Genomic DNA, 868,579 nt, shown 5'->3' with positions numbered 1-868,579 from the left:
GTCATAAACCACCACCCACAAACAAGCACAACTCCATCCCCCAATTATCCCTTCATACCTCGTATATTTCCTGGAGAGGAATCAATGTGATAGAATCCTTCATATATAGTTGCAAGTGTGTACATATGTTGTCCTCTCCACATCACTCCGAGCTGAGCTCTCACTCTAGGGTAGTTCAGTTCGCCAGAGGACGACTTTGGAACTGCGTGTTGGGTGGCAGATTGAGTAGAATAACTGATTAAATATGATTTGAATAGGTTTAGGATGATACTTGGTAATTATGTACAGGTTGTATAGTTATTCTAGATAAAGTGTGGACATATGGCAGGCGAGTTGCAACACCATGGTTAGGCAACCAGCTTGATATTCGCTGCAACTTCATTACAATAACAGCGAACATGAAAAAGCCCACCTAAAGCCCAATCATTTCATTTTAAACCGACAGTCTTACATCAATAGGACGCCGTAAAGCTTCGAGTGTAATATTTTCGTACATCGCGACTCACAGGCCGCTCTACATCGTGAGTTCACTGACTCCTTTGTCCTCAACCATGCCGACAACAACTAACCAGCAGCCAGACACTATCAGTATGAACGCGCTAATTTCCCCGTTACATCTCTACTACGAGCTGCAGCCCTACTAGGCCAAGAGCCAGAACCAAAGCTGAAACTTCCTCACCGCCGAGCGAACTACTCACCGATATTCTGGAACAAGACGTGAAGTTGTGGATGCCACGAAGAAGCCGAGTTGGCAACTGACTCCAGGCACCCACTCGTAACGTGGCATTGCTTCTACCAGAGCATTGAAGCCCATCCTCAACAGGCCTGTTACTCCGTTGCACAACAATGAAGCCCAGACAGCTCATCAACATACTACTCCAGCCATCTGCGGCTACTCTTCACATTCAAATCGAGACCTCGGCTAATCTCACCTTCACCTCTCGGCAGATGGTGTTCTCTATCACCACACCTTTGAGCCAAGCGTCTTGTTTACACAACTCGTCTCAAAGAGAAAGGCCCCTCAAGATGCAGCGTGACTACACCCTTTCCCACTCTCTCACCGCAACTGTGTAGATATTCGCATCTAACAGGCAGACCCAACGCACACCGACCCAAAAAGGCTCCTAGCTTATAGACTCTGACGCACTCGCGACAGTGCACGTCTGAGGAGCCAATCGCGCCGCCAGGGTCGTAAACTATCGACTCCACTAACTATGCAAAGACGCTGGCTGGCAACCAACACTTGGCCTCTTGGTTTCCGGTGCAGTCGGCTGCGACGGTCTCGAGTAAGTTTGTCGAGAGAGCCGTCGTGCTGTGAAGAAACTGATGCACCAGAAAGTGAAACAGGTTTCAACTCGTGGCTCATCAAGATCGTGGAGCCGCGTCTCGCTTAGAGTCGACAAACATGCAAGCGAGAGAGACAACAACTGAAAAGGAGTGAGATAAGCAAACAACCATTCTCCACCGTCATCATCATGTCTCCCCCATGATGAAACAAACGTCTCCTCCAGAGCCTTCATCACCAACAGGCAAAAAGCAAAAAACCACATGGCCACGAGCGTCGTCCGTGCTTCGCGCTCGTGCCGCGGACAAAACGCGCTTGCATAGGATCCCATCCGGGGCAGCAGCAGAACCCTTAAGATGCTGCTCGGGACGGAGAAACGGGGGTCCTGGACGGCGATCACCGCTTAGGGCGCGCAAGCGTTTATCGGGGTTCACGTTCTGTCAGGTTCCGGTGCAGCGTGACATCGTGTGTTTTTCTTCTTCGCCCAGGTTTTTCTTCTTTCGGAGACGAGAGCGGTTGGCAGGGAGTGGCCCCTGCTCCCGAGACCTGAAACGACTCGGCGTGGGACTTTGAGCCAGGGCTTAGTGTTTCCTTTTTACTTTCTTTTTTTCCGCCTGTGAAACTTGCTTATGTGAAGATGATAAAGAAAGCCATAGGAGAAGGGAGGACTGTCCACGAGGAAAGGGAACACAGGAGGTGGCATCCAAGGCCAAGCAATATGGCCATGCCATGCCATGCCATGTGGAGTGACGTAAGTAGGGAGGCAATGAAGATCTGTCAAAAGAGGGTTCGACTAAATCACGGCACTTACATGTAAGGCAGGACAGTAGTGGTGGCCAACCGAGAAGTCAGGCCAATGGGGTCAGCCGCTGGGTTAGGCCACAATTGGCAATGAATGGATGGCAGCTGGACGACACCCATCCCCAAAGTTGAAGCTGCGGCTGCCCAGTTTCCACAGACTCTCTGCCTGACCTTACCTGACCTGATTCGATTCCCGAAGTCGATCCCGTATCTACCAGGGCTAAACATGGTACTGGAACCGAGGGAGGAGGAAAATCATCTCGGTGGCCGAAGGGAGCAACTCCTTCCGTCATCCACTCTGACAGGGCGTAGCTGGAACAGGATCGGTTTCCGGCACGTAATAGAGGAAGCAATCAAGGTTTACCGTGCCTCAAGGCCGCCGTCGAACCCGTCTCGGCTGGCAAGCAAGGTGATATCGTCTGAGACTGAGACTGACCGATCTTTTGGTTGAAGCTTGGCGGCTCAAGAACCCTGGCGGATGGATGAAGGTGCCGTGGAATATGGAATTCTCCGTGTCTGGTCCTGAGTCAGTTTGTGCAGGTGAATGTGCAGACCAAGGGGCATAGAGTTTGCATACCTGGTCATCTTGAAGCCAGGTTAGGTAGGTTACGATGGATGAGACCCGGCTGGACGGTGGCCGGACGGCAGAAGGAGACGGAGAATGAGTTGATTCAAGTAAAGTCCGGTTGACAGAAGCACGGATAGTGTGGGTTGGCCGAGCTAGGCAGGGCAGCGTGGCTGCACGGCCAGGCTGCTAGGCTAGGCCTTACCTGAAGGATCCAAGAAGCCTCGTGGAAGAGGGTCCTCGTCGATCAATAGACACGGCAGACGGGCAAGGCAGGGACGGATGAATTCATGGTGCCGTACGAGTGGGAAGTGGAAGTGGATATCGACGCCCACGCCGCCGTCGGCAAACCCTCGAGAGGAATGGTGGCGGAGTTTTCCGTTGACGGTTAACAGCCGGGGACCGTTGAACCCTGACGACATGTCACCCGAGGGGCACAAGTAGGAAGGTGCATGCGCAGTCCGCGGCCGTGATCCTGAGAAGCTTGAGCGACGGGAGGGATCGAGGATAATGAGAGAAGCGGAGGTTTTGGTGGATGTCGTCGACGGTGACCATTCGGGAAACGATGCTTCCCTGCTGACCGGTCAAGAAGGGTATCCAGCGATCCCATACCATGCTATCCCGCGAGGATGGAACCGCCATGTGCTGCAGGGAACGAAGACCTTGTGTCGCATCCTCCATCAGGTCGGCATCAGGACAGGCAGCCTTGCAGCGATCCAAGCGCGTGTGCATGCTTCAGTTGGTATCCAGGAGACTCATAAGCGAGCATCCATCTAAAGGCATATATACAGGAGCAGAAGCAGAAGCAGCAGCACTTTACATGCAAGAGCTGCAAGTCCACGACCCCCAGCTTAGAACAGAGAGCGAGACAGAGACGGCGTCGTGATAGTTGGACGACAGACTGCCATGTTGGTACGTAGTCAGATATGTGCAGCTAAAGACGGAGAGAGTAAAGACGGTCAGCATCGACGCGCACCTGTCAAAGTAGAATCTGGGAAGTCCCTTGCTGCACCGGCCGTCGCGGTGGCATTACGAGTGGAACATGGGGTGATGCCTTTCCCCAGTGTTTGTGTGTTTCCATTGCCGCCCTCGGGACCGCCAAGAGGAGCTCGAAAGGTAGGTAGCATCATCAACAGCAACAACAGGAGATGGGCCAGATCTCAGGGGGTCGTGGTGCAAAAGCAGGCTTGGGAGTCCCGGCAATTGAAAACCGGCCAGAAATTGAGGGCCCATGCGCTGCGGGCGTAGGGGGGTGACGATGGTTGTGATGGTGTTGGAGGTTGGAAGTGAGGGACTCTTGAGTGGGAGAGGCCGAAAATAGGATTAGCTCAAGGACATAGGTTGGCACAAGCAGGGACGGAGGCAACTCAAACAAGATGAAGTCCTCGTATGTGACAATATCTAAGTTTGCCCGGCGGGACGCAAAAAGTCCCCGATGGGTAAGGATTCCCTTCTATAATTCATCCCAACTATAGGGAGAGGCGAAACCTTGATGCAGGAGAGGTGCTGCTCGGACTTTGATGGAGCGAATGTGTAACAGTCACGCCAGAATCATCCATTCACCGCAAAAAGAAGAAGCAAATTTTCACGATCGAAGGATTTGATCTTTAATGAAGAGCAGGAAGAGAAACATGCAAGACCATGGGAATGGTTCTACCCAGAAATATTTCCCGCAAAAACCATGGAACATCCAAACAAACAGGCCTCATCCTGTACATGGAGACAATGGCGTACGCAGTGGTGCTGTCGTGGACGGGAAATCCTGACTCCGGCAGTGAAGAAAGAGGGTTGGGTGGGGTTTCAGGGAGGTAAAGGTCCCCAATTGGCAGCCAGCAGCCGCAACTTATCCACTGGAACCAAACCCCCGGCCACGGGCGTTTGGCCCTTCTGGCCTGCTGGGGTTTAGCGCCACAGGGTGCCAAGAAAGAGGAAAACCCCTGGGACCCGACGGATCTTTCTGGGGGGCGTTGAGAAGGGGAGGGTGTGCAGAAGAATCGAATCGGAGCCCCGGCAAGATGTGGATCCTTTTTGGAAGCGCATCTCGAAGCTCTTCTCTTTTTGTTCGGGAACACAGACAGGGCAGGGCAGGGCAGGGCATGGCCATCTCTCTCCGTGGCACAAGCCCAGGGCGATACGCCCTCCCACACACTCTCTCTTTCACGCCCCCAACCCGCGGGTCCTGCACGTCCACATCCCGTACCGCTGCTGCTGCTACTCATGTACGTTGTTCTGGTCTTGTACAACCCATCTCCATCTCATCCACTGCTTTGGTCCTCGACCAGCATCACCCTGGGGCACGATAGCGCCCTGCGATCCTTTTTCCCCCTTCCAATTGACGTCGTCCTGTCCCCTCTTTCTTCCATGAGCATTTCTTTCTTTCCCTCGGTTCCAGGTCTTTTCCCCACCGACGACCGTTGTTGGGAGGTACCAGGTCCCCAAAAACGTGGCCTTGATGGGATCCCCCTTCAACGCCTTCATGTACAAGACATCCCACAATCGAGAACACAAACAAAAAAAGAAGTCAAACAACGTCAAAGCACACAAGAGATGAATGAAAATGGAATCCTTTGCATGTTGAAATTAACTCTGCCTGCGCCCGCGGATGACGTCTCCCGCTTTACCTTGCCTTGCCGCGCCGTGTTCCCGTCTTTTTGACGTGACATTTGCATAGAGGAAGGGCGCTGATGAGAGCCCCGATTCTCCCCTCGGAGCGAGCATCATCCATCGAGCAAAGACGAGGCCATCGTCAGCCATCGGCCAAGATCATCATCATGTCATGGTACGAGCTGCCCCCGTTCACACCGCCAACACGGGCAACACCAATCTCTGTCGGGAATCCTCTTCGCCGACCTTAATTGTTCGCGCGTGTCAGTGTCAGGTACTAGGCTGAAGCACGAGCACATTGATCGGCCTCGAAGCCATCCATTGCCGTGCCCGTTAAATGAGTCGTGCAATGGGGGATATCAAGCTATTCCGGCACGGAGAAGCCAACGATAATACCCTATCCCACTCGGCCGGAGCTCTTCTGCCATTCTTCCACCCTCGCTAAACCTTTGCACGCCCATGATCCAGCCGATCATTCCAAGCAACATCCATGTCCCTGACTGACCTAGGCCCCCAGCCCGTTCAACTTTCTGGCGTCCCTGTCCCAGCACGAGCGAGCACAGGACATGACTCCAGAAAAGACACGAGGCGGGCGGAGCAGCATCCCGAACCGGTCCGTCCAGCCCTGACCAGAAATCCCCAGGTTTACCCCTACCCGCACTGGGCTGGTTCCCTTTTGGCGCGCATGCAACAGCCCTTTCTGGGTTGACGGCGCGTCTGTTCGTCGTTGCACATGTAAGGCGATATAAGTCCGTCGGTATGGATGGATCATGTTGTGAGAAAACCCTCGGGAACTCGGCTCAGTAATCACGGACTTCAGTTGGGTTCTCGTAGGACTGTGGTCGTCGCCCCAATGTCAGCTTTGTACCCAAGCGAGTCTTCCAAGGAAGTTGTTGCTTGTCGTCTCTTGGGCCCCTGTATTTCTCCGCCTCAAGGCAGTGTAGTCGACGACGACGTCACACTCCTGGAGGCACAAGTGACACTGGCAATGGATCTCCAGAGCAAGGGTCCTGTCAAACTCAGAGTTGTTGGGTGGGATTCATGCTCTTGTTTACAGTAGCAATCGGCATAAGAAATAAAATAGAAATTATTCAATAACGGCAAGGAAGTCTTGACATTTCTAGCGCCCAGCAGCCAATCAGGTTCCGCTCATCTCGTTCTTCGTTCCTGGTGTCTCACTCCTTTCCGGCAAACCAACAGCGACACTCTCACGCACGACTCTTCCACCACCAACCCCAAAACCCACACAATATGCACCTCCTGCCATCGGCTCAACCACCATCTCGTACAAACAGACACTAGGAAATCTAGACGTCATTTATTCCCTCTGCCTTTTCCCCTCTCAAGGCCGATTCTAGAGCTTCCATAATCTCCCTCAATTGGTCCGCTTACGAACTGCCGCACATACGCAGGACACACAAAATCTCGGAAATGACCGCTATACTCGCTTTACACGTAGCTATATCGCACGGACTGCTCAACCCATCAAGCGCATGAATCTCAAAATGTCTTGGTATATTGTTTAGACCCACGGCTGAAATAGCCTCGGCCTTCTTCTGCTCCTTTGCTCTGCTCTGTCGCTCGACTCCAATCAGTCGATGCCCTCGTCCAAAAAAAACGCCATGCATGATGCTTCGCTAGGCCGTCAACCCAGGTTCCAACTGTACGCCGTCTAAGTGACCTCGCCCGCTCCCAGGAGCTTCAATGGGCCCCGACAAATAAACAAACAAAAACAATAAAGTAAAGCACCACAAAACAGAGTGTCCAGTAATACAGATCCAGGTCGTGAAGCGAATGTAGCTTTTCCTTCCCTGCCCATCCTATTCCCCTTCCTTTCCCACCCTGTCCGCAACGCCGTGCCGGTTGAGCCTCCCAAACCGAGGACTCCGTGAGACCTTCCCCCCGTGACATGTTGGAGAAAATATCGAAATCGTATCACCGAATTATCGTTCCATGAGGCGTCGCTCATCGACCACCGCAGTCATCATCTTCCTGGGCTCTTTAGCCTCGCATAACGGAGCCGTTGAACTCGAAGCTATGGCAGCCCCTCTCGTGGCGCTTCATGTTGCTGCGTACGCTGAATGCCTTGCCGCACCCGGCATGTGGGCACTTGAATGGCTTCTCCCCAGTGTGCGAGTGGCTGTGGATCCTTAGGCTGCTTGGTCGACTGAATGCCTTGTTGCATGTCGGGCAGATGTATCGGTCCTGGCTCTGCGGGAAAGCTGCTGCGCCTGTTGGGTTGAGGTAATGGTGATGCTGCCACGGGTTTGCCCCTGATGGAGCAGGTGCCGGCATGCCTACTGGAGGAGGGTACGCCTGGGGGAGAGGACGTTGATAGTAGGGGCTCATTTCTGGAGCAGGGGTAGCACCAGGGTGCTGTGCCGGAGGGTAGTATGTACCCATCGGAGGCTGGTTGACGTAGGTGGTGGAGTAGGGCTGCTGAGGATAGGCCGCCGGAGCAGGAGGTGTCGCTCGAGGGATGGCCGCGGCTGTTGGCTGGCGCTGAACATCAGGCTCCAGCGGCGGTGTCGTCTCGTAATAGTAGGCTCTAGAGACCGACCCAGGATACGCTTGACTCGAGGGCTTTCTTGCAGGAGAGTTGGCTGGTTCGAATGAAGCATCTGTACCCATGGGGGGTGTTGGGGGCAGTCCGCGGTGCGATGACTTTGCCCATTCTGATCCAGATCGGGTATGAGACGGAGCAGGAGTAGCTGTAGGAATGTGAGTCACCATTCCTTTTACCTTGTTCTCCAGGAAAGCCACTCACCTTCGAATCGAGGAGAATGTTGCCGTGAGGCGGGGGAAGCTTCGCTCGTGGGGGAGCCAGCATCAGCCAGACCCAGAAGGTTTGAGATGGAAGGCAGAGAGCACTTGTAGTCTTCCATTGGGGGCGACGGAGGAGGATTCGGCTTGTGTCGAGGAGTGTAGTGGGTTTCGGGTTGAGTGTATTGACCAGACATAAACAGAGAAGTTGATGTATGCATTTGTAGGATTAATCACGGCGTTTCCAAGCGTCGGACCAAAGGTGGTTGGTTCGTCAGTGTCCGTCAGTGCCGGTCAGTGTATTAAGGCAAGAAAGAGCAGCGCCAAGTAGGGAGGGTCTGCTTGTATTAGAAGGAAGAAGTAATGGCTCTGGCTGAGATTAAAGAGCCTATAGAGTTGCCAAAGTTCAGTTCGATGTGAAGGGTTCGCCAAAAGCTGGTGTTCGCAGCCAAGTTGTCGGGGGCTTGGGAACTTAAGTAACTCTCTGGTCCGGGAAAGGAACCTGTCAAAGTGGAGGGGACCCGTCTATCAGATCTGAAAGCCGTCGACGCCTTTGCTGGGCCTACACCCGCGTACGCCCCCTCCAAAAGGCCCTTCTTCCAAGCGCAGCTGTCACAAAATTGGGAGTGGGCCCTACTGGTGCGCCAGGGCCTGGGACTGAAGGGCATCGTTGGCGGCAGGGTTCGAGAGCAGACGATAGGCAAGGGAAGGGGCCGGTGACGCTGACGGGAGGTTCCCTGGTGCCGCTCGATGGGCCTAGCCTCCAGGGTCATTGTCGAACATCTGTCCCGGCAGTGACGTCCCCACCTTGAGAGGAAATGTTGTGATGACTCTCGTGGTGATCCTGAGCAGGGGGAGGGTCCCAAGGCCCAGAGGGTGTGTGGGATGCCGAGGTGAGTGGAAAGGGCGGGTGTGGGTGAGATCCGGGAGTGTGTGCCAAAACTCTTTGCCATGCGCCAGGATGTTCATGGATCGCCCCGTGGTCAAACGGTCAATAGGCTGGTTGATGCACAGGAAAATCGCCCCCATCCCTGTTCCCTGGTTGTGGCTCTCTCGGGGTGTCGATGGCATTAACCACAGCTATTTTGCTCCAGCCCACTTACTACATTGTCCGTCTCTTTGTTCCTGTAAAACGGCCGCCTTGTCGAGCATGCCTCACTTCGCCATAGTCGACAGTAACGTTAGGGTTTTTGCGCAGTGACCTCTGGCCCAGTAAACTACACCTCGGCGCCGGCGCCGGTGACGCACTCGCCCGGCCGAGATAACCAAGGCACAGGTAGAGGTGTCCATCTAACTTTCGGCCAAGCGTGCCATCCCGGCCGCCGCGCTGCATCGACTCCCGGGCCACTATTTCCCCTTTTGGGTGTCAGTGCCGCCCCGAATGCTGAACCCCCCAAGGCTCTCCCTCCACCCCGGTTTGGTCGCTGTGGCTTGCGCGTAGAAGTCCCATATGCTTCTACTACCCCAGAGCTGGACTGGCGTCCTCTCTCGAGTCGCCAGGGAGCACCTTGAGACGTTGATTGACTCGAAACCACTGTTTGGCACGAAACCTCCCACATTGTTGCGCGTCTCTTTGATGCCCGGGAGAGCAAGCATTCTTCATGCCGACCGCCATCTAACAGCTCGTGTCTGAGATTTGGCCCGTGACCTTGTTTCTTGTCCGGCACGCGATAATTTCGCCATGTTCTGATCTGCAACTCTGGTGAGCGCTTCACATTCATTCTGTTCAACCCCTTGATGCCCTGGAGGTTGAAACTCGACGAGTTGGCTGGGCAGCTCCTCTCTGCCGGACATTAATTGTACTGGTATTAGTCTTCTGCCTTGGCACCGCAGCAGGACAGGTTGATGTACTCTACCAGGCCCTCACACATCTGAACCCATCGACGGTATGACGGCTGCCGTGGTGCCTACCCGCTGCAGATTCTCTTGCACTGGTCTCGTGGCGTCGAGTTGTGATTCTGTAAGCGAGCTGGGCCGGCGCAACGACGGCGTTCCGGCACTGCGTAATGCCGCCGTACTGGCTGTGTTTGGGCAGCGGCAAGGGCCCCATGCTGCAACTGACATTTTGGTCGTTTTCGACAACGCCTTTCCCTCTGTCGTCACTGGGCAGGCAGGCTAATTTGGACGATCGTCGTTTTAGCGGGCGCTCCCCTTCCTCGCTTACACTGGCGGGATTTCTTGGCGCGGGCCAAGGAGGCGGGCGTGCAGTGATCGACCGAGCTTTTTCATGAGGGAGGGTACAAGGGAATGAAGCCAACCCGTCCAGCACCTTGCTTCTCCCCAAGTTGGTGGTCCAAGGCAACAATTGAGATCCCTCACTCTGACAGTTGTGGCTACTCTGGTTGGTGCGTGTGAATGCAGACAGATGCAGCAGGGCCTTGTGCCTCTTGGGACAGAACCACGAGTCTGTTTCAACCAAGTCCCAACCCCGATGCTGTACTGCAGTTGGCTCGTTGCCGGTCCGAGAACGGGTGAATAGCGGATGAACGATCCGTCCAAGGATGAGCATCCAGACCTTGGCAAGGTGCTGTTGAGACAAAGCCAGACGAGCCGTCTTCAGACCGCGCGTGTCAAACTTTAAGCGACGACACGTGCGAAGTCCCTTACTTTGCTTTTGCTATTTCGTCGTGGCCGCGCCGTCGTCAGCCACGCCCGGCAGGACAAGTCAGCGCCAAGAAGAATCAAGCGCCTATTCGTGTGCGCGGAATTGAACCTATTCCGCTCACACTTGTTTTCGAATGGCGTCTTTGGTCGTGGTAGCTGGAAGCGCTGGACTAACTAGAACCCGTTGCGTTGCTGTAGACTCGGAGACGATGTCGGTTTTCGTATCCCTTTCCATGTCATTTCAGACGAAGATCGCGTTGCCCAAGTCTTCCCTCACCTGTCACTTGATCTGGCCGACGAGTGTGCTGCAGCATACGCTCGAGTGATGTGCGCATTATGCATGACAAGGTTGCTGTGCATGCTGTTACTGCAAGCTGCCATTCTGCTCGATGTGATCTCCATTCCCTATTCCGTTAAGTCTCAAGTCAACCGGAGCATCCAACCTGGAGTAGTCGTTCTCGACCACCAGGATCCCACGATTGCAACCCAGCCCTACCTAGCATCCAAGCATCCTGGGCAACTCTACCCTTTCGGGATGTGCCCTCGATGTTCCCGTCAGAAGATGCCAGGCTGATGAAACGGTCATACTTCGGACCATCCCCCCGATTGCCTGCCGTAGAACTCACGTCACTGCCGAGCCTCCGTAGTCTCGGACCTTTCTCAGGACCCGGATCTAGCAGCGACATGCTTTGGCACCTTGATGTTAGTCCTGAGGCACAGCCGGCCACGCCGTCGGTGTCTGGTGTGGGATGGGCGCTGATCGGCGGGGTACCACTCGTATACCGGCAGTGAGTTGTGGATCACTTGAGTGGATGAGTCGCGCAAAGCTTGATGTCAAGAGAGATTGCAAACTGGTGTTGTTTCAGGCGTCCCTCATAAGTTGGATCGAAGTATTGACTAGGGCGAATAGGGAGGTGAGGTGGGATGTTTCGACGGGAAAAAGATTCTCGGGGCTCCGTGATGCAACGCAACCCCCGCTGCTCTTGTTGTTTTGGTGGAGCCAAGGCCAACTGGGCCGGATAACAATTATCCAGTAGGTACCGAACTATTAGAGGTGGTGAGACAAGTCTGTCGCCGGCCATGAGGCTTGCATAGCGCACGGCGGTCGCAACATCTGCGCAAAGACACGAGCAGCATCAACTTGAGTGCTCTGAGCGTCGAATATGGGGCTGCGTAGATGTTGGCAGCCTTGTCTTGGATCGAAGCACGGAACGGGTGGAAGTGAGGCTCTCCCGCAGTGTGGGCATGACCAAATGCCAGACATTGCAGATCATCTGGGCTAGGAGTTTGCGAGGGATGTCAGCGTTGTTTCTTTTGGGAGTCAGCGTCATAGTCGCAAAACAGACGGCAGTTTGGGCAGATTCGTTCGTTACTCCACGTCCATACTACCGAACCAGACAAGCCTCCGGCTGTCCCAACTGACCGGCAAGCCAAGCGGGATGATGATGGCTGGGAAAGCTGGGACAGGATCCAGCGCTTCTATTGGTGGGGGAGGAGGAGCTAGCAGCTGCCGGGGTTGCTTCCAGAACTGGTCGGTGGGAGAACAAGGTTGAGGCTTGAAGAAAATCTGTCGATCTCTACAGCCTCCTGCACGGTTCGGCGAATGCCCAGCTCAGCGGGACAGAGAAGGCCAGCGAATCCGATAGCGAACCCGAGGACTGTGGCTTATTTGGTGAAATCGTGGCTGAATGGAATGACGCGGTGAGCATGAAGCTGTCGTGAAAGAACAAGAAATATGGATGTTGCCAAGAAACAAGTGTTGGTTGTTGGCTCTTTCCCAGGGGGCAGTGACTGCATTCTGAGGCAGGTGCAAACTGGCAGCGGTTGAATCATGGGAATGCATGAGACTTGCTGTTTCCCATCATCAAAGCCACCAAAAAGGGATGCGTGCATAGAAACCTCCACAGTGGACCATGCAACAACAGTTCTGACCCCCTGCGTGAAAACAAAGTCAGCGGCCTTCACACGTCTGACCTACCCCTTCGGGAGAATACTGCTGGCGTTAGGGAGCCCCTAAGGATCTGGCTGTCCCGAACGTTAAGCGAGTTGGTCCCTTGTAGGGCCCCTGAGACTTAGCGCGCGTCGACGGGAGGCACCTGTCGAGACAGAGGCCAACGAACCTTCCTTCGGTTGCGTATCCTGTACGAGAATGGAAGGCGTTGGCCGATTAGTCAGACAGGTTTGATGAAGCTCACGGCAATCCAGCTAATGGCAGACATGAATGCCTGGAGAACCAAACAATCAGCTCAGCACAACATTGTCAAGTGAATCCTTCCTTCGCCAAGGTTCTTGATTCTGCAGGCCTTGTCATGCCACTTTGTGATCGGTGTGGATTCATTCACCACAAGTCATTTTCTTGGACAATCCTTCGGGCGATGCGGGACGAGATGAAGCGAAGCGTCTCCGAGGGAGGATAGGACCTCGCGATGGAGACGGAGAGATCACAGGACACGACGCGGCGACACGGACCTGGGGACAGCCTCGCGGAACGGAGGCTGATGCTGCCTGAATAGCTTCACCACTTGCTTGGCTCTCGACTCTGGGTCCGTTCATTCATATCCAAGCCACTTATAGATGACTGCTTAGCATTTGCTTACCAACGAGACCAGCGCGAGCCTCGCCAGATTTAGCACCCGAGACATCATCCGACCACCGCCACCATCCACGGCGATATATCATTAATTCAACACTAGCCACGGCATCGTGAACTGCGACCGTCAGCGGTTGATAGGTGTTGATAGATTGGCATGCCCAAAACACGACCGAATTGTGCAAGGACATGCGACTGGGGTGAACCATGGCTCTGCATCAACCGCATCGACGGGAAAGTCCGAGCTATTGGTCAGCACCCGCGCCCCAGAAGATCAGCAAAGCCAGACGATGGATCCGAAAAGCCAAGGCGCCCGGTTTGGGGGCCTTGGGGGTCCCAGGAGACCAACGGGCCACGAGGATTTGCTGTGATCTTCAAAGACGGCGGCGATCAGCAGGGGCCACCCTTGACGGACCAAGGTGTCGGCCACGCGAGATGTGGATTAGACTCGATTCGGGAGCCACACACCCCCTTCGCCCTACCTCCCCACTCGTCATGATGGCCTGATTTTAATCTCTTGCGTCGTTGCTAAACTCGTCGAGTGTGACACTTCCGCCTTTGGTGCTGGACTGGGCCGCCCTTAGCTTGCCCCGATGCGTGCGCTCGCGCAACCATGGGGTTAGGGGTTTGAGGGTTTGGAGCTTTGAGGCTTCGGTTGGGCTGCACTAGACTCGATGACGGACCGACAATGCGAGACCCTTTCTGACCTGTCGTTGTGCCGGACGCATCGAGTCTCTCCGCCGTCTCCGGTGCCGCACAATCACCAACAACACCATCGTGTTCGGCTTCATTACTCGACTTGCCCGTCGTCCCGACTCGACTCTATAGCAAGCTCTATAGCAAGCGTCCCGGTTTCAGGATGGATTCATCTCCTATAGACGGCACGGCATATTCCGCCTCGTACTCTTGTTCTATTTCCTGCTATTAACCGGCTTTTGCTCCCTTCCCCGAGAGCCAGGCGCCCCAACCCACAGACCGTTGTCGACGACTCCACTGCCACGACGAGATTGCCCGTTTTGGCAACTCTGGTCCGTGTCGGGGAAACTTGATCGACTTCATCCCATGTTATACTACAGGACAACATAAGCAGTTCTTCCAGGGCCTCCATGGCCGGAACTTTCCGCCATGGCCTCTTGTTCACTTGGTTCCTTTTTCAAATCAGTCCATCGCCTGAGAGATCGTCGGCACGTCAGACCCTTAACCCAGCTTTACCGACTCCGGTTCCGACAAGGCAGAGTCCCTTGTCCTGGGAACACATGGATGGTGCCGCGGCAAGTCCTGCTGAGGGCAAGTCGACGATTGACTTTGGCTTCACAGGCATGCTGTCAACTCTATGGTAGTCTTGATGGGGGACACTGCATTAGGCTCTTTCCAGCTCCCTCTTTGAGAATAGCTGCCTCCAGTCAACCCTGGCTGTTATCCTTCTCGCCTGCCCCAAACTCGGGCCGTTGACCTTACAGCGGGTGTGCAACCTGATGCGATCCCCTTTGCAGCAACACGAGCATCAGGGGTGTGCGCCATCAGGACGGATATGGAAAGCCATCCGTGTTCCACGTCATCTTTCTCACTGAGAGCTTTACAACCAACCCGTTGGTTGAAAACCAGGTTTGATGCGGTAAGGACGCCAATGTTGTCGAGTTTACGGTGGCCGCTCATGACCCCTACATACCATTCTATGTGGCCACCACAACTGATCTGTTGCGTCGGGTATGCGGCGGCATCACAAAAGGTCCAGAAGAACCCTTGTGGGTGAAGATGGATTGAAGATCTACGGATATCCTAAGCGAATCGCCGAGCAAATGGTCTCTGGCAGGACAAGAGGTCACTTTGATGATGCTGATGAGGGTTGGGAAACAAGTCATGTGTCAGTTTTGATCGACTTGAGCCTTGACGGCTAAACAGGCACGCGGCCCGAGTCCTCCAAGGAGGCGAAGATCAAATTGGGGATGCCTGGTTTCGGAACTGTCCCCCGCAAAGATGCAGACCTGATCACCGGGTGTAAGGGCTTCACGTTCTTGATTGAGGCTCGATGTGATCTCTTGATGCGCCATGGTGGCGGAGTGACATGCTGACCTTGCCAGGGCAGCCTGGGGGGAGGCAAGGGGCGCATCGAGATTTGGGAGCTACCTGGAACTGACGCTGTCACATTTCAGATGCCTCCTTGCTGTCACTCAACCCTCTGAGGGATTCAGAAGCGGGAGCCCATGCTTATGGGCATCAAGAGGTATGAGTTGATGCGGCGATTCAATGCCACATTCAGACACAGCTCGATGCATGATGGCCAGTCGCTGTTGCCAGATGACCAGCTTCTCAACTTCTGTTGCTCCAAAGCGCTTGATGAAGCTCTCAGAGATACCCCCAGATTCATAAGCGGCTTCCCAGCAATGGCTACCCGTCGCTAGGGATCTCCGATGTAACCGCACCGCAACCCTGCATGATACATACGGTTAAATCCACCAACGGCATGTGGCACTGTTGTTTCACAGCACCAACTATCGACTACGTTCACCCAACACCGACTGCTATTGAAGAGATGCCAATATCTGGTGGTTGGTTGCAGCGGCAACTTGATCAAATGTCCGGGTGCGGAATACTACCAAACAGTTGAGGGACCTCGGTCTGGACTGTGACAGTTGCAACAGCCTCATCACCTCAACAGCCTAGTGCGCCGACACGGCAAGGGGGAGCGGTGCGGCAAGTTATTGGCTTGTGATGATTACCACGGTCCGTCAACGGGACTCTCCCGGGAACCGTTTGAACTGGCCTCCCTTGCATTTGTTCATTGCCTGCCAAGGCAGAGCCCATGTGGCTTTGCGACGTTGCCCCTCGGGCGAATATCACTGAGAGACACCAAGGCAAGGCAAGGCCAAAAAGCATGGCCGTGAGACACGTCGGTTCGCTGGACCTGCGCGTGCTACGCCAGCCACCTCATGGCAGGGCGTGCGTCGACAAGAAGAGTCCCGAGAGGAATGTGGCTGTTATGGTGTAACGAGACCGCATGCTTAGCCCAGCCCGAGTGGTGAGGTATTGCTTTTGACATGTGCTTAGCGCCAACTGCTATTCATAGCTGTCGATCTCTGCATCGTCGCCAGGTCGCCTCAGACATGTGGGCAACGAGAAAAGAAGCCACAGGTCTCGCCTCAATTCAATCCCGTGTTTGCTAGAATGGCAAAAGGTTTAGCCAAGGCGACGGTTGGGCTTGCTTCGCCATGCTGGAATGTCTCTCCCTGTCATATATCGCCATCGTATGAGCGTGTCTCACTTTGCTTTTTCCTCATCTCTCCCCGCCATGTGCTCTCCCTCTGTTCAAGGGCGGATACAAGAAACATGTCGAGTGAGGAGAGACGAGACGAGAGAACGGCCTGCGGTCGTTGACGCCACCCCGCACTCGTTCACAAACATTGCTTTTTACCGCGCTCGGGAGGTCGCATCTTGGGTGGCCAACGGCTCCTCCCCCGGGTCTGTACACTGCAGGTCTCGGATATCACATGGGCGAGAGAAGAGGCTGGTTGGCCAAGCTCCGAGGGAGAAGCTTCTGGGGTGGCGGCTTGTGATAAGTAAGCCTCTGTGGCTGCTTTACTTGGGACTATTGTGTAGATCAAAGTGATGTATAGCTTTTTAGTCTGTTCTTTGAGTCTCACTTACTTGCAACCGCGAGGTTACATACAAGCAAGGAAGAAATGATGGAGTCCTGAAGCAATTGCAATAAGTCAAGGACCCGGTCAGGGCTCGAGACCCAAGACCCAACTCACTCTGAATCACCGGTTCATGGTCGAGAGCCACATGGTCAGTACTCCACGTTCCTCCCCAGTTTCACGTGGACTCAGGCTCGTGGCAAGCAAGGGTTGAGAGACAATATTGAGAGGCAGATGAATCTCCCTACCAAGTCTTGGCTATCAACAACAATATCCAGTCGAGCGGGTCTATCGTATCTGCCAAGTCTATCTCTGGAGTAACCCAATGCGCAGGCAAGTGATGGATGCCGATGCACTGTGCAACACCAATGACATTGTCTACAGATGACCATCCTTGTTGCCACAAAGTACCCAACAACGCCTCTGCCTTTGGATCCCTTCCGCGTATCTATTGCCGTTGTCTCTACCCGCATAGTCTCGTCCCCCCAACCGCCTCTCCTGACACTAGACGAGTCCTTTCCAAAAAGTGATAGCTCCCCGTCTCCCTGCTGTAGGATTGTGGGATCCTATACCTGGTCATTCTCCACAGGCTGCCCGCGGAACCCGCAGATCTACTGAGAGAACAGGCTGAAGCCAATTGACTTCTCGGCCGGCGCTCCGCGCCTTCCTTTCGGGAGCACAGTCGACGGGGGAGGCTCATGGGGGTTTCTAGGGGGAGCGCATTTGGAACTGGCGGGACGGTTCGTCGATCTCAATGAGAGGCCTGTCGGCAAGATAACAAGAAACGGCTGGGTTCGGCCTAGGCCCATGACATGCGGCACGGGGAACCCGATGTCGGGTAATTGCTCAAGATGTTTCCTTGATATTCTGGCAAGGGGCAGGTGACATGGTGCTTGAGGTCTTGAGATGGTGCCGTTCTCGACACTTGCTGAATAGTCAGGGGATGACTGCCACGTTTGCGCACCGCTGGTGATCAAACTGTAGAGAAACAATAGAGTTTGCGCAGACCAGACGGCTCATCTCCTGTGGCCGGGTTTACGGTGCCGGATTCTCTCTGGGTCGAAGCCCAACAGCTTGTTGAAGCGTCCAGCGACACAGTCCCCAATTGACATACGCTTCGAATCTCTCCTTAACCGCATGCGTGCAGGCCCAAGCTATAACACCATCCACGCTAGCATCGCCCCTGAGGCTTGAGAGAGCAGGTAGGATGGCGGTCCCGCGTCGCGCAAGGTTGGAGTCGTGGTACCCTACCGGCCTGAGGCGGTTTGCCCTGGAGTTGAGGTCCATGCCGAGAAAGGGGCGTATTATTGAGATGAGTAACCAAGGCAATGCATCCGGTGAATCCAATAGTCGAAGCTGCTCGATGCGACGAAGTTGCGGCGCCTCTGGAGCAAGGGCAATGATCTCGCCGCCCCTCTGGGGCCTCCAAGGGCCAAACCACTGCCCCCGGAACTGCCGTGCCACAAGTGCCCTATAGCCCCGCAGGCAAACTGAAGCTGATGCTGGGGATCTGAATCGAGTACAATCGAGGCTTTAATCTTCTTTCGTGATGCATGTGCCTGGATTGGCGATATCGTCACGAAACACTGCAATGCTACACGCCAACACCAATCCGGGGGACGTGTAGCTGGTACTCGAGTTTGGAGTACTTATAGAGGCCTCTGATTGTACGCATTGTATTAAAAAGAGTTTTGAAGCTATCTTGATTGTTGTTCCTGAAGGCGCCCACTTGCCGATTGCGTCGTCCGCCTGAAATAGCCAATATCACAAGCGAGTTGCCTAATAGAACCAATTGTGTCATCTAGTAAACCTGATTCTAGCTCCTTAAGTGAGATTGAGCCAGCCAGTGGAACTACGAAAGGGAGGCTTTCAGGCGAGGAGAACATTGGAGGGCAGAACCAGCACCGACGTGTGATTGTTGAGGAAATGCCCAGTGTGCCCATGCCCACCACCAACCGCTGGACTCTATTGTCAAGGCCAAGCGTGCTGGAAGGAGGCGACATAATTGGAGACTCATTGCTTGATGTTTGTTTTCCACCACTAAAATGCTCGAGCAGGTGATAGTATTCGGGGGCGTCCTGAGTCCTGATGAAAAGGGGACCTACATTGGCGTCCCCCTTTCGGCGATGCGAAGGCACCCTAACCCGGCGAGGGCAGAACTTGATGGAAGATGGCTGTATAACGAGCTAGGAAGGTATTTAGAAATTCATTCTGGGGCTGCCACTGATCGACTCCCATGGGTGTCATCGAGTCAAGCGTACGAACTGGCAAACTGCTACTCAGTGGAGTGAACTGAGAAGTAGTGGTCCGTGGATGTAGTATGACACTCTTCACAATAACCAGAACGCGCGGCTGAATAAACTTGAGGCCCAAAAGAGAAATAGGATCTTGAGGGTGAATAGTTGCACCTGGGATATCTGTAGTTGAATAGTAGTGGGAGGAGAGGAATAAGTGGCGAGTGACCCAATCATGGACGTGAAATCTCCAAGCGAATTGGAAGGACAGAGAAGAACAGGCTTGAAGAATTTGGATGATGGGAAAGAGATTTGAAAGATAAGTTGGCGAGAGAGTGACCGTATACTCGCCATGTTGCTGAACAAAGAGCAGATGACCGGATGTTGGTAGGCAGTATTCGATATCCAGATGGAAACAGAGCTGCCGACCCTCAAGGGACCGTTCTACAGAAATAATGTCAGCCTTATAATTGAATTCACCTAATGGGAGTCTAGAACCGAGTCGCTGTTTTGCCTCTTGTACCAGAGTCCCGGGGCTTCCACTCGCTGGAGATCTTTTGACGAGGGGATCGTGACAGAGATCTCAGAACAACGGGAAGCTAGGCGCTTGGCAGTTGCTTTTATCACCCATGTTGGCCTATATTTTTGAATCCCTCGCTTCCGCCGTCCTGGCCGTCCCGTCTTTCCTATCAAATCTTTTCGATTGGGTTATGAAACAGGAGGAGGGCTGCAACTCGGTACCTACCCCCATAACCTATGAAGCGGCGGAATTAGACCAGTAGTCATGAAAGCAAGATCCAATAGGCATTCGAAGCAAGTGTCCTTATTCTGGGGCATGGCATTCGCGATGAGGCGGGTGTAGAGACGAACCATCCCGGGGAAGGCCAGATCGAGTTGAGATGATATTGAATAACGATTTTAACAAGTAGAGAGAGCGAGAGAGGAAATTGGACTATTTAAGTGTTTATAAGCCCCCGGTTACTACTCAATCTGCCGACTTGCAGTCTTCTAAGCGATCTGTACAGCGTCACGGGTGCGTCGTTGAGACGGACCAATACCACCCTGAACATCGTTTCATGCAATAGACCAACATGGTAGAACGTTTGAAATGCATCTACTTGCCTAACCCGTGCAGATACATACTCGATGCCTCAACAGGGGCGTTCCAACATGCTTTCCCTGCTTTCTTGTGCCTATTCGGGGTTGCCATTGGCTAGAGACACTCCTTCTCCGTCTCGTAACGGAGGAAGCCCCCTTCTCGGCCGAATGCCAACTGTCACGAGGATTTAGGTGTGCTGACATATTAGGATGATCGAACCATGTGGAAGGAGGGGTTCGGCCAATCTCAGTTGCATCGAGACGAGTGGCGTAAGAAGCATTCAGGATCTACAGTGAATGTCACCCTTTGCCGCCTTCTAGTGCTTCTAGCTCCCATCTCTCTGTTTAGCGAGCCGAGAGACTTGACCAAATCTAGGGGGTTTGAAGGGGCTTGGATACAATATCTACTTACCTAACCCATGACGTGAACCCGCCATCTGATATACATTTTCTTGCCATTGATTGCCTATCACTCAGGGAGACTCGCACATCTCAACATGGAAGCTCCAAGGAATGGGGCAGTTCTGGAGATGAGAGAAGATTGAATAGTTCGGGACATGGGGTTGCTGCATGGTATTACGACGGAGGGTAAGTAGTTGCTGGCACCGTATCAACTCAGCGGATCGGGCTGGAAGTGACTGCTGACCCCTAAGCACTGCCCTCTTCCAACACCCAAAGTCCCTACAAAGTCTTTTGATGTCCGGCCAACTGCGTTCATCCAGAACTAATAATTCCTGCTGGATCTGTTGAGGCAATACGGTAGGAGCCTAACAGCTTACAAAGCCATATATTCACCGCAGGGTCTCCCTTGGTCCCCTGGCAACTTTATCACACAAGTACAAAGATTATACGCCTGCAGGATACTTTGGAACATTGCTGACGTCAGAAATATCCTGTTCCTGGGCTTCAGCCAGCCGCCAACCACCCTTTGTCAAACCCCTTTTCACCTACATATATCAAAACCTGTCCGGCGTTAAAGGCTAGGCCTGCGAATACAGCGCTGCGGGCTCTAGTACTTTCTCCTAGAGATAACAGAGAATTTTGAATCGGTGCTGCCAATTTATTGACTGAATATCAGCCGTATTGTTCCCCTTGCTTTGCTTCTCATTCGTTCATCAGCCACTTACATCTAGAAACCAACCTTCCCCAGGCAAAAGCTTTGGCTGGCGTTGGCATGGAACATCAGTGACAGCACAAGAGACCGAATTACCTCGACAGCCTGATCAGGCTGCGTGTGCTGTGAACTGTAATTTGCCAGTTAGCTCACCTCTGCCAGAACAGACTCTCACAAAATAGCCAGTAAACCATGAATTTTGAGTGTGAAAAGGTCCATAAAGTAGTATATATATTCAAGTAACAGTCGAAGACAGTCTGGAGGTTTGATTTCTTTGATTTATGATTGGTTTATTATCAGATGAGGCTGCACTGCTCATGGAGCTGTCTCAGTCAAACCTTGGACAACCGTGTCCGTGAGCAGGCCATTTCTCGGCCGAACTCAATTACAGCGAAATCTCTTCTCAAGAACAAGATTCTGTATCAATTACGAGACTATGGATGGGTTCTTCAGTCATTCTTTGTATTTCCGAGGTTGCAACGTTGACGGCGCAGCGTTAGCGACAGGTCATATCATGGAACCGGGCCGTTTAACAGCAGTTCTACCCAGAGCAAGCATCCGTACTACAAAGCTAACAACTGTGACAATAAATCAGATTTGGTATTTGTTCTACAAGACAATTATTGATGAGTGTCTTGACGCAACAGTTCGTGGATTACTTGATGCTCCTGGGCCAATGGACTCAACCATCATTGACACCGCAACCTTGCCCTATCGCGGCTAAGATCTCAACAACTCAAGAGGACTCACCGGTGGCGTCTTCCTCTCAACCGATTGATGCATCCTCATGACCGAAATTACAATGACGATGCATCCGGAATGCCCCTTGATGCAGAGTTTTCCCTCTCTGGCACCTCCGAGCTTGGATCTCCGACAGCCTACTTGAAAGAGACAGCCGAGTCGGCTAATAGGGTTAAAGAAAAAAAGTTTCTCCCTGTGGAGGTAGGGTTACCAAGAGTGCACATTAAGGCAGGCTGGTAAAATCATTTCGCTGTAAGGGGCGTTTGTCAAGCGAGAAAGAAACCTGGCATGCATCCGCGTTATTAGATATGAATGGCTGGTTTTTGAGGCAACTGGTTGCCTTGCGTTAGGCGGGTGCGGCTGAAAATGCCTTTTTAGTCGGAGAACCTCATCGAACATCGATTCAACCTGTCATGGGCAGCGAAAATCGCTCAGATTAGTAGGGGGGCCCATTATGCAATGCTTCTGTCCAAAGATGATCAAGGCGTCACCGCATCAAAGTTTCCTCTTCTCTCATTCAAGCAGGGAATACAAAGGATGGATGGATTCCTTCACCAACACATGCAGCAAAACGCAGCACAGCAGAAATGCTAGGCTACTCCAACACGGTAACCCGCTCGATGGTTCATTGTCCACACGTGCTAGGGTCACATTCCAGCCTTTAGTAGCTGCCCTCGGCATGTCGGACAGAGGCATCCGAGGTGTACAGTCAAAGCTCCTCGCTGATGACGATAGCCTCAGAGCGGGAGCGGGAACGGGAACGCGCATGAACTGCTCGTGTCTGCTGTGAACCCAGGGTACAGTCATCTGCGCGGGGGAAAGACTTGTCACAGAGCAGAGCCTCATGAACAAATGGCGAACAGCTGCAAGGCAACCAGTCTGTTGCCCGATGTTTCATGGCAGTGGGCAGATCACCACACGATAAAATCGTGACATCATGTGCTCCGGCCCAGAACTCAAAGGGTGTCAACCAGCTCGGTGAGGATATGATTGATAAGAGTCGACATCGCATTTGCGATCTCCAAGCTTGAGAGCAACTGCGTTGCAACACATGCGGCTGTCACGTGTCGTGCGTGTCCTGGGCAGGCCTCAACAAGCACTGTATGCCTGATATGGATGCTGGCGAAACTTGAACCACTTGAAGCTCGCACATTGATGGGTGACTTCTTCTGAGAGCCTACCAAGGTGCCCACGCAAGCCGACCCCACGACTAAGAACGGGGGTCCGGCCCCCGACCTACCTACTTTGTACACAACCACCACGCACGCGTGTCCTAACTCGGCTTTCTCTATCCACCAAGAGACACTCGATCAACGTGATTCCATTGAATATCATGCTAAATGTAGATAGCAGCTCCAGCCGAGTTTGTACACGTATTGCTCCGTAATGCTGTTGCCTCGTCCCCCACGCACAAGATGGACTCGATCGGGCGCAATTGCGGTGAGAGACGACGATGACAGCCTCGTCTTTTTAGCGGGCGGTCACATGGCCTGGCGAGGCTGCGCCCAAAGTGGATGTCCCTGCTAGGTCCGTTGCCTTTTCTGCTTGGGTCCTTCGCGTGTCAGAATTTGGGGCTTAGCCGGACGGATGCCTTGCGACGACGACAGACTTAGGGTTCATTTCTTCTTTCAAGCCTCGCGGGACTGAGAATTCAGCTCGGGGTTTCACGATAGATACTTCCGAGGGAAACCTCGGGCTTCATATGGTAACCATGGAAGCCTCGGGAGTCGTAACGGGCATATGGGTATGTAGCTGCCTTGCAAGGTGCCGCGGGTTCCGGGATTTCTCGATACAATGTAACCTTCGGAGAAAGCTTCTAGAAGATTGATGACTGAGGTGTCTAGGACTTGAATGTGGGATTTTCCGGAACTTGACTCTGGAAACTGCCCAGTGAGGACTGAGGCCTTCAAGGCGCAACTATTTGACGTGGTGGCTGGTTGATCCAATTGCTGGTTGACCTGACAGCCATGATGCACCCCCCCGAGTCTTCAAGTCAAGCATTGACAAAAAGGCGTCCATTGCACCCTGTTGTGTAAAGCTCAAGGGGCTGTAAAACATGGCCCAGGCCTTCAGATCTTCATCGCATACTCTACCCGAGATAACTGCCGCGTCAAGTTGTGATACACTGCGGATGCAGATCATCAAACCTCGGTTTCGAGGCCCTGTCGCCAATCACACCGGTCTCCATGTATAGCCACGATCCTATCACATCGGTAGGATCCTTCAGGAACAGGAGCGGTTGCCTTATCTAAAGATAGGTTCCATATTAGGCTTACCGGTGAGTATCGCAGTCTGTGTGGCTTGGCTCAACTGCGACATCGCCAACAACTTCAGCCGTGACGAGGCCATCCCTACTATCTTCAAAGGCGATATTCACATTGCCTTGAATCCAAATTTAGGCGCTGACGTGAAGCTTGTTGGGGGGTATCGCAAGCTGCGTGGCTGAGGATTCAACTGTCAGATCGCCAACACCTCAAGCCATAGGTAGCACCGCCGCGAGGTCACCCTCCATACTACTAGGAGCCAATGCACACAATTGCCTTGCTTCCAGGGATAGGCAATGTCCTGTCACCAAGAATCACAAGGTGCGTGGTTGTGAAGAAGACTGCATCATCACGGACGGGCCATGGGTAACATCACATCACTGTGAGGCCATCTCCAATACTTCCAGGACCAGCATGTGCAATTACGTGATATCTCAGTATAGGCGCTGGTAGAATGCATGGCTGTCACTGAGAACCACGAGATGAGTGACGGCGAAGGTGACTGTGCGGTCACAAGCAAGCCATGGGTAACACCACAGCGAGGCCAGAAATATCACTGACATGTGCAATTGCCTTGCATTGAAAGGCGGGCGCCGGTATAAAGCACGCCCGTAATTGAAAACCACGAGATGTGTGACAGTGAAGAAGTGCACCATCACGAACAAGCTATGGGTAACATTCATATGAGGCCATCGTGAGATTTGGCCGTGACCGTCCTCAGCTTCAGTTGTGGCCTTGCACTTTGGTTCGTATCAATAGCGCCCAAAGCACATTTAAGGGGGACATCCTTCAAATCCTGGCTGATATTTACGACCTCAATCAAGCCGTCAGTGTAATTACGCGTGTGATGAGGCCATCAACAGCAGGCCTCACGGTGACCTCAGTCTCGGGTGGGCGATGCGATGCCTGAACCATACCATCAGCAATCAAACATGTGTTGGCCATGTATAAGCCGACTTCTCATCTATTGGATCGGAACCCGAAATTGTGCAGCCGGTGGGCAGGCCTCTGAGTCGGCGTCCAAGAAGACGGCGAATGAACGCGCAACTCCCTTTCCCCGCGTTTCACCAAGCCACACACGCGGTGACGCGTAGTTAAACACCCATGTAAATTCTGATTCCTCTGCTGCGCCGACCCAAGCCCAATCCACGACATCAAGAACTACGTCAGCGACACCATTTGTGACCAAAAGAAAATCAAACCAACACGTACCATCATAGAGACAATTGATTGCCTAAATAGGGATTATGGATCACATTCCTGGGGTCCGGGCGGTTACAACTGTCGCCCGCAGCCTGATTCTGCTTTCCTGGCCCCCAATTTGCTCAGTTGGTCCCGAGTGACTGGGACGCCATGCAGGGTCCTCTCGTGCCCCTGGAGGAAGGGCTCCACTTCCCCGGTCGGCCCGCTCCGTCGCGCTTTTTGACAGCTCGAGAAACGTGGTCGATAAAGGAGTGGAATACCGTACTATTGGGTTACTTCTAAACATGCGATTCGTAGATATCCATGAATCAGTGAGACGTGAGTTGTTGGCATAATTGTGCATGCCATGGCCATTTCAAAAGCACACCTTGTCAGATCATATCAGGGGGACGAACAGGGGCCACTTCCTCTTTCAAGTGTCACTACCACCTAGTTCACTCATTGAGAGCAATGCCCGTGTTCAAAGCTGAGCGTAACATTCACGGTACGGATACAATGACCTGCCCCTCACCGCAGGGGGTACGTCATCGTTGACGAACCGGTTCGTGACGCCACATGTCAGTCGCCCCGTGCTACCGAGCACGCAGCGGTTCCGTAGCCCAAAGTCAACACGCCTACGTCAGGTGCTCTGTAGTGGATTGGCGATTGGAAGCAGATTCAAGGCCCAGATGACGATTCTAATGGGGGCCGGGGCCCCTGTGTTTCTTTTCAAATATTGGAATATACTACGGAGTACAGGATAATGATTCCCGTGTTCGCCTGATAGCGGAGAGTAAAATGACAACAAGAAACAAAGGAAAATGTAGTTCAGAAGTAAGCATCGCTCTCCATCGAGTACACAGCATCCAAGCCCACAATCCATGGAACTGTTTGTTAACGTATGGGTGTGTTGAATCATGCGAATGCGAAGAAAAAGGATGTTTTGTTGTCTGAATTCCCAGCTTGACGGAAAGAAAGCTTCGCCAAGAGCGCTTTCGGCACTCTCGCTTCGCCACAAAGAGCGTCGTCTCTCCTACCGGACTGGGAAAGAAAGGTGACCAGGGACACGGGCTCAAAGCTGCCAGTCGCCGACCAGGTATAGCCGTGCCGGCTCTAGAGTTGTCATCATCGTAACTCTGGACCCCAGCTGCCAAGGAAAACCACTTGGTCTTGTCGTGATGGATTTTCCGAACAATGCCCCAGTATGCCTTCCCTTTCCAACCAGCCTGGCATAAGCGCGGAGGACCGCTCTTTTTAGACTCTGCGAGAACCGCTGATCTTTCTTTCTGCCAGGCTGGGGGTGGGAATTCAGACGGGGACATCATCCAGCTCCACATCATACTTGGCCGGGACGGAGAATTGTCGGGTTTCTGGGTTCCAGATGAGCCAGGATCCCGAGGTGGCCATCTTGCAGCCCAGAGACAGGATGCGATCCTTTCTCTCCTCCACCATAGACCCCAGCTCGAAATATTTCTCATCTTCGTCAATTTTGTCATTCTTGAACCAGTCGCTGGGGAAGTAATCCTCCGAGTAGATCAATCCCCGCATGGCAAAGTCCTCGGGGAGAGGCCGGGGCAACTCCCTCTCAGGACGTCGGAAATCGGAGTGCACTTCATAACCTGCCTCGCATGATACCAGGAGGGAGTTGAGCATCAGAGATGTCAGCTTCCATGGGAATGCTGCTTCAATGTGGGAAATGGCCCCTGGGAATCGCGTCATGTGGTGCATGAATACCAGCATGGTGTGAATGAATGGTAGCGTGTTGGTGTCTCCCCATCGCCGCATTACCGTCTCGGTGATGCGTACCGCAAAGTCAAGAGCCTGCTTGAAGTTCTCATCTGGATTGGCCTCTACGATTGAGCTTCCGTCCATGGCAACGTCTGTCTCTTCAGGCTTCTGTGACATGGCCCGCATAAGCAAATTGGATTCGGCGCCATAGCCCAGAAGAGAGCAGCCAGTAGAAATGCCAATATAATATCTGATTCGCTTAGCAAAAGTCCTCTGAGACGGTATTCAGATACTCACCCTGCGTCCAGCCACCTCTTTGTTACGCGTCCAATATAGCTGTCGAGCTGCCCAATAAATTCGTCCATCGACTCTTGAAGCCTATCCTTGGACTTCCCGGAAAACAGAATGCCATGAGCCCTCACAAATGCTGCATCGATTGGCGCCAGGCGGTTGGGGCTCTTGCTCAATACTGGGTCAAACAGTGTCATGATGCTCTCCCGGGCGCTGGGAAAGGGGATCAAAACACAGAGTGACTTTGTGTAGTACGAAAGCTGTTGTAAGGCATTGGGCCTTGCAAGAATAGCAAGATGATGGTACAATCGGCCGGTTGTAGGAGACTTGTCAGAAGCCTTGCTGTACCAATGGCGACTCACGCCAGTCCAGGTCTCGCGGTCCCGGATGCAGTCGTCTTCGATGGCCATTCTATATCGACCCAAATCTCCCAAGCATTCGATCCATGTATCCTCAAAGGCAGGGACAGTCTCGTATAGGAGAGCAACGATGCTGTATGCCAGATACAAAAACGTAAGCATGTGTTCCAAAGACGCAGGAAGTCTGTGTCTCAGAAGTTCAAGAAACGAATGGATGCCGTGCCGCCACATGCGGGCGGGCATAGCGTATTTGGATGCTAGCCGTCGAAGCGCAGGGCTGGCGGATGGATGTTGACTGGCAAGGAAGAAGTCATGATGCTCATGCAACAGCGTTCTGTGCAGAGCGATCAGGGCTTGCCACTGGTCGTTATTAAGCTTGGGATTGGATTCGGCATTAGAGGATTGTGCGTTATCGACCTCTATGCATTTTGTTTCAACCATAACAAGGCCCGCGTATATACCCTTTACTTCCGCAACTAACTGATCTTGCGAAATGGGCCTTGTCTCCGGCTGGGGGATCATGACTGATGTATTGTCATCCTCTGTCCCAGGCTGAGGTGAACTGTGTGGTGCCGTGATGGGGTTGTTGTTGCTGTTCTGGTTTGAAGGTGTTGGTCTTTGTGAGGTGATGGGCACAGCTCGAGTCTGATGCGGAGGGGCCTTAGAAGGTATGCCATCTCCCTCCGTCCAGAGTTGCCGCCCAGAGGTATTCTTGTGAGGTCTTGCCTGGTCGTTGCGAGAGTCATTGCGAGCTCTGCTCCGGTTGTTTGAAGGACTTGATGGTGTCGGAGGGTTGGTTGGTGGTGGAGACCGGCGCTTAGTCTCGCGCGTGTCACCATCAGGCTCGGCAATATTGTTGGACGCGGGGGTCTCTCCGGCCTGTCGCTTGCGGTTATTTCTCGAGGTATCGAGCTTGGTCGATCTGCAGGAAGAAGTGTGAGCCAAACGCCACAGCGGCAAGAGGGAAGAAAAGGGAGCATACGTCTGAACGTATAGGTTGTTATATGCAGAATTTACCTCCTCCTCGGTAGGCCATTTCTGCTGGTGTTGGGGATTTGATTCGACGTGCTCTCGCCAGGACTCGATGCTCCCAATTTCGACGTTGCACTCCGGGCATGTCGTCAAGTTGGTCGATTCCCCCTCCTTGCCCTGGCGATCGCGGTTACGGAGGTATCCAACCCATTTGTCTGTGATGTTGGCCATTTTTCATATGGGAAAATCATTGATGATCGAACTGTTGCAGTGTCGCGGGTGCTCCGTTGAGCCGAGGCTGTACAAGGGCGCGCTGGGAGGGAACGTCGATGGCGTCGCGGAAAAGGGTACTGTAAGACTGAACAGCACGTCAGTAGGGCGACAAAACAATTGCGAATGGGGGGCCGAAAGGCAATGCATTCAGAATAGAAAGGCCGTGGCCTTTATATGAAGGTCTTGATAGAACGTTTTCGCGACGCGAGAAGCGAAAGTCATCCGTCCATCTTTACGTTGGGAATTCGGAGGGCGTGCAATTTCTCTCCGAACCCCTCCCCATGCGGGTGGGTACGTACCTGTATGATGCGAATTTTGGAAAGGCGAGAAAGAGGGTGGGGTGTTGCGAACTAAGTACCTGCAGTTCGCCAGCTGCCTTGTCTGCGAGATGAGGCTCTGCGGCGAAAGAGTCCCAGTCAGCGCCTTGCCCCCAAACCAGGAGGGGCTGGGATTCACAACTCACACCGCGTAACTAGGTAGTAAAACGTATACGTATCGAGTTGATGATAAAGAGGGGAAATGGATGGCAAAGGTAGAGACTCGCAGTCCCCAGCGGTATTTCCTCAAGAAAACAACGCTGGAGCCTATGTGTTGTTGTCTGATGTACCGTCTAGGTTGACGCACAGTGCCCCTCCATACCCTCCGCTGCTAAGGATAACTTAAAGGGTGCGAAGGAAGTTGGAAGACTCTGGAAGCAGCTGGGTTCAATTTATCACCTCTCTTACAACATCACCATCCTCTTATACTGGGTCACAGCCTATGGTCCGCCATGGCAACCAGCGTAAGAATTTAACAGAAGGTGGGGAGTGGGTGCACATTGCGCATACTTTTCAAGCCCCTTGTATACACAACACATCCATACCTAGGAATCGGAGGGGGCTTGATGAGGCTCCCTCGCCCGCCCAGGCTGTCCAAAGCTCATATAGGATGATGGTTCGCCCAAGCAATTCTACTCAACTCAGGGTCTTCAAGACTCCCACTCCGTCGTTCCTCCACTCTCCCCATTCATTCATTCATTCCCCTACAAAGTCAAGTCGCCTTCATTCTCCAGATGTCCTTTCAACCTCAGGGTGATTCGTTCTTTTTTTCAGCTTCAGAGCAGCGCCCTCCAGGCTCCAGCCCCTGTTTGGGGCCAGGACCCTCGGAGCCGACAGCAATCAAGAACCAGTCATGTGGCCCCCAAGTGCTATTCCTCATTTCGTGGATCTCCTGGATGACATTGTATAGATATTTGGTTTGCTCATCAGCAAGCTGCGTCTTGAGACCGAATCGAAAAAACACTGTCAGTGGTTGAGAGCTCGTGTCGGTTGACTTGTTCTCAGCTCGACATGGCCTTGAGGCAAACCGTCTTACGTCGGCCGACTGGAACGAGATTGGATATTGTTGTGAACAATTCGGTGAATCATTCGCCTCACCTTGCCATCATCGTTTTCGGCGACATTGCGATGATCCTCTTCGATTGGTGGTACTTGACTCACTCACGCCCTCGTGCCGGCGGATATGCGCCCCCGCCTGTGGCCACACAACGGCAGGCGAAGCTGAGATATTCTGGTCGGCTTGTAGACTTGTGGTAGAAGTCTGTTCATGACAAGCAAGGCTCTGGAGCATGAAACCCGCAACCGTAGGCTTCAGCTGAGCCACGTATGGCGCGTGCGATGTGGCGGAAATGGTCCATTATATCGATCGGAGCTGACTCAGTGAGTTTGCCTGGTGGCAATCTGCATTGTACCTACTGTATCAGGCATGATCTCCGTCTGATAGCATAGAACGAGGACGTAGCTGAAAGTAAGGCGTGCGAAAGCTGAAGCGGCCGAAGCAGAGAGTTGGAAAATTGCAGTGCCTAATGAGAAAACTGAGGGGAAATGATTCCTATTATACCTGCTTTCCTATCACCAAAAACGGGCCTCAGATGCTGCAGGTACAGGGGACCTCAAAACCAGCAAGATGTCTATTCTGCTGGCCTCAATCTACGTTGAACACGTTGCCAGGCACGCCACATCGGTTTGCGCCATCAGTATCAAAGAATCAGAGGGGCGACGATTAGGCATGAATCATTCCAAATCCAAATACTCACTCACATCCAGTGTTCCTCCGAAGATGACCCTCCGTCGTCCGGCCGGATGATGCGGGTGTGCCGTGTTCAAACCGGCCGCTCATGAGTGGGGCCGCGCCTCACTGTGTCGGGATCGCCGCAGTACCTGCATCTGTAGGAATTCGGAACTGACGTGGAATCAACAAGAAAAGAAACTAATGATGTGATAATACGGAAACGTACGGGACACTCCGATAATCGGAGTATCTCGGTAAGAACAGTCAGTTAGTCCTGTGGCGTTGCGAATGTGCCTCAGCTGAAGCCGCCATTGCCCCAAAACGGTGGCTTTCAAGAGCCTCCCAGACAGATGGAACCAATGAGCAGGGCAATGTGCACAGCCTTGCCTTGGCTGCAGGTGATGACTTGCATATTGCAAGCGCGCTGTGAAAGGGGGCCAATTGATGCGGTCCACCCCATCGTCCGTGGAATTTGTCCCAAGCGCCCTGAGTCAAGCAATCTCTGCCTGTTCAGGAACCTCCTGCCAATATAAGACCCTTGATTGCCCTCAGCAAGCCAAACCCATGGCTTGGTTGCCTCGCTGGGCTCCTGAAGCAGTTTCCATTTACCGAAGGGATAGCCGATCCAGCCTCGTTTCATTATTGTTCCCCCTTCAACTAACCCCCTGTGGTTGTTGGTTGCCTTCCGGGGCGCCTTATATGGTCAGCAGCGTTTACACACTTTGCAGAGCCGCAAAGCCGACACACCAAAATACAATAGCCCCCCTTCGAAAATAGTTCCCGTGTACGGTCGGATGTAGTCAGCGGCACAACAACCAAAGTTCCTTCTTACCAATAAGCTGTCCTGCCAACCGACGAAGGCGGACCCCTGAGCGACCCAACTGACTGGATCAGCTCAGCCCCCGAGTATTTTCAGCTCTCTAGTAAACCATTATATGCCACCACATTGGTGCCAACAGCCTCCATTTCTTACCCCAGAGCGGCACGTCTAGTCGCATGTGGTCAATCAGCGGGGATCATCAATTCCAATAGACAAGTCTAAGCTCCAACCCAAAGAGGCAGCTGCTTGCGACTTGGTCATGACCCCTTGACTTTGAACTTCAATTTGTCAATGTGAGGACATTATCTCAGCCCGATTGTCTGCCTCTTGTCTCAGCTCTTGGTGATACTCTGAAATTTAGTCAATCAAAGCGTGAAACACACTTTTGTGTAAAAGCTGCCGTCCTCCCGTGATACACCATCGCTGTATCCAGACTAGATCTACAGCCTTGAGTGACATGGGGGCTCTGATGCATGTCCTCTCCTGTGCCCGACAAGATGCACAACATCGTATTACAGGTGTGCAACAGCTCAGCCTCTATCTGTAGCACCTAAGAGTTACACGTAAGAGACCGCCGCGCATATCTATTTTATCGTGCACGTAAGAGGTATTAGTTAACGGTTTTCCTCCCACGCAGCGCGTGGCCCAGTGTGCATGTTTAAAAAGGGCACATCCCCCGTTCAATTCTGTTTTGTCCCCCATTCCTGTGCACTTTATACGAAGTCCCAGCCTGCCTGCTTCTCGGCTGCCATCTTGTGCTCCGTGACTTCGTCTCACCTGGCTTGTGTACCAACCATTTCTCACGAGCCGTCGTCATTTGACTTGAAACTTGCGCCCACCGACGCTGTCGCCCGCTACGACGGCCGCAGAAAGCCTTTCTGCCTGACATCAATCAGGCTCTGGCTTTTTTATCCAGCCATTGTCTCACAAAGAGTCGTCTGGCAAGCTTCTACCCGTGCCTAACAAGCCACATAGCTCAGTACCCCTCATGAGGCTGGGCCATGGTTTCGAATTGAGTTTGTTGTGACAAAAGACAAAGGATCATTCAACAACTAACACAGACACAACCCGCAAGGCAACTGAAACTCTCCCAGTAGGGTTCCGATGCTTTTCGGCAAGCGGCATCAAGGTTCAGGTCAGACCTTGCCTTTGTTGAGCCTCAACCGCATCTCCGATCTGCACTCAAGTCATTCTCCTTGATCATCTTTGGCGGTAAGTATTTCTGTTTCCCGCCGTTGCCCGTTTTCCCGCGCTACTGCACCCTTGCCTTGCGGATTGCATAGACAAACTCCTGTAGGTCTGATGAGTTGTCAACGGGCTATATATTAAAATAGCGGTCTGAATGTCTGAGTGTTGGCGGAGCATATGTGCCCAGCCCTACAGGGCCATACGCTCCCGTTTATTCCCCCACGAATGGAGGGTCTGGAGGCATAACACGCAGGAAACAACAAGCAAACACTGGGTTCAAGCAAAGGCATCCATTTTGTCTGTTGGTGTTGGTTGCTGTTTTTCTAGTTGCTGCTGTTTGCTCATTGCCAACCGAAAGCCTACCTGCGTCAGGTCCAATTGCAAGCCAAGTCCTCCCGCCCGGTAGGCTGGCCCCGGTAGCTTCCCGTCTCCCCGGGCGCTCACAGCCTGGTCTTGATTGCACACTTCCATGCCTGCTAGGCCAGAGCTGTAGGCCAACAGGCTTCTCCTGTGATAGCCAAGTCTTGGACAGGGCGATGTGGCTGCAAGTTGGTAGGTGATCTAGACAGGAAAACAAGTTGGGGGCCATGTGATGATGTCAAAGCTGAAAAATCATGGTCCTTCTTTGTGGTCTGTTTGTGATGATCCCATCGCAAATGCGTTGCCCATCACCGTTCCCAATGACGTGATTCAGATACAGATTGCATTTCGATCCAAGGCATCCCGCATTGCTCATGCGATCATCAATTATACAGATACTTGTGTACTGCACTGTACTGTAGGGTAGGGTAGTGGGTGTTGAAGACAAGAACTGGATGCCATGTGAGGAGTTTGTAGCCACCGGGCTGTGAGAACAAAGAGGTAGGGTCGGTTTCGGCAACAGATTGGCTGGGGGTTTTGGACATGATTTCACCCCAAGACATATGTTATCACTTTTCGCTAATTTAGTCTGAAATCTTGTCATAACGCAGTTGAGGCAGGCCAGGCCAAAGCGGGTAAATGCAACGGTCAACGAGTTACTAAATGTGCAGTGCCGTGCAATGTCTGTGTGCATGAGAAACGGCACACTTTTGTAATGCCTTATTAAGATGAAACTGTAGATATACCTGATATTATTGGGCTGCAAATGTAATTTGCACATGCAAGTATATCTACCGACAGACAACAATGGAGTTAATGAGGGGAAAACAGCAGGATAGTATCGCGCGTGACAGACGGGAGGGCCTCATGGGGCACTCACCGAAGAACACACGTGTTGTACGGAGGCTGCCTCACTGCGACCCAAACGGCAACCATCAGGTCGATGAGCCGCTGTCGACCGAGACATCATTGAGTTGGTGTAAACACCACAAGAGCGTCCTTGGGGCCAGATGCTTGCACTTCGATTGAATATGAGGCTTCCTACTGTAATATCCTGATAAGGGATCCCGATAATCCAGTCAATCACAGGCGCAGCTGCCATGGTTGAGCCCAGTCTATAGCACAGCATTGAAGAGATAGGATAGTCGAGTGCAGTCTTGCTATTGAAGTCCAACGGGAGTTTCAGGAGTCACATAGTCCTTTTCACTTATAGCTTTATTTCAAGTGGTAGAGAGATAGGTTCTCTGTCAATCATTCTGTGATGCTGTGATTGGGCGACTGCTGTTGACGACACGAGTTGACAGTCGCTCAAGTCTATCCCTAACGTGAACCTAGCCAACGACTATGGATCTAGAAGACTATACACTTAGTCCTCCCAACCAGCCAGGAGGTTCTTCTATTGGATATTAATTAACTAATGAGCTGACCTATGTGGTGGGTGGGATATCTGTATTTCACGTGTGGATTCATAACCTCCCTGTCTAGGGTGGACTAAACTTGCGTGTAATAAGATGCTACTGTTGAAGAATAGGTTTTTACATTAACTCCAAAAAGCATCTTGTGTAAAACATCTTTATACAAAATAGCCAATGGCAGTATTGCGATCCAAGAGCTTCAGGTTCGCACTAGTCCCCTTCAACAAGGTACGCACCAACTGTATCCAGTCTGGGCAAGGACAAGCATGCAAGACACTAATACTGCGTATGAACTACCCAAATGTCTCAAGTAAATCTAGGGTGTCAATAGTGTACCTTGCAGAAAGCTAGGATAGGAACCATGTTCAAGCTGCCCTCCACTAGAGGGCTCAAGGACGAGGAACTGGGACCGTATCTTCGACTTAGGAAAGAGGCTAGAAGTAATCGGGAATATATAACAGTCAGAGCTGCGTTCGACCTACTGGCTCGGATTTATTGATGTCAACGATGTAAGCGTATCGAATTGCGCCTTTGGCTGTTGATCTGACACCCCTACCTCCCTACGCACAACACAGATGACTCTGACAAAAGGACCATGAATTCCGGGGCACCTATGCATCGGAGCATAATAAATCAGTGCTATTATGTTTTTTAATGCCCCAAAAAATATTCTTGTGACATACATGCCATGATGCTCTTCATACCTCCCCTTGGCCAGGGCGTACAACTAGGCTCCAACCAAGATCACAGGGTCTATTAAACCAACACACGCCACCCAAGCGAACGAATTAACGCTTTCAATTGAACTTGGCTTGGGGTTACCCTGAGGACAAGGTTAAGGAAGCTGAACTGCGCCTGTCAAACCCAGCCCCCTTGTGACTCAGATCGCCGGAGTCATTTGGAAAGGGGAGCCTGTAGCCGTGAGAGGAGACGGTAAGAATAAACGGGCGTTGACACCAAGGCGTGATTAATTTCTGTCTGCCTTCTCAATGCTTGTATGCATGGCTTGCGGCTATTTGTTAGAATCGCTGGTTGACAAGCAAACCTAGTCCTATCCGCCAAGGCGGCCATGCTATCAGCAGCAGGGCTGCGCCGTCTGAAGACATATTTTCAACAACCATGGCGTTGAAACTCTTAGGTCATGTCCTAATGACGACAAGTGTATCACACCGTGAACGTTTCATCCAGTGCGGTGCACGAGTGTTGCACTCATCCGCGCAGGCGAGGCTGTCATTTCGGCAAGAGGTGGTTGCCTTTTCTGCCCTCTTTACAATATCACCAGTTTTCAAGGTATAGCAGGCAACAGCATGGATGATATCGCTGCAGTGCCAGGCATATAACGTTTCTCGAGAGTCAATCAAGGAACTCCGGAGAGTGTCGGCTTGTGACCCGGGCGCCTGAGGCGCAGCGTCGCAACATCCGGACGGAAGGGTCACTTGCGGCCCGTTGGTCCGTTTGATACAATTGCAGTTATATATCCAGCTGGAAGAGGCCTCCCGTTCATTTGAAACTGGAAAAATGTCTGTGGCATGCTCCTCGGATGGCAGGACCGCAATTCCCACTCCACGGGAAGAGTTAAGAAGAGCAACAAAGAAGGAGAATCAAAGAGAGCTTGTGCAGTGAATGTAAAAACTAATGGAAATTCAGTCCACGTCATAGAGTCAACAAGGCTGTCAATCCCAGGTGTTTCACGTGGGTTGGCTAGGTAGATTGATGGCTGCAAGGGAACAACTCATACTATTGGACAAGCATTCCCCTAGTATATTTTCCAGGAAAGGAATGAATCTAGAAGACCAAAAAAAGAGTGTATTATAAAAACTTATCTACCAGAGCCTGTTGAACATTTTCTGCCGGGGCTGTGGCCTGAAACATTTGGAAGCATATCCAAGGTGCCCCCTTGCTAGAGCTGATGAGGGCAAGATTAACAAGTCTAAGAGTTGAGTTGTGTTTTCACAGTGGTGATTGACAATAGATACCTCCTTAATATCGTACCAGGCTCTCTATACTTTTTGTTGGGGGTGTTGTCCATGATGGTGCAGTCTTGGCTCGGGCTGGGGTCACCTCAGTGCTCAGTCTTGAACTTAAGACAACGCAGCGCTCGAGACTTCTCGAAAGGATTGAAGATGTCCGGAGGCTGCTCTCATCTCCGGGAGGCTTCAGGATCTACCAAAGGGAGATAGGGGAATTTTCCTGAAACTTCCTGCCTGGGGGAGCAAGGTGGCCTATTGTCCTGTCAGCTATTTGACCAGGTTCATCTAAAGGCCGGTAAAGTTGTGCATCTGGTGCTGAGTTCAGGACAGTTGAGTAAAAGCGACACGCTGTTCCTGGTCTTGCTGGTAGTGGCTGTCATTGGGAGCCTCCCGTTCGAGGTAGCCTGAAAATGACACATCTTGTCAACCATGTTGGTCTTGTCAACCCAAAGTGGTACCATATATCCAGGTGTCATGGATAGAATATCATCTTGCAACCTACCTGGTTGCAACTTGAGAAGTCGTTGTTTTCACCATCAATGCCACGGGAAAGTCAACACCTCAGTGAAACTTCAAGAAACCGGAGCCTGATTGCCGCCATCCACTCAGGTTGCAGCCGGAATGAGTCGAGATGATATATTACCTCGGTCTTTCTTCAGGAGCATGAAATGAAGGACGCATGTGCAAATCGCGGGTGACTGGACATAGGTACGATCATCTACATTTTCATATATGCGCAATCGGTGTTTACTCTCCAGCTCATCCACATTACAAGGCATGACTTCAATCACATCATGATCATAGATGAAATATTCAATATAATTTGCCCGTGTATTATGTTGGACTTTTACATGCGAGTTCAACTTTTCTATGGTGGCAGAGACCACAGCGGCTGTCTCGGCGACAACGGTGGCCTGCCTCCATGGGTGGGCGATTTGGCTTCAGAATACCGTACCTAACGATGGATGGATGCCGACTTGGGCGCCACTACCCCTTGCTGGTACAAAAATCAAGTCTCAGTAATGAGTAGTTAGTCCTGCAAAATTCTTGCTCCTTGGCTTGCAAAAGATCCATCCGTCCAAGTCTCAGCTTCTAAAATACATTTGGAAACACTACATTTGCAGCCCCGTCACCGCCAGCCAGCACCTTGACCCAGGAATCAATTCAAAGATAATGGAACAAGACTATAATGTTGACGACTTGTCGCCCTCCTAGACATAGGCAAAGTTCGCCTTATTTCCTCATCGTCTCCCTTGAAGTCGTCTTGAGTTCAAGAAGAAGAGGTTTAAAGACAGCGAGGTTTGAAGAAGAGGCTCGGAGAAGTCGGTCATCTTCCTGAAGACGCCAGTCACAGTCTTGCAGAAGTCGGCTGTTGGTGATCGTCTCAAAGAAGAAGGGCAGAAGAGGTTGGCAGTTGGTTGTGATCTCGAAGAAGAAGAGTAGAAGTTGGTCGTTGGTTATCGTCTCGAAGAAGTTGGTCATCTTCCTGAAGAGGTTGTCTTCCTTGAACTCTTCTTCTTGATCCCTTTTTCTTCCTAGACCTCTTTTTCTTAAATTCTTCTTCCTCTTTGGTCTCTTCCCTTTCAAGGGCTATTGGCTGCAGGTAACCTCCAGGCTACAGGGCAAATGCTCCAATTTGGTGTGTGTGGGCTGTGAGCAATGCCCTCACGCATGTGTCTATATGTACCTACCGCGACATCATATTGGCCAATGGCTTAAGATAATTTATCTGTGGTGCCCTAACTTTAAAGATGCAAAACTAGAAGCTTTGCTCAACCATTTCGTGTTGTGATCACCTTCTCGATGTGGCCTTGCCTAAAAAAATTGCTTTATATGATGGATCAAATCTAGTTGATCATTTCTATCCTGTCCTTGATCGACACGCCCCTGGCGCTTCATCGAAAGGCTTCATATTTCTCAGCCTCCTTCCTCCTCTCCTCGACCCTCGCAATCGTCGCTGCGTCGTACACCTCCTCTAGAGGCTTCCCCGACTTGAACACCTTCTTCTCGTGCCGTATGGCCTCCTCCTTGGTCATGCAGACAAGGTCGCTCAGCTGGACAGTGGAGCACTTCTGCATGTCCTTGCCCTTGCCCAGCGTCGTCATGCTGCTGCCAGAGGGCTTCCTCCACCTGATGAGCACCAGCTTGGTGGGGATCCCGCTGATGGCGCTCCTACCGCGGTATATCTCCTCTGAGAGGAACGCCACGTCGCCGACCGTGATGGGCATCTTGAGACCTACTGTGTCGCCGTTGTGGGTGATGCGCGCCAGCTTGTCCTCGTAGCCCTGAAGTGATGCCAGGATACCCTCGTACATGCGATCACGGCCCTTGGAAGGAACGTAGTCGAGGGGATAGCCTGTGACGCTCAGGATAACGTGGTTCGCAACTGTAAGACCGAAAATGGCGGGCATTGTGCCAAGGACGGGGAGAATGCGGACGCGGAAGTTGGGCATGGCTGCTAGGTCGCCCACGGAACCCTTCTGGAACTCCTCTTCTGGCAGGGGGAGCAGCTCGGCCTTTCCAGCCCCTGACGTCTCTGTCGAGTAAACCACAGGGATGCCGCTCGTGATTCCCTTCAGCTTGAGTCTCCGCCGTGTCGCCCTCGATAGACCGTCGTCCTTGCTGCTTCCTATGTCTCCCACAATAATCCTCGTTGGGTCACTCTTGCAGCCAGCTCCCATGGCGCTGATGACGGGGATCTTGTTGTTGTAGCAGTACTCGAGGAGAGAGACCTTTGTCTCAATGTTGTCGATGGCGTCGATCACATAATCTGGTGCTCGTCCATCCCAAGGCTGGAGCATGCGCTCTGCGACTCCCTCGTTGAACTGCTCCTGTACCAAATCGAACTTGACCCATGGCGCAATAGCAATCAGCCGTCTCTGAAGACATTGAACCTTGGGGATGCCGACATCCGCCAGGGTAGCCACGGCATGACGGTTCAGTGAGCTCAGCGTTACTTGATCAAAGTCGATGAGTCGAATCTTGGAAACTCCTGAGCGAGCCAGGGATGCAGTGCAGTGAGAACCGACACCACCACAGCCCACCACAATGACGAACGAGTTGCGCAACTTGTCGAGACCTTCGTCCGTCAAAAAGACCCTGTTGCGCGCCAGTTGCTCAAGGATGAGTTCCTCATCAAAGTCTCCTGCCTGAGCCCGGCGTGCTAGCGCCTGATTCCTGGCATCTTCCTTGTCGACAGGCGGTGCTGATGAGCCACCATAATTGTTCAACTAAGCACTAGTCAGAATCTACAACTACAACAGCCGGAGAGAGAGGAAAATACTGGCTGAAGGTTCGGGTCATCGTTGGGTATCGAGTTCTTGAGCTCATAGACCCGCTCCTTCCGCTCAAGGGCCTGGTAACCGAGCAGCAGAGAGGCGGCGGTGGCTCCGGACAGGACGGCAGTCGCCAAGAGCTGGAACCTGGGGTTTGAGAGGTTCTCTGACAAGAAGGACGACATTTTTTCTTAAACCCTTCTCGGAAGAAACCCCCTGTTAGCATTCGAGACGGTGTGCCTGAGCCGGTATGCATCTACGAGGTTTTTTGTGGGAAAAGGCGTTTTCTTAGTCAGCGGCTTCCCATTGGTTGAGGATTTCCCATCGTCACCATGAGCTGAGCCCATGGTTCGACTTGAGCCTCAACCCCACGATCAGATCTATATTCGAAAACCAATTGAATCGCCGGCGCCATGCGTCCCCGGCTCGTCGGCCGTGTCCGGCTCATCCAGCCCAGCATACGAACGCGATCACCGTGTCTGCGAACATTCACCTACCACACGCAGCTCACCACAAAGTCGAGGCCGAACCTACCTTTTCTCACCATCCCCGTCACCAACCGCGCCGTAGTGCGCTACTTCACCACCGAGCGGAGGCAATGGCTCAAACACGAGGCGAAGCTCGCCGTCCGGTACACCGCGTCCTTCTGGGGTCTGCTCGCCTGCTGCGGCGTAATCCTATGGCTGGTCAACGAGGAGAGGCTTGAGAGGGAGTTCCCCACGCCGCACGAGTGGGGGTGGATGACGAGGAAATACCTGCGCGACGCCAACCTCAACAAGGATCCGGCCAATGGGCAGGTCAGTTGGCCATGGGCGTTTGAGCTCTCTCGAGCTACGGTGCTCAGGTTGGAGGACGCCAAGGTCGACGGCCAGGACGTGACCAAGCTCTCGGACAGGGTAGACCCAGAGGCCGAGATCCCCGGGGAGTTCAACCCCTGCGACATCTCGGGCAAGAGCGAGGAGTGGAGGAGGGGCTACTTTGAGGCTATCATGGTGGCAGCAAAGGCCGCAGAGCACGTTGATGGCTGGGTTCGCGATCTGTCCCGCAACATCATCTCGCCTCCCGAGTTCGTCATCGGACCTTCTAACCCCAGACCCACGCCGATTCCCCCAGGTCAACCCCATGCGCCCCGCGAGGAGGATTGCGAGGTGGCCTACCCCGGTGCTGACAACTTTTACATGAAGATCCTGGCCACCAAGGGCTTAACCTCTCGGCAAAAGCTTGAGGCGGCTCTGGAATATGCCAGTTTCATGGAGTTCAAGCAACGGCCAGAGGGCGCCGAGGCTTTGTATAACCTCGCACTGGCTGAGGCCACTCAGGGGCTCGACATGTCGAACCCGCCATACAACCCCAAGACCTTTGTCCTTAACGAAAAGGCCGGCCCTCCCTCGCAGAACATCCTCGACGCCATCACCGCCATCGCTACCCACAAGGCTCGCAGTGGAAACATCAACGCCGCCCTCCCCATCTACCTCTCCCTACTCAAGGCTCGCCGCTACCTCTCTAACAAGCCCCCTCCTTCCGTTGTCCCCAAGCGCAAGCCTACCTCGGTCTGGGGCCAGTTCATCGAGACCGTTTCTCAACCCGACTATCCCCCTCCTCCTCCAGATGGCACTCAGCCTCCCTGGCGAAGTCCCGAGGAGCGTTGCCAGGAGGCTTCTCTGAGCCTGTGGATTGGTGAGATCCTATTCGCCTCATCATCCAAGGACGACGGCCTCTCTTGGACGCGTGATAGTGTGGATGCCGCCGAGGAACAGCTCCGCAACATGGACCCCCTGAACGAGGACAAAACTGCCAAGAAGACATGTCGAGAGTGTCTGAGCGCTGGCCTCGACAACTGGGGCAGAATGGTAGTCAAGCTAGCCAAGGAAGAAGAGCAGCACCGCGAAAAGGCCGCCTCGCAGTCTGGCGTCTTCTCCTTCTGGAGCGGTTCATCGCCAACCACACCCAGTACCGAAAACCGATGGACGGCCGAGGACGCCGTTGTCAAGGAGCGCGTGCGGAGGACGAGAGAGCTCATCGAGGAGTTAACACCAGGTGGTCCCACCCTGGCTTCGCTGTTCAAGGCATAAGAAATGTGTAAAAATATCAAACTTGGGTTTCATGATGGGAGTATGATAGTTTTTGGGCGCTACCAAGAGATTGTGCCGTGTATCTTGTATGGTCTTGGTGTATGACATGAAATTGACCCTAGTCTATTTCTAATGAACGATATATCCCCAAATATCATTCTTCTCCGAGTACAGATTCAACGCTTACCACGCGTCGCCCTCACGCCAGCCTTCTTTACCTGAGCCCTGTGGGAGTTCCTCCTCCTCATCATCATCAGAGTCCCAGTCAGGAGCTTCACCAGTCTCTTCAAACTTCTTCCAGCGTCTCAGCTCCTCAATCCGTTTCTTCATCTCTTCCTGATCCAGGGTGACCACGCCGGGCTTGTTCTCTTCAGGCAGCTTGCTCCAGTCCTCGTCGGTAAAGTCGGTGGGAGGTCTCTCGGCCACGGCCATTTCGGGGTTGACAAAGCCCTTTGTAAGGGCAATCTCCTGGAGGTAGGCGAGAGCGGGTTCGAGAGCTCTAATGGCAATGAGTTCGACGTAGTGTGGCTCTCCAGAGGACAAACAGGGGCAGCCCATAGGTTCGATAGAGAGGGATGGATTGCCTCGAGCTGTAGCCATGGGAGTGTCGAGAGGTTCGGAGGAAACAAGGTAGGCACGAGTGCGCTAGAGAGGTCAGTGATAAGCAGACGAGGCTATAATATTGTTGAACTTACCTCGGCGAGGAATTGCTTGAAACCGTCATTGGTGAGCTTCTCAGTATTGTAGACGGTGCCAAACATGAGCATGCCACCCATTCGACCCCCCCATTTATCCCAATTCTCCTTATCCTCAAAGAAATTCAGCGCAACTTCACAGCTCTCCCCAATAGCAATGACATCGATCTTGGCTATGTCGTTCCACTCGGCAATGTTCTTGAAGACGGTCGCCATGTGTGCGTCGGCAGTCTCGCTCCCGGGGATCTCGTTGAGCTCCTTGATGTACTTGCGCCCAGTGTGCACCAGGCTCGGCAGAGGAATATCAGTACTGTCTGCCACCGTGATGGAGCGCTTTCCCTCGGACCACCAGTGTCGCTCTCCCATGTTCGCGAGCACAACGGATGGAGGACATGGCGACTTTGGGGTACCCTTCTGCTTGGCGATGGCCCGGAGGACGGAGATGATGCTGCCCTTTGTGAGGCCTCCAGGACCGCTGGCGACGCGGCCAGCGAGCATGCCAACATTCTGTATGGGTTCACCCAAGATGACGATGATGCGCGATGCGACGGTGGTTTTGGGCGAGATGAAGATGGGACAGTGCTTCTCGTCTGTGCCGAGTGGGATTCTCAAGAGACCCTTTTTCATCAAGCGATCATGAATGATGTCCTGCATCGCACCTACACGAAACTGATTAGCCCCACCATCCAAGTTTGGGGGCAGCACAGGAGATCACCGTTGAAGTGGAAGCGTTGGCGTTCGTTGACGCGCATGTTCTTGCTGATAAAGAACTTGTAGTAGCAGTCGGGGTTCTCGATAGAACGAATCTCATCCTCATCGTTGACAAAGTACCTGATGAATCTTAGCAAGAATCTGCGCACAAAGTTGATATCACAAACCCCAGGCCTTCGAGGTCGGATGCGAAAGAGGCATCCTTGGGGAGGCCAGACCAGCGTCGGCGAAACATGGTGTGTGAAACGTTGGCGATGTAGTGGGAAAGAACCCCGGGTTAGAAGAGAGGGGAGGTGGAGTTGAGTGGAAGAAGTGGTGATGGAGGTGGAAGGTCTTCAGGTGGAAGATATTGAGGTAAGTATTGTAGTGATGCACTGATGGTTAGGAGATGTGCAGGTGCAGGCCAACGGCAGCGGGTGCAAACAGAAGATGCAAACAACAAGCGGCAACTGAAATCTCAGAGCTCGAGTTTGGCGGCACAGAGCATACATGCCCTCTTTACCTCAATGAGCACCTGCACAGTTTTCTCAATCTGGATACGTGATGCTCGGCATATAGTGCCACGGGAGTTATCAACAACTCAATTTAGGTAGTCTACCCATCATCGTATTAAATCAACACCAAGAAGCTCCCGATTTCGACTGAGTCTAGACAAAGAAACAAATTACCTAGTCAGCTGCGCAAGGCTCTTTACAGATCGACTGCTCGTCAAGTATCCTTCAACATTCACTCATAGCATAAAAGAGTTGGGATATCCGCCAGCCAGATCCTACACACAAACAAACCCTACCTAGTCATAGCAAAAAACGCCATCCTAGATGCATTCCGTAGTATCCCAAACACCATGCCAAACAATTAGTATCAAGCAAACAAACGCCCCTCACTGGTTGGAGCTGGGGGTATATCGGCTGCGGAAAGCCTGGCTAATACTGAAGCGGCTTCCCGCGCCCCGATTCATGTGGCTAGCCAATGCCTCCTCCAAGGCAGACTGCGTTACAGAGGCATCTAGAAATGTGGTTAGCAGGCAACCCAGGTACATGCGAGGCAACTAGACAATACCATCAAGATCACTAAAACTGCTACCCATGCTGGGCGTTCCGTCGCTGCCTTCACGGGAGTATCCCCTGCTCTTGCTGCCTGGACTGCGGCCAGCCAGCTCCGCCGCTCGGCGTGGTGAAAGGGGTCCGGGTGTCCGCTGCTCGCGCGACTTGCCTGGCCGATGGACCATTGCAGCAGAGCTAGCCGAAGAGTCAGATGTTTGAGACTGGTGGATGGCCTCCTTTCCATGTTTCTTATGGAACCGTTTGCCTGAGCCCCGCCCGTCTTCCCGCAGTGTTGAACCAAGGTCCTGGGCAGAGGTCTGATTTGACGGGGCTGTGTAGGGTTGAAAGGCAGGCTCTGACTCGTCGTCATCATCATCTTCATACGCTCCTCCATCGTTCTGTTGGAATCGAGGAGGCCGACGAATAATTCGGGACTGTGCAGGGCTGGATTCATCCTCAGATGACATGGTCGAGCTATCATCTGCTGGCCCGGGCGACGCGCTTTGCTCGTCTGGTGATGGGTCTGGCTGCGCCACTCTTTCCGGCGACTTAGGCACGTTTGAGATGGGCAGTGATGTCAGACGTCGTCGTTCACCGGTTCGTGTTGATGTTATGCCCATTCCTGGTCGGGGCGACGCCGAACCTCCCGTCATGTCCCGCAGAACTGTGGTATTCGTCGAAGGATTCCGTGAGATGACTGGTCGTATCGATGCATTCAGCGGGGTCCCGGTGCCGCTTCCTACCTCGTTGCGCGGCATGGGCGAATCTCGTCGGATCGATAGAGAGGACGGTGCTCGTTGATGACCAGGTCCCGCGGAGTCTGGTACTGGTGAAGGGGCGGCCGAGCCGCGGACGGCGGCAGTGGCCTTTCGGACCTGGGCGCGGACCTGTGAGGCATGTCGTTCGGTAAGATATGCGACCTGTTGTAGAAGGAAGTCGACGGGAACATCGAAGCGATCGGCACTGGAATCGGATGAGCATCAGCCGCACGGCAGTTGACAAACCAAGATGACCTACACCTCACTCCCTGTATTGAGTTAGTTACAGGGCCGTGGGAAATCAGTATTCATCATCTTACAGTCAATCTCAGTTTTCGCAGCTCCAGATAGGATCTTCCACAGAGCCTCGTCCTTGTTGGAGTCCCAGTTCACCTTTAATGCTTCCAGTTAGCCTCCCATGACTGTTGGCGGCGTGAGGCGCATGATGCGGCGACGGAAAGAAGCGGCGCAAGGGGCCTTACTGGGGGAGGATCGACAAAGTCGCCCCGGGGCATGGGCACCCGGACGAATACGGTGTATGTCGGCTCAGCCATGGTCCGTGGATGGCGAGTCGGTGGGATGAGGAGATGGAGGAGGATGAAAGAAGAAGCAGCTGGACCTGTAGAAGCCGACCTCGAAGAGCTACCTACCTAGGACCTACAAGGTGCAGGGTTCCGGGATCGGCTTATCGATAAGCTAGCTGCCGCTCTAGCGTCCCAGACGTGAGACAGGCCCACTTTAGGGATCGACGTAACCGGACACCTTCTAGGCTGTGGAGGGAGGACAGACTGTGGTCGAGCTTTCACAGAACATCACAAGAAATCATCCCAGCTTCCATGACAATGCTCCTTTTGTGCGCCGTCCGGATCAAAGTTTTCACACTTGTTTGAGTTTAATTGGAAATCTTCAACACGTCCACGTACCGAAACGCTCGGTGTGATCCACCAATTTGGAGTTTACAGCGTGCAGCAACAAAGTCTCACATGAGACGTCCATGCAGCTTTGCTTCCTCACGCTTCCCCATCTCCCTTTGATTTTGATCCCTCATTCCCTATCAGCAACCTGCCTATTCTAATAGCAATGTTACATCATGTCAGACAAGTCACCCTGTCTGTCGGTCAGTCTCCCGTCTGTGACCCCTCAAGCGATTGGGCCAGCTTCGCTCCCAATGTTACAAGTTGACATTGCTTCATCATCACCCTTTCTAATCTCTAATCTCTTTGGCTTTCTAACGGGTACCTGCGTCCGGGGTATGACAATAAGCTCAAGGCCAAGCGGCCTACCCCAACCTTTCACTCTCAGACTGCCACACCCTCCGCTCTGCAAAGCCTCACTCCTCTCCGATGATGGTCTCGCAGTCGCTTGACAAGTCATCATCTCCGTCGGACTTGACAGACTCCTCTCGTTCCATGGCCTTCTTCCATATTCCCTCCAGCTCATAGCACTTGATCATGACCCGCTTCTCCTCCTCGAACCGCTTCAGAGCCGCCTGGTAACCCTTGTCACCATGCCGCAGTCGGCACGCCTCCATCTCATGCTTCTTTTCCCGGTACCAGAGTCGAAGTCTGTCGATTCGGTCCGGTGTACGCAGACGCTTGGCCTGGTAGTGAAACTGAGCGTCACGGGCCCTAAGATAGTCCATGCTGATGTTGACCTTCTTGTCGAGTCTCATGACATCGCTGATCACCAGCTCGCGGTAGGTCTTGAGAGCTTCCAGCTCGTCGGATGGTGGGATCCGAACTTCCCGGACCATCTCGAGGATGACGCGAAGTTCATGGAGAGCCATGCCATACGCCAGACTGACTTCTACCTCTGTCTCGTCCATTGACATTTGGCCGTCACCAGCCTTGGGGACAGACGGATCGAATTGGGCAGACATGGCGATAAGGTGTCGATGATCTCGAGTTCGTGCTGGTTTCCAAAATCGGGTATGAGTTGCAAAAGGTTTTCTCGGTTTCACAGAGTTGCACGCGTTGTCTTCCATTCCTGAGCAGCTGGATGAGTAGAGCTCATCTTTATATCACTGTTCTGGGGACATGAAATTATGAATCAGCGATTCAGTTCTCTTGCGGTGTGTGTTACTCACCCGTGTTCCCAGATTACCAGGATTCATATTTACTGTTCTCTTACACACACTCATGATGCAAACTCGTATCCCAATCTGACAACATCGAGCGTGATTCGAAGACTATATGTCACATATTCTATATCTGTAAGCTGGGAATGGCTCTTTCAAGGCAGATTGGTCGGGACACTCTGGTCTGTGGTTCTGGCAACAGCTGCAAGCACCAGTGCAGGCATTCACACAGGAGCTTGACTGGTTAGCAATCAGGTACAGGCAACCTAGTCCAAAATTAATCCTACAAATGAAGAAGTAGCATACGCCCGAGAGTTACATCCTACATCCAAGCCTGAGCTTTACCAGAGCTGCGGGACCAAAGTTATCGGGTCAACACACAGCCATGATTTTCCAGCCCTTTAGGGTAGGCAGCTTTGGCCATGGACAAGGTTACCATCTCTAGACCTTAAGCCGCAGTACAACAGCAGTCAGGTCCCGGGTCCAAAAGAGGTCTGGTGGCAGGTCTGTCGTGCATGCGTGGAGGCGTATAATGAGGCTGTTAATGCTTGATATTGAAAAACGCCGGGGATCATTGGCTTGGCGATAGCAATGATTGCCATTTTGGCAGACGCTTAACCCACCCACCGCCACACACACACAAGACAGTTGCACGCATGGCCCCTGTGGCACTTGACGCACTCTAGCATCTCCGGGCTAAAACCTCGATTGTTCCCCTGCCGTTATCGGTCACCGAAAACACGCGATTCATGAACCATGATATCTGAGCTGCTTGACTCGTGTCGAATCCGCAGAGTGTCCGATATGGGCAGGCCATGGCCGAAGGCGGAAGCCGCGCTAAAGACGTTGGATGCCCCGCGACGGCCATGACGACCCCGCTATCTTCGCCTCACCTCTCTCTTCCGTGCCGTGTCTCCCCCTCCGCCTCGTCTCGCTTGGGCTCTAAAAGAATCCATGGGAAGCTCAGATTCGCCCATTTAATTAATCGCTAGTGGACAATCACGTTGTCTCCGCTTAGCGACTCGCAGGGCATTTCAGCTCAGCTCCTGCATCTTCCTTCTTTCCGCTACTTGTCCTCGCATCAGTTGCGACTCCATCTTCTGAGAGTGAGACGTCACATTTCCCTTGGCTATAGCTGAGCTGCAGAAGCCAGCTTCCAACTTTTTGCCTGATTCCCCGCCGTATTTTTTGGGTAGCTGGCCTTTAGCTAGCTTGGGCGAAAACGAACGACTACAAACCTAGGCCATATACAGCTTGACTGCGCATCTTCGAACCACATCACCAGATACCATCATGGTCGCTTCACAGCTCACTGCGTCGGCCAAGGCCATGCGCACCACCCCCGTGGCTGGCGCAGCGGCCGGCCCATCCGAACCGCTCCCAGCTCTTCAAAACCGCGCTGCTTCTAGTCGGAGCCCGTACATCAAAGATCAGGCCAGCAGCTTAGTTGCGTGGCAGTTGCTGGACGACGAGACCGTGGAGCGCGCGAGGAAGGAGAATAAGCTGATCTTTCTGCACATTGGCTACAAGGCGTGTCACTGTAAGTTGGGTCCCAGCTCTTGAGATATTAGGTCGCTGATAGCAACAGTCTGCCGCCTCATGCTGTTAGAGTCCTTCTCTAATCCCGATTGCGCCTCCGTCCTGAACGAGTCCTTCGTCCCCGTTATCGTCGACCGAGAAGAGCGCCCCGACCTCGACACCATCTATATGAACTATGTTCAGGCCGTGAGCAACGCTGGTGGCTGGCCCTTGAACTTGTTCCTCACGCCAAACCTGGAGCCTGTGTTTGGTGGTACTTACTGGCCTGGTCCTGCAGGGAGACGACATACTACTGATGACAGCGTCGACGAAGTTCTCGATTTCCTCACCATTGTGAAAAAGGTCCGAGATATCTGGAGCGACCAAGAATCACGCTGCCGAAAGGAGGCGACCGAGGTTCTCGGACAGCTTCGGGAATTCGCAGCTGAGGGTACCCTGGGCACTAGAAACATCTCGGCAGCCTCAGCTCTCGCGCCCTCAGGCTGGGGCGCACCAGCTCCCAGTCATACGAGTGCCCCCAAGGACAAGGATACCTCAGTGTCGGAGGAGTTGGACTTGGACCAGCTGGAGGAGGCTTATACCCACATTGCTGGGACCTTTGACCCTGTTTACGGAGGCTTCGGTCTTGCGCCCAAGTTCCTAACGCCCCCAAAGCTGGCTTTCCTGCTCGGACTTCTTAACTTTCCCCGAGAGGTGCAAGATGTTGTTGGCGAGGCAGAGTGCAAACATGCCACAGAGATGGCTCTCGATACTCTGCGTCACATCCGCGACGGTGCGCTGCATGATCATGTTGGAGGCACTGGATTTTCACGCTGTTCCGTGACCCCAGACTGGAGTATTCCTAACTTTGAGAAGCTGGTGGTGGATAATGCGCAGCTCCTTTCACTGTATCTTGACGCATGGAAATCGACTGGAGGGGATAAGCCGACAGAGTTTTTCGACATCGTCATCGAACTCGCTGAGTATCTTTCTTCGGCCCCGATTGCACTCCCCGAGGGAGGCTTCGCTTCCAGCGAAGCAGCCGATTCTCACTACAGACGAGGCGATAGGGAGATGCGAGAAGGTGCTTACTATGTGTGGACGAGACGAGAGTTCGATTCGGTGCTTGACGAGGTCAACAAGCACATGAGCCCCGTCCTAGCCGCTCATTGGGCTGTCAACGAGGACGGAAATGTGGACGAGCATCATGATCCTAACGACGACTTTATCAACCAGAACATCCTCAGGATTGACCGAAGCGTCCAGCAGCTTAGCGTTCAGTTCAGCATTCCTAAGGACAAGGTCCGACAATATGTCCAAGAAGGAAAAGTGGCCCTCAAGAAAAGAAGGGACAAGGAACGCGTGCGACCAGACTTGGACGACAAGGTTGTTGCAGGATGGAACGGCCTGGTGATATCCGCGCTGGCCAAGACCGCCTTGGCACTAAAGGGTCTCAGACCGGAACAGGGCGCCAAGTACCTGACCGTGGCAGAGAAGGCGGCCAAGTTTATTCAGGAGAAGCTTTGGGATAGCGACCGCAAGGTTCTGTACAGGATATGGTCGGGCGAGAGGGAGACGCAAGCCTTTTCGGATGACTACGCCTACTTGACACAAGGTCTTCTGGACCTCTTCGATGCGACAGGGAATGAGGCGTACTTGGTGTTTGCTGACATTCTACAGCGTGAGTTACCTTGCCCCAACTTATCATGCATTAAGCTGACTCTTTTGTAGAAACACAGCTGTCGTTGTTCTACGACCCTGAGGGAGCCTTCTTTTCGACACAGGCATCTAGCCCACACACTATTCTCCGCCTCAAGGACGGCATGGACACATCCGTCCCGTCGACCAACGCCATCAGTGTGTCCAACCTCTTCCGCATCGCAGATCTGCTGTCGGACGATAAGCTCGCTGTCAACGCACGACAGACTATCAACGCCTTTGAGGCCGAGATGCTACAGCATCCCTGGCTCTTCCCAGGTCTGCTCGCGGGCGTCGTGACGGCGAGGTTGGGGAGCCAGCGAAGGAACGTGAATGTCAACTATAAGCCAGAGAGACTTTCAGCATGAGGGGATATTGCCGTGGTGCTTTGGAGTCGGTGTTGACGGCTGAGGGGCGTTAAAGGAGCGAGGTGGTGCTCCATTGGGCATCCATCTGATTTGATGTTGTTATATTCGAGATGTGCTGCCATTTATGTGGTGACCAGGACTTCTTGGCCAACTGACCGAGTATTTGAGTCTTTATCGAAAAGTGCTTGAATAAAAAAGACTGGGCCTCTTGAGCCTCACCATCAATCAATATTGTGATCAAATCTTGTCATTCAGGGGTATCTAGTCTACAGCGGCCACCGGCCCCTCACAACTCCACAGCCTCGATCGCCCTCCCTTTTTCGATTTTACCAGCTAGGGACTTACAAGAGAGCGGGGTGACGTACATCCCACGGCTCATAAGATTTTTCGGAGAGGACGGGGCTCAGTCCGTCCCAGTGCCCTTCCGGTTCATCAAACCCGTAAAGAAACTCTGAAGCTGCTCGTTATCGAAGTCCTTGGCCATGTTGTTGGCGGGTGTGTCTGCCTCTTCTGTTCCAGCTTCAGACGTAGACGAGTACGCATTGCGATCCTGGAGAAAACTGTTAGTTTATCATCACGCTAAACATATAAGTGAAACTCACCTTGAGACGCTGCAGCATATCATCGGCGTCGACCTGGATGCCGCCCATGTTGAACTGCACGGGGCCAATGTGCTCGCTGACCGTCTTTTCCTCGCTAAAGTCGAGGTGCCGGGTGGCGCGGGCGATGGCGTTGTCGTTCCTCTCGGGGGCCTTTGCCTTGAAGGCCTCGAGGATCTTGAGCTGGCGCTCGAGAAACTCCTGCGTGCCGTCGCTCTCGACCGTGATCCACTTCTCGCCGTGCATGGCATTCTCGACGACCGCGAGGCCGCCGCTGTTAGGGTCCCGGCACCAGGCCTCATACTGCCTGATTGCGCTGTTCTTTCGTTGCTGATTCTGGTACTCGTCCTCTTCCTCCTCGTCATCGTAGTCTCCCTGGTCTGAAGGGTCGTGCTTAGGGTCTAGCGAGGAGCTGATATCCTCGGCCCACGAGTTGGAGATTTGCTCAGCATCGAAAGAACCGCCTAGGACGCGGATCTTGCCCCATGAGTCCCAGTTGGGGGGAACAGTGATCTTATCACGGTCGATAACGTTATGCTTGAGTGGGTGGCGCTTGAGAAGAGAGGTGATTCCAAGGGTCGAGTGAACAAGTGAGGGTAGTTGAGAGGGTGTATTTTGTGAAGTGTAGATGAGAGAAGCGCCGTCTGAGAGGTGTTAGTAGGCGATAACAAACAATGGTATATCCACATACGTCTAAGTAATACTGTTCGCAAATATTGCAATACCGTGTCGAAATCAGGTTCTTTCCAACCCTGACTCTTTTCCAGAAACTCCATCTTTTGGGACTGCTCAATGTTAGTCAACTGGCTTGGAGCATGATCAATGGGCTCTCACATTTTGGCACACCACGCAAAGTGGTAGGCCTAGAGGTTCCTCCCATTCACCAGGACCCAACGGTAGAGAGCTGTCTCCGTCACCGCTAGTCGCTGCCGCTGAAGGAGTTCCGTCCAAATTCGTCGCTCCTCCTCCTCGACCTCTCTCTTTCCAGGCGGTCATGACATCCTCCATCAAGGCGTGCTGTTCTGAATCAACCTTCTTAAGCACCTCTTGTATAACCTGGACCCAGGTCCATATTTGCCGGAGCCACAGGTGCGGCTGTGACCAGTCGAGGAGGATGATTAAGGCGGTATTGGGGATCGTCTCAGGGGTAAGGAGGGGAGCGACGAGGGAGGCGAATTCGGCGGAGGGTTGAGAGAGGAGGTAGAGCGAGACACGTGCCAACGTATCTGAAGCTGTTAGTCTAATGCTGCAAGGCGCGTGCAGAGCCACAAACCGTCTTGGTCGGCGTCGAGCACGTCGTAGTATGTGTAGCCCAGGGCAAAGTTGTTGGCGATAGGCGGCGTCTTTTGCCGGTCAAAATTGCGCCTCGACTCGGAGCTGGACAGGGACTCTAGAAAGTCTCTCTGATATTCGGGAGTGCCGCCTGCGGGCATGATCAGCTAAATCGAGCTCTGCTGCGGGCCTGTCTTCTCCCCGTACCTAGGACGATCAGGTTCTTCTCCGGTAGCCGCTTGCCGCTCGCGACGGACTCGAGCATCGACGTCCAGAGATCCTTCTTCTGCTCGCCATTGCGACCTTCGCCTTCCCCTGAGCCCGTTGTGTAGACTGACGCTCTGTTGTTGCTGGTCGTCATGGCGGCGGATGTCCACCTCAGCTAGCTTGCTGCTGGCACCGATAAATGACGGTCAAATCGCGGGACAGGATAAACGTAGATTGGGTCATAGACGGTATCCTGGGTAAGCTAGGAGATGTCGGGGACGACCGCGGCGGAATAGCTACGCGTCTTGTATCGTGTATGGACAAAGGAGGTAAACGCTTAAGGATGTCGTAGGGGCATCTTTGCTCGGCGTACAACGACGGGTAGAGGCGTGCAGTAGGTGGTCGTTTGTCTGAGTACCTGGACGAAGCGTCTCGGGTAGGTAAACGACGAGTATCTCGTCTTCCAAGGTCACAAAATCGATGGTCGTTTCTGATGGTCTCGTCGACCGCCGTCTTGATCGAAAAGCCCAGGAACGTGGCCAGGGTTGCCAGGTCCCCCCATTCAACGACGGGATAACCTAGACTACGGGGGGACCGTTTTAGCGTCGGTCCGGAAATTGTCCCGCAAAAAGGAACGGCACTGCGCGGTCGGGTCGCGGCGGTCTGTAGGTACAGGTTAGCGCACGGACGCTTGAAGCTTCAGTGCCTTGCAGCGCATTCTGCTTCTGACGTTGCTGCATCTCAGCCTCGTGACTGTGCATCAACACTTTTTCTAACTTGACAACTTGGGCTGCATAGATAACAGCTTGGCTCAAAATGAATCAGATTCGCGCGATCCAGGCGCTTAACAAGAAGGAGATCGAAAACGGAATGTAAGTCCTCCCAGCTGCCTCGAAGAAGCTATAGAATACTGACGACAACGCGCTCAGCACTCCAGAAGGTTCCTGGCATACCGACTACCGCGACACTGCCTACATCTATTTTGGCGGCCTACCCTACGAACTATCCGAAGGCGATGTCGTAACAATCTTCTCCCAGTTTGGAGAGCCTGTCTTTCTCAAACTCGTCCGCGACAAAGAAACGGGCAAGTCCAAGGGCTTTGGATGGCTCAAATATGAGGATCAACGAAGCACCGATCTAGCAGTCGATAACCTAGGCGGAGCAGAGATTGGTGGTCGCCTCGTTCGTGTGGACCATGCGCGGTACAAGGCTCGAGACGATGAGGACCCAGAAGAGTTCAAGGTCGGCTGGGAGGACATGATGAAGCGAGAGGGACAGGCCTTGTCGGAAGACGAGAGCAGCGAGGAGGAGCAGAGGCGGCCTATGCTTCCCGAGGAGAGAGAACTGGCGTTGCTCATGCAGGAACATGACGATGACGATCCTATGAAGGGATTCCTGATTGAAGAGAAGAAGAAGGAGGTTGAAGAGGCCCTGCGTAAGGCCGAGAAGAAGGACCGGAAACACAAGCACAGACATCATCGATCGCACCGATCAAGGAGGGACGATAGCAGGGAAGACAAACATCGCAGATCTCGCCGGGATGAGACTCCTGTAGAAGGAGACGAACGGCGCCACGAGAAAGAGCCGCGAAGACACAGAGATCGAGACGACGATCGTGACCGGCGACGGGATAGAGACAGGAGAAGAGACAGAGACGATGAAGGCGGCGAACGGGATCGTGATCGTAGGAGGGACAGGGACCGAGATCGAGACCGCGAGCACAGGGGACGTGACCGAGACGAGCATGACGAGTCACGGCATAGGCGGCATAGGGACGACGACGACAAAGACAGGAAACCGAGAAGACGCAGTAGAAGTCGGTCGCCACGACGGCGCGATGATTAGCGCAAGTATTGGGAGCGCACTCATAATCTAAAATCGAAATACACACCCTGAATCAAAAAGAACCGTGCCTATTCTGAACCCCAAAGAACGCCCATCCAGATTCGCCCAGCAATACCATCCATGCCCTCATCCTTATTAACCTGATCATGGCCTCAGTTTTGCTCAACTGTTGCCCAGATATCGTTTCCAGCCTTCCCTCACGCAGTGCCGCTTGCCGTCCTCGCCATTTACAATGACAAACTTCTCCCATCGTGCGTCGTGTCCTGCTCCGATCACCACCAAGCTATCCTCGCCGATCCAGCCAATCACGCCCTTTGGTGGTTGCGATGTGCCAAGTACAAGGCCCTCTGAGAACGGGATGCCTCCTATCATGGTCTCGTCGCCGGCCTCGAAAGGCGCTGATGTGAAGGAGTAGACATCTGAAAAGACTCGAGGCATCAGAGGGATCTTGCTGAGAATTCCCCATTTCCCCGTGCCGTCTCCAGGGTCCGACCCAGAACCGCCGAGCTGCTGGCTCCGGTTCATGGCCGGCCGTCGTGGGTGGGCAACGTCAAAGATGTGAAGTGTGGACTTGTCCGAGGTGCAGGCAAGCATGGTGTTGCAGGGCGAGAAGGCGAGGGAGAAGATGGTGGCCGGGTCGATGCCACGGCGTAGCTCGGCGAGCCTAGCACAGTTGCTTGTCGAATAGACGCGGATAAGGGTGCCCATCTCACTGGCGCTGGCAAGAAGCTCTCCATCTGGGCTCAAAGCAATGGCCTTGAGAGCCGAGGAATGCGCGGGGATGATACTGACGTTGCCAGTCGCCAGCTCGATGAGCATGATCTGGCCGGGTGTTCGGCCGGGGAAAGCGAGCTTCTTTTCAGAGAGGCAGCAGAGTCCCAGGAGGTTATCGGCAGTTTCATACACGTGAAGGAGATCTGGAGGCTTAGCAAAGGAGTAAACGCGGACGCTATTCTGAAGGACGACAGCGATGCGCTCCCGGCCGAGTTGGACGCCTCGGACAGATGTCAATGCTGTGATCTCCAGGGCCACCTTTCCCTTCATATCGTCCCATATTATGGCCTGGGAACAAGTCAGTAAAGGCTCTCAGCACCTCAGAAGCGACATGCCTTGTTCATGGCGAACTTGGGATTCCTGCCTCCGCCGACGAGGGCGAGATAGTTGGTCATGCCCATCATCTGGACGAGGCCAATGCCGGCGTTGAAATCTGTGCGACGGTGAGCCCCTGCGGTGGTGAGACGCGATTCTGGACAGACGTACCTCTTGAGGCCTTGAGGAGACATGACTTTGTGTGAAAGACTAGGAAATGCCTGTCAGTGAGACCCTCCCCATATTGTCTGCAGCTGGGTGGCTTACTGCAGATGCCCGAGTCAAGACCGGCAGCGAAGCAGCTCGCGTCGTTGTTAAACGAGACCGAGAGGACGGCCTCTGGAGTGGAGACCTCTATCGGCGGCCGTACATTCATCTTGTCTTGTATGCTTTATATGACGTTGAATCTGGTGGTGTGCTCGTAGGTATATCCGATTAACCGTGAGAGCCTGAGAGGGGTAAGAGGCGGAGGGAGATGATGCGTGGTTTGATGCCCACGACCGGTTATGTTGGAATCAAGAAATAAAAGAAGGAGCGCTAGGTGATGATTTATGTATCACGAGTGCGACAACATCTCGAAGTTTGTCTGGCAACGGAGATATAAGGCGTTATGACACCTGGGGGCTCCTGTTCGGCGCAGGTTGCGTTGCAGATCCACCTGTTTGGTACCTGCACGGTGGAGGTTTGTATGAATTAGAGTGGGCGACGGCGGCGCTCAAACAAAGTCAGATGATTAGATAGATAAAAGAGATGCAGAAACAAGGTGCTGTCTCTCTATGCAAGAAGCTCCAGTCTAAGCAAGGCTGCGGGTGTCTGTCTCTATTGTAAGAGAGGCTTTGTTTGGACGGGACTGTTTCATCCATCCACTGGACAACTCACATTCGCGGGCGGCGTCACGGTGTGAAACGTGGAGCCGTAATGGAGCTGGGGGACCCACCTATTTAGGTGCACAGCCACAGAACTGTCAAGCCACAGAACGTTGTTGTATCCTATCGTATCAAGCCACACTTAAACCACCTCCCTTCCCGCATTGCACTTTCACGTCCATGGCTGAGCGTTGGTCAACTCGATCGACATCGTGCAGGCGGAATCTCTCAGCTTCATCAAGAATCAAGTGGCCAACATGTAAGCTTGAGCTGCTGCCAAGCCTGGGGCCTTGAGGATGGACGGCTTCTGCCCAATCCAGGCCTTTGCTCCTTGCTTGTGGCTTCTGCACCTCGACAATGACTGAAAATCCTCCCGAGCCTGGTTTTCATATTCCTTTTCCGCCTCTCTTTTTACTGCCCAAGTAGCCCAGCCTCCGATAATTCATTCTTTCTTCTCCTCTATTCACTCTCGTTTCACAAAGCCGATTGCATCTTTGTCCGTTAACAGCCAAGAAACCGCCGCATCCTTCTTCTGTCAGGATGACCTCCAACGTTACGAAGGAAGTTGCCAAGGCGGTCAAACACTGGGGATTTTCCTGTCCTGATGGTGGCCGTTTCTACATCTGCGAGAATGTAGGGCGAGAGTTCATGGGCTGCTGTACCAGTGACCCTTGCGCCAAGGGTAAAGGTGTGTGTCCCGACAAAGACCTTCGCGCAGCGACTTTCGACAAAAACCGTTACGCGGAGATACCCTTGCAAGATTGCGGCTCGGTAGGAGGTACCGAGTCTTGGTATACCTGCTCGTTCACGGATCCACCATTCATAGGATGCTGTGATCAGAATGCCTGTGCATCAGGATGCCCGCGAGCGAGGCTGGTCCCGATGTCCTTGAGTGAGGATCCCGTGAACCGCTACTCTCTGATATATCCTGAATCGTCCGGTGAGGCACTCAACGCTACGACCGTTTCGATCCCGAGGCCATCTTTTACATCTGTGCTGGAGTCCTCCAAGGACCAGGGCAGCGACCAGAACCAGGCCAAGCACTCAATGGGGGCTGGGGCAGTAGCTGGCATTTGTCTTGCCGCTGTTGTTGCTGTTCTACTCCTCCTCGGCGCCTTTTGGAGATACTGGTAGCACTTGACCCTTTCCCCACGACAAAACCCCGGCGCTGACACCAGACAGGCACGCAAAGAGGCGTAGACGGACTGTCTCTGGCTCACGGCAGTCATCTCAACTGACCTACGCGCCGGTTCTTGACGACTCGTCTGCGCAAGATACTGAGGAGAGACCCAAGCATGAAGTGGAAGTCAATCCCATCGCCGAAGTACATACCGAGCGACGCCTGCTCCCCGGAAGGCTGCATCCTCTCGGCGTTACTTGGCTTCTAGGCTGGGCCTGGGACATCACTCTGACCTTTGTACCTACCTGCTTCATTGGTCAGTTACCACTTCCCAGCTCTCAAACGGCATGCCAAACTAACCTATACTTAGCTCTCGCTCTCGTTTCCGTCCATTTAGACGAACAGTCATTATCCGACTTTGGGGAGAGGGTCGTCGAATTGACTCGCCTGAGCCCTACAATATACCCAATACTGTTCGCTGCTGTTGCCAGCCGCTTCTACAAGGCCTTTGCCCGGTGGTGCCTGGAGAGGCCGAATGGCATTGGGCTGGCAACGCTGGAGCAGATATTTGGGAGCCAGAGCTTCGCTGCGGCCGTGGAGAGAGTCTTTTTCGTCCGGACCCAGGTTATCATTGGCTCAGGGATTTTATTGATCTGGGCAATGTCTCCTCTCGGAGGACAAAGCGCTTCCAGACTACTCGCTCCTGGGAATAGCACAACCACATCAACCATGGTTGTCTATTTCTCCGACCCCGGCTCCCAATTCTTTTCGTTTCCTGATTTGGGCTCGTTTAAAGACAAAAGGCGTAGCATCACAGCTCTGTACTCGTCAACCTTGATGTCCTCTCAGCAGCAGAAGGGGTCAACAAGAGATCTCTGGGAGCTACCAAAGATCCCCCAGTGGTCTCCCGAGAGGAAGATGGATGAGTGGTATGATGTGGAAGATGACGCCTTTACCCGTGGCGATAGCCATTATGCGTCCCTATTGGGGATCAAGATCCAAGGCCTTGACTCCTCAAGCGCCGATCAGCAATACGATTTCACTGTCAAGTCGTCCTATATGGACTTGAAATGCGTCTACGCCGGAAGACGAGACAGTGAAGACAGTATTAATGGACCTTTCTCGATTGAAATGAAGACCCCCTGGGGGAATAGGCTCGCTCCAGAGGCATGGGCGAGATGGAAGAGCCGTGACGATCTTCCGCCCGTCCGGCTGACCTATATTGGGTGCGGCATGAAACCTGACGACAACTATTGCACCATTACCCCCACGATCAATTGCACTATGCAGACCATCACTGTTGAAACGGCCATACGTTGCGGTCCACGACCGTTGACAACAAGCTGCTTCGCACGGCGTCAACGTCGCGTGAAGGGTAACCATGACCCGAACCGGCCCCCAGAACCTATCCTGAGCAACGCTTTACTTCTAAATGGGGTCATGGACTTCTTGCCCCAGGCGGTCGGGGGAGAGGAAACAGACGGGGCTTTAGCATCGCCCACGGAGAATTATATCATGGGGGATTCACATCCATTCGCGGGTCAGCCATACCGAGAGTGGACGCCAGAAGATCTCTCTGTCTTCCCTGACGCATTCTCTCGGCGCTTCACGACAGCCTTTAACACATATTGGGATGCCGCTTTGAACCCCTCTAGTCACCCCAATGTCACTTTCACATCGACCCCGGCTTTTAATATTCTCAGTTTTGGTGGAAGCGGAAACAACGACCAACCTTTCATGAATTCCACCAGCGGCACAAGGACTGCAGTTCACCGTGTCTACAAGGCAAACCGGCTCTGGGTTGCTATCTTGCTTGCCACAACGACGCTCCTGCAACTCTTGGCCCTTCTAGGACTCGTCTTACAGTTCTTCATCCATGGGCCAGATGTGCTAGGATTTGCAAGCTCTTTAACACGAGATAACCCATACGTGCCTCTGGCTCCCGGTGGGTCAAGTCTTGATGGCCCAGACAGAGCAAGGAAGCTGCGAGATCTGCGGCTCCAACTCGCGGATGTGCGCCCTGAGAGCGAGACGGGATATATCGCGGTACGAGCGGTGCCGTCAGTTCAGGATGAGAACGAGCAAGAATCCAAGATGGAGTGGAGGCCACTTGACCGGAAGAAGTTGTATGCTTGAAGGTAGAGCGGTATGAATCAGTAGAGAAGGGTTGGTGTCCATACCATTTCCATTGGTTCTTCGTGCTTGTAAAATGCCTACGTTATAGGTGAAAAGAGCAGAAAAAAAACATTTTCATCACTTGTTTTCTTTCAGGAGCCGGTAGTTATCATATTGATGAAACCTTGCAATGCCGTCAAATGGCAGTAAACATCACGTGATGAAACAGAGCAACCAAGCGCCACACGACTTTGCTCATGTGGGTCCCGCTAAAGTGGTCCCTTGAGTTGGCGGGAAGGCGGTCTGGCTTGATTGACAGGGCGTCGAGACGTGTTGTGGAGGGTGCTCCTTCCCTGTGGACGCTGTGGTACTGGCACTTCCCCTGAATCCCAGCCCAAGCCAGGGCAGGAGCGATTGGCCAGGTGCGAAATTGCCCATGCCCCTTGAGCGACCAAGTCTCAACCCGACCCGTATCCTCCTCTCCTTGCTCCTAGCCTCCTTTAACATTTTCCCCTTGGTTTCCCCAAGTTTCCACTTCAAACAACCACCCAAACGCCCGTCTTCCCTCTCGACAAGAGCCTGCTGCTCGACGTTTGGTGCCTCCGACCCGTTCCTGCCGTTACCGTTCAGCTTCATCGTCTCCGAAAACCGTCGCCGAGATGTCGTCCATGGGCGTACGTGCAATCCAATCCCCCTCGGCCCCGTTTGCTCCATGGGCCGGCCGATAGAGCTTCCGTCACCGCATCATACCTGCAACGGACACCTCACGCGCGCGTCGCTACTTCCTGCTTGCACATAGCTGACTCTTGCTTCCCCATAGAAGATGATTCGCCGAAAGAAGAATGTCAAGAAGGGTATTCAGTTTTGTCTGATGGTCTGCGGTGCTTCAGGCACTGGTACGTGGCCCCTGGCGAGACACGCTGCGACAACAGCTTCCGCGCTCTCGTCGCGACCCAAACCGTTCACCAAGCTCACCGTATGCAGGCCGCACCACCTTTGTCAACACCCTCTGTGGAAAGAGCGTGTTGGACCACAAGGAGTCCGACGATGCTGGCAGCGCGCACGTTGAGGATGGCGTCAAGATCAAGCCCATCACTGTCGGTGCGTCTAGTGAACCCCTATACAGCTTGCGCACACATTACTGACATCGCTCCAGAGCTCGAGCTTGACGAGGAGGGCACCCGCATCTCTCTGACCATTGTTGATACCCCCGGCTTCGGCGACCAGATCGACAACGAGGCCAGGTGAGCTCACCTAGCAACCGACCCCTATACTCCCCGCTAACCCATCCTAGCTTCTCAGAGATCGTCGGCTACCTCGAAAGGCAATACGACGACATTCTCGCCGAGGAGTCCCGTATCAAGCGTAACCCTCGCTTCAGGGACAACCGAGTCCATGCTATGCTCTACTTCATCACCCCCACTGGCCATGGGTATGTTCCTACACGCCCCAGCCTCTATAATTCTTGCTCATATCCATAGTCTCCGAGAACTCGACATCGAGCTCATGAAGCGCCTTGCCCCCCGTGTCAACGTCATCCCCGTCATTGGTCGCGCCGATTCGCTCACCCCCGCTGAGCTCGCTGAGTCCAAGAAGCTGGTTATGGAGGATATTGAGCACTACCGCATCCCTGTCTACAACTTCCCCTACGATATCGAGGAGGATGACGAGGACACCGTTGAAGAGAACGCTGAGCTCCGTGGACTCATGCCTTTCGCCATTGTTGGTTCCGAGGAGGTTGTTGAGATTGGTGGCCGCAAGGTTCGCGCCCGCCACTACCCCTGGGGCGTTGTCGAGGTCGACAACCCTCGTCACTCCGACTTCCTGGCCATTCGATCTGCGCTTCTCCACAGCCACCTGGCTGATCTCAAGGAAATCACCCACGACTTCCTGTACGAGAACTACCGTACCGAGAAGCTGTCTAAGAGCGTCGAGGGCGCTGCCGGAAAGTGAGTTTTGACTTGACCCTGCTGAACGTGTTCACCACTAACTGCTTGCAGCGCTGACAGCTCAATGAACCCTGAGGACCTTGCCTCGCAGTCCGTCCGCCTCAAGGAGGAGCAGCTCCGACGAGAGGAGGAGAAGCTGCGCGAGATCGAGCTCAAGGTGCAGCGCGAGATCAACGAGAAGCGACAGGAGCTGCTGGCCCGCGAGTCCCAGCTCCGAGAGATCGAGGCGCGCATGCAACGAGAGGCGGCTGCTCAGGCTGCCGGCACGCCCGAGCCCAACGGCGAGGAGCCTACCAACTAGACCATGTCACCTCACATACTGGGTCTTTTCGCGGTGCTTCAAAAATGCGACGTTGGACTATTGTCGATTGCTGGCGTTGGTTTTCCTCTCCCACGACTAAAGAGAAAGATGAGAATATTCCCCCTGCTGCTGCTGCTGCAAAACTGAGTTGTCGTTTTGTTTTTCTTTTTCATCACCGCCCTGCTGCACCGGAGAGCTAGCTACGATTCTCGAGGCGACGGTAGAAATACCACATAACCTGAGGGGGCGTTTCCGTGGAAGCCAGACGGCGGGCGGGCGGCCGCTTGCGTGTAGAGGCATTCTTTGAGGGAGGGCCATTCATTCGTGGCTGTTGTGGGATGCAGCTGGGCGAGGAGCGTGTGTGGTGTGTCTTGAGGGATGAAGAGGCCAAGCATGGCAATGCAGTTGACTGGCGAGAAGGGTGTATCATCTGTGTGACGATGCCTGCCCTCTGGCCATTTTGTGGCCATGTTAGACTTGTATTGGACGTGTATTGGTATCCATTCTGGACGACACATCCTTGATTGTTTCCTTTTTCTAGTGGCCTTCTAATGCTGATATCAAATACATTCAATATTTCTTGTACTGCCGAAACTCGTTCACGAATGGTGATTCCACAATTGAGATGTCAACTATCGATTGACTATTGGTCTACGCTAGTTGTAAAGGGATTAACCAACCAGCGGTTGATACGTAGAAGAAACAAGGAAACCAATTAACTTATCCTCCAATAAACGCCAATGCCCAAGGTCTTAGTCTTGACAACTTCCTATGCACAAACAACGAGAGACATTTTGATGAGACACGAGTCGAAACGCAATCACTACACAGTAAGAAAAAGAACAGGAATCAATGATCCCATCGCTGATCGAGTCTCATTGCTGAGCCTCCACGTTTACACCTTCCGTCAGAATTCTGTCGAGTCAACCAGATTTAGTTGTTAGACTGGCTGTTGAGAATGCGCAGAATGGCGAGGAAGAGGTTGATAATGTCCAGGTACAGGCTGATGGCAGCGGCAATCTCCTCCTCGACATGGTGATGACGGAGAACGAGCTGGGTGTCAACGAGGATGTAGCCGCTGAAGATGAGAGCCGCAAGACCACCGTAGATGAGCTCACCGGTGGAGCTGTAGGGGAAGAACATGGCCATGAAGCCAAAGATGACAAGACCCCAGAGAGCGCCGAAGAGGTAGGGCATCCATGAGGTAAAGTCGTACTTTGTCTGGCAGGCGAAGAGAGTGAGGAAGACGAAGATGCCCGCGGTGAGGACGACGGCGTTCAGAACGATGGACGTCTTGTAAAAGGACACGATGACGGAGATGGTGTAGGCCTCGGCGAGAGTGAACAGAGAGAGGAAGAGGAGGTTGGTTGGGTAAGACTTGCGCTTCCAGTAGGTCAGGCCCATGAAGATCATGGCACCAAAGAGCTGTGACTATGTTAGTAATTCAATCTGTTGTTCTCGGAGGGGAACGTACCGAAGCCCAGACAACGCCAGGGTGGCCCTGGATCCATTCCTTGTAGCCAGCGCTGAAGAAGGTGAGAGAGCTCACACCGGCGGTGGCGAGGAGCTGGACGGTGAGGATGGTGTAGACCTTGCGGACGAACTGGTTGCGGATGTCGACGGTAGCCTCGGCCACGGAGCCGCCAAACTGTCATGATGTTAGCCTCGTCACTCTCAACTCTGAAGGTCAGCAGGGATATATCGTACCTTGAAGTCATCGGGAAGGTTGTCCTCGCTGTCGCGGGGCGCACCAAAGAGACCCTGCGTCTCGTCACGAGAGGATGAACCCTCGGCGTAGGCGGGGGGAGCGTGGGTGTAGTCGTCGGGGTCGCTCTGAGGCGCGGGCTGGTACTTTGTCGAGGAGGCCATCTTGACGACGACGCGTTTGACGATGGTCGCGAGGTAGCGGAGAGGTGTCGGGAGGAGTTCGTGCAGTACGGATAAGGCTGCGAGGGACGTTTCGATGGAAGGGTGGTGACGACGGTTTGTCGATGATGCGAGGCCGAGGGAGGACGTCGGGGAGGTCATGTGGGGGAACTGTCCGACGAGTGTGGCGCTAGGCAACGTGATTGTGTGATTGGCTAGGAGGCGCAGGTGTGGCGTCAGCTTGGCATGGATGGTGCCTTTCCAAATCCGTCACCCGCGCTTTATATGAGCTCAAGAGTAGAGAGTAAGGGGCAAGACACTTGCTATAAGGGCGACTTCTCTTGGAGGACGATAATCTTTGACGTTCATTCAATGAGCACAACCGTAGGTAGTTCTTAGCTCGATGCGATGTTGGCTTCTTTCACCCAATATTGATACCAGGCACACTCAAGGCCAACAGATACGGAGTGCGAACACCCAAACATGACTGTCTGGGCTTCAATGACGCAAACTTCTGGCCAATAATGCGACGACCCTTGAATGCGGCCGACTCTCTCAGCTTCTAGTCTTGATATGTTGGCTCGCACGGTCATAGTTTGGCAGTTTGTTCTAACCTTTGCTCAGTCCAATAAGCTGTTGGTAGCTCAAAGGAAATCCGAGACCATGTCATTGTCCAGTTCAACAAGAACACAGCTTACAAAGAAGTTGTTTCATTGAAACTGAGCTTCAACTGTGACCCACTCTTTCATCCGACTTGCAAGATCCCATTATGGATCCATCTTGTGGTTGCTGAGTGCTTCTCGGATGTGTAACCTAGTACCGAGAAGCAGCCTTGAGTGATTGGAGGTTGATAGGAAGATCTCACATCCACCGGCATTTAAACCTCAAGCATAAGGTGAGAAATAAGAAGATAAAAGATAATTATGGCATCTACTCCACAGAATGCAAAGCTATTGGGACTATCAAGCGCCTTGGCGACGTAGAGATTATCCAAGATTGCGGGGCTGGAGGAGCAAGACGGCGGGCTGTTTTCGTATGGCGGCTTCTGAGAAGCATGTCACAGCTAAGCTAACCCGAGTGGAGAAGCGCTCCGCTGGAGTGCAGGTGATGTGCGCAAGCCAGAGCCAAGCTCGAGTGTTTATTTTTCGAGATTGGGTACAGTAGAGGCAAGATGGGATTGGCAGGGGGTCAGAGACGAATAAGAGGTCGGCAGCAAATGCGAATAAGAGAAGAGCCGCCCGGGCACAGACACGGACAACCGAGATCAAAAGGCGACGGCGGCGGCGGGGAGGACGGAGGTGATCCATCATCCATGGCGGCGCGCGGGGTTTCCAGTTTCAAGCATGAATTGCGCGAGCTGGGGGTGGAAGGGAACGGAGACGGGGACGGGGGGCTAGACAGGGAACGCGCAAAGCGCTTCCATCACTGTTGCTTTCAGACGACTAACATGGCGTACAGTATGCGAGGCAGTGGCGCGTGGATGCAGGCAACGATAACCGGAGATGCTGGGACTTTGGTAGAGAGGAGGGGCAAGACATCAGGTTGCGGAGCTGGCCGTCTCGAGTTGAAAAGACGGTGGAGGAGGTTTTGGTTTCGATGGTGGATCAGGGTGTTTGAGGCTCGGGGTTGCGGATAGACTACCGACCTGCCTTGGATAGGCACCTACACCTAATGCAATATTTACAAGGGCCGTGATAAATTGAGTCAAGCTTGGAACGTGGTCACCTTGGATGGTTGTACTCAGCAGTATCACGAGCGCAACAGACAAGGCAAGGTCAAATCACACTCACCTCGTCACATTTGTGTGTACCGAGGTTGCAGACAGTCCATCACGTCGAATTGACCAATGAAACCGCTGAAGATGATCAGCCTGGTGCTGGCTCACCAGCTACAGGCTGATAAAGTGGCCATAACAGAGATGGCCCGGGGGGGGAATATCAAACTCTGGGCCCTGCTTTTTTTTTTTTTTTTTCTTTCTGTTGACCTGGACCCTTGCCCACCCAGAGGCGGCATTTCGCTTCCTAGGAACCAGGTGTGCACAGGATCAAATCTAGGCTTATTTGCCAGAATCAGACGAGAATGACATATCTGTTCCCGGCATTGAGAAAAAAATATGCAGGAAAAACAACTCGATTTTTTTTTCCTATTTTGTGTAAGCAAGTATTGGGGTTGAAGGATCAAGGTTTCGGGAGCAAGCCGCCACCAAGGCACATCAGATCAATTGACACTTTGAAAAGGGGGTGAGCAAAAGATCTACAGTGACAATAAATAGCCTAGGGGAATTGGATGGGTGCTAATAAGCTAAGCTTAAGAGGAACCAGAGGGTGAACGATTTCTGAGGTGAGGGGCAAGGGGGGAATGAGAGAAAAGGGGACCAAGCTCTTTTTTTCTTGCTTCTTTGCTTGGGATGATCTGCCCTTTTCCTTTTGACTCGCTCCTCAACGGAATGGAAGCTTTGGGCAACCGGTGGCTGGACGGGATGGGCCCTAAAACGCCCCCTTACCCTCCCCTGGAGCTAGAGAGTCTGGGTCCAGGACTCGAGGAGAAAGAGAACATCTAGAATCTCAAAGGCTTCGTGTCTTTTTTACCATGGAACGAGAGTCAATGCGTGCAGTTGTACATCTGCTGGTTTCCATCTGGCTGATGAGGACATCTCTGATGGAGGGGTGATGCACGGCTGTCTCCATTACCCCCGCAGGCGGCTTTATTGACTTGTCCATCCCATCATGATGCATCTGCCGCGAGAACAGCCATCCATTCCCGTCAGCTGGGATGACACGGCCAGGCCCACAAGATATGGCCGTTATTCATAGTAAATGGACACCCAGTAGCCAATTGGGTCCTCTGCAGTCTTCCTCTGCGCGTCCCAGGGCAATGAAAAGAGGCCACACATTCATATCATGATGGACGTCGAGCACATCAGAGCTGCACCCGCACTGTTGCTCACCGCCTTGGATGGGGGAAATGCCCGTTGTGGGGCTCCCTCTCTCCCTCAACAGTGCCCACCAACCCTTACCCCCCAGTGGGCGCCCCCCCCCCCGCTAGCTAGGTGGCCCCTACGCGGCTTGGCGCTGGATTGGATCTCTGTTTAGAGCCAAGGAAGCCAATTCATCTCCATCCATCGAGTGGAGAGGTCCAGTTCAAAATTGATCGGGTTCCCGTTTCTTCTGCCTTGCCTTTGTTCGAGTCCCGTCCCTCTTCTCCCCTCCTTCTACCTGTCCTGTACCGGTTGACGACTTGTTCCTCCGTCGTCTTCTTTCGCTGCATCTCCTCCCAAGTCTTTGCTTGTTTGGTAAAGCGTTGGGTTGTTATATCACTACGACAGACGCCGTAGCCGATCTGGTCTTTTCTTGCGGAAGCGACACCTCGCTGTATCTTTTCGCCGGACGCCAAAAGATACGATACGCAGACACCAGCAGTCGTCTCTCTGTCCTCTATCATCCTGCATCTTGTGGCCTCTACTTTTTCCCCAACTCGTGGATCCAGGACCCTCCCTCGCTGGCTCTCCTTCCACCCGCCCGCCTATCAGCCACAGCGCCTCCCCCTTCTTTCGCAGGCCAAGACAAGACACCGCACTCAGACGAAGGACGATAAGCACGACGACATCAACGGAAACACCAAAGCAGAAATCACAAGCTCAACCATGAGCGACACAAGCTATCCTGCGCCGTCGCAGGTCGACGGCAAGACCAGCATCGCCGCCCCGTCCTCCCCACCCCAACCTTTCACCAGCGAAAGCTCAATTGCAGATGCAACGGTGTCTTTACAAGATTCGCCAGCTCCAACGGCTCAACAAGCCCAGCAGCAGCAGCCCGTCCCCGAGACTCTCGAATCGAAACCGGCGCCGAATCCCAAGACAGCCAATGGCTTCGCCAAAGCATCATCTTCGTCTGCCCCCGCGCGGACACGGCTCAAGAGGGACAACAGCACCCCCAACATGAACGGGCCCCTCTACATGCAGACCTCGGGCAACAAGACGGTGCTCGTCCGTCGACTCAAGCGCAAGGAGGAGAGCACCTGGAAGCACCTGGCCCGCTGGTTTGTCGAGAACCAGATTGGTATGTCCTCGCCTCTGATTGAACCAGCCTCCCCTTTTCCCATCCCGATGAAAATCTCATCCATCCATCCATCAATGTCGGAGGAACCTGGTCCATCTTGTGGGGTGGATGGACAGATCCCGGTCAATTGGATTGGCCTGGCCTTGAATTGAATTGGGTGTCGCACTTGGAGAGGCACCCCGCGTGGCACGGCATCCCTACCATTTCCGCTCCAGCCTCAAGGGTCCAGCTCGGAGCGCTATCCAATGCCGCCGCTCGTTGAGTGACAGGCCCCCTAGCTTGGAGCGGGCGTCAGTGCCTCTGCGTGTGCGTCCGTGTGTCGTTCGGTTCGGCAGACATGGATGGATTTGACCTCTCGCCTTGATTGTGCATATCGAGCTCAAGCTGACTGACTGTTTCTTTCGATAGGCCTTTCGTTCAATCTCCTCGCCCTCATTTTCCTCGCCCAGACCTTTATCCCCAAGGCCCGGGAACACACGTACAAGTTCTTCAACCTCAGCTACTACAACCCCAAATCAGGCCAGTACCGCATCGGATTCGATGATGCCTACTTCATTGCCTTTTGCATCATCCTCTTTACCGGCCTCCGCGCCGGCATCATGGAGCACGTCCTGGCCCCCATTGGCAGACTCCAGGGAATCACCAGCCGCAAGTCCTTGACTCGCTTCAGCGAGCAGGCTTGGCTCATGGTGTATTACAGTGTCTTTTGGCCCTGGGGAGTGGTGAGTTTGACCCGACTACGACTGCCGGAGCCATCTGCTGACTTGCTCAGTACATTTACTGCACTTCGCCTCACTACATGAGCATGAAGAACCTCTGGACCGACTGGCCCAACCGCGAGCTCGATGGCCTCATGAAGGGTTACCTCCTGTGCCAGTGGGCTTTCTGGCTGCAGCAGATGATTGTCATCAACATTGAGGAGCGTCGCAAGGATCACTGGCAGATGTTTACTCACCACATTGTCACGACTGCGCTCATCTACTCGTGCTACGCCTACCACCACACCCGCGTCGGCAACTTTATCCTCGTCATTATGGATGTTGTTGACCTGTTTCTGCCTGTGAGTATCCCCTTCCAGAAGACTGTTCTGATCTCTTACTGACACACTCAAGCTTGCCAAGTGCCTCAAGTACACCGGCTTCACCAAACTCTGCGATGTCATGTTTGGACTGTTTGTGGTTTCGTGGTTCATTGCCCGTCACGTCCTCTACATCATGGTCTGCTGGTCCATCTACAGTGATGTTCCCCAGATCATGCCAGTTGGCTGCTTCAAGGGCACCAACGACAACCTGATTGGTCCCATCGATCCTCCGGCCGGCTATTCATACCTGCTCGACCCCTTCCTCAAACCTGACGGCCTTGTCTGCTTCAACGAGACCATTCAGTGGGCTTTCCTCTCTCCCCTCCTCTTCCTCCAGGTTATCACCATTGGCTGGTTCACCATGATCGTCCGTGTCATCATCAAGGTCCTCAAGGGAGGTGATGCCGAGGATGTGCGAAGCGACGACGAGGGTGGTGAGGAGGAAGAGGAGGAGGATGAGTTTGTGTACGAGGAGGCCCAGCCCCTCGAGGAGGAGGTTGGCGTCGAGGAGCTTGACCTCAGGAACTGGGAGCGCCGATCTGGCGTTAGGAAGCAAGCTAGCAGCTCCGGAGTCAGCCTACCCGGCCACAGCGATCGCAAGGAGTTGCTGGGACGTATCGGTTGCGAGAAGCAAGTCGACTAGACAACGAACGAACGAGATCGGGATGGGAGCTTAACGAGTCCACGTCACGTTTTCCTCACTAAACTACACTACACACACATTAGGGCGATGCTCGCCATCTTTGGTCTATTTAGGCCCACATTCTGGCCTTCCCTTTTTCCTCCTTGACCATGACGAACGAACGGATTGCTTGAGCTAGACAAGAGCGAGGGAGAAACAGTTGGGGTCAGGAACCTCGCTACCTACTGCATCAGGAACTCTACCCAGAGAGAGATTTGTGGAGAGAGAGGCAGAGAAAGAGAGACGGCCGCCATAGATGATGATGATTGCTGCTACTAGCAAAGGCAAAGAGAAAAGTTTGCTTGCTTGTTGACATTTTTGAGGGAATAGATGGAGATTTAAACGTCTCTCTACAATGATGCTTTTTTTGGTTGGGCTCACAGACAGACAGACATGAACTTGGATTGCGGGTGATTTTTGTACATGTCGTCTTCTTTTTTTTGACACTCAGGGATGATGACTTATACTGGAAATGATACCTTTGACAACGCTACTCGTTGAATTTCGTTCTGCAATGGCTGATTATTGAAGCAAATGTTTGATGCAATGACTCGTCTCTAGGACACGTAATGTTTCTGATGCTTCCTCCTCGACTTGACTGTTTCATAATGTGATTCAGGGGTTTGGTAGAATCCCCTTTACTCTGCCTTCTTCTCCTCTTCATCGCCTAGCAATTCCCTCGCATACTCCCTCAGCTTAAACTTCTGTACCTTTCCACTGGCCGTCTTGGGATACTCGTCGATCCAAAAGACATACTTGGGGGCAAGGTGCTTGGACAGCTTCGTGGAGACCCATGCTCTGAGACCGTCCCTGGTCAAGACGCCCTCTTCGACGGGGGCACCAGCTTCTGCGTGGTCGGCTGGCGTCCATCCTGTAGCCGGTATAACGAAAGCTGCAACAGCCTCGCCGTATCGATCGTCGGGGACGCCTACAACGCTGGCCTCGCGAACACCCTCGTGAGAGAGGAGGCAGTCTTCCACCTCGAGAGGATGGATATTCTCTCCTCCGCGGATGATCAGGTCCTTGATACGGCCAGTGATGCGCACATATCCATCGGCATCCATCTCAGCCTCATCTCCAGAATACATCCAAATCTTGCCATCACCAGGATCCGGCTTGCGCACCTCAGCCGTCCGCTCCTCGTCGCCGTAGTACCCCTTCATGACGAGGTACCCAGCCGCTGCAAGCTCTCCTCGTGAACCTATGGGTACGATCTGGCTGTGATCGTGAGGATCAACAATCTTGAGACCAGTGTGTGGCATGACGCGGCCGACGGACGATGTGCGCTTCTCGAAGGGGTCGGACGGGCTCGTCATGCAGCTCACGGGTGCTGTCTCTGTCATGCCGTAGCAGATGACGAGGTCTTCTAAGCCGAGTGTGTTGTAGAGGGTTCGCATGAGGGACTCGGGGACGCTGCTTCCAGCGACGATGCCCTTGCGCAGACTCTTGGGTGCGTGGGGGACGACATCGCCGCGGTGAAGAGACTCGAGGACGGCGACTAGCATCGTGTTGACGCCGTAGAGGCCTGTGGCATCGTGGTCGACGCACATGCGCAGTGTTGCGTCTGGGTCGAAAGCAGGACTGGGGAAGAGAATGGCAGCGCCTGTTGTTGCTGTCGCCATGTAGCCAAGGACGCAGCCAAAGCAGTGAAATAGAGGAGGGGGCACAACAATTAGGTCTCCGGGGACGAGACCCATGCGGTCGGCGATAAAGGCACCGTTGTTGAGGATAGCACGGTGCGAGAGCATGGCCGCCTTGGGAAGGGATGTCGTGCCGGATGTGAACTGGATATTGATAGTATCGCTGGGATCCAGGGGCGAGCTAGGCGTAACTGGCTTCACCGAGCCATCGAGGAGAGACGAGTAAGGGATGAGAGCTCTGCTTGCCTTGAGGTCGAACTTGACGCCTGGATGGCTCTTGAGGTTATCAACGACCACCACCTTTCGCAGCGACGGCACCGCCTCGCTCTGGATCGTGGAAGACTGAAGATCGCCCACGACGCTCTGCAGGAGATGCTCATTGCAGCGGCCCTTGCCAGGTTTATAGGCAAGATCCGTCACAGCACCCATGACGAGCGTCTCAACAGCGAGATGCTTCAGCGCGGCAACAACCTGACGCTCATTGAAGCCTGGGTTCAGCGGCACAAGAATGGCGCCGAGCTTGAAGCATGCGTAAGTGAGGGCAGCGAATTCAGGTCCGTTGCCGAGGGAGATGGCAACTCGATCGCCCTTTTTCACGCCGAGCGAGGCGAGAGAGTGAGCCAAGCCATTGGAGAGTGAGTCGAGAGCGTAATAGGTGAGAGTTGACTCAATCGCCGCTGGAGATGGCGATCGAGCGATGACAGCTTCACGGTCGCCGTGAGCAGAGACGATTGAAGCAAAGTGCTCTGGGATGGTGCCATTGTAGAGCACAGGCTGCAACTGTTAGCATTTGTGTAAAACCTCATGAGCAAAGGTCATCTCACCTCTTCAGATCCCCATCGAATACTCAATCCAGACGTAGCAAGCGTCCTCTTCTGGCACAAGCTCGTGGCCAACCTCCTGGGCATGGGCGACCTCCCCAGACACCGCCGTATCAAGCTCTGCATCATCATGGCGGCAGCTGCATCCAACCGAGGCAGTTTGTTGTTCTTTGTCGAGTATCAGTGACGTGAAGCGGTCTCAATGACGAACGCGTGTGTGGCATACAGCTTGTCCTACTCGAATTGATCCAAGATGAACAAAGCCACACAAGCGATGATAGTCATCCGGTGATCGCCTCGGCTATCCTCGCTCAAGCTTGCTTCTCCTCCTGCTCCTCTCTCCTCCCTCCCTCTCCACAGCGGCAAGACGAGCCGGGAACAACCATGGAACCCCTCAGCGGCACAAGTCGAGCGAGATGCACCAATGAAGGGCCGTTGAAGCCCGTTGAAGCCGCTAAGAAACCTGGGGAAATGCGGGGTTTGGCCGCCAGCTCCATCTAAGGTCCAGCTCGAGGAATGCTTACTCCGTCTTTGGACGCCGATATGACGGAGGCGTCTTGCGCTAGCAACGCCAAGTTGCGTATCGTAGCCAGACAAAGAACTTGACTGTCTTGTTGGCATCTCGAGAGATCCAAGCCTCGTGAGATCACCCCAATCAGCTTACTTGTTGTTGAGCCCCCACAGTAGGTATCCAAGCAACCCCATCTCCCTAACCCATTGCCCATCCAACACTCGACCAGAATTGGAACCGTGCATTGCTTGTAGCCGTCTTATTGATGAGGTATCTCTTGGACACTATCGTCGTCAAAGTCGCCTCGAGAAGGCATTGCCGTCTGCTCTGACCTCTATAGCCAGCAAACGGAGTCCATCCTCGGCGTGACGAGTCCTATCCCATTTCACTGCCCTTGTCTCCCAGCTCTGACTCCGAGCAACTCCTTCTCCTTCAACACCATAGGGCATCATAGTACTCTTGATACAGACAGTCCAATCAGCAAGAAAAAAAAAGAGATCAAAAACCAGAATCTATCCCAAAGCAAAAACCACTCTCCCCTTGCAATGCCCTCAGACCAAACAAAGTCTAATACCATTCCCCAGATTTTTTTAACGTCTCCTTCGCCATGCAACAGCCAAGGTCTATTCTATTAGTCCTCGACTAAAAAGCACACATGATGCGGAAACCAGCCCCAAGATGGACACCAACCGGCGTCATTAGAAAAGAGTAGCAGCGGAAATATAGGTTCGAGAAGTTTATCTTGAAAGTCGTTTCGAAACATTAGGTTATCGTTGGTTATGGTTCATCGTCCGGAGTATATTGTTATTGCGCAGGCGCCTGTTGTTGCTGCTGCTGTTGTTGCTGCGGCTGCTGCTCTCCGCCGTCCTCCTTCTGCTCGCCCATGTGTCGCTCGCTCTCGGGTTTCCAGGTTCCTGTCAGGCAGTTAGTATCGATCGGTCCCTTAGCTTCAGATCAACTTACCCTCAAAATCGTGCTTGACAAAAGCCATGGGGTCGTCAGGCTCCTTTGCACCCATCTGTCCCACTCCTGGCGAGAAGCTTGTGATGGGCAACACAACCACATCTCCCACACGCTTACTCGTCTCCATACCGGTAAAGTTCTTGTAGTCAATCACTCCCTTGCTTCGCGACAGATCAAAGAATCGCTCGTCGTTAAAGTACTCCATGATGGCATCTGTCCACACAGCTGGTCCCGTGAATTCGACAACGTCGTGATCGACCAGCCTGTCCAGCTTGCCCTGGCGCTTCATGCTGAGTGTCTGCTTGGTGATCCGTGTAATGATGTCGCGAAGTACGGGGTGTCCAGGCTTGCTCTGGATCGTCCACTGGCAGAACTGGATGCGACGGCTGTACCACTGAGCCCAGTCAGGGCGATCAGGGTCGGCTTCAATACCAATGACCAAGCCAATTGTCTCGCGTGGGATTTTCTCAGGTAGCCATCTGACAGAGCTTTGGATGGCATACGTGTCAATATCCGTGTAGATACCACCGCGGGCGTAGAGAATCAGGTAACGGAAGAAGTCGGCCCTGAGGACGGGCAAGGGAAGGGATCGATAGGCGTCGATGACTTCGGGGACAGTGGCGTAGAGTAGGCGAATCAGGTTGACAGCCACATCGTCAGTGATGACCTCGTGAACAAAACCTGGATGCTCAGCGGTCCAAGAATCATGTTGGTCCTTGAACTGGAAGTCGGCCTGCTCAGGGCTCTGCTTCCAAGTCTGCCAGATGTAGGCCGGAAACTTGGTCTCGACGTCGTAGGGGTATGCGTAGGCGAGCTTTTCGTATGTCGACATGCCAGACATGTCAATGCGAGGACGCGTGCGACGCTCCTTCACCTCCATCTCTTTGGGCTTCTCGGGGGGTGGTGACACGGGGTCAGGGTTCGAGGCAGGAGCAGCCTTGGTGCCGGTATCAGCAGCAGCAGCAGCATCTTTGGCGGCTGGGACGCTGGGTGTCGACTGGTGCGATCGCGACAGTAGGAAGAAGACTGTGAGGATGAAGACCGCAGCCACGATGGCGCGGCGAGAGTTGATCATGGCGGCGAGTTTATCGTTTCGTCGAGAATGTGCAAGATCGATTTCGCTCGAAGATTTGCTGGTAAGGAGCGAAAGTGCCCAGGCAAGGGGGCAGGGGTGCAGAGAAAAGCTCAAGAAACGAGGGACTGGGCTATACCGGCATGGAGAAAGCGAGCGTATCCAGGCGAAAGCTGGTGGTGACAACAGACGCAATGGCAAAAGCAGAAAATGCAGCACAACGAGGAGACGTGTCGCTCGTCCCAAGAATTTGATCGCGTCGGTCAGCGCTCCCGTCAGGTCGAGGCGGGCGAGCGAGGGATGAATTGCAGGCCAGGGGATCCGCAATTGGAGACGAGTGGATCTCGAACCGCTGTAGAGAAGCTGTTCCTACTGCAGCGGCCACGGACCCTGGGCTAAAAAAGAACAGCGACTGGCCCTCGCAGGTGGCGTCCTCGCAAGGCGGAGCTGCCGAGACTTTGGAAGGTCGCCGGAGCCAATCAGCAGGAGCTAAGCGACAGATGCAGTGAGAGATGCGATTGTGCGCCTGTCGTTATCTGGCCATTGATTCGTATAGATTCGTATAGGCTGAGCGGCGGAGGATAGGATAGGTAGTAGGTCGATGTTGATGAAACTGGGAGGATTGAAGTTGGAGATGGAGGAGGAGAAGAAGGAATTTTTGAAGAGACAGACCCAAGCCTCAAGACAATACGTGGAACGCCGACAGATCCTGACTCGATACGGAGGAAGGAACGGAGGACGGAGTACGCGGCCTCTCATAAAGCTCCAGCTCCAGTGTCAGGGAAGTCACGGCGCGGAGGCAAAGGAGAAGGGCCCGGGGATGGGGATGGGATGGGACGGCACGGGAAAGTTACGATTGATGGAAGGGACAACGATGGCCCGCTTACGCGCACTTTGACAGCAGGTACCCTTGAAAGGGAGATACCCCTGAGAAAGGACCCAAGACGGGGGACCTGGATTTCAGGGAGTGCTAGGGCAGCTCCAGCAGGCTGTACTGTAAGGAGAAGCGCTCCAGCTGCCTCACGTCAGAAAAGAGGCGCTCTCTGGCGGCAACAGGCGTGGAACAGCGACAAATTTAGCGGTAGGGCGCTGTAGCACATGCAGCCACAGGGGGCGCGGCATCACTTCCTGGGAAACACGGCAACGACGCCTCTCTTTGTGACTGACAAGATGCAGGATATCAGGTAAAAATGTCCCGGCGCCAAGCAAAAAAGGGAGATTAGTCGCAAGAGAAGAACATGATGAAGAGACATTGTGCGTCAACCGTCTCCCCGGGGAAAAAGCCACATCTCTGTTAATTCCAGCCCGGATATCTCTCATCTCAATCTCCCTCAACTGAAGGTGACACCGGCCGCGACGATGGTGCAATGGAGTTGAGGTGTAGATCTTGCGCTAGACTCGAGACTCTTTGCCCTCACCGAACCCCTTGAACTGGCAATAACAAGGCAAATTACAGTAAATTCTGCATCCTGGACTGTGCACCCGAGAGCGAGTGTTGGGCCGGAAGCAATTAACAGGGCAACTCGTATTGCCGGTTTTCCCTGATACGAATATTCGTCTCGGTTACGAAGCATTGGATAAGAAGCCGTAACCGGATACTCAGCGTCCGTTTTCGAACTCGATTGACAAAAAAGCAAGCAAACGATGGAACTGGATAAGCATTTCTCAGCTGTTACGTTGGAGAGTCAGTTTTGATGGACATGGGGGGGACCCTTGCTCGATTCCGTGGCAGAGCATTTTTGTTTCAGCGTCGACAGATGCCGCGTCTCAAGATGTGATTTTGTTGCAACAGACTCCGGTTGATGGTTTGCGATGGATACCAGATTACGTGTCGGCAACTTTGAACGATATCATTAAAGAGACTGATGAGAGCGGATCTAGTCGTGGGGACGTCAGAGAAAAAAGGGGTCCGTGATGCCCCTGAATTCTGGTCGACGAATAGCGAGCCCCTTTAGACATGCTCTCAGTAGCTCACCTTTTGGACTCTTTTCATCTGTCACTTCGAGAAACTGTTACCGATCTGGTGTCGCCGCAACGACTTGCGATGCAGTTTGCGTTTCGCAAATGTTTACACACAACATACCTCCCCGTCCGCCAAGTCTCAAGTGCCGAGTTTGTCGAGTACCGGGCTTTCCCTTCATTCCCTCGACCCATGTCTCACGTCGAGCGAGTGAAACCCATGAGGCTCTATCAGAGACAGCTTCGTTGACTGGAATTCTTCCAAGAAACAACTCCCTTCAGTCTGGTGCCGACGGGCCGTTGCCAAGTCTATCGAGGTTGAACTCTGGGGTATGATGTGTTGTTGATGGGCGAGTTGTCCGGATATCAGATTCCATACTTTTTCTTGGCGGCTTTCTTGCCCTGATTAGGAATCCAGCTGAGGTCTGACACAAGAGTCCATCGTGTCTTGTGCCCAGGTGTCTCCGCTGCCATGCGCACTCCCTCTGGCCAGCTCGGACTCGACCTCGTTCGCACTTACATAGTCATTCATGATTAGATTATACATAACTTACAAGTTGAAGTATCGATGACAAAGACCAGGCTGACGAAACTCCGCGGGTCGGTGCTTGCTCAGCAAGCCTACGGATTCAAGTCTCTTGAACGCTCTGGCCATGGCCCCTGTCACTCCCATCCACTTCGACTAGCCTCGGCTGACCTCAATCTGGCGCCCTTCAACTTGTCGTCCAAGACGTCAAATCGACAAGGAGATCACTGCAGGGCGGAATAAAAGTTGCCATCGAGTTGCCGGAATCGGTGCATTCTACGACATGCCCACCCTTGCCCAGGCGTACAGCGCGCTGTGACGCCCTTTTTAGTCACCCAGTTGTCAAAAGTGTGTCCCGTGGCGATTGGACTGCTTCGTAAAGGAAGCCCTATCGTTCGCTCGCTTGACCCGAGGTCACTTGTAGAATACACCCAGAGCCTTTGCTTTTTTCGGAACCGAGGTCTTTTGATTCCGGATGTACAACAACGCCCTGCGATAACAAGAAACGTGGGGATGGCGCCCTATTTCGAGAATCTAGCTACGCCGTCCTTGCTGGCGATCATGGTCCAAAAAGGAGGGAAAGGTCTTGTGGAGGGTCGAAAAGTCTTGGCAAGAGGGTAATCATGATGGGCTGCTGGATCTTCCAATGTCCCTCCCCCCGCGTCACCATGTGATGCTGTGCAATCATGCCGAGTTGATTGCCTGCAGGATCGAGCAGAGCAAAGGGGGTGAGGAGAGGATGGAGGGTGAGAGCTACGTTGATGCGTGCTACAGCACCTCGTGTACAGAAAACAAGCAACAAGCCACAGATCCCCTCGGGAAACGAGAGTCTCCCCGGAAAAGGTCTACAGTACAAAAACCCCCAGTGATGACGGGTGCCAACGAGTGCCCCTAACGTTAGCAGCTGCATCCATCTCCAGTTGGAGTGTCATGTTAAACCCCCAATTTGTCAGCCCCGGAAGCTTTCCACGGATATTTTCGTGGCGCGCGCGCCTTACACAGAGCAAGACCCCGTCAGCGCGGACATTGCTCGTTTCCCGCTCATGGAGCCAGACGGGACGGTGAGACCTAGGGATTCGGGGCTCGGTGACATTATCGAGTTTCTCAACTATTCCTGTAGGTAATACAAACATACCTAATCTTGGCAAGAGAGCGAGAGCGAAATACAATCTTGATAATACTTGCCACACACACGGGCTCGGCGGCTCAAGATTGTCCGAGGATGCCGAAAGATGAGGGAGCCCCGCTTCATCAGCGGACTTAAGCCCTGTAACTCCCAAGAGTTGCAGTAGGAGCTGCAATTACAGCTACAGCCCACTAAGCATTGACTTTTGTGCAGGGCGGTTTAAACTGAAGAGGGGATAGGATTTCGGAAATAGTTGTACCTCTGTAGCACTCCATCTCCAGATTCGTCTGTAAGCTGCGATGGATCTGGAATGGAATTACAAACACACACACAACCCCCCTCCCCCGGCGTCCGCATCCTCGGGTCCCTGACGGGTCCCGCCCCGATCGGCGATTAACCCACTGTTTCGTCCGGGGCTCGTCCTCTAAAACCCGCGCGGATATGGGCTCGAACAGGAGCAGCGAGCGCCGGAGAGGCGCTGCCCTTTGTTGCTTAGTAGAGCCTGGGCGTCCGCATTCTGTGCTGTAAATCCGTAGGGTTCATGATGGAGCCGTCCATGTCATAGGTAGGTAAACGCGCAGGGTGGTTCCCCTGCTTGTCCGTTCGCTTCGGAGATTTGCAAGCATGACAAAAAAAATTGGCCTAGACAGTCCAATCCAAGGAGCTGGAGACGAGAGACCTGGACCCGAGGAGCGAGACCAGACCAGACCAGCTCAGCCCAAGCAAGCCTCCCATGGGCGCGCCCACACCCACGCCCTTGTATAGCCGTAGCCGTAGCCGTAGCGTAGCGTGTGCGTTCGCTGCTTCGCTCTCAGTGTGCTGGGCTGTATTATGTGATGCGCCGCTGTCCACACCCGACCCGAACCCCGGCCTGGACGGGATGGATCCCATGAATGGATGGATGGGATGGGATGGGATGGGATGGATGGATGCTCTTATCCGCCTGGCCTACGAGCTTGCTTTTGGTTTAAATACCTTGCTTGGCCTTGTTTCCCTCTCCTCTTGCGTGCTCTGCCCTTCCCTATCCTAGTCGCACATTTCCCACCAAAAAATTCAACAGACTTGTCATTGCTTGGGCGTCCTCGACAACTCTAAAAAATCTAAATCATCCATCGGAGGTTCGGGGATTGCGACAGTACCTCCACCGGCGGCCCGCCGCTTACACAGCGTCTCGATTCTTATAAAGCCCGCGTTCCGACTTGGACGGGAGCCGCCATCAGAACCCGATTGATATAAGGAAGCGATATTTCGGCCGATCAATCAGATTTAACTCATTTATACATCACCCGACGATAACTGAAACTACTCGATGATATCCTGAGCCCGCGAATACCCGACCACTGAAGGACATTACAAGACAGCCGAGAGCGTCTACAGCTTCAGGTCGCTTACACGAATATCACCAGCATCAAATCATGGCTACCGAAACCGATACACTGTCCTTCTCATTACCCACGAGCACTGCGCCCACCGACGTCTCCGAGTCGACATGCATGCCCAACTCGGTCCCGTTCCTCCCACCCTCGCCCTGTCACCCTCAGGGCGCGCCCGCCCACGCCAACGCCGAGTGGGATACCACGATACACCCACTCTCGAGCCCTCAGAAGGTTTGCGCCGCGCCAACCAGCCCGTCGCCCGCCTTCAACTGCGGCCCGGGAACCAGCGTTGTGACATCTGGCAGCGGGAGCGGGAGCGGATGTTTCAATGATGGGGGTTTGTTGTATAGAGTCCAGGCCGAGAGGGAGTGCCGAGAGGGACCCGGCAAGTAAGTCAAAGTTGCCGATATATGAGACGATCATCAATAACCCTTTTTACTGACTCTGCTCTGGTTTGTTTCAGAACTGTTGAAGAGGCCTGTCAACGATCTCTCAACCACTTTCCATGCCCCGGTCTCGCCTTTCCCATGCCGGCCCTCGACTTTGACTTTCGCATCGCCGTCCGTCTAAACCAAGAACCCGTCCACGTCGACTCTGGCAACACCAAGGAGATCACGACAGTCGCCGCCGGAGTGTGGTCCGGCTCGTTTGGCCACGGCCGCGTCATTGTGAGTTTCTCCATTTTTCTTACTCTTATCCACGATTTGATTCTGCACGCTTCTGTCCAATTCATGGCTGACTGGTGAGGATTCTCTGTGGGGGTCGTGTAGGCAGGCGGTTATGATCTCGGCCAGGCACGCGGCTTTCGCCCCATGAGGCTTGTAGAGGGTGCTTTTGTCATTCAGACGAGTGATGAGCAACCAGCGGTGTAAGTGTCTTGTATCTATCTCGCCGAGTGTCTATGCTGACTGAAACAAACAGCCTTGAAATGCGCACCCGTGGTTCCCTCTCTGGTCCCTCAGATATCCTCGACACCTTGCTGAGCCCTCGCGCCCCCAAGGACATTGACCCACGCCGCTACGGATTCCGTATGTTTGCGACATTCAAGACCTCGGACAAGAGATATGCCGAGATTGTCAACTGCGGCTTGTGGGTAGCCAGTGGTGCCTGGCGTGGCGAGCACCTTGTTATTGAGTAAGTTGCTCCGTGGCGACGATGACTCGTATACTAATGACGCCTGCAGTGCGTACCGCGTGACATGAACGATTTAAGCGAGCCTTCTTTGAAAACTTTGGTCGATTAGCATTGCATAGGATCCTGGTCTGGCTGGACCCTGGAGCCTGGAGTTGTTGGTGTTGACAAGCCCGCGTCAGCTTTGACCGGCCGGCAAATGGACAGGACAAGGAATGAAATGGACGGTGCATTAAGCGGCGCAGAGCGGTCAAGGGACTTTTGGGTGATAATCTTTTTTGTTGGTTTATTTAATGTTTGGGTTCACGATGGAACGATTGCTCTGGTCAATATTACACTCAGCGCAAAGCTGGATTGCAACTCCATGATGCTGGTCCACATTATGCCACTGGCTTTCGACCGTGGACGGACGAAACTCCGAGGATGCTGGCACCCATGCCTAGGAAGGAAGGAGGTCTGATTGAGCCAAGCACACAATGGTCCTCATACTCGTCGTCGTTCCCAATGACCGACATGAACCAACCGGTGTTAAGGGCCGCCCCCATGATCCAGCAGGCCCATACCGAAGTCTCCATGACATATCCATACACCGAACACCATCGGATGTCGATTATTCATATCAGCACCTTGACTCGGATCTTCCGGACTACCGGCGGTCCGTCATATCCACGGAAACGTCCTTGATGCTGACTGAGGCCATAACAATGTCGATACCGTCAGCGCGATATTCTGGTGGGCCAAGTTACGTGTCCGCGCATTCCGACTCGGCTTCCTTTGATAGCGCCTAAATACGTAGCAAGTCAGCGAAGTCAAGTAGAGGGGGGATGTGCACTCACTGCTACATCGGCACGCGACACACTTCATAACTGTAACCTTCCAAATATATCCGCGGAAACTCACTTGAGTTTAATCAAGACCTCGAGATAGCTTAGCTTCCTCAAGCGGCTCTCGTCCTCCTCATCCCCCTCCACCACCACGTCGTCCACGGTTCCAACCGTCCCGGTCCTGATCTCAATCTCACAGTCACCCTCCTGTTCAAACCAGCTGGCGACGGCGAGGGTCTTCTCAACCGCTCGTCCCGTGCCCATGACCTTCACTTCGGCACTGTCGGCATCAGACCCGCCAGCGCGCTTAAGAGCCTCAATACGGGAGTGTACCGACGCGTGCTTAGGGGCCGCGTTGGCGGTCCGTTGAGAGGCGTCGAGTTGCTTGCGGGCACGCTTAACGACGGACATGAATGGCGTCTTTGAAGACACGTAGATGATTCGGGACTTGGATGATGCTGGTGGTTGACGCCTGGTAAGGGGGCGTTTCTGGACACGGGCACCTGGGCAAGTTAGTCATATTTCCGTAAGATATGGCAGTAATTCATACCCGTTGTGATAGAAGGTAGCTTTTCCAAAGTCCCATACGTCTTCTTTGAAGCCTTGCTAGTCTCTTTTGAGGCCATGGTGTCGATTTTGCCTTGAGCGTGTGCTGCCTAGGACCGTAGGCAGCCGAGATTTTGGAGATGGTTCAGCGGATCGGCATTCAGAGACTTGAGGGAATATCAATGACTGACTCCTCGCTTCTGACTGTATAATTCGCCTGTTGCCTAAGAGGAGACTATTGATGCGCGCCTTCGAAGTGTTTTTGAGTGAGAGAAGATGAGTTGAGGTTGTCATGGCTTGGAGGTTGAAAGTTTGCTCCACCCCACTCTCAATACCTGGCTGTACAACCATCATGAGTGAGCAAATCTACCATGTTGAATCTACAAAGTAAATAGATAAATCTCAGTAAATAACTTAATCTCTTTAAACCTCAGCTACCTTTCGTCTCTCTCGTGTCCCAATTCCAGCTACAGCTCTGGATTTTTGTTCGAGCGCCACAATTGCTGTGGCGCAGCTGCCTTGATGCCCCTGCGCTACTGCACCAACGGCCCGCTACCAAACGTCACTCGAATTTGGAGCTCCATCCAAGCTCAGTCCATTTCGGGACATTCCTCCATCTCCAACTCGCTCACCATCAAGCAATCACTCCACCGAAAACCTCGTCCCGAACGACCGCCGCTTATCCCCCTGCCCCCGATCTCATGGCTGCCTACTCAGGCACTTCTTCATACTAGGCGCCGCCCATCATGTCGATTGCAATCTGGCCTCCCATCTCCCCCGACGAGCTCAGGCTTAAAGCCGCCGAAACCCAGGTACGATGACGAGGAAATACGAAAGTGCAAGAGGAAAAGATCACGAGGCGCAGGACAGGAAGCACACATCATGCTGATCTATCTTGAAAAGGCGCGCGAGCTGGACTGGATCGTCGAGGAGACGCTGCAGATCTGTCGCGATCTCAAGCATGGCCTCGAGGACTGCTATGCGCTCCTCGCGCCCATCGACCCGGGAAGCACACTCGTCATGAGCACACATCGCAACGAAAAAGTAAAGGGCACGCTCACCCGCGTCGGCACTCGCATCGTCAAAGGGGTAAGAACAGCCTATTTGTTCCCCACACCTTTCAGCCTCGTTTCCTGCAAGCTGACGTTTTGAGCCCCCCAGCATCTCCATCTCCAGCTTCGAACGATACCCGCCCAGACGCTGTCGCTCTCCCAGTCCGACGTCATTCACATCCAGGCCCTCGATTCGCTGAACGCGTACCTAAACCAATCCATCGATCTCCTCTCCATCACCCTGTCCAAGCCGCAGGACGCCCGCTCCCTCTCCTCCACACTCGCCATCCTCGCAGACTCCCTCTCTGACTCGGCGGCACTCCTCAAGGGTCCCCCTCTGACAGATGCCGACCCTGCTTGGCAGACGTGCTCATGTCCGCCGTACCACTTTGAGCCCTCCCCGGGGCCCAACCTCAGCTTTTATCTCGGCCTGCAGGAGAGCTGCATCGTGCTCTGGCTGCGCGCTCTAGAACCCGCGGATGCACCCGTCCACTTTGGAACTAAACTCGGCCTTGCCATCGGCACCTTCCGTCGTCTTGAACATGACGAGATGGACACCGTTTTCCGGTACAATGCCATGGGGAGCGATGCCGGGGGCTCCAAGCGGGGCAGTGCGCGCCATACCCCAGAGCCTAGATCGTCGGCAGCCGACGCGGAGAGCAAGGATGTGCAGGAAGTCTATGTCCGGGAAAAGGTGCGTGTCGAAAGTGCAGATCCGAGCCTCATCTCCCTGCACTCCAAGCTCGGCTTCCTAAGTCACATGCTCGGCCAGGCGCGGAGGAATCTGTCAGAGGTGCTCAGCGTCGACTCGTAGGAATATTGACATTGAGGGGGAGGCCATGTGAGCAGGCTTGCATGTAAATTGATTGGATACCCTGGCGTTGTGGTGAAAGTGGCTACTGTGACCCCTGTAGCTCACTGTTGAGCTTCCTTGATGGGCATTTGGAATCGGCACCAATTTATTCGTTGGGCATGATTGTCTGGATTTCAAGTTCCATTTGATTTGATCTGACTGAATCTGTAGAACTGTAGATGACACCTGTACATGGATGCAATTCATGGTCCGGTTCCGTCGCTCCTCCGCTAAGTCCGTAGAAACACACATTAATGACACAATACAAAGGAATTATGCATAGAACATGAACAATATGACCTCTAATCTCGTGCAAGAAGACATTGTCGAGTCGCCCGGGTCCGATTCGACATGACGAAGCTCCATTGGCTGGGACACTCCATCAGGAGCGTGCCAGCAGCCGCAAACAGGGCGTCTAGGCCACGGGAGACCAAGGCATGGGAATGAGGACCCGCGACTTCATGCTCTGGATCAGAGGAACCGTCTTGTGGACAGTGTCGCTCCAGCCCTCAACCTGCCAGCTCTGCTCACGGCGAGCGCGGCGCTCCTCGAGGTTGGCAAACTGCCACAGGTGGTGGACAGTGTTGAGATCGCCAACCTGGACGAACCAAGCGCCCACGCCCTCCATGACCTCGCGGCGGGCCTTGAGGCCTCGTCGCCAGTGCGTCTCCCACTCGAGCAGGTTGCCGGGGTGCAGTGTGTAAGACCGCAGCTCAAAGACGCCACCGAGCTGTCGTGGAGGGGTGGTCGGCCAGAAGGAAAACTCCTGCATCAGCGAGATGTTCTTGGAGTTGATCATGCCTTTGAGCTTGCGATCGAACTCGGCGAATTCGGGGTGGTGTGTGATGGAGTGTCGGGACTGGTGGTAGCCCTCGTACTTTTGATATTCCCAGATGTGAACTGTTACCCCGCGCATTCAGTCAGCACCTCGGCTTTTGAAGATGGAAGGGATTGAGGGATGCATACCAAACGTGTCGCAGTCGCCGACTTCTGTCCTCCAGCTTCCGACGAGATGCACCTTGTTCTCGGGGGCGTTGGCCATCTTGGGGTACCAGTGTCCCACGAGGTCGACATACTCGTCCACCTTTTCGGGCTTGACCTCGTGGAAGACGATCGAGTGGACATACTTGCCACGGGCCAGAACTTGACTGAAGCTCGCCTCGAGCTGTGCGTCAAGCTCGCGACCCTCCTTTGTGCCGTAGATGAGGTTCGTCAGAGGCCCCGCCTTGCGGGAGGGCTCTGGCTCCTTGACCTCTGCGGTTCGTCCTGCGTCGTCCTTCTGTAAGCCCTCGTCCGGCTTGGCGAACGGAACGTTAGCAGATTGCGGGTGGGCAGGCAACTCACTGGCTTCTCGCTCCTTCTGTGCCTCGACCAGGTGCTCGCGGAATGCCTTCTGCTTCTGGTTGAACGTGTCCACGGCGGCGCGTGAGGGGTTGACGTCTCCCATGGAAGGCGTGTGGGCATCCAGACGAGCGGCAGTTGAGCTGAGAGCTCGCAGGCCAGCACGCGAGGTGACGGCGGCGGCGCGTGCGAATTGGCGACTCAGCATCTTGGATGTTGAGAGTTTGGAATGTACGGGTAAAGTATGAAGAGCGGAGGCGCAACGCGTGTCTGGCAAAGATGACACGGGCGCAGTTGGAGGAAGAAGAATGACGATCTCTCAGATGGTGTCAACGTCAAAAAAGGCCGACGTTGGTTTTGGAAGATCTTAAATCGAACGAGAAGACGGGGGAAGATGCTCAAAGGAGGAAAATGGACCGAAGATGGAGTTTCAAGATGGCGGGAGGCAGAAGCAGAAGCAGAAGACAGAGTAGCGGCAACAGCTGGTTTGTTGGCGTCAGGGTAACAATTGGTGGCAACCCAAGAGTTTCTGGAGGGCACAGCAGGAGCGGGAAGGCACAGTATTTTTCGAGCTTGCCCTTGCAAAAAAAGGGTTTTTAACAGAAGCCGGGGGACGGATTGGATGGATGGTTAGGAGTTGGAGGGACGGAACGGCCTCGGGTTACCGTGCCAGGAATGTACAGTATAATCACCCCGCACTTTCTGGGTACGGGCGTTTGTTTGTTTGAGGTGATGACGAGTGGTTGAGTGTGTCGCACAGACAAAAAGACAAGGGGAGAGAGAATAGGCTGATTTGATGAGACAAGAAAGTGACAAGACTGGGCGGGAAGGTTTGAGTTGAGTGTGACTCGAGTACGTATCTCCCCTTCTTAAAGCTTGGGAGCTTGATGGAGCTGGAGCTCTATTCCCGATGATGTCACCTGCAAGGTTGCCATCACGTGTGAATGCTTAGCGTGCCTTGGAAACGCGGGGTTCGGTGCATTGGTTTCTGCGGTTGCCGGGGTGGGGAGCTGCTCGCATGGCCCCGCAGAGGTACGTACCCTCAGCCTCCATCCCCTGATCTAGATGCCTCGAATCTCAGGCGCACAACCAGGCACCCAGAAAACGTTCCGGGCTCGGCTTCGGCAGAACCCGCTCGGAGCTTGTTGGGTCTGCCGTTCGGAAAAAGGCTCGTTCTCAATACTCTCAATCAATCTCAAAGCAGCACCTTGCCGAAACTCCCATCAACCCGAACCTCAACCTCCCACGATACCCACGAATCCGTCATCATGTCTTGGCTCGGTGTTCAGCCCCTCAAGAAGTTCAACGCTCCCTTCTGTATGTCCCAATTGCGCCTGCGCTCTTCCTCTGTGTCCCGCTGACCCCCCGAATAGTGAAGCCTTACTGGCCCTTCTTCGCTGCCGGTACGTGAATTTGCGCAGCTCGCCCGACGAAACGATTCCCTCGACGAGTTTTTCCCCGCGCGCCCGACTCCGATTGATGCCTCGATGAGTTTGGAACAGCAATTGATTCAGGATACAGGTGTTGTCATTGCCTATGGTGTCAACTCTGCCCAGAACGCCATGATGAACTGTACGGCCCCCAACGGAATAGAATCCCCTCAGAATGCGACGACTGACCAGAACATTAGCCGCCGAGTTCAAGAACGACCCCCGCAACCCCAACGCCAAGACTGGTGGTCACTAAGTCCGAACGGTTAGAAGGAGATGGGATTTCGTCAAAGCACTGCATGAACGATCCGCTCGAGAGCGAGGCCAGGGTCCATGAGATGAGATGGGATTGTATCATAGAGTCGCAAAAGGGGCTTAATTGACCTATCGAACGATATATACGGGTACTGGATGTGATGGGTGCAATTGGAATCGTGAACGCGTTGCTCCGAAGGTCCGAACTTGCCAGATGATTGAATCACGAATATCCTGCGTGATTCAATGCCTCAATTGGCCTTGATTGCTAACTATACAGCTTTGTTTACACGCAAATTGGTGACGTATTTTCGCATGGCGTCTGGCAGTGGAGGAGTCACGTATCAGTTATCTGACCCCGAGACGTCTATTTCCTCTTACGCAATACTCCAGCTTGCATATCTCAACAGCAAACAAACCACCTAGTATGTACTCAAAATAGTCATTGAGCCGCATTGTAGTCGAAAACTATATCCGAAAGACCCTTAACCACGGTTCACTTTTGGTGGGGATCAAACGTGATCCGAGTCGTGTAGCGGCCCGAGATAGGAACCTTGAAAGGTCTGGATAAATCTCATCCTGACAAATCATCGCTATCGCTCCCCATCGACTCACACGGCGAAGCCCCCTTGCAACGTCTTGTCAAACTTAGACATATAACATATAGATGCGCCTGCTTTTTGGAGTTTTCTCCATCACTAGACCTATTGCGACTAGACGTCTTTCAGCTTTTCCTGTACGAGTTTGCTTATCGACAATGACGGCCATGTCGGGACCCAATGGGGCAAAACAACAAAAGCCCAACGGCAAGGGGGCTAAGAAGGAGGTCAAGATTCTGATGCTTCATGGTGAGTGTTATTCCGCTTACACAGAACCTCCCCGGTCATTTAGCTCGTCTTTAACCGCATACTACCCTGGACACTCACACTCACTTTCTTTGACCATGTGCTCACAATCTCAGGCTTCACACAATCTGGCGCTCTCTTCCGCGCCAAGACTCGAGCCCTCGAGAAGCTCCTCGTCAAGCTTCTCAACCCCATCTCTCTCTTCCCAGTCCTCATCTATGCCACCGCTCCCAATCGTCTGAGCGCGGAGGACATCCCGGGCTACCAACCCCCAGAGGAGCCTCCTGCCGAGGACTATCAACCCGACACCTGGGCTTGGTGGCGCAAGGACGAGGCTACGGGCAACTATCGTCTTCTGGATGAGGGCATGGCGACTGTTGCTGAGGCGATCCGGGAGGCCGGCGGTATTGACGCTGTGGGTGGTTTCAGTCAGGGCGGTGCTATGGCCGCTCTTGTTGCTGCAGCACTAGAGCCGGAGCGGCCACTACCAGAGAGCAAGGAGGGCGACTGGGCAAGAGGACTGAGAGAAGCCAACGATGGCAAGCCTCTCAAGTTTGGAGTCTTCTACTCTGGCTTCTGGGCAACACCCGACTCCCTCCAGTTCTGCTTCGAGCCCAAGATCAAGACCCCTACCTTGCACTACCTCGGCAGTCTCGACACAGTTGTGGATGAGAGCCGCAGTCAGGCTCTCGTGGACCGTTGCGAGGAGCCTCTGGTCATGGTTCATCCTGGAGGTCACCATGTACCTGTCAACAAGGAATGGGGAATGCCCCTGGCTGGCTTCATTAAGCAACATGCTGAAGAGAAGGAGCTTAAAGCAGACCTGTAGATATCATGATAAACTTACACCAGACCATAGACTGAAATAGACAAACAGATAGACTCATGCATCAAGTGCCATGTTACATATCCTCATCCCGAGGCCTATCTAACCTGTATAATTACAGACCACCCAAACCGTCATGAATTGTAAACCGCTCTATCTTGACTCCGAGTTCTTATTTGGCCGGCTGGATCCTTGCCATCATCTCCTCTTTGGTGATGAGATGATCGATTCTCTCCAAGAGTCCCAGCAAGCTCTTCATGTTGTGACTCCACTCATTCAGAATGTCATCAGCATCCCGAGGCTTCGCGAAGCTGACGATCCGTGCAGGTCGGTCAATCTTGGCGTACACAGTCTTGGAAGTGACCAGCTCGCTGATGTACTTTTCCGTCTCGTCCTCAGCCAAGTCGAGCAGTTGGGTGAGGCGTCCCATCTGGATGCGAGTGTAGTACTTGGCAATGACGCGGACATTGTGCTCAATGACTCGCTTTCGGAAATCTTGCCATCGCTGGTGCGCCTTCTCGTCTGAGGACTGACCAGGCTGCACATCAAAGACATCCGTACTGCATAGGTGGGGGCCGAATCTCTTAGCAATCTCTGGCCATCGCATCAACTCGTGGACAGTAAAGAGTCGGAGAAGCTCAGCCTCAGGGGGGACTTCTGTGTTGCGGGTGTCCTTGTGAATTCGGTGGAGGAGATCGTGTTGCTCGTTGTCGTAGGGGGCGAGGATGACAAAGTAGATGATGCGCTGCAGGACCTAGAAGAGGTTAGAGAATGAATCCGCACATGGGCATCAAGAACTTACAGGGCGAAGCTTGGCCGAATCCTCCTCGACTGCCTCTGTATCCAAAACCTGTCGGTAGTGCTTGCAAACATCAAGGTACTTGTCCTCATGCTTGGCAAGGATGATCTGTTGCTCGTAGTATCGCAGCTTCAGGTCGGTTGTGTCATCTGGCTTCTCCTCGGGCACCTCCTCGCCACGGGCCTTCTTCTTCTCACGTTCCTTCTCCTCCTTCTCGAGTTGCTCGGCCGTCTTCTTGGGCTTCCGGGCGAGGTATCGTGTGCTGATCTTGCGACCCAGGATGCCAGCCTGAGTCCAATCTTCGCTCTCAATGCAGAGAGCGACCTGAGCGAGGATGAACTCGGTCTTTTCCCGTCTGTCCATAGACCCAAAGGTCTCAACCTGAAGCTCGCAAAGGATCTCGGTGGCGGCCTTGAGGTCGCCCTGCTCCTTCTTGATGTCGGAGAGAATCTTGGTGACGCGGGCACGCTCGACTTCGACAAAGATTTTGCCCTCTGTCACTGTTCGCAGGGTCTCGATAACGGAAAGCTTGGTCTTGAGGTCGGGGGTGTCGTCGAGGAAGCCCATGACGGTCTGGACCATCTTGGTGATGGCCTGCTTGAGCTGGCTGTGCTTCTTGGACAGGACCAGGGTCTGGTCGTTCATCAAACTCCAGTCGCTGGCATTTTTGCATAGTGTGACGATTGCGATCAATACTCGTGATGTCGATGCAAGATCGGATGCCTGGCGTTTGGGTTAGCGGGGATGGGGATCAAGGGCGCAAGTCATACTTGTCGGGTCTGCTTTTCAAGCGCAGCGAGCTTCTCAATGGCTCCCTGGAGGTTGTTGGACTATGCATGGAGTCAGTGGAAGCTTCGGCTGACGATGCAGAGCTGGGACACCAACCGCAGCCAGCTTCTCAGCTTCGGGGAGCTGCTGGTCGACCTCCTTGGAGAAGTCCTTCTCGGGCTTCAAAGCTCCTTCAGACATGATGACGGGGAGCGCGCAGTATTATCCACAGGAGAGGTATTCGGTAGTGAAAGCTCGTGGTGAGGCGACGAGATCTGGGATTCGTGGATGGAGTTGATGTGATTGATCGGAGGTCGTGGGGCCTTGTTTGGTCGAAGGAAGCTGGTCACTTTAGTGACGAGGCTCACGCAAGAGGCTCCTGCCTGTCGCGCGTCTCCACCCACCACCAAGGCTGGGGCTGGAATTAGGTGGGACCGGTTCCGGACCTTCGTCATCCAGTTGGGAGTGCACGTGACTTGACTTACAACCTCCATCGGTCTTCACGGCTCGTCATTTTGGCATTCTTGGCGTTAATCGTGGCTATCGGTACCGTTAATGTCTTATATATGGGAAGGTCTAGCATTGAAAGGCATCTGTCATAGAAAAGTTGTCAGGATATTGATCACATCTCCCCAACAACGATGCCCAATCTTGATGATTGTTCAGGTCTCGAGCTGCGGAACTTGACATCTCCGAGCTTCCTGTATCAGATGGCGAAACATTGTTTTTTCATAAAGTGGCGAGGGTGCAGAGAATTGTTGAAGAGGATTTAACTAATTGCCCTTGACCGAGAACTAAGCCTAGAGCGTCTATGATTAACGTACATGATAAGCGAGCGCCGCAGACAAGCGAGCGCCGCACTTTTCTCAACCCTCTTTAGTAAGATCACAATAAAAACACAATAAATTAATTGATCAATTGAAACTACTCGCTATACTCTTCCCCGGAGGTCTCAATCACTACTTGACACGTTCTAGCATTATGACCGGGCTTGCCGCATACTCTATAGTGCCGAACTCCCGGTCGCGCCGACCTTCCTTGACCACTACTTCTCGACGATTTAGCTACTACCTGCGCATTAATATCCATCTGATCAATTGCTTGCCTTCCTTCCTCTACCGTCATTACCCCTCTCTTCTATAGCCAGGTTCTTTTTGCCCTCCGGCGCCGGCTTAGTATCTCATTCGCCTGTCGAAGATCCTGTACCTCAGCCCTTAATAATGTCATCTCATACATAACTGCCTTTGTTCCCTTAGAAAGACACTTTAATGCCTCAAGAATTGACTCTGGGGAGCTACTTTGATGTCTTCTGATTCGTCTTTCAAGGTATTCAGACTAAGATTCGGCCTCAAGCACTGTCCTTGGGGTCTTTGAAGCCCAAGGGGTTAAGGGCCCGGCCTCCTCCTCAACCGGCGTTGGAGTCCGTAGCTGCACATCAAGCTTTGAGACCACACTTTCCGGGTCAAGAGGGACAAGTCCAGCCCCTCTAAAAGCAGACCTGATATTTTATTCCGTTATAGTAGCTTGATAAGCGGCATAGAAGGCCGGGAAGAACTCGTTCTTAGAAACGTGGGTAATAGAGCATCTGATCAGATGCTCTATTTCTCGACCATAAGCCTTTTTAAGCAGGCTAAAGTACCCGACGTCAAGAGGCTGAAGTAGATGAGACGAATGAGGCGGCATACAAAGCGTAATAATCTTATTCTCCTCGCAATATCTCTCGAAGTCGACGGAGTGGTGACTTTCGTGGCCATCGAGGACCAGAAGACGATAGCGACTATTTGATCGCTTGATTGTACACCGGTCAAAGTGCTTTAGCCACTCGAGACCGGTCTCGTTATCGGTCCAGCCATTTTGGGAGGTTGCAATAGTCCAATCGCCCGGGAGGTTGCTTTCTCTGTACCAGTTGGCGAGGTGATATTGGCCCGCACCTATGATGAACGGCTGAATCGCTTGGCCCTCCGCATTGATCGCCTGAATCACTGTAATCCATTCCCGGCTTCCAGGCTGTATTGATTTTGGTCGACCACGCCTTTCTGCGCCAGTAACAACCATTCCGCTTGCAATCATACCCATAAGGAAGCCAGTCTCGTCAAAGTTCCAGATATCATCTGATCGGATGCCGTACTTCGCGATTGTATTCGCCACGAGCCGAAACCACTTCCGGATTTCCTCTGGATCTTCGCACTTAGCCCTCTGGTAGTCATATTTACGAAAAAAACGCGTCTTTAGCTTTTCTTGTCGCCTGACGAAGTTAGAAGCCCAGCGCTTGCCGACGGGTGGCGCGTCGCGGTCGGCAAGCAGTCGATTAGCCATTGCTTCAACAGCACGCAGTCGCGGGGGAAAACCTCGCGCATCTAGGTCGAGAATGAATTGAACTATGATCTGTTCCTCTAGATCAGATAGTCGGCGTGAATTTGGGATAGTATCGCGTCGGGATTGAATGCCCTGCTGGCGGCGACGTAGCCGCCGCTCATCAATCTTATACATCCCTGCAGCGCTTCGGATGCTTAGTTTTGGGTTATTTTGAAGGGCTTGAAGGGCAAGAAGCGTTCTAGCCTCAGTATTTGGGTCTGACATATTTGGTGGTTGATAATCAATTGATCAAATGAAAAGTTAGGTGTAGGAGGGAAAAGTGCGGCGCTCGCTTGTCTGCGGCGCTCGCTTATCATGTACGTTACTGCTAATTGCGTATGCTGAATTTGAGGACGCATTTGATCTGAGATATTAGAGAAGCTCTTTCAAATATTTGAAAGTGGAAAGTCTAACTTTGAACTGAAGAATGTGCAATATTAGCAAAGAAAAAGCTCATATCCTCCCTAACTATGAGAAGTACTGAGGTTCGGTTATAGCAACTCTCTGACATAGTACCTGGAATTGTTCATAGATAATTGGACTATTTCTAATTTATGTTATATGTGATTTGGATATCGTGGTAAATGTGGTGCTGAGGAAATGTACGCTTGGGTATTGAAATGACTTATTGATGGAAAAATCTCAATGATCGTCTGTAACGCCCAGAGTCCCAGCACTGCCGACCAGCTGGCAGCCAACTCTTCGAAGATCTGCCATGGCAACTTGTCCAAGTAGAGACCAAACAGCTTACAAGGCTTGAAAATCTGTCATAACGTGAATTCTTTTCAATCGAAATCGTTTGTTTTGATTCTTATGTGCACTCAAACATCCGATCGCAGCATCACCAAAACCCACCACTCAAAAACAACAACTACCGCGATCAAAACCAATATTTTCTTCTCTCCCACTATCACGACCCACAAAATAAGCGATCATGGAGTCTCTTCTTCTGAACTCCACGACGGCCGAACAGGCCATAGTACTCGAAAACGGTGCCAAGAACCCCTTTCTGCCTGGCAGCCTGCACTCTGCCGACTACTTTACGAACCTCGAGGGGCGCCGCCAACAGTACCAGATATGCAGCCCAGAGAAGCGCCAGGAGTTCCTCGAGCACTATCACTCGGGGCAGGTAAGTCTTCGTCGCTTCCAACCCTCCCCTTGCAGGTTTCCGTGCTGATATGTCGTAGGTCACCATCGTCGTCGGGGATAAGGGCTGCGGGAAGACCACACAGCTCGTGCAATTCATCCTCTTTGACGAATGGATGCGTGACCACAAGGTCGTCGGATGCACGCAGCCCCGCAGGTCTGCTGCGTCAAGCGCGGCGACCCAGGTTGCCAACGAGATGGAGGTGCCTCTTGGCGGCATTGTTGGATGCCAAACGCACATCGGCGACGGCGAACGGAGCAGCAACGACACGCGCCTGAAGTTCTTGACCGACAGCTTCTTGCTGCAGCAGCTTGTCTACTTCCCTGATCTCCCTCAATATGTAGGTTATTCCGTGTGTAGGTTGGGTTGTGACTGACAATAGTAGGCATGCATTGTTGTTGACCAGGCACATGAGCGAACCCTGGCTACGGATATGGTGATGGCCATGCTCAAAAATGTCATGAGAATGAGTCCAGGCTTGAAGGTTGTCATCGTCTCAGACATCAACGCCGGCCTTGACAAGTTTACCCAGTTCTTCGAGACAAGCAACGTTTTCCGTGCCGTTGAGCAGGCTAACGCCATCCAAATTCAGTACCTGCAGGACGCAACACTCAAGGCCTTCGATACCGCCGTCCGCACTATCAGGACGATTGTCGAGTCAAAGCCAAAAGGCGATATTCTCCTGTTCTTGACTGCGGAGTGGGAGGCCCGGGAGGTTTGTGAGATTCTCGGCCAGAAGACGCCCACCCTCCAGGTCATCCCTCTGGGTCAAGCTCCCCCATCGCTCGAGTTACTGCAGGACTCTGGGCCCCAGAAGTGCTTCGTCGCTACGGACTTGGCACAAGTTGGCATAAAGATCCCCGAGATCACCTACGTGGTCGGTAAGTGACGCTTTCACAACCACAACACCCCCTAAGCTTCTGTTTGATAGACTAACTGAGGATCCAAGATACAGGAAGATCCAGGCAGGCCAGGCATGCCCCCCGCGTGGGGATGTACAACCTGATGACGGTCCCGATCTCGAAGCCTATGGCCGAGCTACGAGCTGCCCTAGTCAGTCGGAAGCAGAAGGGTGGCATCTGCTACCGACTTTATACCAAGCACGCCTTCAACTGGATTTGCCCCTCCAGCATCCACCTAGCCATTCAAGCAAGTGAGGTTACAAGGGAGATTCTGTTACTGAAGTGCTGCGGGTTCCAACTCGACTTTGTCGACCGTCCTGATCCAGAGACGATGCTGCGAGCTTTGGGTGAGCTTTGCGCTTTGTAAATACTAACTAGGCTAAGGTTTCTCCTATTCGACAACATATACTAATATGACAAACAGGGGCTACATTGATGGCGAGACCAACATCACTAAGAAGGGCTCCATCGCCGTGCGCACACCGGTGGTTCACCCTGCCTGGTACAACGCGTTCGTTATGGCCAAAGAGCTCGGCTGCCTCGCTGAAGTTGTCACCATCGCCTGCCTACTCGGTTCGCAGGGAGACATCTTCATGAGGCCCCATGAGCGACGGTATGATGCCGATGTCAAGCGACGGCAGTTCGGCCATCCTGAGTCCGACCACCTAGCCCGGCTGAACGCCTTCTGTGCCTACCTGCGTCAGCGGGACAGCCTTTCCGACGAAGCAGAGCTGGCCAACTGGTGCCAGAGCTCGTCTATCGACCTGGAAGTTGCAGAGGAAGCCAGACTCATGCGAGACGGACAGATGCCAAGGGTTGCAGGTCTCTTACTGAATGACAACCAGGTCCCGGAAATGGACCTCCGCGACCCCGAGTTCAGCGAGAAGATCCGCCAAAGCCTAGCAGCTGGCTTCTGCCACAAGACTGCGATCCTGAGCAACAAGGGTGACGGTACCTACAAGACCGTTCACGAGAACTACCCCGTCACGCCTGAGCCGGGCAGCTGCCTCGTCGACATGTCGTGGGAGTGGGTGACATACAACAGCATTCAATATGCTGGGATCCAGTACATGCATTGCGTGACGGCGATTAATCCCGAATGGATAATGGTACGTTGGTGGTTTCTCGACTTTGACATTCCGCTAACAAGCAACAGAACCTTCAACATTTCCAGGACCACAGCCTCACACGCAAGTACGATGGAGTCACGCTGAGGAACCCCGACGTCAAGGCCTCCCTCGACCGAGCTAGGGCTGGGTGCTCGCAGTCTGCCTAACGGCATCCCTCTTTCGAAGAACAATGGGCCTTACGGCATCCTTTATTCTGAAGAACGATGGACATTACGGCACTCCAAGGACGACATGCTTAGCAGCATTGGCATTTCCAATAACAGTGGGCTTAATGGCACCCCTTTTTTGAACAGCGATGGGATTTACGCATGGACACTTTGAAAGACGAAGGGCCTAACGGCACCCTCTTTTCAAAGCACTACCAGCCGAACGGCATCCCTATCGATACAAGACAGTTACGCCTCGCGGCGCATTCTTTCTTTTCTTTTTGATAACGCCATGATCTCTTTGTTACCGGATAAGACTTTATGGCTAGCGCCATCCAGCCTTAAACGGACGACAGAGATTTTGGCTGTCTGAGTCTTGTTGCTTTTCTCGTCCCGCCGATGATGCAAAGCCCCCCTGGGTCTTTGCGGAGGCACCAGAACGACGGCCGGCACCTTCACACGGTGTTCTGGGTCAGTAACCGGGAGCCTTAAGGCTCTTGGTGAAGCTAAGACCGGTCAGATTAGGTACCTACGTAGAGAACTCGTTGGCAGTTGATAAATATATGTTGATATTGGTGATGAAAACATTCGACTTATACTTGTCAAGTCGAAGCAATCGCAGAAGCAGGCCCAAACAATCATTAAAACAAGTCTACGCATTCCTCAAAGCATGTCTAAATGATTTTCAAGAATTGGGCATGGCGGAGAGAAGCGTGTAACAGGATCCCTCTTCAGGCAACGTTTTGGTGGCGATGCGCCGGACAACTGCGAATGGAAATCGAGGCCAAACATGTGCAACATACGCAACGGCATACGCAAACTTGATACAATCCTGAGTCACTGCAAAATCCTGCAACGGGTCGTGAAAATTTTGTCACGCAGTAAGGGGGGTGGCCGGGATATCTGCCTGCTGGCTCTGAAAAGGGGCAACCCTTTAAACCACACAACATGCCAACATTGCGACTGTTTCTTTCGCCACAGGATATCGTAGGACGTACAGCTTCTAAAGTGACTAACTGCAGCATCAAAGTCTGCAAGATTACGTGTGCCCTCTCTGCAGATCTCGTGATGCCTTCATCTGGAGGGTCTTGAGGGTCATGCCTTGCCCCATTGCAAGTGACTCACTGTCCCTGAACCCAGCACACGTATGCAAAATTCATTACAAATCCAGAGACGCTGGGATATACATCCGTGATGTGAGAAACTTTTACGAGCAAGCCCGTATCAAGATCCACATCAAAATCAAAACTTCTCACCATGTGCCAGCTCAACTCTACCAAATGCGACGCCTGCGAACGGACCCTGGCATACCACAAGACCCTTTGCCGCAGGGTCCGCCTCGCCAACCAGGTCTGCGGCAGAGTTGAACACGTTGTCGACTTTGTGTCCTCGGGTGGTTGCCCCCACTGCTGGAGGCGGAAGAAGAACTGGCGTCGATGGTTGTGTTGGAGGAACGACAGCTCCGGTGAGACCCATTCAAGGAAGATAAAGATTTCAAGATGGCGACAGCGAGTCCGAGAGTGGTGCGAAGCGGGAACCAACAGGGTCCATCTCTGGCGGTATCATCGCAATGTCGTATCAGAGCCTAACAACTCAGGTAGAAGTGGTGGCGCGGTATAGCCGCTCAGGGGGAAGGATATGCCTGACATTTGCCATGACAGAATCGCGGAAGCCTCCTACGTTTTCATACTAGTGAGTTGCCAGCTGTTGGTTGTCAACTTGCGGTCAGCGCGAAACCATCCCAGTTAAAACCAAAAGCTCCGAGCCCCTCTCGTAACCACTCCGAGCATCCAGAAGACCCGAGAAAAATGCAAGACCCTCTTCAACTATTCTGGCCCATACGACGTCGAAATTCGTGGAAGATTCTCGTCAACAGCGGAATGGTGGACTGGGTCAGTTGAAAACGACACAATGACGTCAATGAAGCATCTCAACGTTGGCTGTCGATCATGGCTTGCCCCACACGGCCCTGAGTGCGGGACCGGGTTCCCGGGTCCTTGGACGTTGACGAAACTGGGTGTGCTTGACTCGAGCTAGTTCCTGACGTCCGGGCTGGTGTGGGCGGGAGGAGGAAATCCTCCGCCACCAGGGGGAGGGGAAAGAGACCCTGAGTTTTGAGTGGGATTGTGATTTTAGCATCTCGACGGTCATGGCCAATATAACCCCCAAAGCTGAGATTTGATGTGCACTTCTGATCCACCCCGGACGAGGCTCTCCGCCCTGGCCGCCATGGCTGCCCTAGCCTCCTTGGTGTTCCCCCAACTCCCCCGGTAAAGCCTCGCGCGTTATGCTCGTGGTGCCTGTCGAAGCGTCTGTTGAGACTAGCATGCAGGCTGGGCCAGTTAGAAACTGCGGGCATCTTCTCCGGCACAAGCAAGCAACGCACACGCACACCGCTTGCACTTGCACTTGCGCGTGTCTGAGTGCGCTACTGTCGACCTTAATCAGAATCTCTTTGCTATTGGCGTTGTCTCTCATCTCCACCGATCCTGCCTGAATCGTGATCCACCTTTGCACGTCCTTCTGCACCGAGTGCATGTCTACTTCATGCAGAAAGAACTCGAGTTGGGCTTTCCCAGTTGGGCGCGTCTGGCGTCGACAATCAATCCAATCCAATCCAACCCAGGGCCTGGGCCTGGGCAAAAAAATGCTGTCAACGGTTGTCAGCTGGCAGCCCAATCATTTCTGACAGCAGGGGTCAGTGGCCTAGACACTGATACTACGCAGTAAGGCCGCCGTGGCATGGCACCTCTGCCTGCCATGTGATGCATCAAATCCCGAGCATCAAGCCGAGAAACCGCCAAGTCCACTAATAGGAACTTTGCCGTTTCCCAAATCCGCGTTACCACTGGCGGCGGAGGGTGGTGGATCGTCCGTCGTCTGCTGGAGAAGAGAGCTCATAGTGGGGTGTTGAAAAGGGCGATGCTCTCTGTTGAAACACCAAGAAGAGCAAGATCTTCAATTTTGACCAAGTCTTTTTTCTCAGACTGCACGGCCACTGGTCCCCTAGGGTCCTGATTCGTTTCTCCAGAGGTCAACGCCACACTTGGCCCACCAGCCATCAACCACTCTGGCCTCAACTCACCAACCAAGTTTGGTGCACCGCCAGTAAAGAACCGTGCCACTTCCGGTGTCACCGAGAGAGATTGTATCAAATACGGGTCCCAGTTACGTGGACAGTCGTCTCGGTGCCTTGTGATTTCTCCCGATCTTCAGAGCATTTCCTCACAGCCCAGTGAGCGGGGTGATCGAGGTGATCGAGGAATAAGCTGGTAGCTCAACGGTCTGGACCGTTCTGCTTAGCCTCCCCAGCCGAGGCTCCGCATGCATCGTTGAACCATGTTCCGGGGTGCTTCACGCGACAGCCTGTCAGTGGTTAGGGACCGCCTGGGAATCCGCGCGCATGCTTCGAACCATGATTCAATCAGAGGGAGCCGGAGCTTTAAAGGCTTGACTGCCGGGGGTACCGCGATACGTGCACCCGACTGGGCCTGTGGCGCCCTGATCCGCAATCTACTGTACCTGTTGGTGATGGCGCGTCTAAATCCCTAGACGAGAGCCCGTCGCCCCGGTCGTGGTGTCTGCGGTTGGGAGGCAGCAGGCACAGGCATCGCATCGTCCATCCGCGATCGTGGATCCCGGGATCCCGGACCACCCTCAGGACCCTGACCGTGGTAGCGCCCGAGATGCTTGGCATTGGCCTCGTTCAGCGGGAATGGTTATCGCAGCGGCCCGTGATATAAGGTGAGCAGTTGAGTTGGGCCCTGGTGGGCGGGCGTGCAACGGACGTACATTGCGCACACGGCGCTAGTTAACGGCGCCGTCCGAGGCTCCCGTACCGACAGCGAGGATCAACCAACCCGCGGATGGAGGCCAATACGGAGGGCCTGCATGCACCTCTTTGTCTGTTTCTTGGCCCTCTGGAACCTCTGGAACCTCTGGAACCTCGCCCAAACCACTAGCGAATCGATGGCGCAAGCGTGGCGGAGACAAGACGCCCCTCCCTGGGTGTCATGCGCCGCGGGGGGTCAAGGCTAACGGACAGACAACCTCTCCAGGGCCAGGACAGGGCAGGGCGATTCCAGCTGGCTCCAGCAGCGGCGCCGATCGCCGGCAGATAAGTGACCGTCTCCAGAGAGGCCGTTGAAACAATTGACACCGTCGATAGCAAAGCCTCAGTCCATGGGGAGCTTGGAGAAGGGAAAAGCGGACCCCGTTTGCGCTCACTTCCTTTTGTAAGCGCCGCATTGCCGCCCCCGCCTATCAGGCGGGTCAAGGAGCAAATGCTCCGGCTCCTGGACTCCCTGCCCCGAATTGGATCAGACAAGTGTGTGTTTTCACCAGCAGACGCTCCTCGGTGGACGCACACGATTTTAATATCGCTTCTCTCAAAATGGCTCGTCGTCGCATGCTCTTGTTTCTGCCTGTTCCTGCTCCGTCTCCGTCAGTGCGGCGCCATCTGATCCGCTCGTCACCATGTCCCTCTTTCGCCACGAGCCCGCCAGGTAACGTCGCCTGCGGTTGAGACGACCGACCGACGGAGACTCGCTCCCTCACCTTTAAGCTCCGGTTGGGACCCTGTGGCCCCTGGAGCCACCCCTGGACACGCTGGGCCGCGGTGGCAACCTTCTGTCCCCTCTAAGCCATACAGACTCCAGAGGCCCATCCGACGCCACACCCTTTATATCAGCCCTATCCGGTCGTCCTCGAGACACAGTCGTCTCGACCCAGCCCAATAGGCCACGGCCTCTGATCAACGATATCATTATCAAGCCTCTTTTCGTCTTTGTTGCTTATTGTCAACTCGTCTCTTTGTCTCTTTTTCTCTCTGCGGCGCCCCTTTTCAGCGTCATTGTCCATGTCGTTGGTGCAGGTCCCCCCCATTCTCGCATCTGTCGACTCCTATCATCGCCTATCCAGTATCAGAATCTGAACAACCAAGCTCGAGCTCACGATAAATGTGCACGCAGCATTCGGCTGCATGCCAAGTCTGCGGGAAAGAGTATCTCGTCTATGTTGAGTTCTGTCACGCATTTCACCCACCCATGCTGGTCTGCCCGCTAGGTCTGCTGCTCCTGGGAAATGACATGCGTGACGGGCAGTGTCCAAGCCCAGTCTGTCCGAACAGTCTGAGAGGAGGCTGCCGGGTCATGTAATATGATATTGCCTCGGGAGAAGGACAGGAGGGAGTTGCCGGCCGACCCCCAAACCTCGACTCGCCGGCGATCCGACATCCTTTTTAGAGTTTCTGCCCAGTCGTCTCAACCTCGACAACTTGATCGATGCCTTTGTACTCGGGAACCTCAAAGCCATACTTGCTTGCAATGGCAGGAGTCACGAATCTGGACCGAGAGTTAATTGCCATCTGACAACGCTATTGCACGGGTACGTACCGTCCGCCAATGAAGTGCCGTCCCCTGAAGTGCTTCACTAGCGGCTTCGGCGCTGTCAGACTAACAAGTGCCGTAGGCATAAAGGAGCTGCCGAGCCCAGACTCGGGGGGGCCGTTCTCGATATCCCATGACGAGGGAGCATCAACCGACGTGACCGGCAACTTGGTTTCCTGAAGAGCCTGGATTACCGCGGGGAATGGCTCTCGAACTTCGCCCGAAAAGCTGAAGCCTGGGTGAACGGTTAAAAGCAATCGCTGTTGGAGGACGAGTACGAGCACGAACCGAAGATGGCGTCGACAATGTGGTCCGTCGAGCTTACGGCTGACGAAAAGTCATCCACGAAGGGGACGTCGAGGTCTTCGAGCTGTTTTGCAAGCCGCTACGCAAACGATAAGCGGCCATTATGCGTGGTGGATGTGGGTTTTGAGTTGGCTATGTGTGAGGGACAGGACTGCAACTCTCGGAAGATCTGAGACGACAATTGCTTCCACCCATCGATCCTTGCAGGACTGACAGGATGCACACCATAAGAGATCCCTAGAAACAATACATCCACTGGACCATCCGGAAGCCAAGCCAACCTGGGACTGCAACAACACCGTACAACCGGCACGTGGTGAATCAAGGTGTAACTGGGAGAGAATCACTCACCTGGTAAAGATCATTCTTGCTCCGTTTGGGGTAGAAGACGGTCAGATTGTAGCCATAGTGGCGGAGATGGCGAGCGGCTACCAGTCCATCACCGCCTTGAAGTTGTCAGTAAATCATCTTGAAAGACCAGTAGCGGAACACACCGTTGTTTCCGGGGCCGCATGCAACAAGGATCCTCCGACCACTTTCCAGAGGTTGAAGACGGTAAACTAGTAGAATTAGTGTTTGGAACTATTTGACTTTGAGCTCTTGCATCCAGAGCCCAATGGTTCAGGCGGCTCATGCCAGTCACCTACCAGCCTGCGAGACGGCCAGACCAGCCAGCTCCATCAGCTGATCGATCGAAAATGCGCCGGTGCTCATGAGCTCCTGGTCGAGAGCAGCAGCAGCTTTGGCTCCGAGGGTCTAAGCAAGTCAGTACACAAGCTCCAAGAACGGTGCCCCGTAGCCTACCTTGATCGCCATAATGTCTTTGAATCTCTCAGCTCTTGTAATAAACTATAATATTTCGCGATAGCTTCAGCAGTAGCAAAAACGCCAATCGTTCAGATGATGCAAAAGTAAGGTGACTTGGAATGTCGTCAATGGCGGAAGGTCGGAAAGTTCAGGGGACTGACATCACATCAGCGCAGTGCTTTCAGCGACGAGCCTGTCGGGCAAGAACACCGAACCACCCCGGACTCGGCTCCGCCTCTGATTGGCTGGAGCGGCAAAACCAAGCTCCGGGACTCCGGGGGGTTCGAAATTGTTCACCATCACGATACCAGCTTCAGCAGTTCTATCTCGGTCGTGGTCGTCAATTCCCCTCGCCCATTGCCGCCATGGTTGTCAAGATCCGCCTCGCCCGCTTCGGGCGCCGAAACCAGCCATTCTACAACATCGTCATCGCCCACGCCCGGTACACCGCTCTCAATCCGCCCTCACCAATTCGTCCCAACTAACGAGACTGCAGGACGGCGCGCAACTCCCGCCCGCTCGAGGTTATCGGCACGTACGACCCGATCCCCAAGCCCGATCCGTATGACAACTCCGGAAAGCTTCACAAGGATATCAAGCTCGACACACAGCGTGCGAGGTACTGGATTGGTGTTGGTGCACAGCCCACCGACACGGCATGGCGGTTACTCTCAATGGTTGGCATCCTACCGAAGAAGCAGTTTGGGCCCAAGCAGGATCAGCAGAAGGGCACCGTGAAGACGGAGGAAGTCAAGGTTCGCTGAGGGAGGCCTAGAATGGCTGTATGATATGTATGAAAGGCATTTCGAGGCGTTGGCTTGGGTCAGGTGTATTCCGATTTGAATGGAGAGAGCAATTCCAGAGAACGATTGGATGGGAAGAAACGACGATGTCAACCAGGTCACCAAAGGTCACCATGCACCCGGGAGAAATGCAATTGGGAGGACTGTACGATATGTGGTGAGGGTTTGAGGTCACCAGAAGAGACACGCCATTTGTCGCTATGAAGAATTGTATTGAAGCACCACCAAAAACCATATCTAAAACAACGCCTGAGCCGTCTTCAAAGCTTACTCGCTATCAAAACGCCTATATGCCGTCTTATCACACGTCTTGATACCCAACATTCGTCATCCCCAATGAGGCCGTACAAGAAAAATACAGTCTAGTTAGCAGTGGCTGCAGAGAAGATGTTGATGCCCAAGCATACGGCCATGACGACCGCTCCGTAGAGGGCGAGGGCGAGCGAAAGCCTGCGGAGGTGGTGGTGCTCGATGTGTTCGAGATCCCATCGCCACTTTCTGCGCCATCGCCATGAGTTTCGGTTGCTGCGGGTGCTGACGTTGCTGGCCATGCTAACACCGCTGCGAACGCTGGTCGTGCTCTGAGCCAGAGCGGCAGAGTCTTCCACGTCTGATGTGCTGGAGTCTTCTCCCATGTCGTCGTCCTCCTTAACCAAACGCTGGTGATATGTACTATCAGGGTCGCTGATTTTATAGTAGAAAAGACCAGGAAGAATGAAACTAATCGATGTCGATCCAGTGCTGCCAACGAATGCGAGCACACGGTCTAAGCTGGTGACTGATAGAGCAGTCATGTATGCAAACGTTAGAAGAAATGTTGTAATAACCGCAAAACGAAGGTCGGACATGGTGGAGCCAGCTCCATGATCATTTGCAGGAGCTGTAGGGAGTAAAGGCGTCGAGGTCCGTCTGTTGCCGGAAGAGTGACGGTTGGGTCGCCACTTCAAGACGGCATCGAGTGAAGCTCGGCAGGGATGGACTTGCAACGGAACCGAGAAGGTGACGAGAACGACAATAGCCGCCTTTCCGATCGTCGAAGCAGCTCCGGTAGGATCTATCATTTGTTAGTCACTTGATCAATATAGACCACGATTAGTCCTTACACATAGAAACAATGTTGCCAACCACGGCGTTGCCGAAAGTGATGTAACCAGTAATGGCCACAACAATATAGATGGAGGCGGCAGAGCCAATGCTCGAGCCGACGACTCCAATAACGCTGGAGGGGGTGTTGTCCTTGAGCTCGTTGAGAATAGAGAACATCTAATCAGTCAGTACTTGTTCAGCAATTGGGATGAGATTGGCCTACATTCTGGTGGCAAGTATACGCAAAGACAACAACGGGGAGAGTGCTCAGCGTCTCAATGGCTCCGCCCCATTGAATCACGCGGATGCTCCCCGGGTCGGCATGCTTATCGACCGCAAAGTGATAAATCACCAGGATGATGAGATACCCGATAGAGACCAGCGCAATAATGCTGGTGTACTTTAAAGAGTCCAGCCGCCGCAGGAAACTAAGCGGGATGATAATGAGCATAAAGGCGGTGATCCAAAAATTTCGATCAACCAGATAAGGAGCGCTGTTGGCATTGCTAAGGAAGCCCAGCACCACGCCAGGCATCAAATCTCCAATGATGATCATGTACGACACGCCAACTCCAAAGCACTTGATCGCGATCGCAGCATCGAATATGACGGCGGCGTTGGGGTAGGTGATTTGCGACAGCGCGAAGAAGGAAGCGGTTCCCCGCTCGAGATATCGGGCGCATCGTGACTGGAGGTAGAGGCCGAACGCGGCCGTTATGCCGGACCAGATAATAAGAAAGACGCCGAGCATGATTCCCATGTGGGACATGACAGAGGGCATGGCAAGGGTGCCAGCTCCGACAACTGTGACGTTATCAGCACCGCGTCGCAAGGGCTCGATCGAGGGACGCACTGGTATTCAGCAGGTTCACGACACTGCTGATCGTGGTGGCTTGGCCTCCATGGCCGCCATCCTTGTGGCCGCGACGTCGTGGTCTGGAGAGCAGATGGTCAGCGAGATCAGGTTGTTTGGCTATGGCCGGTGTCGGCGTGGAAGGGGGCGAGTCTCACCTAGACATATCGCCGGCACTTCTGGTTGTAGAAGCGTTTCCATCAGATATAGTCGAGTAGTTTGTCATTTACGACGAAGAGGCTCGTAACGGTGAGGTTGAATCGGCGCGATCGTGGAAAGGCACGTATTGCGACGATGGGGGGCGTTCAGATGTTGCGATGTAGAAAGTGTGCACGAGTGTAGGTATGTGTCTATCTCTGCGTTCTTCGGCTTTCCAATCCGATTGCTGACTCGCAACGAAGAGGCGAGGCGAGACTGACCGGAGCCACGAGTGGCAGCCCTAGGCCAGATTGCGTCAATGGGAGCGCTACTTTGCTGCTCGCTGTTGCGTGCTGCACTGCACGGTAAGTACCGTCCTGCGGCACAGAGGCCCCCAAGACTGGTTGAACGCTCCGGTCGCGACACACCAGACGGAGAGTCACGAGAGAAGTGCCAACGAGGCCGATGTGGTTGGAGGAGATGCAGGAGGGAGAACACACCAACAGAGGCGCCGGTCAGGAGATGACGACGGACCTGGGAATTCCTGACGGCGCTTGTTTTCCGCCACGATCCTGGGAACAAAGAAACGGGGGGGAACATATCGCTGGAGCCTTGTGCCGAGCCAAAGCGGCCAATGAGCACGCGCCTCGATCTTTGATCAGCCAATCAGAGGCCGGGTCAGTCAACCTTGGGTCCCAATCCGGGGAATAAGTTGAGGGACCATCCAGGGCTTTCCAGGGGCTTTGTGAGATCATGGATGCCTCCCGGGCGGTGTAACTGGAGGACCAGCACTGTAATTACGGTACATCTGTACTGTATGATGCTGGTAGAAGACCACCAGGTGACCTCACTTCTTGTCTCTCCCATCTTGGATGCCGTCTATCCAAACACCTGGGCCAGATGCGCCTCCTTGTCTGCGACATCAAAGGGCCATGGTTCAGCAGGTCTCACTCACTCACAATTTCATGACATCCTCCTGACCCCCCACTTCCGCCCTTGACCGCATCCACACCGTCATTCCGCGGACGTGCATCAAACGTCCCGCGCCAGCGACTTGTCACGATGGCCACCACCATGGACGACACGACCCTTTCGACGCTCGACCTGCTCGAGTCGCGACTCCTCCGTATCGAGCATCTACTCCATGGCCAGACTGTGTCGCCAGCGCTGGTCCAAGACCGGTCGGCCGTCGAGAAGATTGGCCAGCTCGAGCGACGCTTCTCGCATCTCCTGGACAAGTTCCGCGTCTATGCCGAACTGATAAAGATTTGTACGCCGCAACGGGCATACTGCTAGAACACCTGCTCATCTCGCCTAGACAAGGCACATCCAGACTTTTTTCATGCGACCGCGCCCTCCGATCCCCCGTCGCAGCTATCCAGCGATGCCATACAATCCATCGTCCTCGCCTCGGCCTCTGCGTTTCCCGCGACTCTTTCGTCCCTGACCGCGATCAAGGACAGCCCGATACCCGACCCGTCAGAGAGCGCAAACCTCGTTGCGCTGCAGGATAGGATGAAGGCTATTGAAACGACTCAGATTGCCCAGGCCGCCGAAATCGCCGACCTTCGGAAACGGAGCGAGACGGTTATCCGATCATGGTATGAGATAGGCGTTCTAGACAACTCGAGAACCATAGCCGACTTGGAATCGCGGGTGGCGATTGTTGAACGACAAGTGAGGAGGGCAGAGCGAGAACTGGAAGCCGAGGACGAGTTATGAGCGATGCATACGAGATACCCATTGGAATTGAAGACATGTTCGAATGTGACGGCCAGGCATAAGGGGCAATCTGAGTTTGATGCCCAGCAGCGGCATATTTAGCTTCGGGCCGATGTCTCATGGCAGACCTTCAACATATTTCGGTCATGATCAAGACGACATGCCGGTCCGCAAGGGAGAAGAGGCATGTCCTGTGATAGATTGAGTGGATACACCAAAGCTGGACTACATAGAGCACAACAACATGAGAAACTTGCGGCATCTATAGAGCTCAACATGATAAAGCACTGCTTCCGCCATTTCCAGACCAGCTATCTCTCCTTACAAGGCTAGTACTGTACTCAACGGCAGAAGTGTTAGTCAGGAACGGCACTCAAAGACCCCACTCCCAACCCAACCCTAATCCAACGTGGTGGAGTATCTCTCACGATGTCCACATAAACGACATAGCCTTTGACCGCTTCCATCAAATATCATCTCCGCATGGTGTAGTTGGTTTATCACGTTCGGCTGTAACTGGAAAATTGCCACCGAAAGGTCCCTAGTTCGATTCTGGGTGGGGAGACGAGACTTTACTTTTGCTCAGGCAGACGATGAAGCAGTTGTTACTTTTGCTTGCATTACCTTTTTGCTGGTAGCTGCGATGTTGAGAATATCAATAGCGGCTTATGCTCAGGCTAGGTTCCATGAATTGTATGTATTTCCCGACGCCAATGTTGATATCGTGCGACGAGTCTGCGAGACTGGTGTCCTCAAAGTCACCTCAACAGAACTTGATTTGTCTTTTTCGAAACGAGTATGATGAACGCTGAACTACCGTTTAGAGGAAACTAAATTCGTCACATAATTCACGTATTTGGCTCAGTGGCAGTTCAGAATGCAGAGTGTTGGCTCAATCCCTAAGTCAGCACGTGTCCTGCTGTTTCCACCAATGCTGTGCCGATTGAAAATCCCTCGGGTTCAGTGTATTTCTTTCACTTACGATGCGGCTCTAGTGGAGTAAGCTTCTAGGGCGGGATAGATGTAGAATACACAGCGCTCTAACCTTCTCTCATCACGACGAGTCAAGGCAAGGGAACAGTACTCATGTGCCTGACACTAGCGAGTCGTGAGGATATAGCTTCTCCTGGCAACTCCACGGGCGGGCTAAAGAGCTACGTGTAACTTTGACATTGCCCAAGAAAACAACTTGACTGGTTCCGCCGTGTCCTTGGATGAATCGTTGACTAGCCCTTGAACAAAAGGCTAGACGTGACGGTTTGTTTCGCGAGTTGACAGGAGTTTAAACATCTGCAGCTAAAGCATTGTGCAGGTCTAGCCACACTTTATGCACGTCCCGGTTGAATGGCATACAATCGATTTTTCATACTAGCTCTTGAAAGTTTGTGGTTGGTTGCATGCCATCCACAAGGCGGCCCTCTCAGGACTGTTTGTTCGGTCAGTTGTTTTAGCCAAGAGCCGAAGCCAATGAATACGCTTCCCCGATTATCAGGCTTTGCCCTTGCATGCATAGTTTCGCTGTGACAATGGGAACTAACCATTGACGCGAGGGGTCTTTTCAAACACCATTGTTCATGCTTTTGGTGTAGGGTACACAGTCCCACATCCCCCAAGCACACGTTGACCACCACAAGAGTTCTTAGACACAGTGGATCTTGACAGGTCTTTCAGCTGCGATTATTGACTCATGGGTCAAGTCTGAAACTCGCCGGCTACTCTTTTTCTGGGCCGTTGACATCGTATCAGATGACAACATAGTCCGGTTAGATTCTCCTCTTTAGCCGTGGGCAACCTTGCCCTGCACAAGCTCGCAACGCTCTCCCTGTTAACCTGGACACGAAGCGCCTTGTAACCAGCCCCAGGCGAGAAGCGTCACAGATACGCGCGGGAGACGTCTATGCCGATCGTGATCAGTGCAGGCTCTGCGTCCCGGGTTCCGTGGGCGCTAAGAACGGGAATGCCAGACGATCGTCGACACACCATTGACCGTTGGGAGCAAGGCCTCTTAGGACTGGGTTCGCTCCACCTTAGATGCTGCCCTGTCAAGTTTCGAGAGGGCTGCTCACAACTACCGAGCCGAGGTGAATTAACGATAGGGCTTGCAAGGGCTCTCGTCAGATGCCACGCGTTCTCGAGGGATAAAGAAGTTGGGTCCCAGCCACAGGCAATGGATCTCGGTTCAAGACGTGGCGGTGCGGGATTGAGTTTCGGTGGTGCCAGGGGTAAAACAGCGCCAGAGGGCTTGATGGATGCAAGACCCGCTGTTGTTGACTTAGCGGCAGGGGCAAGCAAAGCAAGTCCGTCGGAAAGTTTTCAAGGGCCTTTTGGCACGGCACAAGTACAAGGCACATCGTGGTGCAACATCGGATGAATCGGGGCCGTCGTCGGCGGATGGGGAGGCACCCGGTCACAGTTTTAGCTGAGTCTGGGACATGGAGAGTGATAAACAGCGGCTGATGGTGTTGGTGATTGTAACGTCAAGTGTCACGATGTGAGAGACAGATAGACAGCCCCGAGTCCGCGGCAATGGCCTCAACTGCCTGCCAAGACAATAGTTGGTGATAAATCACAGAGCCACCAGGCACACTCAACCTTGTGAGACAGCGGCACAAGACTCCAGAGTATCTGAGAGCCGTGCTACGCCGCCCTGCAGCACAAAGCCGCAGCGCAGGAGAGTCCCCGGAGGCACGGACGGATGCCGCTGGTCGTGATAAGCTCAGTGCCGATCCGACCGTTTTGGAGCGATCCGCAACCGCTGGGATCCGATGCAAGCAATCCGTCAAGTCCGTTGCAACTCGTCAAAGGCGGGGGCGAACGGCGGCACGACATGGCAAGTAGGCGGCGCCAAGGTGAGCGGCTTTCAAAGAGACACAAGAAGGCATTGGATGTGGAGGCTTGGGCTCTATGGCGGCCTGTGTTGCAGAGGCTGGACGGTTGCTGCAATGCCAGTTTGGTCATGCATTTGTCGTCACGATCCAAGGTTTGGAGGTTGAAAGCACCAGCCACTGGACGGAGCAGATGTCTTGCATTCCGAGACCCGGTCGAGGGAGACGGGATGCACACGCACATACACGCACGCGAGCAAGCGGCAAGGGAGGGGAGGACCTATTGTTATCGTCCCGATCTTGCCGTAAACCACCTGAATGTTGCGATCCAAAGTCTCGAGGGCCGTGACCCTACGGATACGCAGGCTACGCTTGAGCGGCAACCATGAAACCCTCGACGGCCCCTGCATCCAAGCTTTGGTGCAGCCCATCACGACCGGCCCTCTCCACCCCGGTTGAATCTCAAACAACAACGGGGTAAAATGTGGTTAGCGGGCGAAGAAAGAGTCTGGGTCATCGACTTGAGAGGCGTCGGATTCCTGCCCTTGGCTTTGCACGGCTGGATTCGAGCTTGAACTGGTCTGGCAGTAGCTTGGACAACACCCTCTTCAGCAAGCAACCACCAAGATGTGTGTGATCCATTCCTGCAGACGTCTGGATGCTGTGACGACGAGTGAGATAAGTTGGGGGTCAACCCACGAGTTTTGACTCTGGCCGTCTGCTCGACTTGACTTTTTCAGATTCACTTGCTCTGAACCATTCATTGTCCCCCAACCCAAACAAACGTTGAAACGAAACGTTTTTTTCTCTCTCAAGTTTTTTCCATCTCCACCACTCCTAATCCAATCACGGACTCGGTTTCTTGCAGGTCTCCGGCTGGCCTTGTTGGATCAAATCTCCATCCATATCCATCAAGGCCGTCAAATCACACCCACCCCGTCACGGACGCACGCACTGGGGCGCCACAAGCAAGGGCCGGGCGGGCTTGTCTGGAGGACGCATGCCCATTTGCTGGGGGCCAAGCAGGGACACCCTTCATTTCGGGGCCTCCCTCACGACGGGACCTCAGAGGCCTCTGCTGGCTGCTGCACAATTCGCACTACAGTGGCTGCGCTGTACGGACTTGTACAGCACTATTGGATTCCAGGCCCCAGAACAGCCTGGGTCGGTTGGCTCTGGTCCCCTCCGAGATCTCGCCATTTCCACACCTTCTTCTCAGCTCAGCTCCGTTCTGTTCTGTGGCATTTCTCTTTCAAAGCTTCTTCCCCTTCTGATTCACCTCGTTTATTGTTTTCCATTCTCCCCGCATTGCTGGACACAATTTCACTGTCGAGTCGGCCGCTCTCTTTGACCAATACTCCCTTCTTAAAAAATACGAGGCTGCCCTTGCTGGACCAGGCCCGCTGTCCTCCTTGGGAGTAAGGGAAAAAAAAAAAGGCTCTTATTGCCCCTGACTTATTTTCTCGCCCGTCAGCAGACCTGACCTGACTTGACCTTTGTCCTACCTTGCTTGGCCTTGCCTTACCTTTCACCCCAGCGCCTGATCTGACCGTGACCGCGTCACGTCTCCTCTGCCGCTACTACCGCTACGGCCTGTTGTTGTCTCTGCGTAGGGACTCGACAGCCACTGTTTTTGTTGTTTCGATCGCGCCGCGCGCAAAAAGACGGGACTCTTTATCGAATCACGCCGCAGTCCTAGGCCAACTCTCTCTCCACAATCGAGCGTCCTCCTACTGCGTGCTACTGCGGTACCTACAGCGCAGCACTGTAAGGTTAGCCTACGCTGCGCTGCGCCTGGGTTGCCCCTTGTCTCCGCGTTTCTCTCCCCCCCCCCCCCCTTCTCACCCACTGCTCGCTCACCCACTACACGCACGGCGGCGCATCCTCCTCTTCCCATTCCAGACCGTCCGTCCATCCAATTCAATCCTTTTCATCCATCTTACTCTTCTTCTCCCGCTAAAAACCCATCCAACTTTATCCCCGTGGGCTTTGATCCCCCAACTTTAGTCGCTCCTTTCTTCTTTACTGCTTACTACTTCTACTTCTCCTTGTGCCTCTTTATCTATCACTCCCCTCGAAAACCATAACCCCCCCCCGACCGTCAGCCGTTATTAAAAACGCCCGCGAGGCTCCTTCGATCGACAGCCGACAGCTTCGCCTGGCCACTTGCAGCGCATTCGAGCACAGCCTCTTCCAGCCATTCTCGTCGCTTTTCCTTGGCCGAATGCTCCGGTAGCAATCGAGCCCTACCTACGCCCAGCTCGTCAGCCAATCTCCAACCCAAGAAAGCGCCTCTCGACTCCCAACCACCGACCGGCCTCCGCCAACTTGATTACCTCCTCCTTTCCTTATGCCATCGTACTCGGTCACCTCGCCGTCGCTTCAGAAAATGGACCACTCGAGAATGTACGGCGGACGCAAGGGCATCCAGATGAGCAACATCCTCGGCGACCCCTTCGCCCTGGCCACGCTGTCCATTGCCATGGTGCGTCTTTCTGCCGTCAGCTCATTGCGAGCGCATCGCTAACGTGTCCAGCTTGCCTGGTGCATCACCTTTGTTGCCTGCATTATCGGACGGATACAACAAACTAACGACTCGCCTTTCCCGACATTCGCCTGGTGGGGATGCATATACAGTCTGTGCCTGATCGTCGGAGTATTTGTCGTTATTGGAAGCGACTCTGTCCATACCTACCATGTCGCCGTCACCGGTTATCTCGCTGCGGGAATTGTCCTGGTCTCTTCGGGCGTGAACCTGCTCCTGTACTCTGATAGCGGTGCGCGTGAGGCTGCCTCGGCCGGCTTCATCCTACTGGCTATGGTGATCGTAAGTAGCGTCTCAATTCAATTGAGCGCGCGGCTAATTAACCCCACAGGTTATCTGGACCTTTTACTTCGGATCCAACCCTTCGTCAACCCCACGAGCCTTCCTCGACTCGTTCGCCCTTGCCAAGGAGTCGACCACAATTCACCGATCCACGATGAACGGCTACGGTGGTGGCGGCCGCCCTGAGACGTCCAACTCTGTCCAGCCTCCCCAGATGTACACCTCTGCTCAGCTCAACGGCTTCGAGAACCCCTCCCCCGTCGGCGGCGTCTCCCAAGTTGGAGGCCGCGGCTCCGCAGTTCCCCAAAGCTTCACCAACTCGGTCATGCAACCCAAGGCGACAAACTCACCCGGCGCCGATGCCGAGGTTGTACCACCCACCGAGTACCCCTACCGGGCAAAGGCCATCTACAGCTACGAGGCCAACCCCGACGACGCCAACGAGATCTCCTTCTCCAAGCACGAAATCCTCGAAGTCTCAGACGTCAGTGGACGGTGGTGGCAAGCACGCAAGGAGAATGGCGAGACGGGTATTGCACCCAGCAACTACCTCATCCTGTTATGAGCAACGATCCACGCAAGGATTCACTGGGATACCCGTTCGACGACCGACATCAGGGCCGTCGAGCACCGTCAGACCCACGCACGGGCTGCTCGTTCATTGTTTTGTTTTATAACGTTTTAGAGTCACGACTCCGCGATTTGGTTCAGTACTGGGATGGGAAATATGTTGGATGGAGTATATTTGGGACGAACCCCCCTTTTTTGACAAAACGGCCCACGGCGCTTGGCAGTTGGCTTCATTCCCTTATTTTATCTTCGAATGTCTCCTTTTTATTGTCCTCATCTCTTGCTTGTCTTCACTTCATTTATTACCCCCTTTTGTGAGTCCATAAGGATTTTGACTAGATCGACTTTGCCGACTTTGCAGGCGAAACAACGGCTGTGGCCGCTGGTGGTGCTGTATGAGAAAAAGCCAAATGCGACTGGGGGATCCGAACTTGATGAGGAAATCTCGGGGTCATTGCCCGCGAGTCGACTGGGCTGTGTTTGACGAAGGGGCTGTATTTGTCAATGGAATCTGGAAATGCCAGGTGTAGATATGGGCAGTACCGAGACGAGCTGTAGCTAGAATGAGGAGGGATCACGGTATCCTTTCGCCTTTGGTGAATACGACGACTATTGGAATGAAAGCACTCGAGACTCATGTGTGAATCGGGTTCATCCGGCGGGTCTATGGATCGTAAGGTTTACGCGCGGCAGTCTTGGTAGAAATGGGTATCAAATTCATGTCCCAACTGGGGGATAGCGGGTTTGGATCTTGGGCATCTCTAGCGCCAGGATGGCACCCGTCCACAAGACTCTGGCCAGCGAGTTTCGGATCAACCTCGTCGCTGGCCGGATCGGCGTCCTCTAGCATCTTGACGTGGCCCGCTGCATGCCCGGCGCCGATCTCGCTTGCGTGTCGATCCACGCGTCTTTTAGACGTGAGCGGTCGCCATCACCAGATCTCGCTCATCTCGTCTCATCCTGGCCGCGTAGATCCCTCTTCCAGCTGGGCACAAGCTTTTCTAGTACTCTGAGCATCCTCTCTCGGCCCGATCATCACCCCTCAAGCCGCTTCCTCAGCTCCCTCTCCTTCTGCAGTACTTCGAGCTCGAGCCTCTCAACGCCGTACCTCAGCGCCTCCTTCCTCTGCCGAACGGCCCGGGCGCGGAGCCTCTCTTCGGCGGTAAGCTTGCGGCCGCCGGAGCCGGCGCCCCTCTTGGGCTTTGCATCGAAATCGTCATCGGGCCGGGCGAGGCGACCTTGCTGTAGTTCGGCGCGGGCTTTGAGGGTCTCGATGCGGCGCTCTTGACGCTCGATCTGCGAGTCGGCGCGGGCCAGGAGGAGGGCGATAAATGGACCTATATCATCGCGGAGGGAGGCTTCTGCGGCGGCGAGGGTTGGTTGGGGGATGAGTTCGTAGTGCTGGAGCGGTGTTAGCACTGCTTGGGCGGAAATTTGGGGGAGGTGGTACTCACGCGGACTGTCTTCAGGACGTTGACAAGGCGGGGAAAGTCAGAGACGCCATTGTCAAGGGTTTCGACTGAGGATTCGAGGAACTTGAGAGATGTACGGAGGGAGGAGACGCAGTCTGAGTACGTCGCGAGGTTGGCGGCAGCCATCGTGCGGTTGTCGCGGGGTAGAGTCGGTGGGATTCGCAAGGTTTGTCGAAGGCGTGAGACAATCCAGGTGGGTTGATTGATGTGCTGATGTATGGTTTGCGTGTTTCGAGTCTTCCAGCGACAAAAGAGCGAGCCGAGGTTGCGCTGGGAAGTATTGAGGTGGAATTGGTGATTGTTTTGATTCAACTCGTTTAGTCGTGAGTGATGATGTCGGTGCACGGGCCAATTACCAGGGGCCGAGAGCCAAGTGGGTCTGGCTCTTTATTTGGATCTCCTTGAACTTCAACCTTTCTTTGGCCTCTGTTGCTCTCTTTCGACAATCGTTCAATAATCGCTTCCAATTCTGGGCGAATGTTATACTTCTGTCTCTTTCATATGCCGTGAGAGAAGGCAAACTACATCATGTTTGCATGCTGAGTTAGTATTACATTAATGCCTTGATTGGTATGCTCCCAGATTTCATGTGTGACCAGCCACAGAGGCGTTGTGAGTGCCGGTTGAACGATTGTTGTATCTACTCCGAGAGTTATAGACCACCCTACGGCACGCCTTAGGTTACCGAGCTTCGCATCTGTCGACTAATCTGGACATCCTCGATTTCCCCGGCCTTGTGGCGTATTCATGGTCTTCAAGATAGCTGTACTTGATCGCTACTTTCTGGCGCAGCTTGAAATTATGTTGCACTTTGTTCGATGACATATCTACCCGATAGAGGCACAAGCTCAACGCTTGTTCGTACTTGGCCTGGAGTTCTTTGATTCTTGTAGAACTAACGATCACATAAACATGCTTCATGCCAGCATTTGTCTTTCGAAGATGGTATTTATGTAGGTACTCACATGGCTCTCCAGCAGATCACTGAGGATCGACACCTACTTATTCTTTGGATATCATCTTTAACGACTCATCTCGAAATGTAATCATCTAATAATGATAAAGAATAAGGAGAAAATCTACCTAACCTTCGATTATTCCCCTCTCTTTTATCTCATCACCTCATCTAAGGTCTTTCTAACGTTTGCATAAACAAACCACACATAGGAACTGGTACCTGAGGGCTCAGGCATATTCCAGGCTTAACTATGCTTCACACTTGGGAGCGAATACAGTTTACTGCTATGGATATCCGTAGGGTGAGGAGCGAGAAAAGCCAGAAAAGCTAAAGAGTAACGTACTTGATAAGTGAGATGATCAAACAAGCGAGATGGTCAGTAGACTGTGCACCTAAAATTCATAAATCTTGAATTTCTAAAAACTATTATAAGATAGCTATAAGCTTAAAAAAGAAATCTTCATAAGTCTAACTAAAGAAGTCATAAGTTTGTAATTTTTCTAGATTTTTAAAAAATTCTTTTAATTTCTAAAAAATAAAAAACTAAAATAAAAACAGTGCGAATAAGATATTCTAAAATAATTTACTAGTTAAATTTTTTAAAAATCTATAAAAATAAGATAGATAATCTAAAATTTTTATTAAATCTTATTTTTAACTCTTGGCATATAATAATTTAAATTGAATTTTCTAGAATTTCTTAAAGTAATTTTAGCTTTAGGTAAGATTTACATTCTAGGGTAAAAGTGATCATCTCGCTTGTTTGATCATCTCACTTATCAAGTACGTTAAACCTTATTATGAAAGTTAAATGGAATGATATTAAAACATACAACTAACATACAAAGAAATACCCCTATGCCTTATAAACCAGTGTATACTATTTGGTGTCAAGAATATCCTGCGGCCCTACCCAGAGTCATCCTTAACATTCTCTTCAAAGTGCAACCTCTACTTCTCCGTTGGGACCACTTCCTCCTCTGTCTCCTTTGATCCATCCTCCACATCCCTCTGAATTGGGAAATATCGGAGGAGTCCGTTGGCCTTGAGGAGACTGAATGGAGTTTCGCCCACTGCATTCTTGGCATTGATGTCGGCGCCATGTTCGAGAAGTTTCATCACCATTTTGACGATGTTGTTGATCCTAGACTTGATATAGACCACGCACAAGAGCCCTAGGTGTTGGTATTTGACCTCCGAGGGCACCACTCTGTGAGGTCGCTCGGCGAACAGTTGGTTTTGGATGATCCGCAGTATGTCATCCGAGTACTCGAATTCTCCGCCGTATTTAGGAGCCAGCCGTTGCTAACGACTCTCGTCTGCTAGCCTTGGCGTGATGGAGCATATGCGGTGTAGGAGCGTATCTCCTTCGATGGGATCGATTGCTGGTAAGCCTTGCGCCGTGAGGATGTCAACCATCTGGAGCGTGAGGTCCAAGGTTCCAAACTCAAGGTAGTTCTTGCATCGAGAAGGACTGAAAAGCGCATCGAGACATGATGCCTTGCCGTTGGGATCCCTCATAATACCACAAATAGGGGGGGCTATCTCCACAACCACTTTCATGTCATGGGAGTAGAGGTTATCGATAGCCCATTTCAGGACGTTCTCGCCCTCAGGAGTGTAAAGGTCGTCAGGGTATTTCATGTGACGGAAGAGTTCCTCGAGCTTGGCGTTGCGACGTTCCCAAGAAGTCATTGCAAAGTAGTGACGGAAGGCGGCAAATCCCAGCGCAATTTGGCTAGGTCTGAGTAGAAAGAGGTCAAGCGATGTGTACAATTCCTCGTGTTGTTCGTGGGCCCGCGGGAAGCCCTGCAAGATGCACTGGAGAACGTTGATCCTTGGAGATGATGGGAGGAGTCGGCCAGCTAGACTGACATCTGCGCCGTGGTCGATGAGAGTCTTGAAGCGTTCTGGCATGATCATGTCGCTGGTAGCAAACATCAAAGGGGTGAAGCCTTCTTCATGAAAGGAACGCCCGTCGATGTTGCACGCCTCGAGTAAGTGTGGGCTAATCTGTTGCTTATCTAACCCCATATCACTCGTTTCCCGGACCCAGAGGCTTCTGGTTTTGCAGACGCTAAGGGAGAGAGGGTGCATGTTGGTGTCGTCTGTGAAATTCGCATCTGCCCCGAGGCGGATCAGCTCCTTGATGGTGTTTTGGGTTCCGTCACGTATGGCGATGGTTAGGGGATATGCCTTGTCCACAAGGGGCTCGTTCAGGGGGAACCCAGCCTTGACAAATGTTTCAAGATAGCGATATCTGGTCACGTCCCTGAATTGATATCCCGTTACCACACCGAACCATCGGTTGGCAGCGCCTGGGCTTAGGAGTCGTATGAATGCCTCGGTCGATTCGCCGCTCTGGTCCTCGATGCCCACTCGGTCACTCTCGACGAGCAGCTTGACGACTTCCTCGCAGTTGATTGCCAGGGCCAGCTGCAAAGGGCCACCTGTAAAAGCAGTGTTCAAGAGAAAACTTCGACAGTGTTGTCGTCGAGACTGTGCCCCTTTGCTGACCAGAAACTCGACAACCCTAAAGAGTTCTTGTTCACCTGAAGGCTCATAGGCCATGCTCTGTGCGAGGATTACCTCGAGAGGTGTATACCGAGTGTTGGCGGGATCATTGATAGCATCAGGGTCTGCTTTCACTAGCAGCTCGGCAGCCTTGACTGATCGTACGTGGCTTAGAGCTGATCGATGCTTGAAGAGTCGGTCATCCCAGGGCATGATAGTTCCAGGAACGACGATCCCTTTCTTCTCGACAACATGGGCACCATGCTCGAGCAGGATTTGTATGACTGCAACACTATCCGATCTTGTTGCGAGGACGAGTGCTGAGACTTCCTCAAACTTGTGCCCATTCTTTGGATACATGACGTGACGTCGGCTGCTGTCGTGTTCGCAGAGAGGTTCGAAATAGGGCCACCCAGTCCTGGCAGAATGGCTTGCCCTCGCCTCGGAGGTCTCTCGTGAACCAGGTTTTCCGCAGGTGCAGAAGTAGGTGTGTGGACTGACCCCCTTTTCAAGAATGTACTTGACAAGGTCCACATGGTCGTTTTCGCAGGCCCAGAACAGTGCGTCGCCTGTCTCTGAGGCTATGTCTTGTCCAATCATGAAGTCCTTGACGATTCTGTGCAAGAAACGACAGGCAGATCCCATCGCCAGGAGGTCCTCGGCAGGAAGATAGGTAGCCAAGTGTACCAAGATCTCGTTGGGGCAAGAAATGAGAAAGGACTTGTTTGTAGTCGGGAAATCGGCTTGAAGATAGGTCAGTATCCCATTCATCGACGGAAACAGGATCTTTGGCCCTGACTTACCAGAGGCCTGAGGTTGCCCTTCGCCTTCGCTTTCCGGATTTTCCATGATAGGGGAGTTCCAAGACGAGCAGCCAAAATGGAAGAAAAGCGCCGGGAGGAAATAGGAGCGTGGAAGACGGTTTTGATTGAGTTGAAGAAGAAGGATGCTTCTAGGGAGGACAACCAGGTTGGAGGGATGATGTGACAACGTCGGAGCAGAATAGAGCAGAACTCTTTCCAGCCAGACCGATGAATCGATCCTCTCTCTTGACTGGAGCGTTTTGGGGAAAATAATTTAAGGAGAGACTTCGTGAGGGAGAGGTAGTACGATCAAGAGAGGGGATTGAGAAGTAGGTTGGGTGGGTTGGGAGAGGGGAAAGGCGAGGGGGCAAAAACGAAGAAACATCGAGAAATTCCAGTGGACATAAGCTAACTAAGATAAGAAACAGTGAGCTCACTGACCGACATCAAATATCCAGCGCCCCTATCAGTGAACTGGACTGCTATGAATCAGTGACAGCGGCAGATATCAGCCGAATATGGCCTGGCACTGATGACCTGATATGTCAGCCACCTGAGAGCCTATAATTACTTTTGGTACGTATTCGAACTTGCGCAGAGACAAGTGACCTGGATTATTTCAGAAGAGGTAGTCAGATATTCAGTATCCCTCGTGCTAGAGCGCGCATCGAATGCTGGCAGGATGGAGGCCAGCAGAGCCTTACCAAGTAGCTTGCATCAAGTACCATATTGTAGCAAACAATTGAAACCCTGCATGGCATGCCCTTTCTATAGTAATTCCCTCCTCAGCATAGATGGTTCGGTGCGCGAAGTCGTGATACTGGAGAGCAAAATCAGAAGCTGGTTGGTTATCCACTACTCCCCATGACATCAACATTGTTTCCACGCACGTTTGGAGAATCAATTGCTTTGTATATACTACTCTGAAAGGCAGAGAAACCTTTGTTCGAAACTGTGACTGGCGCATTGAAAATACTACCTGTAGTGAGGTTGCAAAATCAAACGGACAGACCCATTCAGCAGCTGCTCTGTATCTACGACTCTACGCCCCGGAGAGTGAATAAATCTCTGTTTCTCCCTTCTTTCTCTTCTTGTTTGCCTCCAGTCGCGTCGATGACAGTGTGATCGGATGTAGTGGCTCGAATGCGTCTGGTTGCTGCTCAGCAACGGCAAAACGTGGACCAGAGACCTTGAATAGCTTTATTGCGAAACATAGCATCTTCGTTTTTATCGCGGCAAGGGAATCATCTCGTGTATATAACATCCGCCTGTGTCGAGTAGTTCGAAAGGCACTCAGCTCCGGTCCCTGGCGTGCCTGGCATGCCCAAGCCCATGTGGCTTTGCGGACCCACATTTTCTGCTTATTTATTTCGTGCAACACTGGAGCCTTCTGGCTTCTCTTTCGCAACTCCATCGGTCTAGCGACTTTCTTTTACCAGCCTACGAAGCAAATGGTCAGGGACATTGTGGAGGCAAACCCCGTGGCCAGCCTATCGGCATGCGTACATGCCGGTGAAGGAGCCCTGACTCTGGAGGCACTGGGTCACAACCTAACCAATCTTTGGTTTGCCGATGATGCGAGGGCTCTCTGAGCCTTTGCGGAGGTACCAGAGCGATGGTCGGCACCTTCACGCGGTGTTCTGGGTCAGTAGTCAGGAGCCTTGGGGCTCTTGGTGAAGCTAAGACCGGCTCACTCACTTAGACTACCTGGTAGAGCACTCTGAGATACTCCGTAGTTGATCATCACCCATCCAATGTCATTAGCCAGGAACAAGCGCGAATTAACCCCACAACCTCGAGGGACTCCTCCAAGCGGGACCCCATTGTCTTGGATCATGCCCCCCACGCTTGTCCTCGCTAGCTCTCGATCGGCGCAACCATCTCTTCGGGCCGTGTGTGACAGCTCAAGTTTCCGGCTGAGCCTGACTTGACTTCCTCTCCAGCGATGCGAACTGTATCACGACCCTTTCTGCGGCATCGGCCACTTGACCGTCGCAGCGCAGCTTCGGCTGGCCCACATCTTCTTGCAGCCTCCAAGCTCCCTCAAGCTTTGGCCCACCAGTTCGGCGCTCGCGAGACCCTTGGATCCACTCTTCACCCCCGAAAGCGTGCTGGTGGTTGTTAAGTTTGCTTGCTCTAACTATTTGCTCTCCAAACGTCTAACATCAAGAGTCAAGAGGGGTCCCATGACAGCCAGGCAGCAGAGCACTTCTATAGACCTGCATTGACTGGGCCGCGTCGGGAATCCGTGAATCGCCACAGCAACGGGGAGAATGAGGAACCATCCTAAGTCTCCCCGTCCGACGGTATCGAGATGCATCTACCCTTGAGTAGGAAAGCGAATCCCTCTGTTTCGAGTTCATGTCTTTTTTTAGGTTCATGTCAGAGACAGGGTCCATGAGTCCAGGGGCGCCGAGAAGAGTGGGTCTGTGAAGGCACCGCCGCAGACATTTCAGGGCGTCAAATTCCTCATGAACGCCATGAATATCGGGAACAACCTTGATTGCCATAGAACTCAATGCCCATTTTGCGAGGCTGTGCTGCTGTAGAAACAGTGACCGAGTATAAGCTGGGATTAGATCATGATCCTCAACCAAGAGGCGTGGTGGCAGAGTGGTCTAATGCGATAGACTAGAAATCTATTCTCTTCGGAGGCGTCTGTTCGAATCAGGCCCACGTCGGTTTTTTTTCTTTCTTTTTTCCCGTCTTTTTTCATCTAACTTGCGTTTTCTTCATCTTTTTTTTTTTTTTTTTTTTTTGTGTTTTCGTTCACCATAGCAGCAGCTGTGGATGTAATTTTTTTTCCTCTGCGTTTTTTGTTTAAGCCCTTGGTCGGAAAAGACTTGTGTCACTATCGTCACCACGTGTTTCTCTTGTCTCGCTTGGCCAAATGGCTTACGTGACTATTGAAGGGGCTTGCTGATGGTGCTCTCGCCGATTAACCATGTGTAAGTTTATTATTCTTTGCTAAAGCCTTGAAAAACTTACACTGTTTCCCCTCGGAGGCTTGCATGATCCTGCGTCGATGGTTTGCTAGTCTTGGACTTGACTGGTTGGTGCCTGAATACCCAGAGCCGCGGGTTTGTCTCAACGCCATCCATCACATCAAATCCGAACAACTTCAATGTTTTGTTCAGCTTTGCTCCCAACAACAATTGTATCATCTGCCAATAATTAAATTTGGCAATCAAACAGGGACTAGCAGTAATGATTGCAATATTTATACATTTTTGCCCGTCTTTATCATGTTCTCGCGAACAACAGTCACTTCTCCCACTTCCACGCGATTACCCTATGCCTCCCTCAAGATCTCAAATCACGCCTTCGGGCAATCAGTGGTCCGATTCTTGTCGGCCAAGGTGCCCGACAGACGACAGAGTTACACTATCGATCAAGGCGGCGGATGGTGCCTGAAGGCGTCAAAATCCTGCCAACCGACCGCCATTCCCGAACAATAGCGTTTATCTGGGGATGGCCTGGGCCTTCACATCGAGGACTACACTACAATCACAACCACGCTCGAGACTTGTGACACCCCGCGAACCTGGCTTACGGCTCGGTGGGATGGAAATCACCCAAGTGAATGTCATTACTGATCTTCCTGAGAGACTTCATTAGATATGCTAACATCAAGTCTACCTAGTCAAGATGCTTAGCCGATTTGTCATGAGTCAATAGCCACATGGCAAACGAGGTGCTCAACGTGGGTTGATCTGATCGATCACATAAAAGATCTTGGAAGGTGTTTCTGCTCAATGAGACATCCGATCAAGTCGAGATCGTGGAGTGAGACACTTCTCATTTGACCCAATGACGGCTTCAAGAGCAGTGGAACAAACAGAAGCGTCGTTGGGCAACCAAGGAAAGCCGGTAAGACGATGATCGCGTTCCTCTGTCAACTCTCTTTTCCAAAAACCGTGAGATCAACGATTCTCAACGTCATGAGATGGATAGCTCCGCTGCAGATAATCCCGTGATCAGGCACTCCCGGCGGGTAAACCGACAATCGGGTTGGTAGTCTGATGTCAACAATAGCCGAGGAATCTATCAATCAGCCTCGTTGAAGCGATCATACAGATATAGTTTACAGAGCTGTACCTGGTCTTGAATCTTGGCCACTCGCTCGCGCCAAGTTGCATCACGCCTGCTCTGCGCAGCGAATGAGGGTATTCGGATCTCATCGGGAGGACCGGGTAAGACGCAAATGGTTAGTCATCTCGAGCTTGGCATTCAGGACCAGATTCGAACTTTAAGGAGAGACAACTTTAAACGTCGATCTAGGTGGAGGTGCAAGATAGTCTGGATTGCGGATGGTCCCTGACCAGCTCGAGTCATATCCGTCCTTCTCCATGGGGCTATGGTCGTGGACAATGGGTGGCTGATGTGGCTTGACACGCTTTCGATTGAGACAAACGCAAAAAGGGTAGCTAGACAAAGCCATAGTCTGGCCCGCCAGGGCGATCCCTTGGTCGATCGGCTCGGCGCGTTCCAGTCCCTGGTGAGTTGCTGTTTATACACAAGCGCCCTCGACACGACCCAATCACGGCTCACGTCATGCAGGTCCCAACTAGGGCCGAAGAATGTCGCCCTGAGAGGAGGCAAGGCACGATCGCCTTCCCGGCCAAGTCAAAGCTCCTAGCTCAATGACGACATTCCAAGTTCGTCGAGAACCTCGTGGGAGCCCCAGGGCAGGGAATGCGGACGATGGGCGAGAACAGGACTCTCTTGGGCGATGAGCTCTCCGCAGACTATTGAGAACTCTAAACGCGACGGAAGCAGACGGGCAGATGCCCCGATGAAGCCACAATATGGGAGCTCTGGGGATGATAGTGTTCCTGTGCCTGGTGTTTATAAACCACAGAGGGAACGTTGAGAAGTCCGAGTTCCTCATATTTTGCACAGTATTGACCCCGAAGTTTCGTGTAACCTCTATATTCTTGTCTTTGTTGGCAAGATGTGGTTGTCACGGGGGCTTCTAGCCTCTACACTCCTTACCGCCATCAAGGCACAAGACGATAACAACAACAACGACATTCCTTCACTTGACATCCCAGACCTCGCAACACAGATCCGAGGTTCCATCTTTGCTGTATCTCTAATTCCCCATGCCGAGACAACCCTGAGCGGAGGTCATGGCACCCTAAACGACAACGATGACGCCTTTCCCGCTACCGCTCTTCCTCATGATCAGTCCGCCCCTGGCGGAGCTTCTCCCAACACACCCGTGGCCCAGCAGCCTCCCACCATTACAATCCCTCCTTCCACCGACTATCCTTACGAGAGAATCATCAAGGCGTACACAGGGACGCGAACCATCATCAATGTTGTCACTACGATTGCCGAGCCAGACGGAACGCGAGCCGGTACAGTTATTGTCGAGCTTGCTAGCACACTTTATTCGGCCTTCACACCTGGACAGTCTGGCGCTCTGACGATTCCTCCCTCGTTGGAGGATCCCATGTTCACTGTCATCCAGGCATTCCCTGGACCTACGACTCTGCCACCCAGAACGATTACTATTTCTGCTTCAGGAACGAACCCTGGAACTGTCATTATTCAGACTCCTTGGCCTGAGACACCAAACACGGCTACACCTGGATCTCCTGGTGCACCCGATGCTGGTTCTCCTGATGCTGGCTCTCCTGGCTCTGGATCTCCGGATTCAGGAGCTCCTGGTGCTGGTTCTCCCGACTCTGGTTCGCCTGATGGTGGCTCTCCAGACTCCGGTTCTCCTGGTGCAGATGCTCCTGGTGCAGGTTCTCCTGGATCGCCAGGATCTGCCGACACTTCCAACGTCGTCATCATCCAGACTTACACTGGTACCATCTCCATCACTCGACCCGTTCTCACCACCATTACGGCACCTGGCGGCGGTCAGGGTACTGTCGTCATCCAGGTTCCTCCTGGAACTCAGGGTGCTGGCGAAACGGTCACGATTCCTCCTAGCGCCGACAGCCCTTTCACCACCATCCTCCGTCCTCACACCGGACCTACTCCCATCTCCACCGCAGTTACAATCCTCATTCCCCCGACCGCTGGTGGAGATGGCGGAACTATCGTTATCGAGACTCCGACTCCCGATAGTGGTGATACTGGAATCATTGATCCTGGAAACAAGGTCGCTCAGCCTGGTAATGAGCTGCCAACTGGACAGAGGAACGTCGTCGTCACTCTTCCGTCAGACCCCAACAGCCCGTTCGTCACGATTGTTCAGGGACATGACGGAACTGACACGATTACGGTGCCTACCACTATCACGATTCAGCCCAGCGGAGGTGAGAAGGGAACCATCATTATTGAGACTCCCAACGCGCCGGCTCCGACTCAAGGTTCGCCGATTACGATCGCCCCTGGCCCTGGCGGCTCCACCACCACGATTGTGAGGGAGCACACTGGTGATCCCATCACGGTCCCTACTACCATCACAATCACTGGAGCACCTGGGCAACCCGGCACGATCATCATCGAGACCCCGAGCCCGGATAGCCCTCAGACCAGACTTCGATCTCCTGATGAGCCCATCACCATCCCGAGTGGCCCAGACTCTCCTACAACCATCTTCCGACCCCACGTTGGTGATCCCATCACCGAGCCTATTACTCTCACTATTGCGCCTTCGGGAGGTCAGCCTGGTACAGTCGTCATCGAGACTCCTGCTCCGTCTACTCCCCAGCCGGGTCAGGAGACCATCACCATTCCTGCTGGTGGTGATAGCCCATGGGCGACCATTGTTCGGCCTCATCCTGGTGATCCTATCACGTCTGCTATTACCATCACGCAGACCCCAGTTGGAGACCAGCCCGGTACCATCATCATTGAGACTCCCGTTACTAAGGTCCAGCAGACCCCAACTGCCCAGACCCCGTCGGGAGCTCAAACTTCACCTGGAGCTCAGACCGGGCCTGATGGATCTGCCCAGACTTCTCAGCCTGGTGGTTCTGGTGATGGCGAGCTCACGATTCCTCCTAGTCGTGACAACCCTTATATCACCATCTACCGGCCTCACACTGGTGATCCCATCACGGCGCCTATTACCATTACTCAGACCCCTGCGAATGGACAGCCGGGTACCATCATCATTGAGACTCCAGCGACCAGGTTTAACACCCCGGCCGGCACTGAGCCCATCACCATCCCAACTGCTTCTGATAGGCCTTACGTGACAATCTACCGACCTCACGAGGGATCGCCGATTACTGAGCCGATCACTATCACACAGCCCCCGGCCAATGGGCAGCCTGGAACTATCATCATCGAGACTCCGGCGCCCGAGGTCACCGTGGCTCCCACCTCTTCGGGCGGTCTTACCACTGTCTTCCGTCCGCATACGGGTGATCCTATCACAGCCCCCATCACCATCACGGATGGCAGCACCATCTACATTGAGACTCCCCCGCCGGTCAAGTGGGCTCAGACTCAGAGCTCGGCTCAGCAACCGACCACCGTCTCTGGTTCAGATGGCTACATCACCATCTACACCCCGTATCCCGGCCCTGGAACGATTGATACTCCTATTACCATCGTTACTCCCCCTCGGGATGGTCAACCCGGAACGGTTCTGATTGAGACGCCCGTGCCGCAGACTCCTACTCAGGACCCGGTCGAGACCCCAGAGCCCGCGACCACTGTGTCTGGCTCGGATGGTTACGTGACGATCTACACTCCTTACCCAGGACCTGGCAAGATCTCATCGCCTATCACCATCATCACTCCTCCTCAGGGAGGACAGCCAGGAACTGTTCTCATTGAGACCCCAGTTCCTGACCCGACTCAACCTCAGCAGAGTGGTCCGGCTACTGTTACCGATCCTGAGCGATGGGTTACCATCTACACGCCTTTCCCTGGTCCCGGTACGATTTCGCAGCCCATCACCATCACTCAGCCTCCTGTGAATGGACAGCCTGGTACTATCCTCATCGAGACACCAGTACCTCAGAGTTCGAGCCCTTCGGACTTCTACGTGACTGTCTACCGACCTTATCCAGGCCCGGGAACCATCACTACACCCATCACTCTGACCCAGCCTCCTGCCAATGGTCAGCCTGGCACTATCGTTATTGAGACTCCTGCTCCTCCTACGCAGACTCCGACCCCAACTGTGCCACAGACGTCAGCTGGTCCTATCACTATTCCTCCTGGTCCTACTGGTTCCTACGTGACCATCTACAGACCTTACCCAGGTCCTGGCACCATTACCGCGCCCATCACATACACCCAGCAGCCTTCCAATGGACAGCCTGGCACCGTCATCATTGAGACTCCCGTGTCGGCGGCTCCTTCGACGACTGAGACTCCCGGTGGAACGCTCACTGTTCCGACTGCTTCGGATCGGCCATATGTCACCATCTACCGACCTTACCCAGGTCCTGGTAACATTGACCATCCCATCACCATGACGCAGCCTCCCGCGAACGGTCAGCCTGGAACCATCATTATCGAGACCCCGACTCCGGATGTCTTTACCAAGTTCCAGCCTACCAGCAGGCCTCCGGTCACGATCCCAGCTGACGATGATAACTATATCACCATCTACCGACCTCACACCGGAGCTCCTATCACCGCGCCAATTACGGTCACTACGATCGCCCCCTCAGGCGGGCAGCCCGGCACAGTGATTATCGAGACTCCAGCTGTTGTTGAGTCGACTGAGGCTCAGGCCACCAGCGACGCGGCTGTTACTATTCCTCAGGGTCAGGATGGGTATGTGACTGTTTATCGACCTCATACTGGTTCTCCCATTACGGCGCCGATTACTGTCACTACCATTCTTCCCTCGGGAGGTCAGCCTGGTACGGTGATCATTGAGACCCCAGTTCCAGTGGATCCCACTCAGCCTGAGACTACGACTGCTCCTCCGCCAGTTACGATTCCTGCTGATCAGGGTGGCTATGTTACCATCTACAGGCCTTACCCGGGCCCTGGCTCTATCACGGCTCCTCTCACTGTTGGAACTATCGCTCCCTCAGGTGGTCAACCCGGTACTGTCATCATTGAGACGCCAGTTCCCCAGACCCCCACTGAGACTCAGTCTCCACCAGTCACTGTTCCTCAGGGCGACGATGGTTATGTCACGGTCTATCGTCCGTATCCCGGCCCTGGTGTTATCACAGCGCCTCTTACGGTCACAACCATTGCTCCTTCTGGTGGACAGCCAGGCACTGTTATCATCGAGACCCCAGTGCCGCAGACGCCTGCGCCTACTCAGTCGGCAACCCTCACTGTTTCCGATCAGAATGGTTACATCACCATTTACAGGCCATACACTGGAGCGAGTGCCATCATAGCCCCGATCACAGTCACTACTATTCCTCCCTCTGGTGGACAACCAGGAACGGTCATCATTGAGACCTTGGTGCCTCAGACTCCTACTGAGACTCAAACTTCTGGCAACCCTCCAGTAACGATCCCTCCTGGTCCCGATAACTCGTATGTGACGGTATATCAGCCATATCCTGGTCCTGGAGTCATCACGGCCCCTGTCATAGTCACTACGATCGAGCCCTCTGGTGGACAGCCTGGGACTATCATCATTCAGACTCCCGTCCCCTCGACACCGACGCCGACTGCTGACCCTCCTGTCACTATCCCTCCTGGCCCTGAGAACTCGTACGTGACGGTCTACAGGCCTCACGAGGGTCCCGATCAGATTACTGCGCCTATCACCGTCACCACCATCGAGCCAACGAACGGCCAACCTGGAACCATCATCATCGAGACCCCTGGCCTGCAGACTGGCAACAAGGTCAACATTCCTCCAGTCACGATTTCTCCAGGTCCTCAGGAGACCTATGTCACGGTTTACAGACCCCACACTGGAGCCGATGTCATTACCGCTCCCGTCACGGTCACGACCATCGCTCCTACGAATGGCCAGCCAGGTACCGTTATCATTGAGACCCCTGAACCTCAATCTCCTGAGCCGAACCCCACGGTGACGATTCCTCCTGGTCCCGAGGAGTCTTATGTGACTGTGTTCCGACCTCATACTGGAGCTGATGTGATTACTGCACCTATCACAATCACAACTATCGCTCCATCTGGCGGTCAGCCCGGTACTGTGATCATCGAGACCCCAGTCCAGCCGGATCCTACTACCAGCACACCAGAGGCGGCTCCTACAACCATTTCTTCGCCCGGTGCCTCGTACATCACTGTTTATCGCCAACATACCGGTGTGGACGTGATTACTGCACCAGTCACTGTCACCACGATCCCGCCTTTCGGTGATCAGCCAGGAACAGTTATCATCGAGACTCCCGTCGAGGCCCAGCCAACCTCTACTCAAGAGGCTCCCTCGACGGTTTCCTCGCCTGGTGCTTCTTACATCACCGTCTATCGACCCCACACTGGGCCTGATGTGATCACCGCACCTGTCACTGTTACCACTATCCCACCATCTGGGGATCAGCCTGGTACTGTGATTATTGAGACTCCCGCACCGGTCGAGCCCTCAACTTCGGCTGATGAGCCTACTACGATATCTTCGCCTGGTGCTACTTACATAACTGTCTATAGGCCGCACACTGGATCCGACGTCATCACCGCGCCGGTCACAGTTACGACGATCTCTCCTTCCGGAGATCAACCCGGTACAGTCATCATCGAGACCCCCACCGACCCCGAGCCCACTCCGGCTCCGGCCCCGGCCCCACCTTTGACCACCTCTCGCCCCGGCGTGTCTTACCTCACCGTCTACCGCCCTCACACCGGAGCGGATGAGATCACAGGTGAAGTTACGATTACGACTATTGACCCTACAGATGACGGACCCGGAACGATTATCATTGAGACTCCGATCCAGAGGGTGGCTGTGCCAACAACCTCCTCTCAAGCTGACTACTATGTTACAGTTTACCGACCTCATGTGGGTCCAGATGTTATCACAGAGCCAGTGACTGTCACCACCATTGCACCATCGGATGGACAGCCTGGAACTGTGATTATCGAGATCCCAGGTCCGCAGGCGCCTCTAGTGACCACTTCTGGCCCTGCTCCTTCGTACATCACCATCACTCGCCCGTACACTGGCCAAGATGTCATCACGGCACCTATCACCGTTACCACGATTCCTCCTCAGGGTGACGAGCCTGGTACCGTGATCATCGAGACGCCAACGGAACAGGCCGCGCCAGTCACTTCTGCTGGTCCTGCCCCGTCCTACGTTACAGTGTATCGGCCGCATACCGGTCCTGATGTTATCACGGAGCCGGTCACGGTCACGACTATCGCTCCTACCGGAGACCAGCCTGGTACGGTTATCATCGAGACCCCAGGTCCACAGGCGCCTCCCGTGACAACTGCCGGTCCTGCTCCTTCGTACATTACGATCTATCGACCGTACAGCGGAACGGATGTCATCACGGGTCCCGTCACCGTCACAACTATTGCCCCCGAGGGAGACCAACCCGGCACGGTCATCATCGAGACCCCTGGTCAAGCGCCTGCCACCACCACCTCTGGTCCTGCTCCTTCGTGGATCACAGTGTATCGACCTTACTCTGGTGTGGACATTATCACAGCTCCTATCACCGTTTCAACTATCCAGCCAGACGGTGACCAGCCCGGTACCATCATCATTGAGACTCCTGTTGAGCGAGTTGCCGCAACCACGTCGACCTACGAGCCATTTTATGTCACCGTTTTCCGACCTTATCCTGGTCCAGGTCAGATTGATGCGCCTATCACGGTGACTACCATCGCTCCCGAGGGAGATCAACCAGGCACTGTCATTATCGAGACCCCAGGACAAGCTCCTCCTGTCACCAGCAGTCCTCAGCCGGAGCCGACCTATGTGACAGTGTATCGCCCATACCCCGGCCCTGGAGAGATTACCGCTCCGGTCACCGTCACTACCATCGAGCCTTCTGGCACCGAGCCTGGTACAGTTATCATCGAGACCCCAGGCCAGGCTCCCCCAGTTACATCCAGCCCTGAGCCTGAGCCGTCTTATGTCACGGTCTATCGCCCGTACCCAGGTCCTGGCGAGATCACTGCTCCAGTCACTGTAACAACTATGGAGCCCTCGGGCACTGAGCCGGGAACAGTCATCATCGAGACCCCCGGACAGGCTCCTCCTATTACAACTGCCGAGCCCTCGTACATCACAGTATATCGCCAATACCCCGGCCCAGGCCAAATCACTGGCCCTATTACTGTAACGACGATCGAGCCTTCAGGCACTGAGCCTGGCACGGTTATCATTGAAACGCAAGGACCCATCACAACTGCAGAGCCGACCTATGTCACGGTCTATCGTCCTTACCCAGGCCCTGGCCAGATTACTGAGCCAGTGACCGTCACGACGATTGAGCCAACAGGTACCGAGCCTGGCACCGTTATCATCGAGACTCCTGGTCAGGCACCTACCGTGACCACTCGTCCCGAGCCCTCTTGGATTACCATCTTCAGGGCCTATACCGGAACCCCCATGATCACGGAGTCTACCACAGTTACAACGATTGATCCTCAGGGTGACGATCCTGGTACCGTCATCATTGAGACCCCAGCTCCAGTCACGAGCAGCGCTGCGCCATCTTGGATCACGATCTTCAGACCGTACACTGGAACTCCAATGATCGCTGAGCCCACAACCGTCACTACCATCGACCCCCAGGGTGACCAGCCCGGGACAGTTATCATTGAAACTCCCGGACAGGCACCGCCGATCACAGCCACCCCTGAGCCTTCTTGGATCACGATCTACAGGCCATACACAGGAACCCCTCCCATTACTGAGCCTACCACAGTCACAACCATCGATCCTCAAGGCGATCAGCCTGGTACGGTCATTGTTGAGACCCCTGGACAAGCTCCTCCTGTTACGGCTAGCCCCGAGCCTTCGTATGTCACGGTGTACAGGGCTTACACTGGAGTCGACCCCATCACTGGTCCTGTCACTGTCACGACGATTCCTCCTGATGGCGATCAGCCCGGCACTGTGGTTATCGAGACTCCGGTCCCGGTCACCACTTCTGCTGCGCCATCGTACATCACGGTCTTCAGACCATATACTGGAACCCCTATGATCACCAGCCCCGTCACTGTCACGACCATTGAGCCCCAAGGCGACCAACCTGGCACCGTCATCATTGAGACACCTGGCCAGGCGCCCCCGATCACGGCTACACCCGAGCCTTCATACGTCACCGTGTATAGGCCTTACCCAGGCCCCGGGGAGATCACTGCTCCGGTCACAGTCACAACTATTGAACCTCAGGGAGACGAACCCGGCACTGTGATTATCGAGACACCCGGCCAAGCACCCCCAGTGACTGCAGCTCCTGCAGCAGAGACCACTGAGGCGCCAACCACCACTCCTCCGCCAACCTACATCACAGTGTTCCGACCTTATCCTGGCCCCGGTATCATTACTGCACCTTTCACGGTTACCACTATCGAACCTCAAGGTGATCAACCCGGCACTGTGATCATCGAGACACCTGGCGAAGCACCTCCTGTTACTGCTGCGCCCGAGCCTTCTTATATCACGGTCTTCAGGCCTTATCCCGGTCCTGGCGAAATCACTGCTCCTGTCACGGTTACTACGATTGAACCCCAAGGAGATCAACCTGGTACCGTCATCATTGAGACGCCCGGCCGGGCAGCTCCTGTGACAGCAGCTCCCGCCTCCTATGTGACAGTCTACACACTCTACACTGGAGCCGAGCCCATCACTGGACCTATCACAGTGACCACCATTCCCTCTCAGGGTGACGAACCCGGAACCGTTGTCATCGAGACCCCTGGTCCAGAGCCGACTACTTCTCGCGAGCCTTCGTACATCACTGTCTATAGGCCTCACTCTGGCCCTGACGTGATCACTGCGCCAGTCACTGTTACGACTATTGAGCCCCAAGGCGATCAGCCCGGTACGGTTATCATCGAGACTCCCGGTCAGGCTCCGCCTATCATGACCTCTGATCCTGCTCCTGAGCCTTCATACATCACAGTGTATAGGCCTTATCCAGGGCCTGGACAGATCACGGCGCCGGTCACAGTCACCACCATCGAGCCTTCTGGCACTGAGCCTGGTACGGTTATCATCGAAACGCCGGGTCAGGCTCCTCCCATCACCACCTCGGAGCCTGCTCCAGAGCCCTCGTATGTGACTGTGTACAGGCCGTATCCTGGACCTGGAGAAATCACAGCGCCAGTTACGGTCACAACTATCGAGCCGCAAGGGGATCAGCCTGGTACCGTCATCATTGAGACTCCTGGTCAGGCTCCCCCGATCACGACCTCAGGGCCTGCCCCAGAGCCCTCATACATTACGGTTTATCGTCCTTATCCTGGCCCCGGTGAGATCTCCGCCCCCGTCACGGTGACGACGATTGAACCACAAGGCGATCAGCCTGGTACCGTCATCATTGAGACCCCTGGTCAAGCTCCTCCCATCACAACCTCGGAGCCTGCCCCTGAGCCTTCCTATGTTACTGTCTATAGGCCTTATCCTGGTCCCGGCGAGATTACGGCGCCAGTTACAGTTACAACCATCGAACCTCAAGGAACCGAGCCTGGCACAGTCATTATCGAGACCCCAGGTGAAGCACCACCTATCACGACGTCGGAGCCTGCACCTGAACCCTCTTATGTTACGGTATACAGGCCTTACCCAGGACCAGGCCAGATTACTGCACCGGCCACGGTCACAACCATCGAACCCCAAGGAACCGAGCCCGGAACGGTTATTATTGAGACCCCCGGGCAAGCTCCTCCAATCACCACCGCAGAGCCCTCATACATCACAATCACCAGGCCCTACAGTGGTGTCAATCCTATCACGGGTCCCATTACCGTCACGACTATCCCTCCCACTGGTACCGACCCTGGCACCGTTATTATTGAGACCCTAGCGGCCCAGACGACTTCGGAGTTTGAGCCTTCATATATCACCATCTACAGGCCTTATAGTGGCGTCGAAATCATCACTACCCCAACCACGGTTACAACCATTCCTCCTCAAGGAACTGACCCTGGAACCGTTATCATCGAAACCCCGGGTCAAGCACCACCGATCACTACATCTGATCCCGAGCCTTCGTACATCACAATCACTCGGCCTTATACTGGCGCTGAGCCCATCACGGCCCCGATCACCGTCACCACTATTCCTCCAACTGGCACCGACCCAGGCACAGTCATCATTGAGACGCCTAGTACGGAGACTCCCACTGCAAACGCCCCCGTGACTGTCCCTGCCGGAGACAATTCTTATGTGACCGTCTTCCGTGCTCACACTGGCCCTGATCGCATCACCGCGCCCGTCACGGTTACGACTATTGCTCCTGCAAATGGCCAACCTGGCACGGTCATTATCGAGACTCCAGATGCCACCACTGAGGCTGCCCCGACCACAGCCGCTCCCGAGCCTACCTACGTGACCATCTACAGACCTTACACCGGTTCTGACACAATCACCGCTCCGGTCACTGTCACCACTATCGCTCCCACCAACGGCGAGCCTGGTACCGTCATCATCGAGACCCAGGTGCCCCAGACTCAGAGCGATTCGTATGTCACAGTTTACAGGCCATACACTGGAACAGCTTCCTACTCTGAGCCCATCACCGTCACAACGATCGCTCCCACCAACGGTGAGCCGGGCACTGTCATCATCGAGACCTTGGCACCTCAGACTGAGTCTCCCGAGACTACGACTGAGCCTCCTGCGATCACGATTCCTCCTTCTGATAATAGCCGCAATGTTACCGTCATCCGACAGTACCCTGGCCCTGGCACAATCGACTCGCCCATCACTTCTTACGAGCCTCCCAGCGGTCCTGGTGAACCCGGTACCGTCATTATTGAGACTCCAGCTCCTCCTCCAGCCACCACGAGCGAAGACCCCGGTCGCAATGTGACTGTCTACACAGCTGGCCCCAGCACTCTCACTGAGCCTTACACCACATACTCTCCTCCTGGCTCACCCGGTGACCCAGGCACCGTCATCATTGAGACTCCTGCCGAGCGCAATGTCACTGTCATTGAAGAAGGTCCTGAGGAGCTCACGGAGCCTCACACTACATACTCGCCTCCTCGATCGGCTGGTGACCCTGGAACTATTATCATTGACACTCCTCGAGCACGCCTTGCGGTCCGGCCAACCACAACTACGCCCGAGCCCGAAACCGCTTCCACTGAGGCTGCGACCATCAACACGCCAACGGCCCCGACAGCATCTACCACTGAGCCCATCACGGAGCCAGCCTCGACTGACGATGGCACCACCAGCAACCCTGATGCTCTCACCATCACTCCTGATGACAAGCACGACCATATCACCGTGATTGAGCCCAACACTGAGTATCCTGGTGTTACCGACAACATCACTCACATTATCCCTCCCACTGATGGTCAACCTGGAACTCATGTCATCTACACGCCGGTCACAGACACTGCTGAGTCTACGTCCGAGTCAACCTCAGATTATGTCACGAGATTTGAGACTATCACTATTCCCGGCGATCCGTCTACACTCACAAAGAACGATACTGCTTCCGGCGACCCCGAGACCACCGGCGTGGAGACCAATACAATCATCATTCCCCCATCCGGCACCGAGCCTGGAACTGTCCTCGTTCACACCAGTGTCTATCTGGATCAGACATTGGCTCAACACGGCAACGTCACCATCACCCGGGCTGGACCTCCCGGTGTCACCACTCCTTTCACCACTTACGAGCCGCCGGCTCAAGAAACTGACCCTGGCACCATCATCATTGAGACGCCAGATTACAACGTTACCATCACTAGAGCCGCTCCTGAGTCTATCACAACCACATTCACTACCTACTCACCACCGGCCAACCCCGGTGACCCAGGCACGGTTATCGTTGAAACCCCTGATTACAACGTCACTATCACTAGAGAAGCTCCTGCTTCTATCACTACTCCCTTTACTACTTATAACCCCCCTGGCACGCCTGGCGATCCTGGCACAGTCGTCATTGAAACTCCCAACGGCGATTACAATGTCACCATCACCAGAGCTGCCCCTGCCTCTATCACAACTCCGTTCACAACCTATTCGCCTCCAGCTACCCCAGGCGATCCCGGCACGGTTATCGTCGAGACTCCCGACTACAACGTCACGATTACCAGGGCCGCTCCTCCTTCGGTCACGACCCCGTTCACAACTTACTCACCTCCCGGAACCCCAGGCGACCCCGGAACTGTCATTGTCGAGACCCCCGACTACAACATCACTATCACTCGGGCTGGCCCTTCATCGGTTACCACACGGTTTACCACTTACTCGCCGCCAGGCTCTGCGGGTGATCCTGGCACTATCATCATTGAGACTCCTGACTACAACGTGACGGTTACACGATCTGGGCCTACCTCGTGGACAGCCTATTCACCACCGGCTTCTGCGGATGATCCAGGAACCATCTTCATTGATGTTCCCGAGGATAGAGTGGCTGATCCCACTACATCTGATGAGCCCACCACTGCCGAGGAGTCTCGCAATGTCACCATTACTCGTGCTCGCCCTAGCACAGCTACCGATATGTTCACAACTTACGAGCCTCCTGCCACACGAGGCGATCCCGGTACCATCATCATTGAGACTCCTCTTGTCAGAGTCGCTGGAAACGATCCAACCACTGTTGACGAGACCACGACTACTGAGGAGACTGCCACCTTGGAGGAGCCCAGCGCCAGCAACATCACCATCACTGAGGTGGTCAGCACCATCACAAGACCTTACACCACCTACTCGCCAGCTGGTGCTAGGGGTGATCCCGGTACTGTTATCATCGAGCTTCCGCCGGACCACAACGTCACCGTCACCGAATACGTCAGCTCGAGAACTGCTCCTTACACTACCTATTCTCGTGCCGCGGTTCAAGGTGATCCCAACACGGTGATTATCGAGCTCCCTCCTGAGCGCAACGTAACGACAACCGAATACGTCAGCACCATCACTGCCCCTTACACGACCTATTCACCTCCAGGCGCGGCCGGAGATCCTGGTACCGTTATCATCGAGCTACCTCCCCAGAGGAACGTCACAACAACCGAATATGTGGGCACCATTACCGCTCCTTACACGACTTATTCTCCTCCTGGCGCTGCCGGCGACCCCGGTACCATCATCATCGAATTGCCTCCTGACAGGAACGTCACGACAACTGAATACGTGAGCACTATCACCGCTCCCTACACAACGTATTCGCCCCCAGGTGCTGCTGGCGATCCTGGCACTATCATTATCGAGCTGCCACCTGATAGGAACGTGACCACAACTGAGTATGTGAGCACCATCACGGCGGCCTACACAACCTATTCGCCACCTGCTTCTCCCGGTGACCCAGGCACGATCATCATCGAGCTTCCTCCCGATAGCAACGTTACTATCACCGAGGTTGTCAGCACGATCACCGCTCCTTACACGACCTATTCTCCCCCTGGAGCTGCTGGCGACCCAGGGACCGTCATCGTTGAGCTTCCTCCTGACCACAATGTGACCATCACGACGGAGGTCGAAACTATCACGGAGCCCTACACCACGTACTCACCACCCGCGAACCGAGGCGATCCAGGCACTATCATTATCGAGCTACCACCGGATCGCAATGTGACTATCACGAAGGAGGTCGACACAATCACAGAGCCATACACTACCTACTCGGCACCCGCCAACCGTGGTGATCCCGGGACTGTCATTGTTGAGCTTCCCCCTGATCGCAACGTGACCATCACGACTGTCATCGAGACAATCACCCAGGCATACACAACATACGCGTCGCCCGCCAACCGCGGCGATCCTGGAACCATCATTGTGGAGTTGCCGCCAGACCACAATGTTACTATCACAACCCAGGTCGACACGATTACAGCGCCATATACGACTTACTCGCCGCCAGCCAACCCAGGCGACCCTGGAACTGTCATTGTTGAGTTGCCGCCAGACTCCAATGTGACCATCACCACCCAGGTCGACACAATCACGGCGCCGTATACAACCTACTCGCCGCCCGCCAACAGAGGTGACCCAGGTACGATTATCGTCGAATTGCCACCGGACTCCAATGTCACAATCACAACCGAGGTCAATACAATTACAGCGCCTTATACCACTTACTCGCCTCCAGCCAACAGAGGCGACCCTGGTACGATTATCGTGGAGATGCCGCCGGACCGCAACGTCACTATCACGACGGTTGTTGATACCATCACCGCACCTTATACAACTTATTCGCCTCCTGGCAACCAAGGAGACCCCGGAACCGTCATCGTCGAATTGCCCCCTGACCATAACGTCACTATCACAACCGAGGTTGAGACCATTACGGAACCTTATACTACTTACTCGCCGCCTGCGAATAGAGGAGATCCCGGTACAATTATCGTGGAGATGCCTCCTCAGCGCAACGTGACCACCACCGTTGCTGGACCCAGCACCCTCACAGGCCGCTACACTACCTACTCGCCTCCTGGACGCGCTGGAGACCCCGGCACAATCATCGTCGAGACACCACCCCACCACAACATCACGATCACTACCGAAGGTGACGAAACGCTCACCGGTCCATTCACTACCTACATCCCGCCCGGATCTGAAGATGATCCCGGCACCATTCTCATCGAGACTCCAAGAGTCAGGGTGGCTGTCACGACTACGTCCACGAGCACAACGTCGCCTCACACGACGACGTCTTCCTCATTTTCTTTGTCTCCTACTACCACATCTCGTGCGCCTACCACCACGAGCTCTACAACTACATCATCTACTACGTCTACCACATCTCGTGCACCAACCACGAGTTCCTCGACCACTTCTTCTACTACGTCTACAACCACGTCTCAGGCTCCAACCACGAGCTCATCAACCACAAGTTCTACAACTACCTCTCATTCAACGTCAACCTCTACTAGTTCATCAACAACCTCTTCTTCAACGTCATCAACCTCCTCTCGTTCCACTACCTCGACTACAACCTCGACTACAACCTCGAGGTCCACCACAACAACTACCACGACTACTAGCAGTGCTGCAGCGGCTACCGTCCGGTTCGACTGCGATGTCTACGGTTATCTCTTCCAGAAGACCTCTCTGTACCGCGTTGAGATTACAACTGGAAAGACCACCCTTATCAAGTCAGGCATCGGCCCCGGTGGCTGGATCAACGGTATCGGTTACAACCGCTACGACGACTACATCTATGGCATGGTCATGGACGACACGGGATCTCAGCTCATCCGAATCGGCGCAGACGGTGGCTGGACCCTACTCTCTGCCCGTGTCTCCAATCGCAACGTCATCATGGGTGATATCGACAACCAAGGTCGCTACTGGTTCTCTGATGCTGGTCGACCTTGGTGGGCCATCGATCTCTACCCCGGCTCTTCCACCTATGGCAAGATCATCCTGAGTGGAACAGCAACTCACGATGATGGTATGGCCGATTGGGCTTTCGTCCCTGGAGGTGGTGACTACATGTATGCCATCCAGTACACATCCACATCGTCCACCTTGACTCGGTTCAGTCGCACAAGCTACACCTGGCAGACCCTCAAGGCCTATGGCAATATCACAGGCAACAACGTCTGGGGTGCCTTGTACGCGGCCGCCGATGGAAACTTGTACGGATCCGAGAACACCAGCGGCAACATCTACAAGTTCCCCATTGCCCCCACCATCGGAACTCCCAAGTTCCTCGCCGCGGGACCCGTGTCAAGCTGGAACGACGGAGCCAGATGTATTGACAGCGAGTCTATTGTCGCCTAAGGCGCTTCCTTCGCCTAGGGAATTTCCTATGTCTTTCTAGCCTGTATCATAGCTACCATTGGATTGTAAGCTTTTCTTACCAGCCAGAAATTGATCTCGTATGTTCTGTTACCTCTATTGTCTACCCATATGTGAATGCTCCACGCACGTACTTTCTGAAATCCTGAGAGTCATGGCCATAGCGCCCATCTGATAAACATCAAGTTCTTTATCAAACCTCGTCGCTTCGACAGTGAATCACTGCCGGTACGCCTCGCACTGTGCCTCGAGACGACTCTCTACCTTGGCACTGTGTAACACCTGGACGACAGTTTTATCGCCAAACTTGCGCACATAATACCATAAAGAACTTTTTCAAGGGTCTGAGATTCATTAAACTGGTAAGTTATAGCCATCACGCACTGGCCAAATACTAACTTGGCTTTGCAGTCCATGAAGCGAGCAGTGCCAGGCAGTGCCAACGTCATTTGCTCTTCTAGAGAACTTGAACGAAATCAAACGAACCTCTGTCGCATTTCCAAACAAATCGAGGCTCATCCTCGCAATTCATGCTGAGTCATTTCGAGTGATCGATATCCTCACCAACGCACACTCAAACTTGACACTGCACAATCCACTCAGCCAGACCTCGACCAAGACCAACGACCACGCAAAAACATCCTCTACCTCCCACATCATTCACCCGCAACCTACACTCCCACGATGCCCGAAACATTCCATCTCTTTCCACGTCTCCCGGCGGAGCTGCGACTGGCCATCTGGAAACTCGCCCTCCACCCCGGAGGCAAGACCCTCCCAGGAGTGCACTTCTTTGGCATCGTACAGCCCGAAGAGGATGAAGACGCCGCCTCTCTCATGGACCAGACTGTGCCACTACCGGCTTGGCACAACTATCGCAACTATGAACTGGTTGGACCACGATGGATGACAATGCCTACCGAAGATCGCTTCGTTGGCATGAAGCAAGGGCCTGCCTCATGGACCGACAACAACCCCTCGACCTACCTAATCGACAGCGGTCTCTGGCTGGCTTGTAGAGAATCGCGACGGGACATTCAACAGGCCTTCTTAGCCTACTGCTGGAAAAAGCCGCTCATCTACAGCAACGATGCCCAGAGGCCGAAGAGCTCCAAAGGCCGATTCATCGCCGTCTTTCCAGGCCGTGACCTCTTTTGCTGTCAGCCATACGACTGGTACAACTTGGGCCTGTTCGGTGGTTTCGCCGATTTCCTCCTCGTCATCTTCCACGGCCACGTGAGAAACGTAGGTGTTGAGTACAATCCGCAATGGGGCGTCGAGGTGGAAAAGGCAGAGGGAGATGGCCAACACCGTCGGATACTCCAAACATTTTTCGACCTCGCCATTGGCAGCGCGTCACTTTCGCAGATTGAATCGGCCTGGTTCATCGACTATCGAATCAGGCGGCGACACCACGTGCCCACGAAGGAGCAGTCCGAGGCGCCGTTCGGCGAAGTCTTTTACCAAGACGGCCGTCGACTTGTCGAGGTGGACATCGAATGCGAGGACTCCCCCTGGGAACAATCTTACGAGGCCGCCGAGGACCAGTGGACAAGTTGCAAAACGTTTGTTCTCGCCCTTAGACAGATGTGTCAGGACAACATTGATCATGAAGAACCGGTCTATCATCTATGGGACGAATCTGCTCCAGTTCTGCGTGTCTTGGCTTGTGAAGACTACTGAGCGTTGACAGAATTGGAGTCTGGGATGGTACAAGGGTGCTAAGAGTGTCCTCGCAGCATCCCTGGTTTACGCCTTACGGTCCTCCTATTCTGTCGCTTAACGGCACGCTTCTTCTACAGCACACCTCTTCTACAGCACACTTCTTCTACGGCACATTCCTCTATTATCTCGTTCCCCCCCTTCAAGATCCGGCACCGTTAAGCCTAATGACATCCGCATCGGCGGATGCGAGAGAGTCCTATGCCTACTGCTACATGAGCGGCAAGCCCTGCTCAGTTTGTTTGGTACGTGCAGATGTATATCTCCAGTTTGCTGTCCATGTACTCACACTCATTCCTTTGAGCAGTTCCCTTTCTGTGGTGGCGCGCGCCATTCACATTTTGTCGATGATGCATTGGTCTCTGACTAGTGCGGAGGCACCAGGACGATGGCCGTCACCTTCCCGCGGTGTTCTGGGTCAATAACTGGGAGTCTTTGACTCCTGGTGAAGCTAAGACCAGCCAGGCGATGTAGAAAACTCCGAGACTAGAAAATTTGTTAATTTGATACTCACCCTTGACACAAGAAGCCTGGTCCTGGTAGCCAATAAGGCGTTAACTCAAGCACCAAAACGTAGTCACTGCACAATACTAGCGATGCATTTGATTCCGAACTTGTGGCCCATTGTCTAGAAATATCGCCATGCAGGTTTAGAAACTTCATGCCTATCTTTCCATTTTCACAGAACGACACTTTAGCGGAGCGAGCAAGTCAGGACAGAGGTGCTGAGACAAGGGTTGATTAGCGGATGGAGCTGGCAGTTTGCCACTCGGTTTCAACCGAGAACAAGCATAGTAAATACAAGAAGTTGAAGAAAGATACGTATACACAAAATGTGGCCATGTTTGTGTTGATTAGAGAGGGCACCAGCCCAAGTTCCAGGCAGAACGCTACATAAGCAACCTCTAACTAAGACCTGACCGACCCATAAAACAATGGAAAGCTCATACATAAATAAGCATACCAACTTTAACCATACTAGCGGGATGCCGCGAGGCAAACTGCAGAGTCTGGAGCAGAAGGGCATTTAACAAGGGTGCAAGTAGAAAAAAAAATAAGCCGCTAGGCGTGTAACAAAAACAAAAAAACCTCTTCGTATCATGGGAGTGAGGCTGATTAAAATGGATGCCGTTAGGCAGATATCCAAGATAATCAAGCTCTGCTCGCCATGAAGGCACCGATATCGTTGAAGTTGATGATAGCGTTTATCGACAAGAATGCCGCTAGGCATACAAGCAGAGAAGCATTGTCGTTTGTCCAGCCACTGAACTTCCAAGTGTCGTGCGTTGTATCGATGTAGGTGCCGTATAAAGAGGGATGCCGTTAGGCAATTGCCGGTATGTCTGAAGCAGAGACGTAGGCGGAGAGCGTCGCATGGTGGTGCATCTACCATAGGGCGTATGGCTGGAAGTCTCCTCGTCCTCGACCCCGACCTCCTCTTCCTCGATAGCCTTGACCTTGATCTCCTCTTCCTTGGCCCCGGTCTCGACCGAACTGGTCTGGGCCACCTTGACCCCAACCTCCTTGGCCTAGACCTCCTCGAGCCCATTCCCGAGTCACCTCTCGTTGGTTGTTGGGCCTGGAGCCAGGGTTGAACTTTTGGTACAGCGTCTGAGGTGCACCATCCCAGTTTGAAGCCCTCCGACGGCCCCAGCCATTCTGGGTGGCTGGCTGTGCCTCCTCGGAGGCTGGCTCCGCAAGCACTGTGTCCCCCATGATCTCGACGGAGGGATCTTCGCTGTCAAGGACAAAGGTAAACTCTTCGTCAAACTTGGGCTTCCAGTCTCCCCTCGTGACCGGCCATGCGCTTGCCACTCAGCGAAGAGATCCCAGTCACCCCAGCCGAGGCCGATTTCTGCGGGTGCCTGGTGGTGGATGAAGTGGCCATGCGATGTCAAAGATCGCACGTCAGTCTGCTCGTCAGGAACCAGGAACTCCTGAGAGACGGACATGGGAGCAATGACCTCGTTCTTCTTCTTCTCGGGGAAGATCTGCTCCGGAATCCACTGCTTGTTCTCTCCGCGACACCACATCCCCATGGCCTGAGGGAAAATCCTGATCGTATCGGTGTGCAGAGCAGAGGCTGTGAAGATGTCGCTCAACATCTCGACGCTGCGAGTGTCTCGATCGTTGGGGGGTCGTGTCGGCCTACGCCCTTGATGCCATTCCTCCTAGTCATCGGCTTCATACTCGGGTAGGTCGTCCAGGAATATGGTCTTGAATTCTCGCTTCCCGTTCTTCATGCGGGTGACACAGATTCTGATCTTGTTGTGGTCCCCAGCGGCCGATTCAAGCCCGAATTGCTGGGCGCGAACACGCAGCTCACCATTGGGCCCTCGCTTCGTCAACGACCAACCCTTCATCCCACGAGCCCGCATCTCCTGGCCTTCGCGCTCAAGTTCTTCAAGGGCGGCTTGTTCGGCCTCATGGGTACTTCTGATCTCCGCCGCGCGACGCTCTTGGGGCGTGGCGCCTTCGGGGCGAGGCTGCACAGGGGGCGCCTCACGGGGGGCAGTGGGAGGGGCGGCGGCACGGATGGGGAGGACATAGGCCGGACGAAGAGGTTTCCGGGGATGGGGACGGGGATTGGGGCGGTAACGGGAGCTAGTGCTCGGGGATCTAGGCCGAGACTCCTGAGGAGCAGTCTTTGGTAGTGTTAGGCTTGAGGTCTGTCTTTGGTCGTGAGCGGGCACTTACGATGCCGATCCAGGCAAGATCGGGAGCTTGGTGGTTCTGACGACGAGACATTTCTAACTTCTGTCAGTATGTATAAAGAGTGTCATAGAACTATTAGAAGAGGCTTACTGCTTGCTATAATAGCCGCGGTCGATGTGGAAATGGTGTTGTGCGAATGTGATGATTTCGTCGAGTTTGTTGTAAAACGGGGTAAAATATCTCCTTTAGATTCTCTAGGAGGCAGACAGAATCACGTCGAATATTTAATTCGCCCGTTTTGGCAGATATTCCATGGTTTGATATTGGCACTGCTGGACACTGCTGAGTTGGCACTCGTCATATATTCAAAGGGACATGCCAATAACGCCATAATGAAGGCAGGGTATCTCAAGACGATGGATGATATCATTCTTCTCTATAATAAGTCAGCTGGCCAGCATAAAATCCTTTCTCATTCGAATATTGGCTAGACAGGTAGGATGACATTATGAAACGAAGCTCAAGCAACACAACACCCATGGCTAATACTAACATCTTCGATGACCCTCAACCGCGAGGAAAAGAGGGCTAGCGCCTTCCTTATCAGCCCAATTTACGTCTGCACCCTTTTCGAGGAGTAATTTTACGGCACCCGTATGTCCTTGCCGTATAGCATAGTGAAGACTGGTGCGGCCCTGATCATCTGAGCTGTCCACATGAACGCCCTCCTGGAGCAGGTTTTCAATGGATTCCATGTTCCCTGCCCACGAATTTGCCCATAGGAGCTCTTCCTTTGGTGAGCCACTTTCCGCGAGTTGTTTGATTGTGTCTACCATGTTCTCCTCCTCTGTGAAACGGAATGGCGCAAGTGGCTTCGAGCCGGTCGACTCCCCCTGAGAAGAATTGCTAATGGAAGATGCCAGATTAACCGTCTCTTCGGTCCACCCATGAGATGAAATTCTGAGAGTATTTTGCTCATCTCCAAGAACGAGGTCAAAACCGACATTTCCATGTGGCAATAGTCTTTGCATCTGCTGAAGCTGGCCATGCTCTTTGGCAAGAGACAACAGTAAAAACACTACGACCATGGAGCCCAATCAAGCCCAATCGAACCATCCTATCACCGCCGACAGTCTCAGGCGCATCCAGACGACTGCGCGGGAGGCCATGCGCCTCGAAGACGGACGGGTCGGCCTGTTCGCCACCAGCAAGCCGCATTCCCAGCCTTACTTTGAAGGTCTCGCCCGGCGCCGTACCCGACCCCCAATCTGCCAAGAGGAGGCACGGCAACAATTTCTTGATACGCACCACGCTGGGAAGTAAGTATTTCCTTCTTCACACCCATCCAGACAGCTAGGCTAACGGTCTCAGGTCACCATCGTTGTCGGCGGAACCGGCAGCGGAAAGACCACCCAGGTCTCCAGGTTCATCCTGTTCGACCAGTGGGAGAGTGGCTTACTTATCGCCTGCACTCAGCTCAGGGTGATTGCTGCAACCAGTGTGGCCCGGCGCGTGGCCCAGGAGCTCGACATGGGCCTGGTTGACGAGGTCAGTTACGCCGTTTGGCTTGACAACACCAGCAACGACCGAACGCGACTCAAGTTCCTAATGGACGGCCTTGTGCTGCAAGAGCTTCGCTCTGATAGAGAGCCTAGCAGATATGTAAGTTGGAATCGTGTCATAGAGGAACGACTACTGACGATTACAGGCTTGCGTGATGGTGGACGAGGCCCATGGAAGAACCAAGAACACCGATCTTCTCTTGACGCTCCCGAAGCAGGCGATAGGAATGCGGCCAGACCTCAAGGTCGTGGTCATGTCGGCAACGATCGACTTGACCACCTTCACCAGGTACTTTTCTGGGTCCAACGTGTTCCACGCCCAGGGACAAGCCTACCCCGTCCAGATCCAGTACCTGCGGGAGGCGACGCATGATTACCGAAAGGCGGTACTGGAAACGGTGGTCCACGTCGCGCAGACTAAGCCTGAGGGAAGCATCTTGGTCTTCATGACCTCTGTCCAGGAGATCGAGGAGACGTGCGCGCTGATCAGGAAGAAGGTGCCTGGTCTCCAGGTCTTTCGTCTCTACTCGTCGCTCTCAAGAGCCCAAATGGAGGGTGTCGTGGACACCAACACAGGTCGAAAGTGCATTGTGTCGACAAGTGTCACCGAGGCCAGCTTGACCATTGATGGTATCACCTTCGCCATCGGTATGTCATGTCAGGGTATGGCCCCCAACATTGGCTGACCTCAACTACCTACAGACAGGGAACGACAGATTGCAGACCATTAGGTCCATACTCATAAATCTTCATCAAGATCTCTTCAAATGGATTATACTATAGCAATCTTAGATTAGGAGGAGATGCTCTAAAGTAAGGTAAAGTTCATAAAATCCCTTCTAGCTGTTTACTTATATTTATGCTGAAACTAATCAAGGCCCCTCCTAAGAGTCTTCCGTTGTTTATAGATACCGGACTCCAGAAGCCGTATGATTGCGTCCCTCAGGCCGGAATGAAAACGCTCCTAACGGCTCCCATCTCGAAGGCCTCAGCTAGACAACGAGCTGGTCATGCTGGTCCCATACAGGACGGCATTCGCTACCGTCTTTATACCAAAGACTTTTTCGGCAAGTCCCTCATGGCAAACACACCTCCTGGAACGCTAATAAGCGAGGTCATGGAAGAGGTCCTGGTTCTGAAATCTTGCGGCTTTCACAAAATCTCCAACTTTAACTTTGTCGACGGTCCCCATGCGGAGACACTGCTCCGTGCCTTATGAGTCTTGGACGTGGTCGCCTCTTTCACATTTTATACTGATATATAAACTAGGGAGTATATTGATGCCGATGCCAAGCTCACGACAAAGGGCTCTATGGCAGTGGGTATGCCTGTGGACCCTGCCTGGTATAATGCGTTCCTCAAGGCCAAGGAGCTCGGCTGCCTCGCCGAGACTGTCACCATCGCGTGCCTGCTCAGCACGCAGGACGACATCATCATGCGGCCCGATGCGCCGCGATACGCCGCCGACGATATTCGGCAGCAATACTCTGATGCCAAGTCCGACCACTTGGCACGACTGAACGCCTTCCATATATACATTCATCGCCGCATCGAGTCTGCCGGTGATGAAGACAAGCTGGCTAGATGGTGTCGAATGTCGTTCATCAACCCGAAGGTTGCAGAGCAGGCCCTTAGGATGCGAAACGGCCTGATGCCAAACGTGTCCAAGCGCATGCTCGACAATGAGCCCGTGCCGGCATTGGAGCCTTCCGACCCGGACTTTGGTTTGAAGATCCGTCAGAGCTTGGCGGCCTGCTTTTATCACAAAGCCGCCCATCTGGACAGAAGGGGCACTTACAAGACTGTCCACGACAACCAGCCAGTCGTGCCCGAGCCAGACAGCTGCCTGGTCGGCGAGAAGTATGAGTGGGTCATATGTGATCACATTTCCTTCGCCGGAGTCCAGTACATGAGATATGTAACAGCTATCGACCCGGTCTGGACTATGGTAAGTTCTGGTTATTTTTTACTTCAAGTAAGCCGCTAATTTGTTGCAGGATCTCGAGCACTTCTAGGACAAAAACCTGGCGTACAAGTTCTATGGGAAAACCTTGAAGAACCCATATGTCAAGGCCTCCCTCGGCCGGGCCCGAGCCACAAGCGCATCACGCTCTTCGTAGCTGGCATCCATGTTCCGAGAGACGATGCCTGCCGTGAAAGACATGGTACGCCTCGCGACGCTCTCATTCTGAGCAGACAACCCCGATTCTTGCAGTTTTTGCCTTGCGGCATGCTCATTATGAGTAGACAACCCTGAATCTCGCAGTTTTGTCTCGCAGCATTCGTCTTAGACGTTGGAACTTTCGTTGTTCCCTGGTAAAGCTTCATGGCCGGCGCCATCGCTGTGGTGTGTCAACCCTTTCTCTCAGTGCACGAGAAACGAATTGACTGCGGAACCCAGTCCGATCGAAAATACGTCTTGACAGACTAGGCCACCGACGTGGTATTGGCCTTTCTGAAACACGTCATGGACTACCGCGACGGCTTCAAGGTTGTAGTAATGTCGGCCACTATCAACCTTGAGAAGTTTACTCAGTACTTCAACACCCAGAGCGTTTTTCGGGCCCCTAGGCAGCCTTGCGCCGTGCAAATCCAGTACCTGAAGGAAGCAACGCTGAATTACTTGACCTGCGCCAACCGCGTGGTGGAGATGATTGTCAAGAATAAGCCTAAGGGAGGTATCCTCTTGTTCTTGACCACGACTCGGGAGATCGAGGAAGTATGTGCGATGATCCGTCGCAGGGTGCCAAGTCTCCGGATTTTACCCCTCTACTCTGCCCTCCCATCCGAGGCCCAGCGTCTTGCAATGAGCAAGTCAGACTTCCAGCAATGCATCGTCTCGACCAACGTTGCAGAAGCTAGTGTGACGATCCCAGGGGTTGTCTATGCCATCGGTATGATTCCCTAGTCTATTAGGAATCCCAGGCGCGGGGAAAGAGAAGAAATCTGGGTATAGTCCCCGTGCGAGAATGACTATCCTTCTGATGGCTCCCATCTCGAAGGCATCAGCCCGACAACGAACTGGTCGTGCTGGCCGGACTGGGTCAGGTATTTGCTACCGCCCCTACACCATGGCCGCTTGCAGAACATCCCTCCGGGCGTCCACAGTGATGAAGTGGCCCACCAGATCCTTCAACTGAAGGATCTAGGCGTCGACGAAGTGGCGCGGTTCAATTTTATCGACCCACCAATGCCAGAGGCTTACCTCCGCGGGCTCGAAGAGCTGAGAGCAGCAACAGCCATCATCGCCAAGCCTTCTGCACTGCCGAGGAGAAGGGTACAGCCATGGACCTTCTCCGGGCGTGGGCTCGTTCCTTCGGAGGCGGTATCTGACCCTCCCTCACCCTGAGTGTACGAATGTACCAGGACTTCTGGCAGGCAGTCTTTCAAGGATAGGATTCTTCAAAGTTTGTCAGGGTCCCGACCAAGCCTCGCGACACGACCCTCGAGGACTCGGCGATTGAGGTTGGCATCGTCAGCGTCAGCGCTTTTAACTGTCGCAGAATCAAGCGCGGCCAACCCGAAACAGTCCAGGCCCGCCCGCCCTTACGAGGGTCAAACCGCCTATCTTGGCCTTACCCTTAACTGCGACAATGAAGTGATCACATGGTACAACGAGGGAGGGTGGCAAATGGGTCAGTCCCACCATGGTCGAGTACACCCTTTTCCAGGGTAAGGCTAGCAGCGCCTTGCTTACTTGTGTGAACAACTATGATAGCAGCCATCGAAGAGCCGAGAGCAACGTCGAACTTCTTGGGGGCCATCTTCGACCAATGGGGCAGCACCGAGGGGGGGCTATCAATCCCCGAAGAAACAGCTGAGAGACGCAAGGAGGGGAAGGGACTTATGATCGAGAAGTGAACAGAGGACCGTATCCCGACCAAGAGAAAGAGACCCGGCACAAAGACGGAAACTCGATTTATATATATTCACAGTCAGGCCGAAAGAGACCGAATCAATGATTTCAACGGGCGCCTGCTCCTTGGCCTAGCTCGTCGTCGTATCACCAAGTTTGTCGGATCTGGCTGCGCCGGTCAAGCTGGAATTGGCCTCCGAATCACCCTTGATGACACCGTCAACGGCAGCTTTTAAGATATTGAGACTATCTCGCGGTGTTGTGGCCATCAGCCAATCACCGCCACCGTGCGTATGTATTATGCGTTTTGGAACGTGTTTCGAGGATAGGATACATCGAAATACGTCGCCGGCGACCCAGAAATTGCCACACTTACCCGATCTCACGCCCACATCCAGGTCGGCACCATCTCCACTCGCACCTTCAATGAGCGCAGAAGCCAACGCGGCAAAAGCATCGACCGGGAGCTTCACGCCAACCAGGGTCATCCCGCCTACCTCGGCCTGACCCTCGAAAACGAGGAGCGCACGATCAGTTGGGAGTACAGAACCAAACACAATAAGTACGTCAACCCCAACTACTTTGACTGGAATCTCTTTGATGGAGATCGGGTCAAGGCCCACGGTGCTTGCGTCCGCGACTACGACAGCCGCCAGCTTGCCCGTTATGACGCCTACAGCCGAGAATACCTTGTGACACTGGCACGACGCCGAGTCCTTCGCTTCTCCGAGACCGGCATCCGCAATGAGGACCTGCCCACCAAAGTGAAAAGTGTTATTTTCACGGGCACATACCTTGACGAGATTGCTACTGTTCCCGCTGTCGTGGCAAGAGATGGCACCCGGACTAAGAAAAAGATAGCACACTAGACGTAGGCCATACGGACTTCATCGGGCCATAGAGACATAATTTAGAGTAGACTAAACAAATGAAAATATAAAATAAATAAAGTATACTAAAGTCTTCACGTAAGCCTTTTACGACATGGCTTCAAGTATGGATTCAAAAGGCAGAGTATGGGCTCAGTCCTGGGGGAGAGTTGTGTCATTCCTTTCTTGAGCCACTATCATGGTCTGAGCCAAGTAAGCTGTGAACGCTTGCGTTTAATGGATTGTGAACTAACCACTTGGCTTCTAGGACGCAACCCGCCTTGATGGTATAGTTCGTCGTTCCCAAACGGGACCCAAGAACCATGGTTCATCGCTGAGACCGATCACTGGTGAGCATTCCATTCTCAGTCCTATGAGAAACAAGCTTACCATGTAACAAGTAACGTTGAAAGCAAATCTCTCTGGATTTGTCATTCTACATCTCTCGATCAAGGCAGAAATGCCCTCGTTTCGACGCTACTCTCTCTCGCCAAGGCAGAAATGCCCCCATCTTGACAACACCCCTCTCATCGAATACAGAAACGCTCCGATTCAACAATGTTGGGGTTCGGGATTGATTTCGGGATTTGGATGGGCTATCGGGTACAAAGGGTGCGTGTGCTGTTGCGATGCAGATAAATTGCAATACAAAGGTCATGATCCTAATTTCTCTGGTGTCTTCTGTGACTTGGTCCTTGTAGTTCTGCGGCGGTCATCGCATAACAGCTCCTGTCTCGCCGTAGCGTCCATATCACGCAAGAGTTTTGCCACCCGCTCCGTCAGATGTATTCCGCCTGAGTGATGCTTCAAGCCGGACAGTGCCCACAAGCACAAACATCCCGTGTCAACGCGACAGCCACTGTTTGGGGGACATTGGGAAGGTAAGGTTTAATCGTTCACGAGTACTTTCTCAATTAACGGCCCGATTTCGAATCATGACCAGTCTCAAATTACGCGCTACCACGAACGACGTCTTATCCACCACGCCCTGCCCTCGCCGGTCAAGAAAATATGCCATAACTAACAGTGCCGTTAAGCCCAGGGGGGGGGGGAAGTTAGATACTGTACCAGACGGGCGCCGTTAGGCTCGATGATGAGAGAATGAAGTAATTCTCTCGGACGTTGCGGGAGATGGGTTCCGTTAGGACCGAGATCACCATATCTTGTTGTCAGAAGCTGGTTGTCGAGCGTTCTATGATGCCTATCTGGAAGCTTGAGCAGCTCGTGTGCGATCGAAAGATTCCTTGGCCTTGGGGTTGCGGTAATCTCCGTGCCAGTTCCGAGGGATGTTTTCGTCACGGAAGAACTCGCGATCCTGTAGGAGTGAACATTAGCACAGAACATGTGTAAAGTGAACAGCAGAGGAAGACATACCATGAGCCATTCTAGGTCGACTGCAGTTACCATGCGCAGGTACTGGACACCAGAAGAGCTGAAGGTCAGACAGATGCCCATTCCCACTCCATGTCAACCAGGCAGCTGTGAGGGCTAATGCCGGCAGCGTGGTGGCCGTGGTACGTCTTGTAGACGTCGCGATCTGAATGAGTGCCGTTCCATATACCTCCTTCTCCCCCCACCCCCGGAACAAAAATCCACCGATGACGAATGTCGTTCCTAACAGGGAGACCAAACGCGGGAAAGGTGCTGGAAATGTTCGGCCTGAGTCTAGACCTGTCCACGCAAATGTGGTCAGATTCCAACAGACATAACCAGCTATATAATTACCTTTACTCAAATACCACAGACTTACTGCACGTAGAGACGAGAACTGTGCGCCATCACGGAATTAAGATGGGAAAAGGAGGGCTCTTCAAGATCTCCCGGGGTGTAAAGTGGGGTTGCCCCACGATCTTCAGGGACCCTGGGCGGGCAGCTACCGGTACTCCGGACCTGCGTTAGCCTGAGCCTGCCCCCTTGGAAGTCAAAATAACCAAGACACAGTCAGGGCAAGGTACTCTAGCCCTTCCAAAAGCCTGTAGTATAATTGTCAAATTACAAGAGAAAACCTACTAGAATAATAATAAAAAATAATCATAATGATTTCTTCTAACTAAGAAATATTTAAATAATATTTTGTTAATTTTATCTACTTTCGTAGCCATCGTTTGATTACCGCAGTCGAAGCGCGCTTGTACTGGTGACGTATTTTTATTTGGCGGTGTGGCCGGCTGGTGTGCGTGGGGCTCCTAGCCCTGGTCTTCGGCTCTCTGAGCCCCACATGGCGGGACCTGTCAAACATAAAACGGCCCGCACCAAAGCCAAATCCTTGAATCTCTTCCTCCAACCTCACCCTCGTCGACGCTTCCCTTCCTCGTCGGCTCTCAACCCACTCTCAACATGTCTACCATCCGCATCACCCCCCGGGACATGCTGTCCGACACCAACACTACTGAAAAGCGAGCGCCCGGAAGCCTCATCTCCAAGCCTTCCGATCTCTCAGCTGAGGAGAAGCTCATGGCCTTCGACCTTATCCAAGCATGGTGCAAGGATCACAGAGGCGACTCCAAGCCCCTCGTCATGACTGCCAACATGTATCACGCATTCTGGCACGCTGTTTTCCGAGGTTAGGACTCTGGGAGAACCGTCGCCCGCGAACCAAGCCTGCCCAAGCAAACCGACGACGACACCTTCATCGAAATCGGCATTGTCCTCTCCGACCAAGAGAGCTTCTTCGACCAAGAGAGCATCTCCGACCAAGAGACTGTCGCCGACAAGAGCGCCGAGCGCGCCTACCTTGGTCTGACCATCAACCCTGGCGATCGCTCAATCACTTGGTCCTTCAAGGGCGAGGAGGGGCCCATCGACCCCTCTCTGGTTCATTACGTCTTCTATGAGGACAAGGCTGGCGCCTATCGTGCTTGTATCGCCAACTATGACGACAGTGAGATTAGACGCGTCTAGACCTACAACCGCGAGTACCTCCTGACTCTGGCACGGCGCCGCGTTGCTCATTTCTCTACGACTGGTACCCAGCCTCTTCCCCATATTCGCCCTGAGGACCAGCCCACCAAGGTGGAGACTATTGTCCTCGCTAGCGTGGTCTTGGACGAACGCAACGCGTTCATGAATGCCGTCGCTGCCGGTGTTCAGCCTGTCCGCCGTATCGAAGATGATTTTTGATCAAAGTAAGTAATGGCCTCTCGCATTTGAGAAATCATGAACTAACTGCTTCACTTCTAGGACGCGACTCCCCTCGTCGATACAGTCCGCCGGTCCCTGCCAGGACCCAAGAACCTACCGTTCGCTACTGGGACTGTTTAATGGTATGTACCTACTCCATCTCTAGGTCTGGGAGAAACAAGCTGATCATGGGATCCAGCAACGTTGAAAGCAAGTCTACACCCGGATTTGTCGCTCAAATCGTGGGGTCTTCAGTTGACCTTCTTTCAGAAGGATTGCGGCTTTTCTTGAGGCTGAATGTTGAAGCGTCCCATTCTATGACGGGATCCTTCGGGGAACTGGCGGTAAACGGACGGTATCATCTGACAGGCACACACACCAGAGCAAAGAAGGCCTTCAGGTATCAAGCAGAGTAGAAAAGAAAACTTTTTCCAATGAGGCATGAACTTGTGGTGACAAACAAATTTGATCAATATTGACATTCATCCTCTATATAAAACCCATTCCCATTCTCAGCTCTTCATTGAGATTTTCTTTTATTCATGCAAATACAACATTACCTTGAACCGAAAACACCTACATGATATCAATTTTCTAACCAACCCACTTACGCGCGTTCAGGAACAGCTGGAACCAGGGACCAAACTGTCCCCATTCCTCCAGCTGGTTGTCGGGCTTCCAAGAGCCCACATCCGCCATGATGGTACGCTCGGGGTGAGGCATCATAGCAACCACACGGCCGTCCTTGCTCTTCACACCGGCAATACCCTGGGGGCTGCCGTTGGGGTTGAAGGGATACCTCTCCGTGACGGAACCGTAGTTGTCGACGTAGCGGAGAGGAATGAGGCCGTGATCATTGACGGATCCAATGTCGTTGACCGACGAGAACTGGGCTCGGCCTTCGCCGTGGGAGACGACGATAGGGAATGACGAGCCGTTCATGCCGTTGAAGAAGACAGAGTTCTCCGACTTGTCGTTGATGGTGACCATGGAGAAACGGCCCTCGAATTGAGAGCTGGCGTTCTCAACAAAGGTAGGCCAGTGCTCAGCTCCGGGGATTAACTCCTTGACTACACACTGTTAGCATGATTCTGGACAGAGGGGGCATACGCACGTCGAGTCAGCATCTGGCAACCGTTGCAAACACCGAAGGAGAAAGTGTCGGGTCGCTTGAAGAAGGCCTCAAAGGTCTTACGGGCACCATCGTGCATGAGGATAGACTGAGCCCATCCGTTACCGGCGCCGAGGACGTCACTGTCCAAGTTAGCACTTCACACTGAAGGGAGAGAAAGGCTGTCCACAGCCCTTGAGTCCCAGATTACTTACCCGTACGAGAAGCCACCGCAAGCAGCAAGGCCTCGGAATCCATCCAAGGAGAAACCATCCAGGATATCAGACATGTGAACATCAACAGCATCAAAGCCAGCGGCACGGAAGGCAAAGGCCATCTCGGCGTGACCATTGACACCCTGCTCTCGAAGGATGGCGACTCTAGGCTTGAAGACCAAGCTCTTAAGGTTGGTGAAAGTAGGGAGGCTGACATCGGCAGGGTCAAACTTGAGCTTGTAGTGCAGACCGGGGTCCCTGGAGTCCTGGATAGCATCAAACTCGGACTGAGCGCAGTCGGGGTTGTCACGCAGCTTCTGCATCTCGTACGAGGTGCTGGTCCACCACTTCTGGATCTTGGCGCGCTCGAGGTCGACGATGGTCTTGGACCTGTACTTGACAAGGAGAGACTGCTTGGAAGTAGGTCGGACGTAACCAATGGTCTTGATCAAACCGTGAGGGGGGCCACAAGTGGCAAAGCACCTCTTGAACTTGGTCTCGTCGCCGCGACGGATCTGGAAGACGGCACCCAGCTCCTCGTTGAACAGAGTGTCGAGCACCTTGTCCTCAGACTCGGCAAGGTCATCGAGAGAGATGTCAGCACCGCATCGACCGGCAAACATCATTTCGGCGACAGTAGTGAGCAGACCACCATCGGATCGGTCGTGATAGGCGAGAACAATATCCTCCTGCACAAAGTTAGTAGCTGACGGATGACAGCATCGATTGCGACTTACCTGATGGAGCTGCCACAAGGCGTCAAAGAAGTCACGGATGATCTGGACATCACGGACATCAGGAGCCTCGTTACCGATCTGGCCAAGGGTCTGGGCGAGAGCAGAACCACCCATAGCACGGAAGCCCTGGGCAAGGTCCACAAAGACAAGAACAGACTCGCCAACCTCCTCAACCCGACGAAGCTGAGGAGTCCACGTGCTGCGGACATCCTCAACCAAACTGAAGGCGGAGATGACCAGAGACACAGGAGCGGTAACGGTCTTGGACTCAGAAGTCTCCTTGTCCTTCCAAGAAGCCTTCATGGACAGAGAGTCCTTGCCAACAGGAATGGAGACACCAAGCTCGGGGCAAAGCTCCATGCCAATGGCCTGGACGGCTTCGTAGAGGGCGGCACCTTCACCGGGGTGACCAACAGCGGCCATCCAGTTGGCAGAAAGCTTGACGCGCTTGAGGTCACCGTTGACAGGGCCAGGCTTGATGTCGGCGGCACCCAGGTTCATCAAACTCTCAACAACAGCCATGCGAGCCGAGGCAGCGGCCGAGATGAGAGCAAGAGTAGGCTTCTCACCCATCGCCATGGCCTCTCCGCGTCGCTTCTTGTCATCGATACTGAAGCTGGTGAGAGTCACAGCGACATCGGCCACGGGAGTCTGCCAGGGGCCAACAAGCTGGTCGCGGACGGACAGGCCACCAACGGTTCGGTCGCCGATAGTGATGAGGAAGCTCTTGGAGCCAACGGAGGGAAGGTTGAAGACCAGCTCAGTAGCCTTGGTGACCATTTCAGTCAGGTCAGAGCTGCCACACTGCTCAGTGAGGCTCTTGACGGCATCGAACGGACGGAGGTTCTTCTGGACTCGCTGAACGTCCTTGGAGATTCTTCGTCCAGGAGGGAACAGAACGTCCATGGGAAGGTTGATGGGGTCAATGGGAGGGTTAACCGTAGGCTCACGGTCGGTCAGGATAAGCTTGGTCACACCGTTCTCATCCTTGGTAACGGCCGATCCGACGACCGAGAAGCCACACCGTTCTCGTCGGCAGATGCTCGTGAAGCGGTTGAGGCCTTCCCGGTTGACGAGAAGAACGTATCGCTCCTGAGACTCGTTGCACCAGATCTGGAGAGGGGACATGGAGTTGTCGGCACTCTCGACTTGTCGAAGCTCGAACTTGCCTCCGAAACCGGCATCCTTGACGAGCTCAGGGAGAGCGTTGGAGAGACCACCAGCACCAACGTCATGGATGAAAGCAATGGGGCTCTCTGGGCCAAGAGCAACACAAGTGTTGATGACCATCTGGGCACGTCGCTCCATCTCGGGGTTTCCACGTTGCACACTGTCAAAGTCGAGGTCGGCGGTAGCCTCGGAGCCGGTGTTGGAGGAGGCAGCACCACCTCCAAGGCCAATCAACATGGCAGGGCCACCAAGAACGATAACGTGCGCACCCTCTTCGACGTGGGCCTCCTCCTTGAGAGCGTGCTGGGGTCGGACACTGCCGATACCACCAGCAATCATGATGGGCTTGTGGTAGCCCCTGTACTCAGGGGCCTCAGACTCGGCCTCGTTGGTGAGTAGAGTCCTGAAGGTTCCGGTCAGGGCAGGACGTCCGAATTCGTTGTTGAACCGAGCGGAGCCAATAGGGGCTTCCAGCATAATGTCGAGACTGGAGGCGTAGTGGGAAGGCCGTCCAATATCAACCTCCCAAGGCTTCTTGCTACCAGGAATCAAGAGGTCAGACACCCAGAAACCGCAGAGACCGGCCTTGGGGGAAGAACCCCGTCCGACAGCGCCCTCGTCACGAATCTCACCACCACTACCAGTTGCGGCACCGGGGAAAGGAGAGATGGCAGTGGGGTGGTTGTGAGTTTCAACCTTGATCAGAGGCTGGACAACCTCACGGGTGAGCTTCCAGCTTCCAGTCGAGTAGTCAGGAGCCCAGTAGTTGCCCTCGTCACCAGACAAGCTAAACCGAGTTAGCAATGCGTAAATCAACCATGTCACATGGAAGCTGTGACTTTCAAGCGGGACTTACACAGCGGCGTTGTCGGAATAAGCGCTGATGACATATTCGGGGTTCGACTTGTGGGTGTTCTTGATCATGCCGAACAAGCTGTTCTCCTGGCTGACACCATCAATGGTCCACGAAGCATTGAAAACATGGTGTCTGCAGTGCTCAGAGTTGACTTGGGCAAACATGAAGAGCTCAACATCGTTCTACCAAAATCAGTATTGGTTTTCAAATCCGGGCTCTGAGTCATACGGGAGAGCGGCCGAGAGCAGTGTATTGCTTAACCAAGTACTCCATGTTGGGTTCGTCAAGTCCAAGTCCAGCCTTCTTGTTGTGCTCCTGGAGAGCAGCCAATGGGCCTCGCTCATCGGAAAAGATGTCAACCACCTCAAGGGGGTGTCGGATGCCGTGAGCGAACATGGTGTCAAGGACCGGGGGCGAAAGACTGAAGAACTCAGTCATACGGTCATGGACAACATCTCGGAACACCAAATCCTGCTCTCCATTGTACGTGTCCTCGAATTCGATGTGAATGACGCGACCTCGCTCGATACGGTTGACAGTCTTAAGGTCGCACACGAGAGCGATGCTGGTGGCCTTGGAGCTCCATGGCGAGACGTTTCGGGGAGTAACGTAGATCTCGACGGACTTGCCATTCTTCTCAGTCGTGGGAGCGTCGGCGGGCTGCTCAATGGCTTCGAGGATCTTCTTGATGCTGGCGAGGACGCCGGCATCCTCGGTCTCGAGGTCGACATAGTACTGCCACGAGCCCGTGAGCTTGGCGACCTTGACGGGACTCTGATCATTGATGCGCTGCACGAGCTTCTGAACCTCAGAAGCCGTGTAGCACGACTCGCCGACCAGCACGTGGTACATGGTGAATGATGTTTGTTTGCAAAGCAGGATGCGCTTTGACGATGAACGTCGACGACCTGTAGCGGGGAGAAAAAAAATGCGGCGGGGCAGAGATCAAGAGAAGGCGGGATGTGCGGATCCGGGAAAAAGTTGCTCCGCACCACGAAACGCGGCTTTGGGCCTGAACAGCCGTAATTTCCCGTCAATCTGCATCTTACGATATCTCCCCAGTGAACTGAAGATTGTTATTCCTTTGAGGCATGAGAATCTTTGTCGACTTGTGATGTGATGTTTGGCAATCTCTTATCTTATCTGAGATCATGCACGTGCCATGGCGGGGCATGGCGGGGTTCGGTAGTTGACTCAGATGTTAGCCTGAGAGGGCATGGAGGCTCGCTGAAGCCTCAACACCAGAACATGCATCCTGAGAGGCACATACAAAGAGTGAGAGGTTATAAATTGGCAGTCGGCCGTAAGCTGACTGAAGAATGCACATTTGTTTCACGCTTTCTAGTTTTGTCCATTTTGTCAATTGACAGTCCTTCCGCTCAGTGCAACCCTGTTTGTGTGCAACCCTGGACTGGCCGGGCGCTTACCAACCCCTGCGCGGATTTCAAACTCCTATTCACAATGGATGTGCATGAGAGCCATAAACGGCTGGTGATATTGGAAGCTCAGTCAAGTCCTTGAATCAAATTGAATCTTCTCATCCCGCACATAAATGCCCTTTGTTCCACATACGGGCCGACATGTTGAGAGCCTGTAGCTACCCTAAATCTGGCCAGATGAATTTTGGCAATCTCTTTGTCTCCCGACCCCAAGCTCGGATAATTGTCTGCTATAGCCCGGATCGAGCAGGAAGGGTACGTGGGTCTTATAATGGCATTTATCTCTGTTGGGTGATTTTAGGGACATAGATGTTGGAAGTCCCTTTGCCCTCGCAATGCCGACCTTGTCTCAACACTACTCTCCCACGCCCACCACCATTCATCATGGAAGCCATCTGCTGGGGCCCAAAGACCCTGCTTGAGATAGACATGAAACTAGAGGGCCAACAAATACGCATCCACTGTGCCGGCAGCCCTGCAGGGGACTTCAGTCGGCGATGCGGCCGCGCTATCCTAGAGTCTCAATGCACAAAAGCGCTGCGATTGATTGACAAGCTGTCGAAGAAGCGACTGGGAGAGATCAATACGAACCACATGGACTCACTTGTTTCTCAATGCCTTTGCCTCATTTGTCAACCACATCAGCATGAGCGGGTTTCGTACACCTGGGCTAGGGCCATCGAAGCGTCTTCGAGACATCAAGGCTATCTAATGGCAGCTTTGAAGGCATTCACGTAGCTGCGTGTTCCAGTCTTGTGGCCCAGTTGGATACAGGAAGAGAGCTGGCCGGGAAATTCAAAGATCAACAATTTGCCAACCAAGAGTCTTTCGCTCTATACCAAGATGCTCTTGAAATCAGCAAGAATGAGGCAAAGAGACAAGAGGAAATGATTGATTTTCTTGAAATGGAGAATCTTTCTCTAATAGAAAGAGTGGGAGAAGAGTTGGCTGCTTCATACGAAGATAGCTTCGTTCATGAATTCCTCGGGGGCAAGGTCAAGGACGACCATCACCCTCCCTTGCTTGTGCAGGCAAAAATCAACGAAATGCACCGCAAGAACACTTCTCTCGCCACCAACATTGAAAGGCTCTCTAAGCAAAACGATGCCTTGGAAAAAGCTCTCGAAACGGCACACAGGGAGAGTGAAACGCTCCGAGACTGTGAGACAGCTCTGGTATAAAGGTTCAAATGCCAACGTCATGCTTTGCAACGAATCCAGTGGCAACTGAAGAATAGGACCGAATTTGAACAAGGGCTAAACAAACTGGAAGCCATTCTCAACAGTGTCGAGAAAGACATGGTGGAGCTTATCGCCTAAGGGGAGTCGGGGCTGGCTGCTGAACAGGAGCTAGAGCAGCAGCTAATAATGGAACGCGAAGAACACCATGCTGAAAAACGCGAATACCGAAGAGAATGCAGAAAAGAGAGGGCTCGGAATTCAGCACTTGTCAAATGGGTGAAGGCTTTGGAGCTTCTTGAGGTTGAGATGAAGGAAGAGATGGAGGGTAATTAGTTGTACTGGATCCGGAAGGGGATTCAAGACTCTGGGGCTTGGTTCAGACGTGGCGGCTGACTGAAAGAGCCGAGGAGAGAAACGTGGGCAACCGGTGATGGCCAGATAGAATACTGAGCAGGATTTTGGGTGGGAAGACTGGGTTGATATTGGTACGCAAAGCTGATGACACACCTAAATCTGGAAACATAATGGACTTGGCGTAATTCACAGGCGGTTGAGTCGCCCGGGTCGAGGCCTCTCCCATGACCAGGAAAAGACAAGACACCAGAACGGAGATCCATATTAGCTCATACTTCCCTAAAGGTAGCCATGAAGGATAAATAAAAAGGATTTAATATCTTGATTAGATTAGTTTATTATTTTAAAATATTTGTATACATTCACTCAGCAGTCTTAAGAAGAGTTAGATATTCTTTGTCATTCTGGCGTCCTTGACCTACGTGCCAGGTGATGGATCAAGGCTGAATTCTGGCGTTAGGGGCAAGGCTTGCAGGAGCCTATTGGCAATAGTACAGACCGTGGATGGCGAGTCCTGGAAGATGCTAGTGTTCTGCTCCACTGAAAATGATCTTGGGCTGAAGATGCTTGCAGGAAATACGAGCCAGGCCTCATAATTCAGAATCCTAAATACCGAGGACGTGAACCCCGTATGCCTAATCACTAGAGATACATAGAGGCCACCACGTACCTCGAAGAGTATAGAGAATAATGTATGTCATGCTTACTGCCAGTCAAACCTGGGTGACGATCAGAACTGGAGTACAAGGGGATGTGTGATACCGGAACAGTCCCGAGCCCCCGTGGACCAGGGTGAAGATGTAACCCGTGTAAGCACCAAAGACAATGATTCAGTGCATTGACCACGCGGTATTCAGGAACCGAAGCTAACTTGGATTGCAAAATTTGCGTCGACGTGATGATTGCAGGGGATGTTGACATTGTAGTGCATCTCAGGAGGAGTTGCTTGAAGCCGCTGTTAACCGATGGTGTGGTAGCGGGAGTGGCTTGGACGGCGCGAATCTAGGTTAAAGCGACGTCCTCACCACTTGCAAATTCTTTTCGTATCAGGACCGCATGATGATGGAACTTCTGCGTTGAAAATCATCAAGTTGGTTGGACGAGCTGAACAAAAGCCATGTCGCTTAATACAAAACAACGTCGAAGAAACCTCGTTGTTGTGGCCAAATCTGTGCTCAAGACAAAGATTGGCCCGTGAGCCTGGCCACTTTGGGGCATGGTCAAGGATGATAATATGAATCTTGTTTACCACGAGGTTCTTTTGAGATTATTCCGGTGACAGGGGCTAAACAAGGACCTCGGGGTGACCATGTTCTGGCCTTAGGACGAGCAACTCTGTTGAGTATTGATCATGAAAGATTCCGAGCTCAAGACGTCCAAATTGTAGAAACAGTAGAGAGGGAGGGTTGGAACACTAACAGGTCATACTCGACACTCCATGGATGCCAGTTGTGGCGGCCGAGTCCCGGATGCCGCGGTCATGGTTATCATGTGCCGCCAAGAACACCTTGTGAGCCTGACGTGTATTAACCTGACCAGCTGAGCCACACTACAACCCGTGCACAGTAAGTGGGCAGATGTCTGGTCGGCAAGTGAAGCAAAAGCAAGCAAAAGCACGTGGACATCGTCGCGGCCAAGCTCCGAAGCGTCGATGATTGTCCTGGGGAAAGGCTGGGCACTCTGGAGCTTCAAAGAGGCAAACTGGCCAGGTTCAGGCTTCAACACACGACGTCGGATTAAGGGAAGGCTATTCAGCGGAGCGGATGGATTCATGTTAGGTAACAGATTCATTCCCCAGATAGGGAGCGAGATCAAGCAACGTGATCCCCAGAGTCGTAATACGGGTCCTGATGGGGCGGTGGGTAGGTATGAGGCCACTTTGGTTATCTGAGATCCACGGGCGGAGTTTTTTTTGATGGACCGTGAGCATGTGTATTTGAACATGTTAAAGCGAATGTCGAAAACGGTAAAGATATGAGAACGAAAAGGGCGCAAAAGCGGTTGGTTATCTTAGCCGCCGATCATCGCATCGTCTGCGATGCCGCGCCCTGGCGTTGCTCGGCTGCTGGGTCAAACCCGCTTGTGCCGTCTTAGCATGCAAGTGTCCTGATAGCCAAGAAAAAGCTTGCATGAACCTTCCGAGACGGGCAAAAGAAGCAACTGAGCTGTCTGTGCAAACCAGGTCTGGCCAGGGCGCGCAGTAGGGCGCAAACAACAAGTAGTAGTCGGCAGGGCGCGTTAAAAAGGCCGAGCAATTTGCGCTGGGAGAGCTGAGGAATCACTCCTTGAGCAACGACGGGAATTTCCAGGACTCCTTTGTTGTCATTGGCTCTAACATGCAAGGTTCTCGGGCCAACCCTCAGCACCTGAATCAATCACCGTCTTGGCATCATCGGTCACAACGGAGGCAAAAGGCCGTTGGTATGGCGAGCTAATGCAAGACTTGCTGGAACCTTGCTGAGCCGAGAAAACTAGCGCGCCTCGTAGAAAGATGGAAGCAAGAATGGAACGGCTGAAGGAAACAAGATGAGGCTCAATACCTCGGCGTGAATGCCGTGCCGAAGAGCCCCTGTCTGCGGCCCGGCAGTAAGCGGCCGTGGCTTATCGCAGATTTTTCTTGGTGATGGATGGTGGTGGTGGCTGCTTGTGACGCAGAGGCGTTTGCTTTGCCACGCTTGCTTACCAACTGCCAAACGCTCCCACATGGACCGAGCGGTGAGATTTACAAACTGTCAATCTTGATGGATCCAAGATTTCACATGGTCCAGACCTTGAGTTATGGAGACTGACCGTGCTTGCTCGGGGCCCCAGCTGGAGGCCTGGCAGCTATTAACACGCTGTGACAGATTGGATTCTGTCATGGCATTCGAAACCAGCAAACTACCGTAGTTATTGAAGGCTCGCGATCCACCTCTGTTACGTACGAGAAGAGTGCTTGTGTGTGCGGTTTGCCATGTGGTTGGTTGGGGAATTTACAGTAGCAGGGGGATCTCCAAGTGTCCCGTCAATAATTCCCTGTCAAGGCTAAATGGGGCAATGGCGTGAGTGTCTCTAATGGCTTGTCTGCAAAGGGCGCGGACGACGAGGGTGCGAGGCCATCTCCAACACAAAGTGGCACTGCGTAATTTGAAACGCTTCCCGACATGGATCTCGGCTTGTTACCTGAAGGAGTAAATGAGTGATAAAGGACATGATTGAGTTTGACCTTTCTAATCTATAACTTGAAGAAATTTACTACGTCGTACAGATGCGGCTCCTCTGGAACCCGTCATCAATCTCTTCATCGCAATCCCTTCTCGAACGCTGCCCCTTGCGGACTAGCCCTCACCACCATCTCGGCGTTCCCTGCACACACTTTACTCCATCCAGCTAGCATCGCTTGCACCACAGGTTCCCTTCTCCACCGCGCTACGAGGTGGGGATCGCCCCCCATCCGCTGTAAGCCGTGCCATCGCGGCGCTTTTGCCCTGTCGGACCGCGTTGGAGTCATGCTTAAACTGGCCCGAGACTCCCTCGTCGACCGGCTTTTGTCGGCCTTTCTGAGGTGACCCCTGGCCCTGTCTGACCCTTGGAACGTGGGAGACGACGCTACTCCAAAAACTCCAACGTTTTAGCGGCTTTCCCGATTGATAGCACGGCTAGCTGAGATTGGAGAACGAACTTCAAACGCTGGGACTTGGGCACTGACGACACAGCTGACCACCACAGCTTTTGGCCACCACAGGTGTCGGACGGTCCGGTCAGGTCACGATTCTGTGTTCAATCTCGCATGTTCCAGATCTTGGCAATGATAACTTCGTCACAGGTTGACAAGGCCTTCGTATTATGGGGAGTGTCATTGATGCCCAGGTCCCAGTCTCAGTCCCCGCACTCCGGGTCATCCCCGAGCAGACTCGCCTCGGGGCAACCACATGGATGGATTGCTGCCCACCGTTATCAGCGACGCTAGTCCTTGCCCAATCCTGGTGTGACTACACGTCCCATGTCATATCTTGTATCTTGATATGGAGGAACGTACTGGTGGTACCTGTCTCTCCTGTCTGTAGCACTGCAGCTCCAGCAGGTCTCTTCATCGAGCTCTCTATCGATAAGAAGAGCAGAGTGTGAATAGTATAAACATTCCCCTCACAGAGCCTCATTCACCTCTCCAACTTCTCCTCACTCATCTCCCTCGTTCTTACCTGTGTGATTCAGTCATCTCGTAGAGTCGAGACCCAGGCCTGCCCCAGGTTGCCAATACCTTCCCCCGCCTTTACCCCAAATCCCCAAGAAAGAAGGCTGTGGGGCCTCCATCGGCGACTCCACCTGCTGTGTAGAGTTGACACCCTCCCACACGCGGACAGACCCCGAACCTGAATCCGGGGGATAAATATCACCCTCCTTCCCCCTCTTGGGAACATTGCTCAGACACCATCAACCTCTTCTTTACTCGTTACTCCTGAGAACTTAACCAACATGGCTGAGAAGGAGCAAATCGACGCCGGCAATGGCTTCGACCTCAACCAAGAGGCGAGCCGCCAAGGCGAAAACGAGAACATCGAGTACAATCTCGCCAACTCGCACGACCAGCTTGAGCGAGGTCTCAAGAGTCGACACATTCAGTTCTTGGCCCTTGGTAAGTCATTTAAACTCTCTCATGTCTAATGCGCTAACACTTTTAGGTGGTGCTATTGGAACTGGTCTCTTCATCGGCTCGGGCAGCATCCTTACCCGCACCGGACCCGCCCCCCTCTTCATGGGTTACCTTTCCATGATGGCTCTTGTCTGGATCATCATGAACGTCCTTGCCGAGATGGTGGTGTACCTTCCCATGCGCGGTATCACTGTTCCCTACTTCGTCGGCCGCTTCGTCGATCCCAGTCTCGCCTTCGCCGCCGGATGGAACTACTGGTACGCTTATGCCATGCTCATCGGAGCCGAAGCCGTCGCTGCTGGTATCATTATCGAATACTGGGAGCCTCCGGTGTCTATCGCTCTCTGGATCGCTATCGTTCTCGCCGTCATGCTCCTCCTCAACATCATCGCCGTCAGCTTCTTCGGTGAAGCCGAGTTCTGGTTCGCCAGTATCAAGCTCATCACCATCTGCGGCCTCATCATTCTGGGCATTGTCATCTTCTTTGGAGGTGGTCCAGACCAGGATAGCGTCCGTGGTTTTACATACTGGAAGAACCCAGGAGCGTTTAAAGAGTTTGGCGCCAAGGGTTCGACTGGTCACTTCCTCGCTTACTGGAGCGCATTTATCAGCGCCGGATTTGCTTTCATCACATCTCCCGAGCTGATCGCCATCGCTGCTGGTGAGACTGTCGCTCCCAGACGCAACATCCCTAAGGCTGCTCGCCGTTTTATCTGGCGTCTGGCCATCTTCTATGGCGTTTCTTCCCTCCTCATCGGCGTCCTCGTCCCCTACAACGACCCCAAGCTCCTTGGCGCCACCTCTTCTAACGCCAGCGCTTCTCCCTTCGTCATTGGCATCCAGAATGTGGGCATTCCCGTCCTCAACCACATCATCAATGCTGCTGTCCTGACCTCTGCTTGGTCTGCCGGTAACTCATTCCTCTACTCCGGTAGCCGTGTCCTCTACTCCATGGCTCTTAACAATCAGGCCCCTAAGTGGTTCCGCATCACCAACAAGCGCGGCGTGCCGTGGGTCGCTGTCCTCTTCACCTGGTCGTTCGGTCTCCTGGCCTTCCTGAACGTCTCCAACTCTGGCGCGACCGTCTTCAACTGGTTCGTCAATATCTCGACCATCTCTGGCTTCATCGCCTGGATTGTCGTCATGATTACCTACCTCCGCTTCCGCAAGGCTCTCATCTTCAACAACCTGCTCGATGCCCTCCCTTACAGGACTCCCCTCCAGCCTTACGCCACCTGGTTCGTCCTGCTTGTCATCTCCCTTCTCACCCTCACCAACGGTTTCGCCATCTTCCTCAAGGGCAACTGGGACGTCAAGAGCTTCATCGCCGCCTACATTACCATTCCTCTCTTCCTCGCCCTCTACCTCGGCCACAAGATCTGGTTCCGCACTCCCATTTGCATCCGCCTCCAGAACATCGATGTCATTACTGGAAAGAGGGAGATGGATGAGCTCGCTGCCCAGGATGTGCCCCCTGTTCCCAAGAACGCGCTGGAGAAGTTCTGGTTCTGGCTTGCTTAAGCGTGTGTTGAATGTTAGATAGATATGAAGAGCCTTGATGGCGTAGAGCGCCGATTTGATACCCTCAGATGTACATAATGAGATGAAGAATTATCTGACCTTGTCTACCTACATGTCTATTGTCGTGCCCGTGATGATCTTAGAGAGCGTTATATAAATAGTGAGAAAAGAGTTAGCTAAATCTTCATATGATGATTGTAATGCTTTTATTCTGCCTTAGATCTTTTTATGATGTATACTGATGATTATTAGAGGATAAATTGAGAAGTCTTTGACAAGGGCGCAGTCAAAACGTTCAGAACGTCAGACCGCGCTCTCTAAACCCATGCGGCTAGACGAAAAAAAAAGCGTTCCATGGTCCCATGCGTCTGAGAAAGAAAAGTGCCATGGTGTGATTGGGAATCGTTAGATTACCTCAACCGTGCGGCGAGAAAAAAGACGATATCAGAAGCACTCCATATCCCAGTGATGGAGAAAGGAAATAGCAAAGTTGGGATTGGGAATCGTTAGATTACCTCAATCAAGTCGTGATGAGCCAAGGCAGCCAAACGAAAGGAAATGAAAAGAAATGCTGAGCGCCGAATATAAAGAGGTACAGCGCCATGTCGAACCGTGAACTTGACCCATGCTGGAGTGTTGGAGCAGACCCATGTAGTTGTCGCCGTAATACCCACGAAGCAATCGGAGTTGCTTTCGCGTCTGCTCGAGCATCTGTGGCCCCGACAACTTTGGCGTGAAGAGACGTGTGCCCAACCGGCGGTCGGCGGCGATCAAAGGAGAAGGTGAATTCTCTGGGTCATTCCCGTTCTTTGCGAAGGCCACAATCCGGTTGCGAGCCGGAGCGAGGAGCAGTTTTCTGTTGAACTCTTCAGCTCGGGCTGCCTCAGCCTGGTCGAAAATCCGCATGGACTGGATCTGGGCGCTCTCATAGGTTGTGTCTGAGCGATAGTTGATCTTGACCTTGTTCTGAGAGACCATTTGCTGGTTATCGTCGCGGAATTCGAACTTGACGACCTCTGGATGTTCGGTCGAAACCGCTAACCAGGCGGTGGCACCGAGTTTGCGAGCCTTGGCCTCCTTTATCTCTGACTCGTCGAAGCCCTCTTTCTTTCGCTTTCTCTCTTTGGCAATCGACTCTGGGGCGTCGTTTGCCCACGTTCCAACCTGGACCGACATCTCGCGCCTGTTCCTCGCTGCCGGGCCTTCTGGGATGTTGGGGGCGCCGTTTGTGCTGTCCCACCTCTTGAAAACCGCCTTGAGAAAGTCCTCAAGCATCCCCGTGGTCAGGAACTCTTCTTTGCCGTCGCCTTCGATCCTCGCCCGTGGTTCAGCAAGGTCACCGAGCATGAAGAGCTCAATACTGGCAAGGTCATGCGCCTTGGCGATGACCTTTTTCGGGGCCCGAGACGGCGCTGCCACAAGGTCCAGCTTTTTGAGGATGTGGCCCCGCGTGAGCTTAGCTCCAGTCGAGTCGTCTTGGGACTCTTTGGGCTCCATTTGGTCTGTCCTGAGATGGGTATGCATGTTAGGCTGAGACCTCTTCGTGGTGGATGGTGTGGGCATACCGAGAGGAGAGGAGAGGTCGCATACGGCGTTGAAGAGGTGGGCTTCTTGATAGCGGCTTTTGCCCTTGAAGGGGCAAAGGCTTGAAGCGGGGAGCAAGTGATCCTTCTGAAGGAAGTACACTATTTAAGTTGGTCGGTCTTGGCTTCGCCAAGAATAACCTTTGCATCATCGGTAAGACTCAGATATGATTCCACATGCCTCCAGACACGCAAAACTTCTCTAATTCGTCAAAGATGGATGTCGCCAGCCATGAAGCACCACCTAGGAGCTGGTGTTCCTGCATCTGAGACGGAGTGCCGCGAGGCACATTTCGAGAAGTAGAGCCGTCTCCGGCGATTGGGATACCGTTAAGGGTATCCTTGGTTGGAATCTGCAAAAAATAGGGACCGCGTAAACACGGCGTGTTGTCGGGTTCGAGGCGCTTGACCGTAAATTTGAGTGTCGTTCTCAAAACAAAAGGAGGAAAAGAAGGAACAGGAGGGAAATTGTAGCGCTAGGCCCAAGGTTGAAGAGGTCGAAATGTCTCGGAAAAAAGAATGTCGTTGGGTCTGGTTGGTGATCTGGCTTCCAAGGTTAGATATTGGTTCCAAGATGGAAATGGCTCATGACTTACTTGTTGCGGTGACGGTTGACTTCTAGCCTTCATGGACGACTGAACATCAAGCTGCCTCGCATATCCTCCAGGGGCGATTCTTGGCCGATTAAGAGCTTCCATTGCCGGGCTTGTTGAGGAGCCTGCCGAGCAAGCCCCACTGTTCGTTGATGGCATCGCGCGCCAGCCTCAAGACCACGAAGCGTTCTTCGATGGAGTCATCACGATCGATCTCCGGGAGACTCTCATCGTCGCCGACATTGCCAGATTGGGCAAATCTGCTAATGCGCTTGCGAGCTATGGCGAGTACTAGCCGCCTGTTGAAGCCATTGACTCGGTCCTTCTCAGCCAGGTCGTAAATGGTGATACATCGTTTCATGGCCTTGAATTCCGACATGCCAGGGTTGTATATAATGACCTTGTTCTTCGGAGCCGTCCGGAAGGACGCATCGCGGAACATATACTTGTAGCCGCCTTCTTTGAAGATGGTTAGCGTTAGCCACGCGTCCGCACCTCTCTTTCGAGCAGAAGGCTTCTTCTTCTGCGACTCCTCTGCGTCTTCGGCCTGCTTCCTCTTCGAGCCAGTAGTCTCAGCAATTGAGGGTCGAAGATCCCCTTCCCACGTTCCTACCAGAATTCTAGAACCTTCCTTCTTTCGGCCTGCCTCCTTCGGTACGGCTGGTTCACCTTCCGTGCTGTCCCATCCTTCGAAGACGGCCTTCAGCAAGACTGGTAAGCACTCGGATGTTGGTGGGTGCTGGTATGAGGATCCGGTCTTGCCGATCCTCGCCCAGTATCGGGCAAGGTCGACGAGTGACACAGCCTCAGCCTTGGTTAGGCCTCCGGCATCCAGAATAGGGGTTTCAGGAACCCGAGACTCCGCAAACTTCAAACCCAAGGTTTGGCGCTGGGAGGCCTGAGCGTCATCTGTCAGGGAGTCCATGGTAGAAAGTCCTTAAGGGCTGGAGTTAGACTCAATCACTCGAGATAACTGGAATGGCCTGGGTACTTACGAAGAGGGGAGAAACAAGTAGTTCTATGAAGAAGAGGAGGGGGTAGGGGGCTTCGCAGGACAGGGCAAGGCTTGGCGGTGGTGATGGTGATGATGGTGAGGAGAGAAGCAGGATCAATCCACGGGCTGTCTTCTTTTTCGTCGTGCCGAAAACAGAGGCGAACATCGTTTCCTATGAAATTCTATTGTCATGATCCCTTGCTCCATCCTCATCAGTGCTCAGCAATGCCGACGACCCGTACCTCGCTACGCGCAAAGCCCTGCGACCTGCATTGTGCCTTGCGGGCCTCCCAAAATGGCCATTCTAGTTTCATGAATCTTTCTCTGAAGGCGAGGGTCAGCCAACCGGGTGTACTGCCCGAAGTTGAAGCAGACTTCAGCAGAGCAGGCTACTTGTGGTGCTTGGAGGAGCGTGAAGCACACTTGCATCTAACAATGAATACTACTCAAGGCGCTCTTGAGATCTCAAAGATATTTACGTCTTGATTGTTCTCTGCCAATACGCGATACGTAGATCTTGGGCAAACCCCACTCACGGACGAGTAAGTGATTTCTTCTTCACAGACTTCCCAGACTTACATATCATACTCAGGAAAAGATGGACCAGGCCTTAGGCCCCGCTCTTCCCAGGAGTCTTGTCTGTCGGCCTTGATGCTCGAGAAAATTGCCTTATGGAACTTCTACGAGAAGGAGGAGGAAGAGGATGTTGCGGCCAGTCAGCCAGCCCAGCCCAAGAAAAGAGCCAGGCTCGAGGATGACGAGACCGACGAAACCGCAGAGGAAGCACCCGAATACCACGACACCCACTACCCTATCGCCGCCGATGACCCTGACCGTCTGCGTTTCCAGGGACGCATAAGATCCCTGATTGACACCCGTTCCGAAGAAGATATGCCGACAGCCCAATGGATCCACCGTCTGACCTATCTGGATATCGCTGTCGACGTCGGTCCTTCAAAGATATGCATGATGCCAACCATATTACATCCCACGACTCCGATGAAAGTTCTCAAGCCCGGCGTCCAGATACAGCCCCTCTATGGAGGCCAAAGTTTACGTTGGCTCGAGTTTGGCTAGCAAAGGCGGATGTACCCGCCTCCAAGTTCATGAAAAGGGATCCAATCGCGGCACGCGTGGTACAGGTGGCATGCACCATGGTTTTACTCGTCAAGCCGGGGTAGTTCCAAACTACCGAGTTGTCAGAGTCTGGACCAACCCCAATAGACTCCGATCAGACGGCCAAGTAGTCCAAGACCTCAAAGGTGGATGCCGGTCTTCTTTGAAGGTCTTCTCATGGTCTATCTCGGCACTTATCATGTCACCCACAAGTCAATCTTAGAGCAACAGGCTGACCTATTCTCCGAAGCGCCATACGAGCTAGTGGATAAGCTGAGGTCTGGCTTTGATCTTGCCGAGGAGGAGGACGGCATTCAGCCAAATGAGGCAACGAGACACAGAGGCGTCATTAGATTATACTGTCCTAAGAGTAGCTAGTAAATCATTAGAAGAATATCATAAGATTATTTATTGATTAAGTTAAGCTACAGGTAATCTTAGGAGAAAGTTAGGGTTTAGAACACGTCCAGACGTTGACCAAGCTCTAAGGCATGGTTAACCTTGACCCTGGCTCCGGTTGAACAACACGCCGGATTGCCGCATGCGAGGACAGTCTCGAAGTCTGTATCCGGAGTGATATTGTCGGTGCCGAATCCACAGCAACGTGTAGTGTTGCATCCGTCGCACAGTATCTGTTCATCCCAGGGGTGGACCATTGAGGTTGGTCGATTGCACCCATCGCACACGGCAGGTTTGCCCAAAAGTTTCGGCCGAGCGTCCTCGGCTGGTGACCATTCAACCTAGGCGGCTTTGGCGAACTCATGGCATCTTTGTCAGCGAATTCCGTTCATCAGGCCATAGAGCTTGGCCCCTTCGGAATTTTGACACCACAAGCCGAGTTCATGCACCTGGGAGAGTTGCCCTGGTAGAACCATTCCTGGTTGATGGCGTCGCGCTTGTTCCCCAACTCACCCAGCCAGAAGCCGTTGGAGGTGCCTTCTCGGGTGCGTATCGACCCCCCGTTTTCTCTGGCGTATTTGAGACAACCTTAGCAAAGGCGTGCTGAAAGGGGCCCCGCTAGGGAAAGGAGCTGGACGGCTCCAATAAAGTCTGGCGACGCGACGGTTGGTGGGATGCCGGAAGCTGCAGATCGTCGTTGACATTCTGGGTTCGCGCATCTATCCGCCTTCGCTATGCCATCACTGACACCTTGCATTAGTGGCCATTCGTGGTTAAGAGAGTGTAGGTGGAGGTCAGGGAGGTCGAGGCCAGACCTCAGCTTCGAAATATGGCACCGCAGAGGATAAGATGATGAGAACACTCACTAGAGCAATTCCAAGCAAAGAGAAATGCTGAACACCGAGCGTCTAGTGCCGAGAACCCAGGGTCGAACCAAAAGACGCAGAGATAATAAAGTGGCACAAGAAGCCCTCCAGAACAATTCTTTGTTGTTGTTGTTGTTGTTGTTGTTGCTGGAGACGCCGGAAAAGGGGGAGAAAGAAGCCTACGAGATGAAGTCTCCATTGTCGTTGATGAGGATTAAAAGGTCGAGAAAATGAAGCAGCTCGCTAGAGCAATTCTTAGCTGTTGTCGCCGTTGGTGAAGATCGCGAGATCAAGAGGATGAGGGGTTTGCACAGGGCAACTCTTTCGAGCTACCCCCGAAGACCCTGGCAAAGAGCTTCTCTTCCCAGTTATCCCCAAAGACACCAGTAAAGCGCTCAAGATGCTCCACCGTGTCCTTGATCAGATGCTGCTTCACGTATTTTCGTTGGGCGAGGCGGTCGTGAATCAAATGATCTGGGTTGACCACGGGGGCAGGCATGTCCTCGGGATCCCCATTCTCCGAAAACTCCACAATACGCATGCGGGCCAAAGTGACAAGAACGTTCTTGTTGTACGTATCGATCCGCATGATCTCAGCCTGGTCGTAGAGATGGATGCACTGAATCTCGGCCTTCTTCTGTGTCATACCAGGGAGGTATTTGATCTGCGTGCCCGCGGCCATTTCTGATTTGCTGTCGAAAATGTTGAACTTGAGCGGCTCCTAGCCTTTGGCGGAAAGAGCGACCTAAGCTGCTTCGCCGGTTCTGCGGTATTTCGAGGGTGTCGCCTCCGACTCGTCTTTGCCCTCTTTCTTGCGCTTTAGCTTGGAGGCATGCGACTCTTCGAGGTCTCTTGACCATTCTCCGACGATGATGCCCTTGTCTTCTTTCTCGATCTTTGGCTTCTTCTTGAGGGGAGCCACCACGCAGCCGCTATCCCACTTATTGAAGACTGCTTTGAAGAAGCTGGCCATCACTTCCGTTGTCAGCGGTACGGCTTCTCCACTGCCTTCCTCGATCTTTGCCCACTCTCGGGTAAGGTCACTGAAGAGGAAAATCTCATAGCCCGTGAGGTGATGGGCCTTGGTGATGGCGGTTTGGGAGCGCGAGACTCCGCAGGTTGAAAGTCCAGCTTTTCCAAGTAGCGTGCCAGCGTGACTTCTCGCTAGTCGATGCCAGTGAACCGTCTTGGCTTCCATCTTGGCTTCTCTAAGGCGGGGATGTTTGTTAAGCTGGGAACTCCATGCGATGACGGCAGTAGACATACCTGAAGAGGAAAGGGGCCGGGCACGGCGTTGGAGGATAGTGATTCCTTCGCGCCTTCACCTACTAAGCTGGCTGAGGCTTGGGAGTGTAACAGACGAAGGGGGCGGGAATGGGGAGAAGGACCATGGGCCTTGAAGGTAAGAGACGCCTGAGGGGCGGAGTTGTGCGGGCTGGTGGTCAAGCGGGACTGGCGGAAAAGAAGAAGGGTGAGAACGGCGGGGAATTTGCGACCTCCATCTTGTCAGCGACGAGCAGGTGTAGATCACGGGTCGATTTCTTTGTTGATGAGAGGATTTTGTGGGAGAGTTTTGGACGACTGCGCTGGAGAATCTGGTCAGGGCAAGGTGTTGGGTCTTGCCCGGAGAATTACCTCTTTATCGCATTTCTGAGGCAGGCGCGAGGGCCGCCGCTGGCTTCCCCAACACAACAACGCAAACAACAAACGACATGGATTTCATGCAGCCTCAACCACGCCGAACTGACCCAAACTTTTGACGGCAGGATCGAGGTCTCAATCGGGAGGCACCATCATCCCAGAAGCCTCTGTGGCGCTGCTGAGCTGCCAAAGCTCCTGCTTGACGATGACGATTCCTTCGACCCTTACTTCAGAACTATGGAATGGTTGGAGAGCAGGAATCTCGGCAAGCAACACTGCGAGTCATCGAGATGTCAGGGAGAACACCTCCTCTTCCCCCCGAGGCATGTGATCAACCTCCTCTTCGGCCATTTGTGCCCCAGTTTGTCTCAGCCCGGCTGCCTTCGAGAGAACCAGTCCCCGATGCACCCCAAGCCAAATTGAGCCCGAGAACTCGACAGACTCAACCCGATACACTTCTCAAGGTTGACTAGAGTACTGAAGAGTCCGCAACTTCAACGAAAGCACCGGAACTACGCCGTGGTTAGTCCACATGCGCCTCTTTATCGAACTCTTGTCGATTCCTGCGACCTCCAACGCGCGGCTGGATTCCGCCAGTTTAGACGATAATCTGATGAGTTTTGCTCAAATTAATAAGATTTTAATTAAGTTTATTCCTAGCTTTATCTAATACTAATATAATAATAGTCCAAATGCCTTCTTATTATCATCTAATCTGTCGTTTTGGCAATCTTCTTTGACCCCGAGCAGTCGGCCTCGCTACCCAGCAGCTGCTAAGGAGACTCATACATCTTAGCCATATCTTTCCCTCCTACTAGACACATTGTCAACAAGGAAACCACGAATATGGCCCCTATTGTGAGGCTCTAGGACAAATCGATGAAGGAAGGGTCGGTTTATCGTCTGTTCGCGAGGCTCTGGACCAACTGCGGTATATCCGTCAATGGTCCCACGACGAGATCCGATACAGGCAGGACAACATCGAAGCGCGACTCTTCACTTGTGATCAACAACACTGTCCGCGCCAAACAAGCGCTTTCGCCTCACGGACCCCCCACCACCACCCAAATCTTCGTCACACACAAGGTGCAGGGGGCAGAGGAAGGTCAGGAAAATCGACTTGCAAGACTTGGCCGAACTTGAAAAGCACGGTTAGGAAGAGTGGAATCAGGCCAGGTTTGTGACGGAACTGCCAAACGGCCGTGATCCTCGTGATATCAAAGTGGTACAAGACATATACACGGCGGTGATCTTCCCTACTGGCATCGCACTCTCGAGAGCATCCGACCGGCTTGCCTGGGAACCAGGTCAGGTCCTTGGTGTTACAGAAAAAAGCTTCATTGCCGAGATCTTGTCTCCTGCCGACCTCGCCGGGAACAACCAGTCGTCAACCTCGCGGGGCCATCAGCTCAAGCATGCTCGCCCAGAGACCGTGGGAGTTGACTGGGGCGACTGGGATAAGTATGGCGAGTGGACGCTGCATGGACAGCACATTGATAAGACATAGGCCCCCAGGGGAAATTAGATAATTAATCCCGAGGTATTAGATTTTGCTATCTTTGAGGGCAACTTAGAGGATATTTCCTAGGGTAATGAGGTAGATATGAAAGATAGGCTCCTTAAACCTCCTAAGACTCTCTACAGGGCTCTCTACCATAAAGAGAGGTAGGCTCATCTCGTGGAGGATGCGAAGGGCGTAACTTAAGACCGATATCCTGGCGCCCGTGTTTGGTGCCTCCTCAGGCAATCAACGATCCTTTGGCATCGCCCATCAGACATCGACTTTCTAGTTCGTGACTTTGGCCAACTCTTCTGGGCCTAACGACACCCGTCTGGTACGGTATTCGATCTCTTGCAATCTGTGGCTAGCATGCATGGTTGGTGCTGTCTCCCAACGGCGCCAAGGACACGCAGGAGGAGGGCGTCGAGGTCAGGGAAACAAGGCTCTGGTCCTGCGTAAGGTTATCCTCCTCTAAGGATAGTGAGAACATCGCGATAAATATTTTAGAGAAATTGAGTAAAGGACTCTGAGGTATTTGATTTTTTAGGATAACTCTTTGACTATTTTAGGATAGTCCTGAAGGCCCTCATCACCTATCCACCCATCTCTCAAATTCTCCCACCTTCTTCCTCATCACACCTCCTCAAATTCTCCGATCGCCCCTTCTTCATAACCGTGAAGAATTCTTCAACATGGACGAATCACGTACTGCGACCTCGGTCCCTCGCCGCCGTGAGCGCCCAGCGCCCCAGGAGCTCACCTCGGCAGAAATATTCGGCGAACCCGACACAAACCAGAACCGACCCCCCAACACTGTCATCACGGGGCCCTCGGACCTTTCTACGCACGAGAAGGCGACGACGGTCGACCTGCTCGTTGCGCTGTACCGTAGCCGTGTACAAAGGTCCCGACCTGTGATCACGTCGGAAATGTATCACGCGGCTTGGAGGGCGGTCTTTTCGGGAGGCTAGGATTCTTCCGAGGCTATCAACATGAACCCCACCATCCGAGACAAGACCACCGACAGTGGGATTGAAGTCGGCAGGATCGTCGGCGAGCTCGACAAGTTCCGCAAGGGCGGAAAGTTCAAGAGCCGTCGCAACGGCCAACCCGCTTCTTGTCGCTTTCGCTCGACTTTGAGCACAACTCGATCGTGTGGTATTGGAAGGACAGAAGCAACAACTGAGTTGACCCAGTCGCCATCCGTTTCACGAGCTATGAGAACATGGGGGAAGCGTACATCGCCTGCATCGAGAAGTACGACGACAACGAGCGCGAGCGCGCCGAGGAGAACCGCGCTTTCGTTATAGCCGTCGCTCGACGCCGTGTCGTAAAGTTCGCCCAAGAAGGCTCGGAATACGCGCCTGTTATCGATCCTGGGGACCGGGCCGACCACATCATTCCCCCCGTTTTCACGAGTGACCTCATGCCGGCGATGTTGGATACCTGGGTGGAACTCAACGGTCGCAACCGACAACGCCAGATCCATTTCTTCAGTTAAGTACCAAGTAAGTCGTGACGCGTATGGACCTAGAGCGATAGCTAATCAGACGAGCAGACCGGCTTACGCCTCTCCCTCTTTCGCAGTTCGTGTCTCCCGAGAAATGGCTTGCCGAACTCGAAGATGCCAGGTTTCATGCTTCTTCTAAGCACCCAGTCAGTCATTGCGCGTATAGACCTAAGGCCATAACTAATCAGACGAACAGGCGCCCATCATCTATATTGACGATCACGGTGATGGGATCCGTCTAAAACGGCATTTTCCTCAATGAATTGGGTTGGAAGGGCGGGTGTGGTGGAGAGACGCCAGTCTCAGTAGGGCGTAGTTTAGGAGTTGATCTGATTCAGAATCATCATATTGAGCGAGAGAAAGAGTGGCTATCCTACCCCCTCAACCTTCTTCAAACAGTGAGCATTGTGTCCAGGCTGCTTGCGCCAACCAGCCTGTTGTTTGACTGCAGGTAATGAAAGCTTATGAACATGCCCCTTTATCCCGAAAATATCACCAACAACAATACCTGGCGCTGTCTTACCTATGATTATCACCCTAGTCACTACAACTCTATCATAATGTCTCTTACGCCCCATCAGTTCCAACAAAGACCACTAACACGGCGGCATAGGCAGCTGCTGCAGTTAGGATATCCTTAGGTGCAGCATCCTTCATAAACCATGCCAGAGCGACCGCAACTCCGACCACAAAAAGCGACGTCGTCAGAAGGCCGATGAGCTTTGAAGGACGGAAAGACACGATTAGCATGGGCACGACGAGTGCTGCGCCTCCGAATATGGCCATTGCCAACCGACAAAGGAAGCTCAGTATAGCCTTTGACTCTTCCTCAGTACGCACACCAGCGGGGCTGAACTTGGCTCCGTTGACGAGAACGTGGGCAATCTTAGCTTCAAAGGAGGAGATTTCTGTTGCAGAGGGAATACCATGTCTCATGGCACCATCTGCCATCTCAACATCGTCTTGGGCCGCTTTGAGCTGAGACCTCTTGTTGTCAAGCTCGGTAAGCATCCCGGCAAGGACCATTATGTAGTCATCGCTATCAATCTTTCCAGGCTCCTTGCGAAAGGTTCTGTATGCTTCCATAGCACTGGCTGCCGTGACGTGTCAGCCAACACGCAATGCCATAGCGAAAACGCCGGCAATACTCACAGTAATGCCCTAGCGCTTGCTTGATATCGTCGATCCTTTGGAAACTCGTGCTCTCTGTGGGTTTCACTCCAACCTCAGGCGTGAGATTATGAACCACGGGGCGAAGCTCAACGAACAACTGATACAGTTTAGCCCGCGAAAAGAGAAGATTGTGTCGAAACAAAGCATCGATTATTGTTATCGGTTTGTGCTTTCTGAGAGCTTCGAGGTGCTTTTTCACTTTGTTGTGGTCATCGTCTCCCAGCGTGACGTTGATGGATGGAAGCAGAGTCATTAAATTCTGTAGTCCTTTGATCGGCAGCGATACGTTGAACGAGCGTTCTCACCTGGTACCGCTGGGATCGGACAGTATTTGAAAGACATCCGTGACACCTAAAAGTTGTCCTTGTGGTGAAGCAGGTTGGTTTGAGCTCCCACCAAAGGCTGCCTCAGCGGGTACAAAATGGGGCCATGCACTGTTTCCTGAGGGCCCATCAGTGTCAGGAGAGACGTTTTCATGTCCCCTAGTGGTCTTTGTTGCCATCACCTCCTTATGGACCGAGCTGTCAACCCTCGTAGAGGCCATCTCGAGGTCGATATCTGGCTGATCGGCTAGTAGGCCCCTCACTGGGACCGAGAGTTGGGCATATGTGTTGTTTTCTTGTTCCCCATCATCTGGTCTCGATCGTGGAGATGGGTTTGAGGCTGAACTCATAGGATCTGGAGCCGAAGACATGGCTGGACAGGTGTAAAGTGTCAATACAACACGGCATCAAGAGTAGTTATCAGGCAGTAAATAATTGCCCACTTGTAAGCGTTGGGATAAAATCTCACTCGTTGGGTCTGCTGCCGCCTCCAATTTGAGGGCAGAGCACCTCTATTCCATTTCAGGCTCGCAGATTGGTGCACATTGTTCAGCTCTAAACGCCAAAGACTTGGCGCTATCGAGGCTGGCCACTCATGACGTAGAAACCAGGAGGAGGAGCGGTTAAGCGATTTTTCTTCTTCTACTACTGGTTCAAACATAGCCTTACTAGTGCCTCAAGAAATAATAACATAGAAAGCTAAGTATAAAGGATAACTATTAGTGCATGAGATATCAGAGCAACAAACAACAACAATCAAGACTCTAATCCAAGGCCTGGGCCTCGCACATCTTTCGATAGAGGCCACCGGCCGCAATCAGCTCCTCATGCGTTCCCATCTCCTCAATCTTCCCTTTATGGAATACGCAGATGGCATCCGCGTCTTTGACGGTGCTGAGACGATGCGCAACAGCAATAGTAATTCTATCGCCGTCTTTAGCAGCTTCAGCCAGTGCTGCCTGTACGACCTTTTCGCTCTTCGTGTCAAGAGCACTCGTCGCTTCGTCAAGGAGTAGAATCTTCGGGTTACGAATCAACGCTCTTGCAATGGCGATACGCTGTCGTTGGCCACCGGAAAGCTGTGTACCTCCGGAACCAGCAGACGTGGAAAGACCCTCAGGAAGGGAACAGACGAATTCCCAGGCGTTGGCGGCGCGGAGAGCGGACTCGATCCTCTCGTCAGAGACGTGAGATGCTGCAGCAGAGGGCGAAGTGTCGACTGCGGGATCATCAATGCCGAGGGCAATATTCTCGCGGATCGATCCTTGAAAGAGGGCTGGCTCTTGCTGTACGAGACCGACCAACTGTCGATAAAGCCGTGGGCTAAGAGATACGAGGGGTGACTTATCAATGTTGATGGAGCCAGTTGAGGGGTCGTAGAAGCGTTCGAGGAGGGCAATCATGGTGGACTTTCCGCAGCCGGATGCACCAACAAACGCCACGAACTGGCCCTTCTTGATCTAAACAATCCACTGTCAGTACCAACGACCGTCGCAGATGGGGAACTTCTTACTGAGAGATTAATGCCCCTGAGAACAGAGATGCTAGGCCGGAGAGGGTAAGAAAACCGGACCTCATCAAGATCAACCGATGTGCCTCCAGAGCTCGGTCCGTTGTTTCGATTCTCGTCAGTCTCTTGGATCGTTGGTTGCAATCCCTTGAGCCAAAAGACATAGTTGGCAGCATTGATGCCTTTGGTGATGCTTGTTGAGTATTGGAAAAGCTGAGCCGCCGATTGCCCAGCGAAGAAGACGCCAAGGAAGGCGACGAAAAACTCATAGATGGTTATCTTGTCGAAGGACAGCAAACGACAACCATACCAGAAGCCCAAAGCCATGAACCAATACTCGATGGCTTGCGTAAAGGCAAAGCACACCATCATGGTAAAAAGCGGGCGTCTGCAATCAGCCACAGCATGATCCAATTCAGCACTATACCTTTTGAGCACCGCTTCCTCAATGGCAAGAGAGGACACGGTTCGGATGGCCGCGATAGCTTCCGAGGCGATAGAGGCGCTAGCCCCATCGCGTTCAGATATATCGCGACTGATTTTGGCATCCAATCGAATCTTCAGGTAGCCGGCACCAACCAGAGGAGGAAGACCAGCGCAAACAACGACCAACCCAAGGTTCCAGCTGTGAACAATAGCGAGGATGCTGCAGGCAGTCACGTTCAGGGCACACACGAGGATCAAGCTGACGTTGTAGCCCATGAGCTCAAGAATCGATTGCGGGTTGGAATCCACGCGGCTGACGAGAGCTCCTGTGGTATTCTCATCCCGATCGAAGAATTGGAGGTCCTGCCGGAGCATGTCGTCAAGACTCTGTTTGCGCAGCTTGTGACTTAGCTGGTGGGCGATCATGTTGGTTGCGTAACCAATGGCAAAGTAGGCGAAAAGACAGCCACCGCCGAGAACAATGAACATCTTGGCATAAAAGTTGCCTTGCTGTTCCATCTCGGAGCCTGTGAGGGTAAAGATGTCAATTACATTGGCCAGAAGAATGGCTTGTCCTGGGAACATTGCGCCTAAGTGGGTTAGCAGCGGCGTCAGATACGCGGACGTATAAACTTACCACCCAGGAGACATCCAGCCAGCGTGAAAAAGTACGGCCAAAGGAGTTCCGGAGTGTCTCGTACAAGGCGTGCCAGAACATACAGAACACCCCATTGCTTATGAAGAGCATAGTTGTCCCGATCCTGGTCGGCTCTCGTACCCAAAGCCTCATGGTTCGTCAGGGTCCTTGAGATTTCGACAGCCTCTTCTCTGGTGTGGCCGGCAACGTTGGTCTCATCTGTTGAAGATACCGATTCATCATCATCGACGGACAGGTCCTGGATCTTGACAAGCCGCGAGTATACGCCGTCAGCTTGAATCAAAGACTCATGAGTGCCTTGCTCCACGATGCGCCCATCTGTCATAACAACAATGTTATCAGCCTTCTGGATAGTAGCAAGTTTATGCGCAACCACGATCGTGGTGCGACCCTTGGATGCCTTGTCAAGGGCCTGTTGAACAATGCTTTCGGCGTATGGATCAAGCGCACTAGTCGCTTCGTCCAAAAGCAAGATCTTCGGCTGGGAGATGACGCTGCGCGCGATAGCAATGCGTTGTTTCTGGCCGCCAGAGAGAAGCCCACCGCGCTGCCCAATCTGGGTATCGTAACCATTGGGAAGGTCAGAGATAAAGTCGTGAGCAAAAGCCATCTTGGCAGCTTCATGAACGAGCTTCTCCTGCTCTTGCCTAGGTATGTCCTCCCACTGGGTGTCGATAAGGCCCTGTTGGATGTTCTCAAAGATGGTGCCATGGAATAAGACGGGTTCTTGCTGGACCAGGCGAACGTGCTTCCGAAGCCAGTGGAGATTCAGATTATCGATAGGTCGGCCGTCGATTTTGATGCTTCCAGAGTGAGGGTTATACCATCGTTCCAGAAGGCCAATGATGGTACTCTTGCCGGAGCCAGACGGCCCCTATGTAGACGTCAGCATGGCGGAATGCAACTTGATGCAGCAGCTGCCGCTTTCTCAACTTACCACGAGGGCGGTGACCTTTCCCGCAGGAATCTTAAGAGAGAAATCATCCAGAACAGTGACGCCCGGGCGCGTGGGGTAGGAAAAGGTGATGTTGTTCAGCTCGACTTCTCCGATGACGCCTTCAGAAGGTTGCTCTCCAGTGCTCGTCAAAGGGTCAATGCGGGAGTTTCGATCGATCAATACGAATAGCTTGGCGGCGGCGGTAGCGGCTCGAGTAAAGTCGATCGAATATGGGGCGAGCATCGTCAAGTTAGTGGCAGCAATGATTACGGACAGGAGAACCCTATATGGTCAGCAGTGCCTTGGCCATGCGTAGTGTGCGAGTTGCTACTCACGTAAAGATCTCTCCTGGTTCCTCAATCTCTCCCCTGGAAAGCATCCTAACGCCTTGCCAGAAAGCGAGTCCATAACCCAGATAAATGATACAGTACTCGGTTGAAAGAAGAAGGCCGAAAAGGGGCGAGATCGTCTTACCAACGGCATGGGCATCAGTAAGGTATTGGTCAAACTTGGAGACAAGAGGACCACGCATCCCAAAGGCGTGGATCGTTCGCACGCTAGATAGAATGCCCTCGGCGAAGGAATTGGCTTGAGCATGGATGGTCAGGATTTGGGTTTCATAACCAGCCATTATCCCTGCTGCTGCTCCGTTGACCAGAAGAGTGGCCGGGGCAATACAGAGACAGATGAGTGTGAGTTTCCATTGAACAATAAAGGCGATAATGAAGGCAGTAATAAAGGCAGAGAGTCCTTGGAAAGTCAGACCTAGCTTTTCACTGATGCCGCCATGTATCAGACGACCGTTCGAGGTAGCTTGCGTTGCGACGGAACCGCCGGTACCAAGATCGAAGAATGCCACCTCCTGCCTCAATGCCGCTGCCAGATACTCGCGGCGGATATTCCGAGTAATGCAGTGTGCCGCATATGTCAAGAGTGAATTGTAGATGTACGACAAGAAGAACCTGCCAACGCCGAGGTAGACAAAGTAGAGGGCCAGCCGAGCAGCATCGTCGCGGAACTCGGCAGGGGACAGGCGATCAGTTGTAAACTTGGTGACAGTGGTGATGAAGTCGCCAAAGATGAGGTTCTGGAAGGCGACGCCAGCACCAGAAGCGACGGCAGCGAAGATGGCGATGAGCTGCAGCGAGAATTCCGAGAAGTTGGCATACCGGAAGATGCGTGCGTAGGCTGCAGAGGCGGAAAGCTCTTCAGGATCAGAGCTCTTGATGCGCTCGGTGCTTTGGGTCGCGCTCTCTGTCGTCTTCTCCGTCTCCATTCTGCTGGTAGGGCTTCGGCCCCTAGATTCCAACACTGCGGGAGATTGAAGCGTCGAAGCAGGCGATCAGGAATAGATAGATTGTTTAACAAATGATAAGAGATACAGGATACGGACCAAAGATGCACTCGATCAGCAAGGAGCGACAGAAAATGAATGGATTTGTTAGAACAGAGATGTTATTGGAGAGGAATACCACACGGATATTATACATCAAGGGACCTCAGTGACCCCCCTTGTATCCAAACAACGGGCAGAGAGTGACTCACCGGGGGAATAGTTCTCTGCCGAGATGTCATTCCTCGGCGTATCCGTATGGGAAGGCGAAAAATGGTAACAGATACCGCGATCTGCGGGCCTGCGTCCAACGTTGAGCCCGTTCCCCTTGAGCATATCAACCATGTAAGTCGGGCCTGCGCCCCACTGAAGTCGAGAAGCGCCAATCAGGTCGCTTGAGTCATGTCCTCGCGAGCCGGAACCTGCGGCCGCCGAAAGTTACTCATCTCCCGGTGGCCGACTTCATCCACCTCCGAAAGCCCCACAACGCCGGCTGCTTTACTTCTCGGGGGCCGACTTCACCTTTCCCGAGGTCGCGGTATCCTATTTCCTACGGCCGTCCTCCCCCGAAGCGTCATCACCGTCATCGAAGCCCACTCCCAATGCCTTGAGAAATCCGGCAACCTTTGGATGGGAATTGGGTTATCCAACCCAAATGCCGTATCGACTCAGAAGATTAGTTAGTTGGGCTTAGGTTTACACGCCCCCGTCAAAGCCCGCTTGTTGGCTACGGTCTGAAATGTAGGATGCAGACCAGCGTCTGAAGGTGCGGATCAAGTGAAGCTTGATGAGGCCCTTCTTGCTGGAGCTCGATGCCCTGAATTCTATAAGTACACTAGCAAGACTGCACATAGATGGCTAAGCAGAGAGTGGTACCCGATGAGGAAAAGTCGAGGCCATCGCGCTCGTGACGGGTGGAGGGCTGGCCGAATAGATCGAGGTCGGGCTCCGGTGTACTTTGGACCAACGTCGCAGCCTCACCGTTGGTCGTAGTTCTTAGAAGCAAGTGCAGTGCATAAAAGAACGAGTAATCGCCACCAAACACGGCTTTTCAGCAGTGTTACTGATTCTCGTGTTTTTGGAACCCAGAGGGATGGTCAACTGCCTGGGGCTGGGCCCATTTCCTTTGAGAAGTGTTGTCGCCTTGGTCGTGGCCTTTTGAGCGTGACTGAGGCTGTTTGGAGTCAGCTGTCACAGAGACTTTGGGAGCCCCGGTCGGCCATGTCCTCGCCTGCCGCACAGCATGACGGAGATTTGTACTGTCACACCACCAAGGCCCGGGAGTTCCCTTTAAATCCTTAACAGATATGCTAGATCAACAGCTTGCGTTCAAGATGCTAGTCAAGCTTCAGACAAACCTCACCATTACCGGGTCGAACCAGCGCCGCATCGCCACATTAAGGGACCAGCACTATGGAATCATCACATCACTATCATGGCAAGGTCCCAAGCCTATTCACATCCGCCAGCGAGGGCAAACCCAGGTGAGACCAAGATTCTTCTGGAGCATCGTCGGGCCAGTTCAGCCCAACGTTTTGCGTAAATTATCGCGCATCCTGCCCCTTGCTCTGGCCTCTTCCCATGGGGACTGAACTTCTCATCCCTACTCCGTTTCCCCAAAGATACCCAGTCGCCATTCAACACCGCACCGAAGAAATTCTAGAGCAATATAACCTCCTAGAAGACGAGTCCGATATCGGCATCTTTGCGCGTCAAGTTCCCGGACAACCCAACACCACCATACCGCTGGCAAGCCAGAGAGTACGGCACAGGCCTTCATATGCAGAAGCCGCCAATGAAATGCAACTTGTCCAAGAGAAAGCTGAAAAGTTGGCTTTTTTTTTTTTTTTTTAATCAGGGCGACCACGTTCTTGGTAATATCCTCGTAGCCGTCCGGCTTCAAGCGCAGGACACCAAGCAATCATCGCCTCGACTGGACTTTGATCAGAGTCTCAACCTCCCGACAGGGAAGCAAAGCTCTACTAGAGTGGCATGTTTGCTGTACGACTTGCTGGGGCACAGAACGGACGGAGCACCAGCCGACCTGGGCGCTTTAATGCCAACATTCTTTGGGAGCACATCAACATAAAGATAGGAAGTCATTAGACAAGCTTGTACTTATTCTCTACTATAATTTGAATATATCTATTCCTTTCTTATAAGTATTAATATATAAGAATAGTAAAGCTTAGATATAATAATTTAATATAATTTTATCATCTTAATTTAAAATTATTAAGTTATTATAAAGATTATATTTATTCTTAACTTTTCTTATTATATTTTTACTCTTCTTTTACGACCACTCTTTTATAATTGTGGTAAAACCTACAGAAGATTTGTTAATAAGTCTACTAGGACCAGTGTTATTTATATGTCTCATGGCGAGATGGATGCGCCAAAGACAAAGCCTCCAAGCGGAAGGTCATCCCATCCGGCATAAGTGACATAAAGCTCACACTAGGCGCAGTTAGTAGTGTTATGCCGATGGTACGAAATGGGGCCTGGAATATCTGCGATGTCTTCTAGGGTAATTTTCTTCTGGAGGCCGTTCGGCACTTGTTAATTGAACACGGAGACGCTCCAGTCGCAGATCACGCATCTCCAAATGTCGCGAACGATATCCTCAATGTAGATTGTCATGCTGCAGGTTTGACTAGGGGGGGTACAGCACCCTGGGTCGGTGGCACCCATCACATGGATGTAGCGCGCTCAGATCCTCGGGCGTAGGCGTAGCATCCGTGGCATAGCCTTTTTGACATGGGACCCTTTAGGGTATAAGATCTGGGAGCGACTTCAACGAAGACTAGCCAGTCAAACTGACTCATAGAGTGTCGTGATGGCTGTAGGCACTCTGGGTTGCCGCATTCGGGTGCGGAGACCATACTGCCGTTGACGCCTTGCTTTAATGGCCACACCTGGTTCAATGAATCGTTATGCAGGTCAGGGAGGTCCGAACCGACCCTCAACAGATCCACTAGATCGTAAGAAGGGCCACAGAACATCAACGGCCATGTACTCGGCTCCGGCTTGAGGCTCCAATGGTATGTACCAAGATATACCATCAACAAATTGTCAATGAACACGGGCAGCCACCTTGTCAGCCCTGGCCGCCAGTTTGCCGTTTCATTATCTGGGGATTTGGCCAGATTCCAACAGCGCGGAAGTTTAGCAGTACGTCGGGTTATCTGGCGTAGGCATTATAAATGCCGGTGATTGTGGAAGGGTTTCTCCTGTTGATCTTGTGCTGATGTTCCCCGTGTCGGTTCAAAGTCGATCCTATGTCCACCTTCGCCTCCATTAAGTCTTCATGGTCGAAACCAGGGTTGGTCGTCTTGTTCGAAAGGGCAGGATGGAAGGGAGCCGGTGCCATGTGAATGTTGGAAGCACCCTCACAGGATAGGAACGTTAGTTTGTCAGTCGGTGCAGGAAATCCTTTGAAGCTTAAGAAAGGCTCAAACAATAAAAAAGACTTGACATTCTTCTACCTCAGGATCTGCTTCACCCTACTGGGCTCATAGTTAAATGCTCAAAAAGAAAAGTTGTCAGCAGAGACTTCTTGCCCGTCAGAGCAGAGTTCTCTGAGCTGTTCAGATTCTTCTTCCCGAGTCTCGCTAGGCAAATGCCGTATTCTCAATAAGCTCTTTAAAGTATTCATCATCTACGTGCGTTTATTTCGGAATATTGCATAGTTACTGAAGCGACCTGTCACCTAAAGTGCGGGGGACGAATGGCTCGACACTATCACATGGGATTGCTCTGTGTGGAAAAAAAATAGATACTTGCTCAGTTGAAATAAGGTTTTTAAACTTTAAGGTTAAGATAGAATCATTGCTCGGTTGCTAAATCGAGGCATGTGGTCTCGTTGGCCCACCCTAATTTACCTACGAGATAGGTAAAGTCGGGCAGCGACAGAGAAGGTGTGCGTAGTGACATACATAACGACAACCCCCTCCACCAGTAGAATAAATGTAATGGATATGGATTCATTGATACCCAGAGCGGCATATAAAAGTCCATATATCAAGGAATCCAAACAGAGATGAAAACAACTCGAAGCAACCAGGAATGTTCATCCGACACTTAGAGAGCACAGGAGTCAGGAACTGTGTCGAGTTATCCCCCTTCTCCCACAATCAGCCCATGCCGTCAATGTTGAGCTGATAAAATGCCATGGCTTGGACCATTATTTTTCGACTATATCTTATAGCAAGTCTATCCGCGGCGTTTGGCCCAATTAAATTCAGAGTTCCCTCGCCCCCTTCTCATTGCATCACCTCAACATGGTGCGTGAAACCGGGTTGTTCACGCTCCCTACGAATTATTCAATACAAATTTACCTTTCAACGATTAATCTTCGTCGGAAAAATGATCCAGAAGGCCAGTCAGAACTCCGATGCATAAGGTCTCGGGGTTGAGTTTGAATATGGGTCACATACACCCCGTAACACTCACGTTTCTGCAACGAATGAAGGATTGGATTTTTCCCCTTGAAAATGACACATCGTAAGAAAGGTTATTGCTCGCTAGTCGAACTCCAGTGTTCTTATGGTCTGGTTTCTAGTGTGGATGCGAAAAATGCGATGAAGGGATAGTTCAAACCTGGTGCGTAGGAACGCCAGCACGCATCACCTGGGCTGCTGTTGCCTGCATAATCTCCCTCTCCTCTTGCCCACTGTTGTCTCCGAACACCTCGTCCATCTGTTCAAGTGTTTTGCCCTTTGTTTCAGGCACAAGGAAAAACGCCCATACGGCAGCTAATCCGCACCAACAGGCGAAGAATACATACGTTCCGAAGCCGATATTCTCTATCATAGGCGGCGTAATAAGGCCTATGATGAAATTACAGAGCCAGACAGTTGCGGTGGACAAGGCGACGCCCTTTGATCGAGTTGCGGTGGGAAAGACTTCGGAGGGTAGAGCCCAACCGAGGGGCGAGTAAGAGACTCCATAAGTCAGGATAAACATAAAAGCCATAGCAACAGCTCCCCAGCCTGCAGCAGAGTGTGCCTTCCAGTTGTCAGAAAAAAGGCCGACAAGAATGGCCATAATTCCCCAGGAAACGAGGCCGCCGAGGCCGCCGAAGATAGCGAGGGGGCGTCGGCCCACCCGGTCGATTATAAAGAAGCAGACACAGACGGCAACGAACTGAAGGATGTTAAAAACACCAGACATATCGAGAGCCATCTGTTCGCTTTGTCCTAGGGACTGGAAGAGCGTTGGAGCGTAGTAAATGAAGGCGTTGATCCCACTAAATTGTTGAAAAAAAGCCACCCCACAACCAACAACAGTTCGTCTCCAGGTATTAGGACTAAATAGGTCCAACCAGGTGAGAATTTCGAGTCTGATACCGTGCTTGCCGGGGTGGCGGCGCTCGAGAACGGTCTTCTGGAACTGGGCCTCAGCAACAATTCCCTTGTATTCAGTCTGAACCCGCTCATCATCTGCAGGAAGACGACGCATTCGGGATAGGTTGGCAAGAGCATCTTCGTTGCGTCCAACAAGGGCGAGCCAGCGTGGCGAGTATGGGAAGAAGAAGATGCCGAAACCGACGATAGTGGCGGAGACCATTTGGAGGCCGAGAGGAAGGCGGAACGCGATCTCTCCATCCATATGACGGGTGCCATAGGTGATATAAAATGAGACGACGACGCCCAGACAGATCGAAATCGACTCAAGGACGAGTAGGGTACCGCGGAGGTTAGGGGGGGCGATTTCGGAAATATACAAAGGAGCACCCTAGATCATTATCAGGCCAAGGTCTTTGTTTCGTTTTTTTAGGTAAGACTTACCATTGCAAGAGTTCCTACTCCAATTCCACCAATTGTGCGGCCCAGAACAAGCATCTCGTAGTTGACCGCCGCGGTCTGCAGCACAGCGCCAACATTGAAAAAAATCGTGACTACAAATATAGCCTTCTTTCGTGAGATTTTGTCTGCAATCCAAGGCATAAAGAAACAGCCAATGAATGCCCCGAATTCCAACATTGCGGTCATAAATCCCTTGCCAAAGCCGCTGGTTGCGTATGGGAAGACGTCGTGGAACTGGTCCATGACATTGATGATGGAAATCACACCTTGGTCGTACCCAAAGGAGAAACCACCCATAGAGGCAATAAGGGCAGCAGCAAACACGAAAGGGGACTGAATGACACCGGCAATGCCGCTTGGGCCGTAGGCCACATCCTCTCCAAGGTGGACGGGGAGGTCGGAGGGGATGATGTCAACATCCTCGACAGTGCCGTCCCCTTCGTCGTGAAAGACCTTTTCGTCTTTAAGGCTGGACATGTTGGAAGGCTTGACTGATGGTAGATGGAAAATGTAAAGAGATAATCGCTGAGTGAAGTAGAGGAAGAGGGTATCACTGTGGATCAAGTGAGGACGATGCCACTATGAATCCAAGTGAAAAGGAGACCACTGTCGGCCAAGCAAAGAAGAAGCTACTTGAGATCAAATGAGGAAGAGATCAAAGGAAGCCGATGAGGCTGGATTGCGATGGAGAGTAGTGGCAAGCTTGAGTCTGGGGAGGACTCTGGCAGCTTATATAGTAAAACAAAAAGGACCCCCGTCTCTCCAATTCCCCTCAACTCCTAACAAACGCGGCGTTGAACCGTCTTCCTTGGCTCCAAACTTTAGGGTGCCAGGTCTTTGACAAACTCGACGACCGGGGGGGTGTCTGCGTCCCCCCTCCCCTGCCCCAGAGGAATGACGATTGGCCTCCCGCATGGCGCCACTAGGATAACACCGGTCAACCAAGAAAGCTTGTCGCAGCCAGTTAGAGGGCACCAATTTGCCGCGGCCAAACTGACTTGGGCTGGACTACGAGTGGGCCTGTTTGCAAGGGCCAAGCCGAACGGGGGGGCAACAAGCGGCAATGAGTTTGTCAGTGAATGTCACGGACAGTGATGGTTGAGCAGCATGATAAACGATTATCCCATTGCCATAAACTACAATACAAGTCTTCGTCAATCATCAGTCTTGCCCGCCTCATCAACCCCTTTACCCCTGAGTGCGCTGTTCATTCACCTTCAACGGCCACTGTTAAAACATGTGGGGAATCTCTGCGGTGCCAGAGTCTGGAGAGAGAAATAAGAAAGCTGGAGAAATGGCGCGGGGGAAAAGACTCTATGCCAGGGGGGAGTGTGGAGCTTGGGCGATGATGACGGGTGATACCTGGGGCATGATGCGGGGATTTTGCGGGATGGACGAGTCGGGTAAGGGCCACGACCCCCTGTACGTAATCACTGAACGCCGATTGGAACCCCCGTGGAACGTCTGTCGTCGCCTGGAAATTGAGGTGCCATGGCTCATGGATCAGGCCTCATGACGACCACGAAAGGCGCAGAGAGGCCTGGGGTCTGGGGTCCGGGGTCCGGGGATGTCCTTCATGTCCATCAAGATTGGCCTGTAACCTCAGGAATCATGATGCTTCCCCAGGGACCTTCCATCTCTAAGCTTGACACAAGTGGAAATTCTCTCCTCGGAACTGCTGTACGTAGCTTTTGGGGTATCCCTCAAGCTCTTGGTCTCCATGTGTTTGTGTGCCATACATGAGCTATCTCGCCTCATCCACCATATTAGTCCACGCATTCATGGACACGGCCATTGTAGTATTCAACATCTTAGTCCGGCTCTCATCTTCACTTGACTCAGTCCCCATGTCCACCCTAGTTCCATCCAAGTCGGCTCCCAGCTGTTATTCTTTCATGTCGGGTGACTTTTCGCAATAGCCCAACCGCGGGAATCAACCGGAGGTATCGCAGGGGCGTCCAGATCTAGACGGTCGCTTCACCACGCCAAATGCAACGCCGCGTCTCATCCACACCCATTCGCTGGCGGTTGCCTGTCGCGGGCATGGCCCAAGCACACCTCGTGTCTGTAGCGTTTTGTCCCCCAAACGCCAAGTCAAGACTTACCCCAAGTACCTCCGGCGGCGCTAACCCTTCAGCGCACGGCGATCGACGTCCAAGATCCAGGATGGGTCTTTGCCAGGCGAGTCGGAGGACTACCTACCTCTTCAGAGAGCAGCCAGATAGCACGATATTCAATATCTCGACCTTCATGATATTCCTTGAGACTTGAGAAACTCGAGTCTGAAGGGCATCCTCCAGGAGCAGAACTTCCGGTACTTACTCCAACTGCACCAACTTCTCCAAAATCCATGTTGATCCCATCCAAACAGCGTTCTTCCTAGTAGCCGCCACATCGCAAGTGCCGCGGCCACTCCGTCGCGTGGCATCCATCTTGGCGCGATCGAAGCATGGCAGTGTTCTAGAAGGTTATTGGTTGGGTAAGGATCGACATGCCTCCATCTCGGAGGATTCAACTCGAGTCCGAATGTTGCGCTCGTCCACACGCGTCAAGAGCTTCGACAGCAGGTCAAGTTACTGGATATGTGACTGGCTTATTGAGTGATGCCGAAGAAACATTCTCGTCTTGGTCATTCTGAGTGTTTCCAGTGTGGTATCATGCTTCTTTCATGAAATTCAAACTTGCAGCCGGGCACTGGCAGGCTCCGCAGTGTGTCCGTTGCCGGAAGGACCTCTTGATATCACACTTGCTAGGTCAAAAATGACCATCAAGGACTGTCAAATCTCCACATCTTAGTGTCTAACAAGGCCACTAGGCCTGTCTCAGCATTTGATATTCAGGTCCCCGTTAAAGAATAGCTAAGCGGCGGATTCAGGAAAACACCCCGATGACTTGTCTGCCGCTAGCTTCCCCCACGGTAGCTGTCCCGTTAACGTGTATAGACTCTTTCAGGCCATGCTTCGTATGCCAGGATTTAATCAGCCGTCGTCTGATGCGTAACTGAAAATACCTACCTGAGGACCATGAGCAGACGTCAGAGCGGATGATGCAAGATCCACCCGCGACATCCCCGGATTCCCCGGGCTTCCGGGCATAAAACAACCCCAGATGACGTGAGTCTTTTCTTGGGGAAGCAAGGGCGTCTAGTTCAGACTTGGTAACGCTGCGAAAGGAATGGGAGTGGACCATGTCGACATGGGTCTCTAGGATCGCAAACCTGTGAAGCACATCGATAACATAAGGTTTCTAGGATCGACGGCAACCGGCCGGCCGGATGGCGGCACGCGGTAAGCAATGTGAGCATGTTTGAGCCTTGATGCATGAGTGTGTGGAGACAGTAAAACTTTTGAGAGGATCAGGCATCGTCAACTCAGGGGGTCCCCTCTGCGAAGCCCAATTATCACATTATGCTGAACTCGATTGGCCATCCCATACAGGCATGGAGCTGATGGGGGATATCCAAGCCTCCAAGGGTGGGACTCGGCGAGCTGTGCGACCATAGGTCGGGACTCTCTCCGGTCTTCTACAGGTATCTTCTTGGCATATCACATCAAGGTTATCAAGGCAGGGATTAGGGAACATCACAGATATTCTCCTGCTCCATCTTTCGAGGCTGAATGATGGTTGGCGTTTGGCATGAACAAGTGGGCAAGGATGACACCGAAGCGTGAGTGGGGCCCGTCTCCATCCCCCGCACACGCTAAAATTCTTGGTTGGGGTAGCGTCTTTTGAATTGGCAACAGCGGGAGTCAGCTGATTCGGCTTGAGGCGGTGCTTCGGGACTTGCTTGGTGCTGCGGGCGTAGGGGAAGCTTGATTGTAAGGGAGAGCGGTGAGCATTGAAACTGGCTATACGTACCGCGTAGGAATTATCCATAATGGGATTCACGAATGGAGGGCAAACATCCTGGGACAATGGAATTGAGGTTCAGATGGTACGTACTTCAGAACACGTGAGCAACGGTCAACCGCCTTCCAACTTGCGACTGCCCGCCTCAACTTCCCGTCCGCCTACCTCAACCTAAGCACGCAACCCACAAACCACGAATCGCAAACCATCAGCGAAACAACAACATGGCACCGAAAGTCTAGACGGTTCGACGATCATGGCATTCTTCCACGACCAAGAAGGGTAATGTCGCCCTCTCCGCAGCCCCACTAGCCCGTGCACCCCGGTCCGCCGCAACTTACCAAATTGAGCTGACACTCGTCAACGCCGCCCCTTGTCTGACGAAAAACGTGCAACATCGGTGATTTGCTGATTGCCTGGGCGCCTGCATCTCGAAAACGAAAGTCGCGCCGCCTATTTCCTTTTATGGACGACATCCTTCGACGCTACCAGGGAGGGGAACGGACCGCCTCTTGGCCTTCGCCCACCTCTGCTTGATGAAGGGGCAAAAGCCATCGCCCTGGATGCGAAGCCCAATACGCTCGACGGCTCGTGATCTTGTCTGGAGCCTCGCGGCCAAGTTTTAGCTCGCCTCAATTCTTTCAGTATTATCTCATGACATCATTGCAACTGGAGTGACAATCAGACACAACTTGGGCGGGAAACGGGACCAGTCGATCCATCTCGACTCGCCCCCTTCTCCTCATGCGGAGTAACCTAGCGAGAGCTTCGTCTGCCTGCCCATGTTCACCTGAGGAGAAGCTGGATGCGACAGCAAGCATGACCATGTCTTCTACGCCAGGGATGCTCTGTGCATGTCCCTTGCGTCGGCATTGTGGTACTACCCCGATCACAATCTGTCGATAATCTTGATGCGGTTCTGTTTGTCGGTTCGGGAGCGAGGATAGCCGCAACAAGCACCACCAGAAGACAACAAGCCGTTGCTCTCTTCCGTTGAAACTTGGCGCACCATAGCGCAGCATAACGTTCATCTTAGGGCAAACAAACGCAGCGGCTGTCGAGTTTTGACCGAGTCATGACCGTCATCCTCGGGAGCATCCCGATGCCTTTGGTCGGGCGTGGAGACCCACGGAAATCCCACTCCGTACCCTTGTCTGTTCATGTCCAAATGTCGCAATTCTCCCCGAGCCAGCCCAAGACGACGGGCTTGGGTCCAAAAATCGCATCACACGCCCTCTCACCACTCGTTCACAATGCCATGCCCTTGCGGCGGTGCATGCGGCATTTTGATCGTTGCCAAGAAGTCGAGCGGTTCCGTTGTTTTCAGGGCTCGCTTTTGGAGAAGGTCCGTTGACACTGCCACGGTTGTTGGGAACCGGTTTGATCGACTCGACTCGTCTATTGCCTCGGCGAAAGTACTGGGAGCCGATACGACGCCTTGTTCGGCCTGGAACTTCTCTTGGATTGAACCCTGAGATATAAACATGTTTCAACATGCTATAGGGCCAGCATAGCAGCAAACCCCATCAGACAGTCACATTCCAGTAGCCTTAGCTTCAAGGATAGGACATAGTTGTGATATGAGTTGCACTCACCTCAGATACCCTCGACCCAACCATGGCGGCACAGTCGAGAGGTTTCGAGCAATTGGGAGGCGGCACCTGTGAATGCTCTTGAAAAGGCCATACAAGGGATTTCCTACCTTCAGTGCTTCTGTGACCAGTTATGAATAGTTCTGGCCAACACGACTCTGCTTTGGGATCTACTTTACTGTTGCTTTCAGTCACTCGCTTTCATATATTACAAGAGACTGGTCATTTCGGATCCTTAGTCCCAGTTCCATCTACGGAAATATCTTCCGGGCCTCACGGTGCCCCAATTCTCGGTCAATTTTTCCGACCTGGGCCAGAGTCACGATGCAGTGTCTGACGACCGGCAGTCTCCGCCACCAAACACGCTATTCTTGCCGTGTCAGCTGAGATGAGTCGTTAACAAAAGGAGCAGTCCTCGCAACTGAATTCCGATGCCTCTTTTCCTCCTCTCGGATGTTCCGTTGTTGAGACGTTACATGGGCTGGGATAATATCAAGGTCGACCTACGAACACAACCCAAAACTTGGCCCGGACCACACGATGTTTCGATGACTCTCGATTCCCGGCCGGACGATTCCGTAACGACTCGAAGAACAATGCCTTGTTTATCAAGGATTTAAACTCCAAATCCATGGTTGGATGGTAACCTGTCAGGATCGGATCACCACATCTACGTCGACACTCCCGGTCAAAGCTTGGACATTTCTTATCCTGTCGAGAAAGGAAATGCTCGCCGCGGATTCCACGACCAGATCTGGCACGACATCTCGGGCGCTCCCAAGCCCCCAACCCAAGAAAACAACACCACCTAACATCGAGTTCTCCAGCCGCTTACTCAATTGGCATCAGGAGATGGATACGATGTCGATGTTGATGAGCCCCGAGCTGGTGCAACCACAGCCAACCTCGAATACTTGGGCATCCAACCGAAACCCGTTCATCGACCCTAGTAGACCACGACACGCACGATGGATTCCTAATCCGCGACCCCTTTTGCGATCTGAAAATGATCTCGGCGACGAGCCTCATGGATGCGAAAGAATACCGAACGCCGAGAATCATCCTCCTCCTCGCGTATCCCGAACGAGATTCCTCCGTCGGCAACATTCAAATTCGGAGATTCAAGCGATGAAGCTGCCGAGGGCCAGAACGACTGGACACGAGCCCTAATACAGTGTTCACGAGCAGGATCAGGCATGTCGGAAACTCTAGTCGGGTTTCCTCTGGCTTCGTTTGGCCCCGGAGAGATGTTACTGTCCCTCTTGTCCTGACGTGAATCGACGTGAACCGATATAAGTCGATGTAAATTGGCATGAATTGATGTGAACTCGGTCCGGCATGTTTCCGCTAAAACGGACCGCCTCTTTCTGAATATACCAAGGCCAATATCCATAGTTGTGGCGAGACAACCAATATCATTACGACTCATTGTGCTTTGGGTACGAAGCACCAAATGCCAGGTAGAAGGTTGGTGGTTGAGTCTGCCTTGGACTGCGAGCAAACAAGAACTAAACCTCGGATGAAATGATATTCTGGGGTTCTCCTTTTTGCTACAAGCAGACTTCAGCTCTCTAGTGGAAACAAGTACGGTATATAAACAATACCCGGGATGTCTGTACCTTGAAGAACAAATTCTTTGCCATCGCTAGCCAGTGTTTGTCCCATGTGCAACCAGAGCAGCACCCTTGGTTGCTGGATCTAATGCCGTTCGGCACGATTGAGATTCAAGACAAACAAATCTGTTGATTGCAGACCTCATGAACGATTTGACATACCCTATACTTTTACGAGGGGATTTCTTAAACACATATCTTTGCGCTAAGTGGCGAGTGATGAAGAGCATGGGTGGGTGATGGGCTACCTGTGTCAGAACATGAAATGAACAAATCTGACGTCCTGGTCAGGGTTACCTAGCATATCTCTGGCTAATAAAAGCAAAGTTTATCGAAATGATAACCTGCATACCCGACAAAGAGATGAGATCCTGGACTGCTCGGCAAATAAATAGTCTGGGGAACCCCATTTTCACGATCTTCCCCACGGAGAAGAGCTAGCATCGATCCCGACCGACTACCAAGCGAAGTGGGGATAATCAGACCTTGTCACGTTTGACTTCCAGTCTTGTTCAACACTGATTTCTTACCCTTCTCGCCTCGTATTCGAGCTGAGGCTCAACAGAAGCCATGTCGATTGAGGCTCTGCCCTCACCAATCAAGCCCCGCAAGTCTCCGATGCCGGATGTTCGCGGAACTGGGGATCCCTGATGACATAAGCTCTCACGACCCAGTCGGCGACTGCCAAAACGGGCTTCACTTCCAATGAGGCGAACCTACGATTAATCCTCGTAACTTCTGAAACCCAACCCTTTCAACATCCAAACCCGCTCCATCATGGCCCAGATTGAGGCTCAACACTCGCCTCGAAATCCGAATTGCACCGCAAAAATGCACTTACGCCCGATATGGATCCTCGTCCACAAGTGTGTACGCACACAGTATCAGGGGGGTTGAAAAGCAGGGGTTGAAAAAACGCCTACAACCACATTTACAACCAATCATGATGGCAGAACCCGGAGCCTGATTGTACAAGCACATCCAAACCTCTGCGACGCCCATTCGTATGTGTATCAGGAGCATTTCGCACAGTCTGCGCCTCGTTTCCCTTTTCCAAATCCTCTTCTTCATCCTTTATCCTTGGGCCCGTCACCCGCCATCCTCATTTGCTCCAAGTTCGTTTTACAAACCGCCGCCATCCTCGTCTGTGCCTGGTACCGGGTAACTCGCAAGGTCTAGCAGGCTGCAACGTCATCGGAGAGACCTCGGGCCCTACCCTGCGCCGACCGGTAGAAACGATGGACCTGGAACCAACCAAAAACGCCAACGTTGGCATCACCACACAGAGCGTCGCTAGCATCGACCTCGACGCCAGCCAATATATCCCTCCGCCTCCAACTGAATGGGGCATAGAGGAACAACAGCGAGAGTATGAGAGAAGGTCACGCGCCAAAGCCTCACAATGGGTCAACAGGCAAGACAGCTCCCGGCCAGCTCCAGGTGCCATCATCAACTCTCTCCCTCTGGATGAGCGTATGCGCCATAACGACAAAATCGTAGGCCTAGTCGACAATATCCTGCACCAAACCTCCCACTCCGACGCTAGCAAATCCAAGCCTTCGTCCATCCCGACCACGACTGCCTTTGCCATTGCAGCCCGCCGCAATTACGATGGAAACACCTTCCAAGATCGCCTGCTAGGCTCCAATGCTGCATTTCAAGCTCCTGAGCCTACGCCGTCTTTCTCCGACCGCAACTCGAAATACCATGATACAGGGCATCATGACGAGGGCAGGCCGCCAGACACATTTGGCAGTGATGGATGGCACGCAAGCTTGTCCCATCAGACAGCCCTTCCAACACGCGGGGTTAAGGAGGAATACTCCCCCCACCCTGGGTTAAATGAGGTTCAGTGGGCTTCGACCAACCCATCGGAGACGGATACTTGTTCTATTACAAGGAAGCAGCCAAAGCGCCAAAACAGCCGCTTAACGGACGACGAACGGGGCACCAGGCGACGGCAAAAGCGACCCAGAACAGGGCGTCGCCTGCCGAGAACCTCGTCAGCAGCTCCGGGCTCATCCCAACAAGCAGCAAATCGCATTCCACAAACGGATCATGGGAGGTCTCGACAACGAACACAGAGGGAACCCCAGTCTCATCCTGACCCCGGCCCCTCCAGCTCATCAAGTTTCCAAAACGACCGAGTTGAGTGCAGCTCAGACGGTCAATTTTCAGAAAAGAACTTTGTTGGCTCTGAAGAAACCTGCTTCTTTTGGTTGCACAACAACGCAAAATACTCGACTCCAGGCAGGACTGCTTGTCAAGGACGGAAGATAGAGATTTCCCACATCGTCACACATGCCGTCGATCACCATGGGCTCATCCGAGGTAGAGACCCGAGACATGGTAATCGCGCGTATCTGATGAGCTGCCAGAGGCACGACCCGGAGACCAAAGCAACAGGAAACTGTGGCAAATGCAAGTCTCTCCATGAATGGAGGGACGCAGACTTTGATGACCCAAGACACCATGGCATGGCCCTCTGTTTACGCTGCTGGTGCGGGTTTACCAAGAGCGACATGAAGGTACACCTCGCTGGACCTTTATGCTCGTACATGGCAGAGCAGCCAAAGTCGATGAAGGTGTATATTCTGTACACTACCTTTTGCTCCAAGGATGACCCTCCAAGCGCGCCTCCCAATTTCGAGACACCGAGCCACGGCCGAAGACCAGCAAAGGGCCGAAACCGATCGACCGCGAGAGATCCGCAGCCGAAACAACAAGGACGCAATCAGCGGATCGGTCAACAAACCCCGCAAGAATCGTCCAACGGGAACCAATTTCGCTCCCTACAACCGACGGGCAAGTCAAACAAGCAAGCAACTCCCCGACGGCCAGGAGCATCACACCTAGAGGTACCTGCGCAGAATCCTCCACGACTCTCAAAACCAGCCCAAAGGCTCCCTTCACAGTCTTCACTCTCCCTCAGCCCTTCATGGGGGCAGGCAGCCACCCGAGGCTTCCAGTCTCAATCTCCTCTTCCTCAGGAGATCTATCGCCAGGTGAGACAAGCAATGTCTCCAGAGGATAACAGCCTCGCGCTCTCCTCACTGCCCATGAGACAGTCAAGTTCTCATGGCCAATCCTTTCAGTCTGCGAATATGCAACAATCTTTAAGCGATCCGCATAATCCTTTACGCCAGCCTGCACAATCAGCGCATCAATCGCCGATACGTGAAGTCTCCCAGCAGTTCGACAATCAATCTCTTCAGCAACTCCTACAATCCATCCAAGAAGCTTTCCCTAATCAACGAGGACAAAGCTCATTGACACAGCTGGGCTATCAAGACCCGACCAACCAGCAGCTGTTTGGCAATTTTATATACACCGGCAACTTTGAAGAATCTGGTGTGCCTCAGATCCAGACAACTCCAATCGACGATTTCAATATGGCGCTACCAGCCGAAACACCATTCTCCCAGCCCACTCCATCACAAGCCACTGCCTCGCAGGTTCCGTCTACTATGGGAGAACCTTTACCCATGCCTTCACCTGATATGGACGAGCCCAGTTGGTTGCCTGATCTGGATGATGATGACGACGACCCCTTCCAGTACATCGGGTCTAATCCTGCGCTTCAGGAATCTATCAGCCGACAAGATGCTCCCATTCGTCAGCAAACAGTACGTCCTCGGGACTTGCCACCCAATAGCTTGATACCATTCGGCCAACAGGTCAAGATTGAGCGAGACTCAGCGTATGAGTCCATGGGACAAACCAAGACGGAGCCGGACAACGACAGCTTCAACGCAATGTATCAAACTGAACCGGACAGGATGGAGATAGAGGAGGGTCTTGGTCAAGATCTTACACAGTGGTTTGACTTTGAGGGGGCATGTGAATCACCTAGAGCATGCCAGGAGACACCATTTGCCAGTCAACACTTTTTTTGAGCGTTCACGGCGTTGGATGAGGGGCGGATTGGATAAAAGATTTGACTGTTTCTTCCTTTTGTTATTATATATTTGGATGATGGGCATATATCTCTTTGCGTATATTGTCTTGTTATCATGCTCACGCACGACATGCTTACGAATGAACGACTTTTGGGACACATGATAGCCCCTTTGTTTGGCGTTGAAACATGTTCATTCTTGGGTTTAGCAGGCGCTATGATGTCAAAATCAATTCCCTTTCAATCAAGCAAGTTCTTAACCAAGTGCTTCGGTAATCATGGCTGTGTGTTTGATCCATCCGTTGTCCCTTAACTCCTGTAATAACCTTTGTCGACGATATTAATCCCGTGTGTCAATTTCCAGGTCGAGCTGCACGCCGTTCGAAATGCCGTAATCTCCAAGTGTAATGTGGTCCTTGAAAGGTCTCTCGCTCTGTCGCTTGAGAATGATCTGACCGGGGTCTCGACCGATTCGCGCTGCTACCATCATCTTGAGCTGTCCAACCGTGTCGGACTCTAGACAGGGCACGGCGGCCTTTGTGCCGAGACGGTCGTTGACGTTGACGATGATCATCTCCTCGCCTGCCTGGGCTACAGGCGCCTTGGGCTTTTCCTTCTTCTCCTTTGGCTGGTCCCTGTCGCGGTCACGATCTCTTCGATCACCACGGTTGCGGTCGCGGTCCTGGTTGTCTCTGCGATAATCGCGGTCCCGGTCCCGGTCCCTGCCATGTTCTCGATCACGGCCTCGGTCTCTGCCATAACCCCGGTCGCGATCGCGATCACGGTCCCGATCCCCGTGCCTATGCGGAGACCGTCGGCGAAAGTCACGCCTTTCGTTGTCCCTCCGATCACCCTTCCATCTGAAGCCGCCTGAGCCTCTCGGCCTGCGCGCAGGCGATCGCGATCGGTCCCTGGGCCTCCGGGGAGGCAAGTCGCTGTTGTCGCGGGATGGCTCTTCGCGCGGGGCAGGGGATTTAGAGCGAGCGCGAGGCTGCGGTGGTGGTGAGTCAGTCATGGCTTGTGATGTTTGACTTGGTGGATGATGGACTGAGAGAGTTTGAAGCTTTGGAGTTGAGGTATGATGATGACTAAGCTGGAGAGACCCACAAAACCTTGTTTGGGCGTCGGCAACGGACCAACGGTTGGCTTCACGTGTTTCTGGTTGAGGTCGCGACACCTCTAAGAGGAAGTCTTTCTCTTGTTTGTGATCTTTGCTTTTATCTCCATTTTACAAACCGGAACTGGTGGCCTCTGACATGTTTAAGCTGTGCCCGTGACTTCTCTTCCCGCCACAAGAGGCTGCTCAACACCACGGCGCCTGAGCTACTCAATGACACAGCCTGTATCACATGCGCTCCCTCAGCTTGTTCTTGGAGGTAGGCAGGCAGCCAGCTACGTAGCTGAGGTCAAGTGGGCTCTTCCTGCTGCCTGCAATAACAAACAAATGCAATGGAAGACCGGTATTGCATTATTGCGACGACTACTACGTCACGTCCTAATGCGCGACCTGCTTAACCGACGACAGAGTCCCGCATTCTTGCGCATCGCGCCTGGCAACGAACGCTTTTGTCTTGGTGAGGTTTGTTGACAACTCACAGGATAGGCGGAAAGCATTGATCTGCGCAATGCATGAGCTGGCATCTCGGATGGGTTTCCGCTAAGCAAACTTTCGGGTCGCAATACCCGCCTTTGCTCTGCCGCAAAGCGAGCGCAAGGTTGAATTGAGCGTTGGTTCTCCCGGTTGCTACGGTGTAAAAGCTTGACGTCAACCTCTGTTGTCACAGATTGTCGAACTGCATGTGTCCCCGCTGGAGCAGGGCTGAGCAGAGACAGACAGGCCAGGGGTCAGGGACCTTGCAATTGGACCACGGAAAGCTGCCGCGGTTCCCCATTGTTTTCAACCGCGTCTCACCAATGGAGAAGCGAGCAGCTAAAATAAGGTGGGAAAAAACGAGAGAAGAGGCCCGCTGGTCTCATGCGCTGGCTTCACACGGCATGGCCACGTCAAGACCTTTCTTTTCCCACTGGAGTGATTGGACCGACACAAAAGTCATGCTGAAGTGAACGGGCGGTGTGTGAGAGATTAAAAGAGCTCATCACAAATCAAGTCGCACAGCATGACTCAACACGAGGTATGCACCGTAGAGTGCGTACAGTACTAGCACGGGCACGAGTCAACCCGACGCGTAGCAAATCCGGGGCGGGTAGGTAGCCGATCATGGCCTCCGATCAGTGCTTACTCTCCTCCCCCTCTCTCCAAGGTTGTCAGAATTCCTCGGTGTTCCATCAGTTCGTTCCTTGACCGGCATGGCACGGGTCAACAAAGACCGTTGAGTTTCCCACAACCTGACCAGGATGTCCTCGGTGGCAGAGTTTCAGCTCGACGGAGCGAAAAACTGGCTTTGAGCCTTACAAAGTAATAAGCCCTAAAAATACCACAAGGCAGTTTCAAAGTGCAGAAGCTGGAGTCTGCCGTTGTTTGTGTCTTTGTTCCTTTCATGTAGGCAGTCAGCATGTCGCCATCACGCATTGCAAAGAGCAAAGCAAGTCCAAGAGGGTCGCAATTACAAACGAGATGTCCTCATCAAACTTTTCATATTACAGTAGCGCACATGTCCGGAGCGAATGACCTCTTTTCGCAGTGATGATCGACGAGTGATGGGGGTTCTCTTCCCTCGCTCAACCAGAGAGAGTCAAGCAAGCTTCAGCGGAATAATAGCCACTGTCGCACCGGCCACGAGTGCCTGAATAAGGCAAAGCGCCAGGCACAATTTCAGAGGCGACGCAGGAACCGGGCGGGTGTGCCTGGTTCCTGGCCAATCCCGAGGGGGGAGGGAGATTGTGCAAATTTTACTCGACGGCTCTTGTGCCTTTTTGTGAACAAGAGGGAAGAGGGTCATTACCAACATCAGATTGGACAGGGCAAAGCTCGAGAAGGTCATTTAGCGGCCAAGACCAGAAAGTGGCTCAACGTCCTGGGGCCGCCGAGATGGTTGGACCTTCACGTTGGGCACACTCTGGCTCTGGGAGAGCCTCGCCGTCAGGTAATTCCCTCATCTCGCAGCCTGCGTTCATCGCCACTCGGCAAGACTTGTCGGTTCTGTTCTGTTGGAAAGTGCAGAGTTTTTCCATGGTTGCATCGCCATCCCAACAGTCCGTCACCAAAGACCAGGATGGCCACTACCGGTGAAACCTTGCCTGCTCCAAGACATCTCAAGTTCGTCTCACAAAGACAAGAGTAGAGACAAAGGCCGAACAGTCAAAGGCCCTGGGCTGGCGCTTCCGGGGCATACAATGACGCCAAAAGAAACAACATGGGCCTACGACAGGGCCACGTCCCAGGGCCTGGTCGCCCGGCTCGCGTGCCTGAAGCTGTCGACATGCGCTGTAATTAATTTCCCTCGAGGGGGAGGCCCAGGCCAAGAAGCCCCGTTGACTAGGTCACTAGTACCTGAGACGCAGCCCAACAAGGGCTTAATTCCGTGTCACCTATACCCAGTTTAATGGGCTCCGGCCTAGTCCGCCCCTCCCATCCCACCATCATGGTCAACATCTGGCCTGGCGGCACTTTGCTGCACTTGAGCCGTACCCTGGTCAGGTCTCTCTCTAATGGAGGGCTCGCCTGTCAGGTCCCGCGGCGCCATTGTTTGCTGTTCGTCGCATAGACAGTGCCCCGGAGTACTTCATGGATCCCTTCCCCCCGACGGATCCCGGACTCTCTCTTCTAGGATCCTTCTAGCCTTCAAACCTTTCGAAACATCTCTTCCCCACAGACTTCGTTGGCAGAGTCTATCGCTTCCTTTATAAACTTGCTTACCATAGCCTGGCTTTCCGCTGTTTGGATTACAGAGTATTCCACTCGCTCACTTACACGACCGCCTCTACCTTCACACAAAACTTTTGCGCGCGATACACCGCTGCCTACACGCTTTGAAAGCACTCACTTACACGGTCCATCAACTCACTCAACAAAAATGCATTTCTCTAAGCTTATCCTGGCTGTCCTGCCAGCCCTCGCCCTCGCCGAGGATACCACCACTCAGACTTCCACTGCGGTCCTCACCAAGACCTACTTCCTCTCGCAGATTCACACCGTCACCGCGACTGGCTTCAGCACTGAGGCTCAACCCGAGACCACCCAGGCTGAGACCACTTCCGAGGTTGAGACTGTCGCCGAGACCACCTCTACCCCCGTCATCGAGAGCACCAGCTTCGTCTCTGTTGTCAACGCTACCTCCCACGAGGCTACGCCCAAGAGCACCATCGCCAGCACCGCATCTGTTGGAACCACTGGTGGTTCTGGCGAGGCTACTCAGGTCCCCGAGAACGCTGCTTCCGTTGCCCAAGTCGGCAAGATGGCCCTGGCTGGTGTCGCTGGTATGGTTGTCGTCGCCCTCCTATAGTCGCGTCCTAGTACGCAACTAGGGGTGACCCTGAGGACAGTGGATTTCCACTGTCGACCTCCGAACTCTTCGATGCGATCATCTCGTCACTCAGTCTTTGAGACTCTTTTGCTTTTTACCCTTGGCCATTAGCGCGGCCTATTTCTTTACGATGAAACGACGTTAACAGCGCCACGATATCGACTGCAGAACGACACTCGCCGTCTGGCAAACAACACTCTGCTTCACCTTGATGAGTCTTGAGACTCTGCCCTTTCTTCATGGATAGCCCGACTTGCTTCCATGCGCTTCATCGAGCACACCCGCTCCTTGGACACACCTCGCGGGTTTTCAACTCTTAATGTTTCATTCATCCCCGGCGGCACGCACTCGCGCGCGTTGACTGCGCCATACACAGCTTCAGTCTGTGTCTTGTGCAATGTTCATAAGCTGCTGCCCACGTGTAAGGGTAACCGTTGACCTCGACCGAGCCTGTTTTATCTTCTTCACCCCCTTTTCCCATCTTTTCCAGACTCCTCAAGGATGTCTCTTCCAGGCTTGGTCAACACTCGATGGTTTTGAGATCAATCCCCTTCTCACATGGATAGCAGCCGGTGCGTGTTGCTGGCTGGAGATCCCTTTGAATTGTTATTCGGTCAACATCTCCTCCCGACTCTGCTGCCACAAAGGGAGACGGGACCAAGGAGACGGGGACGACGTCGGCGACGCGGGAAACAATCATATTCTCTTCAAAACCTCTGATTCTTGGATGAACTGGTTTTTCTATACTTCTCTTTGGCGATACCCCCTTTAGGATGGTTGGTGATCCGGGCAGAAGCCTTCACACTTGTGACGATGCTTCACGACCCTTGGATGAAGGATTGACGTTTGGAGTATGGTTTTGTTTGATTCGGAGGGGTGGAAAATGATTTATATGAAAAGGAGGATTGGTGATTAGGTTCTGGAAAGGAACCGATGAAGGCCATTTGGCTCTTCCCAGTAGATAGGAGCAATAGACCTTGTCAGCTCAATATCTTTGTGTCGATATCTGTGAATATTTGGCTATCGGACCATTCGGCGACTGTTGGCCGACACACCGTTTGCTTGTCGGCGTATCGACTGTTCGCCTTCTATCGGCGACTTGATCCTCGGCTACCATGGAACTCATGGTCCGATGACTAATTTGTCCGTTGTGAAAAGGTGCAAATCAACCCTTGCAAAGGCGTTTTGGTGTTGCGATGGATCGACTGCCAGCTGCGAGGGAGCTGATTAAGGATATTGCGCTGGCCTGTGATTGGCCAGTCTCTCGGATGCCACCCGGGCTCGGGCGGGTCGCATCGGCCTTTTCCCCCGAATTTCTGCATGGGCTTCTGCAGCCACTGAACCAGCTTTTGCTCAACATCCCCACGAACGCCTCAACGGTCTTTTTTATTCCTCCCCTTCCTTCTATAGACAAGAGGTCGGTTGCCTTGTCTCGATATCATGGCGTCGATAGCTCCCTCGCTCAAGCGGGCGCATGCCCCTCTCCGGAAAGCCCTCACCGCGTCTTCCACCGTTCGAGCTTTCGCCACTGTACCTCCGACATCGAGCGAGCCCGCCAAGCCCAAACGAAAGAGCTACTTCAAGGATACCACGGTTGCCGAATTCTCAGACTTCTTGGCTACCTCGTCGTCTGCGCAGCCGCTGTCGCCTGCAGAAGCATTTACTCTTCGAACCGCCGAAGTCGGCCCCGAGGGCAAGAAACGGACGATTACGAGATTGCCAGAGTGGCTCAAGACGCCCATTCCTGCTGGAAACGATAACTTCAAGAGCATTAAGAAGGATCTGCGAGGATTGGGACTGCATACCGTCTGTGAGGAAGCTCGATGTCCCAACATTTCCGAGTGCTGGGGTGGTTCCGATAAGAATGCCGCCACTGCGACTATCATGCTCATGGGTGACACGTGCACCAGAGGATGTCGCTTCTGCAGTGTCAAGACGAACCGAAAGCCCGCCGCATTGGATCCTCACGAACCTGAGAACACCGCGGAGGCTCTGGCTAGGTGGGGTCTTGGATACGTTGTCTTGACCAGTGTGGACCGAGATGATCTGGCAGACGGCGGAGCACACCACTTCGCCGAGACGATTCGGAGGATCAAGCAGAAGAAGCCGTCTCTGCTCGTTGAGGCTCTGACTGGCGATTTCCGTGGTGATCTGGATATGGTAAAGGTTGTGGCTGAAAGTGGGCTCGATGTCTACGCCCACAACGTTGAGACTGTCGAGGACCTCACCCCATACGTGCGAGACCGCAGAGCCACTTTCCGACAGAGCTTGAGCGTGTTGAAGCATGTCAAGGAAGTTAAGGGCAAGGAAGGTATCATCACCAAGACCAGTCTGATGCTCGGTCTCGGAGAGCAAGAGCACGAGGTCATGGCCGCGCTTGAGGGTAAGAAGCCAGTCCTTTTGGAATGAACTCAACTAACAGTCGCAGAACTTCGCAAGGCCGATGTCGATGTCGTCACCTTTGGCCAGTACATGCGACCAACCAAGCGCCACCTCAAGGTCGAGAAGTACGTCACCCCTGACGAGTTTGAGATGTGGAACAAGAGGGCGCTGGACATGGGCTTCCTGTACTGCGCCAGCGGACCTCTGGTGCGCTCCTCATACAAGGCCGGAGAGGCCTTTATTGAGAATGTCCTCCGCAAGCGCTCGGGCGAAAAGGCCATGGCTAGGGGAACCCTTGCCAAGGCTGTTGCACTGGACTCGGAGACTCGATCGTCCATCTAGGGCTACTTTCATTATAAAATTACACTACATAATCACGGGTTATGACCACGCGGTGGCCGCATCGGATGGCGTTCATTGGATAGGGGGGGTGTCTTCAACTAGAAAAGCACGGCCTTCAACAAGGCTGGGTGTCACATACTCAACACAATCACTTGCCCGCAATGGGTTCATCAGCATCATCTCGATTTCTTGATTCTCAGTGAGCATCTGCAGAATACGCGTCATCATTGTGCAAAGGTTTCCCATGCTACACTTACACTGTTCCATAAGTTGAGGGGCTCACAGATCGACGGTGATCTGGTGGAGGTGCACAAAACCGTTGCTCGAATAGGTTGAGAAACAGTATCACTGCATGTGACTCTTCCATCGACAGCAAGAAAATACAAGATGGATGAAGAGGAGAGTTCATGGTGCCGTGATTGAGGGTATTTCCAGGTCGTTTCAATGCTGGTGCCCGAGGAAGGTGCAGGTCGCTCCCACGACTACATTCTAGGAAGGAGCGTCAACCCGCGCTTGCCTCGAGCATCAACTCAACTCGAAAGCACCTGGCATCTGCACATTTTCTATAATATTTTCCAACCTCACTCTCCAAGCTGACTTTTCTTCCTTTCGACCTACCCCTGTTTCTACCTCCTCTCATCTTCGTCCTTCGTTATGAAGTTCAAGGGGGCTCTCGCCCTTGCTCTTGCGGGCACGGCACACGCAAGATACTGGCTCGAAGATATCCCACATCTCGGGACTGCTCCTTACTACCCGGACAAGTTATACCAAGTCTTTCGCAACGTGAAGGACTATGGCGCTGTTGGTGATGGAGGTGGGTGTCCCTGATGCTGTTCAGTTTCTGGCTTATAGCTCGTCTAGTTGCCGACGACACGGCTGCGATAAATGCTGCCATCAGCGCAGGCGTTCGATGTATCGCCGGAGTTTGCAAGGGGAGCACGATCTCGCCCGCGCTCGTCTACATCCCTTCAGGGTAAGTTGCTCGATGAAGGATTCCAGCATGCCACTGACTTGGATAGAACCTACCTGATCAGCAACTCCATCATCGATCTATACTATACCCAGATTGTCGGTGACCCCAACGACCGTCCGATCATCAAGGCGTCTCCTGCCTTCTCCAAGGAAAGCTTTGGCTTGATCGATGCGAACCCATATCTATTCAACGGCGCTTTATCCTGGAACTCTACAAATGTCTTCTTTCGACAGATCCGCAACTTGATCTTGGACACCACTGCTCTCCCTCCTGAGTTTCCAGTTGTGGGCATCCACTGGCCCTCTTCCCAAGCAACATCCATCAGCAGTTGTGTGTTCAGGCTATCGACTGCTCCGGGCAACGCCCACACTGGTCTGTTTATCGAGGAGGGATCTGGTGGCTTGTTGAACGATCTATACTTTTACGGCGGCGGCAATGCGACTGTTCTGGGCAACCAGCAGTTCACGGCACGCAACCTTTGGTTCTCTAATGCCGATGTTGCTGTTTGGATGACCTGGAACTGGGGATGGACCTTCAAGAGCGCCGTATTCCAGAACTGCCGCGTCGGTATCAAGATGGACGATGTATCGAAGGGTGTTGGTTCCATCACTCTCCTTGATAGTTGGTTCGAGAATATCGACACTGCTATCTCGACGACACGCACCGACCCAGGCGCCGCAGGAAGCGCAGCGTCTCTGGCGATAGAGAATGTCAACTTTAAAAATGTCAACAAAATCCTTGTTGGCCCTGAAGGCACCGATCTTATGGACTCTATGATGAGACCAGCAGCTGAATCTGTTTTTGTGATGGTAAGTACCGCGGAGGGAAGAACCTGGAGTACTCTGACAGTATCAGGGACACTATGCCGACTCTTGGGGCATGTTTGATGCAGCAGGCTACTACGCTCTACCATCACCTCGGGCTGTTAGCCTTCTCGACCGCAATATCTATCTCGAGAGATCAAAGGTAGGTTGAGTCTCTGTTTTCAGGCGCTGCTAACAGCGATAGCCCCAATATGAGCAGGTCCCAAGCATCTTCTTCGTTTCAGCCAAAGCCAACGGAGCTTACGGAGATGCCTCTCACGATGACACTCAAGCCCTCAACGCGCTATTCAATTACACAGCAACCAGCGGACTCATTGCTTACCTCGATGCTGGATACTACATGGTCACCGACACCATCTATTTACCTCCGAATGCCAAAATCGTGGGAGAGGCCCTTGCGTCGATCATCATGGGTACTGGACCAAACTTCCAAGACGTGGAAAACCCTCGACCAGTCGTTCAAGTTGGTCGTCCAGGGGACGTTGGCCAAATTGAATGGTCCGACACCATTGTCTCGACCCGCGGCGCAACAGCAGGCGCCATTCTCATTCAGTACAATCTTTACAGTCCCGATTTGCCATCCGGCATGTGGGATGTACACACTCGTATTGGAGGGTTTGCGGGAACATACCTCCAGGTTTCTGAATGCCCTGCACTCAAAGCTACAGATACGGTTCAGCCAAAGTGTGTGGCTGCTTATATGAGTATACACATCACAGCGTATGCTGGAGGCTTGTTTACGGAAAACTGCTGGTACTGGGTTGCTGATCATGACCTCGAAGACCAGAAGTACCAACGAATTACCATCTACGCAGGACGGGGTGTACTCGTCGAAGCCCGGAGAGGTCGCATCTGGCTCAGCGCAACTGGATCCGAGCATCACGTTTTGTACCAGTATCAACTCGTCAACACAAAGGACGTGTACATGGGCCATGTACAGACAGAGGAGGCATATTTCCAGCCTCGCCCCGTGGCCCAATACCCCTTCCCGCTTGTGCCTATCCTCAGCGATCCTGACTTTGGGGCGGACTGTCAGAATGACCCTGTTCCTGCGGGATGCAATATGGGATGGGGCATGAGAGTCATGAATTCCAGCAATGTGGTTATATATGGAGCGGGGCTGTACTCATTCTTCAACAACTACAACGACTCGTGTGCGAGCAACAAGTCTCCGGAATTTTGCCAGGAGAGGATCTTGAGTTTCGCGGGTTACAATGAGGGAACGAGAGTCCTTGGACTGAGCACGGTGGGTACCAGGATCATGTTGGAGCGTGATGGCGTAGACTGGGTTGAAGCGATACAGAACAACAGCACATTTGCTGACACATTGGCTCTGTATCAGTCATGAACATTTAACTATAATGTCCCCCGGCCAGGTAGGAAGCGCACACATAAGGTGTACATAGGGTATCAAGTGCTATACCAGTCATTTAACTAGAATCCCAAATTCCCCGCAAAGCAGTCAATGCAATGAAGACAGCCTCATCTGTTCTGATGGTCCTGCTGCCCTGGTTGGGCAGAACGTTGATCCAGTGATCAAACAGCTCCCTTGTCTTGGAGCCTTGAATATCCATGCTGCTCAACTCCTCATCATTCATAGATGCAAACTCGAGACCACGTGGGCCACCGAAGACAATGAGCAGATGGTTGAAGTTGACCCGTTTGCCATGAGGGAACGCCTTGGAGGCTGGGACTCCACGTTCCGAAGTGCCAATGCTGATGTCATAGCCATTCTCATACGGGCTCTCGGTGAAGACGCCGGACAGAGAGTTGGCCTTTCGAACAGTATAACCCCAGTAATAGCCACCCTCTGTCCTTGGAGCGGCGGGATGGACTGGCTCGGGGTATTGGGTCTCATCGTCGGGGAACTTGAGTGTTATTCTGGTCTTGGGAGGAATTTCTTCCTGAATCTCAACTGGCTGATCCAACCCCACTTCAACAAGAGTTCCAGAACCCGTGCTTGTCTGACCAGCAATCGTGACACCCTCGCGGTAGGGAATCCACTCCTTAGGATGGGGATGATGCGGCATGTCGAGACTGGGCAGCAGCGCGGTGAGACGCAGGTTGGGGTGAAGAGGGAAGAGAGTCTTTCGCATAAAGGGCGGTGCCTCTAGGAAAGATAGAATATGGGTGAGAAAGTGACATGGGTCGGTATCTCCAGTGTAACCGTTCGGGTCCGTGTGACGAGGTCGAGCGGAGAGGGGAGAATCGTCAAAGACGACGACTTCATCGACGGAGAAGACGGCGAGGGCACGAGCAATTCGACCTGGCTGGGTCATTCGCTGGTCGGCAGTAGCAAGACTGACTGGTCAGCAAAGAAATTAATGAAAGAATTGAGGTCATACTTTGTAAGGACGCTACTAGGAATTGCGACGGATACTGTCCATGGTCGGCCGCCATCCGTTGGGTTGAAGGTTGCGGATGGCTTGAAGGACGTTGTGTCCTGGCCATTGTGGCCGGTTTTCCGCTTCTACTCAAAGTTAGATATACAACGACAGCTGTTTCTTTGAAAATTGACTCACCTTGGACTTGCGCTCGTGAAAAGACATTTTGATGATGGGGATCCAAGCTGTGGAGCTTTGTCCATGTTCAGTGAAGCTCAAAAAGTTATTGCATTGATCCGGCAGAATTTGTCTGGGGTTGTCCACCGCCTGCCCGATCCGGTTCCCCGAGCACGCACATGCCTGCCTGCCTGCGCTTGGTCAGCATCACGACCAACGGAGCGATACGGATGATCTGGCCTTCATCTTGGAACTCATTCAACAACAACCATCGCAACCATGAGCGGCCCTATTAGTATCGGTTCTGAATCGGAGTGGAGCAGCCTCCTCGCCGGCACAAATGTTGTCATCGCAGACTGTATGTCAACCCCCTCCGATGCCGCGCATCGTCACTAACACGCGCAAGTCTACGCCGACTGGTGCGGTCCCTGCAAGATGATCGCGCCGACCTTTGACAGCCTCGCCAAGGAACACTCGTCCCCTCGAAAGGTGGCCTTCGCCAAGGTCAACGTTGACAGCCAGGCGGGCATCGCGCGATCCAACGGCGTCTCAGCCATGCCCACCTTCAAGATCTTCCACAGCGGCAACTGCATCGAGACCATCCGAGGTGCCAACCCCCCGGCGTTGACGGCGGCCATCAACAATGCTGTCAAGCTCGGTGGCGCGACCAAGCCTGGCGACGCATTCAAGACACCCGGCCGGACGCTGGGCGGAGATACAAAGTCGGCCTCGCTGGCCAGGCAGTGGAGCCTGAGGGCGCTTCTGGATATGTTTGTAACATTCTTCGGACTGTACTTCGTGTCCCTGTTCTCGGTACGTCACTAGAAGGAACTGCGGGACGAGGGTGAATTGCTAACAGGCTTCTAGTTCGATTCATACAAGGCGGCTGAGAAGAGCGTGTTCAACATTTACCGTCAACCCACAGTCCAGACTTCAAGTGGAGGGACAGTGGGTGGAGCGTCGAGGCCTGGCCCTCCAAGGTCTACATTCAAGACTTTGGCAGATATTGGTAGTGATTAAGCGATGAGCATGGCGTTGGCAAAGGATTCTTTCATGGGCGTAATAATTATATCGATAGTCGAAGGCATTAGATCAACACTGATTCATAAACCATCATTCCGAGGCTTCCATCTCCCTGTCCTGGCTTCCTCTGTGCGAAGCTGCTCATGAGTGCGGCCATCATGATTACTACTTACATCACGTGACTACGCGTAGCGGCGAAAAAGTTCCAGACGAGCTTCCAACCTCAACCATCAACCCCAAAACTTGTACAATACAGAAAATGCTGTCAGCAAGGGGCATCCGGAATGCCTGTCCGAGGTGTAATGTTTCTTCTTCATTAGTTTCGACTCGTTTTTACACCCATTCCGCTCCTTCCCTACGATTACGACGAATTTCTCCCCTCCAAGCATCCCAGCCCAATAAGAGCACGGCAATTACACAGGCTTTTTCGACTTCGAGATGTTTGCGACAGGAAGCGGTGGCCCCGCGCGCATCGCCAGAAGAGATTGAGCAGGTTGTCCGAGATGCCAAGCAGCGATTCAGAGATACCTTGCCAAAGGGATATCTCAATGACGAAGAATACGCCCTCTACGAACGATTGTACGGTGCACCCTTGCGAGAGACTAGGCCTGAAGATGTTGGTATCCCAGAGCACGCCGACATGGGGCCCGAGCCCCCACGACCGGATAATGAGGGTACCATACTGCGGGAGGTTGAGGGAGGCGAATTTGAGGAGATCGTCTACCAGATTCCCCGTGAGGAGGCAGCGGAAGACGAGATAGTGGAAGAGTCTGATGAAGTGCTACCGCAACCCAAGCTGGCAGATTTGGCCATGGAGGAGTCACTGCATCAACCTCCGGGATATGTCGAACTAGTGGCAAGGAATCAACGAGAGTACGATGCGATGCAAAAATTGGCCAAGGATTTTGAGGAGACCCGGCGACAGCAGCAAGAGGCAGAGGATCGAGTAGCGGCAGAGGAGGAGGAGCTCGCAGAGCGCCTGGCGGAGGCCGAGGAGACGCCTCAGTGGCCAGAGGAACAATGGAGGGAGAGAGTGTCTGGCGAAACTCTACGATTCCATCCTCTGTCCATTGAGGGTCGATTCCATGGCAGTCCCGTTGAGATTTCTCTGCCGCGGGACGAGCTGATCATGCCAATCCGAGATCTTTTGCAGCGAACACACATTGACCATGTCAAGAGTGCGGCGGAAGATGCATTTGGTGGCGCTGGTCTTCCTTTATCTCCTGCGACGCCCGAAGGCAAGAGGAATGGCGGGCAGAGAGCTGCTGGCATTCACGCAGATTCCCGACACATGACCGAGATCGAGGCGGACGCTTTCATTGCAGGTTTCTTGCCACCTGCCTATGCCTCCGTTATGGCTACACTACGAGAGGTCCGGAAGCGAGTCGGAAGTGAGTGGTTGCAGTCTAAGCTCAAGGACGGTACCGGCCTCAGTGTTCTTGATGCGGGATCCGGTGGTGCTGGCTTGATTGCGTGGGATGAGATTGTGCGAGCAGAGTGGGATCTGCTGAAGGAGAATGGCCAAGTCAAAGGACTTGACCCTCCTGGAAAGCGAACAGTCGTGGTTGGATCAGATCGTCTACGACATCGCGCCAAAACCTTCCTACACAACACCACATTTCTTCCTCGACTGCCTGATTATGAACATTCAGGAGAAATGCGTGGCCAGCATCTGGATGCAGGAGACAAACCCCAGGCTCGAAAGAGCTACGATGTCATCATTGCGTCTCACCTCTTCCTTAAGGAGCAGCAGGATCACTACCGACAAGCGATCCTCAACAACCTCTGGAGTTTACTGAAAAAGGACGGGGGTGTCCTTATTGTTCTGGAAAAGGCTCACCCTCGCGGCTTCGAGGCTGTGGCTCATGTTCGTGACACAGTTCTGAAGCAGTTCCTTCTCCCTCAGTCGGGACAGTCTGAGATCCACCCTGAGGACTTCAACCCGGCCTATCAACGCGAGAAGGAGCCTGGACATGTTATTGCTCCTTGTACCAACCAAGGAGTGTGTCCCATGTACCAGGCCACTGGCAAGAGCACTGGCCGAAAGGATTTCTGCCACTTTAACCAGCGATTTGTGCGACCGACATTTTACACTCGCATGCTCGGAAACAGCCAGGACAACCAAGGCGAGGTCGAGTTCAGCTATGTGGCTCTCAGACGTGGTGTAGCCAAGGAGAGCCCCTGGACTGGCAAGCAGGCGACGGAGGAGGCTTTCAAGGGATACGAACACTCAGAGACAAAGCCCGATATGCAGACGCTACCTCGAACGATCCTACCTCCCCTGAAGCGCAAGGGTCATGTCACTCTAGATTTATGTACCCCTGAAGGCAAGCTTGAGAGATGGACGGTGCCCAAGAGCTTCGGTAAGGTGGCATACCACGATGCCCGCAAGGCACGATGGGGAGATCTCTGGGCGCTCGGAGCCAAGACGCGAGTTCTCCGACAGGTCCGAGCGGGTAAGGGACACGACGACGGCGGCAAGCGAGCGGGAGAGGGCAAGAAGCCCAGAAAGGTCGAGATCGTTATGGGTCCCGGGGGCATCAGCGCGAGCGAGAAGAATGCGCCACGGGAGCGACGCGGCAAGAACAAGCAGGATAAGAAGAGCCGACTGATCCAGGAGATCCTGGAGGCGGAGGAGGAAGAGGAGAAGATGATTGCCAAGCAGATGGACGAGGAGGTAGAGGCTGAGCTGGAGGAGGACAGCAGGAAGGGGCGTTGAGAAATTGTATCACCAATGTAAAAGTATAATGTACAAAAATGAGGCATCAGGTCGGGGTATGACATGAGGCGTTGGATATCATGATAGATCTCAACACAAAAACAGCACAACGTAACGACATATTTGGACCTTGTTTTCATCCCATCTCAACTATTCTTGAGTCCACATGCCGGTGCCGTTGTGGATACCATCCCGCACTATCAAAATTTTCCTCCGGGTCCGGGATGCGATCTTGAGCGGGTTGTGCTTCCTACTCCCACCATATTCGAGCCACGCCCGGTTAGCTCAATCGGTAGAGCGTGAGACTCTTAGAAATGCCATCTGATGGTATCGAGTACGCGATCTCAAGGTTGCGGGTTCGACCCCCGCATCGGGCTGTTCCTATAATTCGATTGCGAGCAAATTGCGAGGCTTTCTCTTTTTGCCGTTGTGAGATGCGGTTGTGTGGTGCTGGGGTGCTCACGTGATCCATCATCTTTTTGTCCCTGTCATTCCATCATTCTGTGCCCCTGTGACCAACAGCTCGTCATCCCAATGCTACCCCTCCAGGGTCAATCGTGATTTTGGCATCTCCTATCTTCAGCCGCCCATCATCACGCTATCATGGTTCATGCATCTCCGATTGCGGGCCGCGGAAGTCGGCGATTGCGTCTTTTGCGGCAGAAATTCTTTGCGGCCGCCCGACAGGCCGATAACGCCACGAGGGACGACGCCCCGCGGAGACTGAATGGCGTCAGTTTGTACCAATCAGAAGAGGCTGATTTGGGTTGGAGGTGACCGTCTTGAAGGGGTAGAGGGGCACTTTCAATGGACAAGGGTCTCTTTTTTTTTTATTGCGGTCGGTCGTCGTGGGGTGTGGACATGGGGAGCTTGTTTATAAGCCGGACAAGTCTCGCAATTACGGCGTTGGATGGTTTTTTTTTTTTTGGAGGGAGCTGACTCTTTTGACTCTTGTCTTTGACTGATTCATTCAGCTGGTTGATTCAAAATTTCCCAATCTGGGGCCCCTGTCATCAAAATGGCGACAGCTTCACCTACTTCGCTCCTTGCAGCTCTCAACTGCAGAGACAACATCCACCTCGTGATCGGAACAAACCCTCTCGCAGCTACTCGATGCGGCCAGTCACTCAATGCTGGAGCGCGACCTATCCTCATTGCTCCTGAGGGCTCAGAGCTTCACTATGCTCTGCAAAAGAGGATAGACGAGGGTCTTGTTCAGTGGCACAAGAAGCCCTTCGAGGACGCTGATCTCCTGCGACTTGGTCGCGAGGAGGTAGATGGTGTTGTCGATGCCGTCTTTGTTACTTCGGGGCCTCGAGATCCCTCCAGTAAGTCCTTTGCGTCAAATAAATACCAATTAAAGCTGACATCCCAGGCCTTCACATCGCCGCCCTCTGCAAGCGAAATCGCATCCCCGTAAACGTTGTCGACGCTCCCCAACTGTGCACATTCTCCCTTCTCTCAACACACTCGGACGGTCCCCTCCAGATCGGCGTCACAACCAATGGTCGCGGCTGTAAGCTAGCCTCGCGCATCCGTCGTGACATTGCTGCTTCTCTTCCCGCCGACCTCGGCGCAGCTTGCTCACGTCTAGGCGATGTGCGCCGGCGCATTCACCAAGAGGACTCGCTCGGCGCCCAAGACGACCCTGCCTCCCTCGACGATTCTTTCGATCAGACAGCTCAGTTCAACAAGCTCGTCACAGACGAAGATGCCAAGAATAGAAGAGTGCGCTGGTTGAGTCAGGTCTGCGAATACTGGCCTCTTAAGCGACTGGCCGCCATCACAGACGACGATGTCGAGACTATTCTCAAGTCATACCCCGGAAACGGCCCCGACATCAAGCGGGACCCCGGTACTCCGGAGAAGCGCATCGGCACCATCATCCTGGCCGGCAGCGGACCCGGCCACCCAGACCTCCTCACCCAGGCCACTCACAAGGCCATCAAGTCTGCCGACCTCATCCTCGCCGACAAGCTCGTGCCTTCTGGGGTACTCGACCTCATCCCTCGTCGCACCCCCGTTCAGATTGCTCGCAAGTTCCCCGGCAACGCCGACCGTGCCCAGGAGGAGCTGCTTGAGATGGCCCTCGCCGGCGTGCGCGAGGGCAAGACTGTCCTCCGCCTCAAGCAGGGCGACCCCTACGTCTACGGCCGCGGCGGCGAGGAAGTGGCCTACTTCCGCCAGCATGGTCTTGGTGATCGTGTCTCTGTCCTCCCTGGTGTCACCAGTGCCCTGAGTGCGCCGCTCTTTGCTGCCATCCCTCCCACGCAGCGCGATGTTGCTGACCAGGTCCTCATCTGCACCGGTACCGGCAAGAAGGGCAAGCCCCCTGCGCCACCAGAGTATGTGGCTAGCCGAACTGTAGTGTTTTTGATGGCTCTCCACCGCATAAACGGTCTCATCCGTGAGCTCACTACTCACATCGAGCTTGAGCCTCTTGCACCCGCCAATGAAGAAGCCGTCTCAGCCCAGCCCCCTCCTCCCCCAGAGCCATCCCAAGTGTCCCCAGTGACGGGCGAGAGCAAGCGTACTCTGTGGCCGCGCAACACTCCCTGTGCTGTCATTGAGCGAGCCAGCTGTCCAGACCAGCGAGTCATCCGAACAACGCTCCAGCACGTCGCCGAAGCTATCGAGACCGAGGGCAGTCGGCCACCGGGTCTGTTGGTAGTCGGAAGAGCCTGCGAGGCCCTGTTCACGCCGGAAAAGGGTCGCGCCTGGGCTGTCGAGGAGGGATTCAGGGGTATGGAGCTGGAGGATTTCACGGTTGGTCTTGAAGCATTGCAGGCATGAGACTGTTGTTTATGGGACTATCAAAATGCGGAGTTTGGGCATAGCGTACGGTAGCATTGCTGGAGTTTGATAGAATTGAAGCCCTGTTTTTGGCACTTTAGGACCTTCAAGATACCCGAGCACGCTTGGTGTCGGGCTCGCCGTCGTTCGCGACGTTGTCTGGCCATGGCCGTTCAATCCATTGTCACCCAACCCCTCGTTGTCCAGTTCGTCGTCGTTCAGGTCTTGATCGTGTGGTCCATCATTGTCAGGCTCATGGTCTTTTGAGTCGTCGAAATTGTGATCGTCTGACGCCGCATATTCGTTCATCCGCTCATCATGACATGGGACGTTGGGTATGCCCTCATTCTCAGGGTAGGTGTGTTATTCTCCGAATCAAATCCAACGCCAACTCACTCAAGGAATATGATCAAGACAAACGCACCCTTAGCAGCACAATCTCCTATTCGAAGCCCAATCAGTCTCCAAGAGCATCCCTTCACATTACTCGACGTCGTTGAGGGTCCGGTTCGTCCCGTGTAGATGTAGCCCGCCTCCTCACCCCTGCCACACCCACCGACGCTGCGTATTGGACGTAGCCTTCCAGGAGTATCAACTCGCGATACTTTTCACCACCCAGACACCCCCGCATGGCCTCGTTCCGGAACGGTGCCACGAGACTGTTGAGCTGCTGATACGCGTCTTGCCACTTTTTTTACCTTGAGCTGATGCTCCCCTCCTGTCTTGGTCACGACCAGGGTGTAAGGCGACCTGCTTTGGGTTGTCTCAAGCCTGAAGGAATAGGTGTCACCCAACAGCATTTCCTCAATGTGCTTTCGGCGCTTCTGGGGGGCAGGAAAATCCCAGGTCTGCATAACAGGGGACGCGAGAAACGTCCTGAGCTCCCGACAGTCAGAACACGAACAGCCACGCGCATCATAAGTCCAGCCATTTGGCTCGACAGGGAGCGGAGGCATGGTGGTACGGATGAAATCCCGTATCAAGAGCTCAACAAGTTCTCCGAACTCTGGCACTGGCACAGCCTCTCCTCTTTCAAACAACCCAGCCAGATGTTTGACGAGACCTTCCATGATGGCGCGTGACCGGCCGATGTTGCGAGGCCATGAATGCCGCGACTTGGCCAGACTCGTAGAGGTCGCTGCGAGGAGTCTCGAAGCCTCCTCGGGCAATCCGCCAATGTGACAGTCTTGGATGCACCTCACAAAGGGGAGGAGGACGGGCTCAGGGGTCCCTCCATTGTAGCCGAAATCCTTAATTCGGAGTATGAGCTTGTCAAAACCGTGCTGAATGATGCTCCGGCACATGGCGTTTGCGTTCAGGAATCCGGGGTCGTTGCTATGTAGCCACAAAGAACGCAAAAGATTAAACAAGTACGGCCTGCTAGCATGTGCAGCGATGTTGGGAAGAAACCTATCCAAGGTTTAGTCAACTCTGATCTGAACACACTCGAGGTCCAACTGACCTGTTCAAAATCCAGTCCGGCTTCTCGGATCGTTCCTTGATCCAGTCGAGGGCCAGGCTACAATCGAAAGAGTCCCATTTCTGTTCTGTCTCCATCTTCAAGTCCGACACACCCAGCACCCAGGCATCAAGGGACTGGGATAGAGCCACATTCTCAATACTAAACTTGAGACTGGCACAGCTCTGTCGGAAATCTTGGAAGCTCCGCTCTGTCAGGGAGCCGAGCCTGGGAATGATCGGTCAGCCGAATAGCCACATGATGGCCAGCACATAGATACACCTACCAATCGTTCCAGTTGACAGCATCTTCCTTGTTAAGATACTCCTTAGCCAGGTGCTGTTCAAGCAGCTTGGCCACGTGCATTGCATCCAAGTTTATTACAAATGATGTAACAGCAAGAGTCTTGTTATATAGAGCCGTGTCACCAGACTCCAAACTCAATTCGAGGATTCTTTCCACGGCCATGGCTCTCAGCATTTCACCGGCTCCGGAAAGCCTAGTCATCATGTCCAACAGGGCCTGTCTAGGCTTTGGATCATCTGGAAACCTCTCCATATCCGCGGTGAGTATGTCGAGGACGTTTTCAACGGCCTCCTGGCAGAACATGGTTCCACCATAGTAACCGACACGTTTTCTGAAGTCGATCAAGGTAATGATATGCTCCCTGGGGACAATAAGAGCAGCCGTGTCGTTAATTCGGCGAGAGTATTCCCCTTCCTCACAGGCCCACTCAGGGTTGTCCTCTAGATCATCGCTATCGGCCTCGCGAAGCTCCAGATTATACTGAGTGAAGCCCAGGATCTCCTTCTTCGCGCTGAAGCTGCCGGATATGGGTAAGTCGTCGCCATCTGGTGTACAGACTGCGTCAATGGTGTGAGTCACCGCTGATACTTCACCGCAGTCCTCTGTTATCTCGTGGGTGACTTGTGCGAACAAAAAGTAACAACCCACTTCCGGACAAATATCACTAAGAAACTGACAGATGGTTTGATCGTGGCCTTTTGTTCCCTCGAGCGATGCGGGATGGTCTTTGGCGATGTCGGCCAATGGAAAAAACAATTTGTCAATTCCAGGGAAGTTTGATGTCCACGCTCCCAAGATCTCTCGGACATGAATCATTGAAGACTGTATTACCTGGCCGGCATGGGGCCCCGGACGTGTTGAGCCTGCCTTCCACAGGTCATACGTGATGGCCAGACGATATCCGGAAGTCAAGTCGTCGACTTCGCATTTGACGTCCTGGAGCCAGGAGATGGCAGAAACATCCAGTGCAGATGACGACGCTGGTGAGAAGCAAAGTGACATAGTATCGATGGACAAGTTGACGTTTGCGCCCTGGTGTTCCGATGGAAGGAAGATGACGAGCGTGCCAATGATATCGGTCGTATTCTCTCTAGGAGAGTCTTGTCTCGGGATTGGCCCTGGTCCATGCAGCATCAGATGTCTAGGCACAGACGAGACGCCTCCAATGTCGAGAGTCTTTGCGACATCGCCTGCAACTCTGCAGGAACTCGGGCCATGCTGGGTTGGTCAATTGGAACTGTGTTGGGTCCAACTCGCATGCATTACTAGTCGGGGCTCGGCGGCAGTGGCTCTTAATATCTTGAGCCGCTTGTTCATTGAGAGGCAATGGAACGATGGGATTCCCTTCAATTTTCAGGCCTGGGTTGATGAAGGATGGGTACCGTTTGAAGGTGGCGATGCCGCCTATCTGTTGGATGTTGCTCAACGATTCAAAAAGCCTTCTTTTCCATTCGCCCACAGACACTCGAGGAGCCTCAGAGTCGCTATCATCAGGGATTTCGATGACAGTAGGTGGACCTGGCATGATGGTTTCGATTAGGGAGGCGCGTCATGAATGATGCCAAGTCGAGGTGGTTTCTCCGCTCCTAATAGACGACGCGACGCGTCACAATTAATTGGTTAATTGGTGGCGGCTTAATTCAGCCAACTTTGGAGCGAACGTTATCTCGAAAAAGCAAGCAAGATGGAGGTTCACTCCAGGGATGATGATATGATTGATGATGCATATTTAGCATATCTTTTATGCACCCGAACCTATGACAACATAACAAAGATCATAGCCTGATGGTGAAGTTGAAATGGATATCGAGAGGAGAGGCAGATGCTTGGCTTTCTACCCACCTCCCTAGGTTCCCTTGCTATTAGTTAAAAGGGAAGCAATTCCGTAAGGAACCGGTTCGTGCCTTCTTATTAATCGTTTCTTTTCCCAGGCAAGAGTCTATCAGGGTGCTTTTGCGTCATAGCGCGTCGAGATACTAGAAACCATCACTCACTCTACTAAACCACCACACCCCAAAGCCACGATACTCTTTTATATAATCACCATTGCTTGAAAAGCTCACGCTCCTGTAACGGCATTCGTCGACATTGAGACATTCCATAGCATCAGCTACACAAGCACGGCTCCAACCAGCTGACTCATCAGCCCCATCCTGCAGGCAGTCTCCGTTTTCGCAGTAAATCTCGGTGAGAGGCATCATGTTGATACACCTCCACTTTGCTGATGAAATGGCCGACCCTCTATCACGGCGAGCGACTGAGGCGGTGGGCGGGCTGGATCTGCCGTGGAGGTTTGCGCCGAGAGGAGATTACCACCCAGACAACAACCCAAAGGGTTTGATATCCTTTGCTACAGCTGAGAATGCATGCGATCCTCTTCTTGGTAACAGACGCCCAGGACTAACACCTTTCAGGCTCTGGTAACACAAGAGTTGAAGCAATTCGTCGATGAAAATGTATGAGAAGCCCCATACAAAGGCTCCCGTCCCAATGGCTCCTCCACACCCCGACACTCTGACTTACAACCCAGGTCACATTCTCCCTCAATGACTTTCTCTACCGCGGCAGCCATGCAGGAGGCCCACGTTTACCTAAAGCCCTAGCTGTCCATCTCAACGAGTATCTTCAGCCACACGACCCCATCACCCCGGACATGATCCAGGTCGTCGGGGCCGCTACTGCAATGCATGATATCCTCGCGTGGGGAGTTGCGGATCCCTATGATGGTGTCTTGACTAGCAGGCCCGTTTACGGCCGCTTCGAGCTTGATTTTGGCAACAAGTCTCAGGTGAGGGTTGTATACGCCTCCACGGAAGCTGAGAACTCCTTCCAGGACGATGTTGTTGAAAAGTTTGAGGAGGCCTTGATCCGGTCCAAAAAGGCCGGCATCAACGTGAAAATGGTGTTGATTGTTAACCCACACAACCCGCTGGGTAAGTAAGCTGATCCCTTTTAGTGCAAATTAACACCTTTCAGGGAGATGCTACCCTCGCTCAACCCTCATCAAGATCATGCAGTTTTGCCAGAAACATCGACTGCATCTCCTGAGCGACGAAATCTACGCCTGTTCCGTCTTCGACTCAGGGGAGGCTGCCGTTCCTTTCACCTCAATCTTATCCATTGATTCGTCGGGTCTTATCGATCCAGACCTTCTTCATGTTACCTACGGCCTTAGCAAAGACTTTGGAGCAGCTGGTCTGCGTGTCGGAGCCATCATCACTCGTAGCAAGCCTGTCCTCCGAGCTATTGAGGCTGCTATGCGTTTTCATAATCCCTCTGGCGCCAGTCTTGCTATCGGGAGTGCCATGCTTGAGAACAGGGAGTGGCGCCATGCCTTTATCGAAGGTTCAAGGGCTAAGCTTGCCCAGGCGTACAAGCACGTCACCAAGGGGCTTACGGATATTGGCATACGATATTTGCCTGGCAGCAATGCGGGCTTCTTTGTCTGGATCGATTTGTCCCCATATCTTCCGTCCGAGCTGGGCGGGGAAAGGACTCGCGAGTTTGCGCTGGCTAAGAAGCTAAAAGAGGAGGGCGTGTTCCTGCACCCCTGCGAAGAGCATTCGGTTCATCCTGGGTGGTTTCGACTGGTATATTCGCAAGATGCGAGAATAGTAACGGAAGGACTCGAGAGGTGTGTTTTCTCTGAAAAATGTCGACCTAACTAATGTTTTGTAGGATCAAGAGAGCAATCTCTTAGCTGATATCGATGGGTGGCGGTTGGGTAGAGAGAATCAACTTCGTCAGTGGCGGATCCATCCTAGGGCCAGAAATTTCAAAGAGTCAGTCCAAAGCATCAGATCTTTGTGTAACCTTGGATGTAAGGAATCAGCTTTCACAATATGAGGTGTATGTGCCAAGGAGTCGATGCCAAGACTGAAATCAAACTTGTTTCAAGCATATTTTAACGACTTTTGATGCAAACTCAACGACCATCCGTCAACCAATCACTGGCTAACGGCGTCCTCAAACCTCTTGCCTGTCAACATGAGGAAGGCCTCCCGGTATCGGTCTGAGGTAGCCTGGACAATCTCCTCGGGCAGCGACACGCCATCCTTGCCCTTCAGCCCCTCCTTGATCAGCCAGTTGCGGATAAACTGCTTGTCGAAGCTGTCCTGGTCGCGTCCAGGCATGTAGCCCGCGGCGGGCCAGAATCGGGATGAATCAGGGGTCAGAACCTCATCGACGAGGTAGATGTTTCCCTCGGCGTCCTTGGCAAATTCAAACTTGGTGTCGGCGAGGATGATGCCTCGCTCCTCGGCGTACTTGGATGCCTCTTCGTAAATCTTGAGCGAAAGCTCCTTGACGCGGTCAGCAGTCTCACGGTCGCCGACCTCCTTCCAGGCATCATCGGGGTGGATGTTCTCGTCATGCTCTCCGGCATCGGCCTTGGTGCTAGGCGTCCAGAGAGGCTGCTTGAACTTCTGGGCCTCCTCCATGCCTGGCTCGACAGAGATACCATGCACGGTTCCGCTCTTCTTGTACTCCTTAAAGGCAGATCCTGTAAGGTAGCCTCGCCTGTAATTGTCAGCCCGTGTGACGGGGGTAAGAAAGAGGAGCGGGGCAAGGTCGATTGCTCGCTGTTACACCACCAGTAACACAATGTTCCTTTGGACTTATCAAACAAGCAAAGGGCAACCTACACGATGCTCTCCAGCTTCACGACCTGCAGACGGCGCACCTGCATGGAGCGGTCCTTGATGGCCTTGGCCTCTTCGGGGGTGACGCCGGCGGGAACGTCGAGGGTGATGAAGTGAGTGCGCAGGTCGGGGATGCGTTCCGTCAAGACCTTGAACCAGTGTGCCGAGATGAGGTTCAGGATCTTGCCCTTGTCAGGGATGCCATTCTTCATAACGACGTCAAAGGCCGAGACACGGTCACTGGCGACGAAGAGGAGGGTATCGGCATCGGGGAGCCTGAACAGATCGCGCACCTTGCCGGAGGCGATCTTTTCGAGAGACGAGACGGGGATCTGAGTCTGAGCCATTGTAACGGATTGATGCTGCGCTTCCGAGATGTAATGTGATGTGACACTTCAAAGAGGTGACAGTGATAAAATCGTGAGGAGAAAAATTTAGCCGGCCAGTTGGAAGCAGCAGAGATAAAAGCTTCTCCACTGAGTCATCGCCGTTTCCCTCTCCATTTTATCCAACTCTTTCTTTCCCCCGGCGGAGAAATGATGCCTCCATCTCGAAATGCCTGACGGATTTTTGAAATGGTTTGGCTTGACTCAGGGAAGACAGATTCGAATTGGCAGGGTATGGATGTTGCACCGTGCGAAACAGTGTTATGAGTACTCTTGGTACGGTGTGTTGAGCAGACACACGTCCGCCATCCATCGTCAAGGTGGCAGAAAAGGTTAACCTTGCAGCCTACCTAATCATAAGCAAACTAGAGCAAATAAGAGTATAATCACTCTCCAATAACATTAAATTACTTATGATGATTTTCTTAGAATTCTTAGGCCTTAAATCTGGTCTTCTCGCCCTGATTACTAGAGAGGTTCAAGGACGGTACCATCCATAGCAAGACGATACCCAGCGCCATGTAAAGCGATTTCCCTTTTCGATGACTCTTGCTGGATCGCCTTGAGTCCAGCATAGCGTATCTCTATTATATCCTTTGCCCACTCAGCGCAAGAGTTGGACAGGCGAAGGTACTTGAAGAGGGTCAAGAATGGCATCCTGAAACTCCATAGAAAGTCCATATGCGTTCATGCAGTTGATCCATTCATCATCGTCTTCCGAGCCCGTATCGAGAGAGGAGGAAATATAACCACAAATGAAGTCCAGAAATGTGACTCGAAGCCCGCTATCGTCAGGGTCGGTTTCGCGCCGTGGCCCGGTCGAAGGCCAGTTGTTCCAGGAGCTCCAGATCTCATTGGCTCTGGTCTTTGAGAAGCCAACATATTCGATCGTGGCCTGGGATATGAGCTGATCGGGGATAGAGACAAACATGTCGCTTGCTGCCTGAGATACGGTGACATCAAGGGGTAGATGGCCATACTCCTGTTCACTGAACCGATTAAGGCGGCGTTTATGAATCTTCCTCATGCCCCTCGCATCCACAGGCCCCACAAGCCCTTGGCTCATCAAATGAACGACATCAAGAGGCGCAAGGATGCTGGTTCTGGATATAGGTACCGACATGCTGAAGTGGTGAAGGTTCGGTACTGGATGACAGTGATTTGGGAGAATAAGAAGGGAAGATAGAGAGAAGATTCAAGAGAAAAGGCTGGCAATTAAAGACCTAAGAAACTTTGACTCTATCGCTGAGCTTAAAACTGACGTGTGTGAACCACCACCAGGTGTTGGGTTATGCACAAGCAAAGTTTCCATACGGGAGTGTCCGAATATGGTTATATTCCATCCAGTCTGTTTGACATGGATGCTATATAGGATAGTCAGGTACCTATCCTTAGCAATTCCTCCTCAGTGTTCTTTGAAGTTCTTGTACAATAGTATTCCTAAAAGAAGGGTGAATAATCTAAGGGTCGATAGAATTTATCCTCATTCTTATGTAAAGCAAGTCACTGGCCAGAGGTGGCGATGGGATTGTTTCCAAAGACTAGCTTATGAATATCGAGTCCTGTCTGATTCAAGTGAATCTCTCAGAGAAAGAACACGTCAGGTCTTTTCGTTTTGGCCAAGCGAGGACCTCACCACTTTGGGGCGCCTGGACAAAGCCCAAGTCAGTATGTTTGGGAATGAATGCCTACAGGTTACACAGAGTTTTAGAGATGCAAAAGACTCTGTTTCTTGACGGCCGAATGTGGAAACTTTGTAATGTTTGTTGGAAATGGATATGATACCGCTGGGAGTTGTGCAAGTCGGGGGCAGGGATGGTTAGATCACTGGCCAATGCTATGGCACACCATGTGCATCGAAAGGCACTCGATGAGCAAACACCATACACCATGCCTACCCTGTGATCAGCCTATCAGTGCAAACCCATTCGTAATTCCAAGTAAGAACCGGAAGAATCAAGACTCCTCCCCGAGCCTACCATAGCAATGCCCACACCAAAGGGTGCAAGAACAGGGCGGGAGGAACCTGGGTCCGGGGAATGCCCTTCGACTTGGCATCAAGGGAAGCATGTCACCCCTTTCTCCACGTCTCTGCTAACCTGATTCTGGGATCGCACCAGGCCCGGCAGAAATAAATAGACCAATCCTCCGAAATTAAAGCCGGATCGTATCTCAGATATCCACGCTTCTCAGTCTAGTTCAACGGGTCCTGAAAGGTCCCCCTGAGCTCAAATGCCGAGTTCAATGGAGACAAGTCCTGGCCTTGGTATGACTGCATAGCATGATCGCCGCCGTCGAGTTGATATCCTCAATTCGATGCCACCCACCCTTTGGTCCGACTGCAGGGAGTGAGCTGCATCTCTAGACAGTAGACACTAGCCTCACTCGAAAATGCTCTGCAAGATTCATTCCCTTTGCCGTGGTCATGCTCTCCTATAGTACCTCTTGAGTGTGGATAGCATCCACCTTCTAGCGTTTTTCTTGCTGTAGCTCCTGAACAGCGTTTCAGTCCTCCCAGTCTTCATCGGACCTCAGTATTTCAGCATTCCCTCCATCCCTTTGCCCTTACTCATGAACGTCTACTCTGACCATTGTGTAGCTATTGGCATCTATGAACGATCAATTTGACAGTCCGGCATTCGAGATTGCTGACATCGGCCCCGGCCCCGATACCGGCCCGGAGCGGAGTCGCCAATCAAAGTCCACGGAAGCCTCCGGGCGTTTCAACGACCCTACGCCGTAGCTGTGCATAACACGGAGTGCCGGGGCTGGACCGACCAAGACCTCGGCCGTCACTCGCCAGATTTGCTGCTTGATCCAAGACATTTGCTGTGCTGTTCAATCAAATACCCCGGCTAGCTCTGGCGCTATGTCGCTCATGTGGACCTTCAACTGCCAGCCTGACCTTCACGCTCTGCCGCTTTGAAACTGGGGAAACGGTCATTAATTCCTATGTTGATCCACGGCCGAGTCCCTCTGCGGTCCACGGGCCTCATTCGAACCCATGCCCCGGGAGCTCTCGTGTCATGGCGGGGCCTCAAGCCACCAGGGTCTGCGGGAGCATTGATGGGCAATCTGAGCTTTGATTTACATGGGTGAGAAAAGGGAAAGTGGTTCGTAAAGGATGCCATGCCATAAAAGGGCAAGCTAAAGCTTAACTCGATAGCAATTTCAGTTGACAACCCGCTCATGCAGATGCATATTCAGCTCCGGCTCTGTGGGTAACGAAGCCCACCCTCGGCACAGTAGGAAACAGACGGAGGCTGTCAACACCATTCGAGACGATATCACGAATGGCCTGAATACGGTGGTCCATGTAGGCTGGCATCATCTAGACGTATGCAGCTGCGATGCTCAATGCAGGACCAAGCCGACATCTAATCCAATGTCCTTATCTTCTCCAGTGACAACACTCTCCGAAGCTGCCGGAGCTCGTGTAAACAAATTACCGCGGCTCAGACAACGGCAAACGCCGTTTTCACAGGCTGGTCTCATCAGTCTCGGTGAGTGGATGAGGTTTGTCGACGATCAAGATAGCGCTGTTGCTGGGTTTCTAGGGCGGGCGCACCATCAATGGCAATAGACCAGTGACGAGCAAAGTGGGACTAAACGCAACGCCGACAAGATAGGGCCGGCATCATGACGGGAAGAAGTGGCCTGTGGTATGAATGCCGGCGCGAATTCGCGACCCATGCCAGATGTTCAACATTAGGGTTAAGCTGGACGCGTCTCAACTTCCGCCATAGCTTGGTTAGATCATGAGATTCGCCCTTGGACCACTTGCTAAGACGCGGTCATGTCGATCTGACACCACCCCCTGAATGACGGAACGCTCGCTCCTTGATCATCTTTGGTTCGGATTCCATATGCCAAGAGGTTGAGGTAGCGGTACTAGCCAAGTGCCTCTCCAGATGGACGTTTCCTAATACCCCTTTCTCTCTGACATGTTTGATGCAAACGCCAATGTTCGCGGTCCGATCTGAAGCATAACCACCTGCCTGCGAGTTCTAGATCAACGGAAAGCGACAGCATCACCATGATTGGCGGGGTTGGAACAAACTCGCAGGGTACGGATGCGTCATGGCAGGCCTCAAGAGCGGACAAGAACCACCGTCGTCGACGTGGGAAGCTGGATGGCAATTCTATCTCCGACTTCTGTGAGACCGTGTGCCTTGATGTTGAACGGGGCTTCATTTCGTATCAGCTGTAGGTCGATGACTTGGTGAGCTTGTAATCTCTGTATTCCCAGCTGTTGCGGGCATGTCAGCAAAGTATCCTAGGAGTATTACTGCCAAGACCTTGAAATGAAGAGAGCCACTGTAAAAGATAAGAGATCTGTTATTCCTGGTGGCCCCATCAATGGACATCGAGGCATTAGGTGTAAGAGTGTTGTCAGGGTTGCTCAGAGTGGAAGATATACACGATATCGGATGTAGTTAACCGTGACAGAAATCGAGAATATTGTCAAGCCAACCACCTATGACGATTTTGTCGAACGACAAAGAAAGAAGATCCTGGCCCGTCGAGGGACGCCTACAGCGCAATGATGCGTTGTCGATTGGATCTCGGAACAATTCTCTCCCAGGGACTGGGTGGCCACGTTGGCCCCAGCTTGTCTCGCATCTCATCTGGGTTGACACGAGCGGATCAGCGGCGATACCCTTCCAATCAGGCAATTCGAAGGGCCAATGGTGGATATGTCGTCGGAGAATACGAGTCGGAATATCGGGACTTGTTGAGCCGTGGCCGTGGGCCGTGTGCGGCGCGATGCGATGCTATGGGTAGGGTAGGGCAGGGAGGAATGTCAAGCTTGGGGGCCGAGATGAGCACCACCAAGTCTTGGCAGAACAGAAATGAGGTTGGGAATGATGCCCTTTGCATGGAGCATAGCGTCCAATGCAAGTAATGGATGGCGTGGGGGAGAAGGAGAAAGCGATCGATCAGATTACGGATCATGGAGGAGGGGGAAATGGTGCCTCAGCCAACCGGACCTCAGACGATGCAGAGTGGAGGAAGGCGAAGGTCGCGGTCCTGCTATATTTCAAAAGAAAGGTGATGATGTACGGGGGCTCGTGTTATCACCAGAAAGGGGAAATATCGCATGAGAAAAAGCAAAATGAGGTAAATAATAGCCAAAGAACAAGCTGCCTAACAATATCATTCTTCTCATCCATCCATCACACAACACCCATCACAATCAGCCAGCCCATGACCATGATGATTTCCAGGTTGTGAGCTCCGTGAAAACGCCTGGTGCCCCGCCGTCGGCCCCTCCCAACATCCCTGCCCCTTGCATCCTGTAACCACTAGAGTCTAGCGGCCGTCCCCGCGGCCAATTACATGCAGGCTATTCGCCTTGTAACTGCCCTGGCCGCACTCTTTGCAGGGACGGAGCAGGTTCGCGCTTGTCCAACGTGCCTTCCATCTCAGTGAGTGTACCCTCCCGGTCCCTCTGGTCCCTCTGTCTGGTCCCTCTCGTGCTTTCCACTTCTACTGGTAGTCCTCACCCATCCGTCAGTCGTCACTGCACCTTCCAAGTTTTCTGTGTTTTGCCTTGCGACGGGAGTTGATCTGATCTGGTCGTCTGCAGAGGAAGGCACCGCTCCCGACACACTCCCCTCACCTACTGGACACACGTGTCGTCCTGTCATCCTGTCTTCTTCACTCGTCTCCTCATCCTCTTGTATTGCACTGGCTTTCAACCCTCCATGTCTTGCCGTCCAAGGCCCGCATAGCCTGTACCCATACATACGCACGCACTGCAGCCCCCAGCCAGCCCGCCAGCCAGCCAGCCAGCCAGCCATCCGTCCATCCATCCATTCAGCTATTACTGACCACCAACTGCAAGGCAAGACCAACATCTGTTCCGCTCAACGCCATCAATATCGCGGTGATGCCCGCCCGCCGCGGTCGCCCCAGGCCTCCCTCCCCCTCGCCCTTCTTCTCCCTGGTCTCCTGGCCTGACCTGGCCTAGGGCAGCGGTTTTCAGGCGCGCCTGCGCCCAATACCGCACACGGACCCGTGTGCGCGTGACTGACCAAAGGAACCTTGGAAAGGGAACTGGAACGCTATCAGAGTCAAAGGCAGAAGTGAGGGTCAGGAAGCAAGCTATATCTGCATTCGTAGCTGGGGAAGCTGCGCGCGATCGTCCTGATTAGCTGCCCGCTTCCCCCCCTCGCCTTGTCTCGCGGCAGGCAATCGCCTGACCTCGGTCGCTCGCCAGCCTCTGGCGGCGGTAGACGGCAGATCTCCTTTCCCCTTCTCTCCCAGTCCCAGACCCAGAACCCAGACACAGCCCTGGGAGAGCTGTTCAGAGGCACAAGAGCCTCCCTAGTCCTGACCCGCTGCCGGCCGGAGTGTGCGTGCGTTCGCTTGCCCGCCTCCCGCTCCCGCTTCCGCTGCCGGCAAAAGCCACCCGTCAACACAACTCGAGACTAAGTCGAGCCTAGCTTTCGCGGCACCGGGGTCCAGTTCCACTAGGATCCAAGCACACAAGTACCAGAGGTCCTTCACTCACCGACACTTGCAATACGGAGTTCGCTCGTCATTCGGCCATCATGGACGGCCATGCCGTCGCAGAGCCCGCCGCCGGCGCCCTGATTTCCGCTGATCACGGCGCGCACGGGATTGCCGGTGACGCCTCGGCCGCCGACCCCTCCGGATCCGTCATCAAGAGAAGAGCCCCGATTGCCTGTCGCCGGTAGGATCACTGATGTCACTGATGCAATTGATGCCATGTTGCTGACCACCATGATAGATGTCGTCGCATGAGAAGCAAGTGTGTCCATGACCGCGCCCAGCCACCTTGCAAGGCCTGTCTTGAAGCCGGACTCGGCGCCGAAGACTGGTAAGTTGCCTGAATGTTCAGAGACAATCCCGTTGACTCGCGTTGGCAGCATCTTTCCCGTTCGAGGTCAGCCGGATCACGATCGCGAGTTCCGGCATCCCCGCGTAAGAGCCGAGAAGACGGCCCGGCGGGACCCCGCCAAAGTGCGACGCGAGATCCTTGATGCTCCTGTGCGACCTCTAGGCAAGCCCGGTGATGAGTGGGAGCGATTACCTCCGTTGCCAGACATTATCGATGGTGTCAATCGCTTCACTCAGCACTACTTTCAGCTCGGCTTCATCCCCAAGCAGCAGTTTCCTGATCGTCTGCTCAAGGACTATCGCTCAGTGAGCGTCTTTCTCGTCGTCAGCATCCTCAGTATCTCAGCTCGTCTGAGTCCTTCCCTCGCTACCCGTTATGGCTCGGGTATGAAGGCGGCAGAGTTCTTCATGGAGCGTGCCACCAACCTTGCCTATGGTGAGCTCTACCAAGAGCCCACGTTGGAGAGATGCCAGGCGTTTTACTTGCTAAGCATTGCGCAACAGGGAAGTGGCCTAAGAAATAAGAGTTATGTGAGTGGTGTGAAAGCTTCGTCAGTGTTCACTACTAATGTCACAGATTAATATGGGTGTTTCTATGCGGATGGCATCTTTGATGCGACTGCATCGAGAGGAGACATACCGTGTTCAAAACCCCACTCCAGAGGTCATCATCAGGTCCGAATCAGCGCGAAGAACTCTGGTACGTCAACCCGAGCGGAAGCAAGCGTCAAGCATCTTACTGAACATGGGTAGTGGATGCTACATAGCCAGGATCAGTTACACTCAGGCCCATACTCACCAGTATCCCTTGCTGCCTCGGACATCACAGCCCTTCTGCCATGCGACGAACACGACTTTGCTATTGGGAGAGAGCCCCCTTCACGGGCCGCTGTTGAGGGAACACCTCCTGCAATCGAGAACCCAGCTCTCATTTTTGACCCTAACCGCTCTCTTTTCGCTTCACTGATTCAAGCTCATCACTTCTGGGGGATCGTCAGCCGTCGAGCCGTCAAATTTGCGCGAAGTTCTCGTCCTTGGGAGGCAAATAGCGAGTTTGCCTGTGTTGTGAAGAAGCTACATGAGTGGGAGAATGCGCTGCCTCAGGACCATCTTTGGAGCGCTCATACGTTAAAGAAGTACAAGGCCAACGGGCAGGATCTGGTAAGACTTTTGCCCAGTTTGAAGTCAACTACTGACTTGGCAGGCATACCTTGGGGTGACAATGGTGCCTCGTCTGTGCAATATCGTCCTTCGTCGGCCATATCTGATGGAGTAGGTTTCTGCGTGCACTTGCGAACTCAGTACTAACCTTGGTAGCATGTTAACCGTCACTTCCAAGGACGAACAGCGACAGAATTTCTTTGCCAATATTGCATATGAACTCTTTCTCAACGTTCGGCGCCTCTTTGAGCAGATTGATGCTCAGTTCACCAGCCGCTCACCAGACGAGAGTGTAGGAGCGCAAATGGCTGCCTTTTGCGTTTACAGCTGTGGTCTATTCTCAACATACCTCTGCCGATACCCTCATAGTGAGACTCCCACCTCGGATCATCCCTGATGGCTTCTAACCATTCAGTCTGCCCGGATCTCAACATCAGCCGTGAAGGTCCCATGATGCTTCAACGTACCCTCTCGATCCTGATGGAGTGCAAGGAAGTCTGGCCTCTTGCATCTCGCTGGGTTGAGGCACTCGAGCGGTTTGCTCGAGATCCCACCGGTTCCCTTACGACGGAGAGTGGGATGGCTGATGGCAAAGATCCTATTCCCAACCCTGTCGCCATTCCTATCGCTGTCCCTTCCTCGGCCAACTCAGTCTCGCCTAGTACTTCACCTGCGTCTTCCATGTATGCTCGACCAGGGGCCCCTCTCGACACAACAACTCTCCGATCTCCATCCTCGAATGAAATATTAACGCCCTTACCCACGCCCACCACTCATATTATACCCTCCCACTTTCCTCCACATTCTCAACAGCAACCTCAACCGCACCAGCGCCAGCATCAACAACAGCACCAACAACAGCACCAACAACAGCACCAACAGCGGCATCAACAGCAGCACCAGCATCAACAACCTCAGGCATCTCCAATAGCCGACCCTCAATCTTTCACACCACAACAGATTCCCTCTCATATATATATGCACACAGACAACTCGACAGGCCTCGGCATGCTCATGGAACCTTTTGACTCTCAAGGCGCTCTTCAAGGATACACAATGGCCCCAAATGGCAACCCTGCCCAAGCAGCTGCCATCGCCGCAGCTGTAACACCAGCGCCATTCTACCCTTCAGCAGACGGTTACGAAGGCGAGCTGCAATTCTATATAAACGGACCCCAGGATTGGATGCCGACAGATGGTGTGTTTGATGGGTATGGCTAACCGCTCACATGTCTACTTCGATTTGTCTGATATTCTTGTTTATTCCCTTGCAATCTTGAGCGGCGCATATACGACTAATGGTCATCTGACTCTGACCATGGGGAGGTGTTCTGATTTAGCATGGCGACTCAAAAAGGTGTTTGATGGGCGTCAAAGCCCGAATTACCAGTGTGCTTGTTTACATATTGCTCTTTTACACAAGTAGATACGATAGAGCCACTACTGTCAGAGACAGTGACACGTTTCACAATGTCATCACTTTCTGCAAGAACTGCACTGCACGGCGTGCGTCAACGCTTTGCTGACTATTGACGGCTACATACGAGATCACTTGATACTCTGTGTCCGACAAGGTTGGTTTCAACATCTCTTTTCGCTCAACTCTAAATGGTCCCCTACACGCTCCGGATTCGCATTCGCATTCGTTCGCTCCTCGAAAATCCCACCGAGCTCCTCACACGTGGGTATCCGAGTACGCCGTCTCCGGTCTTCCCAATCACTTGAAAGGGAGCAAGACCGACTCCATGGGGCCAAAAAAGCCAAAACAAAAGACAAAAAGAACCGACCGCCTTGACTCCCCTATCCTCTACATGAATTTTGGGTCGCCACCGCTTTTCATCCGCGCAGGGCATACATGACTTCTCTATTCCTTCGTTGCATCTGATAAAAAATGGAATTGTGATGTGTAATGTGTAGTGTAGTGGGGGTTGGGCAAGGGAAATACATCGGGTAACGATGATATGTCAGGTGAAGCGTCATGATGGGGTATTTGGATTATTGTAGTGTCATATGGGGTCTATATACATGCAAGGGTCGTGGGGATCGTGTTATGAGGGGGGAAGGGAAGGGGATATCTTATTTTAGGCCGGCCAGGGCTTGCCGGCGTCGCCGTCATCGTGTTTGAATCAGTTCTGGGCCATAACGGTCTGTGAACCGCCCAGCTGACGCTTGACCTGCTCGCGAGCCCAGCGCGCGGTCTCAATAGTCCGAGGCTGGAACTCCCGGTTGGTCTTGGTCTCCTTGATCATAGCTGAGATCCAGTCCTGTCGGAAAGCCTCAACCAGTTCACCGTTAGGGTAGGCATCGGCAAGGTCACTGTTTATGTTAGCTGGGTCCAATCGAATGAGTCTGAGATACTTACCCAATGACACCCATAGCAGCCCGCATGAGCGACTCGCTACGGTTCATATCGTTGGCAATAAGGCTCAGAAGCTGGAAGATGGCGGGGACATATTGCTGCAGAGCTTGGGCTAGGGGGGGTTAGCACTGGCTTGAGACTGGAAGTGGAGTGAACATACTCTTCTGGCTGACCTTCATGGCACCAATAATGCCACCCCAGGCATCCATAATACCCTCACGGAGAGAAATGACGTAGTCGAACATCTCGTAAGGGCCCTCAGGCGAAGCAGTCACAGTGGAAGCCTGCTCCAGAACCTGGGCAACCACGGACAGGTAGGTCTCGAAGTGGCCAGTAATGGCACCAGCAATGTCACCAAAGCACTGCAGGATAGCAGGCTTGAACTGGTTGGCAAGGGTGGTGCTCTGCAATTTGTTAGCCAAGAAAACCGAGAATACCTGAGTAGACAAGATACTTACCCTGAGGTTGTTAAGGAGATAGTTCATAAAGTTATCGCAGTAAGGCTGGCTGCGCTCGCCCAGGGAACGGGTAATATCGCTGACCAGACCGATAGCCATAGAGCAGAGACTGGGCTCGTCCTGGTTGCCGAGGGCGTTGTACAGGAAGGGCGCAAAGGCATCCATGTACTTGATGAAGTCCTCCTCCATAGAGGTGGAGAGAGCGCTGATGGTGGCAAAGACGGCGTCAGGGACGCTCGACTTGCCGCCAACGCTGTTGAGGATCTGCAGAAGAATCTGCATGATGCGGTCGCCCTGAGGAATGATCTCCTTGTCGAGGCGGGAGATGATGGCCTGGAGAACGGTGCACAGACTGTTCTGCATCTCCTCAAGAGTGATCTTGTCCTCAACACTGACGACCTGGTTCTGCAGGGGCACAGTCTCCTCGAGTCGCTTGATAATGACGTCCGAGAGCGAGGCAATAGGCTGCAGGCTTTCGGAAGCAGCGTTCTGCACAAAAACGTTGAGGACCTCGTAAGCGGCAGTTCGAACCGAGGTGTCAGCATCCGTACGGGCAGTCACGTCGAGCAGGGAGCTGACAGCCTGGTTGAAGTGAGGAGTAATGGGGTTGGCAGCAGCGCCGAGATCGCCGGCAAAGCGCTCAGCCAGGTTCATCAGGGCCCAGCAGCAAGAAGGTGCCATCTTGGCATTGCTGAGAAGACCCTTGAACAAAGACTCAATCAGGGTAGGCAGCTGAGTCTGGGGGTCAATAGCCTCAGAGCAGGCCTCGGTGATTCGGCCGAGGGCGTAAGCAGTCGAGTCCTTGACATGCAGGGACTGGTCCTCCATCATGCTGATGAGAATGGGGAGAGCCTGCTTGACGATGGGGTCCAGAGTCTTCTCATCGGGACCCTCCATGATGGCACCAAAGGCCGACACAGCGGCGTCTCGGTTGTGCCAGTCCTCATGGCGGAGGTTGCCCTCGACAAACTGCAGCACAGGGGCGATGATGGTAGCACCAACGGCCTGGGCGTACAGCTGCAAGCACTGATAGGCTGCGCGCGACAGGTTGTACTCGTCGTCGGTGGCGTCCTCATCCTGCTTCGTAAGGAGGGTGAGGAGAACTGGCACCACCTCGTTGGCAGCAACACGGGCAAAGTTGTAAAAGGGGCGCATCTGGTCGGAGCTCTCGACCTGGGCGTTGTCGTCCTCGATGGAGATCTCTTCCTCGCAGACGGTGCTCCAGAACTCGACAGCCAGCTTGGCAACATCCTCATCCTCAGACTTCATACCGAGAATGGTGAGACCGAACAGAGCCTTCTCCATGTAGAAGCGCATGTTCTCGTAGTAAAGAGCCATGATTCGGTTGAGGCAGCCAAAGGCACCCTGCTGTATCCGCGAATCATCGGCCTGGGTGGCCTCGCAAACGACCTGCATAATGTAGTTTCGCTCACCCTCATGCTTGAAGTTGTTGCCAACAAACTCGAGCGAGTCACCAAGGGCGGTGATGGCGGCAAGACGAACCTCGCCGTTTGCTTCCTCCTTTCGGGCACCCTGAACAACAGCGGTCAGGATAGCGTTCGAGTGCGACACTAGGGCCATGCGGAGCTCTGAGTCTTGGCTTTCGCAGATGTAACCGATGGTGGTGAGAGAAGCCTGCTTCTGGTGGTCGGCACCCTCGCTGACGTTCTTGACCAGGAAGGGCAAAAGGTCGCTCCACTGGCCACGGGGCAGCTCGATGGCGGCGATGGATGAAATGACCTGGGCGGCAGCAGTACCAGCCTGTGTGTTTGAGGAGCTCAGGGTCTGGAGTGTCAGCTCCTTGACCCGGTTCTTGGTATCGTCATCAGTCTGCTGCAGCCATTTTGCTTGCAGTTCTTGATGCCGAGTGAAATCTCGGGTTGTGAAGGCGTTCTTCAGAGCAATACCGGCGGCAGCTCGGATGGAGCCATCGGCAGAGTCGTTGGCAAGTTCTTGGACGAGGGTTGCGAGGTATAGGGGCTAGCAGAGGGTTAGCCAGGTTCAGAGCAATCAAGAGTCAGGGGCGCCGTACAAAGTTGCTCTCGGCAGCCTGGGTGAGTTGCTGCTCAGCAGCATTTCGGAGGTTCGCGTCTGGAAAAGGTCAGTACACATTTCATGGCCGTCGTCCGATAATCCGCCGCTGGAGGCGGTGCGGTGCGTCAATCGGCGGGGAAGGGAGCGGGAAGGAAAACTGACCAGGCGACAGCGAATTCGCGAGCACCTGGTTTATCTCTGAGCTCGACATTTTGGGCTGTCTAGAAACGTCTCGTCATGCGGTTTCAACAGGCGTCGAGGGCGAGCGAGGCGCAGAGGATGGTAGAGGCTGGAGAGGAGGGAGAAGAGAGCCTTTGGTTTGGCGCACGTGTCGACAAGTTTGACGGATGGAAGAGAACTGGATGAGGCGGAGAGGCGGGGGTTTTTTCCACGACGGGGGGCTCAGGCCAGGAGAGGAAAAGAACGGGTATGAGGGTCCCCCAAGGGTCGGCGAAAAATGATTAAGGGTCAAACGAATCTCGCAGCCAAAAATATCGTTGTGATTGTTCGTCTCTGGCGTGTGAGGACGAGATGATGCTGAATGGCAAAAAGGCAGGGTGCCGAGAGGGAGGGACAAAGAAGTTGAGAGTTGCAGAAGGTGAAGAAAATTGTTGTTGTGGTAGAGGCTTTCAGAGAAGTTGATGGGTGGATGGCAACTGCAACTGCAGCGACCACAGCGGCCCGCACCTGGGTACCTACCTTGGCCGCTACCGCCACTTGGGCTAGCACTGTGACGCACTGTGCACCGTGCTGCGGTGAAATAGCGGCCTGGGCAGCCTGGAAGCTTTTGGTGTCAAGCAGGCAGAGAGACAAAGAGCGGCAGACTCGACACAACCAGCGGCCGAGAAGCTAATTCCAGCAGAATCATCCCATTCACACTGGCCTCTCTGAATCACCCACTGACGATTTACTGCGTCACAGAACCGAACCAGCCTGTTCTTCACTGCGCTTCCACGCACGCAGAGCCTCCACACCGACGGCCATCCCCAGGCTGCGGACCCGTCATTTCCTCGGCGAATCAGCAGCTCCTGCTTACTGGCAGAACTTCGCTTAAGTACTCCTGCCTGGCGCAGACCGACATCACCGCACTGTACGGTGACTGTGCCCCGCGGTGAACAAGATTGGCACCCACCTGGGAAGCACAGTGTCAGCACCGGCACCTAGTCTGGTAAGTACCTCCCCCTCCTCCCATGAGCAGGTACCATACAGACAGAGTTCACATGGAAAGAGCCAAATCTTGCCGTGCGTGCGTCTCAGAAACGGCAGGGTCTAACAGCACCATGTCCATGCCTATCTGGTCTTCAGACAACTCCGGCAACTTTGCTCAAATCATCTCTCAACAACTTGAACAACTCGCATCGAATCATCTCGAGTCCTTTGACTCATCTCGAGCCCCCCTCTCCTTCTAACCCATTCCCGTTGTTTGTATTGACCCTCTCCAAAAAAGTAAATACAAATCTCCTGGGCAATTGTCCACGACCCACTCTTCCACGGCAACCACCGCTGCGCGCCGCCATGATGGGTCAACTCATTAAAGAAGCCCACGATGGGCACTTTCGGGCCGCACGCCAGTTTGAAGCTGACTTGTCAACTCGGGGGTCCCTGCTCGCTCCAACACGGATTTCAATTTGCCTTCCAGGGGTCCAGTCTGGGGAAGTCGTCGGCTCGTGCCCAGCTACTACAGTCCATCGCCAGCCAAATCCATCAGATTCCAAGCCATGCCCCTTGCAATGAACCTCATGGCTGAAGAGTGATTTGCCATGATATTCTAGCTTGTCCTCGGCTGCTCCCTTGCCCAACGTCATTTGTCTTGCCCTTGACTCGTACGCATTTCATGCTCAGCATCCTCATAGGTTTCCCTCAGCGTCATTCATGTCGTCGACCCTCGCACCCAGATCCAGCGCCTCAACAGCATCGTGATACTGGTCTAGTAACAAACGGACTGCCGGGTCCGATTGTCATAAGAACGGTTTCTGACAAGAACAGGGGAACAAAGGTAGGCCACCACGTACATTGTCAACAGCGCTCAGCGTGGCAATCAGTGTTTTGTACGATCTCCTTAGCGTCGACACACCCAACGCTCTGCTTTGACTCGTTCGTGGTCCCCTCGATGAATGTGGCGGCTTGACGTGGCGGCCTCTTTGATAATGTGCTCCTTATAGCCTCACACATCCAAGTTACACCAACGTTGCGCAAAGCGTTGGTCAGGCTAGGGATGGGGTCGTTGCTGCGACCTCTCACCTTGAACTCTCCGTCAGACACCACGCCCTCGATGTTGTGCATCGGGTTCCTAGTTTCCGGGTCTGCCCAGAGGCGGAAGGCAGGGTGAGGCGAGTGTTGGACTTGGGTATGAGCCCATCAGATAGACGTTTTCAACTCATCTCGTGTATGACTGATGTTGGAGAAAGTCACATAGGGGTTATGGAAGACTCAAGTCATCCTTGAACAGCATTTTGTAAAACTAGCTAAAGAGGCATACCACCAAAGAGCCTAGTGTACTTGGGAGGAGGATAAATTCCGTGGCCAACACCGTTGGCGACTGCGCCAGGGGTCCCCCTTAACCGAGTTCGATCGACATAACAAAATGCTGCTGCTTCACGATACCATTTTGCGTCCGCTAAACTACTGGCCTTCTTCACTGACTCAGGGGCATATCATGAAAATGAATCAGACTCCAATTGTCATCGAGATCAGTCGACGACCATCTCAGGGCCTTCTCCAGGGTCTTCGGGCGAATGGGTTGCCATTTCATACGTAGAGATCTTTGAGCCTTTGGAATTAATAGACCAACCAGAAAAGATAAAGCAGTTATCATGAATGGCAATAGTACTCACATCACCAGCTTGACATGGAGGGCAGGTTATTTGAACAAGAGCAACTCCGCAATAATGCCAAGATATGAACTCGAAATAAAGCACATACAGAGAGATTGAATAAGGAAGATCTCCTATAAAAGTATCCAAAAGCCTCCCGCTCGCTTTCTTCACATTGTTCACCAACTTGACCTTGGTTCATGCCAGAGCCCGGCAATGGCTTCGGCGAGTGGGGCACCGTTCGTCCATCATCACCACCTCAGGTCGCCAGGCACCCAGGCAGCGGCTCTACCCCTCCTTCCATGTCCACTTACTACTGACGGTACGTACTCTCAGGGCGAGTTCGGCGGATTGGCGGGGTACCTGCCTGAAAAGGCGGCGCCTTAAGAACCGGATTTAATCGGACAGCACGTACCTCGAGCTATGAGGTCACCTCTCGGCATCCCCGCTTCCACACTCACATGTATCACGAGCTTCTCGTCACCATGCGTGTCACCAAGATAATCGCAGTTTGTAGGTAATTATAATGATTTCTGGTCATAACTCATAACATACGTACGTACCAAGCATCTACATACATCCACCCGCTATATGTGATTTCATAAGTTCGTACACCAAACCCAACATGCGAAACTTGAAACCCCGTCACTCCCAAACTGTCGTGACATTGCCCGTAGCCCATCCTCTTTCAAAGAAAAAATCCTGTAGTTTCATAGGTATCCGTAATCCAAATAGGCTTCTGTCCTTCTAAACGGGAAACGTCGTGACCTTCCATGCCTGACAACGCCGACGCACCAAGCAAACTTATCGCAGGTAGCCTCGGGGAGGGCGGCTATCATAGACCATCTCGCGCTCCGTGATCTCGTCCCATCGAGGGCCGTGGTGACGGTGTCGAGTGCGCTCCCAGTCTTCTTCGTATTCTCTCTCCCACTCGAGTTCTCGTGCGCGCTGCTTCCGGGCTCGTCGAATCTCATCAGAAATGTCTACCAAGTGAAGAACATCATCCTGCGACTGTTAGTCCAAGTCCAATATGTTGTGTTGATCAGAGTGACTTACATATTTAAGATAGTCCATGATGTAGAAGAACTCCTTGGTCTCTTCATACTCGTATCCAACCTCCTCGATGGCTTCGCGCACAACCAGGTCCTTGGTAATCTCAGTCCACATGTCCTTGGGAGGTGCGGGTTGGGGAGCAGGGGGGCGGGATCGCTCCCGGGTCCTCTCGATCTCAATCTCGCGCTCACGGTCATAGACAGAGACGCTGAGACGATCACGGGTTGGAGGAGGAGTAGGCTCCCTGGGAGGAGGCAGGGCGGGAGTGGGAGCTGGGGCTGGGGCTGGAGCGCCCTCTCTCTCGGGAATGAACTTGCTCCTTCGGACGCCGCTGTACCTTGTCCAGTGAGTGTCCATGCTACCGCCGCCGATGCCATCCATGCGAATGCGCTCAGTGCCCGGGGGGACATCTACAAGAGTCCAGTCCTTGGTGGCACCACCCCAAGCCTCACCCATCTTGCCGCGTGAATCAATCTTGCTGGTGAGATAGTCTCCCTCCTCATCAACAGCGCTGGGTGTGGGCAGCGGGGCAGCCGACTGAGCTCGGCGTCGAGGCGCCTCTGGCTCCTTTCGAAGCACGATCTCATCATCATGGAAGTGAGATCGGCGCTCACGACTCTGAGATCGGGTTCGAGTTGTTCGGGAAATGTCCACCTCGGTCTTGTTCTTGGACAGGGAAATATCAATATCAGTCTCCCGTTCTCGCACCCGAGAGGGAGCGCGGGGCTTGGGCGGCGGAGGGGGAGGGGTAGGGGGCTTGGCCTTGATCATGCCTAGAAGAGTCAGCTTGTGGTTAGAACAATAGGCATAATGTGAGTGGCTTACCATGATCGATATCTCGGTAGTGAGTGATGACCTCACGCTCAATCGTTGGTCCGCGGATAGTCTGTGGCGGAGCAGGAGGAGGAGAGGGCTTGGGGGCAGGAGGAGGGGATGGGGCCTTTTCGCGCTCGACAATACGAGTGCGGATTCGCTCACGCTCTTCAACAGCGGGAGGAGGAGGGGGAGGAGGAGAAGGCGACTTCTTGGGTCGCTCGATATATCTCACAACGCGCGGGGGCGAAGGAGCTCTCTTTGGTGGCTGAGAAGGCTCCCTAACACGCTCACGCTCAATGACTCTGGTGCGGGAACGCTCATGCTCATGTTCGTGAGAGCTAGGAGGGGAGACGCTACGAGGTCTCCGGATGATCCGCTCCTCTCTGACACGGGCAACTGGGCTGGGACTTCTAGGTCGATGTCGGTCAATGGTCTCAACCTGACGCTGGCGGAGAACCATGGGACCAGCTTCGGTTCGGCGGGCATCCTCCCTCAGAAAGGCGGGTGTGCGAGACTCCTCCCGAGCGGGCGGGCTGATGGTGACTGTGCGACGACGATAGTCGACTTCATCGAGGCCCTCTGGGGCAGAGCGGCGAGGAGCTGGGTAGTAGTCCCGCTCCTCAAAGTCGGTGGTCCTGACGCGGGACATTTTGGCAAAGGATATGTGGTATGATGCTGATTCTTTGTTGATGCAAAATTTGCAAGACCGAGTCAATCAGTCAGTCAGGCAGGCTGCCGCGTCGTATTATACGAGCGCTGAGATGGATGGCTGTTGTTGTAACACAAGGTGGGGTCTGGTCTGGTGTAATAGGTGTGAGCCTCAAGCTCGGGGAGGCGTTGTCAAGGTCCCAGAAACAGGCCGCAAATCCAAACCGAGAAAGAAAATGCGATGTTTGTTGAAGAAGGAAAAGAAGTAGAGAAGCAGAGCAGCCAAGAAGAAAAAGAAGAGAACCCGCGAGCGTCAGGTGGGTTTAATGGCGCGCACGCCGCAAGACGCCGCAAGAAATCAGGGTGAGCAAGGAGCAAGCAACGTCGTCATCCGACAGCAATGATGAAAGGGACCCCCGGCCAACGATAGGGTGTCAGCCGCGACCTTAGTGGAGGGGCTGGGTACTGGGCTTGGGCTTGGACGAGCGGGAGCTGCTCTGCTGCTGGGCAAAAGCGGGGATCTTCTTTGTCCTTGCTTGTTGTTTTTCAAGATGGTGGCAGCGGACCGGGACGGGAAGGGAAGCCTAAGAAGGATGATCTCTGTCTTGGTTGTCAAATAGATGTCGAGTGGTGTTGAGATTCAAGAGACCAGATGAGATCGAGTCAGACTGAACGAGGGCGTCAAGAGGGTTTTGTTGGCGCCAAAAGCGACAAAGGCTCGATGCCATCCATCTTCTTTCTACACGCAGCCCTGGATGGAACTTGCGAGACAGGCCAGACCAAGCCAAGCCAGGTTGCCTACTCTGCGACCCCAAAATGCCCTATTTGCGACCCATCACCAACGAGGATGCCATGGCGGCCCAATGAGCCGGCCCCTTTGCCCACGCGAACCGTCGTGATGGAGGGTCAGACCGTCGTCAGTTGCGCAGCCGGGAAGGACATGAGACCTGCCAGCCTGACGACTTTGACTCTGCCTCAACCTTTTTTTTCTCGTGTCTGCCCAAAGGGCGTTGCCGAGAGCCCTGGCGTGTGTTGCTCTCCCGATACCTTCCCTGTCCGTCTGTCTGTCTGGACTGGACTGGAAATTCCCTTTCTCGAACCAGATTCTGATCCCAGTTGCCAAAACCAAATCCCCACGAAAGCTCGTTTCTTACAACAAGGTCAAGGTCCGGCTGTGGAGTGGAGTTGTAGTGACGCAATGGTGCAGGAGCTCACACAGCCTCCCCGGCTTTTGGCCCTTGGTCCTGCTTGGTCTTGGTCCTTGGCCCTTTGGTGCTGGATGGAATCCGGGAGCAGGGCTCAGAAACGCCCCCTGCTGGGCGCCACATCGCCCAGTGCCAGCGAATCACCCGTCAAGTCGAGGCGCGACTTCGGTGAACTCGAGAGAAAAGGTCCGGATGATAACTGAGCTGACAGACACAGAGAAAAGGATGCGAGTGCTCACAGAAGCCGTTGCATGCAAATCATTGCCGGTCGGGATCGGCGATGGAGTACGACCTGTCGGTGTCGGGCATTGACACTGAATCTCCAAACAGGGATCGTCGTCATCGACCGGGAAGAGCTGGACTCGCTCAAAGAAGCTCTGATCCGCTTGCTTGTTGGGTATCGTCTGGAGCCCACAAGATGGAGGCGGACGGGGATGTCGCTGCCATCAAAGAAGCCTGACCGCCGCCTTGGTAGCCACTCTAGAGCCCGATGAGGCTTTTGCGTCTGCTCATTCGTAAGCCTTGTTAGCTGTCAATGCCTTGTCAATCCTGTTGGTGCCTTTTTTTGGTCTCTTCCATGGTTCCATCGTCATCCATCACATGCTGCGGCTTGGCCGGCTTCGGTACTTAGACAGGCACAAGGTAAAAAAACAAGGGCAACAGGGCACAATTGATCTAGATTCTTCTCCCGCTTCGCTACACACATGCTTCCGAGAGATGAATGTCAAGTGGAATTGGAAGAAACAAGGATGCAATGAATTTACAAGGAAACTTCGTTTCAGTCAAGCTTCATGCCAAGGATCATAGGAAGGATCTGTGCCCCCGTGTTCCTGCCCGTTCCTCAGCTTCTACCCTACACGTGAACGTGGAGATGGCCATAGACAACCCTTAGGCTTAAGCCTGGGCTTGGGGATCTACTCTGATCTGCGCTGAGGTTCGGTTCTAACCTGTGAACCATGTGGATGCTTATTTCGTCCGCCTCCAACAGTTGCACGGGTCCATGCAGGTACCCTATACGAGTGGTTGACAGAATGAGGCTTCTAGAATATCAATATTGAGGCGGCCCAAGGGCTGGGGACCATTGGGCCTAGTATCATGTTGCTATGCACTTTGCCCGGTAGACAACCCCATGGGCGTGTGCATTTCGAGATCTAAGGGTCCTTCGAGACTCTGACAACGAGTTCAAAACGGTATGACTGCAGCATTGTGCGAAGCCATCGAAGAATGTGCCATCGACCCCCCCCCCTGTTCAAATGAGAACCGCTGGCTATCGATCAAGTTCACTTCACTTGTGCATATGCAATAAAAGCTAAGCTGGAGTGACGTGTCTGGAGGTGGACCCAAGTACACACGACGAGGTTGTCTGCAGATATGAAGCATCACAGGCCTGCAGGTTAGGGTTTTCGCGATGCCAACAGCAGAAGTGGCTGCCGTAGCAACACACTATATGGCCAATTTGGGGAGCTTTGCATAAGACATTCGCCCCGAATGTTTGATTCTATCTAGGTCCCCTGCTTCGGTGGAAGGCTTCGAGTGGTGTTGAAAGTGCCGCCCGCCGTCTGAGTATTCAGGCTGCGGTCCTGGAACAAACTGGCTGATCATACGAGGAGAAAATTGTGGCAATATTGGCACAGCGATGCCTGATCCATAGCTTCCTATCGCTTGCCCGCAATCCGCTACCTTATTGTGATGCCGAAAGCACTATCGTGACCCTAGTTTAGGCATCACGCACTTGGCGATCTCACTACCCAACAACACGACCAGCACTGACCATTGCCAGGGCCTGCCCATGAAGCAAGCTAAGAGAGATAAGTTAAAAGCTGAGTAATAGAGCGGTATTTATGTTTCTCCATCCCATAAATGTCTCATGCCTCGAGACTTGGAGCTGTAGTCGTACTGTTGAGGGTATCTCCCTGTTTCTCTGACCTTGGTTGAATCCTCTCTGAGTGACTGGCTTATAACGACTGCACTGACTGGGCTTTGCGATTTCCCACTCGCCCATAATAGTATCACTGGAGTGCTATTACTCACTAGGAGAAACGCAAGACTACCTATCCTGAATACGTCTGACACGACTGACGACGAAGCAGACACCCAAAGCGAATGACGCAGCTGAGGGAACTATAATACACCAAGTTCAATACCCTTGACCAAAAGACTCCAAAAACTAAACAATTCACTACTGTGCTAGCATTAAACATGTAGGAGCGACAATGTGAGGCCATAAAGGCCAACTAAGCAATACTATCACAACGCCCGACCAGTATCACAACCCTACAGGCCACGCTTCGTGTCCTTGGCGATCAGCCCTGTCAGGCTCTTCTCCGGGGTCGGGTACTCGGGCCGGCCCGCCAACATGTTGACCACCTCGGATAGTCCTATCCAGTGAGCGACCTTGGGTCTTCGGTTCGGCCAGTCGGTGCCATTCTCCTCCAGCTCCTTCATCTCCGTAAACACAACCTCCGACCCTTGGATGCCGATCACAGTCGTGCTCCGAGGATCCTTCTTAACGTGGTTGTGAGCGTTGCGGCCAAAGCCTTCGAGGTGCTGGATGCACTTGATGGCCAGACGGACGGCTCGGCAGCGGTCCATGGGTGAGGGAACACCTCCCTGCTGGACGTGACCGGGGATGCTCTCTCGGCTCTCGAATCGGTCATGAGCCTCCTCACGGATAATGTCTGCAATGAGCTTGGCGTTGTAGACCTTGCTGGCCTTCTCGTTAACCAGGATCAGACGACCAGCGCGGGACTGGCCCTTGTCCTTCTTGAACACTTCCTTGAGGTGGTTGACATCCGAGTTGAGCATCTCGAGACTGACGCCCTCCTCGGGGATGTAGACGGCGGAAGCACCAACATCCAGGCCGCTCAGGGTAGCAATGTAACCGGAGCGACCTCCCTGGGTCTCAATAACAAACACACGGCGACGGGTGGCAGAAGCTGACTGCTTGATCTTGTCGCAGTAGTTGACGAGCTCATTGAGGCAAGTGTCAGAGCCAAGCGAGTACTCGGTTCCAGGAACGTTGTTGGAGATTGTGGCGGGAAGCAGAGTCATGGGAATGCAGAGCGAGGGGTACGTGTCTCTGGCCTTGCGCATCTGAGAGATGGAGTGGAAGGCCTCGAAACCGCCGACGATGAACAAGGCATCGAAATGGTAGTCCTCAATCAGGTTGGCAATCAGCTCCATGCCAGACTCATTGGGAAGCTCTCGGTTGGTGCCAATCTCGGAACCACCCTTGCTGGCCCAGCCATCAACCTCGAGCCAGTCAAAGGGACGGACGGATCCAAAGGGCTTGTCGCCGTGGTGCCTGGAAAAGCCGGCGAAACCGTTATGAATGGCCATGGGCTCATGGCCTCGGGAGATACAGTATGCAACAGCGGCACGCACGGCAGCATTCATGCCACCAGCAGGGGCACCGACATTGATGAAGCCAATTCTCATGCGCTATTCAATTAGCATAGATTTCACATAGGAATAATCAAACTTACGTCCTTCTCAGGAAGCTTCTGGTCGTCCACCATGACATTGGTAGTCAGCATGTAAGAGTTCCACTGATCGTAGAATTCGGCATCTCGAAGAGACATGGCCTTCTCAAAATCCTTGGCGTCAACAGCCTTGGCAAGTTCCTTGGTCTCAGCAACAGCCTTCATCAAAGGCTTGCGGACAATCTTGTTTTCGTTGATAGCGATGAATGGCGTCTCCGTCTCGGGGGTCGCATCGAGAACGGCCTTGACGGCCTCGACACCCTGTAGGGTAGCCAGCATTCGATCATAAGCGACAGCCGTTCCACCTCGCTGGACATGACCAAGAGTGGTGATACGGGTATCAAGAGCAAGACCACCCTCGCTCTTGTCGGCGAGAAGGTCCTTGATTTCCTCGGCAGTGATTTTGGTGCCGTCCTTGTCGCGAGCACCCTCGGCGACAATGACAATGGTCTTGCGCTTTCCGAGGCTCCGGTGCTGTAAGTCGTTAGCGCCATCATCATGGACATCATATGATGTCAGTCAGGCACTCACCCTCTGAACCACCACCTTCATCTCCTCCTGCCAGTCATGCTCCCTAGGTCTCTCGGGGATAAAAACAAAGTCGGCACCAGTTGCGACACCGGCCATGAGGGCCAGCCAGCCGCAATGCCGTCCCATGACCTCGATAACGAAGGCGCGCGAATGCGAGGAAGCTGTGGCCTCGATGTAGTCAACCATCTCGCAGATACGTGCGAGAGCCGAGTAGCAGCCAATTGTGGCGTCAGTTCCAGTAAGATCATTGTCGATGGAGCCGACAAGACCAACAATGTTGAGGTGCTGGTAAGGCTCGACCTGGCTCGCCGTCAACTGGCCATCCTGGACAAGCTCCTCCAGCAGAGAAGGCCACTCGGCGCGGAACTTGTCGGCACCAGTTAGGGAGCCGTCACCTCCGCAGATGATCAGAGCGTCAATGCCAGCAAGAACCATGTTCTTGGCGGCCGTCAAGCGACCGGGACGCTCGTAGAAAGCCATACACCGGGCAGTACCGATCAGAGTACCACCCTCAGAGAGCCAGCCTCGAACGTCGTTCCACTGCATCTGCCGGATAAAGTCGCCGCCCTGCACCAGGCCTTCGTATCCCTCATAGACACAGAAGGCATCGCAGTTCATGTGAAGCGTCATGCGCACGACGGCGCGGACGGCAGCGTTCATGCCGGGAGAGTCACCTCCCGAGGTCATGACAGCAATCTTCTTTTTGGGAGCCATCTTGGATTCGGCGATGGCGGAAAGGACGCTGAAGGACGAGGCAGGTATCGGTCGGTCGGACAAAAGATGATAGGGTATAGGAATGCTTTGCCAGAGCTTGTTGAGGATGTCGAAGATGGGCCCAGTAAGAGAATGGAGGGGCCAGGCGAAGAGCTGTAGATAAGAAAGAGAAGACATTCAGTACCAGTACATGATCCGGAAAGAGCGTGAAGCTTACATGTAAGTGGTAAAATAGGAGAAGAGAACAGAGCAGCAGCAGAGCACAGCCAGCAAACTCAACGGACGATGTCGTCTCACCAGATTCCGTGAAGGGGGGAAATTATTATGGCGCCAGCTTCACGAGCCAAAGCCAACCTTGTCGTGGTGACGCAGGTCAGGAGCGAGGGCAAGGGAGCCAAGCAAGACCGCCCGACTGACCGAGACGAGAGGTGTGAGAGGTCCAACGGACCCAATAAAAGAGGGGAAAAAGAGCTCTTATCGCTTATCGGCCCGCGCGGGGGACAAGTGTTGGCACCAAGGTGAGCTCTTCTGGTGGGATATGTTACGATTCGTAAGGTCAATTATTAGCACACTCACCTCACCTTTGTTTTGTGCTCTGCTCTAGACGTTCTAGTCTCGGTGGTTTTATCTTGCCCTGCCCTCTCAGCCCCCCCTCTTCGCTAGGTATCGCACAAGTGAAGCTGCCATGCTGTCGACAATAATACCTCATCCGTAAAACTCTCTCTGCCCACCGCACCGGCTCAACAAGAACCCACGTTCCGGAGGTACTGGATGTAGACAAGCCGGCCAGGGCAGTGGGCAGTGGGACAGACGTCTGCCGAGACGTCAAAGCCTCAGTCACTGACTGGCCAAGCCGGGCCTGAGGATAGATATGCGCATTACCTCGGGCATGATTATTGCTCAGGGGTTCATCAGTTTATGTAGTCGTCGTCTCGCAGACTCGAATGTCGATGTGAAAGCTCGACTCTCGAGTCAACTGCCGACATGGCCTGGGTCAACATCCAAATCCCATCCCGGTCTGCCGTCGTTGGCATGCAGCAGTTCGTGGGGCCCAAGGGAGAGAACAACGGTAGTGGTAGTAGCGAGATCTCACGATGCAGGGCGATTATTAAGACCACCCAGCGGAAAGATGACCGAGATGCGCCCTGGGCTGGTCTGTAGCGAGTTCTGTACTAGCCAGGGGCCAATTCATCACTGACGAGCCATGGATGGCTCATTTCACCGTATAAATGTCAAGACACGCCACCCGCCTCACGGCATGTCGCAAGCCTCAATGTCGCGGGCCTCAGACTGAACCAGTTTTGACAAGCAAAAAAACATGAAAAACATGCAGCAAACAACAGAAACGATCCAAGGCAACGCCTAGCGCGCGATCGTGGCGCCGGGGAAGCTCATAGCGTCCCGCCAACGGCAGAGCTGGAGCAAAGCAAGGCAAGGCAATGATGCAAATGCCCAAGGCTACCCAGCGCGTCGGCGCATTGAAAACTGACGAGTCACTGAGGAAACTTGATGGTCGAGCAGCGGCCGAGACAAGCAGCGAGGATCGCTGCGTAACCGTACGACCCCGGGGTCACGACTTGCAGCCCGGGCAAAGCAAAGAAGAAAAAAAAAAAAAAAAGGCCCAAAGGTGAATCAGTCATGCGGCTGGAGAGACAGTTTTATGCGCTGGCAAGCGTCGTGAGATGGGATGGATGGCATGGCTGATGCGACGATAGAGCGCGTCTGCTGACCCAGCCTGAAGCGCTGAGCCGCCAGGACCCTGGGAGAAGCGCCCCTGAGCATGACGACAGAGGCCTCACTGGGCCTCAGGCCTGCCAGGCGTCAAGGCTTTTACAGCTCTTCTGTCAAGCCGTTGACGGTGGCGTAGAGTTCCCAGGTGACCTACCCCAGGTACCGTCCGTCACCTAAGGCTCGGAGAATCATTGGAATTCCGCAACGGCTTCTGGTCTGATGTGCTCGGTATACATCCGTGATCATGACATCCCATGATCTCGGGCGTCTCAGCGCGGCAGACAGGAGGCGACGTCTGCCTGACAGGAGGACGAACGGATGGTTACAGCTCGACGGCATCCCTCTCAACACTCGACTCGACTCGGTCCCATCGGGAGAAGTTCCGGGGTCAGGCGCAGCGACGCCGTCATCAGTCATCACCCGCCTGTGCTTCCATCGTCGAGTCGCCGGCGTAATCCAGGAGAGGTCACTGGAAGGCCCGTGGCAGGTTGCGGAGGCGAGGTGCAGTGTGCTGCGGATGACGGACGGCGAAACCTGGGGCTCGTCACCATCACGGGGTCACCTGGCGGGTCGGTCAGGGCCATTGGATTGGGATTGGAGTCAATGGATCCTCTTGGGCTTTTGCTCGTCCAGGGCTGCTGCTTGGTCGAGAATCAACGTCACATTTCCAATCCCGGGCTTCCCTTTGATTGTTGCATCAATTCGCCAGTACCGGCGGGAGCCTGGCCTAGAGCGGGCCAATTGAAGCCGTGAGGAAGACTGAGAAGTGACGAGACAAGGTCGGATAGAGTCCAATGCCATTCAGACTCAGACTCAGGGTCCTTCTCTGGTTCATAGGGGTATCTCATGTGCCATGCAAATTCCGCAAGTCATCCTCTAGTCTTTCAATCCCGAAGTCGCTCCATCGGTACAACACCCGCGCGTCAATATCACGAGGGTTGGTCGTCGCGGGCCAGAACAAGGCGAGGCGAGATTGCCCCGAATGCGTGACCAACGTGACTCGCGATGGGGCCTCAGACCGGTCTCTGATGAGTAGGTGCTGGACGGCCAGCGGGCCACTCATCCGCAAGCCCAGCCTCGGGGAACTGTGGACAAGAGTCCCGGTAGGTGTGTGGGGGTCTTTTGGGCTTGCCCTGGCAAATTCAGGGTCGCCCTCAGTTCTGGGAGCATCTGGGCTCCTCAGCTGCCCGATTCGCGCGACGTTCGAGGCTCTGACGGTCAGGGATGTGCTCTGCTCGCGACGGAACCGTTTGAGGGGAAATGGGCGAACGAGTAGCCTTGTGACTAGCCAGCGGCCACGTCCACGTTCGAGATTCCAAACGGACCAGAGGAACGCATCGGCATCTTCCATAGCGCAGCTCCATCGGGAAGAGTGCATGGCAGCTCAAGGGAACTCCGAGAGGAAGGGAAGAACAGAACGGTTTCCGCTTTCGGGTGACGGAAGGAGGACGGATGCGGTCTCGGGAGTGAAAACGGACGCTAAAAAGGGCATGCAGCCGCCCAAGGCTTCAAGGTTGCTACCCGAAGAGGTAACTTTGAAGCAGCCCTTTAGAGCTTAGCGGATCCCTGACAATCTAAACCCGTTTTAGATCCACTTTGAGGCCGCTTGAGCACGAGGAGAGGAACAAGTGCCTCTTCAGGCAAGGCCCCGTGGAACTGGTCAGCAGGCTGACTTTTCGCCTCCCCCTCTCTGCCACCTCCACCCGTGCGTGCTGTGCTCGCTGTGCTCCGTGCTCTCCCCCTGGCAGAAGCCCTGTCCTTGTGCGCTGTGTCGCCGGCACAGGCCCTCGCTCTCCCTGGAAATCGCGGGTCTTCTGGCTGGCTGCTCAGAGAGCCAGAGGTACGGATGAGCGACACCTGTTCCGCCACCTCACCCCCCACTGCGCTGCACCGCTCTGCGCCTGCTACCGCCTCAATCCGACTGCCCACACTCCTCTTTTCTTATTCTACGGACCCCCACCCCACCCGACTCGCTCCTCTTCCAGCGCACTCCAGCGCCCAATGGCACCTGCCCAGTAGATTTTTCCTCAGGGCACCTGGAAGTTCCTCCGCCGCGGTACCTCCGACTTGTACTGAGAGACTTCAACCTGAGCCGTGGCCGTGGCCCACCCTCTTCTGTCGCACACCCCGTGCGGTACGTACCTCGACCCCCTGTGGCTCCCACTCACACCCCCCCGGTCCTCGTGCGCTCCATTTACACAAAGCACACACCGCGACTCCCTTCCCCCATCCGTCTGGCTTCCCAAGTTCGCACACAACCCAAACAAGAATATCTATGTTTGATCCCCCCCGGACTCTGTCGTCCTCCACATACACATACACCAACTACGCTGTACTGAACTTGAGCCGTAAAGTTGACGATACTGCACCAGCCAGCAATCGCCTCTGCATGTCTACTCGAGGATCCTCATGAACCCCAGCATCCTTCCCGACAACTCTCCCTACCGCTACCAGCACCAGCACCAGAATTGACCTCGCCGAACGCGACTCCATCACCACCAAACTCTAACTCCACCAACGCTTTGGCGCATTGTCGGCTTCAGTCACGATTACTACCGCCGACGAACTCTGCGAACTCTCTCAACTGCATTCGATTGCACTTCGACTCTATCTTGACATTTACTACACTGACACTTAGCATCGCCCGGTCGAGTAATCGACAGGTTATGCCCATCATGCCCTATCGACTGGATACACACGTCTTGACTGTGGATGCAAACGTCATTCACAAGGTCGACACTGGCAATCCCGCCAACCTCTACAGCATGTGGACGGGTAAGTTACACCCAAGACGTGGCTCACTGGTGAATGCTGACAAGTCAGTCTTCTCTCGATGCGCAGACTCGGTTGAGCAAGGTCGAAGACTCGAGAACCTCAGCTGGCGCCTATGGCAGCGAGAAACCTTTGTTGTCGACAGCGAGGAAAAGACTACACAGACCCTTCCCCAGAACATTCCCTCCGAGACACGGATACCCGATCTTCCCCAACTCTCTGGCAGCGTCGAGTCCCTTGTAGATGAGGAGGCCGTCGACTTCACCTCCGTGTCTGCACCTCTCGAGATCGCTCGCCCTCGCGTACGACGACAGGACTCGTGCACCAGCACACGGAGCAAGCGCGAGCGTCACATTAGCTCTGATGACTTTGAGAAGATGATTGTGTCCATCGTCAAGGATAAGGGTCCTCTTTCTGCTCCTCCCCAGATCGCCCCCGTCTCAAAAGACTCAATACCCGCGCCCCCACCCTTTGAGCGCTCTGGATCTACTACGACCGAGTCGCAATCACCTGCCAAGTCGACCACCGAGGTGTCCGAGGCCTCAGCACAGTCCTCGCCCCAGAGCCTTTCCCGTACCACCGTCGTCCGTGGCTTCTCGCCTTCCCAGATGCCGATTCCCCGAACCATTGCCATCACCGCACAGTCCTCATCAGATGCGATCCCCGAGCCCACCTCGTCGCCTGCTGCCAAGCCTGTGCAGTCTAAGAAGCCCGCGCGGTTTGCGCTCGGTGGCTCTTGTTCATCCAGCGAGCAGGACCAGAGCCTGGGCAACGGCAAGCCCGTCATTCCCATTATCAAGAAGCCCATGTTCCAGATTGGAGGCTCATCTGAAGAGGATGGCTCTCTGAAGAGCGCACTGGCTTCGTCGCGACCCAGCTCGCTGCTGTCGCCCCGCAAGAAGCAGACCTCTTTTAGCAATAATGTCATGACCCGAACCATTGACGACGAGGCCGCCGTGGATTCAGACACCGACTACATTGACGAGAGCGCCATCGATGATGACGAGGACTCGTCGGACTGGGAGGACTCTATGGAGGAGAGCAACAAGTCTAGCATGGACGACAAGTTCTTCCAGCGAGTCGACTCTAAGCCTAACTTGACATCACGGCGATCTCTCATTACTCTCATGCTCGCTCAGAACGACCGCGCGCGCACTCTGGGTAACCACGCGTCGCAGTCCACATCTGCCATTCCTCGATCTCGCATGGCCAATGGACCTTCACTGGGCGCCTCTCCTAACGACTCTGACGAGGCCCCTCTTATGATGAAGGGCATGCGCGGACCTGGCCTCAAGCCTATCCATGAGGTGCCCCGATCTAATGCTCAGCCCATCATGGTTGGTCCCAGCCACGTCCAGGCACAGGCTGCCCTGTCGCCTCGAACAACGCGCCGCAACATGCTTGCCACTGAACTGACCGAGTCTCTGCGCCGTCATCTTCTCTGGGAGCGACAACAAAAGTCGTCGACGGCCAACGCGGTGCTCAAGCGAAGGCACACATCACACGATGTGGCCAACCTCAAGCAGTACCCTGAGAAGCCATGCATGAAGAAGAGCGAAGACGTGAACGCGAGCAGCTGGAACCAATACTTTTCCAAGGAGGCCAGCGACGGATACCACTCCAAGGGGTGGTAAATGATTCAATACCCATATCACGCATACCATCAACAAACAGCTATACCCCACTACCTACTGCAACGAATACCATACCGGATGCAAGCGAGGAGCATGCATCACCTGGCAGGATTGCCATCATGTACATTGGGCGGCGCACGAGAGGCATCACATCATCATTGAGCGTTTGTTTTGCTGCAATTGGCAGCACGCATTGATTGTTTTTACAAGGACATTTAGCGGACTCGGAAAACTCGAGTCAAATTTTGTGTTGATCATTTTCATTTCTGCACTCATGGCTGGCGGCGTTGTTGATAACGTTATGATACCATGGACTCGCTTCTTTGTTTGTCACGGCCTGGATTGGCCCGGATTTCGCGCGGGATTTGGGTCTTGTTTCGGGGCATTCATTCAATTCATTCAATCGATTGATTGATTTATTGATCAATGATCAATCAGGCTCAGGTCAGGTCAGGGCGTGTGTGTACTCTAGTTTCGGCAAGGAAAGACGGGACGGACAAGGGCAACCTGAGGACACCACCATTATTACGACTATTACTACCTACGCGAGGAGGCGAGGCACGGTACCTGAGTTTGGACGGGAGCATGGGCCACGAATACAGTCACAGTACAGTCATGTTTTTTTCTGACGAGCGCGAGACGAGGCGAGGCGAGGCGAGGCGAAAACAAAAGTGGAGGGGAAGGGAGAGACTGGCCTTGGCCAAGGATGAGAGTTGATCCATGGCAAGGAAAAAAGAAAACAAAAAAACGAGTAGTCAAAAAAACTCGTAAAAAAAGGCGAATTGTCTATGAAAAGAGCTTTGTTTAAAAACATGATGAAAATTTCACATTCAAGTTTAAAGTACCATCTGGTGACGTGCAAGTCGAGTGTCATGATTGGAATGCCAAGTTATGAGGGGTCGCGAGGTCCCTGAGAGGTTCTGGTACCTGGACAGAACTCGAATTGATGGATGACGTGCATCTGGGTCATTCTGGTGTCCCTTTGGTGTTTGGCTCTGAAGCGTTGGAGCTGAAAATGACCGTGAACCAACAGGGAGGGCCACAGTTCTTGGGCCGCCGAGTGGGAGTGTGGGTGGTGTGGCAGAGCGCAGGCCTTGCTGAGCCCGTGACTTGCAAGCACATGCCAGACGGAATAACAAAAAGTGATGGAAATGAGGGTGAGATCCAATGCATCCAATGCATGCATGCAATGCAATGCTGTTTACTACCTACCGTTCAGCTTCACATGTCAAGATTGACATTGACATTGGGGGCCTCCTCCCCATCTTTTACAAGCGGTCAACAACAATAACACGCACGCAATCCATCCCAATCTTTGTTGGGGATTGAGAATGGACAGAACTGCTAGGCCCTTTCAGACTCGGCCCAGAGGCTGCTGCTATCCCGAATGAGAACCCGTGCGCGGGAAAGCAACAGCACCAAAAGCTGACGGCGATGCTAGACTAGAGCTGAAAGACAACGAACGAGTCGGTCCTTGTCTAAGTTCCCCTCGGTTATGAAACCCGAGCCCAACCACCGGTAACGCTAAAAAGTTGAACTTGCGAAAAAAATGCGTGCGTGCGTGTTTTCTCCCCCTTGATCTCGAGAAGTAAAAAAAAAACTTCCGTGTCTGCGGGAGGATCTTAGAGGGGCGTGTCTTTTTTTTTTTTTTTTTGCTCTTTCTGCCTAGGATTGCTTTTTTTCCTTTTGCTTCCCCGGGACCTGGGATTGGATTTGCTGGGGTCCGGGTTAATTAACGGGGTGAAAGCTTTTGGGTTGCAGGCAAGCCACGGGTGAGCATTGAAGACGTGGTTGATCAAGTTTGGCATATGATGATGGTCAACCTACATTAGCATATGAAATTGTATGTATGATGATTTTGAGAGGCAACCTCAACGTGCCATCTCGTATCCGAGCTGATGAATTGACTTCTAAAAAAAATAAAAAAAATAAAAAATCATCAGTGAGGGGAAGCTCATTGAGCAATTGAGCCCAATTCAATGACTCCTCCCAGACTCGGGACTAATCTTGACCATTGCGGCGTCTTCTACTGGGTCTCGAAGATGGGAATTGTGGAAGAGAAACTCAGACCCCAAGATTGCGGAGCCGCAGTGAGCACGAGGGGGTGGCAGATTTTTCTTCCTCATGTCACACAAAGGCGGACAGACACGCACACCCCTTGTCTGTCCTCATTCTGGGGCCGAACACCTTTTAGCCACGGCTTTCAATTCTGGTTCACGGCGAATTGAGAGACATGATGAACCCGTCGAGCTGGAGTTCATTGTGCCGTGTCCGTAGCTTGCATATTATGCTGGTCCTCCTTTTTATGCACTCCTGATTGTGCACATCACATTTTCCAAAAACTTGACACGGCTGTGACTGACTGGGGTGGGTACGGACGAGGCAGAAGAGACAACGACGCCTCTCCCGTTCTGGATTTTCCGGGGAAGCCATCCTCAGTCGGTGTGGTGTGTGTGAGTAAGAAGTATGTGCCTGAGCTCAGACCTTGAAAGACCTATAGAATTGAGAGCGTCAACTGCGCCTCTCAGAAATCATTTTTTTTTTCAATGTAATACCCAGAAGCTTTGACATTGATATTTCCTCTTTGTGGAAACACATGGGCTCCATCATTGATAATCGCTCCCCCTCATCTCAAAAATCCATCCGCGTGAGCTCTGTCTTGTCTCCGCTGAGGCAAAATAAAAACCACAGGTCACACGGCGCGTCATTTGAGAGGGGGGTAAGCCACAAGCTTTTTTTGCCCTGCCGAAGCTCCCCGGTTTTGCTTTTTATTATTTTTCCCTGCCTGCCTGCTTGGTGTGGTTCGGATCGAGAAAACGACGCTAAACCGGGGGAAGAGAGGGAGAGGGGGTGTGAGTCTCTCTGTGGCTTGGGGTTCATTGCTTCTTTTTTCTTCATTGTGGCGTTTTTTTCTCTCTCTGTCTTTCTGACTCAGAGCCTCTTCTCTCGTGCGGTTAGCGGCTAAAAAGAGGCAGCAGCACCGCCGGCTAAATTGAGGGACATGTTCGGCCGGCATTCGGGCGGTGAATGAGGAAAAAGCCTTTTGCCGGCATGATTTCTTACTAAGGTCAGGCAGGAGAGCTCACAGGAGGCATTAATTGATGGAGTTTCTTGGGGTGAGAGAGACTTAGAGGCAATTCGGGAATAAACAAAAGCCTCCAAATCACACGCGCGCAATTACCGATCGGGCTTTTCGGAGAAAGGTCCCTGCATTGCATCCAACTGTTGTTCCCCTTGTGATTTGCCTTTGCCTCTCAGAATGTGGAACCCGAACCCCATGAGAGCTGTTGGAAATTCTGAAAGTCATGAGTCTCGAGATATGCAAGAGCTTCAAGCCTAGGCTTTCCGATTTCTAAACCAACTGACCGACTCTCAACCATTACGTGACGTGACGCCCTCCCGTCACTATCCGCTCGTCCCTTGGGACTACCGCTCAACGGTCCGGTCCCCGAATCCCTACCCAGCTTATTCATTCTCATGCACTTTGCTTTCCCAAGTATACATGTATACCTCGGGTCATGTCGGAACTTGCCCGTCCAACTCGGCGGGGTGGGGCCTCCGGACTGTTCTCCGCGTCTTCGCCTGTACAACACCGAGGTTCGGGGTCCGCCCGCTTTCGGAAATCTGGGGTTAATGGCCGCAGACCTGCGCTGGCCAGCTAGATTTCCGGGATAGGGAGGGTGTGCAGAAGAGAAAGGTCTCCGAGAAGGCCAACAGATGCAACCAGGGTCTAAACTACTGCGTATTCTTTTTTCCCCATGGTAGCTGCGGCAATCCCCAAACCGAAACGCCTTGACCGTCTTTGACGTCTGCGCGATATCTCCAGCACTCCTTGTGGTGCAACCGTCCATCTTTCACCGCTTCGTTCATGACACCTGGTCCCTGAGCACGGGTACAGACAGGCAGAACTGGAAAAATCTTCACCTACAGTATGAAATCAGTGATGCATTCAAACCCCCAAAGCCGTCACAGATCTACAGGCCCCAAGTCACTCGTCCCCTTGGGGGCATCGACGGAATGGGGACAGATCTAGAGCCGCCAGCATAGCTGACATCAGAGGGTGACCGCGAGGCTGCGGGCCCTGTGACCTGATCAAGCTTTTCAGCCCAGGCCGGCGGAGCAAGAAAAAGAAGCTTTGGCCCTGAGGAATTCCTCGTGGCCTTAGCTATGACATCGCCTGCATGAGTCGCGCGTTTAGACTCAAGGTTGGAAAAGGGTCCCCATTTCTCCCGCGTCTGCATTCCGTGCCTGGTGATAAAAATCGAATTAATTGATTAAAAATCGAAATAAATTAAAAATATTGTAAAAAACTTGGTTTCTTGTTCGCTTTGAATAAGCTCTGGAGCTACCGGAACCGTCCCCCGGCCGGGGTTGATGCTGGGGTCAAGCGCCCAGCGGAACCGCGTCCACGGGAAGGAGACGAGCAAGTTACGGAGCTGCGGAAACAAGACGACGAAGATGGCCCGGAGCAGCCTCTTTTTGCTGACGACGCGATGTTATGTTGCTGTACGGGTTAATTAACGGAAAGATGCCGTTCAAGGCCGAGATGCGCATCTGGAAGCATCCCGAAATTGTTACGATGCCTTTGACCAAGGTTCCCCATGTCCGTGGCTTGCTTCGTTACCTGTCAATTTGACATCTGCCACCGTAACGTCACGACCACCGTCGTCCAAACGGTCAAGGTGGTATCGACATGACTGACAGTTGCCTGAATAGGCATCACCTCGTCGACATTGTTTTTTTTCGGTGTGAGAGAAATAGGCCACGAGATGCCTTCAAACACGCTGCATCCGGCAGTTGATCAAAACCAACGTCACAACGGGCTGCAAGACTGCCTGTCAATCGTCATAACTAGTTCTTGACGTCTTGATGTCTCTTGATATCCATGAATCGCCTTTGAGCCGTCAATCGAGGCTCGACATCGAGATCCGGGGTCGAAGTGTCGAGTGGCTACGTCATAATCCGGGGTTTCTTGTGTGTCGCGCAACCACCCCCGGAATTTCCAAATTCGTCGCCAATCCCCGGATCCGCACGCACCGCAGCGCAGGGCAGCGCAGGGCAGCGCAGGGCAGCGCAGGGCAGCGCATCACGCGGCTGGACTCAGCGTGCAATGAGAGTACCCCCTGAGCTATTGCGGGCGGAATGCGTTGTTTCGACTGACGCCATGACGAGATCGTCTTGTGGTGTTGTGGTTATGGCTGTTCTCGTGTCTTTTCTGCCGTCTGTTGTCTCTAGTGTTGCGATAATCAACTATTGTGGAAATAGTCACCACCCCCATCTCCGACTCCGTTGAGTTCTCTTCGCCGCCGCTGTCGGAGCGACGTAGGTACCAAGGTACAGCTGATCTCTTCTGCTCAAAGTTGGGGGCACACACCAAATCTCGCTGGTGGTGTGCACCTCAAACTCGACCAATCACCACCCGCCAGATGCTGACCTTCTAGAAGTCTTCTCCCGCACGTGGGGCAGCAACTCACACTCTGTCAATTCTTGATGATCACGCGTGGTCTTGTGTCTGCGTCAAATGCGGTACGTAATTGTTTGTTGTCGTTGAGGGGGAAACTTGAACTAGACAACCATCAAGTGTAGAAAGCGCGATATTTTGTTGCCCATGTCGGTCCGCCATGAGAAATGGATGCCGCTTTCGGTCGAGCCGTTGCCGTGCGGTACTTCCTGGCAAGGAAATTAAAATATTTCCGAGAGATAAATCAATAAATGTTTTATCTCGACCAACAACCAATCTTTTCTGATCAAGTGGAGAAAGACTTGTCACCTCCATCTCAGAAATATCTCCCCTGCAATCAAATCAAACCAAATCACTCAGCCTTGCAAACTCAAATTCTTCCAACAAGAACCGCCGTTGGGCAGCAAAACTGTTATTCATCAGACCCGCAGGTCCTTGAAGAACCCAGACAGATTAAGCCCGCGACATGTCGAAACCCCGCCGACCCAGATCAGATCCATTCCAATGTCTCCGCTGATAACAATCACTCACATCAATCGCATCAGTCATCTCCGTGAGTGTTCCCGGCCACTCTGCGGCCCTGCTCGGTCGCTCTCGCTTGGACCCTGGTAATTCCTTGTCGGTCCGTGTCGGTACAATTGCGAACCGAGTCCCACGGCATCCAGTTTTGCATGCGACACGCTCGGTGTTGATTGGAGCCGAGCCTTTGCCCACGGTTTCGCGCTATGCTTTGTTGGTTTCTCTCAACGTTCCAACACGTGAAATCCGCGTGGCTGCGATTGTGGTAGGGCTAATGGGAGGCCTGTGTCTCGGGGCACCACGAGGAGGCAAAGGTTGTCGGTCCGGGAAGCATTGTAATGCTCGGGGCTTCTGTGGACATGCTGATACCGATTGCAATACCCCCAACAGCCTCCCGGCGGCATCACCGACTGGAGAGCTTCATCAAGTCGACAAACGACTCAGGTGAAACTGGTTTGTTGTGGCTGATGGTCATGGTCATTTCCTTTGAATCTCCTTCGCCCGCTTGAAAGCTTGGTAGTGCGTCAAAACCTGCCTATTCTGGCCCCGGCGAGCTGGCCGACGGCAACTCATTCGGGGAACCTTGTCCAAACTCTCTATTTAGCGCTGAACCACGAGCAATGTCCCTTTTCATGACTCTCGCGGTATCCTAGGTACCGTCCTTGAACGCCACGTGGAAGAATCCCCGCAGACACGAGCAACTGACTTTCTGTTGTTGCCTTTTCCGTGCGGTTTTGCCGAAACATCTTCACGTCGGTAGTTGAGGACGGCCCGGCCAACCAGATCCTGATCAAGAGTCTATCTTAGTGCTGAGCTTGGTATTCTTTGAATTCCGTATTCATGCATAGGTGTAGAGTGTAAACCGACTCTTGAATGTCAAGTTGTCAACGACCAGTAAAAAGACAAAAAGAAACATACAACACCCGGCGTTCGCCAGTCGTCACCGACCTGACTACTACTCGGGCGCTCTTCAGTTTATCGATGGGAGAGCGGACGGGATCCCGAGCTGTCTAAAGGCTGTGGTCGTATGTACTTGGCATGAGATCAAACCGCATCATAGGGATGCTGGATGGTTGCGTGAGCCGGGCCGTAACAACGAGACATCGATTCTCTTCTGGTGGATGCCTGCAACAATCAGTCCGTCTCTAAACGGGCGTTTCTGATGGACAGCTGTGCCTAGTTGCAGCCCAACCTTCAAAGACAACTGACCATCGTGAAGTTGGTGTTTCCATCACCAGTTTAACTTGACTGCGCCCCCTTGCCCGAGCAGCCAACCCCAGACATCGACCCATTTACCCCAGGTTTATCAGGCACGGGAACTGCGGCTGGTGGCATAAGACCTGGCATCATGCTATGGCCAGCTGTGGCCAGCTATGACCAACTGTGGTCAGCCTCTTGATCGCTGTTCTTAACACGTCATATTCTGTCGAATGTTGGACTCTTGGCCTGGGGTAGCACCCACCCCCAAATTCGTCCGATTTCCCCAATGTCCCAGACGGGCGGTTCTGGGCGACAGCAGGACCCCGGTCCGGGGAAGAGTCCTGGGGGTCACCCGACGGAGAAACAGCGCCGTGTCAAAGGACCCTGATCGGATCAGAGGGCCGCAACTGGACGGACCGCCGAGTCCAGCTTCTAGATTCGGTCGGAATCCCAACATGTGATGGCAGAGGAGGGGGCCTTGTGATGCGGAGAAGCCTGAACCTGGCCATCTCGCTGCTGCGGGTGAATCGAGTGTCGGATCCGCGATCCTGGGGACCAAGAGGGAGGGTGCGTTGAAACGTTGTCCCTGGCGTCTGCGTCTGCGTCTGCCCATGTGAAGGATCGATCCGCGGCCCGTCTCGAGGGAGGGGGTGATGTTGACAACCAAGGATGAGATGGATGTTGATGAAGGGCCGAGTGGCAGCCGAGGAGTTGACGGCAGGAGCTGTCTCTGGCCGCCACGTGATGCCGGTTTCAGACGTCAGCATCATCCAGATGAACTGTCTAGGTTCCCAGGTAAGAAGGTTTTGAGTTGATCTTGGTCAGACTAGGAGGCTATGAAGACTTACACGGCAATGTCTTTTGAGAAGGATGGGTGTAGATGGAACACCCCCGTTCTCACTGATCGCCAAGCTGCTGCAACCCATTTCGTGTCTCAGCTGCCCATTTCTTGGAAACCTGGTTGCTGTAGTTGGTTTTAAAGTGTAAAGAAATTATCGATTAATCCAATAAGACTAATAGATGGTAAAGTGGCGCTGAAACTTCCGTATTGAAAGCCTGCCAGTGTCAATTACATCATGGCTAGTTCTGTATATGCCACGTAATTGATGACCATGGTAGCTACACTTGAGCCTCAACGCTTCGGGAGCGTCGATAGTAGTCTCAACAATATGGCATCTGGCTCTGAGCACATGAAGCTGACGGGACTGCCGAGTCTGATCAAGTCGTAACGCGTGTTAGAACTGGTCAGAGATTTGAGGAGGATTTGGAGAATGACCAAAGGAAACAGTGTGAAGAGCGAAGACGAGAAGCGCGCAGGTTAAAGGCCATCGTGGGAGTTGCTGGTACGGACTTGAAGGGTATGGTTCCAACTCGGTGTAAGGGGTTCCTGAGTGACCAAGAAGATGAGCTGCAGTTCAGAGTTGAATAAGAGAACAAGCTGCATATTGTCATTGGTGCTGCCAGATTAAATTTACGGCTATCGATAAGCTCCAAGACCCTGTCTGGTGGGCCGCTGTCGGTGACAGTGATTCACGTCCTCGCGTGTGAAGCTATTCAGAAATCATTAGGATGATGCACCCTAAGTTTACCTAAGACTCTTTGTTTACACAACAAACAGCTCAGGCACACACGCCTTCACTCAAAATATTCCATCACGCGTATTTGTTGTTTTTCTGCATCTGCACAAACATTTCAAACTCCTCTCCCCGATTCTCTTCATCCGCACCGCCTTCGCGACTCGTCCGCCCCTGTGTTCAAGATGACGACGAACAACCCCTTCAGATCCCCCTTCTCCGCCGAGACCCCTTCGCAGCGGGAGAAAGATCTTGCCGATGAGCTCAAGGGTGCAAAGGAGGAGATCCAGGCCAAGAATCAACGGGAGCTAGAGCTTCTTTCTCAGCTCCTGGAGGCCAAAACCTCTCTCCTTCAGACTTCGCAGCAGCGAGAGCAGCGTCTCACGACCCAGCTTCAAAAGGTCAAAGCCGACCTCGAGACCACTCAGCAGCACGAAAAGACTCTTACCGCCCAGCTGGAGAAGTGGAAGTCCGACTTTGAGAACGCCCAGACGCGCGAGAAGGAGACGGCCACGCAGGTTCAATTGCTCAAGAAAACCCTCGACGCGGCGAGGGAGCGGGAGAGGCTGGCCAACGTGAACGTGGATAAGATTAAGGCGGAACTCGGGCTTTCCAAGACCCGTGAGAAGAACCTCAACAGCGAGATTGAACAGCTCAAGCAGGACCTGGAGGCAAGCAACGGACAGGCCCAGACTCCTGGCTTCAAGCGGGCCAGGACGGATTCGTGGGGACCTCCAGCCCATACCACAACGCCCTCGAAGAGGGGAGGAAGAGGAGGTGCTCACAATCAATTCAGAACTCAGTGATCGACCGACTTCGGCTTTCTTCTCTGGAGTTTCTCAAGAGTATGGCAAGGCAGTCTGGAAAAGGCACCCATATGTTGAGCTTTGGAAGAATAAGGGCATGGCATGGCATGGCATATCACCAAGACTTGGCTGAGCGAGCGAAGGCGAGATGTGGTTTTAAAATGGGCGAGAATATGAAGGGATCGGGAGATGGCAGAGAAATGGCCGAGTTTGGAGATTTGATGTCACACATCATGTAATGTACAAGGAATTTGAAGGTCCATTTGCCCTCCCACTCATAAGCCCCTATTTCCAGTTTGAATGCTCGTTGACAGGATCCAGCTGAACTCTAACCCAACCCACTCAAGGCAACCACGGGCAGAGAACTCAAGTGCAACACGCCAGCCCAGGTGATGGGATCCGACAAGATAACACGAAAGTTCTCGAACCCAACGCTGATCTCCCGACTTCCTGCTTCAAAGGAAAGGTACTTCTTGACCAGCATGGCCTGAAGGATGCACATAAAGACAAAGATGAAGTTGGCAGGATTCCATTTCCTCGTCTTTCGGACTTTTGTGACAACCTCGCATGGCTTCCTGATCGTGACTGCGCTTCTTGAAGCAAGACTTGCGGCTACGGTGCCCCCAAGAAGAAGATAATTGGAGGCAACGTCAGACCAGGAGGCCTCAGGTCGGATGTGACGTGCCCCAACAAGAAAGGCGACGACAAAGTGGTCCAAAACTATGCGTGCCAAGGTAAACAGCACCCTAGCAATCCCCTGTAAAAATTCAAAGCTGAGGGGGATAATGTTTGAGCAAACTCGCAGTTGGTTCACGGCGCAAGCTGCTACAGCCAACCGCCCAGCCTCTGAGACGGTCAAGATGTTGGAGGCCAAGAGGGCTAGAGACACGAGAAAGACTGTGATATTCTCGCACATCATCTGCAGATGCCTCTTTGCTGGAGTTTCATCAAGGTACAGCTTCTCGTCTGATGCTGCAACAGCATCCTTGGCCGAGTAATAGTGTGCCAATCTTGCAAAGGCCTGGAATAGGGGTAAGCTGACCCCCATTGACGAGAGGATTGTCTCTCGATCCGCATCATCAGTCAATTTGGTGATTCTGTGAACCCAAAGTCCCGCCAAAAGTATTCCAACCGGCAGATACTGGCTTCCCCACGGATTTGATCTGGATGAACCGTAGGGAAGCGCTATCCCTGTGATAATGGCGCCTGTGAGACCGATTGCCGCGGCCACCAACCCGTTAATCAATATTAGGCCTATCTCTGAAGCTCTTAGAGGTCGATCGAGATATAAGCCGTAGAGAAACAAGGTCGAGAGAAGGGTAACGCCGCATGCAACTCCAAGCATCGTATGCGCCACAGGCACCATGAACCGGCAGAAGTAGGTGACACTGTACTGCACTGAATGAACTCGAATGACCCCTAACCATTTCAAGTTTCGGAATGCACTGTAAAGAGAATAAAAGCCGAAAAGCATCACCGCCAGCACCCAAACCCAGTCGGCAAGGTTGAACGGGTCTGTGAGAACGTGGGTGACAGTATAGAAAGCACATCCCACCCGGCAAAAGATGAGGATTGATGTTGATGCCAAAGATACCCAAAACATCAGCCTGGATGTATGTGGATGATAGCCAGTGGTCTTCAGAATCATCACCGACCCTGGCCCAATGTCGCCTACCAGAGAGGCAAAGTATATGTATAGCGGCTTGATCTGATGGACCGGCGGCGAGATGAGGATGTTCGATGTTGCGGTGAGGCATAAAAGGTGGTGAACAAAGAGCTCAGGTGAGAAGAGTCGGGCAACGGGTAGCTCGTTGGACCATACGACAAGCTGCGACACAACGCAGACCTGGCCGGATGTGTTCAGGGGTTGGTAAACTCCCCAAGGTGTTGTGTGTATTGCCTGTACACAGGCTGGTAGCGAGACGAAGAGGCCAATGACCATTCGAACAATCATGACCAGATATGGGTTGAGCTTCCGTACAATGTCTTCGCGCTCGAGTCGTTTGTACACGTCGGGTGCCCATTTACGGAGCAGGTAGTCAACAACAACAAAGACATGCCAGTATGCAACGCTGGACATGCAGAAGCAGCACAATATGACTGGGCCGCTCAAGTGTTCCATTGAGGCGGGCCTTCGACGCGATGTTGTCGTTACAGGTGATGGCCATTCTGTCGTGATCCAGCTGGCGTTCTGGCTTTTCCTCAACTGAGAATTAGCTTTCGCTTGTAATTCATCATCGGGCCTGTCCTGCAGGAAGCCCGGTACATATGTCCTATAAACTCTGCGAGCTGTCCACACATGTTCGCGGGGCTTCTTCTTTGCCGTCAACATCGTAAATATGGTACCCAAGGAGCATGATGGTTCTGCTGGAGCAGTTCCGGTACTCATCCGGACCCTCCAGGTTAACAACCTCAGGAAGGTGGGCATCCTGGTGGTGATGAACACAGTCGCCCTTGTTCAAGCATTCGACGCAACATGCATATGTGTCACTCTTCCAGTAAGTCTTTCCGTCGTGTCTGAGTCACTTCTCACCTTCTTAGGCTCTCGCAAAAGAACTCGATGCCTCCTTTTCCGAAAGTCTGAGCATGGGCTCAGTCTTTCTCCTCGCAACAGCCATATCCCAACCCATCTTTGCCGAACTCGCCCACGTCATCGGTCGAAGACCAGCATACATTGCCTCCCTAACCATCTTCATATCGGGAACGATTCTCTGCGGCGCCGCTCGAAACAGTCTGATGCTCCTGGCAGGCCGGGCAGTACAAGGAGTTGGCTCTGGGGGACCACAAGCGTTATCAGGCATGATATTGGCTGACCTCTTCCCTATTCGTGAAAGATCTCGATGGGTGGCGTATCAGAACGTGTCATGGGCTCTGGGAACAATTGCTGGGCCCCTTGTTGGGGGTGCCTTCGTTGAGAACGTGGACTCGAACTGGGTAGGTTTATCAAACCGCGGGAATCGACATGCTAACAACAACAGAGATGGATCTTTTGGTGCACCCTTCCTTTCCTCGGCGGCAGCTTCGTTGGTTGTATCTTCATGCTCGGGTACGACAGCGACCAGCGTAATTGGAGACTCATCAAGGATCTCGACTGGATTGGCATCCTTCTTTTTGCAATATCCTCGGTTTCTATCCTCCTGCCGTTGACCTGGGGCGGTTCCCGGTTCCCATGGAAATCGGCTCAAGTTCTCGTTCCCATTGGGGTCTCGATCATGAGCTTCGTGGCTCTAGGAGCATATGAGAGGGTAGCAAAGAAGCCCATGTTTCGGCAAAGCCTATTTCGAAACCGCTCAACCATCTTGCAGTTCATTAACGCCATGATTCATGGCATTATCATGTGGATGGTCTTGTACTATCTTGCCGTCTTCTTCCTTGGCGTCAAAGGCAAGTCACCTCTGATGACCGGGGTATGGGCCCTTCCTGCGACTGTGACCGTCGCGCCGGTGGCTGCCGTCGTGGGAATAGTTGCATACAAGACGGGTAAATATCAGGGCTTCATGATAGGTGGCTGGGGCCTTCTCATCGCCATCCTTGGCGCCATGACCGTCCTAGACCAAGACACAACAACTCATACCACACTCATAATAATCCTGTTGCTAGGGATAGCGATGGGTTTGCTGATCCCAGTCATGTCGATCGGTGTTCAGGCCACAGTCGAGGAGGGGGATGTTGGGCATGCTATTAGCATGATATATGCCCTACGAACTATGGGTCAGTGCCTCGGTATTGCCATAGGGATCACCGTCTTTTCCAGCCAGCTCAAGACGGAGCTCAAGAGCATGAACCAGGATACGGATCACGCCAACGCCATGAAACTTATCAAGGTCTCCATCGAGCAGGGGGGGTTCGGCCACGAGAGAATGACTGACGCCGTTGTCATGGCTCTGAAGCATCTCTGGGCGACAGGGAGTGCATTGGCCGGTCTGGCATTCATCCTGGGACTCTTTGCAAGATGTCCTAAGCTTCCAAAGAACCCAGAGGATCGTGTTGAGCAGTCCACTGGATTCCCTGCAACCCCGATAGGCCGAGTCTGTGCAGTTTTGATAACCAGGGATATTCGCAGCCGGAGCCAAGTTTGAGCCCGAGAGACTTACTATACGAGTATCTTCGGGCAGGCTGGCCGACTTCTCCGACGTGTATCCGGTTTAGCCCAGCACACAAGCTTCGACGTCCCGAGCTCACGGAAATCACACCCTCTGTTGGAGCCCAAGGGAAGCCGGGATCATTGTCAAACGTGTCGATCGAAAGTGCCGAGGGCCTGTAGCATGCATGCTCATTAGAAAGGAAATCACGTCTCTTGACACGGAACCAACAACCCCGGCGTTCCGAACCCAACAGCTGGGTCGGAACCCTGGATGTCACCTCGCTCCTCACTTTACCGAGCGACGAGATAGAGGAGATCCAATCACGGTATCAGGTGAACCCCGGAGAATTCGCCAATTCGCTAAGTACCAGGCAGCAATAACAGCCCGCGGTCGTCGGGTTTGGCTCCGACAGCGGGGGTCATGGGTCCGACGTTTGTGAATTGGACCAGGGAGGCGAAGGAGGATTGGGGGTCCCGGTAATGCCAGGGTAATGATTCAGCCGGGGTTCTGAATGATTATTTGTTTGATTTTTGAATTGATTATTATATGACGGTGGCAGGAAACGGTCGGCTGTGTGGTTGGCTGGGCCTTTCTTGTTTCTGCATGTCGTACACCGTGGTGGACAGTTGGTGTTAAGGTTATTGGGCGATGCGACAACAACAATAGATAAAGCTGACACTCGATTTTATCAGCTTGACCTCGCAAGTACTCTGCAACGACTTGATTCCCTTCCTCCTATCGTCAAGGACGAAAGCGGCCACCGTTTTGGCTTCATCAGGCCACCGTTAGCATCGCTTAAAGAAAAAAAGATAAAATACCATAATAATTAAACGATAAATGCTGGGCATCAACCCATGGCAACCTTGCTGGGCGGGCAATTTCATGGCTTCTAGAAAACACCCATGACCCAGCCACATCAGGGGTTGCCCGGCGCCGGAAGACCCTCCGCGGGCTGGCTCGAGTCAAGCATTGGGGCTTTCATTTGGCAACCATTGGCGCAACCAGGGAATCAGATGAATCGAGCTGATGGGGGTCATGGCGCGCACGTGTGAGGGTGTTTGGATGCCGGGGCGGCCGTGGCAGTGGGGAGCACCATCGAGATGCTAAAAGGTTGACCGAGCGGATGCCTCCTTGGGCTTTGGAGTCTTCTAGTGCGACGTTTGCGATGCGAGATGGGGATGCAAGGCCAATGATTGTACAAAGTACTTGGTGTTGGAGTTGAAGTTGGGGCGTGAAACTGAAGCAGGTGCGAACGGGAGGCGTTCCTACTGATCCGATGTCCAATGTCCAATGTCTAGAGGCAGGTATCGCGTCGTTCCTTCCAGAGGCGTCAATCAACCATCTCGCATCTCGCACCAACGCTCTGACTCAAAGTATCCTCCTACACGTCAAATCAACCAGTTTCATGATATCGTCTGAGGCTTATTGAGCCCTTGATTCACCACTCAAAAGGCGCCGGATCTCATCCGCGTCCAGCCACAGAAGCCGACAAGGTCCCGTGATGGCGGGTGACGGTCCGTGGCGCATCCGCCCGCACAGCAAGACGCCTCCTCAGGGCCTAGAGGCACCTTGAACCATTCAGCGTCCAACTAGGCGCACTAGCCAAACGTCACGTTGTCTCTCGGGCTGTCAAACTTGGATGACAATGCATTGGCAGCTTGAGTTGCGGGTATTGTTGCATCGCCTTGAGATACTTGTACCGCAGCATCGCGAGTGTCCACTGGAGCCGATGACGACAATGCCCAAATGTGGCATCATCTCGAGCGGGGGAAATGGACCCTCTGTCGATTCTTACACTTGTCAGAAATACCCTCAAACGGCCAGAGAGGTCCGGTGACGCTTGACAAGGTGTGCCCATGGTTGACGGCTGTGGGGTAAGTTGGTACGCCATGGCATTGGTCGTCGATTCGAGCCTGTTTAATTACTCGGTTCACTCCTGGCGATGGCCTCAATAGGTACGTTGGTCTGCCCATGTCACGTCAAGGTGATGGTGAGGGGGTCAACCTGTTTGTAAAGAATTGCAGCAGTCTGAGCTGACGATGGCCTCGCTAGACAATAAACCGCTGATCACCACCGTACCTGCATTATGCACGATGCCGAGTCTACGAGGCCCGAGATGGTTTGCCCTGTTACATGATTGCGGCCAACAGCTTGACGAGACGGAACCTTCAAGCGCGAGCGCCATGATTCCAGAAACAACGCTTTGACAATCCCGTTATCTCAGTATCTAGTCCCTCATCTCACCACATCCCACGTCTCAGCCCCCAACCATACCGAAATCATCCATCCCGCGCGGGAAGTCCCTGCTCGGCGGCCATTCCTGATAGATCAATCGGCAATGTCAACGGCTGGTCATGGCGTTTCTTCGGCCCTCTGTCTCGTACGTTGGAGATTTGCCATCTGTCAATCCACATGTTCGTGTAGAGCTTGTAAAGTCCAGAATCGGCTCCGCATGGCACGAGAGCTGCAAGAAATCCGCGCGGACGTGTTGGCCATCGACACTCACTCTTTAAGGGTCACTCAAAATCGGGGTCAAGCCGGATCCGCAGCTGGGAATCCCTTGATCCCTTGATTGCATCGTGTACCTGTGCTCTCCTGGTTCCGCTTTCTTGCGAGTCTCATTCCTCTTTCGTATATGACCCCTGATAGATACCAACATGACCCTCAGTCGGCTCAATTATCACGCCAGTTCATCGTCACTGATCCTTCAGCTGGCCTGCGCTCGTATGCGACGAATCGCAAAACCCCAGAGCCAAGACGAACCCAGCATCGCTGTTTTCTCCGCATCAGATCACGCTGCGGAGTGCCTCCGTCGTTCCGCGGTACTTGGATGCTGGGTTGAACCAGATGTATCTGACGGCGGTCAATGAGCTACGGGTTTACTAGAGTCACCATGCCGTCAATATTAACGTCGATATTACCGATAAGTCGAATTAATCAACATTTAATGATTAATTTATCACTTTCCTATTTTCGCCAACCTTTGTCAGTCGATTGACCCCAACACAACTACCGCCTCCCAACACACCAATCTCCAACAAATCACCACAACTGCTGTCACTCACCACACAAACGCCCTGTCGCACAATGTGGCACTCCATTACGACGCATTCAAATCACATTTCATCTACAGCGAGTGGTTGACGAGAATAGAACAAAGGAGCGCAAGAATGGCTGTGTGGCCCCCACTCTCTTTGTATCTCGACGTTTCACATGCGCGAGATTTGCAAAAGGTGTGTCCATGATATTGCGAAACGGTGACTATCTTACAGATACAGTTGATGACTGGTGGGTGCTGGCGGTTGGTAACCGCTGGCTGGTCATGCGGCAATGTGATTAGCCAGCCAGCCTAGCTGAGGTTGCCAAGCTGACAGCGACATCGGATATCAGCCTCAGTGTTGCGTTGCGTTGCAGATTACTTAGGGCTTTGTATCCTTTGCAGAACCTCCAATCCTCTTGTGCTTTCTCGGGTCCTTTCGACTCATGGTCCTTTGGTCCCTGGTTCCCCTTCCACCCTCCCAGAACCCCTTGCCCTTTCTTCCAATGACACTCCTTCCGCAGAAGCCGCAGGCTTCGACGGCGTAGTTTTGTTCGCGGCTACACCACCCACAGATCATCCGGTTCGCCCATTCGTTGATATGATCAGACTCCTTGTCATGGCAACGATCACAAGGGAAAACGCGGCTGCAGCACGAGAAGCGGAACCACCGGTACGACTTACGGTAGTGCGGGCAGGCTCCCCGGCCGGGCAACGGATCTCCCGCGTGTAAGCCAAGCTTCTCCTGTTTCCGGCGCGGACCTGTCGCCGGTGGAGGAAGGGAGCCGGGTGTTATGAAGAGGAACTTGACTTCGGGAATCTTGAAGGTGAAATGACCGTGACAGTCCCGGCAGACGTTTGTTACCGTCGAACCTCTGACCGAAACGAGGCCGGAGCTAGGTGTCGAGCACCTTGCGCAAGTTGGGACAAAGGTGCTTGGTAGCATATCTGCCACCTTGCAGCCGGCAAGATCAAGGAAGCCTGCTCTAGACGAATGCTCGTGAACCAGCGTAGGCCGGAACTTGACGGCAAACGGAGTGGCGCACTTTTTGCAGCTCGACGTCTTTTCAACATCAGGCTTTAAGCCTGAGACTTCATTAACCGTTCTGCATCGATCACATTTGACGGTGATGCCCAGGATCGAAATCTGCAGAATCTCGATATTGTGCAGCTCGATGGAGGGAAACGACACCATGGTACCGCGCTCAGGGGTTTCACCCGGCACGGGAGGATGTCCCTCCTCCAGAGAGACGCCACCGTCGCCGGCATTATCAGAATCAGAGCTCTCCTCCGAGTCTTCTCCATAGACATAACTCCACTCCGGGGGTCGAGGGATGACCTGGATATGGCTTGTGTCCGTTTTTGAGTCAGCCTCCTCTGCATCATCTTGAGCCTGGGGTGCCGATTTAGCTGCCTCGGCCTTGAGTGCTTCAGCTTGAGCCTGGGCTTGGGCTTGGGCTTGGGCTTGTGCCTGTGCCTGTTTGGCGAGCTTATGAAGATTTTGTGCGAGGTAATTAAGATGGCTCATGAGAGTCATCTGGGGTTGGGCTGCCGCCTTTTCGCAGAAGAGGTCCTCGACCGGCTCTGCGTCCTCGGGCTCAACATTATTGAGCTGGATGCGGAGGTTCTGCAGGGGATAGATTATTGGGATAATCAAGTGAAGACTTCTAACGGACTGCAGCCCCGGTGGCAGTTCTGACCGCCTCTGTGGCTCAAGAGGAAGAGTATAGACGATACCATCAGGCGAGCGACGATACTCTTGTGTCCGCTTCATCCGCGCCTCAAGCTGTCGGACTTCGAGAGCCCTGCGCTCCTTGGCGGCGGCGATTTCGTCTTTTGTGTAAGACGGTTCTGGGACATACGACAGAGGCGCAGGCTTTGACGCAGACTTGGTGGGCTGAACTGGCTCGGGCTCGGGCTCAGGCTCTGTCTTGGCCTCTTGTGCGTCCAAATGTCTCGTGTCTCTAAAGGTCACGAGCTTGACTGTCTCGGCCTTTTGCTCAGACAGGAACTTTTCCAGATTCTTGTCCAACTCGCGCGTGTGAGCTAGAAGAGTAGCCCGTGGCCTCTCCTCAACAAGCCTGTCCCATCCTCTCTCAATGTTGATACCGAAACCCCTGGGGATGTCCTTGTTCTTGACATGCAACACCGGCATCTCATCCGGATACGCCTGCGGGACGCGGACATCACACTGGAGATGGGCCAACTCAAAGGGAAAGTCGGGATCCGAGGGTTTGATGTTGAAGACGAGCGAGGTTGCGCCGTCCGGGGCGGTAGACTCTTTGGGCGAGTACCTCCGGCGGAGCTGCTCGATCTGATATGTCCTCGGGTCCTGGGCCTGCGACTCTGGCACGGGCTTGGGGACGACTCGAGATGAAGAGGCCTCAGCCACAGCCTGTTTACGGGACTGGGGTGATGTTTGGTTCTTTGTTGAGATCATGGTGGATGTAAGAGCTGAAGTTGTTGGTGGAGTGTTGACGGTAATGGTGGAAAGTGTTGGTGATGGAAGTGAGTGACTCAAAGAACCCAAACGCCGCGCAAACAGAATTGATTTTTCGTGTCAAGCGAATTGAATGTGAAGCTCCGCCTATGAGCGAGTTGACGATGGAGGCGAGGCGAGTTGATGTTTTATCGTGATGCTGAAGATGGCTAAGTGGCGAGCTTCCCCACAAACCAAGCTCCAAGCTCCTTACGTGATCAAACGAATTTGGCAATTGGTAGTGAGTGACTCACAGCGCGTCATTCCGCCTGCCAAATTTGAGGTTTTTGGAATGTTCGACTCATGGGAAATCATTTTTGAGTCAGGAGTTATTTGATACTAGTAGATGAGTCAATGTATCTTAAGGAGTTGTGGTAGATATTGTAAGCTACAGGCGAATCAGGTGTGTTAGTCAACTCACATCCGGGCTCAGATACGAGTTGTGCGGAGGGAGTATACAAGTTTTACAGCTTTCTTACTACACTTGGCAGTGTTGAATGATGTACAGTTGATACAGACCACTCATGTTGCCAATTCGACAGCAAGAGCAACGTCTGTAAATTCATCATCCCCTGAATGATATGGCGCCGTTTCTTGACCGTTTCAAGAACCAGCGGTGCACATACCAATAGTTCCATGCCAGATCTGAGCAAGCAAGCAAACAAAGGCGTCTCTCCCGTCCCCTTCAGGGGCAGACTGCGAAGTCCAAGAAGGCTTGTGCTTATGCGTAACCTGTCAGACAAGTTTTGGCGGCACAAGAACTGGGCACGCGGACCATCATGTCGAGACAAACGGGGTAAAATTGTTTGTCGGACTCGAGAGAGAGTTTTGTTCTTACCCCCCACAGGACATGAGCACAAGCACAAGCACAAGCACAAGCACAAGCACAAGCACAAGCACAAGCACATTGTCGATCGAGTTTACGCGCGGTTTGCGTGCAGGGCAGTGTATTGTACCTACCTTGCTGTAGGTGTATATGCTCGGCGACGGCGGCATCAAGCAGCTTACAGTGCAGTGCAGCGCAGCACTCGATGCACGAAGCCGCCGGGAAGCCGCCTGGGATCCCATCACCCGTGAGGAAGAGGGTGGACGTGATTGGAGAGGCACAGAGGAGAGATGAGAGATGAGAAAACATGCCACCTTTTTTGGGGGTGAGTCACGGGGGTTGTGCCTCGCGGGGCTGTGGCTGACAGATCGACGGGAGTGTAGACAAGGAGTTTGACAGGGGGTGTAGGAGTGTGTAGATGTTGAGATCTATCACCAGTTTTTCTGATGACGGATTCAAAGTGATGGGTGCCAAGGGTGACGACGATGCCCAAGCAGACAGACATTGAAACAGGCTGAAAGCAATCACATTTTGAATCACACGATGCGATAGGGGAACAATCAAAAGGAATGAGGGCCTCTCGTTACAGCTACAAACAATACGAGGCGGCGCTGTCGTGGCACCAGGGGAAGGAAAGGCCCATCAATCAAACGCGATGCCCTCCAAGAAAAGAAAAGAAATGTCGATTAATCAAATTAACAATGAACAAACAATGAATGAATGAATGACAACTTGACAACCCTACAAGCCATGGTTGGGGTTAGGCCGCCACGTCTTGTAGCACAAAGAAAGCCATCCATCGTTAGGTGGGATGATGACGCCCCAAGGTGATGGGGGTTCTTTGTAGTGATGATAGGACAGGAAGAATAAAGAGCACATATTTTTTGCCCTTTTTTCTTTTCTATAACAGGGACCAGATCAAGTAGACATTTTTCTCTCTGGTGGTGGTGTGGGATCTATGCCAACTCAGCAAAAACCACGAGCAGATGACCTGTGGCCTCTGTCTTAATGGCCCTGCTATTAAGCACCCGCCTGCACCTGCCGGCCAGAAACAGAGGCCTTCTGTAAAAAGTAGTGGGCGGTGAGGCCCGGGAACCCGGTGCGGGTGCTTGCATCCCCGGCAGTGATGGATGCCAGATTTAATTTAATCGGGAGACGCATTTATTATTATTATTTTTAATCATTATTTTATTCGATTATTATTTTCGGCGCTTTTTCTTACCGTTATACATATTTTCGGGGCTGAGGCCTTGGACGCCTTGTCCTAGCTTTACTGACCGCTACTACACCCACATTCTACCTATCCACACAAGCTTACCTATCTTTACCGACCCTCTATCAAATAATCTTTTGCAAATTATCTCTCATCAATTAAATTCCATTTTATTTTGTATTTATCCGCTCGGCCAATTTATCCATTACCGTCCAACTCAGATGCTCATGCATCTCGCATGCACGCCATCGTCGCCCGCATGGTAAAGCGTTGACTCACTCACATGCTCCCCCCAGCCATTTTTACTCTTGTTCAAAAACGTCGGTGAGGATGGTCCCTCTTTCAGCTGACGGGCCGTTTCCGCTGTTGAGTGTGTGTGGCGAGGCTGCCTGCTGAGTTGTGCCCACGCAAGCCAGTGATACTCACGAGCTGACTCCTGAGAGAAGACGGTGAAGGACCAAATCTCATGCCCGTCATCTTTTCTTTTCCTTCTTGGTCACGCTTCTCCTCCAACGTCTCAGAGTTCAACAACACAACTCAACACCATGATACCACGCCTGCCCCACGTCAACCGACCCCAATCATCCGCCTCAATTGCCGTGAACCCGGGCTGTCTCAGTTTCAGTCCCCGGCCTTTCAGGGTCCGAGTACTTGTCTCGCACGCCCTGAACTAGATCCCATGATGACTTGACCGTCGGCCCATCGGGGCGTGGTCAAGACGACTCCTTCACAAGAAGAAAGTAAAATTTGTACAAGGCCCATGTGAATACCCTCATCGCGTGAGGTCGCACGTCACCTCGGCTCTAACTTCCCTGTGCTGGTCCCTTCTGCCGGGCCCTTGACCCGTAAAAATCAGGGTCTTGATGCCCAAGATCTTGATTCTCACATGCAATGAGATCTGGCCATGTCATCACCGCCATGATTGTGTCCGTGACTGCCGTGAGTGCCATGACGAATACGTCAGCGTCGCCCATGTCAACGGACAAGACTCTTTTCACATTTTATCCATCAACACTTTATCCATAAGCATATCGTACTTTATCCATCATAAACTCATCCCGAAACGATCTATTCAAATACTCCCCCCTGATTGGCTCTCGTATTCTTCGCTTCCTTTGCGTGCGTAGTAATTTCGCATTCGTCGCATTCAGAGCCGCTGGCCGCGCAACTCCACACTCTGCCACGGATATCAACCAACCAACATCTTCTAATCCGCCGTCAGCTTGCGAATAGCCTCAGCCTTGGCGGCAGTTTGCTCGCTTTCAACCCGACAAGATGCGTGGCCTATGTAATGAACGATGTATATAGATTCATGGCAATGGAGATGTAGATACAGATCAATACCAGATCATCAGCCCAATTTCATAGATCAACCGTGACAACTTGATTCAACCATCAAATCTACCAAAATGGCCGACAAAGAGTCTATATGGATGTACAACCCATCCTTTGCCCTCGCTATAATCGGTACTATCGTATACAGCATCATCTTTCTTGTCATCTCCTACCTCACCCTCATCAAGTACCGAGCTTGGTTCTTCATTGTCGTTGTCATCGGCTCTGCCATCGAGGTCGCCGCCTATATCCTCCGGTCATATTCAGCCAAGAACCAGTCCGAGCTAGTGAGTTATTCATCTGTCTCTCTTCTCTGCTAACATCTTAGGGCCCCTTTGTTAATACCCTCACCTTTACCGTGCTCGCCCCCGTCTTCATTGCAGCCGGCAACTACCTCCTCATCAGCCGTCTCATCCTTGCCGTACTTCCTCCATCGCGGCACCGAATTCTCAAGATCCCGGGTCGACGCCTCACACCCATCTTTGTCGCTTGTGATATCGTCGCCTTCCTCGTCCAGGGCAGCGGCTCTGGCATCGCAAGTTCCGACAACTGGCAGGGTCAGATGGAAAAGATTGGTCGAAACGTCCTCATCGGAGGTCTAGCATTCCAGCTCCTTGCCTTCTCCCTCTTCCTCTGCGTGTTTCGTCGGTTCCACGTCTTGGCGAATCGAATGGCTGTCGATGGTGCCCCTAAAGGCTGGCAAAAGGTGGTATTGGCGGTATATGTATCCAGTTCCCTGATCATGGTAAGTCGCCTGTATTTCTGGCAACATCCCTAACAACGTACACTGACGATAAAGGTCCGCTGCATCTACCGGGTTTGCGAATTCGCCGAAGGAATGAACGGCTACGCGTTCCGAACCGAGTGGCTATTCTGGGTTTTTGAAAGCTTGCCCATGATCGGCGCCATTGGTATCTTTTGCATCTATCACCCAAGCCGCTACCTTGGAAGGGATGGTGCTCGTCGCAAGGCTGTTGGTTCTCAGGACAGCGTTGAATTCGTTGAGAGACGATGAGGGTGATCTGGTAGCGGTTCAAGGATGGCGATCTGATGGGAGTTTAAACTACATCGATGGGATTTTTCCTCTAGGAAGACAATAGGGAGGAGGGTTCGACGGGAGCTTGGTCTGTATCGGAATGCCTACATAGAGTTAGCTTGGCTTGAGTCAGAATAGATAACAATAGACTTGCCCTTCCACCAACGACAAGGTATCCGTCTCGGACAGAGTCGCTGTTCCCCTGCTCAAGAGGAAGGGCTCCCAGACTTCGGCATCTTTATCAAACGAGTAGTTCAGACTCTTGACGAGCTTAACTGGCCACTCTGCATACTCTTGGTACTCAGCGGGGAGTCGCCCCTGAATTTCTTCAATCCACACTTTCGACATGGCCCTTCTACAGTCATAACCATGTCTGCCTATTCCAGTCTTGCCAAACTCGTCGACTGCCTTCTTGCTCATGACAAAGTCGAGAACAAGAGTATGCATAATGACCAGTTGAGAAACATAATTCTGAGGGTCGACAAAGTGGGAAAAGTCGTTACTGGAAAGTTCCCCTAATATGTCATAAAAGAAGGACAGTTCACGATAGCCTGAAAGTCAGCAAGGTCTCGTAAAGGGTGGGATTCATACTTTCTGCCGGGTCTATAGCTGCCAGACTCGCTATCTTCTCCATGTGTGCGAGATAACGCAGCTCTGGGACACTCTTACAAAAGGGTGCAATTCTCCTCACGCTCGCGCAGAACTGGTTTGCAATGAGGGCATCGAGGTAATGTACGGTATCGTCCTGCTGGGCAAGTACCTTTATCTTTTCGTAATAGCTGGATCTCGCAAACGTCTTGAAGATGGTCTGCTCCAGATCCCCCACCCCGTAGCCAACAAGCCAGCCTAATGAATGAGCTTACGTTGACATGGCCAAGGGGAAACTTACAGCCTCTGACCATGGTTAGAAAGTCGGTCATGCCATCGGCCATGTAGGATGACTGAAAGGTCAAGACAAGCATAGCAGCGAACGCAGCTTCACCTCCCGATTTTGAGATGTTGGGTTGCGAGAGATGACTATTGAGCTCCCTGATTGCCGTGACTCGATGTTTCAAGGCAACTTTGTTGTAGTCAGTCGGCGTCAGAAGACCAAGATGTGATGCCCCGAGGCCAAGCATGGCATGTAGTAGAAACTCGTACTTTATCCAGTCAGTACAGATCTAGGGCCTAGCTCTCAACATACCTCGTGCGAAAGCTTGGAGGCCTGTTGCCACACTGTAAATCCATCTATAGGAAGAGGCGGGTACGCTTCGAACAGAAAATGTCGAAAAAAGTTCATGTCGTTAGCATCATACATGGCTGGTGTTGTTCGCAACGGCCGGGCCACGCTGGATGATTGGCTTCGGTTCTGTTTGCCGAGATACTCGCAAGGCAAGCCTAGTCGTTGGCATGGGCCGCATTGGGGAGCTACTTCATCACATTTGACTTTGCGCCTCTTGCAGCAGACGCAACCTGCTCGAGACTTGGTGTGTCCTTTTCTTGGCATTGGCTTTCGCTTGGTCAATGCCATGGACGCGCCAGCGGCAGGGGACCCGACCGAGGGTTCCGACATGACTTTATTATGTCTTTAAAATGGTGAGCCATAAAATGCTACGAGTTGAATCAAGATGTTGAAGTTAACGCCAAGTCAAGTTGGAGGTTGAAGGAAGAAGATCCATGTAAGCAGTTCTGGAATGGGACCAAGTTGCTCCGTGCCGTGCCTCCCAAACGAAATTAATCAGCCTCACTCACTACCCATCACAACCTCAACTCATAACATATTAGAGAACAGCTTCATTTATCCATGGATATCATCTGCTATGGCCTCATAGATTGACAAGCATTCATTCATGGCTCATCTACTCTAAAAGTCGTTCTCGTCTGCCCCCGACACAATCACGTTGTTGACCTTCAACACCATGCGACATAATTGTGTCGCCAGCTGAAGCTGCTGCTTCTTGCCAATCAACGGGTCAATGACAAACGCGTCCTTCATGTCGTTGTTGCCTCGTCCCATGCAGTCAACTCCCAGCTTTCCACGGCCATCAGCGCCAGCCTTGACCTGCTGACTCTTGACCTCGGCGAGAGTAGCAATAGGGTTGAGACCACTGTTCTCGGCCAGGGTCATGGGGACGGTGTCGAGAGCCTCAGAAAAGGCGCGCATGGCGTACTGCTCAAGGCCAGGAGTCTTGACAGCCTCGTCCTCGACAGCCAGAGAGCAGGCAATCTCGGCAGCACCACCACCGTACACAACTCGGTTATCGCGGACAAGGTTTCGCACCACGCAAAGGGCATCGTGCAGAGATCGCTTAGCCTCATCGATAATCTAGTTCCTGTTAGCATACCGCAAGATTCAGCCATCAACATCACATACCATCTTGTTGCTGCCGCGGACAAAGACAGTCACGGCACGGGTGTTGGCACACTCCTCAATAACCAGCATCTTCTCTCGTGTTGTGCCGAAAGACATCTCTCGCACAACGCCGGCAGTGCCCAGCTTCTCCGCGGTAAGATCCTCGAATCGAGGAACTATTCGGCCGTTGGTGGCAATGGCAATCAGCTCAATCTCAGGTCCACCCACCCATCGAACAGCGGGCAGCTCGTTCTGGAGGAGGAGATGGTTGGCCTCATCATCAAAGCCCCACTGGCAGATTGCCAGGTTGGCACCTGTATCCTTGATCTGCTGGATCATCTCGATAAACTTGTCCTTCTCGTAGTTTTGCAGCTTCTTGAACTCCTCGACGCTGGTGATGTCGAGGTGGTGCTTGGTCTTGGGCTTGGGGGGCTCAAAGGCGCAAGTAAGGATGGCAATCTTGGCGTCGTGCACTTCCGAAGGCATCTGGGGGTGAGAGAAGTCCTTGTCGATAATGACACCCTTGACGAGGAGGGTATCCTCGAGGGCACCTCCGACCTTGCCGTCCACCTTGATCAACTCGAAGTCGACGTCTTTTCGCTCGAGGTCGGCAACGGAGAGGACAGCGTCAACAGCGATGTTGGCAAACTGGTCGTGGGCCTTGGACACAATCTTGCTTCCCAGACTGGTTCGTGCAACCTTGACAAGGTTGGCCGTCTCCTCGCGCGAGAACTCGATCGTATCCGAGATCTTGTCAAGCTCAGCAACAGCGATATCGCAGGCCTGGTCGTAACCGTCGGCGATTCGGATGGGGTGGATGCCCTTGTCGATCAGGTCGGCGGCCTGCTCCAGAAGAGCACCAGCGAGGACAACAACACCGGTGGTACCATCACCAATCTCATCATCCTGCGACTTGGACAGCTCAACTAATAGCTTGGCAACGTGGTTGGTAATCTCCATCTGTTGTAGAATGGTGGCACCATCGTTCGTCACGGTAATGTCTCCGTCAGGCGAGATGAGGATCTTGTCGAGTCCACGAGGACCAAGAGAGGTCTTGATAATGTTTGCGACGGTGCGGGCGGCGAGGATGTGGGACTTGACGGCTTCGTTGCCAAACTGGCGCTTCTTCTTCCCCTGACTGAGAGACGTTAGGCGGGCGGTGTTGAGCGGGCTGGCAGACATACTCTCTGACGACGATGAAGGGCCGACCCTGCTCATCCTTCATGACGGCCGCTATTACTGTCAGCTGAGAACCATGGCGAAATGTGGTCTTGCGCAAGTACCGTTCGACACATCCAAATCTGTCCCTCGTTAGCTACCCCTCGCCCCTCGTGTCGTTTGGTGAAAATGTGCGGGACTCACTCAACGAATCCATCTTGACTATGGGTTGTCCACCCGTGGGGAGCTGTATCGGCTATAAAAGAGACGATTACGGCGAAATCAAAAAGTCCCCCGGAATATGGTGACACCCTGGAGCTTCTGTCGCTTTCTTGAAGAGCCCGAATTTTTTGGAAGATTGGGGTTGCCTTGCGTTGCACACCGATCGGACGCGGGGGAAGAAAAGTCCGGTCCGATCAGGGGCTTGTCCAGGCTCTCACCCCGCCACACCAGGCTTCGACGTTCGGTGTGACTTCATTCCACCCCACTACAGCTGTGCCCCGCCATTCGTCGGCATCATCTACGATACTGCAACTTTAACATCCCAACATTGCTCGTCGGAACTCTATTGTATTTCAAAGTTCCTAATTTTGTTGACATAAATAGTCAACTCTTGAGCCTTTCTTCTTTCGAAAAACAACACAACAACAACAACACAACACACAACAACAACAACATCGCAACCACCAACAACAACACCCATCTGACTCGAACGACTCTACACAATGTCCCGCCACCGCATTGTCCACACGTTCAATGCGAACGACATCGTATCCGAATTCGACGGCGATGACTATGAAGAAGAAGAGGATGAACTGAGCCCTGAGGATCGTCAGGCCATGGACAATGGGACTGCCGAAGTCCGCAGAGCGCTTGGAACCGAAGCAAACAAGGTCACCAAGGCTCAGATCGAGGAAGCTCTATGGCATTACTACTACGACGTTGACAAGTCAGTCACGTATCTGATGAAGACATTCATCGCCCCTGCACCAAAGCCAGCCAAGAAAGCCCCAGAAGGTATGTCTGCGTCTTTTTACACTTCACAGCACCTCTTAAGGATTGGAGCAGACCACGGGCGTCTGTCAAATGGATACACCTTGGGCACCGACACTCCACGAGCCAACCCAGTCCCTTCTTGGTATTTCGACGACATGCCATGGTGCAATGTACCCCGAGACCGCCAGACCATCTTCATCGAGCCGGATCGTCCTCGAGGCGGGTTGCTAGGAGGTGCCGAGGAGCCTCCAAAAATGTCAAAGCTTCAAGCTCTCGCAGCTGCGAGGAAGCGTAAGAACGAAGAGAAGAAGGAACACGAAAGAGTAACCAAGGGCATCAAGACGCTCTCTCTTGCCGATCAGAAAGAAAACAAACCACCACGACGTCAAGCCATCAAGCCAGCTACGATCATTCCGGTTGAAAAGCCTGTGGAGCCTGAACCTGAGCCCGTACCCCAGCCTGAGCCAGAACCCGCCAAAGAAGACTTTTACAAGAAGCTTCTCGCCGAAATGCCTATCATACCTCCTCGAGCCCGCCCGTCTGCCTTTGCTCAGACACTCTGTGGATCTGCTCCGGCCAAACCCCAACAACTCGAATTCTTTCCAATGCCATACACACGCTCCCCCTTCTTCAACGCCAAAGCCTTCGCCGAGCCCAGTCCAGATCAGATTGTGCTTGCGGCTCAGGCGAAAGGTTCGAACTTTACAAGGACAAAGTAATGGGCTAATCTAATTCCATTCAGCGGGGAAGAAGCCAGTCAAGGCTCCAGCTGCCAAGAAATCGCAAAAAGAGAAGGACGTTTCTGGGGTTGAAAAGGATGTTGCCGAGCTTAAAATTGTTGAGGCAGCACCACCCAAGAGTAAGGGGCTTGATGTGCTCAAAGAGTTTGAAAATAGTGTCAACAAGAGGAGTATCAGTTTTGTCGTTGTTGGTAAGCTTCTCTCTACATACCTACATGAGCTCTCCTAACGATTCAGGCCACGTCGACGCTGGAAAGAGTACGCTCATGGGCCGGCTATTACTGGAACTCAAGTTTGTCGAAAAGCACACCATTGATCGGTATCGAAAGCAAGCCGAAAAGTCTGGCAAGCAGTCTTTTGCTCTTGCATGGGTCATGGACCAGAGAAGTGAGGAGCGAGAACGCGGCGTGACCATCGACATCGCCACGAACCATTTTGAGACGGAAAAGACAAACTTTACCATTCTCGACGCCCCAGGACATCGAGACTTTGTACCCAACATGATTGCTGGAGCCAGTCAAGCAGACTTTGCCATCCTGGTCATTGATGCAAACACTGGAGCTTACGAAAGGGGTTTGAAGGGACAGACACGAGAGCATGTGTTGCTTCTACGGAGTCTAGGTGTCCAACGACTCGTCATTGCCATCAACAAGTTAGATATGGTTGGATGGTCACAGGAGCGGTTTGATGAGATTACACAGCAAGTCAGTGGTTTCTTGACTGGCCTCGGCTTCCAGAGCAAGAACGTCACCTTTGTTCCAATTTCTGGTCTTAACGGCGACAATCTCGTCCGCCGAACAGAAGACACAGCTGCATCTTGGTACACTGGACCTACCTTGATTGATGCCCTCGAAAATTCGGAGCCCTCAACAACGCGAGCTCTCAAGAAGCCTTTCCGAATGTCCATCTCTGAGGTGTTTCGATCTCAACTGGGCACAACGACGATTGCTGGACGCATTGACTCGGGCTCCATTCAAGTCGGCGATGCTCTTCTAGTGCAACCAAGCGGAGAGGAGGCATACATCAAGTCCATTATGGTGGACTCGGACATGCAAGACTGGGCTGTTGCCGGACAAAGCGTCAGCATCGCCCTGACAAACATCGACCCCATCCACATTCGAGTGGGCGATATGCTCTGCCACACAGCAGACCCAATCAACTGCAGCGACACATTTACCATGAAGGCCATGGCATTTGATCATCTCATGCCAATGCCTGTGGACCTCCACCGGGGGCGTCTGCATTCAGCTGGCCAGATTGTGTCCATCACAGCAACCCTCGACAAGGCGAGCGGAGCAATCATCAAGAAGAAGCCCAGAGTTGTTCGACCTGGTGGTGTTGCGCGAGTTGTCATCAAGCTGGCGGCAAAGGTTCCTCTCGAGCCAGGACAGAGAGTTGTGATACGGAGTGGTGGCGAGACAGTTGCGGCGGGACTATTAGAGTGATCCCAGTAGTTGAATCAAAGTTTGTCAATGTTCCATGCAATTTCTCCAGTGTCGCATCTTAAGGCCGCAAGCAAATAATGCACGAACGTTGAAGTGAGATTAAACATCTCAGCGCCAATGCCAGCCTCTATCTCCTATCACTCCGACTCCTGGGCTGTGGTGTAAGTGAGGGGCAGTGGTGCAGTTGAGGGACGTTGTTCTGGACTATCTACTCGTTCACATTCAACTTTATCACAATAGAGACAAAACGATAGTTTAAGAATACTAGAAATAAATTAAAGAAACGTGCTCATGTATAACTAATCGTACAGAGATCCATTATTACGTCAACCCTTAGTCGAGGAAACCCTTCTTGCCATCACCATCAGCATCCTTGAGGGGGTTCAATCGGTCAATCAGCGAAGGCTTGCGGGCAGTGGTGGTGGTGCCAGCGCTGGAGGTGTTATGCATGTCGACACCAGAGTCGGGTCGAGCCTAGGCATGTTAGTTTCATCATGTCAAGGTAGTCAGGGCACTTACATGAGACTTGGTCATGGGGTCGTTGCTGAGAGCACCAGTCTTGGTCTGGCTGTAGTCGGTACCGGCGGTGGTAGAGCCGAAACCGGTGCCAGCACCAATTCCTGTGGTGCCAGCGCCGACACCAGTGGAGGTGCCAGTAGTCTTGGGGTGAGAAGCAAGGCCACCAGTAGCAGCTCCAGCGGTAGCTCCTCCGGCAGCGGCAGCTCCAAGGCCACGGCTCTTGCGAGACTTGCCAAGGCCACGAGACTCCTCGTCACTAGAGCTGGAAGAGCTGGAGCTGGAGCCACGGCGGTCCTTGTGGCCAAGACCATGGCGGCTCTTGCGAGTAGCGGCAGCGCCAGCAGCGCCAACAGCAGCGCCACCAAGGACGCCCTCAGTGGTTCGGCTCATTCCATGACCCTCCCGGCCAGAGTGAAGACCGGATCCCTCAGCGGTCTGACCAAGGCCAGCTCCCTCTCGACCGTGAGTAAGATTCTCTCCGTAGTTGTCACCGCGGCCGTGCAAGTGCATGCTCTTGTCGGCATCGAGCTGCTCCCTCTGAAGTTCCTTCCTGTAAGGCTTGGGGCAACCCTCAAACTCGGTCAACTTCTGGGCTGCCTTCTCAGCAAGTCCACCTCGTTCAGTGGTGAACTCGTCCAAGGTCTTGGTAGGGAGAACGGAAGTTCCATGGTGCACTGGGGCAGCATGGTGAGTCTCATGAATAGGAATGGTGGTGTGAACGACATGAGGCTGAATGGTCTCCTTCTGGATGACAGGTTGAACATGTTCGTGAACATGGTGATGGATACGCTCGCCAGTTACAACAGGAGCAGTAGTGGAAGAGTGTGTGGTGTTGTGAGTCTCGCTGGTGTCTCTGAACTTGGCAGCCTCTCGGTCGAGAGTGGCACGGGTCTCTTGCTCGTTGCCATGATGGAAAGTCTTGTGCTCGACGGGGATGAGGTTGTGGTGGTGTTGCTCAGGACTGAAAATGTTAGTTTATGAGATTTCACTCATACAAAGTAAGACTTACAGAGTCTCCTTGTGAGTGATGGGCTGGATAGTTGTGTGATGGTGCTCCTGGTGAACCTCCTTATCGAGAGCAGTAGTCACGTTCTCATGTCGATGAGGGCGGACATGCTCCTCGGTGACATGAGGCCGGACATCCTCGTCGACAGTGGTCTTGTGCTTTCCATCGTTGGAGAGGAAGCTAGAGACGGCTTGCTTTGCCTTTTCCATTTTGAATTTGTGTAAGTTGAGTGGTTGTGTTGGTGGTGATTGTGATAGTTGTGACGGTGATGGTGATGATGATGAGATGCAGCAATGGCAGAGGCACAGTCATGATTATATAGCTGTCAGTATGCCTCCGAAGCATCCGCCTCTTCATCATGTCTAGCATCATGGACGTCATCTCTGGAGGTTCAACCAACGGCGGCTGGAAACGTCTTGTTGGAGTGTGGAGACGAAACCATGGAGAGCTCAAGCCGTCCATGTCATCCCGCGATCGTCATTCGATGAAGGCTTAAACCCCTTAGGCCCGATACACATGTTAACGTGCTTGTCGATATCATTGTGGTCATTGCAGCTGAGCGAGACACACGATGGCAGGCATCGACGTCATGGTCCCTGGAATGAGGACCATGAGCTCCGAGAAAGCAACGAGTATGTCTCACCAGCCCGACTCGGCGGGTCAAGCTTCAATCAGCCTCAATCGACGACAGGGACCGGGCTTGAAAATCATCTGCAACCGGAAGGGAGCCGCGAATAGCTTCGCCCGTAAAGGGACAGGACAGCCAAGCAAACAGGAAATGATGCTCCAGTTGGACCAGAGGCTGAGACTAGTTGAGACTGTGTGTTGTTTAGGCATGCGTTAGCGCCAGGTGGCTCTAGTGTAGAGCGTCATCGAGCAGCGGGATACGCAAAGTTCCGTCCTGATCCACGTCGTCGATCCTAGCCGTGGTCTGAGAATCGTGAAGAATGTCATCGGCGGTGAAATCGTCTCGATCGGGTCATGGCATCAGATATGTCTTGATCACGAGATCGAAGAATGAAGACGGGAAGGTGCATCCGAAGGAAGGAGTCATCGTGAGGCATCAAGACAAGACATGTCGACACTCCTCTCTCTCGCATCATCAATCGTTCAATTTCCATGGCAGAGCGTCTCAGAAGCATCAAGAAACGGGCATCTCGTCTCTTTCATAGAGACCATGCACCAAATCTGTCAGAGGGAGCAATTCCTCCAAACAAGGACAGCAGCGCGGATGCCTCTGTGAAGCCTCGCCATCAGAAGTCATTGAGTCTTTTGAGCAGAAAATCCAAGTCTGACCAGACGGAACCACCTCCACGCGATGACTTCCTAGCTCATCCAGCCGTCCACCCTCTGGCTGCTGATCCAGCTCCACGGACTCCCAGGCTGGAAAGGCCGAATCCCGGTTTGGACTTTGCACCACCTGTTGAGACCCGATCTCATCACAGCTCCAAGGCTAGCGATGCTTCATCCCGTCTAGCTGTACAGCAGACCGATCGAGAGAGGAGGCTTAGTCACTCGGCAGACCCAGAAGATCTCCATGACCGACTATCGCGGCTAGCAATAACTCAAGAGACGGATCCTCCTACTACAAGGCATTTGCTCCAGGATTCCGACATGACCCAAGAAGCGCAGTACGAGCTTGTAAACGACCAGGTTCTTGCAGCCACCGGCGGCGAAGCAGGTTTCCGTCTGCAAAACACCGTCGACATTGATCATACAGTTCACCCACGAACCCCAGTCGTCCACGAACAGATCAAGCCTCATGTCCACACCATTTATGAGCCAAAGCGTACACGCTCCATCCATCACCACGAGCACAGGACATATATCCAACCAATCGCTGACCCGGATCCCACGATCCTGCCTGAGCAGCACTGGCTCCAGACTGAGACCGGCGAAATGTACAGGATCCCAGATGAACTTGGAAGGAAGATGATGTAAAACGGTGGCGTTTCAGTTAGATACAAGCAAGCGAGTGGCATTTACAATGGAGATAGTCTACAATACAAGCTTCTTGGCTTTAACATTAACGGTTTCCTGTCATGCTCTAGGGTAACGCCCAACTACCGCCTGGGCACTATCTTGTAAATGCTGCGGTGGCCTATCAGAAATGACAACTCATGCACGGCATGCTGCAGGGGATTCCTAGCGTCTCGCACAAACGGCAGCTCCTGACAAATATATTAATCAATTGGCTGGGCCTTAGAGCTGACACTTGGCAATATTAAGGACGTCGAGATCCTCCTGGTCTGGTCTGCTTGTCCAAAAGGACACTTTCGGTAGCTAGGCTCCGAGCCCCACCGCTCTGGAATATTCTACTAGGTGGTTGAAGAGGACACTTTGCGATAGACTTGACGGCTTCTAAGAGGCGGAATTGGGCATCACATTGCCTCAATTGCCAGACCAGGACCTAATCGAGGCAACGCTTACATGAGTCACAATCACCACGTACACGATAGAAGACGATAGAATGCCTAGTAACTTTGTTGCAACTGTTTGAAGCTCTCAGTGGTGGCGTTTTGCGCGGTGACCAACCCCTGCCTCTGGAATAAAGCCGCCGGAGGTGTGTGTCAGGGGTCACAGCCTTGCCCAGCAGACACTGTCCCCGGCTTTCACAAGAAGTCGCTCACAGCCAATAGCTCCGCGTCTCGGTACATGAGATGGCGGCAATGCACAGTGCACAACCCCCCGGCGTCTCCACAGCCCGTGGACAGGACCCCTGTCACGTGGGGCCGCGGATGATGTGAAATCTGGCCTCTTGTGCAATCTGGACACCTTAACTTTTTTGGGGCACCAGAGTTCATAAGTTGTCGGCTTTCCCACTCAATCCCGCTTCTTTCCAACACCATCACCAAGATACCCTTTCACCTCCATACCAAGTGATCGCAGGGCTGTCTGTCGACTTGAGCCTTTGCTTTGCATTCCGGTTCATACTTGTTCTTTCCTTTTCCCAACCCCGTCTTGGTTGCGACGACAAGCAGCTACACAGAGCATCATGGCTCGCTCAAGGAGCTCAATGGCCCTTGGCCTGGGACTCCTTTGTTGGATCGCCCTCCTCTTCTCTCCTCTGGCCTTTGTGCAGACTGCTCAGGCCGACGAGATTGACAACTACGGAACCGTTATTGGCATTGTACGTTGCTCTGCCTAATTCTTTGCGACCCCGCTAACCGGTCAGGATCTGGGAACCACATACAGCTGTGTCGGTGTGATGCAGAAGGGCAAGGTCGAGATTCTCGTCAACGATCAGGGTAACCGAATCACTCCCTCATACGTCGCCTTTACCGAGGACGAGCGTCTCGTCGGTGACGCCGCCAAGAACCAGGCCGCCGCTAACCCCACCAATACCATCTACGACATCAAGTATGTTCCTCGACCCAATTACAATCCAAACAGCTGCTAACTGTTTAGGCGTCTTATCGGTCGCAAGTTCGACGAGAAGGAGCTCCAGAACGATCTCAAGCACTTCCCCTACAAGGTTATCAACAAGGATGGCCGACCCGTCGTTCAGGTCCAGGTCGATGGTGCCAAGAAGCAGTTCACTCCCGAGGAGATTTCTGCCATGGTCCTTGGCAAGATGAAGGAGACCGCCGAGGGCTACCTGGGCAAGAAGGTCACCCACGCCGTCGTCACTGTTCCCGCCTACTTCAACGTGAGTATTCTCGCTCTAATGGCTAGTAGCAAGCTAACAGCTCCCAGGACAACCAGCGACAGGCCACCAAGGATGCCGGTATCATTGCCGGTCTCAACGTCCTCCGAATCGTCAACGAGCCCACCGCCGCCGCCATCGCCTACGGTCTGGACAAGACTGACGGTGAGCGCCAGATCATTGTCTACGATCTTGGTGGTGGTACCTTCGATGTCTCTCTCCTGTCCATCGATGATGGTATCTTCGAGGTCCTGGCTACCGCTGGTGACACCCATCTTGGTGGTGAGGATTTCGACCAGCGTGTCATCAACTACTTCGCCAAGAGCTACAACAAGAAGAACAACGTCGACATCACCAAGGACCTCAAGGCCATGGGCAAGCTCAAGCGTGAGGCCGAGAAGGCCAAGCGTACCCTTTCTTCTCAGCTCAGCACTCGCATTGAGATCGAGGCCTTCTTCGAGGGCAACGACTTCTCCGAGACCCTGACCCGCGCCAAGTTCGAGGAGCTCAACATTGACCTCTTCAAGAAGACCATGAAGCCTGTTGAGCAGGTTCTCAAGGACGCCAAGCTCAAGAAGACCGACGTCGATGACATCGTCCTCGTTGGTGGTTCTACCCGTATCCCCAAGGTTCAGCAGCTCATCGAGGAGTACTTCGGTGGCAAGAAGGCCTCCAAGGGTATCAACCCCGATGAGGCTGTCGCTTTCGGTGCCGCTGTTCAGGCTGGTGTTCTTTCCGGTGAGGAGGGTACTTCCGGTGTCGTCCTCATGGACGTCAACCCCCTGACCCTCGGTATTGAGACCACCGGCGGAGTCATGACCAAGCTGATTCCCCGCAACACTGCCATCCCCACCCGCAAGAGCCAGATCTTCTCTACTGCCGCTGATAACCAGCCCGTCGTCCTGATCCAGGTCTACGAGGGTGAGCGATCTCTTACCAAGGATAACAACATCCTCGGCAAGTTCGAGCTTACCGGTATCCCTCCCGCTCCCCGTGGCGTTCCTCAGATCGAGGTTTCTTTCGAGCTCGACGCCAACGGTATCCTCAAGGTGTCTGCCCACGACAAGGGCACTGGCAAGCAGGAGTCCATCACCATCACCAACGACAAGGGCCGTCTGACCCAGGAGGAGATTGAGCGCATGGTCGCCGAGGCTGAGAAGTACGCCGAGGAGGACAAGGCCACCCGTGAGCGCATCGAGGCCCGAAACGGCCTTGAGAACTACGCCTTCTCTCTCAAGAACCAGCTCGCCGACGAGGAGGGTCTTGGTGGCAAGATTGACGAGGAGGACAAGGAGACTGTAAGTGACCCTGACTATCATACAAGACCACAAGCTAACTTGCCCAGATCCTCGACGCTGTCAAGGAGACTACCGAGTGGCTCGAGGAGCACGGCGCTGACGCCACCGCCGAGGACTTTGAGGAGCAGAAGGAGAAGCTGTCCAACGTCGCCTACCCCATCACCTCCAAGATGTACCAGGGTGCTGGTGGCGAGCAGCAGGAGGACTCTTCCTTCCACGATGAGCTTTAAATGCATAGACAGGTTAGGGAAAAGAACGTAATTGCTCATTTTGATTGCTCATTTCGGTGTTTAAGTGGTGATGGGTGCGCAGGAAGTAAAGTAGATAGCGCAACGCCTTGATTTGACCACACCACACCTTTGACCTGTTGCCGTGAGTTCTGTGTTGTGATGTCCCGTGTGTCGTTTCGTGTGAAAGACCCTGTCTATAAATCGAAGGCCTGAGTGCCAAGCTCTCTGTGCCCCTGGTATATCGACCTGTCAATAACTCTGCATCGAATTGACAATACGACATGCCTGAAAGTCAGTGTGGCCCGTAGACTACTACCTAGTTGTTAACCAGTCTATTAGAGATGTGGAGTCGGTAGTTCCTATGTTGCCGCTCCTATGTTGCCGTTCCTATGCTGCCGCTCCGAGTTAATATGTCGACGAGTTGTCAACGTGCCCAATACCTATGCCGAGCCAACACACGTTGGTGTTGGCGTTTGTTCCCATGCCTTCAATATTAGAGAGGTCGATCCGTTTATGACATATTGCTACCGCCCAGGCCTTTTCCCCGTTCGGGAGTTAGAGGTTCACTGACAGCTGGTGACGGCCGGCAACTGGCCGCCAGTGCTGGCGCAGCCCTGCAACACCGAGAAACTCATGATGCGTTGTAGCTGCCACCAGCTGGCAGAATTCAGGCATGCTGCACTATATCTTACTCGTTTTTCTCTATCCTCTCCTCCTCCTCTTCTCCTCTCCTCATCTTCTGTGCTCAGCAGAATCGTGCTCGGTACAATCAATCCTTTGCGCTTTCATCTTCACTCTGTGTTTTCATCGCACAACCTCACCACACACACGCAAGCCCCCTTCACCCACTCACCATGACTGCTCCGGGTTCCGACTTTCTCGACTCCCTGAGCCACCTGTTCAGCGAGGCTGGATCTGGAGGCCGTGATGGGAAGATCGAGTTTGCGCATCTCCGTGCCACTCTCATCAAGTTCGTCTCCGCCTGCGGCCGCATGACTGCCGCCAAAGCGCGTGCGAGCCACAACCTCAAGTTCATCGATGGCAGCGAGCCACAGACCCTCTTGGCCCTGCCCCCAGGCAAGCTCCGCATCGACGACAAGAAGCGCATCGAGCTCGATGCTACCACCACCGGAGACGAGTTTATCGAGATCCTCCGCGACCTGATCACCAAGCAGGTTTCTCCCCGCCGAAGCCCCCGAGGCCGCAAGAACACTAGCCCAGTGCAAACCCCTCCCGGAAGCCCCAAGGGCAAGGCCCAGCAGCGTGCCGAGGCCGCCCAGAAGAACAAGAAGAAGACGGTTCGAATCAAGTTGCGACGCAGCGGAGAGCGATCGGGCACTGATGAAAAGGCACAGAAGACTCAGACTCAGGCTCAGACCAAGCAGACCGAAACTGCCAAAGAATCGCGCCCCGTCATCAGCCAGGAGGCCCTCGCTTGGCTCGTCCCCAAGCTTGCTCAGCTCTCTTCCAAGTCTGCTGAGCTCGTTCCCAAGCCTGCTCAGCCCGTTCCCAAGTCTGTTCAGTCTGGCCTCAAGCATGCTCAGCCCGCTCCCAAGCCCGCTCCTACCCACAACCTGCCGGGTCCTATGGATCTAGATGCCAACGATGATGACGACTCCAGCGAGGGGTTTGCTTCGAGCGAAAGTTCTGACACCTCTAGCTCCGAGGACCAGTCCATCACCTACTCCGACAACGGAGACGCCCAGATGGGGGATGCCGTTATCCCCAAGGTTGAAGAGGCCGCGAATGCATGGCCCGCTCAGCGCCGACCTCACATCAGCGAGGTGACTGCCGTCGTTGCCCAGTTTGATGGCAATGAAGTGGCGAACTTCAAGGCCAAGGTGTGCGACATGCTGGCCCGAATCGAAGCGGACGCTACCGAAGAAGAAATCGAAGCCGCCCTGAAGCGTCTCGAACAGGCAGTCATCAAGACCAAGGCAGAGCGCCAGTTCATCCCCGACCGAACCTGGCAGAAGTACCACACCAAGCTCGTCAAGGATGCCAAGAAGGGCTGGTTCGAGAAGAACTGGGACGACAGAATCTGGAGAATCGGCAAGATCTGCTACCTCAAGGAAGAAGAGGCCGTCATGGTTGACCGCAACTGGGACCGCCTCCGCGCTGCTGCCAAGATGTGCGCCATCCTCACCGACATGACCGCGCCTCCCCAGGAGCCCAACAAGAGCGCTTCTATCGACAAGTGGCTGGCCGAGAAGCTCGACAGCATCACCTTCCTCAAGAAGGCCCTCGACTGCCGGGAGCATTACTCGGCCATCTGCGGTTTTTGAGGGATTGAGAGAAGTGATTGGACTGGAAGACGAAGTCGATGGAACGAGGTTCAAAAAGGTGAATGGAAGCCATGGCGATGGGATTGGCGATGTGGCTCAGGATAGTGGGACTCGGGATAATGGGACACTTGCTTTGAGGAAATGAGGACATGCGTAGATACCCTGTACAATTAACATCATGAATCATTTTGAAACTTTTCATGAAGTTGATGCCATGTGAGGTTGTGAGCGTTGACTTCCATTGCGGAGGAGTGGCCAGCATTCACGTGACTTCGCGTGCTGACTTTGCGACGCGAAGGGCAGTCGCGTCAGCCCATGACGACATTGACTGCTCTTTGTTTGATAAGCCATCTCGATATTGGACATTGATCTTTCGACAAGTCCTCAATAATTGTTTTGTATTCCATTCGCTGCAATGCCTCCCAAGCGCTCTGCTGAGGCAGTTCGCCGAAGCTCCCGACGCACCTCCAACAAAAGCCAGTACTTTGAGGCCAGCGAGACGGAAGAAAGCGATCCGCCCCCGAAGAAGAGACGCGGAAGACCTCCCAAGGAGCAGGCCAAGAGGGAACCATCAGAGGATGTCTATGAAGAGGAGCCGGTGAAGGAACCAGAAGAGGAGAATGACGATGACGACGACGAAGATGACGAGGATGCTCCCCCAAAAGTCACCATCATCCCGCTCGAGAAGTTGAGGGATACGGATGGAGTGGACTATGAGGACTTCAAGGTACACAAGAATACAATGCTATTCTTGCGCGACTTGAAGGCAAACAACAAAAGGCCGTGGTTAAAGTGTGAGCACACCACACCATCAGACCAAAGACATGGCTGACTTGCATAGCGCACGATGGAGAGTACAGGCGAGCGCTAAAGGACTGGAACTCCTTTGTCGAGCGTACATCAGAATCCATCATTGATGCTGATGAGACTATTCCCGAACTCCCGGTTAAGGACCTCACGTTTCGCATCCATAGGGATATCCGCTTCAGCAAGGATCCAACACCCTACAAGGTCTGAAGACCCCCGGGTGTTTGTGACCTAAGCTTACAGATCGCAGCCTCACTTCTCCGCCGCATGGTCTCGCACAGGTCGCAAGGGCCCATACGCCTGCTACTACATCCACTGCGAACCGAAAAAGTCCTTCATCGGCGGTGGCCTCTGGTGTCCTGACGCTGGTCAGATTCAGAAGCTCCGCGCCAGTATCGACGAGCGGCCGAACCGATGGCGTCGGGTTCTCAACGATCAAGATTTGAAGCGGGTTTTCCTGCCCAAGGCTGCGTCAAAGAGTGATCCAGAGTCTGCGTTGCTGGCGTTTGCTGAAAAGAACAAGTCAAATGCGCTCAAGACGAAACCAAAAGGCTTTGTCGCTGAGCACCGTGATATTGAACTGTTGAAGTTGAGAAACTTTACTATTGGGACCCAGATTGATGATTACATTCTCTCTGCCGACGACGCACAGGAGAAGATTAGCGATATTATCCGTCCGATGGTTGGATACGTGAGTTGTTCTGTCTGATAGAAGCCAGCAGCTAACAGCGTCAGATTACCTTTTTAAATAGCATCGTCATGCCGGATCCAGGTGCCGACGATGATAGCGACGACGATGGCGATGATGATGGTGATGGCGACGGTGAAGACAATGGCAGCGATGGCAGTGACAGTGAATGATATTCTGGTTGTACAACTTGGCTATTTTATTAAGCCTATATAATTGACATTTCTATAGTCTAGCACATATCGAACAAGGCCACGCTGGGATCGTGGTCGCTAACCTCGCCCGCCGTATCCTGCCAAGTGTTGATGTGCAGATGCTCATACTTAACGCCGTGGCGCAGTTCCTTGCTGATAAACATGTGGTCAAGCGCCTGGCAGTTGGAGTCAAAGAGATATGTGTATCGCTCAGTCTCAGGGATCTTGGCAGCATCGTCAAGATCAACGAGGCCAGACTGCTTGACAAAGGTTCGGATTGGCGCAACTTGGGCGAACTCGTTAAAGTCACCAGCAGCAATGATATGCGCCTTGCGGTCCTTCTCGAGGATCTGGGCAATAAAGTCCTACAAATGTTAGCCGAATCCGAAGCATGGACACATCAACTTACAGCAGTGACTTGGGCTTGCTGTGTGCGCTTCTCGACGCCCTTGTTGACAGGAGTACGGGGGTCACCATGGATCGAAGTCGAACCACCCTTGCTGCCAAAGTGCACGTTGACGGTGAAGAAAGGCTTCTGGGTTCCCTTGACAGGCTTCCACATGGCAACAAGGGGCTTACGGCTGTCGTCCCAAGCAGCGTTTGCGGGATCAATGCGGCCAGGGTTGTACTTGAGGGTAGGGCCGTCGAGCACCTCGTTGGCAGCATCGGAAGCTCCAGCGTTGGGCTTGACGAGCTCGACAACGTCCGGTCGGTACAAGAATGCTGTGCGAATGTTGCCACCAGGCTGACCACCGTCCTTGTTGTTCACGGGATCGACCTCAGTCCAGGCGTACTCGATACCGCTGGTTGCCTCAATACCATCGGCCAGGGCCGCCAGTGTCAGGTTGGCAGAAACAACACCGTCATTGGTGGCACCCGAGTTGTCCTGAACCTCCTGCAGGAAGATCAAGTCAGGAGTGCGCAACTTGTTGACGATCTGCTCAATAACGAGAGGCAGGTGAGTCGACTGGGGGTTAAGGTTCTCAGTGTTGTAGTCGGCGACAGAGATACCCTTGCAAGAGCCCTTGCTGGTGAAGCTAACGGCAGGGTGCTCGGCATCGGAGCGCTTCTGAGGCTTGGTGGCAGTCAGAGGAAGAATGCGATAGAAGCCAAAGGCGTAGGTGACAACACCGGTGATTTCTCCGATGTAGTCACCGAGCTTGGTGTCGTCGGCATTCTTGGTACCATCAAGGGGCGAGCCAATGGTGATGGCCTCGGGGTTGGCATCTACATAGTCAGTTCTGCATCCGTTTCAATAGTCATCATCTCACATACCACGGTCAAGCATGGTCAAACCACCATGTCGGTTCAAACCAGAGACCTTCCAGTCGCCCCTGACCCAGAAATCACCATAGTTGTTGGGTCGGCTGATGGCATAGGCACCACGAACGGTGACAAGCTCACCCGAGAGGCTCTCCCAAAAGTCCAGACCGTAGGTGTTGGGCTGCAGCTTGGGGTTCACCTCGGAAATGCGGCTCTCAGCATTGGGCACGCCAAAGATATCACCATCATCCAGCTTGGAAAAGTGCTTCCGCGGAGGCTGAGGCGTGTCCTTGCCAATGATCTTGGGCTTGAACTCGTTGTCGGACGACTTGACGACAATATTTCGAGGAGAGGTGATTTCCGTGAGGTAGATGTAGTCATTGTTGGACCTGGCTTCCATGTTAATGACACTCATTCACCTGCAGCGCATTAGTCTTACCTGTACTCCTCAACGAGGCCATCGAGAGTCACAATGTCTCCAACGGCAACCTTGCTAACAGCCGACCTGCCAAAGACGTACAAGCCCTCGGATGTGACAGAGCTGCGGTCAGGCTTGGTGGATCGCAGGTAGAAGCCCGAGCTACCAACAGCCGTGACGAGACCCTCGACATCGGTGACATTCTTCCCATTGTACGACGAAAGGTACTGGTTGCCATTGATCTCAGCAATGGTCAAGGCGGCGGCCAATGGCCCGAAAAGGGAAGTGAGAAGGTACTGGAGCTTCATGGTTCGGGTTCACAGCTGCGGTGCCGCTGAGTCGACATGATGGTTATCTGCTGGGCGACGTAGGTATTTGTACAACGCGCTGCAACCATGATGACGGGCCCTGCCGAGAATCAGTGCAACGGCAAAACATCCCAAACCGTCACCGAGCGCCGAGCGCAAAGAGTCTATCCCCATCATCAACCTTCTTCCCAGGGACCTCGGACCCGCCTTATCGCGTCCTATCGATCTGCGGTGCCCTGGCACGTTTCCCCATGCACAGCCTCCCATGGGCCAGTCAGCGTCCAGACGGACAAGGGCGCCTTGCCCGTTTTCGCAGGTCGTCCTGTATCTCATGGAATCGGGATCTTTTGAAGTCTTGGTCGGGCGACCATGATAAAAGATGCTACCTGACTAACCTCCATTGGTCGAGTCATTGGTGGCATTTTGCCCTCGTGCGCGGTTACCTCAGGAGTGAGCTTCGCAAACAGAAGGAGCAGCCCGGAGCTATAGCTAGCTGCAAGTCTTGGCACTCAACATGGCTTCATCATTCGTGCAATCCTGGATGAAAGGGGTTTCCCCCCAGCCAATGGCATGTGATGATTGGCACTGACGGACATAGGCGGTATGCTATCTGCTTGGACCAGTCAACAGCTTTCCAAGCAACTCAGAGAACGTCTATAACTACCCCGGCACCCGCCGTCCTCCTTCTATCTTGCATGGCACAGGGCGAGGGCAATCTTTGACGAGCAACCTCACCTCTATCACCCGTTTCGCTGTATATCAAATGGGAGGAGTGAGTAGCCTGCGAGGCAGAGCAGGGACCAAAGATTGGGACATGTCCCGTCTTGATGCCTCGATTCAGGAGAAATTAACTCCGCTCAATAGTGCGCTATCCAATCGCTGACTCGACCGACGCTTGTTGCTCCTCAGAGCGGCGCGATAGGAAGATGAAAATTCCACCTCCCAGAGTCAACCACTCTAGATCCCCAAACTTGGCGCATCCAGTACTCATTTGTACCCAAAAAGGATGGACACCTCTAAAGAAGACGCCGATTCCAACTCCAACTCAAACAAAACTCCTAGGAATAGCCAATCTGAGTTGCGTCTCGGCTCTGGTGTCTGGATCCAGCTGATTCGTGAGCTGATTCGTGATTGCTGATGGTTCGCTTATCCGGTAGCGGTTCAGCATGACGCTGTAGTCTATGTTGTCGTTCTATTCGAAAAGGATTCAGCCGGTGCTTGGACCAGCTATCGCCTTCCTGTCGGCCTTGTCCTTGCCCTTGGCGTCAGGATTGTCGAGGTCGCGGTACAGGTTGTGTTCGTAAATGTAGCTGATGACCTCGTCGGGAATTCTATCTTGGTCAGGATTGTCGACCATGTCATGAATCATGACTTACAGGTAATCAATGCTCATATCGCGCTTAAGGAGCAGTCGGACCTTGGTGCTGCTAATATCGTTTGTAACAACCTGCTCATGTTAGCGGGGTGACAGTTACACAAGAGCACAACATACCTGGCGGATGATATGGATATTGTGTTCCCACTGCTTGAGGTTTGCCAGGGCCGAGTCAATTTCAGTACCGGAACGCTCAAGAGCAAAGACGCCGTAGTTGCTAAGGATATGGTCGAGATCGCGCTCGCCCCAGACGCCCGGAGTTGACATGGTCTGGATCAGGTCCAGGCCTGCCAGGAGGACGATTCGCGCACGCTTTCGAGTTCCATCGCTGCATTCAATGCCACCCATGACCTCGTTGATCTCGTAATCGAAATGGTCGAGCACTCGGGCAGTAGGGATATAAGTCGGACTCTCGGCTTCCCACGGGTCTACCATCAACCACTTGGACGAGTTCTCAGTAGCAAGCCTACACATTTCGATACGGTGGTGCGCTGGGGCCAGCCCTTTCTTGACGTATGCATCGGACACTATCGACGTCAGCACAAGTAGCTATAGGTGTGCTGTGTAACTTACCAGGACTCAGAACTCCTGCGACAACCTCGAATCCTGCTAGAGTTAGCAATCCGAAAGCAACCTGAAACCAGAATATCTGAATAACACACCCTCATTCCGAGCATGGTCTCTAGCCATGGGGAACATTCTCAAGTGCACTGCAAACAATTAGTCCATGGTCCGATTTCCAGGTCAGAAACTCGTACGAAAAGTAATTGGCGAAACTACAATTGTCAGCTAAATGCGCATCGGAGACAATCGGGGGTCATACATGAGCCACATGCGACAAGGACCAACGGCTGTGCGCGAGGATCACACATGCGCTGGAGTCGATGCGCAGGGAAAACATACCCCTCGGAAGTATGCTCCTTGACGAAAGAATAGTCGCTGGTCATCTTGGCGGTCTGTGATGCTGTGGCCCGAGTTTGCGAATCGTGCAGGAGGGGTTCGCGGCCGGCGCCGATAGTTGGCAGCGGACTTGAGCGAGGGACGGTAGGGTCGGTTCAAGCCAATCCCTCCTTGTTAGGACCAAGAAAATCCAAATAGTTGCGCCTATCAAGCGGCTGGGCTGGCGAGTTGTGTCGAGACCACAAGGCTGGCGTTGCGTCGAGATGGCGAATGGGTTGACAACCAGATAGACGGGTGGCCAAGTACCAGTTACGTGAGTATCGAACCCGGAAGAGTGGTTCCAAGACGAGTTCAGTTGTCGCTTAGCGCGCAATATAAGCTGCCGGGCTTGGGTGGCGAGTAAGATATAATGTCAGGTTGTAAGGGGATTTCGCTGAACTTGGTCAAAAGGGTGAGCAAAAGAGAGATGTAAGAGTAAAGAACAAAGTTGGGAAGAAGGTTTGTTTCCGGACTTCTAGGAGAATCAATCGCCCTGGATCCAGGCAGGCAGGATGGTGGGTGGGTGGGCGCCCGTGGACGCCCAGAGCCTTATTAAGAAACAGTGGGGCGGACTATCCAGTGAAGGTACGGAACCGAAGGTACCTTCCAGCCTGTGGTAGGCCAGTTTTAGGCCGCTAAGGCGACATCGCCCTCAGTCTCGAGGTCTTGATCCTGCCATTCTCCATCCACATCCACACGCACCAACACGCGAAAGTCGAGGCCTTTCATGCACCAAACGCACGCCATCAGCCGCCATCTTCACTGCAGGAAAGAGGCTTTCGACTGCCAGTTTGGTACCTGTCACTACCTCTACAGGCTGCCTACCCACTGTCAGCCCCTACGTAATGGGCTCCATGTCGACCAAAAACATGCCCAAAAGAGCACCTTGTCCTGGTCGACGACGTAGCGATTCCTGGTCAATTCGGCGCAACTCTCAACGCTCAACCGAAACCCTCACGTTGACTCCCACGTTGACTCCTGGTGGCGGGGAATGACGACGGCGATCTAAGCCCCTCCACCGAACCCGGGTCGAGGGAACGCAACAACGCAACCCCAGGTCTTGAGCTCACCCCAGCGCTTTACCACTGGCTAGTTCGTGTCGTTAGCGAACGACGGCTTTCAATGGCTTTGCAACTCTAGCCAGAGGTGCGTGATCAGCTCCTGGCAGCTCGGTGAGACATGCTTCAGCGCGCGGTGCCTATGGCTAATGTACCGATATCTCGACTGGGGTCACCTGCCCGAGTGGCTCTGCGGACAATAACACACAACCCGCGTGGCACACCAACGGCAACCACCCACGTCTTCTAGCCAGGGCCAAGGCCGTCAACCTCTTGGCTGCTTCAGAGCTGCCAGAGAGAATGGATCGCCTCAGCCTGTGTTGATCTGGCTCGGGTGGGTCTCGGACAGCTCTTGGTCACCAGAGCACCCAAACCGGATAGAATGGCTCACGACACGGCTTGGTCAGCGAGTCAACGATTGTCCGCACCAACTTCGGGCAATCGGTAATTGCATCTTGGCTCCGCGGGAAGCCCGTTTCCTACTCTAGGCACAAAATGCGGGGGCGATATTCCAGGCTATCTTTGATCCATGGATGCATTACACAAATCATTTACGCCAACAGGGAGCCGAGTTACCTGCGTTCTTTTCTACCTATTTGTGCAGCATAACAACGCCAACAGACAGCGATAAATCTCGCAATAGCACAGCAAACCTTTTCTCGAGCCTCACCTGTCCCCACGCAATCCTTGATCCCCACGAGCAGCCCCAACCTTCTCCACCCTTCTAACGGTTTGTTACCAACGCGTGACGAAAAAATGCATCGTATCCAACACAAGCAATGCGGTTTTTGTTCTGGGGGAATCATATCATGATCACCTAAGAAAGCCAATGCCTTACGTACAGGCTGGTGCATTGTTCCAAAAAGGGGAACTTTGAAGAATGGGAATCCACCAGGAGGCCGCCTAATCACGAGTTTCAGGCACAAAGCCCACCGAGCTCCCGCAGAACCCTGAGTTGATCTATCTCTGACAGTTCCGCCATAGTTTCAGTCCGTCATCCAACCGGATGGTTCACGGTTACAGAAAAGCCCAGACGATTCGCTCCTATTCCTTGTGAAAGTTTCATTCAGCCTATTTGACACGGTTCAAGACTGAGAGACGAGTCTCGGACTAAGCGAACCAATTGATTCTCAACTAGGGCTACAACGGAGGTCCACCCGGCGAAATGTCGTCTTTCGCTATTCTGTCACGATATGCTATTGGGGGTTCCGCCAAGGTGACCGGTGAGAAGTACGGGCCTGGCCAGAAACTGCAATTCTTGCCGCCGACAACGGACCCTGCTTGCGACCTCGGCGCGAGCTATCCTGTTTCTGAATTCAAATTTTCTTGAAAGGATTTTACTCCCCAACAAGGAGTCATAGCGGAGAATGATTACAAGTGTCAGGCATTGGGTATAGCATGTTGGCAACTTGAATTGTGCGCTGCATATGCTGATTTCAGCGTCATGCATGTTTCTATTACTGACTGATTCAGCTCAACACCAGTCACTACCTATTCTAGTGCCGCTCCCCACACGAGTATTTCTCCATCAGGGTTCAAGGCGATTCCCATCCCTTGGAACCTGCATCCTTCTTGGAATCGCCACACCCAGCCTCCTTGGACTGACGAACGAGAGTGCAGCCCATCGATCTCCAGGTTGACTCCACGCGGAGAAGGTCAGATTGCGGATCCGCAACCTCGGGCGCGGGGGAGTGGGACTTGGAGTTCACTCTGTCCGTACCTCCCGAGCGTTTGCGGGGAAGGGTAGATGATGGAATGGATTGATGGTTGCTAAGTCCAAGAGGAGTCAGATCGAGGGTAGCTGGCCATGCCAGGTGCTTCGTGACCAGCTGTTCTGGTGCTGAGCGGCGATGCTACAACCTCGAGGCCAAATCCACACCTCATCCCACGACCCCAGACTTGACCCGGCACTGGACGACTCCCCACATTCAGGAGAAACGTCAAGGACGTTATGATGGCGTTAGCTCCCCTTACACCGGGGGCTAGCGCAAACCTCCCTACGGCCGGGCGGGCCATCACAGGGATGGGATGGGATTGATATGGCGTCTAGTCTGGGGACGAGGCGTGAGGGCTGGGTGAGGTTACTGGTAGGTTGTCTGACGTGGATGTACATTCAATTTGGCTGAGTGTTTCTTAATACCCAAAGTCTTCCCACACAACCTTCTCCCCCTGAAGCCACTCTTCGAGAGCTGACAAAAGGGCCGGTCCAGTACACAAAAAGAAACGTGCATCCTGTCCCTTGAGCTGTTCGGCATCGGCCTTGCTCATTCGTCGCTCGTCCACCTCTGCGCCAGCCCGCTTTACCTGATCAAGAAGTTCCATGTTCCCCGGTTGGCCCGTGATGAAGAGCTTGGTCACGTTTGCGAGGTCTGGAATCTTGGAGAAGGTGTCGACTGCGAGGGGCAAGTCCTCGAAGCGGAGACTCCAGAAGAGTTGGAGAGGGATGCCTCTTTCAAGAACTGCTGGTGCTTGTGCAAGCAGGGGGGTTATTCCCACGCCGGCAGCAATGAAGATTGACTTTGAAGCTTGAGGCGTCAGAGGGATACGGAAGCCCTCTTCGCCACCAAACCCGACGACGGGGATTTCCAATGGCACGCGGATATTGTGCCTCCACAGAAAGCCAGTTACTGGGCCATGCTTCCGGGCTGTGATTTGGATCTCCTTTCTGTCAGGGGGACTCGATACGGTAAAGGTCCGTATATAGTCATCGTTGATGCTTTGAGGGTCGTGATCGGCCATGTGGCTGTAACCAGCTGACACCTCGGCTTCAAAGTCGAGTGTGATGTACTGCCCAGAGTGCCAGCTTGGTATCGGCTCCTCTGAAGACAGTTCAAAGGTGAATCGGTTGATGGATGGTGTGAGGACCTCACGCTTGGTCAAGCTTGCAGATATTGTCTTCAGAGAGCCGGCTGAGATGTGTGAGTCGTGCTCTGACAGGAGATGGCGAACAGGTGGGTTATATGGTGAATATTGGCCCAGGGAGCCGCGAAAGGGGAGCCCGGACTTGACAAACTTGGCACCTGTGACGGATATCTTGACAGCGAGGTGGGTTCTCGCGAGGAGGGACGAGGCCTCGTCACCAACCAGCACTGAAGCTCTACCCGTGAGATAAAGGACGTCTGCAGTGTTAAAGTCGGGGATCGCAATGCCCACCAAGGGATTAACCTTGAAGTTTCCCAGGGTTTGGTATAATCTGTTTCCAGAGACTGACTTGTTAGCTGTGTCATTGAGAGAGAGTGGATTCGGAGACTTACATTCTGGATAAATCAACTCGAGCTCATCCTGCTCATTCTTGATCACCCTGATGAATCCAGGGCTTCCACCGCGATGGTTCGTATCCATAGTCTCTCCGTTGGTACTCGACAAGAAAAGCATATCCGCAGAAGCAATCAAATTCAACGCCTCCTTCGGCAGCTGCAGCGTTTCCGATACAAGTTCCGGCTCCATCTCATTCAACACGACATCCTTCTTGTTGAGATACTTGGGACAGTTGCCCAAGCTCTCAGTGACAGCCATGGCCATCTGGATTGCCTTGCCGCCGTCCACTGTAGCGCCAGCAATCATGTTGCCGGCCAGTTTCACGCGGTCTCTTGTCTCGAGGTCAATTGCCAGTCCAGCCATTCCTTTGCCTTGGCCGCCATTCGGCCTGTTGATGGCGCCTTGCTGTATGCCATCTTCATCAATTCCATCCCAGAAAGCCTTAAAAACCGGATCGTTCTTGGTATCGACAGCACTATTGAATGCCAGTACATTCTCGGCTACCGGTCTTGCGAATCCACGTTCACCGCCCCAGATTGTCGTCCATGGTTGGCCGTCTTTGTCGAGAGTTCCGAGGGCGACAAGAGAAGACTGCATCACTCTCATCCCGTAACGCGTGGGCAGACCCGGAATCGTAGGGTTGCCCTGTCGTGGGACTTTGAGCAGCTGGTGCATAGCACGCTCGCCCGGATGGAAATCAGATACGGCGGAGGGCATCTTGACTGTTAATTCACACAAATGCTTGAAGGATGGAGATCAAGTTGACGAGAGGCCGTGGGTGACGGACGAATATGTTCAATTGCTGCTTTCTGATGAATTCCATGATGCAATTGTCAGCGGTCAAGCTTTGCGCCATTGTCACTGTTGATTACCTGACAAATCACCATTGATTCCTCAACAAGGGCGCGATTGACTGCGGTTCCGCCGTGACATCAGCATGAACAAGCTGACATTGACGAATTGGGTGTTGACGGGCGCGGTCAGCCCAACAGCCAACTTCTTTACAGTACCTGCCCAGCTACCAGCCGAGGAGAAGGTTACATTCCTACCTAAAAAAAGATCGCGTATTATGAAACAATGTAATAAATTATAAAGCATGCCTTTTATTATTTTATAATCTGATCTCATCGTACACAAACCACCACCCCCACTCCAGTCGTAAATCATTAATATCACTACCGTTCAAATCATTCCTTTACCAATCACGTCCTCTTTGTGATTCAACGTCATAGTTGGGAGAAGGTCTGGGAGAAGGTCTAGGACCAGGTCCTGCTGTAGAAGCGCGTAGCATCGGACTGGTCAGGTTTCTTTGGGGTGCCTGGAAAGGCATTGGTCCTGTCATACTCCGAACCGGATGGTTGATAGGTTGCTGTGGCCCGCCCCAGGTTGAGTTGACGGAAGGCGTGGAGCTCGTCCGCATGTCAGGGTTATAAGCCTGGTATTCTCGGGGAGGGCTTGGCGTTGGGGCGGCTGCAAAAGACCCCATGCCCATAGGCTGCGCATAGCTGTCTGTTGGTCGAACACTGGGTGCGCGGGCGGGAGGAGGGAAGGGTGGCATGGTGTCGTGGGCTGGGCTCTCGGTGAAGCGACCTGGAGCAGAAAAAAATGAGGGATTCGAGTCTGCCATATGATTTGCTGGCTGACCATAGTTTGCTTGTGAAGAAATTGTAGATCGTGACTGGGAGTAGTTGTAGTTCAAAGGCGGCACCTCAGGAACAGGGGATGCAATCCTCCCGTAGCCTGACTTGGAAGTTGAATGAGATGCATAGCTCGCAACCGACATGTTGGTGGCTTTTCTCGACAGAACATTCCGCTTTGCGTCCACTGGGCTACCTTCCCTTCCTCCGGGAGTTCCTGGTCGTGATGTATAAGGTGGAAGTGTTGCCATGGTGTCGTTGCGGTGCAGCATTGGCATGGGCTCCGTCTTGCTGACAGGACCGATATTTGGCAGCGTCGGTAGGGTAGCAGTTCGTTCCACGCGAGGCTTCTCGCCATTCTTCTTGGCAGCCTTGAACTCGGCCCTGAGTCGGTTGGCCTCCTCTCTGGCCAAGGCTTTGTTGACCGTCTGGGTGACAATCTTCATCAGTGCTTTGGTGACTTTGCGCTCACAGTATCCAGAAAGGCCACCGTCAGCGGAGGGGATCCAATGATAGAGGAAGAAGACCCAGAATAGGACGGCAGCTAGGAGAAACAGGGCTGAAAAGACCCAAATCACCAGAGTAAAGCACATGCCAGAAAGGATCAGGGCTTGTTGGTAGTCCTCCTCGGCGAGAATCTTGATCTTGTCAAAGAAACCCGTAATCGAGTCACCAACGTTATCCGCAGTAGGAGTCAACTTTGCCTCGTAAACTGACTTGAGCGTAAAGGCATTGAGAACCTGACGCGGTCCAGAGCAGATAATGACACGAACCCAAGCTGTGAAAGTCAGTAGGCTATTACCAGTGCCGAGAAAGATGGCTTACACTGGAAGCTGAAATAGGTAAAGAGGGCAATGTACTGCGCACCCTCCTTACTCTTCGTGAGCTCGGCGAAAACTAAAAACCTCTTCCATCCTTGAGAGCCGAGCCGAATCGATTCCCATCTAACAGCAAGGCTGTCCAGATAACACTCTGCAACATTGCCTCGCTTGATGACTCGAATAGCCCGGAAGCCCTCATAAGCCAAGTTGATAAAAGAAAGAATGATGCAAATGGAGAAAATCCATTTTGAAACGTCAAAAGAAATTGCTGGGTCAATCTTGGAAGACCAGCGGTCAAAAGCAAGCAGATTGACGGCGGTAAAACTGTCAACGACATAGACAGCAACCGACACAATGAGCATCAGCCAGAGGTAAATGTAAGCGAAAACGGTGCCACATCCTCTGCTCTTAAAGTCGCGAAGGTTGATGTACTCCCATCTCTGGTCCGCAACCTCCTCAATCTGCTTCTTGCGATGGCTGAGACAACCCATGATGAACGAACGGCCAGCCGAGGGAATCGATGAAAGCAAAGTCGGTTAAAAGTGACGGATGTCGTAGTCCTCGCCAGCGAAGTCGACTATGCGCTATCCAGAGCAGCTCGGTAAAAGAAATGTAAGAGAAAGCGATCGTAGATGTGCTGCAACCGGTGCGCGAATGATCAAGGCCTAGTGTAATGGCGGACACATGTCGAGGCGATGTAATAACGATGTCGTAAATTCTCGAAATCAGGAAATATCCAAGACGGTGTAGAAGCGTTTGGGTATCGAACGAGCGAGAGGCGGTGCTCTCTAACAATAGCTGAGCAGCTATAATCCGTGGCTGAATAGCAGGGTCTAGGTATTGTCGAGATGCAGATGCGGATGCAAATGCAGGTGAATGGAATGAATGAGTGACGAATACGACGAAAACGGTCCAAAACAAAGAAAATGGGAAACACCGTGACAATAGATGGCTGGAAGATGAATGAATGAGAGAAGTCTGGAACCGGAAGCGGATGGGAGGTTTCAAATGAAAGGGGACGCGACTGAGGAAGTCGCACACGGCGCAGTTGCCATGCTCGAACCCGACCCGACATGACCTCGAACCTCAAACACTCCCGGGAAGGAGGGGTCGATCAATGTGGGAGGTGCGACCCGGCGTGGCGCCATGGCCTGCAGGTACCAGCCGCCCAGCCTTGATGGGGATTAGCGCTCGGGGCAGAGAGGCCAAAACTCCAAAAGAGGAGGGACGTTTGAAAGAAATCATGTCCAGGGAATCATTCAAGTCGTTGATTGGTCTCGAGAGATGGGCCGGGATGACGGTCGCTGTCAGCGGAAGATGTAAGTACTGTACAGGCGTTGAGATTCTGTACTCTAGGCGGCAGGGGCTGAGACTGGTACAGAGCGCCAGCAGCCAACCATTTCTTTTGAGTGGCTGATTTCTTTGTTCTAGTTCCTCCAACCGCCAGAAGGAATCCAAGATGCGCGAGAAGGCATGTCATCCAATCCCGACGCGCCAAGCGATTCACGGATAACCGCCAGCTTGTCGCTCATCTCGACGGCGGTAAAGATGATAAACATCCATCGCGGTACTGTACAACTCGACAACTCGGCTCTCTCGTCCTTGTTATCATTGGCGACGGTCCCGGTTTCAGCATAGTTGCATCACGACGAATCCCACGAATCTCTGTCTTTGGACGGATGAAACGTGCTAATTTTCGGGCTGCCTCCCCACGCCAATCCATACCACAAGCACGAGACATGGCCGCACGAACGATTGCCGTCTTGGTCGCCGGAGCCTGGATCCGTCAGCGTGTAAATCACTATTTCGGCATTTGCCTTCAGGAATAGAAGCTCCCTCGTGAAGGCGCTCCCGACGATCAGCTCCTGTTGCACATCTCTCTTGATCATCGCGGACAGTAACAGTCCGTTTGCTCCGAAGCACTGGCCGTGTTTGAAGTCTGAAGGATTTCGCTCCGCGGCGATGATCATGACGCCGGACGGCAGCCCACACCTGTTTGTTTGAAACAATCTATGCCGTTGCTCATGCGCAAATTAACTTGGCGAGACAGCTTGAACAGGCAGCTTGAGCATTACATGGTCCAACAAGCTAGTCTAGCCAAGAGGTGGTTGACATGGGATCTCTTTGTTCAAACAACGCCACATTGGCAGCAGACAAAGACTGGGAGGCGCAGACACACTTGGACATTTGTGGCTGCAATGTTCTTTGTTCTACTCCAAGAGATGACAGTGTCAGCTGTCGTGGCCATAATGGCAGATAAAACGATAGCCCTTTCATGTTCAGTGCATCAACATCAACTTGTTCATCATGGATCACCAACGCGAGCCCCCCCTCGGTGGATTTCGTTCTGGGTTTGACCACCCGGCGGATTCATCCAAGGAGCCCGTTTTCGAGCTTGTCAAGGAGATCGGCACGAACCTATGGATCGCCGCCAGACGAGGAGATACCCGTGGAGAGCAGTTCCTTGCGAGTCCCAGCCCATTCGCAATCCAGCCAAGCGAGGGCTCCGACCAAGCTCACCAGGAGGCCAAGGCTTTGCACAAGCTACTGTCCAAGCACAACCAGGCCTACACTATCCGCCAGCTGCTCAACCACGAGAATCTGGTTTCGATCCTCGGCTCGCTCGAGCATCAGACCTTTACCAAGACCCAGGAACGAGACGAACAAAGCAGCACTCAGTTTCTGGTCTGGGACTTTTGTGATGCTGCCAATCTGACTGCCGTGTTTCAACAGTATCCTACTGATGATTCGTCTTACTATCTTCCAGAGTCCCTCTGTTGGCACGTCCTTCGATCTTTGACTCGGGCTGTTGCGTATCTTCATGACGGTAAGCGACTTTACTTTGACGCCAACCTCTCCCCAGATGACATGAGAGAGTGGGCGTCTGTCAACACGGATTGGTTTCCTATTCTCCATCGTCGCATCGAGCCAGACAATATTTACTTCCAGCACCCTCGTGGCACTGAACAATATGGTCAGTGTAAGCTGGGGAACTTTAGCGATGTGGCCGTGACATGCCATACCGTCAGCGATGAAGATCTCTCGTATGAAGACCAGCTCACCCGTGGGATGGCATTAGCTACGCGAGAGGGAACTGTGCCCCTGAACCACGCGCGAGGTTTGTTCAAGATGGACCCGGCGTTGATCTCAGAGGTAGATACTCCGTTCCTAAATTCGATCTCAACTCACACTTTATAGGGAATTCGCGGCTACACCCTTGGTGATGAGATGTGGTCCATCGGCTCCGTCGTCTTTACGATGATGACGGGCTTAGAGGTCAACTACTACTGCAACATGTGCGGCTGCTCACACGTCTTCTTTTGTAAACGAGATGGGTGTCTTGAACATGATGCCGCGGATAATGGTTGCAGGTGCCTCTTTGGAGGTTGCAAGCACCTGAGCAAGGACGGATGCCGTGAAGAGATCACTCGTTGGACTCGCTGCGGGCATAACTGTCAGAAACCCAAGATTAACATCCACACTTACATGGCGCGAGCACGATACACCAAGATACTGCGCACTCTCGTCAAGGATCTACTGCTATATGATCCTCAACTTGGCTGCAATCCATGGGTCAGAGCGGTTGAGTTCGCTCAGGTAGTGGAGGAGGCATATCAGGAGTGGAAGAGGGATACGGAGGAGGGGAGGGACTATGTTGATCTCGACGACGATATGGCTGCGAGATTCAGACGTGCTAGGGATGAAACTGAGTATTCGATGGAGGAGGATGAATAGGCTCAACTGTAACTCAGTCGTTTCCTACATGAATTCATTGACATCTACATCTGTGCCTCTTCATCATGAACCATCTACGACCAATGATCTTACACGACGCATCCCGACCACGGCGACCAATAGTGTTGCCCGGCCACTGTAAGCATTACGGAATAGTCCCCGCTATTCCCTGATTGTGCCTGCCGCTCCAGCGTCGGGCCCCGCCATCGGCTTAAGCTGGAATCCGCTTCCCCATTCCTATCCATCGTCAAAGCTTCACCTCAGTTATCATCAGGATCTGCCCATCTCGCCGATACGCTGCGCCGCGCCGCCAACCCGATATACCCTCCCGAGTCGAGCACTTTACCATCTCGAGATCCTCGTGCCATCGACTCCACGCTCAGCCATGTCCATCTCGCATCCCACACCTCCTCTCCTCCTCACAAAGCGCCTCACGGCCTTTCTTCACGCCAACCAGACGGCCCAGCTGCCCACGCTGCTCCTCACCTCTCCCCACGGAAAGCTTCTCGCCCACGCGAGCCACCAGCCTGTCTCGGTCCTCCGAACCCACGCCACCGTCGCCGCATCCCTCCTCGCCATTCATTCCACCTCGGCGCCCGCCCTCGCGTCCGCCCTGCCCGGCTCCCGCACCCCCGATCCCATCGGCAGCTCCCCGCCCGACGAGGACGACGAAGACGATACCGACCGGCTCTCGCAGAGCCAGCAGCTAGAGTCACATCCTTCAGCTAGGGGAAGGGGCATCAAGCCCGCCACAGTCACCGTCCAGCTGACGAGCGGCACCGTTGTTATCCGCCGGTTGAAGTGCGGTCTCCTCTTTGTCTGCGTCGGGCCCGCTAGCCCGGACGTGGCAGAGCACGCGGTGCCGCATATCGATCACGTTCAAGTCCCTGCAGGCGAGGCATCACATGTGGGCAGCCCAGACGGAGCCGACAGCATCCTCAGCACAGGCGCGCAGACGACGGCCAGCCTTGAGAGCACTATCGGCACAGCAGCCGTGGTGGCTGCCCTCCGCCGCCATGCTGCCGAGCTTGCGCGGTGGCTCGATGATAAGCTTGGAACGCTCACCGTACCAGAAGAAGGCGTTGGCGTTGAGTGATGTTCTAGGAGCGATACAGCATAGACGGCGTTTGGGTTTCATTGAGGGATATGCGGGTGCCAGTCTATGGCTTTGGCGTTGGGATGGCATTGTAGATACCAGGTCGATATCTATCTATCACGAGGCATTTCTTGACTCTGGCTCTCTGCTCAATCTGAGGGTATTAATAAAGGAAAGCCACCTGAAAAGGCTGATTCTATCTGCATCGAGTTCCCGGATGCCGCCCAAAACGCCAACACCCATAACGCCTCGGTATGCTTTTAATACACGCTGACAAGACAAAAACAAGGCTGCAAACAAACATCGGCTCGGGGCACCAGATTACTCAATGCTCATACGCATGATGCCATCATTGGTGTCAATCATCCCCTGGAATCCAACACGGCCTTTGCTGTTGAGCCTCCCCGCAGAGCTGCCGCCGGAAACATTGCCTGGTGTACTGCCAGACTCGCTCGGGGCACTGCTACCGCCCTTGTCTCCGCCATTGCTACCAGGTCGAGATCCCCATGACATACCGTCGCGTTGAAGGGGACTCTGCATTATGGGAGAGTTGTGGACGCTCATGCCAGGACTTACGGCACGTCGCTTGAAGCTGACGGGGTCAAAGTCGTCGTCACGTCGACGCTTGCTGTTGATGCGGCGGGTGATCTCTGCAGCGCTGGGAGGCTGGGGACCGGTTACCTGCAAAGTGTGAGTGGTCGGGACCCTGATTTTGGGGTTGGGCAGGGGACTTACGGCTGCTCCACCAACTGACGGTGAATCCATCGCCACGTCTTCGCTGATTCCCGAGGAGGAACCTCGGGGAAGGAATGCAGCGGGAGGCGGTGTGGTCCTGGCACCGCCAGTACTGCTGGACTCTGAAAAGGTGTCCCAGAAGGTCTTGCCCTTGGAGTTTTTGATGGCGTGCTGCTTGAAGCTGCCTGAGAGGCCCATCACCACATCTCCCATGATGTCATCCTCGGGGACATCATTGAGACCTTCTTGCTGTGTTAGGTTTGGCGACGAAGGGGCAGTCGTGGTTTGTGTTGATTCTGCGAGCGGCGGTGGGATTCTGGGCTCAAGGTCCATGTCACTCTCACGGACCTGCTTGACAACCTCGGCTTCTCGACGGAATTCGGCTTCGGCGGGAGTGCTCTCTTCCATGAGAGCTGCCCGGATACGGGCAAACCCTTTTGTCTTGGGCTGGACAATGTTAGTGAATGCAGTAGTAAATCAATCAATGCGCCACTCACAAAGAGGTTCCCTCTCCTCGTCACCACCCGTCGAATAACACTGCGCTGACCTTCAAGTCCGTCATCACCCATGGCTCGTGCCTCATCCGAGTCGGCACCAGAGATGTGCAATTGATTGGCCTGCCAGCTGATGCTCTCGCGTCTAGCCCGTGCGGAGTTGCTGGGTGGTGACTTGGACAGAGATGCACCGCTGAACCCGAGGCCAAGAGGCCCCCGGCCCTTCTTCTTGGGCTGCTTGCGGGGCCGCTGTCGCTGTTGGAAACTCATGAGGCTGCTCATTGCGGGGGATCCAAAGGTTCCACCAGACCCTTGAGCCCCCAAGATCGGGCCAATCTTGTTGACCTGAGGAGTCGTCACGTAGGTCTCATCCATGTCCTCGTCCATCAGGTCATCATCGTCCGAGCTGCTGGACGAATCGGAGCCCACGGCCTGTGTGCTCCCAAGAGAACTGCTAACATGCATCTTTTCGTTGCCCATGACGGACCAGAGAGATGTCGATGTCTGCTCGGGTCCTGCATAATGACTCCTTCGGGTGGGAATGTTCATCGCCCGGCCACCGGCAGTGGGCGATGAGTCGGGCGATGACTGCTCGGCGAGGGTCGAGTGATGTAGGCTCGTAGCGGCGCGCGAGAAGTCGAGGCCTCGGGAGCGACGGGGGAGGATGTTTGTAGGAGAGGCGTAGATCTGGGAGTGGTCGAGCTTGGGAGAGAGAGGAGCGGGTTTGACATAGGGATTCGCTGGGGGTGGAGTGAATTCTCGAGGTGGCATATGTATCGAAAAGCCACGGTTCGACAGCGCAGGACGGCGAGGCGTCACTGGCTGGGGAGTCGGGATGCTGGTGTCGTCTTTCGAGGTTCGGCGAGACGCTTCGATGTGTGGCGAGGGCGACAAGCGGGAGGGAGTTCCTCCTCCATCCGACATGGACCTTGTCTTTGTCAAGGGCGACCGACCGTGTGTCCGGGCAATGTCGACAGCCGCCTGCTCGTCAGGGGCCTTGAAGTCTTCCATGATGGCCGATTCATCATACTCGCCGGTAAGGTTTTGAGGTCGCTGCATGGTGGTGGCCTCGCGATGGGTGATAATAATGTTGAGCCACCCTGATCGCGGCGTTGATCAAGGCGCGATGGACAAGAGGAATGGCGAGGAGATCATGGCATCACATGCTAGGTCGCGAAGGAGAGCTGCTGGGAAGCTGATGATGCAGGTGAGAGAACGGGCGAGCGATGGATGCGACAGGTGGGCGGTTAGCAGCAGAGTAAATAGAGATGAGATCCTGGCACGATGCTCTTTTAGGCTTGGGCTGAGTCCCGTCGAGTCCCACAAGCTGAGGCCCCGCAGTCCAGTGGCATTCGGCGTTGGTCTTGGGGGCACTCGAAGACGTTTATTTGTTCTGTTTATAGCAGATGGTTCGGCGATGAGGCTGGATAACCTTTATTGATCTTGTCCAGGCTTTCGGTGCCTTTTGCTGGTACAGGGGTTACGAGGGCCTGTCATGTAGAAACGTGGGCGCTAACAGTGGAGAAGTCATGATGCCACGGCCAGGTTCACGTGAAGACGACGTGTGCTGTTAGGGAACGGGTATGCGCAATCATCGGATAACGGATGCGATATCCAATGGATAGACTTGGTTCAGTTACACGAGAGAAGCATCACCGAGGTTGACACTTCTACCTACCCTATACTCTTGCGTGACGCCTTTTGCGGGCCGTGTTTCACCAGGTACCTATCCGGGAGGGATCTATATGATATTCCTAGCTTGGAATTGCAAATATCTGTTCATTCTTCACCTATATGTGGTATGTAATTGGCGATAATTGACAACAGCAATAAAGAATTCTTTGACGTCAGTCGCTTCCTCATCGTGGAACTGCAAAGTGGGGTCAGTGAGGGGCTCAACACCAGCTTCAGCTTCGTCCTGCTCAATTTATCCAACTCGCAACTCTCACGAACCTGACTCAATGAGCCTTGCAAGAGCTGCGCAGCGAATCAGGGCAATCCAGAACTCTCTAACTCGACCAGCTATCCCTCGCGCCTCTGCCCCTGGACACTCCAGACCAGTCACCATGGCGGCCACCACTGATACCAAGAACTACAAGTTCAACCACTCGATGTAAGCGTAAATGGCTCCGCAGCCAGATCTGCAGGCTGATGGGACAAGGATTCGAGTCAAGGACCCCAAGGAGTCCGGTATGTCAGGTACCTACCCTGATGGCTGGGCCCGCTGACTAGAGCTACCGTCTAGTCAAGTTTTACGAGTTCCTAGGCCTCAGCGTCGTGAAACGACTTCAGTTCCCCGAGGCCAAGTTCGATCTGTACTTCTTGGGCTACGACTCTCCCAATGCCGTGTCTCATGGGAACAGCGCTTTTGACAGGGAAGGCCTCATTGAGCTGACTCACAACTACGGCACTGAGAATGACCCCGAGTACAAGATCAACAACGGCAACAAGGACCCTCATCGCGGATTCGGCCATACTTGTATCGCTGTTGACAACATCCAGGCTGCTTGCCAGCGTATCGAGGATGCTGGCTACAAGTTCCAGAAGAAGCTTTCCGACGGAAGAATGAGAAACATTGCCTTTGTGCTTGACCCCGATGGCTACTGGGTTGAGATCATTGCCCGGAACGACTACAGAGAGACCGAGGACGTCAAGGAGACGGATGTTTCCACTTATACCATGGTACGACCTAGTCCCTCAGGTTGATATTCGCTAACAGCATAGAACCACACAATGATCCGCGTCAAGGATGCCCAAAAGTCTCTCAAGTACTACAAGGATGTTCTCGGCATGTCTCTTTTCAGAACCCTTGAGAACCCTGACGCTGGCTTCAACCTCTACTTCCTGGGCTACCCTGGGGACCAGCCTTTCACTGAGGGCCAGAACCAGAGCGACATTGCCCGTCGCGAGGGTCTCCTCGAGCTGACCTGGAACTATGGAACCGAGAATGACGAGGACTTTAGCTACCACGACGGCAACAAGGAGCCCCAGGGCTTTGGCCACATCTGTAAGTGCAATGTACTCTTGCCAGTACCCAGCTGACATTCTAGGCGTCTCGGTCGACAACCTGGAAGCTGCCTGCCAGCGATTCGAGGATCTCAACGTAAACTGGAAGAAGAGACTCACAGACGGACGGATGAAGAATGTGGCCTTTTTGCTGGACCCCGATGGCTACTGGATTGAGATTGTGCAGAACGAGAGGTTTTCTGGTCAGGACAACTTTTAGCCGGAGCCAAGCAGGACAACAAAGCAAAGCAAATACAAGCAAATCGTGTGTCTGAAAAGCAGGATAATCCCTTCTCGTAAGAGCCACTCGGAAGACGAGTAGCGACGGATCAAACGTGGCAATCAGCCTCGAATGCAGGCTCAGCGCTTCGCTTCAACTCACTCCCATCGGCAGCTGACGAACCTCGCTGTGAATGACACAAAACTTGCCGATGCGAACCCCACGGCGGCCCGTGGCTTGCAGTAGTTCCATACGGGGGTGGGAAGTGAGGGGTCGCAACCTTCAGGCCCAATGTTCGCGTGCCAGCTCCCAAGCCTCGTTCCCGTTTGCACGACATGGACGTCCCTCGTTGTTCTCCCCCCCGCGCTCTCACCGCGACATTTATCGACAATTGGTCACGTCTCACTGAAGCTTGCGTGCAGAAATACCCCCGCGTCGAGAGAATATCCGTGGGCTCGGCGTGGGATTGGTCCTGGAGACGGGACTCTGCATTCCGTCCGTGACTTGTCATTGAAGGAATCACTCAAGTACTTTGCGGACGGTCAGAGTGGCATGGCCTCTCTGGATTGGTTCAGAAGTAGCGGGTGGCGGTCATCTCTTGAGGACAAAGGCGGAGACGTCATCTCGACTTACTTATATCGGGTCGTCGCCCTGAACCTTGATGGCTTCTCGCCTGCTTCTAGAGACTCGTCTGCTCTTACACAGCACGTAGACTATCCAACTCACCATGGCTCCTATTGCTACTTTTGATACGCCATCCAATGGCACCTCAAATCGTCCTCGCATTCTTGTCCCCGAGAAAGTTTCCCCTGACGGCCTGGCCCTCTTGACTCCTCACTTTGACGTCGACAACCGAAAAGGCCTATCGCCTGCCGAACTCGTCAGCTTGATCCCCAACTACCATGGCCTCATTGTGCGCTCCGAGACTCAGGTCACGGCTGACGTCTTACAAGCCGGGAGAAAGCTCAGGGTTGTCGCACGAGCTGGCGTCGGCGTTGACAATATCGACGTCCCGGCTGCAACAACTCAAGGCATCATAGTCGTCAACTCCCCCTCAGGCAACATTATTGCTGCGGCAGAGCATACCATTGCACTTCTTCTAGCGACGGCCCGAAACATTGGCCAGGCTGACAGCAGCGTCAAGGCGGGCCGATGGGACCGATCCAAGCTTGTAGGCTCAGAAGCCAGCTCCAAGACTCTCGGAATCATCGGCCTGGGCAAGGTCGGCATGAACGTTGCCCGCATGGCGAAAGGCCTCGGGATGACGGTCGTGGCTGTCGACCCCTACGCGAGTGCCGACATGGCCCGTCAGGCGGGCGTAAAGCTTGTGTCTGGCCTGCAAGAGCTGCTCCCAATCGTCGACTTTCTGACCATCCACACGCCTCTTCTGGCCACCACGCTGGACATGATTGGCGAGGAAGAGTTGAAGAAGATGAAGAAGACAGCCCGCGTGCTCAACGTTGCTCGTGGTGGCGTGTACAATGAAGCGGCATTGATCAAGGGGCTCGACGAGGGATGGATCGCAGGAGCTGGCATCGATGTGTGGTCTACAGAGCCTCTGGCCCCAGACTCGATAGCTGCCCAGCTCAGCAAGCACCCCAAGGTCGTGGCAACACCTCACCTGGGAGCTTCAACGATTGAGGCCCAAGAGAACGTGTCAATGGATGTCTGCACGCAGGTGCTTGAGATTCTGCGTGGCGGTCTCCCCACCAGCGCCGTCAACGCACCCATCATCATGCCCGAGGAATACCGCAAGCTGCAGCCTTCTGTGAAACTTGTCGAGAAGATGGGCCGCCTGTATACGCAGCACTTTGTGCGACACAAGGGCGGAATGATGGGAGGCCAGCGCTTCGAGCTCATCTACCACGGTGACCTGGCCAGCATGTCCAACACAAAGCCGCTGTTTGCTGCGCTGGTCAAGGGACTGGTGTCATCGTTCAGTGACTCGCACGTCAACATTGTCAATGCGACGCTTATCGCAAAGGAGAAGGGAATTGTCATCAGCGAGACGCACTCCGGTGACTCGCAGTCGACCTATGCCAACCTGGTAACACTGCGGTCCTACCAGACGGGCAGCAGCAGGGAGCAGGTGATTGAGGGCTACGCCAGCGACGAGCGGGTATTCATCTCCAAGCTGGGCCGATTCAACGGCGTCTTCACGGCCGAGGGGACCCTGATCATCCTGCACAACTACGACGAGCCTGGTAAGATCGGAGGTGTCGGAACGGTTCTTGGGATGCACGGGATCAACATCAAGTCGATGCAGGTGGCCAGTCTCGACCCGGAGGCGTCCAAGGGAGCCGAGACTCCGCCAGACCCCAAGGGCGACGAGGCATTGATGATTCTGGGGGTGCTTGGGCCGGTGAGTAACGAGGTGTTGGAAGGGTTGAAGAATTCAGAGGGAGTGTTGGATGTGAGTCTGGTGCAGCTGTAGGGGTACAGATACAGGTGTAGCACTGGAAGCTTGGACCATAGATAGATTGGCCAATCAACTTGGCATTGACTTGCTGGTTCGAATTGACGTGAAATAACCCTTGAACTGAACCGAATTGACCCTTGTTTGAATATTAACTCAAAATTGTAAAATAAACACAAGGAAGACAAGGTCCGCATCCATGATGACTTCATGTTGCCTTTGCGACCCTCCACTCCTGCGCCCCAATCGCCTCGCGTAATTTGCTAGCCGCGAAATTAGGGCGGCGTAGCACTGTTAGCTGCTGTAACCCAGTGGACTGTGCTGAACCGTCGGGCATTTGGACCCTGGGCTAATCGGCGTCTGGCCAATCACAGCCCCCGCGCCGCTCGCCAGGAGCTCCCTGCTGGCGTCATCGGCAACAGGTCGATGCTCTTATAGCTCGCTCACGTTCGTCCCACTTCTTCCTTCCACTTTCTTCATCACCAATCGCCTTTGGTGCGAAGGTCGTGACGACTACAAGCTTGCTTCGATTCTCATCTTCTCGCCAATCTTTCCGAGCTTTTCTTGACGTATCCTTGGCTGTCTCAGACACATTCCAGCCACCATCGGCCTGTCACTTGTCATCCCGAGTATCTCGTGCCTGGGATCGCAGACGATTCAACAACATTATTCTTCAGCCAGTCGTTCAGACGATAGTAGGATACTCACACGACCTCGCGCATACACTGCAGAGCCTCTCCCCGGAGAAACCGCACAACCATGACGCGACGCGCAGCTCGGTATAGCGCCCTACGGCCCGCCATCATTGGCATGGGCCGAGTCTTTGGCGCCAGCTTGACGGCAGTCTCGGCTCACCCAATTCAAGCTCAAGGTCATCCTCATGAAGAAGAGGGCGCTGACCTCTGGGTTCTCGCCGTTGCCTCGATGGCTCTGGTGCTCCTGGGTGGTGCTTTTGCCGGTCTGACCATTGCGCAAGTTCCCCTCTCCTCTTGGCACCACGCGACGCTGACCAGCATAGCCTGATGGGACAGGACAGCATCTACCTTCAAGTTCTCTCGGGCGACCCTACCGAACCGCAGCATAAGAATGCAAAGCGCGTGCTGAAACTTTTGAATCGCGGAAAGCACTGGGTTCTGGTTACGCTGCTCTTGTCAAACGTCGTCGTAAACGAATCATTGCCTGTTGTGTTGGACCGAACTCTTGGCGGGGGTGTTGCTGCGGTCGTCGGCAGTACAATCCTAATCGGTATGTCGGTACGACTCTGTCGGTAGTGAAGCTAACAACGGTAGTTATCTTTGGTGAAATCGTCCCCCAGTCCATCTGTGTGCGATACGGACTTCCTATCGGCGGATACATGTCGACGCCCGTTTTGATGCTCATGTACTTGACTGGTCCTATCTCGTGGCCCATCGCCAAGCTCCTTGACTGGATCCTTGGAGAGGACCATGGCACCCTGTACAAGAAGAGCGGCCTCAAGACGCTTGTCACCCTCCACAAGTCCCTTGGAGAGCTCTCGGAGCGACTGAACCAGGACGAGGTCACCATTATCACAGCTGTTTTGGACCTAAAGGATAAGCCCGTTGCTGAAGTCATGACCCCCATGGACGATGTTTATACCCTTTCCGAGGACCACATCCTTGATGAGAAGACAATGGATGATATTTTGTCTTCAGGATACTCGCGCATCCCCATCTATCGCTCTGGAAACCACATGGACTTTGTTGGTATGCTTCTTGTCAAGACTCTCATCACGTACGACCCCGAGGATAAGATCCCTGTTCGCGATGTGCCCCTTGGAGCTATTGTTGAGACAAGACCCGAGACCAGCTGCCTGGACATTATCAACTTTTTCCAGGAGGGCAAATCTCACATGGTACTCGTTTCGGAATTCCCTGGATCGGATCACGGTGCCCTGGGCGTTGTTACTCTAGAGGATGTTATTGAGGAGCTGATTGGAGAGTAAGTTGTTCGCTCCTCTGACCAACCAAAGCTGACCAATTAGGGAAATTGTTGATGAATCCGATGTCTATGTCGATGTCCACAAGGCCATTCGACGCCTGACTCCCGCCCCCCGAGCTCGTCGTATCCAAGCCGGAGCTGCCGCCGTGGCCGCGACCGCTAGCAGGCAGGCACCTGAAGCTGCCATTCTTGTCGATGTCGACGAAAACCATGTGACCCCCAACCTCGAGACCGCGTCTTACCACAGCAACTATGAGGGCGGATTTCACAATGGAGCCAAGACTGCTATCCACATGAAGCGCAGAACTTCGGACGGCGGCATTGAGGGAACCCCGGTTGTTGTCAAGGCCAGTTTGGATGAGATGAGGCAGCAGCTGCGTCTGGGACCCGCCAACCGAGCCACAAAACCTCTCAGCAACACTCGCGGCAGTGTCTTCAAGATCAAGCAGGGTCTCGGCACAAACCAGGCGACTCCCCTCGAAACTCCAACCTCGACTTCAAGTCGTCTGCCCCCGCGAGCGGCTTCACACATTGGCTTCACAAGTACGCAGCGTATTGGAGGACATGAACGAACGCCGCTATTAGGCAACGACCATGAGGAGGCTGTTGAGGACGATGCCGATCACGGACCTAAAACTAATGGTGCAAAGTAGGAGATATGAGTATGGCATCAGCGAGCAGATGTCTCTGGCAACTGCATGTACATCAGCGTCTCAGGCTAATTGGTAGCTCGAGCGAGGACAGTTAGTGTCCACAACATTTCGTAATGACATTCTTGTTCTCTTCATCTTGTTCTAATCGTACCAGATGGCATTCATGCCAAAACCAGGTTCAGGCACTCTCACCCTGGCCACGCGAGCAAGAAACTCGTCCCGCCAGCGGTAAATTTCCAACCACCCTTCCTGGTCATCTGTAATGGCCACCCATTCGTCGGTCCAGGGGCACGGCGCCACGGCATTGCTATGTCCTCCACTCGTAGGCGTAGGGTTCAAGCAGATCTGACGCTCAATGGCGCCTGTAGATGACAGAGCAAAGGCGGCGACATAACCCGTGAGGTCAAAGGAGTTGGCTCGCGACGAGGCAAACAGATATTTCCCTGACGAAGACAGCACGCAAACGTCGGCGCGATACTGTGTCCACCGGTCAGGAATACCAGGAGGGATCAGAGGGTACTGTCGATGCGTATACACAGGCAGGCGAGTAGCCGGGTCGATAAGATATTCACAGATGCGGTTGCCCTTCTCCATGAGCGCATAGAGGTAATTGCCTGTGGGATGCATGGCAACCCAACGGGGATGATCTCGGTGATCGGGACACTCGACAGATCCCACTAGGTCAAGAGCAGCGTCGTTTTCTCGGCGGCGATGGACCCAAAGCTTATTGGCACGGAGATCGGCCGAGTACAGGTACTCCTCCTTCGGATCAAAGACCATGCCGTGAATGCCAGTGTTGGGCTGGTAGGGGTAGTTTTGGACATTTTCCTTGAGAGCCTTGGTGGTCGAGTCTGTCGTGAAGACGGCACCATGACCAGCGTGATCGTAGAATGGGTTGCAGTAGACGGCGTACGGGGGCTTGCTTGCAGCGAGGAGAAAGATGGCTCTTGTATTTGTCGTCGCGAGCGAGGCATTGGCTGATAGGTTAGTTGAGAAGCTGAGTCGTGGGCGTGGGACATACGATCGTGTTGCATGGGATGAGACACTTGGTGGGTGATGGAAGTTGGCGACTCGACAGCAAAGCTGGACCACTTCTTCATAGCTGCGCCATAAATGGCTTTCCGATCGTGCTTTGACGGTCAGCTGGTGATCAATTGGTCTTATTTCGACTTACACTGAAGGTCATCCATGAGATGGGCTCGTCCTTAGGAATCTCAGTCTTCTTGATGAGGTCAAGTGTGAGAGCTTCATCGTCAAAAGCAAAGGTGAAGATGGCACCTGGAGGGGTCCAGGTGCCAACCATGAGATGATGAACAGGCATTTTGGAAGCAAGTCTTGGGATGAACCTCATAGACCAAAAAAAAAAAAAGCCAATTGGTGTTGAAGAAGAATTAAAGTCAAAGACGAGTAAAAGAAGTCATGAGCAGCTGGTGACGATGGAGGGGCAGAAGGCTAAACATTTATCCCGAGAAACCCCACGAGATCCAACGGCGGGAGAGACGCACGATTTAAACACCCAAGCCTCGGTCTAAAGAGCGGGAATCTTGCATTTAAAAAAGGGACGCCCTCGGAGACGCGGTTGGCTGCTGGCGTAGGTAGTTGACGTTGAAGTGGTGGGGGTGGTGGTTATGGGGTTGTCATGGTGGAGAAGCCGGGGTTAAGACTTCGGTAGAGGGCGGCGGCAGATGGAGATGGTGCATGCTGAAGAGTTGGGAGTCGTGATTGATCTGATGATGGAGATGGTGGAGGTGAATGGAGGAGATGCCTGGATAGGTTCCTGTCTTGAATACCAACCACGTGATGCTATGCTGAACCTCCATCTCTTGCTGTCCATTGTTGTTATCCGACATCGTCTCTTCATCTTCACTTCATTCTCTTGATAGCCTCCATCTCGACCGAGCCGTACCGATTTTCGCCCCGTTCCCCACAGACACTGCAAGTCGGCATTAGGCTCGGCAGGGAGGATGAGATAATGAACTATGCCTCCCATCATTAGCTGTCGGAGCACTTAAACACACGACACAGCCCTACCATAGTACTGACGGACGATGTGCCCAGTCGATGGACGACGGCATGGTTCATGGCAACGTTAATGACCAGATCAACATCTGATGGAGAACACTAACATCGTGACGTGATTCGGCTATCAAGCGAACAAAGCATTATCAAGAGGGAAATCTATATCATGGAGCATTGAAAGCATTGAAAACGTCGCTGTCTTTGGCTAGAGTGTTGTGGGTAATCAATCTTGCGAGGTAGGATTCTAGATCTATTTGTCGGACCATCCCTATCGTCGATCAACGTTGACCACGACCAAGGAAATTCTTACCCTTTCAATTTTCTGTGTAACAATTCAACAGACGTCAAACATGCAAGGCCCAAATTTAATCCGCTCAGGCTCGTCCACGCCATCGTGCATCGGCGGTGCATCATCCACCCGTCACCGTCACTGCCACTGCATGCACCGATAAGATAGCACCACCGCCCCGTCTCCCGGTCAACCGCCGCGCCCCGATAAACAATCCACACCTGCACCGCAACGGCCTGAACCTATCTATCCGTGACTTGTCAACCACCTGTTACCCCGGTTTTTCCTTTTCTTCTCCCGCAATGGCATAGTCTCATCCGGCATCTTAGTCTGTTTCCTTCTTCACCGTCGGTGAAGTCTCTTGTTTTCGTTCTTATGTTCTTCAGCATCCTCTTTACCCAACGCTTTGTCGTTTGTCCTTGATCGAGCCAGGGCCAGTCTAGCTGTCAATCGGACTGTCTCAAGACGACAATGAATCCCAGCGAGGTCAACAGTTTCGAGCCGGGCCGACGCCCAAGGCCCAAGTCATCGATACTCGAATCCTTTATGAACCGTCGCCAGGCCTCCAACGAAGACCGCCCTCCTCTGAGCCCTTTTGAGGGCACCACGCCTCCGATACAGCCCAAGATCATGGCATTTGAGAACTTTTCCAACCCCGGAGCCCTGGCTGAGCTGCAGCGCAATCAGCAGGAGCCCATCCCTCGCTTCCCCAGGCGAGACGACCGAGACGACCGCGGCCGATCACCATCACCGACCAAGAACAGTTTCGGCAACTTTACTGTCATCACGGCAGCTGGCAATGACACCAAGGGAACCAAGTCCCGCGATGTCTCGCCAACCAAACCCAAAAAGACCAAGTCGGGAACCAACTTGGCTGGTTTGCTGAGGCCCAAGACCCTCAAAAACCTAGGCAGGTTTGGATCCGACGAGGACATGAATTCCAAGGACAAGGAGAACAGAACACCCGATGAACCACCTGCGCCCACCCCCATATACGCCCAGTTCACATCAAACCCTCTGAGCCAAGAGCCACGAAGTCAACGTGCAAGTCTCGACGCAACAAGGAGACCGAGCGACCAGGACCTTTACATGAGCAATCGGCCTGCGGTCAGAGAGAGACCAAAGTCATTCCACCCCATGCATACCAAGATGGAGTCACCACCGTCACCAACAAAGGCCCGCTTCCCGAACGAGTCCCGAAAAGGTTCCAAGGACTCGACCGAGTCCAAGAGCAAGAGTAGCCGCGGCAAGGTCCTGAGTGCCTTTACATTCACCCACAGCCGATCCAAGTCCATGTCGACCGTTGCCGAGCCCACCGAGAGGGTCCTCGATCCTAAGGACATCGACAAGCACCTCGAGGCCATGTTGGATCGACGAAACATTCCCGAGAACCAGAGGTACAAGATGCGAAATTTGAGCAACACCATCAAGATGGAGTTTATCCGTCAGGACTGGGCTGAGATGCAGGCTTTGAGGGCTGAAAGGCCCTGCTCTACTGACAGTGTGAACAGCAACGGCTCGGTTGATGCGGGCACGTACGAATACAAGCCGAAGCGATCACGAGGAAAGAGTTTTACGCTCTCTCGAGGAAAAAAGGACAATAAGGAACCGAGCTCGCCCGTCAAAAAGTCCAAGGGTGACGGTACGCTTGGCCGCCACTTTAGGAGCAAATCGACCGATAGCGTGATTAGTGAAGCTCCTCCTGGATCAAGCGGATCAGCCAACTCGGGCATCCTCTCCAAGATCAAGCTCCAACAAGGCCCGGGCGACTATGTAGCCTATCTCAGAAAGGTCCAGAAGCCTGAGCTCGTCGAAGTCGGCAAGGTTCACAAGCTTCGACTGTTGCTGCGGAACGAAACTGTCGCCTGGATTGAAGACTTTATCCAGCAGGGCGGCATGAAGGAGATCGTTGGTCTCCTCAACCGTATCATGGAGGTTGAGTGGAGGTGAGTTCTGTCATCGGTCACAGCTGGGATCATGCTGACATATTGTAGGGAGGAACATGAGGATGCGCTCCTCCACGAGAACCTTCTCTGTCTCAAGGCATTGTCGACGACTGCTCGCGCCATGCAGTATCTCGACACGATACAGGGTGACTTGTTTCCCAAGCTCCTTCACATGCTGTTTGACCCTGAGAAGAAGGGCCCCAGCGAGTTCACCACGCGCAACATCATCACGTCTGTCCTCTTCACATACATCGAGTCTGCAAGCCCGACTGAGCGGGTGACGAGAGCAAAGAATGTCCTCTCACATTTGCGAGACCCAGAACCCAAAGAAGACGAACGTCCGTTGCCGTTTGTCCTGGAGATGAGGCAGGAGAGGCCATACCGCGTATGGTGTAAGGAGGTTGTCTGCGTGACAAAGGAAGTCTTTTGGATATTCCTCCACAACGTCAACGTCGTAGATCTCCCCTCGGAGCGCCCTTCATCGGCAGACTCCAACCCTGGTCCGTATACCTACATGCTCCGGCACTTCCCTCAGGAGCGCCCTCCTGTGCCGGCAGCGCCGTACGTGGGCGGAGTGGAATGGGATGCGACCAACTACCTGGCTTGCCATCTCGATCTGATGAACGCGATCCTGGCGTGCACACCTACAGTCGAGGAGCGCAATGCTCTGCGAGCACAGTTTCGCATTTCCGGATGGGAGCGCTGTCTTGGAGGTAGTCTTCGCCTCTGCAAGGAGAAATTCTATGGAAGCGTACACGACGGCCTTCGCACGTGGGTCGCAGCGGCCGCTGAGGATGGCTGGGATTATAAGGATGTACGATACGGGCCGCCACCGGAGTCTCGGGGTTCGCCAAAGAAAGCCGGAGGGGGCCAGAAGAAAAAGGTTGAGCAGGCGCCAAAGATTGAGATGCCCAAGCTCGACTTTGGTCTGGATAAGCCGCCGGCGCCGAAGAAGGACGAGTGGCTGTGATAAGTCTGGAGGCCGGAATTTTCTTCTTTCTTTGTGTATGGTTGTTTGGGACATTGTTGGTAGTCTGGTTGCGTCTGCTTGATGATGGCATGTTAATGAACTGATGACACGGCGTTATCGAGTGTGTATGTCGTCCTTTCACTCGTTATGGTACATATAAGCGTATTGTCCAGCCAGCCACTGTGTCCATGGCTTGGTCATCACAGGTTACTTCGGTGTAGCTTAAAGGCCTCGTAGACTGTCACCCCCTTGAGAACATCCTCCTTAACCTTGTCGTCGGCCGACGTCAGCCTGGGCAGCAATTCGACCACCGCAGACACCTTGTCCTGAGGGATGACGACCACCCCGTTGATTGGATCGCTAAATGCCAGGTCGCCTGGAGACACGAGGGCTCCGTCAATGTCCAGAGGTACCTGGGTGGCCCAGGGCACACTTCCGCCACCGGCTCCAACAGTGGACAATCCACGGGCCCAAATCTGCAAGTCTCAGAGTTTGAAAGTAACCAGGTTCATGGGACTCACAGGCAAGGAGGTGCTCTTGAGTTCCTCGATATCCCTGGCGCGCCCAGCCACGATTATGCCCTTGGCTTGGCACACCTTCATGCGAACTGCCATAATACCACCGCAGACGGCATTCTTCTGACCCTCTGGCTGCTTGAGAACGACAATCGTTCCTGGTTGTGTCAGATCAGCCCAGTGAACACCGCTGGGAATGTTCTTTGGCTCTGGCAGATCTTCTCCTTTGCGAGCGAACAAGACTGTCGAGACTGGAGCGATGGTAATCGAAGCCGGCTTGCTCTCCGGGTGGCTGTAGAGGTCAAGGTCGGCAATGAAGCCGGCACCGGGCACCTTGAGCTTTAGGAGAGCATCTGAGATATCACAAGCAGTGTACTTCTGGAGCTTGGCAATGTTCTCGGCGTGAGAACCCATGTTGACAGGATAAGGACAACAAGTCGGTGAAGAATAGAGGCTCAAGGGCTATCTGTCGTCGTGTGAAGCTGCGATAATCGCAGGAGGATCAGCTGTGATGGAGCTGGGAGCTCCGTGACTCCGGAGCCTCCATCAACCCGGAGGTCCAATCATGTTCGGTACCAGCACATGTCGATGCGAGACCTTGTTATGATGGTGGGGAGGCAGCGAGGGGCTTGCAGAAGCCAATCATGGAGACGTGGGATTCCGCCTTGCGGACGGAAGCTTGAGCGGAGCTTGAGCGGAGCTTGTTGCGGCTGCGAGGGAGGCTGCATAACCCTAGTTTAGGAGCTACTGTATGGAGCTCGCAGATGACGTCCCTTGTTCGCTCTTTTCTCCTCTCTGATTCTCTCGACTCAAGCGGGGTCGTAGGACAAGAAGAGAACGCATTGACGGGCTATCAATTCCAGTCCAGGTGTCAATCGGTGACGGAGGAGGCTCGGCTGGTGAGAAATGACGTGTCTCTTGAACAAGGGATAGGTGACGGAGGATGGGAACCGTCCTGTCAACGGCCCCAGCCGCGATTAACGTCCTGGGCTCTGCATTGCCGAGTCATGATGAGGCATTGGAACCAGGTTGTTGGTGTTTCAGGGAAAATTCAACTTTTCAACCCCGCCTCAAGTTGTAAGCGATTGACGGTGAATGGTGAGAAGGCAGGTGCGCATGCAGGGCTCAGCAACTCAGGGCAGGTACTTATTAGACCTATCCAAGGCCTTGAGCTGCAATGCATCATGCTCGCTTGTTCCTATAGATTCCGAGATTGGTGATGATTACCAAGTGCTCGATCTATTGTTGTCAAGGATCCTACAAATGTCCCCAGGCGCATGGAACACTCCAGGGTCCGACCTGACGCAGGACGATCACCTGGCATCACTACGGCCTAGCACGGCGGGTTGAGCTGCTTTATGCACAGGAACAGGATCCGAATCTCATGGTACAGAGGATAGCGCGCCTTTGCTGCCAACATCAGCTGTTGTCTTCTGTTTCCAGACAGTTAGGCCCTTCTAGTCTGTTGCTGGGCGGGGCCGAGGCTGGGATCCATGGCTGGACGAGTTGGTCTGGATGCTGAGCCTTTGTTGAGCGTAGATGCGATGCTGATCAGTTTCTAGTGCATGACACCCCAGACTGAGACGCGACGAACCCAAGCCGCGCCGCACCGTACCGTACCGTTCTCGGTCAGCCGTTGGTGCTTGTCCGAGAGCTGGGGCAGAGACCATCCCGGTTGTCCCGGTCTTGAGGGTTCAGTCGATTGCTGGGTCCTTCTGGATCCAATGCAGCTAGACGATGCATACCATACTGTAGAGACGTATCCGTAGTTGGCGTGGGATGAGTTGCCCCTCTTCTGAGGCATCATGATTCGTGGTGTCGAGTCCCATGAGGAGCAGCATCAAAATAAAGCACACATGCTGGTGCAATATCCCGCCAGGACTGAGCCGATATTTATGACTGCTGGTCTTGTGTCGTGAACCCACTTGGTTGGGCTGAGGTTGAGCTGGTGGATGCCGGAGCCTGGGTGGATGGGTCTAGCTTTCGCTAAGCCGGCCAAGACCAGTCGGGTGATGGACGAGGTTGACAGGCCACACGCCGGATATGATTCCCGTAAGGGTTTTGATGAGGGAGACGGAGACTCTTTGGGTGAGACGAGGTTGATTGTAACTGTTGCGTTCAGGCGTCTCCGTTTCACGGACGATGGGCAGGCGCCGGATCTGCTAGATACGGGAGGGGAGGGGCTTTGGTCCTGGTCTTGTGAGGGGCATCAGGATCCTCGCTCGGAGGAGTTGATGTCAAGGTTGCAACGAGCTCAGCGTTGGGGCCAGGGTCTGGCATGCCAGGGGTATATGAGAATGCTTGTACTGGTATCAGGGCAGAGTGTTGGTGGCTGTGGTGTTTGAAGTTGATGCGTGTATAGAAGCCTGATGGTTCTATCCGATTGCTTGTTTGGGCAGCTCACAGCCAGGCCGGTCTCTGAAGGCATGGATGTATCTCGAGACACAACGGAACTGCGTCGAGCACGTGGTGGACTGTTTCAAGAGGACCCAGGACGCAGATGATGATATTCATTGGTCGACTCCGGCCCCGGAAAGTGACAGTCACCCAACGTGGACCGTGACCGTGGACCTCCTGGCAGATCAGCACCGCGGCTCGGCCCAAACATCGATCCGCAGCGCCCAACTTTGCATCTCCAACCTTACTCCATCCACTGACTGACACTGATTCCTTCCCTCATCCCTCCCACACATCAGCCGCTCTAGCCAGCCATCCAGCTGGAGACAGAGTACTGTACCGTTCGTTCTAGTCGCCGTACTGCATCTGCCGCGACTCTAGACATCACACCATCGCCGCCTGTCTTGTCTCGCCCGCCGCCTGCCCACAAATCGAAATCGCCCGCCAACTCGATCAAATCGCCGCCTCCCCCACCTGGTTACGGCATCGCTTCCAGCCACCAGCCACCTGGGAGTTTACTCCTGCTGCCTTGGTCCTTGGTCCTTGGTCGCAGGCCTCCCTCCTGTCTCTCTCCAGCTGTCTCTCCCGTCCACCCATCTTTCCCTTGGTCTACCCAAACTTGGTCGCGCCTTGGCCTCCAGCTACCGCTACCGCTACCGCTACCTTGCCCTTGGCTTCTTCTCCTACCCAACTCGCAACAGTCCAGTCCAACAGTCCAAACGACCCACCCCCCACCAGCACCAGCACCAGGCCCCAAGGCCCAGAGGCCAACCCGGCCGCAGAGCCACTCGCTCCAAGATCTCGGAGCTACTAAAAGCTGCCTGCACGTCCTGACCTGCCGGTACGGAGCCTGGAGCCATTCGTCCACGAGCTAGGGTCGCTTGAACCCTGTCCGCGACAATGTCGATAAAGTAAGCCTCTTTCGCGAGCCTCTTCCCCTTGAGCCTTTCCTCTCCCCGTCTTGTCTTGTTCTACCTTGGCCCTTGGTCTCTTCCGTTCCCGCCCAGTCTCCGAGGCCCATCCTTGCCCGTGGCTCTCCTCCGTTCCGTCACCCTCCCGCCCTTCACCTCCGTGGCTCTCCGTCACTCTCCGCTCTATACCATCCCGTCCTGTCCTTGCACCTCCGTCCTATCCCCCCGTCCCGTCCCGTCCAGTACACGGCGCCCACGGCGTCCGCGGCATAGTCCGCCCGTCGACCGCCCCGCCATCTACGGCCCATGGAGTCATGGACCCCGCCCTACAATGGACAACCCTCACGACTATTTGATTACGAGCCGTCCTCCTTCGCGGCCCGTCGACCCTGACAATGCCGATAGCTGGGTTATGCTTAACCAGGGCGGCTTCGTCAAGCTTGGCAATGAACGCATCTTGATGAAGCTCGACTCGAGGATCTCATGCGACCTGTCTGTGCCCCAGGAGCTGAGATCACGATGCACCTCGTTCCAACGGAAAAGCGATAGGGGCACCCTTTTCCTTACCAACAAGAGAGTGAGTTTGTTCTGCTGTTTTGGCCGTCACCTTCTGACCTTGTAGATCGTGTATCTACCGTCGAAACCTACCCAAGAACCAAAATTCGAATCCTTTAGTGCCCCAATCTTAAAATTCCAAGACTCTACGACCTCGTCCTCGATGTGGTGGGGATGGGTCTGGAAGTCAGATTGCATCCCAGTATCTGGGGGTGGCATTCCCCCAGACATTCCACGAGTCGAAGTCAAGTTCACCTTTTCCGACGGCGGCATGATGGACTTCAATGAGACCTACATCCGGTTGAGGGAGCGTCTCTTCCAGTATCAAGAGATGCGCCGCGAGATGGGCCCTGGCGCTGATGTTCCCGATGAACCTCTACCAGCCTACGAGGCCCAATCTAGTCAACCAGCCACAGCCACTTTGGATACGCGGCCAGATCGATCCGACAGTGCCGCCAGCCGGAGGGCGCCAGATGAGCCACCACCAGATTATGACGAGGCGCAAGCCCAGCAGTTGAATATCCGGCTAGAGGATCACATTCGGGGCGAGATTGACAGGGGAGTATACGAACGCGATGATTAACGGCCGCATTTCGACCACATCGAGGACTGGTCAAGATACCAAGATTTGAGCACTGCATTATGAACTGTCTTTTTTGTACCGTTGGGACTTTTGTATCGTAGCGATGGCAGACCTGCTCACATGATTTACGTTTGTCAATGGCTATCAGATTAGAAGAAATAAGATGATAGATCAAGCAGACTGGTGATGATTATTTGTTGCGGCTAAAGTGCGGGTCAATGATGACATAATCACCGGAAGACTGGAAGACGCTCGGATCTTGAATCACGTGCGGTATTTTTGACAAAGCCGGGTGCCCCTCAGCCAATCAAACTGCCTCAATTACCTAGGTTCCGGATCAGTTTTCATTTCGTGCCTCTGGCCGAGAGCTTCCGACCTCTTACGATCAGGAACGACAACGACACCTCAATCGAAACCACCACTCACCATTGTGAATTCTTCCGCCTGTCGCAATGGGTATCTGGGACGCCTTCACCGATATTGTCGAGGCCGTGACGCCATGGAGCGTCGTCGAGGCTGAGGCTCCTGCCGAGCCCAAGGTACGGCTTTTTCTCACGCATTTTCTCTCACCCCATCAATTGCGTCACGCACCGGGCGAGGGCGTGGCCAATGCCCCGTGAATCCATCGACAAGGCTGACACTGCATAGGAGGAGCCCGAGGCCGAGACTGAGACCAAGGACGAGCCCGAGGAGGAGGCCGAGGAAGAGGAGGAAGAGGAGGAGGATGAGGATGAGGAGGATGAGGAGGAGCTCGTCGACCCCAAGGATACCCTCGAGGAAGGTTCGTCATACCAATTCATGCGAATCGAACGAGATACTTTGTCGTCATCGATCCGAACTGGAATTCCAATATGCTGACGCATCGACAGAGTGCCGGAACTCTCCCCAGTGTGCTCCCGCCAAGCACCACTTTGATGAGTGCGTTGAGCGTGTGCAGCAGCAAGAGAGCGAGGGTGGTGCCAAGGAGGACTGCGTTGAGGAGTGTATGTCACACGACGAGACTGCTAGTCTCGATGCCCAATCTCACACAATTGCTAACATGTGTAGTCTTCCACCTGGCTCACTGCGCGACCGCCTGCGCTGCTCCTAAGCTTTGGGCTAAGCTCAAGTAAACACTCGATCAACCGAGTCATCCGATGCGAACGATTCGTATTGACGAGATGACTATACCACGTCGAGACGCCATGCCGGAACGAGGCAAAGGATACTCTTGCGGGGGCTTCCTTGTACGATTGGTCGTCTGTTGGATGTCAAGTCCAGAGCACTGTCTGACGGCGGCTCTCTCTGTATCATACGCTGCAACGCCTGAATAGATTTCTTTCATCGACTTGACTAATGCCAGTTTGTCTTGGCTGGTCCCCAGTGGACGATGATTCGGTCTGGATGTTTCCCGGGCAGATGGCTCTTGCACTCGTAGTTGTAGATTGTTGAATTCTGCCTTGGTTGCCACGCTAATGCAAAGCCATGTTGGGCCCTCAGGTTGGTGTATCGAGGACAGCATTATCCCGATGTTGCACACGGAACATTGCAGGAACTGCGGTACAACTAGGGCCGTCGGACATGCTGCGTTTAGACGGACCAACTTGAGCATCACAGCATGTCGAAATAGCCTGGAGATGATGTGTCTTGTGTCTTGCATCGGAGCCCAGCCCTTGAGAGCGCAGTCTTATTAAACTCGTTATCCGTTATCCACAGTCAGATCGAGGGGCCATGTCAAAGCATTGACAAGCCAACGTTGACAAACCAGCATCGACAACATGGCCAGCATTAGCAACTTAAGCGACAACGCACACTGAAACCTCGCCGCCAGGTAAACTGCATGCCGTCGTCTATTCTCTTCTATTCTAGGGTCTTCGGAGGAACGCCTGCATGTGCCATGGCCAGAGACCGGTCCGACCCCCATCACGCAGTGGTCGCCAGATCGAGGCTCTCGGATCCTGCTTAGCGTGTTAATCAATTCAGATGCGGCATGGGCAGGACAGATAGTCTGGCCATCATGTGAGATTTCTCAGATGTGACTTGGCAGGCTTTGCGAACCGAGGCGGCCAAATCGGGCACTGATGCCGGCGTGATGAAACCCCGTGCCCCCGCTTACAGAAGACGGCGACGGCGAATGGTGGCAGCGAGCAGCGAGAGCGGCACAGACAGGACCTGGCACGCATGGCTCTTTTGTAGGAGATCGAAAGGGGGAGATATGGCTGATAGTCAAGGGCTTGGTTGGCTGGAGTCTAAAACGCCGCTGCGGCATGCCTCCCGTTGTCTGGCAGTGACCTATCAGCGTCCAAGCGCAGTCCGTTATGGTTGTAGTGCGTTGAGGATTCAGGAAGGTGTTCGTCAGGGATGTGCAAGCGCAGGACGGATAGCACTTGCCGTGAATGTTATCACCTCGGCCGGCTTAAGATCTCCCCTCTTTTAGAGACGGTAGATCAAGTTTCTCCATCCTCCATCTCCATCTCCGTCTCCATCTCCATCTCCATCCTCCATCGTTGGACCTGTTTCGTTCCCGTCGCCGGAGGTATAAGCAGAGAAAATAACAGAAGCAATTATATACCCCTGCTCTGCCAAGCTGAAACAGCCCAACACCACGCGACAGTTGCGAGAGCAAGCCGGTCGAACCAACAACACGCTCCGGCTCCGACTCCGTGTCAGCGCAGCGAGGATCCTGGTAGTAACTCAGGTAATAAATACCAAGGGTGGGACAACGGTTCGGCACAGACCCCAGGACTAGACTCGACGAAACGAGACGGTATCCATGAGGCGATTGTGAGGTGACCTGGACCTCGAGACAACCTCCGGCGAATCCAGGAGAGATTCAGTTGAGCTGCATGTGCTTCTCCTTCCCGTCAATCCCCTGAGTGGAGTTGCTTTTGGTGGTGATTTAGCCATCAACGGACTGTTACTACTCCAACTCGGCCGCGATTCACTCATTTCGTCGCTGCGACCGCCGCCGCCACAATAAACATCTCCGACACTGCTCATCACTCCTTGCCACTGCCGACTTCCCTGCTCTCTTTGATCAAGTTTTGGGCGGACCTGCAGTGTCCCTGAAATACCAGCCGTCCTCTCCACTGCATCAGCAATCCACAATCTCACAGTCTCTTCTTGAGTCGACTTTTCCCATTGCCAACAGCGCATGCGCGCCCAAGAAGAGAAGCAAGGGCGGCATAAGAGGCTCTTTGAATCATTCTCCATCATGAACAACGACGGCGTCGGTGGTCGCTTCTGGCGAAAACAAAAACTCGGATCTCGCGACTTTAGCCTCCAGGAGCGCAGAGAGGGTGAGGGCGATGGCGATGGTGAGGGTGATGGCAGCATCCGCCAGGGCGCGTCGACCGAATATCGAACATACAAACGCCGCTGGTTCGGTCTTGCTCAACTGACGCTCATGAACATCATTGTCTCTTGGGATGTAGGTTGAAGCTGGCTTGCGCTAAGATTAAAATGCTAACTGAAGCAGTGGATGACCTTTGCGCCTGTATCTTCACATGCTGCCACCTACTACAATGTGAAGACGTCGACCATCAATTGGATCAGTACCGCCTTCTTCTTGGCCTTTGTGGCCGTCTTTCCCATCAGCATTGCAATCCTGCACCGTGGACCCAAGCTGGCTTTCATGACTGCCGCTGTCCTCATCCTCATCGGAAACTGGATTCGATATGCCGGCGCTACCAAGGCCAGTGGAGGAAACATTGCCTATGCTATGGCTGGAGAGATTGTCATTGGATTCGCTCAGCCTTTCATCCTCGCCGCCCCAACCCGTTACTCGGATCTGTGGTTCACCAACCGTGGCCGTGTAACAGCAACAGCCCTCACGAGCTTGGCCAACCCCTTCGGTGCAGCCTTTGGACAGCTGATCACGCCCTTCATGGTCAGCAAGCCTAGTGATGTATCCAGCATGGTTCTCTATGTCTCCATCATTGTAAGTATTGCGTCTTGGTTGTTGACCCAGCTAACATCTCAGTCAACCGTCTGCGCTGGCCCTGCGTTCTTCGTCCCGGCCAAACCACCTACGCCTGTTGGCCCTGCTGCCGAGACCCCCAAGCTCAACCTACGCGACTCACTCACCGTCATCTCTCGATCTCTGGAGCTCTGGCTGATCCTCATTCCGTTCTCTATATATGTTGGCTTCTTCAACTCTCTTTCCTCTCTGCTCAACCAGATTATGGAGCCCTATGGCTTTTCCGATGACGAAGCTGGCATTGGTGGCGCCGTTCTGATTGTGGTTGGCCTTGTTGCGGCTGGCATTTCATCACCCATTCTGGACCGTACAAAGAGCTTCCTACTCGCCCTCAAGGTTCTCGTTCCGATCGTTGGCCTCTGTTACCTGATCTTTATCTGGATGCCCGAGACGCGTTCTATTGCTGGTCCCTACGTTGTTCTCGCACTTCTCGGCGCGTCGTGCTTCTCCCTAGTCCCCGTCGCTCTCGAGTATCTGATCGAATTGAGCCATCCTCTCAGTCCAGAGGTTACCTCGACTATCGCCTGGGCTGGTGGCCAGCTCTTCGGAGCTATCTTCATCATCGTCAGCAACGCTCTTGTCGCACCCAAGGATGCCAACCCACCCGAGCATATGAAGAATGCCCTGATCTTTGAGGCGGTCGTGGCTATGGCCGTGGTACCCCTGCCGTTATGTCTAGGTCTCTTTGGTCGACACGACAAGCTGACTCTACGCCGTGTCCGCTCCGACCAGGAGAATCGGTCACGGACAACAGTAACAACTGTTAACCCCTGAGTGCGGGCACATACGGGAAGGAGAAGCGAAAGTACCAGCTCAATTGGAGCCATAATAATGTCCTTTGTTGTTTGACCATTATGTCAGTCATTCTCGCAATATACCCATGTAAGATTTGATCCAATGCTATTTATTTATTTTGTCGGTATCAATTGGGGCGTGCTTATTGAGGAATCTGTCAAGCAAGTATTAACTATCGTGGTATTCGTCACTGGCCAGTCTATGTCGACTCTCCTTTTAACCTTTTTATCCATCTTTTCGGCTCCAGCTACATCTACAATGCTTCGACTTGATCCCTCATACAGTTCCTCCTCCAGCAAAAGGTGTCCATGTATCTCGCAGCTCTTCCATCTTCTTCCACGTCTCGACACCCAGCTCTTCAAACTCGACAATATCCTCCTTGGTCACATCGACTGCTCCCCTCTTCCTTCCAACCGTCTTCTTAAAGACGCCCACGGCTGTGTCTTCCTTGAAGGACGTTGCGTCCTCTACCTTGCCCTCCCAACCCCAGCCTTCGACCTCGGTCTTCTTTACCTCGACTTGAAGGTGACGGTTTGAGCTACTGCCCCATTTGATCTTCTCAGCGTCCAGCTCATCGAGGGTCGACTGTTCCTGGAGGGCAATCCATGCGGGCGACTTGGATCCGCTGTAGCTATCCACAGTGTGCCATGGAGAGCCTAGCCATCGACTTATAACCAGGGCCAGTTCGTATGCCCACATAAGAAACCACGGAACGGGAAAGAGTGTGCTTGCGACGATACCAGGATGGGTCAGGTACATGCGAGGGCGGACAGGCTTTTCACGGGCTTCTTCCGGGTCGTCGGGAGTGAAGAATCGGTTGGAGTAGATCGAGACTGAGGGAAGAGTTGCCGTAAGAGAAAGAACATCGGTAAGACGCTTTGCAGACTCGTAAGGGCCATCACCCTTGAAGCATTGAAAGTCGGAGGTGTCAAAAACATTGCGGACCGCCTCGAGACTACTAGACCAGACAATGCGGCCTGGGGCTTCTGACTCTGATCGTCGGCTGAGAAGGGGGAGAAGTTGGTGGGCGAGGATGTAATGGCCAAATACGCAGGCAGTAAAGACTTCGCCGAGCAATGGTTTCTCGGGCTATATATGTTAGTCCAGCCAAAGTACTCAAGAAGGGAGACATACAAGGCCATACTCGGGCCGCTCGTTCAGGATGCACGTTGGCAGCGCCATCTTGAACGTCGGCCAAGTCACGGACTGCACCAAGCCCTGAGTCAAGATGGCCCAGATGGCCATAGGCCAATTAACACCCGACCAGCCACCATAGGCCGCATTAAAGACAGCCGTGTCAATCCTCGGAATGCGCACATCTCGAAGGTATTCGCCCTCCAGACCCTCAGGGTTGCTCACAGGTCTGTGCACCAGCTCTTCGGCAAAAGTGTACACCTGGCGCAAATCGCACAGGTCGAGCTGCAAGCTCAGTACATGGATGCGCGCAACTGTATCCTCCCAACGGTACGAATCGCCGACTCGAGATCGCAGGGTGGTTGAGGTCTGGGCGGCGCGCTGGGCGTAGCTGCGCAGGGATCGGATCGTCTGCAGGGACTTGGACTTGGAGCGGGTGGTGGGGATGAGGATGAGGTGTGACTTTAGGGAGCGTGTGGAGAGGAATTCGTCGATGAGGCGTTCGCCGATGCTCAGGCCAATACCGCTGTCATAGATTAGCATAGCATCGAGGACAGCCTGGTCGACCTACCTGTTGGCACCTGTAATAAGGACAAACAGCTGCTCCTCGGCCGGGACATCCTCCCACGGCGCCTTTGACGAGGTCAATTGGGATCCCATCGCACAGTATTCTATCAATTGACAGACTGCGAGTTGCTGGGAAGAAGCTAAAGCTCTCGATTACATCAATGAAGAGTGTACGAGCGGTGTGACGAGTAGATCTAGGAAGAAGCAAGTGCTTGGCTGCCGTCGAAGCCGTGCACGTGATGAAGCTTAATTTCCACTCCTCGCATCACGAACACGAATAAGAGATTGAAGGATAGACGTTTCACAGCATTACTAGTAGCATGCATTCGAGAATTATTCATTACTCTTATATTTATTACAACAGTTACTGTCGACTCAACATTTACGGTCGCATATTCCCTGCAATGCTCCGTCCAATAGGATAGTATCCCAATATTACTCCCGCGTCTTGTTGCTGCCCTCCCGCACAGCGGCGAGGATGAGGTCCTTGGCCAGCTCAACACCGTCCTTGGTTCCGATAATCTCAATGGCCTCATCCTTGGCCTGGTCCCGAGGCACCTGGATCTTGCAGTTGCTCTGCTTGCGGATCGAGTTGACCTTGGAGCCGTTGGGGCCAATCACATGGCGGTAGGTTCGGGGGTCAGGGAGAACAAGGTATCCTGTGGCATCGTGCTTCTTAGCCTGCTCGACAGCCTTGGCGATGGCCTCCTTGGCCTTCTCCACGTTCTCTGGCGTGCCGCGGAGGACCCAGGGGAAGTCGCTGTCATCCCCAGCGTCGAGCTGGACAACCTTCCACGAGTGGGCGTCGGTCGCGGCATCATCCTCATCAGTGATCAGAGGAAGGGCACCCACGTTGGAGCGGGTAGATGTGTCAGGCTTGGGAGGAAGAGGCTGGCCAGCGTGGTCAACCGTGACCTGGTGGTTGTTGCGGAGCTGGCGGAAGAACTGGCCACCGTTGGAGATGGAGTGGTGAAGGTTGCGAGGAACCTGGATGGTCTCACCCTGCTGCTGCTTGACCAGAGACAGGATGTGCTCCTTGGCCTTGGCAACGTTCTCGGGTCGGCCAGTAACCTTGACTCCAGTCTTGCCGTCTCCCTGGCGGGGGACATCGATGGAGACGGTGAACTTGGACTCGAGCTGACGCTTGGCATCACCACCTCGGCCGATCAGGGAGCGGTGGTTCTCGATAGGAACGTCCACCACCTCGGTAACCTGGCTCTCACGCTCGCCAACAATCTCCTGGATGCGCTCAATGATCTTTTGCACAACATCAGTGCGGCCCTCAATCTTGATTGTGTTGCCATCAGCTTCCTGCTTGGGGAACTGGATGGTACGGGCAAGCTCCCGTCGGTCATCAGAGCCACCCGCCTTGACGACAATATCGCGGAGGTTGGAACCTGGGAATATTAGCGAATGCACAACATGTGAATACAAGAAAGCTTACCGCTAGCACCAATAAGAGCCTTGTGGTGCTTCTTGTCAACCTCAATGGTCTGGACGACAGTGTCGTCAAAGATGGCTCGCTTCTCCTCGAGGATCTTCTTGGCCTTGGCAACCTGAGCAGCCGTACCCTTGATCTGGATCTCCACGATATCGGTGTCTCGGTCAGCAGGCACGTCGATCTTAGCTCCAGTAGCCTGGCGGAGGTCATCGAGGGCAGCACCACCCTGGCCAATGAGAGATCCAACCTGCTTCTGCTGGACGGCGACGGTAGCAGTGGCAGAGTGCTCCTCGAGGTACTTGTGGAGCGAAAAGATCTCGTCCCGAGCCTCATCCGCGCCCTTTTTGGGACCTCGGATGATGACCTCGTCAGCAGGCTGCTGGCGGCGAGGCTTTCCGGCATCGCTGGCAGCATCGGCATTGGACTGGTCGTCGGCAGCGGGCTTGGCAGATCGAGGGAAGAAGATGTGGACCTTGTACCGAGTCTGCAGACGGTTGATCTGGCTACCCTGAGCACCAATAAGCTCACGGTGGTACTTGGGGTCAATCTTGAGAGTGTGAGTCGTCTCGTCGGCCAGGGTACGAGCAAGACTCTGAATGTGCGAGCGAGCAGCCTCCGCCTTGGCCTTGGGACCCTTGAGCTCAACCTTGCCATCCTGGACCTGGATCTCAACGTCGAAGCGGTCTCGGAGCTCCCTGATGTTGCTACCACCCTTTCCAATGAGATGGTTGGCGAACTTCTGGGGGAAGTCAAAGGTCAGAGTGAAGCCACGCTCCTTCTCATCCTCCTTCTCCTGCTCAACAAAGGCGTTGGCCTTGGCGGCAAGGGACTCGACGGCCGAAGCAGGACCTCGGAGAGTGATGGTAGTGCCGACCTTGGTGACCCGGATGGGGATCTGGTCAGCAGAGCGGCTCTCCTGCTCCTTCTTGATGAAGCGTCGAAGTCTCTCGTGGAACTTGGCGGGGACATCAAGAGTGGCAGTGGTGATGGCCTCCTGCTTCTTGATAAGCTCAAGGATATGCTTTTGGGCATCCTGAAGTCCTTGCTGGAAAGCACGGGCTTCAGCATCCGTGGGCTTGGAGCGAGGCAGCTGGTAGGGGCCTTCGGCGGGGTCAGGGCCCTCGTACACAAGGAGAACGGGGACTTCGCCCTCAGCAGCCTCAGGAACGACCATCTGGACACCATAATCCCGCTTGACCCTGGGGGTAACGTCATTGCGGAGGTGCTGGAAGAAGAAGGGGTCGACAGGGACAGAGGTCATACGAGAAGGAGGCTGGCCGTTGATGATGCCGCTGATCTCGGACTGCGCACGAATGGCATTCTTACCCTCGCGAGAGTAGAGCTCCCAAGGAAGGGCACCACCCTCGGAGAAGGGGGTGTTAATGTGGGTGTGGTAGAGCTTTTCGAGGCGCTCAATCTCCTTGCGCTGTCGAAGGTAGCGGGTGACGTTGCCGGCGTGAACAGCAGCGCCGCCAGGGGCATTGCGGTGGAATCGGGCAATGTCGAGGTTGGACATTTGCATACCCATGGCCAGGTCCATGGCTTTTTCCAGACCAGCAGCAACCTGATCAGCAGGTCCGACAACAGTAATGGTGTCGTCGTCCTCGTCAGTGGGCAGCAGAATGGCACATCCAGTGTCGTTGAAGAACTGATCGACAGGGACACCACGATCACCAATGATGAACTGGTGGCGGCCGCGCTGGATCGACAGCTGCTCGGCAGCAAGCTGTCTGTGGAGCTCAGCAACCTGGCGCTCAATCTCGGCGCGGACCTTCTGAACGGCAGCACGGTCACCAGCAAGCTGGATGTGGTTCTCCTCTTGGCCAGCAGGGGCAAAGACAGGTCGCTGACCAGGGACGGCGGTAACAGGAACCTGGCCAGGAGTGTAGGCCTGCAGAGGAGGGACACGGATCTGGATACCGTTGTTCTCCTCGAGAGCATGGGCCAGAGCATTGTCGGGGCCGGCAATGAAGGGGTAGAAGGCAGCGGGGATGCCCCGAACCTTAGTCTGGACATTGGCAGATCGCTCGCCAGCAATCTTCAAGATCTCGTCACGGGCAGAAGCAGCAGAAAGGGCATTACCCTCAATGGTGACATCAATGGTGGCATCGTCATCCTCCTCGTCGATCGGGTTGTTCTCGTCGACCTTGGGAAGCTGGATCTTGGCACCAGTCTTCTCCTGAAGGGCCTTGATCATGGAACCTCCCTTTCCGATGATATGGGCTCGAGTGGACTGGGGAATCGGGACCTTGATGGCAGTCTATGCACGTTAGACAATGTCGCAAACCGGTGGTACAATACTTACCCGAGTTCCGATCTGAGCAACCAGGTCCTTGAGCGCCTGTTGAGCAACGTCCTGAGGACCGGCGGCATCAAACTTGTAACGGCCATTGGCCGAGGTAGCCATGGAGATGGTGGCACGAGACTTGCGGTTGATGTCCTTGATAATGTCGGTGATGGGCCTCCTGAGCTGGCCACGGGGCAGGATGTACTGGGGGTCCAGAGTCACGGTCTCGACGTTGCGGCCGGGGATGAACATGGATGGCTTGTTAGGGGTAGCAGCTCCAGAGACGGGAGTCGAGGAACGAGAACCGCCGTTGGAGGCACCTCCATTGGTCTTGCCATTGGCATTCTTGGCGCCCCAAATAGGAGCGACATTGGCGGCCTTGCCCTTGGGAGCACCGAGCTCAGGAAACAGTTCATGCGATTGAGTATCCAGAGTAGCGGCGGCGGGCTTGGTCGGCTTGGGAATTGCGACCTCGGCAGAGCTCGAGGCCTCGGCGGGGGCGTGGATGGGAAGGTCCTCATCCGGGGCATCCTCAACGGTGACGTGGTGAGGAGCTTCGGCGTGCTTCTGCATCAGCTTCTGAGCAGCAGAAAGCTCGGAGACAGTGTCGGCCATGATGAACGTATTTAGTCGGTTGGAGCTAGGTAGAGTACTATGAAATGCTGTGTTAGGGACTAAAGGACAAGTCGCAAATGCCTGTAGGACGTACAAGTCTGGTGGCTACAAGAGCAATGAAGCTTGCGGCCAAGTATAGATGTTTGAATTGGAGATTCGATAGAGGAGGATGATCAGATGTAATTGAGTCTTGTCTCTAGAACATTGTGCAAGAGACAGCAGGCGGTGAAACCGGTAACCAGAAGGAAGAACCAGAGCGATGCGAGAGACCGTAGACCGGAGAAGGCGACGACTCAGAGAAGATGGTTGAAGGATGGAGTTATGGTTAAAGTTGAGGGTGAGGTGGAAGTTCTCTTGACAACCTCTCCCCACGAAGTAAGTAGTAGCCACCTATCCCAGCAACAGGGAGCCACTGAATTTACGCGAAGCTTGCCCGACAGCGGACACTAACCTGGTTTGGAAGGACACAGCTAGAAAGGGGAGGTGGGGTCGATCACGAGGGAATGCATGTGACTTGCGAGACGATTCTGGAAAGCTCCAAACTCACGTCAAGATCAAGACGTTGTCCACTCAAAAGACGGTTTGCCATTCTCTCAATGTCTGTGGTTGTCTCTCTGATTGTCTCTTTCATCCTTGGTTGTTTTCATCTCTTTGTTTCGTTTGTTAGTTGCCATTGGCTTGTCTACGTGTGCAAACGGAGCCTCGACGACTCGGCACGCGGGCCAGCAACCATGACACCAAGCAAAGTACAACTCCAGCCCGTGTCTTTCTTCCTTCATCTGGGTGCTAGGCACCTGGTGTTCCCGACCATTTTCGAAAAAGTTTGACTGCCAACGGCTGAAGTGGCTGCGTTTGACCGAAAGGATCGAGAAGCTCCGAGACTTGAACAGAGTTTCTTCTGTTGAGGACACCATGGCAATCACAACTGTCAAAGACCATCAGTCGTTATAAAGTTACAGCACGAGCATTCACACGTCAAAGGACGCGAACACCCAAAATATCTTACAGTATGTAGGTTTCAGGTTGGTCGGCCAACGCACAGGTGGGTTCTCACAGGAGTTCAGGAGCTGGCTCCAAGGTGACATCGGGCTTGCAACGCGGTATCGCAATGGTCTCCTGCTGTGAAAGCGTCTGCGCTGCGCTGCAGTCGACGGCACCTCACCCTCCGATCCATGACACGCTGTCAGGTACGGTGCTTGGCGCGATTCCCGCGCCTTCTACGACCCATGTCGGCTTCTGTCGCATTCGACACACTGATGATCAATTGCTCTCAAAGACAGTTCGCAATGCTGTTGCTCAGCTGACCTGCATCAGAATTACAATGCCGACATCACACAAGCTGATTGTGCGTGGAAACACGAAAGAAGTTCGTGTGAATGACCATCCGACAGCTCGCTTGCGCCTAGCTGTGCACAGATCTATTCGTGTTGGAAGTCTACCATGACTTGAACTGCTTAGAAGGCGGCTGTCTCAACTTGGTCAAATACGCACGAACACGTATGCAGGGGCGCAGAGGCTGAAGCGCGGCAGCAGGATTCGGCGGGCGCCCGTATCGATGGGTGCCGGGTTATGTGCTGTGCTCCAATGCAGGAGAGGATCCAAGAGAAAGCCACGGCCAACGAATGAGTTGGATTGTGTCCGGGAGGGCTGCCGAGTAAGGATATCCTGTCGCAAGATTCGTACCAAAATGGCGACTGGCGACAGCATAAATTTCATGAGGCTGCAAGGTTACCCTTGGATGCGAGGCTATTGGGCGGTACCGGCCAACCACGGCGAGGATGGATTCGCCCATCTCGTATCGCTTCATTCTTGACGCTGGAGAAGCTGCCGGATCTCACTGAAGCGGCCAGTATCGAGATTGAAGGACGGTGATGGATGAACTGGTGAGGATAGGTCTGGCTTGAAACGTAACCGGCGGCCCCAGAACCAGCAGCCGCCTGCGGGCCAGCTCATGTATGTCTCGGCTTGACACGCCTAACGAGCCGCCGGGGCCAATGGCAGGGAGCGAGCCGCTCATGTCTCGCCCCTACGCCGGGGAAGACACTGTGGACAGTGGAGCTCTGATGTTGAGACTGGTGGCTTGAAACAGGGCAGCCAGAGGAAAGTCGCAGCTTGATGACTTCATGACGGATTGGCGTGCGATGGATAAATAGCATGCAGCTCGCCTACGAGAGCTAATGAGGACACGGTTGAGAAGACGCCTTCTGTCTCGGCGTTGGGTGTCAGATCTTGGTCCCTTGACGGATGAGATTAGATGGGATGAGGTGAGGTGAGGTGACACGCCGTGCGAGCAATAGATGTAACGAGAGTAAGCACCAGCAGTCGCAAGGGCCAAGCATCACCAATGGCTGATGAAGGGATCAGTTAAAGGCCCCCATCACCACGTCTAGCTGTAACGGTTTCCGGGCGCAATGTTGCGGTTCCTGCTTGTGGCTCCACACGATCAAAGAACTTGTCAAGAAGAATCGACTCGACTCGCCTCGCCAGAATCGTCAAGCCTGACGATCAAGGATAGCGTTTGCGCGGCGCCTCAGAGACAACGGGTCGGCCAGCCACGGCCACATCACCAATGCTTGACTCCCTAGACTGCCACCAGGGCGTCGACGAGTCTCCACCGGCCACGAGCGACCCAGGCTAGTCCAGCCTAGCCTAGCAGTCGGCCGGGGGAGAAATCACCAAGATTGTCCAGGACCGGGAGGCCAAACCTTGATCTCTGGCGTCTGTTGGACGTCTTTGAATCTTCCCACCCGGCCTGTGAGAAACTTGGCAATCCCGGAGGTGCTCCACCAACGGCGCCCACTGATTCCACTCACACTTGATCGTGGTGCGTTTGCTACGCGCTTGGCCATGATCATGGACCGTGGGACCTTGGGCAGAGCCTGAGTCTGGGCCTAATGCCACCCCCCTTGTCCAGAGGTTATCGATGTTGACGGGACTGGATTCACGGATAGCGAGTGAATAGCGCCGGTTAGTTTGGATAGGCGTACAGTGCAGTCTGGATGAGTCTCATTGACCGTGATTGACAAAGACGAATTGAATAGACTGCAATGGGTTCAGCCTCGGCGTCTCGTGTGCGTCTCGCCCGTCTGAATAGACATGGCTTCGACAGCCTGCCAGTCTTGTGCATTCTTCGTCATTCTGAGGCATCAGACTGAAATGCGAGGCGCCAGGGGAAATCGGATGCGGTCCTACCATGATGATCCCTCCAACCATGGCGTCGGACCAACCACCAAGTGCTCGGAAGAGGCTTTCACACTGTCAACGGCCCGAGAGGCGAGTGCGTTACAGTGATGGAGGTGGAGGGCGCGACGTTGGTGAGTTGGGAACGGGAGTTGGGTATCAGCGCCAGGTACTTGACGAATGTGCGTGTGCCCCGCAGATGAGCATGTACCTGCTGTGCCAAGTTGGCTGGGTCCAGGGTCCAGCCAGCATCGTCAGGTACCGACTGTTGGACTCGTCTGGCGGGCAGTCCCTGGATTGTCAGTACCTGGATTGGACTCGATAAGGAGCCTTAAGACGGATGATTCTCAATTGACGTCGGTCTTCACTCCAATGTATTGTATCTGTTGAATGACAACCTGAGAGTCAATAAGTGATTAAGTGTGAGCACGCAGGTCCCTGAGGCAAGTAAGCGCGGCACAGCACAGCAAAGCAAGCACAGCGCATGCATCGCAGCACACACAGCTCAGCGGGCACAGTACAGTACTTCTACAGTTCACATCCATCCCGCAGTAGATGACCCAGACAGGCCCTTGATCCCACAACGCCCCCATTCTCACATTCAAGGACCTGCCATCTCATCCACGGTCCCGCATTCCGATTCATCTCTCCCTCCCCTCCGTCCATCGTGCTGATGCTGATGGCTCTGCACAGTGTGCGTGCGTGTCACTCTTGTGCTTCTTCTCTCGTCCCCCCCCAACTTGATTCCCCCAACCCACTCCCGTCCAAATCTCCAGCTATCCTATCGAAGCAAACGCAGGAGCCGGAGCAGCACCAAAGCAGAAGCAGCCCGCCAGAGCTCACCACCAGCTTCGCCACCGCAGCATCCTCCGCCCACACACCCCCGCGTTGTGTCCCCGGTCTACAGCGCCGTACCAAGCCAGGCGTCTTGCCATTGTCCAGAACCATCTCTCTGCGCTGCGCAGGTCTGGCCGCCGAAGCCGCCTGTGCCTGTGCCCACACGATTCCCTTCTCTCCCATCTCCTCCTTGCACCCACACCCTGTCCTCCACCCGCTCGACCCATCAAACCTCCGTACCTAGTAGCCGTCCTGAGACCTTTTTTTAGCCCCGAGGGCCCCAACTCGTCAGTTGCAAGGCTGCTTCTGCTGCCGCTGGATCATGGACGGCCCCGGATACACCTCTGCGTCGTCTGCGTCCGCTCATACCGCAACTTCACATCGTCGCAAGCTCATCAAGAAGCCTCCCTCTCACGCCTACGCCCGCTCCTCGTCCGGCTTCGATGGTGGTGGTGGCTTCGACGCCCAGTCCCTCGAGAGCAAACGCAGCTCGCAGAGCCTGAGAAGGGCCCCCAGCGCTCCCCCAGCCCGCTCCAACCCCGCGGCCGTCGACTGGTATTCCAACCAAGAGTCTGACTTGGCCAACAACACCATCCGTCCGATCCCATCTCCAAACTTGGCCCACGCCGACTTTGCCCCCGCCAGCCACTGGGCGCCCGTACCTCGTCATACCGACCGCCTCTCCGATTCCCACCTACGCCCTCTGAGCAGGACCGCCCCCGACGACCTGATCGGCGCCCCCTTCGACGGCGCAGCAATCCTGAACCGCATCGAGTCCACAAAGGCTCCGAGCCCAAAGGCTCCCGTCCACCGTCACTTTCCGCCCCAGTTCAAGCACCCTAACGACGTGAAGCTTGCGACTCCCGTTTTGCGATCTTCGGCCAGCTTCACCGCGATGGATTCGTCCCTATCGGAAAAGGGCCTCGGCCCAAGGGTCCCGACCGATGGCCCATCCATCAACCCCAAGCGATACTCAGATGACGGCAGAGATTCAAAGCCCGCTGTCCTGCGCAAAAAGTCAGGATTTTCGGGCTTCATGAACAGTTTGGTCGGCTCACCCAAGAAGCCCATTATCTCGGCCCCAGAGAATCCCGTTCACGTCACTCACGTCGGCTACGACAGTTCGACCGGCCAGTTCACCGTCAGTTTTCCCGCCCATGGCCTTTATTTTGGTTAACAAGTCGCAGGGTCTGCCCAAGGAATGGCAACGGCTTATCAACGAGAGCGGAATTCCCGAAAAGGAGAGGCGAGAGAACCCGCAGACCATGGTTAATATTTTGCAGTTCTACAAGGAGACGACCGAACGGCCTCCTGAGGACCAGAGCCTCGAAAAGTTCCATCATGCGGGTAACTACGCCACTTCTCCGGCGACTGCAGCATCACCGGGCATGTACCCGTCAAACTATATGGGTATGTCACCGAATACTAGCTCCACGAACCCCAGGTTTCCAACTGTCAATCATGAAGGAAGTTTTGAGAATCCCCGGGCCCCGCCGCCCGTCCCCAGAGGTCACGTCCCCGGCAAGGACCTGATGCCCAGCCGCCCGGCCCCGAAGCCGCCTGTCAGCATGAACAACCGGCATATGCCTCAAGGGGCCTACGCCGCCAAGGATTCCGGCATCGGCATGTCCCAGCCCGGCGACGACTCTTACGGTATGTCCAAGGACAACGGTCCTATGCTCCCCGAGGAGCACCGGTCAAGGTCCAACTCGCGCGCCGCCGGATCTACACCCTACGCTCCGACAGGCCCCCAGCCCAACCCAGCGCTCGCCCAAGCTCAGGCCGCCGCCTATCAGCAGCAGCTCTTGCAACAGCAGCAGGAGCAGGCTCTCGCACAGGCACAAGCCGCTATGTCTGGTGGAGTCGGCCGGGCTCCCAGCAAGCGAACCCCTCACCAGACCGCGAACCAGCCCAATGCCGCATATGGACGTGTTCCCGATGCCAACGGAGCGGCCAATGCTCCTCGTCAGCAAGCCGGCCCAGCAGGTGTACCCGGAGCTAGGCCACGACACCGAGCTCGCCAGAGTGCAGCTATCGATGTGGTCGCCTCGCTCAAGCGGATATGTAACGAGGGTGATCCCCGAGACATTTACCGCGGGTTTAACAAGATTGGTCAGGGTGCGTCTGGTGGTGTCTTTACTGGCCATGAGCGCGGCTCGAATCGACTGGTCGCTATCAAGCAGATGAATCTCGAGCAGCAACCTAAGAAGGACCTGATCATCAACGAGATTCTTGTCATGAAGGACAGCTCACATCCCAACATTGTCAACTTTATCGACAGCTACCTGTGCGGAGGCGAGCTGTGGGTTGTCATGGAGTTTATGGAGGGTGGCAGCCTTACGGATGTTGTCACCTTTAACATCATGTCAGAAGGACAAATTGCGTCAGTGTGCCGGGAGACCCTGAACGGCCTGCAGCACCTGCATTCCAAGGGCGTCATCCACCGAGATATCAAGTCGGACAACATTCTGCTGTCCATGGAGGGCAACATCAAGCTGAGTACGTGGATCTGCCCGTTGCTGAATGCCTGCTAACCGCAACAGCCGACTTTGGATTCTGCGCCACCATCAACGAGGCCCAGAACAAGCGAACAACCATGGTGGGCACACCGTACTGGATGGCACCCGAGGTTGTCACTAGGAAAGAGTACGGACGCAAGGTGGATATTTGGTCTCTGGGCATCATGGCGATCGAAATGATAGAAGGCGAGCCGCCATACCTGACCGAATCTCCCTTGCGCGCGCTGTGGTTGATTGCGACCAACGGAACACCTCACATCAAGAACGAGCAGGATCTGTCACCCATGTTCAAGGACTTCTTGTACTTTGCGCTCAAGGTGGATCCTGAGAAGCGAGCAAGCGCCCATGATCTGCTTCGGGTAAGTGATTTGACTCTTATATCAGATGTCGCTAACAGGTTGCAGCACGAATTCATGAAGCAGTGTGTCGACCTGTCTCAACTCTCGCCGTTGGTACGAGCTGCCCGAGAACAAAAGGCACAAGAGAAGGCTCGCAAGGGGCAGTAGGTACGCCCGAAGCGAACCATACCTCCCGCATATCCCCCAGAGGAACAGGAGAGAGCACGCCGCCGATGGTCGGCGTTTTTCCAACGACGATGATCAGTCCTTTATAAGGACCAACGCAACGACCAGCGACGACGTGATTCATTCACAACATCTAATGACCATTTTCTTGCACAAGTTGTTCAACTATCAATCATAGCAGGCCTTGCATCTTGAGGTGGAGTTGTCATGATGCCGCGTCAAGGTAGCCTCGGAGTGCATGGAGGAGACGCAAGCCGAGCCCAAGGTGCCAGCAAGCAGGTGGACGCGACGACGACGCCTGGAGGCACATAGAAATGACACGCTGGATATACCCCCCTGCATACCATACGAACTGTTTCTTGCACACCGATCACACCGATCACGCCGAGTTCACACTCGAGGTTGGGTCTATTTACGTTGCTAGACCTGGCCCTCTCTCCTCACCAGCTTTGAATCATAAAAAAAATACTTGTTTTTGCTTTTGGGTGCACAGGATTGGACGTGTGTGTTTGATGAAAAGCTGGCATTGCATTCTCTTCTCTTCTATCATACCACCTAGCAACAACGAAGGTTATCACGACTCGACCGACTCAAAGGGTAAAGGCAAAAAGCAAAGCAACGCAAACGCAAAACGCAAAACGACAAAACTGCTAGGCTGGTTTCTGGTCTTGATCCCATATCCCTCAGAGAAACTTGCTCTTTCCGTTGAAGAAGAAGCTTCCCTGCTCCCAGTGTTGATAGAAGGGACTCATTTGTCTCCGGAGCCTCTCACATCCCTCACCGGCCTTGACGGCGCCGTGTCCCTCCATTCCAGCAGGCAGCCCGTTGCCCAAAACGGCGACGGTGCCTAGGGCGGCTGGTGCAGGCTGGTGCTTGATCTTGTCTTGGGAATGCGAGTGGAAGGGCGAGGAGAAGTGGAACGAGTTGCGAACTGAGGCGGCGGCGGCGCGTGCGGGGAGGAGGGTATTCGAGTTGAGGAGACGATTCCGCAGAGAGCGAGCGGCGCGGAAGAGGGACAGAGAAGGGGTGCAGAAGAGTTGCATCTTGATGTTTTGGTTGCTTGCTTGGAGGATAGAGTTGAAGGTGGTAGCTCTGATGACCTGACGGACAGTTGACTGAGTGTTGATGTTAGGCAGTATGGGTTGGATGGACGGACGGAATGGATATTTGGAGATGGAAGGTAAAGAATAGACTTGCGAATGAATGCTTCTGACGAACGAACCGGTTTATTCATATCCCAGCCCCTCTCTCTTACCGCCGCCGCATAAACCCATGGATCTCTCATGAGCCGAAAAGGCGGGAAGCGGTCTTGAGCGGCTGGCCGGGGGGGCCTCTGCCTCGGGGCCCTCCGTACACGCTACGCTAGATTGTGGCATGTAATATGTAGGTAGGTGTGTTTTGCGGATGCAGACCAGACCCCGGTGGAACGTGGAGGGACTTGGTTCGTTGGTCCAGGTGGGCGGACGAGGTCTTGTTCGTATGTTGTAGAGTAAAAGTCGTGATGCTCCGGATATATCACAGGCACAGAGTATTGCACAGACGATAGAGGGCACGTACAATGTCTCAGCCTCCCGAGACATTCAACTCAATCTCAGCCTCTTTTTCTTTTCCTTCTTAAACGTGCTTCCTCCCTCTCCTCTCTTCACCTCATCTTCCCCTTCCTATCTGCCCTCTTCATGCTGGCATCAGCCCATCCCGTCTCCACCGCCTGCACATCCGCCGCAGCGTTGGCGAGTCGCTGCCGGATGCCCCGTCCCGGTTTTTTCGTTTGACAGCCCCGTCGAGGCGGTGAGCACGGCGCCGAGCAAGGGCTGAAGCGACTCAATTGCCCTTTTCAACTCGGTCGGCCCGTCTTGATTGGCCGCCCGGGTGCGCGCGTCCAATGTGAGGCTAGGGATTACGTGCATGGGGCATCAAGTGGAACGTTGTGCATGCTCTATCGTGAAGCGATCTGCGGCAAGGACAGGCAGGACATTGAGCCGGCGCGAGCTGTGCTGTGCTGTGTCCGAGGCGCTTGTGACGATGCTTAAGTCAATCTAGCTTTAATACAATGCTTGCAGAGTGCATCACCACGTGCCGAGATGCCAACATGGTACAATCGCGAGTCATGTCACCGGCAGTCAGTCACAGCCACACCGCAAAGACAGGAGTTAGTTCAATGTCATTCAATTAAGATCTCCATCTGGATCCTGTTGCGCCGCCTCTATGCGGGCAATCGCTCTGCTCTATCAAATCTAGAGCTCTCTAGTGTATCTCATTCGTGCTTCCTTTTTTGCCCTTTCCAAGGGGAAACCGTCATTCCTTAACCCAAACTCCAAACAAACGAAAAGCACATCCCCTTCTAGGAGTGCTGTACAATCAAACCCATTTTCATAATACAACTCTCGCTTAGTAGCAAGTGTAACCACCGTCGATGATGCAGTTGGAACCCGTCATGAACTTGGAGGCATCGGAGGCGAGGAAGATGCAAAGGCCGTTGAGCTCGTCGACGTTGCCCAGGCGGTTCTGGGGGGTCAGGGACTTCCAGATCTTCTTCTGGGCGTCGAGAGCGGGAACTCGGTTGAGAGCAGTGTCCATGTAGCCGGGGGAGATGCAGTTGACTCGGATATCGTACTTGGCCCACTCAGCAGCGAGGGACTTGCCAAGCTGGATGACACCGGCCTTGGAGGCGTTGTAGCAGCTCTGCTCCTGGGGGTAGTTGACGATAGATCCAGACATGGAGGCGACGAGGACAATGCTGCCGGGCTTGCCAGCAGCCATCATGGCGCGACCGACAGATTGGGACATGAGGAAAGATCCAGTAAGGTTGATATCGATGAGCCGGCGGAACATGGCGGGGTCGTAGGTCTCGGCCTTGATGTTGGAGTCGGCGATACCAGCCGAGTTGACAAGGACATCAGGAGCACCGTAGCGCTCGACGACCTCCTCGACGGCGGCGTTGATGGCAGCACCGTCACGGACATCAACCTTGAAGAAGGAGACGGGAAGACCGGTCTTGTCGTGAAGCTCAGCAGCAGCCTCGTCACCAAGCTCCTGGTTGGCATCGAAGATGACGAGGTTCTTGGCACCAGCCTCAGCACAGGCGCGAGCCATGTAGTTGCCAAGGCCACGGGCACCACCAGTGATGATGATGGTCTTGCCATAGACGCTCATGTTGCGCATGGTGTAGGGGAGCTGGTCGTAGACCTTGCGGGTGAGGGGCTGGACAGCATCGTTCTCGGCAGGGGGGGCAGGGCTGTCGTGGGGGACCTGAGAAGCACCCTCAGTGACGTTGACGGTGTGCTTGTCGCCGGTGCCCTGGCCAGCGCCGTAGACGGTGACGGGGACCTCCTTCTCACGAACAACGCTCTTCTTGTTGGCGGTGTCGTGGACACGGTTCACGGCAGTGACGGACATGCATCGAGTAGCAGTGCGAGGGAAAGCAGGGGCAGCAGCCCGGGAGATGCGGACGAGGTTGCGGGCGGCGAAAGACATGTTGATAGAGAGGGGTGATGTTGAGGAGAGTAGAAGAGAGTGTGGAAGAGAGTGTCGAGGGTAGAGTAAGATGGGAGGAGGGGTATTAAAGGATCTTTGTCAAGTCCTTGCAAGGTTTGCTCAAGAGAGAGGAGTGTGAGGATGAGAATGCCGAAAGAAAGTTTATCGACGGGAGGCTTGATATATAGTTGATCTCACCAGTGATGGCTGTGGGTCTGACACTGACGGGCAGCTGGTGTTGGAGATAGTAAAATTTCAAGCTGGGGGCGAACTTTTTTTTTCAGAGACGAATGCGCAGGGGTCCGCTGATGCAGAATTTAGTGCGGCGGTATGTCCGTAAGGCAATGAGTTCAGACTTGTTCAGCTGGGGCTAGAATCAAGAGATCTGCTGCCAGGTTGGGGCTTTGTTGCTGAGGGAGGGTGGGAGCGGGGCCTGGATGATTCAGTGGAACCGGGAGTAGCAACGCGTACGAGACTTGGGTTGCAGATCCTGAGAGGGAAAAGTCCGTTGTCGAGGTCAACGGGACGATCCTTGGAGAGGGTGGTGTGTCCAAATGGGAAAGGTTCGCAGGGCAGGGAAGCTAGGTTACAGCGGGAGGACCGGTACTATTCTCGGGGCTCTTCAATAGCGACTCCAGAACGGCAACTATGTGCTGAGGGGTGATGTCGTTGTCTTGTCTTGAAAGACGGAGATCCGAGCTATCCTTCGGATCCGGGCGGTGCTGTGGCAAATGCAACAGATATATCGGGTGGTGTGGAGGACTGGGTTGGTGTCTGCACATCAGTCAGCTTTGTGTTCTGGCCCTTTGGAAGCGCCATCAACCCATGTTAACGGTCACTTGCGAGGGGAGGGCGCCGAAGGTTGCAGAGTCACATACCGCTAGACGCTGGGGTGTGTTTGTTTCAGGGCGAGGGTGTCAAAGGCTGTAGTCGCTGAGGAGTGTGCGATGGAGAGCAAGACGAGCCGGCTTGGACTGTCTGGATAGGGATTTATATAGAGGTGACGGCTGGGGGTGGAGCAGCAAGCAAGCTGACCGTCGCCCAAGCAAGGGAGCAATCTCTCACCGACTTCGGTGTAAGACGGTGAGCGAGCCACGGGGGTGTCGTGCGTGTCTTGTCTCGAAAGTACCAAAGGGGATGCACGTAAAGTCGCGGGGGACCGATGTCGCATGAGCCGGGGTCTCCCTCCAAGACGCAGAGGGATGGAGGCTTGCGTGGTCACAAGATCGAGTGCGTGCCAGGGCATTGCGTCCAAGGCCAAGGGGCTGGAAAAGCAACGAAATTGTCAGACCAGTCAGGGCGTGTGATGGCGTTGAGTGATGGGGTATTATGGTTGAAGTGTCAATTTGGTGATGATTTGATGTTTCCGTCACTTCCAAGTTGTCTTGTTTGCTCTTGCCTCGTCTATTCCTGCCACCTTCTATTCTATCAACTCGACGTTCTTTCCTCCTTCAATCTTCAGATAAACTTCTTTCACCTTCACTTTCATTCATCTTCACCTCTCCTTCACCCCAGTCTGATCCATTGGCGCCAAGTGCATGCATCTAGACGCCCTCACCGGCCCGGCTATCTTTCGTCTCCATCTGGCCTGGCCTCCTTCTTTGGCAACGTCTGAGGTGTGGTCAAGATGGCAACGCGGGTTGGCCACTCCTTCCAATGCCCACATTCGGACTTGCATATGCAGTGGCTGCCAATTGTGCGGCTCCTCCCATCTTCCATCTTTTCTCCTCCATCTCCTCACCTCAACAATACACAAGCACAGCCTGCTTGTCGTTTCAGTACCTGCCCGCCATTGATGCTGTCAGACGCGATCAAATGACCATCACAGGCCCTGACTTTGTCCCTCCCCCGCGCCTGACCTTACGACTCTCGGTGTCACCATTTACTCAGGAACACGCATCAATGCGCCGAGCGATCAATCCCACCCCGACGCCCCATTCTTGTGGGGAGCTATGGCGGGTCCAGCGCCCTTGTCCAGGGCAGGTGGCCCGCGCTCTCAAGGTCAAGGCGTCCACCCGCAGGGGATGACAGGCGCTAAATCTTAGGGGCTCGGGGAGGTTGCAGGGATAGCTCTCTCGGTAGCTTCTCCCAGGTCCACCCACGTTCCGTCAGTATCGCGCTCTCGCAACCAAGCATTCAGAGTTCCGCTTGTAACCACCAGTGGCAACAAAACCCTTGGCCCCGAGCGGCCCGGGCACACTCACAGCTCTCTTCCCTGTCTAATTTTGGAGTGCCGTGTTTCTGCTAGGTTTCGGTATGCAGCTGCCCGGCCACCCGGCATACACCAGCACAGACGCGCTTTCTGGCCTCAACGCCAGAGATACTGGACGAATCGAGCTCAATTGAGCTGCCACTCAACAATTGTTGACTCTATTCCCTTCACCTCCTTCTTACTGGTGACATCCGCTGCGGCTTGCAGTAGTCTGAGGGTGCAATGGGGTTGACTCGATTCCCCCCTTTTCCCCCATCTTTTCAGGCAGACGGATTTTGTCCTCCACCAGCGCCCTACACCGCTGACACCAGTCCAATTCAAGTTTGACCCCGGCTTGACACACTTGCAGACCCGAGATGAAGCACAGACAGGTAATTTGCATGTCCCTGAACCCAATTCCCAGCGACACGGCCGCAATCAGTCCCAGCAGATCTTTCCTTCCGAGCAGCGTGGGGTGTTTCGCAGGCCCAAGTCCGGCACACCGAGACCGCTTGATTTCAGGAGGTCATGTGGACTCTTCCCCGCGTATCATGATTGTCCAACGACGGCGGCAGCGGCCGACACGGGGAAACGAGACATTTCCACTCCTTACTCAGCCTTCGCCTGTCCCATTGGCTTCATCAACCTCGTCAGCGTCGTTCAACTGCATGTCGGATTCGGCCAAGTTTGCCCTATTGAGTCTGTTTCAGAGAATACACAATGCGATTTGTGGGCTACACAAGCCACGGGCAACTCGAGGAAATTATCAAGCGAGTGACGGAGCCTCTGTTCCCAATGTCACCCTACCTCGCCCTACCTCAGAATTTTCACTCGATACGGTGCTGGGTGTCTCGGTGTGCGGTGTAATATCCTTTACACAATTGCTTTCTCGGTGCGGCCCAGCATTCCGTCTGCCTGGACACCAAGTTACACTGGAGATTGCCAAGACAACCTTAACGCCAGCCCGTGAGGCCCACTGCTAGGCCGGTTCACCCCACCCTGAGGAATTTTCTTTTGGTTGCGTGTCCTCATGAGTGATAGGAAACACAGGAGTCTGTCGCAGTGGGGGTTTTGTGCTATCGAACATTGGCGAGGAGGCGATTGGACGCACCTACGACGCAGTATGTGCTCCGATTCCTGTGGCAACAGTTACTCATGACGACATGTCATTTCAGGTGGTTGATAACCAAGGTCATGATCGGTGACCGGAAGACGGTGTGTCTGAATCACTCACCTCGTCAAGGCTTCGCGTCAATCGAGCTGCGGGTCTGCCATCAGACGATATTCCCTGCCGGAGGATCTTATGCATCACATCTGCAGCCCACATTGCTAAGGCAAACACTCACCCTGGTAGTTTCTGTACGCATTTCACACATTGCATTTCGGGCAAAGTCCATATCAATTCAAGAGGGCACCCTCAAAGGAGCTATCACCAGGCAGCAGAATACATTGGCTCTAATCTCGACACTATCAGTCCAGACTCGACTCAACTGACGGCAGCTCATGTTGAGTGGCTCTGGAGGCATGAAGGATCTACTATGCATCGAATGATACCCAACGGTGTGGCAGACACCAATATCAAGTTGAAGGGTTACCATGAGGCTGGCTCTGGTGTGATCTCGCCGTTGACCTCTGCAAGACAAGCAATGCCTCATTCGCTAGCTCAACTCTGCAGCGCTGGGAGCTATCACGATGGTGGGGCACCGCATTGAGCGGGTTCCAGAATATCTGCAGAAGCCATCCATCGTTGGTCCAGGCAAATCTGCGATGCGCGTGGAGAACAGGGAGCGCACGATGGCCAGGGGTGCACGGGCCTGAGCCTACCAGAGTCCGGGGTACTGGTGGATACCGGCATCGAAATTCGACTTCGCCCGACTTACCGTGATGCCACGAGAATGAGCCGCCGATGTCGACAGCCACACGCGGTTTGCGGTGCGATGCGCAGTCTGCATCCGCCGCGCATGACGGCGGTCGCCGTTTCGGACGCTCGCCGCAGGGAATAACCAACGCCAGGACCGGCCCGGCGCCGTGCAGCAATCTCCGATGCCAACCACGACCGACATGTCCGGGCCGGTATCAGCGATTGGTCTATCAACATCTAGACGCGCAATTTCCAGCTGGCGGACTTGTAAATCCATGACTTTAGCTAAGTGTCTATTCGCTAGGCAATCAGATCTATCTCACTTGGCGCGTCAGGCGCAAGTGCCGACTATTTCTCAGCCTTGAGCCTCTTGAGCCTCGAGTCTCTTGAACCTCTTGAACCTTCACCTTGTTTAGCCGTTGCTTCCTAGCTCCTTGTTCTCGAATTTCATACCTCCATCCAACACCAGTCAGCCCACAATGAGCAGGGTATTATTACAATCCAGACAAAATCAATCAACCATCCCGTGGCTTCACTTCCGCCCGCGCGAAACAGCTCAAGTAAAGATGGGCAAATAATCCCCTCAGCACCATACTTGGAGACGCCCCGCCACAAACGCCTCGTCTCATCTCCCGCATCCCATTGCTTCTTGCTTGCTTCTTGCATCGGTGTGATCTCCGCCATATTTCCTTTGCCCCGGAAAAGAGGCAGCTGAGATCTATCGCGGGGTAATGAGGGGATGTTGGTCTAGGGTTGCGAACATCAACACCATCGTCGGTCTACCTCCGAGATCTCAAAGACGCCTCCGTCCGGGGTTCGACCCACCCCCGCTTCCTTCAACGAATCGCGGCCCCACAACGGCATCAACGGCCTTGGCCGTCGCTGTCGATGCGGATCAGATCAAGCAGTGATGCAATGTAGGGACTCTGCGAGATGAGTTAGCACGGACGTGTTCACTGTTGGGCGGGGACGGGAGTGACATACCAGAGCCCTGTTCTCAGCAAGAATTTCGAACAGTCGTGGCAAGATGGGACGGAAGAGGGTCTCGTTCCAGCCTCCGGTTTCGCCGGTCTTTTCCTGCTTCTTGAGCAACTCCTCCTCCGCCTCCGTCTTGACCACATTACGCGCCATATTACGCAGAACGAGGGCAGCACTGAGGGGGATACCCGCCGCTTGGGGGGGTAGGTTTGGGTTCCGCTCGTCCCGCACTGTCAGGGTCTCCTCAAATGTGACAGCCATTGTCTTGGCTGGTATGATCCAGGCTCGCTCCTGTTTTCGAGACTCGCCAGGCAACATCGCAGAAATGTGTGTGCTGATGTGGCTTGCGAAATCACGGAGGTGCATCTTTGTTGCCGACCCATATCGCGAGCACTCGCCCCATGTGCAGGTAAACTCCTTTTCCACGTTGTCAAACTGTCCATCAGCGTTGCGCGTCTCTCCCATGTGTGAGGTAAGAATGTGGTTCCACATCTGCTCTGGTTGGAGGTAGAAGCTTCCGCACTTTTCGAGCTTGTTGCCGGGATTCGATGCCCAGAGACATCGGCCGTACTCTTTACCATCCGTGCTCAGAGGTCGTGGTCGGGCGCGAATCCCGTGGATGATGAACTTTTGCTGAGGATCGCCTGGCTCTCTAAGGACTTGGGCATTCGAATCCTTATACACAGACGTGCTATTCCTAATAAAGTCGGCAGGCGTGATGAGCGGCTGACCGATGGTCTTGAGAGGGCCGACAAATGCATTTTGGTACGCTTGCCAGGCAGCCAGCTGCGTCACGAAAGAGTTGTTGTCCTCTTCAAAGAAACATCGAACCCACCGGTGCACACGGTCAGGCTCTTCAAGCTTGAGCATCTCCTGGAGGAGGTCCTCAGGCATGGGAGCGATCTGGTCGCGGGCCGGAATTCTCTGCTCTGGCACGAGGATGAAATCGCGCTGCGTTTTACGCGCACCATGGGCGAGCAAACGAGCAAGGTGATCGACCAGATTTTCCGGGGTAAGAGATCGCATGAGGTTGTCCACGTTGGACACGACCGCAGTGTACTGATACAAAAAGTCAAGGCAGGCATCGATGAGTTCGTCGTCGTTGAGTAGCAACCAGCTAGCGATTCGCTCAAGCACAGGTCCAGGAATGTCACCCAACTTGTTTGTGGCCTCGAGGTTCATTGAAATGCGGCCGAGTGCTCGAAGCGACGTGAGAATTGTGCCACGGTCGTCCGAGGTCATTTGTGTGAGCAGAGTCTTGTACAGAGGGTCGTCCGACTCCAGAGTCATGAAAGGGGTCAGCTGCTCTGCGATATCCAGAGTAAGATGCTTCAATTCGACGAGCGAATCCTTGGGCGGTAGGTGCAACATGATGCAGATGAGATCTCTGAGAGGGTAAAAGTCGGACATGTTGTGCGCATTCTCAGGCAGAGTGACCATGTTCCGTATTGTCAGCACAGCCTCGGTGATCAAGACCAGCTGGTCCGAATAGGATTCGGTCTGGAGAACGTCGGGTCGGTCTTTTTCGATGAGATTCTGGATCCTCTCGAGGATATCTGGAGTCCCGTAATTCCCGTCAAGGGCACCAACATCGTTGGGGTCGACAGAGTCCCACGACACAGTCCAGTTGACGTGATAGAAGAGCTGCCCAATCTCGAGTGCCTTCTCAACCAATCCTTCCGCCAGACCAGGAAAAGAGTCGAATTTGTACTTGTCACCCCGCTCAAAGGAGATCTTGACCAGATGGTTGAGGGCGAATGCTTGCTCGGCAGCAATGTTCGATCGAAGCGCGTTCAGACAGCGCATGTAGATGTTTGGGCCGTCAAAGCCAGCTACGCATGTTAGCCAAGTCTCTTATCAAGTCGAATCACTTACTGCCGGGTTGCATTGGTTGACGGGGGTCAATCCGCTGAGGTTGCCGGGGCTTCTGGAACTCATTGGGCGCACTGCTCGGCGTCGCTACAGCTCGGAGCTGCAGTGGCTTGGAGAACCGCGGTTGGTATGCAGTGACCAGGTTGGACAGGTTTTCGGACGAAGGAGGGTGGTGAAGTACCGAGGGACCTCGATTCCCTGTGTAGTTTTGTTGCTGCTGTGGCACAGGCATGTTCTGGTGATGTGAAGGAGTCTGAGGAGGGTTTGCGGCTGGAGAGTTGGTATGGCTCGCGTGGTGAGCAGAGGAGTGCCTTGTTGTACGAGAAGGGCCAGTATCCGGCTGGAAAATAACACGTTGAGGGGGTGCTTCACGTAGGCCTCGAGATGCGCGCGCGCTCGCTGCAGGATCCGGGACAGGTCGTTCGCGAGCCGGTGTACCATCATCTCCCGAAGCCGCCGAGTCTGTGGCACCAATGTTGCTCTCCCGTTTGCCTCGGAAGTTTTCTCGGGTGCGGGTGAGGAGCCCAGCGCCCTTGGCCGTCACATCCTCCAGAATATCCTTTGGCGGCGGCTCCTTTCCGTGCACTGTGCTAATCTCAAAAGCGGCGAGGTTTTTGTAGAACTTTTCTTTCAACGAAAAAGCAGTCGAGGCTTCATTGTTGGAGTAAATGCCCAGCTCAGCGGCCATGCGACGCCAGGCCAGCTTCTCCTCCGAAACCTTGTCGTAACCGCCGTTGGCGACGATGTGATTGAACACCTTGAGCAGGTCAAGATGGGTCGCGCCGACCTTGGGTTCTGGGTCGAGCGTCGTGCCTCGCTTGGTGTGATAATCGCGGAGTCGCGTCATGAACTCTTCATATTCCGGAGTGCGGTCAATCGCATGCGCCGGGACATCGTTGCGAACGGGAGCCATCTTGGCGATCAGTGTCGGTGCAGGTGCGCAGCGGCTCTAATTAGAATCAGGTATCTGGTCACCTATGGACAGGCGCCCATTCGGGAGAGAAGGCCGAGGCAATCCGCTGATAGCGAGTGACTTTGCAGATGTCGTGGGCGTTGAATCGTAATCGTCGATGCCGTCCGTCGCATGGGTCTTTTGGTTTGAGTTGGCGCGGCGCGTCGAAGTCGAAGATAAGCTACCTAGCTATCGCCACGTGACCCCTGTCTTCGTGTTGGCCAATCGGCATGGCTCCTGCCCAACTTCAAGACAACAGTTGTAAATGAAGTCGAGGAAGGTGCACAGGAGTAAACCAGAGGCATCAGGTGACGCGGGCTTCCTAATCTTTCTCCCCCATCGTGAATTTGAATCAATCTTGCTATCTACATCAACATGTGTGCTGTTCATCATGCCTGGGCCGCCGACTCCTGTCTCTTGCTGCCCCCTCAAGCGACTGGAGATCCGTGATGGAGGCTCGGTCAAAGCCTTTAATTCGCGCCCCCCTCATAACATCTTTAACTTTACCATTGAAGGCGAAAGACCTATTAACACAGAGGCGGGGACGCTAATCCTTCTCATCCATCAAGGGTTCCAACAAGTGGTATGCAAATCAGTATTGCTACCGATCGAAACTGACCAGTAGGTTTCTATTCGACTGGGCGATCTAGCAAGAAACTCGCAAGCTCCTAATGACATTGTGAGCATCGACAAACATCTCAATCAATTATGTATCACCATTCCTGGCAAAGGCCAAGCGATCATCGTGCAATTCGAAGAGAAGAGAGATTTCAGTGTTACCGTCTGTCTGCTACAAAAGTCCGATCTACATGTCAGCGACTCCATCCCAAGTGCCCCATCAACGACAAACGCGGCTTTTGATTCTTCAAACCATGGACCGCGGCTCTCTTCCATTCCGCCTATGGCCTCTGTGTCTCCGCCTCCACAGGCTTTCGGTGCTGACGTTCTTCCTGTCATGGATAGTCACATACACCCATCTCTACAACCAAAGCCTTATCACCTACAGCCACAGCGAACAGCCTCTGTCCCAATATACTCTTCTCCATATTTTTCTCCATCTATCCCCCCTGACATGGCCCATCTGAACCCGTACAACATGTTTCTTGGTCGAAACAACACCAACATGCATATCCCTCGCGTTGGCTCGCCTCTCAGACATTCGTTCAGTCCAGAAGCTCAACATTCTTCCACCTCAAACGCCGGGTCAGTCTCAGATGGGTTCTCCCCCACAAACAGCCAGAGTCCTATGAATGTCGAGGGCTTTCACGCAACTGTCAACCCCATAACAGTGGACAGGGAGAAACCCCCAGTCGACACGAGCTACAGTCCAAAGGCCGATTCTCAGGGATCGCAGTCGGAATCCGGTGACTTTCGGGATCTAATGCCACAGCCACGCAAGCTCCCATTTCAATCTCGCCCAAAGAGATCCATCTCGCAGCCGGATACTATAGGACAAGACGAGGTGCAGAAGCTCAGCCCACAAGCCAAACGAGTCAGGGGTGTACCCAACAAGGCGACTTCTAATAAGGAACTTCGGCGATTCAAAACTCAGGGATCTCAAACAATCGATCTAGGAGTCGATGTCCCGACGAAGTCAACCCCAGCTCCCTTACCAAACCGCTTAACGCCACAATCCATGCCAGAAGAGATACCCAACACAGGAGCGAGGAACGCAGAGTGCCAAACTGAAATATCGAGTGATTCAAACGCAAGTCAACAAATTTATCAACCGCAGTTCTCGGTCTCCGATCAGACGGTATTCGTCGCTGGCCCTGATGTGCTGAGAGAGTTGGACGAAGCAACGGAGGGTCTGTTTGAACAATACGAAATAGACATCGCCAATGGTAGTGACAGTCGAATCTCGGCTGAATTTTACTTGAATCAGATATACTCGAGGCGCAGAGATTTTTGGTTGGCCAAACTCGAGGAGCTGGCGGCTGGCCAGTGGCAGCAGCTGTCAAGTTAGACTGGGCCTGACCGTGTGATAGTCAAATGGATATGGGGTGAATTTGAGGTGCATGTTGGATGAATTTAGTGACTGTTTGTTTGTCAATAGCTTTTCAGATGCTAACAGTGTGCCAACTGACGTTTGATCTCCAACAGTGCATATATAGGATTTCCACCATCCTTTCTCAACCTGCCACTGATCATCACCACAGCTCCTCTTCGAAGCTTTCTATCTTTCTTCAATTTGATAGCTCAGGCGACTCTTCTTCTTTGAAGTCAGTTCAGCCCATTCTTCGAAGTTCTTCCATCCTCTTTCCTCAATTTGAAACGTTATCGTCACGACAGCTTTTGTTCTTCTGCGGTGCTGCTTCCGATCCTCCTTCTCCTTGTCGACTGCTTCCTCATCTTTTCTCTCTTGACCACGAAACAACAGTTAGATCATAGCCGTCAAAATGTCTATCCCTACAAAGAACGTCACGGCGACCGAGAATATGACCTTCGAGGACACCGTTTCGCCTAAGAACCTCTTTGCCTCTATCTTCAACGACAAAGCTTTGAAGGCTACCTACAAGCAGCACGAGAGTCAACCTATCAAATGTAAGTCGTCTAGTACATCAGTATATCAACCGTTATATCTCCTCCGCCTGCAGCCAGCCTTCCATCTGTTTCATCACTTTCTATTTAAGATCGAAGCTGACCAACCAACAGGTGCCAACGAGATTCTTCCTCGACATCCCATTTGGTACACTCGACAGACTGGAACCCAGAAGTTGTTTGCGGGCCTTAGATTCCCAAACGTCTAGACCAAGGACGATGGGGATGTCAAGCACTACATGAGCTCTACCAAAGAGAGAAACGGATCTCGACATACCCTGGAGTGGGCAGAACAAAGAGGCAACCACATCATGGTGATGAGCCGTCAGGAGGCTCGACTCCTTTGCCGCGAAGCCCCCAAGCGCAAATCAGCCAGCCATCTCCCAATCGACTATGGTATGCGCCACGAAATCAGCCAGCGGATGAAAGAGGTCCAGCGTGGCATCCTCCGAGGAAAGCACCTGAACCGGGTCTTTTACGTCGTCAAGATCAAGGATACCCCAAAGGAGGCCATCTGGTACCTCATACGGAAGGTTCCCCAGAGCACGAGGACCTTCAAGTCTCCTCTGACTCTGACGGAAAAGGCGCGAGCGCAGTGGAGAGTTGAGCAAGAGAAGTACGCTGAGAAGCAACAGTACAAGTGGAAGCATCCCACACCCGAGAGCAGCAAGAGCCCATAGTTCATGACAGTTACAGCATTTGCATAAAGCATTGCTACCTTTCTGCTTGTGAGGGTTGATGGTAAGGAGGTCATGGCGATTTCAGGGGTATAATCGGACGGCGGTGCAGATGTTGCATATCCCACTCACACCACTTCTTAGAAGCATATCCAAATCCATTTTGAAGACGGCTATTCTCCAATGCAGCCATACATAAACCTCCAATATTGCACCGAGAAAGATAAGTGAAATCAAGCAAAGTAACCAACCATCCGTCGCTCGTTGGGTAGATTCAGTCAAGATCAATCCAAGCCGCAGGGTATATCATCAAGCACCTTACTCCTTCATCTTGACGTAGTTGCTCGGGAAGATGCCCGTTCTCGTGCCAATCTGGCCAGTCCTGGGAAGAGTCAGTGAGGAGTTATTCATTGATACGAGTCGATACATACCACCAGTCGTTGTCGCTCTCGGTCCGCTTCAGAATCGTAATGACATCGCCCTTCTTAAAGCCTAGGTCACCAGGCTGGTCCGCGTCAAAGTTGTACACGGCGACAGCCTCATTCTTCTTGAGCATCGCTTGCTTGGCGGCAAAGTTGGGCTTGGGAGCTGCAGGTCGTCCAGGGCCAGTCTTCTTCTCTGCGCCAACGGGGCTATCTCGATAGACGTAGTCGTCGCTGGCTCCGCCTCGCGCGGCAAAGGTGTTTGATCGCGAAGGAGCGCCGAAACCACTAGGTCGGTCGTATACGTCGTCCTGCCATGTGTTGGAGCGACTTGGCCTTCCAAAGCTGTCGTCATGCGAGCCCGCGCGATTGCGCTGTCCCTCGCCGTATGCCGATCCCCGTTGGCCGTTCCACACCACATCGTCGTGCTGGTTGTCGTATACGGGCACGTCGTTGTACATGGCGTCGCCGGTAGCGCCGACCCGCATACCGCTGAAGACGCGCGAGTTGAGGATGTTCATGAGGGGCGCAGCTTGAGGTGGTGGTCGCACAGAGCCAGTGAGCAGTTGCTGGGCCGTGTAGCGGGTGCCGTACATCTTTTCGTTGGCATCGCGGCGCTCGATGATGGCGGATCCCTCGAGGGACACGCCGGCGAAGAGACCCTTGGTCTTGGAGTAACTGAAGATACCGGAGAAGCTCCTCAGGGACGCGGCACCGGCAGCCTCGGCGTTGCGACCGACAGGTCCGGCGGCCAGAGAGACATTACCACCCAGAGTCAGAGATCCAGCCTGGGCAAACGTCTTGACAGCCTCGGCGTCGTTGAGGATGAACACAAAATCAGTCAACTCGAAGCCGATCTGGCCGCCGACACCGGCACCACCGGTCGCGATGGCACTAGGAGCGCTCCAGGAGCCATCGGGAAGCCGAGCGACGACGAGGCCGCTACCGAAGCGACCGGAGCCGATGAAGCCGGCCTTGAGGACGGTGAGGATGGCGAGGCCCTGGGCGTTGGCGAGGATCGAAGGAGGAATGACCTTGTCGGGACCAAAGGCCTGGCGAGGGTTGATGAAGGAGGTGAGGATCTTGCCGCACTTTTTGCATTCCGCTGGAGAGAGCTAGGTGGTCAGCCATGTCTCGGCGCATTTGGGGAAGGCTTTCATGATGCATCATGACCTGCGGATGGGGCGGACTCACACGCCAGAGACGAGGGGAGGGGGTTGTTGATGCCCATCTTGAGCGATCTGGTTTACTTGCTGCAGAAGCGGAGCTGTTCTTGTATGTCGCGCGCTGAGGTGATGCTGTCGAGTGCAAGTGTAGGAGGAGCCAAGAGCTCACGATGTACGAGGTGGGGTTCACGACGTCGTCACGGTTGCTGCGCCTCGAGTCTTGGCGACGAGCTACCAGCGACGGAGAGAGGTATGCCGGTATAAGCACAGAAACAATATGAGAAGTATAGATTGTATACAACTTCTCGTCATGAAAGAGGCGGACTTGGAGCTCGCCCGCGCATACGTAAGGGGAAGGGAAGCTCGAGTGTGGCGCAGCTCCGGCACTCCGTTACTGAATCTCGGTCTGGAGACTGGAGCCACAGAAGCAGGCAAAACCACATGTTCCATGGCTGCCCAACCACGCGGTTTGCTCATTGATGTGCCCCTCCTCGGACTTTACAAGTGCTCTCCAGACCCGGATTTCAAAACCCATGTCTTTTTGGCGGGGAATTTACCCACCCGTTGGTTCTCACCTTGAGACCGTGTGGCGGTGCGGCCCCCCCCGGGTACGTACCCGACGAACCGGGCGCGTGGCGGTCCGGAGTGGGAATCGTCATGGCATCGACCCCTTTCAAACTTGGCTGGAGTTGACCTCGTCGAGAGGACACGACAGAAACCGACCGACGACTTGACGCATCACGAGCTTACTCTATAACCATCTCTCGATCGATCCCTCTACATATACCACGAGCAAACCCCCACCATGTCCGAAGCCTACGAGCGAGAGCGCCAGAACAATGCGCGCCTGGACGAACTCTCGGCCAAGGTCTCTGCCCTGCGCGGCGTGACCGTCGACATCTACGACAATGCCCGCGCGCAGGACGTCATCGACAACACCGTGCGTTTCCTACTCCGCCAGCGATTCCCGTCCACTAACCACCACAGTCCGACACCTTCTCCTCCATGACGACCCAGATGAAGGGCTCCGCCGGCCGCCTGACTCGCATGGCCGCCTCTGGCAACCGCGTCGCCATCCTCAAGCTGTCGGGCATCATAATCGCTGCCTTTGTAGTACTGTACTACGGCGTGAAGCTGCTATTTTAAGTCGGGCGCTGGCGTTACGAGTTATAATGGGCAGGCAGAATACAGGTCGACAATAACGGGTATAGACCCTCGGAGCATCAAGGTTGCCATGGAGCATGTTACACCGGGTGCTGAGCTTTCGGCGTGGGTTGGCGTTAACTGAATACATTGACATCACATTCGAATCCATCTATCGTATTGATCATTCATCTTTTTTGCATCTACATACTCCTAACATGCAACGCCCAAACATGCCCAGACCGCCGCCTTTAAATGTCCAATCATCCCCAAACATTGTTGAACAAGTCCTCATCTCCACCGAATCCTCCGGCGGGCTTCGATCCGCTAGTAGTAGACGGTCCAGTGCTGCTCGTCCATCCTCCGAATTCCTCGTCGGCGGATACCTTGGGTGCCGGGTTGAAGCCTCCCGACGCTCCGGGAATAATAGGTGTGTTGGCAAAGGCGCCTCCCGAGTTTCCCCATCCGAAATCATTGCCAGCAGGCTTTGGGGGTTCAGGGGCCTTGGCAGGGGCCGGTGCCGCCGGAGCTGGAGTGGCCCATTCGTTTCCGCCCCAGACGTCAGCACCCGAGATGCCGCCAAAAGCAGATGTAGTCGTTGTGGTAGTGGTGGCAGGAGCAGGCGCAGGTGCAGGAGGGCTCTGAGGAGAGGATAGATTAAAGACAGAGCTAGTGGGAGCGGCGGGAGCGGCGGGTTTAGGTGGAGGAGGAGAAGAAACAGGGGCAGATAGGTCAAAGAGATCGCCCATGGCAGATTGAGCGGGCTGAGCGGGAGCGGGAGCAGCAGCAGGGGCTGGTGCGGGAGAGGAGAAGCCGCCGAAGTTGGAAAAATTGGATGGCTGCTTCTGATGCGTTGAAGCAGCCGGCTGAGAAGGCTTGCTGTCAAAGAAACTGCCTCCTCCAAGACCACCAAAGGCATTGTTGCTAGATGTGCTGCGACTGGCACTGCCAAGACTAGCAAACGGATCGGGAGCCGCGGGTTTAGGCTGGTTGGAGATGCTGAGGCTGCTAAAGGCATCGTTGAAGCCGCCGACTGAGCCTTGAGGGTGATGGGCCATTGTGGGAGAAGCCATGCCGCCAAAGCCACCATGCTGCTGCGGTTGAGGCTGAGCCTGTGGTCGAGGTGCCGTGGCATAAAGAGACAGAATCGATTGCTTCAGATCAGGACGAGATTGGCCAGGGGCAGTGCCTGTTGTGCTCGCTGGTCTTGGGGGAGCTGCCGGCTCACCGAAGAAGTCGAGTCCCAGCAAAGAATCCTTAGTGCTTGTGGTCCTCGGAGGAGCTGGATCAGCCTTGGGGGGGACCTTGGAAACGGGTGCAGCACTGCTCGATCGCACAGGAACTGGATCTCCGCCGATAAGATCCCCCTGAGGTGGAGGAGGGACGGCCTTGGGGGCTTGTGACTGACCCAACGAGGCCTTCCGGATGGACTCCTTACGCTCTATAACCTGCTTCTCCTTGACTATGCTCAGAGGCACATCGTCGTCACCATCGACATCCAGCGTCGAGGGGTCCGGCATCGGGCCCTCCATAACCCAGCGCTTGAGCTCGTACTTTGTGCGGATAAAGTTCTCGATCTTGGCTTCGGAGGGGGCGTGGCCCGATGCCAGCTTGGCCTCCCAGTACTTGTTGGCGCGGGCGTTTCCCCAGCTGAGGATACTCTGGAGTTGCTCGTCGGTCCAGGAATCGAGGTCGACCGACTTGACTCGGCTGATGTGAGTGCCCATTCCGCGATGGATGCCCGAGCAGCGGATGCAGATGAAGACGCCGAGGTTCCAACTAGCCCATCGGGGGTCTGCAAGGTCAGCATTTCGTTACAGACAGATGTCTCAAGACTTACGCTTGTTTCTCTTGCAATCGGCGCAGACCTTATTCGGCTCCAACTTGAGGAGGCTCTTGATGGTAGCTTGGTTTTGCGCCGCCCGCTCAGCGGCGGGGTTCGGGGCTCTCCTAGACATTGCGGGCGATTCGTGTGCGCGAGAGTAAAGGTGTCGCCGTCGAGGGCAATCGAAGAGATGGGGCGCTCCTTGCGAGTGCTTTGAGGTGTTGAAAGTGGCAACCTAGAGAGTGATCGATGGATGATGGCGGCCTGGAGGTAGGGAGGTGCCAAGGTGGTCAGTGTACAGCGGTTTAGCTGCCCAGCGTTAGTGCAGCCCAGGACAGTAATTAGTACCCCTGGTTGCACCGCCACAGTTGCAGCAGTGTTTGGGGTTGCAGCTGAGGACAAGGTTGATGATAAAGGTTGCTGATTGCAGGCATTGATTAATTGATGAATACGCATGTGAATAGATGCATTTTTTTCCCTTTCAGTTTCCCAACGGAACTTTGTGACGGATGATCCGACTCAGCCACACTCTAATATCGATATATCCATTCCTGACAGATCATTCCCGTCTGTTCGGGATTTGGAATTCCTCTGGGCTTAGCTGTTACAGTAATAAAGCTAACGATACGCATGGCTAGTGGCTGTGCTGCGCCGAGTTCCATTACCTATGATGCAACTATTCCTCGATTCCACACAATGATTTGTCACGTCGCTGCGGGTAAGACAACGATACGCTGTAAAACGCTACCCTCGACTATGAGCTTCACCTGAAGCAGATATAAGAGTCCATCATCACCATTGCCAATGCGCTTCTCACCATTCTTATCCACACTCATCTATTCATTCTCCAACATCGCTAGGAGACCTTCACGCATACCTCATATTCCATCTCGCCCAGTTCACCTCCGTTCCATGTCTGGTATTCCCTTTCTGAGTGCTCTATTTGGCTCAAGCTCCTCCAAATCCTCCAACATGTCGTATCCCGATAAACGCACCAACGACGAGTGGCGGGCCGTCCTCAACAAAGGTACTTCACCTCTCAGTCCGCTTCACTACTGTACTAACAAAGACAGAACAATTCCGCATCCTCCGTGAAAAGGGCACCGAAGCTCCTGGCTCGGGCACCTATGACAAGCATTACCCCGAGCAGGGCGTCTACAGCTGCGCCGGCTGCAACGCGCCGCTGTACAAGGCCAGCCACAAGTTCAGCTCCGGGTGCGGGTGGCCCGCCTACTTTGACAGCATCCCCGGCGCCGTCGTCCGCCACGAGGACCGCACCTTTGGCATGGCACGCACCGAGATTGTGTGTGCCAATTGCGGTGGCCATCTCGGACATGTGTTCAAGGGCGAGGGTTTTGACACGCCCACTGACGAGCGACACTGCGTCAACAGCATCAGTTTGAGCTTTTCGCCTGACGACAAGCCTGTGGAGAAGCCGGCGGAGAACAAGAATTAAGTCATTGAGCAGTGAAGTTGCAACGGAGTTGACGGCGGAGTGGCAGCGGGGCATGGGAACGGAGAACGGAGTAGAGATTACGAGTCGATAGTATTAATCATGGTTTTGCATATATCCATTCCTTTCCTGCCTCAGTCAAAGATCTCGGGGAAGTATACCCACACTTTGTCTTCCTCATCCCAGTGTTTAAACTGCTGCGTCTCTAGGTCCCACGTCCAGTAGTCGTCAGTCTCATCCTCAAAGGACTCGACGTCAGGCGGAGTCAAAGCCTCTCCCAAGTTGAAGGCCTCTTCAATGGAAGGGCTGATGGTCCTGGGACGGCTGTCGCCAATAGACAAGGACTTGAGTCGGTCCTGTAAGCTTTCCAGTTTATATTCCCTAGTGCTCTGCTCGCAAATGTCAACGTATTGTCCCTTGTCGGGCTTAGGGTCAGTGGTTGACCCTGCATCTTCCTTTTTGTCTTCCCTCTTTTCTGTCGTCTGCCTCGGTTGACACTCAGGTACTGGATGCTTTCTCTGGCTCCTCACCCAACTCGTCCGGAGAGATCCCTTGGACTGTCTCCGTCGACACCGATGCTTCTCAGGGCTTGGTGCAAGCGACTGGCATGGGAACAAAGCCTTGAAAAGTTAGTTGAATCCAGTCGCCATCAAGAACACCTCACCTACCTTGACCGCCACATAACAAGGCGAGCCCGCAGCCGACTTTCTGGTTAGACATCGCATCTCCGAGGATGGGGACAAATTGGGGGCCAAAGAGCCAATAATACCGGATCGACAGAATTTGTCCATCGGGGAGCATTGTCCTGTATTTACAGATCCAAAGCGTTCCAGAATGTCCATTTGTGGCAAGCTGGACTAGACACCGAGACTGGGTAAATGATGCGACTGAAGACGATAAATAAATATAGTGAAGCTCTATCGAGACAGCAAAAGTAGGAAACACAACGGCATATTTTAAGGTAATACGAAGAAGAGATTTTCGGCATCTGCGGACGATGAGGCTCAAGAAAGACGATGGAGGTTGACGTGGACAATCGCGAGCCTCATTCTCGAGGGGTTCGCTTGAGAGCCTACGCCCGAGATGTGAGGGATATGAGGCTCTCGACGCATTTTTCACGCAGTTTAAGGCGCAGCAGCTGCCTTGCCTAGGCTATAAGGCAGCGTGGCTCATGGATTGCATCAAACAGTGGAATTGTGAGTGATTTGGTGCCCAAAGTGCACATTGTCCGAATCACCTACGAGGCGCACCTCGGCGAGAGCACAGCCTCCCATCGAACAACACGGGCTGTGGTGATTCAAGTACCGAAACCGATGTCTTCTCGTTTAAGCATGATTTTGGGTGGTGTTTAATGGCCAATCGCCAGTCTGCCTTGTGCCGCGGAAGAAGCGGTCTGGACCGACTTTACAACTTGACTGGATAATAAAAAGTGCACTTTCAGTGCGGAGCTGTTGCCTTGATATGGATGGATAACATCAAAGACAATGAGAATCATGACACAACATAAAGTCCACCGAACGTCTCGTAGACACTTTCATTTCATAAATGAGCAATGCCCGCGCTTGATTAAAAATCTGGAGAATTTTACGTTTCCCGCTTCGCCATCTCGACCGCAGCTGTTGAAAACCTTTAAAGTGTACGACTTCAGCTGCCTAATCTCACCCAACCAGAGTCCGCCATGACGTTGTCCGCTGTTCGGCAACGGAATCCAAACCGCCCCAATAAACACCATCGACGCCAGGCGTTGTCTGTCCTCGATCAGATCTTTGACCAAGGGGCGAGGTCTCCTAGGAGTAGGAGAGCCTCGTCCATCGGCTCGCTGAACGGTCCGTTGGAAGATATCACAAGGCTATGCAACGAGTTGGAAGCCTCCAGAAGCGCTCGACCACAGAGACGCGTTCCAGATCTGGAGATTCTCAGTCCAGATGTCACCATGATGGACTTTCCCTCTCCGATGCCGAGTGAATCGCCATCTCCAACGTCGCCAACATCACCACTCTTTTCAATTCCTCAGCCAGCCCCATCCCGCGTCAAAGACGGCGACATGATACGCATCACGCTCAAGATCCGCACAACCAGTGTGCCATGCATCGCCAAATGTTGCCCCAGAGAAAAGACCAGCGCCGTTGATGAGGATTTTGTCCGCACTTGGAGTGTTGCTTATCACCCCACACCCATGATGAGATTAGAAACCCGAGGGAGCGAGTTCTGGTGCTCTCTCGACGTGGTTGATGTGGAAAAGGTCGGAAGCACCAAGAGAACACTAAAGTTGCCCATCCGCAAGTTTTCAGATCGACGCTTCAGTGTCACCTTGGGTGTTGAAGCACTCACCTCGCTTGGTCTGATTAAGAACACAGGCAAGTTTTCATCCCATGTCACTCTCGGCAGACGCTAACCCGCTGCAGGTCCGAGATCATCTACCCCAGACCCAGGCCATGCCTCGGTCGACAACAGCCTGTTGATTCCTGGCGTCTGGTCCAGGGGGTTTACACCTTCATCGCCGACATCGCCGGAGCCGCAGAGACCGCCGTTAAATTTGACTATTCCGTCGGTCCCAGAGATCAGGGTAAATCCTCCTCTACTTGAATTACCTGGTGGTTCGACCTCGGCAGACGACTCTGGTTCCAACTCGGACATGTATTCAATAGTTTCATTCAACGAGGGAGCACGGAGTCCAGCACCTTCGGAGTGGGCATGGAGCGAGTGTTATGATTAATGATTTGCAGTATGATTTGGCTTGGTTTGGTTTGGCTGGAGTTGTTCTGTTACCTTGATATCCCGTTGCGCATTCGTTCAAGCCCAATCGAAACTCGGCTCTTGTTTACAGTACAATATTTCCTTGTGAATCTGCGTAATCCAATACCACGTGCTATGCTTAGAATACCACATCTTGACCGCTGACAATCAGCTTCTGTCCTTGTGACGCAACTCTCCAAAACCATCTTGGGGTCTTCCCCGCCGAAAGCTGGGGATCTGGCATGTGAAAGGCGCTAAAATGTGGCGCTAGAACCGCCAAGCCTGGGGCGACGAGATGCCTCGGTCGGCGGGTCTTGACTCGACCTGTTGCGACTCTGACCTTGACAACATCCGAGGTCCCGAGACCATCTTGTATATTAATCAGTCGTCGCTCTTGATTCTTGAACTCGACACTTCAAACCACTAGTAAATCAAAATGGGTGGTATGTTGCAGCCCCTGCGCTGGCAGTATCTTCGCTGACATTCGCGACAGCTATCGATCGAATCTCTCAAATTGGCGGCCAGATCTCTGGCAACCCGACCGCCGGCGGTCGCGACAAGATCCTGGAGAAGCACCCTGATGATGTATGTTTCTTGAATCGCGTCGCATAGAGTACAGCTTCTAACAAATCAGATTGTCGTCACTGCCGCCTGTCGAACCGCATTCACAAAGGGTGGCAAGGGCGGCTTCAAGGACACCCAGGCTGCCGACCTCATCGCTGGCGTCCTCAAGGCCATCCTCGACCGTTCCAAGATCAACCCCGCCCTCGTCGAGGATCTATGCGTCGGTACCGTCCTGGCTCCCGGCGGTGGCGCGACCGAGATGCGCGCTGCTAGTCTGGCGGCTGGCTTCCCCGAGTCCATCGCCGTTCGATCCCTCAACCGACAGTGCTCCTCTGGCCTGCAAGCCACCGTCGATGTGGCCAACCAGATCAAGACTGGCATGATTGATATCGGCATTGGTGCTGGTGTTGAGAGCATGTCGCTGCAATACGGGTAAGTTGCTTGACTATTGACACCAACACTGCTAACAGTTTAGACCTGGCGCCGTTACAGAATTCTCAGAGCTCCTCGAGAGCCACCCCGAGGCTGCCAACTGCAAGGTTCCCATGGGTGTCTTGTCGGAGCAGATGGCCAAGGACCTGGGCATTACCCGCGCTGCCCAAGACGCTTTCGCTGCCTCGTCATACCAAAAAGCAGTCAAGGCCCAGAAGGCTGGTTTGTTTGACGAGGAGATTACTCCTCTCAAGGTCAAGGTTGAGGACAAGGAGGGCAACGTCAAGGAGATTACCGTCTCCAAGGATGATGGTGTCCGAGATGGCATCACTGCCGAGTCTCTGGGCAAGATTCGACCCGCCTTTGCCAAGGATGGTTCTATCCACGCCGGCAACGCCAGTCAGATCTCGGATGGTGCTGCCGCTGTTCTTCTCATGAAGCGTTCCACCGCTGAGAAGCTTGGACAGAAGATCCTGGGCAAGTACGTCTGCGCCTCGGTCGTCGGCGTCAAGCCCCTCCTCATGGGCCAGGGCCCCTGGAAGGCCATCCCCAAGGCTCTCGAGCAGGCCGGCATCTCCAAGGACGACGTTGATATCTGGGAGATCAACGAGGCCTTTGCCAGCCAGTGCTTGTGGTGCGCCAACGAGCTTGGCATTCCTCAGGAGAAGATCAACCCCAAGGGAGGTGCCATTGCCTTTGGCCACCCCCTGGGATGCACCGGTGCCCGACAAGTTTCTACCCTGCTGTATGAGCTGAAGCGAACGGGCCAGAAGGTTGGCGCGACGTCCATGTGTGTGGGAACCGGCATGGGAATGGCTGCTATCTGGGTGGCTGAGTAGTGTACGATACCTATGTATATCTAGCTTTGAATTCATGTTAAAATCCTTCTATACGTGTTCCAATGTGCTTTTCGTTGGCAACCTCGACCAAGTGCATGCCCACGACGAGATCCATGAGTCCAAGGCCAACACTCTTGTAGATTACCGTCCCGTCTCGCAACCATCGCACGAGATGGTCCTCCTTCTTTCCCTTTTCGTTATCCAAAGAGCTGTTGGAACCTTTTCGGAAGTGGAATATGGAACCAGACTTGCGAGGATCTGAGCTGACTGAACTAGCACTAGACGGGGCATCGCTTCCAAACACTGTGGAAATGGAAGACCTGCCATGGTCGAACCTATCATCCGAGGCAAGTGATGTCTGGCTGCTGATGGGGTCGTCGGATTCTTCTATGGCTTGACGATGAAGCATGACGAGTTCTCCAAGCCTGAATGTGTTAGAATAGCTATGAATTCGAGAGATGACTTACTCGACCAGCTGATGAGGCCCAATTTTGGCTGCAATAATCTCGCCCGCTTCCTTGAGGACACCTTTGATGTTGTCGACCACAATCACACCACCCTCAGGCGCGTGCTTGTGATAGTGTCGGTGAGGTTTATCATACTGCTTTACAGCCAGCCGAAGAAGATCATCGGGCAGCTCCCTCATCTCGGGCGTGTAGCTTCCAACAGCAATGATCAGTCGCCCTTTTTTCCGTCCTTCGTGAGATGTCAGAATGGATGCATCGAATAGGTCCTCTTGCGACGAAGTGCAGCAGTAGATGACATCCGCATCCCGCATCTGCTCCTTCAACAGGCGATTGTACTCGTGAAATGCGGGAATTAAGAGTCCAAACTTGACGTCGGTCCAACCCTCCCGTTCCTTGATCTCGGGTGGGATGCTGGCGAATTTCTTCAAAAGACTAGTGGCGTTCTTAGACCAGCGACGGTTGATGATGTGAACGTGCTTGATGGTGTGACCTCGCATCATGAGAGCCAGTCTGATATGCCAGTACGCCTGTAGACCGCTTCCGAATACAGTCAGGGTCTTGACATGGCTACGACGGGCTAGTAGACAAGTTGATGCCAGAGCTGTGCGGAAAGCAGTGAGGGCGCTGGCATGAACGATGCCCAGCGGTGAGCCATCTGGTCTAAACAAATTGACAACTCCCGTAGGAGTAATGGGTTTGGAATCAGCTTCCTGAGAAGCCTCTGCGGTGGTCAAGGAGATGACTGGACCCAGTCAGCATAGTTTGATACTGAGGAGTAAACTGACCTTTACAGCCCATGCCACATGGAGCGCAAGAGGGCATATACAAGGTCTTGGCTTGAGTTTCGGGGTGAGTAGTTGAGATACGACTCGGTTGCTGGTAAGCCGCCTCGAGAGCTGGAACGCCAGTCGAGAATTCGTGAAGTGATGAAGCCAGAACATGGCGGAACTCTTCAAGCTCATCCACGGTGAGGCCCTCCAGGATGGAATTGACCTGGTCGTCGGAAAGGATGGTATAAGTCATCTTCTGCAGAGTGACTTCAAGCACCTGCAGACTAATGTTTTGCTCCAAGCTTAAGCACTAGGTAACGGCTTCTCTTCGTCGGTGATGGGTGGTGTTGAGGATGATGTAATGGGCACATCGTCGCGGGGATACGGATCTCCACTTGAGCACATGGGTACGATATCGCTTAGGCTGCGCATCTTGAGCTCGATAGGGCTGGAGGGCATACAGAACATGGATTGAATATACTTCAGGTATACGGAGTAGATGATAGATCGATAAATACTATAAGCGTAAGTGTAATGTCTTTAATCGTAACCCAGATACTTGGCGGTTGCTAGGTCACGCAGTCACATGCCGATCCGTAGAGCCGACTTTGTCTCAAATGCATGATTAGAATTGCTTCAGACAAAGGCAGCAACATTAACCACAGCAGTGCCACCTTTGATGGGCCACAATCGAATGCCAAGCATCTCGAGACCCTCGTGTAGGGTATCCTCTTGGCCCGTCAGCGTGAGGCTTGGCTCAGTGCCGCGATGCCGCGTAATTCTCTACGTACATCACTTGTTGAAGAATTCGCTGCCTTGAAATACGGCAAAATACGACGAATGCTAACCGAATAAGAGATTCAATCAAAGATGAGATTCGAGTCCTATAAATCCAGGGTCGCGACAGTGCTTAACCGTCATCACTACTGTCTCAACAACCTCGCCGACAGGGCCTCAACCCGGCAAGTCCCCTACAAGTCCCCTACAATCAACCCCAGCTAGGCCAATCAGAGCCCTCCCGCCGCCGCCAGCAACGGGTGGTCGCCCCGTAACCTCCACCTGCTTCTATTGACAGCCAAGCCTGCGCCGCCTCAAAATTGGAGCAGCAGCAGCTCCTTGCGAAAAGGCTACGTGCATCTTTACATCCAACCTACAACTTGCAACATCACATCACCACACACGTCGCAACACTCGCTTCATCCGCGCACGCACGAATACTCGATCGGAATCGCTCTATCGATACATCGGATTGTTTCCTCCTCGACCGCGCCCTTTATCGTGTGCGCTTCATCGCCTCTACATCCCCGAATACGAGATCGACGTAAGCTGTCAAGATGACGCTCAAGGAGGAGTTTCAGACGCGCAACTTTAGTATGTGGCTCTATCGTGATGCTCAAGACACGCAGATGCTAACCTGAGTGCAGGCATTTACGGACAATGGTAAGCTTGATGCTGTGACGATCTACACCGAACGACACTGACAATCCAGGATTGGCATCTTGTCCATGATCATCTGCTTGGCAGTGGGAATTGCCAACATCTTTTCATTCAACCCCGTCCGCATCATCTTTTGCGCACTCGCAATGTACGTCGACCGGTCCTTTCTACAATCATAACTAACATCTCAGTGCGTCGGCTTTCGTTATCCTATTCATCGAGGTTCCCCTGCTCCTCCGAATCTGCCCAACCTCGGGCAAGTTTGACGAAGCCATCCGCAAGATCTCGACCAACTACATGCGCGCCGGAGCCTACGGTGTCATGTCCACCCTGCAGTTTGTCAGCAACGTTTCGGGCGCCAGCAGTTTGATTGCCGCCGCCGTCTTTTTGCTCATCGCTGCCCTCTGCTATCTCCTTGCCGGTATCAAGGGTCAGGCTTTTGTCGGCAGCAAGACCCTCGGAGGCGCCGGCGTTGCGCAGATGATTGTGTAATGCTGCTCCAGACCGGGACGCGACGGCAGCGATCGAGGGAAACGAGACTGCGGCAATGTATCCGCGTTGGTTATGGGTGATGGTACTCAATGATTTACGGTTACTCCGGTGACCTGTATACCCGGCTGGAATTCGGCGTCTGGGATGAGGAACGGTTACGCTTGTAGTGTTTTGAGGGTTGGTGCTTGTTCGAGTTTAGATGTAAATTGATTCACGTTCATGGAATGCAAAAGGAATGCAGACGTTGCGAGCTAGAGTGCTCAGCGGCAGTTGTACAATGGACCAACGATTGACACATTTGATAGACCAATTCCCTCTGGGTCACATGCAGCTTGCCCAAATAGTCAATGGCGGCGTTAAGCTATTCGGACAAAGGACAGCTATCGGATAGTAACTCGTGATGTGCAGAACTCGCAAGCCTGCCACTAGAGGTTAGGTTGATGCTATTGAAAGTGGAGAAGCGGGCAGCATCGAGACAGCTCCAGACGGGACTCGGTACAAGGAGGTTACCGGATGGAGGCCTACTGGCCTGGTCGTGGCGTTGCCAACCTGCAGGCTACTCTTGATGGGAGAGGGGTCTGCTGAGAGAAGCTGGGCATGGAATGTCGGATTACATTTTGCTATTACGATTATCTCTACAGGGTAACGAGCCGGGCCGGTCTGCCCCTCGGTCAACTGCCTCGGTCAACAGGAGCTTTGGGGGATGGCGTCATGATGGGACTTGAGATGGATGTCTGGCATCACGGTGAGGGCGGGCAGCGGGACGGGATGTGATTCGACTGGAGAATTTGAAAGCGTCAGGGGAACAGAGTTTTTTTGCGAGGCACGGCCAGCAGTCGGTCGAGGTGGTGTATGGGTTTATGGGTCCGGAATGGTTCGAGACTGGGAGTCACAATTCGAATCTGATCAATGCTTGTCTTCTGCTGGAAGCTGAAAGCCTGCCGGTCAGACGACAACCGTTCCGTTCACCGCATCGTCCAGTAGGACGCCGTCGAGTAAGCGTCATTCCCTCAAACTCCCATGGACGAGCATCAGTCGAGCTAGTTGCGCGGCTCGATCGGTGGGGATACCTGCAGGACTCCGCCCATGATGGACATGGACATCCGGGATGCACTGTATGATGGAAGGTGATGTATGGTCGGTCGTCTGGAGCAGGACAGGGACAGGGGAATTGCTTGTCAAAACACTTCAGGTTTGAAGACTTTTGCTTGATCAAGACCGTTTCCGTTGATTCATGCGGGGTGACGCACTGTGTGGTCTCAGTTGTTGGGCAACATTGATTAGAGGAGAGACATTCTCGACCGAAAACAACGTGATAACAACGAAAGCAGTCGGTTCGCATTAAGCAGGTACTGATAGTACACTTGAAATCGGCAAAGTATTTGGCCAAAAGGTTCTCTTCCCAACATCCAATGCTCACAGTGCGATTACCATGACCCTACTTGGCGCCATTCATCCCTGTTTTCACCCTTTCCAGTGACGACAACCAAGGTCACCAGCTTAGTGGCACAAGCCGTCACCTGGACGCTCAGCTTCTGTTGAGAGACCGGGATATAAGTAATTGGCCAGGAACGTGTTGGATCTCGTCTTCCTTTGTCCATTGAACCCCTTCCCTTATCCTACGGTCTACCCTAGGATCCATAGCGTACCTCAACTCTCACCTCCACTCCAATCCAATCGGTAAGTCCTCACCTGCGGTGTGCGGGCGCATGCAAGTGGGCGCTGCGCCATGTTCCTGTCATGGTCCCTATCTTTATAGCGCCGTGAACCGTGGATCCGATGACCACGATAAGCTCGCGGCCAAGCCAGTGGAATGGCTGAAGCTCAAATACCCGTCTTTCCCTGCTGCTGTCCCGTGAATTGGTTTTCCTGACTCAATTGGCTCCCGCAGTGAACCTTGTGCTGATTGCCCAGCTCTGACCCATCGCTGGTCCTTCCGTCAGCTTATACCTCCCACCTCGCTCGCTTGAGCTTCTTCACATCAACATGACTGCTGCAGCCATGCAAACACCCGCCATCCCGCCCCGTCCTGCCAAGGACAAGGACGATCTATCGCCTCCCAAGATTCCTCCCCGTCCTAGCAAGCGTTTCGACCGCTCGATATCCCCCAACCCCGACCGCTTCGCCCCGTCACCGTTCAACGAGGGTATCCCCCAAAAGAGCCCCAAGACTCTCCGCTTCAGCCCCAACGACAATGCCCAGGAGCAGGACCCCATTGACCGCTCCGGCAGCGTCCCCATGCCCTCCATCGGCCAGGAGGGTCTAGAGTACAGCACCATTGCCAACGAGCTCAAGGCAGAAGAGGAGGAGACTGGTGAGAAGCCCCAAGCTGCTTCACCTGAACACACTCGCACCGTCGCCAAAGACCTGAAGCTCCATGCCCCCAAGCCGTCGCTTCCTGCCCACAGCGCCAAGCAGCGCGTCCAGGCCGTCACCCGCACCGACTCTGACAAGGCCGCCTCTTTCGGCATTGGCCGTCCTACCTCTCGCGACGGTGTCAAGAAGAAGGCCAGCACAAGCTTTTCGGCCAGCGAAGGTCGACCCGAGATTGAGGATGAGCAGGGCATCCCCGAGATTGGCCAGCGCGTGCCTATGAACCCCCATCTCGGCGATGTCCAGGCTCCTTCTCCCGCTCCTGGTTCTGATGAGCCCAAGAAGCACCACCACCGCAAGCACAGCTCTCGTGGTGGACCTCCTGGCAGTTACGGTCTTCACGGCCACGGAGTTGCACCCCAGGACAAGCTCGACAAGGAATACTACGACAAGCATCCTGATGCGCTGAAGAGGGAGCATCAGACACCTCTGCATGATCGTCAAAACGACTATGCCCTTAGCAGCAACGACCTGAACAAGCTTGTTAGGGACACGCGGAGTCGTGGATCTGGTCTTGGTAAGTTTGACACTGCTTGGTAAAACTTGACTAACAAATTCAGCCTCCGAGTACCAATCTACTCCCACCGAGGAGGTCGGCTTCCAGGCCAGTGAAGAGTATGCTTCTCGTCTGTCTCCCCGTCCCGCTTCTGGAGCTCCTGCAGACAAGATTCAGCCACTCTCGTTCAAGTCGGAGATTACTGGCCCCGACGGTGAGAGCACTGTTCATGTTGATGATCCCAAGCACCCCGAATACCGCTCTTACGGTGATGAGGAGCCTGCTGTCGATGATGAGGATCACGAGTACACTGCGCCTATCCTTGCTTCTGACGAAGTTGAAAAGGAGGGCAACTCTTACCAGCAGCCTGCTGTCCACCCCCCTCCTGAACGTCGAGGTAGCGCCAGCGAGATCGAGGAACCCACTAGCCGACCCTTGAGCCGATCAAGTAGGCCCAAGAGCCGACCTACTAGCATCTACAAGAACAACGACCAAGAGTTTGTGCCTTCTCCTCTGGATGATGTCAAGGAGTACGAACCTCTTTTCCCCGAAGAAGCCAAGGAGTCGGAAAAGCCAGCGCCCGAGAAGCCGTCCGAGAAGGCCCGGCATTTCTTCCCCAGCAAGGACGTCTGGGAGGATGCTCCAAGCAGTGTGCATTATACTGCCGAGGTCTCAACACCAGACGAGCAAGCTGAGGCACAAAAGTCCGTGGACCGCCCCAAGACACCTGCTCACATCTTTGCCCAGAAGCAAGAGGAGCTTGCGGAGCAAGAGAGTGCTACCGACGTTCCCAAGGCCCAGGAAAAGCCCATCTGGACGGAATCAAAAGAGTCCGACTCTTTCCTCAGCACCAAGAAGAGACCTTCCGCCGGTCGGCGATTCCCTAGCCGAGATGTATGGGAAGATGTTCCTGAGAGTCAGCTGTATGAGGCTACCGTCTCTGAAACGCCAGAGGAAAAGGCTGAGATCCCCGAGGAAAAGAAGCCCGAGATTCCAGCCCGTCCCAAAAAGACAGAGGACCGCCCGGCTGTTCCTGATCGACCTAAGCCTAGGAAGACCCCGAGTGACGAAGGAAAGCCAAAGCCACCTGTATCCGACAAGCCAAAGCCTCAGATTCCTCCTCGCCCGGATGTCAAGTCAAAGCCCCCGGTGCCTAGCCGACCCGTCGGCAACAAGATTGCTGCTCTGCAGGCGGGTTTCATGAGCGACCTGAACAAGCGTCTTGCAATTGGACCTCAAGCTCCCAAGAAGGAAGAGGCCAAGCCTCAGGAGGACGTCACCGAGGAGAAGGAAAAAGCCCCGCTTTCGGATGCCCGGAAGGGCCGCGCTCGGGGCCCACAACGGCGAGCTCCGGCCCGAAGCCCCGCTGCGCCGGTCAAAACTACGGGGCCGTCTTTGACATTTTCGATTCCCCAGACACTTTGGTCAATTGACCCAGAGGGTTCTCTGTCTGTGTCTGGCGATTCTCTGGTGCCTGAGACGCCCGAGGTTGAGCCTGAGGCCAAGCTTGAAGCTGAGCCTGAAGCTGAGCCAGAGGTCAAACCGGAGGAGGTCAAGTCGGATGAGGTTAAGCCAGAGGTCAAGGCTCCAGAGTCTGTAGAACAGCCTGCAGAAGTCGAACCTGAAGTGATTCAGGCTGAGACTGAGACTACAAAGCTAGAGCCTGCACCGGAGGTTGAGGCTGAGTCTGCAGAGCCCGTTCCTCAGGAGCCCGCCGTGGAACCTCAGCCTGCAGCTGAATCCAAGGAGCCTGAACCTCAGCCCGAAGCGCCCAAAGAGATCAAGCCTGAAGAGGACAAGCCTGCAGAGGAAAAGACGCTCGTCGCCAACACGGCTGGTGAGAGTATTCTAGAGACGACAGTTGAAAAGAAGGATGGTGCAGTTGACCCAGTTGAGGTCGCTGACCAAGTGAAGCAGTAATAGAGGACGCCAGACCCGTACAATACATTCATTTATGGAGTAATCCAATGATTGGTAATATACAATAGCAAGTACAATACAAATCGTTACCTACGCCCCCACTTATCTTCATCGACGCCTCTTCTCTCCCTCTCGACAAGCCTGTCAAACTCTTGTTGAGCTTGTTCTTTAGCCAGGGACTTTTCCTCGTCCGAATTGCTGAACGAGTAGCTGTCACTAGAATTTGTAGAGCCCCAACTCTGCGGCTCCGATTTTGGTGCCCAGCCACGAGGTTCCTGTTGAGTCTGAGGCTGCTGAGACTGCTGTCGAATGCGATCCCATGCTGACCCAGAGGCGGAGCTGGCGGGCTGATTTCGAGCGGAGGAGGCGACGGGCGAGGCATCATCATCATCGAGGACATCCCAATCATGATCATCAGACTGGCTCTCCTGTGTCTGCTGTGTAGGGACTTGTGTTCTGTTCCAGGGAATGTTGTAGCGAGGCTGGTCTGAGCGATCAGTATCTTCGTTGCCCCACGAACCCTCCTCCTTGGGTGTATTGTTCTTGAAAGGCACCCTTGCCGAAGTAGGATTGGCCATGACCTGCTCGACTCGCTTGCTGGCATCCTTGGTGAACTGCTGCAGCCTTGAATCCTGCGCCATGGCGCTCTCGACTCGGATAAAGTTGACAGTGCGGAAGACGGGCTCAACCATGAGCATCGTGACGGCAGCGTATGCCGTGAAGCGCAGCGTGTGCCATGTGAATCGTGGGTATCGACCGCGGATCTTTTTGTTGGTAAAGATGCTCGTCGCCTCGTTGGGGTTGAATCGACCGCCTAGCTTGGGCTTGTAAAATGGGAATTGCCAGGTGTGGCGGCCTCGGTAGGTCATGTATGCGGCGAGTCCGACGGTGATGTACTTGGCGGCGGCATTGTTGTGGATGTTGTTGAGGGTGTACTCGGCAATTGCTTTAACCTCTTGGTCCTCGAGCTCTCGACCAAGAGTCGACGCAAACCCAGAGACTCTAGAGGTCGCGACGAGGAGGTTCCAATCGCGCTTGTACCCGATGAGCGAGACGTAGAAGGGAGGGGAGTATTCATGGAACAGTCGGTTGATCTGGTCTTGCACCCTCGGTTGGTACTGATCGCGCTGAGCTAGAGCTTGCTGGCGCCATTCCTCCATCGAGTGCTTGTAAGCCTCGCGGGTCGGGCCACTGGGAGCATTCATGGTTGCTCAATTGACGAATTCAATTGAAACGTGAAGTTGAACCGGATATCGGATGACGACTCGATGAATGGTGACGCAGGTGGGGGATGGACCTGCAGCTTTATCGATAAGACACGTGACCTGGCATCTAAGTAAGCGCGTATCGCGACGCGCTTCAATCATTAAACATAACGCGTCTCCCTTCAGCATCCCACCTCAATTGCTGGGATGTTCAAGCTTTGCAGTCATGCCTCTGCAAAAGTCGTATTCTGATCAAGTCGGCTGGATTAAGGTATGATGATGAGTGTGCGAATGTGCTCCGCTAACAGTCTCCAGCGCTCGCCATGGCAACGATCGAGAAGCAACCCTGTTCAGACACCGAAGCCTCGAGCACCAGTATCCGAGCTTACCAAGAACAAGCTCAACAAGTTTCAATATCATCCGAAATCCGAAGATGAGGAAGCCAAGGAATCTGCACCCCAAGTGCAAGAAACACCTGCTACTCACCTGACCTGGAGAGATCTGCTTGGACCTACAGGTACCGAAGATGAGAACAACACTTCGCCAAACGACCGACTGCTTTGGGATAGCAGGCCGGATAATCTTTACCTTTCCGCCTTGTCTCCCATGATGTCTAGGAAGGGACGAAAACGTGCTAGAAGTTCATCTCCAGTCTCGTCGCCCGCCCCTGAAAAGACCCCTTCCGTCAACGTCAAGAAGTTGGCACAAGCCTTGAAGTCACCACACGCAGATCCGACGCTGGAGCTTTGGGACCGATACTCTTTAAACGCCGAGAACGCATCAGGACTCACCAATCCCACATTAGCACAGCTGATGGTTTCTTCATCGCCAAGACCAAAACCGAACGAAGCCAACCTCCGACGAGCAATAAGTTGTGGCCTAAACTGGCCAAAGAGGAGGAGAGTTGAGAGATCGACATCAGGAAGTCTCAACAGTGAGAAAGAGATGGAGGCCAAGTCTTCCTTGGTGACTGCTCTGCTCGATACGGTGACTAGTAGCATCAACGGAAACGATCAGTCTCCTTCTCCAAAAAAGAGGCGGATATGTGCCACTAGCACTGGCTCTCCGCGACCCAAGGCACCGGCTTCTGATTACGGCGATGATGATTTTGACGATTTTGACGACGATACCATAATGCAGCTCGAAGCGAGCATCAACGCGACCCAGCTGGATCACAAGGAAGAGCCTGAGCTCCCACCCCAACTATTGGAGACAGAGAAAGACGAACCGGAGGCAGAAAAACCGGCAGATACACCAGACACGCCAGACAAGCTTGACGAGTTTGATGACTTGGACGATGACATCTTTGACGACGCCGAAGACCTCCTTACCTCTGTGGAACAGGCCCAAACTGTTACCCCCGTGGACCCCGACCCAGATGATGAGTTTGGTGACCCCTTTGGTGGCGACTTTGACTTTGAGGCCGTCGAACTTGCAGCAACCCAAGCAGTTAACTGCCCGGACGTACGTCGAAGAACCTAGGAGGACCGCACATGCTAAGAACTGTAGAGACGGAAAAAGACAATTCAGCGATACCTGGTGACGAATGTGTTGGAAGGAGAATACATAGAAGGACATGCCCGACCGGAAAAGGTGAGTTTTGTCTTCAATTGTGGGATGTAGCTGACCCTTTAGATCCTTCTTATCCAAGCAGACAACTCCAAAGAGATGAGGACACTCCATCTCAGGGGTTCGTGGTATGACACACCGGCTCATCCACAGGCCTACGTCCACGTTATTGGCAACTTTACACCAAGAGGGCAATGCATCATTGATGATGCCCATAACCTTCTTATTCTACACCCCGATCAGCTTATATCGGCAACCGTGGTGGCTGATTCGTTTGGCTGCATGCGTCGTGCTGTGCTTCAAGACCGAGTCAAAGCCACAAGTCCCCCAACACCGCCCCTTATCTATGGAACCATGCTTCACGAGATATTTCAAGAGGCACTCCTTGCCAACAAATGGGATCTTCCATTCCTGTGCTCGGTTATTGATCGAATCACGGACAAGCATGTCGAGGACCTCTATACCATCAAGGTCGGTCTGGCATCGGCCAGAGAGCATCTTCAGTCAAAGATGAATGAGCTTAGTTACTGGGCTGGCGCTTTTGTATCCTCCCAGCCAACAGAGGATGCTGTCATCGAGGATCGAAACGGAAAAAAGGCCAACATGGCTGTCACCAAGTTGCTGGATGTCGAAGAGCACGTCTGGTCACCAATGTACGGACTCAAAGGCAACATTGACGCCACAGTTGAAGTTGCAATGCAAGACGGCAAGGATTTCAAGACTCTGACAGTCCCATTTGAAGTCAAGACTGGCAAACACGCAAACAGCAACCACATGGCACAGACTGCCCTTTATACACTTTTACTATCAGACCGGTACGACATTGAAATCGCCTACGGTATTCTTTATTACATGGAGACGTCGAAAACGATGCGCATCCCTGCTATCCGACATGAACTTCGACACATGATTATGCAACGCAACCAGTTAGCATGCTACGTCCGAGAGAGAAGCGTCCAATTACCCCCGATGCTGAAGAGCAAGCACATGTGTGGAAAGTGCTACGCCAAGACATCATGTTTCATCTATCACCGACTAGCAGACGACGGCGATGGGGAGTCAAGCGGGATGAATGAAAAGTTTGACGAACTGGTCAAGCACCTCACTCCAGACCACAGGGAATTCTTTGTCAAGTGGGAGAATCTTCTCACCAAGGAGGAAAAAGAGAGCCAGAAAACAAAGCGAGAACTCTGGACAATGACAAGCGCTGAGCGAGAAAAGAAGTCGCGGTGCTTTGGCGATGTCATTATTGAAGAGGGCTCAGCGTCTGTTGATACAGACAACCCAAAGATTAACCGCTTCCACTACACTTTTGTGAAGCAGAACCATCCCGCAGGTTTCTCATTCCTCGAATCGGAGCTGACGGTTGGAGAGCCAATTGTGGTTTCTGACGAAGAGGGACACTTTGCGCTGGCCATTGGCTACGTCACGGCAGTCAAGAGACGAAGGATCAGCGTGGCGGTTGATCGAAGACTACACAATGCACGAATTCGACAACCAGGTTTCGACGAGAACGATAACCAGACCTTTGCTAGCATCATGGAGGTTGCCCACGAGGGAGCTACTCAGGATGAGACCCATGGCAAGATCAAGGAACCGCCAATTCGGTACCGACTGGACCAAGATGAGTTTAGCAACGGAATGGCGACTGTCCGAAACAACCTGGTTCAGATGATGGCCGACGATGTCTTTGGGTCGAGACAGATCCGACGGCTTATTGTTGACCTCCAAGCCCCACGATTCAAGAGTGTTCCAACACAGTATACCATATCAGATCGAGATAGCCTCAACATTGACCAGCACCGGGCCATCGAAAAGGTCATGAGCGCCCAGGACTATGCTCTCGTTCTGGGAATGCCGGGAACTGGCAAGACGACAACCATTGCCCACATCATCCGCGCTCTGACGTCTCAGGGAAAGAGTGTGCTGCTCACTTCGCACACTCACACGGCTGTCGACAATATTCTGCTCAAGCTCAAAGGAGACAAGATACCTATCCTCCGTCTCGGAGCCCCTGCCAAGGTGCATCCCGAAGTCCAAGAGTTTGCTATCCTCGCGGGGCAGCCTATGAAGACGTTTGACGAAATCAAGGATGCCTGGCACGGCACGCCAATTGTCGGGACGACCTGTCTCGGCATCAACCATCCTATCTTTCACGAGCGTACTTTTGACTATTGCATCGTGGACGAGGCATCTCAAATTACCTTGCCAATTTGCGCTGGGCCTATCCGGATGGCTCGCACATTTGTCCTCGTGGGTGATCACAATCAGCTTCCTCCAGTTGTAAGAAACGAAGAAGCACGCGAAGGAGGTCTCGATGTCAGTCTGTTCAAGCTTCTCTCAGACACCCATCCGCAGTCGGTTGTCAATCTGGAACACCAGTACCGCATGTGCGAGGATATCATGACTCTCAGCAACACTCTCATCTACAACGGCAAGCTCCGGTGCGGCACGGAGAAGCTTCGCAAGAGAAAGCTCGATATTCCCAAGATGGACGCTCTTAGGCAGCGACACTATGATGCATCGACCTTTCACGCTGCTACTCCTCGATCGTTTTGCGCTGCACTAGGTCGATGCTGGCTATATGACCTCCTCGAGAGTGAAGCTCGCGTACGATTCATCAACACAGACACTATCCTGCCACAGGTTCGCGAAGAGGCTCAAGGCAAGCGTATCGTCAACTCGGCCGAAGTCCGCATCGTTTCTCAACTGGTCGACAGTCTTTTGACGGTAGGAGTTCCGGAGTCCGAGATCGGTGTCATGACACATTACCGAGCGCAGTTATTCCTGCTCAAAGAAAAACTCAAAGGGTATGCAGGAGTCGAGATGCACACGACAGACCGCTTCCAGGGCCGAGACAAGGAGGTTATCGTTTTGAGTCTGGTGCGAAGCAACGAGGCCTGCAACATTGGTGACCTGCTGAAGGATTGGAGGAGAATCAACGTCGCCTTTACCCGCGCAAAGACGAAGCTCCTCGTGATTGGAAGCAAGATGACGCTCAAAGGCAGCGGCAGCGAGAACATGCTCAGCAGGTTCATTTCGCTGATGGAGGATCGAAACTGGATTTATGACATGCCCCCTGGCGGCCTCGAGAACCACTATTTCGAGGACATGGGCACACAACTCACGACACACAGCCCACAAAAGAAGACGCCCAGGAAGGGCAAGGAGAACCGGAGGCCTTCACCCAGAAAGGCCAGGATCAGCGACAAGGCGTTATTAAAGGGGAAACTGATTACGAGGGATATCTTGAATGAAATGACCAACGGCGCATATAGTTAGGCGATGAGCAGGCATCAAACATTGGATTAGGTTTCGACGAGGTCGGCGTTCCATGCGCTTTCAAAACTACTGCTGTTAGCATGAATCAGTCAACTGGAAGAATATCACTTACTTTTTCTCTCCGACAATGAGCTTGGTAAACCTTTCGAGCTCCTCCAGCTGAGCAACGCAGCCTGTCAGGCTCTCGTTGTACGAGTAACTGTAAATGTCACTCCACGTCTTCTGTCGTTCAAGTTCGCGGTATTCGGGACTCTCGGCCATTTCTCGTGCAACCTCGGCGCTTTTGTGGAGGAGCTTCTTTCTCGCAGCGGCGGCACTGGGGAGATAACGCTGTGACAGCGTGAGTTGAGATCTTACGTTGCAAGGATGCTGACTTACAGGAACTTTGCGTTGTGATTTCAGGGCACCAGCGAGAATGTACAGATTGCCGAGGATAGCGGCAACGGCGTCTCGTCGGTAACTAAGGAGCTTTTCGGCAGCCACGGGGTTGTCTCGGATATAGTTTGGGTTGTAGAATAGAGCTGACTGACGAACAGCAATGAGATACTCGAAGAAGCGTTCACAGGACGCAGCCAGACACGAATACGGGATTGGATCGAAGGGGGCACGCAGGCGAAGTTCATGACGGGTCATGACAAGGAGTTGCCGGATCCTTACAAAGCCCTCGCGCATTCGACTCTCGAGCATCTCAGATCGGGTGATGACTTCCGGAGTTGGGTCTTTTCCCTCATCAAAGTAGACGTAATTCGCCACGACATCTGACAATTAGCAGAGTTGGTATGAGGAGAATACGCACACTTACTTCGGTACATGACGCTCATGAAGAAGAGCATTGACGAGAGAGCAGATCGGAGTTCATGTCGAGCGACGAATGGCCAGAGGCACCAATTGACCACAATAGGAGTGGTTGTTCCGACAAAAAACACCAGACCTTTGTGTACTCCTTGGAGTGCTGCTGATGATACGCCTGGATGGTCTCGCAAGCTGAGAGAAATGACCGTAAACGAGAGACATCCGACAAGACCGGATCGCTGTCACTGTTAGTCAGGTCAATCAAAGTAAGGTGTATCGGCATACCGGATGGGAACTCTGAGTGAAGCGATACATCATGGGAATCATGTATATCGCAGCAAACACTGCTATCACATATGGATTCCCATTGCCAGCCGCATGGGCCGCACCACTCCACGCTGCTCCGAGAATCGCTGCAAAGGCGCGAGTGAAAAGGTCCTGGACGTTTCCTCCAACGCGGGGGTGAATCATGATCCAACCCATGCACACAGCCCACCAAGCTTCGAATCGATTCCACCATGATCCGTTGCTCAACCACGCAGGAAGGGCCAATGCCGAAGTGAGAACGGCCACCTTGAGCGCATATCTGCTCTCGAACCCTTGAAGGCGATGCAGGACTGTCCAAATTCTGTATCCAAGTTTGTCTCTCCTTGACGCTGGCTGTCCCCGAATGCTGGGTTCCTCTGGTCCGGTAACCGCTTCATAACTCTGACGATGCTCCTTGCCCACCTTAACAGACTCGAGAAGTTGCGCAATCTCCGCAAACGTTGCCTGGTACATACCGGCAGTGACACCGCCGCGATCATGTCGAACCTGGGCATTCGTTCTGTATATGGCCTTCCAAGGGGGATATGTTGGGAGGTTGAGTCTCTTGCGGTTGGAGTGGAGGTGCATCTCATGAACCTTGTTCATGAGATTGACAATGGTTGCTGCCGCTTCACGGACGTGTCTCGCAAAGACGAAAAGCTCTACTGCTTGGCTATCGTATGACTCGGTGGTATCGCTAGCTAAGAGGCTTGACTCGGCTGCGTCAAAAGCTACGAGAGCGTTGTTGAATCGCGCCTGAATCGGTATGAGGTCTGAAGAGACGTCTTGAGGTGGACCAAAATGCTTTCTCCATCCAGACAGATCCATCAAAGCTGCATGAGATCTTTGCATGCTCTCTGACATGCAGGCGAGCACTTCTCTCGTAGGACCAGAGAGGGTCCGGGCAACCTTTCGACCCGCGTCTATCGATTCGTCGTCTGAATCGGGGCCGCCAACGATGATCTCGGGAGTTGTCCAGTCCTCGAATAAGTCTGTATCTGTGTCCATGGAGAGAAGGGCTCGGACAACGCCCTGCACCAAGTTACGCAGTTCTCGCACGTCCACTGGACGGAATCGTGTGATGGTTATGTCGATCCTCATGTCTCGATATGCAAGAGACATATCCATAAAGGTTTTCGCTAGTCTCCGCCTGAGTCTTGTGTTTCTCGGACGTGGAATGATGAGGGATTCCTAAACTGTTAGCTTGGATACAATGTCTGATATATGCAAGCATACCTGCATCGTCCTGAACGACTTGTCAAGAGCAGCAGCCAAAGGACGATTCCCAGCGTCAGGGAATATGAGGCAGTTAACAGCCATGGCGATTGCTTGTCCCAAAAGCCAGGGAATGGCATAGCTTCGGAACTTGGGCCACTTGATATCCAGACTGCTAGTCTCGGCGAGAGTCGTAAAGGTAACAGCTATTCCAGCGCAAAGGACAGCTTGATAGAAGCGAATAAAAAATGTACGGATGTACGCAATGCTCGCCATGAAAAGGGCAAGAAACAGAGTCAAAATGCCACCATATCCAACTTTAGCAGTAAGAGTTGAAGTAGACAGCAAAAGACCAATGATGCCCCATGCCAGCCCACAAGCAGTCCCAACAATGGTTAAAATAGCACCGTCCACTTGAGATCCAAATGTGCGTGCTGGCTGGTTGAGGATGACGGATATAGCCATGATGTAGTCATATCGACCAAGCCAGTTAGACACTGTGGGCACCAGACATAGGATATAAGCCAGAAAGAAGGCGAGAAAAGACTTGAGTAGCCTGATTCCGGATCTCGTAGTTGTGACCTTTCGAGCCACAGATCGAAGCTCATGGAGTTGTCGAGGAAAAAAGGCCTTGGGCGATAAAGGGTGACTCTTTTCGAATTCCTTGGGTAAGATTGCTTTGTCCTCAATTTCTTCCGGCGTCAGAGGCTCCGGTGTCAAGAAAAGGGCATCAAAGAAGCCATCTCGCATCTCGGAGACGCCATACGTCTCCATGTTAATTCGGTCATCGGAAATGATTTGATCAATCTGCATGATGCTGACGACTGAACTTCGTCTGGAGTCAAACGAAGGTCGGAGACAGACCCCACTTGGGTCGAGATTGGCGTCGGAATACTCCGTCATGGTGTTTAGCTTGTCTCGTAAATGGCTGCGACGCTATTGATGGAGGTTCTGTTGACACTCCAACGCTGTTGCCGATACCTGGATGGCGTATTGTCAATGTATTGATTGTCGTGGATGTTGGCTTGATAACCAAGGCTATTGACGTCTCGTCCTGAATCCGCTGTCGATTGCCTAGTCGAATGCCCAGCTGGCCTGTTGCCGTTCTTTCCATCGGTCGCGATTTGATGTCAACTGCTTGTTAGCATGTAGACAAAGAAAGCAATGGGCAAACTGTGAGATGTCAAGCAGGATCACTCTTGGGCATTTGAATGATGTAACATGTGTGGCCCACCTTGGGCGCAAAGGACGTGCACTGCCAAGCCGCAGAGCAGGAATGGAGCATTGGGATTACACGACAAGATGGGATTTAGTCATTGATCGATGAATGCTGATGATTGATGGATGGTAGATGGGAGATGGTTGGAATTGGTATAATTGATGTGATTGTTGTAATGTGTAGTAGACAACTGAGGCCTTCCTCCGATGATGGCAAACGCTTGCTCCATTACTAGATGCTGACTGTAATCATGAAGAAGTGCAATAACATGCAAATAATCGAATTCTAGATGGACAATTGATGATCAATGAACTAGACGTGGTTGGTGACCTTGGGGTCCTGCAGTGGGAATCCATCCCGTCTTCAAAACCGTCGCGGCAGGTACCGGTACGTACTCTTGGCAACCACGTGACTAGCTCCCGATCTACCGGCAACCTCAATTCAACCATCTCCATCCTTCAACATTGATCACAACCCCGCCGTCCATCGCCGATTGACCCTCGACGATACAATGGCAATCATTCGCGCCGCCGTCGCGCCGCTCCGCGCAGCCCGCGCCGTTCGATTCCCCCGACAGCCCTCCCGGGGCTTCTCCGTTACCGCCCGACGACGAGGAGGTGGTGGCGAGCACCAATTCGAACCTCCCACCGGATGGCTCTGGGGTGTCAAGCCCGGCGAGAAGGCTGAGCCCGAGGGCTGGGAGTGGCCCATGTACATTTTTCTCGGAAGTCTCGTCGCTACAGGCGTCGCCCTCGCTTTCAAACCCGACACGACGTGAGTGATTTGCCACGGTCAATTGCTGCACGCCGGGAATACTGACGATTGATGATGAACAGCGTTTCTACCTGGGCTCTCGAGGAGGCACGGAGGAGATTAGAGCAGGAGGGTATCCTGCCCGACCCAGCCAAGAAGGACTAGATGCACATTACGGTGCGCGGATTCAACCGCAACAACAATTCAACGCATTATCTACGCTACAACATAGCTCCATTCGTGCTCCTCGTCACCGTACTGAATTCCCTCAATCCACTCCTTCATCTTGAGGGCAATCTCGCCGGATTCCTCAGTCTCGGAAAGACCGCAGTTGACCAGCTCGCCCTTCCAGGAGATGGATCGCACGGGGCTGACAATGGCAGCAGTGCCAGCGCCAAACGCCTCGAGCAATCGGCCCTCCTTGGAAGCATCGGCGAGCTCCTTCATGGTGTACTTGCGCTCGCTAACCTTCCAGCCCTCAGGAACCAGACGTTCACGCGCAAGTGCGAGCACAGAGTCTCGTGTGACACCCTCAAGGATGGTACCGTCGAGGGGAGCGGTCACAAGCTCCTTTTGACCAGTCTCCTTGTTCTTAAGTGCGACAAACATGTTCATGGTGCCGACCTCAGTGACGTATTCCTCCTCGCCAAAGAGCCAAAGGTTTTGTTGGAAACCGCGGCTAGCAGCTTGAAGCTGGGGCAGAATGCATGGCGCATAGTTGGCACCAAGCTTCTTGTCACCAACACCACCGGGCCAAGCTCGAACAGCGTAGTCAGTGGCCTCTAGTGACACAGCCTTGAAGCCAGTAGGATAGTAAGGGCCAACAGGCGATGCAATCACATACAGAAGAGCGGAGCCAGGGGCACCAACTCCAAGTGTTTTTTGGGTTCCAATCATTGTAGGTCGGAGGTAGAGAGAGTAACCTCGCTTATCAGGAATGAAGCGAGAGTCGAGCTGAGCAAACTTGGAGATGAGCTCAATGAAGCTCTTGGGCTCAAAGGTGGGGAGCGCAATACGAGCGGCAGACTTGTTCAATCGGGCCATGTTCTTGTCGGGTCGGAACAATCGGACCTTGCCATTCTTGTCCTTGTAGGCCTTCATGCCCTCGAAGCATTCAAAGGCATAGTGGAAGACGCAAGTCGCAGGGTCGAGGGAGAGGTTCTGGTAGGGTGTGATTTTGGGGTCCAACCATCCGTCTTCTTGAGTCCATTCGATCGCAAGCATGTGGTCTGATGGTCAGCTTGATCTTGAAAAAGTAGGAGGAGCTTACCAGTAAACTCCCGACCAAAGACAAGAGTCTCAGGCTTGCTCAGGCTCTTGGGGTGGGAGGTCTTGGTGACAGAGAGTCGCGAAGGATCAAGACCCAATGGCTTTGCAGCAGAGGCAGCCTCTGCCTTGATGCTAAAGCGAGCGCATCGCAAGCTAGAGCGAGGCAATGAGCTCCTCAGAGCAGAGCGAAGAAGGGGTCTCATGCTCATGGTTGCGGTGGTGGTGATGAGCAAAGAGCTGGGGCTCGACCGATAATTAAGTACCTAGATCGGAGGTGTATCGGAGGATTGCAAATTGCCCTTCGCGATAGGGTACTTACAGGGACGCCGTCTCCAGGCGTTTGCAGCCGCGTTGGGCCGCCAGCCAGGTATCCCCAGGTTCCTAGATAGCCGCAGCCGCAGCCGCAGGAAGGAAAGGTGGGTGGGACCTGAACGCGCCCTAGAAAGCGCCTTACCTCATCAGGCTTATCGTTTATCGGACATGGTAGGTCCCTTCGATACTTGTCCTCACGTCATGCATAGGTCGCGACGCATCGCATCGCAACGACAACAACATGTTCTCCTCGGCGTTTAAGTCCATCTCGGCCACGAACATTACCGGAAACTACACCATCTCTTCGAATCCGACTTCGACGGCTGGTCCCTGGAAGATTTACGATGCAAAGAAAAAGTCGACCGGCAAATCGTACAGCGTCTTTGTCTTTGACAAAAAGTCCCTAGATAGCCATGGCAGCTCGTTGGGTCGCTCCGGAGCGGCTTCGTTCAAAAAGACGGTAGAAGAGGTTGTCGAGCGGTTGCGAAAAGAGGCGTCGAGTCTGGCCAAGCTCAGACATCCCAGTATCTTGGAGTTGGTGGAGCCCGTCGAAGACACAAGAGGAGGTGGCTTGCAATTTGTCACCGAAGCCGTGACAGCATCATTGTCGAGCGTGCTGCACGAAAAGGACGAACAAGAAAGAGTTGGACCCGGTGGAAGGTCAAGTCGATTTGTGACTGAGGACTCAGATGGAGTAAAGCGACGGAGGGAGCTCGAGATTGACGAGTTGGAGATTCAAAAAGGACTCCTCCAGATCAGCAAGGCACTGGAGTTTCTGCACGAAAATGCCGGCCTCGTCCACGGCAACCTCACGCCAGACGCCGTCCTTATCAACGCCAAAGTATGTAGATACCCGACCTTTTGGTGACTTGACTAACAATCGCAGTCTGACTGGAAGATAAGCGGCCTCGCTTTTTGCAGCCCCCCTGATGGCTCCGACAAGCCGACTTCGATCCAAGGAATTAGTCTGTACGAGGTCTTGAACATGGATCCCCGATTACCAAAGGCCGTCCAGCTCAACCTCGACTATACCTCGCCCGATTTCGTCGTCGACAGCAATCTCAACTCTTCGGCTGACATGTTTTCGCTTGGACTTTTGTCGGTAGCCCTATACAACTCTCCTCACGCATCTCCTCTCGAATGCCACGGCAGCTTGTCCACATACAAGCGACTGTTTTCGTCGTCTTCGAGTGTCCCGTCCGTCACAAACAACTACCTCTCATCTCGGCCCCTCCCCCGAGAACTCTCTCATGATGTCCTTCCTCGACTCATCACAAGACGGCCTGCTCAGAGGATGACTGCGCGAGAATTCCAGCAGAGCGAGTATTTCGACAATGTCCTGGTCTCTACAATCCGTTTCCTTGATTCGTTCCCTGCCAAGACTGCCAACGAAAAGGCTCAGTTCATGCGGGGTCTCAACAAGGTGCTGCCCTCGTTTCCCAAGTCGGTCATGGAAAAGAAGATTCTGCCGGCCCTGATTGAGGAACTCAAGGACCGGGAACTTCTCTCACTCATCCTGCAAAACGTGTTCAAAATTCTAGACTTGCTTCCGTCTGCTAGACGTGCTTTTGGAGAAAAGGTCCGGCCATCACTGAGGGAAATCTTCGTCATCAACGCCAAGCAGCAAGAAAAGGATCCAGCCAGAGATGCAGGACTAATGGTTGTCCTTGAGAATATTTCCTCCATCTCCAGCAACTGCTCAGGAAAAGAGTTTAAAGATGGTGAGTAACCTGCCTACTCATCTGAACCAACTGACAATTTAGATATGCTCCCTGTCATCTTGGCGGCTATTGAATGCCCAACTCATTCGATTGTCGACGCGGCCCTACGAAGTCTACCGGTTGTCTTGCCAGTTCTCGATTTCAGCACCATCAAGAACGAACTCTTTCCCGTGATAGCAACCGTCTTTAGCAAGACAAACAGTCTCGCCATCAAGGTCCGAGGTCTTCGAGCATTTGTCATTCTCTGTGGTGGCGCAAACGGTGAAGATGACGGTCTCAATGGGGTGAGCAAGACTTCATCGTCCAGTGCCCTCGACAAGTACACAATGCAGGAAAAGATTGTGCCCCTGATCAAGGCTATCAAGACAAAAGAGCCGGCAGTCATGGTGGCAGCCTTGGACGTGCTCCGGATTGTAGGAGGAGTTGCCGACGCCGACTTTGTCGCCATGGACCTTTTGCCCATCCTCTGGAGCATGAGTCTGGGACCTCTTCTGAACCTAAAGCAATTCCAGTCTTTCATGGAGCTCATTAAGAGTCTATCACGGCGAGTCGAGGATGAGCAGACGCGCAAGCTGCAAGAACTGGGCGGAACAACCACGACGCCCAGTGAAGATTTCATGGCCTTTGGTGGTGTCACAGGCACAACCTTTGAGCCCACGTCTGAGAATGACTTTGAGGCTCTCGTCAAGGGACGTCCATCCACCACCAGTGCCCCTGAAGAGAAGAAGCCCAGCACCCCTCAACCGCCAACATTTTCCTGGTCGACGCCTCCACCAACAAACAACCCAACAAAACCTCCGCAAAAGTCTTTCCGGACAGTGACTCCAGACCTCGGTCGCTTCGAGGCAATGACACCGTCGTCGACGCAGTATAGCCAGCCTCTGCAGCCTCAGCCATCGACCTTTTCTCCTCCTCCACAGTCGACATTCTCAGCGCCTCCACAATCGACGTTTACTCCGCCGCCGTCGACCTTTACGCAGCCAGCACAGCCCACACAGCCCATACAGCCTGCAACTGGAGCTGTCAACTGGTCTGCTGCCAAGAACACCCTGTCGGCACCCATGAACTCAATGTCATTAAACTCGATGACACCCATGCAGCCCTCCCGCAGTCCATCCTTCACTCTTCCCCCACCTCCTGGGAATGCTGCGCCCGCGCTCTCTCCACAGACCTGGAGTGCCCCTTCGAGTCAAAACATGGGATCAGGTCAGACAGGGCAAAAGTCGGGATTGGACAAGTATGAGAGTTTGATTTAGCGTAGTCGATAGATTTGAATAGACTTGGGGTCAGCGTTTGATTGACATGGATACCAGCATCCCTTTGTTTCATTTTTCAGCCTGCGGCTCTCGATTTAAATGAACATGATATGTGGCTGGCCTGTAGGAAGAGAATCGGCATCTTCTCTGGCATATATGGTGCGCTTATGGATTCAGCGAATCTAGGTAGATAACAAGGCTGTGTTTCGGAGAGTTGATGCAAGGCCAAGCTGTGCCAACATCCCAACCTTTTTATGCTGGTTAGTATGGATGGAACAAGGACATTACCTATCTAGTTATCAAGATTATAAATATCTGAGAATTTACGGCCAAGACGTGAAGACACGACCATGAGCCCAGTCCACTTGAATCAATCTATCCGCCTTGAAGGTCCGCTTTTGCAACCCCCTAGCTGTGTAAGGGGGCTTCGAGCAAGGCCCCGAAGAAAGCCAAGTCGCCCATCCATCAAAAATCAGATGAGGGTCATGAAGGACAGAGCAGAAGTTACCAGAGAGTAGGCGACACTATGAGAGAAGAAATAGAGCGTTTCCGAGGCTCGGGAGACTTCACGTGGCGAATTCCTACCTATGATCATCACAAACAACCAGGGACAAAGACCACTGCCACACAAGGGTCTCCTCGTGGAAAACAACTTGAGGAGGGCGATTGAGAAGAGTTGGTGATTCACTCTCGAGAGCGTTTGGTGTTTGCCCACTACCTCCACTCGATTGCGTAGCTCCCTTATCTACTGTGAACAAACACTGGGGCCAGCGAGAAGAAGACTGCCTTTTCTGAGTACCGCCGCGACTCCGAGGAAGGCCCGCTGCTCAGAATCATTTCTTGCGTTGAGAATGAGTTAGATTGATTCATGTAGACTAAGCTCGTCTGTATCTATATACCCAAGCCCATTCAGTTTCTCGTCCTGGTCCTAGTTATCTTTTTACCTCCTGTCCCATTAGCATATCGCTAGAACAGCTTCGAGCCAGGCCTGAGGTTGTCGGCTTCCATGTATGTGTTGGTGTACGAGTTATGCAAGGGTTCAACCAATCCGTTAAGTTATACCATCTGGCTAAATGAATAGTAGAGGTAGACGTGGTCACATTCATAGTGAGCGCTACGGCATCGGACTGCGACCATCAAGATGTAGTCGTGGTTGGCGTGATTGAGACATGACCAATGTTTGCATCAACAAGCCAAGGTCAAAACACGTTTATCTCTGTTGGGTATTGCTTTTGATAACGTGGCGGGGTTTGAGCAAATGGCATGATCACACTATGTGACACACGGCGCGGGCAAGCGGATTGTTATCGCCACCGGACCGAGAAGGCTTCGGATGGGTCAGAGAAAGCATTGAGATTAAGGACGCAATTTTTTAATAAACAACCTATACGGCAATGTGGACGATGCCGACATTATTAGCAGCCTCTACATGTATCCATTCCATTCCATACCATTCCATACCCGTTTCCATTAAGCAGTAAATCACAACGCCTCCCACGCCTTCATACATCATTACTTTCGCTCTTCAAAGAAGTGGCGGCTCTTGAAGCCCGGCTCGGTGCGCACGTCAACCTTTTGCCCCTTGGGGATCATCTCGTGCTTGAAGGGCCAGTCGAGGCGGCGGCACAGCTCGGAGACGACAACGTCGCAGTCACCAAGAAGGTCAATGTCAAAGTTGATGTGCGAGACGGCCTGGCGGGACACGTAGATCTGGGGAATGTGGGCGGGGAGCCAGCTCACAATCTCAGACACGGGCGTCACCTTGAGAGAGGTGCCGATGACGATGACGAGGTCGACCTTGTCGCGGTCGTTTTCGGTGAGCCGTCGGGAAAACTCGTCAGGGAGGGCTTCACCGAAAAAGGTAATGTCTGGCTTCATGACGCCGGCTGAGGGTATGTCGTACTCGGACTCGTCTGAGCTCTCGTCGGCGCTCCATCTGCGACGCTTCTTGTCGGCGCCAGCAGAACGCTTGCGCTTCGGAGCGCCGCCAGTAGCGCGCAGAGTCTGAATGCAGCGTGGGCACCGGGGGATCTTGTCAGCCTTGATGTCGGGGAAGATGGTCTCGCCCTGGCACTGGTAGCCGCACTGGACGCAGCTGGCGGTTCCGAAGGAGCCGTGGCACTGGATGAGCTTGTCCTTGGGGACGCCGGCCTTGACCTCGAGGTTGTCAATGTTTTGAGAGTAGTTTGTCAGGAGCTTGCCGCGCTCGTTGAGCATGGCGATGAACTTGTGAGTCGGGGTGTATCGATCAGTGCTGGGGAGGATGTCCTTGGCGACCGAGTAGAAGATGGTGGGGTCTTGGCGAAAGACTGAAATGTCAAAGACCTCTTGGGGATCGTTGAGGCCGAGATGCTCCAGCTTGGAGTAGAGACCGGTTCCCTTGGAACGAAAGTCGGGGATGCCCAGCGAGGTGGAGATGCCGGCGCCGGTGATGAGGACAATGTTGGAGCTCTTGTTGATGAGCTCGACGGCGTCCTCGACCGTGTTGTAGCGGGTGAGCTTGGCGCGCTTGGACAGCTCGCGTGTGATGGCGAGCGACAGCAGGCTAAAGTAGGCATCGTCAGGCTCGCCTTCGAGGAAAGCAGGAGCGCGGATGCCAAAGGCGCTGAGGAGCTTCCTGGCCGTGTAGCGACCAGCGTCGACGGTGCGCTGGCAGAAGACGGCGGGGCCATACTCTCGGAGCTCCCGACGAAGTCTGCTAGCCTCCTCGGGTGTGCACACTTGAGGGTCTGATGGTCAGTGAGGGAGGTTGTTGAGAGAAGGAGTAATCTTACCGTCAGTTGAAGGGGAATCGGTAGTCAACTCTTCAAAGACATCCTCGAATAGAGAATCAGTCTCCCAAGAGTCTCGCACGTCAGCGACACGTTCCTCCAGCTCAGCGAGGGCGACGTTGGCGGCGGCGTTCTTGATCTCATCCTCGGTCGGGTTATCGCCAAGCTTGTCAAAAGCGTTGGGTTGAGCCTTTCGCTTTGAGAGCGAGACGCCTTTAGCAGCACCTCGTTTGGTGTTCATGATGTGAAAAGCGATGTGAGAAGTGAATGTGTTGAAGCGAAACTGCAGTGTCCGTGCAAGAAGAAACAGAACAGAAACAGGGTTCAGCGAGTGTTATCTGCCGATGCTTGTGCGAGTGTTATGTAAGGTTGAGAGGATACAGGTAAAATGCGGACCGGAAGTCGGAAATACCGTCAGGTCACGCAGCGCTTCTATGAGTCGCTGGGAAACAAATCTCGTGACGGCGTGGACGGGATGGTAGAAGAAGAGAGAGGGAGAGAGAAGTAGAGATGAGACAAGGGGAGAAAACGAAAACCAAGGGGCCTAGCCAAGGGCAAAGTAAGCCTCTGCCTAGCACTGGCAAGCACTGGAACTCAACCCAAATTCATTTCATATACCCGGCCACCTACTGTACTCATCTGGCTATCACTGGTCGCAATTGCGTCAGGCCTGATAGAGTCACCCATTGTTTGCCTCTGTTTGCATTGTTACTCAACTTGATCTTCTCTTCTCATCCATCACAGTCACAGTACATTGATTGATTGATTCATCACCTCTGTCAACATGGCTGTCATCAGTTGGCTGATTGGCTGGCTACACTGCCCCACGCCAAAAACACCAGATGCACACATTCGCTCAACGCGGTTTAGTAGCAACCTAGTCAACTCACACCACATTGCATCACGAGAATACTGTCCTGTCCGATTGCTCACATTATTATCTATCCTAAACAATACTATAACCATACCCGTCTATTACACTACTTTTGCTCGCTTTCCTCATCTGATCGAGCCATTGGCTGCCAGCCCGCTGCTACTCCCGCTGCAACAATACCTGCCATCACTGTAGGTGCTCCAAGCGCACTGTTGGATCGTGATCGTGTAGATCGTGGCCTCTTGCCAGAGCTGGGAGTCGCGATCGGCGATCCCTCGAATGGGTTGTCTTGAGTTGGTGTCTGCGGTGCGTTGAGAGAGTTGGATCGCGAATGAGATGGGCTTCTAGACCGAACCATCTCGACCGCCTCCTTGGGGTGTGCGATAGCAAACTTGAGGTTGTTGAGGCGTCCTCCCTTCATCCTTCGGAGAAAGTTGAGCTCATCTCGAACATCCGCCAGCGGCTCGGGATACATGTTCATCTCCTCGTCCGAGATGGTGAGACCAGGCACATTGTTGGCCCGCTTCTTGAGAAACTCGGGAATCATAGCAAGCAGGAAGGTGTCGGGAACCAGGCGGATCACGATACCGAAAGGAATCGAGATGAAGCCGAGGACAATAGCAATGCCCCAAAGGGTGCTGGACTGTCCCTCCTCTGCAATCTGGAATGCGTGGCCGCCGACAAAGATGATGAGAACTTGACCACCACACATAATGGCACTGATGCTGATAAAGAACCAATTCTTGGTGAGTCCTTCAAAGATGTTGAACCTGTTATCCAGGCGACGGTTGCTACAGACGTTAGATGGTTATTACGTAAAGAGGCGAGAGAATACTTACTTCCACTGGTTAAAGATTTGCATCCACACAAACGTGTTAAACACAAGCGTCGCGATTTCATCTTTGCTGGGAATGTTCTTTGTTGGCAAGACACCCTTGGGGCCTCCATAGTAGAGGAGGAACGTGATGGCAAGCTGGTAGATGGATTGTCCGAGAATCATCTTCCACATGGTGACCGAGATGATGCCCGATCCCTTTGGCTCCGGCTTTCGGTCCAGAACGCTCTCGTGAGGAGGATCAGTGGCAAGGGCGAGGGCGGCAAGAGTATCCATGATCAGGTTAACCCAGAGCAGCTGCACAGCAGTCAGGACAGAAGACTCTTCCTCGCTAGAGACGGCAGTGACAAATGTCAGGATGACGGCCGTCACGTTGACAGTCAGCTGGAACTGGAGGAATCTCTTGACGGCGTCGTTGACTGCGCGACCCCACTTCAAGGCCTTGACGATACTGTTGAAGTTGTCATCCATCAAAATAATGGACGACGCCTCCTTGGCAACCTCGGTACCGGCGATACCCATGGAGAAACCGATGTCGGCCATCTTGAGAGCGGGAGCGTCGTTGGTGCCGTCACCGGTCACAGCAACAGTTTCATTCTTGTCCTTGAGTCTCTTGACCAAGATTCGCTTGTCCTCAGGAGAAGATCGAGCCAGCACGTGAAGTCGGGGAATGATTTGCTCCTGCTCAAACTTGGACAGGTTTCGGAACTCAGGACCCTCCATGACGAGACTGTTGGGCTGGAGGATACCACACTCTCGAGCAATCGACTCGGCAGTGATCTTGTTGTCTCCAGTAACCATGCGGACGACGACTCCAGCCTTCTGGCAAAGCTTGACAGCTTCGGGAACGCCTTCACGGAGAGGATCCTGGATACCGACGACACTGATAAAGGCCATGTTGTAAAAGAGATTCTCGAAAGGAACCTCGGTGCTACCTTCAACCTGGCCAGCATTCTTAGGGGGCCATGCAGGGAAGTCCTTGTAGCAGATTCCAATGGTTCGGAGTGACCTCTTGGCGTAGCTCTCGATGAGGTGGTTGATGGTGTCGATGTTATCTTGAGACATGGGGGCGAGCGAGTCATCGGCGGCAGGGTCGCGGAGGATCTGGCTACACTTGGCCAGGATGATTTCGGAGGCACCCTTGATGTAGAGACGGGCGCTGCCATTGGGCAGCTGAACGACAATACCCATACACTTGCGGCCAGAATCGAAAGGAATCAGCTGAAGGACCTTGGCATTCTCTCGCTCTTCGCTGACAGGGCCCATGCCGAGGTGAGCCCTGGCAAAGATGAGCATGGCAGTTTCAGTCTTGGAACCGATAAAGGTTTGTTCGCCATCAACGTCACCCTCAAAGGCAGTCGAGTTGAGAGAGATGGACTTGAGGAGAAGTTCCCGGACAGGAGCGCTGAGCATAGAGGCAAACTCGGAGGCGGAAATATCGCCACTGAGGTCGACCGGAGTAGAAGTACCGCTTGAATCTCCTTGGCGAGATCCTCCAAACCGATGGCTGGTTCCGATAGTTCCGGAAACAACCTGCATCTTATTCTGAGTGAGAGTTCCCGTCTTGTCGGAGCAGATGGTTGTGGCATTGCCCATGACTTCGCAAGCCTTCAAGTGTCGCACCAGGTTGGCATCTCGCAGCATTCGAGTTGTCGCAAAAGCCAGAGCCAGAGTGACAGCCAGAGGCAGACCTTCGGGAACAGCGACCACAATAATGGTTACGACAACAATAAAAATGTTAAGGAATTGTTGTCCCTTTTCAGCTGGGGTGACTGAAGGAGGCTGCTTAGGCAGGCGGACCAGGAATTGGATGAACAAGACGATGAACAGAAGCAGACCGGCAGCACCACCAAGCTTGGCGATGTAGGTGGCGATAACATTCAGCTTCGCCTGAAGAGGTGTCATCTCAGGATCCTCATTAAGAGCCATGAGAGTCTTGCCGTAGGATGAGTAGACACCAACAGAGGTGGTCATAAAGGTACCGACACCCTCCATAATGCGAGCTCCAGATTGAATAAAAGGGTCCATCTTCTTGAGGTCTTCGTGGTTCTCGATGGCGGCAAACACTTCGTCGGCGCTTCGCTTTCGGATAACGTCAGACTCGCCGGTGGTCTGAGACTCGTCGCACTTGACATTGAAACCTTCAATGAGAATTCCGTCAACCGGTACCAGGTCACCGGGCTCAAGGTGAACAACGTCGCCGACCAACAAATCAAAAACCGATAGCTCAATCGTCTTTCCTGAGCGAACCACCTTGACGACGCGGTCCTGCTTCTTCTTGTTCAACTTTGTAAACTGTCGCTCCTTTTGGTAGTCGTTGAGTGATCCAACGATAACAACGATGGCGATGGCGACAATAATCGCAACACCTTCGATCCATTCGACCTTGGGCTCACCCGGCTTATGAGCACCACCAAAAGTCTGATACAGGCCAACTGCCAGACTGATAACCGCGGCGATGGAAAGCAGGATCAGGACCTTGTCGTTATAGGTGATCCACATGAGCTCTAGCAAGCTCTTTCCCTTCTTCTCAGGAAGTCGGTTATCCTTGAAGACGCGTAACCGGTCTGAAAAGCCTTCTCCTGATGAAGAGGCGTGGTGTGTAATGTGCTTTTTTGATGTCGCGTCCTCGAACGATACTTGGCCATCAAGACCCTTTTCGTCCACGCTCAATCCAGCCTTGCGGTCAGTCCGTAAACCCTTCTCCAGGCCATCCATGCCACCCAACTTATAAAAGGCCGATAGACTTTTGGGGTTGAACATTTTGTTAAGCTGGCCAGGTGTAAAGGCAAATGGGTTGTTTTCCACCTCGAAATCGGCCTCTGTTCCGACGTCAGGCTTCAACGCCGTCTCATCGTTGATAATCTTCTTATGATCATATTCGGATCCCTTGAGCGTATCCACCTGTGTCGAGTTGGACGCCACAACGGTGGTGTCTCCTTGCGACGAGACAGATCTGGACATGTCCTCCGAGTCGACTGAATTCTGTCGCGATCGATGGTTCAGCGGCACAGCCAAGAAACCGGCGCCATCGCCAGATTTTGATGTGACGGGACTCGAGACATTGTGAGGGCTTGTTGGTCGGCTATCCTTGTCGAAAGACATTGAAGTATTCAATTCGAGTGGTCGAGTATCAGTTGTCGTGGGACTAACAGCGTCGTCTGGAGAGATGGGAGAGTTGGGGCGCTCCTGGTTATTAGGGTTGACAGCTGTAGTGTCGATGGTGATTGTAGGGCTATTAAAAGTCAGTCGAGTCTCAACTGGAGGCCTGTTGACGTACGCGCGACGCCTCATGGGCGGATTCGACTCATCTGCCATGGCGACGGGGCTATGCAGATTCCGTATAGATGAAGGAAAGGCGTAGAGCCAAAGCGATGTAAGCCAAGGAAAGAATTCGCCTGGAGCGGCTCAAGTTGATTGATGATCAAGGCCTCGAGTGCATGGCCGATGAAGGAGAGACGAGACGAGAAGGAGATGTGCGAAGTTGTTTTGGTCGAGGTGAGTGAGGCAGTGCAAATGGTTCCGCCACTGATTGGCTGGTGGAGACGGGAGCACGGGCAAGTGTTACTCTAGCAGGGACCAGGTGCTACCGAAGTCCTTGCTGGGGATTGGTGATGCAGCAAGTTCCTACGGGCAATAAGCGCTGAGATGCTCAAGTCGTGCATAAACTCTGGAGGAGAAGCACCGGTGCGTCCGTCCGATGCGGCCTCTTGACGTTGAGTGCAGTCCAGAGCAGAGGCTGAGTACATTCAGCAGGTGAGCACAAGCTTTGTGTCAATTCAGGAGATCTGGATGCAAAGCCAAGGCACTAAGCGCGGCCCCTTGCTGGTCGTTAGTGGCATGACTTGGCGCCGAGGCCGCTCAACGTCGTGGAACATTGAATCGGTGATGGCGTCGATGGACTATTCGTACGTATTCTTTCTGCGAACACGCACTGAATCCACAAGCTTGGCGTCTGGCAGGCGCTCACCCCTATTGACAACGGAGAACGGAGAACGAGAACGGAGAACGAGTATTCCATAGCTAATCTCAACCCCGGCTTCTATACCAGGGAATTCTACAAACTCATCAAACTAGCCCTCACCCCGGTCTAGCCGCGGCTTGCGTACTCGCCGGCTGATGAGCTTATTTGTCACTGTATCCGGGGACGCGTTTACTCGCAATGGCATCTCTGCACATATTATCTGGGATGCCATGCTTTGACGATACGAGGATACTGGTTATGCGAGCTCCGTCAGGAGTTGAAGCAAGGATTCATCCTTGACGATCCATCCGAAATCCACCACGCTATCCTATTGCGATATTGGTACCCCACCGACCAGGGCCAAGGCCAAGCTTTCACGGGATGCACACTCTATCTTGTCTGCCCCTGTTGCAGCCGACTCGGTCCACCGACACAAAGTCAGTTTCACCAGAGCCAACCTGGTGCGAGGGGTGACAAATGTCCTCGAGGCTGAGTCGCGCAGACTTGCCACAGCAGGACCTTCCACGGCTGGCATTGAACCAAATTGCCGGAGATGCCCAGCGTCGATCATGAACAAACTGAGACATTGCCCCTTGGACGTGACTTGGCAGGCCGAGACCGATCCACCGCGGCAACGGCTCAACTGTTTTCCGCGACCAGCCAGCTGAGGCTGGAGGCCTGGATCTCAACAGAATCTGTGGCGGTGCACAGCCTCATGGAACGTATCAAGAGGCAGCCAGATGTTGTACACGTTGCTTCGAAGTTCGGGGCATTTACTCAAACAGAGACAAAGCATCGTCATGATTCCTCACGTGTCGTCGAAAAAGAGTTGTCCAAGTTCTGGGCAACGCGACCACTCAGTCAACTGACCAATCAACGTTGATCCTTTCTTACCAGGCATCTTTCTGCAGCAAGGATCATTAGCGGTATCATGGTCAACCTTCAAGTTATTCACCGCTAGCCCGAACGGTGTGCCAGATTGAGCAAGTCAGTGGTGGCTCAGCTGTAAAGGTTTTCGATATGACGAGTTGACTATGGAGTGCCTCGAGGCCTCGATGAAGTCTCGGCTACATCCCGTGAGGCTGCCTCATCCCCGCGTGACGACTACCTGTCAAGTCGAGCTGAATTGTCACCGCTCCTAGTTAGCATGTGGCCAACAAGTGAGGAGCCGAGGTGAAGTTACGTCTAAGCCACCTCCAACATCGAGCTCATCACGATGGGAGCTCAGCTTGACAGGTAGAGCTCCAAGCCACAAACGTACACCAACTCAGTGGCGATCTCTGATATTGAAACCAGATGATCAAGACTTGTACTGCTGGCCATCTAAGCCTCGACACGGAGGTTATCCCTTCCGGTCTCGCGATGTTCAAGTTGTGTTGAGTCAGGTAATGCGTGGACGAGTCAGTCTGAGGCATTGTCAGACTAGCCGGATAACCTACTAGTTCTCAGGATACGCATACGCGATGCTGTTGACCTACGGCACAGCTCAGAGTCCAACACCAATAGTCTTACGTGTGTGAGCATCACGATTCCACATAACACAACATCAAACCAACGCATCGCCCTCCACGCGACAAAAGGTCATGGCATCCCATCCCTCACCGTCAAATACGTCCGACGGATTCTGTCAACCCCCAACTCCACCATCGTGGCTGTGTTATCATCTATCCAATCGGCATCAATCCTGATTATGATATTGCGACTGTGAAATATTGAAATTTGCGCCCGACCTAGTCCGACGGTTGTGACATATGTAATACCCTGTTTCGGGAAGTTGGGCAAGACCCGGTAAAGTTGAGGCTATGCTCGTGGGGTTGACATGCCGTGATCGTCCACATTCCGAATCATACGACGGTAACCGGGATACCAGATAGGCACAGAGAGAGCGTGGAGGCACAGACAAGGCAAACTCAGAAAACACTTAGACAGGATCGATAAGTGCCAGGCAACGCAGGCAATGAAGCATCAGACCGAGACACGCCGAGACAAAACAATAACTTTTAGACTCCTACTCATCCTCTACCAAGATCAAGCTTTCGTACGGGAACCATGTCCTCGGCACCCTCCTGGTCCTTTGGCGAGATGTTAAAGAATGGTGCAACCCCATGTCTCAATACCCCCTTCCAGAACCCAGAGATGATATCCTTGAGGTCACCCCCAGTCTGCTTAAAGTCAGGGAACGCATTCACCTCGAGCAACCAGGCAGTTCCCTTGGCATCCACAAGAAAGTCGAGACCAAATACTTCAAAAGCGTTTGGCAGTGTCTGAAAGTGGATGGGCATGGCCTTGGCTGCCGCCTCAAAGACCTCGCCAGTCACCTCGCAGATCTGAGTAAAGATGTCATCCCGTGTCTCCTTTGACAGGGGCAGATCCCAGAAACGACGGACGGTGTTTTCGTTGGGCGAGTCCTGGAGACATGTGTTTGTGAGGAACGACTCAATATCTTCTGGGGCATCTGCCGGTGCAGTGTACGGCTTGCCAGCAAAGAGAGCCAGCATGTGCTTGTACACCCAGACGTTGAGGCTTCCAGTGCACATGACATAACTCCGAATGTGAAACTTGCGGCTCTCACCTTCGACCAACAGGGGCGGGTGAATGTAGGGCTGTGCAACAAAGTGGCGTAGATGAGAGGTCATGATACCGTCGCCATCGTCGTCATCATCTGCCTCGGGCTCATCGTCAGTGTCAGGCTGATCTTCTTCCCAGGCATCAAAGATGGCTTGGAGCTCATCCATAGAGCTAAAGAGTCGAATGCCCTGGCCTCGGTCACTCATTCCTGGCTTCAGGATCCACCATTCCTTGTCATCAGGCTTCTCCTCGTTTCGTTCCATGCTCTCCCGGAGGTCAAACGCCTCCACTAGAGCATCGTCTAGAAACTCGGCAAAGTCAACCTCAAACGCCTCACTTCGCTTGACGTGCTGCTTGAGGATAGATGATGGGTTCTTGGCAATCCAGTGATCCACGGTTGTCGACAGGTAGTGCTTCCGGATAAGAGCCTTTCGAATCATGTAGCTGTTGATGAGAGACGTCTTTTCGTGGCTGGCAGCGTACTCAAAGTCAATAGACTCGTAGGCAGTGATTTGTAGCACCTTTTCATCGCCAAACTCTGCGAGGGACGACTGTTCTTTAGTGGTCACGTCCAAGATGCCAGGGAACAGAGATTCGATGGCGGACAGAATGAGAGGCTGCACATAAGAATCCTCGTAAGAAACGATGGCTTGAATCGCACTCTTTGGCCGAATGGCCACCTCTGAACCTGAACTGCCCACGGTAAGGACTATTGTCTAGATACATTTCCTTCCAACTTACAGTTCTAGCTCCTTCTGGTTGGACTCTTCAGAATCATGCATAAAGTTGGCTTTGAGGGCAGTGACACTGAAATTGTTAGCTTGTGATGGACTCGGGGTTAGTAACATACCTTGTCAGTCCCTCTTTGACAGCCCATCCATCGTTGCCTGGCTTGGACTCTTCCACACTCTTGTAGACATCTGTAAACCTGGGTGCCCATTTAAAGTGCTTGTGGACATGTCCTTTGCGTGTAGACGACCCGGCATCGTCCACTTCTCCTTCAATACCCTCTCGTATTCTCTCCTCCTCCTCATTTTCATCCCCGGCTTCACCCTCAATCTCCTGGAAGCAGCCACCTTCTCTCCAGTAGTTCTGCAGCAGGTTTGTCCAGATGGCCTTTTTGTTTTCGAGGCCTTCCACGAGAGGTACGTTGACGCTGTAGAGATCCGCGCTGCCGTCCGTAGGCCACTGCTTGTACAGAGCCTCGATAACCTTGACACTGCGTCGGCAAGCAGCCTCAATGATGACGGGGTCGTGGTTTCGAGAGAAAAAGGCAAAGCTCAGTGCAATGGCCTTTTTCTGGCAAACAGCAGCCTCGAGTGCAGCTCCAAGAGTTCCCGAACTCAAGGCAAAGACGGCCGTGGTGTTTCTGCCATAGTTGGGTCCGCTGACAACAAGGTCGATCGGTCCTCGGTCCTGGAAGAAGTGGTGAAGGCCAATCTGGACGCAAGAAGCAGGCGTTCCGTCAACCAGAATCCACTCCTCGACATCTCCCGAAGGTGAAGGACGATGATGAGTAGTACCCTCAGAATCTTCACCGTGGATGACAGACGAAGGACGGTAGTACAGAGGCTTGAGGGTCTGGCCGATCATGTGGGCCTTGCCAATCCATGACCGTTGAGTATGAGGCAGGCAGACCGAGACAGTGTGGCCGGCTCCCTTGAGCTGCTGGATGAGGCAGCTCACGTAGGGAGAGGCGTGAGACGAGGGAGGACCATCGTCGTTGGTAACTAGAATGTGCATCTTGGCTGTGGGATGGTGTGTAGAAGTTCAATTACGATGGAAAGTACGGATACAAAGTCGAGAGAAGTGGTGAGGGGCACGAGTGTGGTAGTGGGGCTCCAGTAAACAGCTAGCACGTCAGCGCCTCATGTAATTATCATGAACTTGTCTGTTTGTTTATTCGAATAGACTAATTCACGAGTTCTACCTAAATGTGATGAGTGAATTGAATACGTTCCAAGGAGACCTAACATTTTACCTCCCAGAGGTTCAGGTATCGCCTATCCTCAACGTTCTTTCCTTTCCTTTCCTTGTCCTTAATCCTGTGCGCGTGCATACATGAGTCCATTGTCCATCCAACGCCAAACCATCCATTAAGCAAGTAAGTAAGCGATATCAATAGTAAGCAATGCGTCATTAAACCCGGGTGCGTTTGGCTTCCGTTGGGCTGAGGGATTCGCCCGCTCGCTTGCGTGACTCTTTGTTGGGCTCCTTGGTTCGTCGCCAGGAGTCGAATGGGCTTCGTTGCCCGGGGGCCTTGATGGGCGTTCCCTCGTCCAAAAGCTTGTTAATGGATCGCGTGATTCGACGAGTGTCTGGTGGTGACACGGGAAGCTTGGGTGCTTCGGGAGTGCTGGCACGCTCCTTGGATCGGGACTTTTGTGGTGTCTGGGGAACAATCTCTGGTGCTTGCTCTTGATCCAGCTCATCCTCGACGTCAGTCACAGCCTCTTCCTCTTCAATCTCCTCCATTGTCTTTGTCTTTTGGAAAAGAAGGCGAGGCTTGATGGAAGCACGAGTAAGAGGTCGGTTGAGGTAAGCCTCGACATCTTCCTCATCAGCTTGGAGTTCATCCAAATCCTCTGCCTCATATTCGGAAAACTTGCGAAAGAACTTCTTTCCACGGCTATGATAGTTAGCATTGAGTGAGTCATTGTGGGTGGTGAAACTTACAATACGTAAACCATTCCGTCTTCGCGGCGAGATGCCTCATCAATAGTCTTGATACCCTCTCCGGGAACCTTGACCTTGCGCTTGCCTCGCTTGCTGGGCTCGGGCTCTGGGGCATCACCGAAGAAAGGGTTGCTACTCTCATCTCGGGTAGGGATGCGATCCCGAGTGTCGGTGAAAATTTCGATAGGGTCTTCAATCTCCTCCGCAGTGAAGCTCTCCATAGAAATGCCAGTGTACTTCTTGGTGCGTCGCTTCTTAGGGCTGGCAATCACTTCAGACTCGGCAAAGAGATTGCGGGCGACGGACTTGATGTTGGCGGCAGTTTTCTCATTAGGGGGCTTCTGGGGAGTCTTGGAAGGCGTGGGAAGCATGCCAGCTGATCGAATGGCCGAAGAGGCAGGTCTGCTAAGAGCGGCTTGAGAACTTTCGCCCATGTTGATAGGAGCACGACGCACAGCGTCAAGAGCAGGCTGGCGCTTCTTTTGCGGCGAAGGCATCGGGGTAGCGACGGGCTTGGTCTTCTTGACTGTGCGTGGTGATCGTGGTTGGCGAGATGCGCCAGGTGAAGGAGTTCGGTTTGCGCGCTGTTCAGAAATTCGGGCGGATTTGCGAGGAGTGAATGGCTCCCAGTTGTCTTGGTATCCGAGGCGTGGAGTTGGAGGGCTGTGGATGCGGGAGGGCGGAGGGGGAGTCGTTGACCCATGTGCGGCAGCCATTTTGGTAGCGACCGATAATCAACTGTTTGTGTGTGCCTCGTCCCTATCAGGTAATTATGTCGTTGTGATGCTCGTCGAAAATGGGTGCTCCTTTGTTGCCAGGTCTACCCGGGAGCGGTGCGTCGAATTGGCTTTGTTTATTGAGGGAATATTCCACGCGGCGAACACAGCAATCGTGGCGGCAGACGGAACGAGCGGGTAAGATACGGTGGATGACGATAGGGTAGGGCGATGATGGATTTGGCTTTGATATATTTGATGATGGGAGAGTCGGTGATGGTAGTTTGATTGTAGGCTCAGATGACAACACTCGATGAAGGAGGAGAAAAGTGGCTGGGTGATTACCCTGGAGTGTGGCCCAGCCTCCCCGTTTCTGTTGTTGGGGCTGAAATTGGGCCGTGCCCCTACGAGCCGCACGCGTCCATGGGCCATGGGCGCGTCGTTACGCGACATGGATGCCCAATCACGGTGCAGGTTTCAGGCAGGCGTCAAACAAAGGGTGGGACAATGCCCCTCATCAATTAAGTTTCGTGTGCAAGTCAACAAGCGCCGACACGTGCATGACAACCAATTTGACGGCCCAACGACCAGACTCTAACCGCCTGTCAACCGACATCATGTCCGACGACTACACACAGGAAGAGATGTGGTCCTCGCCGGTCCAAGCTGACCGTCCGAGGACCCCCAGAACTCCCAAGACGCCCAAGACTCCAACCCAGGAACGTGAGCCTATAGACCATGAAGCTGCGCTGCGCAAGGAGCTCGAAGGTGTACGGAACATCAACGAATCCATCGAGGGCGTTATTGCGACCCTAGAGCGTGCCCGGGGCAACATGGATGTACGTGCCGTGCTCCGTGCCTGCTGCCACGTCTACTGACCTCTATAGACCGTATCCAAAACAGTAAACAATGCATCTGTCCTCCTCAACACCTGGACTCGGATATTATCACAGACGGAGCATAATCAGCGTCTGATCCTGGACCCTAGCTGGAAGGGTGCAACTGAAGACCTCGCCGAACAAGAGGCAGAGGCCATTCAAAGGCAGCTGGCTGCCGAGAGAAGAGCCGCTGAAGAAGAGCAGAGACGCGAAGAGTTGCGTAGACGACGCGAGGAAGAAGAGAGGCAAAGGCTGGCCTCGGCCGCACCCGCACGCGGAACCAGGGGGGCCAGGGGTGGCCGAGGACGAGGCGGGCCAGCCGCAAGGAGCTCAAGTTATTCAAGCTCGAGCTATTCCGGGAGTTCTATCCCAGGTCGTGGAACTTCCAATATTGGCAGGGGATTCGGCGCACGTCGAGCTCGAGGGACTAAATGATTACTTCGTGATACCCAACCTATTTCTTCTTGAAAAAGTCGCTCATCTTCTTCATGCCCTTGGTGTTGACCTTTTTGAGCTCCCGGACACCTCTGCTTTCCATGGACTTTTTCTTCTTTTCCTCCTCCGCCTTTCTCTTCTTAACCCTAGCCTCATCCTCTTCTTCATCTCGGTCTCGTTTTCGGGAGTAGTCCATGGAGTGTGATGCCATGGCTTCTGCGCGGAACTTGGCGAGTTTGGAGAGATAGTCGTCGAGAGAGGAAAAGTCGACAGCTTTTTCAACAGCTGCCTGCAATTCGGTAGCAAGAGATGGGGCAATATAGCTCGAGCAGATGAAGCTAAACGCGACCCGTAACCTTTGCAGGCCTGTGACTTCGGGAGATGCCTGAATAGCAGTGACGACATCGTCGGTGATGGTTGTAAAGGATGTGGCTGTCGAAGGCTGGGTATCGGTCGTCGTGGACTGAGAATCGATTGAATCGGCTGGTGTCTCGACTATTTCGGTGGTTGGTTGGGAGGTTTCTGTCTTCAACTCTCGCTTCTGGGCGAGGACAGGGGCTTCAAGGGCCTTCTTGACAAACTTCTCCTCCATGCTGGCCGGCAATGTACCCATCCTCCTTGCCTTTTCCAATACGACATTGACAAGCTTCTCGTTGCTTATGCGAAACATGGTTTCGTCGCCTGCCTCGACCGTGTCGCAAACCGCCCCCATCCTGCTCTCAATGAGTTTTCGCGTCTTTTCGCAACGTAGAATCTCGGATAGATGAGAGGACTCCTCGGGGAGGTGGTCAAAGTGGTCATCACTTGACAGAAATAACCGCTTCTCTGATCCCTTTGTCTGCTCAGTCAGAGCTGGGAGAACCAGAAACATGGGGTCAATCAAGGTGGCCATGTACAGCTCCTGGCCCATTGAGACGTCTGCATTCTCGCCATTCTCAATCAGCCAACTCCGAGGTGTCGCCTTTGGTATCGCGATCTTTGTAAATTCGTAGATGCCCGTCTCGGGACAAACTAGATATCTCGCAGGGCGCGCGTGTCTGGGATTGGGTAGAGTGACGATCCGCGCATCGGGAGTGGCTTTCGAGGGCAGGATAAAGATCTTGGATGGATTCTCTGAGCGGGTGAGACTAATCTTGGAAGTCGTCGTTGATGATGGCTCTGCAGGCGCGTCCGCCGTCTTTGTTGATCTTGTCCTTGCCATTTCGCGTCGATCGAGTTGTAGCAACAATTAAAATTACCAGTGAGGCTGATAGTCAACCTGAGAGACGTTAAAGTGATTTGAACGCGCTGTGCTTTACGCGTCTCAGCGCGTGACAGGGATCCCGAAACGGCAGTTGGGCCCCGCTCAGTGCAGGAACATGCAGCCCCATCGCAGCAACCAGTTCCCTGCATCAACATTCTCCTTTCATCTTCCCGACACAAAGTAAACACTGCCTGACTCAGCGTATGGCTGGAGTTTGATGCCTGGTCTATACGTACCTGACGTACCCCGACGAACATGCGCCGGATTACGGATAGGCCCTAAGCGACTGCATACCATCGGGCCGTTACTGGGCCACCCACCGCCTCAAGGCTTGTTTCGTCATGGCTCCAGGTGAGACTGTCTATTGCTGGCCATGTGTTGAGAAATACTGACTTGATAGATTCCCCCGCAAAAAAAGAAGCTCAATGGCCTCCGAGGTCTCCTCATGAAGCTTTGTTGAGCACTCCCCGCGGACGAGAGCGATACCGACGTATGATGGAGACATCGCCTTCACCTTCACCGTCAAAGAGAGGTCGCAATCTACCTTCGATGAATCTTTTGGCCGAGATCGAAAATGATGAAGAAGAGGATGAAGAGACATTGGAGTTGAAGCTCCAGGAGATTCAGGCTCGGCTGAAGTTGAAGAAGCTACAGAGTGCCAAATCGAAAAAAGCCGAAGTCGAACTCCACACCACCACGTCAGAGTTGGCGATATCGCAAGTACGCCCAAGGCGCGCCGCAACTCCAGAGGCAAATCCTATACAAGTTCCTGCATCTCCCGTCAGACGATTCCAGCCACCACAGACTTCTCCTAGCAGGGTGCTTTTGGGGATCGACAAGGGTCTCAAGGCTAAAGACATTTCCTTGAAGCGTGCGTCGAGCTACAGAGACTCTCAAACATCGATAGATATTGGCCACACCGGGGGGTATTTGCGAAGATCAAGAACCACGACCAATGTGACAAATGCGACGGAATCGCGCCCTCTGAGCTTCAACGAGCGTCTGGCCTCAGTGAGGACAGAAGAGGCCGCACGAACCCAACGGCAGGAAAAGATTCAAAAGTTGAGATCGAATGCCTTTGGGATTGGTCAGGATGAGATGGAAAGATACAAGAAGAATGCTGTCGACATTCCAGATGAACCACTTCAAGCACCAGCCTTCTCGAGAGAAGAGATCATGTCCACCAAGCCACAAACAAGACCGACCCAGGAGAGCAAAACTCGAAAGAAGAAAACACCGCCCGGCGAGGTTCCCGAAGATCAAGCCGCCGGATTCGAACCATATTCAAGTTTCCATTTGTCAAAGCGGATTCTCCCTCATGGTGTTCTCGCCCGCCATGTGTCAGGCAAAAAGGTCTATACACTCAAAGATCTCCTCAGGATTGTCAAAGCACCTGACTTTGCTTTACCCGATGTCGAGCAGGATATTGTCGTGTTTGGAATCCTCGCCAAAAAGTCGGAACCTCGTGCACACAAGCCGACTCAAGGAAGGAATGGCAAGACAGAGGACAGAGGAAAGTACATGGTCATGACACTGGTGGATCTGGAATGGGAGCTGGACCTTTTTCTCTTCAACTCGGGCTTTACACGATATTGGAAGCTCACTGAAGGGACTGTCATTGCGATTCTCAACCCCAATCTAATGCCACCGCCACCAGGGAGACAAGACACTGGACGGTTTAGTCTTGTCATCAATTCGGACGACGATTCCATCATTGAGATTGGCACATCCCGTGATCTAGGGGGCTGCCAATCCGTCAAGAAGGACGGCGAGTTGTGTGGTTCATGGATCAACAAGAAGCGAACTCATCACTGCGAATTTCACTCAAACGAGGCTATCCGCAAGCAACGAGGAACCAGATTGGAGGTGAACGGCAGCAGCTTTGGGTCAAGAAAGAACAACTCTAGAGAGACATTCAACTGGGGCCAGGAAAAGAAGCAAGAGTCATCCAAGAAGTACGACTGGGAGACCAAGACACACTGGTTTGCGTCACGGACTATGAGTGCTTCCGACTTGATTGATGGAAAGGACAGAACTCCCAACGATCGCAAGGAAAGGGCCGAGTTTCTCAAGAGAGACTTAGAGGCCAAGGAGAGAGAGCGAGACATGATGAAGAAGCTCGGACAGATTGGAAACGCAGCGGGGAGGGAATACATGCGGCTAGGATCACGAGCAGCGACAGGCACATCACAGTCGAGTCAGGCATCGAGCCAGGTATCGGACTCCGAAATCTACAGACCCGACGCCAAGTCTCTGGGGCTCTTGGGTAGAGATTCCGCCATCCATCTCAGTCCTGTCAAGCGGAAACGGCCTGACAGCTCACAGGCAGGTTCCCAAGCCGGTTCACTCGGTAGCAGCAGACAATCAGCACTCGGCTGGGGAGGCAACCTCAAGGACAAGCTCTCCAAGATGAAAGAGGGAGAGAAGCTACGCAACGATCAACCAGTACGGAAAAAGACTAGATTCGTGACGGACAAGGGAATTCGCGAAGCCGGCAGAGAGAGCCTCGGCAATGAACTCGTCGAGCGGCAGGTCAGGCTCGAAGACGATGATGACGAACTTGTTATTGTATAAATCTAAGATAAATAGGCGCTACAGGCATGGTTGGATTGGAGTTGGGCCTACGGGTTACGTTACGAGTGAACGATTTGGTCAGATTATTCGATATTGCTTGAATCAAGATATCCATCAGCCGAAACCGACAAGTACCGATATCTCATCTCGGATCAAAGGCTGCCCCCAAAGCGCACAGCCACCCCCAGTGATTTTGAGGAGACTCCGAGGAGACTCATGGAGGAGTTGACGATGCGAGGCTGCGGCGCGGGCACAGTGCATTCCTTTGAACGCACAAAGATGGAGTTGATGGATTATCGAGTGCACTTGACCGGTTCAGCTGTCCGGGATGCATCCGGTCCCCGCACTGGACAGTCGGGGAATGGTATTGTGCAGACCCCGCGGGGAAGAGTGCAGGATGTAAGTGATCAGAAGACATTCGGGGATGGCCGGGTCAGACTGAGGTTTTAACCGTGTTGGAGTCGTGCTGTGCTTGACCGTATGCGGTGAAGGGAGAACTAACCAGGTTGTGTTCTTGAACCCCACTAGTTAACACGGCAAACACGGTCTCATTCACGAGGTGGAAGCTCAGATCGTGTATCTTCATGTCTTGAATGTCTTGATAAGAGTTGAGACTTGGCGTTTTGACTCAAGCTCGTATATCGACGCAATAGGGTCAGGATCAACCATAACCTCCGCTCAAAGACACCAGCTTCAAGACATCAGCATCTTGGTCCTAATCCAGTCGTTGCGGGGTAACTGAGGTCTGCATGATGACGAGAGGTGCTGACAGTCTAATGTCATGCATATCGACCTTGTCTGGGATATGAGAGCAGCTTGAACCGAACGTGATTGAGGTGCGTCATTCACGTGCCATAATTGTCCGCTTGAGACTCTGCCACGCAGATGGTTACACAGAGGTCCGTGACATCTCGTGACGCATCCTTTCTTTTGTTGCGGTATGCAGTTACTGGACTCTTCGGGAATGTCATCAACCTACAATGCAGCTCCATGCAAAGACATCCAAGACGAGGTGTTCTACCAAGGTCACATGTTGATGCAGAACAGCTTATTTCCTCTCAAGACTTGAACATTATCAACAACGGGACTCATCCGGCGACGCTAACCCCCACGGAGAGTTGCAGAGCCTCGGTCTTGAGGCCCCATCAACCCCAGATTCGACAACCCCAATACTCCGCACTGTGTCGAGGCCCCCCTCACTATCAGATGCACGCCGGCGGAGCGGTTTGCCATCTACCAATGTCCAGGCTGTGAATGACTGACCGGTTGATTTTTCCATCTTTTGATTGCATCAGTTAGTCGGCTTGCGAGTCTGGTCCCCGCAAGTTGGGCACGAGATCAGGAATCCGGAGTTGACGGTGACGAAGACAAGATGATGTGGAGATATCGATATCTTGTGATATAAAAGACGTTGCGTCCATCGCTGTCCGTGTCATTCACCAGCAGTTTTTCAGTGTAAAGCATTGTGTATATATTCCCGACTGTTCTGGTGTCTCCCATCTTATTTCAATACTTTTCTCGATTGCATCAACTCTCGAATCTGCCTTGGCTGCTATATCCTGGCTTACATCTACCTTGCGTGCCTACCTACAGCCTACCTACAACCTACCTACAGCCTACCTACAGCCTACCTACAGCCTACTACAGCCTACCTACCTACCTTGACTGATCGGCATGTCCCCTCACAGCGATGCACCCTCACCTGTTGGGTCCTTTGGGGTCCAGCCTTACAACCAATGGCACTCAAGCTCAAGAGTCAACAACTTCTCAGACACCTCATCCGGCAGCTCCGTCGACTCAATAGACGTGCGGCACTCTACTCGCCCTCTGATCCCAGGGGTCTACGTCCCAACCATGTGCTTCTTTGACGACTCAGAAGACGTTGACACGGCTGCCATTGCCGATCACGCTGTGCGGCTCGCCAGGGCTGGAGTCACCGGCCTCGCTACCCAGGGGTCCAACGGTGAGGCCGTCCACCTCTCTCACTCGGAGCGGCAACTCGTCACCGCCACCACAAGAGCCGCCTTGAATGACAGCGGCTTCTCACATATGCCCCTGATCGTGGGCTGCGGGAGCCAGAGTACGCGGGAGACGATCCAGTACTGTCGGGAGGCTTGGGAGGCTGGCGGTGACTATGCGCTGGTGCTACCTCCGTCATACTATGCCACGTTATTTGCTCCGGCCTCGGAAACCATCCTGGAGTATTTCATAACAGTGGCGGACAAGTCCCCCATCCCTATCATCATCTACAACTTTCCCGGTGCCGTGGGAGGCATGGATCTCTCGTCGGACATCATCGTGACTCTTGCAGCGCACCCAAACATTGTGGGCGTCAAGCTGACATGCGGAAACACTGGCAAGCTGAACCGTGTAGCCGCGGCAACCCGCAAGCTCTCTACTACATACAACCCAGCACGGCCAGAGTTCCTTGTCCTTGCGGGATCGGCTGACTTTCTGATCCCATCACTCTCCGGAGGCGGACACGGGATCCTGGCTGGGCTGGCCAACATCGCCCCGAGGGCGTGCATCCGAACGATGGAACTGTACCGGGAAGACAAGGTTTCCGAGGCACAGAGGCTGCAGGAGGTTGTCTCACAAGGCGACTGGACAGCCATCCAGGGCGGTGTGGTTGGTGTAAAGGCTGGGCTGCAGGCCTGGAGGGGATACGGAGGATTTGCCCGGAGCCCTCTGCCGAAACCTACGGCAGAGCAAACGAAACGGTGGAAAGAAGGCTTCCGGGACCTGATGATGCTGGAACAAACACTATCATGATGGACACATGATGAGCGAGACATGATGAGATGAGAGTCATGAGAAAAGAAACAAAGAGAATGGTGGATGAGACCTACCCGGGACCTGCATGGGTAGAGGAGGGTGTTTCAGAAAGCAGGCCTGGTATGACAGCACAGCGTGATTTTTTGCAAACCATTGTACTTACTCCCTTGTTCCCTATTCGATCCCTGAATTCAATTGTCTGATAAACCGGCCCGCCATATGGGCTATGCTGTTTCTCGTTGAGTAAGACGTGGATCTCGTTGGGCCGGCCACGCTGGTTTGATGCTCCGCAAAGATGATCTGCAGGAACCGCTGGCAAAAGGGGAAACCGGGATGTCGATCAGCAGGTGATCCCTCTGCCGTGTTTCAGCTGACCGGGGATAAATTTTGGGAATTGAATGCCGCTGGGACTGTCAGCGCGGAGCCAAGAGGCCGGGGATCGACGGGGAGGGAACAAATCAAGAGGCGAGGGGCGGTAAGCGAGTTGCTGCGTGGCTCTTTTTTACAACTTGTTTGTTGTAAATATTGGATTGCGAGATGCGGAGTACATGGACAAACAAGCCAGTAAGCCTTGGCACGATCGGGATCTGGCCACTAAGATCATGGAGTGGCAGTCTTAGATCTGCTACGTGGTAGGCTCTCGCATTAGGTATTGCATATTGGCGTTGAGGCCCTGCGGCAGAGATCCAAATATGGCACCCGTCAGCGCTGTAAACGGTGCGCCTGCTTTCCTAGAAGCAGGATTTGACTCGGTAGGGATCCGATTTTGAACGGAAAGGAGCGGATTCTGAATACAGATGCCCGAAAATGGATGACTCGTGGATGTTGGTGATGTTGCACTCTATCGCCATGGCGTTGAACCAAGTTGCCAAAGTAGGTTGCCAAGATCATCAACTGATCTTGGGCCCAGATGATCCTCAATTCCGTCGGTTGGCGGAAACGTCGAGCTAAAAGAAGACGTCACAACTCAATGATGGTAGGGCTCGTATCGGCATCCTATGCTTAGATGCTTTATGCTTTATGCTTGATCGGGACAAGGGCGGTGTGGTTGGGCCAACACGAGGTTGCCAGCTGGAGATGGATGCGTTACATGCGGACGCCCACAGATGGATGTGCACAGAGATCCACGACCTGCGTCTGCGTCTGCGCGTGTTGAGTCTGTAAGTGGTTGACCCAGATATGTATGGCTTACCGCAGGACACCCTTTGACAGTAAGGCATCGTATGAGAATAGCCAAGCGAGAAGCCCGTAGTTAAATGCAATCTCAGGGGATTCGTCAGGTAATTTCAGCAGGTACCAAAGGGCAAATCAATAGTTCCAATAGAGTGGCATCACGCGCCAGGAGTGGCGGGCTAGAATCTAGACGAGGCTTTTCGCCCCTGGCGCCGTCCCCTTGAGTTCTGTAGTCAGCCCTTGCAATCAATACTCCGTCCCTTTACCAAGGAGAGCTAGTCCCGAGCTAGCAGCCACGAGAGGCGTGAGCGGGTGGCTGTTTCATGGGACTCAATGGGTCAACTCGGGTAGACGGTCATGAGCTAGCTTAACGGTGAGCACAACCAGAAGTGGCCGAGACCGTAATTAATCCGTCATGATCTAAAAAAAAACACAGTCGAGAGCACACAAAAGGACTGAGCAGGCCCTCACTTTCAGGTGGCTCCGTTGAACCTGAGGGGAGGGCTGCCAATTGACCAAGCAGAGGTGCAGCCGCCCAGCCCTTTTGCGACCTGCATAGGGATTCACAAGACGGCAGAGAGCCTCGTATTTGGGCGTCTGCCGAGTGGTCCATCCTGGGCAGCAGGTGAACGTGCCGTCGGCCGTGGCTTTTGGCGGATTTACCTTGCCTTGCCAGCAACAACAACAACACCAGGCCTTCCTAGACGCCTGACGTAGGATTGACGCACCGAGACTTGTTTCTGGAAACCGGCTGACCCGTGGCTGCCAATCATTGAGCCGACCCGCCCGGTCTATTCGCGTCTGGGTGTATCTTGGGATCATCCTTTTTTGGGCTCGAATGGTTGGTGCATGGCGCATTGCATTGTCAGCTTGTGCGACCAGACGGCGCGTCGAGATGACCTCGGCCAGCCTGTTTCTCTGTTAGACGGCCTTGTTTTCTGGCCTTTGTCCTCAGCTCAGCTCAGCTGTGCATAGGTACATACAAACAGTCGGCAACTCTGCGCCGAGGCCTGTCGCATTGGAGCCTGCATGGAAGCATCAGTGAAATTACACAAGCGCCAAAAAAGACTGTTCCATGAATTTTAATCCAGCGCCAAAAATACGACCAGAGAGAAAAATCTCCACTGCATGCTGCCAGGACCAGTGGGCGCTACGCCATAGGCTGTGCTTCTCCTGAGAAGTCCAGGTCTCCTTCGGCTGGCGGCGTTCGGCACCTCCAGCCCCAGCTTCTGCCCGTGCTTACACGAGAGAGGCCTGCCATTTTACTGGTTCAAGTCCTGAGCTTACAGGCCTTGCTCAGGCACCGCTGACGCTACCGCCGGGCTGGATTTGCGGCCTCCCTATGATTTCTGGGCTGAGAGGCTGTGAGGCAACGGAAGCCAAGGCAGGTGGACCTGGTCCGCTCCCCTCCTCCAAGGGGCACAGACCTCGTGGCGTTACGAGCGTGCTAAAAAGTAACGTGCATGGGTGATATTCGCCCGTGGACCTCTACCCTTTTACCCTTCACACCCTCCCCCTTGTCACCCAGGGAGTCCAGTCGCGAACCCCTTTGCCCATGACAGAAGACGGGAGTTGCGGAAGCAGATGCGGAGAAGCCATGGATCCCCGTGTTGCGGTCGTGGTGATGGACCAGCCTAGTCTTGGCCCAGCTGGCTAGTCTGGGCCGGGGACTTATATTCAGTCTCTTCCCCTTCTTTCTAGCCGTCCGACTTGCTCTTTTCCTGGTTCAAGTCGTCTATTATTCCAATAGCACGACCCCAAGTACACTCGTTTCTAGCAGGTCATCATGTTCCTGGGCAAGTTCTTCATTGCGGCTCTGGCCGTCGTCGGCGGGGTGAACCCCGTTGAGGCTCAGACCCAAAACATCTTTATTACTGGTGTTCCCGTCTCTGGAGGAGGAGCCGTTCCTGCTCGAAAGAACATTAACGATCTCCAGCGAACTGGCGGTCCTCAATGGTAAGCTACTTGGAATCTGCTGTGCTGTTCAAGCTGACTCTTCAGGGATCTCTACATTCGCGCCCTCCGCTCCATGTACGATGCCAAGGAGACTGACCTCAAGTCTTACTTTCAGGTTGCCGGTATGCAATCACGTCAGGACTCACAATTCATTGTACTAACTGTCTAGGTATCCACGGCAAGCCCTTTATCCAGTGGAATGGCGGTGGTGCCCGAGCCGGCAATGGCTGGCCTGGATACTGCCCCCACGGTGTATGCTCAACATTGACCCCTTTCAATTCGACCGCTGACCCCTCCTAGGAAAGCCTGTTCCTGACCTGGCACCGTCCCTACGTCCTGCTCTTTGAGCAGATCCTCGTCGAGCACGCCAAGAGACTCGCCAACCTCTACCCTACCAAGTACCGTCAGCAGTACGTCAATGCCGCCAACACTCTCCGATCCCCCTACTGGGATTGGGCCGTCGACGGCATCCCCAACGCCGTTGTCCCCCAGATGGTCAACGTCAAGGTCCCCAACGGCAGCGGCCTCAAGACTATCAACATGAAGAACCCCCTCTACACCTACACCTTCCCCAAGGATGCCGTTGCTGGCAAGTACGGACAGTGGGACGACGAGAACCGCTCTCGCATGTACAGATGCCCTGCCCCTGACAGCTTCCCCTCGACCGCCAACGGCCTCCTCCGCCAGCGACCCTACAAGCAGTGGACTTACGATGTCCTCACCCACTCGACCAGCTTCGCCGAGTTTGCTTCCACTGGCAACAGCGGTGCCTCTCTGGAGCAGATCCACAACGCCATTCACTGGGATGCTGCCTGTGCTGGTCAGTTCCTGATGGCCGAGTTCTCTGGCTTTGACCCCATCTTCTGGATGCACCACACCAACGTCGACCGTCTCTGGACCTACTGGCAGTTCATGCACCCCGACAAGACCACCTTCACCGGCTCCTACAGCGGTGGCTCTCGTTACTCTACTCCCCAGGGCACTCGCATCTCCCCCAGCTCTCCTCTCCAGCCCTTCTATGCTGCCCGTGGCCGTTTCCACACCTCCAGCTCCGTCAACAGCATCCGAAACTTCGGCTACACCTATGCCGGTCTTGAGTACTGGCGCATGTCCGGTTCTCAGCTCACCAGCTCTGCCCGCAGCACCATCAACAGCCTGTACGGCAGCAGCACCAAGAAGCGTGGTCTTGAGGAGCGCGCTGATGGCAAGACCACCCGTTTCTTCGCCAAGGTCAGCCTCGATGTCACCGAGGTTGAGCGCCCCTGCTCCGTCAACGTCTACGTCTCCGGCAAGCGAGTCGGTGGCCTTGTCGTTATGCAGCAGCCTCAGGAGGGTATCGTCCACGGTGCCTTCTCCGTCGATGACGCTGCCGACACCCCTCAGCTCCTCGGTGCCTGCACCCCTACCAAGGTTGCTGACACCATCACCACCGGTCTCCAGGTTGAGATTGTCAAGGTATGTACCCCATTACCCATATACATAACAACCCTTGCTAACCCCCCTTAGATCGACGGCTCCAAGATTCCCCTGTCCGAGGTCCCCAGCCTCGAGCTCAGCCTTGAGAACGTCCCTTACACTCCTCCTGCCGCCGAGGACCAGCTCCCTACGTACGGCGAGGCCAAGGACCAGCCCGCCGAGGCCGTTGGCGTCTCCAACGTCAAGGCCCTCAAGGCTATCAACGCTTGCGGCGGCAAGCTGCCTTCCTTCCAACCCCCCAACTAAAGGGGTACATCACCAAAAAATCTTCTTGTCATCATTTTTGCCCTAGCCGGCGCTTCCTTTGGCCCAAGAGGCTTAGGAAAGGGACACTTGCAAACCGCACAATTCTTCTAAGTAGTTTTAATAGCTGGCAGACGCGTGGAGTCATTTTGTATTTCGCCAGACTAGGTCTATAGTTGCTGCAATAGTGGCCCTTCACCTTTTGTTTCTCTGATGTGATGTGTTGAATTTGCTCTTTGTTTCATACATCGATGTGAGGTTTGTGTTCAGTATGCTCTGCTCCAACCCCTTGATACTATGCGAAGAGAAGTGGAACTGTGAACGAGAATGCCATGCGATGATGTTTGATGTGATGTTGGCCTATGAGTCAAGGAACTGAGTTTCCCTCATAAACATGAGGCTGGGTTGAACTGCTCACAATGACTTTACCGTTGTCAGCTCATGACGACGTGTAGAGGCATTGGGCATGATGGCTTGACTGTGTTGATGACTGTATTTCTCTTGCTGGGTTGCCTTGATCTGTCCTTTGGGTATGCTATGAGGTTAAATTACTTAATGACGATGTGTAGAATCACTGGTCACATACCACGCTGGTGATGGTGTCCTGGGTAGTATTCTCAAGTTCTACTGTTGAATCTGAACGTTGATGAGCCAATGCAAAAGTTCATCTCGCCATTGAGTAGTCATATGGTTGTAATATGGAACAGCAGAGTTACGTGCTACGTGTTGGCTACGTTGATTTGTCTCTCGTTGGTTGTCTTGATCTCTTTGCCTCTGGGTATATACTTTACACATGCTATGACCCTGGCCGCTCAGACTATGCCGTCAACTCAAAAGTTTGATTAGACATGCATCCTAAGCTTAAGTATGAGGCACCCAGACCTATGCAACAATGACAACTGAACCTACCGCAGCATTGAAAATTATGCTTCTTAAACTCGGTTGTCCGGGCGTGTAGTTATTAAGGCTCAGACCAGCGAAATAGAGTTCCACAACCAGGGCAGGGGTATAGCCTCATATACGACCTCGTATCTGAGATTGCCGGTTAATGTACCGGAATTGCAGGATTGGCAGGGTTGCGGCGATGCAACGTCGGTAGAAAGTTTCTGGAAGTTGTCATTTCGTCTCACTCATGGCATCTCGTCTCGCGCATAGCATCGGCCTCGCTCGCAACATCTCGTCTCTCATAAACAGAGTTGACTGCCGTGGACCTTGACCTGGGCAGCGACCTCAGAGTTCAACATATCCCAACAAGGATTCCATGTTGACCGTCGCCAAGATGAGGCTAACCCGCATCTCATCTCGACGGGTCTTGACAACTGCCGAGTGGATCTGGGGTGGTCACGTGGGTTAGTTGCTCAACATCGTGAGCCTGGTTGGTCCATCAACTTCCCACCACCGACTTGCGTCAATTGCTTTACCTTGAGACCCAGAATGTCTTTCGAGATTGTCGTCCCCTCCGAGAATGACGCCCCCAGCATGGCCAGTGTCCATCTGGCCGCAATGGATCCCAATTTGCTGATGCATGCCCAATTTCCGAACACCGAGAGCCTGGAATTCCTTCGAGGCTGGCTTTGCAGAGAGACGTTGGATCACGTCCGCAACGACGACAAGGGCGTCCTCATCGCCCGAGACACAGATACCGGCAAGATATTGAGCTTTGTCAAGTGGGCGATTCATGGCCTACGGCAAACGCGGTCGGAGGCTGAAGACGAATTCCCGGCTTGTTGCCGGCGGGAGTATCTTGACTCATACGCAGCTCTCACCAAAGGAGCAAGAGTCAAGGTGCTCGGTGATAAGCCGCATTACCGTGAGTTTTCTCTTGTCGCCGAGTTGCTGATTGAGGCTAACGCGGGTAGACGTGTCATATCTCTGTACGGACCCAAAGTTCGGTGGTCGAGGAGCTGCTTCTGGGCTGCTTCGACGAGTTCAGACCGAGGCAGCGGCCGAAAATGCAGCAGTTATTCTTGAGGCTACCATGAACGCCGTGACCTTTTATGAGAGGCTCGGCTTCAAGGTCCAAGAGAAACTCGAAATGACTCTCCCAGCACGAGGATCCAGCGAGCCAACCGAGCTCTACGAGGAGAGGACCATGGTCTGGGCGCCTTAGACAGATGTCAATATTCGAACCAACTTTGATCAAGGACGATACCGTCTCCACCCTCACGTGGCAGAAATGCAACTCAACAACGGTTGAGATGAGCGATGAGCGATAAACGTCGACTCACCGCTTCGGCGAACATGACCATAACGTGGATGTCGGCATTCGAGCTGATACGCCGATGGATCGCATTATGAACAAGCTATCGCATCGCACTTCACCTCAAACAGCCTCAACTCAAACCATCGCCCCGGACCGAACCATGACGATGACGCTCCGGAGATATCCAAAACCACAGGACCAGGCTTGGCACCATGTAAAGACTCGGTCCGTGCAGGAGCATGGGCCACCGGGGCAGGACCGGCAACTCCCTCACGTCCCCGTCCCTGCAGCCCCCACGGCGGACAAGATGGATCGCGGCGAGGACGAATGGCTTGTCGACTGTCGGGCAGCATCGATAGGCGCGCATGCGGCATGTCGTCAGGGACATGGAGTCTCTGGACGGGGGAGGACTTTGTGGGCCAATCATGGAAGCTGTATTTGGCTCGAGACGTTGAAGCTGTTGATAATGATGGACTGATAGATCTCGAGTCGCGTGCGGATCCCAGAGGGGAAATGTTACTCATGGATTCGCATCATGAATTTGAAAGATGCCGAGGCGCGGCTGGCGGTATTAACTTGATGATGATGGGGAAGTTGAGTCGTTGTCATCGGAGCAATTCGGAAGCGTCAAGACGGAGAAGGTCGGTAGGCAGGAACGGCAAGACAGAGGAGGGTCACAGAGGGGAAGGAGCATCGCAAGCCAAGCAGAATCAGGATTGAACAGGCCGGCAAAGTGAGCAGATGGATACCTACACCTACAGTAAAGAGTGTCGATTCGCGGGTGGTCGGTACGATTCAACGTCGACTGTCGGACCCTCTCCATCGTCCAGTGTCTCGAGTCTCATTCTGCAGGCGAGAGCCAGTAAAAAAAAAGGTTATTTTAGCCGCCAGAGACCGTGCAGGCAGCTCCGTTTTTCACTGAGGCCAGAGGCACCAACCCCCCGAGCCATTACGTTACAGCAACCGGCAGACCATGCAGAATGAGGGAAGACAGGCTCTGCAATCGGTTTTCCATTTGGTAATCGGCGTCTGTCTGCGCCCTCGGGACGGTGAACCTGCGTGTATCAGTACCTATCATGTCTAGCGCTGACTTGCCTGTCGATAAGTCCCGCGACATGCGACATGCGACGCTCATGCCGTCTGCGAGTTGATTTCTTTTTCGCGATTATCTTTTGCCATTATGTATTTCTATCTCCTCTACTTTTCTCAAGATAAGCTCTCTGCTACTGTCGTCCATTCAGTCTTTGCCCTCCAACTCAGCATCCATCCAATCCTGCCTATGGCGGGCCGTATCCTCTCTCACCAACTGGTCCAACTGGCATGAGACAAGACCTGGAGTCGGATCCGCGCATGCTACACCCTTGACGAAAATGAGCTGGTGTCTTTTTTCTTGGTATTCTTGGTCCTCCGCCGCCGAGGAAACCCCGTTGCGCTGGTCCTGCCTGTTTGGTGCTGGTTGCTAGGATGCAGAGGTTCAAGATGGTGATGGAGGATTCAGGGCTGGCCACGGGCTAGGTCCCTCAGCCCAGATACTCGGAGATTGAGCGAGGTTGACAAGGTTTGTTTTGTTTGATGGCCTCAGTTCTTGCACCTGTGCAGACACACAGGCAACTATGAGTACAGTACAGCCTCTCCTTGCAAGGACAAGCGAGACCGGTCAGGCTGTGACTCGACCATGGTTACACAGGCTCCATCCGGATCTTGTTCAGTGGACAATGAAGTGCAGCTTCCATGCCCTGGGGAAAGGGTACCCCAAGGTTCCCCATTCGGGACAAACTCCGTGCCCTCTTGGGACACCAAAAGGCTTGCCCCGAGCTGGGGATCTGGAGACCCCTCGAGGTACTTTTTTGTTTGTGGTGTTCCCCGCAAACGTTAGGTACCCCTCTCTCACATGCCTGTCTTCCACATTCGTCGCAAATCCTCTTTCTTGGCTGAGGCGGTCTCTCTTTTCTCTTCTGCTTTGTCTTTTGTCATGGTTGAGCGTTTATCCTGCGGATACTCATATTGACTTGACACGGTCAACTGACATTCTGTTTCACCTTGTCACTGTCATACTCCCCGAGCGCGCACCGGCCGTTTCAATGACATCAACTCTGATAGGCCTGCTAGCTTATCTCGCCGTTACCTGAGGGGCATTCTATCAGCGCACAACAGTATCCCTCGGATTATCTTTTTCCAAGTCACGTCAGGTCAGAAATCACCATCTGAGACCTCGCCTTGCATCGCTTGTCGTCCAACGTCCAATCCTATCCCCGGTTCCCCAGGCTTTATCCCCGCCTGGAGTTGAACATCAGAAGCAGCCAGCCAGAAGCAGCCAACAGATCTCAGCGGGCGCACCAAGCCCAGGTCGTCGAGTCTGGTTGGGTGCTGGTGTATCGCCGCCCGCAAACATCCCGCAAGCAACCAAGCATCGCGCGACCTTCTCTGCGTCTTGACACGACTCCCACTCGACTCGATATCAAACTGACTCAAACTGGACCGAGACCGACTTCGGTTTTCCTCCAGCTCCTTAGTCAACTCTCCCCGCTTGCCCGCCTTATCAGCTAACCCCCCTGGTCTCCCGTCTGTCGACCGACTCCATCGGCGCCCATCTGCGCCCGCCATCCGTCATCCCAGCAAGTCCCTGGCATCCCGGCATCTTGGATCCCACTCTTTGCCCTCTTGTCTCCAACCACTTACACACTCGGACACCTCTTATCTTTTTTTCCCTCCTTCACTCCTCGCCTCGTCCGTCCACGCTTCCCCAGACTGTTATCTCGCACCAACCATTGCTTGCCCGCGTGTGCGACTGGCACGCGCCCATCTTCGACTTTGATTTGGATAACGTGGTTCTATTAGCCATCGTCAACATCATCTCGCTGCTCAGTGGTTGTAGCTAGGGCATATTGCGTCAGCGTCACTGCCGACCCCGTGGGGCCATCTATCTCTCGCATCGCAGCCCCATAGAGTTGACGTTGAGGGCATTGCGGCTCAACATCTCGCGCCCGTTTCTCCCAGGGCAGCGGGCGCCTGACCTGACTTGATCCTGAACCTTGTCCGCCCTGACAGAATTGAGTTGCTGATGGTGATTCCATTGCCTCGGATACTCCAGATAGCACCCCGGCATCATGTCTCCCCAGTCTTCGGCCCCCGTGCAGAGGACGGCGCCTATCGCCATCGCTCCAAAGCCTCCACGGCCCGAGCCCTCTTATCGCCAGGACAGCTTCCATAGGCTCGAGATGGGCCACGGCGCTGCCAGTTCCGCCCCTGTCGAGGGTTCATCCTTCAACGGCTCCCCTATCCCGCCCTGCCTGGCTTGCCGCTACTCGCGTACCAGCTGTATCATGAACGACGATGACGATGGCTGTGCTCAGTGCCAAGCTGCCGGCTCCGAGTGTTCCCTGGCCTGCAGTCCCCAGTCCCGAAAAAGAAAGCTTCATGACGGCCAAGATGTTGGGAAAAGAAGGTCAGTCATCCCCAGCCTTCTCTCCACAACGGCTGCCACTCCACTCAACTTTTACTCCTTGATAACCGTCTTACTCGTGCAACTCGTCTGACGTGATTGGTCTTGTAGCTCTCCGGGTCTCGCATCCAGGCGACGAAACCACAACTCTAGCCTCTCTAGCACCGCCGCCAGCAGCTCGTTCCTGGAGGAGATGGCAAATGTCGGCGGCCCGACCATGCTGAAACGTACGCTTGGCCTCCAGAACGATCGCTACAGCCAATATATCGGTCCCACCACCGATTTTGAACCCTCCCTCATCAACCTCTCCTCCTTCGATCCCCACGACGAGAGCCTCTTGTCCAGAGGCACCCTCCGCAAAGTCAGTGAACACGACACCTTCTTGATGCTGCCTGACTCCAGCACACCAGGGCACGAACATGTGAAGCAGGACGCTGATCATGTCGAGTCCATTGTGGCCCCTCATGGCCGGCATCTGATCGACATTTACTTTCGCGTCATCCACCCAGGGTTCCCCATTATTCAGAAGCATGTCTTTATGGAAAAGTACGAACGCTCCCATCGAGAATTCTCACCGCCTCTGCTGGCCGCCGTTTACCTGCTCGCCATCAATTGGTGGGACCAGAGCGAGGATCTTGCTGGTCTGCCTCGCCCCAACGTCAAGGAGCTCGAGAGCATTATCCGTGCGACACTGGATGAGGCCACTTTCCGACCAAAGCTGTCGACGATCCAGGCAGGCCTGCTCCTGTCCCAGAGACCAGAGGGTGATCAGTGGGCACCGACAGCCCAGCTTGTAGCTCTTGGGCATGAGCTTGGATTGCATCTGGACTGTTCAGGATGGAAGATTCCACCGTGGGAAAAGGGGCTTCGGAAACGACTGGCTTGGGCACTTTACATGCAGGATAAATGGGGGGCTCTGGTTCATGGACGACCATCACACATTTTTGCTACCAACTGGGGAGTGAAATCCCTTACCCCCAATGACTTTCCGGATGTTGAGTGGGACGAGAACGATACAGAGGAGAAGCTGGATATCGAAAAAGGCAGGATGTTGTTTATGCGGGTGGTGCAACTTTCCGAAATCCTCTCCGAGATCCTCGACACCTTTTACACATTACATGCGATGAATACAGTCGCCAATGCAGGTGCACAAGGCACACACCTTGTCTTGTCACTCGCAAAACCGATCCAATTGAAGCTCAAGGAGTGGTATGGAGGGCTACCGCAGTTGATTCGACTTGATTCTTCTTACTCGTCGTTTAACCCAAGCAGCAGACTCTCGAGTATTGGATATCTCCATCTGGCATATTTTGCCGCCGAAATTACTCTACATCGACGAATCATCCGGTCACTTGCTTCGGAATCGAATTCGGTTGATCCGTATGTGCAGCACATCTGTCGCAGTGCCGCCAAGGCCCGTCTTATCTCCGCCATGGATTTTGTCAACCGTCTGACACCGAACCACCTGCGATCGTTTTGGTACTTTGCGTCAAAAACCAACTTTGCCCTGATCGGCACGTTTGGCTCACTACTCTGGGCCACATCACCAGGTCGTGAGGAGGCTGACTGGTATCGTCGGCGTCTGGGAGAGTATCGGTGGACTCTTTCAGTGAGCTCGAAGCCTGGAGAAGGAAAGGGGTTGACCGAGTTTGCTATGACCATGCTGGATATTTCGACAGGCCTGCTGAAGCAGCTGCCCGAGAAGCCGTCGATGAGCCGCAACGGTAGCCACGCCGACCTTTCGGTTTCGGCACCCCCATCATTTAGCGGTGGCATTCTCGACGGCTTGGGCGGCATGCCGAGCGCAGACATCAGTGCTATGCACAGTCCGCGCAGTGAAGATGAGGAGGAGAGCAGCGATGACGACATGGAGGATTATCCTACACGGATGTAGACAGGGTTTCGCCTGCTGATAAAAGAACGGGTCACGGCATGCATTCAGGCGTTGTGTCGTTACTAGATTGTTTTTGGTTTGGCAGGGCAGGAGTTGACATGGCGGTTGTCATTGGGCCTCTGTGGCCGGTTGTTTCTGGCTATTGATGTTTGATGAATGATACCTTCTCGGACCTCTGGGAGGCCGAGGCATGGACGGGCGCTGGATGACGGGATATGATTTGAATGACTTGGATGAGATGGGAAATGGGATGATTAGATTGAATGAGCGATGCAAACGGTATCACTACCAGTTACGTGATGTATCAACTCAAGTCAGGGACGGACAAAAAGCTGAGAAATGAGAACCAACATGCTGGCTTCGATGACTCCACATGTCATGCACGAGCCCACTGCCATGCGTCGGATCCAGGCCGAGATCCACCTGTCACGGACCCTAAACCCAGTTGGTTCGTGGCATACGTCAGAGCTAGAGGCTATCGTGGGTCGTGTTAGTGGTGGTTGTGCAACTAATGGCACGGTTGTAAGACGCCCGAACACTCGAATATGTGAATGCAATACCAAGTTTGAAGTTTTTTTTTAGTTCAACATATAGGCTTACTGTGTAATGTGTGTTACGTGTTGAAGGGGCTTGGTGAAGACAAATTAGTAGAAGAGGGCGACTCAACTCAAGCCTCAGACACAAGCATCTACACACGACGATTCAACAATGCATTCTCTTTCATCCAACAAAGCCTGATCGGGGACTAGGTTTCAATTACAAGGGGAATACGTGTATCGTTTCTTCCTTGCAACCCAGTCAAGTTGCAATGGCGTTGGCCAATGTGCAGTTTACCATGTAGCAAGAAGCCACATCTTAGGCAACAACGCGGTTAATGCGGGATAATACCGAGACAATGAACCTCAACATGGTTGTTTAGTTCGCATCCTTGAGCCTTCGTCGTCACGACAGATGATGCCACAATTAGTGGAAGGCGCAGCTGGCCAGCCATATATCCCCGCCTACGGTCGAGTTCAACCTAAACTTCTTCATCAACACCATAGAACGCAACCATATCAATTTATCAGGCTCTAACAGTTCATTACTATGCGTCAAAATCCTTCAAACTCGTCCAATTCACCCCGTTATTCGGCAGGCTAGATGCCCTCTCCAAATTTAGGGCCCCTTACTCCCAATTCGATTCCCGCAACTCCAGAGGCCAGGCCCGTCACTCCGGACTCTGAAGAGTCATCTACAGAAGAATCGGGAGCCTTTGACTCAGGTGCTCCCCATAATACAACTGAGAGGTCATATACACCTGAGGCAGGGTCATTTGATGCTTCAAGATCAGTCTCCCCCTCTTCACTAGGCTCGATGCCTCCTACCCCGGCTGCAAGATACTGTTCCCCAAGTTCTCGCTTTACTCCGAACTCAATGCCCTCGACTCCAACCGCGGGACGTTATTCACCAGAGGCAGGGCCATACACACCAGAGGCCTCTATTCCAGGCCCTTCTTCTACGCCAGGCTCAATGCCGTCGACTCCAGCTGCGAGATACTTCTCGCCAACTCCAGAACTTGATGGACAATGTTCAAGAGCCCCGACCCCATCCGCAAGGTCCTACTCTCCACTGAGAAGATCTTCGATGCCTGCGTTAGAGGTCTCACGCTCTAGTTCCCCTTCTACTCTCGCCTCAATGCCACCCACCCCCCGAGCCGATGATCGAGACTCAAGGTCCGCTAGTCCAGCAGTGAGGCCTAATACTCCGGATGCATGGCCTAAGACACCAGCTTCTCCCTCCCCTCAGCGCCCATTGCGGCTTACTCCGGCTGCAGAGGACTCGGCTCTATCCATAAGCCGTGAAGCTGAAGCTTCAGGTTCCTCTACTCCACCTGGACGATAGCCTGCTTCTTCCGCCTCCAGAAAATAGGCTGGTCCAGATCCAGGCCATTCCAGGAGTGTCCTGTGGCTATCCTTCGTCCACCGCAGGTCCCTTGTGGCAGCCCAGATCTAGCGATATTTTGAAGTGCCGATTATCCTGTTGCAGCATAAACACCAGTAACAAGCACTGAAAAGCATGTTGTTACCACCAGCAACAGTCAAAAACAACTCAAAGCTTTTTGACATCACCTTTTTTATCAAGAGTGCCAGACCATCTCTGATTTGAAGGAGTTCCTACTACAATCGGCAATAGCTCCCTGAGGACTCAACAATACATCCGAAGAGTCTTCGAGTTTATTGAGACATCGGATTAGCCAGCTTCTCGAGGCTGGTGAAACGTTGTGTGAACAAGGATCCGGAGTCACGAGCAGAAAGCGACGCCAACAGACACGAAGGAGAAAGATGGATCACTTTCAACTTTGGCGTAAGAGATGATCATCTCCATTCGTCTTGATCATTGGACGGCAGAAATTACACTCCGTTGGACCCAAACAGGATAGCTGACTTCTCAGTAATTGACAGCAGAATTGATAGATAGTAGGACGGAATGGTTACGTCTGGTTACGCTTGTACATCAACAGCATCAACACAAAAGAATTAAAATTCAATTGCTTCCAAAACACCATCAAATTTTCCGAAACCATTGACAATAAATTCCTGACAATATCGAAACTATCTTGATCGCTTCTCCCGTGCCAAGATGATGTCTATGAATTCCAGCCACAGCACCGCCACAATTGATCAGAACAAAGACTCCACGTCAACCTCCTGTTGCAATGTCGCGTCTTCAACTAACCTTCGGAGCTCAGGTGCAGGCCATTTGATCGCCGTCTCGTCCCTCATTGTTGCTTCTACTTGTATATTTTGTTATCAATTGCTTTCTCGCTTTCTCACTGCGTAATGGCTCCCAAAAAGACCTCAAAGGCGACTGGCGCGCCTGAAGGCTTCACACCTGAGCGCTTCGAGAGAGAGCTCAAAGACCTCGCAGCCAAGGCCAAGGAAGACACCTGGACGAGACGCGCTGCAAAGCAGACTTCCATCTATTTACAGACTGCTTTCATTCTTGGACTCTTGGGCGTTGTGTCCAGCGTTTCCCAGCTCAACCTCTCTCCAGTTTATGGCTCTATTCCATCGGCCGTCACCCATGCTCCCGTCATCATGGCTGGCTGCTTCGTCGGCTGGGCTGGAAACTTGTTCCTCCGCAACGTGTTGCCTCTGCCTACGGCTCAGCTCCTCCCTGTCATCGCATTGAACGTCCCCGCCATCCAGTATCTCGCCGGCGGCTTCAGTGACCGCCTGGGTTGCTGGTGGGGTCCTCTTGTCACCGAGGCTTTGACTCTGTTCCCTCTGGCGGTCTTCTCGGCTGCTTGTGTGGCTGATCAACTCGAAGATGCTAATCTGAGCATGCTCCCCAGTTTCGTTGCGGAGGCGGCGCCTGGCATTGGTTCCTGGGCTTTCTTCAGGCTGGCTGAGAGAATCGCCAACGAAAAGCTTCAGGGTCTGATCGGCAGTGCGTTTTGGTTTACTCGTGTTGGATTGGAATTGGTTCTGGCCGGTATCTACGCCGTCTTCTCTCCGTCAAAGTACCTCGTCTTGGCTATTCCTGCGCTACTGCACACAGCCGTGCTGAACACACATGTCATGACACCCATGGCTACGGCTTCGCTCAACAGCACCCTGGCTGCGCAGAATTGGACACTCCTGGAACGCAAGGAGTCGTTGACTGGATACATCTCGATCTTGGAGAACTTGGGACAGGGATTCCGTGTAATGCGATGCGACCATAGTCTTCTTGGAGGAGAATGGGTGCGAATCCAGGGACAGAAGGTGTCGGAGCCGATTTATGGTGTTTTCGTCATGCTTGAGGCGGTCCGGTTGATCCAGAGAGAGACTCCTCTTCCTGATGCTGAGGCCAAAGCCCTTGTTGTGTAAGTCGCCTTCTTTGTGGCCATATCTCGCTAACAGTATCAGTGGTCTTGGTATCGGAACCACTCCATCCGCTCTTGTATCCCACGGCATTGATACTACGGTTGTCGAGATTGACCCAGTCGTCCACGAGTTTGCCCAGAAGTACTTCAACATGCGCCAGAACAACCCCCCAGCCATTGCGGATGCTGTCAGTTACACTGCCAACCTCGTCAATCAGTCCAAGTCGTACGACTACATTGTCCACGATGTCTTTACAGGTGGTGCTGAGCCGGTTGACCTGTTCACCCTCGAGTTCCTGCAGGGACTCGGTGCTCTCTTGAAGCCCGACGGGGTGATTGCTATTGTAAGTCCTCTCAACCACATATCTACTCGTGCTAACTGTTCAGAACTACGCTGGTGACTTTAGCTTGCCTGCCCCTCAGCTGATCTACCGCACCATCAAGCAGGTCTTCCCCTCGTGCCGTATCTTCCGTGAGAGCCCACGTGAGGAAGCCAATGTTGAGCGGTGGGGTAGCGACTTTACCAACATGGTTATCTTCTGCCGGAAGACGCCCGGGGACATTACTTTCCGCCGCCCGGTCCCTAGCGACTTTCTTCGGAGCCGTGCCCGACAGGCCTTCCTGGCGCCGCAGCACGAAGTCCGGGAGCAGGAGTTTCTGGATAGCGACGACACGGACGTCCTAGCTAAGAACCGGACCGGCAAGGTTACCAAGTGGCACCAGAAGAGCGCGGCCGGACACTGGAAAATTATGAGGTCGGTGCTGCCGGGCAAGATCTGGGAGCAGTGGTAATTGCATCTATTTTCTATCTAATCTTGAATAGACCATTCAGGGACTAGTCCTTGGCCACGTCGAGAGAATATTGCGTGTTGTCGGTGTTGAAGTCCTTGATAAATTCTGACATGTAGTCCGGCACGTCGATCCGGTTGTATGTGCTGGGAACTGGTTCTCCCATGGTCTGCTGAACAGGCACGACGCCAGTCCAGACTTTGTCTTGAATATCCTGGTTCTCCATGTCATGCCTCTCATCGTGGGCACCACCCGTGCGGATCTTAGCACTGCCAGAGGCGATGCGAACCTTGAGGATGCCAGTGCTCTGAAGTTCGGCCTTAGTGGGTGGCAGACGAGTGTGTCGCCAGCGATCAGGTACGACGCTGTTGGTGATGAGCTCCATGGCATACATCCTCTCCTCCTCGTCATTCACGAGCGAAGCGTGGCCAAAGAGGACCGTAGAGCGGTAATTGTAGCTGTGCGAGAATGATGACAAGGCAAGAACAAGGCCATCAACGTGAGACGCAGCAACGCACACTGGCATTCCCTCTTCGGCACCACGGCCGAGATTCATGATACGGCTGGAGACGTAGCCGTGGAGGTACAGATCCAGGGGGTCGCCGATATCAGCGCTGGGACGTTCAAAAGAGCCCATCTGGCCGATCATGGGGAGGATGACAGGAAAAGGCTGAGAAGGGGTGTTGAATGAGACATGAAGAATCTGGCACGAGTTGACGATTTCGTGGATTGTCTTGAGGGCATACACCGCACGGTCGTTTTCACGCTTGATGGTGTTGATGGCCTCTTTAGGGTATTCGAGATCGAAGCGGCCCATGTTGATTGAAAGCTTGACTGGCTTAACTGGCTTGAGGCGAATGCTGAGTGATGATGATGATGATTAAAGTGTTCTACGCTCTTGCATCTTATACTCGTGATGATTCACCTGGTGTTGATATCGAGTCACCACTTCCGGAGCCGAATCTTTGATTGTAGTCATTTCGGAGGATTGCACCGAGCTGAGGCGCTCAAGGGCGCGATTGTCAAACTCGCCAAGTACCATCGATTGCCTGTACTTGGTTAGACACGACATCTACATGTCCCACAAAGTATCTGCAGGTGAGGGTACCGTTTGGAATCATTCTGTCCCGGTAAACAAGTGGTGTGGCTGGCCCTCGATCTGACCATCCCGCGGGTTTCGATTGGTGAGTTCGTTTCGCGGGGAAACCAAGCTGGACAAGATCGGTGGAGTAGCACGCATTAGCTTGCATGCTGCTCATGTCGACTGTAGAGTCAAAACCACGGAGTTTCCAGAAAGATGAACTTGAAGTCTGATTCGGACGCAGCCAGCGGCGGGTTGAGGCCGGAGGGCTGATTGGGGTGTTCTCTCGGCTCCGTCCAGCACCGGGCCGGTCGGTGAAGTTGATGGTGACCGGGAACGACCGGCAGACAAGAACGGAAGGACAAAGGAGACGTATAAGAGAGTGGTGAGTAAGAGGCTACTGTACTGTATCCAGGTGATGCCTTGGTGTTGAACACGTCCAATGTCGTGGGACCAAGTTGTGGTCATTCGACCAGGAACTACCATCACAGTTGAAGCTTATCCAATGGGCACTACCCTACATGCCTACTCCAATACTACACCATCAATGAATGCAGTGGAGGTGTAATCCTGGTGCTAATGCGAATGTTGATGCTAACGCTGATCAGAATCTGGGGAAGTTTTCGGGTGGAATGGGTTAGTTTGCTCTTGTCGCGTGTCAGTTGCCTAGTTGGGAAAGAGCGATCCCCGTTCGCTCGGGCACCTTCGGATTGAAGCATCTCCAACTTAACTTGCTCCCTTGCTTTAACCATCATCATCCAAACTTGTCCTCATCACATCACCATATCCTCGGTAATAACGTCTTCTCCCTCATTATTAGCCGCATCAGGAAACCTCAGTGCCACAATGCGGGTGATGGACCCTGACACCCTGCCCGTTGCATGACTTGCCTGGAGCGCACCAACGGCAAGCCTTTGATTGCCCCGCAGTCCCAGCTCTCGGTCACTGTCCGAACGGCAACTCTTGTCTCTTCTCACGATGATGAGGACAATGAATTCTCTTCTTCTTTTAATCTTCATTTCTTGATGCTTGGTTTGACTTGATCGTGATGGTCTTCAGGCCATGTCGTCGAGCACGTCCCCCAGACGTCAGGCACCAACGCTCCGGTTTCTCCCTATGCTCCAGCCAAGACGGATTCACTTCCCGACCCGGTTTCTATTACTGAAATAAGCGCTCTCCCGCTCTTATTTCTTTACTGTCATGTATTATCCATCGCCTGGCCGTCCAGCCATCAAGCGCCGCCCCTTCGTCTCAGGTCTCGCCGTAACAGACGTCTCCGACGCCTGGGGTTTCACGCGAAACGATGCTACCGGCTACACTCGATGGGACCCCATGAGATGCGACATCCGTCCAATCATTGCTCAGCGCCGCGCCGGAATTCAATCGACTACTCAAGCGAACTCGAACGGCTCGAACACGGCCAGTTTGACGCGATTATCTGAGACGAGATGGTTTGTTGCAAGTGCAGATCCATATCATCAACGACTCATGCTTTCGTTGATTTCGTTTCTTGCCTTTCTTTTGTATTCGATTCTCCAGACCGCGCAAGTTCGTGGTCAGTCTTGGTTGATCCAAGTTCCATCCAGTCTTTAATGTTTCTTTCTTTTGTCCTGTCTTTAACCTAATGTCGTATCTATGAACACCTCTACTAACCGTCAGGCCCTGGTTGCGGCCTTTGCATTGTGAGTAACTCTCTTTATTGTGCGTCTAAGCTAACCTGGATAGTGGCCTCGTTGTCCACGCTGCGGCTTCAACCGTCCCGATCGTTTTCAAAGGTTGTTCGAATATTCTTCGAGATGGTCCGAGGCTGGCCCTCATTACGTTCCTTATTTCTTCTGCCCTGTGGGCTCAAGTTGACTTTACTTCTATTCTGATTAATGCCGCCTCGACGAGCTGCCAGGTCACCATCACCTTTGCTTCCATCTTTGACCAGTTTGCCCGGGTATCTATGCAGCAAAGCCTGATTTGGACCTTGAACAAGTCTACAAAGGGATCAGGAGTGGATGCATTGGCCTCTCAAGGTTTCGTTCTGGTGCGGCTCATTCTGGGAGGTCTATTTGTCGGCTTTCAACGACCACAGCTTGGCGATATCTGCCTGGCGCGTACATCTGTCTTGCCGATTGGCATCGTGGTTTCCGCCGTTGACCTTGTTTTTGTGGCTGCTCTTTTGACAAGAGTCATTTCTCATGGCAACTCTTGGGAGGGAGTTGTCAGTGGCCGAGCTGCTCTTTTCATTACTGTGGGCTTGGGTATTTGGACAGCAGTAAGTAATCCCAACACAAGGAGTCTTGTCTGACCGAGTATAGGCCAGTGTCCCTCTCATGCTAGGCATCGAGACCTTACCTGTGGTTGTGCGAACTGTAATCCCAGCAACTGGTCTCTCGATTCTGATCGGTAGGTCATTCTTCCTACTGACGAACCATGCTTACCCTTTAGCAATCCTCGCTCACTTCCAGGGCCGTTTTGCGAAATCTGAACCCCCGACCGAACCAGCCTTCGACGCGTACCGACATTTGCAGAGCCGAGGAATATCGACCGCCGACTCATACCATTCGATTCAACATGAAGAGGCTAGGAGGGAAGGTTGGGATGAGCCCAAAATGATCCCACGTGCGATGACAGCTGGGAATAAGGAGCTTCCGGTAATTTCGATGCCAGCTGCCGGACAAGCAACTCTTGGGATGGGCGGAGTTCCGGTGCAAGGCCAACTATTCCCACCGCCTCGAGCCCAGACGCTACCATTGTCTATCGAAATGAAGAGCTTGGAGAAGAGACCCCGGCAGGACACGAAACTGGTCATATCGAATCCCATTTTGCGACACGACCACAACCCGCTCTCCAAGATTGCGACGGTGGACTTGGCGGTTGCGCAAAAGGAAAGAAAGAGACAGGACGCATTGTTGGTGGGAGTTTCACGTACCGAATCCTCCCATGACACTCCTACGCCGAAACCCACATCAACTGCGACTACGACGTCGGCGCTTTTATCTCCAGGGGTAGAAGAGATTCGACGACGATCCCCAAGGCAGCCATCGACACCAAATCTGTCTAATCTCAAGCCCCCGCCTCGACATTTGCCGTATCCCTCCCGGGCCACGCGAGAGACCGTCGTTAACTTCTCACTGCCGGTCGATGCACAGAAGCCAGCCACGCGCACGCCAAGAGCCCAAACGAAATCAGCACCGCCTATCAAGCCAAAAGATAAAGATATAGGAGAATCGGCAAGGATCACCTCGGTAGTTCATCGACCAAGGCCAATACCAAGGAAACCAAATGTCGATCGTCCAATCTTTCCAGCAGAAGGGTCCCCGAATCTACAACACCGCAAGCGATCGCTCTCCTGTAGCTCCATCCTCAAGCTCGAGACACCGCCACCTATGCCCACCGATCCTCGGCCAAGCGAGCTTGCTAATTTGCTAGGGAGTGGACACTCCAAGGCGGCAGGTACGAGAAGGCGGTCTATGTCTGTTCCTGAGCTTCCAGTCTTGGGTCTGGCTTCAAGCCCGGCGTCAAAGGTCCAGCCTGTGACGAGTCCTGAAAGCCCTGCCCAATCGACCCATTCCATCTCGCCTTCGGATGAATCAATCCCAACGCCATCGTCCTTGCACAAGAGAGGATACGAGCGAAGGTCCTCGCCTGTTCTTCCGGCCGACGGCTTTGACAGGCTCTCTCCTGGGTCCACGATTCCAGACGATGACTCTTTTCTCAACTGGGATATTGCTCCCACGCACGTGCAAGAGGCAGTTGCGGTTAAATCGACTAAAATCCAGCGGACCGGGCTCGGAGTTGCGGGGACCCCATCGTTGAACGAGGCTCACGGTCACGGCCCCTTGCACCCCCTGCACGAGCCAGCTAAACAAGGCACCGGACTTGCATCGGACTTGCAAGGTGCCGAGGATTTCAACTCCGAGCGGACACGTCAAGTGGGGGAAGCTCGGCCAACATTCTCAGACAGGGGGCGCTCAGTCAAGCTGCATCGGAGTCCTCCGCCTGCTCCTCTGCTACTCCGCAACAGCAGGGTGCAGGCTGAACCATCGCCAGATTCTGAGGATGAGCTGGAAATGGCTTTAGCCAGGTCTGGCAGCAATGTCAACCCCGCGGAGCTGGCAGGGGCTTTTCCCACAGGTGACGAGAGGGCGACTTTGCTGGCCAATCTGGAGTTGGAATTGAACGAGCAGGAGAACCAATGGCAGGCAATTCGGCACACAATGCTCCGAGATTCCCTGTCGACTGTGTCTATGGGATCGCCCAGGCGCGACTCGCGACACGGGCAGCCGTTTCGACGAGCGCAATTGGAAGCAGAAAACGATCTGCAGTCGCTGCTATCGCAGACTGGCTTCAGAACAAAGTTGACAAGCTCATCCTTCCCCGGATTGTCTAGTCCTACTCCTCCAGACACAGAATCTGAGCACGAATACGACGAGGAATCTGAGGTTCTGGTTGGCCAGGTCGAGAATGATGCCAAGGCGGCGAAGGCGCTGTGGCGCCCCATCACTCCTGTAGCTTCTGCCCCTAGTGCACCATCCCTCTGGACCCCTGCCTCCAAGGCAGCAGACATGGCGCCAGAGGAAACTCCAGACACCATCAGACGAGAAAAGAGGTATCTGGAACCTCTGACGATTGAGAGCAACAGGCTGTGGGAGGCATCACGATCACCAAAACGCCAGGTTGCGCATCAAGGGCTCTGGCGAGCAGAAAAAACCCAAGTGGTGGAAGTCGAAGTCCAGCACTCAGCTCCTCCCCGCCAGCCCCCACGGCGGATCAAGCGTGTCACACTCCTCCCAGACATACTGGAGAATCCGGAGCCACTCCCTGATAGGCGCGGGACACTTGGGATATTCCAATTCCCATGGGGTGAGAGGTCTGACAGGGCAACGATGCCAGCGATGCCAACTCGAGGGATGTCTGGGTTGACAATCGGCGCCATGCCTGGGACAATGGCCAGCAGAGGGTCGGGGTCACAGTCACACATGCAGAGGAGCGTGGAAGTGGAGGTGGACACCACCGCGGAAGTGATGGAGTCTATGGACGACTACGAACGGGAGGAGTTCTCTGACAGCGAAACGTACGACGACTCGTCCTCGTACTACGACAGCGACGAAGAAGGGTTTGACGAAACAACTCTTTGGGAAATTGTCAGCCTTCTGGAACCTGCGGAGCGGACAAGTGAATCCACGCCCGGGCCCCACTATGGTAAATCCGGGCTTCACTCCGAGCAAAAGCAAGAAGCGGCACATGGGCGTGCAGAACAGGTTGCAGACGCAGACGCAGACGCAAACTCGGCCAAATTTTCAGACAGCGGCATCAACAAAGGGCAAGCCCCAACTAATATCTCTTCGTCACACGCAGACTCACCCCCAAAGGCACCTGCAGGGCCCGACCAGATTAGCCAGCGGAAAAGCCCCCACCCACCAATGACGCTGGCGGACATGGATCTCCGGGAGCGAGTCAACGGAAAAGTGCGAGAGGGCGAGGGGCAGAGCCAGGGCAAAAACCAGGGTCCGGCAAAAATTGATGGGCATCTGATTACGCTTGGTGCGAGCTCGGCAGCCGATGCCGCCATGGGGACCCCTCCGAGGCCCGAGCCTCCAGTTGCTTCAATAAGCAAAAATCCGCCAGAGCGATCAATAAGCAGCGCGCCCGTGCCTCGACCCTTGTCTGGCGCTCCAATCAATGACGACAGCACCACTCATGAGACACAGTTTCCCCAGCTGCTTGCAAATCACACCCCTGCAGCCAATGCCAGGCCCAGTCGAAGTCCCTTGACGTGGACTTTCACTCCCGCAGAGGCGACACCCGTCTGCATCCAGCACGAGGCGCCCTCTATCTCCAAGCCCGCCGAACTGCCCGCCGAGTCCGCTAACTCCGCCGCCCTTTTCCATATACAAAGCCGACGCGCCGACGCAAATCTCAACAGTCGTTTGTTATCTTTCTTCCCATTGCCTCCTCAGTCTTCACCACTCAAGTCTGAACATCCCAAGCTACAACATCAGCATCAGCATCAGAAATCTACTAGCATTTTTGGCATGGCTTTGTGGTCTCCTAGCCCTATCGTTCACAGCCCCACCAAGGGACTCGCCCAGCCAGACGAAGCTACCTGGAAGAAATATCTACCTACCGACGACATTGCTCGCGTTCTCCCTGCAAAGGCCGACCTTCCCATCATTGAGAGCAACTCCCTCTGGACTCCCCCAGCAAAGAAGGCCGACATTCCCAACCACGGACTTTGGGGAACAAAGACACCCCTGCCCGGCATGTGGTCTCAACCCCCAGTCCTCCCCAAGGTCTCCTATGGCCTCCCCCAGCCCGACCCTGAGACCTGGGCTACTTACCTCGTGGTGATGGATGACGTCCCCCGAGTCAAGCCCAGAGAGGCCGAGCCTGCCTTTGTTGAGAGCAGCAGCCTCTGGTCCAGCAAGCCCATTATCCCCGAGGTGCCATCCGAGGATGGTTTGTGGTCCGGATCTAGCTCCGCATCTTCTGCAAGCTCAGTGAGCGGCTCCGAGTCGTCTACCGGTACGCCGAGCGAGGCGGTCAATTTTGGATTGTGGGAGCCCACTCCCGCTATCATTGCGGACGAGGAGCCGACCGGCCTCTTTAGCCTCAGCCACCGTCGCACCGAATACCGCACCACCGACAAGGCTCCGGCGGCACTCGAAATGCGTCCGCCCCGACGACCTCTGGAGGCGTACCCCGACTTTGGATTTACTCATCTCTGGAACATGGCCCCTCTCTGGGATGCCAAGGCCAATGCCGCGGCTGTTGAGCTGCAGCGCGAATTGGATGGCCTCGTCCTGGAGGGCCTATTCAGCCTGAAGCACCGCCGGAACAATTTCCGTACTACTTCCGAACCCCCCGCTGCTCTGGAGACCAGACCCAAGATGCGCATCTCGCAGGAGCCTCTGCCGAAGCTCAGTTCAGATAGCCTCTGGTCTGTGCGCGCACCGGCCGAGACACCGGTCGAGCTCGACTGGATGGCTCTCTCGACAGTCCGCCCGAGAACCACGTCTGTTGCTTCAGACGACTCGCTCATCTCCATGCCTCCTCTCACCAGAGCTTCCTCTATCAAGTCCGACAAGAGTGTCCGTCGCATCGACGCAACCCCCGCCGAATGGCTCGCTGCTCTGGATGAGGCGATCCGTGCCAGTGGACCCTCGGACAAGGGTGCCATGGACCTTGACCCCAGCGAGACCAACTACCAGCTCTGGTCCAAGTCCGATGAAGAGCCTCTCATCCTGGCGTCGGATGCCGATGAGCTGTGGAAGCCGACTTCCATCCCAACCCCTCGTTTCCTCGAACTGACTCCTTCTCTGCGAGACTACGATAAGAAGCACGCCGAGTCGGGCACGTCGCACCGTGGTCGCACACTGGAAAAGTCGCGCCCGCCGCCCCCAATCTACCCCGGTTCATCTACCTCGGCCTTTCTCCCTGCCGCCAGCGACACGCCCCGCGACTTTGCGTCGCAGGGACTCTGGGCTCGCACTCAATCCCCGGCTGGATCGCGTGAGGATGGATCCTGGCTGGACAAGTCTCTTAGGAAGAGCTTGTCGTTTGTGCAGCTGTGGTAGTCAAGTCAAATTGTGACGTGATGATAGCGATTCGGACATTAATCTGGGCATGGCATGGTTGGACATGGTTACGGACATTGATTAGCGATGGTCACGAGTTGGACCAGAAATCTCGTGGTGTTTGGTCTCTTATCTCTGGCGTTGGTGTATACCACTTTGAAAATTAGCAAGCGTAAAAAAAAGCATTTTTGATTTGTCGCCATTATCCGTCCAATGAATGGTTTGTTCGTTGATTGATTCACTGTGAAACAAGACTTTGCGACTTTGAATGGCGTGATTGCCAGCCAGTGATTGCCGTTGTTATCCGAACTAGGTTCGTTGTAGGTGGAGCGTGACATGCAGCGGATAAATGCGTATATTGAGTCAAACGTGTCGTGGTGCTTCGACATCTAAACCATGCCCTCCTAGGTAGAGTTGGAATTGTCAGCGCAAGACCATGCAGCTGACCCTCCCGTAGCCTTGTATGAGTCGATAATTCCAACGACCGAGCCGTAGGTTCCGGCAACCATCAAAAAGGTACCGGCCACAATGATGAAGACGCTCCACCCAACCATCAGGTGCCATCGCACCGTACGCTCGTCCTTCCAGTGATCGTACAGCCACATGCAGCCCATGGGCTGAAGTGATAGGAAGGAACCAAAAAGAGCACCAATCAGGGAGACGAGGCCGCCGAAAACGGGAATACCACTAGCAACGATGTATGCCACGACAGACACAGAGAGGGTAGAGCCCAGCCACGTGATCCAGTGGATAGTAGTGTTGGCTGTAAGGTGCTTGGATCCTCGCAGGATGCGGACAAAGATGTGCTTGGCAGGCAACTATAACTGTTAGTTTAGTTAAAGGTATGTATATGGGCGTCTTACGTGTGAGAGTAGAATGGCAGAACCAAGCAGGCCGGGCAGAGCAATGCCATAGCCAACCTTCTTGATGAGGGGACCAGCCGAGCCAAGAGCAGGCGACGCAACATATGATCCGCAATAGTAGTAGACAATGGTGCCAACAATGATATACACAACAGTAACCGTGACCTGGCAGACTGTCAGGGAGCGAGTGTACTGGGCAGGATCGCGCATCTCCGAGACGATATTGAAAAACGCAGGAGTTCCGGCGTAGGTAAAGACGAGGGTGGAAACGGCCGAGATGGCTTCAGTGAAGCTGGGGTGGTTGACAAGCTTGTAGTCAGACTTCCATTCGCCAGTGACTTTCGGAGCGGCCGAGGGTTGATCTTGAAGGGCGACGGCAATGGTGACAATAAAGACTGCGTCCGTTAGATTGGATCCATGCTGCTGCAGGAAGAGACTAACCAGAGACAATGATGCAAGCTGCACCAACCCACGCCACCCAGCTGATTCGGCCGAGGGTCTGAATGCTGGATATCATAAAGGTGACAACGGCAGCAACGGCCACGAAAACTGCCGTGCAGGCACCGTGTGTCGATAGGGCGTTGAGGGCAACCGAGATACTCAGCATAGCGGAGCCAGAGACGAAAGTAAAATCTAACATGTTAGACTGGAGCAGCTTAGGAGGCAGAGACAACTTACAGAGGGTGTACATGGCTCCAAACACTTCGTAACCAATACGGCCAAAGAGCATCCTACCAACATCGTCGATACCGTAGACATGTCGATGGCGCATCTTGAAGACGCCCACAATGTAATCTGACCAGGTGGTGATACCAGCAATGGTGATGAGGAGGATGATGCCCGGGATCATGCCAAGAGTATCAAAGACAACGGGCATAGACAAGACTCCAAGACCTATTTGGGTCTTCATCATGAGGGCGGTTGTACCAATCCATCCAACGTTTCGATAGTTCGGTCCGTCTTCAGTGATGGCACCAAAGACGGCATCGTGCTCGACCACGTTATCCTCGAGGACCTCGCCGGCTCGAGATGGAGTTCGAGGAGCACCCTCGGCGTCATACTCGGACTTGAAATCCTTTGACATGATGGTGAATAACGATGAAGAGTTAAGAGATGCAGACGGAGTGGAGAGGGGATGGGAGGAGTGAGTGTTTGATTTTCAAAACTTGGCAGGATGCTAAACTACTTAAATACTCGTCTAAGACTAGGGAGCTTATCAAGGCACTGCTAGGATCCTCGGTCAACGGGGAAGGAGCCCTGCTGTTCCGTCTGTCTGTCACTTCCCACTACCAGTCAAATGCTGCAGTTGGAGACGCGGGGGAGGAGCCTCTGGGGAAATGGAGAATCCGGGGTCGTTGGTTCGACTTGTCGTCCGCGGATAACTTCCATTCTCGGAGAGAGACAAGGTCGAGGCTCTAGTCGTGCTAGTTGGGTGCCGGGTCGTCCGCGCCAATTAGCTTGAGTCAATGCAACATCAGCAACTCTTTTTGGAAACAGTCGTCAATTCCGCCCTCCGCTGGTTCGACTCGTCTCCAACCATGTCCTGGCGTGCGCCCTTCTCCAATGACTCCAACATGAACGCCCCTTTTACAGGGTTCCCCGGAATTCAAGTCTCGTTCGGTGAGGCTTAGGTCACGACATGTTCCTGATAGTGACACTTCTCCAAGGGAAGTCTACAGCGGCCAGCGTCATCATCCCCACACGTCTTCCCCTCAAGGGTCGCCATTCCGGGCTATCTCGGCCGTGCACCTCATAAATAGGCCTGTGCTCGGGGAAAGCCTTCCCCGTACATTGCCCGCACCACTTTGCTATCGCTGCGGAGACTGTCCCGGCATGCCCGCGACTGTTGTCAAAGGGCAGGTCTCATCTCGCCTACTCGAAACATGCTGATATACCTATCTGGTCTGACTTTTTGCCCTGCTTCTCTCCAGTGACAGGGGCAGTATCGTCACTATCGTGGCGAAAACGCATGCCCGGCGACTAGTTATGACGCCGAATACACTTTTCCCTGAACTGGGATCAAAGTTTATACCGCAAGCCATTCTGTTATCGATGCGTTTTACTAACAGAAATAGACTGACATCCGAAGAAGGAAGCTGGTGGGAGACGACTGAGTGTCATGCCCAAGAGCCTCGGCTAAGGTGTCCACTGAACAAGCATAGAAACTACCTAGGTACCTAAGACTTCAACGTTCTCACAAGGATCTTCACCTCAGGCTTCCATCAGGCCTTTCCCCCGATCCGTCGTTCCAATCCTTCCTTGACGACTTCCATGAACTCGACAGCAACGATTTGTGTTGGTACGATGCCGGCAATGGTTTCATCACTGTCTGCGTCAATACGGTCATCCATCTGCCCTAGATTGCTAGTCAACGTGCCAAGAACGACGCTGTAGCCTCCCTATCCGACATCGGCGAGGCTCAGTCCCTCAGCCATCACCTAGCCCGCAATAGTCATCATCAACTGCCCTTCAGGGAGCCTTGAAGTTAGGAGGTGTTGGGAACACCAAAATGTCACGACGGACTGTGTTCGACCGCAATAATTCCCCAGCTATCCCAAGGTTTCCACCCACTGATAACTATACGACTAAAGAGACATGTGTGATGTAGCGTGCTGTTGGTGGAGGTGGAGGCCTCGGAGGTACCTACCTACGTCAATGAGGCTCGATGAGGGCCTGGGAGGCTGAGCAACCCAACAGAAATAACACAGCAGTGACACAACTAAAACTTATCAGCGGCACATCCGAGCCAGGGAACTAAAACATCGAGATATAAGAACAGCTATCCGAATTATAAAGCATGCGGTGTATGCTTTCTCAGAGATTGCAGACGAAAAAGGCGTCAAGGGCGGGCCTCAACGTCGTCAGCCACCGTCGAGTTCTGCCCTTTCGAGGCGTCAGACTGGACCAGGAACAGAATCGCGACGTTTCCCAACTACAGCATGGTCCGTGGTGTTACCCATTGTATAGATGTGCCGGACGTCGAGTTGTGCATCAGGTCAAGGACGGCCATCATGCTCGACTAGACTTGAACAGTATTATACAGTTACCGTACACGCAAAGCCCACGAGGGCATCAGGAACTCGAATAAATCGTCATGGCCGTTATAAACCTCTATCCATGCAATCATAACAGAACAGGGCAGTGTAGGCTATCGGATGGGATAGCCCTGATGCGACGTCAAAACAAAACCGCCCTCTTCCTTTCTCCCGCACCCGCGCCCTTTTCCGTCCGAACCTGTATGTATCCCAAAGGACCAATCCCCTTTCTTTTTGTTCTTCTTTGTTGCTGTTCGTCCATGTATGTTCAGCCTGGTATTTCCCTTGCCTTCCCTTCCCTTGCTTCGCACCCAACGGCGCGCGCCTTGCTTGTCGAGGGAGAGACGTGATCCTCTCGATCTAGACGCCCGCCAAATTTCCTCTTTTTTTCCCTCCAGAGTAATCGTCAAAGCATTAAGGGCCCTGAGGCCACGAAGTGAAAAAGAAAACAAAAGAAAACGTTACGTTTCCTCATAAACACAAAGGGACAACGCAAGAAAATTCGTAAATAAACTGACAACCCCTCACAAGTCAAGTCATGCTCGCGCGAACGAGTACGGCATCACCGCCGCAGCCTTCTTGTTCCGTCTACCTTATTACTTGTGAAAGTCATTAAGAGCCTTCGTTGCTCATGCCGTTGGTGAGTCCATCGGGGGAGTTCATGGATCGTGACCAGTGGCTGCCAGGGGGCATCATGGCGAGTATCCAGAGGATCGGGTCGTGCTATGTCGGATTGGCTGTCCTGACGCATCGTACCCTGATCCGAGGCCGTCGCTATGCAAAGAATTCCATAATTATTTTGTACACGCTCTAGTGAGCAGGAGACGACTAGTTGACAGTCATCATTTGCATCCGCTGTGGCAGCCCGGATGAGGGCGAGTTTTCCGGCGACACCTCCATCAGTGAGTTGTTGCCGCGGCTTCGGATGCCTCTTCGTTGTGGGCTTGAGTTGGGGTCGTCGAATACTCGAGTAAAGGCTGGGCTAGAGTCGTGACGCTCGTGTCGAGGGGTTTTCACTGGACTCTGTGTGATCTGATCGGCTCGTCGAATAATATCGGACAGGGAGTCTCGCAAATCACCAGCCCTCTTGACTAGAGCCTTGAGGCTGTTTGTGTCAAAGTGCACCTTGCCATCGTTGGGCGCTTGGTCGGATACGCGATGCTGCATAGCCCCAATGACTGAACGGACCACTCCAGATACGTCATGGGCTTTGCTGTGCCGGTTCTCGGGTGTCCGGGGACGGCTCGGTCGACTCGGCTGATGGTTGTCTGTCAGTGGCCAGTTGCCAAAGATGTCGTCCTCGGGGGAAAAGACGGATCGGCGGCGGGGAGAATGGCGTTCTCGTACAACAGCAGTCTTTGACATTGCGGGCTCGTGGCCGTCAAACGCAGCGTCGAGCCGGTCCATCGAGTGTGCGTCGAATCCTTCATCACCAAAGCGTTCATCGATATCGAATGCGTCAAAGTTGATCGACGACGTCGACTTTTGGTCATCATCCTCATCCAGCGACTCTTCATCGGGGGATGCCAGGGCAATGATGCCATCAGCCTCCTCCCACAGATGGCTCTGTGGTCCATCGAGAATATCCATGTCTCGCCCGTGGCGGCAGAGACGCTTCAAGTCGTTGACGAGAAGGGAAAACTCGCGAATGTGTCCCGAGTGGGCTTTGACACTCGGTTGCGTCGCGCGGATCGACTCTGGAACTGCAAACACCTTGTCATCTTTGTCGTTGCTATCCAGACTGCTGCCACCAAACTCAAAGTCGTCGTCCCAGTCCTCGCTGGCAGTCTTTGTCCCCATGCCCCATGTGCCATATTTTGAAGCCGACTTGGAGTCATCAGGGGAGTCGTGCACCACGGGGACACTCTGGCTTCGCACATGTGTCGGCGTGGGACCTTTGCGGATGGCTGACCGTCCACCTCTAGAGTCCATCTCCTGCTTAGCATAGGCCGTCTTGGGCCGGGGCGACCGTCCAGAGTCAAGCTTGTCGTGAGTCGGGGGCTCGCTCCAGTCAAAGAGGGTGCTGAGAGGGCGTTCATTGTGATCGTGATCGGAGAGTCCATTACCACTAATGTTGGCGAGGGCGAGACGCACGTTGGGGTTGATGCCCCTGGAATTCAACGAGCTCCCTTTGGAGGGAGGCGACAGGGGGTTGCATGGAAGTTCGTCATCCCTCGCCCAATCGTCGTCAAAGTCGTCGTCCAAGGACAGCCTGCTGTACTCCTTGGTTGCAGAGATTGATACGTTGCGAGGGGACGAGTCGATCCTGAAGCGCGGTGACTCCCGGCGGTTAGCGTCCCGGTTGACGGTGCGGACAGGTGTGACGTTCTCGTCCTCCTCCATGATCTTGTCATCCTCATCCCAGGTCCGGCCGAGCATCTCATGGATGGACAGGCGCTTGGTCTTTCCATTGCCGTTGGCTGTGCTCGGTGGTGATTCGTCGTACATGGACTCCAGCGGAGTCTCCACGGCTCGGGCGCGACCAGATCCGACGGTGCGCAGCGAGTCAAACATGGTGTCACTCTTGAAGTCGGTGTCATCGTCGTCGCCAGAGGTACAATCCCTGGTGTCCTCAGAACTCTCCATGGTAGAGGTCCTGTCGTGCTGCGGTGCCCTAAGTTGTGACATCGCAGTGGAGCTGACAGAACTTCCAGAGGGCTGGTTAGGCCGGGTGTGGTTGGAGACCCCGCCAGAAGACCCTAACCGCGACGCATCCACATGGAAACTTGAAAGCCTTGAAAGCGGGGGAACGGGCGACGACGAGTTCCTTTTACGCGTTCGCAACTGCGCAACAGCAGCTGAACCAAGGGACAATCCCTGCCGGCCCGGCGATGGTGATGATGGGGGGAGGGTCAATTCCAGCGGCGGATTGGCTCGAGCCTCGGCGCCAGCCTGCGCGCCAGTGACCGGTTCCGACACATGTCGCTTATTTCCGATCCTGGGTTCTGCGCCACGTTTTGGCCGCCGAATACTCCCTGACTTTACCGCCCACGTACCTGCAGAAGCGAATGGCATCGAGACGGATTTTCGGGGCACTCGAGAGGGCGTGCCCTCGGGGGACGGTGTTGATTCCACCAGCGCCGGAACCGGGCGGGCTTCTTCCTGAATGTGAGCGGCCGGCAGCAGTCCTCTTGGGGCTGATGTCGCTGAAACCATTCTCGGTTTCACCAGATGGACCCTGCTTCGCTCGTCGTCGATGCAGATGCGCTTAGCAGGTGCTCGAGCATGCGGGCTCAGCTCACCGAACCGGCCCGAGCCTGCGCGGCCGATGCTTGATGTCCTAGAATGAAAAAATGATGCCCATCCACGTCTTGCAGATGCTGATCTTGACGGGGGGTCAATCGCCGGCGGAGTGAGGAACTCGTGGGGCCGATGATCGTCGAATGAGAAATTGTTAGATGTTGGGGTATTAATTATAGGTGAATCAGGACGGAACTGCTGCAGAGTCGCTGACCGCTGGTGGCTCGTTGCAGGTCGTCGGAGAACTGGGAGAGTCGGCAGGTGGGATTTCGAACGCCGTCGCGGTGGGTCCGGGTCGTTGCGGTTCGACGTGGATCGCTTGACGAGCTTGTTCGGGGGGAGAGTTGGTGTTGTTGGGCCTCTGAGGATCGGAGCTGCTGAGCCGTGTGAGAAGATGGAGGGAGTGTCCTGGCCAGCGCTGGATCTCGAGCTCTCGTGACGAGACAGTGGACGGATGGAGAGGCGCCTTATCCAAGATCCATTGGACGAGATTGAGTCTCGAGACTCGGGGATGATGGCGGGCGAGTCGGGCTGCCTCACAAACGACGACTTCCTGCTGCTGACCTTGGGAGGAGTCGACTGGGTCTGGGGCATGGGAGGTCGCTGGTAACGGGAAAGGGGAGGTCTCGAGGCGGTGGACGGGCGTGGGAGGGTGTGATAGTGCGAGCCGTGTGCAGACGTCGCGACGGAGCTCGTTGCGGGCCGTGACGAAGCAAAGTTGGCAGCTGGAGGCCGAGAGTGAGAGCCGCGGTCTGTAGACACTCGTCTGGAATGGGAGGCAGGTCGAGTCGAGGAGTTGGGTTCGGTGGTGGGCTGGCCGAACACCAAACCACTGGCCGCTGCAGCGATGGCAGTGCCCGTTCCAACAAGCTGAAGACAAAGACGGTCAATGACTGCTGCAACAGGAAATACGGTGGGCAAGCCACGGCGAAGAGGGTTTGTGGGTGATCAGAGGGAGTGTAGGATGTGGGTGGGATAGGCCAAAGTCTATTAGCCATGTGATGACTGTGATGATGAAGTCGGCGCAGTGGGTTGGATTTGCGGGGGACAAGGTTAGCAGCAAACTTACACTTGGAACGGCCTGCATGGTTGCTCGAGGACGAGGAAGCGGAAGCCCTACTCAAGCGAGAGAGAGAATGCAGCGGCTAGCATTCTAGAGGATGATGGCGGTGCTGAATACGGACGGGATGCGCATCGTCTCAAGCCATGGACCTGAAGAATCGAGAGTCGTCCAAAGCTTCCTTCTCTCGGGGAGAATCTGAGGTGCCGTTGTAACAATGCAACCCACCAGCGCTGGACGGACGTCCGAGTGAGAGGACGGGACTAGACCGGGACAAACAGCAAACAATCGTCGGTTCCCCGGTGAGCGTCGGTCGCTATGTCGGTGGGAAAGGATAACGGAGATGAGTGAACGAGCGAAACTCCCCAGAGTGAGTGAGCTGAGCTGAGGATTCGCTTCCAAGGTTCGGGATGGAGCGAGCGGGCTGGCGAGAACTGGAAGCTGCGGCCGCGGTGGGGAGACTGGACGCGCCGGCTCGAGGTGAAGCAGCCGCGTGATGGAGCTGGAGATCTGAAGCCGCCACTACGGGAACGCCGTTGGAAGAGAGTGAGGAAGGGGAGGGGGTGAAGGGTGAAGATGGGAAAGACGTTGTTTTCCTTCTTGGAGGTTTTTTTTCTGGTCCCTTTTCTCAGCTCCTCGGGCTTGCCCTGGCTTTTTTTCCCCTGGGACCCTTTCGGTGACGGACAGTGGCAGAATCCCAGTTGCCTACCAGCTCATCAATCAGCACAGCAGCGGCAGCGGCAGAGAAAAGAAAATAAAGCAGGAGGAACTGCAGGAGACCGAGCAGCCAGTAGAGAGAAAAGGGCAGCCGCTGGAACCAAACAGGAACCTGCTTCTCTGGCGAGCCCTGCAAGCTGGAGATTGCAAGTGAGATTTGGGCGAGGACGGATCGCCTCTGCAGGGATAGATGAGCACCGGCCAGGGCACCCAGGCCAGGTCCTGCCTGCCCGCCCGCGCCCAGAGTGTGTCCCTTATTAGCGGGCGGAGCCACTGAACGTCTAGCGCCGCTGCGGGCCTCAGGGCCCCTATAGAGTCCACCTCACTGGGCGCCCAGGCACTCTGCTGTGCAGCACCTGGCGACTTGCAGACCTGTGGGCTGCTGGCGGGCTGCGGCGCGGCGCCAGAGACCGAGACGTCCACTAACATGGTGAGCACATCGGGCAGGTACAGACACTGCCCGGGGGTGATTGGCGTCGGATGAGCTGGGGGGCGTCTCAGGCGCTGAGCAGCAGAAGAGATTGGGGGAGCTGAATTGAGTGGAGAGGAGACGTCCATGGCACCCATGGATGAGCATTACTTGCAGTAGTGAATTGCGCACAGCGGGTGAATTACAATGTCGATAGGCTGTGAATTAAAAATTGTGCAGTATATTACTCTCCAGTCTCTGCTATTAGGGGTTCCATATGATCCATTCGACGGATGGAGGCCATCAAACTCTTCGTCTCAGGTCATTACATACGCATGTTAGCGCGCGCGCGGGTTGACCACCATCATTTGCCGTTCCAAGGAAGACTGCTATTCTGGTCCGTCCCTCTCTCGATCATAGCTCCAGTCTACAGCGGAAAGCACCCTTGTCGTCCCTGGTCATGGAACCTCCGGGCGGGTTGCGTTGCTTCACCCGGGGGGACGTCCCTCCTTGGCTCTCCGGGTCGCATCTCTTACAGCGGCATTTCTGCTGCAGAAGAGTGGCATGGTGCGCTCTTGCCTGTCTGTTTGAGGTGAGCAGAGCCTGGCCTGCTCATTCGACGACCGAGATCAGAGGAGATCATGCCAGGGCAGGTTCCTTGCCCTCTCTCCCATTTCGTCCTGTTCCCCCGGCCCCCGGAGGTGACGACGACGGGGGTCACAACGGGATGGAGTCCCTCCGGGGACGGGCTGCCAGAGGCAAGCACGAGATCCCTACCGTAGACTCAGAGACCGAGAAACATAATAACGGAGACCCTGTCGGTTGCTTGCCCAACGCGGCGAGTTTGCCTCGAACTGCCCGTGCCGTCTGCATCACCAACATGTTGCCACAGGTATGCCGCCTGGGTGATCTCGCCATCAGAGCTTGTTGGGTGTCATGGGATGCAATCATGATCTAAATCTCCATCTGCATCATACAACGTGTACATGCACGCCGCGGTCGCACAACGGGCCCGTTCCGGAGGCCAAGGAGCGACCTGTTTATCAACAAGACTGTGTGATTGTGAATCTACAAGTCAGAATAATCCTACCTCCATCAGGTATCAATTCGCGAGCTGCAGAGTAAGCAGGGCTTTTATACGACTGCTAAAAAGGGGTTGTGCTCCCATTGACTTTACATCTTGCATCTGAATTGCACTGGTGCGCACCGCCTGAGATCTGTCTGTCCAACACCATCTCGATGGTCCAGCCTGAGCTGTACATGTACGCCGGGAGGGAGGAAGGGTTCGCGTGCCTGTTTCCCAAGCAGTTCGTCTACAGCACCATCCCGCTTCTGCACTCGGCCATCCGTCCGACTCCCTCATGAGCGAACGTCAACACACCAACAAGATACAAGTACTTGCCTACCTTTGGATATCCGTGCTTCAGCTTGCTTGGTCCTACTCCACACTTCCTCCTTGGTTCTTCATGCATGACGGTCCCATGGCGCGCCCCGCTCAGGAAAATGGCCGCCGGGGAACCGGCCAACAACAACGACGAGACTGGAATTCCGACGCGAGCATGAGCAAGACGACCGGAGGCAAGTCGCCTCTCTGTCCTCCATATCCTGCTTGTCCTCCTCAACTGTCAGCCTGGAGAGCAGATGCAGATATCATGTGCTACCGGCCACGACGCTGAGAGTTCCAATGGCAACCTCAGGGACCCAGCTCAAGCGAGTGGCGCAGGGCAGGGTCCGAGAGAGAGTGTTGTATTGTTTTGAAAAGCTTCATGATTGCATCATGTGCCATCATTGCATTTGACTCTACTAGAGACATCAACAGAGCCCAGAGATGCGGCCGTCATGTCTCTGAATAATCTTTGGTAGCTGCTTCGGGGGTCACGGCCCGACCCAAGAGAAGGCATGGTTGTATGTTGACGAACCTGCCACGTCCCGAACAGGTTCGTATTTTACGACGTAGTCAAGTTTTTGGTAGGCTCTGCCAGGCTCTGCTCCGTAGTCTATGTCCCCTTTGAGAGACAATCGGCTTGGCTCGATATTTGCTCCTGGTGCTTGGTCCACCCAGACCTATACCACCACCACATATTGATGTGGTAGAGTTTATTGCCTTGCCTTGAGTGAGACGAGACGTCTCTTTCATTTCCAGAACGGGGCGCACGTGTCGCAGCGCCCTTGCAGATGCTCAATGCTGGCTCGTCTCGCAGACAATGGCATTGGACGCTGTCAGTTGTTGAGGCCCCCCATCTGCCTGTTTCATTGCCGTCCAGTAAACAATAACAACAACATTACCAACACGAGATGCCCTGGTCGGGGCGAAGCAACGCAAGGCAAAGCAGTCTCCCGCCCCTGCTCGCATTGCTGAGGGGTTCCATGAAACGTCCATTGGCAACCCCTCCCCGAGAGTCATGGGTATCGGAATGTTTTCGACGAGCTTTCGATCAAGATCCGACGAGGCGCTTGCGCATCCCAGTGGGGCGAGGCATCTCGAGCATCTGCCCTTTCAAGGCGGGCACCATTCAGATGTTCCAGATGGAAATTTGCAGCGCGCACCAAGTCCATAAGCCACAGGCGATCCTCCTCGTGTTGAGGCAGAGGCCCGCCGCCGAGGACGGGAGCAGGGAACCCACATCCCGGTTGCAGTAGAGTCAGGTCGAGGCCAAGATAAGGCTGGCTCACAAACTCTGTCGATGCTCGAAGTCTAGTGCTCACGAACGGTACAGTACATGTGTGTACCTGCGGAAGCCATGGAAACATGTCGTCGAAAAAACCACTCGTACCTGAAACAAGGCAGCCATGAGAAATCCTTCTTCTCCATCCCGGGGCGTCTGTGCTGGGTCATCCCTTGGTCCATGCAGAGTCTGATGCATCGTAGACGCATATGAATCTATCCCAGGGAGGAGGAGACGAAAAAACAATTCAGCCCCAGCATGCGAACCAGTAATCTTGCCACTGGAGTCATCCGAAACCCACCGATCATGTCTTGATCTGGCCATGCACCGAGGACTGTATCGTAAGCTCGGCTCTCACTGAATGATGTTGACGCCGACCAGTCCAATTTCCACAAGGCGTCCTCAACGGCGGCTAGGAGAACCGATAGACGTGCCAAGTGCTCATGGCTAGCTCACTTCTAGTGCTCACGATCCAGGCTGACGCAATGCCTGAGTTGCTTGTCTTGTGATGGGCCTAAACCCAAGTGCCATGGGATGCTTGTCGATTCCACAGGGCCGGGTTTGACCACCAGGCCGATCGGCAAACAAATCCCTCTCCGCGGTGGCTGGCTAGGGTCCTATTTTGAGGCTCATGGCATTCTACTGAGGCATCGAGGAATGTGTGCTTCCCCGCAAAAAATCCGGCTCGTCACGATCGACGACATTTTGGTTGCATGTCTGTGATTTCTTCTTGTTATCCCGTCCTCTGTCTCATGCGGCTACCGACGATGCGAGCACAGAGGCGCATGACGAACGAGGCGCGCATCTGTCCACGGGCCTGGAACATGCAGGCCCAGATCCGGAGGCGGACTATTGCTGCGGGCTGGGGCCTGTCGAGCGAGTTTTCAATTGACATCCTGGTAAGTTGGAGTTGGGTATTTGGGTTGGGATGAGACATTGGGCCCATTGGCATTGTGTCGAGGAGCCGAGCATAATGATGATACTATAACAGTGATCATTACCTCGAAATCTGATATATCAATCAGCATCAGCTGTTCAGGCATTTGTTCAAGCGACCGGTCCTGAAAAGGTCCACATGAAATTCAAAGCGAGATCTAAACAGCAAAAAGAGCTCCATACTGACATGGGCTTCTCCGTTCTCGGTTCACGCTTCGTCGGCGGTTTGGGGCTATCCCACACCAAGTGGAGGCAGCGCCGAGCTCAGATGGACATGACGTTAAATCGACCATCGCTTGCGACGGCGCCGTGTGTAGCTCGGGCGGCCACGAGTGCCGGCGTCCAGATGATGGATGGCAGACCAGGGCAGTCGTGCTTCACCAAGTGAGACAAAAACGTCCGTGGTCTCGGCCCCTTGGTGTTGTGTGTGGTGGGGGGGAATGCGGAACTGCAAAATCTTGATGGAGCCTCAAGAGCCGCAATCTCCCAGGAAAAACACAACAAAGAAAGAAAGAGTCCATTGACTTATTCTTTATTTGAGTCGGCACGTAATATACGGTACAGTACGTAATGGCGTGCAGAAAGTCCTTGCATCGATCTCCCGTAATGCACAAGGATATCGAGCGGATCTCCAATGCAATGTTGTGCAGAACCTGTACGCAAGACAAGCAACATGATAGCTCAGTCGGCACAAGATTGAACCAATGGCCACAAATGCAACAACAAAAACATCCGTTGACCGACACCGAGGTTGACGCGTCGCGGTCGCGATCGTCCACAACACACATCGCACACTCTCGGCGGACTATTTTAGAGTTTTCCGGGGTGCGATTGGCGCACGAGATTCGAGCTGAAGAGCTGCTGAATGCGGCGTAGATTGGAATTCGTGGCATCTCGTCATTGCTGAGCCGTTGTCCAATGGCTCAATAACCAACATGATTTTTGATAAGCGATCCGAAAAGCTCCTGCATGCTCCCAGGGTGACCCTGTCACTGTCGACTCGAGTACCGGGTCCAACGTAGTACAGAGTCGGACAAGACTGCGATGCGATGCGAACCTGAGCAGCCAGCACCTTGGCCTTAAGCTCGCATACCAGAATCGGGCGCTATTGACGACCTAGATGTCACGAGAGACGGAATCGGGTGATGTATGCATGCCCGTTAATTTGGCTGGGAACAGGATCAGGATCTGGTTCCCACCAAACAGCTCGACAGCATTATCCTGGGTTGGAGCTGGAGGGGGAGGCTCCTCACCGCCAGTTGGCTCGTATCCCATCCATCTCCTCTGATTTGGATGTCTGGCCATTGCTGACCCGCAAGCCAGCAGCGCCCAGCGAGAATCGATGAGGCTGTCATGACGGGCTTGACTACTGCAGGAGGAGATTGAAGGCTGTGGAGAAACTGCAGATGCTGATGTCTGATTGTCCAACTGAAGCGAGGGATCAATATGTGAGGGTGATAGGGTAGGGATGCAAGCAAGGGACAGAGTAATTGATGGTAGCATTTGACGCGTAAGTACTAGGACTTGTCTTGGATGATCCAGAAATAGATCAGTGTTAATAATTCAATCTGGAGGTGTTGCTGGATGAAGCATCAATTCTCGTCGTGAGCATGCAAGTCGAAAGGCTTACCCTACACCATCGTCGGGCATTAAACCTCCGTGCTCCGATGTCACCACAAATTTCAACGACGCCTCAGTCTTTGGCGGGGCAGCTTTACTATCGAACGAGATACGAAACTTGACAGCAGTGACGCAACAGCTGCTGCGCATTGAATCAGACTAGAGTTTCGGGTATCAGCTGCCGAATTGTCATTACTTCAGCAACAACCATGGAGGCTGATATCAGAGCCGTGCTGCCCAACATCGACCCAGTCGTGTCCGAGTACTCTGTGGGATATCTCACCCACGCCTCGACTACCTACTCGGAGGAGGAGGAATCTTCTGGCGTGTCTCCTCTGAACGAGGCTGCCATCGCCATCACCGAGCTTCTCCTGTCTGCGTCGGGCCAGGTGAATGCCGAGTTGGAGGAGAAGATCAAGCAGCTGGTTGAGAAATGGGTTGATAAGTACACCGAGGCCAATGGCGGTCAGAGGCGAGGCCCTTCGACGGTCAAGCGTCTCGACCACACCATCCAGGTGAGCCAGCAGCGCAACATGTCCTCAACTCTGGCCGTGGCCACTGGTGGTGTGGATCTCGAGTCGGCAAACGCCAGAAAGGTCGAGTCCAAGGTCGACCGCAAGAAGCTCGAAAAGGCCGAACGCAAGATCGCCGCCAAGCAGCAAAAGAAGACATTCAAGACTGTCGAGTACGAGGCATCCAGGCTGCTCGAGCAACCCGACTCTACCCAGTCTTACGAAGAGTTCTACATGGCTGTCAACCCTCTCCAACTGGGCTCCAGCTCCGCAAACAAGACAAAGGACATCAAGCTCGACAACATCGATGTGTCTATTGGTGGAAACCGTATTCTTACCGACACGACACTCACGCTTGCCTATGGTCACCGATACGGTTTGGTTGGTCACAACGGTGTTGGTAAATCTACGCTGCTCCGAGCTCTGTCGAGACGTGAGGTTGCCATTCCGACACATATCTCTATTCTGCACGTCGAACAGGAGGTAAGACATCGCGGTATCTGGGCCGAGAGGTTGCTAACAAGATAGATTACTGGTGACGATACCCCGGCTATCCAGGCGGTCCTGGATGCAGATGTCTGGCGCAAGGTTCTCCTCAAGGAGCAAGATGTAAGTACCCTGACACTCATAGGTGACATCGCTGACAACCGCAGCAAATCTTGGTACGACTCGCCGAGTTGGAAGAGCAGCGAGCCTCCCTGGCCGATACCTCTGCGGACGCGGCCAGACTTGACCACGACAAGGAGACCCAGGATACCAAGCTCGGCGACATTCAAGCCAAGCTGGCCGAGATGGAATCAGACAAGGCCGAGTCGCGAGCTGCTAGTATCCTCGCTGGTCTTGGATTCTCGCCTGAACGACAACAGTTTGCCACCAAGACGTTCTCTGGTGGTTGGAGAATGCGTCTGGCCCTTGCCCGAGCCCTTTTCTGCGAGCCCGACCTCCTACTTCTGGACGAACCGTCCAACATGTTGGATGTCCCTTCGATTGCCTTCTTGTCAGATTACCTCCAGACCTACCCCAGCACCGTTCTCGTCGTCTCTCACGACAGAGCATTCCTCAACGAGGTTGCTACCGACATTATCCACCAGCACTCGCAGCGACTCGACTACTACCGCGGAGCCAACTTCGACTCCTTCTACGCTACTCGCGAGGAGAGAAAGAAGGTGGCCAAGCGAGAGTACGAGAACCAAATGGCTCAGCGAGCCCATCTCCAGGCCTTTATCGACAAGTTCCGTTACAACGCAGCCAAGTCATCAGAAGCTCAGTCACGTATCAAGAAGCTCGAGAAGATGCCCGTCCTCGAACCCCCCGAGGCCGAGTACAATGTCAAGTTTACGTTCCCCGAGGTGGAGAAGCTGTCGCCCCCTATCGTGCAAATGTCGGATGTCACCTTTGGCTACAACAAGGACAATATCCTCCTACGACACGTGGACCTGGATGTGCAGCTGGACTCTCGAATTGGTATCGTTGGTCCCAACGGTGCTGGTAAGACTACAATCCTCAAGCTCCTCATTGGAAAGCTTGACCCTTCGTCTGGTCTGATCTCGCAACACCCCCGTCTCCGAATTGGATTCTTTGCTCAGCACCACGTCGATGCCCTTGATCTCAACGACAGCGCTGTAGGCTTCATGGCCAAGAACTACCCTGGACGAACAGACGAAGAGTACCGACGCCGACTGGGTGCCTTTGGTATCACTGGCACAACTGGTCTGCAAAAGATGGCTCTGCTGTCTGGAGGTCAAAAGTCCCGTGTGGCGTTTGCTTGTCTGGCTCTGACGAACCCCCACATCCTGGTGCTGGACGAGCCTTCTAACCATCTTGATATCGAAGCCATGGACGCCCTGGCAGAGGCTCTCAACGAGTTCCAGGGTGGTGTTCTGATGGTGTCGCACGATGTGACGATGCTGCAGACTGTATGCACATCGTTGTGGGTGTGCGATGGAGGTACGGTTGAGAAATTCCCCGGAGATGTGCAGCAGTACAAGAAGAGGATTTCTGCACAGGCGAATGCGGCGGGAGTTGTCAAGCAGCATTAAGCTGGATGCTATGTTAGAGTATGAATGGAAGTTGTTCATGCTGGTAACATCCACTCTGGACCATGAACTGTGATATGGATGTCAAACCTGTGGGTGTCAATGAAGTGATCATGCCGCTACTCTGATCCTAGCAGCTTCTAAATATCCATCATAGTGTTGTTAATAACCTCGGAATCTTAAATGCTGATCGGCCGGTGTCAACGGTGGTCCGGTATTGCAAGTTGAGAGTGGGGCGTCAACGTCGGGCTGTCGGCCCATGTAGCTGGTGCCGATATGACGCTGCCGGTTAAACGTTGGATCTGCAAGCCGTGTATCTGTTGTAAAACATAATTCCCGAGTTGAATTGAAGAGAGAGATATCCGTGGCATACGTACGGAGTATACAATTCATCTTCAACCCGCATTGTATTGAAGCTCCTCATGACCAGTTGGCAGCGCGCCTGGCCAGTTTGACGCGCGCACGGACCAAGGTCCAGGTCAACAAAGGAGCGTTAGTGGTCCAATCGCCTGGAAAGAACCGCCGTGCCCCTGTTTACCCCCTGGAACCGTGGCGGTGAACAATTTTGACTCCCGCCCTCGCTCCAGAAGTCAACATTCCCTTCCCCATAAACTACATCACGTCCTACCTCTCCCAACCCACTTCCTCTCCCCCATCTCGAAGCTAAGGCTCCTTCAGCTCTCGACGTCTTTGGCCCATTTCTTTCCTACTCCTCCAACCCCGTCCCACCACATCCGTCAACATGCGTGAGATTGTGAGTCCTCCCCGCAGTGCTGCTGTTGCCGCCGCGTTGAGCTTGTGCCCCTGATTCTACCCCGCTAGGCGGCAGCTCGTGCAACGTCCAGTAGCTGCAGCTTCATCATGATCACCAGCTAACGAACTTTCCAAACAGGTTCACCTCCAGACCGGTCAGTGCGTAAGTATCGTGCCGCCTCTTTCGCTGGCGGGATGCTCATAATCCGCAGGGTAACCAAATCGGTGCTGCTTTCTGGCAGACCATCTCTGGCGAGCATGGCCTCGACAGCAATGGTGTTTACAACGGTACCTCCGAGCTCCAGCTCGAGCGTATGAGCGTCTACTTCAACGAGGTATGTTGCCCGAAGCCTATACCAAATCTGGCTGACATCTGTAGGCCTCTGGCAACAAGTACGTCCCCCGCGCCGTCCTCGTCGATCTTGAGCCCGGTACCATGGACGCCGTTCGTGCTGGTCCCTTCGGTCAGCTCTTCCGTCCCGACAACTTCGTCTTCGGTCAGTCCGGTGCTGGCAACAACTGGGCCAAGGGTCATTACACTGAGGGTGCCGAGCTCGTCGACCAGGTCCTCGATGTCGTCCGCCGCGAGGCTGAGGGCTGCGACTGCCTTCAGGGCTTCCAGATCACCCACTCCCTGGGTGGTGGTACCGGTGCCGGTATGGGTACTCTGCTCATCTCCAAGATTCGCGAGGAGTTCCCCGACCGAATGATGGCCACCTTCTCCGTCGTTCCCTCTCCCAAGGTCTCGGATACCGTCGTCGAGCCTTACAACGCCACCCTCTCAGTCCACCAGCTGGTCGAGAACTCCGATGAGACCTTCTGCATTGACAACGAGGCTCTCTACGACATTTGCATGCGCACCCTTAAGCTGTCCAACCCCTCGTACGGCGATCTCAACTACCTCGTCTCTGCCGTCATGTCCGGCGTCACCACCTGCCTTCGATTCCCTGGCCAGCTGAACTCTGACCTCCGAAAGCTCGCCGTCAACATGGTTCCCTTCCCCCGTCTGCACTTCTTCATGGTCGGCTTCGCTCCCCTGACCAGCCGTGGTGCCCACTCTTTCCGCGCTGTCAGCGTTCCCGAGCTTACCCAGCAGATGTTCGACCCTAAGAACATGATGGCTGCTTCTGACTTCCGCAACGGTCGCTACCTGACCTGCTCTGCCATCTTGTAAGTTTTGTTCTCTCCATACCGAGCAATCGCTAACGTTTCCCAGCCGTGGCCGTGTCGCCATGAAGGAGGTCGAGGACCAGATGCGCAACGTCCAGAACAAGAACTCGTCCTACTTCGTCGAGTGGATCCCCAACAATATCCAGACTGCTCTCTGCGCCATCCCCCCTCGTGGCCTTACCATGTCCTCCACCTTTATCGGAAACTCCACCTCCATCCAGGAGCTCTTCAAGCGTATTGGTGAGCAGTTCACTGCCATGTTTCGACGCAAGGCTTTCCTTCACTGGTACACTGGTGAGGGTATGGACGAGATGGAGTTCACTGAGGCTGAGTCTAACATGAACGATCTCGTCTCTGAATACCAGCAGTACCAGGATGCTGGTATTGATGAGGAGGAGGAGGAGTACGAGGAGGAGCTTCCTGAGGGCGAGGAGTAAAATAGTCCGACTGATCCAATGACATAGTCGGCGTGCACTTCTTTTCGGTGTAGTGTTGTAATTCAGGGGTTAAGATATCCTCAATGGCAGTACCAATGTACTGACCGATAAATTCAGAGTACCATTGTACCAATCATTTTAAGAATCAATCTCTAAGCGCCTGATGTGATTGAAGCTATTGTGCTTGATGCTCGGGGTGACTTGCAGGTACAGCTCCATTAAAGCTGACCTCTGCCGACACGTGATTAGATGACTAAGCGAAAAAGCTGAGCCCATTGCAGGTCACCTTGTTCATACAACCGCATCGCAGCACACGACAGCCATTACGACACCAATGGCTGCCATGTTTGCTCCCAGCCGGGGGAGGCAATTGGGCCATGCCATTGCCTCCAACCCCGTCATTCTCCCCGGGTTTCTCGTACCGGCATGGCAGGCCACGACCCCCAGGATGGCGCCTCGGGCGACCGCCCTCTTCTCGACGACCTCGAAACGACCCTCCAAGCTCGGCCGGACACCGCTCTCGATTCCTCCCGGCGTGGAGCTGACGATTGGCGAGCCGTTTGCGCGCAAGGACCTGACGACGTACAAGCGGGTGTTTAAGAAGACTATCAGTGTCAAGGGACCGCTGGGTGCGTTTTACTTGAGGGATTGGAGGCTGCGGGTGCTGACTCGGTGCAGGAGAGCTGAACCTCGAGGTTCCTGAGTTTGTTACTCTTGAGCAGGATACTGAGAACCGCATGGTTTCGCTTGGTGTTCAAGACTCGGATGTGAAGCAGCAGAAGGAGATGTGGGGTATGTATATTCAACCCCTCAGACGAACACGGCTGACAACGCAGGCACATCGTGGGCATATCTCAAGAACTACATCATGGGCGTTTCGGAAGGCCATACGGCTATTCTTCGTCTCGTGGGTGTCGGTTACCGAGCGTCGGTCGAGGAGCGCGGAGCCAAGGAGGAGTTCCCCGGACAGCGGTTCCTGTGCCTCAAGCTGGGCTTCACGCACCCGGTCGAGGAGGGCATCCCTAAGGGCGTTACCGTCACGACGCCGGCGCCCACACGTATCCTCATCGAGGGCATCGACCGCGAGGTGCTCATGTCGTTTGCCGGGCGGGTACGCAAGTGGCGGCCCCCGGAGCCGTACAAGGGCAAGGGCGTCTTCATCAACGACCAGACCATCAAGCTGAAGCAAAAGAAGATCAAATAGAGGATGTCACCGACCTTTTGGTGGCCGGTTGGACGCAGCTGGCGTGTGTATTCTAGTCTCGTGTACAACGTGTACTATCTTAGGGCATATACAAAAACTACTTTTTTCTCGCTCGACTCTACTACTGCTTTGCGCTCAGAACCTCCTGGACTACTTGGAGAACCTTGTCGTGCACAGCAGCAGGGGCGGCAATGACGCCCTTGTTGTTGGCCAGAGTCCGTCCGACGCCAAAGTCGAGACGCTTGCCGTGGATGTCTGTCACCTGGCCACCAGCCTCGCGGACGATGAGGTCGCCGGCGGCGTGGTCCCAGATCTTTTCTTGGTAGGTGGCCTTGACGGGCAGACGGAGGTAAATATCACCAGCACCGCGGGCGATGGAGCCGTACTTGGCCTGGCTGTCCATCCGGACGCTGGGCTCAGTGATGCCGAGCTTCTGAGAGATGAGGGCCTGGTCGTCGTGCGACGAGTGACCAGCCTCGACACTCTCGCAGAAGGTGGCCTTGGAGAGGTCATCGAGGCTTCGCATGGAAATGGACTTTTCAGGCGCAAGAGCACCGGCGGTCAGAGGGCGGCTGTTTGCGCCGTGGCCCTGGACGGCAGAGAAGACAACACCGCGACCCTCGTCAGTGGCATTGGAACCAATGTCGCTGGTCAGACGAGCAGAGTCGTCGACAGGAAGGTTAGGGCAGCCGAGGACGCCAACCTTAACGTCGCCGTCGACCATGAGTCCCAAGCAAACAGCGTACTGTCCACCACGGAGGAAACCCTTGGTGCCGTCAATGGGGTCGATGGCCCAGATGCGACCAGAAGCACCTCCCTTGCTGTTTCCTCGGTCGATGAGCTCGAGCATGTCGTCGACGTCCTTGATGGGGCCTCCGAGCTTGGCCTCTGCCTCTTCGTCATCGAGCTTTGTATCCTTGACGAGATCCCAGATGGTCTGCTTCAGGTTGGCGTCCTCGCGCAGCTGAGCGGCCTCCTCCTCGGCGACGATGGCGTCATCGGGAAAGTTGTGGCGGAGGGCAGCAATGATGAGGGCCTGGGCGCCAAAGTCGCCGATGGTGACGGGGGACTTGTCGTTCTTGTCGACGGTGCCCTTGGCCTTTTCGTGAAAGACTCTCTTGGTGAGGATTGTAGCCCGCTGGACGGCCAGCTGAGCAATCTGAAGCTCGGAAGCGTACGCGGGGGCAGCCATTGTAGTGAAGGGTCTGTAGGAGAGGTGCGAGGATAGAAGGCGAAGGCGGGGGAGGATGGAGGGCGAAAGTAAGATGGCCAGGATGACGACCAGGAGGGAGAGGAAGAGTCTTAAACGGTTCGAGACTCTGTACATTCGCGAGAAGCAGCAGCAGCGTGGGATGGAGGGATGGCGTCTTAGCGGGTCGTCGGCGGGCCGTCGGCTGGTTGGCTTTCGAGAGTCAGCGGGATGTGGATGGATGTGGATGTGGACGTGGATGTGCGAGGGTCAAGTGGGATGGAGTTGACGTGACGTGGGAGAGTGTTTCGGGATGGTTCTGGATTGCGCAATCGCATGTGGCATGTTTATTGCAAATATAGCCAATTTGGTACCAACACTACATGGTGACCCTTGAATAAATGAGTCTATAGCATTGTAATATTTACAATTCAATATACAATTCATACAGTCATCTCTTGACAACTTCAACAGTACCCCGCCATCCTCCGATATCGATGAGGGGCATCTCATTGCACTAACAATTTCTGCATCCCTCACCACGGAACCACCCGATTGGCCGACATTTCAAGCATTAAACTCCATCCCAGCCTCACTCAACACCATCAATTCTCCGACAATTTCCAATCTACAATTGACAACACACCAAACCCGCTGCAATGACATCCTCACCCTCCAACCTCCGCTCCCTCTACCGGTCCATCCTCCGAGAGCTCCCTCCCCGGCCGATCCTCGCCTCTCCCCGCTCCCCGCTACACACCCGCCTCCGCGACACTTTTGCTACTTCGTCGCCGACGTCGCAGGAGGCTAGAGCTCATGCTGCTGCTCAAGCTGTAGCCTACCTCCGCTCGCAGCGACAATACGCCACTCTCCTGGAGCGATACAACCCCGGCATGGGCATGGATGAGGAAGAGCGTGTGCGATTGACGGCCCGGAGGGTTGGCATGGATCTGCCTATTGAGTACGCCAACAAGAAGTGATTGCGATGAAACGAATTGAGAATTTATCGATACACGCACACAATTGGGATAAATGCACGATTGGACGTGCTGCATCTACGAACTCTAGCCGAAACACAACCTGTTCAACCCCAAGAATCATGAACCGGAAGACGGGCACCGAGCCCATGTACGATCAAGTGTATGGAACAATGTACGAACGAATGGAACGAGTGGAAAGAGGATACCCAATCACGAACCGACATCATCATCATATCTCATTCCATGCCATCAGATCAACAATTATATACAAAATAGAATCCAATGCTCAGCCTTTGGCCATAGGGGTATCAACATCTTATCTTCACTTCTAGACTCCTCCCACACCTCCGTCTTCAAGCGACTCGTCCCATCCGCCCATCTGCAGCAGCCACTCTCCCAGCCGCTCCTTGACGAGCGTGATATTCTCCCCCAGTGCACTCCTCCACTGGTCCTGTACCACTCGGACCTTTTCCTTAAGGTCCTCAGTAAGCCGTCGTTCTTCTGACTGTCGCATGTGCTGTGCGCGCGCGTCACGGTCCGCCTTTGGAATTGGGTTTCCGTTCTCATCTTGGGTCTGAGTCTCCAGCACCTTGCCCTTGGCATGTACCACTGCTTCCTTGACCTCGTGCAGCAGGCACAGCAGGTTGGTATGTGATTCGATAAACTGATACGTGCTCTTCTCGGCGTGAAGTATCAGACTGAACAGGTACTGCATAGGATGCTCGTGATACGACGGGTTCTCTTCGAACTCGGCAGCTGGGATCTGGATATTGAAGCCTTCCAGATCCACCGGGATGTTGTCCAGCAGTTCGCAGAGCGGAGGCGCAATGTCCCAGAACGCTGACAGCTGCAGTGCGACCCCACGTTCCACAGCCTTTTCAACGACGCCTCGGAAATCTCGTGCCCTTTCCAGAACCTCATGAGCATATGCATACTCGCGCTTGGCTGCATCTTCTGCGAAAAAGGCCTCCGCTGACTTGAGCTTCTCGGTATTGCCCGAAAGTCGGTAAGGAGTCAGTACGACACCGCAGTATCGGCTGTTGCGATCGGAAAGCAGATCGTAGATGGCTCGATGGAGGCCTTCGCGCGCCTCGAAGATCCATTTGAGCAGAGTCAGCTTTTCCAGCAACTCTGGTCTGTCATCGCCCTCCTCTTGTGGCATGTCGGCATCAATTTGTCCATTGTCAATCAGGTGACGAGCCAGATCATCAAACAGCTCTGTAGCACGCGAGATGCGCCCCATCAGCAACTCATTCAGGGGTAACACCACCTGGTTTTGGAATTGCTCGTATTCTGACTTTTCGAGCTCCTTCTTCTTCGAAATCTCGCCCGTTTGCGTATCCGATTCAATGACAGCTGCGTCTGCGTAGCTCAGACTACCAGAGTTGATCTCATTCTGTAGGTTGGTCCTCAAAGCCTGGCGACGCTCAGATGCCGCTTGGGTAAACTGCTCACGGCGCTGGGTACTCTCAGTCTCGAACTTTTCCTTTGTCTTGGTCACTTCATCCAACTCGCTCAATGCTCGCACGGCAGTTCGGATCGAGGTCAGTTCAGGATGGTTATTGTTGACGGCCGGATGGTGCCTCGGATAAGGGGGTGGCATCGTGACGAGGCGCGAAACATCTAGGTGCTCTCGGTTGACCGTTGAACACGGACTCGAACCCAGGTTAGACGTTGATGTGGAAAAGGCACTGGGCTGCGGGGTTAAGCTGGCCTCTGACTGATCATGCCAACCCGTCTTCTCAGGTGGATATTCGGACGACGAGCCTTGATCTTCGTAGACCGCTGGGGGCTGATCCTCCTCGACCCATTGCGTCTTTGTCACACCCATGTACTTGGATTCTCGCTTGGATCGTTCGAGGTGAGACGGGTTACCTTGAGAGTCTGTCTCCCACCAACGGCTCGGGGGTCGTCCTCGAGAGCTGCCGTTCTCATAGTTTTCGCTCACGCTCATACTGAGAATCGGGGATAGAGAGGGCATGTAGTTGGTAGCCCAGTTGACGTTAGACGGGTTGTTTCCATTCGGAGATATGGGGACATTGGCTGAGCCAGGAGCTGACTGAGAGCTCTCCCCCTGAAAAGCAGAGCTGGCAGATCCTCGACGAGAACGTGTCGGCTCAGAAAATCCAGGCGTCAACCCATCTTGCGAAGTACCTGACGTTCGTCTTTCTGTCGCCATAGGTCGGAATAAGTCTCGGGTCAAGTCAAAAATCTCCGAGCCCATAGCACCAATGGCAGTCGAATATCGCTCTCGTCGGATCCTCGACTCGTTGACAATAAAGTCTGCGAAAAGGCGCACCCTGTCTGCATCTGTGGCGGCTCTCGACTCCTTGGCTGCGAATTCCCGGAAACGCTCAATTGTGTCAGTCGCAAACTGGTCGGCAGTCTGCGTTACAGCTAGGTGCTTTGGAACCGCACGGCAAGCTGATGGCGGCCGGGACGATTCCCGTACTCTCGAAACTGACGCAGCAGATCCAGATCGAGGAGGCGGGGTAGGGAGAGCCTTGGGCGCAACCGCTTTCGAGCTGGCATACTGCGCTTGCTTAGCAGCGTTAGGGGAGAACGGGGGAGTTTCTGCTTCTACTTGAGGTAGCTTTCCCGACCCCAGAGCCCTGGGTGTTGAATCCCGAGAATCTTGGCCAAATGCATCGGTCAAAGGTGTTGACTTGCTAAGCGTCGACCGAGCAAGATCGCTCGAGCTAGGTACCACGATATCCGCCATAGATTCTGGTCGAATCCGCTCATCAACTGAACCCCTAGTGCTGTGTCGGTTTCGACTTTCGTTGCGTCTCTGCAGGATCGTCTTGTCGTGGCGCACTGCTTTTTGCCGGTTCAAACTAATGAGACTAGACGAGGACGCCACAGATTCTAGCTGCGGATTGGGGTTCACCGATGTGTTCACAGTCAAGGCGGGTGAGCGTCCCCGGCCTGGCGCATTTGGCTGGTCGCTGTCAACCCAATCTGCTGGTGTCGGGGGGACAGGACCGAGGTTCGTCACGCCGGCTGGGGGTCGGCGCCGTGTCGGAGGAGATATAATGGGAACAACATTTCTATCCATACTCTGAACACTTTGCGACCTCCCAGATGCCGGAGGAGGTCCAGGAGGTGGTGGCGGGAGAGGCATGCCTGGTTCCCATCTTGTCTGGGAAGCCGAACGTGAACGAGCCGACGTCGGCGTCTCAATAGCACCAGCTGAAACAGCCCTTCGAGCTGCCGGTGGACCGTGGGGAAAGCCAGCCGCTGCCTCAGGATTTTGCTGATTAAAGGAAGGTTGTATTATCATGCTCTGTCGGTGATTATGAGCCATATGTGTTTGAGGAGGACTAGATGCTTGCTCGACATCTCTTCGCCGTGCCAATGTGGGTATACCGAAACGGCGTTCGCGCGAGTTGCCACGGCCACCTGGAGGAGGAGGAAACGATGGGTTGGCTATTTGGGGTTCGGGAGAAGGTCGATGGATTGCGGTGTTGATCCTCGGCGGCGGTGTCGAAGCAGGGGTGGAATCATATACACTCATCGGACGCTGCTGCTGACTCCTGGGGGGACTGTATGGTGGGGGAGGAAGTGGTCCAACTGGATGGTGTTAGACAAGACGGACAGTAGAGCAGCAGACTTGCCTTGAGCTTCGCCTGCAAATTGAACTGGACGCTCGGCGACGGCAGCTTGTGAAGGGCCCCATTCCTGAGGGTTGTAAGGCTGAATGGTGCTACTGCCGGGCGTCTGGGCAGACTGAAGGTGACTGGAGCTCATGGACACTGCGGATATGGGCGAATGCAGGGAGCTGTTGAAGACACCGAGTGTGGTGGTCAAGGGATGAAGGCCGTGACGGAGTCGCGCCGGATCGGGAGAAGTCATGATGAAGGTTGGGAGAGCAGGCGACTATGGTTTTACTCGACTGTCGACAGTCCAGATCCCTGGCGGCGACTGTGACAACTGCGTATCAGCGCAGTGCTTTTGCTAGCTGGCTGGCTTGCGTGGGGTGCTGGATCCGCGGGGTGGCGGTTGGTGAGCCCGGGCGCGTGCAAGTGAGTCGATGCTCAGGTGAGAGAAGCGACAAAGTCGGCAGTCGAGAGATCGATTCAGAGGCCAAGACAAGGAACAGGCTGTGGTTTGACTTGATCGACCTGCAGAGCTGGACCAACGGCTGGGTGGTTTGGGGTCAATTCAACAGATCTTTCACCAATCCATCTACCGGGCCATCGTGAGGACGATAGCGCGTCCTCTGCTGCATTCGACAACTGAGACCAAGGTGTGATTGAAAGAGATGGATGTAAGAAGAGAGAGGTTGGGAACTTTTTGGGACTGGAGGAGGGGCTCTGCGATGGATGGCTACTACTGTAACTGACCCCTGCGCTGCGACAAGCAAGGCCTGAGGTGCCTGCCTGCGGGATAAGTGTGTGTGGACGTCCGATGGCAACACCTCCCTTTGGCGTTAGAGGAGCCAAGACTTGCAAGGGAAATGCATGAGTCCTCCGCAGTCTGGTTATTGCCGAATCCCTCGTGCTGGGGTCTGTTGGCTTGCTGAACGGGACCGAAACGGAGAGCTGGGGTGGGATGTCACCGACCAGGACAGAGTGATGACTGATGGAGGATCAAGTGGACAAGATCTACAGGAGACTGGCCCTTTGAGTCAAGCATCGAGGTTGGATACGAGCTAGATAACTACGCAGCGGTGTTGTAAGTGCGGACAATCTCACTGCATCCTGACCGTTGCGCATGAAATTGCCCCAAGACACTATAATCCCTACAACATGGTATACCCGGAATGTCTGCTACAGCCAAGGACGACTTCATTCCTGTAACTAACTCTCGGGCTACAAGGACTCTTCTTGAGCATGCCACGTACAGTACAATTCACGGCACCGAGAGAGAATCAGTCTGTCCAGAATCTCACCCCGCTGGAGACAGGACCCGGGATCGATTGGGCAGACGCAGGTCCACGGCTGTTCTATTCATAGACTTTCCCCAGGGCCTCGATTGGTCGGACCGGTTGACTATGCGGGCGAGTGTGGGTGTGGGCGCTTAATGGCGTCCCTCTCTGCCTGTCACGTCTTTGATCCAGACCCATGACCAGGACGAAGCGGTTCGCCCTTGGTGCCCCGATTTGCATGGACATGGACATGGACATGCAGGGCTTGATTTGGTGGGCTGATGTCCAGTGTATCCCGAGTCCGGCGTTTGCTCTGTTGAGGTGATATCCATTACCTCGGAGCCAAGGCGAGCTGTGGGTGTGGAATGACGGTCAACAGCCTCAATTCCGATCCTCAGCTCCAGGGTGGTTGGTGGTCTTCAACTCAACTCCATCATGGCGTCCATGACTCGCCATGACATGCAACGGCTGGCGAGCTGGTGATGCATCCCGCAGCAAGCTCTGGGCGGTTCGAAACGGTCAAAGCGGCAGATCGACGCCTCGTGCATTGTTATTGTCTTGAATGAGGCAGCTGACCGCCGTGTTGTTTCCGATTCTCCGCGTGCTCTTAGGTGTTGAGTACCAAGGCCACGGGGTAGGTCGATAGCTACCTAGCATGACTTGACAAGGTCTTCACACCTTCTGGCCACCATATCTGGCCTCTCTAGCATGGACATGATGAACCATGCATCACGACTTCAAGATCAAGTAAAACAGACTGTCTCTAGTCAGGCGCTTGTCGCGTCTCCTTTAGATGCACATGTGGCCAACCAACTGCGCGTTCGCGGCACGTAGCCCTGACATGAAAAGCGGCAGACAGATTGTTAAGATCCGTCCTTCATTTCCCACGTACATCTGCATCATCTCGGCAACTGGCTCCATCACGGCACGCCTGCTGTATTTGAAGCAGCAGCTGCCTCTTCTCGAAGCAATTTCCTTGACTCGTGAACCATCTGACAACCCTCAATGGGCATCAATGAGGCCAGAACGAGAAGGTCTTGGCAATTGACAACATCGGAGAGCCACCACCACAGCTGTCGACTCAATTCTTCATCACTCTCCTCTCCAGTCGTGCCGATTCAAGATGGAAAAGTCGAATTGCCCTGTCGAGGCTGAGCGAGGCTGGTTCGCGGAAATGAGCCCCACTCAAGCTAAGGTGGGGGCACAAGGCTCAAGCAAAATTCTAGAGGGTTCTCCGCCAACTCTTTCTTAACCATCAACTCTTCACCTCGACTTTTCCTCCTTCTTCTTCTTCTTCCTTCATCACCACACAAATCATCCTCTACCAAATTGTAAGTATAGCAGACGTTTCTTTTTCTTTGCTTCGCATCTCATGATGAGATACCAGCTGGCACCAGTCATAGAGCGACTTGTACTCCCTTTCATTGATGACCAACATGCTGTGGTCCAAGACCATTTCTGATCTTTGCGATTCTCCTCTCTTGCTTGCTCGACCTCAATCCGTTCCAAGCTAACCGGCAAGATTCTAGTAACGCGCTCGACGACTTCACAATGGTTCTGCACAACCCCAACAACTGGCATTGGGTCAACAAGGACGTGTCGGCGTGGACCAAGGACTGGTTTAACGAGAAGCTGTCCAAAATCGAGGCCGAGGATGGCGACGTCAAGGCCAAGGTGGACAAGGTGCAGAGCATGGACGGAGACGTCGACGTCAGCCAACGCAAAGGCAAGGTGATTACTATCTTTGACGTCAAGCTGGTGCTGCAATATTCTGGTAAGGCACGTGCATGCTGGTGATCTGCAAGTTACTGACCATCAGGCTCTGCTCCCGGTGAGGACGATGTCTCTGGCACCATCACTGTGCCCGAGGTCGCCCATGACACGGAAGAAGACGAGTACGTGGTACGTAACCTCCCCTGCTCCTACGTCTTCCGTGGTCCGTAGAATAAAGCCGCTAAGCCCCTCGTAGTTTGACGTAGACATCTTTGCCGACTCCAAGGAGAAGCAGCCCGTGAAGGACCTCGTCCGATCCAAGATTGTACCCCAGCTGCGACAGGAGTTCCAGAAGCTTGCCAGCGCCCTGATCGCCGAGCATGGCAAGGATATCCAGCACGCCCCTGGCTCCAACCCCTCGAGCGGTTTCTCGACCCCCAAAATCCACCCCCAGACCTCCTCCGCCTCCAAGCCCGCTGCGGCCCCCGAGGCTGTAAAGACCAGTGGCACTGTGAACACGACGACCGTGACCGATAACGAAGAGTTCCGCACCACGGCCGAGGAGCTGTACCAGACCTTTGTCGACCCTCAACGAATTGCTGCCTTTACCCGATCTCCCCCCAAGGTCTTTGAGGGTGCCAAGGTCGGCGGAAAGTTTGAGCTGTTTGATGGCAACGTGTCTGGCGAATACCTCGAACTCGAGTCCCCCAAGAAGATCACCCAGAGCTGGCGTCTCAACCAGTGGCCCGCTGGTCACTACTCGAAGCTGCACATCGAGTTTGATCAGAACGACGTCGACCACGTTACGGTCATGCGTGTTACCTGGGACGGAGTGCCCATCGGCCAGGAGGACGTGACCAAGCGCAACTGGCTCGAGTACTATGTCAAGAGCATTAAGCAGACTTTTGGGTAAGTCCCTGATCCGACGCAGCGTTGCCATGTAAGCTAACCGCCCAGATTCGGCACCATTTTGTAAATAACGGGAATGGAGTGTGGAGTCCGGTCATGGGCGGTAGATTGAATGCGCTCTCTAGATGAGGGTAGTGACGGGGGTAAATAGTCGCTACCGTGGCGGCGGAGGGCAAACGTCGTCTTGGGTGGTCTACACAAGAGACCTAGAAGCGTGTGGTTACGATATCATGAGCGACGTGAATGAATTAATGCATATCTACCTGTTCCATCGATGGATTCCACCGCCCTTGTGTTGGCCTTGTGTTCTTGTTCCGCCTGGGCGCCTCATCAGCTGGCCAGCACGTTGAGTTGCAGTATGGCGTCCGTTTCTGCCTGCTCGCCTTTCGTCGATAACCTGAGTCTCCCGATGCCAGGGTCAGCAACCTGATGTCCCGTGGCTAAGCCTGCTGATTTGTCTGATAGATTCATTGCATTGGTCTGAGCAAGGTATACATGCTGTCCCATCCAGGATGTAAGAGTAGGCGGCCCGAGCCATATGCGGAATGCTCCAGTCAGGACAGCAAATAGGCCAAGTACGATAAAGATGGCCGCGGCAAAGACGTAGCATCCCGTGTTCTTCTCTGCACGCCATCCGACGTAGAATGGATACTGGGCATGCGGATACTCTCTAGCCATCTCAGTTGTGTCCTCTGACCCAAACGGTTCCTCGCTCGTGTCGATATGCCAATGCCGTGGCCGTAAGGACTGATACGATGACATGACGCCTCGCACAATACCACTGACACTTTTGACTAGTGATGTATCCGGGCTATTCACCAGGGCCTCTATCCAGGCGCTGTAGTACGGCAGAATACCCTCCGCGTCGAGTGACTTTTCAAGATCCTCCTTGCTGACAGAACCCGTCTTCGAGAGAGTGTCCACAATGCTGTCATTGCTCGCTGACAAGACGCGAAAATTGGGGCTATCCACGCTCGTGAGACGAGAACAGTCTGTACCCCTGACGTATCTGTCGACCTGAGCCACGGCGTAGTGCATCTTGTACGTTACACGCTGCACGACGGGTTCGCGGAAAGTGTCAGATGAGTGGTTCCGTCGCGCCCACTGGACCTGGAGATTCCCCGGCTCGACAACTTTGTATTCCAGAATAGCCCTTTGCGGCGGATCAAACAAGTCCTCTGTCGATGTCTCAATCCGTTGCCATCCGTTGGTGCTTTGTGTGATGAAAAAGTCACTCTCTTCCTCCGTCATTTTGGCCACCATAACCATCTCGCGTGTCAAAAGATATCCGCTGTCATCGGGGTAAAAGATGTAACCGGATTTCGAGCTGGAGCAAGACGCCCGTCCAGTCATGATGATGCTTTGAGGTGGTTTCAAATAAGTCTCATATTGATGTAGAAACGCTCGATTGATCCCTGCGCCTCGCGGAAAGTCGCTGATCCAGGGATTGAGGTCGTTGTCCAATGTTTCGTCGGCATTACCACCCTCCATAGATAGACGAGGTTTTTTGAACCTGACGGTTTCCTTGTCAAGGTTCTCGTACATGAAGACATCAGGGCAGACAATGACGAATTTGTAGGCGATGGATGCAAAGACTCCCATGATCATGAGAAGATATCGCAGTGTGAGAAAGTATGGGAATCCTCTGAGGCCATATCGGACTGGTGCTCGTGGCTGCGAATTGAGATATCGTGCATAGTCGAGGCCGGTGCCCTGTTGAGATTGTCGACTGCACCATGAGTCAAAGAAATGGATATAGGTCTCGCCGAATCCAAAGGAGAGCAATCCAAAGGCTACACCAATGATGGCGATCCATACTTGCATGCTCAAGTCGTAGCCGATGCTGAAGCGAATCTGACCCGCAGGTCGTGAGTATCCGATCTCTCCATCCTTTTTTATATCAGCAATAGCGTTAATTCCGACAAGAATCAAGACGATGCCGCCGATGAAGAGGGCGGAGAGAGAAAGAATGCCGACGGTCTGGAGCCGTTGGAGGAAACTCGGTTGAGGCATCGCGACATCACATGACCGGTTTCGTTCGAAACTGACAGTGACACTTGAAGAGTGGACTCAATCCACGGCTAAGAAGGGTATTTATTCTTTTACAGCTTTCAACTCATTTACCTGAAACGAATCAGATGATCAGACATTGGACCGGTCTTTGGCACAGCCGCGCGCGTAGGATCCTTGGCGTGCAGGAAATAGCTAAGGACCAACAGCCAACAAGGATCATGCAGAGAAGGATGAAGGAGGATGAACATGTTGAGCAAAGTTAGATCCAACGCCTAAGAGCAGTTAATTCTATAATAGATCCCGTGAACATCATCGCCGGCGACGCCTTTCGACATTGAGGTCGTCAGAACTCTGACCAAACGCATAGTCTGCCACAAACACGTCGACCAAGTTATCCCAGAATCCCATGTCGTAAAGATTCTCGACATGACCGAGACCCCAGACTCTCTCCCAAGGCCCTTCTCCAGGAATCGGGGCGTCGTCCTTCGGAGGTCGCCCGTCTTGCGTGGTGATGAGGATCTGCTCCGTCTCGACGGGCCAGCGAGTATAGCGAGGTTCGACACGCTCATTCTTTCGTCGGTTGGCTGGCATAGAGCGGCGGAATGCGTAGCCGTCTTGCATGTCCTCCTTCCACTCTGACCACTTGAGGGTCTCGTTTGTGGTGGTGCCGCTCCAGATGAGGTAGATCGTGTAGAGAAGAAGACCCCAGACGAGAGGAGCCGTGAGGATGGCGAGGAGGGCTGTGGCACCCATGTTGACATTGTCTTGGATCGCCCATCCCCAAGCAGCCACGTACTCTGTCCAGTCCATGCTTTTGGGCTTCCACCAAGACCATTGAGGGCTCCATCTGGGTATTCTTGCTGTGATGATTGATAACCCAAGAACGCCACCGTATGTACATAGAAGGGCGGTGGAGGCGAGTAAGAGCACAAAGTAGTGCTGGTTCCCATAACCGACGCATGAGTTGATAAAGACGCAGTGGTGATCAGCCTTGGCTACGCAACGCTTGCAGAGGTTGCAGTGCTTGGATCGAGCAGGTTTGAGAAGCTTGCAGGTCCGGCAGACGTGTCCAGGATGGAAGAGAGTATGGTCGTAGGGGTAGAGAGAGAGGTAGTACTCATGGTTCTCAGGCGTGATGTAGCCAGGGTCGGCGGCGCACGCAAGGTAGAGAAACAGGTAAGGGAGGAAGACGGTGATGGCGACAGTAAACTTGGAGAAAGTTCCAATCTTGGACCAAGCTTCAGGAAGGTACATGTACTCGCCAATGCTCATGATGAGCAAGAAGAAGATCTACAAGTATTAGTCGTCATGCTCTATCCATACAGGTATCGCAAGACTTACCACAACAGTCCAGTGCCTTTCGTGCACCATATAGTTACCGAATCGTGATAAATATTTCGACACCCTCCCTCCAGTGAGGATATTATCCACCCCCAGAACGCCATTGGGGATGTAAACCCATATCACCTTGTAGAGAAAGGCTATTGGAGTTCGCCTATAACCGTCAGTCACAGAATATACGAGGTATCTCTAACACCGACCTTAGAGCAGGCAATCTTCCAAAAAAGGCCACAAAGACCATGAAAGAGATGAAAAGAATCAACAGCACGATGGTTTTGAACGAACCCATGGTTGCTAGATTGACAACAGTAAGATGAAGACGCAAAGATCAAAATGGAAGACCAAAAGTGCCAGCTAACCGCTTGGCATCAGGCTGCAGGCTGGTCAGAGTCTCATAATGCACAAGAAAAAGACGATAATCAACAAAATGAAAAGATCGAGCACCGTGAATCAGGTCCTACGCTCGTATATATGCAGAACAGTTTGAACAAAGAACAACCAACAAGGAGGCAGCCGGACTGACCGGTGCTGAGGATATGTCTGTAAGCAGACACAATGCACGGATAAGTAAATACGCCAGCCACACGTGACCCCGCGAGCCTCATCGCACGCGTCTCCCGTGCCCTCAGGCTTGAATCCCGACAAAGAACATCACATCAAACCGCAGGCGGTGCGAAAGACGTGATTGGTTGTTCGATGCATTCGATGGCATGGGCAGAATCCTTCCTTTCAGATGAATTTTTCAGCTCAGTCTTATCGCGCCTGACGTCTTGGCGCATTTGAATTCAACAACGCGTATGCAACGGTTTATGGCAGCGCGAACGAGCCAACCTCACCATGGGCACAACATACAATGGCGTCAACGGCGCCCAGGGAGGGAATATTTTCAAAGATGTCAAGTTCTGGGTGGCCCAGCGGGTGCCCTTGAGATCTACCTGGATTGACGACATCAAGGTACGTCATTTGATACTCAGTCGCGCAACCGCTAACAATTCAGCAAAATGGAGGTTTAGTGGTACCTCTAGAGAAGCATGCGGACATGCTAATAGCGGACCACAAGAGGCTGGATGCGCCCCCAGGGTCATATTCATGGAAATTTATCGAGGATTCAGTCCGTAACGGCATTATCCAGATCAAGGACAAATATCGCATCGGACCTGATCCAGATCTCCCAAGACCAGTTGGCGCAAAGCATGGTGCCAAGACCACTCGTACTCCTTTCACCAAGGATGACGATGCAAACCTCGCCAGATGGGTGCTCTCTCAAAGATCTCAGCAGCAGCAAGGGAATGCTATTTACCAGCAATACGAGGCGATTGTAAGTGCCAGGCTTCAGTCAACGAATGAGGCTAACAGCTATAGAACCCTCGACATACATGGCAATCATGGCGCGACCGGTTTGTCAAGAGGCTTCAACCACGCGGGATGGCAGCACTGGAGAGGTTGGCAGCTGAGGCGCCAGAGGCCGATGTGAGCGAGCCAGCTGCGCCACCTGAACCATCACCGCGCCTTGCTACTGAAAAAAGGCAAACTGCCAGACAACCTGAACCGCAGGCTGCTCGGGTGCTCGGTGAACCTCAAGACGCTAGACGATCTGAACCACAGAGCATTCAGCGGCCCAGACCACAACCTAACACTGCCCCCGAGAGCGCACCAGAGAGATCACAGAGCCAGACGTGGCCGGCTCCCGTTCTTTCACAAGACGACCCTACAAGGCAAATCTTCTACGAAGATCTCAACGACTTCAAGACCACTTCCAAAGCCGATATCAAAGAACGGCTGAACATTAACGGAAGGACCATCGACTTGTTTGACCTGGCAATGGCGGTCGATGCCTCCCAGGTAGATAGTCAGATGTATGACTGGTACCAGGTTGCTGAAAGACTAGGATTTGATGACCCAGACGAGGACACGGCCACCCAGCTGCAAGTATGCTATGACGAGCACCTAAGCGAGTTTGTCGCGGCAATGGCAGCTTTCGAGCTTGGAGATGAAGACAACGTGGAGCCTGAGGCTGAAGGCCCTGAAGAAGACCCCTTTGAGCAAGACGTGCCCGAACAGGCCAGCTCTCAGTGGCCTGCGAGCTATGTTCCCTCTTCACCTCCTGTTGTCATCGGAAGAAAGCGTTCTGCTGGTCAGCGGCAGCTCTCAGCTGGCCATGGGACAAAGAGGCCGCGTTACGACAAGGACATGGTTATCCCATCAACTCCAGACGCTGACCTGGACGCAGAGTTGCCTGTTGTCGAGAACTCGCCAAGTGCTCGCAAAAGCTCCCAGTGGCGGGGCTATGTCGACGAGAGTGAAGCCTCGCAGCATCTTCCACCTCTCCCCCCTTTGCAAGCAGAATCTCAAGACCTTGGCACAGGTCAATCGCCAATAACAGAGCCCCGGCGCCAATCACTCGCTGCCGCTCAAGAATATCAGCGTGGAGAATTAGATCCCACACCAATCCCTTTTTCTCTCAAACGGCCCCGCGAGCAGAGGGTATCTACTGGCCGACAAACACCACGAGTTGAGCCTCGAAGGCCAAGCCGCGAAAGTAGTTCGAGAAACGGTGTTCCCAGACAACCTCCTGAACAGGCCATTTCAACACCAAAGCCGAAGCCAACGACCCAGTCAACCCCCCGGCGATCCCTACCCACGTCTTTCACCTCCCCACACTCCGCCTCAAGACACACAACTACTGCACCTCCGAGAACCGAAACCGTCTCGAGAACGAACCCATCTCCGAGAACCAACCAATCAGAATCCACCAGTTCCAACCGTCGAGAAATTCAGAAGTGGACAACTTACTATGAGAACCGTGGATTTCCGCGTGATATCGTTGTAGAAGCCCTGAAGCGGACGACGCTCACTCCTGGAAACCTGGCACTGCAGGTCATGGTGTCTCTCCAGGCTGGCCGCGGGGTACCTTCTCGCCATGAAGGCATCTGGACAGATCGCGACGACGCCGACCTGGCCTTTGTGTCGATGGTTGATTTCTCCCAGTCTCCGACCAACACGAGCGAGGAGATGCAACAGCAGCGTGCTCAAAAGGCCCATAATCGGCTCATCAGAAAGCACACGTTTCAAAGGTTTGAACTGAGGAAAGCGTTTCTTCGCGCCCAGGCGAACCAAGGTCACTCGAAGGAATAGGGTCTTATACGGTGGCTGCTTTCAACGTAGGGCAATGGATTGTCCTAGCTTAGGAGTACGGTACGTGCATTGAACTTGGGCGTGGATACCCAGACCAAGAGGTCTTCCAGGTGCTTATGGGAATGTATAGTTCTGCATTGTGTTGGTAAAATTGATAGCGAAGCTAATCATGGTGATATCCATCAGCTCCTTGAATCATTAATTGTAGTTGAAAATACGCCTTCCCATATCCCATTGGTATCCCGTTGCAATATACCCATGAACCCTTCATGGCCAATCCCAGTAAAGTCCGCACGAAAGCCAACACCTTCCCATCGTTAAATCCCATAACCGCTCTTATCTCGCGGTGCCAAACGACCCGAGCCCAGTATAACTGTTGATAGGTCATGTCGCGGTTATATCATTCATAAGTCATCATTCGTAAGGGTGAGCCGTCCCGTTAGATGCCAGGCTTGGAGAGTTGAACGACGGCAAAAGAGTTGCATAAGAGCCAACATTCGACACGACAAGTCCCGCGAGTTCGCCTGGCACGGTTAGACACGGCCACATCATTAGACTGTTTACTTACCGGCGCCAACAAGCCAAATGTTTCTCCAGAGCGAAGGTTGAAGTCCATAGGATCCCATGGTGAGTGATAGCGCCGGGAAAACAACGTGAGGCCAGAGCCCAGCAAATCCAAAACCGCCAAACACATAGCTTTGAAAGCCAGCAGCTGATGCGGCAGTTGCATCAAGCATCTCCAAAACTTGGCCAGTCTTTAGCTGTGCTTGCTCCAGGCGTGAATCGTGATTGTCGTACTTGACGAGTAAATTTCCGGCGAGTTCTTCAAGTTTTCCCATCCCCTAGACTGGTCAGAAAAGTCATACATTGTCTGGATAAACTCACTGCTTCAATCTCCGCTTGCTTCTCAAGAATCACTGTCGTCCGCAATTCTGTCGCTGCCTTCATTGTGTTAGTGTGCACTCGACAACGTCAAAAGCACTTACCATCTGGTCCTGGAGAGAAACAGACGACGCCATTGCTGCAGTGAGTACGGTCACGAAAACATCAACTTCGCTGCTTGCTTTTTGGGTGGCAACTTCGAGTGCGGTTTCGTGGGAGGAAGCAATGTCAGCAGCGCTCTCCTTGGTTGTGCGGATCAGCATCGTGATGAGCTGGTGCAGGCTTCTGGCGTCTTCGAGCCCGCTTCTGACCGTATCTCCTGATTCCTGATCACGTTAGCTGAGAAGTGAAGGGTGGTTGATATCTTACCTGTGCAACTTGACCCAGCCGCTCTCGGAGAACGTCACTGGCGAGTGCTAGTTCTGATCGCAGGCGCTGAACCTGGGGGCCGAGATTCTCAACTGAATCACTCGCAGCGAGGAATGCGCGATTGAGCGACTGTAAGCGTTCTTCCATCTCGATCTCAATCTTGTTCGTCATTGTCTCGAGGATCTTGGTGATTCGCTGGTAGAGATGGAGGTTCTCGGCTGGATTTTGGTGAGCATCGTCTTCTCCTTTCGCGGGGCGACTAACCTTTGTCGTGATCTGCTCTAGCAGCTTCACAGAACCGCAATGCTTTATGTCGATAGCTCACCCAGGTATTCCAAGCAGAGTCCGACTGGGCAAGCCCCTCGAGGCAGTCGTCAATCTCGACCGTCGAAACATGGAGTTGAGGGACCGCTGGGACAGGCAGGGATGCCAGAGTCGACTCTCGGAATTTGGAGCACGTCGAAGGAATCATGAAGCTACCTCTTTCCAAGTCGCAGATAGCAAGGCTCGCCGCATAAGAGTCGACAAAATCTCGGGCTGCTCGTCCACTGTCGATGTGAATGGTGGCTTCATCCTGACCGTCGAGGAGGTGACAGTTGTTGACCAGCAAACGCGCGGCAATCCGATGGCACAGAGGCTCCGACTCTAGCTCTTGTAGTTCTTCAAGAGCAGTAGTGTACGTGGTAGAAAGCCTTTCAGGCTGGCGTTGGAGTGGTCTGTCGGCACTGACTTGCCGGTGCTGAATGGAGATGCCATCACCTATCATGGTCAGCTTCAAACTCGAAGGGGGAATGCAACCTACCACCAGTATGCCTCTGGGTCCTCCACGAAAATCCATGTCCCTCCTGTGTGAAGGAAGCAAGAAGGAGGAACACCCAAAGAAAGACTCTGCTCATCTCGAACAACATGTTGAGAGTCAACCTGGGGGAAAGGGGGCGCCCAGCAGTGACGTGATGTCGTCACTGGCCTGCCAGTGAATATTGTTTGGAAATCAAAGGCGGTCTGATGCTTGAGTTTGGTGGAAAAGAAGAAATGCGAGTGAGTGTTTGGTGGAGGTGGGAGATGAGGTAGAGTGCAGATGAGTGTGCGGAAGGCACGAAAGGCGGCTGTTCCCCAAACAGGCGGCAGAAAAAAAGCCTGCCCACGAACACAATTAGAGCTTCAAGCATGTGCCCGATCTTTAAGCGAGAGAACGGAAATCAGAGGCTCGTATGTGAAATAATTCAATTCCAAATGGACAAAGTTTGTGGCAGAAATACCTTTCATCTTGAGGCTTGGAGCTCCCATCTCGCACGCTTCGGTACTGTCAACACCCTGTCACTCCTCACCCACTCCAATGCGGCTATATAATGGCCTATTTTTGTTTCCATCGTATTAAGTGATATCCATAGATTCAATTTAAGATAGGTATAATCCCAAAGTCGTAGATCATCCTATCAGTCCTCTTGATAGGATGACACTGATCAAATCGGTCGAGTTGAATGACTGAATCACCATTCAAATGAACAAAAAGGGCAACAAGCAACCACACTCAGATCATAAGTGATACACATCGCCCAACTCCTCAGGGCTAGCCAGTAACTTCATTGAGACTGCTTGTGCTCCCGATCAGTGCAAAGATGGCCAGTCCTCACAGTACCACAAGCACACAGACACTACCAGTTTTACTTGCTGGAATACCATGTCTTCTACACCGGTTATTCAAATGGCTTTTTAGATACGGAAGATAGCAAAGAAATCTAGTGAATGGGCCTGATCTGGTGGTACAGGGTCTTAGGGTAAGTGAGTTTACAACCAGTTGCTCCTTGAGGTATTGTGCTGGCTATTTAGGGACAATAATATTATGACAATATTGGGAAAATAGTCGTCTTACTAGGCACATATAATTCCCCAGTTGAGAATCCCACAGATTGGATGGAACAGACATTCAGCATCTTCCACAATCGCCCAGATCACGTTCAAGCGGTCGCCGGCTTACACCGACGTCCTTTCTTGGAGGTCGCCGATATTATCAAGCAGTTAATTTCCACGATAGGGCTATATAACCTTCCCCCGCCGATTGGTCAAAAGAGTCCGTAAATCATCCGAGTCAATTCCTAATTGCCCGTACACCTCCGCGGTCCCGTCCCCCGGTCGAGATCGGGAGGGTCAACAAAGCCGATCGTACGGTTTTTACATGCGGCGGTCCCCACCGACAAAGCGAGACTGTGACGACATTCAGAACCGTCTGAAGAAGAAGAAAAAAACATGAACTGCCCTCGTGGGGCGCAAAATATCAAACTATTGCTTAATCTAGACGGCGGCGAACTGCAGCCGTGCACAGAACCAACGTCATGCTGCGCGCCATCCAAGGCAGTCTTCCCTGAGGCCTTTCCCAAGGCCCCTTGACTGGCAGAACCTTGTCTGTATCCCCGAGGTTGCATCGGATCTGGGTACCGGTCGCTGGTTGGCGCTTGTTCTTCTGGCGGCCGTTGATTCGCCGTTTCCTTTTTTTTTCTTTTTCCTTTCCGGCGCGCTTCACCGACCGTTGACCGTTTCAACGTCCTGGCTTTCTTTGAGGCTCTACCGCATACTCTGCGATCGTCGCTTCACACAGCTCGCCTCAGCAATTAACGAGCCGGCCGTGTGTGTGCTGTTATTAGACAGCCCCCGTGCCGTGCAAATTCACTGAACCGCCATACGGATGGCTCATCACGGAGCGGTGCCGTTGGTGACTGTCCAGTATTCTCCAGGTATAACAGCACCGTCAAAGGCCAAACCGACTTCTTACCTCGTAATAGAAATACCAAGTTTTAAACAATTACAACTACAGACTCGAATCTAGACGCACCAGATATAGACAGCATGTGCGTGCAGGTAGACCGACAGTTTGCGTGCGGACATGTCGGCTTCTTCAACATCAGATGGTGCCCCCGTGCTCTCAACGGGTGTAAAGGCCCGTCGCATAAACACGATATTCTCTACGTCATGGAAAGCTGCCCAGACTGTGTACGAAAGGAGAATCTCCCCAAGCCATGGGTTGCCAGGTGAGGGAGAGCAAGGGTAAATTGTCACGAGGATATGATGAATTACGGCGTTCAGGGCTGAATATTTAAATTGACGAGATAAATGCCACCACAAAGGAGAGTGACGAGTTATGAATGGTAGACGCGATATCTATGAAAGAATGACAGAAGAAAATGCCCTTTGTTGTTTTTGACCTTTCCGATGCCGTGACCACAACCACCTAGAAGCTACTCCGTATCTTCATCCAGCCTAATCCTTGTGGAGCCTGGGACGTCTGGTCGAGGTTGTCTTGCGCTTCGTTGTGGTCGTCTTGGGCTTGGTAGTACTAGGAGCAGCAGTCGTCGTGGTAATGCGAGGCGGAGGCAGAGGAGTGTCTTGGATTAGCTCCACGCACCAATACACATTTCTTAGGAGCTCGCATCGCCAAGCGAGGCCGAAATGGGTGTCTGGGTTCACGTGTATCCAATCTGAATGAGACAGTCCAAAGGCATCGGCTATTTTCCCGCATGTTCCTGGTGTTGGAAAGCCCATAGCGAACTTGGCGCAGTTATCAAAGAAGCTTCCACTCGTTGGCGTGGGCGTGCTGATGGGTGCTCCGCGAGCTCTTGTCCTGACGCAGTACCATGACCCGAGGAGTTGGTTGCAACTGGTAGGGTTGATACTCGGATTCATGTTCAGGAATGCCTGTTGACTGAGCCCAAAGGTGCTGGTGAACTCCTGGCAGCTCTGCCCGTAAACGAACTGATCACAGTGAGGATGTGACAATTCGATTGGCGTAGCAGCATATGCGACCCCGGCGGCAGCAGAAACCGCTGCGGTGAGTTGAACGATGCCCACCATCTTGTAATTGAGACTGTTGTCTGATGGGCTTCTGTATTTGGACTGAGTCGTTGAACCTGCTCCTCACCCTGCAGGCGAGAGAGCCCTAGATATACACATTCGAGGACATATTGAAGCACCTCGAGGCACGAGAAAACTGGGAGCTGAATAGGAACCTAGACTGTCTGTCAATAGCTATTCAACACCAGATGAAGCAGTGTTTGCGTCGGTCACCAGCCTCACTACCCGTGTCATTACCCGTGCAGTGCAGGGTAACTAGTAAATCAACCCAGTGACCCTTCACTACTACGTGGTAGAAGATATACTCCCTTTGTACGCTATTGACCAAAAGCAAGGCACGGATGCAGTTCGTTGCACGGGCAATGGCTTGTGCTGTGCTTGTGCATGAGAGTCCTGTGCGGCGCATCCCATCTTCCCAAAGAGGAAAGGAGGCGAGGAGAAACAAAAACAGCTGAACAACAGGGAAGACAGCGGGATAGGTTCCATGAGGGATGGCATGAGGGGGAGCCGGCCAACCAACCGCAGCTTGAGAGGCCCACCCCATAAGCCTTTAGTGGTCTCGACGGGGGCTAGAGCCTGGCAGCTGAGCCGAGAAGCTTGGGCTCGAGTCGCTAGCACGAGGCTGAAGATTTGTGTCGCAGGAAAACCGTTGCCAAGACCTTGCAGCACTGTTGTAGGCCGCGGTTTGAAGTGGAGAGATTGGCTGACTAGGTGAATGACAGGGGCCGCTAGAGAAGTAGGGAGAGAAATCAGGGGCACGTGACGCGCGGGCTTTGACGCTGAGCAGGGATCCCTCGCGCAGGTCAGCACGTCCAGACGAATAGCAGCAAACCTTGGACGTCTGACATTCTCCAAACATTTAAACAACAGCGAATGACAGCCATCAGCAAGCCTCTCGGGCCAATGACAGGAGCGGCGCCGGGTCGGCGCGAGTCAGCCAATGGACGCGGGGCTTGGCCATCGTACAATTCCCCTCCTCAGCCTTGCCCATCATACGATGTCGGCCAGCGAGTGGACATTTTCTGCTACGCCAGCGGCCCAGCGCTCCCGGGGTCTCCAGGGCCCCTGGAGCTGGAACCGCAAAAGACGGGCCTCGTCGAGGTAAAAGTCACGCCATTGCGGCCGACAAACATCCATCACGACGTCCACCGGCAGTGGGAGAGGCCCCCATCCCTTGTGCGCTGCGTCTCGCTTCTCGCCTGCAGAACCAGGTGAAGGGGAAAAAAAAAGGCGTCTTTGTCTGTGGTCGGCATTGTCGCCAGTGTGCCTCAGCACTCACAGGTCACATACCCGGTGCCCAAAAGCAACAACTCAATCGCGAGGGAAATCCGTCAATCGCCCCCCAAGCATCAGCCGCAGAGGGAAAAATTCGACTGCGGTGAATACGACGACACACAAGACGGCAAATCCGGGTTTTCCTTGACTATCCTGTCGTGTCCTGTCCCAATCCCAAGCAGTCTCAGGATTGACTCCCAGTTCCCCGTCCCCGCGCAGCCTGGGCCTGGGCTGTCGAACCAACGAATTGGGAGCCGCATCCGTCCGCTCGTCCTGTCGACTGATGCCTCTCTCCCCGTAAAACCCTTCACTCCCTCGTCCAACGTCTAGCAACCTGCTCGCCGTTGCGCCCGACTTTTACTCCTGCGATACTGCCGCCTCCGTTACTGGTAACTGTGGCTAGAGCCCGCACCGCACCGCAGCACGAGCATCCACCAGCACCAGGCCCGAGTCAAAGCTCGACCTCCTCATCAAATCTACAGCGAATCCCACCAGCAATCCTCCGCCCTGGCACGTCCGCCCTGGCCATCGCCGCCTCTGTCGACCCATCTCCGTCGTCGCATCCATCCATCTCATCTCTCCCGCTCGCTCGCTCTCCTCTCCGCTCCAGACTCGTGTCCCGTCGTTAAGCTCTTGGATCTGGCCTCAATCTCGACGACACCCCACCACGCCATCGTGTATCGTCCCGTCCCCGGTTTCCTATCTCTGGACTGCATCTCCGGCGTCATCCTCACCCGTCGCCGTCAGACTTGAGAAATCTTTGCATCGTCTCATTGCTTTTGCGAGGCTATCACCACAACCACCACCTGGATCGCCCCGCCTCTGTTGCCGTTGACGCACCAACGCCCTCGGCACCCCTCGACACCATCGCGACGACCTTGCGATTACCCGAACCCCTCGAATGACTTGGCTGTCGTGAACAGCATCGACCCGACCTCACGTCTTCCTCGACACCGTCGCCGCGAATTGAGCCGGCCTAAATTTGCCTGGGCCGCTGACACGAGATCCCACGTCCTCGACGATTAAGGCCACCAGGCCGGGATGCCGTGTTAGCAATGGATCCCAATCTCCTCAGCTTTTTCTCGGTGCCCAACAACCAGACACTCAACCCCGTGGACCAGAACGCCGAGTCGTCAACCGGCGCCATCTCTCAGCAGCAGCAGCAACAACAAGAACCCTCGCCATGGAGACCTTTAGAAGGCGACATGGTCGACAGGACATCTGGTCCTCAAGGGGGACCGGTTTCCTCTTACGACCACCAATCGTCTGCCCCTTCCGACATCACATTCACACAAGCCCCCATGCCATCACCCTACACCCAACATAAGACCGTCTTACCTACCAGGGGTCACCCGCGGACTCACCCAAGGAAAAGGGATGCACACGATAGAAAGCGCACCAAGGTCGACACAGAGTCGGCGCTTGAGTCGCTCGATTACTGGATCCAGTTTGATGATGATGAGGCCGAGAGGACAGGAAGTTATGAGATTGACTTTTCGAAGCGATATGACATGATGAACAACACCAGCACTACCCGGTATGTTTCAAGTCGTTAATGATGAATTAGGAGGCTGATGATTCGACAAGCCCGGGGTTTGGATCAAGCTCCACGACGCCAGGTCTCGGAACTGGCATCTACGCGACCGCCCCCCCGTTTAAGGGGAACGATTATTTTGATGACAACGCTCTAGATAATGCACTGTCCGAAGATGAAGAAGGTTTTGATTCGATGAGTCTGGAGGAGCACTTGTCCAAGATTGAGACGATGCCGCCACCAGAGGTCCCACCAAGGGAGGGTCTCTACTCGACGCCCCTCAGCTGGGAAAAGCCCGAGCCCGGACTGCGGATGGAGCCGAACTTTGGTGTAGGAGAAAGCCCTGGGGGCATGAGCACGGCAGGATACGGGCAGACAATGCCCGGAGTTGGCAACCAGGTTCTGAGCAATGACGAGCAACGGCGACTTCTCGCCATCGCCATGAACACTGGTCGGACACCGGCCAGCTTTATGCCTCCCAGTGGTTTCGGGCTTGGATTCGGGGCTGGGCTGGGCTCAGGTCTTCCGCCCGAGTTCAACGCGAGCATCGACTCTATCCTGGGAACGCCTGGGGAACAGAGCCAGAAGCAGACGCCAACACCTGCTGACAGCACAAAGGCTCCGTCCCGAAACCAGGATATTAAGACAGAGGCATCGAGTGAGACGGGTACTGCTCTCAGTTCCTCCAGACCGCAGCTCCATCGCTCCAATACAGATACCACTGACAAGGGCAAAGATAAGATGAAGTCTGGAGATCGGACAGCTCATAACGACATTGAGCGAAAGTATCGAACGAATCTCAAAGACAAGATCGCCGAACTCCGCAACGCTGTACCCGCCCTGCAGTCGATACCGGAGGATGGAATCGACGAGGGCGAGGGAAATTCACAACGAGCGCCCAAAGTGAGCAAGGTCAGTGGCAATGCACTCTACTCTACACAGCTCGACGACTGACATTCCGCAGGGCACCGTCTTGACAAAGGCAACCGAATATATTCAATACTTAGAACGGCGCAACAAGGCCATCATGAAGGAGCACCAAGAGCTGGCACGGCGTCTACAAGCATTTGAGCAGCTTCTCAGTGCTTCGGCTAGACAGCCATTCCTGATGCCCAACCACAGCCGGACGCTCTTCGACCCGAGAGGATTCTGCTGAAATAGACATTGTTTTTTTTTCCAAGTGTGCTTGCTTGGGACTGTATAAATATACCCCAGAGATGAATCGTGCTGTACACACTTCACTGCTCATCCTGTTTTCTGCGTCAACCCGACTGTCGCGTGCGCTTGCATACGTGAACGCATGGTCTTCAGATATGAACGCCATGGCTTCAGAGATGGACGAATGCATGCCATGTCATGGTATGGCTGGCATATGCATGGCATGGGCTTGTTTGTTGTGATTTGTTTTTGAGAAACGAAACCAAGGCCGAGTTATACGACCAGGCCAGGTCGACCAGGTGAGTGCTACCCTAACCATCGCTTACCAGACAGCCTGAGGACGGACCACTCCATGCATCTAATTTCACCTGCATCGGGTTGTGGCTTGATCCATGATCCCCGACCATGAACTGAACGCGGTTTTGTTGCTGTATTCAGCCGATAACAAAGGTAGGCATAGCAACAAAATTCGGGTGGGTCGTGGGCGCAACAGCCGTCATGGTCACATTGGTATTGTACACTTATGGAGTATGCTGGTCTATCGTCTATAGCTAGTGTACAGTCAAGTGTTATCGCAATGCTTCAATGTCGGCCACTTCCTTCACCGCCTCTGTGGACAGGATGTAGGGCGAATCATCGTCTACACAAACGCTGTCCTCGATCCGCACGCCCATACCTCTAAAGGCAGCCGGCCACCGGTCATCGTTGGGTACATAAACACCCGGTTCGATGGTTACACAGTGGCCCTGCCGGAGGGTCTCTCGCCGGCTGTAGCCAGGGCAGTCGTGCACATCGAGGCCGATGTAGTGTCCGACGTGGTGGGGGAAGAGCTGGTCAATGTTGCTCATGGAAACATCAAAGCCGATACTACGCAGCTGATCAACGAGGCCGCGGGCCGTGATGTTATGGATATCTTCGAGAGAGACGCGTGCGCTCTCACGGCAGAGTGAGACGCTGGTGCGCTGGACCTTGAGGACGGCCTCGTACAGGTCGCGCTGAGCGGGGGTGAAGCGGCCAGATGCAGGCCATGTGCGGGATATGTCGGTGATGTACGTGCCATACTCACCGCCGGCGTCGATGAGAATGAACTCGTCTTCACGGAATGTGCTGTTGTTAACAGTGTAGTGGATGCAGTTTGCCCGCTCGCCGCCAGCTACCACGGGAATGTATGCTGGGCCATCGCAACCATTCATAGCAAACTCGTAGTCAAGGAATAAGTGTAAATCCTTTTCTCGCTTCCAAGGCCTTCGCATGGCATCTGTAATAACACGGCCCGAGATCTGACCTGCAAGACGCATGTTGGCGACCTCGGCCGGACTCTTGATGACTCGCAGCTTGTTCATGACAGAGAAGAGGGGTGTCCGCGCTGGACGAGACTCTCTGCCAGAGAAAAATCGCCATAGCCATTGGGCCGTCGCGGCGATGCTGCCCTTTGGAGGTTGAAAGTCGGCATAGACAAGCTTTGCAGACTCGAATATCTTGGGGAGGAGAGTCTCTGCCATATCTATGGAATGAGCCTCGTCGGCATTAAAGACATCTCGGGCAGCTTCGACGCCGTTGCGGTAGCCATTCCATTGCTCCTCTCGAGGGTTCTTTGGCTTGACAAAGAGACTGAAACTGTAGTCGCCATATTGGGGACCAGTCTTTTGAATGACGGCAATTGCGTCACCCTCGAGCCAGCCGGTGAGATATAAAAAGTTGGACTCTTGCCGGTAGGGGTGGAAGACGGCGCCCGATTTGTACTGGAGGGATGCAGCATGGAGGACAGCCACGCTCCCATCCGTCATGGCATGGGCGAGGGCAGCCCGGCGGTCGGCATACTCTTGAGCCGTGATGCCGGGCGTGAGCTCGCCTGGTTTTAGGATGTGAGGATGGGTTTCGTGGACGGGTTGTCCGAAGCGGAGCTCGGCGGCGGAGACGGAGGCATAGGTACGGCGGATGACGGGCTGGCGAACGAGGGACGAGGTATAGGTCTGATGGAGTACGGATGTTGTTGATATTGTTTGTTTGGAGGCGACTCGGAGGGGCAAATCGAGGCTCCGGAATGGAGCTCGAAGGAGCTTCATATTGACGTCTACAGGAGGATTAGCATTAGTAGAAGACTAGGAATTTAGCCCTTACCAGCAATTGGCCGTGCAATTGACGTCAATGACCAATGTTGGTGACCAGTCTGGGCCGAGGCTGGATGGTGAGGTGCAGACGGGATGCAGGAAAACCTGATGAGTGAGGCTAAAGATGTTTCAACGCCTCAATTATTACCTACAGTAGATACCTACTCTACACACAAGGGTCCATCCACGTTTTCATCATAACATAGTCAAGGCCATTCCCAACCCATTCATTCCTCTGCTGAATTCCCATTCAAGATTGTGCATGTCTCAAGCTTCCATTGTTTATTCCCTGTCTCGCGAAAAATCCCCGTCTCCGGGACGAGGCTGAAATTGTTGTTTGGTCTCGTCTCTCCCAATTTCCCGTTTCTGGCTTCGCGGGCTCTGGTTGCTGGGTGGCCGCCTGGGGCTAGGGCCGTGCGTGTTTTTGACAGTGGAGGCCCGGCGCCTCGCAGCAGGCCACAGAAGGCCGTCCGCTGGGGGGCAAGGCCCCGGGAGGCCCCAGGCAGGCCCTGCTAGGCCGCGTTTAGCAGCCGTGCGAGGCCGCACCACCGCCCAGGACGGGCATAGCGCTGTTGTGCCAAGCGCGAGTCTCCAACAACACGACCCGCGGGCACGCTTCTCTCTCTCTTGCTCAGTCATCAATCAACCTGGTCGGGTCCCTCACCTGTCTTTCTCTCGAGGCAAAACCAGCCCGGCCAAAAGGTCCGAATAACACAACCATCTGCCCCGGCATCTCTGGCTTCCTGCTCGTCTTTGACTTGTTCACTCTGTTGTTTGTTTGTCTCTTTGTATTTTGCACTGCAGCCTGGTCCTCTGATGCATCGATAACGTCCATTCCCGCCGCTCCTCGCCACATTTTGTCCTTGTTTGACGTGTCTGACCTCCGCGTCGCGTACTGTCCCAGCCCCTCACCACGACCACAACCAAGACCACAGCACACCGAAATAATCAACAATACCTTCAAATTCTTCAGCTTCGACGCTTGGACAGGAGCTTTTGCTACCCATCGCTTCTGCTCTGGCGCCTCATCTCCAGAGCAGGTTGACGAGTTTTTATGGCAACTATATCTGTATCGCCGACGCCTGCTCCCATCTCGGCCATGTCCTCGAGACGGGGCCCGTTGACAAACAACCCCAATGTCGCCAATTCACCCCTCCGGGGAGCTTCCGCATTGGCTGGATATGCCAAGTCGAGGCGATCCCATGCCACTGTCCAGCGTGAAGAGGCTTATGGACAGCCTCCGCCCATGAAGAAGCAGGTCCTCGAGTATGGCGTGCAACGGTCTGCACGCTCTCCCACTCGGGCATCACGGACTGTCCTCGTTCAGCGAGGCGTCTCGCGTCCTCCTGTCAAGGAGCGAGCTTCAAGAGCTGTGTCGTCGAGGGATATCGATACTGAGAAGGAAGCATGGAAGAAGCACCACCGTGCCAAGTTCCCCAAGATGGTCTTTTACTTTGAAAGCATCCCGGATGATATTCGTGCTAGACTAACAAAGCGAGTTACCTATCTTGGAGCTGTAAGTCACCTACCATTTTGCACGGACCTGCCTAACTCTTTTTAGCGCCAAGAACCCTTCTTCTCCATCGCCGTCACCCATGTCGTTACTACTCGATCGATCCCGCCTGAGAGGACAGAGGCCGAGCCTGACCATGGTCATGATGATCACGAGCCAGAGGAGCAGCCCCAGACCATCAACCCGTCGTTATTGGATCGCAACACAGAAGCCAGGCGGAAGCTTCTCTTTGAGTTCCGGAACGCACCTTCACGGTCACAGCACCTGGATGACCCCACGAAGCGTACCAAGGGTGCCAGGAACAACGATGTTCTGTACAAGGCCCGTGAGATGGGAAAGAAGATCTGGTCGCTGGACAAGTTTCAGAACATGCTGTCAGTTCTGCTTGAGGGAGAGACTGGTAGCTCGTATAGCTCAAGATCCGCGAGCACCCGAGGCCACTACAGCAACTCGAGGGAGCCTAACCTGCTCCAGCTGCTGCACCACGAGCGCCTGAATGGCCCTTCAGACCGTGACCCCACGGCAGTTCACCGAGAACTTTGCTATTTCAAGGGCCCGCACATCTATATCTGGGATATGGATGAGAAGCACAAGCCTATCATGGTTCGCGAGTACCCCAAGGTGGCTAACAAGGCCGATGGAGAGTGGCCACAGTTCCGAAGCGTTGGCAACGGCCGATGTCCTTTTGTGGAGGACCACGATGTCCCGGATAAGGACCACCGCCGGCAACAAGAAAAGGCGCGGGCTGTCAAGCGAGAGGAATCGGTTCCCATTCTGCGACCGCCGCAGATCCCAGTGCCTAAGCCAGTGACAGGAAAGCGGACACTTACAGAGATGGAGGATGCCCAGAACAGGGCCCGGGCTGTGACGCCAACCGAACTGTTCAACCCCAAGGCGATCATGTCGAAGCCGGCAGACATCCGACAGAATGCCTTTACAGGCCGTGCTGGTACCGGCAGGCTTTTTGCTGGAGAGCCCGTGGCTTCAGGTGTTCAGCCCTCCAACATCACCTCCGCTATCCGGTCTCAGATGGTATCATCGACATCAGGTGTGAACGGAGCCAAGGCTGGAACGAGTAAAGAGGTCCATGGTCTGCAGCGAAAGGTGTTACAAAAGGCGGCTCCTGCGTCACACGACGTGAGCTCGCGTCGCCTTGCCGAGGTGTCAATGGATGTCGCATCTAGCAGATCGACAACGATGGGCCGACACACCTCGCGACCAGCTGAGGTGCAAGAGGAGGAGCAAAAGACGGAGCGGAAAACACAGCAGTCCCTCAAGAGCAAGCGGGATCTTAAGCCTGGCTACTGTGAAAATTGTCAGGACAAGTTCCGCGACTTTGACGAGGTGAGTTTGACTACTATATCATGGCAAACACAAGCTAACTTGACCAGCACATTCTGTCTCGCAAGCACCGCAAGTTTGCCGAAAACGATGACAACTGGATTGAGCTTGATTCTCTCCTGTCACAACTCAAGCGAATGCCCAAGTTTTCTCCAGGATCCGATGAGGAAGAGGGATGGTAATACGGCTTCCACCTTAATACGATCAACTCCCAACTTCTCGCATCCCTACCATGGCCTCAATGGCCCACGAATGCACCCAACGATACTCATGACGTCCATTTTCAGCTCGAAGCAGATTCCCTCGCAGTACAAAGCAAAGCAAAACAAAAATCAAACAAACAACAGCAACAAAGATACCTCGTGGCTTGGTTATCAGCGCTTAATGGTGGCATTTCCGGCGGTCCTCGGGTTGAGATGTCTAATCTTGGTACTTTTTTCTTCTCTTCTACATGAAGTGCACGCAACGAACGGCGTAGAGCGGCATGGTTTATGCACTTTCTTGATGGTCTACTCGACGCATTTTCTTGGTTTCTTGGGCTTATCATCCATAACGGGGCGTTTTGTCGCGGTCCATTTTGAGAGCATGGCTAGGTGATGGCTGAGATGGCATTTGACGAGGGAGGGAGGGAGAGGAGGATGGGATGGGATGGCTGGGGCTTAAGGGAGATATCGCTTGGGACACAGCGATGAACACGACTACGATCGGCACCGGCTGGTCTGATGTAGATATGCGACTAGGACATGTATATGTATCTGCATGTTAGACATGAGCGGACATTGTGAAGAGACTTGTACAGCACCTACAGATCATGTTCCTATCCCGACGTTGTGGCGTTTCTGGCGTTGCAGTAGTTGGGGTTTGGCTGTGACGCTACGGAACTATACGTACTGTAGATGTTGCGCCTGCAGCCACTTGTCGATTTTTTGCTCCTTCTCACCGTGAAATTGCATCCCATTTTCTTTTTTTCCCTTTTGTCTTGTCACCCGAATTTTTGACTTTCCCCCCTTGCATTCAGGCCCCCTTGTAGATACCTCACTGCCCTTCATTCATTCGTTGGAGCTTCCTTCCCAGCCCTATGTTCCTGAGTTTAGGCTAGGGGAGAAAACTTTGAGGTTGGCACTTTCCCATCCCGTCCATCATTCTCCGATCACGGCACACACCCATTCCTCACGACATCTTGGCTGAACCGGTGACAGGTCAATTGACTGAAACATCTTCTCAACGCCTGCAATTGACCGACGCCCGAAGCGGTGTAAGCTGCCCGCCTTGTCTCACCCGGATCCTCCGTCGACTACAAAAAGTCTGGGGAAGAGGCTGTCATCTCCACTCAATCTCAACGTCCTCAAGCCTCTAGCTGCAAGTGTATCTGTATCTGCCCGTCATGACACACCTCAAGGCCTCGACCCACGCAGAGTCCACCGTGGATATTTGGAGGCGTCTCCAGAGCCTCAAGGATGGCAAGGACAAGGTCATCCTCGACGGCGACAACCTCGACATTGCCTCCCTCATAGCTGTCGCCCGCTTCGGAGTCAAACCCGAGATTAGCACCGATGAGGAGCTCGCCCGCCGCATCGCCTTGAGCGTTGATGCTCTTGCAGAGTATCTGTCTCATGAGTATGTTGTCTACGGAGTCAACACCGGCTTTGGCGGAAGTGCAGACGTTCGCACCGATGACTGGCTCGAGACTCAGATTGGCCTTCTCCAACACACCCAGAGTGCCATCATCACCATCTTCGACAAGAACCCAGGCAGCAATTCTGAGAGGGAGCCTTCCCATGTCATGCCCCCTGAGTGGGTGAGGGGAGCTATTCTGGCGCGAGCGAACCAGAACATGCGAGGACAGAGCTCTGTTCGGATGGAGGTGCTGGAGAAGCTGGTCAACCTGCTTCACTATGAGATTACCCCCATGGTTCCCCTTCGAGGCACCATTTCGGCATCTGGTGATCTCATGCCCATGTCCTACATCGCAGGAGCCGTCACAGGCAATCCGGATGTTTTTGTTCAAGTTGGACAGGGCAAGTCGGCCAAGGTAATGCCGTCTTCTGAAGCTCTTCAAAATAGCGGCCTCTCACCAAGCGGACTCGGTCCCAAGGAGGCATTGGGTCTCATCAATGGCACAGCTCCCTCTGTCTCAGTTGCCAGCCTAGTTCTCCATGACGCACAGCAGCTTGCTGTGCTAGCCCAGATGTTGACAGCGTTCGCGTCTGAAAGCATGGGTGGCAACGTTGAGTGGGCAACCCCTTTTATCCATGCTGTGCGACCACACCCTGGCCAGATTGAGGCGGCTGCCAACATTAGAAGTTTCCTGCGCGGCTCAGAGTTTGTGGTTGGACTGGAGAACCGAAAGAGAACTGGCGAAGGACTCTGGCAAGATCGATACTCGACACGAACGAGCCCTCAATGGATTGGGCCTTATCTGGAGGACCTTTTGCTTGCTCAGCGACAGATTTCTGTTGAACTCAACTCTACATCGGACAACCCCTTGGTTGATGCGTCGGAGAAGGACGGCCAAGTCGTGGGAGAGGTGTACTCTGGGGGTAATTTCCAGGCTGTTGTCGTTACATCTGCCATGGACAAGACACGACTCGCCCTGCAGATGATTGGGCGAATGCTCTTCTCCCAAGTCAGCGAAATCATCAGCCCCTCGACCAACAATGGCCTTGAGGCCAACCTCAACGCCAGCGACAAGGAGAATTTTACCATGAAGGGCATCGATGTCAACATGGCTGCCTACATGTCTGAACTGGCTGCTCTTGCCCATCCTGTGTCATCACATATCATGTCGGCTGAGATGCACAACCAGGGTATCAACTCGCTTGCCCTGCTTTCAGCTCGACGCACGATGGAGGCGGCCGATCTCGTTGCGCATATGTGTGCTTGTCATATTTATGTCTCCTGCCAAGCTGTCGATCTTCGAGCGAGTCACCGACTTTTCCTGGAAGCCATTCGAAAGGTACTTTCGGACACATCAGAGGATGGACCTTTCTATGCCTTTGGGCTGGATGAGCCTGCAGTTGAGAAACTTGCCGAAGCGGTTTTCCCAACCGTTGAGTCAACTTGGTACGAGCGGAATGCTGGCTCCTGGAAGGATCGCATTATACCTACTGTCGACGCCACTATGGCTCCTGTTACCCAGTTCCTGATGACTGAGGAGCTCAACTGCCCTTTGTCTTGTCTTGCTGTGTTTAGGGCACAGTTCCACAAGTCAGTTGTCGCAACTGCCTCGTCCATCTTCTACCCCAACATGGCGATACGTCCCGTCGATGTGGCCACCAAGCTGGGTGACGGTACTGCTCCGCTGTACACATGGGTTAGGTCAAAGCTGGGAGTCCCCACACACTGCGGTATTGATGATGACCCTCTGTACAATGCGCAGAAAGGCCTCCCAACAGAGAACAAGAAGACTATTGGTAGTTGGGTGAGCATGGTGTATGAGAGCTTGAAGAGCGATCTGATGGACATGGTGATGGAGGGTATCGAGAGCTCACGAGCGGCACCCCGAACAGAGGAGCAATATGAGAAGCTCTGCGCCGAGTTGGACGAAAAGTACTAGACGTATGTAAGAGTATAAGTTAGACATCTCACCTCATGATTAATGATGGTCAGGCTAGGCCTTGTAATATACCGACTTGACGTTTTCAATATTAGAGATCGATTTGAATGAGTGATAATATGAATGATAATGGATGTAGATGAAACAACACTGGGAACTCATGATGGAAGATTGCATGTCATGTAGCACAGTATGTGAAATTTTGCACTGTGTCATGCAGGCAGGCAGTCGCATCCAGTCACTGCTTAGGTACACCTTCACTTTCAACCACATCACTCACCTACATCCAACAACCATCTCTTTTCGACATAATCCCGTTCTATCAACCGCTCCATACCAACTTCAGCAATGTCCGATCATCCATCACAAGACCCTTCATCCCCCTCACCTTCTCCGCAAACGGCTTCTCCTATGCCGCTCGCCGATAACGACACCGCCAGCGGCGCCGCATCACCAGATCTTCCTCTGACCATGTCCGCGTCAGTTGTTCTAGCCGATCTGCCGCGAGATGCGAGCGCGGCACTGGCTAGCGCAGGCAGCTTCAAGACGGACAAGGTGGTGGTACGGTTCAAGCCTGTGGGGTCGGCGCCGTCGTTGGCGCAAGACGTATGCAAGATCAGCGCAACAAGACGGTTTGAGGAGGTTGTGAGGTATCTCAGAAAGAAGCTTAGGTGCAAAGATACCGATAGTGTCTTTTTGTACGTGAATAGCGCATTTGCGCCGTCGTTGGATGAAGTCGTGGGCAACTTGCACCAGGTAAGTCGATGAGATGACGCCAAGGCGTTGCTGACAATCATAGTGCTTCAAGAACGCTCATGGCCAGTTGGTCGTCGTCTACTCGCTAACTCCTGCTTTTGGATGATGCTATTGCTGGTATCTTCTATCTACCAATGCTCGAAAGCGGGACATTGTCTACCCAAACTCCGGATATGCAACTCTAACTATATCGATGCACCGAACGTCAAACGCTATCAAATGCAGCCTCCATGGGTATCAATATTCGCTCACAGATCCTTGACCGCCTTGGTAAAGTTATCAAGTTCCTCTGCTGAGATGGGATATGTGTGCTCAGGGCCGGGATATTGTCGTGTCTTGACTTCATCCCTGTACGCCTCGATGGCACGCATACTCTCTCCCCAGACATCACCATATTTCTTGACAAACTTGGGCAGGAATCTTCCAGGGGGGAAGTTTCCAGTCATGTCGACTTGCACCAGAACCTGACCGGAGCAACCGTTGCCAGCGCCGATGCCGATGGTGGGAATGGACAATTTCTCGGTGATGAGGGCGGCCACCTCTGCAGGAACAGCCTCGACGACCATGGCGAAGCAGCCGGCCTCCTGAATGGCGAGTGCATCCTCCAAAATGCTCATAGCCCCAGCGCTGGTCTTGCCCTGGACACGGAAGCCACCAAGAGCGTTCTGTCGTTGAGGCGTCAAACCAACATGGCCCAGCACGGGAATGCCCGCAGTGGTAATCTTCTTGATGGTGGGGGCCATCTCCTTGCCACCCTCAAGCTTGACACCCTGAACACGGCCTTGCTTAATGAAGCGAATGGCAGTAGCAAGAGCCTGCTCGGGTCCAATTTCATATGTGCCCATTGGCAGATCACCGACCTGTTGAGTTAGCATTGGACTTGACAGAGGGGAAGGATTCTTACTGTAAAGGCCGACTTGGTTGCCCTCGCGACAGATCGGCAGTGCAGAAGCATCTCTTCTAGGACAACTTCACTGGTATCCTCCATACCGAGAGCAACCATGGCAAGACTATCACCAACGAGAACCATATCCATACCGGCATGATCGGCGACATGGGCGCTGGGAAAGTCGTGGGCAGTCATGACAGTGATGGGTTCACCTTTGCGGTGCAGTGAGCGCAAGGTTCCGAGGGTAACCTTTTTCCGCTGGGTTGTCGGGGGCGATCCCATGGGAGAGTGGGAGCTGGACCGGATCTGCACGGCACCTTCGATGGCGACGGGCCGGGGGCCGAGGGTCCATGCCGGCCGGGATCGGAGCCGGGGCAGGAGGGAAGAGGCACGCCTCGAGATGGGGTTAATGACTGAGGACATTGGATAGAAGGGAGTTGTGATGAGAGTGGGTAGGAGTGGACAGATGTCTTGGATGGGGTGAGGGATGTGTGGTTGGGTGTGACAGTCTGTACTGGCAAATATTGAAGCAAGAGTATACACCTCAAAGTGCCAAGAGGGACGTTTTTAATGCGGAAAAAAATATGGGAAATCAGATGGCTGACTTGGTAATTCTACGTAATTGCAGAATTGTGAATTAATTCAAAGACGGGGGCGTGCCGGCTTTTTATTCAACGTTGACCATGATGAACCCTACGTTGTATATTTGAGTATCTCTCTGTCCGGACCCGTTGGTGTTTTTCACAACCCCTGCGCCCCACGGCCACGGCTCAGTGTGGTTCGTCTGGTAGCCTTGCCTTCCAATGGGAGATTAAGCACCGCCCGAGGCCGAACGGCCGAAGGAGCCGGTTTTGGTTGGGAAAATTGGTGGGGTGTGGGAGAATTAGTAAACTAGGGCGGTGTGGTGGTCTGGTCCATTGGTGAAGGCATTTCTGGTGCCTGGGGATGCCATCCGTTGCTGTGCCTTGTTGTGGCAAGCCGAGGCAGTTCGGCCGTAGGGCGGAGGTTTGGGGACTGAGAGGAGTACCGAGGAGCTCGTGATGGGGTTGGATAAGTAGGCTACTGTCTGCTGTCTGTTCGATCTTGTTAGATGCTGTCTGAGTTTCATGCATGCCATGTAAGCCATTAGACTCAGAGTCAAAGCTGATGTCAAACACAAGGTTAGTCGAGAGAACCTGTGTGGTCAACAAACTGCATCAACGCTGAAAGAACCTTGAACCATGCAGTGATTGCACAGGCAGGCAGTGGACATTGTCTTTGCTCTCGTTCAACCCCCTGCTTCACAGTTACCGTCACACGCAGTCTGGAATAGACCCTTGGGTAACGTCAGTGACCCATGTCGACCTGCATAACCACGAGCATGATTCACCATATGTCTTGCTTCATGCTGTTTCAATAAATGCCGTTTCATGGATGGCGCAATAAGCCAATGAAGATCGACCCGCCCCGTGTCCTGTCGTGTCGTGGCGTGCTTTGTCGCAGCTATTCTGATTCCGGATAACTCGCGCTTATCGATACCTTGTGCCCCGCTGTATTCGTTGGCGGCACCTGCCGTCTGCGGCTTATCACGGTCGTCCACATCATATCCTCGTGACTTGCCTTTACTTGACCTTCCCATCCCATCCAGTCACTTCATTTCACCTCCTCCTTGATCTGCTATTTTCTCTGCAACCATCTGTCTACAGTATCTGCGCCCTCTTCGACTGTACTCCCCCGACGCTGCGATTAGACCTCGACTCTCGCGTTCTCCGTCTTCTCTCGCCCTCTATTCTACCGAGTATCCCCTACCGCGCCGGTCCCGGAGCTCTTTGGATACCCTCATAACCCCACATTCGCGCCGACGTCGACCGCCATCATGAGTAGCCCACGCCGCAGGATCGAGACCGATGTGAGTGGGAACCCCTCTGGTGCGACCGCAATATCCTCGCTAACCCGTGTCGCAATGTTAGGTCATGAAGTGCGCTACAACCTCCGGATAGTGTCAGTGTCACGGCGCTAACAGGCTTGCAGGATGTACGAGGCACGAATCTCTGCCGAGGCTACATGCTAACAGACCCAGGCTCATGAGCGACTATGAAGTCACTCTGGTCAACGACAACAGTGAGCAGCATTGGGCTCCTTGTCGACTTTGCTAACAGGAAGCAGTGTATGCCCTCCCGCCCTGGTACCGCCTCATCTCCTAACGATCCTCCAGGCAGGAATTCTTTGTTCGGTTCAAGGGTCCCGCCGAGAGTCAGTACGCCAAGCCGGTATCGAAGTTTTGCTGACATTGGGCAGCTCCGTTCGAGGGTGGCATGTGGAAGGTTCACGTTGAACTCCCGGATACCTACCCATACAAGTCTCCTAGCATTGGATTTGTGAACCGCATTTTCCACCCGAACATCGACGAGCTGTATGTGGCCTGCCATTCAGACGAGATTCTTCTAATAGTTTAGCTCCGGCTCCGTGTGCCTCGACGTCATCAACCAGACCTGGTCCCCGATGTTCGATATGATCAACATCTTTGAGGTGTTCCTCCCCCAACTTCTACGATACCCGAACCCGACCGATCCTCTGAATGGCGAAGCCGCAGCGTTGTTGATTAGGGAGCCTAAGAGCTATGATGCCAAAGTGAAAGGTGCGAAGCATGACTTGTTCAGCAGGCCTTGACTCACAGCAACAGAATACGTGCAGAAATATGCAACCAAGGATGCGGCCGACGACGCGGGAGCCGAGAGCGAAGACGACGACGACATGTCCTCGGTGGCGAGCTTCGGCGACGACGACGACGAGCCCGCGGGCCAGATGGACGACGTATAGAAGGCCTATCATGGCATTGACTTGGGCGAGCGTTTCGTTTCGTTTGAAATATGGCGTCATGGGGGTGGGGCACGGCAGGGAGCTATCATCGGACGGAGTTGCAGAAGCCCGCGGGCATTGCCTCGATCGGGCTGACGGAATTGTTTCGTAGGATTGGGTAGGTCGGCGCAGGACTTCGGTGGTCAACCGCTTGGATTAAGCTGGCCGGCACTGCCCAAGGATGAATGTCGCAACAGAGCCGCTGAATATTTGAGTTTCGTATCTATAACATGGGCAAAGCCCGGGTATCATACTGGAAAACAGGACATGCGTAAAACCAATGTGACGTCGAGTTAATCTGAATCATAATCCACCAGCCCTGTTGCTGCTTCTTGTGCCTGTGCCTTGGACGGCGCTTCTGGCTCCTGAGGTCTTTTCCTTTTGAGTCCCGGGAGTCTTGAAGTTCCTTTGGGCTCACTTCGATTGTTGAGCAGGAAGGGGTCTGTGGATGCTCTGGTGTTCCCCAGAAGCTCCGATACCAGCGTCTCTTTGCGCTTCGATGCCTCCTTCTCGGTCTTGAGCTTGCTGCTGCTCTTTGCTGGCTTTTTATCACTCTTGAATAGGGGTTTGGAGAGGGCGCGGTCTCGTCCGTTCTCATCCGCGGACCCAAAATCAACCAGGGCTGCGCGCCGGGCGTCTTCCTCGGTGGCGGGTACAATGTCAATCCCAAGGCTCATCCGGTCCTGTAAGTTCTCCGTTGCTGCTGCAGTGCGCTCACGCTCCTTGCGTTCTTGGCGAAAGGCTTTTCTAAGCTTTTGGTTCTGCGTGTATGGGTCTTTCCAGTGCTTTGATGATGCCTCGGCGAGATCGTCGATCCGTTCCGTAGCCAGCTTCAACTGCTCTCTGTCCTCGATAGTTTTTTCCAAACTGGCAAAGGCATTTTTTCTTAGAGCTTCTCTCTCTTGATCTGTCAAGATGACCGCATCCCCCTCGCGCGGGGCATCCTCGCCCGTATCCCTCTTCTTCCCGCCCTCAACCACGACGTAAGCCGTGTTCTTAGGATCTGTCCTGATCTCAATCTCACCGCCGCAGTCTGCGTGGCGGAAACGAAAGCTCCATATCGGCGTGGAAAAGTAGCTGCCAACTCTGGACTTTGCAGCGTTGAAGCGGACGCCCTGGCCGATAATGGTGGGCTTGGGGCAGGACGAGCACCAGACTGGGAAGGGCATTTCGAAGCGCACGGTTTGGCCGCCGGCGCGGTAACTCGGCGGGCGCTTTCCGTGGAGTCGGTTTCCGCTGGTTGTTCCCTCGACGTCTGGAGGGACGTAGCGGCCCATGTTGAAGCCCTGCATGATGACTGTTGGCGGTTGGTTGGCGTGTGTAGATGTGAAGAGTCCAGATGGAAGATTTGACTTGATATGACGACAGCTCTCAGTGTGGGCCTGACGCTGACAATGGCGCTGTAGATAATACAGGCAAGATTATCGGCGTATATGAAATACTTCAACGTCTGGTGTTGATTATACAGATGATGTTGGGATGATTGTTGTGGGATGCGACTCCCAGTGTTGATGTTTGTGGAGGAAGTTGAGAGGGACATGTGCACAATTAGGTAGAGATATCATGTGAACCCACACGCTGAACCTAACAGTCACATAAGAGCACAACAACAAACTGCAGCTACAGGCAGACCGATATCAGAGTTATAACTCGTAATTTTTCTTTATTTTCCTTCTTTTCGCATTTGTAAAAAGTGCTAGTTGTTTGTGCGGATGTGAGAGCTATTTCTTGTGTTACGGCAAATGCACATGTCACCACCAAAAGCAGTGTAACATCTCATTCCCAGCATCTCTCGCCTTTGTATGGTCTGAATCGATCCCTTGTGTAACTACATATCCTTCTTGGGCTGGGTTTGCACCAATCCAGTTACTGATTGCCCATCTCAAGCTTCCCGATTATAGGCTCAAGCAGCAGGGGCAAGCACTCAGCCGCGTCCTGACCAAAGAAAAAGTCTTTGGACTTGGAATCCTTGACTCCGTCGTTTGCGGCCTCCATGTTGATGACGGCCACTCGCGCGCCTTTGTCCCTCGCCTGGTCAATGTAGCCTGCTGCGGGCCATACCTTGGCTGATGTACCAATAACGAGCATCAGATCCTGGCTCTGTTAGCGTACATATTCAGACTATATCTAAAGAAAAACTCACCACTTTGCCCTGGTCGAGCCAGTTGTCAATACCCTCTAGCATGTCCATATCTAGGCCCTCATTGAACCACACCACACCAGGTCTCTGGAATCCCTTCTCACACTTGGGGCACTTGGGGATCTGGTCCTTCGGGATCGGCTCCAGAGGATGGAAAGGGTCCAGTAGGGGAAACGGCTTTCCGGGCTCTGGGTCCTCCGAGGCCGGAGCGAGGGCCGGGAAGAAGGGGTCGTCGTAGTTGCCGTGCTGGATCCAGTCACACCGACTGTTGGAGCACTTGATGTCGAAGAGAGAGCCGTGGAGTGTGCGGAGCTGTTCTGGGGGGTGGTTTGCTCTTGGAGAGAGGTCTTGAAAGTGTTAACATCTCTTCTCTATGGGAATAGCTAAAGACTCACTATCAACATTCTGCGTCAGGCACAAAAAGTCCTTATTCTTCTCCGCCAGTGCAGCCAACGCGTAGTGAGCAGGATTCGGCTTAACATTCAAGGCCATATGACGCCGGTATCCGTAAAACATCCAGACAAGGCCGGGATCTTGACCAAAGGCGGTCGGCGTGGCGAGGGTGGTGGCATCGTAGTTTCGCCAGAGACCGCCGGCACCGCGAAAGGTGGGAAGACCGGAAGAGGCTGAGAGCCCGGCGCCGCAGAGGGCGAGGATGCGCTTGCTGGAGCGGAGGACCTCGTGGAATGCGTCTACGTCGGTGCTGGGGGGCATAATGGAGGATGAGAAGCGGCGTGTAAGAGAGCGTAGATGGAAGAGGGGATGAGATTTGTATAGTTGGCGATGAATTCGATGGAAGGATGTCATTGTCGATGGCTGGTTTATACCTGCAGAATGAGGTACATTCGAGGTCGCGAGAGTCACTCGCCGAGGACCATGATTGGATGCCCAGTCGATCTTCCTCAATGAAGCTGCAACCCGCAACTTGGCCCCCAATGAGGCTCTCGTGCAACTCTGCTGATCCAGGTTGAAGTCAGGCAGCGGAGGCCATTTCAGGCTTCTGTTATTAGCTATGGTGATTGGCTGATTCTAGTGTATGCATCTGCCTCGTGTGTTGGGTAGAGTAGAGAAGTGATGCTATTGGCTTGTTGCACCTGCATCGGGTGCCTGATATCGTGCCACACTCAACTGCCTGCCATCTGGCCCTTGGAGTATCAGGCTGTGCGTCAGTTGAAGGGTTCAAGTCACCCATGACGAGAGCTTACGAATGCTCGCTGTCAAGACTCTTGCCTGAAACTTGGGGGTCGTTTGGTGATGCCATAGATGAGGTGTAGAAGGAAGCTACCCCAGTCTGAATAACTCGGTTACAGGAGTAGCTTTGGAACTGAATGCTTATCAATTTCTTGTTGATTCTTACTCAAGATGGTGAGCAACACATTCAGCAAGTGGCCAAAGACGATGAACATGTTTAGACCAGACGACAACAAGCCAACAGTCGTCGTCATCTTATAAATAGCCTCATCTAACCCTTTCATGCCCAACTTACCAAAAGCTGGAACCGACGGCATTTCTAAAAATCTGCGAATACTCACCTGCAAGCGAACCCCGATCCAGAAGTGACCGAACAGGGGAACCCGAAATTACATGCCCTCCAGCCCTGTGGTCAAACGATCCAGGGGGACGGTGCGGCGAATTGGAGAGCGTCTGGGGGCGAATCAGGCCCTGGAGATGCCCCAAGCTCCGATCCTACAGCGGGGCGTGCTACTGATTAACGCCGGGAATATCGCCTGAAACCCCCCGGCTTGGCTCGTGGTGATGAGGGTGGGCATTCAAAAAGGCTGGCCCTCCCCAGAAGGAAAAATGAGACACGGTCAAGGACATTCATTCACTCGTTAATCATCTAGAGACTTTTTGTCTGCCGCTCTCTAACGTTGGAAATACACTCTTTAATACTTCAAAATGGCCGCCAAGATCCTTCTCGCGGCTCTCCTCGCCGTCCCCGCCATCGCCAAAACCGACCTGTCGGGCTGCACCTCGTACGACTCAATCCTCTTCCAGGGCAACTCTCCCTACGTCTCCAAGATCTACTACGTTCCCGACACTGGCGAGGTCTGCGAGTTCCTCGACTGCGGCGGCGGCCGGGCTCCCCCCAAGACCACCGTCCCCGGCTGCGACTCGTACGAGGGCACCGAGACATACTCGCCGCGCTTCATCAACCCCAAGACCCTCGGCGGCGTGGCTTCCGAGACTGCAGCTGCTGGTTCTGAGACGGAGGATGCTAGTGCTACTATTACTGAGGCTCCTTCTTCTACTGGAAAGGCTGGATCCAAGACTACTGACGAGTCTGAGGAGGAAGAGACAACCGCTGAGGACGAGGAGACGACTACTGCTGAGGAGGCTTCAACTGCTGAGGACACCACCGCCGAGGAGACCACTGCCGTAGAGCAAACCACAACCGCCAAGGACGCTTCCAAGACCATCACCACCGTCACCACTCAAGGAACTCCCGCTGCCGGCTCCGGTGCCGCCTCCTCCGGCTCCGAGTCCGAGACGGAGGCGGCCGCCACCCCGGCCTCGACGGTTTCCACCGGTGGCGCCGTCATGCCCACGGCCGGCGCCTTCCTCGGCTCGTGTCTAATGGCCGGTGCCATGTACGCTGGACTGCTGTAAACTCTGACAGTAGCATTCTCTCGGCAGGGTTGGGGGTTTTTTTGCGGATAATACTTGTACTTAGGTCTCACTAACCCGTATCCAAACGTAATAACCCTTCTGTACCGAAGCTATCCATTCCGTCCATTCCGTCATGTCACCTGTAGAACCTATACCTTCCTGTCACGGGTGTAGATAGCGCCGCCACCGCCGATATCAAAGGCCTTCCAATTGGTGCACACCCCCAGGTTTTCACTCTCCCCGACTTTTCGGGCAACAGATCCCGACCGAGACCCAGCAGCCGGTTCCACCACGACCAGCAATAGGGCGCTGGTTCTGATAGGCTGCTCGCCGGATCGTGGCCTGGGTAAGGCGAAATGACAAGATCGAGATACGCACATGGGAGTATCGTGGGATGAAGGAGCCGCATATAACGGCAGGGCAATTCCAAATTTGCTTCGAACAATCACAAATAGCAGGGTTCGTCTTGATACTTCAATGCTTGAGTCCTCAGCGTTGTTTGCTTCATATCACTTGTCTGATACTCAACTGCACTTCCCGTCTGTCCACGACAGCTTCATTCCACCAAGCCCTCCTTTGTCTTCCCCGCAAACCTTGGATCTCTTCCCGTCTCACCTGACCCGCCCGTCGACCAACCGTCTCTTCCAGAAACCGGATTGACTAAACTCGACATCAATCACACGCCCCTCCCACGAGGCAAGCCGCCACTAGCCGTACACCCTTGGCTCACCCTGCCTACATCATCATCTCCGTCCTTGAGAGAGAGGAAACCTGCCAGTCATCCTTGTCGAAGCAACAACTGTCCAGATCCATCATCACGATCCATCAACATCTCCCCCTCGAAAACAACACCAATAGTCCCAAGATGGGTTCTCGAGACTCGTTTGTCCAGGCCGAGGGCGTTCCTCGGTTCTGGTATCGCGACAACTTCTTCCTCACAAACGACAAGTCCTACTTGTGTTCCCAGACCTTTAACCAGTCCCTCGACGACAACTGGTGGAGCAGCCCTCTACCCCATGGACAGCTCCAGAAGGTCCTGAACAACTGCCTGACCTTGGCAGTCTACTGGACCCCACAGACTGCCGAAGATATGAAGAGTAAGTTGTCCACTCGTCTCTCGTTCGCGTGCTGACTTGATAGAAAACGGCATCGCTCGTCCCAAGGATGGTTCTCGACACAAGATGGTTGGCTTCGCCCGCGTGGTGACCGACTACGTCACCCTAGCCTACCTCACAGATGTCTTTGTCGTCGACGAGTTTCAACGTCGGGGACTAGCCTCGTGGTTGATGCGTGCCCTGAAAGAACTCGTCAACGACTGGAAGGACATGCGTGGCCTCCTCCTCATGACCCACGACCAAGCCGCCGCGAGGCTCTACCGGAGGGAGCTTGGCGCCATGGATTTCGAAAAGGGCCCCTCGGCCGGCCTGGTGATGCTGGAGATGCCCGGTCCGGCAGAGAAGCCCACCCCCAAGCATTGATGACTTTGTCTCTCTTTTATGGTTTATAGCTAGCGGTGCAATTATCTTGGTTGTCGAGATTTACGTTCTCTTGTCCGAGGGGCTAGCGCTGTGACCCAGACATGGCGGCTCGCATCTCGATGGCGCGCTTGTAAGGGGGGGCAATGGGCGGCTGGACCGGATCTAAAGAGACATAGTCCTCAGGGAGCTGGTACGAGGCATCGGAGTCAAAGGCGGATAGATCTCCACAAGCAATGAACGGTGCGATCCATCGACTGCTTCTCTCAGTGTCCTCGAGCGTTTCGTCGTAGACCTGCATCTCCACGATCCCCTCATCCGCACTTGTCGCGTCCTGCATCTCGATGTCTTTGGTCTGCTCCTTGAGCATCTCCTCCAGTCGTCCACCAACGCCGAGGGGTTCCTCGAGACTGGCTCTGAATCCGGGCGGTGGCTGAAAGTTGATGCAGACAATAAATGCCTCCACGCTGCTGGCGCGGCTACTGCGCGGCTTGGCCACAATAACCTTTTCGAAAAAGATCTTAAGCTGAGCGTAGAGCACGTCGACGTTCCTTCCGCGGAAGATCTTGGCCACAAACTTGCCTCCAGGCTTCAGAACGCAGAGCGCCAGGTTGAGCGCAGCAAAGAGTAGTTGCGACTGGACATAGATGTCAAGATCGTGGAGACCTGTAACGTCGGGGGCACCGTCGCTCAAAACCAGGTCAACAGGGTGCGATGCCTGTGTTCCAGCTGTCTTTGCGTCGTAGGAGGGATCAAGAGCCGAGAGCAACAGAGGCACCGTCGCTGGGTGTGTAATGTCGGCGCGCAAGGTTGTGATGCCCGCGAGCGGCGAGATAGGCTGAAGATCGATCGACACAATCTTGACATCGTCTCGTGGCTTAGGAGCCTCTTCTTGCTTCTCTCCCTCCTGTTCAGTGCTGTTGGCCTCGTCGTCCTTGGGCAAAATACCCAACATCTGCTGTCGGAATTTCGCCTCCTTGTCCTGCCATGCTGCCCGTCCAAACTTTTCTCCCTTGATCAACACCCGCGAGAGAACTTGCGACCAACTTCCTGGCGCGGCGCACAGGTCGACAACTCTGGTGACATTGGAGAAGAGATCGAATTCTGCGCCTGTTAGCAGAGCCCCCTCCAGCCGTCGACTGACTCACCCTCATCTAGCTGGAGCAGCTTGAAGGCGCTTCTCGCACGCCATCCCTGCTCCTTGGCGAGCCTGTAGTAGGCGTCTCGCTTGTCCTTGGACGATTTTCCCATGACGTTGGCTTGAGTGTAGGATGGACGTTTAATTTTCACGGCGAATTTTGCCCCGCGTTATTGGTGGGGTCTGCCCCTCCATCAAATGCCTGCCCTAGCAACTCTATCGCTGAAGCATAGTGTGAAGAATGCGAATAATTCGGAGATTATAGTTGAAATATTACTAGATCAATTGCTTCCAACGCCTTCTATGTCTTCACATTATCCTCGCTTTGTCTAAACACCAAGCTCATCCCCAACAACCTCCAGCGCTTCTCTCAGCAACCTCCCTACCTTCTCATCTCCAACTACACCTGATGCTCGCACAATCAGAGGATATAACCTCAAAAGATGCTTTCTTCCTTCACTCTCCACGCCGCTCAACTCGGGGATAGCTCCACTCTCGCTCTTCATGTCCACCAACTTCCTGAGAATCCACAACAGCTCCTTTCGCTGGCTCAACGGCTGAGGCATCTTTCCTCGTAGAGGTTGATCGGCAATGTACGCCCTGAGCGTCAAAGCACAGCGTAGGATGAGGAATGGAGCGGCAGTGCTGGCGATCCGGCCATGGAGCTTAACTGGTGACTCGGCAAACCGCTGATGTTTCGCGTCTGGGGACTTTGGCGTCGGTGGCTGAACGACGATTGCTGGCTCTTCTTTGGCGGATATCAATGCAAACAGCTCGTCACAGGCAACATACGCCATGCTTGTGCGTTTTGTCGGTGGAATCGATACCGTTCGACCTGCACGCGAAGTATACAGCGCTGCCAGACCCTTCTCATGACTACCGTTGATGATTGACTCCTCGGCTGGTGAAGGAGCATGGATAATGGATGTTCTGAAGAGACTCTCAGCATAAGACTTGCGAGCCCTTTCAGAAACAGCTTCAGCACCAAGCGCTGGAATGATGAGTTCTCTAAGCTTGTGGAAAGAAGCAATGTCGAACGTCTCATCGGCCACAAAGTCGGTTCCAGAGGCAGCACTCTTGCAATCTGCACTCAAGATTCCGTCGGCGAGAGCGACGATCGTGGTCCAAATGTCTTGAACCACTCCCCGCTTGATGTCAAGGGTTATTATCTGTGACAGGGTGGCCTCCAGAATGACAAGGGCTGTGGAGGTGGCCAGTCTCCATGGCTGAGTAGATTTGGTGATGGTCGAGAAGCCATACTTGAGTGCAATCGGTCTGCACAAAGCCTTCAGAGCCTCGTAAAACGCACCGCTACGGTAGATGTCGGGATCTGCGGAGTGATTGAGAATGAGGTTCTCCAGCGTCTTCATGCTCGCCTTTGAGAGCGCAATGTAAGTGCGTTTGGGCCCTGGCTTAGACGAAGCGACTTGGAATGGCAGGACAACAAAGTCTGCAACCTGAGTGATCATGGCAGATGGGACTCCATCAATGTCTGTCCGGATCGTCTGGATCGCTTCGACGATGTGTGCCTGTAAAGGTGTCACATACTCGATATCCTGGACGTAACTACCAACAGAAGCCTCGTCCAAGGTTGCTCTCAGCAGACTCAGTATTCTTGCGACTCTGTCCACAGTGAGATCACCCTGAATCAGCCGATAAATCTCTGCCAAGGCAGAAACGTAGGCAACAAGGCAGTTCTGGTTATCCTCAGCCTTGCCCTTGGCAGGCTTTGAGATTGGAACTCCTCTTGCCCATAGATCCCACGCAAAGTCGACAGTAGTCTTGTTGAACACTGACTTGCCGTCATTGCTTGTCTGAGACAAAACGTGGGCCAACGCCTTGAAGGTTGCAGTATTAATATCCAAGACTTGAAAGTCGAGGAGTGTCGTGAAGTGGGTGAGAAGTTCTCGCCAGAGGTGATCAAATGAAGGATGGACGGTAAGAATGTCGAGGTAATTGGCCAAAAGACTCGAGATACCGTTGAGAACCACAACCGCCGTCTCGGTCCATTCGGTTCGGTCACTCTCATCCGCTTCATCCGATTGCGAGGCAGATATCTCTTGTTCGATTGATGAAAAAAGCTTGAAAATGACCGACTTGACGCAGATTGACCATGACTCAGGGCTGAGTCGATCACCATAAGCATCGAATATTCGGAGTAAAGTCTGAATCGCACTGTTGCGTAGCTCAAGTCTGTCGTCTGTGGTGACAGTTGTCAGGCGAAGTAGGAGAAGCATCCACAATGCTGCGTCGGAGTTCTTGTGGTCGTGATCGGCAGCCATCTTCTCAAGATCAGAAACCTCTGTTCCCTGCATCATCTCTGCTGTTATGTCGAGAGACTCATTCTTTGCCGAAAGGAAGTCGGACAGAACCCAGAAGAACGTGACCGTCTATAGAGTGTCAGCTTGATCAAAAACCGACGGGATAAACTTACAGTCAAGGCAATGTTGAGATCATCGTCCTGGGAGCAGAATTTGTAGAGGGTATCAACCAAGATCAAGAAGCAAGAGTTTGGCAACGACGCCAAAAAGTCGGAGCAAATGAGTTGAAGCGAGTTGAAAGAAGATCGAATGAGCTTTGCTGATCGGGTATCAAGGAGAATCGGGTTGGCGAGCGAGCCACGACGGTCGGCAGGATCAAACTCTTTTGATATAAAGATGGTGCCAATGATTTCGAAAGCAATGTCCCACCCCTTGACGAGACTCTCTCCAGAACCTTCAATGATGCTTTTGAGGCCTTCAAGGATGATCTTGTGTATGTCGATATCAGTCGAGTGGCTGGCAACAGAAACCTCTCGGTCTCCTTTGAGCAGAGGCGCCAGCGATTTCCTCAGAGCCTCGAAGAATCGGAGTTGGATGTCGCCACGGATCTCTTCAGGGAACGAGGACGTGACACTGGCAGCCTCCAGAACCAGCTTCACAAGTATATCTGCTGCTCTGGTCCGAACAGACGAGTTTGTGGTAACAGAGGTTAATGTCTCGATGAGCTCCTCACTCAAGACATCCCAGCCTGACTCTTCTGGGCTGTATTCCAGCAGTCTTTCAATGTTGATGGTGGCAATTTCTCCAAGCTTAGCAAGTGCAAATTGGTCCTCTTGCGTCGAACCAGAGCTCAACTGCCCCGAAAATCGCCGAGGCTGTGTAGTCGGAGTCTTAAGTTGCCCATCAGCTTGGGGCTGTTTGGCTTCAGGTGGTTCGACAGGCCTCTGCATCAATAGATTGCAGATGGCTGCTACCACCTCCAGGAACGAGTCATTAGGAAAGTCAATAGTACTTTCAATCAGTCTTGACGCAGCTGTCTCGACAGCACGAACCTCGGATCCAAAGTTGGCCATGAGGGTAGCAACCTCGCTGTCGCCTCCTTGATCGGGTCCCCGGCTCATAGTTGGAGTCCTGCCTGGAGTCTTTCCGCTCACGAATAGGACAAAGTCAGCCTGTTGAAGCGTCTCAAGAATGATGCTCCATGCTCCTCCTAGAGTTGGGCCTAGTGCGATGCCCAGGTTCAGGAGCGCCCGCAGACACAGCAAGTTTCGAGTGTTGAGCGACGCCACAGAAGCGTCGAAAGATGCTTGCCGCTTCTCTGAAGTGGGTGTAGCTGGAGTTAGGCTGTCGACGCTCAACAATCCTCGAGCGTTGCTAAAGAGACTCGAGGTGTCCGTAGGCGTGCTTGGGGTCTGGGGGCGAGCTTGGCCGGCATTGACGCAGGCTGTGAGAACGTTGGGTGGCACGGCTGCTTTCCCCAGAGTTGTAAGGAAAGCATCTCGAGGAGTAGGTAGTTGCAAGAGTCCAGCGACGTGAGCGAAGCGCTGGAAGGCACGCACCAAGCCATGATAGTACTCAGAGTCAAGGGCAGCATATAAGAAGGTGGAGCAAGTTGCAAGAATTGCAGGCCAGCATTCTTCGACGATGGTGGCACAGATCTTGACCTCGGAAAACAGGGGATGCTCCTCTAAGGATAGGGGGTTCAGAGGGACTGGGTTTCTCTTGAAAGACGCTGACCTCTCTAACCTCCCCTTTGCCGAATTATCCTCCGGTGCAGGAGAATCGCGGCCAGTCTCTTGCTTTGAGGTCTTCTTCCGACTCCGAGTGTCACTAGGGACTGTGAGAGGAAGGATAAACTTTGCAAGCCCGTCAGAGACAGATGAGATACAGGCCAGAACCAAGCTGTAGATGTATGACTCTGGGATAGCCGGAGCCTCTGTCTTATCGAGTTGGTCAATGCATGGAACGCGAACAGAGCTCCACTGCGTGCTGATACCAGTGGTTGTAGTCTCGGATCCAACGGGACCAGCCATAAGCATGCCACTCGCCTCGATGATGGTTTGGTCGGAGGAGGAATTTGGGTTCAAATTGGCGACCGGCAGTGTCGATTGGTGTCCAAGCCCAATAACAGCAGGCTTCTCAGTGCTCAGCCGTACGAACGTAGCTATCAGAGGCTTGAGTACGTCCTTTTCTCCATCTTTGGCGTCAAACATGGCAAATATTCGTCGAAGGAGGGCATGCTCGGCAAAGATTCCTCGAAAGACCTCCATGCACAAAGCCCTCTTCCAGATAGAATCATCTTGGTCAAGGAGTTGTGTCAGAATCATCAGTGATTCGCCACATTCTGATGGTAGGATGCTGATGTGTCTGCGTAGCATCGTATAGAGAATACGAACGAGTCGCACAGTGGTTGCAAAGTTTGGCTTCCCCTTCAGAGCACTCATGATAAGAGGCATGACCCTGACTCGCAAGATCTGAGCCTGCTCGGGGTGGTTGCTGAAAACGGTTGCATGATTCGTAATGACGGACTCGATGAGCTCCAGGCCGAATGTCTGCGGAAGTCCTGAGACTCTGATGAATTCTGGACGTTGGTTTTCTGTCATGAGACATAGATCATTAAAGATCTGTTGGTCAGAACCTGATCAGAAAACGGCCTATACACATACCCGATAAGCGTCAAGTGCTGCAGGACGAGTCTCAGATTGTTCTGGGTCGCCTGTCGGAACATCGCCAACTTTTTCTGCTCCGGTTAGATGATTCCTTGTAGAGATCTATAAAACTTACTATCCTCGGCAACAACCTTGTCAAAAACTGATACAACCAGCTGTTGTAGCGTTGCCGCTGAAGTATGATTCACAATAGCGTTCTTGCTGCTCTGAAGGGTGAAGCAAATGTTAAGAGCCGTCACCAGCAAGTTTCCCTTGAGATCCGATGCATAGTTCTGAACCAGAGAAGGCAGTGCCTGCAAGATTTTGAGTTGTACATCCAAGCCAGCCGAGGTGGCCTGCATCAAAGCCTCCAGCACCTGGTTCAGCTTGGACCGAGGAAGAGCCTGGGCAACGATGAGGCGTTGCAGACAGACAATTGCGATGGCGGTGAACTTGGCATTCTTGGTTCCGCATGCGATGATGAATGGGTTGACAAAGTTGACCTTTTGGGATAGCTCTGAACAGGGTTAGATGGTGCCGGATTAACATGGTGAGGGTCAGACCTTCAGGAGCCGTCTGTTCCGAAGGGTTTCTCAAATTTCTCAACTCTTCAAGGGATTTCTCCGCGGCCTGCAACGACATCAGAATTTGGGACCATACGCTGGCTGCAGCGACTCACTTGTCGCAAGTCATTGTGTTTCCTCTTGCTCTCCTGAATGAGATTCGCCAGCTCCGTGGCTAGGAGTTGCGTCGTCATCTTGGCCCCGGGCAAATTTTCGGCTCAACACGGAGCATGTGGCTTTTTCGCAAGTCCATGCAGCTCCAGATGAAATTCTGCCGCTGCACGACGTTAATCTTGTTGCGATGCTGTTGAATTGTTGTCGTAGGCAGTGATGTGTCCCTTGTAGATGAGGCGGCAGAATCGCTCACCGCCCGCCTCACGTGGGGCGGGTGACGCCAGTGCTCCGAATGTGGCAGGAATGATAGATGAAGTCGAGTTCAGTCACTAAATAATGCCCAGGACTATAACATAGGAAGATATATAAGAATGATCTTAAAGAACCATTCTCTTTGCCTATCCAGGCCCGGATCGATAAGATAGTGAGATGGGAAGAGCAATGATTCATCCCGCAGAGTTCACCACTAGCCACCCTAGAGAAACATCTCCCTCACCAAAAATCATGATTCTGACCCATTATTTAATCATGAAATATGGGATGAGCTCAGATCAAGCGTGCATGCAACTCAATAAACACGTCCTTAATTCATTTTCTATGGCTCTTTCTGGTTTATTCTAAATCGACCGAGATTCGCCAACTGGCCCAAGCCTCAGTTCTAGTTACGCCGCTTCATCATGTTAGTACACATGCGGCTTGTTGAGGCAACCAAACATACCAACTCCATTATCCAAGCATTGCGCTGGTTCTAGCACTAAATTTTAAACGGGAACGTTGTTGAACAGGTACGACACAGATTCGCCGTTGTGAGTTCTCCGGATGGCCTGATTTGTTAGCAGGGGAAGTAAAAGTGACCAGGGAACATACCTCAGCCAGGGTGCCGGAAACGTCAATGACCTTGAGCTTAGGGCAGCGCTCGATCTTATCGCCAACTATTGAATGTCAGAAAAAGGCCTTCGCAGAGGCAAGCCGATGACTTACGAGGGACGGCTGGTAAAGTTAGCATATGTCTGTCTAGTTAAGATGTTGGGTCACTCACTGTTGGTCACAACAAGACCAGAGAGGCATGACTTGTTGATGGTCTCAATGGCATTACCACTAAGGATACCATGGGTAACAATAGCATAAACCTCACGGGCACCATGCTGGTTCACCGTCTCGGCAGCCTTGGCAAGCTGTGACGAATTAGATATGCTATATCCCAGGTCGTCAGATGACTTACAGTTCCACAGGTGTCAGCCATGTCATCGACGAGAATGGCAACCTTGTCCTGAACGTCACCAACGAGCACCATGCGTCCAACAACGTTGGGGCGAGGGCGCTCCTTGTGGATGAGAGCAAAGCCGGTGTTCAGACGGTCAGCAATCGAGGTGGCACGCTTGGCACCACCAGCATCAGGCGAAACAATGACGCAGTTCTCAACGTCAAGGTTCTGGCTGATCCATCGAAGGACTGAGGGCTCTGCGTAGAGGTTGTCCACAGGGACGTTGAAGAAGCCCTGGATCTGAGAGGCGTGAAGATCCATAGTAATCACATGATTCTAAGACTATTAGTGAAGGTGAGAGAAAAGGGCCAGTATCGACGCACGCATCCTGAGACCTGGAGCATATTTGCGATGAGCTTTGCGCTGATGGGAGCACGAGACTTGTCCTTCTTGTCCTGCCGAGCATAGGGAAAGTTGACAACAACGGCGGTGATCCGCCGGGCCGAAGCTGTGCGACAGGCGTGAATCATGATGAGGAGCTCCATCAAGCCATTGTTGACATCTCCGGGGGCGGTTGACTGGAGAATGAAGACGTCCTCGTCACGGACAGACTCGCCGATGGAAACACTGGTCTCCTGGTTGGAGTAGTTGAGGCTCATGGTGTTGGCGATCTCAATGCCGAGTCTGAAGCCGGATCAGCAACTGCGCATACCCATTGCTCACCGCCGCGCCAGACAGAGCCAGCGCCAGGCAATTGGAGAGCTTCCATCTCAAGAACCTACCGACTGGCGACCTTGGCACTGAGATCCGGGTGGGAGCTGCCCGAGATGAGCTTGATTTCGTTCGCCATTTGGTCCAACATTGTCGAAGAGAGGAAGAAAAAGAAGCGGGGCTGAAGATTTTTTGGCGGCGATAAATATGCGCGGGGAGCTGAGGAGGATGGATGGCGGGATGGCTGGCTTGGGCTGGGCTGCACGGGTTGGTTGACAGGGAGCTGGTATGTGATTCAGGCTGGTGATCAACGCCCAAGAAGAATTCCGTAAAAAGCAGGGATTTTGAGCAAGATGAAGCCGAGGATATGTATGACTAACATGGATTGGATGTAGGGATGTCAACAAAGAGATCAAACTTTTCCATCACGGGTTTTAGGTTGTGGAGCAACACGCTATCGCCATCGCCTCTGGACAGTCACCTGGACTGGCAAATCCGGATCAACCTGTCGATGGGATTAACTAGCTTCCGGACAGAGCCGTAACTTAATCTGGGGAAAACAGGAATGGTAGAGGTCATTATGATCATTTTGATTGGATTCTAGATTTTTCAATTGCGTTGCATCTGCTTCTGCCGTCTACAAGTCATGCCTGACCTTCCAATCATGGCGACGTCATCTTGGCTTATTCAATGAGATCCGCGGGGAAGTGAAAAAGGCAACTGACCGACTTAAGATCCAATATCGAAATATTTTACGATTATCCACCCAAATACTCTCTTCTCTCATTATTCGCGTTTTAGTTTTATCCATTTTACCAGCTTTCTGGTAAAATTCCTGTCCACCGCAGCCTGCCCCTCCATTCCGGCTTGCACCGGAAACTCGCCGGGATATCAAGGAAAAATGGATCAGCTTCGGTAGTCCAATTCGCCGCCGCCTGAACATCATCTGCCCAACCAACAAGGCTCAACTGACGACCTCGATTTGCCCCCAGACATCGAAGCCATCATTGCAACATCTGACGGCCAACTACTACGATCCGAATTCTGAACCAGCGATTTGATGCCCCGTCAAAGTCCTCCTCCTCCGAGTCACCTCACCGCTTGCCCGCCTCGCCCTGCGCATGGTTCAAACCATGTGGGATCAGGGTCATCATCCAGCATGGCACATCATTCCTTTTCGCCGCGACTGCTCTCGCCACGGCTGAGCCCCGCGCCCCCCTCGTCCCTCCACGATATGGCTCGCAACCGCAAGCTCCGTCTGCTCGTCGCGGCGACTGGACCCCGCGATACGTCCTGGGCGCAAGCGCTCGTTGTGCGACTCTCCAAGAACCCCCAGATCGAAGCCCGCGCCATTGTCGACGATGTGGTGCCGCGGTTGACCCAAACAATCATCGTCATGCAGAACCGGAGTTTAGCGCTAGGAATGGGCGACCGAGCGGATGACGTCGAATTTTACCGACAACAAGCGTTTGAACTTGTGGAATGGGCAGATCTGATGGTCTGCGTGCCGCTAGATGCGGACAGTATCGCCAAGATGCTGGCAGGCGTTACAGATACGTTCCTCGGCGAAGTGCTTCGAGGATGGGATACGCAAAAGAATATCGTATTGGTGCCCGGCATGAGCACCCACATGTGGTCGAACCCGATGACGAAGAAGCATCTTAACAAGATACATCGGAAATGGAACTGGATACGTGTGGTAGCCCCGATATTGTGGCATTACGAAGGGACACCGAATCCGAAGCGAGTGCCGAACTGGAACGGCTTCAACGAGGTGCTAGGCATCATCAAGAACCAAGCAGACTTGCTAGGACTGGGCCGAGACGTCGAGATTGCGACAGGAATGGCCATGGTGGCTGATGTGGACGTGAGAGTTCAGTCAAAGTTGCCGCCAGAGATATGGACTATTATCCTCGACTACGCGGGAGATTGGGAACTGGCAAAGGCCTTGGGCATGTACACGAACCTTCCGATGCCTCCGACATGGACGAGCCGGCCCAAGGACCCAGCCGACCCCTTGAAGGTCTACGAGCACGAGCTCGAGTGGACCGTCCTAACATGCAACTCGGCAGCGATATGTAAGAAGATATCGCAATCTCCGCCGGAATTCCACGACATCTCGGCGTTGGTTATCAAACTGGTCATCAAGTTTGGTCTTATCGACGTGCTGGCGTATATGGAAGCCAACAGACCGGATCTCTTCAAGGCGTTTGACGGAACGACGCTGCCGACCAAGGCCTCGGCCTACTATCCTCGCACCGATGTGTTGGACTATTGGAAACAGAGCAGATGGTTCAGAGAACGGCATATCTATGACGCAGAAGCCGTGGACGGCGCCTCCAAGAACGGGCATGTTCGTGTGCTGGACTGGTGGTGGCGGCGATCCGGACTGTCGATGCGATATACAGAGTCAGCTCTGGAGCAAGCTAGCGGGAGTGGGCATCTCCTTGTGCTCGAATGGTGGCGCGATGCCGCGGCGCAAGACGACAAGGTCGTTTTACGACCGGGCCGGTCACTCTTATGGGCAACACAATATGGGCAAGCTGATGTGCTACGGTGGTGGGACGCGTCGGGTATCCCCGCGGCGCATGGTGATAGCGTTGCCAAGATGGCTAGCCGCTGGGGACAGGTGGACGTTTTGGAGACGTGGAGACGACTCAAAGGCGACGACAAGCTCGTCTACGACGCCGAGGTGCTGGTACCGCCTACCATATATCAACACCTAGCGGTGCTCGAATGGTGGCGCAAGTTTGCTCACGGAGAGCTCCAAGGGATGGAGGGACGTAGGCAGCAGGTCGAGTTCCGAACGTGCAACATTGAAGAGGCACTCGAGGACAGCATCGGAGACCAGAGCCCGGTTCGACGATGGTGGACACAGAACGGGCTGAACCTGGGACTACGAGATGAGGAATGGCTTAAGACGCGATATCTCTAGGGCGGCCAAGGGCTGGTCGGCGTCTGGACCGACATCTGCACCTGAGCTTAATCGAGGTGGATTGAATTAGATCCCGGGAACCCGGGAGTTTGGAACTGGAAGAGGTGTGACAGCCCGATGGCACACCGTTTGTCCAGGATGGGAATCATACGCATCGCCGCGTGGCATCGTGGTAAATCGAAAAGGGGTGGGATCTTGACGGTGGGATTGCGGGGAGCAAAGGTGACATTACGCGGCGTGGGTGTTTTTGCACATCCTTTGGAGTTGCGCATGGGACTGAATTACGACTCTAGTCTGAATGATGAGCGAGGCTCTGTTTCTATTGCAGTATTGATGGGCGTTGATGTTGGGTCATTGTACATGTCATGAACTACCTAGAGTAAACTGCGAGCATCAATAACAAGTCGGTACCGAAGCATAAACCGAAATCCCAGCCCAGCCAAGAATCGCATCAAGTCAGCTCATACAAACTTCAAGGACCCTGAATGACCCGTGCCACATCCGTACGACCGTGTCTGATGGCATTCGGGGACAACGAGACTGGCCTGAGTCTCGTTGGCTACCGTTGAGCATCAAAGTCTTGGCAACGGCAGACATGGGAGCTGGAGGGGGGTTAATTACACGAGGAATTAACGGCTCCGACATGAGTTGGTCAGCGGTTCCCTGAAGCAATCCTCATGGTGCTTGGCGCAGAAAAAATGCCAAGATGGAATTGATATCCGGGGGTGTGGATCGGCCTGAGGAACATGTTTGATATGGATGATGGCCCAGGTACAGGACCGGGCCGGTCGACGAGAGGAATAGGAAGGACAGGGCGACTTTATGTCAGGCACTGCCGAAGCCAGGACGTGGTAGGCAGCGGTAAGATACGACCATAGACGAGCTAATGGATGGTCAAACTCTGGCCCTTGACTCTATCTCGACAAGGGTGACATCAACCTTTTCCCCACTCACACACTAGCTCAGTCCTTCGGATGCAGGTCACCCTCTGCCGGGGGGTCTTGAGTCTCTTTCTAGAAGACGTGCTCGTCCATTCACAGCGGCTGATGAGAGCTTCCGTACATGCGCGTGGCGTAGAGTAGCGGTGGGCTGGTTCGATTTGGCTCACCAGGGAGCAAATGCCGGTGGCCGGTAATTCCAGAGAACCCGAGACGGTCACCTTGAATATTGACTGCGATTCATGGTTTTGAAAGCGTGGTGAAAAAAATTGAAAGAAAAAGAATGGGCCCTCAACTCAGCCGTTACCCCGGCTATCCACAACAAGTCCCCGTGCTGGCAATGGGCTCCATATGTCTCGCCGTCCGTCTCTTCTCGCCTCCCGAGTCGTCCCCGGGCCCCTCAACACGGCACGTCCACAGCGCGACTTTTGTAGTATCCATTACGTTTTGGCGCCTGGGAATGGCAAGACTGTTCGTGGGGCCCCGCGAGACCCGAGGTAAAGGATTGATGAGGAGAATCTGGAGTCTGGAGAAATAAACTGGAGAGATTTTACCTTGTTTTCTGGAGAAGGACGGAGATCTTTTGCGGAGAGAGATCTGGGCGTTTTTCTGGGGGGAAAAGAAGCTATTCACGTTTGTTACCTAGGTGAAGGCCAAGGTGAATGCAACGGCAAGCTTCGATTTGGAGAAGGCGCAGATTTGGGGTAACAAGCCCACATTCTCCTATCGTTCGTGAGGGGGGCGCCTATCGCTACCTGGGTTTGAGAGCGCGCTTTCCCTCTCTGCGCCTGTTGTTATCTCTCTAGGGCGTAATTCTCCAAGTGGAACGCGGTATCGGAGGGCGATGGATTGGGGAAAGGGGGGCGATAAGGAGAGGGGAAAGCCATTCGGCCCTGTCTCCCCATTTCTAAGCAGGGGGTTCATGTCGACCATGTTACGACACCTGACTTTTGCCCTGCTTGTGTTTTATTGTGTGTTGTGTGTGCGCTGAGTGTTTTGCTGAAAAAAAGGGCTCCAGCTGGGAATATCGTCACGTACGTAATGACCATGACTGTTTAATCGGTCGCTGTCCGACAAAGTCCCACTTGCCACTGCCACGCTTAAATCCATGCTTAACTGGAAGTGACTTTTCCCCGCATTTCTCCTCTCCTCTCTCCTCTCGTCCTGCTCCTGGTGCCTCGTGGCCAAGTACATGTAGCCGCGCTTTGCTTCGTAGACCGGGTAGGTAGCCAAGCCAGCTACTCGTCCGCCTCCACATCGGGCATGAACTGGGTGAGACTCGGCGCGAGCGACGAACCAAGACAGTTCGAGGCCTTGACGACTTTCCCCACCGGCATATGCGAAGAGATGAGTTGGAGATGGGAGCTCTGATGGTGAGACTTTCTGGGGGCCTTGTAAAAAGGCTGATATTTATGAGGCCATACCGGAGCCCGTGGGAGAGGAAGAGACCAAACTTGTCGGAGCCGTCAGAGAGTGAGTTGACTCGGGCATCAACAGGATCAAGGTTTCGCTCGGCCCGTGGAAGGGAATAACCAACTCGGAGCCGTTGCAGAAAACCACTGGCACTGGCTCGGAGCCGTGGATCCCATCTTTGTTCCCCCCTGCAAGCGGTTGGAGAGACGGAGCTGTAAGCCCCCCTGCAGCCAGCCCCTGGTGTTGTGATGCTGTGGTGACGGGCACGACCGCCTGTAGTTTCTTAGACGGGCTCGTGAAGCGATGATCCCTCTGGCTAAATTGCGGGTACCTCATTTGGGTTCTAAGCGTCACAGTTGACAGACGCTCGAGGCAGCAGCAGCACGCACCGCGTCAAGATAGCCTCTGATCTGATCTGTATCTTGCGAGTGGATTTCTCCCAGACCTGCCATGCCAGGACAGACGAACGAACTGGCAGAAGGGAAAATCAACCCACCGACCCACGCCCGGGGAAAGTGCCTATCTCTGGCAAGGAGGCCCTGCCGTCTCCCCACCATTGAGATATCGACAGGGATGGTGGAGTACCGTACGCACCGCGCTTCGGAGTCGTGGAGATGAGGCAACCGAGTGGGAGCTAGAGCTCCACTCCGTTAGAAACGGCCAGTGGGATCGCCGTCTTTTGTGATATCGGTGGTTTATCTGCGATCCGTTGACTGAACAGTTTTACTAGACATTTGAGATGCGCCCGCTATTCACTCCACGGCCTGCGTGGTGTTGTAACAAATTGAAGAAAACATGTTGTAGAGCCTCAGGTTCATGAGCATGTATTTGCTTTGCTTCTCCACAAACCTTACAGCTGATGCTGTACGCCAGGGCGGTCAAAATTGGTCAGGTGGCTTATGCCAGGGTCATGGCAGCAAGCAAGCAGCCTCTCATCGAGACGTGATGGATCGATATCGCTGCTGTGGCGTTCTGGCCTGTTTGACATGACGAACAAGAGAGTAAGCTGCCGCCCGGCAAGGCTGGATCACTCAAAAAATATCGCGGTCCGGTCGAGATTAATGACTCTATTCCCAATCGGCCATGGACTCGAAGTCGACGCGGCCAACCAGACGAGGCTTTACTCTGTAGTTGGAGATCAATAAAACCCTTAACTACCTACCTACGTATGTACATAATCAAAGTAAAAGAGCAGGGATCCTGGTCTGGTTTCAACGGAGAGAAATCCAATCCATCCTGGAGAACCCACCCTGGTCTCGCCTGTCTTGGCACTTCTAGCGGCAGCCAAACCTTAGCTTCCCTCCTACACCACCACCACGGAAACAGACTCAACCTGTCCTGTATCTAAGGTTGCGCCTCCCAGGCTTGGGCTGATCCCCGACCAGCCGAGTCATGTCCCGCTTTCCCCCACATGAGGTTGTACAAGGCCTTGAGCTACTTTGTCGGGACCGGCCCGGCTCTGCTTCTCTCTCTCACCTGGGTATGGCCGCCGCCGCTCACCTCTGTCCCTGATGGATTTTGAGAGTCCCCTTCTGTCCAGGGCCCCGGTTCGCCTCCGCAATTGGCTTATCATGGCACCACCCGGTGTAGTCGTGGGTCATGTCAGTCACCGATCCCTCCCCCATAGTACGGATATGCACCCAGTTTCAAGGGACCCGGTACTTGGATGGGGATGGGTTGGTTCAGTTCGCTGACGCAGGACAGGCCAGGCTAGAGGTGAAATCCGAGGGCCGGTTATGATGATCCATCGAGTCTTGCTCCCTCGCACCATGCCGCTCAACCTGCATGCATACATAAGGAAGCCATCTCCCCTCCCCTCCAAGGTTTTAGCCATCACCAAGCCGGTGTCCTCGCTTGACATTGATCCTTCCACCTTACCTTTCAAGTCTTGAGGAGTTGTATCATATCCAGTCTTTGAAACCTCAGTCATCATGGGTATTCCAACAGACCCCGAGGCCAAGGGCGGAGAGGCCCCCAACGTCTCTGACACTGCTCCTGGCATCCTTCTCGATGGAAACCACGTCGACGAGCAATATGGTCGAACTGTCCGTGGTCTCTCTCCTCGTCACGTCCAGCTCATGGCCATCGGTGGCTCCATCGGTACAGGTCTTTTCGTCGGTATCGGCGGTGTCCTGTCCTCAGCCGGTCCTCTGTCTGTCCTGCTCGGTTACCTCATCTGGGGTGTCTGCTTCGTCTGGCCTTGCAACCTGTGCGTGGCTGAGATGTGCGCCTATCTTCCTATCCGTGGATCTATCTTTGAACTTGCTGCCCGTTTCGTCGACCCTGCTCTCGGTAAGTTCACGACCAACTATCACTAAAGTATCAGGCTAACAACCATAGGTTTCGCTATGGGATGGACTTACTTCTATGCTGGTCTGATGCTGGTCTGTGTCGAATACAGTGCTGTAGCGACACTTATGCAGTACTGGGTCCCTGATATTAACCCCGCTGCTTGGGTTGCTATGGCCATGGTTGTCTGCGTCCTTCTTAACGTTGTTGCTGTCAAGTAAGTGCCTTCGAAGCTTGATGCTGCCCCAGAAGTTCTAACCAGACCCCAGGTACTACGGTGAAGCCGAGTTCATCATGGCCTCGCTCAAGGTCCTTCTCCTGTTCGGTCTCCTCTTCATCACCCTCATCACCATGTGCGGTGGAAACCCTAAGAAGGACGCTTATGGATTCCGTTACTGGGGTGGTGGCAAGGCCATGAAGGCCTACCACGCCGAGGGCGATCTCGGACGCTTCTGCGGTTGGTGGAAGGTTATCCTATACGCTGGTTTCACCATTGCCGGCCCCGATATGATCTCTCTCTCGTCTGGTGAGATCCAGAACCCTCGACGAACCATCCCCCGAGTTGCCAAGCTCATCTTCTACCGACTCGTTGGTTTCTACGTCTTTGGTGTTCTGGCTGTTGGTGTCATCTGCAGCTCTGAGGATACTCGCCTGCTTGGTGCCATTGAGAGCAGCGCTGCAGGTGCTGCTGCCTCTCCCTGGGTTATTGGAAGTGAGTAAAGCTATTGAAAGCATGACCGGAACAATGCTAACCAACCTGTAGTTGAGAACCTTGGCATCACCGGTCTCCCCGATCTTATCAACTTCCTGATCCTCACCTCCGGTCTCTCTTGCGGTAACGCTTACCTCTACTCCTCATCCCGAACCCTCTACGGTCTTGCCCGCGATGGCCAGGCCCCTGCGATCCTCATGAAGTGCACCAAGGCCGGTGTCCCCATCTACTGCGTCATCACTGTCAGCGTCATCAGCTGCATCACCTTCCTCGTCGCCGGCGAATCCTCCGTTACCGTCTTCTTCTGGTTCGTCGACCTCACCACCACCGGTCTCATCGCCACCTACACCATGATGATCATCGTCTTTGTCGGCTGGTACCGCGCCCGCAAGGCTCAGGGCCTCGACGACTCTGCTCTCCACTACGTTGCCCCCTGGAACCCCTGGGCCGCCTACCTCGGCCTCTTCCTGGGTACCGTTGCCCTCATCTTCATCGGCTTCGACAAGTTTGAGCCCTGGAGCACGCAGGGTTTCATCACCAGCTACTTCTGCCACGCCTACGCTGCTATCCTGTTCGTCTTCTGGAAGGTCTTCAAGAAGACCAAGTTTGCCAACCCCGAGACGGCCGATCTCGTCAGCGGAAAGAAGGAGATCGACGAGGAGTGCAAGCACTGGGAGGAGGGCGGCATCGAGGAGAACTACCGCCGCGAGCTGGCTGCCATGCCATTCTGGAAGCGCTGCTGGGAGCGTATTTGGTAATTGGTCTCTGCGACCTGCAGGCCTAGATTTGCTGTACATTTGGATTAGCAATATGCAATATGATTATCGGTTATTGACTGAGAATATTGAAAATGTCTTTGTTTCCGTGATATGTGGATGTTCTGCGACGTATTCCTGCTTTAACCCCTACTCTGGCTAAGACTGAGAACGCTAGAAGAAGCTATGGCGCGGGATTCATACTTTTCTACACTTGAATCTCAAGGACATAGAAGACAATTTGTAATGCCTATAGTGAAAATATTAGAGCCAATCGAGGGGAATATAGATACATGGCAAGAGGTTGTTCTAATATGAGTTGTGAAAAGCTTGTGGTTTCATACCAGGCACAACTTGATGCTCATGACTCTGGCCCCATGTTTTCAACCCCTTCTCACTTTTCAAAAAATTCCGATTAGCAAGACTTCCCATAGCCATCTAGCCATCCTTAATGGTTGAGTCGTCTACTCAGCTATAATTGCCTTGTCATCCTCATCCATGGCAGTCCCCTTTACTTGTCCATGGCCACCTCGACATTCACATCCACAGCCATCCAGTCTCCCTCCACGATAGTAGAGCTGTCCTTGGAGGAGCGGAAGTTAGTCTTTATTCCTAAAAACCTTGTTAGCTTTGGGATTCAATCTGGGCATTTCACGTAACTTATCAGAAGAGTCACCTCCGTCGCCTTCCTCTTCGCCCTCGTCCGAGGCAGCGTCATCAGTTTCGCAATCAACCTTGGGGGTAGCAGCAGAGGTAGTAGCCTTTCTCTTTCGAGTTTTAGTCGCCGCTTTCTCGGTAGGCTCCAAGTTTCTGCTTCTAGGAGCCAAGGTGAGCCAATCCTTATAATTTGGGTAAGAGATCGGAAGATATTGGTTTATCTTTGCGCCTGCGAGGAGGGCTAGCTTTAGTGAGTTGTCGTTTGCGATCCAAAGCTTAGATGCTCTACGTCAAACAATCATAGCACGAGTAGGGTTTTTTCTAGCAAACATGACCCAGTTCTGTCTAAGTTGCTCCTCTGTTTTAAGATTTTCCTCGGGTGCGAAGTTCCTACTCTCCTTAACCTCCACCTCCACCATCCCGCAAGCATCACGCGACTCAAGATATCCCACAAACACAGCACGATCGCGAGATCTTCCTGGCTCACCCCCTGCCCTAAGAGGCGCAGGATAGTGATTTCAGTTTTCGTGGCAAGTTGTCCTTTCTTCCCACCCTCGCGTGCTCCAACACCTAGGTATCGCCCTGCTTCTCTTACCACCTGGTTTCCCCCAGGCGCCCCAGTTACCAGTTCCACCACTCTATTTGCTAGTGAACTCTCTTGTTCCTTGGTTCAACATCGTCGATGTACATCCTCACAACCTCGAACATGACAACAAAGAACTCTGCGATCCCCACTTCCGACTGAAAGCCTTCTTGGATATCCCAGACCCTACAACTGAGGAAGCATCTGACGAGGAAGATGATGACGAAACAGAGGAAACCCCAAGGCTATCCCTTTTGAGGCTCTTGCCGCCCTTGTCAAAATCGTAAGAGGTGTGACCACCCTCGGCGAGAAGACTGAGCGACAAACCACCCTGAAGCGGAAGTTAACCGTCCGCAGGGAGCGCAAAAGAAGATCAGACTTTTACCTAAAGAATGTAAGATGATTCATAGAAATGACATGATAACATTATAAAATGATTTGATTATTATTTTATAGTTTATTCTCTTGGTTTACTTGTTATTAAGTCAAGTTAATCCTTTCTGTTGTCTTCGTTGTACATAGGGCATACAAGAAGATCCATGGTTCATTAGGCCCTTCAAGTCCAGAACGACAAGGACATGGTTCAGAAGAAGACACATACTATGGTTATGAACAACATAATCTTTGAAGGATATGCGGACGTCATTGAGTCGCTTGGAGATGATGCTGGGGAGGAGCTTGAGCTTGATTCTGCTAACAAGCTCATTCCGCCTAGAGGCGCTGAGAATCCAGAGGTCAACAGCTACGAAGCCTCTGGCTTCCATGACTGAGCCAAGGCTGGATTAATTAACATTTTCTGGCATGTTGAGATAGTGCTCTTGCGAGAGTTGATAGTTGCTAACTTTGTTTTAGAGACTAGAGAGATGAGAGTTACTTAGGATGGCGCCTGTGTGCTAATTGGGCTTTGCTAAATGGTGCTTGGCGAACCTTGTAGCCCGTCCTTGGGTTTTACTGAGAATGCTGGCTCTTCTCTGGCGGTAGATCATGGTCACTTTCTGGGAATGGAGATCATGGAATTCGGGGCCAAAAATGGAGATGGTGTCAAGGGTGAAGTCCGAATATGAAACAGGATTGCCCCAGGGAATACTACTTGACTAAGTTTCGCTACCATAAGCTTTGGTTTTCAGTTGTTTTGTTTATTTAGAAACGAGAAAGAAACAAAGAAACGCCCAGTTGAGGTTCATATCAACGGGTTTGATAGTCGCCAAGAGATGATCGGTAGCCGAGACAGGAGCTCGATGATCACGGTAGCATCTCGATGCGAGCCTTATTTGAAGACTAGGTATTGTAATAAAACCAAAAGATATTAATACGGACACTCTTATTAGTACATTATAGCGCTTAGTCGTTGTATTACCATGTAACGTTCCTCTTGATTGGCGAGGTTCGTTAAGCACGTCGCCATGTAACACAGCAATATAAAGCCATCCAGGATCTACAGTATCGAGATAGCGACGTCTACCCGAACCGATCCGCCGAGAGCATTAACGTCATTGCCCGGCCTTGCTAGGTAGATATCCATCGTCATAGTTAGTTTGCTACCGGTGCATTTAGCCACGAAGCTGCGCAGATAACATGTCTCAACCCCAAACACACCCCGACTCGGGACAAACACCAGACACGGAGCAATTGCCTAGGTGCGCAACCGCGGAGGATCAAAGCCGTTCAAGTTACTGCCCCGCGCCGATCAACCGTGGTAGCAAAAGACCCTCAAGCGAGACGAGCCAAGAAGCGGGCTCGACCCAGAATCACGAGACGCACGCGGGTCGAAGGGAGCAACCGAGAGTCATGAGGAAAAGCAAACGTCGGCAATATTGGCGGGTGAGGTCGGGGCAGGATAGTCAAAGAAGAAAGGTGAATGCATGCGAGATGTCACTGTTGGTTGCGACCGCAAGCCGCTGTGGATAAGAGATGATAATCAATTTCATCCCTAGGCATGTGTTCGAGCAACATTCTGTGAAGGGACGAGATGAAAAAGAGTCGGTCGAGAGGTTCTCGCGATCTGCGCAATATATCCCCAACGCAGATTCCCTTACAGCTTCGGAAACGCCTCAACCTTGCAGTTGCAGGAGGCTGAGAGACATTGGGCGAGATGCTTCTGGTGGCAGGCAGGGTTACATTGGAAGCCTGTACGTGCATGAGCGAAGGAAAAAAAAAACAAAAAAAACCTGTCAGCGGGATATTGTCAAAAGGACTGTTTTGTGATGTGTCGGATCCATGTGCACAAAGGGGGGAGAGTCAGAATAATGAGCCCAGTTACAGTGCGGATAATTACCTGAAACCACGACAGCTGGATACAACTGACATTTCAAGCCACTCTCTCAAACACAGGCGATCAAGGGTCCTGCGGTGACGTCGTTGGGGGCCTCCAGGGGCGTGTGCTTGTGCTGGTTGCTGTGTGCTTCTTCGGAGTCCGGGGCCGCGGAGGCTCCTTGCTTTTTCCTAGACAATTGCAACCGCCGCACATGGAGGCTGAAATCTAACGATTGCCGACAGGCACTCACGACATTAACGGGAGGCGGAAGACGGGTTGTGACACCGGGCTTGTTAATTTCGTTGGCTGTCGACCATCGTACGAGACGTCGAGTAGAGGGTATTAACTGTGCCCGCTGGTTCAATAGTCTGGCCTTGCATGAATCGCTAGCAGCAAGGGCCACCGCAAGTGCCTACAAGGCTGGATGGGACCGTTGTCTTTTGAATCAGATCACGTCAGGCGAGAGACCCAGACACTGATTGACAGGCACGGCACGGGGTCAGCATGGCATGGCGAGGCATGGCAACCATGGCCGTCTGCGTTTGCGTCCTTGAAGCGAACGGAAAGCACGAGGAGCCTAGGATTATTACCCCTGGCCCGGCAGGCGTCATGACGGACGGTGGATATGTAGGGAGGACATGGGGCGAAAACTACGGATACATAACTCACTCGACGGACAAATCCCAGGCCGAAGGATCACCCAGAGCTGCGGGTAGAGGCAGTTCGTGGTGATGATGATGTACGAGGGACCGTCTTCACCGCAGATGAAATCTCCGCGATGAGACCGGGGGCGAAAGCACTTGAAGAGACGAGTCATGCGCACTCTGGGCAGGGGCATTTGAGGAGCGAAGTTGATGACCATGATGGATGAATTGGACAGACGACGGAACCGAGTTCGCGGGTTCTACCAAGAGCCCGCCGGCTTATTCTAGTCTATTAGCGCTGGCGCTGGTGATAGCGTCGCCGCGTGGCTCTAAGCGGGGGTGAACACGAAGCCAAGGAAGGGCGAAGATCGTACTAAAGTCAATGGACAACGTGGGCAGCATGGGATTTGACATGAGGCAAATGAGGATGTGCTGTATTGGATTGGATGTTGGGTTTATGACTTGCAGAGGGGATCCGATGAGCTTCGGATGATTGTCGCCAAGGATGAGAGTCCAGCTGTTGGGTTGGTGATAGACAATTGCTCTGCATCTCCGCATCCGCATCCGGGGGGAGCCAACAGACATGGACCGTGAGGTGGCATCGTGGGAGATCGACACAAGTTAACAAACACAAACGACTACCTTTTCGGATAGATTGAAAGAGATTGATTATTGATTATCACTCTTTCAAGGTCTACCTGCAATTTTGCAGCGTCTACAAAACACCCGGCGTAAAAAAGTGAGGCTCTCCGTCCCGTGCCGCGCCATCCAAACGCACGGCGCGCAACCTCGGCCGAGCCCAGCGCTCGCTCGCTGGATGGATCAGGCGAGAGGCGAAGCTGTCCTTCTGGAATGGAAACCCATGCGGCCTGTGGAAACGGGTTGGAACATGCAGCTGAAACCAACACAATCGAGCGGTGCACGTGGAGGAAGGGGTTCCCGTATTCCATGTCTTGTCTCGCCCATATCACCATCAGTTATCACGAATCAATCTGCGGCTGTTCCGTCAGAGCAGGGAAGGGACAAGACTCAACTGACAGCTTGTCATGTCAATCATTCCCCCTGATGCCCATGCCATACCATGCCCCCTCGGGAGGGACCCGACCTCGTGCTCTCTTGACATGGAGATCCGGGGGATATGCCATATTACACCGTGACATCGCCAGTAGCCGAAATGTCCACCAGAGAGGGACTCTCTCTGGCTAGTAGGGTCGGACTAGCCAAGCGCGAAGAGTCCGTCATCTGCATACCATCCGTACCATCCATCTGTGGTGCCATGGGATGGGGACTCTTACTCAGCTCCGTGGGTGGCCGACGCTCGCTTCTCGTCCTTCCACCGACCGACCGCCTCTCCGTTGTGCTTCAGGTCAAGCACAAGGGGGGGCAAGCTGGTCGGCTGGGCGTCTGCCTTTCCCACCACGCTGGAATTGGCGTCGAGCCGGTCGAGAGCCAAGCTGGCCACAGAAGCAATTCCATTTCCACCCCCCTGGTTTGTCATTGGCGATCTAGCTGGGATCATGGCGGAGGTGGCAGACCTCTGAGAGGATGCGAGAAGAACAGCCTGACGAGGGAGAGATCGTCGCCAGATCTGAGCAAGAAGCAACGACTGACCGCCACGATCCCTGACTGTCGGTGATTTTGAGTTGCCGAGCAATCTTGTTCCTGAACCTTTCCCCCTGGACACATGGCATCGCAGGTCGCCGCCTCGTCCACACGCTCGGACAAGGCGGCAGCTGAATCATTTCCATACTGTTGCGTGCGCACAACACAGACCTCTTGAGCATCCAAGACCTTCTTCAGCGGGCAAGCCTCGCAGAAGTCTTCAGCAGTCTTCAGCGCCCTGCGTCCAGGGGGCGGGGAGCAGATCCTCTACTGCAGGGGTCTTCCTCTCGGGGCACCATCACCTGCACCCACCGGACCCGCACTGGACTCACCCCGTGTCGTGTCGCCCGCGTCGTCCATGTCTTGTCGCCGTCTCCGGGCCCCTGGACTGGACATCCATGGCTCACCACCGTCACCATCAACACAATCTAGCCTAAACCGCATCCCTGCTGCGCTGAAGAGAAGGATTGAGGGAGAAGGGGAGAGCATGTTAGGAATGAAGAGAGGGAGGGTGACAGCTGAATTGACTGATTAAACTCGTATGCAAGAGATCAAGTTCAAGACTCGTCAGATTTGGATTTGGCCGTGACGCGACCCCGGAGAGATGGAACAGTAATGGAAGGCTTCTCTGCAAGGTACGATACCACGCAAATCCCACGAATGGTTAGACCTCCTGGCACCGCCATACGACGAAGCAAATTACACCGACTTGCCAGTCCAGGCCTAGACAGGTAACCTGACCTCTGCTTGGACACGCCCCTTGGCAAGCCATGACTCTTTTTGACTTTGGCTTGGCCCCGGACCAGACTCAGTGCCATGGAAATGATGGCGGGGGGGACAGCAAGTGGTTTAGCTCTCGACTACCGTGCGCGTGGTGTTCATGCTGCTCATCTTTGATGTGAGAGAGAGTGTGTGTGATTTGCTCCAATGAGTGCCGTGGATGATCCAGTTTCGTCTACCGCCACCACCAAAAGCCATCAAATCGTCTGGACCCAACAAATAGAAGTTACTTTTTCTTTGTTTTTCTTTTTCTTCTGACGCTTTTTGCTTCTTTTTCCCGACGGCAAATCGTCGCGCTGCCGGAACGTTTCTCACCTGCGTCTGCTTGCTTTCTTTCCTGCTTGCTTCCTGCAGGAGCGTTGTTCTGCAGCTCGCCGTCGACGCATTCCTCAGTCGATGGATGCTTCTGCCAGCCCGTTCAAGTTCGGCTAGATCTCATTTGCCCTCTCTTGCGTGCAGGTGGAGAGGAGCTCTTTTGCTTAGCCTGATCGCTCGGGCGGGATTGGCAGATTGCGGCCGGGATTGATTTGGATGAGGAAAAACCCATCCATCCATAACAGAGGGAGAGGACGTCTCCATCCTTGTCTGTGCCTGCCCGCACCTGCACGCCCTCCGTACCTTCCTTGTCCTCCTAGTGTCTATGCAGCTCACACCCCAGCCCATGTCCATGTCCCTCCCCCAAGCAGAGCAAGCCCACTTCACTTCCATCCTATCCACCTTGCTTGGCTTGGACAATCGTCCCTTTTTATCTCGACGTGCTCGTTCGTCTTGTTCCCCAAGTTCCCCCTCCAATCCTTTGCCCGATCCCGCGGTCCTGGTCGTCGTCGATCGCTCTTGCTGAGGAACAGAGGAGTGTTGGATGAGGCGTGAGGGTACTCTGCTGCATATCAGACACCCATCCTCGACTTGAACTTGCCCAGGTTATATCGAAATGCCACGCCCATGAGCCGACATTTGAAGGACAAAGACGACCCGACAGTATACGACCGATAATTGCAGCATCTGAGACGAATACCGAACCGATCACTTGACCACCTAGTCAAGACCTCCGCTTCAGCAACTTCACCATCAACATCGACACCGCTCCTCCGCACATGTTGCTCTCCGTGCCGTCGACTTTGCGCTAACAGTAGAATCCCCGGGGGGAACCTGACGATCCAACCTGGGGACGGAAAAATAAGAGGGCACCCGTGAGAAATCATGGCCAAGTTTACTTTTCACGGCCGCAAGAAGCAGCCGCCAAAGGTGACTGTCACCGCCCCGCCTATGAGCAAGGCCCAAAAGATCCTCGGCGCGACTGCTCTCAACATCGATGCTCCTCACCAGTGGGAAGACTTTTCTGGCTCCAAGGTCAGTGTCGCTGCCACTGATACTTCTGATACTCCGACATATGCATCGTCGGCGAGGCATCAGCGCGGTGGTGGTCGCGAATGGGGAGATGAGTCGGAGATTGTGCCCCGGCAGTTCAGGAATAATGGAGTGCCCACCGACGATTACGACGATGACGGAGTCTCGGACATGACGAGCATCCTCAGGAAACGGCAGTCGTCTTCTACCCTTCACTCGTGGTATGACAAGTCCAAGCAGCCTCTGTCCATCTCCCAGCAGACGTCGAATTCAGCCATGGCCAAGGGTCTCCCCCCAAAGGCGCAGAGGATGCTGGATATGGACCATGCGCTGGAAAATTCAAAGTCGAGAAGGAAGAAGCCCGCTAAGCTGGACCTGTCTCACCTTATGGGCCGGTCTCGGAACAAGAAGAATGAGAACCAAGCTTGGGAGGGCCCTATTCTTGGCCCCGACCAAGTCGTCAGGTCGCCTTCCGTTCTGTCACCGTTGAGCACGCCCTCATTAAGAGGGAAATTGTCAAAACGGCCCACAAAGGAGAGTCTGAGGTCATTACATTCGGAGACGAATCGACCTGAGACAAACCGACCTACGATAAACCGACCTGCGACGGGTGACAGCAACCGCCGAGGACATGGTCATCTAAACGGACTGCCTAATCTGTATGAGCATTATGAACAAATGTCGTTCCGCCAGGTTATGGATGAAGAGTTGCATGAGATGGAGGAACCCCCGGAGAAGCCGAAGCAGGCGGAACCTCAACCCAAGCCGACAACTACCCATGCCAAGCAAGGGCATCATGCTGCACCGCCGGCACACCATGATGAGCAAATCGTCTCACAATATGCCAAGCGCCATTTGCCCCAGACGCCGCAGGCCATCCTGGCGAGTAAGCCTGGCCAATCTTCACCAACCGATTGCGCTGCCAGCGTGTCCAGTAGGCACACGCGCACGTCAAAGGCATCGAAACGCACCGATAGGAGTTTCCAGGAGTCGGATCTTCAGGAGAAGAGCGTCCTCTCACTTTCATCAGACTCTGAGGAGGACGAGTATATGGACTCATCGAGCAAGGGCGCTGCCTCCGTGCCTGAGTATGCGCACTCTGACGCAGGATCATCTATTGACTATAGGCCAGCTACATCTCGGACATCCGAGAGTGCCGACAACAGCTCAAGACGATTGAGCAGGTCGAGCAGGTCAAGCAAGCGAACCAGCTTTGCGGCCACAAACAACTACTTGACCATCCCGAATGGACATCACCGGCCTCCCGCTGTCAGCCCTCGGTCAAGCTCATTATCTGGAAGCTCTACAAACACCATCCAGGAGGGAACCGCTGGTCAATCACCCTCTCGTGTGTCAAGCATGCAATCCAACTCGTCGGCAAACACGACCATGACATGGCAGAGCAAGCCTGGTTACGGCCTGCAGCAGGCCAAGGCTGTCGCCCTGCACACTGCTCAAGGGCCTTTGGAAACTACAGATTCAGAGCCAGAGAAGGAGGTGGAATCTTCAGAAACCGAGCCAGAGGCTGAGGTTGACATTCTCCCTGCGCGGAAGTATGTCCCCCGCGACTCGACAACAACCAACCCCGACCAACCGACGCCTCCTTTGAGCCCCAGCTCAGTCGACTTTTATATCCGTTCCGCTCACTCTTCTATCGATGGTCACGGAAGCCATAACCGCTTCATGGCCGTCACCCGCCAGGAGGAGATGCTTCTGGCTGCTCTCCGTCACAAGAGGCAGATCATGCGTGAGACGTTCCTCAATGAGATGGACGAAGGCGCCCGGAACGAGAAGCTCGCACCCAAAGGTCATCAATCAAAGCCTTCCGAGGCCACCATCACTGAGTCTTCTTTTGACTTTGACTTCCCTGCTCCTCCTACTTGCAAGGACAAGACAACCGTTACTGCAGATGGTACCACCGTCCTCGACCTAAGCCATAGCGCCAACCAGACACAGCCCACGGCCAAGCCGATGAGCGTAAAAGAGACCCGAGCCCCTCCTGCGGCTCCTCAACTATCCATGAAAAAGGCTGCACCTAAGCCTCATAAGGACCACCACCAGCACGAGCGCATTCTCCTCTACCTCGATTCCCCCCTTGCCGCGGAGCACTCGATCGATGAAGCTGAGCCAAGTCCCGACCTGAGCGACTTTTATGAGTATGAGAACGAGTCCGAGGGCTCAGAGATTGTATCTGAGGTCATCCTATACGCCAAGCAGCGTCGTCACAGTGACCGAAAGAACAGTCAAACCAGCAGCAAGCGCCGACCCAGCCGGTCCCAGCAAAGCCCCAACCGACAGGCCGATACTCTCGAGGTCGGCGTGCCTCGCCCCGATAGCCCCATCTCCCCCGATGCCCTCTCGGCTGTTCCCCGTCGGCCAACAGTCAACAAGAAGACAGCTCGGTTGAGCGCAGTTGGCCCTGCGCGATGGGGTTACGAGGACTAATTTCACACGTCCCCAGCGGACGACGATACGTTCTACAACACTTTCCTTTCTTTTCTTGATTCAACGCATTTTAGAAACCGGAGTATTCCTGGATACCTCGATCACAGCCATGATCGCACGCACATACATACAACATTTCCTTTGTCGGCGATGATTTCCTTAAGATTTGTTTCTTTCAGGATACCTCAACTGGGTTCTTTCCGGAGCAGTAGGCGAACCATCATTGTGGACTGCTCCTTGCTATGGGAGCATCTGGTGGATGGAGTTTCTCTTGACGACTATGCCCGACTGCGACGAACTATCCCCTGGATACTGAACTATTCTATTCTAAACCACCTCTACAAAATGACGACTGCTTCGAGTCGCCTGAAACAACGAGTTCATTGGACGTGGGATTGGTCCTCAAGGACGGAGCGGAGCGGTAGCAATTTCTTTTGACGAATGTGACGAAAAGCGAAACAAGACGGATAGGTACGGGACTGTAATATGACTGAAAGGGGGGCATTCTGGGTGGAAGTTTGTGTATCATATTGTAATTCGCGATAGTCGCATAACGTTCTCGAATACCGCAGAATAGCGAGGAGAGGGGCAGCTGGCTCCTTGTTCTCCAAATGGATAAGATTCATCTTGAAATTTCGACACCTTTGTTACGTGGTGAATGGTTTACGAGTAGGTAGAGCCCTCGGGAGGCTGGGGGATCTTCTTGTTGTGGGAAGAGGCCATGTATCTGGTTCATGTCAGTTGTGACTCCCTGGCGCCATGTCTGGTCTCCCGTACCGTCGCAGTTCAATGAGGATCGTCTCCATAGTGTTCTCCCGCTTCCACTGGGCCAGGCAGGGCAGCTGGCTAGGATCGACGACACCGTTGGTTGGGTTGACGCAGGGCAGGTTGACCTGGCTGACGAACTGGATCGTGGGGGGGAGGTCAGGGTACTCGGGGCCGCAGTGCATCTTGACGCTGTAGATGCGGTTCTCGTGGACGGACTGCCAGCATATTAGCTGAGCTGCCTCATCATCTGTAAGCGACACGGCGGTCTGTAATAAGAACCTACATGAGGGGGACCGAGGATGGTGCCGTTCCAGTTGCTCATGAGAAGATCCTCGGGATCCTCAAGACCGTAACTGCAGGCCTCGGCGCCGAGACCCTTCTCACCCTTCTCCAGCTCCTCCAGCAGGCGAAAGTTGCGAGGAACCTTGGCAGCCATTGTGACGTATCTCTCTCCTCCGTACACAAACTAACCCTTTTAACAAACCAAAAAGAAAAGGAGGTGGAAGGGGGAGATCGCTTCGTGGGGGTGACGTTGTTGTAGTGGTGGTTGATATTGGGCTATGAACTTTCGGTCCAAGACATGGGAACGCGGGGCAGGGAGCAACAGACAGCGGCGGTGGGTGGTAAAGGGAGGGAATCTCCCCGATAAGAGTGACAAGCCCCGCCATTTGCACAGCCACACATGCCACCTTTCACGCCACGGGAAAGAGCACACACACACGCACCCGGAGCTCCTGCCTTGCTTAGCGGAATAACGTCGGAGCTCCCGGAGCGGAGCTAAGAGCTTTTGCTGGAGCTGGGATTTTGGTTTTTCCACTGACCCGACTCGTGGAAGAGGGACGTCATTTCTTTGCCTGGCATCGTTGACTTCTGGGTTGCGATCCTCCCCTCTCCAGCCGTTTCTTCCTCCCCAACCGCAATCATGGCCATGTCCGTAACGCGGGCGGTCCTCCGGGCACCGCAGCCGCGTCTCCTCTTAACAGCAACCGCCGCCACCGTCACGGCCCGGTCCCTCTCAGCGCGCCGCCGGCCCTTGAGCACCACCTCCCGCGCCCTCCTCCCCGCCGGCTTCGGCTCCCCCGTCCTGCCGTCCTACTTCTCCAAGCCCCGGCTGCCGGCCAACACGATTGTGCGGTTCGTCCCCCAGCAGACGGCGTGGATCGTCGAGCGCATGGGCAAGTTCAACCGCATCCTCGACCCCGGTCTGGCCATCCTCGTGCCCTTTATCGACCGCATCGCCTACGTCAAGAGCCTCAAGGAAGTTGCCATTGAGATTCCTAGCCAGAGTGCCATTACCGCAGACAACGTTACTCTGGAGCTGGATGGTGTTTTGTTTACTCGTGTCTTTGATGCGTACAAGGCGAGGTGAGTTGGTTCTCTTGAGCTCGACGGCTGTCGACTATGACAGCCATTGAGGACGAATTGTACCATGAGAGGCAATAAGCTGACATTCTCTGCCCCTCTGCAGCTACGGTGTCGAAGATGCCGAATACGCCATCTCTCAGCTCGCCCAAACGACCATGCGATCCGAGATCGGTCAACTGACCCTCGACCACGTCCTCAAGGAGCGTGCTGCCCTCAACACCAACATCACAGCCGCCATCAACGACGCCGCCGAAGCCTGGGGCGTGACCTGTCTGCGTTACGAGATCCGGGACATCCACGCCCCCGCCGCCGTCGTCGAGGCCATGCACCGACAGGTCACCGCCGAGCGTTCCAAGCGCGCCGAGATTCTCGACTCCGAGGGTCAGCGTCAGAGTGCCATCAACATTGCCGAGGGTAAGAAGCAGAGCGTCATCCTGGCGTCCGAGGCTTTGCGGGCGGAGCGCATCAACGAGGCAGATGGTGAGGCCGAGGCCATCCGTCTCAAGGCACATGCCACTGCTCAGGGTATCGACGCTGTCGCGAAGAGCATCCTCAAGGGTGAGGCTGGTGCCCAGGCTGCAGTCAGCCTGAGCGTTGCTGAGAAGTACGTCGACGCCTTTGGCAAGCTTGCTCGCGAGAGCACTGCTGTTGTTGTTCCCGGCAACGTCGGCGATATCGGCGGCATGATCGCCACGGGTCTCAGCGTTTACGGCAAGGTGGGCGATGCTCAGGCACGCTCCATGGCCAAGTCCCTCGTCGGACCCAAGCAGGAGTCCTCAGAGGCGGACGAGTCCGAGACCTCTCACGACGAGAAGCCCGATATCAAGGAGACAGTCCTTGAGGGCTTCAACCAGGCGGCTGGCAAGAAATAAAGCAGCCAGACACTCCAAATCTATCACCACATTCACGGAGGAACCGCATGAAATCACACCCACTCAACTATCAGACACAAACACAACCCACAATAACCATGAATAGCGGCGTTTAGCGGATGTACTTATAGGGATCTCGTGAGGGGGTCTATCATTACTCTAGAGCCAAGGGGGGGACGGGGGAGCGCGCCAACGTGTACTATATGGTTTTTTTCTTTTTCGCTCAAAGCGTATGGCAAAAAAGGAGGGAGTAGGCTCGATAGTAGGCCTGATCCCGGCTGTATCTCACCTGTTGTTGAAACAGGGAGGTCAACAATGAATTGAAATATTCACGACTCACCAATATCTTGGCTCAGAAGTCCATCCGAGTATCATGCGTACTATCCTATTAACATAGTCGCAGATACATGTGAGCGCAGATCTAGGGGGGTTCAACTCTCACAGACTGACAACAGCTGCAACAAAGGGATGGGGCAATGGATGGTCTCGCAAGGTATTAACACTAAGACTTCACATCTCACGACAGGTCACATCTTTGAATCATCTTTGAATCGCCGGTATACGAGGTGTCAGGTTCGTTGACAAATGGGGTCAAGGTGGCTGAGATACATGTTCGATAGCGCAAGCCAAGAGGCATCACTCGCAGCTTGACGCAGGAACCAAGCCACGAGACAGCCTACATTAAGTCGAACTTCAGCCTCATGTACCTATCCAACTTGTCACGACAGATGGTTCACTCGTACAAAGTTCAGGGGTTCGTTCAAGGGTATTTAGTATTCAAAAGATACTGTGGTATGTTAAAACACATCGATACTGGCTGGGCTAATACCACGATCCCACGTTATATCGCTTCATTATTTCCATCCATGTTTCTCCCCAGGATATTCCATCGAGGCCGTTTCATGTTTCCGATAATAATGGCACAAGTCCCCTCAACGTGCCTACTCCGTATGTATATGTCGTTTACAGCAAAAGGGGAACCAAGGCGACGAGACCAACGAGGAAGCTGGGCACATTGATGGCACCAGCGTTACTGCCGCCGCCGCCGCCGTTGTTGCTGCTGCTGCTGCTGCTGCTGCTGCTGCTATCACTATCGTCGTCGTCGTCGGGGCCACCAGACCTTGGTCCAGTGGGAAGAGGACGGGATGAAATCGTGGGCTCTTCTCCGATCGTGGGGACGGGGTCGATAGATGGCTCAGTGAAGGAGGGAGAAGAAAAGGTAGGTTCGGTCAGAGAAGGTTGAGTAATGGTAGCGTCGTCATCGTCATCGTCACTGCTGCTACCGCCTCCGCTGCCGCTGCCGCTGTTATCGTCATCGTCGTCGTCGGAGCCTCCGCTGCTACCACCGCTGCTTCCACCACCGCTACCGCCGGAGCTCGAGCCATATCTGCAAGTACCGTCGCTCAGGCAGGTCTCTCCGGAGAAGCAGTACTTTCCACCACCACAGCAGACGCTTCCCTTGGGCATGCAGCCATCGTCGCACTCCTCCTGGAAGCTGTAGCAGTTGGGACCGCTAGAACCACCAGAAGAGCCACCACCGGAAGAGCCACCACCGGAACCTCCAGAGCTTCCGCCAGAGCTTCCAGAGCCAGTAGTACACTCTCCTAGGCTGCAGGTCTGGCCTTCGTTACAGTAGCCGGTGCCGCAGCAAACCTTTCCTTCGGGCATGCAATACTGGCCACAGAGTTCCTTGCCCTTTGCGCAGCCGCTTGGTGTTCCCGAGCAGATCTCTCCATCAGGGCAGCAACCGCTAGCAGTACAGTAGGTCCCGTCTTCACAGTAGGTGCCGAGGCTGGGGCTGCAACACTGCCCCCCCGATTCGATGCAGGCGTCTCCGCATGATTTCTGGCTACCAGTGCAAGTTCCAGTGAGACTGAAAGTAAGGGCTTGGGAACCGGCGCCAGGGATGAGAAGGCCCTTTTGGTGGGCTTGGTGGGTGTTGAAGTTGTAGTTGCCGGCTGCAGCTGCGAGGCCAGAAAGGGAGACGAGGAGAGTTGATCGCAACATGGTGAATACAAGAGAAAATAGAATCTCGGTGGCGTTCAGAGAAAGGGGCTTGGAGGTTTCTTTGAGCGTAAAGGCCAAGTACCAGCTCAAGTACGTGGGACAAGTTCACCTCTTATAAGATCCTGGAGCAGGACTCCAGGCTAACTCTGCACCAAAACAGCTGCGCTTGATGTGCCGTGTCGTGGGCACGACCCGAAAAGCCTTCCGTCGAGTCAGAGGCCGGTTGGCTTCAGCCTAGCCCGGGGTGCTCATGCATCTTGTGGCGCCATGCAATATCTCAAGGGTCAAAGTAGGAGATGGCTTCGTGATGGCTTCCTGCGGGTACACTTCCCGCGCTAAGGCAGTCGATCGCCCACTAATTCAAGCTGCGTCTTCTCTCATGATTGCCTATTAGGCTGCTATGGTTTCGTTTGCCACGCGAGCTGGCGGGTTCTCCTTGAACAACTTGTTAGGGCCACAACTTCAAAACGAAAACTTGTTGAACAACGGACGGCCAGGATGCGCTGTTCCTGGGCCAAATTGGGCTCGAGATCAAGTGTCAGACGGCTTAACCTCACCCCGCTCGAAATCAAACAAGCTCCGGGTCATCGTGCCCCAGCGCTGACGGACGAAACTTCGTTTTGCTCGGGTTGGTCGACTGGGGTTCAGCTGTAGGAATCCCTGCATTGATCCAATATCTCTAGCCTGGCCGATCGACAAGAGAGGAAGGACGAGGATGATCTTCGCGCGTTGACTCTTGTTGTCGGTCACACGGCACAAGACCCCAGGTCTAGCAGTCTAGAGCCGTCCATCCACAGGCTTGTACCTCGCAGGTGTAGGATTCTCGAGCATTTCGCCACTTGGTGATTGGGCCGCGGTGCAGCCATGATGCAGCAAGGCTGGCTTGTTTGCTCAAGAGGCATTTGCGACTTGTTGACCGGGGTATAAGTGCATGAAAAGGCTGAGTGTGAAACCGCCGCCAACAACGTTGAGATTAAACTTCTTAGTGACAAGGGTCGGGGTTCCAAATTTGGATCTGGCCACCAACGATGATGAGAGCTTGAGTGCTTGTCTCCACCAGCCCACCCTTATTCTCTGCCCTACAACGACGGGCTGGTTGTCTGAGCACACCTGAGATTGGATCAAGTACCCTCTCAGGCTGGGTGCTATCCCAGACTGGAAAGAAGCTCGCGCAGGGCAGAACAGGCTTCATTGGGCCTGGCTGACCAGCCGTCTTCCAATGAGGTTCTGCGTGATATATCGCTGGACAACAGTCTGCAAGGTGCCGGGGCTTTGTTCTGCAGCTAAGTCGGCCGACTTGGTCCAGACGCTCAAGAGTCAAGCGGTCGGGAAACTGTGCTGTGCAGAGGCGATCCCTGGGGTCTCGAGTAGGCTGCCTTGTTGTTAGTTAATCAGTGATACACGTGCCTCGACTTGCCTCTCTCGCATTGACGACCCAAATCTGCCTTGCCAAACGCAACGCCAAAGCAGTCTGCATTGTCTTAATGTGGACAATTGTTAGTGTCGGACCTGATATATTAGTGCCTCACTCAACAATGGTCTTGTGAGAACTCTCGAGAATGCCGGACTAGATAACAAAGAAAGCAATCTCATGAGAATCCATTTGCCGTCAACATGTCCTGACATGTTACCATCCATAGATTACTCACTCACACCGCAACTTTCATCTGTATCATGGTCCCGACAATTTCCTCACATGCCAACACAATCTTGAGTTCTTCGCCCTTCTCCGCGGCCAGCCCGATAATCATTTCCTTACTCTCCACAAGCCGTTTTGCACTGCCTCGCCAGAACCAGACAAGTCGTCCATCTTTCCCCTCCACCACTAGCGATAGCCATGGTGTGCTGCTGTTCCAGATTGGTGTCTCCTTGTTTGTGAAGCCAAGGATGGCTCGAGCAATCCAAAGCGGTTTGTCAGTTTGTTGCTCAGCACAGCCTTGACCAGACTCGCCCGATGATTTTGCTGAAAGGTTGTATTGGCTGACAATCTCAAAGTCCAGCGTAAGGACAGGAAACCTCGCCAGTTGGTGCAGCATTGTTTGGCCAAAGGGCGGATTCCGGCTGAGAAGGCGCTCAATGTGGTAAAACTCGAGCTTGGCCAGCTTTCTGATGCTTTTGATGCCAGCCTTCACAAGTCGTTCTTTTTTCACGGCACCAATGCCCTCAACCTGCAACAGCTCGTTGTCGCTCCCTTCCCAGACGTTGGCCTTGACACTCCTCAACACGTCGAGAGCTGTTCGTACCCCCTTTCCGTCGCTACGTTCTCCCAGTATATCCACAAGGCATCTCAGCACGCTGTCAAGAGCTGAGTACATACGGCGAAGTTCCTGATTGAGCTCTTTCCGAGCTGGTCCAGAGAGCTTGTTGGGCCAAGGTGCTCTTGACATATTCAATTGAACGAGAAGGAAAACTTTGTGCCATGGCTGAGAGATGTTCTCGGAGATCGGGTAGGGAATACCGGTGGTGTCGTTGATGGCTCTACAAAAAGCAGTCTCGCCTCTTTTGATCGGAAACGAACGAAATTCGGTCGCAAAGCAAGCCTTCTTGAGAATGTCTGAGCGAGTGGGGTGACTTTGGATGGTACAGAGCGTCTTGAATGTCGAGGGTGCCAACTTGTAGCGCAGCTGGATCTCGTGTGACCCTTGTGATGCTGTTGGTTGAGGTTGTTGAGCCTCGGCTGAGGAGGACGGTGTGAGGTTTGGCTGGGCTTGACTCGCCATCGTGAGCCTTGAATGGTGATGGCGATGACGATGGATAGTGATGCAGCTTGCAGGAGTCGATGACTCGGATGATGTCCATCTTAATGGTATATGCCTGCCTTGCTCGCTTGGATTGGAGGGAGACTGTGCCTTCCTCCAGATGTGGCAATGAGCAAAAGGTGGGAGATCTGGGCAGGAGCTTCCCATCAACATCAACACCTGTCATCGCCAGCTTTTGCCATCACTCGACAGAACAAAGCCTTCATACAGAGGGTTCGTCGGGGTGTTTAATGATCCATTTTTATCATACACTACGGCTCTGATCAGGAGCTGCATCACCTCAGGTTGGTCATTTCCCCTGAATTCCTGTGGTGGTGGGAGTTCGCAGCATGCAAAAGGGCCCCAAGGGCTCCTTCCTTGACGCAATGGAAAAATCAAGGCAACAGAACGCAAGAGGCTGGTGAGCTTCTGTGGAAGCATGCAACGTTCGAGAAGCGAATGATACACGTGGTGCTAGGATGGCCAGTATCACCACCCGATCATCATGGATCTCGACTCGGACTTCACATCTCGGAGTAAGCGATGTAATCCGTCTTGAAACCCGTTCCAAGGTTCAGTAGAACCAACTGTAATACTGACAAGAGACAAGGCGCTGCTCTTCCCTTGTGACCATGTCTTTCCTCGCCTCGCCATCAACGTCAGGGCCTTCCTCCTCCTTGATACCTTCCCAAGTTGCCTCGATGTTATCTGAGTGGAAGGAATTAAAAGGATCTCCTAACTCTCTAGACTGATCTCTTCCTCTTTATACTGCTCTCCATCTACTTCATTGTTAGATTCTCAGCATCGTCCCTATCTATATCATCACTGCCCCTGAAAATACTAGTTCACTTGCATTACTCTATTCAACTCCCGTTTCACATCAATCAACTTCACCATGCCTTGCCGTTGCTACATAGTTCCCCCTCATCTTTTGCGTGGCATCGCCGACAGCCAAAGCAACCCAGAACACATTCGCAAAGCAGCCCAGGCCTCGCTCGCAGCTCATGACAGAATCACTAGTCTGCGAAAGGAGCGTCTCGCCGCCTTGACGACTCCTCGTGGCTATCAAAGCGGTCGCCCCGTCAACTTTCAGCCTCAGCACATCATCCCTGACGCCTTGCTTCGCCATATTTCTGAGTCAGATCAGGTTGATGAAAGCACTCGCACCCGTGCCAGGCGAGACCTGAACCATCTCCAACAGATTCTCGGAAGAGTCCAAGCCTCTCAGCAGGGTGAGTCAACTAGTGATTTTCCATACTTCTTTATTCAACTCCTTGCAGGTGAATCGCCGGATCAGTCTCTCGGTGCTGCAGCAGACGCAGACAAGGACAAGGACTCTCCCAAAGACGCCCCATACCGCGCCATCCATGACGCCCAGAATAGCAATGACGAGAGTGACCTTCCAGGGAAGCTTGTTCGCTCTGAAGGGCAGGCAAAGACCAAGGATAAGGCTGTCAACGAGGCGTACGACAATGTGGGTATCGTCTTGGAGTTCTACAAGAAATATTTCAAGTGGCTTTCCATCGACAACAAGAACATGGATATTATCAGCACTGTTCATTTTGGAAAGCGCTACGAAAACGCCTGTAAGTCAGATCTATAATCACTCGCTTCCTTGCTAACGGCGCAGTCTGGGATCCCGAGAAGCTGCAGATGGTCTTTGGGGACGGCGACGAATTTCTCAACAACTTCACTGGGTGCATCGATGTCATCGGACACGAGCTAACCCACGCAGTCACGGAACACACCAGCCCTCTTGACTACTACGGTCAGTCTGGTGCTCTGAATGAGCACATTTCTGATGTCTTTGGCATCATGGTCAAGCAAAAGGTTCAAGACGAAAAGTCAGATGCGGCGGACTGGCTCGTTGGTGAAGACTGCATTCTTCCCGGGGTCAAAGGCACGGCTTTGAGGAGCATGAAGGCGCCCGGAACCGCCTACGATGATCCACGTTTTGTAGGTTTACAGGCGAATTCTCCGGTAATAACTAACAGTATACAGGGCAAAGATCCACAGGTTGCTCACATGAAGTACTTCAAGACGATGTTTGAGGACAATGGTGGAGTCCACATTTTCTCTGGGATTCCCAACAAGGCCTTCCACCTTGCCTCAGTCGCATTTGGCGGATACTCTTGGGAGAAGGCAGGCAAGATCTGGTGGGAGGCGATGAAGTCTGGCAAGGTCCCTTCCAAGTGCACGTTCAAGCAGTTTGCCGATGTTACAGTCGACTCTGCCAAGGATCTTTACGGAGAGTCTGCTGCGAAGAAGGTCAAGAAGGCATGGAATGATGTCGGCGTCACTGGAAAGGACTCAGAGCCAGTGCCAGATAATTGGTGCAATATCGCCTGAAGAGACAACGAACGAGTGGTGGAGTAGCCAGGATTGATCAGAGGCGGAAGTTGATACCATCCCTAGACTGACAGCCTTATCCTACATGCATACAATACATCACGATAACAGAACCATGTTCGGCCAATGCTTTCTATTATAGACAAGTTCAACCAATAAGTTGAGCTATCAAGTAAATATGTACACTACAAAGTGAGACAGGCCTCATTAAAACTATAGCCATTCCATCGGCATGGGCTAATGGTTGGTCGCTTAGAGCTTGAGGGTCTGGCCAGCAGTGCCGTAGACGGCGCTCTTGGCCTTGCCGCTGCCGACAAGAGTGTACTTGTAGGGGATGTCCTTGCTGGACATGGAGCCAGCGGGAGCGTTGGAAGCAGCACCACCCAGGGAGACGTCCTTGGCGGTGATCTTGCCAGTGGTCTTGGAGTCGACGGAGGTGAGGGCAGTCTTGGCGTTCTCGAAGGTGGTGGACTCAACAAGGACGTTGGCACCCATGCGAGAGTTGACACCAGTGGCACCAATGTCAAGGTAGTAGTTGTTGAAGATGTGGACGGTGCCGAATCGGACAGAGGGGGCACGCGAGTTGACGTTGTACCAGTAGTTGTTGGCGTAGGTGACGTGGAGCTTGCCAGTGTCCTCCTTGGAGTTGCTGTCAGAGTGGCCGACAAGCGAGGCCTTGTAGTGGTCGTGGAGGAAGGTGTTGGAGACGGTGATGAAGTCGGAGGCGTGGGTGATGTCGAGGAGACCATCATAGAAGTCCTTGCCGTTGTTCTTGTTGGAGGAGAGGTCGCAGTGGTCGACCCAGACGTTCTTGGAGGCCTGAATGCCGATGGCGTCACCGCTGCTGGCCTTGACGTTCTTGATGGCAAGGTTGCGGACAATGACGTTGGACTGCTTGTTGATGTACAGACCGACACCGTCGAGGGTGGCACCGGCAGCACCGACAATGGTCTTGTCAGACTTGACGCGGATCTTGGCAGCGCCAGAGATGGTGCCCTTGACGTAGATGACCTTCTTGCCAGTGGACTCAGCGGCAGCGCTGAACTGGGCAAGGGAGGAGACGGTGGTCACAGAGCCGCCGTTTCCACCAGTGGTACCGCCGTTCTGAGTGGCATAACCGATGTTGCAGCTCTCAGTGATGGAGGCACGCTTGGCGAGGACGTTGCCGGCCTCATCCTTGATGGTGGGGGTGGGAACGGCGCTGACGAGCGCGACGAGGCTGAGAAGGCCGAGGAACTTCATCTTGACGGTTTATATATACTTGAAATTGGTTGAAAGGTGAGGTGTATTTTTGGTAGTTTTCAAAGAGTGGAAGTCGGAACCAGTCCAGACAGTAACGAACGAATAACAAACGAGAGAATGAGGTAGAAAAAGCTTGGAATGAGGAACAAAGACAAGAGAAGTTGGTTTCCAGATGCCATCCGGTCTTCCTTTATACTTGAAGCCATCACAGGTCTTGGACCAGATGCCGTTATTGCCGTAAAGACTCCACCTCTAATGAACAAGGACGTCAAGTCGCATGGCAAACAAGGAACAGAAACAAAGTCGCACGAATGGGACAATTCTCCGATGACGATGGGGAACTGATGTCTGTGTGGAAGCCGGGGGGACATGAAACGGAGGCGCCCCGAGGAAAAGTGGGGTGCCCGGAGCTCCCTTCGGAGGTGTTCTGTCCTAATCGGGGTGCAGGGCCCGGGGGGGACTGACCAGATGTAGGCCTTGTGGTTTCGACGACGGAAGAGTGGGAGATCTACGGTAGTAGTCGGAAATGGGTGATCGGATCGACAGTTTGTTGATTCTGTTGACCACGACATCTACAATACAGCCTGTCTACAATACATCAAGAGGTTGAATATGACGGTGCAAGTGAAACGACAGCTTATCACATCTTACTTGCGAACACTGAAGCCATCATCACGCAACATGTACCTTCCCTTTAATCTGCCCTATCACGGTCCAGACGGCTCCATCCGGCTTGGCGGACAAGGATGACATGTAGGTACGGTGAAGCGACGGTGAGGCACGATGCCCCTTTTGTGCTGAAATGACAGACACTCGAGCAGTGATTGAATAGTTGGACAGAAATCGCCTCAAGATAGAGTAATAAGCTCAAAGATAGAAATGAGCGCCTAGAGAAAAGGTTAAAAGCGTAATGCAGAGAAGCTTAAAGTGGTAGCTGGCCTATCGTGATTGAGGTGTATGATGGCTAGTGAAGTGGTTTGGCTAGCTCAGGTACTAGTCAGTCCCTGACGGTGAACATGCTTTCTCCTGCTGTAGACTGGAGACCAGTATGGACAATCCTGGGTAGGTCTGTCAAGTAAACTTTAGGCCGACGCAAGCCTCATTGCTGTCTTTTTCTCTACTCAATTCCAATTGAAAGTTACACGTACTTCAAACCAAACTCTCGAACCCATTCCGAGAGTCCCCCAGTTCCCGTCGTCTACAGGGATACCACCCGCCATGCTGGGACTGTCAACAACTTCCCCCCTGTCGCAGGTATACCCTGTCATCTGACAAACGCGCAAGCAGTCCCCATTAAAACATGGCACAGCCGCCTTCGAGGCAACGTCAAGACGGCTAAGTCGGATGTCAATCTGAGGATGCCAAGTAAGTTGGACTCTGCCAAGTAAGTTCGACCTCTTGCCAAGTGAGGAGGATCATGGTTTCTGGAAGGGTCGGTGTTGACTTGTAAGCGGGTTGAGTCTTCCTTTCGGAAATTTGGTTCTTGTCTTGGCTTCCATTTTGGAGCGTGTTTCTGTATATCCCAGTTTAATTGATGTTTGGAATACAAAGATTTCATGTCATGAGAGGGTAGATTACCCTGTATTTGCAATGGAAGGTTTGGGTGTCATGCTGTTTGAAGGCTGTTGGGAGATACTAGGAGGAAGAAACTGCGTATTTTCTACAGCCACGCATTCAACACTGTTGCTCAAACTAGTGGTAACTACAGTAAAAGTAATACATGCCTCTAATTCGTTGAATATCTGAAGATTTCTTAACCGCCCTGGTGGCTGTGCCAGGAATGAGTCCATTTCCTACCTAGCCCCTGGACAGCTTCAACGACATCTCAAAGTTGACCCTGACTCAACATGCCGCCTGCCAAGGTCATGACAAATGCAATTGGAGAATCCTGACGTTTCTCCTCCAATCCAATATTCCAGGAAGACAGACTTTGCCAACAAACGACATTATCCAGGGGGTTGTGGATGAAAACGCGCTCACTCTGGATCCTCATGACAAGTCAACATGATATCAAGTGCCGGCCAAGATACACAGCCTCAAACTCAGGTCTTGGAAATACAACGCCAAGTGTCATGGAGTCCCTGACACCGCTTGTTCAATCCACTCCAGGATCCCTTCCCTTCGCAGTTTCTCCGGAGCCTTCAACAACGTGTCCCTCATCATCTTTGCAGATGAGCCCTCACCGACCTTGACTACCCTCTCGAATGCAACTCCGAGCTCGTGTTCACCAGGGCCAAGAATTATATGAAGTCTAATTCCCGCCACCGCCGCTGCAATCCAGAGAACCGCCAGTTTTACCCCTGGGTCGCCTCCGAACGCACCACAGCCCCAGAGTCCGGTAAAGACAGTATCTCCTTGGTAGGATTCGAAGCCTGCGGTTGCCTTTTTGATCTCTCGGTCGATGTTCTCCGGGTGCAGATCAGGTAGAGACCCTTCAGATGGTGATTCAAGCATGTCCATCTCCAACGCATCCATGAAGACGAATCGACCGCCCGGCTGCTCGACATCCCCAGTCAGGGATGGCACACCAATACGACTCCATTCAATCTGCCTCCGTTGGCCCTTGACACTCAACATTGCTCTTGCACCTGACACAACAATGACGGAGTCATCTTCGAGGTGTGGCGCGACCAGGACGACAGGATAACTCTCCGGTGCGATGCCGACAAATATCTCTTCCTGCGTCGCCGACTGACCGAACCCAATTACTTTGTTTGCAGAGACGACGGTAGCACCTCCTTTTCCTTGGAATTTGGGGTTGTGTATATCGGTTGTGTGGGCGTCAAGATAGCTGGCATGAACTGGTGCCAACTTTGCCGCCTCCAGAGCCACTTCGTCCTCTTTCCGATACAGCTCGTATATGACACAGGTTTCGGTGCCTCCCGTAAAGCTGTTGTGATCTTGAAGCAGATCAGAAGCTTCGGGTAGGCGCTCAAAGTAGGTGAAGAGTGCTTCGAGGTACATCTCTACCGCTGCGGGATGTCGTTGCTCAGACGAATACCAGATGCCCAAGTCCTGGTAGCCCTCATCGTCTCTTTGGGGTACAGCAGAGCATAGAAACTGATGTATGACTAAACAAGCAACCTGGCCACGGCTCAGACGTAGAGGAAGGCCTGGTTGAAGAAGCTCAAGCTGTCCGCTGGGGAAGTAGGTCGGAAGGTCGAGGGCGATGTTGCGTAGTTTCGGCCATATCCTGCTAAAGAACTTGTCCTCACCTCGAGTGCTCACAAACTCTTTCAGCGCGGCAAAGTTATTGTCTTGACATGTTCCTGCGTTGATGGCAATGGTCTGCATCCTGTCTATAAGCTGTGAGGTCGACGATATAGGGACGCGGAGGAGGTGTCGCAGTAGCGGCCAGAAGGGGATACAGCCAGATTCATCCTCGTCAACTTCAACATCGTCAGGTAAATCGCTGAACCGATCAAGAACGCGACAGGGTGGAGAGTTGGGGAGAAGAAAGAAGGGCGGTCGCGGCGACATTGTTCATGCTTGGAGTTGAAGGCTCGGCGACAGTCTCGATGATGCTTCAAATGGCCATATGGATATAATGTTGACCTGATATAATATCTTAACCCTATAGCTGTGTAGTTGTCGCCAAATGTGATGGTGTTGGTGAGTGTCAAGGATGAGTCTTCACCGAAGGCAGCAAGCCTCTCAAGCCAGCCACTAACCAGTCACGAAGTCTCGTCCACATAGACTGGATTGGATCCATATCAGCAGTACAAGACGAAACTATCACCAGTGCTCCTAAGCCTCCAAGCAGGTCACTATGAGGGGCCCAGACCAATCAAAGCTTTCGTTCATCATGATACCTTCAGTTCTACTCTATGTCACCCCAGATCAAAGTATCCAGGTGATAAGGCCTTATCAGTCATGCACCCCCAAGTCCGCGCTAACTGTTAACGACCTAACACTGGAGCGAGGTCTTGGGCACTTTGGCGAATAACTATATCCCATGAGTGCCCAAGGACCTCCAAGGAGTACCCAATGGGCCATAGACCGATCAAAGCTCTCAAGAGAATGGATACATCATTCTCGCCTCACTTCCGCCCTAGAAGCAGGCAGTGCAATCATAAGGACTCAGCAATAAGACTCCCTATGCCACCTACCAACTACCAGAAAGATAACACTAGGGTGAGGTATGGCCTGGAGGCCCTTGGGCACTCATGGGATCGAAGTAGTAACATCAATTGCGGAAGACAATCACAGCAAGACTTTGGCGCTATTTGGCTAGGTTCATTGACTTGAGGATTTGTCCTTGCCTGAAAACAAGGGCTCCTCCAGTTTATTAACAAAAGTAAACCATGTGTAAGAAAATTGAATATTCATACCAGATGCAGTAACATCATGAGCCTCAAGCCACAAGGGGATTGATCCCTGGAGTATCAACCCTTGCGATACTACAAAGATTGAAAATTAAATCCCTTCTCGTTCACGAGTTGAGGCATGCAAGGAGGATCATCCTTAGCGCTGTAAATCGCGTTGCATTGGCAGGCTGACGCGCCGCTAATTGACTTGCGATGATAACGAACAAAGGAGTAATATTGCAACTGATAAGCAAAAACATTCGCTACGAGGGGCAATGTCCAAGCTGTGATAGTATTCAAGGGCTGTGTCTCAAAATCCCCCGCAGTATCGGATCTCTCCTTTGCCTGTCACGTCATTCAACAGAGAGGAATGCAAGTAACATTCGCGATCCTCAATGCCTGACGATAAGTCGATGCGGTTTCATATGTCAATCATAATCAACCAGGTTGTGTCTACGGAGTACCCCAGTTAGAGAGACAAGGATGTCAGGACGTGGGGGAGCAAAAAACCACGAGGTGCGTCTTGAAGCATCGTCATTTCCCTCAAGGACCGCTACAGATGAGGCCAAGGCTCGAATACGAACGGCAGATTTATTAGTCTAGCCTTGGGCCAACAGGTATTGTTGGTGTTGGGTAGGGCCTGCGTACAGACTATGGGCGATTATTGATGTACGGCCAACTCAGTATTATCTCCGGAGTATGGATACGCGTCAGCGAATTATTGACTCTTGTTCCCCTTCAATAAAGCTCCCCCTCACGGCAAAAACGGCCCTTGTATCCCTCGAAGTTCGGTTCCCGGCATCTTCTAGCTCTTCTCTAGCGCCGCCTCATCGCCCAGACTGACGAGCCTTGGCCAGAATGGGAGGGAAATGAGGACCCTCTCTGTGCCTCTATCCGGCCTGCAGAGACGTGGCTCTCGTGGAGTCTGGATGAAATGAGCAGCGCAGGGACTTGGCAGGGACACGACAGGGTCTGACCAGGGACTCCGGATAAAGGCAATCGCTGTCATGTGTAATTCTATCAAAAGGTATCGTGCGAAAAAAGCATCCGCGATGCATCATTGTGTAAAATCCGACAATTCTAACCCAAATCAAACAACTCAAAATCAATCGTCCGCATCCGAGATGCCAAATGTATGTAATCATCCAATCCGTGCTCAATCATATCCTCAAACCACCGTGCCAAACATCGTAATCCCCCATGCCTAGCGCCTCGGCACCCCAAAGGCGAGATAAGGCCAAGATTCTTGTCTCTTTGGGATACGACCACTAGAGAGCAGGCCCATTAAAACGCAGCATCTTTGAAAGGTGTTGTGCCTGCCAAGTGCCCTCTTTGAATTGTGTGCGTGCGTGTTGCGCCTGTTTCCATTCCACAACTCTTCGAGCGATAAGGGGGCGTTGCCTTGGCGAGCGTAAGGATCGACTCGAATAAGTTAATTAGAATGGTCTGCTCTCTGCGTGTAGTCTGCAAGCTCTACAAGCTTTGCGACCCCAGAACAAGATAGTGTACATCCAGAAGTGAAGGGTTTTAGATGAGGATCTGGGCCACGAAGAGACCAGCAGCAGCGAGAACGCTGCCGGCCAATCGGGCACCAGAGTTGACGGGAACGGTGCTGACCGAGGGGGCAGCGTCATCTCCAGTCTCGGTAGCAGAGCCGGTCTCCTGGGCACCGCCAGAGCCAGATCCGGCCTCGGTGGTAGTGGCGCCGGCGTCCTTGGAGGTAGCAGCAGCAGTGGTGAAGGTGGTGGCGACCTCAGAGGTCTTGGTCTCCTGCTCAGTGGTTGTCTCCTCCTCCTTGGTCGAGGTCTCATCCTTGGTGGAAGTCTTGGTCTCCTTCTTGGTCTCGCTGGAGGTGGTCTTGGTCTCCTCCTCGGTGGAAGTGGTCTCGGCGGTCTTGGTCTTGGTGGGCTCGGCAGTGGTGCTAGTCTTGGTGACCTTGGTGGTGGTCTTCTCGTCGTCGTCGTCGGTGGAGCTGGTCTTCTTCACCTTGATGCTGGTCCAGTCACCAGAGTTGTCACCATAGACGTACTCCTTGGCACCAGCGTTCTGGCCAGGGGCGTCCTTTCCAGCGTAGTCGACAATGGTGACGCTCTTGTAGTAGGCGTTGAAGGGGGCATCGTCAAAGTCGGTCTACACTTGTCAGCATATTTCAATATCAGGGAAGGATCATGACATACGTAACCGCCAGCCCACTCTCGGGTTCCGGCGTTGCTGTCCTTGCCTCCAGCAACCCAGGTTCCGAGCTTGATCTGCATGGGGGTCTGGGGGAAGGCAGATCCGCCCTTGGCGTCGGCAGCGTTCAGAGTACGGACAACGGCATCGTCAATGAGCCAGTCAATCTTGGTCGAGGTCCACTCAACAGAGTACTTGTGAGTCGAGGTGAGAGGAGCAGCAACGGGGTGGTAGACGGCGCGGTCGTAGGTGGTGGTATCACCCTTGCTGAAGTAGTTGGACTGGACCTGGGCGTTGTCACCACCAACCCACTCCCAATCGATCTCGTCGAGGTCGTCGGACTGAAGGACGGCGCTGGTGACAACTCCCTGGCCCTGAGCGGCCTGGACAACGACGTCGACTCGGCCAAAGAAGATGTAGTTGTCTGTTCGGATGGTAGGAGCATCGCTCTCCTTGTTGATAACGAACCAAGCACCCTTGCCGTCGTACTTGAGGTTGGTTCCAATCATGCCGTGGAAGGCGTCGCATTCACCCTTTGTGAAGTCGCAGTCGACCTTGTTGTCGCCAAAGGCAGGGTCGGCAGGGCAGGCTAGGCGCGAGTTAGCAATGATGCAGGTTGAAACACACAGATATCCCACAACACCCATCAGGTGGACATACTCTTCTTGAGGGGGTTGCAGTCGGTATAAGTCTGGGCAGAGACCAGGCCAGCGGCAGCGAGGACCACCGCGGCGGTAGAAAGAGCCTTGGAGAACATTGCGTCGTGCAAAAGCTGTGTCAGGTTTTCAAAGGTAAGGCTGTTTGTTGTCTGTGGTGTATGAAATCAAGGTGCTTTTTCTCAAGGGCTTCGAGAGAGTGTCGCCGCTTGTAGGAGTTGTATATAAGTGATATAGCGAGAGACGAGGAGAATGGGCTCCGTGAGAAACGGGAAGCAGGTTGATTAATAGGGAATAAGTATATGGCCACGGCAAATAAGAAAGAGAGGCAGTCCGAAGAGGAGCTGGAGATGGTGGTGTTTTATTGCAGCAGACGAAGACGGGCCAGGGCCCATCTGCTATCGGCGCCTCCAGGACCAGCTTGGGCAGGCGCTTCGGGTCCGGTGGGTCAAGATTGCCCACGGTGGATTCCTTCCATTGTGAGGCAACCCCTGATGGAGCATGGAGCCGTCCGGTCAAGGGCAAGAGCGACCGGGGCGACGCCAAGATGGTCTAGGGGTCTCACCCTGGCGCAGGCCAAGAAAGAGCCCCCTACCGCGGACGAGAGCGGGCAGGAAAGACGGTTCCAGCGGCTTCTCAGTGGACGCTACCACTGAGACGTGTTCCAGCCATGGTCCAGAAGCAGACGATGCTGCAGACAGAGACATTCATTGTATTACGCGGCCGCCAGAAGGGGAAAGCCCAGCCACAGTGGCTCACGCAGAATTGACCTGAACAGGTACATTCAACAGTCAACCACGGATCCAATTCAATTGTCTCTGATACCCAATGAATGAATTATCGTATCGTTCAACCAGTCACCATCGTTACACCCAGAGGCGACTGCCACAAAGGTGCTCAAAGGTGCTCGGCACCCGGAACTTTACGAATCCGCACGTGCGCGATAGGCTGATAGCCCGACCGTGATCTGATCTCCCCATGACACTGGTGGGGAGAGGATGCCCATGACGTCCACTTCGTACAGGCGACAGGGCTGCTGCACTGCTACCGTACTGTGCTGCCACTGTCCAGCATCTGTCTCTGTAAGCGGCCCTCTCCTGATGACGAAGCTCCTTCGCAGCTCCCTACCTTATCTGTGCTGACGGCGCGTGGTTACAGTACAGTCCCTGAAGATCCACGATACCATCCCGCACGGCCTGTCTACCCAAGAACGACGCCGGAAAAAGTCGTCGTAGAGGCTAGCAGTGCCGAGGCCAATACGAGATGATCAACGACAAAAGGTTCGGGCGTCGTAGCAACCGTGACTGAAAACGAAGCCTTTCGGCCGCCGTTTAGTCGACGAGTCCACATTCGCACGCGCTTTACTGGAAATGGGACCAGGCTGCTTTCGGTAAAGGTCAACATGTGCCAGACGAGAGGCGCAGACAAGGTCCAGCAGACCCCTGAAGGCTCCCCCCTCTGTCAGAGGCTGCCACAGGCTCACACGGCGCCCGTTCATGCAGCACTGTCCTCTCAGGTCCCAGGGGTCTGGTTGGGGGGGCCGGCCGAACGTCGCCGACTCGCTGAAGGATGGAGTCGCTCCGGCAAGGAATCCCGGGTGATCAGATCGTCTGTCACTGAATCTCGTGCCTTTGCTCGTATCGTATCTGGCAGCGCAGCAACGTTGGTCGGCAGAGTCACTCATTTCGGTGGAGAAGCATCTGCAAACCCAAGTCACTTGCCCAGAGCAAACACGAGATAAGCAAGCTTGGCGCATGTCACTAGCAGCTTGGTCATTCAACTGAGATGTCGGTCATTGATTACGGTAGCTCTTCTTTTACGGTGCTTGGCTACTGCAAACAAGACTGCCACCGCCATGCGACCTCTCGGCTGACTGCTGTGCAACCAACCAGCCAATACGCAGTGCTCCGTACACAGCATCCAGAGGGAGCACTTGATCTGATGCATGCCCTGCATCATGGAGCGGGCCTGTCATTATGCGGGAGAGGAGACTACAATCCCTGGCCCGGTCGGGGCCGAGTTCAACAATTGACTTGCAAGCAATCGAGTCTCATCCGTCTTCCCCATCTCTCAGCCGTTTCTCCTCCTTTGTCCTTCTCCATCCTTCCCGCTTCGTCCAAGCGTCCTTGTTGATCCATCGTGTTAACCCATGGCCTTCTTTCACTGTGGTCTCCACAGAACAGAGCCGACGTCACCCTGATCTGACATTCCTGCAGGTTCTCCACGAGGCCATTTCTGTCGGAGGCGAGGAGAGATTCGGAGGCGAGAAAAAAAATACTATCTGAGGATCTAGAGGGAGAAGCAAACACGAGCCTCCATCACGAGGCATCGCATTCCAGTCATGGACCGGCCGAGCCCACCCGCCACACCCAAGACTTCTTTATTGTGTGTTTTTTCTAATTTTACTTGTGGTCTTGGCCAAGCTTGGTTAGGCACTTGGCAATGCCGCCGTCTGGCCTGGCGTCTTTCGGGGAAATGCGTGTCAGGGTCTGTGTGAGGGTGTGTCATGGGTATCTCTGAGTCGCTGGGCGAGTCTGGCCTTTCAGGCTGTGGCCGCGGCGCCAGGGCTCTCGAATCAAGAGCCCTCCCGTCCCTCACTCATGCGAGGGGCCGTGGAGAGGCTTGATGGTCCCTGAGCTGAGGCCCTGGCACTTGCGCAAACTCTCCGTCCGGCTATTTCAGATCTTTGCTGACTGATAGGGACCTAATTATTACTTCTGCTTGGCTATCCCGTATTTCGGCCTCACCTGCTTTCGCTACACTCCGAGTCTGTTGTTACGAGAATCTCTTTCACCGCTTCGCACTATGAGTCTCATGAACCAATCCTGCGTTTCACTCTGTCACACTCAGTCTGAGCCTGGATGTGCATGACGTGATGATATGCTGAAGCTCGTTTGTTTGTTTTGTCGAGATCTTCACAACCTCTCCACCATTCTCTTCTCCGCCAACAACATGACAGGACTCTGCAAATCGCCATTTCAACTCTGCCCTTGGCGCTCAACAGTGCATTCAACAGTGACAGACAATGTTTATCGTGCGAGACTCGATCGGCCACTGTCTCTCTTCTCGCCCTAGTGTGCGCCGACCCGCCATGGGCCCCTGATCTAAAACCAACCCCGAGTTTCAGAATCCAACAAGGTGGTCGAACCATGGACTCTGAATAGACAGAGTCGAGTCCGCCGAGCAAAAGATCCTACCGCGCGATTTATCTCGAGAAATTAGAGTTGCCTGATTGACACCGCCGAGAAGCCCAAGAGAAGCATCAATCTCGTCAAACCTCCACAGACACGAGGTGATCGACCGTCTATCTCCTTACCCTGCTCATCACTGAGCACAACAGTACGTCAACGGTCCACCGGCTTGGGCCACCACAATGTCTGTCAAGCCATGGATCCCCGCGGTTGCTGTCTATCCTACTCGGCCGATTACTACCTCGTTGAGCCGGACGGCGGATAATCGTGATCAGACATGAAGCACGTCTCGGTTATTCATCAACCCTAGATGCCGATCCAAACACACAATTACGAGCCCTAACCATGATCGAGAAGAGTTTTCTCAAACAAGGCGTGTGAATCCTTCCACTCTGTCTGTGGCCTGTTGCTCTCTCCATCGCCAAGTAGGATCAAGATCCTGTGCTACAGGCACAATGCTATGGCTTCCAAGACTCTCGCAACTCTATTCTTCGTACTGGCCCCTGACGAAACGGTTTCACTATGCTTTAAAGTTTCGTTTCCGCTAGACGACTATATGGGATGATTATCCGACCAACCAACTGCTGTTGGACAACCCCCCACGGAAGGATGCCCACGTATCTGAAACCGTCATTATGCGGCACGGTCATTGCAGGAACATCAGCCCTCTTGCTCGGAAATCTCCCCAACACGGGTCGTCGCCCTGTGAGTTTAGATTATCAAGTTTCATCGAGAGGAGCGCATGAGTCTTGATGTTTCGATCGGGCTCCCTCCAGGCAGACGATGTTGGTTTCACTTTGACGTGATTCACGATGCCTTCATGATCATGAATCCTTCTTGTTGATCGCATGCGGGCCTGTCCATTCCAGCAGACCGGATGCATATGTGGGGTAACGCTGTAGTTCAAAGCTGTGATGTCTCAGTTGTTAGTCGTTGGGTGAGAACCTGGCCTATGTGATGATGCTCTGAAGCTGAGTTGGCAGGGTCTGCAACCAGACCTAGGCTCGGAAGGGCCGAATATTACAGTAGAAGCTTGTGTTTGACTATATCGGTCCTGCCGTTCTCTCCATGGGTCTGTCCGATCAAGACGGTCGATATGGTTCAACCATCACACCCGCAGCCACTCAGGAAATGAGTGCCTCACACCAAACAAATGACCCTGCAATACAGTTAAGGTTATCAGGTGAGGTAGGGGCATGACTCTTGTGCGTAGCATCGGTGAGAAATAACCGAGTCAATGTTCTTGGGTGATGTGATTGTCACAACCCCTCTCAGGGAACAAAGAGGTTTACCGAGGCAAACCTGTCCAACTGCCCAGCCTTCCTCAATTTAACTAGGCAGCAATACCGCCGTGAATCATTCCGTTCATACGGGAATTGACAGCTCGAGCTAATTACAGAAACCATTGCCTTCAGCTGCCATCTTTGCGGCTTGTTGGTGATAGTGTTTGTGTCGGTCTAGGGTGGGAGAGAGAAGAATTGCCCAAGAGAAGACCGAATCCGATGCCAGCCATGCCAAGGGCTATTTAAACGGAATGAATGAGATATGAACTGCCTATCTAAATCGATATTCTATCCAATTTTCAGCTCCAGTGTCGTGACACAGTAAATGTTGATACAAGCCTGATTGTCATCCATCTTGCTGTGTTACTCGAGAAATGAATCACCATAGCCCCTGCTAAATAGACATACACATAGGCCAGTTCGCTATCATGAAATCATAACCAAACTGCACCAAATAATCAACTGGCTTTGTCCTAGATGTTTGGGCTCTGACCGGCGAACCTCTTGAGGCCTGATCTAACAGTCACATCTTGGCTCTCGACGACTTCAGTGGAAACTGACTTTTGACATATTCTTGCTCCATGAATACCACAATAGAACAGCAGCCCGCAAGAAACACCAAAGAATCTGTCGTCATTCCCTCGGATGCTCAAGATCCCGCAGGTCCGAGCGAGCGACGTCTCCCACGACTCCGGAACCCCCGGTCCGTCACGACGAGCCACAACAAACTACATGCCCCTGCTGACAGCTGTCTGAATCGTGCAAGGTCCGATCCCCCATCGGAGCTGACAGTGACGTGCATGCGTAGTCCCGATCTCGTCTCGATGCGGGCGACGAAAAGGGTCAGCAGCACACTAAGAAATGATAAATCTCTCAGATGGGGACATCATGCGATCTGAAGAATAGACGCCCGGTGGAGGCATACTCCAGATAAAGGGAGGAGATCTGCCTTGTTTTGGAACCTTGTGGCGAGCAGCTTTTCCTCCGCCTCGACAAAGAAAGACAGCGGATCCCCTTCTTGAGACCGTCATCGACCTCACACCGTAACTTGGGGAAAAGAAAGAGTCCCTTATTCCCACGTGGACCCAAGGATACAAGCCCAGGGGGATCGCTGGCGACGGTTGAGGTTGTTGACGCCATTGTGGACGATTGGTGGCGTCTAGCGATGGCTTCTAGCGTCAGGGGTGGGAAGCCGTTGGGTCCTCCAACGTCAAGCCTCCAACGCCCATGGCCGTTAAAGGCCGGATTTGGTCAAGAGTGAAAAAAACGGTGGATTTCTTGTTCTAGAAGGTGTTGTAAAAGAGCTTGAAGAGATGGTATAAGTACAATAGAGAGTAGACAGAGAGGAGTCAATTGATTCAACTGCATCTTCACTTTCATTCTCTTTTTCTGTGCAGGTTCACATCCATTCATTCACAATGGCCTGGAACAAGTCATTCATTCTTCTTCTAACTGCTGCTGCAGTCTCTGGTGTTAGCGGAGGACCTTGTCGTCCCAGATCACCAACCTATGTTCCGACTTACAGTGTGCCAACTTATATCGCACCGACATACACAATCCCTTCAAGATTAACCACTTCTTCTTCCCATTCTTCTAAAGATTCATCATCTATTGTGGTTTCAGACACCACTACAACATTCAAGTCCATGACTTCAACCAGCATTGAGCAGAGCTCAACCTTCACTTCCCAAGAGACCTCAGCCAGCACTGGATCTACCTTTTCTTCTTCTTTCACTTATACTTCTGAGGCTACACAGCCCACTACAATGAAGACCATTACTTCCAAGACGAGTGAAGCTTCAACTGTTACCAGTGAGGCTTCCATCACTACCTATACTGCCACTTCCGAGACGACCGAGGGTACATCTACTTCAATCACCCAGATCACAAGCTCGGAGACTACCGAGACTTTGACGTTCACTACTGAAACGAGCTCTATCAACACATATACTTCAACACTCCCTACGGATACCACAAGTACCTCTATCGCAGAGACTTCAACACTCACTACTGAAAATACATCCTCCAACACGGAAACTTCAGATTCAACCATTTACACTGTCACTTACTCTACCCCTGAGGATACATCGACTACAATTATTGATACGATTTCTTCTGAGACAATTGAGTCGAGCTTCACGGCTGAAACCACCACCACTACTACGACGGGAACCACTAGTGAGACCTCGAGTACTGCCACAAAGTCTGAGACAACTGAGTTGTCAAGCGGCACGAGTGAAACAGCCTCGTCTACAACCACCGCGGAAACTTCAGTTTCAAGTGAGGCCACCAAGGAGACTACGACAGCCACTACAACTACTGGAACCACCGAATCTCCGAGTACCACCTCCGAAACTCAATCTACTACTGAGACAACTTTCACCTCTGAGCACACTACTAGCACTGCCACCGAGGGTTCAACGACAGAGATTTCTACTACCACGGGTGAGACGTCAAACACGGGTATCTCTTCCGCAACTAGTGGAGCTGGTACTTCGACTAGCACAGAGGTGACCTCTACAACAGGAGCCATTTCTACAAGTTCGTGTGAGACTAGCACTTCTGCTACAACCGAAGACACATCTACTATGGTGTCTACCACGACCACAGAGGCATCAACCACTTCAGCCGAGGCTACCACATCTACTACGGACATCTCCAGTACAACCTCCAAGGCCTCGACTACCACAACCGAGCCTTCAACCACCAGCACATCCACTTCGACTTCCACTGCCGAATCCTCAACCTTGACCTCTTTTACAAGTACCACTTCCTCTACCAGCACCAGGACCTCCACTACCTCTGAAGCTGCCACCACCTCGCCATCCTGCTACCGCTACACCCTCTATGACAACCCCCCTGAGGGAGCCGACTGCGGCCACGAAGGTCACCGCAACGGAAAGAAGGCCAAGGTTCTAGGTTACGGAGACAGCGACAGCGTCGAGTCGTGCGGACAGAGCTGCGCCGAGACGGAAGGCTGCAAGGCGGTCGTGTTCGGATACTGGGACGATGATATCAACAACCCCTTCTGCGAGTTGTTGGATGCTCCTCAGGCTAGGGCGGATAACGATGAGACGTCTTGGTTGTGGTATGACCTCAATTGCTTCAACCCGGATTGTGTCAGTCCGCCTGGAAATGAGTGCGATTACTAGAGGAGGGGAGTTTTCAAGTTCATTTATTGCAGGGGTTGGGCATGGCGTTTAGACTTATACCACTTGAATTATTATATTCGTTTTGACAACGACGGGCAACTTTTCTTTAGTTATATCATGTCTTCGATCTTTAGATAGTTTGGGTTCCAGTCCTTTAGCATTACTACAACATAGCCGCGAATATCAAGGCAAGATTTACGACTTAAAGCTCGAGATAAATGGCTCTCTCGTAAAAAGTTCGCACCATAACTTTTATCTGTACATGTCTAGATCATCAATGGAACTCTCCAATTCGAGGGCCAAAATACTCCCCCGGTAATAATGACTTTAGCACACACGAACTGGTGCCATCACAGCCCTGGAACGGAACCCTGTTCCCCCACCAGTCAAGGTTGATGTCGTTATACTGAAGAGCAAAGAATGTGAGGAGGGCTGAGAGGGCAATTCCAACAGAAAAGGCGGCTGCCAGGATGTAGTTGTACTACCAGAGTTAGCTTGACAATTTGGCCAAGACAGAGGAATACACACCTTGGCCCAAAGACCGAGATACCGCTTCTTGATGTACATCCAGGAGAACCAGGCGATAGGCACAGCAGGCAAGAGGTAGCCAATGTTATACGGTGCCCAGACATGTCCGCCCTTGAGGAGAACGACTGGGTGTGTGCTCCGAATGATCCTGTTCTTGGGATACTTCTTTCCAAGCCACCAGAAAATCACCACCACAAGCACACCTACCGGGAAGCCTACCAGAGTCTCGACGTATTGTCCTCCGGGCCCAAACAACTTTCTGGGCCCGATGGTCCCCCAGAGAACGGCGCTCGTGAAGAAGCTGTTGAGACTAGGACAGGTGAATCGGTACGGCGCATTCGGCGTGCAGATGTTCTCTAGGTGCATCTGGTACTGAAGAATACCGACATATACAAAGGTCGAGACAAGAGTCGGGACCATCTGCGCCCAGAAGGTGAACCGCGGCGGGAGCTTGAGGTAGTGAGCCATCTTCATGTCGACGCTAAAGTGAATCGCATGAGTACAGGTGGTGTAGCCAAACGCCTTGAAGAGACTCAGTGAGAGGGCGTTTCCTTCGACAAAGGAGCCTCCAAGGAATTCGGATAGGACATTCAGGGGCACCTCGATACCAGTTGTGGCACTGATGATGCCAATAGGCACGATAAATATGAGAGTAAGGATCACCCCGAAGGGTACCACAGCTGGCGAGGTATGGGTAGGCCACTGAGTGATGGCAACTATACCGACAATGAAAGCAAACGCGAGGCAGATCATGAACCACCACTCTGGAACCTCGCGGTAAGACTTCATGAGGCGGTTATGCACGTCGAGCACCTGGTCAGCCTCGACTTCTTGCTTCTTGGACGGACGAAAGCTATTGATCAGATCTCGGAAGCCCATGGCGATATGCTGGTGATGATACAGAACACCATACGTGATAGCGGCCGCGTAAACTGCAAAAAAGAACAGGTACATGATGTAGTTGCCGGCAGAGAGAAAGGCGGGAGAGTACGCCTCGTACTTTTCGGCGTCGAATAGTCCATGGTGATTGAGGATGAACGAGACATTGTACAGCCCGCCAAAGTGGTCAAAGACGCGGTTCGAATTGACGGGGAGGTAGGCCATGGAGTAGGCATTCCCATAGTACATGCCAACAAGAACGCAGAAGCTCAGCAAGGCTCCAGCAAGGACGTTCATAGTTGTGTGGATGGGAATAAAGAGGGGATTGACCATGGTAGTAGCCACGTTCCAGTCCAACGTCGAGAATGGATTGAATCCGAGTCCTGTGTATCCGCCCGTGATGATGGCCAGGTCGCGGTTGTTGGGGGCAATCCACGTCATCCAGCTGAACCAGGTCAAGCCGGCAAAGACGTAGTTGGGGAGCCAGAAGTAACAAAACATGGCGGCGGAGGCGATGCTGAAGAACTTGAGGCGAGACATGTGCCAGATGCGCTTGAAAGGTCCTATAACGGGGGCGTTGGTCTCGCCATGGAAGGCAGTGTTCAAGGCGACGATGGCGAGACTTGATGGCCATACGCAGTATGACGGATAGACCAGGAAGCGTCTGCAGAGGCCGGCAAGACCATAACCTATAAAGTTGGCAGACAAGCCAAGGAGGATCTGATATCCGATGCTGTTGGCCCATGGCTGGTTGAAGAAGAAGGGGAGATACTGTATCCAGGCGATGTAATTCGTGTACGGCGCTCCAACAGAAATACTCGCCATGATGGTTATCAGCATATGCTCCTTTCTATTAAAAGGTCCAGGATTAAGACTATGCCTCACGCCAAAGGCAGTAAATCCAACGTCAGGCAGCGTCTTTTCCAGAAACTTTCCAAACGGATAGGCAAGTAGCTGCGGTACCATGGCGGACACGCCAATAGGCGGCTGGCGCATCTCAAAGAAGCCATTCACGAAAGCGATGGCGGCTGAGAAGATGAGGCCCATGAACCAGGCGCGGATGGTAGAGCATGGCATGGACGGGTCATCGCGGTTGTCGACGACGGCGCGGACTTCGGAGTAGGGGGAGTTGTTTGTTATGAGGGCTGCCTGGATCTTTATTTCCTGTATTGTTTTTTGGTGTTTGTTCGGGTTGTTGAAGATGTCTTCATTGTCTGATAGGGATGAGTATGAACTGGCGTGTGATAATGGATCAACGTACCTATGAAGGCTTCAATCTTTTCAATGACGACCAGGGGAAAGTTTGGATCTCGGCCGTAAATTTTGTAAACTTGATTCATCATCTAAGTCGTGAGCACACTTTACCAGCCAAAGCAGAACGAGGTGGTCTCACTTTGCGGACGTCTTGGAGAGATAACGTGGCCGCGACCTCTTTGGCTTCGAGCAGGTCATCCTCGGTGACGTTGAGGTCTCTCTCAAACACATCCTCAACGTCGCTTGACGTGTGAGAGCCAGGCATCAAGCCCTCTCGAGTCTACGGTCGTTAGGGGTTGGCAAGACGGTTGGCATGGGATACTGACCTCTTCTCTGGGTTCCACGTCCCCAGGGACGGGGGACTCTGCCTTTCGCAACTCTTTCGCCATTGCGAAGACCAATGTGTAGATACAGGAAACGACAGAAACACAAAAGACAAGAGTTATCCTTTTAGCTTCCGCGGACCGTCAGGGATATATGTCGATCACAGTGCCCGCGAAATCTCTCGTCATCCAACAGACCTGAGCCCCCATAGGGCTGGGAAGAGAATAAGTTTAGAGCAAAATCCGAAAGCACATGCAAAGAGAAAGTGACGTTTCAAGAGTTGATCCAACCAGAGAAACAAGACCATGGACGATCCCTCTTGGCCATGGATCGAGCTGAAAAGATGACCGCATGTGCTGTGCCACCAATGACACCAACACAGCCCATCCCTTCTGCATATCTCCAAAGCATCATGATGAAACGCGCATATCTCTAAGGACCAGCCCTACGCGGCACAGACCAGGACGGCCCTCGACAGCACATTGAGGCGGTCCACATGGAGCACGAATGCCTTGATTCAAAACTGGCTAACATGTGGGGATCTACATCTTGAATGACGGCATGAGCCAATGCCATCCCTCGGAGACTTCAACTCGCCTAACTTGCCCAGTTTGGTCGAGTATCAAAGTCTCTTCCCAGAGAGAACCTTGCGGCGATTAAGGATCTGACAAGGGTAAACCGTCAGCTTAGTGCAAGTAAACGTCCAATTAACAGGCTCTATTAAACACAGCCTTGAACAAATTCGTCTGGGCGCGATAGTAGCGTTTAATTGGCGCAAGAGCGATGCCGCAGTCGGCCGTAACCTGACTTACGACCGCCGACGCCAAGCCCCCCAACGCTCTATTCAGTCCAACTCAAACCATCACACCATTCTCACACAGATATCACGAAACTTTAGGAGCCAAGAAGTATCTTCAGAACTTGATATTGATCGAACTAGAAACTGATTGTAACTGGGATGTGAACCGAATAATAGTACCCATTAAAACATAGCAAAACAACGGTCCCAGTATCATTGGCAAAGGAGAGAAATTCCACTTTTCAACTATTGCGCACCAGACGCAAGCGCGAGCGACTTCCAGTGGTCACGCTCTGCTTCCAGCCTCGCAATCTTCGCCTCAAGATCCTCCAGTCGCTGAGCCTTGCGCTCACGCGACTTTCGCGCCGCCAGGGTGTTGCGGGCACGCTTCATGGCAACGACATCGTTGGGATCATCCACAACAATGGGAGGAAGGGGCTTGTCACGCTTGCGAGCGTTCACTCCCGCCACCGAGGAGTGGCGAGTCGAGGGGGAAGTACCCGACTTCCGGCGGTCGGAAGACGAGGAACGACCAACCGACTCCAGATCATCCGACTTGGTCGCTGGTGAGTTTTCCACACTGGCCTGCTCAAGAGCAGACACGTCTTGAGGGAACAGAGGGTACCAGGGGTCACCAGAGGTGTCAAAGTCGGCGTTGCCAAAGTTGGGAGACACGTCATATCCGTCAGTGAAGTCAGGAGACTCGTTGTGGATGGACGGCGAAGTCAGCGCCGTGAGTGCCGACGAGTTAGGTGCGGACATGAATGGCTCCTGGAAGAGCAGATCGTGGGGCGACACAGTCGCCAGGTTGGAGATGGAGCTGGAAGCACTACCACCCAGGTCAAAGACGCTAGGGACGGCAGGCGAGGAGAAGGCCGTGTTGGCCCCGCCCTCGAAGGCAGTGAACTCTTCGAGTTCGACGTCTAAAGATGGTGAGCTAGAGCAATCAGATGAACATCTGGGAGACAAACCTGCGGCGTTCATCATCTTGGCGGTTTGTTGGATACTTCCGGTACTCTGGGAGAAAAGAGGAACAGGAGGCCTGGCAGATGTGTTCTGCTGTAGCAAGGTGGTGGACGACGAAGGGGCCGAAGAAGCGTAAAACTGATTCGCGGGGCGGTTGACAGGAGACGAGGTGTTACCGATAGCCTTGAGCAACTGGGCTACTCGTTGATTCTGGACAGCGGAGGAAGCGGGCTGTTGACGACGTTTGTGCAGATAAGACGAGTGACGACGCTGGTTTGACAGCGATGTAGTTGACCGATTAGGGGGCTGATCGAACAAGACAAAGTCCTGATGCTGTGTTTCGGGACTCTGGAACTGGTGCGCGGATAGTGCCGGCAGGCTGGGTTGCGTGGAGGGAAGCCATGATGACTGGGAATCCGTGGTTGAGACTAAAAAGTCTTGGCCTGAAACGTTGGCGGTGTTGAGGGAACTCGAGCTGATGCTATTCAAAGCGGTGCTGAAGTTCAGATCGACCAAAAGGTGAGCTGAACGGGGTGGTTGAGTGGGGATGGATGCGTTTAAGTCCGGGGACGGAATCTTGACGGTTGGACTGGGGACACTGGGGGAAAGGGGTTGTTTAGAACATCTTGACGACCGCCTGAGGCGCTGAGCTGTACTTGGATATGTGTGTGTAGAAATTTTGGGGGTGGAGAGAAGAGGAAAAGAGAGGAAGAAAGTTGCGGACTGGAAAACGGGGAGAATTTGTATTTCTCAGGCAGCAACGCAAAGCGAGGAAAGGAATTGTGTGCCGCCAGAGAGGGTACTTGCAGCACAGGAACGGAGCCAGACCGGACACAGGCAAATAGAGTGCGTTTCCTCCAGCCGAGGATTCGCCGCCCAGGTACCGCCGCGAAGGGCGCCCTTTCGGAGAGACATGGGGCCGGGCAATGACTCACACTTTTTTGGGGCTTAGCCAAAAGAGGACTGGCCGGTCTCGCCGGTGCAACCAAGCCCTGAGACGGCCCCCAACAGGACAAGCAAAGCCTCCACCAGCAAAACCCTCAAGGCCAGCCTGTGGTTCAAAGGGCGCACACACGACAACACGACGCACAGGCGCGCCCTCCTGCGTGGGCTTTTTTCGAGGCTGTCAAGACAGCGCCCTGCTTGATGCTGTTGCTTTGCCTGTAAAAGGGTTAGCGAGCGCAGGTGAGAGCCGTAAGCAACTTGGACGGACCCTGCGCCCTCAGCGCCAATTGGCCGAAACTATCTCCCCCAGTCTTTCGTCCTGATTGGGGATCACCGTTTGGACAGACGAGCCAATGCCGTGCTTACCAATTGCCCTCGGACTCTCATCACATCGTCGATAGCCAGTCTCATTTCCCGGATTGCTGCGGCTGACGAGGACGCTGATGAAGGAGACGCGAGTCCTCCTCCCACCAAGGAGTGCCTCTTTTGGGACATCGGTCTGCCTGGCAGTCTGCCTCCGGCCCGTCCATCCAACCCCCCGGTAGCGATCGGTCAATACGGTGGAGGCGTCTGCGATTCCTAAATGCCCACAGTAGACGGGTCGAAAATCCCATTATTTTTCGACTCTGGCGCACTGTGCCTGGAAAACGTTCCCCCTTCCCATGTAAGCCACCACAAGGGCGGCCGACAAGCCTTGCATCTCGCAGGGAGGCAGCCTGGAACAAACCTCGAGCCAACGAATACTCCGTACATGGGCTATGAGCGCGGCATCGGCCTTTTCGCAGTTAATGCCTTTTCTAGCTGAATTTACCGAATTTATGGCTTCATGATTCTCTTCAATGCCTGTCGAGATGAAGCAAAAAAAGTCTATCTGCACAGTTTTCCGAGCCACTCCGAAACGAGTCGTGATGGAGCAACTACCTCGCACTAACTGAGACGGTTCCCCAGAGCCAAAAGAAAGATGGTGTGGGTTGCGATAACGTCCCGCTGCTTGCCGGAAAAGAGAGTCTTGCGGCTAGGAATGCAGCAGGCCGAGCGTGCCGTTGTTGCAACGCACTTGAATGTGTACAGATTATCATTATGGTACATCCTGTCTTTGTACAGGCACTTCCGCCTCGCGTTAATTCGTATGCGCGAAGACGCAGCCAGATGGAGCTTCGCTGGCTTGGAGCCTCGGAGCCGCCAAACTGGGTTATCGCTTCGTCTAACCCAACGCCAACTTCCAGCAGGACGTCTTTATTCCGTTGGACGGAATTCTGCTTCTCATGCTCCCAGCTTGTCCAGGAACGAATCAGCCTGCTTCTTGGCTCTCCGCGCCGCCATGTCCTCCCTGCGCTTCTCAATCTCCCTTCTCCTGGCCTCTTTCTGATCCTCGCGGACCCGGCGTTGCTCCTCCGTCTTGCGCCGTTCTTCCGCGAGCCCCTCCATCTCGGCCGTCCGTGTCTCCTCGTCCTTGCTGAACTTATAGAATCCCGTGCCCTTTGTCCGAATCTCCCAGTCGGCGTCGTAGTGCTGATCCGGCGGTGGTGTTGCGCTGCGGTCCCTCTTCCGCGCCAGCTCTTCCATCTTCTCTGGGTCTTCTGGGTTAAAGGCCATCGACTGCACTGCGTCTCCGTATATGAGGTTGCCCGGTGCGCTAGGGCGTGCCGACATGCGCTCTAGCTCTTCAGCTCCCAGTAGACCTCGTCGTGCTCTTCGCTCCAACCTGTCCCTTTCTGCCTTGGTGACTTGCCGCACGCGACCAAATTCATCCTCATACTCAACCATCTCGCCGCTGTCGTCAGCGTCGTCGTCGCTGCTCGTTTCGTAATCCTCCTTTCGTTCTTCCTCTCCCTCGGCCCATTTTCGATCAAAGTCCACCAGTGGAGCAGCCTCGTTTTCCTTGGGGACGTAATCGCCACGCTTCATGGCTGCGTAAAGTCGTGCCTTTTCCTCCATCCTTCGTCTGGCCCTTGCCAGCTCCTTCGTCTCCTCCTCGGTCCCTGCCACCTCTTTCAGCTGTAATTTCTTTGCTCCATCTGACTCCTTGCTCCGTTTTGGTTTGCTGCCCTTGAAGATGTCTTCCTTGCGGTCCTTGGAGGGGCGTGACCGGCCTGATGTTGGGCCTAACGCGTTTGCCATCAACGATGTCAGCTGAGCCGTGAAATCAAGCGAACTGGACAACGTCGCATCTCGCTTCTGCTTCTTGGGCGCCCTTTGGCCATAGAGATTTGGGTCTTGCGGCATGATGCGTGCTGGGTAACGGTAGGTTTGCGAGTGATCCTTATGTAATGTAGTTTGCGAGTCGATCGTGGTGAAGGGAAGTTTATGTCATGGAACGGTTACGAAGAGAGCTCAGCCTAAGGCAATCAGAGCACAAACAGCAACACCAGCTCGGCATAGAAAAGCCCGAAGATCCCAATTTGCCAACTCTATCAAAACACCAACACTTCGTTCCATCTCAATTATTTCCAAAGTGTTGCATCTCGTCGCACGTGGTGGGCGAGCTCTATTGCTTGCCCAATTGGTCGTCCATCCTCCGGTCGCGTAGGGTAACCCACCGCGGGGTTGGTCTGTCGTGCTCAAATGGCTTTCCTGATGCCCCGCCATCGGACCCCGAGTTTGTTCTTCACAAGCTTTCTCGACAGTTGAAGGAATAACAGCCATGGCCGCTCCCAAGCAAGTTTACATTGCCATCATTGGTAATTCAATCTTTCTCTATATGTACAACCATTAGAGCTAATCAACAACAGGCGCCGGTGGTGTCGGCAAGGTCTTCATTGACCAGCTCCAGACCCTCGCTGCTCGAAGGCCTTCCCCGAAGCTGAGTCTCGCCTACATTGCCACGAGCCGCAAGGCCCTCTACAACGACGACTACTCTGCCATCAACCTCGACAACGTCGTCGATACCCTCGGAGCCTCCTCCAAGGCCCCCCTCGCTCTTCCCCAGGTCGTCGAGTACCTTTCCAAGGCCCCCGCCAAGACCGTTCTCGTCGACAACACCAGCTCCCAGGACGTTGCTGAGCTGTACCCCCTCGCCCTGAGCCAAGGCATCAGCATCGTCACCCCCAACAAGAAGGCTTTCTCTGGCTCCTATAAGCTGTGGCAGGATATCTTCTCGGCCGCTGAGGCTTCTGGAGCTCGTGTCTACCATGAGTCATCTGTTGGTGCTGGCCTTCCCGTCATTTCCACCCTGAAGGATCTGGTTGAGACTGGTGACAAGGTTACCAAGATTGAGGGTGTCTTCAGCGGCACCATGTCTTTCCTCTTCAACTCCTTTGCTCCCACCGAGGGCCAGGGCGGCAAGTGGTCGGACGAGGTCAAGAACGCCAAGTCTCTTGGCTACACTGAGCCTGACCCCCGAGACGATCTCAACGGTCTCGACGTTGCTCGCAAGCTGACTATCCTGGCCCGCCTGGCTGGTCTCCCTGTCGAGTCTCCCACCTCCTTCCCCGTGCAGAGCCTCATCCCCAAGGAGCTCGAGTCCTGCACCAGCGGTGACGAGTTCCTCGAGAAGCTCCCTGCATTTGACCAGCAGATGGAGGAGACCAAGGCTGCTGCCGAGAAGGCCGGCAAGGTTGTCCGATTCGTTGGAAGCATCGACACTGCTTCCCAGCAGGTCAAGGTTGGACTTGAGCAGTTTGACCGCTCTCACCCCATCGCCGCTCTCAAGGGCAGCGACAACATCATCAGCTTCTACACTGAGAGGTACGGAAGCAACCCTCTGATTGTCCAGGGTGCCGGTGCTGGTGGTGCTGTGACTGCCATGGGTGTGACTGCCGACCTGATCAAGGTTCTGTCGCAGATTGCTTAAAATCGAAAGTGCTAGCAAGATAAAAGCGTGCCCAAGAATATAAGTTTATTATCGTATTCTGATCGATCGAGGGTTCGTGACTAGCAGCGTAGTGTCGCCTTGTCTATGCCTGTCGCTATTGCCGTAGTATTTGTGTTCGAAGCGACAGCGGTGGGCTTTGAATCGCGAGGCGAAGCGGGGGAGCTGTTGCTGGCGGTTCTCCATGCCCAAACGACGAGGTCGAAAATGATGAGGAGAACGATTGGGACGAACAAGACCAAACCAACCCCGAACTATCCGCGCGTCAGTCTCCCATCAAGGGGGATGGGCCGAGCTGCACTTACACAGACAAGGGAGATCCAGTGGACAACCGAGGAGTACTCAGTCAGCAGAGAACCGAATAGATTCCATGGCGCATCAGGAGAAGACTCAGACATTGTGGTATACGGCACAAACAGCTTGGAAGCAAAAAAGCTCATGACTATGAAGGGGGTGATGTGGTTGTAGGTGGTAGAATCATGGGTTCCGAGGCCACCCAGAGGAGGCCGCAGCTCATCTCCAGCTGACAGGGTACACCTCCCTCCAATTAATTCGCATGTGAGGTGGGCAGATTCTGCCTCACCGCCTTCCCGACTGGGCAGCCCGCCAAGCGCGCCCTCACATTTGGATCTGCCTCTGAATTTATCTCCAAATTGCAGGGTATCAAATATCGACATCACAACCAAAACATGACGACAGAGCTTCCAAATAAACAAAAAGGCCGCGAGCTGAGTCGCGCAGCAAGGACCAAGGATGGGGTCACTCAGTTGCCGCGCAAAAAGTTTTACCGCCAGCGGGCGCATGCGAATCCCTTCTCCGACCACATGCTAGAGTAGTATGTACTTGATCTCATGGATGTTAAGCGAAATATTCTGACATGTGAATAGCCCTACATCCCCAGATGACATGGATTGGTCGGTTTATTTTCCTCATTATGTTCAATATGAGGCCCCAGAAGATGCCACCAAGCCTCGTCGTCTCCGCAAAGACGTAGAGATTGTCGATATTGGCTGTGGATTTGGTGGTCTCTTGGTTGCTTTGGCACCAAAGTTGCCAGACACACTGGTTCTCGGTAAGTGAGAAAGGTATGGTCTGTGAATCCAGACTAACAAGCTTAGGTCTGGAGATTCGTACACAGGTTGCGGAGTATGTCCAAGAGCGGATAAAGGCACTGCGGTCACAAAACTCGGACAACATGTACCAAAACGTGGGATGTATCCGGGCGAACACGATGAAGTTTCTCCCAAACTTCTTCAAGAAGAGCCAATTGTCCAAAATCTTCATCTGCTTCCCGGATCCTCACTTCAAGGCCAGAAAACACAAGGCGAGAATTGTGTCGACAACACTCAACTCGGAATACGCCTATGCTCTCCGACCCGGAGGCATCGTGTACACCATTACAGACGTCGAAGACTTGCATATGTGGATGGTCCAGCATCTCGATGCTCATCCTGCTTTCGAGAGGATCCCGAAGGAGGAAGAGGAAGCGGATGAATGTGTGCAGGTCATGTTGACCGAGACGGAAGAGGGCAAGAAAGTGGCCAGGAATAAGGGACAAAAGTTTGTGGCCCTATTCCGGAGGCTTGAGGATCCTCCGTGGTAGTCCGAAGTCAATTTACAGAACTGAAGATGAGTTTATGAAACTGATATTTTAACCGTAGTCATATGTTTGTCGGATTCTGCGATGAGTGTCATTGGCTTGCAGTACTAAATGCGAGCTATGGGTATTGAATGCAATGCCAACCTCCAGAGGTAGGACGAGAGATGGCAGTGAATGCTTTCTCATGGAAAAATGATTGAGGAATAACACTCAGGAGAACTATTCAACGGCCTAGAATTATACCCTATTATAGCTCATGTATCACTTTGAGAATCCAGCGTGGGGGTTCGACCATGTACTTCTCTCAGCTGTCCTGCTGCGAGAGCTTCTTGAGTCAGGATACAAGGAGCCACAACCAGGCTATGCCTCATAAAAATGAGGCTCCTCCAAAACAATGCATCATGTCGTCGAGCAGTTTCATCTAATATAGTTCCGTACCCGCAGTTGCAGTGGCTTTTGTAGGCTCTGTCATGGGTTTCCATGTCCCGCAGGCGTACCGACAGGGGTGGATGCATCAAATTACAGCATCCACCGTAATCGATAATGGAACCTAACCGGCTGATAGCACCACCCGCCCATTTGGAGCCACGACGACACTCCATCTCCAGACAAGAATGTCTTGTTTGAGGTCAACATCCTGGCGATGGCCCTCAAGCGCAGAGATGCTGCCCTCGCAGGACTTGCAGCCTTCATAGCCTGGGGCGTCGTCGCGAGCTGGCTCCCCGTCCTCCGCTGGGCGGGCCAAGCCTTTGTAGCTGGCTCTTTCGTCACCCTCGTCGTCCTCTTGGCTGCTCTTGTCCTCGTCTCGAGACGACCCAGCGACCGCATTTCACGACCGCACGCCGCTGCCTTTCTGGGACCCAAAGCATGGCGATCCGAGGTGCAGGCGCTGCGCCAGCGACAATCGTATACCCCGACCCCCATAGCTCCCGAGTCACCCCGCGTCTCCGAGGCCGTCGATGTCCTACTTGGCATGATAGGCCGCGACTTTGTGAGCAGCTGGTATTCCAACATTAGCCGCAATCCTACCTTCTCGAACCAAGTCGACAAAGCTATACGCCAGGCGCTGCTGAGTCTATGCGATTCCCTTCGTGACAAAGACCTGGCCGAGATCGTCACCAGCCGCCTCGTCCCCATCCTCACCGCCCACTTTCGAGACTTTTACGAGGCGGAGAAATCAGTGCGTGGGAAGAAGCTCAACCGATCTGTCACCGAATCCGAAGAACTCGACTTGGCTATTGCATCCAAATTCCGAGATGGCCGCTTACACCCCGCTGCGTCGTTGTCGTTCCCCGACACCAAGATGGTCCAGCAGGACTACCTTCGGACCCTCGTCTCAAAGGTTGTACCTCAGATCCTCCCTGAGACGATGCTTTCTAGTCGAGCTGTTTCCATCATTATCCGCGAGATTGTCAGCTGTGCTGTCCTATTCCCAGTTGTCCAACTGCTGTCCGAACCAGACACCTGGAACCAACTCATGGAGAACCTTGGTCGTTCAATGCTTCAGGATAGATCGACGGTACGCAAGCTTCGAGCAGCCTTAGACCAGCACGCCTCCCCTACACCAAAGTCCAGCAAGCTAGCTTCTATGCCTCGAGTTGCTCCGGGAGACAGTGAGCGCAAGTTCGAAAAGTTCATTCGCGCCATCCGCAAGGTCAATAACCTGTCAGATGCCCGTCGTTTCCGCAGCGAAGTTGCCAGCCAGCTCAAGCGGGATTCCCTCCAGGAAAATCAAGATCCGGTTTACCTTCGACGATTGGAGATGGGGAAGCGTCTTCTTGACCAAAGAGTCAACCACCTCGCAGCTGGCGGAGACCGTCATGCCCCTGCACCTGCTCCAGTACCGACTACTTCATCACATTCGAGATTGGAAAACGCATCCCTGGTTGAGCTCTTGCGAGACTCTGCAGGGCTTTCCTACTTCATGGAATATATGGATCGCCAGCATCTCATGCCTCTGGTGCAATTCTGGCTCGTGGTGGACGGCTTCAGGAACCCTCTGGAGGATGATGGCCAAGATGACGAGCATGTGCCGTCAACACTACCCATGTGGACAGACTCGGACCGTCAAGATCTTCAGCAGATTGAACAGGCATATCTATCAAAGGCCGAGTTGAAGGTCCCGGACTCTTCGAAAAAGGAGGTGAGAGAGTTTATCAAAGCAGGAAAGTCAGCCACACCGGCTCAATATTACAAAGCCCGTCGGGCCATTCTAAGGGCACAGAGTGCCGTTCTCGAAGAGATGCAGTCACGCTTCTTCCAGAGTTTCAAGAAATCCGACCTATTCTACAAATGTATTGCAGCCCAAGAAGCAGCCAGTGCCAATTCAGTTCGGCCAGTCCATCAGCCAGACCCTCAGTCATCTACGAATACTCGATCCAGCAAGACCTTACCAGCCAAACCGAGGCCGGTGTCACGCCTCGCTCCTCCGCTATCCAATTCAGGAAAACGTACAGGCTCTACGTCAGACCTGAGAGCGCTGACCACTAACGGCAATGGGTCAGATCCTCTGACGAAAGCTAGACGCTCTCTTGACGAGAGCTCTACAAACCCCTTATTTGATGACGATGACATTGACAATGACGGATTGGTGGATTCTGTACAAAGCCTGGACCAGGATACGAACAGTCAACAATTACCAGACACGCAAGTTGTTCAGGCCGTGGAGCAGGCTCTCACCAATATCATGGAAGATAACCGGCCTCAGACTGCCGAGGACCTCCGTGCGTCTCTTTTTGGTGGTGGTGGAAGTGTTCTCGGAGGCAGTATTGATGACAATGCCTCGAGCCTTTTCTCGGGAAATGATAACGACTCCCACCGTGGCTCCATGGATATCGGGGTTAAACCCACTGTCTCGAACAAGGAGGGCGAGAAGCCAAGTCTATCATCTCTTGGCCTTGTTAGTGCTGCTTCAAGAATCGGCGTTTTTGTGGACGATGACCTATTTGGCGATGAAGACAAGGTTCCTGACGACGGGGATGCTGATGATGGCCCACCACCTGATGATGAGGATGAAGTCCATGAAGCAGCCCCGGGAGATCTTGGATTGGCAGAAGCCATCACGGCGCTTTCCAACGACATTGATCGTTTGGTGGCTCAGGAGGCGGTTGTGGAATCGCTGACGCGAAAAGCAGAGTTGACCAACAACACTGCCGAGCTGCGCATTCTAAGAAAGTCCAAGGCTAGTCTCCAGAGGGAGATTCGACGAAAAGAGCTTCAGCGGCAGCAATACGTGGTTCAGGAGAGTGACAACAGTCTCTACGGCCGTTCAACTATCAAGATCAAGTCCATCCAAGTGGGCAAGGAGGAGGACGGCAGAGAATTTGCTCTGTACGTCATTGAGGTTCAGAGAAATGCTGGAGAGCAGATGCCCGCAGCATCATGGGTGATTTCGCGGCGATACAGCGAGTTCCACGAACTTCACCAAAAGCTACGGTCCCGATATCCGTCAGTGCGAGATCTCGACTTTCCGCGACGGCGCATGGTGATGAAGTTTCAGAGCGAGTTCCTACGAAAACGGCGGGCTGCCTTGGAGAAGTACATGCGAGAGCTGCTTCTCCTTCCCGAGGTCTGCCGGAGTCGAGATCTCAGAGCTTTCCTCTCACAGAGCGTAATTGCGCAAGGCCAAGACATCCTAGACCGCGAGGATAAGAAGGATATGATGACGCGTCTATACGACTCAGTGGCGGACGGGATGGATGACATTCTGGGAAACATTCCTGTCTTGGATCAGATCTCAGTTGCTGGCCAGAATCTGATTGCTGCGGCTACGAACCAGCTTAATACTGTGCCACTCAACGTCAACGAAGATACCTTCCCGGCTGCCGAGGCCGAGGCTGAGCTGAACGCCTTTGAGAATAAAGAGCTCGAGCCGTTCATCAAACCAATCTGCGACATTTTCCTCGAAGTCTTTGAGCTCAACAAGGGGAACAATTGGCTCCGCGGTAGAGCTGTAGTAGTCGTTCTTCAACAACTCCTGGGCGGCACGATTGAGAGAAAGGTGCGAGACAATGTCAAGATGCTCGTGCAAGAAGACTCTCTGCTGCGCTACATTGGCCTGGTACAGGACAGTCTCTGGCCTGGGGGTCAGCTGCAGCGAGACCGCAAGCCGCGCACGGCGATTGAGAAGAAAAAGACACGCACTGAAGCGAGTCTCATGCTGGCCACGCTGGTACCAGATCTTGCCGGAAGCGTTGTAGGAAGAGTCAACGCGCAGGCGGCAAGTCGGCGCATCTTTGCGACATTGAACAATTCGAGGTTAAAGTAGGTTTGCACATCACTTCTGTTTATGGGCTAGCTAACGGACACAGCGCACACCTGGTATTTACAATGATTGATGAAATTGTTTCAGTCATCTTTGAAGAGCTCTGAAGCATAACAAGGGCTTCTCACCCATAAGGCATCCATGGACATGATACGAGACACACGGCGAAGGCGTTGGGCGTCATTGACAGGGGATTGAGTTGGGCTGGACCAGGCTGTGGTGATTGACGACATGATTTGGCGGTTCAAAACACGACTCCAAGGCCCTGGATGGCTGCCTACGAAGGAAGGTAGAGAGAGCTCTGTTTATCAGGTCTCATCCGTTGACAGATGGCCTGAAATAATATTAATGACACGATTCTCGCGATACTCGGACGATTTGATGTTACCTAGGTCTAAGAGAGCCCTGGAGGTTTGTGGGGTTTCTCCCGTCCTGCCCTGTCGGTATGATGACCTCAATGCAAGCGAGGGTGTTCGCACATGTGACGCTAGTCTAGCCTACAGTAGCTGGAGCTGGGCTGTCCACTAACAACCAGGGCGCCTCGACGCTGGAGCCCGAGATGTTGGTTACCGGGGCTATTTCCCGATCTGGCTTTTTGCCACTGTTCCCCGCCCGGTCACCAGCCCTTCAGTCGAGTCGCAAGAGATAGCACGCGCCCGCGCTGCCCTCTTCTCCTCTCCACCATCCAATCTCATCATCGCCATCAGCGTCGCCATCCCATCGCCATCATTGCTGGCAGAGATCCCTCGCCAGCCCTTTCTTGGTCCATCGCGCGACTGGCCCCGGATATCTGGAAACCCCGCATTTGGCTCGAATAACAAACAGTTTGCTCTCCCTGGATTGATTGCTTGCCCTTGACTTGAATCGACCCGACCCTCCTCCCACCGGCAACATGACGACGGAGGTGTCCTCCACCCGGCTTTACTTGGGAAACCTCCCTCGAAATGGTCCAGATTCATCGCCCTGACGCTCCTAGCCATGCCACTGACACGCTGCCGAACAGCTACCAAGTCCGATGTTGAGGCTCACTTTGCGACTCATGGAACCGGAGAAATCACCGAGGTCAAGCTGATGAACGGCTTCGGTTTCATCGAGTACAAGGATCCCATGGACGCTCAAGATGTTGTCCCGGGTTAGTCGACCCCTCTTCCGTCTCTGCGCTGACTGCTGACCGTCATCCTACAGCCTTTCGTACGTCACCACTCCAGCCCTCGTCTCCATCTGCGCCCTCTGGCTAACACACCATCCTCCAAGACGGATCGAACTTTATGGGAGAACGACTCACTGTCCAGTTTGCTCATGGCCCCCGGCACCGAGAGGGTGGCTTCGGCAACCACGAGCGCGCCGCTCCGCGGCCTCGCCGTACCCCTCATCGAATGCAGATCACGGGACTCCCGAACGATACCAGTTGGCAGGTCTGTTCACACTCCCCGTTCCTTGTCGCTGCTGGATTCCATGGACCTTCTTCCCCTTGTGCCTTGCGCGGAGCTCTGGCTTTTCTGGCTTCGACCCATCGGGACTGCGCCGGGACTAGGTTTAGGGGACGACAACCACGGACCCCCTCCGCCCGTTCTGCTTCCTGGTACTTGACTTGACGGACTGCATTCGCGTTTTGTGGATTACATGGACTTCCGGCGTTTTTCCTGCTCCTGGACAACGACTTACGTGGATTCTGGAAATAGGATCTCAAAGACTTTGCGCGTCAGTCCAGCTTGGACGTGGTCTATTCTGAGACTGGACGCGACTCGAACGGCCGAGGGTGAGTGGATTGATGGTTTTTGTTTCGTGACTATGGCTGACACAAGGTAGATTCGTCGAATTCGAGACTGCTGCGGACCTGAGGACCGCTGTAGAGAAGCTCGACGGTCGCGAATTCAAGGGACAGCGTGTCCAATGTGTTGCTGACGTAGAGTATCCTCCGCCCGCCTGCTGAGGCATATGCTGACTCGGCCCAGACTCAGCCTGACGTTCCCGCCCGCGACCGTGGTCGATCCCGCTCTCCGGGACGACGTCCGTACCCACCTCCCGTGGATGACTACGACCGCCGTGGTCCTCCTCGCGGCTATAGTCCTCGCCGCGACGGATACGGCTACCGTGACCGAAGCCCACGACGAGACTACTATGATGACCGAGCCCGCTATCGATCACCACCTCGCCGACCAATGGAGGACTATCCTCCTCCCCCTCCTCGCGGTCGCTACGATGACCCGTACCGACGCGATTACCCTCCTCCCCCGGACCCTTATGCCAATGGTCGACCGCCGTACGACCGGCCTCCTCGAGACTTCCCTCCGCGAGAGGGTGGATACCCCAGGGAGGGATATCCCCGCGATTACGATCGTGGTGGACGCTACTGGTAAATCCATCTCCTACAACCGCTTGAGCCGCTTCGTTGGCGGGACTGTCCTTGACCGGCGGTACTAGATTCAACCCTGACCAAAAGCGCCAAGTCTGCGCCACGCAGTCCGGACTGCGAATAGGTAGGGAAGGGCAAGTTTGATACAACCGGCGATAGGCAGGCAGGCGCAGCGATAATTGACGGACGACCAACGAGTCACTCTTCATGACGGCCAAACAAAAAGGAATGAGGAGGAACACTGGATGGCGCAGGGGTTAGGGGGACAGGCTTGATGAAGAACATGACGAGAGTGGACGAAAACTGGGAAAATGCTGCAATGCAATCGCTCGCACACGACTTGAGATTTTTGGTGATTAACTCGGTAGGATCAAAGTGTATGACTAGGCAGGCACCAGGGTGGCTTACTATAGGACTTTGAGGATGTGCGTTTGGTTCAGTTTGTGTTATTCTCTTTGGGGGGATCTTTCTATGTTAGGTTGGGACCTTTTATTTCAATCCAGTATCCAATGTTTCTTTAGTAAGTCCAGAATTGATTCAACGTCGTCGTGTGCCTCTATATTGGTATCGAGAGGGTTATGTGTAACAAGTGTTGGTTCCTCTACAAGGCGCGTCTATACATAGACCCTAATCCAACGTCTTTTGAAGCAATATCCGAGCCAACTCCTCGTCGTCGAGAACAAACCATCTAATCTAATTGACGGGCGTCTTTACATGATGGGAATGCCCTCATACTCGGCGTAACCAAGCGCAAGGTTCATGTTTTCTGATGAAGCTCGTTAGTAACCCTATAATTATCGTTCTTAGGAGAAAGGTAACTTACGCAGGCACTGGGTGCTAGCTCCCTTGTTCAGGTTGTCTATCGTAGCGCAACTTTGCATAGTTAGCATGATTTGGTCTCTTCAGCCAGATGATCCATGACTTACACAATCACGCGCTTGCCGGTCTTGTCAACGGCGAAGCCTCCAATCTCAACTCCATGCTTCTTGGAGATATCCTTCACAAGAGGCGCCTCGCCCACAACCTTGATGAGCTTCTCACCGGCGTAGCGGTCCTGGTAGAGCTGTCGGATGTCGCGCGAAGTCATGGTCTTGTTGAGGGGGATGTTGACGGTGAGCTGGATGCCCTGGAACCAAGAGACGACGTGTGGGATAAAGGCAACGGGGGTGCCGAGGTGGCGGCTGATCTCGCCTTCGTGGATGTGGCCCGTTAGGCTGTACGGGATGAGGTTGTCCTTGAGGAGGTTGACGTCGTTCTTGGGAGATGGCTTGGTTCCTGCGCCAGAGTAGCCCGACACACCAAAGACGACAGGCTGGCCTTCAATGTGCTCGAGCAGAGGAGCAATGGCGAGCTGAGAGCCGGTAGCGAAACAGCCAGGATTTGAGATTCTGGTAGACTGAGTAATGTTGGACCGCTTTGTGAGCTCAGGCTGGCCATAGGCCCAGGTATCGTCAAAGCGGTAATCGGCCGAGAGATCGACAATGACGCTCTTGCTATCAGCGAGGGCTTCCACGTAGGGCTTGCACACAGAGTTGGGAAGAGCCATGATCCAGCAGTCGACGTCCTTGTCCAGCCTGGCGACATCCTCGGGGGATAGGTTCTCGTAGATGATCTTGCGCTTGGTATATCCCTCAAGCTCCTTGCCATTGAGCTCTCGCGAAGACACATGTCGAAGGTCCATGTAAGGATGGTTGTTGAGCAGCTCGATCAGGGCTTGACCAGTATATCCTCGAGCGCCAATAAGACCGATACGAGAAGGGACGCCGTTGGAGGCATTCTTCTTGCCCAGAGGCGGGTTGGGGTTTGTCGTGGTGGCGTAGCCCCGTCGCTGCTTGCCCGCCACGGCCTGGAAGACTCCTCGGGCGGAGGTGACACGATCACGAGCGGGCGAAGCCACCAGGCTCCTCGAAGACGAGAGGTTTCGGGCGTTGTTGAGGAGGGGAGCAGACGAGCGAACGACTCGGCGGGCGCCGGCGCGCATGGCCACGGAGGTGGCAGAGAGCATGATTTCGGATGCTTCTCAGCGCAATTGACTTTGTGGCGAAGAGGTTAGGGTGGACGTTGTGGTGATGTCGAGAGCGAAAGTGCGCTGTGACTCCATCTTGTGGTGGGTTTTATCCCCTGCATCGGCTTCATGTACTACCTACGGTATTTACTTTAGTGCCTTGGTGGGGAGGGAGGCGCCGAAATCGCTCGAACCAGTCACGGCACATCCTTGACTTGCCTTTACCTAATTAGCATTCACAAAGCGGCAAGCCAAGGTTGATCACTTAGGAGAATGGAGCAAGAGCCTCTTGTTTGTGAATTTCTTTCGATCCATATCAATCAGTTGATGCTGCATGTTGATAAGCAAAGCAGGATCTATCCGTCCGATGAAGGTACCCCGCGGCCCCGCTGATGCCCCACATGAAAAAAATCACCCACCCCTGCTTCATCATGACTCTTTGAAAGGAGGCAGTCGGCATTGTTTACTGATCTTTTCGTGAGTCCTTTTACTATTACAAAACTGAGCCATTTCATGTCCGGCCGGAGACTGGCCATTGAAGTGATTACAAAGCCAGACTATCTTGATCACTGTACTTCTAAGCTTTGGAATAGAGTCTCGTTTTGAGGAGCACCCCCCCACGGTGTTCGTTAAAGATTGGGTTCTTTAATTTGGATACCTTCTCTTGGGGCGGGATATAGGGCGGGATATAGTGCTTATAACGTGGGGGCTTTGGTCTAAATCGAAACGGCGTCTAAGGAGCACTCAATGCGGCCTTGTGCAGAGCCGTGGGAAATAGCAAAGAGGAGGTGCTTTGTGGTGGGGGTCAAGTAGAGTGCCGGTGAGACTATTAATACCCGTCCCCAAACCGTTTGTTACCGAGATGAAACGTAGAGTGAGCATACGGCTTGCTTGTTGGCTCTTTGGCAATGAGTAAACTTGATGCTGTGACCGATGTGGGCAGAGAAGCCTAGTCTTAGCTATCATCCGAGGAAAACAACTATATCCTGCAGCGGTAAAAGTTGGTATACAAGCTGCTCATGAGTACCGGCTTGCTATCCATGTTTGGTGTCTGATGCTTGAAACGGAGAGAAAGAATGTAATGACAATGCTAGCTGCACTGACACCCTAGGTTGAGTGATACTCTTTCTATACCTTGTCTGCCCCATTGACGTTATTGCCGCTTGGAATCGATTTGCTATTTAAGAGTGGACTAATATTACGGATATACCTACTCGGGGTCTTCATCATGGTTTGGCTACCGACCTTTGGATAGGGTATGCAATGAAGGGTGCCCGCAAGGATCAAAGAGAGCGAGATTTGACTCGCGCGACTAGAAAGTCGCCCAGAAAGAAAGTAGCACCGAGTGCGTCAACCTCATGTACGGATAGCCCGGATTCAAGGCGCAATACCATTCCGGATTTAACGGCAAGGGCCAAGCTCATCGTGAGTCATAGGAAGCAGTAGCCGGACATAGAATTCACGCCCTCGCCCAAGGAGGAGGCGGACCACGGCTGATTCAAAGTAAATGAATAAGACCAAACAAGTTTGATTTTATGTTCCAAAAAGGACCTGGATCTATCGCACAAAGTAGAAAGGATGCTCGAGCTTGGCGCCATCAGTTGCTCCCGTGGTGCCCTTCCCATAGTATACAATTAAAGAAAGAAACTCTGAACTCCCACAATAGGATGGCGATGGCGTGATTCGCGAATTGGTAGTGGCTCATAAGGGGATGGCGGGTGCGGGTATGTGGGTGTATATGGTGATAGCCAATATGGAGGTTGATTAAGGACGGATATGGACGGTAAATTAAGCCGCCGTCTTCTTCCACTGGCCGTAGACACCGATAAGACTGCTAAGGGTACCGGTCAGACCGACGATGCCGTCGTCCAGGAAGCCGACCCAGCCGAGACCGGAGACGGGAACGCAGATATCGCAAAGGTCGCAGAAGAGCTGCTTCTTGGCGGCGGCGCGCTCACTGGCATGTGTCAGTACATGTATCATGATGATGAGGTAACAAGCGCGCATGACCAGATAGGCGAGCGCAAGGGAGTGGACGTCAAACTTACATGGAGATGGTCTTGCTCTCGACAACACCCTCGCCCTCCTTCAGATCCACCTTGGATGCTCGCACGCTCAGCTGGCGCAGAGTATACAGCTGACCAACAATGCTGAACATGATACCGATGGCCCAGAATCGGTAGGCCTCCTTCTGGAAGCGCTTGGCGTGATCCCACTTGCGGAAGCCGACAGCGTCAGGAATAGTGGCGGCATCGCAAGTCAGGTAACCAGCATAACCCAGCTGGCGACCGACCGAGGTGTAGCGCAGGACGGGGTCCATGGACTTGGCGTCGCTTGCGGTGGCGGCGGCCTTGAAGTGCTCGACAAACTTGCCAGCACGGAAGACCTTGCGCATGAGGCCGAACTGCTTCTTGAGGGTGTTCCAGGGGGCGATCTTGTCCGGGGTGCCGTTGGTGCGGAGGAGGTACCAGGCGTAGAAACGGGCAAAGTACTGCAGGACGCGCATGAGCTTGTCGCGACCGAGGGTTGTGGCCATGTAGCGCAGGTAGTGCGCGACCGTCGGGTGGTAGATGAGGGCGTCGGCGACCATGGTTGTGGTGATGGGGGATCGATGGGAGTTACAGCAGCACGTGTCGTATCAAGAGTTGATGGTGATGCGAGATGGCGAAAGCTCGGAGGTTATACAGCAGCAGCAATCGATATTTGGCGATGACCAAGGCCGGACTAAGTACGGGATTCGGTCTTCACTAGTGAGGAGCCAGCAATTAGTGATGAAATGGGGCGAGATGGAGATGGATTGGCCGATGGAGAATGGAGATGATGACAGTTCCAAGTCGATGCTATTAAAAAAAGCTGGGGAAATGGGAATGGATTCAATAAGACGTGCGCGGCGTGGGATGGAGTAAAATCGGAGACTTGACCGAGCCCGGGAAACGGGTTCACATGCCGAGGTCCGCCCTCGTGAGCGGGAGGGCAGCTTTTAATCTTGAGGGGCAGGAGCGAGCGAGCAACACAAGCACAAGCTTGACTCGGCTCTCTCCAACGGCTCATATCTGTGCTGTGGTGCCAGAATAGGTACTTAATCCAGCTAAGCCCAGGTTCAGCTTTGGCAGCAGAAAAAGGGGGCAGACGACAAAGCTCCTATCGTCATCTTGGTTTCCATTTTCCGTCCCCGCAAAAAAAATCCATAACAGGTTGTTTCGGTCTGGGGAAAAGAGATTGATCGCTACGGCAAGTGCCCGAGGCTCGGTCTGGTTCCTGTTTGAGAAGCAGTATCGATCCAGTGAGAGGAGAGCACAGGATGGGGCCCGTTGCGCTTTTGGCGCCTTTCTCATGCTCTTCGGACTCTGTCCGTTCCTTGCATTCTGGCTGCTGCAAGACCCCCCCGGCCGTCCGGATAACCTTTAACCCGGCGCCGGTGCCCCGTGAAGGGTTTCCCAATTGGGATGAGGAGCGAAGGAAGAAGAAGGGAAGGCCAGCGGGGGTTGCACGTGATATAGGGAGCTGGGTTAAAAGCCTCAGGCAGCAAGTGCTCAATGGCAAGGCATCAACCCCCAAACCTTTGGTACCCGCTTTCTGCACCTCGGGATCTCACCTCCGACATCTGACAACCGCCGCCCGCCCAATCTCTTCCGAGGAAGGTTTGGGAACAGCCACAGGGATCTTCACCCCGCTCAATCTCGAAATCTGAGCGTGCCACCCACCGGGAGGGGAGAAGAAATCATGATGGCGGGAATTGGCCGGATGCTGTGGCGGTGACTTGATCAAAAGTCCTCAGTCACTGGTCAAGACTCAATGCCATGATCCCCTTAGAGACCGACACCTGGGCAAGCAGCCGAATGCCCCTCCTCTCCACCGAAGGCAGGCACGCCAATTACTCAAGATGTGGGGAGAAACCGGGACCGACGCCAACCTGGAGCGGCTCCCGTAGCGTGCCTTTACGTCTCGAATACTCTCTGATGGAGGGGCATTGGAGGCTGGAGATTGGAGTGCCCCGGGAAATCCTCTTGCGCCGCTTCCCCTCGGCCGGCAATGACCCAATCGTACCCCAATCGACCCGCGTCTCGGGACTTGGACCGCGCTGAGATTCGCCGAGGCCTCGCTGAGGACGCTGAAACTCGCTGCGTACCACCCGCAGCCCGCAACACTTTGCCGGGTCACGCAGGGCTGTGAACCCGATACGACGCCCCCATGAAGCCGCGAGGGCTCTGTTTGCTGTCCTGCGGTTGGTGCAATTCCCCACGAGACCTCCTCGTCGCCGCTCGCCGTTGTCAGGGTAGAGCGCCCGTCGATGGCCGGCGTATCATCGTCATCCCGTCGTGAAGTTGCGGACGGACGCGGTTGCTTGCTTGTTCTCTTGCTCGGTCTTTGGTTCCGGACTTCCTCGTCCGACTTGCTTCTTCTACCTCCTCCCTCCGCTTGATCTTCTCCTGATCTTCTCCTTTCATCTCCCTTTCCGCTTCGCGATACCCTCAGACGACCCTCATAAGCCATTGTCTCTGCTGCTGCTTGACGGCTTAAACCTTGTGTGCTCGGCTTAAGCTCTTGTCCCTTCTTTCCTCCAGCTTCCCCTCTCCTTCATTCCACATCCTACACCCCCAAAATCAGACACAATGGCTTCCAACGGTAACAAGATGCACGAGTCCGAGAAGGTCAACACCAACATTGTGACCCTCACTCGCTTCCTCACTGAGGAGCAGGCCAAGCACCCTGAGGCTACTGGTGACTTTACGTATGATGCTGCTTACCTCGGCTTTCATGATACCGAACTGACAACCACCTGTTCAGCCTGCTTTGCCACGCTCTCCAGTTCTCTTTCAAGTCTATCGCCTACTACATCCGACGCGCCACCCTCGTCAACCTGACTGGTCTGGCTGGTTCCTCCAACATCACGGGCGACGACCAGAAGAAGCTCGACGTCATCTCCAATGACCTCTTCATTGAGGCCATGCGCTCCTCGGGCAAGTGTTCGCTGCTCGTCTCTGAGGAGGAGGACGAGATCATCTACTTCCGCGACGCCAAGGACGCCCACTATGCTGTCGCATGCGACCCCATTGACGGTTCTTCCAACCTGGACGCCGGTGTCTCCGTCGGCACCATCTTTGCTATTCACAAGCTTCCCCCCGGTTCCAAGGCCTGCAAGGAGGATATCCTGAAGCCCGGAACTGAGCTGCTGGCTGCCGGTTTCACCATGTACGGTGCCTCGGCCCAGCTCGTCATCACCATGCGTGGCGGCACCGTCAACGGTTTCACTCTTGACAACGGTATCGGCGAGTTCATTCTGTCGCACCCCAACATGCGCCTGCCCAAGTCGCGTGCCATCTACTCGGTCAACGAGGGTAACTCCCTGTACTGGGAGGACAAGACGATTGGCTACTTCAACTCGCTCAAGCTGGCCCAGGAGAACGGCAAACCCTACAGCTCGCGTTACATTGGTTCCATGGTTGCCGACGCTTACCGAACCCTGCTTTACGGAGGTATCTTTGCTTACCCCGCCGACAAGAAGAGCCCCAAGGGCAAGCTCCGTATCCTGTACGAGTGCGCGCCCATGGCTCTTGTGTTTGAGAATGGTGAGTGCCAATTGAATTTTTATGGTTCTATATACTAACTCGGCTTTAGCTGGTGGCCAGGCTGTCGACAACAACATGAAGCGAATGCTCGAGGTGGTGCCCGAGCACATCCACGACCGAGCCGGTATCTTCATGGGCAGCTACGACGAGGTTGAGAGGGTCAAGGCTTTCCACAAGTAATGTGTGATTTGCTATGCGATGCTATGTAACAAATTGTTTTGTTGGGGGGATCATGGAAGCAGTAAAATACCAAAAAGCGAACATCATGAATGAAATGAGCATTTAATGACCAAGTCATGACACCATTCTTGCCATGCCATGATACATGATGAATCTCATGATGCATTACCAGAACCGAGGGATGAGCTTGGGTGTGTTCTTCTTCCACTCCTGATAGTCCTTACGATGACCATATCGCTTGTCGTACTTTTCTTCGCTCAATGGGATGCCGGATACCTTTGTCAACAAGAGCGCCGCAAAGGCAGGGCTGACATATGACAGAGCTGTCGTAGTCAGTATGCTGCCCGCACTGCCAGAGAGGCCGAGAGCCAGCTGAACAGGCTGTCTTGCTAGAATACCAGCGGCGACAGTGGCGATGCCTGTCCAGAGGGTGATTTCACCGAAGTAGTTGGGGAATTGGCTGCGCGTGTTAGTCAATTGCCTACTCAAAGTCAACTGTCAGCATTTCATACCTTTTAGAGAACAACCCTCGAGTCATGAAATCCTCATCATGAAGCTTCTCCTTCTTCTCCTTTAGCCAGGCGCTCTTTTGTCGATCAGCGATAACTTCGCATGCGAAGCCGCCAGCCCAGATGGTAAGCCCGAGGACGTCTGTAAGTAGGAGCTTGGGCACCGCCGCGGAGAGGACGGCCGGGGGCACGGCGTTGAGGAGGATGACAGGCGAGAGGCAGAGCGAGACCCAGAGAGCCTGGCCGAAGAAAGCGCCGGCGAATTTAGGTGCCGACGTCTTGATTTCGTCGAAGCGTGAATCGTGGCCGTTTTGGAGGACTCGAGCAAAGAGGTATGATCCCACTACTATGTGTCAGATGTCATCTTTCGTAGTGTCAAGTGGCTTACACCGCGTCGCCCAAATTGCTACGGCGCCTGTAAGCACCAGCTGCCTCCAATCGGCGTGCCTCAGAACCGTCGGTCCTTGGCCGCGCAGGACGGAGATGACGCCGGGGATGACGGGTCCGACGAGGCGCGGCATGTACAGGCTTAGAGCGCCAACGGCGAGGAACGTGAGGGAGCCGCTTAGGTCGTAGATGCGATCGGACTTGGCGGCGATGGAGGGGAGGCCAGCTGCGGCTTGGAGGGCGAGGGCGGTCGTTACCGGGGGGAGGAGGGCGCGGAGGAGGGATGGCATTTTGGCGATGTTGCAAGCAGATGAAAGAACTCAACCAGGCAGAAAGATACCATACCCACTCATACTGGATGTTATCCTCTATATAAGACTTAGTTCGGGCAGTCCTCTTTTGTCTCACAAGTACATATTGAAAAAGTCGTGACGCAATAGAGTCGAACCGGATGCTCGATGCCGGCCCGCCCCTCCGATCCCCGCGCCGAACGGACGAGCTCCGGGTCGGGACGCGCGGAAGGGCCGGGGGACACTAAACGGCCGAATTGAGAAAATGCACAACGTCGACGACTTGAAGATGACTGTCAACTTTTGTATTTTGTGAAGCAGCTGCTTGGTTTGACCACTAGAAATACATCTCTTGCTGAGACCATGTCTACAGCAGCCCGCAGAACAGCATCTTCCACCAAGGACGCGCCTCCGTCTCATCCCGCCGGGCTGGCTTCCTCAGATCCTCATCATCGCTGTCGTCTCCGTCGAAAGTCTTGTTAATAGCCGCGATCGAGTTGACGACGAGCTTGAAATCACCATCCTGCTGGTCAAAGAAGCTATATGATGTCAACACAAGAGCTCAGAGTACCACCAGCGCAAGAAAAACTCACCTTCGCATCATGAGAGAGATCCTCTTGATGTCACCAAGATCCAAGGGCTTCGGATCATCAAGATCCCTGCCTCGATATGTAGCCCTAAACTCATCCCACTTCTTGACAATGATTCCTCCCTCAGCAGGCGGCTCAAAGTCCACCTCCCAGCTCACGCCAGCCTCATCACGCCCATCCTCCCTCCTCTCAGGAATCGTATCCTTGACGGTGAGGGTGAACTTCTGCTCCGAGTTGCCCGTGCCTAGGTCCAGCTGCAGACCCTCCGTCTGGGAGAGGTCGAGGGACAAGTCGCCCTTTGTGCGCTGAGAGGCGAAGCCAGCGCCGCCGAGCGTCTTGGTGTCGAGAGTGCCGTGGAAGATGGCCTGCGAGGGGGGGTCGCAGATTGTTAGGTTGGAGATACTGGAACCGCCTCGAACACGGTCGTCAGAAGCAGTCCAGAGGTCCTGAGACCAAGGGCTGGAGACAGTATCAGTATATGCTTTTTTCACGATAGATTCGGTGAGATACTTGCCGGTCACCGCCAAAGAGGTATGTCAATTGGTTCGCCATCTCTTCCTGCCGTCAATTGAATCAATTGAAGTGTTATGTTTGTTTATTTATCGATTGTCGAGAGGAGATGAAAAAAAAGTTAAAACTCCCCAGACTGTTCAATAACCCTTGTCGATCTAGACTCGTTTTCATGAGATGCCGAGACCCAATGACATAATTGACTCTCAACTCCCGATGCCAAGACGGGAAAGAGAGAAGGGGAAGAAGCTCGGTTTGAGCATAATATCCACTATGTGCATAGTCACTGACGGTCCGTAGTCTAAAGCTCATCAACACATGATATACAAGTTTGAATTGTGCATTCTAATCATTTTCATTTCATTTCATCTCATTGCGTGTGTGCGTTGTTGGGTGGTGTCAACTATAAAATCAAGGTTCACACCTAAGCAGTCTACTACTACGACAATGCAGCATGGATGATAACGACACTCACTCATTCTAGGCCCGATCCCTGGACGAGGTAAGCCAATCGACACGTCCTCATGGAAGCAGCCCCCTTTTACACGACTAAAACGACTAACTACTGCAAGGACAAGGACAGCATGTGTTTCCTCTGCTACAGTACAGTACAGTACCTTTCATTACCCCCCCTTTTGCAAGTCTCTTTCACAGCCTGATCTTCTCCTCACGACCCCTGTCTCATTGCTCATACGGACGACGGCCGTCAATTCAACCTCCGCGTCCGCATCCGAGCATGCCGGACTACACTATACTATACGTACTGTAAGTCGCAATCTCTATTATCCCGAATCCCTTCGGATCTCTGAACTGCCGAGCCCGATCTTCCATGCAGCTTGTGAAATGGTACCGTCCATAGTACACGTCCACGTCCACTAGAGAAAAAAACAACGACGCCCGTTTATGCCGTAGCCTACTTTCACCCTCCCAACCCCCAGCACGTGGACCAAGTCCCTGCAAGGAAGAAGAAGAGGATGGCGGGCTTTTAGAATTTACCGCCCAAAAACGATGCAAACCGTGCAACTCGGTTGTACGTACACGCAATACACACGCCAGCAGACTTTCATCCCCCCCCTCCCCCCCCCCCAGCTGAGGACCCGAGACCGAGGAGGAGGGGGGCGGGCGTGTTCTAGACAGTCCTTGTGCATTTGCACATAGCGCAGCCGCCTCAGCCTGGTTTCTGCAAGACCCCTCTCCTCGCTTCCACGCCTTGGGCTTTTTTTCTCAAGCCATGGGCGGCTCTGCAGAGCGCTATCTGTTTCGAGCTTTTCAGCTGTTTCCAGGCTCTCAGCTACGTTCTTGGCTCCGTCAAGACAAGGAGATTTGTGTCTTTGATCAGGCCAGACTCTCGGTCAAGGTCCCTGTCGCACACATAGGACTTGCTTGTCTGCCTCATAGGATCAAATCTCCTATACTAGGTAGGATCGAGGCCCATGACACAAAGGCCCATGGTCATGGCCCACGTCCCAAGTCCTAGATCCTTCAACCGACTCATCCATCCATCAGACAGTCACATTGACACCATTGCTCGGGCCAGGCTCTGATTCGTACATTGTTGCACATTTCTCCTTTCATCTAATTTGTTTGTTCCGATGGCTCGCGGATATCTACTCAACAAAAAGGGACCGGGGTCTCCCGACCCTGCAGCCGCCATCGTCGCCTCCATCCCTCGCTCCCAGCCTGCCTGCCTGCCTAATCCCACCCATTGCGTCCATTCGTAATCCAAAATGTACAATTCATACATTGATTGATTGCCATAAACGCCTCATGTATCTTCTTTTCCATCGCCATCCCAGATAAGTAATCAATAACGTTCGTCCATCTTTGCAGCCGTCACAAGCCAACCAAGTCGAGCCCTTCGATGGTTGGTGCGTAAAAACGAGGGCAGACGATGTGAATCGCCTGAATGATGCCACTGGCTCAGAGCCAAGGCACCCACGGGGAGAAGAAGAAGAAGAGTGTGGAGAGTGAAAGAATCCAAAAATATCAAAACCCGCCATGCTGTAATGCCTTGTGAGGCTCATCCCAACGCCAGAGTAAAGTGCAAATTCATTCGCTTTTGGCTCCCGGTTGATCCGGGTCGCCAGGCCAGTCCCATGACTCCGTCTTTACACTCATTGAGGGTGCATCATACCGGGCGAGCCGGGCATGGACAGAGGAGTGGTGGGATAGTCGAAGCCGGCCTCTGAACAGTTGGCCGAATGGTCGAACGTGTGCGAGAGCGGAGGAGTCTGGAACCCCATCAGCAACGTGGATCTCGAGCAGCCCCGCGGGGCATTTGACTGGCGTAACTCACATGAGGGTTGGACTGATCGTAGGGGCTTGGGGCGTTGAAGTCCATGGGAGGCATGTAGCTGTAAGCCATGTAAGGCGCGAGGCCGTCGTCGCTGGAGTACGACTCCCGCTTGATGGCGTCGCTAAAGTGCGTCATCGAGGGGAGCGTCATGGGCACGGTGGAAGCCGTCAGGTAGTTGGGGTAGGCGTCGGCCGTGGTTATGGCAGGGTAGGACTGGGCCGAGCCGTAAGGAGCGAGGAGGATCTCATCGGGAGCTGGGTAGGTCGAGTAGGTGAACTGAGGAGGGCTGTTGGAGCGGGCCCGGTCATCGTAGGTGCCGGGGAAGAAGAGATCGTCAGTTGGCTCCATGGGAGGAGTGAACTGGCCCTGAGCAACCACGGGCTTGGCCTGGGCGGGCGGCGACTTTTGAGACTTGGAGGGCGATCGCTTCGACTTTGTCGTCTTCTGGGGCTGCTTGTCCGAGTCGGCATCGTCAGAAGAACCGGCGCGGCGCTCGAGGTCTTCGAGACGGCGCTTGAGCTTCTTGCCTGTGAGGTGTTAGTTGGAGCTGTGAGAGCAGCAGACTTGAGACATACGGTAGTTGCGCTGAGCAATGCGGTTCTGAATGCGGCGGCGCTCAGCAAGGTCAGAGATCTTGGTCCAGTCCTCATCGGGGTTGGCAGAGGCGCTGAAGGCACTGCTGGTTCCCGAGTACTGTCTGGGAGGTGGAGGAGCTGCCGCGTAGGCGTAGGCGGGTTGTGACATGAAGACGGACATTGTGTGTGTTGGAGTTGAAGACTGGGGGTTGAAGTAGAGAGACGTCGTGGAGGTGTTTGTCGTCGCTGTGTTCAACGACGAAGCTTTAGACAGTTCCCGAAGCACAATTGGGACGAGCTGTGTAGTTGATCTGTCTGTTCTGTCTGCCGAAGCCTGCTGTCTGCCCTTTCTGTCCGTCCTTGAATGCGAATTGAGTAAGGGTGATGGGTATATATAAGAGATGAGTGATGATTGAGATGAGTGAGCAAGAGCAAGAGCAAGCAAGCAACCTTGAAGCTGGTGATGAACTTGGAGATCGATGGAGAATGGGTAGACTGGTGAGGGGAAGAGGCTGTAGATTAAATATACAGGATCCAAGGCCAAGCTGAGAGTGACGAAGGAGCTGCTGGGGCGTGGACGATTGAGGGGGACATGTAGCGCTGGATGGCCCATGTTCCTGTGTACTGCCTGGGTAGAGCAACGCAACTGCACTGCAGCATGGAGGCGTGTGGTCGCAATCCCTGGAGGTGCACGCCCTCACCACGGGAAGCACACCCCCCAGCACGGCCACAGACCAAAAAAGGTCCTGGATGGGAGGGGAGGGGGTGTGTGCGAGTGCAAGTGTGTGTGTGGTGTCTTGGGTGGTGGCCGCCTTTTGGGAGGTGGAGGAGGCAAAGAGAGACGCGACATGGATCCTCTGGCAGGGTAAATGGCCCTGGGCCCTGGGCCTGGCGCTGCCTGCCCCTCTGGCCTCACAGGGCTGCTGCTGTTACTGCTGGGAAGGTGCTACACATGTGGGTACAGAGTGCACCTTCCTTGCCCATCCCATCACAACCTGGCTGAGCCCCAATGCAGAACAAGGTACGTACCTCCGCCTTTTCCATCCTTCGCATTCGTCTCGCATTTGGGGTCTTTTGGCAGCCCATTGGCCCCTTCGCATCGGATTCCCGAGTACTGGAGAGGAGAGGCACTGAGCTTCATTTTGCCGTATCCGTCTGCTCCCAAGAGCATTGACAATTACTACGAGCCCTATGATACCACATGAAACTGCCGCTCATTTACCCTCCCGGCCCGTGCAAAAGACTTGGAGCGGATGGACCAGCGCCAACTCCGTGTCCGTGTCCGTTTGCCCACCAAGAAACAAGATCAATCTCGCAAATCAGATATAGCTGTGTCAAAAGGATTCACCATGGAAAAGGCGGTTCAACTAACAATTTGATTTGATCTGTCTCTATCTGTGCGACGGGAGGGGAGTGTCGCGGCAGTGGTGTCTGCACAAAAGAGCGGGATTCGAGCTCTCGAGGCAGAGAGTCAAATGCAACTTTGGGATCCATGGGATGGGAAGGGCATACCACCTCGACCGTCATGACTGGAATCCGTTGCTGCATTGCGGTGCACATTGGCTGGAGGTGTACGTACCGGTGCGTATACTTTTGGGCATCACGTTCTCTCATCCTGCTATGCTATGCTCTGGTAGGTATGGATTGCGTATCCGTCTGCTGTCGCTCCCGTGAGTCGTTCGTCACGTAACATCAACGGTGGAGAGAGTGTGAACGCCCAGGCGCAGCCGCCGGCAGCAGCGAAAAAGGCGGAAGCAAAATAGAAGCATCAAGTCAAGGCAAGCCTTCAAGCCACCAGCAATGCCATGTCGCCGTTGAAACCTACAGCGTGCTGCGCTGTGCTGCGGTGCGCTGTGCTGTGCTCCAGCAGTAGCAGAAGACCCTTTGAACGGCGACCGCTAGACTCATACTAACTCACGCCCTGTCGGCGAGCCAGGTTCCGGGGTGATTGGACGGGAGCTCCAAGGCAGAATCCAGAGGCGGGCTAATTATGCCATGGATACCCACAATAGCTCAAGCTCGAGTCGATTGCCGCGTCCGTCTCTAGCGGCAGCGAGCATCGCCTGGCCTTGTTGCTCTCCACTCCCGAGCCTCCCCGGCCTCGACCGACTGAGATGCTCTAAAGGACCCAGACAATTCCAAAAAAGGTTTCGCAAAGCCATGGCTGCTTCAGTCACTCACCACCACCTACATCATTTGCGACGTGACGGGCAATTAGTAACAGCCAACCAGAGCATCTCCATCCCAGGCTTCCATCTCGCCTCTAGGACCGCCTTCCCGGTCGAGCAGTAGGAAAGACTTGGCTTAGATATCGAGTTTGACCCAAAGGGACCTTTGGCCGGGCCGATCAGTAGCTCGTCTCGTTCGTAGGGCTGTGTGACGACACCATTCCCTAGCTGCTCTTCAGGCCTGACCAAGAGCCCTGCTGGGCCACGGCGATAGCGAACAGAGAGTCATCGGCGACTATCCACACCGTTGGGGTTTAGCTGCCCCCAGACGGATGAACAACAGCAATCCATCACCATCATGCCATGATGCCCCAGTCCAAGTCCCCATTGCCGTCGCGCCTAATCCACCAAGTGTCCCCCCAATCCTTCCGTCTGGCACCCTCCACACCCAACAGCATGGAACACGACCATGATTCACCCAACCGGCCCCAGTGCCATCCGCGTGGCTCATCTCTGTCGAGCCTTGGCTCTCTCCCGTGGCAGCTTACATGCAGCATCCCCAAGTCAAGGGGGGGAGGGTAGGGGACCCTTTGGAACGACAATGTCACTTGTCATCAACAAGCGTAGCGCCTCTTTCGAAGAAGCGTTGCACTCCAGAACTGGAATCTCGGCCGCTTTCACTACCAAGCTTTTTAACAAGCGCGCCCGCGCGAAGTTGAACGCGACGACAGCGAGGGACCAGTGCACTCGAGACGCCGCTTAGCCCTGGCGGCCGACCCCTGCCCCTCCCTCAACTACGACGACCGTTCAAACACCTTCAGTGGCGACGCGTCGCTCCGTTTGACTCGATCCGCCGGGGACGGGACACGCCAAGGGGGAGAAAGAGGGGTTTGCCCGCCGGCCAAACGGTTTAGTTACAATGTGTGCTGTCTCTTTGCGGCGGCTGTTGACGGATTGACGTCTGGCCTGCTGTCCATCCATGTGCTGTGCTGTGCTGCACCAAAACTACGTAGTAGAAATCCCACCGTTAATCGTGGACCGCGTAATTAACCCTCGAACCGACATGCTCCATTCTTGGCCTTTGCTTGGGCGCTTCGCCTAATATCCCCAAGGGCCTTGCTCCCACGGGGCACAGGACAGGCCAACGGCTTCAGTACCCGTGGACGGAGAAAATACCCTTGCTCCTGTGTTTTTCCTTAATCGGACTGCTATGAGGTTGCGTTGCGTTGCGTCGTTGAGGAGACATCCATGGGTATGGGGTACGGTACACGTAAGGTGCCCGAGCGACCCGGGGTGTTTGATGACAATTCACCCCGAAGTGATGGATTCCTCATCGCCCGCTACCAAGCGAGCGGGTGACATTGGCAGCGTCGATCAACCGCCTCTTGCGAGAGCTTTGCCTTGCAAATACAAATCCTTCCCTTCCCTTGACCTTGCCCGAGAGACCCGGTCTTGACAAGACGGAGCTCCACGGAGTTCCAGTGAGCCGTGTGGCTCAACAACCTACCCAACATGCCGCAGCGCGGTAGAGAGAGTAAGCGCTGATTTTTTTTATTTTGGGGTATCGGTTACACTTGGAAGGGCTGCATTGACGCGCTGTTCTTGGTCAGCAGTCTAAAGTCTCTTTACTCGGTCATTGTGTAAGTCGAGGGAATCACGGATGGAAGCCGTGGAAAAGCCATTGTCTAGCCGGCTCCGTAGACTGGGAGATTCCGGCTCCGCGTTACGGAGGAGGCCAGAGTCGGCCGCCGCCCAGACTAAACTCCACGGTGGCGTCGCCGGCAACTCCGCAAGAACTTGCTCATCAAGATGAATGACATGTAGTTTATGAGCCATAACAGAACGACATTTTGAGCCCTATGCTAACATGCTGGGGGGCGGCGGCGGACTAAACACCATGATCAAACAGTCCAAACTGCGGACCGTGGGGAGGGTTGCGCCCGTGGCACCTGCGCCTGGCGGAGAGGAGGAGCGCTTTGTCCTTGTCCTATTCCAAATTGCGACGAATAATCGAACAAGGAGGGGGCGGGTTTTGTCCAAAGTCCGCAAAGTAGAAGTCGGAGAATGGAACATCAAGATAATCCTCAAGACAAGGACGAGATCCTTGTCAGCTTCAACTTGACCGATCGCTTCGGGGAACTGTAGGCTGGACGAAACAAGCGCCCAACAATTGTGACAAACTACACTAGAAGGCCGTTGCGAAGCCTTGTTACAGAGTGCGAGCGAGTCCAGTAACGAGACCATGTCGCGCCATGTTGCTTTGTAAGGCTTGGTTATTTTTGGATCCACGGGCTCAGGCTCGCATCGGCCGTGTCTGATTGGCTAAGTCTCCCGCGAACGGTCAAACCCAAGACGAAAAAGGGGACGACTCGGGTCTCCAATTCGACCGCCAGCCGCACGTCGCAACGTTTCAAGCAACCCTTTCCACCATTTGTGTTTTCCTCTTTGGGAGGCTCGATCTCTGAGTGGCTGGAGCTTTACGGGTGGGGCGGGGGTCTGCGGGCGAGGCTTGGGCTTGGCTTGGGGCAGGACGGGAATTGGTGCTTTTTTTGGGTTAAATCTCCGGTGCTAGACAGGGATTGAGATGGAATCTCTTTTGTGAGTGAGTGTCTGGGAAGTGAACCTCTGGTGTTGTACAGCAGCATCATGAGTTTGGAGGTCGGGTATAGCCTCATTATGCTGCAGTGACACTTGCTGCATTGGCATTGACGTGACAAAGTGCCGATGCAAGAGAATAGGCAACAACCAAAGTTCCCCTCTTTGAGCATTTGCCACAATCTCGTCGTCTTTCGATTTGTCACATAGGACTTCTAACCAGCCAGCACATGGCATCACAGCGCGGCATAGCACGCACAACACAGCATCTCGGAGCCTTCTCCCGCCGATGCATACCTAATTAAACAAAGTCCGAATGAGGCGATATTCATCGAGTTTTTGTTACTAGTCAAAGTGCACGCCCTGCCACGACCTCGATCCTCCCGCCTGTCTGAACCCATGTCCAAAGCGTTGAAACAAGACAGCCATCAAAAAGAAGAGAAAAAACAAGTCGAAAAAATTATCTACAGAGTAAAAAAGCCTAGAGGCTTCTAGCACGATCCCTATCATTTCCCGCAAGCCAATCCCGCTTGCATCCCCCACAATGTGAATGTGGGAAATCAGTCGACATTTGGGTCTTGGTACACGTCGACGTGTGTGCACAGGCCTGAGAGTGCTGCTTGGCCCAAGTCCATCGGGGATCTAAACTTGCCCTGCTTGTTTGGGTCATATTTTTGCGATTGCTTCGGGCCTGGCGTCTACGCCCTGCGCTACGAGCAGGAAGAAAAAACCCGCCGCCCGTTGAGCGGGGAATTTTTGTTAGCATGGCATGGGATGGTATCTTTACTGCTAGCTAGGGGATGCTTGTCAAATGCCGCTGTAGACTATCGCCAGTCGTGGTCCAGACTACGAACAGTACGTGCTTGGGCCATGCGATCTGCGTCGAGCATTACATGGCGTCGTGCAAGATTTATTAGCCAGCAGTAGCTGTAGTTGTAGCAGCAAGCATCAAGCAAGCAAGCAAGCAAGCAAGCAAGGCTGAGCCCATCTGCTGGTTCCACAATGCGCAGAATGTTTCCCTAACCGTATCCATCTTCACCTCTGCCTCAGCCTTACAGCCGGGACCACCGAGCGTCCCCGGTCGCTGCACGCATATCTCGGTCGTTCTTTGTTCCTATCGTGGTATTCTGCCCGAGTAAAATCGCCCTACATCGTTGGTATGCCCTTGAAGAAAAGCACAAGCACAAGCATAGACCCCTCCTCTTCATCTTGTCCAGATTCGTGCCTCAAGTTGCGCTCCTCGCATCCCCCAAGTCCATCACTTCTCCTATTCATCGCATGTTTCCAAACAACGACCTACATACATTGCGCACAAAGGGTCCCCCCCTCGTCGCAGATTGGGACTTTGGTCCTGCCGCTGCCGCGCGACACACACCTTTCCCCAATGCGGTCATATCTGTCGAGGACTCCTGGGGGCCCGAACCACCGGGTCCAGCTCCGCGCCCTCTGCTTCGCCTTGCCAAACCCTGCGTCTGTCCAATGGGCCACCGCAATTGCCAGGCTGCTCTCGACGACTTTGACCCCCTGGGCCTAGCCCATCAGAGTGCATGGGGGGCCTGGAGCCTGGGCCTGTACGTGGCACCGTCCGTTATCCTTCACTGCTGCTGGCCTTGTCACAGTCTCAACCGGCCCCAGTTTAGCCCGATTCGCTCGCGGCCTCTTGTTGTTGATCAACAATCACGGGGTTGCACGTTGGGTTGCATTCCCAAGCCCAGAATGTAACGGCCCTAGGGGGAATATCCTGTATCCAATCTCTTGCTAATCCCGACATTTTGCGTGCTTATCAAGCGGCGGCCCCAAGGCAGAGGCAAAGTGCACTAGGCATGGATTCACACTGCCAGTCCCGCCCGTCCAGCCCTACGGGGTGAGGGGACCGTTGAGCCGTTGGGATTCGCTGCTTGTGTAAACCCCCCTTTTGCCCACCTGTCGTCCTCGTCCTGTTGCGAGGCCACCTGGGCGAATCACACCCGTGCTGGTCCGAACAAAGGATCTTTGGGGGCTGAAAGGGGGTGAGAGAGGGCGGCCGCCGCGCCCTGAGCCAGATCACTGGGACTTGTGTGTGGGCGAGTACCGTACCCGAACCCGTGCCTTTGGGCTGGGCTGGGCTGGTTTTGGAGTATTCCAGTTCCAGGGGGAGGGGGGAGAGAGCTAGCAGAGCTTCGCCCTACGGCATGTCGATCAATGATGGAGCTTCACTCTGACTGACTCTGATCTTAATCTTTACTGTCTATTCTAATGAGGCCCGTCTCGGCTACGGATTTTGCGGAGTTTCGAATGCCGTTTGTTCCGGTAACGATCTCTTGCTGCTGCAACCCTCCCCGACGCCCGTCTAATTCCCTGGGAGGGATGGTGACACAGGGACAATCATAGTTACCAAAACGACGTCAGTTTGGTAAGCAATCGTCAGAGGTCATGGACGGTGAAGCAGCATCATTCATCATGGTCACGTATGTACGGGGATCTGCACGTCAAAAGGACAAGACAGCAAGATGCCTTCGGCGAGCCCGTGGATGCCCCCAGCCCATACAGCACGAGGCAGAACCAACGACCCAACGGCAGCAAAAAGCAAACATCCATCACAGCCCCTCCCCGCCCCCCCAAAGATGCTTCTGACAGGCGGCCGGTGTCTGCAAGGTACTTGCTTGGCAACGGCTGCCGGATGGAGGAGAAAAAAAAGAAGACTGACGTGAGAAAGGACCCGGCACACGGAGAAAGAGCTATCGTCGGGGACCATAGCTCCGATGACACTCTTCGGGATTGGGGACAGCTATGCTATCCTTAGCTTGCGGCAAAAGCGGCGAGCGGGATTGCGGCTCAGCCCAATATCCGCTGCCGTGGAGTGGGTGGACCGGGTATGTAGGAAGCGCAGGATAAACCAACGATCAGTACCAAGCAAGGGATTAGTTAACCGACCGCAGTGCTCCGTACATTTGGGTTAATTCTTTTGCGAGATTTGGGAACCGCGCGCCCACATCCCGGACGACGGGCGAAGACGCGGAAACAAACAGCAGAGACCCGGAGGCTGGGACATGGCCTCGAGCAAGAAATAGTTGAAGCAGTAGGCAGGTATCCTTGGCCGCAGTGCAGCTCCCGGTCCCCCATCCATCCATCGAGGCTCCTCGACGAGGGTGGGTTTAAGGTTCTCACTCTTCTCCAAGCCACTGGGCGGGCGTCTTTCTTTGGCTGTAGCAGGGTGTATCATCACTGCCGCCAGCCCAGCAGCAAGGGGAAGAGCAAGAAAAGGAGCGGAGACTTCTCTTGGGGACTCGTGTAAACGCAAACCCTCCGGTGGGGGAGATTGGGCCAAAGTCCCCGAAGCGACACAACCTAGGAGGGTCCCCTCCCCATCCACTGTCTTTCTGGCGGGCGCTGAATATCATTGATTCCATCCAAGATGCAGTCGTTGCAGACCACGTTTTTCCCTTCTCATCACTCCCCCTGAACTTTCCCGGCTGGTTGGGCCGTGGGCCACGACAACCGCCCTACGCATCAATGTGGAGTTGTTGCGAAGAAGAGGCGCCTGCGGGTTTCCTTTCACTTCGAGAATTGGCTACCAATTGAGCACTAACCTGTACTGTAGAAAATGGCATTATTTTAGGAGAACTCCTTCTCAATGCCGCTTAATTATTGCAAACAACGGCGTCTGCAAAATCGGATGGTTTTTTTCCATCGTCTATTGCTTAGAAATTAAGCAAGCAAAAGAAAGTGTCCGGGCTTAAGCTCCAAGCTTCTTCTTGGGGATCCGAACCCTGGAGACATCACCTTTTCCCTCTTTCAGAAGGGATCGCTACCTGCTGCCAGAAAGTGAAGGGGACGGGAGGATTCGAGAGGGGGGGTGTGTACTCAGGCTGAATGTGGTTGCGCAGGGGGGCTTGAATTTGGGGTCCAAAATATGGAGACTCAGATGCAACGGTGTAGATCTAACAAATCTGTACTAAATTCACTGGAAAGGGAACCTTTTTAGCTTCTACTCATTGCTTCTTGTCTTAACTCCGATCACGTGTGGATTTAACAAACATTCCAAATATTGATAACTCCGATACCAATCCAAAGCTGGAAAGGGATATTGTTTCGAGGGATGGGGATGAGCAGCTGCATCATCAACATCGTCATTATCAGGAGCGAGCAAAGGAAAAACAGAGGCGAAGCCCAAAAAGACCGAGCAAGAGAGAGTGTGGTGGGTGTGCCAGGGGATGGGACAGTCGCCTGCATTGGCCTGATCCACAGCATCGGAGCTGGAATGAGGAAAGAAAAAAAGGTCCCCCTCTAAAAAGCAATATGTGAACCCGACGCAAGGTTGATTCGGGTGGTAATTTGACAGCTGCCCTTTTTCACGCTCAAAACAAACTGCCTTTCTGCTTCTTTTCTGCATATCTTCGGTCCGCCATTTCCAGATCGGTACATCTCCTCCGTGGGCTGAAGATGCATCTCGGACGCGGCATGCCGTGGGCTGAAGATGCGGGGAGGCCCCCCGGGTGGGAATGGGCTTGTCCGCTGTTTGGTACGGCAGTTTTGCTGGCAAGGAGATAGAATGACGATTATTGATTTGATCATGATTACTTGCCCGTAGGGCTGCAGCAGATGAGTCCCCCATCCCCCCTACTCCCCAGATATGATGGGCTGTTGTTGTTTTATCCTGGCGGTGTGCCTAGCAGAGATGTCCCTTTCGGCGTGCCCGAGCCAGCGACACGGTGCATCCATACAGATTGCGAGTTGCAGGTCCCCGATGGAGGTTGCATGCATTGCCTTGCCTTGTACAAGCAGCTGTTGATACCCATGATAATACAAGGTCCCCCTAGAAGCTGTCGTATTCTTGTTGTTGTATTTTATCAGTTGTCGAGTCCGAGGTGGATAGCCCGAAGTTCATCGGCGTGGATCCAATTGAGGATATTCGAGATGTCAAGTTTCAAGAACCCAGCCCTGCCATGCCTTTTTGCTTGGCGCCTAAAGAGCAGAATTGTCACAATGGAAGCGGGCGCCAGACGTCCATGCTAGCAAGGGGACGTTGTTCTGGATGGCACTCCGTAGGGCTGAACGGAGAATAGTGGGACCACGTTGTGATTGGTCGAGATTCCGAAGCACCATTTCAAGAGCTCATCCCCGGCCGTTGTTCGCTCGACCCAGCCTTTTTCCGCTCGCTCCCCCTGGCTTCCCCCCGTTTTATCTCGCAGAAAGTTGCCTTGGACTGGGGGCTTCGGAACAGCAAATGTTAAGGATACGGATCCATCCCGGTGAAGGTCACGTTGTCCAGGACGAGGATTCTGGGTACCGTAACCAGCTGCGCCGCAGAGCAAGAGAAAAGACCCTAATATTGATTAATAACGAAGAACAAGTTGGGAATCGAAACGGGCAATCAATGGATGTCTACCGTAGCGCAGGGTGTCACCCGTTAAGGCCTAGCGTCTACTTTGGACTTGGGTTGTGACGACACCGGGTGATCTTCAACTGATGAGCAGCAGCAAGGCACAGCCCGCAGCAGAGCTTGTTTGGCGACCAATCCAATGGCGGATTCTTGAGAATCGCATCACAGGTTTCACATGTATGCGACAAGAGAAACCGAAAAGCAGCATTTCATGGCTTCGGAGCTGGACTTCTACTCTGGGGATGTGGCCCCCGATAAGGCAGCCACTTAGTGGGCGGGCTCTGCGGGCGGGACTGGGAATGGGGGATTTTCAAACGGGAGGAACTCTGATTTCCGGACTGAGACAGCGGGGGAGAGCAGCAACAGCAGCAAGGCAGCGACGATAGAGATCAGTACAGTACTGTACAGTTGTAGAGTGAAAGGCGTGTGCATCGATATCGTTATGCAGCTCCGCCACGTTTTTCCCGGCCGAGCCACTGGGATCGTTGCGATTGGAAGAGAGCCACCCCGACTTTCTGGGCTCCCAGCGCTGAATTTCACCCTGTTGCAGCATGTCTCAGTCGCCTGGCACGCTCTCGCACCGCACACAACAACAAAAGCCAAGACCTCGCACTCCAGCCTCTCTCTGCGCCCACCCACACACACACACACACCACGACACACACCCTTGTCCAAACGATCATCCCCGCCCGCCCCTCTTCTTGTGGAGCCCCCAGAGAAGAGAGCCGGGGTCCCGAAGTCCGCCAGTTCTTGGTGGGAGAAGGTGGTTTACAGTGGTGAAAAGGCGGAGGACCCAAGAGACTGAGAAGCTCGCGGGCGTGCCAAGCATGGGTGGGGACTGGGGGGCCTTGTTCGGTTGCTTGCCCAATCTGCCATCCACCCAAAAAACGCGATGCGACGTTGGAGAATTTGGCAGCGAAGCAGAGAAGCAGCAGCAGCCGCATGGGGAATCTCGCCGAGTCGTAGCCGACAGGCTGGTCGACACCCCTTGCTTGTTGGTTGTTGGTTGTTGGTGTTGCTTGTATAGCATCAAAGACACTGCCAACGTCGTGCATCGGAGATGGGCGCTGTGCGTATTCAGGTCGGGCTCAATGACTGTTTTCAACCCTCGGTCAATGGATCCTGTCAAGGAAAGACCTTGCGAGGAGAAGAATGAGCGTGTGATTTTGTCTCTTGTTGCACTTTTGCTCCTCTCAGCTCTTCTCGCATCCACCATCCATACATTCGGCATCAAAACAATATGCCGTGAACAAACGTTCCCCCGTGTCGTCGTATACTCGCAACACCTCTACATTCCCGAGCTCGTACTTTGCCTACTTGCGTTTCCCCCGCATTCGCTTCGCATGGATAGTTGGATGGTTGGATTCTGCCTTGTGCCGTGTTGTTGCTGCCCGTCTTCGGCGTCGCCGACGAGGCATCTCGAGACCACATCACGATGTCCCCCGTGAGGTATTCAGCCGGCTGCGAGGCTATCGACGCCTCACGTGTGGTGCCGCCGTCCCGTCTCTTGCGGGGAGATGGGTAAACTGACTTGGACTGACTCAACGCAGTTTCTATCTTTGTCTTCCATCGTCATTGTGGCATCCATCCATCCTTCATCTTTTGCTACAGGGTAACTGACTAAACTGACTTGACTGCACAAAATGACACCAAGGTTTTAACAGACAGACGCCTTGTCGTCAGTGACTCTCCAGGCTGAGCAAAAGACAGAAAGGGCTGTCCCGATTACCAATCCTCCCGCCTCGAACAATTCCATCCCCCCTTCGTACGATCCAACGAATCGAATGTCTACAATCTCGAGCCTTTCCTCCCCTCCATCATCCCAAAGATAGCACAACTCTTGGTGCCCAGGCTCGCTCGCCCCCGACGGCGCGGTAGCCTCTGGCTTCGGCCGGAAGGCTAAAGACACTCGAACGAGATCTGGTCCCTTCGTCAAAGATGCAAAGCCAAGGGCGCGACGCCGTCGGAGGGGACCGAGCTAGAGGCCGTCGCACCCGCGCCCAGCGCCTCCGCGGACGGATGGTTGCCGACCCTGGAGGGGACTTGTACCTAGGGGACATGTGAAGATCTCTCTCCTCTCTCCGCCTCCATCAGCGGCGCGAAGGGCTTCTCCTGGGGCTAAATTACGACGACGCGATACGATACGATACGGAATACGGTCCCCCAGGCCCCCAGGTGGGGAAAACACCGAGAGAGATGGAGTTTACATTGGGGCCGGGCAATGGAGTTAACGGCTCTGCGGCAGGAGACGTCACTCCCTCAACTCCGAACCCTGTCGGTTTCTGCCTCTGATGCTCTGTTTAATCTCGTTCCTTGTTTTTTTTGCTTTGTCTCTTGTCCTTTTGATCCTCTTCTAGGCCCCCAAAAGGCGTATGTGAATCGAGCCGTTTCTCCTCTTGACGTAAATGTCCTTCGTTCAAGCTGCAACTTGAACGATGATGACGACGATGATGCGGGGGAAAGATACACACACTGGCTAAGACGGCAACTCGATCAAGTAGACGAACCTGGCTTGGTTCAAGGGGAGGCGGGCGCTCCGCAGCCGAGTCAGAACCCAATCGCTTGTGAAAGCTGGCACCCCATGCGCCCAGGTCTTTGCCCTCATGATAGTGACGTAGTTCTCTAGGGTAATTAATGGTCGAGACCGGGCTATTTGCGATGCAACATTGCAACTGAGGCGTTTTCTCTTTGTCGTTGAAGAAGTCTTAACGACGGTCGTGAGTCAAAGGGTGAGGCTATCACACGTTGAATCTGTCTTCTCTTCAGGCAGTCGTCGTTTAGATTAACTGTTATGGCATGGTCGTTGACGATCATCTTGTCTGCATTGACTGTCCCCAACCAAGTAAACATTAAACCAGACGATCACCGCCAGGGTCACGGACAATCTTTTTACGCATTGATTATAGGTGCGTGACTCGACTAGACGAATCCTTCGTGTCATGGATATAATACGCACCGCCTCTTTTTTTCCGTCTCAAATCGCTTCATTTATCTGTTTTGAATTGTAACCCCTACCGACTGAGCCTCAATATACTCATCCAAGGAATGTCTCTCAAGCAGTTTCCTTCAAGGAGTGTCGTTAACGATTCTTCAAAGGAATCAACACTCGAATAATAAACATAAAACTCTCGAAGGGGAGAATCTCCCGTTCCCGCGTGTTAGTTCCCATCCATCGGATCTAGCCCTGACCCAGTGTTTCAATCATTCCTCTTGCGCCCGCTGGGCTAGTCTGTGTCTGTGATTCTCTATCGCATTGATTACCTCATCCAGTTTTCTCCGCGCCCAAAATCTGGCTGAGTAATGGGCAATTTGGAATAACCTCGCTGTACCTATTCCACCGAACCGCGCGCATATTTGGTAATTCAACTTGATCAAGAAGCGGAGGTATCGGACTTGATTTGTTATACTATCTGCATCTTATCTGCTCTGTAAGCGTGCGTGTCTTTGGAACACAATGGCTTCTTCTATACATCGATACTTGATGAATGCAAACTCTGCAAGTAGGTTTCCAAGTAAATATAAAGCAAACGCCACTAAAGACGTCACTCTCTAATGTCCATCTCCTCTCTCTACCCATCTCTAGCATCAAAGCTTCCACCCAGACACCTCGGAGTTAAGCCCTTCATCCTCCGTAGCTACTCTACTACTACTCCAGCCATGTCTCGTCCCACTGGCCTCATCGCCTCCAAGGGCATAGAGCTCCTCACTTGGGGCACCCCCAACGGCGTCAAAGCTACCGTCCTCCTCGAGGAGCTGCGGGACGCCTACGGCAAGGACTACACCATGCAGGCTGTCAACATCAGCCAGAACATCCAGAAGGAGCCGTGGTTCACTGCCCTCAACCCCAACGGCCGCATCCCGGTCCTGGTCGACCACGACAACAGCGACCTCGCCGTGTTTGAGGGTAATGCTATTTTGAGCTACCTGACCAGGAAGTACGATCCTGAGCACAAGTTCTCCTTCAAGATTGACGACGATGACTACACCCGCGCCGAGTCGTGGATTGGATGGCAGCACGGCGGCCTCGGACCCATGTAAGTCACTTCACTGCCACACGCCAAAAGCATTATATATAGAGTAACCTGCTGACACTGCACCAACAGGATGGGCCAAGCAGGTCACTTCCTCAACGCAAAGGAAGTCATCCCCTACGGAATCCAGCGCTACGTAGGCGAGACGGAGCGTCTCATCGGGATCCTCAACGACCGCCTCTCCTCGCGTGACTACGTCGTAGGACCGGACCGGGGCCGCTACTCCATCGCTGACATTGCCATGGTCGGCTGGGTCAACGGCCTCCCTCGGTCCACCATCTCGTGGGAGCAGTTCCCCCACGTTAGGGAGTGGCTGGCCCGTCTACTCGAGAGGCCGGCTGTGCGTCGGGGTCTTGCACTGCCGAGCGGGGAGAACAAGCCCACCGGCTTGGATCCTGTAAGCGACAAGGTTCAGAAGGAGAGGGATGAGTTGAAGAAGGTTGTCGACAAGGCCAAGGAGCAGTACGGATACAAGTACTCCTCGCCTTGAGTCAGCAAACGTGAGATGAGAACCATGTAGCAAATTGATATTACTGTACCAAATTAGACGTCTTACATGACGACCATAAACCAACATACAACACTCTTGAGTGATATGAATTGGACATGACAACTGTCAGCCATTAGAGGTTTTCAGAATAACCACGGTATAACCCAAGCCACCATTCATACCTTTGACACTCCAGTCTCGCACTACACACTACACATTATACACACACAATTCATTCATCTTAAATGTCAATTCCATACTATAAGCACTCCTATACCTAACAAACACCGTGCCTCTGATGCATGACATGACATCCCATCCAACGCCTAAAACACCCCAAAACCAGGAATGTCAGGACCTCCCATATGTCCCCTACTATCTATCCGTTGCCCCATTCATAGTTCACTGCCAGCTGACTGACCTGTGCTCCTTTCCAAGGCCACATCGGCCTCGCCTCTCGAGCGAGACCCCCCTTGATGCCTCCGGGTCAGACCTATCTACTAAGTGTCCACAGATGATACAAACTTGGCCCTCGATGACCAAGACAACCCGACCAACGAAATAAAAAAGGTAATGCACATGTCCCTGTTGCTATGCAACAGGATAATATAAGCCCTTTGGACCCAGTTCCGAGGTATGTGAAACAGAATGCAAGTCCCATAACCGTCCGCGGCCACTTGAAAGAGAGTACCAGCTCAGGGGCTCTGCTGGTATGCTGGTTCTCTGGCGCATCGAGCTGGAGGGGTTGCGGGTATCAGATGCTTTTGATCCGTCCCCTTTGCTTTTCCTAGAATGTCATGATAAAAACAGTCCCATCCGTCCTCCCTATATCGCCGTATCAATGCACAATGGGTATTTCACAGTTGGGAGGCTCTCCCAGGTTTGGCGACTTGGCTTCTGCCTCACATGTTGTTAACGCCACCCGGGCCAGGGTCAACCACGTTGTCCGAGAGGTTGATGAGGAGCTGAGCGAGGCATCTCTTGGTTGCAGCATCGTCACGGAGAACGGACGAGAAGGTTGCATCCCGGAGGGGTTCGGGAAGACACTGGCGAAGAGCTTCGCGTGCTCGGGCATTATCGCTGAGTCTAAACGAGGCACCATTAGCAACCACATACAAATCACACAATAACTATCCAACTCACCGCAGGAAGCATCTAACAACGTGCTTCAGCAGTCGCGCCGTCTGTGACTCGACAAGCTGAGCAACCATATTGCTCAACACAGTGCCGACCGCGTAGAATCGTTCATACGTCGCGCAAATGTAGTTGAGACCGTTGTCGTCGAGAAGGATCTTCTGGACGATGAAGATGGCCACGGTCTTGCTAAGCTCCGAGCCTGTCTCCATGATGCGCAGGCACAGAGGAATGATCTCTGTCGTGAGGAGAAAGTTAATCACCTCGGAAGAGTCATTCTTGACCAGCGCACCAATCACGCCGAGACTGGTCAGTCGAAGATATTCGAAGGGGCGTGATTTGGAGGTCGTGTTGAGAAAGGGGTAGAGGAAGAGAGGAATGTGAGCTGCAACGTGTGAGCCAAGATAACATTATCGAGTTACATATCGACGCACCATTCAGGAACAGAGTCCTGGTATCGTTGTGCGATGCAACGCACTGGAGAAGGGCGAGCGCGTTGCATACGCGATTCGACGCAGCTGCGGTGAGCTGCGAGGGGTTGAGGAGGGTGTATACTGAGATGATTTCCTGCAGAAGCGAGGTCATAACACCTGGGACAATCGAGGTTAGCCATCTGTCTGGTATCGAGTCCTCGTGGGAGTTGGATACGAACCGAAGGAGTGCCACAGAATGAGGGCGAGCTCAGGAACCTGCTCACGCTTCTTGCTCAACTCCAGCAGGGCAGCCTCGCGGGTGTTTTCGTTGAGCAAGTCGGCAATAAACCCCATAGTGCGGCGGTTATCCTCCGAGATGTTGTCATGGCCACCATCCTGACCGTGGCCGGGCAGCTGACCCGCGCCAGCCAGACGGCTAAAGTGCTGCTGTTGCTGAACAGCGGCGGCGGCGGCAGCGGCAACCTGCTGCTGCTGCTGCTGCTGGGCATGAGGATGATGCGCGCCGGGTTGCTGGTGCATCCAGGACGACTCGGCGCCCTGGGGATTGAACTGGTGGTGTCCGTAGACGTGCGCCGCGGGCATCATGTTGGGCGGGACTTTTCTCGCTCAGAGGATTGAAGGGGAAGAGTTGAGGATACGTGGTCGGAGGTGTACGGGGCTTCTATGTGCAGCGGGTGTATACGCCTGGTTGGATGCTCGATCGATCGATGGGCGCAGAGAGGAATGGGACACTTCGTGGAGAGTCGGTCGAGGGCGCAATGTGCGGGCAGAAGAGGCGTCGTGGAGCCGACGGATCGAGTACTCGAGAAATCCGAGGTAAAGAGGGAATCCAGGAGAAAGGAACGTCGTGTGAAAAGCCTTTGTCGAGGGTTGAGAGGCGTGATATAGATGATGGGAGATGCTGGAGGTTGAAGGCGGCTGAGGGGAGGATTATCGTCGAAGGATAAAGCCCAAGGTCGTTGGCGGGTTGGTTTGTGGTGGTGGGTGGTGGTTGCGACTGGGGCAGGAGCGATTGGGAATCGGCGAAATGATTGGTTCACTGGGACGCCTGTGGGGCTCAGATTCTGGAAAGAAGAACCGGGACAGCTTGCCTCTGACCTGGAGGACAAAAAGCTTGGACCCTGGAGCGGTACCCCTGTAGCGGCGGATGGCGCAAAGTCTACTTGGTTTTGGAGTGCGGGGAGGTCACTCGAGTCCATGGATGCCATCTTGACTGCCCTGCTTGCGGCCATGGCTCAAGCGAGATGGCCAGCCTTGTCGTACAAGCATCAGCCTCGTCATCCATCATCCTTGGACTCGACGTCGTGGCTGTCCAACAATAACATAATTTGGTGAGACACGGACAAATATCGGACAACGTAAAACTCCCATTACATTTCTTCCTCTGCTTCGTCACTCTCGCCCCTGTCTCTCAGCCACTATAAATCATTAATACTATATGTGCTTCCTGTATGATCGCCCATGCTTGAAACAATGAAAACCGCCATCATGTCCGCCTTCGCACGTCTCTTATACAACCACCAAGAAACCCATACCCCGGTCCCAAGTCGCAACTCGATGATACCCAGCCCAACTGTCCAGGTATGGCTTCCGTCTGTCCCGAAACTAGGTAGTTACCTCAAAGTCTCAATTCCCGGAGAATATGGTCAGCCATGCTCTTGTACTGCCACGTGTTGCCCGTCACTTGCTTGAACTGAATGCCGTGTAGTGATAGCAGTGGCACCTTGACGATAAAGATCTCAAACTCCAACACCATGCTTCCCCCAAGATCACTCTGCACTTGAGTGCTCGTCTCTCCGGGCACCCGTCTCGACTGGCCACCGCTTCTTCCGGGAATGCTGTCAAACGATGTCTCAGAGTTGGAGAAGCTGCGGTCTGGGCGGCCAGGTGTTCGAGGCGTTGTGGGAGGCCGCTCCAATTCGCGGAACTCATCTCGCTCACGCTCACGATCGTCTCCCCTCATGAGACCTCCGAAGCTGAACCGCCTCTTGTGTCCTGGTGTCATCCCAGGGCTCATGGGAGGGTCTTGTACCCTGTTGAGGTCAATACTTGGCGAATGACTGCAGCTGAACCCTCCCTTGATCTCTGTATAGTCCACATTGAGCTGCCGCAAAACTCGCTTGATATCAGTTCTGATGGCGGGCACTGATTTGCCCGATGTCGTTGATACACTGAACAGTCCCTTGAGGTATACCGGCTTCGCCAACTCGGTGTCATCCAGTCGATCGGTGGAGACACCGCTCTGCTCGAGTTCCTGATCCGTCTCTTCAGGCACGTTGGCTTCTTGGGCTGCTTCTCTCCTCATGCGGCGCTGTTGGATGCTCTCCCTCCGGGCGTGACCGATCGACTTGGCCCGCATGCTAACTGATCGACTGTGCCCGTGGCTGCGGTGTGTGCTCAGTGAATCCTCGTTTAGAACAGACTGATCGGAGCCACTGGTGGCTGGGGCATCCTTCCTCCGCCTGAGATCGGCCGAGTTGACACTCGTCGATCGACCAAGGCCACCACCACGTCGAGACTCCTTGGTACCGCCAGCAGACATGGGCGGACTGAGAAGCTCGCTGGTCTGGGTCTGGGGCTGGCTGCTGCCAGAACGGAACCGCGCATCCGCTGCCTCATCCCGCTCCCGTCGTCCACGACGGATGCTGAAGCTCTTTCGGGGCGCGAGGGGTGAGGGTTCAGCTGGTGAATGAACCTGCACAACAGGAGGATGGGACCGGTCCTTGTCCAGTCGCTCAGGCTCCTTACGCTTCCGCGTGCTAAACCGACGCAGGAGACCAGCCGCAGTGCCCTCCTTCTTGTGGAATTGCTCAACCTTGGGCTCCGGGGGCGGAGGAGGTTTTGGCACTTCAGGCATGTCGTCCTCACCATGTGTGCGAGCGCGGGGCCTCGTGCGGCCACCGGTGGGCTTCTCGCCAGGCATCTCGTAGGCCGCAGCATTAGTATGGGCCTCCTGGGGTGGTGCGATCTCCGGCACCGGCTCTGGTTCCTTCGCTCTCTCTCGTTCGCGCAGTTCGCGCTCCCTCTCCCTTTCTCTCTCACGCTCGCGTTCCTTCTCACGTTCCCGTTCACGCTCTCTCTCACGCTCTCTCTCCTTCTCCTTTTCTTTCTCCTTCTCCCGCTCACGGGAGTGCGCTGCTGGCGGATGAGCCATGTCGGCATGATCCCGATCCTGCTTCTCCTTTACCAGATAATAGATAGACACGAGAGGGCTGAAGGCATTCATAGGGTCGGTGCCAATCTGGAGCGCCTCAGAGCTGGGGCCTGTCAGAGTATCACGGCTGTTGCCAGAGTTCCTCCGCTTGTAGAAATCAAATCCAAATGGCCTTCTCTTCTCGGCATCCTTGGTTGGCGGGGGAGTGTCCTTTTCTCGCTGATAGAGTTTGATCGCACGCTGGTATTCCTCTCCCTCGATAATCTTGGTGAGCTGTGCGTTGATGCTCTCAGGGGTGCCAAAGTTGAAGCCCTGCATGGCCAGAACAACCTCTGGCTCTAAGGGTGTTGTCAGAGGCTCACGGACAGGGAGGTAGTTCTCCGGTGGACCGTTGAAGCCCTTGATCATCCAAGGATGGTTCAGCACCTCCTGCATAGTCGCTCGCTGCTTGGGATCCGTGACAAGCATGCGGGATAGAAGATGCTTGCATTCTGGATTGGTCAGCATAAGTCGAGTAAAAAGAGTAACATGTACCTACCACTTGACAACCACGCCGGGTAATCAACAAGACCTCTCTTGATCTTGGCGTGCAGCGCAGGCATGCTCTGGTCGTCAAAGGGGACTTTGCCACAAACCAGGACGTATAGGACGATACCGAAGCTCCACACGTCCACTTCCGGACCAGTATACGCCCTGGCCTGCAGTAGTTCAGGGGCGGCAAAGTAAAGGGAGCCACAGAATGTCTTGAGGTGACTGCGAGGCGCAAAGAGGTTACTCAGACCGAAATCGATGATCTTGATATCGCCCGTCTTGCTGATGAGAATGTTTTCGATTTTGAGGTCTCGATGAACGATGCTGTTCCTGTGCAGGTAGTCGAGAGCGCTCGCGATCTGTCGGCTAAACTTTCGGGCTTGCTTCTCCTTGAGCTTGCCGTGAGAGATGATGTAATCGAGCATCTGGCCTCCGTTGACATATTCGAACAGCATGTACCAGTGATGATTGGTACGAACGACATCGTGGACGGCACAGATGTGGGGATGGTTTAGGAGAGTACCGATGGCCGCCTCACGGGCAGTTCGGATCTCCTTGGACTGATCGGCGCGCTCCTTGTCGGCGCGAGACTGGTGGCCATCATCGGTCGAGCCACGGGGGATGATTTTGCAGGCGACCTAGCATCAGGCAGCGATTAGTATCATTCGCGGGGAGAGCTCGATCAAGATGTTTGCGATTGAAACAAGAGGGGCAGGTAGATGGGAATGAAACAAGAATTGAAGGGCGACGAGAACAAAAGACGCCAAAGACACACCTGTTCGCTGCCATCCTCCTTTCGGGCGAGCTTGACCTTGCCCATGCTGCCAGCACCAATGGTCTTGCCTAGCATCCATTTTCCAGATTGGGTCGGGATGACGGTACGCGATCTCGCGTGCTTGGAAGTTGAGGGACGGGGCGGCGCATCAGCGTGGCCATGCTGCTGGGGTTGGGCTGCATTCTGGGAGCCGGCGCCATTGCTCGTGGTGGCCGAGGGAGCCATTTCGGGATGAGGACTCTGGTGGTTGTTGCTCTTTGATCGAGACGAGCTCCGTCGATGGGCCCGCGAGGGATCGGGGCCCCTGGCCGGGGGTTGTCGGTCTCTGCTGGAGCTTCGTTGAGCGTGGGCGTTGACGGCGGCGACTAGGCGCGAGGCCTCGTAGTCATTTTGCGAAAGGGACTGCGGCTGATAGTTGCGGGCGGAAGAAGAGGTGCGTTGGTGATGGCTGCCGTGAGGGGGGAGATGCGAGTTGGCGGCGTTGGAGTTGGAGTTAGAGCGTGAGTGGGAGCGGGAGGAGTAGGACTGTGAGTGCGAGAGCGTGTGTGAGTGTGAGGGTTGGCGGGTGTGAGCTTGGGCTTGGGGGTGGTGGGCGGCGCCAGGGCCAGCGGCGGTAGTGGGCGTGGCACCTGCTGAGGCTGGTGCTGGGGCAGCAGCTGCTGAAGAGGACGAGGGAAAACCTGGAGCTGGAGCACGACCAGACCGGGCAGAACGGGTCGAAAAGCTCCGGTTCGGGCCTCGAGAGGGATCAGCGAGAGCAGCCGTTCGTGTGCTCATGGCTGTTGCTGTTGCAGCGGAGACGGCTGACGTCGACGCTGCCGGGTTTCGGGCTTAGGGGTGCTGTATAAGGCAGTGAGTCGTTTCGTGTGCTGTGCTCGTCCACATGCGCTGGGAGGGGGCGAGTTCGCAGCGACGGACAGTCGCAAATCGAGCGTATCCGTACGTAGTCGCAGTCGCAGACCGCCGACAACGTCCTTGTCTCTGCTGACCGGGTGCGACAGTGGGGAGACTCAAGAGAGACAAAGCAAGCGGTGCGCTGTCCTGGATTCCAGTGCTTCCTTGCCTTGGCTGTTGGTGGTGTATGCTCTGTAACTTGTGACGACGAGGGGGTGACACTGGCGGCGTAGACGAGATGGAACCTGGAGCAGGCAGGTCGATCCAATAACGGAGTCAAGGTATCGACACGTCTAAGCAGGCCGGGGCAGATGGGTAAGGTATCGATAGGGGCCAAGGTACTCGGTCTCGAGGGCAACGTTGGGTCGATATCAAAAAGACGGTCACAGCGGCGCCTCTGCCGGGATGGGAGGGAGACAGACAGACAACAACCAGGTTTCCAACAATGCAGAAGTGAAATGAATGGGAAAAGGTAAGGCACGGAGCAGACAGCACAGGCGAGGGATCTAAAAAGTGACAAGCATTGGATCCAACAAGAGTCGATAGGTAAATGTCAGCCAGCCTGTTCCTGTCCCATCCACATCCAGTATCCTGGAGGTCCAAGTCGGGGGGCGGGTAAAAAAAAGAGGCAGCTCTTAGTGGGCTATCTGAACAAGGATGGACCTGCTGGGCCTCCTCTTACAGCTGAAATAGCCCAGTGGAAGGATGAAGGGCGACTTGGTCCCCGCGGGCATGTGCAGCGGGATGGCCCATCACGCAAATAAATGAGACACCAGAACATCGACGAGGGTTGAATGAATCATTATAAACATGATGAAATTTTTTTAGAATAAAATATATTAAAATAATCAGAGAAATATCATAAAGAGCAAATACTTCAGAACTCTTTTATTTACTCTCATTATACTCTTTTGGCTACCTTTAGGGGAGCATAAGCTAAGATGTCTGTACTGGTGTCTCGTTTTTTCCTTTGACCGGGATGCCCATGAGGCCCAGGATATGCCTGAACAGGCCCAAGTCGCCGAGAGCTTGATGCCAGGGGACGTGCTACAGCACCCGCTGAGCTGCTCCCTTGCGGAGCACAGCAGGCCTGGCATCTCACTAGGTAGGTCCATCCAGGGGACTTTGTCGCTAGCTCACACTTTCCCACCAACGGTTATTGCCTCTGGGGTGGAGGCATCTCGCTCCAGCCAGACTTTCATTTCGCGGTCAAGAACGGACCCTAGAGGCTTGGCCCTGACGACGACACTCGGGCTGGTGCTCGACGTCTAGCCGGAACAAGACTTGGGATGGTTCAGAAGTCGAGGGACCAATTGGGGGATCATCGTCATTGGATCCACGATAGCTCACCGTCCTCGGCCAATTCCCTGTTTCCAGCAACACCAGCGCCAAGCACCTCATCCGACGACGACGTCTGCGACTGTACGTACGCACGTATGTATGCCAGGGCGCTGCGTCACCTGGTGGTACGCATCTCGATTGGAGACTAGGTTGGCTGTGAAAGAAATCAGCTCGCATACAAGGTGGACCTCTCGTTTGACTGGTTCCCTTTGAATGGTCTTGTCCCAAAGGGCAGCAAATTTGGGTGGCTTGCTGGCGAGGGGCTGGAAACGGGGGTCAAGCCTGGAAACCGGGTACAGATCTCATCCCCTCTGGATGTCGACAGCCTGGTCTGGAAGTCTTGGGCTGCCAAAGGGAGCAGCCGGTGAGCCCAAAGACGGGAATCGTGCTGCCCACGTTGACCCCGTTGGTGCGATGTGATGTGATGCAATGCCATGTCTCGGGTTGCCGCCAACGGCGACAATCACAGGTCCTGTACGCAGTGCACTCTGCTCGGTGGACGGTACCCATCTCATACTGTACCCGGGCGGATTGCCAAGACTCGACACCACTCGGCTCTCTCTGAATGGCGTCTCAGGCACCGAGTACGCCTCGCCCGGACACGCACATCCCCGCTATCCATATCTCCTTGCTGCGTTGTCGTCCCATTTTACCAGAAGCCCTTTGCAGGTAGATCTGAGAAATCGTCACACAACGCTGCCCTGGGCGTCTATTAGGGCTTTCTCAGGGAGATCAAGTCGTCCTGCATACTGCACGGATGCATTTAAAGCACAGGCTCATCTGGATGCTGGAAAGTGGAGGCATGGATGGATAAAAATGTCACAGTTCCAGACAAAGACCCGTCAAGTGACGGAGATGAGACGGGCAAGGGCGAAGTAGAGTGGGACAACGTGTCGGCAGATGTGATGAGACGAATTATTTGAAGGAAGCCGAGATATTTACAACATTTCGACCCCGTATCCGTGACTATTATTATCCGGGTACCTACCAACACGGAGGAGAGACCTCCGTTACCAGTCATCATGTTCGTAGCAGGGGCACAGTCGAAGCAGGGGCAGCTGTTGTATCGTCATTGGTGACGATAGTTCACACGTCCTTTGGAGCTGCGTGCCGCCGTCATGCCACGATGAATCCCCCTTCAAAGTCTTGTCTCACACACGTGCACTTGCATACACGGCGTTGAACAAACTCGGAGGCGGCATATGAGGAGCTGCTTCTTTGGGTTCCATCATGGAGCTTCCCTGTCGCTTCCACGCCAGGGGCCGCTTGTCATCGGGAAGTGACCTTGAACTTTGCTCCTTATCGATAAGGCATGTTTCGACGTCGCAGCTCCAGATGGATTGGATGCCTTTGCGCCAGCTCCATCATCAGTTGAAACACGTTGAATGACGCCCTGTCCTGCATTTGCGCGGCCTTCGCTATCTACAGCCAACGAAATTCCTCTTTCAATGCCCTGATAATATTCGCGCCATTATACCGATATCCGGTCCCATGTCCTATAAACGCTCTCGCGCGACCTACGAGGCTGACCTTCACGCACCCTTTGCGACTTTTGGAACGCCGCTGCCTGATGACCCTGAAGCCCGAGATGATGGCTCCTTTGTGCCAATTTGGAAGCAGGAGGTGAGGGATGAGAGAGGTAGGAAACGGCTTCACGGCGCATTTACTGGAGGATGGAGCGCAGGGTTAGTACTACCCATTCACGTACGATTGAGCTGCGCTGACCTCATGATAGATACTTCAACACGGTCGGATCTAAAGAGGGTTGGACGCCTTCAACCTTTGTTTCTAGTCGCAGTAACCGCCGCAAAGATGACGCCGCTCCCGCGCAACAGCGACCTGAAGATTACATGGACGAAGAGGATCTTGCTGATGCCGCCGAAGCTCAGAAGCTCCAGACCTCGCAGGCCTTTGCTGGCCTTGGATCTTCCGGGCAAGAAGCTGGCAGTGGAGGCTTGATGGGACTACTCAGAGCTGATGGCGATACCATGGGCTTGAAGCTGCTTCGGAAGATGGGCTGGAGGGATGGCCAAGGCATTGGCCCCAAGATTCGAAGAAGCGCCCGGCTCGACCTTGACGGAAGCTCCGAAGCTGGCGAAACACATTTATTCGCCCCCGACAACACAAAGATGATTCAGTTTATACGCAAAACCGACCGAAAGGGCCTGGGCCATGAGGGGGAAGCCAAATTGACGGGCCTCAGCAAAATTACAGCTGCAGCAGACGATGACGATGACGACGAGGAACCCCAAAGCGGCAGTTTACGAAGTACATCTCTACTTTCTACGGGTAGACAGAAACCCAAACCTGGACGCGGCGGTATCGGGGTGGGCATTCTAAACGATAATGGCTCTGATGAAGAGGATCCTTATGAAATTGGACCCAAGATTCGGTACAACCGCGTCATTGGAGGTGATAAGAAGAAGAAAAAGGTCAAAAAGGTGGCAGCTCCTGTCAATCCAGCTTTGAAGAATGCGCCGGTATTTGTCTCCAGGACTGCCCGAGCCGGCAATGGCCTTCGTCGGTGTTACGATGGGCGTTTACCTCTGGATGGCTTTGTTCTCGCCAAGATTACAGAGGATCTGGCTGACCTCTTGTTGGAATATGCACCGCCCCCTGTTCCAGAAGGATGGGTGTCTTCAAAAGCGCCGACAAACCAGGCGACATCTACAACATACACGTCAACGGCAGACGCAGCCAAAGCGTCTACACACGATGCCAAGTCAAGAGCAGCGCTTCTCGGGGAGAAGGCTCTTCCTGGAAAATCCGTGTTTGACTTCATCTCTAGTTCGGCGCGTGATAAACTAGCTGCTGCATCTGGAAGAAAAGATCTCCCTCCCGGGCTTGGCGAGGTGCCGGAGGGTTTCGCCATGACGGAGGAGGAAAAGCAACAGGTGCTGTGGGACGAAGCACCCAAGCTGGATCGTGAAACAGCCGTTGCAGCAATATCAAGAGGCTCAGCTGGGCCATACGCAGACGACGAGGCGAAAAAGGCCCGTTATCGAACATATTTGGAACACTTTGCAACCGGGAACCAGCCGTTGCCGTACAAGCCCAAAGGAATGGCGGACGATGATTTCGCGCGGGAACTAGCCGAGTTTTACAACTGCGCTAGGATTTTCAAGCCCATGACGGGGTTCATGGCATCTCGCTTCACAACAGCGAAGAAACCATCAGTCACTTCAACAGATGGGTCAACAGGGGCTGAGCTTCTGTCAAAGCCTGAGCCAAAAGCAGCCGACCCGGCAGAGGAGGCGGCCAAGGTTGGCATGTATGGCAAGTTGACTAGAACAGTCGAGGACTTTTACCCAACGAGACTGCTGTGTAAGCGGTTCAACGTCAAGGCACCGGCAAACTCTCGACCAGACAAGGAAGCGGAGACAAGTAACTCAAGAGGCCCAGGGCCAATGGAGGATACGGGAGGCATGACGGCCCCTGTTGGAGAGGCCAAATACATCGAGAGCGCTCCATCAACGACAGGAACAACGCCAACTCCCAAACCGGAGCCGGTTATCAATCCAGACAAGAATGAGGCTTTGGAGGGAAAGACGGCTCATGATGAGGTGCTTCGGGCGATCTTTGGGGACAGCGATAGCGAATAATATCCAGTAATAGAGCACAAAGAAGGCATTGGGGACTTGAATATATATGCCTGATGATACATAGACAAAATACCATGTCGATCCTAACTACACAGGGTCAGGGTGATTGATTGTTGACAATGGAAACCATCCATCACAACCCCTTCATTCATCCCAAGCCCAGCGCATGCAACTCCAACGCCCCTAGCGCCTCCACCTCCTAAAGCTGGGCGGCTAAGGACCCTGCTAGCGAGCAAGAGACCCCTCTGATTGGCTGAATGCGTGCGCCGCGGGGCTCCAATTTAGGTTCCACAGCCTAGAGCCCGCTGGATAGCGAGCCTCTCTCCGCTCAAGCTCAGGCTCAGGGGAGCAGCCGTCGAATGAGGGATCGCGCCGAGTGTGCTTGTGCCTTGAGGTTGGCTGCCCATCCCGTCCCGTGGGTTGAGGTGCTGGAATCCATGCTCCATCTCGCCAACCAACCTCAATCACGCATCACATCACAATCGCCATTCAGCTTCACAGCGCGACTGAGAAGCCACTGTCTGGGAAACGAGGCCCCATTCGACTGTTCGAACTACCGACGCTTCACCCTGCTTTGCCTAGCACTCTTGCATTTAATGTTGCAACCCCGACACTAGGTTATTCGCCTCCTCAACCTCGAATCGGTGAACCAAGTCCTCTCGACCATCCTCTCTCTCCCCCCATTCATCTGCCCGCGCGCTCTCCCATCGTACGCCGATCTGGCGTTAGGTACAAGCCGCCACACTGTCTGAACCGCAGGAAGCTGGTATCGGACCATCTGTGTCCTTGGAGTTTGAGAAGAAGACGCCGTCGATCGCCTCATCGACGACACCCAGCACGCGCACATCGTCAATCCATCATCGCGAGCCGACACCCGAAGACCTCAAGACCCCCGAACAACCCGAGTCGCACATTCTCTTGAGCCGCGAGCAGTCTCCGCCGCCGCAGTATCCCGCCTCCGAGGCTTCTTCCTCGCGCCCTCCCCCCTTCTCGTCGCTCTTTACCTCACCACCGGACCACGCCCACCAGCGTCCCAGCAAGTTCACCACCTTTGTCGTCACTTCTCACTGCGAAGGAGAAGCTTCAGGCTCTGCCGCGCCAGCATACGAGTCTTTTACCGCCCCGCGAGCAGCGCAGCCTTTTGACCCGGACCAGACCGCCAGTGCCTTTCGCGATCCAGTCGCAGAGACCAAGCGCGCACTTCCCCAGGATACCAAGGGGGATTCCAGTCGCAAGGACGACGACGCAGAGCCGCCGCCGGCTTACTCGGAGGGAGATAGTCCCCTCCTCACATTCTCGTACCTGATGGCTGCCGCAGGAGGAGCTTCGAGTATTATTACTCAGGTGCAGCAGGGTGGGCCGCCTGTGAACACCATTGGAGATGTCGGAGCCGATGAGACGATTGCTATGGACCTTAGGTGAGGCTTGTGATGTGAAGCAGCAAACTCGAGCGGCAGAGACTAACTGAAAATAGGGGCACCAGGTTCTACCTCTCTAGAGATGAGTTGCTCACTTTGCCCGAGTTTGTACTGCTATCCTTGTTCCCCAACGGCCTCTTCCCTGAAGGACACATGGGTGGTTTCTCGGATGGTGATGCCGTGCAAGTAGACGTAAGCCCACGCTCTCTCATCACCGTAAAGTTCACCTTACCAACATGTGCTACAGTACGACCCTGCTTCTTTGCAGTATATGCTTGACTTCTTCCGGGACGTGGCACAATCGATCCCCACAGACCCGTCACCAAGCGTGTCGCAGGATGAAGATGCGCCATCTCTTGGGGCCTCGCGCGACGACTCTAAGCGAGCCGGCATCATTGTGCTCCGCGAGGACCTGGACTTTTACGCCATCCCTCCGCGACCAGACATTGGCCAGCTGGACATGATTGCGGTGAAGCGGGCCGCTGCAGAGGCTCTGCAGAAGCAGGACGGCATCTTTTCCGGTTTGAAGCGAAGTGACGAGCCTGGTACCACCGAGGCCCATCTTATTGAGATGTTGACGGCAGGGTGAGTTTGTTCCAACGGGTCCAAGCATGTGTACCATACTGACCTCACCTTTTAGCGGCTTCAACCACGACGACCGATGGGGTCACCGCGCAGGCGAGCCCAACAAGGCCGTCATCTGCAGTCTGGCGCTCGCCCGGCTGCGCAGCGACATCCGTGGCAACGAGATGGGAAACAACGCCGTAGGCATGGCGCAAAAGCTCCTCCTCTTCTGGCGCAAGCCTGCACGACGATGCTGGTGGGAAGGCGTCGAGCTCGAAAACGTCGATGGTGTCGAAGGCAAGCTCAAGGTCTGGATCCGAAGAGTATGGACCCTCGAGATGAGCGTTATTGGCCTACGTTAGACGGGTCGTCCTCCTGTTCCCCCTAGAGTCAAGAACGCGTTATAGTCCTCCTCCCCGATTCTCTTTTGTCTATTCTATCTTGATTTCCCCACCCTTTTTCTTTACACCTTCTTACTAGGCTATCCACATTCTTCTTTCTTCACTTATCTCGAGACCTGAGCTGTTGGAGGGTGGAGGACCACTGGGGAAAAAAGAGAACATACGTTGAAGGGCAGGTCAAGTCGAGATTGCACGGGTCGGGCGTCAGGGTGCCATTGGAATGGTCTTTTTTTTTTTTTGTTCTCTACTAAACTCTTTTTCTTGTTTTCTTTTCTTTGCTATGCTTTTATACAGCGCAGAGACGTTTGTACTACACAAAGACTGTATGTAGCCTTCTCTCTCTCGGGTCGCTGGCTAAAGGTGTGGGGATGCGGTTGTGGTGGATGAGTTGTGTGAGGAGACAGTTGGATGATATTATTGCATGCCAGAGATACAGCGTTTGAAGAGCATGAAGCGAGGAAAGAAATAGGATATCGTCATCTGTGTGTCCAGTGAGTGATGTGACTTTGCAATCTCTGGGAGACTGTCGTGTTAACCCGAGTACAAGTGATATATACCTCTGCACAGCGGCTTACGACCACATGCCTCTGTCGCCCCGATTCCCGTTTCAACATTTTACTTAGATCTTTTCTTAAGTGTCCCTTTTCATCACCATCGTGTTTTAGCAGACACATGTGTACATTGATGGATCGCCCCTTTACACAGTCTCCCATGATCACTTACCGACGGCTGTCAACCGACCGCACCTTCCTCACTCGTGCTTGCAGTGATCTCGGCCTACCACACCTGCCTGGAGAAAGAGCCATGGAGCTGGCTGCCCTGAGCCTGCTTTGTGAGTTCCATGCCCAGGAACCCATCTCTGTCGAGCCCCAAAGCACCCAGATTCTCCTTGTATCCATAGCTTCTTGTCTTGGTGTAACCTTCATCTTGTAAACTCTACCTTCTTTATCATTTCAGCATCTCAAAGTCGTACCTTTTCATATTTCTATCATGGCGAGGGTCGAAAGCTTGGCGGCGGCAGTCCGGAAACTCGAGGCAATTCTTGACCCCGGCCTACGACGAGAAGTGTTGCCCTGCATAGCGAGCCATATTGAAGATATGATATCGAAGATGAGCGTCGTGGATGCTGATCTCCCCATGAAGCAGTCATGGGCAGAGTTCCGAGTGCTTGTTCAGAAATTGGAGAAATGGGATCATGCCGATGAACCATTGCTAAGCAGGGGCAAATTTGGCTGCTTCATCTGGGTGAGTTGGGCCCTCCCTCAGTTTCATATAAAAGCTCATGCTTGTAGGGTCCGATGAGGTTTCTCCTCGAAGTGAGCTACCTACGCACAGCACCTTCTCATTATGGGGGGGATAGCTGATGGCCATAGGTTGCCCAAACTGATGTCGAGATATTCGGCAGGCTCCTTGACGCTTATTCCAAGATTGGGCAGGGGATTGTAGACCTGGTGGAGGGCGGGGAAGGAGCTGAGCTCTTTGCTCACTTCACTCAACTGTGCGACGAGAACTTGTCGGAGGTGTTGGATTTCCATTTTGAAGCTTTGGGGTTTTTGAGACACTCTGGTCCGAGATCTTGAGATCGATTCTGACCATCTTGCACGAACAAAAGCCAGGATTGGATGCATTCTTCAGATCAGAACCAAAACAGAGCCACGAAAAGCTTCAAGAAGTGCTGGAGGACGAATCGAGCGACCCCGGGCCCCCAAAACGCTGTAAGCTGACCACGGAGAGCGACCACGAGATACAAGAAGCCGACGAAAAGCACAAGTTGGCCATGAGCGAGCTCAAGGTCAAACTTCAGAGCCCAGACTATCGGAGAGATCATGAGGGATTCACCAAACACAGGATTGAGTTCAATTCAGGGACTTGGATCTTCTCTGAGGCAAAATTTCAGTCTTGGTATTGCAGTACTGATAACATGATTCTGTGCATCAGTGGTCTGCCTGGCATGGGTAAGCAACCTGCCTCTCACAAGAGCAAGAGATTATTGAATCTGACTGCAAAAACAGGCAAGACAACACTAATGTCAACAGTGGCAAGCAAATTCCTGGCCGAAAAACAGGATTTCGGCAATCAAATCTTAGTCGGCTACTTCTATTTCAGTTATGGCTTACAATACCCGCACAACAGCCTTCTGCGTGCTCTCTTGGAGCAGTTCATGGACCAGAATGAGACATTGCTGAGCGAACTCGTCGACGAGCACCTGCATGCTTACGCTGATAGAATCAGGGAATCAGGAATGCTACAGAAACTTATCAAACGAGCCATGGAGACGCACAGCACCACCTTCTTGGTTCTGGATGGTCTGGACGAATACACCTACAAGGAAATAGGCCTAACGGTAAAATGGTTACTCGACACAGCTAAAACCCTACCATCTGAGTCGAACTTGCGAATCATCATCTCATCTCGACGTGATAGCACTGGCTTGCATTAGCGTTTCGACTTGTACCCGTCGATATCGTTAGAGAGATCTGCCCACACCAAGGATGTGCGGCAGTTCTGTGGCCAGTGTTGCAGAGAAATACAGGACAAGTTTGGCTTGATGCCGGAAAAGGGGAGGAGATTGCTAAGAGGGTTGCGAAACTATCAAACGACAATTTTCTCTACGCTCGAGTCCTCCTTGGCCATGTTCTCAGCTATCCAGTACTGGGTTGACAGAACTCGTGAGCCTCTTGGTCAAGGTCAAGACTATCGATGCACTACCTGAAGAATCGATAGAGGAGGCCACGGAATGGTATGATATGACGCTTCTGGCACCACAAGAGATGGACGACAATATTGACGACATCATTGATGACAACACTATTCGTAAATGAACTAAACAATAAACTTCTTTTGGAGGGTGAGGGAGGGTGAACGAGTTAATAGCTGTTCAATCAAGTAGAAGGTATCACAATTTATTTAATCTCTTCGATCAGGTCTCTGGCTACGCTGCCCTTGTCCTCTTTGCGAGCTGAACCATGGGCCCGTCTCTAATTCCGACAAAAATGTCGTACAGTTGATACTGGTCGACAGTCTGGCGACCCTCAATGGCTTCAGGACTGCCACCTCCCAGGTTGCTAGCCGGGTCACGACGAACCTCAAAGTTGTAGATAATCTTGGCCAGAACCAGGTTCATCTCGAGGTATGCCAGGTTCTTGCCGACGCAGCCTCGAGGTCCAGCAGAAAAGGGCATGAATGCGCTCTGAGCCAGGGCAAGTCTCTCGGCCGACGCACCCGTAGTGTCATCCTCATCAACGATCCAGCGTTCGGGCTGGAACTTGAAGGGCTCCGGGAAGTATTCTGGGTTGTGGTGCATGCAGTACGAGACTGTGCTCACCTTGATGCCCTCGGGGATGTACTCTCCGTCCACGACAATACCGCCGTTTTGGACTTCTCGGGATAGATCGGCGGGGACAGGGGGGCTCATTCTGAGAGTTTCTTCGATGAAAGCTCGGAGATACTTGCAAGAGTGAAGAGTTGGGCCGCTCTTGATCTCATCGAGGCTTGAAAAAGTGGATGTAATCTCGTCTGCCAACTTTTGCTGAACTTCAGGGTTTCGAGACAGGTAGAAGAACGCAGCAGCAGTGGTAATGGCCGTAGTATCAGAACCAGCGATGATGAGGGATTCGCTCTCGCCAAAGAGCTCATCCGGGCTGTATCCCTTGCCTGTCTCGGGGTCCACAGCCTTGAACAGGTAGTGGAAAAAGTCCTTTCGGCCACCACCCTCTGACTTTTCAGCAGAGTGCTCGACGCGAGCCCGCTCAGCGAAGCACTTTTCGACAAATGTCTGCCAGTTCTTGAGGCCTGGGGGAGCGGCGGTGGCGAGGAGCTGGTTGAGGCCTCGGGGCTTGAGCCAGACCCAGAGGGCTGTGAAGGGAGAGTACGCGATCTAGTACGGTTAGCAAGGAGATGGGTGTGATGATAAAGTAGATCTTACAGGGTGTAGAATCCCCAAAAAGTCAGTCATGAGTCCAGGGACATAACGAAGCTCACTCTCAGGCTCCTTCATGCCAAACGACTTTCCAAAGCAGAGATCACCCAGGATATCAAAGATGAGATGATCAGCCCATCGAGCCATGTTCAACGACCTAGACCACTTCTCCCCATCCCCAATCTCCTCGACGATGAGCTCGCACCAGCGGTCGACGTTCTCGTGGATGAAAGGCTCGCAGGAGCGGAGGGCCTTGTCGGAAAAGGCATTGTTCATGACGCGCCTCTTGCGGGCGTGGACGTTCTTGTCGATGGTGTTCCACGTCGTCATGGCGTGGACGTTGCGTGGGTACGCCTTGTAGTACTCGGCTTTCTTGACATTGGCCTTGTTGTTGAAGATTGTTTTCAGGCCCGTCGGGGTGTTGACCAGGACGCTGTTGGGGGTGATGCGGAAGCTAGGGCCTTTGACTGTGTCAACAGGTTGCGTCTAAGGTGGGTGAGGTTGACTTGCCATATTGCTGCTGCAACTGCCAGAACCAAATGTGTCGATCCTTCTTTTGCGTGTGGATGTAAGCTGGGAACGCCGAGATACGAGCCCAGAAGGGACCCGGGTACTTGGCCAGGGGGTGAAAGTAGAGCCTGTAGATGACGACAGAGACGACATAGCTCAGTGCCAGTGAAGACACCAGCAAGATGACTTGAAGAGGAGTAGTCCTCTCAACCACAAGTTGAAGAGACATTTTCGTTTGCCTTGTCTTCACCAACTTACACAGCAAGCAACAAGCAAGCAGAAGAGTCGAGAGAGAGTCGGCGGGTATTAAAGAGTGAGTGGCCAAGACATTTCGTTAACCGCCCACTCACGACGAACTGATTATGCATCCAGCTGTACCCGACCTGATTCATTCGCAAAGATAATACGTGCTCCTCCTGAATCATGCAGCCCAATAGATGAAACCATTTCCAGCCGCACAAGTCTAGCGCAGGCATCTAGTAATAGTAGTATGTATCCGTCGGCCCAGGGCACAAATATTCGGCAGCGCAGCGAATCTCCTCGTTTGGGAGTGTCCACCGGCGGCGGCGCGCTTACAATAGTGGCTTGGTAAGGACGGGACCCATCGTCAGCATTATCCCTGAAGCTGAAGAAGAAAGTTGGATAACCGAGTTCTGGGAGTTTTGCGAGCTGCTGCTGCTGCTGCCGCACGTCATGGTTGAGGCGAGACATTGGTTGGCTCTGAGGAGGGTCATGGAGTTGGCAGCGCATGTCAAAAAGGACAGGATCATCCTCTCTCGATCGACACGTGGCGACCCAGAGATTATGGAAATGAGATCCTCCCCCAAGTTCAGCCTTTATCAGGCGTGGTTTTCTATTCGCGCGGGTTTTGCGAGTCTTGTCCCAAGTCTTGGTAGTTGGTCAACCAGCAACGCCCGGTCTCTGAATCTCCATCAACGCCAAGAGGCTAGGATTCGGGCTGCGATCTAAAAGTCTCCGTCCCGTTTCCCCGGCCAATCAGATGCTGAGAAAAGGGTGACTGGAAATGGCACGGGCAGGACTTGGCGGGAAGATCCTAGTTCCTTGTCAACTCTCTTCTCCACACCCCGTCTCCCTCCCTCCCCCTGCTCTCTGAAGATGTCCGTATCGACGGCGGATCTAAGACTGAGCGGACGATCCTGGCAAGCGCGGCATAGCATCAGCTGTATGGATTGAATCCTTCAATTTCTCCTGCATGTCTTGGGGTTTCCGAGTCAGGAACCGGTATCGAATCTGGAATGGTTCTTCTAGCCGAGTCAAGATTGGCTTCTGCGGCTGATCATGAAAGTGGCCTCCTAGTTCCGTGGACCATGAGGAACGCCACCTCGTAGTGTAACTGGGTCAAGGTCAAGGTCAAGGAGCCCTCTCTTGCATCCTGCTGGCTGCCGGGCTGCATTAAATGCAAAGTCTTTGACCCTCCCAGTTCCCTGCCCTTGGGAATGCATTGATTGTTGTTGTTGGTAACCTGTCAGATCGGATCTTCAAAAGCAATGGCCGAAAGCCTTGACAGCTATCGATCCCGCCTCGATGGCGCGGCGATAGCGACCTATGTCATGGTCATGCTGATCGTTCCTTTAAAGATCTGGTGCAGGAAAAAGACGGGAGGGTTGGCACGGTTGGGGCTCGACGATGCCCTCTCGGTTGTGACTCTGGTGTTTGCCAATGTGTTTTTCTACATCACCATGATTGGTAAGTATCCTCTCAGGCCTTCAGGGCAACTCATTGACCTTTGATAGGATTGCGGCCATATCTTGGTCGTCATGTTGGTACCGATATCTCGATGGAACAAGTTGTCGACTTTCTTCGATATCTCTTTGCGGCATCCTTAACCTACGTCTTCGCCATCGCATTTATCAAGTTGACGATCCTCGCTCTGTACTGGAAGTTGTTCTCCATCACGGCACGCGTGCCAATCGCGATTCTCTTCAGTTCAGTCGTCATCTGGATGGTGGTGCTGGTAAGATATTCATCCCCCCTGACTGTCTTCAGCTGTTAACCTGTCAGGTCTTTGTCGCGACGTTTTCGTGTAACCCCGTCGAGAAGCAGTGGAACATCCTGATCGAGCATGGAAAATGCATGGAACAAAAGCCCGTCTACCTCGGAGGCTCCCTCCCCAACGTCATCATCGACTTTGTCCTCGTGGGCATGCCTCTCCCCTCGGTCTTTCGACTCAACATCCCCCTCGGACGACGGCTGATCCTGGCGGGCATGTTTACACTCGGCTTCTTCATCTGCATCGTGTCCATCATCCGATTGACCATTGTCATGTCGATCCGAACCGACGACAGAAATGTCACGTACAATCTGAGGGACTTTATGCTTTGGTCGACGGTTGAGATCAACATTGGACTCGTCTGTGCCTGTCTGCCGAGCATGCGTCCACTGCTCCAAGTCATTGGACTAAGTCGACTGTTCTCAACAGGACGTGGAACGAGCGAGCCAAGCGGACCAACTGGAAACAGCAGCAGTTACCCGCTGTCTCGAACAGAGGGATCACGACCTCGCAAGAAGGGAGGCATCTTTTCCACACTGGCCGGTCTATCAAAGATTGACAGCGACGAAGACGAGTTCCAGATGATTGACGACATCTCTGGACGTCAGGGTAAAAACAAGGTCGAGATTGGCGCCTCACGAACAAGCAACGAGACAGACAGTGAGTCGAGAGCTACCGCTGCCATCTCGGTGCAGAAAGACTGGAGTGTCTTGGTGGTAGGCGAGAACTCGAAGCAGCGCAACGAGTCATGAAGCCGGGAATAGCAACATAAAAATAAGCGGTGTCTTGGGAAAACGATACGATAGATAGTTTAATACGACGGTCAGGGTCCATCTCCCATTGATGTAAGTGGCTGACGTGCATTTTGAAAGCAGGGGCCGTATGGTGATTGTGTTGGTTGGTATGTGTGCCAAGGAAAGTGGCTCTTGTGAGTGCCGATGAGGTATTTGATGAATGAGGAAGAAGAGTAATTAATTCCTTGGGGTATTTGTTGAAGCTATTCACTTCCTTCCCGAACAATGGCAACAATGGCTTATGCAATGTTCGATACCCCGGATCATCGGCCGGCAACGGCACGGCACACGGCATGTGTGAGTTTGACTTGCGGGGAAGGAGCGAAGCCGTCATCCGACAACGTTCTTTTAACGGCAGCAATGTCACTCGTACAACAACTATGTAGAAGCAAACTAGCGAATACGTCGGCAGTCTCGTATAGCAAAGTACCAGAAAACTCCCGTGGCGGCCGTGCACTGCCTCGTTCAACAAGGTGAAAAAAGCCAAGGAAATCATGGGCATGTGATCAGATTGCCCGTTCTAGTGATGCGTTGGCTGGGGAGGAGGGTCTTGGCGTGCACGCGACGAACAAGAGACAAGAACCTCAAAGAGGGTGAATCTCGCGCTTACAGTGACATGCATCCTGTTTCTGTTTCATATACTCGACATCTTTTCATGATGAGATTCTAGTATAGTATTCAATCCATACTCTACATTTCCCTTTACCTTTGTCCTGAATATCAGCATCATTATCCCCCTCACCGTCATGATGCTCTCCTTCCCCCGCATCCTGACATCACTCCTCTGCATCTCCCTCGCCTCTGCTCAATCCTCGGGCCAATGCAAGATCAATAGCCTCAAGACCTCGTACGCGGCTCCTGTCGCCGCCGACGGCTGGTCTTATCGTCTTGTCGCCACTGAACTCTCTCGTCCGCGCGGCATCCTCTTTGATACCGAGGGTGCCCTAGTTGTCGTCGACACCGGTGTAGGTCTCGTGCATCTGGAACTTGAGGACCAAGGGAAGACTTGTCTACGGGTCCGCAAGAAGACGGTACTACTCGAGAATGAAGATGTAAGCCACTTACACCTAATCCTAACTTCCAATACGTTTACTGACAACATCCAAGCTCAATCATGGCATCGCCATCTCCAAAGATGGCCGCACCCTTTACGCCTCAACTGACGACGAGGTTTATTCGTGGTCCTACGACCCTTCGGCCGTCCGCCTCAGCGAGTCGTCCGAACGTACCCTTGTCACGAACATGACAAACACTGGCCACACCTCGCGCACCCTCCTCCTCTCAGAGAAGCACCCAGGCGTGCTCGTCGTATCCCGCGGAAGTCAGGGCAACGACGACGTGGAAGCCGAGGACCGATCCACAGGCCACTCGCAACTACGAGCCTTCAACGTCTCGGCTTTGGGTGAAAATTCCAAGCCGTATGATTACCTCGACGGCGACCTACTCGGCTGGGGTCTTCGCAACTCCGTCGGCGTAGCGGAGCATCCGGAGACGGGAGGCGTGTACTCGGTCGAGAACTCGGTCGACAATCTCCGCCGCAGAGGCCGTGACATTCACCGCGACAACCCGGCCGAGGAGCTCAACTTTCACGGCTTCCTCAACGGATCCCGTGAGGACCAGGGCGGCAACTACGGATATCCCCTGTGTTACACCATCTGGTCCACCAAGGACTTTCCCAGCCTTGGGGATCTCGAGACGGGCGATCAGTTTCCGGCTGACCGAACAGGGGGACAGTCTGCGCCTAGTGATGAAGAGTGCAACACTGAATATGTCCCTCCGGTGCTTGCTTTCCAGGCTCACACGGCACCTCTTGACATCAAGTTTGACGGAAACGGTACAAAGGCTTATATATCGTTCCACGGCAGCTGTAAGTTCAATCTCTCGCCATGCGTAGCTTTCAGCTCACATGAACCTAGGGAACCGTGATGAACCCGTGGGCTACGAAATCTCCTCCGTAGCCTTCAAAGACGGCCGCCCAACATCACCCTCCAACAGCACAAACGCCACAACGACCATCATCGGCAACCCAGACCTCTCCAACTGTCCGGGCGAATGCTTCCGCCCCGTGGGTCTAGCCTGGGACTCGGAGGGTCGTCTGTGGTTCAGCTCCGACAGCACCGGCGAGATCTTTGTTCTAGCCCAGGACGGCAGTGAGAACAGTGGCAATGACAACGATGACGATGATCGTGGGGAGAGCGGTGGTGATGACGATGATAGCGCTGCTTCTCAGTTCATGCGCCCAAGCTCATGGGCCGTGGTGGTGACGCTCGTGGCTGTTATTATGGGTTTCTTTCTTGCATGATTGACGACTGATGATTGACGGTATGAATTGGGTTCATTTGCTAAACACGATTTGACGCAGGTTTAAGCGTGCGTGCAATGTCTTTGCTAGGAGTTAAGGCGTATAAGGAAGAGCCAAGTTAGTTCAAGCACACATATACCACGGGACAAATACATTATTCAAGTTTCCAGCTCTATTACTATAGTCATGGCATGCTTTCCCTGCTAAAAAAAGGGGGCGATATGATATATTTCACCTCGCAGTGTTTCCCCCCATACAAATCAGGGAACACGTCGTTGTCTTAAACACTCGTAAAGACACACATGGTCACTTGGCGTTCCGTCAAAGAGATGATAGCAAGATAGTCACCCTTTTTTTGCCTTGAACGCCTTGCTCTCACCCTATTCATATCTCGTCCTGTCTCTCTATTCCTCGATCGACTTGACACACTCCCACTCTCCTCGGAGGTTCTCCTTCCACAGCGATACCTTGTTGTCCTGACCGCTGACGGCCAGCACGTTGCCGCTCAGGGACCAGCTGACGCGCCACACGGCCGCCTCAAAGTTGAGCACCTTGGAGTCCCACTGCGTCGGGTTCGAGGGGTCCGAGGTCCAGATCCGGACCGTCTTGTCCTGCGAGGCCGAGGCGATGTACGACTTTTGCAGCACTGTGGGAGACCAGGCCACGTCGCGGACCCAGTCGTTGTGTCCGACTAGCGGCTCGGTCTCCTGCTTGTAGGACTGCGAGGCGGGATCAAAGGCCCAGATCTTGAGGACGTTATCGCAGCCGCCCGTGACGAATCGTCGGTTGCCGGTGGCGGCGGGACCAGGAGCGCTGCTGACGATGCTACCGGGGGTAGTAGCGGGGGCCCAAGAGACAGAGTTGACGCCGAGGCCGTGGGCGGCGAAAGTGGTGTGGTCGATGCTGTTGTCCTTGAACTCGAGGACGCTCACATTGCCGTCGGATGAAGCGCAGGCCAGAAGGCAACCGGCCTCGTGGGGGGACCACGACACGATGTTGACCGAGGCCTTGTGTAGGGGAAAGTCGTAGATGCGCTGCCACGAGCTGTTCTGTCCACCCTGCTCCTTCCAGATAAACACCTTGCCGTCGTAGCCAGCCGACGCCAGGATGTTACCATACTTGGGATGCGCCCAAGCAACACACCAGACGGCACCCTCATGTCTATCCCTCCAGGTCAGCTCCTCTTATCCTTATACCTTCCTTCCAAGCCTCTCGCACTCACCCCTTGAGGGTCTCCAGTAGGCGCTGGGTCTCGCCCTCGATTTCAAAGATCTTGATGGTCTTGTCGCTCGAGCAGGTTGCTAGCTTGCGGCCGTAGTAGTCGAGGACAGCATCATGCTGGAGAAGCTGTCAGCGTGGTTCGCGGGGTTTTGAGTGTATTGTATGATCGGTAGGGGGTCCAGCGATGCATTGCACAGCTGTTGGTTGATCAAGGAACGTACAATCATGTCCTCATGACCAGAGTTGGAGATTACTTGCGCCGCCTAAAGGGGTCAACAGTTAGCTTGTTGCGATTCGACCATGTGATAATGAGAACATGGAAGGCTTCATGAAGCTATAAACATACCATGTTGCTAAGGTTTGCGCCAAAGATTGCAGCGCAAGGGGAATGAATGGAGGATGAATTAAGGGAGTTTGGCTAACAGAGGACACGATACCGCCCATGACCTAGAGCTAGGTACCTGCTCGCGGCGTGGCGGTGGTGACAGGTTGGCCCAGCCGCTCGACGTCACGTGAGTCGAGGCATGACTGGCTCAGCTGTGGAACCCCACCTGCCGCATTAGTCTCCGGTACCTCACGGAGCCAGCGGCGGTTCTGGGAAGTACGTACCGAGCCTAGGGGTGCCTCGGCGCAGGCTTCCCCGGACGGCAGAGCGGAGCGATCACGAGCCACTGGCCATCGGATTTGATCTGTTCTTTTACATTATTCATCTACAGCGTGTCTACATCCTTGCTTCTATATACCATACTTGGAGCATCTCTCCTCCACTGTTTATTCTCTGTACAGCCTGCTGCTATCTCTACATCCAAGATTCATCTCTACCCCCGCCATCGCCTCCTTCGCCGAGGTACGTCGGCACTGACATCACCCACTGTACAACTTCTTCATTCTCATCCCATAAACCACAACCATGGCGGACGCTTCATGTAGCGGCGGTACACCCTTTAAGCGCCTCGTCGATCACCAAGCCCGAGATGTCAGCCATCATCAAGACCGGCTCGTCAACAGCGGCCCTCAGGGTTCCAATGTAAGCCCAGACGTCTTCCGTCCCGTCTCATCGCTTAATCGTCTCTAGGCCTTCAGATCTACACCACAGCCCATGCAAGGGCCAGATGGCTTCAGCGCATTTATGGATGGCCCTTCTACTCTACCCGGAGTCCCTCACCATCATGCTGCTGGGAGGTTAGCGGCGCAAGCTGCGATGTTGGAGCAGGCGCATCCCCAAGGATTTCATCCAGCGCAACCCTCACATTTCCAATCTCCTGGCGTAGACACAAGTAACTGGGCTGCCGACTTCAACCGCTTCGCAAACCAACACCAGCAGCAACCTCTTCAGAACGGCTTCCCCCAGGCTGCGCCTCAGATGGCCATCCACCAACCTACTCCCCAAATGAACTTCCAAGCAGCCTTTGCGCGGCCAAACGCTGGTTTCGCGCCGCTCTATGGCCAGGCCAATGGCGCATTCATGGGTTCCAACGCAGCGACAGCCCAACGGCCTGCCGCAGAGGCTGACTTTGACGATGAGGTGTCCAAGTGGATGGCAAGCAACGCAGGAGGTAACATGGAGCAGGTGGACGCCATGATGGACCAGATGGCTCGCGAACTTGAACTCAACGACGCAGCTCTAGCTGAGGCCGAAGCAGCATCAAAGCAGGAATCAGATGCCGCGGAGACTAGGGAAGAGACACCAGTCCTAGAACCCCCAAACATCGCCAACCTATCCCTGGAGACCCAGGAGCCTGTGGTGGAAGAGCCCGTTACAGAAGAACCCGTGGAAGCTGCCAAGACAAAGTCGGATGTGGCTGACGCGGCTGAGCGACTTCTCGAGTCGGTCCAGCATGAGGATGGCGAGAAGTGGAAGAATTCAGTCTTCCTCTCTCTAATGCGGGATTTCCGCGATGGAAGAAAGGATATTGTCGACAACGAGATCCGCGAGACCCCCGAGAACGAGACAGAAGCGCCCAAAGCCACGCAGTGACGGCTTCGTCCTCATATCCGTGAAGTAACATCTTCACATGACGCTCTGCCTCAGCAGGACATGTCCCAGGACGTGATAACGGGGTTGAGCAACCCATATCAAGACGAGGTTACGTCGCGCTGGGAGGTTACGACGCCGTCGACGGGATCGTTGTGGGAGGTGCCAACGCCTGAAAAGTCTTGTGCTCAACACCTTAGTCGGACATCGTACTAGGGCACTTTGACTCCGGTCTACATGAGTGAGCACGTCGAGAGGACGATGCAGGTCGCGCCAGATCTCGCCAGGATGGAAGAGGGGGAGTAGGACCAAAGACACAGACGGTGCAATGTACATATATATCCCCTATTTGATCTTCGGACATGAGCCTCGTCAACATTTAATTCCCCGTGTGGTATTTTTTATCCCGTTATTGGCGAGTACAAGACAAGACATGGTCTCACTCATATTCCAGTTTGTCATGATAGATCTCGTATTCAGACACAATACCGAAGAAGCTGTGACAAGCCGTCATTATTCACAACTAGCCAAATTGAATATGATAACTAGATAACATTTCTTTTCGCACGCGTGCAGTAACTCCTATAACTCCTTATATCCGTATCCCATGTCCAGTCCAGATTCCAAGCCAAGATGCGTTGCACAATATAGGTAATTCCCGCTCCTCCTCCCCTGATGCGCTCTAAAAGTAATGAATGTAATGACAGAAAATTCCGGCGATCCAAACGCAATTGCCGTATAAGATCGCGTCGACGCCAACCAAACCGCCTGTGTACCGCCTTGCCATTCAACGAGGAATAGGGGATCGTTATCCATAACTCATGGTCCCCGCCAGCAAGGCTACCCGTAAACCTTGCCCCAATGGCCCGAACCCAATTTGTACATATCGGACCAGCTTCTTAATTTGACCATTGACAACTGCAATCGGCAAGTTCGAGCGATCCGCGTTCAGTGAGTCCTCCAAAAATCTCTCGTTTTGACTCGATATCCGACCTTGGCGAAAACAATTTAATCGAGTCGCCCGAGTCAACCTCTTCAATAATGACGGTGGGGCTAAGCGTTTTACACTCGCCATCCTCATATACCTCAACCTGTTGACAGCTCGCTACCGACTTTTCAGTCACGGGAAGGCGACGCTCTAGCATCTTGAAGACTTTGGGGTAGTAGGGTACGGCCTTGCCAAACTCGGTCGAGTAGGGGTCGTAAGAGGTAGCTGTTGTAGTAGCAGAGCCATAGGTGGTGGTGGGAGACGGGGTGTATGATGGGACTTTGGCACCCTTATTGGGGTAGATGAAAACTTCGAGAACAGTGTTGGGCCAAGTACAGACCCACGGCTTCTCGCCCACCATAGCGTGGATAGACTGCTTCTTGAACCGATTCGGATACGGGCGATAGACGTACTTGTAATTGTCGTCGTCGTCGTCGTCGTCATCTTCATCGTCGTCATCGTATCCTCTCTTCCGTTTGCTGGATGAGGGAAAGTCCTTCTCGGGAACAATGACAGTCTTGTTGTATGTCGTCTTGACCCACCACGCAGGACCGAAGTCGCTTGATGTGTCGTTGACCAAGACCATGAGTTGTGGCGGAAGATTATCAGGAGGCTGAATGCCCCAGGGGAGGTCCGGAGAGCCCTCCTTCGGTGTCAGTATTAGCTTGTAGGACGTCTGGGAGTCAGGCGTTGAGATCTCCTTAACCTCAATCGACCATAGGGGGAAGTAGGTCTTGCATGTCCAGGCTTTAGCCTGGTCGGAATTGTTGAGACAGGACGTGGTCGACCGCTCTGACTCCACATTTGGGAGCGCATAGTGGCCCGTAGCCATAGGAGGTAGATCGGTTGGAATCGCTGTGAGAGTTTCGGGCTCATACGATGTCGTTGATGGCGATGAGGTTTGCGCACTAAGACCAATGTCAGGGTTAATTCGGCAACATGTTCAAGATTCACTTACTCTTCAGGGGGCGGGTGGCCGCCGGGAGGCCCATCGCGAGAGAAAATTGTCCCAATAACAGCACCCATAATGATGCCCATTACGACCAGGCCCACGGTCATCAAGCAAATAGCCCAGTACGGCACAATCCCCCAAAGCTTCTTCTTGGCACGTCGTTGCCATTTGTTGACTGCAGGTTTCTCAGCAACCTCAACAGCAGCAGTGTTGATGTCGTGATGACTGGTCTCGGATGTATTGCTCCTGACCGAGGGGCGTGTCCTTGGTAGAGCCAGATCGTCGTCGGTTGAGGAAAATTCAGGGTCGCGAGTCGCCATGCCAATCCCACCTGCTCCGGGAATGTTTCTGTCTCTGTCTGGAGAGGAAGGTTCGGTGCTAGGCGTCTCGGTCGTAGGCTTAGGGACGTAAGCAGTGTCCGGATATCTCGTGTATGGCGGCAGTTCCTCCATATGCCCCAATGGGCCGATCAAATCACCCGCCTCCTCTCCATCAGGACCAAGTTGCCGCTGATATCCTGCTCCCATGCCATTGAATCCCACGGGAATTGATGGGGTGGTCGTTTCAGTCGAAGTTGTATTCTGAGTGTAGAGAGCATAGGGATGAGTCGGACCACGAGGACCTCCATAAGAACGGTCTTCCGGAATAACCGCGGCGGCAGTGGTCGAAGTAGTAGCTACGCTTAGGGTCCGTTGGGGATACATCTGGTAAGGGTGTGATGGACCAGAAGGGCCTGTGTAGGGGCTTTCCGCGCGTATAACGGGGGAGTCGGAAGACACGCTCGGAACATTGCGCACATGAGGCCGGCCAGCGGCCGACGAACCTTCATTTCGAAGAGCGAGCGAGTCGTGTGCCCGAGGCGGCTTTGAGATACTAGAAGGACGGTTTCGGATAGCGGGTGTTATCTCAGGAGACGAGGCTGTGGCATCCGGCAGCTGGGGAGATACTATAGGGGGCGTTGATTGGGAGGAAGCCTCGGATGGTAGTGACGGATCGGTACGAGGATTCGAAGTAGCTTGAGTAGAGGAGGTGGCATTCTCGGAGGGCCGGAAGCCATCGGCCACCATCATGGCGCTGAGGTCGTAGTCATCGTCGGTAGCACCACTGCCAGTGGACAACCTCAACGAACGCGAGCGCCTGGCGGAAGACGGACGCGAGGTGCTGGAGCCCTTGCCGTTGGGGGAATCCATGGCGTGGTGGAAAGGGAGGCCACGGCTGAAGGCCAGAGACGCCGACGAGGGCGTACCCTAGGAATGGTCCGTCGTCGGGCGTTGAAGTCGACGTTCGGTCGTGTTGCAAGGGGTCAAGGGAGTCGTCGGTCGGGCGGCGGGTCAATGGCGAAGGGAGGCGGTCGAGGAGAGCGAGAGCGACGTGTCGGCGACGGTGCTCTTCGGGTTCGACGTCGATGATGAGCGTTGACGATGGTGATGATGATTGTCGGGCTGCCCAGTTGGAGTTGAGATGGATTGAATGGATCGATGGGATGGACAGACTGCAAAAAGCCAAGAAAGCGAAGCGGGTTTCGAGAGGGAGAGACGGAGCGACTGAGTGGCCAGCGGAAGGAGCCCAGCGGGACGCAGGAGGGAGAGCAGGCCAACAGGAGATGGGCAAGAGCCACACCACAACAGTGGGGACTGGGCCACTGGCCCCAGCGCGCTCCAGCACGACTCTGCCCCAGTTAAACGCCCAGTCAGGCCAGGCTCGTGAAAGGGGAAAGGGCCCCAAAACGGGACTAGACTGAACAAGGCCTAGGGCTGGCTCCAAGGTTTTTTCTATTCTTGCTTGGACCTGAGTTTGAGGGAAGCAAGGGGGGCGGGGGCCGCTACGAAAGTATGGGAGAGGGAGATGATTAACCATTTCTTTGCCAAATTTCGGTAAAGAAAGAAGGTTTTACAGGGCATCGTGCGATAATTCAACAAGAATATAACATCCATCACCAGCAATTGAATGCCATGCCAGCCAACTCGCGCGAGTCGGGACATCCGAGGGAGTCGAGTCGATGCACGGATTTCCAGGTTTGGCCCTGCGGAGCATGCGGCCCCTGACGACATGATTGGCGGGGACTCGATTTACCTGGGCTGTTTCCATGGAAGCACCAGCTTGCTGCTGCTCCCTCTCAGCTAGAGGTTTCAGCGCCGGTGTTTTTTCTTTCTCAGCGGACAGATGCACAGAACCTTGAGCGGGACCGGCGAGGTTTCATTCCTGCGTCATTGCGATGGAGACTTTTTTACAAAGACTCTATTTTCAGTTTGCGTGTGTGTGTGTGTGTGTGATTTGTTTTTCCTGACTGTTCCGTTTCAATACGGGAGGGGAGAGGGGATGCGCATCAATAAATACGGCCCTCGGCTTCGTATTTTTTCTATGGATAAATGCGCTGTTCGCTGCACCATCTCTTGACAATCGGATGTCGGCAATCATCAACCAAGCCTTTTTTCACCATCCATCAATCACCAATCTCAGCGTCATGTCATGCCTTCGCCTTCAGCTTGGCAACCAAACCCTACCTGTCAAGTCGCCCCAGGGCCAGAACAAGCTTGGCCCTGTCGGGTTTTCCACGGATGAAAGAGGGAGAAGCGTTACGATTTGCCCTCTTGATTCTCTTGTCGCGTGCTGTTTGGCAATGGCCTCATCGGCAGATTGAAGCTGAGTGATGAAAATTCACGTCGCAGAATAGCAGCGTGTAGAGTGGCTTTTCTCATCTGAAACTACGGGACAGCGCCCGACTTGACCTCGCGGTGTTTTGTACGGCTCAGGATATTTCCCCCAGTGACGGACACATCTCACAGGCTCCATCTTGTTTCACGCTGCGCGCTGCCCACTTGCCGATCAACTCTTGTGAACTCATGAACCATTCCTCCCTTCCATCACATTCCTTGATGCGGTCATCCTCTTCGGACCGGGAGGGTTTGAGTGGGAGATGACGATCCCGACCGACCGGGCCTGACGACCAATGGGCCGGGCCACGGCGTGCTCCAGCAAACGCCGTCCTTCGGATGATCACTCGGGGGGAGGAGGATATTCACTCATACAGCAGACGGACGGGATAGAGGCCGGGTCCGCATCTGGTCCACATGTTACCCAGCATTCCGACTCTTCCAAGTTTTTTCTCAGATCCGAGCGTGCTCGTCCAGAGTTCCAATCACCGTCTGAAGGGATCAAGGGTAGGACTCCATGACAACATCAGTTTTTTTATGGACGTGTCACTCACATGGCTCCCTGAGCCGACTGTCCTCTCCGATTAGTCGGACGTTATGCAGTGAACTCACCTTCTCTCCCTTCCAGTCTCTCTGGTGCAACCACTTGCTCAGGTCCAGGCGTCGGAGACGTCGGACGCGGGTAGCCAGGACACGGGAAGGGGAACACGGGCGCAAAAGATGGGTAACTAGTCAAATCGTCTGGGGGCGCCGTCCGTCTGTCCCTTGGAGAGACGGAACACCCAAGCAGAATCGCAGCCTTGGTTTGACCAAGATGCAGACGGCGTTGGACGACTTGTATGCATGTGTTGTCAATGAAAGATGGTGTAGAGGTCCTCCACGCAGCGAATACCTTTGGTTGTCATTCTATTGCAGGTCTGGCCATCTTATAATCGACCACACCAGGTGATTGAAAAAAGTGAAGCTGCCGTAATTAAAACGTTCGCCCTGCTTTTCGAATGGGCCATGTGCTGGTCGTTTCAACTGCCGACCTGCAGCCAGCTGGCCAACCACGGGGCAACCCTAATATTCGGGTTGACCTCGTGCCTGAGGGCATATGTGAGAAATACTCGAGCACTCGCATTTGCTGGTAAGAGACTCGAGTCGAGGCCCAGCTTTTGGAATTCGAGGGAACGAGTGAGGATGAGCCTGAGACACTAGCCAACTAAGAGTTGGTGGACTTACCAAGATTCATGACTTAGCGATGGAGAACAACTACCTACCCTAAACTTTCAATAGTAGTCAACCCTTGGCAAGGTTCACACCTATACAAGAGGCCGCCAGCTGCACCTCTCGAGCCTTCATCCCTGACCCGTCAGCCCTATCTTGGAGGACCTCCTGTCCTTTCCATCAACCCTTCTTACACTTTGGCCTTTTCAGCCGTTGTTGCAGCGCAGGTCAAGTCAACCGCGCTTATTCTTGCAACAAATCCATCAGTCCACGACCACCACCGGGTAACCTGAAGGGAGAAGAAAAAGCCCATCACCTCATAGTCCACTTCTGTCAGCGAACCAAAGTCCTCTTCGGACGCCTGCAGCTGAGCAACCCTGGCACCTCTTATCCAATCGTCTATCGCTACGGTACTCTGACCGAAACGACGCCCGCATTCTCAGCCAGGCCACGCGGGGGGAGAGAGAGACCAGATGTATTTCTTACTGTGTGACAGCTCGTGCAGCCTCATTTATCATGTATTCTGCATAGAAGGCAAGCCAGCTACGTGGACCCGGGCGGCGACCCCAGTCCCCCGGGCGGTCTCCCCGGGCGTAGCTTGGTCTTTTTGCCTGGTTCGCATGCCGTTCCTCTCACCTGCATTTCGTCTCTAGTCATGTTCCTCTCCACCGAGCGAGCTAAAAAGTGATTCCCGCTTGTGCTTATCTCGGGCCGTCCTGGTGGTTTGTCTCTGACGGCCTTGTATCGACCAGGTTTCACTGCCCCGTTGCTCCTGTCCACTCCTCTACCCCAGGTCTAGAGTTTTTGAATTCGAGTTTCATAGCCAATTGAGTCAATGTCAAAGTTTTGTACATCTAGTTCCTGGGCTGCGTACCAAATATCTTGATGCAATGCCGGCGAACCATGTTCATCACATCTCATCACCACATTGCGTCCGCTTCACCCCAAACCACTCGTCCTCGAGATTTGCACCTCTCACACCCTCAAGCGTCTTCGAGCCGCCATCATCTATCACCTCTCACGTTTACCCCTCTCTTTCCCAAAGGCGAGGCGGACTGTGGCGCACGATCGCCCCCCAGCTCGCACGGCATCGGACGCACCCCCTTTGACCATCTCCCATTCGCAGAGCCTCGCCATACGTTTCTCCATCTCACCGACACCGAGATTCATTGGTAGCTGAGCCCGTGGGGATACCGGCGAGGTACATGATATGCCTCGTTCTGGGGGGCCGTGTCGTATTGTCCCGCCAGGCTCTCTTGTACGCCCAGAGCCTGCCTGCAGGACGGCTCAACACACCCACTTGGTTCCAACCCTTGTCTCCCCTTCTCCTTTTTTTCTTCTTTTAGCTTCTCCTGTAAGAGAGAGCCTGCAGTAAATGTGCAACATCAAAGACAATAACGCAGCTGCCTCTTTTCTCGTCGCCCGCAGCATATGGACGCTTTCACTCCTGGCAGCCGCGGGCTCGCTTCGCCCGGCTGAGCTTTCGTAGGAGGGACCCCGTGGACTATAAACTTCGCCCCGTATCCTCGAGCTTCCAACTTTTTGTATGCCTCACCTTTCTTCTTCAGCTTTTGCCTGTCGATCATTGTGCCCTCTAACAAGGGAACCCCATCCATTATAGTCATTTGTTGCCACTGCCTTTCTGGGACCTGCCTTTCACAACTCCATAGGCACGAACCCTCCAGTTCGTGAACTGCACATCATCAACTGCATATCCAAGGAATCTCCATCGCCACCCCGCCTCATTCTGATCTTGAACTGAACTGCCCGGTTGCCCTACTCAGTCATGTCGCCCAAGTCCTATTCCGGTGGCTCGTCCGTTTACTCGGATGACCGCTTCAGCTCCACCTCCTCCTCTTACAGCATCACATATACCAAGCTTCCCAAGAAGCAACCCCTGTCTATCCGGTTCCTCTCCTGGGCCGCTGGCGCTCCGTCCGGGGCCACGGCTGTCAAGAGAAAGACGCGGGAGCGGGACATCCGTGACGACAGGTCTACCCGCTCCGGAGGTTCTTCCTATTCCTACTGGAGCCAGCCCGAAACCCAGCTCTACTGGGTTGCCAGCCCCCACGGCGGCAACTACTACGGAAGTGGCAGCAGCAGCACCAGCGGCCGTAGCAGCCGAAGTGGACGAAGCCGTAAGAGCGGCAGTTCCGGCTCCCGCAAGCACTTTGAGGGTGCCGTTCCCCGGCCGCAGCCCCCACCCCCGGTCCCGGCCAACGGCCACTTTGTCCCGCCCCAGCCCCCGATGAACCCACCACCACACATGGGCGGAGGCTTCGGACCCGGCCCTGGCGGCTTCGTCCCTCCACCTCCACCCCCCATGAACATGCCTCACCCTCCTCCTCCTCCACATGGCATGCCCCCCCCTGCGATGCCAGGTGGTGCACCCTTCATCGACCTGACGGGCCAGAACCACCAAGGAGGCTACTCGCCGGATTCGGAGAGTTACTACACGTCGGATGAAGAAGAATGAATGATTCACGAAAAATGACACTTGTATGAATGGGTTAATGAGCGGACCCGGGCCTTCCAGGATGAAGACCCCCCTTTGTTTTCTTGGCATGATACTATTTTTGAAAGTCTTGTATAGTTAATGAGTTTACTTGGATGGCGTACCGGGCGTTGACGAAGGATTATGAACACCAGCCGTCGACGGACAGTTTTATGACAAGGCATGAGTTTGGATCATGTGTGTGTATGAAATGAGATACCTGAACTTTGATCAATGTTTGCTTTTGCTGTTTGCAAGTCTCGAGTCCTGATTGGACATTCAAGCCAAAATCCATGCGTAGATCAGGACCCATTGCCTCTCGGCAAGTGACATCATTCCTTTGTTTACTTTGAGCTTGGACTGATAGCTTGAGAGCGTGAGAATGATTGGCAGAAGAGGAGAGAAATCCATTGTGCGCTTCTATTAGCGTTTAAAGACTATCATCTTTTACAAGCTTTATCCTTTTAAAATCGTGAAATAGTGTAGACAAGAATGCAACACCCAACTATGCAGGCAATACACCAAAGAACCTCTCCATAGACATGTAATACAAAAATAATGCGCCAACAAGGGTATTCTCTAACAACCGCCTCGGCTTGGTCTTGTCTCTTTTTCGCTTTCTCATGAAATATGACGCTTCATCTCTTAACAGTCTTAAAACTCTCTGCTCTCGCCAATATCGCAAATGTCAAAGACGCCGACCTCGGGGATATTCTTCTTGCGCAACGCCTCCTTGAGCATCTTGGGCGGCTCGAGCACCTCCTCCATGGTCAGCGCCCATGTGCCCCAGTGGATGCCCATGGCGCGGGTGCACTTTGTGTCGCAAAAGATCTCGACCGAGTCGTATGGGTTGGCGTGCATAGCCGAGAAGGCCACGCGAGGGTAGTATGCGCCAATGGGGATCAGGCCGAGATCGAAAGGTCCGCGGAGCTCGCCAATCTGCTTGAACTGTGGGCACCTGGGGAGAGCTTCGTAGTCGGCACCGTAGTCGTCGATTCCGGCAGGGATGGCTGGAACAGCACGGTATCCAGTGTCGCCACCGAACCAGACCGACTTTTCGTCGGCGCGAACAGCCCATGAGCACCAGAGAGTCGTGTCCTTATCCCAGAGGGTACGAGCCGATGTGTGCTGGCAGGGCAGACACGAGATGCGGGCCGTCATCTCACGAGTATGGTCGCCGTCTCGAACGGTGACGCTGAGATCGGCATCCTCCCACCAGTCGAGCTCGGTAACGTGGTGGATGCCCGTCTTGCGGAACCACGTCTCCAGGCCGAGACCGACAAAGAACTGGGCTTCTGGGTGGTGCTTCTGGACCTCGAGAATGGAGGAGTGAGAAAGGTGGTCGTAATGAGAGTGGCTAATGACAACGGCATCGACGATGGGGATGTCCTTGATATCGCAGGGTCGTGGGGTGTATCGCTTGGGGCCCATAAATGTAAAGGGAGAGCAGCGGTCTTCGAAGACGGGATCGAAGAGCACTCGCAGACCTGAGGGGAACTCGACGTAGTAGCAAGCATGGCCTAGCCAGGTTGCGCGAAGCTTGTCGGAGCTATCACGATCAGGGAGCCATTGGGGCTTGACGACGGGAACGGTAGGAGGGCTGGTATCGGGCATCTTAAGGTCGCCGGTGATGGAAGGCCTTGAGGTGTTGTCAGCTTGGCCGTCACGGGATCCCTAGCTTTGGGACAGTTTGTGCATACCAGACGACCCGTCGAAGCATGGTGCCGAAACCTGGAGAACCACTCCATGAAGGATAAGGGTTCTTGAATCCCACTACAGTACCGCGCTTGATCTCATGATGGGGGTTCGAGGCGGCTTCTGCAGGAATGGTAGACCGGCCGGGGATCTTGGAGACGATCGAGGTAGTAGAGATGGGGGTCTTGGGAGCGGACGCGTCCTGGGAGCCGGACTCGGTGGAGGTGAGCTTGGCGGAAGCTGAGTTGGCGACGGAAGCCATGGTGGGCGAAGCTACCGATGAGCTGGTAGAGTACGAGTAGGTCTGCTGCTGTTGTACGGCTGCTGTATTTGTCTGTTGGAGTTGATGCCAGAGTTGACGGGTCGGTGGACGGAGCAGGCGCGGCATATGGTGGACGGGAAGGGCGGCGGAGGCTTCGGGGCCGGTGGGAAGTTTAAAAGAGGGTAGATAAGGGGGGAGGGGAGGAGGGAAGGATGGATGGCCGGGGGTGGTAAGGTGCCGTCCGGGGGTTGGTTGAGGCGGGAGGGATGGTATGTATGGATGGGAAGAGAGGCGAGATCAGTACAAGTAGGTAGCGAGAGGGTGTGCGTATGTGTATGTGGCTTATAGCGCAGCAAAGAACGGTGTTTAGAAATGTATGACGGTGCTTGTCCTGTACGAAAAGGGAAAGCAATCTGATTTTTTCTCCTCTTGCTGACGCCAGCAGTAATGGGGGTTTCGTCTGGTATGGCTGAAGGCGGAGTGATTGAGATGTCCGCCTCGTCTCGTCCCGCGTATACAACCAATGGAGGTTAATGGGTACCCAACCAACGCAACGAGTCAGTGACAAACAATGTAGTTTTGGCACAAGACGCAGCACGGGCAACAAAGAGGCTTGAGATCGAGGTCTATGCTTTTGAGGATCTTCTAGAAAAAAATGAAGCAAAGAGAGAGGTACGAAAAAGGGGACACACACACCATCACCGTAGCAGCAAGCAACAGCAGCTTTGGTTGCCCCGTAGGGCTTTAGCGGAGTTAATAGACCCGCATGTCCCCGTGTGTCCGACGCCGACCGCGTGGGCGGAGCCATTTCCCGAGCCATCCGGGGAGACGAGACGAGAGAGAGGAGCATTGCCTTGAAGAGGACGCGAGTGCGAGCGGGAACAATCCGAGGCCGTCGTAACTTTTTCCTTGCCTGTGATTGATTGCTCTCGCCTCTTTTTCTCTCCTTGTTTATCTTCCTTTTCTCAACGGTTCCAGGTAGACGCCGCTCCGTGTTGACCAGAGTGTGGAGTTCAAGTCCGGTGTGTATCCATGCATAAGACATACATCATCCATCCATGCATATTGCATCCATGGACACAGACAATCAACAAAAAACAAACTTGATAAACCTTGATTATACCTCGGCTTTATCTCTCTCCTCGCTTTGAATACGAAATACCTAAAATGCACTTCCCTCCACCATCACGCGCTGCATCTGCCGCCCATCCCTCTCTCCCCTCGCATAATCCCTGTAATCGCCATGTGGTTCCCCTGTGGCGCCTCAATAGCGCAGGTGTCTCAACGTGGAAGCCAAGCGAAGCTCCTTGCACCGGAGCCTGGGTTGTCTGTTACGCTTTGATAGCTGCGGCTTCATGTCCGAATAGAAAACTGGCGCCCGTCGAGACTCGCTGCATGTATCGAACCAGATCAGGCCAAATTAGGCCCGTGGGTGGTATCCTTCAAACCAAAAACTACCAGGTATCTAGCGCATTATTGATGCAAGTCCGCTCTCCACTCCTATATCAACAAGAACCAAAACAGTACACGGCATCAACATAGACAAGGACCAGCCTAGACTGTATTCCAACCAGCTCGTCCATCACTCCGCCAAACGCCCGAAACAAGCCAGAAAGTCGCCGGAAAACAATTCGTCATCTCATAAGCGTCTTGAAAGATTGGTTCATGCGTCAGCGTCATCACATATCGACTTGTCGAGTGTCCTCGCCCATTTCCTCGCTGCCGAGCTCCTTTTCTAGCTCGTCTGCCACGAAGCCTTCGTAGTCATCTAGGTTCTTCTGAACGTGAATCTTGAACTTGATGACGTCGTTGAGCATCCGGTCAATCTCGGTGTGCAGCTCCTCACGGAGTGCATTGGCCCGGAGTACAAGCTGCTCGTATCTATCATCTGGTCAGCACCTTATCGTCTTAAACCCATATTAAATGGACTTACTCAATGGTTGTGTTGATCTCACGTTGCTCCAGAACCTGCACCGTGTCGGATAGACCAGCTCGCATGCGTGACAACTCCTTCTCCATCTTCTCAATTTGCGCATCAGACGCCAGCTTCTGCGCTGTTGTAATCTCCTTGGTCTTCTCATACTCCTCCTCTGCTGCGCGTACGCGGTGGTTGAGTGCTTCCACAGCGCTTCGCCTGTCTTCAATGGCTTCCTTGATTCCGTCCAGCAAGTCATGGTCTTTCATCATCTCGTCCATTGCAGCACTTCGACGCTCTGAAATCTCCTTTCGCAGCGACAAGAAGCTCTTGCGGATCTTGCCTCGGAGGTCCAGGTTAAGAATGTGTCCTGGTTGGTATCCAGTCGCGTGGTCAGCCAGCAAGCGGTCTGACGAAGCCGCCCCTGTAGACCCCTTGAAGTTGGAGGACGTGAGGTCCGAGCTGTCATTGACCATAACCTGGAGTTCAAACTCTTCTCCCTTGGCATTGGCTGCTGTCGATGGGATCAAGGCGATCTGGTATGCCACAGTGTTGTACCGATCGACCATCCGCTCGAGCTCGTCTAGCTTCCGGCTTGCGTCAATCTCCTTCTCCGACACCTTCTTCTTCACTTCCTCTAGTCGCTGGCCTGCTGACTCGATGCCTTTTTGCAGCCGCTCTCGCTCCGCAGTCATGCGGTCAATATCCTGCATGCTGATCCCCTGAGCATCGACAGCCTTTTGCAGACCACGTCGCTCATCTTCAGCCTCTTGGAGCTCCTCTAGTAGTTTGTCGAGCTCCTCCTGCAGAACCTGTGACCGGCTTTCGTACTTCTCTGACCGTTGCATAGCCAGTGCATTGTACTCCTCAAACTTGATCTTGTCCTCCTCCATGATCTTGAAGTGGTTGTCCAGAACTGCCGGGTCGGGTGTCGACTTTTCCAGGTCCTCAATCTCTTTGAGTAGTCGCGCGTTTTCCGCCTCGAGCATCTCAAGTTGTGACGTGTACTTCGAGTTTGACCGCTCAAATGCAGCTGCCATGGACTGCACATGAGGTGCCAAAACACGTTCCGCCTCCTCGTCACCCATATCATCGTCCATGGCCAGCCAGTCCCGGTATCCGTTGCTGAGAAAGTCAAAGATAATACGATCACCGCTAACGTCGACCCCGCTCTCCATACAAGCTTCGTCGTAGCTGCAGTTTGCGTAGCCATCCAGCATCTGGGCCAGCTGCATCATCCAGTGAAGAAGACCAAGAAATGTGCTCCAGTTTTGTCCTCCCACTGCAGAGATCTGGCTCTTGGTGATGCTTCTCTCAAAAGGGTACCTCATCTGCTTTAAGAGAGGCGGCACTTCCTGGTCGATGCTCTTCTGGAATCTGTAGCTGGGGTCGATACGGTGGTAGAGCCATTGAAACATGTAGTTGAAGTCCTTCTGCGTCGGTGACTTGAGGACATTTTGCGAAAGGACATGCTTCATCTCCATCTCGAAATTGTAGTTCACCATGTACTCCAAAATCTCTTGTCCAATGCGAGCTTGGAATGCGCGATCCTTCAGAGGTCGGGGGTCGCGGGGAACACCGGCAGGTTGGGGAGTAGCCTGAAAGAAGCTCTGGTGGGTCATGGGAGCCGCCGTCGACTGGCGAGGCCGGTATACGCTGCTACGTCGGTCGCCATCGGTAGAGGCTCGCGTCGTCGTCGCTCCGGGAGTAAAAGTCGGCTTCGGTTGGAACGAGGAACGCTTGACTGAGGACAGACCAAGGTCGGCGAGGTTGGTTCCGGACGACGAACGCTTGAAAAGAGGTTGACTTGGGCGCGGCAGGGCGAGGGATTGCCTAGATCCCGACATGGACCGGACATGACTGCCCGGGTAATTGGCGCCACTGTTGGAGCCGGATCGCTTCATAGTCGAACCAGGCTGTGGAATGGCGCTGTTTGCGCTGATACCTCCAAGGGTCTATGCAGAGAGTTAGAAAAATGTTGCAAGCCAAGGCGCGCGTGTGTTGTAAAAGGCGGGGAGCGGTCGCACCTCTCTGGGTCTTCTGACACTCCACAGGCCCGTATCTTGGGACATATCCGGTGTGACAGGCAGCACGCGACTGCGATGGAATGAACGCGCGATGTCGGCGAGTACTGTAGGGTTAGTTTTTCGTGAGCAACTTGTCGGTGATGATGTTGACGAGGGGTGGGATGCGAGGGTGCGAAATAGGCGTCAGGGCAAGATTAGAAAGATTGGGCGTTGGAAGTGTGTTGCCCGGCGGGAAAGTAAACAAACGATCTCATCTAGCCTTTGATTGGCTAGAAGAAGACGTCGTGGTTTCGAGTGGAGCACGGTTGAGCTGGCAGAGTGGGGCATCAATTAACGTCAGCACGTGACTCAAATCTCAGCGCAACTTCCCAAGGCAGTTTGGTGTTGAGCCGTTCGTTTCGCTGGAGAGGTACGTACCGGCTGCCTCGGCTCGACCACGCATTTCCCCGGGCCAGCTTCCGGCTCCAGACTCCGTCCCCACGCCTTCAACTTCGAGCCTCCGCAAGAAGCACATGCATTTGTCATTTTCCCTTCCATCATCACCCGGACCTGTTCGGCCATCACTCCTTCAACTATCTGCGACTCGGATGCTGTGGTGAGAGCCGTCTGACGGCTACAAGTCAATCATGGCTATTCGCGAAGACCTCGTGGCCTCTGCGGTAAGTTGATCGCGTCTCCCAGCCACCGCGACCGCAAATGTCGGACTTGAATACTGACTCCTGAGTAGGCGCAATGTCGGTTTCTTCCTATACGATACCATCAACGCCGAGCACCAATGCTAACTGATCGCAGTCCTGCAAGATCCCAGCGTCGCATCGTCTTCCGTCGAGAACCGCATCTCGTTCCTGCGAAGCAAGAACCTGACCCAAGAGGAAATCGACGTTGCCCTGGCCCGAACAGGAGGCAATGCGCCGCCTACACCGACACCTTCGTATGCCGGCGCTCCCGCCGGTCCTCCTCCTCCTCAGCAATACTACCCGCCCTATCCACAGCATGCCTGGCAGCCGCCACCTCCCCCAAGAAGGGATTGGAGGGACTGGTTCATCATGGCGACTGTAGTTAGCGGAGTTTCCTACGGAGTGTACTCTCTGGGCAAGGTTTGTAACCTCTGGCAACATTGCCTCGTGATGGTGGACTAACAAGGAGGCAGCGCTACATATACCCCCTGGTGGCACCCCCGACGCCGGAGAAGCTCGAGCAAGATAAGAAATCGATCGAAGAACAGTTTGACCGCGCCTTCACTCTTGTTGAGCAGCTCGCGAAGGACACCGAGAGCCTTAAGACGGCCGAAAAGGAGCGAACAGAAAAGTTGGATGCTGCAATTGCGGACCTCGAGACCGTCATGACAGACCTCAAGGCGGCCAACCGACGACGGGAGGACGACGCGAACCGAATCCGAGATGAGGTCCAGTCCCTCAAGGACGCGATCCCCAAGGCGCTTGAGAACCAGAAGGGACTGACAGATGGCCGGCTGCGCGAGATCAACACCGAGCTTACCAGCCTCAAGACCCTGGTTTCGCAGCGAATGTCCAGCAGCGCTTCGACTCCCACAAGCTCAAGCTTCTTGCGAGGTGCCAGCGGTAGTGTCAGTGGTGGTGCCAGCGGCGTCGGCAGCACAAGCACCCCGGCGGCTTCTAGCTCGGCCCCCAAGACCAACGGAGAGAAGACCGGAGCCGAGTCCAGCACGACCACTCCCGCTGCTGAGGTTCCCAAGCCTAGCTTCCCCTCGACTACCTTCGCCTCGGCTCCCCTGGTCAACCGATCCTCGTCACCTCTTGCCAACATGACTGGCAAGAAGTCCATCCCTGCCTGGCAGATGGCCATGGCCAACCAGAACGACACCTCGTCGACTCAGGTCAAGGCGGATGAGCCCAAGGAGGCGGCTGCTAGCAGCTCCAGCTCTTAGGAGATGTCCTGATATTTAGTTTTTTTTCTTCTCGTTTGTACAGTATCCTATGCATCTACAACTTTGGACAAATGGAGACTCTGGGATAATAGGGTCGGCTGATAGGAGTGTTTTATGGGGTAGTGTTGTAGCGTTAATCCGTCTTGTCAAATATCAATGTTGACCATCACCAGGCTTGGCCATCATTCGCAGGTGATCGTATCAAGATGTGGATGTGTGGTTACTGTAATTTTTCTTTTGCTGTCCCTCTGAAGCCACATCTTGAAGCCAATCAGATGGGCCAAACCAGTATGCGCCACCAGCTTCTTGATGCAAGCATGCAATGTCGAGCTCGCTGTTCGTTCTGCAGCGCATTTGCATGCGTCTCCTTGCTGCTTGTATATCCTTGACCACGCAGTTCCCGCAAAAATTACCACTTTGAGTAGTGTTGTGAGGCATCACCTACACCGCTCAACACACAGAAGCATACTCTCTCTGATATAACTTCTAGCAAGCAAGGATTAAGACGAGTCATGATAGAGAATATCCTTCATGAACGCCAGATTCTCAGAAGCTGTCTCGGTAAATCAGGGACCGCGGACGCCGATGATCGGCACATCCATACCCCAGCAGCTGAAAACCGCTAGCCTGAACACCCCCGTGCCGAGGCTCGCTTAAAAGCTCATGATCTCTGCCCGCTTCCAACAACCGTCTCCTGGATAAACTATTCCTAGTTGATGACATGTCATTTTCTTCATCGAGTTTCCCCGAGGGTGTCTATGCCGTGACGGGAGAGATAACCCGGCTGGGAGACCACCACTAGTGGCGAGAGTTCCCTGGTTGACCTTGTCATGGACTGACAGGAGCCGTCATTGGCTTTGGCGCAATTCAGGTCTCAATATTTGCTTGGTATTGGGCTCTCGTGCCAATAAGAGGAGCTACGGTGGCTGGCTGGGCGGTGGACAAGTCTCATCTTGATCTCAGCCATCCTCCCTTGCGACACCTCTCATCGCGACGCCTCACTCCGACCGCTTTCGTGTCTGTCCTCGGTTTCTAGATGAGGGTTTTTACAACGTGCTTGTTCAATGAATTAACAAGGATAAACCCAACAGGATACAATTGACCGAAGAAGAGTTGGACGTTGACCTCTTACTCCACCGGCTCATCTGGATCACTTACATCACCACTCAAACCCACAACACCATCACTTCCTCTTCACTATCGCTACAGATCCAAGCCCCACTTCACCTTCAAGATGAACTCAGAAACCGTCGAGACCATTAAGGCGGTCATCCCCTTACTCCCTCTCATCCTCCGTCACTCTCTCCTCCACATCCTCCGGATCTCCGATACTGCCAAGTATCTCGACCTTCATAGCTCCCTCGTGGTCGCCTGCCTCCGCGAGCTGCTCGTCCCCCCAAACCCCCACAGCATCTCTTCCACGCAGAAGCTCACTCTTCGAGACCCCGGAATAAGGGGCCACATATGGGTCAGCAAGTATGCCAGCCCAAGGCCACCAGAGACTTCCATTCGCGACACCCTTATCAGCACCCTCGAACGCCTCGCGGGAACCACTACATGCCGGGTCCCGGTGCCCGACCTGGTCGACGTCGAGGCCGAGTGGACCGGCCACCGGGACGGTGTGGCCTGCGGCGCTCCGCTGCCTGACGTGTCGGAGCGGGAGCGGTACCACGGCATGATGCGCGAGTGCCGCCGTCCGACGACGGTCCTGTACTTGCACGGCGGCGCCTACTACCTTTGCGACCCCTCGACGCACCGCCCCACGACCAAGAAGCTGGCCGAGCTGACGGGTGGCCGGTGCTACTCGGTGCGCTATCGCCTCGCACCGCAGCATCCGTTCCCTGCTGCGTTGCTCGATGCGCTGGTGTCTTATTTCACCCTGCTGTACCCTCCTCCGGATGCGTACCACGATCCTGTGCAGCCGGAGCACATTGTGATTGCCGGTGATAGGTATGATACTATTCTCGGTGTCCTGGATAGCCACATGTTAACATGAGCTTGTTAGTGCTGGCGGCAATCTTGCGCTCTCGCTGCTCCAGCTCATTCTCGAGCTTCGTCAGCAAGACTCTCGGATTCTATGGCACGGCGAGCTGCGTGAGGTCCCCATGCCAGCTGGCATCGCAGTCAACTCTCCCTGGGTAGATGTCACACAGAGCTCGCCGACATGGGAGATGGCCACGCCGACCCCGTACGACTACCTCCCCAAGCCCGAGACCATGGACAAACTAGACATCCCTCCATGCGATGCTTGGCCCTCAAACCCTCCTCGGCGCAACATGTACATTGCCGATGACCTAGCAGCTCACCCACTTGCATCTCTCGTTATGGCCCGTAGCTGGAAGGGGGCACCACCCATCTACATCTGCACAGGATGGGAGATCCTCGCCTACGAGGACAAGTACCTCGCGCGAAAGCTCGAGGCCGACGGCGTGCGGGTCGTTTTTGAGGAGTACGAGGCCATGCCGCACTGCTTCGCACTGCTGCTGCGCGATGTACCCGCCACGCGCCGGTGCTACGACGGCTGGGCGGCTTTCATCCGCGCCGCTGTTGAAGACCCCGCGGCGATCGAGACGAGGGCCGTGATAGTCAAGGCGAGGACGTTGGAGGAGGTTCCATTGCGGTTTGAAGAGCTCAGTGATGTGTCAGAGAAAGAGATACAAGAGAGGGTGCTGCAAAAGGCAGGGCTAGAGGAGAGGCTGCTAGAGGTGCCAATTGCAAAGTTATAGGTGACATGTCGATAACTTGATTATTACATATATGTTAGAATACATATTTGGACACGCGAACGGTTGATATACGAGATACTTTTTTATACATACAACTTACACGCCTTCTATAATCTCCGTTATCAATCATATCGGCATCGTCATCACCCCCATCGGCTCCGCCCCCACAGCCTCCGGCTTCCGAACCCGACACCGGCCGGACCCACCAAAATTCTCCAACTTGCCTGATCCGCAAGCTCCAAGCTCCCTCCAACATCATTCAACCACCATCCCCGAGGGGTCCCCACGATACCAATGGAGCGCCACAAGCAGGCCGTCGCCTCCATCGCCTCGGCCGTTCGCGGCTTCTTCGAGCGCCGCGAGCCATACCGCATCTTCCATGGCTCCACGAACAGTACCCGTCCTCAGCTGACCGGTAAGCCCGTTGTCGACATCAGCGCCCTTCGCAATGTTCTCCAGGTCGATCGTGCCGCTCGCACCGCCCTTGTCGAACCCAATGTCCCCATGGACAAGCTCGTCGAGTCGACCCTTAAGCATGGCCTTGTTCCTCCTGTCGTCATGGAGTTCCCCGGCATCACAGCCGGAGGCGGCTTCGCGGGCACGGCGGGCGAGAGCTCATCGTTCAAGTACGGATTCTTCAACGATACGGTCAATTGGGCCGAGATTGTGCTCGGAAACGGAGAGGTTGTTCGTGCATCGCGGGAGGAGCGTGCTGACCTCTTTTGCGGTGCCGCTGGCGCCGTCGGCTCCCTCGGCGTGACCACGCTGCTCGAGCTGCAGCTCAAGGAGGCCAAGAAGTTTGTTCGCACTACATATCATCGCACCAGCAGCGTCGCTGAGGCTGTTGCCCGTATCCGCGCCGAGACCGAAAACCCCGCCAACGACTATGTCGACGGTATCCTCTTCTCCAAGGACCATGGCGTAGTTGTCACTGGTACCCTGACCGATGACAAGCCAGCCGATACCAAGATCCAGACTTTCAGTGGTGCCTGGGATCCTTGGTACTACCTCCACGTCCAAGATCGCACTCGAAACGTCCCCTCCGCTGGCCCTACCGTTGACTCCGCCACCTCGTCTTCCTCGCCTGTCGATTATATCCCCCTCGCCGAATACTTCTTCCGCTATGACCGCGGCGGCTTCTGGGTAGGCGCCGCAGCCTTTGACTACTTCAAGGGCGTGCCCTTCACCCGATTCTTCCGCTGGTTCCTCGACGACTTCCTCCATACTCGCATGCTCTACCGCGCCCTCCACGGTAGTGGTGAATCCGCCCGCTTCATCGTTCAGGACCTTGGCCTGCCCTACCGCACTGCCGAGGCCTTTGTCGACTACACGGCTGAGAACTTCAACATTTGGCCCCTTTGGTTGTGTCCCCTGAAGCAGACTCCTCCTCCCACCTTCCACCCTCACACTGGCGAGACCGAGACCGCCGCCGATGGCACCGTGTCAACCCCTCCGTCTCTGAACATTGGCCTATGGGGCTGGGGCCCCACTAACCCGGATGAATTTGTGACCAAGAACCGCGCTCTCGAGGACAAGCTTGTCGAGCTAGGCGGACTTAAGTGGCTTTATGCGCACACCTACTACAACGAGGAAGAGTTCTGGAAGCTCTATGACCGACCCTGGTATGAGGCTCTGAGGAAGAAGTACCACGCCGACACCCTGCCGACCGTCCACGACAAGGTCAAGGTTGATGTCGAGGCCCGCAAGGAGGAGCGTCAGAAGTGGAAGCGCTCCCTCAAGAGCAAGCCGCCGTTGGGTGGTCTGTATGGTATCTGGAAGGGTATCCAGAGCAAGGATTACATGCTGCACCGCCACGCCGAGTGGAAGTTCAAGGAGAAGAAATAGAGGATACCCTGTATGAGTATTGAGTGTTAGAGTTGATAGAGCTAAGGCTTTTAGTCTTGCTGCCGAGAGGCCTGTATACAAGGTTTGGGTATATAGAAAAGTCTTGGTTGTGCACAAGCGAAGTCGAATATCAAAAGATACCAATTTACTTGGAAATAGATGTCTTGTATTCAAATGCCGACATCTTTTGTGCGCCAAATGGTCGCATCTATGGGCCTTGACAGCTTCCAGCATAAATCAGCTTCTCAGGAGAGACAATATCCCCAATATTTACACAAGCCTTCGTGTCCACCATCGTAGGCTCAATTAGGGGGAATCCGCGTCAATCTCCTTTGCGCCCAAGGCGCAAGTCTATCGTCAAGCGCTGTAGTTCGCCTCCCAATGCGTCTAGTTTCCTCCCCTTTCAAGTCGTCATGTTCATGATATGCTCTCGGTCCAGGGTCGCGACTCTTGTGGGCTAGGCCAGCAAGTAGAAAACAACCCAGGTCAAAAATGAACGAGAAGCAGAAGGGTCATAAAGCTGAACGGGCGCGGGTCCTCTATTCCTTGATAGCGTACTCGCGCTTGAACATGTCGTCGACCTTGGTAAGGTAGTAAGTTCCAGGGACAATGCCGGAGATCTCACCCTTGGGGGTGTAGTCCTTCTGGAGGTGAGCCTGCTTTCGGAGATCGCACATCTGCACAAAGTTAGCGACTGCTTGAACTGCAACTTTCTCATCCTTCACCCACCTTGTCGTAGTTCTCAGGGGGCACGGCGCGGCGGGCAGCGAGGCGGGTGGGGATGTCGAGAACTTCAGAGATGCGCTCGACGTTGCCGTTGATGCGGAAAGACATGAAGCTGGCAGCGAGACCGGAACCGTAGCTGAAGAGACCAATTCTCTTGCCCTCGAGAGCCTTGTTGTCGACGACGCTGATCAAGCTGGCCAGACCACCCCAGACACTGCCGCAGTACATGTTACCAACGTTGGTGGCAACCTGGATGGAGGGGTTGACGCGCTCCTGGAAGCGCTTCTTGGTGAGACCCATGAAGGTCTTCTCAACGACCTTGTCGGTCAGAGACTTCTCGTAGTCCATGTCGCGGAGCTCAGGGGCGACCTCGGCGAAAGCCGGGGAGTCGGCGTTGGCAAGGTAGTCGTGGTAGAGGAGTCGGGCATAAGACTTCTGGACGAGCTTGCAAGTAGGGGAGTGGAAGGCAAGGTAATCGAAGCGGTCGAGGTTGGTTCGGTTAGGGTCGCTGCCGTTGGTGACACCGTTGGTAGACTGCTTGGCCTCACGCTTGCAGTAGTCACGGTAAGCGGCATCGAGAGCCTTGGTGTAGCAGTTGATGGAGTAGTGACCATCGACGTAGGGGTACTCGCTGGTCAGGTCGGGCTTGTAGAAGTCGTAGGCGTGCTGCATGTAGGTACCGCGCAGGCCAGGCTCAGCAACAATGGGAGCGTTGGGGCCAATGAGCAGAGCAACGGCGCCAGCACCGCCAGTGGGACGGGCGTTACCCTTGGCGTAGAGGGCAATGTCACCAGCCACAACAATACCATCACGGCCGTCCCAAGCAGAGGACTCAATCCAGTTGATGGTGTTGAAGACGGCGTTGGTACCACCGTAGCAGGCGTTGATGGTGTCGACACCCTCGATGTTGGTGTTGTCGCCAAAGAGCTGCATGAGAACAGTCTTGACCGACTTGGACTTGTCGAGGAGGGTCTCAGTGCCGACCTCGAGACGACCAATTGAGTTGGGGTCAACGTTGTAGTTCTTGAGGAGGTTCTTGGTGGCGGTCAGGGCGAAAGAGTAGATGTCTATCGTGAAAGAATAGCAGGATAATGTTAGCAACGTGTTACAGAGCGTGTGAAGTCAGGCGCGTCGCCATGGATCATTTGCTGAGCTTGGGACCAAACTTACCCTCGCGATCATCGCAGAAGGACATCTTGGTCTGGCCAAGACCAATGGTGTACTTTCCAGCGCTGACGCCATCGAACTTCTCGAGCTCAGTCTGCTCAACATACTAGAGTGAGGCGGATTGTGGTTAGCTGAGGGCGTCATCGAGGGCTTGCGATGGAGGGGCTGGCGCTGGAATGGAGGGGCACACGACCCAGGAACCCGAACACGAGAATAACGCAGGGACTTTTTTTTTTAATTGAAAAGTTTTGGTGAGGGGCAGCGGCCAACAACAATCCATTCCCCAATGCTCAGAGAGCAATTGAGGCACGAGAGCACGGGGCAGAGGGAGGACCCTGACTTACCTGGCTGGGGAAGTAGATCTCAATGGCCTTGATGCCAATGTTCTGAGGACGGGCGGCCATAGTGAAAGATTTGGGAGGTGTTTGTCTTTCGTTGGGAGGTGACGGTGGAGGAAGATGAAGACAAGAAGAAGAGGTAGAGGAAGAGGAAGAGGATGTGGAGATGGAGGAGAGACGAGATATAATAACCACCAGGAAGGAGGGAAGGGAAGGGGGGGAGGGACCCGGAAGAAGGCGCGAGATTGCGGGTTTGTTAATTGAGATTGAGATTGGATCTCGAAACGAAATCTAGACGGAGCCCAAGCCTCTGGGGGGTGATGGATGTTCAGGCGGCGCGGCGGGGGGGCAAGGCAAGCTTCGGGACGTGGAGGGGTGAAGGGAGTGACCTATGATTGTTGGGCAAATTAGTTAGATCCAGAGGTATCAGGTTTTTCACCGCCCTTTGGCTTTGCCGCTGGACGATTGGCAATTGTGCTTGCTATCGAGGTATTTTGGGGGGGCTGGGTGCAGTAATTGGGCTAGGCAAATGTCTTCATCCTCGGACGTGACCATGATGCATGGGATCCGACCTGGGAGACGGCACGGTGAGAGGGATGCTAAGACCAGACCGCCAGGACAATGACAATCATTTGTCCTGGTTGAGTCGAATGCATTGAGCACCTGGATTAGATCCGTAGATGTGTGCTACGCGAGATGTTGTGCTCTGTGTTTATCATGGAAGCACAACCTGCCCTCGCAAGACACTCGACTCTTTGCCTGCTCCATGACCACTGCAACTGCACTTCATGCAGCCCGCAGACAGAGTCTCTTGCCTCCTCCCTCCCGTCTCCTGTCAGGGGCACGCCTCAACCGGTGGGCGCCGAAGGGGGAAAAAACGTGGTGGGCTTGACGTTTCGTTGTCTGTGGTGGGAGTGGGCTTGGGCGCTGTTGGTGGGACTTACACGGGGATAGCGAGAAGGCTGTTTGGAAACACGAACACGACAACTGGTTGGTTGGTCGATCAAACTTGGGGAAGGTGTTGGTTCTAGCCGGCAAGATGCTCTAGATGCAGCTGTTATCTGGTAAAAGTATGGGGAGGGATGGGAATCCTTTATATAGACGTCAATCTCTTGTGCTAGATGGGTGTAAGTGCGCTTTTGGCCAAGATTGTCCCTGTGTCGTCTGAGTAGGTTGTGTAAATGTTGAGGTGCTTGTTTGCTCCGAGGTGTTTCCAGATACCCGATCTGCCGGCCCAAGCCCTGCCTCACATGCCCGGTCGCCACTCAAGAGGTACTTCTTTCAGAGAGGTACAAAGGCTGCCTCGAGCTGTACCTGTTCTAATTCGGCGCAAAATTCTCTGCTTGGTGATCCAACCCACTCTGAGTTTTCATTATCTGATCCCACGCTGCACTCTCACAGGCAGCTTAGCAGCCAAAACTCCACCGAGACCGGCCCCAGCTGGCGCCATCCATCCATCGCAGAGTGGATGGGATGGGACAGAAGGGACCGGAGCTCAGGGCCAGAGCCAGTCCCATCTCAGGGGACCACCCGCTAACGCTACTGTCGGGTGGTACCCAGGGGCTAGATGTTGTAGCGGGGGCCACAGCGTATCATCGCCCAGCATCACCTACAGTCGCACTTGCCCTGTCTGGCCTTGTCCTTCCAGAGGTGGTCACCACACCCGTTTCCATTCTTCCACGACTCCACCATTCCATCTTCTTCATCAACCTCACCCTTGCGTACTTAGCCGCACATCAACGGTAGCCATTCGCGTTCACCAGGAAACACCCTCGTCGCGAACTGTACCCGAGAACAATTTTGACGCCATCTTGTTCCCTTTCGCTTTGGTTGCATGCATTGGCCTTTCTAAGGGCGCCGTTCCGCACTCATGTGTGATGGGCACCACTCAGCAAGCGTCCCACTCCTTCAGCACTTGTGCTTCGTTCGCTCCATGTGCCGTCGGCGTTCTCCTTCTTTGGGATATCCCTACCAGATCCAGATCTAGGTATTCCCGGGTTCAATCTCGGAGTCGGATCATGGTTTCTGTCATAGATGATCTCAAAACCCTGTCGAGGCGAGCATCATGACATGCCTCGACCAGTTCTACCTTGCTCAACCTGACATGTCAGAAGAACCCTCAACCATGCTCTCAACTCCATGGCCCTTCTTCAGTCAGTTCACGGCCGAGGTTCTCGTCACCCCCATGCTCCATTACCTTCTCGCCACGTCCATGAGGAATTTATTGTCCTGCGTCCCACGCCATGACCACATCTCTAGCGTCATCTTCCCGGTTTGTCCCTCATTGATGCGACCTTTGGACCATTTCCTGACTTGTGACGACGTCAACTTGCCCACCATTATCAATCGCTAAACTCGAGGACCGCCGCATTCCGTTCTTCGGCGTGGGTCGACAAGGACCCTTCTAAGTCTGATGCAGCTAGCCTCACGTCTTTTGCCTCAACCGTCCCGAGACTTGAGACACTTGGGCGTCTTAGTCCCTGGCTATATCCCACCTAAGATAATCAACGTGCAGGATCCTGCATCCCAGGCACCACCATCAGGCTTGATTATCGCTCGACGACTCCGGCCGGCTCGCCTGGGGCTTGGGTGGGCAGGGCACGTTGCGTACATAAGCCGCGGGGGTGTTGCGAACTATCACGTACCCGTACCCAGTTGCTTCGCGCCGAGCGGCATGAAAAGAGACCAAAGGATCTTTGCAATTTAAGAATCCATGAAAAGCTGAGAATACGCAAGACACTACGTATGTCTCTAGTGTCGTTATTCGGTCTCTTATTCGATTTTCGCTCTCTTATTCGACTCTTCGCTCTCTTATTCGGTCCCTCTTATTCGGGTTGAGGCTCCTCCAAGCCGCATTGCTTCTTTGTACCATGGTCGCAAGCCCAACTTCATCACCCACGCAGGTCCCTTGTCCGCTTCGGCACGTCATTAGTCTCATCCCACGGCTCCCACGGCGGCTTGCATCCGGCCATTCATGGCTGGTCTTGCAGCGTGGGTTCTTTTCGATCCCGACTTGGCTGCTCCGGTCGAATGCCGAATATCCCTCTTACTCTCCGCTGTTGCGTGGAGCCGCGCATCTAGTCGAAGCAAATCCGCACTGACCTTGCCGGCCTAGGTTGCGCCCTGAGGCTCATTGGCTTGATCACTTCGATCTCCCAGGGGCCAATCCTTCCGCATCTCTCTGCCGAGACTAGGGATGCCCGTTGCCCCTCGTGTTCTCTGGCCAGCGGCTTTACAGCCAGTGGAGGCCTTGACAGTACTGGTACCTCATGTCTTGGGGACTTTGCACGATTGATTCCTAAGCGCATCAATGCAAGGTAAGTCTTGATTCAAAATACTTGACTATTACAACTTGCACCCTGTTGGTGTAATGAAAGGTACATGGCGAGTTGCAGGTGCTACTCTAACTATTGACTAATGCACTTGGTGCGAAAATGACAATCCCCAACGCCTATGATGCTTTACCACATGAGCGGCCACTTTTGTTCTTGTTTATGTCTCGTACAGTTGCGTTTCCGCGATATGCTGGTCGTTAAGTTGTTCATGAGGTTTGGTCTGGGGTGTCGTAACCAGAATCAGAGGTGCCCTTGGGTCTCTTGGCTGTGGCATCCTCCTTGTCATCCTTCTTAGCCTCCCCCTTGGTCTCCTCTGTGGTCTCGTTCTTGGTCTCTTCCTTGGTCTCGCCCTTGGCCTCGCCCTTGGGCTCTTCCTTGGGCTCTTCCTTAGGCTTCTCAGCCTCTGGCTTCTTCTCTTCAGCCTTTTCGGCCTTGTCATCCTTGTCCTTCTTGGATTCGTCCTTCTTGGTCTCGTTCTCAGACTCGGAATCAGAATCAGAATCGGAAGAATCAGATCCAGAGCTCTCGCCATTGCTGCGACGCTTGGCCTTGGCCTTCTTCTTGCGAGCCTTGCGACGCTCTTCCTTGCGGACCCTCTTGGCCTCGGCCTTGCGGGCCTTCTCTTCCTCCTTGCGCTTCTTCTCGGCATCATCAATCTCCTTCTGCTTCTTCTCCTTGCGGGTCTCGACTATCCACTCATCCACAGCCGCGATGGCAGCCTCGGGATCCCGCTTGTGCTTGAGGAGTAAGCCCTGGATCTCAGCGGGACTGAACTCATGCTCGGGAAGCGCGGCAGCAAACTTTTCGGCGAAGGCCTCAATGCGCTCTGTGAGTTCAAGACGTTCCTTCTCTTCCAAGGCAGCCTTCTTTTGAGCGACTTCGGGTTCGAGTTCATCAGACTTGGACTGAGGAGAGTTCTCTCCTTCGTAAGGGGCATAGATGGCGCGGAAGATGGAAGAAATCATGCCAGAGTCGGCGAGGCCAAACTTGACAATCATGTCGACACGGCCAGGACGAATGAGAGCCTTGTCCAACTTCTCGAGGTGATTGGTGGTCATGATGAGGACGCGGCCCTCCTGAGAGGCCACACCATCGAGGATGTTGAGGAGACCAGAGAGGGAGAGTCTACCAGGGAGGAGAGGGACAGCGACGCCCTTTCCAGGGACAACCGGAGCGGCAGGGGCTGCGACAGTTTCCTGTGTAGGGCCCTCCTTGCCCTCTTCACGAGTGTGGGTAAGACCGGCGGTATCGATATCCTCGAGCAGGACAACGCATCGTCGAGGAAGGTCGGCGAAAAGAGAGGCCAGGTTCTCCTCATTTGCCATAGCGGAACTCAAGCTGACCATGTAGATGCGCATTCGGAAAAAGCCAGCGAGGGCGAGACTGAGAGAACTCTTTCCAGTACCAGGAGGGCCATAAAGGAGATAGCCACGACGGTAGGGGATACCACGGTTCGAGTACCAACGGCGAGTGCTTGGGTTGAGGTAGTCGGTAACGTCGTCAAGGAGGTCCTTCTTTACCTTCTCGTTGAGGATGACGGTGGAAACGGGACGACTGGCACGGGTCATGCAGCGCTGCCAGGTAGGATCACCACCGTTGCTGCCAGAGGCACCACGGTAGATCAAAGTCTTGCTCTCATCCTTCTTGAGGTACTGCGCACGGGCATCGATGAGGAGCTCCTTGAGGATGCGGGGGTTGCGGCCAAAGCAAGAGATGGAGATTTCCTCACGCTCGCTCACGACAAGGAAGCCAGACTGCTCGCGGTTCTCGTGACGCTCGAAAAGTAGAAGGTGACCTTGATACCAGAAGAAGTGGGTGCCAAATGATGGAGTGTACTGGAGAGGCTTCTTGCGGGGGGCAGAGCCGTGAGAACCGTCACCGTCGCCATCCTCATACTGGTCCTCATCCTCGTCCCAGCGCCAGAGGAACCAACTTCGGGAGTTGATATTTGTGTTGACGATGAAGCGGCGAGAGCTTCGGGCGAATTTCTGGCTCGCAACCCAGGACATGATGATGTTGTAGATCTCGTCGTCGGTGCGGATGCGCACGACAGACATGAGATACTTTTCAATCATGCCCCAGGCATAGTCGCTGATGTAGGTCCAGGCGAAGGTGATTCCCGAGATGACGAGGAGGAGGGGAATGTAGATGTTGAGGTCGATGCCAAGGTATGTCTGGATGGCAGAAGAAAAGACACTAAAGCCGGGGATGAGAAAGTCGAGAAGAGCGAAAGGGACTTGAGGCTTGAAAGCTACGTCAGGGACTCCCAGGCCGGGACCCGAGGCGTTGATGTTATCCATGATGAACGAAGCTGACGAAAAACGCAGCGAGAGTGGTGATATCACGGTGTGTTGTTTTGTCGAAGATATCCGCCACTGGGAGGTAGTGGATTGCCCAAGATAGTCTACGGCAGAGACTAGAGGACTAGATGGGGAAAGAACCAAGACTGCAGAAGCAGATGTCGTGATGTGAGAAGAAGAGAGAGAGAAAAGTGCAAGTCGAAACAAGTGAGGAATTTATACCTCTTGTCCACGTAGGCGATGTAGGTACATGATCGCATCTAATGCATATAAGACGATGCGGCCTGCAGTCCGCCCGCCAGAATGGATACACCCAGGCCCGGAGGAGGCATCCGTGTCCAGCCTTACAAGGCGGGGAGGAGACAGGGAGGGATGCATCTTACGAGGGGGAGGCTCTGATTGGGCGCAAGGGTGAGACGGCGACCTGAGTCACAGCCCGTATCTCGAGATTCAGACCTCTTTTGGGTCTTATTGCGTCCCGCGAAACTAGGCATCCACGGCCTTGGGGATTGAAAATGTACGATGGGCCAAGTCTAGGCAGCGCTTACGGGGTCGTGGTGAGCGCAGAATGAACCTTTACTGGTCAATGGGACATATGCATCAATTGCCTGAAAGATGGGGGCTTCTCTCTGTGCGTGTTCAATAAAGTCTCCGTGGTGGATGCAATGGATGTCTGCGTTGGACAAGGAGAGCGCACATGATGACCGCATCTAGCCGATCACGCGACATTGAAGCCTGGGACAAGAAAAACATGGTTCCCAAAGGTCCCTTTGATTGCCTTTGCTTTACCAATGAATCCAGGGTATCAAACAGTATGGAGTAGAAAAAAAAAAAAAAAGCGTTGTTGCGTTCCCGCAGCGGGGAACCAAAGCCACAATCAAAGCCTCCCGCCTCGCCGCAGAGTCACAGCGGAGATGCCGTTCCCCGCTAACCACGGAGTGGCTGTGCTGATTTGATGCACCATCTGCTCGGATGAGGTCATCACGGCATGTGTCGTTCAAAGGGCCTCCGATGAGTTGTTTGGCCAATTGCGAATAGTTTGTGGTTAGGCAAACTCCAAGGCTTTTCATGTTTGTGCATGTTGACGCCATGTTATTGAACAATGGATCCATTATTGCTTGCTGGTGCTTTTCTCGTTGTCGTCATAGGTGGTCTAGAACGTCTCTGCCGAGACGAAATTGAGAAATCAGGGTAGCTTCCTCACTAAACCTTCAGGAGTAACAAGGCGATATCATCACTTTGCAGACAAGGCCGGTCAATACATGACAGCAAATCATGCTGTTCGCAGCCACCGTCGTGGTCTCAACAGAACCTTTTGGAAGCTTGTTTCATATTGGTTGCCTCTTGCAAGATGAAAACACTGCATCATCTTCCAAGCGAATGTCTACAGTTCAACGGACCTTGTCTGTTAGGTCGACCAAGTGGCAAATGTCAACTCGGAGCAAAGCTGCCTGGCAGCTCCAGCCACACTTGGGTTAGGTGACGTACCCTCACTCGCCACAGAACCTCGGCTTTGCCACATTGAGGTATAAGAGGAGAAGCCTTGATAACGACACTTCAACAGCCACTCTACTTTCCATCAACAAAGTACCTTTTTTGAATCGAATTCTATCTCGAAAACAAGTCAAAACACACCAAACACCAGAAAACCAGCCTCTCAATAATCATGGGTCTCCCCACCTTCTCCGAATCCACAACCAAGGACCAAACCCCGCAGCAAGAGACTCAGACCGAGCAAGTCGCTACCGGCGCGGGAGCCAACACGGGCGCCGGCGTGACAAGGCCAAAGACTGAAGAGGAGAAGGAGGCTGATCGTTTGTATGAGGAGGCCATGGAGGAGGAGTATGCTAAGCGTGAGGGAGGCTCTTAGACGGGATGAGTTTACGTCGTGAACTTGATGATGGGACGATATATATGTTAATAGGAAACTCTACTCAATAATTGAACAAAAATTTGGTGGCTACGGTATTAAAATGAAGTGATGTCAATGTGAAAATGAAGAACACAACAGACCACCCCGTCATTGAAACTGAGAATGGCTCCATTTGCTGTCAGTATTGCAAAGGTAACATAGTTGTTGGAGGGTCTAAGTGTTTCCACTTGTGCTGTTTGCTAGGGTGCTTACCGGTTTCTTTGTCCATGTGAGACGACCAGTGCCAAGTTTAATCAAATGTTGGATAGTTAGGCTGTCTGAGCCACAGACGATTTCACTATAAATATGGGATGAACGAAGAATAAATTGGTGAAAAGACTTAGTGGATATTCTTACTAGTCCGCCATAGTTATCATGTGTTACTATCTCCGTCCATGTCACCAAATAATGGCCTTGACCTACTCGTTAGACACCTCGTACATCAAGGCAACAACTTTGAACCCTGGATATCTAAACTAAAACAATACAACATTACAACTACACCTAAAACTACAAAAACCTATCGAGTAGATGCCACTCAGCCCTCATGCTCCGTGCTTTGATATCCACCTGTAACCCTGGGGTCAACCTCATCCCAGTCCGGCAGCCAAGGATGCCTCCTATGCCCAAAGGCGTCCAGGCTCCTCCACAGGGGCTTCTGGATCAGATGGCCGCCGTGCGAAAAGACGAAGGCCCCGTCGCCGTCCCACTGCAGCTGCCAGGGCCCGTTGGGCGCGAACATGAGGTACAGGTACTTGAGCGTCCGCGACATCCACTCGCCCTCCATCTTGTTGATCCACTGGTCCTTGTCCTGGACTGGACTCCCTTCTAGGTCGTATCCGTCTTTTACTGTTACGTCGTTTATACCTACGAAGCCGTTTGAGACGCGGCATGTTGAGTTGATGCTTACAAACATGTCCCATGCGCGGTCCTGCCACTTGATATCCCCCGTCATGCGGTAAGCGTAGTACATGGTCTCGAAGAGGTCAGAATCGAGAGCGTAGGAGCGTTGCGTTGGCCAGAAACCCGTTTTGTTGGCGAATGCTTCGAAGTGAACGGGCGGGAGGGGGTTGCGCCTCGTGCCGGCTGTGAGCTCGGCATCGATCCATTTGAACGCGCGAGGGGGAAGGCCTGAGGGCATGCTGCTGGCCACGGTCCAGCACGTCTCGGCGATTCTGAGGCCAAAGTCGATGTAGCGCTGCCTTCTGAGGGTGGCACCGCCGAGGATGAACATGGCGCCGGCAGAGCAGCTTGCTATCGTTCATGTCAGCTTGATCAGAGGAGGGGTGTTATCAGGGAGTTTCATACTCAAATCTGCCCTGGGTATATGCTGTGCATCCTGAAAGCCAGCCAAAAAGGTCAAATTCCGATGGTTCATGGGATGCGAAGTGAGATGCTTCATTATATCCTCGACCGACTCGACCCACAGCTCCGCCGTCCGGTTATACCGCCTCGAGTCCATGTTGCGCAGCTTTATCATGCCGTGGTAAAAGGGGGCCGTGTTTTTCGTGTAACCTCCCTGCTTGCTGAAGAACCCGCCCTGCTTGGTGTTGACCATGTCCGGGAACAAGCCCGGGATGACCTTGTCGTGTAGGATGGGTTGCCCAATGAGGGCCTTGAAGCCGTTGACAAAGTTCCTCCAGAGCTTCTTGAGGCCGGAGCGGTGGTGGATGCCGTCTAACTCCACGCCCATGCCGCCGGCTGCTCCCAGGGTCGTCTCTAGGCGTCCTGACCTCTGTATCATGGGTGTCAAGAGGACACCCCCGGCGGGGATTCTTGTGTTCGAGCCAAAGGCGACCTTTAAAACATCTGTTAAGAGGACTGCCTGGTCCAGGAGGGCGTTCAGGCTAGACTTTGTTGTGGCATATCTTCGATAGGGGCCGTTGAGGAGGTCGTAAGCTGTGTCAACATGTAAGCGGGATTGTGTCGAGAATCGAGGTTTGAGGGAGACAAACCCGAGACCATTGAGCCAATAAGTCGAATAGTCGCCTCGTAGACATTGACTTCCTCGGCAACCAGCTTGGTGACGGTAAAAGTTGCACTACCGATGAACCACATGATGCGATCCATGATGGTCTTTTCTCCCATGATTATGGCTGTGGTTAACGACTCGATAGCCGTACTACCAAATCCACTCCTATCAAGCAGTATGAGTATCAGTGTCAGCATCATGGGTTGCGATACTCACAAATCATTCTCAAATGTGCCACTCAGCGGATTCAAGGTATCCTTTGGAAAGGCGTAGGTGTAGTAGCCCAGCCATGAGTGTCGGAAGGCCTCGGCGATGGCATCGGTTTTCTCGGAGTCGTCTCTGTACTGAGGCTCCTCAAGGACCTTTAACGGGGGCTGGTAAGTCAAATCATAATGGTAATTCTCCCCCTCGTAATTTGGAGGTTTCGGGATGAGGGCGCAGGCGTAGCTTGCGAGGCCCAGAACCAGGGGGAACACTCGAGTAAGTAGCATTTTGAACGCCTATCAATGGTGGATGGGTTAACAAACATGAAGGGGAGAGAAGATCGGAGATGCACGAGGAGAAACCAAGACGGATGGTAAGGACAGATTTTATGTCAAAGCTGCAAATGCACAAAGTGTGTTTGATCGTGGTCATCCTTCTCTTACACCGGCTGAGCGCCATATGGTTTGAGTTGAGAAGTCTCTGGAAATCGGCCCTTCCCACGGGTCCGCCATTAATGGGAATGCCTTCATTGACGTGCGCTTTACGTGGAATCCTATCGAAGGAGAGAATAATCATTAGATGAATATATGAGCTAAGTGCTCTTCTGAATTTACATATGATTAGTTAATTTCATCTCCCTCAACCCTTGAAACGATCATATATCTATCACCTATTCTGGTCAAGAAGGAGTTTACTGTTTTCACACAAGTGACACTTCATCCCTCCAGCTGTCCATTATTTGGGGTTTCGGAGGAGCCCTGTCTTGTCGAGAACGGCCAGTTGTGTACTGCCCGTTACGTATGGACCTGGGATGGCTTCGCTGCAAGTACCGGCGTGAATGATGGTAGACTTTCGGTTCAGCAATGTGGTCACTTGACAGGGCTCAACCCTCCAAGACCTCGACCAGCAAGGTTTTGGCACCATCATACGTGTTTACAATGACCGTTGAGACATGCGTACTTTCTGTAGTCTTCATGGCCTTGGAAAGACCATGTTCAGGTGCATTGTTTTGGAAAATCCATGCCCTTGACGACAGACTGGAATAGGAGATGCGCATGAATGAGTAGACCCTGCTGGATCGGGGCAAAATGAGCAGCCTACTAGTGAGTCGTGGATGAAAATGCCGTTTGAGGCTGCTGTCACGTCCAAGCTGTAAAACGGACGAAAGAAGGCGTCATCAGCCGCTCTCCCGTAGCCTTGCCAATGCAGCGGCAACACCCCCATCAAGCTGATCTTCCTTATCTGCTTGGCTCGCCCGCTTAGCCTCATCCGCCTGAGCTGTCTTCTTAGACGCCTCAATAGCAGCTGCAAGCATCGCCTCTTCCTCATCCTCATCATCTGTATTATCCATAAACTGAAACTGTTTTGCTGCTGGCTCTGCCGAAGTCGGCGTGTCATTTGTTGTTGACGGCCCGGCCGAAGACATTTCTCGAAGAGGCACACGTGAAAGCGGAACGGCCTGGTCTAGTTTCGAGGAGCGCTGTGTAGCTTTCGCACCCCTTTTAGCCGCCTTCTTGACTCTGAAGGGATCTCCGACTGCTGATGTCCACCTCTTGACCTTGATGCCGCCCCAGCCGTTGAGCATGCCGAGCTGCTCGGCATCTGCGTTGACGGCGTTCTTCAGACTTCCAAAGTTGCTCACGAGGGCGACCGCATCCGACTTGTTTAGGCTCCTCGGGACGGTGACAAACTCGACGAGCTTTTCGCCGTAGCTTGAGGGTTGCTGACCACGGATGGCGCCAAAGCTGGCGTTCTCATAGCTCTTGTATAGTTCGAGGTAGCGTGCGGCCTCGGCGGCGGACCAGCACAGAATCAGGGTGACGTTGTTGACGAGAGATGTCTTGGAGAGCTCCTTTAGTGATGCTTCGTGGTTTGGAATGTCGACCATGGTGAGGAGGACGCGGAGGTTGTATTTGCCCTGGAGGTTGCGGATTCGGGTGTAGATGTACTCGGGATGGAGGCGATGGTATTTGAGACTGTCGCGCAATGACTTGTTAGCATGGTTTTGTTCGCAAATGGTCAAAGACTCACCTCAGAAATAGAGCACAAGTGCCCAACCCCAAGACAAAGTCAGCCGGGATATCGCTGTACTCCCACGGCATCGACCGAATGCTGGTCAAAACGGGGTTCCCCCTTTGGCGCGGAGACACGAGGATGGTCGAGCCGGACTGCTTCTGAGGCAGAGCCTGCGGTGTAGGCTGGACTACCTTTCCAGCGCCTGAAGCAGACGGAGGCGCTTTATCGAGGCGCTGCGGCGTGGGCTGCTGGATCTTGCTCGGTGTGGGTTGCTGAATTGGCCTGCGCGGGATGGGGGTTGGATCTGCGGCGGCCATGGCAGCCAGAAGCTCCTCGTCTGCTCCGTAGTCGTCGTCCATGGCTATTGATCCTCTACAGTTTTTGCGACAAGGCTGATGAGCTGATGGTGCCTTGTATTCGCGCTGAGGTGGCTTGTTGACTCTACGAAATTCACGGAGTTGAAGGGTCGAGGTTGAGCTAGAGTGGGGCGTCTAGGATGACAGTTACAAGAGACAAGGCATGTGTTACAAGATATTCAACCTAAACTACTCTAGATAATATTCATAAATCATATCTGACTATCATCATAATCTATGGAAATCTTGAAATCTACACAAGAATCAGTACGAGCATTCAACTCAGCTTCGACACGCGCAACCAACTGTTCACCAACAACACCTCTACGTCATGGCAAACGAGACATGGGTCAACAAGCAAGGGGACCATGATAAGATCAAGGCGAAGAAAAAACATCAGATCTAGACCCGCCCCAAGGCTTTCGAGCATCAAAGCGCGGCCCAAACCATGCAGGGTCACATTCATCTGCAGTTAAAGCCCTCATCTACATGGAACGACCATGGTTCTTTTTTTCGACATCGGATGCAGCCGATCTTTTTGAGACTGGATGATCACGATAGCCCTATTTTTATCCCTCATTCTTGTGTGTCTCATCGTCCGATAAATCGAAGGATGTGGCAGTGCCCAGGCGTCGTCTTCTCCACCGTGACAGCACCACTGATCTCGAGGACAGGACGATACGATCGGCAGATGCGTGTAAATGTCAAATATCAAATTGCTTGAGAAAGAAATTCCCTCTAGGTATCTAAACTAGGTATCCAGTATCCAATCCGATCCGATCCCATATGCAGCCGTTTCCGTCCAGACCGCTTCATGTTCCCCCGCCAGTTCTCAACCCATTGACCACACCCAAAACACAGAAACGCCAACCCCGTCTTTCCAAAATACGCCAAGCACGTTAATCCATCAAGGCACCGCATCACATGAGCCCATGTCTCAAGACCTAATCCACCTCCTCCTCTAGCCCTGCATACTCTTGCGGGTTCGGCAGTGTCCCGCCCGTCAGTGAGGAATGGATCGAGTACAAAGCAGCCAACCAACAGTCAAACATGGCCCCGACCTTCTCGCACCGTCCGTTTGGTGATTCGATTCTCGTGACCTGATCTCGTAACCTCTCGTACGCCTCGATCATGACCCAGACCTGCAGCGCTGCCGTGTCGCGGCCATTGTGTTGAGGCCGGCCTGCGACAACGGAGGACAGCTCTCTGGTGAGCAGATCGAGAGCGATCTGCAGGCTGACATTCTCCTGGAATGAGTGACCCGAGGGGGTTGCTGATCGGTACTGGGGAGTCTGGTCGGGAGAAGGCGGGGGAGAGAACGAGTAAGGCTTGAAGTAAATAGTATCCCCCTCAAATGCCGCCAGGTTGGTGTCTCGAGTGGCAGCAGATGGAGTCCGTAGTTTCGACTGGCGAAGGGGGGCTATCGGAGCAGGCGAGTTGGTGCGTGAAGATGACGGGCTTAATCTCCACGGATCGCTGCGAGGTACCTGAAGAGTATCGTGCGGCACTAGACCGGGCTCTTCAAAGTGATGGTCGAATGAGTGGTTATCGAAGGAAGAGTTCCCGAATGAATGCTCGGAGTAGCCGTCCCTCGATTCAAGGAGCTCCCGATACTGATCAGCGATGAGGTCGACGCTCGTTGTCTTTTCCGGCACATCCAATCCCTTCCGTGCCAGTGCGTGCTGCTCCAGCTGTCCAATCTTGAAGACGGGCGTCTTGGCTTGTCGTCGCATGGTGGATGTAGTCGAGGCTGATGATGCTGGCGAAGAAATCGAAGAGTTATCAAGCGAGGGCCGTCTCTCTGGGTCCTGGATTGTGAGGTGCGAAAACTCGGGGATCTGGCGTTGAGAGGAAGCCCGCGATACTCTCGGCTCTCTGAAGAATCCCCGCGGCTCGGGTGGCATTTCCGGCTCTGAGAACCATGGGTCAACCACGGTCTCGGGGCGAAGGTAGTGATTCCACTTGGCATCGCTCAGGTCGGGAGCGCCGTTCGAAACACGGCGATGCGTTGGCGAGTACAAGGAACCGTCGAGGCTGTGGCCGGACTCTGTAGAGCCACGCTTCGACTTGAGTCTGGGATCCGATTTTTGAAGCTTGCGCCTCGGGGGCTTCAAGCTCTGGCTCCTGGTGAGAGTGTTCTCCATGGTTGTTGTGTGTAATTCTAAAATTCGCTGACAGTTCGATTTCAACTATATCGCATTGGGTGTGAGGCGAGGTGATAGCAATGGATCGCGGTTGAGGAGGTCCTTGGTGGGTAAGAGTTGTTGTGTGTTGGTTGTGGCCGAGTGGATGAATCGACGTTGATCAAGTTGACGAGACACTCGGGTATTGCAGCCATGAGAATCAAACAGGAACTGAGGACCAGGAGCTTATGACGGGAGGGAAAAAGCAAGGTGCAGCAAAAACAAGAACGGGTCGCTTGCGACTGTTATGTATCCATGCCGTACAGTGCAGGACAGACAAGCCAGGGTACCACAGCGCAGGGCAGGGCCGAGTGTTGAGTACTCGGTAATTGCAGAGCCCTTACCGCTTCCATCCTCCGTCGATGGGCCCGTCACCCGAGAAGCGGGCACCAGCTGGATAGTGGCTTTGGCCTGCAGGTAGAGGCGCGTCGGTGCCATGGGAAGCCCAATCGACACAACCACGAGGAGGACGAAATACCCACGTCATGGGTCAAGGGCTACGAGAGCCCCAGTGGTTTTCCACCGTCTTGGTGGCTGGAGAAGCGTTGACGGACAGGGATGCGTCGCCAAGTTGCAACTTTCAAGACCTAGCAAGACCGGGGTGCCCAAGTGCGCTCTGCCCGATCGAGTACTAGATCGGCGGTGCTGAACTTGATGTTGGTCTGTTGAGAAAATCAAGAATCAATCAAGAATCGGCGGGTAACGCGACGCTCGAGTCCGGGTAAGAGTCAGAGTCTGAGCATCACGAAAGGCAGTGAGGGATGGTCCTTGTTCCAGAATTTGGTGAAAAGGCACAGAATGACACCCTGCTTGGCGGTGAGGACTAGTCCATCAGTCCGAGGCCGATGCACTCTAGCCCGTCCACACTAAAGATTGTTTAGTTTCCTGACTTGATCCCTCCTCGGCCTGGCCAGGCTCTTTTTTTTCTGCGCGTCGCGTGGGTTGGGTTGGTGGACGTGTCTGTAGGCTGGGTCGGGTTGGCTGATGTCATGTGCAACAGCGGGACTTGGGAGAACCCTTGAGATGAACAGTTAAAAAGCAAGCAAGCAGCCCACAAACGTCACCCACCCTCAGCCGACGTGTCCGCGAGGCGAGGAAAGGGATCCATTCCTTTCCTTCCATCGTCTCGTCTCTTGCTCTTTCGAGGTTTGACGCGTCGGTGTTGGCCGACCTCTGGTGTGGTCAGGTCTTTTGTGTGGTCTCTGATGAGGAGGCGTCCATGTCGAGGTTGAGTTGGAGGGTTAGATGTCAGGTCCCGATCAAAGCTTTTATCGGCACGTGCATTCTTTGACTTCTTGGTTTCTTCAACGCTTTATTTTCAGTAAATAAACAACTGTTACAGCAACAAAATCATGAAAAAGCAATGTTTGGAGTCATCAATTCCCTGCTGAGAAACCTTGGCCATGTTACTGGTCGACGGACGAAAGCCGCTGACTGATACCTCGGCTCGAGAAAGACGCAGCTACAGTGCTGATTAACTGTGCGGAGCTCGCATTCAACACTGTTCTGCCCCTCCTCAGGGCCAGATGAAATGAGGGGCAACTCCTCCCAATTCTTGGTGGGGTTACAGTACCATGGATCAAATGCGCAAGACGGCAACAGACGGGTTCTCGACGCAACCACATTCTTCAAACTCAGCCTTGCCTTTGATCCAATCACTTTTCCGAACCTAGGCTCTCTGGATATCCGATTGCGGATCTAACTCCTCCCGCGGGGGGAACGTGATGCTACCAAATGGGGACAGCATTCATGCGCGGGGGCGGCGGGACGGCTGCGGGGGTTTGAGGCGTTGCGCCGCCATCCCACGATACTTGCACCGTCGAGTCATTGCGCCCAATTAGCGCAGTCCTCAGTCATTTCACAAGTTCCTTATGCTACAGCACTAACATCATCCCCCAAAGCCACCCCCAACCCCGGCATCTCAGTGCCGCTCTCCAAGCCTCACCAGCCAACCCTGGGGTCCTTTGCCTCTCCGAACAGCGAGAGCTTGCCGGTAACCGCCCCATCTCTACTCATGACAGACTGATCTTAGCAGCTCATCCCATGGGGGTTCAATGGGCGGAAACTGATTTATCCATCAATCAGAGGCCGGAAAACACTCCGTCATGGCATCTAGATACTGCCCTTCCCCACATATAGACGATGCGCCGTCTCATGAGCTCTAGGGATGAAGACAGAGGAGAGGGTATAAAGCATGACGCGCCCAGCTTTGGGGTCTACCTGGCTCAATTGAACATATTATCGTCTCTCAGCTCTCATCTCGACTTTTCTATCGTGATACTTGGTCCAACGTCTTGCTGCTGCAGCTCTCTGACCACAGCTCAACCCCTCCCCCGCGTTCGGAGCTCACCCCACCTTAGCTCATGCTTCGTCACTGAGCTTCACCTCGACCTCTTTACCTTCGTAACAATTACAACTACGACTCGATAGAATAGCAATCATGGCTGAGATCACCATTACCGGCTGGAAGACCCGCGATGTTCGGTTCCCCACGTCTCTCGACGGAACTGGTTCAGATGCCATGAACGCCGCTGGCAACTACTCATCCGCCTACTGCATTCTCGAGACCGACTCACAATACACCGGCCATGGAATGGTTAGTGAATAGTAGACTCTCAGTCACGGAAGACATAGCTGACTCTCCCAGACCTTCACCATCGGCCGCGGAAACGATATTGTCTGCGCAGCCATCAACCATGTCGCCGAGCGCCTCAAGGGCAAGACCCTCTCCTCCCTCGTGTCAAACTGGGGCAAGACATGGCGCTACCTCGTCAACGACAGCCAGCTCCGATGGATCGGTCCTGAGAAGGGTGTCATCCACCTCGCCCTCGGCGCCGTCGTCAACGCCGTCTGGGACCTGTGGGCCAAGACCCTCAACAAGCCCGTCTGGCGCATCGTGGCCGACATGAGCCCTGAGGAGTTTGTCAGCTGCATCGACTTCCGTTACATCACCGATGCCATCACCCCTGAGGAGGCCGTGGCGATGCTCAAGGAGCAGGAGGCCACCAAGCCTCAGCGTCTGGAGGAGGCGCTCAACAGCAGAGCTGTGCCTGCCTACACGACGAGTGCTGGCTGGCTCGGTTATGGCGAGGACAAGATGAAGTCTCTGCTCCAGGAGACCCTCAACGCTGGATACCGTCACTTCAAGGTCAAGGTCGGTGGTGACATTGGGCGAGACCGCAAGCGTCTGGGCATTGCTCGCGAGGTTATTGGTTATGACAAGGGCAACGTGCTCATGACCGATGCCAACCAGGTGTGGTCTGTCCCTGAGGCCATCGACTACATGAAGCAGCTCGCCGACTTTAAGCCGTGGTTCATCGAGGAGCCTACTTCACCTGATGATGTCCTCGGCCACAAGGCTGTGCGGGAAGCACTCAAGCCTTACGGTATTGGTGTTGCTACGGGAGAGATGTGCCAGAACCGTGTCATCTTCAAGCAGCTTCTCCAGACTGGTGCCATTGATGTGTGCCAGATCGACGCCTGCCGCATGGGCGGTGTCAACGAGGTGTTGGCCGTGCTTCTCATGGCCAAGAAGTTCGGAGTGCCCATCGTCCCTCACTCTGGCGGTGTCGGTCTTCCCGAGTACACTCAGCACCTGAGCACCATCGACTACGTCGTCGTCTCTGGCAAGTTGTCTGTGCTCGAGTATGTGGACCACCTGCACGAGCACTTCCTGCACCCTTCGGTGATCAAGGACGGATACTACACCACCCCCACGGAGCCAGGATACAGTGTCGAGATGAAGCCCGAGAGCATGGATCGGTACCTCTACCCTGGCGAGAAGGGTGTGAGTTGGTGGACTTCGGAGGAAGCTAGGGTTATCCTCGATGGTGAGAAGATTTAAATGTGGTTGAAAAATGCGGAATGCCGCTTGTGATTTAGACTACTCCATAGGAGAAAATGACATGATGTTATGAGTTATTAAAGATTCCTGCTTTTTAATTGCCCTGGAAGTAGGCGGACATTTACAGTCCCAAGTGCTTGTGAAGAAACTGGACTATATCTCGCAACATGTCGGAGCTGTACCAATGAGCCAGATCTGGATAGGTGTTGAACTGAACGGATACCCCCATTCGCTCCAGAAGTTCCGCAGCTCGTCGACCATGCTGGTATTCCACGTCTTGATCCTTTTGGCCATGGCCCATGAATACAGGGGTAGACAAGAAGGGGTATGAAGTTGCTGGGGGTGCAGGATCGAGTTCAGCTTCTTGTCGTAGCTCGCCAATGGCACGTTGTAGCGGCGTGGTCTCTTCTTCCTCGGGGTCTCTTTCGAACAAGCCATCCGCTGAGGCCTCAGACTTGGCGTCCTCGTCCAATATGTCCATCATGGCATCAGCCAATGGCATAAAGCCGCTCATAACCACAACAGCACCCAACGGGCCTCCGTCCCAGAGCAACGAACTCACCAAGGTCATGGCGCCGCCCTGACTAAACCCCATTAACGCGACTTTTCGAGAGTCGCCCCCCAGCTTCTCAATCTCGTCTCTTAGTATCCCATGGATATGCTCCACGCTGGGACGCATCTCACCGCGCGCCTCGGGCTCCCAGTCACCAGTACCCTCGTACCACTGATGGATGAGAGACCGACGATACTTTATCGCCCGGGCGAGCGGTGCTGTGGGGAAGACGAGGCGGGCGTGAGAGAGGGATTCTCGGAGGGTGGTTGATGGCTCTGCAGATTGGGAGGAGAGGAGGGGACCGTGGAACTTTTGGGCGTTGAAGCCTCGGCCGTGAAGGATGACGATTGTGAGGCTATGAGATAAGAGAGGAGGGAGGACTATTGGAGATGGGAATTGGCCTGGCTGAAGACGCGAGGGATTGATTTGTGGTGTGTCGCCGCTTGATGACATGGTTGATCAAGGCGATATGAGCCAAAGCGAAGCCTCTAGTGATGCATTAGCATACATTCTCGATGTAATTTTGGAACAAGAGTAACTATTATATACTTTATCTTATCCTGTTAAGATTCTTGCTACGGTATGATGCCTGCTCGTGGAATTTGTATGTTGAAGCAATTCGTGATGAAAGTTTGTATGAGCCAAGTTGGATAATGAGAGGTCCAGCGCTTATAGGTCAGCACCACGAACCTACGACCAGAGGACTAACGCAGCGAAACCACGACATGTAATGATTGTTACACAGGGAAACATCAGATTTTCATAAATAACTACAATTGCAATTCATTACAAATTTCTACATGTATATCGATTTATTCATGGTTGACCAGCCACTGCCGAGACAAACCACCATCTCACCCACAACGTGTCAAAAACTCCACGTAAACCCTCCAACCTCATCACCACCACCAAAAATGAACCTCCTCGACCATGCCGCGCACCCAATACTCACCCTAACAGCCGCATTCGCCGGCTGGAAGGCCCTTCTCCTCTCCATAGCCGTCGGCGCGTCCGTCGGTCCGGACTACGACACGTCAACGTCGCTGTTTTTCGAGGCTGTGCACGAGGACACGCCTGGGCATGCTTCCCTCGCTGCGCGGCTGACGAGGTGGGATGCTTTGTATTTTATGCATGATGCACGTGTTGGAAAGGTTTATGAGCAGGAGTGGGCTTTCGGTGTTGGGTTGCCTGTCGTTGTGCGCGGTGTGAGGCATCTGCTGGGGGTTGATGCCTTGGAGGCTACCGTTGCCGTCGCCGTCTCTCACGTCTCGCATCTCATCGCTGTGCTGGCGCTGTATCAACTCACCGTCATCCTCTTTGGGAACCGGAGGCTTGCGTTCTTGGCGGCTGCTGTGCACATCTTCTCCCCAGCGGGACTGTTCTTGTCAGCTCCATACGCCGAGAGCACCTTTTCGTGTCTTTCGTTTATCGGAAACCTTCTCTTTGCCATTGGCTTCAAGAAAGGTCCCGATTCTCTTCAGCGAAGCGCTGCCGTTGTAGGAGCCGGTCTGGCGTACGGCATCTCCGCAACGTTTCGGAGCAACGGGCTCTTTGGCGGCATCCTGTTTGCCGTCGAAGCTATCAGGAACCTTTTGGCGCTCACCAATGGCTTTAGCATCTCAAAGGTTTTGAGACTAGTTGCGCCTGTGATTGGAGGGCTGCTCGTCGCGGCCGGGTTTGTTGCGCCGCAGGTGATTGCGTGGATGAGATACTGCAACGTGGAAGGGGAGCTGCGACCTTGGTGTGTGCGTCTCATGCCGAGCATTTATACTTTCGTTCAAGAAGCATACTGGTACGTTCTCAAACTCTAATTTCTGTATCGTTTCTAACTGTTCAGCAGGGACGTTGGCTTCCTCAAGTACTGGACTCCCAACCAGATCCCCCTCTTCCTCCTCGCAGCCCCGATGCTCACGCTGCTGATAAAGTCTGGCGCCGAGTTAATGGGCGAGCCGAATCGAAGTCTCAGAGCTACGGACTCGCAGGGCCGAGTTCTGGTGCGCACGTTGGCGGGCATGCAGACTCTACTCGCGGTCCTGGCCATTACCAACTACCACGTCCAGATTATCAGCCGCGTATCGTCTGGCTATCCAGCATGGTACTGGTGGGTAGCCTCATGCCTAATGGACAGGAATAGATCTGGTCTGGGCTACGGTGTCGTCGTCTTCATCACCATGTACGCGGCGATCCAGGGGGGGTTGTTTGCGTCGTTTCTTCCTCCTGCTTAGATCATGTGCACACAAACGAGTGCACTCGCTGTTATTCCTATTTAGTCTTTTTTATTCAAGCTTCTTTATTTGGCAGTTTCTGTTAGGTTAAAGTTGCACTGTGTTGGCAGTGACGGCCTCTGCCTGCGTCCCGAACGGGTAAATTTGAGTTGAATGTGAGGTTATGAATCACAGTCAAAAAAGGTACAATCAGAATAAACCTCACTTTTACTTCGGTTTGTTTACAATAGCAACCTCAACAGGGAAATAGGGCATTGTTTAGCTTTCTGTTCGCTGTCCTTCGTCCATATAAACCCGCCTTCTCTCTCCCCTTCTTCCCTTCTTCTCTCCCCCTCTGCATCGTCGTCTCATCCACACGAGAACAACAACCAAGACCCAGTCCTTAGCTTCTTGCTCCTGTTCCCACTCATACTTTAACTTGTCGAATCTCCAAATTCTCTCGTCTTCGGCTTCTCGACCACTTCTTCTCCTCATCCAAACAAACCACCATGTCCACCGAAGGACCCTCCAAGGCGAGCACTGCTCAGCCGCTGCAGGAGCAGCAGCAACAACGACAGCAGCACCAGAACGCGGATTCGACATACGGGTCCAACGAAGAGATTCTGATCAAACTCAAGGATCTCGGACTCGAGGACCAACCTTCCTTGTCGCTCCTCGCCAAGTTCAAGGAGCTAAGGCTCCAAGACCGTCCCTACTTCTCGCCTCCTGTAAGACCCCTTCCACCAACTCAACACTTCATCCTAATAAAAAGACAGCCCACCACTCACTCGGCCATCTCAGAGAGGGCAAAGGCTTGGAGCTCGGAGTACTGCGGGTACTGGAGTCCCAGCTGGGACGACAGTGTCCATCCGTACGCTCGACCCCTGCCGTCCACTATCTCTCCCGGGACAGAGTGTCCCAGCCAACGACCGACCACTGCCTCTACCTGAGGTATGGGACGCCCAGTCATGGCCGGCAAAGCTCGACAACTCAAGCCAAAGATTATGAATGGAAGGGGTAGAAGACTGAACGAGAGTATGGGATGATACCACTGGCATAGAAGCAGGCATGGGCATAGGGATTAGGGAGTTCCGGTCATCACTTGATTCTTTTTCAAATCAGCCATGTTTTTTCTCTGGTCTTTTACATATTCTCCAAGTGACTCTTAGCCCTAGTTGATGGGCGAACTTGACACGTGAACTTGCCTGCTGGTGTGACAAACACGAAGCCATTCACCACGCCTGGATCAAACTGAAGGAACTCCAGGGAGACCAGCATTAGTTCATCGAGCCCAAGAACAATACGCTCAAAGGAAGCGGGCTCACCAGGCACTGGGAGCACCGCGAGGACATGGGTTGCTGAACTTGCATCAGTTTCCTCTCTCCACTCCATTTATTGGTTTCTATTCCACCAGTGAACCGTCGTGTAATCATCTCTGCTGGTGGGAGCAGAAGCTTCCCAGGTATCGCCGCCTCCAAAAGCAGCAGCACTGTCGTATCTTCAGTAGTTTGTGGGTCAGGGTCGACAGTGGGATCGCCCTGGAGATCAGTCATCATCTTTTTCTCTCGGAACCACTGAAACATCTTGGTCAATCATGCCGAGATTGACTTTGACTGGCGCTCACAGGACTGGTGTTGATATGGTTTCAGCGAAGGAACAACTGTCACTCAACTTATGTTCCGTCTCTTCCCTTAGCCCCCGTAACTGCTACGTATTCTGGTGGGCAGTCTTCTTCGCAGTCTGCTAGAGCGACTTGGAGTCCTTTGGATTGATATGCTAAAAGTCGCCCATGTTCAGGATCACGATGCTCTCCTCAGTCAACCCTCGCCAACCAGAGAGCTACTTACCCCTACGAGCCTCAGATTGATCGCCTCCGAGCCAACCAGGCATGGCCAGAGCACGTACCGATTCTTCCTTCAGACATGAAGACATCCGCTCCGAGTCTCCTCTTTCTCGTCCCTCAAATCAGGAGACTGAATGTACCGTCCGTGAGATTCCCCTAACTTCTAGAGCCACACAAGGTGGTGGCTGAGACGGGGTGTTGACCATGCAACTTTGAAACTTTCTTCATTCATATCTCAACATCGCTCCTTGAACAACCCAGTATCACAGCTCAACACACAAGGCTTAGTCACAAACACCTTGATATTCGCTATCAAAGAAAATTACGAAGCTTGTCGCTTCCGTCGCTGTCTAATATTGAAGAAAAGTCCCAGCTCCCAACCAAAGCGCCATATTTGAAACCATACCCACTTAAGAACTCATCATCTCCAACACACATCATTGCCATGCCAGTCTGTCCCGTCATGCCTTGAACGTCAACACAAATGGCCTGCTTCAAGATGGAGCTCATTCGATCCTGTTGGTTGAAGCTTCACCCCCAGTGTGAATGCCCACAGACTTTGTCTTTTGAGACTCAACCCTCGCTTCAAGGCCCATCACCAACGCGGTCAAATTTCGACTCCGCGCATGTGAGAGCAGCTCCGAGTCTGACTTCCTCCTGATGAGGAGCCTAGGTTTGAGCGCCAGAGCATGATGTTCAGCGAGGACTCTATGATAGTCTTCCAGAGTCACCTGGGGGCCTAGCCTTCTCTTCCCAGAGCCGATGCCGTCTAGACCTTCGAATGTTCCTTGAGCCGGGCCGAGCCGTTGATTCACAAAGGGCTCCAAGTAGCCATCCAGGCTCTTGCTGATTTCGCAGGGCGGGAGTAGTGAAATCTTGTTCATTGTGCCGTAGCTTCGCGCATTACTCTTCGATCCAGAGGGCTCCGGCAAAGGAGTCTCCTCCGTAACGACCGGTTCTGGTGTGATCCTCGCTGACGCTGTTGATGCTTCCGCCTGATGTCTTCTTCTCTCCCTGTTATCTTCATCTCCTCCTGGTCCTTCTTCCAATATCGTGGATAATGCGCTGTTTGAACTTGAGCCCTCTTCCTCGTCGTCACGGGTCGGCCTTTCTGCTCTCCTAGGTGCGAACAACCTGAGTACGGACCATCGCCGGTAGTTCTAATACTCATCATCTGAGTCACTATTGTCGTTAATCCTAATAGCTCGCCATCTTCTATCCGTCAAGTCTTGGGCTGCCGTTCCCTCGCTCTCAGGGTCAACGTATCCCTTACCACCAGCGATACTGAGTGCGACTGGAAGGAAGACCAAGGCGTGAAGAGCAGCGAAGACGACGAGAGCAAGCCAGACTCGGAAGTAGTAGATCTCAAAGATCTTTGACCGGGTAAAGGCAAGAACACACACACCCAGGAGCTTGGTGACAGTGATGCCCGAAAAGACAGAGCCACCAACGTTAACAAGGGCCGTCCAGGCTCGGGCGTCACGGCCGCGGAACGAATTGCTGTTGCCCTCCATCACCGTTCGTGAAGGGAACATGAATGCCCTAGCAATGTGGGCGCAGAATTCAACCGAGATTCCAACACAGATGATGAGGTTCACCAGTGAAACAGCGTTGAGAGACACACCGAACACTGCCATGGCGCCCATGATATCCACGACGCTCATCACAACTGTGAGCGAGACCACTAGCGCCGTGAGCAGCGAGCCCAGGAGTACAGATGCAACGACAAAGATAATACCGACCGCAGCACACAAGAGACCCGCCGTCAAGGACACAATGCTGAGGTACTGGTCGAAGAAGATGTAAAAGACGCTGTACGGGAATACGTCGGCGCCAGTTCTCTCTCCAATCTCTGAAGCGATGCGGCGTGCCGAAGTGTAGGCACTAATAAAGTCATTCTGGCTTCTCAGAGGGGTGTGAGCCGTTCTGAAGTGGCTGGCCGTCACCGCTCCCGCTTCGTTGATGACCACAGCCTGGCCGTATGGTGCTTGTCCAGCGAGGGGGCAGTCGTCGTTGGTCGGGCTCGACAGGAACTTCTTAAGATAATGCACAAACTCTTCGTCTTCGGGCATTCCATAGAGCGTGGTGTTCCATGCTGGCTTGCGATCAGCGAAGCATGTCTGGCCATGCTCCACGCAGCACTTCTCATACACTGGGTTCAGCCAACGGAAGAAGTCGTCGATCCAGCTCGCAGTTGGCGCAGAGATGTAAGAAATGTCGGATCTCTGTCGTTCAAGCTCGAGAGTGTTGGTCAGAGAGAGACTCTGGCAGGTAGTGAACCTCGAACAAACCTCCTGCTGCTGCTCACGCTTGGTGATATCCACTCCACGCGTTACAAAGTACACAGGAGGACCTGTCTCGAGGTAATCATACAGGTCGTTGAAATAGGGGATCAGATAAGAACCGTCAGGAATGGCGACTCGCTGGTCAAGACCAAGCTGGATCTGTGGCAAAAGAGCCAGTCCAGCCGCGAACAGACCAAGGAAGATGGTAACAACAACAAGCTTGACCTTCTTTCCGAGAAGTCGAGGGGCATATGTGTTCTTGATGAAGACCTGGAGCAAACTCTCCTCAGCCATATCAGAACCACGGCTAGCCCCTTGCGCAAAGCCGTTACCACCATTGAGATGGATCCTAGCCTTAGTGATCTGCCAGCATGGCCACAGCTCGCAACGGTGGTCCTCAACCCGCATCTGGTTAAGTGACAGGAACGAGACAAACATGGTCATCTGAAGCAGAGCGTTGACCAAAACTGCACCAGCAGCGTATGCGGCAAAGTTTCTGACCGCCGGCATGCCCACGGCTGTTCCAAGCGCGAAGGCCACCGTCTCTGTGAGAGCAGAGAAGAGGATAGAAGGACCCATGCGACCGAGAGCTCTGGCGACTCGTTCCTCAACCATCTGATCAGGGCAGCTGACGTTGACTCTCTCGAGCTCATGAACAATCAGGAAGATGTTGTCAACTCCCACAGCAAGGACGATGAAGGGGATGACCTCAACGATAATGAGGGTCGCCTTGAGACCAACCCACGAAAAGAATCCAATAGATGCTGCAATCGACATGAGGACGATGATAATGCCAACAAGACCAAGCGTGATCTTGGACTCGACCAGGAGAACGGCGGGGTTTCTAAAGACGTGCTTGAGAGGAGTACCCAGCGCCATACAAGCGTAGACAAACATGACAATGTAACTGATGACGACGATCTTGGCGTCTGTGTTTGTTGACTTGTTAAGCTCCTGTTCCAAGCTGATCTCGGTGTTGAAGGACAGGCGAAGGCCTCGCTCTTCGGCTTCCTCCTGAACTTCAAGAAGTCGGTCACGCAGGGCATTCTCCCAGTCCACGGCGCGTGCGAGAGCATCGGTTCCCTCTTGAGCGTTGTTGACCACCCAAGTAACGGTGATGGCTCTAGCGTCCACCACGTCGTCATCGTAACCACCAAAGATCATGTCAGGCTCAAGGGGCTGCCCATACTCTGGTCGGCAGTCCACGGGGGTCTTGGCGCATGATCGAAGGTCCTCCTTCCAGTGCTTCTGGTCGAATCCACCCTTGGAGTACCAGTAAGCCGTAGGAGATTGAACAACACAAGCATTGCCGGTAGGCTTGTAGCACAGGTCCTTTAGGAACTTGCCATATGTAGGGCTTTCGAGCTTCTCGATGCTCTTTTCAACATTCATCCACCACTTGAGAGTCTCATAGCTGAGGACGGGGCCGGGTCCGGAGGGGTGGGTGTCGTTGACCAGGAACACCTTTTCGGCCCGGTAGAAGGGGCCAAAGTTGGAGTCAAAGTAAGCCTTCTCCTGAGCGGCAGCAGACGACGGGCTAACCCAGAGTCGAGCAGGCTCCCTCTCGAGATCGAAGCGGAACAACCCAGCACTAAGGATGGCCACGACGAGCAGGCTTAGTCCAATACTAAGACCTGGGAAGCGAGCCGCAGCGTGACCAAGCTGGTAAAATGCCTTGTCACATCTGTCGTTGACCCAATAACGCTTGGTCGGACGGTCGCGCATAGCTTCCGTCTGAACTGGACCGCCCTCATCCTCATCGTCGCTATGCGAGGATTCATGCAGCAAACGCGTCCTCTCAACTTGCCGTTGCGCATACCTCTTCCAAGCGACGTGACCAAAGATCGATGCAAATAGAGCAAACAAAAGGACGCTGTAGATAAAGATGGATGCGAATGATAGACAAGGCAAGAGGCCCACGTGACAAGACTTGGAGTCCTTAACAGCTGGGAGCTCTGGGCACACCTCGGGACAGTCAACGCAGACGCAGCGATAGGCGGGGTCTTCGTCGTTGCACTTCTTTGGCTTCATATCCAAAGGGTGCATCTCTGGGTCGCTATACTCTGTGGGGTAGTTGATCTGGAAGGGAGAGCCAACAAAAGGCTTCTTGTCACCAAGGAACTTGAGCATCTGGGTATAGTTCTTGGCACCACCGCCAATCAGGTCCATGGCCCTGCTGTTGGCGCCGCCAAACTTGACCTCCTTGCAGCTGTCATAGAAGCCAGAGCCATATTCCTCGGACACGAGCTGGTCAAGCTCCGTCACGAGGTGCTTGCCATTCTTTTCGGCCGAGTCGGTAACATTGATGAACAATGATTGATCGGGAGAGCAGGTAAAGGTACAGAATAGGTTGAAGAAGTTTTCTTTGCACGCGGGACAGGATCCGACGATGGTGGCTGGTGTGCCGAGTTCGGACTTGAGTGATTGGACCTAAGTGCGACGTTAGCATGACGACTCGGTATCGAGATGAGGTTGTGCTCACTTGTTCCAGGCTACAGCACACGGGTCCAGTCCTCCATTTCTCGCCGCAGAGCTCGACAAGCTCATTGCGAAGCTCTTCTTCGGGGTCTTGAGCTAGATCGTTGTCGACGCATGGGAGCTCTTTGCCAAAGAGACTCTGCTTGCCGCAATGGCCGCGGAACGCGCAACGTCCAGCTTCGTGTTTCGGAGTATATGGCTCAGCGAGGCCCAGCCCAACCAAGAGGCCGGCGGCAGCTCCGAGCTGAGGGAGGATGCGTTGATGCATCTCGAGATGACGGGGCCGCACGCGGCGGTGACCGAGCGAAAGATGGGGTCGGTCGGCCTGGTCGGTCGCGATCGGGTATCGTTGTGGATATCTCTTGATCAACTAGATGATGCAACGAGTGTGCGACGACAGGGTATAAGATGCTGCAGAGGCAATCGTAGGCATGCAGTGGGAGATGTAGGAAGTGAAAGACGAGGTCGGTCTAAACAAGCTCCGAAGACGCGCGCCGAGCGGAGAGAGACAAAGCTAAATGACGGTAATAAACGTAAGGTATGGTGATGTCGTCGTAACGACTCAGGCGGCGGCGGGAGCTCGGAGGACGGTTACGGTACCTACCTCCAGTACTGCACAAGCTTGGCGGCGGGCGTTCCAGGTCACCTGCGTCATTGGTTCCTGGGGCAGGAGCGGCCCGTGATTCGCCAGGTGAGGCATGACTCGGTGGCTGATGCGCTCTAAATGCTGGGGTTGCTGGGGATCGCGTGAGCGTTCCGTCATGAATCATCAAATGAAGAGTGAGAGCTGCCTACCTGGGTAATTAGTTACCCTATTGAATCGCCGAGGTATGATATTGGGAGTCGGTGTGAAAAGAGCTTCCATTATCGTGCACTTGGCAACTGTAACTGTACAATTTGGTTAAGCTTTCGGTTTGTTGGGTGGCTTCTCCAACCAATTCCCGCCTGGATAGCCTCCAATGCAGCATGAGCGCCTAAATTAACGTTAGACATGCATCCATGCGTGGCTTTCGATTGACAAGCCTTCAAGATGATTCACGCATAGACGTTGAAAGCATGAACAGTAGGACACAAGTTTTTCACAATAAACCTTCAACAATTCACGCTCTGCTTTCTACTCTTTCTACTCATATCACCAAGCTTGGGCTAGCAGCACAGCAAAAAGCGCGCGTTCCTTAAGCATGTCTCAGACCTCACGGCCTATTCCAGCCAAGTGCATATGCTTGGAGGTCATGATTTATAACAATCAGCAATGAGCTATTGCGAGCATACAAGCATATGCGTGCGTATAGCATCGTCGCGACACACAGTGAGCTACCTACCTATCCGGGTAAATAAGCATCTATACAAGCATTGTTCCCAACACGTGATCTGACCGGCTCAGCATCTTGATACGCGCTCCACCAACTGGGCTGCGAGTTGGAAAAAGACCATGACTCTGGGTTATGCGTCATTCAACCAACCCAACTCTTCTTCTTCTTTCAACATCCCACGAGCGAAGAGACGAGAACTGGTGTCGACGGCACGAACAACATTTACTGTGAAACCCTTTACGTGTATCATGCTCTATTCTGGAACTGCTTATCTTCAACCCCACTCTATCCCTCCCCCATGCCCAACGAAACTTCAGAAGAACTTGTCCAGAAGCTGGTGGTATGTGGTTTACAGTCTTGATTATTTTTATGATGTGTATTGCGACCCAGCGCGAGGCAACCGCCAAGTGAGATGCAGGATACAGAGTTACCTGTCGTAGCAAGAACAGTCTGGCTCACTGAACGCGTCGCCAGTGCCAGACACATTCCTCAAGCCATGACGCTCAGCAGTGACCGAATTTTGTGATGTGTACTAACCCTTGGGTCAACAGGAATCTTTCCGCTCGCTTCTGGATGAGGCCCTCGTAGTCGCTATTGCGAGCGATCACGATCTCAAGCAACAAACCCAATATGAAGCAGCCAAGGCTATCCTTGATGGCCTGGCTCAAGATGTCACTGCAGAGGAAGCAACTGGATTCAACCCAAGTGGTATCTCTGGTGTGGCCGAAGACCCAAATGAAGAAACAAGCACCACCGAGACAGGCAGCCAGCAAGCCTCTCGTGCAAGAGATACAGACACTTCTGTCAGCGACGTTACTTCGTCAACCGCAAGCACGGCGTACTCCATCCCGCGGCTCACGTCTTTTAATGACGACAGCGAAGAGAGCAAGGTGCTCCTCCTTCAGGGCATGTTCTCCGAGCTCAAGGAATTCGACATCAAGCATTCCTTGAAAAAGGCAAATGGAGACTTCCAGACCGCACTTGACGATCTCCTCAACATCCAGTACCTCAAGTCAACAGGCCAAGAGCAGAAAGGAGTTGATGGCTTCTTCCACCCAGAGACGAATGTAGGGAAGAAGAGGAAGAACAGAAAGAAGGGAAAGAAACCTTCGGTTGACGATACGCCGTCGTCGAGCAGTGGAACCAGCACGCCCGGAGACTTGAAGGAGATGAAACGTAAGCACTTTCTCCCATCACACCATCTTGAAATAGTAACTCACGATCATGATAGGCCAGGATGAGATCGCATATCTTGCGGATAGGCTCGATCTGCCATTCGGCTTCGTCTCTGGCATCTTCTACAACAAGCGCTGTGCCAGCGGCGCAACAGCAGTTGAGATCCTGGACCAGTACATCGCTCAAGGCATCGAGACACAGGACGAAGCGGCAAAGAAGTACGCCCAGGAACTCGCTCAAAAATACCGCAACGTTCCTGAAAAGTACATGTCGACCATCGTTCAGGTTACTGGCTCCATCTCGCAGGAGTCAAACGACATTGCCGCCCTGCTGAGCAAGCACTTTACAAAGAACCCTTGGACGCAGAAGCTCGATCTGAACTACCCCCTCACGCCACTGCCGCAAGAGGAAATCGATGGTTTCGAAACTGTTACATCTGGAAAGGCCAAGATGACGAAGCCATTGGTCCCCAGATTAGGCAGCGCTTTTGACCCCTCCGCGTACACGCAAGCTGCGGAGAAGGCTAGCCAGTATAATCGGGCCAAGCGTGAGGCAGCAGCTTCTGCTGCACAGCTCAGCAGGCGAGGCGCCTCGAATCCTCTCTACCGACAGGCCGCTGGCTACTACGCAGAGGTTGCGAGGGAGCAGGGCCGCTATGCAGCGCAGGCCACCTCGACTGCCGCCGATCTCCTGGTTGAGAAGCAGAGCACAGCCAGCTCGATCGACTTGCACGGCGTCTACGTGCAGGATGGTGTGCGCATCGCCCGCCAGAGGACGCAGGCCTGGTGGTCTGCTCTAGGCGAGTTTCGGTCTGAAAAGGCGCGGCAGCAGCCATTTACTGTCATCACTGGGCTCGGTCGCCATAGTGCTGGTGGTGTGTCACAGTTGAGACAGGCTGTGGCTGCAGCTCTGCTTCAGGACGGATGGAAGATGCAGGTCGAGACCGGGCGCTTCGTGATCAAGGGTCGACGATAGCGCATGTGCAATCTGCGATGCTCCCCAGGCCAGGGTGTTTACCAAGGCTCAGCTTTGTTATTCAGCCCTGTGAGGGCACTACAATTGGCCAGATCATCAAGATCTACCCTTCTTGTCGATCGGATGAGTCGATGCACCCGTTGCCGGGTCTTTCGGACTCAATTCGTCGCCTTCTGAGTGGACGGTTCTGGTTTTGGAAACCTTCGCGAGACTTACGCAAGCTCACCCAAAACAAGGCCAAGCTCCAATAACCCTTGTTTTCTTTGGTTCCTACTGGTCAGAAAGACCTGTCAATCGTTTGTGGGCCAATGGATGACCCAGCTCTCCGGTTACTGCGCGAAGGATTCAATCCTGGAGGCTATGCTAGGCATGCACAAAACGAGAGGCTCCAAGGCACCCTCTCGTAACTTTGTTGTTGTGGTGCAATGCAATCTCACACTGGCGGCGCCTCGGCCGATTCTCAGAAGGGAAATGCGTGAGCCGTCGGGGGGGTCGTATAAGTATTTGGGCGCTGGCATTTGAAGCAGGTTGGAATATCTCGGCATCAAATTTCAACTTACACACAAACTAAACTCGACGAAACGAAACCCATCTCATCAGAATCTTGAAAAATGGCGGCAAAGGGCCAGACTACCGAGGCAGCTTACCAGAGCCTTCCGAGGGACGACCCTTCGGCGGCTCTACTGCATCCCGAGGAGCGAGAGGAGGAGGAAAGGAAGCCGTCTGTCACCATCACCTTTTCGCCCATCCTCCTCCTCCGATTTGTCGTCATCGCCCTCGGCATCACGGCCACCGTCTTCATCTGCATGCCCTGGTACCACGACGGCCTGGCCGCCTTCTTCGGCATCTGGTCCATCATGCTCATCCTTTGGAACTCGTACCACCTCATCAGCGGCCTCATCTACTGTGCCTGCTGCGGAAAGAAGGGTGGCAACAACGTGGTTGACATTACGCTTGGGAGCTTTTTCTGCTCGTTTGGCTTCGTATCTGCAATCCAGCTTGGCTCTCCCCAGACGAGGAGCATTCTGGTCAAGTTGAGGCCTTATCTCATCAACTTGGTCGACCTTGGCTTTGGCGGCTTCTTCATCATCCCCAGTGTCTTGGCCTTCACGAGCGGCGTTTGGTATTATGATGACAATGTTGGCGGGCTGTGCATCACCTTGTCGTAAGTATTTCCCATCTTTTCTACTTTTCATCTCGACGTCGAGCTAACTTCAACATAGGACGCTGGAGTTCATCATTGCGTTCCTGTCTCTGTTCAGCATCTTCCGCAAGGTCAAGCTCGTCATGTACAAGGCCGAGGAGCACGACAAGCCTGCCTATACCATCCCTGAGCTGTACCGAGACGACACGTCGGAGCCCCGAGCCTCGACTTCCTCCGAGGTTTAGGAAGATTCTGTGAAACACGGCATCTGAGGCCAATTTATTCATCAGGGCGGTTCGTGGTGACTCTCCTGGTGAAAGGATGCCAAAGTCGTGAAGGAGTAAACGGCAAGGTCACGACGTCTACGTTTGACGATACTGGGGGGACTCCATGATAAGTTAAAGGGAAAACATCATTGTTTTGGTCTAAGTTGTTGCTATATCTGCCTCATGTCAGGCAACCATATCCGAATCTTTCGTTCCCTATGCTGCTTGCAACTATGCTCGCTACTAGGATAGCATGAACAATACACAAGAAAATAAACCACTTCATAACCGCTTTTTTTTGTGTGTCATCTATGCCTTCTTTTGGAGACGTCGGCCAACATTCTCCCACACAGCCATGCCCGTGGAAAGGGTAGTCAGGAACATAACCAGGCTGACCACACCAGGCTCGACCTTGACCCAGCCGACGGTGGTGGTAGGAAGAAGCATGTCGAGCGTGTCAGAGAAGATGCTGCGTGCCAAGACGAAACCCTCCCTGCTGAGGTTTCGCAGCCAGGCTCGTCGCTCAGCCTTGCGCTTGGTGACGATGTTCTTGAGGCGCTTGCGCTCCTTGTCGAGGTCATCCTTGGACTTTTTCTCATCGTCCTTTGTGGCGTCAGACTTTTCGGAGAGCTCCTTTTCAGCAGAGATGATCTCGTCTGCGTTCTCGGTGGGGATCCTGCTGACGCTCTCGGCGGGCACAACGGCAGGTCGTGTAGAGAACAGACGGAACACTCTGATGAACGAGACGATGATGGAGGTGTACAGTCCAGCAAACCAGAACAGCTGAGACTGGTAATCAATCTCATCATACTTCTCCTTGGAAAAGATGCGCAAGTTCTCAATCCCGCAGAGATCCAGAAGGGTCATGGTCTCCATCATGCCAAAGATGCCAAAGCAAGTCTTGCTCACGACCTCAAGCCACCCATCGAGGCCCTTGTCACCAGCGGCGACATAGAGGTTCCAGCCGGCACGGAAAGTGTCGAGGAAGCGGAAGAAACGGATGAAGCGCCGGGAGACGTTGAGCTGGCCCCGGAGAACGCCTAGTCCTGTCGCCTTGGAGGCCTGGACGGTCTCGGAGGCGCCGGGGAGGAAGAGGGCCAGCAGGACTGGGTAGCAGATGAGGATGGAGCATGTGGCCTGGAAGAGACGCAGGATGCGCTCAACACCGACTGAAGAAGCTATCAGTATGTACAACTGAGACAGTGAGTGAGAGATACATACCGAGGTCGGTGCCAAAGGCAACAAAGTGCTCATACGTGTCGACCATCTCGATGAGCCAGCTGATATTGAAATAGAAGAAAATCAACAACTCTAACAAAACCATCAACTTTGCAATCTATAGTCTATCACGATAAAAAGGACGCTCGAGAAAATGCAAACAGAGGCAGAAAAATGCAGAATATTGACTAGACACAGTTAAGCGGTTTGAATAGGCGGTGTTGGGCTTGGACCCCCAGACCATTTTATTTAGCTCCATAAGATAGGGAGCGAGTCAGCCGGTTGATGCATGAATTTGCCGCGGGGGATCCCCACGGCCACGTCTGTTTGGCTTGACGTGGACGTTTTGGAAATGGCATCATTGGGCATTTATTCTTTTAGTATTGACGAATAATACAAGACGTGAATACAAGCAGGCGTTTGATGAGAAAACAGTCACAATGTGCGGTGACACAACACAAAGTGTAACCAACATTCGTTACTCCCATTGAACACAAGTAAATATAACACAGGGCGTCTACGTAAATCTTGTAGCTATGCACAGGTACACACACGTATGCCCCCTCTAGCATCACCTCCTCTCAACTGTCCTTTTCTAACTAGTCGAGACTCCAATTATTGACCAGGAGACACCAGCTTTCCCTGAGCCCTTGAGTCGTGACTCCATCCACCAGCCAGAGGAGCACCGCCAGACTCCTGCGCAAACTTCTGCATCCGGGCCTCCAACTCGGGTCGGAAGTGACGGATAAGACCCTGGATGGGCCAGGCGAAAGCCTCTCCCAGAGCTGAGACAATATTAGCATAATTCATTCAATTTGACAAGTGCAACATACCGCAGATAGTGTGACCCTCAACCTGCTTGGTGAGCTCCTGGAGCATGTCAATCTCCCGCTCGCGAGCCTGGCCCTTCTCGAATCGGCTCATGATCTGCTCCGTCCACTTGCTGCCCTCTCGGCAGGGTGTGCACTGGCCGCAACTCTCGTGGCGGTAGAAGTGGCTGAGACGGCTGATGGCTCGGACAATATCGGTGCTCTTGTCCATGACGATAACGGCAGCAGTACCGAGACCAGACTGGCTGTCCTTGAGAGCGTCAAAGTCCATCAGCTGGTCGTCGCAGACGTGCTTGGGCAGGACAGGAGTGGAAGAACCACCAGGGATGACAGCCAAGAGGTTATCCCATCCACCTCGAACACCACCGCAGTGCTTGTCAATCAGCTCACGCAGGGGAATCGACATCTCCTCCTCGACGGTGACGGGGTTGTTGACGTGGCCAGAGATACAGTAGAGCTTGGTGCCCTGGTTTCGCTCACGGCCAAAGCCGGCGAACCAGCTTCCTCCTCGGCGGCAGATGGTAGGGGCGACGGCGACAGTCTCGACGTTGGTGACGGTGGAGGGGCATCCGAAAAGACCGACGGCGGCGGGGAACGGGGGCTTGAGACGGGGCTTGCCGGGCTTGCCCTCGAGGGACTCGATGAGCGAAGTCTCCTCGCCACAGACGTAGGCTCCGGCACCTCGGTGAATGTAAACATCGAAATCGTAGCCGGATCCGCAGGCGTTCTTGCCAATGAGGCCATCGGCGTAGGCCTCGTTGATGGCTCGCTGGAGGACGGCGGCCTCCTCGACGAATTCACCTCGGATGTAGATGTAGGCGGCGGTCGCGTTCATGGCTCGGCCGGCAATGAGGCATCCCTCGACGAGCTTGTGTGGGTCCTTTCGCATGATCTCGCGGTCCTTGCAAGTTCCGGGCTCACCCTCATCGGCGTTGACGACGAGGTAACGGGGCTTGTCGTCCTTGTCCCAGTCCTTGAAGTTCATGAAAGACTACCGAGCGTTAGGCAATTGGTGTCTCCCCGGCTGGTGCGGATGAGGAATCCGCTTCTCCAAAACCTACCCATTTCAGACCCGAGGGGAAACCAGCACCACCTCGTCCTCGCAGACCGGAGGCCTTGACCTCGCCAATGATCCAATCGTGACCCTTGAGGATGATCTCCTTGGTCTTGTGCCAGTCGCCCATCCGCTTCGCGCTCTTGAGGTCGACGGGGTATCGTCCGTACAGATTCTGAAAGATGCGATCTTGGTCTCGGAGACCGCCGTACGTTCGCTTCGGGGCGCCGTCCTGGACAGTTGCCAGGCCTCTCACGGCGGTCCGTGAGAGGCCGACGGCCTTCTTGGGCGCCGCTCTCGTGGACAGCATTGTGCTCGTTGTCGGGTGGCGGATTGGAGATGGTTGACAAGACGGACGTCAGGATGCGGCACTTCGAGTTTCCGGGCGAGATTCGTGACCGGTTCAGAAATGGGGAATCAGTGATTGGCCAATGCGGACAGCGGATTATTCAGCCGCAAGAGTTAGCCGCTACTTACCCCCACACGGATGATCGGTCAGAGACAAAGTCTTTTTCATCAGAAATGTTAAGCGCTTCCGGTACCTTTTGCCTTCGGCCGACTCTTTGAAGTCATCGATCCGAGCTGCTCGGTGGTAACGTAAGCAGGCAGCTAAGCTCTCTCATTTGACGATGCTAATCTGCGACATCGCAACACCAGCTCCTACCTATCACCGCCAATAAACGCCAACCTCGAGTTGGCCTTATATGCCATCTTGGCAAACAATGACGGCGTCAAGGCCGTGTGAGCTCATACCTTGAAAGTTGGAGTCGCCATCGCCATGTCTAGTAAAAGGCACTCGATTCTCCCTGCCATCGACCGAAGTGGTCCTAGGCCACCCGTCAACTTCTCGTCCTCCCTCACCATCTCCAACAATGCGATGCTGCAAGGCACACACTCGATCACGATGCAGTCAGAGACGGTGGTTCATCCGCGATCGAAGTTCGAGTCCAACCTAGGATCCATCTTGATCGGACGACGATGTCTTATCCACGAATGGACGCATATCGGAGCTCGCCCTGCCGACATCGAGAGTGCGAAGCCCGGTGGTATAGCTCTAGGAGACTACGTGACGATTGAGGCCGGTTCAATCATTGAGGCTGGAGGCACTGAGATTGGTGAAGGTTCAACGATCCAAGCTGGAGCCAACATTGGTTGTGGTTCCAAGATTGGCAAGGTAGATGCCATCCACAAAGCTTCAAGAGTATCAACTGACTGTTCAAGAACTGCACCATCACTCAATTGTCCAAGTTGGCACCAGGAACCATTCTGCCAGACAACACAGTGGTCTTCTCCAATGGCACAAGACGCATCGATAAGCGTGATATTTCCGATCACAAGAAGATTGCTTTGATCAAGCAACTTGCTATTTTGCGAAAAATGATACCCAGCGACCCCGACAAATTCAAATAAAGATACCCCTCAATAGACTCCTGTAACCATTGAAAACGGATGCCTCTCGGTTCTATTACACCTGACTTGCAAAGATGCTGTTATAACTAAACATGAGATATCCTGTCATCAGCTCTCGTCTATCTAACCCTCACGGTATTATCATTGCCAAGACAACGGCGCAAATGGCAACTGCCGAGACGCTACCGACTTGACGCACTGCCGAGTTGTCTTCATCCTCCTCGACTACCTCCTCCGTCGGGGCTGAAATCTCTGGCAGCGTGACCGACGCAACAACTCCGTACACGGTGGTGGTATACGCCTCGTGGCTGTTGGTTGTATAACTTCGATCAATCGATATCGTGCTTGATGCCGAGTCTGACACTGGCATGGACGGGACCTCGGCCGTTTTGTTGTGTTGTTTCTGCTGGGAGATGATGCTTGAAGGGATTGGCGCAACATCAAGACCCTCGTCTTTGCAGACCGATTGATCTCTTTCCAGTTGACTGAACATGAACTCGCCAAACGTTCTTCTGCAATTATAACAGCTGCGATGCAGAGTTAGCGGGAATGGTCTATATCAGTTAGGTTCGGGTCGCTTCACTTACGCTTCCTTCAAAGGCACCCATCCTGTCTCGCATGTACACTTTGTGTATGCAGCACCAGTTTTGTCTCTGCACTCTCTGTCGATCTTGTTGAACGCCTCGCAGATGGACCCATCTCCTGTACAGTACTCGCGACCCTCTGGGGAAATCAATGCCAGAGACACCTGAGCGAGAAAGAGGCCCAAGAGCACTCTCTGAACAACACTCATTCGCATCATCTTGGACAGTTGCGACGGCATGAAAAAGAGGGTTCACCAACACTCCCAGACTCAATCAGTTATGTGAACTGGCGGCCCAAACTGAACATCCAGCGGCCTCACCGAGCGTCTAAAGATCACCCCGAGCTTATGGCAAGATCAGCTGGCATCGCGCGGGCTAACATTGAGACTTTATTACGCCGCGGGGATGCTGTCCCTGGATTTATCCACCAGCGTCGTAGCGTTAAGCTTGTGGCGTTGACTCTAAACGACCATCTTTATTTTCCGACTTCAGCTCATTCGCGACTCGTTGGTGTTGATAGGTTGGCCGCGGTGCCTGGGGACTAGACTGGGTCTTGGCATGGTGTAATTTCAGCCCGTCTTACAACGGCTCCTGCATACAATCGCGCCCTCAACCATGCCGTGCTTGCTTCTAGCGGCGTTCTCTCTCAGGGGCAAGCAGAACTGCATCGTTGGTGGCTGTCGAAAACCCGCCATGATTGGAGACGGCTAAAGTTCTTCAAGGCTGGCGGTCTGACCATCGGACCCTCTACCGAGGGATACGACCGAGCAAGACTGTCATGGTTTAACTGAATTGGACACGGCAGATGAGCTCTGGAGCCAAGTCTGCCCCGTAAGGCATGTTGCACAAGTTCCTGGATTGAGCCCCGGTGGGTTGTCTTGCAGCCCGAGGAGGAAAGGCGGCCGATCAGAGGAGACATATGGGCAGTCACTTTCTCCCTGTCCCTCGTGAAGCTTGAGACTTCTTCTGTACAGACCCAAGATAACAGAAGAAACCAGGTGCCGTGGGTTGGCACATAGACGAGATGCCTGAGCTGACGGTTGGTTATGTTGCTGGTATTATTGCCTTTGGCATTGTGATAGGTGAGCTCTGCTACCTCGACTCGCAGAGTGCCTCTTGTACGGCACGCGACAGGGCAAACCCGAGATTCTAACTTGGACGATAGCCCAACTATGGTGTCCAACTGCCATGACCTTTATTCTTGCTGGCCAGCTACGTGATCGGGAAACAGCAGCCACATGGTACGTTACAACTTCAGCCTTGGTACTTGGCAATATTCAACTAATCGCCATAGGACAAATGCTGGTCGATTCCTTCAGAGCTCTCTATGGCCTCCTCTGCTTCAGGCAGACTCTGCAAAGCGCCATGGCGTCCGCGGAACCATCTCCATGATGACCTTGGCTGTTCCATTGCTTGCCTTGCTCGTCTCCCTTGCTGGTGTCATCACTCCTCTGGGGTTATACGAGCAGGATGAACTCGACAGCCAGTCCACCTTGGCATCGTTCCAATACGCCAAGGACTCGAGTGCATTCCTCATGGGAACCTCACCACGCGACAGCAACAACTCGTTCACACGAACATGTTCGTTAACACCGAGTTGTTATGCGCCTTGTCCTTACACCTCGGATGTCACCGTCTTTTCATCCGACGGGCTGTCCTTCAACTGCACGACGCTTTACGAAATCAACGCAACCGTGCCCAGTATCCTCCATGATATCTACATGAGCGGCACCAAGAAACGCAGGACAACCATCTCGAACTACTTCGACATTGAGTGGCGGCAGTTGACCAAGCAGTACAACCGAATCTACAACAACGGCACACCCATCGCTGTTGGCATCTTCCGCGCCCTCGAGTCGTTTGCACTCAGGGAAGAGATTAAACCTGTGGAGGGCCTGATTGTCGACAACAAGAACGGCGGTATCGGCTTGAGGAACCATACTCTGCCTATTGGACATGTCCGAGGCGCGACTTGGTCTGAAGACTTGCTCTTCCTAGAGCCAGAGATTGAGTGTGTGAACCTCAACGTCACCGTCGACTTTGAGATTAGCACCAGCTCCAAGCAAACCTCTGGCCTCGCCGTCACAAACCTGTACATGACTGACCGCGGCGGCTTCGTCCACCTCAACACGACCAACCCGGAGAATGACCAGCGCAACGGCGTGAACAAGCCCGATCTCAAGACGCGGGCGTACCAGGCGGCGTGGTACACCAACGGCGTCACTATGCTCTTCATGGACATGTCGGACCCGACCGACAAGGTCAAGGGGACAAAGGCGTTTGACCGCATCGACTCCAAGGTCGGCAAGAAGTGGAAGCTGCCCATCGCGGAGGTCGACCATACTACATATCAGTCGCTGCAGTTCATGACAGAATTTGGGAGGCTCGCTGGTATGACGAAGTCGTCTGACGGTGAGGGGGAGGAGATTTATAAGAATCCGCATAATATCACTTCTGATTATTGGGATGCTGCCAGTAAGTTGTGCTCTGCTAATCTCGTTTGCTCACCACTGACCTTCTTCAGAGTTTATTTGCCAGGGAACTTCGTTGAATGCCCCTGCCTTGCTGAACAACACCTACGTCGCTTGCAACTTGCTCCGTGGAGTTCCCAAGCGAGTAGACGGTGGCTCACCAAACCTCTTTGAAGACGGCAGCGAATGGAGTTCACCCCTATACACCTGCGCCTCGGCAGTCAAGGCCACCGTGAAGAGAGTCACCTTCTTCCACAACGGCACCAGCGACAGCATCGACAACCTGGTCGTCAAGGAGGTCAAGGAGAAGCAGTACAAGAGCAAGGATGACATGCCCCTCTGGGGCGTCGAGGACTGGTCCCTCACCCTCGCTCAGTTTGAGCCCATCTGGGGTATCGTCGACCCAGCTTTCAAGGGCTTTCAAAATGTCAGCACCACACAAGCTCCCGAGTTGTATCTCCTTGGCTCCGCGATGGACGAGATTTTTGGTCCTGCAGCCCTCAACCCGTCTTCTTCCACCATGAACCTCCCCGGTTCCATCGTGCCCATCTCGGCTCTACACACCATCTTCAAGAGCGGTAGCGACACAGATCCCATCATCGACTTTACCGCTCGGCAGAGCATGAGTCTCTGGCTCAAGTGGAAAGAGCTGTCAGCCTCTGCAGAGACGGCCCCCAAGATCTACAAGCTCCTCTGGAACGACCTCGCTGCTTCGGCTCTCGTGGGTACCAAAGGCGCCCTGGGCGCTCTCAACGAGGAGCCCGACCAAGCTGCCAGGCTACGGGTGATTCCAACAGTCCATAGGGTCAAGTACAGGTGGATGTTTGGTATCCCGGCCTTTGTCGTCGTCGTCTTCATGGGCCTCATCTTCCTAGCCGTAGCAGGCAGCGCCGTGACGGGCAAGTCCAGTTTCGGCCTCGTGAGGCATAGACTCAAGCAGGTTGCTGTTGGTCGTGTCTTGACTACCATCTTCCACCCCGACTCGAGCAGCTTCATCATGTCCCCCGGCGATTGGAGCAGGGCCAACGGCGAGAAGCAGATCGACATGGCTGGCGGACGTCCTGCTCCCGCAGCTCCAGGAGGTCCTCCTCCGACCGTTAATCCCGTGCCGGCTCAATTCAGCGTGCCGCCTCAGTTCAGCGCGCCTCAGCAGTATCAGCCGGTACAGCCCTACTCGCCACAGCCATATCCCCCTCAACAGCCGCCTCCGCCGCAATGGAGGGGGAGTCCTGCTACCCCTGACGAAGTTCACGAATTGACGTACTTTCCCGAGCGTAAAGCTTAGCTAACGTTGGAAAGGATCCGGGTCTAATGTGTTTCATTGTTTCATATTTCATAGGTCGATGAACGATAGTATCTATCTGTAGGGTATCATCAAGAAAAAGAAGTCCATCCAAACTGATGTACTTGGTCATGCCTCCTCTCCCGTGACCATCTAGGATTCCAGCCTGCCATAGCCTATCCACTCTTTCTCTGGAATATAGACGTGATGGCTCTTTGGGCGATGGCTCGATCTTGCTCCAGTAGCGCCAGCGCCGTGATGATAGCCATGATGGCCCATTTGTCCCCTAGAGCCCCCGTCACTCCTGTTCCCAGGAACCGAAAATGCCCAATCTCTGTCGAATTCCGCTTGGCCTCAGTCCAGACTGCAACGATCTCCTTCCCATAGCTGTCCCTGATATTCCCAGGTAAAAAGTCCATATCTGCGCCGCCAGGAGGTCCTCGAGCCAGCCTCATAAGCTTCCAACCACGACGTTGGCCCCCTAGGCCCGCTACCGCATCGCACTTTGAAGGCCGCCACTCGAATTCTTCTTTCACTTCATTCCCACTGATCCCAGATTCAATGGTGAAGTGTTGTCCACCGCGGAAGAATTTCTCTTTCACCTCCTGATCCGGGTATAGAGTTAGCGAGCCCGACCAAGCTGCCAACCCGACCGAGACGGTGCAACTCCATCCCGAAATCTTTATGTATGCTAGCGGGGGGTCCTCATCGGTGGGCCCGGAGTATATGACCATGGGAGACGAGAGTAGTCCGAGAAAGCGTCTGTCTGCCTTGCAGAGGTATAGTGGTTGACTTTCCTGTTCGCCTAAAGTGTAGGTGCCTACTGGCATGTCACTGCCCTTGTATCGGTAGAGATTTAACGTGTGTGGGGGTTTTCGAGGAACAGGCTCTGGCTCTGGGGTGGGAGCCATGCGAGGAGGAAGTGGAGGAGGTTGCGCCTGTGATACCAGCGTTTCTGCCTCTGGTATTGGTGGCTGCGTTGCCAGTGACTCCACCTGCGGTAGTAGAGGATGCGTTAATGGCGATGGAGATTCATCCCTGTCGAGAGGGGGAAGCTGTATAGGAGGTGCCAGAGGCTCGTTTGCTGGTAGAGTGATTCGCTCATCTTGGGTTTTGGGTTTTATCACTGGCTCTGGTGTTGGCAAAGGGGTATTTGGTTGTGCCGTATCTTCTGGAATATTCATGGTCACAGAGATAAGTGAGAAATGAGAGAAAGGATATAGAATTAGTAGGTTGGGCGTAGGGAGGGTGTAAGCGGACGGGTAGAGAGATGAGTGGAAGGGATGGAGATGGAAGAGTTACATCGCGGCTGGAGAGGAAGATATCAAGCTCAAATACAATGAGCGATTGTTCCTTCTCTATTCAACTTAGATAGCTATGAATTTAAATATATCCCAGTGTAGTTCCTTCCGTCTGTATGAAGGTTGTGGAAGTAGCTGGGCCCTTTACTCACCCTATACCTGCACAACCAATTATACCATCACCACTATCCACTGTCCAGCCTCATGCACATGCACACACCCATGCACAATAAACGGTAGCCACGCCGTCAAAAACGTGGATCGGCATGTGGGAGATACGCGTAATCGGATCATCCCAAGTCGACAAAAAGCCAAGCCAAGCCAAGCCGTTGGTGATTGACACCGTGGCAGGGGTCCAGTTTGCAAAAGCTGGGGCTACCCGGAATAAAGGGTGGGAAAATTGATCCATCAACCGATTCATCGACGCTGGTGCCGTCCCGGCAATCCCGACGGGCATCATCCTGTCCCCGGTGAGCCGATGGATACATCATTGTATGTAGGGCTTGCCTCATCGCTGCATGACGTCTTGAATGTCACTGCCAAGGTGAGAGTGAGTAGAAAAGAGAGCTTCAAATTGTATACTCATGAGGCCACAGTCGACACCTCAAACTTGCTGTCTAGATGCTCGCTCGTCTTTGAATCCGATCTTGTCGTTCATTCATGATGCGAATAAAAATCATGAAAACAATCTCAATGCCAAGACCTATCCAATCTCATAAACACCAAATGCAAAGCGTCTGTGACGCAACTGATTTCTGTCCCCTGCCCCATATAACCGCTGTTTTCGTTGTGTAATAGCTGCCTCTTTTAAAATACATCCATTGTATGCAATGCAGAAAACCTCGCAATGCTGGTAACGCCGTGAAAATGAGAATTAGAAACTGAACAAACCGCTTCGTCGCTTGCCCAGAGGGTAAATGATTAGAGCACTCATAAAGAGTCCGACAGCAATTCCAATGGCAATCTGAATCATCGAGGCCGCCACGTTGAACACCAGGTTGTCGAGCTTGCCTCCCTTCTCAACCTGGACAGAAGCCGTTCCGTTGATTGTCCCGTTGTTGTTGGTGAGCTCATTGGCCACACTGAGGCCGCTGAGTAAACCTCCGGTCGATGCTAGGCCTCCCGGCACCTGACAGAAAACAGCGGGGATGAGAATGGCCGCTGCAACGCCGTGCCGGAGTCGGGAGTACAGGTTCGCAAGCACGCCGACGGCCAGGGCGCCAAGTGTGCTGGAGATTTGCGGGCTGGACTTGAATCGTTGTCCACTCCAGAAGTTGACCATGTATCCGGCAAAGGCGATGATAACCATGATGGGTACCTGGCGCCACTTGGCCTGGTAAATCATGCTGATACAGACAACGAAGGGAGGCACGAAGATGAAACCGTAGTAGGGGTTCATAGGGTTTTCGCAAGTCGCTTGGTTGGACGGCGTATCATCAAAGAGTCCGTATAGTGCTGAGCCAACGGTGATGCCGAATCCAAGTAGAAGACAATAAATGATGGCGTACACAATGCGAATTGAACCCGGGACAATGGCCCTGGACTGAAGTTCAAGAGAAGAGCACACTACATTGTTGGTCTCAGCATTGGCTCACCACAAGATAGCGCAGAGAAAAGATTCAACTTACAAACCATGTAGCCAGGAAGAAGCATGACGATACCGCCTTGAGCGAGGGCACCAAAGCAGAACAGGTTCGAGTTGTTGATGCTGCCGAACAATCTGGCCAAGAAGCTGACGACGACTGTTGCGGTAACTTCAAAGACGTTGCTGTACAGGGCAGAGTTGGGGGCCACAATGAGCTGCAGTACTCCGACAAGACAGCCGAAAACAAAGATGAGCGGGAGATCAATCAGACGGGCCCCGAAAGAGAAGGGCGCGGCTGTAACGCTGGTAAGTCCAAAGATGATGACTCGCAGCCAAGCGTGGAACTTGTCCTTGCGCTTCATCAAGACATCCAGCTTGTCGGTAGCTTCCTCAACGCCAATACAGTCATGCATGACCTCCTTGTAAATCAGATGAACGTCCTTAAGCTTTCCCAGATCGATGCCCTGAGCCGAACGGACGATTCTGACTTCTGTCGTATGCGTCGACCTGTCGTCAAACGAGATAATCATACACCCCGGCAGGTAGAGGAACTGGCCATCGATCTCGAGGACTCTGGCAGTCATGCTCAGATACTCTTCCAACCGATGAGTTGGAGCTCCGTACAACATCAAGGCACGGCAGAGCTTGATAATGTAGTCTTGTCGCGATAGTGTCTCTGCAATATGAACCGTAATCCGAGCTTCCTGTTGTTGCCAGAAACCACTGAGCCGGTTGGCGCTGTGAGCTCGCTTGTGCATTGGAGGTCGTCCATGCTTCTTCCCGCCATGCTTACTGTCACCAGCCTGCTCTCCTTCGTTGGGATTGGCAAGCCGTGCGGATGCCTCGATGAGGTTTGCAAGCGTGTCTTGCGAGCGGTTCTGGTTATACCACTTCTTGCGGGTTGGCGTTGAGGCCCCAGAAGGTGTGCCCTGGACAGTAGGGCTGCTCGTTCCACCGATCGATGAAGCTGTGGAGGCATTTCGGTTGTGTCCTCCCTTGAACGGCGGATCGGGGGGCTTGTAGAGCTTCAATAGCTGAGACAGGACGCTGCCACGGTACTGCTCGGGCTCGGGCACATCATATACCACTCCATCATAATTGCCATCATTCAGCTCGGTCAAAGTCTCTCGGCGCTGGCGAGGAGCTTCCTTGGCAGTTGGCGAGTTCTGGGCATTGTTGTTTTCGAAGCGGTTAGTGTGGGATCGGACGAGCTTGAATGCCTCTTCTTTGAGTGTCGGGTGCTCGTGCTCCCCGGACGGGATCTTCTGGAAGCCGTCTCGGTTGTGCGCCGAATGGCTAAGGTCTTGAAGGGGGATGTTAGAGCCGGTAGTAGACTCGCGGTCGTCGTAAGCGGTGCCCACGCTGGATTCGAGTGAGTCTCTGGAAATGGCCGACGAATCTCGGCGAAGGTTAGCCGCGATTAACCTGGCACGTTCCTGTGCAGCGGCCATTGCCTCCTTCGACTCAGGGTCCAATCCATCGTCAATGTCCTTGCCAGTCACAGAATTTGCAGAGTTGCCTCGTAGTAGTGAAGGCCTCGGCTTTGCAATGGGAGTTGTTCGGGTTTCGGGCGGTGGGCTGGACGGAATCACCGGAGGACTGGTAACCGCGGCATTGCTGTTGAATCTTACTCGGCCCTTCTCTTTCCTGATGGCAGCAGCCGTCTTGGGGCTTGGGGGAGTCTCGCTGCCGCTGGCAGGCTTGGATGAATCGGGACCGAGTTCAAGGTCCGGCTCATCTCTGTAGTCTTTGGAAGAACCCTCCATCGGATCTGGTAGCAACAAGTAACGAGCGTGTAAAGAGAAGAAAGATGGAACTGAGATGCAACTTGAGCAAGGATGCCCACAACAGATTCGACGGCCTTACAGAAGCTCAGTCGTGGGGAAGCTCCGGATCCCATGAAAGGGACCGGCCTTGTTAATATAAGGCAGGAAAGGATCCATCGTCTGGTCCTGTCTGGTGCAATGCTCTAACGGACTCCGTACATATCCGGCAAGGGCAGCGATCGACTCGTGCACTTGGGGTCTCGTACAATGCCAACAGTGGAGTGACGTCAATGTGGGTATTGCTCCCGCTTGGTGAAGTGGCACAGGGAGAAATTCAGACGAGGTCTTGGTCTTTCGTGCGAAACCTCCGCTTGGAAATTTCGTTAGGTAAAGGTCAGGATCACGACCGACGTTGTGGCCATCGGGACGTCTTCCGAGAGGCGACCCCGGTTATCGGCCCACTGGTGGAAAAAAAAAAACAATAAAATAAAAAAAAAACCTGCTGAGCTCATGACTCTTGGAACATTCTATTTTGATACTTGGCTGATCAAGAAAAAAAAAGGAGGCAAACACTGATTCATTCTAGAACTTCAAGGCCGACGAATTCCTTGACGTCTCTCTTCGCCTAGTTTCTTGCCTCCACGGACTGCCCTTCCCTCGTTCGTCCTGGTGAAGCCCCAAGAAATTGTAGGGGCTTGCCGAGGTCGGAAAGGTGTCTCAGTAGCCATGCACGATTTGTAGTTGGATTTCCTATTGGGGCAATAGCCAGTGACACCGCGTACCTGCAGGGACTCTTGGTTTCCGTCCAATGGCGTCTGGTTCCCAAGCTGTCATCCAATCCTCTTTGCGGGGAACGGAGCAAATTCCGTGCGACGGTTCACGAAATGGGCAAACGGTTGGGGACTTTACGGCGAGGTGCATGCTATGAAAACGCTAGGGTTGCACAAAACGGCATAGTACGGGCACAAGGTTGCACAAAGTAAGGGGGACATGTGTTAGATCTGGTGGCACAACTCTACTCCCTGGTATCCCATTGGGTATGTGTCAACCCAGAGCCGCATTGTCGTCGGACTTTAGCTTTCTTCGATCGGGATACTACGCGGCTACTGCTACTATAAACGGTAACACTGCAGCTTCAGATCCGGCAAGGGGTGGGAGTGGGAGCAGATGCTAAATTTGCATCCATGTCTTATTATTTGGATATACACCCACATCACGGCATCTCCAGGCACGGCCCTCGTTCCTCTCTACCCTTAATTCTAATGCGTCATGGCATCCTCAAACAATCTCCGGAGCTGATCCTTCTCAGCCTCGAGTTGGCTGGACAAACCAGGGGCCAAGCTCAGCACACGTGCCTGAGGAATCGTTCCCTCTACAAGAGCCTCGATGTGCTCCGTGCCGAACCCGAGCTCCTTGAGGCCCTTGGGTTGGTCTCCTAGTTCTGCCAGGAACTTGGTGATGGCCTCGGCGAGAACCTCGCCTGCGCTCTCGCGCTTGACGTTGGTGATGTCGACTCCGAATGCCTCGGCCGCGGCAAGATGTCGGTCTGGGTTGGAGGCGGCTGTAAAGCGGAAGACGGCAGGAGCTGAAACGGCGACCGACACGCCGTGAGGAATGATTGGCGAAGCTACTTGATATCCAGCGTGCTTGTAGCCTGGGTTCTGACCCGAGATAGGGTACGACATGCCTGGAACTCATTAGTCATGCCAGCTGACTCAAGTCACACGCGGACTTACCGTGGCAGAGATGAACACCAGCGTTTCCGAAGCCAACACCAGCAAGAGTAGCGGCCAGAAGCATTTCGCTCTGGGCCTCAAGGTCATCAGGATCCCTCACAGATCGTGGAAGGTACTTGACAGTAGCACGGAGAGCATGGAACGAAAACACATCAGAGATGGGGTTGGCTCCCTGATATGCCGGGCGGAGGATTGGGTTAGTAGGCCTTGGTGTTCGCTCATTGAAAGGAATGGCTGTCCAGGACTCGAGCGAGTGGCAGAGCACGTCGAGACCTGAGGCGGCCTTGACTGCTGCAGGCATAGTCCTCGTGTTGAGGGGATCGCAGATTCCGAGCGTAGGCTTGAGGTTCCGGTGGGCGACGCCTGTCTTTGCCCGCTTGGACACGAGGTCGAAGATGGCAGTTCCCGTCGTCTCACTACCTGTGCCAGCTGTGGTTGGGACGGCGATGAGGGGCTTTAGGGGCTTGTCGACGGGACGGCCCTTGCCGAGCGGCGCGTTGACAAAGTCGAGGAAGTCAGCGTCAGGGTACGCCGTATACAGGTTCATGAGCTTGGCTGTGTCGATGACTGAGCCGCCTCCGACAGCCAGGAAGGCATCAGGCTCATAAGGACGAGCCCAAGCGATGGCGTCCTTGATTCTACAATACTGTCAGAAAGAGCCGACATCGGGGTTTTTGAGAAACCTACGAGCTATCCTTTGGCTCAATTCGGACGTTGGAGTAAACCTCAAAAGGAACACCCTCTCGAGTGAGAGCCTCACGAACCTGTCGCATAGCATCTAGCTTGTCGACGGTCTCATCCGTCACGACACAAACTCGCTTCGCGCCCAGGTTCTTCAAGTCCATGCCAACCTCTTGCGTCACGCCGGGACCGAAGCGAATTGACGAGGCAGCCATCTCAAAGGCATACTCCTTCTGGCCCGGGTGTGTGGTCGGCGTGGCATACTTGCGTTGATGAGCATGTCTGGAGGGGGTGAGAACCGGCGGCGACTGGTGATAGCCGGGATTCGAGTGGCAGGGACATGAGGGCGGGTGAGTAAACTGAACGGTGCGGAGCAGGTTCGTAGCTCGCTTAGCGGCCTAGATTGACTGCTGTGAGCGCTGCTTGAACGAATTGGCTCAAGGTGAGTGAGAGGCGATACTCAATGCCTCAAACCTTTGCGGGGTTGATACGTACGTTGGGAATAGCTCTCACGGCGGGCACCATGGTGGAGATGATGTCACCGAGCGATGTCACAGAAGCAGTACAGCAAGATGAGTAGAGAGACGAAGAGTCAGTGAGCAACAGCAGCAGCAATATGCCCCAGAGTTGAGAGGTTGAAAGAAGGCTTCAAGATGTGTCAATTGAAGCTGTGGTGGCGGCTAACATGCACGACACATTGTGTAAGCAGAACCTCGGATGGCGGACGACCAAGACCGCGATTGCGGGGTGAGAGACGCGCCGATCTGGGGCCCGATGTTGCTTAAGTTGTGAGGGGAAAGCGGGTAGAACGGAGTGAACGGATAGCGGATCTCTCTGGATCGTGTGTGCTGTATCACGAGGGCGTTCGCCCCGGCTATGGTGAATCTGGGGGCTGTTTTGGTGACGGCACTTTCATTCTGATTGGTTCCTTGTATCCGAGTACAGTATCGCAGGCCCAATGTCTCTTCTCTCAAATGACGTTGTTGTTCAAAGGTGAGAGGAGAGGAGTTGAGGGGAAGTCTGGGGAGATAATTTCCTAATCTGGCAACTCAGCCAACAAAGCCGAAAGTGAAGCTTTGCTGACGGCTTCTCGGCCGAGACAATGTCTGGTGCTTGTCAAAGTGATTGACTTTCATCTTGACAGTTCGTATTATCATTTGTTAGACACGAAGCTAATTTTAGGTCCTTCACCAGCTCGATGATTCACGGGGTCTTGTCTTCCCTTGTTATTCACTTCTCAACCCGCTTTAAGCGAAGATAGACAAGGTTGTTAGACAAACCGATAACTCACAACCAATACGAACATCTCGCAATTGCGTGCCTGACTCAGCAGTGACACAATCCAGGCTCATCACCTGATATCAGCAGATACAAGGTGTCATGGACGTCAAAGTGAGGCCTTTAAGAGTCCACAGACACCAAAGGCAGAGACCTTACCTCTTCCAAATCAGCAGCGCAAACCGCAATGTCTACTTCAACTTCGTCTGGCAGAGCTCGTCTTCGTGATGTCTTGCCTCAACTTCAGCTAGGCAAGTGGCCAACGGGCGAACTCAACTCCATCACCGATGTCCCCGGTGTGCTCGTTCATACTCAGTCCATCAGACCCGACGCCGACGTCAACACGGGTGTCACGACTATTCTTCCTCGTCCCGACTGGGCCAAGTACTCGTCACATGCCGGAATCTTCAGGTTCAACGGCTGTGGTGAACTAACAGGTTCCCACTGGATCGAGGAAACGGGGTTACTCACGTCGCCCATCGTCCTCACCACCACGTCCGCCATCGGCGATGGCCACCGCGGCATCCTGGAATATGCAGTCCGCTACCACACCAACGACGAAGGTGAGATGGACCTGTTCATCTTTCCAGTCGTCACAGAGACGTTTGACGGTTTTCTGAGCGACCAGAGCCGTTTCGCAGTGACACCGGAGCACATTGTGACTGGGATTCTGAATGCGAGCTCTGAGCGTGTTCCAGAGGGAAACACAGGCGGTGGCACCGGGATGATCTGTCACCGGTTCAAGGGCGGCACAGGGTCAAGCAGTCGAGTCGTGCAGGGATTTGACGCAGCCGGGGATCCCAAGGCGTATACTGTAGGCGTGCTTGTCCAGGCCAACTATGGCTCGCAGGAGAATCTGCATATTGGAGGAGTTCCAATCGGTCAAATCATCAAGTCAAAAAAGGCACCTGACGCGGTGTCGCCCGACGACATCACGGCCAAGGAGCCTCGAAAAGACGGCAGTATCATTGTCGTCATCGCGACGGACGTCCCTCTGCTTCCCATCCAGCTCCAGCGTGTGGCCAAACGGGCCACTGTTGGGCTCGCTAAGGTGGGTGGCTATGGTAACAACACATCGGGTGACATATTCCTGGCCTTCTCAACCGCATCCAAGATACCATTCCAGGAGGTGTCCATGGCACCCGGAACATCACTCGTCAAGGACCCGTACCGACCTAGGCCCAGAGCTATAGAAATGCTCGATGACGACTCGATCAACGGGGTTTTTGAGGCTGCAGCAGACGCTACAGAGGAAGCCATCTACAATGCAATGTGCATGGCAGAGTCGACGACGGGGTTCAAAGGGAGGACTGTGGAAGCTTTGGACCTTGATATGGTCAAGGACATTGTAGGGAGGCGTCTTGACGTGTTGTAAACAGCTACCAAGCTGAATCAGAGCTCTCCGCAGGGTTGCAAACTTTGGACATTGAAAGAAACTCGAGAATTTCATCTGCATGAGACATAAATCCCAATAATAGGTTCCTGTCGGATAACTGCAGGTTCAAGGAATCACGCAGCGCAATCAAAGATGGAAGACAAACATACCTAACTAAAGACACACGTGTTAGCGGAGCCTGACCTCATTCTGTGGCTTGCCATAGGCCGACAGCCACAGCAGCCTTCCAAGATCCGGAGCTGCAGTGGAGCAACAAAGGCAGGTACAGCCCAAAGCTCCAGTGCCCAGCGCCCAGGCCAAGGCAGGTGCCCACCCGAAACCTCCACATCGAAATAGGGAACCTCCAGCCACATTACCTACATTGACCTCGACGACCAAGTTGTCCTCGAAACGAATCCACGTCACCGAGCGCCGAGAAGCATCACCTCATCACGTCGACAACTGCGCCGTCGCCCTGCGCGCTCACCTGTTCGAATAGCCCGCTTCTCGTCGCGGGAACCGCTCGTTTCCTCCCCTGCCCGACCGAACATGCTTCCGCGCTCACCATTCGTCGCCCCTGCGTGATCCCGTTCCTCGCCGTTTGCTCATGGACCGCGCAAATGGGGGCGGCCCCGGCGCGGCTGCGGCTGCTAGTAGGGCAGAGCGCTTTGAGGATGAGAAGCGCCGCATCATAGAAAGCTGCTTCAACAAGAAGGATGTGGACGGCTCCCGTAAGTCTTGTGGTTGTTGTCCTCGCCAAGCTTAGCTCTCGACTCCATAATCTCCGCGTCTGATCCGCGAGTCCATCAACTTTTGGCCGTGGGGTTGTCGCCAGGAGACAGAGATCAAGAAAACACATGATGGCGAGTGTATCATTCGACTGACGAGCTTCGCTAGTTCATGAGACGTATATCACCCACATTCGAATCACCGAATTCTCCTCCTACCCAACGACCCCTCCTCCGCCCCAGGCCCGGACACCTGATGTCCAGAAGCCTCGAATTATTATCGTAGCCGTTCGCAAGTCCGGCCGAGTCCGCATGCACAAGTCCAAAGAGAATGCCAACGGTTCTTTTTCTATCGGCAAGACATGGAATCTTGACGACTTGTCACGCATCGAGTCCTACACCGGGCCCGAAGCCAACGCCAACCATCGCGACTGGGCCGGCGACACTGGGTTCCAGGTTACTCTCGGCAAGCCTTACTTCTGGCAGGCCCAGACAGATAAGGAAAAGAAGTTCTTTATTGCCAGTCTCATCAAGATCTACGGAAAATACACTGGCGGTAGGACTCCAGAGCTTTTCGGGTTCGAGCAGAGAGAGTATGAGCAAGTAATGGGGGCTACGAGACGACCGCCTGGCCCCGCAAGACCTTCTTTGCCACAACAGCCGTCGCAGCCGCCATCACAGCCTGAACAACTGCCGAGCCAACCTATAAACAGTTCACCAGCTCAGCGACCTTCGCTTCCGGGACATCCAGCCGCCGCCGCCCAAGAGATCCCGCGTTTCAGGACGCCGCCAGTTCGTCCACCTCCAAACATCACCAACTCGCCTGTTGGGAGTTTTGATTCGAGCGCTTCGAGGGGGGGCCCGCCGCCTCCTCGATGGATGGCTCATGGAAACAAGAGTCAGGACTCGGTTGCCAATTCTTTAGCCGCCAGAAGCGATGATGCTTCTAGCTTACCACCACGCTCTCGCAATGGTATGACAGGGCCGGGAGCTTATGGGAGGTTTGGGGAACCTCCGGATGCACGAACGCCGACAACCCTTACACCTCCGCAACCACCAACCTCTCAATCCTCATCTTCGCCAAAATCGCTGCCAGCTATGCAACCCCATCAACCTGTTCCCTCACCTCTCCAACTTGATAGGCCGCCTCCGGAAAGAAGAAGACCCCCTATGGATCCTACTCGACCCCTTGACCGAGACCTGGTACCTCCGCCTTTGATCAGCCCTGGGAAAAAGGAGCCAATGGCGCCTCCACCACGTAGCAGCGAACGGGCTTTGCCAAGAAAGGATACTTCGAGTATGAAGTCGGCGAATAGCTCCCTTACCGGAAGCCTTCAGGATCGAGAGATTCCGACGTCCGCAGGACGGATGGCGGAATTGCCAAGGCATGAACAGACATCAGCACCTCCAGTACCCCCAGCTCTCAGACCAGGTTCTTCGAATTCGGCAGCGAGTGCCGCCCCTTCGCCGGCACCGGCCTTCCAAACTGCCCCTAATTCGCCCCCTGAGCCTCCCGTCTCGGCCCCAGATGATCTTCCTATCTCACCACCTCGTAAAGAACCCAGCCCATCAGCAGGTGACTCAGACGAATCAAGACCTGGTCTGGGCCCTATGATCAGGGTGAAGAAGTCAAGAAATGAGATCGCAGGTGCTCTATGGAAGGCTGCCGCTACTGCATCTGCGGCAACTGCCTTTAAGCCTCGACCTGGTGGTGCGGGAGAGCGTCTGCGTCAAGCTCAAGCCAAGGGTGATGAAGGACCCGACGGTATCACGGGCGTTGTTCCTGCGCCGCCTCGCCCGCCTTCCAGGGAAAAGGAAACGACCCCTGAGCAACCCTACGAGCAGGCGAAACCTACAGAAGAACCCAAGGTGTTGGAAAAACCCAAGTCTACAGAGCGCCCCAAGTCTGCAGATCGTAGCTCTCTGGTTCCTGAAGTTAAAATCAGTCTTCCTAGCAGCAGGCCATCGAGTTCGCATGGGCCGCCCCAAGAAACCAAGAAGTCAAAGGAACCTGAGAAGAAGGAGCCTCGCCGGTCTATTGCTGCAGGCAATGACGTGAAGTACCTCCAAACACTAGGTGTCAACCCATCAATCTTGGATGAGAGGAGTGAAGAATTTTCCCAGTGGCTGGATTACTTCGGATGGATTCCTGGAGAGCAGATGCGAACACGCAACGTCGAAGAGATGAAGGCTGATCTTGAGCGTGAACTCAACAAAGCGCAGGCCGGAGGTTGGCTTGCTCGCTTCCGTGAGGAAGATGAGCGCGTCGATGCGATCAAGTTGGGACTTGATGTTGCTATGGCTGAGTGTGAGGAGCTAGACAACTTGCTCACACTCTATTCCGTTGAACTTTCGGTAAGTTGTTAACTAAACTTGTATGGCAGTTCTAACAAGCAATAGACCTTGTCGGAGGATATTGCATATATTGAGGCCCAGGGCCAGGGTCTTCAGGTGCAGACAGCAAACCAGAAGTTACTCAAGAAGGAGCTCGAGTCTCTGCTTGAGACATGCGCCATCACATCGAACGAACTTGAAGTACTCCGAATGGCACCTTTGGACAATCTGCGCGGCTTGGAAGACGTTGAAAAGTCTCTGGTCGTCCTTTACAAGGCTATGATCAAGATCGATCCCACTCGCAGCGGTGGCGACAAGGTGGATGTGACGGGAGAATCGGACCAAGCCCATGGCCTCAACCCCGACTTCAAGCAAATGCGCATCGTCCAAGAGAAGAAGCAGATCTACGACCAGGAGAGTGCGTCGTTTATGCGCAGATTCGTCGACTTCATGTCCCGGCAGTTTGACGAGGCCTTTACAGAAACCAAGCTTGCCATGGAAGGGGCCTTGTCTCGCAAGGTGGACTCTACGCATCATGACCTTGGCCGAGACGTCTTGTGGAAGTACAGTCCCCTGATGCTTTATGCCCGCGACATGGACACGGAGCAATGGAACCGCCTCATCCAAATTTACCAGGATAAGAGTCAGCCTGTGTATCGGGTCGAATTCCAGGCTGTGGTTGCGGTGTGGCGTAAGAATGCCAGGAAGTTGACTGGTGATGAGGCCGAATTGCTCTTCACGACTCCCGTCGAGAAGCATCAGGAGGGAGGTGTGGCTACCACTGCCAGAAAGCTGACAGTGAAGCGTAGTCAAACGCTTGCTCGTGCCCTTCGATCACAGCGAGAGGATGGCGGCAGCAAGCAAAAGGCAGAGAAAAGAGGAGGTGCCGAGGGCAGGGACCTGCCATATGAAGTTTTTGCGGGTGTTCTCGATGACCTGCTTCCTCTTATGCAGATGGAGCAGAACTTTATCATCGACTTCTTCCACGCAACAACACTGGAACAGATCGACTTCCCAGACTCTGTTGCTGCTAGGGCACCTCGAGACCGACGAGGTGGCGATCTGAGACGGCCTCGTCTCATGGAGCCAGACCGCGAGTTGGCCAAGCGCATCTTGCGCTCGATGGAGGTTGTGTTTGCATTCCTTGAGTCAGAGCTGCTTCGGCTCATGGAATGGGTGGTTGGACAGGATCCTCTGTAAGTTGAATGTGTCCATTTTTCTTGTCGATATGCTAATGATTACCAGACAAGGAATTGGAGTCCTGGCCACTCTAGAGAAGAAGATGGCCGAGATTAGCCAGTCTAACCAAGAGTACCTTAACACTCTGCTGCAGAAGCTCCACGGGCATCTGGAAGTGCGGTTTAAGAAATTTGTCGATGAGCAGATTCGAGCTATCGAGGAGACCAAGGTCAAGATCAGCAAGCGAAAGGGCGTCATCTCATTCATCCGCGTCTTCCCTGCCTTCTCAGCTGCTGTCGAGAACATGCTTGCCGGGGTGGATGCCAATCTTGCATCTCGAAGCACCATTGACCGCGAGTATGACCGACTACTCAAGACAATGTTTGACTCGCTCATGGTCATTGCCCGAGAGAACCCTGGAGTTAGTGTGACGAGCGGCTCTGCAGATCCCGAGGACAAGGAGGCTCTCAATTTCCATATCCTCCTGATTGAGAACATGAACCACTTCACAGAAGAGACGGACACTCGGGGATTGGATGTGCTTGAGGAGTGGAAGGACCAGGCGAACGCAACGTACGACGAGCACATGAACCTCTATCTGAACGCGGTGATGCGACGACCGCTGGGCAAGGTACTGGAGCACCTCGAGAACATGGAGGCGCAGCTCCAGTCAGGAAAGTCGGCGTCAACAATCGCGGCGCAGCCATCCAACAGCAAGATGGTGTTCAACAAGGTGCTTGGCAACTACGACTCCAAGGAAGTGCGCAAGGGCATCGAAGCGCTGCGCAAGCGTGTGGAGAAGCACTTTGGCGACGCAGACGACCCGGCGCTGAGCCGAGGCTTGGTGGCCAAGGTGCTATCGGAGTGTGAAAGGTTCTATGAAAACGTGGAGAGGCGAATTGGTGATGTGACGACCAATGTGTACGGTGGCGACGTCCTTTTTGAGTGGCCCCGTGCCGATGTCAAGGCTGCTTTCCGATGAAGCTATTGATATAGGAGTCAAGTCTTCGGGTATTGAGGAGGGACGGTGGAGGATATGATGGGATGAATCTGTACTAGTAACTGCTATACTACCAGTCAGCATGTTTGACCAGCCGTGGGAATTGCATGAGGTGCGATGGTTCGTGGTGTATATAGGGAGAGACGCGTATGGCGAGGCGCCTGGAGGTTGGCCTTTTTAGTATATCTCGATATATCTATTTGCCATGAACTATCACCCTGTTGACGAGACATCTTTTTCATCTGAGTAGAAGTCAAGATGAGGACTCGAAATCAGCCCTTGAGATGGTAGCGACGTCATAGTCTGGTTGTGGTGACAATGGCACGCTAAGAATAGCTCTCAATTAAAATCGGACGCGTTTGCGGGGAGGAAGGTGGGAATGCGCAGACCCTGGCGCCTTCCTGCACTTTAAGACGCGTCGCGTCGCCGCGTTTCACGCCAAGGCCACGCCACTTTACGCCTTTCCTTTGGCGCCAAAGCTCCACCCATCATCCATCAACCCTGGACGAACAATTCATTGATTGCTTGCCAGTGATTAAGCCTTTTCAACTGCAAACAAACGACATGTCGAATTTAGACTATTCCGAGTCTTGAACTAGAACCATATAAACCTTTCCACAAACCCCGAGTCAGCTCGGATCGCCTCGACAATGCCGCCCAAGACCCGCTCAGGCGGCGTCCCCGCCCCGAGTCGAGTCTACCACTCGACACCAGCACAACAGCAAGCGCATTTCCCTGGGCGTCGGAAGGTCGTGCGGACGTATGGGAAGCAGAATCGCAAGAAGCAGGCCGAGACGAGCGCCAAGATGCTGAGGCAGCAGACCCTGACCCAGATCGACTTTGTGTCGTCGAGCTTTGACGAGCAGGATCCGATCGTGCTGAGCGATAGCGAGGATGATGAAAGGGACGATGATGGGGATGAGGAAAGGGGAGCACCAGATATGGATCAGGAAGAGCAGGGGAATGATGAGGATGAAGAGCCCGTGTCCACCGGGAGAAAGCGACGAGGAGCCTCCAAGAAGGCTTCTGTCAAGAAGCAAAGAACGAAACGACGCCGGACGATGGGCGACGACGACGATGACGAGGATTCAGACGAGGAGAAACCTAAGGCCGCCAAGACGAAGACGAAGAGATCGAACCGACGGAAGACGACGGGGGATGTACCCAGCTCAAGCTACCACACGCAAACATTGACCCAGTTCATCGGTCGCAATGGTCAGGCCCAGTACATCAAGGACTCTGAAGACGAGGAAGAGGACGATGGGTTCCAGCAGTGGCTTGGCGATCCCACAAGCCCAAGCCCACGACGAGTTCAGCGCCTCAAGTCTGTTACCCCGGTAAAGAGAAGACGTCCTGGTTCTGCCTCCAAAGCCCGGCAGCGGCCAGAGGAACCGATCGCCACCCGCGAGGACTCCATAGTCCCGCAGACACCACGGAAGCGCGCCAAGTCAGCGGAGATTCCTTCATCGAGCCAGCTCTCTGCCCCGCCAAGCATATCGTCCATGGCTAGCCTCATGATGGATCGCTACGGCGCCCCTGATCAGGTGGATGTCACTCCAGTCAAAGGAAAGGGGTCTTCGCCGGCTGTCACATCACCGCTTAAGGAGTTTACTGGGAAGCCGCGTGTTGCAACGACCCCTCGACGTCACGATCGCATTATTCAGGACTCTTATGCTACCGAGAGCTGGGGCTCGCTTGCTCGTACTCCCCTACGGGAACTGCCCGTTGACTCACCCAACAAGACTCCAAAGTCGGTCATTGAGCCGCCCGAGTCTTCCTCAGTCTTGAGCGAGATGGAGACACCCACAAAGCCTAGGCGCAGAGGCGAGAGCACCGAGCTGGGTGGGAGCCAGAGAAGAGACAGGGACGGCAGCCCCACGCCTAGAAGGAAAATGAAGCTGGTATCTCCAGGCCAAGGGAAGAAAAGGGTCCTTCTCGAGATTCCCGACTCGGAAGATGAGGATGACGACGACTTTGGAGAGAACGACGAGAACTTTGGCGGTGATGATGAAAACGACGAAAACACTTTCGTTGCTGGACCTGAAACTCAGTTTGTCATGAACGAGATTGCCTCGTCTGAGGAAGCATTGTCTAGGACACCTACTCAAGCAGATCCCTCTGGTAGTGGAATCCAACGAAGGGTCCTTGGCGAGGTCTCAACTGGGGAGTCGTCAAGTTCACGACTTGAAGCCTCGACATCGTCACCACCACTTCCACCTCTCAGCTCACGACCAACCACACTTCCTGCCCTCTCACCAACGCCCAAAGCTTCGCGTCGCCCAGCGAAGCGTCTCCGAAAACCTATCCATCGCCCTGTCCCTCCGACTCAGACTCAACCCCTTGAATCTCAGCGTGTGCCCCTCGTGACTCTGCAAGCTCTTCCACCCGCTTCTGCTCGCACCGATGTCCTCCTCCCGCTCTCTCAGGACATGCTAGACGATGTCATTGAAGGATTCCAGGTTGCCCTTGTGCTCCCTTTCAAGATCCCTGCCCAAGTCGTCCGCTTCTGGCTGTATGATGGAGAGCTGCTCCGTTTCCTCGCCTGCGCAGAGCCTGGCCGTGTGACCGAGGGCCCAGTATGGCGTTATCACCTGACTCAGGTGTATGAGCTCAACAACCCCGTTGAAGGCGACGACATGCGCGAAGAGGGTTGGGTCGAGGGTGATATCGGTCGTTACATCTATATCCCGCCTGCTGTTGTCGGCCAGTTGCTCTGGAACCTTCGACACGCTATCTTCGATGAGAACAACAACGGTGACGGCGCCACCCAGTCCCAGGGCCCGACACAAGATGATGACGAGAGTGGAAGAGTCGACCTCTTTGCCAACTCATCACAGGCCCAGCCAAGGGATAAGAACCCTGCGCCTACACCCAGCATGAGCGTCTCTCAGCAGGTTGAAGCTCAACTCAAGAGCGACATTGCCCACTCTACCCAGTTTCCTACCTCGGACGACATCCTCGTTCCCTCTACACCTGAGGAGGAAAACAGCAATAAGCAGGATGCGACTCCTCCAACTACCCACGTCCCGTCGTCTCCTGCAACTATCAAACCTCCTCCTCCACGAACCCCTTTTGCGGCATCCTCCTACCGTGCCTCCCGACCTCCTCTTAGTAGCACGGTTAAACCTTCGACTGTCCGCCCCTCACAGGCGACGACCGTCTCACAGGCCTCGACCCCGGAGAAAAACTCGTCGGCGTCACTTCATCGTCCGGACCTACACTCGTCTAGCAGCATTGACTTCCCTGAAGGCCTACTGGACGACGATGGTCCTTCTTCACCACCCCTGCGTCTACCACCTGGCTACGCTGCGGGCTCGTCCCAGCTCTTGACCAAGAGTCAGATGCTGCCTGATAGCCTTGTCCGCGACGACGCGAGAGTTCCTCCCGAGATTTGGGACTCTGACGAAGATGATGAGCGACTATAGTACTTGATAGAGAGGGATGGGAGGTTTACTGTCTGTCTCGTTGCAAGATTTGTGATTTTTGTATTGATGAGCATGGCGTATTATTGACGTCTCAACATGTATGAACTGCAAGCTTTGGCGTTGGGAGTATGTATCTATCCGATGGGAATTGAGGACTGGTTCCCTCAACATCGATCAACAGGGTTGGATTGGAATGGAATGGAATGGAATGGGTTACAGTACCAAGATAATTACCATGAATGAATCAAATCGTGTCAAAAAGAGCCCAAACTCACTCAATTTCAGATAAAGTCTATAACTACTGCGCTTGATTGAGGCGTTACTTGTTCATAGCCCATCTTTCCCTTTTCCCCTAGGAGCCTCTCTCCTATCCTCCAATCCATCCCAAAGATGGGAGGAAGACGCATGAAATTCTGTCGTACCGTCCGTTCCTTCAGTTCAGTTCTCATCGAAATTCCCTGCGCCTGGATTCCACCTAAGCCATGAATGCAATGTTTGTTGTTTCTGTGGGCACGCGGCAAACAAAACCCGTCCTTTCTATTTCCTTCCTTCATTCATTCATCCCAGCGCGCCATCATCGAGATAGGTAATGTCGTGTCGTGACGGCATCAAGCGAGTATGAGAACTTTTCTTGCCAATTCGTCCAAAAAAAAGGAATTACCGGTATCATTTGCTCTGTAATGCATGGGGCGTCCATTGACATGCCCCTGATCAGCTCCAACGCCGCGTCACCTTCCTCGGTATTACATCTTTCGCTCCTTCAGGACTGATAGACCAATTTAAGACAGATGGAACGCCCCTTGGCCTTCCTTGACTGCCGTGAAAAGCTGCTTCTTCATGATATCAATGGTGGAGTAATCGGGGAGCTTCAAGTAGTTCACACAAGTCATGACGCTGGGAAGGTAGTCATCAGACGTGTATGGGTGCTCGCTGGGCTTGCACACCACGGTGAACATGGGTGTCAAAGACTTGAATCCTAAAAGAATATTAGAAACAGCTCGAAAAGACAGACATGTCATGCTCACCTCCAATCGGAAGCTTGGGGCTTCCAGTTGTGAACTGCAAGAAATCGCGACGCTGTGCAGCATCAAAATCGCTCATGGTATGGAGCAAGTTCTTGACGCTCTTGCTGTCCATGTTGTAGCCGTGATCCGCCTTGATAGAGTCGAGGAGAGCTAGTGATACGTTAGCAACTGCTGAACAATTAACCTGAAGGAAACATACTCTCAAGAGACCAGTCTTCATCAACTCGGCCAAACAGAGTCACAAGCTCGTCTGGGGTAAAGGCGCTCAATGCCGAGTAAGGGAACACCTGCGAGAATCCAGTGCGGAAGGCATCAACCTGCCGGCGAACACCAGACCCAAGAGTCATGTCGATGACCTTCTCGAGGTACGAGTCCACGTTGTCAATGGTGACTCGTTTTTGGGAGCCGTTGCTCTCCAGCTCGATGCTGGGATAGCCGGGCAAGGTAAAGTCAAGGCACAGGTCATCAATCTTGACCCCGTCAATGACAATGTTCTCCGTGTCAGCCACCTTCTGCGCAGCCGTTCGAGCAGGATCCTCGTCGATTTCCTTCTTGGCAAGGGCGAACCTCTTGATCGCCTTCAGTGAGCGCGCCAGGCCGGGGTCAACGATCTTGACAGCTCCCAGTGATGGCTTCACTCCACTCAAAGTCGCATCTCCGATCCGGAAGAAGATAGGGTTGAAGTGGAGATCAATGATGCGAGAGTCGATCATGGATCGTGCAACAAACTTTCCGAGCATCTTGAACAGGTGCAGAATACGCTCGCCGTTGGGTGTTCCGGCTTCCTCATCACTCTGAGGTCGTGGGAAAAGACCAGTAGCGCCAGAAACGAATTCGTCTGAGCCGTTTGAATCCATCTCGCGCCAGAGCTTAAGCTTCCTCTTCGAAAACTCCTTCGAGACCGTCGAGTAGAATTCAAGGGTGGGACCAAGACCCGTGCCCACCTCCTCAAAGTACTCAACCTCCAGGATACTCTGAGAGGCACCATATAGCTCCATCACCTTCAACGCAGATTCCAGAATCTTTTGGCGAGATATCCGAACCTTTTGTCGCTGAAGTCGGCCCAAGAATGGCCGCTCATTGTTCCGGTCTCGTCTGTTGTCCTCCCCTGACTGTGTATTCTGCCACCTAGTCATCGATCGGGCATATCCGAAAGATGTGGACTGGAGGAAGAGATGCCGAGTCTCGAATGGGAAGAGGAAGGGGTACAGTCGTGCCAGATCTTCGGACCAACTGGGCAGACAGTTGCTGGCCACGATCAGGGGCTCCTCCAGTTGGCGGTTGAGCTTAGCGGTGAGCTTGGTATTCACAAATTGAGAGAGCGGCTCAACGTTGAGACCGATGATGCTGGTCTTGTGCTCGACTAGAACATCCTCAATGTTGGAATTGAGATCATGGAGGATGTTTAGTAGGCGAAGGATCGATGCTGTGGTCGGATGCTTCGCAAGCGATGCAGGAATGCCGTGCTCGTCCTCTCCATCAGCCTCAACATTGGACGTGAAGGAAAGGGTTTCGGCTGGGGGAGGTCCAGGCACACGCTTAAACTTGATGGGATGCACAGTCGACCAGATGCTTCGGCTAAGATGCTCATCTGAGTTGGATGCCGAGGTGTGGACGGCCCGGTAGATGGTAGTCTCGTTGGGGATCAGCTTGCTATCGAGACTAAACTCGATATGCCAGTCCTGGGGTACAGACTGTAGAGCTGAGGAATAAGACAAAGGTCGTGACGATGCTGAAGGTGTCGGTGTGCCATGGCCTCCGGAAGGCCCGCCAGCACGGCTAAGTGCACCGGATCCAGTGGGAGTTGCGATTCTCGTGCCATCCTCCTTGCGTGCCGTCACATGTCCGCCAGTAGCAACCTCCATGTTGACAGCGGAGGTGTCATCTGGTGTCGATTCCTCCTCCATATCTTCTTCCAATTCGCCAACAATAGCATCCAGGGCACTGCTCTCACCAGCATCCTCATCGTCCGTCAGCTGCTTCTCATCAGCGCACTCTAGTGTGTCTTGCATCTCATCAGAGTCTGCTGGCGGAGGACGGGGAGGCGGAGGTGTACTTGTGGCGGCATGTCGTCGTGCAGATCGCCGAAGAACGCCCTTGTCCCGAGACGGTCCAGCAGATTGATCTGGGGTCGCGGGGGCAGGCTGAGACTTGAGCTTTCGCAGTGGCCGAGAGCTGGATGGGGTTGGGGCGGCGGGAGGTGGCGGAATAGGAGGTCCTCCAGAGAATGGGCTTGTTCGCTCCGCAGCGGCCAGACGGGCAGCAGCCGCGCTACTAAGCGGAAGGCCTGCACTGCTAGCCATTGCAGCAAGCGCTCGAGCAACACCATCTCTGCGAGCGGAGCCACGGGGACGCTCAGTAAGACTAATCCGCGGGCGTAGGTAATCGTCGAGAGACTTGAAGGTCGCGATAGCGTGGATCGATACCATAATATTTCGGTATGGGCGAGGGATATCCGACTCCTCATCAGCAACAAGGCGGAGGCGGATCTGCTTTCCGAGCATCGAAGCCGGGCTGCTGTGGTTGCCATCAAAGGTGTTGTGGTGGACGGTGATGACTTCGAAATGCTCTGACCTACTGAGCAAATCCTGAAGCTTGTGGATCATGACACTGAAAGGTGTCGCCGGAGACTCAGCAGTTGCCGTCTTGGGCCTCGACTTGACAGTGTATGCCATGAAGACTTCAAGGAATGTCGACTGGGCTGAGCGGGCCAGCTCTTCATCAGGGTTGCTCAAGATTTCGAGCAGAACCCGAACGAGGCCGGATGCCAGAAGCTCCGCGCTAGTAACACTCTCCAAAACATCCGTGTCGAAGTAAGACGCAAGCTTTGTGAACAGCTCCTTTCCTTTGTCGGGTGTGACATTCGAGGACGAGCGCTTGAGATAATAGGTTTCAAGTTCACCCGCCAACTCTGACAGCGCATCCAGGATCATCGTTGCCTTGGTCTTCATGGCCTGGCCGTGGCCTTCGGTCTCGTGGGTCTCCAGGAACTTCTTGGCCACTTCGCGGATGCGAGACTTCATGGACCGCACATCGGACACAAAGCGATGGAGTGGAATTTCGAGGGACATAGTCGATCCCCGGGAGCTAACAGGGGACATGTCGTCGTTGTGAGCCTCGTCGTTCTCGTTCTCGTGCTCTTCGTCTTCATCTTCATCCGATGACTCGCGTTCTTCATCGTCTTCTTCATCGTGGCCAGAGTCCTGGTCTGAGGAGTGTTCGTTTTCTCTCCGTTCCGCTGCCTGTTCACCCTCGCCATTTTGCTTATCCGTCTCCTCTGGATGTGTCTCGGCAGGTTCCTCCTCGTTTGCGATCTTTGTGATTTCCAGGAACACGCCTTCGCGGTAGAATTGGTAACGATAGATCTTGTCGAGTCGACTGAGTAGGAGTTCGGCTGCTTGAAGGCCCAACATCACAAGAGATGCGTGGTCCTGTTGCGACAAGATCGAAGCCAGGAAAGATGCGTAGGGGACGGGAGTCAGTGCCTCAACCAAGATATCCTCATCGAGATTAGAAAGCATCTTTAGCTGTGCTGTCAGAACCTTTTGGCGAACGCTCAGGTTGACAGTGCTGGAAAAAGCATCGGTCAAGGTAGGGAAGATGATAAGGGCGAAGCGGCGGACTTCATCTTTGCAGGTCTCTAGAAGCTCGATGCGCTTCTCGTTGGCAGTTCTTCGGTTTCTACCACCTCCGTCGATGGACTCGGTCGATGCCTGAAGCTCGACAAAATCACCGAAGGATGGATCAGCGTTCCTAGGCAGGTTAGGCAGAAGCTCGCAAATGACGTTGAGTGTCTCGATAATCTGCTCTCGAGGTCGGTGAATCAGGGCCTGCATGATAACAACGCTGTCCAGCTTGGATGCCACATCCTCAGTTCCGCTTGGTGGTGACACTCCAGTGAGAATCTGATACAAAGTCTCAACCACATTGAGTTTGAAGAGTTCTGCAGAGAGACGAGGACTTGCTCTCGCGGTGAATGCCAGGACTCGCAGGAACTGAGTGTGAATGCTGGATCCAATCATGTTGGTCGTGCCAGGGACGAGAAGACGCAGCACACCCCGGAGCAGATCCACGCTGACCAACTCCTCAAGCTTAGACGGATGATATTTAAAGCTCTCAACGATGCCCGAAACGCAGAGAGATGCTTGCTCCACAACACGCTGGTCGTTGCTATTGAGGACGTTGAGGAGTGTAGGCATGACATCGCGAACCACTGGAAAAGAATCCTCAGGGATATTACGGCAGCAGTTTGCCGCGGTGGTAACGGCGGTTCTCTGCGTTCCCGTTGCAAAGAAGTCGAGATATGATAAGCAGGCAGTTAGGCCACCCTCGCGGACGATGCTTGTGGGATATTCGACAGATATCTTCTCCAAGGTGCTGAGAGCTTGTTCTGCCAAGTCGATAAAGGAGATCTCGAGGAGCTTCTGGCATAGGACTGGGACGGCGTTCCCATAGACGACGTTCGCCACGCTGGCAGGCAAAGCCTCCATTAGGTTTGCCAGACAGCGGCACGCCAGAAGCATGATCTCGGGGCTGTCTTCCTTGTTCATCAAGGTTACCAATTCCTTGACAAAAGCATCGGGAGAGAAGTGGCCCGAAAGATTATCCTCATTGGAAACCAAAAGGATCTCCGACAGCTCTTGAAGAGCTATCAGTTGGACTGAAAGGTCGTCCGACCGAAGGCTGCTGAGCAATTCCCGTAACCTATGGCTGAGACCCGACATCATCCCAGTCAGTGCTCGCAGAGTGCTCGAAAGAGAACCTGGAGGTCCGCTGAATCCGCCAAAAGGATCTTCATCCTCATCGTCGTCATCATCGTATCTTCGTGTCTCATCCTCGTCTTCGTCATCCTCGTTGTCTTCACTATCGTCATCGTCATGGTGATCGATCGGAGGGGGCGGTGGCGGCGGCGGCCCAGGATCCCTATTCTCGTCGGTTCCCGTCATGACCGTATCCTGATCAGCGGCATTGTCGAGATTTCGCTTCGACCTCCGCGTCGAGAGAGTCGCGCCGGATGCTGGCTCTATATAATGGTAAGTTCCTAAACCTAAAAATAGCCACCAAATCTTCTCGGGCGATGCAAACCTTGCGACGTGCCTGTTGGCTTCTTGGATCGACTCGACTTTCTACTAGACGAGCCGGACGGGATAGAAGGTTCGGTGGGATTCGCAGGACCAGAACGCTCGTTGCTGGAGAAAGGTTAGATTTTATGCTCCGTATACTGCCTGATGCTGCCCAGACTCACTCTGGACTATCCATATCTGCAGTTGTCTTCCCCCTTCTCCGAGTCCTGGATGGGGGTGGATGATTGTTGGTGGTGGCGGGGGAAGAAACGGCTTCGGGGATCTTCTGTCTCTTGGACCGTCGACCTGAAGACCCAGATGGCAAAGGTGGGCTCTTGTCAGTAGTAGGCCCTTTTCGCTTTCGAGAGGATGGGGTGGCAGTTGGTATGGTCGGAACGTCAGCAGCGGCAGCTGTGGCAGCAGCAGGAGCAGAAGCAGGGGATTGGGCTGCCTGGCTCGCTGCTTGACGGGCCGAAGATCTGGTGATTCTAGAAGACATGATTGGCATGAGCTTTGTACTGACGATGCATCTGGAAGAAAACGCAAATATGGAGAAAGTGTGTGAGTCGATGAAGGTTGCACAAAAAGGTGGAGGGAAGCGAAGGAAGGAGGAGAAGCACAAGCACGAGCCGTCCCCGCAGAACAACCGTTTTCAGTGATGGCGATCCGGGTCTGCAGCTGCCTCTCTCAGCCTGGGCCAAGGATTGGAGATTATTGTCGGCTTGGGAGGGACCAGCAACCTGATCACGGCGGCAGGATGATAAATCAGGCTAGCAGGCGAGAGGTAGACTCGAGCTGGGCAGGTAGTCCGGGGGTTGAAGACGGCGACCGGCTACAGGCCCGCGGCGTGCGTGCGTGCGTGCAAACTGCGGTGGTGAACGTCTTGCGCGTGCCTTGTGCGTGCGTGAATCAGCGAGCTACTGGGCGAACACGGGTCCGACGACGGCATCCCTCTGGGTCGGCGCAGGTGGGTGACGACGGAGCCCCGTCTCGACTATCCGGCACAGGCGACGCAAGGAGCGGGAGGAGGCGGCGGCGTGCGGCTGATGGCGGTTGTGCGAGCTTTGCTTTGCCGGTGGATGAATGGCTGGCTGGTTGGCTGGCTGGAAGGCAGGCAGGCAGAGAGTGGTGAATGGTGAAGCGGCGCTGGGGGATGAGGATAGAAGACGGAAGAAGAATAAAGGGCTGGCCCTACCTCTGGGGACCTAGAGAAGCGGCGGCGGTGGAGAGTTTGGCAGTTGAGGTCGATGAGGTCGAGGGAAGTCGCACTTCGTTGTCACCTGCCGATTTTCGTTCTGCCATGCCCAGACGACCTACGCCATCAGGAAGGCAGCGGGCAGGCGCGGGCGCGGCGGGGTGGTCGTGGTCGTGGTTTCTCTCCGGTGTTGAGAGGGCGATGGGGTCGGGATGACGAGAGCGGGCGAAGAGATAGCGATACCCGTCAACTTACGGCGCGGAGAGATGGGCAGATGGCTTGTTAGCAAGTGGGTAGAGGCAAGCCTAGAAAGTCCGAGGGAGCAGGACAGAGTCTCGGTCAACGAGAGCGAGGGTTGCGAGAAGAGGGAAGGAGGCGGAAGTTTAGGAGGGAGGATTATTTTTGGGTTTATGGCATGCAGTCCTGGGGGGAGGAGAAGAGAAATGCTCGTTGTTTCGGCGGGCTGGCGGATGCGGATGGCAGATGGCGGTTTACGGTTGACGTGTGTGGTCCACTAGGAGGAGAGGGACTCCATCCACCTATCCATCCATGGGGGTGAGAGGCTCTGGGCAGGCCACACGGCAGAAAACGACGTGCTCTGATGGTGCTACGTTTGCGAAAAAGTTGGGGTCGGCCATGTGCCAGGGAGCTAGAGCACTGTACAGGACCTCTGTAGGTGAGCCAGCCTTATCAACTGCAAACAAGCACTGTGCCGGGGGCTGTTGGCCGCATCATCCATGGCTGAGTACTTCTACTGTAAGGGAACGCATCCGTATCCCGCCGTGCTCTGCGGACAAGAAGCAAAGCACCTCATCTCACAACCGACCCATTCACAGCCCACGGGGACTCACTCTCGCTTGCAAAGTCCCTTCTTTGTCGCACCATGCCACCCTCGAGAGTATTTGCTGCGGCAGCACCAAAGACCATATCCAGAAGCAATGGATGGATGTGCCGGGGACAAGGCCAGCGCATCACCACCACCTGGACCGTCGGGCCTCTCTTCTTTATCAAGCAAGACATCCACATCCATGGAGACAAGACGCGGGCTGGGTTGAGAGATCCCGCTTTGTGGAGAGGCTCGCTTTGCTTCATAGTGGCGTCCATCACGCAGCACCCCTCCGGGTAGGGCTACCCGCTGGAACCCACTAGAAAAGTCGCACTAAACCACCGTGACCGCCAACAAGGTACAGGCCGTGGATGTTTTAGCCAGGCCTCGTCCATGACGGTTCTTTACACCGATCATATGTAATTATTCATCGTGAGCTCACCTACTGCTATTCATTATCCTTAAGCTATTTTATGGATATCGCCATTATCAGTGTCCCTCCAATCTGATGGGTGTCAGAGCGCCGTTCTTCATTATGCACTCCACTAACAAATCGGCAACTGGCATTCACGCACCCCCAACCCCATCATGCAAAAAGAGAGCCACGAGATGGAGAATGCCTGACTGCGGCACGTTGCCAGACGCATTGCCAACTGGCATTTTCCTCGTCGGGAACCATCCAGCCCGCATCAAAGACACAAAAAGTAAACAAAAACCGCCCGACGGCCGCCTTGTCTAGGTAGCGGAACCCAACACCAGGGTCCCATGAGCACACCGGCGCTTCATTGTGTGATTGGGTCATGGGTGTCTCCATCTGCGAGCTATGACCTGGTATGGAGTACAGAGGAGTCATGATAGTGATATGTGCTTTTGAACCGAGATACTCTCCTTTTTTGTTATTGCGTTTGGTGCTTTGTTGGGTAATTATCTACTTACACAGGCTTTATGGCTTCAGGCTATCCTTGCCTCCTTCAAACTCAGCAACGTCATACTCCTCGGGATACTTGTCTAGCATCTCCTTCAGCTCTGCCATCTGCGCCTTCAGATCCTCCGTGAGCTCCTCATAGACGTCTTCAAACATGGCTCGAATCGGGGGCTTCTTCTCCCTCTCAGCCTCGCTAAACGCCTTCAGGATCTCCTTGCGCAGACTATCACGGGCCTCCTTCTCCTTAGTCTCGTCCCAAATACCCTTAGCCTCCATCCACTTGCGGAGTCGGGTAATAGGGTTATCACGTCGCTTCCAGTCTTCGACCTCTACCCGCGCGCGGTATGCGAACGAGTCGTCCGATGTGCTGTGATGCGAGACACGGTAGGTCATAGCCTCGATAAGGACGGGTTTTCCACCGTCTTGGAGAGCCATCTCACGGGCCTTCTTGGTGGCTTCCCGAACAGCCCAGATATCGTTACCATCGATGCGGATAGTATCGATACCATAGCCAATACCTCTACTGGCAATACCGTCACCACGGTACTGATCCAGTGTAGGTGTCGAGATGGCGTAGCCGTTGTTTCGGCAGATAAAGATCACGGGGCAAGATCTTGTGGCTGCAATGTTCAACGCAGCGTGAAAGTCTCCTTCACTGGCTGCGCCCTCGCCAAAGAAGGCTGCAACCACTCTAGGTTTGACATTGGGGTCCTGAAGCCGTTGCATCTTCAGGGCGTAGGCAGCTCCAGAGGCCTGGGGAAGTTGCGTTGCCAGCGGCGACGAGATCGAATGCTTCATCCTCATTGTTAGCTTCAATATCTTGCTTCAGTTCATAGGGCACTCACAATATTCAACTCCTTGCTTCCGTAGTGCACAGGCATACTCCGCCCTCGGCCAGGATCCCGCTTATTAGCAAAGAGTTGGCCCATAAACTCCTTTGCCGTCCACCCTCGCTCCTTGAACACGCCCTGCTCTCGATATTGACAGAACATGACGTCCTCCCGATCCAAGACACTTGAGCTGCCAATGCTGACAGCCTCCTCGCCAGCACTGACCATGTAGAAGCTCAGTCGACCTTGCCGTTGCGCATCAAACATGATCAGATCCATGATGGAAATGAATACCATGTCCTTGTATAGTCGAATCACCTCCTCGTCCGAGATATCGGGCTTGAAGGACTCGTCTACCACCGCGCCATGTTGGTCGACAACGCGGTACGTCGGCAGGGCAGGATACGACTCGGGAGCCTCAAACTTGAGCGTCGTTGTGAAGGCACTCTTAAGGGCACCGGGGAAGGAAACAAAGTCGGAATTGGGTCGTTGCGAGAGACTGCTGGCTGATCGAAGAGCAAAGGGTACGGTCTGCGGTCTGGAGAGGGCAGCCCTTCGCAGGGCGACGTGTCGCAAAGCTCGAGACTTCATAGTGGCTGTGATCCCGTTCGAAAGGCAATCTCAATGCGTAGACTTCTCCCTTCTTTAATCAACTTCCAATTTGCAGTAAACGACAAGACGAAGAGGAGAAATAACATTACCGAGGGGGCTGTTCTCGGTCTGTATACTTGAAGCGACGTCATTTGAGCCGACTCCAACCGTATGAGCCGAGACTGAGATAAGCCGTTGCTGGACGAGGTTCGGCATACCCAGCCTCAAACAAACCCCGAAGCCATCCATTATCAGTCGGTAATTGCGCTGAGCTAAGTTTCGACACCCTTGCCGAGATGCCCTGTCAATCATCTGGCGATGCTAAAGCCAGGAACAGTCCATAAGGCCCTGTGTTTGCTATCCCCCACACGAGTCTTATCAATGTACCCCACATTCCGATAGACTCCAGATTTCCATGAACCCCAACTAGTGCAGTGCATGGCAGCTGTCTGCCACTGTCAGGATGGCATCGTTAAAGAGTAAACAATGGGTTTAACAGCCAATTGGTTTTGCAGGAACTGCCATGCAGCAGTGCATAGATTTCTAGACGAGGAAAATAAACAACTTTCAAAACACCATCATCCATCTCCCAGTTCATCGTCCAACTCACAATAAAGCAACCGCAATCCCCATCCATCTTCAATCCGCAACTACAACACCAATCACGCAATGACCAACCCAGCAGTTAGTATCGCTCTTCTCATTCTTACTCTGTTTGCAATCTTTGGCCTCGTTGCCTGGTTCATGAAGGACAAGGTGCACACCTTTGTTCGGGCTCTCAGCGTTCATCGTGAGCGGAAGCGGGAGGGAGATTCAGCTGCTACAACAGCTGGAGACATTGCCTAGGCGTGAGTTATTCGTCTTCTTACAAAACGAAGTGTTTTGTTGGTTTGGTTCATCCTCTTCTGCTTATCGCACCTTGTCAAGCCACCGTGGCTGGTACAAGGCTGAACAAGCGCCACACCGCCCCCACTCATCCACCAGCAAATTTCCACCTCTCAGCCTCGTATGATTCTAAACTGACCTCTGATAGAGACCATCCCTCATACCTCCGAGGCCCAATTCTCGCCCACAATGGCCTCCCGCACAGCTCTCCGGAGCTTCTCCCGCTCATTGAACCCCTCAAGACGCCCTGCCGCTTTTGTCCGCCCCTTCTCCTCCTCCAATGCCCTCCGCAACACCACTCCCACCTCCGATCGCCCTACCCACTTTGGCTATGAGACCGTCACCGAGGGCGAGAAGCAGCAGCGTGTCGCTGGTGTCTTTACCAGTGTCGCCGAGTCCTATGATAAGATGAATGACTTGATGTCCCTGGGCATTCATCGCCTGTGGAAGTAGGCATATACCGGCTCTCCCGAACTTCGGGTTGTTCAACAGACTAACACGCAATTGTTCAGGGACTACTTTATCTCTTCGCTCAACCCCGGTGCTACCAACCCTCCTGGCCAGCCCCAGCGCATCCTCGACGTCGCCGGCGGTACCGGTGACATTGCCTTCCGTCACCTACAGCACGCCCACGAGTTCAATCGCAATCCCAACGTGACAGTTACCATCTCCGACATCAACCCCGACATGCTGGCCGTGGGCCGCCAGCGTTCCCTCGCCCTCCCCGCATCCCACCAGTCCGCACTCTCTTTCCTCGAGGCCAATGCTGAGGTCCTCCCCGCTCAGCTCGAGGATAACTCTCTCGACCTCTATACCGTTGCCTTTGGCATCCGCAACTTCTCCAACATCCCTGCTGCCCTAAAGGAGGCTCACCGAGTTCTCAAGCCTGGCGGTGTCTTTGCCTGCCTAGAGTTCTCCAAGGTCGACAAGTACCCCCTGTTCAACGCGGTCTACAAGCAGTGGTCGTTCAGTGCCATTCCCTTGATCGGCCAGCTGGTCGCCGGAGACCGAGACAGCTACCAGTACCTCGTTGAGAGTATCGAGAGGTTCCCTAGCCAAGTGGAATTTAGGGACATGATCAAGGATGCTGGTTTTGTTGTCGCTGGTGAGGGTTACGAGGACCTGACCGGCGGAATCGCCGCCATCCACAAGGGCATGAAGCCCCTATAAAGTGCTCAAGAATATACGCATTATGTAGTCTACTTTCAACCCAGTCTCGGAAGCAATGTTTTCAGGTTGGGCATGACAGAAAATAGCCAGTCAATTGTGGCAGTGTACAAATAGAAAGTCATTCACTCCAAAGCACCCTCGATCCTACCCCCTAATCCTTCCCCCCAAGAAATGCCATCACCACATTCACGTCCCCGAGATGCAATCAGGGCCCGGAATGATGTTTTTTTTAAGATTCTCTTCGCAACTGAACTCCATACAGGTCAAAACTAAAGAAGCCAAACCCTCGATGCCGAAGCTCGACGACTCCGAGATCTCATTAGGTACACAATACATGAAAACGCAGGTTGAGGGACGCCCCTCAGTTTTCCTGTCCCTTGAGCCCCCAGCAAGAATCGGGTAGAGGCGAGACAAAAAGGAGGTGCCACAAGGGCCAAAGCTAGGTACTGAGAATATGGGGATAAGCCATAATCTCATGAGAGCTGTGTATCAATACTTAGATGTTGATCGTGATAATTATTCGGCGGGGGTAGAGGGGGCGGGCGACGAGGTACCAGTCTCGCCCTTGAGACCTCCACGGCCGCGGCCACCTCGACCACGATCTCCGCCACGGCCACGGCCGCCGCGACCACCACGTCGGTTCGATTCCGAGTCACTGGCGCCTCCAGCGCTTCGGTAGCCGCTCGTGCTGGTCGCTCCGCCACGTCCGCTGGCACCCCAGTTACCGGCACCACCTCGGTTGCCATACGACTTGCCCTCGCGATGTTGGAAGATCTTCACAAGGGGCTTAGATCGATCCTCTTGAGTTCGAGTCTTGACCTCCTCAGGCAATCGGGCCATAGCGGCATCACGATCCTCGGTCGTCTTGAATTGGACGACCTTGTTAGAGTTGCCCCATTTCTCGACCTTGAGGATCTTGGCCTTGTCCTCCTCGTCAAAGAGCTCTCTGCATTGGTCCTCGGTGCTAACGTTCATAATGAAGAGACCAATGATGTCGGAAGCAGGAGTCTTGGGAGCGGGGGAAGAAACGGGCTCAGGGACGTGGGCGGAGCCGTTAGCTGCAGCCGGGACGGGAGCCTTGTCAGCTTCCTTGCTAGGAGGGGGGAGGGGCGGGACTGCTCGAGCTTGGGGCTGGCTGGGGGGTGGCGGGCTTCGGGGGACCAGGCAGGGGCGTCGCTACGGTAGGCTTAGCAGGCTGCACTGCAGATGGCTGTCGACTCGTAGGCGGCGGGATGCTGGATTGAGTAGAGGGAGGGGCGGGCGAAGGAATTCCGGCGGTAGGAGCTGATGCTGTCACGGGGGGGGATACCGGGTTGCTGCTTGGCTCCTCGGTGGGAGAAGTTGAAACCCTGGGCGCGCATCTCTGTACCAATTCGGCCATCTTGGATCTCCAGGACGAGATAGCCGAAGGCCGCATCAGCAAGGTTGAAGTTCCACATGTTCTTGAATGCACTCTCGTCGACTTGGCCGAGAGCTGCCTGACCAGCGACAGGGCCGCCGAAGGGGTTGCCGCCTGCAGCAGTCGTGGGCATCTTCTCGACAAGCTGGAGGGCATTCTTAAGGAGGTTCTGTTGGGCCTCATTCTGCTGAATGGCGGGCTCAACCTCACCCTTGACCGTCTCCCAGACGTCGTTGAAGGAAGCCTTGGAGGCGGCAAGCTTGCCTCGGTAGTGGTCGAGAGTCGGGTTGACGCTGAACTCGTTGTAGGAGCTACCGTATCGGAAGTGAAGACCGGCAGAGATAGAGAAGTCGGCCTTGAGCGTCACCGAGAGCTGGTTCAGGATACCCTCTCGCGCAGGAGAGGCGTGTGTGACAAAGATACGGGTCTCAGTAGGATCGTAGACTCTGTGAGCAGTATCAACGAGCTCTCCCATTTGCAGAAGAGTCGTCCACATGGTTCCCTGTCCACCGGCAATGGTAGTGCGGCCCTCACCGTTGTCGAAGAGCTTGTGCATTACAACAGCACCACCAAGGCCGAGTAGCCTCAGCTTGACGCCGCCAACCTCCAAGAGCATCGATCGAGCCTCATCGATAATGTGCAGGTTGGGAACCTTGTACTCGCCGGTTCGGAACTTCTCTAGTACTCGGACATCCTCACAAGCACCCCAGACAGTGTAGACGGGAACATCGAGCTTGAGCTCTCCGCTGATGAGGAGAGGGAGTTCTGAAAGAGGTAGCTCGCTAGGGGGGAATCGAGTCTTGACGGGGCCGGGGCCGCCTTGTTGGATGGCCTTCTTGACGGGCTCGGAGATCAGGGGCGAATATTGGGCGACATGCTTAAGCGTCTTCTCGGCGATTCGTTCCAAGGAAGTGTCGTCGTAAAAACCAAAATCACCAGTGTGGATGATGTGGTCAGCCCGGGCTTGTTTCGCAAGGTCGTTGAGCGATCTCAGGTTTCCTAACACACAGCTCAGCAAGATTCCAGTCCTTTTCGTCGTAGAAACGCACCTCGCACATCAGCGATGCAGAGAACTCTTATGGGACCTGTTTGGACAACACGGCCCTGGTTTGGCAGAAGAGGCGCGGCACCGTGGGGAGGGAGGCCGCCGCTCGCACCGTTCTGGAGGTAGCTCGAGCCTGGGTTATTGTATGGTCGCGGCTGTCTTTGGTCAGCGATCGAGTTCGTCCGGCAGTATCTCGAATGTCTGCCTGGAAAACTCTGGGAACTCGACGAGCGCCTCATCGCGAAAATGGGTGTAGAGCCTCGCGGTCAAGACCATCAAACAGGGCGCAACAGCGGGACAACACGCGAGCGGGGGAGGTAGAGGAGGGAGGTAGAGGCAGCGCCCGAAAAAGGGCAGAAGAGTAGATAGGCCGCAGGCGGTCATCCATCTCCAGGCTCTTGACGATAGGAAGCTGCGACCTCGTTGAAGAGGACACTTGGGAAGGTGCGAGGGAGATGGATAGGCAAGGTCATGGAAGGAACCATCTGAGGCACTCACAGCAGCCATTCTATCAATCAACTGATTCTTTGCGCTCGAAGCCGGTCGGGGGATCGCGTGGTCGACGTATCGCGCAGGTCAGGGTAAGCTCGGGGGAGAAGGGAGCTCCGGGGGAGGGATATGGATGGGTATCAAAAGAAGGTGACGATGAGGAATGGAGGATGGGGAGGCAATCACGGGGAGGTGGATTTTCGCAGCTCCAGCAAGGCTCTAGAGGTAGAGATAATTTCTAGAGGTGGCCCCAAGAATCGGGAGAAGACGCCGTTGCCTGTTTGGGTTTAGCACCTCAGCTTTCACCTGTGACGATGTACCTGTCCGCTGGCACAGTCGCCTTTGGGTTAGGCCAGGGGAGAGAGCTCAGTAGCGGTTAATGTTCGGCGGTGTTGACGTTGCTGGCCGTGGGAGTCAGTCAAAAGCTGAGGATACATACACCTACCCGGGAGCTGCGACGACACTTTCAGGTGTTCTGCGTTTGCCTTATCCTTTTTCTCAGAGTTGCATTCAACTTTTGTTGGTGTGAAAGGTAGCTGTGCTTGTTGCCAAGACCAAGTTTTCTTTCAAGGTATTATAATTAGGTGCTCATGCTCTTTAAATGCATGCTAGTAGGTGGCTATTGTGTTGTGATTCACGTCGCTGTCACCCCAAACCCTTTGTTAGACGGCTGGCTACCATCCTGTATGATGTCTATCTAACTGGACGTATGCCGATTCTCCCTCTTGCCAGTGCCACCGAGACCCAGAATCCCAGGTTTTACCAAATTTTCAAACCAAAGAAATGCCAGAGCATTTGTTGCTTCGCTCCATAACAAGTGCTTGTGTGTGAGAAGTATCATTGTGTGACGTTGTAGACTCCCTGTTCTGAAGTCGCAGTTGCGCATTCCCAACTTGCAGAGTAGGACATATGTGATCTGCGCAAACGCAGCACTTAGGCCCAGACGGCAAAGAAAGCTCTTGCCCCATGACTAGGTACAGTTCTGACATCAACCAGGGAAAACTTACAGGTGGCTGAATGCAGCTCAATGTCCAATGTTCCATAGAAGCCTGCTCAACTTACACGGACAAGAAGCATGGGAACACAATGGATCAAGCAAACTCGCCTGTGATCAGGCAGAATGCATATTATATCTGCTATAGTCACGCATTTGACAAAGAGATGCGAGAATGGATCAGACATGAATGATGAGCAGGTGTAGTCTAGATGAACTTGACCGACGGGGAACCGAGAACCAACCAATGCCAACGAGTGGTCCCATAGCCGCCCAGGAGCTGCGATAGCCCGAGTTGACAATGACAGCAACGACATCACTGACCACAAAAGATCAGACCCATGGGGAGAAAAGCCCATGATAGGTGGAGCTCAACCACCCAAAGAAATGACGAGGGCGCTTGGAAGGGAGGCTATCGCCAGGACAGGCAAGGAGGCAGATGCGGAGTAGTGCGACTTTAGTTAAGCCACCGGGTTGTTGGGCATCTTGTGGCGGGGTTGCCGACCAGGTTGTCCCACGTCTCTTTGCCTTACATTGAGGCGCCGGATTCAACAAGATGGGGCTGCATGAAACGCCTTGATACAATTGACAAGAAGGAAAGGGAAATACGATCCGACACAGGGGATCATTGTTCCAGAAGGATCAAGGTAAGCAGCAAGCTTTGATGTTCGGCAAATTTCTAGTTCTTAGGTGAGGCTGTTTAAGGTCCACCCTGGTAGTGCAGATCCATGTCAGTTCGATTTGCAATGGAGAACTCCTTGTTTGTTACAAGGGCCTCGCCATGGAATGGGTGACCGAGAACTGTATCACAAGTTGGTGATCAGGCAGTGGAATAGCCTGCGGCACTAATTTCTGCGAAGGTTGCCCACCTTGAGCGTGGCCCTGAGATCCCTCTGTTGGTAGCTGATGTGTTGTAGGTATGCATGAACATCACCTACGCTTGTCATGCCTACGTGTGTTTCCCAATGTCAGGTCCAGTGTCAGGTCGAGTGAACTAGTCATGCTCAGACGGAGCTATTAATGGTATTGACGTCCAACGAGTACCGAATCAAGAATGACTGCAATGTCAAATGCAGGTCTTGCCTGGGAAAACAAAGCAGCTGGCACGGAACCTGAAGCCAACACATCGTATAAGTGAGGCCCTTGTGATTACAATCCGTGGCCTTGTCTCTGAGTGGAACAATTATAGCTCCTGGATGTAAGAGAGCTCAGCCTCCCCAGGTCACCCAGCTTCCATCCTGGGCGAGTGTCTGCCCTTTTCTACTGTAGAACTTGTCTGGGTACTAAAACAAGACATCCATCACGAGACGAGACCTAGAATGTTCGCGACGCACACCTGGGGCTGTTTCCATGGCCACCACCAACTACGGGTTTTGTACCCGATGTATTTACCCAGTTCACCTGACAGCCAAATTGACCATCATTCGACCATTCCACACAGAAGACTGGATGCCACACCTGGCGTTGAATTCGTCCATTATATCGTATACCGGAAGTCGGAGACATTCATGTGGCCGAGCTGCGGCCTAATCAAGCAGCTTGGACCCTTTTTCAGGGTTCTTTCATTTGAGCCCGTGGTGACATGGCCGCGCATGGCGGTGCTCAGAGATCAATCAAGTCAGGAAGAAAGAGAGGACTTGCTCTTTCAAAGTCATTCACCGCCTCTGCGACCATGTCCATACGCATTTGGAACTTATATGGCCCTTAAATCTGCCGCAGTGGAGTTAACGGACCTTGTCTCCATCCTGGATATTGACAGCCAGTTCTCGGTCTAAAAGAACCTTGGAGCGCCCGCCCAGGAACCTGGCGCTCGGCTGGTCTATTGATTACTGCCAGAGAGCTCCAACTCGCTGTACCGCCCCGACGGACGCCAGCTTTAGCGCCAGATAGCGCTGTGATGCAGTGGAACAGCCCGCTGGCAACCGCTGGAGGCGCCACGTGACACGTCTCATGCCCTGGTCAAGCGTCCTTTGATTGCGGAACACTACCCTTTCCAGGGCCATCCGACAGTATCTCGCCTTTGGGTGCTCGACGAACTAGGCTCGACTGTCTCCCTTGAACGACCCTTTGTCTATTTCCAAGTGTAGCCGTATCTCCCCCAAGACGCCCCGACGATCACGACCCTTTCGAAGACGCCCACATCGACTCTCGCAGCCCGTCATTTGATGCCAAGGGACCCTTGACGGACAGCGTCCAGACCAGCGGCTCCTCCCTTGGCCACCTCCCATGCGACAACAGACTTCGCGAGAACACCGACTCAGGAGGTGACTGCACCTCTCTTATCCTCGACTCAATACCGACCCTACGTCCTCCTGCGCCGCCCGAACCGTGGTGCTCGTACGCCCATGATAGCGCAGCACAAGCCTTGAGTATCGCCTTGACAGCCAAGCCAGGAAACCGCGGAGGCTATCGAGGGTGTCTAGGCCTCCGTTGAGGCCCCCCCAGCCGTCGATGATGGTACGTCTCATCATTCCCAGTCGCCAGTCTTGCGGTGCCGTGAAAACTCTTGATTCTGGCCCTCGACACCTCTCATCTCAACCGGATCTTGTCATGATCCTTTCATCGCTCGTCCCCATCATCACATGGTTTTGTCATCGCCACCCTTGCTGATCCCAAGTCTACAGACCTCATCTCGACCCCGCGGCGATGTTGGCGACAGCTTTGCCCGTAGACGCGGTCATCTCTCTATTTCCGACCCAAGCCATCATGTCACCGAGGCTATCGGCACCCTTTACGGCGATGAAGACGACTCGGGATCCGAAGGTGGTCGACCACTGAGCGACGGCCGACCGCTGAGCTTCGTCGGAGGTCCATCGCCCTACCAAGAGCAGCTTCCACGACCTCCCCCAGAGGATCAGCTTTTGTCTGTCGACACTCGAAGGGGACTCCTGCGCCCCGAAGCCGATGCACCCGTTCTCGACACTACGTCCATTAACGGTGGCTCAGGCAAAAAACCTCAACCGCTTTCGCCGACCCAACGAAGCAACTCGTTTGAACAATCGCCTAAATCGCCCCTCTCCCCAACTCTGTCGCTTCGCGATGTTCAGGCCGACTCTCAGTTTTCCTTAACCAATATCGACAATCCGAATGACATTGCTCAGGAACTGAGCAACCTGCAAGCCCTGAGACGGTTATCTATGGACGTTGGAAACAACAAGGATCCTGATTTACCGCCCATGTCCTTGATGGCTATGCCAGCCATCGCTCCGACCGGAGACGATGACGAAAATGACCCTTCGAGACTGCTGTGGGTTCCAGCAAGAGTGCACCCTGAGCTCGCACCGACCGAATTCAAGTCATTCCTCGAGAACCGAGTCCATTCGATACGACGAAGATCCGGTGATTCCTTCCTCTCCGCCGACAGCGAGACAAGCCAGACCGACTCGACATCTGGGGGCTTGAGGCGGAAAAAGTCGATGCTATCACGTCAGATCGACAACTCCGGAGGGTACGTCGACGGCGCTGATCGGCTGGAGAGGAAACGTTCCCGCGGTCATAGCCATGAGCTCAGCCTAGAAGAGCTCGTCAAGGATCCCACAAAGGCTGTGCAGAAGCTTGCACAAGAGTCTCAAGTTCCACCAACAGGCCCCGAGAGTAGCGCAGACGACATGCCGATCTTGCCCGCGGTCCCGGGAATGGGCCTTCGCAGATCGACACGCACACAATACCGCAAGGGTGGAAGTTTACGTTCGGGTGGTCCCCTCGCTAGGCGTGCTGGACATCGGCACCAGCCTAGTCAATCCACCGAATCGCTCTCGTCTACCTTGGATGCTCCTAAGGGTCTTGGTCTTACACGAGTTCAGTCAGAGCCCCTGTCAGACAACCATTCGCGTCCAAATCGCTCAATCAAGCGAACACACAAGTTCTCACAAGAGTCACTGGGGGATTACGATCCGTATGAAGGGACCACGCAGGACGCAGAAGATAAGGCTGCAGCAACAACTGGTGAGACGTTTCAAGATCAGCTCCCTATTCGGTCATCCTCGAATATGCCTACTATTGAAACATCAAACCATGATGAGGCTTCGCCTTTCCCCAAGCGATCATCGTCTCAGAAAACGGGCTCTCAGGCTGTTTCAAAAGGGGCCTCTGAACCAGAACCACCTGTGGAGGAGTCTCCTCGCTCAAGCCGACGGTCTGTGAGTCGACAGACCGTACCACAGTCGTCACAACCACAGTATACTTCTCGCTCTTCATACCCTCAAGGCCAATCCTTGAGCGACAACTTGGCGGCAAATCCTGCACCTCTCCCTGGCGGCGGCGCGACTCGGACAGATAGCCTAACATTTATTCCCACATTACCCCAGGAGGAACGGAAACCAGAAAAGAAGTCAAAGAAGGACCGAGATGATGACTCTAGCTCCACCAAGTCCTCTGGAAGCGCCTGGAAATGGTTCAAGAGCGGGACCGATGACAAGGACAAGAAGAAGGAGGAGAGCAGAAAGTCTAAGACCAAGTCAGTTGGTGACAAGGGTCAAGATAACGTGCGGCTGGACGTGATTCAGACCTCTATCGACAAGAACTCGTCAAAAGGCCGCGAGAGCCTGGTTCTTGATCGTGACAACGTTGAAAGTAAGCTGCAAGAGGAACGCAAGAAGGAAAGCCACCGCAGGAGCGACTCAAAGAGGGACAAGGACGGCCTCTTCGCCTCTTTCTTTGGTGGAAGCAAGAAGAAGGAGGAGAAAGAGAAAGAGAAGAATGCCAAGAAGAGCCAACATCTCAAGGTCCCCGAGGAGCCGGTGTACAAGCCATTGGTCCCTGATATGGACTACCATTGGACTCGATTCCCTCTCCTCGAGGAGAGGGCGATCTACCGAATGGCCCACATCAAATTGGCCAACCCCCGACGCTCACTCCTCAGCCAAGTGCTGCTGAGTAACTTTATGTACAGTTATTTGGCTATCGTACAAGCCATGCATCCTCAAATGAATGTGCCGATTTCACCCCAACAGAAGCGGCTGGAAGAGGAAGCTCGGCGGAAACAGCAAGAAGAGGAGTACCTGGCCCAGCAGAGGATGCAGGAAGAGCAAGATGCCCAGGATTCCATCGACCAATACAACTTCGATTATCACCGGGTAAGTACTTAATACCTCGGCCTCTTTCCAGCAATACTGACTCTTTCTAGGCGGCAGTGCAATATGCTGACTCTGGTAACGGAGAGGTGGATTATGTCGATGATGCTCAGATCTACGAAGATGAGCACGGCAACGACCACCATGATGACTACGACTACGATGGATCCGATGGTTATGGCCAGGGGGTCAAGGAGTACTACCAGTACCACGACACAGGGGACGATCGAGATCGTCGGCATGACAGGCGGGAGGACATGTGGTGACGGCCGGGGTAGTCGGGCACGACTTTGGCAGCAGACTCCATCCTTTATATATGTCATTCTTTTGTTGTTTTGACCATCACTGGCTATCGAGGCAAGTGCCTGATGGCAGTGTGTAGCGTTTTCAGTCCTCTACTTAGCATATGATGGAGTTTTTGGGAGATGAGCGCACGAGGGCGTCACAGGCTTGCAAAGGTGCATTCACAATTCTGTCTTTTGGGATGGGAGTTGGTGATGAGGCTGGCGCGGACTGCACAATCATGGATGAGCCATCTCGTGTTCCTTCTCTGATTTTCTTTGGGTTCTCGCTCGGAATTGCGTCTGCAAGAAGTGTTTTTGGTTGGGATTTACTTGATCGATGGAGCAAAGGGAGGGATAAGCGTATATATTTTGCGAGGAAGCGATGTCAATGGATGGCTCAGGTTCATGGAGGGGTAGGCTCATCTCTGCTGGAGGCCACTGCTTGAGGTATGGAGGACGTTGGAGCCACCATGAGCTGCGTGGCTGCCTGGTTCATAGAGCAGTGTGCTTGATGATGAGCAGCCTGCAATAGTGGATGAGGAACGAAGCTGTAGGATATGAACTAATAGAGATAAAATGGCAGGGTCGAATCCTTTGAGACAGCGAGTTCTGATAGACATAATACGAAGCTTTATTGCAGACAGCCTTTGGTCCCCAAGCCATGGCAAGGCGGATAGCTACCCAACCGCATACCTGTCTACCTATTCTACTTGACTGGCCATGCTTGTCAGCCCACGTCAATCCTTCCGAAGGATGCATCCATCCTCAGCATCAGCATCAGCCCCTGAATATGAGGCGACTCGACAGAGCAACTGGCACATACGACCACAGGCGCTAGAGAATACGGGATCCCGTCCGCTCTCCCATAGTCAAACTGGCGACCGCTGGAGTAGTAGTCGGGTCGGTGACGACCGGCGAATGCCCGGTGTTGTATGTTTCTTTTTTTGCCATCCTGTCCTCCTTGTCCCCGTCTAGAAGCGGCCTGAATGAAGCTGGTTGGTGGTGGTGCTGCAGCGAATACGAGGCTGAAGCCACTGCAGGACAACGATTTCGTCATGGCTGTCGTCAGCTTCTCACCGGCTTTTCCTGAGGGCCGTTGACGTCGTTGAGAAAGAAGGCAAATCGTTTTCCACATGCAGTAATGTGAGGAATGCTCTGTTGCGATAGTTGCAAAGTTGTGGCTTTCTCAGCCAAATCTAACGAGCGGTATGCCTCTGCCCCGAGAGCTAAACCCGTTTAAAAGTAAGAAATTGAACATGATGGCGGCATGTTCTCCCTGTTTTTTGTTTGTGTCTCTGCGTTTCTTTGACGCGCCTTCTCGTTCTCTCATCAAACTCATTCCTTAGGATTCCCCAAACTCCGTGTCCCGGTAGTAGAGTTAGGTTCTTCCCTTCGTACATGCATGTGGCCGTGAACTCAGAATACAATGTCCCGTGATGAATAGGACCGCCACAATTCTCATGACACCTCACTTTCAAGCTGGTTCTTCTGCCGATCCTGACGTCTTGTCTTTGTCTTTGCGCATCTTGAACCCACTCAAGATGCGGCCAAACGACTTTCTCCTCTCTGCCTTTGGAGTGTGCTCGGCGACGAGTGTGTCGACACGGTCCAGCGCATCGATAAAGATGTGAAACTCAGCGTCGTCTTCGTAGCTCAGGTGCTCGTCCCGGAGAGCTAGGTATTCTGTTTCTAGGTCGCGGAGTGAGGACTCGCTGGATGCCGTTGATGAGCATCGTCTCGTCTTGATGGGACTGCTGATGGGACTGCTGTTGGCGCTGCTGTCCGACATGGTTGTGGAAAAAGGAGATTAAAGGTAATAAAGAAGTGAAGTGAAGAAGTGTGAGTTGAAAAGTAGAATCGAGTTATCGGGGGTCCACCCGAACCGAAAGGAGATGCGGTGTTCCTGGATGGAGGGAAAGAAGATGAGGGAAGATGGGTGGCAAGGGTGGATATATGTATCGGTAGACCAGACCATTAAGCTCGGGAGGTGCAGGGAGGGGTAGCGCGACATGAATCCATCCATCGGAAGAATCGTCTAGTCAAATATGATGGGAGCTGACATGTTGTGCTACTCGGCGCGTGCAATTGCGAATACTGCATCATGATTGTCAGCATCGCCTCCCGATGTAGTACCAATCATGGCCTTGCCCGCACCCAGGTGCGTGGCGGAATCCTCGGCCCATATGCGCTACTTGCACATTCCTCTAGCCTGCTTTGTTAGCGAGGACCGAAGAGGTCATATCTTGTCCCCGGTCGTTTAATACCGGACCCTGCCCGCTAAGTCAGTTCTTGTCGAGGGTCGGTGGACGGTCGACGGTGGACACTTCACTTGGCGGACCAAGAAAAGAGTGGTCTGATGCAAATCCAGGTAATATTTCTAACAAGTGACATCTTATACAGCTTGGGATATGGATACCCGTTTTATTTCTTCGGCTCCTCCTTCTTCTCCTCCGGCTTGGGTGTTGGCAGCTTGAATGACTCGGGTGTGCGGTTCTGTCCGGCTCCGACAGGCTCCCAGGCGCTGGATCCACCCTCAAAGTTGCGGAAGGCTTGGGTAAGCTCAAGGGGCTCGGTCACGATACGCTTCTTCTCCTCGTCGTATCGGATCTCGGTGTAACCAGTCAAGGGGAAGTCCTTGCGCAGAGGGTGACCCTCAAAACCGTAGTCGGTCATGATTCGTCGGAGATCGGGATGGCCGGCAAAGAAGACTCCGTAAAGATCGTAGACCTCTCGCTCGTACCAGTTGGCACCGTCAAAGAGGCCAGTGATGCTGGGCACGGGGGAAGCCTCGTCGGCGTAGGTCTTGACACGGATGCGGGAGTTGTGGCGGACCGAGAGAAGGTTGTAGACAATCTCGAATCGGTTCTCGCGCGTGGGGTAGTCGGCGGCAGTGACGGTGCTGACCTGGGTGAACTCGGCAGCGGTGTTGTCTGGACGGTTTTAGCGGATTCCCTGTTATCAATTGACGGGATACCAACACTTCAGGAAGCTGAAGACGGGATAAACACCCGAGGGCGAGATGTAGATGGTGAGCTCGTCCTTCCAGACAGAGAACTGCTGGATGTACTTGGGCAGGCAACCCATCAGCCAGGCACCGTATCGGTGCATGTTGTCAGCCTTGCTCTGGTACTTGTCGGCAGGGTTGACAATGGGCGCCTTGAGGGAGCCGATGTGGTCTCGGGGGGCCATTCGCATGTTGGGCGACTCCTTCGGCATTGCGACATATTGACGAGCCGAGCTGGACAAGCAGCGGATTGCTTGGTCGTTAAAGGCCTGGACGGAAGGCTTCGCGGGCCGCAGAGCTGAGGCCAGGGCCCTGCTTCGAGAGATCGTGGTCGCCATGGCCGGTGATGTGACGGTTCGAGGCCAATTGACGATGGGAGAGGTCCTCGAGACGAAATGCCTTGTGGTGTTGGTAATGATGCTGCAAGTATTGGCTCGAGAATCCTAGCGGCTGAGCCTTGACGTGAATTTTCCGGCGTTCTGCCGGACATATACGGGTACCTCGATGCCAGGCGGGGTTGCCGGGAGACTGAAGGTAGCCGGCTATTGCACGTCCCCAAACTCCCTGCTGTTCTGACAGAGATCCTTTCACGTGATTTCCCACCGCCACTAGGCCGGGATTGGCTTAGAGCACTTTTGGATCTTTCTCTTCCCGCAGCCTCGATGCATACCGAACATCGTTCCTCTCCTCGTCCTCACAATTCCAGCATCGTATTTTGAATCCTCCCCACATCAACCTTTCACCCCTAATCTCAGACTGTCACCATGGCGCCCCAAGATTCTTTCATAGAAGAGGAGGAGGATACCTGGTGAGTTTCAACGCGTGCACCGGGCGCGCTTGACTGCTGGCACCGCTGGCCCTGCGCCCTCGGGCAATGTTGGGTACCTGAGCTGACACCCTTGACAGCCCTCTTTGTATCGAGGAGTTTGATCTCTCCGATCGGAATTTTCGACCATGTCCTTGCGGCTACCAGGTGCGATCGAATCCTCCCCGTCATCTATCGTCCCTCGTCAAGTAGCCACATGGCTAACCTTATTCGCAGGTCTGCCAGTTCTGCTTCAACAACATCAAGAATAATATGAATGGGCTATGTCCCGCATGTCGACGACCTTACGACGAGAAGACCATACAGTGGAAAGTCGTGACGCAGGAAGAGTACGTCGCCGCCCGCCGCTCGGGTCTCGCCACGCTGACGAGTGATTACAGAGTCGCCGAGTTCCGTGCCAACATACAAAAGAACCAAAAGAAGCGAGCCCAAGAGCAACGACAAAAGGAAGTACAGAAACGCGAGGCCGAGAAGGAGAACCGTAAGAATCTCATCGGAGTGCGCGTCGTGCAGAAGAACTTGGTCTATATCACAGGCCTCGCCCCCACCGTGCGCGAAGACGAACTACTCAAGACGTTGCGAAAGCCCGAATTCTTCGGCCAGTACGGCAACATCCAGAAGATTTCGATTAGTAACCGGAAGAGCTCGGATGGCCAACACCAGTCGCTCGGCATTTACGTGACGTTTGAGCGCCCCGAAGAAGCGACACGTTGCATCCAGGCCGTCCACGGTTCCCAGAATGGTGACCGGATTCTCAAGGCCCAGCATGGCACGACCAAATACTGCTCCGCTTGGCTCAAGAACGAGAAATGCGGCAACCCTGGATGCATGTTCTTGCACGAACAAGGTGATGAGGAGGATAGCTATTCGAGACAAGACCTGTCGTCCATGAACAGCATCCACACTCAGCGGCCTTTACCTGGCGGTGGGTCCTCGCGGTCTGCCTCTCGACAGCAGGCCCCTCAACCCACGCCGCCACCCGTCGTATCCCATCCCATGACTCGCTCTGTTAGTAAGGAAGGGTCGGAGAATGGCGTCGATGGATCGGCACTCCCGTCATCTGCCAACTGGGCGCGGAATCCTCAGCGAAGCCGTAGGGGTAGTCACGCTACTAGTGGTGCTGCGTCCAGCCCTGCCGTTTCGATGTCGTTGCCCGTCACCGCAGAGGCCGTTCCGGAGGAGGCAGTGGAGGATACCCAGGAGCCGGAAGCTGGCCCATCGACAGCCAACAAACCGAAGGAGCCAGAGCCTACGCCTGAGCCAATCAAAGAAACCAAAGGACTCCCCGAGAGCTCTCTCAAGGCTCTTTTGAAGGCGCTGCAGGGCTGCTCTCTTCCTCGTGTGATTGACCCCGATTCAGACGATCTCGGCCCACCCTTGTTCGACGTCCGTGGTGGTGAAAAGCGCAAGGCTATGCGCGAGGAGGAAGACTCCCGTTTAAGCGGTGAGCAGGAGGAGGCCGCCGAGGCTCGCGAGCCTTCAGAGGGAGAACCGGAGACAGGTGGAAGCTTGGCCCTTGGAGGTGAACCGGAGGATCGCGACACAACTGGTGACAGCCGAGGCTTTGATCGTCGACCCAGCACTCAGCCTCCTATCCAACGAAGCACGACCGATGGTATATTTGGACCTGCCCTGACTGGACCTAATTTTAACCAAAGTTCAGGCAACCCAGGCTCGCGGTCCATGACACCTCAGCAACTCTTCCTCCGATCCCAGAGCGGATTCAACGATGTCCCTCCTGGCATCTCGAACCAAGGACAAGGCAGCACCTTCCAGGGACAAGGCCACAACCGCCAATCTTCCCGGTTCAGCTTTGCCAACGACAATGCGAGCTCGGCTACCAATGTCAAGCTTGCTGCCAACCCGCGCATCATGGCTCAGCAGTCGTCCATGATGCCCAGCTCGTTCCAATCCCAGAGCAACAACCAGTTCTATGGCACCTCGATGCCAGGACCCCCCCCTGGCCTCAAGTCAACTGGCACCCCTCCTAGCATGTTTGGCCAGTTTGGTGGTGGATTTGGAGGTGCACCCAAGGACAACTCGACTGAGCTTCTTCAAAGTTTGATCAACCGCAGGGGGGCAGGCAATAACCAGGCCCATGATGCGGGAAAGCGTGAGTACCTGATCTCTTCTTTTTCAAACCAGTACCCACCATCCTCTACCTCCACCCCAGCTCCTGCTTCCGGCCATCCGGCGTCGCTCTACGGTAACCAGCCCGGAGCATTCCAAGACATGGGTTCCAAGCAGAAGAAGAAGGGGAAGAAGCACAGACATGCTAACACTTCCTCCTCTGGGGGGAGTGGTTTAGTAGATCTTGCAGACCCGAGTATCCTGCAGGCGCGAATGCAGCACCAGTCTCAGGGCAACGCCGGAGTTGGACAGGGCTTGTTTGGTGGTCAGAGTCAAGGTGGGTACAACATGATGTATAACGCCGGCTTCACGAGGTGGTAATGTTATTGTTTGCTTTTTGGAGCCATCACGATTCAGGGAGGCTGGGTGACGGGCCACGTCTTATTGTTTCTGGCTCTTTTTCTTCATGTACAGGGGAGGCGTTCTTGGGCATTTCAGGGATGAGGCCAAAAGGTTGCCTTTCATCTTCCTCGGGGGGGACACAAGTCAGTCACAAGCGCATTTTGATTCAGCAGGCATTTTGCGAGATCAACGCTGCGCAGAAGGCCAGCTTTGCATCAGGCGTCATCTTCGTTCTTTGGGGGAAAAGGAGGACACATCGAGAGCAACCCATGGGGTCTCTCCCCTCCGAGTTTTTCAGCAGGTCCATCAACGACCACGCGCGCATGAGGGTTCAGGTCAGGCAAGCCATCATCGTCTTCCACAAGCCCTTATGTATGTTAACAATGTCGAATCCGCCCGCCTAGGTTTGGCGGTTACCTTTGGTCAGAAATAGCATATACCCTCTATTCTCTCCAAGCTGCCCTTTATACTCGTTGTCCCCCCGTGGAAGACGATGGTGGATGCCGTAGCATGAATCTTGCTCCCCTAATATCCTGTACATAAGAAGCTGTGGTGTCGTAGTCTTGGTGTCTTGTTTTCTTGGTTCATCTCGAGCGATTAGTTGGGCGTCATGCTAACAGTCGTTTGAACAGATGACGAGCTACCCTCTCTCGACGAGGCCAGGAATTCGGTTGATGCGCTGGTCGCCGATGATCCCATTGCGGATTTAGATGGACGCCGTTCAGTACCCCCAGGCCTAGCCCTTCCGCCAGGTCTACCTACGAACATCCCTAGACTGCCGTCCACCCCTGGCTCCTCGAGACTTCACCATGTTGTCCCTGCGCTGCCCAAGGTTCCACCTCCAGGATTCCCACAGGGTGCTTTGACTCCGGAACACTCGCCCCGAAAGCCAGTCACGCCAATCTCGGAAGCCAAGAAGAACCTTAAGTCTCTTGCGGCCGAGAGTGGCTTGTCAAAGGAGATCACGGCACAGTCGCAAACTAAGCAGATAAAGGGAACCGCCTTGCAAGACGAGGACTTCCCGGCTTTGGATGCACTGAAGAACAAGGACCGGCCTAGCACACCGACACCAAAAGCAACCCCCAAGGCTAAGAAACAAGCAGAGAAGATTGTCGACAAGCTTCTGGCAAAGGCCGGGCCCAGCCTGGAGACCAAGAGTCAGGATGTGAAGCCGGCGATGACCACAACGGCCGAGAAGAAGCCTGTTTCCATTGATACCCGGGCCGCAGGAGGTTCGCCCTCCAAGACTGGAGAGTCATCGGCAACAACTGAGAAGTCAACGACAGAGCTCTCTGCTGCTTTCCCACCTCTCCCTACCCCTTCCGCCGCCGGTATTTCATCCCCTATTACTCGCACTGCGCCCAAGACGTTGCGTGTCGTTCCTACACAAAGAGTAGAGGCGCCCCCGCCAGCTTCCCCTGCCTTGACGATGGCCTCGGTCGCATTGTCGGCGACATCTAGAGTCATCTCGGCTTCTTACAGGCCCGAAACACCAGCCAGCGAGATGGTTAGTGACACCGCCTCGGTGATTTCGGCCTCTGTGACTCATTCACGCGCAAGCTCTCCACCTCCAAGCAGGATTGGATCTGCGGCGGTGAGAACAACGACCAAGAGCCAGCAACGAAAGCAGCGCAAAGATGCCTTGAAGCAGGAGACTAAGCTGATTGCTGAAGTCCCGAAAGAGCCAGAGGAGCATGCACCGGTCCTTGGGCGAAAGAAGAAGCAAAAGAAGGAGAAGCCTGCCAAGGCACCCCAGCCTCGTCCTGCGACACCTGTCCAGGACCCAACCAAGGCTGAGCCCACTCCTGCAGAGCCTGCTGTGCCAGAGCAACCCAAGGAGAAGGAGATAGAAGAGAAACCCGTCAAGAGCAAGGCTGCCCAGAAGAAGGCTGCTAAGAGCAAAGGCAAGACAAAGGAGGTTGAGCCAGAGGTGGCTCCTACGCCGCAGTCACCTCCCCAGGAGCCTGCTGCGACCGAGCCTGAGACCCCTGAAGTGCCAGAGAAGCCACAGCCGGGTCCCTCTTCTGTGTTTACCGAGATTAAGAACGCCTTGTGGTCCTCGAGCATCGACAAGTTGCACCTACTCAAGCCTATCTCAGGCAGCTCATCCCGCACTGACCCCAACTCTGCCAACAGCAACGCCAATAAGGCTGGCCATTGCAAGGACTGCTCTTGCAAGTGCGGTGAGATTCAGGATGAAGATCTGGCAGCTCTGCGCGCTGGAAAGCCTGTCCGCAAGCAGTTCCACGTGGACGGCAGCCGGATGCTCATCACCCCCAACGGAGACTGCATTCGTGGTCTTACCCCTGAAGAGGAGGATGCTTTCCTTGAGCTCCAGGCTGCTATCGCGGCTACGGCAGAGAACCCAGGAGCTTTCATCGCTCCTCGACATCAGCCAGGAAGCGGTGCCTTTTCTCTGATCAAGGGCCGAGCCGTTCCTAACGGTCGACCAAACATTTTCCCTGCCACCGCCCAACCTCAGTCGCAGGATCCTATTGGGAAGCTTCAACGTGAGGATGCGCTCAGCTACATCAACCAGTACGTCCTCCCTCGCCTCAACCTGGGGGCCACCAACATGGGATTCCCTAAGGGGGCATCTCCTACCAAGGACGCGGCTGCTGCGAGCCTTAACTCTCTGGCGCCCTACTTCTACGGGCCTGATGCTGCTGCTGGCGTTGGTATCTACACGCCACCTGATGGAGCCCGTGCGATGCAGGACTTTAGCTCGGCCGGCATGTCGAGCGAGGAGCGTGGCAAGAACTTTGGCATGGGCGTTAGTGGCATGCCCCTTATGAGCGTTGAGGATGCCGAGGGCGCCCTTGCGGCTGCTCGTCGCGAGACGGAGAAACTGGAGAAGGGATTGAACCAAGTCATCCGACGCAACAGACGGCTGCTTCTTGGAAACGGTAACTGAGCAGCTGAGCTTTTGGAACATGAAATTACGAGCTGAGGATGGGCGATACTCTCTGTCGCCATTGTATGAAGTCTACGGAACAAGCAGGGATTGACACTCCCGGCGACGATGTGTCGTTAGTTATGTTGTACGAGTATCCATGTATGAATACGGAACAGTGACAGAAGGGTTAGATCTGTTACTTGGAAGCCTAGAGCTATGAGGAATGAATATGACTTTGTGTGCTTTGAGGCTCTGACCTCGAAGTTGTACACTATCTCAACAGCAACTTACAAACCCGTATTTCGTGAACCTGCCCAAACTTACACCGGCTATATGCAAACATTTACAATAAATCAACGCCGTAACCCTCAAATAATCATTATAGTCAGCCTGTGATCCAAGTCACCCACATATCAGTGCGCCTTTTCCTTGTCCTCGTGGTTGTGTCCGTTATGGTGCGAACCATTGACTGGACGATGATGACCAGCTCCTAAAGCTCTAGTTTCAGCTCTCAACTGCCGTCTTCCTTCTGCTGACAGGGACTCGCGCAGTCTGTCCATGAGTCTTTCGAGAATCCACTCCGTCTCTTCCTGGCTTCCCATAAGCGGACTGCGGTTTCCAACCCAGGACCAGGCCATGGCCTCTTGTGACTCAGGGCTCTCCTCGTCATTTCTATCTGGTGAGCCGTAACCACCTCGTTGCGGGCTCCTACCGCGGCCATGATGATGGTGATGGTGATGATGTCTATGCCCGCTCTTTGGCTGCGCTTTGCGGTGCGTCTCGGCGTTGCCTTCGTCTTCGCCCATGAGCTTGAGATACCATGCCCACTGCTCGAAGCTGTAGTGATGAGGCTTGCTAGATTTTAGATGGCCAGTGAGAACCTGGATCTCGGAGATGAGGAGGAAGTGGAAGTCTGTGCCGGTGGGAAGTTCATCTTTGGCGTCTCGCAGACGAGAGAGGGACCGACGGACTTGGGAGGTAAATGTTGAGTTGTTGCGGTGGTGGCCTATCCGTCGGGGAGAAGAGTCTCGGTCGAGGTTTGAGTGGCGAGAGCGGCCGCGTGCGTCTTGTCCATGATTTCCTTCTTCTGTTTTGATTATGGTGTCGGTTATTTGCTGGGTGGTATTACTTTGAGTTGATTGGTGTTTCTTGAGGTCCTGAGGTGCTGGGGGGCTCTTGTGATCTGGGAACATCCTTCCAAACGTGGCCTTGTGGATGATGTACTTGAGATCGCCAGAAAAGTTGCCCTCGCCGGGGAGGATAGTGACGTTTCCGAGTCGCAGCGTGCTATCACGGATGAGCTTGACAACAGTATCTCCGGCGTTTGAGATGAGAACTGTCATAGTCGGCAACGCGAGGAGAGACCAAAATACAAAGAATGACTTGCCCGCGTTGGATTTAACCGTCTTGTCGCCGTATCCAATGGTGGTGAGAGAGATGAAGCAAAAGTAGAAGCCGTCAAAGTACACCCAGCCCTGGTACGGCTTCTCGCACTTGACAAAGATGAAGGCCCCCAGGAGCCACAAAATGAGCCACGAGCCTGTGGATATGGCCATGGCCATCCAGCGACGACGGGACGACGTCTGGGCCTGGATCTTGCGCATGAGATCGAACTCGACCTTGCGACGCTCATACTCTGTTGCTGGTAGCTTGCTGGAGAATTCGGAGTCGGCGCGGTGTGGTTCCCGGATGGGCTCGAGGATATCGTCGTCACCTTTCTTAGTCATGCTGCGGACCATTCTCCGCCGCTTCTTCTCTTCCATCCGGGCATCAACCTGACGCTTTCCACGTTCGAGAACAAGGCTTCGAATAGAGCCAATGACCAGACCGAGACTGATGACGCCGATGAGGGCGTAGGGTATCATGAGGGCACAGCCTAGGGTCGTATTTGGCGCGAAGTCGCCAAAACCAACGGTGAAGAGGGTCACGTCGGCCCAGTAGACGCCGTCGAGATAGTTCCAGCCTTCGATGTTGGAGAAGACTAGGGCGCCGATGAGAAGATACATGAGGAACATGATGGTCTGGAGCATGAGGGTGCGCTGGCTGGGCGTCAGGTTAAAGTCCTTGCCATAATGACCAGTCCAGGCACCATAGAACGTCACCACCATGAGCGTGGCGTCGACAAAGTAGAGGATGGCTGCCCACATGCCGTAGTAAAAGGCCTGTGACCAGATGAGCTCGTCTTTGTTAAACTTGATGCCATCAGTGAGTGGCCCCGAGGCCGTGGCTAACAGCGAGATGAGGAGAATCGCCGAGATGTACCAGCCGATGATGGTAACAGGCTGAGCGATGGTGAAGCGGACGCGTCTGGCCATGTTGAGGAGGAGAAACATGTTTGAGATGATGGCCATGAAGAGCTGAATGGCGTTGATGATGGTCAACCATGGGGGGTCAGCAATGTAGACCGCGTCGTCGATGTCCTCGCCGGGCACGAGTTGCTGTCTCCATGGCCGAACGAGGGCGCAGATACTGAAGGCCGAGGCGACGGGGCCAAGGGTGCCGGCGATCATGGGGAATGCCGACGAGGCAAACCACCAGCGGCTGGTGATGTTAGTATATATGAAGTGACTGTGAGCTGATGGGCTCACCTTGGAGCTAGATGGGCATCATCATTTTCCATCCGCGTCTCATACGCGACAGAGTCTTCAATGACCTCGGCCTCATCTTGGATGGTGTCTCCCAAGTTGCCGTCGTCCATGGGGTCTGTTTTGAGGCTACTCGGTGGTGTGAGGTGAGCTTGTCTCGATCAGATGATACATATGCGGCAGGATGCATCCATCGACCTCGGATATAAAAATGAGATGCGAGTACACAGATGATACAAAAGATTCTCGTGTACTTCAGAGCGTTGCAATTGGGATCTTGAAAGGTCTTGGCGATGGATCAAGAGTCAAGGGTCCAAGTGAACGGCTGGGACGGAAATCTTGGCATGGGGAAACACGCGGACGATGACGTCTTTTTGTGTCCTTCAAAGCGGTTGTCTCATTAGACGGTTTGCTAGCTTCGCTAGATGATGTGCGGCTTTTCCGAATTTAGTTGCCCTGCCGCTGGAGCTACCTCTCGAGGTAGTCATCGTTTACCAAGACCTTGCAAAGGCTGACCAAGGGATTCGTAAAAGGGAGAGAGCGGTAACGGCGGATAAGAGGGAAAAGGCGGCATCACGAGTTTGAACCAAGCTGGTACTCGAGAGATACTTTGATCCCAGCCGCTGGAATTATTAAATTTGGCGGATGGAATTCAAGCTTTTTGGCACTGACGCCCTGCTGACCCTAGAGCTTTGTCGATCGAGATAGGGTGATTATGGGTACTTTCAAGAAACTTGGCTGCCCCATATTTTCTGTTGTCCAATGGAATTAATTCTCCCCACTCACCTCAAGTTTGTTCCTACATCGGCTCCTCGCCCTATCATTGCCTTTTCACGATCAAAGCAACTTGGCTGTACGGCTGATTGCTTCCACTAATCTCACCGTGTATTTTTATATGGACAACCTCTTATAGCCCTGACGTCAAGGGGGTCTTGGAGAGGTTGCCGAGTCAACCTCATGCGTGACTGTCCTCTCAGCCATCTCTCACATTGAGCGTGTAAGTCGCGTCCTTACCAAGACCCCTTTTCACCTAGCTAATTCCGTTCCTTATAGAAACTCTAGAGCTGGCGCCAAAGACGCGTTTCCGTGCCGCCAGTGCCTCGGGTATGCGGTTGCAGTATGCCAGCATGCCTTCTCCGCGTCTTCCGTGCTACCCGTAACCGCCTCATCAACGTTTGTGCTGGGCCGTTGCGGAGGCCGTTTAGCTCTCAAAGCCATGAGCGGGTTAGTGTCAGAACTGGCTCAGCGGGCCATGTCAACATAGAGTGAGAAACCTCCCTGACCTGTGCCAACGACGCAACCCACTGATCCACGATAGCCTCATCAATGTTGCTGAGCATCATCCACAATCTCCCCTCTTCATTCATCTCCCCCCATTTCCCACTGGCAATGGGCAATATACTCCATTGCCTAATTTCCTTCAGGGGAAACCGGTTGCTAGCATCAATTACCGTTGGAACTCGTTTGATCCTGGATTGACACAGATGCCTTCCACGGAGGGTCTCTGGCCGACGCCAGTTCATGACATGGCGTTTGCCTACTCCTGGCTCATCGAGAACCTCGCACCCGAAGGCATTCAGCGGCGTGACATTTACGTCTACGGATCTCACCTGGGCGCGAGCCTGGCTACCTCGCTCGCTCTGACAGAGTCGCAGCCGCACAAGCCTTTCGGGGTTCGAGGGGTCGTGTCGTACAACGGCATCTACAACTGGACCATGTTCCTCCCCGACCACCCGGTGAACCGGACTACCTGGCGATCCAAGGGCACGGGGTTCATCTACAAGCCGCAGGGGAGCGCATACATGCACTACCTCCAGGAGCATCTGCCGGTCTTCTTCCAGTCAACCAACGACCTGTTCGACCCCTTTGCTAGCCCGAGCCTGTTCTTCCACAACCCGGGCTTGAACATCCCCTCGTCCTACAACATGTCGGAAGACGACGCTGCGTGGATCGAGGCCCTGACAAACCCAGACGCCGCGCCAGCTGTCCCGGAAAAGGCGCCGCGCAAGTCTCGGCTGGTGTTCCCACCCCGCAAATCGACGCTCAAAATCCCCGAGACCCTGCTGCTGTACGACTCCCCGCCTCTGCCACAGCGCTCCGACAAGCCAGGGCGGCCCAAGGGGGCGAGGCCCTGGGGGAACTGCCTGGAGATGCAGGCTCGGGAGCTGGCCGAGATGATGCACCGGAGCATCGAGAGGGTCGAGCTCAAGGAGAGGGGTCTCTGGGATGAAGAAATTCACATGTGGGAGGATGAAGGGAAGCGGCGAGTCAAGGTTGAGGAAGCTGGGGAGGAGAGGGGGACGTTGGAGATGGACGAGAAGGGAGAGGAGGTTGTGGAGGAGTGGTTGGCGGAGAGGATACGGGCGTGATCTAGAACATTTTGGCTCTTCTAGAGCGACCTGTAAAACCTGATATTCACCATGTAAGATAAGCAATGGAAGTTTCCGTCGGTTGGCATTTGATGGCATGCAGACTACGTTCCGTTGTTTAGCATCGGGCGGGTAGGTTTTTTCGTGGGGGCGGCAATCCATTGGTGACGGCACTAAAAAAGCAGCCCGACAAGAAAAGCTTGGGAAAGCTTAACTGGTGGGGAAGGGTCTGATAGGCTGTGACTTGGTGACCCTGGGAATGAGTCTAGAACAGGTAAAGAGCACGAAAAAGGAATCAGATGAGGACTTTGTTGCTTGGCGAAGAGGGGGAAAGTGACGATGCTCTGTATCACTGGCGATATTTTGATACGGGCATTGGCATTGACACCTTCTCATGTCCCTCCTGCACGGCATCCTCGTTGCGCGTCAAAGGTGTCCAGGTGGTGGGTCGTTGAGAGATGCACGCTGTCGTCAGCGACAAGTGTTAGCGACGGTGGTATCTCGAGCCGGCAGAGCACTAACGGGTCACAAGACGGGGTGTACCAGATGTTTACAGTCCCCCCATCCCTTTGATTCACCATCTGCTGCAGTCCTGGTTTCGGCTATCCATCCCATCCCTTGATTCATTTCGAGCCTTGACAATCAAGAGTGACAACAAGGACACGTTGGGCTCGCAAGATTACGGATTAGCAGGTCTTCATCTATCCCTGGACACTTTGTGAATCATGATCCTTTCCTCAGGGGTCCTTGCTGCTATAATTATTTCCAGTCAGTCGTCACAGAGAGACAGAGCTGCAGGGCGATGTGGAACCCCCTGGCGTCGACGGTCTCGAACTTGGCACCACCCCTGGAAAAGGCTTAATTTATCAGTGGCCCAGAGCTTCCCGCCTCAGATTAGACCACCCGCGCTGTGTGCTTCAGTCGAGATTGCATGTCACCCACTGCCCAGGGAGGGAACCCTTCTGTATTTTTTTGTGCTGTGCTCTGTTTGCACGAGTTTCATCTCCCGCCTGCTGGGGGGAGGGACCCCGTAACACGACCCAGAAACGGCAAAAGCCAGGCGTTAACCAGGACTCGGATTCATCTCCACCCCCCATCTCAACCTCTTCCCCTCCCCAACTTTCATCTTCTTCATCTTCACACAGCTTCGTTCTGCTGCTAAAGTCATCGCCTGCTACATCTGTCAGGTTCGCTTCTTTGAGCTCTATCTGGTACGTACGCAAAGTGGCACGGCATACGCCTTGAGCTTGTACTCCATGGGCTCTGTTAGTCGGTGCTTGGGCAAGCTTGTCAAGCTGCTGGAGCTGACCTGACATCCGTATGTGAAGACCTCGGTCGGTAGCTGACGATTACCTATCTGTAGGATCTCACCTTTGAATCCATCTCCGCCTCGAAATCCCTCATCATGCCCGGAATCCGTGAGTTTTCCTCTTGCGCCCACCTCCGATAGCGCACCTCCCAAGGCACCACCCAGTCAGCTCTACTGACAATACCCCCAACAGCTCTTCACGCCCTCGACAACCTCAAGGCCAAGCTCAAGGCCGCCTTCAAGAAGAAGGGCGAGAAGGAGCCCGCTGCCGAGAATAAGCCCGCCGAGAGCAAGCCTACCGAGACCACCACCGAGCCCACCAAGACTGAGGCCGCTGCTCCCCCAGCCCCAGCCAGTACGTTTGATGATCTGAGATGCTGCTAGATGCAGCTCTCGTCCTAGTTGCTTCTTTTCCTAACCCTTCTGCGTTACAGCTGAGCCCGCCGCCCCCGTTACTGAGCCCGCCAAGGAGGAGGCCAAGCCCGAGGCCGAGACAAAGCCAGAGGCTCCTGCTGCTACCGACGCTGCCAAGACAGAGGAGGCTGCTCCTGGTACGTTTACCTACGAGACGGCAATATTTACGTTGTCATGGATGATTTGCTAATGATTTTTCAGCACCTGCCACTGAACCTGCTGCTCCGGCCGCTGCCCCGACCACTGAAGCCGCTCCCGCTGCCGAGCCCGCCAAGACGGAGCCCGCCCCAGTCGCTGCCCCCGCCGCTGCTCCGGCCGTTGAGACTCCCGCTCCCGCTCCGGCTGCCGTCCCCGCTCCTGCTCCTGCTCCTACCGAGGCTGCTCCGGCCGAGGCCCCCAAGGAGGAGAAGAAGGACGCTGACCCGCCAGCTCCTGCCCCTGCCCCTGCTGCCGCCTCTTAAATGCCCCCTTATGATTGCTCTTTTGAATGCTGCCAGATGGAGACATCTATCTTGCTTTTACCTCAACGACAGCGGCCATGCTGAATCGAACGGGGCGTACTCGTGCGTCCAGTCGATGGCGGCTGCCTTAGAGACGGATTTCCTAGTTGCTTAGCAGCCTCGGCCTGCTTAGATGTTTCCTTTTTGTTCTAGCAGCTGGCTGGATACCCCGGAGGGAGAAGTGTCGCGACATGTTTTTTCACATCTATACCCTGCTTTTTATATCTAATGCACAAACACTCTCCATGCTCTCCAAGTCCGTTGACTCCATAATGTGCGCCTAAATAACACTGTGTCTAAACCATGTTGAAGCTCCTATGAGCTGGCTACTCATCCCTTGCCCACGGCGCTTTGGTCATGGTGATTTGCCCGCTTGTAGATTCCGACTTGGGTGCCCCGCCCTGATGAGGCCTTGCAAGGGAGCCAGAGCTGGGCCCTGGTAGTGGCATTCGGGAATACGGAATACCTGGACCCGTTGGCGCTGGCATCCTCGTAGCCTGAGCCCACGGTGCAGCTGTTCCAACCCCAGATGGAGGTGCATGTGGCATTTGTGTAGGCTGATTCGCCATGTGGACGCTCTGGGTTGGGGTCGCCGCCTCTGGATCGATCTCCCACGAGAAGAGCGAGCCAAAGGGGAAGTGCTGGACAACAGGAAACTTAGACAGCACCTCGGCGTTGAACATCTTGATCATGCCCTTGTTGATCTTGCCCCAGCCGTCGCGGATGCCAGAAATGTCGAACAGGATGGGACTGTGCTCCCAGAACGGACCCTTCTTGACATCGTTGATGAAGCCGATGGCGGAAAAGTACATGTTGACCTGTCGCTGGTCCTCTACCACGGTGGCCTTGGTGACATCGCTAGGCTTCGGGGCGCCCTTGACTGAACCCTCGGTGGGCATGGGCTCGGTATCGTTTATGGGCCGCGCGAGTTGCGCAGAACCAAAGATGTAGGGCATGAAGGAGTGGTCGTCGAGACCCCAGACGCCATGAGAGCCAGCGGGCTCGAGGGTATAAGTCAAGATGAGCTTCCTTACCACCCTCAGATATCTGTTTGTGTTAGTGCAATCCAAGGCAGACGTGGGAAGGGGCCATACGGTTCAATAACGTTGAGAACGATCTCCCGTTCGATCTCGCCCCCAGTGTTTCCATCCTTGAAGTAGCCCAGTTTCCATAGACACCCAAGAAAGGCGACGAAACTGAGTTCATGTCCCGTTCCGTAGTCTAGTCGCTGTACGCTTCCAAATCCTCCAAGAAGGTAGCTGGAAACCTCCTCCAACGCTGCGCCATCGCCAACCTTTAGTGTTTCGCCAAGTAGTCCTTCTCCAAGCAGTTCGTTCAAGTTTTTCTCGAGAATCGCGTACCACTTGCGAAAGCTCACGTTTCCGAATCTTCGAGGGCCCGGGTCTGGAGGAGCATCGTCGATGAAGCGTTCGATCTTGGATAGTAGACTCTGGAGAGCTTGGATGGACGGCGATGTCGGCGGCTTGGAGGTGAGGGGGAATGTGCGGGGGCGGGGTGAGGAGGGTTGGTTGCGGGGACAGAGGGCGTGGTTGAGCTGGAGGATGAAGATGCCGATGTCGCGGTAGGCGAGGCTGGTGAGGAAGCGGGCGACGTCGGGGCCCTCGTGGATGCGCTTCGAGGGCTTGGTGAAGGATGGCGGGGAGCTGAGATCCAGGACCTCTAGAGTGGGGGGTTTTGGAGGGGAAGCGGACGTCATGTTGAGCTGATGTCTTGTGACGGAGGCCTGACGTCAAGAAGCCTGCTGTGTGTTGGTGAAAGAAAAGGACGAGTCTTCGAGGTTTTCGTCGTCTGGACGGTGTGATGGAAGCTGAAAGGGGGATGTGTGTAAGTGCCAGGTTGGAGACCAAGAGCTGGTGATGGTGGATGCCCGAATTTAGTCAGCTATGCGACCTTGAGAGCTCAAAGTTAGGGCAGAGGCAGCTTTGTCATGGTAACTTGCGAACTCGAGTAGAATGTATAAAGTCAACTCAAGCAACGGCAGTATATTTTCTAGAGGTTGACATTATCCCAAGTTTTACTGCTATTTCTTGCTTCTTTGGGAGCTCATCAAGTTGATGTCATCTGTTGCACCCTGAGCTTGAGCTTCAGACTTGCCCCACCTTTTAACGCGCTTAGACGCGACTGGTCCTCGGTCATTCACTGCCAAGCAACTCTCCCCAGACAATTCACGGCAAAGATGCTCTGACAACGACAAACTCCGACCCGTCGCCCATATTCGATCCGACTTTCATTGAACAGACATCCATTAGCTAGCGCAGCGAACTTACAGCGGTGTCCCGGCTTGTCGCCAACGTTATGCGACCTGGTCGTCGCAAACTTACACCCAACCTCCGGAATAACAAACCATCATGATGGCTCGCCTGCGATCTCAGGGCAAGGCAGCAGCTCCCGTCTCTATGCCTGAGCCGAAAAGACGGGGAAGGTCTCGTGCTTCTACGACTACTATGACGCCAATAAGAAGCGATGCCTCCGAATCCAGCACACGCCTACGTGGGCGACCGCCTCGAAAATCGAAAACTTCTGAGGAGCCTCCTTCGAGCCAACGCCGTCAGACACGGTCGCATACAGACAACCAAATCTTCGAGAAATTAAGCACGCCCAGGAGGAAGCGCCGACGCACTATTGGCGAATCCGAGGATCAACTTGCGAAACGTCAGCATAGTGATGATGCTGAAGGGGCCGAGGAGGAAGAACAACCCTCGCAGAACTATGATCGAGTGGAGGACGAAGATGATGACGAATCGGCTCCCCCAGGGCAAGACTTTTTCAAGAATATCAATAAGACCATCCTCCCGGATACCGAGCAGATCCACAAGTTGCCCAAGCTTCGACCTGATGATAGCGCTGAGTATCATTCAGAGAACGACGGCCGGGCTGGAATCGTTGTGCAGTTATCACAAGACGACAATGGGGATGTGATCGAAGTTGAGACCGAGGCTGCAGATGATATTGAGGCTGAGAATGACGAGGTGATCGAGGTTGAGGCTGAAATTGAAGACTCGCAGGCTGATAAAGTTGTCGAGATTGTGGATGAGGCTCCAGCGCAGGCCGAGGATCAGGAGGAACTACGTACACCAGCAGAACAGCCTACGTCTGTGGAACAACCCGAGCCTGCGGAGCAAGACAACCCTGAGTCGAGGCCAGATCCTTCACAACCGGAACCTTCCCAGCCAGGTAAACGAAAAAAGCGACGGCAGAGTCGAAAAGCAACCTTTGGCGAACCTGATTATCAAGTAAATAGAGCTGCATCACCGGTCCTAGGCTCAGATCCTCCGAGGTCCCAAGTTAGGAGGCCTTCTAAGTCGAAACAACCCCTACTTAGCCAGGCTCAGGAAAATGCTTTGTATGAATTTGCGGGAGACGATGAGGAAAACCACCAAGAACAGCAGCAAAGAGAGAAACAGGGACAGACGTCTACAGCGGCAGCTCAAGCGGCGAGGAAAAGAGGAAGGACTCAATCTCAAGCAACGCGGTCACCTAGAGGAAGAAGGAGGGGTGTTGCAGAGAACACCGCTGCTGAAGAGCAAGACGGTTCATACGATGATGGTGATTCCGAGGCCGATGAGGAGCCATCAGAGCTGCCTCCGGCAGAGGATGCACCGGGGGATGACGTCGAGTCAGAGGATGAATCCGAGCCGGAAAATGATGCGAGCTACATTGAAGACTCTCTGCTGATCGAGTTACCTAAGGAAAACGAGACAGCCGTGACAGCCAAGATCCAGGGCAAGGTGGTGCAAAAGCTTGTCACCATCATGTCCTCGTCAGGGTGGATGGGCAAAAGGAAATGGGACAGGGACGCAAAGTTGGACGCAGCATCTGCCAAGAGAGACTTTAAAGAAGCTCTCAGGAAGGGCTCCAGGCCCCTTCCACGATCTAAGGTCATTCTTACTCACGTCTATGGCCTATGGCAACTATGCCACAAAGTCCCCCGATCGCCGCGACTTGATGAACAGAACAAGTACTTCCGCGAGCACGAAGCTCAATTCAATCGGCTAATCACCAAGACCGGTGGCCTCATCGAGCAATACGTTAAGACTATTGTGCAGCAGCCAGGACCTGATCACGATGCTCCAGCCAACCAAATCAACAACCGTCGGATCATTTCCAAGTTGCACAGGTGCATCATCCCAATGCTCGTGTGGTTGCTGAGAGACGCATTCCTTGCTGGATGTGATATCCCGGATGTCATGATGCAGCAAGCTGTTAATCATACTGGCGAGTTTACATTATTGACCCTGCAGTTGCTGCTACGGATCTCAGGCTGGATTCGGAGGATCTGCGCGGCTCTGCTGAACTGGTCTGACCTCAACCCCCCTAAGCCGACTGGGGATGAGGAGGATTGGAAGAAAACGAAAGAAGCCTGGGAGAAGAAGAAGGAGGCTTGGGAGACGCTGAGCCCAGCTGTCGAGACAGCAAAGGAGGAAATCGATAAAGCCCTGAAGCGAATCGAAGAACTTCAGAATGAGCCTGAAAAGCTCAAGAAGGCAATCGAGAACGACCGGGTGGTGCAACGAGAGCGTGAGAAGAAGCTGCAACAAGCGAAAGATGTCCGGGCCCGGCAGATGCAGCTCTTCATTGAGTCGACGCAAAGAAAGAGTTCTTCACGACAGGTATCGCACCGACCGACGCAAGAAACAAGTTCTTCGCGACCAGCATCATCGCGTCGACCAGCGCAAACAGGGAGTCAATCGCATCCCGATGCGCCGCGACTAAGCCGAGAAGAAGAGGCCCAGTACTTTGAAAAGCATGGATGGTACTACTGGGAAGATGATCGACTGCTCAGAACTATCAGGAGCTCGCGGCGCCCGGATTATCAAGTGCTCGCTTCCGTGTGTCATGAGAGGTCTTCTGCAGAGGTTATAGAGCGAGTGAAATACTTGAAGGACATGGTGCGGCGTAAGTATGAACGGGCTGGAACGGATCCGCCACTCTGGACCTATGAACATGAGTAATGCGATGAGAACGGTTTATTGGTAGAGGCGTTTATGCGATTTCAGGCGTTGTCTGGGATAACCGACCTTGATGGTTGTCCCTAGTTTCTTGATACCCGGGAAAGATTCGGCGAGTGACTTGGCCTATGATATTGAGAGGAAGTTGGAAGGATGGTCTTGTTTAGATCTGATGATAGCGTACATACTATTGACCTCCCTTCCTGACATTTGCATCGATGGGCATGGCTACCTACCTGCGGGAGAGAATCGGCTATCTTGGAGTTCACGTTGTCGCCTGATACAATGAGAGAGGTCATCTCAACCATCTAAATGTTCGACCACGTTGATGCCGGGGAGAGAAGCCGATGCATGAACGGGCGAGGGCGTGTCGTGTCTCACGTCGTCGTGGAGGTGGCCTTGTGCCAACGATGCCGTGCCACATCATCAACGCTCTGCCGGCGTCACATCATGTCACATCATTGTCCACAACAGGCAGGGCAGACAAGACGAGTGTGGCCTCGCCAGCGCATGCATACCGAGTATCCGATGCACTAATCGACGTTGGTCTCTGGGGAATGTGTTTCATGGTCGCAGCCTGAGTTGTTGTCGCATCTCTCCTCACTCCCTGTAGACGGGAGTCTGGAATTGGTTGAAGCGCCATGCTCTGATGAGGGGACTACGCTACTGCCCAAGGAAGAATGGCGCAGGATCAGAGACAGCTAGTCTAGTTCATTTGTGGTAACAAGTCAACAAATCAAGCTTCATTTTTATTGAAATGTGTCCGGGTCGGCGCGTGACTGACGCGCTCTGCGAGATTGGATGTGAAGATCCCATCAACCCGTTGAACCCCGCCCTTTGATTGCTTTGTGCGCGCTAGAGTTGAACTGAAACGGTCATAAACGACAAAGGGCCTATATACCCAAATGGTATGGAGTAAATAAACAGGTACCTCTTGGTGGATAAAGGCCCTTTGGGTTTAGGGAAAAGACGGCGGTGGCTCGCATTGCATTGCATATGGCGCGCCGTTCGCATGCAGGGCCAGACAGAGACAGGTAGGAGAAACGGCCTCTTTGCTGGTGGAAGCGCGGGTGGGTTGTTATCCGAAACAATTGTTAGTGTAGATCTAGTGTCAAACTCTTAACAAATTGCAACATTTATTTCAGCAGTGACTCAAGGGTGTCATCGTGTCAGAGACTGGCCGGGACGCGTTATCCACTCAACGACGTTATCTCGATGACTCTGAACCAGGAACCAGACAGCCACCCGCCGTCCACGGTCCACGGACTAGGACCCCTGGAGACCCGACCTACCGCCCCGCCCCCTGGATGCCAGCCGTAGCGCTCGCTACCAACCGCTCTTCACAGGGGCTCATTGAGGCCTGGGCCAGGTGTCAGTGGCCGGTGCGCCAAGCTACAGTCCCACTCCCACCAGTCGGTCGTGGAAATGGACGTCCGTAGAGCTGGGCGCCAGCCTGGGGCCCCCCATGGAACAGCTCAGGGTCGTAAGGTACGTACCCCGGTCTAATATCCTGAGCCCATCAAGACAGGACAGGACAGCTTTTCTCCCCTTCCACTTCCACTCCCTTCTCCCTCCTTTGGAAGCAAGCAGATCCTGTCGATAGAGAAGCCGTTATTGCCTTGCTTGACTGCTCCGCTGCCATTGCCCCTCTATCCCGCCTCTTCTTTGCTGCCCGTGCGGGTATTCTGTCCTTTAGCAGCCCGCGGTTTGCGCTGGCAAGAAAGCGTGGTTTTTGCTCGATAGGCAAAAAGGGGACCGAACAAAGAGGTCAGTGAAATTAATCGATCCCATTCCCTCTCGTATCCTTGACGCTGGGCTCCATAGCTCGTGCTTTCAGTTGCCCTGCTATTTCCTGATTACCCTGGTTGAACGGTCGAGCTGCGTGGTTCGACCTTTTCGGCTGGCAGAGGTAGCTACGAGCTCATTTGCAACGTCTAGCTCCATCTCCCAAACTCCATATCTACCCTCCTTGTCCATTCATTCCTTTTGCTGACTCTCTCATCTTGCAGAATAACTCTCCTTATATACATTCCCCCTGCAAACCATGTCCGAGACCGAGAGCTTCGACATTGTCCAGCCCGAGGAGGCTGTCGCTTCTCCTACCGAGGCCCACGCCGAGCCCGAGAGCCCACACGCAGCGACTCCTGCCTCGCCTGAGACGCCGGCCAAGGAGAATGGAGACAAGAAGCCAGTTGTGAAGCGACCTGGGGCTGCCTCGGCCACGAGCGCTACTCGTCGCCCAGGCTCGACGTCGACGGCTACCAAGCCTACCACCGCAAGCACTCGCACTGCTACTGGTTTGAGCAAGCCCCCGACCCGACCTCCCACCTCTACTGTCCGCAGGACCGCGACCTCGTCGACCTCGACCTCGAGCCACAAGAGCAGGCTTAGCATGAGCGCGAGCGAAGACGACAAGAAGTCGACCACCTCGAGCGCTTCGGCTCGCAGGACGAGTTCTATCATGTCCAGCCCTGGCAAGGCAGCCGAGAGGAGGCCTCTTAGCTCCGCTACTGGCTCAGCTACTGCGACACGAAGGCCCGGGACCACGACGACCACGACGCCGCGGACCGCGACAAGCACCCGAACCTCGACCGCCCACCCCCCTACGGCGACACGAACTACTGCCACTCGAACAGCGAGTGCCACCCCTACTAGCGATGCCCGAAAGCGCCTGTCTACTTCGGGACCTTTGACTGCCTCTCGCACCGCGACTCGACCTACTTCCGCTTCTTCGGAGGCTACCAAGGAGATTGAGTCGCTCAAGGCTAAGTTGGCTGAGAGCGAGCACGAGATTGAAGCTCTGAAGGCTGAGGTGAAGACCTCGGAGGAGAAGCTTGCCGAACTCGCTGAGCAGGTCCACAAGGCGGCAGGTGATGATACAGGTTCCCATACCATTGGCGAGGACCTTGCTGCTATCAAGGCCGAGCACGAGTCGGCTGTTGCTGCCCTGACGGGACAAGTGTCTGAGGCAAACGAGAAGCTTGAGACTGCGCAAGCTGAGCTTGAGAAGCTCCAGACAGAGCTTGACGCTGCAGTGGCCGCCAAGGAGACTACTGAGAGCGAGCTTGACTCACTGAAGAAGCAGCTTGAGACCGCTCAGGCTGAGAGTGAAGAGAAGCTTGCATCTAGCAAGGAAGAACTCCAGAAGGCCATTGACGAGCACGCTTCCCAGATTGAGGAGCTTAAGACCTCTCTTGAGGCCCAGAAGACATCTGCCATCGAGGCCTTGGAGACTAAGCACAAGGAGGAGCATGACAAGGATCAGGCCGATGTTTCCTCCCACGAGACTGCTATGGCGGATCTTAAGGCCAGCCACGAGGCCGCTACCGCTGAGCTGCAGAAGAAGATCGACGAACTGACCGCGTCTCAGTCTGCCCTCGAGTCCGCCAGCGGCGACAAGCTCAAGTCTGAGCAAGAGGCCCATACGGCCAAGATTTCCGCCCTTGAGGCCCAGGTTGCTGACACCAAGGTTGCCCTCGCGCTTGCCGAGACGACTGCTCAGACGGCCAAGGCCGAGGTCGCGTCTCTTAACGACGAGATCAGCAAGCTTCAGAGCAGCCTTGCTGAGAAGGAGACCGAACTTGAGGCGGCCAAGCAGGATCTTACCAAGGCCCAGGAGGAGGCTACTGCTGCCAAGGCTCAGGCCGAGGAGGCCCAGAAGGCTCTCGCTGAAAAGGAGGAGGAGATTGTCAAGGTCAAGGAGATGCAGGAAGAGCGAATGAAGAGCATTTCCCAGGATTACGAGCAGGAGATTGAGTCTCTCCGAGGAGACGCCTTCTTCAAGCGCAAGTTTGAGGAGCTTGAGGGTCAGCACAACGAGCTCAAGACCTCTACTTCAGAGGCTGCCGAGGGCCACGCCAAGGCCCTCGAGGCTGCTAAGGCTGAGCACGCTGCTGCTGTCGCTGCTCTGGAGGAGAAGCAGGCTGAGCACCAGAAGAACCTTGATGCTCTTCGTGCCAGCCATGCTGAGGAGCTCGAGTCTTCCAAGAACACTGCGGCCGCTGACCGGGATACCCGCATTGCCGAGATTGAGTCCCTGAAGGAGAGCCACGCCAAGCAACTGGAGATTCTGAAGACCGAGGGCGCGTCCACCCACACCGACGAGCTCGAGGCTCTCAAGGCTGCTCACGCCAGCATCCTGGAGACACTCAAGAAGGAGCATACTGAGGAGAAGGAGAACCTCGTCGCTGGCCACGCATCTGAACTGGCTACGGCCAAGGAAGGAAGCGAGACCGCGCATGCTACCGAGATCGCTAAGCTCAAGGCTGAGCTCGACGAGGCTCGAGAAGCTGGCGAGGTCGCTCATGCCACTGAGATTGCCAAGCTGAAGGCTGAGCTGGATGATGCTCGAGAGGCAGGCGATGCTACTCACGCAGCTGAGCTGGAGGCCCTGAAGGCTAAGGTCGAGGCTGACAAGGAAGCGAGTGACAAGGCGCACGCCGAGGCCTTGGCCAAGGCTCTGGAAGAGATCGAGGCCGCGAAGACTGCTGGCAACGACGCTCAGGCTGCTAAGATTGCTGCCCTCGAGGCTGAGCACCAGGCTGCCAGAGAAGCGACTGAAAAGGCCCACAGCGAGGAAATCCTGGCATTGAAGAGCCAACTGGAGGCTCAGAGCGCGGACGACAAGAAGCACGCCGAGGAGTTGGCCAGCTTGAAGGCCGAGCTCCAGAACGCCAAGGATGAGCTTGAGAAGGCGCAGGCTTCCAAGAAGCAGGCCATTGATGAGGCTCGTTTCGAACTTGAGCAAGAACACGCTGCTGAGGTTGAGAAGCTGCTGTCCTTCAACGGCGAGGTCCTAGAGCGTATGAAGAACGAGGGCGCCGAGGCCAAGAAGGAGCTGGAGGAGCTCACTGCTAATCACACCAAGTCGATCGATGATATGATGACGCAGCACCGAAACAACGATACTCAGCTGGAGAACAAGATTGAGAAGTTGACGGAGACCAACCAAGGTCTGGAGGCTGAACTCCAGAAGGCTCAGGTTGAGGTTGAGGAGCTGTCCCACCAGCTGGCCCAGGAGAAGACGGAGCGATTCACAGCGCTTGCTGAGCTTGAGGAGGCAAGGAACGTCAAGCCTGATACTTCTGAGGTGGATGCCCTGAAGAGGGAAATCGCCACGATGAAGAAGTTCCACGAGGATGCCCTTGCTGGCGTTGATGCCGAGCTCAAGTCAACCACTGGTCGCTACGAGAGTGCACAGGGAGATTTGACTGCTGCTCAGACTCAGCTCTCAACTCTCAAGGACGACTTGGCCCTTGCGCAGAAGGACCTTGAAGCTGTCAAGGCTGAGGCTGAGGCCAAGCAAAAGACCGCCAAGGCCGACTACCAGGACATGCACGACAGCCTGACTGGCATTGCCGAGGAGGCCCAGAAGACGGCCAAGGATCTGGAGGCGAAGCTTGCTGAGGCGGTGGCCAAGGTTGAGGATGGAGAGAAGCAGGTGGAGGTCCTCGAGGCCCAGATCAAGGTCAAGGATGCCGAGATCGCTGAGGCCAAGGTGAGCTCAGCCAGACGTGTTTATAGGACGGACTACGACTGACACATTACTAGGCCAACGCCGCCATCGCCAAGCCCAAGGGACTCGCAGCCAGCAGATTTGCCAACGCAGAGGAGGGCGACGACGCCGCCGCTGCGAAGGATGATGCGGCGGAAGGTGAGGAGATTGATGATCATTCCTCAGTAGCACTTGCTTCGGTGCGAAAGCCCCTTGCATGATGCACCGGCATGATTTCTTTGCTGTCATGCAGGAGTGAAGTGAACTGGAGGCTAACGTGTGGAATACAGATAAGTAAGGCTAGACTGACGGCCAAGCAAATGGATACCCTCGATAGGGAGATGAGGGATCGTAACTTGCAGTAAGTAGTCCTGAGAGGCTGATGATTAGATTCATGACAACTGACACAAGTCCAGGCTGTTGAAGTCGATCACGGACGTCAAGTCGCCTGCCCTGGGCTCTGACCGACAGTACAACTAAAGTACTCAACAAACGCCACCATCCAATCCGATGCAAGCTCGCAGTGTGTTGTCTTTTTTACAATCTAGTTCTCTGTAATACCCGCGGCCTCATGCTATGACACGAGAGCTGCAATTTTGCTTATTGCCTTTATTACACAACCAATGTCGGGAAGAGTGTTTGGGATACGGGGCACGGATGAGGACTGAATGGGCGGGAGGAGAAGAGAATGGCATGAAGGAGCAGATGTTGTCTCGGTATGTTTTTGGAGACACAGGATAGCATCCATGTATGTACGACTGTGTCTGAGGAACGACGATACCCCATGCCTTGTCATTTCACTTGATGGTGCCCTTTGTTTATGTGACTATGTTATTCATCGAAGAATACGGGACTTGCTCTATCTTGTCGAGTTGATGTCGGTCCGAGATGTGACTGTTTGTCGCAGTGTAGCGTCTTGGCCTGCAGCATCCTCGAGATTGCCGGCCATGTCTGGTTCAATCAACATGAAGTCTCTACAAGGTTTCTTGAGAAGGTATTCGTCTAATACTGTCGTTCATTGGCCTGTGAGGCAATAGTTAGCTGATGGAGTGTCAGGGGAATCGCACTGCCCTCAACACCACATCTCCACGCTCTAGCCTCACCTGAGACACGTCAGCCAATAGCAAGTCATGCCGAAGAGTTCACCCCAAGAGCGGAGACCAGAGAGATCAGCACATCGCTCAACCATTGCGACAAAGCCTGCTTATCTGGCGTACGTAGAAAAACGTTGGCGCCATGGTGACGTTGGGTGAATATGCAGGTCGCCGTTCTCTCTCACGCCTCTGGCGAATAATTTCACCGGAGGCTCGAACTCTGCCAATGATGCTTGCAGATGGGTGAGCACAGCCATCTCTCCACTGCATTCAGCTCAGTCACTGTGGAGAAGAGAGTCGGGGTACTTGAAGGCTTGCTGCTCTCGCATCTGGCGGGGGAGCATTCATTGATCTCAAGAATCGATACGACTGTTGATCGAGAGAAACATGGACAAGTACACCATTCCGTGTGAGCCTGTCGCCAAGCCGGCTTCTATCGTGGCCGGCGACCACTTCCGCTTCACCCTGATCAATGACACGGTTCTCCGATACGAATGGTCTGAAGACGGCGTCTTTGAGGATCGTCCCTCGACGTTTGCCCTCAATCGACGGTTTCCGACTCCCGAGTTCTCAGTGTCGAACACGGATGAGCAGCTCGAGATAAGGACCTCTTCGTTCCAGGTCACTTATAACAAGAAGCGCTTCGACCGATACGGCCTAGTTGTCAGCTTCAGCAACAAGAATACGCTCTGGGGTGCTGATTGGCGGTATGGAGAGGTTCCTCAGAACCTGGGTGGGACGGCGAGGACTCTTGACGAGGTTAATGGACGCTGCGAATTGGAGCCTGGCATTCTGTCTCGGGCTGGATACTCTGTTCTCGATGACAGCAAGTCGATGCTGTTGGACGGGGCTGGGCTGGCATCACCTCGGAGATCTGGAGACCGCATTGATGGCTATCTATTCTGCTACGGCCACGACTACAAGCTCGCCATGAAGTCTTTCTTTGCCATCTCGGGGAAGCAGCCGCTTCTGCCGCGCTGGGCGTTGGGCAACTGGTGGAGCCGATATTATCCCTATACGGACGAGCAGTACCTACAGCTCATGGACAAGTTTGAGAAGGAAGAGGTTCCGCTGACTGTGGCCGTCATCGACATGGACTGGCACGAGGTTCACGGTGATCACATCCCTCACGCCGGGTGGACGGGCTACACGTGGAACAAGAAGCTGTTCAAGAATCCAACGGCCTTCGCCAGGGCTTTGCATGACAAGAAGCTCAAAGTTACTCTGAATGATCATCCTCATGCTGGAGTTCATCACCATGAGGATTTGTATGAGGAGATGGCCAGGGATCTTGGGCACGACACTTCTGCCAAAGCGCCGATCCTGTTCAACCCTGTTGATCCCAAGTTTATGCACTCTTATTTGAACACTCTTCATCGCAGTCTTGAGAATGATGGGTGCGACTTTTGGTGGATTGATTGGCAGCAGGGCCCGTACTCGAGGGTTGTTGGTCTTGATCCTCTTTGGCTTCTCAACCACTACCATTTCCTGGACCATGAACAACAGAATGGCAAGGGCAACGCCATCATCTTTTCCCGGTTCGGCGGTCCTGGAAGCCATCGGTATCCCGTTGGTTTCTCAGGCGACAGCATCATGACATGGGAGTCTCTCGAGTTCCAGCCCGAGTTCACGGCGACAGCTTCAAACATCGGCTACGGGTGGTGGAGCCACGACATCGGCGGCCACATGGGCGGGTACCGCGATCATGAGCTCGCAGCTCGATGGGTGCAGTATGGAGTCTTTTCTCCCATCATGAGGCTTCACTCGCAGAACGGGCAGTTCACGTCCAAGGAGCCTTGGCTGTACCGCTCCGAGTTTGCGGCTGTCATGAAGAAGTTTCTGCAGTTTCGACATCGCATGCTTCCTTATTTGTATTCGATGAATTGGTTATCGAGAGAGAATGATGAACCTCTTGTACAGCCGCTTTACTGGAAGTTTCCTGAGAGGGACGAGGCTTATAGTAAGCCGAACGAGTACTTTTTTGGGTCGAGCCTGGTGGTTGCGCCGATCGTGAAGCCTCGCGATACGAGGACCAACTGCGCCGCGGTTGACGTTTGGGTACCTCCTGGTCGACACGTTGACATTTTCACGGGCGTGGTGTATGATGGCGATCGGGACATCAAGATGTACCGAAGCATCAACGAGATTCCCGTTCTTGCGCCTGAGGGTGCCATCATTCCGCTGGACAAGAAGACTGAACCTGGGAACGGCTGCGGAAACCCTGACCACTTTGAAGTTCTCATCATTGTTGGCAAAGATGGTCAGTTCATTATCCGGGAGAGTTTTGAGGACGACGAGAACCATGAGAAGGGTATGCATCGCAGGTTCCTTCTGCGCTGGAAACAGTCCGAGGGGGTTCTAGAGATCGAGGGCTATTCGCCCGCCAGAGCGTGGACCATCAAGTTCGTGTCGTTGATGGAGGCACCCAAAAAATTCCAGGTCTACTGCGATTCGGTCAGTGCACCGCAAGCAGTGACCTGGGTTGAAGACTATCCCAATCTCCCCGGCTTTGTGGTCCAGATCCGAAAGAAGGAGGATGAGTCCTGTTATATAATGTTGGGCGAGGGTATGCAGCTGAGCGTGCTTGACCACTCGAAGCGCATCCAGGACGCAATTCTGGATTACCAGATGGATATGGCGGCTAAGGAGAAGGTCTGGGGCGTTGTTCAGTCGTCTCAGCCCACTGCAGTCAAGATTGGGCAGTTGATGAGCTTGGGGTTGGACCAGGAGCTGCTTGGGCCTGTGATGGAATTACTTTTGGCTGACAGCCGATAGAATAGATTGATAGAAGACTGGTAGATATAGGTAGAGTACGGAATAAATTGATAGAAGGACTTTAGTTGGCTGTGCTCTGGTATGGACAGCTGCCACCTGTGTGCAAGTGTGACGGAGTGCCACATCAACCAACCTTTAACATAACCGCATTTCCCTCCAGGCGCAGTCTGACCTCGTCAACTATGAAGTATACGAGAGGGTCAAAAAGAAAATAGGCCAGGAGGCAAAAAAAAAAAAAAGAAAAACATACAACACCGGGGATTCGCTGGTCGTCACCGACCCAACTACTAATCCAGCGCTTCGCAGCTTGACTATGGGAGAGCGGACGGGATCCCGTATTTTCTACGAGCTATGGTCGTATGTGGTAGAGCGAGAGAAGGAATCAGGTTAAGATGAGGGGGGGAGGGTGCAAAGCCGTTTATTCATCGTGAACAAGGTAAGGATAGTCGTCGAGCAGTTCATTGTATTGGCTTTGGCCTTGGTAGACTTGGGCTTTCATGCTCAGTGTACTAACGACCCGAGACCAGAAATCACGATAGTTCTCAACTTTATTTCTCACGCTAGTTAAATACTCAGGCTTTCCAGGCTCACTCTCCTATCTATTTACCTGCTAAGGTGGGTATATGAGTACGAAGCTTACTTTAATAATTTCAAATTACCTCAATCACATCAACATTTCTATACCAGAAAAGCATATCTCATCCAACATATATCAAAAACTTTTTGTTGCACCATGTTGAATATTCCGAGGTCGGTATAGTCAGTCCTTGCATGTTCACGGGATCAACATGGGCGTGTGGTTGGCTGGTCGTATTAAGCATGTCGAACGGTGGGGCAACACAAGACCAACTTGAACCTCTTCTCTCCCTCCCGCCACGTCTTCACCACTCGAATTCATCAACGGCACGACATCCCATGTCATCCAAGCTGAGAAACGCCAATCCCTGTGACGGATGCGCTCTTAGACGCGTCAAATGCGAGGATTCGAGGCCTTGCCGCGAGTGCCGGCTCAGAGGCATCGAGTGCACCGTCTTACGAGCCCGGAAGAAGCGTGGCCCGAAAGGAGGGCCGAGGACCGCGACGAAAGCTAGAGTCGAAGAGTTTCAGAGGAGTATCAAGGATTCCGAGAGTCATCCGGCAAACAGTTTTGAAGAAAATGCCGAGTCAAGCAGGTCACTGTCAGAGACGCCCTCATTACAAAGCAATCCGCAGCCTCCCTATCGCCTACCCCTGGCTGACTACAAGCGCTTTCTTGGGGTTTTCAAACAAAATTCATACTCCACCTGGCCTGTCGTTGATTGCGACAAGGTTCTCTCGGACATAGCCCAAAACGACCAAGACCATGAATCTCATGCCTTGGCAGCTTCACTCTGCGCAGCCACAATAGCCCAGCTTCGACTCTCAGAGCACACAAACCAACGGAACACGCTGTCATCACTCCAATTTGCGACTGATTGCCTGCAATCTCGGGAGCAGTATGATTATCGTGAAACGTTTTCCATAGCTTCCGTCCTGATACCTTTCTTTCTCCACGTTTACTACGCCAACGCCAACAAGCTGCGGACAGCTGGCCTTTTTTTGAGAGAAGCGATCACCTATGTTCAGTTACTGGAGCTCGGACACCCTGAAAGATATTCGCACTTGTGCAAGAGAGAACGGGCACTTCGGCTCCGCGTTTATTGGCTTCTTTTGATTTCTGAAAGGTTTGTGACCTCGGTATCAGCCCAGACAATCAACAGTCAATTGATTTCTAATGATAGGACATACTCTGCTCAACACGGATTGCCATCTGTGCTTCGAGCTATTAATGTCATGCCTTATCTCGATAATGATATGGGCGATGAACACCTAATGCAATCCTTTATATCACTAGCACGGCTCTTTGCATATCTCGAAGGCAACCTGACAGTGCCTTCCTACGGTCAAGAGCCTCTTGAACGACAAAAACTGGTGTCTTATCATGCAGATCTGTGCGTAGACTCGCACGATCAAGCTGCTCACGAGGCCCAAAGAGTCGACTTGTTTGTTACGCGACAATGGATACGACTCCTTCTGTGGGAGTATACGGCGCAGCATTTCATGATGTCTTGTTATCCCGATGATCAGGCATTCTCGCTGTTTCTTCCAGTCAAGATTGGCCGTGAAATGCTTTCGCTTTTTTCAATGGTGACGAGCGCTGCCATCAAAGCTCACGGATATGGCATGGTAAGCCAAGATTTCTCACTGCAACAAAACTTGCTCACATAGGTATCCTGCAGGAACTCAAAGTATTCCGACTAGCAGATGCAATGCTGGACATTGTTGCCTGCACACCATGCTCTGCTCGCGGGAATGGCATGCTTGTTGGCTCTGGAGACATTCTGGCCACATTATCCCGCGTCCTGCTTGCCGTTGGCGGGAGGGAGTCCAGGTTTTTGCACAGAATGCACGAGAGGATGTCACAGTTGGAAGTGAACGACAGACAGTGGCCATACGCTGCCATTTCGGAATCAAAAGACGAGAACAATGATGGGAGGGTTGTTGACGTATCTTGAACATGGCTAAGATGAACGGCAAAACGAACAGCACGAGCAGATGTGAAAAGAATTGGCAACGGTACATGTAATAGGTAATTTAAGCGGGTTCAACTTGGATGGAGTATTGGGAAAAACCAGGAGACAGCTGAGAGTTTATCAAGATTCATAGAACAATAAATGCTTGATTATATTTCAACTAATTCAAACAGGATACAGTCATTACACGTAACATCTCATGCGAGCTCACACTCAATCAGACTCTCAACGCCATTGGCAACAGTCCAGATGTTGCAAATCCTGAGACCAGCCTTGCTGAGAAGGTTTTCCCAGTTCACCTGGGTACGTTCCCTCGAGGCCAGCAGCGTCAGCATCATGACGTCGAGGGCTGTCGCCTCCCACTGGGCACCTGTGTTGGGGATGACGTTTTCGTTGATCAGGAGCTTGCTGTAGCCGGGCTTCATTGCTTCCATGGCGGTCTTGAGGATCTTGGTGCACGTCTCATCGGACCAGTCGTGGAGGACTGAGTGCATGTAGTATGCGCGGGCACCTAGAGTCAAAGTTAGAGGAATTGAGGAGGGTGGTTTAGGGTTATGTACCTTTGATGGGCTGCTTGGTGAAGAAGTCGTACTTTGTCCTCTCAATCTTCTCGTCGAGCTTGGTGATTTGGTCGATGACGACGGGGAGATCTTGGAGGACAAGACGTCCAGGGGCGTCGGGGAACTTTCGACGGAACTCTCCGATGTCATGGCCGAAGGAACCACCAATATCTACGAGAAGAGTAGCATCCTCACTCTGGTCGAAACCGTCGAGAAGCTTCTCCTGAACAGGGAAGAAGTCGGCGTCCATCCATGAAGGTCGACCTTGTCGGTAGCCACCCATGTGAAGGTGGAACATCTGGCCGTAAGGGGGGTTGGTGTGGAGGTGCTCAAAAAAGGTCTTTTCTGTGCTGTATCCGTGCTGGAGTGGAGAGTTGCTGATGTCTGTGGGATCCTTCCATCCATTGTTGTTTGCATACTCGTGGAACTTGCCAAGAGCGTTGAGGCATGCACCGGAACTAGAGTATGTGAGTATCATGTTGGGACTCGAGGTTGGAAGAGGAACATACATGCAAGGGTATCCGGCGTTGATAAAGGGAAAGGCCATGGACTTGGTAAAGTTGTTGAGCTCATATCGGTCTTGGCCAACCTCGGTGAGGTATCCCATGGCTGAGACATGGCGGAGGAGACGGGCTACACGGTTAGCATGGGTGTCTTCAACATGGATAAGATGGCTTACAGAGAAGAGCGGGCTCGATCCCCTTTGCTTCAGCAACTTCGGTAACGTTGAAGGGGCTGTTGAGCTTGGCAAGGTAAGGCCAGAGTCCCTTGTCGGTACCGGCAGTCAAGGCACAATGGAGAGAAGGCTAAGATGTGTTAGATGACATGGGCTTGGGATATAGAGGGCATCATCACTCACCTCAGCCCAGCAATGTCGGAGCATGGTCTCTCTTGGGGTCTCAAGTGATTGCCAAAGGCTCTTAGCCTTGGCCATGAGCTTCAGTCTGGCATCTGAGTCCTCCTTGTCAAAGGTCTCACCCAGAGCGGTGATCTCCTTGATCAGATCAGGGACGGCATCAGCATTAGTAGCCTTCAAGGCAATGGACACATCCTCTTCTGAAAACTTCTCAGAGTCTTCACTGGGGTCATGTGTAGTAACGGACTCGGCCCCGTCATGAACAGATGCGCTTCCAGAGCTGACACTCTGCTCCTCGTCGATGCTGATGACTTGGACACCGGCCTGGCCGTCGGCTCCCTTGAATACAACAACCTCTGGGAGGTCGCTTGTCTCGAGTGGAACGGTCTCGGGCATATTGAAAAAGACTTTGAAGAGATATAAAGTGAGGTGTGTCGGTTACTGCAAGAGAATGTACCTAAGAAGGTTAATTAATTGCTTTGGATGGAACAGAAGACTGCAGATAGAAATACTCAAGCACTTCTGCAAGTCACCTAGGCCACGTAAGGGTCATCCAGTCTGTTGGCTCTTGTGTCCATCTCCCTGCTCCTGCATGATGACTACCTTCATGGCTCTTGGTGCTCCCCCCTGAGATAGTGGCACAAAATCGCCGCATGTCGTTCGAAATCAGACACCGGATCATACTCCGCGACCGTTTAGGTAACAGTTTGGAGCGATCTTGGAGACGGACCTCGCGCCACTCCTCGCAAAGAAGCGCCTTCTCCTCCTTGCCAAGGATGAACCCCTAACGGCTTTTGTGTCGACGACAAGTTGCGCCGGGACTAGGTGATCTTCAACCTCGCAACAAGCCTTCCTTTAGGGGCAGGTACATGTGTATATGGTCTTAGCCAGGCGTAAATGTTCCGGAAACGTGCTTGATGGCCTGGTCACTAGACGAGCGCAGGATGCGACCTGAACCAGCTTTGGGAGTCTCACGATGCTACATGGAGGCGCAAAACAGGTTTAGCTTGGAGCGACGACTTCCTGATTAGCAAACACAATGCTTTTTAATGATCTGCGTGCTATGTCGGTAGCGTAAGCTCCAAAGTCGAACGACCAGGGGTCCCGTCAGCATCCATACCCCTGACTCGCGGATGCCGGCAGCGGAACCGCAGACTAATAGCCAACAGCATTTGACCTGGGGGAAGGGGACAGAAGATGGTCGGTGCTTTGCATTAGTTGTGATCGCCTCGATTTTTTTCATCAGGCGTTTGCCATTGGTGTCTGGAATGAAAGGGCGACGTCCGTTTAAAAGCAGTTGGAAAACTATCCACTAAGCGCTTACTGGAGACAAAAGTGGCTGGTCTAATAGAGACAGGACAAATTAGTAAAACGTCGACTGTCACTAGCCGCCAGAGCCGCGGCGCTTTCCCATGCGAATTTGGAAACAGTCTGGTCCTATTCGGGATGGATAGCGTGAGGGTGATCACACCGGCACTAGAGCAGTTGAGGCTCTCCCCCGGAAACATCAGGAGCGCAGCATCATTCCTCTGTTGGTTCCAGCTCGAAGGACCCCTAGCTAGAGGACTTGGCCGTTGCAACGCGGGCCGGGGTAGGGCTTCGGCACGCGCTTCCAGATGGTCTGTGAGCCGCAGGCTAACCAACGGTGCAGAACCGGGGTGGGCGAACATCACGCTATTCGTGTCGATCAGGGCCGTTGGTCTGGCCAGGCCAGCTCATGTCTCGGCTCATGCAAGCCTCCTCTGGCAGCTGGAGAGAGGCGGGGAAGAAAAAGGATGTGCCGGCTGTCGCGGCTAACGAGCAGAAGCAAGTTGATCTTCAGTGGCTTGCATGTGGGGTGGGAATTTTGGAGTCTGGAGTTGACAGCTCTGATGCTTAGACATTCATCTTTTAACGACGAGCATGATATATCTGCTTCTTCTAGAATATTTGTTTGAGACACAAAGTTCAGCACTAATCATGATGCTCTAGCTGATTTCTTGCCACGAGCTCATGTTCCATTGCCCATCGCTGCTGACATCCGACGTGCCGCAGATAGCGAGAGCGGCATGTCCTCTGCCGCCCTAGTGTTCTTAGCTTAACGGCTCCCCTGAGCTCCGAGCGCTGCTTGTGCTTTGAAGCCATGCATAAGGAGGATGAGATACCTTGTTTATCCCTGTAAGATCCTCCAGTCGGCCGACTCGAGTCAGAAGGAACCTGCTAAGTTACAGTTCGGGGCACAACGGGCAACTACCGTAACATTGTTCAAACTCCTGCCCGCCCGCGTCGATCTATGGCACAATGGCCACTTGTTCGTCCACCTGAATATGAAGGGATTTTGACATGGGGAGAGGGAGCACGAGCTGAAGATCCTCGAAGCGCAAATGCTCGTGGCGTTCCAACATGCATGATCAGGCACAGGGTGCTCGCTTTGGGCGCTACCCACCGCCCATCCCCCTCCCCTCCCTTTCGATTGTTGGTTCCTCCATTCTTTTTTACTTTTGGTTTATTCTTTGGGGCTTCTTTTTGTGTTTCTCCATTCTTCCTGCTTTGAACTTGTTTTTCTTGTTTCTGGCTGGCGAGAATGGCGACCGAAGCTCCAACACATACCCAGGCCTACCTTGACTCCAACAAGGGTCCGGTCATCTTGGGGGTCATACTTACCGTGTCTATTCTCAGCACGATATTTGTCGCTGGGAGGGTGTACACTCGCAAAAAGATCCTGGGCGCCTTGCATCTTGATGACTGGCTCACGATTGTGTCGGTGGTAAGCTTCACCTCTTTGTCGGGTCTCGGAATGATACTGATTGCGAGTTGCGAATAGATATTCGTATGGACTCAGGTTGCCCTCTCTATAATAGCTGTCCGTCGGGGCAATGGCAGACACTTTGATACCCTCTCCCTGTCGCAGAAGCAAGATGCAATCCTCTTTACGATACTGGGATTCCCCTTTGGAGTCATGGCTTTTGGCATCCCCAAGCTAGCCGTCGTCGCCTTGCTGACGCGCATCATGAACCCCGGACGACTGCAGCAGGTCATCCTCTGGGGTCTCGCCGGGTGCTGCATGCTGAGCTTGGCCGTGTGCATCATCATCCTGTTTGCGCAGTGCAAACCTGTCCAGTCCCAGTGGGACTTTTCCATCACCGCAAAGGCGTGCTGGAGTCCCTACATTCTGGTCAACTTTGCCATTTTTGCTGGAGGTGAGTCGGCGTCATTTGCTCGTCATCGCGGACTTGGCTGACTCGCGATAGCACTGTCTGCGACTACCGACCTGTACCTTGCCGTGTACCCCGCTGTTATTCTGTGGCGATTGCAGATGAACATTCGAAAGAAGATTGCCCTGTCTTTTGCTTTGGGCATTGGGTCCATGTATGTGCTGCCTCTGTCAGTTTGGCATCAGTTGCTCATGGTCATTTAGTTCCACCATCGTCGCCATCTATAAGTGCACTCGACTTCCATCATTAGCAAGCCCCGACTTTTCTTGTAAGTCTTACAGTTGAGAGGGAGAAGGTTCACAGGACTAACAAATATGTAGATGATACCTCAGACCTAGTCATCTGGACAATGTAAGTACAAAGACCTCACACAGACCTAACACCTCAAGAGATGTACTAACCCTGTCTCAGCATCGAAGCAAGTACCATCATCATCGCATGCTGCATCCCCGTCCTCCAACCCCTCGTCGATCTCCTCATGGGCCGCCGGACCTTCGACACCTCTTCAGGAGGATACAAGCACTATAATTCATCGGGATATCAAAACTACGGCTCCTCTCGAACGGGGCAGCACCGATCGGATATCGAGCTCAGTACGAGCCGACAAAATCATACAGCGACACAAAGAGACATGTCCAATGTCAAGTATCTTGGCTCTGGAGCTGCAGAACTCGACTCACAAGAGAGCATCCTCCAACATGGCCATGCCAAGACACCAGACCAGACTTCTATTCACACACCAGTATGAGCATTGCTGCGGGGCAAAATAAAGGAGGATACATGGCGAGCAAATTACTTGCACGTTGGAGTTGTTTGGAATATTGTTCAATATTGTAAAATACTTATGCAGACGTTTTTATGATTATATATCGAGGGTATTAAGGCTAAGGAATACCCGGATAGGTAGAATGGTGTTTCAGAGCAAAGGCTTATAGAGATGGGCGTGCTAAGCGATTTAGCAAAAGCGAAGAGACTGCACCTTTTAGGACCTATGCCATTGATTTCATTCCAACCCGTCTCGTTTCAAGTGCATGTTTATAGATGTACATTTGCTTTTGGTGATGGCGACTTGAGCAACCTTGACACGAAGGGTTCAACTCCGCATGAAGCGACTTGAAAGCTCTTCTCATGTTATTGGAAAATCGTCACGCCCCCATCAATAGAGTAGTGCAATTCTTGTTCAGTCTATTTTATACCTGTATTAGAATAACATTTACTTTCGAACATCTCTAATAAACTCCCGATACAAGCGATGTTTACCACTCTGCGGCCTACAAACAAAGCTCCAGGCAGCTGAAATATGTAAAATGCTCTACGAAGGTTATGTAAATTAGTAGTATATCCTTCATCTCATGCCTAGCTTTGCGCATATCGCACAATTGTCAAAATTCGCCAGCAGATGTCAACCTCTCATTTCCACCGGGTAGCTCCAGCTAGATCCTGCTGGTAACCGTCGTCGATTAGCACGGAGAAAGACTATTGCCATTCTTTTTTCAGTTTCATCTGTACTATATTAGTGGGTGATAAACGTTTGATTTATCCTAAGTCTTGTCATCCCGTTGCATATATCATGACGAACGTGCTTGATTTACCTATTTTCGTCCCATCTTTCAGTTTGTGCGAACTACAAGCTCTAATAAAACATTCAAGTTCAAGCACCCAATCGAGAACAATTACATCGAAGCCGCTTCCTGCGCTAATGCATAAACCTTCTCCGGCTCAACTTGTGCTGTTGGTTTGCATTGTGGTACTTCGGTAACTCATCAGGCACGTCACATCAACCAGCCTCACATCATATTGTTTGAAAATTTTGAGTCATAAACCCGCTCGACAATCCTGCTGAACAGCTTAAACAAAATTCATCTGGCCCTCACGTGCTTGGATACCATATTGGCCTTCGCCTCTTCTGCAGACCCATGGGTACTTCCGCCAAGTCTGGGGCCCCAGGTTTGTCTCAAACTGGTCGACAACTGATTCAGGTGGCTCAACATGGCTGAAACTCGAGTAACGATAGCTTTTCTCAAGGGAGGAAGTGACATGCCCAAATTTCAAGCCTGAAACCTTGTGTCGACCATTTGTGAGACTTTTGAAGCGGTGAGCACTTGAGACCCAGGGATGGCTCTCCGCCATAAAGAAGGCAGGAACGGGTGGGCCCCGTCAACAAGGGGTCCTGCCAAGCTGTCAGAACCAGGCACAGACGACCTCGAGGAACACATGCTTGATCACATGACTGGTCACAACAAGACAAGTTTGAGGTCAGACATTGCCGTTTTTGTTTTCCCTTCTTTCCATCCTTTGACTTCACGGCAGAGATTGATTTGGTACACCGACCTTCGACTGTTTGTTCCTCACGTCTATCAAGACGATACGAGGGCTATCACGACCTTTGAACGAACGACCTGGTGGGACTTGAAGTTGGCTATCGGCCTTTGTCATCTTCTTTGTGCTATTCAGTCACAAACCAGCGGCCATGTTTCCATGGCGCGTGGCCTCAGCACGCTTGACGGCTAAGCCGATCTTGCGGAATCGGTTCAGGGCATTCTCCTCAAACAAGGCCTCACGCTTGGGATCGAATATGAACATGACCGCAACATACGCTGCCATGGCGGGTGCGGTTGCTGTGCCAGGACTTTGGTGGTGGGTGGCCACCCACGACGATGCGCCCAGTCTCGCCGGTGCACCAACTGCGCATCTATTCACCGAGCCGGGCCCCTCCAAAGACGAAGTAACGCGGATTTTATCGCAGGAAGCATATTCCTTTCGAGTCAGAAACATTCCCGGAGTTGACAGATACGACGGCACGCAACTGAGTTCCAACTCGCCGTGCGAGGATAGGTTCGCCCATGGGAAATTTCCTTCGCCGTGGAATGACGGCAGTCGGTGGATGGCTTTGGGCGTCTTCGATGGGCATGCTGGCTGGCAGACTGCAGACTTGCTGGAAAAGCAACTCATACCCCATGTACAGCAAACCTTGAGCCAACTCAAACCAGCTTCGACGGGCGAGCCCATACCCGATGGGGATGTCCAGCGCGCCATCGCAGCAGCATTTGTGAACCTCGACAACTTGATTATTAAGACAGCCTTGGATACGGCACAGAGCACGGAGCCACTGCAGGACAAAATCAAGAAACAGGCCGTTGCTTATGCCGGCTCATGCGCTCTGCTGTCATTATACGATCCCTCCACCAACAACCTCTACGTGGCATGTACAGGCGATTCGAGAGCTGTTCTGGGACAGAGAGGAGCAGACGGCAAGTGGGAGGCGATACCCTTGTCAGTCGATCAAACTGGCGACAACAAGGATGAAGTTGCTCGACTTGCCAAGGAGCACCCTGGGGAGGAAAACATTGTTAAAGATGGGCGGGTTCTGGGCATGATGGTTTCGCGCGCGTTCGGTGATGGCCGGTGGAAGTGGCCTTTGGAGTTTCAGCAGGACGCAGTCAAGAGATTCTACGGCATTCCACCTCTGACACCCAAGCATGATTTCAAAACTCCGCCATATCTGACAGCTGAGCCGGTTGTGACGACTACGAAGATCGACCCGAACAAGTCTTCCTTTCTAATCATGGCAACTGACGGCCTGTGGTACACGCTCAAGAATCAGCAAGCCGTCGATATCGTGGGGAAGTGGGTGGATTCGAGAACAGCTGGGGACACGAAGAATGAACCGGAACCAACGTACGCACCATTCGAGTTTGGTCACTTTTGGAAGGGAGTGACTTACAGGTTTGCTGGGGAGAGATTGACAACTGAGGACAACAACGCTGCTGTGAGTTTACTGCGTAACTCGCTCGGTGGAAACCATCATGAGTTGGTCGCAGGCCGATTGGCTTTTGCCGCTCCGTTTGCTAGACGCCTACGAGATGACACGACTGTGCAGGTTGCCTTTTTCAACTGCAAGGCCTGATGAAGGAACTTGGTTTCGGGTTGGCAAGGCAGGGGATGTATTTTATTCGGTTGGAGGCGTGTAATTGGGCGCAAGGTCGAGAAAGAGCAACAAATTGTAACCTGGTGGTTTTCAGCATCGTTCATGTGACAAAAGAGCGCTGTCGTTGATATATATTAATAGAACAAGTGCGAACATGTTTCAAAGTCCTTCAATAGAATGATAATCAGGACTGAACCAACACCAGTTGGCTGGCATCTACCCCTCACAGTGAGACTTGTTCACGCTGATACCACCACTCCAAGATGACCAGTCGACTTGCACATTGGCACATTGGCACATTGGCATCTCTTCTCTCTTTTCTCCTCAGTTTTCGCCTCAACTGTGACTCGTCACCTTTTCCCCACGTTTTGTCATCTGAACTTTTCGCCCAGTTCCTTAGCACGCAGCAGGCTCAGCTTACGGCCTGACCACCATCAGCTTCGGTATTACCAATTACATTTATGAGAGCCTTGGAGGGCTGTAAGGTAGATGTGGGGGTTTACTCTGAGAGAGCAAAAGACTTGCAATTGCCTGATGCCAAGACAACTGGCTTTGCTTCTCGTACTGCACAGTACGCGCTCTTGTGACACGTTACAGGCAACATCCTAGACTTGAGTTGAAGGCTGCCAACAGGTCACGACGTGTATAAATCCAACCAACTCCTTCCAAAATCTGACACTTTCAGCTGCTCCTGGCAATCAATAACCACCCACTCTCGCTGAAACACCTCAAGGAGGAATCTAAAGAGGGAACGACTTGGTACACTCATTCTACTAGTAAGTTTCCAACAAGCTCTCACACCCAATCGATGGTTAGCACAACACATTGACTGACGAGACTTTCGGGGGAAGGCAGGCTACCATGAATAGCTCTACTCCCCCAGGAAAGCCACAGCCGCCGGCGCCGCCAAACACTCCAGACTCGACCCAAGGTCGCTGATTGTTTTGGACTTAGGGCTCTGTTGGAATTATGGACCCAAGCGGCCTTGTGGTTTCCTCTTGGTGGCAATCTTAGGGCTTTTGGGAGGAGTGGCAGATAGGCCACTCAGGACTCTGTACTGTTATTGCAACTTCTAAACCTAATAATGTGTCCTTTGAACAGTTTTTAACTCGACACCTCTGCAAGCGATGACCGTTTCATTTCACACCTTGACAAGCATAGTCAATGTGTTCTTTGTTATAGTTGAAGCCCGACCCCCGATGGGATAAGTGAGCCAGCAGACCCGACAAACATAGTCAGATATACATTGAACCTTGAAATCAATAAAACCGCGCCTATGACACGATACGGACCAATGAGACCGAAACTTGGGCTGGAGACAAGCCAACATCTCAAAGCTAAGGCTGAAGGAGTTCGGTGCGGAGATTTCTCGGCGATGAAATAGGCTGTTCCCCTCACGACTCACAACTGTTGCAAGAATGACGCTGGCAGCCGGTAGTAATACCTGTTACGGTCAAAGTTGACGATTGATTTATTGAAGGGATTTCACGTATTTAAGGCCTAGCCGTCGCTTCCTTGCTGCTTATGGTGGAGAATAGTGTCTTTCAACTAGTATCGGAATAGTCATTCACATTAGAAGATAGATTCTCGCCCCCGATCCTTGGTGTTTGAATCTATTATCAATGAACACTGTCGTTGCATCGCCCATATTAAACATGTCGGCCAATCCCGAGACGCATTTTGTGAAGCCAACTACTCATTGCCCGAACAATGTGTTCCCTGTGCTGGTCTATCGAGGGGTGCTCCCTGAGCCACACGACGAAGCCAGCACTACAAAGTTGCTCGAGAGCCATGGCTGGACGAAAAAGGTGAGATTGCTTGCAGCGGCAGGGTGATGGGCAAGACTGACAGTACCAGGGCACATGGGGGACTATTACAGCGAAGCACTTCCATCCCAACACCCACGAGTGCTACGGCATGTGTTTTGATTCACAGAAGATACATAATATGGGCCACTGACACAGAATAGGGGTCTTCCAAGGCGAATCTGAGTTGATCTTTGGCGCAGGCGTTGGGGACGACGCGAGCGCTGGTGTCAAATGTCACGTCAAGGCGGGAGACGTGGTAGTGGTTCCAGCGGGGGTGGCGCACGCTTCAGTGGGCAAGGAAGACAGGACCAAGGACAAGAGCGAAAAGTATCGCTACATTGGCGTGTACCCAGATGGGTCGCCGAAATGGCGCAACGAGTATGGAAAGGCGCCGCTGGAGGGGAGGGAGCTTGTCGATGAGATTGGCGGGGTGCCATTTCCCAGCCAGGACCCTGTTACTGGGCCTGAGGGGGCTCTGTTAAGGATTTGGACCGCGGTGAGAGAAGCTGGTTCTGTGGCTTGAGGTTAGAGATATTAGAGGATATGAATGATAATGTGTATGTGTGTTGATCGCTGCCATTTCCCGCCGTCTCGCATCTCCTTCGACGACGAAACGTGTGCTGAAAGAGGGGAAATTTCCCGTTATCTGCGGGCACCAATAGCCAAGACACCTGGTGGGTAGCGCATATCTTGGTGTCGGATATTTGGAGTCGTATGGGGGACGGTGATTCTCCGTGTTCAACAGCTCGGCCTGGATGGTATCAAGAGGCTGAGCAGATGATATGGGAATGGAATGAAGCCGCGATAGATATGAGATTGTATCAAACAAAGCCGAGGTCAATTCGAGGCTGTGAACGAATGGGACGCGCAATGTAATTGATTGATTTGTGTTATCGCCCGGAGATTTACATAGTTTTCCGCGTCCCACTTGGTGATAGCTTCCCGGCGGAGTCACGGAGTTTTTAATCTAGTTTTCCGTCGTGAGATTAGCGGTTGGCCCGACCTCGCATGGCGTCCCTCCCTTGTTCGAAACACGACCAAGCCCAACGATGGAAAACGCGGGGATATGACAGTTAATGCTCGGTCCAGGCTTTGTCTCGTGGCGGAAGAGAGATGAGCGGCTTCGTCCCGCCTTGATCATCTGACACTGTTCTCGGCCTTGGGAATCTTGAGCAACTGCGGAGTATGTCGGCTATCGTATCCTCCTCTCTCCACAGTCCGTGATCCGCCCTGCCTCGATATCTGTGGAGTTTTCGTTTGGTGTGGATGGATGAGGATGAGGTACTTGGCCGACAAGTCTGTCATAGTGAGCGTACCGGTGGATGAGGCTAACACCAAAGCCACCAGCAACAACCTATCAAAAGATACTAAAAAGAAACTCGAGGGATGGATACCTGTGTCTTCAAGTACCCATTTTTTGCCATCCCGCGTGTCATGTCGCTATCCCGATTTCGCAAATGCGTTGCACTCAGTTGGCCCATTTCTGTGAAGCATTTATTGAGAGCCCGCCTCTGTGTTGCGACTCCCAACTAGACACTCTGCAACTCACCAGCAACCTTTCGTAACCATCTCCACTAGAAACTGAGTTAGTCAGAACAAAACCCACCATCACATCACAAACACCACATCGATCACCATGTTTGGCTTCTTTGGAGTCAAGTCTACCCCTCAAAAAGACTCGTCCTCTCACGACGAGCCTCGGGCCTTGCCTGCATCATGGTACCGCTCCGCCGCCATGTACGAGCTTGAACGCCGAGCCATCTTTTCGCGGAAATGGATCCTCCTCACACACAAGCTGCGATTCAAGAAGGCCGGTGACTACGTCTCCTTCACAGAAGCCGGCTTCTCCTTCTTCCTCGTCATGGATCGTGACGGCCAGATCAACGCTTTTCACAACGTCTGCCGCCACCGTGCTTTTCCTATCGTCACCCAAGGCTGCGGCAATGCTGCCATCCTGTCGTGCAAGTACCACGGCTGGTCCTACGGCTTTAAGGGCAACCTGGCAAAAGCTCCGCGCTTTGAGACGGTGCCTGACTTTGACAAGACTAAGCATAACCTCCTTCCCGTGAACCTGCGCATTGACGCCAAGGGCTTCATCTGGATAAACCTAGAGGCCGGAAAGCCGAGCATCGCCTGGGAGGAAGATTTTGATGGTGTCGACACGCAGGAGCGTCTGGCTCCGTATGATCTGATGAACGACTACCACTACGATCACACATGGACCATGGAGGGCGACTACAACTGGAAGACTCTTGCGGATAACTACAATGAGTGCTACCACTGCCCTACAGGACATCCTGGAGTCAATGCCGTCTCGAACCTGGCTGCGTACCGTGTCGAGACCAAGGGTGGACATATCCAGCATTTCAACCAGAACAAGGACGAGACCGACACGACAATGCAAGTTGCGAGCAGCTTCCTCTTTCCCAACGCCTGCTTCACCGTGACGTGAGTTTCCTCTGCTTAATCTAGTCGAATATTGTACTGATCAAGTTAATAGACCCGACTTTTTCTACATGATGCGCTGCATCCCCATGTCTGCTGGAAAGACGCTGATGGAGTACGACGTCTTCCGGCACAACAACACCGACGATGACAACTTCAAGAGGATCAACGAGTTCTTTAACCAGGTTCTCCAGGAAGACAAAGATCTCTGCAACGGCACACAAAAGAACCTCGAGGGTGGGATCTTCATCAACGGCCAGCTGCACCCCGAGAAGGAAAAGGTATGCTCTCTCTTGACATCAGCAATCTTGTAGAGGCTAACACATTTCAGGGACCCATTTTCTTCCAGGAGACTATTCGCCAGGTGGTCATGGAGCACCGTGCTCGAGAAGAGGAGGCAGGGCATGATATCTGGCCTGCGTCGCCGCCACCGACTGCCGCCATGAAGACGGGCAAGTTTGAGGAGGAGGAGGCGTTCTGTGCAAAGTTGGATATGGGGGCTTGTGATGGTGCGTCGGAACAGTTGTCTTGGTAGAGTGGCAAGTTGTAAAAGCAGATTATGTAGCGCATACCAAAATTGATCAGCTTGGAATACCGCCATGTACCATTCTTTGTGACAGATCTTTGGCCTTTAGTTATCATACCTTTGTTTAATTTAGTTTATTTGACGAAAATTTGATACTTCACCTATTTCCAACACCAAGTTGTTCGTAAAGTTGAATTAAGTAGAGAAAATTCGAGGCATCTCCAACAACAGTTGACTAGGAGATAGCGAATTGATTAGACATCGTGTGCTCACTGACTATTTCTATCATTAGAAATGTCACCATTGTCACAGGAGCACTTTTCAAGAGCGTTTTCAACAATGTTTTCTCATGGGGAGCTGTATAAACATCTACAAGTAGTCCTCTCATCCCACCACAAAGCCATCGGAATGTGGCCGAAATGCGTACAACATACATTCAATAGAATAATAAAACCCAAAATTCCCACCCACATTAAACCATATACATTGCCAAGATATAATGCTCTAAGAGGCTCGTCGGCCTCGGGGCTCGAATGGCAGAAGAGCCGAGACAATCATGAGCACAATGAACAACCCAGCACAGATGTACAGAGGAGTCACGGATGTGGTATCGGCAACCTGGGCGATGACTGCCGAGAGGAGTCCCATGATACGGTTCAGTGCTACGGCGATACCGTTGCCAGTGGTACGGTGAGCAGAGGGGAGAACCTCGGCGGTGTACGCATAAAGGGTTCCGTAGTAGACATTGATGCAAATAGCTGTCAAGAATTAGTTTCTTGTAGGATTCGAAACACCGTGGAAAGTATATCTTACAAATGCAGCAGCTCAGAGCAAGGTTCTGGGCAGAAGTCTTGACGGCGGTGTAGCCAAAGAAGAAGGCAGCCGTGACGATTGCACCAATTCCCATCGTGTGCTTTCGTCCAAGGAACTTGAGCTCGGCGAGGTAGGCAGCGATCAGTGGCCCGATGGAGGCACAGAGACTTGTGATGGTGTAATCTCTCCAAGTCGTGTTGAGAGACGGGTTTTCGCTTGGAACGCGGCTGCTGATGAGGGCTCTGAAAACACAGGCTGTCAGTTTCCAAATCATGAATGATCCAGTATTGAGGGTGACTTACGGAAGAAAGATGAAGAATAGGGGATATGCAAGACCAATGAGCAGCCAGGAGAACCAGATCAGAGTGGTGGAAATGGAAATCTTTCGGGTGACAAAAAGTCCCCTGAGATGGCTTCCAAGTTCCCGGACAAACTCTCCAACACCTTGGTGTGTCGTCTCTGTCTCGACCTGGCCAAGTGACTGCAGCTGGGCGAGGGTCAGGGAGCAAGGCCTGTTGTGCTTCGCTGCGAGAGCCTGGAGCTCCTCCACGAGCTGCTCATCCTTTCCATGGGCAAGCAAGTGCTTAGGCGTCTCTGTGAGTTCAATCACCATGACACGGATGATGGACATGATAAAAATGATGCCTCCAGACGTGAACATGATGAGTCTCCAGGCCTTGTTGTTTTGCCAAGTACACGAAGCAGGGTCCGCGGGGTCGCAGCTCCATTCGCTCCGGGCTGTGTAGTTATCCCGTTAGCAACCATCACGACTCTGCGGAGGAAGAAGACAACTTACAGAAGTATCCCCAGGCGATGAATCCTGCAGAAGCCTGGCCGAATCCCCACCATGTAGCCATGGCCGTGACGAGCCATTGCTTCTTTGAGGGCAAGAACTCGAGGAACACGGTAGGATCAAGCACCAAGTTACCACCGGCGCCGAAACCGAGCAAGGCAATGAAGGTGCCGAAGAAGGCCCAGTGAGTCGCAGCTCCCGAGATGATGGTCGAGATGGACGTGATGAAGAGGGTGGTGTTGAAGGCAATCTTGCGACCGACCATGTCTGCACCGAAGCCCCAGAAGAGAGCGCCGACCAGGAGACCAGCGTACAGAGCAATTGTGAGACCGGTCGGGTAACCATTATAGCCGATCTCGGCGTAGGCCTGGGCGGCGACGATGCCTTGAAGGACGGCGACCAGGGAGTCGACGGCGTAGCCGAAGCCGCTGAGACAGAAGAGCTTCAGGTGGAAGCTTGTCCAGCCGATCTCGTCAATTGCCTATCAGGAGTCAGCTGCATTCTTGAAGGAGGGAGTGCCAATTTCGTACGTCATTGACGAGGTGCATTTTGGCCATGAGGACAGGGTTGATATCCTCAGCACCCAAAACGTCCTGATGCGCATCGTACGTGGTGTTGGATGCCACACGGTAGGAGCCGGTGTCATTCTCTGCCTTTTCCATGTCGACCTTTTGCTGGTCATCAATAGACTTGGATGACATGATGACTATTTGGTATTGAACAAGTTAATGTAAAAGGAAAGAAAGATGAAAGAGGTTCTTGAAGTGTCGATCGATTTCTTTCACCGAGTCAGGATGCGGAGACACCGCGCCGTTTTTAATGCCAAACACGGAGAAATGCTCGAGCCCTTTTTTTTTTAACTCACCTCGACCAGGTCTTGGATAGCGAGCCCTTAGAGGAGATGGCCAGACTCTCCTCTATTCCCTGTGCTAAACAAGGACGAGGCAGAGCTTGGCCGACACACACACACACACACACACACACACACACACACTTGACATGTTGGTGCTCGTTTCCCCAGGAGGGCGGAGAACTGAGGGCGGACACCATGGACAAATCGGCAACGACACGATTGGAGACTTGTTTGTGTGTTCCCACTCCTGTACGACGCCCCCCGCGATACCTAGTCGAGAAAGCCCTCGTCCCTGATAGAGAGAAACTGGGTCATCCGACTGGGGCCACGACTCGTAGTGTCGGCGGTACCTCCGAGATAGGTACCGACAAGGGTTGGAATAGTGATAAGCTGCACTTGGGACTCAGCTGATTGGGCGTCGACCATGGGTCTCGGTCTCGCCACAGACTTCCTAGTGCTCACATTAGCCTTATCCCAAGACGCGGGGTAAAGGGAGAGGCTAGGCTTGAGATAGACGATATGGGCAAAGATGCGGGGGTGGGGACGGAAATCACGGACAAGTTTCTCGGTCCAGCGCGTCCGGGTTTGGTATCAGGAGGTTGTCCGGGCCCCCAGGTTATCGCCACGGGGAGTCGGGCAAGGGGACGTGGGGGGAGGTCAGGATCATCAGGGACAGAACTCTGTTCAGGCATAGGAGTCAATTGAGTTGGTGATGATGGCGTGAGTTGTTAGAAGAGTATGAACTCATACCTAGCTACGAGCTCGATCTAGGATACGCATTGAGACTCTTGCAACGGCACAGAAGACATTCCCTGCATCCGGTGATGCCCATCTCGAGGCTCGGCGGTCGATAACACTTAGCCATCTTCGTATCTTCAGCGCCTAACTCGCAATTATTTAGAACATGTAAAGTTCCGGGTTGTATTTGGGCAGGACTTGAGCTTGTGTAAGAGAGCTGAGAGTGTAGTTTGTTTGGCAATCTCCTCATCTTGCGATAGCACTGATAAGCCTTGAAGGCTCTATCTCGTCGTGCTGAAGTATTCCTATCAGCCCCAGTCTAAACCCCGAGCTCTCCTTGCAAGGTGTTTCCCTGAACACAAGCGTGGAAAACATCCGTGATTGACATCCTCAACTCCGTGTCCTCGAGGTTCAGCACCACCTCAGAAGCACTCATGCCGAAAAAGGCAATACGCGGAATGGGCGCTGAGAACTCATCTGCAAGGTCATCGTTTCAACATCCAGCCAATGCTACACCTATTCAAATGATAGCCCAGTATGTATTATGTCAATCCCGAAAAATCGTAAAGTTTTCCCACTCGGTGTGTAGAGATGATATGTTTGCGTGACCTGGCTGGCTTCCCCACGATGGGACCCAGCGCACCGCGATTCATGCTTGCATGGGTGGGCTTAAAAGTGAACTCATCATAACTTACCTGTAAAGCAAGCGTATTATTAGTAAATCCTCATCTATATCTTCGACTGTCGCTTTATAATAGTAGTTATAGCGTATTAAAATAAGATTTAATAAAGACAGAGTCTCTTCTAAATGTATTTCTTCCTCTCTTAAAATGTGGTGAAGTGATGTTTCTAGCTAGCGGCGCACGGGCCACAACGACACAAATATCATTGTGGCTGCCCCTCGTCCCCATATCTAGGAGTCCTGGTCTTAGATCGACTTTTATGCGATAGCACTCAACATGAATAGCCTGGATCGTATTATTCAGGAGGCGCAAGGCCTTCTTCAGCGACTCATTGCGTCTAAAACCGCGTTGCAGCTGGAGCAGCAAACACAACAAACACTCCAACCAACGAACCCTGGCACATCGCCACCAACTCCAGTTGCAGTTGCCTCGTTATCCTCCACTCCGCAGAACCATGTCAGAGTTGCACTTCGCGATCTGACTTCTATCGCTCAAGAAGCCGTTCTTTTTTCGACCTCGTTTCTATCTTCATTAGATCTGGACAACGGGACAACCGAAACGGCTTCTTTCACATCCGGTGCCGCCGCGGTATTGACTCAGCGGACGCCTCTCCCGCCGTCTCCTCCGGATCACTCACTCTCCGCCGACCATAACCAGGCAACTCCCGCACCGGCAACCCCGCGACCAGGGCATGCTTTGCGCCCCAATACCCCGTCATCAATGGAGTCTTTTGTTGAGGTTCGTGATGCGGCCGAGTCCAACGGATCGGGGGGGAAAGGCGCCAAAAGGCAACGTGGGGTTGATCCAGGCCAACCCACGAAGAAGCCGAGGATAGAGGGTAGTGCATCCTCAAAAGGAATATCGCACTCGGCCGAACTTGAGAAGTTGATCCTGAAGCTCAAAAGCAATGATCAACTATGCCGGATCCCTCCATTCCCCGCGACCAACCCTCCGGCGGCCGCGATGCTCCAGCGAGTCGCTGCCATTCAGAGCGGCCCAGCAATACGCCAATTTTGCTCTCTTATCGCTGCGAGAAGGGATCGGACCACCGATATGGGCCTGTTTCAAACCCAGAGTCAAGGCGTTGAACGAGCGATGGAGCTGTGGAGGAGCCTGAGGCTGATCACCGACAAATCAGTACTGAACAGCTTCATGTCACGGCTTGTGCAGTACCAAATGGCTCTGGCCGTTGACAATACCAAGCAAGGCCGGATCCGTGCCGACCCGGCTGAGATTAACAAAATGATGGACAAGTTCGGATTCAGCGCCTCGGACCGCACAAAGTTTCAGCACCAGGTCACACAAGGCCGATTCTGGCGTCTAGTCTGCGGGCGATTCCCAGGACTCTTGTGCCTGATCCCTTTCAAGTCAGCAAAGCCCTATTGCTTGTCAGGGCGTGACTACCTCAGTATGAGAGGCGCCGAGCTAGAAAGATTTGCGAGGCTCGTCGACACTCCCTTCGTGGAACGCATCTGTCAAGCATGTGAGGCATTGATCGACATGGTCTTGGGAGTCAAGGACGACATGATGTTTAAATGGGAGAAGGAGCATCCTGCACTTCTGTCCTGGGAAAAGAGCCTCTCCGACGACATCTTGTTATCCCTACTACAGCCACACGAATACTGCGAAGAGAACCAGTATGATGGCGACGGGTTCCCAGACTGGGCCAAGCCAGCTGGTTGGCCGGATGAGTGGCCCTGGAAGGCTAATCCCCTCGCAATCGTTTCAACAGAACGCCAATGCGATTTCTGCTCCGAAAGCAAGTGCCAATGTCTCTACACACGACTGGTCAAGCGTAGGCCACGTATCAAGTCATGGGGTAGTCTAGGGTTTGGTCTCCAGGCAGTGGCTTCTCGTGAAGGAGAGGTCGCCTACAGAAAAGGCGAAGTGATGGGCCAGATCTGCGGCAAGATCGTACCCAGTGGCACGTATCCTCACAACTCCAGCTGGGTCATGGACATGCACCGACCCGACATTGATGGGGAGACCGTCGTTTGCCAGATTTACGTGGCTGGCCCCAGCAACTGTTTCTTGCACCTCAATCACCACTGCCGGGCATCGGCACGTGTGCGCCCACTGCGAGTTTCCGGCCATTGGATATGCGGGATCGAGGCAGTAAGGGACATTCGGCATGGAGAGCAGATAACGGTGAATTTTGGCAAGAGATTTCTTCGGAATCAGGGCTTGCGATGCGAGTGCGAAGCATGCCGCGAGAATCTGTGAGCCGCCGGAGGTACAAACACACTCCTGATATCTCTGACATATTACTATCAACCCAGTGAGAATATACAAGAGGAGATTCATACGATTTAAAGAATTAGGATAGCCTGAGACAATTATCTCCAAGACTTATATTTATCTTCGCCTTTCGTTGTAAGAATTAATTGCCCTAGGGTAGAGAGACAGTGATGCCTCACTCTGGTGTTTCTTCTTCGCCCATGTGCTGTTGTAACGCAGCACAACGCGCGACTTTCAGCTACTTGCATTTCATCAGCATCAAGTAAAGAGGTCTCGTTGACTTCAGCGCAACCACACGACGAGGAGTTTCCAGCCTTGAACGGCGCATTACAATATACGACTACTTTTAAACATGTGGTCTGGTTTCTTTTAAGTTATTAAGATCTTGTCTGCGTCTTACAGATCGATCATCGACCGAAGCAATACCCATCTGAGATACTGCGTATGTGTCTCTCGGTACGGCCAAGCAGTTCTTTTGCATCCTCCCATGCAAAGATGACGTCGTCACCATCCGGCAACAATCTGCCGTGCGGGAATAAGAACACCAAAAGTAGCGGCCGCTCCCTGAACTTGACGGCATAAACTGCCGGAGTCTTGGCCAAGACGCCGTATTTTCGCATCCTCCGGCAGCGCCGACTCTCAATGGCACTTCATCCTCCATGGTTGCGGCATCTTTCTCCCGTACGCGACATCTAGTCGTTGCCGAACGCCGGACGTTTGTGAGAATGGCCATGGAAACTTCGGTGTGATGTCATTTGGACGCGTTGATAGGACTTGGCGATGGATAGCATTGTGTCGCATCAACTTCGATGAGAATTATAAAAGAAGTCTTGAATGTCGCTCAAAGAATGAACTCATCACTCATCACTCGCATTCACATTCAGGCAACATTCGCCTTCAATATTTAATCATCTCTCTTCCGCTCTCAACTCCAAAACTCATATCACCAACGTTATTTTTAAGCTTCTTCTTCTTCTTTAACTCACCCAATACATAATATCCTAAAATGGCTGTCATAACAGAAGCTCCTAAAGCCTTTGATTTCATTGTCGTCGGCGGTTAGTTTCCCCTCTGAGCATCCTCATAAACACTACTAACAACTTCAAAGGTGGCACTGCCGGCTGCGTCGTTGCTGGCCGTCTGGCCGAGAACCCCAACGTGTCCGTCCTCGTCGTCGAGGCCGGCATTGACAACCCTTCTGCCGTTGACGCCATCACCACTCCCGCCACTGCCTTCACTCTCCGAGGTTCCAAGTATGACTGGTCTTTCAAGACTGGCATGATTGACCGTCCCGAGTACACTCGCATTGAGAAGCCCAATACCCGAGGAAAGGTTCTCGGTGGCAGCTCATGCCTCAACTACTACACTTGGATCCCCGGTTCCGCTGCTACTTTTGACGATTGGGCTGAGTTTGGTGGTGATGAGTGGACTTGGAAGACTTGCAAAGAGTACCTCTACAAGGTTCGTGCTTCTTACAAACATGTACACCATAGTATCTAACAGTCCTTAGCCCGCTACCTATCACGATGACCGTGGTGAGCATCGCCCTGAGCTCAAGTACATCGGCGAGAATGGTCCTCTTCCCGTCTCACACTCAGATCTCCTCCCCGAGACTGAGGGCTGGCGTAATGCCCTCACCAAGGCCTGGGTCAGCAAGGGCGAGCCCCTTACTGATGACGTTCACAACGGCGAGATGCATGGTCTCTGGAAGTGCATTAACACCATCTACAACGGCAAGCGATCCTCCAGTTGGCGGTTCCTGGAAGGAAAGCCCAACATCACCGTTCTTGGGCAAACAAACGCGAAGCAGCTCATCTTTGAAAACGGAAAGGCAGCTGGAGTTGAGGTCATTGGGCCTGATGGCCAGACTCTTTCTCTCCGTGCTCAGTATGAGGTGATTGTGTCGCTTGGTGTTTACGAGACTCCCAAGTTGCTGCTCCTGTCTGGCATCGGTCCTGAGCAGGAACTCAACAAGTTTGGCATCAGCTCCGTTGTCAAGTCGGAGCATGTTGGTCAGAACCTTCTTGACCACCCTATCCTGCCTCACGTCTTCAAGATCAAGGATGGATACGGCCTTGACAAGCACCTCCTGCGACCCGGTCTGGAGAAGGATGCTGCCGCCTCTGCTTACCGCTGGAAGAACAAGGGCCCCATGGCCAGCGGTCTTCTCGAGCTCGTCGGTCTTCCTCGTATCGACAGCTACCTCGAGAAGGTGCCCGAGTATGTCGAGTATAAGAAGGCCAGCGGCAATGTCGACCCCTTTGGTCCCGGTGGCCAACCTCACTTTGAGATTGACTTTGTCCCCATGTTCTGCGACGCTTTCCAGTGGCACATTCCTACACCACCCACTGGCGACTACATGACTGTCATTGTTGATCTGCTGCGACCTCTTTCTCGAAACGGAACTGTGACCTTGAAGTCGACCGACCCTCTCGAGCAGGCAGACATCAACATCAACTTCTTCTCCAATGGCCTTGACTTGGCAGCTATGCGCCAGGGTGTTCGCTTTGTCGACGATATTCTACTGAGTGGTGAGGGTATGAAGGATATCATTGAGGAGGACTATCCTTGGGCTATGCCCCGAGGCTCTGATGAGGCCATGGACATTATGATCAAGGAGAGATCCCAGACAGGCTTCCGTGAGTTAATTCCTATATCTTCCCTTCTTGTACAAAACTAAAGGCGCGATTCTTTCTAGACCCTTGTGGTACCGCACGACTGGGCAAGTCTATTGAGCAGGGTGTAGTTGACTCCAAGCTCAAGGTCTTTGGAGTCAACAATCTCCGAGTCATCGACGCATCCATCATTCCCGTTATCCCCGACTGCCGCATCCAGAACTCAGTCTACATGATTGCCGAGAAGGTCAGTGAACATGCCGATGCGACTTACAGGCAGATAACTAATAGCATGCACAGGGAGCCGACATCATCAAGGCTGCTTACCCCAGGCTATATGCTTGAGCCACGGCGACATTGATCTAAAGTAGACACTGAGAAGGTCCACTCTTCTCCTTTGTTCATAGATATATAGACTATAGACATGACGCGATACATATACATAGACGACATAATATTGACCGCATTTAATGCACTGAGAAATAGGCCGTTCAAGCATTCTCCACCGCTGTGATAGTTCCATCCTGACCTATCGTGGATACAAAACTTCTCTTATAACTGCATCCGGAACTAGACACCAGTGTCGGTACTCAACGCTTTGTCAAGAGTGTGAGACTCACATTGGAGAATCTATCGGCTCAGTCCTTTCGCTTCAGTGTTGTCCTGAATGCCAAAGGACTCACACTCGTCGCCTTGCCATCATCATCCACGTCAAAAATATAGAGGCCCATATCCAGAGCCCCATAGGTAGCTCCTCCAACCGTGGTCCAATCAGCCGAGAGAATGCCAGAGATCGTGCCTTTGCTCAGCTTCGGGGCGTCCATCGCTGTCAAGGCGCGCATTGCGACTCGACCCGACTTCTCATCAACCACGGTTGGGACGAGGCGATTGGGCATGGTATCTGGGTCATTGGGTGCTCCACTGGCCTTGGATTCCGCGAGGAGATAGTCTGTACCGTTGGAGATGAACCTCGAGATGGTTAGACCAGGGGGCGCGCCCTCTGTCTTGTTTCGGGTGATGGTGATGGAGGAGTTTAGTCCCTCTGTTGTGGAAACATAGGTACCGCCATAGTTTTTCTCAGCTTCAGAAGCCGCTTGCTCCAAGAGTGCAGGCATGATGGCATTTACCACCGTATCACCTATCTTGCCGGCAACCAGAGCTCGTAATGCTCTATCGGATGACGCTGCCAGGACCGAGAAGCCAATCTCGAACTCGGGAACCAAAACAAGGAAAGAGCTAAACAAACCCGCGTCGCCGGATTTGGTGTAAAGATCAATGACCAGCCCCGTCTCGGGATGAACATAGCGAGGGATCTCCCAAGGGCCGCCAACAGAGTAGTCCAATCGTGCGGTGTGTGTATGGGGCTTCACCCACTTGCGAGTGACGTCGCCTGGGAGAAGGGTGTAGTTGAGGATGCTTGAGCCAAACTTTGTAAGGTCATTCAGGGTGGACAGCAATGTGCCCGAGCTCTTGGCGGGATCGGGGGTCAGCAAGTACATTAACTCGAGCTCCGTGTCGTTGTTGGCGGGGATGACGGCGTTGTCCCATTTGTCTTTGGGAGGAGCTTCGGTGTAAGTCCTCGACATTCCGAGTGGATCAAAGATGTCGCTGCTGAATTGTTCGTCGAGCGACTTGCCGGTGAGGTTTTGTAGGACGGCTCCCAGGATGATGAAACCCGTGTTGGCATAGGCCGGGTTAGCCCATGGGAGAAAGGTTGGTGGGCGATTCTCCTGGCTCTCAACATAGTTGTCGTAATCATCAGCGCAGCTCGTAATGTTCGGATCCGAGAAGTTGTTGCATGGCATGGTCGACAATTGAGGGTCCTTCTGCATGTTCAAGGGTGGAAGTCCAAGTGCCGCCGCCGTGCCACCGACCAACTTTTCGCCAGTTGTGAACAATGGCCACCCGTCCCGAGGAACACCGCTGATTTGGTTGGCCAAGGCCAAAGGTGTGATTTTGTCCCACTGGGTGTGCTCTGCCGGGTTGTCTCTTGCTTCCTTTGCCGTGTCGGCAAGCTGCGGGAAGAAGTAGGTCAAGGGACGTTCCCAGTCGGTAGGATCCAGGTTCATGAGGGCGGAATAGACGGTGAAGAGCTTGGTTATGCTAGCGATGCCGTAGATGGTGTCGCCGTCGACCTCCTTGGTACCGTATTTGGCCCCCTTGGTTGTGGGGGAATTATGGTGGAACTGGAACTTGCTGGCCGCCCCATCATCGCGAGTTGAGAAGAGGCCAACGGAAAAGGTGGTGTTCTTCAATGTGCTGAGAACAGGGTCTTCTTCGGGGCTAATCTTCAGATACCCTTGCAAGGTTTCGGTAAGATTTTCCCATCCAGCGACGACATGACTGTCTTTGCTGGTCAGGTCTGTGGGGGGAGGGTATCGAGGGCCAAGGAAGTCAGCCAAAACGGGGGAACCCGACAAGGAGAGAAGAGCGAGAAGAGATTGCCGGGAAAACATGATTATCAGGATGTTTATATGAACACTCGGCGTAACGAGTCTATCAGAATCTCGTCTTTGGTTGGAAACTGGCACATTTTATACCCATCTCGACAGAGACAGAGACAGCACAACTCTTGAACTATATCTACCAATTCGTCATCAATCTACACAACATATGTCATTGTCGTTGAACTCGAAGACTATATGCAAACGAAACAAGCAATTTTTCTCGCTATGAACTAATAGCGGCGCAAAAGTCCTCGATTGAGACATCGCCAGCGACTCACAAAAGATGATCCCAAGGCTGTGTTGTCCGACCTGCAGCGGCTCGTTCATGTTGCATTGGAGGCGCATGGAGAACGAGAGGGCGCTAAACCCAAAGTAGTATCAACGCGCCGCTGTGGTTCAAGTTCATGATGTCAAGCTTTTTTATGTCAGCAAACGTCCACGAATGAGCAGCTGGTTGGAGGTGATCCTCGTAACGGCCTCAAGAATACTCTGTTAGTAACTAGGTCAAGATTAACAGTTTAGGCTGAGATATAGAACTTTTATAGAGAAAATTAAACCTCCAACATAGTAAAGACAAAGACTTCTATACTATGGAAGCTTTTTTAAGAAAGACAAAAGACTTCTTGATAGATAGTGCTACTTAAGCTTCAACAGCATTAGCAGACTATTCTTTTGCTTCGGATTTTCGCAACCGATCCTTGAAATCTGGAAACCCTTCAGCCACCGACAATATCCACCTCCACTTTCATACAGAAACTGGCCAATTAATACAGCCTCTCATCTTCGGCTGAAGACAATCTGACAGGGGTTCTGCACGGTGTTTCCAGAATTGACGTACGGGGAGGCTTCCCTCTAACCCAATCTGTCGTTTCCTGGCGCTGTAGGGCTGCGAAGTTGTTCGATGCTCGCTGCGCCATCCAGCTACGGAAATGACCACCTCAACTATCTGCAGGATGGGCCTTTGCAGGGCGGGATGATGGATCAAGGCGTTCTCATGCAACATGTTATATAAATGCCTCCTTCTCTTCGAGTTTGAGGTGGTTCATGCTTTGAGACAAGACAGTTCAATCACTTTACTCTTGAGCTCTCCCTTGACTTGCTTCTCTTCTTTACAACACCACACAACCATGGCGAACCCTACGCCAGATAACCTTTACGGCTACAATGCCAACAAGATTCTTCCAATCATTGCTGCGGCAGTGATTGCGGTATCCTGCATTGGCCATGCCCTTCAGAACAGGTAACACTCCAACAACAGCTTGATCGAGCCATAGACTAACATGACCTCCAGTCGATACAAGTTCTGGCGAGTGACATTCTTCATGTTCTACGCCGGCTTGTTTTACACCATCGGTTGGGTCTTTCGAATCATTTCGGTCCGCAAGACAGACAGCCTTGCTTTCTATATGATCCAGAGCATCTTTGTCTACCTTGCACCACCCATCTACTCGGCCGCAGAGTACAACACTCTCGGGCGACTGATGCACTACCTACCAATGCACGCCATCATCAACCCGAACCGCGTCGTTTACATCTTTGTCTTTTTGGGCGCGCTCGTCGAGACGCTCACTGCCATTGGCGCCTCTTGGATGGCCGCCGGTAATGGCAAGCAGGACAAGGACCGGTACGTTCAGGGCTCGACCTTTATGGCCATCGCCGTGGTCCTGCAGGGTGTTGTTGAAATTGCCTTTATCGCCCTGGTCGGTATCATCCACAACCGCTGCGTCAAGGCCAAGATGATGCCCAAGAACGTGCGAACCCTGTTCATCATGCTCTACGGCACATCGCTACTCATCATCGTGCGCTGCGTGTTCCGCGCCGTCGAGACCTTCCAGCTGAGGGACATCCTCTCAAGCGAAAGGGACAACAACGAGGCGCTCCTCAAGCACGAGTGGCCTTTCTACGTGCTCGAGACCATCCCGGTTGCCCTATACACCTACTGGCTCAACATTGTGCATCCCGGCCGATACCTCCCCAGCGATCCGCGCCAGTATCTCGACTTTGACGGCAAGACTGAGCGCATGGGACCTGGCTGGATCCATAACCGGCCCTGGTTCGCGTACGTGGCTGATCCATTCGACTTCATCGGAATGTTTACGATGAAGAAGCGAGACCCGTTCTACCTCAGGGCGAGCGAGTGGCCCGAGGTGGACAACTGCTTCGCTCAGGGTCAGGGGTCGAACGTCGTCGGGAAGGCCAAGTACTCGGCAATCGCCAAGAACGAGTCGCATGAGTCTCGCTTCTGATGCAAGGCACAAGCGTCGATGGAGCCAAAACAAAAGGAATGGTGGATGATGATTGGGGATGAAAGTGGCTGGCCGAATCTGGACAATGAATTCAGGTTCACAGGCTGGGCAACTGCACGTGATAAGGCACGTGTGCGAGTTTGATGCTTTACGTACCAGCTTGTCAGAGTTGATGTTGAAAGAAGCCTAGACAATTGTTTTGTTTGCAAGATAGACTTTTCTTTTATGTTATTTAGCGATACTGCAGGAGAAGCTTCAAGATACCATTGACATTTTACTATGTATCTTCGCAATGTTCTACTCTTAACCACAAATCACATGGAGATCTTCATAAAGCCGGAATCACGGAATAGATAAATAGATTTAAACTCAACCCGACTACACTCTTCAAGGCCTAAAGCAGGAACCAAATTTCGTCTCAGACAAGCCAGTCCAGTCAGCGGCGTTCGGTTTGCAAGTTGCACCGCGCGGACGATCGGTGACTTCATAGCCCGACTCCGTCAGCGAATCGGCATTCGGGCCCCACAGCAGGTCCCATCGGTATCGAGCGTTGCACAGGGCTTCCGACAATGACGTAGTTGGGGTCCAAACCTTTTTCTGCTCCTTCCATGACCTTGGCCAAGCCCCGTGAGATCGTAGGTCGGACGTCATCCGTTCACAACAGTGACATTCCACTCTGAAGCAGGTCAAGACCTTTTTCGTCTCGAGTGAGAAAATCCCATTGAAAACTGACCACCAAAAGGAAACCGCCCCCGTCCCTCCCGTTCGGTGAAATTTGCCCGTGCAAGGCAAACGTCAGTACGTACCATTGAAGCCGCCCGGACTTGACGGGATTCACGGACCCATCCAAATCGTGCAACGTCAGACCCTTCGCGGTCTCGATCCGGGCTGTCAAGCTTCTTGCTTTTCTACCTATCAAAGCTAGACCCCTTTAATAAGATATAGTTTGCCACTGCAATGGACCTTCTCACTCTCCCGCCCACTCTTCCTAAACAATGCAATGGCCCTTAGCTTCCTCGCGCCAAATGGTCTACTAGCAAACCATCTTTAACTCGTCCACTCCCACTTCTCCCATCATCTCCAATAGCTCCTCCTTCCCTCCCACAAACGTAAACGCTGCCGTCGCCGATACCATGCCCGAGGTGCGACGAGGCAGTCTTCAGATCGTATCTGGCTCGGCCGTCTCATCCACTGAAGCCTCCGGGCTGCCTGACGCTGCGAATCCCTCTCGTCCCTCCCAGTCTCACCAATCTTCCAACGAACGCGTGCGCTTCGATGTCCCTCCAGAACCTACCCAGCGAAGGGATACCGCCGGCTCGGATTTCTCGGAAGCACCTCGACGAAGTCTCTCGTATGCCCAGCGACCCGTAGCCGACGCCTATTACGATTCTCGAGCTGCCACCCAGACCGAATACAGACGACGAGCAAAGACTCTTCAAGAGTACTACGATGATAACCCGCATCTACTACCGCAGCTGCCGTTCACGTGGCACCATGGCTGGAAACGCTGGAGACTCTTCATATTCGCCTTTCTAGTCTTTGTCGATGCCTCAGCCATTCCCATCGCGCTCTACTATGGCATGTACTACGCCGGCAACGTCGAGGGATGGATCATCTTTGCCGTCGTGACGACCATCTGGGGTGGCCCCACGTATCTCGAGTTCGCGATCCGTACGCTCCGATTGATGAAGGTGGATAGGTTCTATCGGCCTCTTGGGACAAATTCTCGATGGTGCTTTGACATGTTGACGTGGGCATCTGTTCTCACCATCACTGCTGTCACGGCTCTTTTTATTGTTGGAAGTGCTCCTCATAATGTGTGGTTGAGAGTTCTATGCATGCCTGCCCCGGCAATTCTGTATTGTCTTGGAGGTGTACTGTTTCTCATTTCGTTGTATAATTACATGGGCTGGCCAGCACCGTTCCGGATCAGCTCAACAGCCAAGGGAGAACAGGTACTTTCACATCTCAATCTCAATTGTCCACGTCATGCTAACTTTCGCAGGTACTACCGGGCGTATACTACTTCATCGAGGACGTCGTCGCGGTTAATGCTGGCGGCGGCCGACCTTACCGTGAAGCTTTGGCCGCCCGTTACAAGGCCAGCCCTCGCTTCCGGCGGATGATATACATCCAATCCTGGTTCTGGTCTATCCCAGCCTTGGTACTCGCTGTACCTCTTACTGTTATCTCGGTCATTCCCGAGGTTCCAGCAACAGCTGCTTACGGCGTCGCCTGGGCAGTCCCCTTCCTGTGGGCTACACTTTGGGGCATTATCACAATCAAATGGTGCAAGAGAGATATGGCCAGGGAAAGGAGGGAGTGGGAGGCAGGAATTGACTCGGAAAAGGAACTTAAAAAGGAGGGTTCCACGCAGGTATAGATGGGGTGGTTCAATTACGTGCACACGATGCCGGTCGTGGGGTCAAAGACTGGTCACGAAGCATATACGGAACATGACTCTTGGCGTTGAGGCCGATGATTACTATTATTTACGATTAGAATGAAATGTACATATCTTGGCATTGGCCATCTTGCCAAGTGCTATTGACTTCTGTCAAGGTTAGGTGCTTCTGCACAGCCTCCAGGAGACCCAAGAACCGAGGCTCAAATGGTTATATCAAGCTCATCATCGAGTGAAAGCTTCAACAAAAGCTATCAGAATGCCCAATCAGCATTGTCCTGAATGTTATCCCACGGCTAGGGTGACGCGTATGCACCCACTACCCTCGGTGCCTTACCACCTCTTCAGACAAACAGACGCCCGGGCTTCCCGTCGTGGAATCATGGTTGCTACTGGCCCATCGGCGAGATAAGCTCAAGGATCTAACACCCATGTAGCCGGCAGTTGGGTTGACCGCATGATTATCATCTTTGACATTCCCGGCCGTTCCGAAACATCATGGGCCCACGGCTGCAGCAAATCAGCACCTGACAGGTCTTTGGTCAAGGGTCCAGAGAAACCTCCAGTTTGGTCTGGACCCATCTATTTCAGCTTAGGGATTGTTCGGGAGTCGGGCAACGGCTCTAGACATGTCGGGCTTCGCGTCTACCGATCACCGACATTCGCGTTTGGACGGAATTCGGAAACTAGCGATGCCCATAGAGCCCCGATGGGAATTAGATTGGGATTGTTTGGATTCACTCCTTACGCCTATTTGAAGGCGACATGGCCTTGGCCAGGTACAATGTATATGAAAATCCAGAACGGTTGTGATCTGGCTACTATTCGAACTTTGACACTTGCATACCTCCTCAGATAAGGTTTGTATACGTACATACACATAGTCAATTTCCTAATATACAGTTCATTTTTCTAGCTTCATTCACTACTCATAGACTTGATTGCTCTGATTGTGTATCTAGTATATTAGGAAGCTTTCAAAAGTCATGATGAATATCTACCTGCCCAGAGACGTATGAGAAAGAAGGCTCTCCAGATTGAGTACACTATTACCTTTGAAGAGAATTCGATCCCCAGTTCTAATACTCAAGTAGATGATATCAAGTGCCTTGTAGTGGGTTGGGAATATCGATTTATTCGCAGGCCACTTCATTCAGTGCGTCTTCTTGACTGGCTCTTCAGCTTATCTGACATTTGATTTTCTTGCCAGAAGCACCGGGATTGCTTTCGGCCTACGTCTAATGGCTTTATTCTTCTCTGATCTATTTGAGAACCCAGAAACCAACGCAGTACTTCAAAGTTCACTCAGGCCCTCCCACAGGACGAAACATTATTGGGACCGAGGCATCTGAAGGCCCTCCCCAGGGCGAAAGATCCACTACAAGTCTTCTAGCCTCTTTAAACCCAAGCTTCTCATAGAGTCCACGACCCTCGTCTGAAGACTCAAGAACGGCCGGGATGCCCAAGCGATCAGCCTCGTTCAGTCCCCACTGCACCAACATGGAGGCAGCGCCGCGTCTTTGATGTGCCGGATCGGTATGCAGTAGTTTTAGATCTATTAACTCGTGTCAGCTTTTCTCATTTAATTCCAAAGTTTTCGGCATAAGAAATAGATGGTGAGGCGTACAGGCATGTGGTTTGTCGTTCATGAGTTCCAAACGCATCCGATCCATACCACCTAGGTAGGCCTCGCATGCCTCTGGGTTACACCTAGGACCTCGATAGGAAGAGAAATCAGAAGCCTTTGGAGGAGTCTCCCAGATGTACCACATTGCAAAAGCAATCATGTTCTCTCCCTCAAGGTCGGTATCGACAACTTTGGCCCATCGGCAGGCAGGATTCTTGTGTAGCCGTTCGATCAAGTCGGTCACCCTGTTGGTGGCCCCAGAGGAACCGGGATAGGGGAAGAGCACGCGGCCCAAAGGGTGTGGTCCGTATGCAATATCTTCGATGGCAACGGCCCGGGGAGCATCGGCCTCGTTGGCTGGGAGGACTTTGAGAGGCATTGTTTCGAGGCCAGTGACTTGTGATGGCAAGATGATAGAGTACAAGTGACGAAAAATGTCGCTGTTTTATATGCACAACAAATCGAACGAGGGAGCTCTCTCTTATTCACTACCATTCGGCGAGCTCATTTAGGCATGTAGATGATTTAGCTCCGCTCTCGGCCGGGATGAGATCCGCGGGGGATTCAGCGGGACGGTCAGCAGAGCGGCAGTGGGGGAGAGACAACATGTTTGCATGGTACTGACTACAACGAAGAATTAACTGGTCAAAATTTGTGTAGATTATTTTCCAATTTTTCTTAATATTTTTTAAGTCCTCAATTCTCGTTTTCCCTATTTGTTGTCGTCGCAAACAACATTCATTGCCGACCCAGCGCCGCAAACCTGATGGAAGGTTCCAGTTTTAGCGCCGAGGCTGATAGGTGAGTGGCTTGCCCGGATTTTTTCTTTGCGCGACTCAGACGGAAGGAACCCGGTCGGCCGCAATTCTTTCCTTGAGCGACCTCAGATTTTTCAACAATCCTCGCCCTCAGCCTCGCCCTTCGGTCTCCCACCATCCCGCCCATCTCCTTCCCTCAACACACCAAGCAGCAGCCATGGATCACGGACGCGACCCCTGCCCCTGGGTCATTCTCAATGACTTTGGCGGTGCTTTCTGCATGGGCGTAAGTTTTTAACTCTTCGTTCTGGAGCTCTTTCAACCGATGAACCGGGCGATAATCGCGACATGACGCTCAGCTAACATGATTCCCCTCAGGCTATCGGCGGCACCATCTGGCACGGCATCAAGGGCTTCCGAAACTCCCCCTACGGCGAGCGACGTATCGGTGCCATCACCGCCATCAAGATGCGCGCCCCCGTTCTCGGCGGCAACTTCGGTGTCTGGGGAGGTCTCTTCTCAACGTTTGACTGCGCTGTGAAGGGCATCCGCCAGAAGGAGGACCCTTACAACGCCATCATCGCTGGTTTCTTCACCGGTGGCTCCCTGGCTATCCGAGGTGGTTACAAGGCCGCCCGTAACGGTGCCATCGGCTGCGCTGTCCTGCTCGCCGTCATTGAGGGTGTCGGTATCGGTTTCTCAAAGATGCTTGCCGGTAGCACCAAGCTCGAGGCTCCTCAGCCTCCTCCCAACATGGAGGCTTCCCTGTAAAGAGTGAAACGAGACGAATCATTACGATGACAAACCGCGATCAAAAACTTTCGACCGACCAAAACCAACCACCCCCACCTCTCAACTCCACCACCACGAATTTAGCAGGCCGGCTCTTGTCAAAAGGAGCTGGCCTCTTGTATTTTCCACCCATCAACCACCACCACGGACAAAAAATCGGCTGTCGTTTAATCTTTCAATCCGCATCGGGCCGGCGTTCCAATGTATAATAGAGAAGAAATCGGGAGGGGTATGGGAAGGGCGTGTTCTGGCTTAGCGACGGAGTTGCCATACTTGTTGCAAGAACTGCGGATTGTCCTATGAAGGATATCTGATGAGAGAGAAAATGGCAATATGTGCAAGATCCCAAAGAGACGGATGGATTGGGAGTGCACAAAGGGCCAGCAGGTTACGAAACGAGAAGGGAACTCCCTGCTGCTAAGATTTATGCTGCGTTGTTTTTTTTCTTGACGAATTGGGTACAGATCGAATACATAACGACGTTCCCCGTTCCGCTCTATCTTGCTCGATGTTCTACTTGCTCATCTATAGCTCATCTGACCCAGTAGCAAAGACTCCCACCTGAGGTTTGCCCTCGTCATCAATCCAGGCCCGGAACATACCCCCGCAGTTAAAGTCCATCAAGACTTCAGACCGTGTGTCTATAACTCGGCCATTTGAATCGCGGACGACTACCGATTCGATGCCAATGATGCCGCCTTCTCCCTCTCCTGTGCGACCCCAACGATCACCCGCGCTCTTCTCTAGTTCTCCGCCACGCCCAGCAACGTGGGCGATTGCCTTGACTCCCGACTCTGGCTTCCACCTTGCCATGGCGGCGACAGTTCGAACAGCGTTGACGCGGAGGAAAGAGTCGCCGTTGCCAGTTCCAGATCCTCCAAAGGATCTACTCGTATAGGTTCCGCCGCTGCTCATGCTGAGGGTATCGAGAGGAGAGTACATCATTGGGCTGGGCAAGCAGTCCGCCAAAGCTCCCCTCAGAGCATCACTCAGCACGAGTGACGGTCCTGCCTGAGCGATGGAATTCTTCAAGCGATCCCAAGCTGTTGGCCCTGTTGGATCGCCGTCCTCACTCCACTCCTCAGCCCAGAAGCCTGCGCCAACAACGGGCGTATCGCCAATACGACCAGTGAGCTTGTTTGTTAAACCACCCGTGCTGGTTGCGGCACATATAACTCCGTCCTCATCAAGAGCCACCGCTCCGCAGGTGCCCTGTGGGAGATACTCAGTTGCACTCCATGTGGCTTGTCCCTGGCCGCTCTTTTCTCGCTCTAGGGCACGGATATGCTCGTCCCAGCGCTGTTGCGTGTAAAAGTAGCTCGGGTCGACCAACTCTAATCCATACTGCTCTGCCAGCTTCTCGGCTGCTCTACCATAGAGCTGGGTATGCCCTTGAGCCGAAGGGACGTCGAGATCATCTGATGACGCCCCCTGAGCCTGTTTGCCTCGTCCTTCAAGATCATCCTCGCCATGCTCGAGCATCGCTTTAGCCAGGAGGATGGGGTTCTTCACGTGGCGGACGCCCATAACGCCCACACCTCGCTTCTTAAAGCCTCGGGATACCATCACTGACGCTTCCAGTTCGTTGATTCCATCACGGGTGAACACGGCGCCGTGTCCGCTGTTAAAAAGGTGGTTATCTTCGATCAGCCGGACCGCATATGTCGCTATCTCCAGCGCAGAAGGACGCCCTTTGAGTTCCTTCTCCGAGGCTACGACGGCTTGACTTCTCATGTACAGATCTGCTTTTGTAACCTAGAGCCTTCTAGTCAGTCAAACGTCGTGAGGTTTGCGTTATCAGGCATCAACTCACAATATCGATGAGTGCGGCGCGATAAGCCTGGAGCCTGTCTGGGGGGTAGTTCCGACGCTGGATATTGCCTGCTCCGCCATGGATGATAAGCCGAGGCTTTACTTTGAGAGTACTTTGGTGTTGAGTTTTGTATTCCATTGTTCTTTGGTGTCTTATTCGTGTTCTAGAGCAAACCCGTTGAAATGAAGAAGTTGACAGTTGATCATCCCCTCAAAGAGGGTTGGGGTGACCTTGGATACCTTTAGCCCCACTCCGGACCAGATCAGTTGACAACCCGGTCTAGAGGTAAGAACGACCTATCTCAAACCTGAGTGCTCTAAGATACAAAAAGTAATAGCCAGTCACATGTTTCAACACTCGTGATAGTGTATATATCTGGGTATAATGCTTGTGTTTCTGTAGAATACATGGTCTTGTCCTCCTGGTTTGACGCTGATACTTGGTACACACAATAACACCATCCAGTTGCCCGATTTCGCCATCTATATGGACCCAATACTCCAGGCTCAGGCGATCAAACTATCAAGCCAGCTCATAATAATTCGGACGAACATCACTGTCCCGTCAATGCGATTGCGGATTTGACTGCCTTGTCAACATCCTTGGGCCGCAAGCCTGGTGTCCTTCCTAAGCAAACTGCCATGCTAGTCATTTCTAAAGAGTGTTAGCATGCTGGCTTTTCCAAGGGATTTATGAGGTAGAACATACCAGCAACAAGTCGGTTGACATCAATCGTCACTTTGGTCTTCATCCAGCTAGAGTCCGTCCACGCTCGCGGGAAGTATGACGAGTCCATGAAGGATCCCAATTCGAGATTAAATTGCTGATCAGGCAGTGGCATACTCGGTATTAGCGATCCCAAGTCATGGCCCATCGTTGGGGCCATAAGAGACGTCGTTGTCATGGACGAGGTTCCAGGTGTAAGAGTTGTTGGTATACTGCTTGACCACATGTGAGGCGCGCCACCCATGCCTTGTTGAGGCATGGTGAAAAGCTCTGGGCCAGAAGTTGGTATTTGTGGGCCACCAAAGAAACTATTGTTGGCAGTGTTGTTCATGTTGGGGTTGGGTCGAAGATTCGGGGAACCGTCAAATTCTCCAATGTCGATTTCAGCATCGACAAAGTCTGCGTTTTCGGGAATAGTGATACCTCGTTGGCGAAGATAGGCCTCGACCTCATCGGCGTCAAAGAAGTCTCCTTCGAAACCCTTATGCATCATCCGCATCCGAATATCAATCCGGTCATCTCTCATGCTCTCGGTCTCTGAGTTGAATGGTCCCATCGAGAAGCCAGTCAGTTCTGGCGGCCTCAAAGGCTCCGGTAAACCTTGGTTTCCAATAGGCATCTCGCTGGCAGGGACGTTCATTCCTGGCTGGGGCCCGTTTCCTCCTGGGCCCGAGAAGAATGTACCCGCGCCACCAAGATTTGTGAACGGGTACTTCCAGTTGTTCAAGGTCTCTTTTCTTGACTTGCTAAGCACCATGGCCAAACGACGGATGATGGCTTCCCTGGGCTCAAACAACAGACAAAACCCAAACACCGCTGCGTAACGGTGGGGAGGAGGGTTGTTCATCGATACCAGCCTGAGGCCAGCCTCGACGGTTGCTCTCTGTAGGCGGCGACCAAAAGTCCGCTCGTGGGATGCATATGAAGATGGCGAAGGGATTCCGGGGTTCGGTGGTGAGGTAAACGGGTTGTGGCTGAAGGGGATTGAGGCCTGGGTATCGTAAATTGGGAAACTTGCGTTCTCTGCTGTCGGCATGGTGATGATTTCGTACGGCAAAGAAACAGGCGGTGTCAGTTGCTGATGCAGAGGGTCCAAACTTGGTGGAGTGATGAGTTGGGTTTCCAGAGGACCAGGACCAGCGGCTGATGGGTTTGAAGGAACAAACTCGTCACTCGGTGCACTAGAAGAGCCCGAACCAGAGCCGTGCCTCTCCCGCGACCGGTCCTCGACCTGTGCCTCCCTTTGATCAGGAGCGGGAGCAGGAGCAGGAGTGCTTGCCTCCTTAGGGGCATCGTCGGCATTTCTGCGCGTGAAAGACAGGAACTTGCGAGTTGTGTCGTTGAGGCGTCGCGCAACCTCTGGGGCATTCTCGAGCATCCCTTGAGCTAGGACAAAGTCAAAGAAGTTCATGAATTCCTTGCCCATATCCTCATTGGTCTGCTCAAGGTCCCTAACTTTTTGTTCAAGGGAGGTGATGGCAGTGTCTTTGCGGTTGCGATAGGCTCGCTGGGCCAGGCGAATTTGGGTACGCCGGCGCTGGCTTCCATGTTAGTTTATTAGTTTTGAAGGAAGCAGCAACCCGTTTCCCAGTTGCATAAGACCTCAGAACAGACTTGCCTCTTGTGCTGTCTCATCTTTGGTGTCCAACCTAGGCCGACCTCTAGAGCGCTTCTTGCTCCGATCTCCATCATTATCATCAGAAGTCTTGGAGCGCTTCCGGCTTGGGGCCTCTTCGGGCTCAGACTGGGCTGGCTCGACCATGGTGGATGAGGCCCTGATGAAACTAGGTTAATATCCGGGGATACGTTGAGTATCAGTGTCAGCCTGTCAGGAGGCGGGTTACTGAAGCCCAGATGCCCAAGACAGCTATTGAATGACTGAGGGCTCAGGACGACAGGACGGAGTTCACAGTGGGTGGTTCAACAATAGTACGCGTGTATTTGTCAGTGATGACAGTTGGCACAAGCGGTGGTAGGGTATGCGCTCCAGATGAGTTCACAGTGTAGCGCGAAGCAGAACAGAGTGACTGAAGTAGAGACGCTCTGGCTCCGGCGGCGCCAGGGTCGGTCTTCCGGGATCCTGCCGGCAGTACACCCGTCTGCCGGGTGGAGATGAACGGGAGATGCGGAGCCGAAGAATGATGAAATGGATGTGAGTGAGCGTGTCTCGAGATGGAGTTGGGGTTGGGGTTGAAGGAGGGCTGTGCCATCGACTCGGGTCCGAAGTGGCCACAGACGCCTTTCATTGGCTGGCGAGACCGGGATGATCAATCAAGATTGGCGCTATGGTTGGCCGGGATGTAAGGGCTTCACGTTCTGGGGATATCCGTTGAGTTGTTGGAGTTACCAACATTTCAGATGGCTGGTTCTTTTTTGCTCAATCAATATTAAGGCTCTCTATTTATATGATCAAGTCGTTTAATTTCGTTTCGTTGAGGTAGGTTGAGCTCGTCATGAACACACAGCATTGGAGTCGGCCAGGGGACCTGAGACGGAGGCTTAGCAATGATTCAGCCCTAAACGGTTAGCGGATCCAGGAGACTGGCGCGGGGAGTCCCCCACTGAAGAGGCAGTGTTGGTCCCACGAGAGGAGGCCTTCCGGGGATATTAATGATTTGAATGGAGGTCTTGACTGCAATGATGGCACGAGATTGAGAGACTGATGCACAAATCACGGAGAGCCCCAACTTGTTATGGTCTAAGCCACCAACCTGTGCATACCTAGCGAGCAAGACAGTTGCTCTAGAAAAGACACCTTCTTGCTCAGCCTCTCTAGGGTAGCAATTGGTAATACGGCCAAAAAATGGCCTGGCCTGTCGTGCTTGCCGATGATCCATCGCTTTGCGACGACCAGGGCCTTCAATTCCATCCTTCCACCACAGCTAACCTCACTCTTCCCTCCATTTCCAACTTCACCTCGACTCTCGCCAGGCGCGTGTCATAAACTCGAACAAATCTTTCGAGTGCTATCTGGTACCTTTACTTGTCATCCGTAATCGAGCTCGACGATTCCGTCCCGTCATGGCTTCCATCTCATCTTGATCGCGCCAGACTTCCTCCGAATCGCCTCTAACCCCCACCGTCGATACCGGCCTGTCTCTTTGCAACACAACAATGGGCGACTGGGCCCGCGGGTGGACTAGAGTCGGGCAAGTAGGCCCGTCTCAACATTATGGCCGTCCATGGGCGATCGAGCGCGAACACGAGGAGCTGAGAATCATTGATGGCTGGGGCAACGACGACAACTGGCCGGGCATGTGAGCAGTCCATTGGTGTCCTCCGAGAGGGTCGAGCCTAGGTTGCTGACCGTGTTGCGGTAGAAATAAGCCTCTGTTTAGTGGTCCCGATGCGAAGCGATTCGATACAAAACTTTCCAAACTCGATGACCTAGGATTCGGCGCCTTTGGTCGCGTCGAAAAGGTCACCTATGGATCAGTCTACCTAGCGCGGAAGCGAATTACTCGCCGACGAGGTCGCACCATCGATGATTTGCGCCAGGAGTGCCTGACCATGGAAAAGCTTGGCGACCACCGACATATCGTTAAACTGGTTGCTACTTATGCGCCCCGAAGCCACGAGTTGTGCTTGCTCATCTGGCCTGCTGCTGTCTGCAACCTGAGCATACTTTTGGAAGACCTGGAATCTCTGCGACTCGGCGATGGAGATCGCGAGGATATTATGAAACGACTGGATGATCTGGACATCAAGGACCTAAGCGCCATTGAGCCGACTCCTGAAGATCAGGTGCTCGATTCCGCGACAAAATGCCCGCTCGAGTATCTGCGCAGCGTGGTCGGTTGCATTGCTCGCGCCATGGCCTACTGTCATCGGAACGATGTTAGGCACCTCGATATCAAACCATCCAACATCCTCCTCAAGGCGGACCGAGTCTACCTCGCCGACTTTGGCATCTCAAAGGACGTCAGCGGACAGGATCAAACCATGACAGAGGGGTTGCCGGGAACTGAAAGATGGCGTGCGCCTGAGCTCTACGCCGGGCATGGCTCCAGCATGCAGTTTTCAGATATCTATTCCCTTGGCCTCGTTTTTCTCAACATAGCGACTGTTCTCTACAACGTCCGGTTGGAGGACTTCGATAACGCACTAAGATATCCCGATAAGCTGTCACGAGAGGAACAACTATATGACCGGGAAAGGAAGTTGAAGGCGCACTTGGAGAAGCTCACATCTCATGCCTTGGTCACGCCCCCATTCATGTTCACTTATGAGGGCCAAGAAACAGTCAGGCCGAGACCAATCGTCAACTTGATCTCTCGAATGATCACCTCAAACCCCAAGAGTCGACTACATGCCGACAAAATCGACGATAAACTGTCAATGCTGGGTGGGATTCATCAAATATACCACGGTGAATGCTGCAAACGACCAATATCGTGGGTCGAGAATAAATGGGACGCCAAGTTTGCGGGGCTGGCGAGTCTCCGAAAGGAGCATGATCGCCTGAAGAAGAGGGTAGATGAACTCGAGGGACGAGACAAGACATACGAACTTCGGCTCAAGCATGAGCGTGAGGCGCATGAACAGGCCATCACCGCTCTCCAAAATAAGCTGAAGAGCATGGAGGAGAGATGCCACATGCTGGAGGCCGAAAAGGTTGATAAGAGGAAGGGTGCCGGCCGCAGTCCACGTCCGATGATGCCAAGACCGGCTCGAAGCAGCACTTTGTCTCTCTCATCGAGCATCGAGCTAGAAAAGTCACCCAAAATACGATCAACGCCAACAACGCCAGCACCGAGACCTCCTCTCCAGCCCATGTCTCGCTCGGTGCAGCGTTTCACGGCGCATCGCAAAGCACCACAGGCTCCGCAGAACGGCTCTTCTCCCCGCCCCCTCAACGACACGACACCCAGAGCCTCGAATGAGTTTACGACCTCAAGGTCACCGAGCATCACTAACCTATCAGGTTACACTTTACGATCTCGCGGATCCGGCTCGAAGCTTCCTCTCCCTGTGACGCCTAACCGCAGCGAAACGCCAAACTTCAACCGCGATCAAAGCTTGACGGACAGCAGTATGGCGTCCTCCGTATTCTCTCGAAACAGTATTGAGACCACTCCAACACCCGTGCAGGGCAGCCCGGCGTTGAACCGCAACCCCATTCCTCTGGATTCTAACAAGGTACCTCAATGGGGTCAGCTCCCAGGATTGCCCCCGCAGCCAGCTGAGAGGCCGACAACCCCTGAACCAAGCAGCCCAGCCCTCACCATGCCACTCTCTCCCATGTCATCACCCAGAACGCTCCGGTCAGATCTCGCCAGTGAATATGGGGATTATACTCGCCGACCCTCTTTACACTCGCAGCAGTCCCAGAAGAGTTGGGCTGAAGTAGCAACTGATGGCGAGACGCTTCGGAAGATGATCGGAAGACCGCGCGCCCACTCAAATAGGTCAAATCGATCGAATAGACAGTTGGAGGTGGAACAGGCTTGATTGCAAAGCCTGATGAGATACTTGCACTGGATATATAGGCAAGCATTATGACGTTATGAAAATGGAAAAAGTTTGCATCTTCAGGGCATGGTTTGGCATTTTGTATCCATATATCATTGTCATTTACACGGCGTCTTGAGCCAAAAGCATGAATATTCTGGGTAATCGTACCCCATCAAAAACTGCCTTGCCTTTTATCTAACATCCTATCAACTTCATCCCATCATGCCGAATATCCTGGGTATATGTTATACAAAATTAGTTACAGCCCCTCGTTACCTCCGAGACGCCTTTATGGCCGCGAACGCGTCGAGGGGAAACTTGCTCGCGAAATTTTCATCCGGCTTCTTTCCGCCCTTTCTGGGCTTGCCTCCGAATTGGCCTTGGAGCGTCTGCTGTTTCTCAAGCTCCTGGACCCTTTCCACCCACAGGGGAGCCATGAACGGGTCCTGGAAGGGCTTTGTCTCTGTTTCCTCATTCCGTGCGGCCTCCTTCTGCCGAGCCTCCTCTAGAATCTTGTCTAAAGTTTCTCTCGCAGCAGTTGCAGCTTCGGTATCATCAGGCGATGGACGTTGGATTCGTTCCTCCGCCTTCGCCAAGGCTTTTTCTTGCTGAACAAGCTCGTTGACCGCCTTGCCACGAGCAACCCAGTCTGACCAACGCCTGTCAAGCTGTGATTCAATCCATGACTTTGACAACTGCTCACTCCAGCGGTAAGACCCTAACGTGCCGTCGCCGATGACCTTGTCCTGGAAACCTTCGGCAGCCAGCTGCTTGTTCATGAGGGATTCCCACCGATCCTCTTCATCAGCGGAACCAAGGTTTTCCTCCTCAATGTCTAAAAGTGCCAACAAGTCCTTTCTAAATAGGCTGGACCTCCTGCCGACGGCTCTTGAGAGAACCCTAGGTTGTGGTTTCTTGATCCGTAGAAATACTTGACCTCCGCTCGTGTTGGCGACAGTGGGAACTTTGCGCTCGCCTACAAAGGCGGTTTTGGGGAGGGGTCGGACTGTAGGTTTGTATTCTGGTGGCGCATCAGGAGGGGAAACCTTGGTCAAAAGCGGAGGGTTTTGTCTTCTTGTTGAGGGAGGAGAGGCTCTGGAGCGGGATAGAACTGATGCTTCGTTTCGTTTTCGTAGGTATTGGGTGATCTGGGCGTGTTCGGGGTTGTCGGTCGTTTGGCCTCTCGTCAATAATGTGAGGAACTAAGCGATGTGTTAGTAGCTCCCAGAGCAAGAACTCAGACTATGGCGTACTTTATATCCTGCAACCATAGAATTATACACGAGCCTCAAGCTGGCAAGTGGCTTATTCTTCATGAATCGCTTCCTCACAATGTGGGCTATTGGATGTGTCGGGCCGGGATGTTGGAGGTCTTTGGGCAACGGGACTTTCTTTCCCGTCTTAATTAAGGCACGGTATAATGCCAATGCGGCGACTCTGTGTCGCGAGTTGCGCGCTGGGACGAACGGCTGGCGAAACATGATGGTGATGGTATTGGAGGAGGGGCTAAAGGCGGTTGTGATGCTCTTGGAACATAATTGCTCTCGCGGGCCGCGGGGGTTGGGTTCGCGCCCGTGATACAGCTGAGTCTGGCTAGGTACAGGTTATCTCAGCTCAGCTGCCGTGGGCGCGAGTTTGCGAAGGATTCAATTGAACTTTCTCGTCGTTGGTACCATGAGCATGAGGCCGATATGCGGCTTGAGATTTTGCGATGTTTCGGTGATGACTAAGCCTGCAACCCCAGATTCTACCCAACTACCACCCGTCAACCCAACCAAGGCTTCCAACTTTTCTTCTAGCTTGTTTGCATGAAGAGATCAGCTGAATATGTCATGAAATGAGTGGCCTGTGTCTTTTTGTGAAATCTAAGTTGCCTAACAGTTGTGCAGGACTTCCTGTAGTGAACGCGAATATGCCTTCACAACAATAAGGCTATGTTGGGTGGATTCACAGTTGATACTCCAACGTTGCAGGTGATAACTTGTGATCGACGAGTCCACGTGCCCTCAACTCTGCTTACCTGGTCAAGGGGTGACACCCATTACATATCAATGGAAGAAAACAGTTAGAACCACGCTAATTGGTAGGGCTGCATTGGGAGCTGATGAGGGCTCAGCTGGATGCTACCCTACAAAGACAGGATTTTCTCACCAGGTGACTCTCTTTGCAGGCAGCGCGAAGATCAATTCGTGATTTATCCCTGATATTTTAGACGTTCCGGAGTTCCCGGAGAGCAAAGATAAAAGTCAGGAGGAGAATGTTGACTCTTTCACGAGAAACTGACTCCCTTTGCGTGCCCACTTGGTCTTGTAACAAGACCGAGACATCCGCACGACTCGACAAAGATCGGACAAGCGAGAATGCCGAGGACAGATCTTGATTCCGGCATTTGTTCCAGATACAGGCCTTGATTCAGCCGCGCGCTTGCACCGGAATGACTGGAAGGTTGGTCATTGACGGGGTGGTTGGCTGATCAAGTCAGACCTCGGTCGTCGGGCTCGGGGTGATGAAGATTCCGCGGCCGTCGAGTTGAAGAGCGGCATTAATCAGGAATCAGAAATGTTTCATCTGCAACCAGGGCCGGCGGCAAGTCGAATGCTTGCTGTTCGACAATGGCTTTCGCTAATTCTCGGATTTGTAGACGCCGAAGCCGAGGACATATATTTATAATGCCGATCCGGTTCTTGATCGTTTACACTCACGATGTAGTCCATATGCTTATCTTCCTCCTGTCTACTTAGACTCAGTCTCTCACCTCTCCAAGCACATACGACCATACCCACTGGAGAACTCGGGATCCCGTCCGCTCTCCCATAGATAAGCCAGTGAGGGGCGGATTAGTAGTTGGGTCGGTGACGACCAGCGAATCCCCGCTGTTGTATGTTTTTGCTGCGTGAAGTTATTTTTGCTGGTTGATATAACTTCAGCGCTCTGTTTCTCCGAGTTGGCTCCGTGGTCGTTGATGATGGAACAAGGATTGGAAGCTCGTGTTGGTGTAATTGGTGATGGCTTCAGGTTTTGCCCCAACAAAACGGCGACAACGCGAGAAACCAGGATAGAGGCCATTAGCCCTAGTCTTGTCAGTTAGCAATTGGGCAGTTTTCCATGTCAGACAGGCGGTCTGCAGCGTGTGAGTTGGCATGATACACATATGCACGATGTATGTATGCGCTTTCACACCCATGTCAATAGTGCCATGCCCCCATGTCAACCCCATCCTCAAGCTTCACATCCATGATGCTTCGGGCTCGACCGCCATGTCCCGGAGAACTGGTCCGGTCGCCTGTTGTCCTGGTGCCGAAGAACTGTTCTTCCCTGTATGTCCTGATGGGAGTTTCTTTTGAGTTAGGATTTGTCGATGGTTCGCATGGGCGTGGGTAATCTGGCAGTTGGGCTCTGCTCGAGAGCCAGGAGCGATAGAGCGGCTCGTTGCGCCTGGCGTATTCGGGAGGGAGGCTCTTCACCGTCAGTATCGTTCGAGAAAATGATCTCACGTCCGACAAGAACACACAGAGCTTAGTCCCCCGCCAAGGCCCAGAAGGCTTCCAAACTTGGACGGCATGGACCATTAGGAAGCCAGCTTGAAACCCCGCGCACCAGTAGACTTGCAACACCGTCGAAATCTTGCAGTTGACGGACCGCACACTCATGCTTGCTAACGCTGCCTATCCGCTTACTCAAGACGCGAGCGGCAAACGGGCTTGAATGGAAGAGGCCGGCCCAACCCTGACCGCAAAATGCACGCGATCCATCTGATGGAATGGAATGTGGAGCGCTGCCACTGATGAATGCGTCCTGCTGGCGCTAACTTCCAATGAATCTAGCCTCCGTCCTTCCCGGGTCTGCGGGAGGCTGAAGTTTGCTAGTTTCTCTCAAGCAGGACACGCGATGATCCCAAGGGGCACTCGACAACTTGCAAGTGCTCACGAGCCTTGAATCATGTTGTTCTCCGTTCTCATTAAACTGGTTCGCCACCAGCTCGTACTCGGGTTTGCACTCCAAGAAGCTCGGATCAGCCCTGTACGGGAGGTGCCGCAGCTTGCATTGATGGAACAGACGACACCTCATCGTCCCGGCGGCATGGCCAACGGCCGGACCTCCTGAACGTTAGCTAACGCCCAGGGCCAAGGCAGCCAGCCTACAGCGGTCTCAGGTGAGCTCCCCGCCAGCTGCCAGCGCCAGAGTCAATGGCAGTGGATTTTCTTCTCCTCGAGGTGACGGAAGTGGAAGTGGGTGGTCGGCCATGTCCACGGGTCCCACGACCCCACTTCACTAAGCTACCAGGTACGTACCCGACTGGAAGGGACGGGAGAAGGAAAAAGAAGAAAAAATCATCCCATGATTATCATGGACCAGGTTTGCTTTGACACTTGGTCCCAGTAGGAATAAAAGGACAAGACCCAAGGGCGACAGGGTGTTTCCCGCCTCCTCTCATCGTTTGTTGCCCTCAACGAGACGAGCTTAGATGAAGCTTCGTCTTCGTACCTAGCTCCCTTGACCAACAAAAGCCCCCCAGCCTTCCCGTCCGGACACCAGGAGACTGGGTTGCTGAATAGGAGGCGTGCCTGGTGACACGGACGTCGACTAGCACGCGACAACGACGTAATTAAGGAACAGGCTCAAACTTTTTTTCCTTATGAGCAAAGAAGCAAACAAAACAAACATCAATAGAACCGGGATCCAAGAGCGGTAACCACCTGGGGAACCAACCAAATAATCGGAAGACATCCTGGAAGTCGTCAAGAGAAACAGACCACAAGGCAATCAGGTACAGCCGCGAGCCTGGGTACAGCTGGAGCTGGAGGTCGCCATCTAATATCCAATCCCTAGCCGCAGCGCAGATCGCAACAATTTCAAAGGGCGGCCTCATTCCCTTCCAGCTTACGGATACCACCCTTTCCGAGCCTCTTACTACACCATTTCGTCGTCCTCCTTCTCCTCATCTCATCTCTCTTAATTTCTTTCTCTCATCTCCCCCAACCTCTCGATACCAGCCCAGTAAAACGAAAATCATCACGTTCTCTCCCGCTCAGATCCGTCTTTCGGCGGCTGCACACGTACCAATCCGTAAGTCGCCCGCGTCTTTGCCCCCTGTCATCGCGTGTCTGCGGCCTACCTCTCCCCGGCGCCGCTCTCTCGACACCCCTGGCCCAGCTCTTGATTAGCGGATGGAGTCGTGCAGCATCGTTGAGCTGTGCCTGACGGTTGACCGCTCTATCCCCGGCCACGAAGCGAAACTATCAGACCCATCAGCGCCGTCACAGCGGCCATATCGGTCGTGGCGAGCCATCGCCTACCCCAGCTTGCTCGCCCTGCCGCCCCTGGATCTGCCCATGGTCGCGTCTACCACGGTACATCCACGCATCTTCCACCGCTCCCACCCCTGGCGGTCTTGACCGTATTCTTTTTACCCTTACCCATGCGACCATGCCTCCTTGCGGCCTTGACCAGCCCTGCGCCGCCTGCAGAGATTCATAATCATTCATCATTCACTGAGGCCGCTTCCATCGAAGGCTGACTTTCAAACACCAGGCCCCACGCGATCAGATCAGCTCCCATCATATTCATCACTCTTCGAGCCGCTTCTCACGTAACCTCTTCGTCCTTGTCGCAGTGGTCTCGTCTCAGCTCATCGAGTTACTCATTGTGTTACTCCTCCCTCGATATTGTTTGAGATCTATCCCTCTCGCCTTCTACACCATCCCTTCACCGACCGGCCCGTGTCTTGTCCAAGTGCTGGCGTCCACGGGGGTCCGACTTCTCCCATCCTGTCTCCATCTCACATATCCTGGTCATATCAGACCATTTCCTGCCCCGGCTTGATATCCCACCAGATTGGTTCCTGTGTTCCTTGATTCGGCTCCGTCTGTGCTCGGCTCTCCAACTTGGCCAAACAAATATAGTCCCAGAGCCTGCCTCACTTCGTCTGGTCTTTCAACACCCTCACTCACACTCAGCTATCGTTTGCTCAAGTCGACTCGAGAAGGGGCTTCGTCTCCCGAAGCTATCCCAGTATATAACCTGGATCGAGCCGTTGCATGAGCTCGAGCAGAACTGGCTAGGCCACCATGTTTCTGCATTCCGGCGCCAGCCTACACGGCCACGAGTATTCGGCACACCGATCATCTACACAAGCTCCTCCCGGACGATTGCCCTTCCTCCGATCCGCTCTTCGAAGGCCTTCAGACGCCGACGTCACGGGACCACCGGCGCCAGCAGTGTCGCCTGCACCCCCAGCCCGGCCTGTGTCATATCATGAGAAGGCCCCCTCGATCACATCAGTAACCCCAGTTCGTCGAACGTCCCGGTCCAGACCCAAATCCGAATACATGCCCCGAAGAGAGCTCTCCGTTCGCTTTCGCGAGCCTGAGACCGATGACGATTTACCTCCTTCGGAAGTACAGAGCGAAGATGAAGGCTGCTCAGACGTGGGCGAGCTAAGCGACTCCTCCACCGCAAGCCGGAGAAGGAGAAGAAAGCGTTCTCTCAGGAGATCAACACAGTTTCTTCTCGCCCATCCAGCTCCTCGACCAGGGGCCAAGCAACGCCGACTGGTCCAGGTTCGCCCACGATTGCTTCTTCAGCTGCAGGAGCTGAGCGAGAAGCGCGCCCTTCCTGCTTTTGATGTCCTGCCTTCAAGCCTGATTTCAGGACCCCTTATTGTTCCTCGATTAGCAAAGCGATGTCCCTGTTTGTTCCGTGCCAAGCCCGTGCTTGGTCTTAATGACCTTCTTATTGTACGTAGCGAGGATTACGACACACCCACAACTCCAGGTTCTCTTGATTCCGAGGATTCGCTTGACCAGAGGGACGTTGTGGCAGTTATCAGTCCCTTGCCACACATGGGCGACGACTCGGCCGAAATAACCATGGAAGACGGGTCGACTTGGGAGTCAAGCCGCATGGCTAATGGCTCCTATGAATTTATCGGAGTGGATGAGCGAGGCCGGATCAGCACAGCGCGATGGGTTAAGAAGTCGTCTACGCCAGTAACTACACCACCTCCGGCAAACAGCGATCAAACACCTCCACCGAGCCCAGTTCCATCAGATGTTAAATGGACTTTCAGTATGATACACCCTGATACGCGAAGACATCCGATCATGGGTTCTCTCATGTCGAACACGCTGGACGTTTTCGATACTTATAACACCATGTCGACCTCAAGTGGTCGATATCCTCCCACGCGGTGTACTCCCTTGGACCCCAAGCTGGCCAGCGACTGGATCGTATCTAACCCACCCGAGATCCAATCCCGTCTGACCAAGGTGGTCCCAGAGGACATCAAACTATTAATGGTTGCCACGGCTTCATGGGTCAACCTGCGACACACCGGATGGCCAGCTTCGGCAATCTGCAGAGCGCCGTCAACCTTGCAAAAGCGCACATCGAGTAACGCAGGCCCGCCGAGGGCTCAAACCTTTCCTGCTCGACCCAACCTCGCTGCTGTCAACCCCATACACCAGGTGCAGCACGCAAACACAAGCCCTCCCGGAAGCTCCATGGACAGCTCATCCTCGGAAATTCCCGGGCGCCGAAGGTCCATGTCCTCCAACGCTGGTTTCGTGAAGAGATTTGTGGTACCGCGAGCCAGCGAGGACGGACGACCGCCACTCGATAGCCTCGACTTTGACATTGATAAGCCGCCTTCACGGCGCATGAGTGTCAGTATGCGTCAATTTGCGAACAAGATCTTCCGCCGGAGGAGCAACTCCCAGGCACAGGTTGAAGATTCTCTTAAATATAAATTAGAATACTAGGGTACCGGTCAAGGTCATGTAACATTAATATAACCAAGCCCTCATTTGGGTAAATTTCAATCAGCCAGCTGCAAGTCTCCGTCCTCTCTGTTTCAAGCCACTGCCCTATGCCTTATATGCCCTGCCGGAATCTCCACAGAACGGGCAATTTGATCCGAGACGAACGGCCGAGTGGGGCAACAAGTCTCTCCGGAGTCACTCGGGCCTCCCCCGCCGTTTGCCCAGTGAGGGGCCGGGCCCAGACGCCGGCCGAGTGAAGAGCTGGAATGCACGATACCTAGGTGGAAGCCAGCCACAACTACGCTCTGCTCGAGGATGCGTCTGTGGTGCCGCAAAGCTGCCGCCAATCCGCCTGCATGTCGTACGGGCGTTTCTTTGTCTTCCTGCACCAAGGTACCTGACTATCTCACGCGCCTCGCCGCAGGCAGTGACGGAGACGCGCAGTCTGTCGGAGCGGCACAATTGATATCGACATCGCACTCTGGGGATGCATGTGCAAGGCAGGAGGAGCTTGCGTATGTTGTAGCGATACTTCACAGCTCCGTTAACGCTGTGGACTTGTTGCTGTCTCCAATCAAGTTCCCGTAAGATCTCCGTTTGTAAGCCTTGCTTCTTTGCGATGCCAAGGCACGACGTGATAAATGAGGCGGTTGAAAAGCCACCCAGGAACTGCAAGTGGTCATTCTTGAGACATGAGATGTAAGCCAGCTATTTGGGAAACCAACATGACGTCTCATTGGACTACTGTGGAGTTCATGTCGATGACAACACGGCCCCAATGCCTTGGGTATCCCGACTTTACACCTGTTCATGGTAGTAGTGATTGGGTGCGGTTTGTGGCAGTGGAAGGGTCGAGAAAGGGCGAGAAACGGAGCATGCAGCCTTCGTCAACCGCATTGCGAGATGTGATTGCTACCCGTTGTTGGTATCACAGACACACACATCTTGGTGATCGCCTGAGTGCTGGCGTTGCTGAGGATCTCGCTGGCCGTGATTGAGCGAGAGAACGGGGCTTTGTGATCAGAGGCACAGGCCAGTCAAACACGCCACAGATCCAAGTATACGGTACGGGAGGGCGCAGCGTTCTGGCCGTGACGGACGAGGTATCCAAGACATACAGCTTCACTGCTGGTCCTAGCCATGAACAAAGCCCCCCGGAGCTCAGGGCGTTAGGTGGGGTCATCCGCCGCTAACTCACTAAAAACTCCGGAACCAGAAGGCCTGGAGTGAGCAAGGGCCCACTGGTCGAGGGCACAGCTGCCCCAGAAAAAAATGGACCCTCCGCTGGAGTGTGCCCGCCTAGGCTGCTGCTGCTGGCATCATCCATCATCACTGCAGGCCGACCAGGGCCACCTACGACGCTCCTCGTTCCTCCAACTCCTCCCCTCCCATTCTTCAACTCTTCACTTTCCGTTCCGCATTTCCATCAAGCATCGTTGCCCTCCCCAGCGCCGCTGTATGCTACCTACTTCGTCTTCTATTCTAGCCGAGCAAGTATCGATGCGCATTCGACATTTATTTCGCCCGCCGACAGAATAAACTTACCGCCCGAGCTGAGCCTAGCTGAGCTGAGCTGTGCTGCGCTCTGAGCTGTGTTGCCGCACTCGGCCATTCCCGCTGGCCCTGCTGCAAAGCTTCGGCAACCCACTCGTGACGAGCCGGACACGGGCCCGCGACGGTATAGAAGCCGACTGCATCGCCGACCGCCGATTACGACCTTCGATCCGTCCAACACTGCGCCGACATGGACGAGAACATCGGGCCCCGGCCTTCGGGAGCCCATGCTTCCATGCCGCCCACCACAGGAGCCAATCTGCTGGCAAACTTCATGCCCTATGAGCCCATCTCACGAGCCACATCTCCCGGCATCCCTTATCCGAAGACCGACGAAGATGATAGGAAACGCTACCGACCTCGAACATTTGCCTACTTTCAGCAGCTGCCATTCGAGGTAGAGGAGGAAGCTCAGCGCGATGCCGCCTTGCAGGGAATTCTTAAGCAGCTCTACATCGCCGTTCGCGCAGAGGACTTCTCTCCTGGCGCCCTCCACTGGACCAAAGAGCTTCAGGGCTGGCTCAATCTCAAGTTTGAGATGACGAGGGAGCAAAGGGCAAAGCTAACGAAGCTCTACTACTCGCTTGCCCTCGCCCCAGGCTTGGACGCGACAGCTTCGGACCGCTTCCTACGTATGGTCTTGACACTAACTAGGTATGTACGATGGCCGCGGCAATGCATATGATGGATACTGATTCATTGATAGGAAGAACCACTACTTGAAGCCTGGCGAAGATCTTGTCCTCGACTGGAGGCCCCTCTGGAATGAGATCAAGGCCTGGGTTCTACCCTCTGAGGTCCCCGCGCACCAGAGCAACCGCAAACGATCAGCCAAGCAGCTGCTTAAGCTGTGCACTCATGCGCACACATACTTTGACCCTGCCGAGCGCCGGGCTATGCTGGAGGAATTTCTGCCGTACTTCAGTGTGAACGAGCTACCGAACGCATTCATTGTCGTGGGCGTCCTGAATGCGCTCCTCCCTAGTCATCCCGCTCCTGTCAGCGAGCACCAGTCACAACCAAGCGACTTCTTCCCCACGCTCTTCCACCTGTGGTCCATCATCAACCGTTCTAAGGCATTTGATGTCTTCTTCATCGACCTCTTTTCCCGCCTCGCTCGGGATCACATGCATTGCTCCCATGTCCCTTTCGGTAGCCATGGTATTTTCACAAAGGACCAGTCCGATCTCATCTTCACGGCCATTCTCCGGCTCACACAAATACCCGTGGGTCAGGCTAACTCGCCGTACACCCCCTTGGATTATCTGTCTGGTGCAGGCGTATATGTGGAGAAGGACAAGAAGAAGTATCCTGTGGCCTACATGATCTCTCGCTTGATTGTGAGCTCCTTGTCCCCCGCTAGCCTGCAGGGTGACGATTCGATCATGACTAGCCTGGAAGGCTTCATGGAGTCCATCGACACCTTTTTCCATCCTTCGAACCAAGGCTCTTGGACCACGATGTTGGGTCAGCTTACATTATACCTGACTGAAGCCTTCGTCTCGCGATGGAATCGTGAGCAAAGTGGCGAATTGGATCTCCCTGAAGATCGCAAGATCAACGCCGAGCTGAAGAAACGCTTCGTCTCGTCTCTGAAGGAGGTGACCTTCATGGGTCTCTTTTCCAAGAGCAGCCGCGTGTCATACTACTACTACAGCGCTCTCCAAGGCCTTGCCTACCTCGAGCCTGACTTGGTGTTGCCGGGCGCCCTGCAGAGGTTCTATCCCAGTCTTCAGGGTCTAGTTGAGGTCCACAGAACTACATCCAGCTTGAACGGCTTGCAGATGATTGCGAACATCATGTCCAAGCTCAAGGGATATCGTTGCCACATTACCGCGCTCTTGGCTCTTGCTTTGCCAGGAATCGACGCCAACGACCTAAATAAAACACAATACACACTCAATTTCATTCAGAGCGTTGCTTTCAGCATTCCCATGGTGCCCTTGGTCAAAGAGGGCAGCCACATCCACGACACCACCTTGGCCATGCAGTGGGTTCAAGGTGAGATGGAGCGTATGGAGCGCGAAGGGCAGAATGTCAAATTTGACTACAAGAACGAGCTCACCGACGAAGACGAGGCGAATATCCTCAGATCCTCGACTACCGGATTTGGCGAGTTCATTTTGACGCTGTTGGGCAAGGTCTTTACCTTGCTGGAGAACCTACCGGACGCCAATCTGGTCCGTGGTGGGGGCACCCCTGAGGACAACGTCATCAACGCCTTGCCGGCTGCTTTGTCGCCATTGTTTGCATCGTTGTCTCCTGAGCTTTTCGACATGGCTCTTGAAAAGGTTGCAACATTTGTGTCAAGCCATGTTGTCCACCAGGCCAGAGATGCGATGGCTTGGATCCTCAACGCGCTGTGTAAGGTTAACCCCGAGAAGACGCTCAAGGTTTTCATCCCTATGCTGGTGGTCAACATCCGCAACGAGATCGACTTCAACAATGCTGCATCTGACCGAAGCAGCGGTACAGAGTATCTACCCAGGGACCGAGCCCTTGTATGGTACGTTAGCATGTTGGCAATGGCTGTCGTCCATGTTGGTAGTGAAGTCCTGAAGTACAAGGATGATCTCCTTGGAATTGCGGACTACATGCAGGAGAAATGCCGTGGCCTGCCCACCATCCTGGTCTCGAACTACATTCACCACCTTCTTTTGAACTTGACTCACACATACCCCATTGATCACGCTTTGTATGAGCCTGAAGTCATCAAGCGTGGCATCGATGTTGATGACTGGGGCAAAACAACCGCCCCGAACGATCTAACCATCCGATGGCACCAGCCTTCACCCGCCGAGATCGACTTTGCTGTTGAGCTGTTTGCGTCGCAGACCAAGACCGCCAAGGACCAGCTAGAACTACTGATGAGTGATAACCCACCAGTGAGCAGGACAGGAAAAAACAAAGAATGGTCCGATGAGGTTTCTCGACTAATGCAGCAGATCAGATTGGTCACATCCGGTATGGCTACCATGTTTGACCCTGAGCGTGCTGCAGGCATCATGACTGGCAACACTGAAGAAGACCACGATGTCGCTCGTGAGGATGATGACGAGATGATGATCGACGAGGACCCCCTTGCTGAGGTGGCTGAGGACGAAGAACTGAGACCCCAGTTCCGCTACAAGGCAGGCTATGTCCTCAAGTCGAGTGACCCGGCCTACCGCAAGATCCACGACCTGCGTGAGGAGCTAGGCCACCTTCTCACCAAGACGCACTCATTCCTGAATGAGAACCAAGAGGATGATGTTAACTCCTTCACTGCTCTTTATGCTGCTTATCGAACCTGGATCACGGATGTTGGTATTGAACGTTCCGCTCACCCCCTGGAGAGGCACGTACGACTCTACAAGTCGGACATTGCTGCCTTCAAGATCAAGGGACTCAGAAAGGTCTATCCGCGACCTCTGCTCATCAAGCGCGCAGAGGCATACCAGCTGTTGCGCCGAAAGCACAATGCTTCGTCAAGACAGAAGAGTGAATTGGATAAGCGCCTGTTGCTCGACCTTGCTGAGTCGAGTCTGTCGCTCTATGCAGATGTACGACGAGTCGCACAGAGCGCACAGGATTCGTCATTGAAGTCGCTCATCGGCAGCAAGCCCTTGGTCATCCCCGTCATCCTCGAAGGATTGCGGAAAGCAATTGAGACCAACGATCATGATCGTATCAAGGGCGGAATGTACACCCTCCTATTCACGTCCCTACTCAGGACCCTTCTCAAGGACTGGCGATTTGCCCCCGAAGCTATGCGTCTGTACATTGAGACTGCAGGCATCGACAAGCCCTCCATTCAGAATCTTGGGTCATCCGCATTGTACACCCTCATCGACTTTGGCAAGCCTTTTGAGCGCATGATCATTGTAGACAACGTTCTGCTCGACACTATCAAACCTGCAGGAGACGTGTCGGCAGCCATCGAGACGCGCCACCAATTCATTTTGCAGCGTCGAAAGAGGGTGGAGGACTCCAAGGCGAACCTGGGACTGGAGTTGACGGAACGCGCCAAGGGAGCCCACTGGAAGATCGCTACACGGTGCGCCATCTTTGCCACAAACCTGTGCCTCCGATTCCACACCCTGGCACCGGCCGAGTTTGTTGACCTTGTGGCCAACGGAACGAACGATCCTCACCCCGGTCTGCGGGGTTACTACTTGAACGCTTTCACTTCGGTCTTTACCGCCGTTGATATGCGCGCGGTCTATGGGCACGAGTATCGCAACTACCTCCTCGAAAAGGAGGTCGGTGACCGGAACCGAGTTCAAGTCCAAGTCGAGAAGGGCGACGAGGAATTTACCCACAATTTCCTCGAGTCTTTCAAGCAGCCTCAAGACGCGGCGTACATGGTGGATGCTGACCATCCTGGCTGGCTCGTCTGGGGGAAGAAGTTTACCGCCTACCGAGCGAAGCCTCTCCCATTCGATAGCTACGACGGAGTAGAGGGTGCGCTGCGGGACCAGATGGGCCAGATCTTGAACCGGGAGTGGCTATCTCAGTGCTTCGACTACTTGAAACAGGAACCTCGCGACGCTACGACTGATAGATTCCGCATGAGCAACGTGTACCTCCTTATGCATGTCTTTGACCTGATGCACTACGGCAAGACAGTGGTCACGCTAGAGGACGTCAAAGAGCTGGTCAAGGATGTCTTTGGTGATGGCAACGACAAGCATCAACATCGCGCAACATCAGAGATTGTGGGCGCATTGCTTGCAGGTTCCAGCGATGATCCACCAGAGATTCGCAACCGCGTGTGGGAGTACGCCGCCCCAATGATGCTCAAGATTTTTGCGGACGACCTGACACCGGATAACCTGCAATACTGGCTTACCTGCCTTCACCTAATCTTGGACTCTAAGGATCCCCGGCGATCACATGAGATTGTAGATGCCTTGAGATCATTCCGACTCGATATGACGTCTAATGCCGCTTTCAAGGAGTCCTCCAAGGTTCAACTGCTCGAGTTTATTGTCGCAGATGGTGGCTGGCACTTCCGACACGAGCAGCCAATCCTTGACGATTTCCTTGCACACATCGACCACCCGTACAAGGCAGTCCGCGAGGCAATCGGGCGAGTACTGTCGGTTATTTACAAGACTCGTTACCACGAGTCGTTTGAGAATGTTAGCAAACTTCTGGATGAGAACAAGGCTGCCTCATCGATTGGTATCCGGCCTTACCAACCCACCGAGGAGTTCACAGCCACGATCAAGGATGTGTTTTCGCGCTTGGAGAAATGGCGACATGAGAGAACGCCTGGCCAGCAAACACCATGCTCGTACACTTCGGGTTCCAAGACGGTGCTGATGTGGCTCGACTGCACCCTATCGTCGCACGAGTGCATCCAGATGGTGCCGTTCTTCCCCAGCCCCTTCATGGAAGAGCTGTTGCACATGATGGACGTGAAGGAAGACCCGGAACTTATGAGACTGGCGTACCATGTCTACCGTCACTTGCCAAACATACCCTTCCGAGATGGAGAAGACTCGGAGTTCATTGATGCCCTGATCCGAATCGGCAAGACGTCGACGAGTTGGCACCAACGGTTGCGTGCCCTAGTCAACATGCAGGTCATCTACTTCAGACGTATCTTCCTGACAAGAAGCGCCCAAAGAGAAGCGCTGTTCACCGCTGTCTCCGACATGCTGGGCGACCCGCAGCTTGAAGTGCGGTCATGCGCATCCACCACACTTGCAGGCATGATCCGCTGCTCACCTCGCCGCATCCGCGATCCCATGATCGCACACCTCAAGGCTCGTTTTGAGGATGAGCTGCAACGCAACCCAATGCCAAAACGGGGCCGCCATCTCCCCGGCACCGACACCCCGGTTGACGTGCACAAGCAAATCACAAGGAGGCACGCTGCGGTCCTTGGACTGGGTGCCTTGATCGAGGCATTCCCCTATGCTACCCCGCCTCCTGAGTGGATGCCAGAGGTGCTTGCGCTGCTCGCTCGAAGAGCCGCGGCTGATCCTGGAGTGGTGGGTAAAGCTACAAAGACCATCCTCAGCGAGTTCAAGAAGACCAGACAGGACAGCTGGACGGTGGACCAGAAGGTATGTTGAATGCTCGCTGCTCTATGAAGTGGCTCTTGCTGCATATAAGATTTGCTAACCGATACGTGCAGTACTTTACCTCTGAGCAACTGGAGGACCTGGAGGGAGTGTTGTGGAAGAGTTACTTTGCCTAATGCGCATAAGCCCCAGGGAGGATTCGAGTTCAACCTCGTGGCATAGTTGACGCATGTCCGTTGGACATGGACTTGTGCCCCAGGCCGGTCGATGCAGGTCGGTGAGAGATGTGTGGTGCTACATCCTGGCGGAGACCGGATACTCCTTTTGGCACCGCCTCTGTAATCTTATTGCGGACGGCCCTTTTGATAGACCTTGTATACCAAGAAGTAAGCGCCATGATACAAGAGCCCCCAGCGCCTAACCCCGCCCCGATGTTGGATGGATTCTGAAGTGTACTTGACGGACCCAGTGCAACGGTTCGGGATCTACCTGGTTCGGGTGGAGGGGATGAGTTGTCAGACTTGACGCTATTTCTCACGCTATATGCTAACACTGGAGTCCTTGACTTGGCCTGGCGGTGAGGCGGTTTTGTGGCAATTCACCTGATGTCAAGAGAGGGTTTGTCGATGGCAGTGTAGGGGGTTAAACCGGGTCTCGTGGCAAACTTTGGCTGGTGAGGTCGATCATCAGAAGCATGTGAGTTTTGCTGGCTAGCGTAATTCGAAACCGTATCAATGGAGTTTCGTGTTGTAGAGATGAGATGAATGTGATGCGGTGTGCAAACGAGGAAGCCAGGGCTAGAGTATTCTGCCTCGTGAAAGAATCACAGTCGATGGAGGGGAATGTCGTTTCCAGGGTAGGTTGTCTCGACTATAGTCGGTCGTCTAGACGCTCGGTGATTTCCTAAAGCGTAGTCAAGAAGCCTTGGAGCATCTCAAAGTGTATCAATGGGGTCTGTGGACTAGTGCCGCAGGGAATGAAACCGGGGAATAAAGAAAAAGGAGGGGAGAAGTGGAGGATATTGCGGCACAGCGGTTGACGGCAGTGTTCAATGAAACAGGGCCTTTAAGAGGGGACCAGCGATGGTGTCAGTAACTACCAGATCCAGGGCCCAAGAGAGTGGATAGAGTGGATAGGGGACCCGACGAGAGGGGCACTATCTTTAATGAAGCCTGGATTATGGCTCGCCCTGGCGAGATTTCGGGAGCCTTGCGCGAGGCATTCGCGCATCGGAGGCCCAGCACAGAGGCCGGCACGTGCGCAGCGAGTATAGTAAGCGGTGATTGGGTAAGATTGGCTAGGCGCCCTGATTTGTGACGTGAGAGTCCAAAAGGGGTTAGCGAATGCTTGGCAGATTATCAGCGCAGTTGCGCAACCAAACGTATGGCCGGACAGCCTGGTCGTAGTCAGCCTTCATCAGCCTTAGATGCAGCACAGCCCCATGCCCAACAAGGGAACATTCTGCAGTTTGTCTTTGCCAACAATCAATCGCGAACAGGTATTTTCTGGGTTGAAGCGCTGTTTCATCTGTCGCAAAGAGAACAAGGAAAAAGAGCTTGTACGCTTTTGTCCGCGCACTCATTCCTGTGAACACCATCTCAAGTTCTCCAAAGGCGTTAGGCTAGGCGCAAACAGCACCACCACCCCATCACTTCGCAACCGTGACTATCCCCGCCCGTCAGTGCATCAGCCGGCGCAAGACCCTGTGAGTTCTTCGATTCACCTCGGACTCATACGCCGCTTAACCTCCACTAGACAAAGGCACCCACGCACAGCCTTCTTCGTGTTTGTCTTGTGCTGCCTCTCATCCGTTCATCACTCTTTGTTTCTCAAGGCCTAATCCGGGCAGCTTCATCGCAGCCGCACATAAATGGGCGCACTCTGCTCCAGGTCGGGGCCGGAGGATGGAGGACAGGACGACTACGACAGTCACCAGAGAAAACACAACATCAACACAACTTCAATGACGCAATCAACACGACAAACATCGCCTCCAACCTGGCGCCATCCTCCTGGCGCGTTGACTCTAGCCGAGGCCCTCGCTGCGAAGAGCCATATTGAGGCTCTCAATGGTGAGATCGCGGGCAGGAGGCCGATTTTCGAGGCAGAGGATGCGGGGACGACCGGTTCAACAACTGCCGAATCTGATGATCCCCGCACAAGGGATTACTTCAAGTTGCGACAAAGTATCGTGACATGCGAAAGGACACTGGATTTTGACCATCCGTGTCGGAGAGGGGCGACACCAGATGAGCGGCGCGCCGATGCCATCATCCAGGAGTTGAAGCGCAGGGACGAGACGAATGTCTACGAGAAGGCCCCTTCAAGGACCGGCTACGGGGGACAGCTACACCCTCGGTTCCCCGGAGATCACTTCTTATCAAACAAGAGCCTCATCGATCAAACCGACCTGTTCGCTGTGGCACGGCGCATGCCCAAGGGCGGCCACCTACACATCCACTTCAACGCCTGCTTGGCCCCTCATGTTCTGTTGAACATCGCAAAGGATATGGATCGCATGTTCATCACAAGTGACTTGCCCCTGGTATCCGACAATGACTGCTCAAACTTTGATCGCTGCGAGATCCAGTTCTCCCTCCTGAGCCCCGAGAAGGAGACCCCTGGAAACTTGTTTAGCGCTACATACAAACCTCGGCAGACCATGAAGTTTTGCAGGTTCCTCGAGATGTTTCCCCAAATATACACAAAAGGAGCAACTGCCGACGAGTGGTTACTGGAGAAGCTCATGTTCCATGAGGAAGAGGCACATAACTCCCTACAGACGGCATGCGGGTAAGCCTTTCTTGTTCTGCACACTCACTTACCGGAATGATACTGATAGCTTATAGGGCTTGGGAAAAGTTCAATGGACGAACAAGGATGATGAAGGGTCTCTTCAACTACGAGACAGCATACCGACGATACACACGGCTCTGCCTCGAGGACTTTATGAAGGACAACATCACCTATGCTGAAATCCGGCCGAATTTTATGACGAGCAATCAGCTTTGGAACGACGACGGTACCAAGCTTATTGACAATAAGGGCATTATGGAGCTCATCATCAGCGAGGTGAATAGCTTCCAGGCCGACATGAAGGCACAAGGCAGATTCTTTGGCGGGCTTAAGGTTATTTACTGCACCCCTCGATCATTTCCACCTGAGAAGATCGAGGCTGCTCTCACTGAATGCCTCGAGTTCAAGAAGGTTTGGCCAGAGTGGATCGCAGGTAAGTAAATAGGGGACATGTAGTCCGTTGCGTGAGTCCAGATTACTCACTATGTAATAGGTTTCGATCTTGTCGGCGAAGAGTCTAAGGGACGACCCATCAAGGACTTTGTCCCCGAGCTTCTCAAGTTCCAGGAGAACTGCGAGGCTGCTAAACTGGAAATCCCTTTCCTGTTTCACTGCGGTGAGACCTTGGACATGGGAACTGATACGGACGGCAACTTGATCGATGCCCTGCTTCTCAAGTCGAAGCGCATCGGGCATGGTTTCGCGCTCGCAAAGCACCCGTACGTGATGCAGCTTATGAAGGAGCGCGGCATCTGTCTCGAACTGTGCCCCATCTCCAACGAGATCTTAGGTCTTACACCGCGTGTCAGCGGACATACTATGTACCAGCTCTTGGCCAACAATGTCAACTGCACAGTCAGCTCTGACAATGGAACGCTGTTCCGGTAAGCTACCCAGGGAAAGTCTCACATCAACACCCGACTGACAATTGTATCTAGATCTTCTCTATCGCATGACTTCTATCAAGTCATGGTCGGCAAGGCGGACATGGGGCTTTTCGGATGGAAGCAGCTTGTGCTGTGGAGTCTCAAGCACGCCTGCCTCGATCAGTCGGAATACGCCCGTGTGTACGCTCACTGGGAGACAGAGTGGAAGGAATTTGTGAAATGGGTGATCCAAACGTATGGTGAGGACACCAAGGCTGAGTAAAAGAGTGCTGAGCGGACTCAGCCGGGATGATGAACGAAGACCGCCGTGTGGCAATTGGCCAGTCTCTCAACCCCTTGCGCCTGTCCCTGACTTTCAACTGTGGAAGAATCAGGAGACGACAGGCAACTGTTGAGGGATATGTCGATATGGACCCGCTTTATCTCCAACGGCATGAAGAGCATTGGATGGAAGCGTACACACGACAGGCAAATGCAACCGATAGACCCAAGACTTGATCGCTCAAGGGGTCAGTATCAAGTATGAGACAAGAAAGAGCGGGACGAGGAGAGATACAAGGCGCAGACGACACGTACGGAAACTGAATGATGCTTTGATGATTGGATACCCTAGACGTTCCTAGTTTCTCTACTATCTAGTTGATGCCCGCGCGCAACAGATATCGAGGTTTGGTTGATGCGCTGAACACAAAGGGAGGCTGGACACGGGGGCGAGCGACAAGGTTTGTTTGTTTGTATATATTCTTTGCTGCTTTTGCGTTCCATTGTTGTTGTTGTTGTTTTACCAATGTCCTCGTACCACTTATACCGAGGCATACTTCAATTTTCAACCGTTTTCTTGAGAAAATACCCTCACATATGTGAATTCGCTCATGTCATTCGTCCGTGGGAGAGGCTGAGCTGAGCGTTGATGACGGTTTAGTGGAGGCGCGGCCGCTGTTGCCCGTGGCGCAGCTCGCAGCTGTGTTCGAATAACGGCAGGATCCACCCAAGGATCCTTTCTTTCCCAACTCTTGAGCTGAGAAGAGACCCCTTCCTTATTTCCAACATTAATCCTTCAACATCGACCTTGGCTTATTCTTCTTCTTTCATGACTGATCTATAGCATTGTGCCTTATTCGTGCTCTTTTATTCTTAGACTTTGGACTTGACTTTTGGCTAGTCCTGATCTGACCAACCATTACACCTTACTGCTGCTCCTATCTCGACCCCTTGCTTGGCGTTGCACCGACAACAGCATCAACACCTTGGGCATTTAGAACCTTCAAATGGCCGAGCCCGGTGATCCAGGATGGAAATGGTTCCCCAATGTCAAAAGCAGTTGGTCGCTGGACGTCGTGACGCTTCTCGCCGTAATTGGCGAGTCGTCCATGACTGAGCACTCTCAGACCATCACGGCATCTCTCCTATGCCTCCTCCCCCGACTCATCCCCGCGCCTCAGGCCCTTCTCAAGCCTTCTCGCCCAGGTCGAATGCCTGAAACATTGGCAAAAATGACGGGCGTCTACAGCGGGACGACACTCGACTCTGTGGGGTTCTTTGCAACCATTATCACACCTCTGGATGCGCTTCCTGCTTTCAGCTTCCGGGTACTTGAGATCAAGCATAGCGACCAAAGCCACTTTGGCGATGTTGAGATGCGATTTCCCTCCCGTAAGGACAGTTGGTATCGCCGAGGCCTTGACTTTATACAACAACGACGTTCGAGCTCATTCATAAAAGACAATGAGTCTAATGGCGGCCAAGAACTGCGGCCCAACCGCATTCCTCGATCTCCCGCGCTAGAAGATGGTGGGCTCCCTCTCCCGGCATCAGCAACCCCAACTCCAGCACGAAAAACTACAATTCGACTTCCAGAGGACACTGCCCAAGATGAGAACTTTGCGCCCCCAAAGCCGCTTGCGCGCCGAGCCACGGCCAAGTCAGTGGTTCAGGATATGCTTGCGAACCCAACTTTTGCCAACACCAAGAAACGTCCTGCTGTCCCTGCCGAGCTTTTCTCACCAATACACGTCCTTTCCGTCTTCTCCTGCTTTCTCAGCATAGCTATAGTGGGCTGCGCTATTCATTGGAGGGATGGAAATGCTATTCTGGCTGTGTCTCTCATATCCTTTGCCTCGAGTGTGGTTGGATATGCTTCCTTCTGGCACCCCATCCTCATGAACCGCAAGCATACCAACGAAGTGCCTAGAGGCGATGTCATGATCCGCACACGCGAGGGTGCTTTTATCCTCATCAAGTGCACAGAAGAGGTTGCCCGTGAGCTCTACTCAGGCACTGAAGAGTGCCATTACCACGTTGGTGATCGCAGCTATCGACTCCTCATGGCACTCGGGACTACCCTGCTCATGTTGAGCGTCGTTCTTCTTGGAAACTGCACATGGAACTCGCAGATCTTCATTGGTGGATCGTACATTGTGCTCAATGGTCTCTATTGGGGCCTGGGCATGCTGCCTCCCTCATACTTCTGGGACCTCTCGCGGTATACTTGGGAGGATGTTACTCGCGACGATGCTAAGGACGCCCACCTGATCACGGATTCCTCAGATCAGCGAGAAGGCTATCCAAGCTACACACGCACTCTATGGTACGCTATTCGCGAGACCAGGCGTACAGGTTGGGTTTCTCGCAGCGGAGCCGCACCCGGGACGGACCAGTGGAAGAAATGGCTGGCAGAAGCGATGGAGAATGCCGCGAAAGGAAAGAGAGATTGGGAATCTGTTGCGAGAAAGGATGTTATCATGAGGGAAAACCTCGGCGACGAAGAATTTCTCGACGAAGCAGCTCAACATGCACCAGCGACAGAGGTTCAGACCGCCAAGAGACGACACCACCAAGATTGGGACAAGGATTCGACGTTTTAGATTAACTCGAGTCGCTTGCTCTTTGTCTGGACAATGGCACAGGAAAGCACCCATGCTGATACGTTGATTGACGAGGATACGATTATGGACAATGGATCTTGTGCGGGCATCTTTGTTTGGGAGCGATGGGATGATACCAGGAAATCTCCAGTTTGTATTTCTATAGACTGTGCAAAGCATGGCGTTCCTCCAACGGATATAATACTAAAAGACGATGAAACCAAGGGATTTGATGCCCCTGGATACAATAGAAAAACCATACTGTTTGCAACTTTTAAAATGACATGCTTCTATGCCTTTCTGGCGCGCGACCGTCTCGTGTCCCAAACGCCGGCTCTCCGTAAAGAAAATGCGCCATGGCCCCCCTTTTTGATACTCTCCAAGGTCCAGATATAGGGGCCGATTTAATCGTCAAAGTAGATGCCCTTCTTCTCCGAGATGTCAATCGCACCGCCGCGGTAGCTGCCCCTCTTCTTCTTGTTCTTCTCCTTGGTGAAGCCCTTGCCCTTGGTCACGATCAGGTCCTCGTGCGCGCGCTGCGAGTAGGCGATGGGGACGTATTCGTTGGACGCGAACTTGGGGTCGACCTTGATGTTCTTGGGGATGCGCGAGAAGGGCTCGTTCTGCTTCTTGCGACCGTTGGTCAGGACGGGGTCAGGGGGCAGGGGAGGGTTCGTCGAGTCTGTCTCGGCCTCCGGGGACTCCTTGCCGTCTAGGGTGACGGACGAGTCGGACGAGTCCTTAACCTCCTTGCCCTTTTTGCCCTTCTTGTTGTCTGAATCAGAGTCAGAGTCTGAAGAGTCGGATGAGGACGACGAGCTATCAGAGTCGGGTAGTGGCACCTGAGCCGCAGTCTCAGCATCAGCCTCATCGTCAGAGTCGGAATCAGAATCAGAGTCCGAGTCAGAATCCGAGCTGGAGCTGGAGCTGGAGCTAGAGCTGGAACTAGAGGAGTCAGAGTCGGATTCGGCGTTCTCGTCGTCGGAATCGCTGTCCGAGTCGCTTTCGCTGGAGCTGGAGCTCGAGTCGGATTCAGAGCTAGAAGACTGGCCCCGCTTCTGCTTCTTCGCTCGCGGCTCGTCGTCGGAATCAGAGTCGGAAGAACTCGAATCGGATTCGGAGTCGGAGGAAGACTCGGAGGAGCTATCGTCGACGGGGGCCTTGCGCTTGAGGTTCTTGGTCGCCTTGGGCTTGGGGGCTTCGTCTTCGCTCTCGCTCTCGCTACTGCTGCTTGAGCTCTCAGAGGACGAGTCGGCGTCCTTCATATCGACATCCTCTCCATCGTCACTAGAATCGCTATCTTCCGAGCTGCTCGACTTCTTCGCCGAAGCCTTCTTCTTGTTGGACTTGCTGGGCTTGGCGCTGGCCTCGCTCTTGGAAGCCTCCCAGGTCTGGAAAACGCTGACGAGCGAAGCGCTGGTCTCGGCGCCAGTCGCCTGCCAGCCCTTCTTCTCTCTCTGCTTCTTGAAAGCATCGTGGGCACCCTTGAAAGCGTGATCGGAGAGGAAAGACTCTACCAAGTCCATCAGCTGGCCAGGGGGGGGCGCAGAGGCGGTATCATCGCTCTTGGCCGCTGCGGCCTTGTTGCTCTTCTTGCCCATGGTGTCTGCGGAGGGCTTGACGGGGTTCAAGGGGTTGTTGGAGAATAGCCACGAGGGAGGGTTCTGTTTCGAGCCAGACATGTGCTGATGCCACGAAGCAAAGGCTAAAAAGTCGGAATGGCGGAGGAATTGGAAGGCTGAAGTTGGCCAAAAATTATTTCTTTGAGGCTGGAGGAAGCAGCGGATCGACAATGGCTGCTGGAAAATTTCTGTGGACTTGGTGGGGCACGTGCTGTTATCAGTGCTTATCGAAGAGCTCCACTGTTTAACCAGCGAGATGGTCCCTGAGGAGAGAAGTATGATTTGCTAGCATGGGGGAAGAAGATACTTGAAATGATGTGTGAAACAGGCGATGCAAGCTGTACCCTGGTATTGGAGAAACCTTTGATGGCGCTAGCTCAGGGCAGGGTACCTTACTCCAGCCGCCGTCCCTCAGCGACCAAAGCACGTCCCAGCAGCTGCATCATCGCCTCTTTGGGTTTCTCAAACAAAACAATCCCCAGCTTTGACTCTGTCCACTTTCATTCCCATCACGATACACGCCCCGGCGATCCTCGACTCGAAATCCCTTGTTTACACCCGAATCGGAAAATTCGTTCGAAAACCTCGTTCGCTGGTCTCTTCTTTTACCAGACTGTCCTTGCAGCGATCTTCTGATCCAGCTCTGATGGTGTTCTCTTTGTTGCGACTGAGCGACAACCACTTTGCATCGCAATCATGAACGCCACGAAGCGCAAGTTCAACACGCTTTTGCAAGGAATCGGTTCTTCACACCCGAAAACAGGTGACGATGCCGTGTCACATACTGAGGCTGGTTCCTCGCCTTCGCGCCATGCAACCTCAAGCTCTCCAGGCTCGACAGCACGTGTATCTGGTGTCGATGCTGAGTTACTCCAGAAACGTCGACGGCTTGGCCTGCCAGATTCGACCGCGCCTGTCCTAGCTAAGAAGGGCAGCCTAACGGCTACCATTTCTTCCATTGTTTCCCGACGACCGCAAGCTCGGGATCCCTTGAAGAGCCTCAAAGAATCACCAGCAAAGTATTCTCCCAGTGATCGAACCGAACTCTTGAGAAGACTGGCCACTTTTCAAGAAATAACAGATTGGACGCCCAAGCCGGACAAGGTGAACGAGGTGGAATGGGCTAAGAGAGGATGGGTATGCAATGGCAAAGAGACAGTGCGCTGTCTGCTTTGTCACCGAGAGCTGGTTGTTAAGCTCAACCGCAAGGTGGTTGACGGTAAAGAGGTTGCTGTGTTGGTGTCGTCTGAGATTGGTATGTTCCGTTGCATGGCGATGCCCTATCCACCATCTGACGTTTCGATAGAGGAGGCTTTGGTCGATAAATACGCTGATCTTATCGTCACCTCACACCAGGAGGATTGTCTGTGGCGGAAGCGAGGCTGTGACGGTAGGTTACTTCGCTTGGAGAGGGTCAACTCCAAAGTGCTGACATCCTGTTCCCAGATTCTCTTCTTCGCCTGTCTCTCGCCAACACGAGCAGCAGTCTCAAATCTCTACGAGAACGATACGATGAGCTCCTGTCGAGAAAATCCTTCCTTCCCTATGAGTTCAATCTTCGTCTTCCAGACGAGTTAAAGCTTGACGAGATTCTTGCCCAACTACCGGCTGATTTCTTCACCAACCCGGCGCCTGCCAACCCCGAGGTTGGATCTCGCCCAAATCGAGTTGCGCTGGCGCTTGCCCTGATGGGATGGCAGGGACTCGATAATCCTCGCATTGGTGCTGTCCCTAATTCCGCATCTTGCCATACTTGTCTCAGACGGCTAGGACTTTGGATGTTCAAGAGCAAGGAGGTTGCGGACGACGGCGAGGTTCTTGTCCCCGCTCCCATGGACTTCCTGGACCCCGTTAGGGAACATCGTTTCTTCTGCCCCTGGTCCAACCCGGAGACCCAACGTCAGAGCCATGCCCATACTCGACCGGAACAGGACTTGCCGGGGTGGAAAGTGTTGATGCAGACACTGGCCAACGACGCCCATCTTCGTAGCGTCTATGAAGGCCGCTCACCAGCACGACACCGAGCTCAACGATCAATCGGAGCCCCCTCAACCCCGCGGAGACCTGGGACCACTGCCTCTATCACCACACCACAAACATTGCCTGCCATGCGCACCGCCACCCCAGGGTCTGTTGGCGTAGCGGGCTCGGATCATGCTGAAGAGGACGAAAAGGAGAGGGACGCAAAAGACAAGGAACGATGGGCAAGATTGAGGAGAGTGAAGAGTTTGTTCGACAACAAGGGCAGCAGAAAGCTGCGGCACTCTATAAGCCGTTCTATCAGCCGACCAGGAACAGCGCACTCGACAAAGTCGGGAGGAGGCCAGAAAGAATGATGTACATTATATGGATTGTTTGGAGCATGAGCCTGATGATACCATAATTGCGGAAATAGGTAGTGAGTGGCGCGAGATGCTTTTGGGAACATGATCAACCTTGGACTCAATATTGGATGTTCGAGCAAGGTTCCTTCGACTGGATTTTGTTGTGATGTCTGCGTGCTCTGCCGACTAACGTCCATATGCGAGTGGGATAGCTGAATGGTCGTCTGCCGTGACTAGGTTTTCCATACGATATCATCGAAGGAAACAATTTCCCCAGTGTAGGTCTTTGTCTCGTCCTGCTTCTCAACTCTTCCTTTAATGTCGTATCCAGCGAGTTCGAGGATTGCGAGGCGCACCCCCCCAATTCCGGCTCCATTGCCCATCCGGCGCTGTGTCTCCATCCCGGCTGCCGTAGCATATATACTCGTTATACGGTCCGATCCCTCTCTCCACTTGCAAGGGGCAAGTCTATCCTGCCTTTCTAGCTCCTTTTCGATTTCTTGGGAAAGAGCGAGGCATTCAACCGGCCATTCTTCGCCACATTTGTCCGCCTTGGTGATCACGACTAGAGTCCTCGTGTTTGTTCGAGCAAGTGTCTTGAGCATCCATGTGTCCATCCCATAATTGTCCTTTTCGGCGGGTATCAAAATGATGGCGCCTCGTAGCGTCTTCCTGTGGGTAAGATACTGGATGATTGTCTCACCCCAACTCGCCTTACTCCTGTATCCATAACCTGGCGTATCCATGAGGATAAGGCTATGCTTGGGGGGAGCATCACCCTTGCGGATGAGCTCGGGAGCGATCTTTGGCCGGGGTCCGACTCCGTAGGCATTCATTGTAGTTGTCTTTCCCGGCCGGTGGCTCACTTTGGCGAGATGAAAGTCGGTGACGAGCGAATTTAGAAAGTGCGACTTGCCAGCGTTGGAGGCCCCGACAATAACAATCTCGGGGATGTGGTCGTTTTCGGCGTGATGGCTATAGGATGCTGCCGAGTAAAGCAGCTCACTCGGCTCTTGAAAGAATTTTGTAGCTGCTGCTTGAGCTGGCCTTTCCTTTTCAATGGCTTGAGCTGTCTGAGCATTGCCATTCTTGTAACAAATGGACGTTTTCCAAAATAGGGGCCGGTTATGACCGCCCATGCCCCGCGAACCCTCCTTGTGTGGTCTGTCACGTCTGGCATTTTCATGATCAAGTGCTATAGATGCGAGAATCCTTTGACCGCTTGTCCTTTCGCTACTTTTCTTTTGGTCACTTTTCCTTTGACCAAGTCTCCTCTGGCCACTTGGCTTGAGATTTTCAGCTGGGGAAAAGGCGAGGCTTTCGCGGGAGCTGGGGCCTCGGGCTCTGTGTTGTTTTTTTGATGTGCGAGTACCGGACCTATGTTGGTACCGTTGACCGGAAATCGAGGAGAATGAGCGTGCAGTTACTTGTTGGGGTCGTAGGGGAGAAGAGATAGGTTTGCTAGGTCCGAAGGCGCGTAATAGCCGCGGCCGCATCATTTTGAAGACTTGCCCCCCGTGGTGAAAAGTAAATTGGTTGGTGATTGTCGGATATTTGACCCAGACTAGTCGTCTAATGGTGAAACAATAAAAATTTGAAATATTGAGGTAAGGGAACTAAAAATTACGAGTAGGAATTTGTGAGGGTGAGTTTGAGCAGGGAGGATGAATTTGAGCTGGCTTGAGTGAAGCATCACGACCAAAGGATTTCCAAGAGACGCATCACGTGACAGAAGAAGCTGCACAACTCCAAGAGATCCACCAGCATTACTGTAAAGATGGGCTGAGGGCGGCTCAAAAAATAAATCTACGTTCCTAGAGGCCTATAACTTTGACTCTACTGCGTGAAAGGTGTTTTAAAGGTGGCGGCATCTTCTCATAGCCAAGCTGGCCTAGGCTTTTTCACCTCAATATCGTCAACAGACTCTGTCTCACTCTTGCCGATTCTCGGCACCCACGAATATGACTACTACCAACCTCGCAGAGCTTGACGCCCATGAGCAGCCCTCGGATGAAATGCGGGCGGAGTGGAAGAGCTTCATGCGCCAAGATCAGAAAAGCCTCCTCGATGACCCTCGCATTGATGATCCCCGCGCTCCACTGGAAAAGTCTGGCTTCCGTACAGTCACGACACTTTCAAGAGCGCAGATTGCAAGCAGCTTCGCTCACCTGAATCCTGAACTTGCCTCTGAAGCCGAAGGCGATGTCTCCGTTATTCATCATCCCCTGATACCGGGTTTGTTAAGAATCCAATTTTGCCTGGCCTTGTTAATAGCACCAACTAACAAGTGATCTAGGGCTTCTTATCCTCCCATCGCTACTCCCACCGACGGTGCAGAGGGACCTGTTGGACCGTCTAGTACATCGCGATCTAAGTAACCCAAAGCATCAGACCAACCTCCATCTCCATTATGACCTCCCTTACCCGGAAGGTCAGCAAGATGACGAAAAGTCGTTCTTCGCCCTTCACCCAGATAGTCCAGCCTCATTCATCCCCAAAGACCCCCACGTCCACAAACCACTCTCCATCAAACAGGTCCTGCAGCGAAAACTGCACTGGGTCACGCTGGGTGGCCAATACGATTGGACAAACCGCGTGTACCCTGACCAATCGCCTCCTCAGTTTCCTGACGACATCTCCCGCTTCCTGGAGGGTCTCTTTCCCGAGACGGTAGCCCAGGCGGCCATTCTCAACTTTTACACCCCGGGAGACACCATGATGATGCATCGGGACGTCAGCGAGGAGACCGACAAGGGCCTCATCAGCCTAAGTCTGGGCTGTGATGGCCTCTTCATGATCGCACCGAATGCCGCCCAGCCCCAACCGAAGAGCGAAGCAGCTGATGACAAGGAGTACTTGCTGTTGAGGTTGAGATCCGGAGACGCCATCTACATGACCCAGGAATCCAGATCTGCCTGGCATGGAGTGCCAAAAGTGCTCAAGGGGACATGCCCTGGCTACCTAGAGGATTGGCCGGCTTGCGAGGATGGCAAGTTTGATGAGTGGAAGGGATGGATGAAAAGCAAGAGACTCAACCTCAATGTTCGGCAAATGAAAGATTGAACCACCAAGTTTGAAATGGTTAGAGTTGTTGCGAGCTTGGATCTAAGGAAAGCAGGGATAAATCATGACGCTTGGTGCCTTGTTGTTTCTGTTGTGATCTTGTGCATTTCTTCATTCGAGGGAAGCGCTTATTGGTAAGGGGCTGCCTCTCTTACGCTGTCATAAATTAATCCAGAGCGACTGGCTAGGTAGTTGCCCGTTTGCTTTGAGGATTGTATATCATCTCGCCATATCTCCATGCCACCAAACGCCTGATCAAGCAAAGCCGAACCCCTGTGCATTTTCCAACGCCATTCCGAGCCGTTCCCTCAATACGTCTTTATCTCTATATTCGGGAAGAAGGAGAGTCCCGTAGCATGTATAAGCCGTGGGCAAGTGCCCGTCGTCCCCCTTTTCCTCTCCGTTTTTCTGAATCACGAACTGAAGATTTTTGATGCCTCCAACAGGAACTCGGTCTGAGGATGTCACGAACTCTAGCAGCTTGCGTTTCATCCTATCGTCGTACCTTCTCACGATAGACCAGAAGTCTTTAACAGTATGATGCGACGCGTCCCAACCGACGTAGCGTGCATACCGTTTGAGCTCCGAGATGTCGATTTCTTGGATGCCTTCCACCAGTGACTGCAGAGTGGAGGGGCTGAGTAGAGAAAGTGACTTCTTGTCTAGGCATGCGTTGAAGCCACGTTCGAAGGCGATGTATTGCCGCCGAATGGAGATGTCCGTGAGATAGCGAATGTAATGAGTGACGTAATCATCTCGGTTCTCGTTCGTAACCAGGGGCGCGTCGTCTGGGTTCGAGGTCTGGGGCGGAGCGACATCATCTGAGCTTGCAGCTGCCCTGGGCCAAACCACGCTTTTGTCTGCAGACATTTCCCTGGTGATGTTGGTACCCAAGGCAGAAACTGAAAACTCGTAGGTGCGGGCAAAGATATCCTCAACCAGACCATCCTTTTCGTCCCATTCTAGGAGTGTTGTCAACCCGCTCGCCAGGTCCGGCCACCCATCAGCAATATGGTGAAGCTCCGCCACCGGCTTGCCCAGTAGTTTCCGGTACAGGGCTCTTGGGAAGGTGATAGGCAGGGTCAGTCCGTTGAACAGGGCCAGTGACATCAAGAGGCCGACGAGCTCATACTTCCAATCTTCGGTGAGTGACCCAGGGGCAAACCAGGCCATACGTGTCCGATCGTCGACTGTGAAGGCGCCATATGCAGGGTCCAAGCACTCTGCGATGGCCAATCGAAAAAACTCTTGCTGAACGCCTCCCGAATCGAAGCCCTCTTCCCCGCCTTCCTCTCCCAAATGCACCTTCAATGGGCGGAGAAGCTCCCTCTCTTCCCGTCTCCATAGTTGGTCGAACGCATCTCGAGCAACATTTTTGCGACTAATTTCGAGTATTAGGTATTTGGATGAGCCTGTTTTCAAGAGGTCTTGCAACACCCTCTTGTGGTGTGGGTTGGTCACGAGACTTCCAGGGTCAACGATGGCGCTCATCCGTGTTTTGAGAGAGCTCGACTCCTCAAATACGCGACTCATTCGAGCGAAATTGATAGAGCGGAAGAATGAGACTAGGGTATCGGGGCTGAATATGTAAGGATAGTCCAAGATATGTCGTCTCCAGCGCGTCGAAGAAAAAGATAACCAGTCAACCGGCATTTCAACCGAGTCCAATCGGTCTGACAGATAATCAACACGGAATTGGATATCGCCCAGAAGGAGAAGATTTCTGTTAGTGTCTATGCTTGAGGTTAGCATGAGATTTGTTACTGCCTTGCAAACACTACGGCCAGAGGTTGTCAACTTACGCATGGTCTCGATGAATGACAAGGCTCCTCCGAAGGGTCCATCCATGGCGAAGTTGGGTTTTCCATTCCACTCGTTCAAGATGATGGTACGGGCCCAATCGAGAAGCACTGTCGGAACGCGTGTTTCGTGCAAGAGGCGCTCAGAATGCGCGAACTCTAGTACCGAGGCCGAGCCCGTGCTGAGAAAGTCGAGCTGGCTTACAAGAGGCTGTAGGATGTCGGGGTCGGGGGTTGTGATGTTTGAGGAAGCTGTAGAGCATGCCATGTCCGCAAAACAACGTCTGGCTGTAATTGCGCAAAATAATCGTCGGGCAAGTCTGACAGCTAGGTCGTTCGAGAAAACATCATCATACCCTAAACAACGAGATGAGGGCTGCCGTGCTACCGCGGTACCGCCAGCAAGTGTCAGGCCGTTGGAGCGTATTCGCGACATCTCGTACAAGGTGCGTGAATCAGGCATAACCGGCGCCGCAGCGACTAAAGCATGCATGCAGATGGACATTAAGTACCCTGCATCAACACTTGAGAGCCCTTTGGCACCCCTTTGGACATTCTTGCCCCTGACCCCAGCCAAGCGATCTACTTGAATGTCTTGTGAAGGGACAAACAAGCGTGCCGCTGCCAACCAAAGGCTGTGAAGAACAAGACTTGATGCAACGCGGTTCATGCGATAAAGACAATACCATAGAGTCTGGGAGTCGTAGAGTTTATTGTCGCAAGTGAAAGACTGCACCACAGCCTTCGGGTCCATGAGAACATTGAAAAGAGTTTGCTCATTGAAGCCCTTCCACTGTTTCTTGGAGATAGCCGTGGGAGACGACGATCGACGACTCAAGGGATGTGAGGCGTTTTCCGGCTTGGGATATGCGTTGCCCGTTTCTTGGGGCGTGGTAAGGTAGCTCTCTAAGGTTCCGTCTTCTTCGTAAACGTCACATATGAAGTTGATAAGATCAACATTAAGTTGGGATAACGCCTGGGGCAAGGCTTCATTCAACCACACAGATGGAGGCTCTGCGTCTCCCTCAACGGAGTCTTTCACTTGTGGTACCTGGGCACCATGTTTGGGATGACGGCTTGGCGTACCGAGATTCTCAGTGCAGTGCTCTTCTCGTGCTGCATATGGCGGAGATGGAGGAGAACCTGTTGGTATTGAAGGATGTGAGGGTTTTGTCACGTTTTCGAAAAAGGCGGGTCTTGCTGGCACTTCTGGTATTGCCCGAGCTGACGTTGTGATAGTGGCCTTCGGTTGTGCTGGCTTGTCATGGAGGATACTGCTCATCCGAGGAGATAAGATGGTTGATTTGGTGTTGTCCCTTCTTTCGATGGGGTTTACTGGCTCGTAAGGCGTCTTCTTGGCTTTGGGGGATGCTCCACCCCTTGACTTCGAGATCGAGCCGTGGCCGGATCTAGCACCCTTGGCACAGAATGAAGCATCATTAAGTCCAATTTCAGGCTTTGGAGGGGCCATATCTTGTGCTTCGTTTGGCTTTGTGTTAGACCCAGATGGAGTGGATGCCTGACGTTCGAGATGTGGTGCCGTCCGTACCTGGGGAGTATTGACGTCGATTGCTGGTTTCGTCCGATGCGGCCCTGCGATGTCGTTGACTTGCTGCGACATGACCGTCATGCCTCGAGGTGTGAGCCATTCAAGCATCTTGAAGGTTACGGTTCCAAAAAGGTTGGCGGCAAACGATCGATGATCTTTGCTAACGGGAGCCTCAACGACGCGGATATGAGGTGCATTGTCGCTTTGCGTCGAGTTTGAAGCTTGGTTCGTATGGAGTTTGGTGTCGGCTTGAGCCGGATATGCCGGATTGTTGGTGGAAGTGAGCACTGTTCCTTGGAAGGAAGATGAACGCGAACGTTGACGAGTAGAAGGATTATCCTTGCGCAGGATTGGGGATGCTTTGAGGGAAGATCTCTTGGAGTCGGGATGCGGAGGTGAAGGTGGTCGTGGAGAGAAGATCAAGTTACCAAGGGCTGCGAATGGCTCCTTGGATTTGCGGAGGAAGGGACATAATCCGTTTTCGGGATTGTCTTGACTAGCCAAGTATACAGCCAACGTTCTTGCGCTTGTCGCGTTGTACCTGCGGATGGGCGCTTTGCCGGCCAAACGGCGTCGACACGTGAAGCAGGTGGGTGTTGCGCAGTTGACGTTGTCGCAGCCGTATCGCAGTTGAACCACGTATCTATTCGCAACAAGTTAGCACTCTGCTGGTTTTAGCTGCAATGTCTAGCACGAACCTCTCAACTAAAAGCTGAAAGTCGTGACGGCGACTTGCGCGATGAATGGCATAAACCCGCGCCGGGTTCTCGATGTTTTGGACGTATGCTTCAAGTTCGGGCGGAGCGTCAGCGGGTAAGCGGGCGAAGGGCGCCTCTTGCCATAAGCCAGCGACCAGGTCGACGTCGGTCGCCGGCTCAATGGAAGAGACCCGTGGTCGAGAAATCTCGGGCGTCATGACATCTGAATTCGAGGTCGCGCCACGACGGGCGATTGGGAAGCAAAGACGTTGCTTGTGACAGGGTTGCGTGCGGTAAGGGGGTCGTGGTTCAGCTTCTCATTCCATCGGTCGAGATGTCGATTTTGGTGTCGCTCGGCCGTTTGAGTGTCGGGAAGAAATGGGTATCAAGTCGATTATTATATAGTTTTATTGTCGTTATAATTTTTAGAGTGTGTATATGGTTGGGATTGGAAGGCAGAGCAATGATTGAAGTTGTGATGATGGAGAGGAGCTGCTCGTCAGCCTCGCGCAGGACAAGCGCTTTGGCGATTCTGCGCCACTTCCCGTGCATGCCTGCCCGATGACGGGGGACCCGCCAGCCGCCAGCGAAGTGCAAGTACCAGACCAACCCAAACTGGCACACGGCAGCTTACCAATTCAGATGATAAGCTTCGGGCCGACCTAAATCCCCAAAGTGCTGGGGTGAGTCAGCAGGGGGGCCTGGAACCCTCCAGGAGGGGCTTGGAGGGGCAAAAAGGCAGAAAAAAGTCAGTTATTATCATCGTGATATCTGGATCTTGTGTGACGTTATCAGGAAGCCCCGCCAAATCCCACCAAACTTCGCTGCGAATTTCCCAGTTGCAACCATCTCTCTCCCCAGGCCAAGATTCTGGATACAGGTTTGCAGACATCTCTCACTCTACGCAAATTCAACACCAGTGTCACCGTCTTTCGCATTTCGCCATGAGCGGGCAGGCTTCTGGGGCGGCGGCCACCTCGGCCTCGCATCCATACACCTGCAACACTTGCCAGGTTGCGTATCGCAACATCGACCTGCAGAAGGGTCATATGAAGAGTGACTGGCAGTAAGTGATGTTGGAGGTTTTGCTGGAGTCTGCTGACCACTTTCAGTCGATACAATCTCAAGCGCCGAGTCGCCTCGTTGCCCCCCATCTCCGCTGATGTGTTTACCGAGAAGGTCCTGCAGGCCAGGGCTGCATCAACGGCCGAAGCCGACAAGGCCTACTTCGAGCGGGCTTGTGAGGTTTGTCAAAAGACATACTACAGCGAGAATGCATTCCAGAACCATCTGTCCAGCCAGAAGCACAAGGCGAAGGAGGCGACAACTACCACCAACCCCGTCTCAGGTCGAGCCGACGACGAGACCACCTCTGTTGTAAGCTCTACATTTTCCCTTGGGGAACCTGTAGCCGCTGGGCGAGATGAAGTCGACTCAGATGCGGAAGAAGAGTTCAACCATGTTGTCGAAGGCCTGCAGAAGGCACGCATTGCTGAACAGAGACCCTCACCCGTGAAGCGACCGTCCAACCCTCGACCGTCGGCTCAAGACTCTGGACATGAACCTGATGCAGCGCTCGCTTCCGACTCCAAGACTCCCGTTCCAGCCACTCAAGAACCTACTTCTACTTTGGAGTCGTGCCTTTTCTGCAACTATTCCTCTCCCACAGTCTCACTCAATACACACCACATGGAGAGGTTCCATGGCATGTTCATCCCCGAAAAGAAGTACCTGGTCGACCTGGATGGCTTGCTCAAGCAACTGCAAGACAAAGTTCACCAACACCACCAGTGCCTATACTGCGACAAAGTCAAGTCCACAGTTTTCGGTATCCAGACGCACATGCGCGACAAGGGTCACTGCAAGATCCCATACAGCAGCGAGGATGAGCAGCTCGATATTGGCGACTATTACGACTTCAGAAGCACCTACTCAGATGAAGAAGAATTGAGTGATGATGAGTCTGTCGTCAATGAAAAGACCGGAGGCGCGAAGCTCGGAGCCCGGCGTGCGGCCAAGGTTACTGCCGAAGATGGAGAGGACATCGACGAAGGAGGAGATGTGGATGGCTGGGAGACCGACAGCTCGGCATCTTCACTGGACTCTGCGGATCTCACTGCTGTCCCAGCCGAAGGACACATCCATCAATTCGAGCGTTTGGATAAACATCCTCACCATTCAAGACATGACACACGACACCGGCACCAGGCTGATGGTTGGCATTCGCATGCTCATAAGCCTACCCGCGCAGTGTTCTACGATGACTACGAATTGCATCTTCCCTCTGGCAAGTCTGTTGGCCATCGGTCACTGAACCGGTATTTCCGCCAGAATTTGCACAACCACCCCTCCCCTGAAGAGCGGGCAGAGCGCTTGGCTATCGAAGAAGCGGCACAAGATGAGGAAGGATTGCCTTCCGATGGTCAGCTTGTCCATGCGAATGGCAGGTCCCGTGAGATGGTGCCTCGTGGTATGGGAGGCATGGTCGGTGTCACAGAGCAACACAAGCGCGGAGCTCGCAAGGCTGAGGAGCGCGGCCGAACACTTGAACAAGTGCATACAAAGAGGAACGACTGGGCGTATGGGAAGAAGCTCAACAACCATAAGAATTACTATTACCGTGAGAAGGGTGGTGGTTAGAGTAAAGAAACATAGGAAGACTTGAGGTAGTTAAAATTAAAAAAGTATTTTAAAAGGCTATTATTGTCGGAAAGTAACTACTAGGCTAAAAAGAATAGCGCGCTACTTTAGTTAGTAGTGCTTTCCTTAATGCCTATTATATTACTAATTTAATAATTATTATTATATAACGCACTTAATAAGCATATATCTTAAATAAGTAAGTGTCTTAAGTATATTATATATTAAAAGTATAGATTTCTAAGCTTAATAAAAATAGCTTTAAGATATTTATAAACTTAAAAAAAGCTATTTTAAGTATTTATTTATTATATTAATTATATATAATTTTAATAAACTTTTAGAAAAGTTTTTTATAGAGAAATAACTTATTATAAAGTATAAATAAACTTTTTAAATATAAGTTTATTAAAAATTTTTAAAAATATATAAAAACTATTATAAATAACTTATTATATAATATAATTAAACTTTTAATTTTAAATATTTTAGACTTAATATATATAATAAGTATATTAAATAAATAAATATATTAAATAAAAATCTTAACTTTTAAGATAGAAATTATTATAAAAATATTATAAATTATTTAATTAATTAAAACTACTTATTATATTCTTCCTTAGATATCTTAATTACTATTTAATAAGTCCTTATATTATAGCTAGGCTTATTATAGATATTATAATATTAAACCCTTAGTTATATTAACCTCCCTTAATTACTACTCCGCGATAATTTAGCCACTACCTATATATTAATATCTATTTAATTAATTACTTACCTTCCTTTTTTTACTATTATAACCTCTCTTTTTTATAGCTAGGTTCTTTTTGCCCTTTAGCGCTAACTAAGTATCTTATTTATTTCCTAAAGGTCTTTATTCTTAGTAGCTAGTAAGGTAACTTAATATATAATTATTTTTATTCCCTTCTTAAGAGACTTTAGGGCTTTAAGGATTAACTCTAGGGAGCTACTTTAATGCCTTTTAATTTATCTTTTAAGATATTTAAACTAAGATCTAGCCTTAAGTATAATCTTTAAAGTCCTTAAGACCTAATAGGTAAAGGGTTTAGCCCCTTCCTTAATTAGTATTAATATTTATAGCTATATATTAAGCTTTAAGATAATACTTTTTAGGTTAAGAGAAATAAGCTTAGTTTTTTAAAGATTACTTTAATATTTTTTTTTATTATTATAGCTTAAAATATAATATAAAAGGCTAAAAAGAACTTAGTTTTTAAAATATAAGTTATAAAATATTTAATTAAATACTTTATTTCTTAATTATAAGTATTTTTAAGTAGCTTAAAATACTTAATATTAAGGGGCTAAAATAAATAAAATAAATAAGATAATATATAAAGCCTAATAATTTTATTTTTCTTATAATATCTCTTAAATTTAATTAAATAATAACTTTTATAGCTATTAAGAATTAAATAATAATAGTAATTATTTAACTACTTAGCTATATATTAATTAAAGTATTTAAGCTACTTAAGACTAGTCTTATTATTAATCTAATTATTTTAGGTTATTATAATAGCCTAATTGCCCGGGAGGTTACTTTCTTAGTATTAATTAACGAGGTAATATTAGCTTATACTAATAATAAATAATAGGATCGCTTAGTTATCTATATTAATCGCCTAAATAATTATAATTTATTTTTAGTTTCTAGGCTATATTAATTTTAGCTTTTTATACTTATTTATACCTATAATAATTATTTTACTCTAAATTATACTTATTATAAAGCTAGTTTTATTAATATTATAGATATTATTTAATTAGATATTATACTTTATAATTATATTTACTATAAATATAAACTAGTTATATATAATAATTAGGTCTTTATACTTAGCTCTTTAATAATTATATATCTAAAAAAAATATATCTTAAGCTCTAGGTATTACTTAATAAAGTTTAATGCCTAGTATATACTAATTAGTAATATATTACGGTTAATAAGTAATTAATTAGCTATTTCTTTTATACTATATAGCTAGGGGGGAAATCCTCGCGAATCTAGGTTAAAAATAAACTAAATAATAATTTATTTCTCTAGATTAAATAGCTTATATAACTTAGGGATCTAATTATAGCGCGTGGTAATATTATTTTTTTAATTAAAAAGAGTATTATAATAGACTTTATAGAGCTCTATAGCGCGTTAGAGATTTATTTTTAGGTTATTTTAATAGGCTTAAAGGGTAAGAAGGATTTTAGTCTTATTATTTACTTATAATATACTAAGTAATTAAGAATTAATTAATTAAATAAAGAGGATATAAGATAAGGGATTTTTATTTAATATATTTATTTATTTAGTATGCTTATTATATATATTAGCTTAATTTTCTTAGAATTTTTAAATTAATTTTATATTAAGTATAAATCCCTTTATAAAATAAATTAAAATACTTACTTATCTAAGATATATACTTCTTAAGTATATTAAGTTAATAAATATTTTTTTATTTAATATATTTATTTTATAATATTTAAAAAAAATTAATATATTTAATAAGTAAGTATAATAAATAAGTAAGTATAATAAAAATCTCTTATTTTATATTTTTTTATTTAATTAATTAATTTATAACTATTTAATATATTAGGCCCTAGTAATAAGGCTAAAATACTTCTAGTACTTTAAGCTATTTAAAATAACCTAAAATTAAGTCTCTAATATATTACTATTATCTATAAGGTTTATTATTAGACCTTATATTACTAATAGCAAGGTATCTAATCTTAACGCAATATTATCTAGAAATTATATAAGCTATTTAATCTAGAGGAAGAGATCTTTATTTACTTTATTCTTAATCTAGATTTATAAGGATTCCCCTCTAGGCTTTATAATATAAAAAAAATAGCTAATTAATTACTTATTAACCGCGATATATTACTAATTAGTATATATTAGGCTTTAAACTTTATTAGGTAATACTTAGAGCTTAAGATATTTTTTTTTTTAAAAATATAATTATTAGAGAGCTAAATATAAAGATCTAATAATTATTTATAATTAATTTTACCTCGTGGGGAATATAATTATAAAGTATAGTATCTAATTAAATAATATTTATAACTTTAATAAGATTAGCTTTCTTATAAGTATAATTATAAGCGGAGTAGTTATTATAGGCTTAGAAAGATATTTAAAGCTAAAATTAATATAGCCTAGAAACTAGGAATAAATTATAATTATTTAAGTAATTAATATAAAAGGCTAGGCAATCTAGCTATTTATTATTAGTGCGGGCTAATATTACCTTATTAATTAATACTAAGAAAGTAACCTCCTAGGTAATTAAGCTATTATAATAACTTAAAATAGCTAGACTAATAATAAAACTAGTCTTAAGTAATTAAAGCACTTTAACTAATATATAGCTAAGTAATTAAATAATTATTATTATCTCTTAATCCTTAATAGCTATAAAAGTTATTACTTTATTAAATTTAAGAGATATTATAAGGAAAAAAAGATTATTTAGCTTTATATACTACCTTATTCCTCTTATTTGCTTTAGCCCCTTAATATTAAGTACTTTAGCTTACTAAAAAAGGCTTATAGTTAAGAAATAAAGCATCTAATTAGATACTTTATTACTTATATTTCTAAGACTAAGTTCTTTTTAGCCTTCTACGCTACATATAAGGCTACTATAATAAAAAGAAATATTAGGGGGGCTTTTAAAGAAGCTAGCCTTATTTCTCTAGACCTTAAAAATATAATCTTAAAGCTTAATATATAGCTATAGACTCTAACGCTGGTTAAGGAGGTAGCTAGCCCCTCGACCCCTTAGGTCTTAAAGACCCTAAAGACTATACTTAAGGCTAGATCTTAGTCTAAATACCTCGAGAGACTAATTAGAAGGCATAAGAGTAGCTCCCTAGAGTTAATTCTAGGAGCCTTAAAGTCTCTTATAAAGGGAATAAAGGCAATAATATATAAGAATGTATTATTAAGGGCTAAGGTTAAGGACCTTTGAGAGGCAAATAAGATATTAAGCTAGCGCTAAAGGGCAAAAAGGATTAAATTATAATAAAGAGGGGTAATAATAGTAGAGGAAGAAAGGTAAGTAATTAATTAAATAGATATAAATATATAAGTAATTATAAAATTATTAAGAAGTAATAGTTAAGGAAGGTTAGTTAGGCTAGGTATTTAGCGCTATAGTATTTATAGTAAGCCTAGGTATAATATAAGGACTTATTAAGTAGTAATTAAGATATTTAAAGAAAAGTATAATAAGTAGTTTTAATTAATTAAATAATTTATAATATTTTTATTATAATTTTTAATATAAAGATTATAATTTTTATTATACTTATTTATTAATTATATTTATTTATTAAATATATTATAGCTTATATAATAAATAAATATATATAATAAAAATTTTAATTTTTTTATTAAAAATTATATTAAAAATATTATATATTTTTTAATTAATTAAAACTACTTATTATACTCTTCCCTAGAGGTCTTAATTACTACCTAGTAGGTCTTTATATTATACCTAAGCTTATTATAAATACTATAGCACTAAATACCTAGTCTAATTAACCTTTTTTAATTATTACTTTTAAATAATTTTACTATTACTTATATATTAATATTTATTTAATTAATTACTTATCTTTTTTTTTTTATTATTATAACCTCTTTTTTTTATAATTTAATTTATTTTACCCTTTAGCGCTAGCTTAATATTTTATTTATCTTTTAAAAGTCTTTAATCTTAGCCCTTAATAATATAATCTTATATATATTTCTTTTTATTACCTTTATAAGAGACTTTATAGCCTTTATAATTAACTCTAAAGAGCTATTATAATACCTTTTAATTTATCTTTTAAAATATTTAGACTAAGATCTAGCCTTAAGTATAGTCTTTAAGGTCTTTAAAACCTAAGGGGTAAAAGGTTTAGCCCCCTCCTTAGCAGGCATTAAAGTCTATATCTATATATTAAGCTTTAAGACTATAGTTTCTAGGTTAAGGGAAATAAGGTTATCTCCTTTAAAAGCCCTCTTAATATTTCTTTTTATTATAATAGCCTTATATACTAAGTAAAAGGCTAAAAAAACTTAGTCTTTAAAATATAAGTTATAAAGTATTTAATTAATTACTTTATTTCTTAATTATAAGCTCGCTTTAATATATTAAAGTACCTAATATTAAGGGGCTAAAATAAATAAAAGAAATAAGATAGTATATAAAGCTAGGTAAATTTTTTTTTTTTATAATATCTCTTAAAGTTAATAAATTAATAACTTTTATAGCTATTAAAAATTAAGAAATAATAAGAATTAATTAATTAATTAGTTATATATTAATTAAAGTGCTTAAGCTACTTAAGACTAGTCTTATTATTAGTCTAGCTATTTTAAGTTATAGTAATAGCTTAATCGCCTAAGAGGTTACTTTCTTAGTACTAATTAGTAAGATAATATTAGCCTGCACTAAGGATAAATAGCTAGATTGCCTAGCCTTTTATATTAATTACTTAAATACCTATAATTTATTCCTAGTTTCTAGGCTATATTAATTTTAGCCTTAAATGCCTTTTTAAGCCTATAACTATTATTTTACTTATAATTATACCTATAAGAAAGCTAGTCTTATTAAAATTATAAATATTTTATATATTAATACTATACTTTATAATTATATTTACTATAAGCTAAAACTAATTATAAATAATAATTAGATCTTTGCACTTAGCTCTCTAGTAGTTATATTAATAAAAAAAATATATCTTAAGGTCTAAGTATTACTTAATAAAGTTATAAGCCTAATAGGTACTAATTAGTAATATATCGCGGTTAGTAAGTAATTAATTAGTTATTTCTTTTATACTATAAAGCTAGGGGAGGAATCCTCGCAAATCTAGGTTAAGAATAAAGTAAATAAGGATCTCCTCCTCTAGGTCAGTGAGCTTACGTGATTTAGGGGTCTAGTCAAGTCGTAATTAAATGCCTTATTGCCAGCGCTAGAGCTTTATATGACCAATGTTATAGATCTCTGCAGCGCGTCGGACCTTTAATTTTGGATTATTCTAAAGGGCCTGAAGGGCAAGAAGGATTCTAGCCTCATCATTAGACTGTGACATGCTGGATGGTTGAGAATCAATTGATCAAATGAAGATAATATAGGTTAAGGCATTTTTGTCACGCATGCTTGTCTGTCACGCAAGCTATATATATACGTTAAATAGGCTGTTAATTAATATTTATATAAATAAAAAGTAATAAAATATAGTAAAATTCCTTTATATAATATCTGACTTGATTAACTAAATCCTAAATTTTTTTTTAGCTATTTTAGGCCTAATTTTAATTTTTAATAATTTTATTAAATTTGCAATATAAGGTAACATATATGTGTAGCGAGTGCACCGGACAAGCGAGTGCACCACTATACTATGCTACAAAAAATAACTTACCCTAGACTTTCTAACTTTTTTTATAAAATAGCTATAAGTATAAAAAAAGTATTTTTATAAACTTAATATTTTAAGAAATCTTAAAGTAATTTTTTTAGATTTCTAAAAAAATCCCTTTATAGAGAAATAACTAAGCATATAGTATAAATAAGATTATTTCTAAACTAGCTTATAAAGGATTTCTTTAGAATTTTTTAAAGAACTATATAAAATTATATAATATATAAATAGTATTTTACTAAAATCTTATTAATTTTAAGTAAGATCTTAAATTTTAGGGTATTTTTTAATTTTCTCTTTTTAGATAAAAATACAAATAGTGCACTCGCTTGCCTAGTGCACTCGCTATATATATATATTATAAAACTAAGTGATTGGTATGGCTGTCTAATCGGTATGCTTATTAACTATGTTATATATAATATATATTTAATTAAATAAGTTTAATTAATTAAAGTTATAAACTCTTATTTATTATTAAATTCTAATTTAATAACAAGACTTTACCTTAATACTTTTTAATAAGATTTATTTATATAATTATAAATAACTTTAATAATATATTAAAAATAATATTATTTATAATAAATAACTCTCTTTTAATATTAATCTTTTAATTATTTTTATACTTCTTAATTACTTAAAGAAATTAAAATCTTAAAAAATTATATTTTTATTATTTTTATTAAAAGAGGTTTAATTATAAGTAGTTAATAATATATTAATAAGATTATAATAATTATTCTTTATAAAAACCTTTAATTAAATAATTAAAATAATATACTTAATATTTATTAATATATTATTTAATATAACTAAGATAACTTTATTAAAAAGGTTTAAAAGCTTTATAAAGGTATTAAAAATACTTATAATAAGCTATATAAAATAATATTAAATAAACCTTTTAAGTCTTAGTAATTAAATTAAATTACTTATAATATTTAAATATTATACTTATTATTTTTATAATATATATATATAGCAAGTGCACTAAATAAGTAAATATACTAAAAATCTCTTAATTTTTATCTTTTTTATTTAATTAATTAATTCCTAATTATCTAATATATTATCTAGTAATTATAAGGCTAGATTACTTCTTGCACTTTAGGCCCTTTAAAATACCCTAAGTTTTAAGCTCTAACCGACTATAAGGCTATACTAAGTTAACCATTAGGCTTTATATCGCCGCTAAAATAGTATTTAATCTTAATATAATCTTATCCCTAATTTATATAAATTATTAGATCTAGAGGATTAGATTCTTATTTACTTTATTCTTAACCTAGATTTGTAAGGATTTCCCCCCGTGGCTTTATAGTATAAAAGAAATAACTAATTAATTACTTACTAACTACGATGCGCTACTAGTTAGCGCGCGCGTTAAGCTTTAAACTTTACTAAGTAATACCTAGACCTTGAGATATATATTTTTTTAGAAGTATAATTACTAAAGAGCTAAGTATAAAGATTTAATTATTATTTATAATTAGTTTATACTTATAATAAATATAATTATAAAGTATAATATCTAGTTAAGTAATTTCTATAATATTAATAAGACTAACTTTATAATAGATATAATAAGTAAAATAGTTATTATAGGTATAAATAGGTATAAAAAGCTAAAATTAATATAATTTAAAAACTAAAAATAAATTATAATTATTTATATAATTAATATAAATAACTAAGCGATCTTATTATTTATTATTATTATAAGCTAATATTACCTCGCTAATTAATATTAAGATAATAACCTCCTAGGCGATTAAGCTATTATAATAGCTTAAAATAGCTAAATTAAAGAATAAGATTAATATATATAATAAGTATGCGCCGCACTTTTCCCTCCTATATCTAACTTTCTAATTAATTAATTAATTTCTATACTATAAATAATATTAGACCTAAATACTAAAGCTAGAGCCCTTCTTGCCCTTTAAGCTCTTTAAAATAATCTAAAACTAAGCATCTAACGCGCCGCAGGGATTTATAAGATTAACGAGTAATAATTACATCGTCGCAGACAAGGGATTTAATCGCGACGCGATTAAATCCCTAAGTCACGCTGACTATCTAATCTAGAGGAATAAATAATAATATAATTTATTCTCGACTAAGATTCGCGAGGGTTTCCTCCCTAATTATATGCTATTAAAGAAATAGCTAACTAATTGCTTACTAATTATAATGCGTTACTTATTAGTAAGCGTTAGGCTTATAGCTTTATTATACTATATAAAGAGCTTAAGACTTATTTCTTTTATAAATATAACTACTAGAGGGTTAAGTATAAAGTTCTAATTATTATCTATAAGTAGTTTTAGCTTATAGTAAATATAATTACGAAATATAAAATTTAATTAAATAATATTTAAAACTTTAATAAGATTAACTTTCTTATAACATATATATATAGCAAGCCAAACAGTAAGCAAACCAGACAAAAAATCCCTTAACCTATATTATCTCTATTTAATTAATTAATTCTTAACCACCCAGCATATCATAGTCTAATAAAGAGGCTAGAATCCTTCTTGCACTTTAAGCCCATTAAAATATACTAAAACTAAGTCTTAGAGGTGCCGCAAAGCTCTACTAAGTCAAGTATTTAACACTATTTAACCGATATAATAGCATCTAAGCCTGAGTTAATACTATTCCTAATTCACGCCGACTATCTGATCTAGAGGAATAGATCCTTATTCACTTTATTCTCGACCTAGATTCGCGAGGATTTCCCCCCCGGCTTCGTGGTATAAAGGAAATAGCTGATCAATTACTTGCCGACCGCGACGCACTACTAGTTAGCGCGCGTTAGGCTTTAAACTTCATTAGGCGATACCTAGACCTTAAGATATGTTTTTTTCAGAAGTATGACTACTAGAGAGCTAAGTGCAAAGATCTAGCTATTATTTATAATTAGTTTATGCTTATGGCAAATATAATCGCGAAGTATAGTATTTAATTAGATAATTTCTATAATATTAATAAGACTAGCTTTATAATAGGCATAATTTAGAGCGGAATAGTTATTATAGGCATAGATAGGCGTAGAAAGCTAAAATTAATATAGCCTAGAAACCAGGAATGGATTATAGTTATTTAGGCGATTAATATGGATAGCTAAGCGATCGCGCTATTTATTATTAGTGCTGGCTAATATTACCTCGCTAACTAGTACCGGGATAGTAACCTCCCGGGCGATTAGGCTATTGCAATGACCTAAAATGGCTAGACTAATAACGAGACCGGTCTCGAGTGGCTTAAGCACTTTGACTAGTGCATAGCTAAGCGATTAAATAATCGCTATTATCTTTTAATCCTTAATAGCTATAAAAGTCACTACTTAATTAAATTTAAGAGATATTATAAGGAGAAAAAAATTATTAAGCTTTATATATTACCTTATTTATCTTATATACTTTAGCCCCTTAATATTAAGTGCTTTAATATGCTTAAAAATACTTATAGGTAAGAAATAAAGTATCTAATTAAATACTTTATAACTTATATTTTAAAGACTAAGTTCTTTTTAGTCTTTTATATTGCATTTTAAGTTATTATAATAGAAAAGAATATTAAGTTAGCCTTTAGAGGAGCTAGACTTATTCCTCTTAACCTAGAAAGTATAGTCTTAAAGCTTAATATATAGCTATAGACTTTAATGCCGCCTAAGGAGGTAGCTAAATTATTAACCCCTTAGGTCTTAAAGACCCTAAAGACTATGCTTAAGGCTTAATCTTAGTTAGATTACCTTAAGAGATAAGTTATAAGGCATAAAAATAGCTCCCTAGAGTTAATTTTAAAAGCTATATAGTCTTTTTTTAAGAGAATAAAGATAATTATATATAAGGTTATCTTACTTAAGGCTAGGGTTAAAGAACTTAAATAGGTAAATAAGATACTAAGCTGGCGCTAAAGGGTAAAAAAGACCTAATTATAAAAAAAAGAGGTAATAATAATAAAGGAAAGAAGGTAAGTAATTAATTAGATAGATATAGATGCGTAGGTAGTAGTAGAATTATTAAGAAGTAATAATTAAGGGAGGTTAGCGTGACCGGGGGTTTAGTATTATAGTATCTACGGTAAGCCTAATTATAATATAAGAATATATTAGGTAGTAATTAAGATATCTAGGGAAGAGTATAGTAAGTAATTTTAATTAATTAAATGGTTTATTATGTTTTTATAGTAATTTTTATCTTAAAGGTTAAAAAAAATATTTAGTTTGCTTATTATCTAGCTCGCTATATATATATATTAAGTATAATTATAAGTAGAATAGTTATTATAAGTATAAAAAGGTATAAATAACTAAAATTAATATAGCCTAAAAGTTAGGAATAGATTATAGTTATTTAGGTAATTAATATAAAAGGCTAAGTAATTTAGCTACTTATTATTAATATAAACTAATATTACCTCGCTTACTAGTACTAAAAGAGCAACCTCTTAGGCGACTAAGCTATTATAATAACTTAAAATAGCTAGACTAATAATAAGATTAGTCTTAAGTGGCTTAAGCACTTTAACTAGTATATAACTAAGTAATTAAATAATTACTATTATCTTTTAATCTTAAATAGCTATAAAAGTTACTATTTTATTAACTTTAAGAGATATAATAAAAAAAATAAAATTATTATACTTTATATATTACTTTATTTATCTTATTTACTTAAGCCTCTTAATATTAAGTATTTTAACCTACTTAAAAAGACTTATAGCTAAGAAAAAAAATATTTATTTAAAGACTTTATAATTTATATTTTAAAGACTAAGTTTTTTCTAGTTTTTTATATTATATTTTATATTATAATAATAAAAAAGAATATTAAAGTAGCCTTTAGAGGAGCTAGGCTTATATCTCTTAACCTAGAAAGTATAATCTTAAAGCTTAATATATAGCTATAAACTCTAACGCCTGCGGAGGAGGTAATTAGCCCTATAAACCCTTAGGTATTAAAGACCCTAAAGACTACGCTTAAGGCTTAATCTTAGTCTAAATACCTTAATAAATAAATTAGGTAATATTAAAATAGCTCCCTAGAGTTAATTCTAAGAGCTCTTAAGTCCCTTGCTAAGGGAACTATAGAAATAATACATAAGAATATCTTATTAAGGGCTAAAATCTAAGACTTTTAGCGGGTAAATAAAATACTAAGCTAGCACTAAAGGGCAAAAAGAACCTAATTATAGAGAAGAGAGGGAATAATTATAGAAGAAAGAAAATAAGTAATTAATTAGATAGATAGTAATATATAAGTAATAATAAAATTATTAAGAAGTAGTAATTAAAGAAGGTTAGTGTGACTAAGGGTTTAGCGCTATAGTATATATAAAAAGACTACTTATAAGACTTTTAGTAAAGAATATAATAATTACTTTTAATTAATTAATTAAAAACTGCTATAAGATAGGTATAAACTTAAAAAAAAAAGGCTTTTTTAATATAAATTATTTAAGAAACTTAAAAATACTTTTTATAAATTTTAAAAAAATCCCTTTATAGCGAAATAACTAAGTATATAATATAAATAGATTTTTTAAATACTAGCTTAGTAATAGTTTAATAAAAATTAAAAGAAATTTATATAGTTTCTTTAAAATATAATAAATTAAAACTTTTATTTTTTTTATATCTTAAGCTAATATTAGATTTTTATGAATTTATTTAAAATTACTTTTAATATAGAAATATAAATGCAGCGCTTACTTAACTGCGGCGCTTGCTTAACTGCGGCGCTTACTTATTAAGTATGTTAGTTTTAGCTTAATATATATAATAAGCTTATATCTTAGATAAGTATATATCTTAAAAATCTTTACTTTTTTTAATAGAAATTACTATAAAAATAATATAAAATATTTATTTAATTAAAAATACTTATTATACTCTTCCCTAGATATCTTAATTATTACCTAATATATCCTTATATTATAATTAGGCTTACTATAGATATTATAATACTAAACCCTTAGTCGCACTGATTTTCCTTAATTATTACCCCTTAATAATTTAATTACTACCTATGTATTAATATCTATTTAATTAATTCCTAACCTTTTTTCTTTTATTATTATTACTCCTTTATTCTATAATTAGGTCTTTTTTGCCCTTTAGCGCTAACTTAATATCTTATTTATAAGTATTTTTTATATCTTTATAAAACTTATAAACCTCTTTAGTAAGGTGATCTTAGTTATATAAAAAGGTATATTAATAAGTATTAATTATATTATTTTTAGTATTAATTAAAGGTCTTTATAAAAACTAATTATTATAATCTTATTAATATATTATTAATTAATTATATAATTATAATTATTAAAAATTATAATTAAACCTTTATTTATTAAGAGAATTAAAGTAATATATATAATAAGTATGCATCGCATGGCAAGTATGCGTCGCACTATACTATATAGGTAAAAATAGCAAAACCTTTAATTTCTAAAACTAGGTATAAAATATCTAAAAACCTAAATAAAGTATTTCTAGCTATTTAATTAAAAATAAAACTATATAGTATTTTCTTTATATTTTTAAAAATTACCCTTTATAAATAAATAGTAATTTATATAGTATAAATAGGTTTTTTTTATACTAACTTAGTAATAATTTTTTAAAAAAACTTAGAAAAGTTTTACTGCTTTTATATTATATAAGAAGTGTAACTCTCTAGCTTTAGCCTATAAAAGCCTAAGTTAAATTTTTAATAATTCTTTTACTAAAGTCTTTTAAGGTAAAAATATAAGTGCGACGCATACTTACCTGCGACGCATGCTTATTATATATATTAATTTTTATTTCTTTAAGTAATTTAAAATTATAAAAATAATTAAAAGGTTTATATAAAAGAGGAATTATTATATTAAGGGATTAGATTTTAATTACTTTAGCTAATTAAGATATAAGCTATTAATTATAAATGAAATTAATTTTAGTATATTATTAAGTCTATTAATAGTTATATAAATAAACCTTATTAATTTAAGTTTATTAAGACTAGGGCTGTGATTTAGTTACTAATTAATTTACTAACTAATTAACTAAGATTAGTTATAATTAAAAAGTTAGTAATTTTTTAGTCTTAGTTTAATTAAATTTACTTTAAATTTTTAACTAAGGATTTTAATTAGATTAAAGTTAATAGCTATTTATAATTATAAACTCTTAGTTAGACTAAATAGTAACTAAGACTAAGACTAAGGATTTTTTAATTAAACTAAAAGTTATATTATTAGTTAAAAAAGAAAAATTACTTATAGTATATATAATTAATTTAATAGACTTACTAAGCTTATATTAATAATACTATTATAAAATATATATATTTAATATTATAATAAAGATTTTTTTTTAATTTTATATAACTTTATTAAGGCTAATATATATAATAAGTATATATTATATATAAGTATATATTATACTTTTTTTATACCTTTAAGATAAAAATCGCAATAAAAATATTATAAATTATTTTATTAATTAAAATTACTTATTATACTCTTCCCTAGATATCTTAATTACTACCTAATATATTCTTATATTATAACTAGGCTTATTATAGATACTATAATACTAAACTCTTAGTCGCGCTAACCTCCCTTAATTACTACTCCTCGATGATTTAGCTATTACTTATATATTAATATCTATTTAATTAATTACTTACCTTCCTTCCTTTATTATTATTACCCCTCTTTTCTATAATTAAGTCCTTTTTGCCCTTTAGCGCTAGCTTAATATCTTATTTGCCTATTTAAGTTCTTTAACCCTAGCCTTAAGTAAGGCAACCTTATATATAATTATCTTTATTCCCTTAGAAGAAGACTATATAACTTCTAGAATTAACTCTAGGGAGTTATTTTTATGCCTTTTTACTTGCCTCTCGAGGTAATTTAACTAAGATTAAGCCTTAAGCATAGTCTTTAGGGTCTTTAAGACCCAAGGGGTTAATAGTTTAGCTACCTCCTTAGGCGGCATTAGAGTCTATAGCTACATATTAAGCTTCGAGACTATACTTTCTAGGTTAAGAGGAATAAGCCTAGCTCCTCTAAAGGCTAATTTGATATTTTTTTTTATTATAGTAGCCTAAAATGCGGCGTAGAAGGCTAGAAAGAACTTAGTCTTTAAAACATAGGTTATAAAGCATCTAATTAGAAGCTTTATTTCTCGACTATAAGTATTCTTAAGTATGCTAAAGCACCTAATATTAAGTAGCTAAAGTAGATAAGATAAATAAGGTGGCATATAAAGCCTAATAATCTTATTCTCCTCGTAATATCTCTTAAATTTAATAAAATAGTAACTTTCGTGGCTATCGAGGATTAAAAGATAATAGCGACTATTTAATCACTTAGCTATACACCGATCAAAGTGCTTAAGCCACTCGAGACTAGTCTCGTTATCGGTCTAGCTATTTTAGGTCATCGTAATAGCCTAATCGCCCGGGAGGTTACTTTCTCGGTACTAGTTAGCGAGGTGATATTAGCCCGCACCGATAATAAACGGCGGGATCACTTAGCCATCCGCATTAATCGCCTAAATGACTATAATCCATTCTCGGTTTCTAGGCTATACCGATTTTAGCTTTCTACGCCTTTCTATGCCTATAATAACCATTCCGCTCTAAATTATACCTATCATAAAGCTAGTCTTATTAATATTATAGAGATTATCTAATTAGATGCTATACTTCGCGATTATATTTGCTATAAATATAAACTAGTTATAGATAATAGCTAGATCTTTATACTTAGCTTTCTAGTAGTTATATTTCCGAAAAAAATATATCTTAAGCTCTAAGTATTATCTAATAAAGTTATAAGCCTAATGCGTGCCGATTAGTAGCGCGTCGCAGTCAGTAAGTAATTAATTAGTCATTTTTTTTATACTACGCAGTCGGGGGGGAAATCCTTGTGAGTCTAGGTCGAGAATGAAGTGAATAATGATCTATTCCTTAAGATTAGATAGTCGACGCGATTAGGGGATCCAATCGTGTCGCGATTAAATGCTATTCTGCCGGCGATGTAGCCTATGCTTAGAGATCCTATAGAGGTTTATAGCGCGTTAGATGCTTAGTTTTAGGTTATTCTAAAGTGCTTAAAGAGTAAGAAGAGTTTTAGCCTTAGTATTTAGGTCTAATATATTTAATAGTTAAAGAATTAATTAATTAAATGAAAAGTTAGGTATAGGAGGGAAAAGTGCGATGCATGCTGTTACGGCCATGACATGGGCCAGGCGGGGAAGCATGGCAGAAAACACTCTGACTAAGCAGGACTAAGGAAACCAAATATTAGTCTCATAGGTCCTAGGACTAAATATTAAAAATATCAGCCCTACCGATAGACTAAACCTAGAGAATATTAGTCTAAAGATTAATCATAAGTATATAAAACACGCTTATTATACTTTCTTATATATTAGCTACCTTAGCTATTAATATAACTTAGTTATACTTAATACCTTAAGTATATTACTAGATATAACTTATAACCCATTGCTCTAACTACGCCTAGCACTCTCTGCTAATATAAACCTAGCACGACTAGGTTTATCCCTTAGGAAATATATAATTATCATATATTAATAGCTCTTATTTAGGAGTATACTATATACTCTGGGCAATACTATTACTATGGCACCTAATACTGGATCCCCTTCTACCCCTCGCAGCAAGCTGCCTATTACCCCCCAATAGGGATAGCCCGCGACTAAACCAGAGGAACCTAATATCCCGATAGATACTAATAATAATAGTGAAGAATATATCATCCCGGCCTTATATAAAGACGAAGTCTATAAACTCAGAAATAAGTATAACTACCTAAGCATCTAATATAATAACCTCCTAGATAGCGCATATAATAACGCTAGGATTACTTAGGAATAATTAGCTAGCATAGAGGTATCTATAAATAATATATAGGAATATTTCTGCTAAGCTATAAAATAGTAATAGCAGTAATACTAGCAAATAATTAATAAATAATAGAATTAAATCAACTGACTCACTATGCTCTAAGCTTAGTAAAATAACCTAGTATAATAGCAGGTTTATAATCTCGGCAACCTAATATTTAAGTATACCGCCGCTAATATTACCTATAAAGATATTAGCGAGATTATTAAACCTAAGGACCTAGAACTATTTAATAAATAGGCTACTTATATTAAGATATTCCTTATATCCCTTAAAATATACTAATAGTATTTTCCCACTAAGATAGCTAGTACTAAAAGTAAGGTCTTATATATTAATAAATGCCTTATAAGTAATATACTTACTTAGTTTAAACCTAAGCTATATAACTTTCTTAAAAATAAACCCACCGAGGAAATATAATTCTTTTTTACTAAATATAAAAACTTTAAAGAAGTAATTAGATATAACTTTAAAATTATTAATAAAAAATAATAAGCTATATAAAAACTTAAGAACTTATAATAAATAAAGGCCGCCTTAACCTATATAGCCGAGTTTATATAAATTACCTTATTTCTTAATTAAGAAATAAATACCTTTTAGATTACTTTTTATAAAAGACTTAAGGATAAGGTTAAGGATAAACTCTATAAGATAAAAAAACCTAATAATCTCTAAGACTATATTAATATAACTATTAAGATTAATAACTAATAGTTTAAATAATATATAGAAAAATCTAATAGAAGATAAATTTAAGGTAATAAAAATAATACTAATTAATCTTAAAAATAAAAATAAACTAGGGGTAATACCTCTTATAGGACTTATATAAAACCTATAAAACTTAGAGTAGCCTAGAAAGATAATAAGGATATTAAATATTATTACTATTATAAGAAGGGATATAAGGCAAATAAATACTAAAAGAAGTAACGAGATAGGGAGGAAAGACGCTATTAACCGAGGCTATAATAACCCCTCCTAGAAGGTAAGAAATAAGTAAGATCTACCTAGGCAGATATTAAACCCTAGATAGCTATCTATACTATTAAAATACTTAAAATAGCTTAATAAGGATATAATAAAACTAATATCTAACCAGACGAGCTAGATATACTATATAGCTAAGTATACCTCTTAGAAAAATAGGCGGAAGGCAACTATATAATTAATAATATCACGAAGGAATAACTCTATAAACTAATTAAACCCTAAAAAACTAACTACTTATATATTATAAAATA

At 53.0% G+C, this 868,579-nt stretch overlaps 262 protein-coding genes and 7 non-coding genes across 269 annotated transcripts; 141 read left to right on the top strand and 128 right to left on the bottom strand.

Annotated features, from left to right (window-relative positions):
• Positions 1–7,256: 7,256 nt before the first annotated feature.
• Positions 7,257–8,239, bottom strand: LRP88_13422 (C2H2-type zinc finger protein; the record flags this gene model as incomplete). The annotated part of the gene is made up of 2 exons (XM_083249793.1): positions 7,257–7,966; positions 8,023–8,239. 2 exons carry the CDS (start codon positions 8,237–8,239, stop codon positions 7,257–7,259), a joined length of 927 nt encoding a protein of 308 aa, XP_083094127.1.
• Positions 8,240–26,788: 18,549 nt separating this feature from the next.
• Positions 26,789–29,061, bottom strand: LRP88_13421 (uncharacterized protein; the record flags this gene model as incomplete). Its single annotated transcript, XM_083249792.1, has 3 exons — positions 26,789–27,458; positions 27,506–28,780; positions 28,841–29,061. 3 exons carry the CDS (start codon positions 29,059–29,061, stop codon positions 26,789–26,791), a joined length of 2,166 nt encoding a protein of 721 aa, XP_083094126.1.
• A 9,739-nt stretch (positions 29,062–38,800) lies between these two features.
• Positions 38,801–40,365, bottom strand: LRP88_13420 (tRNA threonylcarbamoyladenosine dehydratase; the record flags this gene model as incomplete). Its single annotated transcript, XM_083249791.1, has 2 exons — positions 38,801–40,135; positions 40,189–40,365. The coding sequence occupies 2 exons, from the start codon at positions 40,363–40,365 to the stop codon at positions 38,801–38,803; spliced, it is 1,512 nt and encodes a 503-aa protein (XP_083094125.1).
• A 228-nt stretch (positions 40,366–40,593) lies between these two features.
• LRP88_13419 (uncharacterized protein) lies at positions 40,594–42,252 on the top strand (the record flags this gene model as incomplete). The annotated part of the gene is made up of 1 exon (XM_083249790.1): positions 40,594–42,252. One exon carries the CDS (start codon positions 40,594–40,596, stop codon positions 42,250–42,252), a length of 1,659 nt encoding a protein of 552 aa, XP_083094124.1.
• Positions 42,253–42,435: 183 nt separating this feature from the next.
• Positions 42,436–43,893, bottom strand: LRP88_13418 (uncharacterized protein; the record flags this gene model as incomplete). Its single annotated transcript, XM_083249789.1, has 4 exons — positions 42,436–42,897; positions 42,948–43,606; positions 43,663–43,778; positions 43,826–43,893. The coding sequence occupies 4 exons, from the start codon at positions 43,891–43,893 to the stop codon at positions 42,436–42,438; spliced, it is 1,305 nt and encodes a 434-aa protein (XP_083094123.1).
• An 813-nt stretch (positions 43,894–44,706) lies between these two features.
• On the bottom strand, positions 44,707–46,013 carry LRP88_13417 (uncharacterized protein; the record flags this gene model as incomplete). Its single annotated transcript, XM_083249788.1, has 4 exons — positions 44,707–45,664; positions 45,719–45,728; positions 45,780–45,852; positions 45,942–46,013. The coding sequence occupies 4 exons, from the start codon at positions 46,011–46,013 to the stop codon at positions 44,707–44,709; spliced, it is 1,113 nt and encodes a 370-aa protein (XP_083094122.1).
• Positions 46,014–46,789: 776 nt separating this feature from the next.
• On the bottom strand, positions 46,790–47,338 carry LRP88_13416 (uncharacterized protein; the record flags this gene model as incomplete). The annotated part of the gene is made up of 1 exon (XM_083249787.1): positions 46,790–47,338. The coding sequence occupies one exon, from the start codon at positions 47,336–47,338 to the stop codon at positions 46,790–46,792; it is 549 nt and encodes a 182-aa protein (XP_083094121.1).
• A 1,491-nt stretch (positions 47,339–48,829) lies between these two features.
• Positions 48,830–51,120, top strand: LRP88_13415 (thioredoxin domain-containing protein; the record flags this gene model as incomplete). The annotated part of the gene is made up of 3 exons (XM_083249786.1): positions 48,830–49,076; positions 49,125–50,735; positions 50,786–51,120. 3 exons carry the CDS (start codon positions 48,830–48,832, stop codon positions 51,118–51,120), a joined length of 2,193 nt encoding a protein of 730 aa, XP_083094120.1.
• Positions 51,121–51,523: 403 nt separating this feature from the next.
• On the bottom strand, positions 51,524–53,352 carry LRP88_13414 (dynein light intermediate chain-domain-containing protein; the record flags this gene model as incomplete). Its single annotated transcript, XM_083249785.1, has 6 exons — positions 51,524–51,670; positions 51,723–52,363; positions 52,411–52,504; positions 52,554–52,945; positions 52,993–53,142; positions 53,199–53,352. 6 exons carry the CDS (start codon positions 53,350–53,352, stop codon positions 51,524–51,526), a joined length of 1,578 nt encoding a protein of 525 aa, XP_083094119.1.
• A 662-nt stretch (positions 53,353–54,014) lies between these two features.
• Positions 54,015–55,043, top strand: LRP88_13413 (IST3 family RNA-binding protein; the record flags this gene model as incomplete). The annotated part of the gene is made up of 2 exons (XM_083249784.1): positions 54,015–54,070; positions 54,128–55,043. The coding sequence occupies 2 exons, from the start codon at positions 54,015–54,017 to the stop codon at positions 55,041–55,043; spliced, it is 972 nt and encodes a 323-aa protein (XP_083094118.1).
• Positions 55,044–55,205: 162 nt separating this feature from the next.
• On the bottom strand, positions 55,206–56,508 carry LRP88_13412 (phosphatidylinositol-3,5-bisphosphate binding protein HSV2; the record flags this gene model as incomplete). Its single annotated transcript, XM_083249783.1, has 3 exons — positions 55,206–56,126; positions 56,192–56,250; positions 56,400–56,508. 3 exons carry the CDS (start codon positions 56,506–56,508, stop codon positions 55,206–55,208), a joined length of 1,089 nt encoding a protein of 362 aa, XP_083094117.1.
• A 1,372-nt stretch (positions 56,509–57,880) lies between these two features.
• Positions 57,881–60,254, top strand: LRP88_13411 (uncharacterized protein; the record flags this gene model as incomplete). Its single annotated transcript, XM_083249782.1, has 3 exons — positions 57,881–58,128; positions 58,181–58,434; positions 58,489–60,254. 3 exons carry the CDS (start codon positions 57,881–57,883, stop codon positions 60,252–60,254), a joined length of 2,268 nt encoding a protein of 755 aa, XP_083094116.1.
• A 638-nt stretch (positions 60,255–60,892) lies between these two features.
• Positions 60,893–62,483, top strand: LRP88_13410 (Septin-domain-containing protein; the record flags this gene model as incomplete). The annotated part of the gene is made up of 7 exons (XM_083249781.1): positions 60,893–60,907; positions 61,054–61,129; positions 61,218–61,334; positions 61,390–61,477; positions 61,528–61,665; positions 61,715–62,182; positions 62,234–62,483. The coding sequence occupies 7 exons, from the start codon at positions 60,893–60,895 to the stop codon at positions 62,481–62,483; spliced, it is 1,152 nt and encodes a 383-aa protein (XP_083094115.1).
• A 933-nt stretch (positions 62,484–63,416) lies between these two features.
• On the bottom strand, positions 63,417–64,547 carry LRP88_13409 (inhibitor of apoptosis-promoting Bax1-domain-containing protein; the record flags this gene model as incomplete). Its single annotated transcript, XM_083249780.1, has 3 exons — positions 63,417–63,908; positions 63,958–64,131; positions 64,191–64,547. The coding sequence occupies 3 exons, from the start codon at positions 64,545–64,547 to the stop codon at positions 63,417–63,419; spliced, it is 1,023 nt and encodes a 340-aa protein (XP_083094114.1).
• A 3,445-nt stretch (positions 64,548–67,992) lies between these two features.
• LRP88_13408 (TLC domain-containing protein) lies at positions 67,993–70,131 on the top strand (the record flags this gene model as incomplete). The annotated part of the gene is made up of 4 exons (XM_083249779.1): positions 67,993–68,407; positions 68,816–69,129; positions 69,180–69,467; positions 69,520–70,131. 4 exons carry the CDS (start codon positions 67,993–67,995, stop codon positions 70,129–70,131), a joined length of 1,629 nt encoding a protein of 542 aa, XP_083094113.1.
• Positions 70,132–70,808: 677 nt separating this feature from the next.
• Positions 70,809–72,763, bottom strand: LRP88_13407 (uncharacterized protein; the record flags this gene model as incomplete). The annotated part of the gene is made up of 2 exons (XM_083249778.1): positions 70,809–72,584; positions 72,635–72,763. The coding sequence occupies 2 exons, from the start codon at positions 72,761–72,763 to the stop codon at positions 70,809–70,811; spliced, it is 1,905 nt and encodes a 634-aa protein (XP_083094112.1).
• A 1,183-nt stretch (positions 72,764–73,946) lies between these two features.
• Positions 73,947–75,180, bottom strand: LRP88_13406 (nucleotide-diphospho-sugar transferase; the record flags this gene model as incomplete). Its single annotated transcript, XM_083249777.1, has 2 exons — positions 73,947–74,056; positions 74,106–75,180. The coding sequence occupies 2 exons, from the start codon at positions 75,178–75,180 to the stop codon at positions 73,947–73,949; spliced, it is 1,185 nt and encodes a 394-aa protein (XP_083094111.1).
• Positions 75,181–80,203: 5,023 nt separating this feature from the next.
• LRP88_13405 (DUF3237 domain-containing protein) lies at positions 80,204–81,366 on the top strand (the record flags this gene model as incomplete). The annotated part of the gene is made up of 5 exons (XM_083249776.1): positions 80,204–80,553; positions 80,628–80,832; positions 81,010–81,032; positions 81,086–81,298; positions 81,348–81,366. The coding sequence occupies 5 exons, from the start codon at positions 80,204–80,206 to the stop codon at positions 81,364–81,366; spliced, it is 810 nt and encodes a 269-aa protein (XP_083094110.1).
• Positions 81,367–82,191: 825 nt separating this feature from the next.
• On the bottom strand, positions 82,192–82,745 carry LRP88_13404 (ribonuclease P/MRP protein subunit POP7; the record flags this gene model as incomplete). The annotated part of the gene is made up of 2 exons (XM_083249775.1): positions 82,192–82,622; positions 82,670–82,745. 2 exons carry the CDS (start codon positions 82,743–82,745, stop codon positions 82,192–82,194), a joined length of 507 nt encoding a protein of 168 aa, XP_083094109.1.
• A 666-nt stretch (positions 82,746–83,411) lies between these two features.
• Positions 83,412–84,531, top strand: LRP88_13403 (RAVE subunit 2/Rogdi; the record flags this gene model as incomplete). Its single annotated transcript, XM_083249774.1, has 3 exons — positions 83,412–83,477; positions 83,569–83,754; positions 83,827–84,531. 3 exons carry the CDS (start codon positions 83,412–83,414, stop codon positions 84,529–84,531), a joined length of 957 nt encoding a protein of 318 aa, XP_083094108.1.
• A 454-nt stretch (positions 84,532–84,985) lies between these two features.
• LRP88_13402 (NIPSNAP-domain-containing protein) lies at positions 84,986–86,119 on the bottom strand (the record flags this gene model as incomplete). Its single annotated transcript, XM_083249773.1, has 2 exons — positions 84,986–85,470; positions 85,537–86,119. The coding sequence occupies 2 exons, from the start codon at positions 86,117–86,119 to the stop codon at positions 84,986–84,988; spliced, it is 1,068 nt and encodes a 355-aa protein (XP_083094107.1).
• Positions 86,120–88,353: 2,234 nt separating this feature from the next.
• LRP88_13401 (serine hydrolase-domain-containing protein) lies at positions 88,354–89,270 on the top strand (the record flags this gene model as incomplete). Its single annotated transcript, XM_083249772.1, has 2 exons — positions 88,354–88,444; positions 88,558–89,270. The coding sequence occupies 2 exons, from the start codon at positions 88,354–88,356 to the stop codon at positions 89,268–89,270; spliced, it is 804 nt and encodes a 267-aa protein (XP_083094106.1).
• A 169-nt stretch (positions 89,271–89,439) lies between these two features.
• LRP88_13400 (proteasome regulatory particle lid subunit RPN5) lies at positions 89,440–91,035 on the bottom strand (the record flags this gene model as incomplete). The annotated part of the gene is made up of 4 exons (XM_083249771.1): positions 89,440–90,021; positions 90,070–90,789; positions 90,837–90,896; positions 90,952–91,035. The coding sequence occupies 4 exons, from the start codon at positions 91,033–91,035 to the stop codon at positions 89,440–89,442; spliced, it is 1,446 nt and encodes a 481-aa protein (XP_083094105.1).
• Positions 91,036–94,123: 3,088 nt separating this feature from the next.
• Positions 94,124–96,514, top strand: LRP88_13399 (uncharacterized protein; the record flags this gene model as incomplete). The annotated part of the gene is made up of 6 exons (XM_083249770.1): positions 94,124–94,318; positions 94,377–94,676; positions 94,743–95,217; positions 95,286–95,601; positions 95,663–96,347; positions 96,395–96,514. 6 exons carry the CDS (start codon positions 94,124–94,126, stop codon positions 96,512–96,514), a joined length of 2,091 nt encoding a protein of 696 aa, XP_083094104.1.
• Positions 96,515–101,753: 5,239 nt separating this feature from the next.
• On the bottom strand, positions 101,754–103,023 carry LRP88_13398 (NADHX epimerase; the record flags this gene model as incomplete). The annotated part of the gene is made up of 7 exons (XM_083249769.1): positions 101,754–101,856; positions 101,908–102,136; positions 102,190–102,286; positions 102,559–102,653; positions 102,702–102,767; positions 102,855–102,963; positions 103,012–103,023. 7 exons carry the CDS (start codon positions 103,021–103,023, stop codon positions 101,754–101,756), a joined length of 711 nt encoding a protein of 236 aa, XP_083094103.1.
• Positions 103,024–103,379: 356 nt separating this feature from the next.
• LRP88_13397 (mitochondrial 37S ribosomal protein bS16m) lies at positions 103,380–103,778 on the top strand (the record flags this gene model as incomplete). The annotated part of the gene is made up of 2 exons (XM_083249768.1): positions 103,380–103,456; positions 103,511–103,778. The coding sequence occupies 2 exons, from the start codon at positions 103,380–103,382 to the stop codon at positions 103,776–103,778; spliced, it is 345 nt and encodes a 114-aa protein (XP_083094102.1).
• A 401-nt stretch (positions 103,779–104,179) lies between these two features.
• LRP88_13396 (aspartate/glutamate transporter) lies at positions 104,180–105,922 on the bottom strand (the record flags this gene model as incomplete). The annotated part of the gene is made up of 5 exons (XM_083249767.1): positions 104,180–104,871; positions 104,921–105,080; positions 105,157–105,707; positions 105,757–105,839; positions 105,915–105,922. The coding sequence occupies 5 exons, from the start codon at positions 105,920–105,922 to the stop codon at positions 104,180–104,182; spliced, it is 1,494 nt and encodes a 497-aa protein (XP_083094101.1).
• Positions 105,923–106,968: 1,046 nt separating this feature from the next.
• Positions 106,969–107,616, top strand: LRP88_13395 (uncharacterized protein; the record flags this gene model as incomplete). The annotated part of the gene is made up of 2 exons (XM_083249766.1): positions 106,969–107,164; positions 107,213–107,616. The coding sequence occupies 2 exons, from the start codon at positions 106,969–106,971 to the stop codon at positions 107,614–107,616; spliced, it is 600 nt and encodes a 199-aa protein (XP_083094100.1).
• A 477-nt stretch (positions 107,617–108,093) lies between these two features.
• LRP88_13394 lies at positions 108,094–108,181 on the top strand. Its single transcript has one exon. It is a non-coding gene; the product is annotated as a tRNA-Tyr (tRNA).
• Positions 108,182–112,845: 4,664 nt separating this feature from the next.
• LRP88_13393 (osmosensor SHO1) lies at positions 112,846–113,833 on the top strand (the record flags this gene model as incomplete). The annotated part of the gene is made up of 3 exons (XM_083249765.1): positions 112,846–112,926; positions 112,978–113,262; positions 113,318–113,833. 3 exons carry the CDS (start codon positions 112,846–112,848, stop codon positions 113,831–113,833), a joined length of 882 nt encoding a protein of 293 aa, XP_083094099.1.
• A 1,040-nt stretch (positions 113,834–114,873) lies between these two features.
• LRP88_13392 (DASH complex subunit Spc19) lies at positions 114,874–115,436 on the bottom strand (the record flags this gene model as incomplete). Its single annotated transcript, XM_083249764.1, has 2 exons — positions 114,874–115,239; positions 115,293–115,436. The coding sequence occupies 2 exons, from the start codon at positions 115,434–115,436 to the stop codon at positions 114,874–114,876; spliced, it is 510 nt and encodes a 169-aa protein (XP_083094098.1).
• Positions 115,437–117,573: 2,137 nt separating this feature from the next.
• LRP88_13391 (uncharacterized protein) lies at positions 117,574–119,631 on the bottom strand (the record flags this gene model as incomplete). The annotated part of the gene is made up of 2 exons (XM_083249763.1): positions 117,574–119,525; positions 119,586–119,631. 2 exons carry the CDS (start codon positions 119,629–119,631, stop codon positions 117,574–117,576), a joined length of 1,998 nt encoding a protein of 665 aa, XP_083094097.1.
• A 2,553-nt stretch (positions 119,632–122,184) lies between these two features.
• Positions 122,185–122,266, top strand: LRP88_13390. Its single transcript has one exon. It is a non-coding gene; the product is annotated as a tRNA-Ser (tRNA).
• A 2,273-nt stretch (positions 122,267–124,539) lies between these two features.
• Positions 124,540–140,319, top strand: LRP88_13389 (proline rich protein 5MeD; the record flags this gene model as incomplete). Its single annotated transcript, XM_083249762.1, has 3 exons — positions 124,540–139,117; positions 139,180–139,465; positions 139,578–140,319. The coding sequence occupies 3 exons, from the start codon at positions 124,540–124,542 to the stop codon at positions 140,317–140,319; spliced, it is 15,606 nt and encodes a 5,201-aa protein (XP_083094096.1).
• Positions 140,320–141,021: 702 nt separating this feature from the next.
• On the top strand, positions 141,022–142,020 carry LRP88_13388 (2EXR domain-containing protein; the record flags this gene model as incomplete). Its single annotated transcript, XM_083249761.1, has 1 exon — positions 141,022–142,020. The coding sequence occupies one exon, from the start codon at positions 141,022–141,024 to the stop codon at positions 142,018–142,020; it is 999 nt and encodes a 332-aa protein (XP_083094095.1).
• Positions 142,021–143,282: 1,262 nt separating this feature from the next.
• On the bottom strand, positions 143,283–144,164 carry LRP88_13387 (uncharacterized protein; the record flags this gene model as incomplete). Its single annotated transcript, XM_083249760.1, has 3 exons — positions 143,283–143,567; positions 143,620–143,843; positions 143,897–144,164. 3 exons carry the CDS (start codon positions 144,162–144,164, stop codon positions 143,283–143,285), a joined length of 777 nt encoding a protein of 258 aa, XP_083094094.1.
• Positions 144,165–144,230: 66 nt separating this feature from the next.
• On the bottom strand, positions 144,231–144,807 carry LRP88_13386 (uncharacterized protein; the record flags this gene model as incomplete). Its single annotated transcript, XM_083249759.1, has 2 exons — positions 144,231–144,704; positions 144,757–144,807. 2 exons carry the CDS (start codon positions 144,805–144,807, stop codon positions 144,231–144,233), a joined length of 525 nt encoding a protein of 174 aa, XP_083094093.1.
• Positions 144,808–145,800: 993 nt separating this feature from the next.
• On the top strand, positions 145,801–147,007 carry LRP88_13385 (uncharacterized protein; the record flags this gene model as incomplete). Its single annotated transcript, XM_083249758.1, has 4 exons — positions 145,801–145,902; positions 146,086–146,376; positions 146,495–146,924; positions 146,979–147,007. 4 exons carry the CDS (start codon positions 145,801–145,803, stop codon positions 147,005–147,007), a joined length of 852 nt encoding a protein of 283 aa, XP_083094092.1.
• Positions 147,008–147,466: 459 nt separating this feature from the next.
• On the top strand, positions 147,467–149,184 carry LRP88_13384 (uncharacterized protein; the record flags this gene model as incomplete). The annotated part of the gene is made up of 3 exons (XM_083249757.1): positions 147,467–147,495; positions 147,546–148,224; positions 148,708–149,184. 3 exons carry the CDS (start codon positions 147,467–147,469, stop codon positions 149,182–149,184), a joined length of 1,185 nt encoding a protein of 394 aa, XP_083094091.1.
• A 1,158-nt stretch (positions 149,185–150,342) lies between these two features.
• Positions 150,343–151,001, top strand: LRP88_13383 (uncharacterized protein; the record flags this gene model as incomplete). The annotated part of the gene is made up of 2 exons (XM_083249756.1): positions 150,343–150,423; positions 150,531–151,001. The coding sequence occupies 2 exons, from the start codon at positions 150,343–150,345 to the stop codon at positions 150,999–151,001; spliced, it is 552 nt and encodes a 183-aa protein (XP_083094090.1).
• A 2,337-nt stretch (positions 151,002–153,338) lies between these two features.
• On the top strand, positions 153,339–153,902 carry LRP88_13382 (uncharacterized protein; the record flags this gene model as incomplete). The annotated part of the gene is made up of 2 exons (XM_083249755.1): positions 153,339–153,515; positions 153,570–153,902. 2 exons carry the CDS (start codon positions 153,339–153,341, stop codon positions 153,900–153,902), a joined length of 510 nt encoding a protein of 169 aa, XP_083094089.1.
• Positions 153,903–154,715: 813 nt separating this feature from the next.
• LRP88_13381 (phosphoribosylformylglycinamidine synthase) lies at positions 154,716–159,062 on the bottom strand (the record flags this gene model as incomplete). Its single annotated transcript, XM_083249754.1, has 6 exons — positions 154,716–155,191; positions 155,257–155,375; positions 155,448–156,136; positions 156,185–158,141; positions 158,211–158,380; positions 158,439–159,062. The coding sequence occupies 6 exons, from the start codon at positions 159,060–159,062 to the stop codon at positions 154,716–154,718; spliced, it is 4,035 nt and encodes a 1,344-aa protein (XP_083094088.1).
• Positions 159,063–165,639: 6,577 nt separating this feature from the next.
• LRP88_13380 (uncharacterized protein) lies at positions 165,640–167,338 on the top strand (the record flags this gene model as incomplete). Its single annotated transcript, XM_083249753.1, has 2 exons — positions 165,640–165,772; positions 165,846–167,338. The coding sequence occupies 2 exons, from the start codon at positions 165,640–165,642 to the stop codon at positions 167,336–167,338; spliced, it is 1,626 nt and encodes a 541-aa protein (XP_083094087.1).
• Positions 167,339–167,854: 516 nt separating this feature from the next.
• On the bottom strand, positions 167,855–168,835 carry LRP88_13379 (uncharacterized protein; the record flags this gene model as incomplete). Its single annotated transcript, XM_083249752.1, has 1 exon — positions 167,855–168,835. One exon carries the CDS (start codon positions 168,833–168,835, stop codon positions 167,855–167,857), a length of 981 nt encoding a protein of 326 aa, XP_083094086.1.
• Positions 168,836–169,605: 770 nt separating this feature from the next.
• Positions 169,606–170,439, bottom strand: LRP88_13378 (uncharacterized protein; the record flags this gene model as incomplete). Its single annotated transcript, XM_083249751.1, has 1 exon — positions 169,606–170,439. The coding sequence occupies one exon, from the start codon at positions 170,437–170,439 to the stop codon at positions 169,606–169,608; it is 834 nt and encodes a 277-aa protein (XP_083094085.1).
• Positions 170,440–171,159: 720 nt separating this feature from the next.
• LRP88_13377 (uncharacterized protein) lies at positions 171,160–171,585 on the top strand (the record flags this gene model as incomplete). The annotated part of the gene is made up of 1 exon (XM_083249750.1): positions 171,160–171,585. The coding sequence occupies one exon, from the start codon at positions 171,160–171,162 to the stop codon at positions 171,583–171,585; it is 426 nt and encodes a 141-aa protein (XP_083094084.1).
• Positions 171,586–173,178: 1,593 nt separating this feature from the next.
• Positions 173,179–173,571, bottom strand: LRP88_13376 (uncharacterized protein; the record flags this gene model as incomplete). The annotated part of the gene is made up of 1 exon (XM_083249749.1): positions 173,179–173,571. The coding sequence occupies one exon, from the start codon at positions 173,569–173,571 to the stop codon at positions 173,179–173,181; it is 393 nt and encodes a 130-aa protein (XP_083094083.1).
• Positions 173,572–173,634: 63 nt separating this feature from the next.
• Positions 173,635–174,087, bottom strand: LRP88_13375 (uncharacterized protein; the record flags this gene model as incomplete). Its single annotated transcript, XM_083249748.1, has 1 exon — positions 173,635–174,087. One exon carries the CDS (start codon positions 174,085–174,087, stop codon positions 173,635–173,637), a length of 453 nt encoding a protein of 150 aa, XP_083094082.1.
• A 2,636-nt stretch (positions 174,088–176,723) lies between these two features.
• On the top strand, positions 176,724–177,532 carry LRP88_13374 (uncharacterized protein; the record flags this gene model as incomplete). The annotated part of the gene is made up of 3 exons (XM_083249747.1): positions 176,724–176,945; positions 177,003–177,150; positions 177,228–177,532. The coding sequence occupies 3 exons, from the start codon at positions 176,724–176,726 to the stop codon at positions 177,530–177,532; spliced, it is 675 nt and encodes a 224-aa protein (XP_083094081.1).
• A 576-nt stretch (positions 177,533–178,108) lies between these two features.
• On the bottom strand, positions 178,109–178,627 carry LRP88_13373 (uncharacterized protein; the record flags this gene model as incomplete). Its single annotated transcript, XM_083249746.1, has 1 exon — positions 178,109–178,627. One exon carries the CDS (start codon positions 178,625–178,627, stop codon positions 178,109–178,111), a length of 519 nt encoding a protein of 172 aa, XP_083094080.1.
• A 1,174-nt stretch (positions 178,628–179,801) lies between these two features.
• LRP88_13372 (uncharacterized protein) lies at positions 179,802–183,844 on the bottom strand (the record flags this gene model as incomplete). The annotated part of the gene is made up of 6 exons (XM_083249745.1): positions 179,802–180,497; positions 180,551–181,563; positions 181,614–182,043; positions 182,368–182,505; positions 182,569–182,851; positions 182,904–183,844. 6 exons carry the CDS (start codon positions 183,842–183,844, stop codon positions 179,802–179,804), a joined length of 3,501 nt encoding a protein of 1,166 aa, XP_083094079.1.
• A 4,653-nt stretch (positions 183,845–188,497) lies between these two features.
• On the bottom strand, positions 188,498–190,188 carry LRP88_13371 (general substrate transporter; the record flags this gene model as incomplete). The annotated part of the gene is made up of 2 exons (XM_083249744.1): positions 188,498–189,640; positions 189,694–190,188. 2 exons carry the CDS (start codon positions 190,186–190,188, stop codon positions 188,498–188,500), a joined length of 1,638 nt encoding a protein of 545 aa, XP_083094078.1.
• A 9,969-nt stretch (positions 190,189–200,157) lies between these two features.
• LRP88_13370 (uncharacterized protein) lies at positions 200,158–200,661 on the top strand (the record flags this gene model as incomplete). The annotated part of the gene is made up of 2 exons (XM_083249743.1): positions 200,158–200,391; positions 200,443–200,661. 2 exons carry the CDS (start codon positions 200,158–200,160, stop codon positions 200,659–200,661), a joined length of 453 nt encoding a protein of 150 aa, XP_083094077.1.
• A 342-nt stretch (positions 200,662–201,003) lies between these two features.
• LRP88_13369 (ubiquitin-related domain-containing protein) lies at positions 201,004–201,678 on the bottom strand (the record flags this gene model as incomplete). The annotated part of the gene is made up of 1 exon (XM_083249742.1): positions 201,004–201,678. One exon carries the CDS (start codon positions 201,676–201,678, stop codon positions 201,004–201,006), a length of 675 nt encoding a protein of 224 aa, XP_083094076.1.
• A 2,959-nt stretch (positions 201,679–204,637) lies between these two features.
• LRP88_13368 (uncharacterized protein) lies at positions 204,638–205,066 on the top strand (the record flags this gene model as incomplete). Its single annotated transcript, XM_083249741.1, has 1 exon — positions 204,638–205,066. The coding sequence occupies one exon, from the start codon at positions 204,638–204,640 to the stop codon at positions 205,064–205,066; it is 429 nt and encodes a 142-aa protein (XP_083094075.1).
• Positions 205,067–206,527: 1,461 nt separating this feature from the next.
• Positions 206,528–207,811, top strand: LRP88_13367 (lipoate synthase; the record flags this gene model as incomplete). The annotated part of the gene is made up of 2 exons (XM_083249740.1): positions 206,528–207,451; positions 207,527–207,811. The coding sequence occupies 2 exons, from the start codon at positions 206,528–206,530 to the stop codon at positions 207,809–207,811; spliced, it is 1,209 nt and encodes a 402-aa protein (XP_083094074.1).
• Positions 207,812–208,465: 654 nt separating this feature from the next.
• On the top strand, positions 208,466–210,956 carry LRP88_13366 (pectate lyase superfamily protein-domain-containing protein; the record flags this gene model as incomplete). Its single annotated transcript, XM_083249739.1, has 4 exons — positions 208,466–208,625; positions 208,673–208,784; positions 208,846–209,593; positions 209,793–210,956. The coding sequence occupies 4 exons, from the start codon at positions 208,466–208,468 to the stop codon at positions 210,954–210,956; spliced, it is 2,184 nt and encodes a 727-aa protein (XP_083094073.1).
• Positions 210,957–211,038: 82 nt separating this feature from the next.
• LRP88_13365 (putative RNA methyltransferase) lies at positions 211,039–212,157 on the bottom strand (the record flags this gene model as incomplete). The annotated part of the gene is made up of 3 exons (XM_083249738.1): positions 211,039–211,913; positions 211,970–212,078; positions 212,131–212,157. 3 exons carry the CDS (start codon positions 212,155–212,157, stop codon positions 211,039–211,041), a joined length of 1,011 nt encoding a protein of 336 aa, XP_083094072.1.
• Positions 212,158–212,388: 231 nt separating this feature from the next.
• Positions 212,389–215,851, top strand: LRP88_13364 (mitochondrial small ribosomal subunit Rsm22-domain-containing protein; the record flags this gene model as incomplete). Its single annotated transcript, XM_083249737.1, has 4 exons — positions 212,389–212,467; positions 212,516–212,922; positions 212,977–213,057; positions 213,584–215,851. 4 exons carry the CDS (start codon positions 212,389–212,391, stop codon positions 215,849–215,851), a joined length of 2,835 nt encoding a protein of 944 aa, XP_083094071.1.
• A 274-nt stretch (positions 215,852–216,125) lies between these two features.
• LRP88_13363 lies at positions 216,126–216,228 on the top strand. Its single transcript has one exon. It is a non-coding gene; the product is annotated as a tRNA-Lys (tRNA).
• A 641-nt stretch (positions 216,229–216,869) lies between these two features.
• On the top strand, positions 216,870–218,644 carry LRP88_13362 (uroporphyrinogen-III C-methyltransferase; the record flags this gene model as incomplete). The annotated part of the gene is made up of 2 exons (XM_083249736.1): positions 216,870–217,179; positions 217,227–218,644. 2 exons carry the CDS (start codon positions 216,870–216,872, stop codon positions 218,642–218,644), a joined length of 1,728 nt encoding a protein of 575 aa, XP_083094070.1.
• Positions 218,645–219,252: 608 nt separating this feature from the next.
• LRP88_13361 (uncharacterized protein) lies at positions 219,253–221,934 on the bottom strand (the record flags this gene model as incomplete). The annotated part of the gene is made up of 5 exons (XM_083249735.1): positions 219,253–220,054; positions 220,107–220,331; positions 220,390–220,926; positions 221,293–221,627; positions 221,875–221,934. The coding sequence occupies 5 exons, from the start codon at positions 221,932–221,934 to the stop codon at positions 219,253–219,255; spliced, it is 1,959 nt and encodes a 652-aa protein (XP_083094069.1).
• A 1,128-nt stretch (positions 221,935–223,062) lies between these two features.
• On the top strand, positions 223,063–224,109 carry LRP88_13360 (pyridoxal phosphate-dependent transferase; the record flags this gene model as incomplete). The annotated part of the gene is made up of 3 exons (XM_083249734.1): positions 223,063–223,342; positions 223,557–223,947; positions 224,088–224,109. 3 exons carry the CDS (start codon positions 223,063–223,065, stop codon positions 224,107–224,109), a joined length of 693 nt encoding a protein of 230 aa, XP_083094068.1.
• A 247-nt stretch (positions 224,110–224,356) lies between these two features.
• On the bottom strand, positions 224,357–225,396 carry LRP88_13359 (phosphoribosylaminoimidazolesuccinocarboxamide synthase; the record flags this gene model as incomplete). Its single annotated transcript, XM_083249733.1, has 2 exons — positions 224,357–224,927; positions 225,053–225,396. The coding sequence occupies 2 exons, from the start codon at positions 225,394–225,396 to the stop codon at positions 224,357–224,359; spliced, it is 915 nt and encodes a 304-aa protein (XP_083094067.1).
• A 6,596-nt stretch (positions 225,397–231,992) lies between these two features.
• Positions 231,993–234,394, top strand: LRP88_13358 (Zn(II)2Cys6 transcription factor; the record flags this gene model as incomplete). Its single annotated transcript, XM_083249732.1, has 7 exons — positions 231,993–232,135; positions 232,193–232,282; positions 232,332–232,833; positions 233,056–233,463; positions 233,642–233,831; positions 233,879–234,146; positions 234,277–234,394. 7 exons carry the CDS (start codon positions 231,993–231,995, stop codon positions 234,392–234,394), a joined length of 1,719 nt encoding a protein of 572 aa, XP_083094066.1.
• Positions 234,395–235,589: 1,195 nt separating this feature from the next.
• LRP88_13357 (karyopherin beta) lies at positions 235,590–238,525 on the bottom strand (the record flags this gene model as incomplete). Its single annotated transcript, XM_083249731.1, has 6 exons — positions 235,590–235,779; positions 235,859–235,934; positions 235,983–236,226; positions 236,281–238,260; positions 238,313–238,371; positions 238,477–238,525. The coding sequence occupies 6 exons, from the start codon at positions 238,523–238,525 to the stop codon at positions 235,590–235,592; spliced, it is 2,598 nt and encodes an 865-aa protein (XP_083094065.1).
• Positions 238,526–241,931: 3,406 nt separating this feature from the next.
• LRP88_13356 (uncharacterized protein) lies at positions 241,932–243,645 on the bottom strand (the record flags this gene model as incomplete). The annotated part of the gene is made up of 3 exons (XM_083249730.1): positions 241,932–242,132; positions 242,184–242,953; positions 243,006–243,645. The coding sequence occupies 3 exons, from the start codon at positions 243,643–243,645 to the stop codon at positions 241,932–241,934; spliced, it is 1,611 nt and encodes a 536-aa protein (XP_083094064.1).
• A 3,478-nt stretch (positions 243,646–247,123) lies between these two features.
• Positions 247,124–249,576, bottom strand: LRP88_13355 (phosphofructokinase-domain-containing protein; the record flags this gene model as incomplete). The annotated part of the gene is made up of 3 exons (XM_083249729.1): positions 247,124–248,290; positions 248,365–248,805; positions 248,863–249,576. The coding sequence occupies 3 exons, from the start codon at positions 249,574–249,576 to the stop codon at positions 247,124–247,126; spliced, it is 2,322 nt and encodes a 773-aa protein (XP_083094063.1).
• A 4,406-nt stretch (positions 249,577–253,982) lies between these two features.
• Positions 253,983–255,713, top strand: LRP88_13354 (uncharacterized protein; the record flags this gene model as incomplete). The annotated part of the gene is made up of 2 exons (XM_083249728.1): positions 253,983–254,082; positions 254,131–255,713. The coding sequence occupies 2 exons, from the start codon at positions 253,983–253,985 to the stop codon at positions 255,711–255,713; spliced, it is 1,683 nt and encodes a 560-aa protein (XP_083094062.1).
• A 6,893-nt stretch (positions 255,714–262,606) lies between these two features.
• Positions 262,607–262,722, bottom strand: LRP88_13353. Its single transcript, XR_014475207.1, has one exon. It is a non-coding gene; the product is annotated as a 5S ribosomal RNA (ribosomal RNA).
• A 1,930-nt stretch (positions 262,723–264,652) lies between these two features.
• On the top strand, positions 264,653–265,273 carry LRP88_13352 (uncharacterized protein; the record flags this gene model as incomplete). The annotated part of the gene is made up of 1 exon (XM_083249727.1): positions 264,653–265,273. One exon carries the CDS (start codon positions 264,653–264,655, stop codon positions 265,271–265,273), a length of 621 nt encoding a protein of 206 aa, XP_083094061.1.
• Positions 265,274–267,612: 2,339 nt separating this feature from the next.
• On the top strand, positions 267,613–269,352 carry LRP88_13351 (major facilitator superfamily domain-containing protein; the record flags this gene model as incomplete). The annotated part of the gene is made up of 3 exons (XM_083249726.1): positions 267,613–267,759; positions 267,815–268,030; positions 268,252–269,352. The coding sequence occupies 3 exons, from the start codon at positions 267,613–267,615 to the stop codon at positions 269,350–269,352; spliced, it is 1,464 nt and encodes a 487-aa protein (XP_083094060.1).
• A 3,425-nt stretch (positions 269,353–272,777) lies between these two features.
• LRP88_13350 (CHY zinc finger protein) lies at positions 272,778–274,835 on the bottom strand (the record flags this gene model as incomplete). Its single annotated transcript, XM_083249725.1, has 1 exon — positions 272,778–274,835. The coding sequence occupies one exon, from the start codon at positions 274,833–274,835 to the stop codon at positions 272,778–272,780; it is 2,058 nt and encodes a 685-aa protein (XP_083094059.1).
• Positions 274,836–278,322: 3,487 nt separating this feature from the next.
• On the top strand, positions 278,323–279,263 carry LRP88_13349 (RTA1 domain-containing protein; the record flags this gene model as incomplete). The annotated part of the gene is made up of 3 exons (XM_083249724.1): positions 278,323–278,484; positions 278,577–278,993; positions 279,048–279,263. The coding sequence occupies 3 exons, from the start codon at positions 278,323–278,325 to the stop codon at positions 279,261–279,263; spliced, it is 795 nt and encodes a 264-aa protein (XP_083094058.1).
• Positions 279,264–281,127: 1,864 nt separating this feature from the next.
• Positions 281,128–282,991, bottom strand: LRP88_13348 (chaperonin-containing T-complex subunit CCT5 domain-containing protein; the record flags this gene model as incomplete). The annotated part of the gene is made up of 6 exons (XM_083249723.1): positions 281,128–281,577; positions 281,629–282,617; positions 282,713–282,750; positions 282,801–282,849; positions 282,900–282,917; positions 282,979–282,991. The coding sequence occupies 6 exons, from the start codon at positions 282,989–282,991 to the stop codon at positions 281,128–281,130; spliced, it is 1,557 nt and encodes a 518-aa protein (XP_083094057.1).
• Positions 282,992–283,499: 508 nt separating this feature from the next.
• LRP88_13347 (P-loop containing nucleoside triphosphate hydrolase protein) lies at positions 283,500–285,955 on the top strand (the record flags this gene model as incomplete). Its single annotated transcript, XM_083249722.1, has 4 exons — positions 283,500–283,791; positions 283,843–284,463; positions 284,513–284,680; positions 284,748–285,955. The coding sequence occupies 4 exons, from the start codon at positions 283,500–283,502 to the stop codon at positions 285,953–285,955; spliced, it is 2,289 nt and encodes a 762-aa protein (XP_083094056.1).
• A 333-nt stretch (positions 285,956–286,288) lies between these two features.
• Positions 286,289–287,689, bottom strand: LRP88_13346 (uncharacterized protein; the record flags this gene model as incomplete). The annotated part of the gene is made up of 3 exons (XM_083249721.1): positions 286,289–286,388; positions 286,482–287,435; positions 287,484–287,689. The coding sequence occupies 3 exons, from the start codon at positions 287,687–287,689 to the stop codon at positions 286,289–286,291; spliced, it is 1,260 nt and encodes a 419-aa protein (XP_083094055.1).
• A 979-nt stretch (positions 287,690–288,668) lies between these two features.
• Positions 288,669–289,421, top strand: LRP88_13345 (uncharacterized protein; the record flags this gene model as incomplete). Its single annotated transcript, XM_083249720.1, has 1 exon — positions 288,669–289,421. One exon carries the CDS (start codon positions 288,669–288,671, stop codon positions 289,419–289,421), a length of 753 nt encoding a protein of 250 aa, XP_083094054.1.
• Positions 289,422–290,475: 1,054 nt separating this feature from the next.
• LRP88_13344 (Hsp70 family ATPase KAR2) lies at positions 290,476–292,654 on the top strand (the record flags this gene model as incomplete). Its single annotated transcript, XM_083249719.1, has 5 exons — positions 290,476–290,598; positions 290,656–290,840; positions 290,889–291,129; positions 291,177–292,424; positions 292,472–292,654. The coding sequence occupies 5 exons, from the start codon at positions 290,476–290,478 to the stop codon at positions 292,652–292,654; spliced, it is 1,980 nt and encodes a 659-aa protein (XP_083094053.1).
• An 854-nt stretch (positions 292,655–293,508) lies between these two features.
• LRP88_13343 (uncharacterized protein) lies at positions 293,509–294,939 on the top strand (the record flags this gene model as incomplete). The annotated part of the gene is made up of 1 exon (XM_083249718.1): positions 293,509–294,939. One exon carries the CDS (start codon positions 293,509–293,511, stop codon positions 294,937–294,939), a length of 1,431 nt encoding a protein of 476 aa, XP_083094052.1.
• A 415-nt stretch (positions 294,940–295,354) lies between these two features.
• LRP88_13342 (DUF2461 domain-containing protein) lies at positions 295,355–296,607 on the top strand (the record flags this gene model as incomplete). The annotated part of the gene is made up of 3 exons (XM_083249717.1): positions 295,355–295,666; positions 295,997–296,428; positions 296,482–296,607. 3 exons carry the CDS (start codon positions 295,355–295,357, stop codon positions 296,605–296,607), a joined length of 870 nt encoding a protein of 289 aa, XP_083094051.1.
• Positions 296,608–296,666: 59 nt separating this feature from the next.
• LRP88_13341 (Endonuclease/exonuclease/phosphatase) lies at positions 296,667–298,617 on the bottom strand (the record flags this gene model as incomplete). Its single annotated transcript, XM_083249716.1, has 4 exons — positions 296,667–296,993; positions 297,047–297,855; positions 297,907–298,280; positions 298,331–298,617. 4 exons carry the CDS (start codon positions 298,615–298,617, stop codon positions 296,667–296,669), a joined length of 1,797 nt encoding a protein of 598 aa, XP_083094050.1.
• Positions 298,618–299,824: 1,207 nt separating this feature from the next.
• On the bottom strand, positions 299,825–300,939 carry LRP88_13340 (uncharacterized protein; the record flags this gene model as incomplete). The annotated part of the gene is made up of 5 exons (XM_083249715.1): positions 299,825–299,927; positions 299,994–300,044; positions 300,141–300,519; positions 300,591–300,598; positions 300,896–300,939. The coding sequence occupies 5 exons, from the start codon at positions 300,937–300,939 to the stop codon at positions 299,825–299,827; spliced, it is 585 nt and encodes a 194-aa protein (XP_083094049.1).
• Positions 300,940–304,122: 3,183 nt separating this feature from the next.
• LRP88_13339 (uncharacterized protein) lies at positions 304,123–305,964 on the bottom strand (the record flags this gene model as incomplete). Its single annotated transcript, XM_083249714.1, has 2 exons — positions 304,123–305,195; positions 305,244–305,964. The coding sequence occupies 2 exons, from the start codon at positions 305,962–305,964 to the stop codon at positions 304,123–304,125; spliced, it is 1,794 nt and encodes a 597-aa protein (XP_083094048.1).
• A 478-nt stretch (positions 305,965–306,442) lies between these two features.
• On the bottom strand, positions 306,443–308,196 carry LRP88_13338 (uncharacterized protein; the record flags this gene model as incomplete). Its single annotated transcript, XM_083249713.1, has 2 exons — positions 306,443–307,662; positions 307,710–308,196. 2 exons carry the CDS (start codon positions 308,194–308,196, stop codon positions 306,443–306,445), a joined length of 1,707 nt encoding a protein of 568 aa, XP_083094047.1.
• A 1,816-nt stretch (positions 308,197–310,012) lies between these two features.
• On the top strand, positions 310,013–311,440 carry LRP88_13337 (uncharacterized protein; the record flags this gene model as incomplete). Its single annotated transcript, XM_083249712.1, has 2 exons — positions 310,013–310,801; positions 310,904–311,440. The coding sequence occupies 2 exons, from the start codon at positions 310,013–310,015 to the stop codon at positions 311,438–311,440; spliced, it is 1,326 nt and encodes a 441-aa protein (XP_083094046.1).
• Positions 311,441–311,825: 385 nt separating this feature from the next.
• Positions 311,826–312,536, top strand: LRP88_13336 (uncharacterized protein; the record flags this gene model as incomplete). The annotated part of the gene is made up of 1 exon (XM_083249711.1): positions 311,826–312,536. One exon carries the CDS (start codon positions 311,826–311,828, stop codon positions 312,534–312,536), a length of 711 nt encoding a protein of 236 aa, XP_083094045.1.
• A 321-nt stretch (positions 312,537–312,857) lies between these two features.
• LRP88_13335 (uncharacterized protein) lies at positions 312,858–314,824 on the bottom strand (the record flags this gene model as incomplete). Its single annotated transcript, XM_083249710.1, has 2 exons — positions 312,858–313,718; positions 313,769–314,824. The coding sequence occupies 2 exons, from the start codon at positions 314,822–314,824 to the stop codon at positions 312,858–312,860; spliced, it is 1,917 nt and encodes a 638-aa protein (XP_083094044.1).
• A 1,007-nt stretch (positions 314,825–315,831) lies between these two features.
• On the top strand, positions 315,832–316,991 carry LRP88_13334 (lactoylglutathione lyase GLO1; the record flags this gene model as incomplete). The annotated part of the gene is made up of 5 exons (XM_083249709.1): positions 315,832–315,878; positions 315,927–315,955; positions 316,011–316,429; positions 316,490–316,772; positions 316,840–316,991. The coding sequence occupies 5 exons, from the start codon at positions 315,832–315,834 to the stop codon at positions 316,989–316,991; spliced, it is 930 nt and encodes a 309-aa protein (XP_083094043.1).
• A 727-nt stretch (positions 316,992–317,718) lies between these two features.
• LRP88_13333 (uncharacterized protein) lies at positions 317,719–319,425 on the top strand (the record flags this gene model as incomplete). The annotated part of the gene is made up of 1 exon (XM_083249708.1): positions 317,719–319,425. The coding sequence occupies one exon, from the start codon at positions 317,719–317,721 to the stop codon at positions 319,423–319,425; it is 1,707 nt and encodes a 568-aa protein (XP_083094042.1).
• A 741-nt stretch (positions 319,426–320,166) lies between these two features.
• LRP88_13332 (uncharacterized protein) lies at positions 320,167–322,019 on the top strand (the record flags this gene model as incomplete). Its single annotated transcript, XM_083249707.1, has 4 exons — positions 320,167–320,382; positions 320,439–320,637; positions 320,697–321,366; positions 321,533–322,019. 4 exons carry the CDS (start codon positions 320,167–320,169, stop codon positions 322,017–322,019), a joined length of 1,572 nt encoding a protein of 523 aa, XP_083094041.1.
• A 141-nt stretch (positions 322,020–322,160) lies between these two features.
• Positions 322,161–323,340, bottom strand: LRP88_13331 (carboxy-cis,cis-muconate cyclase; the record flags this gene model as incomplete). The annotated part of the gene is made up of 2 exons (XM_083249706.1): positions 322,161–322,996; positions 323,196–323,340. 2 exons carry the CDS (start codon positions 323,338–323,340, stop codon positions 322,161–322,163), a joined length of 981 nt encoding a protein of 326 aa, XP_083094040.1.
• Positions 323,341–324,798: 1,458 nt separating this feature from the next.
• Positions 324,799–327,243, top strand: LRP88_13330 (armadillo-type protein; the record flags this gene model as incomplete). The annotated part of the gene is made up of 3 exons (XM_083249705.1): positions 324,799–326,273; positions 326,326–326,362; positions 326,419–327,243. The coding sequence occupies 3 exons, from the start codon at positions 324,799–324,801 to the stop codon at positions 327,241–327,243; spliced, it is 2,337 nt and encodes a 778-aa protein (XP_083094039.1).
• Positions 327,244–327,443: 200 nt separating this feature from the next.
• LRP88_13329 (ribonuclease E inhibitor RraA/Dimethylmenaquinone methyltransferase) lies at positions 327,444–328,172 on the bottom strand (the record flags this gene model as incomplete). Its single annotated transcript, XM_083249704.1, has 2 exons — positions 327,444–327,727; positions 327,779–328,172. The coding sequence occupies 2 exons, from the start codon at positions 328,170–328,172 to the stop codon at positions 327,444–327,446; spliced, it is 678 nt and encodes a 225-aa protein (XP_083094038.1).
• Positions 328,173–331,397: 3,225 nt separating this feature from the next.
• LRP88_13328 (uncharacterized protein) lies at positions 331,398–332,204 on the top strand (the record flags this gene model as incomplete). The annotated part of the gene is made up of 2 exons (XM_083249703.1): positions 331,398–331,643; positions 331,809–332,204. The coding sequence occupies 2 exons, from the start codon at positions 331,398–331,400 to the stop codon at positions 332,202–332,204; spliced, it is 642 nt and encodes a 213-aa protein (XP_083094037.1).
• A 452-nt stretch (positions 332,205–332,656) lies between these two features.
• Positions 332,657–333,316, top strand: LRP88_13327 (ubiquionol cytochrome C reductase hinge protein; the record flags this gene model as incomplete). The annotated part of the gene is made up of 4 exons (XM_083249702.1): positions 332,657–332,743; positions 332,853–332,985; positions 333,074–333,187; positions 333,252–333,316. 4 exons carry the CDS (start codon positions 332,657–332,659, stop codon positions 333,314–333,316), a joined length of 399 nt encoding a protein of 132 aa, XP_083094036.1.
• Positions 333,317–335,397: 2,081 nt separating this feature from the next.
• Positions 335,398–336,936, top strand: LRP88_13326 (major facilitator superfamily domain-containing protein; the record flags this gene model as incomplete). The annotated part of the gene is made up of 3 exons (XM_083249701.1): positions 335,398–335,613; positions 335,662–336,111; positions 336,166–336,936. The coding sequence occupies 3 exons, from the start codon at positions 335,398–335,400 to the stop codon at positions 336,934–336,936; spliced, it is 1,437 nt and encodes a 478-aa protein (XP_083094035.1).
• Positions 336,937–337,233: 297 nt separating this feature from the next.
• On the bottom strand, positions 337,234–338,751 carry LRP88_13325 (uncharacterized protein; the record flags this gene model as incomplete). Its single annotated transcript, XM_083249700.1, has 3 exons — positions 337,234–338,040; positions 338,092–338,617; positions 338,690–338,751. The coding sequence occupies 3 exons, from the start codon at positions 338,749–338,751 to the stop codon at positions 337,234–337,236; spliced, it is 1,395 nt and encodes a 464-aa protein (XP_083094034.1).
• Positions 338,752–339,093: 342 nt separating this feature from the next.
• LRP88_13324 (uncharacterized protein) lies at positions 339,094–343,001 on the bottom strand (the record flags this gene model as incomplete). The annotated part of the gene is made up of 3 exons (XM_083249699.1): positions 339,094–340,055; positions 340,103–342,347; positions 342,405–343,001. The coding sequence occupies 3 exons, from the start codon at positions 342,999–343,001 to the stop codon at positions 339,094–339,096; spliced, it is 3,804 nt and encodes a 1,267-aa protein (XP_083094033.1).
• A 4,339-nt stretch (positions 343,002–347,340) lies between these two features.
• Positions 347,341–349,552, top strand: LRP88_13323 (kinase-like domain-containing protein; the record flags this gene model as incomplete). The annotated part of the gene is made up of 3 exons (XM_083249698.1): positions 347,341–348,159; positions 348,218–348,428; positions 348,486–349,552. 3 exons carry the CDS (start codon positions 347,341–347,343, stop codon positions 349,550–349,552), a joined length of 2,097 nt encoding a protein of 698 aa, XP_083094032.1.
• Positions 349,553–349,614: 62 nt separating this feature from the next.
• LRP88_13322 (uncharacterized protein) lies at positions 349,615–350,043 on the top strand (the record flags this gene model as incomplete). The annotated part of the gene is made up of 2 exons (XM_083249697.1): positions 349,615–349,896; positions 349,960–350,043. The coding sequence occupies 2 exons, from the start codon at positions 349,615–349,617 to the stop codon at positions 350,041–350,043; spliced, it is 366 nt and encodes a 121-aa protein (XP_083094031.1).
• A 701-nt stretch (positions 350,044–350,744) lies between these two features.
• On the bottom strand, positions 350,745–351,104 carry LRP88_13321 (uncharacterized protein; the record flags this gene model as incomplete). Its single annotated transcript, XM_083249696.1, has 1 exon — positions 350,745–351,104. The coding sequence occupies one exon, from the start codon at positions 351,102–351,104 to the stop codon at positions 350,745–350,747; it is 360 nt and encodes a 119-aa protein (XP_083094030.1).
• Positions 351,105–352,449: 1,345 nt separating this feature from the next.
• Positions 352,450–353,535, bottom strand: LRP88_13320 (uncharacterized protein; the record flags this gene model as incomplete). Its single annotated transcript, XM_083249695.1, has 1 exon — positions 352,450–353,535. The coding sequence occupies one exon, from the start codon at positions 353,533–353,535 to the stop codon at positions 352,450–352,452; it is 1,086 nt and encodes a 361-aa protein (XP_083094029.1).
• Positions 353,536–358,450: 4,915 nt separating this feature from the next.
• Positions 358,451–361,350, bottom strand: LRP88_13319 (ARID/BRIGHT DNA-binding domain-containing protein; the record flags this gene model as incomplete). The annotated part of the gene is made up of 3 exons (XM_083249694.1): positions 358,451–358,513; positions 358,572–360,325; positions 360,441–361,350. 3 exons carry the CDS (start codon positions 361,348–361,350, stop codon positions 358,451–358,453), a joined length of 2,727 nt encoding a protein of 908 aa, XP_083094028.1.
• A 2,438-nt stretch (positions 361,351–363,788) lies between these two features.
• LRP88_13318 (uncharacterized protein) lies at positions 363,789–364,610 on the top strand (the record flags this gene model as incomplete). Its single annotated transcript, XM_083249693.1, has 3 exons — positions 363,789–363,933; positions 364,045–364,108; positions 364,307–364,610. 3 exons carry the CDS (start codon positions 363,789–363,791, stop codon positions 364,608–364,610), a joined length of 513 nt encoding a protein of 170 aa, XP_083094027.1.
• A 315-nt stretch (positions 364,611–364,925) lies between these two features.
• On the bottom strand, positions 364,926–366,260 carry LRP88_13317 (SYLF and SH3 domain-containing protein; the record flags this gene model as incomplete). Its single annotated transcript, XM_083249692.1, has 3 exons — positions 364,926–364,989; positions 365,042–366,134; positions 366,224–366,260. The coding sequence occupies 3 exons, from the start codon at positions 366,258–366,260 to the stop codon at positions 364,926–364,928; spliced, it is 1,194 nt and encodes a 397-aa protein (XP_083094026.1).
• Positions 366,261–367,000: 740 nt separating this feature from the next.
• LRP88_13316 (SNARE domain- containing protein) lies at positions 367,001–367,341 on the top strand (the record flags this gene model as incomplete). Its single annotated transcript, XM_083249691.1, has 2 exons — positions 367,001–367,135; positions 367,183–367,341. The coding sequence occupies 2 exons, from the start codon at positions 367,001–367,003 to the stop codon at positions 367,339–367,341; spliced, it is 294 nt and encodes a 97-aa protein (XP_083094025.1).
• Positions 367,342–367,601: 260 nt separating this feature from the next.
• LRP88_13315 (uncharacterized protein) lies at positions 367,602–369,296 on the bottom strand (the record flags this gene model as incomplete). Its single annotated transcript, XM_083249690.1, has 2 exons — positions 367,602–369,117; positions 369,175–369,296. 2 exons carry the CDS (start codon positions 369,294–369,296, stop codon positions 367,602–367,604), a joined length of 1,638 nt encoding a protein of 545 aa, XP_083094024.1.
• A 563-nt stretch (positions 369,297–369,859) lies between these two features.
• LRP88_13314 (peptide-methionine (R)-S-oxide reductase) lies at positions 369,860–370,619 on the top strand (the record flags this gene model as incomplete). The annotated part of the gene is made up of 2 exons (XM_083249689.1): positions 369,860–369,881; positions 370,237–370,619. The coding sequence occupies 2 exons, from the start codon at positions 369,860–369,862 to the stop codon at positions 370,617–370,619; spliced, it is 405 nt and encodes a 134-aa protein (XP_083094023.1).
• A 3,169-nt stretch (positions 370,620–373,788) lies between these two features.
• LRP88_13313 (Thiolase, N-terminal domain-containing protein) lies at positions 373,789–375,187 on the top strand (the record flags this gene model as incomplete). The annotated part of the gene is made up of 4 exons (XM_083249688.1): positions 373,789–373,795; positions 373,846–373,937; positions 373,987–374,333; positions 374,392–375,187. 4 exons carry the CDS (start codon positions 373,789–373,791, stop codon positions 375,185–375,187), a joined length of 1,242 nt encoding a protein of 413 aa, XP_083094022.1.
• A 37-nt stretch (positions 375,188–375,224) lies between these two features.
• LRP88_13312 (uncharacterized protein) lies at positions 375,225–376,677 on the bottom strand (the record flags this gene model as incomplete). Its single annotated transcript, XM_083249687.1, has 5 exons — positions 375,225–375,522; positions 375,587–375,604; positions 375,655–376,373; positions 376,424–376,434; positions 376,524–376,677. 5 exons carry the CDS (start codon positions 376,675–376,677, stop codon positions 375,225–375,227), a joined length of 1,200 nt encoding a protein of 399 aa, XP_083094021.1.
• Positions 376,678–377,758: 1,081 nt separating this feature from the next.
• LRP88_13311 (TVP18/Calcium channel flower) lies at positions 377,759–378,353 on the top strand (the record flags this gene model as incomplete). The annotated part of the gene is made up of 3 exons (XM_083249686.1): positions 377,759–377,795; positions 377,849–377,864; positions 378,053–378,353. The coding sequence occupies 3 exons, from the start codon at positions 377,759–377,761 to the stop codon at positions 378,351–378,353; spliced, it is 354 nt and encodes a 117-aa protein (XP_083094020.1).
• A 1,986-nt stretch (positions 378,354–380,339) lies between these two features.
• LRP88_13310 (altered inheritance of mitochondria protein 21) lies at positions 380,340–383,142 on the top strand (the record flags this gene model as incomplete). The annotated part of the gene is made up of 3 exons (XM_083249685.1): positions 380,340–381,165; positions 381,215–381,243; positions 381,295–383,142. The coding sequence occupies 3 exons, from the start codon at positions 380,340–380,342 to the stop codon at positions 383,140–383,142; spliced, it is 2,703 nt and encodes a 900-aa protein (XP_083094019.1).
• Positions 383,143–383,228: 86 nt separating this feature from the next.
• Positions 383,229–384,347, bottom strand: LRP88_13309 (uncharacterized protein; the record flags this gene model as incomplete). Its single annotated transcript, XM_083249684.1, has 1 exon — positions 383,229–384,347. The coding sequence occupies one exon, from the start codon at positions 384,345–384,347 to the stop codon at positions 383,229–383,231; it is 1,119 nt and encodes a 372-aa protein (XP_083094018.1).
• A 226-nt stretch (positions 384,348–384,573) lies between these two features.
• LRP88_13308 (bifunctional ATP-dependent DNA helicase/ssDNA endodeoxyribonuclease DNA2) lies at positions 384,574–389,198 on the top strand (the record flags this gene model as incomplete). Its single annotated transcript, XM_083249683.1, has 3 exons — positions 384,574–384,603; positions 384,663–385,811; positions 385,983–389,198. The coding sequence occupies 3 exons, from the start codon at positions 384,574–384,576 to the stop codon at positions 389,196–389,198; spliced, it is 4,395 nt and encodes a 1,464-aa protein (XP_083094017.1).
• Positions 389,199–389,224: 26 nt separating this feature from the next.
• On the bottom strand, positions 389,225–392,414 carry LRP88_13307 (uncharacterized protein; the record flags this gene model as incomplete). Its single annotated transcript, XM_083249682.1, has 6 exons — positions 389,225–389,255; positions 389,311–389,528; positions 389,577–389,956; positions 390,036–390,229; positions 390,304–391,328; positions 391,533–392,414. The coding sequence occupies 6 exons, from the start codon at positions 392,412–392,414 to the stop codon at positions 389,225–389,227; spliced, it is 2,730 nt and encodes a 909-aa protein (XP_083094016.1).
• Positions 392,415–393,241: 827 nt separating this feature from the next.
• On the top strand, positions 393,242–393,648 carry LRP88_13306 (ESSS subunit of NADH:ubiquinone oxidoreductase-domain-containing protein; the record flags this gene model as incomplete). The annotated part of the gene is made up of 2 exons (XM_083249681.1): positions 393,242–393,504; positions 393,567–393,648. The coding sequence occupies 2 exons, from the start codon at positions 393,242–393,244 to the stop codon at positions 393,646–393,648; spliced, it is 345 nt and encodes a 114-aa protein (XP_083094015.1).
• A 51-nt stretch (positions 393,649–393,699) lies between these two features.
• On the bottom strand, positions 393,700–394,961 carry LRP88_13305 (branched-chain amino acid aminotransferase; the record flags this gene model as incomplete). The annotated part of the gene is made up of 2 exons (XM_083249680.1): positions 393,700–394,682; positions 394,754–394,961. The coding sequence occupies 2 exons, from the start codon at positions 394,959–394,961 to the stop codon at positions 393,700–393,702; spliced, it is 1,191 nt and encodes a 396-aa protein (XP_083094014.1).
• Positions 394,962–395,305: 344 nt separating this feature from the next.
• LRP88_13304 (kinase-like domain-containing protein) lies at positions 395,306–398,041 on the top strand (the record flags this gene model as incomplete). The annotated part of the gene is made up of 3 exons (XM_083249679.1): positions 395,306–395,860; positions 395,951–396,785; positions 396,918–398,041. 3 exons carry the CDS (start codon positions 395,306–395,308, stop codon positions 398,039–398,041), a joined length of 2,514 nt encoding a protein of 837 aa, XP_083094013.1.
• Positions 398,042–399,553: 1,512 nt separating this feature from the next.
• On the bottom strand, positions 399,554–401,053 carry LRP88_13303 (DHS-like NAD/FAD-binding domain-containing protein; the record flags this gene model as incomplete). Its single annotated transcript, XM_083249678.1, has 2 exons — positions 399,554–400,761; positions 400,816–401,053. The coding sequence occupies 2 exons, from the start codon at positions 401,051–401,053 to the stop codon at positions 399,554–399,556; spliced, it is 1,446 nt and encodes a 481-aa protein (XP_083094012.1).
• Positions 401,054–401,792: 739 nt separating this feature from the next.
• Positions 401,793–405,839, bottom strand: LRP88_13302 (uncharacterized protein; the record flags this gene model as incomplete). The annotated part of the gene is made up of 2 exons (XM_083249677.1): positions 401,793–402,477; positions 402,526–405,839. The coding sequence occupies 2 exons, from the start codon at positions 405,837–405,839 to the stop codon at positions 401,793–401,795; spliced, it is 3,999 nt and encodes a 1,332-aa protein (XP_083094011.1).
• Positions 405,840–408,497: 2,658 nt separating this feature from the next.
• Positions 408,498–410,796, bottom strand: LRP88_13301 (SurE domain-containing protein; the record flags this gene model as incomplete). Its single annotated transcript, XM_083249676.1, has 3 exons — positions 408,498–409,746; positions 409,795–409,860; positions 410,030–410,796. 3 exons carry the CDS (start codon positions 410,794–410,796, stop codon positions 408,498–408,500), a joined length of 2,082 nt encoding a protein of 693 aa, XP_083094010.1.
• Positions 410,797–411,192: 396 nt separating this feature from the next.
• On the bottom strand, positions 411,193–412,445 carry LRP88_13300 (uncharacterized protein; the record flags this gene model as incomplete). The annotated part of the gene is made up of 2 exons (XM_083249675.1): positions 411,193–411,682; positions 411,730–412,445. The coding sequence occupies 2 exons, from the start codon at positions 412,443–412,445 to the stop codon at positions 411,193–411,195; spliced, it is 1,206 nt and encodes a 401-aa protein (XP_083094009.1).
• A 617-nt stretch (positions 412,446–413,062) lies between these two features.
• On the top strand, positions 413,063–413,323 carry LRP88_13299 (DASH complex subunit Duo1-domain-containing protein; the record flags this gene model as incomplete). The annotated part of the gene is made up of 1 exon (XM_083249674.1): positions 413,063–413,323. One exon carries the CDS (start codon positions 413,063–413,065, stop codon positions 413,321–413,323), a length of 261 nt encoding a protein of 86 aa, XP_083094008.1.
• A 454-nt stretch (positions 413,324–413,777) lies between these two features.
• On the bottom strand, positions 413,778–414,959 carry LRP88_13298 (ribonuclease H2, subunit B; the record flags this gene model as incomplete). The annotated part of the gene is made up of 1 exon (XM_083249673.1): positions 413,778–414,959. One exon carries the CDS (start codon positions 414,957–414,959, stop codon positions 413,778–413,780), a length of 1,182 nt encoding a protein of 393 aa, XP_083094007.1.
• Positions 414,960–415,342: 383 nt separating this feature from the next.
• Positions 415,343–417,575, top strand: LRP88_13297 (Mcm10/DnaG-type zinc finger protein; the record flags this gene model as incomplete). The annotated part of the gene is made up of 2 exons (XM_083249672.1): positions 415,343–415,352; positions 415,402–417,575. 2 exons carry the CDS (start codon positions 415,343–415,345, stop codon positions 417,573–417,575), a joined length of 2,184 nt encoding a protein of 727 aa, XP_083094006.1.
• Positions 417,576–419,249: 1,674 nt separating this feature from the next.
• Positions 419,250–420,347, top strand: LRP88_13296 (dihydrodipicolinate synthase family protein; the record flags this gene model as incomplete). The annotated part of the gene is made up of 1 exon (XM_083249671.1): positions 419,250–420,347. One exon carries the CDS (start codon positions 419,250–419,252, stop codon positions 420,345–420,347), a length of 1,098 nt encoding a protein of 365 aa, XP_083094005.1.
• Positions 420,348–423,309: 2,962 nt separating this feature from the next.
• On the top strand, positions 423,310–425,201 carry LRP88_13295 (tyrosinase family protein; the record flags this gene model as incomplete). Its single annotated transcript, XM_083249670.1, has 5 exons — positions 423,310–423,469; positions 423,525–423,554; positions 423,649–423,731; positions 423,780–424,934; positions 424,986–425,201. 5 exons carry the CDS (start codon positions 423,310–423,312, stop codon positions 425,199–425,201), a joined length of 1,644 nt encoding a protein of 547 aa, XP_083094004.1.
• A 1,431-nt stretch (positions 425,202–426,632) lies between these two features.
• LRP88_13294 (uncharacterized protein) lies at positions 426,633–427,308 on the top strand (the record flags this gene model as incomplete). Its single annotated transcript, XM_083249669.1, has 2 exons — positions 426,633–427,008; positions 427,058–427,308. 2 exons carry the CDS (start codon positions 426,633–426,635, stop codon positions 427,306–427,308), a joined length of 627 nt encoding a protein of 208 aa, XP_083094003.1.
• A 3,200-nt stretch (positions 427,309–430,508) lies between these two features.
• Positions 430,509–432,737, top strand: LRP88_13293 (transcription factor domain-containing protein; the record flags this gene model as incomplete). Its single annotated transcript, XM_083249668.1, has 2 exons — positions 430,509–430,846; positions 430,955–432,737. 2 exons carry the CDS (start codon positions 430,509–430,511, stop codon positions 432,735–432,737), a joined length of 2,121 nt encoding a protein of 706 aa, XP_083094002.1.
• Positions 432,738–435,556: 2,819 nt separating this feature from the next.
• On the top strand, positions 435,557–437,376 carry LRP88_13292 (S-adenosyl-L-methionine-dependent methyltransferase; the record flags this gene model as incomplete). The annotated part of the gene is made up of 3 exons (XM_083249667.1): positions 435,557–436,530; positions 436,628–436,916; positions 436,972–437,376. 3 exons carry the CDS (start codon positions 435,557–435,559, stop codon positions 437,374–437,376), a joined length of 1,668 nt encoding a protein of 555 aa, XP_083094001.1.
• A 43-nt stretch (positions 437,377–437,419) lies between these two features.
• On the bottom strand, positions 437,420–438,190 carry LRP88_13291 (pyridoxamine 5'-phosphate oxidase family protein; the record flags this gene model as incomplete). Its single annotated transcript, XM_083249666.1, has 1 exon — positions 437,420–438,190. The coding sequence occupies one exon, from the start codon at positions 438,188–438,190 to the stop codon at positions 437,420–437,422; it is 771 nt and encodes a 256-aa protein (XP_083094000.1).
• A 3,641-nt stretch (positions 438,191–441,831) lies between these two features.
• Positions 441,832–446,022, top strand: LRP88_13290 (uncharacterized protein; the record flags this gene model as incomplete). The annotated part of the gene is made up of 1 exon (XM_083249665.1): positions 441,832–446,022. The coding sequence occupies one exon, from the start codon at positions 441,832–441,834 to the stop codon at positions 446,020–446,022; it is 4,191 nt and encodes a 1,396-aa protein (XP_083093999.1).
• Positions 446,023–446,426: 404 nt separating this feature from the next.
• LRP88_13289 (uncharacterized protein) lies at positions 446,427–447,969 on the bottom strand (the record flags this gene model as incomplete). The annotated part of the gene is made up of 3 exons (XM_083249664.1): positions 446,427–446,828; positions 446,886–447,280; positions 447,351–447,969. 3 exons carry the CDS (start codon positions 447,967–447,969, stop codon positions 446,427–446,429), a joined length of 1,416 nt encoding a protein of 471 aa, XP_083093998.1.
• Positions 447,970–450,748: 2,779 nt separating this feature from the next.
• LRP88_13288 (uncharacterized protein) lies at positions 450,749–454,158 on the bottom strand (the record flags this gene model as incomplete). The annotated part of the gene is made up of 4 exons (XM_083249663.1): positions 450,749–453,022; positions 453,074–453,177; positions 453,229–453,973; positions 454,039–454,158. The coding sequence occupies 4 exons, from the start codon at positions 454,156–454,158 to the stop codon at positions 450,749–450,751; spliced, it is 3,243 nt and encodes a 1,080-aa protein (XP_083093997.1).
• Positions 454,159–460,777: 6,619 nt separating this feature from the next.
• LRP88_13287 (protein GCN20) lies at positions 460,778–463,119 on the top strand (the record flags this gene model as incomplete). The annotated part of the gene is made up of 2 exons (XM_083249662.1): positions 460,778–461,563; positions 461,734–463,119. The coding sequence occupies 2 exons, from the start codon at positions 460,778–460,780 to the stop codon at positions 463,117–463,119; spliced, it is 2,172 nt and encodes a 723-aa protein (XP_083093996.1).
• Positions 463,120–463,858: 739 nt separating this feature from the next.
• On the top strand, positions 463,859–465,476 carry LRP88_13286 (beta-1 tubulin; the record flags this gene model as incomplete). The annotated part of the gene is made up of 5 exons (XM_083249661.1): positions 463,859–463,870; positions 464,009–464,032; positions 464,082–464,204; positions 464,264–464,967; positions 465,086–465,476. The coding sequence occupies 5 exons, from the start codon at positions 463,859–463,861 to the stop codon at positions 465,474–465,476; spliced, it is 1,254 nt and encodes a 417-aa protein (XP_083093995.1).
• Positions 465,477–465,819: 343 nt separating this feature from the next.
• LRP88_13285 (mitochondrial 54S ribosomal protein uL6m) lies at positions 465,820–466,680 on the top strand (the record flags this gene model as incomplete). The annotated part of the gene is made up of 3 exons (XM_083249660.1): positions 465,820–466,105; positions 466,155–466,268; positions 466,361–466,680. 3 exons carry the CDS (start codon positions 465,820–465,822, stop codon positions 466,678–466,680), a joined length of 720 nt encoding a protein of 239 aa, XP_083093994.1.
• Positions 466,681–466,801: 121 nt separating this feature from the next.
• On the bottom strand, positions 466,802–467,872 carry LRP88_13284 (uncharacterized protein; the record flags this gene model as incomplete). Its single annotated transcript, XM_083249659.1, has 1 exon — positions 466,802–467,872. One exon carries the CDS (start codon positions 467,870–467,872, stop codon positions 466,802–466,804), a length of 1,071 nt encoding a protein of 356 aa, XP_083093993.1.
• Positions 467,873–468,528: 656 nt separating this feature from the next.
• Positions 468,529–468,849, top strand: LRP88_13283 (LYR motif-containing protein; the record flags this gene model as incomplete). Its single annotated transcript, XM_083249658.1, has 1 exon — positions 468,529–468,849. The coding sequence occupies one exon, from the start codon at positions 468,529–468,531 to the stop codon at positions 468,847–468,849; it is 321 nt and encodes a 106-aa protein (XP_083093992.1).
• Positions 468,850–469,177: 328 nt separating this feature from the next.
• Positions 469,178–472,704, bottom strand: LRP88_13282 (uncharacterized protein; the record flags this gene model as incomplete). Its single annotated transcript, XM_083249657.1, has 2 exons — positions 469,178–472,422; positions 472,497–472,704. 2 exons carry the CDS (start codon positions 472,702–472,704, stop codon positions 469,178–469,180), a joined length of 3,453 nt encoding a protein of 1,150 aa, XP_083093991.1.
• A 2,566-nt stretch (positions 472,705–475,270) lies between these two features.
• On the top strand, positions 475,271–476,408 carry LRP88_13281 (activator of Hsp90 ATPase; the record flags this gene model as incomplete). Its single annotated transcript, XM_083249656.1, has 4 exons — positions 475,271–475,477; positions 475,556–475,621; positions 475,689–476,341; positions 476,390–476,408. 4 exons carry the CDS (start codon positions 475,271–475,273, stop codon positions 476,406–476,408), a joined length of 945 nt encoding a protein of 314 aa, XP_083093990.1.
• A 263-nt stretch (positions 476,409–476,671) lies between these two features.
• LRP88_13280 (uncharacterized protein) lies at positions 476,672–478,354 on the bottom strand (the record flags this gene model as incomplete). Its single annotated transcript, XM_083249655.1, has 1 exon — positions 476,672–478,354. One exon carries the CDS (start codon positions 478,352–478,354, stop codon positions 476,672–476,674), a length of 1,683 nt encoding a protein of 560 aa, XP_083093989.1.
• A 309-nt stretch (positions 478,355–478,663) lies between these two features.
• LRP88_13279 (DHHC family palmitoyltransferase) lies at positions 478,664–479,984 on the bottom strand (the record flags this gene model as incomplete). Its single annotated transcript, XM_083249654.1, has 3 exons — positions 478,664–479,644; positions 479,696–479,711; positions 479,896–479,984. 3 exons carry the CDS (start codon positions 479,982–479,984, stop codon positions 478,664–478,666), a joined length of 1,086 nt encoding a protein of 361 aa, XP_083093988.1.
• A 548-nt stretch (positions 479,985–480,532) lies between these two features.
• On the top strand, positions 480,533–482,830 carry LRP88_13278 (TRF2-interacting telomeric protein/Rap1 C terminal domain-containing protein; the record flags this gene model as incomplete). The annotated part of the gene is made up of 5 exons (XM_083249653.1): positions 480,533–480,649; positions 480,756–481,013; positions 481,301–482,060; positions 482,276–482,475; positions 482,537–482,830. The coding sequence occupies 5 exons, from the start codon at positions 480,533–480,535 to the stop codon at positions 482,828–482,830; spliced, it is 1,629 nt and encodes a 542-aa protein (XP_083093987.1).
• A 560-nt stretch (positions 482,831–483,390) lies between these two features.
• On the bottom strand, positions 483,391–483,849 carry LRP88_13277 (uncharacterized protein; the record flags this gene model as incomplete). Its single annotated transcript, XM_083249652.1, has 3 exons — positions 483,391–483,627; positions 483,716–483,736; positions 483,817–483,849. 3 exons carry the CDS (start codon positions 483,847–483,849, stop codon positions 483,391–483,393), a joined length of 291 nt encoding a protein of 96 aa, XP_083093986.1.
• A 386-nt stretch (positions 483,850–484,235) lies between these two features.
• On the bottom strand, positions 484,236–484,847 carry LRP88_13276 (uncharacterized protein; the record flags this gene model as incomplete). Its single annotated transcript, XM_083249651.1, has 2 exons — positions 484,236–484,294; positions 484,346–484,847. The coding sequence occupies 2 exons, from the start codon at positions 484,845–484,847 to the stop codon at positions 484,236–484,238; spliced, it is 561 nt and encodes a 186-aa protein (XP_083093985.1).
• A 5,410-nt stretch (positions 484,848–490,257) lies between these two features.
• LRP88_13275 (helix-loop-helix DNA-binding domain-containing protein) lies at positions 490,258–491,892 on the top strand (the record flags this gene model as incomplete). Its single annotated transcript, XM_083249650.1, has 3 exons — positions 490,258–490,739; positions 490,790–491,648; positions 491,701–491,892. 3 exons carry the CDS (start codon positions 490,258–490,260, stop codon positions 491,890–491,892), a joined length of 1,533 nt encoding a protein of 510 aa, XP_083093984.1.
• A 571-nt stretch (positions 491,893–492,463) lies between these two features.
• On the bottom strand, positions 492,464–493,960 carry LRP88_13274 (aminopeptidase; the record flags this gene model as incomplete). The annotated part of the gene is made up of 1 exon (XM_083249649.1): positions 492,464–493,960. The coding sequence occupies one exon, from the start codon at positions 493,958–493,960 to the stop codon at positions 492,464–492,466; it is 1,497 nt and encodes a 498-aa protein (XP_083093983.1).
• A 1,144-nt stretch (positions 493,961–495,104) lies between these two features.
• LRP88_13273 (protein serine/threonine kinase activating protein DBF4) lies at positions 495,105–497,041 on the top strand (the record flags this gene model as incomplete). Its single annotated transcript, XM_083249648.1, has 3 exons — positions 495,105–495,521; positions 495,633–496,862; positions 496,910–497,041. 3 exons carry the CDS (start codon positions 495,105–495,107, stop codon positions 497,039–497,041), a joined length of 1,779 nt encoding a protein of 592 aa, XP_083093982.1.
• Positions 497,042–498,243: 1,202 nt separating this feature from the next.
• On the top strand, positions 498,244–500,415 carry LRP88_13272 (L-Aspartase-like protein; the record flags this gene model as incomplete). Its single annotated transcript, XM_083249647.1, has 1 exon — positions 498,244–500,415. One exon carries the CDS (start codon positions 498,244–498,246, stop codon positions 500,413–500,415), a length of 2,172 nt encoding a protein of 723 aa, XP_083093981.1.
• Positions 500,416–500,763: 348 nt separating this feature from the next.
• On the top strand, positions 500,764–501,277 carry LRP88_13271 (ubiquitin-like autophagy protein Apg12-domain-containing protein; the record flags this gene model as incomplete). Its single annotated transcript, XM_083249646.1, has 2 exons — positions 500,764–500,976; positions 501,215–501,277. 2 exons carry the CDS (start codon positions 500,764–500,766, stop codon positions 501,275–501,277), a joined length of 276 nt encoding a protein of 91 aa, XP_083093980.1.
• A 142-nt stretch (positions 501,278–501,419) lies between these two features.
• LRP88_13270 (3-methyl-2-oxobutanoate hydroxymethyltransferase) lies at positions 501,420–502,483 on the bottom strand (the record flags this gene model as incomplete). The annotated part of the gene is made up of 2 exons (XM_083249645.1): positions 501,420–502,031; positions 502,106–502,483. The coding sequence occupies 2 exons, from the start codon at positions 502,481–502,483 to the stop codon at positions 501,420–501,422; spliced, it is 990 nt and encodes a 329-aa protein (XP_083093979.1).
• A 1,432-nt stretch (positions 502,484–503,915) lies between these two features.
• On the top strand, positions 503,916–504,859 carry LRP88_13269 (E2 ubiquitin-conjugating protein UBC8; the record flags this gene model as incomplete). Its single annotated transcript, XM_083249644.1, has 6 exons — positions 503,916–503,948; positions 504,010–504,017; positions 504,120–504,160; positions 504,338–504,398; positions 504,496–504,670; positions 504,734–504,859. The coding sequence occupies 6 exons, from the start codon at positions 503,916–503,918 to the stop codon at positions 504,857–504,859; spliced, it is 444 nt and encodes a 147-aa protein (XP_083093978.1).
• Positions 504,860–505,191: 332 nt separating this feature from the next.
• On the bottom strand, positions 505,192–506,190 carry LRP88_13268 (CWC16 protein; the record flags this gene model as incomplete). The annotated part of the gene is made up of 1 exon (XM_083249643.1): positions 505,192–506,190. The coding sequence occupies one exon, from the start codon at positions 506,188–506,190 to the stop codon at positions 505,192–505,194; it is 999 nt and encodes a 332-aa protein (XP_083093977.1).
• Positions 506,191–506,764: 574 nt separating this feature from the next.
• Positions 506,765–507,752, bottom strand: LRP88_13267 (DHS-like NAD/FAD-binding domain-containing protein; the record flags this gene model as incomplete). Its single annotated transcript, XM_083249642.1, has 3 exons — positions 506,765–506,992; positions 507,042–507,385; positions 507,434–507,752. The coding sequence occupies 3 exons, from the start codon at positions 507,750–507,752 to the stop codon at positions 506,765–506,767; spliced, it is 891 nt and encodes a 296-aa protein (XP_083093976.1).
• Positions 507,753–508,937: 1,185 nt separating this feature from the next.
• LRP88_13266 (uncharacterized protein) lies at positions 508,938–509,648 on the top strand (the record flags this gene model as incomplete). Its single annotated transcript, XM_083249641.1, has 1 exon — positions 508,938–509,648. The coding sequence occupies one exon, from the start codon at positions 508,938–508,940 to the stop codon at positions 509,646–509,648; it is 711 nt and encodes a 236-aa protein (XP_083093975.1).
• An 865-nt stretch (positions 509,649–510,513) lies between these two features.
• LRP88_13265 (putative GNAT family N-acetyltransferase) lies at positions 510,514–511,126 on the top strand (the record flags this gene model as incomplete). The annotated part of the gene is made up of 2 exons (XM_083249640.1): positions 510,514–510,745; positions 510,873–511,126. The coding sequence occupies 2 exons, from the start codon at positions 510,514–510,516 to the stop codon at positions 511,124–511,126; spliced, it is 486 nt and encodes a 161-aa protein (XP_083093974.1).
• Positions 511,127–511,208: 82 nt separating this feature from the next.
• Positions 511,209–512,374, bottom strand: LRP88_13264 (uncharacterized protein; the record flags this gene model as incomplete). The annotated part of the gene is made up of 2 exons (XM_083249639.1): positions 511,209–512,173; positions 512,272–512,374. The coding sequence occupies 2 exons, from the start codon at positions 512,372–512,374 to the stop codon at positions 511,209–511,211; spliced, it is 1,068 nt and encodes a 355-aa protein (XP_083093973.1).
• A 216-nt stretch (positions 512,375–512,590) lies between these two features.
• LRP88_13263 (FtsJ-like methyltransferase-domain-containing protein) lies at positions 512,591–519,913 on the bottom strand (the record flags this gene model as incomplete). Its single annotated transcript, XM_083249638.1, has 10 exons — positions 512,591–514,570; positions 514,696–517,074; positions 517,189–517,256; positions 517,307–517,685; positions 518,715–518,779; positions 518,829–518,837; positions 518,887–519,022; positions 519,070–519,387; positions 519,435–519,735; positions 519,834–519,913. The coding sequence occupies 10 exons, from the start codon at positions 519,911–519,913 to the stop codon at positions 512,591–512,593; spliced, it is 5,715 nt and encodes a 1,904-aa protein (XP_083093972.1).
• A 1,083-nt stretch (positions 519,914–520,996) lies between these two features.
• LRP88_13262 (uncharacterized protein) lies at positions 520,997–522,697 on the top strand (the record flags this gene model as incomplete). Its single annotated transcript, XM_083249637.1, has 1 exon — positions 520,997–522,697. One exon carries the CDS (start codon positions 520,997–520,999, stop codon positions 522,695–522,697), a length of 1,701 nt encoding a protein of 566 aa, XP_083093971.1.
• Positions 522,698–526,979: 4,282 nt separating this feature from the next.
• On the top strand, positions 526,980–528,807 carry LRP88_13261 (amino acid permease/ SLC12A domain-containing protein; the record flags this gene model as incomplete). The annotated part of the gene is made up of 5 exons (XM_083249636.1): positions 526,980–527,200; positions 527,271–527,324; positions 527,375–527,554; positions 527,607–528,049; positions 528,101–528,807. 5 exons carry the CDS (start codon positions 526,980–526,982, stop codon positions 528,805–528,807), a joined length of 1,605 nt encoding a protein of 534 aa, XP_083093970.1.
• A 508-nt stretch (positions 528,808–529,315) lies between these two features.
• On the bottom strand, positions 529,316–529,610 carry LRP88_13260 (uncharacterized protein; the record flags this gene model as incomplete). The annotated part of the gene is made up of 2 exons (XM_083249635.1): positions 529,316–529,416; positions 529,481–529,610. The coding sequence occupies 2 exons, from the start codon at positions 529,608–529,610 to the stop codon at positions 529,316–529,318; spliced, it is 231 nt and encodes a 76-aa protein (XP_083093969.1).
• Positions 529,611–536,524: 6,914 nt separating this feature from the next.
• Positions 536,525–539,116, top strand: LRP88_13259 (uncharacterized protein; the record flags this gene model as incomplete). Its single annotated transcript, XM_083249634.1, has 1 exon — positions 536,525–539,116. One exon carries the CDS (start codon positions 536,525–536,527, stop codon positions 539,114–539,116), a length of 2,592 nt encoding a protein of 863 aa, XP_083093968.1.
• A 663-nt stretch (positions 539,117–539,779) lies between these two features.
• Positions 539,780–540,320, bottom strand: LRP88_13258 (E2 ubiquitin-conjugating protein MMS2; the record flags this gene model as incomplete). The annotated part of the gene is made up of 3 exons (XM_083249633.1): positions 539,780–539,843; positions 539,894–540,099; positions 540,168–540,320. 3 exons carry the CDS (start codon positions 540,318–540,320, stop codon positions 539,780–539,782), a joined length of 423 nt encoding a protein of 140 aa, XP_083093967.1.
• Positions 540,321–540,806: 486 nt separating this feature from the next.
• Positions 540,807–542,121, top strand: LRP88_13257 (SPFH domain-containing protein; the record flags this gene model as incomplete). The annotated part of the gene is made up of 2 exons (XM_083249632.1): positions 540,807–541,249; positions 541,353–542,121. The coding sequence occupies 2 exons, from the start codon at positions 540,807–540,809 to the stop codon at positions 542,119–542,121; spliced, it is 1,212 nt and encodes a 403-aa protein (XP_083093966.1).
• Positions 542,122–543,084: 963 nt separating this feature from the next.
• LRP88_13256 (uncharacterized protein) lies at positions 543,085–544,128 on the bottom strand (the record flags this gene model as incomplete). Its single annotated transcript, XM_083249631.1, has 1 exon — positions 543,085–544,128. One exon carries the CDS (start codon positions 544,126–544,128, stop codon positions 543,085–543,087), a length of 1,044 nt encoding a protein of 347 aa, XP_083093965.1.
• A 1,649-nt stretch (positions 544,129–545,777) lies between these two features.
• Positions 545,778–546,515, bottom strand: LRP88_13255 (Sec63 Brl domain-containing protein; the record flags this gene model as incomplete). The annotated part of the gene is made up of 1 exon (XM_083249630.1): positions 545,778–546,515. One exon carries the CDS (start codon positions 546,513–546,515, stop codon positions 545,778–545,780), a length of 738 nt encoding a protein of 245 aa, XP_083093964.1.
• Positions 546,516–547,761: 1,246 nt separating this feature from the next.
• On the top strand, positions 547,762–549,215 carry LRP88_13254 (M4 family metallopeptidase; the record flags this gene model as incomplete). Its single annotated transcript, XM_083249629.1, has 4 exons — positions 547,762–548,098; positions 548,147–548,452; positions 548,602–548,817; positions 548,875–549,215. 4 exons carry the CDS (start codon positions 547,762–547,764, stop codon positions 549,213–549,215), a joined length of 1,200 nt encoding a protein of 399 aa, XP_083093963.1.
• Positions 549,216–549,467: 252 nt separating this feature from the next.
• On the bottom strand, positions 549,468–550,457 carry LRP88_13253 (pectin lyase fold/virulence factor; the record flags this gene model as incomplete). The annotated part of the gene is made up of 1 exon (XM_083249628.1): positions 549,468–550,457. One exon carries the CDS (start codon positions 550,455–550,457, stop codon positions 549,468–549,470), a length of 990 nt encoding a protein of 329 aa, XP_083093962.1.
• A 2,070-nt stretch (positions 550,458–552,527) lies between these two features.
• Positions 552,528–553,937, bottom strand: LRP88_13252 (uncharacterized protein; the record flags this gene model as incomplete). Its single annotated transcript, XM_083249627.1, has 1 exon — positions 552,528–553,937. One exon carries the CDS (start codon positions 553,935–553,937, stop codon positions 552,528–552,530), a length of 1,410 nt encoding a protein of 469 aa, XP_083093961.1.
• Positions 553,938–556,291: 2,354 nt separating this feature from the next.
• On the bottom strand, positions 556,292–557,693 carry LRP88_13251 (concanavalin A-like lectin/glucanase domain-containing protein; the record flags this gene model as incomplete). The annotated part of the gene is made up of 3 exons (XM_083249626.1): positions 556,292–556,894; positions 556,942–557,525; positions 557,597–557,693. The coding sequence occupies 3 exons, from the start codon at positions 557,691–557,693 to the stop codon at positions 556,292–556,294; spliced, it is 1,284 nt and encodes a 427-aa protein (XP_083093960.1).
• Positions 557,694–563,832: 6,139 nt separating this feature from the next.
• On the top strand, positions 563,833–565,218 carry LRP88_13250 (uncharacterized protein; the record flags this gene model as incomplete). Its single annotated transcript, XM_083249625.1, has 1 exon — positions 563,833–565,218. One exon carries the CDS (start codon positions 563,833–563,835, stop codon positions 565,216–565,218), a length of 1,386 nt encoding a protein of 461 aa, XP_083093959.1.
• Positions 565,219–565,492: 274 nt separating this feature from the next.
• LRP88_13249 (OPT oligopeptide transporter protein-domain-containing protein) lies at positions 565,493–568,268 on the bottom strand (the record flags this gene model as incomplete). Its single annotated transcript, XM_083249624.1, has 5 exons — positions 565,493–565,699; positions 565,747–567,839; positions 567,887–567,968; positions 568,019–568,150; positions 568,206–568,268. The coding sequence occupies 5 exons, from the start codon at positions 568,266–568,268 to the stop codon at positions 565,493–565,495; spliced, it is 2,577 nt and encodes an 858-aa protein (XP_083093958.1).
• Positions 568,269–569,248: 980 nt separating this feature from the next.
• LRP88_13248 (bZIP transcription factor) lies at positions 569,249–569,989 on the bottom strand (the record flags this gene model as incomplete). The annotated part of the gene is made up of 2 exons (XM_083249623.1): positions 569,249–569,925; positions 569,974–569,989. 2 exons carry the CDS (start codon positions 569,987–569,989, stop codon positions 569,249–569,251), a joined length of 693 nt encoding a protein of 230 aa, XP_083093957.1.
• A 2,187-nt stretch (positions 569,990–572,176) lies between these two features.
• LRP88_13247 (CCDC174 family protein) lies at positions 572,177–573,139 on the bottom strand (the record flags this gene model as incomplete). The annotated part of the gene is made up of 1 exon (XM_083249622.1): positions 572,177–573,139. The coding sequence occupies one exon, from the start codon at positions 573,137–573,139 to the stop codon at positions 572,177–572,179; it is 963 nt and encodes a 320-aa protein (XP_083093956.1).
• Positions 573,140–573,557: 418 nt separating this feature from the next.
• LRP88_13246 (homoserine dehydrogenase-domain-containing protein) lies at positions 573,558–574,706 on the top strand (the record flags this gene model as incomplete). Its single annotated transcript, XM_083249621.1, has 2 exons — positions 573,558–573,594; positions 573,646–574,706. 2 exons carry the CDS (start codon positions 573,558–573,560, stop codon positions 574,704–574,706), a joined length of 1,098 nt encoding a protein of 365 aa, XP_083093955.1.
• A 707-nt stretch (positions 574,707–575,413) lies between these two features.
• Positions 575,414–580,695, top strand: LRP88_13245 (uncharacterized protein; the record flags this gene model as incomplete). The annotated part of the gene is made up of 5 exons (XM_083249620.1): positions 575,414–575,559; positions 575,612–575,745; positions 575,843–576,320; positions 576,910–580,587; positions 580,635–580,695. 5 exons carry the CDS (start codon positions 575,414–575,416, stop codon positions 580,693–580,695), a joined length of 4,497 nt encoding a protein of 1,498 aa, XP_083093954.1.
• Positions 580,696–581,566: 871 nt separating this feature from the next.
• On the top strand, positions 581,567–582,948 carry LRP88_13244 (splicing factor SR family protein; the record flags this gene model as incomplete). Its single annotated transcript, XM_083249619.1, has 6 exons — positions 581,567–581,720; positions 581,774–581,779; positions 581,843–582,003; positions 582,271–582,347; positions 582,398–582,494; positions 582,544–582,948. 6 exons carry the CDS (start codon positions 581,567–581,569, stop codon positions 582,946–582,948), a joined length of 900 nt encoding a protein of 299 aa, XP_083093953.1.
• A 706-nt stretch (positions 582,949–583,654) lies between these two features.
• On the bottom strand, positions 583,655–584,949 carry LRP88_13243 (NAGSA dehydrogenase family protein; the record flags this gene model as incomplete). Its single annotated transcript, XM_083249618.1, has 3 exons — positions 583,655–583,710; positions 583,768–583,817; positions 583,871–584,949. 3 exons carry the CDS (start codon positions 584,947–584,949, stop codon positions 583,655–583,657), a joined length of 1,185 nt encoding a protein of 394 aa, XP_083093952.1.
• A 1,788-nt stretch (positions 584,950–586,737) lies between these two features.
• Positions 586,738–587,539, bottom strand: LRP88_13242 (peroxisomal biogenesis factor 11; the record flags this gene model as incomplete). Its single annotated transcript, XM_083249617.1, has 2 exons — positions 586,738–586,906; positions 586,998–587,539. The coding sequence occupies 2 exons, from the start codon at positions 587,537–587,539 to the stop codon at positions 586,738–586,740; spliced, it is 711 nt and encodes a 236-aa protein (XP_083093951.1).
• Positions 587,540–589,562: 2,023 nt separating this feature from the next.
• On the top strand, positions 589,563–590,699 carry LRP88_13241 (fructose 1,6-bisphosphate 1-phosphatase; the record flags this gene model as incomplete). The annotated part of the gene is made up of 3 exons (XM_083249616.1): positions 589,563–589,681; positions 589,738–590,519; positions 590,569–590,699. 3 exons carry the CDS (start codon positions 589,563–589,565, stop codon positions 590,697–590,699), a joined length of 1,032 nt encoding a protein of 343 aa, XP_083093950.1.
• Positions 590,700–590,864: 165 nt separating this feature from the next.
• Positions 590,865–591,885, bottom strand: LRP88_13240 (uncharacterized protein; the record flags this gene model as incomplete). The annotated part of the gene is made up of 4 exons (XM_083249615.1): positions 590,865–591,159; positions 591,212–591,551; positions 591,602–591,614; positions 591,664–591,885. 4 exons carry the CDS (start codon positions 591,883–591,885, stop codon positions 590,865–590,867), a joined length of 870 nt encoding a protein of 289 aa, XP_083093949.1.
• Positions 591,886–592,252: 367 nt separating this feature from the next.
• Positions 592,253–593,027, bottom strand: LRP88_13239 (complex I intermediate-associated protein 30-domain-containing protein; the record flags this gene model as incomplete). The annotated part of the gene is made up of 3 exons (XM_083249614.1): positions 592,253–592,424; positions 592,479–592,934; positions 592,990–593,027. 3 exons carry the CDS (start codon positions 593,025–593,027, stop codon positions 592,253–592,255), a joined length of 666 nt encoding a protein of 221 aa, XP_083093948.1.
• A 2,072-nt stretch (positions 593,028–595,099) lies between these two features.
• LRP88_13238 (bZIP transcription factor) lies at positions 595,100–596,037 on the bottom strand (the record flags this gene model as incomplete). Its single annotated transcript, XM_083249613.1, has 3 exons — positions 595,100–595,216; positions 595,282–595,794; positions 595,846–596,037. The coding sequence occupies 3 exons, from the start codon at positions 596,035–596,037 to the stop codon at positions 595,100–595,102; spliced, it is 822 nt and encodes a 273-aa protein (XP_083093947.1).
• A 13,601-nt stretch (positions 596,038–609,638) lies between these two features.
• On the top strand, positions 609,639–610,502 carry LRP88_13237 (glutathione S-transferase; the record flags this gene model as incomplete). The annotated part of the gene is made up of 2 exons (XM_083249612.1): positions 609,639–610,015; positions 610,085–610,502. 2 exons carry the CDS (start codon positions 609,639–609,641, stop codon positions 610,500–610,502), a joined length of 795 nt encoding a protein of 264 aa, XP_083093946.1.
• Positions 610,503–611,404: 902 nt separating this feature from the next.
• Positions 611,405–612,655, bottom strand: LRP88_13236 (cell differentiation family, Rcd1-like-domain-containing protein; the record flags this gene model as incomplete). Its single annotated transcript, XM_083249611.1, has 4 exons — positions 611,405–611,588; positions 611,646–612,021; positions 612,071–612,226; positions 612,289–612,655. 4 exons carry the CDS (start codon positions 612,653–612,655, stop codon positions 611,405–611,407), a joined length of 1,083 nt encoding a protein of 360 aa, XP_083093945.1.
• A 1,033-nt stretch (positions 612,656–613,688) lies between these two features.
• Positions 613,689–617,307, bottom strand: LRP88_13235 (MARK/PAR-1 family serine/threonine-protein kinase; the record flags this gene model as incomplete). Its single annotated transcript, XM_083249610.1, has 4 exons — positions 613,689–615,052; positions 615,197–615,715; positions 615,766–616,393; positions 616,531–617,307. 4 exons carry the CDS (start codon positions 617,305–617,307, stop codon positions 613,689–613,691), a joined length of 3,288 nt encoding a protein of 1,095 aa, XP_083093944.1.
• A 2,949-nt stretch (positions 617,308–620,256) lies between these two features.
• LRP88_13234 (uncharacterized protein) lies at positions 620,257–622,367 on the top strand (the record flags this gene model as incomplete). The annotated part of the gene is made up of 2 exons (XM_083249609.1): positions 620,257–620,450; positions 620,501–622,367. The coding sequence occupies 2 exons, from the start codon at positions 620,257–620,259 to the stop codon at positions 622,365–622,367; spliced, it is 2,061 nt and encodes a 686-aa protein (XP_083093943.1).
• A 744-nt stretch (positions 622,368–623,111) lies between these two features.
• On the top strand, positions 623,112–624,711 carry LRP88_13233 (uncharacterized protein; the record flags this gene model as incomplete). The annotated part of the gene is made up of 4 exons (XM_083249608.1): positions 623,112–623,785; positions 623,842–623,977; positions 624,033–624,370; positions 624,426–624,711. The coding sequence occupies 4 exons, from the start codon at positions 623,112–623,114 to the stop codon at positions 624,709–624,711; spliced, it is 1,434 nt and encodes a 477-aa protein (XP_083093942.1).
• A 2,971-nt stretch (positions 624,712–627,682) lies between these two features.
• On the bottom strand, positions 627,683–629,408 carry LRP88_13232 (cytochrome P450; the record flags this gene model as incomplete). Its single annotated transcript, XM_083249607.1, has 3 exons — positions 627,683–628,627; positions 628,676–629,123; positions 629,176–629,408. The coding sequence occupies 3 exons, from the start codon at positions 629,406–629,408 to the stop codon at positions 627,683–627,685; spliced, it is 1,626 nt and encodes a 541-aa protein (XP_083093941.1).
• Positions 629,409–630,687: 1,279 nt separating this feature from the next.
• LRP88_13231 (uncharacterized protein) lies at positions 630,688–631,942 on the top strand (the record flags this gene model as incomplete). Its single annotated transcript, XM_083249606.1, has 3 exons — positions 630,688–630,886; positions 630,934–631,148; positions 631,202–631,942. 3 exons carry the CDS (start codon positions 630,688–630,690, stop codon positions 631,940–631,942), a joined length of 1,155 nt encoding a protein of 384 aa, XP_083093940.1.
• A 791-nt stretch (positions 631,943–632,733) lies between these two features.
• Positions 632,734–634,286, top strand: LRP88_13230 (soluble quino protein glucose/sorbosone dehydrogenase; the record flags this gene model as incomplete). The annotated part of the gene is made up of 3 exons (XM_083249605.1): positions 632,734–633,036; positions 633,092–633,848; positions 633,901–634,286. 3 exons carry the CDS (start codon positions 632,734–632,736, stop codon positions 634,284–634,286), a joined length of 1,446 nt encoding a protein of 481 aa, XP_083093939.1.
• A 404-nt stretch (positions 634,287–634,690) lies between these two features.
• On the bottom strand, positions 634,691–635,856 carry LRP88_13229 (GTPase-activating protein SEC13; the record flags this gene model as incomplete). Its single annotated transcript, XM_083249604.1, has 4 exons — positions 634,691–635,447; positions 635,509–635,633; positions 635,729–635,770; positions 635,854–635,856. The coding sequence occupies 4 exons, from the start codon at positions 635,854–635,856 to the stop codon at positions 634,691–634,693; spliced, it is 927 nt and encodes a 308-aa protein (XP_083093938.1).
• Positions 635,857–636,417: 561 nt separating this feature from the next.
• Positions 636,418–637,485, top strand: LRP88_13228 (uncharacterized protein; the record flags this gene model as incomplete). The annotated part of the gene is made up of 2 exons (XM_083249603.1): positions 636,418–636,534; positions 636,583–637,485. The coding sequence occupies 2 exons, from the start codon at positions 636,418–636,420 to the stop codon at positions 637,483–637,485; spliced, it is 1,020 nt and encodes a 339-aa protein (XP_083093937.1).
• An 896-nt stretch (positions 637,486–638,381) lies between these two features.
• LRP88_13227 (uncharacterized protein) lies at positions 638,382–640,612 on the bottom strand (the record flags this gene model as incomplete). Its single annotated transcript, XM_083249602.1, has 2 exons — positions 638,382–639,378; positions 639,429–640,612. 2 exons carry the CDS (start codon positions 640,610–640,612, stop codon positions 638,382–638,384), a joined length of 2,181 nt encoding a protein of 726 aa, XP_083093936.1.
• A 4,459-nt stretch (positions 640,613–645,071) lies between these two features.
• LRP88_13226 (uncharacterized protein) lies at positions 645,072–645,761 on the top strand (the record flags this gene model as incomplete). The annotated part of the gene is made up of 1 exon (XM_083249601.1): positions 645,072–645,761. One exon carries the CDS (start codon positions 645,072–645,074, stop codon positions 645,759–645,761), a length of 690 nt encoding a protein of 229 aa, XP_083093935.1.
• Positions 645,762–646,433: 672 nt separating this feature from the next.
• Positions 646,434–647,736, bottom strand: LRP88_13225 (beta-lactamase superfamily domain-containing protein; the record flags this gene model as incomplete). The annotated part of the gene is made up of 2 exons (XM_083249600.1): positions 646,434–647,418; positions 647,480–647,736. The coding sequence occupies 2 exons, from the start codon at positions 647,734–647,736 to the stop codon at positions 646,434–646,436; spliced, it is 1,242 nt and encodes a 413-aa protein (XP_083093934.1).
• A 1,679-nt stretch (positions 647,737–649,415) lies between these two features.
• LRP88_13224 (kinetochore-associated Ndc80 complex subunit NDC80) lies at positions 649,416–651,723 on the bottom strand (the record flags this gene model as incomplete). Its single annotated transcript, XM_083249599.1, has 3 exons — positions 649,416–649,617; positions 649,670–651,606; positions 651,679–651,723. 3 exons carry the CDS (start codon positions 651,721–651,723, stop codon positions 649,416–649,418), a joined length of 2,184 nt encoding a protein of 727 aa, XP_083093933.1.
• Positions 651,724–652,304: 581 nt separating this feature from the next.
• Positions 652,305–653,584, top strand: LRP88_13223 (peroxisomal membrane anchor protein conserved region-domain-containing protein; the record flags this gene model as incomplete). Its single annotated transcript, XM_083249598.1, has 4 exons — positions 652,305–652,337; positions 652,406–652,412; positions 652,471–652,775; positions 652,829–653,584. The coding sequence occupies 4 exons, from the start codon at positions 652,305–652,307 to the stop codon at positions 653,582–653,584; spliced, it is 1,101 nt and encodes a 366-aa protein (XP_083093932.1).
• Positions 653,585–654,818: 1,234 nt separating this feature from the next.
• LRP88_13222 (alpha/beta hydrolase fold-domain-containing protein) lies at positions 654,819–656,310 on the top strand (the record flags this gene model as incomplete). Its single annotated transcript, XM_083249597.1, has 2 exons — positions 654,819–655,534; positions 655,590–656,310. The coding sequence occupies 2 exons, from the start codon at positions 654,819–654,821 to the stop codon at positions 656,308–656,310; spliced, it is 1,437 nt and encodes a 478-aa protein (XP_083093931.1).
• Positions 656,311–656,604: 294 nt separating this feature from the next.
• LRP88_13221 (FAD-binding oxidoreductase) lies at positions 656,605–658,155 on the top strand (the record flags this gene model as incomplete). The annotated part of the gene is made up of 1 exon (XM_083249596.1): positions 656,605–658,155. The coding sequence occupies one exon, from the start codon at positions 656,605–656,607 to the stop codon at positions 658,153–658,155; it is 1,551 nt and encodes a 516-aa protein (XP_083093930.1).
• A 539-nt stretch (positions 658,156–658,694) lies between these two features.
• Positions 658,695–660,452, bottom strand: LRP88_13220 (hydroxymethylglutaryl-CoA synthase; the record flags this gene model as incomplete). Its single annotated transcript, XM_083249595.1, has 4 exons — positions 658,695–658,832; positions 658,885–659,948; positions 660,052–660,154; positions 660,393–660,452. The coding sequence occupies 4 exons, from the start codon at positions 660,450–660,452 to the stop codon at positions 658,695–658,697; spliced, it is 1,365 nt and encodes a 454-aa protein (XP_083093929.1).
• A 3,475-nt stretch (positions 660,453–663,927) lies between these two features.
• LRP88_13219 (BCS1 N terminal-domain-containing protein) lies at positions 663,928–666,021 on the bottom strand (the record flags this gene model as incomplete). Its single annotated transcript, XM_083249594.1, has 1 exon — positions 663,928–666,021. One exon carries the CDS (start codon positions 666,019–666,021, stop codon positions 663,928–663,930), a length of 2,094 nt encoding a protein of 697 aa, XP_083093928.1.
• Positions 666,022–667,687: 1,666 nt separating this feature from the next.
• Positions 667,688–667,891, top strand: LRP88_13218 (uncharacterized protein; the record flags this gene model as incomplete). The annotated part of the gene is made up of 1 exon (XM_083249593.1): positions 667,688–667,891. One exon carries the CDS (start codon positions 667,688–667,690, stop codon positions 667,889–667,891), a length of 204 nt encoding a protein of 67 aa, XP_083093927.1.
• A 580-nt stretch (positions 667,892–668,471) lies between these two features.
• Positions 668,472–670,396, bottom strand: LRP88_13217 (uncharacterized protein; the record flags this gene model as incomplete). The annotated part of the gene is made up of 4 exons (XM_083249592.1): positions 668,472–669,187; positions 669,242–669,832; positions 669,889–670,070; positions 670,122–670,396. 4 exons carry the CDS (start codon positions 670,394–670,396, stop codon positions 668,472–668,474), a joined length of 1,764 nt encoding a protein of 587 aa, XP_083093926.1.
• Positions 670,397–671,286: 890 nt separating this feature from the next.
• Positions 671,287–672,442, bottom strand: LRP88_13216 (DNA repair protein RAD10 domain-containing protein; the record flags this gene model as incomplete). Its single annotated transcript, XM_083249591.1, has 2 exons — positions 671,287–672,085; positions 672,141–672,442. 2 exons carry the CDS (start codon positions 672,440–672,442, stop codon positions 671,287–671,289), a joined length of 1,101 nt encoding a protein of 366 aa, XP_083093925.1.
• A 983-nt stretch (positions 672,443–673,425) lies between these two features.
• On the bottom strand, positions 673,426–674,625 carry LRP88_13215 (uncharacterized protein; the record flags this gene model as incomplete). The annotated part of the gene is made up of 1 exon (XM_083249590.1): positions 673,426–674,625. The coding sequence occupies one exon, from the start codon at positions 674,623–674,625 to the stop codon at positions 673,426–673,428; it is 1,200 nt and encodes a 399-aa protein (XP_083093924.1).
• A 2,479-nt stretch (positions 674,626–677,104) lies between these two features.
• On the top strand, positions 677,105–678,508 carry LRP88_13214 (enolase C-terminal domain-like protein; the record flags this gene model as incomplete). The annotated part of the gene is made up of 2 exons (XM_083249589.1): positions 677,105–677,260; positions 677,312–678,508. The coding sequence occupies 2 exons, from the start codon at positions 677,105–677,107 to the stop codon at positions 678,506–678,508; spliced, it is 1,353 nt and encodes a 450-aa protein (XP_083093923.1).
• A 121-nt stretch (positions 678,509–678,629) lies between these two features.
• LRP88_13213 (Alpha/Beta hydrolase protein) lies at positions 678,630–679,514 on the bottom strand (the record flags this gene model as incomplete). Its single annotated transcript, XM_083249588.1, has 1 exon — positions 678,630–679,514. The coding sequence occupies one exon, from the start codon at positions 679,512–679,514 to the stop codon at positions 678,630–678,632; it is 885 nt and encodes a 294-aa protein (XP_083093922.1).
• Positions 679,515–679,975: 461 nt separating this feature from the next.
• On the top strand, positions 679,976–681,286 carry LRP88_13212 (GPI-anchor transamidase GPI18; the record flags this gene model as incomplete). Its single annotated transcript, XM_083249587.1, has 2 exons — positions 679,976–680,853; positions 680,902–681,286. The coding sequence occupies 2 exons, from the start codon at positions 679,976–679,978 to the stop codon at positions 681,284–681,286; spliced, it is 1,263 nt and encodes a 420-aa protein (XP_083093921.1).
• Positions 681,287–681,774: 488 nt separating this feature from the next.
• On the top strand, positions 681,775–682,215 carry LRP88_13211 (uncharacterized protein; the record flags this gene model as incomplete). Its single annotated transcript, XM_083249586.1, has 2 exons — positions 681,775–681,993; positions 682,042–682,215. 2 exons carry the CDS (start codon positions 681,775–681,777, stop codon positions 682,213–682,215), a joined length of 393 nt encoding a protein of 130 aa, XP_083093920.1.
• A 2,053-nt stretch (positions 682,216–684,268) lies between these two features.
• LRP88_13210 (sphingolipid transporter) lies at positions 684,269–688,139 on the bottom strand (the record flags this gene model as incomplete). Its single annotated transcript, XM_083249585.1, has 2 exons — positions 684,269–687,823; positions 687,876–688,139. 2 exons carry the CDS (start codon positions 688,137–688,139, stop codon positions 684,269–684,271), a joined length of 3,819 nt encoding a protein of 1,272 aa, XP_083093919.1.
• A 1,343-nt stretch (positions 688,140–689,482) lies between these two features.
• On the top strand, positions 689,483–691,335 carry LRP88_13209 (uncharacterized protein; the record flags this gene model as incomplete). The annotated part of the gene is made up of 3 exons (XM_083249584.1): positions 689,483–689,524; positions 689,736–690,360; positions 690,416–691,335. 3 exons carry the CDS (start codon positions 689,483–689,485, stop codon positions 691,333–691,335), a joined length of 1,587 nt encoding a protein of 528 aa, XP_083093918.1.
• A 611-nt stretch (positions 691,336–691,946) lies between these two features.
• LRP88_13208 (uncharacterized protein) lies at positions 691,947–692,724 on the top strand (the record flags this gene model as incomplete). Its single annotated transcript, XM_083249583.1, has 2 exons — positions 691,947–692,500; positions 692,559–692,724. 2 exons carry the CDS (start codon positions 691,947–691,949, stop codon positions 692,722–692,724), a joined length of 720 nt encoding a protein of 239 aa, XP_083093917.1.
• A 330-nt stretch (positions 692,725–693,054) lies between these two features.
• LRP88_13207 (peroxisomal biogenesis factor 11) lies at positions 693,055–694,012 on the bottom strand (the record flags this gene model as incomplete). The annotated part of the gene is made up of 2 exons (XM_083249582.1): positions 693,055–693,914; positions 693,967–694,012. The coding sequence occupies 2 exons, from the start codon at positions 694,010–694,012 to the stop codon at positions 693,055–693,057; spliced, it is 906 nt and encodes a 301-aa protein (XP_083093916.1).
• A 566-nt stretch (positions 694,013–694,578) lies between these two features.
• On the bottom strand, positions 694,579–696,157 carry LRP88_13206 (NADH-quinone oxidoreductase subunit NuoF; the record flags this gene model as incomplete). The annotated part of the gene is made up of 3 exons (XM_083249581.1): positions 694,579–694,748; positions 694,797–695,784; positions 695,855–696,157. The coding sequence occupies 3 exons, from the start codon at positions 696,155–696,157 to the stop codon at positions 694,579–694,581; spliced, it is 1,461 nt and encodes a 486-aa protein (XP_083093915.1).
• A 468-nt stretch (positions 696,158–696,625) lies between these two features.
• LRP88_13205 (trimeric LpxA-like protein) lies at positions 696,626–697,257 on the top strand (the record flags this gene model as incomplete). The annotated part of the gene is made up of 2 exons (XM_083249580.1): positions 696,626–697,021; positions 697,069–697,257. The coding sequence occupies 2 exons, from the start codon at positions 696,626–696,628 to the stop codon at positions 697,255–697,257; spliced, it is 585 nt and encodes a 194-aa protein (XP_083093914.1).
• A 1,608-nt stretch (positions 697,258–698,865) lies between these two features.
• On the top strand, positions 698,866–701,597 carry LRP88_13204 (uncharacterized protein; the record flags this gene model as incomplete). The annotated part of the gene is made up of 5 exons (XM_083249579.1): positions 698,866–698,923; positions 699,007–699,082; positions 699,136–700,316; positions 700,368–700,387; positions 700,455–701,597. The coding sequence occupies 5 exons, from the start codon at positions 698,866–698,868 to the stop codon at positions 701,595–701,597; spliced, it is 2,478 nt and encodes an 825-aa protein (XP_083093913.1).
• A 2,172-nt stretch (positions 701,598–703,769) lies between these two features.
• Positions 703,770–706,246, bottom strand: LRP88_13203 (threonine/serine exporter family protein; the record flags this gene model as incomplete). The annotated part of the gene is made up of 2 exons (XM_083249578.1): positions 703,770–704,461; positions 704,524–706,246. The coding sequence occupies 2 exons, from the start codon at positions 706,244–706,246 to the stop codon at positions 703,770–703,772; spliced, it is 2,415 nt and encodes an 804-aa protein (XP_083093912.1).
• A 1,259-nt stretch (positions 706,247–707,505) lies between these two features.
• On the bottom strand, positions 707,506–709,188 carry LRP88_13202 (hydroxyacid-oxoacid transhydrogenase; the record flags this gene model as incomplete). Its single annotated transcript, XM_083249577.1, has 4 exons — positions 707,506–707,933; positions 707,983–708,620; positions 708,670–709,061; positions 709,159–709,188. The coding sequence occupies 4 exons, from the start codon at positions 709,186–709,188 to the stop codon at positions 707,506–707,508; spliced, it is 1,488 nt and encodes a 495-aa protein (XP_083093911.1).
• Positions 709,189–710,128: 940 nt separating this feature from the next.
• Positions 710,129–711,316, top strand: LRP88_13201 (peptidase family S58-domain-containing protein; the record flags this gene model as incomplete). The annotated part of the gene is made up of 1 exon (XM_083249576.1): positions 710,129–711,316. One exon carries the CDS (start codon positions 710,129–710,131, stop codon positions 711,314–711,316), a length of 1,188 nt encoding a protein of 395 aa, XP_083093910.1.
• A 607-nt stretch (positions 711,317–711,923) lies between these two features.
• On the top strand, positions 711,924–716,539 carry LRP88_13200 (exocyst complex component Sec3-domain-containing protein; the record flags this gene model as incomplete). The annotated part of the gene is made up of 5 exons (XM_083249575.1): positions 711,924–712,047; positions 712,214–714,399; positions 714,457–715,475; positions 715,532–715,578; positions 715,629–716,539. The coding sequence occupies 5 exons, from the start codon at positions 711,924–711,926 to the stop codon at positions 716,537–716,539; spliced, it is 4,287 nt and encodes a 1,428-aa protein (XP_083093909.1).
• A 668-nt stretch (positions 716,540–717,207) lies between these two features.
• Positions 717,208–719,982, top strand: LRP88_13199 (uncharacterized protein; the record flags this gene model as incomplete). Its single annotated transcript, XM_083249574.1, has 1 exon — positions 717,208–719,982. One exon carries the CDS (start codon positions 717,208–717,210, stop codon positions 719,980–719,982), a length of 2,775 nt encoding a protein of 924 aa, XP_083093908.1.
• Positions 719,983–720,761: 779 nt separating this feature from the next.
• LRP88_13198 (putative ubiquitin-protein ligase UFD4) lies at positions 720,762–726,569 on the bottom strand (the record flags this gene model as incomplete). Its single annotated transcript, XM_083249573.1, has 5 exons — positions 720,762–720,958; positions 721,008–721,157; positions 721,207–726,030; positions 726,093–726,196; positions 726,253–726,569. The coding sequence occupies 5 exons, from the start codon at positions 726,567–726,569 to the stop codon at positions 720,762–720,764; spliced, it is 5,592 nt and encodes a 1,863-aa protein (XP_083093907.1).
• A 2,465-nt stretch (positions 726,570–729,034) lies between these two features.
• On the bottom strand, positions 729,035–730,437 carry LRP88_13197 (thiamine diphosphate-binding protein; the record flags this gene model as incomplete). The annotated part of the gene is made up of 2 exons (XM_083249572.1): positions 729,035–729,808; positions 729,862–730,437. 2 exons carry the CDS (start codon positions 730,435–730,437, stop codon positions 729,035–729,037), a joined length of 1,350 nt encoding a protein of 449 aa, XP_083093906.1.
• Positions 730,438–731,511: 1,074 nt separating this feature from the next.
• Positions 731,512–732,492, top strand: LRP88_13196 (2-hexaprenyl-6-methoxy-1,4-benzoquinone methyltransferase; the record flags this gene model as incomplete). The annotated part of the gene is made up of 2 exons (XM_083249571.1): positions 731,512–731,771; positions 731,835–732,492. 2 exons carry the CDS (start codon positions 731,512–731,514, stop codon positions 732,490–732,492), a joined length of 918 nt encoding a protein of 305 aa, XP_083093905.1.
• A 516-nt stretch (positions 732,493–733,008) lies between these two features.
• Positions 733,009–735,175, bottom strand: LRP88_13195 (DUF2433 domain-containing protein; the record flags this gene model as incomplete). The annotated part of the gene is made up of 3 exons (XM_083249570.1): positions 733,009–733,607; positions 733,694–734,890; positions 734,941–735,175. 3 exons carry the CDS (start codon positions 735,173–735,175, stop codon positions 733,009–733,011), a joined length of 2,031 nt encoding a protein of 676 aa, XP_083093904.1.
• A 3,695-nt stretch (positions 735,176–738,870) lies between these two features.
• On the top strand, positions 738,871–741,757 carry LRP88_13194 (uncharacterized protein; the record flags this gene model as incomplete). The annotated part of the gene is made up of 3 exons (XM_083249569.1): positions 738,871–738,876; positions 739,044–741,494; positions 741,545–741,757. 3 exons carry the CDS (start codon positions 738,871–738,873, stop codon positions 741,755–741,757), a joined length of 2,670 nt encoding a protein of 889 aa, XP_083093903.1.
• Positions 741,758–742,594: 837 nt separating this feature from the next.
• Positions 742,595–742,710, top strand: LRP88_13193. Its single transcript, XR_014475206.1, has one exon. It is a non-coding gene; the product is annotated as a 5S ribosomal RNA (ribosomal RNA).
• A 539-nt stretch (positions 742,711–743,249) lies between these two features.
• Positions 743,250–743,564, bottom strand: LRP88_13192 (uncharacterized protein; the record flags this gene model as incomplete). The annotated part of the gene is made up of 1 exon (XM_083249568.1): positions 743,250–743,564. The coding sequence occupies one exon, from the start codon at positions 743,562–743,564 to the stop codon at positions 743,250–743,252; it is 315 nt and encodes a 104-aa protein (XP_083093902.1).
• A 632-nt stretch (positions 743,565–744,196) lies between these two features.
• LRP88_13191 (complex I 30 kDa subunit family protein) lies at positions 744,197–745,117 on the bottom strand (the record flags this gene model as incomplete). The annotated part of the gene is made up of 3 exons (XM_083249567.1): positions 744,197–744,628; positions 744,690–744,705; positions 744,756–745,117. 3 exons carry the CDS (start codon positions 745,115–745,117, stop codon positions 744,197–744,199), a joined length of 810 nt encoding a protein of 269 aa, XP_083093901.1.
• Positions 745,118–745,543: 426 nt separating this feature from the next.
• On the top strand, positions 745,544–750,991 carry LRP88_13190 (uncharacterized protein; the record flags this gene model as incomplete). The annotated part of the gene is made up of 8 exons (XM_083249566.1): positions 745,544–745,587; positions 745,686–745,752; positions 745,852–745,934; positions 745,986–747,718; positions 747,779–748,012; positions 748,222–748,307; positions 748,379–748,499; positions 748,710–750,991. 8 exons carry the CDS (start codon positions 745,544–745,546, stop codon positions 750,989–750,991), a joined length of 4,650 nt encoding a protein of 1,549 aa, XP_083093900.1.
• A 395-nt stretch (positions 750,992–751,386) lies between these two features.
• On the bottom strand, positions 751,387–753,671 carry LRP88_13189 (potassium channel family protein; the record flags this gene model as incomplete). The annotated part of the gene is made up of 2 exons (XM_083249565.1): positions 751,387–753,514; positions 753,562–753,671. The coding sequence occupies 2 exons, from the start codon at positions 753,669–753,671 to the stop codon at positions 751,387–751,389; spliced, it is 2,238 nt and encodes a 745-aa protein (XP_083093899.1).
• A 1,371-nt stretch (positions 753,672–755,042) lies between these two features.
• Positions 755,043–755,927, top strand: LRP88_13188 (uncharacterized protein; the record flags this gene model as incomplete). Its single annotated transcript, XM_083249564.1, has 1 exon — positions 755,043–755,927. One exon carries the CDS (start codon positions 755,043–755,045, stop codon positions 755,925–755,927), a length of 885 nt encoding a protein of 294 aa, XP_083093898.1.
• Positions 755,928–757,332: 1,405 nt separating this feature from the next.
• On the top strand, positions 757,333–758,111 carry LRP88_13187 (uncharacterized protein; the record flags this gene model as incomplete). Its single annotated transcript, XM_083249563.1, has 4 exons — positions 757,333–757,345; positions 757,430–757,591; positions 757,671–757,787; positions 757,852–758,111. The coding sequence occupies 4 exons, from the start codon at positions 757,333–757,335 to the stop codon at positions 758,109–758,111; spliced, it is 552 nt and encodes a 183-aa protein (XP_083093897.1).
• Positions 758,112–758,476: 365 nt separating this feature from the next.
• Positions 758,477–759,867, bottom strand: LRP88_13186 (peptidylprolyl isomerase RRD1; the record flags this gene model as incomplete). Its single annotated transcript, XM_083249562.1, has 2 exons — positions 758,477–759,197; positions 759,245–759,867. The coding sequence occupies 2 exons, from the start codon at positions 759,865–759,867 to the stop codon at positions 758,477–758,479; spliced, it is 1,344 nt and encodes a 447-aa protein (XP_083093896.1).
• A 652-nt stretch (positions 759,868–760,519) lies between these two features.
• LRP88_13185 (uncharacterized protein) lies at positions 760,520–763,123 on the top strand (the record flags this gene model as incomplete). The annotated part of the gene is made up of 2 exons (XM_083249561.1): positions 760,520–761,345; positions 761,676–763,123. The coding sequence occupies 2 exons, from the start codon at positions 760,520–760,522 to the stop codon at positions 763,121–763,123; spliced, it is 2,274 nt and encodes a 757-aa protein (XP_083093895.1).
• Positions 763,124–765,164: 2,041 nt separating this feature from the next.
• Positions 765,165–769,094, top strand: LRP88_13184 (uncharacterized protein; the record flags this gene model as incomplete). The annotated part of the gene is made up of 5 exons (XM_083249560.1): positions 765,165–767,303; positions 767,370–768,617; positions 768,671–768,814; positions 768,905–768,975; positions 769,031–769,094. The coding sequence occupies 5 exons, from the start codon at positions 765,165–765,167 to the stop codon at positions 769,092–769,094; spliced, it is 3,666 nt and encodes a 1,221-aa protein (XP_083093894.1).
• Positions 769,095–770,095: 1,001 nt separating this feature from the next.
• On the top strand, positions 770,096–772,483 carry LRP88_13183 (glycosyl hydrolases family 31-domain-containing protein; the record flags this gene model as incomplete). The annotated part of the gene is made up of 1 exon (XM_083249559.1): positions 770,096–772,483. The coding sequence occupies one exon, from the start codon at positions 770,096–770,098 to the stop codon at positions 772,481–772,483; it is 2,388 nt and encodes a 795-aa protein (XP_083093893.1).
• A 245-nt stretch (positions 772,484–772,728) lies between these two features.
• LRP88_13182 lies at positions 772,729–772,844 on the bottom strand. The gene has a single exon (XR_014475205.1). It is a non-coding gene; the product is annotated as a 5S ribosomal RNA (ribosomal RNA).
• A 554-nt stretch (positions 772,845–773,398) lies between these two features.
• Positions 773,399–775,063, top strand: LRP88_13181 (Zn(II)2Cys6 transcription factor; the record flags this gene model as incomplete). Its single annotated transcript, XM_083249558.1, has 5 exons — positions 773,399–773,612; positions 773,667–774,186; positions 774,244–774,688; positions 774,742–775,008; positions 775,058–775,063. The coding sequence occupies 5 exons, from the start codon at positions 773,399–773,401 to the stop codon at positions 775,061–775,063; spliced, it is 1,452 nt and encodes a 483-aa protein (XP_083093892.1).
• Positions 775,064–775,232: 169 nt separating this feature from the next.
• LRP88_13180 (S-adenosyl-L-methionine-dependent methyltransferase) lies at positions 775,233–776,847 on the bottom strand (the record flags this gene model as incomplete). Its single annotated transcript, XM_083249557.1, has 5 exons — positions 775,233–775,546; positions 775,596–776,053; positions 776,105–776,204; positions 776,275–776,401; positions 776,455–776,847. 5 exons carry the CDS (start codon positions 776,845–776,847, stop codon positions 775,233–775,235), a joined length of 1,392 nt encoding a protein of 463 aa, XP_083093891.1.
• Positions 776,848–779,014: 2,167 nt separating this feature from the next.
• LRP88_13179 (uncharacterized protein) lies at positions 779,015–780,393 on the top strand (the record flags this gene model as incomplete). Its single annotated transcript, XM_083249556.1, has 6 exons — positions 779,015–779,197; positions 779,255–779,630; positions 779,682–779,799; positions 779,849–779,913; positions 779,966–779,996; positions 780,057–780,393. The coding sequence occupies 6 exons, from the start codon at positions 779,015–779,017 to the stop codon at positions 780,391–780,393; spliced, it is 1,110 nt and encodes a 369-aa protein (XP_083093890.1).
• A 1,854-nt stretch (positions 780,394–782,247) lies between these two features.
• LRP88_13178 (PP2C family serine/threonine-protein phosphatase) lies at positions 782,248–783,552 on the top strand (the record flags this gene model as incomplete). The annotated part of the gene is made up of 1 exon (XM_083249555.1): positions 782,248–783,552. One exon carries the CDS (start codon positions 782,248–782,250, stop codon positions 783,550–783,552), a length of 1,305 nt encoding a protein of 434 aa, XP_083093889.1.
• Positions 783,553–787,017: 3,465 nt separating this feature from the next.
• Positions 787,018–788,546, top strand: LRP88_13177 (aromatic ring-hydroxylating oxygenase subunit alpha; the record flags this gene model as incomplete). The annotated part of the gene is made up of 4 exons (XM_083249554.1): positions 787,018–787,829; positions 787,882–788,107; positions 788,158–788,246; positions 788,543–788,546. The coding sequence occupies 4 exons, from the start codon at positions 787,018–787,020 to the stop codon at positions 788,544–788,546; spliced, it is 1,131 nt and encodes a 376-aa protein (XP_083093888.1).
• A 310-nt stretch (positions 788,547–788,856) lies between these two features.
• Positions 788,857–790,659, bottom strand: LRP88_13176 (major facilitator superfamily domain-containing protein; the record flags this gene model as incomplete). Its single annotated transcript, XM_083249553.1, has 5 exons — positions 788,857–789,110; positions 789,166–789,407; positions 789,468–789,903; positions 789,962–790,439; positions 790,489–790,659. 5 exons carry the CDS (start codon positions 790,657–790,659, stop codon positions 788,857–788,859), a joined length of 1,581 nt encoding a protein of 526 aa, XP_083093887.1.
• Positions 790,660–793,195: 2,536 nt separating this feature from the next.
• Positions 793,196–794,455, top strand: LRP88_13175 (uncharacterized protein; the record flags this gene model as incomplete). The annotated part of the gene is made up of 1 exon (XM_083249552.1): positions 793,196–794,455. The coding sequence occupies one exon, from the start codon at positions 793,196–793,198 to the stop codon at positions 794,453–794,455; it is 1,260 nt and encodes a 419-aa protein (XP_083093886.1).
• A 1,021-nt stretch (positions 794,456–795,476) lies between these two features.
• LRP88_13174 (GMC family oxidoreductase) lies at positions 795,477–797,430 on the top strand (the record flags this gene model as incomplete). Its single annotated transcript, XM_083249551.1, has 5 exons — positions 795,477–795,528; positions 795,579–795,931; positions 795,981–797,109; positions 797,169–797,332; positions 797,386–797,430. The coding sequence occupies 5 exons, from the start codon at positions 795,477–795,479 to the stop codon at positions 797,428–797,430; spliced, it is 1,743 nt and encodes a 580-aa protein (XP_083093885.1).
• A 293-nt stretch (positions 797,431–797,723) lies between these two features.
• On the bottom strand, positions 797,724–799,541 carry LRP88_13173 (serine hydrolase domain-containing protein; the record flags this gene model as incomplete). Its single annotated transcript, XM_083249550.1, has 1 exon — positions 797,724–799,541. One exon carries the CDS (start codon positions 799,539–799,541, stop codon positions 797,724–797,726), a length of 1,818 nt encoding a protein of 605 aa, XP_083093884.1.
• Positions 799,542–800,659: 1,118 nt separating this feature from the next.
• Positions 800,660–801,778, top strand: LRP88_13172 (RTA1 like protein-domain-containing protein; the record flags this gene model as incomplete). Its single annotated transcript, XM_083249549.1, has 2 exons — positions 800,660–800,772; positions 800,824–801,778. 2 exons carry the CDS (start codon positions 800,660–800,662, stop codon positions 801,776–801,778), a joined length of 1,068 nt encoding a protein of 355 aa, XP_083093883.1.
• A 1,133-nt stretch (positions 801,779–802,911) lies between these two features.
• On the top strand, positions 802,912–804,161 carry LRP88_13171 (uncharacterized protein; the record flags this gene model as incomplete). The annotated part of the gene is made up of 2 exons (XM_083249548.1): positions 802,912–803,733; positions 803,784–804,161. The coding sequence occupies 2 exons, from the start codon at positions 802,912–802,914 to the stop codon at positions 804,159–804,161; spliced, it is 1,200 nt and encodes a 399-aa protein (XP_083093882.1).
• Positions 804,162–805,483: 1,322 nt separating this feature from the next.
• On the bottom strand, positions 805,484–806,188 carry LRP88_13170 (acyl-CoA N-acyltransferase; the record flags this gene model as incomplete). Its single annotated transcript, XM_083249547.1, has 2 exons — positions 805,484–805,737; positions 805,810–806,188. 2 exons carry the CDS (start codon positions 806,186–806,188, stop codon positions 805,484–805,486), a joined length of 633 nt encoding a protein of 210 aa, XP_083093881.1.
• A 596-nt stretch (positions 806,189–806,784) lies between these two features.
• On the top strand, positions 806,785–807,338 carry LRP88_13169 (protein transporter TIM17; the record flags this gene model as incomplete). The annotated part of the gene is made up of 2 exons (XM_083249546.1): positions 806,785–806,853; positions 806,946–807,338. The coding sequence occupies 2 exons, from the start codon at positions 806,785–806,787 to the stop codon at positions 807,336–807,338; spliced, it is 462 nt and encodes a 153-aa protein (XP_083093880.1).
• A 546-nt stretch (positions 807,339–807,884) lies between these two features.
• Positions 807,885–809,310, bottom strand: LRP88_13168 (nucleophile aminohydrolase; the record flags this gene model as incomplete). Its single annotated transcript, XM_083249545.1, has 2 exons — positions 807,885–809,114; positions 809,173–809,310. 2 exons carry the CDS (start codon positions 809,308–809,310, stop codon positions 807,885–807,887), a joined length of 1,368 nt encoding a protein of 455 aa, XP_083093879.1.
• Positions 809,311–809,725: 415 nt separating this feature from the next.
• LRP88_13167 (bZIP transcription factor) lies at positions 809,726–811,660 on the bottom strand (the record flags this gene model as incomplete). Its single annotated transcript, XM_083249544.1, has 3 exons — positions 809,726–809,826; positions 809,881–811,439; positions 811,548–811,660. The coding sequence occupies 3 exons, from the start codon at positions 811,658–811,660 to the stop codon at positions 809,726–809,728; spliced, it is 1,773 nt and encodes a 590-aa protein (XP_083093878.1).
• A 1,352-nt stretch (positions 811,661–813,012) lies between these two features.
• Positions 813,013–815,349, top strand: LRP88_13166 (kinase-like domain-containing protein; the record flags this gene model as incomplete). Its single annotated transcript, XM_083249543.1, has 2 exons — positions 813,013–813,155; positions 813,219–815,349. 2 exons carry the CDS (start codon positions 813,013–813,015, stop codon positions 815,347–815,349), a joined length of 2,274 nt encoding a protein of 757 aa, XP_083093877.1.
• A 275-nt stretch (positions 815,350–815,624) lies between these two features.
• On the bottom strand, positions 815,625–816,833 carry LRP88_13165 (uncharacterized protein; the record flags this gene model as incomplete). Its single annotated transcript, XM_083249542.1, has 2 exons — positions 815,625–816,554; positions 816,606–816,833. 2 exons carry the CDS (start codon positions 816,831–816,833, stop codon positions 815,625–815,627), a joined length of 1,158 nt encoding a protein of 385 aa, XP_083093876.1.
• Positions 816,834–818,119: 1,286 nt separating this feature from the next.
• Positions 818,120–818,235, top strand: LRP88_13164. Its single transcript, XR_014475204.1, has one exon. It is a non-coding gene; the product is annotated as a 5S ribosomal RNA (ribosomal RNA).
• Positions 818,236–821,420: 3,185 nt separating this feature from the next.
• On the top strand, positions 821,421–823,112 carry LRP88_13163 (uncharacterized protein; the record flags this gene model as incomplete). The annotated part of the gene is made up of 1 exon (XM_083249541.1): positions 821,421–823,112. The coding sequence occupies one exon, from the start codon at positions 821,421–821,423 to the stop codon at positions 823,110–823,112; it is 1,692 nt and encodes a 563-aa protein (XP_083093875.1).
• A 1,744-nt stretch (positions 823,113–824,856) lies between these two features.
• Positions 824,857–830,856, top strand: LRP88_13162 (proteasome activator BLM10; the record flags this gene model as incomplete). The annotated part of the gene is made up of 3 exons (XM_083249540.1): positions 824,857–825,320; positions 825,373–830,722; positions 830,794–830,856. 3 exons carry the CDS (start codon positions 824,857–824,859, stop codon positions 830,854–830,856), a joined length of 5,877 nt encoding a protein of 1,958 aa, XP_083093874.1.
• A 1,787-nt stretch (positions 830,857–832,643) lies between these two features.
• On the top strand, positions 832,644–834,625 carry LRP88_13161 (uncharacterized protein; the record flags this gene model as incomplete). The annotated part of the gene is made up of 4 exons (XM_083249539.1): positions 832,644–833,473; positions 833,530–833,909; positions 833,970–834,360; positions 834,415–834,625. The coding sequence occupies 4 exons, from the start codon at positions 832,644–832,646 to the stop codon at positions 834,623–834,625; spliced, it is 1,812 nt and encodes a 603-aa protein (XP_083093873.1).
• A 1,006-nt stretch (positions 834,626–835,631) lies between these two features.
• LRP88_13160 (uncharacterized protein) lies at positions 835,632–837,227 on the top strand (the record flags this gene model as incomplete). Its single annotated transcript, XM_083249538.1, has 1 exon — positions 835,632–837,227. One exon carries the CDS (start codon positions 835,632–835,634, stop codon positions 837,225–837,227), a length of 1,596 nt encoding a protein of 531 aa, XP_083093872.1.
• A 404-nt stretch (positions 837,228–837,631) lies between these two features.
• LRP88_13159 (SRP40, C-terminal domain-containing protein) lies at positions 837,632–838,909 on the bottom strand (the record flags this gene model as incomplete). The annotated part of the gene is made up of 1 exon (XM_083249537.1): positions 837,632–838,909. One exon carries the CDS (start codon positions 838,907–838,909, stop codon positions 837,632–837,634), a length of 1,278 nt encoding a protein of 425 aa, XP_083093871.1.
• Positions 838,910–839,545: 636 nt separating this feature from the next.
• LRP88_13158 (C3HC zinc finger-like-domain-containing protein) lies at positions 839,546–841,185 on the top strand (the record flags this gene model as incomplete). Its single annotated transcript, XM_083249536.1, has 3 exons — positions 839,546–840,104; positions 840,156–840,239; positions 840,296–841,185. The coding sequence occupies 3 exons, from the start codon at positions 839,546–839,548 to the stop codon at positions 841,183–841,185; spliced, it is 1,533 nt and encodes a 510-aa protein (XP_083093870.1).
• Positions 841,186–841,406: 221 nt separating this feature from the next.
• Positions 841,407–842,312, bottom strand: LRP88_13157 (translation initiation/elongation factor MRX8; the record flags this gene model as incomplete). Its single annotated transcript, XM_083249535.1, has 1 exon — positions 841,407–842,312. The coding sequence occupies one exon, from the start codon at positions 842,310–842,312 to the stop codon at positions 841,407–841,409; it is 906 nt and encodes a 301-aa protein (XP_083093869.1).
• An 822-nt stretch (positions 842,313–843,134) lies between these two features.
• On the top strand, positions 843,135–844,236 carry LRP88_13156 (uncharacterized protein; the record flags this gene model as incomplete). Its single annotated transcript, XM_083249534.1, has 2 exons — positions 843,135–843,408; positions 843,470–844,236. The coding sequence occupies 2 exons, from the start codon at positions 843,135–843,137 to the stop codon at positions 844,234–844,236; spliced, it is 1,041 nt and encodes a 346-aa protein (XP_083093868.1).
• A 255-nt stretch (positions 844,237–844,491) lies between these two features.
• On the bottom strand, positions 844,492–848,500 carry LRP88_13155 (uncharacterized protein; the record flags this gene model as incomplete). Its single annotated transcript, XM_083249533.1, has 7 exons — positions 844,492–845,969; positions 846,039–846,598; positions 846,665–847,370; positions 847,421–847,444; positions 847,560–847,584; positions 847,645–848,227; positions 848,283–848,500. 7 exons carry the CDS (start codon positions 848,498–848,500, stop codon positions 844,492–844,494), a joined length of 3,594 nt encoding a protein of 1,197 aa, XP_083093867.1.
• Positions 848,501–849,425: 925 nt separating this feature from the next.
• LRP88_13154 (C2H2 type zinc-finger-domain-containing protein) lies at positions 849,426–850,922 on the top strand (the record flags this gene model as incomplete). The annotated part of the gene is made up of 1 exon (XM_083249532.1): positions 849,426–850,922. The coding sequence occupies one exon, from the start codon at positions 849,426–849,428 to the stop codon at positions 850,920–850,922; it is 1,497 nt and encodes a 498-aa protein (XP_083093866.1).
• Between the last annotated feature and the right edge of the window lie 17,657 nt (positions 850,923–868,579).

Source organism: Fusarium phalaenopsidis (genome assembly GCF_050370095.1).
Source record: "Fusarium phalaenopsidis strain FUZ10S chromosome Unknown contig_32332, whole genome shotgun sequence".
NCBI classification, from domain to species: Eukaryota; Fungi; Ascomycota; class Sordariomycetes; order Hypocreales; family Nectriaceae; genus Fusarium; species Fusarium phalaenopsidis.
This window is presented reverse-complemented; position numbering and strand designations above follow the sequence as displayed.